Source organism: Erinaceus europaeus, chromosome 15 (genome assembly GCF_950295315.1).
Source record: "Erinaceus europaeus chromosome 15, mEriEur2.1, whole genome shotgun sequence".
NCBI lineage: Eukaryota > Metazoa > Chordata > Mammalia > Eulipotyphla > Erinaceidae > Erinaceus > Erinaceus europaeus.
In genome coordinates, this window is record NC_080176.1 from 10686234 (window position 1) to 11839666 (window position 1153433).

Here is a 1153433-nt window from a genome sequence, read left to right on the forward strand (position 1 = left end):
AGAGGACTAGGAGGAAAGAGAAAGAACTAGATATCACTCTGTTATGTATGCTGCCAGGGATTAAACTCAGGACCTCATGCAGGAGAGTCTAGCACTTTATCCACTGTGCCACCTTCCAGACCACTCAAAATATTTTCCAATACCCCTTGCAGCTGTTTTTTTGATCCACGAGTTAGTTAAAGTACAACTTCCAGATGTCTGGGGGATTTTTCAGATATGGCAGTGGTTTCTAACTTCTAGTCTAATACCATTGTGATAGGGAGACACGTATTTTTTTTTTCAGATATTTTATTTCTTTACTTAGTTATTGGATAGAAACAGAGAGAAACTGATGGGGGAGGGGAAGATAGATACCTGCAGACCCGCTGTACCATTTGTGAAACTTCCCCCACTGCAGTTGGGTTCCGGGGGCTTAAACCCAGCTCCTTGTACCTGGTAACGTGTGCACTCAACCAGGAACGCCACCACCTAGCCTCTTTTCTTTTCTTTCTTTCTTTCTTTCTTTCTTTCTTTCTTTCTTTCTTTTTTTTTTTTGCCTCCAGGGTTTGCTGGGGCTCAGTGCCTGCACCATGAATCCACTGCTCCTGGAGGCCATTTTCCCCCCTTTTGTTGTCCTTGTTGTAGCCTTGTTGTGGTTATTATTGTTGTTGTTGATGTCATTCATTGTTGGATAGGATAGAGAGAAATGGAGAGAGGAGGGAAATACAGAGAGGGGGAGAGAAAGATAGACACCTGAAGACCTACTTCACTGCCTGTGAAGCAACTCCCCTGCAGGTGGGGAGCCGGGGGCTCCAACCGGGCTCCTTATGCTGGTCCCTGTGCTTTGTGCCATGTGCACTTAACCCGCTGCGCTACCGCCCGACTCCCCCTACCCAGCCTCTTTTCATGTGATTTTCAGTTCCTTTCTATGTGTTTACTTGAATGCTCAGAAGATGACCTATCTTGCCAAAGTTTCCATGTGCACTTGAAAAGCATGTATACCGTGCTGCTTGCTTCTGTATCCTTATTGATTGTGTGTCGACTTGAGTCCCATTGATTACAGAGAAGGGAAGGCTTTGCCCATAATTGTGATTTGCCTGTTTCTCCTTCCAGACTGTGTGTCACGCCTTTTGAAGCGCTCTTGTTTGCGACGCGTGTGTATATTCAGGCTCATTCTCTCTTACTGGCAAATTGGCCCATTAATCTTTCTGTGATCTCCTCCTTTCTCCCCGTAGTATGTCTTCCTTTGAAGCTGACAATAATGAGATAGCCTCTCCAGTTTTCCTTTGGTTAGTGTTTCCGTAATGTCTATTAGACCTTTTTGCTTTTAACAGGTCTATGTTTTTATATTTACAGTGCTTCTGTATCATCTTGTAGGATCTTGTTATTCAATCCAGTGAAAGCATTTTGTCTTAATCTGTGTGTTCAGATCATTTGTATTTAAGGCAAGAATGGATATGGCTGGTTTTTGTGTATTGCTTTGCTTTGCCACTGGACTTATCAATGGGGCTAGGTGCTGGCACTCGGAATCCACTATTCCTGGTGTCTTTTTTTTAATCTATTTTTTTTGTAATTTTATTTATTTATTTTCCCTTTTGTTGCCCTTGTTGTTTTATTGTTATAGTTATTATTGATGTCATCGTTGTTGGATAGGACAGAGAGAAATCGAGAGAGGAGGGGAAGACAGACAGGGGGAGAGAAAGACAGACACCTGCAGACCTGCTTCACCGCCTGTGAAGCAACTCCCCTGCAGGTGGGGAGCTGGGGGCTTGAACCGGGATTCTTACAACGGTCCTTGCGTTTTGCGTATTACGTACGCTTAACCGCTGCGCTGCCGCCCGACTCCCTGTTTGGAGAGAGAGAAGGAGACAGAGAGGCATGTGCAGAACTCTTCACAGCTGCAGGTGGGGGGCAGAGAGGCTGGAGTCTAGGTCCTTACACATGGTAATGTGTACACTTAACCAGGTGAACTACCACCCAGCCCCTATATGGCTGGGTTTAAATCTATCATCTTTTTTTTAAATTTCTATTATATTTCTTTATTTATTGTATAGAGACAGCCAGAAATCGAGAGGGGAAGGGGGAAGTAGAGAAGGAGAGAGGCAGAGAGACACTACAGCCCTACTTCACCACTCGAAAAGCTTTCCTCCTGCAGGTGGGGACCAGGGGCTGGAACCTGGGTCCTTATGCATTGTAATATGTGCGCTCAACCAGGTGCACCACCATCCAGCCCTAAATCAATCATCTGAATGGGATTTTTGTCTGTTTTTCCAGCAGGATTATCACTGGGGTTCTGTGCCTACAGGACTCTACTTCTCCCAATAGCCATTTTTCTCCCCCGCCCCTTTTTTTCTTTTTAGCTAGAAGGCAAAAGACAGAGAGATAGGGGAAGGAAGAGAGAGAGACTAAAAAGGGGGGAAAGACACTACAGCGCTGCTTTAGCACTCATGAAGCTCCCCTGCAGGTGTTCTCCAGTGGTGTCCAGGAATTTAAACCCCAGTCCCCTCCTACATGGTGACACTGGGGAACCTGCCACCTCCCAAGCCCATAGCTCTCTCTCTCTCTTTTGTTTTAATCTGACACTAGCGAGTGAACTCAGCACCCTGAGGTGCTAACACCACATGTGCCATCATGGAGCGGTTTCCAAGACTCATTGGCCATTTTTCCTTTGGGGAGGGGAGAGGAGTAGATAGACTCAGAAAGAGGAGAGATAGATACCACAGCATCGCTCCATCCTCCATGGAGCTCCTGGTGCTCTTATGTCAAACTAAGGCTCAAACTCAGGACCACAAGACACCTAATTTTTTTTATTGCCTCCAGGGTTATCTCTACTGCTCCTGGAGGCCATTTTCCCAGTTTGTTGGATAGGACAGGGAGAAGTGAGAGGAGGGGAAGACAGAAAAGGGGAGAGAAAGACAGACACCTGCAGACCTGCTTCACCACCTGTGAAGCGACTCCTCTGCAGGTGGGGAACCGGGGGCTCGAACCAGGATCCTTACGCCTGTCCTTGTGCTTTGTGCCACCTGCACTTAACCCACTGCGCTACCGCCCGACTCCCAAGATGTTTAACTGCTTGTGGAGTGTCCCCACTGCAGATGGGAGCAAGGGGCTCAAACTCAAATCCTTGCGCGGGTCCTTCCATTTAGTACTATATGCCCTGAAATAGGTGCGCTCTCACTTAGCCTGCCATCACCTGGCCCCCGCACCTACTCTACTAGGGATTTCTCTCTCATGACTTATAATCAACCTTCTAGGAAAGTCAAATATCCCTAAAGTGTGCAGCTGGGGAGGAAGCTCAGTGGGTAGAGTGTACGGCTTGCCTCTGCGGTCCCAGGTTTGATTCCTTGCACGGCATATACCAGAGCAGTGCCCTGGTCACTGTATATTTCACAAATAAATAAATAAACAAACAAATAAAAACTTTAAATCCCTAAAACACAATGAAATTTTTGGCTGTTTTATTTCTAATAAATTAGAGGTGCCTTCCGATATAAATTCTATATACGAACAAGAAAACAACCTATTTCGTTTGCCTCCTGCAATGCCAGTGCTGGTCTTAAAAAGCCCCCGGGTATTCTGTCTTGCTCTTCATCGAGAATGGGCTCCAAACCAGAATCTGGATCGCCGCAATGCCCAATGGGACCAGGCAGATCAAATTGAACATGGCCTCGTGAAGAGCTGAAATTGAACTAGGGAACAAGATGATTTAGGACATAATTAGCCTTTCCAGTAATGTCTTATTAACCCAAAGCTGACTCCAGAAAAGTTTTGCTAGCTCACACATACAGAAATTGTGTGTGCGTATGTGTGTGTGTGTGTGTGTGTGTGTGTGTGTATTCCCTTTTGTTGCCCTTGTTTTTCATTGTTGTTGTAATTATTATTGTTGTTGTTATTGATGTTGTCATTGTTGGATAGGACAGAGAGAAATGGAGAGAGAAAGATAGACACCTGCAAACCTGCTTCATTGCCTGTGAGGTGACTCCCCTACAGGTGGGGAGTGGGGGGCTCGAACCAAGATCCTTACTCGGGTCCTTGTGCTTTGCGCCACATGCATTTAACCCACTGCGCTACCGCTGACCCCAGAAATTGTTATCAAGTAACTCTGTCAAATAACTGCATGATGGAGTGGGTCCCTACCTCCACTTACTCAGACCCAGAGGAGGCTGGTGTACAAACCTGCAGCTATGTTTGGGAAAGGACAGTCCGGGACAGACACAGGAAAAGGCCACTGGGTTGAGTGCATACATTACTATACACAAGGACCTTGGTTCAAGTCCCCCGGTCCCAACCCACAGAGGGTAAACTTCCAAGCAGTGAAGCAGTGCTACAAGCCTCTCTCTCTCTCTCTCTCTCTCTGTCTCTGTCTCTCTGTCTGTCTCTCTCTTTCTCTCTCTCCTCTTCACCTTTCAATTTCTCTTTCCTATCAAATAAAAGTTGAGAGAAAGGAAGGAAGGAAGACTCTCTTCCTTCTTCCATAGAAGAGGGCTGGGTGCAGGCTGACTGTTTTGAACTTCTATCCCCAAGGTCAGGTAAATCCCAGACAAGGTCAGGTACAGCCCAGACGAGGTCAGGTAAAGCCCAGATGTGGTCAGGTGCAGCCCAAAGTCAGGTAAATCCCAGATGTGGTCAGGTACAGCCCAGATGAGGTCAGGTACAGCCCAGATGTGGTCAGGTACAGCCCAGACAAGGTCAGGTATATCCCAGATGTGGTCAGGTACAGCCCAGACAAGGTCAGGTAAAGCCCAGACGAGGTCAGGTACAGCCCAGATGTGGTCAGGTACAGCCCAGACAAGGTCAGGTACAGCCCAGATGTGGTCAGGTACATCCCAGACAAGGTCAGGTAAAGCCCAGATGTGGTCAGGTACAGCCCAGACGAGGTCATGTACAGCCCAGACAAGGTCAGGTAAAGCCCAGATGTGGTCAGGTACAGCCCAGACGAGGTCAGGTAAAGCCCAGATGTGGTCAGGTACAGCCCAGACGAGGTCAGGTACTGCCACCTCAGGCTACACCCACTGTTCAGAAGTGGGCGCTGCCTCGGAGGCTTCTGCTGTGCTACTGGACAAATGGACATATTTGCTCCAGGATCTCTGACTGTTAGGCTCAAAGAAACCTGGAGTTATCGTGCTACCAGGTGGTAAAAGCTAGGCCAAATCAGAGATGGAGAAACAGGCTCCTGGGGGAGTCGGGTGATAGCACAGCGGGTTAAGCGCACGTGGCACAAAGCACAAGGACCGGCGTAAGTATCCCGGTTCAAGCCCCTGGCTCCCCACCTGCACGGGAGTTGCTTCACAGGCGGTGAAGCAGGTCTGCAGGTGTCTGTCTTTCTCTCCCCCTCTCTGTCTGCCCCTCCTCTCTCCATTTCTCTCTGTCCTATCCAACAATGACGACATCAACAATAACTACAACAATAATGAAAAACAAGGGCAACAAAGGGGAAAATAAATAAATAAAGATGGCCACCAGAAGCAGTGGATTCATAGTGCTGGTATCAAGTCCCAACAATAACCCTGGTGGCAAAAAAAAAAAAAAAGACAAAACTTTGTTTCTTTTCTGATTTGTTAATTATTTATCCTAGAGCAATATATTTAGATTCTGCTTCTTTGCTTGAGTGCTTACTGTGTCCTTAAGAGGAAAATAACGTTCTAGCCTTAAGCATAACTTTGGAAAGACCATTCTGAGCCTTTCAGGAAAAGAAAAAGAAAAAAAAAGGAGGGGGGAGCATGGCACATATAATTTTGAAAAGCACACGTGTGCATAAATAGCAGACTGATCACAGACTTTTTTTTAAGTAGTGGTTTTCCTTTAGGTTTCCAGCAGAGTATCCACAGATGGCATTGTAATTCAACCGACTAAATTGGCAGGCTCTGGTTGCAAAAGGGGCAGGTGGGATTTGCTATTCTAGAATGTTCCAGCCAGCAGCAGGATGCCGCCGGAGTCAGGGCAATGCAGACCTTCAGAAGAGGTCGAGCCTCTCTTGCCCTGTTCTCCCTCTGCCCCTGGACTTAGCTCAGGGTGCTAATTAGCCTTACCTGCCAATGACGCACGGCTTCAAAGGCAGAAAGGTTATCAAGTCCCAATGCTCTCTGAATCCCACCTCCCAGCTCAGTACTTAAACCTAGCACATCCTCCATAAAAGTTTGCGGACAGAAGAACGTAGGTTCGCTTAACTGGCCCAATAGAAGGTGGTCTTTGGCGGGAGTCGGGTGAATCAGGGCTTTAGGTGTCTCTCTGTCTCTCTCCCTCTCTGCCTCCCATGTCCCTCTTGATTTCTGACTGCCTCTATCTAGTAGATAAAAAAAAAAAAAGATAATTAAAGGGAGTACGGGTGGTGGCGCAGCGGGTTAAGTCCATGTGGCACAAAGCACAAGAACCTGCATAAGGATCCCAGTTTGAGCCCCCGGCTCCCCACCTGTAGGGGAGTTGCTTAACAAGCGGTAAAGCAGGTCTGCAGGTGTCTATCTTTCTCTCCCCCTCTCTGTCTTCCCCTCCTCTCTCCATTTCTCTCTGTCCTATGCAACAACAACGACATCAATAACAACAACAACAATAACTACAATAATAAAACAAGGGCAACAAAAGGGAATAAATATTTTTTTAAATCTTATAATAATAAAATAAACAAGGTGGTTTGGTGCGATCTAATTTCATCATTCATTGGGGATCGGAGTATTTGTTATCGGAGTTATTGGGGGGTACTGCTTTCCAATGAAATCATTAACATATGCATATCATTTCATTATGTAATAGGCACCTAAAGTTTTCTTCCTCCCCTCCCTTCCCAAAGTCCTTTGCTTTGGTGCAATACACCATGTAGAGGGGGTAGGGAGTGCATATTAGTTTTTAAAAGTTTGCTTTGTTTATTTCTATAAAAAGAAGAACCAGACCACTGCTTAGCTGTGGCTTATGTGTGCTAGGGACTGAACCTGGGGTCTTGGGTATGCAAGGGTAGTGTTCTAACACATTAACACACTACCTCCCCAGCCCTATTGTAGTTTTTTTTTAAGGTGATTATTTTTTTATTGTCTTTATTTATTGGATAGACACAGCCAGAAATCTAGAGACAGAGAGACACCTGCAGCATTGCTTCCCCGCTCGAAAAGCTTTCCCCTGAAGGTGGGGACTGGGGGTTCGAACCCGGCTCCTTGCACGTTGTAACGTGCGCTCAACCAAGTGTGCTACCACCTGGTCCCCTGTTGTAGTTTAAAAACTATTCTTTTTCTCTCCCTTCCTTCCTTCCTTTCTTACATCCTTCCTTCCTTCCTATCTTTCTTTCTTTCTCTTCTTCCTTCAGTGCAGTGGAAGATAGGACTGAACCTGGGTCTTGCACATGGCAGAGAGAGAGAGAGAGACTCCAACTTACAACAATGCTTCACCACTCGCAAAACTTTCCCACTGCAGGTGGAGACCGGGGACTTCAACTCAGGTCCTTCTGCATTGTAACATGTGTGCCACCGTCCAGCCCCAAGACAACTGATTTCTAATATGACTACATGAAATACCTAATCCTCGGGAGTCGGGCGGTAGTGCAGCAGGTTAAGCGCACATGGCGCAAAGCACGAGGACCTGAGTAAGGATCCCGGTTTGAGCCCCCAGCTCCCCACCTGCAGGGGGTCACTTCACAGGCGGTGAAGCAGGTCTGCAGGTGTCTGTCTTTCTCTCCCCCTCTCTGTCTTCCCCTCCTCTCTCCATTTCTCTCTGTCCTATCCAACAATAACGACATCAACAACAATAATAACTACAACAATAAAAAAGACAACAAAGGCAACAAAAGGGAAAATAAATCTAAAATTTTTTTTAAGAAATACCTAATCCTCTATGATTAAAAAAAGATTAAATGGGGCCAGGCGGTGGCACACCTGGTTAAGCACACACATGATAGTGTGCAAGGGCCCAGGTTTGAGTCCCTGGTCCCCACCTGCAGGGGGAAAGCTTCACAAGCGGTGAAGCAGGGCTGCGGGTGTCTCTCTGTCTTTCTCCTTCTCTATCTCCTCTCCCTTCTCAATTTCTCTCTGTCTCTATCCACCAATAATAAATAAACTAAAAAGATTAAAAATGATTCTTAAAAATAAAAAAAAGGCTTAAACATAACTTTTCTTCACCAAGTACTCCAGTTCTGCATCTGTGCTAACAACCTTAACTAGCCAGCTGCTGAGTCGCAGATCCTTAGGCCACCAAGAACACAGCTGGTTGATCTTGGTAAAACAATTGCCCTACAGAGCCAGCATGGCTTCAGCTGTATCAAGTGGATGACTTGTCAGCTTTCAGAAAGGAAGATACCCCTAACTATACGTCCTGTGTCTCCTCCTCCTCCTCTTCTTCCTACTCCTCCTTTTTCTTTCTTTCTTTCTTCTTCCTCCTTTTTCTTCTTCTTCTTCCTCTTTCTTCTTCTTCTCCTTTTTTTTTAAATCTTTATTTCGAATAGAGACAGAGAGAAATTGTGAGGGGAGGGGAAAAGTGCAGAAGAGAGACAGAGAGACACCTGCAGACCTGCTTCACCACTTGTGAAGCTTTCTCCTTGCAGGTGGGCACCAGGGGCTTGAACCCGGGCCCTAGCACACATAATGTATGTGCTTAACCAGGTGTGCCACCGCCTGCCCCCTTCTTCTTCTTTTTTATTTTTCCTCCCAAAGCACTGAGTTCTGGCTTAGGGTGATACTGGGGATTGAACCTGGGACTTTGGAGCTTCAGGCATGAATGTCTTTTGGCAACTCAGTCCTGTGTATAGTAACAGTGAGCGGGGGGATCAGATATTTAAAAACTCCTTTGCAAGTATAATTTCCTTTTTCTTTTTTTTGAACTTTGGACCTCACTCACATGTGATTTTGCTACTACTGGGACAACCTATCCATTGCAGACAGACAGAGAGAGGAAGAGATGTCACTGAACTGGAGCTTCCTCTAGTGCTTTGGCACCTCCTCCTATGGTGCTGGAGCTTGAACCCAGGCCACATGCTTAGCAAGGCATAACCCTTAGCAGGTGAACTCTCTCTTGGCCCCTGGACTTTTTTCCAAGTAGACAGTGCTGCTAGGTGCATCACACTGGACCAGTCCCGAAGACTCTCAACATCCTGCACAGTTGACAGTTCACCTCTGGACTTTAGTCGATAGTTTCAGATTAACATGGGCTTTGGGAGGTCACCACATGTCAAATGCTAAATAGTCCCTCACAGATAAATGACAAGTGTATTATTGTCATCGTTGTTGGATAGGACAGAGAGAAATGGAGAGAGGAGGGGAAGACAGAGAGGGGAGAGAAAGACAGACACCTGCAGACCTGCTTCACCTCCTGGAAGCGACTCCCCTGCAGGTGGGGAGCAGGGGGCTCGAACCAGGATCCTTATGCCAGTCTTTGTGCTTTGCACCATGTGCGCTTAACCCGCTGCACAACCACCTGACTCCCTTCTCCTTCCTTTTCTTCTTCTCCTTCCTCTTCTTCCTCTTCTCCTTCTTCTTTTTGAGAGAGGTAGAGACAGCAATGCACCACGTCATCATCCATGAAGTCCCCCCCAGTGCCATCCGTGACAGGCCCATGTGGTGCTGGGGCTCACACACAGAAAAGCATTATGTGTTGACATCTCTACCAGTTGAGCTACCTCTGAGCCCTCAATTCATTCTTTAACATAGAGCAATAGCAAAACAGTAGTTGCCAGAGAAAAAAGAAGGAAGAGGATATTTATTTCTACATTTGACAGAGACAGTGGGATGAGGAGACAGCATAATGGTTATACAAAAAGACTTTCATGCCTGAGGCACAAAAGGTCCGTGGTTCAGTCCCTAGCACCACCATAAGCCAGAGCCAAGCAGTGCTCTGGTTTAAAAAAAAAAAAAAAAAAGGAAAGAAAGAAAAGAGAGAGATAAGAGAAGACAGAGAAAAATTGAGATTGAGAGAGAAGGGGGTCAGATAGTGGTGCACCCAGTTAAGCCCACATAATACTGAATGGAGCCGAGTAAGGATTTAGGTTCGAGCCACCTGCAGGGGGGGACATTTCACAAGCAGTGAAACAGGTCTGCAGGTATCTGTCTTTCTCCCTCTCTATCTCCCCCTCCTCTCTCAATTTCTCTCTTCTAACCAATAAAATGGAAAAAATAGCCACCTGGAGCAGTGGATTCATAGTGCCAGCATTGAGCTCCAGCAATAACCCTGGAAGGAAAAAAAAAATAGAGAGAGAGGGGAAAAAATGGCAGATAGAAAGAGAGATGTTTGTAGCACTACTTCACTGCTTGTGAAGTTTCCCCGTCCAGGTGAGGACCAGGGGCTTGAACCTGGGTCCTCGCGTTCATGGTAATGTGTGCACTTAAGCAAGTACACCAACACCTGGCCCCAGAAGAAGATATTAAATTGGGTATAAAAAGTGTCAACTAAATAATGATGAATGGTGAGCATGTGGAAGGAGGAGACCTTCCTTAGTTGATGGTCAATATTCAAGATGGTATAAGCACTTCAGAAGTCAATCTGGCAGTTTTGTACAAAAAAAAAAAAGAAAGAAAGAAAGAAAGAAAGAAAGAAAGAAAGAAAGAAAGAAAGAAAAGAAAAAGAAAGCAGACAGCATAACTCCAACGCGCCAGACCTTGGGCACAGTAAGAGGATGAGCCAAGATCAGGATCAGGGAGCAAGGAAGGCTGGCAGGAGGGACACAGAGGGCTGTCAGGGCAGCGAGACTATTGAGTGTGATGCCGCCGCGGTGAATACACGTCATGACCTGTTTGTCAAAACCGAAGAGAGTACAATGCCAACAACCAACCCTAATGAAACTCTGGACTTTAGACAAGCGGGTTCATTGCTGGTAATAAACGTCAGTCTCCGGTGAGGGAAGCTGATAGTGGAGGCCGCAGGAGAGAGAGGGCAGGGAATGTATGGGAGCCCTGTGCACGGTTTGCTCAATTTTGCTGTGGCCCTAATATGAAGGCCCTGGAAGCTAGAACCAGACAAGCCCTCCGCTGCCCGGTCATCACCATCAAGCTCGAGATGAAACCACAGGAGCAAATCGGGTTCTGCGCCCTGTAGGAGCTGGCTCCGCCCCGCCCCGCCCCAGTCGCCACACCGGCTGGCCCAGAACACCAGGCATGCTGCTCTCCTGTGCTCTGGGTCTGGCTGTGGCTGCCGCCAGGAATGCTCTTCCCCCAGAGGGCCACCACAGTCCCCTGTCTCCTTTCAAGTCTATTCAAAGGTCACTTCCCATCTCCCGATTGCCAAAATATGGGAACAGCCTAAATGCTCATCGACACGAATGGATAAAGTTATGGGACATAGACTCAATGGAGTATTACTCAGCAATTTTTTTTAAAAGATGACATTGTAGGAGTCAGGCTGTAGCGCAGCAGGTTAAGCACATGTGTCACGAAGCACAAGGACCAGCGTAATCACAGTTCAAGTCCCCGGCTCCCCACCTGCAGGGGAGTCACTTCAAAGGCGGTGAAGCAGGTCTGCAGGTGTATTTCTCTCCCCTTCTCTGTCTTCCCTTCCTCTCTCCATTTTTCTCTGTCCTACCCAACAACAACAACATCAATAACAACAACAATCATAACTACAACAACAATAAAAAAAAAAAAGAAGGGCAACAAAAGGGAAAATAAATAAATAAATAAATAAATATGACATTGTGTCCACTAGGGATGGAACTGGAGCTGATTATACTTAGTGACGTAAGGAGGTGAAGGACAGCTGGGGAATGATTTCACTCTTATGTGGAATAGAGAGAACTGAAACACATGAACTTGAAAAAAAAATCAACCCAGAATGAAGACTTTGGGAGAACTATAGAGGTAATCATGGGGTGGGGATGGGGGGGGGTTAGTGATGGGAGCACTGTGGGACTACACCCCTATTAGGTTTCTTAAAAATATTTGTATTTATTTGCTCATGAAAAAGATAGGCAGAGAGAGAGAAAGAACCAGACATCATTCTGGGACATGTGTTGCCAGGGATTGAACTTGGGACCTCATGCTTGAGTGTCCTGTGCTTTATCCACTGTGCCACCTCCTGGACCACCACCCTTATTAGTGCATGATCTTGTAAATCAAATAAAAACGAAGCTTTCTTTTTTGCTTCATTTTACACCAAAGAACTTATGACCAGATGACATGCTATGTTTTGTTAATTTATTTATTTGACAGAGACAGAGAGAACATGAGGAGGAAGGGAGAGGGAGAGACAGAGAGACAGTCGAAGCACTGCTTCACTGAAGTTTCACAAACTTCCCTCTGCAGATAGGGACCATCTTGAACCTAGGGCTTGAACCTGGGTCTTTGTACATTGTAAACATGTGTGCTCAACCACGTGAGCCACTGAAACCCCCCATGTTATGTATTCTACTTGTCTTTCTTTTCTTTTTTAAAATGTATTTATTTGCCTGTATGAGAGAGAGACCAGAGCATTGCTCAGCTCTGGTTTATGGCTATGCCAGGGATTGAACCTGTGACCTTTGGAACCTGGGACATGCGAGTCTTGTCCTCTAACACTGTGAGCTCACTCCCTCTCTTGGCATGTCGGCACTACTAGGGCAGAAGGCCGTGCTGTCTTGTTCAGTGGGGGTGTGGGAGGCTCTCAGTGAATAAATGAACTCCAGTGGGAGTTCTCTTGTGCCCCTGGACTTCTGTCAAGCTGCTCTTTCTGCCTGAGATGACATCATGCCAGATTCTTTTTTTATATATTATTTTAATTTTGTTATTATTATTATTTTGCCAAATTCTAAAGGAGAAATCCAGCTTAGTCTCCAACACCCAGCTCAAGACCCCTCCCTCTTGTATGAAGCGCTCCCTGACCCTGGGTAGAATAGGGTGGAAATCTCAGTTTTACCTTGTCTGGCCTGTCACGTCTCTGACAGTGGCCTGATTGGTCTTCCATAATCAATGGAGTTTTGTTTTTCTTTTAAAAAATATTTTTAGTTTTGGGCAGGGGTAGATAGCATAATGGTTATGCAAAGAGACTCTTGTGCCTGAGCTTCCAAGGTCCCAGGTTCAATACACCACACCACCACCATTAGCTAGAGCTGAGCAGTGCTCTGGTTTAAAAAAAATAAATGCGTGGTCCAGGAGGTGGCATAGTGGATAAAGCATTGGACTCTCAAGCATGAGGTCATGAGTTCAGTCCCTGGTAGCACATGTACCAGAGTGATATCTGGTTCTTTCTCTCTCCTCCTATGTTTCTCATTAATAAATAAATAAATAGAATCTTTAAAATAAATAAATAAATGGGGAGTCGGGCGGTAGTGCAGTGGGCTAAGTGCAGGTGGTGCAAAGCGCAAGGACCGGCGTAAGGATCCCGGTTCAAGCCCCCAGCTCCCCACCTGCAGGAGAGTTGCTTCACAAGCAGTGAAGCAGGTCTGTAGGTATCTATCTTTCTCTCCCCCTCTCTGTCTTCCCCTCCTCTCTCCCTTTCTCTTTGTCCTATCCAACAACAATGATATCAATAACAACTATAATAACTACAACAATTAAAAAAAACAACAAGGGCAACAAAAGGGAATAAATAAAGGTGGAGGTATGATGACTTACTGACCATGAATGGGTGTGAAATTATATCCCTGAAATTTTACCATTTTGTAAAGCTCTATTAAATCCCTAATTAAAGGGGGGGGGAATAAAAAGGCTTATGTAAAGAATGCCCTTGAAGAGCCTCCTATTTAAGCTCCTTTGACATTCATAATGCTTTTTTATGACAGCTTGCTCAAGCTCTACATGTTAATGACTGGTAGTATCCAAAGTCCAAGTTAACTGCCTAGTAACCACGCTAAAAGATGGAGCTCGCGTTCCTGTTCCTCTCACATAGTTTCAGGGAGGTTTTCACACTCTACCTTTTGTTTGGGCTTCCATATCCATACTGGGCGAGCAGGGAGACTGTCACCATAGGAGCCAGAGCCTGAGCAGGCTTGGTAAACAGAGCATTGATGCCAAAGACCATTGAGGACAGGGGCCACCTGAAATAAAGACAACCAGCGTCTATGTCACACCCAAATCGTGTGTGTGTGTGTGTGTGTGTGTGTGTGTGTGTGTGTGTGTGTGTATACATGTGTGTCTACCTTTCACCCTAACTACACAATAACAGAAATAGAGTAGAAATAGAGTAATAATTATAATTTTTTTTTGCCACCATCATATGAAATGAGAGAACAGATTAACTTGTCCACAGACACACAGCTGGTAAGTAGATTAGGATTCCCGCCTAAGTCTGTCTGCACACTTTCATGAAGGATTATTTTCATGTAAGATTCTAGTAAGAAGGGGGTCCGGCGGTAGCGCAGCAGGTTAAGTGCACATGGCGCGAGCCCCCAGCTCCTCCCCTGTGGGGGGGGGTCCCTTCACAAGCGGTGAAGCAGGTCTGCAGGTGTCTTTCCTCTTCTCTGCCTTCCCCTCCTCTCTCCATTTCTATCTTATCCAACAACAATGACATCAATAACAACACTGATAATAACCATAACAATGATAAAACAACAAGGGCAACCAAAGGGGAAAAGAGATTCTAATAAGAATTCCACTTAAGCATTTTTGGGTAATGGTGGGTTTTTGTGCTTTGTCTTGTTCTGCACTAGAGTCACCGCTGGGGCTTGGTGCCTACGCACGACTCCATCCCCGTTGGTAATTTTCTTTTCTTCCTTTTTATGATAGAGAGAAACAGAAAGAGAGAGAGAGAGAGAGAGACCTGTAGCACTGCTCTACCACTCATCCCCCCAGCCCCAGCAGATGAGGGGACCGGGGACTTGCACTCTGGCCCTCATGCATGGTAACCTGTGTCCTACCTAGTACAACATAGCTGACCTGTCAGGTTCTCTGAAGCATGTGATCTAGGTTACAGAGGTAACTCCATTTTACACCCTACCTCCTAATACATAATTATAAACTATGGGGATATTTTTTAGAAAATATTTTTAACATTATTTATTTTACAGGACAGAGAGAAACTGAGAAGGAAAAGAGGATGGAGAAGGAGAGAGACGGACACCTGCAGCACTGCTCCACCACTCGTTGAAACTTTCCCCCTTGCAGGTAAGAGGGGGGTAACTTTGTTTTTATGCAATGGTGCTTGAACCCAGGTCCCTGTGCATAGTAACACATGCACTTAGATAGGTGTGCCACTCCTGGCCCCTACAATAGGGGAGTATTAAGTGTTATAATTGTCACACGTGCATCTGGCATCAGCAGATCTGAGACAAAACTATCTGACTCTTGGTAAGAGGGCAGAACAGAAAAGCACAATTGTAACAGTAGCCGCTTAGCGGGAAGCCCCGAGCATGCTGAGTGGTGGGAAGGATCTGTCACAAGGTCTGTTGAATCGGATCCCTAGCATTTGCCTCTGTGCAAGACTCCTAAGAAGCGATTAGCAAATATTTGTTGAGTCAACACAACTCTCACAGAGGGCTGGCACAAAACTGGAATAAACCAACATACACTGTGCTGGCACCTGTTGGCAGGCAGCAAATAATGGTATTGCTCCCTTTCCAGTCTTAGAGACATTTTATTGCATTATTCCCAGTCTCGTTCAAAAAGAATTTGAGAGCTGTAAACTGTTAACTGCAGTAATGCCTGATAGCTTATCTGTCTTTGCTTGAGTTTTAGTCTTTGGGAGGCACTTTTGTTTCCATGTAGTGTTGAGGATCCCACTCAAGACTTCTGATAGAAGACCCCTATGCTCTATCCCTGGGCCAATTCCACACAACTCATATTTATTTCCTTTGTGTCGCCCTTATTGTTGTTGTTGTAGTTATTGTTGTTACTGATGTTGTCATCGTTGGATAGGAGAGAGAAAAAAGGAGAAAGGAGGGGAAGACAGAGAGGAGGAGAGAAAAATAGACACCTGCAGACCTGCTTCACTGCCTGGGAAGCGACTCCCCTGCAGGTAGGGAGCCGGGGGGCTCGAACCGAGATCCTCACGCCAGTCCTTGCACTTTGCGCCATGTGAGCTTAACCAGCTGCGCTTCCACCCGACTCCCTGTCTTTGTTTTTTAGATAGAGACAGAGAGGCAAAGAGAGAGTGAAAGAGAGAGACTACAGCATCAAAACTTCCTTCAAGACTCAGGGAGCCAAGTTCAGACTTGGGTCCTGCACATGGCAAAGCAGTGCGCTACTCCAGTAAGATATTTGGGGGGCGAGGTGGTAACACACCTGGTTAGTACATACACTACAGTGCCCAAGGCCCTGGGTTCAAGCCCCTGGTCCCTACCTGCAGAGGGCAAGCTTCACAAGTGGTGAAACAGGGCTGCAGGTGTCTCTGTCTCTCTTCCTCTCTATCTCCCCCTCCCCTCTCAATTTCTCTCTGTCTCTATCCAATAATAAGTAAATTTTTAAAAATTAAAAAAATTAAGTGAGCTGTTTTGTCAGCCCACAGTTCATTCATTTCTAATTTACTTTTCTTTTAAAATATTTTATTATTTTATGTATCTATTTTATTCTTTATTGTACTTAGTAAGAAAGATATCTGTCTCTCCCTCCCTCTCTCTCTCCCCCCTCTCTCCCCTTCTCTCTCAATTTCTGTCTCTATCCAAGAAACAAATTAATTAAAAAATAAAATGAGTAAAAGAAAAAGAGAAAGACAGACCTAGGAGATGACACCGTGGATACGGCACTGTGTTTTCAAGTAGGAGGTCCTGAGTTTTATTCTTGCCATCCTATGTGCCAGAGTGGGGCTTTAGTTCTCGTCTTCTCTCCTCTCTCATAAATAAATAAATAAGACTTTTAGGGAAAGGAAAAGGGGGCCATGCAGTCTACATGTTTGTCCAGAGGCAGTAAAGAATGTGCATATCTTCTATAACCTGTAAACCAGGACACATGTCCTTGGGTTTTATAGCTCATGGAAAACACGTACAACCAAGGCAAAGAACAAAACCTCTCATCCCCAATTTACACTTATTCCAGTAAGAAGGGATAAGATGGACCTTGATTTGTCTTTTTGAATTTTGAAATGTCACAGAGCAAAGGTCATTTTGTCTTATCACTCAGTCATAAAGTATTTTTTACAATGTATAGAGTATAAAGCACTCTAAGACTTCATTTTGGTTTCTGAGATTTGACCCTATTATGTGGTGTTGGCTATGTCAGCCCAAGGGAGGAAAAATTATTATGTCCTGGAGCAGCACTCAGTGGAGCATACATCTTTTTTTTTTTTTTTTTTTTGCCTCCAAGGTTATTGCTGGGGCTCTGTGCCTGCACCATGAATCCACTGCTCCTAGAGACTTCCCTTTTCTTTTGTTGCCCTTGTTTTATCCTTGTTGTGGTTATCATTGTCATTGTTATTGTTGTTGGATAGGACAGAGAGAAGAGGGGAGACAGAGAGGGGGAGAGATAGACAGACACCTGCAGAGCTGCTTCACCGCCTGTGAAGCAACTCCCCTGCAGGTGGGGAGCTGGGGGCTCGAACTGGGATCCTTTATGCCTGTCCTTTTGCTTTGTGCCACCTGCGCTTAACCGGGTATGCTACCGCCCGACCCCCCAGAGCATACATCTTATCATACACAAGGACCTGGGTTCAAGTCCCCAGTCCCCAGCTGCATAAGGAAGCTTCATAAGCGTTGAAGCAGTGCTGCAGGTGTCTCTCCATCTCTCTCCCTCTCTGCTTCTGCCCCTATCTGAGAAGAGAAAAACAAAAGAAAAAAAAATGGTCACAGGGAATGTGGAGTCATCGTTCAGGCACTAAGCCTCAGCAATAAACCTTATAAAAATATAAATAAGCATAAACATATATATAATCTCCTTCCAGAATCAAGGAAGAGTTGCTTAGGGCACACAATCATGAAAACCTTATGGGGGGGAGGGTCAGGCGGTAGCATAACTGTTTAAGCGCACGTGGCGCAAAGCACAAGGACCGGCATAAGGATCCTGGTTCAAACAGGGCTCCCCACCTGCAGGGAAGTCGCTTCACAAGCAGTGAAGCAGGCTGCCGGTGTTTATCTTTCTCTCCCCCTCTCTGTCTTGCCCTCCTCTCTCCATTTCTCTCTGTCCTATCCAACAACAAAGGACATCAACAACAGCAATAATAAGCACAACAAGGCTACAACAACAAGGGCAACAAAAGGGAAAAAAAATGGCCTCCAGGAGCAGTGAATTCATGGTGCAGGCACCAAGCCCCAGTGATAACCCTGGAGGCAAAAAAAGAAAAAAAAGAAAAAGAAAGAAAGAAAAAGAAAATCTTATGATATTCTGCTCCCTAGTTTTCAACGATGTCCCTCAGAAGTGTGATTTGCAGTGGCAAAGTAACTGAGATGTGAGTTCTTGCTCACATGTGACTCTGGTAGCTAGTATCTGGACAGGTATACTTACTGCCGACTGAACTTGAGCAAGTCTGCGTCGACCACGTCAGCCAGCGGCAGGTGAAACAAGCACAAAGAAGCCTGCATGGTCACCCTAGAAACAATTTTTAAACATACACATACAACTATTATAACTTAGACACAAATTTTGTCTAAACCAGATCAACATCAAATGGAAATTGACATTTAGTTTGTGAAAAGTAAAGTTGTATATTAGGCAATTATTTCTATCCCCCCATATTAGATATTCGTGAATATATATATTCTTTTTAAAATGAAATACTTTTTAAAAAAAATTATTGGGAGTCGGGTGGTCGCGCAGCGGGTTAAGTGCACGTGGCGCAAAGTGCAAGGACCGGCTTAAGGATCCCGATTGGAGCCCCCGGCTCCCCACCTGCAGGGGAGTCGCTTCACAGGAGGTGAAGCAGGTCTGTAGGTGTCTGTCTTTCTTTCCCCCTCTCTGTCTTCCCCTCCTCTCTCCATTTCTCTCTGTCCTATCCAACAACGAACAACATCAACAATGGCAATAGTAATAACCACAACGAGGCTACAACAACAAGGGCAACAAAAGGGGGAAAAATGGCCTCCAGGAGCAGTGGATTCATGGTGCAGGCACCGAGCCCAGCAATAACCCTGGAGGAAAAATAAATAAAATAAAATAAAATAAAATAAAAAATTATTTACTTATTCCCTTTTGTTGCTCTTGTTGTTTTACTGTTGTAGTTATTGTTGCTGTTGTTGTTATTGCTGTCGTTGTTGGATAGGACAGAGAGAAATGGAGAGAGGAGGGGACGACAGAGAGGGGGAGAGAAAGATAGACACCTGCAGACCTGCTTTACTGTCTGTGAAGCAACTCCCCTGCAGGTGGGGAGCCAGGGGCTCAAACCAGGATCCTTATGCCTGTCCTTGCACTTTGTGTCACCTGCATTTAACCCATTGCCCTACCACCTGACTCCCAAAATGAAATACTTTTATTGACTTTTTTTTTTTAGTGGGGAGCTGGAAGACAGCTCACCCAGAAGAGCACACACTTTCCCATTCCTTAGGGATCTTGGTTTGAGCCCTGAGCCATCACGTGGGACATTCACCAGTGGTGAAGTGCTGTGGTTGGGGGTCTCTCCCTCCCTCCCTGGCTCTTACCTTCTACCTATATTTAAAAAAAAAAAAAAAAAAAAGAATCTGCCAGGAGCAGTAGAAGCATGCAGGTATGAAACCCTTAGTAGCAAAAAAAAAAAAAAAAAAAAAAAAAGATTATTAAGCAAAGCAGTGGCATATATTCTAGAAGCAATACAGCTGAAAGAATTGGAGAAACTGGGACTAGAGTAACAGGATTAATCATGTAGAATGAGGCACACAATCATGAAAACCTTATGATATTCTATGCCCTAGTTTTCGATGATGTCCCCTCTGTCCCTCAGAAGTGTGATTTGCAGTGGCAAAATAACTGAGAGGCGAGTTCTTGCTCACATGTGACTCTGGTATCTGGTATCTGGACAGGTATACTCATACTGTATAACTGTAGAATGTTCCACAGAATCCATCCATATAACAGATGGTGAGGATCTGACCCAGAGGAATAGCAGTGGGAACAGAGAAAGGATAGAGTCAGAACATAGAAGGAAGACAAAGTTACTAATAATTAGTCCCTTACTGGTTATAGGAGACAGTTTTTCAGTCTCTGCCTTAGCCAAGCAGAGCCATTACCCCAGACATCACAAGAAGGCGTGGCTTGGGGCAAGGTCCTTCGTTGATTATGGCATTTATGCGCTTTGATTGGATAGAAGGAAGCACTTAATGTCACTACAAAATTTAGTGTGTGAAATTCATTCAAAAAAGAAGGAGGAGGAGGAGAAGAAGCTATTAACTAACATTCTGACAACTTGCCAGATAAGTACAATGACTCTGCCTGAAACTGAATGTCAAACACTGTTGAGATCCAAGATGTTTCAGTGCTCAAAGGGTGAATGTTGAGACCTGGTGTCACGTAAAGGTGCGCACTGACATCTACTTACATGATAATGATGAGATACAGAGCCAAGAGATAATAGCGTTGTTGTCCGAGAAGTAACATGACAATGGAGGCTGTTCCTTCTAGGTAGAAAGAAATCAAGATGAGTTTATAGTAACCAAATTTCTTCAGCCAGGACTGATGGACAAGTACAAGGCACTGAAAAGGAAACAGATTGACACTGTGTGACGATGGGACCCTGTGAATCTCGCTCAGGAGAAAATAAAACATTCTTAGCAAAATAGAAAAAAAGAAATTAATTTGCTTCTCAGTTGTAATCAAAACACATAATTACGATACTATCTACCATAATTAAAAATGTTATTATCTACCTAGAAATAACTAAGGATATCAATATTCTTTTTCATCTTTGCTAAAGATTTATTTACTTATTAATGAGAGAGAGAGCCAGAGCATCACTCGGACACATAGAATTCCAGAGATCAAACTCAAGACCTCTTCCTTGAGAGTCCAGTGTTTTATCTACTGGGCCACCTTTGGGTCACATCAATGTTGCAAAATAACAACAACAACAAGAATAGGTCTGGGTGGTGATGCAGAGAAAGAACACAAAACTTTCAAGTATAAGGTCTTGAGTTTGATTTCCCCACAAGGTATGTGCCAGAGTGATGCTCTGATCCCCTCACTCTCTCACTAGTAATGAAATAAATGTTTTTATTTTATTTTATTTTTTTAAAGATTTTATTTACTTATTAATGAGAAACATAGGAGGAGAGAGAAAGAACCAGGCATCACCCTGGTACATGTGCTGCCGGGGATTGAACTCAGGACCTCATGCTTGAGAGTCCAAAGCTTTATCCACTGCGCCACCTCCCAGACCACAAAACAAATGTTTTTTAATAAGTAAGAAGTGTTTCCCATAAACAAGCCAGGAAATTGCTTGTTACATTTCTATTTTCATACTTACACAAAGAGATTTTACCCAGATGGACCATATGTAAGAATTTGTCTAAGAAACAACACAGCTACGCAGTGATGGGAAAGGTTCTGCTCAGGTTCGGAATGAACCCAAGTTTCAAAACCTGGATTTAAAGTCTAGGATTCACATATCACACAGTAGATGGAGCAAATACTTGTTGAAACAATAAATAAACCACACCTCCATTTAAGCCTGAAATGTTTTTTTAAAATATTTATTTATTCTCTTTTGTTGCCCTTGTTGTTTTATTGTTGTTATTGATGTCATTGTTGTTGGATAGGACAGAGAAAAATGGAGAGAGGAGGGGAGAGAAAGACAGACAGAGAGGGGAGAGAAAGACAGACACCTACAGACCTGCTTCACCGCTTGTGAAGCGACCACCCTGCAGGTGGGGAGCCAGGGACTCGAACCAGGATCCTTACTAGGATCCTGGCGCGTTGCACCACATGAGCTTAACCCGCTGCGCTACTACCCGACTCCCAAACTGATGTTGTTTTTTTATCTAAAATCAAGCACCACTAATCAACAGTGATCTGTGATCCTAGCTATATTTTTTCTGATTGTGTTTGCCGCCTAGTTATTCTATAATACAAAGATCCAGATTGAGGGCATTTCTTTTCCTGGCATTTCTTGCTCTCAGTGAAGAGCTCATTGTTTTGAACTGAAAAAGTTTGTGCTAAATACACATCTATACATTCGCAAAGATGAGAAAACACCCTTTGTTTTCAATAATAAAGTTCACTGTTTAGCCCTGAAAAGTCTTCAGTAGCCAATGCATGTACATTACAATCAGAAGAGAACTTTGAATGACGATGTGGAATACAGATGTTCTTTAATAAACATTAAGTGTTCCCTCCCCCCCCAGCCAGATTTTTCTGGCTTCCTTCTCTGCTCTCAAGGAACAAGAGTTCATTTTTTCAGATTAAAAACTAAGACTCAGCAATTGACAGGAGCCAAGTCATTTCTTCGAGCTCTGTAAAAGAAAGTAAGTAGCACACTCCTACAAGCCCCAGGATATTTCCTAGTGCAATAAAAACATTGTAAAAACCAAGGCTATTCCATGGTTCATAAAATTACACACTGCCACAAATGGAAGGGAAGCTTCTTGTTCCAAATTCCTCCTCATACATAAACATATACGATACAAAGAATAATGCAGAAAAGAGGTCATGCAGAGTGAAAAGAACAAGGTTCTAAATCCTATGCCCCTGGGTCTAACTTCCATCTTCATTGCTTTTATATTTATTTATTTATTTATTTATTTAAAAGAACAAGGTTCTAAATCCTATGCCTCTGGGTCTAACTTTCATCTTAATTGCTTTTGTATGTGTGCATGTATGTGTGCATGTATGTCTGTCTGTATGTATGTATGTACGTATTTTATTGCCACTAGGGTTACTGCTGGGGTTTAGTGCCAGTTCTATGAATCCGCCACTGCCAGAAGCCATCTTTTTCTGTGTTTTTTTTTTCTCTTTAATTTTTATTAGCTAAGAGAGAGAGAGAGGGAGAGAGAAAGACAGATACCTGTAGACCTGCTTCACCACTCACGAAGCATCCCCTTTGCAGGTGGGGAGCAGGGGCTTAAACCCAGATCCTTGCGCTTAACTATATATGCACCACCTCCGGGGACACCACCTCCTGGCTCCCCATCTTCATTGCTTTTACCAGCTGTGTGTTGGCAGACAAATTATTTTGCCTCAAAAGCATTTCCCTCAAGTAACTCTCTAGCTTTTTTTTTTTTAATATTTATTTATTCCCTTTTGTTGCCCTTGTTTTATTGTTGTACTTATTATTGTTGTCGTTCGCCGTTGGATAGGACAAAGAGAAATAGAGAGAGGAGGGGAAGACAGAGAGGGGGAGAGAAAGACAGACACCTGCAGACCTGCTTCACTGCCTGTGAAGCGACACCCTCCCCTGCAGGTGAGGAGACAGGGGCTTGAACCAGGGGCTCAAACCAGGGGCTCGAAGTGGGATCCTTACACCGGTCTTGTGCTTTGTACCTCCTGCGCTTAACCTGCTGCGCTTCCTCCCAACTCCCGACTCTCTAGCTTTGTCTCCTTTATCACAAACTTGGCATAGAAAGCCCTTGATAGGGAGTCAGGTGGTAGCGCAGCAGGTTAAGCACAGGTGGCGCAAAGTGAAAGGACCAGTGTAAGGATCCTGGTTCGAGCTCCAGCTCTCCACCTGCAGGGGAGTCTCTTCACAAGCGGTGAAGCAGGTCTGCAGGTGTCTGTCTTTCTCTCCCCTCCTCTCAGTCTTCCCCTCCTCTCTCCATTTCTCTCTGTCCTATCCAACAACAACGACAGCAATAATAACTACAGCAATAAAACAGCAAGGGCAACAAAAGGAAATAAATAAATAAATATTTAAAAAAAAGAAAGCCCTTGATAATTTTTGTTTGTTTGTTTGTTTGTCTTACTCAATAAATATCTAAGCCAATGGTGGCTATTAGAACAAAAACCACAAAAAGAAGTAGGCTTTTTTTTGTTTGTTTGTTTTTTTAACTCAAGTAAAGCCTTCGACAAACTGGAAGGCTGACTCTCCACTCATCTGTCCGGGAAGCAGGAGTTGGTGCAAGACTGTGTCCCAGCCATCGTGTTGCCAAACCTTTGCCAAGGAAGCAGAAGCAAAACTGAGATAAAGGTCGCGCTGAGCCTGCAGTGAAAGTCCAGTCACCATTTGCTGAACTGAAGGTTTTTTTTTTTTTTTTTCTGTCTTTCTTCTAGATAGAGAGGGAGAGACAAAGAAAGAACAGACAGTACCGCACCACTGCATGGCTTGTGGAGTTTCCCCTCTGCTCATGCTCTGATGTGGTGGCCTGGGCCTTGAACGGTGGGTGACATGTGTCATCTACCTGGTGAGTCCCCTGTTGAGCTCACTGCACAGACTGAAGTCTTTTTTTTTTTTTTAAGATTTTATTTATTTAGTAATGAGAAAGATAGGAGAAGAGAGAGAAAGAACCAGACATCATTCTGGTACATGTGCTGCCGGGGATTGAACTCAGGACCTCATGCTTGAGAGTACAATGCTTTATCCATTGCACCACCTCCCAGGCCACCAGACTGAAGTCTTATTTGGGTTTTTGTTGTTTTCGACGGGCTATGTTGTTTTCGCTGGGCTGGCTTCACGGGCGGGTAACAGACGACCAGGGACTCATGGTTGAGCTGTAGGCAGTATCTCTTTATTCATGCAGGACGCAGCGCAATCTAAGCCGAGCTGAGCTAAACTAAAGGTACTGTACTCTAAAACTCACAATGCTGTCTTTATATATACTTGCCAAGTAAGGTGGAAACAGGATGTGACATAGAGAGGGTGGAGAGAAAAGTGACTGGTGAAAATCAGAGTGTGACAAAGAGGGGGCAGAGCAGGCGAGAATCCTATCACTGAACCACAAATGCCCTGGAGGGAGGGTGGAACTTGTTAACAGTGGTTATGTAAATAGAATGAAGTGGTTATGTAAATAGAATAGTGTTAAGCAGGGGGGATTGAAACCAAATGAAACAGAAGGGGTCTCATGCATACCAACAGGTTTTTGTTTGCTTTTGCCACCAAGACTATTGCTGGGGCCCAGTGCCTGTGCAAACCCACTGCTCCCGGTACCTATTTCTTTCTTTTTTTAAAATTTTTTTTTATATTTATTTCTTTTCCCTCTTGTTGCCTTTGTTGTTTTTCATTGTTGTTGTTGTTAATGATGATGTTGTTATTGTTGGATAGGACAGACACAAAGGAGAGAGGAGGGGAAGACAGAGGGAGAGAAAAAGATAGACACCTGCAGACCTGCTTCACTACCTGTGAAGCGACTCTCCTGCAGGTGGGGAGTCGGGCTCAAACCAGGATCCTTACGCCAGTCCTTGTGCTTTGCACCATGTGCACTTAACCGGCTGTGCTACCGCCCGACTCCCACCTATTTCTTTTTTTTTATAAAGGGTGAGAGACGGAGAAGGAGAGACGGGGAGACACCTGCAGCACTGCTCCACCCTTTGTGAAGCTTTTCTTCTCCACCTCATAGGTGGGGACCAGGAGTTCAAATCTGGGTCCTCAAGCCTACTAAGGAGTGTGCTCTACTGGTGAGCCATCTCTCGCCCCTGATCAAGCCTTGAGGATAAGAGCTGACATTTCTAGAGTGTTTATCTGTGCTGGAAATCTTTTTTCTTTTCTTTTCTTTTCTTTTCTTTTCTTTTCTTTCTTTCTCTCTCTTTTTAATTTTTTTTTTACCATTTCTACCTGTGTTTTGAATGTTTAAATTAATTTGCTCTTCATAACAATTCCATGAGTTAGGTACTATCTTAATTTTCATGTTACAGAGGAGGGAGCCAAGATGCAGAAAATTTTAATCACCTAGGGCCACACAGCAAGAAAGCAGGGAACCAGACCTCTTTCTCTCTCATGGACCAACTCCAGAGCCTTGCTCTAAACCTACCTCCCATTCAGCCTCTCTGATGGGAGTGGGATAGGGAAGGCTCACAGACCTGCCTAGAGAGTTATTAAAGAGCATGAACACTTCTTTATTCTTTTCTCCTTTCATTAATTTCACTCCCTGTAAAAACAAGCTAGTCCTAGACCAGGAAATAGCTCAGCTCAGTGGGTAAGTGCACTCTTTATGGTTGGGCTGAAGGGCTGGGTTCACGCTTCAGCACCATGTGAGTCAACATGAACAGCATCAAAGGGACTTCCGAGGTAGCCGAATAGTGTAGTGCTCCCTACAGATGCACTGCGGGCCCCACCACTATCAACTGGTTTTGGTTATGCTTTTTAGATTTTTATTTATTTAGTAATGAGAAAGATAGGAGGAGAGGGAGAAAGAATCAGACATCACTCTGGTACATGTGGTGTCAGGGATTCAACTCAGGATCTCATGCTTGAGAGTCCAATGCTTTATCCACGGCACCGCCTCCCGGACCACACAGCTGTTTTCATTATTGAAACTGCCAAGCTGATGGGGCTGGACGGTGGCGCGCCAGGTTAAGCGCACATAGTATGAGCGCAAGGACCCGTACAAGGGTCCGGATTCCAGCGCCCCCCGCCCCCCGCTGCTCCCCACCTGTAGGGGGGTCGCTTTACAAGCGGTGAATCAGTTCTTCAGATGTTTATCTTTCTCTCTACCTTTCTATCTCCCCCTGTCCTCTCAATCTCTTTGTCCTGTCCAATAAAAAATGGAAAAAATGGAGAGTCAGGCGGTAGCGCAGCAGGTTACGCGCAAAGACCAACCGGGTGAGGATATTGATTCGAGCGCCAGGCTCCCCACCTGCAGGGGAGTCGCTTCACAGGCGGTGAAGCAGGTCTGCAGGTGTCTGTCTTTCTCTCCCCTCTCCATCTTCTCCTCCTCTCTCCATTTCTCTGTCCTATCCAACAATAGCAGCAGCAACAACAATAATAACAACAACACCAACAATAGAAAAAGGATTGCCACTAGGAGCAGTGGATTCATAGTGTAGGCACCAAGCCCCAGAGATAACCCTACAGCAAAAAAAAAAAAAAAAAAAAAAAAAAATTGCCATGCAGGAAAAAAAAAAATCTTCTTATAACAATTTATTTAAAAAATATATTTATTTATTCCTTTTTGTTGCCCTTGTTGTTTTATTGTTGTAGTTATTGATGCCGTTGTTGGATAAGACAGAGAGAAGTGGAGAGAGGAGGAGAAGACAGAGAGGGGGAGAGAAAGATAGACATTTGCAGACCTGCTTCACTGCCTGTCAAGCGACTCCCCTGCAGGTGGGGAGCCAGGGGCTCGAACCAGGATCCTCACGCAGGTCCTTGTACTTTGTGCTATGTGCGTTTAACCCGCTGTGGCACAGCCCAACTCCCAAAAAAGTTATTTAACAGCGTCTACTTATCCATGAATTATGAAAACAGGAAAAATAATCACAGGCTAAGTTAAGTTATATGTTTACAGTATGTACTTAGGTTATGGGAAACTATGTTTTTTTTGTTTGTTTGTTTTTGTTTTTGCCTCCAGGTTGCTGAGGTGGCTCAGTGCTGACACTAAGAATCCACAGAAAGGGAAAGAAAAAGACAGTCACCTGCAGACCTGCTTCACCACTCATGAAGCATCCTCCCCGCAGGTGTGGGGAGTGGGGGGGGTTTGAACCCAGATCCTCGCACGTGGTGATGTGCGCGCTTAACCCAGTGTGCCACCACCCAGCCCCCTAAGGGAAAAAATCTGATTCCTCAATTCTATTAATGATGGGGAACAAAACAACAGCAGGCCTGCATATCTTTGAAGGACTTGCCCTCTGCACTAATGGCCAGACCATGGAATTTTACTAACACACTGGAATTTCAAGACTTTCTTTTCAACCAAGTGCTTTTGAAATCTAGCTTCAAGGATTTCTGACCAAGTAACTCTCCTTTCTCAAAACAGTCATAGGAATTCTTGATGACCCAAGTAAACAAACAGCATGCACACAGGAAATTGACTTTTCTTCTGCTGAGGTTTAAATGAGACTGCCCAGGGGAACAAAATTCCAAAGGGGGGGGGGGGTGTCAGGCAGTGACGCAGCGAGTTAAGCGCATGTGGCTAAGCCCGGGGCTCCCCACCTGCAGGGGAGTCGCTTCACAGGAGGTGAAGCAGGTCTGTAGGTGTCTGTCTTTCTCTCCCCCTCTCTGTCTTCCCCTCCTCTCTCCATTTCTCTCTGTCCTATCCAACAACGAACAACATCAACAATGGCAATAATAATAACCACAATGAGGCTACAACAACAAGGGCAACAAAAGGGGAAAAAATGGCCTCCAGGAGCGGTGGATTCATGGTGCAGGCACCAAGCCCAGCAATAACCCTGGAGGAAAAAAAAAAAATTCCAAAGCCAACATGTTTAAAATATTGGAATGCATCCTGACAAAATAGCTCATGGGCAAGGGAGACAGTATAATGTTTCTACAAAAGACTTTCATGCCTGAGGCTCTAAGAACCCTGTTCAATCCCCAGCAACGTAAGCCAGGGCTGAGGAGTGCTCTGGTCTCTCTCTCTCTACCTCCTCTACTCTCTCTCCTCCCTCCCTCTCTCCCCCGTCTTTGTTTTCTCTGTATCTTTCTCATTAAAATAAATTAATCCGGGAGTCAGGCTGTAGCGCAGCGGGTTAACCACAGGTGGCGCAAAGCGCAAGGACCGGCGTAAGGATCCCGGTTTGAGCCCTGGCTCCCCACCTGCAGGGGAGTCACTTCACAGGCGGTGAAGCAGGTCTGCAGGTGTCTGTCTTTCTCTCCCCCTCTCTGTCTTCCCCTCCTCTCTCCATTTCTCTCTGTCCTATCCAACAACGATGACAACAACAATAATAACCACAACAATAAAACAACAAGGGCAACAAAAGGGAATAAATAAATAAATAAATAAATATAAAAAAATTAATCCTTCAACATTAAAAAATAGTTCAGTTGGTTAGTGTGTGCATGGTCCAGGTTTAAGCCTGATCCCCACCACAATGAATGGAATTTGGTTTCTCCCCTCCCCCCTTCTCTGCTTTTCCGTCTTAATCTAAAAATGCATAGATAGTATTACAGTGTTGGCTGTCACTGGGTTTCCCTTCCTCTTTCCCTGTTAGCCCTTGTTTCCATTATGATTCTACTGAATCTCACACAATGCCTGGGACTAGGTATCTTTGGGTCTCTCTAATAATCATGTGCCATTTCTTCCAACTGCTGAGATGAGTGGGGCTTGTTAGGAAAGCCCCCAGGGGGAGTTGGGTGGTAGCACAGCAGTTAAGCGCACATGGCACAAAACACAAGGACCTGAGTAAGGATCCAGGTTTGAGCCCCTGGCTCCCCACCTGCAGGGGAGTCGCTTCACAGGTGGTGAAGCAGGTCTGCAGGTGTCTATCTTTCTCTCCCCCTTTCTGTCTTCCCCTCCCCTCTCCATTTCTCTCTGTCCTATCCAACAACGACTGCATCAATAATAACTACAATAATAAAACAAGGGCAAGAAAAGGGAATAAATAAATAAATAAATATTAAAAAAAAAAAAAAAAAGGAATGCCCCCAGGCCCGGTGGAAAAAACAGCTAAGGAGTAGTCTCATACCTGTGGGCACAGAAAGCCTGCCCCATACATGATGCTCCTGATGGGAGAAGGAAGAACATCTCTGGGGACAAGGTGATCTGCGAAGATCATCATGAAGTTGCTGACAAGGGTTAAATGGAAGACTTGGAAGAAATTCATAATCAGGAAGAGACGGAAGTTTCTCTGGGTCAGGATCTGGCTCATCAGTGAGAGGACAGAGGTCCAGGGAAGATCCTGCTCTCCTGGCCAAACGCTGTCCTCGGGGCTTCTCGGGGGCTGGAGACGACGCAGGTAGCAGGTGCCCATGGAAAGGCTGGCAGCGGCGAGCGTAGCAATGACCACAGCGCTGGCCTGGAAACGGGGCAGATTCTCCATGTTGTCAGAGACCAAGTCACAAAAGAGGATGCCGCTGGAGCCCACCAGTGAGGCCACTTGGTTGATTTTGATAAAAGGCAAGCGACTTTCGTGCTGGTTGAAAATCTCTGCCAAGGGCACACACCGGGCCTGCTGAATGAAAGTCAGCGCGCTCTCAAAAGCGCACAGGGAGACCACCAGGTGAAGGCCGCTCAGCCAGTCGCCTGCCTGATAGGATTTCCAGGGGAACCAGGGGAGCAGGAACGCGAGGGCGTAGAAAGGGGCGCTGTACAGAACTGAACTGTGGCGGTGGCCGCAGCAGTCAGTCTTAGGGTTGTTGTGAAAATACCCAGTCAGGTCATTGAGAGCATTCCAGATCAGCAGAATTATCTGCAGAGAAGAAAACATCACAGATGTCTTTTCAGTGGAGCTCAAAGGGGTGAAAACGGAACCCTGAAAATAGAGCCCGGAGAATGGTACAATGAGTAGACTCTTCGATTTGAAAGCGTAAGTCCTGAGTTCAGTCCTTGGCACGGCATGTGCCAGAGTGATGCTCTGGCTCTCTCTCTCTCTCTCTCTCTCTCTCTCCTTTGTAAAGAAAAGCTGCAAATGACAAAGCAGTGCTCTGGTGTCTCTCTCAATCTCTCTCTCTCCTAAAGGAAATTAAAATATCCATATTTTAAATATCTATGCTTGGACTGGGAGGTAGCATACCCAGTAGAGTGCACACGTTACCATACACAGGAATCTGGGTGTCTTGCACCACACCCCTGGGGGGAAGCTTCACAAGCGGTGAAGTAGTGCTGCAGGTGTCTTTCCTTTCTCTATATCTCCTCCTTTCCTCTCAATTTGCCTATAAATAAATAAATAAATAAAAAGAAGGAAAAGAAAGAAAAAAGAAATTCTGCAAATGACTTTTATGCCTGAGGCTCTGAAGTCCCAAGTTCAATTTCCAGCACTACTGTAAACCAGAGTTGAACAGCGCCCTGATAAAAATAAATAAACAGGGGAGTCGGGTGGTAGAGTAGTGGGTTAAATGCATTTGGCACAAAGTGCAAGGACAGGCCTAAGGATCCCGGTTTGAGCCCCAGCTACCTTCTGCCCGTCCTTGCGCTTCGCACCACGTGCACTTAACCCGCTGTGCTACCGCCCAACTCCCTTAAAACTTCTGTTTTTAGTGACAAACTTCTAACAACCTCTTTCCTCCTCAAACGGGATATGGAACAAAGTGGACTTGTTCTTATTTTTATTTATTTAGCCACCAGGGTTATTGCTAGAAATTCATAACTATACAGTTCCACTGTTTCTGATGGAATTTAGAGGGTGAGAGATAGAGAAAAGAGACACCACAGCTCTGGTCCACCATCCATGAAGCTTCCCCAGTAAGTGTTTCCATGTGGCGGTTAGGTCCAGACCATCACATATACCTCCTTCCTGATCTCATAACTATGTTGTGAGAATCCCATCTTTTCAAAATTTTTTTATTGTATTTTATTATTGGATAGAAACAGAGAGAAATTGAGAGGAAGGGGGAGATAGAGAGGGAGAGACACCTGCAGCCCAGCTTCACCACTTGTGAAGCTTTCTCTCTGCAGGTGGGGACCGGGGGCTTGAACCCAGGTCCTTGTGCATTGTAATATGTGCACTCAACCAGGTGCGCCACTGCCTGGCCCCGAGAATTCTTTACTGTTGAAAAGTCGACTCTTTGGAAACCCATAGCAGTGATCAATACAACTACGAGGAAGGAGAAGCTGCCCGAGGTGAAAGGTCAATAAAGGCTCCGTCTCACCTGGGCTTGGTGAAAAGCCACTTGTGAAATCTTATACAGATGTAAAAATAGCTTCACGTAGTAGAACCTGAAGACAGAATTCAGCATTTCCGTCCCGAATGTTGTCAGAGAATACGCCCAAGTGATGGACTTGACATTTGAAAGGGTCATTTTCCACACAGAGGAATTCTTCTTCCTTTGTTCTTAGAAGGAAAAAAAAAAACAGCGTAAGGATCCTGATTGGAGTGTCCGGCTCCTCACCTGCAGGGGAGTCGCTTCACAAGCTGTGAAGCAGGTCTGCAGGTGTCTCTCTTTCTCTCCCCCTCTCTGTCTTCCCCTCTTCTCTCCATTTCTCTCTGTCCTATCCAACAACGATGACATCAACAACAACAATAATAACTACAACAATAAAACAACAAGGGCAACAAAAGGGAATAAATAACTATTAAAATATAATTTTAAAAAAAAGAAGGAAAAAAATAGTTAAGCCATACTGTTTGCCTACAGTGGCAGATGGGTGGCAAAATCTCACTAGAGGATAATTTTCATGCACTCCAAACTACTAGCTATGACTATGAAACCCGGTTTAACATGCCCCTTTTTTTATCCATCTATTCAATACTTTTGAGATATTGCCAGGCTGGCGGTGCACCTGGTTGAGTACACACATTACCATTTGCAAGGACCAGGGTTCCAGTCCCCACTCCCCACCTGCAAGGGGGGGGGGAACTCATCCCAAACTGTAAAACAGGTCTGCAGGTGTCTAACTCTCTTCTCTATCTTCCCCCCTCCTCAATTGTTCTTTGTCCTATCTAGCAAAGTAGAAAGTAAAACCTCGCTGCCAGGAGAGGTGGATTCATAGAGAAATTGACACGTGCAGCCCTGCTTCACCTCAAGAAACCCCTCTCCCCCCCCCCTACAGAAGTGAAGACCAGGGCCTTGAGCCAGGGTCCTTGAACATGGTACCATGTACACTACCCAACTGGGTACATTACCACCTGGTCCCTGCCAGGATTTCACTGGATCTTTGTGGCTGTGCTCCTGGTGGACTTGTGATAGATGGAGAGGGAGAAAGACAGAGAGAGAAGCAGAGACAGCACAGCACCACCTCACCCCTGGCTCCCCCTGTAGGTACTCTTAGTACCTCCATATCGATGTCAGGGGCTGGAACCATAACATGTGTGCTTTACTGGGTAAGATGCCTGCTGGCCCCCTAGATATATTTTAATGCTTCTTTTGTCTTATAAACGTACGATTTCTCTAAGTTCGGACATGCTTCAGTAGTAGCCAGAAACATATGTTTATGGCATTATCGCCCTCCCAGCTTAAAGGGTGGGACAGAAAAGGGATAATGATATCCTTTAGCTGAATCCAGAAAGAAGAAATAGAAGCAGGCTCTTTATCATAGTATAGAGTAGTGAATTCTGTAGTACAGGCTTGTACTGGAAGAGGCTTGTATTCTTCATCTTCTGATAGACTGTAAGTTTGGCTAAATGGACAGACCCAAGATAGATAGTGTAGAGCTAACATATTTTGGTCCTTGCTCCAATCTAGATGACTAAAAAAAAAAAAAAAAGCCTATTGTTTTACCCTATCACTTATTTATTTATCTATTTATTTGATAGAGACACCGAGAAATCAAGAGGGAAGAAGGAGATAGAAACAGAGAGACACCTGCAGCACTGCCTTCATTGCTTGTGAGGCTTTCCCCACTGCAGGGGAAAGGTCTGCAACCCCGAACCTTGGGCATTGTAATATGTGTGCTCAACCAGGTGAGCCACTAACTCCTCCCCGCCTGTGTTATATATTCTACTTATCTTTCTTTTTTTCTTTTCTTTTTAAAGACCAGAGTAGTGCTCAGTTCTGGTTTATGGCTGTGCCAAGGATTGAACCTTTGACCTTTGGCCCCTTTTTCTTACCCTTTCAGAAATTTGATTTACCCAACAGAAAAGGACTATGTAAAGATAGGAACAGGGATCTGGGCAGTGGTGCACCTGGTTAAACTCACATAGTAGTAAGCACAATGACCTGCTCAAGGATCCAGGTTCAAGCCCCTGCTCCCCACCTGCAGGGGGTACATTTCACAAGCAGTGAAGCAGGTCTGCAGGTATCTCTCTTTCTCTCTCCCTCTCTACTATTTCCCACTCCTCTCTCAATTTCTCTCTGCCCTATCCAATAAAATGGAAACAATGGCCTCCCGCCGTGAATTCAAAGTGCCAGCACCGGCCCGAGATAACCCTAGAGACAAAAAAAAAAAAAAAAGAAAAAAGTAGGGAAAAGATTCATCTCTCTTTTACTCTTGATTATACTTATACTTTCAATGTAACACTATGCTTTTGTTATTTTATCTCTAGCTTACTAATCTTTTTGGCCAGGCCTCCACAATCTTACCGAATCAGAAAATAGATACACCACTAAATAAATTGAGAGGTGTTACTTGCTTAAATAATTCTTGGCAATCAAGCAAGTATCCCAGAGAATATTGACAAAGTTCTCAGGAGGGGAGGACAAAGTAGAAGGAAGGTTGATAGTTAATTTTCATTAAATAAGAGTTCCAAACTACAAACTGTGAATATGTAACCAGATCAACACTTGTCCCTTGTTTTTAGCTTCCAGTTGCTGGAGTTTATGCTGGCACTATGAATCCACTACCCCTGGCACCTCTCCAACTTCTCCCCTCCCCCCTTCCCCCATTCCCCATTCCCCATCTTATTTGATAGGACAGAGAGAGAAATCCAGAGCAGAGGAAGAGACAGAGAGGGAGAGACCTCCCTGCAGACCTGCTTCACCACTTGTGATGTGTCCCAGCTGCCGGTGGGGAGCAGAGATTCGAACCCAGATCTTTGTGCGGGTCCTTCCGCATAGTACTATTGTGTGCTTAACTGGGTGCACCACCACACAGCCCAGGCCCCAACACTTCTCTTTCTTATCCATCTACTCAACACTTTTAAGAAGCTACTAGGAGGGAGTCAGGCCAAAGTTTTCAATTAGCAATAATCGCGCCTCGGATAAACCTCATTGGCTACGATACTGCCACTGCACAAAGCTCCTTTAAAAAAAAAATTATTTATTCCCTTTTTGTTGCCCTTGTTGTTTTATTGTTGTAGTTATTGTTGTTGTTGGATAGGACAGAGAGAAATGGAGAGAGGAGGAGAAGACAGAGAGGGGGAGAGAAAGACAGACACCTGCAGACCTGCTTCACCGCCTGTAAAGCGATTCCCCTGCAGGTGGGGAGCCCCGGGCTCGAACCGGGATCCTTCCGCCGGTCCCTGCACATTGCGCCACGTGCGCGTAACCCACTGCGCTACCGCCGGACTCCCAAGTCCTAATCTTTTAATGTGTCTGACTTAAGGACCCATCCTGTCTTAAGACTTAAATAACACTAAAAAATAACTCTATAGCTTGAACTTCTCTTTGCTCATATATATTTTATGCACATATTATATACACGTGTGTGTGCACATGTGCGCAGGAAATAAGAATTGTTCTAATTTCTCTCTGAAAAAGAAACTACTAATATTTTGCTTTAGACCATTTTCACAATAATATTTCAGTAAGTATCATATAGAAGATCACCACCTATATCTTTTTAAAGTACTGGAGGGGGAGATAGCATAATGATTATGCAAAAAAGGAATTTTACTTGCTAGGCTCTAAAGTCCCAGGTTCAATCCCCCTCTCCACCAAAAGCCGGAGCTGTGCACTGCTGAGGGGAAGAGGGGAGGAACTAAAACTTTGTAAAGTTACCATTACCATCTAAAAAACTCTTACCTCCATTTATTACAGTAATAAAAGAACAAGAACATAGTATTCTTATGACCAAGAACAAAGGACTTTTGAAACTGGGTCTAACTTTACCACATATTTTTTTTTAAGTTTTAGGCTTTTTTAAAAAAAGATTTTATTGACCACAAACTATTAGATACTTAGAAGAAAATATTGGCAAAACTCTTTTCCGCATAAATTTAAAGACATCTTCAATGAAACGAATCCAATTGCAAAGAAGACTAAGGCAAGCATAAACCTATGGGACTACATCAAATTAAAAAGCTTCTGCACAGCAAAAGAAACCACTACCCAAACCAAGAGACCCCTCACAGAATAGGAGAAGATCTTTACATGCCATACATCAGACAAGAGGCTAATAACCAGAATATATAAAGAACTTGCAAATCTCAACAACAAGACAACAAATAACCCCATCCCAAAATGGGGGGAGGACATGGACAGAATATTCACCACAGAAGAGATCCAAAAGGCCAAAGAACACATGAAAAAAATGCTCCAAGTCTCTGATTGTCAGAGAAATGCAAAGAAAGACAACAACGAGATATCACTTCACTCCTGTGAGAAGGTCATACATCAGAAAAGGTAACAGCAGCAAATGCTGGAGAGGGTGTGGGGTCAAAGAAACCCTCCTGCACTGTTGGTGGGAATGTCAATTGGTCCAACCTCTGTGGAGAACAGTCTGGAGAACTCTCAGAAGGCTAGAAATGGACCTACCCTATGATCCTGCAATTCCTCTCCTGGGGATATATCCTAAGGAACACAACACACCCATCCAAAAAGATCTGTGTACACATATGTTCTTGGCAGCACAATTTGTAATAGCCAAAATCTGGAAGCAACCCAGGTGTCCAACAACAGATGAGTGGCTGAGCAAGTTGTGGCATATATATATATATATATATATATATATATATATATATATATATATATATATATATATATTACTCAGCTATAAAAAATGGTGACTTCACCGTTTTCAGCCGCTCTTGGATGGACCTTTAAAAATTCATGTTAAGTGAAATAAGTAAAAAACAGAGGATGGATATGGGATGATCTCACTCTCAGGCAGAAGTTGAAAAACAAGATCAGAAAAGAAAACACAAGTAGAACCTGAACTGGAATTGGTATGTTGCACCAAAGTAAAGACACTGGGGTGGGTGGGTGGGGAGAATACAGATCCAAGGATGACAGAGGACCTCGTGGGGGTTGTATTGTTATATGGGAAACTGGGCAATGTGATGCATGTACAAACTATTGTGTTTACTGATGAATGTAAAACATTAACTCCCCAATAAAGAAATTTTAAAAATATTTATTTATTTTTAATTTTTTAAATAGTTATTTATTTTCCATTTTGTTGCCCTTTTTATTATTGTTGTAGTTATTGTTGATGATGTCGTTGTTGGATAGGACAGAGAGAAATGGAGAGAAGAGGGGAAGACAGAGAGGGGGAGAGAAAGACACCTGCAGACCTGCTTCACCGCCTGTGAAGCGACTCCCCTGCAGGTGGGGAGCCGGGGCTCGAACCAGGATCCTTAGTCGGTCCATGTGTTTAGTGCCACTATTTATTAATGAGAAAGATAGGAGGAGAGAAAGAAAGAACCAGACATCACTCTGGTACATGTGCTGCTGGGGATTGAACCCAGGACCACATGCTTGAGAGTCTGATGCTTTATCCACTGCACCACCTCCCAGACCATTTTGTTGTTGTTTTTTAAAGTTTATAACATTTTTTAAAATATTTACTTATTCCCTTTTGTTGCCCTTGTTGTTTTTTATTGTTGTAGTTACTGTTGTCGTCGTTGTTGGATAGGATAGAGAGAACTTGAGAGAGGAGGGGAAGACAGAGAGGGGAGAGAGAAAGGCACCTGCAGACCTGCTTCACCACCTGTGAAGCGACTCCCCTGGGGTGGGGAGCCGGGGGCTTGAACCGGGATCCTTTCAACATTTTTTTTTTTGTCTCCAAGGTTATTGCTGGGGCCTTGTGCCTGCACTACAAATCCTCTGCTCCTGGAGGCTATTTTTCCCCTTTTGTTGCCCTTGTTGTTTACCATTGTTGTTGCTGTTGTTGTTGGATAGGACAGAGAAAATCGAGAGAGGAGGAAAAGACAGAGAGAGGAAGAGAAAGACATACACCTGCAGACCTGCTTCACTGCTTGTGAAGAGCTGGGGCCTTGAGCCAGGATCCTTAAGCTGGAGCTTGCGCTTTGCACCATATGCGCTTAACCCACTGCACTACCACCCGGCCCCTAGTTTATAACATTTTAAAAACTAATTTGGTGGAGACCGTGTGGTGGTGCACCCAGTTAAGCATACGTAGTACTAAGTATAAGGACCCTCTCAAGGATCCTGGTTCAAGCCCCCCCCCCCCCGTTCCCCACCTGCAGGGCGTATGCTTCACAAGTGATGAAGCAGGTCTGCAGGTGTCTATCTTTCTCTTTACTTCTCTAGCTCCCCCTTCTCTTTCAATTTCTCTGACCTATCCAATAAAATGAAAAAAATGGCTGCCAGGAACAGTGGATTCGTAGTGCCTGCACCAAGCCTCAGCGATAACCCTAGAGGAAACAAACAAAAACCCTTATATTGTATACAGAGAGAGATTGAGATGGAAGGAGGAGTTAGAGGGAAAGAGAGACACCTGCAGCATTGCTTCAGCACTCCTAAAACTTCCCTCCTGCAGGTGAGAGCCAGGGGCTTGAACCCTGTAATACGGGCACTCAACCAGGTGCACCATCCCCCGACCCCACCACTAGATGTTTTTATACAGAAGAGTTTTAAGGTCAAAATGTGTAATGATTCGGCTGGGCAGGAATGAAATGAAGGCCTCAAACACTCCTTATAGAACCAATTCGGGTTTTCACAGACTTACTACTAAAACTAACAATATTAATTTCCCTGAGGGGCTTGCTTAAGATTGCTTTGAAACTGTGACCCAGTAGTTAGTGAGAGAATATTGAAGATACCGCCAGGGTTTCCAGAATTGAAAACTAGCCTCTTTCCTTTTTCTTTTTTTTAATCTATAAATTATTTTAATGAGAGAGATGCAGAGAGAAAGAGGAAGAGACAGAGACAAAGGCAGAAAGAAAGCAGAGCATTGCTCCACTCTGATCTATGCTGGTGTCAGGGACTGAACCTAGGATCTCAGAGCCTCAGGTATGAGAGTCATTTGCAGAACCTTTATGTTGTTGCCCCTTTACACTGACAGTCTCTTTACAATGCTATTTTTATTGAAGATTTTCCAGGAGTAAATAAATAAATGTTTTCCCAAATACTGTCCTCAAAAAGACCCCAGTACCACCAATGTAATCATTTTAAATGGCATAAGACCTTTCTCAAGCGCACGTGACGCAAAGCCTAAAACCGGCCTAAGGATCCCAGTTCGAGCCCCCGGCTCCCCACCTTCAGGGGAGTCGCTTCACAGGTGGTGAAGCAGGTCTGCAAGTGTCTGTCTTTCTCTTCCCCTTCCTGTCTTCCCCTGCTCTCTCCATTTCTCTCTGTCCTATCTAACAACAACGACATCACTAACTACAACAATAAAAAACAAGGGCAACAGAAAAAGGGAAAATAATAAATAAATATTTAAAAAACATTGAGACAGAGAAATTGAGAAGGAAGAGGAAAATAGCTTGAGAGAAAGATCTGCAGAGAAAGATCTATTTCACTGTTCACGAAACTTGAACGCCACACCTGCAGATGGGCGGGGGACTTGAACCAGCATCCTCGCACATGGTAATTGTACACTGGACTGGGTGCACGATCACCTAGCCCCTAAAAAGGCCAGTGCAGGCCATCTGTAACTAACTCTCCAGTCATTGAAGAACATTTTGATAGACTTTTCCATTTGAAATTAAAATGAGCTTCCATTTGCCATGGAGGGGACACACCAACACTTTCTGTCTGGAGAACCTGTTGACTCTAGGAATTGCTGGAATGCCACATTCATGATGCCAACCCTTCAGCTTCAGCTGAGCACCCTCAGCAAATCCCAGACCCAATCAGCTCACTTTCCTACCAGCTTGGTCTGTAGTGAGTTACTTTTAAATTAAGATCTCTGGCTTCTAATTATTTCACATCTTAAAATGATTTTCTTTGGCCTCCTGACTCTCTACTTGAGTATTGATAACTGGGGCAATGTGTGGGGGGGGGGGGCTAACTTTTTATTTTCATCTTAGCAGAAAAAAAAAATAGGTCAGTAGCATTTGCCTTCTAGTCTACCTGGATTCAGAAGGAAGAAATTTATGAGTTTGTCACTTGTCTTTCTTTTTCATGAGTCACAAATATTTATTGTTAAAAAAAAAAAGTAGAGGGTGTTGGGCAGTGGAGCACATAGTACAAAGTGCACATAGTACAAAGCGCAAGGATCCATGAGGATCTGGGTTCGAGCCCCTGGCTCCCCAGCTGTGTGTGTGTGTGGGGGATATTGCTTTACAAGCGGTGAAGCACACCTGCAAGTGTCTGTCTTTGTCTCTCACTCTCTATCTAGCCCTCCTCTCTCAAGTTCTCTCTGTCCCATCCAATATATATATGAAAAATGTCCTCCGGGAGCACTGGAATCTTAATGCAGCCACCGAGCCCCAGAGATTACCCTACAAAATAAAAAAATAAATAAAATAAAAGTAAAAAATAGGAAGTACAAATAAGCAAACAATAGAAACAATACTTGTAATCTCTATTTTGAATGTAGAATATGCTTATTTCATTTATTTATTTTTTTTTTACTGTCATACATTTTCCAAGACATAGTGATGAATCTATGAAGTGTTTTTTATCGGGGGGGGGGGGGTAATGGTTTATAGTAAATACAGCTGTTGGTATAAGTATAAAATATTCTCAGTTTGGTCAACACCACTGTTCTCTTTGTTCATTTCAGGTCCTTTTCTTGGGAGTGCGTTGTTGTCTTCCAGCAATTTTTATTTTATTTCATTTTATTTATTTATTTTTACCTTTACATGGAGGTTGAGAGCATTGCCACGGGGGGAGGCCGCCCCGGGAGAGAGGTTTCCTGTCTGCAGAGCCGCACACCGCGGGCGGAGAGCAGCGACCCGGGGGCCAGCAGCGCCCAGCCGCCTGCAGCAGAGTCGTGACCTCGCCGCTCCGCCTGCGGTCGGACAACCGGCTATCAGGATCCGGTGCACGACTGCTTGCGAACCTGAACCGGAATTGGCGTATTGCACCAAAGTCAAAGACTCCGGGGTGGGTGGGTGAGTGGATAGGGGTGTCGGAATACAGGTCCAGGAAGGGTGACAGAGGACCTAGTGGGGGTTGCACTGTGACATGGAAAACTGGGCAATGTGATGCATGGACAAACTATTGTATTTACTGTTGAGTGTAAAACATTAATTCCCCAATAAAGAAATTAAAAAAAAAAAAAGAACTGCTTACGAATTCTTTTTTTTTTCCTAAGAAGACAGCAGCAAATGCCATCGTTATCCTCCCCCTCCAGGTCCCCCAGTGGCCCCTAGTTTATTTTAATTGGGGGGGGAGGGGGAACTGGAGTACAACTCCCCATGGGCTCGAGGTGGAGGCTCAACTATCAAAATACCAAAGCTGACAGCCCCAACTCAGTTCTCGATCGATCTTAAATTTTCCTGCATTGGCAGAGCGAGCCCGAGAGACCCCCCCAGTCAGGACGGGATCGCGGCGTAGCGGTCCTCGGGGTGCACCCCCTCCTCCCCCGCCGCCTGCACCAAGGGCGCCCCGACACGACGGCCCACGGCACTGAGGCCGGACTCCCGCTCCGCACGCCCACACAGCCCGTCCGCTAGCCGGCGGGACACCCAGCCCCACGTCTCCCAGGCCGGGCGCCCCCTCCACGCACCCCAGGCCCAAGGAAGCGGCCGCGAAGGCACACCACGCAGAGGGGAGGGCGGGGCCCTGGCCGCACCCCTTCGCCTTTTCCCCGCCTTCTTTGTCTCTCCCAGCGTCACCATTGGCTGCCCACCCACGAGGTCGGGCGACCCGCGGGCCTGCGCCGACACGCGATTGGACGACGTCGCTGCCGCTCGGCCGGCGGCCCGCTCGCGATTGGCCGAGGCGCCGCCGGGGGTTTGAATCGCAGCCCCGGCCGGGGAGGGGCGCCGCCGAACTGCCACGTTGGGCTGGGCTGCGGCTCGGGAGCCGGCTCGGGACGCCGGTCTGGGCGCTCGCGCCGTGGCGCCGGCCGTTGAGACCGTTGGGCGGCGCGAGGCGCTTCGGGAAGCCGGAGGGCGTGCGCTGCGGGCAGCCCCGAGGCGGCGGCGGCGGCTGTGGGCTGGCAGCGCGGCGGAGCCTGGGCGGCGGCGGCGGCGGCGCGTCCCGCTCGAGCGCGGCTCTGGCTGAGGGCGGCGCGGCGGGCGCGGAGCCGGGGGCAGCGGCTGAGGCGGGACGGCGGCGGCGGGGGCCGCTGCCTCCGGGGGAACCGGCCGAGATGCTGGCGGGGAACGTGGTGGAGGACTTCGAGATGAAGGACGACGAGCGCTGGTACGACCCCCGGGACCTGCAGCAAGGTGAGGGCGCGGCCGGGGGGCGGGGTGTGGGGGCCGCGGAGGGGCTGGGGGGAGGGTCCCGGGGGTGTGGGGGTCCCGGGGATGTGGGGGTCCCCGGCTGTGTGGGGGTCCCCGGGGATGTGGGGGTCCCGGGGATGTGGGGGTCCCCGGGGATGTGGGGGTCCCGGGGATGTGGGGGGTCCCCGGGGATGTGGGGGTCCCCGGCTGTGTGGGGGTCCCGGGGATGTGGGGGTCCCCGGCTGTGTGGGGGTCCCGGGGATGTGGGGGTCCCCGGGGATGTGGGAGTCCCCGGCTGTGTGGGGGTCCCCGGGGATGTGGGGGTCCCCGGCTGTGTGGGGGTCCCCGGCTGTGTGGGGGTCCCGGGGATGTGGGGTCCCCGGGGATGTGGGGGCCCCCGGCTGTGTGGGGGTCCCCGGGGATGTGGGGGTCCCGGGGATGTGGGGGTCCCCGGGGATGTGGGGGTCCCGGGGATGTGGGGGGTCCCCGGGGATGTGGGGGTCCCGGGGATGTGGGGGTCCCCGGCTGTGTGGGGGTCCCGGGGATGTGGGGGTCCCCGGGGATGTGGGGGTCCCCGGCTGTGTGGGGGTCCCCGGGGATGTGGGGGTCCCGGGGATGTGGGGGTCCCCGGGGATGTGGGGGTCCCCGGGGATGTGGGGGTCCCGGGGGATGTGGGGGTCCCCGGCTGTGTGGGGGTCCCCGGCTGTGTGGGGGTCCCGGGGATGTGGGGGTCCCCGGGGATGTGGGGGTCCCGGGGATGTGGGGGTCCCCGGCTGTGTGGGGGTCCCCGGGGATGTGGGGGTCCCCGGCTGTGTGGGGGTCCCGGGGATGTGGGGGTCCCGGGGATGTGGGGGTCCCCGGCTGTGTGGGGGTCCCGGGGATGTGGGGGTCCCCGGGGATGTGGGGGTCCCGGGGATGTGGGGGTCCCCGGGGATGTGGGGGTCCCGGGGATGTGGGGGGTCCCCGGGGATGTGGGGGTCCCGGGGATGTGGGGGTCCCCGGCTGTGTGGGGGTCCCCGGGGATGTGGGGGTCCCCGGCTGTGTGGGGGTCCCGGGGATGTGGGGGTCCCCGGGGATGTGGGAGTCCCCGGCTGTGTGGGGGTCCCCGGGGATGTGGGGGTCCCGGGGATGTGGGGGTCCCCGGCTGTGTGGGGGTCCCCGGGGATGTGGGGGTCCCCGGCTGTGTGGGGGTCCCGGGGATGTGGGGGTCCCCGGCTGTGTGGGGGTCCCGGGGGATGGGGGGTCCCGGGGGTGTGGGGGTCCCCGGGGGGTGTGGGGGTCCCGGGGGATGGGAGGTCCCGGGGGTGTGGGGGTCCCCGGCTGTGTGGGGGTCCCGGGGGATGGGGGGTCCCGGGGGATGGGGGGGTCCCCGGGGGTGTGGGGGTTCCCGGGGGGTGTGGGGGTCCCGGGGGATGGGGGGTCCCGGGGGGTGTGGGGGTCCCGGGGGGTGTGGGGGTCCCGGGGGGTGTGGGGGTCCCGGGGATGTGGGGGTCCCCGGGGATGTGGGGTCCCGGCGGTGTGGGGGTCCCGGGGTTGTGGGGGGGTCCCCGGGGGATGGGGGTTCCCGGGGGAGGGTCTGGGGCTGTGGAGGCGACTCGGGTCCCTCCGGGCCGGGCTCCTGCGCGGTGGCTGCGATGCGGGATCCCGGCCCCGACGGACCCCCGCCCGACAGCGGCAGTGGGGCAGTGGGCTGTCGGGGGTCGCCGGGAGCCCGGGGCTCCTGTCCTCTGCGGGTGTGGGCGCCCTTCGCTCCGGCGGCTCCCCCTGGTTGGGGGCGGTGGGATTCTCGCCAGACTCCAAAGCCAAACTTTCTAAGCTGGGGGGTGGGGGGGGAGAAAAACCACCACGGGCATTGTCTCCTTTTCTTCTGTTATTTTACGATCATCTTTCTCTCTGGCACCTTCTGCCTCTGCGATCTGAGTCCGCCCGCTCCTTCGGTTCTGACTGGTCTGCCTTGGCCGAGTGGGTGCGGGCTGAGCTGCGGGGGGACCTGACTGCGACCCAGGGGACCCGCCGCCCTGCCCGTGTCGTGTCGTGTCAGAGCCCCGTCCGTCTGTCCGGGTGCGCGGCCTGCCGCCATCCCTTCTCTCAGATGCAGGGGCAGCCCACCTCCGCCTGCAACATCTCCCCGCGCTCAAGTGAACGTTCGCTTTGCTGCTGCTGTTTTTTAATTTTAAGTTTTATTTTCCCTTTTGTTGCCCTTGTTGTTTAACATTGTTGTGATTATCGATGTCGTCGTAGTTGGATAGGACAGAGAGAAATGGAGAGAGGAGGGGAAGACGGGGAGAGAAAGACAGACACCTGCAGACCTGCTTCACCGCTTGTCAAGAGACTCCCCTGCAGGGGGGGAGCCGGGGGCTCGAACCCGGGCCCTCCCGCTTTGCGCGCCACTTGCGCTTAACCTGTGCGCCACCGCGCGACTCCCTGCTTTGCTGTTTTTAAGCAGCCTGCACCTGACCAGGCTTGTTTGCTGGGACCCGGGCGTCACGCTTAGCACAGAGTGGACTTTCGGGCCTGTGCACCTGAGCGGGGCGCTCCCACGCCCCCCACCCTGTGACAGGTTCCCGGGAGAAGCCAGCCAGCAGCTGTGATGTTTCCGGCAATAGGCGATTGCAAAGTGTTGGGGTTCCAGGTGGAACTCCTTACCTGCTGATCAGAGATCAGGACTAGTCACGAGGTGTTGAGGTTGAGCCAGACCTTCAGAGAGCACAGGTCAGGACCCCCCGACTGCCACTGTGCATTTGGAATTTGTTCTGTGTCTTTCAAATGACTTTTTACATCTGTCATCACTGTGGACTTTGCTATAATCTAATCTTACATGCTGTAATGTAAGCAAGTGTGTGTGTGTGTGTGTAGGGGCTAGGAGGAGATGTGAAATCCCAACAAGCCGTAATTTTGGGATTAGGCCGACCTGTACAAGAGCCTCATTGTGACTACAAGAGATCTTTTTTAAGCTGTTTGTCTTTGCCGCCAGGGTTATCAGTGGGGCTTGGTGTGCCGCACTGATCCTGGAGGCTCTCTCTTTTCATAGAGGGTGGGAGACAGGAGAGACACTAGCACCATGAAACTTGCCCCCTGCAGGTGGGAGCCGGGGACCTGAACGTGGTGGTCATCACTCATTGTAACGGGTGCTCTCTGACCCCTCAAGTTTCAGTGCTAAAGTACTCCTACACTGCCAACAGACTTTAAAAGTTGTTGACATAATCTTCTTTGTGCCAAGAGTTCCCTAGGTCACTGGGCCCATCTGCAGGGTGGCTTAGTCTCCTCTTCAAGGAGCTGCCAGGCTAGAGAACAAACCTGGACATGCAGCCTCCTGCTCTCTGCTCGCTGTGTGCCCGCTGCATGAGGAAGCTGGGCTGCTGAATTAGGTTTGGGGGCAGGTCAGTCCTGCTCAGCAGATTGGCAAAGCCAGTCTAGTGGGATTCTACCAGGTGTTCTGTTTTATGCCCTCTCAGTTAACTTTATTGAACGAACTTGTTTTGGAGAAGGCTGCCAACACAGCTTTTTAATATCCTATTCTCAAAGACATACATCCCTCCCCCCCTTTTCTCCCTTTAGCAATAGAAGCCACTATTTAAGTAGATTGAATCTTCTATCAGAGTTTCCCGAAACATTCTTTTCAAGCTTGGGAAGCTCCCGTCTACCATTCATAAGTTGTTAGGACCATGTTAAGTGTGCGCAGGCAGAAGGAGACAATTCTTCGCTTTCACAAAACACTTTGATGAAGAGACTGCCTTTTGCCAGAGGGCTGAGTTGGCGCAGTAAGAATAATGCTGACAGCGATCTCTGGGTCTGAGCCTTTCTGGGACAGCAGGGGCCTTCTGTGCAGGTACTGTCGGTGCTTGCTTTGAAGTGAGCCTCTGAGAACAAGGTGGAAAGGCTTCAGAGAATAGTCTTCTTTTAAGCCAGCTGCTATTATAATTGTAGTTTGGTGAGCCCTGCAAGCTTAGAGTAAGGATTCAAGTTTCTACTATATGGATCAGCAAATGAAATCTTAGCTTAAAGGAATCCCAAGATCTCTAATAGACATATAGTTGTTGTTGTTGGATAGAAACAGAAATTGAGTGGGAAGGGGGGATAGAGATACCTGCAGCCCTGTTTCACCACTTGTGAAGCTTTCTCCCTGCAGGTGGGGACCAGGGGCTTGAACCTGGGAACTTGCACATTCTAATTCATCTACTCTCCCAAGATAAACACATCTGCTCCCAAAATGAACACATTTTCCTTGTATGTGGATTATTTGCTGAGTCACTGTTTGGAGGGTCATTAGAACTGACACCGTCGTGTTTCTTGATGTTTATATTCTAGTATTTTGCTTTCCCAATTATAGTAGCGTTGGCAACAGCAGTTACACAGAAGCATCACCAGATGACGCATCTGACTTTGTAATAGGGACAGCTCCCGGCCTTAATATTACTGAATTACTGCTACAGACTACAGCTAGTATGGGAATATGTTCTTATTTTCTAAGAAAATCATAGTAGTGGGATTTAACCCTCCCTTTTTTTAATCACTCTAGCTACTAGAGCTAATTTGCCCCCTAAAATACAGGCTAAGTGAAAATTTTGCTTGAAACTAATATTTTACACTGTTATTGACTATTGTAGTGAAAGAATACTAACACAGGAAGGAACTGGTAGGTGGCAGTTAGAATCCTGCAGTAAACCTGTGGTATTTTTAGTGACTGCCTAGGTCATAGGATTTAGAAAAAACAACCTCAGAGTAAAAACTCTTAGTGTGAAGTAGAGATGAAGAGGAGCACAAGGCTTCACAACTACATTGGGGGGGGTGTGTAACCAAAAATAAAGGACGGGGAAAGCTTCCAGGAGCAGTGCTGCTGTGGTGGTTTCTGTCTCTCACTAAGAAAGAAAGAAGAAAAAAAGGGGGGGGGGCCCAGGGTAGTGGAATCCCACAGACACAGAGCCCCAGTCATAACCCTGGTGGCAAAAATGAAAATAGTTAAAATAAAGGACACTGAATATTCTCCCATTGGACACCCCCCCCACCCCACCCCTGCCCATTTAGAAACTTCTTGGGCTTACTGCCAGCTTTCCACTCCTTTTGGTTACAGAAGCCAGATGTTACAAAACAGGAAATGAGCTTTTTGAAAGCCCAGAAAAAGACGCTTTAAACTAACAGATGAAGGCAATGTCTTGCTATACAGTGTAACTTCACAGGTACTTTCTCAGAGTCACTACGAGTCTGTCTTGCCAGAATGCTACCCTAAACATCCTGTGAAATATTTAGAAGACTGAGACTTCAGGTTACCGGACCAGGTTGGGGCTCTGTTTAGCTGGAAATAAGGATCGTGCTAAGGACAAGTTTCAAATTCTATTGTTGTTTACTGGGAGAGTGTTGTACTTGGCATCTGTTCCCACAGCAGGTAACAAGTTATATGGGGGGGAGTTGGATAACTGGGTAAAAGTAGTTATGCTTTCCCGTTAGTATGGATTCTGGAAGAGGCCTCAGCTCAGCTCCGATTTTGATTGCTAGTTAAGAACATCTTTGAGTCTCTGTTCAGCCCTTCCCAGTGAGGAAGTTGCATTTGACAGCAGGCCAGGAGATTTAAGTCATGTCTAGGAAGTGTTTGTCTGCTTTGTAGTACAGCGTGATGGCTTCTGGGTGGAGCTGTGCGGGCATATCTTTGCCCTGTGAGGACAAGATAATGATTCTGGAACACCTTCAGCCTTACATAGTTGCTTTTCACCTAATGAAAACAAAATAGTAACTTGCCAGGGGGTGGTTGTATGCTCTTCACTGACAGAACAAGCACTTAAGAGCCAAACAGCTCAATCCCATTTCTCGTTGCCATCTGTAAAAACAAGTGAAAAGATTAAGTACTTCAACTAGGGCAGTCTGTCCTCTCTCCCTTAAACAAGAAGTGTGGGGACATCTATCTCATCAGAATTAAAACTGTGCTGATGTGAAAAATAGAATATAGTTAGAGTGAGAGTTAGGACCTGTTGGCTGTACTTTCTGTTTTGCCTATGACTCAACGTGTCGGTTTGTTAAGCCAGTTAGCATCTCTGTGCTTCAGGTTGTCTTAGCAGAAAAGTTGGGCCAAGTACCTAGAAACGATATGAAGATAATGTCTCAAGTACTTTGGGCTGATTATAAAGAAAGACTCAAGGGGCTGGGTGGTGGCGCACCAGGTTGAACACACATTGCAGTGCGCAAGGACTCAGGTTCAAGCACCCAGTCCCCACCTGCAGGGGTAAAAGCTTTGCGATTGATGAAACAGGGCTGCAGGTGTCTCTCTGTCTCTCTTCCTCTTCATCTCCTCCTTCATTCTCAATTTCTGACTGCCTCTATCAAATAAAGATTAAATAGACTCAGTCATGTGACTGCAAGATGCTATCTTTGTAGATTTGTTATCTAAAGCCTTAAATACATTAATATATATTACTATTTAAAATGCAAGAGAATTAATTTTAGTACCTTCCTACCAAAAGCATACTGATTTACTTGAAATGAGCTTAAAATATATTGAAATATGTCATGTGGTAGATTTCTTGGCTTTGTTTTTTCTTAATGAGAAAACACTGACCAAGCAGATGCTAATTTTACACTCTTCCAGGTAATGCTGGTTTTCTGTTACTACTTATTCTAGGTTAAGAATATCAATAGCGGGGGGCTGATTGGTACCGCAGCAGGTTCTAAGCGCAAGGGGATCACGTCACAGGCGGTGAATTCAGCAGGTCTGCAGGTGTCTTTCTTTCTCTCCCCCTCTGTCTTCCCCCTCCTCTCTGTTTCTCTCAGTCCTATCCAACAACAACAACAGCTGTAACAACAGTAACAATAACCACAACAAGGGCAATGAAATGGGGGAAAAAATGGCCTCCAGGAGCAGTGTAGTGCCAGCACTGAGCCCCAGCAGTAACTCTGGAGGCAAAATGAATGTCAGTAGTGGGGGCTAGGTGGTAGTGCCGCAGGTTAAGCACACATGGTGCGAAGTGCAAGGACCAGCATAAGAGTCCTGGTTTGAGCCCCCAGCTCTCGGTCTGCAGTGGAGTCTGCAGGTGTCCATCTTTCTCTCCCCCCTCTGTCTTCCTGTCCTCTCTCGATTTCTCTCTGTCCTATCCAACAGCAATAACAACAACAATGATAAACAGCAAGGGCAACAAAAGGAAAAAGATGGCCTCCAGGAGCAGTGGATTCATAGTGCGGGCACCCAACCCCAGCAATAACCCTGGAGGAAAAATAATTAAATAAATAGAATATCAATAGTAATTAACAAATACTAAACCATATTTGTTAGTCTCTAAAAATGTTTGTTTAAAAATCATATGTAAAAAATGTGTAAAAGTCATTTTTTTTTTTTAATCAGCTCTGGTTGGTGGTGGTGCTGGGGATTGAACCTGGGACTTTGGAGCCCCAGGCATGAGAGTGTCTCTGCATAGACAGTCTTATGTATCAAGGTCTGCTGTTTTTATTTTTTTTTTGCCATTAGGGTTATCTTGGGGGCTCAGTGCCTTCAACCGTAGCCAGAACCCTCCCCCCCCTTTCTACCTCTCCGAATCACCTTGCTTCCACCTTTCTCGTCTCTGACACAGTAGCCAGATCCTGCAGAAGCCCAATGAAAGCCCAAGCCTTGACCTCCTTAGTGAGGCTCTAGACAAGCTGGGTGACCAGCCGTAGAGCCCCTCGGACTTGTCTCCTTAGCCCACCCCCTCCCCCAACACACAAGCACACGCTCCTCTCCAGCCTCCTCAGCCTCCGTATTAGTTCAGTAATGCTTCCTCCCGGGATCTGAGCACCACTTTTGTCCGTGCCTGTGGTGCTGGTCCCACACATCGATTGACATGGCTTACTTATTGGCTCCTTCACATTTTTACTTATTTTAATGAGAGAAAGGGGAAAAGAGGCAGAGTAGAAAGACTAGAGCACCGCTAGCTCAGGCTTATGGCATCGCAGGGGATTGAACCTAGGACCTGTGAGCCTCACGTGTGAGAGTCTTGCAGGACCACTGTGCTATCTCTCCAGCTCTCCACACTTTTTTTTTAAAAGGTAATCTTATTTATTATTAATGAGAGATATGGGCATATGTGTCTCTGGGTAATGAACTCAGGACCTCATACATGAGGGTCCAATGCTTTATCTGCTGTACCACCTCCCGGGCCACTGCTTCACATCTTGATTTTAATGTTAGCATTATCACACGTTCATATATTTATATATTAATATTTATTTATTCCCTTTTGTTGCCCTTGCTGTTTTATTGTTGTAGTTATTGTTGTTGTCATTGTTGGCTAGGACAGAGAGAAATGGAGAGAGGAGGGGAAGACAGAGAGAAGGAGAGAAAGACAGACACCTGCAGACCTGCTTCACCGCCTGTGAAGCGACTCCCCTGCAGGTGGGAGCCGGGCACTTGAATGGGGATTCTTACACTGGTCCTTGTGCTTTGTGCCACCTGTGCTTAACCCGCTGCGCTACCACCGGACTCCCATGTTCTTAAATTTTAATCTTCCACATCCTTCCTGTTTCCCTTTCTTGCTTTGATGATTTTTTGTACTTATTACTGTCTGTTATGTAGCTCGTCATGCTGCTTCTCCCAGTAGAATGTAAGCTCCATAGGCCAGGGATTTTCTTAATTAAGCTCGTGTGTGTATTTATTTATTTATTTATTTATTTATTTTACCAGAGCACTGCTCAGCTCTGGTTTATGGTAGTGGTAGGGATTGAACCTGGGACCTCAGAGCCTCAGGCATGAAAATCTTTTTGCAGAACCATTGTGCTATCTTCCCAGCCCAAGCTTATTATTTTTTTATACTGTGCTGAGTGCATTCATGATACAGCTGAGCCTCCTCCCGGCCTGTTTTTTTTTATTGTATACTTAGAGAAAGAGAAGACACCAGAACACTGTTCCCTCATCCATAGTGTTCGCCTCTGCTGATGTCCATGGAGTCCCCTGGAACGCCCAGGGTGAGTCCCAGGCCTCAGACGTAGTAAGACACATCTGGGCTACCACTTCGCGTGCCAACTTCACTCTTACCCTAGGAAGGCATCTGATCTGTTGAGTGTACACATGCTTATGAATAAGTTGTGTTTTACTTTGCAATGGTTTGCGAACTACTATAATTTTGAGTTCAGTAATTTGCTGTCTAATTTCCCCATTAATCTGGGAATACCAGGGAAACAGCAACTTCAGTTTACTGTCTGTCTGTTAGCCTGGTGCCTAGCAACAAAAACATTCATTTGCGAATCAATGAATAGTAGTAATACTGCCTTTAACTTGCAAATTATTTTGTAAAGTACTTATATTATTTAATTGCTTTTTTCTTCACAATTCTATTTTGTGAATACAAATACTGAGAGAAAGGATCCTTAGTTACCACATTGGAGATGCCACCTGGTAAATAGCCATCATGGTAACACATTTAGTGGCCATGCTGGAGATGCGACCTGGTAAATAGCCATCATGGTAACACATTTAGTGGCCATGCTGGAGATGCGACCTGGTAAATAGCCGTCATGGTAACACGTAGGCCTTCTGGCTCACAGTTAGTGTATTTCTTCCCAGTGTTCTCAAAGCGCTTCACTAGCAAGTGCACGGTGCGGTGCCAGCGCGTTAGAGCTACATGTCCTTAGATTTTACTTCTGGGATTGTGTGTAGTACACCATCCTCATGTCTCAGAAGAGAGCGAGCAGAAAGTGAATTTTAAAATAGCTGTAGAGTTCTGTGCTAAATGAAAGTGTGTCCTGGGAGAGGGAGGCAGTGTAGTGGTTATTCAGAAAGACCATGTCTGGTGCTCCAAAGTCCAGTCTTCAGTCTCGCACCACCATAAGCCAAAATAGCTCTCTGGTCTGTCTCCTTCAGTAAAATAAAGCCCCAAAAGTGTGATCGACTGACATGTTTTTACTAGCGACCTATTTTTCATTTTCTTGACATGGTCATTTTTAGTCCACTTTTGAAGGCCAGGGTCTCTTTAACAGTGAACTGCTCTGACAATAGCATTCCCAGTAGGTATATTTCATAGGACTTCAGAAACAATTGAAAGTTCTGCCAGTACTTTTTGCTGAGTGATCGAACTAGAAAAGTATACTTTTTTGTATTTTTTTAATATTTATTTATTCCCTTTTGTTGCTCTTGTTGTATTATTGTTGTAGAAAAGTATACTATTTTTTAAAAGATTTTATTTCTTTATTCATGAGAAAGACAGGAGGAGAGAGAGAAAGAACCAGATCACTCTGGTACATGCTGCTGGGGATTGAACTCAGGACCTCAAACATGAGAGTCCAATGCTTTTATCTACTGCACCACCTCCTGGGCCACGAAAAGTATACTATTAAGAACGTGACGGGGGCCCAGGGGTAGTACAGCGAGTTAAGCACACATGGTGTAAAACACAAGGACTGGCCTAGGGATCTCAGTTTGAGCCCCCAGCTCCCCCCCTGCAGGGAAGATTGCTTCACAAGCAGTGAAGCAGGTCTGCAAGTGTCTTAATTTTTCTCTCCCCCTCTCTACTTCTCCTCCTCTCTCGATTTCTCTCTGACCTATCCAACAACAGCAAGGGCAATAAAAATGGGGAAAATGGCCTCCAGGAGCAGTGGATTCGTAATGTAGGCACCAAGCCCCAGCAATAACTCAGAAGGCAAAAAAAAAAAAAAAGTGACCAAGTCCAGTCTGTTCTTGCTAGATAATGACTGTGAGCATAGAAGTCACACTACTGAATGATCGTTTCTGAACTAGTGAATATATAAACTTTAGTCTTTCACTTAAGGGAACATAAGAGAGTCTGTAACCTTGTAAAAAGCTTATTCCAGTTCAGGATTTTAGGTGGCCAGTCTATGGAGGCAGCTCAGGGCACAAGTCCTGGACAGGATGTCCTTCCATAACAGGGAATATCACACACACACACCCCTGACTGGGACAATCGAGGCAGACCAGTAAGCCTACTGGGTGCATCTTCAGAATGTGAGAGGACATCAGAGTAGCAGGAGACCCACACAGACGCAGGAGAATGCCCAGACTGCTCACAGTGGCTGAGTACTGCTTCTCTTTCTCCTATGAGCATTAAACAAAGCAGTGTTACTGGAGGAACTAGGTAATGTGTCTGTTGACGTGAACTTATTTGCATTATTCTAAGACTCATCTGTTATGCTAGATCTCCAGCTTGCTGCTGAGCTTGGGAAGACATTACTGGACCGGAACACGGAGCTGGAGGATTCTCTTCAGCAGATGTACGTGACCAATCAGGAGCAGTTGCAGGAAATTGAGGTAATTAACTCCCTAGAGAGCTGTTCCTAGAGGTGTGATTGCCACGTGGCCGCTGCTGTGCTAGTCATACTCTGCTAAAATGATAGGATAAAAATTGATTTCTGCTGTGGACTTTTTTGTTTATAAATTTACTTATTGATTTTATAGTTTATTTATTCATGAAAAAGACAGGCAGACAGAGAAAGAACCAGACATCACTAATGCATGTACTGCCAGGGATTGAACTTGGGACCTCATGCTTGAAAGTCCAGTTGCTTTATCCATTGGGCCACCTTGCGGAGCACCGCTGTGGACGTTTTAAATGTAACTTGATTTTCTTGGGAACAAGTGCTCCGTAAGAGAGCAGAGAAGCTGATTCATATGTTGTCGAGACTTTGCACATGGCCTGTGTTGAGAGCGCTGTCTTCACCCTTTATGAAGTGTACTGGAAGTAAATGGCCCAGTGTTTGCCAGTATGTGAAGAAGAAAAAAAAGGCTATGACTGTTACACTTAGTGGGGTTTGCTTTTTTTCTTTAAAAAAATGAATGCAGTACTTAAGATAATGCAGGCGAGATCCTGTGCACTCACTCACCACCCAGCTTAAAAAAGAAAATTACCCTGGGTCCTTGCCTGCCTCTGTCCCCATCCTTAAGTATGGGTTTAGATGAATGCATTTTCATTATAGACTCTGATTTCATAATCTGTTTAAGCGCATCGTGCCTCTCAAAGGATCATAAAAAGGTGTTTATTTCTCCCGGTTGTAATCTTGGCTGACTTACATTTTTAGTAGATTTGTTTTGTTAAACTACTTCACGGGCAACCGGAGAGAGGGCTCAGCACTAGAGCACCATTTTCCATGCCTGCGATGGCCAGTGTGAGTCCCGGCACTGCAGGGGCCAGAGTTGGTGCTCTGACTTCCCTCTTTGCTCTTCTCTGCCTCATAAAATTCTCTCGCATGTGTAATAAAAAAGAAGCCTTAAAAAAAAAAAAAAACTTAAAGGGAGTTGGGCTGTAGCGCAGCGGGTTAAGCGCAGGTGGCGCAAAGCTTAAGGACCGGCAGAAGGATCCAGGTTCAAGCCCCCAGCTCCCCACCTGCAGGGGAGTCACTTCACAGGCGGTAAAGTAGCTCTACAGGTGTCTGTCTTTCTTTCTCTCCCTCTGTCTTCCTCTCCTCTCTCCATTTCTCTGTCCTATCCAACTACAATGACATCAATAACAACAATAATAACTACGACAATAAAACAAGGGCAACAAAAGGGAAAATAAATATTTAAAAAAAACAGCATATTTGTTCATTACATTTGGGATTTCATTACATTTGGGATCCATGAAGATAGTGCACTAGTTATACATCAGACTCTCATAATTGAATTCCTACAGTTAAAAAAAAAACACTATGGTGGGGGCCAGGAGACAGTCCACCAGATAGTGCACACTGTCATCATGAGGACAAGGTTCAAGCCCCTGTCTCATGCAGGAGCGCCATGCCCAACACCAGGGGAAGAAAATCCATGAATGTTAGAGTGGCATTGTGGTGTCTCTTATCTCTCTCCTTCCCTGTCTCCATCTGAAATTAGAAAGGTGTGTGTGTAGGGGGGGGGGTTAGACTGGAGCAGTGGAATCTTGCAGGTGTGAGACCCCAGTGGGCAATAAATAAATACACTGCCATTTCCCCAAGTCTAACCACATAAAAGGAAAGTTGGCTAGATTAAATGTCTTGAAGTGGGAGTACTGTTTTGTGAATGATCCCACTCAGTGCACTGCTTTGCCATGTGGACAACCCAGGCTTGAGCCTGGCCCCCATTTCACTAAAGGCAGCTTTGATACTGTGCTTTCTTTCCTACTCTTTCTCTCTCTCTGTCTCCCTGTCTTACTCACTCACTCACTCAAAGAAAACCAGCCTGAAGGAGCGAATCCCTGGAGATGACTGGAAAAAAACAAAAAAGGAGAGAAACAATATACCAAGCCAGGTGCCAGAGATTCACAGTACAATTCCAAAAGTCCTTTTCTTCAGTCATAGTGAACGTGCATTCCAACTTTTTTTAAAAAATATTTATTTATTTATTCCCTTTTGTTGCCCTTGTTGTTTTATTGTTGTAGTTATTATTGTTGTTGTTGTTGTTGGATAGGACAGAGAGAAATGGAGAGAGGAGGGGAAGACAGAGAAGAGGAGAGAAAGATAGACACCTGCAGACCTGCTTCACCGCCTGTGAAGCAATTCCCCTGCAGGTGGGGAGCCGGGGTTCGAACCGGGATCCTTATGCCGGTCCTTGTGCTTTGCGCCACCTGCGCTTAACCCGCTGCGCTACAGCCCGACTCCCACATTCCAACTTTTGAATACACAGAAGCCCATCAGAATTAAAGCAGATTTGTGGTTGCAAATATTTATTTTTGCCACTAGGGTTATCACTGGGGCTCTCTGCCTGCACAATTCCTCTGGTCCTGGTGATTTTTTTCCCCCTACATAAGATAGAAGGTAAGAAGGTTGGAGAGATGGTTGGGGAGCTAGCACAATGGTTATGCAGAAAACGCTTTCATGCAGCAACACCATAGCCAGAGCTGAGCAGTGCTATGATTAAAAACAAAAACCAAACAAAACGAGGGGGAGAGAAAAGGTGAGACGCTGCAGCACTGTTCCACAGCTTCGGAAGCTCCCTGTGGAGGAGCTCCCATGGTGGGGAGCTTAAACCCAGGTGGTGGTACCTGGTAGAGTGTCTACTCTACTGACTGAGCCATCTCCTGTCCCCTTAGTCTTGCCATCTGTCAGTGTTACACAGTAGCTGTAATTCAGTCAGACCATCCCTTTCATCAGTTTATACATTGTTAGCCAGTGAAGCATATACTGAAACACACTATTGTTGTTGTTATCATAGTCACTGGGACTTCATTTGGTGTCCAGATAGGCATATAGACACCATAGGACTGAAGTGCCATCAGCGTGCCGGGGACTGGGCTTGAACCTGGGTCCCACACATGGCAACGCAGTGTACTATTCAAGTGAGCCACCTTTAGAATTCTAGGAAAGTCCACATCTTAACAGTAGTATTGTGATAGTCACATTCAACAGAAAAAGCGCATTCTGCAGCCGGGCAGTGACACATCTGGCAGAAAGCATACAGCAGAATGCGCAAGGATCTGGGTTCAAGCGCCTGTCCGGATGTGGGGGTGGGGGGCAGGGCTTCACAAGTGGTGAAGAAATACTGCAGCTGTCTCTCTGCCCCTCTAGATCCCCCTTCCCTCTATCCAAAATTAAAAAAATATTTAAATCTTCAAAAGGCGGAAAAGCATATCTACCATACCTGAAATAGGATTTGATTGCTTTGTAAAGATGACTAGAGAGCACCGACTGTGGGGAAGGGCACAGGCATTTATTCGCTTGTTCTGCTGACACGAAGGCTACCGCTGGGGCTCCGTGCAGCATGACGAACCCACTGCTCCTGGTGGCCATTTTCTTTCTTTTTTTTGTACAGAGACAGAGAAATCGTGAGGGAAGGAGGAGATAGAGGGAGAGAGAAAGATACCGGCGGCACTGCTTCACCGCTCGCAGAGTTTCCACCCTGCAGATGGGGACCAGGGGCTGGAACCCCTGTCCTTACGTGTGGTAACGTGTGCACTCAACTGGGTATGCCACTATCCAGACCCCTTTATTTACTTTTTAAGGTCTGTTTATTTCATGGGAGGTAGAGAAAGCATTTTACATGCGAGAAAGAGAAATGCCAGCTCGTTACTCTGGCCCATGCTGTGTGAGGACCCACTAACAGCTTGCGGCAGGAAAGTCCATTTGAGCTATTTCTCTGGCTGCAAAAAGCAAAAGTGTTTTTAAACTATAGAGCTTGTCATATCTAGTCAAGGAATTTCTTTCTGCTCTGTTTCATACATTGTGTTTTTGAACTTACGGGAGGATCGTATAGTGATCCTAAGGCATGTACATGACAGCGAGGTACGTTCCTTTGTATTTGGATAGAAAGCTAGTATGTTGTACTGATTCTTCAGTGAAGCAGCAGTAAACACTGTAAACAAACAGCCTAGCTGCTGTTTATTTTAGCTCGCCCACATCGGTCCAGAGAGCAGCGCAATATAATAGAAGGTGCTTATTTGTTAGTGTCGGGGATTACAAGCACAGTTGTTCTGTGATCTACGTTACTAGTCTTGTTTTATTTTCTGTGGTTCTAAGGGTGATTCGATAGTTAAGACCAGTGGTTGATGTTCTTTCTGGAAAAAAAAAAAATCCAGTCATAGTTGAGATTCTCTAAGTCTACAAATGAGACTCTGTCAACTAAGGTCTTAGGATGTTGCAATGCAAAATGGAAATGAAGTTTTTTAATAGGATAGAGAAGAATTTGGGAGGGAGGGAAGGAGTTAGGGAGAGAGAAAGATAGAGACCTGCATACGTGCTTTATTGCTTGTGAAGCACCCCAGATGGGGAGCAGGGGCCCTGAGTCCTTGTACATGGTAATGTATGTGCTTAGCTGGGTGTGCCACCAACTGGTCATGTTAGCTGTCATTTTTAATGTATAAAAAGATTAAGGATTTCACTGACTTCTTGAATGCTTGCCACTTTCTTTCCCTCCCGCCCGCCATTTCTTCCTCTTCTATCTTTGCCTACAAGGATTACCACGGGGCTCAGTGTCTGCACAGCTCTACCACCCTCTAGTGGCCGTTTTTTCCTTTTCTGTCCTCTGGAGGGTAACGGTTAGAAAGACAGGGGAAGAGATACCACAGCACGGCTTCACCATTCCTTAAGCTCCCGTCCCAAGCAGGCACTCCCGTGCGGTGACCATGGGCAAACCTGAGCCTTGAGTACAGCAATGTGCGCTCCACGGGGTGAGCCACCTGCCCCTCCACAGAACGTTCTTTAAAAGATTGATTTATTAACGGGAAAGATGGGAGGAGAGAAAGAAGCAGACATCACTCTGGCACATGTGCTGCGGGAGATTGAACTCAGGACCTCTTGCTTGAGAGCCTAATGCTTCATCCACTGCACCACCTCTCCATAAAACTTTTTAGTCGGGAGTCGGGCGGTAGCACAGCGGCTTAAGCACACGTGGTGGAAAGCACAACCCACGTAAGGATCCCAGTTCAAGCCCCCAACTCCCCACCTGCAGGGGAGTCGCTTCACAGGCGGTGAAGCAGGTCTGCAGGTGTCTGTCTTTCTCTCTCCCTCTCTGTCTTCCCCTCCTCTCTCCATTTCTCTCTGTCCTATCCAACAACGACGACATCAATAACAACAATAGTAACTACAACAACAATAAAAAAAACGAGGGAGTCGGGCGGTGGCGCAGCGGGTTAAGCACATGTGGCACAAAGCAAAAGGACCGGCGTAAGGATCCCGGTTCGATCCCCCACTCCCCACCTGCAGGGGCGTCACTTCACAGGCGGTGAAGCAGGTTTGCCAGTGTCTTACCTTTCTCTCCCCCTCTCTGTCTTCCCCTCCTGTCTCCATTTCTCTGTCCTATCCAACAACAACATCAATAACAACTACAATAGTACCTAAAACAACAATGAAAAACAACAAGGGCAACAAAGGGGAAAATAAATAAATATAAAAAAAAATTTAAAAAAACAAGGGCAACAAAAGGGAAATAAATATAAATAAAATATAAAAAAAATTAAAAAGCCTTTTAGTCATTGTTATCCTGAACTTTTAACTATTCAAAATTTCAGAGCAAGTTTTCTCTCTTGGATGAAGGGGAGGAAGGAAGGTGCTTTGTAGGCTAATGAGATCGCGGCTAGAGGTTCCCTGAAGCTTTCCTCCAGGGGACTCAGCCCACAGCCAGCGCTCATTGTTTCTCTGCTGGGAAAGGCAGCTGTGCTCACCACTCACAGTAGTTGGACCCTCAAGGGGTCGCCTCCTTCCTTTTAAATTTTTTTTATTATCCTTATTTATTTATAGGATAGAGACAGCCAGAAATCAGGAGGGTAGGGGGTGATAGAGAGGGAGAGAGACACCTGCAGCCCTGCTTCACCACTCGCAAAGCTTTCCCCCTGCAGGTGGAGACTGGGGGCTCGAACCCAGGTCCTTGCACATTATAATGTGCTCTCAACTAGGTGCGCCACCATCTGGTCCTGGATTCCCCTCTTTCAAGAACTCATGTTTTCCTTAGAAATTTTAAAGCAGTTTGTGCTTCCTTTATTGAACTTTCTACTCATCTGTTATATGTTGTACTTACTTCTTGCCTTATTCTCCTTCTTCCCGCATTGCATTGCAGCACTGAAGGCGGCTGTTGGTATTTATTCACAGAACCTAAACAGAGCCTAGGTAAATAGTTTATGAAGGGCTTCTAGTAATTCCTAAAGTTTAAGTTCCCACCTCTGGAGATTAAGAGATGGGAGAAACTCTATGGTTTCAATGTTAAAAGATTCAAGTTTTAAGTCGTCAGTTCTATGATAAACAGCTAGAAACCATAGGCATGCGAATTGCCTCTCAGGCTGTTTGCTCTGCTGTGTAGCGGTGATAAGAATGCTTGTACTCCTTTACACAGTTGTTCTGAGGAGGGGACATTATATAAGTGTATATGTTTTGAACAGTATAAATTGTTGCTCAGTTTATCCATACTTCAAGAATTTCAACGATGAAAGAATTTTAATTCTGGAAAAATTCTTTCCAATGACTGGAAAATTTTAAAAACAACCCAACTTGCCCAACTTTTTTTTTCCTTTTTGCCACCAGACTTATGACTGCAGCCTGATGCCAACATAATGACTCCTCCTCCTAGTGATGACTTTTTTTTTCCTTTCCCCTGATAGGGACAGATGGGGGGGGTGGAGAGGGAGAGACAGAGACCTGTCGCTGTTCTACTACTCGTGAAGCTTTGCTCCTGCAGGTGGGTGCCAGGGACTTGAACCCAGGCCTTTGCACATGATAACGTGTGTGCTGCATTGGATATGCCACCCCAAGCCTTCCTTTTAAGTTTTTTTTTTAATTTTTTTATATTTATTTTCCCGTTTGCTACCCTTGTTTTTTATTGTTGTTGTAGTTATTGATGTCATGGTTAGATAGGACAGAGAGAAATGGAGCGAGGAGGGGCAGACAGACAGGGGGAGAGAAAGATAGACACCTGGAGACCTGCTTCACCGCCTGTGAAGCGACTCCCCTGCAGGTGGGGAGCTGGGGGCTCGAACCGGGATCCTTACTCCGGTCCTTGCACTTTGTGCCACGTGCGCTTAACCCGCTGTGCTACCGCCCGACTCCCCAAGCCCTCCTTTTAATAGTAAGTTATAGATGAGTTTTTCTTTTCTTTTATATATATATATATATATACATATTTAATTTTTATTTATTCCCTTTTATTGCCCTTGTTTTATTGTTGTTGTTACTGATGTCATCATCGTTGTTGGATAGGACAGAGAGAAATGGAGAGAAGGGAAGATAGAGAGAGGGAGAGAAAGACAGACACCTGTAGTAGACCTGTTTCACAGCCTGTGAAGTGACTCCCCTACAGGTGGGGAGCCAGGGGCTCGAACTGGAATCCTTATGCCAGTCCTTGTGCTTTGTGCCACGTGCGCTTAATCTGCTGCGCTACTGCCCTACTCCTGAGTTTTTATTTTCATAGGTAAACTCCTCCTCCCCATTTTTCTACAGGGGAAATATATTATTTAGCCAGGGGAAAAGGGTTTTCCAAGGTGGTAATCAGAAGTACTTTCTTTAGTATTTTTGAAGACCATTTTGATACAGAATTCAAAGGACTTGGGCTGTGACCCTTAAATAAGGATAATCCCAGCACTGCAGAGTAGCCAACTTTCCATTCTATTTGTTATAGACTTTTCGCTTGCTTTGGGTGTGCCTTCCTGAATTTCATTTGAGCGTTTGAGGTAATAAACACGTGCCAACATAATCCCACTTCTCTAACCCTGAGGTTCTTTACGGGGTCTGCCCCACTTGTAAAGGTGCATAATCTGAACCTTGGACTCAGTAGTAAGGTGGCAATGTGCAGATGCCAAGCCACGTGTGCGGTAACCCACAGCACCTGCCCCTACTTTGTAGCCTTGCCTTCCCTTCGAGTTGCCAGTTTCGCTACCCCCTTCCTCTCTCTCCCCACTGTCTCGCTTAAAGGTTTCCCTTTCCCCTGTCTAACATGGCAATTGCATTTTCACCGATCTTTTTTGGTACTTGAATTTTATGGTCTTGACAGGCCAGTCAGATTCATGTGAGACTGTGTATTGACAAGACCTGAACATAAGTGGCATATTTTTTTCTTTTTTTTTTTTAATTTTATTTATTTTCCCTTCTGTTGCCCTTGTTGTCTTTTGTTGTTGTTGTTGTTGTTGTTGTAGTTATTATTGTTGTTGTTATTGATGTGGTTGTTATTGGATAGGACAGAGAGAAATGGAGAGAGGAGGGGAAGACGGGGGAGAGAAAGACACCTGCAGACCTGCTTCACCGCCTGTGAAGCGACTCCCCTGCAGGTGGGGAGCCGGGGGCTGGAACCCGCATCCTTAAGCCGGTCCTTGTGCTTTGCACCACCTGCGCTTAAACCGCTGCGCTACCACCCGACTCCCTATTTTTTTCTTTTTAATTTGATATTTTATTTATTGGGGGGTGAGCAATGGAAGTAGCACAGAAGCGGCCCCGTGGACTTGCTTTCCAGAGGCCCACGTCCGGCACCACCGACAGACAGAGCTAGGCGGGGCTCTTGCTCAGATGACAACGACCAGCCCCCCAGTCGGGTGCTGTCCTTTGCAAACTGCTGGTCATGGCTCTCTCCTGTCCTCCTCCACTTGTCGAGGGCAGGGCCAGGCTCCCGGCTTTGCTGAGGGAAGGGGAACAGAGGTGGACTTTCTTGGGGGCAGGTTGTGCTGGCTGGACCAGCTTTCAGACTGGTTTTCAGATGGGTTTGGAGAAAGCTCTGCTCTTCTCCGGTCCTCTTTCATGGCCTTGGCTAGTGGCATATCTTTAAAAGAAAAACAAGCTAACCCATGTCCTCCTAGATTTAGGGGGGGAAAAGATAACACAAATTTGGTGATCTAGAAGTCAAGCCTTATAGCTGTATCTGCAGAGTGCTGACTCTCTCAACTTAGATTAGTACTTACTAAGCAATCTAATAATTGGGCAGGGTAGGTAGCATACTGGTTATGCTAAGAGACTCTCATGACTGGGGCTCCAAGGTCCCAGGTTCAATCCACCACACCACCATAAGTTAGAGCTGAGCAGTGCTCTGGTTAAAAAAAAAAAAAAAAAGGAAGGAGGGAATGAAAGAATGAAGGAAGGAAAGATCGATATAGTAAGTAAATAGTTTTTAATGAAAGGACCCAAGCATCACCTTGGCATAGCTGCCAGGGGGTTAACCCACAGCCCCCTGCACACTGCCATTGAGGCAGCTGTGCTCTGGGATGCTGATAATTGAAGTGGCTAGTTCAGCCAGATGCTTTTGTTAGGTAATTATCACAGATTCATGAAGAAACAAAGTGCTTTTCTGATGACTTTGGATCCCGGCTCCCCACCTGCAAGGGAGTCACTTCACAGGCGGTGAAGCAGGTCTGCAGGTGTCTGTCTTTCTCTCCTCCTCTCTGTCTTCCCCTCCTCTCTCCATTTCTCTCTGTCCTATCCAACGACGACGACAACAACAATAATAACTACAACAATTAAAAAAGGGGCAACCAAAGGGGGAAAAGCCTTTTTGTATAACCATTATGCTGACTCTCCAGCCCCGCTGCATGTGTTTTTATCATAGTTTTTCATATGTCAAAGGAGACTCGCTAGTATACTTTTCAGACAGCCTTTTCTACTCTTTATATAACCATTATGTTATCTACCCCACCCCCTTTCTTTCTTCCTTTCTTTCTTCTTTCCTTTCTTTCACCAGCCAGGACTCTAAATTTGAATATTATCTCTAAAGGGGGCAGCATCTTGAGACCTACATAACTAGTGGGAAAGGAATATTTTCAGATTACTGAGGAATAAACAAGGAGAAATCATCTATAACTAGGACTAGAAGGAAGAGGGTTAGTGCTAGTAAGATGGGAGGCTAGTTTAAAAGACCTTCTCAGAACCTTTCAGCCAAGTCTCTTGGCGTTTTAGCACGTGTGGCACAGAGCACAAAGAGCTGATGTTAACAGGAGGCTGGAAGCTGCCTCTAGACCAGTAGTTTCCATCGCTGCTGTGTGAGGAGTGAGGCCAAGTGGACTAGGCACACAGAGCTTTCAAGGAGTCAGCACTACCAGGTGAATAGTGTGTTCTGTGTGAAGTGTTTGAGGAATATTATGGGACTGGGAGGTTTACTCTGGGAGTGCACATGCCTTGCATGTGTGAGTCTCTGGGTTCAGTCCCTGCCACCCCAGAAAGACAAAACACATCAGAAATGGCAGAGTGATACTCTCACCTCTCCCTCTCTTACAGAGGAAGAGAGAGAGAGAGGGAAGGAAGGAGGAGGAAGACAAAAGAGGAATATTGCACCAAAGTGAAGGCCTCTGAGAAGGGAGGGAGGGGCTTTCCAGTGTTGGTGCCTGATGGCGGGAGGAGGGCCTCAGCAGGGGTGGGGAGTGTTGTTAGATTGTTTTGCAGAAAACCGAGAAACTTTGCACATGAACCAGTAACTGTATTTACTGCTGACTGTAAGCCATTAATCCCTCCAGTTAAAACACATTTTAAAGGGGGATAGCAGGCTGCCTTGGGAGGACAAGGTGGTCTGAAGTCTTGTGAGGAAGCCTTTGAACAGGGCTAAAGGGTAACTGGAATTCCTGACTTTTTTGGGGGTGGGGGTCGTGAATCTTCTGACTTTCTAGTGAGATCTATGGTATTCTTTAAAAGTCATAGAATTGGGGCCAGGTGGTGGCGCACCTGGTTGAGCCACACATGTCAAGATGCGCAAGGACCCAGGTTTGAGCCCCCGGTCCCCACCTGCAGGACGAAAGCTTTGTGAGTGGTAAAGCAGGGCTGCAGGTGTCTGTCTCTCTCCTTCTCTGTCATCCCCTTTCCTTTGGAATTCTGACTGTTTCTATCCAATAAATAAAGATAAAAGCCATAGAATTACAGAAGGAATCTATCATATTACTTACCAAAATAATTGGGGAGAAAATTTGTCACATAATTGTTTCTCTCCATAATACATTAAATAACAAAATCTGATGGTAATCTGAAAAGCATGAGAATTTCCAATAGCGGGCTGAGTGGTGATGCACCTGGTTAAGCGCACACGTTACGGTGTGCAAGGACCCGGGTTCGAGCCCCCAGTCCCTACCTGCAGGGGGAAAGCTTTGCAAGTGGTGAAGCAGGGCTGCAGGCATCTGTCTCTCTCCCTTTCTTTAGCCCTCATCTCTCTTGACTTCTGGCTTTCTCTATTCAATAAATAAGCAAAGGGGTCCCAGGTGCAGACCCTGGCACAGAAGAAAGGAAACAGCAAAATAAAACAAAGCTCATACGATCATGTGATAATACAGCGTGACCACCCCACCCCCCCCAGCCTCCTGTTAACATCAGCTCTTTGTGCTCTGTGCCACACGTGCTAAAACGTTATCACTGGAACTTGGGCAGGACAGTAGGACAGTGGTGTTCTCGGTTAAGTGCGCAAGTTACCGTGTGCAAAGACCCAGGTTTAGACCCCCACTCCCCACCTGCAGGGGAAGCTTCACAGGTGGTGAAATAGGACCGCAGGCGTCCTTCTCTTACCTTCTTTATTCGCCCTCCCTTCTCATCAGTTTCTCTGCCCTATCATATAGGGGGCACCAGGAGCACTAAGCGAGTTGACTGTACTTGCACTGAACCCTGGCAATACCCTTGATGGCGATTAAAAAATAATATGGCAAGGCAGATGGCATAATGGTCCTGCAAAAGGCTTTCATGTGTAAGGGATCAGGTTCAGTCCCTTACACCTCCAAAAGCCAGAGCTGAGCAGTGCTCTGGTGAAAATATGATAAGTACATTAAGTAATAATAATAAACAAAAATTTTAATGGAGACGGGAATAGAAGAATGGAGATGAAACAATGACTGTTGATTATAACAAACAGGATGATGGGGAGGTTGGGTTCATTTTTCTCTGCATTTGTGTCTTTGAAGTTATCATAACCGACCAGTTTAAACATGTAATACGAGGGGGCTAGGTGGCACACCACTTGAACGCACCTGTCACCGTGTGCAGGGACCCAAGTTCAGGCTTCCTGCCCCCACTTGCAGGAGAAACACTTCATGAGCTGTGAGGCAGCTCTGCAGGGGTCTATCTTTCTCTCTCCCTCTCTATTTTCTCCTCCTCTCTCCATTTCTCTGTGTTCTACCAAATGAAAATAGAAAGGGGAAAAAAAAAAGGCAAAGTGACCATTGGAAGTGGTGGGTTTGTAGGGCAGTGACACCAGTGAGCCGTAGGTTAACACTGGTGACAAATTTGTAAAAATGTAGTAAGATTAGTCATCTGTAGTGAGGGTTTGGGTGGACTGAGAATTTAGGGTCAAGGTAAATGTGTAATGTGGGGGACGTGTGATTCAAACAACATCAAATATAACATGACAAAGAATATTACTATGATATAATTAACACACAACCTAATTTTAGGGAAGAATAGTGATTACTAAACTCAGTCCTACGAAGACAAATGGTAAAGCGTTCCATTTCCGAATTACTGCTGGGGACTGGCTCTGCACGTGTGCCTGTCATCACTATCAGACATCTCCAGTTAGTGAATAGGACAGCTAGCAACCGACTGTCAGCTACAGTTAGAAGACTGATGGTGGGTGGGGGACAAATCCCAGAGTCTGTGTCCTTACTCCCCTGCCCACTGTCACTGGCCCTTTCTGCTCCTTTGCCCGATAGAAGTCTTGTGTTGCGATTGGCCTCTCCCCTGCCCTCAGTGGTGCTTCCCACAGAGGGTTGAATCTTTCAGTGTCTTGGCAGGACAGCTCCTGGAAACTCAGTAATGGGGCCTGGACCTGGCTGAGCGCACGTTACAGTATAGGGACCTCACACATTACAAAAACAGAAAGACAAAAATAGAACATCAGAAATGGCAGTTATTCTCTCCCTCTCTCACAGTGAAAGAGAAAGAGAGAAAGAAGGAAGAAAAGAATAGAAAAGAGAAAAGGGAATATTGCATTAAAGTAAAGGGCTCTGGGAGGGAGGGAGGGAGGGGCTCCCAGTCCCCACCTGCAGGGAGCTGTGACATACACTGTACTCCTGAGATTCTAAACCCGTTTTTCCACTCCAGTATCCCACACCACACCTTCTTACCAGTGACAAGGATCTTCTGTGACATCACTAGCACAGGCCGGTAGTACAGACGGACTTACAGCTCTGAAAAGGCTTTCTCCCAGAGAACCGGTGAATGACTGCCAAGCAGCTGCTGGACAGGGGGTGGGGGGTGAGAGCTACAGGGACCAGGCTGTCTGCGTTCACCGCATTGAATACTCAGAACCTTACAAGCCCTAACAGTGTCATACTCTGCATGTCCAATTCTGTAAAACATTATTTGTTGTCTTAAGTATGTCGAGAACTTGTTTGTCAGCAAGCTGCCCCGAGCTGATATGAGGCGCTTGTGATCTTCATGTTTCTCAGGGAGATGTGTTAGTGCTTGGTTACGGGGCACTACCTAGCCTCACTCGGGATGTTACAGAAGTGTACAGCAGTGCCAGACTGCCCCTCTCCAATTTAAAGAATTTTCCAGAAATGCTTTTGCGGACAAGAGCTTTCGATGGGAAAGTTGAAATTCTGACAGTTTCTCAACACGTTACTATGAAGTTATGTAACTAGGTTTGAAAAAGGGGCCATATGTGCTTTTTAAATTCTGCCCCACTGTGTGGAAGGAGCTCTTTCTCTCTCCTCCTATGTTTCTTATTAGTAAACAAATAAATTTTTTTTTTTTTAATTAAATACTCGGTCTTGATCTCCAGTTTTTAGCACAGAACTCTTAAGACCTTTGGAATTTCCTGGATGGTTTATTAGGGACTGGTTGCCAGGAAACCATATGGTTAAAAGGATATTAGAGCTACCGAGATAGCACTAGTGGCAATGCAAATAGACGTTCATGCCTGAGGTACCAAAGGTCCCAGGTTCAATTACCAGCACCACCATAAGCCAGAGCTCAGCAGTGCTCAGGTTAACAGTAAAAAGAAGCGGCTGGGCAGCGACGCGCCCGCTGACGTGCACACAGTGCAGCGCGCAAGGCCCAGGCTCAAGCTCCCCGGTCCCCACCTGCAGCGGGAAGCTTCACGAGTGATGAAACAAGGCTGTGGGTGTGTCTTTCCCTGTCTTCCCCTTCTCTCTTGATTTCTCTGCCTCTGTCCAAAGTAAATCTTAAGATAAGAATAGGAACTGGTTGTTACTACTAATAAGGACCTGGGTTCTAGCCCCTAGCCCCCACCTGCAGGGGGGAGACTTCGAATGCATTGAAGCAGTGTCACAGGCATCTCTCTCTCTCCTCCATCCTCTTTCCTTCTCAGCTTCCTCTCTGTCCTATCAGTTTTAAAAATATTTTAGTAACAACGATACTAGTAAAGAAGTGTATGAGGGGTGAGGGTTGGTTGGTGGCACACCTAGTTAAGCGCACATAATACAAAGCACAAGGATCTCGGTTCCAGCCCCACCTGCAAGGGGGTTGTTTCACAGGCGTGAAGCAGGTCTGCAGGTGTCTGTCTTTCTCTCCCCGTCTCTGTCTTCCCCTCCCCTCTCAATTTCTCTCTGTCCTATCCAGTAAACAGCGGGAAAAAATGGCCACCAGGAGCAGTGGATTTGTACTATAGGCACCAAGCCCCAGCGATAAACCTGGAGGCAAAAAAGTCAGGAGGTAGCACAGCCGGTTAAGCTCATGTGGCGCAAAGTGCAAAGACCGGAGTAAGGATACTGGTTCGAGCCCCCACCGGCTCTCCACCTGCGGGGAGTCGCTTCATAGGCAGTGATGCAGGTCTGCAGGTGTCTCTCTTTCTCTCCCCCTCTCTGTCTCCCCCTCTTCTCTCCATTTCTCTCTGTCCTATCTAACAACGACGACATCAGTAACAATAATAACTACAACAGTAAAAAACAACAAGGGCAACAAAAGGGAATTTTTTTTTTTTAAAGGTGTATTAGTGTCCTTCCACCCCCAGTCTCTGGGGAGAGAAAACAGGGATGGAGATTAAGTTCAGTGAGTAGTAGCCAATGCTTTGATCCATCAAGCGCTTATAAAACTCTGAAAAGGCTAAGGGAATTTCCAAGTCGGAGCTGGGAGGATGGTGTATCTGGAGAGAGCAGAAGCTCCGCATAGGTGTGTGTCCCCTTACACCTTGTCCTGTGTTCCCCCTTGGTAATAAGCCAGTGTCCATAAGGTGCTTTCCTCAGTCTTGAGTACCAGCAAATTCTGGAACCTGCAAGGAAGTCATAGGGACCCCTCAGTGGTTAGCCTGCTGGGTGTATTTCGATGGACTCTGAGATCCCCGTCACACGGAGCAGCGGCAGTCTTGTGGGGTTGAGTCTTTACTGCCCGTGAGATGGCTAGTATCAAGATTGAGCTGTAACCAGGTGTGTTAGAGAATCAGAACAGAACATGTGGTCTGGGAGGTGGGACCATGCATAAAGCTTTGGATTCTCAACCATGAGGTCCCCTGAGTTTGATCCCCGGCAGCACATGTACCAGAGTGATGTCTGGTTCTTTCCACCTATCTTTCTCGTGAATAAATAAATTCTTGAGAGAGAGGATCAGAACATTAGTATTGAGACTCTGCGTGCATCTTGAGTATAATGTGTGACCTGGTCGTCGCTCTCTCTCGCAGTATCTGACTAAGCAGGTGGAGCTTCTGCGGCAGATGAATGAACAGCACGCGAAGGTGTACGAGCAGCTAGATGTCACGGCAAGGGAGCTGGAAGAAACGAATCAAAGGCTAGTCGCTGAAAGCAGGTCTTCCCAGCAGAAGATTGTGAGGTAGGTTTTCTAGAACGCATTGAGGAAGTCCCAGAGGGGTAGGAAGATATTAGGTGTTTGACTAATCTGTTTGGGTCAATATAGAGTAAGGCTTGCTTTAATTCTGCTGAAGAACTAGAGGCTAGAGATTAAGTAGAAGCCCTTTCCAGCTATGAAGCCCAATTTGAATGGCTGGCGACTAACCTCTCCTCACTGCTCAGGCCCTTAATTTACTGTGACAAGCAGCATTGGCTTCTGTCTGTTGTCCACAGTCTGACTGAAACAATCGAATGCCTGCAAGCCAACATCGACCACCTCCAGACCCAGGTGGAGGAGCTGAAGACATCCGGCCCAGGGAGGAGGAGCCAGGGAAAGACTGAGCAGGAGAGACCGGCCCCCAGCTTCTCCGGTCTGAAAGAGCTCTACGACCTCCGCCAGTAAGAGCCTCCTTCCCCAGCTCGGGTTGGGGTGGGAGGTGGGGGCACTCTGTCACTGGCACATTCTGGAATCCAGTAGATCAAAAGCACCCTTTAAAGCAGTCCGCCTTGCTATTAGTCTACCAGTGGGCAAACATTTGTAAATATACAATTATAGCGTTTTGGAGGTATTAATAGTTCTGTGAAAACGTTTTCTTAAAGGTTTGCTAGATAGGACAGAGATTTTTTTTAATATTTATTTCCCCTTTTTGTTGCCCTTGTTTTATATTGTTGTAGTTATTACTGTTGTTTATTGATGTCGGCGTCATTAGACAGGAAGGAGAGAAATGGAAAGAGGAGGGAAAGACAGTGAGCGGGAGTGAGAGACACCTGCAGACCTGCTTCACCGCCTGTGAAGCAACTCCCCTGCAGGTGGGGAGGCAGGGACTCGAACCGGGATCCTTACGCCGGTCCTTACACCTCATGCCACGTGCGCTTAACCCATGGCGCTACTGCCCGACTCCCAGAACAGAGAAATTGAGAGGAAAAGGGGGCCCACTTCATGAGTAGTGAAGCAGCACTGCCTGTGTCTCTCCCTGTCTGTCTCCCACTTCCCTCTCAATTTCCCTCTGAAAATTTAAAAATAAATGAGAGAGAGAGGTCAGAGAAAGGGCGACACCTGCAGCACTGCTCCTTTGCTCCACGAAGCTTCCCCCTTCCGGTGGGGACCGGAGGCCCTTATGCATTGTGACATGTGTGCTCAGCCAGCTGCACCACCAGCCAGCCCCAAAACTATTAAGTCTTTGAAATATTTATTTCGGTGTTGTAAAAAAAAAAAGGGGGGGGGTTGGGTGGTAGCACAGTGGGTTAAGCGCTTGTGGCACAAAGCACAAGGACCGGCATAAGGATACGAGTTCGAGCCCCCGGCTCCCCACCTGCAGGGGGGTCACTTCACAGGCGGTGAAGCAGGTCTGCAGGTGTCTATCTTTCTCTCCCCCTCTCTGTCTTTCCCTCCTCTCTCCATTTCTCTGTCCTATCCAACAACGACAACATCAGTAACCACAACAGTAATAACTACAATAATAAAACAAAGGCAACAAAAGGAAAGAAATATTTTTTTAAAAATGTTTTTTAAAAAAAAAAAAAAAGCTTATCACTCTGGCACATGCTATGCAGGGGATCCAACTCAGGACCTCGGTTTCCAGGTCCACCTCCCGGGCTCTTCTGTCAGTGCTTCTAATATGTTAAAGTTTCATTTTAAGATGCTATTATACATTTGGTAGAAGACAGATTTGAGGATTGTAGCACATTAAAATGAAAGAAAATCTGAAACTTCTGCAAAACAAAAGTCTAGAAGAAAAACCTGTACAGAAACAAATGCCTGAGGCTGAGTTCTGAAACCAGAACACACACCGTAGCCCAAGCTTCCCCCAGGGTCGCGCTCAGACGAAGCGTGTGGCCCAGGTGAGCAGTCTTGCAATCCGAGACTCGACTCTCTCGCTTGCTTGCTTTTTGCCAGGGCTTCACTGGGGCTTCGCGCCTGCACAGTCCCGCTGCTGCTGGGGGAGGTGTTTTATTTCCTTTTTTTTTTTTTCTTCAGAGGGTTAAAGTAGAGGGAGACAAGACAGGAGGAGAGTCCGCGGTGCTGCTTTGCCACTCACAGCTCCCCTTCGGTGTGGTGCTCCCATGTGGCTGGGACCTTAAACCTGGGTCCTTGCTCATGGTAAAGGATATCCTCCGCCCCCCCATACAGATTTTATTATTATTAATAACAGTAATACAAGCTAGAGGAGAGAGAAAACTAGATCGTCACTTTGCCCATGGGATAGCAAGGATTGATTGGGGGCCTCATGCTTCCAAGTTCTGTGCCACATTTACACGGTCACTTTTTGACCCCAGACTGATTTCTTAAATTTTTATTTATTTTTGAGAGAGATGCAGAGAGAGCACTGTTCAGCTCTGGCTTATGGTGGTGTGGGAGATTGAACCTGGGACTTGGGAGCCTCAGGCATGAGCGTTTGTTTGCATAACCATTATGCTGTTTCCCCCGCACGAGACTGAACTTTTTTTTTTAAATATTTTTTAATATTTATTTATTTCCTCTTGTTGCCCTTGTTGTTTCATTGTTGTAGTTATTGTTGTTATTGATGTCGTCGTTGTTGGATAGGACAGAGAGAAATGGAGAGAGGAGGGGAAGACAGAGGGGGAGAGATAGACATCTGCAGACCTGCTTCTCCCCTGCAGGTGGGGAGCCGGGGCTCGAACCAGGATCTTTACGCTGGTCCCTGCGCTTTGCGCCGTGTGCACTTAACCTGCTGCGCTACTGCCCGACTCCCTGAACTTTTTTTTTTTAATATTTATTCCCTTTTGTTGCCCTTGCTGTAGTTACTATTATTGTTATTATTAGTCTCGTTGTTGTTGGATAGGACAGAGACAAATCGAGAGAGGAAGGGAGACAAATGGGGAGAGAAAGAGACCTGCAGACCTGCTTCACGGCTTCCTGTGAGACAGAGGGAGGAAGAAGGGAGCTAGCACATCGCTGGAGCTTCAGGCGTCTGAGTCTATCAAAATAAAGATGTTTAAGGTGATTCTAATCTACAGCGAAGGTGGAAAATTACGAGGTTGTTGTGACTTCCTTGAAAAGTAGCAGTCCTAGTACTGATGTGTGAGTGGTCTGTAACATCTGGCTGTTCTGAACAACCTCGTCACATATGCTAAGTCACCTCCTGTGGCTCACTTGCTGGCCTCATGCAGTTGCACTGTAACTTCCCTCTCAATTTCTGGCTATCTCGATCCAGTAAGTAAAGATAATAAAAAATTTAAAAATAGCAACTGAAAAACCACCTTCCTGCTTTCATTCTTAGAAGACTGTGTAATCTGTCATTGTTCTTCTCCTAGACACTTTGTGTATGATCACGTGTTCGCCGAGAAGATCACGTCCCTGCAGAATGAGCAGAGCCCGGATGAGGAAGAAAATGAGCATCTGAAGAAAGCAGTGTCCATGCTGCAGGCCCAGCTGAGCCAGGAGCGGCAGCGGCGGGCGCGGGCGGAGGAGGAGTACGGGCTGGTGCTGCGGGAGAACGGCGAGCTGGAGCAGCAGCTGGGGGCCTCGGGCGCCTTCCGGGCCCGGGCGCAGGAGCTGGAGGCCGAGGTGGCCGAGCTGCGGCAGATGCTGCAGGCAGAGCACCCTGTGGTCAACGGGCTGGAGAAGCTGGTGCCGGACTCCCTGTTCATCCCCTTCAGGGAGCCCAGCCAGAGCCTGCTGGAGGAGCTGGCCCTGGCGGTGCCCGAGGCGCCCGGGAAGCCGCTCACGCGCAGCACCAGCGACACGGTGCTGAGCAGCCTGGCGGGGAGCGACATCGTGAGGGGCCACGAGGAGACCTGCATCCGCAGGGCCAAGGCCGTGAAGCAGAGGGGCGTCTCGCTTCTGCACGAGGTGGACACGCAGTACAGCGCCCTGAAGGTGAAGTACGAGGAGCTGCTCAGGAGGTGCCAGCAGGAAGAGGACTGCCTGTCCCACAAGGCCGTGCAGACCTCCAGGACCCTGGCGAAGGACCCGGCCGCCCTGAGCTTCCGGCCGGAGCCGGTCGACGTCTCCCCCGAGCCCGTCGCTTCCCCCACCACCCCACATTCCCCTGAGTACAAAGCGCTTTTTAAGGAGATCTTTAGTTGCATCAACAAAACGAAGCAGGAAATCGATGAGCAGAGAACAAAATACCGGTCCCTGTCCTCGCAGTGTAACTGAACCTCCAGCCCTACTACTGATTACCTCTCACTTCGCTCTCCCTGACCCTCAGGCAAGTGTTTGTGCACCCAATGTCGCTCGTGTCACTTGCTGCATTGCTTTGCTTCTGTCACCGGGTTCCGTTCAAGCTCCTCAGGAAACAAGCCAGGCCAACCTCTGCAGACTGCAGTGCCTTGGAAAGGCCCAGAGGCGGCAGAGGGAAGACCTGTGTTCCTGGGGTCACCGTAGAATGCACCCTGCGTATCACGGACAGCACGCAGGGAGAAAGGGCAGAGTTGAAACACAGCTAAGGCAGTTCCTACTGCTTCCTTGCTTAATTCTCAAAACTATGTAGAAATCTCTTCCACAAACACTGGCTGGATACTGTGAATTCATTAAGAAGAATGTTCTAAGGGAAAGCAGGGGTCTAATCCAAAATAAATGGCAATAGCAAATACTTCAGTCCGTCAAGTTTGGTTCCATCTGCCACTGCTCGATCTGTGGCAGCCACCTTCTAGACTCGGGCCCAGCTACACCCAGGCAAAGTCCGTGTGCCTGGTTACCTTGGCAGCTTGCGACCGAGCGGCCCTCTGCCCCCACAGAGGGTTTAACCTCAAGCTCCGGCACTCAGTCGGGTGTGGAGACCTTTCAGGCTTCCTTGAAACTATCGGGAAGAGGACCCTCTGACTAGCTGGCCAGCCGGCACCCAACTGCTTGTACTCAGTTCCTGCCCCTCTACGTTGCTGACCTGCTGCAGAGGTTTCTGCCACTTCACTGAACAGTATTGATGTTCTGACTGTGGAAATACACTGCTCCTCTCACCTGCAAACTTTTAATTTAAAGCTATTTAAGAGAAAGAACTGAGGTTCCAGTTATTGTATATATTTTTCTAAATACTAAATAAAGCTACCTATGAATAAGAACGCATGATCTGTTGCTTGTTATTTTAAGCTTAAAGCACTTCTGTTATAATCATCCACCTTTGGTCCCACCAGATAACTAGGAGATTTGATCGTGGCTTCTCTTCAATTTCTTTCAAGTAGGTTCTTAAAGGTGGAAATCGGGAAAGAAGCTCTTTCAAAGAAGCTATCACTAAAAAGCTCGCTGAAGACTTGGCAGAAACCAGGAGGAGTTTCTCCTGGCAGTGGTGCACTGGATCATAGACACAAGTCTAAGGTTCCTGCCAGTTCTGAAGAAAAAAGTTTCAGCGGCAAAAATGGCTGTCAGAACTCACAGGGAGTCTTGGCCCGTGTGTCCGTGGCTTATTTGCTCTGCGTTTATTATTAATTCTACCGAGCTTGGTGGTCTGGGCTCCTGGCTCCTGCTAATGTTGAAAATGGTTCATGGTGGAAGGAGAGTGAGACAGACCCAGTCACGTCTATCAGCCAAGAGTTTGAAATGAGAAAGGGGAGATGAAAAGACAAACTAGAGGGCAAAAGGAAAAAAGAAGTCGGTTCTTGGACTTGTGGAACAGCACACGTTGTTGATACGGGTATGTGCTTGTTAAAATTATGACTGAATTTCCTAAAATTTTTGCTATTTTAATAAAATGGTAAAAAAAAGTTTTTTTCCTTACTATTTTAGAAATATCAGGCTTGGTACTAAATTAACAGCATCTGACTAGCTGTTTCTCAAATCACTTGATAATCACTGGAAAGAAATTCTGCTGTGCGCTTAACTCAGGTTCAAATTCTGACCCCCACAGTATTAGATTATTTGGTGCTGTGTGTCTCTCTGTCTGAAAAACTGCCTGGAGAGGTGAAGCCCCAGTGATGACAACAATATAGGTAAGTCAGAGTTTTTTTATTTTTGCAAAGTAGCCTTGTGTATTCTTGCAAAACATCCTTAACTGAACTTAGACCGTGGTTTTTTGTTTTGTTTTTACTGCCGAGGCTTTACTTAGGCTTTGTGACTGCACAGTTCTGCTGCTCCCAGCAGTCTTTTATTTTTTTCCAGATAGACAGGGACAGAGAAAAGGAGACATCACAGCACTTCACTTTGCACCGTGCCCCTCTGTGGTGACTGGAGGCTCAAACCTGTCCTCAGACATGTGTGAGTATGGTAAAGTGCTCTGCCCAGGCGAGCTGTATCCTAGCCCCACCACCAATAGATTTTTTTAATCTTTATTTGATAGTCAGAAAATTGAGAGGGAAGGCTGTGATAGAGAAGGGAGAGACACCTGCAGCCCTGCTTCACCACTCGCAAAGCTTTCCCCTTGCAGGTGGGGATTTAGGGGCTCAAACCTGGGTCCTGTGCATTGCAACGTGGGCATCCAGCCAGGTGCGCCACCACCACACCCCCAGCACCAGTATTTTTAAGAGTACAAGCACTTTCATTTTTACTAAGCGCGTATGTTTTTTTTTAAAAAATATTTGTCTCGTGAAAACTTTTACCAGAGCAAAACTATTCCCCCCCTCTTCTAAACCAGTACACTAAGGTCTAATGGTAGAGCTGGCGATGGAGCCTGGGTCCTCTTGCATGCATGCAAACCCTCAGCACTGCTCTGAGCTAGCTCCCTGGCTGAACCGTGTCACTGAAATCATGCTTATCTGACCAGCTACTTCGACACTGTACAGCTTTAGCGGGTGTGTAGTAAGTAGTTTGTTCACACAGCCCCATGTATACAATGCGTGATGAGATGTTCACATTTCTTTCAACAAAGTGTTGTAAATTTTATTGTAGTTTTTCACCTCAATTCCTGTTTTAAATTTTTAAATATTTCCTTTTGTTGCCCTTTATTATTATTACTGCTGCTGTTATTGATGTCGTTCTTGGATAGGACAGAGAGTAATGGAGAGAGGAGGGGGAGAGAAAGATAAGACACCTACAGACCTGCTTCACCACCTGTGAAGCTACTGCCCTGCAGGTGGGGAGCGGGAGGCTCGAACCAGAACCAAGATCCTTACTCGGGTCCTTGCGCCACGTGCACTTAACCCACTGCGCTACCTCCCTTTTTTTTTTTTAAACCACAGCAGTGCTCAGCTCTGGCTTATAAAGTGATGTGGGGGACCGAACCTGGGCCTCCCATTATGCTACCTTTTTTTTTTTTTTAACCTCCAGGGTTATTGCCGGGGCTCAGTGCCTGCACCACGAATCCACTGCTCCCTGAGGCCATTTTTTTCCCTTTTGTTACCCTGGTGGCTTTACCATTGTTGTGGTTATCATCATTATTAATGTCATCGTTGTTGGATAGGACAGAGAGAAATGGAGAGGGGGAAAGACACCTGCTTCACTGCCTGTGAAGCAACCTCCCGCAGGTGGGAATCCGGGATCCTTATGCCAATCCTTGCACTTCGTGCTAATGCCATGTGCGCTTAACCTGCTGCACCACTGCCCAGCACCCTATCTGCTCCTCTTTTAAGAATTTCTGCAGGGCCAGGCGGTGGCGCACCTGGTTAAGCACAGTAGAGTGCACAAGGACCCGGGTTCAAGCCCCTGGTCCCCGCCTGCAGGGGTTTCTCTCCATCTGTCTTCCCTTCCCCTCAGTTTTTCATTGGCCTAGCCTAGCACATGAGGGTGTCACCCGACAGACTTAATGGTGGTATGCCTATAGAACTTAAAAACATGCTAGTGCAACTGATAGGTGTTTTCAGTGTTTCATAAGTTTAGAGACTGCTTAACCCTGGTGGCTTTTATTGACAGATTGAGAGGGGAGACAGACACCTGCTTTACCACTTGTGAAGTGACCCCCCCTACAAGTGGGGAGCCGGGGGCTTTGTGCAATGTTTGCAATTTTTCAACTTGATATTTAATTTCATTTCTCTTGGATAGAAATTGAGAGGGAAGGGGGGAGAGACACCTGTAGTAGAGCTATTTAACCCCTTCTGGAGCTTTCCCTCTGCAGACTGGAACGAGCCCTTGTGCACTGTAAACTGCTCGGACACTAATTTTTACCAACTCTTTCCGTTCATTCTTTAGTCATCATCCCTTGTCACTAAGTTTAAGTGGAGTATATGACAAAGGCCACCCCCAGAAGCCGGCACTCCCGCTGCGTGAATACACGTTAAATTCTTATTCCTGCTTCTCGAGGGGGCACTGTTGGGGATATACAGTCTTGACCTGAAGTGAATGTCTTAGCTAGACTGGGCTAACCACACTTTACCCAATTTATTCCAGCTCTTTCCAGGCACTGCGCTCTCCCTCCCCTCTGATGTGCAGACAGGAGCACCACGACGCCAGGTTAGTTGTTAGCATTTATTTTAAAAATACACAAAATATAAATTTTTTACATCAAAGTGTGATAACCTCATTTATACATTGTTCCATACTTACCTGTTCTGATTGCATCCTTCTGCAAACAGTAAGGTCAGACAGGATTCTGAGTTTTTGCTGTTTCGTGAACAGCCGAGACGACTGCTACATCAAGTAGGTCGTTTTAAATGGTGTGGCGGCCACAGAAACCCAACGGTGAAAATAATTCAACTTGGTTTATGAAATTGGCAGAAGTCTTAGACAAGTCAAGACTAAGTATTATATTATTGGCTTCTAGGCATCTGAAATATCAAAAAACCTCGAGGTTTTCTTCATCTTGTAAACAAGTATAACTTAAGACCGTGCTGGCATTGTTTGAAAAGTAAAATATTAAAACCATGATTTCCATCCTGCCTGTGTCACTATACACTCTCTTTATTATGAGAATGAACCAAATAGTAAGCAGAATACATCAGGCGTTTCAAATTCACTGCAGAGAAGATCCTAGACTGTCCCTGCCACTGGCCACGTGTGACATCACTGTCCCGAGATGGTCGGTGCCTCTTGTGCTGTGTCTTCTGAAGTAACTGAATCTACTGCTAGCTCTGCGGTCCTTCCTCAGGCTTGAATTTGTGGCATTAATAATTTGCAACTATTGTCAAGATTGTACTGTCCCTTTGAGGTACCACATGCCACCATAACTCACACAGCAGTCCTGTGGACAGACGGACATGTTATGGGCAGATTCTGTCAGTAAAAGGAATTACTCCATCCTGTGCTTATAAACACGATATCCGAAACACCCTTGGGGTTTTGGCTAAAGTTCACTAACTGATGCCCCATAAACAAAACCCCTAACTGTTAAGCTGACCGGAGCAAACCGAAGCTGCTGCTTAATAGACTAGAAGGGAGGAGACACCTTAGCTTTGTGCTGCAGTATTTGGAAACGTGCACTACAGGTAGTGTATTAAGTGCCTTCAGAACCTGTACAAGTGACAACTTAGCTTGGAGTCAGGAACCACCCTCCTCCCAGGTCTGAGAAGAAATACCTTTAACACTTTGTCCACTTCCTGCTTGCTCAGATCCTCACCACACTCTTGAGTCAGCCGAGACTGGATCAAGTTCCGACGTACCCGGTAATTTTTGGAAAAAATTTCAAGCAAAACCTGTCGATGCTTTAATAGCAAAAATAGGTTATTATGGGAAATAACCACCTAAAGAGAAACATCCCCAATCAAACAATCTAGATATGAGGCATGTGCCCCATCTGATAGAGCACCAGTGAAAGGCAGAGGACGAACACTCAGACATGCTTCTGCATGATAAAAGCAGGGCGAGGAGTGCCTGCACCACAGGCACAGAACCATGGCGCTCCACGGTAGGAGGGCAGCCTGAGAGGTCAAAGACATGGGTACACCTCCCACACGGTGTCACATGAGTGACCCGCACTGAAGAAGTGTGCATTGGACACACAGGGAAACTACAAGGACTGACCCTCTAAGACAAATGACAATACAAACAATTCCGGCTGGGGAGATAAGATAGCTAATGGTTAGTGCAAAAAGGATTTCATGCCTGAGGTCCCAGCTTCAATCCCCTGAGCAGTGTGCTCTGGTAAAATAAAGTACTTTGACACCAGGAAACAGCCAGTATGAAAATGAGCCAACTTTCAGCCGTGACGTCATGTCTCTTACCCCCACAAGGGGGAAGAAGCTCATTCACAGTGTCAAGCTGGCACAGCAAACAGACAAAAACTTCGGGGAGTCGGGTGGTAGCGGAGCAGGTTAAGCACATGTGACACAAAGCACAAGGACCGGTTCGAGCTCCCGGCTCCCCACCTGCATGGAGAGTTAGTTGCTTTACAGGCGGTGAAGCAGGTCTGCAGGGGTCTCTCTCTCCTCTCTGTACTATCCAACAATGACAACAACAACACAAAACAAGGGCAATAAGAGGGAATAAATATTTTTTAAAAAATTTTTTTAAGGTATCTTTTGGTCAAAAAGTGGCTGCCTTGGAAAATAGGTGTTTCCTATTGATTTTTTTTTTTTTTTTGGAGAGGAAGGGGAGAAAGACACCTGCAGACCTGCTTCACCACTTGTGAAGCGACCCCCCCCCCCCCCCGCAGGTGGGGAACCGGGGGCTCGAACTGCACCACCGCCCAGCCCCTATGTGATTTTTTCCCCAATGCCAGTGTCCACTGTCAGTAAAACTTTAGCTGTTGTAGTGAGAGCCACTCCAGATGCTGTCCTCAAAAGGAGGACAAGAACTAAGAGAAGGCGTCGGCTGGTAACTTCTGGCTCACCCGGCCCGTTCTGACACAGCGGGGAGATGTGACTCGAGCACAGAATCAAAGGCCGGGAGGAAATCTGAACCGAAGCAAAGATCGCCTCACCTGATCGCTCATGTCTCCAGAGTCCCAGAGGGCGAACACCTTCTGCTCATCCGGGGAAGCAGCAGTCTGGGGGGGAAACTAAGCGAGGCCCAGGTATGAGCTGGGGTCCACCCATCCTGGCCCCTCCCGGTCTCAGCAGCCTGCCTGCCCTGTTCGCTGCCAGGTGTCCCAAGTGTGGCTTCCCAAAGGCCACACTGCTGCTCCCTCCCTCCGACTTACACTGCAATTCTATCACTCCCCAGGTATATGACCTTCTTTCTACACAAGTTCGTCTTTTTAAAACTCCATTTCTACCCCTGCAAGTTGCAGAGGATGAGATGAGAAATCATCCTGAAAAGCTGCGACACTGGTGGTAAAGCTAGTAGCCAGGACCAGGCCAGGGAGCCGGAAGGCCGCACCCACATCCCTAGACAGCCATGCCAAGAGGGTCAGAGCCGGCTGGCGCCACCCCCCGGCCCCCCACTCACAGGCACCAGGATCTGCTTGCATCCGGCCGCCAGCACCGTGTCCTGCAGCATGCGGTCCGAGATGCCGCTGAACAGCAAGTGGCCGGGGGGCAGGCCGGCCAGGTGCAGGTTGAACAGGCGCTTGAGCTCGCTCAGCGTGAGCACGATCTGTCTCTGGAAGGTGGCCCGCACGAAGGCCCACAGTTCCTGGGCCACGGGGGTGTTGGCACAGCCAGGGGGCGGGTGCCCATTGAAGCTGTCCGCGCCTGCCGGCAGCCCGTTAGCCAACCTGCCGGGGAGGCTGCTGAGCGAGGTGTCCATGGGTTCCTCGGCTTCTTCGGCTTCCCGCTCTTCTTCTTCCTCCCCCTCCTCACTCAGGGGCTCCTCCTTGACCCTCACACCAGGCAGGATCTCTGAGGCTCGGAGCTGCTCCTTCCGCCGCTGTAGCTCGCGGTCCAGGAGAGCGTGGTTCTGCTGGGCCTTGCTTTTGGCTACTTGGACCCGCTGGTCCCCAGAGACCAGCCCTGCAGGTCCTGTGGGGAGAGACAGGTCGCTCAGAGGATGGGTGGGGTGGGGGTTGAACAGCGCCAATGGGGGCAGGAGCTAGGCAGCCCACTGCCGCGTTCCTGCGAAGCCCAGCAGCCCTGCAGAACTCAGCAGCGGCGACAGAAGTGGACAGTGAGCCCTCTCCGCCCAGGAGCCTGCAGCCCCTGGGCCCCTACACACCTGATTGTCCGTCAGGCTTCTTTGGCATGGTTTCCTTCGCAAGATTATATACTTTTTCTAATCTAAAAAGAGCAAATAAAGCCTTTTAACTTTAAGTTCCTCTCCTCATTTTCCTCAGCACCCCCGCCCCCCAAATGCTACTCGCTCCTCGGGCTCTGCGGCCAGAGGCCTCTTCCTTCTGGGCGGCCGCGCTCACTTGGCCTGGATGCCCGTCCACAGCATGTGCTGCCGCTGGACCACGTCGGGGTGCTTCTTGATGAACTCCCCGTCGTAGGGCAGGAGGAACTCCCAGCCTTTGTTGATCCTCACCACAGCCATGTGCTCCAAGAAGTCCTTCACGTCCTCTGCGCAGAGCTGGGAGGGGGGGTGGGGGGGGGAGGCGGGAGGGTGGCCAGTCAGTTGGGAAACCCTGCCCCACCCCTAGAGGGGCCGCAGATCCAGAATCACTCACTTTAGTCACTGTCGCCACCTCTTTCCTCACCACCCACCGGCTCTGTGTGAACTTCCACATCTGAAGGAGAAAAGCATTTTTCCAAGCTGCAGAGATGGCTTCCAGAGAACACCCCCCACCCTGGCCATGTGGCTCTCCTGGAGCCTGGGCCCAGTGTCCCTGTCTGTGCCCACCCCATCCAGGAGGGGACACTTCAGTGTGTCCAGATTACTCAAGGTCACCTGTGAAGACCTGGGGTGCTAGCACCAGGGACCCACACAGGTGCTCGTCGTCCTCGGCCTATGCCCCACCATCCCCAAGCTAGAGCCCCGGCACTTACGACAAAGTCTCGGCCCCGGCAGAGCACCTCGGCCAGCACGCCACTGTGAGGGCTGGAGGAGTCCTTGGGGTACAGGATATCACTGTCGGTCAGAGTGGGGGTGGCAGGTCAGTCCCTGTCCTCGGTCATCACCCCCAGCTGAGTGTCGGCTCGGGGCCCAGAGAGCGAGAGAGCCCCTCAGTCTAGCTGTGCCACCCGAGGCCCACCCACTGCGGGGCTAGGGAGACAGCAAAACCCAACCAAGTGCGATGCCAAGAGACTGGCAGGGCAGCACCAACAGGCTCTCAGCAGCTGAACGGGGCAGAGTGGATGAGTGGGACAGCTCCTTGGGGCACGAGAGAGAGGGCAGACCAGCCCTCACGGTGCAGAGGACGCCAGGCCGTGGGGGAGGAGGAGTCTCCACATTGTGATGCTGACCTGCTTGGAAACCCAAAACACCCACCCCCTTACTCAGTTCCCCTGGGGGCCCTTCCTGTAAAAGCTGTATGGGGCCCATTTCAATGCCCAGCATGGTGGCAATGAAACTCCTAGGTGATGAAATGTTTTAAAGGCCGGGCATGCAGGGGAGGCAGGTGAGTGGTGGTTCACAAGCAAACAGGCGCCAAGTTCCAGGGCCCCTACCACCTTCTCATTGAGGGGGCTGGCAGGTTCTGCGGCTGGACCAGCGTCCTGAAGTGGAAAAGGGGGCGGCCTCTCCCGGTTTTCAATCATTCATGACAAAAATATGCTTACAGGGTCCCACTTAGTGACCGAGAGGCATGCTGTCTGCCACAAGGGCCTTCCATAAAACACGGCAACCCAAGATGACAGCCGCAAGGCTCCCGGTGGAAGGGCGCCCCCATGTGGCAGACATGAGAATGGCCTACAATTTGGCCACTGAAAGGCACGTTAATGTATCTTGTAGCATACCACTTCATTCCAGTCGTGTGTGAAAAAAGTTTGTCAGGAGCAGCTGAGGTGCACAGGCATGAAGCCCTGATGGGGGAAAAAAGACTCAGCTCCTCCCCACACCCCCAAACTCAATGTATGGAGGTGGCAGCCAGTGACGCAATCCCTGAAGAGTGACGACTAAAACGTCACAGAAATGCAAATTCAGGTTTGTGAGCCCTGACGGGAAACTTCTTTTTAAATGTTATTTTAAAAAAAATTTTATATTTATTTTTCCCTTTTTGTTGCCCTTGTTTTTTTAATGTAGTTATTACTGTTATTGTCATCGTTGTTAGGACAGAGAGAAATAGAGAGGAGGGGAAGACGGGGAGAGAAAGAAAGACACCTGCAGACCTGCTTCACCGCCTGTGAAGTGACCCCCCTGCAGGTGGGGAGCCGGGGGGCTCGAGCCAGGATCCTTACGCTGGTCCTTGCACTTGGCGCCACGTGCGCTTAACCCGCTGCACTACCGCCCAACTCCCTGATGGGAAACAAAAGCCACAGACCCATCTCTGCACTATGGGAGGCTAGTAAGACACCAACTTTAAAGCGACCAGAGAGAAACAAGGCAGGTGGTTCAGAGGAACAAGAATTAGGCTTGTTGAAAGTCAACTTTGATCTGGAATGAAAACCTAGAATTCCACCTTCACTAAAAATATCCTGGTGAAACAGACACTCCTCTCCGGATAAAAGCCAAGGGAGAGGGGCTGGGTGATGGCGTAGCAGGTTAGGCACACACAGCAGGGCAGGAAGCGCAAGGACCAGTGCAAGGATCCCGGTTCCTCAGGTGGAGCCCCTGGCTCCCCCCCTGCAAGGGAGTCATTTCACAAGTGATGAAGCAGGTCTGCAGGTGTCTTTTGTCTTTCTCTCCCCGTCTTCCCCATCCTCTCTCCATTTCTCGCTGTCCTATCCAACATCAAGGACAAAAACTACAACAATAAAAAACAAAGGCAGCAAGAGGGAAAAAAATAGCCTCCAGAAGCAGTGTTGTAGTGCCAGCACTAAGCCCTAATGATAACCCTGGAGGAAAAAAAAAAAATTAAAAAAGGTAGTCAAGGGAAGTTTTCTCTAGTGTTCTTCAGGCAGAAGGAAGATGGGCAAAATTAAGTTTGTGAACAGATTTAAACAAAAGTGACGCAAAGTAATGTACGTTGTTTCATGGAACTTAAACATAGATAAAATTAACATAATGACACATGACTTCGGAGGAAGATAAAGTAGTCTAAGGTCTTTGAATCACCTTGGAAGAAAGAAAAAACAGTAATTAACATTGAACTTGGCAGGGGGTAGATAGCATAATGGTTACACAAAGGGACTCATATTATGAGGCTCCAGAGTCTCAGGTTCAATCCCCTGAATCCATAGTGAGCTCTGAAGACTAATCACTAAGAGTCCAGAAGAGACATGGAGAAAGTTAAGTGACTAGAAAATGTGCCGTGAGCAGGCGACCTGGAGAGCTTTGGGCTCCGGTCTATGTTAAGCCCAAAGGCAGCGACTCCAGCAAAGTGAGCGAGGGCTCCCGCAGGGACGGCAGGGGACTCACCTCTTGACCACCCAGTTCCCTTGGACTAACATAGCCACTTTCTGGATGCCACGCAGAACAGCCACAGAGTCGACTGAGGGGCCTAGGAGGCTCATCAAGTTGGCAAAAGGCATGACCTTCACTGAGAAGGATACACAAGACATGAGACAGGGGATGCCCGGCCCGGCCTCTTCCCTCCCCAGCAGGTCTGTAGCACAGAACTGTCAACTCATCTTGAAAAGTGGCAGAGCCGGGACCTGAACCCAGGCCACCTGTGAGGCTTAAGCCCAATCCCTGCTCAGCTCAAGTGCCTGAGACCTTGGAGTTGGCACCTCAGAAGAGGAGTCCAAGGCCCCGGGCACAGCCCTGGGGCTCCAGACTCATAGCTGCCACTTGCCAGCTACAAGCCCCACAGGCTGTCCCCAAGGCCTCTGCTGAGCAGCACTAGACAGCAGAGACGATCAATCGGGAGCTCTGCCTGCTCTAGAATTCTGCCTCACATGAAATAAAGCTTGGGGGGGGGGGGCAGGTGGTAACGCAGTGGGCTAAGCGCATGTGGGGCTAAGCGCAGGTGGGGCAAAGCGCAAGGACCGGCGTAAGGATCCCGATTCGAGCCCCCAGCTCCCCACCTGCAGGGGGGGTCGCTTCACGGGCGGTGAAGCAGGTCTGCAGGTGTCTGTCTTTCCTCCTCTCTCCCATTTCTGTCTGTTCTATCCAACAACGACAGCAATAACAACGTAACTACAATAACTACAACAATAAAACAAGGGCAACAAAAAGGAATAAATAAAAGCCTAAATATAAAAAATTAAAAAAAAAATTATCAGGACCAGGACTATGGAGTCTCATCAGCAACAGAGGCAGCAAGTGACCAGAGACGTACCAGGGCTCTGTAAACCCTTTATAAAGGCTGGCACACCTGGGAGTACGTGCCCATGGCAGTGCACAAGGACCTGGGTTCAAGCCCCTGGTCCCCACCTGCAGAGGTAAATTTTCATGGACAGTGAAGCAGGGTCACAGGTATCTATCTATCTTCCCCAGCCCCTTCAATTTCTGTCTCTATCCAATGTAAATGTAAAAAGAAATTTTCTCCAGAGTCCCCAGCTCAGGGAAGCCAGCGTCTTGCCGGCTCTCACAGCAGTGAGTGAAGAGGACACACGGGGCCGTGAGGCCGTCCTGTGAGGCAGGGGCAGCGGCACCCACCGTTCTTCATGAGGATCCTGATCTGGTCGGCCAAGGGCAGCGTGCGCAGCTGGGCCATGGACAGCACGTTGCTGGGGGCCACGGGCTTTTCTCTGTGAGCGACAGCAGCGACGGGTCAGAGGAGGCCGGGGGTGGGGTGGGTGGGGTGGGGTGGGGTGTCCAGCGCCTCTACTCACTTCTCCTCCTCCTGGCTGGGCGGCATCAGCATCATGAGGTACTCACTGTGGGGAGGAGGTGGGGCTTAGGGGCGGGGAGCAGACAGCAGAGGGACCACCACCTCCCCCTGCCACCACGCTAGAGAGGCTCACGTGCCTGGCCCGTCCCACCTGGGTGACTTGATGAGCTCCGTGTTCTCCGCCCCACTGGAGCCCTGGCACAGCAGGTACTGACGCTCGTGCTCGGAGCGGCTGTCCTGCAGGGAGAAACGTCAGTCACTGCCAGTCCAGCACTGACCCCTGCCCTCGGCTGCCCCCAAGGCCTGAGTGCGGCACTCTGGGCCCTGCTGCGCCCCCCCCTTCAGCACCCACTTGGCTCCCCAGAGGCAGGGCCCCGAAAGCAAGGCCTACGCGGGAGCAGCAAGGCTGTGCTCCGATGGCCCCACCACCACTCAGCCCACCCTCATGGCGACTGATTCCCGTTTCCAAAGACTTGATTAGGAACTTGCACAGGTCAGACACCGGACAGTATTAATGCATCCGGGAGTCTGACCCTGCGGAGGAAAGTCTGTCAACACAAACATTTTCCAGAGAACTCAGAGGTGGTTCCTCCCTCAGGAAAAAAATGCTGAGGAGTCTAGCTTGGATATCTTTGGAAGTTAATATTTGATTATTGCCCTCACTCGAAACAGAGTTCCAAGACTGAATTCTAAAGTCAAAAGTCACACAACACAAGAAAACTACATCTAGTAACAATCATCCTTGGGCATCACCAAAACAAAGACAACCCACTAAATGGAAGAAAATGTGACACGGCATACAGACAAAGGGCTAATAAGCAAAAACAAAAGCTCACAGAACTCCACACCAACAGGTAAAATAACCCCAGCAAAAGGAAGGAGGGGGCTGGGCGCTGGGGCACCTGGCTGAGCGCACACGTTAACATGCACAAGGATCCAGGTTCAAGAAGCAGTGCTGCAGTGTCTTTCTCTCTCCTCCCCCTCTACCTCCCCTTTCAGTTTCTGTCTCTAGCCCAAAAAAGAAAAAAAAGAGTAAATAAAATATTTTTAAAAATGGGATTAGAAGAGAATCTTCACCAAAGAAAATTCAGGTGGCCAGGAGTCGGGCGGGGTGACAGCACAATGGCTGCGCAGAAAGACTTCAGTGCCCAAGGCTCCAAGGTCCAGGGTTCAGTCCCCAACACCACTGTAAGCCAAGTTAAGCTGTGCTCTGGTAAAAACGAAAATATGACAAAAAAAATTAAACTGTTTCAGCAGATCCGAAGACACAGGGAAGGATGGGGGGAACAGAATAGTAGATTGAACGAGAGCCTGGGATCCAGTGGATTCAAGGGAGCCAAGTGACAACCTGGCGGGGTGCAGTGCGCTCACTGCTATTCTGGGGAGGTGTGAAACTGCACATGGCAAGTCTTGTAGATGAGCTTTTCCTTACTGAAGCGTGTATATATCAGCCCGAGGACATGGTGCCCCTGGCCATGCGACAGATGGTGACCGGTTCTCCCCAGAGCAGATGAAGCGCGTCTTATGTTCAGGGCCCACGAGTGAAAAGTAACCAAACACCAGCCCCACTCTGAGCCCAGCCAGATGCTCACGCTGGGGGAGACCCCTGGCAGCCTCACCCAGCCCCCTCCACTTCCCTGGGACAACATCATGTGGTCAGAATGGAGGGCAAACTGCCCACCGGGACCTGATTCTCTCTCCCAGGAGGCAAGTGATGTGGCCAGAATGTGGAGTTAACAGGGAGACAGAGAGACCACGCCAAGGCCGCGGGCTCACCCTCAGGCCGTAGTAGTGCAGGTGCACCCAGGGCTCCTCCGCGTGCTTCTTCTGCAGGAACTCGTAGGACTGCACGCGGCGCTGGCGGGCCTGCTCCGACTCGGGACGGGAGAAGCGGACCTGGGGGCGGGTGGTGTGATGGGTTCAGACCTGGGACACCACCTGGGAGCCTCACCAGGAGACCCAGAATCCCCCCCACCTGAGGCCTCCCCTTTAAAAGCCTCATTTTAAAGTCAGCTCCACCGTCTCCAGCGTCCAATCAGCTTCTGTCCCCATGGGAACGAAACACCCGCCCAGTCTCTTGAGAAAAGGGAAGTCTCCCTTCAATGCAGCTGGCGCCCCACAAGGGGGCAGGGCGCGTGACTCAGACCAGGCAATCCAAGCACCGGGTCCTCTCGGGGCCCCAGGGGCTGGCCCATGCCTAGTCGAGCCTGTGAGTCCAGCGGAGAACTTAGGAAGAAGTTTCTCTTTCCCCAGGGTCTCAGCGAAGCCTACGTATTGCTGCAGACAGACAGCAGACACGCTGCCTAGGCAAGGGGCCTCCACAAGGAAGGCGGGAGCAGGCGGTGGCGGGCAGAAAGCAGGTCTTGGCGGGCGAGGCCGAGCGCCTGCATCCAGCCGCAGGCACCAGGACGTCACTTTCTGCTTGTGCTCGGGCGGGTTTCCGCTGCTCGGAATGCAGATGGGCCCAGACAAGACTCCCCACCTGAAGGGCCTGCACTGAGCGATGGCGGCTCCAGAAGCCGGGGCCTAGCGGGGGCTCTAGACCTGGCTACGTGAGGGCAGCGAGTCCGAGGAGGAGGGAGAGAGAGGTCACCCTGGGAGAGGCAGACATTCAGCACACCTTGAGCCTCGGCACCACCACCACCTGCGCGGGCTTTGTTCAGCGCGCCTGAGCCCAGGGAGGCCGAAGAGAGCGGGGCTTTCCTAACCACAAGTGGGCCGTCGGTCTCCTGATAATCTTTCAAATACAGAAATAACTCAGAATCTCATGGCTAGTTAGCCGGGGGTCTCAGCTGCCCTGCTGAACACGGGTGGGCTGTCTGAGGGCTCACTGGCTTCCTGGGGGTCCTGACTTCCCATCCCCAGCAATTCCAACGCCCCCCCAGAGCCCACCTCTCTGGTTAGGCAGAGGCTCGGTCGGCTGTCCCTCCCGCAAACACAGCGAGAAGCCTCAAAGACCCACCACCGCTTCTGTCCATGGCCCCCGAGCTCACCGTGATCTGCTTCACGTCCTCCTCCGCCTCGTCCTGAGAAGAGTCTCCGGCTGCAAGAGAAGCAAGCCCGCTGCAGCCTCTGGGGACTCCTCCTACCCCCCGCCAGGGAGGCCTGCAGTAAGGGGTCCCAGTCCTCCTAGAAACGGGACATTGGGGGCCATGTGGTGACACGCTTGGTGGTCCACACTGGATGGGCACTGGTGGCCAGGAGTGAGATGTGGCATCTTGTAAGCTACCTCTTCACGCTTCTATGACCTGCGCTGGGCTGAGGGCAGGTGGGTGGGCAGCAGGGCCAAACTCACCCTCGTTGGCCGCCTCCCTCTCGCGGTGCTTGGCGTCAGCCTTGTCCAGGTAGGAGAAGCTGGGCCGCAGCTGCAGGATGCCGTGTAATGGCGTCAGGTGGAGCTCTCCTGGCAGAGGGAGAAGGGCTTGGGGGCTGACTCTAGGACCCGAGTCCAGCTTGGCTCAGGAGGCCACCAGGCGCCTGGACTCCCCTGAAGGTGTACTGCCAGCCTCTGCTCTAGCCCCACCCAGGACCCACTCCCAGCCCACCCAGACTAGGGCGTGGAGCCAGCCCCCTGCTCAGAGCCGCTCCCTTAAGGCAAAGGCTCCTCCAGAAGCAGCCAAAACGCTTCCAGCCTGGCGCTGCTCTGCGACAGGCCTTGCTCACACACTCTGCCAGAGAACCCGCAACACCAGAACCTCTCTCCTCACCCTCGAGCCTCCCGCCGGCTAAGTCCCACCCGTCCCTTAAGAGAAGGTTCTACAGAAGCACCTGTGAAAGCTCTCTGGACTGCAGAGGAAGCAGAAGCTCAAGATACAGAGGGAATAGTGAGTAGTCCTGGTCGTGAGGACTCTAACTCCTAAGAAAGAAATCCTCCAGGGGTCCGGGACCCTGTAAGAGGACCCAGGTTCCAACTCCTGACCACCACATGGGAGTACCACACAAAAGGGAAGCTTTGTGAGTGGTGTAGTGCTGTGGCATCTTATCCACTCGAGCTTAAAAAGCAGAGGCCACCAGAAGTGGTGGAACAGTGACGGCAAGGAGCCCACTAGCGGCCTGGCGGGGGGGGCACTATATTCTTGAGACAAGGGCTCAAGAGAAGAGTTAGCTTGGCGACACTACTTTTGATTCCACTGTGTTTTCTAAGTGTTTGTTTACTGGGGCCTTTTTTCTCCTTTTAGCTTCAGGCAGAGACAGCAAAGGAGAGAGAACACTACAGCCCTGTTCCACCATCCACGGAGCTGCCCGCAGTGCTGCTCACGTGGTGACTAGAAGCCAGGTCCCTGTACAGCGTGGGCTCTACTGGCAACAGCAATCTCCTGCCGCCTGCTGCTTTCTCAGTTCCAGTTCCTTATAGTAACCCTGCATTCTTTAAGTTTCACTGAAACATGATTCACATGCCGCAGGATCAGAGACATGCAACTCACTATCTGAATATGCTCAGAGCTGTGTGACCAGCGCAACTGTGACTGCTTCTGTCACTCCAAACAGACGCCTGGCACGCACCAGCAGTCACTCCACTCCACTCTGCCCCCAGGGCTACTTGCTACCTAGACAGACATGCCAGGAGCTGAGCGTCCTCACACATCTACACGGCTCCACACCTGTCCCTGGGCACATCTGCTTAGAGACACACATCTGGGTCACGTCTAACGTCTCTGGACATGTCTCTTAAGTACTATCTAGGGATGGAACTGCTGAGTCATAGCACCTTGTCTTTGAAACAAAAACTGGCCGTCGGTCTCAAGTTACGCTGTGTCTATCTGAGGGCGACACTGAACGTGGCGCACCCCTCTCCCCGCCTGGGTGCCACAAATCCCTCGCGTGGCCAACTCCAGGCCGAGGCCACCCGGTGCCCAGCACTCGGGGGAGGAGAGGGCCAGGCACGAGGGCAGCCCCACCCGGGTACCTTGCCTGTAGAGCGCGGCGGCATAGCGGGAAGTGTTGCTGGTGGTCTGGGAAGAGCAGAAGGTCTGCTTGTCCATCAGCTTCCTGGGAGCATGGAGAGAGCAAAGTCAGGGGAGGAAGCCACAGGCCCAGCCCCCTCCATCACTCCAGGCGCCTCTGGAGTGCCAGGCAGGAGCAGGCCACAGCCAGCCTGTGGGTCACGGGGGAGCTGTCCCTGCGCTCGAGGCTGGGGAGAACTTGGGGGAACACAAGTCAGGAGGGAAGTGGTCCCATGGGAGAGGGTTTCTGACACACCCAGCTGTGCAAACGGGGGTGGGGTGGGAAGATGGGGAGCCCGGCTAGGGGCCAAGGCCCTTGGTGTCTGAGGCCTGCAGAGGCCCCCTCCCCTTCCAAAGCAACCAAGCCGAGGGCGGAGCTCACGAGGAGTACGTGCTGGTCTCATCGGAGCAGGTGCCGTCCACGTTCAGCGCGATCTGCTCCCCTTTGCTGCGGCAGTAGTTGGGGTTCAGGGTGTCGATAGCCATCTCGAGCTCTACCTGCAGACACCAAGCGGCCCCGGGCGATGAGGACCCGAGGCACAGCCTGCACAGGGCCCCGGTCTTCACTGAGCTACAAACCCAGATTCCAGCAGCGAGGCCAGAGCACTTGGGGACAACAGGTCTTACAGTCTGGCCTGTCCCCGCCGCACTCTGCAAATCCTCACTTACACGGCCGCATTTCATCGGCAATTGGCAAGAGCTTGTCTCGTCAAAGTGCTCATCTCCAACTTGCTCTGGATGTAGCAGCGGGGCCAGCAGTGTGGGGACAGCACTTCCTGTGGGATCGGGGCTGAGCGCCCCCTCCACACGCACGCACGTGCACGCACGCAAGACCTCTCCCCAGCTCACCCTCACCAGCCCTGCAAGACTACACTTCACCGCACCACATCCTGTGACAAGTGCACCCCCACGGCCCCTCTAGTTCAGTTTATACTTTTCTTTTTCTTGATATAAACAGAGAGATGGAGAGGGAAGGGAGATAGAAGGAGAGAGAAACAGACATTTGCAGCCCTGCTTCACCACTCATGAAGCTTCCCCAGCAGGTGGGGACCGGGGGCTTGAACCTGAGTCCTCGAGCATGCGCCGACTGCGCCACCACCTGGCCCGATTGTCTCCTGCCTCTCCCTCCCGACCCGCCAGCTGCAGCTGCCCACCTTTCTCTGAAGGCTCTTTCCTCCCTCAGCTTTCAAGGCACCGCACGGCCGGGGCTCCTGGCTGTCACCACTCCTCGCCAGAATCCCAGCCTTGGCACCCGCCCGCCCCCATTGAGGGGGGAAGCCCCCACCTTCTGTTGCTTGGGCTTGATCTTGGCCGACAGGTGCGGAATGTCATCATAGGTCATCGAGGCAGGACGCACAGGGTACTGGGAGAGGAAGGGAGCTGTCAGTCCTACGCTGGCTGGGGGCCTGGGGGGGGGGGGACCCCAGAGATGGGAGGAGACCCGCACAGCCCACACCACAGCCTCCCCCTAAAGGACAACTTTTGGGGGCCTCTGCCTTCTAAGGGGCAGGGCTCGGCGGGGGTCCCATCTGGGACTGGCTTGCAGGTGTCCACTGGGAGAGAAGAGGTGACCTGAGACCCCCAGAGCGGGGGGAGGGGGCCTGAAATACTGGGGTGGGGGTGTGACTAGACTAAAATGCACCGACTCACGTATTTCGACCTGATCTGCTCGACCAGCAGATGGGGAGCTGGGATTCAGGCTGACAGGAGCTGCCCGGAAAGGCCACCCCTGAGCCTCAGGGGCACCTCAGGCCTCTGCCTGCACTGCCCACAACGCTCTAATCGCTCAACCCCCCAGGATCTACCAAGTGGACCATTTTACAGATGAGGAAACCAAGGCACAAAAAGGTGGAAGGCAATGGCCTCCATGTCTGTCATCTTCCTCAGAGTCCAGGCTTTGGCCACCTCTCTGCTCTGCCCCTGATGACTGCCTTTCTTTATTTTTTAAAAAAGTCATTGTTATTATTTTTTACCAGAACACTGCTCGGCTCTGGCTTATGTCGGTGCGGGCACCTGAAGCCAGGCTACTTGATTCTCACCACAGAGTGAGACCTGCCGACCACCAGCTCCTAACTGTGGTGGGGGTGTTTCTGTCGTTTCTTCCTGTGTTCTCCCCCACCCACCCCACCCATCCAATCCCAGAATTACCTGAAACAGATAGAGCTTCTCTGCCAGACTCTTGGCCAGGTACACATCAATCTGGAACAGGGAAACAAACTTAGCCAGGAGACGGAGCAGAGCCCCACCACCCCTCCAATCTCAAAGGAGGGGTGCTGATGCCGAGGGAGAGGGTGTGTGTGTCTGTCTGTCTGTCTCTCTCTCCACATCTCCAACTTCAGCTTTCCAGAGGTCCCTCCCTGCAGCAGGGTGGGGGGACAGCTCTCTATCCTCCATAACCCCAGAAAAATGCACGTTCCCAGGACTGCCCAGAGGCAGATGACAGGCTGAGGAAAAGATGGCTCTTCAGAGGTGGGGTAGGGGGACGGACACTCACACCCACCCGCCGGCACCAGGCCCACCAGTCTCCGTGTCCCACTCTTCTGACATCAACAGGCCTGGCCCAGCCCACAGCGCTTCCCTCCTACTTCCAGACTCTTCCCAAGGAGTCTCGGCCACTCCAGGCCTTCAGGCCAGCCTGAGCAAAGGCCAGAGGCTCTGGAGCGCACCTAGAGCCTGCCCCCCTCCTCAAACCCCCATTTCTGCCTTGCCACTCCTCCTAGGCAGCCTCGCCCAAAGGGAGCTTCCCAAGGGCAGGGACACTGCGTCACCTAGTGCTGTCACAGCCCCTTGCACACAGTGCGTCCGATGAACAACTGAATCTGGGCACACCCCGGAAAAGGGGAGCCGACAAACCCCTTTATTCATTCAGCACACAGTCCTAAAGAATCTATTAGTGGGGCCGGGTGGAGGCACACCTGGTTGAGCGCACTTGTTACAGTGCACAGGACTGGGGTTCAACCCCCCAGCCCCCCTGCAGGGGGAAAGCTTTGCAGGTGGTGAAAGAGGGCTGCAGGTCTCTGCTTCGCTCCCTCTCCATCTCCATTTCTGGTTATCTCTATCCAATAAAGATTAAGAAAAAAATCTAAAAAAAAAAAAAATCAAGCAAGGGTAGATAGCATAATGGTTATGAAAGAGACTCTCATGTCTGAGGCTCCAAAGTCCCAGGTTCAATCCCCCGTACCACCATAAGCCAGAGCTGAACAGTGTTCTGGTAAATAAGAGAGATAAAACGAATTTAAAATGAGAGAGTGAAGGAATCTATTGATGCCAGGCACTGAGTGTGCCTTAGTGAGCTAGGTGAAGGCTGAGGGTGTAGGAGAGGAGGTGTGGGCAGGGAGGCCTGTGACAGAAGACAGAGGAGAGCGGGCGTTGGGGGTGTGGGGACAGGCGGGGCCCCGGCAGCGGGTGGGAGAGGCGGTTACCTCCTGCACCACTGGGTCATCCTCTTCATTGGCCATACTAGGGAGCCGGCCGCGCAGTCCTCAGACTCGATCTGCAAGAAGAGCCAGGGGCCTGGGGGTCAGCGCCGGGCCAGGAGACGGCACAGCAGTCGAGTGCCAGACTTGCATGCCCAGGGTTCAACCCCTGCACCACCATATGCCAGAGCTGGGTGGTTCTCTGGTCTCTCTCAAAGATAAATCTTTTACTTTATTTTGCCTCCAGGATTATAGCAGGCTCCTCTACTGAATATGGGGCCCAGATCAAACTGGTAGGTTTTACAATTAACAATATTTATATACTTGTCCCATATTTGGGAGCTACTCTATTCCCTGATTCAGCTTTCTAGTCCTCTTTCCAACTCTGACACTATCTCCCCAGACAATACCTTGGGTCCTTCATGTTAGCTGTCAGACTCAGGCAAAAACTAATAAAGTCATGGGCCCCTTGGAACAGACCTAAAATAGACCTACGAGCTTTTTCCAGAACAGAGACCCTAAATCTCCATCTGCAATCTTCTCGGCTTTAGGTTCATGATTAGTCAACAATTTGTTCTGCTTTATATCTTAACTCTTTTTCAGCCACCAGGTTCAAAACGTTACCATGATGCCAGCCTGATTTCCCTGGGCAGACGACCCCACCACGTGTCCTGGAGCCCCGCCTCCCCAGAGCCCCGCCCCACTAGGGAAAGAGAGAGACAGACTGGGAGTATGGATCGACCTGTCAACACCCATGTTCAGCGGAGAAGCAATTACAGAAGCCAGACCTTCCACCTTCTGCACCATTAATGGCCCTGGGTCCATGCTCCCAGAGACATAAAATAGGAAAGTTGGTAGTCGGGCAGTAGCACAGCTGGTTAAGTACATGGTTAAGTACAAGGACTGGCATAAGGATCCTGGTTCGAGCCATCGGCTCCCCACCTGCAGGGGATTCGCTTCACAGGTGGTGAAGCAGGTCTGCAGGTGTCTTTCTCTCCTGTCTTCCTCTCCTCTCTCCATTTCTGTCCTATCCAACAATGACAACATCAATAACAACAACAACAACAATAAAACAAGGGCAACAAAAGGGAAAAACAAAACAAACAAAAAAAGAATAGGGGAGTTGGGCGGTAGCGCAGTGGATTAAGCGCACGTGGCGTGAAGCGCAAGGACCGGCATAAGGATCCCGGTTTGAGCTCCCAGCTCCCCACTTGCAGGGGAGTCGCTTCACAGGTGGTGAAGAAGGTCTGCAGATGTCTTTCTCTCCCCGTCTTCCCCTCCTCTCTCCATTTCTCTCTGTCCTATCCAATAATGATGACATCAGTAACAACAATAATAACTAACCACAACAACAAAAAAAGGGCAACAAAAGGGGAAAAAAAAATAGGAAAGCTATCAGGGAGGGATGGGATACAAAGTTCTGGTGGTGGGGACTGTACCCCTCTTATCCTATGGTCTTGTCAATATTTTCATTTTATAAATAAAAAACAAAACAGTAACAAACAAAAAGGGAAAGGACAGACATTGGATGCCAGTCACTCGGTTTCAGAAAAGCTAGGTCTCAAAGCTCTGTCAATGCAGACCAGCCATCACCTTCACACTGCATACCCTGCACCCTGTGTGCCACAGGACGGAGAAGCTGCCATGCCATCCAGCACAGGAGTGCCGGATACTAACAGATACAGCCATGTCTGGGAATAAAGAAGGGGGGGACAGATGAGGGACTAAGAGTCAGAATGAACCCCCCCCCCCAAAAAAAAAGGCAATGTGGCAGAGTCCAAGGTCTGCTGGCGGTCGCCGAGGAGCCCCTACTAGACTAGACTAGGCTGGAGGCGGCGTGGCCAGACAGCAGCCTGACGAGAACACTGGAGGCAGCGGGGCCTGGGCAAACCCACAGAAGAGCAACAGTCCTGGGCTGACTCTCCTCCTGGTCTATCACCGGTCTCCAAGACAGGTGACTCCCGAGTGCGACTAAAAAGGAACCATCTCTTCATACGCTCTGCCAGAACGTCACTAAAACAACCCTGTGAAGCCAACTGTCCCCATTTTATATATAATGAGACTGAGAGGGCTGGGGAGACAGCATAATGGTTCTGCAAAAGCCTTTCAAGCCTGAGGCTCTGAGGTCCCAGCTTCAATCCCCAGCACCACCAGAAGCCAGAGCTGAGCTGGGCTCTGATCTAGGAGAAAAAGGGAAAAAAAAGAAACAAAAAAAGCAACAAAACAAAATAGTGATACTAAGACACTGTCACCCAAAACACAAAGCACACAAGTCGCCCTGGACTTCACAGCCAGGAGTAAGAGTTCAAAGGTGCGAGAGGAAGCACCCCTGCGACAGCCGCAGGGACAGACAGAAGGATCTAGAGGAGCTGAGCCACTCCGGGTACGGCCGGCCGAGGGGAGTCAATCACCGGGCAGACTCTCCAGGATCACACGCCCCCACCCCTTCAAAGGCCTCCAGCTCACTAAATGAAAGTCCGTCTGGGGGCAGGATAGCCCACTGAGTAGAGCACCTGTCTTGCCTTGGATGTGACCCTGGGGGAGTTCTGGCACTGCGGTGCCCCCACCCCCGAGGAAGTCAGCAGTAAAAGCACATTTGCACAAGGTGCTGGCAACCCCTACTGTCCCCCCCAGCAGGTGACAGCTCTGGGGCTAACACCAGTCACTGTCCCCTGTGTGCACCAGTACCCAGCTGGCAACAAGTACTCGGGGCTGCTGTGATGTTTAACGGAGCCACCGAAGGCTGTGAGTGCAACCAGAGGGGCACAGGCCCCCACAGGGTTAGGGCGCAGGAGACTGGATGAAGCCAGAAGCCCCATGTCGGCAGGTTTAGCACCTGAGGCCCCCGGATGTTTGGCCTGGGAGGGTCCCAAGATGCGGCCCCTTACAGAGAAGGGCTTTCTGGACCACCCTGTGCGCCCCGGCATCCCCAAACAGAAAGGGGAGCTCAGGGAGGACAAGGCCCCCTGGGCTGGGCCACCCCCCACACTCAGGGACGGCCCAAGCCTTCAGCAAGAAACCTGTTTCACGCAATGACCCAGAGCTGTACATCTATCTCCCTCCTGTCTCTTGACGGGGGAGGAGGGCCTTCTGCTGGGGTCAGAGACGGCTCACTGTGGGTGCTGGGTCATGGGTGCCACCCAGGCTGGAGCCAGGGAGCCACACGGGGGGAAAGGTGGGGGGCTCCACCATGGCCTCCCTCCTCTGGTTCTCTAGCTGGACCCAAAAGCAGCCCGAGAGAAATGATATCAAGTAAGTGTGAGGCCCCAGCCCCACCAGTAAATAAACAGTAGATAAATACAAATGCTATGGCCAGGGAGGTGACTCAGCTGACAGCACGCACCAGATACACCCATGAGGCCCCAGGTTCAAACACTCCCCCAATCAGTATGATGAATATAATCTTTTTTTAAAAGTTAAGGGAGGGTACGGGCATAAGGACCAATACCAGTGTAAAGATCCTGGTTCAAGCCCCCAGCTCCCCACCTGCCGAGGAGTCACTTCACAGGTGGTGAAGCAGGCCTGCAGGTGTCTACCTTTCTCTCCCCCGGTCTTCCCCTCCTCTCTCCATTTCTCTCTGTCCTATCCAACAGCAGTAGCAATGATAACAATAATAACGACAACAAAAGGGGAAAAACAGCCTTCAGGGGCAGTGGATTCATGGTGCAGGGAAAACCCTGGAGGCAAAAACAAAGCACAACCCTGCTCACACACACCGGAACATTAACCATAAAATGAGAGGTGGCCACTTCCCCCCTTCCCCTCACTCTCTATCCAATAAATAAGTAAAAGGGGGGAAAAGTGCTCATTTAAAAAAGCCAAAAAGCCAGAGCCAGGAAGATAGCACAACACAGGTTTGTTTGTTTGTTTGTTTGTTCGTTTGTTTTTGGCTAGAGACAGAGAAGTTGAGAGGGGAGGGCAGAGAAGACACTTGTAGAGCTTCACTGCTTGTGAAGCCTCCCCTGCAGACAGGGGCTGGGGGCTTGAACCCTGGTGTTGTGTGAGCTCAGCCAGGTGTGCCACCACCCAGCCTCTGAAACACACTTTGATGCCTGAGGCCCTGGAGGTCTCAGGTTCAATCCCCAGCACCAGCATAAACCAGAGCTGAGCAGCGCTCTGGTAAAATAATAGTAATAGTGCAAAAAAATATAGTAAACTGAAAACGCCTGTTGCAATCCCTGACTTCATGCACTAGTGAACTAGTGTGCCTTGGCCTGCAGCGTGAGAAGTCCTCTTCCAACATGTCTCCCCACACTCCCGCCCTCCCTCAAATCCTCTCAGAAAACAGCCAGGCTGACCACGTGGGGGGAGAAGTCACACCGTTCATCTGAAAATAAAACCCCAACCCCTCCGCAGCCCCAAGACGCCACCCAGGCCTCCAACGCCACCCGTGTGCGCTGCATGTGCCCCGACACTGACACTGGTGCGCAAGCTCCGTAGAAGGGCTGCCCGGCCTCCGTTTCCTCAGCCGCAAAACAACTGCACGTCACCCGGCGCCGGGGAGCTCTTAACCTTTTCAGATTCACTTCACTCACTTCGCAGGCAACAGTACCAGCCGAGGGCCGGGGGCCAGAGCACCCCTTCCATACATACGCTCTGGGGGCGGGACCTGCAAGTCCTGCCCTCCACCAGCTGAGATGTCCCCGCCACACTGCTCTGCTAACACCAAGGACAGCACCAGCTGGAGGAGACAACAGGCAGAGAACCCAGTGAGTGGGCACCTGCACCTGCGACCCCCGTCACACCCACTCAGCTCCCCCAGACCCGCAGCTTCCACGTGGGTTGCGTGGACCCGTGAGAGCCGTGGCCCCAGCAGTGCCCATGCAGCCCTGGGCAGGAGTGTGCAGCTGGGGCTCCACCCAGCGCAGCTGGACAAGGAGGGGGCATCTCCCCACCTCAGTTTCCAACTGTTAAAAGGCTGGGGTGACAGCATGGTGGTTCTGCAAGGACTTTCATGCCTGAAGCAACAAAGGTCCCAGGTTCAATCCCCAGCACCACTGTCCAACAGAGCTGAGCGGTGCTCCTATTAGTAATAATGATGATAATAATATGAAAGGCAATAACAGCCCCGGGAACAGGAAGGCCGAGTTAACCCTAATTGGATCCTTCCAGGTCTTCTCACCTGATTCCCACTTCACTTCAGTGCTTGCATGAATAAAGCTTAACATTTCTGGGGAGGGGCTGGGTGGTGGCGCACAGGTGTCTCTCTCTGTCTCTCTCTCTACCTCCCCTCTCTCCATTTCTGTTTCTATCCAATAAATAAAGAAAAAAATTCCTGGGGGAAAAAAAAAAAAAAAAAAAAACGTAGTCCCGGAGGTGGCACAGTGGATAAAGCACTGAATTCTCAGGCATGAGGTGCTGAGTTCAATCCCTGGCAGCACATGTACCAGAGTGACTGATGTCTGGGTCTTTCTCCTCCCATCTTTCTCATTAATAAATAAATGACACCCCCCCAAAAAAAAATTCATTAAAAAAAGAAGGCGGTAGCGGAGTGGGTTAAGGCAGGTGGCACAAAACTCAAGGACTGGCATAAGGATCCCGGTTCGCGCCCCCGGCTCCCTACCTGCAGGGCAGGTGTCTGTCTTTCTCTCCCCGTCTTCCCTTCCTCTCTCCATTTCTCTCTGTCCTGTCCAACAACGACGACAACAACAACAGCAATAAAACAAGGGCAACAAAAGGGAGTAAATAAAACAAATATTAAAAAAAAAACAACTGGGGACCAGGCTGTGGCGCACCTGGTTAAGTGCTCACATCACAGCGCAAAGGACCCAGGTTCAAGCCCCTGGTCCCCACCTGCAGGAGGAAAGCTTCATGAGCGGTGAAGCAGGGCTGCAGGTGTCTCTCTGTCTCTCTCCCTTTCTATCTCCCCTGCCCTCTCAGTTTCTCTCTGTCTCCATCTAATAAATAAATAAAAATTTAAATTAAAAAAAAAAACAACTTCCTGGCACCACCCAGAAGCCAGAGCCGAGCAGTGCTCCGGTAATAATAATAATCATAAATAACCATAAATGATAAATCACCCTCATCATGAATGATGATGATGATGATAACTATCATTTTATGAAAGGCAACCCGGCCGCGGGAACAGGAAGGCCGAGTTGGCCCCTAACTGAGCGGCGGGCTCCCTCCAGGTCTGGCCACGTGCTTCCCGTTTCATTTTCTCACCGGCCCCGCGACGAACCTGAACCGCCTGCGGCGCAGAGAGAGAAGCCACCGGGCCAAGGTCACGGCCGGAAGCCGGTTCTTCACGGCCGGCGGCACAGCCCTGCGAGCAAAGGCGGCCGCGGCGTAGAGGGGAAGGGCCCGGACTCGCGAGCACGGCGCTCCCCGGGTTCGAGTCCCTCCCCCCCCATCCGCCGGCGGCCATCCGCGGGGCCGGGCCGCGCCGCCGTCCTTCTCTATTTTCATCCCCGCGTCCTGGAGGCTAAAAGCCGCCGCCCCCGAAGGGTCGGGGTGCGGGCTGACTCGGCGCGGCCCCGCGCGGAGGGAGGGAGGGAGGGAGGGAGGGAGGTGGTGGCATCCCGTTTTCTTGCCCGCCCAGGGGGTGTCGGCCCCGAGTCGGCCCGCACCGCGACCCCCGGGGGCTGCAACGGACACACCTGACCGACCGTGACCCGCGCCCCGCCGACACCCGCCCCGCCCGGCGGAGGCTGACTGGGTGCGGCCGCCCCCCGTCCCCGCAGGAGCCCCGCTCACCGCCCGCCCGCAGCCGCCGCGGCCTCCCCGCCGCACCCCCGAGCCCCGGACACGGCACCGCGCGGCCTAGCCCGCAGCCCAGCCCCGGCCCGCTTGTCGGGGAAAGCGGCCCCGCCTGTCCGCCGGGAGACGCGGCCCGGTCGGCACCTACCTCTCCGCGGGGGCCGCGCGCGGGCGGCGGCGACGGCCAAGGTCCCCGCGGGCGGCAGAGGCGGCGGCGGCCCGGCGCTCCTCTCAGGCGGCCGCCATGTTGCAGCCGGAGCAACTCGCGACACGTGGGGGGAGAGGGCGGGCGCTCGCGCTTCCTTTTACCCACAATGCCCCGCCCCGGCGCGCGCGCAGCCCCGCCCCCTCCGCCGCCGCGCCTTCCGCTCGACGTTGGCAGCAGGGGGCGCTGGTGCGCCGGCACAACGGCAAAAAGATGAAGGCAACCGAAGCTAAAAGGCCAATTCTGGCAGCGGTGGGATTCGAACCCACGCCCCCGAAGAGACTGGAGCCTTAATCCAGCGCCTTAGACCGCTCGGCCACGCTACCAGGACGCGGAGGAAGCCCTCCAGGAACCTCCTTTAAGCCTCTAGCATTGCCGTCGTCCGCATCCGCTCGCCTTTCCCGGCTTAGTGTGTGTTCCATTCTGTAAACGTGTCATTTCAAGTCGTTAAAATATCCCGACCCATGTTTTAGACCCTGATTTGTTCGATGCAAATCAACAACCAATGTCAGACTTCTTCCAAAAGGGTTGTGCAGTTAAGAAGCAGTTTGTGAATTTGTTTGTCTTTTTCCCCCTTGATTCCCCTTTTCCCTCCCTCCCGTCCCCCGGTTTCAGTATCTCTTGAAATGAATTTATGTTTCCAGCCGAGCGTTTAAACTGGAAAGCCAGAAGATTCGAATTATGTGTCTAGGGGAGAAAAGTTGAATTCCTGGTCACACTTAAAGCTCAAAAGGACAAACACGGGGAGGTAGTTCTGGCCGGTTTTCTCTTAAAAAAAAAAAAATTGATTTTTACTTGTACAAACAAACGTGTTATTGCAAAACATTAAAATTACAAATAAGTCACAGTTGCTACCTTGGACCGACCTCTAGCCCTGAGTTCCTCCACAGAGAGAACCAATTATTACCGACTTAGTATAACTTTATCCTTCTGGGCCTTTTGCTGTGTCTTTATGTGGCGAGGGTTGGATATATTTACCCAAAAAGAACATAAATCATCTTCTTATTGTGTACAGGTTTTTTGCATAAATATTACTGTACTTTTAGTATTAATCTGCAAATAGAGTTTTCTCTCAACTTTATATTTTTAATTTTTTTTATTTTTTTGAGAGAGATGCAGAGAGAGACACCAGAGCACTGCTCAGCTCTGTTTTATGGTGGTGCATGGGATTGAACCTGGGATTTAGGAGCCTCAGGCATGAGAGTCTGTTTGCATAACCATTATGCTGTTTCCCCTGCCCCTCAACTTTATATTTTTTAAGTATCTCTACTTTAAAAAGTTCGGTGTGTGGCCTTCCAACATACTTTATTTAGTTAGTGTTAATGAGAAAGATAGGAAGATATATATATTATATATATTATATATATTATATAATATATATAAATATATAATATATATAATATATATTAATTTTATTTATTCCATTTTGTTGTCCTTGTTGTTTTATTGTTGTGGTTATTATTGATGTCATTACTGTTGGACAGGACAGAGAGAAATGGAGAGAGGAGGGGAAGACAGAGAAGGCGAGAGAAAGATAGACACCTGCAGACCTGCTTCACCGCCTGTGAAGCGACGCCCCTGCAGGTGGGGAGCCGGGGGCTCGAACCCGGATCCTTATGCTGGTCCTTGCACTTTGCGCCACATGGCTTAACCCACTGCGCTAACACCCAACTCCCGAAAAGATATATTTTAAAATGCACAAAGTGTACAAAGAGAAAATAGTCATCCATATTATTGTGGCATTTTTGTTTCCAATTTTTTTTTTTTTTTTTTTTTTTTACCTGAGCACTGCTCAGCTCTGGCTTGTGATGGACTGAACCTGGGACTTTGGGAGCCTTAGGCATAAGAATCATAACCACTATGTTACTAGCCTCCACCCTTTGCTCCCAATTCTTTTCCTATGTGTTTACATGTTGTTAGAGGTTACACAGGTACTGATGTGAATGTTATCATTTTAAAAAATTATTGGGGGGGGGAACATGTTGCAATGCATAAGGACCTTGGTTGGAGCCCCCATCCCCACCTGCAGGAAGAAAGCTTTGCGAGTGGTGAAGCAGTGTTGCAGGTGTCTGTCTGTCTCTCCCTCTCTATCACCCCCTTCCCTCTAGATTTCTGGCTGTCTCTATCCAATAAATACAATAATTTTTTAAAAATTTAAAGTAAATAAATATTAGTAGGTGAGACCGTATAATGGTTACACTTAAGACTTCCATGTGTGAGGCTCCCAGGTTCTCTCCCCAATAACACTATAAGCCAGAGCTGAGAATACTCTGGTAAGAATATTATAACAATAGTAGTAATGATGTCATTTAAAGATATGTTGGGAGTCAGTGGTTGTCTCTCTGTCCCTTTCTCCCCTATCGCTTCCCTGTTAATTTCTCTCTGTCCTATCAAATTAAAGTTTTTTTTCTTTTATTTGTAATAAATAAATATATATATATATATATATATATTTTTTTTTTTTTTTTAAACCAGAGCACTGTTTAGCTCTGACTTATGGTGCTGCGAGGGGATTGAACCTGGGACTTTGGAGTCTCAGGCAAGAGAGTCTGTTTGCATAACCATTATGATATCTACCTTCCGCCCTGTTTTTTTATTTTATTTATTAATTTTCCCTTTTTTGTTGCCCTGGTTTTTATCATTGTGGTTATTATTGTTGTTGGTATTGATGATTGATGTTGTTATTGATGTTGTTGGATAGGACAGAGAGAAATGGAGAGAGGAGGGGAAGACAGAGAGGGAGAGATAGACAGACACCTGCAGACCTGCTTCACCGCCTGTGAAGCGACTCCCCTGGAGATGGGGGGAGATCCTTATGCCCATCGAGTTTCGCGCCATGTGCGCTTAACCCGCTGCATTATAACCTGACCCCCTAAATAAAGTTGTGTTTGTTTTTTTTATTATTGGAGGTTTCCAAATAAAGGTTCCTTTCAATAACTGTCATTAAAAAAGAAAAAAAAAAAGGGCAACAAAAGGAAATAATAAATAAATATATTTAAAATATTTTTTAAAAAACAAGGGCAACAAAAGGAAATAAATATTAAAAATATTAAAAATAAATAAATAAATAATAACCGTTATTGTGAGTTCAGTGTGTGGCCTTCCAACATACTTTATTTTTTTAGTGTTAATGAGAAAGATAGGAAGAAAGATGAAGGCAACTAGATCTCACTCCATGCTCTGCTGAGGGCCAAACTCAGGACCTCATGTTTGCGGGGCCAGCATTTTATGCACTGCACCACCCCCAGCCACCTAGCATACTCCTCTCTCAGTTTGTATGTGAATAGACTGATACACACACACACACACACACACACACACACACACACAGTCACGGACAGTATATGATTGGCTTCCTGTATATTTTCCATTTCCGTTAAGTGTACTGCATGGTGCCAGTATCATTCTGCAGTTCACTTTCCTCACTCCAACGCGAGGGAGTCTGTCATGACTCCTAACAGATCTAGTTCATTCCATCCTAAGAGTACGGCCATTTGCCGTATGTGAGAGACAAGAGGAAGCATCACTCCAGTGTGGTGGTCAGTACCAGGAGGGCCTGTATGAGCTGTGTCGGGGGGGGGGTGGTTTCCCAAAAGGAAATAGCCCCAAGGTGAAAGATGATGATTGCTGGAATCTCTGCCAAGTCGTGCCCCCCCCCCAGCCTGCCCCTAGGAATTGCCCCCAGAGAACAGTCTGTCCCTGCTGTTGTCAGCAGGTTCCTTGGTGACATGAGACTCAGTTTCTAACCTGAGACTTGGTTTAACTATATTTTGTTGGAATTAGTCTCTGTGAATGACTACTTTGAGGTAGAGAGAAAAGAAACTGGACTTGAAGGTGGTTGGTCATGCTGGAGAAGTTGAGCACACACATTTTACAGTGCACAAGGACCTGGGTTCAACCTCCTAGTCCCCACCTGCAGAAGGAAAGCTTTATTAGTAGTGAAGTAGGGCTGCAGGTCGGTCTGTCTGTCTGTCTGTCTCTCTCCATATATATATATATATATATATATATATATATATATATATATATATATCTTGACTTCTGGCTCTAACAAATAAATAAAGATGAAAGGGAGGAAGGAAGGAGAAGAGGGCTGAGGAGACAGCATAGTGGTTCTGCAAAAGATTTTCATGCATGGGAGTAAACAGCATAATGGTTATGCCAAGAGACTCTAATGCCTGAGGCTCCGAAGTCCTAGGTTCAATCCCCCACACCACAATAAGCCAGAGCTGTGCAATGCTCTGGTGTTTCTCTCTGTGTCTTTCTTTCTCTGCATCTCTCTCAAAAATAAAATATTTAAAAAAAAAAGATTTTAATGCCTGAGGCTCGGAGGTCCCAGGTTCAAACCCCAGAACCACCATAAGCCAGAGTTGAGCAGTGTTTTGGTATCTATCTGTATCTCTCATTTGGGAAAAAAAAAAAAAAAAAAAGTGTGTGTGTGTGTGTGTGTGTGTGTGTGTGTGTGTGTGTGTGTGTATAAGAGCAATCATGGAGTATGGGTGAGGGCAGATAGCATAATGGTTATGAAAAGAGACTCTCATGCGTGAGGCTCCATAGTCTCAGGTTCCTGCACCACCAGAAACCAGAGCTGAGCAGTGTTCTGGTAAAGAGAAAAGAGAGAAGAGTGAGAGAGAGAGAGAGAGAGAGAGAATAGTCATGGAGAAATTCCAGTCGTTTTCTGGCTCCCAGCTCAAGACCCAGGGCCCAGAGCAGGATTCCCCCTTTTTGAGAGATAGCCCTTTATCATTGTAATACCCCTGTCCCTCCTCCCACACACACACACCCACTTATGCTCAAGTCACTGCTAGCTGCATCTGGCATGAGAAGAGCTCACATGGAGCTAATGATTCCTACAGAACCTCCAGGAGCAATTCAGGTCTGTGCCCACTGCTACATACTGCACAGGATACTTGAAAGGGAGCTTTCAGGAATGCAGGGCCTCCTTGGGAAGTGTTTCTTGCAGTTCTGCAAACCTCATTACTCAAACTTCCTGATGATAATCAGATGTGAAGCTTAGAAGCAACAGAAGCAGAAGGTTGCATCAGAAATGGACCCACACACTCCAAGCAGCTATAGGAGGAAGAAGGTTAACATTTATTTGATTCTGATTGAGAGGGGAAGGAAGGGAGCCCACCAACTGAACACTGCTTACGCACACCCCACCCCGGCCACCAGTCTAAGGGCTGGCAGGTGACATTACGTGTTATATCATAAGCCGTGGGCCGTGGGCAGGGAGGATGGGTGTGGGCACTCAGTTCTGGGTCCTCTCTTTCTTCAGTCCTTGCCCTTGTCAAAAAGAAAATTATTTCAAATCTGCTCTGAGACCAAACTTTCCTTGCTGTGGTCCAGGAGGTGGCACAGTGGATAAAGCATCAGACTCTCAGGCGTGAGTTTCTGAGTTCAATCCCTGGCAGCACATGTACCAGAGTGATGTCTGGTTCTTTCTTTCTCTCCTCCTTTTCTCATAAATAAATATTTCTTTAAAAAAAAAAAAAACTTCTGGGAGTCGGGCTGTAGCGCAGCGGGTTAAGCGCAGGTGGCGCAAAGCACAAGGACCGGCATAAGGATCCCGGTTCAAACCCCGGCTCCCCACCTGCAGGGGACGCTTCACAGGCCGTGAAGCAGGTCTGCAGGTGTCTATCTTTCTCTCCTTCTCTCTGTCTTCCCCTCCTCTCTCCATTTCTCTCTGTCCTATCCAACAATGACAACAACAAGAGCAACAAAAGAGAATAAATAAATAAAATAAATATTTAATAAATAAATAAATAAATAAAACTTAAAAAAAATTTCCTTGCTAACTCCAGCCTGGAAGGAAACTGACTTTTTTTTTTTTTTTTTAATTTTTACTCAGTCAGGAGCACTTTTTAGGCCTAGGGATTCAGCATGATAGTTTTGCAAAAGACTTTCAAGCTGAGACTCCAAGGTCTCAGCTTCAGTCCCCAATACCACCATAAGCCAGAGTTCAGCAGTGCTCTGGTCTTACTCCCTGTATCTCTCTCATTAAAATAAAATAAAATATTACTAAAGTCACAGCCCCCTTGGGATAAACCTAAAGTAGACTTCCTAGCTTTTTCCCACAAAAGACCCTTACTTAGTTCCATCTATTCCTATCTCTAGGTTCCTGATTATTAAACAATTTATCCTGCTTTATATCTTACCACTTTTCAGCCACAAAATTGCAGATGGCTACCATGCTTCCATCCTGACTTCCCTGGGAAGATGACCTCACCAGTGTGGAATCATGGTAGCCATCTGTAAGACCTTGCCTCCCCAGAGTCCCATCCCACTAGGGAAAGATAGAAACAAGCTGGGGAGTATGGATCAACCTGCCAACGTCCATGTCCAACAGAGAAGCAATTACAGAAGCCAGACCTTCCACTTCCTGCACCCCACAAAGAATGTTGGTCCATGCTCACAGAGGGATAAAGAATAGGGAACCTTCCAAGAAGGATTCAGAGGACCTAGTGGGGGTTGTATTGTTATATGGGAAAATGGGGAATGTTATGCATGTACAAACTATTGTACTTACTGTTGAATGTAAAACATTAATCCCCCCCCCCAAAAAAAAAAGTCAAAAAAAAAAAAAAAGAATAGGGAACCTTCCAATGGAGGGGATGGGATACAGAACTCTGGTGGCGGGAATTGTATGGAATTGTCTCTGTTATCTTACAATCTTGTTGATAATTAGTAAATCACTAATAAAAAGAAATTATTAAAAGAGATAAGGGGGAGTCAGGCTGTAGCGCAGCGGCTTAAGCGCAGGTGGTGCAAAGCACAAGGACCAGCATAAGGATCCCGGTTCGTAAGGATCCCGGTTCGAACTCCGGCTCCCCACCTGCAGGGGAGTCGCTTCACAGGCGGTGAAGCAGGTCTGCAGGTGTCTGTCTTTCTCTCCTCCTCTCTGTCTTCCCCTCCTCTCTCCATTTCTCTCTGTCCTATCCAACAACGACTACAACAATAATAACTACAACAATAAAACAACAAGGGCAACAAAAAGAGAATAAATAAATAAAATTAAAAAAAAAGAGATAAGGATCCGGGCTTGCTTCATGAGCGGTGAAGCAGGTCTGCTGGTGTCTGTCTTTCTCTCCTCCTGTCTTCCCCTCCTCTCTCCATTTCTCTCTGTCCTATCCAACAACAATAACAGCAACAATAAAAAAAACAAGGGCAACAAGGGAAAATAAATAATAATAAAGAATTACTTTTCCATACTGTTTCGTGTGCTGCCAAAGTGAGCACCAGGTACCATTTTATTTTTTAATTAATTAATTTTTTTAAACTCTATTCATTTATTTTTCCCTCCAGGGTTATTCCTGGGCTCGATGCCTGCACCATGAATCCACCGCTAAACTTTATTTTTTTTAACCCGAGCACTGTTCAGCTCTGGCTTATGGTGGTGCGGGGGATTGAACCTGGGACTTTGGAGCCTCAGGCATGAAAGTCTGTTTGCATAATCATTATGCTATCTACCCTCTGCCCTGTTTTATTTATTTTTTTGCCACCAGAATCACCTACTCCTGGTGGCCATTTTTTCCATGTTTTTTTTTTTCTTCTTTCCATTTTATTTGATAGGACAAAAATTAAGAGGCAAAGGGATGGGGGAGAAGAGCAAGATAAGGCACCTGCAGACCTGTTTCACTGCTCATGAAGCCTCCTCCCACACGTGGGTGGGACGGGGGCTAGAACCCCAGTCCTTGTGCATGGTGACATGTGTGCCACCGCCCAGCCCCCACAAGGGCATACTTTTATACTATAATACCATGAGTATTACAAGGTTTGATTTATTTTATTTATTTATTTATTTATTATTGAAAGAGAACCAGAACGTCACTCTGGTATGTGCCCTGCTGGGAATCAAACTTGGTACCACATGTCTGAGAGTCCAATGCTTTATCCATTGAGCCATGGTCAGGCGGTAGTACGGTGGGTTAAGCACACATGGTGTGAAGCGCAAGGACTGGCTTAAGGATCCCAGTTTGAGCCCCCGGCTCCCCACCTGCAGGGGAGTCCACTTCACTGGCGGTGAAGCAGGTCTGCAGGTGTCTGTATTTCTCCTTTTCTGTCTTCCCCTCCTCTCCTCATTTCTCTCTGTCCTGACATCAGTAACAACAACAATAACTATAACAATAAAAAAATAAGGGCAACAAAAAGGGAAAATAAATAAACAAAATATATGCATACTTACATGTGAAAGGTACTAGGTTCGATGTCTGGCATGGAACAGAAAGATGGGAGGGGGCAGAGGACTTGCTCACCTTAGGGCACGTGCCTTGATCTGTGAATGGTCCAAGTCTCAGTCCCAGCATCACGTGGGAGGGACCATGGAAGAGAGGGAGGGGACAGCTATGGTGGGCGCTAATGGAATGAGAAGGCAGTCCCGGGGTGGTGATACTGTGCATAGGAGAGCCCCGAGCAAAACAAAGGACTAAAAACTACACATAGAAAATCTTAAGACGAGGGGGAGCCGGGCTGTAGCGCGGCGGGTTAAGCGCAGGTGGCACTAAGCACAAGGACCCGCATAAGGATCCAGGTTCAAGCCCCGGCTCCCCACCTGCAGGGGTGTCGCTTCACAAGCGCTGAAACAGGTCTGCAGGTGTCTCTTTCTCTCCGTCTCTGTCTTCCCCCTCCCCTCTCCATTTCTCTCTGTCCTATCCAACAACAATGACAACAATAAAACAAGGGCAACAAAAGGGAATAAAAATAAATATAAAAAAAAATCTTAAGACGAGTGAGGGTAGATAGCATAATGGTTATGCAAAGAAACTCTTGTGTCTGAGGCTCTGAAGTCCCAGGTTCAATCCCCTGCACCACCATAAACCAGAGCTGATCAGTGCTCTGGTAAATAATGATAAATATATATAAAAAAATAAAATGTTGGGGCTGATTGGTGGTGTACCTGGTTGAGTGCATGTTACAATGCACATGGACCTGGGTTCGAATCCCCAGTCCCCACCTGCAGGGGGAAAGCTTTGCGAGTGGTGAAACAGGGCTGTAGGTGTCTCTCTCTCTCTCAGCCCCTTCCCTCTCAACTTCTGGCTGTCTCTATTTAATAAATAAATAAAGATAATAAAAATAAAAACAAAACTTTTTAAAAACAAGATAAAATGTTAAAATAAAATAAAAATAAAGTCTCAAGACCATTCTTAGCAACAAAATTAAATCTATGATCACTCAACTATTTCCTCCCGTTTTCCAGTTCTTCTAATACGTCATTCATTTTTGTAAACGGATTTTTCATTTTCTCAAATAAACAAACAAAAACCTCTTGAATACTCTTTTCTTTTAGACCAGAGCACTTATCAGCTCTGGATTATGGTGATACGGGGCACTGAAACTGGGACTTTGGAACTTATAATGCTATCTACTCCCACCCAGTATTTTCTTTTTAATAATTGCTTCTTGTTTTCTTATCATGTGATATTTTATCTAAGAGCACATATATATATATATATATATATATTTCTTGTTTTTTTCTTCCTGTATATTATCTCCTCCAAGACACTTCCTTCTATTAGTTTGTTGTGATGTCTTTCATTTTAAATACTTCTCTTATGGGTCTTTGGCTGGCTTTTCAAGGTTAATAATGGGACTCTAGTACAAACTATTGTATTTACTGTTGAATGTAAAATGTCAATTCCCCAATAAAGAAATTTAAAAAAAAATGGGACTCTAGTGGGAGATAGTGATCATACAGAAAATTCTTCAGGCTTGTGGCATCAAAGGTTCCAGGTTCAAACCCCAGTAGTGCCAGAAGCCAGAGTTGAGACAAAGTCTGGTAAAAAAAAAAAAAAGGGAGGTTAGGGAGGGGCTCTATTTAGTGAGCTGGTATGGGTGGTGGGGTCCGAGGGATGAGGCCTTTCCTGTGGTGCTCTGAGCAGTCTGCTCCTTCAAAACCTGTAAGTCAACCTTTCAACCTCAGGCTAGTCAGTTTCTTCGGCCATCTCTCTGCACACCTGCCTTCTTCCAGGGAGGTGATAAGTAGGTGGCCAGCGTGGGGGGGGGGGGTTGGTGAAACTTGTCTACATCCAACATGGGGACGTCCACTGAAAACGATTTTCTGTAGAGCAGGCTTCTGCAGGACACAGAGCTGGCTAGCTTCCAAGTGGGTCTAGATGCTCTCACTGTCTCAATTCACCCCACATTTTGGTCCCATTTCATTCCCACTCCCAGAAGTCCCTGGGACCCTTCTATCCTTCAATGAGAAAACCTGGGCTTGTTTGTTAGATACTGTGACCTACCGTGCAGCCTCTTGGGCCTACATCCAGCACCTGAAGTTGTGTTGCTATTGACATCGCTTCCTCTTCACCCTCACGGGCTTATGCCATTAATAAAACTACCTGCTGTCCTGTCAGCAGGCAGCTAGGAGCCCAAGAAATGTGTGTTTTACCTGTCAGGCTGCCGCTCACAATTCTTTTTGCTACCAGCATTATCACTGGGGCTCAACTGTCTGCATGTGGACTCCATTTTTTTCTTCCTTTTCTTATAGAGATAAGAGAGGAGGAAGAGACACCTGCAATACTGCTCCACTGCTCATGAAGCTTCCTCCCTGCATGTGGGAACTGGGGACTTCAAGTTCACTTTTTCTTCTTTTTTGATGTTCACATTTCTATTTTTCTTAATACATTTTTTTCTTTATTTAGAGTTTATTTATGAGAAAGATAGGAGGAGAAAGAACCAGACATCACTCTGGCACATGTGCTGCCGGGGATCGAACACGGGACCTCATGCTTGAGAGTCCAAAGTGTTATCACTGTGCCACCTCCCAGGCCATTTCACATTTCTTTTATTGACAGAGATACAGAGAAAAAGACAAACACCAGAGCACTGCTCAGCTGTTTTGATTGAACTTGAGACCTCAGAATTTAGGCATGAAGGGTAGGGATAGATAGCATAATGGTTATACAGAGAGACTCTTATGCCTGAGGCTCCAAAGTCCCAGGTTCAATCCCCTGCACCACCATAATCCAGAGCTGAGCAGTGCTCTGGTAAAAAATAAATTAATTAAATTAAATTAAAAAAAAAAAAGAATTTAAGGCATGAAAGTTTTTTTGCATGATGATTATGCTGTCTCCCCAGCCCTGAAATTCAAAAAATCATTGGCTTGGAACCAAATGCCATACTAGTAACAAAGATTTTTCTTAAGTTTTAAGTTGTGAAGCATCTTTAAAAAAAAAAAGTTTAGGGGGGCTGGGTAGTGGTGCACCTGGTTGAGCACATCATGCAGGTGTCTCTCTCCTCTCTCCCCCCTCTCAATTTCTGACTGTCTCTATCCAACAAATAAATTTGTTAAACTACTTTTTAAAATATTTTTCATTTATTTTCCCTTTTGTTGCCCTTGTTTTTCATTGTTGTTGTAGTTACTGTTGTTGTTGTTATTGATGTCGTCATTGTTAGGACAGAGAGAAAAGGAGAGAGGAGGGGGAGACAGAGAGGAGGAGAGAAAGACAGAGAGAGGGAGAGAAAGACAGACACCTGCAGACTTGCTTCACCACCTGTGAAGTGACTCCCCTGCAGGTGGGGAGCCGGGGGCTCGAACCAGGATCCTTATGCATGTTCCTGTGCTTTGCGCCACCTGCGCTTAACCCGCTGCGCTACCACCCAAACCCCTTGTTAAAATAATTTTAACAAGGTTTACTTCATTTATTTTTGCTTCTAGAGTTACTGCTGGGGTTTGGTGGTAGCACTATGAATCCACTGCTCTAGGTAGTCATTTTATTGGGTAAGACAGAGAGAAATTGAGGGGAGGGGGGAGACAGAGAAAGATAAGACACCTTCAAACCTGTTTTACTGCTTGTGAAGTGGACCCCTGCAGGTGGGAGCAGGGGGTCAAACCCAGATCCTTGCATGGGTCCTTGTGCTTAGTACTACTATGTGTGCTTAACCAGATATGCTACCGCCTGACCCCCACTTTCTATGGGGTCGTCCTAGTCTTGATCCCTGCACCACCAGAACTGAGTATTGCTCAGAACTGAAAACATCCACTTTCCAGCAGCTCTGGAAAATTTGGAAGAAGGGGGCACTGCTGGGAACCTCCAGCTTGCCCTGGTCTGTAGTCACCGACTTCTCTGGCTGGCTGGTCATCAGGAGACACTTGAATCTGAGTCCAGGAAGGAAGAAACCACTTTATTTGGGAGGGCAAAATGGAACTGAATACATAGGCAAAAATAAATCCAGAATGCAAACCAGCTATCTCCTTGGGTCCCACCCAGTGTCCACCTCGGCCAGGTCCCATGGTTACCATGGAGACCAGAAACACAAGTAACAGGTAGAAAAGTACGTCACGCAGTGAGGACGCATAGTTCATCTCCTCCCACGCTCGAGTTGCCTATACCTGTGTAGACATTTGTTGATCTGTAAAAACAAGTCCACAAAAGGCGCTGGGATGAAGTAGACACCACTGGGAAAAGCAACGAGGCTCATCAAGAAGGACTCCGTTGGTGAGTTCCCACAATGCCTCTGGGGAGTGCAGGGGAATGGGGATTCAGAAACCCTGGATTTTCCCATAGAACGTTTTTCTTCCAGTATCGAGAAAGGTTTGCTTTGCTTTGCTTCTGCCTGTGTCAAGATTGAAAGGCACACTAAGCTCATTTAACTTCATATTGCATTTCTAGGCTCTTTGAGATTCATTATTATTATTTTTTAATGGAGAGAAGAGGCAGAGAGAGAGTGAAAGAGACCCCAGCACCGAAGCTGCCTTCAGTGTGGTGGGGGTTGGGCTTGAACCTGGGTCACGCACAAGGCAGAGCAGCACATTATCTCAAGTAAGGTGAGCCCTCCTAAGTGGCAGCTCTCAAACCCAAGCTCTAGCTGAGCACCAGTCACTGTGAGACCCTACCTTTCTCCATCTGTGATCACACTCTGGCCTCTACTCTCTCTCCTGGTCCTTAACCCTGCTCCTTGCACTTGAAGCTGGAGTGCCCTGGGTTGTTTTTGTGTGTTTTGTTTCACATGTCCAGCATTTGTGGGGAAACAAAACAAAACAAAAAACAAAAACTGATGCTCTAGCCAACTTCAGAAGGCACAAAAGTCGGTTTTGAGACTGGGGTGAGTGCGTTCTGCTGCTGCCAGTTTGGAAAAAATCTCAGCGTCTTGCAATGATACAGTCAGACAGGGCCCAGGCCTGGTTCTCTATGTGTTTACACATTTATCCAGGCCCACTCTGGACCAAGGCACTATACTTCTGGGCCCCAGAGGCCATATAACTGAGCGGTTAGACCGGAATAGAGAGTATTTGCATAGCAAAGCATTGGGGGGTGTCAGGGAGCTTGGCTGAATTAACCACCATAATCAAAACATGAAATCTGTGAGGCTTAATTCGCCTGGGGAGTCACAGCTAGGACTGCTTCTACCTTATATTCAGCACATGTGACTTAGTGGTTTGCACTGCTTCAAAAGATACAAACTAAAAAAGCCAGTGAATTCCTTTAACTGGTGCTGATAGAAAAAACAAAGAAAAAAAAAAAAAGAGTGTTAGCTCCAACTCCTATCAAGAGTGGACTGAAACATGTTATTGACAGAAAAGAATTTATATATAAGGGACACTGTCATTTATGGATGGTTCAGAGACTTTTTTCAAGAATAATTCTGACTCTGCCGGATTTCCCCCTTTAAGACACACGCTGAACTTTGGAGCCTAATACTTACACAGGTTCACAACACTTAACACCAAAGTCTTAAAGGCCCTGTCATAATAGACAGATTAAGAACTTTTTTTTTTTTCATGCACTGGTATTTTATTTTAAGGAAAGGAAGGCTGCTTCAGCACTTGGGACTGGTCAGACTGTTTTCCTAGCTATCTGAAACGCCAACTAAAATCATACTCATGTGAAATCGAGAATTCTTTTCCTGAGGCAAAAGCTGATTCAAGACAGACAACCATAGCTTGGCCCTGGGGAAACTGTGGGAATGAATGAGCATTAAGAGTTCTTGCCCTCTCACTCAGCTAAATCTCACAGGGCTGCTCTCGTAAAAGCATCTGCCGCCAAGTACAAGGTCAGCCCAGCTTCAAGCATCGTCTCTTCAACGTGAAATGTGAAGAAGATACAGAGGCTCTTTTCTCTTTTTTTTCTTTTCTGTTGTAGAAACAAAGGCAAAGAAGCAGAGAGAGTCAAAGAGACCACAGCACGGAAGCTGCCTTCAGTGCAGTGGGGGGGCGGCAGCCTCGAACCTGGGACGTACACAAGGCGAGGCAGTGCACTGTCCGAGTGTGCTATTTCACCAGCCCGGCGGTGTCTTTTACAGGAGAAGATTTGAGTCACATTGCAGCTGCTGCCACTGAGATGCAGAAAAAACGGGGGTGGAGGTTGCCATGTTCCAAGTCACTGTCCTTTTCTGAGACCTTCCACACTCGTCAGTGGAGAAGTCAGAGGTAGTCAGCGTGAGCACACAAAAATCAAGCCTGCTGTGTACAGCCCGCCCTCAGACACGCGTTGGAAGCCGGTCCGGGGCAGGATTCCAGAAGTTCAGCTGCACTTCTGGAAGGCTAGGAAACATCTGGCGTGAGGAACTTTCCCCAGGGTATCATACGTGCTCATGTTGGAGGCAGAAAGTCAGGACAGTCCACAGCCTGGGGATGATGGAGGCACACGCCAAGCTTCCCACCCCAGTTCAGGCGACACAGGGACCAAGTTCCAGTCTGGCCTGAAAGTCCTAATTCCCACTGAAGGTAGAAAAGCATTTGCTTATGTCCCATGGGGGGGGGGGGGGGGGGAGAGAGAGGAAGGGATTAAAAAAGAACCTCAGGGGAGTCGGGCGGTAGCACAGTAGGTTAAGCGCACGTGACGCAAAGCGCAAGGACCCCCGGTTCAAGTCCCCGGCTCCCCACCTGCAGGGGAGTCGCTTCACAGGCGGTGAAGCAGGTCTGCAGGGGTCTGTCTTTCTCTCTCCCCCCCACCCCCGTCTTCCCCTCTTCTCTCCATTTCTCTGTCCTATCCGACGACGACGACAACATCAATAACAACAACAATAAAACAAGGGCAACAAAAGGGAATAAATATTTTTTTTAAAAAAAGATAAAGAACCTCAAAATGCCAGGCTGGTTCACCCAGCTGCTTTTTCAGTCCGTACGTTCCCCCACACGCTGCCCTGGGGGACGACGGCTGTAGTGTCTTCGTTGGGAGCAAAGACATTTGCCAAGAGTCAAAAAAAAAAAAGTTGATTTACAGCACACCAAAAAAACCTGCCCCCACCCTCTCCCTAACTAAAGAAGTCCCCCCCCCTTTTTTTTTTCCTTTTTCCCCCTTTTCTTTCCCTCCTAGCTCTTCTGCCTGGGGGTGGAGTGAGCGGTCTTCACGGTACCTCACTCCTCCATCTGGGCCCAGGCCTCCTCCGCCTTCTGGTAGTACTGGTTGGCTAGCCGGCCCTTCATGGCTTCCATGGCCGCCTCGGCTGCCTGTGTGTACAGGTCACCTGCAAAAGGGCAAGATGGGACCATCAAGGTGAGCTACCTGTCCTCTAGCCAGTCCCCAGCTGGCCCCACTCTCCCCGGGAACAGCATCCAAAGGCTTCAGAAGACAAAGTACTGGGAGCCGGTGTTGATATACCTGGCTGAGTGCATGTATTACTGTGCTCAAGGATCCAGGTTCGAGCCCCTGGTCCTTTAAAGAGCCAGAAGGTGGTACACTTGGTTGAGCGCACATGTCATAATGTGCAAGGACCTGGGTTCAAGCCCCTGAGCCCCACCTATGGTGGGGGGATAGCTTCACAAGTGGTGAAGCAGTGCTGTGGGTGTCTCTTTCTCTCTTCTCCATTTCCCCCTCCCTTCTCAATTTCTGTCATTATCTGAAAACAAAACAAAACAACAACAAAACCCAGTATATTTAAGATTTTATGCTATGGAAATTGAACTTAATTTAAAAATTGTAAAAAAAAAAAAAAAGATTTAACCACTAACATGAAGTTGGTCACCTCATATCAGCTCTGAAAAGCCGGCACAAATGGGCCTCCAGTCTAGCAACATGGGGCCTGCAGGAATCTTTCTCCTCCCTCCCCCAGGACTGAGAGGACAGAGTCTGCAGCACCCAGTAGGCAGAAGCATGGCCCCTCCCTGGTCCCCACCCCACTCCAGGGGCAGCTGTGCCAGGACTCACCAGATTTCTGGGGGTCCCTCTCCAGTCCACAGCCGCCCGTGAGCAGCATCTCGGCCTCCCTGGCCAGCAGCATGTACCGGGGCTCGTCCTGCACCCCGTCATACTCCCCGCCTTCATCACAGTCGGTCATCTCCAGAGCGGTGCTGTACCAGTGCAGGGCCTCTCTCCAGTCTGGGGACCTGGCCGGGAAGTGGGTGCAGAGGGGAAGGGGGAAGTGACCATGGCACTGGGGCAAGAGGGCCGTGTCAGGATCCCAGGATCACCAGCTACGGTGGCCCCCAGTACCCACACACCGATGGGCACCATTCACATTCTGACTGGCACTCTGACTAGGACAGCAGCCGAGAGACTCGCCCTGACAAACCCAGCTCATGTCAACAGTCTTCCAACAGGATGAAGCCCGGTGAAAGCAGGGCAGCTCATGGAAGCAGGGCAGAAGTTTCTAGTGGGCACAAAACCGCCCTATGGGGAGGCATCAAGCAGGGGCTAGGGGCTCCCCCAACCTGCCCTGTGATTCAGAAGGCCCCTGGGGGTGGATCCTGGGCTGAGGTCTCCAGAAACCGAGTGGCTTCAGACAAGGTGCGCTGTGAACATGGTAAGTGTCTCCTGGCCTTTGCACCTGCTGCTCTCTCTGCTTGTAGGACCCTTCCCTCAGCTTTTCCCACACTGGCTTCTCAGCCTGCTAAGCTCAGCCCAGACTTCACCTCTTTAGAGGAACCATCTGGAAATATCCGAATCCACAAGACTACAAGCTGCGACACTCCTGTTCGTTTATTCTCACTTGTTATGGTTCCTCGACTACCATCACCAATACATACAAAGACACGCACACACATGCACGCACGCACGCATACACGCAAACTTTTCCTGTTATGACTGAACTCTCAAAGCCTGGCAGAAGGATCAGGCTCAAAAGTATCTGTTGAGTGCACAAATGATACAACCGGCCGGTTGGGACAGTATTCAGGAAATAATCTTGATTCTATTTTCTTTTAAATTAAAATGAAAATATATAATTTTTATTACTATTATTGCCACCAGGGCTTTGCTGTGGCATCACACCTGTGTGATTCTACGGCTCCGAGCAGATTTTTTTTCCAGATAGAGTGTAAGAGAGAGAAGAGAGAGAGAGAGAGAGAGGACACCTTGGCAGCACCACCCCAGCACCCACTGGTGCTTCCCAGTGGCATGGTGCCCCCACGTGGTATCCAGGGGCTTGAACCTGGGTCCTCACACATGGGAAAGTGTGTGCTCACTGAGTGAGCTATCTCCCTAAGCCTGTTTTATTAAAAAGGAAAAATCGGGGATTGGGCAGTAGCGCAGCGGGTCAAGCGCAGGTGGCGCAAAGCTCAAGAACCAGCAAAAGGATCCCGGTTCGAGTCCCCGACTCCCTACCTGCAGGGGAGTCACTTCACAGGCGGTGAAGCAGGTTTGCAGGTGTCTTATCTTTCTCTCCCCCTCTCTCTCCATTTCTCTCTGTCCTATCCAACAATGACAGCAACAGCAACAATAACTACTACAACAAAACAAGGGCAACAAAAGGGAAAATAAATTAAAAAAAAATTAAAAAGGAAAAATCAGGACCAGCAAAATAGCTCACCTGGATAGTGTGCTACTTTGCCATGTGTGTGACCCAGGTTCAAACCTGCCCCCCGACACGTATTGAAGGAAGCTTCAGTGCTGTGTGTTTTTGTTTGATTTGTTTCCCCACCTCTCTGTCTCTCTACCTCTCTGGATCTTTTTTTCTAATTTAAAAAATATTTTTCTTTATGATTGGATAGCACAGAGAGAAATTAAGGAGGGGGAGGGGAAGATACAGAGGGAGAGAGACAGAGACACCTGCAGCCCTGCTTCACCACTCACAGAGATTTCCCCCTATAGGTGGGGACCAAGGGCTTGAACCAGGGTCTTTGCACACTGTAGTGTGAGTGCTTCATCAGGTGCGCCACTGCCTGGCACCCCTCTCTGTTTCTAGTGGGGGGAAAAAAAAGAAAATCATTTGGAACGTACTGGTGATAGACCCAACAAACTAAGTGTGGGGAAGAGTATCTGGAAGCCACTGAACTAGAGGTGCTCAGTCCTTTCAGCTCCCACCCTTCCCCAGTCCGGATGGGCAAAACAGACCTTCCCCAGAGCATTAAATGGGGAAGAGGGACATGTGTCTAATCTGTAAAAAATAAAAGGTACAGGGGGTCGGGCGGTAGCACAGGAGGTTAAGTGCACATGGTGCGAAGCGCAAGGACTGGCTTAAGGATCCCAGTTGGAGCCCCTGGCTCCCCACCTACAGGGGGGTCGCTTCACAGCTGGTGAAGCAGGTCTGCTTTCAATTTCTCTCTGTCCCATCCAACAACAACAGCAATGACAACAACAAGAACAACAAGAAGGGCAACAAAATGGAAAAAATGGCCACTAGGAGCAGAGGATTCCTAGTGTAGGCACCGAGCCCCAGCAATAACCCTGGAGACAAAAAAAAAAAAAAGAAAAATTATAATAAATAAAGGTAGAAAGAATACCTTAGAGGGCTGGGATGGGGCACACCTGGGAGAGTGTACATGTTACCTGGCATAAGGACCTAGGTTCAAGCCCTCAAAGTCCCCACCTGCAGGAGGGGAAGAAGCTTCACGAGTAGTGATGCAGGGCTGCAGGTTTCTCTCTTTCTCTCTTCTCTACCACCCTCTTTCCTCTCAATTTCTCTCTGTATCTATTCAAAATAAAATATTTAAGAAAATGTAACAAATAAACAACAACAACAACAACAAAACCAGAAAGAGACAAAGAGAGAATGGAAGAAAAGAGTGCTTTTATGATTATCCATAAAGAACCTGGGAGATAACACCATGACTTTTATGCCTGAGCCTCCGAGGTCCCAGGTTCAATACCTGGCACCACCACAAGCCCATAAAAGATCACCAGTAGACCTGACATCTGCCTAGATGGGGACATGGGGACACCACTCCGGGCTCGAGGCTCCATCTCCTTTGAGATCTTTTCTCTGACACACCTTCACATGAGCAGGAGGATAGGCATCTCAGCCATCCTCTCAGGCTTCTGCCACGGGTCCCGTGAGAACTGCGGGTCTGCTCTCATTTACCCCTCGCTCAGAGCTAGGTTTCATGTCCAACAATCATTCCCATTCGACACAATCAAGAGGCTGAGATCTGCTGGCTCCTGCAGGGGGACAGCCCCATCCGTACCTGTCTGGGCTGAGGTTCAGGCCGACATCAAAAGCTCGAGCCACCAGGATCATGGACTGTCTGTCACCAGCCTCGGCCGCCTTCAGTAAGTAATCGAATCCTTTGGTTTTATTCTCTTCCGTCTCCTGTCAACACAAAGCAAAGTTGGGTGGTGGGAGAGCAGGAAAGGAGGCGTGCTTGGGCCTCACCAAGGATCAGCCTTCACCCCATTTTCTGAACTTCTGGGCAGCTCTGGGCTGCTGGAGAGGCATGAGCAGAACTGCCTTTGTCCTGTGAGCCCCTTGGGGGTTTCCACCAGGCAGGGGGAGCTGGGAGCTGGGCTCCCTCTCGCTCTCTTGCCTCCATCTGCTGTGCTTCCTCCAGAAAGCATGCCAGCTCTTGCCTCCCGACAGGCCCCTTTCTTCCATGCCTTTTCTTTTTTTTTTTTTTTTTTTTTAATATTTATTTATTTTATTCCCTTTTGTTGCCCTTGTTGGCCTTTTCTTTTTAAAACAAGTTTACTGAGGCAGAATTCATATACACAGGGCTGGGGAGGTAGTAGGCTCGCAACACAAAGAGCCTTTCATTCCCGAGGCACTAAAAGTCCGAGGTTCAGTCCCTAGCACCCTCATAGCACAGCTGGGCAGTGCTCTGGTAAAAATAATAAAAATTCATTTTAGGGAGTCGGGCGGTAGCGCAGCGAGTTAAGAGCACGTGGAGCGAAGCGCAAGGACCAGCGTAAGGATCCCGGTTCAAGCCCCCAGCTCCCCACCTGCAGGGGAGTCGCTTCACAGGTGGTGAAGCAGGTCTGCAGGTACCTCTCTTTCTCTCCCCGTCTTCCCCTCCTCTCTCCATTTCTCCCTGTCCTATCCAACGTCAGCAACAACAACAATAATAATAACCACAACAATGATGGAACATGGGCAACAAAAGGGGAAAAAATGGTCTCCAGAGTAGTAGATTTGTGGTGTAGGCACCGAGCCCCAGCAATAACCCTGCAGGCAAAAAAAAAAAAAAATTCGGGGAGTTGGGCAGTAGCGCAGTGGTTAAGCGCACGTGGCATAAAGCGCAAGGACCGGCGTAAGGATCCTGGTTTGAGCCCCAGCTCCCCACCTGCAGGGGAGTTGCTTCACAAGCGGTGAAGCAGGTCTGCAGGTGTCTTATCTTTCTCTCCCTCTCTGTCTTCCCCTCCTCTCTACATTTCTCTCTGTCCTATCCAACAACGACAACATCAGTAACAACAGCAACAATAAAAACAAGGGCAACAAAAGGGAAAATAAATACAATTAAAATTTTTTTAAAAGATCATTTTATGAAACAAAATAAAATTCGTATTACCATACAATACACCACTTAAACTGCAACTCGGAGGCTGGGTGGTGGCGCACCCAGTTAAGTGTGCATGTTACCATGTACCAGGACCCGATTGAGGGTCCCAGTCCCCAACTGGAGCGAGGAAGCTTCACGGGTAGTGGAGGAGTGCTGCAAAGGTCTCTCCCCCCGGCCCATCAAAACAGAAAGAAAAAGGGAAAATGGCAGCCAGGAATGGTGGAGTGATGTAGACACTTAGACCCAGCGATCAACCTACTGGAAACAACAGAAGGATGATTCAAGGCTGGATAGCTAGTGTTCCAGACTTGCATGAAGAAGATTCAGGTTTGGGGCCAGGGGGTGGCGCACCTGGTTAAGCGCACACATCACAGTGCCTAAGGTCCCAGGTTCAAGTCCTTGGACTCCACCTGCAGGGGCAATGTTTCATGAGTGGTGAAGCAGTGCTGCAGGTGTCTATCTCCCCCCTCTCAATTTATCTCTATCTCTATAAAATAATGTTTATTTTTTTAAAAGTTTAAAATTTTGAAAAGAACTATTTAAAGAAAAAGAAGATTCAGGGAGTCGGGCAGTATCGAGCACAGTGGGTTAAGCGTACATGGTGCAAAGCACAAGTACCAGTGTAATCCTGGTTCAAGCCCCTAAGTCCCCACCTACAGGGGAGTCGCTTCACAGGCGGTGAAGCAGGTCTGCAGGTGTCTGTCTTTCTCTCCCCGTCTCTGTCTCCCCCTCCTCTCTCCATTTCTCTCTGTCCTATCCAACAACGACATCAACAATAAAAACAAAATTAATGTTTTTTTTTAAAAAAGAAGATTCAGGTTCAATTCCCTGCACTACCATAAGCCAGAGCTGAGCAGTGTTCTGGTAAAAAAAATTAATCAATTTAAAAATAGGCAATTCAATAATATTTAGTATGTCAACAATACTGCTATAAATTATTTCAGAATGTTTTCATTAATAATGTTTTCTTTCACAAAAAGAAAAAATAATATGCCAACGGAACTAAAATCCCACCTAAAATTCACACAAGTTAGCTTTCCCTTTTTTCTTTTCTAAAAATATTTTATTTATTAATGAGAAAGATAGGAGGAGAGAGAGAAAGAACCAGACATCACTCTGGTACACGTGCTGCCAGGGATTGAACTTGGGACCTCCTGCTTGAGAATCCAATGCTTTATCCACTGTGCCATCTCCTGGATCACTCTCTCTCTGTCTTTGGTCATATATATTTTTTTCACTTTATTTTATTTGATAGAACAAAGAGAAATTGAGAGGGGGAGGGAGACAGGGAGAGAGAGACAGAGAGACGCCTACAGCCCTGCTTCACTGCTTGTGAAGCCTCCCCCACTGCAGGTAAAGTGTGCACTTAACCAGGTGCACCACTGTCCAGCCCTTCAATTCACCCTTTTTTATGGCCAGATGTTCAACTGTATGCTTAGTCTTATTCATCCATCCACTGGCAGGACATTTGCATTTTTTTCCACTGAGGGGATTATGCAAAGGGATGCTATGAAGTTTCACAGACAAGTTTTGGCATGGATGTTTAATTTTCTTTTTTTTTTTTTTAAATAATTTCATTGATTACATATGAGACAGAGTACCACACTCTGGTAATGAAGATCTGGGGATAGAACCAGGAACCTTAGCCACGTAAGCCCAACACTCTACCAGCTGAGCCATTTCCCCAGTCGCTATATATATTTCTAAATAGGAACTCATCACTTATTTTATTACTCTATTTTAAAAAAATATTTATTCCCTTTTGTTGCCCTTGTTTTATTATTGTTGTGGTTATTATTGTTGTTGTTGCTATTGATGTTGTTGTTGGATAGAACAGAGAGAAATTGAGAGAGGAGGGGAAGACAGAGGGGGAGAGAAGGATAGACACCTACAGACTTGCTTCATTGCTTGTGAAACAACCCCCCCTGCAGGTGGGGAGCTGGGGGCTTGAATGGGGATCCTTAAGCCGGTCCTTGTGCTTTGCACCATGTGTGCTTAACCTGCTGTGCTACTGCCCAACTCCCTATTATTACTATTTTTAATATACTTATTTATTATTAGAAACATAAATTTGTGCCCCCAGCTCCCCACCTGCAGGGGTGTCGCTTCACAAGCGGTGAAGCAGGTCTGCAGGTGTCTATCTTTCTCTCCCCCTCTCTGTCTTCCCCTCCTCTCTCCATTTCTCTCTGTCCTATCCAACAACAACGACATCAAAAACAACAATAAAAAAGGGCAACAAAAGGAAATATATATATAAACATAAATTTGTGGTCTGGGAGGTGGTATAGTGGTAAAGCACTGGATTCTCAAGCATGAGGTACCGAGTTCAATCCCCAGCAGCACATGCACCAGAGTTATGTCTGGTTCTTTCTCTCTCCTCCTAGCTTTCTCATTAATAAATAAATAAATTCTAAAAAAAAAAAAAAAAAAAGAAAGAAACATCAATTCAGAGTGGAGCAGGAGATAGAGAGGCAAAGAGATACAGAGACTGTGGTCTCTCTCCCTCTCTGCCTGTTTCCATCTTGGCAGTGGACTGGGAGCTGTCTCAGCAGGCAGAGGCCAGGCCTTTCTCTGGGGTTGAGCCCCATCACACAGGGGCACCCGGACCACAGGGGATTTCTAGACAAAGCGGGAGACAGACTTCCTGGAGTAACACTGTTTTCCTCACTATATTGTCGGGTTGGGTCCAACACAGCTGGCGTCTTCCCTGTGTGTCCCACCCTAACCACACTGTGTGTCCAGCCGCACTCCTGCCAGGGAACACGCCAGGGCTGTCCTCCAGGGAGAGGCCTTGGGCTGCCTGTGGAAATCGTTCCCAAGTCCCTAGACAAGCTTCCAGGGTGTGGCCTGTGTAAATACCCTGAATCAAGAAAGCCACGCTGGGGGTCGGGCGGTGGCGCAGTGGGTTAAGCGCATGTGGCGCAAAGCGCAGGGACCGGCCGTAAGGATCCCGGTTCGAGCCCCCGGCTCCCCACCTGCAGGGGAGTCGCTTCACAGGCGGTGAAGCAGGTCTGCAGGCGTCTCTCTTTCTCTCCCCTTCTCTGTCTTCCCCTCCTCTCTCCATTTCTCTCTGTCTTATCCAACAACGAATTGCGTCAACAAGGGCAATAATAATAACCACAACGAAGCTACAACAAGGGCAACAAAAGGGGGAAAAAAAAATGGCCTCCAGGAGCGGTGGATTCATGGTGCAGGCACCGAGCCCAGCAATAAAGAAAAAAAAAAAAAAAGAAAGAAAGCCACGCTAGAAGAAGAAGAAAGCCACCAAGGGCTGGCTGGGGGGGGGGGGGGGGGGCCTTCTCTGCCTGTCCCGGTCCCACCCCTCACTGTTCTTTATTTTTATTTTTAAAATTTTTATATTTATTTATTTTCCCTTGTCTTGCCCTTTTTTTTTTTTTTAAATTGTTGTGGTAGTTATTGTTATTATTGATGTCGTTGTTGGATAGGACAGAGAGAAATGGACAGAGGAGGGGAAGACAGAGAGGGGAAGAGAAAGATAGACACCTGCAGACCTGCTTCACCGCCTGTGAACGGACTCCCCTGCAGGTGGGGAGCCGGGGGCTCGAACCGGGATCCTTCTGCCCGTCCTTGCACTTTGCGCCTCGTGCGGGGATTCCTTTATTCAAGCCTCAGAACCCCCCGAGGGTCCCTTCTGAGTTGTTTTCCCCCTCCAGGGTTATCGCTAGGGCTTGGTGCCAGCACGGTGAATCTACTGCTCCTGATGGCCATTTTTCCCACTTTAGTGGATAGGACAGAGAAAAATTGAGAGGGGAAGGGGAGATAGAGAAAGATACTGGCAGACCTGCTTCACTGCTCGCGAAGTGTTCCCCCTCACCCCCACCCCCACAGGTGAGGATCCCTGCATGGGTCCTTGTACTTAGTACTATGTGAGAGTAACCAGTGACACTACTGCCCGGCCCTCTGAGGGTACCTTCTGAATCAGTCACCGTCCAGACAGGGACACACCTTTGGCACATTGGCAGAGTGTGTGCCCCGCACAACAAGAAAGACAAAGATAGGAGCAGGGTGGTAGTGCATCCAGTAGGGCACACATGGCATGTAACAATGCACAAGGACCTGGGTTCAAGCCCCTGGTCTCTACCCGCAGTGGGGAAGCTTCACAAGTGGTGAAGCAGGGCCGCAGGCGCCTAGAGACAGAGGGAAATTGAGAGGGAAGGGAGAGACAGAGAAAAGAGACACCCGCAGCCCTATTTTACCACTCAGGAAGTTTCACCCTGCAGGTGGGATCCAGGGGCTTGAACCCAGGTCCTTACACACTGTAACATACATGCTCAACTGGGTGCATCACCACATGCGCCCCCCCCCCCATTTTTAATCAGAAAGAGAGAGAGAGAAAGTGACACCACAGTCCCTGGAGCCTCCCCCCAGTACAACTGCCAATATCCCAGCAACCAAGGCTACAAGGGCGGCCATTTTGCAAAGGCCACCTTAATGTCCACCCCTCCCTTGTTTGTTCTCTCCAGGACCTTCTGCTTCTCCTATCCACCATGTCATACTGTCCAGAGACGGGGCCACCTTGGAAGTGCCTGCTCCCGCCAGGATGGGCTGGAGGAGGCCCCTCCTCACCGTGAGAGAGACGTCGGGCAGGATGTGGTGGGGCAGCTGGGAGTACATGAGGCCCAGGCCCACGATGGCCTCCAGTTCGCCCAGGCCGGCGGCGTGCTCCAGGTGGAAGATGGCTGACTCGCGGTCCCACTCCTCGTCCTTCTGGCAGAAGCGGCCGCCCTCGTGGTAGCGCACCATGGCCAGGTGCACCTGCCGCACAGAGCGAGCGGGGTGTGGGCTGCGCTGGCTGGGAGGCCGCAGCCGCACCCTGGGGTCGCCCTGCCCAGCCAGCCTGTGGGGGGAGGGTTAGCAGAGGTGCCAGGACCCGGGTTAGTGGGGGGCTCTGAACGCGCAGGGCTGGTACCTTCCCCAAAATGGACTTCCCAATTTTCCTTTTGAGGTCCAGAGCATTAAGCCTCTGCACTTCCAGGGCCACAGCCGAAGGCCTTGGCAGGTGCAGGCGGGAGGAGTTGAAGAGATTCCACTTCTCCACACAGACCTGAAGGGAGAGAACCGTGCAGCGTGGAGCTCGGGGACCTGAGAATCGAGGGGCTGGACAGGGCTGGACAAGCCTGGCCCCGGAGTCTGAGAGTGAACTCCTTCAGGACATCAGATTTTAAAGCCAGTTGCGAGTCTCGTACCCCTGCCTCACCCCGTGCGCTATCTCCTGGTCCCTCTGGCTCCATTTCCAAGCACTCAGATTTCACCAGCCCCAGGACAGACACCAGGGGGATGTGGTGACAATGGGACACAGTGACCACAAAGGGTGGCACCCCTCATTTCTCAATCTGGGTCTGGCTGGGGAGGTGGGACCCTCTGCCGACTCCCCTTAGGAGGCACCAGAAGCATCTGGCTTCCTGTTTGAAAGCACTGAGCCCCAGTGATGACCCTGGAGGCAAAAAAAAAAGTTCAAAGTGTGTTCAGAGGGACTCAGGAGAGGGTGTGCAGACTCTAATGCCTGAGACCAGAGGTGTGAGCTTAATCCCCGGCATCATCAGATGCCAAAGCTGACTGGTGTGTTAGTCCCTCTCCTCTATGAAAATAATAATAATAATAATAATTAAAAAAAAAAACCTTTGAGAAAGATTTATTGATTTACAGAAAGAGAAGGAGCGGAACACACACCAAAGCATCACTTTGGCACATGCAATGCCTGGGATCAAACTCAGGACCTCATGCCTGAGAGTCCATCACACTAGCCATACAACCACCTCTGGTGCTGCAAAAACGAGTCTTAAAAACCTATTTCAGGGAGTCGGATGGTAGCGCAGCGGGTTAAGTACAGGTGGCGCAAAGCACAAGGACCGGGCGTTAAGGATCCCAGTTCAAGCCCCCGGCTCCCCACCTGCAGGGGAGTCGCTTCACAAGTGGTGAAGCAGGTCTGCAGGTGTCTGTCTTTCTCTCTCCCTCTCTGTCTTCCCCTCCTCTCTCCATTTCTCTCTGTCCTATCCAAATACAACAATAAAACAAGGGCAACAAAAGGGAATAAATAAATAAAATAAAATAAAAAATCTATTTGAAAAAAAGGGCACAGAGTTTTGGTGGTGGGTACGGTGTGATGCTACACCCTGTAACCCTGTAGCCTTGTAACCTATTCTTCATTGCAAAGAAATAAAAATAAATAGGCAACCAAATAATAATGAAAAACAAACAGGCATTAAATCACACATCTACTAAGATCTCTGCTGGTCCCTCTTTTCTCAAAGAGAAGTTCCATAGAAGTTAAGATTGTAAAAAAAAAAAAAAAAAAAAGTTAAGATTGTTTCTCTTGTCAATATTTCCATTTTATAAATAAATTTAAAAAAAAAAAGGAAAAGAAAAAGAGAAAGGTGGCTGGTATTAGAAAAAAAAGGAGTTAGATTGTTTCAAAGATTCTAACATAAAAATGAAAGAAAGAAGAAAAAAAAAGGACTCAAGGGGGAGTCGGGCTGTAGCGCAGCGGGTTAAGCGCAGGTGGCGCAAAGTGCAAGGACCAGCGTAAGGATCCTGGTTCGAGCCCTGGGGGAAGCTTCATAAGTGTTGAAGTAGTACTAAAGGTGTCTCTTTTTCTCTCTCCCTCTCTATCTCTCCTCTCAATTTCCTTTTGTCCTATCATATAAGTATAAAAGAAAGAAAAGGGGGAGTCAGGTGGTAGCACAGCGGGTTAAGTGCATGTGGCACAAAGCACAAGGATTGGCAGAAGGATCCCGGTTCGAGCCCCTGGCTCCCCACCTGCAGGGGAGTCGCTTCACAGGCAGTGAAGCAGGTCTGCGGGTGTCTGTCTTTCTCTCCCCCACTCTGTCTTCCCCTCCTCTCTCCCTTTCTCTCTGTCCTATCCAACAACGAACAACATCAACAATGGCAATAATAAGCACAATGAGGCTACAACAAGGGCAACAAAAAGGGGAAAAAATGGCCTCCAGGAGCAGTAGATTCATAGTGCAGGCACTGAGCCCTAGCAATAACCTTGGAGGCAAGAAAAAAAAAAAAAGAAAAAGAAATATTCACTGTTAACCTGGGGACTCTGTTTTCTCAGACAGTAAAGAGGAGACAATATTGCTAGCTGTCTCATTGTAAGGAGAAGGTAATTCAGGCTGTAGGATCCCTCAGGGAGCCTCACCCGTCCCGAGCTGCCCAAGCTGTCTCCATCTGACTCAGATCTCCGATGACCGTTTGAGCGACCCTGATGGAGGCAGACAGCAGAGAGCAGAGTGATCCAAGGAGCAGCCCTTCCTCCTCAAAACCATCCCGGGGGGGGGGGGGGGGGAGGACAGGCTCAGCACCCTCCTCCCCAGGAGAAGCTGGAACCCTGTCTGCCAAGCAGAAAGCATGCTGGGTAACGGGCAAGACAATGGCTGGAGTGGGGTCACAGCCTCACGCTGGCTCTCCCTGCACACAGACAGAATAGACTCGGAGGTACTGGATCCCCAGACACTGGGCCCAGTCCTCTCCTTGCCCGTCTTTATTCCTGGTCACAAAGCTGAGGCCAGACTAGTCCTCATACTCAAGCACGAAGCCCTCTAATGGCTGACAATGCCAGAGGCCCCTTCACCAGGATGCTGCCAGGAAGGTGGTCTGTACTATCTGGGCCCCGGCATATCCCCCCAAGGGACTGCCAGCACCCTGTGCCGTTGATCGGGGCCCTCTCTGCACCAGCAGATCCTGTCTGTTACCCAGCATCCTCTCTGCTAAGCAACCAGTTCCAGCCTAGGCCATGCCTGCCATTTTCAACCTTGGGCCTCTCATCCTCCATATCCACCCCCTCCCTAGGCCTACCGGTTCAGTCCCCAGCACCGACCTTTATTTATGAGTCGACTTGCTCTGTCTCCACGACCCACTCACACCCCCCTCCCAATCCTTGCCCTGTCCTCCCTGACGACGAGGGGACAGGTGACGCCGTTCTCATTTGCCGGGGATCCTTACGTGTTCTTGGACGTCTGGGTCGTCCAGCTCACCCCGCCTCTCACTGGGGTAGCCACTGTCCCCACTGTTCTCAGAGTCCTGTGGAAAGAAGATGGTTCGGGGGTCTGTGGTCCTCTGAGCGGTGGTGACATGTGGACATTCCATCCAGTGTTTTGTCACCTCACCTAACACTTCCTCCTGCCCCTGCTGACGAGAGGACGGCAGGAAGTAGGGAGAAGAGTCTGGGCTCCAGAGCCAGGCAGCCTGGCCGTAAACCCTGGCTTTGCGACTCACTAGCCGCGGCCTGCTGCTTAACCTCCATGAGCCTGTTTCCTTAGCTACGGGGGCTCATTACCGCCGCACCTACATCGAAGGGCCCTGAGGATGGAGCCAGGTGTTACCCGAGAGCCTGGGTCACAGGGCGTGCTATTAGTAAGAGTGCCACGCCCATTCCGCAGGCAGGAAGACAGAGGCGGGACGAGCCCCCTGGGATCAGAGATCTGTTCTGAAAGGGAAACTGGCACCACTCAGAAGATCTAAACTTTCACTCATGTGCCTGCCAGCGCTGATCCTTGGTCACATCTCCATGTTGCCTGCAGTGTGCTCAGCTAACATTTCTTCCCCTTTTTAATTCGACTGAGAAGGATCTTAAACACGCACATCAAGTTGTGAGAATACCAAAATAGACCATGCACCCAACCCCCAGCCTTGCCAACGCTTTTTTTTTTCCCCCTCAAGGGTTATCCTGGGGCTTGGTGCCTGTACTACGAATCCACAGCTCCTGGAGGCTATATTTTCCCATTTTGTTGCCTGGGTTGTTGTGCTTGTTGTAGTTGTTATTGTTGTCACAGCTGTTGTTGCTGTTGGATAGGACAGAGAGAAATGGAGAGAGGAGGGGAAGACAGAGAGGGGGGAGAGAAAGACAGACACCTGCAGACCTGCTTCATCGCTTGTGAGGTGACCCCTCTGCAGGTGGGGAGCTGGGAGCTGGAACCGGGATCTTCAGGCCGGTCCTTTTGCCACGTGCGCTTAACCCATTGCGTTACCACCTGACCCCGTTACTTAAGTTTTTATCATGATGGTGATGATTAGAATGTCATAACTGGAGTTCCACCACTTTAGACAACTTTGTGTGATAGAAATGGAGAGAGAGGGGAGCCAGGCAGTGGTGCACCTGGTACAACAGACATGTTACAATGTGCAAGGACCCAGGTTCAAGACCCCAGTTCCCATCTACAGGGAGGAAAGTTTCACTAGTGGTGAAGTAGGGCTGCAGGTGTCTCTTGTTCTCTCTCTCTCCCTCTATCTTCCCATGACTTTTTCATTAGTCGCCCTGATGTATGTTTGAATGCAAAGCCGAAGCCCTTGGTTTTTCATTGCTGAGTTACCCAGACCAGAGGCTATAGAAACCTGTCCAGTTCAACCCAGGTGTCCAACAACAGATGAGTGGCTGAGCAAGTTGTGGTATATATATATATATATATATATATATATATATATATATATATATATATATATACATACAATGGAATACTACTCAGCTATAAAAAAAATGGTGACTTCACCATTTTCAGCCAATCTTGGATGGACCTTGAAAAATTCATGTTAAGTGAAATAAGTCAAAAACATAAGGATGAATATGGATGATCTCACTCTCAGGCAAAAGTTGAAAAACAAGATCAGAAAAGAAAACACAAGTAGAACCTGAACTGGAATTGGCTTATTGCACCAAAGTAAAAGACCATGGGGTGGGTGGGTGGGGAGAATACAGATCCAAGAAGGATGACAGAGGACCTAGTGGGGGTTGTATTGTCATATGGAAAACTGGGAAATGTTATGCATGTACAAACTATTGTATTTACTGTTGAATGTAAAACATTAATTCCCCAATAAATAAATTTTAAAAAGGTAAATAAAAATACATTAACTTGAGAAAAAAAAAAAGAAAGAAAGAAAGACACCTGTCCTGTTTATCCAACCAGGCTATGAGTCACACACGTCTGAGACACAGCACAGCCCCTTCCCTGAGAGAGGTGCTCACAAATAATGGGCCAAACCACACAGAGGTGAGCCTGCCATTTACCAGAAGACAAGAAGGTCAGGCTGTCACTGACTTGACTGCCTCCTCTCTAGCCATCTCTGGGAATAGAAATAGGCCCGGCTCTTCCCAGAGAGACCCTCTGCCTTGAGCCGAGGCTGACTGATCTGCATCCAGGGTCTCCCTGGCAGTGCCCAGAGCCAGTCTGGGTTGCCCCTCTCTGAATCTGAAGGTCTCACCTCAGTTCCCCTGAGGGTGAGCTCATGGCTCCCAGCCCTGCTCCCAGGGGCCTCTCCACTCACCCGGTGGTTGTCCAGATGGTCAGGATCTCGGGAGGGCACATTGTCAAGGTCACCAAACAAAGGCCAATCTGGGCAGAGAGAAAAGACAGTATTTAGCTTCACCAATGGACGGTATTCAAGGCCCATCTTCAACGTCCAGAGCTAACTGCACCTGTCATCAAATTTTTCTACTTTTTATCTTTTATTATTTATAATGCTTGTTTTTAAACAGTTTATTTTAATGAGAGATACACAGAGATAGAGAGAGAGAGAGAGACACCAGAGCATTGCTCAGCTCTGACTTACGGTGGTGCTGGGGAGTGAACCTGGGACCTTGGAGCCTCAGGTATGACAGTCTTCTGCAGAACTATTATGCTGACGCCCCAGCCCTCTTAATTATTTTTAATTAAGTTTTTTTTTAAATTCACTGGATAGAGACAGATAAATCAAGAGGGGAGGGAGAGAGAGAAAGGGAGAAAGACACCCACAGCACTGCTTCACCACTTGTGAAGAAGCTTCCCCCCCAACAGGTGGGGACTAGGGGCTTGAACCCGGGTTCTTGCACACTGTAACATGTATTCTGTGAGAAAGAGAGGCTTAGAGCACTGCTCAGGCCATGTGGTGACAAGGATCAAGCTGGAGCATTTTGCCTGTAAGCTGTCCTTTCCTTCTTTCTCTCTCTCTTTCTTAAAATTTAAGGAACGGTGTGGTGCTCTAGCCTCTGTCTCTCTCATGAAATAAAACTAGAAGCAGCAGCAGCAAACCAAGAGGCACGAAGTGGGTAGGGAACTGACTTGCAAGGATGAGGCCCTGAGTTTGGGCACCAGCGTGTGCCCACATGTGCTGGAATGCTACTCTAGTTCTCTCTCTCTATCTCTATTTTCTTCTCTCTGTGTCATCAATACACGAATAAAGCTTAAAAAGAGAGAAGAACGGGGGGTCGGGCGGTGGCGCAGCTGGCTGAGCTCATGTGGCACCAGGCGCAAGGACCAGCGGAAGGATCCTGGTTTGAGTCCCCCGCTCCCCACCTGCAGGGGAGTCGCTTCACAGGCAGTGAAGCAGGTCTGCAGGTGTCTCTCTTTCCGACCCCCCTTTGTCTTCCCCTCCTCTCTCCATTTCTCTCTGTCCTATCCAACAACAACATCAACAACGACAATAATAATGACTACAATAACAAAGCAACTAGGGCAACAAATGGGAAATAATAAAAAATTAAAATAAATAAATAAATGGAATGAGCAAGGGATAAGTTTCAGTCCACAGCCCTAACTTGCTGGGGGAAAGATGAAGGTGTCTCTGTCTCTCTCTCTCTATCTCTGTTTCTCCTACCCCTCTAAATTTCTCTCTGTGTCCAATAAACAAACAAATTAAAATTTACTGAAACATAAAAAGAGAGAAAAGGCTCCCTTAAATGCTTGACACTAAAATCCTCCTCACTTCTCCCCCCACAGCCTTCCCTGGCTGATTTACCAGCCATGTCAGCCTTCTGGTCCTTTAAAGCAAAACCATGGAGTCAGCCATGCTTCCCCACTTCCCTGCAAGCCCCACATCCATGTTCTCAGCAAACTCTGCCACTGTAATTTCAGCAACTAGAATGGAGTTTTTCTCCTTTGAGCTGTTCATTGAGTTCCTAAAGAAAATGCTCAGACTCCAGAGAAACCCACATTGCTCATGACAAGCTATTCTCTCAAGATATGATTAGCCTCTGTTCCTGTCTTGAGAATCTCTTGCATTGTACATAAGCGAAGCTGATAGTTTTCTTTCTGAATGCTTTGCCAAGCTTTGGCATGAAAGCTTTGCTAGTTTCATAAAATCCACTGGGTGATATTGCTCTATTTTCTTTTTTAATTTTTTACAATATTTATTTACTTTCCCTTTTGCTGCTCTTGTTTTTCATTGTTGTAGTAGTTATTATTGGTGTTGTTGTTGTTAGATAAGACAGAGAAATGGAGAGAGGAGGGGAAGACAGAGGGGAGAAAGAAAGACAGACACCTGCAGACGTGCTTCACTGCCTGTGAAGCGAATCTCCTGCAGGTGGGGAGCCGGGGGCTTGAACCGGGATCCTTATGCCGGTCCTTGCGCTTTGTACCACATGCGCTTAACCCACTTCACTACCGCCTGACTCCCGATATTGCTCTGTTTTCTATAACAGTTTCTGTTACATAGCATTTGGTTGATTTGTGCTGGGGAAGTTTATTATACATCACCTGTATGACCATGTGGGCCATGAGCCTTTTTGGGTAGCAGTTCTGATCTTCTAACCTGAATGAAAACCCCTGGGTTAGCTCTGCTCTAAACTGAAGCCTTCCCTCTGCAAACATTCCATCCATCACTCACGGAGGTGGTCCAGTTTCTGGCTGTGTGGCGTGGCTGAAGACGGGGAGGAAGGGAGAGAGTCGAAGGTCACGTCACTCATGTTCTCGTCTCCGGAATTCTCTGAGAGGCGGCGGAGCAGGGGGTGGCGGCTCCCAGAGAGGGTCCTGACTCGGGGGCTCCCACATTTTTCCTCTGTCCCCCTCAAGATGGTCTTGGCTGATTGCTGAAGGCAACAACAAGGACACTCATGTCACACAGACACCCTCAGAGGGATGAGGCATGCTTCCTGCTGAGTCCTCTGAAGCCTGAGACCCTTTGTGCCATGGCTCCCATAGATGAGCCTGTTTAGGGATTCACAGGAAAGCTAAAAGTCATCAGTATAGGATTGACCCACAGGCCTTTAAGAAGGGGAGCCCCACAGGGGCAGCCTGAATTCCCACAAGAACTGACAACACTCACAGCCCTGAGCTGGACACCCTATGCCACCTGCATCCAGAAGCTCAGATTCTCATACCTGGTGCACTTAGAGGGACAGGAGGAGACATGTTCTAGACACAAGGTGTCCAGAGGGCCACCAGGTGCAGGTCTAATCCAGCCATTCGTCACCATAGGGTACAAACACGCCACCACGAACCTCCCACTACCTCTCCAAGCCTGCTCCCCTCATTCGGGTCAGACACAGGCCCAGGGGCCCAGGCAGTGGCACACCTGGTTGGGTGCACACAACACCAAGCTCACTGACCTCGGTTCAAGGCCCCCTATGGGGGGAAGTTTCATGAGTAGTCAAGCAGTGCTGCAAATGTTTTTCTCCTTATCTATCTCCCTCCTTCCTCAATTTCTCTGTCTTATCAAAAACAATTCATTAAAATTAAAATTAAATAAAAAGGCCCACATTAAGAGGCCCCCAGCTACTCTGTTATGGGGAGGCCCAGGAGGGCTTTGTGGCTGGCTGGGGAGAAGTGGGGCGCAGATGAGTCAGAAAGCCTCGCAGGGAGACAGGGCTCGCTGGCCGCATGGGCACAGAGGTCCTGGCAGTAACAAGGCCATGGGCACCTACCAGCAGCTTGGTGTTCTGATTCACTTCATCCTGCTCTCTGGGCGACAGGTCGAAGGGGGTGAGGCCCATGCTCTTGCAGATCCGGTTGCAGGCGTGAGAGTGGAAGAAAAGTGCCATCCCCCGGACGCCTGTGGGCAGGGCAGGGTTGTGAGGAGCGGTGCCAGGCTTTGTGAGGGGCGGAGGCACAAAACCTGCTCAGGAATTGGGGTCAGAGTCCTAGGTTCCCGTCTTTACGTGCTTAGGGAGAGGAGAGATGGGACCTCAGCCGGCTCTCTCAGGGTGTGTCTGGGGCTCAGAGTGTGGTCTGCAGGGGTCCCCGGGTGGCATCCCCACCCACCGAGGTTGCCATCTCCGAAGTCCGTGCCCGTCTCAGTGTGGATCTGCGGGTCAGTGTAGAGGTCGCCTACTCCCTGGATGTCCACCACGATCAGCTGATGGCCAGAGCGCTCAAACGTGAAGTGGCTGAAGGCCTGGGGTGGGGAGGGACAGGAAGGACAGGGCAGGGAAGGAGACCGCAGGAGGCCTGGTGGACACTGCTCAGGGGATCTTAACACCCCAGCTCTGCCCATGTTGAGGGAGGCACTCTCTGGAGGGGGGAGGATTTTACTTTTTTTTTTTTTTTAAAAATTATTTATTCCCTTTCATTGCCCTTGTTTTATTGTTGTTGTTGGATAGGACAGAGAGAAATGGAGAGAGGAGGGAAAGACAGAGAGGGGGAGAGAAAGACAGACACCTGCAGACCTGCTTCACTGCTTGTGAAGTGACTCCCCCTGCAGGTGGGGAGCCGGGGGCTCGAACCGGGATCCTTCCGTCAGTCCTTGTGCTTTGTGCCACATGCGCTTAACCCACTGAACTACTACCCGACTCCCAGGATTTTACTTTTTTTTTTTTTTTTAATTTTTTTCACCAGAGCACTGTTCAGCTCTGGTTTATGGTGGTGCAGGGGATTGAACCTGAGACTTTGGAGCCTCAGGCATGAGAGTCTGTTTGCATAACCATTATGCTATCTACCCTCCGACCAGGATTTTACTTTTAAGATGAGATTCATGCATGTGTGAGTTCATTATTAGGTGGCCTCCCCAGGCCAACTTTCTCAAAGTGTCAGAGAAAGAGGGGGTGGGGGGAGAGGTGAGAAGACAGGGAGAGACAGAAAGGAGAGACATCACAGCCCTGTTCCATCACCCATGGAGCTTCCCATGATGTTGTGCATGTGTTCTCATGTGGTGCTGGGGCTTGAACCCAGGGTCTCCTGCTTGATAATGTGAGTGCTCTAAAACTCCTGGTAGGGGGTCGGGTGTTGAGGCCGCCAGTTGAGCGCACGCATGACCATGTACATGGGCTGGGGTTCAAGCCCCCAGAACCCACCTGCAGGGGGGAGCTTCACACGCAGTGAAGAAGTACTGCAGGTTATCTTTCTGTCTCTCTCCCTCTCGATCTCTCCTGACCCTCAATTTCTCTCTGCCCTATCAAATCGGACCAAAAAAAAAAAATGAATAGGAAAGAAAAAAGTCCCTGTAGGAGTAGGTTTTTTGTTTTGTTTTTTAATAGAAAAGCTTTTTAATATTTATTTATTTTCCCTTTTGTTGTCCTTGTTTTTTTTATTGTTGTAGTTATTACTGTTGTTATTGATGTCGTCATTGTTGGATAGGATAGAGAGAAATGGAGAGAGGAGGGGAAGACAGAGAGGGGGAGAGAAAGACAGACACCCGCAGACCTGCTTCACCGCCTGTGAAGCGACTCCCCTGCAGGTGGGGAGCCGGAGGCTCGAACCAGAACCGGGATCCTTATGCCGGTCCTTATGCTTTGCGCCTGCTGTGCTACCGCCCAACTCCCTGTTTTGTTTTTATAAAGGATTTATTTCATATGACAGAGAGAAGATTGGTGTACTGCACCAAAGTAAAAGACTGTGGGGGAGGGCTCAGGTCCTGGAACATGATGGCAGAGGAGGACATAGAGGGGATTAAACTGTTGGAAAGCTGAGAAATGTTACACGTGGACAAACTACTATATCTTACTGTCGACTGTAAACCGCTAGTCCTCCTAATAAAGAAGAAAGAAAGGAAGAAAGAAAGAAAGAAAGAAAGAAAGAAAGAAAGAAAGAGGAGAGGACAGGAGAGGGAGAGACCAGAGCAACACCCTGAGATATTCAGGTCCAGGGATCAAACCCAAGACCTCACACTTGGAAGTCCAAAGCACTACCACTATGCCACCACCAAGCACGGGAGCAGCTCGCCAGAGGAAAAGATAAAGGAAGGGTCCTGCTTATTCTGTTATCTATTCATTTATTGGTGGAACCTGGGTCTCATGCAATCTCATAGCTCTGGGCCCCCTTCTCATTCAGAGAGAGACAAGGAGCGAGGGAGAGACATCCTAACACTGAAGCAACCCCAGTGGAGCCTGGGCTCAGGCCTGGGTCGTGCACTTAACAAGGCACAGGTGCTGCCCCATGAGCCACCCCTCTGGCCTGGGGTCCTGTTTAACCTGGGGGGGACCTATGGCTGGCAGAGGCCCCATGACAGAGTCTTCAGGTGCTGCGCTGGGTCCGGGGGTACCCGGGGAGAGGGGAAGCCCAGAGCCACAGGGCCCCACCATCCCAGGGGCCTCACCTGTGGCGTCAGGCGCATGTTATCGTCACGTACGAAGCCCGAGTTGGAGTTGTACTTGATGTACTTGCCCTCGATGTAGTGCTCCAGGTGGAAGAGGGGGCTGCCCGGCCGGTCCCGCAGCTCCACCACGCACATCTGCATGATGTCCACCTGCGGGGCAGCCAGGGGCTCAGGGGGCCTCTTTGGATGACAGGTCAGGCTCGCCCCTCCCCCCTCCATGCCACAGCAGTGGGAGACGAGCCACACTAGCTAGCAGAAACGAGGTCCTGAGTTCAGTCCCTGGCATCACATGCCAGAGTGATATCCTGGTTCCCCTCTCTCCCTTCATACATCAATCTTATTAAAAAAAAAAATAGGGGGACAGATGGTGGTCATCAGGCTAAGTGTACACTTTACAGCGTCCAAAGACCCAAGTTCAAATCCCTGGTCCCCACCTGCAAGGGGGAAGCTTCATGAGCGGTGAGGCAGAACTGCAGGTGTCTCTCTGTCTCTCCCTCGTTACCTTCCCCTCCTCAAATTTCTTTGTGAATTATCATATTTAAAAAAAAGGGGGAGAGGATGGCCACAAGGCTGCTGCAGGCACTGAGTCTCAGTGATGATACTTGTGGCAAAAAAAAAAAAAAAGAAAGAAATGGAGATAGCACAATGGTTATACAAAAAGACTCTCATGCCTAAGGCTCCAAAGTTTCAAGTTCAATCCCCCACACCACCATAAGCCAGAACTGAGCAGAACTCTGGTTTAAAAAAAAAAAAGAAAGAAAGATATCTTTTTGAGCCCAGAAAGTGGCAATGAATAGGGTTCTGAACTTGGAAGCATAAGGTCCCAAGTTCAATGCCCGGCATCCCACATGCTAGAATGATTCTTTCTCTCTCTCCGCACTCATGAAACTCATGAATACATCTTAGAAAAAACAAAAACAAGTAAAATGGTAATATAATAACAATGGTTCAGGGCTGAGGAGACAACGTGATGGTTTTGCAAAAAGATCTTCATGTCTGAGACCCCAAAGGTCCGGGGCTCAGTCTCCATATTATGTTATCACCATAGCAATTCAGATCTAAAACTGTAGCCAGAACCAGCTAGGCAACCTTCCAGGTCTCAAGTGAAGAAGAAAGACACTGTCCTGGGGCCCGGGGGGTGGAGGGCAGAGGAAGGGGTGCCCCATACCTGCTTGGGGGGCTTATGCCGGTTATACTCCTCCCCCCAGAGCTTGGCCTCCATCTGCAGACGGACGTCCTCAAAGTACACGTCCCTGGCCACAGGCTCGATGTAGCGCTTGGCCACATAGTTGGAGGCGCCCTTCCACTGCTGGGTGTGCAGGAAGTTGGAGAGCTTCTTTCTGGGGGGGGGGGGGAGGTCGCAGGGGACCCTGCTGGGCCTTCCGGTCCACTTGGGGGGAAACCAAGTCTGGGTCCTTGGGCTAGAGACTCTGCCCCACCTGGCTGGAGCCAGGATCCAAAGAGGGGAGGGGGAGGGGACCTCCCCAGCCCCAGGCCTCTCCCAAGCAGCTGGGGAGTGTTGGTAAGGGGCAATGACAGAGGCCTGAAGCCTGTGCTCTTTGGTCGCCAGACCCCAGAACAGAGACAATGGGAGACCAGAGGCAGAGGCACTTGGCTACGAGCAGAAGGCAGTGTCTCTCCAGGTCTTGGGCAGAAATGGTACCATGTGTCCCCCTTCCTGCAGGACCGGGGGAGGGGGGTGTGGGCAGGACCTGGCACTTACGTCCTGAAGCATTCTCTCATGGCTCCACGGCCGAAGGGCTGAAAGACACCACAGTGAGGACTGTCAGTCCCCAAGCCCCTCCCAAAGGCAGCCAGGAGCCAGCCACGAAACTTTCCCCTTGGACATCACACTCTAAATGGGTGCCCTAGATGTCCCCTGGGTCCCCAAATCCCTGCATCCTCCCTTCTGACACCCTGGCACCAAAGTCTGACAGACTTCCCAGCTCAAGGCTGCAGGAACGTTGAGATTATCCCCATTTTCCACCCAAGCTGGGTGGAAGGTCCCCAAGTGAAGATGAGGATGATACTGGGATGGAGGAGAGAGAGGATGTTGATCTTTTGTATGGTTCTCTTATTTTTGATGTTGTTTATTTCTGCTCTAATTTTAGTGATTTCCATCCTTCTGGTTGCTTTAGGGTTCCTTTGTTCCTCTTCCTCTAAGTCCTTAAGGCGTGCAGTAAGGTCGTTTATTTGAGCTTTTTTTTTTTTTTAAATATTTATTTTATTTATTTATTCCCTTTTGTTGCCCTTGTTTTATTGTTGTAGTTATTATTGTTGTTGTCATTGTTGTTGGATAGGACAGAGAGAAATGGAGAGAGGAGGGGAGGACAGAGAGGAGGAGAGAAAGACAGACACCTGCAGACCTGCTTCACCGCCTGTGAAGCGACTCCCCTGCAGGTGGGGAGCCGGGGTTCGAACCGGGATCCTTATGCCGGTCCTTGTGCTTTGCACCACCTGCGCTTAACCGGCTGCGCTACAGCCCGACTCCCTTATTTGAGCTTTTTCTTGTTCTCTAGTATGTGACTGTATGGCTATGAGTTTCCCTCTCAATGCTGCTTTAGCTGTGTCCCAGAGAGAGAATGTTCAAGGGTATTTTTGCAACCCTGTCTTTAAGGGAAAGAAGGCAGAAATAATGTGAATGCTTGTCCACAGTGCCTGGCTACATCAGTCACATCTATCCATTTGAGGGAATGCTAGACAGGAGTGGACATGGACAAATTACAGTTCTAGTAAAGACACATGCAAACCTCACAGGTCAGATGTGGAGGGAAAAAAAGCATTTGCAAAAATAATATACAGAATGGGGACTACAATCAATACTGCTGTATTAGACACTGAAAAGGTTGCTAAGAGAACAAGCTGGGAGGCAGCATAATGGTTCTGCAAAAGACTCCTATGCCAAAACTTGGAAGCAACCCAGATATCCAACAACAGATGCAGCTAAAAAGAAAAGAAAAAAAAAAAAAAACTACGCTGTGGTATATATAAACATGATGGAATACTATTCAGCTGTTAAAAACGATGAGGTCATCTCCTTTGTATCATCTTGGATGGAACTTGAAGGCATCATGTTCAGTGAGATAAGCCAAAAAGAGAAGGGCAAATACAGAATGATCTCAGGGGGGCTGGGAGGTGGCACACTGGCTTAAGTGTATACAGTGCGTAGCACAAGGACCCGCGCAAAGGTATCAGTTCGAGCCCCTGGCACCCCACCTGCAGGTAGAGAGGGTCGCTTCACAAGTGGTAAAGTAGGTCTGCAAATATCTATCTTTCTCCTTCTCTATCTTTCCCTCCCCTCTCAATTTCTCTCTGTCCTATCAAAAAAAAAAAAAAAAAAAAAAAAAGGCCTCCAGGAGCAGGGGATTTGTAGTATACCCACCAAGCCCCAGCGATGATCCTGGAGGCAAAAAATAAAAGGAGGGAAAAAATCAGAATGATCTCACTTACAAGCGGGGCTGAACAAATAGGGGCAGAGGAGGTGACCCAAGATTAAACATGCATTGGGCATGGTGTTTTGCATCAAAGCAAAGGACTCTGGGGAAAGAGGGCTAGGGAGGGGTTGTAGAGAACCCTGGAGTCCTGGAGCATAATGAAATGGTACCCGTATGTCAATGGCTGCATGGTAAACCATTACCCCTGTGACAAAAATGATTTAAGAGGGGGTCAGGCAGTAGCACAGCGGGTTGAGTGCACGTGGCACAAAGCGCAAGGACCAGAGTAAGGATCCTAATTCGAGCCCCCGGCTCCCTACCTGCAGGGAGTCGCTTCACAAGCGGTGAAGCAGGTCTGCAGGTGTCTATCTTTCTCTCCCTCTTTCTGTCTTCCCCTCCTCTCTCCATTTCTCTCTGTCCTATCCAACAACGAGTGACATCAACAACAATAATGACCACAAGGTTACAACAACCAGGGCAACAAAGGGGGAAAAAAATGGCCTCCAGGAGCAATGGATTCAAGGTGCAGGCACTGAGCCCAGCAATAACCCTGGAGGCAAAAAAAAAAAAAAAAAAGATTTAAGAAAGGAAAGGGAAAGATGAAGGGAAGGAGTCAAGTAGGTGTGGAGAGGAGGGAACAGGCTCTGAAGCTAGTCACAGAAACCCTATGCAGCCTGACCTCCTGGGCTGGAGGCTCTTCTCACCTGAGACGCCATCTTGATCACAACCTCGTCTTCTCGCCACTCCCCGGTGACAGCATTGTACCTGCAAAGGCCAGAAACCACATGAGATCCTGTCATTCGCCGACTGAAAATAAGCAATGGCTAGAGCACTGGACTCTATTTTATTTATTCCCTTTTGTTGCCCTAGTTGTTTTATTGTTGTTGTCGTTGTTGGATAGGACAGAGAGAAATGGAGAGAGGAGGGGAAGACAGAGAGGGGGAAAGAAAGACAGACACCTGCAGACCTGCTTCACCACCTGTGAAGCGACTCCCCTGCAGGTGGGGAGCCGCGGGCTCGAACCGGGATCTTTACGCCTGTCCTTACGCTTTGCGCCACGTGCGCTTAACCCGCTGCACTACCGCCCGACTCCCTGAGCACTGGACTCTAAAGCATGAGGTCCTGAGTTAAATTCACAGCATCAGGTGTGCCAGAGTGATGCTCTGATTCTCTTCCTCCTCCTCCTTTCTCTTACAAAAAAAAAAAAAGACCTGGGGGTCAGGTGGTGGCGCACCAGGTTAAACACACATGGTGCAAAGTGCAAGGATCCCAGTTCAAGCCCCCGCCACCCCACTTGCAGGGGAGAGCTGCTTCTCAAGAAGTGAAGCAGATCTGCAGGTGTCTTTCTCTCTCTCCCATCTCTCCTCCTCCTCTTTAAATTTCTCTCTGTCCTATCCAGTAAAACAGAAATAATAGCCACCAGGACCAGTGGATTTGTAGTGCTGGCACCGAGCCCCAGCAATAACCCTGGAGGCAAAAAAAAAAAAAAAAAAAAAAAAAGACCTTTCTGGGAATCAAGTTCTCTCTACCCAGGTCCAGCCAGGCTAGGTTTTTGGGCAATTCTCCTTCCTCCCAGACACCACCACACTGCTCTTCCTCGCTACAGACAATGTCCCCCAGCACCAGGGTTATTAGTGGGGCTCGGAGCCTGCACGATGAATCCACTGTTCCAGGAGTGAACTATTTTTATTCTTTATTAGATAGGACAGAGAGAAACTGGAGGGGAGGAGAAGACAGAGGAAGAGAGACAAGAGTTTCTCTTGCGCAGGTGAGGGCTGGGGGGCTTGAACCTGGGTCCTTGAGCACGGTAGTGTGGGTGTTAAAGTGGGTGTGACACCCAGTTTTGTTTTGTTTTTTTACCACAATAACACCCAACTCTGATTGATGGTGTTGCTGCGAACTGAACCTAGGACCTCGGAGTCTCAGGCACGTAAGTCTTTCGCAGAAGCACTAAGCTGTCTCCCCAGCCCTTCTCTAACCCTTGTAACGGTGCTATGAATGGCTGTTTTCTGTCTGCATGTGACTGCACAGATGCAGGCCTGGGTCTGCCTTGTTCACTGCTGGGCCTGGTGCTCAATAAACACACCTGTGAATGAGTGAATCTCCCCCTTACAACCGCTCTCTCTGAGTCATGAAAGGAGCGTCCTAGGGTGGAGGCAGCAGTGCCTTCAATCCTGTCTGATGCCTTGACAAGACCCACCCGTCCCAGGAAGCTGGGAACGTTCCCGAGCAGGCAGGAGTCCGGGAGGGTCCTGCCTCTGAATTCAGCCCGGGAAGGTGTGGCCAGACACCTCCCCCTGCAATGCTGTGAAAGGACCTTTCTAACTTTCTTTTCCCAGAAATCTTCTCTTCCAGAGCAAATCTGCCTCCAGGCCTGGCTGGGCCTCAGCAGGTTCGTCTGGTAGAAAGTTCCACAGCTCAGCAAAATCCGCAAGACGTTCAAAACCTCCCTAGGGGCTGAAGTGTTCTCAGCCCTAAAAGGGGCCACCTCCACTCTGCAGTGGGGACAGACTCTAGAAAGCTCGATCTTGTTGGCGTCTGCACTCTCTTTAGGGAACCAAGCAGAGGCTTGACCATGAACCTCCCTCAGGCCCAGAGAGGAGCTGCAAATTCCCAGCTGCAAGTTTATGATCACTATGCTCAGTAGAGAACAGCAATACCTAGTGATGTGTTCTGGGACATGGTGCAGAGGATAAGGCATTGGACTCTCAAGCATGAGGTTGTTGAATTCAATCCCCGGCAGGATATGTAACAGGGTGATGTCTGGTTTGCTCTCTCTCTCTCTCTCTCTCTCTCTCTCTCTCCTACTAGCTTTCTCATGAATAAATAAATGAAATTAAAAAAGAAAAAATGGAATCCCCGGTGTTCTTATTATGACACAGCAGACACCAAGATAAAGAAGCAGGGAGGGTAGACAGCAAAGAGCTTTAGGTAAGAGGACTTCATGGGCTCTCAGGTCCCAGGTTCAACTCCCAGCACTACTGTAAGCCAAAGTGCTCTCTGGTAGAAAAAAAAAAAAAAAGATAGATAGATAGATAGGCAGATAAATAAATACATAAAAATCCCTTCACCTCCAAAACAGAATGAAAGCTGGGGCCAGGAGATAGCTTACTCGGTAGAGCGCACACTTTACCACGAGCAAGGCGCTGGGTTCAAGCCCCTAGCAGCACATGGAAGCACCATGTGTGGCATCTGAGAAAGCTTCGCGATCTCTGGAGGACAACTGTGGTGTCTCTCCTTCTCTCTCTCTCTCTCTCTTAAACATCTTTTGATGTATGTATGTGTGTATTTAATTCAGGGGGAGATAGCATAATGGTTATGTAAACAGACTCTCATGGATGAAGTTCTGAGGTCCCAGGTTCAATCCCCAGCACCACCATACGCCAGAGCTAAATAGAGCTTTGGTAAAAAAAAATAATAAAAAAAAAGTTAACTGTTTATTTACTATAGAGAATAGAGAAGCAGAGAGATCGAGAGAGAAGGGGGAGACACAAAGGGTCTGTGTCTGCAAAGAAACCTGCAGCCCAGCTTCACCACTCATGATGCTTCCTTCCTGCAGATGGGGGCCAGGGGCTTGAACCCAGATCCTTGATCAACATAACAGGTGGGCTCACCAGGGTGCACCACCCACCCAGCCCCTTCACCCTCTCTGTCTTGAATATAAAAAGGCATGGTGGAACCTCGATGGTACAAAGCCACATCGGCAAGAAAAAAAAAAATTGGAAGTTGAGAAGTTATCATAGATGAGGAGGAAGTGGGGGGGGGAGGGGGACAAGGGCCAGTAGTCTTTTGGCCAGGGCTGCTCCATGACCATGGAGTGCTCACAACCGGAAGGTCTGGTATCTCTCACTGCACTGGACTCCTGCCCACACGGTGGTCTCTTCCTGTCAGAGAGCCGCTCAGCTCTGGCTGCTGGCTGTACCCCGTATCAATTCTGGGACCTCTCGAGTGCCAGTCCTGTGCTGTCTCCTCAGCCCTGTTCTCACGACTCGAAGGTCTCTTTCTGGCAGCTCACCGTCTCTGTCACACTCAATGAAGGTGCTGACACCTTTCAGACATGACTCTACCCGACACACAGCAGACTGCAGTGCTGTGCAAATGTAATTGTTGTTTATTTATTTCATTGCCACTGGGCTTATCGTGGGGACTTGCTGCCACCATGAGGAATCCACCATTCCCACACACAGGGTGCTTAGACAGAGGTCTCCAATCAACCTCTGCACAGCCCTGTGAGATGACAACTCTTCTTCTCCCGTGCGGGAAACTGAGGTTGAGGGTGGTGAAGTGTCCTGTCTGAGAGCCTAAATTCAAACCTAGGAAGGCTGTGTTCTGACCCAGTCTGGCTATAACAACCCCCTGCCTCCCAAATACCTGCTCGTACCAGAGTCCTTGAGAAACTGAGAGTGGGTGGCAGGGATGTGGTACAGTGAATAAAGCTTTGGACTCTGAAGCCTGAGGCCCCAAGTTTGATCTCTGGCACTGTTCAGCTCTGGTTTATTTATGGTACTGCAGAGGACTGAACCTGGAAAATTGGATCCTCAGGCATGAAAGTCTTTCTGCAGAACTATCATGCTCTCTCTCTTTCTCTCTCACCCTAAATAAATCTTATTTAAAAGGGGGGGCAGGTGGCAGCACACCTAGTTAAGTACGCACATTGCAGTGCACAAGGACCCAGGTTCAAGCCCCTGGTCCCTACCTGCAGGGGAAAGCTTCACAAGTGGTGAAGCAGTGTTGCAACTGTCTCTCTGTCTCTCTTCCTCTCTATCACCCCAGTCCCTCTCAATTTCTGATGGTCTCTATCCAATAACTATATAAAGATAATAAAAATTTTTTTAAAAAAGAGGCAGGATAGTGGTCTGGGAGGTGGTGCACTAGCTAGAGTGCTGGACTTGGAAACACTGAGGTCTTGAATTAGATCCCTGGCACCATACATGCCAGAATGATGTTCTGGTGTCTCCCTCTCATATCGATAAATAAATGAATCAGGGGGCCCGGTGGTGGTGCACCCAGTTAAGTGCACATAGTACCATAAGCAAGGAGCTGGGTTTGAGCCCCTGCTCCCCACCTGCAGGGGGAAGCTTCACAAGAGGTAAAGCAGGTCTGCAGGTGTCTACCTTTCTCTTTCCCTCTCTATCTCCCTCTGCTCTCTTAATTTCTCTCCATCCTATTAAGTAAAATAGTAAAAAAAGAAAGAAAAAGGAAAAAAAAAAAAGGTCATCAGGAGCAGTGGATTCATAGTGCTGGCATTGGGGGTCCCAGCAACAATCTTGGAGGCCAAAAAAAAAAAAAAGAATAAGGTGTCAGAGATAGCATAATGGTTCTGCAAAGAGATTCTTATGCCTGAGGCTCCAAAGTCTCAGGTTCAGTCCCCTGCACTACCATAATCCCAGAGCTGAATAGTGCTCTGGTAAAATAAATAATCTTTAATTAAAATAAACAGAAATGGAGGGAGTTGGGCAGTAGCACAGCGGGTTAAGCGCAGGTGGCGCTAAGTGCAAGGACTGGCGCTAAGGATCCCGGTTCGACCCCTGGCTCCCACTTACAGGGGGTTCGCTTCACAGGCGGTAAAGCAGGTCTGCAGGTGTCTATCTTTCTCTCCCCCTCTCTGTCTCCCCCTCCTCTCTCCATTTCTCTCTGTCCTATCCAACAACAACGACATCAATAACAACTACAATAAAACAACAAGGGCAACAAAAGGGAATAAATATTTTTTAAAAACCTTAAAAAAAAACAAGGGCAACAAGAGGGAAAACAAATAATAAAAAAAAGAAAAATATATAGACAAGTAAATAAATAATTAAAAAAATAAAAAATAAAAAAACAGAAATGGAGGTGGCTCAGTAGGTAAAGCACAGGGCAGGGTGGGGACAGAGAGCATAATGATTATGTAAAGAGACTCTCATGCCTGAGGCCCTGAAGTCCCAGGTTTAATCCCCCACACCACCATAAGCCAGAGCTGAGCTATGCTCTGGTGAAATAAATAAATAAATAATCCTTAATTAAAATAAACAGGAGTGGAGGTGGCTCAGTGGGTAAAGCACAGGACTTCTACCCATGAGATCCTGGCTAGATCTTTGGCACATGTCAGTGTGGGCCAGGGCTCTGGCCCTCTCATTTGAAACAAGCCAATAAATCCTTAAACAAATAAACACAGACAACCAGGGGTGGAGGAGGAAGTCCCTGGAGAAGTGATTCTTCACTGCCTGTCCTCTCTCCGCTGCTGCTCACTCCAGCAGGGAAATAAACAGTGTGGGCGGGTCCCTGGTCCCAGCTCCCTGTGGCGCTGGCTCGGGGACACAGTGCCAGCCCAGCACGTGCCCTGTGTCACCAGCCAGCTGCCACGCTGCCCTCACGAGCAGGAAGGGCCCAAGCCCTTGCTCTGTGCCCCACAGTGCTGAGCCCGCACCAGGATGTGGGCTCCCCATGCCAGACCCTAAGCCATCTGCGTGCAGCGGAAGACCAGGTGCACAGCAGCTCCTGTCTGCCGAGCTTCTGCCCCCCTTCTCCTAACAGCACCCCCGGTTTTCCTGAGGGGAAATCAGCAGCCTCTATTCTCAGCCTATGAGTGTCACTGACCCCTCTGGCTGGTGGCATGTGACCGAGGTCTTGCTCCCTGGCACAAAGATGGCTGCAACCTAAGCCAGGCCAGTGACACTCAAATATGGAGTCACTGCTCCAAAAGTCTGAGTGGGAGGCCTGGGAGCAGGTGTGGTGGTTAGAGCACTGCCCTTCAAAGCACAAGGTCCCGGGTTCCATCCCTGGCACTGCATGTGCCAGTGATGCTCTGGTTCTCTCCCACCCACCCCCCTCCAGGCCACCTCTCTTTCTCTCCCCCCCAATATCAAAATTTTTATTTTATTTTTTTATTATTTTTTTTACCAGAGCTACTGCTCAGCTATGGCTTATGGTGGTGTGGGGGGATTAAACCTGGGACTTTGGAGCCTCAGGCACAAATGTCTCTTTGCATAACCATTATGCTATCTACCCCTTAATAAATAAATCTTTTTTTTTTTTTTCTTACAGGGGCCAAGAAGTAGTTCAGCAGTAGAGCATATGCCTTGTATACACAAGGTCCTGGGTTCGAGACCCCACAGTGCATAAAGTGGCAGGGTGGTGCCCTGGTCTCTGCCTTTAAATAATTTTTTAAATAAAACTTTCTCAAGAGAGCTAGGTGCCAGTGACTGAACCTGGGACCTTAGAGTCTCAGGCAGAATCACCATCAGTCAGAGCTGAGTAGTGCCCTGGTAAAAATACATAAATAAAAGAAATTAATTTAAATTAAATAAACAAACAGGAGTAAATGGAAATATGTGTGCGCAATTTTCTGAGGCAGCCCTCAAGAGCTCCTCTAAGGGTAAAGGGAACAGACACTTGATTCCTTCTTCAGGTTTTTTTTTTGTTTTTTGTTTTTTTGGGCAGTGTTAGGGCCTCATGCATATGCAACCTTATTACTCCAGAATGATTTTTTTCATTTTTTAAAAAAGATTTTATGTATTTATTCATGAGAAATGATAGGAGAGAGAGAAAGAACCAGACATCACTCTGGTACATGTGCTGCCGGGGATTGAACTCAGGACCTCATGCTTGAAAGTCCAAAGTCTTATCCACTGCACCACCTCCCAGACCATTCATTTTGTTTTAATTAAAATTATCTTTATTTTATTTATTGGATAGGAAACAGCCAGAAATCAAGAGGAAAGGGGGTGAGAGAGAGGAAGAGAGACAGAGAGACACCTGTAACACTGCTTCACCACTCAAAGCTTTCCCCCTGCAGGGAGGACTGGGGGCTCGAACCTGGGTCCTTGTACATTGCGATATATAAGCTCAAGCAGGTTTGCCACCACCCAGTCCCAACTTTTCCATTCTTTACATCTCTTAGAGAGAGAAGTGTTGGTCATTACGCCAGGTCCCCTGCATTGCTTGACTCTGTGGTCTATTTTCATAATCATTGTTTTGCCTGAGACCCGCCCTGCCTGTAGGGTATTGGTTTAATCCCCACTGGCTAGAACCTTCACAACAGCTGCTATGGAGCTCTTTTTCTCTACCCCCTCCCCTAGCCATTTCCTTTCCCCACTTGGCACTTCTGTTTCAAAAGATATGAAGGCGTTGTTTCTGATCAATAAAGGCATTGCACTACTTTTCCACTCAGCCACGAGTTCCTGGTCTCTTCTCTCCGGCAACGCTAGCCCGGCATCTTGGCACCCAACACGACAAAAAACAGAGACACGCCATCACTAGAGCTTCCCCAGGTGCTATGGCACTCACAGGTGGTACCAGACACACGCTCCCTCCTGGGTGAGTCCATCCCTTGTCACCCAGGGCACCTAGGTCTCCCTGACTGTGGGCAGAAGCAGAGCAGATTCTGAGGACCCTTTGCTGACCTGTGACGCGTGGCGCTCTCTGTAGCAATTTCCTCCAGGTGGAACTCGGCCCAGGGGTCAGGCATGTGCTTCGCCTTCTCGATGGCATGCTTCCAGGCTTCCTGCGGGAGGCAAGGGGCATGTCAGCCACCGGCAGGAACTTCCGGGGAAGGGCAGCCCAGCCCCTCCTGCCCCGAGACCCCCCCAGACCACAGCATCAGAGAGCAACAGCCCCCCTGAAGTGCCCAAAAGGCCCACTCTGCTCTCAGCTGGGCACAGCCTTCTGGGGGAGGAGCAAACTCTTTACAGAGCCCAAGAAGAAACACACAGGGGCCCGGCAGTGGTGCACCTGGCCAAGCACACAGGTATCACCGTGCACAAGCTGTCTCTCTCTCTCTCTCTGCCCTCTCAATTTCTGTTTTATCAGATAAAACAGGGGGAGACAAAAGGGAAAATATGGCCACTGGGAGTGGTGGAGTCGTAGTGCCAACACCGAACCCAAGTGATGACCCTGGAGGCTATAAAAAAAAGGGGGGGGAGGGTGGTAGCGCAGCGGGTTAAGTGCACATGGAGTAAAGCGCAAGGACCGACATAAGGATCATGGTTTGAGCCCCTGGCTCCCCACCTGCAGAGTCGCTTCACAGGCGGTGAAGCAGGTCTGCAGGTGTCTGTCTTTCTCTCCTCCTCTCTGTCTTCCCCTCCTCTCTCCATTTCTCTCTGTCCTATCCAACAACAACAGCAATAACACCAATGGCAACAAAATGGAAAAAATGGCCTCCAGGAGCAGTGGATTGGTAGCGTAGGCACTGAGCCCCAGTGATAATCCTGGAGGCAATAAATAAATAAAATAAAAAAGAAGCAGCATAGAGCACAGAGACAAACCCAAACCACCTGGCCTGTCATCAGGTGAGTGGTGAGAGAGCCTTGTCCCCTCACACACCCTGGTTCAGATGTCAGAAAAGCCAATGCTCTCTTTTTTTAATCTTTTAAGCATTATTTACTTTTAAATATTTTTATTTAATTACTTTGGCTAGAGACAGAGAGAAATTGAGAAGGGAGAGATAGAGAAAGAGAAGGGGAGAGGGAGAGGGAAAGAGAGAGAGAGGGAGACCTGCAGATCTGTTTCACCACTAGTGAAGCCTCCCCCCTGCAGGTAAACTGGAGGCTTGAACCCAGGTCCTCACAGACTGTAATACGTGCACTCTACCAGGTGTGACAGAGAGGGATGGGGGAGACAGACAGACAGAGAGACACCTGCAGCATTGCTTCATCACTCCTGAAGCTCTCCCCCTGCAGGTGGGGACTGGGGACCTGAACCCAAGTGTTTGTACTCCACTGGGTGTGCCCAGCCCAGAAGGGTCAATACTCTTACGCCTGCTAACAGCAAGCGCTGGTTGGCTGAGGTGTGAGTGGAGGGGTCTCCTCCGTGGTGTGAAGCTCTCCTAAAAACAAGCCTCAGCGCACCCAGGGTGGGTGATGCTCTTCTTGCTTTGGACCCAGAGATTTGCCTTCGAGGAACATAGACTCACTCAGTACCTCAGTACAGCCAGGCATGTGCCCTACCTGGGAGCTCTCTCTCCCGCCCTCTGCTCCTTTCTGAAAGGTCCATTTTATTGCTTTTCTAACCCCAACTCTGGAATTCCTCCCTGACTTTAAACTAACACTCTGACACCCTCCTCAGTAGGTGGGCAACCCCCTGCCTCTCTCTCTCTCTTCAGAGGCTGGGAATGATGGTGGGGGCAGGCCAGGGCCTGTTCTCTCTTCTTCTAGCGTTTGCCCTTCTTCCGTAGCCAGTCAACAGCGTCAGGTTGAGCCTGATGTAAAGTTTCGAGACCTCCTTTGAATCTGGACAGGTGGCAGTCGTTGACTATGTGGGTCATAGTCTGTCTGGAGCCGCAGGGGCAGTTCGGGTCGTCTCTGGCTCCCCAGCGATGGAACATAGCGGCGCACCGGCCATGGCCTGTTCGATAGCGACTGCCTGTTCCCTTATATAGGGCCTCATGTTTGCAAGGCCTGTATCCCACTGAGGAGCTACCTCCCTGGAAATTCCTTTTTTTTTTTTTTTTGCTCATTTCCTGGAGAACCTAAACTTCCAGAGCTGCTGAAACACTGACTGGGAGGGGCCGGGTGGTGGCACAACGGGTCGAGCACACAGGTTACATTGCGTAAGGGCCTGGGTTTGAGTCCCTGGTCCCCACCTGCAGGGGGAAAGTGGTTTCACAAGTGGTGAAACAGGGCTGGGGGTGTCTCTCTGTCTCTCTCCCTCTCTATCACCCCCTTCCCTCTTGACTTCTGGCTGTCTCTATCCAATAAATAAATGAAGGTAATTAAAAAATAAAAGGGCTTGCTTGGATAGTGTGCTGCTGTGCCCAGGTGTGTGACCCTCTGAGTTTTGAGCTTCAAGCCTGTTCCTCACGACACTGCAGGAAGTTTCTGTGTTGTGGTCTCTCTCTCTCTCTCTAGTCAAAACAAAAAACAAAAGACAAAACCCAACAAACTAACATGAATCTGAATTCACACCTTTAGTCCCTTCCTGAGTCAGAGGCGGGCAGGCAGTGGACCAGATACCGGGCACCACAGGCTTGAGGGACAGCAGCCCCAGGTCTCACCCCCAGTCCCCAGAGACATCTCCGCAGGGGCCAGTTTCCCTCGGGTCCTAACAGGACAACTCTGTGCCCTGGTGACTCAACTGACCCCAGAGAAAAAGAGCAAAAACATGAAGGCTGTGTACACGCTCCTTTCCCGCAAACAAAACACTCAAAAAACCCAGAAGGCCTAGACGGCTCAGGTCCTGCACAGGCCATCCACGCTGAGTGATTCTCACCAGGCTTTACGGAGCTCTCCCTCAGCTCTTTCACTTGTTTTTTTTTTTTTTTTTAATTAATTTTTAATAAAGACATAAATCACACTGTCAGGGGTCGGGCGTAAGTGCACGTGGTGCAAAGCACAAGGACCGGTGTAAGGATCCCGGTTCGAGCCCCCGGCTCCCCACCTGCAGGGGAGTCGCTTCACAGGCGGTGAAGCAGGTTTGCAGGTGTCTGTCTTTCTCTCCCCCTCTGTCTTCCCCTCCTCCCTCCATTTCTCTCTGTCCTAACCAACAACGAATGACATCAACAATAATGACCACAACAAGGCTACAACAATAGGGGCAACAAAAAAAAATTTAAAAAAACAAAAAATAATAATAATAAGGGCAACAAAACGGGGGAAAAATGGCCTCCAGGAGTAGTGGATTCATGGTGCAGGCACTGAGCCCCAGCAATAACCCTGGAGACAAACAAAAAAGAAAAAGAAAAAGAAAAAAAAATCACATTGTCAACATAACTTACATTCTTGTAGGAGAGTGAGTTCATGGAGCTTGATGCTTTATTTAAAAATCTGAACTTATTGAGAGTCAGGCTGTAGCGCAGTGGGTTAAGCACAGGTGGCGCTAAGCTCAAGGACAGGCATTGGGATCCCGGTTCGAGCCCCCCGCTCCCCACCTGCAAAGGGAGTCGCTTCACAGGTAGTGAAGCAGGTCTGCAGGTGTCTATCTTTCTCACCCCCTCTCTGTCTTCCCCTCCTCTCTCCATTTCTCTCTGTCCTATCCAACAACGATGAGAACAATAATAACTATAACAATAAAACAACAAGGGCAACAAAAGGGAATAAATATTTTTTTAAAAAAGAAATACTTTAAAAAAAATCTAAACTTATTTCCCACAGACACCAAGTGTCAGATCTGATTATTGGGAAAAGTGGTGGCTGAATAGATGACATAGTGGTTCTGGAAAGGTTTTCTTTTCTTTTTTTTCTTTTCAATTTTTTTGAGTACCTTTATTTATTTATTGGCTAGAGACAGCCAGAAATCGAGAGAGAAGGGGGATAGAGAAGAAGAGAGACAGAGACACCTGCAGCCCTGCTTCACCACTTGCAAAGCACCACGTCCCCCCGCAGGTGGAGACCGGGGACTCGAACCTGCATCCTGGTGCACTGTAACATGTGCGCCCATGCAGGTGCACCACCACCTGGCTCCTGGAAAAGATTTTCATGCCTGAGGGGCTTAAGTCCCAGGTTCAATCCTCTGCACTACCATAAGCCAGAGCTGAATAGTGTTTTCATAGAAAGAGAGAGAGAAAAAGAAAGAAAGAAAGAGGGAGTCAGGAGGTAGCGCAGCAAGCTAAGCGCACGAGGCGCAAAGCGCAAGGACCAGCATAAGGATCCCAGTTTGAGCCCCCGGCTCCCCACCTGCAGGGGAGTCTCTTGACAAGTGGTGAAGCAGGTCTGCGGGTGTCTATCTTTTTCTCCCCCTCTCTGTCTTCCCCTCCTCTCTCCATTTCTCTCCATCCTATCCAACAAGGGCAACAAAAGGAAATAAATACTTTAAAATTTTTTTAAAAGAAAAAGAAAGGAAGGGAGAAAGAACAGAAGGAAGAAAGAAATGAATGGAAGGAGATTGGCCAGTTCAAGTCCACCCAGAGATGCAAAAACAAGCAAAAAAAAAAAAAAAACCTGCTCTCAGGGGCCAGGCTGTGACACACCTGATTAAGCACGCACATTACAGTGCACAAGGACCCAGGTTCAAGCCCCTGGTCCCCACCTGCAGAGGGAAAGCTTCAAAGCTTTCAAAGCATGGCTCCAGGTGTCTTTCTGTATCTCTCTCTCTCTATCTCCTCCTCCCCCCCTGATTCTCTGTCTCTCTCCAATAATAAATAAATTAAAAAAAAAAACCCTGCTCTTAAAATACTAAAGTTGAAAGTGGAAGTTCTAACTCCTTCCTCTGAAAGCCACGGCTGGGACAGTAACCTGAAGGCTTCCTCTTGTGACTTGCTGAGCGTGTGTTTGGAGCAAAGCAGCAATGCAGAGAGTGGGGGAACACAGCACAATGGTCATGCAAAGGACTCTCACGCCTGAGGCTCTAGCTCCCAGGTTCAATCCCCAGCACCACCTTCCGCCAGTGAGCTGAGCAGTGCTCTGGCAAAAGGAAAGAAAGGGAAAAGAAAAGAAACAAATTGACAAACAGCAAAGGGGGCGCCCACGTTCTGTTCTGCCTCCCGCTTCGCTTCTCCCCACCTGTGCGCTGTGTCATGGCGGCCTTCCCGTGTCACCTGTCCAAGCACGAGGCTGGGCGCACCTGACAGCCCACAGCCCTCCCCGCATGGCTGCGGAGCACACAATGGTATAAATGTACCCGAAGGTATTTGTTTAACCTCAGATGGACATTTGGGCGTCTAGCCATGATTTCCTAGTACAAACAGGGTGAGAGTGAACACCTGCCCCTATCTGAATCCTTGAGCACCTGGGCACCATCTTGGGCGGACCTATTTCTTGGATGTGTAGTTGGCTGGGTAATATTGAAAACTCCAGTCAGTGAGAGCTCAGCTAGCAGAGGGCAACAAACTGAGGCTCCTGGGTCACTCCTTGGTGCTGCATGTATCAGAGGGGTGTTTTCTCTCTCTCTCTCTCTTTCCCTCCCTATGGAGTAACACAAAACAAATCTTAAGGGCTGGGGAGACAGCATAATGGTTATGCAAAAGCCTTTCAAGCTTGAGGCTCTGCGGTTACAGGTTTAATCCCCAGCCCTATGATAACTGAGCAGTGTTCTGGTGTGTAAAAATAAATAAAATCTTAAAAAAATTAAAATTTCTGGGGTCGGGCGGTAGTGCAGTGGGTTAAGCGCACATGGCACAAAGCACAAGGACTGGCAGAAGGTTCGAGCCCCCGGCTCCCCATCTGCAGGGGAGTCGCTTCACAGGCGGTGAAGCAGGTCTGCAGGTGTCTTTCTCTCCCCCTCTGTCTTCCCCTCCTCTCTCCATTTCTCTCTGTCCTATCCAACAACGACAACATCAATAACAACTACAACAATGAAAAACAAGGACAACAAAAAAAGTAAACAAATAAATAAAAATGTTTAAAAATTAATGATAATTCCAATTTAGAAACTTAAAGTGTTTCTCCAAGAAGATTCTTCTAAGTGATATGCAAATTGTTAGGAGACCAATCAGCTGGTGGCATCCCTGATGTTACCATGCTCAAGGACTGGAGTTCAAGACCCCCGCCCGCCCGCAGTGGGGAAGCTTCACAAGTGGTGAAGTGGTGCTACGGGTCTCTTTCTCTCTCTTTCCCTCTCTATCCCCCACCCCCAATTTCTTTCCTGTCAAAAAAAAAATGTGTTAACACAGGGGCAGGTGGTGGCACACCCACTAGGGCACACATGTTACCACATACAAGGGTCAGGGTTTGAGCCCCCGATTCCCCCCCTCCAGGGGAGGAGCTTTATAAGCAGTGAAGCAGTGCTACAGGACTCTCTCTCTCTCTCTCTCTCTCTCTCTCTCCCTTCCTCTCTCTCTCTCTCTCCCTTTTACCACAAAAGAAAAGGGAGGAGGGAGGCCACTGGGAGCAATGGAATGGAGCAGGCACGGAGCCCCAGCGATAACCCCGGCGGCAAAGAAAGAGGAAAACAAAGGAATAGTAACACAAACATCATAAATCCACAAGTGCGCTGTAACAGCTGCAGAATGACCCACGGCGGGGCCTGCTGACTCAGCCCTTCACCCGCCCTCCCTGGCCAGTCTCCCAGCCGGCCACCAGCAGCGAGATGTGTGTACAAGTGAAAGGCTTTCTCAATTTCTGTACTTTAGGAAATAAAAGAAAACAAACAGACTAAAACAACAACAAAAACACGCTGTCTCCTCTCGCATCTCACTCGCCTGGTGGGGACAACTCTGTCCCTCCCCAGGAAGACATGCTCAGTACTCCATGTCTGTATGGTGCCCTAATCCCTCCTAGAGACAATACAGCTCTCCAGCTGCCCCTCTAGTCCAGGGGCTCAGCAGGCCTGCAGGTGGCGCAGCTGTAGAGCTCTGGACTTGTAAGCGTGAGGTCCTAAATTCAATCCCAGGCACCAGATGTGCCAGGATGCTGCTCCAGCTGCCACCCCGAGCCCCACCCCCGGCACATACCTATCTGTGAGCTAGATCTTCAGAAAGGTGACTCAAATGGCCCCTCAGCCAACCAAAGACAGCGACCCCACCCACTGGATGAGGCTTATCAACAGAAATCAACTCCTGGCTGTCCTAAGTGGCACCAACGCCAACACTCCCTCAAGGAAAAAAGCCATTTCAGAGAGTGCCGAGTTGGTATAGTGGCTCTGCCTGTGGACTCTGAGGCAGACAGGGCTTCAGGTTCAAAGCCTGTCCTCCCCAGAAGCCGGTGGTTCACTGCTCTGGGGAAAAAAAAAAAGACTTTAGGGGAAGTCGGGAGGTAGCGGAGCGGGTTAAGCACAGGTGGTGCAAAGCACAAGGAACGGAAGAAGGATCCCGGTTCGAGCCCCCGGCTCCCCACCTGCAGGGCATCACTTCACAGGCGGTGAAGCAGGTCTGCAGGTGTCTATCTTTCTCTCCCCTTTCTGTCTTCCCCTCCTCTCTCCATTTTCCTCTGTCCTATCTAACAACATCAATAACTACAACAATAACACAACAAGGGCAACAAAAGGGAATAAATAAATATTTAAAAAAAGAAAAGAAAGAGACTGTGATTTTCCAATCATGCAGGTGCAGAGCCCCAGTGCTGACCCTGGTGTCAAAATAATCTAAAGCTTTCCCCCTTCATTAGTCAATTTATTTTTTAAAATAATTTTTTTTTTTTTTAGACTTAATTTTTTTATTATCTTTATTTATTGGATAGAGACAGCCAGAAATTGAGAGGAGGAGGGGAGATAGGGAGAGAGACAGAGAGACACCTGCAGCACTGCTTCACCACTCGAAAAGCTTTCCCCCTGCAGGTGGGGACTGGGGGCTTGAACCTGGGTCCTTGTGCACTGTAACATGTGCGCTCAACCAGGTGTGCCACCACCTGGCCCCTTAAAATAATTTTTAAAAATTTATTTTCCCTTTTGTTGTCCTTGTTATTTAACATTGTTGTGGTTATTGATGTCATCGTTGTGGAATAGGACAGAGAGAAATGGAGAGAGGAGGGGAAGACAGAGAGAGGGAGAGAAAGATAGACACCTGCAGACCTGCTTCACCGCTTGTGAAGCGACTCCCCTGCAGGTGGGGAGCCGGGGGCTCGAACCGGGATCCTGATGCTGCCCTTGAGCTTTGCATGTGCTTAACTCTCTGCACCACTGCCCGACTCCCTCATTAGGCAATTTAAAACATGGGGTTAGGGGGACCTAGGTGGGCAGTTGGAAATGTGACACATGCACCAACTTCTGTATTTTACTGTCAACTGTAAACCATGAATCCCCCTAATAAAGAAAAAAGTAAAATGGGGCAGAGAGTAGACAGCATAATGGTTATGCAAAGAGACTCTCCTGCCTGAGGCTCCAAAGTCCCAGATTCAATCCCTGGCACTACCATAAGCCAGAGCTAAGAAGTGCTCTGGTAAAAAAAAAAAAAAAATCTAAACCACCTATTGCACGCACATGTTACAGTGCACAAGGAGCCAGGTTCGAATCCTCGGTCCCCATCTGCAGGGAGAAAGCTTCACAAGTGGTAAAGCAGGGCTGCGGGTGTCTCTCTCCCTCTCTATCACCCCCTTCCTCTCAATTTCTGGCTTTGTCTATTCATTAAATAAACAAAGATTTAAAAAAAAGAATAAAGAAAATGAACTAGAACGTGGAGCTACTTCCTATCTTATTCCAGAGAACACAAACACAGTGAAAAAGGGAAGCAACCAGTCCCGATCTGGAGATAACCGTCCCCCCGGAGGTGAGACTGTGCTTCCTTCCAGGCTTGGCGGCCTGAGTGCCTGCATGTCACATGGGCCGTCACTGTCCTCCAAGTGCTGCTATTTAGTTTTAACTCGGGGACAGACATCCTTTGTGATAAGCCTATAGAACACACTCTGGCCGGCTGCCTGCTATGCTGAGGGCGGGCCCTGGGGACGAGCAGACCAGCCCTGACAGCACAGCAGAACTCCTTCACCACGCACGCCCAGGAGCCAGCCGCAGGGCACCACCCAGGAGGACATTTTGCCTGCACAGCCCAGGCTGTCATGTTGATGGTGATAAAGGTTTGGGAACCTTCTGCTGTGAAGTTGCCTTGAGCAACAGGAAGGTCACGGCGCCAGCTTCGATCACCGGGGAGGGTGGGCAAAGACGGGCTACACTTCTGCCTGAAAGGCCACCAGCCAAGTGCAGGAAGTGGCATGGGATAGGCGGGTGCAGTGAGGCTGACTCAGAGCTCAGTACCTGGGAACGGACGCCTGGGGAATGCAGAGGAGACAGTCCCGGATGGGGGTCAGAAGCCAGGGCCTCCTGGAACAGCCCAGCCCACAGCTTCTACTAACGCCGAGGAGCAGGGGGACGGGCGGTGAAGGCAGGGAGGGTAGGGTCCCCTTCCACTCTTGGGGAGGGTTCTGACCTTTGCCCTGTTGTGGTGTGTTATAAGGAGGGGCTGTTGACTGATCTGCTTGGGATAAGTAAGGTCACCTCGTGCTTCACTTTCATATGCACATACAGTCATAAAAGTTTCTGGAACCTCCTGACCCAGAGCACCAGAGAACTCTGGTCTGAGGGGAAGCTGTCTTCAAGAACTAAAATAATTAATTTTCTCAGATCTCTTCTGAAGTGGTTACAGGCATCTGATTTATGGTACTGATGGACTGATGGGGGTGGTAATCAAAGGAGGCTAACAGGGCTGGGAAGACAGACAGCAGTAATGACTTTCATGCCTAGGCTCTAAGGTCCCAGGTTCAATGCCCAGCACCACCATATGCCAGAGCTGAGCAGTGCTCTGGGAAAAATGACAAAAGCAGAATCCACAGAACAAAAGTTACGATACCGCACTGTCGATTCTTTTCTCCCCGAGTTGTTATGCCAAAAGCCCAGGAATGTTCGCTTTGCCTCCTCTCCTGCACTCCAGCTTCGCCCTGGCTGCAGTACAGATCCCTGACCAGCCGGGGACCCTTCGATCCAGAGGAAGGATGCCCAACGGGGGACGCTTCCCACCCAAACCCACACAAAGGACATCTTATCTCGTACACACATCAGGATGAAAAAGACTTATCTCAGTGGCCACTGGCAGTCGTCAGCGCCACATACTGCATGTGCAGACAAGGGTGAGTCCCCAAGAATGACACCGTCACAATTTGCGGCGCTCACCAATATTTCCTGTTCTCCTCTGCTCCCTTTCTTATTGTATTTTTTAAATTAATTAATTAATTAATTAATTAATGTATTTATTTATTTGGGATAGAGATAGAGTGTGTGGTCCGGGAGGTGGCACAGTGGATAAAGCACTGGAATCTCAAGCAGGCGGTCCTCAGTTCAATCCCCAGCAGCATATGTACCAGAGTGATGTCTGGTTCTCTCTGTCTCTCCTATCTTTCTCATTAATAAATGAATAAAATCTTAAAAGAGAGAGAGAGACCCCCATCTGCAGGTGAGTCGCTTCACAAGTGGTGAAGCAGGTCTGCAGGTGTCTGTCTTTCTCTCCCCGTCTTCCCCTCCTCTCTCCATTTCTCTCTGTCTAACAATGACAACATCAATAACAACAACAACAATAATAACTACAACAACAATAAAACAAGGGCAACAAAAGGGAAAATAAATAAATATAAAAATTTTTTTTAAATTTTTTATTTTATTTATTCCCTTTTTGTTGCCCTTGTTTTATTGTTGTAGTTATTATTGTTGTTGGGTAGGACAGAGAGAAATGGAGAGAGGAGGGGAAGACAGAGAGGGGGAGAGAAAGACAGACACCTGCAGACCTGCTTCACCGCCTGTGAAGCGACTCCCCTGCAGGTGGGGAGCCGGGGGCTCAAACCGGGATCCTTCCTCCGGTCCTTGTGCTTTGTGCCATCTGCGCTTAACCCGCTGTGCTACCGCCTGACTCCCGGACATCTAATCTTTGATAAGGGGGCCCAAAGGATTAAATGGAAGAAGGAGGCTCTCTTCAATAAATGGTGCTGGGAAAACTGGGTTGTAACATGCAGAAAAATGAAATTGAACCACCTTATCTCACCAGAAACAAAAAATCAACTCCAAATGGATCAAGGACCTGGATGTCAGACCAGAAACTATCAAATACTTAGAGGAAAATATTGGTGGAACACTTTCCCACCTATACCTCAAGGACATCTTTGATGAAACAAACCCAACTGCAAGGAAGACTAAAGCAGAAGCAAACCAATGGGACTACATCAAATTGAAAAGCTTCTGCACATCCAAGGAAACTATTAAACAAAGAGACCCCTCACAGAATGGGAGAAGATCTTCACATGCCAAACATCAGACAAGAGACACAGGGGAGAGACCAACCAGCCCTCCCCCCGGCCCCCAGTACAAGAGACAGCTGAGCCGGGCTGGAGGGAGGGGCGTCTGGACACTCACCTTGAAGTGGAAGGAGCTGGCCGGGGAGCCACTGCTGCCATAGGGCTCACCCTTGTTCAAGCTGTTGTAGTAGTCGTTGACCTTGGAGTTGAGGACCTGGTGTGCCCTGGGGTCCTCAGTGATGGGGCAGATAAAGAACCCTTCTTCATCCTCGTCACTGTCGGTGTCAGGCTCCTCAGGCCCGGGGGCCCGGCCGCCGTCCACACCTTCCAGGCGGAAGATAAGGTCCTCGTCCGCCATGGTCCCAGGTGCCCCGTCCTTCCTGAGGGGCGCAGCAGAGGGGGACCTGCGGGGAGAACGGGAGCCTGAGTGCTGGGGCCACCAGCATCCCCCCCCAAAGTGAAAAGTACATGTTCTCTCTGGGAAAGCACTGGGCAGACGGCACGGGGGCACTTTTCAAAGGTGCTGATCAACCAGGTAATTCCACACGGAAGAACTCAGCACTGGGAACTGGCAGGAAAGCCAAGTACATGTCTCCTCAGCAGCTAGAGGGATCTGCTTCCCTTTCTTTCTTTCTTTCTTTTCTTTTTCTTATTATATTTATTTATTCCTTTCTGTTGCCCTTGTTTTATTGTTGTAGTTATTATTGTTGTTGTTATTGATGTCATTGTTGTTGGATAGGACAGAGAGAAATGGAGAGAGGAGGGGAAGACAGAGAGGGGGAGAGAAAGACAGACACCTGCAGACCTGCCTCACCACCTGTGAAGCGACTCCCCTGCAGGTGGGGAGCCGGGGGCTTGAACCGGGATCCTTACACTGGTCCTTGTGCTTTGCACCACATGCACTTAACCCGCTGTGCTACCACCCGACTCCATCTTTCTTTCTTTCTTTCTTTCTTTCTTTCTTTCTTTCTTTCTTTCTTTCTTTCTTTCCTTATTTTGTGGCAGTGGGGGCTCACACATACACTCCTCCCTGGCTGTTTTTATTTTATTTTTAAGATTTTTTTTATTTGTTTATTAATGAGAAAGATAGGAGAGAGAGAAAGAACGAGCCATCACTCTGGTACATGTGCTGCCAGGGATTGAACTCAGGACCTCATGCTTGAGAGTCTAGTGCCTTTGCCACTGTACCACCTCTCAGACCACTATTTTTATTTTTTTAAGTTTTATTTGTTAATGAGAAAGAGAGAAAGAGAGAGAACCAGAGCATCACTTTAACATATGGTATGCTGGGGACTGAACTTAAGACCTCAAGCTTTAGAGTCCAACACTTTATCCACTGTGCCTTGCACCACATCCTGGGCCACTTCCCTCTCCAGGGAGAGGGAGAGGGAGAGGGAGAGGGAGAGGGAGAGGGAGAGGGAGAGGGAGAGGGAGAGGGAGAGGGAGAGGGAGAAATCACAGCACTGTTCTACCATCCGTGGAGCTTCCCCAAGGTGGGTGGTGCTCCCATGTGGTGCCAGGGTTCCAACCTAGGGCGCTGCACATGGTAAAGCCCGCCCTCTACAGGGTGGGCTGTCTCCCAGTCCTTTTATTTATTTTTATTTAAATTTTTTTTATTCCCTTTATTTATTTATTGGATATAGACAGCCAGAAATCAAGTGGGAAGGGGGAGACAGAGAGGGAGAGAAACAGAGAGACATCTGTAGCCCTGTTTCACCACTCGTGAAATTTTCCCCCTGCAGGTGGGGACCAGGGGCTCGAACCTGGATCCTTGTGCATTGTAACATGTGCACTTAACCAGGTGTGCCACCACCCGGCCCCCCCAGGCCTTTTGTTTTATTTTTAGCCAAAGCACTGCTCAGCTCTGGCTTTTGGTGGTGTGGCTTCTGGTACCTATGAAAACCTTTTTCATAACCACTGTGCTCTCTCCTTGACCCTGACCTTTTCAATTATTATTATTTTTGGGGGGGGAGTAGAGAGACAAACCCAAGCACCTGTGATTTTCTTACAAAGTCAGGTATTGAGTCCTGGGCCTCACATGTACAAGGCATCATGTGAGAGAGAGAGAGAGAGAGAGAGAGAAAGAGAGAGAGAGACACGGAGAGAGATCTTTTCAGAAAACAAACCAAAGTTCCTCATCACCCTCCCACAACTTCCATGCACAATCTTAGCAAAGCCCCAGCAGCTGTTAAGGCCGCCAGTCTGCCTGTACCCCTCCAGCCCCCACCCACTTCAGTCCAGCCGCTGGCACCCCGTCGGTGTCCACGCCCGCCTCAGGGTCCTCGCTCTTGCTGTGCCCTGTGCCTGGCACAACCTGCCTGGCCTCACTGTCTATCTCTCACCATTCGGACCCCAGCTCAAAAGCTGCTTCTCTAGAGTCCTGCCAAGGTACCCACCCACCCCTGCTGAAACAGTCTCACAGGAGTGTGAGGCACAGAGGGGACTCTGGATCCCTGTCTCCAGAATGAGACGTGAACCCCAGAGTCACAGCAATGATGGGGGGGGGCAGGCGATCTCCAGGCCTCCACCCAGTACACGCCTATCACATGTCAAATTGAGATATCATGAAACTACACTCGGCCTTGCTTTGTACAATGCCTCCTTCCTTTCTTTGCTTCTTTTGCCTCCAGGGTTATTGCTGGGGCTTGATGCCTATACCACAAATCCACTGCTCCTGGAGGCTGTATTTTTTTTTTCCCCTTTTGTTGCCCTAGTTGTTTTATCATTGTTCTGATATTGTTATTGATGTCCTTGTGGTTGGATAGGACAGAGAGAAATGGAGAGAGGAGGGGAAGACAGAGATGGGGAAAGAAAGAGAGACACCTGCAGACCTGCTTCACCGCTTATGAAGTGACTCCCCTGAAGGAGGGGAGTGGGGGCTTGAACTGGGACCCTTGCACTGATCCTTGCGCTTTAGGCCACGTGCGCTTAAGCCACTGCGCTACCACCCAACCACCGTTCTTGCTGTTTTCTATTCTACTTAGCTCTTCTTGAAAAAAAAAACTATTTTGGATTTTTTTAAAAAGCTTTTTTAGGTAGTTGGGCGGTAGCGCAGCGGGTCAAGCGCACGTGGAGCAAAGCGCAAGGACCAGCGTAAGGATCCCGGTTCAAGCCCCCCCCCCCCCCCCCCCGGCTCCCCACCTGCAGGGGAGTCGCTGCATAGGAGGTGAAGCAGGTCTGCAGGTGTCTATCTTTCTCTCTGTCCCTCTCTGTCATCCCCTCCTCTCTCCATTTCTCTCTGTCCTATCCAACAACGACAACATCAATTACAACAACAATAATAAAAAACAACAGGGACAACAAAAAGGAAAATAAATAAATAAATATATATATATATTTTTTTTAAAAAAAGCTTTTTTAATGAGAAAGAAAGAGACAGCCAGATCACCAGTCTGGCATGAGTGATGCTGTGGGCTGAACGCAGGCTCTCAGGCTGCAGAGGAATCAACACTTTATCTACTGTACCGCCTCCAGGGCCGCTGAAGCGTCCTTCCATGCAGTGGGGGCCAGGCTCAAACCTGGGTCGTACACATGGCAGAGCAGCGTGCTACCCAAGTCAGTGATTTCACAGCCCCGGATTTATTTTTAACTCTAGGAGGCAGTGGAGAGAAGATGCCAGCACACCCTCCACTCTGTGCTAGTGAGCAAAGCCAGGGTCTTACTCACGCAAGTCCTAGGCTCTAACACAGGGCTCCCCCTCCCCCACTCTACGTCCTGTGTCTCTCAGCCTGCCTGCCTGCCTGCCCGTCTTCCCTTTCTCTCTCCTTTTACCAGAGCACTGCTCAGCCCTGGTTTAAGGTGGTGCAGGGGATAGGACCTCAGGCCTGAGAGTCTCTCTACATAAGCATTGTGCTATCTGCCTCCCTTTTTTTTTTCTTGCCTGCAGGGTTATTGGCACTACGAATCCACTGCTCCTGGAGGCCATTCCCCCCCCCCCCCCCGTTTTGTTGCTCTCCTTGTTGTATTTATTCTTATTGTTGTCATTGCTGTTGTTGTTGGATAGGACAGGGAGAAGTCGAGAGAGGAGGGGAAGACAGAGAGGGGGAGAGAAAGACAGACACCTGCAGACCTGCTTCACCGCCTGTGAAGCGACGCCCCTGCAGGTGGGGAGCCGGGGGCTCAAACTGGGATCCTTACACCGGTCCTTGCGCTTTGTGCATGTATGTTTAACCCACTGCGCTACCGCCCGCTCCCTCCCTCTGTTATTTTAATGAGAAAGATACAGAAAGACTGGAGCCCTGCTCAGCTCTGGCTGATGGTGGTACTAGGGACTGAACCTGGAGCCTTGGAGCCTCAGGCATGAAAGTCTTGTGGAGAACCTGGATGTCATCCCTCCACCCAGGCTGTTCCTTCCTTCCTTCCTTCCTTCCTTCCTTCCTTCCTTCCTTCCTTCCTTTCTTCTCCAGTAGTCTAACTCATTTATTTATTTATTATTTATTAAAAAGGAAACACTGACGTAGGGTTTCTTTCTTTATAAATTCCTTTCCCTTCAAGCCCCAGCCACGTCCAATTTCCCAGTTCAGTATGGAACTTGCAGGCCTAAGTGTCAAGAGCTGAACTTGTCCCCTCCTCCCTGGGCAAACCCTCAAGCTGGCTCCCAGCCTGAGGCACCTGGTGGAATCTGCCCAGGCCCCACGCCGGCTCCTCCACACTCCCGGCCCGTTGGCCCTTGGCCAGAATCCCTGCTGACCAAGGTGGCGTGATCCCCAAGCTGCCAGCAGCCCAGTCAGGTCACAGGCCTCAGGGGGCCAGGCTGGTGCCAGGGAGAGACCAGAGCAATAGCTGAAGCCTGCAGGCCTCAGGCAGTGCGGCTCAGTGGTTGAGAGCCTGGGCTAAGCTGCCAGCGACCTCAACTAAGTGAATTCACCTCTCCAGCTGCCTAGCTGGACAGCAGGGGGAGAGAAGGAGGCAAGCGGCCTGAATGTGGGTCTGCAGCTAATCCAGCCAAGGACTAGGACTGAACCCCAGTCCTGGGCCAGCTCACACATACTCGAGGCCTCACCGGTGGCAGGCACTCGGTGCATATTCCAGAGTTGGGTCTGCTCAGTGGCTTCTCAGTGGCATACACAAAAAGTGTCACTGCCGCTTGGCAGCTGTCCTCTCCTCCCCTCCTAAATAACAGAAACACTTTGCGGCCAAGCACAGAACCACCAGGAATAAGATGCACATTTCCCAGAGTCCTTTGCAGCTAGGGCTGCTCAGGGAACCAGGTTCTTCTAGTGATGGAATATAAGCAGAAGGCTGCAGATAACCTTGATTTTATTTTGTTTTTGAGAGAGAGAAGTTGACAGAGAAAGGGGAGAGACACATCATTGCTCATGATAATGTGTGCACTCTACCAGGTGTGCCCAGCACTCACCCCCGATTTTACTGTTTTGTCGGCGCTACCAGAGCACTGCTCAGCTCTGGTCTATGGTGGTGCAGGGATTGAACCTGGGACTTCGAAACCTCAGGCATGAGAGTCTCTTTGCAGAACTATTAGGCTGTCTCCCCTGCCCCATTACTATCTCTTTAAAGGTTCTTGCTGAGGGGGGGGGTAGAGAGATTAGAGCACTGTCACACGTGTAGACAGATGTTTTGTGTGTTTGTTTAAAGAAGGAACCCTTCTACTTTCCTCCTGACTGGAATGGCGTGATGACTGGACTTCAAGCAGCTACATTTAACTCTAAGAAGAATCCAAGTGGTGAGCATGCATGGCAGAACCACAAGACAGAGGAAGCACATGGCAGTATAATCTGTTTTTTATTTGTTTGTTCTTTTTCTTTACCAGAGCACTGCTCAGCTCTGACTTATTGGTGGTATGTGGCACTGAACCTGGGGCCTGGGACCCTCAGGCATGAGAGTCTGTTTGCACAACCATTATGCTCTCTCTCCCACCAGCAGTCCAATCTTATCATACAGGAGAGCAAAAAAAGTCCTGGACTCAACATCTTCCGGCCTTGCTATATAAACATATACACTGGGAGTCGGGCGGTAGCACAGCGGGTTAAGCGCATGTGGCGCAAAGCGTAAGGACCTGCGGAAGGATCCCAGTTCAAGCCCCCGGCTCCCCACCCTGCTCCCCACCTGCAGGGGAGTCACTTCACGGGCAGTGAAGCAGGTCTGCAAGTGTCTTTCTCTCCCCCTCTCTGTCATCCCCTCCTCTCTCCATTTCTCTCTGTCCTATCCAACAACGACGACATCAACAACAATAACTATAACAACAATAAAAACAAGGGCAACAAAAAGGAAAATAAATAAATATTAAAAAAAAAAAAAAGAAGAAGGAAGGGAAGGGAAGAGGGATAGAGAGGGGGAGGGAAAGAGAGGACCTTTCCTTCATTTGACACCTGGGGTAGAGCATCTCCATTTAAACAGAACTTCCCTCAGCCTGTGAAGAGGGCCCCAGCTCCCAGGTCATTAGAATCCCCAGAAAGTTCCTTCTGCTGTCACTCAGGAGCTCACACCATCCCATCCCGACCCCCAGTGCGCCTGGGACCATGCTTCTAGGCTGCTGCTGGGGTTCTGGGTTAGGCAGACCCCAAGCTCCAGCCCTGACTTCGTGGCTTCACCTGCTTCCTCTAATCTGAGGGCAAACCTGACCCCACTCAGTGAGCCTGACAGCGCTGGCCCAGAGCAAGTGCTCAGCCGCACCAGCCTATTTTTAGCACCACCATTACTCCAACGGGGGGTGGGGGTGGGGGGGCAGAGCCCTGGGTCCCCATCAGGCTGTGGCATGGGCAGCTGGCTAGCAGCTAAGCCGAGATTCCTCAGAGGGCCGGGTGGGGGTGGGGAGTGTGGCCTATTCTGGGTCCTGGCCCTAGAACCACTGCTCTTTCTGCCATGGGGCAAGCCAATGATGCTTCCAGAGCTGGGCAGTGGCACACCTACTTAAGCACGTTACAATGAGCGAGGACCTGGGTTCAAGCCCCCGGCCCCCACCTGCAGGGGGTAAGCTTCACGAGTAGTGAAATAGTACTGCAGGTGTCTCTCTGTCTATACCTTTCTCTCTCTCTATCCTAAATAAATAAAATATTTTATTTATTTCTTTTAAAGAAAGTATTTATTTATTCCCTTTGTTGCCCTTGTTGTAGTTATTGCTGTTGTTATTGCTGTTGTTGTTGGATAGGACAGACAGAAATGGAAAGGAGGGGAGGACAGAGAGGGGGAGAGAAAGATAAGACACCTGCAGACCTGCTTCACTGCCTGTGAAGCGACTCCCCTGCAGGTGGGGAGCCAGGGGCTCGAACCAGGATCCTTATGCCGATCCTTGCACTTTGTGCCACGTGCGCTTAACCCACTGTGCTACTGCCCAACTCCCAATAAAATATTTTATAAACCCAGGTCCCAGCCTGCTGTGGCTGCCGGCCCTCCTGGGGGGGAGGTTGTTCCTGGTCCCCAGAAGCTGCTTTACTGCTGCAGACAGAGGTGGGTCTCTCCCACTTGCTGCTCCCAGAAGCAGCACCCGGAGCCCCCAGGGCCTAGGCTGAGCCAACAGGGGGCACCCAGCACGGCCAGCACCACGGACACCTGGAGGTGCAGGGGGAGGGTCCTGCCTCTCCCCACTCTCAAGTTAGGGGCCTGGGGCCTTAGCCTGAGCTGAGCCCTGGGATAGTATCTTTCCCTTTCTTGGTCTCTCCAACTGAAGTTGGCCATGAGAGATAAAACTGCATGTGCACAAGGCCTCAGCTTGGCAAAATAAATACATAACTAAAATGCCATGAGTTCTGGGCTGGGAAGACAGCACAACAACTCTGCAAAAGATTTTCATGCCTGAGACTCTAAGGTCCCAGGTTCAGGCCCCAGTACAACTGTTAAGTCAGAGCTGAGCAGGGCTCTGGAGTCTCTCTCATCTCTTTCTCTCTGTGTCTCTCTTTCATTAAAATAATCAACATTTTCAAAAGTGGTGCACCTGGCAGAGTGCACATGTTACAGTGCACAAGGATCTGGGTTCAAGTCTCCGGTCCCCACCTGCAGGAGGGAAAAGTTTACAAGTGGTGAAGCAAGATCTGCAGGGGTCTCCCTCTCTCTCTCTTTTTTTTTTTTTTAGATATTATTTATTAATTAATGAGAAAGATAGGAAGAGAGAGAGAAAGAACCAGACATCACTCTGGTACATGTGCTGCCAGGGATTGAACTCAGGACCTCATGCTTGAGAGTCTAGTGCCCTAGCCACTGTGCCACCTCCCAGACCACAGGGGTCTCTCTTTCTCACTCTGCTCTCCTACTAATTGCTGTCTCAATCCAATAAATAGGTCAGTACAATGAAATAAAAATACTCATTAAAAAGGGAAAGGTGGGAGGAAAAGCAGCGAGGGAGAAAGCCTGTTCTGGAATGACTCTGGTGCAAGCCCAAGGAGTCCTCCCCAGCCCCTCACCCTCTTCTCCTTAGAGTCTGGGGACAGACAGGAAGTCCAGTTTCACGGCTACAGCAAGAGGCCAGGTGAGCATGAAGCCCGGTGCCTCGGCCCCACAGGACTTCGGGCAGAGCAAAGACTCTGGCTGCTTTCAGCGTCGGGGAAACGTGTGTTAGAATGCCAAGCACAGACACAGGGACTGTGATTCCCACAACCAGCAAGAAGCAGCACTTGTGGGCTGGAGTTTTTTCCTTGCCCCCATTAGGGGGGCGCCTCCCTGGTGAGCTCAGGACAGGGTGCTCTCCTGGTGGGTCCCGTCTGGCTCCTCGAGGGAGCTCTGTGTTTAGACACTTCCCGGTAGCCAAGCCGTGTGAGCGTCTGGAACAAAAGGGGCCCTGTCTCGTTCCTTCCCTGTGTGGAGGGGCACAATGCCTGGCACACACCAGCTCCCCCACAAAAGCACGGATGGACAAGTGGCAGAAAAGAAGCTGGTGGTTTCTGCTATGTGGGCATTGGGATCTGTTGGGACCAGGCTCTTGGGGCTCAAGTCCTGGTTTAGCCACTAGGTGCCAAGTGCTGTCAGACAAATGATCAAGCCTCTGGGAACCTGGGCTTCCCTCTCTGCAGAGGGGAGCAGAGTGAGCAAGACAGGGAAGGGGACAGGGAGGAGGGCTGGGGCCCTGCAGGGTGGACGGACAACTCTCGATGAGGATTCCTGCCCAGCCTGCCTCTACGCTTCTGGAACTTTCCGCATCAAGGTGGGAGGGTGGGTCACATGACTGCACTCAGGCTATCCCAAATGCACAGATCTTACCTCCAGGCCTGCCCGGTGGCACCCTATTCGCCATGGTTGGCAGCCCTCCCCTGCCATCCTGCCTGGAGACAAGGAACTCATTACAGAACTCTTGGTGGCTGGGCGGTGGTGCACCTGGTTGAATGCACATTACCTAATGTGCAAGGACCTGGGTTCAAATCCCCCATCCCCATCTGCAGGAGAGAAGCTTCATGAGCAGTGAAGCAGGTCTGCAGTATCTCTCTCTCTCTCTCTCCCTATTTCTTCTTTTCTTTCAATTTCTGTCTCTATCCAGAATATATCTATATCTATCTATGTATATAACTTAAAGGCATGGAACTCTATACTAGAATCTTACAATCTTATAACCTACTATTAATCACAAAAAAGAAATAAGAAAAAGGGAGTCGGGCGGTAGCACAGCTGGTTAAGCGCACGTGGCGCAAAGCGCAAGGACCAGCATAAGGATCCCGGTTGGAGCCCCCGGCTCCCCGCCTGCAGAGGGGTCCCTTCACAGGCAGTGAAGCAGGTCTGCAGGTGTCTGTCTTTCTCTCCCCTTCTCTGTCTTCCCCATCTCTCTCCATTTCTCTCCGTCCTATCCAACAACGACGACATCAACAACAATAACTACAACAATAAAACAAAGGCAACAAAAGGGAATAAATAAATATTAAAAAATGTTTTAAAAAATAAGAAAAGGGGGAGAAAAAGAACTCCTCTTGGCTCCTGGGATATCCTCAGTGGCCCCGACAACCTGAGCTCCACACAACCTGCCCTCCACACACACTGGCCTTTGGTCATCTCCTCTGTACTGTTCTTAGGTCGCACTTGGCTAAGAAGTCACCTCTTCCAAGAAGCCTCCCCGGGAGCCCCAAGAGGCAGGCACAATTAGCTTCAGCCTGTGACTGAGGGAGCTGACTGGTTCACTGACCCAGTCAACAGCAGATGGTTAGAAAGTCTGAACACTGAGTCCTCAGCTTGTGCAAGCTGGTCCAAGGCTTCTTCTTGGTTGTCACTTCCTAAACAACTGGGTTCCTGGGACCAGCAGCCACAGCCGCACCTGGAAACCTGGAAGAGGCCCAAGGTCTCAGGCCCTGCTCCAGCCCTCCTGCCTAAATCAGAGGGCAGGGCCCGCTGCAGCTTCGGTCAAACGAGCCCACCAACCGAGCCGTCTGCCTCCCAACCTCAAAATATGTCACAGCCGAATGCTTTCTGGCCCCGAGAACTGCTTCTCAGGGTCCCTGCGGCTGGGGGAACAAGGGGAAAAAGGGGGAAATCGTCTCCTCTGTCATCACCAACCTGCCAGTGACTTCCTCCTCCTGGTGCCTGAAGCCTTCTTGCTACACCGACCTAGGCTGCCTTCACTTCTAAGAACGTCCCCCGCTTCCTGTTCAGCGGCACTGCTATCCCCAACACGACACACTAGTCTCTCTCTCAACAGGCACATTTTTTTTCCTCCTCGTCCTTTATTTCTCAGACAGAAGAGGAGACCGAGAGGAAAGACCTGAGCACGCTGCTGTACCACCTATGGAGCTGCCCCAGGGTCAGGGGACTCCCAGGTGATGCTGGGGCTTGAACCCGGGGACCCACACATGGAAGGCAAGAGCTCTACTAGGTGAACTGCCTCCAGGCCCTAGATCTTTATATTTTACTTTATTTATTTATAAATAATTTTGCGACTAGGATTATTGTTGGGGCTCAGGGACTACACGACATATCCATAACTCCCAGCTGTCTTTTTTTTTTTTTTTTTTGCCTCCAGGGTTATTGCTGGGGCTCAGTGCCTGCACCATGAATCCACTGCTCCTGGAGGTCACTTCCTCCCTTTTGTTGCCCTTGTTGTTTTATTGTTGTTTTTATTGTTGTTACTGATGTTGTCATTGTTGGACAGGACAGAGAGAAATGGAGAGAGGAGGGGAAAGACAGAGAGGAGGAGAGAAAGACAGACACCTGCAGACCTGCTTCACCGCCTGTGAAGGGACTCCCCGGCAGGTGGGGAGCCGGGGGCTTGAACCGGGATCTGTACGCCGGTCCCTGCACTTTGTGCCACGTGCGTGTAACCCGCTGCGCTACCTACCGCCCGACCCCCAGCAGTCATTTTTTTCTCTTCTCCCCTCACCTCTCTCTGTCTCTTTCTCTCTCTCTCTCTCTCCATATATATATATATATATATATATATATATATATATATTTGGTAGCACAGAGAGAACTTGGCAGATGAGGGAGAGACAGAGAGTGAGAGAGAAACAGAGACCCCTGCAGACCTACTTCACCACTTGAGGAGCTACCCCCCTGCAGGTGGGGAGAAGAGGCTTGAACCCGGATCCTTGTGCACGGTGACATGTGTGCTCAACTGGGCGCACCGCCACCAGACACCCAAATCTCTTTATTTTGAGGGGGCTGGGTAGCGGTGCGCCAGGCAGAGTACATAGGTTACAACGCACAAGGACCTGAGGGTGGAAGGGAACGTCGCAAGCACGCTACAGGTGTCTCTGTCCCTAGCTTCCCTCCCCTCTCAATTTCTACCTTTATCCAAAAATAAAATAAAGATTTCTTAAAAGGACTTTATATTCTTTTTATAAATTCAACGAATTGCTGTTTTATACTTAATGCAGTCCCAGTTATCAGCTACCCTGCTTCTGCCTAAGAGTCAGACCCGAGGGCTGGGGAGAGAACTTAACGGTTCAACAAAAGCACTTTCCTGCCTGAGGCTCTGGAGTCGCAGGTTCAATCCCCAGCACTACCATAAACCAGAGCTGAGCAGGGCTCTGATTAAAATAAATAAATGAATAAATAAAGTCAGGGGCTGGGTGGTGGCGCACCCGGTTGAGCACACATGTCACAGTGTGCAAGCACCCAGTTCCAGCCCCCAGTCCCCACCTGCGGGGGGAAAGCTTTGTGAGTGATGAAGCAGGGCTGCAGGTATCTCTCTGTCTCTCTCCCTCTCTATCTCCCCCTGCCCTCTTGATTTCTGGCCATCTCTATCCAAAAAAAATAAAGATAATAAAGATTTAAGAAATAGATTAAGAAACAAAGTGTGTGGTGACCCTCAAGCTTGTTTCCACACTGCCCTCAGCGTCCCAAGAGCCAGGATCCAACCCAGCCAAAGCAGCTGTAATCCTCAGGAGAATAAGAGACCCAAAGCGGCTGTAATCCGCGGGAGAATAAGAGACCCAAAGCGGCTGTAATCCGCGGGAGAATAAGAGACCCAAAGCGGCTGTAATCCGCGGGAGAATAAGAGACCCAAAGCGGCTGTAATCCGCGGGAGAATAAGAGACCCAAAGCGGCTGTAATCCGCGGGAGAATAAGAGACCCAAAGCGGCTGTAATCCGCGGGAGAATAAGAGACCCAAAGCGGCTGTAATCCGCGGGAGAATAAGAGACCCAAAGCGGCTGTAATCCGCGGGAGAATAAGAGACCCGGTGCCCAGGAGGTGGCACAGTGGTCATATGGTGCCAAGTTAAAGCCCTAACTTATGCCAGTGTGATGCCCTGGTGTCCTTTCTCTCTGTGTGTCTGTCTCTGTCTCTTTCTCTCTCTTTTCCCACCTCTCAATAAATGAAAAGACCTCTAGAGAGCTTCCTCCCCCCATGTAATAGCCAGGCCAGACCACCCTGGGGAGACTAAGTCAACAGCCCCCTCCCCTTACAGCTGCAGAGCCTGCAGAGAGGAAGCAGCAGCTGAGGCAGAGAGGAGGACTCGGCCCTGTCACTCAGGGCCCCAGGCTCTTCCCAGCTCCAGACTCTGCCTCCTCTCAGCCCTCAGGCCGGGTCCTCCCCACTCTGCCATGAAACTAGGAAACTAGGAGAAGTTTCAAGGTGCAGGCTGGAGAGAGTCCCCGCTGTCTGTCCCAGTGCTGTCAGTCAGATCTCGGCCCTGGGAACCCAACTGTGAAGCAGCCTGGGCAAATCCCACAGGAAGACCGGGATGAGGTGGGTACTGGTGACCAATGGCTGTCTCTGCCCCCCTGCACATCGTGCGTCCTCGGCCTGTCCTGAAGGGCCATTCAGTCACAAAAAATAAAAGCCACACGGCTCAGCGTGAATCTGAAATCGTGCACAACCGATCACCGAATAAACACAGCGACTCCAGTCACCACCAGGCCTCCGCCACTCTCTGCACTGATAGCCTGCAGGTCCCTGAAGAAGAGGGGCGGGGGGGGGGAGACAGCTGAGGAACTGTTACACCAGAGGCTGTTATCAAGAGGCTGGACTGGCTGGGCCACCACGTGAGAGCCCTATTTCTTTTCCCTGGGCATCAGTCCTGGCTTGGCTCACACATCACGTCCTGCAGGCAGCCTGCTCACCACCCAGCGCGCACACACACACACACACACACACACACACACACACACACACACACACACACTTTTAACAGATGCCACCTGCCTGCTCTGTGGCCCACACTTAGTCCATCTTGCCTTTTAGAATTGGCCTTTCAGGCCCCCTTGAGCCTCAGTTTCTGTAAAGGTGGTGCTGCGAGCTGGGCTCCCCAAAGCCTGGGGGCGTGGGTGTGGAGAGAGAGAGAGAGAGAGAGAGAGATGGAGTGAGGGAGAGAGAGGGAGAGAGGACGAGAGAGAGGGAGAGAAAGAGAGAGAGAGGAAGTGAGGGAGAGAGAGAGAGGGAGTGAGGGAGAGAGGGGGAGAGAGGATGAGAGAGACGGAGAGAGAGAGGGAGAGAGAGAGAGATAAGGAGAGAGGGAGGGGGAGAGAGAGAAGGAGAAAGGGAGGGAGAGAGAGAAAGAGTGAATGTGTGTGTGTCTGTCTGTCTGTCTGTATTCCCGTGCGGCCGCCTGCAACTCCAGGGGCGCAGCTGGGAGGGCTCCCCGCAACTCCGCGAGCCAGTCTCCCCCGGGGGCCCCTGCACCCCTGCACCCCTGCAACTCCACCAGGGCGCGTCTACACCGTCCTATGCTGAGTTCCGGGAACTCGCGCCTCCCTCCGGCTTCCGGGTCGGGCTGGAGTGGGGCTGGGGGGTGCGGCTTGGGGCAGCCCCCCACCCTGCCGTCCACCCCGCAGGCTCCCCGCAGGTCCCCTGGACTCTGCACCGCACCCCGTTGCACGCGGCAGAGCTGGACCCGGGACGGGCGCCCCCACGCGCTTCGGCCCCGCGAGCCCCGAGCCCCGAAACCGCGACCCCGCACCTACCTCGCTCGGGCCGGGCGGCCGCGAGGACCCGGAGGGGCTGGTGGAAGCTCGCGGCCTGGGGCTCCAGGGTGCGGGGCTGGGGGCCCGCGAGAGCGTCGGGGCGCGAGCAGGCGCGCTCCGGGGAGGCAGCGGGGGCCGCGGGCACGAGGCCGGGGCGCGGGGTCCGGGGTGCGGGGTGCGGGTCCGTGGGCGCAGAGCCGGGAGCAGCGGATCAGGACGAGCGGGCGGCGGATGCGGGCGGCGGGCTGCGAGCGGGACGAGCGGACCGGGGCGGGGCCGGCGGGCGCGGGCTCCCCCTGGCGGCCGCCGCCGCTCCTGCAGCCGCCGCGAGGGGCCCCGGCTCCCCGGCTCGTCCCACCCTGCGGGGAGCAGAAGGGGAGGCCGCGCTGCTGGCGAGGGGGCACTTTTGCTGTCTTCCCAGCCCATACTTAGTACCCCTACCTCTTAGCCCACACGCCAGGCACATTGTGAGGAATGACTGGACAAATATGGAAAGGCATGACAAGAGAAAACAAACAGATGGTCAACTCCTATGAACATTGTGATACATTCTGATCTGATATCCCAGACTGGTTTTTTTTGTTTGTTTGTTTGTTTTTGGTTTGGTTTTTCCCAGTGAGAGTTCATGACTCATGACCTCATGACTCTTAGAAATAAAAATATAAAAGTTACAGGCATTCCTTGACTGGTTTATTTCATTCTATCCTCACACCCACCGTATGAGGTCAGTTTCATAGGCTCTAATATACAAGTCATAAAGCCTTGCCCAAAGTAATATGGCCAGGAGCTAGGACTAACCCATTTATCTGACTCCAAAAGTGGAGTTCTCTGAGGGATCAGATGTTTGCCATGTGGGCCAGGAAGAAGGGCTGAGTCTGCTCCCAGAGCCCCAAGTAAACAGACGCTCAGGTGTGGGCAGGTCAGAGACAAGAGACACACCAGACTCTTGTGGGCCTAACGAAAGTAGGCACCCATGGAGGTAGATAGCATAATGGTTATTCAGAAAGACTTTTATGCCTGATGCTTCAGAGTCCTAGGTTCAATCCCCACACCACCAAAAGTCAGAACTGAATGATGTTCTGGTAAAAGGAGGGAAAAAAACCCTCTCTTGCTTGTAAATGAGTGTTTTGGAGCCACGTGGCATCTGTAATCCTTTGCTGAGGAGGCAGCTGGGGAGACAGCATAATGGCTCTGGAAATGACTTTCATGCCTGAGGTTCTGAGCTCATTCTGCAGTACCACCATAAGCCTGAACTGAGCAGGGCTCTGTCCTAATATTTAATATTAGGGCTCTCAAGCATGAGGTCCCAAGTTCAGTTCCGTAGAAGCACATGTACCAGAGTGATGTCTGGTTCTTTCTCTCTATTTTCCTATATTTCTCATTGATGATAAAAAAAAAAAAAAAAAAAAAAACTTTTGGGAGTCAGCGGTAGCGCAGCGGGTTAAGTGCACGTGGCACGAAGCACAAGGACCAACGTAAGGATCCCGGTTCAAGCCTCCGGCTCCCCACCTGCAGGAGCGTCGCTTCACAGGCGGTGAAGCAGGTCTGCAGGTGTCTGTCTTTCTCTCCCCCTCTCTGTCTTCCTGACCTTTCTCCATTTCTCTCTGTCCTATCTAACAAGGACATCAATAACAACAACAATAACTACAACAATAATGAAAAACAACAAGGGCAACAAAAGGGAAAATAAAAAAAAATTTTTTTAAAAAAGCACACATGGTCCTGAAGGCCCCTCCCTGAGCACTTCCGTCTCTGGATATTGTACTGCGAGTGTAGGAACTTTCCACACAAGTTCTAGAAGGTACTATCTTGGTTTAAAACACAGGTGCCTTTGGTCATCTAGTGGAAACTCCTCTGGCTTGTTCAAAACACAGAACTGTACCTGGAGTTCCTACAGGAGAAAGTTGGGCAGGAGCAGAATCTGAGTGAGTCTATCTCAGCCCAAAGTCAGAGCCACAAAAGACGCACAAGAATCCAGAACAGCCTTCAGGGTACCGGACCACAAACCTTGGCAGTTTAAGTGGGAAGAGAAATTGAAAGAGTGTGTGTGTGTGTGTGTGTGTGTGTGCCATGCACATGGTGTTTTGGTTTGTCTGACTGTGTTTTTTGAGAGGAGAGGAGAGGAGAGGGAGAGACAGGCATAAAAAGAGTGAGAGAAGAGATAACACAGCACCACTGCCCTATCCACAGAGCAACCCCAGGCCTGTACTGCTCCCATGGGATGTCAGGACTCAAGCCCAGGGTCAAACACACTGCAAGATGTGTAATCTAACAAATGAGCTATTTCTTGATCCCATAGGTGATTTTCTTTCTCCTCCTCCTCCTGCTCCTCCTCTCACTTTCCTTCCTTCCTTCTTTCCTTCCTTCCTTCCTTCCTTCTTCTTACAGAAATAGAGAAAATGAGGGAGTTGGGTGGTAGCACAGTGGGTTAAGTACATGTGGCACAAAGCACAAGGACCGGCGGAAGGATCCCGGTTTGAGCCCCTGCTTCCCCACTTGCAAGGGAGTCGCTTCACAGGTGGTGAAGTAGTATCTGCAGGTGTCTATCTTTCTCTCTCTCCTTCTCTGTCTTGCCCTCCTCTCTCCATTTCTCTCTGTCCTATCCAACAATGATGACATCAACAACAACAATAATAACTACAACAATAAAACAACAAGGACAACAAAAGGGAATAAATAAATATTTTTTAAAAAGTTAAAAAAAAAAAGGGTGAGGGTATAGAATAATGGTTATGCAAAGAGACTTTCATGCCTGAGGCTCTCAAGTCCCACGTTCAATCCCCCACACCGCCATAAGCCAGAGCTGAGCAGTGCTCTGGTTAAAAAAAAAAAAAAGTTAAAAAAAAAGAAATAGAGAAAATGAAAGGGAAGGAGAAGACAGAGAGGGAGAAAGAAAGAAAGAGAAACACCTGTAGTACTGCTTCCCTGCTCATAAAACTTTCCCCTTGCAGATGTAGACTGGAGACTTGAACCTGGGTCCTTGCATGTTGACCCCACTACTGAGTGAGCCAGGGTAAAACCCCCCCACACACACACACTTTCTTTTCTTAGCTGTGCTCACATTTCCACAAGGGGCAACTGGCACCTTTGCAAACATTATCTGTGTCACTTAAGAGTTTTGGCAACAGTGACCCCACAGGTAGTAGCACTCCAGACTTTCAAAAATGATGCCCTGAGCGTGATTCCCAGCACTACGTGTGCCAGAACGGTGCTCTGGGGTGTGTGTGTGTGTGTGTGTGTGTGTGTGTGTGTCCCTAAAAGGAATGATTTTTTAAAAGAACATAAAAACATCAAAATCTCAACCAAGCCCCGTTGTTCTGACTCTGTGGCGTCCCGCCCTGGCCAGGCTGGGCTGTCCTGTCTCTGCAAAGGCGTGGCCCGGAGTGTCGCCCAGGGAGACATAAATCAGCGGAGAAGCAGAATCACCAGGCAGCAGACAGGGGAGCCTGCTGGGAGAGGGCCCCTCAGAGAAGCAGATGAGCTCCTGCTCCTGCCACCGGATCTTTTTTCATTTTCTTCTAGTGAGTGAGAAGCATTGGGTCGGGTTTATTGAGTTAAGTTCCCCTGCCCATTCCCCTCCCCACCGTGTTCAGAGCTGGGGGGTGAGGCGGGCAGCACAGTAGCTGGGAGCGGAGCCCCCCCTTTCTCCGGGGCCCAGGCTGAGGCCTCCATATCTCCTGTCACTGTGGCCCCCAGAGCTGCGGAGGGTGGGTGGGTGGGGCAGGCTCAAAGCTGCCTGCAGTTCCCCACCCGCTGCAGTTTTGTTCTGTGGGAGCAGAAGCTCCTGTGGTGGGAGGGTCCCAGCAGATCAGGAAGCTCTGTGCCTGCTTTTTCGCCTTGTTAGCTGAGTGAAGTGCAAGTGAGATGACCAGAGAGGGAGCTGGGGATGGGGTGGGGAAGCTGCTATAGTGTCATCATGATTGGGGGAGAGGGGCTGGGGGGCTGCAGGGGGCCACTGGCTGGCAAGTCCAGGTGAAAATTCTGGGTAGCTCCACACAGAAGCATTTGCTTTTGACTTTCTCTCCCAGAGCACTGATGAGCTCTGGCTTATGGTGGAGAAGGGAATTGAACCTGGGACTTTGGAGCCTCAGGCATGAGTCTTTTTGCATAACCATTATGCTATCTCCCCCGCCACCTGCTTCTGACTTTCTCTAAAACCACATGGCCAAGGTAAGGGCAGCCTTTTCCAAGGAACAGAGCCACTGGCTTGAGAAACAGTCTTGTAGCTGCTGGAGGAAGAACTCAGCTGGCAGAAGATGGAGCTTGCCTGCCTGAAGCTCCCAGTTTGATCCCTGGCACCATATGTACTGGAGTGGTACTTGGCTTCCCTCATTCTCTATATTAAACTCTATTAAATAACAGAATGGTTTCTGCTGTCAACACTGGTCTGGATCTTGGGGATATAACACCTAGTGAATAAGACACTGTCATCAGCCCTCTTAGGGTTCACAGTCCAGCAGGGCCCACTATGATCCTTAGAGAGACCCATAAATACTTACTTGAGGGGGCCGGGCAGTGGTGCACCCAGTTGAGCATACAGATCACCATGCCCAAGGACTGGAGTTTAAGCCCCCAGTCCCCACCTGCAGGGGGAAGCTTCATGAGTGGTGGAGCAGTTCTCTCTCTCTCTCTCTCTCTCTCTCTCCCCTCTCTCTTACTTCACCTCCCCTCTCAATTTCTTTCTGTGCTATTAAATAAAATAGAAGGAAAATTTTAAAAAAGAAAAAAAGGGGGGGTTGGTCGGTAGAGCAGCGGGTTAAGCGCATGTGGCGCAAAGCGCAAGGACCAGCGTAAGGATCCCAGTTCGAGCCCCCTGCCCCGCACCTGCAGGGGAGTCACTTCACAGGCAGTGAAGCAGGTCTGCAGGTGTCTTTCTCTCCCCCTCTCTGTCTTCCCCTCCTCTCTCCATTTCTCTGTCCTATCCAACAATGAACAATGTCAACAATAACAATAATAACCACAACAAGGGCAACAAAAGGGGGAAAAATGGCCTCCAGGAGCAGTGGATTCATGGTGCAGGTACTGAACCCCAGCAATAGCCCTGGTGGTAATAAAAACAAAACAAAATAAACCTATTTGAGGCAATGTTTGGCTAAAGGAAGGTGCGGTACTCAAGTCCGTGGGCTGAATCACTGAGCCGGTTTCCTAGCCCTGCTGTAACGAATCACCACACATTTAGAGGCTTCAAAGGCGCAGCTGTGTTGGAGTCCTGGTCATGAAAAGTTCTCAAACCACTGTGTCAGGCCGCTTGCTTCTTTTTCTTGGAGGCTCTAGGGGAGAGGGTGTTCCCTTACCTTTTCCAGCATCCAGAAGCTGACCACACTCCTTGATTTGTGGCTGGATCTCTGGGACCTGGGTCTCAGTCTTCACAACTCCCTGGGTCACCCAGCCTACGCTCTTCATGAGCTGCGTCCACAGCAAAACACCTTCTGCCCATAAACAAACGCGGTCACAGGTGCTGGGGGTTTAGCTGTGGACATCTTGGGAAGGGGAGGGGGATATTATTCAGCAGCCCACACCTGCTTACTTAACCGGGTTTTTACATTGCTTATACATGCAAGGAAATGAGTAAGCCTACCTGTAAAATCAGGGGTAAAGGTTGCCCGAAAGGATGTGAAACTTCTCTAAGGCAGGAGAAAAGGGACTAGACTTTAGAGCCTGAAATTGACCTCTGGTGTTCATTTTGTTGCTGTTGTTTAAAATACTGAAAGCAAACATGTGCATGTTAACACTTGGTGGTGGGGGAGGGAGGCTTGCCCTGTATTTATTTGTGGATTATCTGTTTGTTTTGTATTTGTTGCCTTAAGAATATATATATTATATATTATATATATGTATATATATATATGGAGAGAGAGAGAGAGAACTCTGGGTCTTGGAGTATGCTCGTCTCTGCCAGGAGTGTCTTGAGAAAAGTTACTTCGACTCTGAGAAGCCCAGAAACAATAGGACTGGGGACAAGAGTGTCTTAACACAGACCAAAGAAAGACCTGTAACAACCTTCCATGATTTTCCATCTGGACCTTTGGTTTTTAGCTGAGGCCAATGGGCCACGCAGACCTGCAAAGGTGACTCGGGTCTGCAGAATAGTAACCCAGCTCCCGGCTCTGTGCAAAGCGGGCTTCCCTGCGGGCTCTCTGTCCAAGCCCGGGGAGGAAGAAGCAGAGTGCATGCTGCCCCCTGGTGGACGCAGACACTATAAACCACGCTCACAGACAAACGCACTTACTCGCGGGTTTAAAAATTAACACTTTACAACTAGGAAATCTCCTTTCTTTTTTAAAATCCTGCATCGCGGCAGCAGTCACTGCTGCTGGTCAGAGAGCACTGCAACTCGGTGAGCCGAAAAGGAGCCAGGGCTCAATGCCCCCTGCCATCGTTGGGCATGCGCAGACCCGTGTGGGCGGGCTCGGGGAGGGTACGGAACCACGTCACCAGACTAATATAGGCTGAGGGAAAGGGCCTGTGAGCGGGAGGTAGCGTGGCCGAGTGGTCTAAGGCGCTGGATTTAGGCTCCAGTCATTTCGATGGCGTGGGTTCGAATCCCACCGCTGCCATACCGTTAAGGGTATCACTTTTGACGTCATTGGGGTCTGCTTTAATTTTAAAATGCTGTAACTTAGCAAATGAATAAATAGAACGAGGAAGGAAGGAAGGAAAAACAAAAGGTCCCGCAATCTCTGTGACATCTAAACTATCACTCAAAGTCACCCAGCCCACTACCTGAAATGCAAACAAACAAACAACAACAGCAACAAAAACCCTCCCAAATTTTAGGGGAAGGCGGCTGAGAACAACCGTGAAAGCACCCCAACAGAATATCTTCAATTTAATGTTTCCAGGCCTCAGGCAACAGAAAGGAGGCGTCTTTCCAGTATCTAATCATGTCCTGTTTTAAGAAGGGGCCCTTTCTGTCCCTCTTCGTGTGCCTGGGAGAGTTTGGACTCACTAACCCTGTGCAGAGAGAAACCATGTCAGGTGACTGCAGAGCACTGCTTAGCTCTGAGTTCCAATAGCGCAGGGGACTGAACCTAGGACTTGAGAGCCTCAAGCACGACCATTATGCTATCTCCTCACTCCCACCCCTTAAATAAGATTTGAAACTGAGAGATTAGCCCAGAGAAGGTAGAACTGAAGAGTTCCAGGAAGAGGAAACAGCAGGCGAGAAGTTCTTGGAGATGCTGTGAAGGCAATTCTGAGCTGGGGGACAAAAAAAATGAGCTGGACAGCAAAAGATGAGGCAAGTCTTAGACAAAAAGGTAACACTCTGCTTGCACTGGATCCTGTGGGCAACAGGAAACCACTGTTAGGATTTAAGTGGAGGGCAGCACACTTCAATCTTTGATTTATGAAGTTCCCCTCTGGCAGCAGGGACAGAAGGTTCTGTTCAAAGCCCACTGCTATTGTCCAGGAGGAAGGAGAGTTGGCTGGAACCACAGAACCACGGCTGTGGCCATGTGCAGGCCAGACAGACACCTGTGAGCCAGAGAGTGGTCAGAGAGACGCTGGTGTGTGTGTGTGTGTGTGTGTGTGTGTGTGTGTGTGTGTGTGAGAGAGAGAGAGAGAGAGTGTGTGTGTGAGAGAGAGAGAGAGAGAGTGTGTGTGTGTGTGTGTGTGTGTGTGTGTGTGTGTAGCTTGAGCAATGGAGTGGCCTGGCAGCATCTCTACTGGCATAGCAGTGCCCAGGAGGGTCCTCAGGAAGGAGAGGAAGACTGTGAAGAGGGTGATTCTGCTTTGGCTCCCACTGAGCTGAAGACGCTGTGGGTCATGGGGTCGAGTGGAAGTCTGGAGGGCGAGCGAGTGCTCTGAACAAAAGCCGTCAGGCTGGGGGTGGCTCCCCTGGTAGAGTGCACGTGTCACTAGAGTTGGGAGGTATTGGAGACCAAGGGTTATAGGAATGGATGAACTCATCCAGGAAGAATGGAGAGAGAGAGACCAGAGAAGCCAAACCAGAGTCCTAAGGAATGTTGCCTTAGGGTGATGAAAGGAAGAGCAGTGGAGGACTGGCAGGCGAAGATGTGGGTGTATGATACAGGAGCCAAGAGGACTATTTTTTTCTTTTCAAGACTTATTTTTAAGATTAACTTTTAAGACTTATTTATGGGTAGGGGAGATAGTACAGTAGTTATGGAAATGGATTTCATGCCTGAGGCTCTATCTATCTATCTATCTATCTATCTCCTCATTAAAATAAATAGAATGTAAAAATAAAAGGGGGAGCAGGCGGTGGTGCACCCAGTTTAGTGTACCCATCACCATGTGCAAGGACTCAGATTTGACCCTTGCTCTCCCGCCTGCAGGGGGCAGAAAGCTTCACAAGCAGTGAAGCAGGTCTACAGGTGTCTCTCTCTCTCTCTCTCCCTCTCTCCTTCCCCCTCCTCACTCAGTTTCTCTCTGTCCTACCTAATAAAAACAGGAAAAGAAAAAAAAGGTGAGGAGGAGGCAGTGGTGCGCCTGGTTAAGCGCACATAGTGTGCACCTGTCTGAGTTCACCCCTGGTGGCCACCTGCAGGGGGAAGGCTTCACGAGTGGCGAAACAAGGCTGTGGGTGTCTCTCTGTCTCTTTCCCTCCCTCCCTTATCCAATCATAAATAATAAATTAAAGATATATTTAAAAAAGAAGTGGTGGTGCTGGCACCGAGCCCCAGTGATAACCCTAGTGGCAATAAAAAAAATGTAAGGCAAAGATTTATTTATTTACACAGGAAGAGAAAGAAGGAGAAGGAGGGAGAGAAGAAGGAGGGGAAGGAGAGACAGAGGAGAACTAGAGCATCACCCTGGCACATGTGATGCTGGTGAATGAACTCAGAAGCTCCTGCTTTTAAATCCAGCCTACCCGTGGCCAAGAGGAATATTTTCTTTCTTTTAATACTTATTTTTTTTCTTAAAAAAAATTTTTTTTAGATTATCTTTATTTATTGGCTAGTTAGTTATAGCCAGAAATCAAAAGAGAAGAGGGTAGTAGGAGAGAGGGAGAGGGAGAGAGAGAGAGACTTGCCACACTGCTTCACCGCTCACAAAGCTTCCTCTGGAGGTGGGGGTTGGGGGCTTGAACCCTGGGCTCGAACATGTGCGCTCAGCCAGGTGCGCCACCATGTGGCCCCCAAAGGAATATTCTCAAGGAAGGAAAGGCCAGCTATGTTCTGTAGTCAGTTATTCATCGCACCACTGGCCCGGAGACCGGTCAGCTATGTTGAATACTGCTAAGAGGCCCTGCAAAACTAAAGATATCGGGAGTCGGGCGGTAGCGCAGCGGGTCAAACGCAGGTGGTGCAAAGTGCCTAGGAGCGGAGTAAGGATGGATACCGGTTCGAGCCCCAGGCTCCCCACCTGCAAGGGAGTCACTTACTTCACAAGCAGTGAAGCAGGCCTGCAAGTATCTACCTTTCTCTTCCCCTCCTTTCTCCATTTCTCTCTGTCCTATCCAACAACAACAAGGGCAACAAAAGGGAATAAATAAATATTAAAAAAGTAATCTTATAAAAAAAAACAACTAAAGATATCTCTGCTGGCGGTTGGATTCATGGCTTACAGATAAGACCATTCACGGCTTAGATTAAAGCCGTTTCAGGAGTGGCTGATGTGAAGAAACCAAGAGTGGACGGCTGAAACTGCCAGGGGACCAGGGGAGGCCAGGGGCTCCAGGGGTGATTTTTAATCAGGGGTTTTTAAGAGAGACCGGAAGCTGTTCCAGATGCTTGGCACTGCATCACCAATAGGGCACAGTTGTGGTCCTGTAAGGGGAAGCTTGTGAATTTACCTGGATGGTTCATTTTGATCGAGGGCCAATGTCACCTTAGATTGACAGAGACTGCTCTGCGGGCTACTCTCCTGATGCTTCTGCTCTGGGTCTCTGAGTAAGCGAGGACCTCCTTCCACTTAGCCTCTCAGGACCTCATGGACCACTGGAGTTCAAGAAATCGAACTGGCGGAGAAACCATCCCTGAACCACCATCTTCCCAGAACCTAGGTGTCAATTCAAAAGTCAGCTTATAGGTGGCGCAAAGCACAAGGACCGGCATAAGGATACCGGTTCGAACCCCGGCTCCCCACCTGCAGGGGAATCGCTTCACAGGCAGTGAAGCAGGTCTGCAGGTGTCTATCTTTCTCTCCTCCTCTCTGTCTTCCCCTCCTCTCTCCATTTCTCTCTGTCCTATCCAACAACGACAACAACAATAATAGCTACAACAATAAAACAACAAGGGCAACAAAAGGGAATAAATAAATAAAATAAATATAAAAAAATTTTTTTTAAAGTCAGCTTATCTGGCTCTCAGAAGAGGCTGCACCCCAACCTTATGATCCTGTGAAGGAGCACAGTGCCTGGAACCAGCCACCAGGGATGTACAGAGAACAGCTGGTTCTTGATGCCCAACCCCCCCAGGCCGTGATGCTGGACTCCCAGTTCCCAGAAGAATGAGCTGACAGTGAAGACAGAAAAAAAAAAAAAACCCACAATAAAATGAAATGACCTTGCTTGTTTGTCTCAAAGCCAGGGTACACCGAGTACAGTAACACTACCCACAGCCATGCCACAGAATTCCTTCAATATTAATTATAACTTGCGCTCACTGACCTGTAGTGTATACAGCCTTCCACACCAGGACACAATCTTTTGGTTCACTTTTCTCAAAACAATGTGAATACCCTCCTTGGGGTTGAGACTTTCCTGTCCTGGAGTCTCTGGCTTCCTTCTCTAATAAAATCTAAATTTATCCTACTTTTTGGTGAATACTGGTTATCAGGACAGCTTTAGAAATACTCAAAGGGGGAGTCGGGTTAAGCGCAGGTGACACAAAGCGCAAGGACCAAGTAAGGATCCCAGTTCGAGCCCCTGGATCCCCACCTGCAGGGGACTCACTTGGAGTCACTTCACAGGCGGTGAAGCAGGTCTGCAGGTGTCTGTTTTTCTCTCCTCCTCTCTGTCTTCCCCTCCTCTCTACATTTCTCTCTGTCCTATCCAACCACGACGACATCAATAACAACAACAATAAAACAAAAAGGGAATAAATAACTATAAAAAACTTACAAAAAAAAAAAGAAATACTCTAAGGATCTCAGCTGTCCGTGGGGTAGAGGGACCACCATTCTTTCTGCTGGGCAGAGAAAGACAAAGAGCTTTCTAGGCATAGTGATCCAGAATGCTTACCTGTCCGGGTTTAGATACTCTACTTGCCGAACCTTAGAGGAAAGAACAAATGACTTGGAAAAATCCAAAAAACATGGATTTGCCTTTTGGGCTTCAAAAGCTGAGATCAGACAGTAGACAAAACAGCTAGGTGATTCTGTGAACAGTGAGGACCTGATTTGTTTGTCCTAAGAACACATATCTTGGGGCTGGGTGGTGGCGCACCTGGTTGAGCGCACATGTTGCAGTGTGCAAGGACCCAGGTTCAAGCCCCCGGTCCACACCTGCAGGGGGAAAGCTTTGTGAGTGGTGAAGCAGGGCTGCAGGTGTTATTCTATCTCTTTCCCTCTCTGTCTCCCCCTTCCTCTCGATTTCTGACTGTCTCTATCCAATAAATACATAAAGATAATAAAAAAATGAAAAGAACACATATCTCAGGAAGAGTAGAAAAAGGAAATTCTGGGGGCCAGTCAGTGGCACACCTGGTTGAGTACACACATTACAGTGTGGAAGGATCCAAGTTCAAGCCCCTGATCTCCACCTGCAAGGGGGGAAAGTTTCATGAGTGGTAAAGCAGGACTGCAGTCATCTCTCTGTCTCCTTCCCTCTCTACTTCCCCTTCCCCTCTCAATTACTCTCTCTCTATCCAATAGTAAGTATTATTTTAAAAAAGAGAAAGGAAATTCGGAGGAGGCTGAATTTAGATTTAAGCATGTCTCTGAGGAGAAACAGAGTCCCAAGGACTGACTCCCACGTGGTCCTTGAGGGTGAACAGAAGAACAGAAACGACGGTGTGCCCAGACTGGGGCAGCGGGCCCCTTGGGCAGATCCACACAATCCCCCATTCTTCTCCACTCTTTGAAGTTTGACACAACCTCAGTTTCCTCATCTCTAAAATGAGGACAATCAAACCCTTCTGTAAGGCTTGCCCTACTAAGCATTTAATCAGAACACACAGATTAAAATAAAAACCTTTTCAAAGGGTCGAACACGAAGCAGACATAAATAATTATTATTGACCATTAAAAATATATACACACACACGCAGAGAGAATCACACACGTTTTAGCTGCTTCACAAACTCTTGCCCGCCTCCTCCAGCAGAGACACACCCAGACAGTAGCCACGTTGTCTCTGGTTAGCTACTCCGTTCTCTCTCTCCTCTCAGGCCTCTTTAGGCTTCTGATTTTTTCTTCTCTGCCAAGATTCATGGTTTGATCACGAGTGAACATTCTGTATGTACAAGAGTGTATTTACACACTGATCTGGGTACCCACAAAAAAGATACCAAACTGAGAGGCAGGTGTTGTTTCCAGGAGATGAAGACATTTTATGGGTCTAAACACTAAAAACGATAATCACCCGTCTTCTTCATGGACAAGCAGAAGCAACACGAAAGCATCAAATACAACCGGCTAAGTTCAAATTGTTGCCCATTACCCCTATATTGGTACTTTTCAAAACATCCAATTCTTGAAAAAGCCTTATTTTTGTTTTGTTTTGTTTTGAAATGTCACCGTTGCCTGAAGCCTGTGCTCACGGTGCTGAGTCACCCCCAAACTCTGCAAATCGGGAACCCAGAGTGTGTGTGTGGTGGGGGTAGGGGAGACAGAATCCTGGGACCCTCAGCCCTGCCTCCTAATACACGGAGAGTTCACAGGAGTGGCTTCAAACGTCAGGGCAGGAGCGGATCAAACACAACCCTCCTAAAGTGGGTTTAATCCAAGATCCCGAGCATCTCAGGATAAACCCAGAGAAGCTTGGGTAGCAAGTAGAGCCCAATGTCCCCGAGGTCTGAAGCAGCAAAGGCCATCCAAAGCCAGCCCATCTCGCCAGAATCCACGGACTTGAGGGCTCCAGCGTCGGGGGCGTGGTTATGCTAATTAGACGGGTGGGGGAAAGCACGGCCTGTCCCTATAGGAGAGCCTGTGGGTGTGGCTCAGAGAGGGCGGGGTCAGAGCAGGTGGGAAACAAGGGGTTAAGACAGGAGTGGAGGGGTCAGACCTGTGCAGGCACAGGCAGGCTGAGCAGGCTGTGAAGCCCATTACTAGCAACATCGGGATGTGCACAAGTGGGTGGGGGCGGAGACAGAAGCCAGCACACCCAGGAGGGCGGGGCCACTGTTGGGGACATGGTAGAGGCGTGCTCAGATCTGAGGGTGGGTCCAGACTCGGGGGGCGGGGCCACAAGGGGTTGAAGCTGGAACGGACTAACCAAGTGAGATCAGGAGTGGGGCCAAGGCGAGGGGCGTGGCCTGACAGGAGCAAAGGCGTATCAAAAGTCGGGATAGGTGAGTGGGCGGGGTCAGGTTGGGCGGGACAGAGGCGTATGCAGCCCGATAGGCGGAGTCAATCTTGGGGGCGGGGCGTGGGTGACACCCGGGCTCTAGGGCGGGGCGAAGACCTGAGGATGAAGCGGGGTCCGGGGAAGACGGTCACTGGAAGGACGGCTGCAGGCCCAGCAGGTGCAGCGCCCCGGCGAGCAGGCCGAGGAGCAGCAGCAGCCCGAGCAGCAGGCGCAGGAGCGTCCACGCCGTGGAGCCGCGGGGCTTCTGGGTGGTGGACTGCACGTAGCGCTCCACCACGTCGGCGAAGCTGAACTTGTCGGGTGCGTAGCCCAGCTGGGCGCGGGCCTTGGCGATCTGGAAGGTGTGCGTGACCGCCACGCTGCGCACCTGCCGGGGGAAGGCCGAGTGGGCGTGGGGCGCAGCCTCCACCTTGTTACGTTAAGGGGAAGAGCTGGAGTCTCCCTCTCGTGCACGGCTCAGAGTCACATAGGGGAATCATAATCTAGCCTATTCTCTCCCCTACTGCCCTGGGACTGAAGATGTACCCTCCCTCTGATTCATTTCTTCTGCTGGACAGTGACGGGGGGAAGGACCCACTAACCTCCTCAGTCTTCCCATGGGACTAATCACAGAGCGGGAAAGAGCGACACCTGCAGATCTGCTTTACCACTCATGATAACCCCCCCTCCCCCCCCGCAGATGAGGACCTGGGGGCTCGAAACTGGGTCCTTGTGCGTGGTAATATGTAGTCTTTATCACGGTGAATTTAGTTGTCTGGTTACTGAGCTGTCTCCTTCATTGACCTGCAATATCTCTGGGATAAGGAGCTAGGCTTGTCTCCACTGCTCAGCACAGTGCCTGGCACACAGTGGGTGCTCAATTCACGTTAAATGAATGACAAATAATTAATAACCAAATTGGGTTGCATTGGATCGACCTGGTGCATCCCCTGAGTACCCATTCATTGGGGAAACTGACGATCCTTCCTAGCCGACTGAATCCACATGGATCTCAGTCACTTTCAAAGCCAGCAACAAGCAGGTCCTGACAGCTTTGCTGTTGACTGGCTACGGAAGAAGGGCAAACGCTAGAAGAAGAAGAATAACCAAATTAAATAACAATGACAGACGGGTTGGTATGTCACAGATTAAGACACAGAGGGCATCCGGCTCACAGGGCCCCCAAACTTTCCTGTTTCCTAGGGGTCCTTTGCACGGGGGCCATGCTAATCTTCTCTGTATTGTTCCAGTGTTAGTATATGTGCTGTGGAAGGGAGCGCTAGAGGTCCTTTGCATCTGAGTTGAGGGGAGAAGGCTGGGGAACCAGGGAGCCAGGCCCCTGCCTGACCACAAATCAGCAGCACCCTGGCAGCTGTTTCGACATTAATGTGTTTTCTGATGGGGTTCGAAAGCTTGAAATCATTCAGATCTGTTGTAGGTCCAAATCTCGTGTGTCTCCTCTGAACACAGAGATGACAAGAGACTCCACAGTGGAAGGAAGAAATGGAGATGAAGTGAGAGAAAGTGTAGCGCCTGCATAGTGTCACCATGGCTACTGTCACTATACTTCCCTCTACTGGTCTGGATGGTTCAGAGGGAAAAAGCCACTCTTTGGCCCACTCTCCACCCTCCAAGCTATAGAGTACTGAGCCTGGAGGCTAAGGCCAATTCTAGAATGGTGTGACCTTAGCCAATTCATCAGCTCTTCTGTTTCTCACCATTAAACCAGAGCATAATTGCGCATGCTTTTCCCAATGTAGCATGATTTCAGAGAGAATCAAACGAGAGACCTGGACAGGTTTTGCAAATAGCACCAATCACCAATGGACTGCTTTCCTGTTTACAATCTGCATTTTAAAAATTCTCTTTTAGACTGTATATGCCAAGGGGGGGGGGAAATGGCTACATCACTATTTAAGAATAGCTTTCTGCAAAGAGTATATGCTTAGTATGGACTTGTACAACTTGAACCATGAACCTAGAATCACCAGGGCTTTCTGCTCCCCCCCCCCTCTCTCTCTCTCTCTCTCTGTGTCTCCCATTGACAGGTCTCCCCCAAGAGCTGTTCTTTGCAAGACATGCCACTTTGGCATGAATTCAAGCTCAAGTCAGATGAAAGCCTGAAGGCTCGGAAGAAACTCAGTTAACTTAACCACTTCCTTAACTATCAAAAAAAAGTGAAACTTGGGCTTACTGCTCGAAATCAAGAATTTTTTTTTTTTAATCAGAAATCACCATTCGGAGCAGACTATCTGTGTGACAGTACAAACATCTCATTACAGAGCACCTGGTTTTCGTCATGAGTCACCCCTCTCCCTTCACCATGAAGCCTCAGGGCCCCCCTCCCTTTCCTTAGCTCAGGGACCATTGCCTCTTTTGTCCTGTTTGCTGTACATTGAATAGGTTCTCCATGTACAGGTAATTAAATTTGTTCTTTTCTTCTACTAATCTGTCTTCTGACAGTCATTTCAGTGCCTAGCCATTTGGAGAAGAACGCAGAGGGGAAATTTTCTGCCCCGCCCTAGGAGTGGTGGAGTGTTCTAGTTTTTTTTTTTTTTTTTTTTTTGGGGGGGGGTTCTGGTCTGGCCGGTGAATGAAGAAGTATCACAGCTCAGACCAGGAGAGCACAGCCTAAGCCAAAAGTGCGCAGGTTGGAATGATCACGAAGAGGCTACTGTCGGATACAGTTGAGAACACAGGATAAAGCCCTTGATCCCCAACTGCAAGGGGATGCTTCATGAGCAGTGAGGCAGGTCTGTGGGTGATTCTCTTCTCCTGTACCTCCTCCCTCACCTCTCAATTTCTTTCTGCCCTACCCTATAAGATAGAAAGGAGAAGGGTCCCATGTTCAGCAGGGAAGCAATTACAGAAGCCAGACCTTCCACCTTCTGCAACCCACAATGACCTTGGGTCCATATTCCCAGAGGGATAGAGAATGGGAAAGCTATCAGGGGATGGTATGGAATATAGAGATCTGGTGGGGGGAATTGTGTGCCATTGTACCCCTCCTATCCTACGGTTTTGTTAATGTCTCCTTTTTTAAATAAATAAATAAATAAATAAATAATTTTTATAAAACGAGGGGGGGAAAAAAAAGGAAAAAAGGGCTGCTGGGGAATGGTGGATTCATAATGCTGGCACTAAGCCCCAGTAATGACTCTAGTGGCACTAAGGATTAAAAGAAAAAAATAAATGAGTAAGAAGGGGCAGAAGGGTAGCACAGTGGGTTAAGCACAGGTGGCGCAAAGTGCAAGGACCGGCATAAGGATCCCGGTTCCAGCCCCCAGCTCCCCACCTGCAGGGGAGTCACTTCAAAAGTGGTGAAGCAGGTTTGCAGGTGTTTATCTTTCTCTCCCCCTTTCTGTCTTCCCTTCCTCTTCCTCTCTTGATTTCTCTCTGTCCTATCCGGCAACAACGACATCATCAACAACAACAAGGGCAACAAAAGGGAATAAATAAATAAATTTTTTTAAAAATAAAAAAAAAGAAGGGGCAGAAAGGCAGGTGAGGGGGACGAGGACCCAGGGATACCTCAAGCCCCACTTACCTCACTCCGGGTAAGCAGGGGCGGGATGCTGCAGATGGGGTGCAGGGCGAGGTGCACATACTCCATCACAGCCGCTGTGGGGGGAGAGGGGACAATGACAGGCCAGTGACGGGCTGCCTCACTCCACAGCAGGCCCTGGGCACACAGCGGGTGGGGTGGGGTGAGGCAGACACTCTGCTGGTCCTCTGCCAAGATTTCCTGCCTGAATCTTTTAGATTGGCAGGGCCTAGAAAGTGGCTCACCTGGTAGAGTGCCCACCTTACCACGTTCAAGCCCTGAACACACCAGGGAAGCACCACAGAGTAGAGCTGTCTCCCTCTCTCTGCAGTGAACAACTTAGAGGAGGGGCCAGGCCGTGGTGCACCCGGTTAAGCGCACACATTACAGTACATAAAGACCCAGGTTCAAGCCTCTGGTCCCCATCTGCAGGAGGAAAGCTTCATGAGTGGTGAAACAGGGCTGCAGGTGCCTCTCTGTCTCGATCCATCTTTATCACCCCTCTCCCCTCTCCCTTCTCAATGTCTCTCTGTCTCTATCCAGAACAAATAAATAAGAAAACAATAAGCAAACAACTTAGGGGAAAAATCACCCCAGGCACTGCTGCATGCCAAAGCGGAGCAGTGTGCTTTGGCCTCTCTGTCATAAAAATAAACAAAAGTCGGGAGTCGGGCTGTAGCGCAGCAGGTTAAGCGCAGGTGGCGCAAAGCACAAGGACCGGCATAAGGATCCCGGTTCGAACCCCGGCTCCCCACCTGCAGGGGAGTCGCTTCACAGGAGGTGAAGCAGGTCTGCAGGTGTCTGTCTTTCTCTCCTCCTCTCTGTCTTCCCCTCCTCTCTCCATTTCTCTCTGTCCTATCCAACAACAACAACAACTACAACAATAAAACAACAAGGGCAACAAAAGGGAATAAATAAATAAAAATAAATAAACAAAAGTCTCAAGATTCCACAGTTCTCAGCACACAGGGGGCAGGGGAGGATGCCTCATCTGACTGTGAAAAGACATGAGGATATTACTATTAGAAGACTGATGATGTTAAAATGAATACAAAATTTTGGTGGTGGGCATGGCAAGGCAGATATCTACATCTAGGTGTGGAATCTTTTTAAAAATGTCAAAGCAAGAAAAATAAAATCCATTATTATTATCATCATCATCATCATCATTATTGTCATCGCCAGGGCTGTAGCACTCTGGACTGACTTTCCTTTTTTACCAGAGCACTGCTCAGCTCTGGATTATGGTGGTGTGGGGGATTGAACCTGGGACTTTGGAGCCTCAGGCATGAGAGTTTCTTCGCATAACCATTATGCTATTTACCCCCGCCTCTGGACTGACTTTCTCAAGTGAAGAGAGAGAGAGAGAGAGAGAGAGAGAGAGAGGGAGAGAGGAAGCACCACAGCACCAATACTTCCCCCAGTGTAGTCAGGGCCTGGTGGCCATCTTTTCATTTTTTCCTTCATGTTTATTTTTTAATAACTTAAAAAAATTATTTATTGTGGTCCGGGAGGTGGCGCAGTGATAAAGCTTTGGACTCTCAAGCATGAGGTCCCGAGTTCGATCCCTGGCAGCACATGTGCCAGAGTGATGTCTGGTTCTTTCTCTCGCCTCCTATCTTTCTCATAAACAAATAAAATCTTAAAAAGAAAAAAAATCTATTTATTCATTAGATCGAATCAGAGAAAAAGAGAGACACCTATAGCACTGCCTCACCGATCCGAAAATCTGTAGGTGGGGATTGGGGCCTTGAACCCGGGTTCTTGCACATGGTAACACATGCGCTCAACCAGACGCACCATTGCCCAGGCCATAAGTAAATAAATAAATAAATATATTTATTTTGCCTCCAGGGTTATCACTGGGACTCAGTGTCTGCATTGCGAATCCACTGCTCCTGGTGACCATCTTCCTCCCCCCATTGTTGTTGCTGTTACTGTTATTGTTGTTGCTGTTTTTGGATAAGACAGAGAGAAACTGAAAGAGGAGAGGAAGACAAAGATGGGGAGAGAAGGACAGACACCTGTAGACCTGCTTCACCACTTGTGAAGCGACCCTCTTGCAGGTTGGGAGCCAGAGGCTTGAACCAGGATCCTTGCACCGGTTCTTGTGCTTTGCACGATGTGTGCTTAACCTGGTATACCATCGCCTGGCCCCCCCTAAATAAATAGATAAATAAATAAATATATTTTAACTTAAAAATTTTAAATGTTTTATTTATCATTGTTTAGAGACAGAGAAATTGAGGGGAAGACAGAGAGAGAGAGAGAGACAGAGAGACACCTGCAGCCCTGCTTCACCACCCGTGAAGCCTTCCCCCTGCAGGTGGGGACCAGGGGCTTGAACCTGGATCCTTGCTCACTGTAATGTGTGTGTTTAACCAAGTGCACCACCACCTGGCCCCCTGAATAAATATTTTTAATGAGACAATATTGTTCACACACATGCTCCCTTCCTTACCTGTCAGGTAAACCCAGGAAATAGGCACCTGGATCCAGGGCTGGCTGTACCCCAGTTTCTCAAACTGCAAGGAAACGGGTTCTGGGATGGGGACAGTTCTTTGAAGTGCCTCCTGGTCTGTTAGCCTCCCACCTAGCAGCTGCCCACAAAGCTGAGTCTTGAAATGAAACAGCTTCACCGGGAAAACTCAAGTAGGGATCAGATAGCGGAGGTAAAGGGGCAGGATCAATTCACATCGTGTGGTCATAAACAATTGTGCACAGTATGGATTTTCTAGAATTGACTTTCCCACTCTTTCTTTTTAAAATATTTATTTATTTCCTTTTGTTGCCCTTATTGTTTTATTGTTGTAGTTATTATTGTTGTTGTTGTTGTTATTGATGTCGTCATTGTTGGATAGGACAGAAAGAAATCTAGAGAGATGGGGAAGACAGAGGGGGAGAGAAAGATAGACACCTGCAGACCTGCTTCACCGCTTGTGAAGCGACTCAATAACAACAACAATAACAACAACTAAAGGGGGAAAAGAAAGGAGAAGATTGCCACTGGAAGTAGTGGGTTCATGCAGGCACTGAGCCCTGCAGCAGACCTGGTAGCAGTTAAACAATAGTAATAATAATAATAATTATAATCAAGTCAATCAGGAAGCAGGCTGGGGGAGGAAGCACATGGTCCTTTCAGAACAGCCACAAGCCAGCTCCAGCCAGCAACACTGTCATCCTGTTCGCTGTTGCCAGGCTGGACTTTGGTGTGAAACCTTGCAGTCTGGGGTGGTAGGGAGGGGGAGCAGGGCACCCCCAGCTCTCTGCACGTTGGGGATGCGCCTGGGGACACCTACCAGTGGGGCCATCCACTCGAAGAGGTTGACGCTCTCCCCGTCGTTGATGTAGTATGCCTGCCCGCTCTGGGGGACACAGAAGGGGACAGTCAGCCCTAGTCCTTGCCAACAGGACTCAAGCCAGCCTGGGAACATACAGCGGGACACTCCCCTGCCCCCTTTAAAAACATCTGATTATTATTTATTGTGTAGAGAGATAGAGGAATTGAGGAGAAAAGGGAGAAAGGAAGAGAAAGGGAGAAACAGACATAGCTGCAGGCCTGTTCCGCTGCTTGTGAAGATTCCCCCCTGCAAGTGGGGACTGGGGGCTTGAACCTGAGCCCTTGCACATTGTAACATATACACCCAGACCCTCACTTTCCTGGGAAAGCCACATAGTCACCCTGCCTCTCTGTGCCTCCATTTCTTTCTCTGATGATGTTGGGGAGAATCTCTTCCTGAGAGCCTCCCCCAAAGTCCCCGGGGGTACTGCCAGGTGCTAACACTGATCCCCACAGACCCCAGTCCCACCACATCCCAATTTCCCAAAGCCCCCAGGAGGCTGGGGACAGACTGGGGGGGGGGGCAGCAGGAGACTCACGGCCACGAAGCCCTTAGTGGGGGTGAGGGCTTCAGCCGCCAGCACGTGAGCCTGCACCAGGTTGCGCACGTGGACCCAGTTCATCCGCGTCCCCGGGTCCCCAAATCGGAACATGAACAGCCTCTTCTTGATATGGCTCTGGGGAGAGGGAGGGTGGGAAGCTCGGACCTGGGTCTTCAGGGACTTAACACTGCCATCTTCTTAAAAAAAAAAAAACGTTTTATTTTTTATAGTTTGCTATTTATTGGATAGAGACAGAGGAAAATTGAGAGGGAATGGTAAGATAGATAGATAGATAAATAGAGAGAGAGAGAGAGAAAGAGAGAGAGAGAGAGATGCCTGCAGCCCTGCTTCACTGTTCACGGAGCTTCCCCCTTGCAGGTGGGAGCTGGGAGTTTGAACCTGGGTCCTTGTGCATCATAACACGAGTGTCAACGAGGTGTGCCACTGCCCGGCCCCATCTTCTGTGCTGATGCTGTGCTTCAATCCATTTCAGATCCAGGTGCTGGCTAACTCCCCGCCCTGCACCCCCCCCCCCCCCCAGTCTCTGTCTGGTGGTCTGACAGCTCATGCAGGCCTATCCCCAGCCCTGGGGGAAGCACTTCTCCTAATGCCTCCCACTCATCTGCTCCTCAAGGCTCCTCTGACCCTCCTCCACTTCTCTTTATCTCAGTTTTCTTGGTTATTTCTTCCTTTCTTCCAGAAATCACATGCACTGCTTCCTCCAGGGAGCCCTCCTCCTCCCTCCTCTCACACAGCCCTCACCTACTGAGCCCCAGACAGTGCTTCTGTCTCCCTGACCTGACCAGGCTGGGAGAGGCTGGAGGGGAGAGGCTGGAGGGCAGAGCCTGGACCCTTTGTTGCCACATTCCTGGCGCCTTTCTCTGGAGCGGTGAAGACACGTGTGGCAGGAAAGATGCTGCTGGGCCCTTAGGGAGCCCATCATCTGCTGTTTGGGGTCACTGCTCCATGTGCCCGGGCCTGGCTGGTGCTCAGGAGAGCGCTGTCCCCCATAGCCTGACAGGGGCAGGGTGACATACCGCCACTCGGGGCAGGTGCCTCTGCTCTTCAGGGCCGTAGATCCCGGGGGGCCGCAACACGCAGGTCCGCAGGGTGCCTCCTCCTGGGGCAGAGGTGAGGGTGGTCAGGGGGCCCATGTGCACCTCTCCTGACCTCTGGGTGGGCAGCTTAGCAAGAAGACCAGCCCTTGGGGTTTCCTAATTTGGCTAATGCATCAGTCAGTCATTCAACAAACACTATCTGGCAACCTCTCCACCCCCACCCGTGGAGCCCCAGGAAGAATCCAAGGGTGACCAAGATGGCCGTTGGCCTCAAGATCCTCACAGGCCTCTGCAGAGGGGAGACTGTCCCAGAAGCCTGTGTGGCCTGAGTCTACTCAGCCCCTGGCGGGCATGACCTCTGTCCACCCCTCAGAATCTTGCTGTGCCCACTTCACAGATGCACACACTCCCTCCTATCAGGACTTATAGTTCTTTTCTTTAAAAGAAAAACACCTTTATTTGTTTGTTTATTTATTCTGATTCTGTGTGTGTGAGAGAGAGACAAAGAGGGAGAGACCTGAGCACTGCTCAGCTCTGGTCTATGTCAGTGTGGAAGGTTTATAATAAAAAGTTTTGACTTTTTAAATATTTTACTATTTTTTTTATATTTATTTTTTTGTTGTTGCCCTTGTTGTTTTTCATTGTTGTAGTAGTTATTGTTGTTGATGTCATCGTTGTTAGATAGGACAGAGAGAAATGGAGAGAGGAGGGGAAGACAGAGAGGGGGAGAGAAAGATAGACACCTGCAGACCTGCTTCCCTGCCTGTGAAGCGACTCCCCTGTAGGTGGGGAGCCTGGGGCTCGAACTGGGATCCTTACACCGGTCCTTGCACTTTATGCCACGTGCGCTTAACCTGCTGCACTACTGCCCGACTCCCAAGTTTTGACTTTTTTATTTATAGATTACTTGGGGATCAGAGAAAGGGCTCACAGGATAGGCTGTCTGCCTTGGTATGTGCTCAGTGCAGGTTCAAACCCTGGCACCACATGGAAGGTGCTATACCACTGAGGAAGCTCTTGTGTCTCTCCTTTTTGTCTCTCTCTGCCTTTATCTGAATAAAAGGGCACCCCCCTCCACTTCAGTGAGACCCCCCATTCTGTAAAAAGAGAATGAATCATTATCTGACCAAGATGAAGCCTTCCAGAAGATGCTCGGCTCTCCTGAGACTCAGCGCCTCCAGTTTGGGAAGCTCAGTGCGGGCCACCTTGGGGGCCAGAATCCCACCTCCCTCTGGTCACTGCCCTCCCTGCTGCTCAAGGTCTGGGGTGGGGGGCAGCCTACATGTGCCGCTCTCCCAAGCGGACCCAAGCTAAGCCAATGACCCATCCTCACCCAGAAGGTGACACTCGGCAACACACAGACTAAGAGTCCAGGGGAGGTCTCACCCTGCCACATCTTTTCCCAGCTCTGGAGGGCAGTTTCCCAGAAACACATTTTCCAGGGGCTATCCCACAACTTCTCAGGGTGAGTTCCCTCTCCCCACAGACAAGCCAGAGCCAGTGTCTCTGCATCTCAGCCTGGCATGCTGGCTACCCCCAACCAACGTCCTCGCTTTACAGCTTAGTGTGCTGAGTGGTTACCTCGCAAAATACAACCATGGGCCTTCTCTAAATAAGGGGGCCGGCAGTGGCCCACCTGGTTGAGTGCACATATCACTATACTCAAAGACGCAGGTTCGAGCCTCTGCTCTCCACCTGCAGGGAGTCTGCTTTATGAGCTGTGAAGCAGGTCTGCAGGTGTCTGTCTTCTTTCTCCCTCTCTATATCCCCCCCTCCTCTCTCCATTTCTCCCTGTTCTGTTAAGTAAAATAGAAAGAAAAGAAAAAGGAAAATTATGTCTGCAGGGAGCAGTGAATTCATAATGCTGGTACCAAGCCCCAGCAATAACTGGCGGCAAGAAGAAAAAAAAAGAAAGAAAAGAAAAAGAAAAAGAAAAAGAAAAAGTGGAGCCAGGTGGTGGTGCTCCTGGTTAAGCGCTTACAATACAGGGCACAAGGACCCAGGTTCGAGCCCCTGGTCCCCACCTGCAGGGGGAAAGCTTCACAAGCGGTGAAGCAGGGCTGCAGGCGCCTCTCTGTCTCTCTCCCTATCACCCCCTCCCTGCTCAAACTCTGCCTCTGTCCAATCATAAATAAACAGATATATTTTTAAAGAGAGAAGGGCTTCTGCGGCTGTAGTGAGATCCGGTTTACCCAGATGGACCCCACAGCCAAAGTGAGAGCCAGGGGGACAGGCAGGTATGTGAGGTGGGGAGGCCTCGGCGATGCAGCCACACACTTGGGGGTGAATGAATGGGGTTCCCCCGGAGCCCCTGTGGGAGTGCGGGTCACGCTGGCCATCGGCCTTCTGACCTCCCGCCCAGTGACAAAAGATGGTCCTGCTGTGTGTCCTGGTGGCCTCAGGGCTGCCCTCAGGTGCCTGCCCAGCTGGGGGCTGCTTCCGGGTCTGCTCTGGGCCTAGGACCCGCCAGGCATCACAAGGACCCCTTAGGACCCATTGTGGACTCAGGGTAGGGGTTCACCCTAGCTGACCGCACTGGACTCCTGGAAGACAGGTGTTAGGTGAGCTTTTCTGGAAACAGCCCACAGCTAATTTTAAATTCAGGGTCATCTGGGCATGGCATGGGGGTCGGGTTGCAGCGGGGTGCCCGGAGCTCACGTCATGAGGGACAGGCTAGGTGTCTGTAACTCTCTTGACCACAGAAAGCTGGGGATTCTTGTATAAATAATTCTCGGCCGGAGGATTGGGTGTCCGCTTTGTAGGGAGGCCCAGCTAGAGAAGGGAATTCAACCGCAGAGGGTCACCCTCTGGGACAGCCCAGCAGGGCAAGACCACTGGAGGCCTGTCTGGCTTGGGTGCTGGGGTGTGAGGGAGGGTTTTAGGGGCCTGCTTTGCTACAGCTACAGCATAGTGTAATGGCTTTGTCCTAGACTCTGGTTCTGGGGGTTCAAATCCTGCCTCTGCCACCTCATAGCAGTGTAGGTCTCACCTTTTGTCCCCTGTAAGTCTTGGAATAGTAGTTTTATTTTGTTTTTTCTATGCTATTTGATAGGACTGAGAGAAATTGAGAGAGGAAGGGCAGATAGAGAGGGAGATAGAGAGACGGGCACCTGCTGACCTGCTTTACCATTTGTGAAGCGTCCCCTCTGCAGGTGGGGAGTGGGGGCTTGAACCCAGGTCCTTGCACATGGTGATGTGTGTGCTCAATTAGGTGCACCACCACTCAGCCCCTGAAATTGTAATTTTTAAAAATATTTATTTATTCCCTTTTGTTCCCCTTGTTGTTTTATTGTTGTAGTTATTATTATTGTTGTCATTGTTAGATAGAACAGAGAGAAATAGAGAGAGGAGGGGAAGACAGAGAAGGGGAGAGAAAGACACCTGCAGACCTGCTTCACTGATTGTGAAGGGACTCCCCTGCAGGTGGAGAGCCAGGGCCTTGAACCAGGATCCTTACACTGGTCCTTGTGCTTTGCACCACCTGTGCTTAACCCACTGTGCTACCACCTGACTCCCCTGGAATTGTAATTTTAAAAAAGACTAATTTATTTTATTTTATTTTATTTTATTTTTTGCCTCCAGGGTTATTGCTGGGGCTCAGTGCCTGCACCATGAATCCACTGCTCCTGGAGGCCATGTTTTCCCCTTTTGTTGCCCTTGTTGTGGTTATTATTATTGTTGTTGATGTCATTTGTTGTTGGATAGAACAGGGTGAAGTGGAGAGAGGAGGAGAAGACAGAGAGGGGGAGAGAAAGACAGACACCTGCAGACCTGCTTCACCACCTGTGAAGTGACCCCCCCTGCATGTGGGGAGCCAGAGGCTCGAACCAGGGTCCTTATGCCGGTCCACGTACGCTTAACCCGCTGTGCTACAGCCCGACCCCCAAAAAGACTAATTTATTACAAAGAGAGAGAGAATGAGAGTTCCCCACGAGGCACAGAGGAAGCAAAGAGAAGCCAGAGCACCACACTGGTACATACAGGTCCCAGGGATCCAACCAGGGACCTCAAGCATGAGAGCTCAGCCCTCTACTAATTGAGCTATTTCCTCACCACTGATCATAACTTTTCAAAATGTGGTCCTGGGGCTCATGAATGTGAAATACGGCTACTTACAACCTTCCCCAGCCCAATTTCCATTCCCTATTTAATTAGTCAACTAATTAGTCAATGATCATTTCCTGGGCTTGAACCCAGGGCCTCTCACACAGTAAACACATGCCCTTCTGGGTGAGCTGTCTCCAGCCCTGGGGACTAACATTTCAAACCTCCCTTGCTTTCCAAACCAATCTGCTCAGCTCAGGTCTAGTGAGGGAAGTCACGCTTTCAGACGTTTTTTTGTTTGTTTGTTTGTTTCTGAATTTCTCTGGCTACTTTAGCTCCTGAGTTTAAAAGGAAGAGACATCACCCATCAGCTCTGGCTTTTGGTGGTGCTAGAAATTGAACCTGGGACTTTGGAGCCTCAGGCATGAAATTCTGGTGCAAAAACTTCTGTGCTTTCTCCCAGGCCTCCATCAACCCGTTTTTACAGTAGAGACGGAAGAGGAGAAGGCGGCTGGGCTCAGAGGCGGTAGAGCTGTTGGCCTCTGGACTCGGTTCAGCCTGATGCCAACAGATGCTTAGTCTCTGTGCCTCACACCCACCTGTCAAGATGCAGGTATCCTCTTCTTCACCCTCTCTTTTAAATATGTATTTGATAGAGTCAGAGAGAAATGGAGAGGGAAGGGGGAAATAGACAGAGGGAGAGAGACACCTGCAGCTCTGCTTCTCCACCAGTGAAGCTTCACCCCCTGTAGGTGGGGGCTGGGGGGTTGAACCTGGGTCCTTGAGCATGGTAACATGTATGCTCAACCCGGTGCACCGCTGCCTGGCCTCTGGTATTATTTCTCATAGACAGAAGAGGAAGTACAGCCAGGTAGCTAGCTGATGCTGATTTTTCTGGGAGTTACTGAAGCTCAAACTTGGGGGCCTCTCACTTGACTAAGACTCTTCTAAAGAGCTGGTCTTCATTCCATATTCATATTCTTTTTTTAAAAAATATTTTTTTTATTTATTCCCTTTTGTTACCCTTGTTTTTTATTGTTGTAGTTATTATTGATATCGTTGTTGGCTAGGACATAGAGAAATGGAGAGAGGAGGGGAAGACAGAAAGGCGGAGAGAAAGACAGACACCTGCAGACCTGCTTCACTGCCTGTGAAGCGACTCCCCTGCAGGTGGGGAGCTGGGGGTTAGAACCGGGATCCATCCGGTCCTTGCTTTGTGCCACGTGTGCTTAACCCGTGGTGCTACCGGACGACTCCCCATATCATATTCTTGTACTCTTTTACCCTAAAGGGACCTCCTAAATTCTGTATGGTAGGGAAGAGAGCTAACCCACATCTCTCCCCCACTAGGACAGACACTGGCTTGACTTTTCAGGCTGTCTCCCTGGCTGGGTGCGGGCACACAGCAGCATGGACTGAAGGCCCCAGAAAGCATCTTCTGGAAGGAAGCAGGGGGCTCAGATCCGGAGCAGCTAAGAGCCACACTCACCCCGGTCCTTACCTGGGAGAGGCGTCCCATTGGCCATGAGCGTCAGCTGGTCGGCGATGGCTTTGGTTCTCGAGTAGTGATCCAAGTGCTGCCAGGGGACAGGGAGGACAATGCCCCCGCAGTAGAGGTGAGTAACCCTCACCCCCCAGCTCTGGGTCTGCTCTTCTGGTCAATCTCCCAGCAGGAAGTGGCCAAACCCAGAGCCCCTCTGACAGGGACTCAGGGCTGTAAGGAGCCAGGGGCCTCACCACCTGCCCGGGTGGGGGCAGGCTGGGAGAGTGAGCTCTGTGCCCTCACGACACTGTCACTCCTCCACCCCTGCTCTGCCCACCTCACCCCAGGATGGTGCCGTCATGCGCCACGTGGAGGCACATAAGCAGCACTCTGGACGACATGGGGGTGCTGGGGGTGCTCCATGGAAGGTGGGGCTTTGTAGCAACCCCTCCCCCCTCTGCTGTCCTTTTATTTGCTTGTTCTTTTCTCTTTTGTTCTTCCTTCCTTCCTTCATCTCTGTCTCTTCCTTTCTTCCTTCCTCTTTTTATGGTGGTGCTGGGAATCGAATTTGAGACCTTTGGCACCTCAGGCAATGAAAGTCTATTGTGGGGAGTCGGGCGGTAGCGCAGCAGGTTAAGCGCATGTGGCGCAAAGCACAAGGACCGGCATAAGGATCCCGGTTCAAGCCCCCAGCTCCCCACCTGCAGGGGAGTCGCTTCACAGGCGGTGAAGCAGGTCTGCAGGTATCTGTCTTTCTCTCCCCCTCTCTGTCTTCCCCTCCTCTCTCCATTTCTCTCTGTCCTGTTCAACAGCGACGACGTCAGTAACAACCTCAATAATAACTACAACAATAAAACAACAAGGGCAACAAAAGGGAATAAATAAATATTAATAAAAAATTAAAAAAGAAAGTCTATTGTGCCATATCCCCAGCTCCCTTTATTTGCTTTTGCAAAGAAATAATGGAAACAAAACAAAACAAACAACAAATGACCCAGGGAGGCTGCTAGAAGGAAGAGGAGAACAAAGGAAAAAAAAAAAAAAAAAAGAAAGAAAGGTACAGAGGCCAGGTACAGCCGATAAAGAACACACATTACCAAGAGTAAGGACCCAGGTTCAAGCCCCAGGTCTCCACCTGCAGCAGGGAAGCTTCACAAGTAGTGAATGAAGCAGGGCTGCAGTTTGGTCTCTCTCTCTCACCCTGCACCCCCCCACCATGCTCTCAGTTTCACTCTGTCCTATCAAGTGAAATAAATACATACTAAAAAAAGAAAGAAAGAAAAGGCAGAGGGCTCCGAGTTGGGTTATTTCTGTGGTCACACAGGTAGAAAGTGGCCTCATTGACCTGAGGTCTGTTTGATTTCAAGCCCACTGCTAGCGAGGCCAGCTCAAACAGGAGGGGGGCACATTCCACACAGCTGTGGGGACCCCTCCCTCCAGGGAGTCGCCCTGAGCTGCTGTTGGCCCGCCCCACCCCCATACCCCATACCCGCTTCCCCTACGCTCACACCCTGAAGCCAGATACCTTCTCCAGGGGGAAGTACGGCACCGAGTCCTCACTGCCCTGCTCTATGCGTTTCCCGCCAAAGGCGACGTTGACTGTGCTGGTGTAGACAAGCCTTGGAACCCGCCGGCGGACACAAACTGCAGGATAGGTGCACACGGCAACATGCACAGACACACACACACACACACACACACACACACACACACACACACACACACACACACACGGCAGTGTGAGAGGGTTGTTTGAAGAGGAAGTACCCATGGGTCCTCCTTAGGTGCGTCTACTCATCTTTGCCCAGTGCCCAGCACATGTCCTGGCCCCTGGACACTCCCAGAATGCAGAGCTGTTCAGGAAACACTGTCTTTCCCTTGGGGTGTAAGTCAGGCCTTTGTTCTGTGAGCTCCAAGGGCCCAGGGCAGCTCACACTTTCTTTTCCCTGTGGCCACGGGCCCTGAGCCACTCTGCTAGGGATACAGCCCAAGAAAATCTCACCCAATAAGGATACAGGAAAGAAACACTAAGGGTTGAGGAGCCAGCTCAGCAACAGAGAGCAGAACTTGCACGCTTGAGTCTAGGCTTGATCCCCAGCACTGCTAATGCCACAGATAAGCAGTGCTCTCCCCTCTCTTCCTTTTCTTTTAATATTTTATTTATTTATTTATTGTTATGGAGACAGAGAGAAACTGGGGGGGGGACAGAGATGAAAAGAGAGAGACACCTGCTTCACTGCTTGTGAAGCTTTCCACTGTGCAGGTGGGGACCAAGGGCTTGAACCAGGGTCCTTGCACACTGTAACATGTGTGTTCAACTTGGTGTACTGCTGACCTGCCTGACTCTCTCTCTTTTAATCTTTATTTTATTTTACTTTATGTTGTCGTTGTTGTTTTTTTATCATCATTATTGGCCACCAGCATTTATTGCTGGGACCTGGTTCTTATATGGTGACTTCACTGCTCCTGGTGGTCATTTAAAATCTTTAAAAACATTTTCTTTTCAAAAAATATTTATTTATTTATTTATTTTCCCTTGTGTTGCCCTTTTTATTGTTGTTTTTATTATTGTTATGGTTATTATTGTAGTTATTTATTGTTGTTGTTATTGATGTTGTCATTGTTAGATAGGACAGAGAGAAATGGAGAGAGGAGGGGAAGACAGAGAGGGGGAGATAAAGATAGACACCAGCAGACCTGCTTCACCGCCTGTGAAGCGACTCCTTTGCAGGTGGGGAGCTAGGGGCTCTTACCAGGTTCCTTATGCTGGTCTTTGTGCTTTGCACCACGTGCACTTAACCTGCTGCACTATTGCCCAACGCCCTAAAAGCATTTCTTTGGTAAAAAAAAGGTGAGACAGAGAGACACCCACAGCATGGTTTCACTGCCCTTGAAGCTTCCCCTGCAGGTGGAGACTGGGGACTTGACCCCGGGTCTTTGCACATGGGAACATCTGTGTTCTACTGTGCACACATTAGACCAACCCCCTTATTTTATTTTTAATGGTTTATTTTCTTTTAAAAATATTCTTATTTATTGATTTACATATATAATAAATATTTATTTATTTACTTTGGATAGAGACAGAGAAATTGAGAGGGAAAAGGGAGGTAGAGAGGGAGAGATACCTGCAACACTGCTTCACTACTTGTAGTGGGGACCAGAGACTTGAACACAGGTCCTTGTGCATTGTAACATGTGTACTCAACCTGGTGCAGCACCACCTGGCCCCTGTTATATATATATATATATATATATATATATATATATATATTTTTTTTTTTTTTTTTTTTAAATTTTTATTTACAAAATGGAAATATTGACAAGACCATAGAATAAGAGGGGTACAATTCCACACAATTCCCACTACCAGAACTACATATTCCATCCCCTCCCTTGAAAGCTTTCCTGTTCTTTATCCCTCTGGGAGTATGGAACCAGGATCATTATGGGGTGCAGAAGGTGAAAGGTCTGGCTTCTGTAATTGCTTCCCTGTTGAACATGGGTGGGTGTTGGCAGGTCTGTCTTTCAATTTAAATTACAACACCCTGGGTCAGGTCCATGGCCTGTTATATATTTTAATGAGAGAGATACAGTGAGAAATGCAGAGAGAGGCCAGAACACTGTTCAAATCTGGTTTATGATGGTGCTGGGGATTGAACCTGGAACCTTCAGTGCCTCAGGCATGGAAGTCTTTTTGCATAACCATTATGCTAATCTCCCAACCCCTTTAATGGTTTATTTCTACGAAAAAAAGAGAGCATTGCTCAGCTTTGGCAGATGATGGCATCGGGGATTGAACCTCAGGCCTCTGAGGTCTCAGGCATGAAAGTTTAATATGTTATCTCCTTGGCTATTTCTCATAAAAGTAAAACCTTCATGAAGCTGGAACCTCACATATGTGTAACTCCCCCACTCTGAGGCCACTTTTTGATTCAGTTAATGAGTCACAGAAAAGGTGAGGAGACATAACTATATCAGAGTTACCCCTGGTACCCTGGCACTCCCCTGCGATGCTGGGGCTCAAACATCTACCTACACGTTTATCTTTATTTTATTTTGTTTTTGTTATCATCATTATTTGCCACCAGTATTTATTGCTGGGGCTTGCTTCTTGCATGCACTTCACTTCCCCTACTGCCTAGGAGTCCCAGGGCCTACACTCTACCAGACGAGCTATCTCTCCAGTCCTCAAACAAAATGTTAAATAAAAAACACTATACACGGGAGTCGGGTGGTAGCGCAGTGGGTTAAGCGCAGGCGGCGCAAAGTGCAAGGACCGGCGTAAGGATCCCGGTTCGAGCCCCCGACTCCCCACCTGCAGGGGAGTCGCTTCACAATTGGTGAAGCAGATCTGCAGGTGTCTGTCTTTCTCTCCCCCTCTCTGTCTTCCCCTCCTCTCTCCATTTCTCTCTGTCCTAGCCAACAATGGCGACATCAATAACAACAATAACTACAACAACAATGAAAAACAAGAGCAACAAAAGAGAAAATAAATATTAAAAGAAATGAAAATAAATAAATAAATAAAAGCTTTTTAAAAAGCCCAATACATGACAAAAGAGACAGAAACACACAGACACACACACGCGCACGTGCACGCACATGCACGCGCGCGCACGCACACGCGAGACAGAGGAGAAAACGGCAGAAGCAGGGCGCTCAGCTGTGGGTCTTGTATTTTGACTCTTTGGCAGCCCTTCCTTCCCCTCAACTCACAGACCCCAGTGCAAACCCTGCTCCTGTGTCCCCTGGTCCTCTGAGTTCATGCTGATTCATCCCGGCAGGGGCCCGGGCAGGTCTGCAGGACAGGAGGGCTGTGCAGGCTGGGCAAGGGCCAGGGAGCAGGGTTCCTTCCACCTCTGTCCCCTAGTCCTGGTCCCCAGAGCCCAACCTGTGGCAGGAGAAAATACACAGGAAAGACACAGCAGGCCACACTCAGCAATGGGTGCCTACCATCAATCACTAGTTTGGTGCCTCCAACATTAATAGACTCGATCTGCTCTTTCTGCAGCTGGAAAGACAAGATGGAGTGGGGAAGCTGGAGCTGGAGAGTGTTGTTGAGGCTGGGGACGTGGCTCAAGGGAAGAGCCATGTGCCTTGTATGCATCAGGCTCTGGGTTCAAGTGTTGTCACTGAATATGATCGAGTGTTGATATGGTCTGTCTCACTAAGTAAATAAATACATTTTTTTAATTTGATAGGACCGAGAGAAATTGAGATAGGAGAGGCAGAGAGAGAGACACCTGCAAACCTGTTTCGCTGCTTCTGAAGCATCCTCCCTACAGCTGGGGGCACGGTGCTCAAACTGGGGTCCCTGAGCATGGTAATGTGTCTGTCAACCAGGTGTGCCACCTCCCAGCCCCTAATTACATTTCTTCTTAAAATTTTTATTCATTAATTATGGGGGGGAAGAACCAGAGCACCCCTCTGGCATATGCGATGCTGGGGATTGAACTCAGTACCTCATACTTATGAGTCCGGCACACTAGCCACTATGCTACCTCCTGGATTGTAGCAAATATATTTTCTAAAGCCATGGTACCACCTCACACTTTGTCACTAAGCTTAGATGAGGTGGGGCCAGCACTGCATCCAACCTCAGATCCACAGGCAGTGCAGGAGCCTGGGGAGGAGGGTCCCCGCATCTGTAGATCTGTAATTCTTATAGCCTGGTGTGCAGCAGCATAAATCCCAGGGACACGCCTGGCAGAGAAGGGACTTGAAGAGTGTGTCGGACGTGAGTGTGCACATCTGCTTTAACCCCAACAGGCCCCCTCGGAGGGAAGTTTCTAGTGAGTGTTCACCTGTGTTCATTTCTGCTGAGGTGGTTTTAGCAGGCTTAGAACCACATGGTTAAAAACTAATTCAAACAGGAAAAAAAAAAAGATAAATGTCAGCTTCCAAGTCCTCCTTCCTAACATCTACTCCCCACCGCTCCAAGTTTCAAGGACTTGTCAAGGTAATTAAATTCCAGTTGATTATTGTCACCACGTACACATGTGTGAGTATGTGAATATATATATATATTTTTGGATTGTGGTTTTTATTTTTTTTGCCTCCAGGGTTATCACTGGGCTTGGTGCCTACACTACAAATTCACTGCTCCTGGAGGCCATGTTTCCCATTTTATTGCCCTTGTTGTTGTGCTTGTTGTAGTTGTTATTGTTGTCATAGCTGTTGTTGTTGGATAAGACAGAGAGGAGGAGAGAAAGACAGACATCTGCAGACCTGCTTAATCACTTGCAAAGCAACCTCTGCAAGTGGGGAGCTGGGGGCTTGAACCGGGATCCTTATGGCGGCCCTTGCACTTTGTGCTACTACCCAGCTCCCGAGTACGTGAATATTTACCCTACCCAGGATACCAAACACTCTTCTAAACACTTGGAAATTATCCTATCATGTTAGAAGTTCTGAGCTACCTCATTTTTTTTTTTTTCTTCTCCATTTCTGAGGCTGCACTGTTCCAGGTAACTTTTTCAGATAGAAAAAGAGACAAAGACAGAGAGCTGAGGAAGAGAGGGGAAGACATCACAGTGCCAAAGCTTCCTTCAGTGCAGTGGCAGCTGGGCTCACACCCGGACTGTGTGTGCAGCAAAGCAGAACCCTTCCAGGTGAGCTGTCTTAGCCAACAACAATGACAACAATTCTAATAACAACAAAGGGCAACAAAGGAAAAATAGCCTCTAGGAGCAGTGGATTCATAGTGCAGGCATGGGCCCTAGCAATAACCCTGGAGGAGAGAGAGAGAGAGAGAGAGAGAGAGAGAGAGAGAAATCTCATAGCACCGAAGCTTCCTCCAATGCAGTGAGGGCCAGGCTCAAACCTGGGTCATGAGCATGACAAAGCCAGCATACTATCCAGGTGAGCTATTTTGCTACCCCTATTTTGCTATTAAAACTGTGCAGTAACTATACAATTTGGTGTGGTTTCTGAGTCAGAGAGTTTGTGGATATTCGGCAGACACTGCCACACACTCTCTGAGCAGCATGTGACACAATGCCCACATTCGGGAGATCAGGAGACAATAGGCTTAAACAAGGCCACATAGTTAGAAAAGCAGGAGACAGCCCCAGAGTGAGGAATCTGGCCCAAGGGACCAAATGCAGCCTGGGAGGAGTCTGGATCCTGCCTGGAAGAACAATCGTAAATGCTGGAGTGTGGGGCTGCAGGGAGAGCCAGGACCTGAGCCTGCTCCGTGGGCCCCAACTACTGCACGCCCATGAGGACTCACCTTCTCAGCACCCGACATTCCATAGGAGGCTGCATGGAAGACACAGTCCGCCCCCTCGAAGGCACTGTACAGGGCCTCTTCATCGCGGATGTCAGCCTGAAGAGGAAGGAAGGGACATCTGTGTTGGAAGCAGAGACCCACACTGTACCCTGCCTGGCCCCAGGCCCAGCCTCTGTGGGGTCAGTAGACACAGTGGGCAGGACTTGACCACACTTGTGCATTAGGACGGCATCAGTCACCACTGGACCACACAGAGGACAGTGGTGCCCGAGGCTACATGGTCTATCACAGGGTTCTGTGGTGGGCCAGGCCAGCTGGGCTGGTGTGATGGCACTCCGTGTGTCATCCATGTGACACAATTGCCTGGTGGCTTGTCTCTCAGACAGAATGCACCCCCATCGTTAAGTGACTCCCGAGTGTGTATGATTTGGCATGGTCAGCATCATCATCATCATCGTCATCGTCATCGTCATCGTCATCGTCATCATCGTCATAGCCCCACGTGCAGAGTTAAGTCTCAAGGCTCTGCTCTGGGTTTTAAGTGCACAGTCTGACCCAAGCAAGGCTTGTGTGAAGCAGTTGTTATTAGGGCCCCTCCTGCTTTTATTATTATTATCACCACCAACCATCATCATTATTATTTATTTGCACAACTGAGGAACAAGGCCAAGGCCTCAGCACCACTGAGGAGGGGTTACCCTGGTTTTTTTTTTTTGCCTCCAGGGTTATCACTGGGGCTTGGTGCCAGCACTGTGAATCTGCTGCTCCTGGAGGTTATTTTTCCCATTTTGCTACCCTTGTTGTGGTTCTTATTGTTGTTGGATAGGACTGAGAGAAATGGAGAGCGGAGGGGAAGACAGAGAGGAGGAGAGAAAGATAGACACCTGCAGACCTGCTTCACTGCTTGTGAAGTGACTCTCCTGCAGGTAGGAAGCTGGGGGCTCGAACCAGGATCCTTACGCTGGTCCTTCCACCCGCCCCCACTCTCTTTCTCTCTTTCCCTTTCTTTCTTTCTTTCTTTCTTTCTTTCTTTCTTTCTTTCTTTCTTTCTGATAGGACAGAGAGCAAAGGGAAGAGAGAGAGAGAAAAAGAGAGACATCACTACCTGTGAAGCATTCCCCCTTGTAGGTGGTGACTACAGGCTTGAGCCTGGGTCCTTCCTTGCATACTATGAAGTGTGCATTCTACCAATGCACCACCACCTGGCTCACTTCACTCTTTATTGACAGAGAGAGAGAGAGAGAGAGGAGTAAGAGAGATGGAGAGCCACCACAGCACCACTCCACCATCTGTGGAATTCCCGCAGGTGCTGTTCACAGGTTCACAGTACTCTCATATGCTCTGCCAGGTGAGCTCTCTCCCAGCCCGTGTCCCCCTCTGTGGGTGAGGACATTGAGGGTCAGAGATATGGAGCCTTGTGGCCAGAGTGGCCCAGAGGCAGCACCAGTAGAACATGAACATTCTGAGTCCAGAGCCACGGGGTTCACACCAGACACTGGCCCCCAACTCTACCACCATGCTGGGGCCCCACCAGGCCCCAACACCTTTGCCACCTCACCTGGATGAATTTGGTCCCTGGGGACAGCTCCCACTGGGGTCTGCGGAGGTCAAGCAGGATGACTGAAGTGCCACTTTGGGCCAGGCTGGACCCCAGGCTAAAGCCCAGGTAGCCCCCTCCTCCTGTCACCACGACCTTCTGCTGGGAAGCCTTTGCGGGAGTGGTCTGAGTCTTCTGCTGCGGTGCTGGTGTTGGGAGCGTTACTGTGGTCCCAGTCCCGGACCCCCGCCTGGGCCCAGGCTCTACCCCGGACCCAGGTAATGGCGCAGCTCTTGGCCCAGGTACTGGCCCTGCTCCGGGGCCTGGCTTGGGGACAGCCCCGGTCCCTGGCCCAACTCCAGAGGCAGCACCAGACCCCGGGTCAGGTCCTGCAGCAGCACCAGGCCCCGGTTTAAGTCCTGACCCGGAACCTGAACCTGCTCCAGGCGCTGATCCAGGTCCTGGAGCCGTGCCAGGCTGTGACACAGCAGTGGGCACAGGCAGAGTCACTCGTCCTGACTCGGTCGCTGGGCCCGAGACCCCTCCCCACGCCTGGCAGACAGGGCAGCTCTTCTCGCCCTGCCCTGTGGCTTTACAGGCCTCTGGGGAGGAGCCAGCTGGGTTGGACTTCATCCTCCACTATGCCATCCGGAGCCAGGATCTGTCCACCTGCAGGGAGGAGCAGAATAAACAATATTCTAGAGTTGCCTCACATCAGGTGGGTAATCAGAGCCCTAGGGGCTGATGGGAACTCCTGGCAGGAGAGTTCCCAGTGAACCCATGCATTCTTTTAGAGTTGTTTTTTTTTTTTTTTTCTCCAGGGTTATTGCTGGGCTTGGTGCCTGCACCATGAATCCACTGCTCCTGGAGGCCATTTTTTCCCCCTTTTGTTGCCCTTGTAGCCTTGTTGTGGTTATTATTATTACCATTGTTGATATTGTTCGTTGTTGGATAGGACAGAGAGAAATGGAGAGAGGAGGGGAAGACAGAGAGGGGGAGAGAAAGACAGACACCTGCAGACCTGCTTCACCGCCTGTGAAGTGACTCCCCTGCAGGTGGGGAGCCGGGGGCTCGAACCGGGATCCTTATGCCGGTCCTTGCGCTTTGCGCCATGTGCGCTTAACCCACTGCGCCACCGCCCGACCCCCTAGAGTTTTAAAAAAATTTTTCTCCTCTCCCTCTCCCTCTCCCTCTCTCTCTCTCTCATCATTGGGGCTACACAACTCCAGGTTGAGTTTTTCAAAGAGAGGAGGGGTGGGATGAGAGAGGAGGACAGTCACCATGGTACCAAAGCTCGCTCAAGAGCTGTTACTACTCAGCAACTACTGTTATTACTCAGTACTCCCACGTGTACTGAGGGCCAGCACCCGGGCTGAATGCAGAGCAAGGTCGGCACCCTCCCTGTGAGCTATTGCACCAGTCCCCTTCTACTCAGAATCACAAGAACTCCCAAGGCAGCCAACTGCTTCCTCTGAGAGGGAGACACGTGGCACCTTTCTGATTGGCGAAGTGAGGAGGGCTTCCTGGAGGAGGAAAAGGAGGGGAGGAGGAAGAAGTGGAGGAGAGAAGGAAGAAAGGGAAGAGGTGGAGAAGAGCATGAGGATGGGAAGAATCTCTGTGGCATCTGTCCTGGACACTGGTCCACCATCCCAACCTTGCCCCTGCCTCCTCGGGGTCTGTGGGGTCCCTCCGAGCAGTGCAGGTAGATGACACCCCAAGGTCTGCACAAGGCCTTGTGTGTCCTCACTTCAGACTTCAGATGAGCCCAGAGGCTGGTTGACCATGTCCCCATTGCCGGCCCACCCCCAGCAAGATGCTTACAATCTCAACACCCACAGTTGTCAGACCCTTCCAGTGCTTCCTCTACCTCATAGGGTTGGCAGGAATCAGATGCCAGAATCCCTGGAAAAACCACTGGGATGTACATTCCAGGAGGGCCCTGCATGGGTCCCCAGTGCCCAGTACCCGGCCAAGAAGAGCCAGAGAATGAATGAAGCCACTTGGGGCTATTCTACCTGGGAGCCTTCAGGGGAAGCCCCCAGCCGGCCGCCCAGGGTCCTGTGGTTACTTCTTTGAACAGTCCTGTGAAGTAGACTGGTGTTCGGTCATCCAGAGAAGAAACCGAGGGCTCAGAGGACATTCTAGAGCCTTGATGGATCAAGCCTTAATAAACCTGGTCCCGCCAGAAACATGCGGACCCCCAAGTTGGGGCTGGTGAAAGGAACTGATTGCAGGAATTCAGGGACCCATCCTGAGAGCAGGAGGCAGCCCCCCTCCCAACTTGTGCCCCACCCCCCTCCCGTCTTGGCTCACCTGGCCGCTCCACCTGGCCGGTATTCTCCAGCTAAGGTGCTGGTGCTGGTGCAGAGCCGGCTCTGCCGGGCCTGGACGCTGCAGGGCGCCGCCTCTCGGGGCGTGGCCGGGCTCCAGGGACCGCCCCCGACCACCTCCCTCTGTCTCAGCAGCCTCCAGCAGGTTCTCACAACCGGGAAACTGAGGCCGGTGGAACCGGGAGGGGGTGAAAAGGGCCTCCATGCTCCGGAATCTAATCTACCAACTAGATTCCCCCAGTCTCCCACCCCAAGTGGAGTGGGGGTGGGGCCACGTAAGCTGGACCTTTGAGAAACTACGTGGCCATGTCACGTTCGCCAAAGTCAAGCACAACTTTGTCCCTTGGCAGTTCCAGGCCAAGACAAATGAGCGTGTTCCGAAACCCCAAGAAGCTAGGTTTCCACCCCAACCTGCCCAGTCCTTCTTTCACAAGTCCCTCTCTATTCAGCTTGCTTGCCGCCCTCCTCCTTCATTTAGTCTTTCTTGTTTCTTTCTCCTCATTTTCCTTATTTCATCTTTGACCAGACTGAGACACACTGTGTCAGGGCTGAGGCCATGGCCACATCCCCATGCCCAGCACAGAGCCAGGATAATGCCAAGATTTGCTGAGCCTCAAGAAACTTTGTTTCCCCTTATTTGTGCATTTTCGCTTGTGTGTCACTCACTCTATCAGTGTCACCAGTGCCCGGATCAATATGCAGAACATCTGTAGTCCTGCAGGTACATCTATGCAAACTCCCCCCCACACACACACACTCAGAAAACCACCATCCTGATTTCTTTTTACATTTATTTTCCCTTTTGTTGCCTCTGTTTATTGTTGTTGTTACTGTTATTATTGTTGTCATCGTTGTTGGATAGGACAGAGAGAGATGGAGAGAGGAGGGGAAGACAGAGATGAGGAGAGAAAGATAGACACCTGCAGACCTGCTTCACCACCTGTGAAGCGACGCCCCTGTAGGTGAGGGGCTGGGGGCTCGAACCGGGATCTTTATGCCTGTCCTTGTGCTTTGCGCCATGTGCTACTGCTGCACTACCGCCCGACTCCCTCATCCTGATTTCTATCACCAACAATATCTTGTCTGTTATGACCTGGGAGGTGGCACAGTGGAGAAAGTGTTGGAATCTTAAGCATGAAGTGCTGAGTTCAAGTCCTGACATTGCACTGCTAGAGTGATGCTCTGGTTCATTCTCTCTCTCCCCCATCCTGCCCTGCCACCCCAACTCCATTAATAAATATGTAAATTTAAAAATATCAACAGTATTTATACATGTTTCCCATATTTGGCAGCTACTCTCTTCCCTGATCTATCTTTCTAGCCCTTTTTCCCAGCCATGACACCATCTCCCCAGAAAATAACTTGGGTCCACCTACATGTCAGATGTCAGGCTTGGGAAAAAACTAGTGAAAGTCATGGGCCCCTTGGAATATACCTAAAATAGACCTACTAGCTTTTTCCAAAATGGAGACCCTAAATCTTCATCTGCAATATTCCATCCCTTAGGTTTGTGATTAGTCAACAAATTGTTTGGCTTTCTATCTTAACTCTTTTTCAGCCACCAGGTTCCAGATGCTACCATGATGCCAACTGGACTTTCCTGGGCAGACGACCCCACCAATGTGTCCTGGAGCCGCGCTTCCCCAGAGCCCCACCCCACTAGAGAGAGAGACAGGCCGGGAGTATGGATCGACCTGCCAATGCCCATGTTCAGTGGGGAAGTAATTACAGAAGCCAGATCTTCCACCTTCTGCATGCATCCCATAATGATCCTGGCTCCATACTCCAAGAGAGATATGAAGAACTGGAAAGCTATCGGGGGAGGGGATGGGATATGTAGTTCTGGTGGTGGGAATTGTGTGGAATTGAATTCCTCTTATCCTACGGTCTTATCCTACTGTCTCTTATCCTACGGTCGGTGTTTCCATTTTATAAATAAAAATTATAAAAATAAAAAAAATTAAAAAATAGTTCTGCTTGTTTTTGAACTTCATGTCCTGGAATTGTTGTGACCGGCTTCATTCCCCCAAGCTTGCCCCTTAAGATCGATGCATCTTCTTGAATACAGCTGTTGCTCTTGCTTTTGAAATTTGTGTTTAGTATTCAACGTGTGTATGTATCTGTCCATTTTGCTACTGAGAGATGATTCGGGAGCTTCCAATTCTGGACTCAGAGGAATAAAGCTGATGTAGACATATTTTTTCTTTCCTCCTCCTCTTCTTCTTTTCCTAGTTTACTTGATAGGACAGAGAGAAATTGAGAGTGGAGGAGGAAATGGAGGGGGAGAGAGAATGAGAGACACCTGCGGGGCAGCTTCACCATTTGTGAAGCTTCCACCCTGCAGGTGGGGAGAGGAGGCTTGAACGTAAGTCACTGCACATGGTAACAGGTGCACTCAATCAGGTGCGCCACAGAGCCTGGCCCCCTAGATGTTCTCTGTGTCTTCTCCGGAACACACACACACTCCTTTGTCTTGGCCTGCAACTGCCAAGGTACAGAGCAGGCGCTGTGTCTGACTTTGGCGGATATGACATGACATGGCCACGGAGTTTCCCAAAGGTCCAGCTTAAGTGGCCCCACCTCCACTCCAGCTGTGTGACAGAGTTCCAGTTAGTCTGTGTCTTAGTGTAGTCAGATTATTATTATTATTATTATTTCTCTTTTTTTTTTTTTTTTTTTTTTTTGTCTCTAGGGTTATCACTGGGGCTTGGTGCTTGCACTACAAATCCACTGCTCCTGGAGGCCTTTTTTCCCCTTCTTTTGTTACTGCTATTGTTGTTGGTTAGGACAGAGAGAAATGGAGACAGGAAGACAGAGGGGGGAAAGAAAGATAGACACCTGCAGACCTGCTTCACCGCCTATGAAGCGACTCCCCTGGAGGAGGGGAGCTGGGGGCTTGAACTGGGATACTTATGTGGGTCCTTGTGCTTTGCACCATGTGCGCTTAACCCAGTGTGCTACTGCCGGCCCCCTGTAGTCAGCTATATAACGTCTTTCTGGTGGAGATGCAGGGTATCTAGTTTAATTTGCATTTCACTGATGGGTAATGCTGCTGAGCACCTTTTAAGATACTTTTTGAATGTTTTTATATAATATATTTTAATATATTTGCAAAAATATACTTCATAGTTTTGCATTTATATGCTTTTTGCATGCCTCTTGCACTTGAATTTTTTGCCCATTTAAAAAGAGGCATGTTTATTTTTTCTTATTGGCTTAAGCTTCTTCATATATTCTGGTTTTGAGTCTTTTCTTTTTTTTGCAATGCCAGGGCCTTGCACACACACTATTTCACTGTTCCCAGGTCAACTTTTTCATTCTTTTATTTCAGATGACAAGGGAGAGAAAGGCATCTTTCTGCTGGTGCTAACTATGGTGCTTCCACGTGGTGCTGGGGATTTGTAAGGCATGTGCTTTACTGACTGAGCTATCTTCTGTCCCAAGATATGAATTTCTTATTAACATTTTATCCCCTCCAAAATTACACACACACACACACACACACACACACACACACACACACACACACCAATAATTACTTCAATTGATAAATCATTTGGATTCTGTTAAATAAAAGTTAAATTTTATTTAAATAAATAAAATCCAAAAAATCATTTGGATTCTGTTAAATAATTTCTCAGGAAATGACAGCAAATAACATAATCTGTGGCACATTTGTTTCACATGCACACAGAGGGGCGGACCCAGAAGATCCAGCCTGACAGACACAGGCCCAAGCAGATCCCTTGCTCAGAACTGGGCTCCAGAGCAGACTGTCTCCGCTGAGTGGGGCAGGGGTGGGGATGGTGGTGAGGTTCACTGGTTTCTTGCTCTGGGATGCACTGGTGGAGGCTCAGCTTCACCTCTCAGGACCAGCATGGAGTGGAGCACAGAGGAGGAGCAGTAGGGCAGAAGCAACCCCAGCTGCCTGGTTTCCAGAGCTGGGCCCCCACAACAAAACTAGATGGGATACTGTTTGAGACATGTTGCCTGCCATATGGTGGGTTTTTAAGATGAGGAGGCGGTCCAGATTCTAGTCTCATCCCGTGGGAGCTCCCAGTGCAGGAGAGTCAGATAAGGGAGAAGGCAGAGGCTGTGCAGTGCTGAGCGCCCTGTGGGCTAGGACGCTGTGGGACAAAGGCCGGTGGCTCCCAGTTCCTGATGGGTCCCCAGGATGTCTGCACAGAGGAGATGCCATTTCAGCTGTGCCCCAATGGATGAACGGGGGTCACTTGGTGGAGGGTGGCAAGAAGGGTGCTCTAGTCAGGGGCTCGAGGCAGGACTTCTTAGCAAGTGGGAACCTTGTGGCTGGAGTTCAGGTGTGCTGGGAGATGAGGTCAGGAACATCAGGGCAGCCCCCCATACCCCAGATCGCAGAACCTTTTCCCACTTCTGCTTCCAGGCAGTGCTAGAGCCTGGGACATGTTTCCTGGGGGCTGATCTCTGGGGGACAGTCTTCTGGGGGTATCTCACCCTCAGAACCAATGTGTGCTCAGTGAGCTCTTTGTAGGATGGCCTTTTTCTGTCATTTCTGACCCACAAAACAGAGCAGCATGCTGTAGAGGTGCTTTACAAAACCCTGCCCCCAAAGCGGAAGAGTACCCCACCTGCCCCCTCCTCTTACCTGAGAACATTTTTCTATAAAAGAGAGGCCTTTGGCTCTATGCTGTTCTTCTGGAGCTGGGACCTAGTGAACATTGGATGAAGATGGCTCCCCTCATACCCAGATGTGCAGGCTGGGTGGGGAGAAGCTGGGCAAGAGCTCTTGAAGCAGGGTGTCCCATGCAGGGCAGGGTCATGACAGGTCCCGGGGTCTTGGTGGGTTGGAGCCACCGGCATACCTGAAGGACTGGGCCAGCCAGAGGAAGCTCCGGGCCTTGGTGATCTCCTGGGCCAGCCTTCTTAAGTCATCTCCTTCAAACAGTGGCAACGTGGGGTCCTCAAGGAGGAGGAAATGAGCATGAAACAAGATCCATTAAGTGACTGGAGGGGACATGACAAAAACCACAATCACAAGAGAAGCATTTAACAGTTTATCAAATGCGGCCTCTCACGGCTGCTACCCCACGGCCTCAGCTTGTACGTCTCCCAGGACAAGGAGCTCACCACTCATCATTCTGCAACCCTTTGAACACTGTGAATTCAGATGACTTGAGAGTCAGTGCAGGCAGAGGGCAAACCCCAATGGACTCTGGACTTCACTCAAGTCACCCCTTCTCTGGGTCCAGAGAATGGAAGTGACCTGTACCCCTTCGTTCATGTTGTTTAGTAGAATCCGTTCAGCCCTTTCTCCAGTTCCTTTGGTAAAATGTAGCTTCATGGGTACACCTTTTACTTATGTCAGCCCGTGAAATTCTAGAACTTAACTTTATGAGCACAAGTTCTCACAGTGAGCAGGAGACTACAAGAAAGAGATGAATTTCCCAAGTCTCCTTCTCCCTGGCAGTGGCCAAGGGAAGGATCCCATTCTGCTACTCACAGATTCTGAGTTGCTATGTGTGAAAGTGAGAGATCTCACCACAGCAGCAAGTACACTGTCCTTTTGTAAAAAAAAAAAAGTTTTTTTTTAATTTTAAAAAATATTTATTTTCCTTTTTGTTGCCCTTCCCTTGTTGTTATATTGTTGTTGTAGTTATTATTGTTGTTCTTATTGATGGCGCTATTGGACAGGACAGAGAGAAATGGAGAGAGGAGGGGAAGACAGAGAGGGGAAGAGAAAGACAGACACCTGCAGACCTGCTTCACCGCTTGTGAAGCGACTCCCCCTGCAGGTGGGGAGCTGGGGGCTCGAACAGGGATCCTTACAATGGTTCTTGTGCTTCGTGCCCTGTGCGCTTACCCCACTGAGCTACCGCCCGACTCCCTACATTGTCCTTTTATGAGGACAAGGAGGAACATTAATCACTTTTCCTTGCTGTGCTCAGTTCTCCCTAAAAGAGTCACTTGAAGAAAGGAATGATGGTGACCACCGGACCTCAAAAGTTATGTCATGTTCTGTGACAGTGATCTTTAACCCCCCAAAAGAAATCTGGGATTTTAAACCAAGAGACCCCTCACAGAATGGGAGATCTTTACATGCCATACATCAGACAAGAGTTTAATAACCAACATATATAAAGAGCTTGCCAAACTCAACAACAAGACAACAAATAACCCCATCCAAAAATGGGGGGAGGACTTGGACAGAATATTCACCACAGAAGAGATCCAAAAGGCCGAGAAACACATGAAAAAATGCTCCAAGTCTCTGATTGTCAGAGAAATGCAAATAAAGACAACAATGAGACATCACTTCACTCCTGTGAGAATGTCATACATCAGAAAAGGTAACAGCAGCAAATGCTGGAGAGGGTGTGGGGTCAAAGGAACCCTCCTGCACTGCTGGTGGGAATGTCAATTGGTCCAACCTCTGTGGAGAACAGTCTGGAGAACTCTCAGAAGGCTAGAAATGGACCTACCCTATGACCCTGCAATTCCCCTCCTGGGGATATATCCTAAGGAACCCAACATATCCATCCAAAAAGATCTGTGTACACATATGTTCTTGGCAGCACAATTTGTAATAGCCAAAACCTGGAAGCAACCCAGGTGTCCAACAACAGATGAGTGGCTGAGCAAGTTGTGGTCTATATACACAATGGAATACTACTCAGCTGTAAAAAATGGTGACTTCACCGTTTTCAGCCGATCTTGGATGGACCTTGAAAAAATCATGTTGAGTGAAATAAGTCAGAAACAGAAGGATGAATATGGGATGATCTCACTCTCAGGCAGAAGTTGAAAAACAAGATCAGAAACGAAAACACAAATAGAACCTGAAATGGAATTGGCGTATTGCACCAAAGTAAAAGACTCTGGGGTGGGTGGGTGGGGAGAATACAGGTCCATGAAGGATGATAAATGACATAGTGGGGGTTGTATTGTTAAATGGGAAACTGGGGAATGTTATGCATGTACAAACTATTGTATTTACTGTTGAATGTAAAACATTAATTCCCCAATAAAGAAATAAATTTAAAAAAAAATCTGGGATTTTGGTTATCTGTTGATATACTGCTCTGCAGATTTTTTATCATGGACAGCATATACTCCTAAAACATGTTTCATTTCCCTACATTTCCCTATCAGATTGGAAGGGGATCATGGGTACTTTCTTGATACCACAAGTGTGAGCTTAATTTAACACTGGGAGGGAGAACTATGTAGGAACTAAAGCAGAGAGCTGAGCACGGGTGTCTGGGTGCCTCTGTCATCATTTACTCTGCCTTTAGATCTGCTGCAAGTGTATGATTATGACTTAGAAGGTTAAACGGGTTTTACTATATGAAGCAATGAACCTGGACATAATAAATTCTCAACAACATCAAATTTTCTATTAATACTAGTTCCCCCAAACCCAACCTTTTAATTTTTTAAACTTTATTTTATTTTTTAAAAGATTTTAAAAAATATTTATTTATTCCTTTCTGTTGCCCTTGTTGTTTTTTTTTAATTGTTGTAGTTATTATTGTTGTTATTGATGTTGTCATTGTTGGACAGGACAGAGAAATGGAGAGAGGAGGTTGAAGACAGAGAGGGGGAGAGAAAGATAAGACACCTGCAGACCTGCTTCACCGCTTGTGAAGCGACTCCTCTGCAGGTGGGGAGCCGGGGGCTCAACCGGAATCCTCACACCGGTCCTTGCGCTCTGAGCCACGTGTTTAACCCACTGCGCTACCTACCACCTGGCCCCTAAACTTTATTTTATTTTATTTTGTTTGATAAGACAGAGAGAAATTGAAAGGCAAAGGGAGTGGAGAGTAAGAGAGAGAGAGCGAAAAGGAGAGAGAGAGAGAGAGAGAGAGAGGAGAGAGGAAGGAAGGAAGGAAGGAAGGAACACTTGCAGCACTGCTTCGCTGCTCATGAAGCTTTCCCCCTGAAGGTGGAGAGTGGGGGTTTGAACCTGGATCCATGCACATAGTAACACATGCACTTATCCAGCTGTGCCACCACCCAGCTCCCTAACCTGTGGGGTTAACTGTGAAAGCATGGTAAGAGCATAGGGGAACTCTCATCATAAAGATGGAGGTCTGAAAAGATACCCCACCTGTCAGCCTCTCCCTTCCAGGGGTCGAGCATGGAGGAAAAAGCTTTCCTGACTTAGTTTCCCCTTGTCAGTCCCCCAAAGCATCACAAGAACCTACACCCCCTAACACTTAACTCATTTCCTTGTTATAAACCAAATGGTTTGCCTGCTTAAAGTTCACTATAATTCACCTGCTGTGATCACACATACTCCACATATCACCATTCTGCCTTGACCAAAAGGCTCTTGCTTCCTATTTCCTTAAACCCCTCCTCCACTTTGATCTAACACCTCTATATTCCTTCAAGGCTCCTCTCTGTCTACTTCTCCCTTGTTGAGATAATTAACACGTCCTTCTAAACACCTTCAGGTAATTGACTCTCTTACCCAATTGCCACTAATCATTCTGGAACTCTCCTCTCTACCACTATCAATTCCTTAGAACCTTCACCACGGGGGTTCTGACCTTCCAAAGCCCACCCTTACTGCCACATGTGAAAAATGTCCTTTGTTCCCTTCTGCTGTTTAAACCTGCCTCCTGTACAACAGAGATCATCTGTGACTAAGTGGTCTCCTGGTCTTTTCCTGTTGTTGTTAGCCACTAGAGTCAACACGAGAGGCCAGTAGCATGGCTTACTTCTGCTGTGAGGCCCCCCACGTGAGTACCAGCACTAAACAGCCTTTTCCCAAACCCTGTGGAGACCCTGGCCTCAAAGGAGCCCAGGAGGGAAACAAAATCTGTCCAGTCTGCCTTTATCTTACAAGAGAAACAGATTTGTCAGTGAGGGGGGAGCAGCTGCCCCAAGTGACATTTTTTTTTTTTTGCCTCTAGGGTTATCGGAGGCACTACAAATCCACTGCTCCTGGAGGATATTTTTCCCCATTTTTGTTGCCCTTGTTATTGTTATTATTGTTGTTATTGCTGCTGTTGTTGTTGTTATTAGATAAGACAGAGAGAAATCAAGAGAAGAGGGGAAGACAGAGGGGGGAGAGAAAGATGGACACCTGAAGACCAGCTTCACCGCTTGTAAGGTGACACTCCCCCCCCCCCACAGGTGGGGAGCTTGGGGTTTGAACTGGGATCCTTACACCGGTCATTGTGCTTAGCGCCACGGGCGCTTAACCCGCTGTGCTACTGCCTGAACAACCCCTCCCAAGTGACATTTTACTGAGCCTCATCACAGACCTCAATCAACAGCTCAGAGACCTACCGTTTCATCGATGAAGCCCTTGGTCAGCAGGCCTTGGATTTTGAAGAGTGAGCCCTCATCAACAGGGCAGTGATAACGCCCCCCAGTGAGGGAGGCCAGATTTCTCAAGAAGCCGATCTCCTCCCTAGAAGAAGAAAAGAGAGGGCTAGGACCCCCAGCCCACGGGAATTCAAGTCTGGGGGCAGTGAACCATGGATACTGAGGCTCTGTGCCAGTGGAACTATGGCAGCATCCTCAAGTCTCATCCCAGGGCATTGTCTGCTGCTGGCAGGCAATTCACTGAGTCGTTCAGCCCAGACTCCCCAGGTTACAATTCAGTCCCATTCCTCTACTGAATCTGCATGGTGCCCACTGTGCATTGGGCCAGGAAGGTCCACAGAATGGCCTCTGTGGAGCTCATGGTTTAGAGAGAGAAAGAAAGCACATACCTAAGTGTTCACAGTCCCACCAATAACAACGTGTTTCTGAAGGAGCTGATTCTTGTCTAACATACCTTCTGTGATGATCATTTATAAAAATAGCTGAAACAAGAATATCTGGCACAAAGCACAAGGACCAGTGTAAAGGTCCGGGTTCGAGCCCCCGGCTCCTCACCTGCAGGGGAGTTGCTTCACAAGCAGTGAAGCAGGTCTGCAGGTGTCTTTCTTCCCCTCTCTGTCTTCCCCTCCTCTCTCCACTTCTCTTTCCTATCCAACAACAATGACATCAGTAACAACAGCAGTAATAACTACAACAATAAAACATCAAAGGCAACAAAAGGGAATAAATAAATTAATATTTTAAAAAACAGGGAGTTGGGCAGTAACGCAGAAGGTTAAGCGCAGGTGGTGCAAAGTGCAAGGACCAGCATAAGGATCCCAGTTCGATCCCCCGGCTCCCCAACTGCAGGGGGGTCGATTCACAAGTGGTGAAGCAGGTCTGCAGGTATCTATCTTTCTCTCCCCCTCTCTTTCTTCCCCTCCTCTATTTCTCTCTGTCCTATGCAACAATGATGACAATAATAACTACAACAATAAAACAACAAGGGCAACAAAAAGGAATACATAAATAAATATTTAAAGAAAAATAGCTGTAACAGTGGTACTTTGAAAAATGTCCCCCCTGGGGTTGGGACATAGCTCAGTGTATAGAGTACAAACCTTGCTGTGCATGATGCCTTGGGTTTGAGTTATGGCACTGCACAAGAGTACCATGAATAGCACTAGGGAAGCTTCAACAATGGTGGAGCAGGGCTGTAGTGTCTTTCCTCTCCCTTCCCTTCTATTTTTCCCCCTGCCCACACACACCACACCAAATAGAAAGAATGAAAAAACAGGCCTGGGAAAGCTTCCCGGTGGTAGTCTCACAACTGCTGGGGGCCCTTCCTAGCCCAGCAGAGAACTGAACTTCTTTTCCTAACTCCTCACAATATGCTGCTGAGAGAGGTCTGGAGGGAGGCCACCATGACTGTGGGGATAGGTGCAGACCCATTTCCCTCCTGGAGAACGTCAGAGAAGCAGGTCCCATGGATGGTCAGTTAGGGGAGAGGATAGGGACCTTCTCACTGTGGAAAGCCTGTGCAGCCACATAAAGTCCCACTTGCTAACCAGGGCCCAGGACAGTTCAGAGTCTAATACAAGCCCTGGACTGGGCAAGGGGCTCAGGCTTGGCCCGTCAGACATGCAGCCATGGGAAAGGAACACAACTCCATCCCCTCTTTGTCCTTCCCACCTGCCCGAGCAAGTCAGGGAGATGGTGTGGACTTTCACATCTCTTTTCTCCTTGAGTCTTTGGACTTCATTTAGAATGAGGCTGCAGCTTGTGTCCGGCTTCCCATCAGTCAAGAGGTACAATCCTTCCACATCATGAAAAGTAAATGCTTTCTGGAAAGACAAAACAAAACAAAATAAAACACAAGAAAACCAAAAAAAAACACAGAAGGTTTTCTGGTTTCAGGGGTAGGAGCTAACCAGGAAGGGTGAAATGCAACTGTCCACTGTCCCCAAGGAAACAGTGTCTCGCTTGCATCTCACTGATGTGTCTCTTCAAGCTAAGAATCTTCCCTTTTGGTTGCCAAGACTGAGGAAGTGGCAGAGGTCTGGGAGGAAAAGCACAGCCTGTCTCCTCCCTAGTCAGTGCCAAGAAAGGCACTTGACCTCTCAGAGCCTCTCTGCCTTCACCTGTAAAGTGAGACTGTAGAGGGGCTGGGCAGTGGCACATCCCAGGCAGCACACACATTACCATGCGCAAGGACCTGGGTTCAAGACCCCGGTCCCCACTTGCAGAAAGCGTGGAGTGAGGGAGTTTCGTGACTGGTGAAGCAGTGCTGCAGGTGTCTCTCTTTCTCCTTATCTGCCTCTCCCCTCTCAAATTCTCTCTGCCTCTAGCAGTCAATCAATGTAAAATGAGCTCGAGGGAAATCTGTCTCGGTGTGTTGGCCGAGAAGGTGACATAAAGTACTAGTGCTCTTTGCTGAGTTGCAGGCATCATGCAGTGCCAGCCTAGAGGGGGAGGGTGTTTCTGTCTGGGTGGGCCTCGGTGGTAGAACTTGCCAGTAAGGCCTGCAAGATGGAGGTGCTCCCCTGAGCATGCAGGCGGGTCACCCACTGCATAGCCTCGTGACACACTTCATCTGTGGTCTCCACCAGAGTGTCCCGCCATGGCTGTAGGCCCTCTGCAAAGCCGATCAGGTTAAAACTGGGGGTGGGGAGAAAGACACTGGTCAGCAAGCACTGGTCTACGTTGATGTAGCCTGTGTGAAGACTGCTCCTGCCTATCATGCAGACCCTGCAGTGAACCTATGACCCCTCAGGGAGGGGACTGAGGACTGCTTGAAAATGAGAAGGTGTTCGGTGGGGAGGTGGCACATTTGGTAGCGAGCACAAAGGTCTCGGTTCAAGCTCCCACTCCCCACCTGCAGGGAGGAAGCTTCACAAGCAGTGAAGCAGGTCTGCAGGTGCCTCTCTTTCTCTTTCCCTCTCTATTTCTCTCTTTCCTCCCAATTTCTGTCTGTCAAAAATGACCACTAGGAGTGGTGGATTCATAGTGCTGGCATTGCGCCTCAGTGACAACCCTGGTGGCAAAAATAAATACATAAATAAATAAATAAACATAGGAAAATGAGAAGGTGTAGGCTAAAGAGTCTGGTTGCTTGAAGGAACATATTTAAACCCCAGTTCAACCACTTACAGGTGACATAATCTTAGATTACTAGAGCTTAGATGATTTTAGGACTGAATAAAATCATGTCTGCACGTAAAATGCTTATCATGTTAATATTACAGCAAAAGTGAGTCCCAAGCTAGCACCAGAGTCTCCTGCTGTCTCCCTAGAGGTAGCCCTTCTGGGTAGCAGGCTTTCTCTTTAATTTTTTTTATATTTATTTTATTTATTTTTTCCCTTTTGTTGCCCTTGTTGTTTTATTGTTGTAGTTATTATTGTTGTTGTCGTTGTTAGGACAGAGAGAAATGGAGAGAGGGAGGGGAAGACAGAGAGGAGGAGAGAAAGATAGACACCTGCAGACCTGCTTCACCGCCTGTGAAGTGACTCCCCTGCAGGTGGGGAGCCGGGGTTCGAACCGGGATCCTTATGCCGGTCTTTGTGCTTTGCGCCACCTGCGCTTAGCCCGCTGCACTACAGCCCGACTCCCAACAGCCTTTCTCTTTAAAAAGAAAGAAAAAGAAAAAGAAAAAGAAAAAAAAAAGAAAAAGTTCAGCTGTCATCCACACTTGAAGGCCACATGAAGTTGTGTTGATCTGTAAGCAACTGTCTCTGGGTGAGAGATGGATTTCCGAAAACCACATTCTACTTCTTCAGAAGAACAGAGCACAGGACTCTTTTCTGTTCATGTAAGTCGTCTCAAAGAACATTTTGGGAGACCTCCAGGTCCTCTGGAGCTCGAGGAGGCAGTCAGTAACCACCTCCTGACCCCAGCCACCCCAGTACAGGCCCCTCACCTGTTACAGTGCTTCCGTAGCTGTTCCCAAATCAGCAGAATCAGCTCTGTCTTCACCTGCTGCAGGTGGGGGCCCATGGACCCTGACGTGTCCAGCAGGATACATACTTTACTCTCCAAAATGGCTCCAAACAGTCGGCGGCTTCCTGCTCCAAGGTGGGAGGGGGGACAGGGAGGAGAGGGGTGAGGGGACACTGCTCCCCTGGGTGGTTCTCCTCACTGGGGCAATCAGTCATAGGGAGACGGCCTTTGTGATGGTGCTGGAAGGGTGAGTTATCCTGAGGCAGGGTGTTCCAATGGTCTAGGCTCTGGGAGATCCAGACTTTGCCCAGGTGATAGGCAAAGATAACTACAACTCCCTGAACTTGAGTTTCCTCCTCTCAAAAGCCAAGTGATGGGACCAAATGGCATCAGAGTGTTGCTTAGGGTTAAGTAGATATTAGCACGGTTAACTGGCCAACAGAAACCAAGTATGTATCCACTATGTACCTGGCTCCAAACACAGCGGCAAATAAGCATGCATGTCATTGGACAAATAATTAGCAACAGGCAAAGGAGACAGATGTTAAAGAAACAGCTACAAGCCTGCATTGTGGAAACACATAATGGGCAGGGTTTGTATTTGAAGGAATCAAGTGAGGAACAAAGAAGTTATTGGTAAAGGAGGAGCTGTCACCCAAGGAAAGAGGTAAGGGCGTGCAAAGCACAGCTGCTGAAAAGTTCAGGGGGCTGGAGGGAGGGCAAAAGGAAGGCGGCAGGCAGGCTTGGGGAACAGAGACAAGGGGATTAAAGAGAGAGAGAGAGAGAGACCGTGGTCCGGGAGATGGTGCAGTGGATAAAGCATTGGACTCTCAAGCATGAGGTCCTGAGTTTGATCCCTAGTAGCACATGTACCAGAAAGATGTTTGGTTCTTTCTCTCTCTCCTCCTTTCTCATCTATAAACAAATAAAATGTTTTTTAAAAGACCAGAGAGTCCCATAGGAAGAGGAACAAAAGGCCAACCTGGACTTTTTCTCTCCTCGGCATCTATCCGAATAATACAGAAACACCCACCCAAAGACATCTCTGCACACCTACATTCATAACAGCACTTTATCTAGTAGCCTGAATTGGGGAATAATCCAAGTATCCAACACTAGATAAGTGGTTAAGAAAGCGGTACTATACCACACAGACATGATGGGCTTAGACCGCGGATAGATACCTCTCTCCACTGTCACTAGTCATCTCCATCAGGAATAACACAATGGACCCCTTTGGGGGCCCCCATAGGACCTTTTCCTCAATGTGGATCAACAACAGTAGAGAATGTTCCATCCTCTGAGGGGAGGCTGGATAATATACTCTGCCACCTGAGGAAGATGGGTCCTGAAATTGGGGCAGCTTGGAGCATTCCTACTCATGACCACAGAATGCGAACTCAGACCTACAGGGATGCAGAAGTTACATAGGCTCCTAAGCTGAATATGGGCCCCAGATCAAATCAATGGGAGTTTATAGTCAACAATATTTATATACCTTTCCCATATTTGGGAGCTACTCTCTTCCCTGATCTATCTTTCTAGCCCTTTTTTCCAGCCATGACATCTCCCCAGACAATAACTTGGGTCCACCTGCATATCAGATGTCAGGCTCAGGAAAAAACTAGTATAGTCATGGGCCCTTTGGAAAGTAAAAATAGGCCTACTAGCTTTTTCCAAAACAGAGACCCTAAATCTCCATCTGCACTATTCCAGCCTTTAGGTTCATGATTAGTCAACAAATTGTTTGGCTTTATATCTTAACTCTTTTTCAGCTACCAGGTTCCAGATGCTACCATGATACCAACCGGACCTCCCTGGGCAGACGACCCCACCCATGTGTCCTGGAGGCCCACTTCCCCAGAGCCCTGCCCCACTAGGGAAAGAAAGAGACAGGCTGGGAGTATGGATTGACCTGTCAATGCCCATGTTCAGTGGGGAAACAATTACAGAAGCCAGACCTTCTGCACCGTAATGACTCTGGCTCCATACTCCCAGAGGGTTAAAGAATAGGAAAGCTATCAAGAGAGGTGATGGGATACAGAGTTCTGGTGGTGGGAATTGTGTGGAGTTGTACCCTTCTTATCCTATAGTCTTGTTAATATTTCCATTTAATAAATAAAAATTATTAAATTAGAATTGTACCCCTATTGTCCCATGGGTTTGTCAGTGTTTCCTTTTTAAAAATAAAAATTAAAAAAGAAAGAATGTGGTAGTATGTATACAGAATGGAACACTAAGCAGATGTAAGAAATGAGGAAATGATCGCACCAAAGTAAAAGACTCTGGGAGAATACAGGTCCAAGAAGGATTCAGAGGACCTAGTGGGGGTTGTATTGTTATATGGGAAACTGGGGAATGTGATGCATGTACAAACTATTGTACTTACTGTTGAATGTAAAACATTAATTCCCCAATAAAAAAAAATTTAAAAAAAACTTCTTCCAAATACATATTCTACTCCGTGGAAAAAAAAAAAAAAAAAGAAATGAGGAAATGTTCTCTCTAGCTACATCCTGGATATGAACCTGGAGTAAGATATACCAGAAGGAGGAAGACAAATACTGGATGACCTCATTCATAGGTGAGACTTAAGACACAAGGGAAGAGAAAACACTCGGTGAAATTTAGACTAGCTGCAGTCTATCATGACCGATCCCAGGACTATAAAAAGTGGTGGTGGGGGGCACCAGAGGAGAGGGGGTAGGAAGCGGAGGGCTGGGGACCCAGGGCAGATGGTGGAGAAAAATGGTGGTGGTGGGTATAATGTGCAGACACCTATCCTGGGGAGATAAGAAACTGTACACATGTGAGAACAACTGCCTTCTAAATCATTATTCCCCCCCCAGAAGGTGATTTTACAGAAAGCAAGATCAAACTGGAGCAATTACCCAAGGATCTGAGATGAAATCCCAAGGGGAAAAAGAGACCACACAGACTGGCAGTGACAGGAGACTCAGACCCAAGTTCTTGACCCCACGCTTTTGCCAGGCTAAATGGAGCGAACACAGGGAAAATCTGAGAGCACTGATAAAGGAAACCGCAACTAAAATCAGAGTTGGGGGCTGAAAAGACAGCATAATGGTTCTGCAAAAGACTCTCATGCCTGAGAGTCTGAGGTTTCAGGTTCAATCCCCAACACCACCATTAAGTCAGAGCTGAGCAGTAACTATTTGCCTCTCCCTTTTATTAAAATAAATAAAGTATATTTTTAAAATTACCTTTAAAAAGCAGAGTTGGTGGGGGAAGGCTGGGCAGTGGCACACCTGGCTAAGCACATGTTAACATGTGCAAGGACCCAGGCTGGGACCCCTTCTCCCCACCTGCAGGGGGTATACTTCACAAGTGGTGAAGCAAGTTTGCAGGTATCTCTCTTTCTCTCCCTCTCTCTATTTTGCCCCTACACCCTCAATTTCTTTTTTTAAAAATATTTATTTATTCCCTTTTGTTGCCCTTGTTTTATTGTTGTAGTTATTTTTGTTACTGATGTCGTCATTGTTGGATAGGACAGAGAGAAATGAAAAGAGGAGGGGAAGACAGAGAGGGGGAGAGAAAGATAGACACCTACAGACCTACTTCACCGCTTGTGAAGTGACTCCCCTGCAGGTGGGGAGCCAGGGGCTTGAACCGGGATCCTTACGCTGGTGCTTGTGCTTTGTACCACATGTGCTTAATCCGCTATGCTACTGCCCGACTCCCTCCCCTCTCAACTTCTATCTGTCCTAACAAAACAAAAAATAGAAAGAAAAATAAAATGGCCACTGGGAGCAGTGGGTTCGTAGTGTTGGCACCAAGCGCCAGCGATAACTGGTGGCAATAGAAAAAAAATTAAAAATCAAAGTTGGGCAGGCTTGAAAAAGGGGCTATGATGCACGATCACCCCCCCTTTCTTATTTCACTGGCATTCCTCTTTGTTTGCATGCCAGAACCAGAAGGATGTACCCTTGGCAATCAAACAGACAAATTTACCCAGATAAACAGGCAAATTTACCCAGATAAAGATTTATCCCGCCTAGTAACAACTCCACCAATGAGAAGCCACCGTCACCCTGGCCTCTCACTTCCCTCCAATAGGCTTTCACTTAGAGAAGCATCATCCAAGCCCGGAAGGCTGGGTGTGAAAGATGGCAAAGCTGGGCTAGACAGACATGGCCTCTCTGGTGCCTGTGGACCCTTAGGCCCCTCCCCAGTCCTCCAGCCTCTCACCTCACCTGTGAATCTGGAGGGGGCCTTCCTGGTCTAATCACTGACCTGAAAGCTGTTGTTGGAAGGACTGACCCCAGGGGCCCTGGAGTTGACCCTGCACTTCTGGTCATGCCCCTCAGCCCTCCAGGACAGCAGGCCGGCTCACCGGACAGCAGCCACTGCAGCCGCTGGACATAGCGCTGAATCACCTTCTCCAAGCACGCGATGTACACTTCGATCTCCCGGAGCGTCCAATGAATGTGCTTCACCATCCCCTGCGTGAAGGCAAATTGCTCCCGTCAGCTATTGCTTCATATCCCCATCTTCTCCTAAAACACTTTCATCCACTATGGTTCCTATCTTCCAAAGCATCCATTAGGCACACAAATTTTGTATGCATTAAAGCTCTTTTGCTCCTTCTAAACGATTGGATTTATGGTTCTAAGAAGCAGTGACAGAATTCAGATAATGGTCTTAGGGCAAATGCAGTCATTGCAGTAAACACACACACACACACACACACACACACACACACACACACACACACACACACACACACACGGGGCCAGGTAGTGGTGCACCTGGTTGAGCGCACATTACAATGCACAAGGACCTGTTCTGAGCTCCCAGTCCCCACACTACTTTGTGAGTGGTGATGCAGGTGTCTCTCTGTCTCTCTTCCTTTCTATCTCCCCTTACTCTCCCAATTTCTGGGTGTCTCTATCCGATGAATAAAGGTAATAATAATTAAAAAAACACATATAGAATACCTATAATTTTTTTTCTTAAAAAGAATTTTTTTTTGCCAGGGTTATCACTGGGGCTTGGTGCCTGCACTACAAATCCACTGCTCCTGGAGGTCATTTACTTTCCATCTTTTGTTGTTGTTCATGGTTGTTGGATAGGACAGAGAGAAATGGAGAGAAGAGGGGAAGACAGAGAGGGGGAGAGAAAGACAGATACCTGCAGACCTGCTTCACTGCTTGTGAAGCGAACCTCCTGTAGGTGGGGACCCGGGGCTCAAACCAGGATCCTTGTGCCAGTCCCTGCACTTTGCATCATGTGTGCTTAACCCGGTGTGCCACCGCCCGGCCTCCTGGGGTCTTTTTTTTTTAATGCAAGATTAGATTTTCATTTGGGGACAAAAATGAATTTTGAAAGAAATTTACTTTCACTATGAGAGCAATGAAAAATGATCACTCTGAAACTGGAAAACAGAGCTGAGGACCCCCTCATCTTCTGCCATAACCCCTGCTCCCCCCACCCTAACAGAAGCATCATCAAGACTGAAGTAGACAGTTCTAGTTGCTGACATCTTCAGTCACTGTTGTCTGTCCTCAGCAACTGTTTCTAATTCTCACACCAATGAGCCCTTCCAGCCCTGGGGGAAGGTCTTAGGCATCCTGGGGGAGTGGGGTTCTTACAAGGAGGCATAGAAGCTAGGTCCTGCCATGGCTCCCCAGAAGCAGGAGTTGGGAGAGAGGAAGACAGAGAAATCAGAACAACAACAACAAAAAAGTCATGACTCACCTTGATCTCTATGCTGGGCCAGATGCTACAGTATTTGGCAGATGCCGACTTTGATATCGACTTTTGGTGGGTGCAGTTGGGTCCAATGTGCCTGGAGATCTCCATCTTCAGTTTTTTTAGCCCACAGTTGGCTACCCACTGTAGAATACAGGAAAGAACTATTATCTTGGACGACTCAGGCCTACATGGATGCTCATCTGACTCATCTATTAAAACCTCCTGTTTGAAATGTGTCTTGCATTTGAGATGTGGGTTCCTAGGACCAGCTGAAAACATACAGCACATTCAGTTTCCTTGCTCTGTGCTGGAGGGGAGCCGGTGGGAACAACACTTACTGAACACCTGTCGCTCCTGAATCCAGATGTTGTTACTCTGATACTCATGTTACTTCTCCCACAAAACTTGAGTGGGAAGCCTTGACTGGTCTAACATTCAGACTCTAAACCATCTGGGGTACTTTCAGTCTCCTCATCACAGGAGAGATGCTAGAATGGGCAAGCTCAACACAGTATAAACGGGGCACCCAGGACTGACACAGCAGAACCAAGCTCAGACTGAGTGACTATGGGAAGAAAGACATTCTATTTCTGGACATGAACAAGAAGGGGGGGCATTGTTGTTGTAACTCAGAGAAGCTGACATTACTAAGTACTTCACACAAAATATGTCATCAATTCTAGTAAGTGAGTATAACTACCTTTATTTTATCAACCAGAATATTGATAGCAAGTCTAATTGAGTGACTTTCCCAAGGCTACCCAGCTAGGAAACATCAGACTGGCTTGAAATATGAGTCTATTGAATCATTCCCCATCTGCCACATTAAGTAGGTCTATCTTCACCTCCTAGGTAGAATGCTTGCTGGAAGGGGTTGATGCTTAGGGACTGTGTGCTGGTGTAAGTGACTGACTTCATACCTCTTGACTTGAACAGACTGTATCCTTTTTGGGCAGCTCAATAGAAGGAATAGTCCTTCTCGCACTTTTCCCCTGCGGGTACTTCTTGTACACTGAGCCTGGGAGAAACAGAGTAAGGTTATTTTAGGTATCTGTCTTCCATCCATTCTATTATCTCTTCTTTGAATCAGTTTCTCTGATGATCAATCAGTAGTAAAATGCCCTTGGTGAAGTTTTCCAAGAGATGGGAACGGTAGCTGCTAGGTAGATCAGGAGGTGTGGGGGGCCTCTTTTTCATTTATTAGTGGACTCTGCACCAAGTCACAGCTGTCAGTCACGCCAGCCTGGGGCATCATCTCACTATCTTCCCAATTAGCTCGGGGCTAAGGATGCTGCCCCTAGTGGATGGAGGTGGGCAGTGCTGGTCCCCTGCCCTCAGGATCTTCAGAGCTGATCTTCATTCCCTTTCCCGTTTCCAAACTTCCCATTTCCATTTTTCTGGACTGGGGGATCTCAGTGCTTTGGGGTTTGGCCTGCTCTGCAGCCATTGCTGACTACATCCTGGGACAGGTGGAGTGATGTCCTTCCCTTGGGGTTCACTGACCCTACAGTTGCCACAGGGTGTAGGGGCTGTTCAGACACGTGTATCTCTACCAACTTACCCACAGTATTCCCTGTCTCTGTATAAAACATGGAGAGAGATGTCTCTGCCTCTGTTGATTTTGCCTTCCTCCTCTGTTCTGTGGGCTGGGCAGCAGCTAGAGGATATTTTGGTCTTTAAACGGGAGTCAGTGGCTTCCACACCCAGCTTGTTAATCCACCCACCCCAGCCCTGCTTACAGATGAAGTAAGTGGTTCTCAGAGTCTTTGAGAAGCTGAGTGAAGATTCCACCCGGGGGCTTGCTGAGTCCATAACTCTAAACTATCCCGCTATGCCTTGGACATTTGAAACAAGACACATGGCCTTCGGTTGTATGAACTGGGCATTCTCGTCTTCTTTTTAAAAAACACTAATTCAATTATTAATGGGGGTAGGGGAAAAGAGAATCAGGACCTCATGCTTGAGAGTCCAATCCTTTATCTACTACTCTACTTCCTGGGCTGCACACTGAGCACTTTCATAAGAAAACTGATGCCTGGGGCTGGGCAGTGGTGCACATGGTAAAGTTCTCATATTACTAAGTACAAAGACCTGGGTTCAGGCCACCGCTCCCTGCTTGCAGGGGCTCTGCTTCATGAACAGGTGAAGCAGGTCTGCAGGTGTTTATCTTTCTCTCCCTCTCTCTATTTTTCCATCCCTTCTCAATTTCTCTGTCCTATCTACTAAAAGAAAAATTAGAAAGAATAAAAGGGGAAAAAATGGCCACCAGGAGCAGTAGATTCATAGTGCTGACACCGAGCCCCAGTGATAACCCGGGTGACAATAAAGAAAAAAACACCATGTGGGGGCACCATGGGTGGTGGAGCAGTGCTGTGGTGTCTCTCTTTTTCTGTCTGCTTCTCCCTCCCCACCAAAAAAAATCCTTGGGCGCAGGAAGAGGCAATCCAGGAAGACCACACATGCCTGAAGCCTTGAATTTATGCCCCAGTTATGCATTAAAAAAAAAGTCAGGGTCATCAAACATCATTATCGATTATGACTCGACCTCAACCAGAGCCTGATGATGGCCAAGCCTTACCTGGGGGGACGCCAGCTTTGCCACTGAATGGATGCCACACCAGGGTCCTCAAGGGAGGACTCTCCTCTCTGTCAGGGTCATCTTTAATGCTCTAGAAAACAGGCCATCTTTCCCATCAGTGGCCTGTTCTCTGTGGTGAAGCAGGTCCCCAGGTCACCCCAGCCCTACTTTGTCCATTAGGAACTCTTACAGGGATGGGCGTCTGGGTATAGCTCTGTTTCCCCAACTCCTGCAGCAGATTCAGAGGACACTGGGCTTTGAGGTGAAACAGTGTGTGTGTGTGTGTGTGTGTGTAGGGGGGCGGGCGTGGCACATGGGGTTAAGTGCACACACCGCCATGCTCAAGTACCTGGGTTTGAGGCCCCACTCACCATCTGCAGGGGTGGGAGGGGGAACACACTTCACAAAGGATGAAACAGGTCTGTCTCTCTTCCTATCTCCCCCTTCCCTCTCAATGTCTCTCTATCCTATCAAATAAAATAGAAGGAAAAAAAGAAAGGAAAAATGATCGCTGGGAGCAGTGGATTCAAGCCCCAGTGATAACTCTGGTGGCAAATAAAAACAGAAAAGAAAAAGAAAGAAAGGAGGAGGGAGAGAGAAAAGGTGTATAGGGGGAGAGGGGTATGAGAAAGAGTGAGGAACTATGCTAGAACAACTGGGGAGATTTGCCAGAACTTTCTTCACAAATCCCTTGTCCCCCTACTGGACTGCAATCTCCAGGCACCCAGCCTAAGTCACCATTCAGGAAGCTTCTAGCCCCCCCCAGGCACTTCTGTTTTAAAAGTGTGTCTTCATTACAGGCACAATGGGTATGTGGCAATAAATAGACAACTGAGGAGACCCTCTGGGACGTCTGCCATATGAAGGCCTGGGAGCTGCCACCCAGGACCCCGGCTCTGGCTCTGGTTAAGAGTCCATGGTGAGGTCTTAGCCTCTCCACATTCAATCAGCTCAAGGAACCTCTGAAGGTGCAAGAGGGAGATCCCAGAATTTGGGAAAGCAGGTGAGGGTGGCATCTCGGTGCTGGCTCCTGAAGTCTAGCATCTTTCTGAATGGGGCCAGTGCCTGTATGGAGTCTCCCAGAGATGCAGGCCCCTCTGATGGGAGTGAGCAGCACACTGCCTGGGATGGGGGCTTGGCATTCTGCACATAAGCTGTGCTCACAGGGAGCCTCACAGAGCTCAGAGTCTTCTAGGTTCATTAGGCTCAGATGTGCTGTGGAGTTGGAAACCCCCCTTCAGCAGAAGCCCCTTCTGGTAGCTGAGGGGGAGTGGACCTATCACACAGGACAGATTTGACAGACTATGAGGGGAGCTTTGTCCTCAGGCTCCTGTCAGGTCTTGGACAGAAGCAACAGCCTACCAGATACCCTAATGTCTGAAGCTTTTGACCCCAAACAACCCCGGTGTGGGCTAACAGCCATGGTGTGGCCTTTTTCCATGGAGTCTAGTTATGGGCTGGGAACAAAGCTGGGACATCCATGCAGAACCAAAGTTTGGGGGTGGGGTAGAGCTGCCCAAGAACTGAGGTGCAGGCCCCTTAGGGGATGCTCTCCCCCTGGAAGCTTAAGGTGTCCACGAGTCACTCACTATAGAGGACCCTACCCCCATCCCTCTGGCCCCAGGGTCTGGGGATCTGGTCCAGGCTGTGGCAAGATGCAGGAAAGACCAGGAGACAAGGTGGAAAGACAATCCTCTGCGTATTATTAGGGAGGGGAGTCAAACCGTTCTGGCCACCGAGGGGGCTGCGGGCTTGGAGGGACAAACTTTCTTGGTCTGACTTCTTGACTTGGGCATCTTTGGCTTTTCTTTCTGGAGGGCTGTGCTGTCCTGTTCTTTTCCAGCCTGGTTCTTCAGAGAGGACACTAGGAAGGCACACTGTGATGGGGGTGGGGGTGGGGGAAGGGTTAGAGACACCCCAGTCATGGTATACCCCCAAGCGGGGAGCAGGCAGACATGCACACAATAAAGACATTGGGCCCACTGGTGCCTCTGGACACTTCTTGTCCCTAGGGTGCCCTCCTGAGGTTGAGAATACTATGGACCAGTCCTATTAATAATAAGCACGATGTATTCATACACAGTTACACTGAGATGCACCAGGCATTGGGCTAGTTAGTGCCAGGGAAGAGTGTGAGTGTGTGTGTGTGTGTGTGAGAGAGAGAGAGAGAGAGAGAGTGAGTGAGTGAGAGTCTCGGGGAGGGATGACTCAAGGCCAACTTTGCTTATGGGACAAGTGCTCTTATGCCCCACTGGACAGATGAGCAAACCAAAGCTCCCTGAGTTTGAAGGACTTGCCAAGGCCACACAACTAGAATGCAGAGGCCTGGGCTTCAATGTCCACAAGGGCTCTTTCTGCATGTGGCCTCACTATCCACACATGCCGGCCAGCTCACCCTGTGCCTGGGGAAAACTGGGATGCCAGTAGAAAAGTGATGCAGCTTTCTTCTCTTCCTTCCCTCTCTTTCTTTCTTTCTTTCTTTCTTTCTTTCTTTCTTTCTTTCTTTCTTTCTTTCTTTCTTTCATTGAGGTGGGGACAGTGAAAGAGACCACAGCACTGAAATTTCCTTCAATGCAGTGGGGGCCAGGCTTGAAGCCGGGTCGCACACATGGCAAAGCAGCTACTATCCAAGTGAGCAATTTCACCAACTCTAATACTTGGTTTCATTATTGTTATTATTACTTTAAAGGAAGAGAGACCAGAACACTGCTCAGCTCTGGTTTCTGGTGGTGCCTGGGGACTGGGACCTCAGCGCCTCCAGCATAAGAGTCTTTTACAGAACCATCATGCTGTCTCCCCAGCCCAGCCCTCGGCTTCGTCGACACATTTCTTAACTGCCCAGAAGGTCCTCCAGCAACTGCTCTCAATCAAAGTGATGAAGGAACATAAAACTCAGCAGGAAATCTGTATTTCCTAGGAATCCACTACTAGGCACACAGACAAAACAGCTCGCATGCCTCTGCCGGTACTGTAGACAGACTTGCTGACCCCGCTGTGGTAGTCTTAGATAAAGTCTTCCCTGATGTTGCTTAGAAGAATCTGGTGCAATTGGTGGACTGGCTGATTGATTGATATCTCCCTTAAACAGGAGGCACCACCAGAAGCCAGTATGGGGTTAGCAAGGTATTCTTCCCTCGGTCTGCAGAGGGAACACGGCCTTTCTGACACCCTGATGCTACGCTCCCAGTCTCTGGGACTGCAAGAGAATAAATACCCATTGTCTCATTTATTTATCTTGGTATTTCTTCTTTTTCTTCTAAGAAAGAGAGAGAGGTGGGCGGGGAGAGAGAAAAGCACCACTCGGTTTTGGCACATGGTGGTACTGGGGAATTGAGCCTGGGGCCTCTGGGCCTAACACTGAGATATCTCCCGGGTCCTATTTGCATTTGTCTTCCACATTTTTATACATATCAGGGATTGAACCCAGGGTCTCATGCATGCAGGGCGTGCACTCTACCACGCAGACGCCTCCCTGACCAAATGTCCGTTATTTTAGGGCACTTGGTTTGTGGGACTTCATCTGAACACCAGCACACTAACAAGAAAGCCTCTTGCCTCACATGGAAGGTTTACCTTCTGGGAATAGTTGAGAGCCTTTTCCACCTCGGACACGATGGCGCTGATGTCATCACTTTCATAAATACCTGGGGACAGAGAGCACTGTCAGGGGGCAGTGTGGGCAGGACAAGTCCACATGCACAGGAGGGCCAAGCAGAAGTGGCCTGAGGGGCAGTAGGGGGCCCCTGACAGGCTGAGCTGATCTCCTTACCCCCAACCTACCTGGTCCAGTGAGTGCCTGGTGAGGTCACCAACGGTGGGACCAGAGGTGAGCTGTGTGTGTGTGTGTGTGCGTGCATGTGTGTGTGTGTGTGTGTGTGTGTGTGTGTGTGTGTGTGTGTGTAACTGAGTGTGCCACCGCCTGGCCCCATATTATCTTTTATTTTTGTTACTTTTTTAATATTTATTTTATTTATTTTTTCCCTTTTGTTGCCCTTGTTGTTTTATTGTTGTAGTTATTATTGTTGTTGTTGTTGTTGAAATGGAGAGAGGGAGGGGAAGACAGAGAGGAGGAGAGAAAGATAGACACCTGCAGACCTGCTTCACTGCCTGTGAAGCACTCCCCTGCAGGTGGGGAGCCGGGGTTCGAACCGGGATCCTTATGCCGGTCTTTGTGCTTTGCGCCACCTGCACTTAGCCCACTGCACTACAGCCCGACTCCCATTACTTTTTTTTTTTTTTAATGTGAATACTGCTCATCTCTGGCTTATGGTGGTGCTGGAGATTGAGCCTGGTTACCTCTGGTGCTTTGGACATGAAAGTCTACTTAGGTAAACTGCTGTGTTATTTCTCTAGCTCTTACTAACAATTTTTTTTATGAGAGGGGGGTAGAGAGCAAAGTACCACTCCACCACTCACAGAGTTCCACTTTGTCTGTACATCTCTTGTGCTGCCAGGGATTGCATTCAGGGCCTCGCATGCAGCAAGGCATGTGCTCCTTGGGCTGAGCTGTCTCCCAGTGCCCTGAACGCTTGTCTTAAAGGGGCATCCAGTCTGTTCCCACCACCACCAGCAGCAGCAGCACAGCAATTTGTTGCTCTAAATGTGATTTTTTGCTTGGTGTTTCCCAGGAATCTTGATGCAGAGGGGGTTGTGTTGGTACTGGGACAAGAGTCCAGAAAGAGAGAGAAAGAGAGGAGGAGGCACAGCCTGAACCCACCCACCCGTGTCTCCGAACCAGTGGAAGCGGCCACCAGAGGCCTGGGTGATCTCCCGGTAGGCGGCGGCCGTGTCTGTGCGGCTGGCGTAGCAGGCAGGGGGCACGGTGTCCATCTGTGGCTCCCCCACGTAGAAGAGACACACGTTCAGCCTGAGGTCACAGCCCCCACAGGCTTCAACCACGTAGGCGCTGAGTATGGACTGGAGGGGCGTGGGGGAGACAGGAAAAGGGGCCTAGCTGAGGCTGCTGGAAGCTGCTAATTGCAAGTGCCTGGCGGAGTGCTTGTCACAGAGGCTGGAAGGAGGGAGGAGCCTGGGTCACAGTGTGCTGTGGCCAGGTGGGGCTGGGGCCCATAGCCCGGTTATCCCAAGTATGTCTGGAGATTGGCACCATTGGCAGACACCATCTAGGGTCTTGTAAGCAATGAAGGCTCTTAGGCCCCGGATCAGACCCAGAACCATTCTGTTAACACAGCACTAGGGAATAAATCAAGCAGTCTCCCGGGGCAGGGTAGTGGTGCACCTGGTTGAGAGCACATGTTACAAGGTGCAAAGACCCGGGTTTGAGACCCCAGTCCCCACCTGCAGGGGTAAAATCTCTGCACGTGGTGAATCTCTTCAGGTGTCTCTCTGTCTCTCTGTTTCTGTATTACCCCCTTCCCTCTCAACTTCTGGCTGCCTCTATCAAATAAATAAGTAAAGATAATACAAAAAAAAAGCAGTCTCTCCATCTCATTTTTTAAGCTCTATATATTTAAGAGAGAGAGAGGAGCACAGTGGGAGAGAGAAGGAAAGACATCATAGCATCACTCTACCATTCATGGAGCTTCCCCCACTGCTGCGGTGTTGGGTCTTGAACCAGGGATTTAAACAACACCCCCCGGTGGTGCTTCTGCACCCTCCAGATGAGATGTGTCGGAGAATCAGGTGGTGGGGTGCACACCCAGAGGCAGAAGGGAGACCGTGAAGCTAGCTAGGGGATGTCCAGCACACGTCTGCTCACCATGTCCTGGTCGGGGATGCCCCCCGTAAAGAGATAGATGCCCTGCGACTGCTGTCTGTCTTTGTCCTTGAAGTCCACTTCCATTGTCTTGCGCAGGGCACCCAGGATGTTTCTGCTGCCCCGGCAGCGCAGGGTCAGGGCCCACCTGGAGGAGGAGAGGCCAGGCTGAGGGCAGCCCCTGAGGTGGGCAAAGAAGGGCAACTGGGCTGCTCTCTGATTCCTGCCTGGGTTTGTCTTTCTGAGGGCAGGGGCTCCAGATGGTTCTTTCCAGGTGGAGAAGGGGACGGAGGAAGAGCAGAGGCTGTTCTTGGACACCCAGGGGCTGACACCTACCTCCAGGCGCTTTGTAAGTTGTGGTGGCTCACGGCAACCAGCTCCGGCTTCCAACTTTCAATTGTGTCTCCAAACCTTGGAGGGAGGAGGAAAGAGAGCTTGTCCTCAGCTGAAGGCACGGTCACCCTGTACCCCAGTGCTCCGTCACCCTCCACCCCCCTAGGCTTGCAGGGAGGGGGTAGATTATGGTGACACCCCCAAATATTAGGATGCCACGGGCCTGGGCAGGCCTTAAGATTTCCTTGCTGATCTGGGGCTGTGGGTGGAGATACCAGCTGAGGGCCTGGCTCAGGACTCCTCCGTGTGGAACGTCATGTCTGCTGCTCTCCCTTCTCTTGGGGAAGCCCTGTCCCCCACAAAGAGGGTGTCACTTTTCCCTTTGTGAACCCCCAAAACCTGACTTTCTTCACACATTTCACTCTGTACTCTGTACACTATCATTTATTTACAGAAATGGAATCATACACTTCCCACTCTCTGTAATTTGCTTCTTTCCTTATCCAGGAGCTTACTGAGGACTTTTTTTTTTTTTTTTTATGTGTGCACATAAACCTCCCTCGTTCTTTTGACTGGCTAGCTGCACAGTCTCTCACGGTCAACATTATCTTATCAATTTCTGCCACAGTGGTGGAGAAGTCTGTGTCCAGGTCCATCCAATGTTAAAAGAGTTCTGCACTAGGGGGCCAGGCAGTGCTGCACCAGTTAAATGTACATATCACCACGTGCAAAAAACTGGGTTTGAGCCCCAGCCCTCCACCCACAGGGCCGTCAAGTAGGTCTACAGGTGTCTATCATTCTCTCTCCCACTCTGTCTCTCCCTCCCCTCCCAGTTTCTCTCTGCCCTATCCAATAAAATAGAAGGGGGGGGAAGAAATAATGACCTCTGGGAGTGCTGGCACTGAGCCCCAGCGATAACCCTAATGGTGATTTAAAAGAGAGAGAGAGGGGGGTCGGACGGTAGCACAGTGGGTTAAGCGCACATGGCATGAAGCATAAGGATCTGTGTAAGGATCCTGGTTCGAGCCCCTGGCTCCCCACCTATAGGGGGGTCACTTCACAAGTGGTGAAGCAGGCCTGTAGGTGTCTATCTTTCTCTTCCCCTCTCTGTCTTCCCCTCCTCTCTCCATTTCTCTCTGTCCTATCCAACAACAATAACAACAATAATAATATAATAATGCCCACAACAACGATAAAACAAGGGCAACAAAAGGGGAAAAAAAAACTTCCAGGAGCAGTGGATTCATGGTGCTGGCATTGAGCCCCAGCAATAACCCTGGAGGCAAAGAGAGAGAGAGAGAGAGAGAGAGAGAGAGAGTTCTGCACTAAACAGTCTGCTTGTGTGCCTGAAAAACCCTCCTTCCCCATTATCCTGGCCTTGCTTGGCACTGGGCAAATGCCTACTCATTTATCAACATACAGCTGCAAGTCACTTCCTCTTTTTTTTAAAAATTATTTACTTTTTTAATGAAAGAAACACAGAGAGAAAGGTACATACTAAGAGGTACTGCTCAGCTCTGGCTCATGGTGGGGCTGGGGACTGAACCTGGGCCTTCAGAGCCCCAGGCATGGAAGTCTTTTGCAGAGCCATATGCTGTCTCCCCAGACCGGCCACTTCTTCTCTGAAGGGTTCCTGCCCCTGACATCCCCCCATCTTGCTTTCTACCCATCTCCAGACAATACCTCATGACACATCCTTCCTGACATGACTGTCTCCCACTACTAAAGCACTGGCTCCCTGAGGACAGGCATTGTGTGTTTGAACTTCTGCAGTCCTGATGCCTGGCTCAGGGACATGGCAGGCTTTTAATAAAAGTCTGTTGCATGCATGAATGAATGAGGGTATTGTCAAAAATGTTTTTTTTTTCTCCTGTGGAATTTTTTTCTTAGGAAAAAAATTAGGCTTTTGCTACGGATTAATCTATAATACTGACATCGGATTTAGAATATTCTCTAGTGATGTGAAATGTCTGAAAATTGTCAACTTCCTATAGGCTCCTTCTCTCTCTCTCTCTGAGTTAATATGGTATTCAGCTTAAAAGTGTATATATAGTAGCACATAGTAATTTACATTTGGGCTGAAAGAAAACAGATCTGACAGGGTATGTGCCTTGCCAGGGGTGCAGCTGGGTCTGAGTCCCATTATCTTAGAGGTATGCCACAGCATCAAGGGAAGATCTCTCTTTTTAAAATATTTATTTATTTTTATTTATTTATTTATCACCAGGGTTATTGCTGGGGCTCAGTGCCTGAATGACAAATCCACTGCTCCTGGCAGACTTAAGAGAGAGAGAGAGAGAGAGAGAGAGAAATTGAGAAGGATGGGGAGATAGAGAGGGAGAGAAAGAGACATACCTGCAGCACTGCTTCACCAATCATGAAGCTTCCCCCCCATTAGTGGGGACCGGGGGCTTGAACCTGGGTATTTGCACATGGCAATGTATGTGCTCTACTTGGTGTGCCACCATCTAGCCCTGTCTCTGTTGCTTATATCTGATGCTAAAAGAATGAAAAAGTTGGCTAGGAGCAGTGAAAATACATATGTATATGGGTCCAGTACTAAAAATAAATTAAAATGTGTTTAAATTATCTATAGTCCTATATAATTTAAATTCAGTTACACATGACTCCAATGTACAGTTAAATATCATTTGTGGATATAATATTTACATTTTTAATTTAAAATATTTAATGTCTTTATAAATTAAATTCATATATTAAATCACACGGCTTAAATACATTATATGATGTGTGTGATTTAAATACATAATATAAAATCCATATACAGTTGCATATTATTTATGTATAGTGTTATATATAATTAAAAATATATAAGGGGGTCAGGCGGTGGTGCACCCTGTAGAGTGCACAAGGACTGAGATGTCATCTGTGGAGATGGGTAGAAAGCAGGATATCAGAATGTAAGGGGTCAGAGGCAGGAACCCTTCAGAGAAGAAGTGGCCAGGCTAGGGAGACAGCATAACAGTTCTGCAAAAGATTTGCAGGCAGACACTGAGCTCCAGCAATCCTTCAAGTGTCAGTAAAAATTTAAAAAAACAACAAACATATATTGCTATCTACATATTTACAGTTTAATTATAGATGAGCCTGTATATATTCAATAACTCAATCTTAGAATTGGAATCCTACATTTCTCAAATGTTGTGACTAGTTAGATCCGAGCTGGGAGCTGAGACTGGGGACATGTCATAGAGGGCCCTGCCTGAGACCCCCCCCCTGCCCCCGCTCTCTCTCGTGTGTGTGTGTGTGTGTGTGTGTGTGTGTGTGTGTGTATCATCTTAGATGCCAAATGGGGCAATGGGCTGAGTTACATTATCCTGGCTGATCAAGCAGTGTGTTTTTGGGGCCACTTCTCACCTTCGCCCCAGAGGGACTGTCCTGCAACCATTTAATTATTCAATGTCCCAAACAAGATCCTTTGAGTCAGATAGGGAGATGGCCAGGTTCTCATGTCCCCTCTGGTCCAGTGTCTGTGGAAGCCTCAACCCAGGCCTGGCACCCAGATATCTCGCGACCTCCCGCCCCCCACGGGCCCCGGGAACCTACGCGATGAGGTTGAAGCAGTCCTTGTTGGACAGCTGCTGCTCCAGCAGCAGGCGCAGGGAGTGCTGGATATGAATAATGTACATGGAATTGGTCGCAGAGATATCAAGCAGCACAACCACCCTCAAAAGAAACACAAGCTTTAAAAGGAGAACCAAATCTCTCTGATAACATTCATTTTGTTCCATTTTACTATTTAAAGTTTTTTCCAGGGAAATTCTGCTGGCTAAATTCAGAGCTGGCTGAAATCTTCTCCTTGGTTTGAGGTCAACAGAGGGGGGTTTACAGCACCGGGCTGAGGGGACTGTGGGACCTTCTCTCCCAGAAGGTTCTATCAGGGAAGAAAATCTTGTGATGGCCAGGGGGCTGCATATAATGCTTTTCATACATTTAAAGGTATTTCAACATGCCAGATGGTGGCACACCTGGCTGAATGCACACATTAAGTGTACCAGGACCCAGGTTCAAGCCCCCAGTTCCCATCTGCAAGGGGAAGCTTGATGAGTGGTGAAGCAGTGCTGCAGGTCTCTCTCTCTCTCTCCTTCCCTCTCCCTCTCTCTCCCTATCTCCTTCTTTCCTCTCAGTTTCTGTCTCTAATAAATAAAACTAAAATGTTTCAAAATGATTGTAGTTTGAGTTCTTAGAAGGAAGAATAGAAAAGAGATAATCTGATCAGATGGGGAGTCAGGTATGGCTGGGTTCCTGGGAAAATGTTTGAAACTTTTTGTTTCCTCTGTTGTAAGATCTTTTGTCCCATTCTGCTTTCTCCTTCTTTTGTTATTCCTCCTCCCCTCCATTGTCAGTTTGAAGCCCTATGAAAGCAAAAGAAAATCCACTGGATTTAAGGTATGGGAGGCCTTACTCCAAAGCCCACTTCCTGTGTGGCCTTAGGAAATTTACAAAATCTCTCTGACCCTAGATGTATATGAAAGGTAAATTGTTAGACTGTTAGTAATAGGACTCCTTGCAGGGTTGCACTGAGAATTAAATGGTATCATATAATAAAATACCTTTTAAATGGCAGTGCATAGGATAAGGAAACTATGGAATGTTTATCATGGCCGTGTCAGACATCTACCTTTTCTTCCTATTCAGGGTCTTTACCCTAGGAAATCAGAACGGCATTCCCTCCCGGTGAGAATGGACAGCTCGTGAGCAGGCCTTATACCCCAAGCTCTGTGAATGTTAAGATGGTAGAATACAAGCTGGGAGCCTCAGATGGCTCTCTTGCCACCTGGAGAAGGAAAGACTGACTAAAAAACAAGACTGACAGAAGAAAGCAGAGTTAAGAGCTGGAGGTAAATTCCTGGACCAAGTCATATCTGCAGATGGAAATCTAATCTATTTTTGAATTTTCAGTTGCCTTAGTGTTTCCTATTTTATTTTTGAGTCACTTCGCATTGAGTTTCTGTTGCTTTTTAGCTGAAAGAGCTCTGAGTGACACAAACATGACATTATTGATGTTACTTATAATGGTGGTTAACTTTTTCCTTGTAGGGTTCCTGCTGAGAAACTGCTGGCCCTTAAACTAAGAGGTGACTTGAGGTGTTTCCAACAGGGAGTTTGCTGGAGTACATCAGCTAAGTGCTGTCAGGCTCTGAACCTAAGGACAAGAATAGTCCTCGGAGAAGGTACCTTTTTTCACAGATGGTGCCCCAGATTCTTCTGCTGGCCAGAGAGAGCCACTCGATCCTCCTCTCAAACACCCGCATAGCTCGACCGAGCTGCTTCTGCAAAGCCATAGGTCACATACTGAGAAGCAGATCTGAAGGTGGTCAGGGGGCTTCCGGGGGAAGGGGATGTGTCCTGTTGGCTTCCGGCCCTGGGTATCAGTATAAACAGTCCACCACAGTTACACTAACTGTATAAACAGTCAACTAATGGCCGCCAGACCAGAAAGAGAAAAGACAAAGTATTTCACCGCATCAATTAGGGGAAGGAGGTCAGCTTTGCCCCAGAGGGCGACAGACTCCTTTGAGGCATCCAGGTCCCTGCTAGGGGAGGATGTGGAGAAAGTTCTAGAGTTGCCTGTGAATGAACGTCTGCTTTTAAGAGGGACTTTAGCCAATGACTTGATGTCTTCTTGCCCTCCACCCCCTTCCCAGAGCCTCCCTTCCCGCACCCCACATTCTGGTTGTTGGGACCCATCACCGACCTGGTATTCATAGAGGAAGGGCACGTCCACATGAACATTCTTCATTGTGCCGTCGTGCCATTCAAATTGGACCATTGCCTTCTGCACTCAGGTGTGGCCCCGAAGGGGGGGGGGGCAGGAAAACACAGGAAGAAGGTGTTTTTTTTTAAGGGATTGTTTCCTTTTTCTTTTTTGTTTTGAACTTAAAAAAAATTTTTTTTATTTACAAAAAGGAGACACTGACAAAACCATAGGATAAGAGAGGTACAACTCCACACAATTCCCACCACCAGAACTCCTTATCCCATCCCATCCCCTGATAGCTTTCCTATTCTTTATCCTTCTGGGAGCATGGACCCAGGGTCACTGTGGGTTGCAGAAGGGGGAAGGTCTGGCTTCTGTAATTGCTTCCCCGCTGAAGGGATAAGGGTTTTATTAATGCGAGAACCAGAGTGTCCCTCCAGCACGTGCAGTGCCTGCTATCGAACTCAGAACCTTATACTTGCATGTCCTGTGTCACCACCCGGCCGTATGAAGATGGATTTCAGTGTGGGCACTGGTCTCCAAATCAGATGCCCTCTGAGAACATCTGGGGCTCCCACCTACAGGCCACAAATTGTTCTGGAACTGGCAGCAGAGGGTCTGCAGGACAGTGGTCCCCTGGACAAACCATGCTCCACAGCAAGCCATGTGACCTCTCTGGGAGACCTTTCCAAACATCAGAGCCCTTACTATGAGGTAGGGCTGGAGGTGCTGGTAACAGGAGAATCAGAGATCTTGAAACACACTGGTTCCATATATCTGTAGGCCCAGAACTCCAGATGGACCCTCACGGATATGCTGAAACTCACACTTACTCATCTTGTCCTTTGCCCTCCACCAAACTCATCGGTGTCTCGAGTCATTCACACATCTAGTGCCAGAATGACCTGTCTCTCTCCATCTTTCTTCCCACCTACTCTTCCATCTTTCCACTGACCTCCCTATTCATCAGTTCTTCGTTGCTTCCATTTTCCCTTCTATCTTTACTTTAATTGTATTTTTCACTTTTATCTTTTTTTTCCAGGCTATTTATCTATTTATCTATTTATTTATTTTATTGCCACCAGGGTTATTGCAGGGACTCAGTGCCTGTACTACAAATGAATCACTCCAGTGGCCCTTACTTACCTTTTTTTTTTTTTTCTTTTAATAGAGAAACAAAGTATGAAGCTTCCCCCACACACATACAGGTGGTGACGGGGGGCTTGACCTCGTGCATAGTAACGTGTGCACTCAGCCAGGTACATCATCACCCATGCCACCCTTAGTAGCATCTTTTAAAAAATTGTGAATAATATTGCTCTATAAGATTATAAGGTTATAGGGTATAGTTTCATACCTCTTCCACTACCATCTTTTATCTTTATATTCTATTCTGTCATTCATCCTTCCTGTTACCTTCCATTCTTCTTCCTGTTCACACTTCCACCCTCCATCCTTCCCTCATCCATATTCCTTTTTTTTTTTTTTTAACTCGCCTCCAGGGTTATCACTGAGGCTCAGTGCCTGCACTACAAATCCACTGCTCCTAAGGCCATATTTCCCATTTTGTTGTCCTTTTTGTTGTTATTGTTATTGTTGTCATTTCCATTGTTGTTGGATAGGACAGAGAGAAATGGAGAGAGGAGGGGGAGACAGAAAGGGGAAGAGAAAGACAGACACCTGCAGACCTGCTTCACCGCCTGTGAAGCGACTCCCCTGCAGGTGGGGAGCCGGGGGCTCATACCGGGGTCCTTACACTGGTCCTTGTGCTTTGCACCATGTGCACTTAACCTGATGCACTACTGCCTGACCCCCTCATCCATATTTTTACCTGTCTCCATACATCTACTTATTCATCCTTCTTTGCCTCCCTCCATCTCTCTCCCCCTTTGTATCTTCCTTCCTTCTTCCCACTCAGTTGTCCAGTAAACATCCCCTGATGAATTAACGTGCACTAGAGACTGGAGATGCAGAGCTGGAAGAGCAAAGCGTTTTCTGTTGAAGGGCTAAGGCTCTTGGGGGGGGGCAGAGACTGACACACACACACCCCACCCCAGTGCAGGGGCAGAGGGCTGTGCAGGCATAGCCAGGACACAGGGGTTTGTGTGCAGAGTGCAGAGGAGTCCCTGGGGTTGTGGATTTGCTCTCTTCTCCCAAGTTTCACTTTCAAATCTTTGGAAAACAGCAGTAGATCTGAGGAACTCTAGAATCTCTGTGCCCCACCCACCAGGCCTTCAAGCACCTGTTCTTTGGCTTTGCCCTGATTCCGGGGGACTTCTGAGCAGAAGCAGATATCACCACACAGCCTGCCTGCAGAGAGTGGAGGGAACTCTAAGCTTGAATTACCTCATGGATAGTTGACGATACTGTTTTCTGGAGAACAGGCACAAATTCCTCCACAGGGGAGAACGCATTGGGTGCCAGAACCTGATAGAGGCTTAATTTCTTGGCTGTAACAGAAAATAATAAATAAATAAATAAATAAAACACAAATAAATGGGTTTGAGGCAACTTCCTGGATATCCCAGAGAGTGCATGCCTTCAGTCAGACATCACAGCCCGGCTCTCCCCTGTCTGGAGACTAACCTTTCAGGCCATGAATCTTTAGCCACTCTGCAGAAGTCCTGTCCAAGTTGGGGAACTCGATTGTAAGGGGATCCCCATGTTTTGGGGGCTTAGGCAGAAGACTTGTGAGTGGCCCTTTGGCAATCTCTGTGGAAATCTAAATGATATTTTATGGGTGAAGGTAGATAGCATAATGGTTATACAAAGAGACTCTCATTTCTGAGGCTCCAAAGTCCCAGGTTCAACCCCCCACACCACCACAAACCAGAGCTGAGCATTACGCTGGAGATATATATATATATATATGATATCTAAATATATATAATAAATAAATAAACCTAAACGACATTTTACAAAGCCTTCATTACATAATTCTTACATATTTGTAGAGCTGGGAAGCCCTTCGTCTTCTTTCCCCTCCTCCCATGCACCGAGCACCCCCATGGAGGGAGATGGATTTATGATGAAAGGAAGAGAGAGGAGGGACAGAGAGACCAGCACGCTGTCCATCTGGCATAGGGTAATACTGGAGAGCAAACTTGGGGTCTCTGAGGCCTTGCAACTCAGGGCTCTAACAGGCCAGGCTGCCCTACGACCTAACATCCAAAGCATCACCTGGTCAGTGAAAGGTAGTTCTGCCTCCCTTCTCACCAGCTCCACCCCTCTTTCTCTGACCATTTATGGAATTTCCACAGCAAGAGGGAAATCTCTGGTATCATGGATGTGAGACAGCTCATCCGGCAGAGGACATGCATGAGGCCAGGTTCCAGCCCCAGTACCACGTTAGCTCCTAGCACACATATGAGTCCTGTGCTCTCCCTGCTGACCCACCTCCCCAGCTGCCAAAATAAAATTTCCAATTAGAAAACTCATCAGGATTCTCCTGGCACAGTGGAAGGCCCATAAAGCCAACTCAGACCAGGGGAACAACAAAAGGAAGGTGTGAAAGGTTCTGAGCCACATCCTCTAAGAGACAGGTGAGAGAAGACAGACTGAAGGCAGCCGAGTGCCTCTGGGAGAAGGTCTGGAGTTGACCCTCGGAACACCTACCTCATTCATCATGCCCTTTAGCTCCTCACAGGGGACGCTGTGGCTCAGGGCCTGGATGCTGCCCACCAGTCTCTGGGCTTCCTGGATCTCTGCCAACAGCTCTTCCACTTCCCGGCTGGTGGAGACCTGGGATGGGGGACAGTCAGCCCCGAGGCCAAAGCAGAAGGGTAACAGTTACTGAAGCCAAATGGCAACAAGATGCTATATACTGGTGTCCACGTGGGGGCAGTCTGCAAATATGTTTTTCTTTTTCGTGGTAAAGTACTGGTCTGTAACTGTTTTCCCAAACAATTGTAGGGAGCCTGGGACGTGTCCTGGTGTATAAGGCATTGGACTCTCAGGCATGAGGTTCAAGTCCCAGCATGGCATGTACCAGAGTCTAATGTTTTTTTTCTCTCTCTTATTAATAAATCTTTTTTATGTATTTTTTTGTATTTTTATGTATCTTTTTTTTATATAGATATATATATTTTTTACGGTCTCAGGCATGAGATCCTGAGTCCAATCCCTCACACTGAATGTGTCAGAGTAATGATCTGGCTCTCTCTTGATCACCAATAAAGAAATCTCTGAGGGAGTTGGGCGGTAGCACAGCAGGTTAAGCGCAGGTGGCACAAAGCACAAGGACCGGCGTAAGGATTCTGGTTCCAGCCCCTGGCTCCCCACCTGCAAGGGAGGCACTTCACAGGCGGTGAAGCAGGTCTGCAAGTGTCTGTCTTTCTCTCCCCGTCTTCCTGTCCGCTCTCCATTTCTTTCTGTCCTACCCAACAACAACATCAATAACAACAACAATAATAATTAAAACAGTAAAACAACTAGGGCAATGAAAGGAAATAAATAAATAAAATAAATATAAAAAACCCTACCTCTAAAAAAAAAAAAGAAATCTTTGAAAAATGGATCTTTAAAAACAATTGCAGGGCTGTCTAACCTCATACCTGTGAAGAAACACCAGACACACACTAGGCAGGCTATGACCATAAAGAAAGAACTCCAGCCAGTATTAGCGAGGAATTAGTGAAGAATTGGGAGTCACTCTCTCTCTCTCTCACTGCTATTAGGAATGTGAAATGGAGCAACTGTTGTAGAAAACAATCTGGCAGTCCCCCCAAAAAAAGATCAAAGACAGAGTTTCCTTGTGATCTAGCATTTCCACCCTAGGTATGTCCCCAAAGTGATGAAGAAACTCTGATGCTTGTACACCAGCCTTCACCAGAGCATGATGGCAACGGCCAACAGGTAGACCCCACGGAAAGGTCACAGCCTGTGAGTGGATAAGTGAACATGCTCTCCCCGGAACATGGGGTATTATCTAACCCCACAGGAGAATGAGAGGCTGACAGATGCTAGAACAGAAAACAGACCTTGAGAACATGCCTCGAACTGAAAGACAGAAAGAAGCGAAAGGTATGTGATTCCACTGATACGAAATATTCAGAAGAGATAAACCTGAAGAGGCAGATAGCAGATTGGTGGGTGCCAGAGGCTGCCAGGAAGGGGAATGAGGGGTGGGAGTAGTTGGTTAGTGGGTACAGAGTTTTTCCCTTTGAAGGTGATGAGACTAGATAAAGGCAGTGGTTGTGAAGCTAGTACATCACTAGCATATAGATGCCAGTGAGATGTTCTCTTTAAAGTGGTCAGCTTAATGCTATTTTCTTTTTGCTTTTTTAAAAAATATTTATTTCCCTTTGTTGCCCTTGTTTTATTGTTGTAGTTATTGTTGTTGTTGGATAGGACAGAGAGAAATGGAGAGAAGAGGGGAAGACACCCGCTCTTTCCTGCACCCCACTGCATCATCAACAGGAAAAATCAGGTTCAAGCGAATGAGTCTGGGCGTGGGGAGAGAAAGACAGACACCTGCAGACCTGCATGTGAAGCGACTTCCCTGCAGACGGGGAGCCGGGGGCTCAAACCGGGATCCTTATGCCGGTCCTTGCACTTTGCACCACCTGTGCTTAACCCGCTGCGCTACAGCCCGACTCCCATTAATGCTATTTATTTATGAGAGTGAGAAAGAGAGAACTAGAGCATCACTCTGGTGATTCAAGCTTGGGACTCCACTCTTGCAAGTCCTGTGCCCCACCACCAAGATCCCTTCCCAGTCCCCACGCCCAGACTCATTCGCTTGAACCTGATTTTTCCTGTTGATGATGCAGTGGGGTGCGGGAAAGAGCGGGTGTGAGCAAGTACACAGCAGAATCTCTCCTGTGCACACAACCCCACTGACACAAGCTTGGAAGCAGCTGGAGGGGTACGGGAGGAGGCAGGGGCTCTGGGCACAGGCTGACAGGCTCACCTCCGACTCCGTGCTGTAGCAGTGGTAACAGCCCCCCAGAGCTTCTGCCAAGTTCCTCAGCACTGCCTGTGGAGACAGAGACGGGGCACCCCTCAGCAGGAAACACTGACACTCTAACTAGTGGACACTCTCACTCACTTGATCTCTATTTCTCTCTCTCTCTCTCTCTCTCTCATTTTAATCAGTTATTTAATCAATGCAAGACAAGACTATAAGATTATAGGATATATGTTTCCATACTACACCCACCACCAAAGTTCTGTGGCCTCACCCTCCCCATCTACCACCAGAGTCCTCACAAAGTTTTAGAGACACTGTTTACTTCTGGTTCGGGTTGGTTTTGCAAGTACGTGTGCTTCAGTTGTCCAGCTTCTACTTATGAGTGAAACCATCAAGTTGTTGGTTTTCAACTCTTTACTTTTTTTTTTTTAATTTTTTAAAATTGCCACCAGGGTTATTGCCGGGGTACTATGAATCTACTACTCCTGGCGGGTGTTTCTCGCCCCCTCCTTTTTTCTTTCTATTTTATAGGATAGGACAGAGAGAAATTGAGAGAGGAGGGTAGATAGAAAGGGAGAGAGAGAGAAAGAGAGAGGCTAACTGACTCACAGACCTGCTTCAGTGCTTGTGAAGCGTCCCTCCTGCAGGTGGGGAGTGGGGACTTGAACCCAGGTCCTTGCACATGGTAATGTGTGCACTTAACTGGGTGCACTACCACCCAGTCCTCCCGCCCGTTTTTACTTACCCAAGGGTTATAATATCCTTTTAAAATCACAAACTGACTATCTTTCTCCATCCCCCTCATCCCCAACCTTCCAAGCAAATGTCCATTTGGAGAAGCAGGTTTAAGGAGAGCTGTGGTTTGATCCACAACTTGGGAGTGGGAGGGTGGTTGGGCACAGAACCTCAGAGGCTGGCCCAGCTCACTCTGGCCAGTCCCAGGGAACCTCTGGAGAATGTTCTCTTGGGCACCTACAGGGGGCACCTGATGGTCGCATTTGTAGGTGACAATGTGGATGAAGAGGCCCCTTCCTACGGTGGACTGTTGGATGTAGTCAGTCAGGATTTCAGATGGCTGATCTGGACTGGGGAAAACACAGAAGAGAATGGGCCCCCCCCGGCAAGTCACTCCAAGGACATTCCAGTACAAAAATGGTCATTCCCGGGGCACAGCTACTGGAGCTAGCCGTCACCTGTGTAGGGCACAGGGCTGAGTGGCCCCTAGGCCTGGCCCACCTGGCACCTGAGGCTGGTCAGTGAACCCCACCCTCCTCCTGAAACTGTGGTTTGGTTCTCCAGACCGAGGGCTGGTAACCCCCACAGGCAAGGAGACCTACCAGCTTCCCATGACGGTTACCAAGGAATCCAGCCCTTTTAGGGTGAAGACTTTCCTCAGGGCCTGCATCAGGTTGCTGCCTCCATCTGGCTGCAGTTTTTGTGCCCAGAGCTTGAGTTCCTGGAGGCTGAGACAAGAACAACCGAACCCAGTGCTCTTTCTTACTAGGCGCCAGACTCAGAGGAGATAATGTGCTTATTTTGGGGCCGGGGATAGCTCACCAAAGTTCACTTTACCATGCGTGAGACCAGCATCACTGGTAATTATCATATAAACAGGTGCTGTAGAGTCTCTCTCTCTCTCTCTGTCTTTCTCTCTCTCAAACTTTTTTAAAAAGAGTTTGTTGGAAGACCCATTGTGAAGACCCATGTGCTCGTGCATGTGCACACTTACACACATAGACACACACACAATTACTTAGTAGTCCAGGAGACAGCTCACACTCAGAATAGGGCCCATCTTACCATGCAGGGGGGCCCAAGTTTGAGCTTTGGCACCACACGGAACAGCATATTAAGGGAAGCTCCGTGGATGGTGGAGCAGTGCTATAGTGTCTCTGTCTGTCTGTCTGTTTCTCTCTCTCTGAAATAAAATGAAAAGGAAAAAAATAAAGAAACAAAGTCAGCATGGGAGCAGTGGCCCTGAGCAAGGCCCTGGTGCTGATACAAATCAATATTTATTTATTTTAATGAGAGAGGGAGGGAGACGCCAGAGCACTGCTTAGCTGGCTTATGGTCATGTGTGGGGTGGAGGATGTGTGTATGGGGGGGGAGGGCAATTAGACCTGAAACTTTGGAGCCTGAAAGGAATGAAATTCATTTTTGCTAACTCTCCTACCCCATGAATAGTTTTTTAGAATTTTTCATGCCTAAGTTTCTTGCAACTGGCAGTACTGAGATAAAGTGAAATGCATAATTTAACATGGTACATGGTGGGTGGTCATGGATATTCCCAACATGAAAATTTCTACTTCTTGGCATAAACAAGCAGAAGTTCCTGTATGTACATACACATCAAAAACACCTTGGGCCAGAATCTCCCCAAGAAATACATTACAGAACATCTCTGTGTGGGATATCATCAACTATCAAAAGGAGGTAGAACTGTAAGTCCTGAGAAAGATATTCAAAATCAGGTGGGAAATCAAAGTTGAAGACAGTGTCCTTATGCTCCTCCAGTGTGTCAACAGAAGGGGATTAAACATGCAGGTGTGTGTGTGTGTGTGTGTGTGTGTGTGTGTGTGTAAGAGAGAGAGAGAGAGAAAAGGAAATTGTCATGGGAAGGGAGAAGAAGGCCTGTGGTGAGAAGACTCGTTTGTATAATGCATCCTTTATAGAGTTTGAGTTACTGAAAATGAGCACGTAATTTTTTTAAATTTTTAAGCAACATTTTATTTACTTATTTTAATGAGAGAGAGAGAGAGAGAGAGAGAGAGAGACTAGAGCACTGTTCAGCTCTGGTTTATGGTGGTGCTGGGGATTGAACCTGGGAGCTCAGAGCCTTGGGGATAAAAGTCCTTTGCAGAACCATCAGGCTGTCTCCACTGCCCATGAATTGTTTGTCATGATCACAACATCTTTGCTGGCTGGGGGGAGGGAAGACCAGATGTTGAGGCTGTCTTGCCTTTTGCTTTGTGGAGTGCTCGTGAGGACAACCACTTTGCCAATGGCTCTTGCCTCCCTGTGTCTCTGTTTCTGTGAACTGCTGCCTCTCTGCCCCACTTCTCTGGGGTGCCCTGGGGTCTGCTCTAACTGTGCAAGAAAAGCACAAGTGCCCAGGCCCAGGATAGGGTCACTCACGTGGAGGCGCTGACGTCCACAGGGTCTGGCCAAAGGGCACTGGTGTTGGTGCCGAAGAATAGGACGTACAACTTCTCTTTGTGGCTCAGCTGTTCATTGATGAGGCTCTGATGGGAAAAAAAAAAAAAAAAAAAAAAGGACAACTCTGGTCCCCAGAGCAGGGGCCACGTGGAGCCCTGTTTCACAGTCATGCTGGCTGGGGCTGGCAGGTGAGCTGTACTGAGGTGAGACCACTGGAGGCTTGGCCCCAAGCTGCCTTTTGCTTCCTGCCCACTGGTCCTGACGGGCATGTGGGATGAGCATCCAGACTGCCCGCTCTAGCCTGATCCTGGCTGTGAGTGGTGATGGTGGTGGGGGGTGTGCCCTCACTCCCTCCCTTGACTGCAGCTTTTCAGGTCCTAAAGTGTGGGTGGGGACTGTAGGTGGTGCCCAGAGAGGAAGGCCAGAAGGTGGGGACAGTTTTCTTAGTTGGGGCTGGAGCAGTGGACACGGTGCGGGGCTGTTTGAAGTTCACAAACAGTAGTTGTTGAACCCCCAACAGTACAATAACAGCTCCCTCCCCTTCTTCCTGGCCAGGTAGAACTTTCTGCAAGCTGCAAACCCCAGCCTTGCCCAGACTGATATTAGGCCAGCCTGCCTGGGGGAAGCTTTAGAAATTTGAGATTGTGGGAGTCGGGCTGTAGCTCAGCAAGTTAAGTGCAGGTGGCACAAAGCACAAGGACCGGCATAAGGATCCCAGTTCGAGCCCTGGCTCCCCACCTGCAGGGGAGTCGCTTCACAGGTGGTGAAGCAGGTCTGCAGGTGTCTATCTTTCTCTCCCCCTCTGTCTTCCCCTCCTCTCTCCATTTCTCTCTGTCCTATCCAACAACGACGACATCAATAATTACAACAATAAAACAAGGGCAACAAAAGGGAATAAATAAATAAATATAAAATAAAATTAAAAATAAAAAAAATAAAATAAAAAGAAATTTGAGATTGCTGGGAGTCGGGCAGTAGCACAGCTGGTTAAGTGCATGTGGTACAAAGCGTAAGGATCCCGGTTTGAGCCCCCCGGCTCTCCACCTGCAGAGGAATCGCTTCACAGGCGGTGAAGCGGGTCTGCAGGTGTCTGTCTTTCTCTCCCCATCTCTGTCTTCCCCTCCTCTCTCCATTTCTCTCTTCTATCTAAAAACAACGACATCAGTAACAAAAACTGCAACAACAATAAAAAACAAGGGCAACAAAAAGAAAATAAATATTTAAAAAATAAAAAAAAAGAAATTTGAGATTGTCATGAAGGGGACAGCATGGATACCGGCACTCGTGCCTGCTGATGCCAGAAGCAGGGCACAGGCTGGGTCCTCAAACTTCTTACAGCTGCTAATGGCTCCCAGAAGGACCCAGCCCCTCCGTGTCACTCCACAGAGACTCTGAGGTTCTGTCTATACCAGGCTTTGCATGAGCACTTAACTGGCATGATTGTCTCTCGTCCTCTGGCAGCCTGAGCAGCCATTGCTGAGATCCAGTTGAGGTGGGAAGCCTGGGGCAGTGTCCTATCCCTGTCCCCATGTCCATCCTGCCTCCCAGGGAACCCAAAGTGCTTGAGGCAACTCTAGCTGGTATGGACAGTTGTGGTGAGAATCCTAGAAGTTCACACCACAATTGAAAAATCACTGAGGGTGATTTCTCAGAACTCAACATAATTAACTATGAGAGCAGAGGTGCCAATGAAGTGCAAGCTGTTCCTGTTTTGTGTTTGCTGTGAAGGAAGCCTCCCAGCAGCCAAGCTCACACAAAGGGGGAGGGCAAGGACTTACCTCGAGGGGCGTCCAAGGACTTACCTCGAGGTCATTCTGGAACGCCTCCTTCTGAGGACCCCTGCCCACTGCGCACACATCAATGAGGATGCCCACTCTCGCCCCCTTGATGAGACCAAATGCCTAAAACCAAAGAAAGCATGTGGAGAAGACAGCCCTGCGCTTCTCTCACACTCTTAAGATTTACTTCTTTTGGGGGGGGGGTTGGGCGGTAGCTCAGTGGGTTAAACACACATGGCACCAAGCGCAAGGAACGGAGTAAGGATCCCGGTTCAAGCCCCTGGCTCCCCACCTGCAGGGGAGTCGCTTCACACACTGTGAAGCAGGTCTGCAGGTGAAAAAGAAAAAAGATTTACTTCTTTATTTTCTGAGAGAATGCCAGGGCACCACTCCTGTATACGCAGTGTCGGGAACTTCAGGAATCTGAGGCCATAAGGCCTGTACTCTACCTGCTCAGAGACCTCTTAAGTCTGTCTGTGCTGTTCTCAAGCCTTCCACTGAGCAGCTCTGCTGGTGCAGAAGTTTGAACACCGGCTCAACAAGAAGAAGCAGAGACTGAAGGCCAATTTTATAGGAGGAAAGGTATGAATCAGTATCCGGGGACCAGGTGGTGGCACACCTGGTTAAGTGCATATATTATAGTGCATGAGGACCTGGGTTCAAGCCCCCAGTTCCCACCTGCAGGGGGAAAGCTTCATGAGCAGGTGAAGAAATGCTGTAGGTATCTGTTTCTCTCCCTCTCTAGCCCCCTTCCCTCTAAATTTCTCTCTGTCCTATTAGATAAAATATAGTTGAAAAAAAAGAAAAGATGTGGTCTGGGAGGTGGCATAGTGGATAAAGCAATGGTTTCTCAAGCATGAGGTCCCGAGTTCAATCCCCAGACACATGTACCAGAGCGATGTATGATACTTTCTCTCCTTCTATCTTCCTAATTAATAAATAAAGTCTTAAAAAAAAAAAAAAGAACCAGGTGGCCAGATGGTAATGCAGCAGGTTAAGTGCACATGGTGCAAAGGGCAAGGACCAGCATAAGGATTCCAGTTCAAGCCCCTGGCTCCCCACCTACATGGGGGGATCACTTCACAAGCGGTGAAGCAGTTCTGCAGGTGTCTTATCTTTCTCCCCCCCACCTTCCCCTCCTCTCTCGATTTCTGTCTTATCCAACAACAATGACAGCAATGACAATAACAACAACAATGATAAACAACAAGGGCAACAAAAGAGAAAAAATAGGCTCCAGGAGCAGTGGATTCGTATTATATATTTGTAGTGCAGGCACTGAGCCCCAGCAACAACCCTGAAAGAAGGAGGAGGAGGAGGAGGAGGAGGAGGAGGAGGAGGAAGAGGAGGAGAAGGAGAGGAAGAGGAAGAGGAAGAGGAAGAGGAAGAGGAAGAAAGAGGAGGAGGAGAATCAATATCCCTGGCATTATTTTCTCCTTTGTTGGAGCTGCCTGTTATATTCTCCCCCCCCCCCAATATTTATTTATTTATGAGACACAACACCAGAGCACCACTCTGGCACATGCAAAGCAGGGACTCAAACTTGGGAACTCCTACCTGAGAGCCCAGTGCTTTTTCCATCATACCCACTTCCTGAGCTGCTGTGGCTATCTGTTCTTTATATTTTTATTTTAAAAAATATTTAATTCCCACCTGCAGTGGGGGGGTCACTTCACAAGCGGTGAAGCAGGTCTGCAGGTGTTTGTCTTTCTCTCCCCCTCTCTGTCTTCCCCTCTCGATTTCTCTCTGTCCTATCCCAAAACAACAATGATAAACAATAAGGGCAACAAAAGGTGAAAAATCGCCTCCAGGAGCAGTGGATTCATAGTGCAGGCACCGAGCCCCAGTGATAACCCTGGAGGCAAAAAAAAAAAAAGATTATTTATTTATTGGATAGAGACAGAGAGCAATCAAGAGGAAAGGTAAAGATAGATAGATAGATAGATAAATAGATAGATAGGGACAGATAGAAACCTACAGCACTGCTATACTGCTTGTGAAGCTTCCTCCCTGCAGGTAGGGACTGAGGGCTTGAACTTTGTAAAACATGCTTTCAACCAGGAGCGCCACCACCCAGCCCCTACTGTCTATTTTTTAAAAAGACATTAAAATTTTTTTATATTTATTTACTTATTTTCCCTTTTGTTGCCCTTGTTGGTTTTTATTGTTGTTGTAGTTATTATTATTGTTGTTATTGCTGTCGTCATTGTTGGACAGGACAGAGAGAAACGGAAAGAGGAGGGGAAGACAGAGAGGGGGAAAGAAAGACAGACACCTGCAGACCTGCTTCACCACTTGTGAAGTGACTCCCCTGCAGGTGGGGAGCCGAGGGCTCGAACCAGGATCTTGTGCTTTGCGCCACCTGCTATTAACCTGCCGCACTATTGCCCGCCTCCCTGCTGTCTATTTTTATAAGCCTTCTTCCTTAATTATTTTCCACTCTTATAAAGCAATACATGTTCATTAAAAGACATTTGTAGGGGCCGGGCAGCTAGCACACTGGGTTAAGCGCACGTAGTGCGAAGCACAGGGACTGGCACAAGGATCCCGGTTCGAGCCCCTGGCTTCCCACCAGCAGGAGGTTTGCTTCTTAAGTGGTGAGGCAGATCTGCAGGTGACTATCTTTCTCTCCCCACCCCACCATCTTCTCCTCCGCTCTCAATTTCCCCCTGTCCTATCCAGCAACAACAATAGCAATAACAACAACAATAACAGTAACAACAACAATGGAAAACAAGATGGCCACCAGGAGCAGTGGATTCATAGTGTAGGCACCGAGTCCCAGTGATAACCCTGGGAGGCAAAAAACCAAACAAACAAACAAACAAAAAACATTTGTGGTTATAGAAAAGCACTCCTTGTAACATTGAAAAATTTGATAGCTAATCACCTGAGTATCTTATTTCTTTTCTCTTTATCCTTCCTTCTTTTCTGTCTGCTCTACCACTCAGGGCAGATTCGTTACGTTCACCAGCTGTAGCAGTATCTCTGTGAGTCTCCAATTCTGTTGCTAATGGCCTGTCTGGCTCTGCTCAGAGCCGTGCACCTTTTTAGAGCTGTGCTAAGCTAAGTGGTGTGATCATTAAGAGGAGACTGGTACTTCTCTAGCTGCAGTTGGAAATCAGTTCTATACTTGACTGGATTCCTAACTCTCCTATTCAGTTTATTTTTCTGCTGCTAGAGATGAGTATTTGACATCTCATACTTCCAACATTCATTTGCTGTACTCCCTCAGAAGATGATTTTGCCTCCGACTTCACTAAGAAAACAGAAACCAACCAAAGAGAATTTGCTATACCTTGCTTCTTCCTTATTACCAGTAAGCCCAACCCGCTGCCATGACTCAGTCATCTCTTGCTAAATAGGAACTTTATGGGTACAATCAATCATCCCATCTACTGGATCACCAATTCCTGCCTAGGTCATGTGTCATGTTCATCACCACACAGACAGACAATGATACTGCTCGTCTGAAAAAGGACATACACTGGGCCTGGAAGATAGCTCACCTTTAGAATGCACACCTTGCCATATACAAGGATCCAAGTTCAAATCCCCAGCCACTAGATGGCTGCACCATGCAAAGAGGAAGCGGCCTCATGAGCACTAGTGCAGCACTGTGGTGTCTCCTGCCGCCCCCCATCTCTGGTCTAGCAGCCCAGAAGGTGGCACACTGAATAAAGTATTAAACTTTCAGGTATGAGGTTCTGAGTTCAACTCCCAGCATTTCATATGCCAGAGTGATACTTTGGCTCTCTCTTAAAAATAAATAAAAACGGGAGTCGGGCAGTAGTGCAGTGGTTTAAGTGCACGTGGCGCAAAGCGCAAGGACCAGCATAAGGATCCCAGTTCGAGCCCCCAGCTCGACTCCCCACCTGCAGGGGAGTCTCTTCACAGGCGGTGAAGCAGGTCTGCAGGTGTCTATCTTTCTCTCTCCCTCTCTGTCTTCCCCTCCTCTCTCCATTTCTCTCTGTCTGATCTAACAACAATACCAATAACAACAATAATAACTACAACAATAAAAACAAGGGAAACAAAAGGGAAAATAAATAAAATATAAAATAAATCAATAAATAAAGACTTAAAGGGGTCCATGGGAAGCAGTGGAATTGTGCAGGCTTGAAACCCCAGAAAAAAAACCCTCATGGCAAAACAATGATAAAGAAGGATAATTACCTTTCAGATTCCACCTCACCCTCTGCTACCACTTCGTTTTCCCCTCCCATTTCTCCAATCCCTCACTCCTAAGAAGCCAGAGTGACTGGTGACCTCAATTTTGCTAAACCCAGTGGTCAAAGTTCTCAATTTTCTCGAGCTCCCAGGACCACATGCATAGTCTGGTTGAGTCAAGACTTTGATGAGCTAGAGCTTTTCATAAAGCACAAGCATCTTCTAGGGTATCGTGCTCTGCATTTCTTGCTGCCAGAAAGGCAGAGACAGCACAACACCAGAGCTTCCCCCGGTGCCAACACAGCCCTCCCATGTGGTGCTGAGACTTGAACCTGGGCTGTGTGCATGGCGAGGCAGGCACTCTCCCTGTGAACTAGATAGTCTGCCTTCTCCCCTTGTTGCGGTGGTTGGTGTAAACTGACCTAGAGTCCACCTCAGGCCTTGGGAAGCTGTATGGGAAAAGGAAGGAAAACTCCCTTGCCACGTTATCATGCTAGCTGGTGACACAGCTTAGAACTGGTGGGACCATCTTCCCGAGTCTAGAGTGAGCCTTCTGCAGAATAAAACCAGCCCAGAGAGAAGTAGACCTCAGACTCAAAGAAATGATATTATCTGAGTCCCTCCTTCCCAACCCACCCCCCATAGCTGCATCTGGCTTTTCATGGGTGTAGGTCGAGAAATTCCTCTTAGCTTGAACCACTTAAAGCTGGGGAGCTCTCATCTGCAACTCATACAGACAGGCTGAGCTAGTGGGGGTAGAGGACAGAATCTACCTCCGTTACCTTCTTGCTGTTTTCCGTGAGCCACTGAATTCTTTGCTGATAGAGTTCAATTGCTCTGTCAAAACACCAGAAAGACTCATTAGCCAGGGTGAGAGTCAATACTGAGCAACAGCGACTTACATCCATGGGAGCAAAGTATGGATGGGATGTTTTTTTTTTGTTTGTTTTTTCAAACATGTTCAAGGCACTGGGTATAATATCAGGTAAAATCTTGCAGAGAGAACAGTGAAGGCATTCGTTTGCCTTGGGAAAGAAAAGGGTGGACTCAGAACCTAGTGTGTGGTGCACCTTTGGTGAAGCAAGAAAAGATAAATGATAATGATGGTTTAGAAGAGCAGAGGGCTGGCAGCCCGTGTTCTCATGGGAAGAAGAACACCCTTGGGGGCTGGGCGGTAGCACAGCAGGTTAAGAGCATAAAGCACAAAGCACAAGGGCTGGAGTAATTATCCTGGTTTGAGTCCCCAGCTCCCCACCTGCCGGGGGGTCACCTTGCAAGCAGTGAAGCAGGTCTGCAGGTGTCTATCTTTCTCTCCTCCTGTCTTCCTCCCCCCCTCAATTTCTCTCCAACAGCTATGACAACAATAACAATAACAAGTGCAACAACAAGGGCTACAAAATGGGAAAAACAGCCTCCAGGAGCAGTGGCTTTACTACGTAGTGCAGGCACTGAGCCCCAGCAATAACCTTAGAAGCAAAAACAAACAAACAAACAAACCCACTCTTGCTCTTCTTCAATCTGTGTTATTCTCAAATGGGACCTCCAAGTCTCCTGGAGGTGACCAGAGAGGCACAACTGAGGCAGCAGAACAGCAGATTCTCTGTGGTTTGATGGACATCAGCAAAGCTCATTGCTGAAAAGGAGCCAGGGGGCATCTTGTACTTCTCTTACTGCACACCATTCCAATGGCTGTTGGAAACCAGCATGGAGCGGGTGCTCAGGTTAATTCAACCACTTGAATTTAACTGGATTGCCCTCACCGAGGGCAGGTAGGATTTGGTGACCCAGAAAAGGCCATGACATTGGATATGAAATCATAAGAAAGTGGGTGTTTGGGAGTCGGGCAGCAGCGCAGTGGGTTAAGCACACATGGCACAAAGCGCAAGGACAAGCATAAGGATCCCGGTTCAAGCCCCCAGCTCCCCATCTCAGGGAAGTCGCTTCACAGGCAGTGAAGCAGGTCTACAGGTGTCTGTCTTTCTCTCCCCCCTTTGTCTTCCCCTCCTCTCTCCATTTCTCTCTGTCCTATCCAACAACAACAACAGCAATAACAACAATAAAACACCAAGGCAACAAAAGGGAATAAATATTTAAAAATTTTTTTAAAAAGAAAGTGGGTGTTGAACAGAGTTGCAAGGCTAGAAAAAAGGGCTTCATCTTGAGTCATCCTGAGTATGTGACCCAGCTCAGCCACTTACTGGCTGTGTGTCCCTGGGCAACCGTGGGAACCTCTCTGAGCACCAGTGCCATCCTCTCCAACAAGAAGAGGATAATGGGACTCACTCCAAGTCAGTTTGCCAAAATCAAGGCACCGAGAGCCAATTCTGTGAAAATCAATTTGCCAAATGAGCAGTTAACTGAATAGAGCTTAACATGCCTTAAAATGCTGGCTTTGCAATTAAAACAAATCAACCAAAATTCTGCAGTACTCTTTAAAATCAGTTTAACCTCCCCTCACCCAATAAAATTTGCTATGAAAGTCACAGTGAAAATGTTTTGTTAAATTTGTCAAATTGGTCTGACTGTTGGTTAACTGTCTTGAGAATAACATGGTGTTTGGAGCTGTTGTGACATAAGACAACTCATGCTGCTCTTAGCAAAATTTCTGATACACTAATAGATGTTGGGTCTTAATTATTACTCTATCCCTCTAAGACGCCTTTGGCAAATAGTAGTTATGGATAGCAGGTGTCTGTAATGGGGATAGCAGGTCCATATATACAAACAAAATCTGGTTTGGGAGTGGAGAGCCTGTGTGTTTTTGACTTGCATTTGTACAATGGGGCATTAAGGTATGTTTTTTTTTTTTATGATGGAGGATGAGCCTAGAGGCTCTTGAGGCATGACTCTGCTGAGTGGTCTTCCTGACCTAATTTTCTACATTTTTTTTTTCCTCCAGGGTTATTGCTGGGGCTCAGTGCCTGCACCATGAATCCACTGCTCCTGGAGGCCATTTTTTCCCCCTTTTGTTGCCCTTGTTCTTGAATCCTTGTTGTGGTCATTATTGTTGTTGTTGATGTCATTTGTTATTGGATAGGACAGAGAGAACTGGAGAGAGGAGGGGAAGACAGAGAGGGGGAGAGAAAGACAGACACCTGCAGACCTGCTTCACTGCCTGTGAAGCGACTCCCCTGCAGGTGGGGAGCCGGGGGCTCAAACCGGGATCCTTACGCTGGTCCTTGCGCTTTGTGCCATGTGCGCTTAACCCGCTGTGCTACCGCTGACCCCCTAGTTTTCTACTTTTTTCATTTAAGAGAAAGAGGAGAAAGAGAGACAGTACAGCACAGCTCCACCATTTGTGGAGCTCCCCTGGTGCTGTCCATCATGTTCTTGTGTGGTGTCAGGGCTCGAAACCCAGGGCCTCGCACATGGTGAGGAGTGCTCTGCTGGGTGCAACAAACTAAGCCAAGAGGTTTTTTGCTCACCCAAAGGCATTCCGTAAAGGCTTGGAAAAAACCTTTGTTACACTATGTCGTGACTTCTTTATTTGAGAAAAAGAGGACATGGGTTTGTTAGTGGGAAGAGACACACTCCAGATCTCACAGAGACTGATTTTTTTTATTATTATTAACAAAGTCACTCAGAAGCTGCAAACCCCGCCGCCGCCCGAGCTCTGAGATGGTTGGAAAGACACTGCGAAACATACTCACTCCAAAAGCTTGGATTCAAACTGGTGGATGACCTGGGTGGGGAAGCACATTTTCTTCGTGGCAGTGTTGCCCTCCTCCCTAAAGAAACAGAGCTTCATGAGGGGAATTCTGGGCCCTGGTGGGCTGGGTGTGGCCCAGCAGGCTTGGGGCTAAGGAGAAGGGTCTTTAACTTACTGCACCGCTACGCCGTAGCTCACAAGGTCAGCCACAGTGAGCTTCTCAAACTTTAAACTGTGAGTGGAAAGCCAATCTTCTGAGTCTTCCCAGACTGAAGACTGGGTCTCAGCCCCCTGCAGCTTCTGTGAGACAGAAGTCAGAGTCAGACAGAAAGCTGCGAAAATGTGGGCAAGGCAAAGGAGGCCCTAGGCTCCTCCACAAGGGTCGCTGATTCAGACTCGTCCAACCTGAAAGGAGCTCACCTTACACATTAAAAGCACATTGAAGACACTAATTCGAAAGGATCTATACACCACCTAAATTCCCAACAACTGATGACTGGATAAAGAAGTTATAGGGTGGGGGCCAGGTGGTGGTACACCTAGTTAAATACATACAATACAGTGCGCAAGGACCCAGGTTCAAGCCCCGGGCCCCCACCTGCAGAGGAAAAGCTTCATGGGTGGTGAAGCAGGGCTGCAGGTGTCTCTCTGTCTCTCTCCCTCTCTGTCTTCTCCTGCCTCCTCAATTTCTCTCCGTCTCTGTTCAACACTAAACAAATAAATAGTAATCAAATAAGATGTTTTAAAAAAGAAGTCATTGGGGGTTGGGTGGTAGCACAGTGGGTTAAGCGCACGTGGAGCAAAGTACAAGGACCGGCCTAAGGATCCCAGTTCGAGCCCACAGCTCCCACCTGCAGGGGAGTCGCTTCACAGGCGGTGAAGCAGGTCTGCAGGTGTCTATCTTTCTCTCCTTCTCTCTGTCTTCCCCTCCTCTCTCCATTTCTCTCTGTCCTATCTAACAATGACAACATCAATAATAATAACTAAAACAACAAGGGCAACAAAAAGAAAAATAAATAAATATTTAAAAATTTATGGGGTATATTCTCAATGGGACACTACTTAGCTATTTAAAAAGATGGCATTGGGAGTCGGGAGGTAGCGCAGTGGGTTAAGTGCATGTGGCGCAAAGCGCAAGGACCAGCGTAAGGATCCTGGTTCGAGCCCCCGGCTCCCAACCTGCAGGAGAGTCGCTTCACAGAGGGGAAGCTCCCTAAGTGGTGAAACAGTGCTGCAGGTGTCTTTCTTTCCTTTTCTATCTCCTTTCTTTCTCAATTTATCTCCATCATCAAAAAAAAAAAAATTTAAGGGGGTGGGGAGAATGGCCACTAGGAATGGTGACTTTGTCAGGTAGGTACCAAGCCCAGCGATAATCTTGGTAGGAGAAAAGGGGGGGGGAGAAAGTAAAGCGGTAGAAGGGATAAGTGGAGGGGTCTCTTTAGTGTAATGGCACCGGAAGTTTAGTGGTGGATGTGGCAAGCAGTATGCACACACACATACATATACGTGAGAGACTATACTCCTAAGATGTTATAGCAATTAAAATGATGTTAAATCAATTTTTTTTAACATTCAGTGATTTTTTTAAAAGATTTTATTTATTTATTTATGAGAAACATAGAAGGAGAGAGAAAGAGCTAGACATCACTCTGCTACATGTGCTGCTGGGGACTGAACTCAGGACCTCATGCTTGAGAGTCCAATGCTTTATCTACTGTGCCACTTCCCGGACCACTGTTAAATCAATTTTTACAAATAGAATTTGCATTGTTGAGGGAACAGGTGAATGTGGAGGCCAGTGCTCTAAGCAGGGTGCCTGGAAATTACCAGTCGCCACCCCCACACACACACACCATTTCTTACCTCAGACCCAGGATGTGGCTTGGCAGGGATCACTCGCCATGTTGTGCTTTGTGAATGAACAAACCCTGTAATGGCCAGACTGTGTGAACCAGAACTCTGACCTACAACTTCTGTAGCAGCTGGCTCAGAACCATCAGGAGTTGCTAAAGAACCATCAGGTTTCCTAATTTTGTCCTGTTGCAGTTCAGGACCAATTAGAGAAAGCCAAAGAGGGCAGAGGGTAGACAGCATAATGATTATGCAAAGAAACTCTGGTGCCTGAGGTTCCAAAATCCCAGGTTCAGTCCCCTGCACCACCATAAGCCAGAGCTGAGCAGTGCTCTGGTTAAACAAACAAACAAACAAAACAAAACAAAAAAACACAAATATGCCTCCTAACCAATCATAGAATATCTCATCTGGGGCTGGGGAGTCAGCATAATGGCTATGCAAAAAGACTTTCATGCCTGAGGCACCAAAGGTCTCAGGTTCAACCCCCAGCATCACCATTAGCCAGAGATGAACAGTGCTCTGATAAAAAATAAAAATAATAATAATTAAAAAAAAGTCTTATCCAGGAGTTGGGCAGTAGCGCAGTGGGTTAAGCGCACATGGTGTCAAGTGCAAGGACTGGCATAAGGATCCCAGTTCGAGTCCCTGGCTCCCCACCTGTAGGGGCATCGCTTCACAGGTGGTGAAGCAGGTTTGCAGGTGTCTATCTTTCTCTCCCCCTCTGTCTTCCCCTCCTCTCTCCATTTCTCTCTGTCCTGTCTAACAACATCAGGAACAACAACAATAATAACCACAATAATAAATAACAACAAGGGCAACAAAAGGGAAAATAATTTTTTTTAAAGTCTTATCTCTAGTTAGCCCCCTTCCAGCTTCCCCACACCCACTGCACTCTGGGAGCACACCTGAAGCCTTCTGGTCTACAGCTTCCCCCTGCCCTGTCTGCATTTGATCCACCAGGTACTAATGTTGGCAGATGATTCTCCGAAGCGCTGAATAAGCTGCCTCTGCTGGCTCTCAATATGGAGTTCTGTTGGTTTCCATGCTCTCATTCTTGGGAAAGCCTCAGGTGAGAACCTGGACTCCCTATCAACATATTCGATGATTAACTGTTGGAAAAGGGGCTCCTAGGGCTATTCTGTCCAAAAGTAGCAAGAGTAGGTGTAAGTTTTAGAGGAAGAATTCCTTCACCATCAGAGGAATCTGACCATGACATTAGCTCAGGACAGGGTGGTGGTGAAGTGGTTCATAGCAAGCATTCAACACCAGCTCTGCTTCCTGGGAGATTCTGATCTGAGTCTCTGAGTCCTCTCTGCCTTGCTTATGGCTTCTAAAGGTTGGCATTGTTGCCTTTTTCCAGTGGGTGTTTCCAAGCTCTTCTATGAACTAGGCACAGATGATGTGCACAGGTGCACTACTCTTTCCACCATTCCACGAGGAGCTGAATAAAAAACTAATTTTATGATTGTGACAGTTAATTAAGTTCCGGCCCAGTAACACCGTCACCTAAAGTCATAGCTCTGGCCCCACACAGAGGAAAGAACTGCTCCCTGTCGTGTGAACACTAGATGTCACTCTTCTCAAAGACTTCAACCATCTCCCTGGTTGGTTCATTCTGTTTCACTAGCCTTAGAAAAATGATCCATGTCTCAGGATTATGGATTTTACACGGTTAACACCTGAGGATCCACTAATAAGGAGGGGATACTGATTAAATACTATAGTCTGTGCCTCAGTAAGTTAATGTTTCCATTGATTTTTTAAAAAATAAAAGTCTATTCTAGATTAAAAATATTAAGCTCTTTATATTGAGGCATTCTTTACTTCTTGCTCCATGCTATTCATTTTTTAAAAATATTTTGTGTCTGAGTTTTATCTTCAATAATCTACATATTTATTGTATGGAGACAGAAAGAAATCCAGAGGAAAGGGGGAGATAGGGAGAGAGAGAGAGAGATACTTGCAGCCCTGCTTCAACACTAGCACAGCTTTTCCCCTCCAGGTGGGGAACAGGGATTTGAACCTGGGTCCTTGTGCATTGTGATCTGTGCGCCATTGCCTGGCCCCTGCTGTCCACTTTTTTTTAAAAAAGAAAATTTTATTATAAATGAGATAGATGGGAAGAGAGAGAGTGTGAGAGAGAGAAAGACAACCAGAGCACCACTCTGGCATATGCAACTGCCATGTTCCAGAGGTCAGACACAGGATCTTACACTTGAAAGTCCAACTGTGTGCCCCTGCTCTACCTCCCAGGTCACTGCATACTACTCACTTTGCAGCAAAGGAGGCCCCAAAGGAGGTTGACAAATTATGAGAGCAGTCCTTGTACCCCAAGAAAGCTTGCATTTGAATATGAAACTAGATAAAACACTCAGCAGCCCTCCTTGTCAGTGAAAGAATATTTCTAAATCTCAAGATTCTGTCAACATTTCTTTGCTTCCTTTTAATTCAACTTGCTTTCCTGTACGTGTTTATATTTGAGAAAAATAAAACACAACTTGCCTCCTGATTGTTAAGGCTGCCAGCATTAAAATTGTATTCTTCTAGGGGGCTGGGCGGTCATGCGGCAAGTTAAGCACATATGGCATGAAGCTCAAGGACCGGAGTAAGAATTCTGGTTCGAGCCCCTGGCTCCCCACCTGCAGGGGAGGAGTCACTTCACAGGCGGTGAAGCAGGTCTGCAGGTGTCTGTCTTTCTCTCCCCCTCTCTGTCTTCCCCTCCTCTCTCCATTTCTCTCTGTCCTATCCAACAACCAACGACATCAACAATAACAATAATAACCACAACAAAGCTACAACAAGGGCAACAAAAGGAGAAAAAATGGTATCCAGTAGCAGTGGATTCGCGGTGCAGGCACCGAGCCCCGGCAATAACCCTGGAGGCAAAAAAAAAAAAAAAAAAAAAAGCTGAGAGATTTTATATTTCTAAAGGGAGTTAGAGATGAATGCTTAATTAATCAATGTCAGTCCTGAGACCCTATATTAAAAAAAGAACCAGGGGTGGGCACACTCTGCATTTCTGGACCAGGGTTTGTAAGCACTGCTTCTTAGATAAAGCAGGATGGTTTTTACCAGTAAGTCCTGTGTCTGGTTAACGTGTGTAACCAGGAGTCCATTGTCTGGATTCTGGCCAAGTTCACTGGTAGCTTTCTTGTTCAATTGCTCCTTTGGATTTCTGCTACTGTTTCTCTTCAGGCTACAAAAGAGACGCGGTTCGATCAGTATCTTACTAGTGCCAGGTCTAAATCTCTTTCCTTAAGTCTTTTTTTAAAAGTATTTTATTTATTGGTAGAGACAGAGAGTTTGGAAGGGAAGCAAGAGGTAGGGAGAAAAAGGAAGATGCCCACAGCACTGCTTCACTCCTCGAAAAACTTTGCCCATGCAGATGAGGACCAGGGACTTGAAGCTGGGTCCTTGAGCTTTGGAACATGTACATTCAACTAGGTGCGCCACCACTGACCCTCCGAAAGTCTTTAAAAGATCCCAGTAACTGGGAATGGTTGTTAGAGAGCCTTGATAAAAGATGAATTTTGGGGAGTCAGGTGGTAGCACAGCTGGTTAAGCGCAGATGGCATAAAACGCGAGGACCACCGTAAAGATCCAGGTTCAAACCGCTGGCTCCCCATCTGTAGAGGAGTCGTTCACAGGCGGTGAAGCAGGTCTGCAGGTATCTATCTTTTTCTCCCCCTCTCTGTCTTCCCTGCTTCTCTCCATTTCTCTCTGTCCTATCTAACAATGACATTAGTAACAACAACAGTAAAAAAAACAAGAGCAACAAAAAGGAAAATAAATAAATATTTTTTTAAAAAAAGATGAACTTTGGGGGCCAGGCAGTAGCACAGTGGGTTAAGTGCACATGGCACAAAGTGCAAGGACCAGCTAAGGATCCCATTTGGAACCCCCAGCTCCCCAACTGCAGTGGGGTCACTTCACAGGTGGTGAAGCAGGTCTGCAGGTGTCTATCTCTCCCCCTCCTCTCTCCATATCTCTCTGTCCTATCTAACAATAATGACAGAAATAACAACAAAGATAAACAACAAGGGCAACAAAAGGGAAAAAATAGCCTCCCGGAGCAGTGGGTTTGTAGTGCAGGCACTGAGCCCCAGCAATAACCTTGGAGGCAAAAAAAAAAAAAAAAAAAGATGAACTCCAAGTTCATGAGGTTTATTTATCTATTTTTGCCATCCGGGGTATATGGGGCTCCATGCCTACACTACTCTTCTGCTCCTGGTGGCCATTTATTCTTTTTTTCTTTTTTTTTTTTTTGAGAGGAGAGATGCCTACAGCACTGCTACACACACACACACACAGACACACACACACAAGGACTGGGGAGTGGTGTAGGGTGAGCTGCCACCCAGCCGCTCTTGAGACATCTTAATCCATTTTTGTGCTAGTTAGATAACTGAAGCCCTTGGGTATAAGATGGTGCAATGACTTTTTACACAGACCCACTACAAGCAGGTATTTCACCCATGACTCCCATAAGAAAAAATGTATTTTATTTTATTTATTTGAAATATTTTATTTATCTATGAATGAGAAAGGTAGGGGAGAGAGAGAAAGAGCCAGTACACTAGTCTGGTACATATGGTGCTGGGAATTGAACTTGGAACCTTGTACTTGAGAGTCCAGTGCTTCATCCATTGCGCCACCTCTTGGACCACAAGCAAAATACTGTTTTCATTCAGAAGATCAAAGAAGTTGCTTACCAGGGATTTTCCAGAAACTTATTATCTGGGCCAGAGGAAACATGACTAGTCTTCGCAGCCATCATAAGAACACCTAATACTTGTCCTGGGGAAGAAATGAAAGCAGATAGTCGACAGCTGTGAAGAGCTTGATGGAAACCTCCGCTCGTCTAAAGTAATTCAATAAACAGAGAGAACATCACAAGAAATCGGGCTTTATGCTGGCTGCTAAGGACACAGTGGTGAACAAGATACACTTCTGAGATACACCAAAAGGGGCCTTTATTTGAAGGGCTCTCCTGTGCACTGTGGAATATTAAGCAGCAGCACTGACATCAACGGACTAGAAGCCACAACATCCCTGTTCCCCCGAGTCATGACAAATAAATATGTCTCCTCCTGAGGGCATAATAGTCATAATGGTCCCAGTCAAGAAGCACTGGGCTAGACACTACCTTATTTATTTATTTATTTATTTTTAATAGAGAAGGGAGAGAGAGAGAGAGAGAGAGAGAGACCAAAGCTTTCTTCAATGCAGTGGGAGCCTGGCTCAAATCTGGTGGCTTGTGCACATGGCAAAGCAGCATACGAGCCAAGTGAGCTATTTCGTTGTCCACTCCAAGCCTCCATTCCAGAGGAAGAGACTGATGTTAAAAACAAATGTGAGGACGTCGGGCAGTGGCACAGCGGGTTAAGCGCAAGTAGCGCAAAGCGCAAGGACCGGCTTAAGGATCCCAGTTCGAGCCCCTGGCTCCCCACCTGCAGGGGAGTCGCTTCACAGGCGGTGAAGCAGGTCTGCAGGTGTCTGCCTTTCTCTCCCCCTCTGTCTTCCTCTCCTCTCTCCATTTCTCTGTCCTATCCAACAACAATGACATCATCAATAACTATAATAATAAAACAACAAGGGCAACAAAAGGGAATAAATAAATATTAAGAAAAAAAGTGTGGTCTGGGGAATGGTGCTGTGGACAAAGCATCAGACTCTCAAGTATGAGGTCCTGAGTTCAATCCCTGACAGTTCAATCTCTGACATGTACCAGAGTGATGTTTGGTTCTTTTTCTCTCTCCTCCTATCTTTCTGATTAACAAATAAAATCTTTTTAGAAAATTAAAAACAAATGTGAAGGACTAGGGAGAGATCACGGTGTTAGCATATCAGACTTCCATGCCTGAGCCCCACTTCCCCTACCCCACCCTCATGTTCCAAGTTTTATTCCTGGTGCCACCATATGCCAAAACTGAGCAGTGTTCTGGTCTCTCCCATAAAAATAAATTATCTTTAAAAAAGTTTTGTAGTTCTCTTTGTTAGTAATAATTTATTATTATTATTATTATTTTGCCTCCAGGGTTATTGCTGGGGCTCAGTGCCTGCACCATGAATCCACTGCTCCTGGAGGCCATTTTTTTCTCCCTTTTGTTGTAGCCTTGTTGTGGTTATTATTATTACTGTTGATGTCATTGGTTGTTGGATAGGACAGAGAGAAATGGAGAGAGGAGGGGAAGACAGAGAGGGGGAGAGAAGGACAGACACCTGCAGACCTGCTTCACCACCTGTGAAGTGACTCCCCTGCAGGTGGGGAGCTGGGTGCTCGAACTGGGATCCTTACGACAATCCTTGCACTTTGTGCTAAGTAGACTTAACCCGCTGCGCTACCACCCGACCCACTATTATCTTTACTGGATAGAGACAGCCAGAAATTGAGAGGAAGGGGGAGGGGAAGAGGGAGAGACAGAAAGATACCTGTAGCTCTGCTTCACCACTTGTGAAGCTTCTTCCCCCTGTAGGTGGGGACCGAGGGGCTTGAACCTGGGTCCTTATGCATTGTAACATGCACTCAACCAGATGAGCCACCACCCAACCCTAAAAAGAAATGATCTTTAAAAATAGGATAAAATTTAAAATTGTGGAAAGTGTTGGGGACAGAGTTCAGCTGTTGGAGCACAGGACTTGTATGCCGGAGGCTCCTGGCCTGAGTCCCTGCACCACACGCTCTACTCCGCGAGCCACCTCCCCCAGCTGGGGACTCAATTGTGTTGTGTCAGTTTCCCCATAACTACGCTCCTTTCTATATGGCACTTATCTTAATTTAGAATAATGCATTCATGAATGTGATTTGGTAAAAAAAAAAAATGAGCATAATGGTTATGCAAAGAGACTCTTAAGCCTGAGGCCCCAAAGTCCCAAATTCAATCCCCTGCACTACTATATAGCAGAGCTGAACAGTGCGCTATAATAAAAAAAATGAGTCTCTCACTCTAGACTTTGGTTTACATGTAGACCATAAATATTTCAAGGGGAATAGAGAAAAGGTTGAAAAAAACTGCCTTGTCTCCCAAATTCTTTATTTCTTTATTTTAAATATTTATTTATTCCCTTTTGTTGCCCGTGTTGTTTTATTGTTGTAGTTATTATTGTTGTTCTTGATGTCGTTGTTGTTGGATAGGACAGAGAGAGATGGAGAGAGGAGGGGAAGACAGAGAGGGGGAGAGAAAGACAGATACCTGCAGACCTGCTTCATCGCTTGTGAAGCGATGCCCCTACAGGTGGGGAGCCGGAGGGCTTGAGCTGGGATCCTTTCCGTAGGTCCTTGCACTTTGTGCCACCTGTGCTTAACCCTCTGCGTTACCACCCAGCTCCCTTATTTATTTTTTTAATTAATTTTTTGATAGAGGATGTAGCTGAAATTCGGGGAAAGTAAATCTTTTTTTTTTTTTTTTTGCCTCCAGGGTTATTGCTGGGGCTCAGTGCCTGCACTATGAATCCACTGCTCCTGGAGGCCATCTTTCCAATTTTGCTGCCCTTGTTGTTATTATTATTATTGTTACTGTTGTTGTTGTTGTTGGACTGGACAGAGAGAAATTGAGAGCGGAAGGGAGACAGAAAGGGGAAGAGAAAGACACCTGCAGACCTGCTTCACCGCCTGTGAAGCAATCCCCCTGCAGATGGGGAGCCGGGGGCTCGAACCAGTATCCTTACGCCAGTTCTTGAGTTTTGCGCCATGTGTGTTTAACTCATTGCACTACTGTCCAACCCACGTCTCCCAAATTCTTAACAACTGGATCCCAGGAGCATGAAAGGACTGATTTCACTTTCTGTTCCTGGATTCCCTGAGTTGTCCCTTCAGTTATAATTCCCCAGTTCTTCCCTTAGGCTAACTCAGGTTTCTGTTACTTATAACCCCAAAACTACCGTCTAAAGCATAGCAAGCAAGAAACTCCAATGGGGTTGCAGTGTGTGCAGTCAAGTACATGTTCTTATGAAATAACTGAGTTCAGTAGCCCAGTGATGACTCAGCAACTTCCTTGCCTCTCTTCTGGCTCTTGAATCTCAAAGGATGCTTTGTTTTTTGGAGAAGCACTGAGATAACATGGCAGTGAATTAAGGGGGGAAAAGTGCCTTTATTTTAGACCCTTGGCTGGGAGACTTTAGTGACAGAAACTGTTGAAAGAGAAATGCCTCCTGAACACTGGACACCCCACAATGTCGCAGTTCTCTCTTTTCAGAGGACTAAGCAGCTTAATGAACACAGAGTCCGAATGGCTGGATGCTGCGGTGACTGGTGTGGGAGGGGGGGTTGTGCTGCACTGAATCAAACAACGCGGTGTGTTAGGCCTTGGGTGGGGGGTCCAGCGGTAGCACAGCGGGTTAAGCGCACATGGCACATGGTACGAAACGCAAGGACCCGCATAAGAGTCCAGGTCTGCTTCATGGGCGGTGAAGCAGGTCTGCTGGTGTCTTTCTCTCCCCCTCTGTCTTCCTCTCCGCTCTCCATTTCTCTCTGTCCTATCCAATGACGACATCAAAAACAACAATAATAACTACAACAATAAAACAACAAGGATAACAAAAGGGAAAATAAATATTTTTTTAAAAATTTAAAAAAGAATAAAAAATAAAGAATAGGGAAGCTATCAAGGGAGGAGACTGGATATGGAGTTCTGGGGGTGGGAAATGTGTGGAAGTATACCCCTCTTATCCTATAATCTTGTCAATATTTCCATTTTATGAATAAAAATTTTAAAAAGGGGGAGTCAGGCGGTAGGTAGCTCAGTGGGTTAAGTGCATGTGGCACAAAGTGCAAGGACCGACTTAAGGATCCTGGTTTAAGCCCCCAGATCCCCACCTGCAGGAAAGTCACTTCACAAACAGTGAAGCAGGTCTGCAGGTGTCTTTCTCTCCTCCTCTCTGTCTTCCCCTCCTCTCTCCTTTCTTTCTGTCCTACCCAACAACAACAACATCAATAACAACAACAATTAAACAACAAGGGCAACAAAAGGAAATTTTAAAAAAATGTATTCAGGGGGCCTGGTGTGATGCACCTGGTTGAGCGCACATGTTACAGTGCATAAGGACCCAGGTTCAAGTCCCTAGTCCCCACCTGCAGGGGGAAAACTTCATGAGTGGTGAAGCAGGGCTGCAGGAGTCTCTGTCTCTATCTTCCTGTACCCTATATCTGACTGTCTCTATCAAATAAATACAATTAAAAAAACTTTAAAAAAAGTATTGTTTACCTGAATAAAATACTTAGATATGTTAGAAGTTACAAAGAAGATGCCACCAGGGAGGCGGAGAGGGAAAGGGTCCGGCTCTTAGCCTTGGACTTTGATGAGCCTCCTTTGAAAGGTGTTCTCCCAGTACCCCATCTCAAACAGCAGCCCCTCTGCCTGCTTGGTCTTCCCTACAGCATGGAAGCACATGTCATCATGGGGTGCTGTATCTAGTCACTTCCTTCTGTCTCTCCCCTCATTCCTCTCTCACAAACCCATGAGAAGTAAAAGCTATAAGGGCAGGAACAGAGTTATGTTCACTGCTAGACCTCTTTTGTAGAAAACAGTGCCTGAAACTGCTCCAGAAAGCATTTGTTGAACAAACGTACTCAGCACAACAGATCCAGAGTTTAGAAAAAGATGACCACCTTACCCTAAGCCACATCGATGTGTCAGTCTCCCTAAAAGGGTCAAAGAGGATTTTATTTATTTATTTATATTTATTTGATTACCACCACTGTTAGTGACACTTTATCTCCTTTTGTTTTCCCTTTATTAATAGATAGGACAGAGAAGTTGAGGGAGGGAGAGAAAAGTGGATACCAGCAGACTTGCTTCACTGCTTGTGAAGCCCCCCCCCACCCCCACCCCCATAAGTGGGGAAGAGGCTTGAACCTGGGTCCTTGCATATGCTAACATGTGCGCTCAACCAGGTGCGCCACTGCCTGGCCCCCAAGAAGATTTTCTCAATAGGTGACAGTTTGGTTTGGAGGGATCCAAGGCCATTTTACGGGACTAAGGGAATCTTTTGTTTGCCAGGGCCTGTTTAGATATCTGTGAAATCATCACAGCCCACACTAGATGACCAACTTAAAAAAGTAGCACTTAATGTACCTAGTTGCCTCCGCAAATACAGACCAAAGGACTTCAAGGGGGTGTGTATCCCTCAACTTGTCCTAGAGGCTGAGAGCTGAGGCCAGTTCAGTGCCTTGTCCTTTTTCTAATCACAACAGTAATCAGAGGTCAATTCTTGATGACCTAGTGGGAAGTAGCGGGAGGTGTAATCACTTAGGTGAACATGATGAGATGTGCATGCCTGGATCTTCTGCGAAGAGGTCCTCTTACCCAAGCAACTCATCTTTTCACTCATCCTCTTCTCGCCATGGGAGATCTCCCCCTCTCTCCTTGATGCCCCAGATCCCTTAGCACAGGACAAACATGTTCATTCTCTTTACCTTTCAAAATTACAGCTATGTGAGTTCTCCATAAGTCTGCTATTGAATTTAGGCTTTTCCTCTAAAAAGTCTCCTAGTCTGAGGTTGATTTCTGTACAGTTCTAGGAGCACCTAGATGGAATGAGGTGGGGGGGAGGATTTCCCCTTGTAACCTGATGCTCAGGAGAAAGCACTTTGGTCAAAGGGAGAGACGTTGCCTGAACACAAGGGGTAAAGAAAACACTCAGCTGGGGCCAGGTTGTGGCACACCTGGCTGAAGGCACATGCTACAACGCCCAAGGACCCAGGTTCGAGCCCCGGGTCCCCACTTGCAGGGGGAAAAGCCTCCCAAGCAGTATAGTGCTGCAGGTATCTCTCTCTCCTTCGCTATCTACTTCCACCCTCACGATTTCTGTCTCTAGCCAATAAATTCAAAATATATTAAAGTCTGAAAAGAATGAGTTTCTTGTTTGTGAAACTGGGTCAGGGGTTCTCTTAAACACAGATCTAGGATAAAGCTTTATCCTGGTTTATATTTTTAATTGATATGTAACCTCTAGTCTTGTCTCGCGCAATTCATTTTCACATTCTGCTGCTGGAATGATTTCTTCCTTAAGTAGAACCACTATTATTCCTACTGTTTAGAGGCCCGATCAGGCTCCTCAAAGTCACGGAGAATCACAGGGTGTGTCATCTTCTTCCTTTGGGACCTGTTTCTTGCTTACCCCTCTGGCACATGCAATGCCGGGAGCCACCTTAGGACCTCGTACTTGAGAGTCCAACACACTGCCCGCTGCACCACCTCTTGGGCTCCGCTTTACCTTGCATCCTTCCGGCCCTGGCAGCCTCTGCTCACACACACCTTGCTCTTGCTCTCTTAGACCTTTCCTTGCTAAAGTTTGACCTACCTCTAGATAGGCTCTTCAAACTTTTTGTTGGACTAGAGACCTAAAACCCAGGCAAGTTTTTCCTGAGCCCTACTTGCTGTCTCACTTCCTGAAGAGGAGACAATTTCCTCCTCTTGCCGCCCCCTGGCTGGCTCTTGTCAAATTCTCATGGTCCTTCTCCCAATCAGCCCGCCTACTTCCCTGTTTGGTGTGGGCCCCCTGCTCCAAGTATGTGGGGAGCAGGAGACCCCACTCCCCTCCCCCACCCCGCCCTGTCTTTCTCCCTTAGCACAGGGCTTCTCTGGGCTCTCTTCACCCTCTTCCCACCTGTCAGCTCTGTGACACTCACCCTGGCCTGCGTTTCTCCATTAATTTCTGTTTTGGGGAGAAGGGCTCCTGGTCAGTCCAGGGTTCAGCTTTTTCCTGGCTCCTGTTCCCACACTAGCTCCAAGCAACTCAGAGAAGCCTGCCCTGCGGGAAGTGTTAGCTGGTCTCCAAGGTAACAGACTGCACCACTGCAGCCCGAGGCAGGGAAGGGGGAAACCTGTCCTCCCCTCAGGGAAGACATGACCAGCTTGCTGTTGACAATGGCCTCTCCCACGTCTGCTTTTCTCTATCCCCGCAAACGCCTGGAAGCAGGGTCTGGACCTCTCTCTCTTTTTTATTTTTAGAATGTTGGGGTCAGCTGAGAACTCTGGTTTAGACCAGTGGGACCCTTGAGGTTGCTCCCTTCCTATGGTAGGAACAGAAGGTACTAGAGAGTCATAGGTGCAAATGGAGGCTGATAACCCTGGATTCTCCCACCTCACCAGCACCCCCCTCCAAGTCGGCCAGTCCTCACCCCCTCCAGGTCCAGCCCCATCCAAACCTAACACAACATGAGAAGCAGCACCTACTTGCTGCCTTCTTCCTCAGACCCCCAAATGCCCTTCAATATCTTGCAGGTTGCTCGCCAAGAGAATGTGTGTTCCCACAGAGAATTAGCATCAAGCTTTGTAAAACTTTTTTAACAATGGCCTCAGGCGATTGTGATGTAACTGACTCATAGCTACAAGCCTCTCCAATACCTTCTTTTACTGGAGTTGAGATGACGTGATGATGGACCCAATGTCAGCCAACTTCTAAGTGGCTAAGGGGCATGCGCTGGGGTTTTCTTTCTCGGGGTCATTTCTCAAACTACTGTCTTCACAAGTCTGAACCTTTGACTTGATGATCTAGGACATGTGCTGCTTGTGGTGACCATGGATCTGGACCTGAGTGGCTCTTATGGACCAAGTGAGAAACAGCAAAACTCTTAAAAACAGAAACCTCTTACCTGCCACCAGTCACCCAGGACAGAAGTGCCATGGCATCTCATGTGAGCTCGGGGCAGCACCAAGAAGGCAGGAGAGGTGGGAGAAAAGAGGTGGGGTTGCCAGAGCAACCAACCAATGGTCATTCTGAACTGGAGGTGAGGGGCCTTATGGTCACTTTACCGGAAGTGCTGCCTGAGTTTGTAAAGAGACATTGCTTTTGGACACACGGGGGCCTAAAACAAGCTGAGCAACCTCATAACTTCCTTGGTTACCAGAGAACTGGACTTTCAATATTTTACAAGCAGTAAAGCCTGACATTGGTCGCCGCTTCCTTCCACTTGCCCTCACACACTTACCCTGGGTGTCTTCATGCCAGGTGGATAAAGCAGTTTGATTTTCAGGTTGTGACCAGTCAGGAGGAAAGTTATTGCATGGGCGACATCTCAACTCCCCGCGATCCCAAGTTGATGATAGGCCCTGTGTAAGGCACTTGAGCACAATAGGTAGTTGGGACCTACTCAGGGTGAACTCTCTGGTCTTTAGAAGCTCTAGCCTGATTCTATTATCCAGTTTGCTGTAATTTGAACATTTATGCCTGTCCATTTTCTTAAAAGGTTTATTTATTTATTTTATTTTATTTACTGCCTCCAGGGTTACTGCTGGGATTTGGGTGCCTGCACTACGAATCCTCTGCTCCTGGAGGCCATTTCTCCCATTTTGCTGCCCTTATTGTTGTTATTGCTGTTGTTAGATAGGACAGAGTGAAACAGAAAGAGTAAGGGGAGACGGGGTTGGGGGGAAAGACAGACACCTGTAGACCTGCTTCACTGCCTGTGAAGAGACACCCCCTGCACTTCGTGCCATGTGGCTTAACCTGCTGCACGACTGCCCGGCCCCCAAAGGTTTATTTAAATGAGGAGGGAGAGGAGAAACAGAGCATCACTCTGGCACATGTGATGCCAGGGATCTAACTTGGGACCTTGTGCTTAAGAGTCCAACACTCTGCCCACTGCACCACCTCCCAGGCTTCATTCGTGATGAATGGGAAAAAAGTCTCTCAGACCTGAGGCCCCAGGTTCAATCCCCAGCACCACCATAAGTCAAAGCTGTGCAGTGCTTTGGTAAAGAATAAATAAGTAAATAAATAAAATATAAAGGGGAATAGATATCTCTAACCCCCCTCCATCCTGGGAGGATACAAGAAGCCTACAACCCAGAAGGGGGCACTTACCCAACCATGCTGGCACCCTGATCACAGACTTCCAGGTTCCAGAACTGGGAAATTAAACTGTCCTGTCTTAAAAGCTGTGTGGCAATGTACATAAAACACCTGTGCCCTGCAAGTTTATTTGTTTTTTTCTGAAAGATAAAAGCATAAAAGACCACTGAACTTTTTTGACATTGTATGAATGTGGTACATTGGTCCCTGTAAGCTTTATGTGTTAGAATCAACAGTGGTAACTTTGATGACTTTGCTTTTAGCATCCAGCCCCTCTCTGACACTCCTTTAAAAATTGCGGTGACGTGTGGTCCAGGAGGTGGCACAGTAGATAAAGCACTTGACTTTCAAGCGTGAGGTCCTGAGTTCAAGCCCCGGCGGCACATGTACCAGAGTGACGTCTAGTTCTTTCTCTCTCTCTCTCCTCCTATCTTTCTCATGAATCAATAAATAAAACCTTTAAAAAAAATTGAGGTGAAATAGGCTTCTGACATTAGCTTTGTATATAATGCCTCCGTAGTTATTGTGAGTCACATAATAGTCAACATACAACTACCCTTTTTTATGCTTTTGACTTGCGCTGGGGGCTGGGCTCCAACCTGGGTCATACACGCGGTAAAGCAACACACTCCTCAAACCAGCTATCTTACAAGTCCTACACTTCTTTGTAAGCCGCCCGGCATGTGGTATTTTTCAAAGCAGCCTGAACAGACCCAGACCTCAGTATTCTGACAGACTTTTTAGGCACTGGTTTATATTTTTGCTTGATTCCCCCCACCCACAACCCCCTTTGCACTTCAAGTCAGTGGCAGATACTTTTGGTTGGGCTGAGAAACAGCAGTGTGAAGTCATTTATTAGGCTTTTCCATCTTTTGTAAAAGTCTGTGCTAACTGAAAGATGAAAGTGGTGTGCCAAAGCATGAGAACTGAGGAACTGTTTGATGTCAAGAGGAAAGTGGGAATGTATTAAAAATTCAACTAAAAGACATAAAAAAAAAATCCAACTCAGACTGGACTCGGGGAAAGAAAGATGAAATTTATTTGCTCGAATAAGAGAGTAATCCAGGGGGTGGTCTTGACTCCAGGCATGGCTGAATGCAAAGGTTAAAAACATTAAAAGACATTTGTCTTCATTTTCTCAGCTTCTCTTCTGTGCTGGTTCTTCACGAGTGGTTTGCAAACTTGGACAGCGGCAGTATGAAGCTCCTTGAGCCCCCCAAACTTTGAAGCCCTAAAGGAAGGACACCTCAGGTATGACATACTCATTCTCAACCCAACCACAGCGACTTTGACTTGACTTCTATGTCTACCTCTGGGACCAGAGGGTGAAGACAGGTCTATGAAAAACGCTGTTTGGTTCTTAACCAAAGAAGACATGAGTACTAGGCAATCATCCCACGAAGGCGACAAAAGGGGACAAATCCCTGAACAGAGATCGAGAAGTTATTGAAGCAGTCAATGGAAGGGGCTGAAGCACAAGCCTTGTATGTCTGACACTTAAGTTCAATTATCGGCACCACCACGTATACAGGAGTGATGTTCTGGTTCGTTTTCTCTTACTAGTGAATTTAAAAGCCTCTGCCCAGGTGAAAATTATTTGAACATTTCTTTGAAAGGAGTAAAGGACCTGCTTAATGCCTGGCCAGCATAACTGGTGAGAAAGCAAGTCTGAGGAGGAAATGGGTACCTTGGTATACCCAGGGAGACTGCCCAAGCTCCAAATGTGGACGAACACTGTGGAATTCCTGCATCAGCTTGGGATAGTGGATGTCTCTGCAGCAATAAGTGTAGATCAATGACAAGTGACTAGTATGGGTCTTCTCAATGTTTGAGCCAAGCACCTCCATATGACCCCTGGCATACCCTAATAATCAACGGATTTCCTAATAACAAGGTAGAAGAAATCTAGTTTTTTTTTTCCTTCTTTTTACCACAGCACTGTTCAGCTCTGGCTTTTGGTAGTGTGTGGGGACTTCACAGTCTCAAGCATGAGTCTCTTTGCATAAACACCATGCTGTCTCCCCCCTCCCTTTGTTTCTTAAAATGCTATAGTGTGCGTGTGTGTGTGTGTGTGTGTGTGGGGGGGGGTTAGTGGTAGGCTGGGAAAACTTCTCTGGGTCCTAAAACAACCAATGGGTGACATGATCCAATTCACAGATCAAAGAGATCATTAATACTACAAAATACTACAGTGATAACTGCGGAGAAAGCCTGGTGATGGGAAAGGAATGATGGAAGATTAAAGACAAACAACTTACAAACTTTTTGTCTTTCAACAAAATATATCTTATTCACAAGTTGCTTCTAAGTAGAGAATACCTTTTAGGGTCGTTTGCATTCCACATTCAGAAGCAGCAAACCATAGATTTAGCTGCTGGTATCTGAGCCAAGGAATCATGCAACTGGGACAAGCTATTTTTATTTCCTTTAGACTAGCCAAGCAGGCACAGCAGATGTAGTCCAACACTGAACCAAGGTCTGAAACCCAGACCCATTAATTACTAAGTTCTAGAAACTTGGGTACATTATTCATCCTCCTGATATTTATGTTTCTAGTCTATAAAATACTACCTTCTACATCATAGGTAGATTAAAAGACCATATGAAAAAGCACATCATATGAACTTAATGTTGCTTTTTCCAAAATCTTATGAATGCCACCATTTCTTAACTATTGCACTTTAAAACACACACACACACACACACACACACACACACACACACACACACACACACACACACATTGCTTTAGTAGAGAGTATTTGCCATATTTCAGATAGAATATCAAGGTTAATTATTTGAGAAGCTTCTGTTATCTAAGGCCTAAGTCCATAGCAGCATTTCATTTATGATAGCAAAAATTTAGGAACAATTGCACTGCTTATATAAAAGGAAGAGACACATTTACACTATACCAATACACAAAAGTACATATACGTGTATTATCATTCAAAATGAGGAAGATCTACATTTATTGTATAAAATATAAATTCATCCCAAGTTTAGTGGCAGATATGTGTAACAATCTTTGGTAAAAACAACTCAATTGTTCTCAGCACACACACAATATTGTAAAGACAGCCAAATATTTGGAAGAGTACCTGGTAAACTACTAACAGTGGTAGCCTGTGGAAGGTGGATTGTGGGGGAGATAACCTTTAATTTCCTATGTTCACTTAAAAGATTTACAGATGGCTACTGTAAAAAAATTAGTTTGTCCCAGTTTAGGGTCATGGAACTTCTTTCTCAACAACAGCAATTAGAGCAAGATAAAGTCACTCGTCATCCTGAAAGCAGAAATGAGGTAAATTGTTAGGAGGGGTGTGTGTGTGTGTCAGATTGCAACACAAAAGCTATCCTTTCTCCCCACCAATTACATTAGTAAAGTATGTGGAAGATGAGGTAGTAAAAGTTTTCTTAGGTCTATGGATGCTGCTTCCCATCCCACACACAATTTATTAAGGATAGTGAAAAAGATTTTTCTTTGAATCGTCAAATAGATCTGCATTTTGCCACAGAAAACTAAACAATGAAAAATAAACTTTTAAATAATTTTTTGGGGGGAGGAGCACCTGAATTGGTGTAGGCAACTAAATTAAATATTTAAACAATGCAAAAAGAGTGCCAGAAGTCAGGACACAGCATTTATTTTACTGACAGAAGATAAATGGGCAACAAACAATGATTAAAATAGCCAACTGGAGAGAAAACCTATCTAAAATGAGACTGAGTCCTTGAGTCCATCCCTTTCAGGAGGAATAATTTAAAATAATCTTGGCAAAACCAGGTTTTTGCAAAACATACCAAACGTAAGGTTTCAAGACAGTAAGCAACCCACAAGTGTGAAGAGGCCTGCAGAGAGTTCTCTTCGAGTCAACAGGGTGTTTGCGTCATCCTGGTCCCCTGTGTTAAGTACCAAGACTAGAACACTGTGAATTCAGTAATAAATCTTGACTCTGAGGAAACTCCTAAGGGAGTGTCAATGAAACTGGCCTAACACATAGCCGGATACTTACCAATAAATAAAATAACTATAGGTACTTAGGCTGGTGCAGGCAGATCTCTGCTTCAAGGAAAAATTTTGCTGAGGCAATTCTGGCAGCTAGGTGTTCACCCTTTCGAATCTCGAAGAAAAAGTTTCATTGTTCTCCTTTACAATCAAGTCCCAGATTTAATCACAGTCATTCACGTGTAAATCACTGTGTCAAGTCTTAAGGGAATATGAGAAAGCCACATTTCTTGCATTCAAGAGTTAATAATCTAGTTATAGAGAAGTACTTAATAACAACAGCAGCAACATTTGAATTTGACTGTGTGCCAGCTACTCTTTTTAAAATATTTATTTCCTTTTGTTGTCCTTGTTGTTTTATTGTTGTTATTGATGTTGTTGTTGGATAGGACAGAGAAATGGAGAGGGGAAGACAGAGGGGGAGAGAAGACAGACACCTGCAGACCTGCTTCACTGCTTGTGAAGCGACTCCCCTACAGGTGGGGAGCCGGGGGCTCAAACCGGGATCTTTATGCTGGTATTTGCACTTTGTGCCACATGTGCTTAACCTGCTGCGCTACCACCCGACTCCCCAGCTACTCTTTTTTAAATTTTTTAACTACCTTTATTTATTTGATAGAGACAGCAATTGAGAGAGAAGGAGGGATAGAGACAGAGACACCTGCAGCCCTGCTTCACCACTCACAAAGCTTTCCCCTTGCAGGCAGGGGCTGGGGGGCTCAAACCTGGGTCCTTGTGCATTGTAACATGTGCGCTCAACCAGGTGTGCCACCCCCCTCCATGCTCCATGTTTTATCCTATGAGGCAGGCACTATTTGCCTCATTCTATAGACAAGAAAACCAAGGCTCATAATGGTTAAGCAATTTATTAAATATTTATTTATTTATCCCCTTTCGTTGCTCTTGTTTTATTGTTGTAGTTATTATTGTTATTGATGTCATCACTGTTGGACAGGACAGAGAGAAATGGAAAGAGGTGGGGAAGACAGAGAGGGGGAGAGAAAGATAGACATCTGCAGACCTGCTTCACCTCCTGTGAAGCGACTCCCTTGCAGGTGGGGAGCCGGGGGCTCAAACCGGGATCCTCAGGCCGGTCCTTGAGCTTTGTGCCATGTGCACTTAACCCGCTGCACTACCGCCCGACTCCCAGCAATTTATTAAGAATAACACAACTAGCATTGTGAAACTGAGACTTGAATCCAGGCGGTCTATTCTATTCTAGTATGTTCTGTTAGACATAACAAGCAAAAGAGAAGCAAGACATAAAAATTAGATTTCAGACATGAGTGAACTAGGGAAAACAAGCAGGAGGTGGTACAAGATACTGTCAAAACAGAGCACAGGTGTAGTGAAAGAATGGAGGGTAGGCTGGCTTGTCAAGAGAAAAGTGGAGAGTGGTGGAAAACCGAACTGAAGAGACAGCCTGAAGCAGGTCGTGAAGGGGTTTTAACACTAAGATTTTGTCAGAGTGAAGATAACAGAAGTGGCAATAAGGGAGTGAAATACTTTCTTTTTTAGCAAAAATGAAAGAAATGAGGGAGATTAGTTGGAGAGATTGGTTCAATTGGTATAGTAAGGTTTGAAGTTCAAGATCTAGTTGTCAAAAGACATTCTGCCTTGTGTTGAGTGTTCTGCTGTGACCTAGTTATACAACTTAAAGTCAGTAAGCCTCTGAGTTCTTGTTATCTCATCTGGAAAAATGCAAACCCTAGGCATTTTAGGTTTCATCCAACTTCAAATTTTTGAGTCATGTGAGCTGGGAGGTGGATGAGGCACTGGACTCTCAAGCATGAGGTCTTGAGTTCAACACCTGGCAGCACATGTACCAGAAAGATGTCTGGTTCTTTCTCTCTCCTGTCATTTCTCGTGAATGAATAAATAAAATCTTTAAAAAATATATATTTTAAAAAAATTTGAGGAGTTGGGCGGTAGCGCAGCGGGCTAAAAAAAATGAGTCACATGAAAAAATTCTTCTTGAAATTTAATTTGAGGTGGTTTTAGTCTGTGGAACCAGGCCTGACTTTTAGAAACCTTAACTGTACTTGAAAATAGCACATCAGAGAACCAGAATTCTAAAAAATAATATGGCATTATGCTTCCTATCTTTAATGCCACTTATAAATAACTACTTTTATTTTGTTGCTGGGTAACTGTGACCCAGAAGAGTTGACTCTGCATAAAAAGAACCCGCATTACTTGAGTCTTAGTACTTTTCCTGTAATCTTCTCATACAGTGGCTAGAATAGAACTGATGGAAGACTAAGTCAAAATAAGGCATTTCTGAACTCAGGTAGTTATTGTCAAAGTTAGTGTTTTGCCTTTTCCCAAGGCACTATCAAAAAGAAGAGGAAAACGTATCCTTCTCTATCTCAGAAGTTCAGTAGGAGCTTACCATGACAATTCACAATTGGTTTACTTATTAATACCTACAGGAAGAATCCTTCTATGATTGGAGAGGTAGTTCAGCAGCAGTAGAGCACAAAGTATGTGTGTGTGTGTGTGTGTGTGTGTGTGTGTGTGTGTCCGTCCGTCTGTCTGTCCTCAGGTATGATCCCTGGCACTTAAGACTGAAGTGGAGCTCTGGTCTACACCCACCTCCCCCCCAAAAGTTCTTTAAATACATCTATTTTGTGTTATAAATCAGAGTATAGTTGGAACAGTGCAAAGACAGGGAGTTCAACTCATTTCTTTTTTTTTTTAAGATTTATTTTTTAGTATTTTTTATTCCCTTTTGTTGCCCTTGTTTTATTGTTGTAGTTATTATTTATGTTGTTGTTGTTGGATAGGACAGAGAGAAATGGGGAGAGGAGGGGAAGACAGAGAGGGAGAAAGATAAGACACCTACAGACCTGCTTCACCACTTGTGAAACAACTCCCCTGCAGGTGGGGAGCCGGGCTTGAACAAGGATCCTCACGTGGGTCCTTGCACTTTGTGCCACTTGTGCTTAACCCGCTGTGTTACCGCCCGACTCCCGAGTTCAACTCATTTCTATTTGACTGAGACTTTCCCAGTTACATCAGAGAAAGTTTCATATCCTGCGGAATACACGCCCCCACCCCCCCAATCAGGAAATAGGGGTGGCTGGTCATCCTAAGAAGATGCTCTAAAGATACAGAACATCCAAATCCTACCTTGTCTTAATCTTCCAACTTTGTGTGAGGTTCCCGAAGAGGCTGTATAAAATAAGAAACAGCAGCAACAGGCATTTTATTTGGTCACTGGTTAGTTATTAGGCTGGGTTGGTCCTTAAAACCCAAGTTACACTTAAATTGTGATGGTGCATACAGATGAGTCTAGGGACCATGGGTGTCCACATTGCTCTCTCAACCTACAGTAGAGCAGAAACTGAAAACTCAAGTACAGATAAATGGGCTTAGGTCTTCGTGCAAGAAAGAAAGAAACAGGGACAGGTTTGGGAGGTCCTCGCTCAGTAGATCTTCCAGTCCATGGAGACACAAGGCGGAAGAGAACCACATGTGTGTGGTCTTTTATTGCTGAAGGACTATTATTATTAGTAGTAGTAGTAGTAAACATGGTCTAATTCATGTTCTGGAAGATTAATGTCATCTCTTTCCTGGGGGAACAAGGACTGGGAGTGAAGAAAGGGCTGGTCTTCCTCCATATGATGCTAATTACAAAAGCAAACAAGGAGCATAGAAGCGTCACTTTGTGAAACATCTGTAAGAAATACATTTTTGAAATTAAGTTTTAAAACTCAAAGCTTATTTCAAAGTCATAGAAGCCTTTTAGTTTCTTTAGTAGACAATTTATTTTGATAAACTTGCTCAATAACAAAAATACAGGTGAAGAAAATTATGCTCATTTTATACAGTTTGTATTAACAATTTGTTTTGAAACTATTAATTGAAAAATGTTATAACCAATTAGAAAACAATTCTTAATAAAGTCTGGGGTAATATACACACCTTGATCACAAACTTTAAAATCTCTTGAAGTAATGCAACTAATAAGTCCTGTGTAGGAAGTTGAACCTACACAAGCTACTTTTTCCCTTCATATTTTTTTTTCCTTCAAAAATTAGTTCTGAAAGACAGCTTACTGCTTTGAATTGTGAATGTAAATTTAACTTTTAAAATAAGATCAAAGTGGGCTGATACAATAGTCGCTACTATCAGAATAAGTCTTTGAATAAAGACAAAAATAAATGCAACATGTTCTTCCCATGAAGGCCACGATGCAAACTCATAGCTAAGAGTATATCCAAAGTTAGTTTCTAATACTTTTCAGAGCCTTTCCTCTAAATCAACAGATTGTATGTCACCAGGACCACTTATCATTTTACTTAAAAGACTAGACAATAAAATCACAGAACATCAAGCGAAGATATCAAAGCTTTAAAGGCAAAGGGGCAAAAACCAAAGGAGTGTTTTGGTCATCTGGAATATTAAATAGAAAGGGGAAAAGAGTTGTCCTCAAGAAAAAGAACAAATGGAACACATAGAGGTTTACAAGAGGTGGAAGAGTCAGGAGAATTACACACATTAACAACATAGAACATGAATTACCTTTGGAAAGAATCATACTGAAATGTTTGATTTTAATGAATTGAAGATTTTTTTCAGGTTTACAGATATTCAATAGGAGCTTCCAAAAACTTCAAACTAATTAAGTCTTGTGCAAATAAAACCTAGTTTTCAGGAGATTTAACAGTGGTGTTCTTAGGTATGAGAAGAATGCGCACACTCTAAAAACAATGTACAGACTTAAGTCTGACAAGTGACTGCACCATAAAACAATGTTTTATATACAGTTTACAAGATATGATCTCCTGCTATAAATTAATACTGTACTATATAGTACTTGTTATAGTGACCTTTTCAAAAGCAACTGCTGACAGTTGTCTATCTTTTCACTTACAGGATTTATATATTTTTTTATGAATGAGTCCACTGCCGTGTTTGGCTGGGAAGAATACAAATCTTTGTGACTTCACAGACTATTTGAAGGGACTGCTCTAATCCTGGGTTTGAGTGCTGACTGGTTGGAGAGGCTTTTCCTCACCCACCCTCTTTGCACTGGGCCTCTCATACAATGATAAAATTAAAGACAATTTAGTGGTCTGGGCAATAGATACAAATAATCTTAAATGCAATACTTCTGTAAGTGAAAGAAGTAAACAGTGGGGAAATTCTTAGCAGCTGAGAAACTTTCTCTCCCCATGTTCATGATCCAGTTAAAAATATTTTGAGAAAATATTTACAATAAAATTCATCTTTTGGAAGAGAAAGCTCTTGGTCATATCATAAAATTTATTTGAACCATACTTTGCTAACACTTTATTTCAGTGGTAGAACAGTGACAACCAAAGCTTTCGTTTAAAGTCATTCATTTGACTGAGGATCAGTCAAGTCATGACAGAAATGCATCTCAAATGTCCACAGCACATGTCCACTGATATGTTACGGAACATAGACATCGTAATACTTGGTGTGTGTGTGTGGGGGGGGCAGGGAATGGTCTCTTGGAGACATTTCACAAAGGTTTGACTCTGGGAAGAAAAAATGTGCCATTTTCCCCAGAAAACTCACAGAATGCACTACAGTGGTGGTCTGCCTCTCACCTCAACTGTTCAGTGAGATGAAACACTGGGTTTTTTTTTTTTTCCACAATAAAGTACTGCTGAGTCAACAGTAAAATATGAATGTTAATTCATATAAATGTCAAATAAGCCACTGTGAAACACTTCAGGCTTTTCCAATTCATACTTTCAGTATCTGAAGAAGCAGCCGCATCTCTGAAGTAATCTCTCTAGAATAATTCTTTTTTTCTTTTTCAAGTGCAGTTTTGTTTATGTGAAGCAGGGACTGTATGGGACTGCACAGGGCTCCACTTCCCCTAGTAGGGTCATTTATTTAGGTTGCTATTTCACTAGAAAGAAGAAAGACTTAGCTCCGTTGCCATGAAGACCCTCTTGCCTCACATAGCAAACAGATCACCTATAGTGTTCACCTGGGAAAAAACTAAATACTGACATGAAGGCATGGAAATGTGGAGAAGAGAAGTGCTTGCTGTATCTTAAAATTATCTGTGGGTCCAAGGGCTAGATATACTACTACTTATGGAAAAAGCAAAGCTGTGGACTTAGTACTTCCTTTAAATGTAAATGTAAAAAAAAACCAAAAAACAAAAAACAAGTATTTTTCTAATAAGCAAAAACATATACCATATAAAGAAAAAATTGTATTGCTCAGGTTTTTGGTAAATGATATATATATATATATATATATATATATATATATATATATATATATATATTAATAATGCTTACAGATGAAAACAACACAAATTTACTTTTTTTTTATCAGAATGTAGTGTTACAAGTAGCCAAAATATTTTAACTTCATATTAATAGTATATTTGTATTTATGACTGTATTACTAGTGTACTTTGTATTTATGTAAAGTTGTGTGCTTGAACATATAAAATGCAATATTAATGTAACAGACTGAGCCAGTAGAAAAAGAATCTCTGTACAACAGACAGTTGCCAATAATTTAAATAGTGTCAGATTCCCCCTAAATTATAAGGTTTTACATGATCTTACCTTCAACTATCATATACAAATAAATTAATCCTACAAAGAATTTTAGCTTAACTTAAAATTGCACCTAGAAAGGTATGGGATTATTTGTACCTATTACAAAAACCTGTTAAAATCAAGGGCTGCTACAAAGAATGAGGTAAACTGAAGACTCTCTCCACTATGCAGCCTTCAGATAAAATGGCTTTTTTTTTTTTTTCTATTGAGTTCTAGGTTTGCACACCACAGTGTTTTGCTAGCAAAGCATTCAGAGTTCTCTTCCAGGAACTGTTTGCATGTGTGTGTATATATAAATTTTCACACACACATACACACACACTCTCTCTCTCTCTCTCACACACACACACACATATACACACTGTATACTGCATCAGCAAAATATATATATTATATATATTTATATAAATATAAGGAACATTTCCCTACCCACCCACCCCCAACAATGTTTCTTAGTGTTTGATTTTTCTTTTTCTTTTTTTTTGTATACAGGGAATAGGGAACAATTTTTTACATACATTTAGCAAACAATTTTTGATCTATTGGCTTCTTGGTGCAGTAATGCAACGGCAATTCACTCTGGTGCCAAAGGCTCATACCATTACAAGGAAGCTGTGAACACTAATTTCTTAGGAGGTGAGGCCAGCCCCACATGAACTTCTCTTGCATCCCTCTGGTCCACCATGATTCATAAATACTTAGACTTTTTTCTTTTTCCCCTCAAATGAATCATTAGACATTAAAAACAGAACAAAAGGGTCACAAAGGGCCACATGCTTTTCAGTATAAAGCATTCTCTCCTTCACTAGGTTGCTGTCACAGTGCAGACCTGACTGCCTGAATATGTTCAGGAGATTTAGTCAATATTGTCTGTATTTGGTTATGGAAAAGGCTCTCCTTACTTTTTGTTTTTAAATCCAAAGTGCATAGTGAGAACAAATCAAAGCGCTTCTCTTTTCTTTTCAGCATCAGTTTCATCTAAGCATCTTCCCATGAGAAGACTGCTCAGATGCCTTGCCTTTTTTGTCCTCCCCACCCTCCAAAATTAAAAAAAATAAAAATAACAAGAGTCAAGCAATTTAGACATTCATCAGCCCGGTAAACAAACTTTGCCAGCAAATAGAAGTCCTACTATTGTAAAGAAAATTGATAAGACAAAAAGTACATATGATGACCCAACTACTGTGTTGTTGGGTAATTTATAAGGTTGACCTCCGACTTCATTGATGTAAAATCCTATCGGAAATATTAGGGCAGCCATACAGAAAAGGATCACTGCAAAACAAACCAAAACATAGCATTAGTAACATGGTTTGGTGATTAAGACAGCATGAAAAAACTGGCACAAAGGAAGCTTACAAGAAGGGTTGTGGTTGATAATATGGTCAAACCTGCTAAAACATGAACCACGTATTCAAAGATTTGCATGTGTAACAGGTCACAAAATATCCCCCAAACCTAGCAAGTAAATATAACAAAAGTTGGATTAGTTTTTTATGTAAGTTAGGACTATTTCATACATTAACATTAAAAAAGGCTTCCAATTTTTTTTTGACCATTTAAAGTATTGATAAAGACATTGGTTAGTAAGATACAAAGTTCTGGCTCTAGTGCTTATTAGTTGAGTAGTATTGGGCTTCTGATTCTTTTATTAAATTAGTAAGGGCAATACTACAAAGATCAACAAAACACTACTAGACCCTGGCACAGTGTCACACAGTAGTATTGGGTAAGTGTTGCATATTATCATTATCGTTCTAATTATTTTGCTGCTTCTATATTTCAGTATTAATTAGAAGGCACTGGAGAGGGGGGTGGGGTATAGTATAATGGTTATGCAAAGAAACTTTCATGCCTGAGGCTCTCAAGTCCCAGGTGGTTCAATTCCCCACACCGCCATAAGCCAGAGCTGAGCAGTGCTCTGGTAAAAAAAAAAAAAAAAAAGGCACTGGAGAAAAGGTACATATAGACAAAAGTGTAAATTTTGTTTACTTGGATTTAAAATCAGCCAGTCGAAAAAATTTTAGATTACTTGAATGATTGGCACTGTCAGAGTGAATACTGGCTGCACTAATTTTCTATTTAAAATATTTTACTTATTAATAAGAAAGACAGACAGCAGGAGAGAGAGGAAGAACCAGACATCACTCTGGTACATGTGCTGCCAAGGACTGAATTTAGGACCTCATGCTTGAGGGTTCAATGCTTTATCCACTGTGCCACCTCCCAGATCACCTAATTTTTTTTAAATACTAATATTTTCAAAAAATTTTGTCCGGTTTCTGAATATATTCAGGCTAGAGTGGGGGAAGGAAGGTAGGGAAACCTTCCTTGAGTTTGTATATAAACACAATGAAATATATTATCGGCTAAAACTTACCTAAGAAGATACCAGAGAACTCAGTGTCTGGGTACAAGTAATCCCACAGCTCACTGACTTAGCAAATAGCTTTATTCCCTGTGCTGCCAAAGAAATACTCTTCTTCTTCTTCTTTTTATCTTTTCTTTTTTTAATTTTATTTATAAAAAGGAAACATTGACAACACCATAGGATAAGAGGGGTAAGGAAATAATATTTTGCCTATGAGTGCTGAAACAATACTCAATAATAATAATAAAAAACCAGGATTCAGCTTCTTATGTTTATGGTCAAAAATAAACAAAATCTGGACTCTAGCTAGAGTAATAAGAACAGCTTTTAATCAGAAACACACTATCACATTTTGTTTGTGTGAAGTATGAACTGAATCTCAATTTATGCAGAAATGACTGGCATTTTAAAACAGAAATACTCATCTTAACACACAAATTACCTTTTATAGGCTAATTTTTCTAATAAAATACTGTATGCTTTTTGTAAGGTCAAATGTTCAGTCTTTTCCCCTAACATTTTTAGCTGTTAATCAATTAACAAAATTTATTTTAGTCTTTAAAAACTCAAGGAGGGAGCCGGGTGGTAGCTCATGGCATGAAGCGCAAGGACCAGCATAAGGATCCCAGTTTGAGCCCCTGGCTTCCCACCTGCAGGGGGGTCGTTTCACAAGTGGTGAAGCAGGTCTGCAGATGTCTATCTTCCTCTCCCCGTCTCTGTCTTCCCTTCCTCTCTCGATTATTCTGTCCTATCCAACAACAACAAGGGGAACAAAATGGAAAAAATGACCTCCAGGATTAGCAAGGAGTGCAGGCACCTAGCCCCAGTGATAACCCTGGAGGCAAAACCAAACCAACCAACCAACCAACCAAACAAACAAACAAAAAACTCAAGGTATCTTTTCCTGGCAGGAGTGGCTCCAGAAATGTTTTTTAAAGTAACATTACCTTGGGTAACTAACTTCAAAAAACAGTAATTTTTTTTTTAATCCAAAGAATTTGGCCCTCAGATATTTTTGCTACTACAGCCAGTGGAGTTACTTTAGAACTTAAAATCCTGTTGGTCAATATCTATTAGCATTTGACAAACTCCGGATCCTAAATAAGGTCATAAAGATGTAACTTGTTATCTCCATAGCACTCCAGATGCCTGGGTGACTTAGAGTTAGAGAACAAGGTACTAGTAGGTGATGATGTAGTTCAGGATGGCAGAGGAAAGAGCAAGGATTCTTTTAAACCTCTCGTGACGCTTCCTCTTTGCAGGTGGGGACTGGAGGCTTGAACCCTCATCTTTATGCATTGTAACATGTATATTCTACCACATGTGCCACTGCCTGGCCTCACTTAGCCATCAAATTCTTAATTTTTTTTCTTTTTTTAAAAAATATTTATTTTATTTATTTATTCCCTTTTGTTGCCCTTGTTGTTTTATTGTTGTAGTTATTATTGTTGTTGTCGTTGCTGGATAGGACAGAGAGAAATGGAGAGAGGAGGGGAAGACAGAGAGGAGGAGAGAAAGATAGACACCTGCAGACCTGCTTCACCACCTGTGAAGCGACTCCCCTGCAGGTGGGGAGCCGGGGTTCGAACCGGGATCCTTATGCCGGTCCTTGTGCTTTGCGCCACCTGCACTTAACCCGCTGCGCTACAGCCCGACTCCCAAATTCTTAATTTTTTTTGGTCATCAGGGTTATTGCTGGGGTTTGGTGCCTGCACAATGATTCCACTGCTCCCAGGAGCCATTTTTTCTTCCCTCTTCCTCCCCTCCCCCCTTTCTTTCTGATAGAGAAAAAGTGACAGAGAGGAAGGAGATAGGAAGACCTGCAGCATTACTTCACCATTTGTAAAGTTTTGTATGTGCAGGGAGAGAATGGGGCTTGAACCCAGGTCCTTACTCACAACAAAGTGTGTGCTCTATCAGGTACACCACTGCCCAGTCCCCTTGCTAGAATTACAGCTTATTTGAAGTAGAAATACATACGATAGAGTATTTTCAAGAGCTGAATGAAAACACTAGGGGGAGCCAATGTCTCTCAGGACTGCCACCCTTGGAGACCAGTTCTGGTAACAAAAAACAATGTGTTAAAGGCATCTAAGAAGAGTAAGCCAGGTCTATGCTTACTTAGATGTTATTAGCTCCAAGATATACTGTTAAGCTAAAAAACAGAACAAACAAACAAACCAAGACAAAATGCATGCATTTCCAGAAGACTCACACGTTTTCATGCATAGAATCCTCTGGTAGGAACCCAATTAGTGACAATCGTTGATTTAAGAAAGGATGGCTGGGTAAGGGGGAAACAATGAAACTTTTCACTTTTCAAAACCTTCCACAGGTTCTGGACCTTTATTTTATTTGTTATTTATTTATTTATTGCTGGGGCTCAGTGCCTGCACTATGAAACCACTGTTCCTGGAGGACATTTTTCCCATTTTGTTGCCCTGTTACTGCTGCTGCTGTTGGATACGACAGAGAGAAATTGGGGGGGTGGGGTGGGGAGACAGAGATGGGGAGAGAAAGACAGACACTTGCAGACCTGCTTCACTGCTTATGAAACGACCTCCTGCAGGTGGGGAGCAGGGACTCTGACTGGGACCCTTACACAGCGGGTCCTTACACTTCACGCCATGTGCACTTAATCCACTGTGCTACTGCCAGCCCCCTTATTTATTTTTAACCAGAGGACTGCTCAGCTCTGGCTTATAGTGGTGTATAGAATTGAACCTGGGACTTTGGAGCCTTAGGCATGAGTCATTTTTGCATAACCATTATATTATTTCCCCCATCAAGATTATGAATTATGTATTATAGGTTCTTATTTTTTCTCTCTCCCCGTCTTCTTCTTCTTTTTTTTTTTTTTTTTTTTTTAGCAGAGCACTATTTCTGGTAGTGCAGGGAACCTGGATCTTCAGATGCCTCCCTCACCCTATTCTTTAAAGGTAAGTTATTTCAGTTATTCCAAAGGGGAGGAAAGACGCACTGGGGGCCTAATGCCCTGTGATGGAAGGAGACAACAATTTGGTGGAGCGTCAGGTGTGCTGGCACCTTGGGGAGATGTGAAACTGTGCATCTGTGACAAGTCTTGTTCAACATTTCCTTAATTAAAAAAAAATAATTATTTAAAAGATAAAAGGAAAAGCACATGGCATATGAGGGTAGGTACAAGTACTTAAATACTCTCTATTGAAGAGGAAAATACTCTCTATTGAAGAGGAATGAGAAATAATTCCCTTTGTTGAAATATATATCGAAAGAACTTCCATGCTTTAGGTTCCAAGGTCTCAGGTTCAATCCCCAGCACCACCACAAGCCAGAGCTGAGTAATACTTTAGTATCTCTCTCATTAAAATAACATAAATAAAAAAGTTTTAAATTCCTGTTATCTTTAATTTAGTAGCACCATTTGTACAACTGCCTATGGACTCAATTCTCTATACAGAACTATCCTGGAAAGTATACTTGAAGTATAAATTAACCTCAAGACGTCAAACAAAACCATAAACTTGCTCCATATCTCTTAAAAAGAAAGGGGAAATTATATATATATTTATGTCAAACACAAGTTAATCTATACCTTAAAATTCAGGGAGATATCAAAGATAATAATAAAACAGTCAGAAATACATATATCAAAAGATAGAGAGATGGGAGAAACATAAGACTCAGAACTCTCCTACGGTCTTTACAGATAATTAAGACCTTTAACATCAATAGTGCTGCATGGCTTCTGGCATATCCCATCACACAAGTGCTATAATATCAAGTGAAGTAAGCTGTTGAGAATATCCAGCTTTCAAAACCTATGCCAGCTTAGATGGTTTTTAAGGAACTGGCTTAGAAATCAAGTTCTCATGGTCTGGGAGGTGGCACAGCAGATAAAGCATCGGACTCTCAAGCATGAGGTCCTGAGTATAATCCCCGGCGGCATATGTACCAGAGTGATGTCTGGCTCTTTCTCTCTCCTCCTATGTTTCTCATTAATATATAAATAAAATCTTAAAAAAAAAAAAAGAAATCAAGTTCTATAGTATTTGGCATAGGTATTTTCATACAGAAAAGTCCAAGTTTCTCTGTCTCTCACTGCCACAACAGTTACCAGTGGGGCTTGGTGTCTGCATGAAGAATTCACTGTTCCAGGCAGGCATTATTTTTTCCCTATTTTATTTGATAAGACAGAAAGAAATTGAGAGGGGACGGAGGGTTAGGAAGAGAGAAAGAGAGAGAGAGAGAGAGAGAGAGAGACATCTGCAGCACTTGCTTCCCTGCTGGTGAAACGTTCCTCCTGCAGGTGAGGACCAGAGGCTTGAACCCACATTCTGGAGCACGGTAATGTGTGTGCTTAACTGAGTTAAGCCATCACCCTGCCCCTTGAGTTGTAACTTTGGATCAGGAAAGTCTTCACTGTGTGGGAGGGGTGAAGGCTGCCCTACTCCAGTAGAATGCTCAAAAGAATCCCTGATCTCTATTACACTCCAGCGTGACAATCAAAAATGCTTCCAGATATTAACAAATGCCCCCTGAGGATAAAACTGCCCTTTTGGGGGGAGGGAGAAAAAATTACAGATCCATCTTTTTGGGTGTTTTTATTTGCTTCTTTTAATCTTGGGATAAACATTCATGTGTTTTGAAATTAAACCAATTTTGTAAAGTGTAAGAGACCGTATAGTACCAAAATATAATATACCCTTGGGCACAGGGTAGTGGGGAAATAAATATTGTGAAATAATTATCAAATAACTAAATGTGCTAATTTTTCAATTGTCATATGACCTACTCAACAGTAGGAACTCAAGTAGTCCTATTAAAAGCAAGCCACCACCCTAACCTAATTTATATTTGTTCGATTTCCATCTAGCTTTATCTTTATTAGACAGAAGATGCCACTGATACCTTCAAGAAGAGGGAAAGACTCAGGTCAGGCCAGGGGAAGCTAAGTCAGAGACCTGTAGGACTTGTCAAAGTGCGAGAAAAAGGAAATTCATTAAAATGATGTTTTCTACAAAACACTTGACATTTTGGATGCCCAGGCCTTGGGGTGAGAATTCTGCAGAATCAGTAGAACTGCAGAGGGTTTATCTGATGGCCACACCCAAGTGATGCTCCCTGGTAACTGCATGGTCCTTATTACCAATTCTTGGTCATCTTCAGAAAAATACCAGGGTGTGCCCCTTCGATGCAAATGTGGCAAGCACAGGCTACTTACTTCCAGTGAATGCTATCCATCGAGCGTATTTCGTGGCTTCTCTTCGCCAGTGGGAGGCCACTAGCAAGCCACAAGTGACAGTCAATGAAATGATCCCCATGATGATAAAAAACAGTGTGGTGACCCACTCTGGGGGGAGCCGAGGTGGGATGCACGTCCGGTCTCGTCCATGGATTGTCTGACACTGTCGCACAAGGCCCACTGTCAGTGCTCCTGGGGAGATGCAAAAGGAGGGGGCATTTTAGAAGCCTTGTACACTCTTTGTCATAAAATCTTTTTTTTTTTTTCCTTTTCCTTTCTCTTCTCTGTGTGTGGATCATTCGAGCACTTAATTGCAATGACTCCTACTCTTCAACACAACTAAGGCTTCTTCTTCTAGCGTCTGCCACAACTAGGGCTATTACTGGGGCTCAGTACCTACAGGACTCCAGCACTTCCAACAGCCTTTTAAACACTTTTATTTGTTTAAACAGAGGGTAAGAGGCAGGCGAGACAGAAAGAAGGGGAGGTACTCACAGAACTGCTCCAGCATTAGTGAAGCTTCCCCCATGCAGGAGTGGATGGGGGCTTAAACCTGGTCCCTGCTCTGGTAATGTGTGTACTCTAGTGGGCGAGCTACTATCGCCTGCTCAAAAGGTTTTATTAAACTTGAAAAAGTGTAAGAATACAGCAAGTAACCGTATGTCACATTCACGAAAATGGTGAGAAAATTAGAAGAGTAGCCCAGTTGGGTACGGTCAGCAAATTTTGTTGTAACATACAAACCATCACTAGCTTGCTGCAGCAGAAAAGCCCAATACAGTGCTGACTGCTTAAGAGCCCACAATCCTACTTAAGTGAAATAAAAGTGGGGCCAGGGAAATATCCCAGTGGCAGTGCATCCGGCTTTCATGCCTGAGGCACCACCATATGCCAGAGCTGAGTTTCTCGCTCATAAAAATAAAAGAAATCTTTGGAAAAAACTTCACAGAATTTAAGTTGTACATCCTTGAATGTGTTACATTCTTGTTTTGATGTCTGACATCCAAGTGAAACACAAACATGGAAATGGTTTTTACAAAGACATCAAATGCTGTTTTGTACTTACAAATACATTATTGTATCAAGCCCAGGGAACCGCTCTATCAAATTTGGGCTCAATTCTGCTACAGAGACCAAGCTAAGGGGAGCTCGGTGGTGGCTCGCCCAGTTATGTGGACACATTACAGTGCATGAGGACCCAGGTTCCAGCCCCTGGTTCCTACCTGCAGGGGAGAAGCTTCACAAGTGGTGAAGCAGTGCTGTACCTTTTTCTCTTCCTCTGTCTCCCCTTCCCTCTCTCTCACTTTCTCTATGCAGAAACAAAACAAAAAAAACCAAAAGTGAATGGAACATGTGCGCCACCACCCAGCCCCTTACAAAAGTGAATATAAGGAAGGTGGAGAGTGCTGTGCCCTCTCCCTCACCAAGAACGACTTATTTTCCAGTGGCTACATCTTCTTCCCCTTTGAAGAGCAACTGCAAATGGAAAACAATGGGTAAAAGAACAAGGAATCTCTGGGAGACAAAAAACCAAAAAACGAAAGCACTAGTAAGTCTCTGCATTGTTTTTGTTCTTATTTCCTCCATGTGAACAACACAAAGACGACGTTAATCTCAAAATTACGGTGCTTGCCAAAAAGAGTGTGTCTTTAGAGGCCTGTAAGTAAGATTCTCCAAGGCATGGAGAGCCTTTGCTCTGGTGTGAGAAGAAAGGCCAGGCTCGTGTGTCTGTGTCAACAGAGGGATGGGAGTAGGCGGGGCTCTGCTGCCACTGTGCTCTGCAATTGACAGTGTTCTTTTCTTCTGCCTCCAGGGTTACTGCTGGGGCTCAGTGCCTACACCATGAACCCAACTGCTCCTGGAGGCCATTTTTTTCCCCCTTTTGTTGCCCTTGTTGTTGTACCCTTGTTGTGGTTATTATTGTTGTTGTTAATGTCCTTCGCTATTGGATAGGACAGAGAGAAATGGAGAGAGAAGGGGAAGACAGAGAGGGGGAGAGAAAGATAGACACCTGCAGACCTGCTTCACCGCCTGTGAAGCGACTCCCCTGCAGGTGGGCTCGAACCGGGATCCTCACGCCAGACCTTGCACTTCGCACCATGTGCGCTTAACCTACTGCGGTACCGCCCGACCTCTTATTGACATATTCTTATTAATTTTTTGTATTATATACTTCTCTATAGCTTCTTAATTTTATTGAGATAACATTAGTCTACAAAACTGTATGTTTTAGGAGTATAATTTCATACTTTGTCCTGATGTGTGCTATCACAGTGTTGGGGGCACGGTTTCCTGAACAGGAAGTCCACATCCTATTCTAGACAAAAGCAACTATTATGGGATGGACTATAATATGCCCCTATACAAATGAAGTAACCTGGAACAAGCATTCGCTGCTGGCTGACCAACCACAGGGACCAGTAGCAGACGGGGTTCTACCTCTTCCCATTTAGGTCCACCGGCAGCATATAGGAGCACTTGACCCTATTAAGCCGGGGTTACTGCCTGTGGTGTCCTGCCCCTCTGTGCATCTCTCCTGCTTTCTTCTTTGCAAACGGAGTTCATCATGCCTGACTCGCGGGGTTCCACTGGTTCTTAGAGGCAAGTTCTGTGACAGACTCAAAGCTGTGAAGGCCACTGAGTCTTCCTGAAAATTTGCAACACTCCCCAGACCTGGGGTCCTGCTCCCCTGATTCACAGGGCTTCTCTAAGAGTGGAAACCTGTTTCCCCACCACTGGCATACCAACAACAACCTTCCCCCAACGCCTGTGACTAGGCCCCAGCCACCATTATGGTCCTGCTCCCCCAACCCCTTTTGGTAACCTAATTGCAGAGTCTAAGGGCATTCTTCCCTTTGATTTTGTCCCCTTGCTTTGTTTCTTTTATCAGGCATAGAAGTGAGATCATCAGGTACTTGTCCTTCTCCTCCTGATTTATTCACTCAGCATAATCCCTTGCTGATACACTTTTAGAAATAAAGCAACGTGTTCAAAAAAATGAAGTAAAAAAAAAATCAGTTCTGTTCTTAAAGTTGAAATGACAACTTCCTCCCCCCACCCCAGCGTTAACTCTCTTTTAGAAGAGTGGAAGAAAATGAGCTCAAGTTGTACCTTTGATCTTTTAAACTGTCTAATAATTACATCGATCTTGGGACTCCCATATAGGTGCAAAAAGTGTTCTAATTGTGGGATCGCCTCTAGCAAGGTGGAGACAGATGGGGGTAAGGAACAGAAAATGTAAAAAGCTTCAGAGTAATGTTTAATGTTAACTCTTCTCGCTGCTGCTCGACGCTGCTGCTCGAAGCTGAGTGACTTCATAGGTCAAACACAAATTCATCATTTCAAAGTTCTTGACAATTACTATCCTTTAAAGTATTGTGGTGGTTGTTTGAAACCAAAAAAAAAGGGGAGAAGACAGGGTAGGTAGAGAGCAGGGAGTGCCTAATTGCACTGAAGTAGAAACATTACAATTTCTTGAAAAGAAAACTTGAGGGAAAGGAGTTATCTTATGATAAAGCATTTTATTGTAATTTTTGGGAATAAAGAAGGCATTCACAGCAGTACTCAGCAGTTTCCTAACAGGAAATTACTCCTGACTGCTCAGCAAAAGACTTCTAACAAATTGCGCGCACGCACGCACACACACACACGTGCAAAGAAAGAGGCAAAGTGTTATATTGTGGACTTTGATTATAACAGTAAGTTTTGTCACAACTTAAAGTACAAAGAAAATTTCCTTGATAACTCTATACAGCTACAAGACTTAGAGTTACATTAGAGGTTTGTTGTTATTTTTCGCTGGCAAACATTTAAAATTATAGATTCACTGAATCACAATTAAAATACCTCTCAAAATATTTCTGAGGAACCAGGTGGTGGTGCACTTGGTTGAGCACACACATTACCATGTCTAAGGACCCAGGTTCGAGCCCCCACTTCCCACCTGCAGCTGGAACACTTCAGAAACAGTAAATGAGGTCTGCAGGTATCTTTCTCTCTCCCTTTCTATTGTCCCATCTCCTCTCAATTTTTCTAATACAAATAATAAAAATAACAAATAAGTATAAAATAATAAAATATTTTTAAAATAATTGAATATAATAATAAAACTGAAAGAAAAAAATCACTACCACTGGGAGTGGTGGATTTGTAGTGCCAGCAAAAACATAACAGTAACAAAAAACAAACAAAAAAACATTCTGAGTACCCTACCCTTACGTTGCCTCTTTCACATTTATAGACATAGCAAGGGAAAATAAGTCTTAGGACCAGGCAGTGGCACACTGGGCTAAGTATACATAGTAGGAAGTACAAGAACCAATGCAAGGATCCTGGTTCGAACCGGATCCCCGCCTGCAGGAGGTCACTTCACAAGTAGTGAGGCAGGTTTGCAGGTGTCTTTCTCTCCCACTCCCCTCTCAATTTCTCTCTGTCCTATCCAATAGAAACAAGAGAGAAATAGTTTCCAGGAGCAATGGATTCGGCATCCAGCCCCAACAATAACCCTGGAGGCAAAAAAAAAAAGTAAGTCTTGGGGGTCGGGTGGTAGCGCAGTGGGTTAAGCACACATGGTGTGAGGGGCAAAGCGCAAGGACCAGTGTAAAGATCCCGGTTTGAGCCCCCAGCTCCTCACCTGTAGGGGAGTCGCTTCTTAGGTGGTGAAGGAGATCTGTAGCTGTCTTTCTCTCCCCTCTCTGTCTTCCCCTCCTCTCTCCATTTCTCTTTGTCCTATCCAACAACGACATTGATAATAAAAACAACAACGATAAAACGGGCAACAAAAGGGGAAAAAAAGTAAGTCTCAACTTTCACTTACCCTTCAGTGTCTGGAGACTGTAAACAGTCTTCTGTGTAGGCTTATTTTTTCCTCCTCTCCTGACTGACACACCATAGAACGGACACAAATGATACAAGTATGGAAATGAAAATTTTATGTATATCTCCTATAAACTAAATGGAAATAACCTGACAGATGTTTAGTTTTAAAAGAAGTTATGTTCTTGTATTTACAAAAGTAATTGAACTCAGGACCTCATGCTCAAGAGTCCAATGCTTTATCCACTGCGCCACCTCCTGGACCACCCAAGATCTTTTTAATCATCCAAACACATTTAGTCTGTATATTAAGCATGCACCTGATTTTATGGTAGCTTCTTTCTACTCCAAACAGAAAGTGAGTTTATTTCATCGAAACTCCAGGGTGGCCTCAGCACAGCACCCGAGGCAGGAATTACTAAGAACATGGCGGATTTAAACTGCTGAAAGTAAGTTCAACTTAAACCACGCTGCATAAAAAGCTTCTTGATGTGACTTCCTGGAGTACACTGATTAAGCACAAGCTCAGCCCTTCATTAATTTGTGTTTTATCCAACAGGTCTTTTTCCTCTTGAAGGGGCCTGCGATTCCATTCCCCAAACAGCCGATTCATCTGTACCCTGCAGCTGTTGCCTAGGTAACCAATCCAGCTAACTAAAAGGCTTGCACACAATGGGAAAATGGAAACCCAATGGGGAACAACAGTATCTCACCTGTGTATCAGAACCCACTAAAGACAGGCATAATAAGTCTTCCCCACTAAGTGGGGATCTTAGCTAAAGAGGCTTTTGACACTCACCATCTACAGATGCAGACACTGGTGAACAGATTGCTCACAGCCAGTCTGAGCAATTCTGTTGCCACAATGAGGATGATTAGGAGGTATGACATTACTACACGTGAAAGCTGTGTCATTGAAAATCTGACACCCAGGGGCCTTAAAGTAGAGCAACACACACGCCCACCGGAGTCTGTCAGAGCAGATCATGTGCAGTAAGGGCTTGCTAACCTGGCCTCAGAGAGGGCTTAGGGTGTTCTCATACCCAGCTGAAGTTGAGCTAAACAGGGAAACACTAATACTGGCTACTGCCACCTCCCAGTGCCCGGCTAATTTCCTCCTCACAGCTTTCCTTACCAGACTGGTCTCCGCAGTCCCTATCACCAATCTTTTAATCCACTCTGTCCCTAAGGAAATAAAAATCCAGCAAGCTACCCCACTAGGTACACAGCTATCTTGCTGGTAAGATAGTTCAGACACTTGACTACAGATGTTTTCACGACTGATAAAAACAATACACTGCCCTTCTTTTAAATTTATTTTATGTTTATTGCCACCAGGGTTATCCCTGGGGCTCAGTACCTGCATGATGAAGCCACCACTCCTGGTGGCCACTTTTTTCTTTTTATTTCACAGGATAGAAAAACTGGTGGTGGTGGGGGAGATGGAGGGAAAGCGGGGGGGGGGGGGGAGGGGGACACCTGCAAAACTGCTTCTAAAAATACCCCCTGCAGGTGGGAACCAGGGGCTTGAACATGGCAATCTGCGTGCTTAACTGGGTGCGTCACTGTTTGGCCCCTATACTGCCCTTCCTAAAAAGCATCTGTAGGGGCTAGGAAGTCACTCACTCAGTAAAAGTACACTTTGCCATGTTCCAATCCTAACCACCACAGGGAAGCAGCACTTGCATGGGGGAAGCTTCACAAGCAGCTGGCGGTGCTAGTCTCTTCCTACTCTCTTTCCCTCTGTCTCTCACTCTCTCTATAAAAGAGCAATGGAATCATGCAGGCACAAAGCCCAGTGAAAACTCTGCTGACAAACAAACAAACCACATTTGTACTTATGCAGAGAGAAAACGTTTCAACTGCAGGAATCTCATACTTTGACGACTGTTTGGCTGAGGACATTTAGGAGAACTTGGAGGCAGGTGAGGCTAGAAGGAGGGGGTATGAAGGGGACCCCCAGAACAGGCAGCGACACACGCCTCCTTCTACAAACCACAACCTGACAGCTCATACTTCAAGTGAGAAGAGGCACAGCACGGGAAGCAGGGAACCCGAAGACTGTACACGGTGGTAATGTTTTCCTCCAGAAGTTAGTGGGGATGACATATCTGAGCTATGATTCCTGGCTTCTACCTTAAGGCATGGGCGTGATAAACAGTGAACTGGCTAAAAATAATGAGCAGGTAAGAACAGGAAGCCACGTGTGGCTGAAGCAGACAGGAGCAGTGTCGGAAGACCTGAGCGACAAGATAGGCTCACGTGAGGCAGTCTTAGTGTCTGTACAGCTCCATCCCCCAGGCACTGCTTCCACCTGCTTTTAACTGCTCTGACGCCTCCAGTCACTGGCCCCATCTTCTCCTCCTCACTTACCACTTAGCCACTGCCTTCCCTATCCGGACTGGGCACCCCAGCATATTATCACCTAATTTCTGTCTTCTCAGTGCCAAATGCCTTAGCGCAGATTCTATATAACTTCATACACACACACACACACACACACACACACACACACACACACACACACACACACACACACACACATACATATATATATATATATATATATAATTTATTTTCCTTTTTTGTTGCCCTTGTTGCTTCTATCATTGTTGTGGTTATTATTGCTGTTACTGATGTTTCCGCATAGGACAGAAATGGAAATGGAGAGAGGAGGGGAAGACAGAGAGAGGGAGAGAAAGACAGACACCTGCAGACCTGCTTCACCACTTGTGAAGCGACCCCCCATGGAGATGAGGAGCTGGGGGCTCAATCCAGGATCCTTACGCCGGTCCTTGCACTTCATGCCACGTTCGATTGACCTTCTGCGCTACCGCCCGATCCCTGCTACCAGGCAGTTATCTTGCCAATGTCCACAATCAAATCTTATGAATTTATCTATACACACTCAGTCTTTCATTCTATTAATCCTTACTCCCTTTCACTTTCTATGGAACCTTGTCCAACCTATTATTTTCTTTCTCTTCTGGATTGCAAAATTGTTTGAGTATGCTTAAGTCTACCCTGACATAAATCAAAACTATCCCACTATGCCAAGCCACCCTCCAGTGTCCCTGCGCTTGCTCCTGGCTGTTCTGCCCACTCTCCTCCACCCCTGAACCTCAAAACAAGCTTTCCCATCTCTACTTCCTCAATCTCAACCCCTCTTCATCTGCAGCCTGGCTTGTGCTCCACTCACTCACTGAACCAGCTCTTGCCAAGTTCACTCCATGTTGCTGACTCAAAGCTGTTTTCTTAACATTTGATCAGCATCTGTTTTGATTTCTAAAGTTTTTTTTAGCCCTGTGTTTGAGAGAGAAGTCAGAGTACCACCTTGCCAGTTGTGATACTTTCTTATCATCTTTAGCTCTGTACACAGTCCAGGAATTGAACCCAGTGTCTCATGAAGGCAAGGCATGTTGATCTTCTGCTGAGTGGACTCCCTGCCCTGTGAATCTTTACAATTCTGCTTTATTCACAAATACGACGTGGTATCAGAATCCGTCCTGTAATTTTTCCAATGCTTGTAGTTGTTTTTAAAGATGTATTCTATTTCATGAGAAGGACAGTGGCAAGGGAAAAAGAAGGAGAGAAGGTAGAGCACTACTCTGGTACAGGCATTGCTGGGGACTGACCTGGGAACCCAACGGCTACAAGTCAGTCCAATGCTCTCTCTACCTGTAGAACTTTCTCCCCAGATGCTCACTGAGGTTCTTGATATATGATGTCTGAAGAAGTCATTAAAGTTAAGCTCATTACAATGTTTAAACTGTCCATACAAAATGTGAGCAAGAGGGAGTTGGGCGGTGGCGCAGAGGGTTAAGCGCACATGGTGCAAAGTGCAAAGACTTGCGTAAGGATCCCAGTTCGAGCCCCGGCTCCCCACCTGCAGGGGAGTCGCTTCACAGGTGGTGAAGCAGGTCTGCAGGTGTCTATCTTTCTCTCCCCCGCTCTGTCTTCCCCTCCTCTCTCTATTTCTCTCTGTCCTAACAATAATGACATCAATAACCACAACAATGTTAACAAGGGCAACAAAAGGGAAAATAAGTAAATATTAAAAAATTAAAAAAAAACAGAAAATTAAAAAAAAAATGTGAGCAAGATGTGAAGAGGTGCAAGTGGACCATCTCCCTAGGGTACAAGGGAGAGTGAGAACAGGGTTGAGAACCTCTATGTATATGAGTGCAGATAAATTCATGCAATTCTATCCTTCAAAAAAAAATCAAGCATTTACTTTACAAGTTTAAATTCCAAAATGTTTACAGAATATAGCACATTGTGAGCTTAAATAAAATGGACTAATTATGTTTATATTACACACTGTGAAATCTTTCAATCATGCGTGAATTTAAGTACATTTTCTGAATCTAAAAGAAATCAGAGTAATTAGAGAAAACTAAAGTAAATCAGGTAAAGAACTAAAATGGAATTTAAATGTTATTCCATTTCAATTAGGGCTTCATGGGAGACTCTGGAGGAATTCAGTAAATCACATGAAGATACTTATTATGTCTTCTCTAATTGATTTGGCAGAAGAAAACCAAAATGCTTATTTCACCTAAGTGAATATAGTTTCCATGTTTTTATACGTAAGAAGTAGACTGGAGCAAGATAGATGATACTGGTAAAGACAAAGAAAATCTAGCAAATTTGTTAACTTGCCTTTGTAGGCAGAACAGTAATACAGAATTATGTGCAACTCTATTTTAACAAAAAAGCCAAACACTAATAATCCTACAGCCTTCAAGCACAGAAGAGTTTTGCTTGTGTACAATGACCAGGAAGCAAACAATTAATACAGCAGACAAGAGTAGCTCTCAACCGTGCAAAACTCCCAGCTGAAAGAGGACATGAATTTAGGGCATTGAGAGTTGGAAGAGATCTCAGAGATCATCTGACCTAAGTTCCCGAGGTAAGAGCCCAGGGAACACAGACACTCAAAGATGTTAAGAGATAAACGCTGGTTCGAGCCCCTGGCTCCCCACCTGCAGGGGAGTCGCTTCACAGCAACACAGTGAAGCAGGTCTGCAGGTGTCTGTCTTTCTCTCCCCCTCTCTGTCCTATCCAACAACAATGACAGTAATAACAAAAACAATGATAAACAACAAGGGCAACGAAAGGGAAAATAAGTAAATAGATAAATGTAAAAAAATTTTTTAAAAAGAGAGATAAACGCAAGGGCAGGGTGGAAGTAGTAGGGCTGGAGCTAAGATCGAGTTTTCACAATTACTGAATCCTAAACTTGACTTCCTGTGTGCCATTCACAGAATAATGAATAGTATTCCTAAAAATACCTTCAGGAACACTGATCTGTCTCTGAGAAGACTTAATTATGACTTTGTAAGCACAGCAACAGTGAGTCCTAAGAGGAACTTCTATGGAGGGTCAGAAACATACAAAGAGTGAGTCTGGGTTTTGCTTGTCAGTTGACTGAGGTGAGTCCTCCGTGTCCTACTCTAAAAGAAGCCTCCTCCCACACCAGTTGTGCTTTCTCAGAAGTGTTCAAGGAAAATCCCACTCGCTACTCATCCTCCCTAAAGAAATACCCGATTTCTTTATTTCAAGAACAAAGACATAACCTGCTTTCGGCTCTTATCCTAGCTCCAAGGAACCTGGTTATTTACAGGTTATCCTCAAACATCACAATGGCCGCTCATACTTGACTTATTTGCATACTCCAGAAAATATGCTTCACTACTTTCTTAGAAAAGAATTTAAAGAGTAAATCAGAGTAAATGAATATCTTTCCTGAAGGTGTAACAAAGATTCTGTTGTATAACCTCTAGATTTATCAACATAACTGCCCCCTTTCAACTAACCAACCTCCCAAGATCAAGTAATTCTAAAGCATTTCTCAGGAAAGCCACACTCTCCTAGTAAGTGCAGTTACTCCCTGATGCCAAGCCAGAAATGAAACTACTTAGGCACCTCTGCGCTGAGCTGGCTGGGAGACAGCATACCACAATGGTCAGAATTCTGGCTTTGGACTAAGATTCTGATTGAAGGCCTACCATTTGTTGGCACCAAGTGTTAGGCAAATGAGAGAAACAAACAAAAAACACATAGTACTGTGTGTCTTGAAGGAGAGGATGAATATAAAACACTTAGCACACATGCCAGTACACAGTAAGAGCTTCATAAATGTTGAACATTATTAACATACTAATATTTCACTGGAAACATGAATTTTTTAAATAAAGTATCTTACTTATTTTATTTTTGAGAGAGATACAGAGAGAGAAAGACACTCTTACATGAGAGAAAGACACAGAGAGAAACACCAGAGCACTACTCAGCTCTGGCTTATGGTGGTGTGGGGGATTGAACCTGGGACTTCGGAGCCTCAGGCGTAAGAGTGTCTTTGCATAACCATTATGCTATCTACCCCTGCCTGAAAAATGATTTTTTATTTTAAGAAAGCAAGCATAATCTGTGGGATTCCATCTTCTTCTTAAAATGTTTTGTTCTCATGGAACTTTTCAAGTTCCCTAATATCTTGAGCTAGAAGGGATCATTATAAATTTGTATTCAACTTGTATATAATCTATCAAATTATTTTAAATGAATAGAATTGTACATTTTAGAGTCTTACAAATGTGAGGAAAGCACATTTAACAACGAGGTGAGTGCTTATTCTGTGTCATTAACAGGGTCCCTCAGTTACAAAACTGGGTGGATATAAAAGTAGAGAGCTGGGAGTGGGGCGGTAGCATAGTGGGTTAAGCACACGTGGCCTAAACATCCTGGTTCGAGCCCCCAGCTCCCCACCTGCAGGGGATTTGCTTCACAGGCGGGGAAGCAGGTCTACAGGTGTCTTTCTTCCCCCTCTCTCTTCCCCTCCTCTATTTCTCTCTGTCCTATCCAACAACGACATCAATAACAACAATAACTACAACAATAAAACAACAAGGGCAACAAAAGGGAATAAATATTATTAAAAAAAGAATTAGAACTTGTCTTCTCCAAAGCTCTCTACTTTTATTTTTTAATATTTACTTATTCCCTTTTGCTTAAACCACTGCGCTACTGCCCAACTCCCGACAAGTTCTAATTCTGGCAGCTGCTCTTCCACTTAAATCTTTGAAAGCTTGTATTCTCATTCTAGTTATACTTGGTTTGAGACTGAAAATGTAAGGTGATATTTCCTTCAGTTTCCAACATCAAGAAACACTACCCAAACTTTTGTAGAAATACACAAAATTGGGTGGGGATAGATAGCATAATAGTTATGCAAACAAACTCTCATGCCTGAGGCTCCAAAGTCCCTGGTTCAATCCCCCACACCACCATAAGCCTTGAGCTAAGCAGTGCTCTGGTAATAAACAAATCATTCAAGGGAGTCATACTTTGAAAAGGGTTAAAAATGAGAGAGAGAGAGAGAGAGAGAGAGAGAGAAAGAAATACATTAGACAAAGTCTCTACTGACTTTGAGAAGCCTGGCAGTAGGCCAGCAGATATTCCTGACTTTTCCAATCAAGTCTGCTAGTCATAGTGTTCTACACCAAACCTTGTCCATTCAGCAAACACTGAGCACAGTCTGCAATACAATGTAGGAAACAGGAAGTGCACGAGCAGGACCTTTGTATTTCTAGGGCTCCTAATATATAACAGAAGTTACAAAGCATAGTATGCACCTGGCAGAATGCACACATCACAGTGTGTAAGGACCCAAGTTCAAGTCCCCCCCTGCAGAGGTGAAGCTTCAGGCACAGTAAAGCAGTGCTGTATGTGTCTTGCTCTATCTCCCCTTTCCTTCTCAGTGTGTCTTTATCCAAAATAAATAAATCATTTAAAAAATTTTATTATCTTTATTTATTGGATAGAGATAGCCAGAAATCAAGAGGGGGGGTGATAGAGACAGAGAGACACCTGCAGGCCTGCTTCACCACTCGTAAAGCTTTCCCCCTGCAGGTGGGGACCGGGGGCTCGAACCCGGGTCCTTGCACATTGTATTACATGTGCTCAGCCAGGTGCGCCACCACCCGGCCCAATAAATAATTTTTTTAAAGTATAGTACATACAAGGATATGAACTACTGCCAGAAACGTGCAGCATAATGAGACCAGGGTTCTGGAGATATGCTGCCTGCTGTAGGCACACTGCTCCTGGAATTTTGAGGAAGAAGCTTAGTGGTTCCACCCCCCCAATTTTATTTATTGGTGAGAAAGAGGGAGAGAGAACCAGAGCACCACTCTGGCATGAGTAATGCCAGGGATAACACGGAGAGTTCAGCACTTCCACTGTCACCTCACCCAGACCACAAGAAGCTTACTTCTGTAGGCCTACTACTTACCCTGCTTTACAAATGAAGTATAGGTGATCCTTGAACAACATGGGTTTGAAAAGTGTGGGCCTGCTTGTATGCACACATCTTTAAAAATTTATAAATTCCAGAAACTGCTGGAGTCAGCTAGCTCCCTGGGTGTGGAGCCTGTATAGTATATGTAGAGGGTTGATGTCAATTTTCTTCAGCTTTTCCTCAGGAGGTTGGTACCCCCAACCCCTGAGAAGTTCCAGAGTCAGCTATATCTTTATTATTTATTTATTTACTGCCTCCAGGGTTATTGCTGGAGCTCAGTGCCTGAACTACAAATCCACTGCTCCTGGAGGCCACCGTTCCCATCTTTGTTACCCTTGTTGTTATTGCTGTTGGGACAGAGAGAAATTGAGAGGAGGGGAAGACAGAGGGGGGGAGAGAAAGACAGACACCTGAAGACCTGCTTCACTGCTCGTGAAACGACACCCCTGCAGGTGGGGAGCTAAAAGCTCGAACTGGGATCCTTGCACTGGTCCTTGCACTCTGCGTCATGTGCGCTTAACCCGCTGCACTACTGCCCGGCCCCCGAGTCACCTATATTTCTAAAGTGTTCCTGACAACTTGTAACATTTATCTAAAGTTTATTGAGATACAATTTAGATTCAATAAAATTCACCACTTAATGTGTTAATATATAGTCATCTCAGTAGTGATACAGAATATGCCACAAAATGCTCCTTCTTCCTTTGCCAGTCCCTTCCCTCAACCTCCAAAGACAGATGTTTCTTTTTTTTTATCTTTATTTATTTATTGGCTAGAGACAGCCAGATATTGAAAGGGAAGGGGGTGATAGGAGGCGAGAGACACCTGCAGCCCTGCTTCACCACTCACAAAGCTTTCCCTTTGCAGGTGGGAACTGGGGGCTCAAACCTGGGTCCTTGTGCACTGTAACGTGCGCTCAACCAGGTGCGCCACCACCTGGCCCCCAAGACAGATGTTTTCTAGTCCTTTGATTTTGCTTTTAGAGGATTCCCTATGTATATAATCACACTGTTATGAATAATGTTGCTTCCAACATTGGCACACAGATTTTTTTTTTTTAAGACAGGGAGAGAGTGAAAGAGACCACAGCACAGAAGCTTCTTTTAATGATATGGGGGGGGGGGCCCTCAGGCTTGAGCTTGGATCACGTATATGGCAAAGCAACATACCATCCAAGTGAGCTATTTCACTTGCCTGGTGTACAGTCTTTGCATAGGCACAGTGGTAGTGCAGGTGGGCATCGGCCAATCCTCTGACAGCCTGAAGAGAACAAAAGGGCAGGGCTGGGCAGTGGCTCAGGTGGTAGAGCAAACACTAAACCATGTGCAAAAGGGCCCAGGCTCAAGACTCCAGCCCCCATCTGCAGGGGCTGCCTCAGGAGTGGTGGAGCAGTGCTGCAGGTGTCCCTCATTCTCTCTATCCCCCTCCTCCCTCTCTCTCCCCTTCTATAAAGAAACACGCCCGAGGAGCGGTAGCCGTAGAGGCACCACACCCCAGCAAGGACCCTGGTAGCCAAAGCAAACAAATAAGCAAAACCAAGAGGCAGAGGAAGGAGTTCACCCTCTCTCCCCTACTTCACTGCCTGATGTAGTTAGTTAGCTCATCTTCTGGGGTGCACTGGATCGACCTTCCCGTGGTGCATCCCGTGAGTACCCATTCATTGGGGCAACTGACGATCCTTCCTAGCCGACTGAATCCACATGGATCCCAGTCACTTTCAAAGCCAGCAACAAGCAGCTCCTGACAGCTTTCAAGCTGTTGGTCCTGCTCTTCGAGTCCACCCTGTCCAATGCTTGACGTCTCGTCACCCAATCTGGTCCCCTACGCCTACACTGAACTTCTCTGTTCCAGACTCTTGGAAACAGAGCTGGCAGTCAGCTGAGGTAAAGAACAAACACCTCATCACAGACCCCTGTGAGCGTCAACCCGGCTTTGACCTAGCACGTTATGATTGGGCCCTCCTCAATCGCTATCGAACAGGCCATGGCCGGTGCGCCGCTATGTTCCATCACTGGGGAGCCAGAGACGACCCGAACTGCCCCTGCGGCTCCAGACAGACTATGACCCACATAGTCAACGACTGCCACCTCTCCAGATTCAAAGGAGGTCTCGAAACTTTACATCAGGCTCAACCTGACGCTGTTGACTGGCTACGGAAGAAGGGCAAACGCTAGAAGAAGAAGAAGAAGCTCATCTTCTGCTCTCATACTGGGGTTTTCACCATTGACCCCACTGCTTCTCAAGCCTTTAGACTCCAGCTGAACTACATCCCCAGTTCCCGGCTTACAGACAGCAGACCATGAGACTCCTCAGCCTCCATAAACTATAGATGCCTGACTAATGCATTTTCATTTTTCCCAGGATAATATCTGAGAGCCAAAAATGCTGTGTTACATAATAAATGTACATAAACCCATGGAAACTGCCAGACTACTTTCTTTTTTATTGAGGAAATACTATCAATATTTTAGAATCTGTTGCCTCAGGGTCCAAATTATTTTCTCAAGTGGTCACGCCATTTTGCATTCCTATCAGTAACATATGAAAATTCTAGCAGCGGGGGGTTGGGCGGTAGCGCAGCGGGTTAAGCGCACATGGCACAAAACACAAAGACCAGTGTAAGGATCCCGGTTCGAGTCCCTGGCTCCCCACCTGCAGGGGAGTTGCTTCACAGATGGTGAAGCAGGTGTGCAGGTGTCTTATATTTATCTCCTCCTCTCTGTCTTCCCCTCCTCTCTCCATTTCTCTCTGTCCTATCCAACAAGGATGACAACAATAATAACTACAACAATAAAACAACAAGGGCAACAAAAGGGAATAAATAAATTAATTTAAAAAAGGAAAATTCTAGCAGCTTCTCATACTCACCAATACTATCAGCCTTCTTAGTCTTAACAATCAAAAATGCAGAGGCAGGTATGTAGAGGTCTCTTATTTAGCTTTAACTTGTGTTTCCCTAACGCCTAACGATACAGAACATCTTTTCACACATTTATTTACCACTATAGTCTGTGGACATCTTTTGCTTCTCTTAAAAAATTTTTTTGTCTTGTTACTAGATTATACATATTCTCTACATAAGTCCACTATCTAACATGTGTTTTATAGATATTCCCCTTAATTTTTGCTATTATTATTATTTTTTGCCTCTAGGGTTATTTCTGAGGCTTGGTGCCTGCACTACTAATCCACCACTTTTGGCGGCCATTTTTCCCAATTTTTTGCCCTTGATGTGCTTTTAAGTATTTTAACAAAGACTTTTGAAAGATAAATGTTTTTAACTCTGAGAGTGCAATGTGTCGGTTTCTCATTATGGTAATTTAGCAACAAAGCAGGAACATACCACTGTCCAATCACAGATACTTAGCTAACAAGAGATGGTAGAATACTGAGTAATAAACTTATTACTTTTTTTAAAAATTTTTTTATATTTATTTATTTTCCCTTTTGTTGCCCTTGTTGTCTTTTATTGTTGTAGTTATTATTGTTGTTATTTAGAAAGGACAGAGAGAAATGGAGAGAGGAGGGGAAGACAGAGAGGGGGAGAGAAAGACAGACACCTGCAGACCTGCTTCACTGTGTTGCTGTGAAGCGACTCCCCTGCAGGTGGGGAGCCAGGGGCTTGAACTGGGATCCTTATGCTTTACGCCACGTGCGCTTAACCCTCTGCACTACCGCCTGACTCCCAACTTATTACTTTTAAAGGTCTGCATAAGGAGATTTCCAACAGCTCATGGAAAAAGATCACCAAGAAGTGCCGTGTTTTCCTTATTGTGTCTGGACAGCTGGAAAACAAAAAACAAAAAACAAGCCATACTCTCAAAACAGAATAAGAAGAGTTCTTCATTCTTGATAAAAATTACTGCCTAACCCAGGTGCTGAGAATCAATTGCATTACCTCTGAAAGATAAATTAACTGCAAAGTCTATTCACTACCTAAATAAATAATAGATATTAATGACATGGCAAATGCACCTGGCAAATGGGAGAGGGCTACTACATCATGACAGTTACAAATAACCAAGGTTATTGCAAAATACAATCGTTACAACAAAGTCTGTCAACAGCAAAAATCATACAGAACATCTGTGAGGAGTTCTTCACATTGATTTCCAAGTCAGCTTTACCTTATATTTCTGAGCACCCCAACTAGGCGCATAGACACATACATTTACCACCTATAACTCAAAGGCTCAGATTTACCTCTAGTTAAAATATCTTAACTCCAGATTCTCTTTTTTTAAATCTTTATTTATTTATTGGATAGACACAACCAGAAATTGAGAGAGAAGAGGGTCTTAGAGAGGGAGAGAGACACCTGCAGCGCTGCTTTACCGCTTGTGAAGCTTTTCCATGCAGGTGGGGACCGGGGACTCAAACCTGGGTCCTTGCACACTGTAACATGTACACTCAACCAGGTGCCCCACCACCTAGCCCCCAGATTCTTATCTATTATTGTTTACTAAATTTTTCCATGGGGCGGGGACACAGCATAGTGGTTATACAAAAAGACTCTCGTGTGGTCCGGGAGGTGGCACGGTGGCTAGAGCATCGGACTCTCAAGCATGAGGTCCTGAGGTCAATCCCCCGCAGCACATGTACCAGAGTGATGTCTGGCTCTTTCTCTCTCCTATGTTTCTCATTAATAACTAAACAAAGTCCTTTTTTTTAATAAAAAGACTCTCATGCCTGAGGCTCAAAGGTCCCAGTTTCAGTCCCCCCCCATAAGCCAGAGGTGAGCAGTGCTCTGGTAAAAAACAAACAAACAAACAAACAAGCTCAAATATTTCAATGCAGATGGCTCCCAGGCATCTCAAACTCAACAAAAACAAAACAATGCTGTCCTCTCTTCCTTCTCAAATCTGGCTGTCTAGATATCTTACTCAATGCTGTAACTCTTTACCTTGCTGTTCAAACCAGGCTTTCTTAATCACTTCTAAACCCCAGAACTCTCTACCAAAGTCATTCAGTCAAGTAGAATTTATTTCCAAAACATAAAAGTCTATCTTCTTTACATTGACAACACTCCAACTTAAATCAGTATCAAGTATCATCGCTTAATTCTTGTTCAGTATAATCCACTCTTCCTACTACTATAGAAAAAAAAAAGGGAGTCAGCAGTAGCGTAGCAGGTTAATCACAGGTCGCTCAAAGCGTAAGGACTGGCATAAGGATCCCGGTTTGAGACTCGGGCTCCCCACCTGCAGGGGAGTCGCTTCACAGGCGGTGAAGCAGGTCTGCAGGTGTCTATCTTTCTCTCCCCCTCTCTGTCTTCCCCTCTTCTCTCCATTTCTCTCTGTCTTATCCAACAACAATGACATCAATAACAACAATAACTATAACAACAATTTAAAAAAATCAGGGCAACAAAAAATATAGAAAAAAATTTTTAAATGCACAGCTTACTTTCCAGGCTTTTTAAAAAAAATATTTATTTATTTATTTGTTTATTCCCTTTTGTTGCCCTTGTTAAAGGCTTTTTTTTTTTTTTTTTAAAACCAGAGCACTGCGGGAGATACGGAGGATTGAACCCTGGCATTATAATATCCACATCCTCATTTTCCCAGTCTTAAACCCTTCAACAACTTTTTTCCTTTGTTTTGGGCTTATTTGTTCTGTTTTTGCTTTGCTTTGTTGTTGGATAGAAACTGAGAAGGGAGGGGCCAGGTGGTGGTGCACCTGGTTAAGCACATCTGTTACCATGCGCAAGGACCGGGGTTCAAGCCCCCCAATCCTCACCTGCAGTGGGAAAGCTTTACGAGTGGTGAAGCAGGGCTGCAGGTGTCTCCCTGTCTCTCTCCCTCTCTACCACCCCCTCCCTCTTGATTTCTGGCTGCCTCTATCCAATAAATATAAAGATAATTAAAAAAAAGAAGAAGAAAGGAAGGAAGGAAGGAAGGAAGGAAGGAAGGAAGGAAAGAAGGAAGGAAGGAAGGAAGGAAGGAAGGAACTGAGAAGGCAGAGCAGAGAGAGTAAAAGAGACCACTGTACAGAAGTTTCCTGCAACGCTGTGAGGGCTGGGCTAAACCTGGGTCTCACTTGATAGAGCAGCACACTGTCCACGGGAGCTATTCCATCAGCTCCTCTTGAGTGACTTCTTCTTATTCCCAGAAGACCAAGATCCCCATCAGAGCCTACTAGACCCTGCAGCACTCAGACCAAATCTGTTTCTTCAGTCCCATCCCACCCCACTCTTTCCTTTGCTCTCCACATTAACCCCACTTATTTTCTCTAATTCCTAAGTGTGCCCGATTCTTTCCCACTTCAAGGCCATTGCACGTGCCATTGCTTTTGCCTGCAGCAACATGTCCTGCTTGTTTTCTTGCTAAACCCTGTCCTTCCTTTCATTCTTAGTTTAAAGGTCATTTTCTTAAGATGGACTTCTAGTACTTTCATCTTGTTAAACACTCCTTTCAGAGCTTTCACGGTAATGGTGCTTACTTTTTGTTCGTCTCTCTCTTTTAAAAGAAAAAATTATTTATTCCCTTTTGTTGCCCTTGTTGTTTTATTGTTGTAGTTATTATTGTTGTTGTCATTGGATAGGACAGAGAGAAATAGAGAGGAGGGGAAGACAGATAGATAACTGCAGACCTGCTTCACTGCCTGTGAAGCGACTCCCCTGTAGGTGGGGAACTGGGGGCTGGAACCAGGATTTTTACGCGGGTCCTTACGGTTTGCGCCACCTGTGCTACTGCCCGACTCCCCTCCGTCTCTTTTTATCTGCTAGACTCTAAGCTCAAGTATGCTTTGTATCTGATTTATCAATATTATCTAATGTTTAGTACAGTACTCAACATCTATCCTCAGTAAATATATATATTCCGAATTTTATCGAGGTGCAATTAATTGACTAACAAAATTATATAAGGTGTACAAGATGATGATTTAATCTACATGTACAATGTTAAATGATGATCACAATCAAAACAGTTAACACACCCATCAGCCCACAGTTTTATGTGTGGTGACAATATTATTAATTATAGTCAGCATGGGGTACACTTGGTTATCAGAACATATTCATCTTCTAATTGACAGTTTGTAGCCTTTAATCAACAAATCCCCGTTTCTTTTATCCTTCAGTCTCAGCAACCACCATGCACGACTATTTCTACGCAGTAAAAATTTCTAGATTTCACATATGTGATGCTATATTTCACTGTTTTTTTTTTCCCCATTGGATAGAGACAACCAGAAATCGAGAAGATAGAGGAGAGATAAAGAGGGAGAGAGAAGGAGAAACACCTGCAGCACTGCCTCACCACTTGCAAAGCTTTCCCTCTGCAAGTGGAGACCAGGGGCTTGAACCCAGGTCCTTAAGCACTGTAGCATGCGCTGGACCAGGTGCACCACCACCTGATTCCCTTCACTGATATTTTTTTCTGTCTAGTTTTTTTTTTAAACATTATTTTAGTCATATTTATTTTGGCTATTGCATTTAGACACATAAATACTGTGTTGGTTTTTTTTGGCTTTAACATAATTTTGCTGAAAATGGTTAGTGACTTAGTTAGTTGTTGACACATGGGTACAATTTCTCATCTTCTCAAGACAGGTGTCTGCAAAATACTGCCATCTCTAACTTAGGTGCGTTTCCACAATCACGCACCAGGTTGTTGTAGGTACATTCTGCAATGCGTTGGGGTCTCCTATTTAAGCAATGTGATGTATGTCTTGGTCATAGGCATTTTTCTCAGTCTATGTGGGCTTTTTACTTAAGTCTGGGATCCATGAGTTTCTGCTCCATCTCTTTTTTCTTTTCTTTTCTTTTCTTTTCTTTTCTTTTCTTTTCTATTTATTTATTTTTTCAACCAGAGCACTGTTCAGCTCTGGCTTATGGTGGTGTGGGGGATTGAACCGGGGACTTTGGAGCCTCAGGCATGACAGTCTGTTTGCATAACCAGTATACTATCTACCCTCCGCCCTTCCATCTCTTTTTTCTAGGCATCTTTCTTTTCTCACCTGAGGGGGCAGAACTTTCAGCTGTAGGTTATGACCTCAGTTGGTTCTCTTGTATTTATTTGTTGTTTTGGGAGGAGAGGTGATCTGGTCCCAGTTACTCCTTGACCACGCCTCCCGGAAGTCCTTTCTGTCTAGTTTTATTTCACTTAGCACAATGCCCTCAACTGTCATCTGTGTTACTGCTAATGCCAAGATTTCTCTCTTTTTTATGGTTGAATAATATCACACATACACACACCACATTTTCTTATCCGTTTCTCTTTGGACAGACACTTATTGTATTTCCAGGCCTTAGTTACTGTAAATAACAGGGGTGCAGGCTTTTCTACAAAATACCGATTTTGGGGAATCGGCGGTAGTGTAGCGGGTTAAGCGCACATGGCACAAAGCGCAAGGACTGGCGTAAGGATCCCAGTTCAAGCCTCTGGCTCCCCACCTGCAATGGAGTCGCTTCACAAGCGGTGAAGCAGGTCTGCAGGTTTCTATCTTTCTCTCCCCCTCTCTGTCTTCCCCTCTTCTCTCCATTTCTCTCTGTCCTATCTAACAATAAAGACATCAATAACAACAATAACTACAACAACAATAAAAACAAGGGCAACAAAAGGGGAAAATAAATATTTTTTAAAAATTAAAAAAAAGCAAAAATAAAACACCGATTTTGTTTCCTCAGGCATAAACCTAGCGCTGGGATTGCTAGATAGCATGGTAGTTCTATTTTTTCTTTTCTTTTCTTTTCTTTTCTCGTCTCTACCTCCCCCTCCCCTCTCCAGTAGTTCTACTTTTTTCAGTACATCATCAGGGAATGAACCCACGCTCAGCCTGGCTCAATTTTTTAATTCTTTGTTTTAGAGAGAGGAGAGATACCACAGCACCACTCCACCAACTACAGAGCTCCCTCAGTGCTCCCATGGGATAGCAGGGTTGGAACCGAGGCCTTCGTGTCCGGTAAATTACTGACTGATACATGCTCTTTCAAGTGAGCTATCACCTAACCAATCTATTTTTCATTTTCAGAAAGATTTGCTGTTTTCTTTAATTACATATTTGGGTGCGGAGGTTTGCATGTGGCAGAGAGGAGAGAGAAAAGTCAAAGCACCATTCTGACACATATAATAGCAGGGATCAAACCAGGGACCTCAGGTATTAAAGTCTGACGTTCTACTAGTTAAGTCATTTTCCCAGCCAATATTTTGAAAGTTTTTTGAAGAACATCCATACTGTTTTCTATAATGGTAACCATTTACATTCCCTGCTACAGTGTATAAGATTTCCCTTTTCAGAAGTCGGGCGTTAGCGCAGTGGGTTAAGCGCAGGTGGTGCAAAGCAGTATAAGGATCCCAATTTGAGCCCCAGCTCCCCACCTGCAGGGGAGTCACTTTACAGGCAGTGAAGCAGGTCTGCAGGTATCTTTCTTTCTCTCCCCCTCCGTCTTTCCCTCCTCTCTCCATTTCTCTCTGACCTATCCAACAACAATGACATGAATAACAACAATAATAACTACAACAATAAAACAACAAGGGCAACAACAGGGAATAAATATTTTTTAAAAAAAGATTTTTCTTTTCTCCAACAATATTTGTTATACTTTGTATTTCTGATTATAGTCATCCTACAGGTATGAGGGGCTCTTAATCTTAGTCTCATGGGTACGCTCTCTAATTCTATTCCTCTCCCCTGAGATAATCACTGTCCTTGAATGTATGCTTATTAATTTCCAGCATGTAACTTTACTGTTTTTCCCATAAGCAAGTTGTTTAGCCCTATGTTTCTGAACTTTATATACACAGAATTCAAGCATTATTGCATAATGTGCTTTTCTTCTTGTACAATGTGGCTATTTAAGATTCATCTAGACAGAGGTCGGGCAGTAGCGCAGCGGGTTAAGTGCCCAAGGCACGAAGCGCAAAGACCAGCATAAGGATCCCTATTCGAGCCCCTGGCTCCCCACCAGCAGGGGGGGTCGCTTCACAAGCGGTGAGGCGGGTCTGCGGGTGTCTTTCTCTCCCCCTCTTTATTTATTTATTCATGAGAAATGATAGGTGAGAAAGAACCAGACATCACTCTTGGGCATGTGCTGCTGAGGATTGAACTCACCATGCTTGAGAGGCTAATATTAGCCTTATCCATTGTGCCACCTGCCGGACCACTCGGCAGCCAATGTTTACTTTTTTTTTTTCCTTTTTCCTTTCTGTTCCCCCCCTGAAATTTCACAGAGCTAGGGCTTCATACATGTGCAATTTTACTACTTCCCAGCTATTCCTTCACTTAGATAGACACCAGAGCCCTAGCGTTTACCACTGCTCCGCGGCACTCCCATGTGGTACCAGAACTGGATCCTGGGTCGTATGTAAGGCGAGGCACTCAGTCTACCTGGTGAGCTACCCCTTCAGCCCCAGGTCGTGAACCTTTACAAGCTCAGTTATAAGGCAAAAGGTCAAAAATTCCACCTAAGGGGCCGAGTGGTGCTGCACCTGGTTGAGTGCATATGTTATAATGCACAAGGACCTGGGTTCAACAAGCCTTCAGTTCGTACCTGTAGGGGGAAAGCTTTGCAAGCAGTAAAGCAGTGCTTGCTGCAGGCGTCTCTAGCTTTCCCTTCCTTCTCAATTTCTGTCTCTATCAAATAAATAAAATACCATTTACATTCCTTCTAACTTTCTCATGTGGTTTTCTAAAAAATACACTACAGATTCTACTCTGACTCACATTTATTAAGTGGTGAAAGGGTGTGTCAGGCATAGTGCTTGGCACTTTTCTCCCCCTCCAAAAATGATCTGACCAAGTACCCTCAATAAGCGCTGTAATTTCCTGTTTATAGATGAAGAACAACTGTCTAAGGTCACTCAGTTAACAAGAGACAGAATCAGGCCACAAATAACAGAGGCTGCTGTTTATTCACATTTATTATGTGCCAGGGACTTGTCTCATTTAATCCTCATCACTGGAAGAGACAAGTGTTATGATCAAGAAATTGATATGATTAGGCATGATTATTATTAGGAAATTAAAGCTTAAAGGAGGTTAAGTAATCTGCCGAAATCACTAAGTAGTCAAAACAGGATTAACCAGAGACCTGTCTGACTTGAGAGTTTCCCAGAGCACTATGCTTATTTCATCCATGGCACTCTCATGTCATCAGGACAAATCCCAACCCTGGATCAATACAACAGCCTCCACCCAAGCTGCTGAACTCTGCTGAGATAATACAAAGCCATTATGATGCTACCATTAAAAAAACCATAGCCTACAGGTCCATCTAGGCCCTCATTCTGACCTAGAAATCTTTGTTTTTGTTTTTTTTCCCCTAGCTAGCTCTCACAGACTCTATTTTCTCTATTCTTGGTTTTTTCCACTGAGAAACATTCCTCAAATTTTCTAAAACCACTGTTAACACTGACCTCTTTAACTACTAGCTCACAGAGAAAATAGAAGCCATCAGAAGTCAACCCTTTCATCTTCCTACCACCATATAAAACTGATAGTTTTACCTGGTGTGTGTGTGTGTGTGTGTGTGTGTGTGTGTGTGTGTGTGTGTGTGTGTGTGTGTAACTCTTGTCATAAAGGGAACTAAATCTTGCTTCCTGCAGTCTATCCCTCTGCTGCGTTCTGTCTACCATTCTGTCTGGTATCACCAGGCTCTACTACTCAATCAAGAAGTCCTCGTTCCGGCCCAGGAGGTGGCACAATGGGATAAAGTGCTGGACTCAAAAGCATGAGATCCAGAGATGGATTCTTTGCACCACGTTGACCAGTGATGCTCTGGTCCTTTCTTTCTTTCCCTCTCATTAGTAAGTGAATATTTTTTAAAAAGTTTTTCTTATTATCTTTATTTATTTTATAGAGACAGCCAGAAGTACAGAGGAAGGGAGATAGAGGGAGGGAGAGGGACATATGCAGCCCTGATTCACCACTCACCACCTGGTGCTGGCTAGGCCTCCAGTCACCTGAAGGTTCAGTGAGGCCCCTATCACTCACTGCATTTGGGCCTTCAATGATGTGGTTTCCTGCAGCCAGTTCCTGCACGGACTGCTGGCCCTGGTCTTCACAGAGAGTCAAACATAATGGGAAAACAAAATAAATCTTTGGCAATGAAGGACCAAGATAGCAGCTTGAAGAAAACCCCAAACTGAACAGTTACATAAGCCTCCTGATAAAGATTTCAAAGCTATGGCCCTAGGGATGCCTACTAAGTTGAGAAGACACATGGAGGAGGACTGCAACCAATTTATAATGAAGAAAAGTATAGAAAAATTCCTCACAATGATCAGAGGAATGAAGAGTGTAGTAGCTGAGCTAACTGCCACCACCCCCATCCACACCACATCTGCAGGCAGACAGATGCCAAAGACAGAAGAGAAGAGCAGAGCAATAAGGTAAAGACACTACCCAAAGAAAATAGCAAATGGAAAAACACTAGAACAAAAGAAGGTAACGGGAGGGGGGGAGACAACATAATGGTTATGCAAACAGACTCTCATGCCTGAGGCTCCTAAGTCCCACATTCAGTACCCTGCACTACCATAAGCCAGAGCTGAGCAGTGCTCTGGTGTTTCTCTGTGTGTCTCTCTGCATCTCTCTCAAAAAAATAAAATAAAATAAAATAAAATAAAATAAAATGAAGGTAACATAAGAGATACAGGGTCACATCAAGAGGAACAGCATTCATATTCTATGGGTATAAGCAGGAAACAAGAGAAAAAGACAAGAGTTGCATTTCAAGAAACATTAGCTGACAATTTCCTCCAAGTTAAGGGGGGAACTAGACCCCCAGATTCAGGAAGCTCAAGAATTCCAAGAAAAATAAATGCAAACCTAAGTACACCAAATCACATAATAACCAAGTGGCTATAGCACTCAATGGAATTTGGTTTTATTTATTTCATCCTGCCTTTGAGCTGGAAAAAAATGATTTCAAAGAATGGGATAACCATAAGTCAAAGTCACTTGTCATCTCAGATAATGCTTTTTTTTTTCCTTCAAAAGTTCTGTACGGAAAATATTTAATTAGAAAGAGAAAAAGCACTGATGCATAATTTGCCTAGAAGTACACATGAAGTATTTAATGTCAAATGTTCTAAGAAGTTTTCAAATGGAAAAATACTTGTCTGCTTTATCTGGTTAAGCTTCGTGCAGACACAGACATGTTTAACCTGCATGAAAAAGACAGTTTTTTTAAAAAATATTTTTTATTATTTATTCCTTTTGTTGCCCTCGTTGTTTTATTGTTGTAGTTATGATTGATGTCGTTGTTGTTAGATAGGACAGAGAGAAATTGAGAGAGGAGGGGAAGACAAAGAGGAGGAGAGAAAGATAGACACCTGCAGACCTGCTTCACCGCTTGTGAAGCGATTCCCCTGCAGGTGGGGAGCCCGGGCTCGAACCAGGATCCTTCAGCTGGTCCTTGTGCTTTGCGCCACCTGCTGCGCTAACGCCTGACAACCAGTCTGTAACTTCTATTTTATTTGAAATTGAAATTTTATTTCCTATTTTGTTGGTGTAGGCAACTCTCCCAGGTGGCATCTAATTGTGATCTTAATATGCATTTCTAAGTGATGTTAAGCATTTTTTCATATATCACTGAACCATCTGGATACCTTTTTTTAAAGGACTATTTGCATTTTTTCTCATTTTCTCATTGGTTTGTTTCTTATTGTTCTGTTGTTGATTTGTTATTGTTTGTTTGATTTCAACCCCATGTCAGATGTGTGGTATGCAAGCATCTCCCAATTCCTTGGATGCCGTTTATTTTTAAATTTTGGGGGCAATTTCTTTTGATGTGCAGAAGATTTTCCATCTGACGTAGTCCTTTAGCCCTTTAGCTTCCCAGGTCCATGGGGTTGAGTCTCAGAATGTATCTTTGATGTTAAGGTCCTGAAGCATTCCCCCTATACTTTCTTCTATGTATTTTACAGTCTCCGGTCTAATATTTAGGTCTCTAATGTTCTTTGAGCTATCATAAAGTTGGTGCAGTGTTAACTGACGACTGGATACAGAAGTAGTGAAATATATTATGTTACCAAAATATAATTATACCAAGTGGTCTGGGAGGTGGTGCAGTGGATCAAATGTTGGGACTCTCAAGCATGAAGTCCTGATTTCGATCCCCAGCATCAATGTGTATCAGAGTGATGTCTGGCTCTTTCTCTCTCTTCCTACTCCTCTCATAAACAAACAAACAAACAAAATCCTCACACCAATACTGTAGCTCCTATTAGTTAATACACCTAAGTAGTCACAATAAAGAGAAATCACATTTGTACATATAGGTATGTAAGTATAAACATGTATGCGCTTGTTATAAAGATTATGAAAATCTGAAGCATAAACTTACAGTGGCTTAATTGACAATGATGGCTTTTATTGTCAACTATAAACTTCTCATTTTCTGGATAAAAGACATATTGCTCTTTTAGTGGGTAGGTACAACTAACCTAGAGAACTAAAACCAGTAATTCAAGAATCATAAAAATCTACTGACCTAAAAAGTACAGACTTTAAAACTTAAAACTATATATAGATGTTCTTCCAAATGATGGTTAGCTAGTCATAATACAACTCCTGGAGTGGACTGTCCTATAGTTTAACCAGATACTGTGCTTTCTTTGCCTGCACATGACTGAGGTATGAGCCTGGCCTCCACAGTTCAAGAGGCACAGTTCAAGCTTCAGTACCATGAAGAGATACGAGACAGAGCTTTGAAAAAGTTGGCTGGGAGCAATGAAGCCCCAGAGACAATACACACACACACACACACACACACACACACACACAGCAATGAAGCCCCAGAGACAATACACACACACACACACACACACACACACACACACACACACGCGCGCGCGCGCGCGTGCGCGCGCGCCTCCCCCCAACTCCATCCTAGAAATCGACCTCTTAGTTTCAGTCAAGTAAGAATCTCACTAGAAATTTTCATTGAGGCACAGAAAGTAAAGGGCAGGGAACAAATCAGAAATTCAATCTTCTTGCCATTACACAAGTAGGTCTTTTGGCAGTTTTCTTCCTCACTTGTCAAACAGAATCTCAAGTGCTTTAGCTGAGGGGAAATCTAGTTTTGTTCTAAGTCTCACTTCAAAATCTTAACATTAAAATGAAGAGTTTTCATAATAAATTTTCTTTATCACTCATAAATCTGGAGGAGGTAGAAGGTGGTTTGTATAGTGCCAGGCCTGGTATCAAGTGCTTTCCAACAAGCTTGTTTAATATTCAGAATAACCCAACGAGGACACTGAATAAGAGGCTAAACAGACTCGGTACTAGCTAGAAAAAGTAGGGTCAGGAGCCAGGTCTAAACTGACAGTTATGCTCAAAGTTGATTATTTAGGAGTATTTCTTTGAACAATTTGATTTTGCTTGAATATCTGAAAGAGTTAAATAACCTTGAAACACTAGCAAAGAAGTTTTAGAAATTTCCACAGAAAAGTGGTACATTCCCCACAAATAACTATTTGGGGAAGAAATACTAAAAACAACTTTCTCTGGGTGTTGAACTCAGTGAATTTTCTGAAACTATAACATCATTTCATTTTTTAAAAAAATTTTATTTATGAGAAAGAGAGGAGAGAGAAAGAACCAGACATCACTCTGGCACATGTGCTGCTGGGGATCAAACTCAGGACTTCATGCTTGAGAGTCCAAAGCTTTACCACTGCACCACCTCCCGGACCACTACTTCATATTTGTGATCCTTACAAAAAGCACGTTTTCAAATCAATCAGTTAGCAATCTTCCTGAATGCATTAAGATCCTGGGCCTAGGTTTCCTGAGCATTTTCTGTTATATTAAATTATTTAAACTCACACTTTAAAGAGTTCAGCAGTGATTACAAATACAGAAATCTAGTATGACCCTGCTAATTCAAAGAGGCATAAGGATCCCGGTTCGAGCCCCCAGTTCTCCACCTGCAAGAGGGTCACTTCACAAGCAGTGAAACAGGTCTACAGGTGTCTATCTTTCTCTTCCCCTCCTCTCTCAATTTCTCTCTATCCTATCCAACAATAACAACAGCAATAACAATAACAAGGGCAACAAAAATGGAAAAAATGGCCTCCAGGAACAATGGATTGGTAGTGCAGGCACTGAATCCCAGCAATAACCCTGGAAGCAAAATAATAATAATAATAATAATAATAATAAAATAAAATTGGTCAATACTCCCAGAGGCATAAAAAAATAAAGGAAAATGGCCAGAGGGCTATGATTCCTAATTCTATCAGGATCCAAAGGGTTTGTCACCAGGAATCTTGTTTTTATGCCGTCACTAAAGGGAGGTAAATCTGGAAAACAACAGAGGAAGTCAGGCACTATTTCTCTTATCTAAGAGAGAAGAGGAAAAAAGGAAGGACACTTAATTGGAATTAATAAAAGGTGCAGGTATGACTAAGAAAGGAAGTGAAGTAAGGACCTTAGAAAAAAATGAACAAAACAGGGGCCAGGTGGTGGTGTATCTAGTTTAGCACATACATTACAGTTCTCAAGGACCCAGGTTCAAGCCCCCGGTCCCCACCTGCAGGGGGAAAGATTCATGAGTGAAGTAGACTTTCAGGTCAGCAGGGCTGCTCTGTTTCTTTCCCTTTCTATCTTCCACCCTCTCAATTTCTCTGTCTCTATCCAATAATAAAATAAAATAAAATAAAATTCTCTAAAAATGTATAAAGAGAAAAATGGACAAAACTATAAGATACAGACAGATTGTGATAGTTATAAAGTCAACCCACATCTGTGACCTTGGGAGAATGACTGCAATGGAGTTTCCAATGGAGGGGATAGGAACACAGAACTCTGGTGACGGGAACAGTATGGAATTATATCCCTATTAGCTTATAATCTTGTAAATTAGTATTAAATCACCAATAAAAAAGAAATTAAATGCTTAAATTATTTTATCTACAGAACAAATACATGTTCTTATTTTATATTTTTAATGATCAAATGAATAGAACTATAAAAAATTATCTTACAGGCTACCTGTGATTATCAAGCATCCTTTATTTTTAGACCTCTTTAGCTAAACATGGTTACTGACTTCAACTAATGAGGTCAGGATCACGCATTACACACTTGGCCAGAAGAGAGGAAATCTACTTAAGTGCCCTAGACTACACCCAGAACCCACTCAGCAAGTGTTAGCTAGAGTGAAAGTTGACAGATGTTAACAGCTTAGTATAATATCATTACTGGGAAGTCCCCAAATGTTGTTACCTTTGCTGTGTAGAACAGCACTTCATATAAATAGCTGGCTATGATGTGTGGCACTCTTTTCTCTTAATGCACTAAGGCGGAAGAAGGCAGCAGTCTAATATCAGGGGGGTAGTCCAGTGTGTAAGGTATTTATCAAATGGGCAACCAGGTCCAACACAGTGATGTATCATAGTTTTTTTTTTTTCTTTCCTTAATTAAGTTGCTTATTCCTCAACTGAAACTGTAAAAGCTAGAAGAGGACTGGAAGAATAAATTCAAAGTTTTGAATGAAAAAGACAATCCACCCACAAATACTCTATCCTGCTAGGTTACTAATAATTAGGTTTGAAGAAATAATGAAGAGCTTTTCAAACCAACTAACAGGTAGAGGAATCCATTACCACTAAGTCAGCCTTTGAGAAATACTAAAGGGACTAGTACAAAATGAAAACAGAGCATTTTCTCACCCATAGCGAGTAAACAAACAAAGCAAGGAAGACAAGCAAACCAACAAAGACAAGCCTGTGGACTCACACTGCAGAACTGAGGTTACCAAAGAAATGGGGGTGGGGCAGGGGGAGGCTGGGCACAAGGGTGAAAGGACCCAGTGGACTTCGGTGAAGAGATACTGGCACTTTAGTTGTGGGGAGGGTGCAGTACCAAACACTGAGGAAGTGTGAAATTATATTTTTAGGGGATGGGCAGTGGCACACCTGTTTGAGAGCACATGTCACCATGTGCAAGGACCCAGGTTCAAGCCCCCAGCCTCCATCTGCAGTGGGGAGCTTTACAAATGATGAAGCAAGGCTACAGGTGTCTCTCCTCTGTCCCTCTCCCCTCTCAATTTCTGTTTCTATCCAATAAATAAATAAATTTAAAATAGTTTAGTTTTATAAGCCAAGGTTAGCTCTAAACTTACTAAACGGGGCCGTTGGGCGGTAGCGCAGTGGGTTAAGCGCACATGAGGCAAAGCAAACGGACCGGTGTAGGGGTCCCAGTTCGAGTCCCCAACACTCTACCTGTAGGGGGGTTGCTTGACAGGTGGTGAAGCAGGTCTGCAGGTGTCTATCTTTCTCTCCCCCTCTCTGTCTTCCCCTCCTCTCTCCATTTCTCTCTGTCCTACCCAACAACAATGATAGTAACAACAACAACAGCAACAATAAACAACAAGGGCAGCAAAGGGGGGAAATATAGCCTCCAGGAGCAGAAGATCTGTAGTGCATGCATCGAGCCCCAGCAATAACCCTGGAGGCAAAATAAATAAATAAAATAAAATAACTAAATATACATATCAAAAGTTAAAGAGGGGGGTCGGGTTGTAGCACAGCAGGTCAAGCACACATGGCACAAAGCACAAGGACTGGTATACAGATCTGGGCTTGAGACCCTGGCTCCCCACCTGTAGGGGGCTTGTTTCACAGGCAGTGATGCAGGTCTGCAGGTGTCTTTCTCTCCCTGCCTTCCCTCCTCTCTCGATAGAATTCTCTCTGTTCTAACCAACAACAACAGCAATGACAATAACAACAAAATGGGGAAAACGGCCTCCAGGAGCAATGGATTCATAGTGCAGATACTGAGTCCCAGCAATAACCCTGGAGGCAGAAAAAAAAAAGTTAAAGAGGGACCAGGCTATGGCGCAACTGATTAAGTGCACATATATGGTGCTTGAGGACCCAGGTTCAAGCCCCTGCAGAGAAAGTTTCTCGAGTGGTGAAGCAGGGCTGCAGGTTTCTTTCTGTTTCTTTCCTTTTTCATATCAACCACAGTGACCATTGTCTAGAGGGGGATGTCCACAGGAGGCTAGGAGCTGCCATGGGACAGAGTGACTGCTCACTGGACAATGCTGGCAACTGTCCCCAGGCAGATCCACAGGGAATGCTGATGCACACTGTAGGCCCAGCGTGAGGGACTGGCATAGGTGGCAGTGCCACAAGAGCGGCCTGAGTCCATCCATCTGCCTAAAATACTTTATTTTCTTCAATGTTATTTCTTAGAAGATTAGTACAGTTCCTTACAGACCATACATATTTCAATAAGCACTCATTACATATTCTCTGTGGATAGGGAATACCTAAGAGAAAATTTAAGGTATTTTCATAGGAAACTAAAGATATTTTAAAAATCAAAATAGGGAGTCGGGTAGTAAGTAGCTCAACGGGTTAAGCGCACATGGTGCGCAGCGCAAGGACTGGCATAAGGATCCTGGTTCGAGCCCCTGGCTCCCCACCTGCAGGGGAGTCGCTTCACAGGCGGTGAAGCAGGTCTGCAGGTGTCTATCTTTCTCTCCCCCTCTCTGTCTTCCCCTCCTCTCCCCATTTCTCTCTGTCCTATCCAACAACAATGACAACAATAATAACTACAACAAGGGCAACAAAAAGGAATAAATAAATATTAAAAAAAAATCAAAATGGATAGTACTACAAATTTACAAATTAGGGTATTACAGACCCTAGCCTCTGAAGTCAATGATCTGGTCAATATAATTATTCTAAGTATTGCCTGCTTCTCTCTCTCTCAGATAGAAAGACCCAGAGAAATTCTTCTCTCTCATTTTCTCATTCTGTTTATAGTGTCTAATGATAGTAGCACATGGTCTCTGGTTGAACAGATCTATATTAGAAGTCCACAGCTGCCTTTTTGCTCAGTATATACAACAGCAAGTGTCAAAATGCCAAATGTGACCTTTTATTTATAGCAAAGCTAGTATAAAGAGACACTGACGTGTGGTCTTTTCCTCCTAAGTGAACAAAATTGAGCCGTGAAATGCCATTTTGCTCCAGAATTATATTGGAGTCATACACTGAGCCTTCATGTAAGCAAACTGTATGTGTGGTTGGTATCGATTTATAAATACATAAGGATCACGCTATCAAAACCCAGACCACAAGCTTCTTTGCCATCTCTAGAGCAATAAATCCCAAAGGAACATCATATTCTACTTACTTCTGGGACATCTGGTAAGGATTCTACTATTCCCTGCCCACCGTGTATAGCTAACAACAAAATATAGGGTAACGTTTCCAGAGGAATGCTATTGGGAAGTGATTTAGATCCAGTTATTTATTTTTAGATACCCTGGCATTCAAAGAGCCTTAGGTTCGTACTCTCACAGTTGTTTAACCTCCCCAGTATTTCAACAAGAAAGAATGAGATAATGTAGCCTCTGTACTCAATATGCTGTTACTAGCTGGATCAGTTTTTTCATGTATTATATACTTTGTATAAGTTAAGTGCTAGTTAGGCAAAGAATTCCACAAATTCTTAGGGGAAAATTTGTACCTTCAGAGCTCAAAACTAAAATATTCTGACAACTAAAAAGATATGTCATGTCTACCTAAGTTATAATAAACTAGTAAAGCTGTAAAAATGAAATTTATATCTATATATTGTCACTGCCGTCATAGCACAAGCTAATCACCTGAGTCATTTAGATCCTGAGTCATTTAGATGGTATGAAACAAGATCACTGTGGAAATAATCATCCATTCTAACAATTTCATAAACATCAACACTTCACTACATATCTAAATTTTTCCTATTAGATTAGGCGTTATGACCTACACTTTAATTATGCATTGAAATGGTATGGTGCGAAACAGAGACTGAGCTCAGCTGCATTGCAGAAGCTAACAGAAGCTAGAGAAGAGTTCATTTCATAAATGAAAACTAAATTTTCAGTTGTATTATTTGCCAGGTTTCTATGAAGAGACAACCATCTCATTATTAAAAAAAAAAAAAAAAAAAAGCTATGCATTTAGAAGGCAGAAAAGGATGAGAAAGAAAGAGGGGCAGGAAGGAGGGAAAGAGGGAAGACCAAAGCATTGCTCAGTTCTGGAAAAAGGTCCTATCAGGGATAGAACCTGTAACCTTTGGGTCCTTAGGCATGCAAGTCAGTGCTCAACAGGCTGAGCTTTCTCCCTGGTCTTATCTCAGATATTTAAAAATGTCTTTTTCAACCTTTAAGGTGATGTAAATTGATTTTTTAAATGCACTTACTTATTTAGGATAGAGACAGAAACTAAGAGGGACGCAAAGCCCAAGGACCGGCGTAAAGATCCCGGTTTGAGCCCCCAGCCTCCCACCTGCAGGGGGGTCGCTTCACAATTGGTGAAGCAGGTCGGCAGGTGTCTATCTTTCTCTCCCCCCTCCATTTCTCTGTCCTATCCAACAACAACATCAATAACTACAACAATAAAACAACAAGGGCAACAAAAGGGAATATTTTAAAATTAATTAGTTAATTAATTTAAAAAAAAGAAACTAAGAGAGAAATGAGTGGGAGAAGGAGGAAGACCAGCAAGAGAGGGAGACAGAACTTTCCCCCTGCTGGTGGGGCTGGAGACTTGAACCTGGATTCTGGTGCACTCTACAAGATGCACCAAAGGCCTCAGTTAATTTTTTTTTTTCTTTTTTTTAACCAGAGCACTGCTCAGCTCTGGCTTATGGTAGTGCTGGGGATTGAACCTGGGACCTTTGGTGCCTCAGCCAGCCATGAAAGGGTTTTTTTGCATAACCATTATGCTGTCTCCCCAGCCCAGCTAATTGATTCTTAATACTCAAACTGTAAAGTTTTATAGGCCACTTGCTCTTAGATACATGTTCTAGAAACAAATAAGCCTTATGTATGCCTTGGTTTTGGCAGATATATGACAGCTATTAAGTTTATATTACCAGGCCAGGAAGACGGCACCAGTGCTAGCACAAAATATTTTTATGCTTGTGGCTGAGGTCCCAGGTTCAATCCCCAGAACCCCCGGTAAGCCAGAGCTGAGCAGTGCTCTGATAAAAACAAATGGACAAATGAGTTTTTATTACTCGTTTTATATTACTGGGTTTATATTACTGAGGTTGCAGTTTCTTTTCCCAGTTTGGACCCAGCTGGGCTTCACAAATAGTCAAATACAGACATACCAGCTTGCTTTAAACCTCTGTTTAGAACAGAGCAAGATAAAAACAGGTAATGCAAAAAAGAAAGTATTTTAAAATTCAGCATTTGGATGTTTTATATGGTAGCATGTGAGTATTTGCTATATACTAGATCGTGTGCTAACTTCTTGTACATTGCATATCATTTCCTCACTCTTATCTCTGATGAAAATATACTATTCCGAGACTGGGGAAATGGCTCAACTAGTAGAGCACTGAACTCATATGCCTGAGGCTCCCAGTTCAATTCTCAGTACTTCATGCACCACAGCGCTTTCATTCTCTCCTGTCTCATGTAAAACTCGCTCATATGTAACCAATAAAACAAATGTTAAAAAAGAAAGAAAATACACAATCCTTATAACATAAAGATTAAATCAGAGGGCAGGGGTAGATAGTATAAGGGTTGTGCAAAGAGACTCTCATGCCTGAGGCTCCAAAGTTCTAGACTCAAAACCCCACTCCACTATAAACCAGAGCTGACAGGTGGTGGCACACCTGGTTAAGCACTTGCATTATAGTGTGCATGGACTCAGGTTCAAGCCCCTGGTCCCTACCTGCAGGGGGAAAGCTTCACGAGTGATGTAGCAGGGCTGCAGGTGTCTCTCTCTGTCTCTATCTCTCCCTCCTCAATTTCTGTCTCTAGCCAATAATAAATAAGTCAATAATATAAAAAAAATAATAAACCAGAGCTAAAGAATGCTCTGGTAAAACAATAATAATAACACATTTTAAAAATGGGGGGTTGGACAGTGACTCACCCAGTAGAGTGCACGGTACCATGTGTGAGCACCTGCCTTCCAGCCCCAGGCCACCACATGGGAGTGTCTACAAGGGGATAACTTTCCTGAGCAGTGAGCTGTGCTGCAGTGTCTGTTTCTCTGTCTCTCTCCACCTCCCTATCTCTCACCCTCTATCTAGAGCAGAGGTGGGGAACATTTTTTCTGCCAAGAGTAATCTGAATATTTATAACATCACTCATGAACCATATAAAACTATTAATTTAAAAATTAGCACCCTGGGAGTCAGGCGGTAGCACAGTGGGTTAAGCACGCACTGCACAAGGACCTGTGGAAGGATCCCGGTTCGAGCCCCCAGCTCCCCACCTGCAGGGGGGGTCGCTTCACAGGCAGTGAAGCAGGTCTGCAGGTGTCCCCCTCTGTCTTCCCCTCCCCTCTCCATTTTTCTCTGTCCTATCCAACAACGACGATATCAATAACAACAACAATAACTACAACAACAATAACAAGGGCAACAAAAGGGAAAATGAATATATTTAAAGAAAATTAGCACCCTTTGGGAGCTGGGTGGTAGCGCCGCAAGTTAAGCACATATGGTGCAAAGCAGAAAGTGTAAGGATTCTGGTTCAAGCCCCCAGCTCCCCACCTGCAGGGGGTTGCTTTGCAAGTGGTGAAGCAGGGTCTGCAGGTGTCTATCTTTCTCTCCCCCCTCTGTCTTCCCCTCCTCTCTCCATTTCTCTCTGTCCTATCCAACAATAACAATAGCTACGACAACAATAATAACAACTACAACAAGCGCAACAAGGGCAACAAAATGGGAAAAATAGCCTCCAGGAGCAGTGGATTTGTGGTGTAGGCACTAAGCCCCAGCGATAACCCTGGAGGCAAAAAAAAAAAAAAAAAAAGCACCCTGTAAAATTATAGTCCTAATTGCAGCTGCCTTGGCATGGCCTGACCATTCGCATCCTTGCCTGATCTAGAGGAAAAAGCGGGGAAAATGGCCACAGGGAGTGTGAAGCTATGTAGGCGCCGAGTCCCTGTGACAACCTAAAGAGAGAGGGGGTGGGGGGGAGAAATCAAATTACACACCCCAAATCATAAAACTCATAAGAGGGAATCTGAGAATCACACCTAGATTTGTCTGCCTCCAAATCCCACAGGACTGCTTTGCTCCACTGCAACTCCAATACAAAACACCAATGTTTAAGGGGCCAGGCTGTAGCACACTGGGTTAAGCACACATAGTGCGAAGTACAAGGACCAGCACAAGGATCCCGGTTCAAGCCCCCGGCACCCCACCTGCTGGGGGGGGGGGTGTTACTTCGCAAGCAGTGAAGCAAGTCTTCAGGTGTCTATTTTTCTCTCCCCCTCTCTATCTTCCCCTCCCCTCTCAATTTTTCTCTGCCTTATCCAACAACAATAACAATAACAGAAAAATGATGGTCTCCAGGAACAGTGGATTTGTAATGATAACCAGTGATAACCTTGGAGGCAAAAAAAGGAAAAGGAAAAAAAAAAGTTTACTGGGGACCAGGTGGTGGCGCACCTGGTTGAGTGTGCATGTTACAGTGTACAAGGACCCAGGTTCAAGCCCCCAGTCCCCAACCTGCAAGGGGAATGCTTTGAAAGTGGTGAAGTGTCTCTCCCTCTCTATCACCCCCTTCCCACTCGATTTCTGGCTGTCTCTATCCAGTAAATAAAGATAATAAACAAAATTTTTTAATTCTTAAAAAAAAATGTTTACCAGGACAGGGGTTAAACAGCATAGTGTTAGGTCAACAAAGCTGAAGCCATATTGATATGTGACAACTATTATGCCAGCTTTAAAAGAGGCTCTTAGATCAGAGAAATAGCTCACCAGGTAGGGTGCCTGCCCTACAACTCAGGTAACCCGGGTTCAAGCCCCAGCACTACACAGGACATTTGACGGCAACAGAGGAGGCTTTTGATCTGGGGTATCTCTCCCTCTATTTGTCTAAATGAATAGAAGTGGCTAAGAGTGGTGAAATTGGGTATGCATGAGCTACACACACACACACACACACACACACACACACACACACCCCAAATATAAAGGGCTCTGGCAACAAAATGGCACAGAATTCAAGTCTGGTCAATCTAATGAAAGCAGCAGCATTCACCACTCTAATTTCCCCCTGCATTGCCTTCATTTTAATGATTTCTATTTACTCATGGTTTCTGGCCATGTTTTTGGTCTCAAATTCTCCTTCTCCAAAACTTTTAGGTCTACTAACATCTTTTCTCTGGAAGTAGCTACATTTCTGTTGGTAATGGTAAAAATTGTTGACTTCCGGAACTAAAGTTGCAACGGAAATAAATTATTCATGACACCTAATCTCGTATTGGAAAATCTGGCCTACACTGCACAATTCAGTCTCGTAAGTGATTTCAAGCTTCAAGTATGTCCTGTAAGTGCTGTAGAAAGGCCGGCTTTTGAATTTTTATTTAAACTTCTTATTATCTGATATGCTGAATTGAGTAACACAGCAAATGTCACTTTAAAGTAAAAAATAGGAGTGGAATGTCAAAAAAAATTATAATAAAGTAAAAGTCTTTGTGCCATTTTACCGTTATGGAGAAGTGTTATTCTTGGAAGTATAGTAGTAGGTAGGGGAAGGCAGCATAACAGCTGTGCAAAAGACTTTTAAGCAGGAGACTCTGAAGTCCCAGGTTCAATCACTACTCACCTCTCTTGATAAGCCAGAGCTGTGTACTGCTCTGATACAGAAATGAAAATTAAAAAGAAAAGAAGCAAGGAGAGAGGTAGTAGCCTATTGACATGTTGCACCAAAGCAAAAGACTCTGGGGGTGGGTGGGGGGGAGAATACAGGTCCAAAAAGGATGACAGAGGACCTAGTGGGGGCTGTACTGTCATATGGAAAACTGAGAAATGTGATGCATGTACAAACTATTGTATTTACCATTGAATGTAAAACATTAATTCCCCAATAAAGAAATTAAAAGAAAGAAAGAAAGAAAGAGGTAGTAGCCTAAAGGTTCAGCAATTGATGGACAAATAAAATGTGGCATATCCATACATGTAACATTATCTAGTGAGATTATTTGACCATAAAAATAAATAAGGCTGCGAGTTGGGTGGTAGCGGAGTGGGTTAAGCGCAGGTGGTGCAAAGCACAAGGACAGGCGTAAGGATCCCGGTTCGAGCCCCCGGATCCCCACCTGCAGGGCAGTGGTTTCACAAGTGGTGAAGCAGGTCTGCAGGTGTCTTTCTCTCCCCCTCTCTGTTTTCCCCTCCTCTCTCCATTTCTGTCTGTCCTATCCAACAACAACGACATCAATAACAACAACAATAATAACTGCAACAATAATACAAGGGCATCTAAAAGGGAATAAATAAATAAATAGTTTTAAAAATAAATAAATAAGGCTAGAGTAGAGCACCAAAGTAAAAACCCTGGGGTGAGGGTGATGGTGGACATTCAGCTTCCTGGGGCGTCGGGGTGGGGGGGTAAGGGTGGGGGTGAGCGGGATGGAACACAGTCTTTTGGTGGTGGGAATGGTGGTGGGAATGGTGTTTATGTACACTCCTATTAATGTGTAGTCATATAAATCACTATTTAATTAATATGAGAGGGGAAAAATTGACTGTACGTCTCAAACTTTTTAAAGCACAGACTGAATCTTTTAATTACATAGACTGAATCTTTGATATGTTGACTCTCTCAAAAGCCTAGACCAGGGAGAACAGAAGCAACCCGTGGCACAGCTATATACAAGATGTTGGGTATTATACAGCAAACCCTAACAAAGGGACTTTCCAAAGTTAACCCAATTACCAAATAATGTGTTAACAATATCTATTGTCTTCTTGAACTTAAGACAGCAGGAACCTCACATTTCCACTATAGAGCCCATATTTCCCCCAGTCCTGGAACCTTAGGGAGGGGCCTACTTTCCCGCATGCTTCTCTCAATTCATATCAAATAATATTGCATCCTCCGATCGCAACCTAATCAATGCAACAAGTGCCACCCCAGCATGCTTCACTTCAGACTGTGTCCAGAGACTTCAGGTGTGGAATGACAATCCTTCAGCTTCATTACATGGGTGAGACCTTTCCTTTCATAGTATTCTCTAATTCCATTTCAGGCGGTTCACATCCTAACAAAGTCCCAAAACCTAGATATAGACCAGGTCCCGTGAGATAGAGCATATGTTTACGCGTATCCATAAACTAGGGCAAAATATATATCTGAAAGCGAAAGTACACAATAATTTGCAGTGGGTACCCCCCAACACTTCGTCTGCACTATTCCAGTCTTTAGGTCCATGATTGTTCAACAATTTGTTTGGCTTTGTATGTTAACTCTCTTTTCAGCCACCAGGTTCCAGATGCCAGCATGATGCTGACCAGGCTTCCCTGGACTGAAGACCCCACCAATGTGTCCTGGAGCTCTGCTTCCCCAGAGCCCCACCCTACTAGGGAAACTGAGAGGCAGGCTGGGAGTATGGACCGACCAGTCAACGCCCATATTCAGCGAGGAAGCAATTACAGAAGCCAGACCTTCCACCTTCTGCAACCCACAATGACCTTGGGTCCATACTCCCAAAGGGATAAAGAATGGGAAGGCTCTCAGGGGAGGGGATGGGATGCGGAGATCTGGTGGTGGGAATCGTGTGGAGTTGTACCCCTCCTATGCTACGGTTTTGTTAATGTCTCCTTTTTTAAATAAATAAATAAGGCATTGATACTTGCTATTCTATATGGATGAACCTGGACGCTGGGCTAAGTGAATTAAGCCAATGATAAAGGAACACACACTGTAAGACTCCCTTTCTAAGAAAAAGCCAAGCCTTTCTTGCCTGAAGCACCAAAGATTCCAGGTTCAATCACCAGCACCACCATAAACCAGAGCTGAGCAGTGGTAAAAGAAAAGAAAAGAAAGAAGGAAGGAAGGAAGGAAGGGCCAAGGGGGTTGGCCAGTGGCACACGTGGTGAGCACACACGCCACATGCACAACAACCTGGGTGTAAGCCCCATCCCCACCTGCACAAGGAGCTTCCCAAGTGGTAAAGCAGTGCTGCAGGCATCTGTCTCCCTCTATTATCTTCTCTACCTCTTTCAATTTCTCTCTGTCCTAACAAGTTAAAAATAATAATAATGTAGCACAGTGGGTTAAGCACACATGGTGTGAAGCACAAGGACCGGCATGAGGATCCCAGTTCAAGGCCCCGGCTCCCCACCTGTAGGGGGGTCGCTTCATGAGTGGTGAAGCAGGATCTAGCAGGTCTGCAGGTGTCTATCTTTCCTTCCCCCTCCCCTCTCCACTTCTCTCTGTCATATTCAACAATAACAACAATAATAATAACAACAACTATAAAACAAAAGGGAAAAAATAGCCTCCAGAAGCAGTGGATTCGCACCAAGCCCAGCAAACCCTGGAGGCAAAATAAATAAGATAAAATAAAAATAATATTAAATATTAAAAGAAAATATCCAGGATAGGCAAATCTACAGACATAGAAAGTAGACTGGTGGGGGTAGGGCTGTAGCACAGCGGGTTAAGTGCACTTGGCCCGAAACTCACGGACCAGCATAAGAATCCCAGTTCGAGCCCCCCCCCCCCACCTGCAGGGCTTCACAAGCGGTGAGGCAGGTCTGCAGGTGTCTGTCTTTCTCTCCTCCTCTGTGTCTTCCCCTCCCTCTCCATTTCTCTCTGTCCTATCCAACAACAACATTAATAACAATAACCACAATGATAAAAAAAAAAACAGGGCAACAAAAAGGAAGAAAATAAATAAAACATTAAAAACAAAAAGAAAGGGTAGGGGTAGATAGCATAATGGTTATGCAAAGAGACTCTCATGCCTAATGTTCTAAAGTCCCAGGTTCAATCCCCTGCACTACCATAAGCCAGAGCTGAGCAGTGCTCTGGTAAATAAAATAAAATAAAATAAAAATTTTTAAAAAAGGAAAAAAAAATTTTAAAAAACTTAAAAAAAAAAAAGAAAAAGAAAGTGGATTGGTGGTTGCCTTGGTAGAAGGTTGGCGTTGAGGGGTGATATAATATTGATAGTTAAAGGATGTGGGGTTTCTTTCTGGAATACTAAAAATTTTTAAATTGATTGTGGTGGTAATGGATGAGCTCTATGAATAAACTGAAAGCCACTGAACTGCACTTTAAATTGGTAAATTTTATAGGTATGTGAATTATATCTTAAAAATATTTTAGAAGAAAGTCAATTATGGCAGCCCAGGAGGTAGTGAGGGGGCAGAGTACAAGACTCTCCTAACTGAGGCCCCCGGTTCCATCTCCATTATCACAGATGTAGAAGTATATGGTCTCTCTGCCAGCCTGTCACTCTCACAAAATGAATCTTTAAAAAAAAATTGTTGTAACCTGGGGGTGGCACAGTAGCTAAAGAACACTGGACTTAGAAATCTGAGATCCTGAGTATGATTCCCTGGCATCACAGTGCCAGAAAGACTCTGGGTTTATCAGTAAATAAATAAGGAGGAGGAGCGGGAGGTCATACAGGTGCTGGGCCCCATGGTAAACATGGTGGCAAGAATAAAAAAAGAGATTTATGGAAAAAGACTCTTGAAGGGGGGATATTCCTGAGCTTTGGAGCAGTGCCGCAGGTGTCAGTCTCTATCTCCCTTTCTATCTCTGCCTCTCACCCTCTATCAAATAAAGAAAAGGGGGGGAAATGGCCAGAAGGAACAGTGGAGCTGTGCAGGCATGAAGCCCTAGGGATAATCCTAGTACCAAAAAAAGGAACTACAACCTGGCTTGTAGCACAGTAGTTAGAACACTGAACTTAGAAGCATGCGGTCCTAAGTTTGAGCCCCGACACTGCATGTGCCGGAGGGGTGGCCTGGCTCTTCCTCTCTCTTTCACATATTTAAAATTAAAAAATTTCTCTTTTAATTTGCCATCTTTGATAACCAAACTGCTCTCTTTTACAAGTCGTGCTCAAAGTTATAACAAAACCAAGTCCTAGAAGGGTTAGTTGGTTTGCTTAACAACTGATGTGGGGACTAGGCAGTGGCACATCAGGTTAAGGACACATAGTACAAAGCTCAAGGACCCAAGCAAAGATCCCAGTTTGAGCTCCTGGCTCCCCACCTGCAGGGTGGTCATTTCACAAGGGGTGAAGCAGGTCTGCAGGTATCTATCTTCTCTCCCTCTATCTCTCCTCCCCTCTCAATTTCTCTCTGTTCTATCAAATAAAAAAAAAAAAAAAAGGAAAAATGGCCTCCAGGAGCAATGGATTTGTAGTGCCAGCACCAAGCCCCAGCGATAACCCTGGAGGAAAGGAAAAAAAAAAAAACCTGATAGTACAGCTTTCCTTCATGTCAAGGAACCTTGCAATCACATAAATTGTCACAGTACAGGACTTGTTAACAAATAGATCTGCTTGGGCAGCTTGTAATTTTAATGCTTTAAAACCAAGGGCACTCAAGTGTGGGAGGCAGTTCCCTATCTGAGGTTTACCCAAACTTCCTGTGGAAAAGGTAATAAATAGCAGAATAGGAAACTATTCCCTGGCCCCAAGTCTTTCACTTCCCCCAAGCACCTGCCAATCTTCATCCTTTTTTTTTTTTTGCCCCCAGGGTTATTGCTGGGCTGGTGCACCACGAATCCACTGCTCCTGGAGGCCATCTTTTCCCTTTTATTACCCTGGTTGTTTTTACCACTGTTGTGGTTATCATTATTGTTGCTATTATGTTGTTGTTTTTGGAAAGAACAGAGAGAAATGGAGGAGGGGAAGACAAGAGAGGGGGAGAGCAAGATAGACACCTGCAGACCTGCTTCACTGCCTGTGAAGCGCCTCTCCTGCAGGTGGGGAGCTGGGGCTCAAACCGGGATTCTTCCGCAGGTTGTTGCTTAGCGCCACGTGCGCTTAACCTGCTGCTCTACTGCCCGACACCCTCCCCGCCAGTCTTCATTCTTGATGAAAAGGAAAACTTGTACAAAATCTCAGCCGCTTCCTAGGTCTCAAACCAGTTAAGTGTTTCTCCTTCCGATATGTTTATCCATAAAGGATGGAGGATATCTGCCCTCTTATTTATTTCTTTCGAGGACAAAAGGAATGATTTCAAATGATTAACAGTTTAGATTAACAATTTAGGAGTAGTCCAGGCATTTTTGTCCTCTCCTTCTAGAAACTTTTTTTTTTTAGCATTTTACTTATCTATTTTGGATAAAGACAGAGAAATTTAGAAGAAAGGGGTAGACAGAGAAGGAGGGGCTGGAGAGACAGCGTAATGGTTACACAAACGACTTTTCACGCCTGAGGTTCTTAGATCCCAGGTTCAATTCCCAGCACCACCATAAACCAGAGCTGAGCAGTGCTCCGGTCATTCTCTCTGCCTTCTTCTAGGTATTTCTCTTTCATTAAAATAAAATAAAATATCTCCTCAAGCTCAGTCCCCAGCACTACCATAAGCCAAAGCTGAACAGTGCTTTGGTTACAAAAAAAAAAAAAAAAAAAAAAGAAAGGTTTAAATAAATAAAATAAAAATGTGAAAAGAGAGATTTTGACAACTTAAAAAAGAGACGAGGGAGAGGGAAGGGGGGATCTTTGTTTTGACCTTTTTTTACAAAAGTAGTTTTTTTTTTTTATTAAAACAACCCATAGAATTAAAATCTTTTATTCATCTAATGTCAATCTCAAGATGAGAAAACAGAGACACTAATGCATAAGGGGCTTAGATCATGTTGAGACTGAAGCCCATGTTCCTTTCCCTCTTCTGTAAGCTGCCCAAAATCTCAGTCAATGAAGGATTTTAATGTCACCGAATTAAATAAAAGATGTGTGTAAATAACACACAAGTAATCTTTCAAGGAAGAGTTTCTTAGAGGGAGGCTCCACAGCACTGAAATTCAAATCTCATGTAGGGCAAAATGTAGAAATTACTATTTTACATTGGCCACATATAAAAGCCTAAGTAATCAAATCAAGAAATGGAGGGCGGCGAAGTGCTTCAGAAACTGTAAAGCACTAAATAAAATGAAAGATAACTGGAATTGATGTTGAGTTCCAGTAACCAGCAGAAACTTGATGCTGGCATTGCAAAATGATGTCATTTTGCCATTACAGTCACCTGCCATTTACTTACTAAAGTGCTTCCTTCCCTGCTGTGTACTTCCCCACACATATAAATAAAGACCATTGCTATTTCTGTGATTATCTTCATAAGCTTATGCATATGCCACAGCTATTAGAACAAGTTCAGGAAGCGTTACCATACACAGGCGAAAAATAAAAGGAATGTTACTTTCTCTGTATCTGGACCAATCCAAAACTCTAAATCCTGGGCTGCAAAATTCTGTCATGGTGAAGCATGGGTGGTGATCTTATGGTGATATAATTTACCAACTAAAGTCAAGACCTGAGGAAGATGTTAAGTGTTCGTCTTTGGTTTTAGAAATTTCATTTCTACTCATGGCAGCTCAGAAGAGTCTAAAACATGTGAACATGAGTCTGAGAAAGGAGGGGCAGTACGGAGATGAGGAAACAGTTCAAATCCAAGAGGAAAGATGCATGTATTTAACTTGGGCTAATCTTGCTCATACTATTCTTGCTGCACACGATTTCCAAGAACATCTAAGAAAGAAAATGTGTCAATTCTCACAGTCAAAAGACTCCAGAGCCTTAATTTCAAAATGGGGGTTGGGTTGTAACACCTGTTAATAGAAACTGAAACAGCAATACCTAATTTTCACTGACTACTTCCTATATTTCATCTACTATTCTAAATGTTTCATGTGGACTAATTCGATCATCACAATAACCCAGTGAGCAGCCCAGAAGGCAGCGCGGAATTTAGACTTTTTTTTTTTGTACTTCCAGTATGAGGTTCCAGGTTCAATTCTGGGCATCACGTGCTGGAATGATGCTCTGGTTTGCTCTCTCAGAGTCATAAATAAATAAAATTTAACAAACAGTGATCAGGGCCAGGTGGTGCTACCCAGGTAGAGCATACACACTAATAGGCTCAAGGACCTGGGTTCAAGTTCCCAGTCCCCACTTGCAGAAGGAAAGCTCCATGAGCAGCAAAGCAGTGCTGTAGGTGTATCTCTTTATCCCTCTTTATCTTCCCTTCCCCTATTAATTTCTCTCTGTCTCTAGCCAATAATGTAAATTTAAAAAAAAAAAAGGCCTAGAGAGATGGAGTACTATTAGTATTCCTATTTTACAGAAAATGAACTGTAAAGAAAACCCAAACTCGGGGTCGAGTGGTAGCATACTGGGTTAAGCACACATAGTGCGAAGTGCCAGGACTTCGCAAGGATCCTGGTTCAATCCCCCGGCTCCCCACCTGGGGGGGGGGCACTTCACAAATGGTGAAGCAGGTCTAGAAGTGTCTTTCTCTCCCTCTGTCTTCCCCTCCTTTCTCAATTTCTTTCTGACCTATCCAACAACAGCAACAATGGAAAAAAGATGGCCACCAGGAGCAGTGGATTTGTAGTGCAGGCACCAAGCCCCAGAGATAACACTGGTGGCAAAAAAATTAAAAAAAAAAAAAAAAAAGGAAGAAAGAAAGCCCAAAGTCACAGAGCTAGTAAGTGATGAAGTTTGGGCTTGAATGCTGAAATTCATTTTTAATGATGTACTTATTCATGAGACAGAGAGAGAGGAGAGAGAACCTGAACCAGAGCATCCGTCTGACACATATGATGCTGGGAATTGAACTTGCAAACCTCAAGTTTGAGAATTTAATGCTATATCCACTGTGTCCCCTCCCAGGTCACAAATTCTGACACTTCTGCTAAGTAATTAACTGCAGTGGTTTTCAAACTATATTCTGTTGAACCTTTCAGGACCAGGAGCTGAAATATGTCTCAAAATATTTTGATAACCATGGAGATAAGATATGTTAATAGTCTATTTAGTTAGGGCTGGGCAGTGGCAAACCCGAATGAGTACATGCATTACCATACACAAGGATCAGGTTCGAAACCCTGCTCATGTGCAGTGCAGTATGTCTGCAAGGGTTTTTCTCTCTCCCTCCCTTTTCTCTCTCTCTCTCTCTCTCTCTCTCTCTCTCTCTTTCTTTCAAGATCTTATTTATTTATTCATTCATGAGAAAGATAGGAGGACAGAGAAAGAAAGAACCAGACTTCATCCTGATTTATATGTGCTGCCAGGGATTGAACTCAGGACCTCATGCTTGAGAGTCTAACGCTTTAGCCACTGTGCCACCTCCCAGACCACTCCCTCCCTTCTCAATTTATCTCTGCCCTATCAAACAAAATAGTAAGAGAAAATATAAAATCAGTCACCAGGAGTGGTGGATTCGTAGTGCCAGCACCAAATCCCAGTGATAACCCCCTCAATTTTAAAAATTTATTTCATTAAAAATTATACAAATCTGTTACAGTAAAGATTTTTATACAGTATATATAATGCACCAATGGGAAATAATACATTATTAACTTTTTGCTGCCAGATTAAATCACTTTTGTGTGGGTCACTGAATAAAGCTTCAAAGCTCTTACTTGACCTTCTTGTAAATGTTTTATTGATATGGAGTGTGTACCTCTATAGTGATTCTTTTAAACTTGAGACTAGACCTATCGGCTCAGGCAGGAAGTATATAATAAACAAACAAGCAGGTGCATGTTACTACAGCGCAAGACCATGGTGGTAAACAAAGGAGCACATCACCCCATTCCTTTCAAGCTTGGGGGTGGGCGGCTCACTGACATACTTTAAGGTTAGAAATGTGGATTAGAGGTGATTATATAAAATGTCTTGCTGTGTTTTTTTTTTTGTTTGTTTGGAGAGAAAGACTCAGAGATGGGGGGGGGGGGGGGGCGGGGTCCTGAAACCACAGTACCAAAACCTTCCCAAGGCAGTGGGGACCAGGCTGGCACCTGCTGCAAACATGTGGCAAAGCTAAGCGGTGCACCACCCAAGCGAGCTCTATTGCAGTCCCTGCCTCCTATTACTCCTGAGCGCAAACCACCTCACTGAAGGGTATCCCGAGATGGCAAGAGAAACTGCTGGGGGGGAGGGGGGGAAGCACCTCCTTGGGGCTGGGTAGTGACGCAACTGGTGGATCGCAAGTTACAACTTGCATGTGGTCCGGGAGGTGGCGCAGTGGATAAAGTATCAGACTCTCAAGCATGAATGAGGTCCTGAGTCCAATCCCCGGCAGCACATGTACCAGAGTGAAGTCTGGTTCTTTCTCTCTCTCCTCCTATCTTACTCATTAATAAATCAATAAAATCTTAAAAAAAAAAAAAGACTTGCAAGGATGCGGGTTCAAGCTCCCAACCCCCACAGGCGAAAAGCTTTGCAAGTGGTGAAGCAGGTCTGCGGGTGTCTCTGTCTCTCTCCATGTCACCCCTTTCCCTCTCGATTTCTGGCTGTCTCTATCGAATAAATAAATCAAGATAATAATAAAACTTAACAAAGACAGCTCCTTAATAAAGCCCTCTTGGCCACACATTTCTGGTGTCTCACTCTGACCCTTTGGCTCACAATCCCCCTGCCTTTCCACTCTGCTGTATTGATCACTTCCAGCTGGTCTTCACTACGGCTGGATCCACTGCACCAGTGACAGTCCACTATTTGCTTCTCAGTGATCAATCCTGAGCTCTTCCCTTCATTCACTTTCACTCTTCACCCAGCTGAATTCCCAGGAGCTATCCATTACAGTGACATCCTGGACAGTAACCTACATAGCTCGGCTTCTCTGTCACGTGGGTGCACATCTCTGGCAAACCTCAGATCTGAACAGAGCCTTCTACTGGCTTTCACCACCCACTGCTACCAAAGCAGCTGAGCACTGCTAGAGAAGGTCTGGTAGGAGGGGCTGAGGGGGGCGAACTTGGTTCAGTACATGTGCTACAATGCCCAAAGGCCCAGGTTCAAAACCCCATTGCCAGGGGCAGGGGGGTGGAGTGGGGTGGGGGTGTCCACAAACAGCCAAGCAGTGTTGCGGGTGTCTCTCTCCCTCTCTATCTCTTTCTTCTCAATCTCTTTCTATCTCTGTCCAATAAATACAACATAACAAGGCCCGGTGAGAAAGGCAGACGAGTTATCAGTGTTCACGACCACTGACTTCAGCAAGGCTTGCACACAGACAATTCCACTACGGTGGACATGGCACACTGTCTGCAACTGTCTGCTTATTTCAAATATTTTCTACTCCTCCCACCTCAGACTTGTGCCCTTCCCATCTCTGTGGCAACTCAGAGCCGAAGACTTAGCCCACTAATCTGAAGGACCTGTACTCATCTTACCCCTATTTTTCTCCAAACCTAATAAAGGAAGTCCCCCTTTTCCAACGCTTTCAACACTGCCCTTGTCCACCTCCTTGGAAATGTTATGTCTATCACTTTCTTCCATACCTATGGTCTACTTTATACATTAGGTATAAACTACCTTTGGTCTACTTTATACATTAGGGTCCCTGATGAAATCTCTGCAAAACAAGGACCTTTTCTGTTGAAGGAGTGAAACTTCTTAGACCCCAAGCATGTATTCTCCAAAGGAAGCCTCACCAGCATGCATCACTACACATACATGTGGTTGAAACAACAGCAGCTCCAAAATGGGTGGCCCACACGTAACTGTCCAAACCAGGAGTAGCATGGGCTTTGCCAACATTTTCAGAAACAAAGCCCATGATCCCAAACACTGTCCTGACCCTTTCTCGGCTTTGCAATTTCTGAGATACCCGCTGTCTTACGTTTACGGAGAACCCTGCACTGCCTCAACGTGTTTATGCTTGGAAGCCTATGTGCGCACACATACAGTAGCACAACACAGTGTCACCTCACACCTCCAAGCACATCACACAATTATTACAGATGCTTTACAGCCTCGCCAAATCTGCAGAGGCACAAAAAGGAGCGGTTCGAGTGTTATTTTAACAACCAGGAAACTTGACTGAAGCGTGATTTTGTGTTACTAGGTCTACATGAGGCGAAGGAGGGAAGGAGGAAGAAGCAGCGAATGTCCCCGCCGCAGTTTTTTTGTTTGTTTGTTTTTCCTTCTTGGCTTTGCTTTTCTTCCTAAGAAAATATTGTAGGACAAATACAGAGCCATAAGTAATACTTAAGAAGTAAGTTTGACAGCAGAGTGATACATTTTTATAACAAATCATCAGTGGTGGTGGCGGCCCCCCAGCCTCACCCCGCCTTCACCTGCTCCTCCACAGGCAGCCTTCAGGCTAAGACAGACTGAAGACAGGCTCGGTGCCTCCTCCTGCCTGCTCTGCTCTCCCTGCAGCACTCACTCAGCGCCTCCCCCTGCCTGCTCTGCTCTCCCCGCAGCATTCAGGGTCATTACAGGCCTGGCCTCGCAGGTCTGGTGAGTGTGAGGGTGAGAGGGTGAGTGTGAGAGGGTGTGAGTGTGTATGTGTGAGGCTGAGTGTGAGAGGGTGTGAGTGTGTGTGAGGCTGAGTGTGTGACGGTGTGTGAGGGTGAGTGTGTGACAGTGTGAGGGTGAGTATGTGTGAGTGTGTGAGTGTGAGAGGGTGAGTGTGTGAGTGTGTATGTGTGATGGTGAGTGTGAGAGGGTGAGGGTGTGTGAGGGTGAGTGTGAGAGGGTGTGAGTGTGTATGTGTGATGGTGAGGGTGAGTGTGAGAGGGTGAGGGTGTGTGAGGGTGAGTGTGAGAGGGTGTGTGAGGGTGTGAGTGTGTATGTGTGAGTGTGAGGGTGAGTGTAAGAGGGTGAGTGTGAAAGGGTGAGTGTGAGAGTGTGTGTGAGTGTGAGGGTGTTAGAGGGTGTGAGGGTGAATCTGGGAGGGTGAGTGTGAGAGGGTGTGAGAGGGTGTGTGTGTGTGTGTGTGAGAGGGTGAGTGTGAGAGGGTGTGTGAGGGTGTGTGTGAGTGTGAGAGGGTGTGAGAGGGTGTGTGAGGGTGTGTGAGAGGGTGAGTGTGAGAGGATGTGAGAGGGTGTGTGAGGGTGTGTGTGAGTGTGAGTGAGAGGGTGAGTGTGAGAGGGTGTGAGGGTGAATCTGGGAGGGTGAGTGTGAGGGTGTGAGAGTGAGTGTGAGAGGGTGTGTTGCTGGGTGCGGGCTGAGGAGACCTTCGGGATGGCGTTCACCCGGGATGCCCCCCGCCCCCCACACGGTGCGGGACTCGGCGTGTTGTGGGTTTCCTCTAACTCCTGGCAGTCTGCCTCTCTACCGCGTTTTCTTTTGCGGTGCGCTGGCATGAAAGATGCTCCGCTAGGATGAAGTTGGTGAGTAAGGTTATTATAGCGCCCGGGCTTAAGATGAAACAAGTGAGGAGGAGGATGATAACAATAACGTTGGTCACTATTATTATTATTATTTCCACAGAGATTTCAAAGCCGAGGGAAAGTCGGAAGCCACTAGCGTCTCAAACCGGGCCGGGCGGGCCGGGGCGGCGGCGGCGGGAGGGTGAAGTGGGGGGGTCTCAGCCGGCGCCCCCAGACCCCCACCTCCCCCCACAGCACCAACCACAAGCCTCACCCGGCCATCTCAGACCCGGCGGGAGAGACCGGGGGTCGCGGGTGGGCCCTCGGGGACCCCAGCCTCGCCGCCGGGTTTCTAGCTCCCTCGCTGGCGCCTCCCACCGTGACGACCCCCCCCCCCCCGATGCCGGACGACGCCCGTCCCCCGCGGCCCCTCAGGTGGGCGGCCAACCCCGCCCTCGACTCCCAACGCCCCGGGCCCCGGGCGTCCCCGCCACTTCGCAGCCCGGAGTCCCGCCCGCCGCCCCCTCCCTGCCCGCGTCTCCGCGCCCGCGCCCCCCGCTCGCTCGCTCGCTCGCTCGCTCGCTCGCTCGCTCGCTCACCCGCGGACTCGCCGGTGTTGATCCAGTCCGGGTTGGCGATGCTGGCGATGGCGAAGATGTCGGCGGCCAGAAAGAGACATCCTGAGATGATGGTCAGTTTATCCATCTCCCCGCCCCGCTCCCCCCACCCCCCGAGCCCCGGGCAGGCCGCGGCCTCACGCCTCCCGCGCCATGGGCCGCCGCCGGGGCCCGGAGTCCCCGCGCCGCCGCCTCGCGCCCCCTCGGCCCCCCGCGCGCGCCCCGCTCGCGCCCTCCGCGCGCCCGGGACCAGCAGCCGCGGCGCGGCCCGCACAGCCAGAACCGCCGCGCGACCCGGAACTGCTCGGCCCGCCCGCCCCTCACCCGGAAGTGAAGCCGCAACTCAGGCTCCCGGGGTCCGGAGCGGCGGAGAGAGACCACCGGGCTCCGGACGGCGCTTTCGCCCCCCACCCCCACCCCCACCCCGGCCTCCCTGTGGTCTGCCGCGGCGCCCCTTGGCTTCGCTCTTAGTGAACACTAACGATTATAAAACAGTCGTGACAGAGGGTCCTGGCGGTCACGACCCAGCGTGTCTCCCACGGCCGCCGCCTGCTGCTGCTGCTGCTGCTGCTGGGGGGGGGGGGGGGCGGGGGGCAGACAGAAACACGGTCAAGACTCGGCGGATAATTTCCGGGGTTGAGCTCTGGACGGAACAGGGTGCCGGGTGACCCCAGTGATGGCGAGGGGAGGTTGTCGCGTCCAGGCCGGCAGGTTCAAGCAAGAGGAGCAGGGAGTGAGGGAGGGAGGGAGGGGGCCGGGGACGCAGCGTGATGGCCCTGCCCAAAGCCTTGCATGCTTGCTGGAGGCACCGAAAGTCTCAGGTTCGGGTGGAAAGACCTTTTTTGGTTTTTTTTTTAATTATTTATTTTTGTTGTCCTTTTTAAAAATTTTTTGTTGTAGTTATTATTGCTCTTATTATTGATGTCGTTCGTTGTTGGATAGGACAGAGAGAAATGGAGAGAGGGGGAGAGAAAGACAGACACCTGCAGACCTGCTTCACCGCCTGTGAGGCGACCCCCCCTGCAGGTGGGGATCCGGGGGCTCGAACCGGGATCCTTACATCGATTTTTGTGCTTTGCACCACATGCGCTTAACCCGCTGTGCTACCTACCGCCCGACCACCGGGTCTCAGGTTCAGTCCCCAGCACCAACAGAAGCCAGAGCTGAACAGTGTTCTGGTAAAATAATTAATAATAATAATAATTAATAATCGCCAGCCTATCCCGGAATCCGCAAACTGGCCTGCTTGTCTGCGATGGCAAAAGACTAGATGCAGGGTCTAGGAGCCGTGATATGAGTTGGCGAAACAGTATAATGCTTCTGTAAGGCTTTCATGCCTGAGGTTCTCAGGTCCCAGGTTCAGTTTCCAGAACCATCATAAACCAGAACAGAGCAGTGTTTCTCTCTCAAAAAAATAAATAAAATACTTCTAAAAAATTAGTGTGGGGCAGGTGATGGCGCAACTGCTTAAGTGCACAAATGACAGTGCACAAGGACGCAGGTTCAAACCTCTGGTCTCCATCTGCTGGGGGAAGCTTTACGAGTGGTGAGGCAGGGCTGCAGGTGTCTCTCTCTATCTCCACTCACAGTTTGTCTGTCTCTACTTTTTTTTTTTTAATTTTTTTATATTTATCTTATTTATTTATTCCCTTTTGTTGCCCTTGTTGTTTTATTGTTGTAGTTATTATTGTTGTTGTTGTTGGATAGGACAGAGAGAAATGGAGAGAGGAGGGGAAGACAGAGAGGAGGAGAGAAAGATAGACACCTGCAGACCTGCTTCACCGCCTGTGAAGCGACTTCCCTGCAGGTGGGGAGCCGGGGTTCGAACTGGGTGTCTCTACTTTTTTTTTTTTTCTGCCTCCAGGGTTATCGCTGGGGCTCAGTGCCAGCACTAAAAATCCACTGCTCCTGGTGGCCATTTTTTCCCCCATTTTTATTGGATAGGACAGAGAGAAATGGAGAGAGGAGGGGGAGATAGAGAGAGGGAGAGAAAGATAGACACCTGCAGACCTGCTTCACCGCCTGTGAAGCGACTCCCCTGCAGGTCTGCAGGTGTCTATCTTTCTCTCCCTCTCTATCTCCCCCTCCTCTCTCCATTTCTCTCTGTCCTATCCAACAATGAACGACATCAACAACAGCAATAATAACCACAAAAAGGCTACAACAACAAAGGCAACAAAAGGGTGAAAAAAAATGGCCTCCAGGAGCAGTGGATTCATGATGCAGGCACTGAGCCCCAGCAGTAACCCTGGAGGCAAAAAATAAATAAATAAAATAAAAATAAAAGTAAATAAATGTCAAGGAAAGAAAGAGGAGAGAAAAAAGAAAGAGTGAGATATAAATGGCCAGTAGAAGTCGTGGGATCATTGTGCACACACAGAGCCCCCGCAATAACCCTGGTGGCAATTAAAAAAAAAGCCATTGGCATAATTGCTAATTGTTAATCTAAGCAATAATACAATATGCTATCTATATTAACCTCCCCTTTCTAGCTCAGCTTGTCCCCCTGTACAGCAAACAGAAGAGAGGAGACAAGACACTGATCTCTCCTTAAACGTCACCTGGGTCATCTCTTCAAAGACTCAGAAAAGTGACATCTGCCTCTATTTTTGGAATGCCTACATATCCACAAAACTCAGCAAGTTTCAAATTTCACCAAATCCATAGCCTCGCAAAAAAAAAAAAAAAAAAAAAGTGCACAGTTATCAGAGTGGCCATGGAGACTGGGGAAGGAATGGATTTCATTGCTAATTGCTATTCTACAGACCTTTCTGTCCAAACACTGGTCTCTTGGGAGGAGGGGGAGATGACAACAGAGACTATTAATTACTATACCTTTTATTCTTCCTCTGTCATAGTCACTGACGCAAGCCAATTTACACATTCCAAGGATACTGATAGAATGCTTATCTCATTACTGCAGGAAGTCTTGACTCATCTGGACTCTTTATTTTTATTTATTTATTTTTTAATGCACTGGAGAGCTTTAATGGTATCACGTTCTTGGCTTCTTGTCTGGTATTGCTGTTGCCCTGTAATCCTGTAATAGAAGAAACTCCAACTCTACAGTTACAAATTCTCAAGTAATGTCTGCTGATGTTCACTACTGGGAAGCTGATGAGAATCCCAGGGTGAAATATTTGCCTGTCCGACCTCCAGCCGAGCACAATGATGATCACTTGATCCTAGTGTTTAAAAAATACAACTGTAAACTCCTCCTTCAAGCCAGGCAGAGTTTCCCAATCCCTCCTGCTCCTGCCCTGTCACAAACAGTTCTGGATCAAAGATTAAAGTAGAAACAACTGTTGTGTAGTTGAGAGAATTGAATACTTTGTTTTCTATCAGAGGACTGGCTACATGTCACTATAGACACACACCATTCTACCCTTTTTCACCCATCAGAAGGGGCAAATATTCTATTTACAGATTGATTAACAGTCTTTCATTGATTTACTTATTATCTGCCCCCAGAATTATTGCTAGGGTTTGGTGCTAAGAGACAGAGACAGAGAGAGAGAGAAAAAGAAGGGGAGACAACTGCAGTTCTGCTCCACTTTCTGCGAAGTTTCCCACCCAGTAGGTGAGGACCAGGGGCTTGAACTCGGGTTCCTGGTAAATGGTAATGTAAACCCTCACACAAACCACGACCCATCCCCCATTAATCCTTGTTTTTCACTGCACATCTCATTCTTTAAAAAAAAAAAAAAACACTTTTTAAAATATTTATTTATTCCCTTTTTTTGCCCTGGTTGTTTTATTATTGTAGTTATTATTGTTCTTATTGATGTTGTTGTTGGATAGGATAGAGAGAAATGGAGAGAGGAGGGGAAGACAGAGAGGGGAAGAGATAAACACTGCAGACCTGCTTCACCACTTGTGAAGCGACTCCCCTGCAGGTGGGGAGCCGGGGCTCAAACTGGGATCCTTACATCCTTGTACTTTGTGCCACGTGCACTTAATCTGCTGCACTACTGCCCGGCTCCCCTGCACGTCGCACTCTTTCCCTTCAACGTACCAGATGTCTCAAAGTCACTAGGCTTTCTGGGATTCATGTGATACCTCATTTCCCTTCTCTTTATCTCAGTCTAGATTTTAGAGTCAGGAAGAGGTGATGTGATAAAACAAAAAGAATACAGGACCAAATTCTCATCCTTCCCCCCACTACCACGACCATTGCTGACTGGAACTTGGAAGAGTCTTGTCACCTCAATGGGCCTCTTTCCCTCCTCTGACCCAACAGACTCCCAGAATCAAGTGCTCTGCTTCGGTAAGACAAGCACCAGCCCCTTCCCCCAAGTGACGCCAGAGAGAAGAATCCACAAGGCTTCTTAAGGCAGAAGCAAGTCCTCGAGGACCTGGAGGAACTCAGAAGGCCCCCAGGAGGGAGCTATGCTTGCAGCCTGAAGTCCTAAAGAGCCATTCTGTGGTGGTTACAGGGCCGTGAGCACAGCATGCTTCATTATGATGGATGGCTCCCCTTGGCCCAGCAGAGGCTGCATCCAGTTGGGACCTGGGGGAAGCTGCAGTCACTCTTCTCTGGTAGGCATATTCTTGGCCTGCCAGCTTTATAAAGAGCACACTGCTCCCCCTAGGGGTCACATTGCCCATAGGGGCCAAGAGAGTGGTGCATTGCTGCATGTGTGTGTGCACCGGGGGTTTCTGGGAGTGAATAAGACAAAAGAGCCAAATCAAGAGCTTAACAGTTTGTACCTGAGGCTCAAATCTCCTTTTGTCTCATGGAATGGGTTTCCTGGGAATTGACTCAGAGATGAGAGATGATGGGTCAGCGTGCAGGAAGTTAATTAGGAAGTGCTCAGCATCAACTCCTGTGGGGGAGAGAAAGAGACAGGATCAGAGAGAGGAAGCAGTGTATGGAAACAGGAGACTTGCACAGGCCCCCAGGGGATCCATGAAGGTGGAATGGATATTCTTTCTTTTCTTTTTTAACTTTCTTTCTTTATTGGATAGAGACAGCCAGAAATTGAGAGGAGAGGGGGAGAGACAGACACTTGCAACACTGCTTCACCACTCACCAAGTCTCCCCCTGGAGGTGGGGACCAGGGGCTCAAACCCGAGTCCTTGCACACTGTAATGTGCACTCAACCAGGTGTGCCACCACCTGGCCCCAGTCGGGTGGATATTCTAAATTGTTGAATTGGAGGGGAGGGGCTAAGCCCTCCTTTTCCTGCCTGGTTCTTCGATGCTAGCTGCCCCAGGAATGAGGCATGATTACAGGAAGGGCTTCCTTTCAGTCAAAGATGATTCGCTGAGAGAACCGACAGCTGACAATCTTTCTTTATATATATATATATATATATATATATATATATATATATATATATATGTATATTCCCATTTGTTGCCCTTGTTTTATTATTGTAGTTATTATTGTTATTGATGTCATCGTTGTTGGATAGGACAGAGAAATGGAGAGAGAAGGGGAAGACAGAGGGGGAGAGAAAGATAGACACCTGCAGATCTGCTTCACCGCCTGTGAAGTGACTCCCCTGCAGGAACCGAGATCCTTGTGCCAGTCCTTGTGCGTGGCTAGATCCTTCAGTCCCAAAGCTGGACTGGGTCACACCGGCAGGCTTTACACTGTACGTGCACCCACCATGTTGTACCAACCCACTCGCTACCTTTTTCTCAGAGCATCAGGGATTCGGCTCTTTGGGAGGCTGCCAGGCATCTCTTCCAGTGGAAACTTAGAAGAGGAAGGTTTATGAGACAAACAACAGTGCCCACTGCTGTAGCATTTACTCTCTCATATATGGGGGAGAACTTGGGACCTCATGTTTGCAAGTCCTGTGCTTTACTACTGCACCACCTCCGGCCTCCTTGGTGACTCCCTTATTGCCTGCTGGTTGGTTCTCTGGTATAAGAAGTATCCAAGAGCAGGCAAACTAACTCACATGGATAATGCACTACAGGGGCTGGGCGGTGGTGCACCTGGTTAAGCGCACATAGTATTAAGTGCAAGGACCTGCAAGGACCTGCGTAAGGATCCAGGTTCAAGCACCCATCTCCCCACCTGCAGGAATGTTTCATAAGCAGTAAAGCAGGTCTGCAGGGATCTTTCTGTCTCTCCCCCTCTCTGCCTCCCCCTCCCCTCTCAATTTCTCTCTGGCCTATCCAATAAAATGGAAAAAATGGGGGCGGAGGGTAGATAGCCTATCGGTTATGCAAACAGACTCTTATGCCTGAGGCTTAAAGTCTCAGGTTCAGTCCCCTGTACCACCATAAGCCAGAGCTGAACTGGCCAAAAAAAAAAAAAAAGGCTGCCAGGAGCAGTGGATTCATAGTGCTGGCACCAAGCCCCAGTAATAAACCTGGAGGGAAAAAAAAGATATGCACTACAGTGCCATGTGTGTATCCCAGGTTCAAGCCCAGCCCTGCCACACCGAAAGCAGTTTCAGTGCTATGAATTTTCTTTTTCATTTTTACATTTAAAAATATTATTATCACTGATCCATCTTTCTAGCCCTTTTTTCCAGCCATGACACCATCTCCCCAGACAATAACTTGGGTCCACCTGCATATTAGATGTCAGGCTCAGGAAAAAACTACTAAAGCCATGGGCACCTTGGAATATACCTAAAATAGGCCTACTAGCTTTTTCCAAAACAGAGACCCCAAAATCTCCATCTGCAATATTCTTGCCTTTAGGTTCATGATTAGTCAACAACTTGTTCTGCTTTATATCTTAACTCTTTTCCAGACACCAGGTTCCAGATGCTTCCATGATGCCAACCGGACTGCCCTGGGAAGATGACCCCACCAATGTGTCCTGAAGCCTCACCTCTCCAGACCCCTGCCCCACTAGGGAAAGAGAGAGAGAGGCTGGGAGTATGGATCGACCTGCCAACACCCATGTTCAGCAGGGAAGCAATTACAGAAGCCAGACCTTCCACCTTCCGCACCCCATACTGATCCTGGGTCCATATTCCCAGAGGGTTAAAGAATAGGAAAGCTATCAGGGGAAAGGATGGGATACGGAATTCTGATGGTGGGAATTGTATGGAATTGTACACAGCCTCTTATCCTATGGCCTTGTCAATATTTCCATTTTATAAATAAAAATTATATGAATTAAAAAATTATTATCTTTATTGGATAGAGACAGCCAGAAAACAAGAGGGTAAGGGAAGATAGAGAGGGAGAGAGAAAAAGAGACCTATAGCACTGCTTCCCCACTCATAAAGCTTTCCCCCTGCAGGTGGGGACTGGGTGCTTGAACCCAGGTCCTTGCACATTGTAACATTACACATGTAACAAGGTGCGCCACCACCCAACCACCTCTTTTTTTAAAGATTTTTATTTAATTTTATTTTAAAGAGAGATACAGAGAAAGACAGAGAGCAGTCAGGTGGTGGCACATCTGGTTGAACACACATGTTACAATGTTCAAAGACCCGGGTTCGAGCCCCCAGTCCCCAACTGCAGGGGGAAAGCTTTGCGAGTGGTGACGCAGTGCTACAGGTGTCTGTCTCTCCCTCTTTATCACCCCCTTCCCTCTTGATTTCTGGCTGTCTCTATCCAATAAATAAAAGAAAGAAAGAAAAAAGAAAGACACAGAGGGGAAAAAAAATCAGAGCACAGTTCAGCTCTCATGGTAATGCTGCAGATTGAACCTGGGACCTCAGAGCCTCAAGCATGAGAGTCTGTTTGCATAACCATTATGCTGTCTCCCCAGCCCTAGTGCTATAGATTTTTTTTTTTTTTACCAGAGCACTACTCAGCTCTGGTTTATGGTGGTGTGGGGGATTGAACCTGGGACTTCGGAGCCTCCGGAATGAGAATCTTTTTGCATAACCATTATGCTATCTAGCTATGGGTTCTTTACCTGTCTTGCTTTTCCTCTCTGGAAAAGTCTGCCTGGACCAAAAAAAAAAAAAAGAAAAAGTGTGATACATGATACTTCATACATACAGGCATGTATTTATGATAAAATTAATTTGGTATCTGGACACAAATCAAGTACATTTCTTCTTGGCAGAGCATCCATTTTATTACCAGTTGGAAAAGGAGCACTCTTAGTTCTCCCCTGAGCTCTAAGATATCTATGTTTATCCTCTATGGGGCCTGGGGTCCCCCAGCTCCACAATCCCTTCCTTGCTTTCAAAGATCTATTTTATTATTTCATATGGGACCCAGAGTAGAGAGGGAGAGGGAGAGAGATCAGAGCACTATTACATGCAGTGCTAGAGATCAAACCATGACTCTCAGGTTGAACCATTTTTTCCCAGTCTCATGGACAAATGCTTCTACCCTTCCAGATCATCCCTGTCACTAGCTGGTGTGGGTTGGATTCTCTAAGAAACGCACTTTGAGTTGCAAGGGGTGTCCTGGAGGATGTTCCAGGGCCCCAGGCCTGTGTAGGGAGGGAAAGGAACAGGACCTGGTGGAGGAAGCAGTTGGGTTGCAATGTGACCACAGCAGGACCTCAATGACCCCTGAAGGGACTGAGAGGCTGGGCTGTGTCTCCAGATTGTCGGCATTGGGCTGAGAAAGCCAGGTTTCACACTCTGCATTGGCTAGTCTCTGCACACAGCCGCCTGGGGCAGAGCTGAGCTGGGGCAGCAGTTCTTCAGGAGCAGGGTGGAGGGGAAGAAACAAGTCCTGTAGCCCTGAAATGGGAGGCACAGCACCACATCCACGACAGTTTCAGTCCTGCAGTCCCACCAGTCAGTGGTCTTAACGTCCCCTCTAAAGAATTTTCAGCCTGAGGTGGATGGAAATGGAAGGACTCTATAAGCAGGCCATGTACTGACATGCTCCCTTCTCAGAATCTCCGACCTCCAACACCTTGGGAGTAAGGCGGTAGCGCAGCAAGTTAAGCGCACGTGGACTGGCAGAAGGATCCCGGTTCGAGCCCCCGGCTCCCCACCTGCAGGGGAGTCGCTTCACAGGCGGTGAAGCAGGTCTGCAGGTGTCTATCTTTCTCTCTCCCTCTCTGCCTTCCCCTCCTCTCTCCATTTCTCTCTCTTATCCAACAATGACATCAATAACAATAACAAGGGCAACAAAAGGGAATAAATAAAAGTTTTTTTTAAAAAGCGCAGTTCTGAAGCTGGTGTAGAGCATTTGACAAGCACATTATGAGAGGTGTCACAGGGGGATTTTGTGCTCTCCTGGGTAGACCAGTTCTATAAGGTTAGTTCACACCCTCCTCTGGGACTCCTCCACCCTCCTCATCGCAAATCATTTGCCCAGAACTGAATGATGAACCAACCTACTGTGAGCCGGGCATCTTGCAGGCCCCGCCCCCGGAGGTTCTGTTGTTCTCCAGCAGAATTCTCACTCCATCTTCCAGGGTCTACTGAGGCCTGGGGGCCGCACCGCTGCCCAACTTCCGGGGGCCGCAGCGGCGCCCCCTGGTGGTGCTCTGGCCCAGCCGTGGTCCCTCGGAGCTGCGGAACTCGAGCTCCCCAGAGGTTCCAAGCAGTTGGGAGTTGCATGCCTCCAGCTCGGGCTCCGGGAGGCCCCGCCTGAGCCACCTGCCCTCCCGGAGCCATGAGGAAATTTATAAAAAAGAAAAGCAAAAATGGTAACCCGGACGTGGGGGAGAGGACAGTGCCCTGGGGACCAAGCCTTCCTCTCTTTCCTCCTCTGTAATATGGGAAGGTCACACTCTCGCCAGCATTTTTCCGTAGAACCGAACTATGATTTAATACAGTAAGACACCCCCTCCCACCCCCTTTCTTGTACAGCTAAGTTTTGATAAATGTGTACCCACCGCAAGACGTGGATCTGTCCTACCCCTTCCCGTCCCCAGGCCCCGACGTGCCAACCTGTGTGCTATACTCTGGTCCTTTCCCTAGAGAGGGCCATAAATTTGGAATCATATAATATGCCGTCTTTTGAGTCTGTTTTTTCTCACCTAACCCTGCTGTTTTGGGATTGTTTTCCTTTTTTCGTTTGCAGAGTTGTGATCTCACACATGAGTGATTTCACTGCTCTGGGTTCTAGCTGCATTCAAATAGAGATGCAGAGAAAGATAGAAGAGGGGAAAGACATTACAGCAGCAGCAGACCTTCCTCTGTGCCAAGGCACCTGGGATGTGTGAGCGGATCACTCTATCCCCTGTTGTCTCATTTCCCCACCAGGTATCACTGGGGGCTCAGTGCCATCACAAATCTACTGCACCTGGTGATTTTTTTTTTTTAATTAAATTAATCTCCCCTCACAGATCTGGCTTATGGTGGTGCATGGGGATTGAACCTGGGACTCTGGAATCTCAGGCATGAGGGTTTTTTTTTTTTTTTTTTTTGCATAAACATTGTGCTCAGTGGCCATTTTTTTCAAATATTTACTTATTCCCTTGTGTTGCCCTTGTTGTTATATTGTTGTAGTTATTGTTGTTGTTGTTGATGTCATCGTTGGATAGGATAGAGAGAAATGGAGAGAGGAGGGGAAGACAGAGAGGGGGAGAGAAAGATAGACACCTGCAGCACTGCTCCACCATTCATGAAGCACCCCCCCATACCCCCTCACATGGGGACTGGGGACTTGAGCCCAGATCTTTGAGCTTGGTAATGAGTACGTTGTACCAGGTGTGCCACCAGCTGACCACCCCACACCGTTGCCTTCTGAGACAGGCCTCCACAGCATATTTTATTTCATGAAAGCACCCTGAATTTGCAAACTGAGGTTGAAGCCCTGCCTAAAAATGCAACTTGCGTCAGGAGCCACAGACTCAAGGAGGGAACGACCTACTACTCCAAATCACTCCCATTAGCCTGGGAGCTCACTGAAGGGGGGACCTTCTTTATCTGAGGTCCTTTTACTTTCCGAAAAGAGACAGAGAAAGAGCACATCCGTGGCGTAGGGTAAGTCGAGGTTGGAGATGGGCCTGGATAGTTGGCTGGAGGAAAGGACCAAGAACCCAGTCAGATCCTCACAGGCTGGGGCTGGGGAACTGAGGCAGTTCCTCACCCTCAGCAACGGGAGCTCCGGAAATACCAGTCACATGGGCCTGACATTGGCTTGGCGTGTAGCAGTTTGCCACTTATGTTTAAGGAAATATGTATCTCTGTGGAATACTTTAGTGTCCTTGTGCTGAAAATAAATCTCCCCAAGGGGCTGGGTGGTGACGCACCTGGTTGAGCGCACATGTTACAATGCGCAAGGACCCAGGTTTGAGCCCCCAGTCCCTATCTGCAGGGGGAAGGCTTCACAAGTGGTGAAGCAGTGCTGAAGGTGTCTCTGTCTCTCACCTTCTCTATCCCTCCCTTCCCTCTCAGTTTCTGACTGTCTCTATCTAATAAAGATAGTAAAAATAAATAAATACATCTCCCCAGAAACCTCTTCTGTACTGAAAAAAATGAGGCTCCCCAGAAGTTTCCTGTCGGGAAAAGGAACTTGTCTTAAAACACTCTTTTGGAATTTCTCTTGTGAGAAGAGCAGGCCTGTGGAAAATACTCCGGCCCCTCCCATTACGCATCTGTCCACCTGCTTGCAAGGGCTTTGTGCCTCCTGTCTGCCCCCTGCTGGTCTCTTTCATGTTATCTTTTCTCAAACCTTGACCCAGTTTACTTCTTTCACCTTCTTTTGCTTACGTATTTCCTGTTGGTTTTTCCACCTCTATTCACATTTTACAACTTCTGGAATGCCTGACATAGCAACCCCTCAGGAGACCCTGACTTCCAGCTGGACATCTGCAGGACTCTCGGCAGTTTTCCTTCTCAGCTTGTTATCCAACACGTATTTATTTACATGATGGGTAGTCTTCTCCATCCACTGCGACTACAAGATTCATGAGGGCAAGAAACACTTCTCTTTGTTTTGTTGTCACCTGGGATTCACCATTCAGGGCTGTTTTTTTTTTTTTATTTTAGAGAGAGAAAGAGAGAGAGAGAGAGATCACAGCACCAAAGCTTATCCCAATGTGTGGAGGCTGGGCTCCCCCCTCCGATCCCCCGCGACTGCTGTCATCTTACTGTCTATGTGAGAACTGAAACCAACCCCTCTCTTTCTATCAGAAAAACAAGTCAAGATCCAGGGCAAGAAAACCTTCCCAAAGGTGCGTTTCAAGAGCAAGGTATCCATTCACAACCTGAGCAGCACTCGGGAGACCAAACTGACTGTGGGCAGCATGGGACTGGGACTCATCATCATCCAGCACGGGCCCTACCTCCAGATCAGCCACCTCATCAGGAGGGGGGCGGCAGCCAGGGATGGAACACTCAAGCCAGGTGACTGTCATTTTTTTGTGCCTCTCAGCCACCCCCCCACCCCCCTCCCATCTGCCGTCTGCCTTCTGGGGTTTGTGGGAGCAGGTTTCAGTGTCACCAGTGTGATGGTGATGGTGGTGGTGGTGGTGGCGGGACACTGTCTGAGAGCTTCCTACAGCCCAGCCACTTACCATCACTAATGGAACCCTCACTATTGTGCACATTGATTCACTCAATTTTCACAGTCACCCTCTAGATAAGAACTTTTAATACCCCCTGCCTTTTATAGGTGGGGAAACTTGCTGGAGTGTCCAAGTTCACCCATGTCTCAGTAAGAGGGCTACATACTCAGACAGACTTAGTGTCACTCCCCGAACTCATGCCCCTCTCTGAATAGAGATCTCTTCTTTTGTAGGTAGTGCTAGTCATCATTAACGTTTACCTGCATGATTTCATTTCACTCTGCCAATGACCCAAGACAGACCTTTTGTGGTTGTTAAGAAACCTGGCTTCCTCAACCCAACTCCAACCATCTGGATTCACAGCCCAGCTTCACAATTCCCTTGGGGAAGGGACACTGACAGCCTGTTATGGTCAAACTGTGACCCAACTGCTTCCTCTGCCTGGTCCTGCTCCTTTCCCTCCCCACACAGCTCTAGGACACTCCCCAGGATACCCCCCCTTGCAACTCAGTGTATTTCTTAGAGAATCCAACCCGCACCAGCTGGTGGCAGTGATGGTATGAAAGGATGGACGCCAGGAAGGGCTTGTTCATGAGGCTGGGGGAATAAATGGCTTAGCTGGCAGAGCAGAGGAATTGCAAAATTGACGTTCAGGGTTTGATTATCAGCACTGCATGTGCCAGAGTGGTGTTCTGACTTCTCTCTCTCCACTCCCACCATGTGAAACTCTAGGTCCCATATGGAATAAATAAAATAGATTTTTGAAAGCAAGGAAAGGATTTTAAAGCTGGTGGTTGTTTCCCCACCCTCCTGCCCCACTAACCTGGGGATAATAAGACCCCATCCCCAACAGAGGTGGGACATAGGTGGCCTAGGGCACAGGGGAGGACTAAGAGTGTTCAATTTCCCACTGGTGGTAAAATGGGAATAGTCTGCCAGGAGGAAATGCCAGGAGGAAATGTACTTGTAGGTTACAGTCTAGATACTAAATTAATTCTATCATAAATACATGCATGTATGAAGCATCATGTATTAGACATTTCTTTTTTTGGTGTCACTGGGACTTCACTGTTCTGGGCTGACTTTTAATTTATTTTTATTTTTTTATTGCCAGCAGGATCATTGGGGCTCAGTGCCAGCACTATGAGTCCACTGCTCCAGGTGGCCTTTATTTTTTTTTTTTCCTTTTCGATTTTATTCAGTAGGACAGAGAGAAATTGAGATGAGAGTGGGAGACAGAAAGGGAGAAAGATACAGACATTACACATCACCTGCTTTACCACTTGTGAAGAATCTCCCCTGCAGGTGGGGGGTGGAGAAGTCAGACTGGGTCCTTAAGCATGGTAACGTGCATGCAGCTGGGCACGCCACTGCCTGACCCTGGCTGACTTTTTCAGAGAGAGAGAGAGACAGAAAGAGAGAATGGCCCCATAGTACTTAAGTTGTTGTTGGTGGTAGGGCACAGATTCAAACCTGGGCAGAGAAGATGGTAAAGCAGGTATACTCCCAGGTCAACTCTCTGGCCTGCCTGAGGCAGACTTCACATAGAATCACCTTACCGAGAAGGAAGGAGGTTATTTAGGAACTTACCTTCAATCCGATGGAGGAGTGAGGATCTGAGCGTCTCTGTTAAGACTCCAGAGTATAAGAAGTTTATCAGCACTTTCCTAGATGCCTTTCCCCCTAGGTGCTTGCTCTGGGCCTTGAGCAGTGCTCTGGTACAGGGAAGGCACAAGGCATGGGGAAGTGGTAAGAAGACATTCAATATTTGTTTTGTTTTGTCACCAGAGCACTGCTTAGCTCTGGCTGATGGTGGTGGTGGTGGGGGGGGGGATTGAACCTGGGACTTTTGAAGCCTCAGGCATGAGAGAGTCTCTTTGCATAACCATTATGCTATCTACCCTCCTGCCCAAGACATTCAGTATTTGTCAGCCTCAAGTCAGGCCTAGGTTCTTTCTACCACTTTCTAGTTCTGTGACCTTAAAAACAAAGTGACTTTCCAGACCCTTGGCTACCTCATGTCTGAATCGGGACGATGTCACCTTTGTTGGATGTCGGCTAGGACTGGATAAGTTTTTGTGAATGCTTTGAAAACTACAGTGCTTATTGAAATGACGGGAATAGTTTCTCTTAGGCTGTTCTTGATTTAGAGATTCTGTAGACTTGTTTCTCTCTAAGTTATTATGGTATGGGAACCTCAGTGGATGTGATAACTAGTTTGCAATTTGGTTTTCTATTACAATCACCTAGGAAACTTCAAACTAAGATACCTGGGCCCCATCTCCTCTGGGCTCCTATTCAACTGATCGGGCTTTGGGGGGCAGGGTAACATGGTTTAAGTACTCCTCAGGTATCCTAACTGCAGCCTGGGTTCGGTTAAAGGAGAAAATAGACAGTTGATGTTATTACAAGGTAGTTTAATCTCATCTGGGAATCCAAAGCACGTCCTCCATATATCACGCAGTGGTAACTGGGGGACAAATGGTCAGAAGGAGAGCTCTGGACTTTCTGAATCAAAAGAACTCCCAGGGGGTCGGGTGGTGGTACACCTGGTTGAGGGCACGTTACAGTGCTCAAGGCCCTGGGTTTGAGCCTCCGGTCCCCACCTGCAGGGGAGAGCTTTGTAAGTGGTGAAGCAGTGCTGTAGGTGTCTGTCTCTCTCCCTCTCTTAACACTTCTTTCCCTCTCAACTTCTGGCTATCGATGCAATAAATAAAGATAATAAAAATTAAAAAAATTATTTTTTATTAAAATTAAATTTTAATAAATTAGGACAGGGTTCATTTATTTATTTATTTTTAAATATTTATTTATTTTCCCTTTTGTTGCCCTTGTTTTTCTATTGTTGTAGTAGGTATTATTGCTGTTATTGATGTCATCGTTGTTGGATAGGACAGAGAGAAATGGAGAGAGGACGGGAGACAAGGAGGGGGAGAGAAAGATAGATACCTGCAGACCTGCTTCACTGCCTGTGAAGAGATTCCCCTACAGGTGGAGAGCCGGGGGCTCGAACCAGGATCCTTACACCGGTCCTTGCACTTTGCGCCACATGCGCTTAACCCAGTGCGCGACCACCCGACTCCCTATTTTATTTTATTTTTTAAAACCAGACCATTGCTCAGCTCTGATTTATGGTGGTGTGGGGGACTGAACCTGGGACTTTGAAGCCTCAGGCACAAGAGTTGCATAACCATTATGCTACCCCTGCCTGGGCCCAGGCACTTTTCTGCTTGTTCTCATCAACTTCTCTGAGGTCAGATGAGATTGATAAAACAGAGTGTATGTCAGGTGGACTATTCTTTTTTTTTCTTTTAATTTTTTTATATTTATTTTCCCTTTTGTGGCCCTTGTTTTTTATTGTTGTAGTTATTATTGATGTCGTCATTGTTAGACAGGACAGAGAGAAATAGAGAGAAGAGGGGAAGACAGAGAAGGGGAGAGAAAGACAGACACCTGCAGACCTCCTTCACCTCCTGTGAAGCAACTCCCCTGAAGTTGGGGATCCGGGGGCTGGAACCAGGATCCTTACGCCGGTCTGTGTGCTTTGCGCCACCTGCACTTAACCCATTGAGCTACCACCCGACTCCCAGATGGACTATTCTATGATGCACAGAAAGCAGCATCTACTGGTGGGGCTACAGTGAATGAGCTAATGATGCCAGAGGCAGTTTTAGATTCATATTTTAAATCTAGAACTTATGCCAGAGAGGCAAAGTGAACTCAGTGGTAAAGCCCAGGTTTCAGATGTGTATGGCTTTGAGTTCAACTTCCAGCAATTAAGGATTTACCATACAGGGCTGACACACTTACTGCATAGCTGTGTTTATAGATTGCATCACAGATGAGTATTTGTTCCAGGGATTGTGCAAAATGTTACCACAGCTTTTTATCTAATTTCATCTCTGTGGTATTCCTGGAAGGTAGACAATGACATACAAGAGGCTAAGACAGGGAGTCGGGCGATAGTGCAGCAGGTTAAGCGCACGTGGGGAAAAGCGCAAGGACCAGCACAAGGATCCCAGCCAGCCCCCGGCTCCCCACCTGCAGGGGTCACTTCACAGGTGGTGAAGCAGGTCTGCAGGTGTCTGTCTTTCTTTCCCCCTCTGTCTTCCCCTCCTCTCTCCATGTCTCTCTGCCTTATCCAACAATGACGACATCAACAACAATAACTACAACAACAATAAAAACAAGGGCAACAAAAAGGAAATAAATATTTTAAAAAATGAGGCTAAGAGAGAGAAACTAGCGACTTCAGTACACACAGGCCTTAGTGGGTGCTCAGGACCGGAATCTGAACCTCTATCTATCAGTAGAAAGCCCACACCTGGGCCTTGAGGCAGCATAATGACTGCGAAGACTTTCGTCTGAGGCACCAAAGATCCCAGGTTCAATCCCCAGCACCACCATAAGCCAGAGCAGGGCAGTGTTCTGGTAAAAACACACACACACACACACACACACACACCTGAGCCAGGGAGAACTGTAACAGTGGTCTACAGGATTGTATTAGAGGAGGCCCATGTTAGATTCTTAGGGCCCACCCACCAATAGCCAGAGTTCTTTAATGTTTAAAGGGGGAAAAAAAAAAAGATCTACAGGAAGCCCATACCTTTGACTGGAGGAGAGGTTTCAGTAGAGAGGAAGTCCAGAGTCCGGATAGCTTCACGACAGTCGGCCAGCCACTTGTTTTCAGTGTCTACGTTTCAAAAATTGTAATTCAGCTCTTTTGACAGTTACAAGGTTTAGGGAGATTGAGATTTTGATCTTAGTTCTAGAAACCTGCTATTTTGTTGACACTATTACCTCCCAGCCTCAGTGTTTATGGTCCGACCCTCCACAGCCCCTCCACCCTGTTTTATTTTCAACCTTTTTCCTTTTTTTTAAATATCTATTTATTCATTTCCTTTTGTTGCCCTTGTTGTTTTTATCATTGTAATTATTATTGGTGTCGTTGTTGGATGGGACAGAGAAAAACGGAGAGAGGAGGGGAAGACAGAGAGGGGGAGAGAAAGACACCTGCAGACCTGCTTCACCACCTGTGAAGCGACTCCCCTGCAGGTGGGGACAGGGGGCTCGAACCAGGATCCTTACGCCTGTCCTTGTGCTTCGCACCACGTGTACTTAACCCGCTGTGCTACTGCCTGACTCCCTTTTTTCAGTCTTTTTCCTTTGGTGTTTCTAACAGGTTTTATCTTGGAATCCCTAACTTAGTTTGTCCTGGCTAAATTCCTTTTGTCCTGTATGGTTTTACCCACCACTGATAAAGTCTTAAGAAATTAACATGGTTGAGAGTCGGGCAGTAGCGCAGCGGGTTAAGTGCACATGGTGCAAAGCGTAAGGACCGGCTTAAGGATCTCGGTTCGAGCCACCGGCTCCCCACTTGCAGGGGAGTCACTTCACAGGCGGTGAAGCAGGTTTGCAGGTGTCTGTCTTTCTCTCCCCCTCTCTATCTTCCCCTCCTCTCTCCATTTCTGTCTGTCCTATCCAACAACAACATCAATTACAACAATAAAACAACAAGGGTAACAAAAGGGGAAATAAATAATTATTTTTAAAAAGAAATTAACATGGTTTTGAAAATAAATATACATTATATACTGGCTAGTAGTCTTACCGATCAGTAAACATTTTCTGAATATTTGCTGCATGCAGACACCCTGCTTGGCACTGGGGTATGAAGGTGGGCCAAACCTGTATGATCTTTAACCATGGAATGTAGCCTAGCGGGGAGAAATGGAAAAGAAATATTTTCTCAATTGTGGTTTGGCTGCTGCAAAGCTGATTCAGTATATGTAATCAAGACATTTGGTTCTTACAACCTTTTAAAACAGAAAACAAAGTATAACGAGGTTGGTAGTCATAAATACTAAATTGGTGCTCCTTAATGGAGGGTGATATTAATACCTATTGCCAGAGTAATCACAGTCATACACATTGGGTTTAGAGCCAGAACGGTCAGGGAATTAAGCTGTTTTATTTTCTGTCCTCTTGATAAGTCACCTTTTAACAATGTAATTAAGCAGAATGCCAAGCCATAGCTTCCAGTTACAAGGACTTTTAACGTCAGGCATGCAGACTCATTCAGTGACACCCCCCTCCTTATAATTAACCTCCATAGGCAGAACAGCTGTTTTATACCTCACACCCTGCAGGAAGCTGGAAGCCTTGCTTCATTCTGAAGTCAGTTTCAAATGCTTGATTGGTTTTACTCCCAGGTACTTTTTAAAAAAATATTTATTTATTCCCTTTTGTTGCCCTTGTTTTATTGTTGTAGTTATTGTTGTGATTGATGTCATCGTTGTTGGATAGGACAGAGAGAAATAGAGAAAGGAAGGGAAGACAGGGGGAGAGAAAGACACCTGCAGACCAGCTTCACCGCCTGTGAAGCGACTCCCCATGCAGGTGGGGAGCCGGGGGCTCAAACCGGGATCCTTACACTGGTCCTTGTGCTTCGCGTCATGTGCGCTTACCCCACTGCGCTACCCGCCCGACTCCCTCCCGACTCCCTCGCAGGTACTTTTTAAGACCAAACTTCAATGTTTTCTTCGCTCTTTTAAATATTCATTTTCTTGAGAGTCGGGCGATAGTGCAGTGGGTTAAGTGCACATGGTGCAAAGCGCAAGGACCGGCGTAAGGATCCCGGTTCGAGTCCCTGGCTCCCCACCTGCAGGGGAGTCACTTCACTAGCGGTGAAGCAGGTCTGCAGGTGTCTGTCTTTCTCTCCCCCTCTCTGTCTTCCCCTCCTCTCTCCATTTCTCTCTGTCCTATTCAACAACGAAGACATCAATAACAACAACAATAACTACTACAATAAAAAACAAGGGCAACAAAAGGGAAAATAAAGTTTTTTTTTTAAAAAAATGGTATTCATGGGAGTCGGGCGGTAGCACAGTGGATTAAGTGCACTTGGCGCAAAGCCAAGGACCTGGGCAAGTATCTGTCTCCGTTGGAGCCTCCGGCTCCTCACTTGCAGGGGAGTTGCTTCACAGGCGGTGAAGCTGGTCTGCTGGTGTCTTTCTCTCTCCCTCTGTCTTCCCTTCCTCTCTCCATTTCTCTCTGTCCTATCTAACGACAACATCAATAACAACAACAATAATAACTACAACAAATATAAAAAACAAGGGCAACAAAAGGGAAAATAAATATTAAACAAATTTTTTAAAAGTCTTAAAAGAAAAAAAAAGTATTCATTTTCTTTCATCTTAGGGTAGGGTCTAGCACTTTGCAAACTTGTCCTTGGTATCTCTGGGGGCTTTCATTGTCCTGATTAGGGCAAGAATGGGCATAGTATCAAGAGAATACTTCATCCTGCCTCTTTCTTTAGGATTTCATTGAAATTGCTTTATCTGGTATTAGCTATAAAGTCCCCATTACCATTCATTAGGATGTTAGCACTAGAAAAATCAGATCATGGGGCCAGGTGGTGGCATACCTGGTTAAGCACAGACATCACAGTGCACAAGGACCCAGGTTCAAGCTCCTGGTCCTCACCTGCAAGGGGGAATGGTGAAGCAGGGCTACAAGTGTCTCTGTCTCTCCCTCTTTATCTCCTCCTCCTTCTCAATTTCTGTCTTTATCCCATAATAAACAGATAAAACATTAAAAAGAAAAATCTGGAGGCTAAGATTTTTATCCTATGTGAACTTGTGAAGTGAAATTTCTTTCCTGCTGAATGCTCTTGTAGGGTACATTTTTTTCTTAGAAATTATTATTTTTTTATTTATTGGATAGAGATAGCCAGAAATAGAGAAGGGGGATAGTTAGGGAGAAAGACACCTGCAGCGCTGCTTCACCACTTACAATACTTCCTCCCCTTACAGGTGGGGAGACATGCCTCTCAAACTCGGGTCCTTGTGCTTTATGATGTGTGCTCAACCAGGTGCACCACCACCCGACCCCTGAAAGTTAAGGTACTAAGTAGGATAGAAGCAGTAGAAAGGCTGGAAAACCAGACTTGGAAAATGGTGAGGGGACAACGGGCCTGCAAGTTGTCCAGTGTTTCACATGTACTTACTTGTTTAACTAATACTAATCAAGGGCAGAAAATTAAAACCAAAGACCGAATGTTTAGTATGGTCTACTTATTTGGGAGGGCACTAGAAACTATGAGGCAGGTACAGCAGAAAGCAGGTTGATTAGTGGTCTACGAGGTGGTGCAGTGGATAAAGCATTGGACACTCAAGCAGGAAGTCCTGAGTTCAATTCCCAGCAGCACATGTGGCAGAGTGATGCCTGGTTCTTTCTCTTTCTCCTCCTTTCTCATGAATAAATAAATAAAATATTAAATAAAAAGAAAGTAGGTTATTAGTGTTTTTTTAAAAGTCATTCAGTTATATTTAAAACAGATTTTTAGAATCGTAAGTTCATCTTAAAAAAAAAAAAACCACAGTTTAAAATTCTTAGCCTCTGCCACACCAACAATTCTAGAGATGTGAAAATACAACAGAGGGCATGTCAGAGGTGATGGAGTGAGAAGGGCACTAGCATGAGGTCCCAGTTCAATTACTGGCATCCCATGTGCCAGAGTGATGCTTTTGTTCTCTTCCCCTGCCATCTTGTTAACACACACATGCTATTGTGATATATGTTAATATATAGTGAATATAATCTTTAATATCTATCTTTACAGTAATGTTAAGAAACATCTTGCATGCATTTTTCATTATGTAAAGGACACTTGTTACTGAGGTGGTCTGTCGGAAAATTGTGAGGATGTGGTTGAGCTTGGCAGGGTTTGACCTGAGGAGTGCATCTTTCCTGTCAGTCTCTCTCTCTCCCGAGAGATTGAACAAGGAGGGACAGGAGTAACCCCAAAGGTGTGCCTCTTCCTATCAGACTCCCTGACTCATAAAGCACCCCACGTTCCTGATACTATGGCCATTAGATAAAAAGAAAGGGGGGAGATGTCGGGAAATTGTTAAGCCAGCTCCCCCTGCTCCACTCTGCATTCCTGATACTACGGTCTATCTACATAATCATTGTTTTGCCTGAAAGATCCCCACCCATTCCATTCCTTTGATCTATCTTTCAAGACCCTCCCTGCCTCCAGGGTATCATGAATCCCATCAGTTAAAACCCTCACAACAGTTGCTAAGGAAGTCTCTACCTTCCCAGCACCCTTTTGCCTTTCTCCACCCCTTTCCTAGCCATTTCCATTTCCGACTTGTCACTTCTGGGTCTGGCCTTTAAAAGCGTTGCTCTCTGATCAATAAAGACATTGCATTGCCTAGCCTGCCATGAGCTTGGTTCCTGAGTCATCTATCTCCCGCATCACTGAGTAAGTAGCAGCTCAGGCTGGCTCCAGTCGAGTTCTCTCCAACCCAGAGAGTACACGCCCGGGAAGAGGCACCCCCACGCTAGCCCAGCAGCGGTCATTGGTCTTTTTTTTTCTTTTTGACAGAGCACTAATTAGCTCTGGCACATGCTGATGCAGGGGATTGAACCTGTGGCTTTGAAGCCTCAGGCATGAAAGTCTCTTTGCATAACCATAATGCTATCTACCCCCACCCTCAGACTTTTTTCTTTTTCTTCCAGGGTTATTGCTGGGCTTGGTGCCTGCACCATGAATCCATGGCTCCTGGAGGCCATTTTTTCCCCCTTTTGTTGCCCTTGTTGTTGTAGTCTCGTGGTTATTATTATTGCCATTGTTGATGTTGTTCGTTGTTGGATAGGACAGACAGAAATGGAGAGAGGAGGGGAAGACAGAGAGGGAGACAGAAAGATAAACACCTGCAGACCTGCTTCACCGCCTGTGAAGCGACTCCCCTGCAGGTGGGGAGCTGGTGGCTTGAATTGGGATCCTTACACGTCCTTGCGCTTTGCGCCACATGCACTTAACCCACTGTGCCACTGCCCGACCCCCTTTTTTTTAAATCAAAAGCTTAAGGCTGGTTTTTGTTCAAAGTGAACCAACAGTATGAACACAACCTCACCAAAGTTAGAAATGGTACTGCCCCTATTAAGCCATTACCTAGTTTTACTGATGATTATTTTTTTTTCTCTCCAGGTGATGTTCTGATTAGTGTTGGCTATGCCAATGTGTTAGGATACACTCTTCGAGAATTTTTAAAGCTTTTGCAACATATCAGCATAGGAACAGTGGTACAAATCAGGGTTTATCGAGACTTTATTGACATACCCAATGAATGGCAAGAAATATATGACTTAATCCCTGAGACCAAATTCCCAGTAACGCAGTAAGTAGTTTATTTTAGGAAATCTTTGTTATACTATAGAATCCTCCAGGGTCTGTGAAGTACAGGGTCTTGGCTTAATATTCTCAATAGCAAATGGACCATGGTAAGTGGGTTACCTGATGGTGACTTAGTGGATTTCTATATCCTTTTGGGAAGGACAATTTGCAAAAACTAGTATGAGGCAGAATGATAAAAACAAAAGCCTTGAACCTGGAGTTAAAAAGAACTATGGTGGGAGTTGGGCAGTAGCGCAGTGGGTTAAGCGCACTTGGTGTAAAGTGCAAGGACCAGCATAAGGATACTGGTTCGAGCCCCCGGCTCCACACCAGCAGGGGAGTCGCTTCACAAGCGGTGAAGCAGGTCTGCAGGTGTCTATCTTTCTCTCTCCCTATTTTCCCCTCCTTTTTCAATTTCTCTCTGTCCTATTCAACGACGACATCAATAACAACAACAATAAAAAGACAACAAGGGCAACAAAAGGGAAAATAAATAAAAAAAGAACTATGGCCCCCGGCTCCCCACCTGCAGGGGAGTCACTTCACAAGCGGTGAAGCAGGTCTGTAGGTGTCTATCTTTCTCTCCCTGTCTTCCCCTCCTCTCTCCATTTCTCTTGTCCTATCCAACAACGACATCAATAACTACAACAACAATCACTACAACAATAAAACAAGGGCAACAAAAGGAAATAATTATTAAAAAAAACAAAACTATGGCTAGGGACTTAACAGACTATAAAACATAACCAATATTGCACAAGCAAGTCTGCAGACTCCAGCTGGTGGCCCAAAGCACTGCTAGGACCCAAGGACCCATATGTATGCTTTGCTGATCTCCTGATGTCTCCTACCACCCCCCTCCCAGCCCTGCTCAGCTCTGGTTTATGGTGGTACTAGAGATTGGAGCTGGGACCTGTGCTGCCTCAGAAATAAAGTCTTTTTGCAGAACCACTAAGCTATCTCCCTAACCCTCCTAGTGTTTCAGAATGCCAGAAGAGCAGTCAGGAGAGCCAGGGTCTTTACCTGGGCTCAGTAACTCTATTTCTTGACTGGGGTGGGGTTAGAGGGTGGCTATCAAGGTTTCATTAAGTTTTTTTTTTTTTTTTTTTGCATTTTTCTACATGTATTGGAGTGAAAAAAAAAGTTGACTTAGTTGCCAGATTTACAAGTATAAGATAGCATGGAAAGAATTTGCATCTCTGGCTGCCCGTATCCCTCTGCCTCTCACCCCAATCCCTGAGAAACCGGACATTGGGCATACATTCTCTCCTGGGGCTGACTGGCAGCAACAGTCTCCTCTGAATCAGAGCAGTAGTGTCCAGGAAGAACTTCCTGCAGTGGTGAGAAGGTTCCTTATCTGTGTTGTCCTTTATGGGAGCTGCTAGCCACATGTGGCTAGTAAGCACTTGCGATATGGAGATTTGCAACTGTGGAATTTTATGTTATTCAAGTTTAAGCAGTCTGAACAGTCCCACACAGCTGGTGGTGGTTTCTTATATTGGTGAGTGTAGCTGTTAGCCTCAACTCTTAACTGTTTATACAACAATGCTCTAAGCATTTTGAGAACAGAACCCAAGATTTATTTGTTTTACCAGAGCACTGCTCAGCTCTGGCTTATGGCAGGGGACTGAACCTGGGACTTTGGATCCTCAGGCATGAGAGTCTCTCTGCATAACCACTATGCCAGAACCCAAGATTTAGACATAGGTTCTAAGGTCAGAAGACTGACCATTCACAAAGAGATAAAAAGAGAACAATACAATTTAAGTAAAGGCTTTTTTTTTTTAATATTTATTTCCTTTTGTTGCCCTTGTTGTCATATTATTGTAGTTATTATTGATGTCGTCATTGTTGGATAGGACAGAGAGAAATGAAGAGAGGAGGGGAAGACAGAGAGGAGAGAAAGACAGACACCTGCAGACCTGCTTCACTGCTTGTGAAGCGACTCCCCTGCAGGTGGGGAGCTGGGGGCTTGAACCAGGATCCTTCAGCAGGTCCTTGCACTTTGCGCCACGTGTGCTTAACCCACTACACTACCGCCCGACTCCCCAGGCTTATCTTTTTTTAAAAAATATTTATTCCCTTTTGCTGCCCTTGTTTTATTGTTGTAGTTATTGTTAATGATGTCATTGTTGGATAGGACAGAGAGAAATGGAGAGAGGAGGGGAAGACAGAGACGGGGAGAGAAAGATAGACACCTGCAGACCTGCTTCATCGCCTGTGAAGTGACTCCCCTGCAGGCGGGGAGCCGGGGGATCGAATGGGGATCCTTATACTGGTCACTGCACTTCATGCCAAGTGTGCTTAACCCATTGCTCTACTGCCAGACTCCCATAAAGGCTTATCTTTACCAACTCAGGAACAACACTAGTACATTTTGAACCCCTTAAATTTTTTTTGTCATCTCCAGGGCTTCACTGCCTTTTTTGTTTCTATTCAATAAATAAAGGTAATAAAAATCACTGTATATATATATTACATATATATATATATTAAAGACAATATATATACATAATGTCTTTAAAAAGTCTCCTTGCCTGATTAGGAATCAAGGACCATAGAGAATAATTTTAAGACCAGCAATTTTCAAAAAAAAAAAAAAAAAAAAAAAAAAAAGACTCAATACTAACTGTATATGAACAAAAGGAAGAAAACTTTAGAAAAAAGTTTTTCAAATTCTCAGGAGCAAATAAAGCAGGCAGACCTCCAAGGATTTAGTGATAACACTGGCAAGTCTGACAGGGACAGGGGTACAGTGCTGGGGAGAAGAAACAGACTTCTCATTTCCTTTTGTTTTTTTTAATTAAAGATTTTATTTATTAATGAGAAAGATAGAAGGACAAAGAACCAGACATCACTCTGGCACATGTGCTGCCGGGGTTCAAACTCAGGACCTCATGCTTGAGAGTCCAAAGCCTTATCACTGCGCCACCTCCTGGACCACTCTCATTTTCTTTTAGCAGGACAGAATGTACCAGAAGCACAAAGGCTTGGGCAATAATGAAAAGATGACAGATAGCACTTATTCAGGAAAACAATAGTAGACAGGCTTTATTTATTTAAAACATTTTTTATTATCTTTATTTATTTATTGGATAGAGACAGTCAGAAGTCGAGAGGAAGGGGGAGATAGGGAGGGAGAGAGACAGAGAGACACCAGCAGCCGTGCTTCACCACTTGCAAAGCTTTCCCCCTGCAGGTGGGGGGGGGACAGGGGGCTCGAACTTGGGTCCTTGTGCATTGTTAACATGTGCACTCAACCAGGTGCGCCACCACCTGTGCCCAGTAGGCAGGCTTTAAAACTGTTAAGAGGCTTTATGTTGCGGGCAGGGTATTTAAATCTCAGCAGTCAACAAAGACAACAGTTGGTGGAGTTAAAAAAAAAAAAGTAGAAACTGAGTTTGGAGTACTGCACCAAAGTAAGAAACTCTGGGTGGAGGGTCAGGGTATATTTTCAGCTTTGCCATAGGGGGGTGGGAGTAGGAACAAAGACCTTTGGTGGCAGGAATGGTGTTAATATACAGTCCTATCAATATATATATATATATATATGCTTCTGGAAGGTATGAGAGAGGAAGAATAGTGAATGCAGAGAGGCATGGAGGAAACAGCCAGGTTAAAAGCCTGTCCCTCTAGGTGGAGTGCAGTTAATATTTTGGTCGGTAGTCTGTGTTAAGTCTGAAAACACTGTGAAACAAATCAAGGCAGAATTTGACTTACACTTAGCAATGTAAAAAAAAAAAAAAAAATTACAGGTGGCTGGGCTGTGGCACACCTAGTTAAGTACATACAGTATTGAAGCGCAAAGACCCATGAAAGGCTCTGGGTTCAAGTTCCCGCTCCCCACTTGCAAGAGGAATGCTTGTTCTCTCCCTCTCTATCTCCCCCTCTCTCAATTTCTCTCTGTCCTACCCAATAATAATAAAAAATAAAAAAAAAAAGGAAAAAAAGTGTGGGGTGAGGGAAATAGCATAATGGTTATGCAAACAGACTCTCATGCCTGAGGCTCCAAGGTCCCAGGTTCAATCCCCCGCATCACCATAAAGCAGAGCAGAGAAGTGCTCTGGTAAAAAATAAAAACTACAGGGAGGTGGGCGGTAGCGTAGCGGGTTAAGCGCAGGAGGCGCGAAGCGAAAGGACTGGCTTAAGGATCCCGGTTCGAGCCCCCAGCTCCCCATTAGCAGGGGAGTTGCTTCACAAATGGTGAAGCAGGTCTGCAGGTGTCTGTCTTTCTCTCCCCCTCTTGTCTTCCCCTCCTCTCTCCATTTCTCTCTGTCCTAACAACGACAACAAAAACTACAACAACAATAAAAAAACAAGGACAACAAAAGGGTAAATAAATAAAAAATGAAACTATATATCCAAGATAGACACTCAAAGCTAGTGCATTTACTAAAACAAACAAACAAAAAAATGATGTTTCTTATTTATTTTTTTAAAAAGATTTTATTTATTTATTCATGAGGAATGATAGGAAAGAGAGAAAAAAACCAGACATCACTCTAGTACACATGCTGCCGGGAATTGAACTCGGGACCTCATCCTTGAGAGTCCAAAGCCCTATCCACTGCGCCACCTCCCGGACCACAATATGTGTGTTTCTAAAGAGAAAGCAATTGAAACAACACAGAAAGATAGCATTAAAACTAAATTGCGGGAGTCAGGCTGTAGCACAGCGGGTTAAGTGCAGGTGGTGCAAAGCACAAGGACCGGCGTAAGGATCCCGGTTCGAGCCTTGGCTCCCCACCTGCAGGGGAGTTGCTTCACAAGCGGTGAAGCAGGTCTGCAGGTGTCTATCTTTCTCTCCCCTTCTGTCTTACCTCTCCTCTCTCCATTTCTCTCTGTCCTATCCAACAACAACAATGACAACAATAGTAACTACAACAATAAAAAAAAAAGGGCAACAAAAGGGAATAAATTAAATAAATATTAAAAAAAACTAAATTGCACCTTTTTTTGTGACTCAAAGCAGATTAGCACTCATCTTGTTAGGGAAGGATGAATATTCAGACATTAAGGTTCCGTTTCACTCACTAGTCTTTTAATTACAGCTCAATGAAGACGAGTGAGGAGACAAAAGATGATTCTTTCTCAAGCAGCGATGATGATGGGGACGAAGTTTTAGATACAAGATTTAAATATCACAGATACTCACCATTATCTGAGCAGCGGCCTGCAAGACCAATGTATATTGCCAGAGAATGGCATGGATATAAAAAGAAGCAGCAAACTGTTAGTGTTGGGAAGCACCTTAACTGTGATGTGATGATCCATGGAGATATAAAGAAAGAACTGAGATCCCCTTCTCCATACTGGGCAATGTCGAAACAAGACAGGGAAAGCTCTTCCTCCTCAGGCTCTGAGGCCTCAGATGTATTCTGGCTGGAAGACGAAGCCCAAGTTGTTAATCACAAGGGTCCAACTGTATCCCAAGTTGACTAGGGAATGAATGGTCTGCATATCTGTGGTCACAGGGCATCTGTGTTGCCGTATACAGGCTGGCTATACTTAACGTATAGACTTAGCAGTTCTCTTTCTCAATTGCACTGTAAAGCCTTGGGAGACCTTCAATGGATATCCTACCCAAAGACTTCCCTGAGGTCCCATAGGCCCTACAAACCTTACTTTCAAAGTAGCAACATTATTCAGATTACATAAGGACCCTGCTTTCTGAGAAGAATGCCTCATCTTTTAGAAAACACAACCAAAGAACCCAGTATCAGATGTGCGAACATGGTTGAGACCATCACGTTTGTCAGGTATGTATCCCATTTTTATTTACATATTGAAGCTTCCCTTTTTTTTTTAAACTTTAGGTGCCCTACATAAAAGAAACAAGAGATACATTTTTTTTTTGGTTAGTTGTTCAGATTTGAGCTTTACTGTTACTTTTGATGGTTGGGTTTTAAGTTAATTACTTAAAAGAGATAGTAGTACAGAAACTTATGAGGGAGAGAGAGAAAATGGGAAAACAAAAACAAAAATTCAACAAAGTTAAATTAGACATATAAAACAAATCAATGGGAATATAGGATTTGACTAGTAGACTTTAATGTTTTCTATAAATAACCATTGCATAAAAGGTAAAAAGAGGGTAAAGCCTAGACTAATTCTTTTTTATTTTTTATGTTTTTTTTTTAATTTTTCATTTATAAAAAGGAAACACTGACAAAACCATAGGATAAAAGGGGTACAACACCACACAATTCCCACCACTAGAACTCTATATCCCATCCCCTCCTCCCTTGATAGCTTTCCTATTTGTTAACCCTCTGAGAGTATGGACCCCAGGTCATTGTGGGATGCAGAAGGTGGAAGGTCTGGTTTCTATAACTGCTTCCCCGCTGAACATGGGTGTTGATAGGTTGATCCATACTCCCAGCCTGCCTTTCTTTCCTTAGTGGGGCTATTTAATTCTTATCCTCAATGACAGATTTGTTTTAACTGTGTTTAGCTTAAAAAGCCATCAATAACCTAGAAGTATTTATTTAGTTACTATTCTCTGTTTCTGGTGGTTCTGTGTCCTTCTTACTTTCCTGTTCTATATAACACTTAAGACAAAGATTTTAGCATAAAATAAATGACTGCTGATTAACCAAATAGAAAGAATGCAAGGAAAAAAACATTTAAACAAAATTTTATTGACTTTAGGTCAACCAAAAGTAATTACCTGTTATGTCTTAAGATATTTTACCTCATTGATAAAAGATGATATATATATTAGAGATTTTTACTTTCGTTTTCACTGTTTTGGGTTGAGACAATGCTCTGTTCTTGCCTGTGGCTTATGCTTCAGTATTACAACTCATCCAGAAAAGGTGTGTGTCCCAAGTTTCCACTTGCTGCCATTGACTTCTGGCCAGAAACAAACGTCTTTGCAGCCTTTTTATAAGCAAACAAACGACAAACAAAAAGTCAGTAGCAGTAAGTAGACATATTGTCAAGTATATAAAATTATTTATTCTGTCATTTCAAGAGTTTACTGACAGGACACTGTACATGAGCAATTGTATAATAACAGTCTCTTGTGAAAACCAACTACAGGAGATGGTGATGCTCAGCTGTTCCACTCGCATGACTGAGTATGGTCATAGGGGCACCCATTTTGAGAGGGTGCTAGACTTGAGGTGATTTGTTAAAAAAGAAGAAGGACAAGGGAAAACCCAAACAATGGCAAATAAACACAGGCTACAGCTTTCCATTTCTTTTTTTTTCCTCTCGCCGCCAGGGTTATTGCCGGGGCTCAGTGCCTACATTATAAATCCACTGCTCCTGGAGGGAATTTCCCCATTTTGTTGCCCATTTTTGTTATTTTTAATTGTTGCCATTGCTGTTGTCATTGTTGGATAGGACAGAGGGAAATCGAGAGAGGAGACAGAGGGGGAGAGAAAAGACAAACACCTGCAGACCTGCTTCACCACTGTGAAGCGACTCCCCTGCAAGTGGGGAGCTGGGGGCTCAAACTGGGATCCTTAGACCACCAGTCCTTGCTCTGAGCTATGTGCGCTTAACCCACTGCGCTACCACCCCCCCCCCGCTTTCCATTTCTGTATCACAATGGCAGACAATCTGGGACTGATAAAAATACACTAATTGTCGGGAGTCCGGTAGCACAGTAGGTTAAGCGCACGTGGCGCAAAGCACAAGGACCGGCGTAAGGATTCCAGTTTGAGCCCGACTCCCCACCTGTAGGGGAGTCGCTTTACAGGCAGTGAAGCAGGTCTGCAAGTGTCTTTCTCTCCCCGTCTTCCCCATTTCTCTCCCCGTCTTCTCCATTTCTTTCCAACAACGACATTAATAACTCCAACAATAAAAACAAGGGTAACAAAAGGGAAAATAAATATAATAAATAAAAAAATAATAAAAAAATACACTGTTCAAAGTTAAATCTCATGCCTTGGTATTGTTTAGGTGACTTCCAAGTTCAAAGGCTGGTGGCTTAGGCTAAGAATAATGCATGAGTAGCAGCCAACCACAACAACCACAATGTCAATGTCAGGCTAGCTTTTTCCCCCCTTGTTGCCCTTTTAGTTATTGTTGTTGTTATTGATGTTGTCATTGTTAGATAGGACAGAGAAATGGAGAGAGGAGGGGAAGACAAAGATAGACACCTGCTTCACTGCCTGTGAAGCGACTCCCCTGCAGGGGAGGAGTCAGGGGCTTGAACTGGGATCCTTACACTGGTCCTTGCGCTTTGCGCTACCTGTGCTTAACCCGCTGCGCTATTGCCCGACTTTTTTTTTTTTTTTTTTTTTTAAAAAGACACCTGCAGACCCGCTTCATCTCTTGTGAAGCAAGCCCCCTGCAGGTGGGGAACCAGGATCCTTGTGCTTCATACTATATGCACTTACTCCAGTGTGCCATCATCTGACACTCAACTCGACCTCTAAGAATTTAAAATGGTTTAACCTGGTGGTAATTTAGTTGGTAATCAGTGGTAATCTAGTTACCATGGAAGCTGTTACAGAGAGCTGATGGCAATGAGCTTCTTCTTGCTGCCATACCAGGTAAACAGGCAGCAAGCAGCAGAGGGACATAACCGTCCAAAGAACTTTCTTCATTCTTTCTGAAAGCAGGTCATTTGATCAATTTTTTTCGAAATTAAATTCCCTGTTTCCATTTGCTTACCTTTACAACATCAGCTTCAGTAACTGAGTCGATCTGCTGAAGGACTGTGGTTGGTGGCACATAGGAACCAGCAACTAGAGCCTGGGACCCGACTTCATCCAGGAAACCCTCAGAAGACTCCAATGACATTAAGTACCCAGCTTTCAGCTTGTTCCTGTTCCGTTAAAGGGGTACAGTTAAGCAGAACTGAGTTTTATAGAGCAATGCAAATTTAAAGTGTGTTCCCAGTCTTAACCATATTTTGATAAGTATACAAATGAACAGCTGTGAACGTTTACAGTGCTAGGAGCTTCCATTCATTTCATTAGTTTGCCAACTGTCTCATTATTGACATTATCAATTAGAAAGTTGTTAATGCAAGATTATACTGAAAATGCAACAGACTGCCTTTTGATTTTCGGCTAGGATTTAGACCTCCTTGAAACTGCTTTAATATGAAGTTTTAATTACTGAACTAATTCTTGCCTCTTGACATCATGGGCGCTAATTTTAGGTATTCTTATTAAAACAAATCTGTGCAGGCTCTTCAAGTACTGTCTGCTTAGTAGAATGATGTGTGCCAATTCTTTAGCAAGCACCCTTACTCCTTGGGCCCCATGTCTTTGTAGGTATTTGTCTCATTGAAGTAGGGTATGGTGGAGAAGGAAGGTGGAAAAGAACGCTATAGGTCTTATAAGTTTCAGAAGGTAAATATGGGCAAAAGCCATCAATTTGAATTAAAATAAAAATTTAGTTCACAATTTTACCAGAAGGGAGCTGATGTTCAATAAGGCACTGAGTTATTTACCTCTGAAATAAACTATCTTCTTATGACACTGTGTTGCAAGACTTCTGTTTAGATAATTATGATTTAACGCAGTGGTTTTTTTTTTTTTTAATCACCTTGCCAGCTTAATTAAAAAAGTGATTTTTATCTGCAATAAACTTTACCAAGAGGTATTTACTTGCTCCCTCTGCAATGACACCTTATTTTCTTTCACTGTAGGAAGAACTAAGAACCTTACAAGAAAATATCAACTGCATCAAGATGGCAGAAATCAAACACATCTTGACATTAAAAACTCAAAGTCCATTTTCTACATGGGGCTGTACCTTGTAAGAACTGTGCTACATTTAATATATTTTCTTAAATAAATTAAATCTGAATAATTCTTCAATAAATCAAAACCTAGTGTTTTATTAATTTATTCCATCATATTCTATTTTTCATGTAATCATGTAGAACTGCATCCTAGCAATCCTTGGCTCCATGTATAAATATCTACTAAAATTGTATTGTACTTAGTTAAGAGTTTGTTTTCCTAAGTATGTAACCTTTTTTTAAAATTTTTGTATATTTATTTTCCCTTTTGTTGTCCTTGTTTTTTATTGTTGTAGTAGTTATTATTATTGTTGTTATTTATGTCATTGTTAGATATGACAGAGAAATGGAGAGAGGAGGGAACACAGAGGGGGGAGAGAAAGATAGACACCTGCAGACCTGCTTCACCGCTTGTGAAGCTACTCCCCTACAGGTGGGGAGCCAGGGGCTTGAACTGGGATCATTGAGCCAGTCCTTGCGCTTTGCGCCACCTGCTGCGCTAACGCCTGACAACCAGTCTGTAACTTCTATTTTATTTGAAATTGAGAGGGGGAGGCAAAGAGACAGAGACACCTACAGCATTACTTCACTGCTTATGAAGCTTCCTCTCTGCAGATAGAGCTTCAACCCAGGTCCTTGCACATAACAACATATACACTCAACAACACACTATCCAAGTGAGCTATTCTGCCAGCCTTTTTTTTTTTTTTTTTGTTTGTTTGTTTTCCTTTTCCATCCAGGGTTCTTGCTGAGGCTCAGTGCTGGCACTACTAATACATTGCTCCTGGTGGCCATGTTTCCATTTTATTGGATAGGACAGAGAGAAATTTAGAGAGGAGGAGGAGGAGATAGAAAGGGAGAGAGGGGAGTCAGGCGGTAGCGAAGCGGGTTAAGCGCACGTGGCGCAAAGCGCAGACTGGCATAAGGGTTCTCTCTCCCTCTCTGTCTTCCCCTCCTCTCTCCATTTCTCTCTGTCCTATCTAACAATGACAACATCAACAACAATAACAACTAAAACAATAAAAACAACAAGGGCAACAAAAGGGAAAATAAATATACAAAAAGGGAAAATATGAGAAAAAATTTTTTAAAAAAATAATAAAAAAAAAAAGAAAGGGAGAGAGAGAGACAGACACCTACAGACCTGCTTCACCACTTGTGAAGCGGACCCCCTGCAGGTGGGGAACGGGGGCTCGAACCGGATCCTTGTGCTTCGTACTATGTGCACTTAACTGGGTGTGCCACCACCTGGCCTCCAGACCAATTGTTTAAAAATATGTTCACTACAACAAAAGTAATACACTCAGAAAGAGAAATGACTGAAAAGGTCTTCCCTGGATTTCAATTCACCTTGCTATAATTTCCCTGTGGGCAATGCTAAAGGATTATGAAGCCAGTTTGAGTTTTGGGTTTCGCATTTTGAACTGTCCTAACTTAATTATGTCAAATTTAAATACATAAATAAATATTGGAAAATACAGGTTGATTTCCAGCCCTATCCAAAGGCTGCCTCTTCTAGTTAGAAAAACTTCTAGAACTGAGTTCAAAGTGTTATTTGTGCTTCCAATCAGGACAGTGGAAATTAGAAAAAAAAAAAATCACCAGTCAGGAGACTTAACTCTTTTAATCAGATGTCTTATGTCAATGAAGAGGAAAACCAAAGTCTTCCTCTCTGTGTTATTACTCTTGACTCAGCTGGGAATATATTATCGAGAAAGTGAAGTTATTCTTCAGTATACAAAGGGTAATAGTTCTAATACCCTCACCCTCACCTCATATACCCAACATTCAAGGATGCTTAAGTCCCTTTTTTTTTTTATATTTAATTTATTTATTTATTAATGAGAAAGATAGGAGAGACAGAAAGAACCAGACATCACTCTGGCACATGTGCTGCCGGGGATTGAACTCAGGACCTCATGCTTGAGAGTCAAGTGCTTTAGCTACTGCGCCACCTCCCGGACCACCCCAATATACTTTAATCTCTAGGATACTTGTAATATCTCATACAATGTAAAGAGCTGTTATACTGTATTGTTCGAACAATGACAAGGGAAAAAAATCTGTCCATGTTTAGCATGGATGGATCCAAGTGTGGCAGGCCTAACCACACAGAAACTATTATCTTTATTTTTTCCACTGAATTTTTAAAAACATTTTTATTTTATTTATTTATTTTTTGTTATTGGATAGAGACGAGAGAAATTGAGAGAGAAGGGGGAGACAGAGAGGAAGAGAGACAGAGAGACCCCTGCAGACCTGCTTCACCACCTGTGAAGTGACTCCCCTGCAGGTGGGGAGCCGGGGGCTCGAACTGGGACCCTCACGTCGGTCCTTGTGCTTTGCGCCACGTGCGCTACCGCCCAACTCCCATGAGTGTAACCTTTTATCTGCTGCACTACCTCCTGGGCCAAGTCTCTGAGAGATTCAAAATTCAAAACATGATCAAATAGAACTCATGTATAAAGCATCAGTAACTATGCTTAAAAGTGGTCAAGAAAATAAGCAAAATGGTAAGTTATATTTTCAATTCATACTTTTTTTTACATATCTTAATCCTTTTATGTATACTATTATTTTAACTAAAAAGAATACAACTTTCAAATCACTGAAATATGAAACACACATGGAACACTCAAACTTACCTGGCAGCTTGCACATCTGTACTAGAAAGGTTTCCTTGAGCAATTGTTTTGACTTGGTTATAGGCCGCCTTGATAACCTAGGATAGAATATGAGCACAATCTGGTCAACTTGGTACTCGCCCTTTTTGGAAATGTGGATCTCCTGGTGTATAGGGAATTTGAACTCGGTCCTGAATAGGGTCTGAATTACAGTCTTTGTTCTGCAGCTTGAGGTGGATGGAAATGATGACTTGTCAAGGTGAGCCTTGAACAATGTGCTCCAGAGCTTTTCACAGGCTCCATACGTACTTGTATGAACCGAGACCCGGGACATGATGAGAGTACACATGCATGTTCACTAGAAAGGGATGTCTCCAAGGTCCCTAAGGCCACATACAGAGGCAGCAGGCTGGTTCCCTACACCAAGGAGGCCACTGTTTGCAGCCGCTGCACACAAGGCTCTACAGCAACAAGAACGTGGGCAGCGTAAGTGACTGCAGAAAAACTGGTCATTTTTGATCAAGTACTAGAGTTTCCTAGAGCAATTCAATACTCCTCTAACTGAGGCAAAACCCAGAACGGAAGGCTTGTTTCAGAGAATGGCCATAAAGTCCACTTAAAAGCTAGTTTTACAACTCACAGTATTTAGGCAGCCAAACTTATTACAAAAAACAGGGCAGAGGATGACTAGAAGTTTTAGAAAGAGCAAATGCAGAGATATAAAATACATCTTGGAGCCAGGCAGTGGCACACGTTACAGTGGGTAAGGATCTGAGTTCAAACCCCCTCGGTCCCCACCTGCAGGGGGAAAGCTTCACAAGTTGTGAAGGAGGTCTGCTAGTGTCTCTCTGCCTTTCTCGCTCTCTAGTTCCCCCTCCCCTATCAATTTTCCCTAGTCTCTATCCAAAATAATATAGATACGTATACATATAGAATATACATCTTAAAAACTCAAAGTATCACAACTGCTATCTCTTAATAAGGAGGAAATAATCAATAATAAAAAAAAAGTCTTGAGGGAGTTGGGTGGTAGTGCAGTGGGTTAAGTGCACATGGCACAAAGCGCAAGGACTGGCAAGGATCCTGGTTTGAGCCCCTGGCTCCCCACCTGCAGGGGAGTTGCTTCACAGGTGGGGAAGCAGGTCTGCAGGTGTCTTTCTCTCCCCTTCCTCTCTCCATTTCTCTTTGTCCTACCTAACAACGATAACATCAATAACAACCACAATAACTACAACAACAATAAAAAACAAGGGCAACAAAAGAGAAAATAAATATAAAGTCTTGTAAAACTTGTTCACACATGAGATGCCAAAGGTTAGAAATAATAAAATTCCAGTGACATGAGTAGCTGCTTGGTAAACACTTATTCAAATAAATAACATGATAAATCTGGTGATTGATTTCACCCATTCCAACATATAAATTTGTTTTACCACAACACCGCTCAGCTCTGGCTTATAGGTGGTACCAGGAATTTTCATTCACACAAATACTTTTTTTTTTTTTTAATCCAGAGGACTCAGCTCTGGCTCGTGCTGGAGACTGAACCTGGAATCTTTGGCACATCAGGCATGAAAGTCTCTTTGCATAACCATTATGCCTGGGCCAACATTTACACACACACACACACACACACACACACACACACACACACACACACACACACACACACACACACACACACACACACACACACCAGAGGGGGAGAGGGGAAGACACCACAGCAGCTAGTATCAAATGGGGTGTTACAGAAACTTTGGTGGCGGGGGTGATGTGGAACTATAATCCTATAATCTTATTGTCTTGTAAAAAAAACAAACAGGGAGTCAGGCGGTAGTGCAGCAGGTTAAGTGCATGTGGCGCGAAGTGCTAAGACCAGTGTAAGGATCCTGGTTCGAGCCCCCAGCTCCCCACCTGTAGGGGAGTCACTTCACAAGTGGTGAAGCAGGTCTGCAGGTGTCTGTCTTTCTCTCTTCCTCTATCGATTTCTCTGTCCTATGCAACAACAACGGCTATACAACAACAACTACAACAACAATAAAAAGACAACAAAGGGAAAATAAACAAACAAACAAACAAACCGAAGCTTGGGCCAGACTCAAACCTAGGTCATGTGCACGACAAAACCAGAACACTACACACATGAACTATCCTGTTGGCCCGTCACCTGACTTTAGTAATCTATAAATCTTGAGGATCCCCAAATAGATATCCTGGCATTGACTGTGCTTGAGTTCTCAATTTAGAGGTCCCAGAGACATTCAACGCCACCTGTCCAAACAGAATAAAATGCCAAGGAGGGATTGTCTTCCTCTTTTCTAGAAGCGTTGGCACACATTTTTGAGTTTCTTCCACAGCATAAACATTTCACTGACTTTATATGGTGCAGAGTTCTGGTAAGTCACAACATCCAAACACTCTTCATTTTCTGTAAAAATCCACTAACAGGGATGGAGGAACTGTGAGAATTTGAGCGTGCGACTTACATCTCCAGCAGCTGCAGCCTGTGAGATGGTGTAAATCCCAAAAAGACCGGAATCTGAGTAACTGGCATTAAAAGCAGAAACCTGGAACGAAACATTACAGTCTGTTACCCTATCAGGTATAACCAAGCCAACCTTGTACTTTCACAGCTGAGGAGGTGGTACAGTGGTAGCACAGGACTTTCAAACATGAAGGCCTAAGTCCTGAGTTCGATTCCCAGCATTGCACATACCAGACTAACACCTTGGTTCTTTAAAAATAAAATTGTATTTTCATAGTAGAGGCAAAATATGCTTATATATCATTTAAGGTGTCATGGAAGAAGTGTTTTATATATGTATACATTACCACTTTAAGAACAAGTGGTTGTAACTACTTTTACTGAATCATTTCTAAAGTGGATCTCTCATTTCCCTTCGTGTGTGCTGTATTTCTGAGGCTTCATTTGATGACTAAAGGATACTGCTCGCATTAATTTGTGGATGTTACTGTCACAGGTCAAGTGTGGCTCAGTGGTATAGACTGAAGGTTTTGATATTAGACAAACCTGATTTCTTCTCTTTGCTATTGGTTGCTGCTTTTTTTTTGCTTTCACTTCTACAGATTCAAGTCAAAGGGTTAGGGGAAGTTTTATGTTTAGGTGTTGTTATTTAGATGCCCAAGGTAGCAAGAAAATTAATTTCTGCCTAAGAGGGGATTGTTGTCTATAGTCTGTCTGACCAGTGGTAAACTTAAGAAAAGTATGATTTAACCCAGTGTTTGTTTTCTTCTTCTTCTTCCTTTTTAAATTATACTGTATTTGCTTTACCCTAATAGGAGAGATACAGAGGAAGTCATACAGAGAAAAACCATAGAACTGCTCAGCTCTGATTTATAGTGGTGCTTGGAATTGAGCCTGGTGTCTTGGAGCCTAAGATATAAAAGTCTTTTGTGTAATAATTATGCTGTCTCCCTGGCCCTAACTCAGTGCTTCTATGTGGACCACTTAGATAAGGATCACTTGAGCCATAAAACAAATTCCATTTGGGATGATGGGAAGACAACATAAAGGTTCTTTTATAAAAGACTTTTATGCCTGAGGCATTATGGCCCCAGCTCAATCCCCAGTGCCATCACAGGACAGAACTGAGCAGTGCTGTGGTTTTTCTGTATCTCTCTCATTAAAATAAAAAAGATAATTAAAGATATGTGTTTGTTTCAGGCTCCAGCAACATATTTACTCATTCAGATCCCTATAGAAGCATTCTGAGGGCCTATCATTTAACTTATTGTTATAGTTACATGCAATTTTGTATAAATTTAAGTTTGCAAACTAATGGTTTGGTTACATAAAGTCTAAGAAGTAATGCACTGCATCCTTGAAGTTTAATTGCAACTCTGATACTATTCATATTCCAAATTCCTGGCCAAATTCTGAAGAAGAAAATTTTTCTTTTTTTAAAAAAAAACTTTATATATATATATATATATATATTTATTTCCCCTTTTGTTGCCCTTGTTTTTTATTGTTGTAGTTATTATTGTTGTCATCGTTGTTAGATAGGACAGAGAGAAATGGAGAGAGAAGGGGAAGACAGAGAGGGGGAGAGAAAGATAGACACTTGCTTCACCGCCTGTGAAGTGACTCCCCTGCAGGTGGGGAGCTGGGGGTTTGAACGGGGACCCTTCTGCTGGTCCTTGCGCTTTGCACCACGTGAACTTAACCCGCCACGCTACTGCCTGGCTCCCGAAAAAATTTTTTTCTAGTGACTGATAAAAACAGAATTTTATTTTTCTAACTTGTTCATAAAATGGAAAAAAATTTAAAAGATTTTATTTATTTATTAATGAGAAAGGAGGAGAGAGAAAGAATCAGACATCGCTCCAGCACATGTGCTGCTGGGGATTAAAATATGGACCTCATGCTTGAGAGTACAATGTTTAATCCACTGTGCCACGTCCTGGACCACTGAAGAAGACATTTCTACTAAATTTATGTTAGTGGTATAGCCTGGGAGGTGGTGCCTCAGATAAGGTGCTGATCTATTCTTGTTCATAAATAAATAAATACTTTAAAAAAATGATGTCACTGGACTTATGTCACTTAGGATTAATTTATTTTTATTGCCACCAGGGTTATTTCTGTGTCTTGGTGATGGCAAATCCATTACTCCAAGTGGCCACTTTTTGCTGTCCACCCCCCCCATTTGATAAGACATTGAGATTGAGGAGAGAGGTAGAGAGATACCTGCAGGTTTTGCTTCACGGCTTATGAGGAATCCCTTCTACAGGTGGGAGCAGGGGTTTGAAGCCAGATCCTTGCACATGGCAACTTATGCACTCAACCAAGTGCACCACCGCCAGGGTCTCCCCGCCCCATAAACTTCTGATAGACCCATTAGGGTATTAAAATCACACCTGGCTATCTCTTCAATTTTATAAAGACCATGTGTTCATCTTAAAATTAAAAAGCAAAACCTTCAAAACTCTTTTGAGAGAGAAAAACTGTCAGAGTGAGAAAGAATAGGACCTATCAGAGTACCACTTTGTCATACTGATGCTAGGGGTTGAACCTGGGACCTTATGCAGGTAAGGAAAGCACCTGCTCACTGTCCCACCTCCCTGACTGCTCATTTTAAATAATAAAAAATCGTAGCCATTTAGGAATCAAACTCAGGACCTCACGCCTGAGCTAGAGTTCAATGCTTTCTCCACTATGCCACTTCCCAGGCTCCTCACACTAAGTTTAAAGGGCAGGTTATCAGCACCAAATTCTAAGCACTAAGCCTTTGCAAACAAGAGAAATGGCTCCCAGTGCCCAGACTCACATCAAAAGGCTGGTTAGTTCCTTTGGCAGCAGCTTGATAGAGAGAGCTTGTGGCATTGCTGCCCCTCTTGACATGTGGCCCGGCGCCGAGGACATGCTGGAGGACACTAAATGCGTTTGCTTCTGCGCTTCCTATGGCGGCACTTTCTGCAACAACAGCGGCATGGACGAGGCTGTCCCCGTTCTGTTCTCGAATCTCACCTGCAACCATGTAGACAGTGAAGAAGAAAGTGACTTGGCTGTCGATGGCTTTATTCCTCAGAATTGTCTTCAGCATAGATTTTTAAAAAAAACTTATTTATTAATGAGAAAGATAGGAGGAGAGACAGAGAGAAAGAACCAGACATTACTCTGGTACATCTGCTGCCGGGGATTGAACTCAGGACCTCATGCTTGAGAGTCCAATGCTTTATTCACTGAGCCACCTGGTTGTCTGGGAAGTGGCGCAGTGGATAAAGCATTGGACTCTCAAGCATGAGGTCCTGAGTTCAATCCCCGGCAGCAGATGTACCAGAGTGATTTCTGGTTCTTTCTCTCTGTCTCTCCTCCTATCTTTCTCATTAATAAATAAATATTTTAAAAATATAATATATATTAATATATATATTTTACTTATTTGGGATATATAGAGAGAAAATTGCAGGGGGGGGTAGATAGAGAGGGAGAGAGACCTGCAGCACTGCTTCACCATTTCTGATGCTTCACCCCCTTATCAGCATAGCTTTAACCCAATAAAAATCCAAGCTTTTCTGTGGTGTGGTAGTCTCAATCATGCCATCTTGCCCTTTCCCAAACACACAAAACATGCCTAATATGAGACAACCATGCAATTTAATTCAATAGTGTGTGTGTGTGTGTGTGTGTGTGTATGTGTGTAGGAAGAGGGAAGGAGACTAGTCTGATAAATTAACCTGAAGAGAACAAAATACTTACCTCCGCGGTATTTGGCCTTTGGCCCAGACAAGCCAAGCCCTCCCCTCATGTTGAGGAACTGTTCAGCAACTTGCTTTAGAACAGGATGACTCACACCTGTTTCAATAGGAGCAAAAATAAGCTAGAACCAGACTTCGTAAAATTCACTCTCCTGGAGATACAACTTGTTGTATGCTTTACATTGGGTTGTTCTAGTTCTCCCCCGCCAAGAAAATTGGATCAGTCCTGTTAGTTTCGCGGACCCGCTTGGCCCCGCCCCTAGGAACCCGACAGAGTTCGAGAGTTCCAGAGTTGGAGAGTGGCAGAGTTAGAGAGTGCTTGGTGCCGCCACGGGGTAAGAGGCAGCAGAGTTCTGTTTGGTGATTAGTTTGTCTTAGTTTATGAATCGTTGTTCCTGAATAAAGAAATACAGCTTCCCTGCCCAGCTGTTGTCTCCACGTCTCTGTTACCCGCCCGTGAAGCTAGCCCGGCCAGCTGGAGCCGCCGAATTTTAACAACAACAACTGACAAACATTCACTAAGTCTTTTTTCTACACGTGTATTAACATTAACCTTATTTTCTTTCTTCTTCTTCTTTTTTTTTTTTTTTTGCCACTAAGGTCATAACTTTGGGTTTGGTGCCTGCCTGATGAATCCATGATCCTGGCAGCCACTCCTCCCCCACCCCCCCTTTTTGTATTAGACAGGGCAGAGAGAAATTGAGAGAGGAGGGATAAATAGGGAGAGGGAAAGACGCCTGCAGACCTGCTTCACTGTGTGAAGTTTCTCCCTTTCAGAAGGGGGTTGGGGGGGCCTTCAAACTCTGGTTTTAATGGTTTTTGTAAATCTCATAGACTGAAATTTGTTTAATTAGCAAGGCTGGCCATATTCTACAATAGCTGGCTATATACATAGACTTTCCCAGTTAATTGTGCATGCCTTTGCATATTTTTTCTATTATATGTATTAAAATAAAATCTTATTGAATAAAAGCCAGTAGCTTACAATAAGTACTGAACTCTGCTTTCGAAAACAAACAAAAAAAGAGTATTAAAATCCTATTACATGGGGGTCGGGCGGTGGCGCAGTGGGTTAAGCGCATGTGGCGCAAAGCGCAGGGACCGGCGTAAGCATCCTGGTTCGAGCCCCCGGCTCCCCACCTGCAGGGGAGTCGCTTCACGGGCGGTGAAGCAGGTCTGCAGGTGTCTTTCTCTCCCCTTCTCTGTCTTTCCCTCCTCTCTCCATTTCTCTCTGTCCTATCCAACAATGAATTGCGTCAACAAGGGCAATAATAATAACCACAACGAAGCTACAACAAGGGCAACAAAAGGGGGAAAAAAAAAGGCCTCCAGGAGCGGTGGATTCATGGTGCAGGCACCGAGCCCAGCAATAACCCTGGAGGAGGAAAAAAAAAAAAAAATCCTATTATATATGCCCATCTGACAAAAACAGGTCTTCAATTTTTTTCAATAATGTATTCATATAATTACAGTTTAAAAACTACTCTTAAAAATTACTTATTATTGGAGATAGAGAAAAACTGAGTGCAGAGAGGGAGCTAGAGAGGAAAAGAGACAGACACTTGCAGCCCTGCTTCACCACCTCTGAAGCTTTCCCCCTGCAGGTGGGGATCAGGGGCTTGAACCGGAGTCCTTGCACACTGTAATATGTGTGCTCAACCACACCACACAGCCCCTAAAAAACTATTTAACAAGCAAACTGACATAAATGCAATTTTCAACTCACCAAGTCCAACTAAAGCCATTCTTGCACTTGTAAAATGGTTCTGAACATAGAAATGTAACTGTGGAAGTTAAAACAGAAAAAAGGTTATACAGACATATAACTGCAAAAAAATGAAATGTCCGGCAGCATAAGAGCTGATACAAAGAGCGGGGTACAGGTCCAAGAAGGATGACGGAGGACCTAGTGGGGGTTGTATTGCTGTGTGGGAAACTGGGAATAATTATTGCCGTACAAATAAAAGGCAATAAATCAGTGATTGATAAGTTAAATCAAGAGGAAAAAAGTATGTTCAGTTTTCTGTACGATAAGCAAAAATTAAATAAGAACAAAACCCTTAAGTTTCAAGTCATATATATTCCTTAAAAACTGCTGATATCCCCACACCTATGGACGGACATCTATAAGGGGGCCCAAAGCATTAAATGGAAGGAGGAGGCTCTCTTCAATAAATGGTGCTGGGAAAACTGGGTTATAACATGCAGAAGAATGAAATTGAACTACTTTATCTCTCCAGAAATAAAAATCAACTCCAAATGGATCAAAGACCTGGATGTTAGACCAGAAACAATCAAATACTTAGAGGAAAACATTGGTAAAACACTTTCCCACCTACACCTCAAGGACATCTTTGATGAATCAAACCCAATTGCAAGGAAGACTAAAGCAGAAACAAACCAATGGGACTACATCAAATTGAAAAGCTTCTGCACATCCAAGGAAACTATTAAACAAAGAGACCCCTCACAGAATTGGAGAAGATCTTCACATGCCATACATCAGACAAGAAACTAATCACCATAATACATAAAGAGCTCGGGAGTCAGGCTGTAGCGCAGCGGGTTAAGCGCAGGTGGCGCAAAGCACAAGGACCGACATAAGGATCCCGGTTCGAACCCTGGCTCCCCACCTGCAGGGGAGTCACTTCACAGGCGGTGAAGCAGGTCTGCAGGTGTCTATCTTTCTCTCCTCCTCTCTGTCTTCCCCTTTTCTCTCTGTCCTATCCAACAACAACAACAATAATAACTACAACAATAAAACAACAAGGGCAACAAAAGGGAATAAATAAATAAAGGAAAACAAATGCTGGAGAGGTTGTGGGGACAGAGGAACCCTTTTACATTGCTGGTGGGAATGTAAATTGGTACAGCCTCTGTGGAGAGCAGTCTGGAAAACTCTCACAAGGTTAGACATGGACCTTCCATATGATCCAGTAATTCCTCTCCTGGGGTTATACCCCAAGGACTCCATAACACCCAACCAAAAAGAGGTGTGTACTCCTATGTTCATAGCAGCACAATTCATAATAGCTAAAACCTGGAAGCAACCCAGGTGCCCAACAACAGATGAGTGGCTGAGAAAGCTGTGGTATATATACACAATGGAATACTATGCAGCTATCAAGAACAATGAACCCACCTTCTCTGACCCAGTTTGGACAGAGCTAGAAGGAATTATGTTAAGTGAGCTAAGTCAGAAAGATAAAGATGAGTATGGGATGATCCCACTCATCAACAGAAGTTGAGTAAGAAGATCTGAAAGGGAAACTAAAAGCAGGACCTGACTAAATTGTAAGTAGGGCACCAAAGTAAAAACCCTGTGGTGAGGGGTAGACATGCAGCTTCTTGGGCCAGTGGGGGGTGGGAGTGGGTGGGAGGGATGGGTCACTGTCTTTTGGTGGTGGGAATGGTGTTTATGTACACTCCTAGTAAAGTGTAGTCATATAAATCACTAGATAATTAATATGAGAGGGGGAAAATTAATTGTATGTCTCGAAGTTTTTAAAACACAGACTGAGTCTTTTTAATATATAGGATGTGTATTTGATGTGCGGACTCTCTCAAAAGCCTAGACCAAGTAGATCAGAAGCATCCAATAGCACAGCTATATACAAGATACTGGGTACTGTACAGCAAACCCTAACAGAAGGACTTTTCAAAGTTAACCCAATTACCAAATAATGTGACGATAACATTAACTTTCCATCATCTTTTTGAACCCTAAGACAGCAGGAACCTCACATCTCCACTATAGAGCCTCTACTTCCCCCAGTCCTTGAACCTTTGGATATGGCCCACTTTCCCGTATGCCTCTCCCAATCCATATCAAATAATACTGCATCTGCCGATCGCAACCTATTCAACACAACGATTGCCACCTCAACATGCTTCAGCTCAGACTGCGTCCAGAGACTTCATATGTGGAATGACAACCCTTCAGCTTCATTACTCGGGTGAGACCTTTCCTTACATACTATTCTCTAATTACATCCCAGGTGGTTCACTTTCTTTCTTTCTTTTTTTTTTTTTAAAGTATTTTATTTATTTTATTTTTGAAAGAGATGCAGAGAGAGAAAGATACAGAGAAACACCAGAGCACTACTCAGCTCTGGCTTATGGTGGTGCAGGGGATTGAACCTGGGACTTCGGAGCCTTAGGCATGACAGTCTCTTTGCATAACCACTATGCTATCTACCCCCGGTGGTTCACTTTCTAACGAAGACCCAAAACCTAGATATACACCAATTTCTGTGAGAGAGAGCATATGTTCACACGTATCCATAAACTACTGCAAAATATATACCTGAAAGCAGAAGTACAATAGAGTTTGCAGAGAGTACCCCCCTAACACTTCCTCTCCACTATTCCAACCTTTGGGTCCATGATTGCTCAACAATTTGTTTGGCTTTGTATGTTAACTCTCTTTTCAGTCACCAGGTTCCAGATGCCATCAGGATGCCGGCCAGGCTTCCCTGGACTGAAGACCACACCAATGTGTCCTGGAGCTCCGCTTCCCCAGAGACCCACCCTACTAGGGAAAGAGAGAGGCAGACTGGGAGTATGGACCGACCAGTCAACGCCCATGTTCAGCGGGGAAGCAATTACAGAAGCCAGACCTCCACCTTCTGCAACTGACAATGACCCTGGGTCCATGCTCCCAGAGGGATAGAGAATGGGAAAGCTATCAGGGGAGGGGGTGGGATATGGAGATTGGGTGGTGGGAATTGTGTGGAGTTGTACCCCTCCTACCCTATGGATTTGTTAATTTATCGTTTCTTAAATAAAAAACTGCTGATAATCATTAATTTTTTCTAATATCTTCAAAAAATGGGGGGGGTGTTGGGTGGTGAGGGTAGGAATTTAAGATCACATATACATGCTACACTTGCAGCTTTAACATTCAACATTTTGAAATCAAAGCTCTCTGATGCACAGATGACTGTGATCTGACAAATCTGTATTGAGAGCAGAGTAAGGCTCTTGTGCTGGAGACAGTAACTGAGTTAATGAGTAGGCTAACGGTGGAACAGGAGCAAAGGAAGTAGGAAGCTCCTTACCTACATATGGGGGGAGGGGTTAGAAGGAAGACTTTTAGTCACATGATTATAAGAAAGCACAGTTTTAAAAATCATCTATCACACAGACAAGGGTCTCGAAGAAAGTATACCTAGACATCAACACTGAGTGCCCTTAGGTAGGTGAGATATTTTTATTTCCTTTCACTTTGCTTGTCTTTGTTTTCAAGATTTTCTGTAGCGAACACTTTCCTTTTGAAATTAAAGCTTTTTTCAGTTAAATGTCCAGGTTTTTAGTTAAAAACGAATTTATGAAACAAACACAAGACTGTGTAGATTTACATTAAGATTAGAAAATTAGGAAAGAAATTTGCAATGAAAACACTCAGTTTAATATGAGAGTAAGCACTTTGATTACTATGTACCTGGTCTGATGTCACTTTCCCAATCCTATAGTCAGGACAATACAAGGAATTAGCCAAGGTGTTTTTGTATGCTGCAGCATGCAAATTTTCAATGATACCTGTAAAATAAATGGATGAAGTAGTGTAAATTAAATAACAACATTTCTGGAGCCTAGAAGTCAAGTGACTACACAACTGTGGCTATCTTACAGCATTCAAGTATGAAGACTTGAAAATTTTATTTATCTATTAATTATTTTTTGCCTCTAGGGTTATTTCTGGGGCTTGGCACTACGAATCCACTGCTCCTGGTGGCCATTTTTTCATTTTATTGGATACGACAGAGAGAAATTGAGAGGAGAGAGGAAGATAAAAAATGGAGAGAAACAGAGAGACACCTGCAGACTTGCTTCACTGCCAGTGAAGTGACCCCCCCCTGCAGGTGGGGAGTTAGGGGCTTGAGCCAGAATCCTTGAGCCAGTCCCTGTCCTTCGTGCTATGTGCACTTGACCTGGTGCACCACTGCCCAGCCCTGATTTGAAGTTTTTATCATTTAACCTCTAGGAACTTTCAGAATTCAATTAGTCTAACATTTTAAACATTTACTGATTCCACATATTTATGTTCATCTGCACACATCCACTCTGAGACAAACACACACACACACACACACACACACACACACACACACACACACACACGGCACCTCCCATGTGACACCAGGGCTCAAACCTGGGCCAAGTGCACGGCAAGGCACACAGCCTACCTGATGAACTATCTCTCCAACTCTTAGATGAACAAATATGCTGGTTTTATTAAAAAAAAAAATCTTTATTTTTAGTTGGGACATTTCTCTGACAGCTAAACAAATGAGATTAAATGTAGGCAAGGACAAATAGGATAGTGGTTACTCAATGAGACTTTCATGCCTGAGGCTCCAAAGTGCCAGGTTCAATCCCCCACACCACTATAAACCAGAGCTGAGTAGTGCTCTGGGGAAAAAAAAAAAAAAGATTAAATGACAGTAGCTTCTACATGCCTGCATCTGCCTGGACAATGGTACCTGGTATCAACTGGAAGGTCTCAGGAGGGGAAAAAAATTCAATAGCACTTCTCCTCTCCTACAATGAACTCAAAAAGTCAGTATCATGGCCTGGGAGCTAGCATAGCATGTAGGGTACTAGACTTGTAAGCATGAGGGCCTGAGCTTAATTTCTGGTGTTGTAAATGCTAGATGCTTTGGTTCTGTCACTTGTCACTAAATAAATACATCCTAAAAACAAAACAAAACCTAGTATCTTAGAATAGAAATGCAGTCTGAGGATATACTTACGAGCTTGTGGATTCTGGAAGGCCACTGCTTTGTCAATCTTTAACTGAGACTGAAGGTCATTGACCTCCCAACGACGAAATTCTGGTGCTGTGGTGACATTGAGCAGGAACTCCATTAGGATATCACTGAAGAAGACATCACGATTAAGAGAGAAGTGGCAAGAACGGAAGGCATACATTCTACGTAACTGCAATGTTCTCAATACTCAACGTTGGTCCTTATGGAAAGCGTGAGGATGTAATAGAAGAATAATCCCCACGCTAAGGAGGACACAAAGGCACATTAAGAATGGCTAGAACTGGGGAGTTGGGCAGTAGCACAGCGGGCTAAGTACACATGGCACAAAGCACAAGGGCCACAAGAGCTGAACAGCTCACTCTTCCTTTAACACCAGGTGTCCTAACACAGGTACTTACACATCATCCCGCAGACACTCCACAGTGTAAGCCATGTTTTCTCTTGTTGCAGTCACACTGAACAGGAAACAAATGGAAATGGTCTAAGTCAGAAGAATATTCTTCCCCTTTTATCTCTCTTAAGCCAATTACTCTTTAGTACAAACCAGTATAGACAATAAAACAAAAAATGTTTTCATTAAATATTTTTAACAGTAAAAATATTTAAAACAAGAAAATGATAGGGTGATACTCTGGCTCTCTCTCCTCTGCTTTGTGTTTATCTTTTACTACTTACTTCCCATTAGTTTTTTTTTTTCCCCCAAACAAACCTCAATTTACCACCAACTGCTTCAATTCCACGAGTTATCTTGAAAGATGAAGCGCCTTTTGAAGTCTAGAAAAAGAGAAAACTTTTTTTAGTAGTTTTTTTTTTAATGCTGTCTGCCAAACATTATGCCATATCAACACCTAATGTTTGATTACCACTGCATTTAAAAAGAACTGTATCTATATAGTAGGTCCTTTTTTAGTGTAAGAGTTATATAAAAAAAAAAAAAGTGGGACCAGATGATGGTGCACCTGGTTAAGAGCACACATATTGCACAAGGACTGGGGTTCAAGTCTCTGGTCCCTGCCTGCAGGGAGAAAGCTTCACGAGTGGTGAAGCAGGGCTGCAGGTGTCTGTATCTTTCCCTATCTCCCCCTCCCTTCTCAATTTCTCTGTCTCTCTCCAGTAATAAGTAGTTAAAAAGAAAAAAAAACCCAAAAAACATAAAAGAATTATAAAAACATTAAGCAAAAAGTACATTTTTAAATATAAAGTATATTTAAATAAAAGTTCAGTTATTGCATAGAAATTTACTTGATTCATTTGTCTATTCTGGAAGAGAGTTGCATGAGAAATAACTCTGATTGGTCATATTTATTTATTTATTTTACCAGAGCTCTGTTCAAGTTCTGGTTTGTGGCAGTTTGGGGGATTGAACCGGGGAGCCTCAGGCATGAGAGCCTCTTTGCATAACCATTATGCTATCTACCCTCTGCCCACTTTCTTTTTTCTTTTGCCACCAGGAGGGTTATTGCTGGGGCTCAGTGCCTGCAAAACGAATCTATTGCTCCTGGAGGTCTTTATTATTTTTTTCTTCCTTTGTTTGACAGGACAGAGAAACACCTGCACCACTTATAAAGCACCCCTTCCCCCATTGCCCTGACCTTGCAGGTGGGGAGAGGGAGCACAAACTTGGGTCTGTGCACATGGTGGTGCTTAACACCAGCAGTCATTTTCTTTACTGACTTCTTTTTTTTAAATTACCTTTATTTATTGGATAGAGACAGACAGAAGTTGAGAGGAGGGGGGGAGACAGAGAGGGAGAGAGACAGAGAGACACCTGCAGCCCTGCTTCACCATTTGTGAAGCTTTCCCCTTGCAGGTGGGGACCAGGGGCTTGAACCTAGGTCCTTGCGCATTGTAACACGTGCACTCAACCAGGTGCGCCACCACCTGCCCCCGACTTCTTACACTTTAGCAATAACATTCAGACTAATACTATTGTAATGTTTCTCTATGACAAATGTCCTGTGCTTTTCCATGTTGTATCAGGAGTGTAATGTCCCCCCCCAAATTCATGACCAATGAATGTAACCTTATTTGAAAATAACCCTGGACGTTGTATTTACAATGAGGTCATATTGGACTAAGTGGACTCTAAGTCTAATAAGACTGTAAAACTACATTAAGAGGGGAATCTGGATGGGGTATAGAAAGGTCACATGACAACAAAAGCAGAGAATGGAACAATGCAGCACTAAGTTGGGGACACCAAAGATTCCTGGCAGCCACCAGATGCTAGGGCGAGGCAAACAGAGATTTCTCTTAGCATTTAGAAGGAGTTTATCTCCTATTATTATTGTTATTATATCATAAGAGATAAACTCCTCGCCTGTGACTTTTTAGCCTCTAAAGCAGTGAGACGATACATTTCTGCTTAAGCCACCTGGCTTATCATGTTGTAACTGTCCCACAAAACTAACAAAGGGACGCTACCTTCAATTTTCTTTTCTGGAGGATGAGTATACTATAGTATTTCTAGACATGAAGTAGCAAAGACGCTTACCAAACTGGACGCAAGGCGAAGCAAATGAGAGGTTCCTAGGCTGTTGGGGTCCTCGTACCTACTGCCCGCTTTAATGAACAAACCAATTCTTGACGCAGGAGCATAATTTTCCAGAGAAGCAATCACTAAGCCGTTGGGTAATCTGGTAAACTATGTTTAAAATAAAGAGATGTGATTACTGTCTTTGTTACCAAGGTGAGGAAGGCCAGTTTGGGCTGTGGTGGGACTGGGTGGGACTAACCTCAAGGTCCTGAGGCTGTACAGGCACTCCCGCAGGGGCAGCTGGGGCTTTAATTTTGGGAGCAACTTTGAGAGAGTAGAATCTCTAAAAAACATACACAAAAAAGACAGGTTACACACAGTTCTTGTAACAGCGCATCGCTGTGTAGTGTGTGCAAGCAACTGAGGGTTTCTGTGATAAAAGAAATCCATGGGAGAATTCAACTCATTCCTTTATGGACTCACAGAGCCACCATTTTATTCACCTTGCTTATGCTTTGAAGGGTCTGAAGCAATACTAGTTCTACACGCTCATATTTTACCACGTAAAGAATTTTACCATGTATAGAATGACTGTAGTTTCTTTTGTCTTTTAACTATCTTATCAAATACTCAGGTGATTCCAGTTCTGCTTTGGTTTTTTTTTTTTTTAAACTGTAGGAAAAGCACATACACACCTCTTCCTTTTATAATAGATTTTAAAATAACTTCATCTCCTTATTCACTTTAGTAACCATAAGACAAAAAATAATAAACAAAACTTTCTCCAAAGTAGCTTTATTCTCTTGTCTGCTATATTAAGACTAACTTTTATCTACTTTGGCTACTATGTTTCATCTACAGTAGAGTCTTGGTATATAATATGAAGCCACTGGAAGGGAACCCACATGCATAATTTATTATTATGTTTTTGATTTTGATTGTGTTTAAGGTTCATGATGTTATTAGTGAAGATGTTAAAAGTTAAAACAACTTGATATTCCTAAAATGAAATGAAAATGTGACAGCTGGAGTTTCCCTAAGGACTCCCATCAGAGACAAATTTCCACACTCTGGGGCATCAAAGATTGTGTGTTGTGCATTCAGCATTGGCGCTATTACCAAGTTGGTTGCTAGTTTCCATTTGCTGTTAGTCTTTAGAAATTATAATTTAAAGCTAACTACGTTTGCTCTATCACCACTTATTTAGCTTGCTGGGTACTTTATCATTAATCCCACCTGTGACTTGGGTTTTTGATTTTTCCAAAAGGTAAAATTTAAGTTATATGGCCCAGCAGTTGAGTTACGACGAACCCACAGTCCCTTTGTCCAAGGAGATGCAAGTGCCTTCCCCTCAAATATGTGCACAAAGCGACACTTTACTGGTGACAGGCTTCCTCTAAGTTCTCCCATTCAAGTCGGCTGCAAATCATCATCCTAGGACTCGTGACCCAACTACGACATCATTTTGTTTTAATGACGACGTTGTGAATAAAGCTGTTCTCGTGCACGGCAAGTGTTAACAATCATCAGAAACATTGGTAACTGCTTCCGAGTTCACCGCGGCTCGTTGACATTGGGTCCTCTCCAACTGTTTACCTTTTGAGTTTTCCTTACTGGAAAAAGAAAATTGTATTTGACAGTTCCACCTTCACCCCTCTGGCTCCCCTGTGCCATGACACTGACAACTGAGGATTCCCCCCCCCCCCCCATGCAATAGCTAGATGTCACTAAGGGCTTGAAGGAGGAGCAGCAGCAGCAGGAGGAGCGCGGCGCTGTCAGGACGCCCAGGAAACACCAAGCTCCGGGCACCGCGGACAGACCCGCAGGTCTCTCGGTCTCTGACTCTCGAGCCCATCGACCCGCGAAGGGAGCCGACGCTCTGCCCCGCACGGAGCAGCGGAGGCCGCAGGGGCCGCGCCAGGTCTCGCGGGGCCCCTCCCTCCACGCAGCCTTGACCTTCAGAGAGGCCTCCTCCGAGCCGCGGCGCCTCCACGCACAGTCGGGTCTCTCCGCGACACTCCCGGGGCCGGGGCCCGGGCTGGGGCCGGGCCTCCTGGGCTCGGAGCGCCGAATGGGCCGCCCATGCCCGGCCCGGCCCGGCCCGCCTGCTGCCCGCCGGCCCCGCAGGGTTCAGCTGAAGGGCAGACGCGAGCCCGAGGCCCTGGGCCCCCTCCTGGCCCGTATCACCTCGCTGACCACACTCCTACCGGCCCTTCCCGAAACCGACGGGCTGTGCTCACCGAGAACGACCCGGCCTTGCCCAGCAGCTTCATGGCTCAAGATTGCTCTGACCCTCGGTCACCGCCGGCTTCCCGGAGAGCAAGATGGTGGTGGACGGCGGGAGTTTCCCAGCTCTCCCCGCGGCACTTTCCCACGCCCCCTCGAGCCGGGGCCGCTCTAGACGACGCGCTCTCTACTGCTCCCTGCAGGAGGCCCGGGCCCAGCCCGAGTCCGCCAAGGCTCGCGCGGAGCCTCGGAAGTCAATGTTTCAGCGGTCTTTTCCGGTAAACACTCCTTGAATTCTCTTTCTGGCCCGGATATGTGCTGTCATTCTCTTCTGGCCATGTCTACAACGGCCCGTCGGTCCCGTTCGCCCCCTGCCCCGTGGCTTTGGACTCTCCCGACCTGGACTGTCCAATGGGGCAGCTCTTCCGCGGGCTTCCTCCCGCCTTCTCCCGAGCGCCTGGGCTGCCCCCGCGTCGCACAGACCCGGCTGCCAGGCGCTGGCTGCAGGCTGTTGCTCAGTTGTTCCTGGGTCGTTAGCCGCAGAGACCAGAGGTCTGGGCCAGTGGACTGACTCACTGTTGTGACTCCCAGAACAGACGGAGGCGCACATAAGTGGGTTCGTGACCCAGGGAATCCTCTCAACTAAGGCGTTGCGCTCAGGGACTAAAGGGGTCTGGGTTGGGAATGTCAAGGATACACTGCTTTTCATGAAAAAGGAAGGAAGGGAGAGAGAAAGATGCTTTGACTAGTATGTGATCGCGTGAGTGTGTGACTTGTGATCTGAAGCCTGCGTAAGTGAAAGTCCTTAGGATCTGGAGGAAGAGAGTCCACTCAACCGGAGTATTTAGAAATCTCCTTTGTCAGACACTTTGGTTAAAACAGATCGAGGCGGTTCTTGTCCTTCGGTTATTTGCTACATGAGTGGTTGGGGAGCCAAAACACTAATAACATTTAGATATTGGTTGGAAGATGCAGAGGGTGTACAAACTATTGTATTTACTGTCGAATGTAAAACATTAATTCCCCAATAAAGAAATTAAAAAAAAAAGATGCAGAGGGTTCCACTGGGTCAGATTCTGCATTTTTAGAAGCTTCCAACGTAACTGACTCGCATTTGAGTTTCAGAAGGGGTTGTGTAAACATTACGTAACACATAGAGAAATGGAAGTCCACATTTGCCTATAGCAGAATTTCTCCACATCCACAGCTGTTTTTTAACAGGATTCCAGGAAACAGCTCAGACTCCATCGCTAAAGGATCCTGTTTGAGCCCCCAGCTCCCCACCTGCAGGGGGGTCGCTTCACAAGTGGTGAAGCAGGTCTGCAGGTGTCTATCTTTCTCTCCTCCTCTGTCTTCCCCTCCTCTCTCCATTTCTGTCCTATCCAACAATAGCAGCTATAACAACAGTAACAATAACAACCACAACAAGGGCAACAAAATGGGAAAATAACCTCCAGGAGCAGTGGATTCGAAGTGCAGGCATCAGGCCAGAGCAATAACCCTGGAGGCAAAAAAAAAAAAAAGAATCTGGCATTGGAGAGGAGTGTGTGTGTGTGTTGCTCCTGGTTGAGCATACATGTTAAGGAGCGCAAGGACCCAGTCAATCCCCTTGCAGGGGGGAAGCTTTGCAAGCGGTGAAGCAGTGATCCAGGTTACTCTCTGTCACTTTCCCTTGCTATCTTGCCCATCCTTCGCAATTTTTCTCTGACTCTATCCAATAAATTAATAAAAGAATTAGAATCTGGCATCAGGAGCCAAGCAGTGGAGTAGTTATTTAAGTGCACATGTGTAGGGACCTGGGCTGGAGCCCCTGCAACCCACTTGCAGTTGGGGTGCTTCACAAGTGGTAAAGCAGGCCTACAGGCGTCTTTCAGTCCTCTATCTCCCCCTGCCCCCTCAGTTTCTCCCTGTTTTATCATGCGTGCATGGTGCATGCATCTAGCACCAGCAATAACTTGGGGGGGGGAGGGGGAAATCAGGCAATCACTCAGTTTCTATAGCTTCATAGAATACCTCTAATTCAATCTGTTCAACTCTGGCTGATGGTGCTACACAGGACTGAAACTGGGACCTCAGAGCCTCAGGCATGAGAATCTCTTTGCATAACCATTATGCTATCTACCCCCCCCAATCTGTACCCTACAGTAGGGCTGCCCAAAGGATGGTAAACTTAAGACTACTACTGCATGAAATAATTTCAAGTTGGTTTCTACCCTTTGAAAAAATTTATTTATTACTGGATGGGGACAGAAAAGTTGAGAGGGGAGGGAGAGATAGAACAGGAAAGAGAGACACCTGCAGCCCTGTTTCACTTGTGAAACTTTCCCCCTGCAGGTGGGGACCAGGGTCTTGAATCTGGGTCCTTGTGCACTGTAATGTGAGCACTTAACTAGGTATTTCACTGCCTGACCTGAGATAATTTCAAGTTGGTACCTGAATGAACAGTGTTATACTTTCATAGTGTTATATGCATCAATATACATTAATTATTATGGCAACATTGCCGGTAAGGAATTCCCTCTTTAAATACATTTATAAAATTAAATGAGTTTAAATAACACAAAATCAGTGATGCGGGAATATAACAATGATCATGAATGAGTGAAGCTCTGATCCTTAATTAACCTGCTAAGTTTTCAATGGTTTTCTCATGTTTTTCAGGTTAAAGTTCCAATTCATAAGCATGGCATATCAACCACCATTTCAGTACTTTGTAATCATTACCCCCAAAATAGCTGGATCCCCAGTAGTCAGGTCTTTGGAATGTCACCCCTAAGGTGGAGAAAACACACACACACACACACACACACACACACACCTTGTTTAGAATGTTTGTCTTGCAACACTATCCACACATAAAAACATATGTGGGTGTAAACCAAATAAAAAGGACCTGTTCAAAATGTAAAACCAGAAGCCTTATCTGTGATATGAATGATGAACTACATAAATAATAAAATCTGAAATTCAGTATTTTGCAATGTGGCCAAATTCGTCCTGAAGTTTTAAACTAAACTTTTTAAGTCCTCCCTTAACATTGCCAGTAGATTCTTGGGAAACCATCTATAACAGAATCAGCTCCTCTAATAATAGTTTTGTTCAAGTCATCTGGGATTCCCTTCCTGTTCCATCTTCTCCCATCCCATCATCAACATCATAGAGAAGCCGTGACATTGACTTTCAAGGACCTGATGTACAGAGTAGGACCGCCACCTTGTGGACACCGCTACTCAACATCCACATATCAAACCCACCTAATTGCTGTATCACTACTGATGTGTGTGTGTGTGTGTGTGTGTGTGTGTGTGTGTGTGTAAGAGAGAGAGAGATATGAAGTGTCACTCACTATTAACACGTGAATAGTGTTGGCAGGAGTGTTTCCCATTTCATGTTTCTTCACCATCCAACCTGCCTTACAGATGGGCTGAAAGTGGAAGAAACAGGAGGAGGAAATGGGTGACTAAGAAGGTAAAAAAAAAAAAGGGTTGGGAGATCGGTAGAGTGCACACTTGTGCCTGCTCAGGGTTTGAGCCTTTGGTCATCACATAGGAGCACCATGCAAAGGGCAAGACGTGGAGCTGTGCTGTGGCATCTCTCTGTGTCTACCCTTCTGAAAAGTAAGACAGTCTTAGGGGAGCCATGGAATTGTGCAGGTGCAAAACCCAAGTGAAAACCCTGGTGACAAAAAATTAAACAAGTAGATAAAAGGGACAAAAGGTTTCTCAAGGTAAGGTTCTAGACAGCTTTATCTTTTCCTTACTACTGCTAATCAAGCGTATCAATGGTGTGTGTCCCCCCCACCCTCCACTGAGTTTATGGATATAGAGTGCTTAATATAGTTCTTACATATCAAGTGCTCAACATTCAAGAGTATTATTGGGGGCCAAGCAGTGGCAGACCGAGTTAAGTGTACATAGTACTAAGCGCAAGGATCCGCACAAGGACCAGGTTTGAGGACCCCTCCAGCAGCCACACCACCTGCAAGGGAGATGCTTCATGAGCTGTGAAGCAGGTTAACAGGTGTCTTTCTCCCTCTCTTTCTCTCCCCCAACCCTCTCAATTTATCTTTGTTCTATCAAATGAAAAAAAAAAAAAGACGAAGGAAGGAAGAAAAAATGGCCACTGGGAATGGTGGATTTGTAGTGCTGGCACTGAACACCAGCGATAACCATAGACGCCAGGAAAAAAAAAAAAGAGTATTATTGAAGGAACTGTGATTCTGCTGGCATCTAAGATACCTACAAATTAGGGAAGCAAGGCAGCCATGTCACAACCTACAAAACTCATGTGGTAGTCCTCAGAGAACTGATGGCCCACTCTGACTCTAGATATAAGGTCAGCATGTAAGTTGTATGCGGTCAAAATGATTGGCCTCAGCAGGAGTAATCAGGACCCTTCGAGGCACTTTGTAGTTTGTGTGGGATTTCCTGGTGATGAGAGTCTGTAAGCCAGTAGTGGCAACATTCTACTAAGAGACTTGAATGTAAGAGAATAAATTTAGTTGATATGCAGAGAGTACCTGAGAATGACTAGTCACATTTAAAAACATTTTTTAAATGTATTTTAATCCCTTTTGTGGCCCTTGTTGTTTTATTATTGTAGTTATTGTTGTTGTTGTTGGATAGGGGAGAGGAGGGGAAGACTGAGGGGGAGAGAAAGATAGACACCTGCAGACATGCTTCACCGCCTGTGAAGTGGCTCCCTTGCAGGTGGGGAGCTGGGGGCTTGAACCAGGATCCTTACGCCAGTCCTTGCGCTTCACGCCATGTGCACTTAACCCATTGCGCTACCTCCTGACTCCCCTATTTGCATTTAAAAATATTTTATTTTATTTTTCAGAGAGATGCAGAGATAGAAATAGAGAGAAATACCATAGCACTGCTCAGCTCTGGCTTATGGTAGTACGGGGGATTGAACCTGGGACTTTGGAGCCTCAGGCACAAGAGTCTCTTTGAATAACCACTATGCTATCTACCCCAACTCTTTTTTTAAAGATTTTTAAATATTTATTCCTTTTTGAGCTCCCTTTTTTTATTGTTGGTTATTGTTGTTGTTGGATAGGACAGAGAGAAATTGAGAGAGAAGAGGAAGGGGGGAGACAGAGAGGGGGAGAGAAAGATAGATACCTGCAGACCTGCTTCACTTGTGAAGCGACTCCCCTGCAGGTGGGGACCTGGGGGCTCGAACCAGGATCCTTACACCGGTCCTTGCACCTGCACTTAACTCTGCGCTACCTCCTGATTCCTGACTAGTCGCATTTCAATGCACAAAATCTTCACTGCCACTCTTGTTTTACCAAAGTTCTATTCTGATCATCCATCTTGAGATTCCAGTTTCTGTGGAAAAAGTCCTTTTTGTTTTTATTTATCTATTTATTTATATTTATTAATGAGAAAGATAGGAGAGAGAGAGAATCAGACATTACTTTGGTACATGTGCTGCTGGGGATTGAACTCGTACCTCATGCTTGGTAGTCCAATGCTTCATCCATTGTGCCACTTCCCAGACCACTGTTTGTTTTTGTTTTTTGACTGTAAGAATCACCTCGTTAGTTATTGGGAAGATTCTGGGGCCCCACTGCAGGTCTCATGAAAGTGATGCTCTGGGTTGGGGATTGGTTAGTTGTGTTTAATTCAAGGCATGCCTGGACTACTGAAGGTTCAAAGATATATTGTGATGATGGTGTAATGGTGTAGTGGTTATATATATATCTTTTACACACACACACACACACACACACACACGGTTTATATGACTTCACAGACAAGTTTATCCCTTTAGAAGCAGCATTTTCCCACTGCAAACATTTGTTCAGTGTCTGCAGTGTATCAGGCACAAGGACATAATATCTCTCAGACATTTTATTCTCCATTTGACACTAAAGATGTTCAGCTTAGAAACTACTAAAAATTTATGCTCTGTAGTCAGAAAGGTGGTTCAGTGGGTAGAGCACATGCTTTCTGCAAGTGAGGCCCTGAGTTCAATCCTCAGCACTCCCTGAGAGCACCAAGGACAGAGACAAGTGTCTGTCTGTCTTTGTGGATGGCAGAGTAGGGATTGAGGTCTCTTTTTTTCTCCACACTTTGTCATTAAAGTATTCACTTGCGGGGGGGGGCGGGGGGAGCTTCACGATCGGTGAAGCAGTGCTGTATGTGTTGCTTTGTCTGTCTCCCTGTCTCCCCTTCCCTCTTGATTTCTCTGTCCTTAATAAATAATTAAATAAATATATTAAAATATATTCAGCAGAAGAATTGATCAGGTGGTTTCATGTTGGAGCATATTCACACAGCCCTGGGCTCATCCACCCCCCCCCCCCAGCCACATAAAAATTTATACCCTTTACACAAAATACTTGTCATCTAAAGCTATGAACCACTATGAAAAGAAGACACAGGGACATGGAAAGATACCCATGCTCATGTATTGGAAAAATTAACATCATTAAAGTGACCATCTTTCCAAAATCAATATACAGATTCAATATAATTCCTACCAAAATCCCTATGAACTTCTTTAAAATAATAGAACAAATGCTAGAAGTTTATCTGGAACCACACAAGACCGAGAATTGCCAAAGGAGTCCTGAGAAAAAAGAATGAGAACAAATTACAACTATATTATAGGCCTATAGGAATCAAAACTTTATGGCATTGGAACATAAATAAGCATTCAGATCAATGGACTAGATCTGAGAGCACAGGAGGGACCAGAATATTAAATGGAGAAACAAAAGCCTCTTAATACATGATGGGAAGCGGGTGATGGTGCACCTGGTTAAGTGCACATGTAACCCTTTGTGAAGACCATAGTTTGATCGACCTGCCGCGGAGGGTGGTGTGTGTGTGTGTTTCATGAACGTGAAGCAAGTACTGCAGGTGTCTCCCTTTCTATCTCTCTCTCCCATCTCAATTTCTCTCTGTTCTACCAGAAAGAGAGAGAGGGGGAGAGAGAGAGGAAGGAAAGGGAGCCAGGTGGTGGTGCACCCGGTTAAGCACACATACTACTAAGCACAAGGACATGCGCAAAGATCTGGGTTCAAGCCCCTGGGAACACTTTACAAGCAGCAAAGTAGGTCTGCAGGTGTCTACCTTTCTCTCTCCTTCTCTATCTCTCCCTTCTAACTCAATTTCTCTCTGTTCTATCCAATAAAATGAAAAAAAAAATGGCCACCAGGAGCAGTGGATTTGTATTGCTGACACTGAACCCCAATGATAATGCTGGAGCCAAAAAAAAAAAAAAAGGAAAAGGAAAAAATATCCACCAGGAAGATTGGATTCATGGTGCAGTCACTGAGCCCCAGCAGTAACCCTGGTGGCAATAAAAATCAATAAATAAATAATGTTGGGAAAACTGGATGCCCATATGTAGAATTTTGAAACAGGACCACCATATGTCACCATGCACAAAGATAAACTCAAAATGGATCAAAGACTTAGATGTCAGAGCTGAAACCATAAAATATATAGAATAAACCATGGGCAGAACACTATGTGATATCTGCTTGGGAAATGTATTCAGAATCTTGAGCCTAATAGCAAGGAAAACAAAAGATAAAACTACTGAGAGGTAGGGATAGGGAAGGTAGCAGTCCCAGGCTCAATCTCCCACACCTCCATAAGCCAGAGCTGTGTAATGCTCTGATAAAGACTGACCAACACACACACACACACACACACACACACACACACACACACACACACACACACATCCCTTCTGGGAGTACATCTATAATTTTGCACTGAAATCATGCATATACAAGGTAATTCCATGCAGACATCAAGTCATACAGTGCAAAGCAACTTTAGACCTATAAAGGCACAGACAAGTCATTTTAAAATTTTCTCAGCATTTCAAGAACTCAACCTAGGATTTCCAGCATTTTTTCAAAACCAGGGAAATTTTATTTTTTCTTGATTCAACATTTACATATTGTACAAGTTTATAATACAACTATAGTTACATGTTTTCAATTTGCTATACCCAGTACCAAAGATCTGGTGTTATAGAGAACCCTCTACTGACCGCCGTATCTCCCTTCCCACAGAGTAAGGGGAAGCCACTACACAACATTGTGGATTTCAGGTTTTCAGAAGAGTGGGATTGGGTCCACGTGTGTACAGAGGCAAAGGACAGAGGATGGAATGGCTGTGTGAGAAGGAGCGGTAGCCAGGGACAGTCTCTCACTGCTTGATGAGTCTTTCTCTCTCTCTCTCTCTTTTTTTTTTGCCTCCAAGGTTATCGCTAGGGCTCAGTGCCTGCACTACGAATCTGCTCCTGGATGCTATTTTTTCCCTTTTGTTGCCCTTGTAGTTTACTTTTGTAGTTGTTATGGTTGTTGTTGTTTTTGCTGTCAATGTTGGATAGGACAAAGAGAAATCAAGAGAGGGGGGGAGATAGGGAGAGAGAAAGAGCGCCTGTGAAGCAACTGCCCTGCAGGTGGGGAACTGGGGGCTTGAACTGGGATCCTTGCACTGGTCTTTGCGCTTCGCACCATGTGTGCTTAACCCATTTGACCACCATCGCAATCACCTCGCTTAGTCCCACAACTGCCATGGCATTTGAAATGAAACAATGTCATTACTAATAGGAAATAAAATCAAGATAAGGGCTGAGATTCTACTTCAAAACACCCTTAGTAAGTAGGTCCTAAACTACCTGCACCAATGAACACACTGAATCCACAGCTACACAGGGAGTAATTTTTTCTTAAAATACCTAAAATCTGAGTGAGTGATAACTGTACACTGGACAAAAGAGAAGAAAACCACGTCAGAGCAGGCTGGAGAGTTTCAACACAATCTTATCATCATCCCCACCCCTGCGCAGTGACCCTTAAATTGGAGGGAACTCAGAGTTCAGAGCTTCTCCCTGATGTATAATAAGCCCATAGTGAACAATATAATCTATACTGAAAAGCTGAAAGCTTCTACTCCAAGAGCAGAAACAAGCCTGTCCCATTGTACTAGAGGAGTTTTGCTGCTGCTGTGTCTTTTCCTTTCTTCCTCTATCTTTATCTGAAAAAGTTGGCTTGGAGCAGTAAGCATTGGTGATTAGAAAAAACAAACAAATAAACAAACAAAATAACAAGGCCACTTTCACTGCTTTTACTCAACACACTACTGGAAGTCCTAGCCAGAGTGAAAAGGCAAGAAAAAAAAATTAAAGGTATCCATATTAGAAAGGACGGAGTAAAATTATTACCACCTGCAGATAATATGGCATTGTATTAATGTCAAACTAATACATTAACAACTATTGTATTGTCCTAAGGATGGCACAAATTTTTTAAAATTAATTAATTTTCCCTTTTGTTGCCCTTGTTGCAATTTTTTTTAAGAACTAGTAATTTCAGTTAAGTTGTAGGATTCAGGGTGCTAGGTGGTGGTGCACTTGGCTAAGTACACATAGTACTAATCACAAGGACACACACAAGGATCCAGGTTCGAGCCCCAACTCCCCACTTGCAGGTGGGAAGCTTCACAAGCGGCGAAGCAGGTCCACAGGTGTCTCTCTCTCTCTCATTCCCCCTCTTCTATTTCAATTTCTCTCTGTCCTACTCAATAAAATGAAAAAAAAAAAAAGAAAAAAAAGTCCCACAGGGCAGTGGATTCATAGTGCCGGCACTGAGCCCCAGTGATAACCCAGGAGGCAAAAAAAAAAAAAAGTTGCAGGATTCAATATTAACACACATAAATCTGTTGCATTTCTAGGAACTAATAATGAACTATCAGAAAAGTTAAGAGAACAATCCTATTTCCAACCATATCAAAATAACAAAATACCCATGAATAAATTGATCCAGCAAAGTTAAAGATTTGTATATTGCAAATGAAAGGTTAGTAATTAAAAGGGTTGAAGGCATGAAGAAATATAAAGTCACTCTATGTTCATGGGTTGGAAGTATCAATATTCCTACAAATGCCCACAGCACTCAAAGTAGACTACTGGTAAACTGATTCAGTGCACTCTATCAAATTCCAACATTTTTCAACTTGCAAAGAGTTATCAAAGATCTTGACTAGCCAAGTAATCCCAATAAAGAACAAATCTGGAGGTATCAGGCATTCTAGTAATAAACTGTATGACAAGCTATAGTAAATCAAATAGTAAGGTTTTGCAGTCAAGCGCTCTACCACTAAGGTAATACTCCCCAAATAGTAAGGCTCTGATACAAAACACACATAGATCAATGAAACATATTAGGAGAGTCCAAGAATGATCACATGCATAAATGGCCAGTTAATTTACAACAAAGGAGTCAAGGTTATATAAGTAGTGAGCATAGCCTCTTTAATGGTTCAGGGGCTGGGTGATGGCACACCTGGTTGAGCACATACATTACAGTGCACAAGGACCCAGGTTCAAACCTTGGTCCCTACTTGCAAGAGGGAAGCTTCATGAGTGGTGAAGCAGGTCTGCAGGTATCTATCTATCATCTATCTATCTCCACTCTCAATTTCTCTCTGTCCTATTAAAAAATATATATGTATATAAAGGGGGAGGGAGGAAAGGAAAAAATGGCAGTTGAAAAGAAGACATGGAAATGACCCAAAAGGCACATGACAAGATACTCAACCTCATGAATCAGCAGGGAACGCAAATCAACGCTACCATAAGATTGCATCAAATGCCTGTGAAAATAACTACTGAAGTGAAAGAAATAATGAATGTTGGCAAGGATGTGGAGAAAAGGAAATCCTTGTATACTGCTGTTGGGAGTGTAAATTAGTATAGCTACCAGGAAAACAGTAGGTGGGTTCTTCACATTAAAATACAACTACCAGGAAGTTGGACGCTAGTGCAGCAGGTTAAGCGCACGTGGCACAAAGCTCAAAAACCAGCATAAAGATCCCAGTTCGAGCCCCCAGCTCCCCACCTGCTGGGGAGTCGCTTCACAGGCGGTGAAGCAGGTCTGCAGGTGTCTGTCTTTCTCTTCCCCTCTCTGTCTTCCCCTCCTCTCTCCATTTCTCTCTGTCCTGTCCAACAACGACAGCAACATCAACGACAACAACAATAATAACTACAACAATAAAACAAGGGCAACAAAAGGGAATAGATAAATAAAATATAAAAAATTAAAAAAAATACAACTACCATATCTAGCAATTCTACTTCTGGGTATTTATTGAAAGGAAATGGAAAACACTTGGAAATTATGTCTACTCATGCCTACTGCCAATTACGTTGGTCAATGTACAGAAGAAACACATGAAGTTTCAAACAATGGGTGAATGGATAAAGAAGATGTAGTATACCTTTTTTTTTTTTTTAAGAGCACTGATCAGCTCTGGCTTATGGTGGTGTGGGGGACTGAACCTCAGACTTTGGATCCTCAGGCATGGAGTCTCTTTGCATAACAATTATGCTATCTACCCCTGCCCTTAGTATGTATGTATGTATATCTATCTATCTATCTATCTATCTATCTATCTATCTATCTATCTATCTACCTACCTACTTACCTACCTACCTACCTACACACACACATAGTGGAATACTACTTTGTCAAAAGTAAAATGAAATCCTGCCATTTATTACAACATGGAAGAACCATGAAGGCATTATCTTACTTGAAATAAATGAGGCATTTATTACAACTACTATATGATCTCCTAGATGCGGAATCCAAAAAATACCTTAAGTTTAAGATACAAAGAAAAGATAGGAGGGGCCCCTTATAGTGGTGCACCCAATGAAGCACACTTATCATCAACTGCAAAGACCTGTGTTTAAGTCCTTGGTCCCCACCTTCAGGGAAGAAACTTCATGATTGGTGGTCAGGTGCTGCAGGTGTCTCTCTTCCTCTTTCTACTCTCTCTCTCTCAAAAAAAAAATCTTAATTTTGGGAGTTGGGCAGTAGTGCAGCGGGTTAAGTACACGTGATGTAAAGCGCAAGGATCTGCGTGAGGATCCTGGTTCGCTTCACAGGCGGTGAAGCAGGTCTGCAGGTGTCTATCTTTCTCTCCTCCTCTTTTTCTTCCCCTCCTCTCTCCATTTCTCTCTGTCCTATCCAACAACAATGACATCAATAAAAATGATAATAACTACAACAATAAAACAACAAGGGCAACAAAAGGGAATAAATTAAAAAAATCATAATCTTTAGAGGCTCTATAGAATGTAAGAAATAGGTGAAAAGATAAAAGGGAGTGCACTATGATTGGATGAAGATGATTACTAAACACAATAACCTAAAAGAAAGATGACAATTTTTAAATCTTTTTTTATATGTTGTATTTATTTTCCCCTTTGTTGCCCTTGTTGTTTTTTTTACTGTTGTTGTTGATGTCATCATTGTTAGATAGGACAGAGAGAAATGGAGAGAGGAGGGGAAGACAGAGGGGGAGAGAAAGACACCTGCAGACCTGCTTCACCGCCTGTGAAGTGACTCCCCTGCAGGTGGGGAGCCAGGGGCTCGAACCGGGATCCTTACGCTGGTCCCTGCACTTTGCGCCACATGCGCTTAACCCACTGCGCTACTGCCCGATTCCCAAGAATTTTTTTTTTTTTTTTGGTCTCCAGGGTTATTGCTGGGGCTCAGTGCCTGCACTACAAATCCATTGCTTCTGGAGGCTTTTTTCCCCCTTTTGTTGCCCTTGTTGTTTATTGTTGTTGTTGGATAGGACAGAGAGAAATGGAGAGAGGGGAAGACAGAGATGGGGAGAGAAAGAGAGACACCTGCAGACCTGCTTCACCACCTGTGAAGCGACCCCCCTGCAGGTGGAGCTCCGAAGGCTCGAACCGGGATCCCTACGCAGGTCCATTCGCTCTGCCTCATGTGCGCTTAACCTGCTGTGCTATTGCCTGGTCCCCAGATAAGAATTTTAAGACAAAATGTAATACACTCTGAAAATGTAGGAAAAATAAATGAAAAATGAGAGAAGACACAACATACTTAATGATGTGCAGATCTCACATTTGAACAATAATAAACCCAGAAAAGATCATCGAGGGGGAACATGAGGGAGCAATATTAAATACTAAAGTCATTTTCCCCAAACTCAAGTAATACTGGGATTGAGAATCTGTTGGATGTTTCTGGATAATAACACAAGACATATACTAAGACACATTCTCATGAAATGTATGAGCTTTATGGATTCAGACATTAAACTATGAACTTTGCTCAAACACTATGAACTCAAGGGTTCAGAGTACTTCCTGAAGTAATAGTTGTCTTCTAGTTGTATATTTAATTGTAATTAGAATATTTAAAATAAGTAAGCTACAAGTAAATAATAAATGTTTTGCTTTTATATTGAGTCCTTATGTAGTCAAATTTGTGCTAAAATGACTGTAGACTAAAAAGCCTTTAGAGAGAGAAAGTACACCAGAGGGACAGTTATCCTAATGTTCTGCATAATAAGAATATTTCCTCCCAGAGCAAAGGTTGGACAGGCTTATTTACTTATTACTTACAGGTCTATATAAGGTCCCTTAAGCTCAGAGTTCCTTTCCTACAACACAACACACAGAACACACATGCATTACCTGGCTCTCTGTATGTCCTGTGACATACAGTACTGGCACAAATATAATCTCTTACTAATGCATTTGTTGAGTTATAAAGCCCTGTGTCTTGGACCCAGGATCCCAATGTCTTCTGACAGTATTCATTAAAATGTGGCAAGCTAACTTGATAACTTGTAAGGAAAAAACTCAGACCTTTCATAGCTTGGTTCTTGATAGTGTATTAATCAAGTTTATAAACTTTCTTCTTTGAAGATTCAGTTTACACACACACACACACACACACACACACACACGAGAGCAAAGGAGAGAGACAGAGACAGACATAGACAGAGATATACCTCTATCTTGTTGCAGGCAGCAGTTTAAGGAAGACATAGGGTCACTGGTTAGAACTGAATCTCACAGACCCTTTATTTCTTGATGATATTTCTTTGTCTCGATATTCGCAAAAGTCAGGTAGATTTGTTCCAATGTTACCTGACTGATAGAATAGTCTTCTAGGTTGAATTGAACTTTAGCTTCCTCCAAAATATTAAATACCTTTAACAGAAAAAAAGATGGTGGTATTACCACTGCAGTACCTCACCATGAACCCTTTCCCTACCCAATCATTCCCAACTTTGACCAGGCTGTGCTTAGTAACAAAAAAGTTACTAAGATGGGGCAAGTTAGAAAGGTTTGGGGCCCCAGCTCCCCACCTGCAGGGAAGTTGCTTCACAGGCGGTGAAGCAGGTCTACAGGTGTCTTTCTCTCCCCCTCTCTGTCTTCCCCTTCTCTCTCCATTTCTCCCTGTCCTATCCAACAAAGATGGCATCAGTAACAACAACAACAATAACCACAACAATAAAACAAGGGCAACAAAAAGGAAAATAAATATATTTTTTTAAAAAAAATCCCAATTCTTCCTAGCAGTCTTTTATTAATACACAGCATTATGAAGTTATAATTTCTTCTTCTTTTTTTTTTTACTAGAGGATTAATGATTTATAGTAAGTACAGTTGCTGATAAATGGTTAAAATTTCTCAATTTTCTGCAAAACAGAGACCCCCAGCCTAGGTCCTCCTCCACCATCACATCACCCATCAGGACTGGAAAGCCCCTGGGAAGTTATAATTTCTTTTTAGGCAACTTTTTTTAAAAAAGTATTTTATTTATTTTATTTTTGAGAGAGATGCAGAGAAAGACATAAAAAGAAACACCAGAGCACTGCTCAGCTCTGGCTTATGGTGGAGCGAGGGATTGAACCTGGGACTTCAGAGCCTCAGGCACGACAGTCTCTTTGCATAACCATTATGCTATCTACTCCCACCCGGGAAGTTATAATTTCCATAATCACCTTTCCCAAGTGAACTTCCTTTCTGGGAATGTAATAGTGAAAAATTCCTTGATGCTCCTGCTTTAAGACGCTACCTAAGAGAGGAAAAATTTGACATGTGAGTGATGAGAGAGGCCCCAAATAATTCTCATGCAAATTATGCAAAATGAAAGGAGAGGATATATACAGTTAGTACAACATATGACATAATCCTCAAACCCAGTTTTCTTTTGGATATGTGACTCTGTTAAATATTTCAACAGGTTTATTTTCATGTCAAATATGATCTCATTATGACCTGCGGTTAGTAAACATTGCAGAGGGTAGGGTAATCACCTCTGGGCATGCAGAAAATGATGACCTGCATGTTTATTTAGTTCACACACATGACATGAACCCTAATGTTCTACAGAACTTTGCTTTTTGAGCATTTTTTTTTTAACTCTGGTCATAAAATATGGGTGTGGTTTCTTCTCCCAATTGTGTGTGTGTGTGTGTGTGTGTGTGTGTATGTTTATATATGTGTAGGGTGGGATCTCTGTATTCTTACACACACACACACACACACACACACACACACACACACACACACACACACACACACAGAGGCAGTATGAGGCATTCTCTGGAGAATGAGATAGTACAGTTTTTGAAAATATGGTAGTAACAGTGTAGCCAATCAATCTTCACTGATGGAATGCATTTATATTTTAGTCACATAGTTGGGCATTCTTGAAAATTGAATCAAAACATTAAAAATGGGTGAATCATAAGTGATTTTCTCTTTTAATGAATCCATATGTTTTCAATCCACTTTGAGTTGACTTTTGTATATGTTCAGTGTGGTGATCTTTTGTTCTTCTGCCGATAGATATTCAATATTTCCAATGTTGTTTATTGATAATGTGTGCACTGTACAAGGTATGGTGTGTCACAACCAGGCCCCATCCAACACTGGTTATTGAAAAAAAACCTCTCCATTTTATGTTCTAGACTTTTTTTTCTTTTTAAATTTTTTATTGGGGGATTGATGTTTTACAGTCCACAGTAAATACAATAGTTTGTACATGCATAAAATTTGTCAGTTTTCCACATAACACTACAACCCCCACTAGATCCTCTGCCCATGTTCCAGGACCTGAACCCCTCCTTGCCCCCACCCCACAGTCTTTCACTTTGGTGCAATACACTAATGCTCTAGACTTCTTTGTTATAAATTAACTGTCCATATGTGTGAAGATTAGTTTCTGGGCTCTCAGTTCTATCCTGTCCATTCATGTGTTATTTTTTGCTCCAGTACCACACAGGTTTGGTGACTACAGCTATGTCACATAATCTGAAATCAGTACGTGTGATGCCTTCATTCTTGTTCTTTTTTTTCCCCCTCAGGATTGCTTTGCAATTCTGGATCTTTTGTGGTTCTAGACAAACTTCTGTAGTATTTATTTCCTTAAGGAAATTAAAGTTGAGTAGCCTAGAAGGAATGGCAGTGACTGGAACATTGGACTCTCAAGCATGAGGTCCCACGTTTGGGCCCAGCACTGTGTGCTCCAGAATGATGCTCTGGTTCTCTTTTTCTCTCTCATTAGTAAATAAACCTTTCAAGATTGAATTTGAGATTTTAATAGGGATTGTATTGGACCTGTATATTGCTTTGAGTAGCATGGTCATTTTAGTGATGTTAACTCTTCCAGCTGCCAAGTATAGAATGTCTTTCTACTTCCATGTGTCTTCTTTTTAGTAGTGATTTAAATTTTTCACAACTTAGGTTTTTTTTACCTCTTTTGTTAAATTTAAACCTACACACCTAATTTTTCTTGATGTTACTATGAATGGGATTAATTTCTTCTTCTAGTTCACTCTTTGCATAAACTTCACTGATTTTTGTATATTAATTTGTAGCCTACCACTTACTAAGTTTACCTATTATTTCTAAGCATTTTTCTGCTGAAAAATAGAGAGGGAGAGAGTGAAGGCAAGAGACGCCACTGCTTAATAGGTTCCCCCCCCAAACCCCATGGGGACTGAGGGCTTGAACCCTGGTCCTTGCATGTGGTAGAGTGCATTCTACTGGGCAAGCCACCACTTAACCCCCTATACTCATTTTTAAGAAGTTTAAAATATCACAAATGGAGGGCCGGGCGGTAGCGCAGTGGGTTAAGTGCACATGGTGCAAAGCGCAAGGACCAGCATAAAGATCCTGGTTCGAGCCCCCAGTTCCCCCACCTGCAGGGGAGTTGCTTCACAAGCGGTGAAGCAGGTCTGCAGGTGTCTGTCTCTCCCCCTCTGTCTTCCTCTCCTCTCTCGAGTTCTCTCTGTCCTGTCCAACAACAATGATAGCAATAACAACCATGATAAACAACAAGGGCAACAAAAGGGGAAAAATGGCAAAAAAAAAAAAATATCACAAATGTTGAATCTTGCTGCAACCTTTCTCTATCTATTGATATAATCATGTCATCTTAGCTTTCTTGTTCTTGCTATGGATAGTTATGTTAACTGATTTACACATGATGACCCATCCTTGCGTCCCTAGGATAACTCATACACGGTGATGGTGGACAATCTTTTTTTTTTTTTATTGTTGTTGTTATTGATGTCATCATTGTTAGATAGGACAGAGAGAAATGGAGAGAGGAGGGGAAGATAGAGAGGGGGAGAGAAAGATAGACACCTGCAGACCTGCTTCACCACTTGTGAAGTGACTCCTCTGCAGGTGGGGAGCCGGGGGCTTGAACTGGGATCCTTATGCCAGTCCTTGCGCTTTGCATCACGTGAGCTTAACCCATTGTGCTACCACCTGACTGCTTTATGGACAATCTTTTAAATGTAATGTTGAATCCAGTTTGCTAAGATTTTGCTTGAGATTTTAGAATTTATGGAATCATCAGGAATAGAGGCCTATACTTGTTCCTTTCTCTTTTTTTTATATATTTACTTATTTATTATAGGATAGAGACAGAAATTGATAGGGGAGTGGGAGATAGAGAGGGAGAGAGACAGAGAGACACCTGCAGCCCCGTTTCACCACTTGTGAAGCTTTCCCCCTGCAGGTGGGGACCAGGGGCTTGAACCTGTGGCCTTGGTGCACTGTAGTGTGTGCGCTTAACCACATGTGCTACTGCCTGGCCCCCTCCTCTCTCTTTCTATTTCCTTCCTTCCTTCCTTCTTTTCTTTCTGTAATGGCTCAGTCAGGTTTTAGTATCAAGATGATACTGGCATCATAGGAAATGTTAGGGACTATGCTTTTAGCTTCCATTTTTTGAAAGATCCTGAAAATGATAGTAATAGGTCATTTTTGAAGGGTTGATACAATTCACTGTTAAAATTAGCTGGTCCTGGATTTTTGCTTTGGGGGGACTTCTGATTACCATTTCCATTTTCTTGCCTGTAATCAGTCCATTCATGTTTTCTATTTTCCCCTGGCTCAGTCTTGGGAGGTTGTATGATTCCAGTAATGTATACACCTCTTCTAGATTCTCCATCTTAATGGTATATAGTTGCTTATTGTAATATCCTGAAATTCTTTGAATTTCTGTGGTATTATTTACCCCACATTCATTTTTGTGAAAGTTTTAAAAAATATTTTTTTAATTTATTAATGAGAAACATAGGAGGAGAGAGAAAAAGGCAGACATGATTCTGGTAACATGTGCTGCCGGGAATTGAACTCAAGACCTCATGCTTGAGAGTTCGATGCTCTATCCACTGCTCTACCTCCCGGACCACTTTTGGGAAAGTTTTAAAGCATAATTTCAGATACTTTAATAAATAAGGTAGTTCCAAAAAAAAAAAGCCCAATAAGAAAGCTTAATAAATATCAAATCACAGGAAGAAGTCCACTATTTTTACTATTGATGAAATGCTATATACATATGATTTAACTTGATAGTTTATTACCTGGGAAAGCTGTTGCAATGAACTTTTTTAGCTCTGTTAGCATATTGTCATCATCACCATACTTAATCTTTACTATCAGGTTATAAATATTGCCAAACTTGTTCTTGAGTTGCTGAGGACTGCCTAAACACTTGAACTTCCCCTGCACCATGATGGCCAGCCTGGTACAGAGGGCCTCACAGTCTTCCATGCTGAGGGAACAAGAGAGAATCCCTTTCAGTGGGCAAGTCACATAGTTCAAAACAGAGGTGGGGCTATAAATTGACATTTCTAGTAGGAAGAGTGCTATTGAGAAAAAATTATCTCTAAGACTAAGGAAGAGATTTCAAAATTCAAAGCAGTTAATTTCTCAATTCCTAGCAGGTAGTTCCCTAACTTCTGTCAATTCTGGATCCAGAACTCAACTAAGATTCTTGACAAAAGAAGAAGTTACTTACAGTCTCCCTTGTCTAGTTTATATATTTACACAGGTTCACTGAAAAGACTCCATCTAATTATCTTTATGTGGGTGTACAGTACCACCCTACCATTTATAATGTCACCTGGTTTGTTTGTTTTTGTCTCACTGCCAGTACACACTGCTGTTGACTGAGCTCAGGACCTCAACATGCAAGCCATGTGCTCCGCCACTGAGTCACTTCTCCTTCCTGTCCTCTTCGGCCTCTCGCTTATACTTTTTTTTTTTTTTTTTTTTTTTTTACTTTCAAGTAAGTCTCCCAATGGGTCATACCTGTGGGAAGTTATGACGATGGCTTTGCCATTTTGACACATCCATGTAATTAAGTTCCAGAGCCAGCGCCTGGCTACTGGGTCCAGGCCAGCTGATGGTTCATCCAGGAAGATAACTGAGGAGTTTCCCATTAAAGCAATAGCAGCCGTCAACCTACGCTTAAATCCAGCACTTCATCATCAAAGGGGAGAGAAAGTAAAGGAGACAAAAAATAAAGGTGCACATGGCATTAACTTAAAAGACAGAGCATTTGCTCATATTATCTAGAATGCCTGGCAAATAAGCATGTTCAAGTTCAGTTGTGTGTGTCGATTAATTTTAACTGAAATGATAGGTTTCGGTAATTTATTTCAGCATAACTATTGGTGAAATATTTCCTGTTTGTTTAAGGGAGACAAAGAACAATAGGGAGGGGGTAGCTGGCACAATGGTTATGGAAACAGACTCTGTTATGCCTGAGGCTCTGCCAAGTCCCAGGTTCAATGCCCCGCACCACCATGAGCCAGAGCTGAGAAGTGCTCTGGTTAAAAAAAAACAAAACCCAAAGAACAATAGGGAGGAAAACGCTCCTTTTTTTGGGGATTGGGCAGTGGCAAACCAGGTTAAGCACACATAGCACGAAATGCAAGGACCCACGCAAGGATCCTGGCTTGAGCTCCTGACTCCTCACCTGCAGTGGGTCACCTCACACACAGTAAAGCAGGTCTGCAGGTGTTATCTTTGTCTCCCCCTCTCTATCTCCCCTCTCCTTTCAATTTTTCTCTGTCCTATCAAATAAACATGGAAAAACTGGCTACCAGGAGTAGTGGATTTGTAGTTTGGCACTGAGCCCCAGTGATAACCTGGAGGCAAAAAAAAAAAAAAAGTCTTTTTGTTAGCTGGTTTATGTTACCAGGCTTTTGTGCTTGTACTGTTTCTTTGTTCAGACTCTTTTCCCCCCAGTTACAGGGTGAGAGACAGAGAGGGAGAGGAAGTCATATCTTCCAAGAATTAACTTCACATAGCAAAATAGGCCCTGCCCCTGATATCTGAAGCTTGAGGCCTGAGGAGATATTAGAAATTTTCAATCCACACCTCTGTATGAGAGAGGGTTCAGGCTGAGTTTGCAGGCATTCATTTAAAAATCTATTACTTTTTTTTAAAAAGAAATATTTATTTATTCCCTTTTGTTGCCCTTGTTTTATTGTTGTAGTTATTATTGTTGTATTGATGTTGTCCTTGTTGGGTAGGACAGGGAGAAATGGAAAGAGGGGAAGAAAGAGAGGGGAAGAGAAAGATAGACACCTGCAGACCTGCTTCACTGTTTGTGAAGTGACTACCCTGCAGGTGGGGAGCTGAGGGCTTGAACTGGGATCCTTAGGCAGGTCCTTGTGCTTTGCACCATCTGTGCTTAACCCACTGCGCTACTGCCTGACTCTCAAAAATCTATTACTTTTAAAGAATTTCTTTGATTTCTGTTGAGCCAGGGCTTGCACATACAATCTTACTGTTTCTGGAATCTTATTGTTTCTCATTCAGAGACAGAGTGAGAAAGAAAAAGAGAGACGAGAAACACCACAGCACCAGAGCTACCCCTGGTGCTACGATACTCCTATGTGGTGCTGGGACTGGAAATTGAATGGCAAGGCACATGCCCTACTTAGTGAGCTATCTCTTTGCCCACAGATGCTGATTTTAAACCACTGAAATATATATAAAGAGCAGAGGGTAGATAGCATAATGGTTATGCAAACAGACTCTCATGCCTGAGGCTCCAAAGTCCCAGGTTCAATCCCCCAAACCACTATAAAAGCCGGAGCTGAATAGTGCTGCTTTGGTTTAAAAAAAAAAAAGGTTGAGAGGTGTGTACTCCTATGTTCATAGCAGCACAATTCATAATAGCTAAAACCTGGAAGCAACCCAGGTGCCCAACACCAGATGAGTGGCTGAGAAAGCTGTGGTATATATACACAATGGAATACTATGCAGCTATCAAGAACAATGAACCCACCTTCTCTGACCCATCTTGGACAGAGCTAGAAGGAATTATGTTAAGTGAACTAAGTCAGAAAGATAAAGATGAGTATGGGATGATCCCACTCATCAACAGAAGCTGACTAAGAAGATCTGAAAGGGAAACTAAAAGCAGGATCTGATCAAATTGTAAGTAGGGCACCAAAGTAAAAACCCAGTGGTGAGGGGTAGGCATGTAGCTTCCTGGGCCAGTGGGGGGTGGGAGTGGGCGAGAGGGATGGGTCACAGTCCTTTGGTGGTGGGAATGGTGTTTATGTACACTCCTAGCAAAATGTAGATATATAAATCAGTAGCTAATTAATATGAGAGGGGGAAATCAATTGTATGTCTCAAAGTTTCTCAAAAGACAAACTGAATCTTTTTAATATATAGGCTATGTATTTGATATGCGGACTCTCTCAAAAGCCTAGACCAAGTAGATTAGAAGCTTCCAATAGCACAGCTATATACAAGATACTGGGTACTGTCCAGCAAACCATAACAAAGGGACTTTTCAAAGTTAACCCAATTAACAAATAATGTGATGATAATATTAACTATTGATTGTCTTTTTGAACCCTAAGACAGCAGGAACCTCACATCTTCACTATAGAGCCCCTACTTCCCCTAGTCCTGGAACCCTTGGATAGGGCCCACTTTCCCGTATGCATCTCCCAATCCAAACCAAATAACATTGCATCTGCCGATCACAACCTTACCAAAGCAACGATTGCTACCTCAACATGCTTCACCTCAGAATGTATCCAGAGACTTCACGTGTGGAATGACAACCCTTCAGCTTCATTACTCGGGTGAGACCTTTCCTTTAATAGTACACTCTAATTTCATCTCAGGTAGTTCACTTTCCAACAAAGTCCCATAACCTAGATATACACCAGTTTCTGTGAGAGAGAGCTTATGTGCACACGTATCCATAAGCTACTGCAAAATATATACCTGAAAGCAGGACTACACTAGAGTTTGCAGTGAGTACCTCCCTAACACTTCCTCTCCACTATTCCAAGCTTGGGATCCATGATTGCTCAACAAATTGTTTGGCTTCATATGTTAACTCTCTTTTCAATCACCAGGTTCCAGATGCCACCAGGATGCTGGCTAGGCTTCCCTGGATTGAAGACCCCACCAATGTGTCCTGGAACTCAGCTTCCCCAGAGTCACACCCTACTAGGGAAAGAGAGAGGCAGACTGGGGGTATGGACCGACCAGTCAACGCCCATGTTCAGCGGGGAAGCAATTACAGAAGCCAGACCTTCTACCTTCTGCAACCCTCAACGACCCTGGGTCCATGCTCCCAGAGGGCTAGAGAATGGGAAAGCTACCATGGGAGGGGGTGGGTTATGGGGATTGGGTGTTGAGAATTGTGTGGAGTTGTACCCCTTCTACCTTATGCTTTTGTTCACTAATCCTTTCTTAAATAAAAAATTAAAAAAAAAAGGTTGAAATATATAAAGGTGGTGAGTAATTGCAATAGAATAATATCTTACCTATATCTGGAGACAAACTTGTTAGCATGGGATTCCAGATGCAACATATAGAGAAAGGTGTTCACATACTTGTAAAGGTGGGGCTCAGGGACCCCACGCAACCTGGCATACATCATCAGTGATTCTTGACCTGTCATGTGGTTCATCAGGATATGGTCAATTTCAGGACAGTAGCCAATTCTTGACCTAACCTGAATCAAAAGAGCAATCATAAGCAACCGTCCTGAGTCAACTAACTAGTCCAGTGAACAAGACAGTTCAGACAGATGAGGAAAAAACTGCCGTTTCCAGTCCAGGTTACTAAAATAGCTTGCTACCATAGAGCCTGCACTATGAGTTGCATTTTGGTTTGTCTGTTTTTGCCACCAGACCTCTGCTGAGACTTTGCACCTATACTGCTACATTGCTTTTAGAAAAAAAAAAAATATATATATATACACACACACATATATAAAAATAATTTTATTATTTTTATTTTTTTGCCTCCGGGGTTATTGCTGGGGCTCAGTGCCTGCAGTTTGAATCCACTGCTTCTAGAGGCTAATTTTTCCCTTTTTATCGTTGTTGTTATTATTATTGTTGTTGTTATTGCTGTCGTGGATAGGACAGAGAGAAATCGAGAGAGGACGGGAAGACAGACAGGGGGAGAGAAAGACAGACACCTGCAGATCTGCTTCACCACCTGTGAAGTGACCCCCCTGCAGGTGGGGACCCAGGGGCTTGAACTGGGATCCTTGCACAGGTCCTTGCGCTTCGCACTATGTGCACTTAACCTGCTGTGTTACCTGGCTTCCCCCTTTTTTTCTTTTGCCACCAGGGTTATCGCTGGGGCTCAGTACCTCCATTATGAACCCACTGCTCCTGGTGGCCATACTTTTTCTTTTTAAATTTTTAAATTATTTTTATTTATTTACTGGAAAGATACAGCCAGATATTGAGAGGAAGGGGGGAGAGACAGGGAGAGAGAGATACCTGCAGCCCTGCTTCACCATTCATGAAGCTTTCCCCCTGCAGGTGGGGACAGGGGGCTTGAACCTGGGTCCTTATGCATTGTAACATGTGTACTCAACCAGGTGAACCACCACCCACCCCCCATCCTTTTTCCATTGTTGTTGCGGTTATTGTTATTGTTGGGTAGGACAGAAAGAAATGGATAGAGGCGGGAAAGACAGAGAGGGGGAGAGAAAGATAGACACCTGCAGACCTGCTTCACCACTTGAGAAGCGACTCCGCTGTATGTGGGGAGCCGGGGGCTTGAACTGGGCAGGATCCTTGAACCAGTCGTTGTGCTTTGCCCTATGTGAGCTTACCCAGTGCACTACTGCCTGGCCCCCAATACTACAATTTTTTAATTTTATCAGAGCACCATTCAGCTTTGGCTTATGATGGTGCTGGGGATTGAACCTGTGATGTGAGCACTTAACCAGGTGCGCCACAACCTGGCCCTGGGATTGAATCTGGAACCTTTGGTGCCTCAGGCATGAAAGTCTTTTTCCATAACCATTATGCTATCTCCCAGCCCCAGATTCTTTTTCTATTTCTTTTTTTTTTCTTCTTCTTTAGATACAGGGTGAGAGACAGAGAGGAAGAGAAAGCCAAAGAAGAAGAGACACCACACAGCACCCCACCACTTTGAAGCTTCCCTGTCGCATGGTGCTCCCATGTGCTGGTTGAGACCTGGCCCTGCGTCAAGTTCCCATAGTGAAGTGTGTGCTGTGCTAGGTGAGCTGTCTCCTGGCAACTGAATCTTTCCCACCCAGAGTCTCTAAAGCCGGAACCCATTATAGGACAATCGAGTACTAACATCCCTAACTGGAATTTCCCTCCATATCTCCTGTGCACTAATACATAGGTGAGATAGATTTTGGTTACATGAAGCTGTATACTTACCATTTGGGGAAGGTCAAACATTTAACAGGGGAAAAGAATGCCTCAAGAAAAGCATAAAAACAGTAAGTGAAGGGACATATACACCCCGTGCTCATAACTGCACTATTTACAATAGCTATTGAGTGCCCATCGACAGTTGACTGGGTAAAGAAGTTATGGGATGTATATTCAAAAGAATACTACTGTGAAATTGAAAAAAAAAAAGATGATAACTAAAATAGGCCTACTAGCTATCATCAAAACAGAGACCCTAAATCTTCATCTGTAATACTCCAGCCTTTACGAATGATTTTTTTTGGTTTATGATTAATCAACAATTTGTTTGGCTTTATATGGTTAACTCTTTTTTCAGTCGCCAGGTTCCAGATGATAACATGCTGCCAACCAGACTTGGGCAGATGACCCCACCAATATGTCCTAGAGCCCCGCTTCCCCAGAGCTCTGCCCCACTGAGCAAAGAGACAGGCTGGCAGTATGGATCGACCTGTCAACGCCTATGTTCAGTGGGGAAGCAATTATAGAAGCCAGACCTTCCACCTTCTGTACCCCATAATGACCCTGGGTCCATGCTCCCAGAGGGTTAAAGAACAGGAAAGCTGGGGGGTCTGCGGTAGCGCATCGGGTTAAGCGCACATGGCACAAAGCGCAAGGACCAGCAAGTTCAAGCCCTTGGCTCCCCACCTGCAGGGGAGTCGCTTCAAAGGCGGTGAAACAGGTCTGTTGGTGTCTACCTTTCTCTCCCCCTCTCTGTCTTCCCCTCCTCTCTCCATTTCTCTCTGTTCTATCCAACAATGACAACATCAATAACATCAATAATAATAACTACAACAACAATAAAAGCCAACAAGGGCAACAAAAGGGGAAAAATAGCCTCCAGGAGTAGAGGATTCATGGTGCAGGCACTGAGCCCCAGCAATACCCCGAAGGCAATCAATCAATCAATCAATCAATAAAATAAAGGGGCTGGGTGGTGGTGCACCTGGTTAAACACACACAGTACTAAGTGCAAGGACCCACGCAAAGATCCGGGTTTGAGCCCCTGCAGGTGGGGGTCAGGGCTTGCATGTGGGTCCTTCATCGTGGTGACCTATGCATGCTACCGAGTGAACCACCTGACGGCCCCTTCAGGAATAAATTTAACCAAAGAATGAAAAGTTTGTACGGTGAAAAATAAAGGATAAACTTATAGATAAAAGTAATCAAAGACAATTAGAGTATCTCAAATCCATAGGCTGGAAGAATTAACACTGTTGACAAGTCTATACTATTGGTGTGTGTGCTGGAGTGTGGGGGAGGGCTTAGGTCCTGGAGCAAGATGGCAGAGGAGGACCCACTGGGGGTTGAATTGTTATGTGGAAAACTAGAAAATTCTACGCATATTCAAACTATTGTATTTTACTGTCGACTGTAAACCATTAATCCCCCAATAAAGAAATTTAAAAAGTCTATATTACTTGAAATTATAAACAGACTCAACACAATCCATATTAACATTCTAAATGGCTCCTCCCCTCCCCAGAAACCCTAAAATTTATGTGGAACTACAAAATACCCCAATTGTCATTGCAATCCTGAGAAAGGAACAATGACAGAGGCATCACACTTTCTAACTTCAAATTCTGTTATACAGTTAATACTAATAAAACTAGAGCAGTGGTAGTCTGGGAGATGGCACAGTGATAAAGCTTTGGACTCTCAAGCATGAGGTCCTGAGTTCGATCCCTGACAGCACATGTACCAGAGTGATGTCTGGTTCATTCTCTCTCCTATCTTTCTCATAAATAAATAAAATCTTTATAAAAAAAACCCCAACAAACTAGGACAGTGGGGAGGGGTGGGAGAAGGTTTACACAGCAGTGTGTACACCTGACCCGGTGCGAGGACCCAGGTTTGAGCTACCAGGCACTACATGGGAGCTTCTCCATGGGAAAGCCTCATGAGTATGAAGCAGGGCTTTCTTTCTTGTCTCCCTATCCCCTGCCTTACACTCTTTATCTTAAAAAAGAGGCCACAGTGAGTGGTGGAGTCGCATAGGTGCAAAGCTGCCCAAGACCCTGCTGGCAAAAAAGCATGACATTAGTATCACATAGCAACAAACACACAGGCCAGTGGAATAGAACATAGAACCCAGAAGTAAAACCTTGCAGACATTGTTAATAACTTTTGAAAAGCACATTAAGAATTCACAGTGGGGATATTCTCATCAATGAATTCTATTTAAAAAAAACCCTGGATATTCACATACAAAAGAACTAAACTGGGCCTGAGGAGGCAAAAAGACTTTCATGCCTGAGGCTTTGAGGTCCCACGTTTGAACCCAAGCACCGAGGCCAGAGCTGAGCAGTGCTCTTGTCTCTCTTTCCATCTTTCTCTTTAATTAAAATAAATAAGTAAATATTTCAATAAAATATATATAAAAAATCAGATCCATAAACCATATGTAATGCGCAATGACCAACGCAAAATGAAGACTTAACAGTAAGAACTGAAACTGTAAATACTCTAAAAGAATACATATGAAAAATACTCCTTGAGAGTTGGGCGGTAGCACATCGGGTTAAGCACAAGTGGCACAAAGTGCAAGGACCAGCGGAAGGATCCTGGTTCGAGCCCCCAGCTCCCCACCTGCAGAGGAGTCACTTCACAGGTGGTGAGGCAGGTCTGCAGGTGTCTGTCTTTCTCTCCCCGTCTTTCCCATCTCTCTCCATTTCGCTCTGTCCTATCCAACAACAACATCAATAATACTACACCATCAACAATAACTACAACAATAATAAAACAACAAGGGCAACAAAAGGGAAAATAAATAAAAAAAGAAAAGAAAGAAAAATACTCCTTGACATTGGCTAGGACAAGGATTTTTTTTTTGAACACTCCACCAAGAGTACAAGAAAGTTATAATCTCACTTTTTTTTTTTTTTTTTTTTTGCTTCCAGGGTTATTGCTGGGGCTCGGTGCCTGCACTACGAATCCACTGCTCCTGGAGTCTATTTTTCTCATTTTGCTGCCCTTGTTGCTGTGCTTGTTGTAGTTGTTATTGTTGTCATAGCTGTTGTTGTTGTTGGATAGGACAGAGAAATGGAGAGAGGAGGGGAAGACAGAGAGGAGGAGAGAAAGACACCTGCAGACAGCTCCACCGCTTGTGAAGCGACTTCTTGCAGGTGGGGAGCCAGGGGCTCAAACCAGGATCCTTTACGCTGGCCCTTCCACTTTGCGCCACGTTTGCTTAACCCGCTGTGCTACCACCCGATTCCCATAATCTCACCTTTATGTGCCAACTACAAACGCTGGGTACACAGAAGCAGAGGCTTGAATGGCGGCTATGGAGAGTTGGGAAGTAGGGAGTTGGTGGTCAAAGGATGCCAAAGTGCAGTTATGTAGGATAGCTATGTTAGGGGACAAAGGGTCCAACAGAATGACTACAGCCATTAATACTGCACTGTGCGCTGGAAATGTGCTAGGAGAACGGGTTTCAGGAGCTCTCCTCACTTGCAAGTGGTTAAGTATGGGAAAATATGTTGATCTTTTTCAAGTTTGAATACAGTAATCATTTTACGCTACCTGCTTGCTGTGTGTCTTAAGTTTATACACTTTTCATTCAAGAGTTACATATCCTCTCATAACTGAAGAAAAATAAGAACTATCCTGAAATGCCACTCACAAATATCAGGTTGACAAAAGTACAAAAGACTGATTGCATTCTGAGTTATATCAGTCCAGTGAAACAGGCATTCCCAAACATTGCTGGCTAGTGCATATCTACATAACCACATGTGGAAAGAAATCTGACAATGTTTGGTTTATTTTATCAGAGAAAATTTAACCATATTTACACAATACCTATTAATATTACAATGGCATCTGAAAGTTTAGGTGATATTTATGGTGGTGAGGGTAATTGAAACTGGGACATTGGAGCCTCAGGAAGAAGTATTTTTTGGTAGGACTACTAAGCTATACAGCCCCCCTCCCACACCTGACAAAGTTCTGAGTATTGAGTATAATATACTAACTTCTACACAGTAAAAAGAAAGTAGATCTTTATATTTGATTGTATATGCACAAAAATGGTTACCATTTTTTCAATATTTTATTTTGTTATTATTATTATTTTAAATATTTATTTTCTCTTTTGTTGCCCTTGTTGTCTTACTGTTGTAGTTATTACTGTTGTTACCGATGTCGCCATTGTTGGACAGGACAGAGAGAAATGGAGAGAGGAGGGGAAGACAGAGAAGGGGAAAGAAAGACGGACACCTGCAGACCTGCTTCACCGCCTGTGAAGCGACTCCCCTGCAGGTGGGGAGCCGGGGGCTTGAACCGGAATCCTTATGCCAGTCCTTGCGCTTTGTGCCACCTGCCCTTAACCTGCTGCGCTACTGCCGACTCCCTTATCTTATTATTTGAAAAAAATTTATTTACTTATTCCCTTTTGTTGCCCTTGTTGTAGTTATTACTGTTGTTGTTGGATAGGTCAGAGAGAAATGGAGAGAGGAGGAGAAGACAGAGAGGGGGAGAGAAAGACACCTGCAGACCTGTTTCACCACTTGTGAATCGACCCCCTGCAGGTGGGGAGCCGGGGGCTCGAACCTGGATCCTTATGCCGGTCCTTGCGCTTTGTGCCACATGCACTCAAACCACTGCACTACTGCCGACTCCCTCAATATTTTATATTAAAGTAACATTGATTGGATGGGAGCCGGGAGATAGTTCACCCACTGGGGCCTGGGCCTTACTATAAAGATGAAAAATTTTCAGATGTATAGTATTATAATTTGACATCTATACATAAAGAATTGTGATTCCCACCCAAAGTTTAGTTTTCATCCACCACAGCACAATTAACCACAGCAAGGTAAGTGAAACAGTTGTTCCCATCTGGCTCATTTACATACACTCAAACTTTGTTTTAGCCAGAAAAAACATTTGCCTTTCCCCAAGCTAATAAACTATGATCACTGCTGTCTTTGGAATCTGTTTCTTTTGCAAAAACAATACGTTACACCAATGCCTCAAGTTTGCAGCCCATGACCCTAATCCACTTGCAGGTTATTCCTCCCTCAGGGCACTGACTCAGTGACTAGGAACAGAGAAATACCTTGGCAAAATTTTTAGTGATGTTGATGCCATCAATTAACACAACTCCAGAGGTTGTGGGATAATCTCCAGTCAACATTTTGAATATTGTAGTTTTTCCAGCTCCATTAAATCCAAGTAATCCAAAGCACTCAGACTTTTTGACTACGAGGGAGATATCTCTTACAGCCATGACAATTGGACACTTAAAATAAACCTGAGGGGGAAAACCAGAATGTGCTCATTACCACCACAAATGCACTGTGGGCAACCACCTGTGCACAGTTTCACAAAAACTTTGTTTGTTTATTTATTTATTTATCTGAAAATAGACACCCCCATAAAATCCATTTAATTAGTAACATAGCAGGTCCTCAAATAATGTCTTCTCAGGCAACATCATTTTGTTAGAATGTTGATGAGAAACCAAAGTCCTGATCAGCACTGAACGGTAGGCCAAGGACATCATCCTAGGGACTGTTTTAGTTATCCTCTATGCTTAAGAGTTAACAGTTTCCTTGTGGTCCAGGAGGTGGCGCAGTGGCTACGGCACTAGACTCTCAAGCATGAGGTCCTGAGTTCAATCCCCCGCAGCACATGTACCAGAGTGATGTCTGGTTCTTTCTCTCTCTCTCCCCTATCTTACTCATAAATAAATAAATAAATAAAATCTTAAAAAAAAGAGTTAAGTTTCCAAGAACCTGTCTATGACATTTAGGGAGTATTGCCAATGACTACTTGATATTAGGAAGAACTGCCAATAAGTCCTTGGGAGGGACAGGGTGTGAAAACTTCGAGCAATGTTCGTCACCGAATGACTTTACCTTTTTAAGTTCTTTAACAAGCAGAGGGGGCTTCTTCAGTTTAGAAAGTAGTGCCAGGACTCTCCTCCTCTCATTTTCCACATCTTCATCAAAATTTCCCTTGGGTACATTTCTGGACACTCTATTCCTTGGCCAGATAGTCTGTTTTTTCAAGGGAGAGATCACAGGTGTGAATATACTTTAGATATCTGCTTTACACTGAGTGGCTTTTTGTTTATTTGATAGAGATAGAGAGGCAGAAGTGAAGAGTAAGAGAGGAAGGGGGAGAGGGAGAAAGACAGAGACTGAGCTTCCTTCAGTGCAGTGGGGTTCAAGCTTGAGCCTGGACCACACACATGGCAATGCAGCAGATAATCCAAGCGAGCCATTTTGCCAGTCAATGAGTGGTTTACTGAAAGCTGACCCAAGGTAGTAATCACAAATGCATCAGAAAAGGTTTCAGTAATTTCTTTCTTTCCTTTCTTTCTTTCTTTCTTTCTTTCTTTCTTTCTTTCTTTCTTTCTTTTGCTACCAGGGTTATTTCTGGGGTTCATGCATAACTCTACTATTCCTGTTCCCTCCTGCCTTTTTTTTTTCCTTTTTCTTTCCTTCTGATAGAGAATAAAGGAGGGGGAGAGGGAGAAAGAAGGAAGGGAGAGAGGGGGAGAGAGAGACAGACACACACGCCGATGCACTGCTTCACAGCTCAAAACTTCCCCACTGCAAATGGGAACTGAGGGTTGAGCCTGGGTTCTCATACACAGTAATGTGTATGCTCTACAGGGTACGTTGGAAAATTTCTTTTTTAATCATTTTTTTCTAATTTTATTTATAAAAAGGAAACACTGACAGAAATTATAGGATGAGGGGTATAACTCCACACAATCCCCACCACCAGAACCCCGTATCCTATCCCCTCCCAATAGCTTTTCTATTCTTTTTTTTTAAAAAAATATTTATTTACTCTCTTTTGTTGCTCATTTTATTGTTATAGTTATTATTGTTGTTATCGATGTCTTTGTTGGATAGGATAGAAATGGAGAGACGAGGGGAAGACAGAGAGGGGGAGAGAAAGATAAGACACCTGCAGACCTGCTTCACTGCCTGTGAAGCGACTCCCCTGCAGATGGGGAGCCGGGGGCTCGAACCGGGATCCTTACGCTGGTCCTTGTGCTTTGCGCCACTACCTGCGCTTAACCCAGTGCACTATTGTTCGACTAGCTTTCCTATTCTTTATCCCTCTGGGAGTATGGACCCAGGGGTGCATTTTAATCACTTTTATTGGAGCTTATATAATTCAGTTATTGACACGAGTACAATCTCTCATCTCTCTGTGAAAGTTCTCCACAGGGGCTGGGTGGTGGTGCACCTGCTTGATGAGCACACATTACAAAGTTCAAAGACTCCGGTTTGAGCCCCCAGTCTCCACTTGCAGGAGGAAAGCTTTGCGAGTGGTGAAGCAGTGCTGCTGGTGTCTCTCTTTCTCTTGCTCTCCCTCCATTCCCTATTTCTGGCTATCTCTATCCAATAAATAAATATAATAATAAAAATTAAGCTCTCTGTAGAACACTCTCACCCACACCTTAGGTCCTTTTTCATCATCACGCAACAGGACCCCATGCTTCTCTTCACCCTCTCCTTTCCCAGAGTCCTTTGCTTTGGTGCAATACACTCCACCCAGTCCAAGTTTCACTGTTTTCCCTTTCTGTCCTTATTTCTTAAGTTCCACCTGTAAGTGAGATGATTTGCTATTTGTCCTTCCCTTTTTGGCTTATCACTTAACACAATGCCTTCAAGTTCTACTAAAGATGAGGTAAAGGAGAGGACTTCATCAATTTTAACAGCTGAGTAGTACTCCACTGTATATAGAGAACTACTTTCTTATCCACTTATCTATTGTTGGACATCTGTGTTGCTTCCAAGTTTTGGCTATTATGAATTGTAGTGCTATGAACATAGGTGTATACAGATCTCTTCAATAGTGGTTTTGTTTCCTTTGGGTAAATCACCAGGAGAGAACTATTCCTGGGTCATAGGGTAGGCCCATTTCTAGTGTTCTGAGAAATCTCCAGATTGTTTTCCACAAAGTTTGGACCAATTTGCATTCCCACTAGGTCCTTCTTCCTCTACATCCTCACCAACATTTGTTGTTACTCTCCTTTTTAATGGATGGTGTTCTTATGGGTATAAAGTTGTATATCATTGTTGTCTTTATTTGCATTTCTCTGGTACATCAGTGACTTTGAGTACTTTCTTATATGCCTGTTGTCCTTCTAGATCTCTTCCTCAGTGACATTTCTTTGTCTCATTTTTTAATGGGGTTATTTTCTGTTGTTTAGTGAACTCTTTATATATTTTGATTAGTTTTTTAAAAACACTTTATTAATGATTTACAAAATTATAACAGGGGTATAATTCCACATCATTCCTACTACCAGAGTGTGCCCCCACCCTCCTCCAGTGGAAACTGCTATATTTTCTCCCAAGGTCATAGATATGGGTTGAATAGATAGCCCATTTTTATTCACTTCTGCAGCCCTGCCTTCACTTCCTTTCTAAGTCACCTATAGCTACTACTTCTGAATGTCATTTCTTTTTCATTTTACTTCTTAGATAAGAGAAACAGTACCTGACATCCTCTGGTGTTTTTCAGATTCTCTTCCTTTTCAGTGATGGTATAAAAACAAAGATTCCTGGTGACTTATGTTCCAGGTCCCGGTGGAATTGGGGTTCAGAACCCACTGGTTGTCATCTCCTAACATTTTCCCCTCCTGGGGCTATGGAACAAAAAAGGTAGGAGTTCTGGCTTTCGTATTTACTTCTCCACTGGACATAGACATTGGTCAGTTGATCCATATTTGCAGGAGGTTCCAGAAATAGTCCCAGGGGTCCCCTCTGAGGATGGGGCCCCTGAAGGGTGAGATTGTGATTTGCTGTCCTGAGGTGACTTCTGAGACACCCAAGCCTGAGGAGGCCATTCCTGTCCCTTTTAAGTCTGGAATACTCGAGGGAAAATGTATTCTGGTGGAGTGATGGAGCCCAGGTTCTAGAGGGTTCTGCAAATGTGTGTGTGTGTGTGTGTGTGTGTGTGTGTGTGTGTGTGTGTTGTCAGAAACTAGCTCATGGGGGTCAGGTCTGCAGGTGTCTATCTTTCTCTCCCTCTTTCTCAATTTCCCTCTCTCAGTTTCTCTGTCCTTTCCAACAACAACAACAACAGCAACAACAATGGAAAAAAGATGGCCGCCAGGAGCAGTGAATTTGTGGTGAAGGCACTGAGCCACATAGACAACACTGGATTGTAGATTACTATCTGTAGATTACTTCCTGTGCCCATGATATTTTGAAAGAGCTTGAAGAGTACTGACACTAGTTCTTCCTGAGACGTTTTATAAAATTTGTTTGTAAAACCACATGAGCCTGGATTTTTGTTGTTGGGAAGACTTTTGATGACTTTTAATTTATTTATTTATTTATTCCCTTTTGTTGCCCTTGTTGTTTTATTGTTGTAGTTATTATTGTTGTAGTCATTGTTGGACAGGACAGAGAGAAATGGAGAGAGGAGGGGAAGACAGAGAGGAGGAGAGAAAGATAAGACACCTGCAGACCTGCTTCACCGCCTGTGAAGCGACTTCCCTGCAGGTGGGGATCCGGGGTTCGAACCGGGATCCTTATGCTGGTCCTTGTGCTTTGCGCCACCTGCGCTTAACCTGCTGCGCTACAGCCCGACTCCCGACTTTTAATTTTTATGGTTGTCACTGGTCTATTCATGTTTCCTAGTTCTTCTTGCTTCAGGCTTGGGAGGTTGTATGCTTCCAAAAACATTTCTAGTTTCTCTGGTTCAGTGGTATATAGTTGTTTGTAGATGCCTTGCATGATACTTTGGATTATTTCTATGGTGTCTGTTGTAATACTATTTTAACCTTTTCAGAGAACCAGCACTTGGATTCATTGATCTTTTGTGTTTTTTAAAAAATATTTATTCACTTTTGTTGCCCTTTTTTTAAACTGTTGTGGTTATTATTGTTGTTATCGTTTGTTGTTGGACAGGACAGAGAGAAATAGAGAGATGGGGAAGACTGAGAGGGGGAGAGAAAGATAGACACCTGCAGACCTGCTTCACTGCTTGTGAAGTGACTCCCCTGCAGGTGGGGAGCCGGGGGTTCAAACTGGGATCCTTACGCCGGTCCTTGCACTTTGTACCATGTGTGCTTAACCCACTGTGCTACCATCCAACTCCCTGATCTTTTGTGTTTTTGATGTCATTAATCTCTGCGCTATTTTATTATTATTATTATTTTGTTCCCTCTGCTTCCTTTGATCTTCTGCACTCCTTCAAACCTGACTGAAAATGTACTAGGACAGAGTATTCTTGTGTGAATACCTTTTTCACTCAAAGCTGTGAGTATGTTCTGCCAGTCTTTTCTAGTTTCTAGAGTTTCATTTCAGAAATCAACTGATTGGTCTTATTGATGAATATAGTACAATATGCATCAAAGAGTTGTGGAAATATACTTCTAAAACACTGAGTTATCTTCAAACCAAAATAATATATTTTAAAATATATTAGAGGCTCACCCAGTTAAGTGCACATATTACCACACACAAGGACTCAAATCCAAGCTCCCACTCTCTGCCTGCAGGGAGGTGCTTCACAACTGGTGAAGCAGGTCTGCAGGTGTCTTTCTCCGTCTCTCTTTTGCCTCATAATTTCTGTCCTGTCCAATAAAATTGAAAGGAATAAAAGGTGGGGGAGAGGGATGGCTGCTGGGAGTGGTGGATTTGTAGTGCCAGCATTGGTGGCCAGTAAACAAACAATCAAAAAACCCAATTTTTTCAGACTATATACATAAAGGTATATATATATATATGTGTGTGTGTGTGTATAGTTTTTTTTTTTTTAAAGAAGACTGAATCAATAAAATAGCTCAGCTGGATAGTGTGCTGCTTTGCCATGTGCTCAACTCAGGTCTGAACCCCAGCTCCCACCACACTGGAGAAAATTTGGTACTATGGAGGCTTTCCATTTCTCCCTATTTCTCTGTCTCTAGCTCTATCAAAACAAGTCAGCCTGGAGCTGTAAAGCCTCAGTGACAAAAAAAGATAGACTCAAAGAAAGACAGAGAGAGGGAGAGAGGTGGGAGGGAGGGAGGGAGGGAGGGAGGGAGAGAGAGAGAGAGGGAAAGGGAGTGTGAGAGAGGGAGAGAGAGAGAGGGAAGGAGAGAGAGAGGAAGAGGGGGAGGGAGAGGGAGAGAGATATTACACCAAGACAAATAATTTTTGTCTCAAGAGATAGACCTGGGTGTACTGCACCAAAGTAAAAGGCTCTGGGGGAGGGAGGAGGGAGAAGGAGGGAGGAGAGGAAGAAAACTTTGGGAACCTGGTATATAATGAAGTTGTATGCAGATGTCAGTGACTGCACTGTAAAACACTAACCCCCTCAATAAAAAGAAGAGAGACAGACTTGTAGGGATCAATTACTGAATGAATCAACTATTAAAGATAAAATTTTTCAATCCTCAGTAAAGCAGATTATTTCAAATTATGAAAGCTAGGTTAAAATTAGTAAGTTTTAAAGAATTCTTAAAATTCTACAAAATTTTAAAGACATTGATTCCATAACTACAAACAAATACATCTTGAAGGCAGTGCTTTCTATCACAGTAAATTCATTACAAAATTATTAATCTATTGGCAAAGGATTGAAAGATTAGAATATGAATCCCAAACTAAGATGAAAAAATCGTGATTTAACTTGCTAGTCTTAGTCAAATATTGAATAATATTTTCATTATTGAGTAACAGAAGAATTGTGAATTCATACATTCTGGTCTAGTGTTGTTTCCTTTGAGTTTTATCCAAATTTTATACTACTCACCTTCTTGCTTTTCTTGAGCATGCTGTAGACTTTAGATATAATTTTATGAAAGACAAAATTTTTCAGGTTCCAGAGTGTACTCTCCAAACACATAAGCAAAAGGAGATAGAATAAACCAGTGGTGAACAATGCAATTAAGAACTTTGCGATTCCATGTTCCTCAAAAGTATAGACACTTCCCTCAACAACTGAAAATAATAAAAGAGGTAGCCTCACTTTAAAGACTGATACAAAATTAAAGATGGTGCCAAATGTTAGGAAATACAGGAGCAAAATGCATTTCAATGGATGGATATCTAGACTACTTTTATTATTTTTTTATTGGGAGGCTAATGGTTTACAGTACAGTTGTTGGCACATGGATATAATTTCTCGTCACACCAAGATAGGCGTCTGTAAAACACTCTTACCCCAAAATTAGGGCCATCATTCATTGTGTACCAGGACCTGAAATCCCCCACTCTTTTCAACCCTCTCTCTGTCCTCCTTTCCCAGAGTCCTTTGCTTTGGTGCAATACACTAAACCAGTCCAAGTTTTACTTTATGTTTCTCCTTTCTGTTTTTGTTTCTTAAGTTATTGGAGAAAGCTACTATGAATGATGCCGCCGTGAGTATTTGTGTTCAAGGTTTTGCTTAGATATTTCCTTTAATTTCTTTCATTTATTTACCTCCAGGGTTATTGCTGGGGCTCGAATCCACTGCTCCTAGCAGCCGTCTGTCTTTCAGTTTATTGGATAGAACAGAGAGAAGTTGAGAGAGGAGGGGGAGGTAGAGAGGGAGAGAGAAAGATAGTCACCTTCAGAACTGCTTCATCACTTGTGAAGAGACCACCCCCCTGCAGGTGGGGAGCTGGGGGCTCGAACCTGGATCCTTGCACAGGTCCTTGTACTTAGTACTATGTATGCTTAAACCGGTGCACCACTACCCAGCCCCTGCTTTAATTTCTTTTAGGTATGTATTCAAGAGTGGGATTGTTGGGTCATATGGCAATTTTATGTTTAATATTTTGAGAAACCACCAATATAGTAGGGCAAAAATTCTCTATATCCTCACCAAACCTTTGATACTTTTCATTTTTTAAAAAATCATAGTCAACCATGTGAATATAAAGTGGCATCTTGTGATTTCGCTGTGCATTTTCTCCACTGACTAATGTTGATGAGTATTTGTTGATGTGCTTGTAGGCTATTTGTGTATCTTTGGAGATATGTACATTAAACTTCTTCGTCCACTTTTAAAATTGGGTTGTTGTCAAAATATAACAGGCTTTTTGTTTGTTTGTTTGCTTGTTTTTATGGAGTTGCATATGAGTTATTTCAGCTCTCCAGGCTGCTTTTTCATGGAGAGGGAGAGAAAAAGGGAGAGGGAGAAGGAGATTGGACTTCATCAACATTCAAAATCTGCATGCATCAAAAGACAACAAAGATATCATTAACAATTTTTGTTAACATTCAGCATCTGATGAAGAAATACATAAATGAATACATGAAATACTGTTTGGACACAGAAAAGAACTAAATGCTGAGCTATGTTTGTAGCCTGGGTAAATCTTAATAATATTGCAGATGAAATAAAGCAATTGGAAAATGAATCTGTGTATGTGAAAATATCCAGAAATAGATTTATTAGTGGATGCCTGTGTTGGTCATCTTGATGAAGAATGACTGTAGACAGATATAAGGGATATCTTTCAGATGATGGAACTATTTTAACATTGGTGGTGTCGGGATCACACAACATTACATGCTCTGAGTAAATGAGTACATAAATATGATTAAAATTTGTGATGAACATAACAAAGGATTTGCTTATTTTTTATAAGACAGAGTGAGATTTGTGGCATTTGGTTCAGGAATGGATTACACACACAGACACACACACAGACACACACACACAGACACACACACACAGACACACACACACACACACACACACACACACAGAGTAAATGTTTGCCATTTCTGTATAAGTGCCGCGCACTAACCGATTGCGCCACTGGAGCTCCTATGTTTGCCATTTCTTAAGTGTTGGACTTAATATGAAATATGAAACTAGCCTAAAATATGGAGGATTTAAGAGAATACCCTTATTTTCTCCTGGTTGTGAGTTTTAAAAAAATAATCTGTGTGACACTTAAAGGTTACTGCCCCTATTTAGTAAGGAGTTCAATTTTCTGATTTATAAAATTGAGTTTCTAGTAGCTAGCTTCTAGGTGCTGTAAAAAAAAATCACAACACAGTGATTAGTAGTAAATCTCATTATAAAGCTAGTGGTGACTCCATGAAACATATTTTGGATTTTATTTTATCCCAGTCTATGAAAATAACATTCTCTTCACAACAGAAAAGCACTCAAAATAGTAATGTTTCCATCAGAGAGAGCATTTTCTTATTTTTCACAATCTAAGTTAAGATGTGGAAGTCTAGAAATGAACAGGTTTTTTTTTTTTCCCCCTCCAGGGTTATCGCTGAGGCTTGGTACCTGCACCATAAATTTACTGCTCCTGGAGGTCATTTTTTCCATTTTTGTTGCCCTTGTTGTTGGATAGGACAGAGAGAAATCGAGAGAGGAGGGGAAGACAGATGGTGGAGAGAAAGACAGACACCTGCAGACCTGCTTCACTGCTTGTGAAATGACCTCCCTGCAGGGGGGAGCCAGAGGGCTCAAACCAGGATCCTTGCGCTGTTGTTCCTTGCCCCTCACACTATGTGTGCTTGCCCCGCTGCGTTACCACTTGGCCCCCAAACAGGTTGTTTTTAAGGTCCTTGGGGGAACCCAAGTCAGATACTCACATGATTTACTGCAGTTTAGTATTTTCTTGGCACAGTGTGTCTTTAACTCATAGTCATTAAATAATTTGCCGATACTCATTGCAAAGTTGTAATTAGGAAGCATCATTAATAGATGAGATATGGATAATTCTTTTTCATAGAACAAAAAAGCTGTGATTTAAAAGACAGATTAAAGAAAAAGTAGTGAGCCTCCCATTAACAGCAAATTTACCAGAGCTGATTAAATTGTTCTTCGAGAACTGCCAACCTAGCACACAATTTCTGAAAACACACATTAGTAAACCACTGTTCATCTTAATTACTTTCAGAGGGGAAGCTGTTTGTAAACAGTATTTACCTAGAATTTGTCCTCATCTTTCCCTGTTTTCCCTCCAGGGTTATAGCTGGAGCTTGGTGCCAGCATTATGAATCTACCACTCCTGGTGGCCACCAACCCCCATTTTACTCGATAGGGCAGAAAGAAATTGAGAGGAGGGAGAGATAGAGAGGGAGAGAAAAAAAATAGACATTTGCAGACCTGTTTCACCACTTAATTCACGTGGGGAGTGGAGGGCTCAAGCCTGCCTGGGCCCTGTCCTCTTCTCTCTTTATTTGTGGTTCTGCTATGAAGATCCCTAACTTGGGGCTAGAAGAAATCTCAGTGGGTAGAGCACATGCCTTTAAAAAGCACCAGGTCCTGAGTTTGATCCCCAGCATCCCATGGGAGGATCATGGACAACGGTGGGTGAGCTCTATGGATGGTGGAGCAATGTGCTTGTCTCTCTTCTCTGTCTCACATATCTGTCTCTTCATCACCTCTCTTTCTTTTTCTCAGGTTATGATTCCAGTTTTAAAATGATGGGTCAAGTAGGCTGCTCAGTGGTATTGAGCATATTAATTCCTTGGTTCTTTTCCTGGTGATAAATACATATATTCTGTTTCAGTTTGGCCCAAGAATTCTCTTCTCTGCTTCTCATGAAGTCTACAAAATGGAAAAAATCATGGGCTTCTGGATTTCTCTGTTGTTGACCTCTATGTTCTGAAATCTCTCACTAGATCAATGATATGTTCTCAAAAGTTACAGACTATTTCACCCAAGATGCATTGCTTTAAATGGAAAGGCAATTCACTGTATTTAGCTCTCCACCCTTCTGAGCTTAGAAGTACCCCCTGAATTTCTCACTCCAAGTCCAAAAGCCTCTGTGTCTATTTCTTCTATTTGTTCCTTCAAATCATTACTCTACCATTCTCCATTATATTTTCCACCCTAAGAGAATTATCTTTATTGATTAAGGAAGAATAGTTCTTTGCTTTCTGGTTTCTGGTTGATGTAGGCCCAATGGGAAGCCTGACTGGAGACAGGGAGATCTCCCTACTATGCTTACTTTGTGAAAATGCATCAAGCTGATGGGGTTTACAGTCAACAATATTTATACACTTGTCCCGTATTTGGGAGCTACTCTCTTCCCTGATCCAGCTTTCTAGTCCTATTTCCAGCCATGACATCATCTCCCCAGACAATAACTTGGGTCCACCTGCATATCAAATGTCAGGCTCAGGCAAAAACTAGTATAGTCATGGGCCCTTTGGAATGTACCTAAAATAGGCCTACTAGCTGTTTCCAAAATGGAGACCCCAAATCTTCATCTGTAATATTCCAGTCTTTAGGTTCATTAGTCAACAATTTATATGACTTTATATGTTAACTCTTCTTTCAGACACCAGGTTCCAGATGCTAACATGATGCCAACTGGACTTTCCTGGGCAGATGACCCCACCAATGTGCCCTGGAGCCCTGCTTTCCTAGAGCCCTGCCCCACAGGGAAAGAGAGAGGCAGGCTGGGAGTATGGATCGGCCTGTCAATGCCCATGTTCAGCGGGGAAGCAATTACAGAAGCCAGACCTTCCACTTTCTGCACCCCATAATGACCCTGGGTCCATACTCCCAAAGGGTTAAAGAATAGAAAAGCCTCCTTCTTCCATTTAATACTTTGGGCCCCCTTATCAAAGATTAGATGTCCATAGGTGTGGGGGTTTAGACCTGGGCTTTCAATTCTGTTTCACTGGTCTGTGTGCCTATTTTTGTTCTAGTACCAGGCTGTTTTGATGATGATGGCATTATAATATAGTTTGAGATCTGGCAGTGTGATGCCTCCATTTCTGTTTCTTTTCCTCAAGATGGTTTTGGCAATTCTAGGTGTTTTCTGGTTCCAGATAAATGAATGTAGTTTTTGTTCTATTTTCTTAAAGAAGCTTGGTAGAACTTTGATGGGTATCACATTAAATTTGTATGTGGCTCTGGGGAGAATATTCATTTTGATGATATTTATTCTTCTGATCCATGAGCATGGGATGTCTTTCCATTTCTTGGTATCAGTTTCTATTTCCTTGAAGAATGACTCATAGTTTTCAGTATATAAGTCTTTTACTTCTTTGGTCAGCTTTACTCCTAGGTATTTTAGTGATTTTGTTGCAACAGTGAATGGTAGTGATTTCTGGATGTCTTCTTCAGTTTTAGTGTTTGCATAGAGAAATGCCACTGATTTTTGTATATTAAATGGAAGGAGGCTCTCTTCAATAAATGGTGCTGGGAAAACTGGGTTATCACATGCAGAAGAATGAAATTGAACCACATTATCTCACCAGAAACAAAAATCAACTCCAAATGGACCAAAGACCTGGATGTCAGACCGGAAACTATCAAATACTTAGAGGAAAACATTGGTGAAACACTTTCCCACCTAAACCTCCAGGACATCTTTGATGAAACAAACCCAATTGCAAGGAAGACTAAAGCAGAAACAAACCAATGGGACTACATCAAATTGAAAAGCTTCTGCACAGCCAAAGAAACTATCACACAAACAAAGAGACCCCTCACAGAATGGAAGAAGATCTTCACATGCCAAACATCAGACAAGAGACTAATCACCAAAATATACAGAGAACTCAGCAAACTTAGCACCAAAAAAGCAAATGACCCCATCCAAAAATGGGCAGAGGATATGAACAAGAGATTCACCTCAGAGGAGATCCAAAAGGCTAACAAACATATGAAAAACTGTTCCAGGTCGCTGATTGTCAGAGAAATGCAAATAAAGACAACATTGAGATACCACCTCACTCCTGTGAGAATGGCATACATCAAAAAGGACAGCAGCAACAAATGCTGGAGAGGCTGTGGGGACAGAGGAAGCCTTCTACACTGATGGTAGGAATGTAAATTGGTCCAACCTCTCTGGAGAGCAGTCTGGAGAACTCTCACAAGGCTAGACATAGACCTTCCATATGACCCAGTAATTCCTCTCCTGGGGATATACCCCAAGGATTCCATAATGCCCAACCAAAAAGATGTGTGTACATGTTCATAGCAGCACAATTCATAATAGCTAAAACCTGGAAGGAAACCAGGTGCCCAACAACAGATGAGTGGCTGAGAAAGCTGTGGTATATATACACAATGGAATACTATGCAGCTATTAAGAACAATGAGCCCACCTTATCTGACCCATCTTGGACAGAGCTAGAAGGAATTATGTTAAGTGAGCTAAGTCAGAAAGATAAAGATGAGTATGGGATGTCCCCACTCATCAACAGAAGTTGAGAAAGAAGAACAGAAAGGGAAACTAAAAGCAGGATCTGATTAAATCGAGAGCAGGGCACCAATGTAAAAACACTGTGGTGAAGGGGAGGGTGGCCATTGGGCTTCCTGGCACGGTGGGGGGCCAGGAGGGTGGGTGGTGGGGATGGGACACAGTTTTTTGGTGGTGGGAGTGGTGTTTATGTACAATTCTATTAAAGTATAAACATATAAACCATTATTTAATTAATATGAGAGGTGAAAAATTCATCATATGTCTAGAACTTCTTAAAACACAGACTGAGTCTTTTTAATACATAGGCTGTCTTTGATATGTTGTCTCTCCCAAAAGCCTAGCCCAGGGAGAACAGAAGCAACCGACAGCACAGCTATATACAAGATGCTGGGTACTATACCCCAAACCCTAACAAAGGGACTTTCCAAAGTTAACCCTATCACCAAATAATGTGACAATAACAATAACTATCCATTGTCTTCTTGAACCCTAAGAACAGGAACTTCACATTTCCACTATAGAGCCTATATTTTCCCCAGTCCCGGAATCTTAGGGTGGGGCCCACTTTTCTGCATGCTGCTCTCAATTCAAATCAAATAATATTGCATCCACGGATCGCAACCTAATCAAGGCAACGAGTGCCACCCCAGGATGCTTCACTTCAGACTGTGACCAGAGACTTCAGGTGTGAAATGATAACCCTTCAGCTTCATCACTTGGGTGAGACCTTTCCTTTCATAGTATTCTCTAATTCCATTCCAGGTGTTCCACTCCCCAATAAGGTCCCCAAACCTAGGTATAGTCCAGGTCCCCTGAGACAGAGCATAGGTTCACATGTGCCCATAAACTAGGGGAAAAATATATACCTGAAAGCAGAAGTACACAAGAGCATGCAGGGAATACCCCCCAACACTTCATCTGCACTATTCCAGTCTTTAGGTCCATGACTGTTCAACAATTTGTTTGGCTTTGTATGTTAACTCTCTTTTCAGCCACCAGGTTCCGGATGCCAGCAAGATGCTGACCAGAATTCCCTGGACAGACGACCCCATCAATGTGTATTGGAGCTCCGCTTACCCAGAGCCCCACCCTACTAGGGAAAGAGAGAGACAGGCTGGGAGTATGGATCGACCAGTCAATGCCCATGTTCAGCAGGGAAGCAATTACAGAAGCCAGACCTTCCACCCTCTGCAACCCACAACGACCCTGGGTCCATACTCCCAGAGAGATAGAAAATGGGAAAGCTATCAGGGGAGGGGGTGGGATATGGGAATTGTTATCGGGTTATGGGAATTGTGTGGAATTGTACCCTTCTTATTATATGGTTTTGTTAATGTCTCCTTTCTTAAATAAATAAAAAAAGAATAGAAAAGCTTCTAGAGGAGGGAATGGGATATGGAGTTCTGGTGGCAGGAACTGTGTGGAATTGTACCCCTCTTATGCTATGGTCCTGTCAGTGTTTCCATTTTATAAATAAAAGGCAATGTATCAAGCTGTACATTTTTGTGGAGAAATCTACACTTTTCTTTATGAAAGTTACACTTGAAGAGGAAGTGAAAATAAGAAACACATTTTTGAAGAGTAAGGTGTTGACTGTTTTCTATAGGGTGATGATGATGGCCATGCATGTTGCAATGAAATTTGGTTTTCTGACTCTTAAGTGAAGAACAGGATCCTAGAAAACAGAATCCAGATAGCAGAACTAACTGGTAAGGGCCAGATGGGACTAATTTACACAGTAAAAAACAGGAGACAGGAAGTTAATCATATATATATATTTCTTTTCTTTCTTTCTGGGGAATGTTATGCATGTAAAAAAAAAAGAAGCAGAAACGCAAAAAAAAAAAGATGTTAAAATTGAAAGGTTAAGTTTCAAGGGTAGGAGAGTGTGTGCAGGAAATCTTTAAAAAATTTTTTTAGTGTTTATTTTTTCTTTTGTTGCCCTTGTTGTTTTATTGTTGTAATTATTATTGTTGTTATTATTGATGTCATTGTTGGATATGACAGAGGGAAATGGAGAGAGGAGGGGAAGACAGAGAGGGGGAGAGAAAGATAGACACCCGCAGACCTGCTTCACCGCCTGTGAAGCGACTCCCCTGCAGGTCAGGAGCTGGGGGGTCGAACTGGGATCCTTACACCGGTCCCTGCACTTTAAGCCACATGCGCTTAACCTGCTGCGCTACCGCCCGACTCCCGGGAAATCTTTAATAGGAGAAAAATGCTTTCCACACTTGTATGCTACTCTTCTATTTAAAAAAATGAATTTGGAGTGGGAGTCTAGCATCTTCAGAGGACTTAGTCTCTCCCCTTTCTCTTTCTTCTCCACTTCCGACCCTCTCCCTTTTCTCTCTCAATCTCTACCTTCTACTTGCCCACTGAGTAACTATCTCCTGACTTACAAGAAGCACAGGTTTTCAGATTCTTGGAAATGCTTAGCAAATAACATTTTCCCTCACAAGCTCTTTTTACCTAACTTCTTTAATGTAAAGGGAAGTTGTGTGCAGTCCTTACCATACTGGTGTAATGTAGAGTGAAAGAAGACGCTGAAAACAGTCGTAAAGGAATTAAAGGAGACGAGCTTGATGTAGGCAGCAGTAGTGCTAGAAAACAGCAAACTTGCAAGATACATGAAAGGAACAACACACCAGCCATACAGTATAAAGATGATCATTGTATCCACAAAGCGGTAATCTGCAATAAAGGCATCCATTCTGCAGAATCCGAACACTACCTGAGACAGAATAAGAGCCAGGTGGAGGAAGTGCAATAAATCAAACTAGAGAACGCAAGTATTATCTTCATTAGAGCAGAGAACAACTCACGACTTACAATTTTTTATATTTATTTATTTTCCCTTTTTGTTGCCCTTGTTTCTTATTATTGTTGTAGTTATTATTGTTGTTGTTGATGTCGTTCTTGTTAGATAGGACAGAGAGAAATGGAGAGAGGAGGGGAAGACAGAGAGGGGGAGAGAAAGACACCTGCAGGCCTGCTTCACCGCCTGTGAAGCGACTCCCCTACAGGTGGGGAGCCAAAGGCTGGAAACAGGATCCTTACGCCTGTCCTTGTGCTTTGTGCCACGTGCGGTTAACCCGCTGTGCTACTGCCCGACTCCCGCATTTTTTTTAAACCATTACAAATTCCTGAGGGTGGGTGGTAGCACAGTGGGTTACGTGCGCATGGTGCCAAGCACAAGGACCTGCGCAAGAATCCCGGTTCGAGCCCTTGGCTGGGTCACTTCACAAGCAGTGAAGCAGGTCTGCAGGTGTCTATCTTTCCTCTCCCCCTCTGTCTTCCCCTCCTCTCTCAATTTCTCTCGGTCTTATACAACAACAACAATAGCAATAACAACAAGGGCAACAAAAATGGGGGGAAATGGCCTCCAGGAGCAGTGCATTCACAGTGCAGGCACCGAACCCCAGCGATAACCCTGGAGGTAAAAAAAGAAAAAAAATCCCAGTCCCTTAGTTTAGGAACTGAAAATAAAACTACCTCTTAATTTTATTTATTTATTTATTATTGAATAGAGACAGAGAGGAATTGAGAGGGGAGAGGGAGACAGAGAGGGAGAGAGTCAGAGAGACACCTGCATCCCTGCTTTCCCACTCCTAAAGCTATCCCCCTGCAGGTGGGGACCAGGGTCTTGAACCTGGGTCCTTACTCACTGTGATGTGTGCACTTAACTAGGTGTGCCACCATCTGGCCTCTGAAACATTTTTTAAATTAAATTATTAAAATTTTTTTATTACCTTTATTTATTTATTGGATAATGACAGCCAGAAATTGAGATGGAAAGGGGGGGAGACAGAGAGAGAGAGAGAGACAGAGAGATACCTGCAGCCCTTCTTCACCACTTGCAAAACCTTCCCCAGCAGATGGGGACTGGGGACTGGAACCTGGGTCCTTGCTGCACTGTAAATTGTGCTCTCAACCAGGTGTGCCACCACCCGGCCCCTGAAATAATCGTTTTACAGAGGGCTTTTGTGAACAGACCAACAATTCTTTCTTTCCCTTTCTTTCTTTCTTTCTTTCTTTCTTTCTTTCTTTCTTTCTTTCTTCCTTCCTTCCTTCCTTCCTTCCTTCCTTCCTTCCTTCTTTCCTTCCTTCCTTTCTTTTTTTCCTCCAGGGTTATTACTGGTGCTTGGTGCTAGCACAACAAACCCACTGCTTCTGGTGGCCACTCCCCCCCATTTTATTGGACAGGACAGAGAGAAATTGACGGGGGGGAGATAGAGAGGGGGAGAGAAAGATAGACACCTGCAGTCATGCTTCACCACTATGAAGCAACCCCCAGTAGGGGCAGGTGAGGAGCCGGGGCTTTGAACCAGGATCTTTGCACCGGTCCTTGCTCTTTGCACCATGTGCACTTAACCTGGTGCCCTACTGCCTGGGCCCCTGCTTATTTTTCTATATAGAACAACATTTCTTTTTTCCTTTCCTTTCCTCTCCTCGTTTATCTATTGATTTATTTATTAAGTTTTGCCTCCAGGGTTATCACTGGGGTTCAGCGCCTGCCCTACGAACCCACTGTTCCTGGAGGCCATTTCCCCATTTTTGTTGCCCATGTCGCTGTTACTGTTATTATTGCTGTTGCTGGATAGGACAGAGAGAAACTGAGAGAGGAGGGGAAGGAAGAGAGGGGGAGAGACACCTGCAGACATGCTTTACTGCTTGTGAAGTGACCCCCTGTAGGTGGGGAGCCGGGGGCTCGAACCAGGATTCTTAGCTAGTGCTTGTGCTTCTCACCATGTGCACTTAACCTGCTGCGCTACCGCCTGACCCTGAACAACATTTCTTCTTCTTTTTTAAAAATTATTTTATTTATTTTTGAGAGAAAGAGAGAGAGAGAGAAACACCAGAGCACTGCTCAGCTCTGGCTTATGGTGGTGCAGGAGACTGAGCCTGGGGTTTAGGAGTCTCAGGCACGAGTCTGTTTGCATAACCATTATGCTGTCTCCCCCACGCACAACCTTTCTTTTTATCACCACTTTGATGAAAATCAAATTGTGTGCATTCTACATTAAGTTCATCTCTGAAATTTTCTATCAAAGAGCTCAGTATTGGGAATTGGTATTGATCAGTTTAAGTTCAGAGGGTCAAAGGAGAGGCTATTGCTTGAAAGTGATTTTCAGGCCAGGGTACCATGCTGAGCAATTACATGGGAGAGACAGTTGAAGAAAAAATTTCAAAGCAAAACCTTTCTTCAGTTGAGAGAACATAAATAAGAGAAAGCATTTCTATAATGATATAATGTTTCCATAACACATTTTCTGGTATAACAAACCCAAGGAGTTTCAAATTTCTTTATAGGATTTAGTTTAGGATACAGTTATTCAAATAGGCATTTTCTGTAGTGGACATAAGAAAATCAACTCAACAGTACCAAGTACTCACCAGCAGTAAGCAGCAGGGAATGGAGAAGTAGATGAGATCCCACAGCAAAGCTGAAAGCCAGTAAATCCATATATAGACCCCACTCACAAACTGGATATGCTTTGCCTTATTGGTTTTTTCACTCACTGTCTGAAGGCAAAAGCTACTGACCAGAATAGCCATGCCGAAAGTCAAACATAATGATACTTGTAGTCCATTTGCATACCTAGGAGGATGAAACAAATGATAGAATAAGGGTAGAAATGACAGATTCTGTAGTATTTTTGAATACATATGTTCAAGATAACAAGGGGGATATATTAAGACTCTATTCTAGAAAAAGGAAAATCATACATACGCTAGTTTAGTATCATAAATGGGTTGGGGTTGAGGCTTGTTGAAGACTTGAATGGAAGCACTGGGGCCAGAAAGTGTCATAAAGAGAATGTTGTCTAACACTGCCAGGGATATTGCTGCTGAATGAAAGGCCTCATTATTGAAGAACATAGTAATCACTGTTTTGTTTTTATTAACCTCAATGGAAAACGCAATAATGGAGAATGCAAGATAGTCTTTAGTTTCCAATAAGTGATTTATTATACTACCTGAAATAAAGAAAGAAGTAGTCAGTGACACATCATGAAAGAAATCACCTACTATTAATTGGCTGGGGAAATAGCATAACAGATATGCTATTTCATATCTGTTTCATGCCTGAGGCTCCAAGATTCCAGGTTCAATCTTCAACACTACCATGAGCCAGAGCTGAGCAGTGCTCTGGCAAAGAAATCACCTATTATTTATGTTGGCAAGGGGGCTCCTCCCCACATGTCCTGCAATCCCCCATCTCCACCCCCCAGTTATCCTTTCCCTTTTCAACTTCCTAAATGGGCTATTTCTTTCTGGCAATATCTTCCTTTCTTTCTCACCTCCTCCTTCCTTCTTATTTACTTATTTATTTTATTTATTCCAACCAAAGAATTGCTCAGTTCTGGTTTGTGGTGGTGTGGGAGAACCTGAATCTCCAGGCCTCAGGCATGAAAACCTGTTGCCTAAAATTCTGTGCTTTCTCCTCAGCAATTTGGAGAGTCTTTAAACAAATAAAAATGGAAATAATTACAATCCAGCAATACCAATTAGAGGCATCCTGGGAGCACTAATTTGTTTTGCTATTTTAAGATTTGATTTTTTTACTAGTGATTTAATAATGGTTTACCAGATCACAAGATTACAGAGGTATAATCCAATACTTCACCCACCACCATAGTTCTGTGCCCTTCCACAGCCCTCCAGGACCTCCACTTGCCCCCTAGGAATAACTGTCATAGTTTTCACAAAATATAAGAAGGAACTTCATTGTTCATTTGCTTTAGTTCTTTTTTTTTAAAAAAATATTTATTTACTCCCTTTTGTTGCCCTTGTTTTATTGTTGTAGTTATTCTTGTTGTCATTGTTGGATAGGACAGAGAGAAATGGAGAGAAGAGAGGAAGATAGAGAGGAGGAGAGAAAGGTAGACACCTGCAGACCCGCTTCAACGCCTGCAAAGCGACCCTCTGCAGGTGGTGAGCTAGGGGCTCGAACTGGGATCCCTATGCCAGCCCTTGCGCTTTGCTCCATGTGCACCTAACCCGCTGCACTACTGCCCAGCTCCCGAGTGCTTTTTTTTCTTTTAAAGAGTTTATTTCTTTATTCATGAGAAAGATGGGAGGAGAGAGAAAGAACCAGACATAACTCTGGTACATGTGCTGCCGGGGATTGAACTCAGGACCTCAGGCTTGAGAGTCCAAGGCTTTACCTATTGTGCCACCTCCTGGGCCACTAAGTGCTAATTTTAAATTAATAATTAAAAAAATATTCCCTTTTGTTGCCCTTGCTGTTTTATTGTTGTAGTCATTATTGTTGTTGTTATTGTTGTCGTCATTGTTGGATAGGACAGAGAGAAATGGAGAGAGGAGGGGAAGACAGAGGGGGAAAAAGATAAGACACCTGCAGACCTGCTGCACTGCCTGTGAAGCAACGCCCCTGCAGGTGGGGTGCTGGGGGCTTGAACCAGGATCTTTATGCCGGTCCTTGAGCTTTGTGCCACCTGTGCTTAACCCGTTGCGCTACTGCCCGACTCCCTAAATTGATAATTTTATGTGTCCACAATGATGTTATAAATATCCAAATGGCCCCGGCAGAAAAAAAAAAAGTTCCTGACTTTTGATCTAGGGTATGATGCTTTTAACAAAAGTCCAAAGAGACTAATCCTTTTAGTTAACTGTTAGATTAGTGCTTTTTTTCTTTTTTTTTTTTTTTTACCAGAGCACTGGCTTATAGTGGGTCTGTTGATTGAAAGTGGAACCTCTGGGATCTCAGGCATGAATATCTTTTTGTATAACCATTTATGCTTTCTCCCGAGATTATTGCTTTTCATGGCCATCATACCACTAAATTGGCAGGGAGATTGATAAGAATAGCTGGGTTAAAAATGCCATATATCAGGTCAACAAAACTTGGGTAGTACTTAGATAGTACTTTGCTTTGCCCAGTGCAAGACCCAACTTTGAGCCAGGCCCCACTGCACTGAAGCCTCCTTTCCCTCTTCTCTGTCTCCATCTAAAAACAATCAGTTCAGAAAGGGAAAGCCTTAGAACTAATTAAAAGAGAAAATAAAATAAAATTCCTTATTTTTAAAAGATTGTATTGTTGTTGTGGAAGCAGTGAGCATAGCAGACCGAGGGACACCTTTAGTTCCTGAAGCCAGTGTTCTAAACCTTGGGAAAAGATTATTTTCATCAGGAGAACATTTTGCTTTAAATATCACAACAACATGATTTCTAATTTTTGTTTTGATTGCTAAGGTTGTTGTTGGGGTTAGGAGCTATACAACTCCATTGCTACCACTGGACTTTTTTTCCCCCCCAGATAAAGAGTGAGAAACAGAGACAAATAGAAAGGAAAGGGACACAGAGTGGAGAGACACCAACATATCACTCCACAGCTTGTGGAACTTTCTTTTTACAGGCACTCTCATCATGTGTGGCTGGGCTTAGAACCTGAGTCATATTACACGTGCAAATATATTCACTACCAGATGAACCCACTCAACTTTTTTTTAAAAAAAACTGGTCCAATGAAAGGTGATAAAGTCAGGTGAAACATCATCTATAACCAAAGGTCCCCATTAATTAAAATCTTTTGTTGCTGACTGCAATCAAGTACGTACACACACACACACACACACACACACACACACACACACACTTATAATAATCCTCTAAGATATTGGTGATTAATAGGAAGAGAAAGAAATAGGTAGCTAATAACCATAGTTAATCCCTCCCTTTACAAGTGAGATAGAAATGTTGTCCAATAGCTGTAATCTCTCTTTATCCCATGGCCTTTACCTTTCACTTTCCGAAGAACTTGGTTCTTACGCTTTAGGAAGGTCTTAAGATTCTTTATGAGATGCAGAGTCCACTTAGAATGCCCCGTAATTGAGTAAGGTACAATTGTTCGACCATATTGGCTCACATCCATTTCTCTGCTGGGCAGGTCATAGTTAGAGTTTACATTTATTAAGGAATATGTAGTGACACCCAAAATTACTGACACCTGTAGCAACATCAGCATCCGGTTACGCCAACTGAATAATGCTCTCTTTATAAACATGGAATAAAATTGCTGGCGGTAAAGAAGAAACTGTAAGGAGGAGAGAAACATAACATTACAATGGTTGGAGACCCAAATATTATATTCATATTGAAAGCCACTAAAATAAATAGTTCATTATTATTTTATTTGCCACCAATGCTCTGTTGGGACTTTGTTCCTACACAATTATATCACTCCTAGTAGATTTTTTTCCTAGATAAAGGATGAGAGACAGAGACAGAGAGAAGGAGAGATACAACACTACTTCACTGCGTGTGAAGCTTCTCCTATTGCGTGGTGCTCCCATATGATAATCAGAGGCTCAAATATGGGTCCTCAAACATGGTAAAGTATACAGTTTGCTGGGTGACTCATCTCCTGACCTCAAATGGTTCAGGTTTTTATCACAGATTATATATACATAATATAAATATCCAGTTGAACTCCCCACTCCTAGAAGCAAAATAGTATGAAACGTTTTGTGTAAAATATTAAGGGGAGGGGGAGTCGGGCGGTAGCGCAGCGGGTTAAGCGCAGGTGGCGCTAAGCACAAGGACCAGCGGAAGGATCCCAGTTCTAGCCCCTGGCTCCCCACCTGCAGGGGAGTCACTTCACAGGCGGTGAAGCAGGTCTGCAGGTGTCTGTCTTTCTCTCCCCCTCTCTGTCTTCCCCTCCTCTCTCTATTTCTCTCTGTCCTATCCAACAACAATGACATCAATAATAACTACAACAAAAGAAATACATAAATAAATAAAATTAAAAAAATATTAAAGGGAGGGATTAAAACCCAATTTCTGCACTCAAAGTGATTTATGTATACCAATGTTCACTGCAGTATTTTCTGTAATAACTAAGATTTAGAAGCAACCCAGTGTCCGACAACAGATATATTGACAAGCATATTGTAGTCTTCATACACAATGGAATACTATCTAGCCGTAAGAAAAAATGAGATTTTTTTTTTTCTTCTGCTACAACATGGAATGGAACTAATGGGTGGTGAGGGGGAGCTATGCCAAATGAAATAAGCCAGAAGGAGAAAGACACATATTAAATTATCTCATTCATAAGTGAGATTTAAGAAACAAATCAAGGAAAATACAGAGTGAAACATTAGTAAACTAATGGTTTATTTCAGCAGACATAAAGATTCCAAAGGTGGAGGTGAAAGTAGGTTAAACGGGATTTGGGGAAGAAAACAAATATTAAAATGAAATATCTTAATGAGTAAGAGTACAACTGGGATTTCGAGTAAAGAAAAACAAAATCACTATCTAAAGGTTAGTGATTGCACAAGGATAGTGGGAACAGGAGAAGAGAAAGAGAAAAACTCAAGCAGAGAAGTGCCAGTACATTGCTGGTGGGGGTGGGTGCTCTCTCTGCAATTGCTTCCGATCTGTATGGCGAACTTTAAGGGCCCAAGTGGACTGTTGAGAAATCATGCAGCTTAAGAAATGGCCCTTTAGGGTATGGACCGACCAGTCAACGCCCATGTTCAGCGGGGAAGCAACGACAGAAGCCAGACCTTCTACCTTCTGCAACCCTCAACGACCCTGGGTCCATGCTCCCAGAGGGATAGAGAATGGGAAAGCTACCATGGGAGGGGGTGGGTTATGGGGATTGGGTGTTGGGAATTGTGTGGAGTTGTACCCCTCCTACCTTATGCTTTTGTTCACTAATCCTTTCTTAAATAAAAAATTAAAAATTAAAAAAAAAAAAAAGAAATGGCCCTTTAAACCTGCAGAAGTAACAGGCACTTAAGTGAACTCCAGTGACCGAATCCGGGAACTAAGCATTGTAGGCAAAGAAGAAAAATACAAGAATAGTTGTTTTTTTAAAAAATTATCTTTACTTATTTATTGGATAGACAGCCAGAGATGGAGAGAGAAGGGGGAGGTAGAGAAGGTGAGAAATAGAGACATCTGCAGCACTGCTTCACCACTTGCAAGCCTTTCCTCCTGCAAATGGAGATGGGGACTTGAACCTGGGTCTTTGCGCGTTCTAACATGTGCACTCAACTAGGTGTGCCACCACCCAGTCCCAAGAATGGTTTTAAAGTGATTCTCTTAGATGCGTTTATAGATCATACATTTATGTATAAATTATACACAATAAACCTTTATACATAACACGTCTACACACAGATGGGGTTTGGGAACCCACTGCCCTATAACTCTTTGGTAATGATGAGGGGTGTGCAAATCTATTTTGGAGGAGCGTGAAAATACACTTTTGTGAAAACAAGAGGCTTGTGTGTGCTTAACAGGGTACATCACTGCCTGGCCCCAATAGATAAATCTTTAAAAAAAAAAAGATTTGGGGGCAGGAAAGATAGCTGACCAGGTAAGTCACCTGCATAGAACTGCATGCAGTTCTCTTATTTTTGCCTCCAGGGTTACTGCTGGGGCTCGGTGCCTGCAATATGAATCCACTGCTCCTGGAGGCCATTTTTTTCCATTTTGTTGCCCTTGCTGTTGTGCTTGTTGTAGTTGTTATTGTTGTCATAGCTGTTGGTGTTGTTGGATAGGACAGAGAGAAATGGAGAGAGGAGGGGAAGACAGAGAGGGGGAGCTAACCTGTCAGACAAAGTAAGGTCTACAAATGCTGAATAAGGGCAAGAGACAGGCATACTTTAATGATGATGACTTTAGTCACTACTAGGCCACCATCACCTGGGGCCCTAGTCAGGGAGTCCTGGGATTCCCACACAGACAAGATGGCTTAGACCTCTAACAGATCCCTCTCACCAACCATCACTGGTCATCTCCATCAGGAACAACATAATGGACCCCTCTGTGGGCCCCTATCAGACCTGGCCCTCAATGTGAATTAACACTGCTAGGGAATGTTCCATTCTCTGAAGGGAGGTGGGATAGCATACTCTGCCTATCACCTGAATATGATGGGTTTTGAAATTGGTGCAGCCTGGAATGTTCTTAGCCATAACCATGGAATGTGAGCTCAGACCTATAGGGATGCAGAGGTTACATAGGCTCCTGTGCTGACTATGGGCCCCAGATCAGATCGATGGGGTTTATAGTTAACAATATTTATGTACTTTTCCCATATTTGGGAGCTACTCTCTTCCCTGATCCAGCTTTATTTTTCCAACTGTGATACCATCCCTCCAGACAACAGCTTAGGTCACCTGCATGTTGGATGTCAGGCTCAGGCAAAAACTAGTAGGGTCATGGGCCCCTTGGAATATACCTAAAATAGAACTACTAGCTTTTTCCAGAGTGGAGACCCCAAATCTCCATCCGCAATATTCTTGCCTTTAGGTTCATGATTAGTCAACAATTTGTTCTGCTTTCTATCTTAACTCTTTTTCAGCCACCAGGTTTCAGATGCTAACATGACGCCAACTGGACTTCCCTGGGCAGACAACCCCACCAATTTGTCTTGGAGCCCCGCCTCCCCAGATTCCTGCCCCACTAGGGAAAGAGAGAGACAGGCTGGGAGTATGGATCGACCTGCCAATACCCATGTTCAGCGGGGAAGCAATTACAGAAGCCAGACCTTCAACCTTCTGTACCCCATAATGTTCTTGGGTTCATACTCTCAGAGGGATAGAGAATAGGAAAGCTATCAGGGGAGGGAATGGGATACGGAGTTCTGGTGATGGGAACTGTACCCCTCTTCTGCTATGGTTTTGTCAGTGTTTCCATTTTATAAATAAAATCTTTAAAAAAATACTCCTAAAGGTGGGGGTAGACAGCATAATGGTTATGCAAAGAGACTCTCATGCCTGAGGCTCCAAAATCCCAGGTTCAATCCCCCACACCATAAGCCAGAACTGAGCAGTGCTAGAGTTAAAAAAAAAAAAAAGAAGAGAAAGTACTCCTAATATGATCAATTATTATTTTCTAATTATAATAGTTGCTACATTTGGGTTTTATCTCAGAACTGAACAAAGGGAAATTTATGAAGAAAATTAATAAGAACTTTTTGGTGGGACTGACTGGCTGGTGGCTAACCTGGTAAGCACATATGCTACCATGTGTATGGACCTAGGTTCAAGCCCCTAGTCCCCACCTGCAGGGGAAAAGCTTCATGAAGCACTGCTTCAGGTGTCTTTCCTTATCTGTGTCCCTATCCCCGTCTCTTACTCTCTATTAAGAAAGAAAGAAAAAAGAAGAGCCAGGCAGTGATGTACCTGGATAAGGGCACACATTATAGTACACAAGGACCTGGGTTCAAGCCCCTCGTCCTTACCTGCAGGGAAGTCTCAGGAACAGTGAAACAGTGCTGCAAGTATCTCTCTCTCCCTCTCAACTTCTGTCTCTATTCAAATTAAATAAATAAACAAGATATTTAAAAAGAAAGAAAAAGGAAAAGAAACGTCACTGGGAACTGTGGAGTTCTATAGGCACCAAGTCCCAGCAACAGTGACCAAGAAAAGAAGAGAGAGAGAGAGAGAGAGAGAGAGAGAGAAGAGACAGAGAGAGGACTTTTTTAGTCATAACACAAAAAAACAGCGGTGAGAGAAATAGCTATGATCCTTATTTGGATCCCACTTCATGTACCAGGGAATTAATAGAATTGTAGTATAGACTGCTGCATATCTGGCTGGGTCTTGTATGGATAAATTCTAAATATTAAGGTCTGATACTAAACAGAGTGTAGATGGCCTTATAACCACATCAAACATACTAGGCTAAAATCCTTAAGAGAATGTACTCACCCCAGTATTAAACTTAATGGTAGCAATTTCATTCAGTTTGGAAAACTTTTTTATCTCATAATTCATATTCATAGTCATATCTATGTCTTTAGTTGTTTTTTGATTCAAGGAAGTGTACAAATTCTTATTCATGTCTTTATTTCCTTTTTGGTCCTTCAAGGGAGTGTACTGCACAGTTTGAAAATCCACTTGGGAATCTGCCAGCATGATGACCCTACATAGACACACATTCACAAACATAAAAAGCACAAAGCACTTTACTTTGATTACAGCCTCAATCTACTTTACTCGGGGAATCCCAAACATGGTTCCAAATTTGGTAAACTCATTGATATTTCTGATTGCCATGAAAACAGTGGTTCCCAATAAACTAGTCAGTCAGAAGACTGCTGCCAATCCGTGGCAAACTTTGACCACCCTAAGGTAACATGAGGAAAACAATGGCGACAGGTTATATATTTCATTAGGCTGAACTTGTTGAAGTTAATGGATCTCCCTTTATTTAGAGATAGCAGATCTTCTTTGGGAGATGCTCTTTATTTTTTGTGAAACGTTAACACTGAGTGCTGGGCTTTTTTTTTTTTTTTTTTTTTGCCTCCAGGATTATCGTTGGGGCTCAGTGCTGGCACTATGAATCCACTGCTCCTGGAGGCCATTTTTTCCATTTTATTGGATAGGACAGGGAGAAATTAAGGGGGGGGGGAGAGAGGGGGAGAGAAAAATAGACATCTGCAGACCTACTTCACCGCTTATGAAGTGACCCCCCTGCAGGTGGGGAGCTGGCGGTTCTAACCAGGATTCTTGCCCAAGTCCTTGTGCTTCTTACTATGTGTGCTTAACCTGGTGCGCCACCATCCACATCCAGCCCCTCGTATAAATTTTTCAAAGATTTATTTATTCATGAAACGAGAGAGAGAGAGAGAGAGAACTAGAACATGACTCTGGAATAAGCAGTGTAGAGGGTTAAACGCAGTACCTTATGTTTGAGAGAACAACACTTTATCCATCGTACTACCCCAGGTCTTACTACCATCTTTGTTTAAAACCGGGTCTTTGGGTATAAAACTTGAGAAGAAATGCTAAGTAGAACATTAAAAAATTTCTTAAAGTACTAGTAAAACACTTGGTAGAAAATACATTATTTGAGGGGCTGAGTAGTGGAGCACCTGGCTGGCTGAGTGCATACAGTTTAGTGCATAAAGGCCTGGGTTCAAGCCTGTGGACCCATATACAGCGGGAAGTTTCACAAGTGGTAAAACAGTGTTGCAGGCCTCTCTCTTCCCATATCTCCCCCTTCCTCTCAGTTTATGTCTCTATCCAAAATAAATAAATGAAAATATTAAAAAGTATAAAAAAGAAAATATATTTGATAAATGCATTTTCTCTAAGCCACATAACTAAATCTTTTGAATATCTTTCTGTTAATATTTGTATGAAATACAATACTCTGGGGGTAGATAGTTTAGTGGTTATGCAGAGACTCTCATGCCTGAGGATCCAAATTCCCAGGTTCAATCCCTGGCACCATCATTAGCCAGAGCTGAGTAGTGCTCTGGTTAAAAAAACAAACAGGGCGGGGGTATAGCATAATACTTATGCAAAGAGACTTGCATGCCCGAGGTTCTCAAGTCCCAGGTTCAATCCCCCATACCACCATAAGCCAGAGCTGAGCAGTGCTCTGGTAAATAAATAAATAAATAAATAAACCAAACCAAACCAAACCAAAAATGAGTCTGAAATACAATACTAGTATATTCTTTTTTTTCCTAAAGAATTTTTTTTATGAGAGACATAGGAGGAGAGAGAGAAAGAACCAGACTTCACGCTGGTATATGTACTGCTGGGGATTGAACTTGTGACCTCATGGTTGAGAGTTCAGTGCTTTATCCACTGTGCCACCTCCCGGACCACATACTAATATATTCTGAACTATGGCACTACAAGTAGTAAATAGTTGAATTACTTCAGTACTTTTAAAAAATATATGTTTCAGGGGGTTGGGCGGTAGCACAGCGGGTTAAGCGCACGTGGCACAAAGTGCAGGGACCGGCATAAGGATCCTGGTTCGAGCCCACTGCTATCCACCTGCAGGGGATTCTCTTCACAAGCGGTGAGGCAGGTCTACTGGTATCTATCTTTATCTCCCCCTTTCTGTCTTCCCCTCCTCTCTCCATTTCTCTCTGTCCTATCCAACAACGAACGATATCAACAACAACAATAATGATCACAACAAGGCTACAACAACAAGGGCAACAAAAGGGGAAAAAATAGCCTCCAGGAGCAGTGGATTCATGGTGCTGGCACTGAGCCCCAGCAATAACCCTGGAGGCAAATATATATTTCAGTACCTTTTAAAAACCATGTATGAAACACAAATTTAAAAACATGAAGAGTTTAGATGATAGCTCACTCAGTAGACACTGTCATGTGTGAGGACTTGTGTTTGACCCCCAGTACCACATGGAAGTACCATCCATGACATCAGGAAAAGTTCTGTGAATGGTGAAGCAGTGCTATGCGTAACTCCCCTGCATTCCTTTCCCTAACTCGCCAGGGGGGCGGGGGGAAGGTCTGCTGGAAGTAGTGGAATAGTTCAGTAAGGAGACCCCAGTAGGGAAAAAATCTCTGCAGAGCATTTTTTTTTGGTTGATACTAAAAGGTTTAAGGACCTGTGAGGTCAAAGAAGTTGTGGTATATTTATAAAAGAGAATACTACGACTCAGCTGTAAGAACTGATGCAATCTTCTCTCTTTTGCTACAACCTGGATAGAACTTGAAGGAATCATGGTCCAGGAGGTGGTATAGTGGATAAAGCATTGGACTCGCAAGCATGAGGTCCTGAGTTCAATTCCTGGCAGCACATGTACCAGAGTGATGTCTGGTTCTTTCTCTCTCTCTCCTCCTATCTTTCTCATTAATAAAGAAATAAATTCTTAAAAAAAAACTCTGCTTCACCCCTGTGTCTTCAGAATAAAGGTTTAAAAAAAAAAAAAAGAACTTGAAGGAATCATGTTAAGTGAAATAAGTCAGAAGATGAAGGAGGAGTTCAGTCATAGATGGGAGTTAAGAAACAAAGGAAGGTGAGTTGGGTGGTAGCGCAGCAGGTGAAGTGCACATGGTGCAAAGTACAAGGACTGGCTTAAGGATCCTGGTTCGAGCCCCCAGCTCCCCATCTGCAGGGGGGGGGGTCGCTTCACAAGCGGTGAAACAGGTCTGCAGTGTCTATCTTTCTCTCCCCCTCTGTTTCCCTCTCCTCTCTCCATTTCTCTCTGCCCTGACAACGATGACATCAATAAATACAACAATAAAAAAAAAAAAGGCAAGAAAAGGGAAAATAAATAAAAAGAAAAAAATTAAAAAAGAAACAAAGGAAGGGAAAATATAGGGTGAAATTTTAATTGTAGCAGATTCAAGACATCTAAAGCAGGGAGGCCAGAGGGGGCTGAAATGGGATTGGGAAGCCAATGTCCTGTGATGGAGGAAGATGGAAAGTTTGTGGAAGGTATGAGCAGCTGACACCTACCACTGTGAGAAATAAAACACTCTAGCTGTGACAGTAACAAAGCCGACATTTCCCGTATAGAGGGACGAAAATAAATAACTTTTGTCATATTTCTCAAGTTTTTAATTCTTCATTTTTTAAAAAAATATTCATCGGATAGAGATAGCCAGAAATCAAGAGGGAAAAGGGGAGAGAGAGAAGAACAGAGACAGAGAGACACCATGTGCGCTTAGCCTGCTGCTATACTGCCCAGCCCCTCCCTTTTACCAGAGCACTGTTCAGCTCTGGTTTGTGGTGCTGAGGGGATTGAACGTGGGATCTTTCAGCCTCCAGCATGAGAGGCTCTTTGCATAACCATTATGCTATCTACCTCCCTCTATTATTTTTTTTAGTGAAAGACTTTATAACACTGGATTTGGCAATAATTTCCTGGATGTGACATCAATGACACAGGTAGCAAAAGAAAAATAGAAAAATTAAACTTCATGAATGTTTTAAATTATGTACATCAAGGGAAATCTAAAGAGATCAAGAATTTAAACCACAGGATACGAGATACTATTTGTCAATCATACATGTAGGGTCAATATCAGGAATTTAGAGAGAAATTATAAAGCTCAACAAGAAATCAATCACATTTCTCCACTGAAGATATAATATTTTCCAATATGCATGAGAAAAGGCATTCAGTACCACTAAACATCAGCAAAACACAAACCAAAGCTACAGTCAGGCTCTACTCTACATGGGGGAGATGACTAGCATCATATGAAAAATAATGAGTGTTGGTGAGGGTTTGGAGATAAAAGGAAACTTGTATATGGGTAGGTAGGGATGTAACATAATATGGTTGCTATGGTAAACATAGTATTCCTCCAAAAGTTAAGAAAATAACTGTCAGGGGTGGGTGGGTGACACGGTTAAGCACACATATTACTGAGTGCAAAGACCAAGGTTTGAGTCCCCACTTCCTACCTGCCTGCAGGGGGTTCACCAATGGTGAAGCAGGTCTGCAGGAGTCTATCCTCCTCTCTCCTTTTCTTTCTCCCCCTCCTCTCTCAATTTCTGTGTCATATCCAATAAAATAGAAAGGGGTGTGTGTGTGTGTGTGTGTGTGTGTGTGTGTGTGTGTGTGTGTGTGTGTAGAACAGAACTATACTATCTAATTCTAAGTATATTAACCCAAACATGTGGAAGCAACCTAAGTGCCCATTAATCATTAAATGGATAAGCAAAATATGATCTGCACTTACAATGGAATATAATAAACCTAAAAAGAAAGGAATTCTGCAATACGCTATATGGGTAGACTCCAAGGACATGAAACCAAGTCAAATTCCCAGCCACAAAAACACAAACACTAGATGCTTCCACTTTTCTGAGGTCCAAGTAGTAAAAGTCATGAAGACAGAATGGGTAATGATGGCTGTCAGGAGTCTGGGTGAGAAAGAATGTAGAGTTTCTGTTTAAAAGAGTTTTCAGTTTATTTATTTATTTATTGGACAGAGACAGAGAGAAATTGAGAAGGAAGTGGGAGATAGAGAGACACCTGCAGTCCTACCTCACCATTCGTGAAGCTTTCTCCTGGCAGGTGGAGACCAGGGGCTTGAACCTGGGTCCTTGCACACTGTAATGTGTGTACTTAACCAGGTGTGCCACCACCTGGCCCCCAAGATGTTCAGTTTTACAAGATGAAGAAGTTTCAGGAATGGCTGCACAACAACACAAGTGTATTTTAATGTCCCTGAATTGGACACTTTGAAGTACTCAAAATGGCAAATTTTAAGACCATAAAAAGTGAAAAGAAGGTAAGGAGAGAGACTTTGTGAGAAATATGAACAGCTCAATAATTCCTAGAAGAGATCACCTGTAGTTCCCAGTGGGAGGTGGAGTACTACTATGGAGAGAATGGTTTTTATAAGATGTTAATGATTCATTTTATCTGAGAACATTTCTGACATTGTTTGATGTCCCAAGTACAGTCAAGAATAAAGCAGTCAGGGTCCCAGTCTTATGGACTTGTTCTAATTGTGCTCACAAGATTAGCTTCTCAGTATTATTTTGCTACTTATTTTTTTTATTATTTGCTTATTTTGCTTAGAGACAGCCTAGAGAACATTTGACAAGTAGGGTGAGGTTTGCTTTCAAATCGCCACAGGCTTTTAGAAGTGGAACATTTTCTTTCAAGGCCATTTTCACTCACTTAAAGAAGACTTCTTCCATGGTAGTGATTGAAATACCATAACTGATTATGCCCAGAGCTTTCTGTTTGTTTTCCAGATCTTCAAACAGAGCTTCAAACCTGTGAGGAGAAAGAAGGATAAAAACTAGCACATGTCTAGATATATTTTCTTTCTGATGCCAAAGTTATTGCTGTGACCTTGTGTCTGTGCAATTCCACTGTGAGGGGCATTTCTCTGCTTTTTTAGATAAAGCATGAGAGACAGAGAGGGGAAAGAGGGAGAGGAATGGCAGACACCACAGCACTGCTCTACCACTTGTAAAACTCCCCCAGATCCCTGTGCGCAGTGCTCCCACATGGTGGCCAGAGTGTTCAAATTTAGGTCCTTGTACATGTCCTTTGCCAGGTGAGCTACCTCCCAGTCTCATATAAAGAAAACAGAATTTAAAAATATGCAAGCACTATTTTCTCCTTACGTACTAATCTTCTTATACATTATATTCTTTTCTGTTGTTCTATTAAAACTTTGATTATAGTAAAACATGTGAAATCAATTTATCATGTTAAGTGTACAATTCAAGCAGCATTAAGCGCATTCAGAATGCTGTACCTCCATCCATTTCCTGAAGTTTTTAATGATCTCAAACTAAAACTACATCCATTAAGCGATAACTGTCCATTTCTCCCTTCCATCCGGTTCACTTTTACTTTGTCTTTATGGATTTGCGTATACTATTTGCCTCATGTAAGTTGAAATCACACAAATAGTTGTGCCTTTGTGGCTGATGCATTTCATGTACATGTTAAAATCAATCAAAATTAAAATGCCTTGCTTTTATTTTCTTATATTTGATAGGACAGAGAGAAATTGAAAGGGAAGGAGGAGGTAGAGGAGAGACACCTGCAGCACTGCTTCACCATTCATGAGACATGACCCCTGCAGGTGGGTCTGGGGACTTGAATCTGGGTCATTACACATGGTAAAGTGTGTGCTCAATCAACTGTGCCATCTCCCACCACCCGGCCTCACTAGACTTAATATATATGTGAATATTGATTTATTCCTTTTTGTTGCCCTTGTTGTTTTGTTGTTGTAGTTATTATTGTTGTCGTCGTTGTTGGATGGGACAGAGAGAAATGGAGAGAGGAGGGGAAGACAGAGAGGGGGAGAGAAAGACAGACACCTGCAGACCTGCTCTACTGCTTGTGAAGCGACTCCCCTGCAGGTGGGGAGCCGGGGGTTCAAATGGGGATCCTTATGCCGGTCCTTGTGCTTTGTGCCATATGCACTTAACCCGCTGCACTACCGCCTGACTCCCTAGACTTAGTATTAATGACAGATTTATACTCTTGCTTTTTTTTTTTCTTCTGGTAATGTCATTTGTGTACATATGATATGGATGAGCAGATGTAATGACAAGTTTAAGAGTTTGCCTATTTCCTTTTTTTTTTTTTTTTCCCCTCCAGGGTTATTGCTGGGGCTTGGTGTCTGCACTACGAATCCACTGCTCCTGGAGGCCATTTTTCCTGTTTTGTTGCCCTTGTTGTTGTGCTTGTTGTAGTTGTTATTGTTGTCATTGTTACTGTTGTTGTTGGATAGGACAGAGAGAAATGGAGAGAGGAGGGGAAGACATAGAGGAAGAGAGAAAGACAGACACCTGCAGGCTTGCTTACTGCTTGTGAAGTGCCCCCCTGCAGGTGGGGAGCTGGGGCTCGAACTAGGATCCTTACACCGGCCCTTGCGCTTTGCGCCATGCGCGCTTAACCCGCTGCGCTACCGCCCAGTTCCCTCCCTATTTCTTTTTTACTTACAAATTGACAGTTACCATACTGTGCTAAAAATAATAATGTGAGAAAAAGTCTCCTAACTCTGCTGAGTGAATGTCTACCTAACAAATGTCCAGCAGTCATTTCTTTCGGTTCTCTTAATCTCACCTTCATGGTTAAGGTCTAGGTTCACTTTGACCTGTGTTGCTGTACTCAACATTCAGATTTACTCTCTGAATAACCGAAGCTCCACTGGAGTACTTCTGTCTCCTTTAATTTCTCTCCAGGAGACATGTACTTATTTCTCTATCTCTTCACTTCTAGAATCTTGGTGTTCTTCCTCTCTGTGCTATTTCTTTCATTCCACTTCAGGAGAATGTCAATGCAGAACAAAGTCTTACATGTCCTTCATCTCCTTTTGTGTATGACGACTACCTTGTGTCTATGGGATATCCAGGTAGAAGTAACTTCAGACAAGATGAAAATCTACCTGAAGATCAATGAGAAGCACTCCTGGTGTCCATTCTTAGCTGAGTTAGAAATCCCAGGTAGACTTGTGGTCCCTGTGTCTCCTTTCTATAATTAATTTGGCCAAACTGAGGTCATATTTCTTGATTTCTCTGTGTTCTTGCCACCCTTCCTCTAAGGGCTGCCATTTAAGCTAGTTTTTCCATTATATTAATATTCTCTAGACCTCACTAAGTATACATAAAGCTTGTACACTACAACAACCTTATGATTAGTTATCTCTTACCAACACTAGGAAGCTGCAGGTATAAGCATAGCTCCTCAAACAAAACCCAGAAAAATTATCAGATAATCACTAGATGAAATTTAACTTGAGAAATCACTTTATTTATTTACTTATTTATTTATATTTTGCCTCCAGGGTTATTGCTGGGGCTTGGTGCTGGCACTATGAATCCACTGCACCAGGAGGCCATTTTTTCCATTTCTTTATTGGATAGAATAGAGAGAAACTGCGAGAGTAGGGGAAGATAGAGAGGGAGACAGAGAGAGGGGCCAGGTGGTGGGGTACCTGGTTGAGTGCAGGTGTTAAAATGCACAAGGACCCAGGTTCAAACCCCTGGTCCCCATCTGCAGGGGGAAAGCTTCATGAGTGGTGAAACAATGCTGCAGGTCTCTCTCTGTCTCTCCCCCAAATTTATTTGTCTCTATTCAAAAATAAATAAATAAATAAATATTAAAAAAGAGACAGAGAGGGAGAAAGACAGCTGCAGACCTGCTTCACTGTTTGTGAAGCGACTACCCCTGCAGGTGGAAGTCAGGGTCTTGAACCAGGATCCTTGTGCGGGTCCTTGCACTTCTTATTATGTGCATTTAACCTGGTACGCTACTGCCCAGTACCCCTTATTTATTTATTTATTATGAGAGGAGAGAAAGAGAGGGAGGAGAGTGACACCAGAGCACTGCTCAGCTCTGAGATATAGTGGTGCTGGGGATTCAACCTGCAGGCTCTAGGGCCTCAGGCATGCAAACTGGAATTCTAGCAAGCTGAGATAGCTTTCCAGATTCCACAGGCTTTGTTATTTTCTTTTTTTCCCTTTTCTTTTGTCAAGAGAAAATTTCAGTTGTAAATTCCACAACTTTACAACTCAAGCTATAGGTGGATATTTGGCATATTAGCAAAATACTACTTGCTACACTTAACTAAATCTGGAGAATTAAAAGTGGTTTCCAGTCACTCACACCATCTGCCCAGAACCCTCTGATTTTTATACCTGTGTGAATACTCTTTGGGTAAGATAAAAGATAATTCAGCTCCAATATTATTCTCCAAAGTGGCATCTGGAATATGAAACTGAATCAATGCAGAGATCTTCCCAACATCACAGTATACTTTCTTCTCCATGATTATGTGATACCCAACACCTAAGAGAATCATTTAGAAGACTGAATGAAACAGTTTTATATTTTTTAATCTCCCTATAAAAACCAAATTACTTAGTTCAAGTTACATAGGTCCACAAGGAAGAAGATAAGGTATATGTCACAAGGCATTTTGTTGTGACAAGGGAGGCTGACATATTAAACCTCTAGGTGCTGTTCTGAGAACTAAAATATTGAGTAAATAGCAATTGTCTCTATACTTTTGATAATTTTCTGGGGGCTAGGCTATAGCCCCCCCAGAAAGTGCACACTTTACCATTTGCAATGACTTGGGCTCAAGTCCCTGGCCATCATAGGGAGCAACTGAAGGAAGAAGCTTCATAAGCAGTGAAGCAGTGCTGTGGTGTCTCTTCTCTTTCCCTCTCTGCCTCTCATCCTCTAAAAGAGGGTCTACCAAGAGTGGTGGAACTGGGCAGGCATGGAACCCTAGTGATGACCCTAGTGGTAGCAAATAACTCATCTTTTTCTTGGTAAATTATAATAATTTAATGCACATAATGCAGTACATATATGAAGAAAAGCTCTTATTTATTATTTTTATGCTCACTGGGACCTCAAGAATATGTGATTCCACTACTCACAGTGGACTCCCCCCCCCCTTAATTTCATATAGAGACAGAATGAGGAGAGACCACAGCCCTGCTCCACTGTTTGTGAAGTCTTCTCTGGCACCCATGCTTCTCCCCTATGATGAATGGCGGGAGCTTGAACTTGGGTCCCCACACATGGTGAAGTGTGTGTTCTACCAGGCAACTCATCTCCTGGCAAGCTATTTAGCATTTTGAATCCATAATGTTGGAAAATATTCAGTTATTTGTTATAGCTGGTTACCCACTGTATATTAGGTGTTAGGTCCTGAGGAAAGAGCAAACAAAGCAGATGAAGATTTAAAAAAAGGAGAGAGAAAATTAGGAGTTAGTTAAGATATGTATTGTATTAGAAAAAAAATAAAGCAGAGAAAAGAGATATTGAAAGAAGGCTGTTAAAGTTTAGGCAGAGGTCTGTATAGGAGGGCCTAAACGATTGATGAATGATTTTTTATATTAAAATATTTGTTTTTAGTCACAGCAACAGGTGAGGAGAGAAAGAGAAAGTAAAAGAGTGAAACAGACCAGAGCATTTACTCTTTCAAATGAGTTGAGGGTGTTTGTGTGCATGACATGCACTCTACTTACTGGGCTATCTCCCTGGTCACTGATTAATGATTTTTGATTAGAAACCTTGAAGAAATCCAAGAAATATTACACTTAATTGGTGCTTTGCCAATAGAGAAATTTTGTCTTGAAATTGAAGACATCATTCCTTCTAAATGTCTGCAGTTGAAATGTTCATTATGCTTTGTATTTCTTATTTAAGTTCAGAAAAGGAGTAAGTTTTAGGAATAAATCACTTAGTTGGTAATCTTATTTCCCTAAAAGAAGGGAAAATACTTTTATTTCAATTTATAAACACAGCAATAATTTTTTTGTTTACTTAAATGGCACACTGGTGGACCCTAAGTTGGGGGTGAGAGTATTTTGCAAACGCCTATCATGGGGAGATGAGAAACTGTACCCATGTGCCAACAATTGTACTGTAAACCATTAACCATTCCCCACCCCCCAAAAAAATAAAAGGCATGTAGCAGTAAGGGTGGTTCAGTAGGCAGAGTGCTTGCACATGAGAAGCCTCAAGTTTGATTACTGGTATCATATATGCCTGAGCTGTGCTTTGGCTCTTGCTTTCACTAAATAAATAAACATACATGTAAATTGGTTTGAATTTCTTAGATAGCATGCCAGTGAGCTTCTCAAATGCCTTCTTTTGGTGAGGTTGTAAGAGTTAAATGCTGATGCCAACACAAAGTTCCCTGTGTCATCAAAGAGCCAAACAAATTCTAGGTTTCTGATTAAAATGTAACAAGTCAAGTTTAAGTAAATGTAACATCTGGTATCTATAAGTAAAGAAGAACTTTTACATTCCAAAGTATTACACTCATAATATATTTAGTTACATATTCTGTAGTTTTTTTTAATCCAATGATGATTAAAATTAGTGAATGATATTAGAAACTATTTATCAAAGGCAAAGTTGTTCAAATTAGGTGGTTTATAACCTAGGTACCACCAATTCAGATGGCATACATCTATTTTGGGGTGTTAAATTCTTACAAGGCAACAGTAAAAACTTGAACCTGTAAGGGAATCACAAACTTTGAATTAGTAAGTGTATATGCAGGTATAATCTTAGGTTAAATTCTTATAGTTCTGGGCCAAAGGTCTTCACTCTGTAAAATGAGATTGTTGTTTTGATTTTTTTTTTTTTTTTACTTGAGCACTGCTTAGCTCTGGTTTATAGTGGTCCTGGGGATTGAACCTGGGGCCTTGGGTGCCTCAGTTATGGAAGTCTTTTTGCATGATCATTATGCTATCTCCCTAGCACTGTTTTGAATATTAGATATGGTAAACAAACTGGATACCACAGTAGCCACTGTAGAGGAGATAATGAATATGAGTTGAATAAACTCAAATTCTGAATAAAAAAATAAGCAATTCATCCATACTAATCCCCATTCATCTTTGCATCCTCCAATTCTGTATTGCTATTACCATAATTTTGGCCTTCAATAACTTAATATATCTGTTTTAAATTTTCAAAAACTAAATTCTTTTTAAGGTCAGGACTGTTTCATTCCACTTACATGATTCTTTCATAGGGAGGGGGTAGATAGCATAATGGTTATGCAGAGAGACTGCCATGTCTGAGGCCCCAAAGTCTCAGGTTCAGTCTCCTGTACCACCATAAGCCAGAGATGAGCAGAGCTCTGGAGACAGAAAGAGAGAGAGAGAGAGAGAGAGAGAGAGACTGAGAGAGAGAGAGAGAGAGAGAGGAGAATATCATGATTATTTCATATGCATCACACTTACTCTCAACTGCTGCATATTTATCCTATCAACTGGAAATCTGAAACTGGCTTGGCAAATGAGAAACCAGAGTGATTGCTTCCTCTATTTTTTCTCATCAACCAATCAACTGCTAATAAATCAAATATATCTGAGGGTACAGATGCATTCTAGGGACAAAGATGTGCTAGTTGGTGCGAAATGGGAGAAATAAGCCTAGCCTTGCAGAGTCTGAATTTCTTGACTCTGAAGGCATGTGCTAGTGAAAAGCACATGGGCATGTGACAATGGTCAGCACTCATACTGTGACCACTATCCCCCAATAGAATGAATAAAAAAGGGCATTAAGAAGAGTAACGGAGAAATATGTAATAGGACAGAAAAAGTCTGAAGCTTTGGGTATATAGGCAAAATGTAATCATGTTAGAAATCATGTTAGAAAAATACTGTGACATCAGTAGACCAAGAATGGAAAAAATTGAAAAAAAAAAAGAGAGGTACCATATAATTTTTTCAGGAAGACTGATGATCCACAGCACTGCAAAGTCCCCTTGACCATGATGGCAATGCGATCACCCAGAATGTCAGCTTCATCCATGTAGTGGGTGGACAACAAGATGGTGCGATTGGTTTTATAATGCTGAAGGAGATCCCAGGTGATCCTCCTAGAGACTGGGTCCATGCGAGATGATGGTTCATCTAGTAATAGTACCTAAAACCCAGAGAACAACCCATATCCATTAATGACTGATACAATGCTTCTTTGTGCTTTCATCTAAAATAACCTAAAGGTGGTGGCAAAACACTAGAACAGTACCAACCTTATCATAATAGCTGGGTCAATAATGCAAACTCCTTGATAATCACTGGCAACATTCCTTTAAGATTCCTATCAAGGGGGCTGGCCGGTGGCACACCTGGCTTAGTGCATGTTACGATGTGCAAGGACCTGGGTTCAAGTCCCTGGTCCCCACTTGCAGGGGAAAACTTTGTCAGCGGTAAAGCAGGGCTGCAAGTGTCTCTGCTTCTCTCTCTTGCCATTCCCTCTCACCTCTCTGTCCCATCACAAATACTACTACTACTATTAATACTGATGATACTACTGCTACTGCTACTGCTACTGCTACTACTATATCACTATCAGACTATCAGCTGAGTTTACTGGACTGGCTGACAGGAAGTCCTTTCTTAGTGCCCCTGTCTCATTCTCTTCTTTAATACCTTGGAAGTTCCTATAAGTGCTATGATGATGGAGAGTTTGCGCTTTGTTCCAGCACTCAGTGACTTTGAAAATGCATTACGCTTTTCTAGCAGGTTAAAAGCAGACAACATGTGGTCAATATCAGCAGACTGCACCTGGCGAGTTTTCAGCATATGCAACTTGTGATGTAGACCTTTTATCTAAAAAGAGAAGCCAGAATTTACATGGTGCATCCTACTTAATCCTTAGAAAGTCTTAGGTCATAACTTTAAAAAGATATATATATATATATATATATGTATATATATATATATATAAATAATTCTTGCAATTATAGCCTTAAGACATTTGCATTAGATCCTTTTCTTAAGACAAATAACAGTTTCTTCTTTCCTTTGCCTTCATGCCTAAGGAGTTATTAATTTTTTTTTTCAAATTTACAGACACCCAAAATTCATGAATAGAGGGAGGAAGAAGTCAAAACCTCACTTGCAATCTGGCAGAAATAGTTCAACCGGATAGTATGCTGCTTTACAACATGCTTAGCCTAGGTTTAAGTCAGCCCAGTGCACTGAAGAAGCTTTGGTGCTGCAGTGTCTCTGTCTTTCCCTGTTTCTTTTTTTTTAAATTTTTAAAAATTTATTTATTCCGTTTTGTTGCCCTTGTTTTATTGTTATAGTTACTACTGTTGTTGTTATTGATGTCATCGTTGTTGGATAGGACAGAGAGAAATGGAGAGAGGAGGGGAAGACAGAGAGGGGGAGAGAAAGATAGACACCTGCAGACCAGCTTCACCGCCTGTGAAGGGACCCCCCTGCAGGTGGGGAGCCGGGGGCTCGAACAGGTATCCTTATGCCGGTCCCTGCGCTTTGCGACTCCCCTTTCCCTATTTCTGTCTCTCTCTTTCTAGCTGAAAAATTAGACCTAGAGGGGGCTGGGTGATGGCGCACCCAGGTAAGCATACATATCACTGGGAGTTGGGCAATAGCGCAGTGGGTTAAGCACACATGGTGCAAAACACAAGGACCAGCGTAAGGATCCTGATTGGAGCCCCCAGCTCCCCCACCTGAGGGAAGTCGCTTCACAGGTGGTAAAGCTGGTCTGCAGGTGTCGTCTATCTTTCTCTCCCCCTCTTTGTCTTCCCCTCCTCTCTCCATTTCTCTCTGTCCTATCTAACAACGAAGACATCGATAACAACAACAATAATAACTACAACAACAATAAAAAAACAACAAGGGCAACAAAAGGAAAATAAATATAAAAATTATATATATTTAAAAAGCTTATAGTGCTGGTACCGAGCCCCAGTGAGGACCCTGGAGGCAAAAACAAAAAACAAAGCAAAACAAAACAAAAAGAAGCCCCCCAAAAATCCCGGTTCGAGCCCCTGGCTCCCCACCTGCATAGGGGTCACTTCACAAGCGGTGAAGCAGGTCTGCAGGTGTCTGTCTTTCTCTCCCCTCCTGTATCTTCTCCTCCTCTCTCCATTTCTCTCTGTCCTATCCAACAACAACAACAACAACATCAATAACAACAATAATAACTGCAACAATAAAACAAGGGCAACAAAAGGGAATAAATAAATATTTTAAAAATAATAAAAATAACAAAAAAAACCAAACAGAAAAAAAAAAAAACACCAACCAACCAACCAACCAAACAAAACACCCCAGAGCAGTGAATCCCTATGAAGACAAACAACAAAAGCATTTGTACCTTCCACTATGATGGGACAAGTACATAATGGGATTAGACACAGCTTTCTAGAAAGGAAAGCAAAGTCAGGATCCATTAAAATGTGATACATTGACTTTCATATTAAAAACTTTCACCCTGAATAAGATAAAAGATTGTAAAAAGGAAAAGACAAGCTGTTTTTTTAAAACTCTTTTATTATCTTTATTTATTTGATAGAGACAGAGAGAAATTGAGAGGGAGAGGGAGGTAGGGAGGAAGAGAGACAGAGAGATACCTGCAGCCCTGCTTCACCACTTGCAAAGCTTTCCCCCAACAGGTGGGGACCAGGGGCTCAAACCTGAGTCCTTCAGCATTGCAACGTGTGTTCAACCAGGTGCACTACCACCTGGCCTCAAGAAAAGCTGTTTGTAGAAAAAAGAAAAACATTTGCAGACTGCATTCCCAGCAAAGAACACATGTCCGGAAAATATAAAGAGTTCTTGGGGGCGGGCAGTCGCACACCAGGTTAAACACATGTAGTACAATGCACAAAGACCCACATAGGACCAGGGTGAAAAGTGAAGCCGGTCTGCAGGTGTTTTATCTCTCTCTACATCTCCCTTTCCCTTCTCAATTTCTCTCTGTACTATCAAATAAAAAAAGAAGAAAAAACCACCACCGGTAGCGGTGGATTCGTGGTGTTGGCACCATGCTCCAGGTGACAACCCGAGTGGTAATAAAAGAAAACAAAAAGAATTCTCAAAAGTTCAACACTTTAAAATTTTTTAATGAAGAAAATAATATGAACAAATATTTTATCTAAGAGGCTTTAGAATGGCAAATAAGGGAGTCAGGCGATAGCACAGAGGGTTAAGTGCAGTTGGCACAAAGTGCAAGGACCAGCTGCAAAATCTGAATAAGGGCAAGAGACTGGCATACTTTAATGATGACTCTTTAGTCACTGTCAGGCCACCCCATCAGTTGGGGCCCTAGTCAGGGAGTCCTGAGATTCCCAAACGGACATGATGGGCCTACCTTGAATAAATCCCTCTCTCCATTGTTACCGGTCATCTCTATCAGGAACAACAAAATAGACCCCTTTGTGGGCCCCCCATAGGATCTTGCCCTCAACTTGGATCAACAACAGTAGATAACGTTCCATCCTCTGAAGGGAGGATGGGCAACATACTCTATGCTACACCTGAGGAAGATGGGTTGGTATTGGGGCAGCTTGGAATGTTCCTACTCATGACCACAGAATGTGAGCTCAGATCTACAGGGATTCAGAGGTCACATAGGCCCCTAAGCTGAATATGGGCCCCAGATCAAGTCAAATCGATGGGGTTTATAGTCAACAATATTTATACTCTTTTCCCATATTAGGGAGCTACTCTCTTCCCTGATCCAGCTTTCTGGTCCTTTTCCAGCCATGACATCATCTCTCCAGACAATAACTTGGATCCACCTGCATATCAGATTTCAGGCTCAGGCAAAACAAACAAACAAACAAACAAACAAACAAAAACCCCACTACTAGTATAGCCACAGGCCGTTTGGAATATAACTAAAATATGCTGACTAGCTATCTACAAAATGGAGAACCCCCCAACTCTCTATCTGCACTATTCCAGCCTTTAGGTCCATGACTGGTCAACAATTTGTTTGGCTTTGTATGTTAACTCTCTTGTCAACTACCAGGTTCCAGATGCTAGCTGGATGCCAACCAGACCTCCCTGGACAGACAATCCCACCAATGTGTCCTGGAGCTCTGCTTCCCCAGAGCCCGAACCTACTAGGGAAGAGAGAGACAGGCTGGGAGTATGACCAGTCAGCACCCATGTAGCGGGGAAGCAATTACAGAAGCCAGACCTTCAACCTTCTGCATCCCACAATGACCTTGGGTTCATACTCCCAGAGGGTTAAAGAATAAGAAAGCTATCAGGGGAGGGGATGGGATACAGAGTTCTGGTGGTGGGAATTGTGTGGAGTTGTACCCCTCTTATCCTATGGTTTTGTCAGTGTTTCCTTTTCATAAAAAAAAAAAAAAGGCAAATAAGGGAGTCAGGCGGTAGCACAGCGGGTTAAGTGCAGGTAGCACAAAGTGCAAGGACCAACGCAAGGATCCTGGTTTGAGCTCCTGGCTCCCCACCTGCAGGGGAGTCACTTCACAAGTGGTGAAACAGGTCTGCAGGTGTCTGTCTTTCTCTCCCCCTCCTCTCTCCATTTCTCTCTGTCCTAACAACGACGACATCAACAACAACAATAATTACTACAACAACAACAAAACAAGGGCAACAAAAGGGAAAATAAATAAATTATAAAAAGTAAAAAAAAAAGAGGCAAATAAGCACATGAAAGATAACCAGTGATAGGAACTATTCATGGTGTGCAAACGAAAGCTGATTTGTCATGACTACCCATCTACTAGAATGATAACAACTTTTGTAAAAGTATGACAAAATCAAATACTGTCAAAGATGTGGACCAAATGAAATTCTTTTAAAAAAGATTTATATATTTATTATGAGAGTGAAAATGAGAGGGGCAGAGAGGACCAGAGCAGTGCTCGGCTGTGGCATAAGGTGGTACTGGAGATTGAACCTGCAGACAGAGGTGTCTCAGGCACGGAAGTTTGTGTTCTAACAGGCAGAGAGCTATCTTCCAGCTAACTGGAGCCACTACACATTGATAATGGGGGAGCAAAAGGGAACAACCACTCTGGAAAGCAGTTTGACAGGTTCTTAAAAAGTTGAACAACGTGGGGCTGGGTGGTGGCACACCTGGTTAAGTGCAAGGACTCGGGTTCAAGCCCCCGGTCCCCACCTGCAGGGGGAAAGCTTTTCCAGTGGTAAAGCAGTGCTGCAGGTGTCTCTCTGTCCCTGTTCCTCTCTGTCTCCCCCTACCCCCTCAATTTCTGGCTGTCTCTATCCAATAAATAAAGGTACTAAAAAAAAGAATAGAACAACTATATTATCAAGTAATTCTACTCTGAGTGAATTGAAAACATGTTAAACAACAAAAATCCACATATAAAATCAGGATAGATTAATAATCATCAAGTCTGGAAACTATCTTTCCTTCAATTGGTATAATTTGGTACATCTAAATGTAAAACATGGCTCAGCGGTTCAAACAAAAAATAATAAAGACGTTGTAACAGTATAGATAAATTGCAACGGCATTGTGCTGTGTATATAGATAATTTTAAAAGGTTACATACTACGTGGTTCCATTTAAATTTTCAGTAAGACAAAACAACAACACGAAGGATAAACCAGTGGTTAGCAGGGGCAGGAGGGATGAGTATAAAGGAATAGTATGCAGTTTGTGAGTGATGAAATTATTTTGTATGCTGACTGTAATGTTGGTTAAATATGTTAGTAAGAATGTAGATTTCTATATAAAAATGTTAGATTTACTTAATGATTGATAGTCTCTGACTCACCACAGTGTAGAAAAAAATGTGTTCTGATAGTGTCAGCTCATTAAACAAGAAGTCATGTTGTGGACAGAAGCCCAAGTTTTTTCGAATTTCATTTATGTTCTTTGAGATGTCATATCCATTAACAAAGGCCATTCCTTTTGTAGGAAGGTAAGTGCCTGCAAGTAAGCAGAAGACAAGACAGAAGCTGTCCTTTTAGTAGAGAATATGACAAGACATTGAACAGCAACATCTCTCTCTCTCTTTTTATGTTTTTTGAATAGAGTCAGAGAGGCAGAGAAAGAGACCTGAGCATCGAAGCTTCCCTCAGTTCAGTAGGGGCTGGGCTCCAACCCGCGGCAAAGCAGCAATGAATAAACATCTCAGATTCAGTCTACTTCTGGATTACTCAAAATAATAAGAGCTACTGGGGCTGTGTGGTGGCACATCTGATAGGCTGCACATGCTACCATACACAAGGTCCTGGGTTCCAACCCCTGCAGGGAAGAAGTTTCACGAGAAGTAGTGCAGCGCTCACCCCTACCCCTGTTTGTAACAGAAAAGGAAGAAACATGAAAAAAAGGAAAAAAAAAAAAAGATAACTGGGAACAGTGGAGTTGTGCAAGCACCCAGTCACAGAGATAACTCTGGTGGGTGAAAAATAAAACAAACGCCCCAAACCAAAAAACAATGATCCAGATGCCCAACAACAGATGAGCAATGGCTAAGAAAGTTGTCAGACAGACATACACACAATAGAATACTCAGCTGTTCAAAATGACAAAGTCATAAAATAACTTTTTACTCATCTTGGCTGGACCTTGAAGGAATAATATTAAGATAAGCCAGAGAGATATAGCATATTCTACATGCCAGATGACTTCACCTATAGGCGGAACTTAAGAAATAAGGACGAGTAAACTATGTCTCCACACTTTCAACAGTATATAATAAAAATTTTAAAAATGATTAAATTTATTACAATAGATTAGCATTATAATCAATCACGGTATCTGTGATGTATATTAGGATATGTAGGTGCTAAGAAAAGCAAATTCTGGAATGGATAAACTTCTTCCTCAAAAACATTTTCATAGAATTAGATGTGTGTGAAACAACAAAAGATCCCAAGCAATCTTGAGAAGGAAGAACAAAACTGAAGTTATAATCCCTGACTTTAAACAATGTTGGAAAGCAATAAGTCATCCAAAAAATATAGTATTGGCATAAAACAGATCCATAAGTCAATATTTTTTTATCTCTGTCAATAATGACTACAACACTATCCAGGTAAGCTATTTCAGGGGCCTGTTGTCATTTTCTCTCTCCTTTCTTTCTTTCTTTCTTTCTCTCTCTCTCTCTCTCTTTCTTTCTTTCTTTCTTCCTCCTTTTCCCCTCCCTCCCTTCCTTCATTTGCTTGTACTACCTTAGTCATTCTTTAAAGAGAGGTTTAACAGATTTAGAGGAAATTAATACAAATAATAAAACAGAGTATAGATAGTTTCTGGCCCTGCTGACTAGTATTGGCATTACTCTGTGCCAAAAAGCGAGACACTAAGTGAGAGACCATTTCATCTCTACTACTAGGCTCAGCCCTACTTTGCATGTAGGCCTTAAACTAACATGGATTCCATATCCTAACAGTTCCTAGAATTTTTTTCAATCACTCCACTTTATTGGGGATGGTGGTGGTGGTAGTTTACAGTACAGTTGCTTCTTATCCATTCCTTCCTTCTGGTTAAAGTGGTGTTTCTAGAATATAGGTGATAATAAATTATTTTCTATGACTTTCAATTGCTATTGGCATAAATTTGAAACATAGCTTGACTTTGAAAAAAACTTTTAATGATGTAAATGATTATTCATTTTCTTTTGCCATTATTTAAAATCCCTTTTGTGATCTAGTCATGTAGATTTCCTGTTTTCAAGTCTCCTGATTTCATTCCAATAACCTTCTTTCCTCCTGCCTCCACAGTATTAATACTTTTTACTTTGTATTTGCCTCAATGTTAGTGTCACCTCTCTATTCCTTACCCCTTAAGATAGGTGAAGTTTCAATTCATTTGGTGAATTAATCTTACATAGTACATATCTCTTCTTATAATTTATGCAAGTTTATAATGTTTTTGCCTCTACAGCAGAATATAAAATGGAAAGTAACTATTTTATAATAATAACTGCATTGTTCATTTCTGTAAGAATAAGCATAACATATTTTCATTGAACAAATGCATGAAATCACCTTACTCATCCTGTTTTTAAATACCTGAGGCTGAAAAATTAACTGAAGCTATATTACCACTGCAAGTTTAGGTAACATGAAATGACAATATACTCAACACCACAACTTGTAGGTTATTTAGTCTTCGGAGGCATTGGACCCTCTGCTGATGACAGAGCTAAATGCTTACCTGTAAGAATAGACATAGTTGTGGTTTTTCCAGCTCCATTTTGTCCTAATAGAATAGTGATCTGCCCCTTATATAAGTTCAAAGTCAGGTTGTTTAGTGCCACGCTGTCACCAAATTCCTGTGGTATAAAAGAAAGAATAGCTTGATATCTGTCACTGTCACATGCTAAGACAAATACTAATGTCCTCTAGTCACAGAAGAAATGACTCCATTGACAAACTCATACACTGCACAACTCATTCTACAAGGCAACATCACTCTAATGTTAAAACTTGAGAATGGTCTTACAAGAAATGGAAACAAAAGATGGACATCTTTCATTAACCTAGATGAAAAGACAAAATTTAAGAAAATCAAGTCCATGACAAATGATACAGCTACAGTTGTATTCTTGGAGGAAGTGCATGAAAAGAGCCCCACAGTGAATAAGAGAATAAGAGAAAAACTGGTGAAAACTGAAAAGCAAACCCATTTAAAGTTTCCATGACTTGTCTGAGAAGCAAGTGAAGAAGCAAACATTTAAGAAGATCTAAAACTTGGTAAAAGAAGCAAGAGTTTATACCATTTAACATTGCTGTGAATGTGCTGTCTAGACAGCATTCTAGTTTTCCTTCAAGGAACACTTATTCCCCAACATTCCCTTTTTTTTTGTGGAAAATATCTTTGACTTGTTAATTTATTTTCATACAGACTAACAGGACCCTTGTCCAATTGTTTCTGTAAGAATGTACCTAGTCTAACTTTAACCATAATTCTCCTTGCCAGCTTTCCACTTTTCACACTTTCAAAGCATATGGTCTTCCTGCTGTACTGTGAACCAATCGATGACTTCTCAATGAAGTCCTTCACTGTATTTCTTTTGTCTTGATTGTTTGCTCTCCAAATATACTGGTCTTCTGTATGTTCCTCCACTACACGAAAATCTTTCTCACCTCAGGGTCAGATAATTTACTACTTCCTGATCTTGAGTGTTCTTCCCATAGCTTTTCTACTTCTTTTAGAGAGGATTTCCTCTAACTACATTACTGTTCTCCACCTTACCGACACCCAAGTGTTACTATTGTGCCAGTTTACTTTTTCATGCAATTTACTACAAAACTCAAATATCCCTGATGCCAAGCTCATCAGAGGAAGAGTATAAGGACAGACAATGGACGAAGCAAATGGGATCATATTTGCAGTGATGTATTTGTTATAGAAATGCCTTTAAAATTAGAATCATATTGATCATCACTATTTATTAGGTATTGTATTTGTTTTATTGGAATGCCCAATTACAAAGAATCCAAATGCAGAGTAGGGAGCTGTTGGCACTTGCAGGAAATAATACCTTGTGCAAATGATCCATCTCAATACCTGCCACCAAATTAGTAGGTTCAGACTCAAAATGGGTGCCCCGGGGTCTCAAGCGGAATCTTTTCCTTTGACGCCCTTTAACTTCTATTTCTGTAAACCAATATGAACGCTACAATGGAAGAAAAAGAGTGATCACCAAGATGAGCATTAAGAAAGAACTTGGTCTGAATAGATCTATAACAGGTACAGAGCTTTATTTTGGGGTGGTGATAATTTTTTTTAATATATAGATGTGTGCACATTCCTTGCAAATGTTCCAAATGTCATTCATTTGCTTAATTTTAAAATGGTTACTTGTAAATTATATGGACTTCATCTGATTTGAAACTTTTAAAGACAGGGACAGGCTGGGAGGTATGGATCGACCTGCCAATGCCCATGTCCAGTGGAGAAACAATTACAGAAGCCAGACCTTCCACCTTCTCCACCCCATAATGACCTTGAGTCCATACTTCCAGAGGGGTAAAGAATAGGGAAGCTGTCAAGGGAAAGGATGGAACTCTGGTGGTGGAAATTTTGTGGAATTGTACCCCTCTTATCCTATGGTCTTCTTGATATTTTTATTTTATACATAAATTAATAAATAAAAAATGTCTTAATTTACTTTGTGAGATTGATAAAATTGAAGCCTACTCCCATGATCTATATATTTTAGTAAGTTTAAGTGTGATGTGAATCTTTACCATTTTGAAGCAAAAAATTTTGTTTGTTTGTTTTGCCATTACTGGGGCTTTACTTCCCTGGGCTGACTTTTTCATATTTATTTATACAGAGACATAGATAGACAGATAGATAGATAGACAGATAGATAGACAGACAGACAGACAGACAGACAGACAGACAGAGAGACAGACAGAGTGGGAAACAAAGTAGCACTGAAACTTCCTCCAATGCAGTAGCAGTCAGACTCAAACCTGAGTCACAAGCATAGCAAAGCAGATATACTATCTAGGGAGATATTAAAACTTTGCCAGTCTCAAATACTTCTTTTTATTGTGCACGTATGTGCATAACATTATTACTATTATTTAATATTTATTTTATTTATTTATTCCCTTTTGTTGCCCTTTTTATTGTTGTAGTTGTTGTTGTTATTGATGTCGTCATTGTTGGATAGGACAGAGAGAAATGGAGGGAGGATGGGAAGACAGAGAGGAGAGGAAGAGAGAAAGATAGACACCTGCAGACCTGCTTCACCGCTTATGAAACACCCCCCCCCCCGCAGGTGGGGAGCCAGGGGCTCGAACCGAGATCCTTGAGCCGGTCCTTGCGCTTTGTGCCACGTGTGCTTAATCCGCTGCGCTACCGTCTGACTCCCAACATTATTATTTTTAGAAGCCAAAATTTAGCAACAGTCCAAATTTCCACTGATAAATCAACAGTATGATACATCCATATAATGGAATATCAATGGATAATAAGAAGGAACAAAGTACTGCTTTAGTCTCTAACACAAAGGAACGTTGCAACTATTATGTGAAAAATAAAGAAGCCTGTCACAAAGGATTAAATATTTTATGGAAGAAAAGCTTCTTAAAATCCTAGCAAGAAATAGAGACCATGTGAATTACTAAAAATGATTTTATAGCCAGTATATTTTATTATACTTGATGAGACTATCTTCTTCGTGCCAGATGTTACCTACTGACAGTCAGGTAGCATATGGAGGGTAAGGTGCAGATACTCTCCTACTTTTTCATTTTATTGGGGTAGGGTTAACGGTTTACAGTGCAGTTGTTGCCACTCGGGTATCATTCCTCATCTCCGCATGTCTCCTAGGTGTCTGCAAAAACATTCTCACTCCCTACTTAGGTCCCTTTCCACCATCATGCAGCAGGACCTCAAAGTCCCCCAGCCCATTCTGTTCCCTCTTACCCCAGAGTCCTTTGTCTTGGTGCAATAAACCCCACCCAGTCCAAGTTTTACTTCGTGTTTCCTCTTTCTGTGTTTGTTTCCTTTAGATACATCATCAAGAAGGGAATTGGCAGGCCATAAGGCACATCCATTTCTAGAATTCTGAAAAATTCCAGACTATTCCACAGGGGTTGGACCAATCCACACTCCCACCAGCACTGTAGAAGGGTGGTAAAAAGGTCCCCCCCCCCATATTCTTGACACTTGCTTTTTTTCTGTCCTTTCTAATGAATGCCATTCTCACAGGTATAAAGTGCTATTTCATTATTACCTTATCTTATTGTTACTCAATTTCTCTAATAACCAGACTTTGAGCACTTTTAATATATGTCTTGGCCATCTGGATTTCTTCTTTGGTGAAGATTCTATCCTTACCCTCTACTCATTTTTGACGGAGTTACTTTTATTTATTTATTTATTTATACTGAGTCTAGTGAGTTATTTATTTTACCAGAGCATTGTTCATCTCTGGCATATGGTGGTTGGGGACTTGAACCTGGGACCTTGGAGCCTCAGGCATGAGAGTCTGTTTGCATAACCACTATGCTGTCTCTCCCACCCCTCTAGTGAGTTCTTTATACATTTTAGATATTAGCTCTTTGTCTGATGTATGGCATGTAAAGATCTCCCATTCCATAGGGAGCCTCTCTGTTTTGGTGTTGATTCCTTTGATACTCTCCTACTTTAAAAAAAAAATTTATTTACTTCCTTTTGTTGCCCTTGTTTTATTGTTGTAGTTATTATTGTTGTTATTGATGTTGTTGTTGTTAGATAGGTCAGAGAAATGGAGAGAGGAAGGGAAGACAGAGAGGGGGAGAGAAAGATAGACACCTGCAGACCTGCTTCACCGCCTGTGAAGCGACTCCCCTGCAGGTGGGGAGCCGGGGGGGGGGGATTTCAAACCAGGATCCTTGAGCCGGTCCTTGCACTTGGCGCCATGTGCGCTTAACCCAATGCACTACTTGCCTGACTCCCGATACTCTTCTACTTTTAGTGACATTGTTCTAACATTATAAAGAAAGAAAATAGTGACATCATAGGGATGGGAAATACTTAGTTGTCTACTCACTAGGATCTAAGAAACCCTGTTTGCATAAACTTTAGGTTTCCTTACCTTCTAACCTAAAGTAATATGTTCCATTTGGTTAAAGAAGGGTTAAACTTCTCACATTCTTTAAGACAGGATGTATTGGTGTCTTGTTAATACACTTACTGTACATCTGCACATGCAAGACTTTAAGATACATAAAGAAATAACTAGTATTTCAGAATGGCTGGTGAGTAGGTGAAATGATTCCATATCTAACCTTTTGATTTTATTATCAATATGAAATAGAGTAATAAGGACTATGATCTTTTACAATAATGGCACATTACAACTCACCAGAAGGAAAAAGTACCATGGTTGGGGTATGCCATACTTTCCTGGAAAGACAGCATCTATATACCAGGTCACAAGGCCATATATTAAAGCATCCATTAAAAGCATTTCCGTCAAACTGCCAAAGGTAAGGTCATCATCAAGGCTGGCTTGTGTCCAAAAATTAGTCCATTTAACACCAATTTCTGAAATAAAAGGAGATAATCTGCCATAGGTGACAGCTATGCAGTCACCTATGGAGCAAAGGGACAAAAAAAGGGTTTGCCCTAAATCTTACCACTGTTTATTATTTCTATGCTGGCACCATTAATATTTAGGTAATCTGAGACAATGATGGAATATGTAACAGCATTGCTTTCGTCCCTTCAAAATCTACACAATAAACAGAGATAACTGAGACAAAGTCAATGACTTTAAACAAAAATAAACAGACATGTGGCTGGGAGATGGCTCAATAGAAGACATACTTTCTATGTGTGAAGTCAAGACTCACCTCAATGGGCAAGTGAAACTAAAACATGATTAAATAAATGGGACAATAAATCGAAAAATCTCTACACATTGAAAAGAAATTCCACAATGATAAGAAAGCAATCTAGCAATTCGGACAAGTTATGCATGCCACACATCTGACAAATTTGTATCAAACATCTGTAAAGAAATTATAAGTTCAATAACAATAGAACCCCCCCCACAAATAACCCAATTAAAAAGTGGGGAAAATATTTGGGTAGTTTTTAAATGAAGAGATACATATGACTCACAGATGTATGAAAAAATGCTTCACTTAACTGGTCATTAGGGAAATGAAAATTAAAACCACAATTAGATATAATCACACACCACTGAGAATGCCTACATCAAGAAAACAGAAAATGACAAGTGTTGGTGAGGGTATAAAAGGAACTCTGTTACACTGCTTGGGGGAATGCAAACTGTGCAAACTTTATGGAAAACGTACGGAGAATCCTTAAGCAAATATAAATGGAAATACCTTATGATCCTGCAATACCACTCTAAGGTCTATACCCAAAGAATATGAAACACTAGTTCAAAGGGATATATGTACTCCTGTGTTCATAGTTGTTTCATTCACAATTGCCAAGGAGTAGAAGAAACCTAAATGCCCATCAACAAATGACTGGGTGAAGAACTTATAGGACATACAGGCAATGGAATACTACTCTGTAATTTAAAAAGATGATATTGTGTCATTTGGGACAAAATGGATGGAACTGGAGGTGATTATGCTTAGTGAATTAAATAAGTAAAGGCAACTACTGTATGGTTTCACTCACATGTAGAATACAGGGCACTGGAACACATGAACTTGCAAAAAAAAAAAAAGTAGCCCAAGTGCAAACTGTCTTGTTGGGGTGGGTGCAGGTCACAGAACTTTGATAGCAGATGTAATGTGGAACTACATCCCTGTAGTATTGTAATCTTATAAACCATTCTTAAATCACTAATAACAATGTTAAAAAAATATGAAAGGGCTATTAGCACATACAAATTTGGAAAAATATCTGACAGCACTGAAAATAGATACTATCAAGCCAAAGAGAAAAGCAAGTTTTGCTTAAAGTACTGATGAAAGGCAAATTAACTTACCAAATGAAGACAAGTAACCCTCTATTCTATATCCAGTATCTGCAGACAGTACAGAACAACTGCCAAAGCGTGAGGAGTGCAGTGAACCACTAATTCAAAGAGGCAAGACACGAAGATGATGATGGGCCCTGAAAAATCATTCTTTCTTCAACTGTAGCCCTTCTTATCTTTTATTGACTGGCACCATGAAAATTATATTAATGAACACTGTGTTTTTGAGAAAGGTGGGGAGATAGCGTAGTGGTTATGGAAAAAGACTGTCATGCCTGAGGCTCTGAGGTCCCAGGTTTAATCCCCACACCACTATAAGCCAGAGCTGAGCAGTGCTCTAGTAAGAAAAAAAAAGAAGAAAGAAAAATAATTATTAAAATGAATATCACGCTTAAGAATAAGTGCATAGAAAATCAGAAAAAGAGAAGGTAGAACAAACTTTAGGAAGTCCTTCATGACTTGAGCAAGTTTCCTACCCTCCAAAAAACAGAAGCTCTTGAAAGAGAAAATTAACAAGGAGAAGAAACAATAATTAAATAATAAGCAGATAATAATAACATCATTAGAAAAGTGAAAGTACACACTGTGTTTCAGGTTAATACAATGAAATTCTCAATTATTCTGAAAGGGGGAGATGGAGTGGACTGAAAGAGGGTTGAGGATCCAGTGTCCTGTGGAGGAGGAAGATGGGTTAGGTGAGTTGGTGGAGTATGTGGTATACTGACAGCTAACAGGGGAGATAAGAAACTGTACAGGATGCTGGGAGATAGCTCCCCAGGAAAAGCACACACCTTGCAATGTGTCTGGACCCAGCTTTGAGCTCCCAGTCACCACACGGGAACACATGTAGGTGGGAGTTTCACAAATGATGGAGCAGTGCTATTGTGTCTCTCCCCTCTCTTTCTCTCTGTCTCTCAGTCTCCATTTGAAATGAATTTTAAAAAAAGCCTCCTCCAGGCTAATGGATTTATGCAGACATGGAGCTCAGTAATAACGCTGGTGGCAAACACAAAAAGATATATAATAAAAGAAACTACAATGTGATAACACCAGTCTCAGAAATCATCATTTTCCCCCAACAGAGCAATTAAAAACAGATATATCAATAATGCATTTGTGCATAAAACATCCAAATAGAATCAGTAGCCTTTGTTTTCTAGAAAACATAAAATATATACATTTTTAGAAGAAACTCTATAAAATAATAATAATAGTAATTATTATTATTATTATAATTGGTTCCTGCCTGGGCTTTGCTGGGACTACATGCCTGGTATACGCATGTTCTTTCTTTCTTTCTTTTTATTTATTTACTTATTTACTTATTTAGATTAAAAAATATTTCCACTAGGGTCATTGCTGAAGCCAGGTACCTGCACAATGAAGCCACTGCTCCTGGTGGTTATTTTGTACCCCCCCCCCTTTTTGGTAGAAACAGAGAGAAACTGAGAAGAAAGGGGAAGATAGAAAGAGAGATACTGGCAGCATTGCTTCAATGCTCACGAAGCTCCCCTCCCCTCCCACCCCGCTCCTGGCCTCAGGTAAGGTTCACAGACTTGAATGTGAGTCCAGGTATATGGGAATGTAGATTTTTTTTTTAATATATCAGATGTACCACCACCAGGCCTCTCTTTTTTGTTTTTAGAAAGAAAGCGACAGAGAGGGAGGGAGGGAGAGATAGAAAGGAGGAGGAGAGGTACCACAACACCATGTCACCACTTGCGAAGCTCCCCCTCTGTGTTGTTCCCGAATATGGTAGCTGGGGGCTGGAGCACAAGTCCTCATGCCTGGTGGGAGCTCTATCTCCAGGCGGACTCTCTCCAGGCTCCTAAGATCATCATTTTTATGGTGCTGGGTATGGGAGAATTTCTTGAACAAGATTCAAGTGTATAAATTAAAGGAAAGGAAGGCAATTTGATTACATTACATTTAAAAATTTGAAATAAAGACACAATAAACACAGGTATAGTCAGACTGAGGAAAGTTATTTATACTGTCTACAGCCCTTAGAGAAATCAAGCCTTTTTTTATGGAACAAGAAAGAATTTCTCTCTTTCCCTAAATTAAAATAATCAGATGTTTCCACTTAGTAGAAAAAGAAAATAAATCTGAGAGCATAAAGGACATACAAATTCGAAATACTTCCCAATCTACGGAGCTGAATTAACAAGCCTGCTGCTCCTTATTTGGCAGTCTATATGGCATAATGTGACCTGGGAAGCCAGCAGTAATGTAAACGGCATTCTGAACAAAAGTTCATTCTAGAAAGGAACACAAGGAAGAAAGTCACCTTCAATCCAAATAAGAAAAAGTGTAATGTAAAGTACAGAGGGCAGGTACGTGGATTCTAGGTCTTTCTTTCAGGTAAACCCTGGATTCAGACAGGGTCATCCAACACCACACCAGTAACTGCAGCATTGGTATTGGCAGAGTGAGGAACTTAGATAAATGGGCATGGGTAGGTGCTACTGACTCCTGACAGCTCAAAATCACATGTAGAGCATTTCGACCTTTCCAAATGCTCGTGAAGGACAGGGCCAGTGAATGGTAAGGAACAGGATGACAACTTTCAGTCCGAGCAAGCAGTCAGACTGTATCTAATGCTAAGGTACTAGTACACTGCCACATGGGAACACATAGTCACATTTCAGCGTGTGTATGTCCATAAACCAGCACAGGTTAGGCACTGTCCTATAGATACAAAAGATGCAGAGAAAACCACATGGATTTGAGGTCCTCATTTCCTTCCACCATAAGAAATCTCAAAAATGACTGACCCTACCCATATCATCTTGAAGAATAGCAGAGGGAAAGGGCCCACTGGTGGTGGGCCAGGTGGGCTAGTACATATTTTGGGAAGATGTGAAATTATACCACTGAAGCAACAATGGTAAAAGAATATTTCCTCAGTAAAAATAAATTTAAAGTTTTAAAAACATTTAGGGGTAAAATCTGGGGCCTCATGCCTATACAATTTCATCACTTCAGGTCAACTTTTCCAGATAAGGCAGAAAGACAGAGACACACAGAGACAGACGGAGAGGGCAAGAGAGCACACGCACAAGGCACCACAGTCCTGAAGCTCCCTCCGTGTTCCAGTACTCCTATGTGGTGCTGGGGGTGGCATCTGGACAAGTGCAGCAAGGCACCTTGGCAAGGCAGGTGTCCTATCTACCAGGTGAACTTTCTCTCCAGCCCTCAACACTTCTGATTCTTCACAGTTCACATAATAGCCTTTCTAATAAACATTTCTGGGACTAAACATTTTTAAGATTTTCTTACCTCAACCACTATCCCATTCACATTGTCTCATCTCTCCTTTCAGAGAAATCAGCTAGCAGAGACTAAAAAAATTCAAGGTAAACACTTACCTTTAGTTTCTAACTTGATCAGAAGATTGATCCCCAGTGCCAGTGCGACATTTGAGTTGAGACAAACAGCCATCTTCTTGGTGTAGCTTATCTTTCCATAGTTGCGAGAAATGGAGGTGAATGGAAAGAAACTGACAAAATACAGGACGCTTCCAACAGAAGCAGCCATATGGACTGCAAAAGTAAAGGAAGTAACAAGGTCACTTAAAAACCATATGCAGAATAATTAATTACAAATAACTTATTTATTTATTCCTTTTTTTGTTGCCCTTGTTTTTTTATTGTTGTAGTTATTATTGTTGTCGTCATCGTTGGATAGGACAGAGAGAAATAGAGAGAGGAGGGGAAAACAGAGGGGGAAAAAGAAAGATAGACACTTGCAGACCTGCTTCACCACTTGTGAAGTGACTCCCCTGCAGGTGGGGAGCTGGGAGCTTGAACCAGGATCCTTATGCCAGTCCTTGTGCTTTGCACCACGTGCGCTTAACCCACTGCGCTACCACCAGATCCCTACAAATAACTTCTTATAGGGGCCAGGTGGTGGCACACCTGGGTAAGTGTATACATTATAGTGCGCAAGGACTTGAGTTCAAGTCCCTGGTCCCTACCTGCAGGAAGGAAGCTTCACAAGTGGTGAAGCAGTGCGGCAGGTGTCTCTCTGTCTCTCTCCTTATCCCCCCCCCTCCTCTCAATTTCTCTTGGTCTCTATCCAATAATAAATATATATAGAAATCTATAAAAACAAAACCAAAAACAAATAACTTTTTATACAATAAGAGAATAGCAGATAAGATCTATGAGGGGAAGAAGCTGGTCTTTCTCTTTTACGCTTGTCTTGCCAGAGTCTGGGACACAGCATATGTTCAAATTAACATGTTTAAAGAATGTACTAATGTATTGGAAGAGCTAACCTACAGGATATTTACCACACGTGACAAACAGTAATCTAAACAGGAACTAAATCACATGTGTGCTATAGAACATTCCCTTTTTCTTTTTATCTTTATTCATGAGCACTCAGCTTGAGAAATCATAAAAGCATACTATTACTATTAACAGAAGTCGAAATACTGTTTCTAGAGTATTGCTATAGTATTGTTTCTAGAGTATTGCTAGTATTGCTAAATAGAGTTTGCTATCATAGGTAGAAAAAACAGCACTCTGAGGATCTAACATACAAACTCAGGCAAGCAGGTTCTCTACCAATACTTTCCCTGGTTGTGCAAGAAATGTTTCAAAAAGTGGCTCCAGCTGTTTAGCCATCATTTTATTTTATTTTATTTTTTAAAAAGATATGGAAAGGAGTTGGGTGGTCATGCAGCAGGTTAAGTGCGTGTGGCGCAAAGCGCAAGGACCAGTGAAAGGATCCCGGTTCAAGTCCCCGGCTCCCCACCTGCAGGGGAGTCGCTTCATAGGCAGTGAAGCAGGTCTGCAGGTGTCTGTCCTCTCTTCCTCTATCTTTCCCTCCTCTCTGTTCTATCTAACAACAACAGCATTAATAACTACAACAACAATAACAAACAAGGGCAACAAAAGGGAAAATATAAAAATATTAAAAAAATTTTTAAAAAACATGTGGAAAACATCACTGGGGTTTTAGAAGTCTTTCTTTGACATTCCTCACAGGTTCATCCAGTGTAATTGCTGAATCAAATTCCAAAGTACAAATATACCATGGCTTTAAAAATCTATTTTCCTACTGAATATATATATGTATAAACCTATATGTATAAACCTGTGTATATATATGTATACACACATATTTGCACTTCTCCTAGTATGTTCAGATCTATTTTTTCCTGGACTCATGGGAAAGGATATATCCTAGGTTTATACTTGGCACTGTCTTGCTGAGGGTGGGGTTGCCCATACAAAAAAATGACTCCTGAGCAGTCTGGAGAACTCTCAGAAGGCTAGAAGTAGGTTATAAGACCTACCCTATGGCCCTGCAATTCCTCTCCTGGGGATATATCCTAAGTAACCAAACATACCCATCCAAAAAGATTTGTGTATACCTATGTTTGTAGCAGCACAATTTGTATTAGCCAAAACCTTGAAGCAACCCAAGTATCCAACAACAGATGAGTGGCTGAGTAACTTGTGGTATATATATATATATCTCAGCTATTAAAAATGGTGACTTCACCTTCTTTACCCCATCTTGGATGGAGCTTGAAGGAATCATGCTAAGTGAGGTAAGTCAGAAAGAAAAGGATGAATATTGTATGATTTCACTCACAGAAGTTGAAAAATAAGATCAGAAGGGAAAACACTAAGTAGAACTTGGACTGGAGTTGGAGTATTGCACCAAAATAAAAGACTCTGGTGTAGGGGGGAGAAGAGTACAGGTTCTGGAACATGATGGCAGAGGAAGACTTACTGGGCGTTGAATTGTCATGTGGAAAACTGAGAAATGTTACGCATGTACAAACTACTGTATTTTACTGTTGACTGTAAACCATTAATCCCCCCCAAAAGGAAAAAAGACACCAAAATAACTATCATAGATCAACAGAACTTTTCAGATAAAAGAAGTCAGAACGTGATGGAATGGTATATTTAATATGCTTTCAAGTAGGTGAAATCTAATCCCACTTAGAGTCAGTTATGAAGAAGTAAGGAATAACATGAAAAAAATGCTATCAGATACTTGGTAAAGTACAGGTATACTTCTTCCCACCTAGGCAACACTACTGGTAGAACGTGCTTGATATAGCCAACTTGGGATTCTGGAATGTATTTTAAGGCTTGTAAATTTCAAAACATTTGGATGACAAACTTATATTTTTCTTCAGCCTAATGTGATACATTGGATAAAAACTACCTGTTCCTGGGTCTTATAGATCATATGCTTGGTTTTTTGGAATACTTTTCAGAAGCCAAGATTAGAATCAAGAACCTTTTCCTCAAAATATATGTCATTGACTATTTAATTTATTATTATTATTTTTATTATTATTGTCACCAGGGTTATCACTGGGGCTCGTGCTCATGGCAGTCATTTTTTCCCCTGGTTGTTGTTGCGGCTGCTGTTGTTGTTGAATAGGATAGTGAGAAATCGAGAGAGGAGGGGAAGACAGAGCGAGGGAGAGAAAGACAGAAGCCTTCAGACCGCTTCACCACTTGTGAAGCGACCCCCCCTGCAGGTGGGGAGCCCAGGGCTCAAACTAGGATCCTTGCGCTTCGTGCTATGTGTGCTTCACCCAGTGCGCTGCCACTTGACCCCCTCTATTTTTATTTGACAAGACAGAGAGAAATTGAGATGGAAGGGGGAGACAGAGAGTGAGGGAGAGAGAAAGCTAGACGCCTGCACATCTGCTTCACCGCTCATGAAGCTTCCACCCTGCAAGTGGGGAGTGGGGGCTCAAACCCAGATCCTTGCACGTGGTGATATGTGCGCTTAATGGAGTGTGCCACCGCCTGGCCCCTGAATTGAGTGTTCTTATTAATGACTTTTGCTTCTGACTGCTGAATAAAGAACCAGAGGCTAACAGCAAAGTAAAGCTTGGAATGGGTTTGGTTTATTGCACCATAGCAAAGGACTCTAGGGAAGGAGGGCAGGGTTTTCATACATAATGATGGACCTAATTTACGGGTCAGAGGGTTTTGCAGACAACTGTCATGGGGGGATAAAAAATTGTACCCATGGGAGCCGGGCAGTAGCACCCCGACCAGTGCAAGAATCCAGGTTCGAGCCGCAGGCACCCCACCTGCAGGGGAGTTGCTTCACAAGTGGTAAAGCAGGTGTCTAACTCTTCTCACCCCGTCTCTGTCTCCCCCCCCTCGATTTCTCTCTGTCCTATCCATCAACAACAACAGAAATGGCAACAATAACAATAACATCACCAACAAGGGCAACAAAATGGGAAAAATGGCCTCCAGGAGCATTAGATTCATAGTGCAGGCACGGAACTCCAGTGATAACCCTGGAGGCAAAAAAAAAAAAAAAAATTGTACTCATGTGTCAACAGCTATCCTGCAAACCATTATTTCCAAATAAAATGATTTGGAAAAATAATAAAAAGCACATTGAGGAAATAGAAGAAAGACAAAAAAAAAAAGCTTTAAGTAATAAAGACATTTACTCATCATCATGTAACCTGGAATCTGCAGGAATCTTTGCTTAGTTATTTTAGGTACCAACTGGTAATAATTTTATTTTTATTATATTTTAATATTTATTTATTTGCTAGGACAGACAGAAACTGAGCAGGGAGGGGGAAGTAGAAGAGGAGAGACAGAGAGACACCTGCAGCCCTGCTTCACCACTTGTGAAGCTTCCCCCTGCAGGTGTGGATAATTTTATTTCTTTATCAAAGTACTGCTCAGCTCTGGTTTACAGTGGTGCTTGAGACTGAATCTGGGATCTCTCATGAATTAGGCATGGAAGTCTAATGTGCTCTCTCCCTGGCTCTGGTGCTATCTCCCTGGCTCAAATCACTAAATGTTGATGCTCTCTTGGTTGTCTGTTACCTGATTTCATATGCAATTAATTTTCTCTGCTAGAATATAAGTCAAAACTATATGTGAGGTGACTAGAAAGAGGTCTTAAGTATATTCTTTTAACTAATTGAAAAACAAACTCTACTACAGGAGAAGTCTTCACTCACCTTTATTGAAGAACGTGCTAACCATAAAGCCAAAGAATATTGAAGAAACAGCATAGCACGTAAGAAAGACAAAGACTAAACTGTAGTCACTATAGAAGAAGATTGGTTTATCGACAATCTATAGTAAGAGAATGATGACATAATGTAAGGTACACAGTAAATAGCATCACATAAACACAAGATGGGGAAATGCTGGTCTAGGGAAACTTAAAGAAGGAAAGCAAGGTTTCTTTCTTTAATTTTTTTCCCTGTTAGCTTTATTTATTTGTGGGGCAGGGACAGCCAGAAATCAAGAGGAAGGGGTGATAGAGAGGGAAAGAGACAGAGAGACATCTGCAGCCTTGCTTCACCACTTGCAAAGCTTTCCACCTGCAGGTGGAGACGGGGGGGGGGGGGCTTGAACGTAAGTCCTGTGCATTGTGATATGTGCACTCAACCATCACTTGGCCCCAGAAAGTAAGATTTCGTACAAAAGGTTTTAACTTGTGCTCTGAAGTTTAGAAGACTCAGGTTTTCCATAATAGAGATAATAAAAGCAGGGACCTGGTGGTGGTGCACTCAGTTAAGTGCATACAGCTAGCTCTCTGTGCAAGGGCCCTGCTTTGAGCCCTCACTCCCCACCTGTGGGGGGAGGGATGCTTCACAAGCAGAGAATCAGGTCTGCAGGTGTCTATCTTTCTCCCCCTCTCTCTCATCTCTCAATCTCTCTCTGTCCTATCAAATAAAATGGTGGGGAGGGCAGGATAAAATGGCTACCAGGAGTGGTAATTTCGTAGTGCCGACACCAAGCCCCAGTGATAACCCCGGATGCTAAATAAATAAATAAATAAATAAAAGCCATATTTTTTGTCCTCCTGGCCACCTGATATGAACAAGCCCACACCTTCTTTACATTTCCTCTTTCAAAGGAGAGTTGTAGCATCCTATAATCAACTAAAATTAATCACATGTAGCTACTGAAGCCTTGAAATGTTACTAAGAAATTAAGTTTTAATTTTAGTTCTTTTTAATTTAAAATGGCAAAGGCAGATCAAATATGCTAATGAAAACAGAGCGTAGGGGAGGGTCAGGGAGACAACACAGTGGCAGAACATAAGCCTTGCATGCGAGAAGTTTCCGGTTTCAATCCCCAGCACTGCCTGTAGCCAGAGCTACTAAAACAATATTACATAGGAGACTCAGATTTCTACTGAACAGCATGAGAATAGACACTTACCTTGACAAAAAATATTATACATATCAGACTGATAATAATGATATAAAAAAAGAAGAATGTGAAGAAATGGGCAGTCCAGATCATCCAGTTTTTAAGTCCGACTATGAGCTGGTACTCCTGGAAGGAAGTCAACACAGACCAAGCATCAAAATATCAGAGGTTTTGTTTTTTCATACATTTGAAATATTTTTTACTTTCTTTGCAGGGGGAATAGATGATTACAGTTTGATTGTTGACACAATTTCTCATCTCCCTGTAATAGGTATCTGCAAAAAACTTTTTTTACTCCCAATTTAGGTTCTTCCTCTTTTTCTCTGTTCTTTTCTCTCCTTGAGGAGGTTAATGCTACAGTGCAGTCACTGCCATATGCACAGAATTTCACTATGTAACAGGCTCCCAAGGTTTCCGTCCTATCCACCCTCTTCCTGCCTCCCCAGAGTCCTTTGCTTTGGTGCAATTACAACATGTCCAGTTCATGTTTCACTTTGAGCTCTCCCTCCCTGTTGCTATTTTATTAAGTCCCGCTAATAAGTGAGATCATCTGGTATTCATCCTTCTCCTTTTGGCTTATCTCACTTAACTCTTACATCCTCTTGGATGAGTTTCATCCAAGAGGATGTAAAGGAGACAACCTCATCATTTTTAACAGCCGAGTGGTATTTCACCACATATATATAAAAGGTCCTTTTTCACTATGATGTACCAGGACTCAAAGTCCCACTCCCCTTTCATTTCTCCTCCTTCCTCAGAGTCCTTTGTAATAGGACTGTAATAAAATATAATAGACCGATTTATTTTTTTTATTGTTACCAAGTAGGATTGTAGCTGGTGTCAGTGCCTGCACAATAAATCCACTGCTCTTGATGGCCATATTGTCCCTTTCTTTCTTTTCTCCTTTCTTTCTTTCTATCTATGTATCTATCTATCTGCCTATCTTTTAGTAGAGACAGAAATTGATAGTGAAGGAGGAGAGGGGGAGAAAGAAAGAGATACCCACAACACTAGTACCCTCAGGTGGGGAGTGGGGGCTTGAACCTGGGTCCTAGGGCATGGCAGCATGCGTGGTGTGCTACCATCTGGTCCCTGCATACATCTTCCTAGTTAAAGTCCTATTAAAGCCTATAAGTAACATTATCTCTATTTGATAAATGAGAACACTCTTTGCTTAGTCAAATGTGTTGAGCAAAGTTAAGCAGTTGTTAATAGTATTGGCATTAAAATATATTTCTCTTCAGTTTACAGATCTTTCATCCTTTACCTAGTATTGGATCAAAACTGAAAACATTTCGAGTTAGGGGGTAGGGCGGTGGCGCAGTGGGTTAAGCGCATGTGGCGCAAAGCGCAGGGACCAGCGTAAGGATCCCGGTTCGAGCCCCCAGCTCCTCACCTGCAGGGGAGTCGCTTCACAGGCGGTGAAGCAGGTCTGCAGGTGTCTATCTTTCTCTCCCCTTCTCTGTCTTCCCCTCCTCTCTCCATTTCTCTCTGTCCTATCCAACAATGAATTGCGTCAACAAGGGCAATAATAATGACCACAACGAAGCTACAACAAGGGCAACAAAAGGGGGGGCAAAAAAAAAGGCCTCCAGGAGCGGTGGATTCATGGTGCAGGCACCGAGCCCAGCAATAACCCTGGAGGAGGAAAAAAAAAAATTTCGAGTTAAACTCTGCAATATAAAAACTGCAATTTCTTTTTTAGGTTATGAGATGGCTGCCCCAGCAGAGCTCACATTTTACCATGCACAAGAACCTGGGTTTGAGCTTCCAGCTACTATATGGGAGTATCTGTGTCATGAATTATTATTATTTTGCTCCAGGGTTATCACTGGGGCTAAGTGCCTGCACTACAAACCTACTGCTCCTGGGGCCATTTTTCCTTTTTTTTGTTGCCCTTGTTGTTTTTATTATTGTTACCATTGTTACTGCTGCTGTTGTTGGTTAGAATAGAGAAATCCAGAGAGGAGGGGAAGACAGAAAGGAGGAGAGAAAGATAAGACACCTGCAGACCTGCTTCACCGTTTGTGAAGAGACTCAACCCCCCCACCCCCAGCTCAGGTGGGGAACCGGGGACTCGAACTGGAATCTCTAGGCAGGTCAGTGTGCTTCGCGCCATGTTTGCGTACACCCGCTGTGCTACTGCCTGCCCCCCTTTAATTATCCTTTTATAATTTCTTCTAATTGCTCCTGTGGCTATTTTTTCTTTTTTCTGTTGTTGAGAGAAACAGAAGTTGAGAGGAAAAGAGGAGATAGAGGGGGCTGGGTGGTGGTATACCTGGCTAAGTGCACATAGCACCATGAATAAGGACCTGTGCAAGGAACTGGGTTCAAGACCCACTCCTCACCTGCATCCGGGATGCTTCATGAGCAATGAAGCAGGTCTGCAGGTGTTTATCTTCCCCTCTCAATTTCTCTCTGTCCTATCGAATAAAAATGGAGGGGGGAAAAAGGGGAAACATTGACCATTGGAAGAGATGAATTTGCAGTGCCAGCAATAAGCCCCAGCAATAACCCTAGAAACAAAAAGAGAGGGGTGGGGGGGAGGAGGGGAGAGAAGGAGAGAGGGAGAGAGAGGGAGAGAGAGGAAGGGGGGAGAGAAAGAGAGAGAGAGAGAGAGAGAGGAAACATGTAGATATATGATAGAGAGATAGATACCTGTAGCATCACTCCCTGCAGCTGGGAACCAGGGACTGGAACATCTGTACTCTACCACATTGCTCAGCTCCTAGTCTTTAAATTATTAAGATCAGTAACTCCTTGTTTGATAGTTCCCATATCTAGATCTCATTTAAAGATGATTTTGATGATTGCTTTACCTCTTTGTACTGCATTGTGTATTTCTGGTTTGTTTTATTTTTTTAAGTTTTTGTTGTGTTATATATTTTTTTGTGTTATATTTTTATTATTTCGTTTTGCTGAAGTTCAAACATGTTATTCAGAGCAGAAGGTATCAAGGTAAATAGGCTTAAAGTGTGGGGATTGATGTTAATTTAGCAAGGAGTTGAGTTGCCTTTGTGGTGTACTGTTGCTCTAGGATTCAAGACTTAAAATTTCTGTAGTAATTATTTTGTGGCTTCCCTGTCTTGATTCTGCCCCTTTCTGTCACTGCCAGAGACGAGTTTATCTCCTAATAAATAGAGTACCAGATGCTCTATCTTACTTATAGGTGGAACTTAAGAAACAAAGAGGAAAGGCAGGAGTCGGCAGTAGCACAGTGGGTTAAGCGCAGGTGGAACTAAGCGCAAGGACCAGTGTAAGGATCCTGGTTTGAGCCCCGGCTCCCCACCTGCAGGGGATTCGCTTCACAAGCAGGCGTGAAGGTGTCTATCTTTCTCTTCCCCTCTCTGTCTTCCCCTCCTCTCTCCATTTCTCTCTGTCCTATCCAACAACAACAACATCAATAACAACAATAATAACTACAACAATAAAACAACAGGGGCAACAAAAGGAAATAAATAAATATTTGAAAAAAAATTTTTAAAAAGAAACAAAGAGGAAAGGCGTAACACAAATTTTGTTTGTTTTGTTTTTTAATTTACCAGAGCACTGACCAACTCTGGGTTATGTTGGTGCCAGAGATTGAACCTGGGTCTTCGGAGCCTCAGGCATGAGAGTCTCTTTGCATAACCATTATGCTCACCCACCGTGAGTTTTCTGTAGTCACTTAGCCCAGGGAGATGAGAAATGTACTCATGTGTTAACAACTGTATTGTAAACCGTTAACCCACCAATAAAATGATTTAAAAAAACAAACTGGGATTACCTTCTGCCTTTTTTCCCTTTCTCGAACAATGGACCGTATGATGGAAAGTAAAGTTGGAGAGAACATGATTATGAAAAGGAAAGGTAAGAAAGTGGTAACGATCCTTGTAATTGAATTAGTGGTATGAACTGGATGTGGAAATCTCTGTATGAAGATATTCATATCAGCAAACTTCTGGTAAGCATTTTTCTTATGATACAGCATGATGGCCTTATCTAAGGCATGCTGTATAGCCAGGAACCCTTCTCTGAGGTACCCTGAATGATAAAACAAATATTGTCACATAAAAATAAACTGAGGACCAGTTTAGAGATACAAAGAACAAAGCAATTAAAGTAATTTATAATGTCTCACCTATGGTGACTAAATTTGTTATGTCATGGTCCATTGAACACTAATTACTCTGGGAACATATAGTTTTGACATAGAAGTATGGGCTACTTCTTCAGTATAATCTGGTTCACATTTCCCCCAAATTAAATATATGAAAAGTGATACATTTGTTAAATATAATTTATATTTAGAACAGAATGTTTATTTAGTTATGTATTTATTGGGGGATTAATGGTTTACAGTCAACAGTAAAATACAATAGTTTGTACATGCATAACATTTCCACATAACAATACAACCCCCTCCACCAAGAAGGTCCTCCTCTGCCATCTAGAATGTATACTTAATTAAATATTAGAGAGATGAAGACATGGAAAGGTAAAAACAGAACTGAAGCTGAGAATGACAGAAATATTTATTTTTTATTTTTTAATTTTTAAACCAGAGCACTGCTCAGCTCTAGTTTATGATGGTGTGGGGGATTGAACCCAGGACTCGAGTCTCAAGCATGAGCGCCTCTTTGCATAACCACTATGCTATCTATCCCCACCAATGCAGACATATTCTTTTTTTTTTAATATTTTTTTCTTTTTTTTAATATTTATTTTATTTATTTATTCCCTTTTGTTGCCCTTGTTGTTTTATTGTTGTAGTTATTATTGTTGTTGTCGTTGTAGGATAGGACAGAGAGAAATGGAGAGAGGAGGGGAAGACAGAGAGGAGGAGAGAAAGATAGACACCTGCAGACCTGCTTCACCGCCTGTGAAGCGACTCCCCTGCAGGTGGGGAGCTGGGGTTCGAACCGGGATCCTTATGCCGGTCCTTGTGCTTTGCGCCACCTGCGCTTAACCCACTGCGCTATAGCCCGACTCCCCAGACATATTCTAATGAGGAATGCAGAAAAGAAATTTTCAGTGGAACCAAGTCAACCATACAAAAAGTGGCTTGGGTTTTATTTATGTATGTATTTATTTATTTCCTTTGGGGATTATTGTTGGGGCTCAGTACCAGCATGACTCTACTGCTCTAAAAGGCCATCATCGCCACCATCATCATCATCATCAAGATTGCTAAGGGAGTTCTGGGTCTTTTGTGTTTACAAACGAATTGCAGTAATGTTTGTTATATTTCCTTAAAGAATGTCATTGGATTAAAAAAAATATTTATTCCCTTTAGTTGACCTTGTTGTTTTATTTTTGTAGTTATTATTGTTGTTGTCGTCGTTGGATAGACAGAGAGAAATGGAGAGGGGAGGGGAAGACAAGAGGGGGAGAGAAAGATAGACACCTGCAACTTGCTTCACCACCTGTGAAGCAACTCCCCTACAGGTGGGGAGCTGGGGCTTGAACTGGGATTCTTACGCCGGTCCTTGTGCTTTGCACCAAGCACACTTAGCTCGCTGCACTAACACCCAATGCCTTGTCATTGGAATTTTTATAGGTATCAGGAAATTGTGAGGAGCCTCACAAAGCATTAAGCCAGCTCCCCCTGCTCCACCCTGCATTCCTGATACCATGGTCTATCTACATAATCATTGTTTTGCCTGAAAGATCCCTACCCATTACATTCCTTTAATCTATCTCCCTGCCTCCAGGGCAGTATTAATCCCACCAGTTAAAACCCTCGCAACAGTTGCTAAGGAAGTTCCTACCTTTCCAGCCTTTCTCCACCCCTTTCCTAGTCATTTCCATTTGACTTGCCACTTCTGGGTCTGTCTTTTAAAAGCTGTGGCTCTCTGATCAATAAAGGTATTAGCATTGCCTCACACCACGTGTTTGGTTCCTGAGTCATCTCCCTCACGTCGCTGAGTGAGTAGCAGCCCAGGCTGGCTCTGGTCAAGTTCTCTCCAACCCAGAGAGTACATGCCTGAAAAGAGGCACCCCCATGCTAGCCCCACAATAGGAATTGCATTGACTGTATAATTCTTTGGGAAAAATAGTCATTTTAGCAATGTTAATTTCATCATTTCATGAATATGGATTTTTTTTTGCCTCCAGGGTTATTGCTGGGGCTCAGTGCCAGAACTATGAAATCACTACTCCTGGTGGCCATTTTTTCTTTTATTTTGCTCATTTTATTCAACAAGTGAGAGAGAAATTGAGAGAGGAGGGGGAGATAGAGAAGGGAAGAGAAAGATAGACACACCTGCAGCCTGCTTCACTATTTGTAATGCTCCCCGACCCCCAGCAGATGGGGATCAGGGGCTCAAACCTGAGTCCTTGTGCATGGTAGAATGTGCACTTAACTGGGTGCACCTGGCTCTTTAATATGGAATATCTTCCCATTACCTTGGGTCTTCTGTTTCCTTTAACAATGATTTATGGTCTTCACTGTACAAATATTTTACTGTCTTAGTCCAAGGTACCTATATGGGACTGCTTTATTGACTTATTTCTCTTCTAGATAATTACTTACAGATAGAAATGCAACTGGTTTCTGTGTATTGATTTTGTAACCTGTCACTCTACAGTACCATCTTATTGTTTCTTAAAGAATCGTAGAGTCTTTTGGGTTTTCTATGTACATTAATAAGTCTGCAAAAAGTGAAAGTTTCATTTTTTTCCCGTCTAGATTTCTCATTTCTTTTTCTTGCCTAATTTCTATAGTTAGGACTTTTAATATTATGTTAAATCAAAGTGTTGAGAGAGAATAACCTTGTCTTGTTTCCAATCTCAGTGGAAACACATTCAGAATTTCCATCAAGTATGAAGTTAATTGCAGGTTTTTTTTTGCCTCCAAGGTTCTCCTTGGGGCTTGGTGCCTGCACTACGAATCCACTGCTCCTGGAAGCTATTTTTTTCCCCTTTGTTGTCTATTGTTGTTGTTAGACAGGACAGAGAGAAATCGAAAGAGGAAGGGAAGACAGAAGGGGGAGAGAAAGATAGACACCTGTAGACCTGCTTCACTGCCTGTGAAGCGAATCCCCATGCAGGTGGGGAACCAGGGGCTCGAACTGGGATTCCTATGCCAGTCTTTGTGCTTTGCGTCACGTGTGCTTGACCTGCTGTGCTACCAGCTGGCCACCTATCTGTAGTTCAGCAGGGAAGCAATTACAGAAGCCAGACCTTCCACCTTCTGCACCCCATAATGACCCTGAGTCCATACTCCCAGAGGGTTAAAGAACAGGAAAGCTATCAAGGGAGGGGATGGGATATGGAACTCTGGTGGTGGGAACTGTACCCCTTTTATCCTATGGTTTTGTCAGTGTTTCCATTATATTAATAAAAATTAAAAAAACAATAATACAAAATGGAGAACCCCCCCAACTCTTCATCTGAACTATTACAGTCTTTAGGTTCATGATTATTCAACAAGTTGTTTGGCTTTATAGGTTAACCCTTTTTTTAGCCACCAGGTTCTAGATGCTAACATGATGCCAACCAGACTTACCTGGGCAGATGACCCCACCAATATGTCCTGCATCCCTGCTTCCCTAGAGCCCTGCCCCACTAGGGAAAGAGAGAGACAGGTTGGGAGTATGGATTGACCTACCAACACCCAAGTTCAGCGGGGAAGCAATTACAGAAGCCACACCTTCCACCTTTTGCATCCCACAATGACCTTGGGTCCATACTCCCAGAGGGATAAAGACTAGGAAAGCTGTCAGGGGAGGGGATGGGATACGGAGTTCTGGTGGTGGGAACTGTGTGGTTTGTACCCCTCTTATCCTATAGCTTTTGTCAGTGTTTTCTTTTTATAAATATAAATAATAATAATAATAAAAGAAAGGAAGAAGATGGTTGTTGGAGCAGTGGAGTTTTGTACAAGCACCAGGAAATCAAACTGAAAAAAAAAAGTATGTACACAAAAGGTCATATAGTTCCTTAAATGTGACATCCTGCTTTGTGTGTGTTTATGATTTTACTTCTGCTGCATAGAATGATCTATCTCCTCCTGTCTCTTTATGGCTAATTAACAAGGTACCTGTAGATCCAGATTAAGTTCTTTCCTTCTCAATAGGCTTCATAAAGATTATTTTTAATGAATGTCTAGTAGGCTCATCCATTCTCTTACTGGTTATACTGTTTCCAACTTTTGTTGATGATGCTAGAATGTGCATAGATTATTTTTCTACTAAGTATTTGTTAAAGATAAAAATCTCAAGATTTTAAACCTCAATTTCATATTAAGAAGTTTTTCATATAACATAATATACAAATATAAAATTTGAATTTGTAGACTGGGAGATAATTCACCAGTAGACCGTGCACCTTACTATGTGGAAGACCCTGAGTTTGAAACCCAGCACTACTCGGAATGCCATAGGCAGTTCCAAGGGGTTCTCCATGGACAGGGAAGCAGTGCTATGGTGTCTCTCCCTCACTCCCTGCCTCTTCTTCTCTTCTTAAAATAAAGATTGAAAAAGGTTGCCCAAGGAGCTGCTTGACAGTGGCAATGCACGTTTGCAAAATCTTGGGATTATTCACCAGTGTGACAAATTTTTTTGAATTAAAATTACCATAGCAAGTTAAAAACTTTTAGATCAATCAAAGGAATTGCATATAAACGTGAAAAGGTAAACTATGTCAACAGTGACAATGTGTGTATTTGGAAAGCAGAATGTGAAAACACAGCCACCTTAGGATAAATATACTGAAATGAAAATTTAAAGAGGGCAAACCATGATATACATCAGTAGGTATACAATGAATGTGTGTGTATGTGTGTGTGTGTGTGTTAGGTTTACCAAATATTTAAGATTGGTAGAATATAAATTTAAGGTAAAATCAGGTCAGCGTAAAGAGATTTCTTATATATATGTGGCTAACGCACACTTATAAATGTGTGTACATGTACGTTTGTATCGGCATGCAACTATAAGAGTGAAATAAGTATATGAAGATGTGCTCACCTGGACTACCTCCATCATGAAGAAAAGGGTTCCTGGGTCCTGCAGAGGGCCGGACAGGAAAGAGTAAGGATGTTTTCCAGCCATCCTTGTCTGGCCAATCGATAGTCCTCTGCATCCTAGCAAAACGCAGATAATATTTTACCTAGAAGTAGTAACAGGAAATAAACTATTTTTAAAATCAAACAAAATGAAAAGTATTATAAAGAAACTAAGTGTTGATGGAAATCATGAGATTTTAAAGATGAGACTCCTTTCGTCTCAAAGTGATTCTGAATGCCTGGAAATGAAAGTGACTCCAAGTACAAATACACTTTTTTTTTTTTTGCCTCCAGGGTTATCGATGGGCTTGGTGCCTGCACTGTGAATTCACCGCTCCTAGCGGCCATTCTTTTCTTTTCTTTCCTTTTTCCATCTTATTCGATAGGACAGAGAGAAATTGAAGAGGGGGAGGAGGAAGAGAGGGAGAAAGATAGACACCTGCAGTCCTGCTTCACCACTTGTGCTTCCCTCAGGTGGGTGCTCGAACCCAGGGTCTTTGTGTACTCTGTGTGCTTAACTGGATGCACCACTGCCCAGCCCCAACTCCAACAATATTTGCACTGGAACTCTTCTCAAAGTTCAGCCAGTTCACAAAAACAAAATATGGTTCAGAAACATATGAAAAGTTTCTCAATATCACATGATAAAATAAATGCAAATTAAAGCTATATATTAAAAAAAGTGACATCAGCATCACAGTGACATAAGATGCTTCTTCCATTTTTCTGTTAAACCTGTAAGTAGTGGGTCAACAATAAATAAAAATTCACTGGCTCATTGCCTTAGGACACTGGAGATACATTCATATGAATGATGGATGGTAACTGGAAAAGAGACACAGAGGTAGTAGTCTGAGGGCTATGGAGATGGTTGGGCTGCCAGCCTAACTAAAGAGCGTGGGGAGGAGAACGTAGAGATTGTGTGGAAGTCCTTGACCTAGACACAGGTGAATCCCAAAGCAGTAAAGCTGAAGTGTTCCATAATGACAAGGAGTCCAGTTAACAACACTGAGAAAGCACTGTTGACTACTCCTCACCTCACCTCACCTCACCTCACCTCACCTCACCTCACCTCACTCCCACCACAGAGTCTGCACAGGTGGTGTGAACTGACCTTATTCTACAGCACTCTGGATCTTGTGGTCAAGTTTTCAGATTTCTAACTTTAGTCATTTTTAAAAATTTCTTTATTGGGGAATTAATGTTTTACATTTGACAGTAAATACAATAGTTTGTACATTTTGATGACAATGGCCCTATAATTCAATTTGATATTTGGAGTGTGATGCTTCCAGTTCTGTTCTTTCTTCTCATGATTGTTTTGGCAATTCTAGGTTTTTTCTGGCTCCAGATAAACATTTGGAGCATTTGCTCTATTCTCCTAAAAAATGTGGTTGGGATCTTGATGGGGATAGCATTACATTTGTAGATGGCTCTGGGCAGTATAGTCATTTTGATGATGTTAATTCTTCCAACCCATGAACATGGAATATCTTTACACTTCTTTGTGTCTTTTTCAATTTCCTTAAGTAGTGACTCATAATTATCAGTATACAAGTCTTTCACTTCTTTGGTTAGGTTTATTCCTAGATAGTTTATTGTTTTTGTTGCTAGTAAAAGGAGTTGATTTCTGGATTTCTTCTTCTTCTAACAGTGTTTGCTTAGAGGAATGCCACTGACTTTTGAATGTTAATTTTGTAGCCTGACACCTTACTGTATTGCCTGATGATTTCCAAAAGCTTCTTGCTGGATTCCTTAGGTTTTTCTATGTATACTATCATGTCATCTGCAAATAGGGAGGGTTTGACTTCTCTTCCAATCTGTATGCCTTTAATTCCTTGCTCCTGCCTGATTGCTATGGCAGGAACTTCCAACACTATGCTGAATAATAATTGTGATAGTGGGCAGCTCTGTCTAGTATCTGATCTGGGGGAAATGCTTCCAGTTTTTCACCATTGAGTATGATGTTGGCTGTAGGTTTGCTATATATAGACTCCACTATCTTCAGGAATTTTCCATCTACTCCCATTTTTTGTAGTGTTTAGATCATAAAGGGATGCTGTATTTTGTCAAAGGCTTTCTCTGCATCTATTGATATGACCATGTGGTTTTTGGTCTTGCTTTTATTGATGTGGTGGATCACATTGATTGATTTACATATATTAAACCAACCTTGCATCCCTGGGATAAACCCCACTTGGTCATGATGAACAATCTTTTTAATATACTGCTATATCCAATTGGCTAGAATTTTGTTCACTATTTTAGCATCTATGTTCATCAGAGATATTGGCCTGTAGTTTTCTTTTATGGTTGTGTTCCTGTCTGCTTTTGGTATCAAAGTGATGTTGGCTTCCTAGAAGCTGGCAGGGAGTATTCCAGTGTCTTCAATCTTCTGGAAGACATTTAAAAGTAGAGGTATTAGTTCTTTTTTGAAGGTTTTGTAGAATTCGTTTGTAAAACCATCTGGTCCAGGACTTTTATTTTTGGGAAGGCTCTTGATAACTGTTTCAATTTCATTATCTGTGATGGGCCTGTTCATGTTATCTAGTTCCTCTTAATTTTGGAAGTTCGTAGGTATCTAGGAAATCATCCATTTCTTCCAGGTTCTCTAGCTTGGTGGCATATAGTTGTTCATAGAAGTCTTGCATGATATGCTGAATTTCTGCAGTGTATGTTGTGATATTTCCTCTTTCATTTATAATCGAATTTATTTGGGTCTTCTCCCTTTTTTGCTTTGTGAGTCTGGCTAAAGGTTTGTCGATTTTGTTCACTCGTTCGAAGAACCAACATTTACTTTCCTTGATATTTTGTACAGTTTTCTTATTTTCAATGTTATTTATTTCTGCCCTAACTTTAGTGATTTCTGTTCTTCTGGTTGTTTTAGGGTTCCTTTGTTCTTCTTCTTCTAGGTCTTTAAGGTGTACAATCAGGCTATTTATTTGTGCTTTTTCTTGTTTCCTAATGTGTGCTTGTATGGCTATGAACTTCCCTCTCAGTACTGCCTTAACTGTGTCCCAAATATTTTGATAGCTTGTGGTCATAAGTAGGAACATTCCAAGCTGCCTCACTATCAGGACCCATCTTCCTCAGATGTAGCATAGAGTATGTTGTCCAGCCACCCTTCAGAGGATGGAACATTCTCTACCATTGTTGATCCAAGTTGAGGGTAAGGTTCAATGGGGGCCCACAAAGTGGTCTCTTGTGTTGTTCCTGCTAGGAATGACCAGTAGCAATGGAGAGAGGGATTTATTCTCGGTCTAAGCCCATCATGTCCGTCTGGAAATCTCAGGACTCCCTGAAAGGGCCCCAGCTGGGGGTGGCCTGTTAGTGACTAAAGAGTCATCGTTAAAGTATGCCAGTCTCTTGTCCTTATTTAGCTTTTGCAGTCCTTGCTTTGATGAGGTTAGCTTTGGAGTGAGAGAACTATAATAGGAAGTAGGTGAGGAAGGTATCTAAGTCTAAGCAGACACTATTTCATTTTGAACTTTATACTGATTCACTACAGACTACTGTGTATTTTTGCTTTCAAGTATATATTTTGCCCTAATTTATAGATACATGTGAACATATGCTCTATCTTACAGGACCTGGTCTTTATCTAGGTTTTGGGATTTTGTTAGGAAGTGAACCTCCTGGAATGGAATTTGAGAATACTATGAAAGGAAAGGTCTTACCCAAGTAATGAGGGTGAAGGGTTGACATTCTATGCCTGATGTTTCTGGACACTGTGAAGTGAAGCATGCTGAGGTGGTACTCCTTGCATTGATTAAGTTGGGATCGGTGGATACAGTATCATTTGGTATGAACTGAGAGAAGCTTGCAGGAAAGTGAGCCCCACCCTAGAGGTTCCAGGACTGGGAGAAATACAGGCTCTAAAGAGGAAGCGGGAGGTTCCAGTTGTCTTAGGTTTAAGAAGACAATAATTATTGCTATAATCACATTATTTGGCAATTGTGTTAACTTTGAAATATCCCTGTTAGGATTTGCTGTATCATATACACCACCACCATAATTTATGTCCTTTGACATTATTGGTACATAGCTGTGCCACCAGTTGCTTCTGTTCTCCCTGGTCTAAGCTTTTAAGATAGTCAACACATCAAAGACTCAGCCTATGTATTAAAAAGACTCAGTCTGTGATATAAAAGGTTTGAAATATTCAATCAAGTTTATTTATTCATTTTTTCCCTTTTGTTGCCCTTGTTGTTTACTGTCATTGTTGTCGTTATTGATGTCGTTGTTGTTAGATAGGACAGAGAGAAATGGAGAGAGGAAGGGAAGACAAAGAGGGGGAGAGAAAGATAGACACCTACAGAGCTGCTTCACTGCCTGTGAAGTGAACCCCTTGCAGGTGGGGAGCCGGGGGCTCGAACCAGGATCCTGATGCTAGTCCGTGCACTTTGCGCCATGTGTGCTTAACCCGCTACGCCACCACCTGGGTCCCAGTTCAGAAAAATTTAAGCAAAATCAACACTTAATTATTGTTGGTGTTTAATAACAGTTGTTATTAATTCCCATAAACACAAAAGATTATATGGTTAAAAATTACGTAGAACTGAAGAGGCAACTCACTAGATAAAAAACCTGTATTGACATGTGTTATCCAGCTTCAAACCCAGATACACATGGAAGGTGATACGACGACAGAGGAAACTCATCCCACCATCTCAATGGAAACAGTGGCCCACAGCAGTGAAATTATGCATGAATGAGAACCAAGTTCCACCAAAATAAATAGGGAAAATAAAAATAAAAATCACACAGGTTGAACTCCAAGTGGAATGTACTGAGAAGGGATTATATACAAAACTGTGTTTTCCAGTTGTAGACCAATTCATTTCAGTGGGCTGAAAGTCTTCTATACAGAGATTTGTAAACACCTCTACTGTTTAATGACTCTTACTCAGGCACTGCTTCTAAAGAAGAATGGATATTACCACAGACTAGAAATGACAGGAAGAGATAAGGATATAGAGGAGGAAACCCTTGTACACCACTGATAGAAATGCAAATTAGTACAACTATGCTGGAAGCCAGCACTTGAGAAGTTGCAAGGGGTGGGAGGAGTGAATGGGCAGTGTTAAACTGATATTAAACAAATGGTACTGATCTCTGATGGTGGTTGTGGTGTGTAATACACATTAGCCCTTGAAACTTAAAAGAGTGTTGTATGAATTGTAAATGAATTGTAAATTAAATCAAATAAAAATATTTTGAGAAACATTTGTTTCCAAAATTTTGGAACAGGGTGGGGGATGTCCAGACTGTGGGTTGTTCTGGCCCAACTCTAAGGTAACTGCAGCTTTTTAAATAAGATTTATTTGTTTTCACGAGAGACACTGACAGATACCAGGCTCTGGCACAATATGGTGCAAGTGACTGAGCCTTGGACTGTAAGCAAACATGTCTGGTACACCACTGCTGTGACATCTCCCAGGCTTCCCCAGGGTTTAGTCTTGATCCATGAGTTGGGGTGAATTTCTGTTTCCTCATTATGTTTGGTGCTTTGTACTTATTTCTATTAGTTATGCTAATGACCTAGTAATAGCTTCCTTCCTAGTCCTGATATAACAGTCTTGTATTAAAGCTGAAGTGTGGTGGCCTTGATACTGGGCTTTCTGTTGCTGTGAAGGATAAGTCCTTGCCACCATATGTGATAACTAGAGACCAATTAGTGCAATAAAGCAGCCCAAGTGAAGCAGCCTCGCTTACAGTGAAGGGACAAAGAAAAGCTGATGTGAAGAAATCACTGCCATCACACATCAGGTTGTTGTGTGAGCTGAGAGGAGCTGCCTCATCTGTTTGGAACAGAATCATAGTCAAGCCTTTTCATGGATACTAGTGCTTGATGCCTGAGCTTCGATTTAGCTCTGCAGTCAAAGGAGTCAACAGAGGAATTGAGAATCCAAGCTACAAGCCACAAATTGGTACCAGTGGCAGTTGCAGACTTAGTCAGGTTTGATTAGACCTAAAAACCCCCAGTCTCAGCCAGGTATGGGGAAAAGTTTCATGGGCTCTTGGGGGCTGGCTGAAATGATTTCCCAGGTCAGAACTGTCTCCACCTACTGCTAGAAATTTTCTTGCCTGTCAGACTTGCTCTACTTGTGGGTTGGGGCAATGAGGTGGGGAGCACCAGAGAAGAAAAAGAAAACTGGATTTGTATGCATTTGGAGATAATCTCTGGCTGAGATGCACTTGGTCTTGGCTGTGGGCAAGGATGGAGCTGGGAAACAGTTCTTGGGTAACTGCTGTAACCTTTGCCAGCTTCTGCAGACTGATTATTCACTTGTGTGGTGCTATTTCGATGTTCCTGTGGGAGCATGTGCCTCAGACAGACTGGGAAAGGAAGGAACCTGCGTCCTGAAGAAGAGTATCTCGTGGCATCCTGAGCCAGACCCAGAGTGTGTGCTGTGCTAGGCGTTCCTAGAGGCAGGGCAGAGGGCTTTCCTGTCCTGTAACTGTGGCTGTCTGCTGTAACGACAGGAAACAGTATTGAGTGGTGTCTCCCGAGGGACAGCCAAAGAGAAGTACTTGAGCGTATTTTGAGAATTGAGGTGCAGTGCTTTCCTTCTGCTTTGCTCATGAAGGCTCTAAAGCCAAGCACGGTAGAGCTCTGTCATCACAGCTATGCACCTCTTTCACTGAATACCGCCATTTCCCACACTCAGTTGTTCCCTAACATGAACCTCCCAAGCATCAGTGCACCAGCAGGAGAGACAATCCCAAGGTTAATATTGAACTAGTGAGACTCCAAGAAGCTAAAAGTATACACACACACACACACACACACACACATATATATTTTAAAGAAAACTATTAATTAAAAACAAACCTATATAAAGTGTTCTCACCTGAAGTGGCAGAGGGTCATTGTGGTTTTTGAAGTCACAATCAAAAACGACGACAGCCAACACATTTTGTGATCCATAGTTATATTTAATGTAATTTTCAAGTTCAGCTTCTGAAGAAAGGCCCTGAACTAAAGGAAGGCAAACTGTTCACTTAAACACAAAGTATCTGATTATCCCACCTACAGAGAGATACTATTGTACATGGACAAAAAGTCTATACTAATTTAAAAACACTGTTTCTCAAGTATTGGTATCACAACTACACAATAGGTAATTGGATCCAACACATTTAAAAATATTTTATCAACTTTCATTACGATATTAAATAATATCATTATTAGCATTTATAAAAATAAGCCATTAGTTATGAAGAAAATGCAAATCAGGGCAGGGGAGATAGAATGATGATTATGCAAAAGACTTCTGGAGCTCTTAGGTTAAAAGGTTCAATTCCCAGAACTGAGCAGTGCTCTCATCTTTCTCTCTGAATCTCTCTCTCTCATTAAAATAAATTAAAATAAAACAAAACCAAAATAAAATAAAGTGATAATAAGTGCTGGTGAAGGTTTGTAAAGATTGGGATTGTCATCCACTGCTGACCAGAATTCAAAATGGTTTAATGGTCTGAAAGTCGCCAACAACTTAAGACATAAAAGTTATCAGCACATGACATATTCACTCCACTTCTAGGTTTATATATCCAAGAGAAATGAAAGCCTATGTCTACAAAAAAAAAATCTTGTAAAGGAAGGTTCATAGCAGTGTTATACATAATGGCTAAAAGATGAAAACCATATAAGTACCATTAACTAACCAATGAAGGCTACAACCACCAAATGCAGCACACCTGCACAGTGGAATATTCTTTGGCAATGAAAGAAAATAAAGAATAGATGCATCTTAAAAACGGAGAAACCTTGAAAATATTCTACAAAGGTGAGACATGAATAAACTGTGATCTATTTTTTTTTTTTTAGCATATCCAAGAATTCAAATGGGGGAGGAAGAAGGGGTTGGGAGTCTAGTATCCTGTGGTGGAAGGAGACAGCAGCTTTTTAAAAAATATATTTATTTATTTACTTTATTTTTTTCCTTTTGTTGTCCTTGCTGTTTTATTGCTGTTGTTGCTGCTGTCATCGTTGTTGGATAGGATGAAGAGAAATGGAGAGAGGAGGGGAAGACAGAGAGGGGGAAAGAAAGATAAGACATCTGCAGACCTGCTTCACTACCTGTGAAGGGACTCCCCTGCAGGTGGAGAGCTGGGGGCTTGAACCGGGACCCTTAAGCCGGTCCTTGCACTTTGCACCACGTGTGCTTAACCCGCTGCACTACTGCCCAAATCCCAAGACAGCAGCTTTATGGTGGATGTGGTTTAAAGGTGCCTACTCCAGGGAGAAGCAGAGACTGTACCCCTGTCATAAACTTCTTGTAAAACAACATTTCCCCAATAGGAAAGAAAATAGTATGATAAGTGAAAAAAGTCAGTCACAAAGACGACACACTACACTTACAGAAAACTGCTATAAGTGTTTTATATATTAAGTATGTAAGGATTTCCTAGCCCTGGTGGGAACAGAAATTGTGGACTTATGGCTAAAGATGACAGCATGTATTCCTGTCGATGAAAATGCTTTAGATGACTAGGGTAGTAATGGCTGCACAACTCTCTGAACATACCAACAGCCATTTAACTGTGGACTTTAAAACGATGAATGTATGGTATGTCTATCATATCTCAAAGGAAAGCTGCTTTAGGATGGAGAGATACGCACAGGTAGAGTGCATGCCTTGCCATGCATGTGACCCCAATTTGAGCCTCAGCATCACATAGGAGGTGCCATGGTGCTGCGGGAAGCTCTGGTGCTGTGGCGTCTCTAGCTCTCTTTTTAAGTATTTGACTATTTGAATGAAAAGCAGCCCCAGGTGGGGGGGAAGGGAAGAGGCAGGCCGTAGCACAGTGGGTTAAGCACACATGATGCGAAGCGCAGGGACTGAAGCAGGAATCCCAGTTCGAGCCCATGGCTCCCCACCACACCCGCGGTGAAGCAGGTCTGCAGGTGTCTTTCTTTCCCCCTCTTTGTCTTCCCCATCTCTCTCAATTTCTGTCTTGTCCAGCAACAGCAATGGCAACAGTAACAATGACCGCAATGGGGGCTGCAACAAGGGCAACAGAATGGGAAAAATGACCTCTAGGAGCAGTGGTTCATGGTGTAGGCACCAAGCCCCAGCGATAAACCTGGAGGCAAAAAATAGAAAAGAAAAACAGCCCAGGGACAGTGAAATTCTATAGTATAAATCGCTGGTTCTGCCAAAAAAAAAAAATTGTGTTAAGATAAACCTAAGATATATCAGGAGGTGAGTACTATGTCAAATTACCTTCTTCTAAAATAACACTAATGGCTCAATAGCTGTGTGGAGAAAACAGGAAAGAATCAGTGAAGATAAATTAATCAGAGGAGATGGCTTACTCGGAACAAAAGGAAAATGGAACTGAAAAAAAGTTGAGTAGAGTTTCAAAGACTTATGGGATAATACCAAATGCCTAGCATTTGTGTCATTATCAGTCTAGGAAAGGAAAAAGAAGATCAGGTTGCAAAATGAATTTGATAAATGATTGTGGAGATGCACCGAATTTGGTGAAAGATAAAAACTTACAGATTCAAAGGACTCAGTGAATCCAAAAAAGAATGAAAGAAAAGAAACCCCTATTTGGATCACAGTCATGGTCGACACAAGAGATGAAAAACATTTAAAAGCCTCCACAGAGAAATGGCACACTACCTATTGGATGAAAGGATCAAATGATTGTGCATCATTTTCAGAAATTAGTGAGGGCAGAAGAAAGTGACAAGATTTCTATTTTAAATACTATATGCATATATACATACATAGATGTATACATATATAGCCACCACGTTTATTGCTAGGGCTCTGTGCCTGACAATTCCTCACCTTCTCCTTTTTATTTTTTTTTTGCCTCCAGGAGATAATTCCGAAGCCAGAGAGAATAAGAATGTAGATCTCGGGGTGACCAAAAAATCAGAATAGATGTTGATAGAGGGTTATTGCTGGGGCTCAGCGCCTGCACCATGAATCCACTGCGCCTGCACCATGAATCCATTGCTCCTGGAGGCCATTTTTCCCCCCCTTTTGTTGCCCTTCTTGTTGTAGCCTTGTTGTGGTTATTATTGTTGTTGTTGATGTCATTCGTTGTTGGATAGGACAGAGAGAAATGGAGAGAGGAGGGGAAAACAGAGAGGGGGAAGAGAAAGACAGAACACCTGCAGACCTGCTTCACCACCTGTGAAGCGACTCTCCTGTAGGTGGGGAGCTGGGGCTCCAATGGGGATCCTTACTCTGGTACTTTGCGCTTTCTGCCATGTGCTCTTAACCTGCTGCACTACTGCCTGAAAACCCCCCCCCCTTTTTTTTTAACCAGAGCACATGTGGTGCAGGGGATTGAACCAGGGAATCTTACAGCCTCAGGCATGAGACTCTCTTTGCAAAACCATAACACTATCTACCACTGCCCATTCCTCTGCTTAAAGTGGGATTTTTTAAAAACATTAAAATTTTTTATTCTATTTATCTATTGGATAGCGACAGCCAGAAATCGAGAGGGAAGGGTGGGATATAGAGATAGAGATAGAGAAAGAGAGACAGAGAGACACCTGCAGCACTGCTTCACCACTTGTGAAGCTTTCCTCCTGCAGATGGGGACCGTGGACTCGAACCTGGGTCTTTGAGCATTGTAACATGTGTGCTCAACCGGGTGCGCCACCACCTGGTCCCTTTAAAAACATTTAAAAAATATTAATTCCCTTCTGTTGCCCTTGTTGTTTTATTGTTGTAGTTATTGTTGTTGTTATTGATGCCATCGTTGTTGGATAGGACAGAGAAATGGAGAGAGGAAGGGAAGACAGAGGGGGAGAGAAAGATAGACACCTGTAGACCTGCTTCACCGCTTGTGAAGCAACTCCCCTGCAGGTGGGGAGCCGGGGGCTCCAACAGGGATCCTTACACCAGTCCTTGCGCTTGACGCCATGTACGCTTAACCCACTGGCTACCGCCCAACTCCCTGGATTTTTTTTTTTTAGATGGTAAGAGACAAGGAGAAAATGGCAGAGACAGAACCACACTATTTGACTGCTTGTGAAGCTTCCCTTTCACATGGTTCGTCCATATGGTGGTTGTGGCGGGAGTTAGAACTTAGGTTCTTGTGTTCTCTATCAGATGAGTTATCCCAAGAATAAAACTGAAATTAAAGATTTCTCTGAAGAAGAAAAACAGAACAGTGCATAGCTAATAGACCTATCCTAAAAATGTCTTAATTCTTTAGAAGGAAAACGGTGTTAAAAATGTCTTAATTCTTTAGAAGGAAAACGGTGTTCTTCATGAACAAAAGAAGAGCAATAACTAGCATATATCAGAGTAAGTAGCTTTTAAAAAGATTTTAAAAATATGAGTGTGAACTATAACACCTCTTGGGAAATTTTTCGATTTATATAGAAATTAAAAACACATCTATATTATGCAGGGGATATAGCATAATGGTTATACAAAGAGACTCTCATGCCTGACGCTTCAAAGTTTCAGGTTCAATCCCCCACTTCACCATAAGCCAGAGCTGAGCAGTGCTCTGGTAAAAATAAGAAATAAATAAAAACACACCTATATTGTAAAGTTAAGGAATGTGATTCAGTAATGATATTCCCTCTCTCTTTTAATGTTTTAGCTCCACATACCAAAACAAACAAAAACATACAGTTAAGTTTCACGAAAACCCCTTCAATTTCTAACCTTTTACACTGATGTTTACACTCCTCTTCACATCCTCGATGATATCTTTTAACACATTGATATTAGAAGGCACATAAATCAATTTCCACTCTTCAGCATTGTTGAGGAAAGAAAGCCAAGTGCTGGTAGGTTGAGGAGTAAATTTGTAAGGTCCCAGAGTTTCTACTTTATCAAAGGCATGGACCACCAAAAGCATCACTGGAAACACTAATGCTGCGGACACTTCCAAAATTAAAGAACTTAAATGCCTTCTCTAGAAGAGTAACAAAAAACAGTTTGAATTAGCCTGAGAGAACACACTGACTGCAAATGAATTTTATTAGCTTTCTGCCAGCTTTACTCAGAACTAGCTAGTGTTTCCTGAACTGTCTCATAGCAACCAGACATCTTCCCTGCTTTTAACTTTCTTAAAATCATGCTTTACTATTGACTAACCCTATCTTAGTAATTTGTAAGAGGCTACTTACAGCTCTGAACTTGATTTTTCACTAGCACACAAATTAAATTGCAATGAATGGGCATTTATAGACATTTTAATTTTTTAAATTATTTTTATTTATTGGATAGAGACAGCCAGAAATCGAGAGGAAGGGGTGATAGAGAGGGAAAGAGACAGAGAGACAGCTGCATCACTGCTTCACTCACTATTCATGAAGCTTTCCTCTTGCAGGAGGGGACTGGGGGCTTGTCCTTACACCTGGTGACATGAGCGCTCAACCACCTGGCCCCTAGAGATTTTTCCATGGAAGATTTTACTTACTTTTAAGGTAAAATTTTTCCAAAGAAGCACTGCAAATTGAGAGGATCTCAACAAATACATTCTTCTACCAGAGGTGTTCAACTCTAGGGATACAAGGGAAAAATTTTTTCCATTTCCATTTTATTATTTACATATGTGCATTTATATATGTGTACATATACACGTAACTCTTAGTAAACTTTATTTATGCAATCGATTTCACCATCACACCTTATTTATTATATAACAAAAGTTTAGATTTTTTTTTTTTTTTTTTTGCCTCCAAGGTTATCGCTGGGGCTTGGTGCCTGCACTACGAATTCACTGCTCCTGGAGGCCATTTTTCCCATTTTGTTGCCCTTGTTGTTGTTATTATTGTTATTGGTGTTATTGCTTTTGTTGTTGCGAGATAGGACAGAGAGATCTCGAGTGAGGAAGGGAAGACAGAGAGGGGGAGAGAAAGATAGACACCTGAAGACCTGCTTCACTGCCCGTGAAGTGACTCCCCTGCAGTTGGGGAACCAGGGCCTCGAACTGGGATCCTTGTGTCAGTCCTTGTTCTTCGTGCCCTGAGCACTTAACCCGCTGCACTACCACCTGACCCCTGATTCTTTTTTAGATTCTTTTTTAAAAATTTTTTAAATTTATTTAATGTATTTATTCCCTTTTGTTGCCTTTGTTGTTTTGTTGCAGTTATTAACGTTGTTGGATAGGGCAGAGAGAAATGGAGAGAGGAGGGGAAGACAGAGAGGGGGAGAGAAAGACAGACACTTGCAGACCTGCTTCACCACCTGTGAAGTGACTCCCCTGACGGTGGGGGGGGGGGGGGGCTCGAACCGGGATCCTTGGGCCGGTCCTTGGCGCTTTGCGCCACGTGCACTTAACCCCGCTTCGCTACCGCCTGACTTCCAAATGTTTAGATTCAATCCACCTCTCTGCTTTCCTTATCTTTTGTACTTGGCAAGCACTATCTTACTTTATTTCTACGTGTTACACTTATTTTTAACTTTTTATTTGTGATTATAGTGGGCTACAAGATTGCAGGATCACAGGCCACACCCGCCACCACAGCTCTACATGCCCACCATTCCACCTCCCACAGATAACCACCGGAGTGGAAGGAAAAAAAAAAAATTCGTTGTTAACTTATGAGTTTAATGTGACTATCCAGTAAGTAATAGTATTCCTTATTTCTCTTGATTTTCTTCTGAATCAGTCTCAGAGACAGATAGCGAAAACATTATATGTTTAAGATAAAGAAAACTTGGGGGCCTCGCTCGCTCGCTCAGCAGAGCATACTCTTTACCATGTGTTGGGAGCGAGGTTTGAGCCCCCAGCCACCACACAGGAGCACCGGCATTGCTGTGGTTGTTACCTCTCTCCCTCTTTCCCTCTGTTTCTCTCCCAAATGACTTCACAGGCAAATCTACCACACATTTATAAAGAAGAATTAACACCATTTAAAAAAAAAAGTCAAAACAATTGAAGATGAGGGACAAACATTTCCAGACTTATATTCTGGGAGGCCATCACTACCCTGATACCAAAGTTAGATAAGGATATTACAAATAAATAAATAAACTTTAAGTGCTCATCGCTGAAAAACAAGAATGTAAAAATTCTCAAAATATTCAAGCAAACTGAATTTGACCAATTTAAAAGGAGCAGAAAAGGCTTATGACAAAAATTCCGTATCTTTTCATCATAAAAACTTTCAACACATTTGGTATAATAGGACTTAAAAAAATGAAACCCTTAATTTTTTTTTCAGTGTGCAGATAGTGTGATATGATCTAAGGGTTATTTCAACTAGCACAGCTGTGTTACATTTCTCTGGAAGCCATGAAGTGGTCTGGAGTAAACACTTTCAGTCAGGCAGTAAATCTTCAGAACATATATGGATAAAATGCCCTATATGTAAATAATTATATGGGGGAGAGAGTAGGGAGGGAGGGAATGAGGGAGAGAGAGAGAGAGACAGAGAGAGAGATTGATTTATTCCTAAGAATTATGGAGTATAAAACATAGAACTCCCACCAGTTTTGCAAAGAGATCGTTTAACAAAAGCACTGCAAGTCTGAGTGAATAGTCCCTCAATCTGTTTGTAGCAGTCAGAGTAGAAAAGCAAAACAAAGCAAAACTATGTTTGGGCTCCCAACTATACACAGAAAAAGTTGACTACAGAGGACAATCTATTCTGTTATTTTAAAAAGGATTCATTTTGCTGTGTCCACATTAGGTATTAACAGAGTGGGGTTAGACGCGTGTGGACACTGCACAGATCCATGAGACGTGGTGTAAAGCTAATTGCTCACAATCATGATATGATATTGGATCATGGCTTTATAGTAAAAGGTACCTCAATAATGTTTAAAGATTAAACTATCATTCAGAATGTCAGTCTTACAAATAGATTACAATAGTAGCATAAAGAAAAATAAAACTTTACTAAAAAACTTTGTTTTGAAAAATCAAATGTATAAAGTATTAAATTATTTTTAAAATTTCCACCAGGATTGTCCATGGGGCAATTATTTTTTTTCCTCCCCCGCCCTTTCTTTTATTTGATAGGACAGAAAGAAACTGGGAGGAGAGTAGGAGGTAGAGGGAGAGGGAGAAGGAAGGACCAGGCATCCCCCCTTTCCCCCCACGCTTCACATCTGCAGGTGTCTTTCCCTATCTCCCTGTCCTCTCTGAATTTCTCTCTGTCCTTTCTAAAAAGAAAGAAGAGAAAAAAAAATGGCCGCAGCAGATTCATAGTGCCAAAACCGAGCCTCAGGGATAACTCTGGTGGCAAAAAAAAAAAAAAAAAAAAAAAGTTAAGGAAAAGAAAAAATAAGAGAGGGAGAGGTAAAGAACAAGATACACACACACACCTGCAGCACTGCTCCACCACTGGAGAAGGTTTCCTCCTGCAGGTGGGGAGCAGAGGTTTGAACTGGGGTTCTTGGATGTGGTAACGTGTATGCTCAACTGGGTGCACCACCAACTGGCCCCCAAATCGAAGGCCTTTTAAATGAAATGGTAAAAAAGGCAGCCTGACTGTAATTGAGTGAGCCTGGGGATACATGGGAGGAAACGAATTCCTGACACAACACAAACTACTCCAGGGCTGCTATCGTGTCTGGATCAGCTTCTATCGCAGTGGTAGCCAATGTCCAGCCACAGCTCACTTATGACCCGTAAAATCATGTGGTCTGGTCCTGCCAAGGCAACCACAGCCAGGACCGGAAATCCGGTACATCTAGAAGCTTTCTGCACAGCAACGCTGTGTTAATTTTTAAGGTGGTAATTTTGTATGCCCCACAAAGAATTTTATAAATATTCAAACAGCCCATGGAAAGAAAAAAACATCCCCACCACTGCTCTGTGAAGAGTATATTGCGTTGAATGGCATTTGATTTTAGGCCAACATTTCCGAAGATCTAGATTAATTCAGGACTCATCTTGACCACAAGCACAGCAGGTACTTCCAACATGGGTCAAAGGTAAAATGAAACAAACAAAAAGCAGCTTAGAGCAGGGCTGGTGACTTTTAAAATTAAGTGACTTTTCCATGACTCTGCAATTGGAAGGACTGGTGTGCTTACATAATTTCAATCTTTTTCTGCATACAGGGATACCAGTTACTTTATTCAGTTTCCTTCAAAATCATCATTCGCTTCTGTGTAAGATTTGACCTCATTGTAGTTGACACTAAAGTTAGAAAATCTATCTCAAAAAAAAAAGTGCTTATTCTTCATTCAAAAGGCTCAGAGCAAAGTTTAAAACTGCAACCTACTGAAGCCTTACACTGTAAGATTCTGGACAGGCGGGGGCTGAAAAAAAACAGCTGACAATTTCAATCAAACTAGTTCTGAATTGACTACTTTAGCAGGGAGGCAGGGGCGGGCAGGGAGGGGCAGTGCTTTCTTTTTTTTTTTTGTATGGAGGAAGGTAGGAGAGGCCAGAATCCTCAGACCCTGCCGTCTCCCAGGTAGAGATTTTAAAAACTTATACTAGGGTTGGGGAGACAGCACAATGGTTATGCAAAAATAACTTTCATGCCTGAGGCTTCATGATTCCAGAATGAATCTCCAGTACCACCAGAAGCCAGAGCTGAGAAGGGATGGGGTGGTGGTGGTGGTGGTGGAATATATATATATATATATATATATATATATATATATATATATATCTAACAGCAGGCTGGTTGAGGTTGAGGAAAGACTGCTTTGAGAATGAATCCCTTTCTCCATACTGTCCAACGTTCCAAAATAAAACTTCTCTTTGTACAAACGATGTATAAATAGTAAATAACAGATAAATAAGCAAGACGCTATTCGTCAGAGGCATCAGGCAAACCCAGGCTCTAGCTCACTTCCTTTTAGAGCACGTCTCACTCAACCCTTTGCTCCAGAGAAGAGTTAACAAATGTCCCAAAGGATGGTAAAGTGGGGTGAGAAATGATAACTCCCAATGAGGAAAAGCAAAAAACCTCATTTGCTGTTTCTTGGCTAGTTCTGTGAGGTCTCGGCTACGAGATGCCAGACTCTCTGTTTCTTTTCTTTTTTTTTCTTCTTCTCCACCCCCCTCCACCTTCTACACTTTCAAACTGTAATCAGTTATATGTATCTCCATATAGATCCCTACAAACATATATATCACTTTCTTTTGGATAGTGACAGACATTGAAAGCGGAGGGAAGGGAGAGGGGGGGAAAGGCGCCTGCAGCCCTGCCTCACTGCATGAAGCTTCCCTGCAGGTGGGGACGTGGGGACCAGGGGCTTGAACTCTGGTCTTCGCCCACTGTAGTGTGTGTGCTCACCAGGTGCGCCACAACCTGGCCCCCAGACTCCTCTTTCTTCTCTCTCTCTCTCTCTTCCTCTTTTTCTCTCTCTCTCCCTTTCTCTCTCTTTCTCTCTTTCTCCCTCTCTTTCTTTCTCTCTTTCTCCCTCTCTCTTTCTCTCTCTCCCTCTCTCTCTCTTTCTTTTTCTTTCTTTCTCTTTCTCTCGCTCTCTTCCTCTCTCTTCCTCTTTCTCTCTCTCTCTTTCTCTCTCTTCCTCTCTCTTTCTCTCTCTCTCTCTCTTCCTCTCTCTCTTTCTCTCTCTCTCTCTCTCTCCGCTTTAGGTTTTTAGAGGGAGGGAGGGAGGCTGTGTGCGTGGGGTCCCTGTGTTTTGTGCGCCCGTTTGCTATTTCGGGGGGTTTGGCCTCTGGGCGGTCGGGCGGGGCAGCCCCTGAGCCGGAGGCTCGCGGAGGGAGAGGAAGGGCCCCCCACTCACCTCCCAGCCGCTGCGGGGGCGCTCGCTGCCGCCTCCTCCCCACGGTCTCCCCAACCGCCCCCTCAGCCGTCGGCGGACCGCGCAATGGCGCCTCCTGCGCGGAGACCGTCGGGTGCCCCCCCCCCCCCGCGCGCCCTGGGCCCTTCCCGCGCATGCGCGCTGCGCACTGGCTGGCGGGACCCACCGCGGCGTGCGCGAGGCTGCAGCTCGGGGCCCTGCTCCCCCCCCCCCCCAGCTCCCCCCGCCTTTCGCTGGGCGCTGGGGTTCTTAGCCACGGACGGACCCTTTGTTGCTCGCTCCCCTCTCCCTCCAGCGCCAAGTCACCTGTTGCTTCATATTTTCCGATTTAAATTTTTCTTAGTGCAGATTCTCTTAGAAATGAGGAATATACTGAATTTGAATTTGGGTTGAATTTTGGAGATGACTTATTCTCACTTAAAACTGGATGTCGATTTACAATTCTTTCTTTTTTTTTAATTGACATGTTGCTTCCCAAGACTACACGTTTTAGGCGAACCATTCTTCAAACTGTAATAGTACAAAATTGGTGTGTGCATCCATGGGAAATGATTGGCTCCTCTTGCACATAACTCAGTTTAAAATATCTTACTTTTCAAGCTGTCCATTGACAGCTAATAGCACAATTATTTTTGGATGCTTCTGTTCGGAGTAAATGACCTTCCCCTATCTTGAACAATTTCACACTTGAAAAATGAAACAGAAAATCATCTAGAAATGTTTTGATTTGCATTTACTGGATTTATCATCCAGCTAAGTAAATTTACAAAGAAGGGACATATGATCTCCATAAGGAGAGGGCTCTTTATTAAACAGATTTTTGCATCAAGATACACACACAGAGGAGTGTTCCTCTATGCCCACAGGCATAGTAGAAGAAAGACAACAAGACAACAAGGTTGGAATTACACCTCATGGTGATGCTTTCTCATTTGTCTCCTCTTGGCTAGCAAAGGTCAGGAAGACTTGTTCCAATGTTATCTGACTGATGGAGTAGTCTTCTAAATTGAACTGTTCTTTAGCTTCCTCCAAAATACCAAACATCTATAACAATAATGAAACAACAACATATAGTTATCATTGCAGTCTTTCCCTTAGCCCCCACCCTAGATGAGCCTCTCCCACCATTTCTACTCCTGTCAATTTACTATCAGAGGAAAAAAGGCAGAGAAGGGGGAGATGAAAAATTGGACAGAATAGGTAATTGAGAATTTGAGAGGCAGTTTTCTGTGACTCTTGATGGTCATAAACAATGGGATTAAAGAGTAGAAATCAAAACAAACTCTGGGTTTAGAAAGGAAGTGAAAGCAGGGCCTTAGAAGTAAATTAAAGTGGGCATCAGCTTCCACGTAGGGTCAGTCATCTTTGCCCAAATGGCCCATGTAAAACACACACACACACACACACACACACACTTTGAAAAATAACCCAAAGTCTCTGATATTGCTGCAGTTCTAGATTCCATTACAAATGCCTGATGACCAAATGCTTTCCTCACTAATTAGTGCTTTTTTAAAAATTTTAAAAAAATTATTTTTATTTTTATTTATTTATTCCCTTTTGTTGCCCTTGTTGTTTTATTGTTGTAGTTATTATTGTTGTTGTCGTTGTTGGATAGGACAGAGAGAAATGGAGAGAGGAGGGGAAGACAGAGAGGGGGAGAGAAAGACAGACACCTGCAGACCTGCTTCACCGCCTGTGAAGCGACTCCCCTGCAGGTGGGGAGCCGGGGTTTGAACCGGGATCCTTATGCCGGTCCTTGTGCTTTGCGCCACCTGTGCTTAGCCCGCTGCGCTACAGCCCGACTCCCTAGTGCTTTCTTAATATGTAATATTAAAGGGCATAATTCCTAAAATCACCTTTCCCCAGTTCTTGTCCTTGCTATGGATGTAGTAGTTGAGGATCCCCTGATTCTCCTGCTTTAGCTCACTACCTAAGAAAGAAAAAATAAGGTAGGTGAGTAACATCACAGATCTGAAATTACCTAAATATTGCTACATCTACTTACTACATACAGCTGATGTATAAGCAGACATGGTTAATGTAATAGGGAGTATAACTGAATAACCCACGTTCTTGGTATATATGTAATTTCTTTAAGTATATTCCCAAAGAAAAAGTATTCTTTTTTTTTTTTTTTTGCCTCCAGGTTATCACTGGGGCTCGGTGCCTGCACTATGATTCCACGGCTTCTGAAGGCCATTTTCTCCATTTCTGTTGCCCTTGTTGTTATTGTTGTCGTTGTATAGGGCACAGAGAAATTGAGAGAGGAGGGGAAGACAGAGAGGGGGAGAGAAAGACAGACACCTGCAGACCTGCTTCACAGTTTGTGAAGCGATGTCCCTGCAGGTGGGGAGCCGGGGGCTGGAACCGGGATCCTTAAGTTGGTCCTTGCACTTCATGCCATGTGTGCTTAACCTGCTGTGCTACTGCCTGAAACCCAGAAAAAAAAGTATTCTTATATTGATAGCAATTATTGAGGCCATTTTTAAAAATATATTTTTTCTTTTTTTAAAAAAGGATATATTTATAATTATTTGTGCCTTCTAGTTTTTTCCTATGACTAAGATTTTAATTCAGTCCTTTTAGTTGTTTATGTCTTAAATTTTAGGAGTTCCTTATGTAGGAGGTGACATTAAACAGAGTATCTTGGACTCAAGTGGGTAGAGCACACATGTTACCAAGGAAAAGCCTTAAGAGTAGTGGAGCAGCGCTGCAAGCTGTCTCTCTTCCCCCCCACCCCCAAACTGAAAGAAAACAGTGGCTACTATAGAGTTGTGCAGGCACTGAGGCCCAATGTTTGTGCCAGAAATAAACTAAAACCCCCAGTAGCATTCTTAGTTTAGGGTTCTTAGCCATGGTGTTTTTTCCTAATGTGTCTGGTGGGATGATATAAACGTAGGGCCTCTTAGTGTAGACCTTTCTCTGATACTTCCTGATATCTGCTTCCCCTGACCCTTCCCCTATGTCAGGTCTAAATTAAAGATGCTTCCCATGGAGAAGACCTGTGTTTGTTTCTGCTTAGAATTAGAGAATGCTGCTGATTATTCACTTTGAGCTGCCCCTCCTTCCATGGCAGACTCCAATTGAGCTCCCCAACCTCTAAGAAGATCCAAGATCCATCACTGATTCCAGTGTCGACTATGACATTTGCATGCAATATTTGCATTTCTTACTGTTCAGTGTTACAATTCACTGTTCTTTTTTCGTATTCTTGTTTTCTTTTTTTGTTGTTAAAAAGTTATCTTTTTTTTTCTTTTTGCTGAACTGTTCATTGTTTTAAAACACTGCAATGTGGGAGTTGGGCAGTAGCGTAGCGGGTTAAGCACAGGTGGCATGAAGTGCAAGGACGGGCGTAAGGATCCTAGTTCGAGTCCCCGGCTCCCCACCTGCAGGGGAGACGCTTCATAAGCGGTGAAGCAGGTCTGCAGGTGTCTGTGTTTCTCTCCCCCTTCCTGTCTTCTCCTCCTCTCTCCATTTTTCTCTGTCCTGTCCAACGACAACGACAACATCAATAACAACAACTACAACAATAAAACAACAAGGGCAACAAGAGGGAATAAATAAAAATAAATTAAAAACAAAAAAAAAACACTGCAATGTATACTAAAAGTTCTGCATTATATTTGCTTTAATTTGTATCTCTTTTGGGGTGGGACACTAGGGCCTCATGAATTTCACCACTTCAGGGCTAACTTTTTATCTTTAAAAGTAATTTTTAATTGATGTATTTCAATGACAGATAAAGAAAGATACAGAAAGAAACCAGAGGACTTAACTCTGGTTTATGGTGGTTCTGAGGATAGAATGTGGGACTTCAGAGCCTCAGGGATGGAAGTCTTTTGCATAACCATTATGCTGTTTCCTCAGCCTCCCCCCACCCCTTTTAATTTCAGCAAGAGTGTGGCAAAGACAAAGACAGAGAAAGGGAGCAGCTTCACAGCACCAGGGTTTTTCCCAGTGCTGTGGTGGTATTCCAGTGGGGAGCCAGAGTTCAAATGCAGGACACAAGCATGCTAAGGCACATGCCCTACCAGGGGAGCTAGCTTCTTGTAGAAATGAGCATCCCCAAAGTAATTCAGTGTGTCAGAACAGTAAATACCAATAATCCACAGCAAACAGCTATCGGAAACATACAATAGAGATGATGAGAACAAACAGAATTTAGCATAACTTTAACAAAGTAAACCCAATTTTATTTACCTGGAAATGCTATTGTGATGAAAAATTTTAAACTATTTAATACGTCCACAGATGTATCAGTCTTGACCTTGACCTTCAGGGCATAAATACCACCAAACTTGCTCTTGAGTTGTTGAGGGCTGCCCAGGCACACAAACTCTCCCTGCACCATGATGGCCAGTCTGGTACAGAAGGCATCACATTTCTCTAGTCTAATAAAAGAAGACACCAAAATGATGTAATGCTAAAAAGTTGCTCTTTGGAAGGCATTATGTACGAACAGTCAGAACTGTATGACTTTATTTACAATGAGGTGTGGGATTTTCCAAATACAAAGCCCATAACTGGTCATGGAATTTTTGGAAATTATACATAGTAAAGTGACCAAATCCTCAAACAGTAAATACCTGCAACGTCCTGTCCTCTTTTCTCTCTAGGCTGTTTAACTCAGTGAGAACTCTTGATCTTTCTATCCATTAAAATTAACAAGACCCCCCCCCACGTATGGTTATCTAATTTTTGATAAGGGGTCCCAAACTATTAAATGGAGAAAGGAGAGTCTACTCAATGGTGTTGGAAAAATTGGGTTGAAACATGCAGAACCACTACATATCACCAGAAACGAAAGTAAACTCCAAATGGATCAAGGACCTGGATGTTAGACCAGAAACACCAAACTTAGCAACAAGAAAACAAAATGACCCCATTCAAAAATGGGGAGAGGACATGAACCGAATATCCATTACAGAAAAGATCCAAAAGATCAATAATATATGAAAAATTTCTCCAAGTCAACTCAATTACCTGGTGAGACCTTTGCTAACTCATGGGACTCCCTAGTTCCATTTCAAAGGGCACATTCCTTAACAAAGTTACAGACTCCAGATATAGACAAGGGCCTAAGGGACAGGGTACATGTACTCATGTATCTGTAAGTTAGGGGAGAATATACACCTCATAAAATAAAATAATAAAAATGCTCAGTAGTCTGCTGTGAGTAGACTTAGACTCAGTAAGTTCAGCAAGCAAACAGAACCTAAATAAGACACCATAAAGTACCTAATCAAGTACTTACTACTTAGGCCTAGAAACCCTCTTCTCCTACCTCCTACTTCAGTTTCCTTTAAGTCCCTTCACTTTAAGTCTAACCTTGTCAGATAAAGTAAGGACTACAAAACCAGATTAGGGCAAGAGACCAACTTTTTGGTCAATACCTTGGATTTCCACATTGATATGATGGGCCTAGACCTCTAATAGATCCCTCTTCACTGGTCACTTCCATCAGGAACGTCATCCTAAACCATCTTGTGGGCTTCTCTAGGACGTTGCCTTCATTGTAGAACAACACATTACAGGAACTGCCCCTCTCCTTGAAGGGAGACTGGGTCAACTTACTCTGTCACTCAAGGAATACAGGTCCTGAAATGAGTGCAGCCTAGAATGTTCTTAGCCATTACCATGGACTGTGAGCCTGGACTGACAGGGACTGAGGGGTTACACAGGCTCCTGTGCTAAATATGAATAGACATGGGTCCTAGGTCAGATTGATGGGGTTAACAGTTAATGGTATTTATATTGCTTTTCTCATATTTGGGAGCTACTCTCTGCCCTAATCCAGCTTTCTAGTCCTATTCTCAACCCTGACACTATCTTCCCAGATTAGACTTTTAGTCCACCCACATGCTAGCTATCAGGCTCAGACAAAAATTATTAAAGTCTGGGGCCAGGCGGTGGCGCACCTGGTTAAGTGCACACACTACAGTGCACAAGGACCCGGGTTCAAGCCCCTGGTCCCCACCTGGAGGGGGAAAGTTTCATGAATGGTGAAGCAGTGCTGCGTGTGTCTGTCTCTCTCCCTTTCTTTCTCAATTTCTGTCTGTCTCTACCCAATAATAAATAAATAAATAAAATTACTAAAGTCATGGGCCGCATGGAACATACTTAAAAAAAAAAAAAAAAAAGACTTCCTAGCTTTTTCCTACATGAAGAGCCCTAGTGTCACTTGCCCCATCCCCACCTTTGGGTGCCTGTTTTTTGAACAATTTGCTTTACATCATACTGCCTTTCAGTCGCTACTATGACATCAACCTGACCTCCCTGGACAGACAATCTCACCAATGTGTCCTGGAACCATATCTCTCCAGAGTCCTACCCAGCTAGGGAAAGACAGTAACAGGCTGGAGGTATGGATCAACCTGCCAATGTCCATGTTTAGTGGAGAAGCAACTACAGAAGCCAGACCTTCCACCTTCTGCATCCTATAAAGTATGCATCCCATACTCCCAGAGAGGGATAAAGAATAGGAAAGCTATCAGGGGAGGGGATGGGAGACAGAGTTCTGGTGGTGGCAATTGTGTGGAGTTGTACCCCTCTTATCTTATGGTTTCTGTTCGTGTTTTCTTTTTATAAATAAAAAATAAAAAGAGAGATTATGCAAAGAGGCTCTCATGCCTCAGGCTCCAAAATCTCAGGTCCATAAGCCAAGGCTGAGCAGTGCTCTGGTAAAAGTGATAAACAGACAGACAAATACTTTTTAAAAAAGTGTCTCTTAATCTGGACTCTATACAATATCTAGTAGTGCCAGAAACAGCATAAAAGATAATGTGATAGTGTAAAAAAAAAAAAAAAAAGAATAAGGAAGCTTCCAATAGAGGGGATGAGACACAGAACTCTGATGTTGAGAATTATGTGGGATTGTACCCATTATCTTACAATCAATCTTGTTAACCATTATTAAATCACTCATGAAAATTATTTTAAAAAATTAACAAGAAGCACACATACTCAAGCAAGTTCAGCATCCAATATTCCTAGTCAGAAGTATATCCCTCTGAGAACCACCACAATGTTTGCCAATCTTCACCCAGACCTCCCAATGAGCCACACCTGTGTGAGGATATAATGATGGCTTTGCCACTTTCTTTTGCCATTGTCACAGCATTCCAGAGCAAGTGTTGAGCTACTGGATCCATGCCAGCTGAGGGCTCATCCAGCAAAACGACTGAAGGTTTTCCCATTAGGGCCAGAATAGTACTCAGTTTACGTTTGTTTCCTCCACTTCATGGTCATAAAAGAGAGAATGTAGGGCAAGGGGAGGATATACAAACTCGTCATTGACAGAAAAAACAAAGCAAAAACCCAGACACCTCAAGCATAGTGTCTCAGTGAACACTTAACATGGACATCCACAATGCCGATGAGATGAATTTCAATGATGAGAGGACCTATAGCTGTATCTACACATGGATATGTGTAGCTATCAATGTCTATACTTCTCTCTATGTGTTGTCTTTTGAAATGTATGGAGCAACTTCTATACAGAAGGCTTCATGATTTTATCAGTGGCCTTAATGACCTGTTTTATGGGTGTCATGATTGCGCCGATACATAGCCATAGTTTAAAGGGCTCCTTTTCTCTTTTCTTGAGAGATAACGTTATGGAGGATGAAAAGAATAAATGCCTTTTTGAGGCTCGGAGGCTACAGTCCACGTAGAAACTTTGTAGGTAGTCTCACAATTAACAGCTACATGACGAAAGGACTTAGGTGGAGCTGTGAGTGTTTAATTCAAAAATAAAAAGCACAGGGAGGCAGCTCAGTGTTAGCAGCTAGCTACAAGGGACGTTATCAGTGTGATGACTCACCTGTAGTTTCTGATAAGTTTGTCAGCATGGGGTTCCAGTTGTAGCACATTCAACCACTTGTTCACATGCAGCTGAATCTGGGGCTCACAGACTCCCCATAATCTAGCATACATGATCATGATTTCTCGACCAGTCATGTATTCCAGTAAGGCATCAGACTGAGGACAATAGCCAACTCTTGACATCACCTGATTACAAGAATTGCCCTAATAAGGATCTGTCACTGAGTGCTCATGGATGAGACAGAAAAACTGCAGTCCTGCCAAGAATTTCTGTTGGGGTCAGGAGATAGTTTACCTCATCTAGTATATATCTTACCATGCTTAAAGCCCAGGGTTAGAGCCCTGCTACCCATGAGGCACCACAGTGGGTGGTACTAAGGGGATTCGAAGGATGATGTAGTACTGTGATAGCTCTCCTTTGCTATCTCCTCCTTTTACTTCTCTCTCCTTTTTTTCCTCTTAAGTAAATAAAGAATAAAAAGAAAATTGCATCTGGGAAGCTACTCAGCAGTGTTGTGCATGTATGATGCCCTAAGTTTATTCCCCAGCATCATAACATATATATATATATATATATCAGTTACACCATTATGTTCTTTGTATCTCTAGTAATAAACAGGAACAACAGGTTGTCAATTCAGTTTTAGTGATCCTAGGAATGAAGAAGTTAGAAATAAAATTCCAAAATTCACTGAATTTGGAAAAATGAGGGAATATGAGATGTTCCTCCCATTAATGAACTCCAGAAATCATGGACACCATAGACATTCTAATACTGAGAAACTTGCAGTCACATGTACAGGCTGTATTACAGTAAGGCTATCTAGAAAGAAAACATTTTCCCACTCCACAAATAAGAGAATGTAATAAGTACTGTGTCAGCCATTAATGGACTTTTTTGGGATCTGCATTCAGAGAAGCACATAGATTAGGGAGTCAGAGAAAAAGGTATAAAAATAGCTAATTAAAAGTAATTACATTAAAAATAACTCACTTGAATTATTTACCAATTGAGTTTAAACATAATATTCTCTGGGATTCTATTAATTACTTTACAGAAATCCAAGACTATTCATTCCCCTAGACTCTTGGTAGAAGCCAGATGAAACTTCATTTAAAAAGTTTCACACAAACAGGCTGGGGGTATGGACTGACCTGATAATGCCCACATCCAAGAAGTCAAAACTCCTATCTTCTGCACCCCCCCCCAAAAAAAAAAAAAACGATCTTGATCCATACTCCCAGCGGGGAAGAAGTGATAGGAGGAAGAAGATAAGAGGGCTCTGAACTCCAGCTCCATCAGCACCCAGACAGGAGGGAAAGGAGAGGGACATATGGAGGTAGTAATGTTGCCATGAGTTGCTCAGAAGGGAAGAGAGGATTGGACCTGGAAGAACAATGGGGCAGTTCTGTACAAATGTGGACAGACAGTTGTAGAGATGATGGCTGGTCCACGTACGTGGTGGCTTGCAGTGGGGCAGCTGAAGATTCAGAGCCCTGGTCGCAGGAATGAAGTGGATTTATACCCCTGCTACATGTAATTTTGTGAATCAACATGAAATCACTAGTAAAATTAAAAAGAAATTAAGAGTTTCACACCAATAACTTTTTAAAGTAGATGAAATACCCACAAATATGACTAAGTGAACAAGGACAAATGCCACCACCGGGCCCATGAACAGACATACTATCAGAAACAGATTTTTAACGCATTCAGCTATTTAGATTAGCAAGTGGGGTAAAATGATGGTACCTAAATTAGATACATTTTAAAGCTTAAAAATATCATCATGGTGTATTTACTGTCAACTATAAAACATTAATCCCCCAATAAAGGGAAAAAAAATGTTAAAAAAAAATACCATAGTGGGGGCCAGGCGGTAATGCACTGGGTGAAGTCTACATAGTGCAAAGCGCAAGGACCTGCACAAGGATCCCACTTTGAGCCCCCAAAAGGGGGGTCGCTTCACAGGCGGTGAAGCAGGTCTGCAGGTGTCTATCTTTCTCTCCCCCTCTGTTTTCCCCTCCTCTCTCCATTTTTCTCTGTCCTATTGGGGAAAGAAAAAAAAAAAAGATGGCTGCCAGGAGCAATGGAGTGGTAGTGCAGGCATCAAGCCACAGTCATAACCCTGGAGGGGAAAAAAACAAACAAACAAAAATATAAATATATCTTCATGAGAGGTGTGGAGGTGGCAAATCCCATAAAGTACAAAAGCTGCTCTGCCCAAGAACCTGTGCTCAAACCCCTGCTACCACAGGGGGCGCTGTCAGGGGAGCTTCATGATCGCTGCAGGTTTTCTCCTTTTCTCTTTCTCTCCCTCCCTCCTTCCCTCCTTTCCTTTCATTCTCTAAAAAAGAGAATTACAAAAAGGTTGCTGGAGGGAGTGGAGTCATGTAGATGTGTTTTATAAACAAAACAGAAAAGTACAGCATGAAAGTGGAAAGTATAACTAGGTAAATATGTTGGACATTATGATATGAGGTACTTTGACATCAAAGTCATAGAAATATAAAGCAGAATAGTGATTGCCAACAATAAGAGTGAGATGCTTGAGATATATTGACTAATGGGTACAGATTTTTAGTTTAATGTGACGAAACAGACTTGGACAAAAGAGCAGCTTATATAATAATGTGACTATACTCATCCGTGAAATGCTTTATGTGGTAAATTTTATGATATATAATATAATATGATATGACATGATATAACATAGTGTAATATAATAAATATAATATAATATAATATTAATATAATATCTATTTAGAGCCAGAGCATTGCTCAGCTCTGGCTTATAGTGGTGCTAGGGATTGAACCTGAGACCTTGGAGCCTCAGGCTTGAGAGTCTGTTTGCATAATAATTATGCTATCTCCCCCACCCTGCTATGTGTTTATTTTTAACCACAATAAAAGGACAAAGTTAAAGACTTCTTTTTCTTTTCTTTTTTTTTTTTAAGCTTGAGGAGATAACATTAGTGCTTATATGGTAATGTGAGAGATACGTCCGAGCAGCGAGATGGAACAGATTCTTGAAGTTTGAAAAGCTTCCTCAGACTTGCTGACTGAAGGCTCTATGCAAAAAAGGTCTGTATGACTGGTCTCTTTTGAGATTGGAAACAATTTATGGACCATACTTTAATTAAGCTTTTTCTCTTTGGCATCAACTTATTTAACCTTTTATTTTCATTCTTCACAATCAGAAGATTACACAGTAGTCCTCTGGCCCCTAACTGGATAAATGGTATGGACGAGAATTTTTTGGAGAGGCTTATTCACTACTTTCTCCTGAACCACCTGACAGACCTGTTCACCTCCTTTCACCATCATCATCATCACTGTGGTTCTTTAGCTTCTTCTCCTTTAGTGTAAGCGCAACTGAGCTGTTGAACATACACAAGATCTGCTCACAACTCTGGGTGGACTCTAATTCTTCTCTTTGCTTCACAGCTAATTTTCATGCACCTATCATAGAACAATAGTTCTTGCTAAATTCATCCACGAAGTTCATTATTAAATCCAGTACTAGACACTACTTGCCTGGTATTTGACATCTTTGACCATTTCTTCCTTCTTAAAATATAACCCCCCCACCCCACACACACACAGCTTCTTTTCAGAGCTATGCCTCCTCTCTCAGGTAAAATATGCAGCGATCAATGACTGACTAGCTGGAGCAAAGACAGATGGCTGGCAATGTTGCTTTGAATGGGATGGATCTGAAAGGTTGCATTGTCCCAGAGCTTTAACCTGGCTCAAAGCCTCAGTTGCAATTGGATTGCAGTTCACTTTCTCCACTTTCCTAGTCTTTCCTTCTTTACAGCACACCCAAGTCACCATTTTTCATATATTTAAGGCTACAGTAGCATCTTACCTTTTGAGTATTTTTAGCGATGTTCAAATCATCAATGAACACATCCCCAGAGGTAACTGTCTGTTCACCAGCCAAAATTTGGAAGGTAGTGGTTTTTCCAGCTCCATTGAACCCAAGCAATCCAAAGCACTCCCTATTTTGAACTCCAAGGGAGATCTTTTTCAGAGCCACAATCACTGGACAATTAAAATATATCTAAAAATTCATAAAGCATAGCATAGTAAAAAGTGTTTATAGCTAGATCAAATACATGAATACCTTAAACTCCTCTGGGTCACTATTTAATAGTATTTAAAATTAACTAGCTAATTAATTTTATTGCCACCAGATTTATCATGATGGGGCTTGGTGCCTGCATCACAAATTCAACACTCCTGGTAGCCATTTTTAAAATTAATTTATTTATTTAGAAAAGGAGACATTAACAAAATCATAGGATAGGAGGGGTACAACTCCACACAATTCCTACCACTAGATCTCTGTATCCCATCCCCTCCCCTGATGGTAGCCTTTTTTTTTTTTTTTTCAGAAACAGAGAAATGGGGGGTAGAGAGGGATGCTTGCAACACTGCTTCACCACTTATGAAGCCCACCTCCCTTTGCAGGTGGGGAGCAGGGGTTTGAACCCAGGTCCTTGATCATGGTAACATGTGAGCTTTACAGGGTAAACCACCACACAATTTTATAGTATTATAAGAACCCTCCTATTACACTGGCAGAAGAAATATGGATTTCCCAAGACTATACTAAGTCCTGGAAACTAGCAGCAAATTTAGGTAGGAATGAAGCTAATATATATATATATATTAATATTACCTTTGTAAGTTCCTTGATAAGCACTGCAGATTTTAGCATCAACCGAGACTGTCCCAAGATTCTTTTTCTTTCATTCTGTACATCTTCATCTTCAGGTGTTTCATATAATTCCCTCAAAGATTTTCTCTACATTTTCAAGATAAGAATCATCCAGGCGGATGGTCTTTAGGCATATGATCTAGATTGAGTGGCTTCATGAAAGTTAAACTGAAGGATAATCTCAAAGGTGTGAAAACAAAAGGTATGAGTCATTTAAAATAATTTTTTAAAGAATTTATTTATTTATTTATTCATGAGAAAGATAGGAGAGAGAAAGAACCAGACATCACTCTGGTACATGTGCTGCTGGGGACCAAACTCAGGACCTCACACTTGAGAGCCCAGTGCTTTAGCCACTGCGCCACCTCCTGGACCACCATTTAAAATAATTTTAATATCATTTTAGAATCTCTTCTACAATTTGACTACAGAGAATGAAGGTGGGGCCTAGAGCAGAAGAGTTATAGTAGAGGTTGAATAAATATGCTAACGTGTACTTTAAAAGACACAATTTAGGGGGTTGAGTGGTGGCTCAACGTTATCATATGCAAGGACGTGAGTTTAAGCTCCCACTCCCCAGCAGAATGGGAAGAGCTTCATTAAGTAGTGAAGCTAATGACTTCAGGTCCCTCTCTCTCTCTCTCTCTCTCTCTCTCTCTCTCTGCTCTCATCTCACTTTGGTGGATTCATCATGCAGCAAAAACCCTGGTGACAAAAAAAAGACAATTTAAATAATTTAGAGAAATGTCCTTTTATCACTTGAATTCTATTTTTTTTGCCTCCAGGGTTATTGCCAGGATTCGGTGCCTGCACCACGAATCTACTACTCTTGGAGGCCATTTTTTTCTCTTTTATTTATTTTTTTTGTTGTTACCCTGGTTGTTTTACCATTGTTGTGGTTATTATTATTGTTGTTATTGATGTCATTGTTGTTGGATAGGACAGAGAGAAATGGAGAGAGGATGGGAAGACAGAGAAGGGGAGAGAAAGACAGACACCTGCTTCACTGCTTGTGAAGCGACTGCCCTGCAGGTGGGGATCCGGAGGATCGAATCAGGATCCTTCCACCAGTCCGTGCGCTTAACCCACTGTGCTACTGCCCAACCCTCCTATCACTTGAATTCTTAAGAACTCACGTCAAAAGATTAGGAAGACTGAAAACTTTAACAGTAAACAATCTTCCAAGATTAAGAAAGGATGGCAGCTAAGAAAATCTGCAATGTTTAGTTAATTTTTTTTGGGGGGTGCCATTGCTAAATTTTCTAAGAATAATCACATAAAATCGATGGGGTTTATAGTCAACAATATTTATACCCTTTTCCCATATTAGGGAGCTACTCTCTTCCCTGATCCAGCTTTCTGGTCCTTTTTCCAGCCATGACATCATCTCCCCAGACCATAACTTGGATCCACCTGCATTTCAGATTTCAGGCTCAGGGGAAAAAAGGAAAAAAAAAAAAACTAGTATAGCCACAGGCCCTTTGGAATATAACTAAAATATGCCTACTAGCTATCTACAAAATGGAGGACCCCCCCAATTCTTCATCTGAACTATTCCAACCCTTAGGTTCATGATTGGTCAACAATTTGTTTGGCTGTGTATGTTAACTGTCTTTTCAGCCACCAGGTTCCAGATGCTAGCATGATGCCAAACAGACTTCCCTGGACAGACAACCCCACCAATATGTCCTGGAGCTCCGCTTTCCCAGAGCCCTGCCCCACTGGGGAAAGAGACAGACAGGCTGGGAGTATGGATCAACCTGTCAATGCCCATATTCAGCGGGGAAGCAATTACAGAAGCCAGACCTTCCACCTTGTGCATCCCACAATGACCCTGGGTCCATACTCCCAGAGGGTTAAAGAATAGGAAAGCTATCAGGGGAGGGGAGGGGATACTGAGTTCTGGTGGTGGGAATTGTGTGGAGTTGTACCCCTCGTATCCTATGGTTTAGTCAATGTTTCCTTTTTATAAATAAAAAATAATAAAAAAAATGTCTAAGGACACTCTCTGGACCTTCTGATCCACATTTTAAAGGAAAAATTTTCTACGGTAATCTTGGTCAGAGGAAATAGCTTCAGGAAACTTATCTAAACAGTGCTGAAATTAAAATGTTATCTTGTTATTGAAAAACATTTAAAAAAATCATATCAAAGGTTCACTGCTCTGCCCTGACTTTCTCAGGTGAGGGGTTAGGGGTAGGAGAGAAAGAAAGACATCACAGCACTAACACATTCCCTAGTGCAGTGGGGGGATCACATGCAGGACAAAACAGGCGGGATAGCTAGCTAGCTGGCTGACCCCCAGCATAATTTAAAACTCCATTTTGTCAAATCATTTCAAAATATGCTGCTTTTTTTATTTCCACTCTTTAAGAGATTAGCTACATTGCTTTCCTCCCAGAACTGTACACCTCATGAAAAACCTGTGAAACTGATGAGTCCAGTGTGATTTATTCCAATCACAGTATGTTCAGCATACTGAGAAGACTAAAGAAGGATCTACTTTTATTTTATGAAAGGGAGAGGAATCTGTAAGGCTTCACATAGAAAAAAACAATTCAGGGAGCATGAGGCCAGTGGTGTACCTGGCTGAGTGCATACATTACAATTTGCAAGGACCTGGGTTCAAAACCCCAGTCCCCACCTGCAGGGAGGTGAAAGTCGATATAAGGAAGGAAATTATGAAAATAAGGACAAAAATAAATAGAAGAATCAATGAAGGAAAATTAAAAAGAAAAAATTTTTTGAAATGATTACTAAAACAAATGCAGTTTTTTAATAATTGTTTTTTATTATCTTTATTTTGTTTATTGGATAGAAACAGCCAGAAATTGAGAGGGAATGGGTGATAGAGAGCGAGAGACACAGAGAGATAACCTGCAACACTGCTTCACCACTTGCAAAGCTTTCCTCCTGTAGGTGGGGACCGGGGGCTCGAACCCAGGTTCTTGAGCATTGTAACATGTGCACTCAACCAGGTGTACCACCACCCAGCCCCATTAATATAGTTTTTCTGAATGTAAAAAGTTTCTTATTATAGTTTATTTAGAAAACAAATTTCTGTGGATTAAGAGCTTCGCTAAGACACAGATCTTTCAGGACTGTTCCATTTTCTTAGGAATCATTCTTTTTAAAAATAAATTTTAAAGTATTTTATTTTAATGAGAAAGATACAGAGAGAAAGGTAGGTAGATAGACCAGAGCACTACTCAGCTCTAGATTATGGTGGTTCTGGGGATTAAATTTGGGAGTCTCAGAACCTCAGGCATGGAAGTCTTCTGCATAACCATTATGCTATTTTAAGAGTCATTCATAAAATTCATGCTTACTCACCTTAAATTTCTTATAAATACCAAAGTAAACATATTGATTGAAAAATGGTCTTAGTTTCCACAAAGTAGTTTCCCAAAAGAAAATCAAAAGGAGGAAAATAAAACCTGTAGCAGTCATCACAATCATATTTTTTCCATGTACTTCCTGTGTCAAAGAATAAAAATTCCTTGGAGTAGCTGAGAACGGCAAGAAAGAGAGAAATCTTACTGCATAGTGCTGACAACATAAACAAAGCTAAGAAAATGACAAATAGAAAAAAATATGATGAAATGGGGATTAGGTTAAGCTGAGACAAAGTATACTCTATGTTCTTTGGCAGGAATTATACCACTGGTCACCCCGTTCCCCAAAAAGGAAGGAGGAGGAAGCAGTAATCTACCTTCTGGAAACTGAAGCATATACATTGTTTGGAATATTATGGGAGATTTTTTTCCTTCTTCTCCATCATATAGTGTGTTAATTTAGTCATCTACTTATATAAAAGTAGACACATATTATTTAATTTATACTTTGCACTATATCCAATACTAGCTACTTGTTGTTCAAATTATCTCAACTTTGACCATCAAAACCTCTCTTTGCATAAAGAAATATGATTGGATGCTTTGTATTTTGTATTTTCCAACCACGTTAATTTTTTAACTTCTTTTTATGTTTTTTTTTAAATTTTGTTTTATAATTGTATAGAGACAGAGAGGAATTGAAAGCGGGGGGGAAACAGAGTGGGAGAGGGACAGAGAGACACCTGCAGCCCTGCTCCACCACATGTGAAGCCTTCCCTTTGCAGGTGGGGATCAGGGGATCGAACCTGCAACTTTGCACACTGCAATGTGTACACTTAACCAGGTGTGCCACTGCCTGGCCCCTCCCACATTAAATTCTTAATCTAATTTTTCAAGATTTCTTTAGGACTGCCAGGTAAGCCATCAGATTTACTATCTCTTCACTTTTTTCTTCCCTCATACTTTAGGATTAAGCTTTAAAACTTGACTATGAGATTAAATTGTTTTAAAAATCTTTATTGGATAAGGACAGCCAGAAATCAAGAGGGAAGGGGGCGATAGAGAGGGAGAGAGACAGAGAGACACCTACAGCCCTGCTTCACCACTCATGAAGCTTTCCCCCTGCAGGTGCTGACCAGGGGCTCGAACCCGTGTCCTTGCACATTGGAATGTGTGTGCTCAACCAGGTGCGCCACCACCTGCCCCCTGACTATGACATTATATGCCACACTGTATGAATTTTGAGTGTATTGTAATGTAATCTATTAATCCAAATTAAAAGTTTATAATTTGTAAGTACTCAGGTATTTTTCTTTTCCCTTCTCCTAAGGTATTATGACGCTTGTGTCCTGAATTCCCATTTTATTTAAATTTAATAACACTACTTAATTCATTAGTCTAAGCTTTATAGAAATAGTATCAAGTGCACTTTAGTCTTATAGAATCTGTTCAGCCTCCATATAATTATTCACAAAATTTTCCAACATGAAGTAAAACTGAAATGATAGTGCATGAAAAATCATTCCCTATCTCATACCAATCACAGAAGTCAGCCACAAGTGGGTCAAAGATGTAAATAGAATAGTTAAAACTATAGGCCTCAAGGAGGTTATACTGGTGGGAGTTTTTTTGAGATTTTTGCTAAGAAATGACTTCTTTGATAAGACAACTAAAATGGAAACAACCAAATGAATAGTAGATAAACCACATTTCATAAAAATAAAAAATCCTGTGTAGCAAAGGGAACTACAGAAAGTGAAGAAATAGTCTACAGAATGGGGAGGATTTTTTAAAAACAACTCCAGTATCACTTTGCTGAAGAAATGTTGTTTTACAGGGTTATTGTGGTAAGGGGTCATTTCCCCAAGATAGGCATTAGCACACTTTGCCCTCAACCAAACCTTTTCCTTGTTCCACCAACAGGTCATAGGCCCCAAGTGGAAGGAAATATTTACAGGTCATATATCAGAGACGGTAGTCTAGTACCTAGAATATATATCTATTAATTTTTTAATATTTATTTTCCCTTTTGTTGTTCTTATTTTTTATTGTTGTTATAGTTATTATTATTGTTGTTATTTATGTTTTTGTTAGATAGGACAGAAATAAATGGAGAGAGGAGGGGAAGAGAGGGGGAGAGAAAGATAAACACCTGCAAACCTGCTTCACTGTCTGTGAAGCAACTCCCCTGCAGGTGGGGATCTGGGGGCTGGAACCGGGATCCTTGAGCCGGTCCTTGCACTTTGCGCCACCTGCGCTTAACCCGCTGCGCTACCGCCTGACAGTACCTAGAATATTTGAAGACTAATAGTCTAAGTTAAAAATATGCAACCTATTTAAATAGCCCTACAAAGATGCACAAATGGGATAAAAAGACATATGGAAAATACACTATCAATGATCGTTAAAGAAATGGAAATTGAAACAACAGTGAGATATAGTTTTATATCTAATTGGAAAGTTATAATTTAAAAAATGGAAGATGGCCACTTGTGGAGAGCATATGGAGAAATTATAAACCTCCTACATTGCTGTATAAAAGTAGTCTCTTTTGTTTTAAATGTCTTTATTGGGGGATTAATGGTTTACAGTCGACAGTAAAAAACAATAGTTTGTACATGCACAACATTTCCAAATAACAATACAACCTCCACTAGGTCCTCCTCTGCCATCATGTTCCAGGACCTGAACCTTCCCTGACTTATGAAATGCTTTATGTAAAGAATATGTATCCCATGGTCCAGGAGGCGGTGCAGTGGATAAAGCATTGGACTCTCAAGCATGAGGTCCTGAGTTCAGTCCCCGGCAGCACATGTACCAGAGTGATGTCTGGCTCTCTCTCCTCCTATGTTTCTCATTAATAAATAAATAAAATCTAAAAAAAGAAGTTATTAAAAAAAGAATACGTATACCAGGGCTGAATGGTGGCACACCTAGTTAAGTGCACATGTTATAGTACAAAAGGACCCAGGTTCAAGCCCTCAGACCCCATCTGTAGGGGGATAGCTTCACAAGTGGTGAAGCAGGGCTGCAGGAGTCTGTCTCTCTCCCTCTTATCTTCCCCTCTCAATTATTGGCTGTCTCTATCCAATAAATTAAGATAATAAAAATAATTTAAAAAAGAATCCGTATCCCATAAATAAAGGAAGATTTCCCATGTCTCAGTGACTGAGCCTGAGGATAATGTCTTAGAGACTCAGATCCCCAAGACACTTACCTTTTCCACTACAAGCTAAGTGGTCATGAGCATTTTTGATAGCACACCACTTTTTCCTCTGGTAGAAGTCAAAATAGTCACCAATCCATTTCCCAAGGTTGTAGTTTGGAAAAAGCAGTAACAAATTAAGTATGAAGGTTCTGGTGTCATCTGGCATATTATCTTGACCTTTGATAAAAAGATGACATAGCATTAGGTGTCATTATAGTAAATGAGTTCATTCCAAAGCAACAAATTCCCCCTAATGATGATCAAGCTAAGTTCAGGGAATTAAAAGCCACATATTTATCTATTTGCTTCTAAGTTTGGCACAATTTGTACTTTGATAACTTCACAGTGAAAAGTTCTTGAAGAGTTCATTGGTTCCAGTATATGACTTCCCACATGTGTAGTTCAATTTTCAGCCTGGGTAAAACCTGAAACGTGCTATGGGACCAGAGAAAGCTCTGCTGGTGTGGCATCTCTCCTGTCCTCTTTTTCTTTCTGTATCTGAACAAAAGATTGACCTGCAGTGGTAAAATCATGGATGCAAGAGGCATATAAAAATAAAAAGTTTTTTTTGGCAAACGCTAGAAGAAGAAGTGAAATGGGTGTCCACACGATATTTTCTTGTAACCCATTTTTTAATTTTTTAATTTGATTAGTGATTTAATCATGATTGACAAGATTGTCGGATAAGAGGGGTAACAGAAACCACAACTGCTTACTTTCCACATTTCTAATCTTAATTGATGAACTAAGGGAATAAAGTAGAGGCATAATAAATAAAGCCTAGGATTCAGCAGTAGTGAACACAGAAAAATTCAGACATGTTTGTGAATAGAAAAGTCTTCTAGCAAACCAGTTGTAGATAATGGAAGTCTCTCCAAAGGGCATATCTGACATAAATAATAACTGAAGTCTAAATTCCTAGAAATATAATATGCTTAATCTACAAACTGTCATTATAGAATTATGATAGTTTTTTCGGAGGAAGAAGTAGCTAGTCTAAAAAAGAATATTCATTTTTTCTTTTTTAAAAATTATTTTTATTGGATAGAGACAGAATCGAGGGGAGGAGAAGAGAGGCAGTGAGACACCTGCAGCCCTGCTTCACTACTCACAAAGATTTCCCCCTGCAGGTGGGGACCTGGGGCTTGAACCTGGGTCCTTGTGCACTGTAGTATGTGTGCTCAACCAGGTGTGCCTCCACAGCCCCTCTAAAGAGAATATTCATATAAGAATCCTGAGTAAGAAAGTTGACACCAAGAAGTGAAACTTTGGGGGTCTGGCAGTAGTGCAGTGAGTTAAGCACACATGGCGCAAAGCGCAAGGACTGGCATAAGGATCCTGACTCGAGCCCCAGCTCCCCATCTGTAGGGGAGTCGTTTCACAGGCGGTGAAGCAGGTCTGCAGGTGTCTATCTTTCTCTCCCCCTCTGTCTTCCCCTCCTCTCATTTCTCTCTGTCCTATCCAACAACGAATGACATCAACAACAATAATAATAACCACTACAAGGCTACAAGGGCAACAAAAGGGGGAAAAAAAAGAAGTGAAACTCTGAATGCCAAAGCCAAGGTAGTTATGCTTTGTGTAGATCTTAATTCGATATAGAGACAAAAAAGTTTATCCAGATTGAAGAAATCTTGATATTTTCCATTTGAACAGGTGAAAAAACTGACACTAATTATGTAGGCTGATGCTGTTTAAAATAATTTTTCATGGTTATATAAAAATCTCTATAGCAGCACTAATATACATATGTCACCCCTGAGAACTTGAAATGTGGTTGTTGTGGTTAAGATTAAATCTTTCATTTCTCAAGATTTTTTTTTTTTTTTGCCTTCAGGGCTCGGCAACAGCAGTACTAATCCACTGCTCCTGGCAGTCATTTTCCCCCTATTTTATTGGATATGATAGAGAGAAATTGAGAGAGGAGGGGAAGATAGAGAGGGAGAAAGATACGACACTTGCAGATTTGCTTCACTGCTTATGAAGCGTTCCCCCTGCAGGTGGGGAGTGGGGACTCAAACCTGGATCCTTGAGCGGGTCCTTGCACTTTGAACCATGTGCACTTAAGTGGGTGTGCCACCGTCCGGCCTCTTCTCAGGATTCTATTTGGATCTTATACAAAACTTTTTCTTCTTTCTCTATACATATACAGCACATATGCATATATATGCTCTATTATTTATTACATATGTTTGCTAATATAACTGAAACTATTACTGCTTAAACACTATGTATAGCGTCATCTTCAGGGCTTCACTGTTCCAGGCTGACTTTTTCAGACACAGAGACAGAGAGACCTGTGGAAACTGGTATGCAGAGTCTTTAAACAAATAAAAATAGAAACATTTTTTGATCCAGCAATAACACTCCTAGGCATATATCCAAAGGACATAAAAACACCAATTCGAAGGGACATATGTACCCCTATGTTACTAGATGCATTATTCACAACAGCCAGTGAATGGAAGAAACATAAGTGCCCATCAACAGATGAATGTATAAAGAAGTTATGGGACATACATTCAACAGACTACCACCCTGTAGTGATAAAATGATGATACGGTATCCTTTGGGACAAAATGGATGGAACTGGAGGGTGATTATGCTTAGTAAAGTACGGAAGGAAACGAAAGACAACTACAGGATGATTTTGCTCATATATGGGACCTAGAGAATTGAAACACCTGATCTTTGCACAAGTCCTTGTGCTTCATACTATGTGCACTTAACCTGCTGCGTCACTGCCTGGCCCCGAGTAAATTTTTCTTATTCCTGTTCTGTTACAAATATACCTCCTAGAACTCTCAGAAGGCTAGAAATGGACCTACCCTATGACCCTGCAATTCCCCTCCTCGGGATAGATCCTAAGGAACCCAACACATCCATCCAAAAAGATCTATGTACACATATGTTCTTGGCAGCACAATTTGTAATAGCCAAAACCTGGAAGCAACCCAGGTGTCCAACAACAGATGAGTGGCTGAGCAAGTTGTGGTATATATACACAATGGAATACTACTCAGCTGTAAAAAATGGTGACTTCACCATTTTCAGCTGATCTTGGATGGACCTTGAAAACATCATGTTGAGTGAAGTAAGTCAGAAACAGAAGGATGAATATGGGATGATCTCACTCTCAGGCAGAAGTTGAAAAACAAGATCAGAAAAGAAAACACAAGTAGAACCTGAAGTGGAATTGGCATATTGCACCAAAGTAAAAGACTCTGGGGTGGGTGGGTGGGGAGAATACAGGTCCATGAAGGATTATAAATGACATAGTGTGGGTTGTATTGTTAAATGGGAAACTGGGGAATGTTATGCATGTACAAACTATTGTATTTACTGTTGAATGTAAAACATTAATTCCCCAATAAAGAAATATAAAAAAATATATATACCTCCTAATCCCTTAAATGATAGTTTACTCCATAGTTAAGGTTCACAAGCTCAAATGTTTGTGGGTGAGTCTACTCCATAACATAGTTCTCTTTGGAGAAATGTGCAAAGATTTATAGACATTTCCTTTCCAAAATATGAGGACTTTTTCTTTCCTTTTTTCCTTTTTTTGAGAATAAAAGCTAAAGAAGAGGCTTTACATTTTATTGAATCTGCTACATTGATGCTAACACTTTGCTAGTAATTATCTTTTTTTTTTTTTTTTGTCCCCAGGGTTATGGCTGGGGCTTGGGGCCTGCACTATGAATCCACTGCTCTTGGAGGCCATTTTTTCCCCTTTCTCCCTTTTATTGCCCTTGTTGTTTATCGGTGTTGTAGTTACTATTATTGTTATCGTCGTGTTGGATAGGACAGAGAGAAATTGAGAGAGGAGGGGAAGACAGAGAGGGGGAGAGAAAGATAGACACCTACAGGACCTGCTTCACCGCCTGTGAAGCGACACCCCTGCAGGTGGGGATCCGGGATCTCGAACCGGGATTCTTACGCCGGTCCTTGTGCTTTGCTCCATGTGTGCTTAATCCGCTGCGCTACCGCCCCCGGCCCCAATTATCCTCTTTTAAAAAGATCATTTATGTGTGTACGTGTGTGAGAGAAGATCAGTGTGCGCCTGAAATATGAGGTGAAATTCCTGAAATATGAGGTGTCAGGGATCAAACTATGTCAAAAGAGTTGTAGATTATTAGGCTCACACCCATCATTATAAAGTGAGGCTTGGGGGTTGGGTGGTAGCGCAGCGGGTTAAGCACACGTGGCATGAAGAGCAAGGATCAGCATAAGGATCCCGGTTGGAATCCCTGGCTCCCCAACTGCAGGGGAGTCGCTTCACAAGCGGTGAAGCAGGTCTGCAGGTGTCTTTCTCTCCCCCTCTCTGTCTTCCTTTCCTCTCTCCATTTCTCTGTCCTATCCAACAATGATGACATCAATAACAACAATAACTACAACAATAAAAAACAACAAAGACAATGAAAAAGAAAATTAAAAAATAAAACTTTTTTTTAAAAAAAAAGGATAAAAATGAAGGATAACACAGCGCCTGGAGGCCCACAGGTAGCCTTAACCCCAACTTACAGCATGTTGATACTTTACCCCCAAACTCAGGCCTTAGTTACCTACTCATGTGTTATAACAGAACTTCATTGTCTATTAATGTTCTCACCCATTTCTATTTATTCTGGGAAAGAGAAATTTTATGAGGCCCATACCTTCACCAAGTTCGAGTGCAGCATCTATAAGGAGAGTAAAAATACCCGAGAAGTAGTTGAACAGAACCAGCATGATGTAGGCAGAAGTACTTTTAGAAAACAGGAAGCTCAGAAGGTACATGAGAGGAATAGCAGAGAAGCCATACAGGGTAAAAATCAGCAAGGTGTCCAAGAAATGATAATCCTTGAGAAATATATCAAAATGGCAGTATTTGAACACTCCCTGAAAGACAGAGAACACAGGCAAAGTGCAAAGTAAATGCACAAAAGGAAAAGTGATTAGAAAAATAAATTAACGAGTTCCACCTTAAATTAGCATAGGAGTATTCACTAATTAAATCAGTTCGCATCTTAGAAAAAAAGTCTTAGCCTAGGAGTATGAAATAAGATTGGTCCACTTCTTTTTTCAGTATTTTTCCCCCCATACTCCTAACTCTCAATTCTTCCAGAAAATATACTATTTACTACTTCCTAGAGAGTGTTTCTCTTAGGATCTTTTCTCAGTATAAATAACTCCCTGTTACCTCAGGCCACCTTTAAGCTAACTCAATACTAGTTTTACATTCCCTTCACACCCACTGATGCTTTCTCCAGTGACATGGCCCTCCTGCATGATGCTGGTGCTCGAACCTGGGGCCCCCTAGATGGAGAGCTATCTCTTAGCCCCCAGTGCAAGTGCTTTTTAAATCAGAGAGAAAAAGACAGGAGCTATAAACAACGAAGAATGCATTAATGTTATGTGCTATAATTAACTGTTATCTTTACTGATGCTGTTTGATCACTTGATGAATTATTGTCTAATATCCTTCCATTTCAGATTGAAGGATTCTTTTCAGGATTTCTTTTCTTTTCTTTTTTTTTCTTTCTTCCTCTTTGCCTCCAGGGTTAGTGCTGGGGCTTGGTGCCTGCACTACGAATCCACTGCTCCTGGAGGTCATTTTCCCCATTTTGTTGCCTTTTGTTATTGTCATTGCTGTTGTTGTTGGATAGGACAGAGAGAAATCGAGAGAGGGGGAGAGAAAGACACCCACAGAACTGCTTCACCGCTTGTGAAGCAACTCCCCTGCAGGTGGGGAGCAGGGGGCTCAAACCGGGATCCTTACGCTGGTCTTTGCTTGTGCCTCGCGCCATGTGTACTTAACCCGCTGTGCTACCACCCGGCCCCCTCAGGATTTCATCTAAGACAGATCTGCTAGCATTGAATGCATTCAGTTTTCTTTTATTTGGGAATATCTAAATTAATTTCTCTTTATTTTATTTTGGAAATAAACCATGAGCTTTATATTCTTGAGAAAATATAGGACTGACTAGATAAAAATTTACCTGGCAGATATCTAGAATTTATTCAACCACTCACCAACAGCAAGCAGCAGGAGATAAAGAAGACAATGAGATCCCACAGCAGAGCAGAAAGCCAGTACACAGAGACATAAACTCCACTCACAAACTGGATGTGCTTTGCTTTAGAGACCCTCTCAGTCACAGTCAGGAGACAAAAGCCACTGATCAAAAAAGCCATGCCAAAATGTATATTGAAGGCCACTTGGTGTCCATCTGTGTTCCTATAGAATAATGAAGCAGCAGAGAGATCAGAAAATAAACACAAATTTCTCTCAGTAGCTATTTTAAAATGTACAAATAAAATTACAAAGGGTGGGGCAAATACATTAGAAAGCACAAAATACTTTCAAATTAAAAAAAATGACATACATGTCAATGTGATCATTTGTTTCAGAACGTGGTTGAGGTTTATTAGAGATTGTTAAGGAAGCGTCAGGACCAGAAACTGACTTGAAAAGGATGTTGTCTACCATTGCCAGGGCCAGAGGTGGTGAATGGTATGCTTGATTGTTGAAGAAAGCTGTGACTATCACTTCCCCTTTCTTCACCTCAATGGAAAATGCAACAATGCATAAGTTAATACACTCTTCATTTTCCAGTAAGTATTTCAGTAGGTTACCTAGATAAGGAAAAGATTATGGTCAATATATCTCAGCTGACTTCTTTGACTCTACCTTCTCCCTTGTAAAGTCTGACCCCCTTGCAGGTGGGGAGCCGGAGGCTCGAATCGGGATCCTTACACCCGTCCTTGTGCTTTGCACCATGTGCGCTTAACCCGCTGTGTTACCGCCTAGCTCCCTCTACTTTAGATTCTTCTATGAAACTGGTGACTAGCAGGATGAGAGTGGCATGAACAGTCATATATACAGGTAAAAGTCAAGAACTTTCCTTTGCAAGTGACCCTACCAAATCTTCACCTAAGAGCAGTCTTCCCTTCTCTCTCTCTCTCTCTCTCTCTCCCCCTCCCTTTCTTCTCTTTTTTCTTTCATTTAATAGAACAGCGTGAAATGAGAAGGAAGGGAGAGGCTGAGAGAGAAGAAAGGGAGAGAGAAAGATAGCTGCAGTACTGCTTCACAGCTATGATGCTTTCCGTCTGTAGGTGGGGGACCTGGGGCTTGAACCTTGGTCCTGCACATGGTAACGTGTCTGTTGTACTAGGTGTGCCACTGCCTGACCCTGAGCAGTCTTTTCCCGAGTCTTACCTTGCACTTCTTTAAGTGTATGTTTTTCAGATTGTAGCGTAATCTTAAGATGTTCTAAGAAAGTCACAGTAAAGTTAGAATTTCCAGAAATGGATAAAGGCACAATGGTTTGACCATATTGATCCAAATTCATTTGTCTGGCATTCTTATCCTCATTAATGTGTGAAAGTCTATCAACCTCTAACAGAAAGGCAAGGGAACCCAGAAACACCATTATCTGCAGTAAGATCAGTTTCCAGTTGCGCCAACTGAACATCACTTTCTTGACAAACATGGCATGGAACTGCTGGTAGTAGAGACAACACTAAAGAAGAGAGAAATAGAACACTGTAATAGCCATAGAGCTAAAGAGGTCATTCATGTTGAAATTCATTAAAATAAACACTTAACAGTTGTAGGGTAGAAGATAAAGTTTATATACTTTGAATAGAATCAAGTATACTGTGATGCACAAAGCAGGGGCAATGTTTGTTCATATAAGGCAACTCAATAAGCTCTGACCTGCTTTGGTAAAGACTGACTGGGATGAAGCTTACTCACTCTTTTCCATATTGTCAATGGTTCTTTCCGTGCTACAGTGTCAGAGCTGAATGATTCCAACACAAATCACATAGGGTTCACAGAGCCTTCAACTCGCTAATCTCTGCTATAAGATATTCAATAAAATGTCTAAGGCCTGGCTTTTGATATAACAGACTCAAAAAGATGATTTTCTGTCGATAACAAGATTCAAGAATACCAGGAACTTTATAGAAGGAATAATTATAATTAGAACAGAAGAAATACTGGCAACACAAAAAGCTTCCCCATTTTGAAAAATCACATATTCTTTGAAAACATTCCCTTATGTGATACAAATTACCATTTCAGAAATTAAAATTTTCAGCATGCTTGATTATAAAAATATCACTCAAATTCAGTTTTAATAAACTAAGAAATTTTTGGTTTTCAATTAGGAATTTTCAAAAAGGAATTTAAAACAGAACAAAAAGCCCCAAGGAACAACAATGTTTACAATAATACACAAGTTAACAAGAATTTAATACTAGAGTTACCTAAAATTAATTACTACTTAGCACCTCTCCTAGGTTTGCATTAAAAAAATTATCAGCTTCTATTAGAGACTTCTTATCTAGTTGGGTCTACAGTGACTGAGACCTCCGTACTTCTTTTGTTAAAGTATTAAAATGTTATCCTGTGCTTTCATGAAATACACACCAGGTTTCTTGGTTAAGATCCTTACCTCAGTGTTATACATAATAGTAGTAGTAGGACTTTCATTCACGGAAGAAGAATCTATTCTGTCATTTCTGGACATACTCTTATTCTGGTTCTTGATTGAGACTTTGCTCATGAGGGAAGGTTGAGTTTGGGTAGCTTGAATGTCTGTTTGTGAATCTTCTGTGTTACTTACTCTACATAAAACAGTACAAAACATTTATTTCAGCTCTATGCCAAAATATCTTGTTTGGAGAATGTGAGTCACTCTCTGTCCTATCGAATAAAATAGAAGGAAAAATAAATAAAAGAATTGTGAGTTGCAACACCCAACTCAGAAGGCTCCTAGGTTTGCTAAACGACTGGTAGAAGCATATAATATGGAGGCAATATGGTAACCAGTAGTAAATGACTCAAACCCAGTCACGGGACTGCTGCCACACTCTATTAAAGGTAGAAAAAGAAGGGTGTATAGTCAGTGTTTCTGGGGGCTGGGCGGTAGTGCAGTGGGTTAAGCACACATGGCGCAAAGCGCAAGGGCCACTTAAGGATGCTGGTTCGAGCCCCCGGCTCCCCACCTACAGGGGGTCACTTTGCAAATGGTGAAGCAGGTCTGTAGGTGTCTATCTTTCTCCCCTCCTCTCTGTCTTCCTCTCTCAATTTCTCTCTGTCCTAACTTAAAAAAAAAGTCAGTGTTTCCTTAGCTTAGACTCATTCAAGTTAAAGACCAATGTTTAATTCATATCTTTATTAAGTTAAAATATCCACTCTCTTGCAAAATGTATTATTTTCTCATTGTTATTAGTGTAAAAGAAATAAAAAGGTCTGACGGGGTTCTCCTCCTCTAGCTCTTAAATTTCTGATGTGTGAAAATCAAAGTTTGGTGAACTTACAAAAGGGCCCTAAGGCATGGCCCTTCCTCCCAAAAGATGTTCACTTTTATTCTGTATTGTTGCTCACCTAAGGAAGACTTCTTCCATGGTAGTGACAGAAATACCAAAGTTAGCTATGCCCAATTCTTTCTGTCTTTTTTCAAGATCAGTAAACAGAACTTCAAACCTGGAGTAAAGTGGAGGCCGGGAGTGGGAAAGAGGAGAAAAGGCTAGTACCAACTTAAAACATTTCTCACATTTATATAATCTTATTCTAAACTGATTATTCCTTAGCAATGTGGGATATGTTGGACAATCTTAACTTAAATGATTATTATAATATCATGTCTTTGGTAAATCAGAAAGATCAGATAAATGTCAACATACTAATAAACTGCTATAGTATTTTTCTTTCTCTTTTTCTTAGTTCTCGGATGCATATGTCATTGGTCTTGAAATAAACTATTAAGAAACACTATATGTTAATAACTCTAGCTATGTGACATGAGTCAACTTAACATACACACATATATTTATAGATTTCTATTTTTAGTAAATCAAAGAGGAAACCCACAATGTAATTAGCAGGAAAAAAGATTCACAAATACAAAATGAATACATACAAAAGTTAGTTGGAGACTTGAGAGAACAGAATTATTTCAACAGACAAGCCATTCTATGGAAAAATAAGGAAATAACATTTCCATTTATGACAAGAAGATAAAAACATCAGTGAATGATATTGTTATACTTTTGTTGATGACTATTCTATTTTCATTTCCATATTTTAGTGTGGTTATCTCAGGTAGAGTTGCTATTTTTTGAGACTTCCATTGATAAATAATTTGACAATCTAGTACAGCCAAATGGTCTATTTCCTCTGTCATTCTTGCTATAAGAAATAACTTTCCCCAGACAATAACCTGGGTCCACCTGCAAATTAGATGTCAGGCAAAGGCAAAAACTAGTAAAGTCATGGGGCCTCTGGAATATACCTAAAACAGACCTCCTAGCTTTTTCCAAAACAGAGACCCCCCAATTTTTATCTGCAAGATTTCTGACTTTAGCTTCATGATTAGTCAACACTTTGTTCTACATTATATCTTTTTTTTTTTTTACTTTTTAAAAATTTATTTATTTCCTTTTTGTTGCCCTTGTCTTTATTGTGGTTGTAGTCGTCGTTGGATAGGACGGAGAGAAATGGAGAGAGGAGAAGACAGAGGCAGGGAGAGAAAGAGAGACACCTGCAGACCTGCTTCACCGCCTGTGAAGAGACTCCCCTGCAGGTGGGGAGCTGGGGCTCGAACCGGGATCCTTATGCTGGTCCTTTCACTTTGCACCACGTGCGCTTAACCTGCTGTGCTACCGCTGGACTCCCTCTACATTATATCTTAACTCTTTTTCAGCCACCAGGTTCCAGATGATACCATGATGTCAACCTGACTTCCTTGGGCAGAGGACCCCACTGTGTGTACTGGAGCCCCACCTCCCTCAGATCCCTGCCCCACTAGGGAAAGAGAGAGACAGGCTGGGAATATGGACCGACCTGCTAATGCCCATGTTCAGCAAAGAAGCAGTTACAGAAGCCAGACCTTCCACCTTCTGTACCCCACCATGATCCTGGGTCCATGCTCCCAGAGGGATAAAGAATATGGAATCTATCAAGGGAGGGGACTGGATATGGAGCTCTAGGGCTGGCCAATGTGTGGAAATGTACCCCACCATCCTATGGTCTTGTCAGTGTTTCCATTCTATAAATAATTAAAAAAACAATTTAAAGAATAACACTTTAGCTCTTTCCCCCTTATCAACTTATTGACACTCTTTCAAAAGCTGGGAGTTGACAAATATTACTCTACCAACTTCATACCGCATGTTACCAACACATTAAGCCAGGAAGCTACATCCACTAGGCAACATCTTTCTCTTCAGTGCAAGTGTCAGCTTTGGTTGCAGTGCACTTTGCTGAAGAAGCTGGGAAAAACAACTAATGACTTCTGCTTATCTACAAATCAATCACTTAGCAATCTCTGGATCTATACCTGTGTGTGTATTCTTTGGGGAGAATAAAAGATAATTCATTTACAGCATTCTTCTCCAAAGTGGCTACTGATATATGACAATGAATCAATTCGGAGATTTCTTCAACATTGCAGTGAGGTTCCTTCACCATGACAATGTGGTATCCCACACCTGATAAAATCCATTCAGAAGAACAAGTAAAACAACTGTGTAGTTACCATATTTTTGTGTGATCACACTTGGATTTCCACAGTTTGGATGAGCTAGAGGGAGATAGGTTTTATAACACATGATTTGATTAAGACTAAGGAGCCTAGTAAAGGCTGTCTTTATATCTTATTAAGGATCAATAATGATCTGGACTATGTGACCAGATAGCACAGGGAGAAAAAAGACTCTACTATTTGGACTCTTAATCTAATAATTGAAATGTGAAGAGAACAAGATTACAAACTAACTTGCCAGTTTTTATTGGAAATATAAAAACTTTCAATATAATGACCCTTTGGAAGTCTTATAAGAGGGCAGGGAGTATATATCCTTTTAGGTGAAGCAAACAATGCAGATATACAGAGTAAGAAGGCTTTTTATTTTTTCAGGTTAAAAAAACTGGACCCATAAATACATTTCCATAACCTCATTCATGCTCAGATTTCAAGTTCTTCTTACATAAAAACTCTGGTCCCATTCACAAGCCACTTGAAGACAATAATGAATAGAATGAAGATGTCACTTTAACACAATCCAATATTGGGCCAAATCCAGATTATACAGGTTTAGTGACTATGATAGTGATCTAATAGACAGCAGAGACTATCCTGAGAATAAATATCACCTATGCTAGTCTCTGATGTTATATTATTTAAAACATCAAGAATTTATAAAGTTATAAAACATCCAAAATAAGCCAGAAAACATGAACCCAGTAATGATGCAAAGATAGTCGGGGAGTCCTGAGATTCCCAAACAGACATGATGGGCCTAGACCTTAAATAAATCCCTCTCCCCAATATTACCAGTCATCTCTATCAGGAACAACAAAACAGACCCCTTTGTGGGCCCCCATAGGACCTTACCCTCAACTTGGATCAACAACTGTAAAGAATGTTCCAGCCTCTGAAGGGAGGATGGAGAACATACTCTATTTTCCACCCGAGGAAGATGGGTCCTGAAATTGGGGCAGCTTGGAACATTCCTACGCATGACCACAGAATGTGAGCTCAGATCTACAGGGATGCAGAGGTCGCATAGGCTCCTAAGCTGAATATGGGCCCCAGTCAGATCAAATTGATGGGGTTTACAGTCAACAATATCTATACACCTTTCCCATATTTGGGAGCTACTATCTTTCCTGATACAGCTTTCTGGTCCTTTTTCCAGCCATGACATCATCTCCCCAGACAGTAACTTGGATCCACCTGCATATCAGATTTCAGGCTCAGGGAAAAAAAAAAAAAAACTAGTATAGTCTGAGTTATTGAGTTCTGGTGGTGGGAACTGTCTGGAGTTGTACCCCTCTTATCCTATGGCTGTGTCAGTGTTTCCTTTTTGTAACTAAAAAAGAAAAAAAGAAAAGATAAATAGAAATTGATAGTTATACTTTACAAGTAAATAAAAAATGTCATTTATAGATTCTGACAATGTAACATCGACACAGATTTACCTGACAGACATTTCAAAACAACCACCATAAAGGGTATGAACAATGCATGAAAGCAGTGATGATTGCAAAGAAATAAAAATCTTAAACAGTAGCAATGACTATTCTATTGTTCTCCTAGAGCTGAGTACAAAAAAGGAATTGAAAAGTCCACTAGAGGAATTTAAAAGCATAAAGTAAAATAGTAATACTGATATAAGATGAGAGTCCAATAAGAAAAAGAGAGGAAGAAAAGGAATTAGAATGTTTATTAAAAAAAAATAATGGCTAGAAACTTCCCAAACTAGGAAAAAGAAATGAACATCAGGTTTAGAAAGTCAAACAACAACACTATCTACTTAAATAGATACAAAGAATTAACATAGAATCAAAAAATCAGGAGAGGGAGAGAGACAGAGAGACACCTGCAGACTTGCATCACTGCTCATGAAGCTTTCCCCCTGCAGGTGGGGACCAGGGGCTTGAACCTGAGTCCTTGAGCACTGGAACATGTGCGCTCAACTAAGTGTGGCATCACTTGCTCCCTATTTATCAACTATCTACCAACCAGTTTCACTAAAGAAAAAAGTTCATCTGAGAAAATTCGTTTTAGTAGAAGCCACAGGGAAGTAATGAAAGTAAAATTTCAATAATGCCATAGTTATACAAGAGTGGGAAATAATTTTTAAGAACTAAAAAATTATTATTTCTAATGGTTCATAGCTGAACCTTAATGTGAGAGAGGGAATCACCAAAGTATGGGGGAAACAGACATAAAAAAAAAACCAGGGAGGATTATTTTATGACATGAATATTCAAACAACAATCAAAAGGAGAGATAGATACCATATAATTTTTTCAAGAAAAGTGAAGAGCCACAGCACCGCAAAGTTCCTTTGACCATGATGGCAATGCGGTCCCCCAGGACGTCAGCTTCATCCATATAGTGGGTGGTCAGTAAGATGGTGCGATTCTGCTTATAATGTTGAAGGAGATCCCAGGTGGCCCTCCGCGAGGCTGGGTCCATGCTAGATGTTGGCTCATCAAGTATCACCACCTAAACACCAGAACAACTCCTTGACCATTGTTAAACATTATGTTCTAGCCGCACTAGGACAAGACCTAGGCTATGTACTAACAACAAAGGACTTACTTTCATTTGCTTTCTCAGCCATTTTTCCAATTAATCTAAGATAGTAAGTGTAGATTAAACTAGAAGTATTGCAATAATCCCAAAGCTGTGATCACTTTATGCCAATTACATTGATAATGTTATTTTTTCCTACTTGGTTTTTACTTTGGAAAGGTCCTTTTAGAATGCTAGATCTGTATCAGCTCTCAGGTTTGTATCAGATGACATTTTAAAAAACAGCTTATTTTAAAAATATTTTAAAATTATTGTTTACTTATTTATTGGCTAGAGATAGCCAGAAATTGAGAGGGAAGGGGGAGAGAGAGAGACAGAGAGACACCTGTGGCCATGCTTCGCCACTCATGAAGCTTTCCTCTTGCAGGTGGGGACCAGGGGCTCAAACCTGGGTCCCTGCACAATGTAACATGTGCATTCAACCAGGTGTGCCATCATCTGGTCCTGTGACATTTTTTTTTTTTGCCTCCAGGGTTATTGCTGGGGCTCGGTGCCTGCACTAGGAATCCACTGCTCCTGGAGGCCATTTTTTTCCTTGTGTTGCCCTTGTTGTTTATCATTGTTGTGATTGTTACTGATGTCATTGTTGTAGGACAGAAAGAAATGGAGAGAGGAGGGGAAGACAGAGACACCTGCAGACATGCTTCACTGCCTGTGAAGCGACCCCCTTGCAGGTGGGGAGCTGGGGGCTCCAACTGCGATCTTTAAGCTGGTCCTTCCGCTTTGCGCCATGTGCACTTAACCCACTGTGCCAGTGCCTGACCCCCAACATTTTGTTTTTAAAGAATTTATTTGGGGAGCTGGGTGGTGGCACACCTGGTTAAACGCACATATCACCATGCACAAGGAGCGGGGACCTGAACCTGCTAGAACACACACATTATCATGCATAAGGACCTGGGTTCAAGCCTCTGGTTCCCACCTGCAGAGGGGAAGCTTCATAAGCGGCGAAGCAGTGCTGCATGCACCCCTTTCCTTTTCCCTCCCTACCTCTCCTTTTCCTATTGAGAGGAAACAAATAAACAAAAAAAGGAGAAACAAACAAAAAGTAGGTAAGGAAAAGAAAAGGCCACTGGGAGCAGATAATTCATTGTGTAGGCATTGAATCCAGTGGCTATACGTAAAAATTAAAACCAGTCGTCACAGGGACATATTTTTAGCACATTCTCTCTTTTCTTTTCCTTTCCTTTCTTTCTTTCTTTTTCTCTCTTTCTTTTTTTTTTCTTTTACCTTGGAGCCCCCTATGAGTGCTATAATGATGGAGAGTCTGCGCTTCATTCCTCCACTCAGTGACTCAGAAAATGCATTACGCTTTCCTAGCAGATTAAAAGTAGACAGCATATGGTCTATTTCCATTGGCCGCATCTTTTGAGGTATTCCTTTTATCTGGAAAGAGGAGACAGAGCTTACATAGTGTTTCTGACTTTATGCTTAGAACCCTTTTACATCAACTCTTTGCTTACAGCATCGGTGGTAACTTTGTCTTTTTTTTTATGCTTAAAGCAAAATTCACCGTAGATAACTATATTTGCAACCTCAAAGAGAACTGCTGTGGCAGGGAGGATTTGGTGGGACTGGGGATTCAGAACTCTGGTGGTGGGAAAGGTATGGGATTATGTCCCTGTTGACATGTAATTCTGTAAGTCAACATTAAATCAATAGTAAAAGTTTAAAAAAGAAAAAAATCATCAAAAAAAAACTTTCAAAATTTTTAGATCGGGATATTGATAGTACGTAAACTGAAGTATATCAATGTAGTGAGGAAATGGGACGTATCTTTGACTCACCACACAATAGAAATGAAGGTGTTCTGAAACTGTCATGTAATTAAACAGTAAGTCCTGTTGGGGACATATGCCCAAGTTTCTCCTGATTTGGACAATATACTTAGAGATGTCATATCCATTAACACAGACCTCTCCACTGGTAGCTGGATAGAGGCCTACATTCAAACAGAGATATAACAGAAGCTTTCATGAAAGAACATCACAAAGACTTCAGAAAATACCAACTGTAATCTTTGGGGTTATGAGACTGGATGGACTTTATATTTTTGCTTGTTTAATTGAATGGTCTAAATTCAATTTGTATGAATGAGTACAAATCACTCAGGTAATAAAAATACTAAAGACTGTTTTGCTAGAATATTCCAGCATTGTCATAGGTCAATTAGCATATGCATTTTTTTTTTCCTCCAGGGTTATTGCTGGGGCTCAGTTTGTAGTGCTCCTGACAGCCATCTTTCTTCACCATTGTTGTTGGATAGGAAAGAGAGAAACTGAAAGAGGAGGTGAAGACCAAGAGGGGGAGAGGAGGACACCTGCAGACCTGCTTCACCACTTGTGAAGCAAACCCTCTGCAGTTGGGGAGCTGGGGGCTTGAATAGGGATCTTTGCGCGGGTCCTTGTGCTTTGCACTATGTCCACTTAACCCAGTGGGCTGCCACCTGGCCCCCAGCATTATGCATTGCTATAACTTGTATACTGCCCTAAATTGTGGTAGACTGTTCTGAAAATTCAGACAATAAAATTGTCACCCTTGAAGAATTTACCTTCTAGATGAGAAAAATGTAAACTCAGTTTTAAAATTTTATTTTTTTTTTAACAAGGGTGCTGGGCAGTGGCACAACTGGTTAAGCTCACATAATTGTCAAGCACAAGGAACTAGTTTGAGCCCTACACCCCACCTACAGGGGGTCCTGTTTCATGAGCAGGAAGCAGGTCTGCTGGTGTCTTTCTCTCCCTATCTCTCCATCCTCTCTGAATTTCTCTCTCTCCTATCTAAAATAAAAATTAGAGAGGAAAAAAATGGCTGCCAGGAGCCATGGATTCACAGTATCACAAAGTGTCACCGAGCCCCAGCGATAAACGTGGTGGCAGTTAAAAAATCTTTATCAATAAAGTTGTGAGTATTAGCTAACTGTGTGGGAAAACATCATCCTAAGCCTTAGATTCATTCATTGTTTCAAAAGTACATCACTGGGACTCAAGAGATTATTCCTTTCGTAGCGTATACACTTTATATGGTGAGTTTGAGCCAGTACAGTACATGGGGAAGCTCTGTGAATGGTGGAGCCATTCTGTGTGTGGGAACCATGAATTGGAAAGGCGTGAAATCCTAGTAGGCAGTAAAGATACACTACCAAAGAAATAAATGGGTTAAAACAAGTATACACTACACGGCAAACGGTTACTTCTCACACATTACATGCTGTCCTACATCTGAATCCACTGTCACGTGTTTCCAAATTTTCATTTTCAAAAATAAATTCCAACTTTAGTTGCATTAAAATGAAATAGTTTTGTGGAGCAACCCTTTCTTTTTTAAAATTTTTTTCCCTTTTATTGCCCTTGTTAATCATTATTGTTATTATTACTGTTGTTGGATAAGACAGAGAGAAATAGAGAGAGGAAGGGAAGACAGAGAGGGGAAGAGAAAGACAGACACCTGCAGACCTGTTTCACGGCTTGTGAAGTGACCCCCTGCAAGTGGGGAGCCGGGGCTCAAACACAGATCCTTAGGCACTTTGCGCCATGTGCGTTTAACCTGCTGGGCTACCGCCCAACCCCCAACCAATCAGCCCCCTGATTACAGTAATTTGAGTCTTCTGGGTTTTTTTTTTCTTGGTCAATATAGCTAAATTAATTGATCTTTACAAAAATAATATTTAGTTTCATTAATTTTCTCTATTTCTTCCTTATTGCTGCTTCCTCTAAACTTAGTTGGCTCTTCTTCTAAAAATGTCTTGAGATGAAAAGTTACAACTATTTATTGGAGAGCTTTATTTTGTAATATAGTCACAACTACAAGTTTCCCTGTATGAACTGTTTTTAGTTGCACCTTTGCAATTCTATAAGTTTTGTTTGAGGTATTATTTTTATTTATATTTATTTTTTTTAAAGATTTTATTTACTTATTAACGAGAAAGATAGGAGAGAGAGAAAGAACCAGATGTCACTCTGGTACATGTGCTGCTGGGGACTGAACTCAAGACCTCATGCTTGAGAGTCTAGTGCTTTAGCCACTGCGCCACCTCCCAGACCACTGTTTGAGGTATTTTTATGTTCTATTCTATGAATTCACATTAAAGGCAGATATATTGGACCAGGGAATTAGCACCAAGTATAGAGCACCAGACTTTTAAGCCCAAGATTCTAAGGTTCCAGGTTCATTCCTTATCACCACCATAAGCCAGAGGTGAGGTAGTGCTCTGATCTGTCTCTAGTTAAAATAATTAAAAAATATTTATTTAAAATTTGATAGGACGGAGAAGAGTTGAGAGGGGGAGGTGAGCTAGAAAGTGAGAGTCAGCTGCAACACTGATTCACTGTTCATGAAACTTTCTCCCTGCAGGTAGGGATCAGGGCCTTAGATCTGGGTCCTAGTACATGGTGATGCGTGCTGTCAACTAGGAGTGATACCACCTGGCTCCCTAACATAATTAATTTTTAAAAGGAACTGTATCTTCTTGGTAGATTGATTTTTTATAATTACAGAATGGGTTTTCTCACCCTCAAAAATTATGTTAATCACAGTATTTATTAGCAACTTAAAATAGATTACTAAACAACTATATATCACTAAAAAGACTAAATCTATTTTTTAAGGGAGTCAGCAGGTCCCTCTCTTTTCATTTATTAATATCTTTATTTATTGGATAGACAGCCAAAAATTGAGAAGGTGGGGGGGGGGAGGAGAGAAGGGGGAGGTGGGAAGAGAGAGAGAGAAACAGAGAGAGAGACAGAGACAGAGACAGAGAGAGATATCTGCAGCACTGCTTCGCCACTCACAAAGCTTTCCCCCTGCAGGTGGGGACTGGGGCTCGAACCCAAGTCCTTGAGCATTGTGACATGTGCATTCACCAGGTGCACCACTGTCTGGCCCCAAAAGACTGAATCTAAACATCAAGAGGATACACATAAGTCTCATACACTTCACGCACAGTATGTGAGGATACGCTCTGAACACGGACCTGAGAGAATGGATAAAGTCGTAGATTTTCCAGCTCCATTACATCCTAGCAGGACAGTGATCTGCCCCTCATAGAAACTCAAAGACAAGTCTTCTATAGCTTTTTTGGTGCTGTTCTGCACATGGAATGTCTGTAGAGAAAAACCTACAAATACTACTTTTATATCTAGTGCTTTGGAAGAATAGCACATTAACTAGAGGAGAAATAACACCATATTAAACAACAACATCTTCTCAAAATGTATTAAGATATAAAAAGAATAATATTTGAAGGCATTAGAAAATTTATTTTTATATAGAACAATTTATTGGGGAAATGTTGATCGATAAGTCTTGTCACAGTGTAGAGTTTGAGAATTTCATAGGAAATCTATAAATATTGCCTGTGTAACCTCATCTATCATCTTTCATTTCACCTTTGCTAATAATGCTGCATTCAGTGCCTTTATTCTAACTGGGAAAACCGCCAACTGAAAACCTGTGCCTAAGACTTGAATGTTCTACAGGTATCTCAGATTTCTTATGTTTAGACTAGCAGTGTTTCTGCTTAAGATGTAACATTCTGGGAGCCAGGCTGTGGTGCAGGTTAAGCACACATGGCGTGAAGCGCAAAGGCTGGCCTAATGATCCCGGTTCGAGCCCCTGGCTCCTCACCTGCAGGGGGTTCACTTCACAGGCGGTGAAGCAGGTCTGCAGGTGTCTGTCTTTCTCTCCCCCTCTCTGTCTTCCCCTCCTCTCTTGATTTCACTCTGTCCTATCCAACAACAACAGCAGCAATAACAACAATTAATTAACAACAACAACAACAATGATGATAACAAGGGCAACAAAAGGGGGAAAAATAAAATAAAAAAGATAAAAAGGTGTAACATTCTAGAAAGAGTATGACTTACTCTCTATCAAACAAGAAGCTAAATAATAAATAATAATCTGAGTCAGAAATTTTCTTGAGCCCACTAACTAGGTGAGAATTCCAGAAAATTAAAATGACTTAAAGGAAGAAACTGCAGATGCCATCAAGATGATGTATAAACACTTGATTATCTGGAACAATGATAAGCATAGAAAAACTAGTTAAGACGATTTTAGCTAATAACTGAAAATCTTAACAACAGTTAGACACCTTCCGTAGATTCTTTACTGCATGTGTAGCAAAAGAACTGCTCAACATCTGACTAATTAAAAATAATGAGCCAGAGTTAGTGCACCATTCTGCTTTAGGGACTCCCGGTGAAAACTGTCAGAGAAACTTAGAGTGAGCAACTAGAAGCTTAGCACCGTCCTGGTGCTTTTTCAAGTCATCATCTGGAGAACCTGAATCAGAATATGCCCCTTCACTGCTTCAACTCTACTTCTTGGTGTTCCATGACTGTTTGGCCTCCATGAAGGTACAACAGAATGCTAAAACCCGTCTTTGAAAGACAGAAGTCTTGCCAGGTGGTAGCGCACCTGGTTAAGCAAACAACTACAGTGCCAAATGACCTGGGTTCAAGCCCCTGGTCTCCACCTGCAGGGGGAAAGCTTCACGAGTGGTGAAGCAGGGTTGCAGGTGTCTCCCTCTCTATCTCCCCCTCCCCACTCAATTTCTCTCTGTTTCTCTCCAATAATAAGTAAAAATAGTAAAAAAAAAAAGAAGTCTCTGCTATGATTGTAGGTGGCATGACTTTGACACAGAACCCTCTAGGTACTGGCTTTGCTTTCTCGTATGAGGCTGACCATAAAATCAGCCTGATAGACGTTTTTCCAGCATGACGCTTCTAATACCATAAGGTATGTAAGGACAATCATATTTAGGCAGCAGCAATGCTTGTACTTAACCCTGGATTTGCTGTAGAGCCCTTTCCTGCTCTGGACTCCACTCAGATCTGGCAATGGTTTGTGTTACTCTACATAGAGATCAAAGAAGTATTTCCTGTGATAGAATCTGTTGCCTGACCTAGTAGGTATTAATCCTTGCTTTTTTTTTTTTTTTGTGGCTGGAGGTTTAAAATATACTTTTTTTTTTTAAATCTTTGGAGAAGATGTATTGTCAGGTCCTCCAGGTCATTAAAATTTTACTGATCAAGTGAGCTCCTGAATACTTACAGGCTTCCCTTGTCTACTTCTCAGAATACATAACAAGGCCTCTATACACTTGCCCTTTCTTATTTTTCTGGCCCCAATCATCAATATCGTGTGGCAGAATGATGCTCTACAAGATAGCTCATGCAGGTTCCTTCGGATATATTATAATAGAGTTTATAGAACTAGATGAATAAATGTATATTGCTGTGGCTCATTTCAATGAATACAAAAATTCAGATCCTCATTTCAGAAGATGATGTAAAATTTGTCAAATCAATGGTCTTGTGTCACGTTCTCAGACTGTGTATATTTGCTGCCACAAGTTAAAGGTACCACAACTGACAAGGCAGCTGTCACTTGATGACGTATTTGCTTGAGTTTGTTGCAGCTTTTTTAAAAAATGTTTTTTCAAGCCCCTGGTCCCCACCTACAGGGGATCACTTCACAAGCAGTGAAGCAGGGCTGTAGGTGTCTCTCTACCTCTTCCTCCCCACTCAATTTCTCTGTCTCTATCCAATAATAAACACAATATTAAAAATCTTTTAATTTACTTACTACTGGATAGAGATAGAGAGAAATTAAGAGAGTAGGGGAGATAGGGAAGGAAAGAGACAGAGAGACACCTGCAGCCCTGCTTCACCACTCGTGAAGCTTTCTCCCTGTGGGTGGGGATTGAGGACTTGAACCGGGGTCCTTGCACACTATAGTGTGTGCTTAACCAGATCTGTCACTGCCTGACCCCTGTAGCAGCTTTATTCCCATCTCCCCAGGATTAATTTGGATGAATTATTCAAGGACCAGAATGGTGAATTATCTGAGGCTATGATGAAGACTGCTACTCATATTGCTCTAATCTCTGCCATTCCCCCAAGAACTAGTTTAGCATTTGTAGTGATGTGACTAAAAATAAATCGAACATGTAGCATACAGCAATGTAGCTGCAAGGAACAGCTACAGCAACATAAATATCAAAATTAACCAACTTTGCATGGGGGGCTTTGGTTTCCACAAGTGATAATTTTAGTAGTTCAAATCAAAATTAGGTACTTTATGGGAGTGCAGTGGGGCTTGAACTGGGATCTTTGTGCCAATCCTTGAGCTTCGCTCTGTGTGTGCTTAACCCGGTGCACTACTGCCCGGCCCCACTTATTGATTTCCTTATTGACACTTTCTAAGATTATTTCTAGCAACATATATTTATAATGAATTATAAATTACAATGCCATCAAGAGAAGAAATGAGAAATAATACCTTGCACAAATGCTTGAGCTCAATACCTGCTACCATGCCAGTAGGTTCAGGTTCGAAATACTTGCTTTCAATGGTCTCATAAAATTGCCTTGATTTATTTTTTTTCATAATTGTTTCCCCACACCAGTAAGAACGCTGAAAAGAGTGGAAGAGAATGAAAATGTGTGATCACTGTAATTGTGTTAAAAATTGCTAGACAATATTTAAATCTGCTATTTTTTATTTTGAGATAGACTGACAAGTTTCTTGGGATTAAATTTGGAGGATAACTGCTATAATTCAAATCTTCAAAGCATAGAAGCAGGCTATTCTATTACTTAATTGTCCAGGAAGGATAAAGGAAAGTCACCCCAAAATGGAACCATAGCAAAAAAAAAAACAAAACACTGTATACTCTTCTACCAGGTCTTCTTATCTTAGCGACACATAAGTTAATGCCACCAAGAAAAAATAGACTGAAAAGTACAAAAACATAACTACATTCCCGCTCCCCCCTACCCCCAGTACCCTACGGTTCTAAGAGAGTTGTCATGGTCAGTGAAATAAAGTGAATGGTGGGTGTCTAGTCATAGCAGATAAGTAAACCTCTTCCTCTTAGTATCTCTAAACCCAACAAATACAATTTTTCTTTTTTTCTTTTTACCAGAGCACTGTTCAGTTCTGGCTTATGGTAGTGCGGGGGATTGAACTGCAGGCCTCAGGCCTGAGAATCTCTTTGCATAACCATTATACTATCTCCCACCCACCCCAAATACAATTTCTTTATGCCAAAACTCAATCTTTTGTGTTTGCAAGAGATGGACTACTCATAAATTGCTCGGGATTTTAGGCAATGATGTACAGAATATGTTTATGTATTTTGGAGGCCTTACACAAATTAGGAACAGGCTGGTGAATTAGTATGTCTAGAGTAATTAGAATGACTTACTCACCCGATTCACTGATTCAGTTATATAGAACAAAATGAATTCATGGTGGCTTTTATAGAAATTATAAGACAGGTTCATGAAGATGTGGCCGTCTCAATAACAGAAGCATTACAACTCACCAGCAAGAAAAAGTTCCATGGCTTGGACACACCATACTGTCCTGGAAAGACAGCTTCTATATACCAGGTCACAAGGCCATACAAGAAACCGTCAAGTAAAAACATTCCTAATATATAGGCAAAGACAAAGTTGTCCACTTTGGTTGAGAAAAGGTTACTCCATTTAACTCCAACTTCTAAAAGTTAATAGGAAATGTTTAATTTAGATGCTAAAATAAGGCATCTGTATGAAAACTGAAGAACAAAGAAATAGCATCTATTAATATTTTGCAGTGATTCCTCCTAGATCCAGCTATTTTTTATATTAATAAGTACTTGAGAGAACTGAGTAAATGCTTATGTAAGATGATTCCTACTATTTCACAAGGAAAAAAAAATCAGTAATGAGTGAAACAAAAATAAATGACATGAAAAACTGGGAAAATAAGCTAAATAGATCTACAGGCTAAGATGGTGGCTCCTCTCTCTATACCCCTCCATCCTCTTGCTTAATGTTCACTGGAAGGTGTAATTTTGGAGAAAACAATCACTGAAAAGTTTAGATGGATAATGACTACAGAATACAAGAAACATTTCCGCACAAGTATTTATTTCATGGATAGAAAAAAGAAAGAAGTGGGGGCTGGGAGGTGGCGCACTGGGTTAAGTGTAAGTGCAAGGACATGTGCAAGGATCCCAGTTTGATCCCCCGGTGACCCTCCTGCTGGTGGGCCGCTTCACAAGTGGTGAAGCAGGTCTGCAGGTGTCTCTCTATCTCCCCTCTTTTCTCAATTTCTTGCTGTCCTAGCCAATAAAATACACACACACACACACACACACACACACACGCACACGCACACGCACGCACACACACACACGCAATGAAGTTACTAAAAAGCAGGACTTCCTCCTCTAACCACTAAAAGCACTTCCTCCTCTACCTAACTAAGTAGAGGGTTACAGCTTCTGAAGATTCAAGAAAAGCTCAAGACTTATAGTAAATTTTGGGAGAGAATGTGAAAGGACTCATGTAGCATAGGTGGAGTTATAAGATGCCATACATTTTTGAAGGACAGTTTAGCAATATCAATTAATGTCCAAACTGTAACTATCTATTACATCATGTCAAAATTTACAAGTTAAATACATACTTGTCATTTCTGCCCTGACAAGGAATCTAGCTCCCAGTACCATTGCAATATTTGAGCTGAGACAGGCAGCCAGCTTTTGGATGAATGTTGTCTCTGCATAGTTTGAAGTGATGATGTTAGCTGGAAGGTAGGCAAGAAGATAAAGGAAACATCCAATTGGAACAGCAAAATTTACTGTAAAGAAGGAAATTATGGTCACTTTAAGCAGTTAGGATAAATTTTTAAAAAATATTTATTTCCTTTTGTTGCCCTTTTTGTTTTATTGTTGTAGTTATTATTGTTGTTGTTATTGATGTTGTTGTTGTTGGATAGGACAGAGAGAAATGGAGAGAGGAAGGGAAGACAGAGGGGGAGAGAAAGACACTTGCAGACCTGCTTCAAAGATTGTGAAGTGACCCCCCTGCAGGTGGGGAGCCAGGGGCTCGAACCAGGATCCTTATGCCTGTCCCTGTGCTTTGAGCCACCTGTGCTTAACCCACTGTGCTACCGCTCAACTCCCAAGAATAGATTTAAAACAATATAGTTTTATTATCAGAAAATACCAAAGCAATAACATAAAAATAGAATTTTTTTTACTATTTTTTTTTTTTTACTATTGCTTCCCCAGTCTGCTCTACAATACTTGTACATAAAAGTACACAAAAGGCTGAAATCAAACATTTGAGAAACTAATTTTTCTGGAATTTATCATTATATATTATTCATACTGTTCATGTTAGCTACTGATGGAAAATGTGTTTATTATCACTTAGCATCAAAAGTGTAAATGTAAAGACTACTATTGGCACAATCAGAAAATACGTTGCTTTTCCAGAATAATGTCATGTTACTTGTGATAAAGAAAAATACCTCAAGAAAAAAACTAACAGAAATATAAAACTGTTGTCAGAAGAGGTGCGTACAGTTTAGGATACTAAGAGTTGCAAAAAAAGTGACTGCAATAAAACAGTGAAAAGAATATTTTCTTAAAACATGGAAATAGGCAGAGAGGGGGAGTCAAAGAGGTGACAGCAGTAAAGTTTCCTTTAAAGTAGTGGGGGTTGGCTTTGAATTTGGGCTGTATTTATAGCAACGCAGCACACTGCTGAACAGGTTTTTTTTCTTACATTTATTTATTTGTTTAACCTTTTGTTGCCCGTTTTTTATTGTTGTAGTTATTATTGGTGTCGTCATTGTTAGATAGGACAGAGAGAAATGGAGAGAGGAGGGGAAGACAGAGAGGAGGAGAGAAAGATAGACACCTGCAGACCTGCTTCACCACCCGTGAAGTGACTCCCCTGCACGTGGGGAGCCGGGGGCTCGAACCGGGATCCTTACTGCCTGTCCTTGAGCTTTGCACCATGTGTGCAGGACATTCTTTTTTAAAAGTATTTTTATTTATTTTTATATTACAGAATTACATGTTGACGGGGTTTGAATCCACACCATTCCCACCACCAGAGTTCTGAATCTTCACTCTCCCCACTGCAATCCACCACAGTTCTCCTAAAGTTGTAAACATAGGCTGACCAAAAAGGACATTCATTTTTTTTTTTAAAGAATTCATTTATTCATGAGAAAGCTAGGCAGAGAGAGAAAGAACCATCATCACTCTGGTACATGTGCTGCTGGGGATTGAACTCAGGTTGAGAATCTAGTGCTTTATCCACTGTGCCTTCTCTTGGACCAAAAGGACATTCTTTTTAAGCAATCAACTGGCCTCATTGGATGCCAAAACCCAGCATCCAAATGAATAGTGGATATCATAAGGTGCATCATCTTATCTCACTATTAGGTGTGTGTGAGTCTTGCTTTCCCTTTTTTTATCGAATTCCGCAAAGGCCTCACCATCAACTAGGACATCTATGTACTAATCAGCTTGTGCTATTTGTATGCAGTTAAGCTTTTGAAGTAGTAATGTGTGCGGTCAACTGGGTGGCCAGTGCCAGTTCCGATCTGATAACTGTTAACGATGCTTGGACGTCTTATTTAAATCATTTTTGTGCACAAAACTCCACAATCCTAAAGTCAGTGTAAGTAGTAGACACACAGTAGGGATCTATTCTTTAAGCGGAAGGATCTTTTTTTTTTTTTTCAGTCAAATTTTGTTACAGTCTTCTTTGTCACCTTCACATTTCCCAGAATCAACATCAGGTACTGACAGAATTTAGTGCCTTCAGTAGAATATACAGAAACTATCTCAATCTTACGCCTTTGTGGTGGTAGCTACAGAGGTATCATACATGAATTAGAAGCTAAACGTCAGAAAGAACACCTAAGTGTAACCCTGTTTTGATTTTGTCCCTTTTCACATGCAAACTATGCCACATTACTATTAATTGCTCTCTTCATTCCCTCTTAAGTTATTTCGTGCACATATGTATCTTTTGAATTAAAATGTAAATGAAGGCCTGCAATATTAAATGGAGAAAAGAGAGTCTGTTCAACAAACGATGCTGGAAAAATTGAGTTGAAATGTGTAGAGGAATAAAACTGAACCACTTCACCTCACCACACACACAAAAAAGCTTGAAATGAAGCAAAAGAAACCACTACCCAAACAAAGAGATTCATTACAGAATGAGAGATCTTTACATGTCATAATCAGACAAAAGACTAATAACCAAAATATATAAAGAGCTCACCAAATTCAGCAGTAACAACAACAACAAAAACAAACCCCATCCAAAAAGTGGCAAGAAGATATGGATAGAATATTCACCAAAGAAGAGATCCAAAAGGCCAACAGACATCGTGAGAGAAATGCAAATAACAAGGAAATACTGCTTCACTCCTGTGAGAATGTCATATATCAGAAAGGATAGCAGTAACAAGTGCTGGAGAGGTTGTGGGGGCAAGGAAACCCTCCTGCACTGCTAGTAGGAATGTAAACTGGTCCAATCATTGTGAGAAGTAAGTCTGGAGAACTATTAGAAGGCTAGAAATGACCAGAAAAGTTCTCTCCTGGGGATATATCCTAAGGAATCAAACACACCCATCTGAAGAGATCTGTATATACCTATGTTCATAGCAGTGCAATTTAAAAAAAAAATTTTATTGAGGGGTTAATTGTTTATAGTATAGTCTTTTTTTTCCTCACCATTCCCATCACCAAAGGTCTGTGTCCACATCCCCATCCCCACAGATAACCACTATTGTTCTCCTCCCAAGTCTTACATATATGTTTGCATTTTTTTTTCATTCTTATGTTCAATTCTCTATATTCTGTTCATGAGTGAAACCATTCTGTAGCTGGCCTTTGCTTTTTTTTTTTTTTTTTTTTTGCCTCCAGGGTTATTGCTGGGCCTCAGTGTCTGCACCATGAATCCACTGCTCCTGGAGGCCATTTTTTCCCCCTTTTGTTGCCCTTGTTGTTGTAGCCTTGTTGTGGTTATTACTGTTGTTGATGTCATTCATTGTTGGACAGGACAGAGAGAAAAGGAGAGAGGAGGGGAAGACAGAGAGGCGGAGAGAAAGATAGTTATCTGCAAACCTGCTTCGCCGCCTGTGAAGCGATTCCCCTGCAGGTTGGGAGCCAGGGACTCTTAAACAGGATTCTTACACCAGTTCTTGTGCTCTGCACCACATACGCTTAACCTGCTGCTCTACCACCCGACCCCAGGCCTTTGCTTTTTTACTTGCTTCACTAAGCATAATCTTCTCCAGTTCCATCCACTTTGTCCTAAAGGACACAGTATCTTTCTTATTGCTGAGTAATACTCCACAGACTATATGAACCATAATGTTTTTATCCAGTCATCTGTCAAAGGGCATTTGGCTTTTTCCAAGTTTTTGCTATTATGAATAAAGCTTCTATGAACATGTGGGTACAAATATCCCTTCAAATCAGTATTATTATATCTTTTGGGTGAATGCATAGGAGCAGAATTGCTGGATCATAAGGCATTTCCATCTGTATTTAAGGATTCTCTATAAATGGCTGCACCAATTTGTACTCCCACCAGCAGTGTAGCAGAGTTCCTCTCTTTCCACATCCTGTCCAACACTTATAGTCTTTCACAGGTGAAATCTCAATGTAGTTTTAATTTGCATTTCTCTAATGATGAGTGAATTGGAGCATTTCCGCATGTCTGTGGGCCCTGTGTATCTATTCTTTACAGAACTGTCTACTCATATCTTCTGCCCACTTTTTTATTGGGATGTTTTCTTTTTTCTCTTTTGTTGAGCTGTATGTGTTAGTTCTTTATAGATGCTTAGCAGCACAATTTGTGATAGCCAAAACTTAGAAGCAAACTTGGTGTCCCACAACAGATGAACAGCTAAAAAAGTTGTCGTCTATATACATAATGGGATACTACTCAGTTATTAAGAATGATGAAGTCACTTTCTTCACCTCCTCTTGGAAGAAGCTTGAAGGAATCATCATGTTAAATGAAATAAGCCAGAAAGAGGAGGATGAATATGGGATCATTTCACTCAGGGTAGAACTTGGGAAACAAGAACAGAAGGTGGAAACAAAAAAATAGAACTTGGACTGGGTTTGGGGTATTACTCCACAGGACTCTAGGGGTGGAGACTGGGGGGCTTAGGTCCCGGGCATGGTGGTGGAAAAGGACCTAAGTTGGGGTAAAAGTATTTGGTAGACACCTATCATGGTGCGATGAGAAATTTTACCTGTGTGTCAACAACTAAACTTACTGTAAACCATGTAAACCCCTCAATTAAAAAAATGTAAATGTACACTACAGCTGAATTGTAACTAAAATTCAGGAGTTTACAAATAGAATCTTCACCTAGTTACTGGGAATCTTTCCCTAGAGTAGTTTTAGACTCACCTTTATTGAAGAAAGTGCTGACCATGAAGCTGAAGAATATTGTGGCAAAGGCAAAACCCAGCAAAAATACAAAGACGAGAGATGGATCACTGTACTGAATGACTGCCGTAGGTTTTATCTAGCAAAAACAATCAGGAAGCCAGCTTAGTCTTACTCTATATGCTGTCATAGCAAAATGAGAGATAGGAAACAGCTTTAATTATGTTAATAGTCCCAGTGAAACTGATGATAATACTCAGGGAATGGAGAGTACAGAGTTCATTAGCTACAGAACATGTACAAATCTGGGTTTAAAGTTGTTTGCTGAGAGGCTATGGAGCCTCTGACTTGGCACTTTATCATATCCTAGCAGCCTGGATCCCACAGACTCACACCATCTTTCTATTTTTCTTCTCAGATTTTAATTGTAATCAAAGAAACACTTGCCTTAGCAAAGAAAATTATGCACAGCAAAAAGATGCCAATTGCATAGAGAGAGAGGAATGTGAAGAAATAGGCAGCCCACAGCATCCAATTACTGAGTCCTATCATGAGCTGGTATTCCTGTGGAAGTGTTAACACAAACCAAACACATGTGAAACTATATTCTTTATAGACATAGGTGGTATTTCATGTTTTAACAACAGAACATCAAAAGATTTTAGTTCATAATACAATGGTGAAACCAATAAGAAGATTCAAATGAGTAGTATGTTGTCTGCAGAGACTTTTAAATACCTTATTCAGTGTTTTCTACATGTCAATATTAAATTCTGTGTCTATAAATTCTTCCAGAGCAGAGGCCACATCTTATATCTGTATCTGCCTGGCACACACAAAGTGCTTTAAAAATTGCTTGCTGACTGTAAACCCCATTGATTTGATTTGGTCTGGGGCCCATATTCAGCTTAGGAGCCTATGTGACCTCTGCATCCCTGTAGATCTGAGCTCACATTCTGTGGTCATCAGTAGGAACATTCCAAGCTTCCCCAATATCAGGACTCATCTTCCTCAGGTGTAGCACAGAGTATGTTGTCCAGCTTCCCTTCAGAAGATGGAACATTCTCTATCGTTGATCCAACTTGAGGGCAAAACCCTATGGGGGCCCACAAAGGGGTTTGTTTTGTTGTTCCTGATAGAGGTGACTGGTAACAAAGGAGAGAGGGATTTATTCAAGGCCTAGGCCCATCATGTCTGTTTGGGAATCTCAGGACTCCTCAAGTAGGGCCCCAGATGACGGGGTGGCCTGATAGTGACTAAAGAGTCATCGTTAAAGTATGCCAGTTTCTTGCCCTTATTCAACTTTTGCAGTCCTTGCTTTGATGAGGATAGCTTTGGAGTGAGTGAGGGAAGTATAATAGGAAATAGGTCAGGAGGGTAGCTAAGTCTAAGTAGACACTATTTCATTATGAACTTTATACTGACTCACTGTAGACTATTGTGTATTTTTGCTTTCAGGTATGTATTTTGTCCTAATTTATGGATATATGTGAACATATGCCCTATCTCATGGGACCTGGTCTATATCACGGTTTTGGGACTTTGTTAGGAAGAGAACCACCTAGAATGGAATTAGATGCCCATGTTCAGCGGGGAAGCAATTACAGAAGCCAGATCTTTCACCTTCTGCATCCCACAATGACCTTAGGTCCATACTCCCAGAGGGATAAAGAATAGGAAAGCTATTCTTTATATAGGGAGGGGATGGGATATGGAGTTCTGGTGGTGGGAATTGTGTGGAGTTGTACCCCTCTTATCCTATGGTTTTGTCAGTATTTCCTTTTTATAAATAAATAAATAAATAAATTGCTGAATGAACAAATGAGTGATGTGAAGCGCAGATCCTCAGATACTTGCCAAAAGCCTTAAAAATGGGCATGCTGAGCTCAGACCGAATGGGATGCAGAAGTTACATAGGCTCCTGTGCTAAGTATGAATAGACATGGTCAGATCAATGGGGTTAACAGTTTTCTGTTAATGGTATTTTTATGTTTTTCTGATATTTGGGAGCTACTGTCTGCCCTGATCCAGCTTTCTAGTCCTATTCCCAACTCTGACACCATCTTCCCAGACAACACTTTTAGCCTCCCTGCATGCTAGCTGTTGGGTTCAGGTAAAGATTAGTCAAGTTATGGGCCCCTTGGAATATACCTAAAATAGACTTCCTAGCTTCTTCCAACATGAAGACCCCAAATTTCATCTGCTGTATTTTTACCTTTAGGTTCATGATTATTAAACAATTTGTTCTGTTTTATGTCTTAATGCTTTTCAGCCACCAAGTTGCAGATGCTACCCTGATGCCAGCCTGACTTCCCTGGACAGATGACCTCACCAAAGTGTCCTAGAACCCCACCTCCCCAGAACCCTGCCCTACTAGGAAAAGATAGAAACAGACCATGGGTGTGGATCGACCCATCAACGCCCATGCCCAGCAGAGAAGCAGTTACAGAAGCCAGGCCTCCCACCTTCTGCACCCCAGAAAGATCTTTGGTCCATACTCCCAGAGGGATAAAGAATAGAGAACCTCCCAATGGAAGGGATGGGATATGGAGATCTGGTGGTGGGAACTGTATGGAATTGTACCCCTCTTATCCTACAATCTTGTCAATCATTATTAAATCACTAATAAAAAAAGGGCACGCAGGTGGGAGGTTAGCTAACTCACTTGATAAGAGTATACACTTTACTATATGAGAAGAACCCAGGTTCAAGATCACTAGCCACCACGTGAGAAGACTACACAAAAGACTACTTCGTAAGTAACAGAGCAGTGTGTGGTATCTCTCCTGTTTCTCTCTCCCTGTCTCTTACCCTCAAGCTTAAACAAAATAAAGGGGAGGTTACAGGTTCACTTTATAATCCACAGGGAACAGAAACCAAAAACTAGTGTCCTTCCTAGGTTTTCTAGTAAATAATGCTACATCCTGATACATTTACCAAGTTTTAATGATCAATCAAAATGACAGTACATTTATCAATAAAGTGCTTGTATGTACACTGAAAACACCTTTAAAATGACTTTTTTTTTTTTTTTAAAGACCTAACTGTAGTAAAGGCCTACAATTTCCATGGATCAAAGACTTAGCATTGCTAAGATAGATATAATTCTTAAACTGATCTACAAACTAAACTTACTACTTAAAAGTCCATCATTATGTATCTAGACAAGTATGTCTAGATAAATTTGAATATGGAAATTCAAAGGATTCAGAATGTCAAAAACAATCTTTAAAAAGAACAAAGGTGGATTGTATTGCCTCATTTCAAAACTACAGAATATAGATCTATAAATAATTAAGTCAGTGTGGTTTTGGCACAAGGAAAAACAAAAAGACCAAATGAATGCAACAATTTAATCATAAATTTGGGGGCACTTAGAGATGGGAAATGTTGTGAGGTGATCAGGTGCCGAGGGCTGGGTTCTCACGTACGGGATTAATGCCATCGTAAAAGATACCTGAGAAATGAATGCTGTCTCACCCTCCCACCATGTGGCAACACAAGAAGGTGCCACCTATGACTCATAGAGGTGTGGCCTGTTACCATAAGTGCTTCCCCTTTCTCTTTTTAATTCACTATTATTTGATAGAGAAATTGAGAGAGCGGGAGATAAGAGAGGGAAAGAGACAGAGAGACACCTGCAGCCCTGCTTCACCACTTGTGAAACTTCCCTCTGTAGGTGGAGACTAGGGGCTTGAACCCCGGTCCTTGTGCACTGTAATGTGTGTGCTTAATCAGGTGCACTACTGCTCGGCCCCTCTTCCCCTTTCTATCTCCATTTTTCTTCCTCTATTAAAAAAAAAAAAAGGGAAAAATGACTACCAGAAATGTGAAATTACAGGCACAAATAGTAAAAAATTCCATAAAATTTTGTCGTACAGGCTCAATTTTCCTTTGACTTTTTGAAAACTATGGCAGTTTGGGGGTGGGTGGGGTGGGCACAGAACTTTAGGAGGGCATGGTGACTTACACTTTCCATGTATGAGTGTGAAGTTATACCCCTGAAATCTAATAACTTTGTAAAACTCTGTTAAGTCACTAATAAAAAAAAAAAGAGTATTACCTTCAATCGGTTTTCCTTTTCCCACACAATGGATTGAATGAGGGTAAGATGATTTATAGAGAAGATAAATAATATTACCAAAGGGATGAAAATACCAACAAAGGTAAAGAAGCGATCATGATAATATATTGGATGTGGAAATCTATGAACAGAAACTGTGACACCTTTCAACAGTTTTTGTGTACCAATGTAGTTATGATATTTCATGATGGCTCTATCCAAGGCATGCTGCATAACCAGGAATCCTTCAGTGATGTACCCTAAATGAGAAAAAGAAAGACTTGTGAGTAAAATAGAGTAAAAACATCCATCTCGGAAAAAAAAGCAATTAAAATATACCAAAGAGAAAGAACAATATTAATTATTGTAATGATGTCCTTACTGGTAACCATATCACTATAAAATACTTTTTTCAAAGAACTCAGATTCCCTGAGTTCTAGAAGAAAACCATTATATGAAGTGATAGCACTGATTCCTTTAATTTAAAGCAACTAAAAGACAATAGATTTAATTGCTGGACGGACTCAGCACAGCTGTTGGATCTGTGACAGTAAGACAGTATATTCCTACTGGCACAGGACTCTAGTACAGAAATTAAGAACAAGCACAATTTTTAAAACAGATTGTTAACATTACCATGGCATCTAAAAACTGATTTTTTGGGGGGGGCGGGGTGGTGGTGCACCTGATGGAGTGCACGTGTTACAGTGCACAAGGACCCGGTTTTGAGTCCCTGGTCCCCACCTGCAGGAGAAAAGTTTTAAAAGTGGTGAAGGAGGGGTGCAGGTGTCTCTCTCTCTCTCTCTCTCTCTCTCTCACTCTCTATTTCCCTCTTCTCTCTCAATTTCTGACTGTTTCTATCCAATAAACAGATTAACTTTTTGATTTTTTAAAACTAATCTATATAAATGTCTATAGATTTTGAATGTGAATCTTGTATCATATTTTTCTCAACTCTGAATCTTGCTTTTATTAATTTTTATTTTATCTATTTGCTTTCTGCCTGCTGGGGTCTTCTGCTTTATGCTTTATGTGTGATCCCACTGCTCCTAGAAGACTGTTTTTCCCTTTGAACTTCTGACACACAGAGAAGCAGAGCCATGGCACCACAGTCATGGCCCGTTCCCTGGCGCCGTGCACGGTGCTCTCATTGGTGCTGGGGCTCTCATCCAAGTTACTCTCACGAATGGCAACGTGTGCACTCTTCTGGGTGACTCGTCATCTAGTCTCGGAGTCTCGTCTTTTATAAAATAATGACTACTGCCATTTTACACACACAACTAGATATATCTTATTTTAATAAGCTTCTATTGAACATTTTAATGTTATAGTATAAAAAGTAACTTCAGTGTTTTAATAAATCATAGTCATAAAGATTATTTTTTCACTGAGGTGACACTGGTTTACAAAACTTTAGGATACATCTTCACACCTTTTAAAGTGGCATTATGACACCACGCCCACAAGCAAAATACCAATATCCCTCCACCAGAGCCTCGGAAGCCCCTCTCTGTTTCCTAGATCCTCTCCAACTTGCTTTGGTGACCTCAGTTCTCTACTGACCACAGTCTAGTGTTTGTTTAAATACCACACGAGTGAGATCATCTGGTATTACAACTAGAAACTTCAGATGAAAAAAATCATCGGTGCACATTAAACATGTGATGGTTCCAATATCAAGTTAGAATATTAAAACAAGTATGGTTAAATACTCACCAGGATGCCCCCCAGTTGAATCGTTTTCATTTCTGGGTCCAACAGACGATGAAGTTGGATAAAGAAAATTTGTTTCCCAGCCACCGGGTCGAAAAAAATTTGCATACTTATTCCTCTGAAAACTACTAAAACGCAAATAATATTTGACCTGCAAGGAGAAGAAACAGACAATACTTATGAGCAAAACCATTCAGCATAAATAAGAAGCTAAAGCACAACTGTAAGGAGGTGATTTGGGGGGACAGACTTATGAGAAGCAAGGTAAATTCTGGAAAGTAGGAAAGGAGAGCAAACATTGTCAAGTTCCTGTGGATCTGTCGTGGGCAAACCCAGCGGCAACTTGCACACCACTGTGGATGCATCTTCCCCTAAATAAACTATTGGAATGCAAACCAAAATGAAATACACCAAAAGGCACAAGTGCTTATGTCAGTAAAGTGCTCGGGGACAGAAAAATCTTTTCTTCTAAAAGTGACTTAACACAGACTCCTATGTGAGGACAGAGAAAGAATGTGATAAAATGTAAGTGCTAAGTGCTGCATCATTTAATTTGGCCAAACGATTGATAGTCGGGCCTATATAGTTTTTCAAGACAATAAATAGGTCCAACAATAGAAGTTGTGCTATTCTGAAGTGAAGCATGTTGAGGTGGCAATCGTTGCGTTGGTTAGGTTGCGATTGGCAAATGCAATATTATTTGATATGGATTGGGAGAGGCATACGGGAAAGTGGGCCCTATCCAGGGGTTCCAGGACTGGGGGAAGTAGAGGCTCTATAGTGGAGATGTGAGAGGTTCCTGCTGTCTTAGGGTTCCAAAAGACAATCGATAGTTAATGTTATCATCACATTATTTGGTAATTGGGTTAACTTTGAAAAGTCCTTTTGTTAGGGTTTGCTGTACAGTACCCAGTATCTTGTATATAGCTGTGCTATTGGTTGCTTCTGATCTACTTGGTCTAGGCTTTTGAGAGAGTCCGCATATCAAATACACAGCCTATATATTAAAAAGACTCAGTCTGTGTTTTAAAAAACTTCGAGACATACAATTAATTTTCCCCTCTCATATTAATTAACTAGTGAATGACCCTGGGTCCATGCTCCCAGAGGGATAGAGAATGGGAAAGCTATCAGGAGAGGGGGTGGGATATGGATATCGGGTGGTGGGAATTGTGTGGAGTTATACCCCTCCTACCCTATGGTTTTGTTAATTTATCCTTTCTTAAATAAAAAAAAAAGAAGTTGTGCTATTTATACAAAACACAATACTACACAGCTGTAAGAAACAACATATATCTCTGCTACATGTGCAGAACTAGAGGGAATCATATTGAATGAAAAAAAATCTAGGAGGAGGACAAATACTGGGTGATCTCACTCACAGATGGGATCTAAGAAACAAAGGACAATACAGGATGAATCCTTCTGGACTGTAGTCTATCAGCAGCAAATTCAGGGATTCTGAAGAGGGAAGGGAAGAACACTGAGGGGGAGTTGGAGACCTACGTCCCTATGGAAGCACAAGATGATGGCTGAGGGTGAAATGTACTGACAAACAACTATATTGTGGATGTGTGAAAAATGGACCTTTTTGACAACAAAAATCTTATAAATCACTATTTCCTCAGTAAAACGATACTGAAAAATACAAAATAAGCAAACCAAAATACAAACCAAAGTAAACAAACAAAAGACATCAAATGGTTCAAGAATTGTCAAGAGCCAGAACAATGAGACCAGAAAACCCTATAGTTTCAGGAAAGGTAGGCAGATGCCATAAGTCTAGGTAACTTCGTATGTTAAACTATCAAGATAAAGTTTTATGCACTTCATACATGTTCAAAGATCAAGACATGAACCTATGCTCCTCAAGAAACTCAAATTCTAGTTGAGAAAACACAATGACATTGTTGTTGTGAACTCAGTGGTAGAAATATGTACAGAGTATTTACAAGAGCATAAAGAAGGAAAGAAATAGTATGGCTAGAAAAAAACAAGCAAACTGCATCTGAATGCAGAACCGTGGCTCTCAGTGTACAGCTATACCATACTGTATTTTCTTCAACACCAGAACCAGCAATTTCAAAGCTCTGTCCTTTTTTTTCTTTCTTTTTCCAGAGCACTGCTCAGCTCTGGTTTATGCTGGTGCTGGGGACTGAATTTGGGACTTCAGAGCCTCAGGTATTATAGTCTTGCATAAACATCATGCTGTCTCCCCAGCACCCCCCTTTTCCTTAAAAGTCTGTTACCAGGATCTTAGTGTCTGTATATGTCCTAATTTTCATTCATCCTAGTTAAGCCTAAGCACTACTTTCTTTCTTTCCTTTTTTTTTTTTTTTTTGCCTCCAGGGTTACTGCTGGGGCTCGGTGCCTGCACTACGAATCCACTGCTCCTGGAGGCCATTTTTTCCCTTTCGTTGCCCTTGTTGTTTATCGGTATTGACACTATTATTGATGTCGTCGTTGTTGGATAGGACAGAGAGAAATGGAGAGAGGAGGGGAAGATAGAGAGAGGAACAGAAAGACAAGACCCTGCAGACCTGCTTCACCGCCTGTGAAGCGACTCCCCTGCAGGTGGGGAGCCAGGGGCTCGAACCAGGATCCTTACTCCAGTCCTTGCGCTTTGCGCCACATGCGCTTAAACCGCTGCGCTACCGCCGGGCCCCCACACTACTACTTTCTAAATGTAGGCTTAGGAAGAAATTATTTCACTGAAAAATAAGGAAGAAAGTCTTCACATGTCCCATGTTTTTCTTTTTGTTTTTTTAATATTTATTTTATTTATTCCCTTTTGTTGCACTTGTTGTTTTATTGTTGTAGTTATTATCGTTGTTGTCGTTGTTGGATAGGACAGAGAGAAATGGAGAGAGGAGGGGAAGACAGAGAGGAGGAGAGAAAGATAGACACCTGCAGACCTGCTTCACCGCCTGTGAAGCGACTCCCCTGCAGGTGGGGAGCCGGGGTTCGAACTGGGATCCTTATGCCAGTCCTTGTGCTTTGCGCCACCTGCGCTTACCCGCTGTGCTACAGCCCGACTCCCCACATGTCCCATGTTAATGAAGATGCATGTGCTTTACCACGTCAGATCTATAAACAAAGGAAATGTTTATTTACTTTACCATCGTGTGCAGTGCTGGAGACAGCAGCCAGAAGACAGACAGGCTGGCAAAGTTAGTATATTTGGCCCGATAATGCTTCCTATGATTCCAATTAACAGATAGAAATCCTGGTAGGTGATACGTTCATTTCTGCCCTCATCAACAATAAATAAATGCAGAAACAGACTAAATTTGGCTTTAAATTCCTGTTTTTTAAATTTTTTAAATATTTATTTTCCTTTTTTGCCCTTGTTGTTTTATTGTTGTAGTTATTGATGTCATCGTTGTTAGACAGGACAGAGAGAAATGGAGAGAGGAGGGGAAGACAGAGAGGGGGAGAGAGAGAGAGACACCTGCAGACCTGCTTCACCGCCTATGAAGAGACTCCCCTGCAGGTGGGGAGCCGAGGGCTCGAACCCGGATCCTTACACCATAAATTCCTGTTTTTTAAAAATCTGTACTGTAGTGGCTGGGCTGTAGTGCACCAGGTTAAGTGTATATAGTACGAAGCATAAGGATCCGAGCAAGGATCCTGGTTTGATCTCCACCTCCCCACCTGCAGGGGTGTCACTTCACAAGTGAAGCAGGCTGCAGATCTCTCTCTCCTTCCCTCCCTATTTCTCTCTGCCCTATTCAATAAAATGGAAAAATGGCCACCAGGAGCAGTGGATTCGTGATGCTGGCACAGTGCCCCAGAGATAACCCTGGAGGCAAATATACATACATACATATATATACATATATATATATATATATATATATATATATATATATTGCTTTTACAATGGTTTACAATCTTTGTTGATTGGATAGCGAGAGTCAGAAATCAAGGGAGGAGGAGGAGATAGAGGAAGAGAAACAGAGAGACACCTACAGCACTGTTTCACCTCTTGCAAAGCTTTCCACCTGCAGGTGGGGACCAGGGGCTCAAACTTTGGTCCTTGTGCATTTTAACATGTGCACTCAACCAGGTGTGCCACCACCTGGTCCCCTAAGATTTTAGGATAGTTTCATCTTGCCACACATACTATTATGATTCTTCTACCGTTGTACAAAATGGACTCCTCTATCCACCACACTAGTAACCAGTTTTCACAGACTCTAAGTCAGTTTGATTTTATTGTTATTTATTTTAGTTACCTCTATTCTATCAGTAAGACCATTTAGCAGTTGTCTTTCACTTATTTCACTTAACATAGTTACCTCCAGTTCCATCCATTTTGTAGCAAGTGATACAATGCCATCTTTCAAATTTTAAATATTTAGTATTTATTTTATTTGATAGAACAGAGAAATTGAAAGGGCATGGGAGATAAGAGAGGGAGAGAGAAATACCTGCAATCCTGCTTCACCTCTTGATAAGCTTCCCCATGCAGGTGGAGGCTGGGGGCTTGAACCCCGGTGCTTGTACATGGTAGGGTATGTGCACCACCATCTGGTCCCAATGCCATCTTTTAAAATGGCTGAGAAGTATTCCATTAAGTATATATTCCTTATTATTATCATCATCATCATTTTGGCCTCCAGGGTTATTGCTGGGGCTACATCAGTTTGCAGTTCTAGTAACAGCATGTCAGAGTTTGTTTTTCTTCCCATCCAATGTTTTTATATTTATTCCCTTTTGTTGCCCTTGTTTTACTATTGTAGTTATTACTGTTGTTATTGATGTCATTGTTGTTGGATAGGACAGAGAGAAGTGGAGAGGAGGAGAAGACAGAAAGAGGGAGCGAAAGATAGACACCTGCAGATCTGCTTCAACACTTGTGAAATGACTTCTCTGCAGGGGGGGAGCCAGGGTTTGAACTGGGATCCTTACACGGGTCCTTGCACTTTGTGCAACCTGCGCTTAACCTGCTGCACTACCACCCGACTCCCCTATCCAATGTTTTTAATATGGATACCACTCTCATTGGCATGAGATAGTATCTAATTGTCTTAATTTCCATTTCTTTAAAAAGTAGTATTAAGGGAGTCGAGCGGTAGCGCAGTGCGTTAAGCGCACGTGGCACAAAGCACAAGGACCAGTTACAATCCCAGTTTGAGCCCCCGGCTCGCCACCTGCAGGGAAGTCACTTCACAGGTGGTGAAGCAGGTCTGCAGGCGTCTCTCTTCCTCTCTACCTCCCCCTTCTCTCTCAGTTTCTCTGTCTCAATCCAATAACAAGTAAAAAAAGGGCAACAAAAAGGGGAAAAAAGTGATATTAAAAGAGTTGAATTTTCAAGTATTTCTAGACAATCTGCAAACTTTCTTTTGAAAAGTGTCTATTCAGATCTTTTATTTTTTTAATATTTATTTATTCCCTTTTGTTGCCCTTGTTGTTTTATTCTTGTAGTTATTATTGTTGTTGTCATTGTTGGATAGGACAGAGAGAAATGGAGAGAGGAGGGGAAGACAGAGAAGAGGAGAGAAAGATACCTGCAGACCTGCTTCACCGCCTGTGAAGTGACTCCCCTGCAGGTGGGGAGCCAGGGTTCGAACCGGGATCCTTATGCCGGTCCTTGTGTTTTGTGCCACCTGCGCTTAACCCGCTGCGCTACAGCCCGACTCCCTATTCAGATCTTTTATCTCCTCTTTTACTGAGTGGCTTGTTTTTGTTGTTGAGTTGCATTTCTTGATATATTTCCAATATCAATCCCATGTCGGATGTGTGCTATGCAAATATCTTCTCTTCTATGTCTTTGTTGACTTTCTAATACTTTTCTAGAGAGAGGATCACCTGTGTTCTCTTTTGTGTATTGTATAGGTTTCAGGTCTGATAGCCAAATCTTTAATCTTTGAGTTAATTTTAATGTATGGTGTTAAATGGTGGTCTAGTTTTTCCCTTTCTCCTCTTCCTCTTCTCTTCTTCTTTCTTTAGTATCTGGTTGTCCAGTTTCCCAGCACCACTTGTGGATGAGGTTTTCCTTCTTCACTATAGGTCTTTAGTTCTGTTGGCATGAATTATATGTCTATATGTGTGTGGGCTTATTTCAGGGCACTTTATTCCCTTCTTCTGAGTGCCTGTTTTCATCCTAATACTGTACTGTTAATTACAATTGTTTTATAGTATAATTTGAAGCCAGGGAGCAAGATATCTCCATTTTTAACTTTCCATAAAAAATTTTTAGAAATGATTCATTTCCTTGAAGATTGTAATTCGGTAAATTCCTACTGCTCTATATACAAGTATGGTCTTGAGTAAGTTATACGCTCCTTGCTTATAAGATGGATAAATCTATTCCATTAATTTTCTGGCAACTAAAGTAAAATTATAAAGTTCCTAAATAATTTTTTCTTACCGTAAGTGGCAGAGGATCATGGCTACTTTTGAACTCATGATCAAAAACAAAAGCAACAAACACTTTTTTGGAGTTATTTTTTTCTTTAACATAATCCTCAAAATCTCCTTCAGAAGCAAAGCCTTGGACTGTAAAAAGAAATAAATACTTCAACTGTAGCAAAAGTCAAAGGATCAAAGGTATAACATCCCTTCCAGGAGATTAGGTGGACTATCACTTCATATAGATGAAAAGATTATCAAAATAGCAAATATCTCAAAACATTATTCAAAGTGCTTAAAATAATACTGAGTGAGCTCCAGGTCAGATTTTCAGAAAGACAGTGGGAGGGAGAGAAGGAAAGGTATCAGCACCAAAGCTTCCCGCAAGTTCTGAGTGGGCATCCCTGAAGCCGGGTCATGTAGACAACAAAGCAGGTACACTATCCAGGTGAGCAAGCCTTATGGCCCTCTCTGCTACTTTTTCTTCTTCTTTTTTTAAATATTTATTTATTCCCTTTTGTTGCCCTTGTTTTATTGTTGTTGTCATTATTGGATAGGACAGAGAGAAATGGAGAGAGGAGGGGAAGACAGAGAAGAGGAGAGAAAGATAGACACCTGCAGACCTGCTTCACCGCCTTTGAGGCAACTTCCCTGCAGGTGGGGATCCGAGGGCTTGAACTGGGATCCTTACGCCGGTCTTTACGCTTTGCACCACCTACACTTAACCCACTGCACTACTGCCCGACTCCCATCTCTGCTACTTTTTATTCCTATCATTTTCTGCATACAGAAAACCAAAAAACCAAAAACACAACACTCAAAAAGAATTAACCTTCATCCTACATAGTGCCATTTATATACATGTAGAACTTGATGGAGTCATTTGGACTTTTATCTTTTAAAACACCCACATTTATATGAATGTGGTGATTGGGCATCTTGCTTTTCATTTGCATAAAAGTCATTATTTTTCACAGAACAAAAGGACAATCTGTCCCACCTACCCCTCCCACCCCCACCCCCCATAAAAATGTAAAGAGAAGGATGAGGTCATGGATTATAGAAGTAACTCTGATTCCTGTATTCCTAGGTCAATGTTTGGCTTGGCTGGTAACGGTCTATGTACAAAATAAGTTCCCAGAACTTGTTCTTGAGGCAGTCACTTGAAGAAAGGACAATAGAATCCTTCCTACTGCCGTCTATACCCAATCACAGCCATGGAACCATTCCCCTACAATAAATATAAGCAACATTGACAGGTGTGATATTTTTTTAAAAATATCTTTATTCATTTATTTTTGGATAGATGAAAGAGAAATCAAAAGGAAGGGAGATATAGAGAGGGAGAGAGTCAGAGAGACACCTGCAGCCCTGCTTCACCACTCGTGAAGCTTCCCCCTGCAGATGGGGAAAGGGGCTTGAGCCCGGGTCCTTGCACACTGTAATGTGTGTGCTCAACCAGGTGCGCCACCGCCTGGCCCTGATAATTTTCATCATGAGAAGCAGATATCATCCAGCTTCAGACGTGAGTGTTTATGTCCAGCGTATATTCAGCCATCATGTTCTTTCCCTTATCAGTCATTCATCACCTCGGAGGAGCCCGAGGGCATCTGCTAGGACAGACCTCAATTGGCTGCTAATACCAGTAAATTTATGATTAGAAAAGTTTAACCACAAGCTTGAGTGTATTAAATGCATCTCAAGTTAGAACCTGGGATAGTGCCAAGGATAACTTAGCTAAGTACAGATAAGGACTAGAACTCTTTTTGAGGCCATAAAAGCTACAGTTGCAATATTTTATGATACAAGTATGGTATTAGAAAAACATTTGCTGAAAGGATGGAAAACTATCATACATGCCAATGGCCCACAAAAAAGGGCAGGAACAGCTATTCTCATATCTGACACGATAGCCTTTAAAATCAATAAAATTAAGAAAGGTAGGTATGGACATTACTTAATGCTCAGAGGATCAATCAATCAAGAGGACTTAACAATTATTAACATCTATGCACCCAATGAGAAGCCATCTAAATACATCAAACATCTACTGAAAGAGCTACAGCAATATATTAACAGCAACACAGTAATACTACAGGATTTCAACACCCCACTCTTTCAACTTGACAGATCATCCAGACAGAAAATCAATAAAGAAATGAGGGAGCTAAATGACGAGCTAGATAAACTAGAACTATTGGACATTTGCAGAGTCATTCACCCCAAGAAAATGGAATACACATTCTACTCAAGTCCACACGGGTCATTCTTAAGAAAAACATTTGCTTGTCCTCAGGCACTAACAATCATGGGAAATTCTTGTATTAAAAACTACAGAATTGCAGGAGTCGGGCAGTCGTTAAGTGAGCATGTGAGTTAAGTGCATGTGGCGCGAAGCACAAGGCTGGGCATAAGGATCCCGGTTCTAGCCCTGGCCCCCCACCTGCGGGGGGAGTTGCTTCACAGGTGGTGAAGCAGGTCTGCAGGTGTCTTTCTCCCCGTCTTCCCCTCCTCTTTCAATTTCTCTCTGTCCTATTCAACAACCAGCAGCAACTAAAATAAAAAAAAACCCTCCGGGAGCATTGGATTCATGGTGTAGGCATCCAGCCCAAGCAATAACCCTGGGAGCAAAAAAAAAAAAAAAAAAAAAACGAACTGTTTAGCTCTCAGAAATGATGAGATCATCTCCTTTGCCTTATCTTGGATAAATGCGAAGGAATCAAGTTAAATGAGAGAAACTAGAAGGAGAAGGAGGAGAACCACATGACCTCACTTAGAGGCAGAATTTAAACAAGTGATAAAGACAGGGAGACAGCTGGGCAGTGGCTTGCACAAGGACCAAGGCTGGAGCTCCTGCTCCCCACCTACCTGGAGAGGGTGAGGTAAGGTGAGGTGAGGTGAGGTGAGGTGGGGGGGGAGGTCACAAACTGTGAATCAAGTGCTACAGGTGTCTGTCTCTCTCCCTACCTACCCTTCCCCCTCTCAACTTCTCTGACCTAAGAAGGAAGAAATTTAAAAGAAGAGAAAAAGGGGGATGGGAATGGCTGCCAGGAGCAGTGGATTCATTATATAAGCACTGTGCCTCAGCGATAACCCTGGTGGCAATGAAAAAAGAAAGGGGAAAAAAGGAGTGGGAGAGGGAGTCAGGCGGTAGCACAGCGGCTTAAGCGCACGTGGTGCAAAGTGCAGGGACCAGCAAAAGGATCCCGGTTGGAGCCCCCGGCTCCCCACCTGCAGGGGAGTCGCTTCCCAGGCGGTGAAGCAGGTCTGCAGGTGTCTGTCTTTCTCTCCCCCGCTGTCTTCCCCTCCTCTCTCCATTTCTCTCTGTCCTATCTAACAACAATGACATCATCATCAACAACAATGAAAAACAACAAGGGCAACAAAAAAGGGGAAAAAATATATATGGGAATGGAAGAGAAAACACGAGAAAAAACTTGGGCTGGGTGTGATGTATTGCAGCGAAGCAAAGGACTCTGGGGGAGGATGAGATGGGAGTGGACAGAAAACGCTTTGTGGTCTCAATGCAGGATGGTGAAGGACTTGAGCTGTTGGTGGAAGTGGTGTGCAGACATCCATCTTAGGGAAATAGGAAATAGTACCCATGTGTCAACTACTGTAAACCACCATTTGCCCAATAAAGTTATTTGCAAAACAAATAAAAAAGTACAAATGGTAAAACAGCAACAAAAATGAAGTCGAGGCATATATACACAATGGCCTACCATACAGCTGTAAGAAACGACAGCATAATTTTGTCCATCCTCCCAGAGGGGGAGCAATGTTAGGGGAAGATGACTAGAGGGCTCTGAACCCTATTTCCATCACGTGGTGGGGAAACATAGCCCTGTTGTTTTATAATCAATATTAAATCACTAATAAAAAGTAAAAAAGGGGGGTCGGGCAGTGGCGCAGTGGGTTAAGCGCACGTGGCGCAAAGCGCAGGGACCGGCGTAAGGATCCCGGTTCAAGCCCCCGGCTCCCCACCTGCAGGGGAGTCGCTTCACTGGCGGTGAAGCAGGTCTGCAGGTGTCTATCTTTCTCTCCCCTTCTCTGTCTTCCCCTCCTCTCTCCATTTCTCTCTGTTCTATCCAACAACAAAGCAACGTCAACAATGGCAATAATAACTGCAACGAGGCTGCAACAACTAGGGCAACAAAAAGGGGGAAAAATGGCCTCCAGGAGCGGTGGATTCATGGTGCAGGCACCGAGCCCAGCAATAACCCTGGAGGAGAAAAAAAAAAAAGTAAAAAAGGAATCTGTGTCATTAATAAGCTTCACAAAGGAATAAGCAAAACAGGCCATGAATTACTTTACTAAAATTCTGTATTTTTTTTTAAAAAAGATGATAGCATATTCTCCTTGAGGGAATTGTATCGAGCAAAATAATCTAGGGAGATGAATACTGAGTGATCTCACTCACACATGGGACCTAAGAACCAAAGCAAAAGGATAATTCAGGAGAATTCCTCATGGACTGTAGCCTGTCACAGCAGAATTGGGGGAATGTATCTTTGTGACAGTAATCCTGTAAATCAACATTTCCTCAATAAATCTCATACTGTCAGCACTACCAATAACTTATTATCAGCAACGATGTCTTGTTGTGGTGTATCTGAGTTAAGAGAAAAGCACAACTAACCAACTCGACAACTTGACAAGACAGTACAAACAAAGCACGGTGGAGACAATACTCTTTACAAACATTCAAGCAAGACTTGAATTAAATTATACTTTAAAATAATGTAAGTTGGTCTTTTAAAATATCACTACTTGTTTTGGGTTCTAGGAAAATGTATTTTATATGAATTTAATTGTTTACCAAAACCTCTAATAATATGCTTAGGAAATTACTATCTGGTTATGAGGATAACCTACAATGTTTTACTTTAGAAAATGATGCCCAGTTAAAAAGGCTATATATAAGGAGTCGGGCGGTAGCTCAGTGTGTTAAGTGCACATAGCACAAAGCATAAGGATCCCCACCTGGAGGGGAGTTGCTTCACAGGCAGTGAAGCAGGTCTGCAAGTATCTATCTTTCTCTCCCCCCCTCTGTCTTCCGTCCTCTCTCGATTTCTCTGTCCTATCCAACAATGATATCCATAACTATAATAATAACTACGACAATAAAACAAGGGCAATAAAAGGGAATAAATATTAAAAAGATAAACAGGCTATATATATATAGATGTCTTCTCTAAAACAGTTTTAATGTTTCATCAGAAAACCTTACTTTCTAACCTGTAAAATTGTAGCGTAGATCCTTTTTCACAGTTTCAATGATACTCTTCACTGCAACACTTTTGGAAGGCACGAAAGTTAATTCCCAGGGGCCAGAAGACGGTTCCTCTTTGAAGAATGCAGGGAATGTATTTAGGGACTGAGCAGAGTAAATGAAAGGCCCGTTCTTCTTCACAGCCATATACTTGCGTGTTAACAAAAGTGTGCCAGCAAATAACAACATTAGGATGATTTCCACAACCATAACAACCAGTTGCCGTCTCTAGGAGATGAAAAAGAGGGGAAAAGATTGTGTTAACCGGTGGAATGGATGATGTCTCACCCAGTAAACTGCACAATTTTACCTAATGCATAAGGACCCAGGTTCAAGTCCCAGGCCATCACATGAGCACCCCATAGAAAAGGGAAGCTTCACGATAAGTGCTGTAGTATATCTTTCTCTTTCTCTCTCTTTCACCCTCTATCTTAAAAAAGACTCTTCCAGGAGTAGTGGAATCCTGTACACAAGAAGACCCAGCAAAAACCTTGGTGAGGGAAAAATAGTACGTTATAGTGTCTTTTATTAGAAGAATAATTTAAAAAGATTATGTTGGGAGGCGGATGGTAGCACAATGGGTTAAGCGCACATGGCACCAAGCCCAACGTCCGGTTTGAGGCCCCAGCTCCCACCTGTAGGGAGGTCACTTCACTGATTACACTCAGTTAACTATTTTACACTAATGTAATATATGATATATTAAGCCACTTAATAAGTGATGATATACATATGCACACATATGTGAACATATTGTTAACCTACATACATGCATGTAGATATTGGTATACATGTATATACCAAAAGACTACATCAGGCTGCTCTCCTGAGCTCTCTTTTCTATAGGATGTTTTGCAATATTTTATGTAAGAAAACCCACCCTAGTCTAGAAATGAGAAAAATAAAGACAGTATAGATTGAAATTCAGTGATTAGGCCTCAGAATTTTCCTGTTATAGTCTCTTAGTCATTGTAAAATCCTATCAGTAGTTCAACTTACCTTTAACAAAAAATTTTTCCAGAGGAGAACCATAAATTTGTTGAAACATGACAAACTCATTCTTCTAGGAAAAAAGAAGCTTCGATTCTATGGAGGGAGTAGATTAAAACACACACACACAAATTAGTATCTTGAAAATGTGAATTTTAAACAAGCAAATTATATTTTTTCAGTATTACTTTGTTGAAGAAATGTTGATTTATAGGGTTGTTATTGTCACAAGGGGACATTTCCATATTTTCCCAAGATAGGTATTTATACTATACTATAATTCAATTTATACTCTTATTTTTCTCATTTCTAGACTAGGATGGGTTTTGTTACATAAAATATTGAAGAACGTCCTGTAGAAAGGAGAGTTCAGGAAGCCAGTGCTGATATAGTCTTTTGATATATATATATATATATATATATGCCAATATGTACATGCATTCAGTAACATTTCATGCATTCAGTAACATTTCATTCTTCACCAAACCATCATCTTGTTTGGGGACTCCCAACTATACTTATGTTCCCCAAATCTCCTTCACACTTTTAGTAACATTGCCACTGAGAGCAGAGCCATTCTTACATTCCGTTTTTCCTCAACTTCACCTATATGTGATGTAGCGAGGACATAACGATGAGAAACAAAACAACATACTTCATTGTGCAGGTCATTGATGTTGTAAATGATGTCCAAATAAATTACTTGTCAAGGCAAAAAAAATAAAATAAGGAGTTGAAGTAAGGCATTTATTCTTTTGCAAAAGGACCTGCCACCAACAGTGGCAGTCAGGCAGCACCCCCCCCTTCTTTTATACCTGATGCAGAACTGTCTCTTCCACCCCTGGGCTGGGCTTCATAGCTCACAATCTCCCTGTTGTCTAAATAACGAAAGGAGGAAGGGAGTCTGGGGGTCTCTGCTGAAGGATTAGCAAACACTGCAAGGAACTATGATCTGACCTAAAGAATACAAAACTAGGGAGTTGGGCGGTAGTGTAGCAGGTGGAGCAAAGTACAAGGACCTGGGTAAGGATCCCCACCTGCAGGGGAACAGGTGGTAAGGCAGGTCTGCAGGGTCTATCTTTCTCTCCCCCTCTCTGTCTTCCCCTCCTCTCTCCATTTCTCTCTCTCTCCTCTCCAACAATGACATCAATAACAACAATAAAAACTACAACAATAAAACAAGAGCAACTAAAGGGGATAAATAATAATAAAAAAATACAAAACTACCGGCCACAAGTGGCCATAGATAACAATTTATAAAAAGAATGTTTGTACTAAACAGTTGTTCTGTTCGTGTTCTTTTGAAGAGAAGACCTGACCACCTCTCACATTAACATCTGAGGATTTTTAAATCAGATTGTCTAGGTTGATTTTACCGTGGTGTGATCTTCAACACTTAAATCCTTGGGGGCTCCCAAGAAGACAGCAAAAACCCAGACCAGAAGAGAAAGCTTTATTGTATATATATATGATCAGACTTCACGTGGCTCACAACTCGGTTTCAAAGAGTTTAATCTTTTATACCATATCACAAACCCGTTATCTTGTCATTTTGTAAACCAGTATTGAATCACTAATAAATTTTATATATATATATATATGTATGTATATATATATATATAAAATCAGTTCTTCTGTCTCTCTCTCTATATATATATAATCAGTTCTAGACTAGTAAGGACTAACGCCAAAACATTTCAAACATTAGGCATAAAATTCCTAAGTCTTGTAGCCTGGGAGGTGGCACAGTGGTTAAAGCACTGGACTCTCAAGCATGAGGTCCTGAGTTCAATCCCCAGCAGCACATGTACCAGAGTGATGTCTGTTTTTTTCTCTCTTTCTCATAAATAAATAAAATAAAATAAAAATTCCTAAGTCTTATTTTGGTTCAGGCTAGAGTCTGTGTCTGACCCTGAGTGACTCTCTGAGGTCTTTTTCTTTTTTTTGGGGGGGGGGGGAGCAAGCGTAATGTGTGTGTGTGTGTGTGTGCGTGTGCGTGTGCGTGTGCGTGTGCGTGTGTGGACTTTCTCCTTCCTGGGAGACCCCCCACCCCCTCCCCCGCCCCCGCCCCTAGCCGGGACTTGTGCAGGAGGAGCAAAGGCGGAGCTTCTCACACTCACCGGTGCGCACCGGGCCCCAAACCGGCTGTGCTGTGGCCTCGAGCTCCGTGCGGCGGCTCCGCCAACCATCTCCCCAACCGCCGGGCATCGCGCGGCCCCTAGCGGCGTCGCGTGGACCATGGCGCCCCCACCCCACACCGCCCCCCAGCAATGGAGCCCCCGGTGTCACGTGGACTCCTCAGTGGCGACCCCATGACACCTCGCGAGCCCCCAGCAATGGCGCCGCTTGTATGGGACGGATCCCTCAATGGCGTCCCCAGACGTCTCGTGACCCCCCAGCAATGGCGCCCCAGATATCGCGGATTCCTCAGTGGTGAACCCTCCCCCCCACACACACACACCCCGACGTCTCTCGAACCCCCAACAGTGGAGGCTCCGATATCGCCTTGATCCCTCAATGGCGCCCCTCGACGTCTCTCCAGCCCCCAGCAATGGCGCCCCGGTGTCACGTGGACTCTTCAGTGGCGCCCCCAAACGTCTCGTGAGCACCCAGCAACGGCACCATCAGAATCTCCTGAACACTGTCGCTCCCGGTGTCGTGAGGATCTTTCAAGGGCTCTCTGGGTGTCGTGTGGACCCCTTCGATGGCGTCTCTGGGCCACGCGAACCCCCTGGCGTCACGTGGTCTCAATGGCGCCCCTGTTGTCATGTGGTCTCAATGGCGCCCCCTGGTGTCACGTGGTCTCAATGGCGCCCCCTGGTGTCACGTGGTCTCCTCAACGGAGCTCCCAGCGTCAGTCAGGTGGTCTCCTCAATGGTGCTCTCAGTCTCACGTTGACCCAGCCATTCCTCCACCCCAACACCCTGGCGGGATCCCGGCAATGCCCCTCCCCACATCGGTCACGAGTGTCCCTGCGAGGGCTCCTTTTCAGCCCCTAACTCTTGTTCCCTTCCGCTTGCTCCCCACATTCTTTGCCCTGGATACTGGATCATCTCATATTCTTACACAACCTATGTTTCTAACCTTGAGCCACAATGGAGAGGGTTTTGGGAAGAGAGAGGTCTATCAACTGGGGGGTGTTTGCTGGAGTTCAAGGTACTCCTGTGTGATTTTGGGGATCACACCCAGGCTCTCTGCCTGAGAGGACGCCAGCTTCCCCAGGTTCGTGCTCTAAAATCGTGTGTGCCCATGCAAAAGTTTTTTTTTTTACACCAGACTTAATGCTTCTCATAATTTACGACTAAGCTAAGACATAAAGCCAAGCAAACACACCTATCGGAAGAGATTTGTGCATACTTTTATTCATAGTAGCAACTTGTAATAGCCTAAACTTGGAAACAACCCAAATGTCCAATACACTTTTTTTAGCTACTCACGTGTCATTGGACATGTGGGTTGTGTGTGTGTGTGTGTGTGTGTGTGTGTGTATTTACTTTGCTTCATCTTGTATAGAACTTGAAAGCATTCTATCAAGTAAGATAAGCCAAAAAGAGGGCAAATACTGAATGATATCACTTATAAGTGGAACTTAAGAAACAAGAACAAAAAAGAAAAAGCACAAAGTGAAACTTGGGACTGGGTGAGTGTACTGCACCAAAACAGACTTTGGGGAGTGTTTAAAAGGTCTTGGGGTATTGATGTTCTTGTATGTAAACAGCCTTACTCTACACCATTAACCTCCCAATAAAGTGGGAATGAATAGACAAATTAAGATAAATAATTTGCTCTTCCATCTGTCCTATCTAAAAACTTATTCTTTTATTCCTTTCAGTGAGTCTTCACCATTTCAGGCTTTCTTTCTTTCTTTCTTTCTTTCTTTCTTTCTTTCTTTCTTTCTTTCTTTCTTTCTTTCTTTCACAGCTAGAGAGACAGATAACAGAGAGCCAGAGAGAAAGTCACTATAGCACCAAAACTTCTTTTTAGTTGATGGTGGAGATTGGGGTCAAACCTGGCTCATGCGCATGACAAAGCTGCCTTGACACTCCCAACTCTATTATCTTCTGTTTCTGTTCAAATGTTAAGAATAATTAGGAATAAGTCCTCTACCTATGCTGATAAAAATCTGTCTTTCCATATTACTAGAAGACAGGCATTTCATTAAATGCCTTTGGATTTCCTGGATTCACTACCCACACATATTAATCTACAAAGAAGAGACATATGGTCTTTTGGGAAGGTTATCCTTTATCACATACATATATTTACACCATGATACACACCCACAGGGATGGCTCTCTAGTATTCAGGTTAGCAGAAGGTAATTGAGGGGAAACATAAAGACCACTCTTGAAACTGAATCATAGGACCTTGTTTCAATTATCTGCACCTTCTTGAGTAGCAAAGGTCAGGAAGACTTGTTCCAGTGTTATTTGGCTGACAGAGTAGTCTTCTAAATTGTACTTCTCTTTTGATTCCTCCAAAATGCCAAACACCTTTCAAGACAACAGAGAAGTGCAGTTACTTTGTAGTTTTACGCTCCAGCCCCAAGCCCAGATCAACCTCTAGTATATTTCTTATTTCAACTTATTTTCTTCCAAGTTACCATGGGAAGACAAAAGGCAGGAAAGAGAGACTAGAAAATAAGTGATTGAGACAATGAAAGGAGGCAGGTATCTGTCCCCATTCTCTTAATGAACTTGGACAAATAACAGAAATTATTTCCTTTTATTGCCACCAGGGCTATCTCTGGGGCATGGTGCTGGCACTACAAATCCACCACTCCCAGTGGTCATTCTTTTTCTTTTTTAAAAATTTCTATTATGTTTGATAGGACAGAAAGAAATTAAGAGGGGAGAGAGAGGTATAGAGGGAGAAAGACACCTACAGACCTGCTTCATCACTTCTGAAACATACACCCCCCTCCTTACTCCCATCAGCCTGGATATGCCACTACCCCGGGCCTCTACAAATAATGGAATTTAGAAGCAGAAATCTGAAGTTATTAAACTCCTGGGAGAGGGTGTAGTGGTAGAGCACTCACCAAAATATACATGTTACCATGCAAGAGGACCTGGGTTCAAGCCCCAAGCCCCCACCTGCAGGGGCGGAAGTTCGCAGGCAGTGGAACAGTGCTGCAGATGTCATCCCCCACCCCCCCACCTCTCTCATTTTATCAAAAAATGGCTGCTGGGAGCAGAGGAGTATGCTGGCACCAAAATGCTTGCAATAACCCTAGTGATAAAATAAAATCAAAGCTCTTAAGAGAATAGTATCCTAAAACTTCTGTTCCTCCTATAGGACACCAGGATTCCAGTCTAAGTGACTAAGTACTAAATACTTCATCACCAGTGTTCTATTAACATATTAGAAAGTTATGATTTTGACAGTCACCTTTCCCCAGCTAATCTCCTTGCTGGGAATATAGTAGTTAAGGATTCCTTGATTCTCACTCTTTAGTTCACTACCTAAGGGGGGGAAAAAACAGGGTAAATGAACGATCTTATAGCTTTCATTTAGAATTTCCAATTTATTGCTACTTCAAGTTAATCACATACATCAAAGGATCAAAAAGATCTGGTTAATTGAAAAAAATGGGACACAATACAACCCCCAATTCTCTCATATACATAATTCTTTCAGCAGACTGGAGTTCATAGCTTTTACTGAGGGCAGTCTTTTGGGCACAAGATTATTGCCAGCTTACATGTCCACTGTAAAAAGCCCAGTCTTGGGCCAGTAAAATAACTCACCAAGACAGTGTTTGCTTTTCTATGCATGTGACCCAGGTTTAAGCCCAGGTCCCACTGCATTGAAGGAAGCTTGGGTGGTATGGTATCTTTCCCTCTGTCTCTGTTTCTTCCTACTTGAAAAAGTCAGCCCAAAGAGGTGAAGCCCCAGGAAAGACAGGAAAAAAAAAGCGAGAAATCTGAGTTTTCTCAAAATCATAGTGCTATTACAAGATTTCTAAACATAGTGCTGAGAGTATGAACTGAGAAGATGCTAAGTCTGGCTATGTGAGTATGGATGCATATACAGTGTGTCTGATGGGGAAAGCAGACAGCACTTCCTTACAAGTCTCATGACTCTAAGCCATGTGAAAGATTTACTACATAGTGGTTATGCAAAAGACTTTCATGCCTGGTGCTCTAAGATCAGGCATGGGTTCAGTCCCCAGCACTACCACAATCCAGAGGTGAGCAGTGGTCTCATTAAAAAAAAAATACTTAGGAAAAATAAACATATTTATACTTAACATTACATCCTGTCTTCTTATTGAAAATGAAATTCAATATACATGTTAATGTATGAGAGAGAGCTCACTGGTGAGTGCACATTCTACCACATGTAAGGGCTGGGGTCAAGCTGTAGAATCACATAGGAGAGCCATGTGCAGGAAAAACTTTACTAATGGGTGAGTGGTGCTGTGGTGTCTTGCTTTCTCTAACTCTCTCTCTGATATTGAAAGGAAAAAAAAGGTCTGCTGGGAGCAGTGAAATTGCAGTCACACAAGACCTGGACTGGGGATACATATATGCTAATGTTATTAAACAAGGAAGCTATTAGACTGAGCTGCTCTCAGAAGTGACTATTCCAGATTTGCTTATAATATTTATTTATTTAAAAATATCAATAGTGTCATAAAAGTTTCATGTCTGTTTCTTTTTAATTCAGTCACATTTGTTTAAGAATAATGTGAGGAAAGTTTGTGTAACGTCTTATTGTTGAGAATGTGCATTGGACTCATGTTCCCTTTGAAATTCTTGAGTTTCAGATTCTTGAGGATACAATTCTGGTGTTTAATTCCCCTCCTTTAAGTGGAGTAAGTTGTTAGGACAGCTCTGAGTATGCGAGTTACTCTACTAATTCAATCAAGAGATTGATACGCACTTCTGATTGTGTGTGTGTGTGTGTGTGTGTGTATACAAACTTATTAGTACAACTGGATACAAGAAGTTTTTGAGAAGAAGCTTTCTAAAAGTAACTCTGTATGGAATATCAATAAATATCAATAACTGTCAGGAATAGTTATTGACACAGTAAACGGATGGGAAGGAGAACAAGTGTGATTAACACATCTAACAAAGTTAGCCCTAATTTACCTGGGAAAGTTGTTTCAATAAATTCTTTAAACTTGTCTAATTGCATCTTTTCTGTATCACTCTTGGCCTTGGCCTTCAGGATATAAATATTGCCAAACTTGTTCTTGAGATGCTGAGGGCTGCCTAAGCACACAAATTTTCCCCTCACCATGATGGCCAGCCTGGTACAAAGGGCATCACATTCTTCCATACTAACAAAGCAAGATACCAGAATAAAGTAAGACTAGATAGGGTTTAGTCGGAAGACAGTCTGTATTTTAAATATCTGCTATATTTATTATAACTTCCCTTTGAAATGGTAAGTTACATTTACAATCATCATAGGGTGTGGAGTAATTTTCAGATTCAGAATAGTGGAAGACCAGATTCACCAATGGAACAATGGCTGAACCTCTTTTCCTCTAAGTAAGAAATCTTGGTCATTCCATTTGCTCGGGTTAATGCAATTTACTAATCAATATTGTCAGTTCCAAATAATGTCCTCCCACAGCCAATCCTTAAGCCTCCCAGTGAGTCACACCTATGAGATGTTACAACAACGGCTTTGCCACTTTCGCGTGTCCGTGACACCACATTCCAGAGATGGCGCCGAGCTACTGGGTCCATGCCTGTTGATGGCTCATCCAACAAGACAACTGAGGGATTTCCCATTAAAGCAATTGCAGTACTTATTTTACGTTTGTTTCCTCCACTAGGTGATCAAGAATAAGAGAGAAAGCAGAAACTGAGGTGGTTATAGATTACCATAAAATAGCACATAAAACATCTACCTAATAAGTAATCATTATAAGAGACAATCAGCTTGCTTCCAAAATGCCAAATCACAGGAAACAGCAATATTAAAAATGTTAATTACAGGGGCTGGGCAGGTAACACACCGGGTTAAACGCACATGGTACGAAGCACAAGAACCAGTGCATGGATCTCGGTTTGAGTTCCCGGTTCCCCACCTGCAGGGGGGGGGTCGCTTCACAAGTAGTGAAGCAGGTCTGCAGGTCTCTCCCCCTCTCTGTCTTCCCCTCCTCCCAATTTCTCTCTGTCCTATGCAACAACAGCAATAGCAGCAGCAACAACAACAAGGGGGGGGGGAGGTGGAAGATGGCCACCAGGAGCAGTAGATTCATGGTGCAGGCACCCAGCCCCAGCAAAAACCCTGGAAGCAAAATTAAAATTAAAATGTCAATTACAAGTAACTCAACCAAGAAACCAGATCTAATTCAGCTGTATAAATCAAGTAAAATTACTTGAACAAATTAAGTGATTTTCCTTGAAATTCAGAAGTGACTTTTGTTTACTAACTTAATTTCATCCATATTATCCATGAAATTTAAATTCTTCTTTTTGAGGTTCTTTGGGATTTCCAAACTCTACAACTGTCAGTCCAATACAAAGAATCTCACGTCTGTTCTTATTTGAGAGACAACTATAGAACAGTTGGGAGAAAGATGACTTTTTTTTTTTTTTTTTTGGTAATTCTGTGATTCCAATTCCAATCCCAATACCTGGGTACCAGTATCATCTCTGCAAAGAAAAGGCATGCCAATATCTACATCTGCTTTATTGCTGGTGTCTAAACAGTAGAAGGATATGAGGTTATTTCAGTCATTGACTGTAAACCACTGGTGAAACTATGGACACCTGTTTACAAAGAAAAATACTAGGAACTTTTTCAGCATTATCTGTAATGAGAACATCTGTAAATCTTACCTGTAACTGTAGATATATTTGTCAGCATGAGGTTCCAGATTCAATGATTTCACCCAGTTATTTACATAACTTTGAATCTGTCTCTCAGGAATACCCCATAACCTGGAATACATGGTCATTATTTCCCGACCAGTCATGTAGTTCAGCACGGCATCAAACTGTGGACAATAGCCAATTTTTGCCATTATCTAAAAAAAAAAAAAGAGAGAGAGAGAGAATAACAATTAATCTAAGTCAATTATCTCCTAGGTCACATAGTAAATATGGAGAACTACAAAAGACCTCCTGAAATCTTCCAGCCCATGCCTTTAGGAAAGCTAGCACCAGGCTGGTGAGATAACTCATGGGGATTGTACATTGCTTTGCCATGTGTGAGACCCAAGTTTGAGCCTGGCTCCCACCTTCTGGGAGGAAGTTTCACTACTATGATCCCTTTTTTTTTCTTCCTTTCTTTTTTTACTCTCATATTAATTAAATAGTGATTTATATGACTACAAATTAACAGGAGTGTACATAAACACCATTCCCACCACCAAAAGACTTGCTACTATGATCTCTTTCATGCTCACTGCCTCTTTGTATCTCTGTTTTATTGGAGGGTTAATGGTTTGTAGTACCGTTGCTGGCACATGGGTAAAATCTCTCACCTCACCATGACAGATGTCTCTGGAAAACACTCTCACATTCAGCCTAGGTCCTTTTCCATCACCAAGCATCAGGACACCAAAGCCTCCCTCCTCCAACCTCTATTCTACCCTTTCTGCCCAGAGTCCTTTGCTTTGGTGCAATACACCAAACCCAACCCAAGTTCTACTTTGCATTACCTCTTTCTGCTCCTGTTTCTCAAGTTTTGCTCATAATTGAGTTCATCCAATATTCATCTTTCTAGCTTATATTACTTAACATGATTCCTTCAAGTTCCTTCCAAGATAAGGTCAAGAAGGTGAGTCCATCATTCTTAATAGCTGAGTCATATTCCATTGTGTATATATACAACTTTCTCAGTCACTCATATGTTGTTGAACAGCTCTTTCTATCTGAAAAAACTCATCCTAATGTAGTGAAGTCTCAGTGATGACAAGAAAAGAAAGAAGAAAGAGAAGGTCTGATGGGCTGGTGTTGGTGCACCCGGTTAAGCACACGTTACAATGTGCAAGACCCAGGTTCAAGCCCCCAGTCCTCATCTGCAGTGGGAAAGCTTTGAGTGGTGAAGCAGGGCTGTAGGTGTCTCTCTGTCTCTCTCCCTACCTACTCCATCCTCTCAATTTCTGGATGTCTCTATAAATAAATAAAGATAATTTTAAAAAAACATAAAGAAGGTTTGAACTTAGAGTTTTGGACAAAAAACTTCTTCTCCAGCGATTAAAGAATCTGTGCAATTGGAAGCTACTGTCATGTATAGGAACAGCCATTGTGCAAAGGTTTGTGTGCAAGATAGATTTTATAAGACAAAAATTATCTCCCTATCATAGTGTGATAAGTTATGAAATAGGTGGAAATCAGTAAAATCCATGGAGACAATTTTTATTGTATTTATTGATTTGGATAGAGACAAGAGAAATCAAGAGGGTTCCCTCCTGATTGGAGGATGTTGGGAGTGTGTGGTTTATAGCGTGAATGTGTCTTAACTTTGCTCACCCATTTTGATCTGGGCATTTTCTCAGCTTTGTGGTGCGCCAAGAGTCTCTTAACTAGTTTCTTGATTTTTCTCAGAAGAAACTGAATCCAGTGCATCCAGGCAAAGAGGTAGACAGGTATCTCCTCATTCTACCATCTTTCTGTCTAATAGTTTCAAAGAACACTGCAGATCTTCCTGTGTTAGATTTTCAGCGCTTACCACCTCCTTTCAAAATATCTACTTTTCTTTCCATAATCCACGAGCTAAATCAACAGTATTGATATCAATGGAGTAGTGAGGAACTATATCCCTAATATTTTACCATCTTTTCAATCATTGTTAAGTAATTAATAAAAATATTAAAAATTAAAGATAGGTTAAATAGTAGCATCCATGGCTATCATGGTGACTTTATTTATTTATTAGCTTATCACTGCTCAGCTCTGTTGGTGGTGTTGTAGATTTAACCTCGTACCTCTTGGATGCAAGTCAGGTGCATTACCTCTCTAACCTTCACGATTACTCTGATTTCCAACTACTTACTACTTCCCTTCCTCCTCAAGCAATTATGCTTCTCATGCCAGAGTAACAGTGTCTTACCTGTCCCACACTTCTGGTGATGCTAATGTTATCAATGAACACATCCCCAGAGGTGGCAATCTCCTCTCCAGTCAATATCTGGAAAGTCGTAGATTTTCCAGCTCCATTTAATCCAAGTAACCCAAAACATTCTTTCCTTTGAATTGCAAGACAGATATTTTTCACAGCCAGAACAGCTGGATATGTAAAGTATATCTTAAATTACAGAGAACACAAAAACAAACAGTATGTCAGATCTCTAGACTGATACCAAGTCATAAAATTTCAATGAAATCATTCGACTGGGGGGCCAGGTGACAGTGTCCTTGATTGAGTGCACATATTACTATGCACAAGGACCTGGGTTCAATCCTCCACTCCTCACTTGCAGGGGGAAACTTCACAAGCAACAAAGCTAGTACTGCAGGTGTCTGTATCCTTTTCTATCTTTCCCTTCTATCTCAACTCCATTCTGTCTTATCAAATAAAAAAAAAGAAAGAAAGAAAGAAAGAAAGAAAGAAAGAAAGAAAGAAAGAAAGAAAAAAAAAGAAAAAAATTGGCCACCAGGAGTGGTCGACTGATCATGTAGGCACCAATCCCCAGTGATAATCCTGGTTGCAATAAAAACAAACAAACAAACAAACACAGTCAATATATATTTAGAACAGCCAGATTCCAAATAACTAGTGAGTCCTTAATAGAAGTAATATATTCTGGGGGCCAGGCAGTGGCCACCCAGTTAACTGCACCTAGTACGAAGCTCTAGGACCCACTCAAAGATCCAGTTCAAGCCCTCAGCTCCCCACCTGCAGGGGGATGCTTCAGGAGCAGTGATGCAGTTCTGCAGGTGTCTTTCTCTCTTCCTCTCTCTCTCTCCTTCCCCTCTCAGTTTCTCTCTGTACTATCCAAAAATATGGAAAAAATGATCTCCAGGAGCAGTAGACTTACAGTGTTGGCATCCAGCCTCAGCAATAACCCTGGAGGCAAAAGAGAAGGGGAGGGGATTGACCATTAGATGTTACCTTTATGAGTTCCTTAATGACCACTGTAGAATTTAGTGACTCCAGTGGGTTTGATAATACCCTCTTCCTTTCATTTTCTACATCTTCATCTTCAGCTTCCCCAGATAATTCCACTTCCACTTTTTCCTATATGTTCAAAATAAGAATGACACAGATACCATGTAGACTTCTTGTCTAGGATGATTGGTTTCAGGAAGGATAAGTTGGGAGTTAATCTCAAAGGAGTCAAAACAGAAGTTCTAAGTCATTCCCCAAATAATGACTTCCTGCATACCACCTTGGCTCTCCTGTAAAAACTTAATTCCACACATTAAAAAGTTTAAAAACAATACTCTAGCCACAGAAAACAATGTTCTTATCAAAACGAGTACTTCACCAAAAATTACATCCACAACAAAAATCTATTAATTATAGCCAAATGGTATATGTTAGCAATATCATGTACTTTAGAAGGTTCTAGTAAATATGTTAGGAAAAAGAGAAACTCAATAAAAGAAAAGCATAATCCAGGGATAGTTTCACATAGGCCATGTCTGAGCTGAATTAAAAGATAATAATCAATTAAGTCATCAAAAGACTTACTAAGATTAAGTGAAGAGGAGGTAGGGCATTTCACAGAATGGAAACAGCACATGAAAGAAAATTCTACTATTTACATGGGTTATTTTTAAAATTCTAAAATCTTCTCCATAACCTTCAGAATGATGTTCAAGATATTTAGCCTGGATTTGTGCATCTGCTTCCACCCCTAGCCTTTATCTTTAATCTTCTCTTTCTAACTAACAATATCTAGGTGTGGTTCCTTACAGCCTGAGTAGCTCCTTGAATTTTTCTAATTCTGAGTCTGTGCATAAATTGAGCTGAATTCATTTTTCAAGTGCCCAAATACCCCAAGGCTGGTTTGGCAGCTCTATAATGTGCTTCCACCATTTTTGTGTTTTATTTTAGCAGAACGTATATTTCCTTGACTGGCATTTGTCTGAGCTCTGATTTGGTCCCTGTTCTGAGGCTCAAACTTCCTGCCTCTCTATCAGGACTCCTATCTCTCCTCTAAATTGGAAGATTTTTTTAAAAAAACTTCTTGGACCCTTCTCAGTAATCTGAGTACTGTCTAGCATCTATTTTTTTTTACATTTACTTTATTATTTTATTATTGTATGGAGACAGAGAGAAACAGAGTGGAAGGAGAAGATAGTGGAAGAGAGACAGAGAGACACCTGCAGCCCTGCTGAATTCACCATTTGTGAAGCTTTCCGCCTGCAGGTGGGGACCAGGGGCTTGAACCTGGGTCCTGTTACACTGTTATGTATATGCTTAACCAGGTGTACCACCGCCTGGCCCCCACATCTATTTTTATGCTTGATGTACGGATATTTGGAATGCATGACAATATCCATCCCAAACACTGGACTTTTGCTTTCTGTGAACAATATTGCTACTACTAAGTAGCTGTTTTCTTGCTCACTTGACCTGATTCTCCAGATCCTCAGCTAATCTAATCTCCTGCACTGGGAAAATCTCTACTTAATCTTGGAGATTAATGACTCGGTTCAATGGGAGATTCTCATAGCATCCAGCATCTGTCCCAACTCTGGCTGGCTGCACATCTTGGATGCTCTCTGTCTGTTATACCTCAGTCAGTGTCACCATTTATTTTTCCTCATGGACACTGTCTGAGGCCCTAATGTAGCCAAACCTACGGGGAGCAATGTGAAGAAAAACCAAATAGGAGTGGCAAGAATTTGGATGGAAACGACAGTTTACTGGACATCCAGGCAATTTTATCTACTTTGATAACAAAGAACCCTTTTTGCCTCAGTGTAACCTTTCCACTAAAAATCCTTCAGATAGTGATTCTCAAAGTGTGGAACGGTAGCAAAAACAAACAAGCAACAACAACAACAACAAAAACTACCTGGAGTGTATTCCATGTGAAACTCAAGGCCCTACCTAAGATCACTAAATCAGAAGTCCTTGGAGACCCGGGGAGATAGTGGTAGTACAACAGGTTTCATGCCTGAGGTCCCAGGTTCCATCCCTAAAACTATCACAAGCCTGGAGCTGAGCAGTGCTCTGGTAAAAGAAAAACATCACTGAGCAGAGATAAGCATTTGTTCTTTAACAGACCTCCAAGTGATATTGACAAGTATGCTAATTAAAAAAAAAAACAAACGTAATAGATCCTTACTATTAACTATTCCCTCTTCAGACTGGTAGAATCAATACTACCTGGGAGTGAGTCAGACTTATGCAGGGGTCAAATTCAAGTGAACAGCCAGTTTGGGGAGGGAATGATATGGCAGATGTTCCTAGGAGCAGGTCTATTGTAATGAAACTAAGTGGAAGAGGCTGTCAAGTTTAGAAACCAAAAACTCAAATTCTGATGATGATCTCTGATGCCCATGGATTATAGTGGACATGGGTCAATTGTTATTCCTCTTCCTCCTAGTGGAGTAAGGTATGTTTACACATATGCTTTTAGTTGTCACGCTAAGATTCATAATCAGCTACTCACCTTATACATTCTTTTATACAAACCAAACAAAATAGTGCTATACACAAAGAAAGTCAGTTTCTTTGCTACAGTCTCCAGAAGAAAAATCATTATAAAAAAAGAGAGTCCTGTGATACCCATTGCAAGTAAGTATCTTCCAATTGTATCTTCTTTCAAAGTATATACATTACGTTCAATATCTGGTGACAACAACAAAGAAGGAGAAAAAGGGTTGCTTAAAAATGTTAATCCAGTAAGCAAATTATAATTCAACAAACAAGAGTACTGCAGAATCAAAATGAATTGGCTACCACCTAAGCACAGAATTAATACGCTAAATGATACATTTAACAACTTTATTAAGTCAAAGACAGGAGTTAAGAGTTATAGACAGGAAACAATCTCAAAAAGCAACAGGAGGAAGAAAAAAAAAAAAACAACAGCAAACCTGACTCTAACTTTTGACACTTAGAATGTGTCTTGGTGTGAGTTTTTTTCAGTTCAACTTATGAGCTTCCTAGCTCTGTTTCTTTCTTTATTTAAAAGAAGTTTCGACTGTAATTTCTTTCTTTCTTTTTGCCTCCAGGGTTATTGCTGGGGCTTGGTGCCTGCACTATGAATCCACTGCTCCTGGAGGCCATTCCCCGCCCCCCAATTATATTACCCTTGTTGTCATTATTGTTATTGTTGCCATTGATGTTATTGTTGTTGTTGGATAGGACAGAGAGAAATTGAGAAAGGAGGGGAAGACAGAGGGGGGGAGAGAGAAAGGTAGACACCTGCAGACCTGCTTCTCCACTTGTGGAGTGACCCCCCCCTGCAGGTGGGGAGCAGGGGGCTCAAACTGGGATCCTTTTTTCTTTTAGTGCTTTGAACCATTCAAATCACTACTTCCACTTTTCACTTACTTATTCAGCAAATATTTCTGTCACTGTTAAGTGCTAGACCCACATGAGACAAGAAATAATTTAGCAATAATATAGCACCTTAGCCCTAGAGTTAGTGTATCAGGGGGAGGATGACAGAATGAAACAGAATTATAACACAAATCCTTAAAGCAATTATTTCTCATCAGATATTATATTATGCATATAAACTTTAAATCTTATCTTTAACATGAACAAGTTGTGTGATGTAAATATTTTAATCTTGCTTATGCTGGATGTTCCTCAAATTGGGGGAAATACATTACTTGGAGGAGTTACTGAGACTAATCAAAACAATGTAGCTAGATTTATTTTTTTTTAATTTTTTAAATTATTTTTATATTTATTTCCCCTTTTGTTGCCCTTGTTTTTTATTGTTTTTATAGTTATTATTGTTGTTGTTATAGATGTCATTGTTGTTAGGACAGAGAGAAATGGAGAGAGGAGGGGAAGACAGAGAGGGGGAGAGAAAGATACACACTTGCAGACCTGCTTCACCGCCTGTGAAGTGACTCCCCTGCAGGTGGGGAGCCGGGGGTTCGAACTGGGATCCTTCAGCCGGTCCTTGCACTTGGCGCCATGTGCGCTTAACCTGCTGCGCTACCGCCCGACTCCCGCTAGATTAATTTTTTTAGTAAATTAAAAATGTACTAAATAAATTGGGAAAAAACTCGTTATAACTTGAAAGAGGCTTTGGTCGCCCAAATACTCACATTCTTTAGTACAATTTAAATAAACAGGAAAATGAAATAAATGGCACAGTTCCTTCAATTCCTGGATATCATAGTACTTGCTGATGCTCATCCCAAAGTTATGCATAGGAAACACCATCAATGTATAAAGAAAGATATGGTCAAGAAATGACTTATTTTCATCTGGCTTCTCTGGAACCAGAAATGAAAACATCAGCATGCTTTATCGGAAATAAACCTCTCCAAAGTTATAAAGTGAAGCTGAGAAAATTACAAATTAAATAACGTTATAGTGAAAAACTAAGTTCTTGTCGCTAGCTATACTATCCTTAATGTCTTGTAGCAATATGTATTAATTACAAGTCAAATAATGATTCTGGGAAAGTTGTCCCTCTTCCAGTCTTGTCAACTGATAGTAAAAAGATATGCTACCATGATGCCAACCTGACTTCCCTGGGCAGATGACTCCACCAATGTGTCCTGGAGCCCTGCTTCCCCAGAGCCCTGCCCCACTAGAGAAATAGAGAGGCAGACTGGGAGTATGGATCGACCTGCCAACATCCATGTTCAGCAAGGAAGCGATTACAGAAGCCAGACCTTCCACTTTCTGCATCCCGTAATGACCCTGGATCCATGATCCCAGAGGGCTAAAGAATAGGAAAGCTATCAGGGGAGAAGGGGATACGGAGTTCTGGTGGTGGGTATTGTGTGGAATTGTACCCCTCTTATCCTATGGTCTTGTCAGTATTTCCATTTCATAAATAAAAACTTAAAAAAAATAACCATGCTTACTATTTCTTATATATTTTATACTATGTGGTCAAAAGAAGCAAAATCATGGAAGGAAATTGATCATAGGACTCAACAGTAGGAAAAGCATAAGGAATATTTTACAGTTAAAGGAAATACATCCTTAAAGAACCAGACTTAAAGCTGTAGTTTCTCAAAAGCAAATTGATATATTTGATTGCTGGTCAATATATATGAGGAAATATAAAAAATGGAAGAGGTTTAAGGTTGTGAACTATAATTGTATGACTTTGAGAATGAGTCTCATATTAGAGGAAATAAAATTCGGGACCCTGTGGTAGTGCACCAGGTTAAGCACACATAGTGAGAAGCTCAAGGACTGGTATAAGGCTCTTGGTTCGAGCCCCCGGGCTCCCCACCTGCAGGGGAGTCGCTTCACAAGTGGTGAAGCAGGTCTGCAGGTGTCTATCTTTCTCTCCTCATTTCTGTCTTCCCCTCCTCTCTCCATTTCTCTCTGTCCTATCCAACAACAACATCAGCAGCAGCAACAACAACAACGGGAAAAATGGTCGCCAGGAGCAGTGGATTCATAATACAGGCACTGCACTGAACCTCAGCAATAACCCTGGAGAAAGAAAAAAAAAGGAAAAAGAAAGAAAGAAAATGCATGTCAAAATTAGTTTGTAAGACACTTTGACAAAAAAAGAATGGCCAATGAAGACTAGTGTTAAATGAGGGAATTTCAGTGGCAGTGACTGGCATACTTGAGACCCCAGGGATCTCAGGTCCAATTGCCAATACCACCATAGATACACCAGAGCTGAGCAATATTGTCTCTCTGTCATGAAAATAAATATACAGCCTTCATCGTGTTCTTGTTTGAAAACAACAAGAATTGATATTACGATGAAGAACTACAGACTGATTTCTTACAGAAGGCACACTTCAGAGAAACATGTAGTCGACTATGCCCTAAGAGGAGATAGGTTTGTTAGCAAACCAGAGGGAGGTACATTCAGAGCAACTTGGAGCAGTCTATTCCAAGATAGGAAGCAACCTGCACAGTGTTCTTATCTTTAAACTCACACATCATTGTTCCTTTGGACAGGGGAAACTGTGAAGCCCCTTACCTTTGTAGTGTATTATGAGATCCATTAATATACCGATGAATCCTACAAAATAGTGTATTATGACAGTCTTCATATAGGCGCTAGCATTACTAGAAAACAGGAAACTCAGCAGGTAAATGAAGGGAATAACAGACCAGCCAAACAGCAAGAAGATGACCAGTGTGCCCATAATGCTATCGCTCTTAAGCAATAAATCCAATCCAATGACCAGGAATAGTAACTGAGAGACAGGGAAGGGTAAAATAAGCAAAGTAAAAGTAAACAAACTATGCAACACCTAACAACACAAATCAAATAGCAGTGGAGGGAGGGAACACCTTCCTTTGTTAGAACTTAGGACTCTTTTTCTCTTAGTCGAATAATTTTGCCCAGTGTATGGCTCTGATATTACTCGCACTTTTTCTTCAACAGTGAGAAAACCCCTTTATTTACCTTCCAGCTTGCTTTTATCCACTTGGAGTGTTTTCATTTTGTTCTCTGTGAACAAGATCCTCGCCTCCCAACCCTAAGCATAAGTCTTTACTACAGAAATTGAATCACCTAGTGGGAAAACTATTAATTTTTTTTAAAAAATAGATTTTCATTATGGTAGTTGCAAACAGTGATAATAAAGGGCTGCCTTTCACTATTCTTTTTTTTTGCCTCCAAGGTTATTATTGGGGTTTGGTGGCTGTGGCCATTTATTTTCCATTTTACTGGATAGGGAAGAGAGAAACTGAGAGAGGATGGGGAGAGAAAAAGATAATACACCTTCAGACCTGCTTCACCACTTGCAATGCGATCCCCCTGCAGCTGAGGAGCCGGGGAGGGGGGCGGGGGGTCAAACTGGGATCTTTGCATGCGTCCTTGCACTCATACTATGTGCACTTAACCCAGTGCACTACCACCCGACCCCTCACAAAATGAAGTTCCCTAAGACTACATCTTATTAAGTTATTATAATTCTTGAAATACTTAAGTTACTGATTTTGAACTATTAAGGACTGTACTTTCAGGGATCACTTTTATAGTTCCTATTTTGAACTATCTGTAGAAGGAACCTTAAGAAGTGAACAGAAGTGTGAGTATGGATCGACCTGCCAACATACATGTTCAGCAGAGAAGAAATTACAGAAGTCAGACCTTTCACCTTCTGCACCTCATAAAGAATTTGGGGTGGTGGGGCAGGTGGTGGCACACCGGGTTAAGTGAACATAGTACAAAGCAAAGTGTAAGAACCCACACAAAGGGGAGTCGCTTCACAAGCTTCCCCTCCTCTCTCAATTTCTCTCTGTGCTTTTCAAAGCGGGGGGGGGGGGGGGTCGCAGGAACAGTGAATTCATAGGGCTGGCACCAAGCCCCAGCAAACAAACAAACAAAAACAAAAACAAAAATGGTCCATACTCCCAGAGGCATAAAGAATTGGGAACCTTCCAGTGGAAGGGGATGGGATACGAAACTCTGCTGTGGAGAACTGTATGGAGCTATAGCCCTCTTATCTGACAATCTTGTTAATCATTCTCAAATCACTAATAAAAAAAAAAGTGAATGGGAGGACTAAATTGACAGTGGCTATACTACTGAGGTCATCTCAGGTTTAGAAGGAACGGCAACAAAGAGATAAACGATATAGGTGAAAGTATTTGGGTATCTAGACAGACACTTTCTTGACTTCTATGAAAATCACTTTCCTTTAATAAAACATCCCTAGATAGGGACAGTTCTGGAAGGGAAGCCTCAGGGCTGTAGTGCTTCTCTGTCCTTATCTCAGTCTACATATCTGAGATGAGCAAGACATCCCAGGAGCAGTGTGACATTGCACGTGCATGAGGCCCTAACACTGGGGGGAAAAAAAATGGAGAAATCTATTGGGGGGGGGAGTTTTGCTTCATATGGGATTGAGTGTTTCTAGTATGACTGGCTATATCTTTCCTTTGGGATGTATGAGACAGAGTGTGAGCATGTCAGAACTCAGCAAAAGAGATGTATTTTTTTTATTTATTCCCTTTGGTGCCCTTGTTGTTTTATTGTTGTAGTCATTATTGATACCATCGTTGTTGGACAGAACACAGAGAAATGGAGAGAGGAGGGGAAGACAGAGAAAGGGAGAGAAATACAGACACCTGTAGACCTGCTTCACCACCTGTGAAGTGACTCTCCTGCAGGTGGGGAGCCGGGGGCTCCAACCGGGATCCTTGTGCTGGTCCTTGCGCTTCGCGTCACCTGTGCTTAACCCACTGCGCTACCGCCCAACTCCCAAAAGAGATGCATTTTTGTTTCAACTGGAATGGATGCTTTATTTTTTTAATCTTCTTCATTTATTTTACATTTAATAAAGTATAAGCAGTTTTGTCCTGGCACTGTCATAAGATATAGTACCAGCTGCTGACTCCCAAACACCAGCACCTGTTGTACAGAACATCTCTCACATAAGCAAAGTGGTACTACTCCAAGAGAAGCATTTAAATAGGTCAGACTTTTAAACACAGTGCAAAAAAAAAAAAAAGCCCAAAAAAACATGGGTCTCTGGAAGTGGTGCCAAGCAGCATGCTTGTAAATTTTACAAGTTAATCTTTTTTTCTGAGAGAAGAATTTCAAATATCAATTTCAATGCCTTTTTTTTTTGTGAACGACAGTCAAATTCATGTTTATTTCCATCCACTGTACAAATGCTTCATGGCAAAATGGAGAACACACCGATCATAAGACAAAACAAACAAACAAACAACAACAACAAAAAGAAAAATAGATTCCATATCGTCCGTGTCATCACAAACCAAAAGATGAAGACACAAGACTGGGGCGTGGGGTGGGGTGGTGGCACAGAGGTTAAGCACACATGGTGCAAAGTGCAAGGACTCGTGCTGGGGGACTCACGCTGGGATCCCGATTCCATCCCCTGGCTCCCTACCTGCAGTGGGGTCACTTCACAGGCGGTGAAGCAGGTCTGCAGGTGTCTGTCTTTATCCACTCCCTATTTCCCCCTCTTTTCTCAATTCTCTCTGTCCTACCCCAAAACTAAACAAAACAAAACAACAAACAAACAAAAAATGGTCACAGGAACAGTGGCTTTGTAGTGCAGGCATCCTGCCTTAGCAATAACCCTGGAGGCAAAACAAAACAAGAGACAAGACTGTACCATGAACAAAAATGAGCGGCTGAAATTGAGGGCGGGTGTGCAGACACCTATCAGGGAGATGAGAGGTTGTGTCCATGTGCCAGCAGCTGTGCTGTTAAACCACTCATTCTTTTCTGCAGCAACATGATAAACAAAAATAACCAAAAATATAAAAACTCCACTGTTGAACCTATCCCACAAGTAGAAATTCTCCCGGATATACTAGAGACAGCACTCAGAAGCCTTGAACTAATACTCACCAGCAGTAAGCAGCAGGAAATCAAGTAGATGATGAAGTCCCACAACAGAGCAGAGATCCAGAAATTAGTGACATAAACACCACTCACAAACTGAAGGTGCTTTGCCTTGCTAACTCTCTCATTCACCGTCAGGAGACAAAAGCCACTCACAAAAACACTTAGGCCAAAAAACAAATTAAAGGCAACTGCAAATCCAGACACTCGTCTGCAACGAAATGAATGAGGAAGACACATGGGTAAAAACAGTAAACGGAAAAATACTGATTTCCAACAATAACATTTTACTATTATTTATCACAAATTAGACTTTTTATTTTATTTTTTATTTTCTTTAAAATTTTTAATATACTTTATTGATTTATTATTGGATAGAGACCGCCAGAAATTGAGGGGAAGAGGAACGGAGAGGGAGAGAAAGACAGAGAGACACCTGCAGCCTTGCTTCACCACTCGTAAAGCCTCCCCACCTGCAGGTGGGGACCAGGGGCTTGAACCCGGGTCCTTGCACACTGTAATGTGTGCGCTTAAGCAGGTGCGCCACCGCCTGGCCCCCGACTTTTTATTTTATTAACTTTAAAGATTAAGGTGTTACAGAGTATGGTGAATAAAGGAGAAGGGATGTATTTACAGCATCCAGCTCAAGTCAAATATATATATATATATATATATATATATATATATATATATATGTATATATATTTATATAAAACATACATACAATTTCTTAGGTTTGTAAGTAGAGAAGGAAGGCAGAGGTTTGTTGGAGACCATAATGGCAGCATTAGGGCCAGAGATTGTCTTGAAAATAATATTGTCTAATACCGACAGAGATAGTGACGGTGAATGGTATGCCTCGTTGTTGAACCAAAACGTAACTATTCTTATAGCTTGAGAAAAGTCGAAGGAAAGTGCAATAATGCACGAGCGAATGCATGTTTTGTTGCTTCTTAAGAATATCTCCATGTTACCTGTAAGGAGAAAACACTTAAAAGTCATGGACTCAGTATGCAGTACCATCTCTTACCATGTATTTCAGAAAAACATAACCTAATCATTTTACTGGTCTGCTATTTCCTTCCATTTCCAGTGCCTCCCAATGGTTCTCACACATCCTTGAACCCAGAAACTGTTAATCACCCACATACAAATCACAAATTTTTATTCAGTTACCCCAATATGATATATTCCAATAAGGATTCATTCTCTGACTTTTTTTTTTTTGCCTCTCAAAATTATTTCTCAAAGATCATTTGTAAGGACTTCCATATCTATCTTTGTTGTTGTTACTGATATCGTCATTGTTAGGACAGAGAGAAATGGAGAGAGGAGGGGAAGACAGAGAGGGGGAGAGAAAGACAGACACCTGCAGACTTGCTTCACTGCCTCGGAAGCAACTCCCCTGCAAGTGGGGAGCTGGGGGTTCGAACCAGGTTCTTTACTCCGGTCCTTGTGCTTCACGCCATGTGTGCTTAACCCGCTGTGCTACCACTGGACTCTCTTCCATATCTATCTTTTGCTAACAGAAAACCAAAACTTTTTAAAGAAATGTTAGTGTGTGTGTGGGGGGGCTGCACAAAAAATAAATATTTGAAGAAACCATAAAATCATCCAAGCAACAAAGTTTGAAAATAAAAATATCTTGGGGCCAGATGGTGGTGCACCTGGTTAAGCACTCACATTACAGTGTGCAAGGACCCTGGTTCAAGCCCCTGGTACTCACCTGCATGGGGAAAGTTCACAAGCGGTGAAGCAGGGCTGCAGGTGTCTCTCTGTCTCTCTCTTTCTGTCACCCCTCCCTTCTCAATTTCTCTCTGTCTCTATCCGATAATAAAACTATATGAAGATAAAAATATCTGAGAGAACAAGAATAATCATAGAGTTGAGGTTCATAGTCTCATTTAAATTTATTTATTTATTTTGGGCAGAGACAGAGAGAAATTGAGAGAGGGAGGGGCAGATAGTGAGGAAAAGAGAAAGAGAGAAACACCATCTCAGTGATATGCTGTGTATAGTTTAAAACTAGGATGATGGTAGAAATAAAAAACAACATTTCCAAATGCACTATCTTTCACAACAGAACTGAAAGGATTAAGAAAACAAAACAAATTGAAAAAAACAGCTTCTCCAATTGCAGCTGAAGAAAACAGAAATGAAACACCTGAAACTAAGTGCTCAGTCTTGAAGTAGGTGGTTTTCTTACAGAGGTCATTGATTGTACTTAGTGCAGACTCCCTCCGGACAATTTTAATATCTAGTCCCTGTTCTAAGCATATGAGATGCAGGATTTCAATCGAGTTATTTAGTTTCTCCAAACCTCATTGTCTCCAGTTTTGGCAAATATGGTTGAAATAAAGCATACAGAAAAAAAATTTTTTGGGAGGTGTGGGCGGTAGTGTACCCACTTAAGCATACTTAAAACATCATGCGCAAGGACCCGGGTTCAAGACACGAGCAGTGAAGCAGGTCTGCAGGCGTCTTTCTCTCTCCTTTTCACTTCCCCTCTCTCTTCTCAGTTTCTTTCTGCTTTGTCCTCTCAAGTGTAATAGAAATAAAGAAAAAAAAAGTGGTCCAGGAGGTGGCACAGTGGATAAAGTGTTGGGCTCTCAAGCATGAGGTCCTGAGTTCAATCCCTGGCAGCACATGTACCGGAGTTATGTCTGGTTCTTTCTCTCTCCTCCTGTCCCTCTCATTAATAAATAAATTTTTTTAAGAAAGGAAAAATGGCTGCTGGGAGCAGTGGATTTGTAGTGCTGCCATTAAGCCCCAGCAATAACCCTGGTGGCCAAAAAAAAAAAAAAAAAAGTTTTGCCAAAAGTAGGTGTTCAATATATATAATTAGTTATTGTTATTACCCTCCAAATAAACATTCTCTGAGTAGCCTGCTCATTAATCCTTCAGCATAACTTGCTTTTACATGTGACCAACTTGGAAGGATTATGGAAAGCTTTGAGGATTTTGGACCATAGTACCATATAGGGAGTCTCTCTCTCTCTCTCTTTTTTTTTTTTTGGTTTTTGCTTTCCTCCAGGGTTACTGCTGGAGTTTGGTGCCTGCACTATGAATCTACTGCTCCTGGAGGCTATTTTTTCCCTCTTGTTGCTCTTGTTTTATTGTTGCTATTGTTATTGTTGTTGTTATTATTGCTGTCATTGTTATTGGATAGGACAGAGAGAAATCGAGAGAGGAGGAGAAGACAGAGAGGGCAGAAGAAAGATAGACACCTACAGACCTGCTTCACCACTTGCAAAGCGACTCCCCTGCAGGTGGGGAGCTGGGGGCCCGAACCGGGATCCTTGCGTCATTCTTGCACTTTGTGCCACATGCGCTTAACCCACTGAGCTATCATCCGGCCCCCATGTGAGTCTCTTTACATGTGACATTCTATGTTCAATATTACAGAACAAAGTGACAATTTAGTCCATTTCCTTGAAGGTGATGCAAATAGTTGGTAGATGACCTGCACGTCAAAATATCTCCATTAACTCATCTTGAGGCCGGCAGCCTAGGAGGAGTTCTTGCCTTCAAATGATTTGACAGCCATTACAAGACTGATGACTAGCAAGGGGAGACAACAAGGACTAAGTAGTTACATATTCCAGTTAAGACCTTTTGTGAGAAGTGACCCAAATAGTTCTTCGCCTTTTGTCAAGAGTCGTACCTTGCACCTCCACTGGTACTTGTTTCTTAGCTTTTAGAAAAGCATTGAGATTATCTCTTAAAGACTGTGCAACTGCAGAACTTCCAGAAATGAAGTAAGGCACAGTGGTTTCACCATACTGTTCCAAATCCATCTCCCTGGCAGATTCATCCTTCTTTGAAGAAACCCTCAGGCCTTGCATGAATAGAAGAACGAATCCCAGAAGTGCCAGTATCTGCAATATCAACAGCTTCCAGTTGCGCAAAGAGAACAGCAGCCTCTTCAAGAACATGGCGTAGAACTGCTGGCAGTGAAGATCCAACTGATGAAGGGAGAAGAAAGCTGGCATTACAAGGGCCACAGACCTTAATGCAATTTGTTAAGATCTGACTCTTCTGACAGAAGACACACTGGCAATGTGTCCTGGAGCAGAACACAGTCCTAATTAGTAGATTAGTTAGCAAGCAAAATGGCATGTTTTAATCAGCACTGCTGATTAAAAAGATTAAGGCTCAGCTTCTAATTGAACTATACTGAAAACCTTGAAAAGAAGATTTTTTTAAAAAGTATTTATTTATTCCCTTTTGTTGCCCTTGTTTTTATTGCTGTAGTCATTGTTGGATAGGACAGAGAAATGGAGAGAGGAAGGGAAGACATAGAAGGGGAGAGAAAGACAGAAACCTTCAGGTGAAACGACCCCCCTGCAGGTGGGGAGCTGGGGGCTCAAAACCGGGATTCTTAAGCTGGTCCTTGCGCTTTGCACCACATGCGCTTAACCCGCTGCACTACCGCCCGACTCCCAAAAGGATGATTTTTATCACCAGTGTTTTCATAGCATCGTTGATGAGAACCCAGACATACTTGATCAATTTTAAATCATAAACTTTCAATATTATATATATATATGTGTGTACATATGTATATATATACACATATATATATTCCATTACCAAGTTTTTAAAAAAGTTATTATGTTTATTTGTTTGATAGAGACAGTCAGAAATCAAGAGGGAAGGGGGAGATAAAAGGAAGAGAGACAGAGATGCCTGCAGCACTGCTTCACCACTTGCAAAGCTTCCCCCCAGCAGGTGGGGACCAGGGGGCTCGAACCCGGGTCCTTGTGGATTGCTTAATATGTGTGCTCAACCACGAGTGCTACCACTCCATTGCCAATTTTTAATCAAGGTGATCTGTAGTGTTGTAGATAGTCAATAAACAGAGGGTAAATTTACTTTAAACTCCTGTATGCACAATAGTTATCTTCAACTTCTAAGTTTAAAACAATGTACACAATTATTAATTTGAAAAATGCATATATAGGTACTATTTTTTCAAAATTTTTATCCATTTATATTTAGGTTTATTACACATTTTCCAGATTAACAGTGAAATCCCATACTTTAAATATAAAATTTTTGCTCATAAATGGTATCTGGAGCGGAGGGTAGATAGCATAATGGTTATGCAAACAGACTCTCATGCCTGAGGCTCCAAAGTCCCAGGTTCAATCCCCTGCACCACAATAAGCCAGAGCTGAACAGTGCTCTGGTTAAAAAATCAAAAAAAAAAAAAGGTGTCTGGATATTGAGAAAATATATTACTTGAGTATATAACCAATAGTTTTAAAATAAATTCATCCTGTATTTCTCAACATTTTGGATAGTGTATTTACCCCATCAGTATTTTATTTTATTATCTTTCTTTGCTTATTGGCTAGAGACAGCCAGAAATTGGGAGGACAGAGGAGACAGAAAGGGAGAGAGACAGAGAGACACCTGCAGCACTGCTTTACCACGCGTGAAGCTTTCCCCATGCAGGTGGGGACCAGGGGCTCAAACCCAGGTCTTGTGCACTGTAACATGTGTGTTCAGCCAGGTGTGCCACCACCTGCCCCCCATCTGTATTTTATTATTTTCAAGTTGATTCAGCATGGATTTTTAATATTATGAAATTTTAGGAGTATAATTCCACACAGATATATATATATATATATATATATATATATATATGTGTGTGTGTGTGTGTGTGTGTGTGTGTGTGTGTGTGTGTGTGTGTGAGAGAGAGTTACCACATCTACCGCGAGAGTTCCAGTACCAATACACTTCTCTTCGATACTCATAGTAGTCATTTTTCATTCTAAGAATTAGTTCTGTGGAGCCCAGCGGTGCCTCACCCAGAAGAAAGGCACGCACTGCCATGTGCAAAGACCCGGGTTCAAGTCTTCAGACCCTACCTGCAGCAGGGAAGCGTCACAAGTGGTGGAGCAGTGTTGGTCTGCTTCTAAAAACCCCTTCTGTTTCATTGGTTTAATCCCCCCTGCTTAACACTGTATTCTATTTACATAACCACTGTTAACGAAGCACCGCCCTGCCTGCAGGGCATTGGTTTAATCCCACTGGTTCATGATGTCTTTTTGCTCCACCCCCTCTCCTAGTACACCCTGATTTGCACCAGTCACTTTTCGCTCCACCCTCTCTATGTCACATCCTGTTTACACCCTACTTGGCAAGTAGTTTAGTTTTAGCTTAGCTTGGTGTAGATTGTGCTGCGTTCTGCATGAATAAAGACTGATCTGCGTACCACTCAGCCATGAGTCCCTGGTCGTCTGTCCCCGTCAGTGAAGCTCAGCCCAGCATAAAGGGGGAAACCAGAGTAATGATAAAGCGTGTGAAACGTGAAAGCAGGGAGAAGAAGAAAAAAGTTTCTAAAGAGTCTGCTTATGTCCAACATTACACAATTCACATTTTATTAGTGGTAACTTATCAGTTCCATAGAGAATGAAACTGAAGTACAGATATGTCAAATGATTTGGTCAAAGTCAAATAGCTGGTATATGACAGGGCAGGAATTCCAGTTCTATTCAGCTTGAAATTTCATACTACATTTATATGACCCCATTGAGCTTCACAATTGACTTGTAAAACTTTCAGTAAGGGCATGATTATGGGCAACTCTAAGAAATATATCTTCCATATCAGAATCTTTATTAGGGAAAATGGTAGAGAACAGATCATTAAGTGAATGATGAAAGAAATTCTTGGGGGCCAGGCAGTGTGGTGCACCGGGTTAGGTCCACATAGTATGAAGTCCAAGCACCCAGGCAAAGGTCCCAGTTCCAGTCCCTGGCTCCCAACTTGTAGGGGCGTTGCTTTGCAAGTGGTGAATCAAGTCTGCAGGTGTCTATCTTTCTCTCCCCTTATCTGGCTCTCCTTTCTCAATTTCTCTCTGTTCTATCAAAAACAAACAAAAAACCAGAGAAAAATGGCCTCCAGGAGCAATGAATATGTAGTGCAGGCAACTAACACCAGCGATAACCCTGGAGGCAAAATAAAATAAAATAAAATAAGAAAAAGAAATTCTTGGTAGTCCAATAAGGTTTTCATGTTAATGCAAGAACATACTGACCTGATAATAAAATCCATGAGGAAATTCCAACATACCCCAGTACATAAATTCAAGTTATGTGTTTGAATCATGAACTAGCAAATGTGATGACTCTGTGAGCAAAATCTGACTGTTGCCTACCATAGCTCACTTTTGAATTAGAAAATTAATGAATGACTTTACAGATTGTCTTTATTTGGTCATCTCTGGATAAGAACTCTAAATTCTCCTTTGAATTCAAATACTAAATTGAAATGTATCTCCTTTAACATACTAATGTTAAATTCAGAGTGAAGATACTTACCCCAGTATTAAGTGCAGTATCAGCTTGGCCACTGAAGGAGGCTAAAGGAGTGGCTTGTGCATTCACATTCCAGTTCTTTGCGTTTGCATTTTTGTTCCTGAGAGCTGAATTACCCATGTCTGCCATGTCACTGACCCTACAACATAAACACAGAAAATTATCTTAGTCTATGGCCATACCACCCTGAACACGCCCGATCTCGTCTGATCTCGGAAGCAGAAAATTATCTTAACCAAGAGAGCTTCCTAAATGCCCAATCCATTGCAAGATTTCTCACAAAATGACCAAAAAAGGGGTATGGTTGTATACAATATTAACATAAATACTGGATAAAATAAACTGAACTTATACATCTAATAATATTTATTTTAAAGGAAGTGTTTATTAAGTCTTTTAAGAAATGAAGATTCACAAGCAGTGAAACAGTACTATGATTTGTCTCTTCCTTCTGTGTTTGTCTGTCTGTCATTGTCTCTACCTCTGACTATCTGAAAAAAAAAATAGAAACAGTTCTCTGGGAGTGGTGGAGTTATGCAGACACAAAACCTCAGTGAAGCAATGAAGCCCTGGTGGCAAGGGATAAAAAAAAAAAAGAAATATTTACCCAATATTCTTCAAATTCTTGGAAGTTATAAGAAGTTTCCAGGCATTTCCCCGCAGTTACTATGCACAGTTATTAGTTTTCAGGGTGCAATGAAATGTATAGTGTCCTTTAAAATGTTAAGCATCAATTACTAATAAATCTGCCTGCTTGTCTATGATGAACTTCATTAACAGGGATCTGTACTCAGCCAGCATTGTGATAACGAGGTTGTTTATAAGTTTGACAGAACAAAGTCTAGACCCTAGAAAAGATCTTTTGTGATATCTTCTGACAGCTAACAAGCTGGTTTTTCCTTAGCAGTGTACTGAGCTCCTTGGGTACTTTCTGTTTAAACTTTCACACAGTATGAGGTTATCTCAGACTACAAACCATGTGCAAATCAAGTAGGTTATGGAGGTAGAGTTAGACCAAGATTCTGAAGTCACCTCCAGTGGAGGGGGGAAACAAACAAACAAACACCCTTCAATTTAGATCCAGTGCTTTTTCTGTAACCATATCATTTTTCTTTGCTCTAGCCAGTCCTTGTCCTTCTATCCCCAAAAGGCATATACACACACAAACCCAAAAGCCTCCTATGTAATCTTTATGCCCAGTGCTTCTCTACCCTGGGCACTTCGTACCTGTGTTCATTGTGTTAGGCAGTTTCACATACAGCCGTGTTACTTACATTGAATAACTTAACTTCTTCTACCTCTTACAACTGCTGCTCTCATCTTGCCGATGACTCACGGCAGCCTCAGCTCACCAGGGTAGGAAGGTTTCTCATAGTCGCTGATGTGACTATGATCCTGGAGTGGCCTTATTCTAGCAGCTCAATGTCATTACCTCAATTACTCCTACCTCAAACCGGACAGGGTTTGCTTTCAAAATGAGGTAGGATTTTCGAGAAGCGTTCTCCTCTCTCTTGCACGTTCTGTTTCATTACTTACCTAAAAAAAACTTCTTCCATGGTAGTGATGGAGACACCAAAGCTAGCAATGCCCAGATCTGTCTGTCTGTCTTCCAGTTCTGTAAATAGGTCTTTAAACCTAGAAGGAGGAGGAGAAATAGAAGAACCACCATCACAACAGAAGCTTTTCACATTCATATTTTAGTTCACAGTTAATCTTCCCTCAGTACTGAGGGGGATAACATAGCTAGCTAATTTTTTACTGCAGTGCTTGGAATGGTTTCCATGCCCCTAATAAAACCAGAAACACATAACATATGAAACAAAATCAGCAAACTGGTATCACACGTTACTCCTGGTTTTCTGACAAAATTATCAAAAAAGGTAAAATAATATCATATAAATCAGAAGCAGGAAACACTCAAAACAGAAAGTGAAGTCAGAGTAGAAACTATGAGCTGGAAGAGAACCGTTTACTCATAGGACCAGGCAAGTTCTGTACTATTTCAAGCAGATGTGCTGTGGTACTGTCAAGGTTTTTGAAAAAATGATTTTTTTCCTGAGATTTCTAAGTTTCTCCAGGTTAGAAGTTAACTCCAGAAACCCAGTTCCTGAACTCTTACCTCTACTACTTTCTCTCTAGGGGAGAATTTGACCCCAGGGAGGAAATAGAAATGTCATTTTGTAACATCTTAGAAAATATTCCCCCCTTCTCTTTATTTGCGTCAATCTATCTTATAGTTAGTAGGAAAAAAGAGGTTCAGAACACTATTCTTTTATTATTTTTTTATATTTGTTTATTCCCTTTTGGTGCCCTTGTTGTAGTTATTGTTGTTATTGATGTCGTTGTTGGATAGGACAGAGAGAAATGGAGAGAGGAGGGGAAGACAGAGAGGGGGAAAGAAAGATAGACACCTGCAGAACTGCTTCACTGGTTGTGAAGTGACTCCCCTGCAGGTGGGGAGCCGAGGGCTCGAACCGGGATCCTTATGCCGGTCTGTGCGCTTAACCAGCTGTGCTACTGCCCGACTCCCAAAACACTATTCTAAATTTTCTCAAGGTAACAGTTATGCACATATACATGCCCATGGGAAAAAAACACTTTTTTTCCTTGCTAGGGAAATAAATCCTGCCTGTTCTTTGAGCACTCAGACGAAACCAGTTTTCCCATGCTATGAATTCTCAGAGGTTGAAAACACAACAGAGAGATCCTCTAATGAAATCTCAGGCACAAAATGGGCTGGTGACGCCCGATAGAATCCCCCTCCCAAGGATATATAAACAAAGAAATCCAAAACCACTACAACAGCGCCACCTGCTGGCTCAGTCACAGAAGCCGTGCCAAATACAAAAGCTTAGAAATTCAGGATGCCTGAAACCACACAGTATAGATCTAGAAAAAAATTACATAAAATTCAGAAAACTCATTATGAAGACAATTTAAGAAACTAAACTCAATATTTCAAGAGCTCATTTCACCAAAGAATTACAAAACACAGGGGAAAAAACAAACAAACCTGCAGCTGAAGCTCAGGCAGCGGGCCCAGGAAGTAGACCCAGTCAGGCTGATGAGAGAATATTGGGTGGGCCTAAGGGCAGGCAGCGTGCTGGGTTAAGCGCACATAGTACTAAGCACAAGGAGCTACACAACATTCCTGGCTTGAGCTCCTGGTTCAGCCCCCTCGGCTCCCCACCTGCAGGGGGAGGGGTTGCTTCACAAGCGGTGAAGCAGGTCTGCAAGGTGTCTATCTCCCCCTCCTCTTTCAATTTCTCTGTCCTATGGAATAAAAACCAAGACAAAAAAAAAAAAAAAAAAGGCTGCTAGAAGCAGTAGATTCTTAGTACCAGAATTGAGCCCCAGCTCAATTAATAATAATCAGCGATAATCCTGGAGGCAGGGGAGGGGACACACACACACACCCACCTCTGACACCATTCCCTCAGACAATATTCTTATCTAACCTCAGGCCAGCTACCAAATTTGTACAAAACTACCATAGTTGTGTGCCCCCAGGAACTTGCCTAAAATCATTTCCCTAGCCTTCTTCTACCCTAAAATCCTTGATCTCCTCTACTCTAATCCTACTTTTTGATTCCTGTTCATTAACCATTTTGTCTCAATTTAGGTCATGTCGCCTTCCACACATCAAGCTACAGATGCTACCATGATTCCACCCTGACTTCTCTGGGTAGACGACCTCACCAATGTGTCCCAGATTCTCACATCTCCAGAACTCTAGTCCACTAGGGAAAGACAGAAACAGATGAGGGGTATGGATCAACCTGTCAATGCCCATGTTCAGTGGAGAAGCAGTTACAGAATCCAGAACTCCTACCTTCTGCTCCCCCCAAAACAACCTTGATCCACACTCCCAGAGGGGGAGAAGTGATAAGATGAAGGTAAGAGGACTCTGAACTCCAGCTCCATCAGCACCCAGAGAGAGAGAAGGAAAAGGAGAGGGACATATGGAGGTAGCTTTGATGTCATGAGTGGCTTAGAGGGGACTGAATCAGAAAAAAAAAGGGGGGGGGAGGCAATTATGTATGAATGTGGACAGAGAGTTGCAGAAATGATGGTTGGCCCATGTCTACAACCTTAGGGGAACTGTGGTGGATTGCACTGCAGTGGGGAGAGTGGAGATTCAGAACTCTGGTGGTGGGAATGGTGCAGATTCAAACTACTGTCGACATGTAATTCTGTAATATAAAAATAAATAAATTAGAGAGAGAGAGAGAGAATATCAGTGCTAGAAGACACACCCACCACACTACACTCTGTGGGATCCCAGTGCCTCATGGTGAAAAAGGACCTAAGTTGGGGGAAGTGTCCGGGTTAAACTGTCTGTTCTTGGGAGTTGGGCGGTAGCACAGTGGGTTAAGCGCAGGCGGCACAAAGCACAAGGATCCCGGTTCAAGCCCCCGGCTCCCCACCTGCAGGGGAGTCACTTCACAAGTGGTGAAGCAGGTCTGCAGGTGTCTATCTTTCTCTCCTCTCTCCATTTCTCTCTGTCCTATCCAACAACAACAACAATAATAATAACTACAACAACAAGGGCAACAAAAGGGAATAAATAAATATATTTTTAAAAACTATCTGTTCTCCTGAGCTCAAAGGCTCCTTAGCTCCAAGAGCTGCCACATAGGTCAGTTTTTCTCTTATTTTAATAATTCACTTGAATTCAACTCAGTAAGAAGGAACTGTGTGTCAGCAACTCACCATATGTTATCACTAATTAACACCATGCTGTAAGAAATAGAAACAAAAGATTTCAAAGACAAGTTTAAATCAAGTTTAACTCCTAGGTAGCGACTAGTGCCACCTTAAGGAAGTAAACTGCTCAATTAATATTTGTCAGATGGTAACTAGAAAGTATCTATTTCCCAATCCAGTGGAAAGCTGGAAAAGGAACAGTGATTTTTCTGGCATCCAAAACCATTTAGCTAAAGTCATTTATTTATTTATTTATGTGGGGTTGGAAGGGGTCCCCAAAAATTGAGAGCAGCTGTTGGCCAGAGGCCAATTGTTCCTTATTTCATGTGAATATTTCCACCTGTGCCCACCCTGTGATAACTATAAAAAAGTGGGATGAGAAGTGATCGAGGTCCCAGACTCTCCTTTTGCTTGGAAGAGTATCAGCGGCCCAAGCTTAAGTTTGATAATAAAGGCTCTTGCTAGTGCATGTGATTCTGGTCTTCTTTGCGTGAAATCGGGACTTGAACTTCTGGGCATAACAATTTATTTATTTTCCCTTTTTGTTGCCCTTGTTTTTATCATTGTGGTGGTTATCATTATTGTTGTTATTGATGTCGTTGTTGTCGGATAGGACAGAGAAATGGAGAGAGAAGGGGAAGACAGAGGGGGGAGAGAAAGATAAGACACCTGCACAGCTGCTTCAACGCTTGTGAAGCGACGCCCCTGCAGGTGGGGAGCGGGGGGGGGGGGGGGGGGAGGGGCTCGAACCGGGATCCTTACACTGATCTTTGAATTTCGCGCCATGTGTGCTTAACCCACTGTGCTACAGCCTGCCGTGCTTGCTAGAGTCTTTTGAGCCATACCTGTGTGTGTATTCTTTTGGCAGAACAAATGATAATTCAGCTGCAACATCATTCTCCAGTTTGGCTGTTGGCACATGATGATAAATGAGGGCTGAGATTTCTGTCACATCACATTGGTCATCCTTCACCATAATTAAGTGGTATCCCACACCTGGAAAAGGTCCATTGTAATACCAAACATGTAAAGACGCCATCATCCCAAATAAAAAGCTAATTCCCCTCAAAAAATATGCTCTCGAATGTTAACTTTTTCATTTTAAAGAAGCATCATAATTATGTTTACGAGCAAATGGTGAGGGTCAGACGGTCACACAGCGGGTTAAGCGCACAGGCCATGAAGCGCAAGGACCTGCGTAAGGATCCCGGTTTGAGCCCCCAGCTCCCCACCTGTAGAGACGTCACTTCACAGGCAGTGAAGCAGGTCTGCAGATGTCTATCTTTTTCTCCCCCTGTCTTCCCCTCCTCCTCTTTCCATTTCTGTCCTATCCAACAACGACATCAATAAAAAAAAAAAACTAACTACAATAAAAGCAACAAGAGCAACAAAAAGGGGGGGCCGCAAAAAAAAAAAAGAGCAAATGGCCTTCAAAGAATCTTTAACCCATTAGACTTAGTTCCTAACCTGAGTGTCTACAATGTGTTAGCCTCACTTTAAAAAAAAAAAGAAAGAAAGAACAGAGAGAAACTGAGAGGGTAGAGAGAGACAGAGAAGGAGAGAAATGGAGGCCGGGTGTTGGCACACTGGTTAAGTGCACATATTACCAAGAACAAGAACCCAGATTCAAGCCCCGTTCTCCACCTGCTGGGGGTCAGCTTCATAAGCAGTGAAGCAGGTCTGCAGGTGTCTATTTTTCTCTCCCTCTCTCTACCTCCCCGTCCTTTCTCTCACTTTCTCTCTCTCCTACCTAATAGAAAAATTAGCATCAAGTCCCAGCAATAACCCTGGCAGCAATAAAAGAGAGGGAGAAGGAGATAGCATTACTTCACTACTCATGAAATGTCCCCCCCTGCAGGTGGGGATCAAGGATTTGAACTTAAGATTCTTGTGCATGTCAATGTGTGATCAACCTGGTGTGCCACTACCTGGCCCCTAGCTCCACATCCTTTTTTAAAATTTTTATTTGATAGGAAATAGACAAACTGAGGCAGGAGATAGAAAGGAAAAGAGAAAAACTGACACCTGCAGCCCTGCTCCACTGCTCATGAAGCTTCCCCCCCTTGCAGGTGCAGACTGGAGGTTTGAACCCAGACCTTTGCACATGGGAACATGTGCACTCTACTGTGTGTGGGCACTCAGACGCTTGTTTTGCATTATTCTTTTTTTCAATTTTATTTAAATGTATAAAATAAAAAAAATATATCAACAAAAACCACAGGATTAAGAGGGGTAACATTTCACACATTTCTCATCATCTGAACTTGCCCTTACTCAAGTCTTATTATTTTTAATTGTGTTTGGATTTTTCTCCCCCTCTACGATTCTCTAATATTCACTTCCTACATTCCAGAGGCGTCTCACCGAAGCAGACACTCTTAATCTACCAATGAGTGAGAGTGGCAAAATTTCAACTCACTGTACCAGGAAGTGTCTCCTTTGTCATCAAGTGTTTCTGATGAATTTTTATACAGGTAATAGCACACATGTGCACATATGTATACAGACTATATGTTCTCTTGGGGGATCTCGATGTTGGGGGTTAGTAATGATTTGATAACAGTGAAAATAAGGGTCAGAAATATCTAACCACTGATTTTTCCTTCTCATAAGCTGTGAATCTGTGTTATCAAAGTTCTTGGAAATTATAGACTAGGTAGGATTTTATTAAATTACAAAAAGCCAACTTATATTGTGGAGACACCATGCAACAGGACATAAATGTTTTAAAAAAAAAATCTGTGCAGAGAAATAAAAATTACTTGGGTAGAAGACTTCTAAGACATCAATACACAGGAAACTTGTGTTAGAAGGATATTGTGACCTCGGGATCCAACAACAATCAAAAGGAAGAGATACCATATACTTTTTTCAGGAAAAGTGAAGAGCCACAGCACCGCAAAGTTCCTTTGACCATGATGGCAATGCGGTCCCCCAGGACATCAGCTTCATCCATATAGTGGGTGGTCAGTAAGATGGCGCGATCACGCTTATAATGTTGAAGGAGATCCCAGGTGGCCCTCCGAGAGACTGGGTCCATGCCAGATGTTGGCTCATCAAGTATCACCACCTAAACACCAACAGTGCTATTCTAGGATCATTTTTTTTAAAGCATGCCATGCCCCTCATGGGACAAGTTGGTCAACATACAGTAATAGGTCTCTACATTCACACAGTAGCGTGTAGAACTTATGTACATGGAAATGCACACTACAGACGGCAGTACCTTGAGAACTTTGGAAAATTCAGTCATTTCCCACTGTAGAGACGTACCAGTTGAGCCAGTGATGGGAATTCCCCTCTGACTATCAATTGGGATGATTCATGTCTGCTCTTGGGTTTGTGTCAGCTGAGTCGTACCTAGCTGGCTGGAGCAGGAAGCCATGCTAACTGCCCTTACCTTGGAGGCCCCTATAAGGGCTATCATGATAGAGAGTTTGCGCTTCATCCCTCCACTCAGTGACTTTGCAAATGAATCTTTTTTATCTTCCATGTCAAAAGACTTCAACATATTCCGAATGTCTTCCTTCTGTACCTTTGGAGGTACTCCTTTTAGCTAGAAAGAAAGGGAAGAGTTGGGGGTCGGGCGGTAGTGTGGTGGGTTAAGTGAACATGGCACAAAGTGCAAGGACCGGAGCAGGGATCCTGGTTGGAGCCCCCGGCTCCCCACCTGCAGGGGGGGTCACTTCACAGGCAGTGAAGCAGGTCTGCAGGTGTCTATCTTTCTCTCCCCTCTCTATCTCGATTTCTCTCGGTCCCTCTCGGTCCTATCCAACAACAATGGCAACAACAACAACAACAATAAACAACAACAAGGGCAACAAAGAGGGAAAAACAGCCTCCAGGAGCAGTGGATTCATAGTGCAGGTACTTAGCCTGAGAGATAATCCTGAAGGGGGGAAAAAAAAAAGAAAGGAAGGGAAGAGTTCATGTGTGAATCCTTAGACAATTCCTATCCTATCTATATGGAAGGAAGATACCTCTTCTCCCTTTTGTCTGATTTTAGTAAAAGAACAATTGTCTCAAAAAGTAAAGGTGCACTAGATGAGGAAAGGATCCTGATCCTGTGTCACACTGCTTGAAACATGAAGTAAGTGGGGGGTGGGGGTGGGGAGGAAAGGTTCTCTCTCTCCTCACCTTAGAATAAAAAGAGAGATGTTCTGATACTGTCAGTTCTGAAAACAGTATGTCCTCCTGGGGGCACAAGCCCATATCTTTCCTTATTTTAACCATGTGTTTTGAGATATCATAGTCTCTAATAAACACCTTTCCCCTGGTCGGCAGATATAAACCTAGAATGAAGCAGAAAGACATGACAGGGGCTAAGTTTTAGTGAGGAAATCTGGCAAATAGAATTTCCTCAGCACCTCAATAATTTATTTTTAATGTTCATTAATTTTTTATTATCTTTATTTATTTATTGGATACAGACAGCTAGAAATTGAGAGGAGCAGGGAGATAGAAAGGGAGAGAGACAGAGAGATACCTGCAGACCTGCTTTACTGTTTGTGAAGCTTTCCCCCCTGCAGGTGGGGACCAGGGGCACTGTAACATGTGTGCTCAACCAGGTGCACCACCACCTGGCCCCATCATAATTTATTTATATTTTTACCAGGAGAAAATTACTGGTCCCTCCAACAGAAGAAATAAACTGGTCAGTATCAATGATCATCTCCCGGTGATTAGAAAACGACTTTTCCCTCTTTGATATCTATATATTCTAATTTTCAAAGACTACATACATGAATTAGTTGAGTAACAAACATGTTTTTGAAGAACTTGCTGCATTCCAATATCCAAGTATTGTGTGTCATTTGACAACATATACAACCTGTATTATGATCTGAGCACTGCACTGTGAACACAGTGATATATTTTTAAATGGGGACCCTTTTTTCCAGGAATTTTAAGCTTTTATTTATTTATTATTGGAAAGAGACAGAGAGAAATTGGAAGGGGGAGATCAAGAGGGAAAGAGACAGAGAGACACCTGCAGCCCTATTTCACCATCTGTGAAGTTTTCCCCCTGCAGGTGGGGACCAGGGGCTTGAACCCAGGCCCTTGCACACTATAATGTGTGCATTCAACCAGGGGCAGGACCACCTGGACCCTGGAATTTTAAGCTTTACAGTCTTCAGGAAAGTTAAGAATACAAATGCTGGAGTACATGTGAGCAGTGAAAGAAAAAGAGACTGGTGGGGGAGAGACAGAGAGGTACATGAGAGAAATTTACTCACATGTTGATACTCTCAGCTAGATAGAGAGCAAATGGGATCCTTATCCTCACAAAGTTAAAATTTAGTTGGAAGAGAAAATATAACCTATAATATTTATGTAACATTCATGCACAGATGGCAATTGAGCCAGTTTTTTTGAAATATTGACCAACATACTACATGGAGCTAAAAAATTCATTGAGCACCACAACTCATTAATCCTACTTTACAACACACACTCTGAAGAGGGAAGTTTTATTGAATATTACCTACTATATCTAGGGGAGTCATTTAGTCCTGCTGTCTTGGCTTTCTAACTCTTTTTAACATTTGTTTGTAATTTTTTCCTTTTTAAACACAATGTATTAATGGTGGAATTTAAAAACGCTATGGTGATTCCTCAAAATATTAAAAAATAAATGAGGAGTCGGGCAGTAGCGCAGCGGGTTAAGCGCACATGGTGCAAAGCGCAAGGACCAGCTTGAGGATCCCTGTTGGAGCCCCAGGCTCCCCACCTGCAGTGGAGTCACTTCACAGATGGTGAAGCAGGTCTGCAGGTGTCTTTCTCTCTCGTCCTCTGTCTTCCCCATCTCTCTCCATTTCTCTCTCTCCAACAATGACAACATCAACAACAATAACTACAACAATAAAAAAGGGCAACAAGAGGGAAAATAAATAAATACATAAATAAACAAAGCAGAGCTACCACATGATCCAGCAATCCCATACCTAAGAGTCCAAAAACACTAATCGAAGGAGATATGCTGGGGGCTGGGCAGTGACGCACCTGGTTAAGCACACATATTACTAAGCACAAGGACCCGTGCAAGGATCCAGGTTCAAGCCCCCGGCTCTTCACCTGCAGGGGGGACACTTCACAAGCTGTGAAGCAGGTCTATATGCTGTCCTCTCTCAATTTCTCTCTGTCTTATCCAATAAAAAATGGAAAAATGGCCTCCTAAAGCAGTAGATTCATAGTGCCAGTACCAAGCCTCAGTGATAACTCTGGAAGAAAAAGAAAGAAAATGGAAGGAAGGAAGGAAGGAAGGGAGGAAGGAGAAAAAAATACACACGCCCATGCATACTGCAGCACTATTTCCTAGAGCTAAGCTCTGGAAACAACCCTAATGCCCAAGGACAAAAACATCATGGTATATGTACACAGCAGAATACCAGCCAGCTGTAAGGAACAAGGAAATCATGCCTTTTGCTACAACATGGGTGAAATTAGGTGAGATCATACTAAACAAAATAACTTGGAAAAGTAAAACACCAAACCAAAACAAAACACACAGAAAATCTCACTCATAGGTTGGATATTAAAAAAAAAAAAACAGCAAAGAATTGAATATTTAAAAAGAAAGAAAAGGGGTTTCCTAAGACTCTGGAGTGGAAATGAAGCCATCAAAGCAAGAGGAATGAGGGAAAGGGTCAGGTGGAGGGCTGCCTGTAGACCTGGGGGTTGGGGGTTAATACATTGACGCCATGGTGGTGGGTGTGGTGTGGTAACACTTGACGTGTGGAGACCTGTAGTTATACATTTGAAATACACACAGTCTTGTGAACCAGTATCATCTCAAAAAGACAGAAAGAAAAAAAAACCTCAATGAATTCTAATAGAAGAATAAACTAAAGAAAGTACACAACTCAACTCATACACAGAAATAACAGAGTAGCTAAACAGATAAATATAAAATCCATTAATGTTGAATTTTGTTAAGCTGCCTCTTTTTATACCAGATACAAAGAACAAATATATAATACAATAGAAATATATTTATGCCAATGAGTACACAAAGTGTAAGCATGTAGTTTGTGAAAATAACAGCATAGAATAGGGATGAGAGATCTAATAGAGTTTTTAGGGGCTGGGTGGTGGTGCACCTACCTGCTTGAGTACACATGTTAGAATGCACAAGGACCCAGGTTTGAGCCCCCAGTCCCCACCTGCAGGGGGAAAGCTTTGCAAGTGGTGAAGCAGTATTGCAGCTGTCTCTGTCCCTCTCTATCTCCCCCTTCCCTCTTGAACTATATTTTTTCTATTTATCTATTTTTCCCCTTTTGTTGCCCTTGTTGTTTTTCATTGTCGTTGTAGTTATTATTATTGATGTCATTATTGTTAGGACAGAGAGAAATGGAGAGAGGAGCGGAAGACCGAGAGGGGGAGAGAAAGACAAACACCTGCAGACCTGCCTCACCACCTGTGAATCGACTCCCCTACAGGTGGGGAACCGGGGGATTGAACCGGGGTCCTCATGCTGGTCCTTGCGCTTCGCTCATGTGCGCTTAACCCACTAAGCTACTGCCTGACTCCCCCCTCTTGACTTCTGGCTGTCTCTATCCAATAAATAAATAAAGGTAATTTTCTAAAGATAATAGATCTTTTATCTTATATATTGGAAACAAGTTGCCGTTGACTATCACAGAGTGAGGATGTTAATTATACCTTGCAAGGTAAACAGAACAACAACAAAACCTAAAACACTAAAAAGGAAACAGAAAGAGAATCAAACTATTACCCAAGAACAAAACAAATCCACAATGATGGAAAGACATACAAAAGGAAATGACCAGATTAGCTAGAACCAGATGAGTGGCTGCCAGGGGCCGGGAGGATGTGAGATTGAGGGAGCAATAGACAACAGGTGCAGAGTTTCTGTTGAGGGGAACAAAAATAGTCTGGAACTGGATAGTGGTAATGGCCTCACAACACTGTTAATGTAACAAATTCCATATATACCCTTTAAAATGGAGAGTGTTATGTTACACGGAGTTTCCCTCAATTAACAGTCTTATTTAAAAAGCTAACAAAATGAAGCCAGGTGGAGGTGCGCCCGATTGAATGCAAATGTTACCATGCCTAAGCAGCCTGGCTTAAATCCCCAGTCCTCATCTGCAGGGAGGAAACTTCACAAGTGGTGTAGCGCAGTGCTACAGATGTCTATCTCTGCTTGCTTGCTTCCTCTCTCTCTCTCTTTCTCTGTCCCTTCTCTCTCTCCCTCCCAGGTTCAAGTCCCTGATTCCCACCTGCAGGGGGAAGCTTCACAAGTGGTGAAGCAGGGCTGCAGGTGTCTCTGTCTGTCTGTCTCCTTCTCTTATTTCTCTACACAATTTCTCTCTGTCTCTATCCAACAGTAAGTAAATATATATATATATATAAAAGAAGAAAATGGGAAAATACAGATAGGTAGTTATAGAATCAGCACATATTGGTGACCTTGGGAGAACAATGGCAGTTTCCAGTGGAGGGGATGGAACACAGAACACTGGTGGGGGAACTGTATGGAATTATACCCCTATTTTATAATTTTTTAAATCAATATTAAATCACTATAAAATTACTGCATAACATTGATCTAGAAGACTTCATGTGTTAAGGGTCCATCTTCCCACTCTTCAAAATATGTGTTTCCATAGGCTCCTAAGCTAAATATGGGCCCTAGATCACATCAAATCGATGGGGTTTACAGTCAACAATATTTATGCACCTTTCCCATATTTGGGAGCTACTCTCTTCCCTGATCCAGCTTTCTGGTCCTTCTTCCAGCCATGACATCATCTCCCCAGACAATAATTAGGATCCACCTACATATCAGATTTCAGGCTCAGGCAAACAAACAAACAAACTAGTATAGCCCCACAGGCCCTTTGGAATAGAATTAAAATATGCCTACTAGCTATCTACAAAACGGAGACACCCCCCCCCAACACTTTATCTGCACTATTCCAGCCTTAAGGTCCATGATTGGTCAACAATTTGTTTGGCTTTGTATGTTAACCCTCTTTTCAGCCACCAGGTTCCAGATGCTAGCATGATGCCTCTTTCAAGGGTGTCGATATCCCTTCACAGACCACCGGGCAACAGATCAGAAACAACAAATGCTGTCCTCTTGCTTTCTGGTCTCAAACATCCTTAGAACACAATTCTCCATTTTTTCCTTTTAAGACTTTACTACACTTCTTACCAACCTCAGATTTTATTCAATATTGCCTTTTTGCCTGCAGGCCCAAACAAATTTCTCAAGGTTTCAGGATGGTACTCTATTATCTTACTTCTCAAATAACGTCATAAAGTTCTGACTTACTCAACTCAACCTGGAAAAGAAGGACTTTGTGTTCACCATGACATTTTCAGTTTCTGGCCAAATATTAATATACATTATTGATATGAATGAATGAAGCTACTGCTTCACCTGAAATGTACTGATTTCTGTACATGATAAGTAGATTAGAGTTAGCTATATCCACACTTAATTATATAGAAGAAAGCATACTGGTTTTTACAACGCCTAAAGGTGGAACTTGTTGATAGGTAGCAAGTATAGGAAATTAGTAAGAGTTAATCTAGGAGGTCAAATGTTGTGACCCCCAACAGGAATTTGGGACAATTAGCATGAATGACATCAGCCCCAGGCAGAGCAGACTGACTTGGGAGAGCTCTTCTCTCCTGATTGATTACCTTCACCATGGACTCTCCATTTGCCATGGCTCCAGAATGATCCTGGTCTTTTCACATGTTGATCTTGGTTCATGTAGTTTGCAGACTTTGGACTTTTGCCTATTTTCCTAGCTAGACTTCTCCCCTCACATTCTCAGTGATTTTACTGAATAAACCTCTCTTTTGCTTAACCTTAAATGAAGCCACGTATTTTGCAGTACCTAGGTATTTGCTTTTTACCCCTGTATCACCTAAATAAAGCCTCTAATTATTTAAACCCATTCTCAGCACTTCACAGTCAATCCTTTATGTGCCACAGCCAAAGCCCCTTTTAAGTTCCAAGTTACAACAGTAGAGGCAAGGGTGGTCTCTAAAATTCTCTCAACAGGTACTTCAATTTTCTTTTTGTGTTTTTAATTAATTAATTTTTAAAAGTTATATATATTTTAAATCTTTGTTGGATAAACACAGCCAGAAATTGAGAGGGAAGGGGTGACAGACAGGGAGAGAGACAGAGAGACACCTGCAGTACTGCTTCACCACTTGTGAAGCTTCTCCCCCTGCAGGTGGGGACCGGGGACTTGAACCTGGGACCTTGCACACTGTAACATATGTGCTCAACCAGGTGTGCCACCACCCAGCCCCAATTTTCTTAATAAATATGAAATACATCCAGAAGACTACGCATTACACACTTTCCAATGAAAACAATTCCCATCAAACAATTAGTTTGGCTCTTATTAGAGAGAAACAGAAGGGAAAGTAAGATTAAAATAATGAAGGGGGGCGGGGAAAGAAGTGTTTGTATTGACCAATCAGGATGGTACACTATGGAGTGAGATTTTGATGAGAGTTTGATGTACCTGAGATTTAAAAAAATTTAAACTTTGTAATACATGATTTGCATTTTAAGAAGGTGAATCAGTTATCACTTAAATAACAATGATGTTAATGGCAAAAGTGCTCACAAAGATTTCAGAACTTGAGAACGGCACATGTGTAGAGTGACCATGAATACAGACCTGTGAGAATACATAAGGTGGTAGTCTTTCCTGCCCCATTAGGTCCTAGAAGAACAGTGATTTGCCCCTCATATAAGTTCAAAGACAAGTTCTGTATTGCTACTACCTTAGTATTCTGTATCTCAAATTCCTGTGGAAAGAAAAAAAAAATATATATATATATATTCCGGCTTAACATTTGCTGTTACTACTTCTAGAAGACCAACATTTATATCAGATATCAGAGAAATACAAAAAAAAAAAACAGAGCATAAGAGAAGAGAAATTAAGTTTACAGGAGATAACTTGGACGAGATACAAAAATGTGACAGAAGAAACAGTGTTTGGATGTGATATTTAAGTAAACCTCCAAAGCAGATTTACGAAACTACCTCTGAACAATTTTATTCAGTAACCCTTTGTTCCAAGTACTACTGGGTTGTTGAAAAAGTCACGATGCATTTTCCCCATGTCTTCTATGCAAAAATATGTTAGGGCTTTCCCAACAATCCAATATTATGAAGTTCACATGTCCTAGCCTGCTTTAATCAATGTCTTTTTCCTAAGCTCTAGAACTATAAACCGGAAACACCTTCTGCTTGGTTGTCCTATAGGCACTTCAAAATGCTCATTACCACATCCGAAAAATGTACTACTTCCGCTATATTCCTAATCTGAGTGAGCAGTACCTTTGCTCAGGGCTGTTTACAGAAATTTGAGTCTTATTTACCTTGGATACCTTCCTCTGCCTTAGTTACCAAAACTCAGCAGTTGCTAATTAATGCTAGTCAATTGATTTATGCAATAAGGAGTTTTAAATGCCTCCTAGGTGGCACACATTGTATACAATGCCATGAATAAATTTATGAACAAGTTCCCTTAAAGTTTTCATGAAGAAACCCACAGTTTCTTTCTCCTGCAAGAAAAAGAAGAATTATAATAGTTAAGGTTGGGAAACAATGCGAATGTCCAACAACAGATGAGTGGATAAGGAAGATGTGGCACATTTACACTATGAAATGCTACTCAGCTTAAAAAAAGAAAAAAGAATAAGCGAAATCTTGTACTCTGCTACAACACAGATTGAACTGGGTGGCATCATGCTAAGTGAAACAAGTCAGAAACAGAAAGACAAATACTAGGAAATTTCATTCTGTTTTGGACTTAAAAGACAAAGCAAGGGGACAAACAGGATGAAACACATAATCAGGTGCCCTATTTCTTTAGATTTATAGTCACTGAGTGGGAAAACAGTTAAGGGTGGGTAAGAAATGGTTGTGGGGATGGTACACGGGTGGCGCATGCTGCATATATTTGGAGGAGGTGTGAAACTGAACTCCTGAGACAACAGACATGTAAAACAACATTTCTTCAGGGGCTGGGCAGTAGGGCACTGGGTTAAGCACACATACTGTGAAGTGCAAGCACCAGCACAAGGATCTTGGTTTGAGCTCCCTGCTCCCCACCTGCAGGGCGTCACTTTGCAAGCGGTGAAGCAGGTCTATAGACGCCTCTCTTTCTCTCCCCCTCCCTGTCTCCCCTCCTCTCCCATTTTCTCTCTGTCCTATCCAACAACAACAGAAACAATAACAATAATAATAGCAGCAACAACAGCTATGAGAAAAAGATGGCTGCCTGGAGCACTGGATTCACAGTGCAGGCACTGAGCCCCAGTGATTACCCTGGAGGCAAACAAAACAAAACAAACAAACAAAAACAGAAACAAAAACAACATTTCTTCAGTAAAAATACATTTAAATTCTAGTAGGACCTTCTTCATAATGTGCACAGCTCAGGTTTGAGTCCTGCCCCTAGCGTCTTCTCCATTTTACAGAATGTTGCATTCCCAAGACTTCCTTTAACATACTTGGAAGTAGAAATTCCACCTTAATCAATGTGTGCACATATTTGCTTTTAAAAAATTGATATGCCGGGGGTCAGGCGGTAGAGCAATGGGTTAAGCGCACATGGTGCGAAGCGCAAGGACTGGCTTAAGGATCCTGGTTCGAACCTCTGGCTCCCCACCTGCAGGGGAGTCACTTCACAAGTGATGAAGCAGGTCTGCAGGTGTTTATCTTTCTCTCCCCCTCCCTGTCTTCCCCTTCCCTCTCCATTTCTTTCTGTCCTATCCAACAACAATAACAATAATAATATAATAATGCCCACAACAATGGTAAAACAACAAGGGCAACAAAAGGGAAAAAAAATAGCCTCCAGGAGCAGTGGATTCATGGTACTGGCACCAAGCTCCAGCAATAACCCTGGAGGCAAAAAAAAAATTGATATGCCATGGGCCAGGTGGGAGCGCAGTGGATTAAGCGCACATGGTGCCAAGTGCAAGAACCTGTGTAAGGATCCTGGTTCGAGCCCCCGGCTCCCCATCTGCAGCGGGGTCACTTCACAGGTGGTGAAGCAGGTCTGCAGGTGTCTACCTTTCTCTCCCCCTCTCTGTCTTCAACCTTTTCTCTCAATTTCTCTCTGTCCTATCCACCAACGAAGACAATAATAATAGCAACAACAATGAAAAACAAGGGCAACAAAAGGGAAAAAATAACCTCCAGGAGCAGTGGATTCATAGTGCTGGCCACAGCAATAACCATGGAGGCAAAAAAAAAAAAAAAGATCTGCCTAGTTCATAGCTATGCCCCACCCCCTAAAGCAATCAGCTTCTGGAACATAACAGATGTTAAAAAACTTGTTGGACTTCATGAATAAATGAATGGCATATAAAAAAGGCCCTTGGTTCAGCTGAGTATTCATGAGTTGGGAGAGCAAATCTGGGGAAAAGATCTGTGAAGAGGTGAACAGCTCTACACTGTTGAGAATGATCTAGAGAACAATCTTGAGTAGCAGAACAACCAGATGAGAAAAAACCTGGGTGAGTAAAACTGGAGAAGTGGCCGGAGCTCATGTGGTTCCTTGATAGAATTCCACCAAGCTCCAAAGTCTACTACAGGTTAAAAAATATTCAGAAATTGGCACCAGGCAGTGGTTCATTAGGTTGAGCACACGTTACCAGGCACAAAGACTCAGTTCAAGCCCCCAGTTTCCCACCTCCATGGGGAAGCTTCATGAATGATGAAGCAGTACTGTAATATCTCTTTTCTCTCCCTCTCTATCTCCCCGTTCCCTCTCAATTTTTCTCTGTAGAGACAGAGAAATCTCTAAAAAAATCTTAAAATCTCTAAAAAGGGGTGGTGGTGGAGCCAAGATGGAGACTTGGAGACAAAGCCTGGCCTGAGCTCTGCAAGGAGGGTGCTTCAAAACTGTGAAGTTCGGCCACCAGGTTCCAGAGGCCTCCATGATGCCAACCAAACTTCCCTGGACAGATGACCCCACCAATGTGTCCTGGAACTCTGCTTCCCCAGGGTCCTGCCCCCCTAGGGAAAAAGAGACAGGCTGGGAGTATGGATTGAGCTGTCAACACCTATGTTCAGCAAAGAAGCAGTTACAGAAGTCAGACCTTCCACCTTACACCCCATAATGACCCTGGGTCCATACCCCTACAGGGTTAAATAGGAAAGCTATTGGGAGGGGATGTGATATGGAGCACTGATGTTGGGAATTGTATCCCTCTTATCCTATGGTCTTGTCAGTGTTTCCATTTTATAAATTAAAAAAAAAAAACCTCTAAAAAGTATTCAGAAATTGTTGATGGGAATAGATCTCCTGAGAAGGCTGAGTTTTACATGTGGATTGATGTAGTTGAAACAATATAAAATGCAACATTCAAGAGGCAGAACAGATCATAAAGCAGAAGTAATTTTCTCCTCTACCTTCTTATCACTGGCAAAATTTGTAAAGAGAATTTTAAATTTCCACATCTCTGATTAGAGGTTCAAGTAGAGCTGAAGTCTCTCCTTGAGGGGCTGGGTATACCAGCAGATATAAGGATCACCGGAATAATACAGGTCTGTTATTGGTCCAAATAAATTGATATGCCTAAGAATGCTTTTCTCCTTATTAAACCCTTCGGCAGAGAAGAATACAGTGACAACCTAACACATAACTGGTAGAACATGTAAACCATAATTATTAACAGAAATGAGTACAAACCTATGAAAAGCATCGCAACTTCAAGCAATTAAGTCTTATACTGGAAATGATGTAGAAAATAACATCATCATCTATACAAAGCTAGATTCTACTCTGAATGAGACAGAAAGCTTGGATTTTTATTTTACTTACATGCACTTCATCATCCTGTCAAATAAACCTACTGACTGTATCATTTAATAAGTTAGGGCCAGCAATATATATACATATACATATATATATATATATATGTTATGCATTGTAGACTAACTTCCAGTTACATCTGGAAAAGGTGATCTACAAAACAGTTATGCTGTAGGAAAGGTATCTCATTTGGGTAATGTGCTTGCTTTGTCATGGATACAATCCAGGTTCAAGCCCAGCCCCTACCACACTGCAGAAAGCTTCAGTGCTGTGGTGTCTCTGTCTTTCTCTACCTCTGATTTTCTATGTGAAAAAAGTTGACCTGAAGCAATAAAAGTCTAGTAATGGCAGAAGAAAAGAAAAAATCAAGGAAGAAAGAAAGAGAGAAGGACAGAGAGACAGACAAACAGGAGGGAGGGATGAAGAAAGGAAGCAAGGATGATACGATATTTTATGTAATCAACACATAGTAGTGGTATAATACAATACCTTATGTAACTGCTGGATACTAATAGCAGCCACCAAATCCGTAGGCTCCTCTTCAAAATATTCATTATTGATTTCACTGATCTCTCTACTTTCTTTCTCTGAGTTTTCTCGTTTCCCACACCAGTAGGAGCTCTAAGGTAAGAACAACAACAACAAAAACTTCATCAACAAGATGTCCCTGGAAAATTAAATGCTCTTAGATTTTAAAAACACTCTGGCCCAATTTCACGTTGGTTTTGAGATGGGTTGAAGTGAAATGTTGAAGAAAATTGCCTGGGATCTGGTTTGTTAAGGAAGCATCCCCAAACTGCTATTTAAAATGTGATTTATCCAGGGGTCAGGAAGACAGCTCAGTGTCCAAAATGAAACATAAATTACCTAGAGGCTTATTGTAAGGTACTGTTTCACAAGAGACTGAGTCACATTTCTCTCTCCCTCTCTCATTGGGGGATTAATGTTTTAAAGTAAGTACAGTCATTGATACATTTCTCAATGTAAAATGTGTAAAATTTCTCCATTTTCCTCAAAACACTTTCACCACAGTCTACACACTCCTCCACCATCATGCACCAGGATGTGAAAGCACCTCCGTGACCCAAGTCCTTTACTTTGATGCAAACCCAGTCCAAGTTCTACTCTGTGTTTCCACTTATTTCTCAACTTTGTCCATGAGTGAGATAATCTCATATTCATCCATCTCTTTCTGGCTTATCTCACCAAACATGACTCCTTCAAGCTCTAGCCAAGATGAAGCAAAGAAGGTGAATTCATTTTTAAAAAACGATTTCATTAATTTATTCATGAGAAACAGAGGAGAGAGAAAGAGCCAGACATCATTCTGGTACATGTGCTGCCGGGGATTGAATTCAGGACCTCATGCTTGAGAGTCCGATGCTTTATTCACTGCACCACCTCCCGGACCACAAGAAGGTCAATTCATTATTCTTTTTTTTTCCATTATTCTTAATAACTGAGTAATATTCCATTATGTATATATACCGTAATTTTCTCAGCCACTCATCTGTTGTTGGGCATCTAGGTTGCTTCCAAGTTTTGGCTATTACCAATTGTGCTGCTATGAACACTGGTATATACAGGTCTTTTGGGATGACTGTGTTTGGAATATACCCCCAGGAGAAATTTGCTGGGTCATCTGGTAGGTCCACTTCTAGCCTTCTGAGAGTTCTCCAGAACGCTCTCCACAGGGGTTGGGCCAGTTTACATTCCCATCAGCAGTGCAGAAGGGTGCCTTTTCCCCTATAATCTCTCAGTATTGTTACTGTCCTGATGTCTGACATTCTCACAGGGGTGAAGTGGTTTTAGTACTGTCTTTATTTGCATTTCTCTGACAATCAATAGCTTGGAGTATTTTTCATGCTTGTTGGCCTTTTGGATTTATTCTTTGGTGATTATTCTCTTCATAGTCTGTCCCAACTTTTGGATGGGGTCTTATTTATTTATTGCTGTTTGGTGAGCTCTTTATACATTTTAGTTATTAGCTTTATGTCTGATGTATGACATGTAAAGATCTCCATTCTGTAAGGAGTCTCTTTTTTGGGGTGGTGGTGGTGGTGGTTTCTTGGGCTCTCTCTCTTGCTCTCTCTTTCCACCACCATGTTTACTGCTGGGTCTCAGCACTAACATAACTCCAACAGTTGTGGGGACCATTTTATTTTTTTTTCCTTTAGATAGAAGGTGAGAGACAAGAGAGTGATGGAAAGAGATCTAGAGGGAAGGAGGGACACCAAAGCACAGATCCTCCACTCATGAAGCTTTCCCCTACAGGCATTCCCATGTGACAGGCTGGTGCTCGTACCCAGGTCTTCATGGACGGAAACGTGTGCTTTACTGTGTGAACAACTTGCTGGTCCTTTGATATGATATGTGGCTACAGATCTCTGGAGATTGTTGCTATTCTTTCAATGGGTCTGTGAATTCAAAATTATTTTAATATAACTTATTTAAAAATACTGCCTGTTTCATGATGCCTTTTTTTTTTTTGCCTCCAGGGTTATTGCTGAGGCTTGGTGCCTGCACTATGAATCCACTGCTCCTGGAGGCTATTTTTTCCCTTTTGTTACCCTTGTTGTTTATTGTTGTTGTTATTGTGCCGGGATAGCCTGAGGGTACTTCTTCCCGAGCTAGTGCTCTCTGGGTTGGAGAGAACTCAACTGGAGCCGATCTAGGCTGCTGCGTGGGAGAGGGATCAGGAACTCGTGCCGCACTAACTTCGCAGGAGATACACTCTGGAACTTTCGGAGCCGGAAAGCAATTTCCAAGTGTCTTTAATCAGAAGAGCAGCTGTTTTTATACTCTCCAAGTAGGGTGGAAACAGGATGTGATATAGAGAGGATGGAGTGAAAAGTGACTGGTGGAAGATCAGGGTGTGACATGGAGAGGGGGCGGAGCAGGTGAGAATTCTACCACTAAACCACCAATGCCCTGGAGGGAGTGTGGTGCTTTATGTAAATGTAAAAGTGATTTATGTAAATAGACCAAAGCTTTGAATGGGATTAAATCTATCCCTATATAGGCATATGGTTAAGCAGAAGCCAGGGGGAGCTGGCATACTATCCAACATTATTGCTGTTGTTGTTGTTGGATAGAATAGAGAGAAATCAAGAGAAGAGAGGAAGACAGAGAGGGGAAGAGAAAGACAGACACCTGCAGACATGCTTCACCGCCTGTGAAGCAACTCCCCTACAGGTGGGGAGTTGGAGGCTTGAACCGGGATCCTTATGCCAGTCTTTGCACTTTGTGCCAGGTGTGCTTAACCCACTGTGCTACCGCCTGGCTCCTTCATAATGCCTTCCATGGACCAAGTTCAAACCCAGCCACCAGACAGGAGGTACTGTGACACTAGAGGGAAGGGAGAAGGGGTCCAGTGTTGTGATATCTGTTTCTCTATCTGGTTGGAAAAGTGACACAGAACTTAAGTATGTTTTTGATGGATTAAAAGCAATTTAGTTTACATGGTGGAATGGAAAGTATACATAAAGCATTTCTTCAGAAGATAAAAAATGCAGTGGGACCATGAAAGAATTACTTGTCATTGAGTTGTGAAATGAAGTAGCTACGTTATGGATGAGAGACATTCTTACCTGGAAGAGTAACAGATGTAACAGTATGGTTCCTCAAATATGGCTATCTAACCTACATTTTATTGGAAATTTATGGAGTAATAGTGTTGTCATTTCAAGGGAAAGAACTGCCTGTGTTTGTGGCCAATGAGGACATTTGAAGATCAGAGTACAGATTACAATTTCAATTTTGAGCCAGCAGGTTCAATTCCCAACACCACCAGAAGCCAGAGTTTAGCAGTGTTCTAGTAAAAATAATAAATAACAGTAATAACAATAATAATCTCAGGTGTGGGTAATGGTGCAGCCGACTGAGTGCACACATTACCTTACACAAGGACCCAGGTCAAGCTGCTGGTCTCTACCTGCTAGGGAGAAGCTTCACGAGTGGTGAAACAGTGCTGCAGGGGTTAAAAAAGAAAGCACTGAAAAAATAATTTTGAATATCTTATAGTCACTGGTACATGATAATACCCATTAAAAGAAAAAAACTATCCTAGTGGAATCATGCTGTTATCAGTAAGTGGAATGCTTTGATTATATGTGTTTTGACTATATAATATATATATATATATATATATGTTTTGATAATATGTAATCAAGTGCATAATCATTTGAAAGGCATGCATCAGCTAGCCACTATTTTCCAAATACATCAAAAATTCATGCATTATTAAATATCTATCCAAATTTCAACACACAGCAAGGAATGTTACTGTTACAGAAGAAGAAATGCTCACTGACATGTTTTCTGATTTCAAGCTTCAATTCATTGTTAGTAAACTATCATTCAAAAACTCTTTTGGGTTTGGGTGGGGTTGCATACCCAGTAGAGCAGACATCCTGTTCAAGGGCTCAGGTTCAAATTTCCAGTCCCCATCAGCAGGGAGGACACTTTACAAGCTGTGAAGTGGTGCTGTAAGTCTCTCTCTCTCTCTCTCTCCCTAACACCTCCTTCCTTCTCAATTTCTTTGTTTCTATGCAAAAGAAAAAAAATTACATTCTTGAGAGCTCACCCTCCTTACCTACTTCCTATTATACTTCCCTTAGTCACTCCAAAGCTAACCTTATTAAAGTAAGGACTGCAAAAGCTTAATAAGGGCAAGCTGAGAAGAAATAAAACTTTGGAATATAACTAAAATATGCCTACTAGCTATTCACAAAATGGAGGAACCCCCCCCCCCAACTCTTCATCTGCACTATTCCAGCCTTTAGGTCCATGATTGGTCAACAATTTGTTTGGCTTTGTATGTTAACTCTCTTTTCAGCCACCAGGTTCCAGATGCTAGTAGGATGCCAACCAGACTTCCCTGAACAGACAACCCCACCAATGTGTCCTGGAGCTCTGCTTCCCCAGAGCCCCGCCCCACTAGGGAAAGAGAGAGGCAGGCTGGGCATATGAATCGACCAGTCAACGCCCATGTTCAGCGGGGAAGCAATTACAGAAGCCAGACCTTCCACCTTCTGCATCCCACACTGACCTTGAGTCCACACGCCCAGAGGGATAAAGAATAGGAAAGCTATCAGGGGAGGGGAGGGGAGGGGATACTGGGTTCTGGTGGTGGGAATTGTGTGGAGTTGTACCCCTTTTATCCTATGGTTTTGTCAATGTTTGCTTTTTACAAATTAAAAAAAATTAAAAAAACTAAAAAAAAAAGTATTAGTGATATCACTAGGAGCACCATATGCAGTATGTTAAAGGTTATGATGCTCACGCTTCTCTACATCAAGTACATGAGAACTCAACTTGCTCTCAGTAACAATAGCATTAGAACTCACCTGCAAAAAGAAATACCACGGCTGGGGCACACCATACTTCCCTGGAAAGACGGTATCGATATAACATGCAATAAGTCCTAGTAATAAAGCATCAAATAAAAACATCCCCATTAAATGAGCTAAATTGAGGTTATCTTCTGGGTTCACAGGTGACAAGAAGTTCTCCCATTTAGCACCATATCCTGCAACGTAACAGGAAACACTTAGTTCAAGTGACTAGAATAGTTAGCCAGCTGCCAGGTTAAGTGCATATAATATTCCTGGTCCACTTGTAGAATTTACCCTTATGGATTCCTCCAACACATATACACAAGAAAATTAATTTCAATCAGAAAATAATGTAAATGTCCCAGATAAACCATACATGTCGATAGATTAAACTATGTCATATCAAAAAAAAAATCTATCTGTAAAAAGATAAAATACCTTGGAGTGAACCTACCAAAGGAGGTGAAGGATTTTTATAGTGGAAACTACAGAATATTGTTAAAAGAAATAGAAGGTGACACAAAGGCATGGAAGAATATCCCTTGTTCATGGATTAGAGTGATAAGTATTATCAAAATGGCCAGCTTTCCAAAGCAATATCTAGTTCAACACAATACCTATCAAAATTCCAATGATATTTTTCAAGGAAACTGAGCAACTTATGCAAAACTTCATGTGGAATCACAAAAATCCAAGAATAAGTCAAAAAATTCCGGAGGAAAAAGAGGGAAAATGAAGGTGTCACACTTCCTGACATCAGGCTCTACTACCAAGCAACAATAATCAAAACAGTGGGGCTCTGGAATAAAAACAGGCACTCAGATCAAAGTAACAGAATAGAGAGCCCAGAAATAAACCCTCATATATATGGATACAGAATACATTACAAAGGGGCCAAGACCATTCAATGGGAAAAAGAAGGCCTCTTTTTAAATAAATGGCCCTGGAAAAACTGGACAGTCACATACAATAAAATGAAGCTAGACCACCACAAAACACCACATACCAAAATTAATTCAACATGGATAAAAATTTTGGATATTCTATTGAAACTATAAAATACATGGAAGAAGACATCAGTGAAACACTTCAGGATCTTAACATCAGAGATTTATTTAAAGACTCATTCCTGTGGCCAGATGAAACTAAAATAAAAATAAGTACATAGGACTATGTCAAATTGAAAAGCATCTATACTCAGCCCCACTATGAACCAGAGCTGAACAGTATTCTGGTCTTTCCCCTGTCTCTCTCTCTCAATAAAATAAAATGAAATAAAATAAAATAAAAAATATTTTTAAAAAGTTCAAAAATAATACAGGTGAGATCATTGATAGACACAGGTATAAATACACAAATAAATAAGCCAATATTTGCATGTACATGTGTATATAAATATACATGTGTTGGGCGGGGGAGACAGCTCCAAAGTCCCAGGTTCAATCCCCTGAACCACCATAAGCCACAACTGAGCAGTGCTCTGGATAAAAACATTAAAAAAAATTAAATATACATGTGGTGACCAGATAAGAAATGTATGACAAAAACTACTACAACCCAGGACAAACATTTAACATTAAAATCACCCCTCATCTAGTCTCGGACCCATTCCATTACAAACCCAAGAGCACTTGCCTTTTCTTCCTGTAAATCAAATCATCAGAGTCAATTAAAAAAAAACAAGACTCACCCTTCAATTCCATCTTCATTATATAGCCCACGCCCACCGCTAATGCAACATTTGCACTGAGACAGAACAGCAGCTTCTCCACAAGACTGAGATACAGATACAGGGAGTTGAAAATTTCATATGGACAAAAGACAATGAAATACACAAAACCTCCAACAGTAGCAGCAACTGTCGCTGCAAAGAAGCAAAACAGAATCTGTTTAAATAAACTGCAAAGGCTGGATATAGAAAAGCCCTCATTTTAGTACCAAAAAAAAAACAACCCTCTAAAGTGTAAATTCTACAAATGAAGGGGAAATGTCTATCATGCTCATGGCGGCGTCACAGAATCTAGCATTGTGCTTAACACAGAGTAGATGTTCAATGTTTGCTTGAATGAAGAAATAGACTGAGGGAAATAATCTTTTTTTCCTGGAATATATTCTGCTTGTGCTTGTGCAACGATAACTATGATCCCACAATATCATGCCTAGGGAAAAATATCTACCATGGTCAAAGACATGAAAACACTAATTCAAAATATGTACTCATTTAAAAAAGACTTATCCGTTGGTTTATAAAGTCTTATATATATATATATATATATATATATATATATATTTTAATTTCTTGTTTCTCTCTTTATTATTATTATCTTTATTTACTTATTGGATAGAGACAGTCAAAAAGAATAGGGGAACAGAGAGGGAGAGAGACAGAGAGACACCTGCAGCCTTGCTTCACCACTTGCAAAGCTTTCCCTCTGCAGGTGGGGACTGGGGGCTTGAACCAGGGTCCTGGCGCATTGGAACTTGTGCTCAACCGGCTGTGATACCACCCTGCCCCTTAAGTCTTTATATTTATTAAGGTAATGTTTTAACAAAGTAGTTTAGGTTTTCTGGGTACATTTTACACTTCTTATAAATACTGAAAAATTACCACAGCTTGCCCACCACCAAGATGCCAATATCCCTTCACCACAGACTCTGGGTGCTCCTTTCTACCCTCCCCCCCACCTTTGGGAGCTGAGATCTGCAGGTACAGACTAAGGGCCTGCCTATGCTAGTCTTTTTTCATTTCAGCCTAACAACTTCTAAATGTATACCACCAATATACATACGACATAAATCAGCCTACAGTTTCTAGGTATTTTGGAATTTTGGTAAATTAAAACTTAAAAACTTGATCATGGGTTTATATAATTTATAGACTTCTCTGTGATATTTCACAGTTTATTTTATTACAAAAAATACATGGGGGCAGGAGTCAGGCAGCAACACACCTGGTAAAGCACATATGTTACCTGGGTTTGAGCCCCTGCTCCCCACCTGCAGGAGGGACACTTCATGAGCAGTGAAGCGGGTCTGCGGGTGTCTATCTTCCTCTCTCATATCTCCCCTCTCCCTCAATTTCTCACTAGCCTATCAAATAAAAAAACATAAAAAAAAAATAAAGGAAAAAATGGCCAGCCGTTGTGGTAGGTAGATTCATAGTGCTGGCAACAAGCCCCAGTGATAACCCTGGTGGAAAAAAGAAAGAAAGAGAGAGAGAGAGAGAGAGAGAAAGAAAGAAAGAAAGAAAGAAAGAAAGAAAGAAAGAAAGAAAGGAGAAAAGGGAAGGGAAGAAATAAAAGAAAGAAATACACTGGGGTTGGGCAGGAGTGCAACTCATAAAATGTACAAGTTACCAGTTCAAAACCCTGGATGGGGGAAGCTTCACAGTCTGTGGAACAGGCTTCAGGTGTCACTTTTTACCTCTTCCTCCCCATCTCCCTATTTCTTTGTCTCTCTCATAATTAAGATAAACGCAGTTTTTAAAAAGAATACATTGTAAGGGTGACAGGACCAGCAAGACGGATCATGATACAGAACGCTTGCTTTGTCATGTACAAGACCAAGTTTCCACCACACTGAAGGAAGCTTCACTGCTGTGGTATCTCTTCCTCTCTCTATCTCTCTGTAACTGTTTATTTCCCTCTTCTTTTCCTTTCTTTTATCCCCACCAATCTTATCACTGGGGCTCGGTGCTTACATAATTCAGTTGAAACACTGAGATTCTCCAGACTCACTTTTATTGAAGAATGTGGATAGCAGAAAGCCAAAGGATAACAAAGATATGGCATAACACATGAGAAATACCAAGAAGAGAGATGGATCACTATGCTGTAAGACTTCCGTATGTGTAAGCTAACAAAACAAAGGGAAAATCGAATTAGTGACAGTGGCAGTAGGGTCACAATATGAAATAGGGGTGGCGGGAGGTGAAGGAAACTTTCCTATCCTTAAACACTTAAGTAGCACGAAACTAGGTACTATGCACAGTGAGATCAAAAACTAATTCATTATGTTCTTTCTCACAGAAGAAGTATTCATCTAAGTTTATAGTCTTGCTGATATACTAAACCACTTTTGAATTTCCATTTGAGATCAATGGAAAATACTCGTTCAGCTGCAGAAGAACTCACACCACAATGAGTTGATCTCTTTCAAGGTTTAGTTGGAGTGTGATGCGTTCAAACTGATACTTGCCTCCGCAAAGAAAAATAGGTACAGCAAACCAATGACAATTAGAAGCATTACAAAATACGTGAAGAAATAGGATGCCCAGAGCATAGATTTACTGAGTCCTATCATCAGCTGGTACTCCTGTGGGAAGGTTAACATGAATCAATATGAAGAATAATTCTCGCTTTTCAAAATACATTCAGAAGTATTATCTGACTTAAACACACACACACACACACACACACATACACACACACACACACACACACACACACACACACACACACACGGCCTACATAGGTTAAATATCATATTCATTTTTCAAAGAAAACAAAACCCTTCTACCTTATGCACCCTATAAAAATCTTTGGTCCATACCCCCAGAGGGATAAAGAATAGGGAACTTTCCAGTGGATGGGGAGGGTATACGAACTCTGTAAGTGGGAATTGTATAAAATTGTATCCCTTTTACATCACAATATTGTCAATCATTATTAAATCACTAATAAAAAAAATCCCAGAATATTCAATTGGCGAGTAGCAGAGCTGTGATTTCAACTCAGAATTCTAGACTCAGAGTTCTCCTCCCACCCAAGAATTTACTTATAAACCACTTCTAAACCACAGATTTAACAACAACAACAACAACATATTTAGGAGTAGGGGAGACAGCATAACTATGATGCCAAAAGATTTTCATGCCTAAAGTTCCAAAATCCCAGGTTCAATCCCCAACACCACCATAAGCCAAAGATCAACAGTGCTCTGGACAAAAATTTGGAAAAGAGAAAGAAAAACACCATAGTACTGAGCCAGAATCAAACTTGCGTCATGCACAGGACAAGGCAGCCACCTACTTAGAATTATTTGAAGATGGTTGGGGGAGAGAAAAAGAGCCTGCAGCACTCTTAAAACTTCCCCTTTGCAGGTGGGAACCAGGGGCTTGAACCTGGGTCCTTGGACATTATAATGTGAGCATTCTACCAGGTTTGCCACCGTCTGGCCCCAGCTTGCCAATTCTTAACCTAAACCAAACTTCTCTCATTTTCAGAGTAGGTGAATTGTTCCTACAAAGTTATATAGCACAGGACCAGGCAGTGGCGCACCTGATTAAGCACATGCATTATAATACACAAGGACTCAGGTTCAAGGCACCGGCCCCTACCTACAGGGGGGAGCTTCATGACTGGTGAAGCAGGGTTGCAGGTGTCTTCTCCGTCTCTCTCCCTTTTTATCTCTCCTTCTCCCCCTTTCAATTTCTCTCTGTCTCTATCCAGTAATAAATAAATAAAATATATATTTTTTAAATTACACAGCAGAAGTCCCTGGACTGTGTTCTTCCTGCTCTGTCTTGCTGCCTGTATACATTTCTAAGGATATTTATGTTTCCCCTGAGAGTAGCACAGACTATAGGCAGAATCCTTGTGTTTGAATCCCTGGTCCATCTATTGCCAACAGTGTAACCTTAAGGGAGCTCATCGTCCTCTATGTGTCTAAATGACCTCACGTGTGAACATGAAAATCCAAATAAAAAGAATGAACAAGTAAAGTTCCATGAAGTATCAGTAGTGAGTCTCACAAACTATATCTCATGGCAAACGCTACAAGAAGAACTATATCTCATCAAATACCATGATTTCTAATGTTAGCAGAAGCAGACCCAAGTTCAAAGCACAATGATGAATATTTTCATTTAAAAAGCTAATAAAAAGACCTATACGGTGGTCTGGGAGGTGGTGCAGTGATAAAGCTCTGGACTCTCAAGCATGAGGTCCTGAGTTCGATACCCAGCAGCACATATACTAGAGTGATGTCTGGTTCTTTCTCTCTCTCCTCCTATCTTTCTCATAAATAAGTACAATCTTTAAAAAAAAAAAGAGAGAGAGAGAGAGTTGTATGGAGGACGGATAGTGGCACAGCGGGTTAAGCACACATGGAGCAAAGTACAAGGACTGGCATAGGGATCCTGGTTCAAGCCTCCAGCTCCCCAACTACAAGGGTGGGGGCACCTCACAAGTGGTGAAGCAGGTCTGCAGGTGTCTATCTTTCTCTCCCCTGTCTTCCCCATCTTTCTCGATTTCTCTCTGTCCTATCCACCAACAATAACAACAACAACAATAACAATAAATAACAAGAGCAACAAAAGGGAAAAAATAGCCTCCAGCTATTTTTGGATTCGCAGTTCAGGTATGGAGCCCCAGTGATAAGCCTGGAGGCAAGGGAAAAAAAAGTTATACAAATGGAACTACTATTTAAATATATTAAAGTAACATATCCTTCATGGATGAAATTTCAATAAATGTTTATGACTTTATTATACTCAGCACAAAGAAAGTGCTTATGAATATTTGTTGAGGGGCCAGTCAGTGGCACCCCCAGTTAAGTGCAGGCCACCACACACAAGCAGGGCGGAAGCTTCACAGATGGTGAAGAAGCACTGCAGGTGTCTATCTTTTACCCTTTCCCTTTCTATCTCCCCATTCCCTCTCAGTTTCTCTCAGTCTCTATCTAAATAGATAAAGCTTAAAAAAGAATATTGGGAGGGTCGGGCAGTGGCACAGTGGGTTAAGCGCATGTGGCGCAAAGTGCAAGGACCGGCGTAAGGATACAGGTTTGAGCCCCTAGCTCCCCACCTGCAGGGGAGTCGCTTCACAGGCGGTGAAGCAGGTCTGCAGGTGTCTATCTTTCTCTCCCCCTCTCTGTCTTCCCCTCCTCTCCATTTCTCTCTGTCCTATCCAACAATGAACAGCATCAACAATGGCAATAATAATAACCACAACGAGGCTACAACAAGGGCAACAAAAGGGGAAAAATGGCCTCCAGAAGCGGTGGATTCATGGTGCAGGCACCGAGCCCAGCAATAACCCTGGAGGGGGGAAAAAAAAAGAATATTGGGGGGGGGGTGGACGGTAGCGCACCAGGTTAAGCACATATAGTACCAAGCGCAAGGACTGGTGCAAAGATGCCAGTTCAAGCCCCTGGCCCCCCCACCTGCAGGGCGGTTGCTTCACAAGTGGTGAAGCAGATCTGCAGGTGTCTACCTTTCTCTCCCCCTCTGTCTTCCTCTCCTCTCTCAATTTCTTTCTGTCCTAGCTAACAACAGCAACAGCAGCAGCAACAACAACAAAACAATGGAAAAAAAAGATGGCCGGCAGGAGCAGTGGGTTCGTAATGCAGGCACTGAGCCCCGGCGATAACCCTGGAGGCAAAGAGAGAGAGAGAGAGAGAGAGAGAGAGAGAGAGAATACTTGTTGAGTACACAACTAAATGTAAGATGTTATCCGTATAGCCTAAGGAACCCAACACATCCATCCAAAAAGATTTGTGTACGCCCATGTTCATAGCAGCACAATTGGTAATAGCCAAAACCTAGAAGCAACCCAGGTGTCCAACAACAGATGAGTGGCTGAGAAAGTTGTGGTATTTATACACAATGGAATACTTACTATTATTAAAATGGTGATTTCACTGTTTTCAGCTATTAAAAATGGTGATTTCACCATTTTCAGCCCATCTTGGATGGAGCTTGAAGAAATCATATTAAGTGAAATAAGTCAGAAACAGAAGGATGAATATGGGATGATCTCACTCACAGGCAGAAGTTGACAAACAAGATCAGAAGAGAAAACACAAGTAGAACCTGAACTGGAGTTGGTGTATTGCACCAAAGTAAAAGACTCTGGACTCGTTGGGAGGGAGAGTACAGGACCTCGAAAAAGATGACAGAGGACCTAGTGGGGTTGTACTGTTATGTGGAAAACTGGGAAATGTTATGCATGTACAAACTACTGTATTTACTGTCAACTGTAAAACATTAATCCCCCAATAAAGAAATTAAAAAGAAAAGACTTATCTGGTCGTGTGACTGCATCCCAAAACCCTTACAAGTGGATTCAGGCTTTATTATATAAAACCACAAAATCCAGAAATAAAAATGATAATTAAATGACAAGAGGTACATGAAATAACATTTATAAAGCTCAGTGATATAATCAATTCTTCTATGTTCAGATGTTCACATAGGGGAACATGAACACTCTGTGATATGTGCCACTACCAGGCCCCAAAATGGCATCTTTTAATGCTTCTAACAGTCCTAGAAATTGGATATTACTAACTTTAATTTACAAGTGTGGAAACAGCTTGTGATCACAAAGTCAAAACTATACCTTATAATCTCATAATCTTCCAAACTACTATTAATCACAAGCTAAACATGGCAAAAAGAAAGATAAGTAAGTCTAATGCCTACCAAAGTCATGGAACAAATCAGGTACAACTAGTAACTGTTCAATAGATCAATCACTAGATGGATGGATGAATGAGTCAGTGGCTTTCTCTCTGACTTGACAGTCAACTTTGCTTACAAAATAATTTTTATCTCATAATCTTAAGATGCATTACAGTATTATTATTTTTGCCTCTAGGTTTATCACTGAGGCTCGGTGCCTGCATTACAAATCCACTGGTCCTGACATCTTTTTTCCATTGTTGCTGTTCATGCTGTCATTGCTGCTGTTGTTGTTGTTGGATAGAACATAGAAAAATTGAGAGAGAAGGGGAAAAAAGAGAGGAGGAGAGAAAGTAAGACACATGAAGACCTGCTTCACTGCTTGCAAAACGATACCCCTGCAGGTGGGGAATGGGAGCTTGAGCCAGGATCTTTGTACCAGTCCTCACACTTCGCACTATGTGCTTAACCCAGTGCGCTACTGCCTGGCCCCCTACAATATGATTTTTTTTGCCTCCAGGGTTCTTGATGGGAGCTGATGCCTGCACTATGAATCCATTGCTCCTGGAGGCTATCTTTTTCTCCTTTTGTTGCCCTTGTTGTTTATTGTTATTATTATTGTTGTTATTGCTGTCATTGTTGTTGGATAGGACAGAGAGAAATCGAGAGAGGGAGAGAAAGAGAAAGATAGACCTGCAGACCTGCTTTGCCACCTGTGAAGTGACCTCCTTGCAGATGGGGAGCTGGGGGGGGGGGGCTTCAACCAGGATCCTTAACGCTGGTCCTTGTGCTTTGCACCATGTGTGTTTAACCTGCTACGCCAACCCCTGACAATAATGTTTTTATATAAGAATATTGAAAAGCATCTACACTCTTGGAATTAATGTGTATCTTAAATTGATCTCATTTCAGGGTGTCTAATACATAACCTCTCTGTAACATTTCTGTCAAATAATCATCTAGTCAATAAAACTGCAAGCCAATCAACAATTCAAATGAAAGAAAAACATCAGAAAAGTGATAAATGATAAAATGTGCGTGTACATTCTACCCAATCAATGCTGTGTACTGCCACTCACCAGCGCCAAGTGTATGGAAATAGTTCACACTGCACACAGATGTATCCCTCAAGCCCAAAAGGCTACAAGAAAGTGAAGTTACCTTTAACCTGGTTTCCTTCTCCAATACAATGGTCCTGATGAGGCTAAACAGAGTTATAGAAAATATAACTACAACTACCGTAGGTATGAAGTTAACTGACAGTTTTAAAAAATCATCTTCAATATAGGCAGGGTATGACATCCTCCTAGTGAAAATACTGGTATATTCAAACACCTCTGTGGTTTTTGGTTCATTGTGATATTCCATGATGGCCTTATCTACAGCATGTTGCAGAATCAAGAATCCTTTTGTGTAGTACCCTAAATGAGAAAGCAAAGCTTGTCAAGCATAAAATACTAGGAAACACCCAGTCAAACAAAAAGGGCGAGTCAGGTAAACCAGAACAATTTCACAAAGTCTTTGGTGACTTGGAAACAACTAATATACAACATGAAATTGTTTTACTGTCCCCAAAACTAAAACTATACAAATAACACAGTTGCTTTATGTCACTTTATCAGCTAAAATTAATGAGAAATCAATAAAATCCTAGTCATATTCTATACACTTTACATGTGAACACAAATGAAGTTTAAACCAAGAAATGACAAAATCCTACATACAGTCGCATAAAAAAGTACTCAGGTATAAAATTAACCAAGAAGTAAAAGCAATATATCAAAAATTATATTGGTGAAAGACATTAAGAAAGACACGAATAAATGAAAAGGTATCCCATGTTCATGAATTAGAAGACAATATTTTAGAAATCACATTCTCCAAAGTGATACACAGATTCAAAACAATCTCTATCAAAACTCCAATGCATGCATATGTATTTGCAGTAATATCCCACAATCCATACAAAGTCGCAAAAGGTCTGTAGGTGTCTCTCTTGGTCTCTGTCTACACCCCCCCTGCAATTTTTCTGTCAAATAAAAACGATCTTGGGAAAAAAGGGGGGGCCAGCAGGAGCAGTGGATTCATAGTGCAGACATAGAGCCCTAAGCGCTAACCTTGGAGGCAAAATATAATCATCCTCATCATCATCCTCATCCTCCTCCTCCTCCTCATCATCACCATCATCATCATCCTCATCCTCATCATCATCATCACCATCATCATCATCCTCATCATCATCTTCATCATCATCGTCATCATCACCATCATCATCATTTAAGCATGCTTAAAGATCTACTCACCAGGATCTCCCCCATCGTTGTCTAACTGGTTCCTGGGTCTTTCAGAAGGTACCACTGGAAAGAGCTGATCTGTGTACCATTTGCCATTTTCTGAGGAGGTATACAGTGGGCTTGAACGAGCCTCCTTCTTATAGCCACCAAAACGCAGATGATATTTTACCTGGAATGAACAAACAATAAACAATAATGCAGAGTTTAAACAGACACGACAAAACAGAGCTGTTGAGGATACTGGGCGACAATGATAAGCAGTTGACAGTTATCGCTGGCATAGGAGATAGGAAGCTATAATCACAGTGCAAACTTGAAAATGAGAGGCATGCAGCAGAACCTTGATGCTGGGTGTGGTGTGAAACTGCTCCCCTATAATCATATAATCTTGTAAATAATTCCTGAATTACTAATAACAAAATGTAAACTCGCATTTTTCTACACTGACAAAAGGGTACCCTACTGAGTGAAACAGCAGAAAATTTTAATTTCTTTTCTTGTGTGTTAGCCAAATAGAGCAAACCAGAAATATGTCCCTTCTTAAAAATGTAAATGATGGGGTGGGCAGGGAGTGGCGCACATGGTTAAATGCACACACTACCATACACAAGGACCAGAGTTTGAGCCCCCACTCCCCACCTGTAGGAAGGAAACTTTAAGAGTGGTTAAGCAGGTCTGTAGGTGTCTCTCTTGTTCTCTGTCTACACACCCTCCACCCGCAATTTTTCTGTCTTATCAAATAAAAAAATAATAGTAGTAAAAAAGAAAAAAAATGGTGGGACTAGGTGGTGGCATACTGGGTTAAGCAAACACAGTACTAAACGCAAGGACCAGTGTAAAGATCCCAGTTTACAAGTCCCCAGCCCACCCCCTGCACTAGGGCTGCTTCACAAGTGGCGAAGCAGATCTGCAGGTGTCGATTTTTCTCTCTCCCTCTCCCTCTCCTCTCTTGATTTATCTCTGTCCTGTCCAATAAAAAAAATTATCAAGTATTATATAGAGAAAAATAATACAGTGTGTTTATGTGACTTAGAAAAAAAATTCTCCATTGAATGAACACTCAGAAAAGAAAGAAAAAGGATGACAGAGGCCCTAGCGGAGGTTGTATTGTTATATGGAAAACTGGGAAATGTGATGCATGCACAAACTATTGTATTTACTGTCAAATGAAAAACACTAATTCCCCAATAAAGACATTTAAAAAATAAAAATACCCTTTAAAAAAAAAGAAAGAAAGAAAGAAATGGCCACTGGGAGCAATGGATTTTTAGTCGCTATACCAAGTCCCATAGATAACCTTGGGGGTAATAAAAGCATGTAAATTATAAGGAAAAATAGGAATGTAGAAGAGTAAGAGGGGTAGGATTTGTTTTTAAAGATTTATTTGTTAGCATGATTGAAAGAGAGAACCAAAACATCACTTTGGAATAGTCAATGCTGGGGATAGAATCAGGACCTCATGCTTGCAAGTCTGGTGCCCTACTTGCTCCACATTCTCCTGGGATAGAATTTAAGTATGTATTATTGCATATTTTAAGGGTTAAATGAAAATATACTGCCTTACCAAGAGAACTGAGTAAACTTTGGCGTAAGTAATGGTAGAATTCAGTCGCTTAATAAGATAAATGTGATAGCTGTCAAAAGTAAACAGAGGGAGGCCAGGCAGTGATGCACCTAATTGAGCACAAGGATCCAGGTTCAATTCCCACTCCCCACCTGTAGGAGGGAGGTTTCATGAGCAGTGAAGCAGTACTGTAGGTGTCTCTCTCCCTCTCTATCTCCCATCCCCTTTTCAATTTCTCTATCCTATCAAGTAAATAAATATATGTATTTTAAAAGTGAGCAGAGAGGGGCTAGGTAGTGGCAAACCCAGTAGAATACACACACTGCCTTGCACAAGGACCCAGGTTCAAGCCCTGTCATCACAGGGGAGCACTTGGGGGGGGGTCGCTTCATTAGTGGTGGAGCAGAACTGTGGTGTCTCTCCTCTGTCTCTCACTCTCTACTGAGAAAAAGTGAATTTACCAGGAGTGGTGGAATAGCATAGGCATGAAGCCTCAGTGGGAAAGGTCTGGTGGCAAAACACACACACACACTTTTTAAATTTAAAAGTAAATAAACTTTTCCAATTTTAAAGTGGGAATGTTAACGTGTATCTCATCAAGTTTCTAAAAGCTAGAATTATAATCACAAAGTCTTTTAGTAAAACTGTCTCACCTGAAGTGGCAGCTTTTCATTGCTACTTTTGAAGTTATAATCAAATACAATAGCAGCGAAAACATAAGCAGACTTATTTCCAGCCTTCAGGTACTCCTCAAATTTTGATTCTGTAGAAATACCCCGAACTGTAGGTAGACAAATCTAAGTAACTCATCACATAAATGTGAAATGTTCCTCCCAAATGCAACACATTTAGGAGTAATCCCTACTGGGCCATGACTATTATAGATTTACAAATATTATATATTGTATACTATATTATAATGCTAGCATAATACTACTATGTGAATAGTATCATCAAACATGGCACCACAGATGACATATGAGATATTCGGGGTACAAAGCATCATGGTATATAAAAGTTACAGCACATAATGGGTAATATTTAATCACTGCGATGATTAAATATGTTAAGGGAGAAAGGGAACAGGGAAGTTTTTCAATTGTGTTTTGAAATCTAGAGATTTTATTTTTGTGTGTGTGAGGGAGCTGGGTGAGCACCCAGTAAAGTGAACACACTACCGAGTATAAACACCTAGGTTCAAGGCCCCCTCCCCCCATCTGCAGGAGGGAAGCTTCACAAGCGGAAGAAAAAAAAAGAAAGAAAGAAAGAAAAAACTTAAAGGGAAATGAGAGGGAGAACATTATTTCTGTGGGAAGTATTATATTCCAATAATATAATAACCTTAAGTTGTCAAATAAAGCTCTACAGTAACAATTACTTTTCTTACTCACAAATTAATCTGTATGGCATTTGAAAACACACAACTCAAAACTACACCCATACCAGGGTATAGTAGTTGTCGTTGTTGTTTGTAAGTTTTTTTCCCCCTTAGGAATTAAAGTGTTTCAAATGTAAATAGCGCATTACATCTTTGACACCTTTTATACATAAACAAATCATTATTGAGAAGAGCAGTATTTTTAAATAGAGTTATGTACAATGCTCAAGGAGTTAAAAAGATGTCTTTTCTATAAAACTTCTATCAATGAAATCCTAATAAAAGTTAAAAAGCAGACTCCCCTTCCTCCCCCTTGCAGGTGGGGACTGGGGTTGAAGCCAGGTCCTTGTGCATGGTAATGCATTTAATATCTTCAACCTGCATGTTAGCTGTCAGGTGCAGGCAAAACTTTATAAAATCATGGGCCTCTTGGAATATACCTAAAATAGGCCTGCTAACTTTTTCCAAAAGATCACTGACGCATGCCTCTTCTAAAACAATTATTAACAGAAAACATTGTAAACATCACAATTTCTAACCTGCGATCGTAACATTTAAATTGGTTTTCACCGTCTCAGCGATACGTTTTGCTGCATCACTTTCAGAAGGTACATATACCAATTCATAAGCAGAGCTCAAATGAAGAATGAAAGAAGACAAGTCCAAGTCAGTTAAGGGAAGAGCTGGGTAAACAACAGCATCCCGAAATTCCCTTTTGATATCTTTGCGATTCCATACAACAACCGAGGCAAGCAAGACTATCAACAAGATTTCACATATTAAAGAACCTTTATTCCGGATCTGCAAGAAAAACAAATGAACTGTGTTAAACCAACCTAAGAATATATGTCTGAGCATTGATGTGTGTGTTTACCATTCGCATACAATGCAAATTGATGGGGGTTTTTTCTGTATTCTGTAGTATGAACAGCTATCTGAATTGCCTTTTTCACCCTTCTCCTCTTCATTATTCATCCACCTTTTCCAAATATTTGTTTATTTACTTTACCAATGGTACTCTAGATTTAGAAGTGCTACCCCAAAGTCACAGAAATGAAGTAAAGACACTTGCAATTTTTTTTTTCTGTGTTAGGTTCACATCTTTTTTTTTTTAAGTTAAAGTCAATTCTATGTACATTTAGACATGCCAAATCATGATAACATCCCACCCTCTGGCTTTTTAAAAAATATTTATTTATTTCATTTTTGTTACCCTTGTTGTTTTATTGTTGTAGTTATTGTTATTGATGTCATTGTCGTTAGCTAGGACAGAGAGAAATGGAGAGAGGAGGGGAAGACAGAGAGGGGGAGAGAAAGATAGACACCTGCAGACCTGCTTCACCGCTTGTGAAGCAACCCCCCTGAGGTGGGGAGCTGGGGGCTTGAACCAGGATCCTTATGCCCGTCCGTGCGCTTTGCACCACCGGCGCTTAACCCACTGCGCTACCGCCTGACTCCCCCTTCTAGCTTTTTAAACTTAAACTAGGAGTAGAATGGTTCTTTATTAGGCTAACTATCTCAAATATATGATTTTGGTGTTTTTTTTAAACTAATTTTTTTCCCCCAATTCTGAGTTCATTAGTCTTTATGATCATTTCCAACAGATACCTCTACTTACCTTTAGTAAGAAATTTTTCCAGAGGAGGGCGTTAAATTGGTGAAGCCATAACAAGCCCATTTTACCACAAAAACCAGAAGCTCAATTCTAAAAAGGAAATAAAGATTGTTTTTAATTTTGGTTACCTGGCAATGTTAAATTTAGCCAAGTAATACAATTATTTCATCGCTCCATTATATTTTTACCTACCTTAAAACGTCACTACTAAAAGAACTTGAGGCACCAGAGTATCAAACACCAGTTAGAAAATGCACACTACCATATGCAAGGACCCTGGTTCAAGTCTCTGGTCCCCACCTAACGGGGAAGCTTTCTGAGCAGTGAAGTAGGGTTGCAGCTGTCTCTGTCTGTCTCGCTTTCTCTCTCTCTCTCCCTCTCCTTCCCTGTCCCTGTCGCTCACTCTATGTGGGGGGGGGGGGGCGTCCCTGGGAGGCACCGAGCCCCAACAAAAACCTTGGTGGGTAAAAAGAATAAATAAACTTGAAATAAAATTCTCTGCTCTGGGGGTCAGGACGTGGTGCACCTGGTTAAGCACACACATTACAGGGAACAAGGACCCAGGTTCACATCCCTGGTCCCAACCTACAGGACAAAAGCTTCATGAGTGGTGAAGCAGGGCTGCAGGTGTCTCTCTGTCTCTTTCCCTCTCTCTTCCCCCTCCTCTCTCAACTTCTCTGTTTCTATCCAATAATATATAAAAATATTAAATAAGATTCTCTGCTCCATATCAATACCTAATATGAAACTGTTAGTTATTAAGTATAATCAATAAATTGCAGTCCCATGTCCACAATGATGTAAACGTAGAATTCCAATTGTCATTTGGTAGACTCAGAGAGATCCACAAACTAGAACATATAATATCTGATTTGTGTGTCATGTTCTGTGAACCCACTCAGTGGACTCAAAACTGCCATGAACTTTTCTTTTTGATGTGGATAGTAGAACATAGTAACTGAGGAACCAGGATCAAAAGTTAGGCTTTGGCTGTCTGTGTCTGATTTGGAGCAAAATAATTGACCTATAACTGCTACCCATTCATAAAATGAGAAAAATTTTATAATTTTTCCTGGGGGTCACTGGCTACTATGGTCACTCAAAGACAATACACTTCTTTCAGAAATGTGATAAAAGGCACATAACAAAAAAAAAAAAAGGCACATAACATAAAACCTGCCTCTTGGGGGTCGGTCGATAGCGGGCAGTGGGTTAAGCGCACATGGCACCAAGTGCAAGGACCGGCGTAAGGATCCCGGTTCGAGTCCTGGGTTCCCCACTCAAGGGGAGCAAAAGGGGAAAAAACAAGGGCAACAAACGGGGGAAAAAATGGCCTCCAGGAGCAGCAGATTCGCAGTGCAGACAACCCGATAACCCTGGAGGCAAAAAGAAAAAAGAAGTTACCAGGAGTCGGGCTGTAGCGCAGCGGGTTAAGCGCTGGTGGCGCAAAGCACAAGGACCGGCGTAAGGATCTCGGTTCGAACCCCCGGCTCCCCACCTGCAGGGGAGTCGCTTCACAGGCGGTGAAGCAGGTCTGCAGGTGTCTTTCTCTCCCCCTCTCTGTCTTCCCCTCCTCTCTCCATTTCTCTCTGTCCTATCCAACAACGACAACAACAATAATAACTACAACAATAAAACAACAAGGGCAGCAAAAGGGAATAAATAAATAAAATAAATAAAAAAAAAAGAAAAAAGAAGTTACCAAGAATGTTCAGATTGACAGATACAGAAAGCAGAATGGCAGGGGCCGGGTGCTGGTGCACCTGGTTGAGCGCACATGTTACAGTGCTCAAGGACCCAGGTTCGAGTCCCTGGTCCTCACCTGTAGGGGGAAAGCTTCACCAGTGGTGAAGCAGCGCTGCAGGTGTCTCTCTGTCTCTCTCCCTCTCTGTCAACCCTTTCCCTCTCAATTTCTGGCTGTGTCTATCCAATAAATAAATAAAGATTTTAAAAAAAGAAAGCAAAATGGCAGGTGGCAGTCACTGGGTCACTGGTGACTTGGGAGGAGGATATGGAAGGGATATTATATTCTAGAGTTTTAGTTTAGGAAAATGAAAAACACATCTAGAGATGGATTGGTGGGGGCGGCTGGGCAGCATCGTTAGTGCTATTGGTTACCACTTAAAAGTGGTAAGGAGAAATAAATAAATAAATAAATAAATGAAATGTGGGGGCCAGACGGTAGTGCAATGGGTAAGCGCACATATCACTATACTCAAAGACTGGGGTTCGAGCCTCCATTCTCCCACCTGCAGCAAAGGGGCTGCTTCATGAGAGGTGAAGCAGGTGTTTATCTTTCTCTCTCCCTCTCTGTCTTCCCCTCCTATTTCAATTTCTCTCTGTCCTGTTAAATAGAAAGGAAGGACGGCGGCTACCAGGACGGTGGATTTGTGGTGTTGGCGTTGAGCCTCACTGATAACCGTGGTGGTAATTAAAAAAAAAAAACAGAAGAGAGGCAGGTTTTATTTATTTTTTATTTTTTATTGTTGTTGTAGTTATTATTGTTATGGATGTCGTCATTGTTGGATAGGACAGAGAGAAATGGAGAAAGGAGGGGAAGACAGAGAGAGAGGGGGAGAGAAAGACACCTGCAGACCTGCTTCACCGCCTGTGAAGCGACTCCCCTGCAGGTGGGGAGCTGGGGCTTGAACTGGGATCCTTATGCAGGTCCTTGCACTTTGCACCATGTGTGCTTAACCTGCTGTGCTACCACCCCCCTCCCCGGAAACTTCTGTAAGTGGAATTGTTGACCAGTGACAGTATTTCCTCTTGTGAGTGACTTATTGCATGTAGCATAAAAATCTTCAAAGTTCACCCATATCAAATGCACCACTTTCAACATCTTCATAAGACTGTCAAAATGACAACTGGACTTCAAGACATAAGGGACAGGGAGGGAGGGGGGAGAAGGAGGTGCCGTGTATTCCGTTAGTTCAGAAAGATGTTCATCTTTTATATGAGTGAGCCAGAAAGAGTCACCAGGGAATGTGGCAAGGAATAACACCAGGATCCAAGTACATAATATCTGTGGCAGGCAACCAAGAAAATGAATGATTTATGAATAGAAGCCAAAAGAAAAACAGAAAGAAAGAAAAGAAAAAAGCACCTTAGTAAAACCTTAAGTTACTGGAGAAACAGGAACAGTAGCAGCTCAACCTTGATCTAAGCTTAAGTGGATCTTGCCGATTAGTATACCAATCATTCTGACAACTGGGTTGGCACACTTTGCCCAGGTCCCAGAAGGATCCAGAAAGTACAACAAAGTCTTTAAAAACTGAACTGATGGGAGCCGGGTGGTAGCGCACTGGGCTAAGTGCATATGGCACGAAGCACAAGGACTCGCACAAGGATCTCAGTTAGAGTCCTGGGCTCCCCACCTGCAGGGGGATCGATTCACAAGCGGTGAAGCGGGTCTGCAGGTGTCTCTGTTTCTCTCCCTCTCTCTGTCTTCCCCTCCTTTCTCGATGTCTCTCTGTCCTATCCAAAAACAATAACAATAACAACAACAAAATGGAGAAAATGGCCTCCAGGACCAGTGGCTTTGTAGTACAGGCACTGAGCCCCAGCGATAATCCTAGAGGCAAAAAAACAAACAAACAAACAACTGAACTATGAGCCCAGAATGGCAGAGACTTGAAGGTTACACAGGTTTCTGTGCTAAATATGAATAGATATGGGCGCTAAGTCAGATCGACGGGTCTACAGTTAATTGTATTTATATACTTTCCTCATTCTTGGGAGCTACTCTCTGCCCTAATCCAGCTTTATAGTCCTATTCTTAACTTTGGCATCATCTTCCCAGACAATACTTTTAGCCCACCTGCATGTTAGCTATCAGGCTCAGGCAAAAGTTAGTAATGTCATGGACCCTATGGAATATACCTAAAGTGGTATATTCCATCTATGGCTTCTCCTCACACCATGGTATATTCCATATAATGGCTTTTCCTCACACCAAGACCCTTAGTTCCATCTGCTCTATTCTTACCTTTAGGTTCCTGATTATTAAAATAATTTTGTCCTGCTTTATATCTTACTACCTTTCAGCCACCAAGTGGCAGACACTCATGATTCCATCCTGACTTCCCTGGGTAGATGACCTCACCAATGTGTCCTGGAACCCCAGCTCCCCAGAGGCCTACCCCACTAGAGAAAGATAGAAACAGGCTGGGAATATGGATTGATGGGCCAATTCCATGTCTAGTGGAGAAGCAATTACAGAAGCCAGACCTCCCACTTTCTGCACTCCATAAAGATATTTGGTCCATACTCCCAGAGGGATAAAGAATATGGAAGCTTCCAATGGAGGGGATGGGATATGGAACTCTGGTGGCGGGAACCGTATGGAATTGTACCCCTCTTATCCTAGAATCTTGTTAATCATTACTAAATCACTAATAATCAAAATTAATTAATAATAATAAAACTGACATTGCAACCACAGCCCATAGAAGTAGGCTAGAAATTATGACTTAGGGAGTCAGACGGTAGCACTGCGGGTTATGTGCACGTGGCGCAAAGTGCAAGGACCGGCATAAGGATCCGGATTCGAGCCCCGGGTTCCCCACCTGCAAGGGAATCACTTCATAGGTGGTGAAGTAGGTCTGTAGGTGTCTTATCTTTCTCTCCCCTCTGTCTTCCCCTCCTCCCTCCATTTCTCTCTGTCCTATCCAACAACAACGACATCAATAACAACTATAACAATAAAACAACAAGGGCAACAAAAAGGGAATAAATATTTTTTAAAAAGAAATACATTATGGCTTAAACCTAATCATATGGGTTGCCAGACACAATGGAGGAGGCTCAGCTAAATTTGAATTTCAGACAATACTTACTAGGGACATACTTACACTCAAACTTTATCTACATACTATCTGAGCTGGCCTGCTTTGCCATGTGCATGACCCAGGCTTGAACCCAGCACTCACTGCATTGGAGCAAGCTTCTATGTATTGAGCCTCTGTGATGACAAAGCAAAAAGCAAACAAACAAAAAGAAAGCAAAACATTATCTGAAATTCAAATTGAATTGGATGTTCTGCCTGTGTTTGCTGAATCTGGCAGAAGACACACTAGGAAATTTGCAAATACACTTTCCAAGCCAGAAAAGGGGTCCCATGGGAAAAGTACAAAGCTAACATTCCCAACAATGTAATGCACTTGATGGGACTCTCATGAACCTTGAAAACATGATGCTGAGAGAAAAAAAACCCCGACACTGTATGCCACAGAGCAGATAATTCTACTTAATTCTACTTCTAGAAAAGGTCCAGAATTGGCAAATCCACAGACACAGAAAACAGACTTGATTGCCAGAGGCTGAAGACATACAGGATGGGGGGGGGGGGTTAGGATAGGGTGGGGGTGACTGACATCTCAATGAGTTTAATTTAGGGATTAAGTTTATTTGGGGGGGATTAAACCTGTTCCGCGTCAGATAGTGATGACAACCTCACAACACTGAACCGTGCCGCCAGACCATCCCACAGGATAAAGGGAACTTTACTAAGGGGACCGGTCAGCAAGATGGCCCATCGGACTTTTGTCAGGAATGCCACCAAGGCTGGATCACAATCCCCACAGCCCTGTAGGAATCTTTGGTGCTGGGGTCTCTTCTCCTGTCTTTGTCTCTATCTGAAATGGTCAACGCAAAGCAGTGAAGACAGAGTGATGAGAGAGAGAGTGATGAGCAAGAGAGAGAGAGAGACAGACAGAGACAGAGACTCACCATTTCATTACCCAAAACTATGCAAGGAAGATCCTTTGAGGTGATTTACAGATCCACGTCTTTTAAACAGACATTTGAGAACAGGGCAAACAGAGAGAGGTCCTGGCGTCCAGCCCTAGCATCACGTTGGCTCCGTGGGTAGGAGAGCGAGTGTTGTGGTCTTTGTGTCTCTCTCTTTCTAAATGGGGGGGGGATCAACCCTGGAAACAGCTCAGTGCTATCAGGCAAGCAAGCTCCAAGTCCCAGGTCCATTCCCCAGAACTGAATTCAAAACAAAACAAAAACAAAAACCTCGTTTTAAGTAAATAGAAAGTAAAGATCACTCATTGATTTCGATGCAAATTCACAATGAATGTCATAAAATCCCAATACTTTAATATGGTAAAAATAAAGGTTGGAACTCATTTTACCTCGTTTACAAAGGGAAAAGCACCCCCCCCCCCCAAACCATCCCCTGAGACGAGTAAAAATAATATTGCGACAGTAGGAGTGGGATTCAGAGGTCAACTCCAGGGAGAGCTGTGGGCACCCACCAAACTTTCCTTCTAACCACGGAACCCCCAGAAATCGCGCCCCCACGATAAGCACAGACAGGTCTCCTCAGAGGGATGATTCCAATGCAGGCCCCGGGCTGCTCTAGAGGGTGCAGGCGGGTTTGCATTTGTGGGGGCTGCCACAGGGACTGGGGGGGGGGACGCTCGGCGACCTCCGGGGGGAGGAGCGCGCGGCGCTGGGGGTCCCCACTCACCGCCGAGGGGCTCACGGCCACCAGCGCGGCGCCTCCTCCCAACGCTCTCCCCAACTGCCCCGCAGCGCCTCGACCGCAGTCTCGCGGGCAGGTTGATTCGCTCGGTCCTCGAGCCCAGTCAGCACCCCTGAAAAGGCGCGGGGTTCCTGCACGGGACCCCCGCAGGTGGCAGCCACCCCCCCCCCCCCACTTCCCCAGCTCCAGCGCAACCTGCGCTCCCGCTCTGCGCATGCGCCCATTCCCCCGCCTCCCAGGGCTGGTCTGGGAGAGATGGTCCCCAGCTTCTCTCTTACACTCTGGAGATCCTTGTCCGGCTTGCATTTTCCAGACCCGCCTCATAGTCCTCCCACTTCCTGAAGACCAAAACTGGGAGTGGGGGGGGGGGGTTTGAAACTTGAAACTCTCCTTGGTTGCAATATTTATGGGGAAAACATACTCGATAAGTCAGAATAAATATACCTATGTGTATGTATAATTTCCCCCTTAAAATAAATATCCAAGTGCCACAAGTTACTGAAAAGAGATCTGGGCTAACAAAAGAAACAACAATGAAATCAGTAATCCTGGTCCTATCATTAGTTGGAATTATTTTATTTATCACGGACTAAGAAAGTGTTTGAATTTTATTTCGATGTTGCATTTAGATATTTTATTTTAATTTATTTAATTTTTCCTTATATTTAATAGGAAAGAGAGAAATTGAGGGGGGAGAGGGAGGGAGAGAGAGAGACATTTTAAGACCTGCTTCACTGCTTGTGAAGCTTGCCCCCTGCAGATGGAGGCGTGGGGTCTTGAACCCAGGTTGTTGCACATGGTAACGTGTGTTTAACCAAGTGCACCATTGCCTGGCCTCCTCAAAGTTGAATTAAAAAAAAAAAAAACCTTCACTACTGAGCAGCTTGAGTTCTAAGAATATCCCATAAATTTTGAACTGGAGATGTGCATTTCAGTCATCATCCCTGTGGGAGTGGGAGTTGGCGGGAGTCTTGGAAAGTTCCAAGTGACCATCTTCTCCCCAGGCTCTGTGTCAGGGGTTAGCAGGTGACTACCAGAGTTCCCTGCTTGCAAACCCTCAAGGCTCATCCTGGAACAAGATTTCAGGGGAGAGGAGAAAAGGAAGAGAGTACCACTACCTTCTACATTACTAGTAAATTTATTAGTAGTCTTTCTATTAAGTCATTACAAATAACAATCTCAGTATTTTCACAATTGTATTAACCTATCAGCAATATCTAATAATGATCACTAGTAGGCTATTTATAATATTTATTAAACATTTACACAGCTAAAAACTTGACTAAAAGATTTTATTTATGCCTCACATAACTTGAAGACTGCTAATATTATCTGATTTTACAGTTAAACTAACAGGATCAGAGTAGTTAGACCTCTTGTTCAGTCACCCATCATATACAGGTGGTAGGATTCCTGGTCCATACTCCAGGAGAGAGAGAGAGAGAGAGAGAGAGAGAGAGAGAAAGGGGGAGAGAGAGAGAGAGGAGAGATAGGTTAGGGGAAGATGACTAGAGAGCTCTGAAACCAAATTCCATCAGGACCTGGAGAGAGAAGGCGGGAGGAAGAACACTCAGAAGTAGTAAGAGGAAGCATGATCATAGGGAAAAAAATGGGCAAAATGCCCAAATCCAGCAGAGAAGCAATTATAGAAGCCAGAACTCCTACCTTCTGCACCCTAAAAACAACTTTGATCCATACTCCCAGTGGGGGAGAAGTGATAGGAGGAAGAGGATAAGAGGGCTCTGAACTCAAGCTCCATCAGGTCCCAGAGAGAGAGGACAAAAAAGGGGAGAGATATTTAGATGTAGTAATTAGTAGGGTTATGTGTGGTTTGGAGGGGAAGAGAGGACTGGACCTGGAAGAAAAAGGTGGCAATTATGTGCTAATGTAGACAGATATTTGTCGAGATGACAGTTAACCCATGTCTGCAGCCTTGGGAGAACCACAGTGGCTTGCAGTGGAGGGACTTGGGATTCAGAACTCTAGTGGTGGGAACAGTGTGAAATTATATACTCCTGTTGACATGTAATTTTGTAAGTCAATATTGAAATGCTAATAAATTTTTAAGTGGGAAAATATATATATAAGTAGACAGATATAGATATAAAAGTAATAGTCAAATCGTATCTATAATCTTGGAAGAACCACTGCAGTTTCCAATGGAGGGAATGGGGATGTGGAATTCTGGTGGTGGGAAAGGTGTGGAATTAATTATACCCTTGTCATCTAATAATTTTGTAAATCAGTATTAAATCACTAGGACGAAAGAGGGAGAGAGGGAGAGAAAAGGAAAAAGTGGACCTAAGAACACTGACTCCAACCATGGGACTCACCGGCTGGAGGAGGCGGGGCCAGGCGTTGCCCCGCCCACAGCCCTGGGCGGTGACTGGTAGGCGGCACCAGGGAGCACAGCGCGAACACATAGGGAGCAGCCCGCGGTCCTGGGTCCTTGGGCTCCAGCTGCTGAGGTTCGAGAACAGGCGGCGAGATGAGCCGGGTGCCCGTTTTCCTGAGTGCGGCCGAGGTGCAGGGCCACCTCTGCAGCTCCAGCCTCCTCATCCCGCCACTGGAGGCGGCGCTGGCCAACTTCTCCAGCGGCCCGGATGGAGGGGTCATGCAGCCGGTGCGCACCGTGGTGCCGGTGGCCAAGCACCGCGGGTGAGTGAAGAAGACCCGCCAGGGGTTGCGGGGACTGGCGAGGAGGCAAAGGAGGGCTGGGGAGGGAAGCCGGCCTATACTGTAATGGAGCCTCACTCCTTTTTAAAAAACAGCTGCCACCGATTATGTTACCCTCCGTGCCAGCTGGGCGCGTTCCAGGAGTTACCTTGTGGCTAATTCGTCTTAGTCTCTAGGTAGTATTTGGGGCCACCATTGCACTGGTGGAAAAACCGACTCTGGAGATTTGGCATGACTTAACCGAAGGTTACACAAGTAGCAAGTGGCAGAACTGGGGTGGGCTTTCTCATCTGGAGCCAGGCTCTTGAACTTAACTCTTCACAGTCTCAGGAAAGGTTACTGAGCTGTGGGGTAGTGGGTGGAATAAGGCCAGTGGTGGGGGGGAGCAGTGACAGAGGAGCAGGGAAGGAAGGCTGACAGGAGTTGCTAAGACACCCAACATTGGTGGGAAGTGGATTGAAGCCGCTCCCTGTCTCCTTATAGTTTCCTGGGGGTCATGCCCGCCTACAGTGCAGCAGAGGACGCCCTGACCACCAAGTTGGTCACCTTCTACGAGGGCCACAGCACCGACTCCACCGTCCCCTCTCACCAGGCCACTGTGCTCCTCTTTGAGCCCAGCAACGGTTCGCTTCTGGTGGTGAGCATCTCCTTGCTGTGGGGTGGAGCAGATTACCTGTGCCCAGGAATGGGTTCCAGTGTTAGTTTTCCCAAGCTGGAGAAGAGTTTTGGTTGTGACCACTTGTGTTCCTCTCTAAATGGCTAGATACCAGAAACAGGGAAGGTTCTCTGTGATGGTATATGTTCCTAGTACTGCAAGTAACCATCTCATCTTTCTTGTATATGTTCTCATTCCATATCAGTTACCCCAAATGTATAGCTTGAAGAGACCCAGCATCCAAGGAAACATTTATTAAGGGCTCTGCAATGTGGAAGAAGAGTGCTCTGTAATCCTGAGAGGCTTGATAAAGGGGTACACAGGGATGTATTTTAACATTAGATAGTAGCATCAAAAAAACAACAGGAACTTACAGTTACTGAGCACTTTTTATCATGTTGGACACTTGTTCTAAACATTTCACATATATTAACTCTTAATAGTTAAAAGGACTCAGGCAGGGAATACTAGCCCCATTTTTTTTTTTTTTTTCAAACTAAGGTAGCTAAGTCACAGTAATTGGGCTCAGTCCATTGAGGTTTGCCTGGTTGGGCAACTCAGTTAACATAGTTAGACTTCAGACCAGCTGAATAAGAGTCCAGGGGGCTTTCTGGATTCTATTAAGACAACGCTCTGCTGTCTTTCTGCCTGCCATTTTGACTGCTTGTCACACGTCACCAGAGATATTGATCTCATTCAATCATGATGACATTCCTCCTTGGAAGATTTTATTACACTCCTCCCCCTAGTTTCTACTGGGGTGGCTGGAACTCAGAGTGGAAGAGCTAGTTTGCCTGAGATCTCTTGCCACCAGTTAGTGAAAAAACCCAGGAATGTCTGACTGTAAAGCTTAGACTCAACTCCTGTGCTTTGTTCCTGCAGGTTGGCTCTGTGACAGTTTCCTTACTTCCTGAGCCCTTCCCTGGATCCCTAGATGTGTTTGGTTCTTCCCCATATTTCTTGTTCTGCAAAGAATCTGATTGTCCATGACTCTTCTGAGATCCAGTTCTTCCCGCCCTGTGCTGATCCAGTGGAGAGGACATCCACACTGCCCCTGTTACAACAGTCCTTCCCTGGGGAAGGGGACACCAACTCAGACTTTGATGCTAAATGACAGACCCTTAGAGCCTTCTGTATCTGCTCCATAGCTAAGCACTTCACTTCCTCACCTGCAAATGACAATCCCGATTGCCTCCTAGGACTGCTTAGCGGCAGTAACTGTGGACTGAAGGAGAGCAGTGCAAAGAATGGAATAATTCAGAATCACCCAGGGAGCTTTTATTTTTATTTTAATTAATTGTTGTTTTTTTTTTGCCTCTAGGGTTTTTGCCTCCAGGGTTATTCGGTGCCTGCACTATGAATCCACTGCTCCTGAAGGCTGTTTTTCTCCATTTTTGTTGCCCTTCTTGTTGTCGTTCTTGTTATTGTTGCCATTGCTGTTGTTGGATAGAACAGAGAGAAATCAAGAGAGGACTGGAAGATAGAGAGGGGGAGAGAAAGACTGTGAAACAATCTTTTGAAGCAACTCCTCTGAAGATAGGGAGCCAGTGGCTCGAACCGGGATCCTTGCGCTGGTCCTTGCGCTTTGTGCCATATGCGCTTAACCTGCTGTGCTACCACCTGACCCCGGGGAGCTTTTAAAACCAGGACTCTGATCTGTGCATCTGAGGGCCACAAGTGGGCACCTGTGTCTTCACAAAGTTCTTCACATGTGCAGCAGGAACTCAGAGCCTCTGAGGTAGGGTTTCAGGACTATGTACAGTGTCAGACGATTACCTCCTCATAGTCTCCAGGCTCCCTCTTTATGTGGTCATGAGCATTGGGAGGATGGAGGTTACAAGAGTAATGGGCAGTTCATTCTTAAGATACTTATGAAGCAACATTGAATTACATTACATAAGTTTCAAGAATGCATCATTGTAAATCAGAAGTGAACAATCCTTTTCTTCTGCCAAGGGCCATTTGAATACTTATAACATCAATTTCAGGTCATACAAGATGATCAGCTTAAAACTGGCACTTGATATTGCTATGTAAAAATGTTCTGATTGCTTTGGCCAAACCAAACCCAATGATTTCACAGGCCATACATGTCCCAGGGACTGAACCTTCTCCACTTCTGTTCTAAATCAACATTTGTATATGCTACTGAAGTTCACTAAGAGTCCAGTTGTATGTTTGACCAACCGGTACAGTTGATCCATTTTGTTCCATTTACCCATTTATTTCCCTCATTCCCATCAGGAACCCTTTAATTTGCTCTCACAGTCCGAATGTTTTTTTTTTTCCTTTCATTTAGCTCATTAGTTTGTTTGGTTTCTGTCTACCACACTGACTGAAATCATATAGTGTTTGTTCCCTCCCCCCGGCTTATCTCACTAAACATATTAGAAAATGGACCATTCTTGAGGGATCATCAGGTGCTATGCATTTTCATCAATGCTAATCCACTCGTGAAACCTTCTGAATGGTTAGCATTATCTTTGTTTTTACAGGCAAGGATACCAGTGCTTAGAAATTAATATATTTGTTCAAGGTTGCGTGTGTTGTGAGTGGAGGAATTGGAGCCTGGTTTGACACCATCCTTGTGACTTCTAGAGGATAATATCTGACTTCCCAAGACCACTTTTTTCTTTAAGTGCTGTTTCTCTCCCCTTTAATAATAAATGGGGGTCCCTTGCTCATGATCTCTCCTTTCCTCTAAGGTCATGGATGGCAGTGTCATAACTGCAAAGAGAACAGCTGCAGTGTCTGCCATCGCCACCAAGGTAAGATGGATTGTGACTGAGCTCACAAAGTGAGCTGCTGGGTGGTGAGTAGATAACTCATTTGAAAGTCTACAGTAATGAGAAATGTAGTTGGGTCTTCCTTTGGTGGAACCCCATGTGCCAGATAGGGGATGTTGAGTGAGCACAGTGATTCACAGCATTATCTGCTACCATTTAGTGGGAACAGCCATATTCTAGGAAACTTCTGTACATTGTTTCTGATCTTTGCATCAGCCCTACAAAGTAGCTGTGATCCCGTCCATTTGTCGGGAATAGGGAATGTGACTCAGAATCATGTAGTCACTGAATGGCAGGACAGGGACCTAATACTTGACTGCTCTGACTCCCAGGACTGCTTTTCCTGCTGATGTACCCCTAGGCAGGACCTGCCACCATGAAACACATTTATTGAAGAGACTGATTATTAATCCAAAGATCAAACTATGCCTCTGATAAATACAGTGAATGAATCAGAGATTTTGTTTCAGAGTTTGAAGTCTTCTTTACAGGACACTGAACAATTTCTGTAGCCCAAGTGTACTTGTAAAAAATAGATTCACAGGAGATGGGCGGTAGCGCAGTGTGTTAAATGCACGTGGCACAAAGTGCAAGAACCAGCGTAAGGATCCTGGTTCAAGTCCCCGGCTCCCCACCTGTAGGGGAGTCGCTTCACAAGTGGTGAAGCAGGTCTGCAGGTGTCTTTCTCTCCCCCTCTCTGTCTTCCCCTCCTCTCTCCATTTCTCTCTGTCCTATCCAACAACGACGACATCAATAATAACCACAACAATAACTACAAGGGCAACAAAAGAGAATAAATAACTATTTTTTAAAAACTCTAAAAAAATAGTTTCACATTACCTGGTTAAATGCATATAGTACTAAGTGCAAGGACCTGCACAGGGATCTGGTTTGAGCCCCTGGCTCCCCACCTATAAGGGTGAAGCTTCATAAGTGGTAGAGCAAGGCTGCAGGTGTCTATTTTTCTCTCTCCCTCTCTATATCCCCTCCTCTCTCAGTTTCTCTCTATCCTATCCAATAAAATGGAAAAACAAATGGCCTCCAGGAGCAGTGGATTTTTAGTGCAGGCATCGAGTCCCAGCAATAACCCTGGAGGCAAAAATCAAACAACAAAAAATTCATATTAACTGAGAACAGAAAAAAGATCAACTTAGATTAAAAAATTACTTAATTATCCTTATTGAACAGGAACATATGGTTACAAACTTTGTGGATAATGTTATTTTGAGACATTTTAAAATCATTCTTTGAAATATATTTTATAGTGCCTTTGACAGCTATCATGGAAAATGAACATCTGTGAATATTTCTGAGATTTTTCTTTTGGCTAGTAAGTGATAATTAAGGCAGCTTTTGCCTTTAAGCTTAGAATTTAGAATTTCAGTAATTATAATTGTTAGAAATAACACAGGCCCGTGGAGCTCAAATTTTATGAAATGAAATAGACAAAAGGGTCTTAATGGAGACGGTTTGAGGATCAAGTGATGAATAGATTTCAGCCCAGATTGCATTTACTACCTGCCTGAGGGATGTTTAGCAATGTCTGGAGGTGTTTTCGTTGTCCAAAAGAAGGGATGGATGAAGTCTACAGACATCTAATAGTTAGAGGGGCCAGGGATGCTACTAAGCACCCTTAATGCACAGTACAGCCTCCCCTCGCCCCAATCCCACCTCCAGAAGAATTACCTAGCACATATGTCAGCACTGCTAAGGTTGAGAAAGTCTGTTTTACAGCTAACAGTAGATGTATGCTAATTCTAGGTCAGTGTGAATCTCTGTCCTCTAGGTATTTATAGAATAGTGCAAGAAAACCAAGTGGAAATAAGAGTTATCAAGTAGTGAGTTCTATAAGGGAAGCCAGAAAGCCTTTATTGGGGAGGTGACATGTTAAGAGTTGATGATAAAACCTCACTTCCAAAGGCAGATACATATACATCCCCCAGCAGAAGCCACTAGTACCACTCTCCTCACTTCCTTTTAAAAGTGTTATCTGTTTATTTATTTTGGATAGAGACAGAAGTTTAGAGGGAGAGGGGAGATACACACACACACACACACACACACACACACACACACACCTGCAGGATTGCTTCAGCACTCAATGAAGCTTCCCCCCTTGAGATGGGGGACTGAAGGCCTGAACCCAGGTCCTTGCACTCTATAATGTGTGTGCTCAATCAACTAGGTATGTCAACACTTGGCCACCCCAGTCCACCTCTTTAAAGAGTCAACAGAGAGTGGGCACAGCAAACACAGCTGAGAACTCGGGGTTTCCATGGGAGCTCTTAGAAGTAACTCACAGCTCTTAGAAGTAGGTTCTGACTATGGCATCCCAGTGGTGAAAAGCACAAGAGATAGAATGTTAGCTGTGGGGAGTCGGGCTGTAGCGCAGCGGGTTAAGCGCAGGTGGCGCAAAGCACAAGGACCGGCATAAGGATCCCGGTTCGAACCCCGGCTCCCCACCTGCAGGGGAGTCGCTTCACAGGCGGTGAAGCAGGTCTGCAGGTGTCTATCTTTCTCTCTTCCTCTCTGTCTTCCCCTCCTCTCTCCATTTCTCTCTGTCCTATCCAACAACAACAACAACAATAATAACTACAACAATAAAACAACAAGGGCAACAAAAGGGAATAAATAAAATAAATATTAAAAAAAAAAAAAAGAATGTTAGCTGTGGAGAATGGAAGGTGTGGGAGCTGAGCGGTGGTGCATTGGGTTAAGTGCACATAGTGCAAAGCTCAGGAACCCACGCAGGGTTCCCAGTTTGAGCCCCTGGCTCCGCACCTGTAGGAGGGTCATTTCACAAGCAGTGAAGCAGATCTATATTTCTATATTTCTCTCTCCCTTTCTCTCCTCCCCTCATCTCTTAATTTCTATTTGTCCTATCCAAAAAATAAAAAAAATATGGCCACCAGGAGAGAGAGAGAGACAGAAAATGAATATGGAAGGTGTGATTTTGGAGCCCCATTTAACAGTTGTAGGGCTCTAGCAAGTTCTTATCTTCTCTTGGCTGTAGTTTCTTCACCTGGAAGGAGAGCAAGACAATGGGGGTATGTAGCTCATAGGATCATGTCTCCACTAGATGAGACCACTGGACAGCAACGCTTTGGCTTGTGATGGGTACTTAGCAAAGGTAATGTCCCTCCCTCCCCCCCTCAATGCGTGTGTGAGGCAAGAAGGGAACTGACACATGCAATGACACCTCCTTGGCTGCCTGAGAGACAATGAGGGAGCTGAGTGAAGACAGGGCAGATGCCCCACAACATGCAAACTATATGCATCTTTCATCTCAGTGCTGGTGTCTCCCTTGACCTCTTCCACCTCATTTCTCCCAAATAGCTTTTGAAGCCCCCCAACAGTGAAGTGTTGTGCATCCTTGGGGCTGGGGTCCAAGCCTACAGTCACTATGAGGTCTTCACAGAGCAGTTCTCCTTTAAGGAGGTAAGTCCAGGGAGGGTGACAGGAGGGTCCAGAGAAGGTTAGGGGATGGAGCAGTCATTACCTTTGTCTAAACTTCTTCTCTGAGAACATGGGTTATGCTGAAATGATTAGGTTGAAAGTCCAATATAGACAATTCATTACTTTATACAGTTTTAGGAAGTAAAACCAGGGCCTTGTGCATGTGTGATACCATTGAGAGTCTTCCCAGGTCATTTTTATTCTGCATTTTTAAAGGCAGAGAGAGTCAAAAAGACACCAACCAAAGCACTGCTCCACCAGTTTTACCCTTGGTGCTTTCCATGAAGTTCCATGCGTTGCCCTGGGTGGAACTAGGGTGTGAAGACACACGTATGTATCCGCAGGTCTACGGACCAAAGTACATGCTTTCTATATACCCCGTTGCTTGTTGTCCCTCTCTCTGTACCTCTTGGGAAAATCCTAAAGTGAAGCATTCAGGATTGTGGATCCAGGAATTAGAATGAGGCCTGGAGGGCAGGGGACAGTGTGCTCCAATTCTGCAACCCTCATAGTGGCCCACACACTCCCTCTGCCATAACCCAGGCTTCTTACTGAGAAAGTGTGGTAGTACTTTGCTTTTATCTCCTCCAGGGTTATTGCTGGGACTCACTGCTGGCACTATGAGCCTACTGCTTCTAGTGGCCTTTTCTTTTTTTTTTTTTTAAATTAGATTGTACAGAGAGAAATTGAGAGGGGGAGGGAAAGATAGAGAGGGGAAGAGGAAAGTAGACACCTGCTCCACTGCTTGTGAAGCAACCCCCTCTGCAGGTGGGGAGCCAGGAGCTCAAAGTGGGATCCTTGAGCTTTGTACTACTGTGTGCACTTAACCCAGTGCACCACCACCTGACTCCCAGTGGTAATTTTTTTTTTTTTTAAGATTTATCTCTTAAGGAGGGAAGAAAGATAGAGAACCACCATATCACTATGGCAGATATAGTGTTGGGGTTTAAATTCAGGACCCCATGCTTGCAAGTCCTGCACTGTTTACTGCACCATTTTTCCAGCAGTAATGATGCTACTTCTGGATGCTACTTTTACTGTATTTTTGCACATATATGAGAGGCCTGATCTGAAATATTGTTTGGGGGTTTTTTTTGTAAATATTTATTTATTCCCTTTTGTTGCCCTTGTTGTTTTATTGTTATAGTTATTATTATTGTCATTATTGTTGGGTAGGACAGAGAGAAATGGAGAGAGGAGGGGAAGACAGAGAGGGGGAGAGAAAGATAGACACCTGCAGACCTGCTTCACCGCCTGTGAAGCGACTCCCCTGCAGGTGGGGAGCCAGGGACTTGAACTGGGATCCTTACTCCAGTCCTTGCGCTTTGTGCTGAAATACTGTTTTTATTAATTGTTTAAAATAATACCTCTGGATCCAGACAATAACTCACCCAGTCAGATTTACACCTTGCCTTGCATAGAACCCTGGGTTCGATCCCCAATACCACATGGTTGCAGAGAAAGCTCTGAGGATGATGGAACTGTGCTGTTCTCTCTCACTCTCTCTGTCTGAAATCAAAAGAATGGGAAATATCAGCTCAGGAATGGTAGACTCACACAACATGCATGAGGCTTGACCAGAGCAACAATAGATACATGAATGAATAAATATCTCTGCTCTGAGAAATGTAGTCTATAAGGAAGAAATGAAAGGTAAAATGCCCTTTCCCTCACTTTCAGAGATAAACATTAAGCATTTCCTAACCTTCTCTGTTTATTTTTTTTGCATTATATTTTTTTAATGACTTAATAGTGAATTACAAAATTATAAGTTAATAGGGGTATAATTTCACACCATTCCCACCACCAGAGTTCTGTGCTCCGTGCCCTCTCAAGCAACTGGCTTTTCATAACAAAATTTCAGTCAGGCTGTCTATATACCATTGTATATGCTGTCTTTTCCAGCACTATTACTTTTCCAGACTACCTGACTTTATATAGCATTTGCATGGTTTTCTATCAAGAAGAGTGATATAGTTAACCATTCTCTTATCACTGGGCACACTGTATTTTGTGTTTCATCTTGGTTAATTAATCGACTTGGATGTGGTTTATTTCTCTACCATCAATATATTTCCTTATAATTCCCTAGGCCTTGTTTTCAGCTGAAATTCCACAGCCCCTCTACCCCCTGAAATGAAAATCTGTTGGGGACCAGGCGGTGGCACACCTGGTTAAGCGCTCACATTACAGTGCGCCAGGACCCAGGTTCAAGCCCCTGGTCCCCACCTGCAGGGGGAAAGCTTCACAAGTGGTGAAGCTGGGCTGCAGGTGTCTCTCTGTCTCTCTCCCTCTCTATCTTCCCCCTCCCTTTCAATTTATCTCTGCCTCTATTCAGTAATAAATAAAAATCTTTTTTTTAAAGAAAATCTATTAAAGAAGACAACCAGTTCTGCTAGCTCCTGGTGTTTTGAGACCAAGAGCCCCTACTCCTCAGCACCTCCAGGGTTCTCATTGTAGCTACTGCTTAAAACCCTTGGCCCGCTCATCTGCCGCTATTCAATACTCAACCTCTTTCCATCTTTACTTCCCTACATGCCCTTCAGACATTGAGTTCTGCCATGATGACATTCCTACTGATGTTCCAGCCTGTGAACGCCACATCTGACAGGCTTCCCTGACAGAGTCTCAAACAAAAAAGTATAAGTTGAATATGACTTTTTCCAATTACAATCTATATTTTCCAGGTGTGAAAATTTAGGCTGAGGTGCAGAAAGGTAGCTCAGCCTGTCAGAGAGAGAGAGAGACAGAGACAGAGCACTTGCTTGCATGCCTGAGACTCCAGAGGCCACAGTTTAATCTCCCACACCTTCCACATGCCAACAATGGGCAGTGTTCTCTCTCTCTCTATATATATATATATCTCTGCTTATGTATACATCTCTCTGCTTCTCTCTGTATCTCTGTCTCCCTCATCCTTTCTTTCATAATAAATAAATCTTAAAAAATGAAAAAACAAGAACTTAAACTGAATGTAATTTAGTAACTGCAAAAGCAGTAAGTGGCAGACCAGGAATCATTAATCTATATAGTACTATTAAGCTACGGAGGTTGTGTGTGTCCCAGGCTAGAAGTGAGAAACTTCCTTTCTTGAAATGGGAAGGTGCTAAAGGAAGGTTATTTTGAAGTATATACCCCAAAGTTTGCCTGAATCCATGCTGTACCCTTGATCAAATGTCCATTCTCCATAAGGAATAACTCAAGTAAATATACCCCTTATTCCAGAGTGGTTCAACTTTCTCCTTTGACACCCCAGGGTTGAATGCAACACAAAAAGAACCCCCCCAAAAAAATTATGGCAGGAATTTTTCTTCTGCTGTCCCCAATAAAGGTGAGGATATGGAACCGTACCAGGAAAAATGCAAAGAAATTTGCAGACAGCGTGGAAGGAGCAGTGCAGGTCTGTTCATCAGTCCAGGAGGCTGTGGCAGGTGCTGATGTGATCATCACAGTCACCATGGCAACAGAGCCCATTTTGTTTGGAGAATGGGTGAAGCCAGGGGCTCACATCAATGGTAAGCAGACTGATTCCAGGAGCCATGGACAACTGGGGCCCGAACCATTCCTAGGTTGGGGTGGACAGAGTTAATTGCTGAGTACTGCACAGCTCTGTGCTGGGAATTGAACCTGGCCCCAACCTTCAGGCTTACAAGACTGTTGCATCAGCTCCCTAACCTTAGAGCAAGTGTTTGAAGGGCCTTGGAAACATGTGAGTTCCCCAAGACAGTATCTAAACAAATACAAATAGGGGACACAAATTATAGACTGAAACAAATACACTGATTGAGGTTGTATAAAGTAGACCTGGCAAATGGCCAGTCGTTGTTCAGTTCTTAAATCTAATGATGTTTAAATCACAAAAACCAAACAACTCATTCATTACAGCACTTAGGATTTTTTTTTTATTGTAATTGTAACAGTGAAGTCATTGGATGATGCTCTTTGTTGGGTGTGATAAAATAAAGGGGTGCTAAAGGTAGAATTCATGGTGGTGTTTTTATTAGTTACTTAATACTCATTTACAAAATTATAAGACAACAGGGGTACAACTCCACACCGTTTCTATCACCAGGATTCTGGAAGCTCAGTTCTTCCATTGTAAGTTACAGCAGTTCTCCCAAGGTTGCAGATATGGGTTAACTATTATTTCTACTACTATCTTGTTTTGTTTTTTTTTTTTGTCCCATCTTTCTTTCTAAACCATACATACACCTATTACTACATCAAAATGCCCCTCCCCTTTTTCCTCTTTTCTTTCTGGTTTCTGATAGAGTTGGAGTTCAAAACCCTCTGGTCATCTTCCCCCTATCATTTCTCCTCCATTGGAGGGGGGAGTCATTCATGGTGTTTTTTTATATATATATAGAGAGAGATTCTCAAATGCCCTGGGGGTTCTAACAAGAGCTGCTCTATGTTGAAGGCTTCCTACTGCAGGGGCTGATTCAGATTCTGTATGACGGTTATATCATTTAGTCCTCACAACGCCCTTAATGAGCTACGAGGTCATTCTCATGACCCTTATTTTTTCAGGTGGGTAAACCAGGGCATGCAGAAATTAAATAACTTGCCAAAAGGCAGAGCTTCTGAGTGACAGAGGTGGGACTTGAACTGAGAAAACCTACCTTCAGAACCCCATGTCATAAATAATACACCTTATTACCTTTCACTAAAGAGACTGAATTCTGTTGAACAAATAGGTAATAGAGGATTTAAATGTTACTGGTCCCCCCAAATTGATTTTTTTTTGCCTCCAGGGTTATTGCTGGGGTTTAGTGCCTGCATCATGAACCCACTGCTCCTGGAGGCCATTTTTCCCCTTTTTGTTGCCCTTGTTGTTGTAGCTTTGTTGTGGTTATTATTGCTGTTGTTGATGTCGTTCATTGTTGGATAGGACAGAGAGAAATGGAGAGAGGAGGGGAAGACAGAGAGGGGGAGAGAAAGATAGACACCTGCAGACCTGTTTCGCTGCCTGTGAAGCGACTCCCCTGCAGGTGGGGAGCCGGGGGCTGGAATGGGATCCTTATGCTGGTCCTTGTGCTTTCTGCCACATGCGCTTAACCTGCTGCGCTACTGCCCGACCCCCAACTTTTTTTTTTTTACTGAATTGGATATTGTTTTCTAAGCAAGCATGACTCTTTCATTTATATATAGAGAGAAGGGTAGAGAGAGGGAGAGATGCCACACTACCAGAGCTTCTTCTGTTTCCATGGCAATCCTCTGTGGTGTTGGGATTCAAACCTGGGCTGTGTGATTGGCAAGGCATGTATGTACCCTACCATCAGCTATCTGACCTGGTCCCATTTATTTCAGTGACAGACACATGGTGTGGACTCCAAAGCGAATGTCTCTGCACACATTGGCAAGTATACAAACAAGAGCCACACATCAGGACTGTGCATTCATTCAGAAATGAATGAATTCAGTTTACCGAATCCCAGCCATGTGCCATGCGTTGCTCTAGATACCAGAGGTGCTACTGTAAGCGAGTGAGCAAAGCCAGTAGTTTCCTGGAGCTTACATGCTCTCAAGGGGAGAAAAATAACAAACCAGTAAACAAATAGATGACCTTAACATCTGTATCTTTGTGTTATGGAAATGTTTGTGTTTTGCTTAGGGAACAAACAAACAAACAAAAAAAACTGGCATGTTTCAGGACTGGGCCAGAACAAATTGAGGTTTCGAGCCTATGTGGAGCCAAGGAGTGGGAATTCCTACAGGGGGATAAGAATTGATGGTGTTGGTAGATACAGGATGACTTGAGTTTATCTTTATGGGCAATATAACTTTTTCTGGTAGGTCTTGGAATGCCAAGCATTCTTGTGTGAATCTTTTTTTTTAATTTTTAAAAACTTTTTCAATGCTCTGATAACTTAAAAAAAGATTCATTTTATTTGGTAGGACAGAAAGAAATGGAGAGGGAAATGAAGAGATAGAGAGGAAGAAAGAAAGATAGACATCTGCAGACTTGCTTCACCACTCATGAAGCTTCCCCCTTGCAGATGGAGACCAGAGACCTGAACCTGGGTCCTTGTGCATGGTGCACCACTCTGGCTCCACAAATTGAATCCTCTAGGCTCTTGGGGTGGCAGGCTCCTTCCATTGTAGAGCAAAGGTACTCCTTTCTTTGAAGCCACTCTCAATCCTACACCTGCCCACATGCTTTATCCTGCGGACAATCCATCTTCAAAACCAGCAGGATCACCTGCTAGATTACCTCTGGTGCTTCAAATTTCTCTCCAGGGAGTGCTGATTTGGTTTTGAGTCACGATGTCTCATATTTTCTGGCCTGAGGACAAAATCGGTTTATGTGTCCACAGAGGCATCAAATATACTTAAGAAGAGTGTGTTACAAGAGCAGTCAATGGTTAAAGAAATTAAAAATAAAGATTTTTTTTTTAAAGAGCGGTTGATGGGGAAATGGCAAACAACAGTCTCTCTTACTTTGCAGCTTGGCTGAGAGGCAGAGCCGATTCCAATGGCTTGTGCACCTCCCTCATTCTGCCTTCTCCTCCCTCTAACCAGTGTTTGACGTTCACCCCTTTCAGCCCAGCCTGAGTCAGGCCCTCCCTTTGCTGCCTGGCCCGTGCCCATCTGCCCAAGTGCCCTTCTACAGCCCTTGTGAAAGTGCTTTGTTTGGGAGAACTTGGGGAACAGTGTGGTGAGAAGAGGTGGCCTGAGAAGCTGTGCTTTTTCCCACCAGCTTATGATTTATTTACGAACTTCATTAGTTAGTGCTTTTGTTCTGTAGCGCTCCTTACACAAATGACCTTCAAGGAGCCGGGAATGGGGGTGGCATTTTTATATTGCTCTCTTTGAAAATTAGAATGAGAGAAGAGAAGGAGAGGGAACAAGTGGACTATCTGGAAGGCAGTTCAAGAAGGCATCTAAATGCTGCTTTATACTAGTTTAAGGCTTTCGAGTGGTTTCCAAAGACTGGTTGGCCTTGGGTTGGATCCAACCAACAGATGTGTTTACTTTGGCCTATAGAGTGTTCGAAAGATCAAGAAATAGCACATGCAAATAGATTTCCTGCTTCTCTTAAAAAAAAAAAAAAAAGGAATATGTAACAGCAGATCTGTATTCTTACATAGCAACCATTAGCTGAAGCTCAACAGTGAGTTCCCTTTGAAAAGGGCTTGGTTGTTTCTGTGGACTGAGTCTCCACTAATTCTAGGTGACCATCTCTGCTCAAGTCCCTCCCTTACCTGACCCTGCAGGCATCTGGGTGCTGCTTCTGCACTCACCGTAGATCCCAGTGCCAGGGGGGCCATGCTTCCCTATATTTCTGCAGCGGACTCAGAAACTCAATGTCAGGATGGGATGCAGCCAATTTCTTCTTCATAGGATTTCTCTGTGACCTTGATCTTGGGCTTTTTCACAGTGCATTAGGTGAGAAATAAGTAGGGGCGAGGAATAGTAATGATTGACATGCAAGCAAGCAGACAGGAGATAGATGAGTGTGTGGTGTGAATACGCTGCTGTTTCATGTTTCTTTTTGGAGAAAATGCACTGCTCCTGGTAAGCCCAAGAGGCTTGAAACCACAGCACACCTTCCCAGCCGACTTGTTAAGATATGTCATCCGAACAAGCGCCTCTGCTTCTTTGTGTCTCAGCTCGTGCTGATGTTAAGTGGGGATCAGGCACTTCAGTGATCTTGCGTGGACTGGAAGTCGGATTAGTGACACAGCCCGCAGAGGGTGGACTGGGCAATGCATGGGCAGAATTGCTTCAGTCTCCAGGAGTGAGAGGGGAGGTGAGGTGAAAAAGAGAACGTAACAAGGAATTAGTCTTTTAGGGAGCGCTCAGTCTTCTTTTTCACTATTCATTTCTTATTTTTTATTGTATTGGGTAGAGACAGAGAGAAACTGAGAGGGAAACAAGAGAAAAAGAGGGAAAAAGAGAAGACACCCGTAGTGCTGCTTCACAGCTGATGAAGCTTTCCCCGTGCACATGAGGACCAGGGACTTGAACCCAGGTCCTTGTGCATTGTACCATGTGTGCTCTACAAGATACACCACTGCCTGGCCCATGGGAAGGAGTCAGTTTTGCTGACTGGGAGGGCACCGCCCTGGGGAAAATGAAGGATCCCAGTCTGGATGTCCTCATGCATCCTCCATCATCTCCCATAGCCCCGGCCCTCTTCCGTTTTCTGCTAGAGAACGTTTGTCTAGCTTCCCTTGCAGATGTCTCTTGACTCAGGTCTGTTTTGCTGTTTCTCAGCCATTGGAGCTAGCAGACCTGACTGGAGAGAGCTGGACGATGACCTCATGAAACAAGCTGTGCTGTATGTCGATTCCCGGGAGGCCGCCGTGAAAGAGTCTGGAGACGTCCTCTTGTCAGGGGTGAGCCCATTCTCCCAGTGGACAGCTGCCCCACTGGCCTGGCCTGGCCCCCAGGGTTTCATCAGCTTTCCCATCCAATTTGCCCTGGTCTGGGCCTCATGCCTCCACCTACCACTTGGTAGGGTGACAATGCCCAAACATCTCTCAACCTTCTCTTACACCCATCTAGAATAATGTGGCCACTGTGGTGGGGGACATGCTTTCCTGCCTGGAAGGAGAAGCTTGATGAGTTTTTCCATCAGGTTGGACTATCCTGTAAAGCAGTAGCAATGGGAGATGGGAGCCTGTTGCAACCTAGATGCCTTCCCACTGTGGCCTCCGAAATTGGGCCGTGCTTGGCCCATTTCTGCCCCTTTTCCTTTTGTAATCAGGGCACCAAAGCAAGAATGGAGCTGCCCAAAAAAGAACATGTCTGTTTTCTCATTGATGGGGTGTCCTGATGGGACATTTCTCTGGTCACAAACTTTTGTCTCTGTATTCAGAGTAACACAAAGGCAGATGCTACCCCCAAAGAATTGAATGTGGCCCCATTTACAAAGGGGAACCAAACAGACCCACTAGCTAGCTCCATGGCTGAGGTCAATGTGTGTTCCCTTCACAGGCTGAGATCTTTGCTGAGCTGGGAGAAGTGCTGAAGGGAGTGAAGCCAGCTCACTGTGAGAAGACCACGGTGTTCAAGTCTTTGGGTAAGGGTCATGGTTCCAAGGCACAGGTCTGACCAGAGAGCAAGGCGGGCCTCCCTTTCTTTCTTTTTTTTTTTTTTTCCTCCAGGGTTATTCCTGGGCTCGGTGCATGCACCATGAATCCACCACTCCTGGAGGCCATTTTTCCCCCTTTTTGTTGCCCTTGTTGTTGTAGCTTTGTTGTGGTTATTATTATTGCCATTGTTGATGTTGTTCGTTGTTGGATAGGACAGAGAGAAATGGAGAGAGGAGGGGAAGACAGAGAGGGGGAGAGAAAGATAGACACCTGCAGACCTGCTTCACCGCCTGTGAAGCGACTCCCCTGCGGGTGGGGAGCCGGGGGCTCGAACTGGGATCCTTACGCCGGTCCCTGTACTTTGCGCCACATGCGTTTAACCCACTGTACCACCACCTGACCCCGGTGGGCCTCCCTTTCATTGGAAAGAGGTAGGAGTCACCAGGCCCTTGTAGGTGACTCATTGTGAAATGCATTCGTCCCCATCAATCATTTACTTGTCTTAGCCTAATGGTTAAGCCTGTGAACTCTGGAACTGGGAAGTCCTGGGTTGGAGTCCCTTCCCTGCCACACCTGTTCTTGGCAGGTGACCTCAGTACCATGGTTTCTTTACCCCGTTTACTTGAGTTTTTGTGAGAATTAAGACTAAACAGTTTCCACATAGCAAGTGTCAGCGTTAAATCATTTAGACCTTGAATCTAAATGAAACTTCGAAGATGATCCTTCAGGGGTGGGGTATAAAGATGTTAAAAGAAAAGAGTTTAGGGAAAAGAAGAGAAAAGAGAGAGAGGGGAGGGGAAGATAGAGATAGAGACAGAGAGACACCTACAGTATTTTGCTTCATCAATCATGAAGCTTCTCCCCTGCAGATGGGGACTGAGGGCTTGAACCTGGGTCCTTGTGTTATTAGTGTGTGCGTAACCAGGTGTGCCACTGCCCAGTCCCCAAGCTGTTCACTTTCTAAGTGAGATAATTTACTGGCCCTCATGGGCATGTCACAATGTCCTGTTCTGATCGTGAGCCTACCTCTAGATGTCAGTCACCCAGATGGACACACAAGCTGCATGAACTATGTATATGGATACTGCCCATTGCAGGCAGGAACTGCTTCAGGGAACATGGTACTTGACAGAAAGTAACTCAGATTCCCATCTGTTTCAGGAATGGCAGTGGAAGACACAGTGGCAGCCAAACTCGTGTATGATTCCTGGTCGTCTAGTAAATAAAACAAAGGAGCCTTGTGTCATGGTGGATGTCACAGCACAAGGCCTGTTGGCCACTAGTTGTCTCATGATTTCTAGATCAATTGAGGAATCCCAGTCCCCATGTGCTGTGGTTCTGTGCTTCAGTGCTAACATTCCTCTTTGTATCTGTAGTTGGAAAGGAAAGAGAGGTGGCCATTTCTTTTACTCCAGACTAGAGTAGTAGTCTGCTTTCCCTTGTACTTCATGGCCTTTTGTAGTTCCTGGAAATAAAGCACCTTTCAGCTGTGCAGTTCTTGTTTGATTCCATGACCTCTGTCCATTGTGGCAAGGAAAGTGAAGGAAGGGGCTATGGCCATCCGTCTGTGAACATGCCGAACCTCCTCTGACCAGGAAAGTGAGAGGATTGGGTGCCTCTGTTCACTTTCTGAGAGAGACCCAGTGACTGTAATCAACTTTATTTATTTTTTTTTTCATTTCAGGTGAACTGTATAATCCATTAAAGTCACTATGGCAAAGTGGTTTTTAGGATATTCAGATCTGTGCAGTCCTCACCACTAATTCCAAAATGAATCAGCTGCTATAAGTGGCTGTTTTTTCCACTTTATTAGGCAGGACAGAGGGAAATTGAGAGAGGAGGGGGAGATAGGGAGAGAGACAGAGAGACACCTGCAGACCTGCTTTGCCTATTGTGACATGTCCCCCCTGCAGGTGAGGAGCTGGGGGCTTGAACCTGGATCCTTGCGTGGGTCCTTACACTTAGTAGTATGTGTACTTAACCAGGTGCATGACTGCCTGCCCCCCCCAATATTATTTTTAAGTGTCTTACTGTTAGATTTATTTTTTTCTTCCTTATGCCCCTACAATAACTCTGTGCTGGGCCACTAAAAGACAACAGGAAAAAAAAAATGATCCTTGTCCCCAAAGAGTACACAATCCAGAAAAGAAGACAGATTAAAAAAATAATAAAAGCAGTTTAGTGCCATGCTTTGGTGTTACAAGAGCATACAATACAGAGTTCTAGCAGGAGATAGATGACACGGTGTAGAAAGAGGTGGAAGCCACATATCTGAGCTCACTTTGAACATGACGGATGACTCTCCAAGTATTTGACAGTTGGGGCCAGATGTGGGTTGAGAATGAGAGATATGGGTTGAGAATGAGGGCTGTGTAGTGAACCGAAGGTTTGTGTGTGTGTGTGTGTGGTTTTTTGTTTTTTTTTGTTTTTTTGCTTTGCAGTTAGTCTTTTTGATGTCACTTTGTCCACCTCCACTGGGTCAAATTCCTAGTCAGCAGAACAGAGGAATCTTCATCCTGCAACCAACCTTGGCATCATGCCCAGTTTTTCAACAATCTCTATTGGTCCCTGCTGTGTGACAGATTGACAGCGTGGGTCTATGAGATCTGGCACTAACAGAGCTTACACTGTAGTTTGGCAGGTCCCTGGCTTCTCAGCCAAACCAAGTGGGTATAAGAGTTCCCATAATAGGAACTATAGAGGAGGAGGAGATAGGAAAGAGAAGAAGGAAAGAGATACACCTGTAGGCCTGCTTCACCACTCATGAAGCTTCCCTCCTGCAGCAGGTAGGGCTTATACCTGAGCCCTTGTACATGGTAATGGGTACACTCAACCGGGTGCACCACCACCTGGCCCCATAAAATTTTATAATTTTTTTTTCTACAAAGATCGTAGATTTCCTTTTCTTTCTGCGTCCAGTTTCAGGAGGAAGTTACCCTTAGAAAAGCCATCACACAGGTCAGACTTTTTTCCTGCATTCCTCTATCCTCTCCCACCTGTTTGCTGAGGCACTTGTACTAGTCTATCAGGGCTGTCTCAAAATACTGCAGACGGAGTAGTTTCAGCCGCAGTGATTTATTTTCTCAAAACTCAGGGAAATTGGAAAGCAAAGATCAAGGTAATGAAAGGTTTGATTTCCCCTTTGGCTTGCAGATGTCTGCTTTCATGCTCTGTCTTCATATGGGCTTTCCTCCAAGCATGAATGACATCAGCCATAAAGAATAATTAGGGTCTCACCTTCACGAACTCACTCAGTCATTTTTGCCCCCAGGGTTATCGTTGGGGTTCCGCGTCTGCACTATGAATCCACTGCTCCTGGAGGCCATTTTTTCCTTTTTATTTGACAGGGCAGAGAGACTGACAGAGGAGGGGCAAACAAAAAGGGGGAGAGAGATAAACACCCGCAGACCTGCTTCACTGATCGTGAAGTGACCCCCCCCCCCATAGGTGGAGAACCAGGGGCTTGAACCGGGATCCTTGCACAGGACCTCATTCACTCTTTTTTTTTTAAGATTTTATTTATTTATTAATGAGAAAGATAGGAGGAGAGAGAGCAAGAACCACCTATCACTCTGGTACATGTGCTGCTCGGGATTGAACTCGGGACGTCATGCTTGAGAATCCAGTGCTTTATCCATTGTGCCACCTCCCGGACCCCCTCATTCAGTCTTAGTGGCCTCTTTAAAGAGCTTATCTTTAAGTACAGTCACGTGGGGGCTGAGGACTTCAACGAATAAATTGGGGAGAAGGGAGAAGGGAAAAAGCACAAGTCAATGCATAACTGATAGCTTATATCTCTTTTTAAGATTATTTATTTCATGAGGGTAAGACATCAGAGCTCAGCTTCCAGCATATGTGGTACTGGGGATAGAACCTAAGACGTCATTGATGCAAGTCCTGTGCTCTATCTGCTGAGCTATCTCTCCAGCTGCGACATCGTATTGAACATTTCTTCCCTCATACCCCCCTACCTGCCATTATACCCCTGTTCCCAAGCAGAAGTATTATAGAGCTGTTTCCATTCCTTGTAAGCATCTGTTGAAGGGTGAGACACATTTAAGTTGGGCAACAAGCCTCAGGCCAATGGAAAAGCTTTAGCCTCCACCAACAGGCAAAACTGGAGAGCTGAGTCATCAAGGTAGCTCACCTGGGTAGTGCATCTACTTTGTAATGAAAGTGATGTGATACATAAGAAGACATGATTGTCCTCAGGGCAGAACTGGATTGAGAACCCCCACAACCATGAGGATCAGAAAGTAAACACTAGTGTGATGAAAGACAATTTTTAACTTCAGAATTAGGGAATAAAGGGAGTCCTTTCCCATATCTGTCATTCATACTCAAAGACATAAAAAATATAGTTGGAAAGAAATGTCATTTTCTTGCCCCCAAATCCCCTGGAGTGTCACACTGGTGATTCACTAGGAGAGGCAGAGTCTTACTCAGAACAGAATTTGACCCTCTTTCTCAGGTAGAAATAATCAAGATCCTAGAAGACATCCCCACTGGTCTTGCTTTGGATAGAGGGGGGGCATTGCCCAGAAAGGTTCCTATGGGCCACAGCATCACCCCATTACTGCCTTCTCGGTCCAGCACCCCACACTTCATCAGAGGCTGGTGTCGACCAGCAGCCCAGGCTGTTGGATCACCTGCTTCCTTCGTTGTATGGCACTAAGAACTTTCTTCCTGGGCCCCAGCTGCATTTGTATGCTCTGAAGGTCCTCATCAGAGCAAAGCAACAGAGCTTCTAGATCGATCTGCTCTCTCAAGAAAATGGGGAGGAATTCTTCCAGGTGGTGGGATTGCAAGAAGACTTCCAGGGGCGTCGCGTCCACCACGTCTTCTTCCCACTCCACTTCGTGCTCATCCCAAGGCAGGTCACATTCCTGGTCTGGTTCCTCCCTGCCCTCACCTGTCTCGGCTTCCTCAGCATCTACGGCTCCTTGCCTCTGAAACAATTCACTGGGCATTTTAAATCCCAGTTCCCTCTTGCTGTCTGAGATATCTTCGGGGCTCAACATAGTGCTTCTTTTAAAAAGAATATTTCCAAGACCCGGGCGGCTGAGAATGGATTCGTGTTGGGTACCGCTGTCCTCCTCTGCTAAAAAATGAAGCTTCTCTTTGAAATCCCCTGAGAATTCCTCTCCCTCCTCCTCCTCTCTGAACACTTCCATCACATTCCTCTGCCCGCTTCTGCTCCCCTTCTCTGCTTGCTCTGCTGTGTCTTTGTTCTTCTTGAACTTTAACCTGAAGGTGTCTTTAATGCCCTTTGAGATCGACCCAAAGGTGATAGAAGTGGGAGCATTTGAAAGGGATGAGCTGGATGAAGTGCCCCTGGAAGAAGAGAGAGTCCCAGAGGATTCCTCTTTGCTGTAGGTGCGGGCCAACTTGTTTTGGTGCTTCTCTTGGAGCCTCTCACATTCTTTGATCTGTCTCCTGGCATTCTTCTGTGCCTGCTCCTTCAGCCGGGCGACCTTCTTGGAGTTCATGACATTCTGGGCTGTGGCAGCCTTATCCAGGAGAGCAACACACTCCTTCTGTTCTCTGCTGGCAGCGGCATCCAGTGGAGATTGTAGATCATTGTCTAGGGCAAAGATGTTGGCACCGAAGTTGATCAGGAATGAGACGCAGTGAGTGTGACCATTGGAGGCTGCATAGTGTAGAGGAGTATTTCCCCATATGTCACATCTGTCAGGGTCCCCTCTGAAAGAGAAAGCAGCAACAGTCCACACTACTATTTTATCCCCCCCCCAGCATAATCTCCCAGAATAAAAACAAAGTCTATACTAATTCTGCCTTAGCATCGTTAAAGTTCATGTCTGAAAGTCCAGATAAGTTGCATTTAGATGACGTGTGGCCAGAAACAAAAAGAACCTAGCTCCAGCCTCCTTTCTAGAAACAGGAAAGTTGTCCCCAAAAAACTTTCTGAATAGGTGACTTTTAATGCTTCAGGGGAAATAAACAGAGCTATCTTACTATTTTGTTTTGTTTTGTGTTTTGCTTTCATGGCACAGGGGCCTTGCACAACTAACTCTTCCATTCTTATTTCCATTATTTTTTTAAATTCAGATATAGGAAGTGGCTAAAAGAAAGGGAGGAGCCTCATAGCACTGTTCCACCATCGCCCCACGCCCTACCAAGGAAAGCTGAGCCCTGGACCAGCAGCAGCAGTAGAACAATCATGAGCAAGTTTGTTAGAAATACAGAATTTTGCATCTCAGCCTAAGTTAAGATTCCCCAAGTGATTTGCAGGGTCCTGACAGGTTGGAAGTACCTCCACTATTTAGCGTGACCCACCTGGTGTCCTATAATTAGATGGTTAGCTTTGTGAAGTCTTTATGGGACCCCCAGCTTCTTCATGATTTTCTATTTGAAAGCACCTGCACACTCACAGCCCTGTGCCCACTCCCCACACCTCCAGGGCCACCCACCACCCACCACCCACCACCCACCATCCTGCACCCACCACCCACCACCCACCAGGATCTCCTTCTTAGACAAGGAAGACACAAATAATTATTAGGGAGGTAAAGCAAGACTCAGAGAGTTTAGTTTGACTTCCCCAATGGTACATTTTGGATTATCTTAAAGTCTAATGGTTTTCCAACATGAAACACTCATGCTAACACACGGCACTGTTGCCTCAGGCTTTACCCGTCTAAGACTCAGTGAATCCATCTGGAACCAAGGATGTTGCCTGCTCATCATTGTTATGTGAGCAAGTTAATATCTGCAAAGTACTGGCAAAGTACCTGGTACCTAATGAATATTCAGTAGCTATTACCTATTACCATTTCCTTGTCTCTAAACTCATAATCGTGAATTTCTTATATACTTTTCTTTCTTTCTTTCTTTTTTGTTTTTTGCTCCAGGGTTACCGCTAGTGCTTGGTGCCAGCACTAGAAATTCACTGCTCCTGGCAGCCCCATTTTTTCCTTTTTTTTTTTTTTTTTGGACTAGGACAGAGAGAAATTGAGTGGGGGAGGAGAGATAGTGATGGAGAGAGAAAGATAGACGCCTGCAGACCTGCTTTGACCCTTGTGAAGCTTCCTCCCTGCAGGTGGGGAGCGGTGGGCTCAAACCCAGACTCTTGCGCAGGTCCTTGCCCTTCGTATTATGCCCGTTTCACTGGCTGTGCCACCTCCTGGACCCTGAATTTCTTATATTCTTTCCCCATACCCATCTAATAAATCCCCTACAGCACTGTAAAAGCCCTTGTAGCTTTATAACACTCCTAGTCTAACTAAATTTGTTAAGTAGAAGTATGCCCTATTTCCCTAAATGGATAATATGTCCCCAAGGGAAAAGGCATTGTTTTGTGTTTGTTTTGTCCTCTGTAACAGCTCTATCTCCTAGTCTCACAGTCAGCTGAAAGAAACCAAGAAGAAGAAACTATGCCAAAAACTGGATGAAGGAGTGGGGTGACAGCAAAAATAACTCGCTGGGATAGTGTACTGCTTTGCCATGTGAGCATCTGAGGGTCAAGCTTGGGCCCCACCTCTTTGAAGGAAGCATGGGTACTGTGGTCTATTTCGTTCTCTCTCTCTGCCTTTCTGTCTGTCTCTGTCTAAGAACAAAACAAAAGGTTGGAGCCAGGTTTGCTCTCCGAAGTGCTAGTTCTACCTGGCTCCTCCCAGCTGTGGTTCACCTGTGGTGAATCGTAAGCTTGAAGGAAAGCAGCCACCGTGCTGCCAGAGCTCCCATTTCTAACACAAAACCAGAAATCCAGAATTTCACACAGAACTTTTTAGTTTCACGATGTTGGCTCACATTTGAAAGCAAATGCGATGGTATCCAAATAAAACACATTTGTGGGCTAGATCCAGCCCATGAGCTGGCGGTTGGCAGCCTCCTTCTGAACAGAGAAGCAGAGTGAGCGGGTGGGCATATGGGTGATGTTACCTGGGGTAGCTGGGGAATCAAGAGGAAACTTCAGCCTGACCAGAGTGCGCTGAGACGGGGGCAATGGGGAATAAGCACAAAGAGAGAGAAGAAAGACAGTGAAACTGAATCTAAGGAAAGCAAATACGGAATAACATAGGTCCGTTGGGCCTCACTTTCAGGAGGGCTCTGGTCTGTCAGCCTGATGTGTTTTGGATCAAAGGAGACCTCTCTGAATCTCAGCACAGCTGTGTATCTTAGGGGAGAAGAGTACCTCAGCCTCACAGATGCAGTTTCATTTTGTATTTATTTTAACCAAATACCACATTCAAAAGACTTCTAAGTGTCCTAGACATTAGAGGAATTGTTAACACATCGAGGATATCACTATAAACATTAAGAAAACCATACTGATTTAATTTGCCTGAAATTATCCATACATCAGACGAGTTAAAAAAAAAAATCATGAGTGAGTGGCAGTTTTGGAGTTGGGGGTGGGGTGTGTCACAGGGTATTGAGAAATTTGAGCGATATGCTTATATATATCTATATATATCTCTATCTCTATATCTATATACTTCAGGCCATAGAGATGTGGAATCTGTTTATCTCAAGGGAACTAAAATTATCTTGAGCCAAAGATGGGTCTTCTTTCAAGAAAATTTCAAATGCAATTTTTTTTTTTATACCAGTGAGGCTTGTGCCTGCAGGACTCCACCATTGCCAGCGGCCTTTTGTTTGTTTGTTTGTTTTGTCTGTTTTGTTATCTTGTTGTTGTTGACAGTGGTGGTGGTTGTGTGTGTGTTTTACCAGAGCACTGATCAGCTTTAGCTTATGGTGGTGCTGGGCACTGAACCTGGGACTTTGGAGCCTCAGGCCCAAGAGTCTCTTCACATAATCATTATGCTTTCTATCTCCACCCCCACTGGCCATTTTAAAAAAGCCATTGAAGGAGACAGAGAAGGGGAGACACCTGCAGACTATTGTACCATGTGTTACAATTCTCCCCTGCAGGTAGGCACCAGGACCTCATACATGACATATGTGCACGCTACCAGGTGTGCCATTACTTGAGCCCCACAAATGCAAAATTCAAATTTGCAGATGAAACTTTCAGTAAGTTGACCCATGAGTTTCCTTCCCTACTTCTCCACTGTGAAAATTCCATTTGCAGATAATTTTCCAAATGGATATATAATATTTGCTTGCTGGTTTATAAGTTTATGTCATCCCTAAGACTTCACTGCTCTGACCAACTCCTCTCCCCACCCCCTTAACCAGAGCACTGCTGAGCTCTGGTTTATGGTGATGTGGGGGACTGAACCTGGGACTTTGAAGCCTCAGGGATGAGAGTCTGTTTGCATAACCATTATACTATCTACCCCTGCCCTCTGGGCCAACTTTTAAGGAGAGACACCATAACACTGAAGCACCGCCTCCCCAATACACACACACTGCCCCCAGTGCAGTGGGAGACAGGTTCAAACCTGGGTTGCATGTATGCAAGATTGATCACCTTCCCAAGTTATCTTGCTGATCCTGATGTACAAATCATCAATAAATAACATCATTTTCTATTGACAAGTTTCATAGGGTTCCTGTAAATTTGATCATTGCCTGTCAATTTTTGGTGTCTTTCAAATCTCTTTTTAGAACTATTACACAAGCCTGTCTCAGTGTCACAAGTTGGTGTTCTCTACCTAGTTTGATAATCTGAGTCCAATTTTGATGCTATAAAGTTTCCTTGGACAAAAGTCAGCCTGGTCTTGATTTTTTCCCCCATTCCCTTTCTTCCTGAAGAGGAGCTCACAGAAGAGATTTTAAAGTAATCATATGTGCCTTATTTTTGGAAAAGACAGTGCATCTAGGTGATAGTTTTAAAAAATGTTTTGATGTTATTGTCAGCAAATGGAAAATTTGCTTATATTTTTTTAAAAACATTTTATTTACTTAATAATTGATTGGCTAGACACAGAGAAAAAGTGAGAGCGAAGGAGCAGAGAGAGTAAGAGAGAAAGAGAGACACCTGCAGCACTGCAGTGGCTCACAAAGCTTCCCCACCATACGTGGGGACTGGGGGCTTGAACCCAGATCCTCGTACATGGTAACGTGTGTGCTCAACAAAGTGCACCACCACCCAGCCACTTGCTTATTTTAAATTATTCTGAGCAGCTGTTTTATTTTATTTCTCTTTTTGAAGTTTTTATTTTTGTGACACATTGAGAAAAAAATTCTTTTAAAAATATTTTTCTACATAAGAAAGAATGTCACTAGTAATCAAAGAAATGTTCGACCTTGGTTCAACCCCCCAGTGCACCACATGTGAATGCAACAGCAATGAGGGAAGCTGTAGTGCTCTGGTCTCAATCTCTCTCTCTCTCTCTCTCTCCCCTTTCTCCTTTTCCTTAACCCTCTCCATCTCTCCATTTCTCCATCTTGCCATCTCTCCATGTTCGTCTTTAAATCTGAAGAAGTTGATCCAGAGCAGTGAAGTCCTAGAGCAACAATAAAATAAAACAGCAGTGCACTGTTTTTGTTTTGTTTTGTTTTTACTTATCAGATAGGCACCCTTTAAAAAGAATAATAATAGTTGGCCTTGGCAGCCAAGTATGAGGACATGAGGACATGAATAAAGTGAGGGGAAGTATAAAATGGCTCACATTTCCTATTAAGATACATGCCAAAAACCTCTCAGACAAGGCACTCTCTTGGATCAACAATTCTACCTTTAGGAATTTATCCTAACGAGAAATAACAGATCCTTGTGCAAAGATGAATGAGCAAGGATATTTGTCCCAATTTCCTTGAACAAAATCCAGACTCAAATTAAACTTCAGGAACAAGTAACTGATTAACTACACTATAATGAAACCATAAAACAGAACACCAACTAATTGTTAGAAGTAGTCACATGGATCTCTGCTTTGCAATGCAAATTGCTCAGATCTACTGTTAAATAATTAGAAGTGAGGTTTCAGAGTAGTTTGAATAATGTGACTGCCTTTTTCTTGTTTTTTAAGCTTTTCTCTTTTTAATTTCTTTTTTTATATTTATTTATTTTCCCTTTTGTTGCCCTTGTTGTTTTATTGTTGTAGTTATTATTGTTATTAATGCCGTCGTTGTTGGATAGGACAGAGAGAAATGGAGAAAGGAGGGGAGGAGAGAAAGATAGACAGACACCTGCAGACCTGCTTCACCACTTGTGAAGCAACCCCTCGGTGGATGGGAGCCAGGGGCTTGAACCAGGACCCTTAATTATGACAGTCAGTCCTTGTGCTTTGCACCACCTGCGCTTAACCTGCTGCGCTACCACCTGACTCCCTGTGACTGCCTTTTTCAAGAGAATGTTCTCAGAACAAAAAGTGTTGGGTATATGCTTAAACATTAATGACTATGAGCATTGGTATGATTTTTATTTTATTAAGTATATCTTTCAATATGAAATGAAATGTTGCAATAAGTATGAATTCCTTTAATAATCATGTAAGAAAAAAAGTTCGGGTTCATTTTAAGTAATGAAACAGAACTTGTAAAATTTATGCACATTTACAAGACAAAATGAAATTGCATGTAACTAGTTTGATTTTTCTCAGGGTAGACAGTACATATAGTCATTGGTGTACATATATTTTTTTTCTTTCTTTTTTAAATATTTATTTATTTATTCCCTTTTGTTGCCCTTGTTTTATTGTTGTAGTTATTGTTCTTGATGTTGTCATTGTTGGATAGGACAGAGAGACATGGAGAGAGGAGGGGAAGACAGAGAGGGGGAAAGATAAGACACCTGCAGACCTGCTTCACCGCCTGTGAAGCGACTCCTCTGCAGGTGGGGAGCCAAGGGCTCGAACCGGGATCCTTAAGCCGGTCCTTGCACTTTGCACCATGTGCGCTTAACCCACTGTGCTACCGCCCGACTCCCATAGTTATTGGTTTTTATCTTTACATTTAAGAAAATTTGTTTAATGAAGCCATAGTCTGGACATCAATGGTTATCATGTCATCTATTGTCTCAGCCAGGTAGTGGCAAATAACTACTGAAATCATCAGAATGGAATGGACCTCAGTAATATAGTAATTTCTAAATTTAATTTCAATTTGTTTCTTTTTTATCTTCTTAGATCAAATTGATATTTTTATCTCATGCAGAGTCTTAAAGGCAGAATCTGGTTATAATAATCCTTCCTTTTTTTTTTCCCCAGTCTACTCCAAGCTACTATAACACAACACATCTGAACTATTTCTGAAGGGAAAGAAACAAGACCATAGGTGAGAAAGAAGAGCTAGAAAAAGCAGGCTAGAAGAATTTTTGTACCCAAAATCAATGTCTAGTAAATAAATGGGAAAGCGGTAGATTATATATGACAAACAGTACTGAGACAAATGACTAACCTCTTGAAGAATGAGTAGTTAGATCATAATCTTGGACCTCAAATGAAAGTAAAAGGTCTATGAATTCAGTACTTAAAGTAGCATGAAATTTAAAATATCCTATAGAAAATACCAGTCAGTATTTTGGCATGATTACCAAGTTAGAACTATGTAGTAAAAAATCAACTGACTTAAATATAAATATATATGTAAATATATTTTTCATGTATATTGAAAATATCTCTTGACAAAATATAAATTATGAAAATATTTAAAGGATGATGATGAAAGGCTGATACTCTTAAAAGTGTTTTTATAAAACAATGAGAAAGCAAAAACCCTGATATAAACATGGGACAAGTTTTTAAAATGTGTAGTTCCCAAAAGTGGAAGTATAAAGCACTTCAGCTCTGGTTTATGGTGGTACAGGGGATTGATTTTGGGACGTTGGAGCCTCAGGCATGAGAGTCTCTTTGTATAACCAGTATGCTATCTACCCCTGCCCTGACTTAAAAGTTGGAGCTTGAAGAAATCATGTTAAGTGAGATAAGTCACAAACAAACGGGTGAATATGGGATGATCTCATTCAGAGGCAGAAGTTGAAAAACAAGATCAGAAAGGAATTCACTAAACAAAACTTGTACTGGGCATGGTGTATTGAACCAAAGTAAAAGACTGTGGTAGGGGGTAGGGTTCAGGTCCTGGAACATGATGGCAGAGGAAGACTTACTGAGAGTTGAATTATTATGTGGAAAACTGGGAAATGTTATGCATATACAAACTATTGTATTTACTATCAGCTGTAAACCATTAATCCTTCCCAATAAAGAAATCTAAAAAAAAAAAAAAAAAAAAAAATTCAAGTTACTGATCTAGCACTTTAGACCTATACTAGCAATAATGAGAGCTCACTTCTGGAATCAACAATTTGTCAATACATAGCAAAACACCTTTACGTTGTGCATATATATGGTGGTTAATCTGGAAATCTCACTTTGGAAAAAAAAAAAGTGTCCTTAAAAGAAATGTGAACAAGGGGATGGGCAGCGGAGTACCAGTAGAGTGCAAACATTACCATGATGGAGGACGAGGATTCTAGCTCCTGGTCTTTACCTTCAGGGAGAAGCTTTATGAGTGGTAAAGCATTGTTGCAGATATCTCTCTTTCTCTCTTCTTCTCTTTCCCTTTTTTGTTCCCTATTTCTACCTGTCTTATAAGAAAAAGAAAAAGAAAAAATTGCTACTAGGAGCACTGGAGTCATTGCACAGGCAATCAGCCCCCAGCAATAATCTTGGTGGGTGCAGGAGAATAAGCCAAAGATTTAAAAAATGTAAACAAAGATTCATGTATAGGAATATCCATCACAGTACTGTTTAAATTTTTACCCTCAAAGAGAGGTTGACTAAGGAATATATTTAGTAACCAGAATACCAAAAGCTAAATTAAAGAAGAATATATAAGCATGGCAAAAATCTTTATAGTGCATTAAGAGGAATACATAAATAAAAGCACCCAACTAAAAATTGCTACTTAGCCCATCCAAACTGGACCTGAAAGAGAACAAGGGATTTCACTGGTTGTGAAGAAACTGACATGTTGTACCTCTGGCAAAGGTAGTATGCTGTGAGAAGAAGGTATCTTGAGAGAAGGGAGTGGCTCAGTGTCCCCACTTAGTCAGGTCAGACAGCAAGCATGGACATCACCTCCATTCACTTCCTCCTTCTTTCTTCAAAGGAACTCCCTCCACCTTTGGTTCTTTGTTTTTAATTAATTAATTTTTATTTTATTGGGTAGAGAAAGAGAGAAATCCAGAGGGAAAGAAGAGAGAAAGAGAGAGAGATACCTGTAGCATTTCTTCACTATTCATGAGGCTTTCCTTCCCTGCAAGTGGGTACTCAGGGCTTGAACCAGGGTCCTTGCACATTATAGTATGTGTGCTCAACCATGGATACCACCACTCAGCCCCACCTCTGGTTCTTCTCTTTCTGAAAGTGCTTCCCACAGGTCATCAAAGTCAGAGCGTGGGCCTTTGATCATCCTCTTCTCTTATTACCCACCTCAACAGATAGTCAATCATAACTGGTTCTGTGGCTAGAATGATACTCAGATACATCCAGACCTCTCCATTCCCATTGCCACACCCCTAATCCAGACCATCTTTCTGGTCCACCATTAATGCAACCCCTGACCATTCCCTCTGGCCACTATACAACTGTCTGAGCAAATTCTGTAAACACAGATCTACCAGGTAGTTATCTTGTGCAACCTTATAGCAATGGCTTTCCATACCCTTAGGATAAAGTTCAGTGCATTAACAAACTTTATGAGGCTCTTGTGATCTGGACTTACTTATTATAACTTAGTTGCTCCCTACTCAAACATCCAACCATATCCAGTCTGTTTAATTCCTTAAATGCACAGTGCCCTCTCTCACTGGGAGGAATCCCTCTTCCACCTTTACCAAGTCAACTCCTCAGCTTTCAGAACGCAGTTTACAAATGCTCATGGAGGAGTTCCCTCACCCTTTAGATTGGAATATATGCCTATGCTACTTACTTAATGACCTCTGAATCATATGCTTTTGAATGTTAATTTCTGTCTTCCTCTCCTAAATCTGATTCCTATGAGAATGAGAGTGGTGTCTCTCATTGATTACAGCAAACCGAGTGGCACAAGATGGCTGATACAAAACTGCTATGTGTATGTCTCGAATTGAATTCATTGAGCTCCTTTATTTAGTTATTTTTTATTAATTGAGTTATTTCTTTAGTTAATTCATTTAGTTCTTTTATTTGTGTGTGTTGGTTTTGTTTTTTGTTTTGGATTGCCACCAGGGTTATCACTGGTGCTAGGTGCCTCTGCATTACGAATACACTGCTCACAGCAGCCAATTTTTTTTTCTTTCTTTCAATTTTTATTTGACAGGACATAGAGAAATTGAGAGAGGAGAGGGCGATTGAGAAACACAGACACTTGCAGACCTGCTTCACCACTCATGAAGCACTGCCCACCCCCTGCAGGTGGGGAGTGGGGGCTCAAACCTGTGTCCTTGAGTATGGTGATGTGTGTGCTCAATTGGGTGTACCACCTCCCAGCTCCCAACCTCTGTCTCTCAGGCAAGGACCAAGTCTTACTAAATAGCTGTGAATTTTAATGGGCTCAATGAGAAAGTAAAGTAAAAACACCCATTATCTGTCACAATCAAGGTTAACACCTAACACCAAGTAGAACAGTGATCCCTTTATAAAGAGTCAACAGTTTACATCTCACAGAAATGGTTTTTTAATAAGCACAGAATTCAAATGCCTTCCACCTTGCCTGCCCCAAGCGTCTGATGATGCCTTTGGGTTCAGGATCTGTGTGAGGGGCCACTGGTATAGTGGCAATTCTCAGTGTGAAAAGAGAGTGTGAGAAAGTCATGTTTTAGACAATCTAGATAGAGAGCCAAATATTTCCACCTACTTCTCTGCCTCTTGCCACCGTCTGCCAAATCCTACCATAAAGACTGCTTCCCATTTGGAACCAGAAGGCTGAACTTACCCTCTGCTGCAGATAATCTCCAGAGCTTCAAGGTTCCCATGGTAGGCTGCCAGGAGCGTGGGTGTCATGCCATCTTCATCAGAAAGATTCAGATCTCTCTTGGTCGCCTCTTTCAGAAGTTCCAGGTAGCTATCACTAGCAGCTTGGTGGTAACGAGTAGACATCTTTTCTGCTCACCGGTGCTGGGCCAGATGGGTCGAGCAGGATGTCAGTGGAGCAGTCTCTTTACAAAGCTGGTTAATTAGTGACCAGGAAGAGTGTCACCCTGGGGCAAAGCTCATAACAGCCTCCCTCCTTGGAAGGCAGCCAGAAAGGTTTCAGGCACTGAACTTGGACCTTTTCTCTCTGGAATGACCAGAACATTGAATGATGAGAGCTGCTGTGTTCATCTTTAGGAAATCTTATGAGGTTCCTTTGATTTTTTTTTAACATCTGTTAAGTCATCAAGACATACAATGTAGAAAATAATTTGAAAAAAAAATCAGAATTATAGAATAATATAGACTAATCTCCCAAGGGGAAGATGTACTACTGTTGTTGTTACTGTTATTTTGCCACCAGGGTTATCACTGGGGCTCTGTACCTACTTGAATCCACTGCTCCCAGTGGCCCTTTCATTTGTCTTTTAAGTAGAGGGTACAGCCGAGAGAGATAGTGAGGGAGAGACAGAGAGATGAGAGACACCACTGCATTACTCCACTACTCATAAATCTTCCCTACAGCAGGAGCTTCCATGGAGCTGTCCAGGAATTGAACTCAGGTTCTTGTGCCTGGTAATATGTGTGCTTTCAGATCTGGTAAGCCAACTCCCAGTCCTCAGAGGTCTATTTTTTAGTGGTTTTATTGAGTTATAATTTACAGCCTAGGTAATGCAGCCATTATAAATTTGCAGTTTCATGGTGCTTAACAAAGTCACAGTGTTGCAGTTGTCACTCACAATCTGATTTTAGAGCAACCTGCCCACTCAGAGATTTGTACTTGTAGTTCATAGACATAAGATTGCACAACATGTGGCCACAGTATGAGCCTAGAAAGTGTTAATCTGTTTTATTGTATGACAGAAATACCAGTCCAGGAAGGGACAGGGACTTTAGTCTTTCTCCTAGTCATCACCAGTGCAGGCTCCAGATGAGCCATACATGGAAGGGCAAGTCTACGTGCCTCCAGGAATCCAGATGGACATTGACAAATGGGATGTCCACCACCTGCTTGAAGACCTGTGGTGGTACCCATGGGCCAACAGATGGGTCTGTGATGGATTTAGCCAAGTCAAATAAGCCTGGTGTCCAGGGGCCTCTCTAAGAAAATTTCACTCTTGGGAGTCAGGCGATAGCGCAGTGGGTTAAGCGCATGTGGCGCGAAGGGCAAGGACCAGCATAAGGATCCTGGTTCAAGTCCCTGGCTCCCCACCTGCAGGGGAGTCGCTTCACAGGCGGTGAAGCAGGTCTGCTGGTGTCTGTCTTTCTCTCCCCCTCTGTCTTCCCCTCCTCTCTCCATTTCTCTCTGTCCTATCCAACAATGACAACATTGATAACAATAATAATAACTACAACAATATAACAACAAGGGCAACAAAAGAGAAAATAAATAAATAAATATCTTTTAAAATTTTTAAAAAAAGAAATTTTCACTCTTCAGGCTCAGAATGTCATCCATCTTCATCATGTCCATGTCCAGTACCCAAGTGAGAACCAGTAGAAATGCCTGGAAGTCTTATTTAGTTGTAAATTTTTTTGTTTTAATATTATTTATTTATTTTGGATAAAGACAGGGGGACATTGAAAGGGTAGAGGGAAACAGAGAAAAAGAGAGGAAGAGAGATACCTGCATCCCTGCTTCACTACTTGTGAAGCTTCTTCCCTGCAGGTGGGGACTGAGGACTTGAACCTGGTTCCTTGAACATTATAACATGTGCTCTCTACCTGGTGCACCACTTCCCAGCCTCACGCCCCTTTTCATTTATTTATTTTTTAAACCCAGAGTGTGTGAAACAGTAAAAATTAACTTTGTGGCTACTTTGAGAGCAAGATAATTCTCCCCTTCAACTCATTTTTGCATATGCCACTTTATTTCAGACACAGTTGCATTCATCACAGCACTCTGAAATGGAATTGAAAAGCATGTGCAACTGAGTCTGAAATTAAGTGGCATATGCAAAAAGTAGTTAAAAAAATAAACGAAGATATTCCTCACTATCGGACAGTGAAGCAGTCCTTTCTCAGTTATTTATTCATTTATGGTCATCCCTGGGCCTTCACTGCTCTAGACTAATTTTATTTCTCCAGATAGAAAGAGAGAGACATAGAGACAGAGGGAAGGACATTACAGCACCAAAGCTTCCTCTAATACAGTGAGGATCTGTAGTCCTCTGACATTTGCCTGTGAAAACTCCTTAGAAGAGTAGGTGTAGGAGAAGAGGCCTTGTCATGAGCCTCACACCACATGGGAGGTGCTATGGCCCTGAACAAAGCCCCAATGTTCTGGTGACTCATCTCTTTTTTCTTTCTCTCTAAATAGAAAAAAAAAAAAAGCAGTGAAACCACACATCTGCAAGGCACCTGAGAGAAAGAGAGAGAGGGAAAGGCAGAAGAAACAAATCCTTCTGAACTTAAAAATTCACCTTTTCTCATCTCTTCAAGGCATGGTTGAGAAAGAAGGTTGAACTTGAAGCTTCTGGAACATATTATACTATTTAAGCCTCTATTTCTTTGTAGTTAAAATTCAGGAATGTGGCCCATCAATTTCATCATCATCATCTGAACTCCAAATAGTAAAGATGAAACAGGATGAAATTCTTTACATAGTATGGTTTTAGAAATAGGAAGAAGTAGTGTGATCGTGGCTTAGATAGTGTGTGTATGTGTGTGTGTGTGTGTGTGTGTGTGCGCGCACATGCACACACACACACACACACGACTATAATTGATCTACTTTAAAAAAAAAATTCCAAAGAAAGCAAAGTTGGTTGAAGACATAATGAGAGAAGAGAGTACTGAAAATAACTAATTCAGACATTAATTATTTATGATCAGTCTATTTTAAAAAGATTTATTTATTTATTAATGAGAGAGTATCAGATCATCACTCTGGTACATGCAGTGCTGGGGATTGAACCCTGTCCTCCATGCCTGCAAGTCCTGTGCTCTACTATTGAGCCATCTTCATGGTCACTTAGGATTAGAGAACACAGAGTTACTCAGCTCCTGGGGACCAGCACTCAGGAGATTCCACCACGAATGGATCTCCTCCTCCCCACAGAACAATGGCACTTTCAGCTCTTCATCGCCTTCATCTACAAGCTCACCACCTGACAGTTTGTGATCTTGACAGGTGTTTCAGCTACCCGGAGGCCTGGCTATCAAACAGAATCCTTTGTGCTTCTTTGCTCGGGGAGAGAAAAAAGCAAAACCAAAAATTAGTGGTTGCTAATACTTTCAGCCTCCCCTAAGAAAGATGAATGCCAGCAAAGTAATCCAAACTTCTTCCTTGTTATTCTGAAAGTCCATTCAATGCTAATTGGGAAATGAAATGCAACAGCTTGCTCAGGCCTGAAACAGATTTTTATTAATGAAATTGACCCCTTGTTCCCTAAGAGATCTGGCTTTCAAAATCAGGCTGTATTTGTTCTCCAAAGCTATTCATGTTTAATTAGAGAGGAAATTCACTTGTATAGTGGTGGAAGCAGATTTTTACGTAATCAGGAAAAAGAAAAGATCTAAGCAGAACATTTGCTTTTAACAAGATTACTTCATCTAATGAGTATCTTATTGTGAGTTTTAATGAAAGTGAAAAGCAGTAAAAGAAAGCAAAGGGAATGAAAAGGGATTACAAAAGTATTATTGTTGGAGGAAAATTTAGAGGAATCAGGCAAAAAGACATAAGAAGACAGGATTGAGTCACAAATCTATATCCTGAGCCCAGGTTTGCAAGAAACATCTTTGATTTGAGGTTAAGGTCGTTTTCAAATGTGCTGTCTAGAAGATGCCACTTAGATGTGTGGTTTTTCTATTCCTCTAGCACAATAATAACACTATTCAATCTATTTGATGTGAAATTTTCCAACTCAAAAAAATTTTCACTTCTGCTTGTCATTAAATGTGTAAAGGGCTCTTAAAGATTAACGGTCTCACTCTGAAGGTCATTGGTATTCTTTCCCTTTGAAACATTATTGAATGCAACATGAAGCAATCAAAGAAACTGTGTCTAGTCTTTTGTTTGGTTTTTTCCTTCTTTAAATGAAAACATTTATGAAAATATTTAGGTGGGTAAGTAGATTACTGAAATTGTAATGTCCCTGAAGTATTGATTGGACTTTATGTATTCTTATTTTATTCACATAAGTTTCAAATCCCATTTTTCTGCCAGAAAAGTAGACAGAGCTGTTATTGTACCATCTGGTTTGCATGAGGAATCTCTTGGCATCTCTTAACTCCACATTTTATAAATGTTAAATCCCAGATGGCATTACATTGTAACCATGCAGAGTTTTATAAAGGTTTTGAAAAACAAATTATTTTAAATGTGATACTGGATAATCAGGGCAGGGGCTACACATTTAAATTCTTCACTTGAATCAATTAGCTATATTAGCTGGACACATTTCCTTCCCTATGAATTGAAGATTTTAATCAACACAGTCATATGGCCTGGATCCTCATCCAACTTTAAGTTCTATAAAAACTGTGGGGACGATGATCATTGGGAAACTTCTATAAGTTGCCATTTTGTGTAAAGATAAGAGTATTTACCACAAGGGAAGTGTGTTCTAACACCATTAAATAACCATCAAGACTATTCAACCCTCTCAAAACTGGGAAGACAGACACATGTGAATAGCAGACATCATGTTAGACTAAAACCAGAGAACATAGCCAGCAAAACAGCTCACCTGGAGAAGTCACTACTTTGTCATGCCTGTACCACTGTTTGACCCTGGCCCCCACCATGCTGGGGGGAGCTTTGGCTTTGTGTTGTCTTTTCTGCTGCCTCTCTGTCTCACACTTTTCTATCTGAAAATGTCAACACAGAGCAGTGAAAGCAATAACAGTAAAAACAAAAATTGAGACTAGTAATGGTTAAGAACACAGCTTCCTAAGTTAGATGTTGAGAGACAATTCAACCAGAAAGTGGATCCTGCCTTTAACGTAGGCAAATTACTCCTTTCTGTGCCCATATCTTTCATCAGTGAGTGAAATGAAGGAAGGATATTTCAGTTATTATCTACAGAGTTGTTTTGTTACAAGAAATTACTCAGTTCATATTTGTAAAATAGTTGAACAGATGACCTACCTTCAGTGTGTAATGAATGTAAATTAGTAGTAGTACTTAAATTCCCTTTTTGAGTCAATTGTAGGTTGACTTTTTATTTTTGTTTTGCTTTGAGCAGAACATTGCTCAGTTCTGGCCGATGGTGCTGGGGATCAAACCTAAGACTTCTTGCATGCAAGTCCTGCACACTACTGCTGTGCTGTCTCCCCAGCCCCATTACTAAATTTTCTTAAGTTGTCTTTTACTTTTAATGCTAATGGAAATTGGGATCTCCAGGGGTTTGGGGTCCTGTCTCTAATGATGGCACAGTAAAAAGTGTGTATTTTATAGTCTCACGGAGTTGTATTTCAATCTGGGGACTTATATCCATTTTCCCAAGGCTATTATCAGAATAGATAGCTTGGATAATAGAATTTTTTCTCACAGTTCTGAAAGTTAGACGTTTGAAACTAGGGTGCAGACAAAGTTGGTTTCTTCTGAGGAAAATTAGGAAAAGATTCCTATTTTCATCTGCTCTATTCCTACTTTATGGTTCCTATTTATTAAACATTTTGTCCTGCTTTCCAGCTTACTGCATTTCAGCCTCCGAGTTCCAGATGCTACTATGATCCCATCCTGACTCCCTGGGCAGATGACCTCACTAATGCTTCTTGGAACCTCACCTTCCCAAAGTGTTACCCCACTAGGGAAAGATAGAAATGGGCTGGGAGTATAGATTGACCTGCCAACACCCATGTCCAGCAGAGAAATAATAACAGAAATCAGAACTCTCACCTTTAGCACCCCACAAAGAATTTTGGTCCACACTTCCAGAGGGATAAACAATAGGGAAGTTTCCAATGGAAAGGATAGGACAGAGAACTTTGGTGGTGGAAATTATATGGAATTATACTCCTATTATCTCATAATTTTGTAAATCAGCATCTGATTATTACATCACTAATAAAAATTGTAAAACAAACAAAAAAGCTTTAGAGTTGTGCAGTTGGTTGAAATGCTCACGTAGGACCATTTAGTAATAATCCCAAATGATAATCACAGACTCCTATTACTACAATCATGTCACCAAATAAACCACCCAACTAAGTGGTTTAAAACAGTGTATCTTGCTTTAGCAAGATGTCTATAGACAACTAATCAATTCCCGACTGTGCTCAGCTGAGCTTTGCTGAACTCATTTATTCACTGGCAGTCACTTAGCAGGTCAGTTGGTGGTTGGCTACTCTCAATGGCCTCAGTTTAGACGGCTTGTCTGCTCCTGTGGTCTTTATTTGGCAGGCTAGCCTGGGCTGTTCTCATGTTGGATGCAGAATGAGAGCTGGAGAGTACACATATTCATGGTCTCTTGAGACCTAGCATCAGAAACTAAATAAAATAACAAAAAAACGCAGCCTCCCTTCTACTACACATGAGTGATCAAAGCTAGTCAAAGTCAGATGAGGACAGAGGATCAGTGAGAGCGAAGAGGCCGACTGTAACACGTATTGCAAGGGGCAGGAGTAGAGGGATTGGTAGATGATTTGAACCTTCACAGTATACAGCCTATCCTTGCATCCTCCCAAATTTAACATTCAGTGAACTTTATCTTCTTTTTTTTTTTATCCTTTTATTTAGTTCCACCATCCACTGAATACAGACCTCCCACCCCCATGCCATCCACAGTGCTTCCATGAGGTATCACAGCTCAAACTCAGAATCCAGAACGTGGGAAAGCTCACATTCTACTGTGTAAGCTATCTCCAGACCTCAACATATTTTACACCCTATCAGCTAAAAGGAATGTGATGCATTGCCAGGGAAACCTCTCCTCTATTTCTGCGGTAACCACTGTCCTTGCTACTAGTTCTGCAGTAGTCTGTATTAATACTTGTATGTCAACAGGGTTTTTATTTAGAACTTTGAGCCTTCTGTTATCCCTTTATCTAAGTTGTCCTGCCCTATATTTATATTTTGTAGATCGATGAAGCCTTTTATGCCCTTTTCTTACTTTGTTCTGGATTCATTTAGCAGATTCTGTTAGCAGACTTATTCAACTTGGGTCTGTCTAAACAATCAAAGAGGAGAGGGACCTTTATTATACATTGCATAGCTACATTATTAAGGGAGCTAGAGTAAGATGCTCAAGAATATTCTCATTGACAGAGTCTGTTATTTTTCCAAGTTAAATTCATGTTTGATATTTAAAAGCTATTTTGAGCTATATTAGCATAGCCAGCAAAAGTTTCTGTATGTCTTGTCATACTGTTAAGTTCTATTAATGTCATCTTGTATTTTAAAGCTAAGGGAACAATAAGAAAATCATGAGAAGTTAGAACACCCCTTCAAAACACACACACACACACACACACACACACACACACACACACACACACACAACAAGCCAATTCACTTGGGTGTCATATCTTTATTTTATGGCATTGGAGCTCACAGATCTTTGATTCTATACCTTTCATACGTGACTTATACACAATTCAGATTTGCTGTTCTTACTGCTATCCCTTTAAAATGATTTTTTTTTGCCTCCAGGGTTATTGCTGGGTCTCAGTGCCTGCACCATGAATCCACTGCTCCTGGAGGCCATTTTATTTCCCCTTTTGTTGCCCTTGTTGTAGCCTTGTTGTGGTTATTATTTTTGTTGTTGATGTCGTTCGTTGTTGGATAGGAGAAATCGAGAGAAGAGAGGGAGAGAAAGATAGACACCTGCAGTCCTGCTTCACCGCCTGTGAAGCGACTCCCCAGTCGGGGGCTCGAACCGGGATCCTTCCACCAGTCTTTGCACTTTGGGCCATATGCGCTTAACCCGCTGCGCTACCACTCGACACCCCTTTAAAATGATTTTCATCGGTTAGTTTATCACCAGGAAAAGTCAATAAATATAGAAGCCAATGATGTCAAAATGGCAGGGGTCTCCCCATCTTCTTTCTATTCCCAGTGTGATGTATTACATACACTTATAACCACCAAGCAGGTGCCAAAATAAGAATAAACTACAGTTGTAAGTGCCCAGCTGACCCAAATGGCGGTGGGCTACCAGAATGCCTGCACTGTCACTGCTTATACAGCTCTTTTTTTTTTTTTTTTTTTTTGCCTCCAGAATTATCGCTGGGCCTTGGTGCCTGCACCAGGAATCCACTGCTCCTGGTGGTCATCTTTCTCATTTTGTTGCCCTTGTTGCAGGTGTTATTGTTGCGTCGTTGTTCTTGGATAGGACAGAGAGAAATCGAGAGAGAATGGGAAGACAGAGACGGGGAGAGAAAGATAGACACCTGCAGACCTGTGTACCATGTGTTCTTAACCCACTGTGCTACCGCCCATCCCCCCTCCATTTTTTAATAGCAGCATTCATAGATCCAGTTGAACCCATTTTAGCCACTGAAGAGTATTCATAGATCCAGTTGAACCCATTTTAGCCACTGAAGAGTATTCTGTAGTTTAACGCTCTCCTAGTGATGAAACTGAGGTTGTCTCCAATGAATATGTTGCAAATTGCTGTGGAAGGTAACAGGCTTGAAATTTAAAGTTTATGGTGGCCCAGGAGGCTGTGCATGGGTAGAGCATGGGACGTAGAGGCTAAAGCCATGGGTTTCACGCTTGGCATTGCATGTGCCAGTGTAATGTTCTGGTTCTCTCTCCCCTTCTCATAAATAAATAAATAAAGCAAGCAAGCAACAATTGCTCCAGAGTTGTGCACTGCAATCTAAAATTCCCTTCATGAGGCCAGAAAGTAGTGCACCCAGCTGAGCACACATGTGATCATGTGCAAGGACCTGGGTTCAAGGCCCAGGTCCTCACCTGCAGGAGAGAAAGTTCATGAGCAGTGAAGCAGCACTGCAGGTGTTTCTTTATCTCACTCCCACTATCTCCCCTCTCCCTTCTCAATTTCTCACATCTCTATACAATAAAATAAGTAAATGTTAAAAAATTAAATCTAAAAGTAAAGTTTTTTAAAAATAATAAAAGAAATAAAATTCCCATCAAGAAATTCCTGTGGTCTGCAGATGAGATGAAGCCTTGGGGCATACAGGTAGAGACAGACCAGGGCATTCAGAGAAACAGAACACCTTATGGCTATAAATTAGCATATTTTAAAAAGCCAATTCCAAAAGAATGCGTAAAACATACATTTGAAAAATTCCATCATTTATTTAGTAAAATGTTAAAGGCCTATCAAAAAAAAAAAAAAAACGTTCCTTGACTTTACTAACTAGTGAGCTAAGACATCATTTTATGAACCATCTATTTTGGTCTTCTTTTTTCAAACTTCATTTATTTTCTTGACAGACATGCCTGGGAGGGCGGTGGGGGGAGGGGGACCAGAACAGTGCTCAGCTCTGGCATATGGTAGTGCCAGTAATTGAAGCTCGGACCTCTAGGGCTTCCAGCATGCAAGGCCTAAGCTCAAATGCTGAGATGACTTCTCTTCTTCCTCACTTTCTTTAAAAAATATATATTTACTAGGATTGGGGAGATAGCATAATGGTTCTATAAAAGACTTTCATGCCTGAGGCTCTGAAGTTCCAGGTTCAATCTCCAGCACCATTATGAGTCAGAGCTGAACAGGGCTCCAGCCTCTCTCTCTTTTCCAGAGTGTGAATCTTTCTCTCTTTCTCTTCCTCTTTGTTACAATAAATAAATAAAATATTTTAAAATAAAAATATTATTTTTATTGGGGGAATTAATAATTTACAGTCAACAGTAACTACAGTTGTTGATATGTGTGCAAAATTTTTCAGTTTTCTGCAAAACACTCTAACCTTCCACCTGAAAGCCACACCCACCCCCAGGAGTCCTTTACTTTGGTGCAATTTTTATCATCATTATTATTATAAACAATTTTATTTAAAATAAGTTCTTTTGATTTGTTTTATTATCTTTATGTATTGGATTGAGACAGCCAGAAATACAGAGGGAAAGGGGAGATAGGGAGAGAGACAGAGAGACGCCTGCAACCCTGCTTCACCACTTGCAAAGCTTTTTCCCTTGTAGGTGGGGACTGGAAGCTCAAACCTGGGTCCTTGCTCCTTTTAACATGTGCACTCAACCATGTGTGTCACCACCCAGCCATTATTATTATTATTTTAATATTTATTTATTTATTCCCTTTTGCTGCCCTTGTTGTTTTATTATTGTTGTTATTGATGTCATCATTGTTGGATAGGACAGATAGAAATGGGAAGAGGAGGGGAAGACAGAGGGGGAGAGAAAGATAGACACCTGAAGACCTGCTTCACTGCTTGTGAAGCGACTCCCTGCAGGTGGGGAGCCAGGGAATTGAACACCCGGCTATTATTATTATTATTATTAAACTTGATTGGACAGAGAGGAATTGAGAAGGAAGAGGGAAATAGACAGAGAGACACCTGTAGCACTGCTTCACTGCTTGTGAAATTTCCTCCCTTGCAGGTGGGGAGTGGGGGCTTGAACATGGGATTTCTTGCATAGTAACACATACACTTTACCAGGCCCACTACCTTCCTCTTTTTCAAAGCTAGCTGCACAGAACACATTTGTACAGGACTGATGCCTTATGAACATGCGCTATTGCTCTGTGACTGTCCCAAGGATGGCATGGAATGAGTCAGACAAGCAAAGGAAATTCAACTTAGAAGCACATCACACCCAGGCTGGCTCCATTAACAGTCCTTCTCTCCATGTCTCCAGCTCAGACACTGTGCTGCCCCGCTGCCTCTGAGCCCTCACACTTATGGGAAAAAGGCACAGTCTTGAGGAAGCAAACCTGCCTGGGGCTGACCTTCTTAGATAAGTGCAAAACTTAGATAAGAGGCAAACTCTGGGGTTATTGTTGGGACTCAGTGCCTGCATGAATACACCACTCCTGGTGCCATTTTCCCCCCCATTTTATTGGATAGGACAGAGAGAAATTGAGAAAGAAGGGGGAGATAGAGAAGGGGAAAGAAAGATAGACACCTTACAGACCTGCTTCACCGCCTGTGAAGCATCCCCTCTGTTCAGGTGAGGAGCCGGGCACGCGAACCCACCACCATCTAACCGCCCCCCCTTCTCAGAGATCTTTCTGTGTCTTGCTCCCACTCTCTTGCCTCTAGCATCTCCTCATCATCATCTTAACCATTATGATAAAAAAGAACCTTCACATTTACAAAAAGAAGTGCCACTTTTTGGAAAATGTTCTAAAGAAGATCTTGTAATGATTGTTATCATGCTTCTGCTCAGAGTCTAAATCCTTTTACCATCTCTACCCACCTCTACCCCCTTACCAACCCAACCTGCTTAATCTGGAATTTTGCCGCCCTCCACATATTTCCAGCTTTGTCTTTATCATAAGATTTACCTTTGGTGCTTGTTAAGGATGTGTCACACAGGCCCCGCCTCAGCAGTTCACTGGCTTGTGATGTCAATGAGAGATCCATGTGAGTCTTTTGATCAAAGAAGCTGAGGAAACACTGCTCTGACTTCAAATAGCACTTCACACACCTGCGACAGGAAATAGTGATTTGCCCTTAATTTATACCACATAGCTGGCCCATAAATGGACAGTTGCCAGTGAGATCCCATGACCTGCATAAAATCTGAGCATTTTTTTGTATCACCTCTTAAGGATCATGGGCAGCAACTATCTGGGGCAAAGCCAAGAGAGGTGCTGGAAACAATATGTGTTAGACTGAGTTCTCTGTCTGCTCTAGACACTCAGTTGTTAAAAGTTGGGCAAACTGCTTTGCCTCAGTTTCCCCACCTATGAACTCTCAATTGCTATACAGCACGGCATTCTTATTTGGATCACTACTCTTTTTGACTTAGAATTTCTACTTCCAGGAATTTATCCTGAGGATTATCCAGGGAAATGTATAACAGTGTCCATCATAATTATGTTTATAATGATGAACAGACAGCAACCAATTAGTCATGTCCATCACTGGGGGATAGTTAAATAGACGTTGATTTATCTAGATCTCAAGTACCAAATAACCTTAACGATGGTAATGGAGGTCTTTGTTAAAACAGGGAAAATGTTCATGATGTGTATGTAAAGTAGTAAAAGTAGGTTACCAAAAAAAAAGTCTCAGCATTACCCCCATGTGGTTGTTGCTTTTGAATGTGGGGGTGGTGGGACCAGGTGGCGGTGCACCTGGTGAGTGCTTGAGGACAGGGGTTCAAGACCCGGGTTCTCCACCTGCAGGAAAGAAGCTTCACAAGCAGTGAAACAGTGCTGCAGGTGTTTCTCTCTCCCTTTCTATCACCCACTTCTCTCTATCTCTATCCAAAATAAATAAAATATATAAAATAAATCAGGGGGATGTATTTGTACAAACATTTGATAACATTCTATACTAAATATTAACAGTGGTAAGTGGGTGAAAAACTCACCCTTTCCTCTCTTGCCTTCTGAAATTGTCGGTAGTTTTTGCAGTAAGCTTAAACTTTAGTATGGGATGGAGGTGAGTATATTTTTCCCTTTTAAAGGTACTTTGTTCACACTGCCAGGATTAATGTTCACGATACCCAGGAGACAATGGAAAGGGTCTAGTGGTGAGAACAACAGATGTTCTCTCCTCAATAAAACCTACCACCCCCTTGCACTCTACCCCAGAATTGTAAATATTTTGTGCCAAAGATCTTAACTTTCTCCAGTGTTAAAGATTTATTTTAAAGGGCCAATTCGTTCACCTGGATCCAATTTCAAGGCACTCTGTTTTCCTGGCCCACAAAGCAGCTGGTAGAATACCAAAGCCTTCAAGAAAGACTCTCCCCTCCCACATCCCTTCCCCCTCAGCTGGGAGGATTGCAGAAGATTCAGCTGTCTTCATTGCAGAGAGGGCAAGGTGAGGGCTTGCTTCCTGTTATAAAAGCACAGGGTAGCTCACTCCTCTCCCCGGTGGGTTTGGTGGTGGCTGTTGGACATGGCGCCCAGGCAGAGAGAAAATTGTGAGAGTTCATCCTGTTGGTGTGATGCAAAGTGGAGGTGAGAAATTCTGGGGGGGGGGGCACAGGAAGGGAATGTAACAGCCCTGTCTGCTGACATTCATGCTTCCTTAATCCTCTCATTTCCTTCCACACACCTACAGACCACTTTGTCTCTTCTTCATCCTTGTGACTTCCGTGAACTCTCTGGAGTATGACACCTTCCAAGATACGTCTCTGGAGTATGACGTCTTCCAAGGTACACCTATGAGGAAAGGGCTGCACCCTTATCAGAGAGGACAGGTGGCATCTAGAGTCCTAGAAAGTTACAAATAAAAAAAGAAAAAAGTCCCTTAATCTTTGCTCACCCTCTTCCTTACCACAATCAAGTAAAAAAAAAAAAAAATTCTCCATTGCTTACTGATGACTTGCTCTACTAACTACACCAAAGAGCTTACAAAAACTTACAAAAAAAACAAAAGAGCTTACAAAAATCCACTTTCCATCTTACTGCCTCCAGCTTTGTAGCCTCCGTTAAACAGCAAACCTGAACATTAGATCCTTACACTTCTGTTTATCTTCAAACAGAAACGCATGCTGAAGGAAGGTATCAGACAAAGCCAGAGCTGCTGTTCTTGGAATAAATTCTTTGCAGTTTTTCTCCTGAGCCAGAGGTCACGGGATGGTAGAATAAATAAATACGACTGTCCTTGAGCTCACCCAGCCATCTTTTGAACTTCACATTGAAAAATCTTGAGACATAGTTTTGTTCTCTCCCCACCACCATCAGCTTTGCTGCTGAGGTTGCAGCCTGCTTCCTGTAGATGTGGGCATTAATCTTCCCCCAGGCGTCAGAAAGCCCTAGGCATTTAGTAAGTACAGATGAGCCTTGCAGCTTTGGGCATCGTGCATGGTTACTTGTGCACCCTTGCCCAGCTTCAAATTGTGTGTTTTCTGGGGGAGGTGATGAGCTTTGCTTCTCCAAGCTGTACCTTTCCCTGACACCTATTGAAGACTGAATGATCCCAGGGTAGGGGTAGATAACATAATGGTTATGCAAAGAGACTTTCATGCCTGAGGCTCCAAAGTCTCTTGTTCCACCATAATCCAGAGTTGAGTGGTGCTCTGGTAAAAAAAAAAAAAAAAAAAAAAAAATATATATATATATATATATATATATATATCTCCAAACCCTTCTGTAGTTGTTATGCCTCCTGTGACTCAAAGAAACCCCCAAGGTCTTCCTCTCCTCTTTAGGTGATGTCACTTGCCATGAAAATAGAATGACAGTGGAATTTACAAGTACCCTTGACAAGAAATGGCAGGTACTTGTGACCGGTAGGTACTATGTACTTAGTCTTGAATTTAGAGAGTCCTTAGTTCATGGTCAGCTTCTTCCCCACCCCCCCCACCACCACCCCCGTGAGAAGGGCATGCAAACGCTGGAATAAATAGCAAATAAATTCTATGATGACGGAGGGGTTCTTCCTTTGCATGATGCAAAACTGAAGACCTTGTTTTTTCCTGGAAATGTGCCTTACTGTCTTGTAAGACAGAGTTTTAGCTGCAAATCATAGCATCTCTTGAGGCTTTGGCCATATCACATCACTGAGGCAAAAGTGAAATGATTAAGCTACCTTAGCAATGGATTGGCACTCTGGGTTACATAACTGTGGTTACCTTTGTTACTGAAATATATTTCCTAGCCCTGCCCTGTCTAAACTGATTTGGTTTCTGTAGATGCTTATGGTCACAAAATGCTGAATTGCACCTTCATCCTGGACCCAGAAAATTTTACCCTGGTGGCCCCATATGAGGCCTGTACCAGGATAGTGGTAAGTAAGTAGTGACTTTGAGGAGTAATTTGGAAAATAGTAACGGCAGGGTTGTAACCTGGTAGTTAAGGGTATAGACACTGGAACAGGGCAGTGGTTATGGACTAGGGATGGTCTGGTCATGTTTGGACACTGCTACTGGCATCTGACAACTACAAGTCTAAGATAACTACTAAATAGTCCACATTGCACAGAATGGCCCTCCTAACAGAATTGGTAGGCCGAAAGTACTAATATTGAAGTTAAACCCTGCGTTGTAAGACTTTGAGTTTGAGTTTGCCAATACCTATACATAACTTTTGTTTGGGGATTTAAAAAAAAAAAATTGGACACCAGAGTAACACTCAACTTTGTACCTATGTGTGAATCTTGGGCAAACTAGCTAATATTCCTAAGTTTGTTTGCCTATTGGAAAGTGAAGAATTATATTATCTTTACCAGGGTATCTAAAAATAAATGATATTGGGCCAGGGAAACAGGTCAGCAGTAGAGCATAGGAATTGCATGCCTGATAACCCCAGAAGTCACAGGGTTGAGTCCAGGTCTCTCTCGTTCTATCATTTGAAGATAAAATGTTAAACACACACACACACACACACACACACACACACACACACACAAATTAATTTTTCTAAAGGACTTAGTACAGCAAGTAGAAACAAGGGAAAAATGATTAAATGTGAGGTATTTTGATCTATGATCCCCAATTCAAAATGGAAAATCATTTTGATGTAGAGAACTTCTCTGGCGTAAAAGCAGGTATTGGTAGGCGGGCAGCAGCTGCGTGAGAGTTTACTGTCACTAACCAACAGTAATGCCCAATCAGGTTATTAGCCATAAAAGCAGACTGTCTAGGCAGAAGTTCTCAAGTTTTAGTATGTAGAGAAGCACTTGGGTAACTAATAGTATAGATTTAGTTTGTTTAGTTAAGTTAATAGGTTGTGGTTCTGTCTTAGACTTGTATATTTAGACCAGTTGGTCTGATTTTGGAGCAAATAACTTTCAGTCTAAACTTTGAGCAGACAAAACCCAAAGCCCTGCTCTGTACACAGGCTTGAAGTTTAAGTCATCTGGTCGACAGAGGTCACTAATGATTGCCCTGTGAAGTAAGCATGTGTCTCTTGTAAAGACTTTTCAGTAATGCCTTGCTTCTGAAATAGTTCCTCCCATCTGCAGAAGCTTAGAGTTGCTTTCCTACAGACTGGAGTGTGTGTGTGTGTGTGTGTCTTGGATCTTGAGCTAAGAGTGGCCATTGAAATCAGAAATACACTTCATAGAAACTCCCTAACAAAGGGAGACATCAAAGATGGCTCTACCTACCACCCACTGCAATAGCTATTCCAGTAGTGGTCAGTGTCTGAATGACTTGGGAAGAGACCAAGTCCATGATAACCAAGGAGAAGAGTGTAGGGGAAAAAATTAAAAGTAAACTCTGATGCTCAAGGGCACTGTTTTGTCTCAACCTATGACTCTGTTTGGGAAGACTAGAAAGAACTATTTCTAAAGGAGTATCCACTGAATCTGATACAGGAACAAGAGAGCCTCCAGAACTTATGGTAGTAGTAACATCAAGGGTTCTGCAGGTCAGATGGTATTGGGAATTCCCTTTCCCACTAAGGTACCAGCACTTACTGGTGTTACTATACTATTTGCAACACAGCTTAACCAGTACGAGATAGTCATCATACTTAAGAATGTTGCTTCTAAACAAAATGGTCTCACGTACCGGCTCAACTGTCCAGTCATGCAAGCAGATGAAACCAGTGAGCATCTTGGATCTACAATCTGCACAAAGGATTCCATGTCTGTGAGTAAAACAACCTGACTGCTTTTCCTATGGCCACTGCAGAGAAAGCATGGTGGTCTAGATATGCTGGGTTTAGAAGTAGAGTTAAGGGAGTTGGGCTGTAGCTCAGTGGGTTAAGCACAAGTGGCACAAAGCACAAGGACTGGCATAAGGATCCCGGTTCAAGTCCCCGGCTCTCCACCTTCAGAGGAGTCGCTTCACAAGTGGTGAAGCAGGTCTGCAGGTGTCTTATCTTTCTCTCCCCCTCTCTGTCTTTCCCTCCTCTCTCCACTTCTCTCTGTCCTATCCAACAACAACAACATCAATAACTACAACAGTAAAACAAGGGCAACAAAAAGGAATAAATAAATATTTTTTAAAAAATTTAAAAGTAGGGTTAAGATTTCTGTCCTCTATTCACTAATTTGCTATTTAACTTTGACTTGGTTTCTTTTATTATTTTTATTAGTGATTTAATAATTTATAAGATTGTAAGATAATAATTCCATACAATCCTTACCACAGGAATTCTGTGTCCTATCCCCTCCATTGGAAACTTCCCTATTCTTTATCCCTCTGGAAGTATGGACCAAAATTCTTTTTGGGGTGCTAAAGGTGGGAGTTATGGATTCTGTAATTGCTTCTCCACTGAGCGTGAGTACTAGCAGGTCAACCCAAGCCCTCAGCCTGTTTCTTATCTTTCCCTAGTGGGGTAGGGCTCTGGAGAGGTGAGATTGTGTGTCCAGGGAAGTCAGGATGATGGAGAGAGGGATGTACTAGAGGTCTAGGCCCCCCATGTCTATGTTGGAATCCAAGGATTCCCTGACTAGAGCCCCAGATAATGGGGTGGCCTGGTATTGACCAACAAGGCCATCATTAAGTGAGGCAGTCTCTTGCCCTTACCTAGATTTTTGGAGTTCTTTCTTTATTTGGGGAGCTTAGAGTTTTTCCTAGTTATTAAATCATTGTTGTAGCCAAACCAGTATTGGGTTTATGGGGTTTGACCTCAAGTTAGGAAGGGGAGAGACCTAGGGTTTAAGTGGGATCTAAGTTAACCTTAAATTTTACTGCATTTTACTTGTTTGACGATTCTAATAGAAGTTGTAGTAGGGACAATAATTGTCTTTTTTGACTTGGTTTCTTAATCCTGCTGAGTCTTGGTTTCCAAATTTGAAGGGGGGGGGGCCTGTAATACTTACCACTTGAAATTCTAATAATTCACTGGGAGGATTTCAACAGTGCTTAGTACCTCCTGCCTGCAATGGAAAGGATTTAGCTGGTAGCCACAATAACGTGAGTAGTCATTTGACAAATTAAATTACTTGCCAGGCCCTGTGCTAGATGCTAGGATCTAGTAAATGAACAATACAGACCAAAATGTCTTTTATAGCCTGACATAGTTAATACCATACTGGACAACTAAAAGTACTCATATTTTAATTGTAACAATAATGGTACTACATAGCTATATAATTCTTGATTTCTATGGACATAGCAAGAACCTAACCTCTCAACTGACAGCTGGAGGGGAAACAGTAGCCTAGACAAGCTGGACTTGGAAATATGGTCGATATTTCAATCCTCTACTCACTGATTTGCTGCGTGTCTTTGGATTGGTATTGCCTACCAGTATCAAAAGCTCAAAGAGGTGAAATGGTGTCTCATGGTCTTGAGAGCACAGCTAGGATTTATAACTGCTCCTTTGTTTTTCCTGCTGTTTACCAGTAAGAACTACATGGTTTTTTCTCTCTAGGTAGTTTTATTTTATTTTATTTTTATTTTTATTTTATCTTACTGCACCAGAGTTACCACTGGAACTTGGTGCCTGCACTATGAATCCACCACTCTCAAAGGCCAGTTTTTCCTTTTTATTTGATGGGACAGAGAGAAGTTGAAAGGAGAGGGAGAGACATGGTGAGAGAGGGAGAGAGAGGGAGAGAGAGGGAGGGAGGGAGAGGGAGAGAGGGGGAGAGAGGGAGGGAGAGAGGGAGGGAGGGAGGAAGAGAGGGAGGGAGGGAGAGAGGGAGGGAGGGAGAGAGAGACCTGGTGATACTTCCTCCCAGGTGAAATTTCCCCACTGCAGGTGGACCTGGGTCCTTACACATGGTAACCTGTGGTTTAGCCAGCTGTGCCACCTCTCAGCTCATGTGGTTCAGCCAGCTGTGCCACCTCTCAGCTCCTGCTCTGGGTATTTTCTACCAACTACCAGCAGTATAACTTCAGAAATGTTCTCCTCCAAATCATGCTCTCATAATTCTTTTTATTTTTTTCTTCCAGTTTACCTTTCGAGCTTTTCCTGGCATGGCTGATGAGGATTCGGTATGAAAACAATTCTTTAAGTTAAGGCTTATGTAACCCCTTAGTGATTTTTAAATATGCTGTAATGTCAGTCCTTATTAAGTGGACAGCTGGAATTTGGATGGGTCTAGGTGAGTTAAGATCACTTTACTAGAGTATTTGCATGCCTGGGGTTCAGGGGTAACAGGTTCATTCCTTAGCACATCACTATAAGCCATGGATGAGTGATGCTCTGTTCTTTCTCTTCTAAAAATCATTTTTAAAAAATAAATAAGGTGGGGGGGCATCAGGCGGTGATGCAGCAATTTAAGAACACATGGCACAAAGTGCAAGGATCAGAGTGAGGATCCCGGTTCGAGCTCCCAGCTCCCCACTTGCAGGGGAGTTGCTTCACAAGCAGTGAAGCAGGTCTGCAGGTGTATCTTTCTCTACCTCTCTCTGTCTTCCCCTCCTCTCTCCATTTCTCTATCCTATCCAACAACAGCAGTGTCAACAATAATGACAACAAGGGCAACAAAATGGGAAAAAATAGCCTCCAGGAGCAGTGGATTCACAGTACAGGCACTGAGCCTGAGCCCCAGAAATAACCCTGGAGGCAAAAAAAAAAAAAAAAAAGTAGATCATAGTAGCATGGACTTCAGTCCCAGGCAGATCACAAAATGGAAGAAGTCTGAATTAATTTACTGCAAAGGATAGGAATATAGATATATATAGTTATATAGATAGAACATTAGTCCTCTAAATGAGACTTCTGACTTTAGGAACCTGGATATCAGATGGAATGGGTCATTGTGACTGGTGATGGCACAGGAGCCCAAACCTTGACCCTTCAAGAGGCCATGATGCAAGGGTATAACATCCTGATTGATTCTGATAATATGATCATCCAAGTGTCACACAATGCTACTGGAGTGACCCACTACACGGTAAGTGTGGAGTCTTTTTATACCACCACCAATGTACAGATATAGGTGTGATCTCATCCACATATTCAAATTGAGAACAGCTCAGTTAATGTATCTCAATACCTACTGTGTGCCAAGCACTGCACTGAGTACTAAGGATGTACTGGTTCTTCTTCTTCTAGCGTTTGCCCTTCTTCCGTAGCCAGTCAACAGCATCAGGTTGAGCCTGATGTAAAGTTTCGAGACCTCCTTTGAATCTGGAGAGGTGGCAGTCGTTGACTATGTGGGTCATAGTCTGTCTGTAGCCGCAGGGGCAGTTCGGGTCGTCTCTGGCTCCCCAGCGATGGAACATAGCGGCGCACCGGCCACGACCTGTTCGATAGCGATTGAGGAGGGCCCAATCATAACGTGCTAGGTCAAAGCCGGGTTGACGCTTGCAGGGATGTACTGGTGAACAAAACTGATATAGGCCTTCCTTCAGCCCATTCTCCTCCTTTCTCATAGATAGAATTCTGGTATGTAGTGCACAGCTAGACTACCACTGCAAGTCTTTGATAAATTCAGGTGCTCTTTTTGTGTATGTGTGATTCCTTGTCTTCTATTGTGTTTTACGGAAGGTAGTAGTGCTTTAGGGGCTAGCAATCAGGATATTACACTAAATGAATGTGCCAAAAAACTTAGATGTCAGTACCATTGTATTTTTGTTTTACTTTTTTAATTTCTTTATTGGGGGGATGAATGGTTTACAGTCGACAGTAAAATACAATAGTTCATATATGTGTAACATTTGTTTTCCACATAGCAATTCAACCACTAGGTTCTCTTCTGCCATCACATTCCAGGACCTGAACTCTTCCCCCCACCCCAGAGTGTTTTACTTTGGTGCAATACACCAACTCCAGTCCAAGTTCTGCTTTGTGTTTTCCCTTCTGATCTTGGTTTTCAACTTCTGCTTGTAAGTGAGATAATCCCATATTCATCCTTCTGTTTCTGACTTACCTCACCTAACATGATTCCTTCAAACTCTATCCAAGATGAGGTGAAGAAGGTGAATTTACCATTTTTAATAGCTGAGTAATATTCTATTGTGTATATATACCACAACTTATTCAACCACTCATCTGTTGTTGGGCATCTGGGTTGCTTCCAGGTTTTGGCTATTACAAATTGTGCTGCTATGAACACAGGTACACATGGATTTCTTTGGATAGGTGTGTTGAGTTCCTTAGGATATATTCCCAGGAGAGGAATTGCAAGATCATAGGGTAGGTCCAATTCTAGCCACCTGAGAGTTCTCCAGTCTGCTCTCCACAGGGGTTGGACCAATTTACATTCCCACCAGCAGTGCAGGAGGGTTGCGAGGACCATTTTAAAAAAACAATCCTGGGAGTCGGGCTGTAGCGCAGCGGGTTAAGCGCAGGTGGCGCAAAGCACAAGGACCGGCATAAGGATCCCAGTTCCAACCCCGGCTCCCCACCTGCAGGGGAGTCGCTTCACAGGCGGTGAAGCAGGTCTGCAGGTGTCTATCTTTCTCTCCTCCTCTCTGTCTTCCCCTCCTCTCTCCATTTCTCTCTGTCCTATCCAACGACAACAACAATAATAACTACAACAATAAAACAACAAGGGCAACAAAAGGGAATAAATAAATAATAATAAAAAAATTTAAAAAAAAGGAAAAAAAAAAAAAACAATCCTGTTACATATTGATGTAAACGTACCACTGATTTTTTTTTTTTTACCACTTGAACATCCCTCTGAATGTTGATGAAATTAAAATGTTCACAACAGTAGCTATCATTCAGATTTGTGTAGACATAATGAATTACAAATAGCCATAGACAAACTAGCTTGCTAGATGCTATAAAGTAGACCCACTGGGCAAAATGCCCAAATCCTCTGTGGACCAAACTAATGCTCAGTACTTGAGTATCAGCTTGCCCTGGTTATTTCTCTAGTGTTGACCCCTATACAAGCAAACCAATGTCTTTAAAAATGCTCCCCCCACAGCAAGACAACAGTCACGTCTACACGGTACCTCTGAAGCTTAAGCATTTATCTCATGGACAGACAACCACCTATTCATCACAGGTGACTTGTGTGTCAGGTAAGGTCATAGGAAGTGGAAACTCCAGTGATGGGCTCCATGGTCTGGGATCTTAAATCATGGCTGATCATAGACATCCTGTGGGTCTTTCCTTCTAGGTTCTGTGTCCTGTAATGATACACACATGACTCTTACCATACCTGAATTTCCTGGGAAGCTAAAATCCGTGACCATTGAAAACAAAGACATAGCTGTGAGCCAGTTTCACAACAGTGGGATTGATGTAGAAGCAGCTAATGGCTTGAAATTGCATATCAGCAAAACTCTTCTCAGAAACCAGGTAAGTTCCATTATCAACCACTGAGCATTCTGGAAGCCTGACCTGAAGCAGAGTCTTTTGGGTGATCCTGATTGAGTTGATGACCTTCCCATAAATTCTAACTGCAAGTGTCATTGTTGAAAAATGTTGAAGGCCTCAGTTGATCACTTTGCATAAATTCTCAAGTTACTAAAACAGGCTCTCAAACACCAAGTCTAATTCCTGCCAGTGGAAGTTCTCCTAAATTTTCTTTAGCTCATTGAATAGTATAAACTACCTTCAAGTTTCTAACTATGAAGCTATTAGACTGTATAAATACAGCACAGCTTTATATATATATATATATATATAAAGGTTCTAAATGGTCTTCCTAAGACCAGCCTTAATTGATGAAATTAACAAGGGCGCCAGAGAGTAACCATATGTAGGTATACTCTGTACAAAAAAAAAAAAAAAATGTGCTGCAATATTTTTAAGGTCCTTTTTACTAGGACCTGGCTTGGCAAGGTATTTAGCACTTTGGAATTTGATCTGTTAAGTTTTAGTGCCTCATACAAAGAGAATGCCTCACTGGGCATGAATTTAAAGCAATACATTTCCTGCCTTGGGAAGCATCCTGATCTAGAGATAGGGTCTCTCTTGTCCTGGTTTAAAAGGAAGCCAGATAAGCTTGATTGGTGCCCTATAGGCATTCAATGCACTTCCTGTCTGTCTCCCTATGCCTGGCTCTGGGCCCTGACAGAATATGATGGCTGACTGATGTGCTTCTCATTTCAGTTCTCTGAAAAATGCCTATCCTACCAACTCTACTTATCATCACTCAAGTTGACCTTTTCATTTCAAATGGAGACAATATCCATGGTGATTTATCCTGAGTGTCTCTGTGACTTGCCAATTTCTATAGGTAAAGATTTTTTTCCCCTACAGTATTTATTTCTCTTGATCCTCTTCCTGTGCATATGGGAAAGTGTATCTGACTTCAGACTTTGCATTTAATAACTCTGAGGAAATTAAATCAAGTCAGAAATCTCAATTTAGCTCTTGGGGGCCAGAAGGGAGACAACATTAAAACACACATTCAGTCAGGTTGATCTCAAGATCACAGATGATTGTTTTTAATAACTTGGATATATTTCATGGGCTGAGCCTACCATCTAAGAATGCGTCAAACCTCCAGTTAGCAGGACTGTAAACACTTAAAAAAGAAAAGTTTCCTCAAACTTCTGACACCATCTTTGAACAATAGTAGGCATTTCTTCTGAAGTCCCTTTGCACTTCTGTTATGTAATCCACATCATGTCAAACCAAATAGAAAAATTCTTGTGTTTCCCACCCCCCCCCCCACAAAAACTATTCAGGATTGGTGAGGTTTGAACAAAGAGATGTAATGGAACAAGGCCTTATCCACTTTAAACCATGTATACTCACTCTTCAATCACTTCAGCCCCTTATCAGGATTTCTCACTGGTCTCTTTTACCTTGTGGTGCTTTTATCCTTATCTCCTGCTGCCTCTTCCTTTGGATGAAAAGTTTTATTCATATAGAGGAACTATAGGTTACCTTAGTGTCTTCTCCTGTAACTCTAGACATTTCCCCAAAGACTGAAATGTTGGTGCCTTCTCTTGTTAAACATCCAAGCTTCTGTCTACTCACATACAAAGGTTGGTAGATGATAATATTAGGTACCAGATCAATTTCTTCCTGCTCTCCCTGTTACCTAGGTACAGGTGAGCTGTGTACCCAGGATGGGTTTATGCATGTGGATATCTATAACTACCAAACAAAACCAGCTCTCAACTTGAATACCCTCAGAGTGGGGGACTCATCCTGCCAGCCTGCCTTTGAGACTCCAGCTCAGGGGCTGGTAAGGTTTCACATACCCCTTGATGGATGTGGAACAAAATATAAGGTAAGTACTGGAAGGCAGCAAGAAATGAAGGGTGATCTTTGAGACAACTTGTTGACCTCTGTTCTCTCACTTTAAGTTTCTGGATGACAAAATTTTCTATGAAAATGAAATACATGCTCTCTGGACAAATCTCCCTCCAAGCAGAATTTCCAGAGACAGTGAATTCAGGTATAATACAAGGACTACATAACATTTCAGTCTCTTAGATTAAATCCAAATAGTCTTTTAACCAGTGATTGTTTGTACCATACCTCCTCTGTCTACCTGCTCTTACAGAATGACAGTAAAATGTTATTACAGCAGAGATGATATGATGATCAAGACTAATGTTGAAAATCTTCCTCCTCCGGTGACCTTAGTGAAGCCAGGTCCACTTACCATGAGCCTGCAAACCTACCTAGGTGAGAGATTGCCACCTAACTGGATTTCTTACGTACTTTAAGGAACTCGTGTCCCCAAAGAAACATTCTGATGCTGCCAGACTAAAGGAGTAGTTCTGATGGTTAAGCTGCTGTGATAGCCATCAATGTACTTCCTTGAATTATTGAAGGGGTTTCTGTTTCATTTCAGATGACTCCTACCTGCAGCCTTACAGAGACAGTGAATACCCTGTGGTGAGATACCTCCGAGAGCCAATTCATCTGGAAGTGAGAATCCTAAACAGAACTGACCCCAACATCAAGCTGGTCTTAGATGACTGTTGGGCAACAATCACTGTGAGCCCTGATGCTCTGCCCCGGTGGAATGTTGTTGTGGATGGGTAGGTATTTGCCACATACAAGGCAACCCAGTCAATCCAACAGAAATGGCCAGTGAAGAGACTAAAAGCCATCTTGGATTTCAACAACAGCCAAAAAAGCACTAAGTCATATATATTTCTTATTTCTTAATAAATAGTCCTTAGTCTGATGAGGTTAATAGGCAAACATGAGTTACCTTAAGTCAAAAAGAATGGCATCTTTCCCCCTTCTTCTTCTAGCGTTTGCCATCTTTCCCCCAAGAAAATCTGACTCTAATACTTTTGTCCACAGGTGGAAACATAGTATAATTATACAAAAGACTTTAATGCCTCAGGCTCCAAGGTCCTTAGGTCAATCCCTGCTACCACCTGAAGCCAGAGTTGAATAGTGCTCTGGTTAATAAGAATTATTACAGAATAACTAAGTTTTTTAAAAAAAATGCATTCTCCTTCATCTGGAGTGGAAGTGGGTCTCCAGTTCCTATCCACTTAGTGACTGCCTATCCTGCACCAGACACAGTGCTTATGTATTCTCTGAGCCTCGTCCCTCTGTTGGTGTCAAACTAGTCAGACTCCATGAAAAAGAAACCTGAGCTTGCTGCTTCAACAGCTAGCCCAAAGAAATACATAATGGGACTTGAATGTCCACGCGACCCTAGAGCTTAACACCACAGTGCTCTGAAGCTGTGATGATACCTACTGCAACTCACATCAATGTTCTTGGCTCTGTGAGCAGTATTATATCAAGGGTCTACACCTGGATACAATGGTGCCTTACCTTAAAACTGTTCTAATCTGTTGCTAGTTCCTTATTAGCAGGTAGACACCTGCCCTGGACTCATTCTCTCATTCTATTTAAGACTTTCTCAGGTGTCTTCATGAAGCTTGCTTTGATTGCTGGCTTATTCTGGACTTTTTTTTCCTCCAGGGTTATCTCTGGGACTCCATGCCTACAAATCCACTGCTACTGGAGGCCATTTTCCCCATTTTGTTGCCCTTGTTGTTGTTATTGTCATTGCAATTGCTGTTCTTGTTGGAGAGGGCAGAGAGAAATCAAGAGAAGAGGGAAAGATAGGAGAAGTGAAAGATAGACACCTGCACACCTGCTTCACCACCCATGAAGTGACCCCCCCTGCAGGTGGGGAGCCTGGGACTCGAACCAAGATCCTTAGGCCAGTACATGTGCTTTGCATCATGTGTACTTAACCCACTATGCGACTGTCTGGCCCCCTCTGGGCTAACTCTTAATACTTGCCACCTAACATAATGCTTTTAAACACAGCTATCATGGGACTAGGTGGTGACACACCCATTTGAGAGCACATGTGACAATACACAAGGCCCCAGGTTCAAGCATGTCCCCCCACCCTCCATCCCCATCCCAACCTGCAGGGTGTGGGAAAGCTTACTGTAGGTGTATCACTTGTCCTATCTCCCCCTCCCCTCTTTATTTCTCTCTATCCAATATATATTTTAAATAGCTATCACCCCCCATGCAAGTATGCAAGATCTAAAATGGCAAAAGTTCTCTGTCGCCTTCTGTCACTGACCTATACTAACTTCCTGGGACACGTTGCTGAATTCTTAACTGAGCACAGTATGAATAAAGCTGGTGTCATCTGCAAAGCTACTAGTGAATCTTACAGCTCTTGATTATTCTTAGGAACAAACTTGTGACTGCCATATATAATTTTGACTTCACTGGATAATGTTGGGTAGGCCTGAGTGGGCCAGGTTAGAATAGTATTTTAAAAACAAAAGTTGAGGTTGAACAATGGATTTAAAGGTTGCTTAGAATGTAATCTGAATTATATCAGATCAATGGGGTTTACAATCAACAATACTTATATACCTTTCCCATATTTGGGAGCTACTTTCTTCCCTGATCCAGCTTTCTGGTCCTTCTTCCAGCCATGACATCATCTCCCCAGACAATAATCAGGACCCACCTGCATATCAGATTTCAGGCTCAGGGGAAACACAAACAAAAAAACCCACTAGTATAGCCACAGGCCCTTTGGAATATAACTAAAATATGCCTACAAGCTATCTACAAAACAGAGACACTCCCTCTCAACTCTTCACCAGCACTATTCCAGCCTTTATATCCATGATTGTTTGGTTTTGTATGAAAACTCGCTTTTCAGCCACCAGGTTCCAGATGCTAGCAAGATGCCAACCAGACTTCCCTGGACAGACAACCCCACCTATGTGTCCTGGAGCTCTGCTTCCCCAGAGCCCTTCCCCAGTAGGGAAAGAGAGAAGCAGGCTGGGAATATGGATTGACCTGTCAATGCCCATGTTCAGTGGGGAAGCAACTACAGAAGCCAGACCTTCCACCTCCTGCATCCCACAATGACCTTGGGTCCATACTCCCAGAGGGATAAAGAATAGGAAAGCTATCAGGGGACGGGATGGGATACAAAGTTCTGGTGGTGGGAACTGTATGAAGTTGTACCCTTCTTATCCTATCGTCTAGTCAATGTTTCTTTTTTATAAATAAAGAATTTTTAAAAAGAATGTAATCTGAGCAAGTATTAAGTTGGGTTTTAGGGTAGTTTAAGGACTGATGTCTCTCCCTGGTGTTTCCTAGCTGTGAATATAACCTGGACAACCTCAGAACCACCTTCCATCCAGTTGGCGCCTCTGTGACCTACCCTTCCCACTATCAGAGGTTTGATGTGAAGACCTTCGCCTTTGTGTCACAGCCCCAAGTTCTCTCCCATCTGGTGAGTGGTTAGCCAGTCACCTGGGGCAGATGAGATGAGAGCCCGTGGATCTCACTGAAGTCTTCTCTCTCCAGGTCTACTTCCACTGCAGTGCCCTGATCTGTGATCAGCTCTCTCCTGACTCCCCTCTGTGCTCTGTGACTTGTCCTATGACATCCAGGAGGAGGCGAGGTAAAAAAAAAAAAAAAAAAAAAATCTCTCCTTACTATGAGCAAACTTCAGCCTCTCAGAATTGAAGACTCTAAACAAGGGTGAATAGCTCAACTTTACCCAGTCCTAAGGGCCCAAGAAACCTTCCTAGTCCTGTCTGACTTGGTCTAGGAGTCTGAGATGGACAGGTCTGTTTTTTGCCCAACCGTTACCTGTAAACGGTTGAGTTTACATCATTGTTGAGTCTAGGCAGACTCAGAACTCAACTTTTTTTGGCTATCATTTGAGTATTTGTCCTGTCCTATTTTTTTTAAGTGGTTCTTTTTCATCTTTTAAAAAATATTTTATTTATTTTATCTTTTTTTGTCCTTGTTTTTCATTATTGTTGTAGTTATTATTGTTACTGATGTTGTCATTGTTAGATAGGACAGAGAGAAATGGACAGAGGAAGGGAAGACGGGGAGAGAAAGACAGACACCTGCAGACCTGCTTCACTGCCTGTGAAGCAACCCCCCTGCAGGTGGGGAGCTCAAACCGGGATTCTTGCCGGTCCTTGCGCTTTGCACCACATGTGCTTAACCCACTGTGCTACCGCCCAACTCCCTGTCCTGTCCTGTTTTTAGAATAGGATATATGACATCTCCTTCAGAGGCAAAGAAAACCATAATAATAAGCAGGAGGGTGGGGGGGTGTTTGAGGGGTCTGCAGTGAGTATTCCACAAGCACACCTCTTAGAGCACCATTCACTCTTCAGAGTACGTCACGCACAAACCCCATCTGCCTCTAACTATAGGAACTACTGGAGAGGATAAAGTGGTAGTAAGTCTCCCAGGACCCATCCTCCTACTGGCAGATGATTCTTCTTCATTGAGAGGTATGAACTTAAAGCCTGGAGTGCTTCATGGATTCAAATTATCAACTGTTTGTTAAACTTCATTATGCATAAACACATGCTGATAGTAAACTTGAACAGAAAAAAAAAAATCTCTCACCCCAGGAATAGGTGCTGTTATGTCTCTTGTGTCCCCTTCCACTTTAACGCATGTAGGGCCCCATATTTTACCTACTGTTGGGTATCTTTTTAAGTCACTGTCTATAGAGGTCTGCCTCACTGCCTACAGCTCTGTAGGATTCAATTCTATCATTTTGTTTGTTTGTTTGTTTTGTTTACCTCCAGGGTTACGTTGTGGCTTGGTGGCTGCACTATGAATCCACTGTGTTGTTAAAATTTTCGTAGGCTCTTGTTGGCTGGGATAGCTTCACGGGCGGGTAACAGAGACGCGGAGACAACGGCTGGGCAGGGAAGCTGTATTTCTTTATTCAGGAACAACGATTCATAAACTAAGACAAACTAATCACCAAACAGAACTCTGCTGTCTCTTTGCGGCGGCACAAGCACTCTCTCTTACTCTGGAACTCAGGAACCCAGGAACTCTGTCACTCTGGAACTCTGGCGGGTTTCCTTGGGGCGGGGCCAAGCGGGCCCACGAAATTAGCAGGCCTGATCTAATTTTCTTGGCGGGGGAGAACTAGAACCCAATGTAAAGCATACAACACCACTGTTCCTGGCAGCCATCTTTTTTTTTTTTTTTTCTATTGTTGTTGTGGGTTAGGAAAGAGAGAAACTGAGAGGAGGGGAAGACAGAAAGGGAGAGAGAAAGATAGACACCTGCAGACCTGCTTTACAGATGAGGAAAGCCAAGGGGCTCCTTACATCTGTCCTTGCGCTTTGCCCTATGTGTGCTTAACTCAGTGCACTACCACCTGCCCCCACCCCCAATCTGGTTTTCTAACCACCATGCTCATTCCTGGACATATGGTTACTTCTGGTTTTATAGCTGTCACCCATTGGAATGCCCTCAAATGGTTATACAGTATCTAAGAAATACAAGATGTTTCTAGAAATAGTACTCACAGGTCAGAAGGTATATATGCCTTGCTACTGTCAAACGTAAGTCATGTTCCTGTTAATATTACCATAACCTTATCCTCAAGGGCCTGAATTTTTGGCATAGAATGTAAAATAAGTTGTCTTAAATTCCTAACTGATAACCTACTGTAGATCGTGGTCTAACATCCTTTTCACACACTGACAGTTCATATCTGTCAGTTCCAAACTATTAGGTTAAATATGACACAGCTGGGGAGAGAGTATAATGGTTCTGCAAAAAACTTCCAAGCCTGAGGATATGGGGTTCCAGGTTCAATCCCCAGGCCACCATAAACCAAAGCTGAGCCAGTGCTCTGGTCTCTCTCATTAAAATAAAACAAATAAAATCTTTAAAATAAGCAATGTAAAATCCTTCCCAGGCATCAGTGCCCAGACTTCTTGATTAGTCAAAACACATTTGAAGTGGGGCTGGCAGTGGGAATGAACTAGTGAGAGGAGGATGGCTAAAGGGGTAAGATTATACTCCTTGCTTACAAGCTTCCTGGATGCCTCCTTTGAGACTTAACTTCCTCTTCTGGGGAGCCTTCCTAAGTAAGACTTCAACTTCAATCTAGGTTTATAATCTAAATAATGATCTAAAGACCTGAATGTCTGCTTCCTTTCCAGACCCTATGGACTTCAAAGGGCACGGGATTGCTGGGTATGTTGCCTTTCACACGATATCTGCTGTGCTTGTCTTAGCGGGCATCGTGGCAACCCTAGGAGCTGTCAGTTACCTGCACAAGAAAAGGACCTTGATATTAAATCCCTAATTGGATTTACAAATAAAAGTGGTTGAGTTCAAAGTCTATCTTAACTGAAATGTGGCGGAGTTTAAGGATTGTTTCTTGCAGTCATTAAAGCGAATGCAGTTCAGACCCATGGTTCTCCATACAGGTCTTGTCCTGTGTGGCTGAATTAAGGAAATGCAGTAATTACTGGAGGTCATTCAGTCTTTTTGATCATTCACCTCCACAGGATGGCAGTTCCAGAATTCAGTCAGTTCAATCAATACTAGGGCTTAACTCCAGTCTACCTCTGGGAGATGCAATTAGTTGACTGTCTTTTATCCCCTCAATTCACATACAAACTGGGGCCAGGGAAAGGGCACACCTGCTCACTGGCATAATTTCTCTGTCAAGGAAAGGGGGACCTAACTGTTCCTAAGGATCTAATCCAGTGTGCTACAAGTATTTTCTAGTCCCAACTACTTTCAAATAAGTAGTCAACATTCTCCAAGAATTTAAAATGAATTTAGTCACACAGTCCCTTGGACTCAAAACCCAATTAAAGAATAGCAGCCTCCTTTGAGGTTGGGGAAGAAATACTCCTAAACAGTTTTAGCTTCCCCAGGTGAAACTACCACATTCCTACTCTCATAAACACTCTACCGCTGAACACCAGTCTCCGCTGAGTGGGGAACCACTTTCCCAGTATTTGTCCTTGATTATTACCTTAGCTCATGCTAGGCTGAAATTATATATCAATTAAGTGTTTTCTTCACACTGTAGCTCCAAAAGGCCATATTCAAATTAATAGAAATGCATTTGTAGCCTCTGACTAAAAAGTTTAGCATCAACTAAAACTATTGCTAGGAAGTAAGTAGTAATGTTTTAAATCTCTATATGCGGCAGAGATAAAACTAGAGATAAAAGAAAGTCATTAGAACTCTGGACCTTTTTAAATTATATTTATTTTCCCTTTTTTTGCCCTTGTTGTTTTTATTGTTGATGATGTCATTGTTGTATAGGACAGAGGGAAATGGAGAGAGAAGGGGAAAACGGGGAGAGAAAGATAGACACCTGCAGACCTACTTCACCACCTGTGAAGCGACTCTCCTGCAGGTGGGGAGCCGGGGGCTCGAACTGGGATCCTTAAACCAGTCCTTGCTCTTTGCACACTTTGGACCTTTTTAACCATCAGCTGAGTTGTTATATTCTTTGGAGTTTTTTTTCTTTTGTTTGTATGTTTGTTCTTGTTTTGTTCTGCTTTTTAACCTGGAAGGAGAATATTATAGATGTGTGGTTATCCTAGGTGAGTGGTGGTTCTTCCTCTGTCAACATAACCTTTTCGAAGTCCTTTTGTTAGGTACACTAAAACTTGGATCTTGGTGTTGGGAAGGAAACCATTGAGCCTTGCATGTAAGGCCAGGTGTTCCTAGAGTAAGGTTGAAAAGTTCAGATAATTTCCCCAAGGTCATTCTTTGGGCATTGCTTTGTAAGGTAGTAAGGCATTTTACATTTAAAATTTTTTTTTTTTGTAATTTTATTTAGCTTCCCTTTTGTTGCCCTTGTTGTCTTTTTATTGTTGTAGTCATCGTTGTTGGACAGGACAGAGAGAAATGGAGAGAGGAGGGGAAGACAGAGAGGAGGAGAGAAAGATAGACACCTGCAGACCTGCTTCACCACCTGTGAAGCGACTCCCCTTGCAGGTGGGGAGCCGGGGGCTTGAACCGGGATCCTTATGCCGGTCCTTGAGCTTAGCGCCACCTGCGCTTAACCTGCTGTGCTACAGCCCGGCTCCCTTAAAAATGTTTTATGAACACAAGCAACACAGTGGACTGATTCGCGTGACCCACAAATGCAAGGCCTGTTCTCCACTGCTGAGCCAGCGAGCCACCTCCCTTGACACCTTTTTATGAAAGTGCAGTACAAGGGCTGAGGAGACAGCATAATGATACAAAAAAATTCTCATGCCTGAGGCTGAGTCCCAGGTTCAGTCAACAGCACCACCATGAGCTGAACTGTACTCTGATCTCTTTATCTCTCATTAAAATAAAACATTAAAAAGAAACCGAGGAAGTCATTGTCATGTACTTAGAATTCTTTTTTAAAAAAGTGTAGCGCAGCAGTATTTATGGTTCTAATGTGTGACACTAACATGCCACATAGCAAAGACAGTCTAAAACCATTTCTTGCTTTTTAAAAAGATGGAACTATAAAAATATTGATCACTTAAACAACTTCCTGACCCCATAATGTAGCACCCCTGAGATACCCACATTCTAAGCCCCAGAACCTGTGAAGATTGCCACCCTAAAGTGGCCTCAAATCAACTCTGAAGACTTAACTAAAGGTCTGCGTTGTGGGGAAGGGGTGTAGTATAATGGTCATGAAAAAAAAAAACTTTCAGGGGAGTCGGGCAGTAGCACAGCAGGTTAAGCACACGTGATGCAAAGCGCAAGCACCTGCGTAAGGATCCCAGTTCGAGCCCCCGGCTCCCCACCTGCAGGGGAGTGGCTTCACAGGCGGTGAAGCAGGTCTGCAGGTGTCTATCTTTCTCTCCCCCCCTCTGTCTTTCCCTCCTCTCTCCATTTCTCTCTGTCTTATCTAACAAGGACATCAATAACGACAATAATAACTACAACAATAAAAAACAACAAAGGCAGGGCCAGGTGGCGGCGCACCTGGTTCAGCGCACGTTACAGTGCACAAGTACCCAGGTTCGAGCCCCCAGTCCCCCCCTACAGAGGGAAAGCCTTGCAAGTGGTAAAGCAGTGCTGCAGGTGTCTCTCTGTCTCTGTCTCTCTCTCTCTCTCTCACCCCCTTCCCTTTCAATTTCTGGCAGTCTCTACCCAATAAATAAATACAGGTAATTTAAAAAAAAAAAAAGAAAATTTAAAACAACAAAGGCAACAAAAGGGAAAATAAATAAATTTAAAAAAAAAAAAAAGCACAAGGACCTAGGCTCAAACTCCCTGTCCCCACCTGCAGAGGGAAAACATCATAAGTAGTGAAACAGTGCTGCAGGTATCTCCCTTTCTACTTCTCCCTTCCTTCTCAACTCTCTCTCAAATAAAATGCTAGAAATTTTTTTAAAAGGGGGGGTCCCCTAGAAAATGGGCAGTTAGTCCAAAGCCTGAAGGCATAAGTTGTGATATGGGCCAGAGCTCCAGAGTGCAGGTGGCTTTGAATAGCTTGGAAAGGCAAGGGGAGGGCAAGGGTAGACAGCATAATATTTATGTAAACAGACTCTCATGCCTGAAGCTCCGAAGTCCCAGGTTCAATCCCTTGTACCACCATAAGCCAGAGCTAAGCAAAGCTCTGGTAAAAAAAAAGAAAAAAAAAAAAGAAAAGAGGCAAGGGGTTGGAGGTTGCTCTGAATCTTCAAAAGAAATATTGCCTTGCTGGCCCATTTTGGACTTCTGACTTTTATAACTGGAAAATCTGTTTGAAGACACTTAAGTTGGTGGCCTTTTGTTACAGTAGCAACAAGATACGAGCACATCCTATCCATACCTTGAAAACACATGACTAGACTTGCCATGGAAAACTCTAGGGTAGGGGGCCAGGCAGTGGCGAACAAGGCTGAGCTCACATACTAGGAAGCACAAGAATCTGTACAATGATCCTGGTTCGAGTCCTCCCCCCCCCCCAATGACCCTGGAGGGAAAACAAGAAAAGGAAAAGAACACTCTAGGCTAACTTTTCCTTTTTTTCTTTTTCTTCCTTCCTTCCTTCCTTTCTTTATTTCTTTCTTTCTTTCTTTTTTTTTTTTTTGTTACCAGGGTTATTGCTGGACCTCAGGGCCAGCACTACAAATCCACTACTGGTGACCTTTTTTTTCATTTATTTATTCTTATTATACTTGATAGTACAGAGATAAATTGGGAGGGGAGATAGATAGATAGAGACCTGCAGACCTGCTTCACCATTTGTGAAGACCTAAGGTAACTTCTCCAAGCTATTAATTTTAATTTTTATTTTTTTACCTCCTGGATTATTGCTGGGGCTCGGTGCCTGCACCATGAATCCACTGCTCCTGGAGGCCACTTTTCCCCATTTTTTGTTGCCCTTGTTGTTATTGTTATTGCTATTGCTGTAGGATAGGACAGAGAGAAGTTGAGAGAGAAGACAGTGAGGGGAAGAGAAAGATAAACACCTGCAGACCTTCTTCACCACTTGTGTAGCGACTCCCCTGCTCAAACAGGGATCCTTGAGCTGGTCTTTGTGCTTCTACCACATGCACTTAACCCACGGCACCACCCCCTACCCCACCCCCCTTCTTTTTAACTAGAGCACTGCTCGGCTTAGGCTTCTGGTAGTGTGAGGAATTGAACCTGGGGTTTTGGAGCCTCACACATGAAAGTCTGTTTGCATAACCATTATGCTATCTATTCCTGCCCCCAAGCTATGGGGCTTTAATCACAGAGATGCCGCCTCTCTCTCATTCACAAATTGCTCTCTTCATAAAGCCAAAGTCAGGTTCAAGATGATGCTGACTTCTTGCCGCCCCACAGCTTGACCCCATGGCAGACCTCAGTTTTGGTGTGTTTGCCACAGTGCTGAGACGGGACTTGAAGGGGAAAGCCAAACTGGCTGTGGGGTAGCTCTGTGTGTGGGTGGGGTAGAGAGTGTGTGTATGGGGGCGGGGCGTTGACACTTGTTGCCATGGTAGCCTGGAACAGTATAATGAGCTGCTGATAAGAATCTTCTCAGTTCTCAGCTTCTGAAAACATAAGCCAAAGCAGCAGAGAGGGACTTTGTGAGAGGGAGGAGTGAACTCAGCCCCCAAGTGGTTGCTCCTTCACCCTAACCTGAGCTTGCAGCCCCCTTATCAGTCAGTGACCGGCTGTAATTATAAGCAGGTGCCACGAGGTAGGTGGGGGAGACAGATTTTAAGGCACTGTAGGGTGGTTTGACAGTGGAAGCTGTAAGGACTGAGAATGGACTTGTCATCCACAGGGATGCACTTAGTACTATGTATGCTTAACTGGGTGTATTACCACCAGGCACCCGAGAGAGGTGCTCTTGAAAAGGCAAGTCCAATGTACCATGCCCTCTACATCTTTCCATCTGACCCTGTGTTTTACTGGTTTACAGTCAACAATAAAATACAGTAGTTTATACATGTGTAATATTTCTCAGTTTTCCACATAACAATTCAGCTCCTACTAGGCCCTCCTCTGCCATCATGTTCCAAGATCTGAACCTTCCCCCCAGCCCAGTGTCCTTTACTTTGGTGCAATACACTACTGATATGGCCTTCTTTCTTAATTAACCCAGAAGTACAATACTGCCGAGTTCCCTGAGTAACACTAGCAAGTAAACCGAGCCTAAGGAAGAGTTCATTGGACCTCTCATCTCTAGTCAGTCAGAAGCACTGATGACCACCCTAAGTAAGCCCTCGGCCAATGGGATCTTACCTAAATACTAGGTAGTAAAACTGATGCGACTAAGGGAAGAGATTTGGTGGGTAGAGAACCAGTTGTGTATGTGTAAAACCCCAGGTTCAATCCCCAACACCGCTTATCCGAGAGTGGTGCTCTGGTTCTTTCCTCTCTTCCATAAAATAAACCTTATTTAAAGGGGGGACGGGACAGGAATATCATGATGGTTATGCAAAGACTCTCATGCCTGAGGTTCCAAAATCCCAGTTTCAATCCTCTGCACCACCATAAACCAGAGCTGAGCAGTGCTCTGGCTAGAGAGGGAGAGAAAGAAAGGGGGGGAGGAGAGAGAGAGAGAGAGGACACACACACACACAAACTGAAGGGCATCCTACAGCTGGTATTGAAGTATCTATTGCTGTGGAAACATGGAATCCTAATTTTCATTTTCTCCCTTCCCTTTCTTCCCTTGACTTTAAGGAACAGCATGGCATACCCCTAAATTTGTTAAAATTTCCGGAAGGCTCCAGCTGGCCGGGCTAGCTTCACGGAGGGTAACAGAGACGCGGAGACAACGGCTGGGCAGGGAAGCTGTATTTCTTTATTCAGGAACAACGATTCATAAACAAAGACAAACTAATCACCAAACAGAACTCTGCTGTCTCTTTGCGGCGGCACAAGCACTCTCTCTCTTACTCTCGAATTCAGGAACTCTCCAACTCTGGAACTCAGGAACTCTCGTACTGGGGAACCCTCTGAAACTCTGGCACTCTTGAACTCTGGAACCCAGGAACTCTGTCACTCTGGAACTCTGTCACTCTGGAACTCTCGGACTCAGGAACCCTCTCTCAGGGTTCCTTGGGGCAGGGCCAAGCAGGCCCGCGAAATTAACAGGACTCATCCAATTCTCTTGGCGGGGGAGGGCTAGAACAAACCAATGTAAAGCATACGACAGGGGATGCATCTTGGCCAGGCTCAGTAAGGCAAAATCTCACTCCGTTTGAAGGCATTTGTTTAGCAGCCTGCAGGTGACATGGCTCTGTTTAATGAAGTTTAAGGGGGAAACTGGGAGATAGCGTCTGTATTTTTCTTGTTGTTTAAACAACAATAGGATATATATAGTGAAACTTTTCATAATGACAGTATGAAGAATCCAGGAAATTCTTCCCATTTATAACAGTTGTAAAAAATTTACAGGGGCCAGGTGATAATTTACCTGGTAGAATGTAGTAGGCTTTTCCCACACCTGAGCATCTGGGTTCCAGCCGCCAGCCACATGGGAGTACCATGCAAACAGGAAGCTTCACAGAGGAGCAGTGCCACGTTGTCTCCTCTTTCTGACATTCTCTCCCTCCATATTGAGAAAAAAAAAAAAAAAGACAAACTAATCTGGCAGGAACACACACACACACACACACACACACACACACAAAACTTTAACCAAATCAACCAAAGTCAGGTAACAGTGGAACATCTATTGAAGAAATACTATTCCATGTCCAGAGAGCGAGCTCACTGGGCAGGACACGTGTCATGTGAAGCTCCAGTGTTGTGTTGTCCCTCCAATTCTCTATGAAAAAGTCACCCAGGGAGGAGTGAAGTCACAAATGTGTAAGAGCCACACACACTAGCAGATCCTACTGTCCTGGGTAACAATGTGAGTGTGTAGTATTTAGCCTGGTTCACCCAACTCCAAACAAACAACAACAACAACAACACACACACAAGGCTAACCCTTTTCTCCCTACCCTGTCAGGTAATTGTGATGAGCCTCACAATTAATTACCCGACATCTCCCCATTTCTTTTTATCTAATGGCCATAATAAAAGGAATGCGGGGTGCTTTGTGAGGCAGGGAGTCTGATAGGAAGAGGCACACCTTTGGGGTTACTCCTGTTCCTTCTTGCTCAACCTCTCGGTAGAGAGAGAGACTGACAGGAAAGACGCACTCCTCAGGTCAAGCCCTGCCAAGCTCAACCACATCCTCACAATTTCCCGACATTACCCTACCTTTGGGTGGGTTTGTGTGACACTGATTCCTGCAGCTCTGGCAGTCAGTAGTATTGTGGCCACGAGGAAACAAGCCTAAGGATGTTCTAATATTTTTCCAGCAAAAATATAGAAATCTGTGTTTGAATTCATGGAGTCCTCAATGGCTTCATCGTGTTCTATGAACCAACCCTGGGATCACTAGCCTTTGGATTTCATATTTTCTGAGAGATCCCAAAATCTGTTAAGGGAGGCATTTTGCTTCTTGTTCATACAACCATGGAAATTGATTTCCTTAAAAAAAAAAAAAAAAAAAAAACCAGAACCTTACGTTTGAAATGAAAACCTATGACAATAGTTTGCATCCAATTTATTTTATATTATTATTTTACCAGAGCATTGCTCAGCTCTGGCTTATGGTGGTGCAGGGGATTGAACCTGGGATTTTAGAGCTTCAGGTTTGAGAATCTCTTTGCATAACCATTATGTTATGTTATCTACTCCCCCTCCAGTTTGCATTTATAAGAACATAACAAGATATGTATTGTTTTCTTTTGACTAATAGCCACAATGGAATAAATCAAAAGTAACACATTTTTTCCATTAAATTTATTTTTCTTTGGCTCCTTTGAGGTCCAAGAGGACCAAAGTTTGGGGTTCTGTTCATCTTTGAATTCTCACTGGTTCTTCTGTGAGGGGAGTGGTTTCACCAAAGTGCAAAAGAAACTTGATTCAAAACAGATGGCAGAAAGTCTGAGTTTTCACCCATGCTTAGCAGTCCTCCTCCTTAACTCTGGTCCAGGGTCAAAGAAGCATCAAGTGGGCGCTGGAGGCAGGACACAGTTCTGCAGCTTCAAGTTTCCCTCTCTGGTATATGGGGAGGGAGTTGGAGAGGGCATCTATTATTTGACTACTCCAGTTGTACCTGTGAAAGGTTTTGCTGGGTAGCTGATAAACAACAACAGACCTACAGTGTCAGGATCTGACTCTTAGCCAAACGTCCTGCACACAGAAACTCACAGATTACGTTATTTTCTTCCAGGGCTCGGCTTTGAGGCTCAGCAGAGACTGCTTCAAGTCACCTGGGTGTTGGCGCCCTCTACTGTCATAGAAATTAAGTAGTTTCTTCAGGAAATAATTCATTTCCTTCTATGGGACTAAAAACTGACTGACTGATTGATTGGAAAGAGAGAGGTGGGCAAGAGAACTAAAGCATGAATGCAGCTTATGTCATGTCAGAAACTGAACTCAGGACTTCATTCTTGAGAGTCCAACACTTTATCCACTACACCACCTGTCTGGATTTTTAAAGGTTCCAAATTTGAAGTTCCAGCACTTATCACCCCAGTTTCTAACAAAAAGCTCACAGAGTGTAGGGTAAAGTTTACATCTGTAGCTCAGCTGGTGGAGCACATATTACCATACTTGATGACCTGGGTATGAGCCCCTGGCAACACCTGGGAGCCCCTGCACAGGGGAAGCTTCACCAGTGGTGGAGCAGCGCTGTGCTGTGGTGTCTCTCCTGTTTCTCATCTCTGTCTTACAAAATAGGGAAAAAAGGGAGTCAGGCGGTAGCACAGCGGGTTAAGCGCATGTGGACTCACATAAGGATCCCAGTTCAAGCCCCTGGCTCCCCACCTGTAGGGAAGTCGCTTCACAGTCGGTGAAGCAGGTCTGCAGGAGTCTACCCTTCTCTCCTCCTCTGTCTTCCCCTCCTCTCTCCATTTCTGTCTTATCCAACAATGACGACAGCAATAACAACAACTACAACAATAAAAAAACAAGAGCAACAAAAGGGAAAAATAAAATAAAAAATGCTTTAAAAAAAACAAAATAGGGGGAAAAAGTTTTCTGGGAGAAGTGGGATCCTGTGGGTAGGAAGCTGCAGCAAAAACCCTGGATGGTGGTGGTTGGGGGTGTCATAAGGGGCAGAGGAACAGCACCTCAGCTGGAAAGCTGGTCCAGTGATGGGGTGCTTGTGCTAGGTATTCTGGACCATGGGGATAGGACTTACCTGTTAGCTGGTTCCCTCCTCTGCAGGTTGATAGGTAGCAGGTGTGATGAAAAGGCCACGACCTCTCAAGACCATTGAAGGCCAAAGATGGGAAAAGCTGCACAAGCTCTTTGAAGACCTGAGGTATTCCTTAAGTATAAAGGCGGGTGTTTTCCTGATGCCTCCAGTGTAGGGGACGCTCCTGCTAAGCCCAGCCCCACCCCAGACCAGCTCTGAAGACCTCAGGCCTTCACTTAGGTACTTGTCTCTAGCTTGGGGTTTCTCGATCTCTGCATTTATGCCATTTGGGCCGTGGAATCTCTTTGTTGTGGAGAGAGGGGCTATCCTGTACAAGGCAGAATGTTGAACAGCATTCCTGGATTGGACCCTATCGAACACACGCATGCATGTGCGTGTACACACACACACACACACACACACACACACACAGCCTCCAGGTCCTGTTACACGTCCCCTCATTCCCAGCTGAAGCGTCACTAGATTCAGTCCTGTCTCTGAGGTCGAGGCTGTGCAGGGTGGATGGCTGAGATATTGAAAGCTTGTGGCAAAGTTGTTATGACTTGTTCAAGGTTCAAGTGATCATTAGTGCTTTTTTTTTTTTCTTGGCAATGAAGTATTTTTCAAAATACCTGTTTTTTTTTTCTTTTCTTTTCAAATAAAGTAGAACTCCTTGGGACTTCCACACAAGGAAGGCTAGCCTAAAACATTGGCTTGCACAGAGAAAAGCAGTGCTGAGAGAGAGAAAGGAGGATCTAGGTCATGCCACGTGAGCCTCTGTAACCAGATGTCTTTTTAGTTTCGTGAAAAGAATTCCTCCCTCCTCTGTCTCCATTTTTTTTTTTAAGCCACCTTGAACTGAGTGTCACTATTACCTAGGATCTTCCATGAAATCTACAGGGAAGGAACAAGCAGGCCTGGGGTCCACAGAGAGTGGGGAACGATGAGTCAAGAAAAAGATTTCACCCAAAATAAATATTTATTTTAACAAAATGCTACAGCAAATAAGCCACGGGAGTAGAAATGCCACAGGATTTAAATCATACAAAAAGTACCAAGTGCAAATATTGAAAAGTATAATGGCATTTAACAGTGCTCAACAGTGGAAATTATAACCTCTAGGTTTTTTTCTAAGAAGCCACAAAATTACATTTGGCCTATAGTTTCCAGCTATGTCTGAGAGACCGTTATTCCCAAATATGGTAGGTCTTTCTCATAAAAAAGCAGACAGATATGTCAGAAGAGCTGGTCTTCCATTATGTTCTCCCCTCCCAACCACCTCTTGTTTAAAAAATTTAATGGGAAATTAGAAAAAAAAATAATAATAACAAGCCATTATTGCTCCAAGCTGGACCCCTGGATACAAGAGCTGAGTCTTTGGGGGTCAAATTGCCAGGCCCTAGAGGCCCAGGACTCCTCCGAGGTCAAGTCTGCCTCTCTGGGAAGGGGGTGAGGAGTCAGGGAGAGCTGCTGAGTCATCTCGATTCTCTGCTGGTGCTGCAGGTGAGATTCTCCATGTTGACAAGAGCAGCAAGTCTTCAAACTGGCAACAAACTCCCTAGATTGGCTGCGGAAGGATCCTAAAAATATGTGCTAAGGTGAGCGGATGTCTTGATGGGAGTGCCTGACTACTCAGCCCCTCTCCAAAGGGTTGGTATGACCCAGTGCCCTTTCACAAGCGCTTAGAAGCAGTGCCGGCTCCATTCAGAGATCATTTCTATTCGATTCCACTGTGGACTTCGTGGACAGGAGACTGTTGCCACTGGGGTTCTGTTGTGTCAGCAGTCTGGAAACGAGAGGAAATGGTTAGCTTTAGGGCCTCTGTCAAGAGCAATGCTGAGATTGTAACTAACTGGATATATATTATTCATTGTATTCTTTGCCGCCGCCCCCCCCCCCCCAAATAGCAGATAAGAGACAGAGAGGGAGAGAGAGAAAATAGAGTCCCCACAGCACTGCTTACCCGTGCTTTAGAAGTTTTCCCTTTGCACCGCGCTCCCACGGGGTGGCTAGGAACTACAAATCAAGCCCTCGTGCATGTTAAAGTTTCTACTGCATAAACCAAACCCAAGTGATTGGTTTTTATTTATTTTAAATAATGTAAGGGGCTCACTGGAACATGTCTCACACATGATAAAGCAGGCTCGCTATCTTGCTGGCTCCAGTGAATATTTTCAAAAGGCCGTTTTGTCGATTTTCATGAGTTCTTCTTCTAGCGTTTGCCCTTCTTCCGTAGCCAGTCAACAGCATCAGGTTGAGCCTGATGTAAAGTTTCGAGACCTCCTTTTCATGAGTAAGAGCATCTTACAGTTTTTTTTTCTCTTTGATTTTTTTTTTTTAAGTTGAGGAAGTGACTCAGCAGGTAGACACAGGGCCTCATGCACGAGGCCCAAGGTTTAGTCCCCAGTACTTTAAATGTCAGAGTGATGCTTGGGCTGTCTTTTTGCTCTCATGAAAATAATAAGTTTTTAAGATAAAATAAAAGGTGGAGGAGGTAGTATAGTGGTCATACCAAAAAAAAAAAAGTTTGAGGCTCCATCCAAAGTCCCAGTTTCAATTCTCCACAAGCACCACCACAAGCCAGAGCTGAGCAGTGCTCTGGTAAGAAAATAAATGGTATTGCACCAAAGTAAAAGACTCGTGGGGAGTGGGGGGGGGGGAGGGGGGGAGGGTCCAGGTCCTGGAACACGATGGCAGAGGAGGACCTAGTGAGGGTTGAATTGTTATGTGGAAAACTGAGAAATGTTACACATGTACAAACTACTGTATTTTACTGTTGACTGTAAACCACTAATCTCTCAATAAAGAAATAAAAAAAGAAAAAAAAATTGTAGTTGTGTTTCACTCTTAGTACCAAAACCCCATTTGCATCACAGAATACAGGGAATAATGTATAATATACTCAAGTGTGAGACTCGCTCTCAGGGTGGTGGATCTTGCACTCCCATGAGGAGTCCAGACTGACCAAGGCAATAACATTCATGGTTCCTATGCTGAGGACCCTGCTGTTGCCCCACTTCATCTTGCAGAAAAATACATTCATTTGAACTCTTGTGATGGAACGGACATCTTTTTAAAGGAAGGCATAAAAGCTACCCCACGGAGTTGTTAAGACAAGGTGAGTTCTTGTGCGTGTGTATGTGGTGGACAATGGCAGCAAGGGTTTTGTTTGAAGCTGTTTAGAGATTCCCCTGTCTGCCAGTAACAACTGTGCTTCTAGACACAGGCCTACAGTGTTATCTGTGAAAGTCTCCTCTCCCTCCCCACTGTAGCAAAGGTTAAAGCGCTGCTCTGACAAAGGATTTACCTGGGAGAAAACCAGTAGTTGATGAGGCTCGAAACCACCACGTAGGACACTATGATGATGCCTGCCAGGCACAGTGACACGAAGCCCAGGCCACAGAGGACACAGAGCAGGGAGAGGCCGCCCACAGAGATGACCAGTCCTAGGGGAGATGGTGGTTAGGAGGCTGCCAGGCCACAGTACTGAGAACACTAGACTTGCAGCTGGGGAAATTGTTCAAGTGACAGGATATCAGACATTTATGCCTGAGGTTCCTGGTTCACCTTCTGGAATTGCATGTGCCGGACCATCACTCTGGTTTCTCTCTCTCCTCCTCTTCATGTGAAACTCTCCTTCACACACACACATACACACACACACACACACACACACACACACCACTATATGTTTTGCATATTATACAAATATTAAAAAATAAACCTTAACGTAAATGACAGAATATTTTTGTTGCTACAATTACATGGCTTACTGTCATGTTTGATGGACTGCAGCAATTTTCTGTCTACCCAACACACTTTCCTGGACTATTTATTTATTTTTCCTCAGAACAAAATTCCTCTTTCCAATGCAGAGCTTGTGACATGTACACAACTCTTCTCCTTGTTTCAGTAAAGGACAAGTAGCCTGGTAGAAGCTGATGGCTGGATAGAACACTTCAGGAGCAAAGGCAGGAGGGGGTTCCCAGTACTTAGCGCATCTGGTTGAGCACACACATTACTATGTGCAAGGACCCGGGTTCAAATCCCTGTTCCTCACTTGCGGGGGATAGCATCATGAGCAGGGAAGCAGTGCCACAAGTCTCTCTCTCTCTCACGGCTCCTGGCACGTAACAGGTGCTCAGTGATTAGATGCAGGATGAGTCGGCCTCTCCATTTTATAAGAGTCAGCCATGTGTCATCTCCCCAGACAATAACTTGGATCCACCTGCATCAGATTTCAGGCTCAGGGGAAAAAAACAAAACAAAACAAACTAGGATAGCCACAGGCCCTTGAAATATAACTAAAATATGCCTACTATCTATCTACAAAATGGAGACCCTACCCCCACCCCAACTCTTCATCTGCACTACCCCAGCCTTCAGGTTCATGATTAGTCAACAATTTGTTTGGCTTTGTATGTTAACTCGCTTTTCAGCCACCAGGTTCCAGATGCTAGTAGGATGCCAACCAGACTTCCCTGGACAGACAACCCCACCAATGTGTCCTGGAGCCCCGCTTCCCCAGAGCCCCGCCCCACTAGGGAAAGAGAAAGACAGGCTGGGAGTATGGATCGATGCCCATGTTCAACGGGGAAGCAATTACGGAAGCCAGACCTTCCACCTTCTGCATCCCACAATGACCTTGGGTCCATACTCCCAGAGGGTTAAAGAACAGGAAAGCTATCAGAGGAGGGGATGGGATACGGAGTTCTGGTGGTGGGAATTGTGTGGAGTTGGACCCCTCTTATCCTATGGTTTAGTCAATGTTTTCTTTTTATAAATAAATTAATTAATTAATAATCGTCATCTACCACAGAGGCAAAACCTTGTGTAACGTACTTTACAGAACTATAAATCATCAACCCTCTGAGATGATATTATTATATACCCACTTTATTATGAGGAAGGCAAGGCTTCAAGAGGGTTAAGTCACTTGTCCCAAATCACACTAGCGGAGGTAGAAGCCTAACACAGACTGTAGAGTTTGTGTTTTAACTTCTCTGATAAGCTGCCGTGGTCGATGTGACCGACAAGAGCAGGAGTCTCTGGTAAAATATTGTTCTCTCAACTGAGTCATTTTTGAGGTGTGTGTGTGTGTGTGTGTGTGTGTGTGAATGACTGAGCAGGATACCTTCCAGTAATATGACTCCCACAAAAGCAGCCAGGGAGGTGAGCACCACGAGGAGCAGGAAGAAGCCTACAGGAATGGCTGACACAATCACAAATACCAGCAAGGTGAGGGTCAGGAAGGGGTGCCTGTCCAGGTACTGACCCACTGGAGACTTCATGAAGGCAATCACCTGCGACAAAGGACAAAGAGTCAGATGTGCTAAGGGGGCCAGGTCATGGAGCACCTGGTTGAGCATGCGCTGTACCACGTGCAAGATCCCAGGTTCAAATCCCCGATCCCCATCTGTGGGAGAAAACATCATTAGCATGGAAACAGTGCTGCAGGTGCCTCTCTGGTTCTCTCTCTTTCCCCTTTCAATTTCTCTCTGTCCTTAAAAAAAAAAAAAAAAGGAGTCGGTAGTGAAGGGTGGATCTGAATCCCAGGCTGACAGACCTGCCTGACAGCAGGAAGTAGAAGCTGGACTTGTGAGGTTGGAAGGCTCAGCAGTAGCCAATCCAACCCCAAGCCTCTCAAGACATGATACACCCAACAACACGACCAGCTGTGGAGAGGTGGCCGATGTGAGATTCCTACCCCCCCCCCCCACTCCCTCAAGTCTCCGGAAAGGAGCAAAAACATCATCTTCACATCTCTGAGGGTTCACACATGTCCTCTCGACAGTCACGCCCACTATGTGTGCACTGATGTGAGGTCCACAGAATGGGCTCTACAGTTGAGGCTTCCCTACAGAGGTGACACAGCCACAGAGAGGCTAATTCCTAGCTGCATCATCTGAAGACTTATAAAAAAATATTTTTTCTTTTAGTTTGTTTGAAGTGCAGGTAACCCAGGAAGTGGCACAGTAGATAAAGCATTAGATTCTCAAGCAGAAGGTCCTAAGTTTGAGGGGCCAGGCTGGTTAAGCACACACATTACAGTGTGCAAAGACCCAGGTTCAATCACCTGGTCCCCACTCGCAGGGGGAAAGCTTCACGAGTGGTAAAGCAGGGCTGCAGGTGTCTCTCTGTTTCTTTCCCACTCTACCTCCCCTGCCCCTCAATTTCGCTCTATCTATCCAGTAATAAACAAGTAAATAAACAGAAGGTCCTAAGTTTGATCCCCATCATTACATATTCCAGAGTGATGTGTGGGGTTTCTCTCCTTCCTCTCCTCTTCCATTAACAAAAACAAATTCTTTCTTTTTTGAATGCAGAACGTCAGCTCCAATAAGGCAGCTCACCTGAGAAGGAGCCCACTTTTGCATGTACAAAGAGTATGCTGGAACTGGTGAGCATTTCCTGGCCTCTAAAGCTGTTTCTACTTTATTATTTATTTATTTATTTTTAATATATATATTTTAAAGACTTTATTTATTTATTAATGAGAAAGGTAGGAGGGGAGAGAAAGAACCAGACATCACTCTGGCACATGTGCTGCCAGGGATCCAACTCAGGACTCCATGCTTGAAAGTCCAAAGCCTTATCACTGTGCCACCTCCTGGACCACTGTTTCTACTTTAAATGTCAACTGCTTATAGCAGCTCCCAGCTCACTAGGAGAAAAAAAATGCTCTCATGTCATCAACCTGGAGATCTCGCCAGGCCATAGCTGATGGCCAGCACAAACTTATGTTAATAAGTAACCCCTAGGAGGCTGGGTGATAGCAAAAGGACTGGCGCAAGGACCCTGGTTCGAGCTCCTGGCTCCCCACTTGTAGGGGAGTCGCCTCACAAGTGGTGAGCAGGTCTGTAGGTGTCTAGCTCTCTTTCCCCCTCTGTCTTCCCCTCCTCTCTGTTTCTTTCTGTCCTATCCAACAAGGACAACAACAACAACAACAACAATGGAAAAAAAAGATGGCTTCCAGAAGCAGTGGATTCATGGTGCAGGCATCAAGCCCCAGTGTTAACCGTGGAGACAAAAAAAAAAAAGCAGCCCCTCCCCTCCTTCACCAGGCAGAGAGAGGGCTTTTGATCTGCTTGGCAGAAGAGAGCAGCTTTAAAGCAGCCCCACCAGGATGGGCTGCCCCCCTCTTAGGTCTCTCTCTCCCCTCAGTGCCAGCATGGCAGTTTCTGTTCCATTAAAAGGCTCCATCCAGGGGGTCGGGCAGTAGTGCAGTGGGTTAAGCGCATGTGGTGCAAAGCGCAAGGACCGGCGGAGGGATCCCAGTTCAAGCCCCCGGCTCCCCACCCGCCGGGGAGTCGCTTCACAGGCGGTGAAGCAGGTCTGCAGGTGTCTATCTTTCCCTCCCCCTCTCTGTCTTCCCTTCCTCTCTCCATTTCTCTCTGTCCTATCCAACAACAATGATATCAATAACAACGATAATAATAACCACAACAATGGTAAAACCACCAGAGTAACAAAGGGGAAAAAATGGCCTCCAGGAGCAGTGGATTCGTGGTGCAGGCACCGAGCCCCAGCGTCAACCCTGGAGGCAAAAAAAAAAAAAAAAAAGTCTCCATCCAGCCTTCCAGAACTTTCCCCATCAAAAACTAGTTCTTTGGGAAAACACTAGATGCATCAAAAGGTGATCCGCATTCCGTATACGCACAGCAGCACTATTTACAACAGTCAAAACATGGAATCCATCTAAACGTCCATTCACACACAACTGAATGGATAAGCTGTGGAATATAAACCAACAGGACATGGCTTGGCTGTTTTTAAGATGGGACTGTGCCTTTGGGGATACAATGGGAGATAGCAAGATGGTTATGCAAAGACTTTCATGCCTGAGGCTCTGAGGTCCCAAGTTCAACCTCCAGCATCACCATAAACCACAGCTGAGCAGTGCTTGGGGAGGTGTGTGTGTGTGGGGGCGGGTAGGTGGAAACAAACAAACAAAAAAAGACATTCAAATGCTCAGACACCATTTTAAGATGGACACAAGTAAGTCCAACAGAACATAAATGAAAAGGTAAAGTGGTCTGAAAGGTATCTAGCCCAAATCTAGTCTGGTTGTGGGGCTGGAGGGGGGCCCCAAATATTGAGAGCAGCTGTTGACCTGAGGCCAATTGTTCCTTGTTCCATGTGGATATTTCCACCTGTGCCCACCCTGTGATAACTACAGAAAGATGAGACGAGAAGTGATCGGAGTCGCAGACTCTCCCCTTGCTTGGAAGGGTGTCGGCGGCCCAAGCTTAAGCTTGATAATAAAGGCTCTTGCTATTGCATGTGATTCTGGTCTTCCTTGCGTGAGATCGGGACTCGAACTTCTGGGCATAACATGGTGAACACAAATAAGGATCTAAGATGAAGCCATAGTTCACATGCTTTAAAAATGCCTCCCTCTGAAGGTGGATGAGAATATATTAAATAGGACATGGTCAAAAGCCTGGTGCTTTGTTTGGCATACGGTAAATGCTCATGTTAATCAGTATACATTCAATCCTTATCATTCGTGAATTCCATATTTGTGGATTTACTTATTTATTTATTCAAGAGAAACCAGAGCACCACTCAGTCACGCTATGTGGTGCTGAGGATCAAACCCAGGATCCAAGGGCTTCAAGCACCTCAGACTTCATCTCTTCCACCTCCTTGGTCTCTCAGATTCACTAAAATTTACTAGTACCCTAAGATGAAAGCACAGTGATTTCCCAGACAATGCACACAGCAGCAAAACATTTCAGCATGTGTTCCCAGCCAAAGGCAAACCAGGCTACACCCCGCCTTCTTGTTTCAGCTCTTTTCAGAGTTTATTTAGTGCCACCTTTTTACACACTTCTGGCTTTTGTTGGCGATTCCATCATTTCATGTGGCATCCATGTGCAGAAGTACTTTCTAGCCTTCTGAAGTGTGATCAAAAGCCTTATAGAGGGAGTTGGGAGGTAGCGCAGTGGGTTAAGCACACGTGGTGTGAAGCGCAAGGACCGGCATAAGGATGCCGGTACAAGTCCCCAGCTCCCCACTTGCAAGGGGGTCACTTCACAAGCGGTAAAGAAGGTCTGCAGGTGCCTATCTTTCTCTCCCCCTCCTCTCTCCATTTATCTCTGTCCTATCCAACAATGGCATCAATAACTCTACAACAACAATGATAAACAACAAGGGCAACAAAAGGGAAAATAAATAAAAATTTTAAAAAAGCCTTATAGAGAAAATACATACGTGAGATTAAGTTTCACTCAGGCACCAGTTAAAGTGCTGTTGGCCTAGAATTCAATGTTAATCAATAATATTCATTAAACAAGGTGTCTCTAAACAGAAATATATATGAAACAGTTACATACTGACTAGCTGATGAAAGTGTTCTGAGCAGTAGTTTGCCAGAATAAGCCTGTATTTTGCATAGAACAGTAGTTCAGTATTTTTTTTTTTGATAGGACAGAGAAATCAAGAGAGGAGGGTAAGACAGACAGATACCTGCAAATCTGCTTCACCACCTGTGAAGTGACCCCCTTGCAGGTGGGGAGCTGGGGGCTTGAACCAGGATATGTGTGCTGGTTCCTGCACTTCGCGCCATGTGCGTTTAACCCACTGTGCTACAGCCTGACTCCCACGGTTCAGTATTTTTTTTTTTCTTCCAGGGTTATCATTGGGGCTTGGTGCCTGCACTACAAATCCACTGCTCCTGGTGGCCATTTTTTCCATTTTTACTGGGTAGGCCAGAGAGAAATTGAGCGGGGGGGTGGGGGGGAGGATATCATGAGGGAGAGAGAGAGAAAGAGACACCTGCAGACCTGCTTCACCGCTTGTGAAGTTGACCCCCCGTGCCAAGTGGGGAACTGGGGGCTCAAACCAGGATTCTTGCGCTTGGAACTATGTGCACTTAAACTGGTATGCCACTGCCGCTGCCACACACACACACACACACACACAGCCCCTTCAGTATTTAAGTCACGCTAGTGGTGACTTTGTAGAACACAGCTAACATGACTACTGAATACATCCAACATAGCTAGACATCAGGCCCTTTCTTACTGTGCTGACTTTTACTAACAGAAGTCTTAACCTCCTGACTATAATAAAGCTGTTGTCACTGGAACAGATTTGCACAAGATAACTGGCAAGCAAGCCAATTAAAAAACAGCTTGATAAGTCCACAGAGTGCCATGGCACTCTGGGATGAATCCAGAAAAGATCTCTAGAGTAAGTTTTCCTAGACCACAAAGTGGTATCTCCTCAAACAGACCCTAGGAGAACTGTGCTGTACAATACTGAAATATACACAAAGCAGTCCGTTTGGTTGCAAATGCATCTGTATTTCTAAGGGTATATTGCATACTGAAAAGCCTAGGGAGACATACAACCAAATGTTAATATTATCTCTGAGAGCTATATATTTCCCCCTGAAAAATATGGTGGCCACATATAATAAAGCAATGAAGATAAAAATCACAAGAAAGTGGAAAATATGATCTCAAGTTCCAACACCACTAAACGGCCATAGAGCAAGTAAAAAAATAGCTTGTTCCAGCTGAAATGTATCATAAATATACAGGAAGCACTGTATTTCAAAGATATAATACAAACAATTAAAATCTCAGTAACTTTTTTTCATTAGTTGTCTTCATGCTGAGTATATGGCTTAGGTATATGAAATAAAATCATCATTAAAATTTATCCTACCTGGGTTTTACTTTTTTAAATGTGGCATCTAGTAAAACTTCAAATTATAAAGTTAACATCTTATTTCTACTGGACAATGTATTTCTAGAGGAATACTGGATTCATATCTTTTTTTAAAAAAAAAATTTTCCCTTTTGTTGCCCATCATTGTTGTTGTGTTGTTATTGTTATTGCTGTCGTTGTTGTTGGATAGGGCAGAGAGAAATGGAGAGATGAGAGGGAAGACAGAGTGGGAGAGAAAGATAGACACCTGCAAACCTGCCTCACCACCTGTGAAGCGACTCCCCTGCAGGTGGGAAGCCAGGGGCTCGAACCGGGATCCTTACGCTGGTCCTTGCGCTTAGCACCATGTGCGCTTAACCTGCTGCACCACCGCCTGGCTCCCTGGACTCATATCTTAAGGTAGGCTTTGGCTGTTCCTTTTCAGAGTAACAGATACACCAAAATTAGAAAGAAAACTTAAGAAAGACTGGTTTTGAAAGAATCAACTGAAAGCTGTCTGTTTACATTCAGCTGAAGTGCTGCATCTGCTGCTAGGACAGCCATGTGTGATAAAGTGGGGAATGTTTACACAAGAAATTTCCTTTTAGTGAAGGTGGTTTCCGTGTCTCTTTTCTCCCCCCCGCCCCCTTACTGTTGGGAATATGGACATGATAGCTGATGAATCTGAGGTCAGAACTTTAGACATGGGAGGATAGTAAGTCAGGAAGATTCCTGGTCTACCTCCAAATTTCTTCTCCTTTTGAGAAAACGGCTTTCAGTGGTGTTTATGCTAGAGTAGTAATGAGATTCTTCCCATTATTTGTACTGGTTGGAAACTGACCTTTGAGTTACCCTGGACGGACTCTATCAGCAAAGACACCTTCCTCTGCAGTTCCTGCAAGTCTCTAGCTGTACTGGGGTACTCTTTTGCCATCCTGAAATTCACTTCACTCTCTTCAGGGTTTAATTCTCCGACCGATACACTCTGTCACGTAGAGCACAGTGGAATCTCTCATGCCACTCTGGTCTCTTGCTGTCACTGGAGAAAACAAAAAGCATCTTAAACCATTTGTGGCCATTTAATTCATGAAGAGCAGCTACTATCCTCCTCCTCCCCTCCCTTCCTTCTTACTCATCACCACTATTTTCTCTGGGGCTTTGGGTCTGCATGATTCCACCACTATATATACCTTTCTCTCTCTCTTTCTTTCATTGTTAGGGGGATGGCAGGTGGAGAGAGGAGAAACACCACAGCACTGCCCCACAGCTAGTGAAACTCCCCCACGTAGGTCCCTCAGTACCACGGCTGGGTTCTCAAAGCCCAGTCCTTATGCCCAATAAACTGTGCTCTCTTGGGTGAACCATCTCCAAGCCCCAAGAAGAGCAGACAGAGGGTAATCTGGTAGTACATATCAAAATTCCAAACTGCACACATTCTTATATTTATTTTTAATTATTTTACCAGAGCACTGTTCAGCTCTGGCTTATGGTGGTGAGGGGAACTGAACCTGAGACTTTACAGCCTCAGGCATGAGAGTCTTTTTGCATAACCATTAAGCGATTTACCCTCTGTCCCACACATCTTGATCTAATTATTATTTTCCAAAAATCTGAATGAAATAAAAAAAGTATTAATATAGCCCTACGACATTCTTGACCCAATCAGTTGTGTTAAAAATTATCAAAAGGGGAGTCGGGGGGTAGGGCAGCAGGTTAAGCGCATGTGGCGTAAAGGTTTGAGCCCCCCCCACCTGCAGGGGAGTCACTTCACAGGTGGTGAAGCAGGTCTGCAGATGTCTGTCTTTCTCTCCTCTTCTCTGTCTTCCCCTCCTCTCTCCATTTCTCTCTGTCCTAACTAAATAAATAAAAATGATTTTAAAAAATTATCAAAAGGATGTGTATATCACATTTCTATTCATAATATATAACAGCAAAATACTGGAAAGAGGCTAACATGCCCATTAGCATGACATTAGTTAGAAAACTGGTTAAATAATGATACATCCATACAATGTGGTATTGTACAGTTATTATAATGAATAATATGATTATTTACTGACATGAGTGTTTATAAGAAAAAGATAAAATAGGGAGTCGGGCGGTAGTGCAGTGGGTTAAGTGCACGTGGTGCAAAGCGCAACGACTGTGTAAGGATCCCGGTTCGAGCCCCAAAAGGTAATAAATAAAATAAAAAAATATATATATAAAAGAAAAAGATAAAATATTCCATATTATTATACATAGACACACAATGCATATTTATATGTATATATCCTATCATAAAAGACCTAGAAGGACATTAGCCAAAATGTTAGGGTTATCTGAGAGCTGATGTTTATATTTTTAACTTGACATAATGCTGACAATAGATAAGAAAGCAAACTAACAAATCAACAAAAAACACACACCCCAGAACATACTAATGAAAATCCTACTGCCTTTTTTCACCCCCAGAAAGCCCTTCCCAAACAATGGTGACCTGGCCAACTTCTTTATTTGCTACCTGCACAAAACAAGTTGACTTCCAATTACATTGTGCCATAAATCATTCTTTACTTCTGTGTGCAAGTTTCTAAGAGATGGCCCTCAAAAACAACAACAACAAAAATCACATTTAGGATAGAGACAGAAACCGAGTTGCTAGGGGGGAAGTAGACGGAAGGAGAGAGAGACACCAGGAAACCTGCTTTACTTCACTATTCATGAAGCTCCCCCCACTGCAAGTGGGGCCCAAGGGCTTGAACCCACTGGAGCATATGCCTCACCAACCAGCCTCTCATGCACTTTTTTTTTTTGTTTAATGAATGCATGTTATTAAACTAGAATCTATTCTTTTTTTTTTCCCCAGGGTTATTGCTGGGGCTCAGTGCCTGCACTACAAATCCACTGGAGGCCACTTTTCCCCTTTTGTTGCCCTAGTTGTTTATCGTTGTTGTGATTATCATATCATTATTGCTGTCTTTGTTGTTGGGTAGGACAGAGAGACATGGAGAGAGGAGGGGAGAGAAAGATAGACACCTGCAGACCTGCTTCACAGCTTGTGAAGCGAACCCCCCCTCCCCCCGCAGTTGGGGAGCCAGAGGCTCAAACCAGGATCCTTACCCTGCTCCTTGAGCTTCGTGCCATGTGCGCTTAACCCGCTGCGCTACCGCCCGGCCCCCTAGAATCTATTCTTTAATACTTCTTAAACTTTCATAAAAAGATTCTCTCCCTTTCTCTCTTTTTCTGGTGATACCAGGCCTCACATTCATGATTCCACTGCTTCCAGGCCAACTGTTCCATTCTTTTAATTTCAAATACAGAAAGAGAGGGAGACAGAAAGACAGAGATCACAACACTGGAGCTTCCCCTGGTGTTGTGGTACTCCTACGTGGTGCCAGGGTTTGAATCCTGCACATATGGCAAGGCATGTGCCCTCCAGGTGAGTTATCCCCCAGCCCCTATAAACATGGCATTCTTATATTCCCCAGGGCAGCAAGGACAGGGCTGAGCCTAAGAGCAATCTTTTCCACTTCTTCCTTGCAACCAAACTCCTGACCTATACAAATGCCTAAGAGAATCTGTCACGGTAGACAAAAATAACAGTCTTGTAGTTATTTACCATATTGAATATCCCACAGGGCATTTATGTCAACTACAGAGGGGCAACATGAACTCCTGTCTAGAGTCTAGCATGAAAAGTTAAGTACATTGTAGTCCGTGCGGCTAAAGACCCTCTCTTCCAAGCCCATTTGTAAAGTTGGAAGCTCTTTAGTCAAGGGACAACTAAACCCTTCTGGGACCTCTTCCAGTCACTGAAGCTGCAGCTGACCCAGAACTTGGGAGCTGGGCTGCAGGCACAGACAGGCCCAGGCCTCAGGGAGGACCTGGGTGGCCCAAAGGTCACACGGACTGGTTTGGGGAGTCCATGTGGGGCACTCTCCGTGGTTAAGTGCACACCCACCTGGGGACCAACCCCTGGCAGAGGCTGAATCCCCTGGCTGAGTCCCTGGAAGAGTAAGGTTTCCACCCGCTCAACTCCCACGCGGCCCAGCTTCCCTCCTCCGGGCCCCTTCCCCACCCTCCAGCCCCTTGCTCCCCCTTGCCCCCCCCCCCAACCTCCAGGCCAAATGGCTGCCACCTCAACGTTGCTGCTGCAGAACCCGGTGCAACATCCGTTAGGGGAAGGAAACTGCGGGGTCTCGGGGGAGGGGTCTCGAATTTGGCCCTCCTCCTCTTTTGATTCCAAGTCTGCATCTTGGGGGGGGGGTGTCTCAAATTTGTAGATCCAAGGGGAGGAGGGAGAAGGAGTATACAGGTGGGCAGGGCACCCGAGAGGCTGGGTCGAGTGCCCTTGTCAATCACTGCGGTGGTGGTGGTGGAATCCACTCTTGATACGTGGAGCTCCCCTCTCCCGGGGTGGGGGGTCTTCCGTCTAGAGGAGGATGGGGACGAGGAGGGCACCCATTTTCGTCAGTCAAGGGGCATTGGACACTCCTCAACCGGTCTCCCCAGAAAAGGAAAGTGTGGGAAGTGACTGGCTACCCTCTTTTTACCTAATCTGGTGGCTGGCGTGGAGGGGTGCGCGCTCCCAGCCAGCAGAAACATCCCTGAACCCCTAAATTGCGGTCAGAGAGCTACAGGCTTGCAGCCATGACGAACTCAACGCACCATCCCCACGCTCCTCTACCAAAGCCTCTCGAGGCCAGGGAGCAGCCTGGACCCGCAGGGCCTCACCTGGTCCTGGCGATCGTGCCCCTGCGGGCCCAGAGAAGAGGAGGACTTGGGAGGAACTAGAGTCAGGGGCGCGGACGAGGTTTGCTTCCTCCGTACAGCGAGCTCACCGCCTACCGCCCACCTCGATCAAGACCACGCCCCCCAATAGAGGCTCCGCCTCAAGTATGACCACGCCCACAGGGAACCGCTCCGCCCTCAACGTGCCTCCGAGTGCGGCTCTTCTCCGCCTACACGTTAGCCCCGCCCACGCGCCTGACCCCACCCACACATTTGCTCCTCCCACTGTCCCGAGTGTTTTGCCTGGCTGGCCCCGCCCTACTCCTGGCCCCGCCCCTTATATAAGCCCTCCCCCGCCTCGTCTTCCGGCCCACAGCCCGTGTCCCGCCTCCACCCGAAAGTTCTCGCAAAGTCAGTCAGCCGGCCACGCGGTGGATTCTATGGCGCGCGCTCCGGGCCTCAGCTTTTTGTAGCCACCCGGGCAGCCCGGGGAGGTGTACAGACCAGGAAAACCGAGCTCAGGAAATCTGTTGGCGGGAAGCGAGAGAGCTCAGCGCAGGGACTCTCTGAGCTTCTCTGCAGCTCAGTGAGGGCTGGGCCTTCGCAGCAAAGACTTAGTGGCTGCTTCTCAAATGCAGATGTCACAATCATTTCCCTTCCAAGGAAGTGGCACATAATGGGGAAAAAGTCCCAAGCAGATTATCTTTTTTTTTTTTTTCTTAAATCAAGCAGCAAGGCAGTGGCTGAATATTTTCTTGCTAAACTATATTAGCTTGAATTCTGAAATTTTACTACGAACTTTGAAATTGGAGCTTGTTCCCAACTACTGACTCTAGAATCTCTGCTGTGCTTTAAAGCCCTTTTGCATTTGAAGATATTGCAGGAATAAAATATATAGACAATTCAACGACTAGAAATAATCACTTGCTCTAGTTAATTGGAGGGGGTGTCTTTCAGATGTAAACTGCTTGTTCTTTTTCTACCTATTTATTTAGCCTTTTTGCTTATTCAGAACCATCTTTTGAGACATGAGAATGCTATTGACAGGCTTTTACTATTAAATCACAAGTTTTTTTTTTCATGGATGCAAATACCTTCAAACACTACATTCCACATAACTGCTATTTGAGAAGGTAGATTTTTGCTGAGGAATTACAGGAAAACGGTATGTGTGCTTATGTTTTCTAGAAAAATATGGACTGAATTTTTGTGCTTTTTCATGCCTTTATATTCTTATCTGAAAAAATCTGGCTCAGAGTTGTGGAGTCCTGATGATGACGAAAAACAAAACAGAACAAAAACCATATCGCAACAACAAAAGCAACAAATTTTTTTTGGCTTTTTATAGATATTCCCAACATTTGAGAGACTGATTAAAAATGTCTGAACAGCTTTCTCTACTACAAGACTTTTTTATTGTCATTGACACCTTATATATTGAATTAAACTTTTTTTTTATTTTTTAAATATTTATTCCCTTTTGTTGCCCTTGCTGTTTTTTTAGTGTTGTGGTTATTGTTGTTGTTGTTGATGTCATCATTGTTGGATAGGACAGAGATAAATGGAGGGAGGAGGGGAAGATAGAGAGGGAGAGAGAAAGATAGACACCCGCAGACCTGCTTCACAGAGGGAAAGACACAGAGCAGGGGAGAGGGAGGGAGGAGGGGGGGGTGAGGAGAGGAGGAAAGGGGGAGAAGAAGGGGAGAATGAAGGGGGAGGAGGGGAAGAGGAGGGAGGGAGGTGAAGGGATAGGGGGTGAAGAGATGGGGAGGAGAGGGGGGAGATAGAGGGGCAAAGAGAGAGGGGGAGAGAAGGGGCGAAGAGAGAGAGAGAGAGGGGAAGGAGAGAGGGGGAGGAGGGATGAGAGAGATGGGAAAGAGGACCTACCAATAGGAGCCCCAATCCAACTTTTTGATATAAATAAATATGTTCCAGATACACTGTGATAGCCTTACCCTCAAAAATGATGTTGTCTACCTGAAATTCTAATCTATCTTGACATGCTATGTTTTATTTGGAAAACCTATTATGTATTTGGAACTGAAGGGTTGAATTGAAGGCCTGCCACCCTCCTTTGGGAATGATTGAATGATTAAAGGCTAATAAAACAGCTCGCCCAGAGAGGGAGCCTGCTTTGCTATGTGTACAACTCAGACTTAAGCTGAGTCCCCACACACTAGAGGAGGCTTCAAAGCTTCGCCCTCTTCCCCAATATCCTATCTCTCTATCTCTGTCTCTGTCTAAAAAAGTTGACTTGGAACAGCGAAGCCTTGGTGACAACAATGTGTGTTTGTGTGCTGCTTCCAGTAATCATCCCCCAGCTCTTTTTTTTTTTTCTTTTGGCTTCATTTGATAGGACAGAGAGAAATTGAGAGGGGAGGGGAGATAAAGAGGGTGAGAGGAAGAGAGGCACCTGCAGCGCTGCTTCACCATTTGTGAAGCTTTTGCCCCTGTAGGTAGGGACCAGAGGCTTGAATCTAGATCCTTGCACATAGTATAGAACATGTCAACCGGCCTGAGAACAGTTTTTAAAAAGAAAAAGAATAAAAAAGATTAATGCAGACAATTTGTATGTGATGTGAGATGGCCTGGGGTTATCGTTTCTATTGTTTGACAGATCTTTATTTTTCACCAAAGGAAAATGTTTCTTTAGGAGAGAGAAAACCAGAACTCTACTTTGGCACATGCAGTGTCAAGGATCAGACTCAGGAGTCATAAACCCAGAGTTCAAGTTATATTTGTGTTACTAATGGTTCATGTCAGCTTGGGGAATTATATCTCTCTTTGAGTTTCCTGCTTTATAAAGTGGGAAGCTAGGGGGAGGGGTCGGATAAGCAAACAAATATGCCAGCATGGCATGAAAAGGAGCTCAAGAAATCTAACTTGGTTTTGAGAGAATTTAAAATTCAACCAGGTAATGGATCCTCTGTTTGGACAATGGCTAATATTGTAACTTTTGTATGAGTACATATGCATGTGTTTACTAAGATTGATTTGAGCCATGCCTAGTAAGTGTGTTGACCAAAATGTCTGAACTTTCTAGGACAAAAGTCTGTATATTCTAGCTCTGTGACCCCAAATGAAACAAGTCACTGTATCTCTCTGGAGCCCCAGTTTTCACTTCTGTAAAGCAAGGGTACCCAATGACATCACCCATAAAAAACAGTGAACCCGCAGGGCTGGGAGTTAGCTTACTTACTCTACCATCCTTAAGGACCCAGGTGTTAAAATCCAGGCAGTACCCCGCAAACTGAGACCAGTTGGCTATCCGACTTTCCACGATGTGAAGAGCACTTTACAGACATGATCTCATTAAACGTTCAACCTTATTCTAAGAGGTATGTACTCACATAGTTGTCATAAAAAAAAAAAAAAAAAAAGACCCTTGGAGAGATTAAGCAACTTTCTCAAGTCCCAAACCACATAGCTAATTAATCGGAATAAGGGGAGCTGAGCCCAGTCCTGTCCAACCCCAGAAGCCAAGAATTTAACCACCATGGTAGGTGCATATAGACTTCTCCCAAGGCACAATCCATTGTGCCATCCACTCAGAGAGCTTGTTTGGAGGTCCTAGCAGGGGGGCGCAGCTACTCATATACCCTCCACCAAAGACCGGTCTGTCTCTATTCGGGGAAGGCCGTCTTCTACTGAGTGCACAGCTTTGGAAGGGACACACATGGAGCAGTGAGGGAGGAAGGGGACACCTGCCTAGCCAGCCAGATCAGCCCAATCAATCCTGGCGATCAGTGGGGTGACAGATGTCACAACCAGATAGCCCTCACATCCAGCCATCCACTCCTTGAACACTGCTCCCCCATCCTATTTTCTGCCCGAACACTTCCTGTTGGCCAGCTGCACATCCAGTAAAGAGAGCGACCAGGACACAGGAGCTGAGACAAGTCCAGTCATGAATCTGCTGAGGCCCCTCCTTAGAGACAGACACTGAAGCCTGGTTACAGGCCCTGCTGCCAGGGTATAAGCAATTCCAGCATTCAAATAGCCCCAAGAGGAGGAGAGAAGAATCCTGGCCACCCAGGGTATTGTTAATGGAGAGCTTCTTCACTTTTTTTTTTTCTGTATTAATATATGACTCTGCTTTAATATTTTCTCTGCAGTGAACTTGGTGTGTTCTGGAAAAGTTCCAAGAGAGAAACCCTCACTGCTAAGGAAGAGTTGAAAGAGGAGGAAGAGTCACTGCAGAAAGCCCAGCAGAATCTCTGTGCAATATCTTCACGCCTTAGCTTGCCTTTCTCTCCTCTTCAACCAGAGAACTCATCAGCGTATTGGAGTCTATGACCTCAGAGAGGCAGCCTGATGAGCACAGCGTTCAGAACACCTAGAAAGTTCCATGTTATATGTCACTCCTCTTACGCTACTAGGAAGTGTGAATTTCAGAGTGACTGGTAGAAGAGGAAGGAACAGAACACTCTATTCATTTTTAATAGATCCGATTATAATGAGCAACATGAATGATATGGACTACTTAACTAAGAAGGTAGGGGTGGATTTTAATTTTTATTTGTTTTAATTTAAAAATATATATGTATTGGATAGAGACAGCCAGAAATCAAGAGGGAAGGGGGTGTTAGAGAGGGAAAGAGGCAGAAAGACACCTGTAGCACTGCTTCACCACTTTCAAAGCTTTCCCTCTGTAGATGGAGACCAGGGGCTCGAACCCGGGTTATTGTGTATTATAACATGTGTACTCAACCAAGTGTGCCACCACCCGGCCCCAATTTTACTTTTAAAATTATTTTCTTTTTTTATGAGCCATTTACAAAATTACAAAATAACAAGGGAATAATTCCACACCGTTCCTACCACCAGGGTTCTGTGTCCCCATTCCCTCCATTAGAAACTAGTGGTTCTCCCAAGGTCACAGATATGGGTTGACTATTATTTCTATATCTATTTTTCTCTCTCTCTCTCTTTTTTTTTTTTTTGCCCAGTTTTTCTGTGGTCCTGCCTTCTTAGTAGGGGTGAATTTTAAGGTGTGTATTTTTTTCTTATCTGTATTTTCAACATGTAATCTTCACCTTGACTGAGAAGATCAGTTAACTACATTTTAATATTCTGTCCTTTAAAATAGTGATTTTTGCTGAATCATGTTTTTGTTTGTTTGTTTTATTTTGTTTTTATTTTTTAACCAGAGCACTGTTCAGCTCTGGCTTATGGTGGTGCGGGGGATTGAACCTGGGACTTTGGAGCCTCAGGCATGAGAGTCAGTTTGCATAACCATTATGCTATCTACCCTCCGCCCTGAATCATGTTTTTGGATAGTCTTAAGTTTTATAGTGAACATTTATAAACATCTTTTATTCCTTTCCCTTCCAAGACCATTAGATCATACATTTCATCTGGTAGTTCCAAAGACTGGCTGCATATTAGAATATCTTGGAGAATGTCTTAATAAGTTAGAGATTGGGGCCGGGCGGTAGTGTACCCGGTTAAGCACACATAGTACCAAGTTCAAGGACCTGTGCAAGGATCCGGGTTCGAGACCCCACTCCCCACTTGGAGGGGGGAAGCTCTGAAGTAGGTCTGCAGGTGTCTTTCTCTCTCCCTCTCTATCTTCCTCTCCTCTCTCAATTTCTCTCTGTCCTATCAAACAAAATAGAAAAAAATGGCTGCCAGGAACCAGTGGATTCATAGTGCTGGCACCAAGTGATAACCCTGGAAGTAATAAAAATAATAGTAATAATAATAATAATAATGCTACCTCTACCACACTTTGAAAAATTCTTATCTGGGAGGTTTGGAATGGCACTTTTGAATCTACATTTTAAATTAAGACTTGAATGATTCTGTTACAGTAGGCCATCAAGTTGGTATTTGGGAACATCTCCCAGGAAGAGTGCACACACATCTCATGTGTGATAAATCAAGTGGCTGAAGGTATCAATAAGAGTTTGACCCAATCTCAGTGCCAACACACGTCTTAATGTGAAAACCAAAGTGCATTTCCATACATGGAAATGAGCTGAATGATACTTTAAATTGAAACTTCATGAAGTCAAAGTAAATATGTAAAAAAAAATAAGAAGAATAAAATAAAAAACTAAGCCCACACCCACCCCCCACTAAAATTGAAAATGCCCTTGTAATTCCCCTGAGAATTCCCCCTGAGAGAACACAAGTATTAATCACCTCCACCTCCTGCTGGACCTGAACTGTGGGAACAGATTTGTTCCTCCAGGACTTAAATATTTCTGTTTTTAACAAACCATTTTGCAGAACTAAGTGGTTCTTACTAAAATCGTTATATCTTTCCCCTTGGAGGTATCCCAAAGAATTCTTAGGTATAGTCAAGAGAACTCTGCTGACCTTGTGTTCCTGTCTCATGGAGTGAGATGTCTTCTGCTATGAGGGTATTTATGGCTCTGTGTGTATAAGTCTTAGTCTGTGAACTAACTCAAAATTTAATTTGTTCTTTAGAGGTTCTGCTTCTTTATTGTTTTCTGCAAAAATGCTTAGTGCTGGCTTGTTTCTGTGCAAAATATTGCTTTGTCTTCTTTGTTAAGCCCAGAAAGGGTTCTCTCTTTGTATGATGACTCCACTGCCTCTGTTTCTATCCCCTGGATGATAATCTCTCAGCATGGAAGGACACAAGTATAATTCACTCCAACTCAACCAAAAAGGGAGTCTGTGGGCTTAAGTAACAGAATTGCATGGTGGCTTCAGGGGTTCAGCTGATGTCTTTTGGGAGTCTCTGTGCCCTTCTTGCGGTTCTGCTTTCTTCTGTGTTGGCTTTATTTTGTTGTAATATTTTATTTTAATGAGAGAGAGAGAGAGAGAGAGAGAGAGAGAGAGAGAGAGACCAGAGTACTGCTCAGTTCTGGCTTATGGAGATGCTGGGGATTGAACCTAGGACCTCAGAGCCTCAAGCATGAAAGTCTTTTGCAGAACCATTATGCTGTCTCATCAGCCCTTGTCCTTATTCTAAGGAAGATGATTTCCTGCATAAGGAAAACGTGACTGTTGAGAGTGTTTCTTTTTCAATAGCTCTAGCAAGCCAGCTCAGTTTGGGTCTCCTGCCTATCACTCAACCAATCACTGTGCCTAGGAGGATGCTGTATTCTGATTGTCCAGACATGTGTCACCTCCCATACTCTGAAGCCAGGGTGTGGGATGAGCTTCCTGTGCATCATGGATTGACATTGGAGTGGAGTCCACTAGCACTGTAGTTCACTTCTTCTGGAAGGAAGAGTAGCTTCCCAGATCATGTCAGGGATGAAATCAGATTTGCCCCACCGTGAGCAGAAACAGAAATGCTAAAATGCCGGAATAATGTTAGCATCCTCCTAGACAGTGAAGGGCCCAGGTGTTTTGCTTTAACTACTTTTCCCTTCTTTTCTAATTTATCCAAGATGTCTGGAGTTTGTGGTATTTAAAACTTGTTGCTCTTTTTAATGGAGAATTTTTATTTGAAGCAGATTTAAAAAGTTAGGCCAAGGGAAAGATCCCCATGGACTATAAAATCTTCTTACTTGCAAAGATGAAATACAGACATCCCCTAACTTATCAATCACTGTATGTTTTACGTCTGGGATCCCGAAGAAAATCATGAATGACTTCATATCTCTGAAAGCACTGATGCCCAGATCTGCTTTGCATGGTATAGTATTTGTGTAGACAGAATGTTCCTTTCAAGTTGATGCTTGTTTTTGTTTCTTTGTTCATTTCCTTAGTGCAGACCTGGTATCAATTTAAGATGCTAAAAAGGGGAACTGTAGGAAATGATTGGCCAATTCCTAGATGTTTAAGATTGGGCTTAAGAATAGAGAGAGAAATTAATTTAAACTAACAAGGTAAGTTCTCTGACCTGAAACCAGCAGGGTCAGTGGGTCTTGTACTCACCATCTTTAAGGTAGAGCACAAGAAATCCTCTGTTTTATAAAGTTTTACTGATGGGTCTGGTGTATCACAGTTATTTTTTAAACCACTGAATTAGACCATTATATCAGTGAATCTATACTGCTTTAACAGATTCCAGACTCAATATGCATCTTTGTTTATGAGTTTACATATTTTTACAATTGACATCTTCCAAATACAATTTTGCCATGTAAGTGATAACTCATATTTTCAGAGTGATGGACTATAGAGTGATGAGAATTTAAAAACACCTCTCTAATCCCAGTTTGAGCCCCCAGCTCCCCACCTGCAGGAGAGTCGCTTCACAGGTGGTGAAGCAGGTCTGCAGGTATCTATCTTTCTCTCCCCCCTCTGTCTTCTTTCCCCTCCTCTCTCCATTTCTCTCTGTCCTATCCAACAGCGAAGACATCAATAACTACAACAATAAAAAATAAGGGCAACAAAAAAGGGAATATATATATATATTCCCTTTTTTGTTGCCCTTGTTTTTTATCGTTGTACATCTCTAGAGGCCAGGCAGTGGCTCACTCGGTAGATCACACATGTTACCATGTGTGAGGACCTGCGTTCAAGTACCCAGCCCCTACCTGAAGGGGAGAAACTGGGCTAGTGTCGCCGGAGAGAGAGAGAGAGAGAGAGAGAGAGAGAGAGAGAGAGAGAGACGAGGAACTCATGGTTGAGCAGGAACACAATGCAATGCCTTTATTGATCAGAGACAACGCCTTTATATCTTTTGAAACAGAAGTGGCAGGTCGGAAAAGGAAACGGCTAAATGGCTAGGAGAGGGGGTGGAGAAAAGAAAAGAGTGGGAAGGTAGCAAGCTTCCATAGCAGCTGTTGCGAAGGTTCTAACCAGTGGGGATAAAACCAATACCCTGCAGGCAGGGCAGGTCTCAGACAAAACAATGATTATGTAAATAGACCACAGCCTCAAGCAATGCAGGGGACTTGGCATAATGACCAACACATTGGAAGTGGAGCAAAGCTATAAATCTCTCTCTCCCTTTTGTCTCTCACTCCTGGCTGCCAGGAATTAGGGAGTCATGCAAGCACCAAGCCTCAATGATAGATAACTCAATGACAAATATCAATAAAATAAACATATAACATACCTCTCTGTAACTGATTGCCTATCCTATACAAGCATTAGTTTCTTCAGTTAAAATATGGGTTATAAAAGAAACCTTATAAGTGCCCAACACATAATGAATCTCCTAAATTTTGGTGCAGGAAAATTTAGAATAATGCCAAATGCTACTGTGAGTGTGACTGTTTTATAAGAGTCATCAGTGATAGATTGACTTAGGGCATAGAGAGAGAGACAAATAGACACCAGCAGCACTGCTTCACTACCTGCAGGTGGGGGCCGGGGAGCTTGAACCCAGGTCCTGTGGATTGCAGCATATGTGCTCAACCAGGTGCATCACCACCTGTCCCCTGTTCCATAACTTCTTTAATTGGTCATCTGTCAATGGGCATTTAGATTGCTTCCATATTTTGGTTATTGTGAATAATGCAGCTGTGAACATGGGGGGGGGCTGCATATGTCCTTTCAAATTAGTGTTTTCATGTCTTTTGGATAAATGAGCATGGGCAAATTTTGATGTGGAATTTCACATTTATGTAATAAAAGTCCATTTTTACAGATTTTTACAGATCTTTTACAGATCTTTCATCACCACTCAGGGTAGGATAGCTGAATTGCCCTCAGAATTTGGGCTCTTTTCCAGGGGTGGGTATGAATTTACTTATAGAGAGAAATCAAGGAGGAGACACTGCAGGAGAAATAGGTTTGATGGTTAAAAAAAAAATGAATCTTACACTTTTGGTAGGGGTGACAAAGGAATCTTATGGGAAGAACTATACCTAAAATGTCTCCAGAGAACGTCTTTGCTCCTAGTGGCTTAGAAATCTTTGCTAATGGGAGTCCGGCAGTAGCTTAGCAGGTTAAGCACATGTGGCACAAAGCGAACTGACCGGCATAAGGATCCTGGTTCGAGCCCCCGGCTCCCCACCTGCGGGGGGGTTCACTTCACGAGTGGTGAAGCAGGTCTGCAGGTGTCTGTCTTTCTCTCCCCCTCTGTCTTCCCCTCCTCTCTCCATTTCTCTCTGTCCTATCCAACAACGACTACAACAATACAAGGACAAGGGCAACAAAAGGGAATATATAAATAAATAAACAAACAAATAAATCTTTGCTAATGCCTGGAGACTGACAGTGACACTATTTCCCACAGATAGACCCAACTGACTCAATACATCACATGAGCCAGTGCCAGGCACAGCCAGAGCTGCCCCCTCTGCCTGCTTCTGCTAATGAACAGCCCTCTGAACTCTATCAGGTATGTTTACCCAGCTCCTACTACTCTTCTGCTGATACCACTTGGTGGTTACACAGACAGACTTGACAAATGGGATTAGTCTTTGGTCATTTCTGCCACTGGAAGAGGATACAACAATATGGAAGAAAGATCTGTGCTGTAACACAAAAGTGGACCAGCGTTTGGCCATCTCCCTCTGCTGGGGTATAATGGAGGCTCTCTCTATACTTCTGCATTTCAGGTTTTAAAGGGATAATTATTTTGACCTTAGACCCATGTCCATAGGGAATAAAGGCAGTACATGTGAGTTATCTCAAACCCACAAACTTATCATTGATGGGAAGCCTGCTTATTATCCTCAACATCACAAATGATGCTCACAGTTTTCAGAGAGTACAACTAGACTCCGTCCAGGTGGTATTGGCACTGAGTATGCAAACTCTGGGGACTCAGCAGAAGGAACATGTGCCTCTGAAAGTCTTTTTTTTTAATTCAAGGAATTTTTAAAATTATCTTTATTAATTGGATAGAGACAGCCAGAAATAGAGAGGGTAAGGGAGATAGAGGGGAAGAGAGAAAGAGGGACAGACACCTGCAGACCTGCTTCACTGCTTGTGAAGCTTTCCCCCTGCAGGTGGGGACTGGGGGCTTGAACCTGGGTCCTTGAGCATTGTAACATGTGCGCTCAACCAGGTGCACCACCACCCGGCCCCCTCTGCAAGTCTTAGTGTGAGAGCGGTCTGGTTTCTGCAGGAAAGACCTGCGCCTTCCCTCACTCCACTCTTCTTCCCTGGTAGACCGTCATGTTACACAGCATCTATCCCCCGCTGATGCAGCGCACATCCTGGACCCTGGCAGCACCTTTCAAAGAACAGCAACATCATCGGGGCCCCAGTGACTCCATTGGCAATAACTACTCCCTGAAGGCCCAGAACCTGAAGCTGAAGGACCTACAGAAGGTCTACCAGGCAGTCACCATCAATGTCCCCCGGGAAAAGACTGGTCAGGAGCAGTCATTAGGTATTTATGTCTGTGGGGCATACCAGCTTGGAGTGGGGCCTTCGAGTCAGGTTTCTTGCTTCTTTTTTTTTTAATTTAAAAAGGAGGCATTAACAAAACCACAGGATAAGAGGGGTACAACTCCACACAATTCCCACCACCAGATCTCCGTATCCCATCCCCTCTCCTGTAGCTTTCCTGTTCTTTAACCCTCTGCGAGTATGGACCCAGGGTCATTGTGGGATGCAGAAGGTGGAAGGTTTGGCTTCTGTAATTGCTTCCCTGCTGAACATGGGCATTGACAGGTTGATCCAGACTCCCAGTCTATCTCTCTCTTTCCCTAGTAGGGTGAGTCTCTGGGGAAGTGGAGCTCCAGGACACATTGGTGGGGTTTTCTGTCCAGGGAAATCTGATTGGCATCTTGCTGGCATCTGGAACCTGGTGGCTGAAAAGAGAGTTAACATACAAAGCCAAACAAATTGTTGAACAATCATGTATCTAAAGGCTGGAATAGTGCAGATGAAGTGTTGGGGGGTACTCACTGCAGACTATTGTGTAGTTTTGCTTTTAGGTATATATTTTGCCCTAGTTTATGGATACGTGTAAACATATGCTCTCATGGGACCTGGTCTATATCTAGGTTTTGGGACTTTGTTAGGAAGTGAACTGCCTGGAATGGAATTAGAGAATACTATGAAAGGAAAGGTCTCACCCGAGTAACGAAGCTGAAGGGTTGTCATTCCACACCTGAAGTCTCTGGACACAGTCTGAAGTGAAGCATGCTGAGGTGGTACTTGTTGCATTGATTAGGTTGGGATCGGTGGATGCATTATTATTTGGTATGAATTGAGAGAAGCGTGCAGGAAAGTGCGCCCCACCCTAAGGTTTCATGACTGGGGTAAATATAGCGAGTCAGATTTCTAACCCTGGGTTCTAGCCTTGACTACTCTTCTTGCTGTAGCTAACTTTGTGTAACTTCACAGAACCTCATCCTCCTCGTTTATAAAATGGCAGTGGATGTAACTGCTAACATTACATTTAACATTCCTTTTACATTACCATATGTCAAGTACTAGTCTGTGTACTTGTATTTTTTGATTGTTGTAGGAAAAATTAACCCCCTGAAACATAGTGGGTTAGGAATCTGGCCATGTGGGTCTATCTTGGAGTGCTAGAAAACTGCAATGTGTCAGCCAAAGCTACAGTCACAATGTCTACTAGGGGAACATCCTCTTCCAACCTCATTCATGACCTCAAGCCCCTCCTTTCCCATTGATCATGGATACCTGTTTCTTGCCAGAGAGGTTTCTCTACAGAGTGACTCATGACATGACTCCAGGGCGCCAAGGGAATGAAGCAAGCCAGCGAGAGAAAGAGAGAGAGACTGCAATCGGTTTGGAATTTAATTTTGAAAATGACCATCTGTCACTTTTTGCCATATCTTATTTTTTGTTAAAGTGAGTCATGAGAGAGATCTGGGAGGTGTCACAGTGTATAGTGCTGGACTTGCAAGCATGAGGTTCCAGGTTCGATTTCTGGTATCCCTTGTGCCAGAGGGATGTTCTGGTGTTCTTCTTTCATTAATAAATAAGTAAATGTCAATAAATATTTTTAAAAGGTAGTCATTTAAGTGGATTAAAAGGCATGGGTGGGGCTCTTTGGGGGCTACCTAGAAGGCTACAAGCCCCAGTACTTTATCTGCATTAATTTATTTAATCTCAGAAAATCCATACATATTTGTTTAAAGGTAGTGTGTATGTGTGTGTGTTTATATTAGGGCCTTGCACATGTATGATTTCACTTCTCTGGGCCTCCTTTTTCATTCAGATAGAGACATAAAGAGAGAGAGGGAGGTTCAATAGTATAGCAGCTTCCACTGTTTCTCTCCCCCCTCCTTTTGTTGCCCTTGTAGCCTTGTCGTGGTTATTATTGTTGTTGTTGATGCCATTCATTGTTGGATAGGACAGAGAGAAATGGAGAGAGGAGGGGAAGACAGAGAGGGGGAGAGAAAGACACCTGCAGACCTGCTTCACTGCCTGTGAAGCGACTCCCCTGCAGGTGGGGAGCTAGGGGCTCGAACTGGGATCCTTACGCCAGTCCTTGCGCTTCGTGCCATGTGCGCTTAACCTGCTGCACTACCGACTGACCTCCAGCTTCCTCTATTTCTATAGCATCTTCGTTGTGGTGTTGAGTCTTGGACCTGGATCATAAACCTGACAACGCAAGCACTCCTACCCCTGTGGCAATTGATCTGTTTCTCTGGTATCTAACGACGTTTAGTAATTATTGTTACATATATGTTGGAGCCTTTCGATTGACCCTCTCTTTTGAACTTATATTTTATATTATATGTGATGTGTTTAGATGAATTCTTCAAATATATTTTCCAGTTCACTAACTTTCTCGACTCTAGTCACTCTTGAATTTATCATATCTATGAGTGTATTTGGGTTTTAATGAAAGCTTCTTTTCCGGTAACCTGGGAGGTGGTGCAGTGCATAAAGTGTTGGACTCTCAAGCATGAGTTCTCAAGCTTGATCCCCAACATCTCACGTCTCAAAGTGGTGCTCTGGTTTGCCCCCCATACACCTTCTCTCTCATTAATAAATAAATTTAAAAAATATTTTCATTTTCACATTTTTCACTTCTGTAGCCCAGTTTTCTTAATTTGATAGATCAGAGAGAAATTGAGAGAAAAGAGGGGATAGAGAGGAAGAGGAAGAGAGAGACACTTGCAACACTGCATCACCACTTTGAAGCTTCCACCTTGCAGGTGGAGACCAGGGCCTTGAACCCAGGTTCCTCACCTCCCCATTTTGTAGCCTTGTTTTGTTTGTTTACTCCTTGTGAGTGAAGTCACTTTCTATTTTCATTTTATATGTTTCCTGAGTATGTTTTGTAGGGCTGGTTCTATAGTAATGAATTCCTCTAGCTGCCCTTCATCTAAATAGCTCTTCTCCACTCTTTCAGGGTTGATTGATGACCTAGCAGAATAGAGTACTCTTGGGGAGATCCATGTTCTACTCAAAGCTTTGAATATATCCTGCCAGTCATCTCCAGCCTTTAATTTCAGTTGAGAAGTCAGCTAATAGATAATCTTAGAAAAACTCTGCTTATCTTAGCGGCTTTCAAAATTATTTATTTATCTTTGACCTTTGCAATTCAATGATTATCTGCCTTGGTGCCCAGATCAAGCATTTAAAGAATAGTTTTTCTCTCATTTATGTATTTGGAATAGGTTGAAGAGCTCAAGATATTAAAATCAAGATACATCTTGAGTAGCCCTAGCTCCTTGAAGAATCAACTTAACATTTGTATATCTTAAACATTTCCCTACAACATGTTAATGTCTTTAGGCTAGACACTTTAGCAAGTAACTCTATGTAATTAAGATCTAATAACATAGTTTTACATCACTGAGTGAATTCACTTATAGTCACCTTCCATTTGTTGCAAATAATAACTGCTGTTTTCTATATATGATCATTACATGATATTCCCTTTAAAACAGATAAGTTTAAAGTCTGAGTCTACTTAAAGAAAAATATTAAATAATAATACAACAAAATATTAAACAATAACACAGAAAATAAAGCATACACAATTCAGGAGTGAATTGAATAAGCAGTTATTTATACTTCTCAAATGTGTGAAAAAGTAGGGGAGCAGTTGCCTGGGATGATAAAATCACTTTTCCAGGATTACACAGGTAATTAGGGGTTCAGGTGGGACCAGAGCCCACATCTCCCACCTCAGCTCTCCATAGAGTCCACTTACCTTAGCGTGTTACTCTACTGCCCTCAGAGTCACGTCCTTCGACAGAGGATGGTCCAAGACCATTACCCATCACTGATGTCTTTCTTTTCCATTGTTCCAGCAAATAAAAGCTCATCAGAACCTAGTAAGAAGAAAATGAAGCTTTCCTACAAAGACAAACAGGATTCCTCTGGGTAAAGTATCAGTGTGAGTGCAAAATTTTGTAGGATGTCAGGCTGATCTGACTGAGACTGTGACCTCATTGAATCCTCACTCTGCTTCTTGACTTCACAGCATTGATGGGCAACCAGTTAACTTTATGTGGTTTTCAACCAGTGTCCACAATCCAAAAAGAGATTTTTAGACTCTTAATGAAAATAAATTAGTGGCTTGAAAATACTTCACCCAGTAGAGCACTTCTTCTTCTTCTAGCATTTGCCCTTCTTCCGTAGCCAGTCAACAGCGTCAGGTTGAGCCTGATGTCAAGTTTCGAGACCTCCTTTGAATCTGGAGAGGTGACAGTCGTTGACTATGTGGGTCATAGTCTGTCTGTAGCCTCAGGGGCAGTTTGGGTCGTCTCTGGCTCCCCAGCGATGGAACATAGCGGCGCACCGGCCATGGCCTGTTCAATAGCGATTGAGGAGGGCCCAATCATAACGTGCTAGGTCAAAGCCGGGTTGACGCTTGCAGGGGTCTGTGATGAGGTGTTTGTTCTTTACCTCGGCTGACTGCCAACTCTGTTTCCAAGAGTCTGGAACAGAGAAGTTCAGTGTAGGCGTAGGGGACCAGATTGGGTGACGAGACGTCAAGTGTTGGACAGGGTGGGCGAAGATATCTGCGTATATTGGCAGGTCCGGTTGAGCGTAGACGTGGGAAATGAACTTAGATGATGCCGCATCCCGACGAATATCTGGCGGGGCGATGTTGCTAAGAACTGGCAGCCATGAAACCGGGGTGGAACGGATGGTTCCAGAAATGATCCTCATGGAGGAATATAATTTGGAGCGCTTATCATGTAGAAAGCCCTGGGTTTGAGCCTGGCATAACATGGATGGTTCAAGGGAAGCTACATGTATGGCAGAGCACTATGACACCTCTCCGTTTTAGTCTGTCTCTCTCTATTTCGTTCAAATGGAAAGACTGACAAAAGTTGACCTCACATTGGTGGAATCCCACATGTGAGAGACTACAGTGCTGAAAAAAAAAATAGATGAATAAATATATTACCCACTGAGCAAAACCATTGCTGACACATCTGTAAGATGTTTCATGAAGTCACCACTGATCTTCATCAGCTCTGACATGACATTAGATGACACCAGGAAGGGTTTCTGTTGCAGAATGACACATTTCATTGCGGAAAGTATGCCTGACACTACAAACCACAGCACAGAACCCAGTGCTAAGCTAATGTCTGCTTTTCAGGACTAAATTACTCCATAAGATGACCTCCTCCTTCATAAAGAAGGTAGAGGTGATGACCTCAGAACTTCCAAGAAGCAGACCAATGAGTCCAGAAGAACAAATTAATGTGATGCTACAACAGGAGAAGGAAATAGAAAGTAAAGAAAGCAAACCATCTTCAATAGATTTAGAGGTAGGTTCTTTTTTTTAATTTTTAATTTTGTTTATAAAAAGGAAACACTGACAAAACCATAGGATAAGAGGAGTGCAACTCCACACAATTCCCACCACTGGTATCCCACCACTCTGTATCCCACCCCCTCCCTTGATAGCTTTCCTATTATTTTACTTTCTGGGAGTATGGGCCCAAGGCCACTGTGGGATGCAGAAGGTGGAAGGTATGGCTTCTGTAATTTTTTCTCCACTGAACATGGGCGTTGACAGGTCAATCCATACTCCCAACCTGTAGAGGTAGGTTCTTACTGTTTTCTTTCTCTCAGATTCGCTAAGCATTACTCTTGGTATCTCAGTTTTATCCTCCTTTTTTTTTTTTAACCAGGCCACTGCTCAGTTCTGGCCTATGGTGGTGCCAGAGATTAAACCTGGAACCTCAGAGCCTCAGGCTCGAGAGTCTTTTTTACATAACCACTGTGTTGTCTCCCTCAGTGACCTCAGTGATACTAAACTGGGACAGGAAAGAAAGCAGATCCACCTGGAACCTTTTATTTTTTTCATTTGTAATATCACCTTATTGAGGGAATGTAATTTACATAGTTGTTGTCATGAAGGTATTATTTCCACATTTACCTGGGTAATGTTTTTCAAATACCCAATTTCAGTCTGTGCAGAGTGTGTGTTGTATGTGTGTGTGTGGGGGGGGGGGAGAGGGAGAGAGAGGATGTGCACACATAAATACAAGTACTCCGAATAAGTCTAAGAAATCAGTAATGAACCGTGGATGTCCCAGGTTCAGCCCTGGTACCACGATAATCCAGAGCTCAGTAGGAAGAGTATAGACCGCAAACATTGCTTGGAACCCCAACTCTCTAGAGCCCTACCCAACGAGGCCAAGATAGAAACAGGCTGGGGATATGGATTGACTGGTCAATGTCCATGTCCAGCAGAGAAGCTAGAACTTATTCCTTCTGCACTCCAAAAAGAATTTTGGTCTATACTCCCAGAGGGGAAAAATGTTAAGGGGAATGATCAGAGGACTCTGAACTCCAGTTCTACCAGGATCAGAATGTTTGTGACCAGGAACCTTTGTTTTTATACCAATACTGAGAAGGGAAGAGAATCTGGAGAATGCCTGAGGAAGTTGGGTGCCATTTCTCTTATCTGAGAGGAAAGAGGGGAAAAAAAGAACGCTGGAAGTTGTAATAGGTGTAGGGGGGTGGGAAAACAGAACTGTGGTGGTGGGAATGGTGTGGAATCATACCCTCATCTTATAATCTTATAAAGCACTACTAAATCACTAATGAAATTTTTTTTTAAGTTATCTGCATGCATAGTGGTAGCTGTGTTTGTCATATATATTGTCATCAGGGATTTGCTGCTTTGGGTTGACTTTTTCAGACTGATAGATGATTGATTCATGAGAGAGAGAGACAGAGAGACAGAGAGACAGACAGACAGACATAATCTCACCAGTGTGGTAGGGGCCAGGCCCAGACCTGGGTCATGTGCATGGTAAAGTAGACTGTTTCTCCAATCCTTCTTGTCAGATTTTTAAAAACTCAAAGCCAAATTGAAAGAAATAAGACACACAGTTACATCTGGATTTTAGGTAAACAATGACTATTATTTAGTACTTTGTACTTATCCCACTGTTCCTATCTGTCAGCATTTGACACATCTTTTCTTCTACCCCACTGAAAGCTTTCTGTCTCTGGTGGAATCCTTCAGAGTCCTGGAGGAAACTGGCCGTCTGTCTCATTGAAATAAGTATAGAATGACAGGCCCAGAAAACATGTTTGTAGCAAATGAAGTGTGGGGACTGGAAGTTGTGTGAAAAGGTTCACATGGCATCTGACAGATGTGGGCAGATGGGCAGAGTGAGCTAATCCTGATCATCTCTTTGCTGGTGGTTTGTTGATGGAAGAGATACTGTTACTATTTGACCAATGGAATCCCCAAAGAGATGATTGCCGCGGAGGAAGCTGACATGATGGTTCGGATTTTGAAGCTGATTTCCTACACACTACTGAAAAGTCCCCCTCTGGAACCTCTGATAACGGCCCTCACAGAGGAGAAAGAACAGGACTATTACAGAAGCATCATGAAAAGCATCGGTAAAACTTCATTTAACTTTTCATTCTCTCACCATGCCCCACCCTGTCACTTAAATCTGTACCAGCATTTTCCACACTTTACCATGCAAGCATATAACCCCAGGGAGTTTAGTTATGATGCAAGTTCTGACTCAGTACACAGCACATAGCAAAGGACCTGAGATTCTGCATAACTAACTAAGACCCCAGGTGATGCAGATGGTTCCCCAGGATAAAACTCTGAGTGGTTGGGAGTCGGGCGGTAGCGCAGTGGATTAAGCACACGCAGCGTGAAGTGCAAGGACCGGTGTAAGCATCCCAGTTCGAGCCCCTGGCTCCCCACCTGCAGGAGACAGGCAACGAAGCAGGTCTACAGATGTCTGTCTTTCTCTCCCCTTCTCTGTCTTCCCCTTCTCTCTCCATGTCTCTCTGTCCTAACAACGATGACATCAGTAACAACAATAATAACTACAACAACAATAAAAAAAACAAGGGTAACAAAAGGGAAAAAATAAATATAAATTTAAAAACAACAACAACAACTCTGAGTGGCCAAGTTACACAGATCTTTTAATCTAGCCTAAGATCTACCTACCCCCTCAAGAATTTTTCTGTCTGCAACCTTTGGCAGTCACCCATCTCCTGCATTCAGAGCACTGCTTGGCTCGACTTTCAGTCAGCCTGCTTTGAAACTTCTCCCATGCCATTCTTTCTCTACTATCCCTTAGCCCCCAGCATCGTCATTGTATTTCTCCTGAGTCTTGGCTCATGTATTAGACAATTGTTAATTCTTTAATGGTCGAGAAACTGTTGATTCTCACTCTTCTGTCTACTTGGCCCTATGGCTCAAGCACACTAGGTCTTTGGGAAGTGTTCGCTGACCGTGAGTCATATGAGAAGCATCAGAATGTTGTATTAGTTCCCTATCTTCTAATTTTATGTAGACAGCAGTTATCTATATCAGGTCTAGTATTTTTTTATTTGCTAATTAACTTTTTTGTTATTGTTGTTACTGGGGCCCCACCACTCCATGCCAACTTATCACACGCAGTGCATCAAGCCTTGTTTATCTTCTCTCTATCTCACCTTACCTGGTTTAACCCCTATTCTTCTCTCAAATGCCTTTGGGTAATTAAATGCCTGCATCAGGAGACTAAGTATCTTGACCTTTATGTATCTGCATCAGTTCTTGTCATACCAGCCCCCTACCATAGGGGCAAGCTGACCTTTAAGAAACCTGTAATTTCTGACGTATTTGAAAAATGTTCTTTTTTCTATATATACCCAAGGCCACCCGTGAATAAATCAAGTGTTTGTACCAAAATACTCCCCGGTGTCTCCTTTCTGATCTCTGGGCCCCTTAGAACCAGAGAGGGAGAATTGGTAAACTTACCTTCCTGGCTGGAGTCACTCCATGTGAGCCCCAGCAAGGAGGAGGAAGAAGGAGGAGGAGGAGGGGGAAGAGAAGGAGAAGGAGAAGGAGAAGGAGAAGGAGAAGGAGAAGGAGAAGGAGAAGGAGAAGGAGAAGGGAGAGATCAGTACCAAGCTTTCACCCAGTGCCGTAATACTCCCAAGTGGTGTACGGGGCCCTTGAATCTGCGTCATACATACAGCAAAGCAGGTGCCGCCCACGTGAGCTATGTTACTCTCCCTTAATGAGCATGAGTGGCTGCCAGCATCACGACTCCGCATCTCCTATAGAGTAGAACCAAAGTCATAATGATAAAACATGTAAACTCCCTCGAATTCTTGCTTCAACCAACTTCTCCAATACCTTATACCTGATATTTTTACCACGGAATAACATATAGCTTCTTGAGTATATGCTAGAAAAGTCACAAAATTACACTTCTTCACATGCGGTTGCTCTTTTCGCAGTGTTCTTCCCTTTGTAAATTAAAATTTTTTATTTACTTTTACTTTTTTTTTTTCCAGAGCACTGCTCAACTGATTTGTGGTGGTACAAGGGATTGAACCTAGGACTTTGCAGCCTTAGACATGAAAGTCTTTTTTGTATAACCATTATGTCATTTCCCCCTTGCTTTTCCATTCTTATCTTCTGCAAATTCTTACTAATTCTTTGTAACTCAGCTCAAACATTACTTTTTTTCTTCTTCTTTTGCCTCCAGGGTTATCGCTGGTTTCGGTGCCTGCACCACAAATCGACTGCTCCTGGCAGCCATCTTTTCCATTTTTGTTGTTGTTGTTGGATAGGATAGAGAGAAGTTGAGAGAGGAGGGGAAGAGAGAGAGAGGGAGAGAAAGATAGACACCTGCAGACCTGCTTCATCGCTTGCAAACAACCCTCACTGCAAGTGGGGGAGCCCGGAGCTCGAACCGAGGTCCTTGTGCTTGTCCTTGTGCTTCTTACTATGTGTGCCTTAACCTGTGCTACTGCCTGTCCCCTTCAAATATTACTTCTTCAGGGAAGCTGTTAGTGAAATTATTTTAAATATGTAACATATTTGGCCATTAATTTGGTCATGTATAAATATCTGATGGAGGGGTGACAAGATAGCTTACCTTTGAAGATGCTTAGTCGGCCATACCAGTGACTCAGTGACTCTGGTTCAAGCCCAGCCCTCGTCACAGAGCTTAGGTGCTGTGTTGTCTTTCCCTTTCTCCTTCTTTCTTTATATCTGTAAAAGTTGACTGGGACCAGTAAAGACTTGATGACAACAAAAAATTAATAATAGATTTTATTTTATTTTATTTTTATTTTTTTTATTTTCTTTTTTTGCTTATTGGATAGAGACAGCCAGAAATTGAGAGGACGGTGGAGATAGAGAGGGAGAGAGAAAGAGAGACACTTGCAGCACTGCTTCACCACTCGTGAAGCTTTCCCCATGTAGGTGGGGGCCAGGAGCTCGAACTCAGGTCCTTGTGTACTATAACATGTGCGCTCAACCAGGTGCACCACCACCCAGCTCCAAAATTAATAATAGAAATATCTGATAGTACCATCCATTGTGTAGATCTTTGTATAATATTTTGGTGTAAAAAAGACCAGAAGGTGGGGTCGACCGGGTGCAAAGTGCAAGGACCGGCAGAAGGATCCTAGTTTGAGCCCCAGGGTCCCCACCTGTAGGGGGGTCGCATCCACAAGCAGTCAAGTAGGTCTGCATGTGTCTATCTTTCTCTCCCCCTCTCATTTTCTCTCTGTCCTATCCAACAATAAAGACAGCAAATAACAACAACAACAATAAAACAACAAGGGCAACACAAGGGAAAAATGGCCTTCAGGAGCAGTGAATTCAAGTGCAGGCACCAAGCCCCAGCAATAACCTAGAAAAAAAAAAGAAAACACCAGAAAGATAGCTTGTTAGGTAGAGCACCTGCGTATGTGCAGAGCAGGTTCAAGCACCAAAGGGGAGGTAGTATGACAACAGAGGAAACTCCAGTGTTTATGTTTCTGTTTCTGTCTCTGAATAGATTAATGACCCCAAGTGGTGAAATTACACATGTACAAGGCCCTACTTACACACACACACACACACACACACACACAGACACACACACAAATTGGTGTGAGAAATCAATGATTAATGAGTATCCGCAAATGCTAGTTCATTTTCTGATAGGCAGTGACACAGAAGCTGAGAGGGGGAAACACCACAGCACCAACGCTTCCCTCAGCACAGTGGCAGTGGGGGCTAGGCTTGGACCTGGGCTATGCACGTGACAGAGTCCACTACCCATCTGGACTGTCCTGCTGGCTCAGTGCCTTTATATTCCAAGTGCAGAAGCTAACTGCTAAGCGTTTGCTCTCTCGCTTGTAGTTGATTACATCCTCATGGACCCAGCGGAGAAAAGCAGACTCTTCATCAAGAGCATCCCCCATGTGTTTCCTCAGAGGGTGATCCGGGCCCCCGTGCCCTGGCATGGTGTCTACATGAATGCCAAGAAGTGGAACGAGGAGCATCTGTACACAGTGAACCCCATTATGCTTAGCCTGAAGAAACTGTGGTCTTCAGAGTAAGAAATGCCCCCCTTTCCTTTTCATTCTCCTTCTCGACTGCTTCTCCACACAATAGCTGATGCAGGGTCCAAGGGGAGTCGCCTTGCTCTTGGAGTGAAGTGACAGAAATCCTAGGCCCAAAAGTGTATATGATGGTAAATGACAACTCCCACAAGATGAGGTCACCTCTCACCACCATCCTGCCCCCACCTCCCCTCAGCTTCCTGGGGCCAGTGCATAACGTTCAGGGCTGGTCTCTCAGCTCTGGAGCCTACTGGCTAAGAGCACAGTCTTGGCTGTAGCTTGTGTGGGTCCACATCTTAGCTCTGCTGCTTCGTAGTTGGTCTGAGTTTGCCACGTCACCTCTTCGTGCTTTGTTTTCCTTCTGTGTGACACAGAAAAACTCTTCCTGATGACCAGGAGATAGCTCACCTGGTAGAGTGCATACTCTGCTATTTACAAGGACCCACGTTTGAGCACCCAGCCACCACATAGGAGCACCATGCAAGGGGGAAACTTCATGTGTGGTGGAGCAGTGCTATGGGGTCTTCTCTCCTCTCTATCTCTCACCCTCTACTTAAAAAAAAGAAAAAAAAAAAAAAGGAGTCTGCCAGAAGTGATACAATTATTTGGTGTGGTAGAGCCACAGTGAAATACTGGTGGGGAAAAAAAATGCCCTAATTCCTACTTTATTGGGCTGATGGGAAGTATAGATAACTTATTTCATGCAAAGTGCTTACAACAGTGCCTGCTATAGGTGCCCAGTGTTACTAAGTCATTACCTCCATTCTGAATTTTATCACACTGTTATAGTTGTTGTGAGTATCCTTGTCTCTTCTTGGCTTAGCAGATCCATGGGGACTTGGGTCTTAGTCCTTTATCAAACTTGAGCACCAGTGCAGGGGTGACACAGAGTTCCTTCGTTACACTAGCCAACGAGTCACAGAGAGTGTAGGAATCTAAAGATGACAAGAATCTTTTTTTTTTAAATTGATACACAATTCAGAGCCAGGGAGAGAGCACAAAGGTAGTTTAAGCCTGAGGCCCCATGTGCCAGAGTTTACGAGTATTCTAGTTTCTCTTGTCTTTCACGAAAATAAATCAAAAATTTTTAAAGTTCCATAATTCATCTACAATAAAATTCACAAGGCGGCCAGGCAGGGGCACACCTGGAACTTTTTTTTTCCTTCTCTCTCGACAGATTTAGAAACCTCAGGTTTGTTCGCACAGCAGAATTACTGGCAGGAACGTTGCCTCTGCAGCCTTACGAATATAACAGTGTGATCCAGCAGCATTGCATGGAAGCACGTCAAATTCTTCTCAACAAGTCAGTATCTGGCTCAGAACAGGACTCAGAAAGGGGCAGCTTCACAGTACCCACCCCCGAGACTGAAAACTCCCTCAAGTGAAAAGCTGGTTTCTAGCTTGGAGGTCACATGAAATTTGCTGCCTTCTTGCTGACAACTTTATCCTCTTCCTTCCGGCTCCTGCCCCTCAATAGCCCTTGTGCTTCCCCAGGCCCATTGTTCTATCATCCACATCCGGAGGTCCCTTGCCTTTTCTTTTAAATATGGTGCCTAATAGAAAGAAATAGAGAGAGCAAGAGAGATGTGTTCTGAGAGGTGGCACAGTGGATAAAGCATTGGCCTCTCAAGCATAATACCTCAAGCATCTTGAGTTCAATCCCTGGCAGCACATGTACCAGAGTGATGTCTGATTCTTTCTCTCCTCCTATCTTTCTCATGAATAAATAGATAAAATCTTTTTAAAAGTATTTGTTTATATAAAGAGAGAGGGGGAGAAAGAGAGAGAGAGAACAAAGTGAGTGGAGCTTCAGGGATGGTAGAGCAGACCTTTGCACATCTACTCTTTTTCTCATAAAAAAATAAAATTGGGGAGGCCCGCCTTGCTGTCCAGAGAGAGGTGATACTAAGAGGACTTCTTGGAGTTTGCATCTCTTAGTTGAGTGCTTTCGTGTTGTGTTCCTCCCCTCCCAACAGGTGGATTCCTACCTGTGCCCATATTTTTACCTCTCAGAAGCAGCAGTGGGTCCACTTTGCTCCCAAGAGCGAATATGACTCTTCTCAGAACATTGAGGAATATTTTGCATCGGTTGGATCCTTCATGTCACTCCAACTCAGGGAGTTGGTCATTAAGTCTCTTGAGGACCTTGTTTCCTTTTTTATGATACACAAGGTAAGTAAGGGAGTAGCAGTAGGCTCTTCTGAGGTGACTAAGCCAAAGGAAGTAGAATTAGGATGCCGTTATATAAGTTCTCAGCTCTGTGCCGGATCATCAGGTAGAAGTTTTCATTTGTAACCACCTCAGGTAGTGTGTGTTAAATTTATAACAATGCGGGACCAGGCAGTGGCACACCTGGTTAAGTGCTCACACTACAGTGCACAAGGACCTAGGTTCAAGCCCCTGGTCCCCACCTGCAGGGGGGAAAGCTTCACAAGTGGTGAAGCAGGGCTGTAGGTGTCTCTCTGTCTCTCCCCTTCCCCTCTCAACTTCTCTTGGTCTCTAACCAATAATAAATAGAAATATTTTTAAAAGATGTTTAAATTGATTAAAATGCTTTTTTAAAAAAAGTTGCAGCCAGCTTTCCTACGGTAAGAAATACTAAGCTGGTAGAAATCTACAGAAGTAGAAAAATTATTAAGAAAATCGAAGAGAAGATTAAATAAAATAGAATGTATGCCTCTTATGGTGGGTGGGGCAGGGTACACAGCTTTAATATTTACAGAAAAGTGTTGAGGGCAGGCATAGATAGCATAATGGTTATGTAAACAGACTCTCCTACCTGAGGCTCCAAAGTCTCAGGTTCAATCCCCCAGCACCACCATAAACTAGAACTGATTAGTGCACTGGTAAAAAGAAGAATTTTAAATCATAAAAGGATTGAAAAGATTCAGCTTGTGGCTGGGGAAATAGCACAACTGGTAGAGCATTAGACATAAATGCCTGAGGTTCCTGGTTCAATCCCCAATCCCAAGAGTACCAGAGTATCTGTGCCCCTCTTTTTGCCTCATGTGAAATTCTCTCTTATATGTAACAAAGGAAAATAAACCTAGGGAAGAAGGAAACAAAGAAAGGAGGAGAGAAAGAGGTAGAGGGTTTGACTTAAGAATTATATGGATAAATCGAGTAAAATGAGTCAATTTATGCTAAAAGATAAAATTGAATTCTTATTGGTGAACTTAATGTAGTATAGACAGACATGAATTTAGGATGATGTACACTTAAAACTTATATGTTAATTAAAACTATCATGGTGGGGGTGGGCGGTGGCGTACTGGGTTAAGCGCACATACTATGAAGCGCAAGGAACCGTGCAAGGATCCTGGTTCGAGCCCCTGACTCCTCACCTGCAGGAGGGTTGCTTCACAAGCAGTGAAGCAGGTCTGCAGGTGTCTATCTTTCTCTCTCCCTCTCTATCTTCCCTTCCCCTCTCAATTTCTCTCTGTCCTCTCAAACGAACAAACCAAATGTCCACCACTGAGCCTCAGTGATAATCCTGGAGAAAGATATATATATAGGGGGTCAGAAACTAGCTTATCCGGGAAAAATGTGTTCCTAGTCATACATGAGTACTGGGTTGGAGCCCCAGTACCACATGGAAGCACCAGAAACAGTACCAGGAGGAACCTTCATGGATGGTGAAGCAGCAGTGCTGTGGTGTCTTTCGCTCTTCTCTCTTTCTCTTTGTCTCTCCTTCACTCTATCTGAAATAAAGAATAAAAACTGCCCCAGTAACACTATGCACATATATAAGACCCTGGGCTCATTGCCTAACACAGAATTTTTAAAAATCAGGATATAAGGATTTCCAGGCAAAGCCAATATATTGAATTAGGAATAAATATATTGCTTTAGGAAGGGTGAAAAGGATGAGCTAGGAGGACTAAACTACACCTAGCTTATTTAAAATCTGAGCAGTGTTTGATACTCCATTCATTTCCTTTTCTGGTGCTCATGTCATAGTATGAATGGGTATGATTTATTGCCTTGATTTTATGACAGTTACCATGTCTTATGTTTCCATGTCTTATGTCTTATGAAGGGTGGGAATGATTTTGAAGAGCCATACAAAGAGATGGAGTTCTTTATGCCTCAACTCATCATGATCAAACTTGATGTCAGTGAACCCAATATCGCCTTTAATCCGACTTTTGATAACTGTTGGCAATTAATATATAATTCTTTCTTGGAAATTATTGACAACTCTAAGGGAATCCCCAAGGTACAGTATTTACTCAATCATTCACTTGTATTTTTATTTATTTACTGAATGAAATACATTTAAAATGTTTATTGTACAAGGCTCAATGGGTAAACTGTTCAGTTAGGAAAGTTTTGCTTTGGAACATATATTCTCAGTATTATTATTATTAATTATTATTATTATTATTTGCCCCCAGGGTTATCACTGGGGCTCAGTGTCTGCACTACAAATCCAGTGCTCCTGTGGTCATTTTTTTGGGGGGGGGATAGGACAGAGAGAAATTGAGAGGGGACGGGAAGATAGAGAGGGAGAAAGACAGACAGACACCTGTAGACCTACATCACTGCATATGAAGCATCCCCCCCTTACAAGTGGGGAACTCTGGGGGCTTGAACCAGGATTCTTGAACAAGACCTTGTGCTTAACCTGGTGTGCTACTGCCCGGCCCCCTATTCTTAGTATTCTTCAACCTGGAAAGAGGATTTAGGCCACATGCCATACATTTCAGCGATCTGCTTCTAGCTGGGGCACTTCGGTGACATAGTAGGATTCCCCGATGATGCCAACCTCAAAAGGGCAAATGTGTTCCAAGCCACATCCAACATGGTTTAGTGATCAGTTAACTCAGCCATTAACCATGAACTTGCCAAGGGTGCTCATCAAACTATCTAATTTAGTTCTTTTTTTTTTTCTTGTTAAACAGAGTAACTCTGCCTTATGGTGGTACAAGGGATTGAACCTGGGACTTTTGAGGCCTCAGGGATGAGAGTTTCTTTGCACAACCATTATGCTATCTACCCCTATGGTTCTTTTCTTTTCTTTTTAAATATTTATTTATTTATTTATTCCCTTTTGTTGCCCTAGCTGTTGTTGTAGTTATTGTTGTTGTAATTGATATTGTCGTTGTTAGATAGGACAGAGAGAAATGGAGAGAGGAGGGGAAGACAGAAAGAGGGAGAGAAAGAAAGACACCTACAGACCTGCTTCACCGCCTGTGAAGCGACTCTCTTGCAGGTGGGGAGCTGGGGGCTTGAACTGGGATCCTTATGTTGGTCCTTGTGCTTTGCGTGGCCACCTGTGCTTAACCTGTTGCGTTACCACCCAACTCCCTTATAATTTAGTTCTTACAGAGAAGTGATAGAGTTTCTATTCTTGGTCCAAACCACTTCTAGGACTGTGACTAGTCATATTCTAGTCATTTTATTGTCTTACTTTTAGTACTGGACAGGGCCGCCCCCATGAATGTGACTCTTTTTTTTTCCTTTTTTTAAAAAATATTTATTTATTCCCTTTTGTTGCCCTTGTTGTTTTATTGTTGCAGTTATTACTGTTGTTGTTATTGATGTCATTGTTGTTGGATAGGACAGAGAGAAATGGCAAGAGGAGGGGAAGACAGAGAGGGGGAGAGAAAGACAGACACCTGCAAAACTGCTTCACCGCCTGTGAAGCAACTCTCCTGCAGGTGGGGAGCTGGGGATTTGAACCCGGATCCTTATGCTGGTCTTTGCGCTTCATGCCATGTGCACTTAACCCACTGCAAATGTGACTCTTTTTACACTCCATCTTTGTCCGGTTCGCTCTTATTGTTCACTGGATTGCACATGTATCACTCTCTCCAGCCTCATGCATTTTGTATGATGCCTGAACGCTCTTAAAGCATGTATCATTGATCCTGTATGTAGAAGGAGCTCCAACAGGTCACAATTAGAATTGGAGTTTGTAGGGAGGCTGGTGAAACCAAACACGCCAGTTGACGTCGCTAGAGAACTCTCAGTTGAGGGGTTTGAACGCAGCCAAGCCTGGCTAACAGGAAAACTGAAAGTAGAGGAGGAAGGAAGAGGGAGCAGCTCTCCTCCAATCACCATTCATAGAGAGGAAATGAAAGAGAGGACCCTATAATTTGCAAGGATAATGTGGGGCTTGAAGACAGATAAAATACATAGATTTGATTTCTCCTTCACTGCTGCCGATCAGTGATTTCTGCAGGCAGCTGGGCTTGGAGAACTCAGAGCTGCTGAAGATGCTACTGCTAATAGCCCAGCCGGGGCTGAGAATAGATTTAGTGGGTTGAAATTCTCTGAAGACAGAGTCATGGGTCATGCTTTGTACCACGCTTGAAAAAGCTGGCCCAAGAGAATGCCAATGACTATCAGATTGTGAGCGAAGGCAGCCCAGGCTCAGAGTTCTTCATGCAGAGTCACCCATGGCCCTGACTTTACTTCTCAAACTGTTTTGGATAGGACAAAGAGAAATTGAGATAGGAGGGGAAGATAAAGAGGGAGAAAGACAGAAAGACAAGCACCTGCAGACCTGCTTTATCACTTGTGAAATGACACCCCCACACACACACACACACAGGTGGGGAGCTGGGACCTCAAACTGGGATCTTTGTGCTTCACATTATGTGTGCTTAACCCAGTGTGCCACGGCTCGGACCCCTGCAAAAGACTTTCTGTGCCCAAGGCTTCTAAATCACAGGTTCAATCCCCCATCCCCAGCACCACCATAAGCTAGAACTGAGAAGTGCTCTGGTTTTTTTTTTTTTTTTTTTTAAAAGACTCTTGAAAAATATTTCTCAAACGCAGAAAGGGAAAGCATGTTTATGAGAACATGACAAAAGGAAGCCGAAATCATTATTAGGAAATATCTGTCGGGGGGCGGGACAGAGAAATATATATATAGTCAAATACCAACTAAAATGGAAAGAGGTAAATTAGAGACATAAATGGAATAAGGTGGGAGGAACTTAAGGAAAACTGAAAATGGACTAACCAGAATTGAAATCAGCATGAGAAGCCATGTGGAGGCATAATTTTCATAATCAGGACATACATATGGACATATGTTAGAAAAAATGGGCAGGGGAATCGGGCAGTAGTGCAGTGGGTTAAGCGCAGGTGGCGCAAAGCGCAGGGACTGGCGTAAGAATCCGATTTGAGCCCCCGGCTCCCCACCTGCAGGGGAGTCGCTTCACAGGCGGTGAAGCAGGTCTGCAGGTGTCTGTCTTTCTCTCCCCCTCTGTCTTCTCCTCCTCTCTCCATTTCTCTCTGTCCTATCCAACGATGATGACAACAATAACTACAACAATAAAACAACAAGGGAAATAAAAGGGAATAAATAAATAAAAATGAAAAAATGGGCAGAAGATAGAGTAGCAAAGGGCATGTTTCATTCACTTACACAGTACTGAGTGAGCACTTTATACATGCCAAGCTCTCGTTACACTAGTGAAGAAGTCAGGTGCAGTTCAGTTCCTCTTGGGATGTGTCTCATGACAAGCCTACTCAACATTTTTTTCTTAAACCAGAACATTGCTCAGCTCTAGCTTCTGGTGGTGCTAGAGATAGAACATGAGACCTTGGAGCCTCAGACAGGAAAATCTGTTTCTAGAACCATTATGTTGTTTCCCCAGCCCTCACTCAGCGTTCTTTTAATTACACTGTGGTGAGTCTCGAGTGAGAAGCAAAGTTCAGACTGTGAATAGGGAAACCTTTTTCTACAATGGGACAAAAGGTAGCAGTAGTCTCTAAGGACTTGAGGCTTGAAAGTAGCAGGGGAGGGGTTAGGTGGTGGCACAGCTGGTTGAGTGCACATGTTACAATGTGCAAGGACCTGGGTTCAAGCCCCCCATCCCCACCTGCAAAGGGAAAGCTTTGTGAGTGGTGAAGCAGTGTTACAGGTGTCTCTCTGCCTCTTTCCCTCTCTATCTCCCCCTTCCCACTTGATTTCTGGCTCTCTCTAGCCAATAAATAAATATATAAGGAATACAAAAAATTTTTTAAATAAAGTAGCAGGGATTTGAAAGATAAGTAATTTGGGCAGGGGAGATAGCATAATGGTTATGCAAACAGACTCTCATGCCTGAAGCTCCTAGATTCTAGGTTCAATCCCCCGTACCACCATAAACCAGAACTGAGCAGTGCTGGTTGAAAGAAAGAGAGAAAGAAAGAAAGGGAAGAAAGAAAGGAAGAAAAGGAAGAAAGAAAGAAAGAGAGAAAGAAGGAAAGAAAGAAAGAGAAAGAAAGAAAGAAAGAAAAAGAAAGAAAGAAAGAAAGAAAGAAAGAAAGAAAGAAAGAAAGAAAGAAAGAAAGAAAGACTCAACAAAGGTATGTGTCTATGGAGGGGGAGAGTAGTAGTAAAGGGAACAACAGAGTGATTCCAGCAATGGTTCTAGCTGGTGTCTCTGGAAATGAATTCACTACAGAGGCTTTGTATTTTGTTGCCTTCTCTTGTCTTGTGTCTTGTGGATGGCTACAACATCCAAAAATGGTTTTCTACTCTTTAGGTAGAGTCTGTCCTTTTCCCAGAGCTGAAAGGATATGATCTGACCCTGAGAACTGTTGATGCCGAAGAAAAGCTTGTTTCTGATTTGGTGAATCAAACTTTTGAGGTATTTCAGAAAAATCAAGTCGGTCCCCTCAAGTAAGTTGCTATATAGTTTTCCTATCCTGTCATTTGGGCATTGATTTAGGGTCTTTTGTTGTTATTGCAGGAGTTCCACTGCTCTGGGCCCCCACTTTTTCAGATAGAAAGAAAAAAGGAGGAACATCAAGAGAGCTCACCTGGACGGTGCTCGTGTGCGTGACTCAGCTTCAAGCTGGTCCCCCACGCACTGGAGGAGGCTTCTGTGTTGTGGTGCCCTGCCCTTTCTCCCTCTGTCTGTGTTTCTCTCTCTCTCTCTCTCTCTCTCTCTCTCTCTCTCTCTCTCGTCTCCATGGTTATTGCTGGGGCTTGGTGCCTGCACTAGAATCCACTGCCCCTGGAGGCTATTTTTTTTTTCCCTTTTGTTGCCCTTGTCTATCGTTGTTGTTGTTACTATTCTTGTTGTCATTGCTGCCTTTGTTGTTGGATAGGACAGAGAGAAACCAAGAGAGATGGGAAGACAGAGAGGGGGAGAGAAAGACACCTGCAGACCTGCTTCACCGCTTGTGAAGCAACCAATTTGCACATGGGGAGCCAGGGGCTCAAACCGGGATCCTTACACCAGTCCTTGTGCTTCGCGCCATATGCGCTTAACCCGCTGCGCTACTGCCCGACCCCCTCTGTCTCTCTCTTTATGTGAAAAACGTTGACTCATGTGAGCAGTAATTAGAGTGATCACGCAATGTAGTTTCATTTCTTTCTTTTTTAAAGACAGAAACCGAGAGGCAGAGAGAGAATGAGAGAGACCACAACACTGAAGATTTCTTCAAGGTGGTGGTGGTGGGGGCTGGCTCAAAATTTTGCTATGCACATAGCAAAGCAGCACACTACCCAAGTGAGCCATCTTGCCAGCCCTACGATGTAGTATCTAAATACATATTTTGAGAGTGAAAGAGCTGTTAAAAATTACCATGGGAAGGGGGAAGGCTACCATGGGATAAGAGCTGTCCCAAGCAAGCCAGGATACAGACAGGGCATGGATACCGAAGCTCTAGGCAGTTGAGCAAGAACCAGGACAACAAAGGGCCATGGGTGAAAATCCTGGATCTGTCCGCAGCATCAGGAACAAACAGCTGAATCCATTTCTTGATGTGTATGCTTTTTTATGCACATATGACACCCTTTTGTAAAGATTAGAATGGGGCGGTGGGTTGCGGGTGTGTATTGTGTGGTAAGGACTCAAGGTCTGCGTGTGGTTGGGGGCTGGGTAAGTGTATGAAGGTGAGGGTGTGTGGCTGTGGCTGTCCTTGTCACATGCCCTTGCTACTTGCTGTTACATAAAAGAGGTCAGAGGGACAGGTGCCCAGAATCCCCCTGGCCACTGCAGGCTGGGAACCAGCACCTTCTACATTCCCCTTCCTGTCCTTTCCAATGACTTGGATGTTTACCATGAATACTTGTTACTGGGGATGTAGACTAAGGAACCAATAGGATTTGAGTAATAAAGGTGTTTTATTGAAAAAAAAAAAAAAAGGGGTCATTCACATCTTCCTTCCTTTCTCCCCCCCCCCCACATTTTCTTTTTTCTCTCTTTCTCTTTTTCTTTCTTTCTTTCTCTTTATTTGCCACCACAGTTATTGCTGGGGCTCAGTGCCAGCACTACAAATCCACTACTCCTGGTAGACATTTTCCTTTTTTGTTTTCCCCTCTGTTTTATTGGATAGGACAGAGAGAAACTGAGAGATATTGAGAGAGGAGGGGGAGATAGAGAGAGAGAAAGATAGACACCTGTAGACCTATTTCACTGCTCCTGAAGCTTCCCTGCTACAGGTGGGGAGCAGGGGCTCAAACCTTGTGCATTTGACTGGGTGCACCACTATCCATCCCCCCCCCCCCACATTTTATTTTTCTTCATGAGAGAGACCAGAATATGACTCAACTCTGGTGTAATGTGGCACTGGGTATTGAACCTAGGGCCTCTGGGCTCTCAAGCATGCAAACATTGTGTTCTAATATGTTGAGCCATTTTCATGGTGTTTGTTGACATTTTAGACCAGAAATATATGTTTTAGCCTTCTTTTTTTGTTGTTGTTGTTTACTTATAGCTCAGTCTTCATTTTCTTTCAATCTGATAACACAGAATTTTAATTTGACAGCACAGAATTTATGCCTGTTAGGCTTCTAGTGCATACTTAATATTTTGTTATTATCATCATCATCTTTATTTATTGGATAGAAACAACCAGAAATTGAGAAGAAGGGGGAGATAGAGAGGGAGAGAGACAGACACCTGCAGCCCTGCTTCACCATTCATGAAGCTTTCCCCCTGCAGGTGGGAACCAGGGGCTTGAACTGGGTCCTTGTGCTTTGTAACATGTGCGCTCAACCAGGGGCTAGTACTGCCACCTAGCCCCTCATGGTGACTATTTATCTATATCTCAAGCCTCTACATACATTCAGGCATTGTCACAAATAGGGGAGGGTCTTACTGAATGTCCTTAGACATAATTAGATGTCTTCTGAAGGCAAAAACATCTAGGATTGAGTGCTTCCGCTAATCTGATCTACTGTAAACCGTAGACTCAGATTTGGGAGCTCTGAACTCATGAGTTTAATTTAGGGATATTTTTAATATACAAAAAAAGATTTATTTGAATCCAAACTTCTGAATTTTCATTTTCTTGGACTCTCATATTTCTCTTTCCTGGCTTGGGATAATTTTTATGTTGTTGTCTCTATATATACCACTGTGTCTAATCTGATTTGGTGACATGTATCTCTGTGTTTGATTTTATTCTCTTTAATATGGAAGATACATAAATGTCTACAAAAAGTATGGTGATTTATTGAATGACTCTGCAGAGCAAAATGTCACCACATTCCTGTACGAACCTCATGAGATTGAGGATTTTGTGATGGTAGGAAATGCTACTTGATATTTCATATCTTGGTAACATTTGCTATAGACAGTCTAATGAGTTGTTAATGTCAGTACTACATGTATTATGTTCATCACTGAGCTAGACTGACGGGGGTGTGATTGGCGGGGCATGCATGAAAGCTAAAGGTCAATTAATATCTGGAATGTGTTCCATTCTGTAGGAGATTAATAATATAAAAAAGCGAAAGAATGAAATTGCATCCATGCACATTACCGTGCCTTTGGCCATGTTCTGTCTTGATGCGTTGGTTCTAAACTATGAGCTCTGTGAGCGAGCCCAAAGTCTTAAAGACCGTCTGATTCAATTTCAAGTGGATGTGAACAGGGACACCAATACCAGGTAACACCACTGCTTGCAGAGAAATTTGGCACAAATCAAAGGATGGGAGAATGACCAGGACTTGCGCTTTCTAGTAATGATCAGGTTGATGTTCAAGCTGTTTCTCTGTCAAAGTGGCTTGACAGAGAATTCCGATTCAGGCTAGAAGGTAAATGGCAGTGAGGAAACAACATGGGATTTGGAGTAGAAAAATGAAAAGCAACTTGAGATGTCCATCTCTGAGCCATCGGACTTTGTTTTATGTCCGCTGGCTTTATAGAGATGCTACTTCATGGGCATGGCTGACTCAGGTCACAGGCCCCTTCACAGGCCATTGAAAACAGATTTGGAGATTTGGAGTATTACAAGCACTCATTAAAGCTGCTTCTATATACAGTCTCCTGCTGTATCAGGTGGGGAGTCTGATGTTCAGTCTGATTTTTAAAAAAATTATCTTTATTTTGTTTATTGGATAGAAACAGCCAGAAATCAAGAGGGAAGGGGTTGATAGAGAGGGAAAGAGACAGAGAGACACCTGCAACACTACTCCACCACTCGCAAAGCTTTCCCCCTGCAGGTAGGGACCGGGGGCTCAAACCTGGGTCCTTGCACATTGTAACATGTGTGCTCAACCAGGTGTGCCACTACCCAGCCCTTGATGTTCAATCTTAAGCCCAATATTGCACCTACATTTTACTGGACTCTATGTTAGCCTAGGCATTTCTGGTTGTAAAAAAAAAAAAAAAAAAACCGGTAAAAATAGAAAAAGGGAATTGGGGGAATCCCGTGTTGGAAAGTTCAGAAATTGCTGTATTCAGACTCTGGGCACTGCAGTTGAGATGTAATAGGACTTTTATCTATTTATTTTTTTAGAAGACTTTTATTTTTTTAAGATTTTATTTATTTATGAAGATAGAAGGAGAGAGAGAGAGAAAGAACCAGACATCACTCTAGTACATGTGCTGCCGGGGATAGAACTCAGGACCTCATGCTTGAGAATCCAACACTTCATCTGCTGCGCCACCTCTCAGACCACAATATGACTTTTATTTATTATTATTATTACTTCACTCCAATTTGAAGTGTTTTAGTTTGTGGGTTCCAACAACTCCATTTTAACATCATCTCAGGCTCCTGTACAGTAGGAAGAATGTATCTCTTGCTCCAGCTGCCTCACAAAAGTCCTGTCCTATATGACATTGGTCTTGCTTGGCCACTGGTACAACACTAAACCAAACACCATGGTCAAGAGGATGACTTAGATCTGGGTGGTACTCCCTCTCAGTCAACCTCTCCTAGGTCATGTAACTTAGGAGAAGGAGAAAAAGGTCCCCCAAGAAGATTTTGGGTGTGACTAACTACCAGAAGAGGGAATATGGATATGGTCACAGTTCACTACTGTGCCTATTTGAAATTTACAAAATGTTAATAATGTTGCTGTGGATTAAACTTGAATCTAACCCATGGGAGGTAATACGGTCTATTTGTTGAAAATATGAATTTTGGAGTTATCTAACCAGGGTCACATCCTGACTGTAATCTACATGGCGTCACTTTCCTCCACTATAAAATGTAGAAATGGGCCTGGGAGATGTATAGGTCACTCCCCCTACCAGGCATGCAGCCCCAGGTTCCATAATCGGCATACCACTGGCAGCACTAAGGAGACTCCATGCACAGTCTAGCGGTTTGGAGGGTCTCTTGTCTCTTCTCTCTTCTCTTTGTCTTTCTTTTACCTTGAAGGATGTAGAATGAAAAAGAGTTGGTCTTGTAATATTGTGCATACACCATGCCACATAAAAACAACAAATAGAAGGGGGCTGGGTGGTAGTGCAGTGGGTTAAGTGCACATGGCATGAGGCACAAGGACTGGAGCAAGGATCCTGGTTTGAGCTCCGGCTCCCTACCTGCAGTGTATGTGTGTGTGTGTTTTGGGTCACTTCACAAGCAGTGAAGCAGATCTGCAGGTGTCTGTCTTTCTCTCTCCCTCTCTGTCTTCCCCTCCTCTCTCGATTTCTCTCTGACCTATCCAACAACAACAACAACAGCAGTGACAACAACAATAACAAGGGCAACAAAAATGGAAAAAAATGCCACCAGGAGCAGTGGATTTGTAGTGTAGGCACCAAGCCCCAGCGATAACCCTGGAGGCAGAAAAGAAGGAGGAGGAGAAGAAGAAGAAAGAGAGAGAGAGAGAAAAAAATAGAGATAATGATAGTCCCAATCTCCCACAATTATTGTGAGGAATAAGTTGATTAGTACATATCAAGTGATTAACATAGTAAAAGCTTGATATATGTCAGACATTATTATCCGTCGCTACGGCTAAAAATTGTGTGCGTGTAAATACTCTCCAGCAAGCCTTTGCAGGTAGAGAAAAATTAAAAACTGCTGTCCTAGACTCTAAATAGTAGTAATGTCTGTTTAGCACAATAGGCCTTATTATAAAGTTATTAGATGATGGTTTTGATGGCAGCAGTGGTGATGGTGGTTCTGATGCTAGTCCTTTCTTGCAGCATTTGCAATCAGTACAGCACAATTGCAGACAAAGTCAGCGAGATTCCTGCCAACACAGAGGAGCTGGTATTCCTCATTGAATTCTTGAAGAAATCTAGTGATGTCACTGTCTTCAGGCTCAGGAGGCAACTTAAGGATGCAGTTGAACGGCTAGAGTTCCTGATGGACTATGCAGACTTGCCCCGTAAGTCCGATGCCATATATATACATACAGATAAATATATGCATATCTGTACCTTTAGGGATAAGTAGTTTGGGTGAGGAAAGTTAGCAGACCTACAGCTAAATATCAGTATCTGGAGAACCATGAATCAATATTTTCCTATATGTGACAGGAAATAAATCCTCATTCTTAGCCACAGGAATTTGAATGAAAGGGACAAGAAAAAGAAACTTCCAAGGAACTTCACTAGTTCTTAGATCCCTTTCTTGGTGTTATTTCTGAAAAATAATCACTTCAAAAATACAGAATCCTTTTCATAAATAGTTAGATTTCATTCTCTATGATCTTAATACAACCCTACTTATGAAAAGACAATAGCAGTTTCTTTCATACGCCTGCATATCTGAAAAGAAATGGCCTGGCTCCCTTCTAGAGTTACTGGGTAATGTTAAAGTTTTTTTTATTTTTTAGTTTTTATTTATAAAATGGAAATATAGACAAGACTATAAGATAAGAGGTGTACATTTCCACACAATCCCCACCCCCAGAACTCCGTATGCCATCCCCTCCCCTGATAGCTCTCCTACTCTTTATCACTCTGGGAGTATGGACCCAGGATCCTTATGAGGTGCAGAAGGTGGAAAGTCTGGCTTTTGTAATTGCTTCCCCCATATTAAAGTTTTCTTAAGGACCAGATTCTAAAGGAAAATCTGATAGTTCTTCACAAAACAAGTGTCAGAACCTTCTGTCTAGAAATACTTGTGAATTACCTACTCACAATGTGTTGGGGGAGCAAAAATAAAAGAGGAGGTGGGGTGAGAGTAGTAAGAGACCCCTTATCCAGCCATCTACACATGACCTCTGCTTTCTTTTCACTGGGGCTCAGTGCCTGCACTATGAATCCACTGCTCCTAGAGGCCATTTTTTCCCTTTTGTTGCCCTTATTGTTTATTGTTATTATTATTATTGTCACTGTTGTTGCATAGGACAGAGAAAAATCGAGAGAGGAGGGGAAGACAGAGAGGAAGAGAGAAAGATAGGCACCTGCAAACCTGCTTCACCACCCGTGAAGCAATCCCCCTGCAGGTGGGGAGGCGGGGACTCGAACTGGTATCCTTAACTGGGCTCTTTACGCCGGTCTGTACACTTTGTGCCTTGTATGCTTAACCTGCTGCACTACCACCCAGCTCCCGACCTCTGCTTTCTAATACGTGAACACACTCACACAAGTCTCTCTCCTTAAATTCCCAAGTGCTCAGCGGGAACCCACAGTATTTTAATCACTCAGTCATAACCTGGCTTCCATGTCATCATTGCCATTTAATCATAAGTGAAACTGAGACTCATGTGGTGAAATAGCTCAGACTAGAACTGAATGTTTAACTCAGGTTTCTATTGTGCTGACCAGGGAAGTCAGTGGAGCATGTTAGTTAAAACATAGACTTGGGAACCTCGCCTCTCCAGAACCCTACCCCACTAGGGAAAGACAGAAACGGGCTGAGGATATGGATTGACCTGCAAATGTCCATGTTCAACAGAGAAGCAATTACCAAAGCCAGACCTTCCACCTTCTGCACCCCATAAAGAATTTTGGTCCATTCTCCCAGAGGGATAAAGAATAGGGAACCTTCCAAAAAATCAGGAACCTTCCAATGGAGGGGATGGGACGTGGAACTCTGGTGGGGAAACTATATGGAATTGTTCCCCTGTTATCTTATAATCTTGTTAGTCATTATTAAATCACTAATAAAAATAAAAATAAAATAAAGTATCCAAGGCCATCTTCAACTTTTCTTTAAAAAAATAACTTAGACTTTGGAGTTGATTCGACATGAAATTGAATTCTGTCTGTTGCCTTCTAGCAATATAACCATGATTACCTTCTAGCGGTGTGACACATGGTTTCATTTCCTTTGTTTCCTACCTGTAAAAATAAGGGTGATGGTACCATCCTCCCTCTAACCTGGTCCTTTGTGAGTGTTGGGTAAATACTGGATGTCATTCAACCATAACAGAGCCATCCATTCATTGTCTTCCCCATTATCCACTTCTGTTGAACCCTTCCTCTTTTGAATTAATCCCCTATGTGCTGATCTGTCATGAGCAGTGTCTGGAGTAGTCTGTATGTGTTTTACAGAAGAGGATATCAAATTGAACAGCACGCTCTTCCTCTGGCCAGACCAGATTGAAGATATCTTTGAAAACAGCCGAAACCTGCTTCTTAGCAAGAGAGATCAGGCAGAGATGGACCTGATTAAAAGGTACAGGAAAAGCCTGAAGTTGTCTTATAAGTGAACATAAGCATTAGAGCATGCTGATGGTGTCTGTTCCTGACTAGGGTCCCCCACAGCAATGCGTAGATGAGGGCTGAAGACTCTTGGTAGAGAAGGAGTTCCCTTGTGTTTTCCTCTAAAGGATGTTCCTTTTCAGCCTGCTTTATTATATTAATCCTTGCCTTCCCTCCCTGGCTAGAACAATGAGGTCTTAATGGTGCGGAAAGAACCAGAAAACAATAGTGATATGTAATAATGGCCTCACAATAATAACAGGAAAACTGTTGGCTTCCCAGGAAAGACCATAAATCTTTGAGATATTAGACAGGGATAATAAAGGCATGGTTGGAGGCTGGGAAATTGCCTCTTTTGTAGCTGGTCTTTTTCAGTGCTAATGTGACTATAATAATTTATCCATTATTTGTCAATTCAACTAGTATTTAATAAGTAATTTTACTATATGTGCTGTATTTTATTGCATATGTCTAAGTGTACTTGGTTGTTGAAGACAGACATGCTGAAAAACAAGACAATATCAAGTACAGTGGGCCACGCCATGTATTTGGTAAATGCACACACGTCTCAGCTTGTTACACTTTTAAAAAGAAACTTTGCAGACCCATATCCTCACACATGAATCTCCCAGTGCCCAACTTTTAAGTCCCATAATTCTGGTAAATACTCATAGGATAGATAAACAAGCAGGGATTGCTACACAGAATGGGATTTTTGAATGAATGAAAGGTAAACTCAAAACATGGCCTGTTTCTGCTCAGAAGCAACAGCAGAAATAACTGTGTGTGTCTACATTGTTCCTTATGATCCATAAGCCCATACAGATATACAGTTCTGTGACGTGCTCTGATTGCATACATCTTTTGCCTTTACAAATAGAAAATTTTAAATGTGACTGTATTATAATTATATGTACAACACATACATTTGCATATTCTATGGATGTTCAACGAGTATGCTTTTATATTATAATATTACAGTATTTCAGAAACTACTATGCTAAGAAATTTAAAACAATAATAATAGGAAGAGATAACTCGGCTGGTAGACTGTACACGTTTTGTTTTCAACTTCTGTTTCACTGTTCTGAAGAAATGTTGACTCGCGAGCGTGCTGTTGTCAGGAGGCAGAGTTACACATCTCCACAAAGTAGGCATCTGCCTCCCTGCTCCGCCAAGCCATCCTCCTCTGCCCCTTGAGCACCCACCTCTCCCCAGGTCTGCTTCAGCAGGCCACAGTCCACTGAGTTTTACCCTCATTTGTTTCTAAGGTCCAACCTATGGTATACAGTATTTGTCCTCTTTCAAGCTGCTTCCACTTAGTATGATCCTTTCCATTTCCACTCAGGTTGTATCAAAAGAGACAATTTCATGATTTCTTACACTTGAGTAGTGTTCCACTGTGTGAACATACCACACTTTATACTGGCCGTGCCTGAGGACATGGGCTTAAGCCTCCACGTTTGAACCCCTGGTACCACATGGGAGCACTGTTCATGGCATCAAGGGAAACCTCATGAACAGTGGCGTGGTGCTGTGTCATCTCCCCTCACTTTTCTCTCTCTCTCTGAGATTGAAAGGAGAAAAATATCTGCATAGAACATAGGAATGCATATTCATATAGCTAATGAATATATGAATAACATGAATACACATGCATGCATCTCATCTAGTACATATAATCTAATATGCATATACATTAATATACCCACATATATATAAATATATAAAATAAGCCTTATGTTCATGGTCACCTGCATGGAAAAAGATTTGGAAATGCTTACCCAGCAGTAGGTTCATAGCAGCCATCTCTGAACAGTAGGATTATAATAGATGTAGAGGCATATAAATGGATGGATGGATGGATGGATGGATGGGCGGACGGACAGATGGATGGACGGATGGAAGGATGGTTATACACTACACGTAGCTGCAGAATCAGAAGATAAATGCTCCTTCCAAGTTTGAATATGAATGATCAATACTTATAATTTGAAAAAGCCCCAAATTCAAATTCCAAACATGACTGGGATGTCTTTCCGTTCAGGTGCTCCGAGTTTGAATCGAAACTTGAGGGCTATAACAAGGAACTAGAAGGCTTTAGGAAACGTGAAGTGATGACAACAGAAGAAATGAAGAACAATGTGGAAAAGCTTCATGAGCTTTCAAAAAACCTCGAACAGGCACTAGTGGAGTTTGAGGTCTGGGGGTCTTGGATGGTCTGATGACTCTATTATTCTGTTTCTTCTATTCTTTGGGTTTGTACTTTCTTAACATCACCTATTGATAGATTGATGAGGTTCACTGGGACTTGCAACTACCTATTTCAACATTCTCACCAAGACAGCTTTTTTGTTAGTCATTGAGTACACAAAGAAGAAAGTGTATCTCCCCGTCTCTGTCTTCCCTGCCTCTCTCCATGTCTCTCTGTCCTATCTAACAACGACAACAATAATAACTACAACAATAATAATAAGTACAACAACAATAATACAACAAGGGCAACAAAAGGGAAAATAAATAATTTAAAAAACAGAAAAAAAGACATTGTAGTAGAATAACATATTACATTTATTATGTACAGTGTGCAAAAGACTTCATAAGTGATATGTCACTTAATGCTTATAACAAACCCTAGGAGTATGTACTGATTGATATTGTCCCTATTTGAAATGAAATATGGAAAACTAAGGTGAAGAGAAGCTAAGTAACTTGCCCTGATGGTCAACAGATGCAGGTACGTGGCACAGTGGAAGCACAGATGGTGGAGAAGGCAGCAAATGATCTGGAGTCTCTCCCAGCTAGGAGGTGGCAGAGGGACCTTCTCACTTGAGCACACACCTTATTTTCCTCTCTTGCTGTCCAAATAAATGAACAGCTGTCTTCTTCAACTTGGTTTTCACAATACTGAGGAGTATGCCATAGTGGCTTCTGGAGTTCAGGAGAACCATTCACCCAATAAATACCATCCCCTTTTTACCCTGCAGCTGATTAATAAGGAAGAGGAGTTATTGGAAAAGGAGAAAAGTACTTTCCCTCTTCTGCAAACCGTGATGACCAACAAAGTGCCTTATGAGCAGCTGTGGATTACGACCTATGAGTTCAGCATCAAGTCAGAGGAGTGGATGAACGGTATGCCGGTCTCCCTCTGCTGGGACAGAATGGACTGGGCTATTGGGTCCTCCTCAGCCAGTTCTGAAATCAGGTTTGGACTTCAGATTCTGGCTGGGTGTTTCATTAGATCCTGATACTTCATCAGCTGAGTCAATTAAGTCATTTAATTTTCATAATCAGCCTCCACTGTAGCTACTATTACCCCAATATTCTGCTGATATTTCTGGGGTTGAGCAAGTTCAGTCACATGCTCAAAGTTTTGCTGGCTCAGTAGAGAGCTTGTTTAGAGGTTCTAGCAGGGGAGCACAGCTAATTATAGACCCTCAGCTGAACACCAGTGCATCTCTGTTCAGGGAAGTCCGTCCTCTTTGACTGAGTGTGCAGCTCCGGGAGGGACGCACATGGAGCAGTGAGGGAGGAAGGGGATGCCCGCCTAGCCAGCCGGATCAGCTCGATCAGCCCTGGTGATCAATGTGGTGACAGGTGTCACAGCCAAATCCCCCTCACATCTGGCCAAGTAGAATTTTTCAGACCCAGACCGAACTCCAAAGCCAGTGCTTATCTCAGCAGCTTTGCCATGGAGGACACAATTCTAAGTTCAGGGGATCAGAGATGTGCGTGATAAGCACATCTTCCTTCCTTTTCACTGTTTTCTACTTCAGGACCCCTCTTTTCACTGAATGCTGAGGAAATCGCCGAAGAAATTGGGAACATGTGGAGGACAATATATAAATTGACCAAGACCTTAACTGATGTGCCTGCACCCAGGCGGCTAGCAGAGAACGTGAAGATGAAGATTGAGAAGTTCAAGCAGCACATTCCCGTCCTCACGCTTTCCTGCAATCCTGGAATAAAAGAACGCCACTGGCAGCAGGTTCCTATCCCTTCCTGTCCCCAACCCCACTCACTCCTTGGCCTGATAGCCCTTTGGAAGGCAGGGAAATGTTACTAGTTCAAGCTGTGGGAAAATGAGTCATTCTCAGAATATCTGACAGGAGGTCCACCTGAGACTGGGATTAGCGGTGAGGGCGAGAACCTTCTGAAAGAAGGGGGCAGCCAGGACATAACTACATGAACAGGTTGACCCCTCTTCTTTGGGGACTCCTTTGCCGGTGAATATTGTTCTAGCCAGTGGCCATGAGAGTGTACCTCACTTGCTTTTGTGAGCAAATGACTAGACTGTGCCCTAAAGGGTAATACTGATACTGAGCTGCATTACAAGAGTGAGGGGTCATCTTGGTGTATTCCTTGACCTAGGATATGCAGAAGAGAAAGTCACATCTCTCCCTTGGAATGCTTAGCAATTATCAGATGGTGCCTGCTTGGGCTGACTATGGTTTACATGTTGGCATCCAGCAGGCTATGCTCAGTTTTGCCCTCTGCCTTCAGTTTTCAGTTCTTTGAGTTTATCTGTGACAGTAATAAATATTCTCCTTAAAAATAGTTGGGATTTTTATAGACAACCAAGTGTGACAGTGTTATAACTGTGGTGTGAAAACCCTGCAGAGAGAAAGGAAAACTCGCAGTGTTTCTATAATAGTCATCACATTCAAGGGCTAAGTCATGGCCTTGAAATGGCCTCTGTCAGGCAGTTGTTCTGTGTGGAGTTAGAGTTGAAACTGGCAATTTGTGGGCAGAGATCTCTGACTTGACCTGGAATTCCCTCTCTCAGATCTGTATGCAGGACAGAGCACATTGTCTCTAGAAATATCCAGTTTCAGACCACACTCTTTTTTTTTTTTTTTAATAAACACTGATAAAACCATATAGAATAAGAGGAGTAAAACTCCACACAATTCCCACCACCAGAACTCCGTATCCCACCCCCTCCCCTGATAGCTTTTCTATTATTTATCCCTCTGGGAGTATGGACCCAGGGTCATTGTGGGATGCAGAAGGTGGAAAGTCTGGCTTCTGTAATTGCTTCCCTGCTGAACATGGGCGTTAACAGGTCGATCCATACTCCCAACATGCCAGAGCACTCTTAATCTTCTAAAGAATGGAGTCTAAGCACAATGGCTATGAGAAGTTTGATTCCTTTGACAAGAGAGATCTTGATATATGTGAAATTCAGGGTTTTTCTATAGGGAGGAACTGCTTTAATTTTTGGAAGGTCTTGAAACTCAAGATCAAAAGAGGGGAAGGCTGCTAGGACCAGTGGAGTCATCTTACATGTACCAAGCCCCAGTGATAACCCTGGTGGCAGAGTATTATTAATAGTAATAATGATAACTAAATTTTATTGAATATCAATTTCATATATTTTATGTGAAATTTTTTTCTGTTTCATCCTCCCAATAGCCCTTTGAAAAAGAATCTATTAGGATCTCCATTTCATAGGTTAAAAAAAAAAAAAAAGACAGAAAGGCCACACAGTGGCACACTGGGTGAAACACACACATTACAGTGTGCAAAGACCCAGGTTCAAGCCCCTGGTCCCCATCTGCTGGGGGGAGGTTTCACAAGTGGTGAGGCAGGGTTGTAGGAGTCTCTCTTTCTCTCCCCTCTCTACCTCATCCTTCCCTCTTAATTTCTGTCTGTCTGTATCCAAAATAAATTTTTAAAAAAAAACGAATAAAAAAAAGATAGGCTTAAGTTTAGTCAATTATGACGTGACTTGTAGTTGAACTGTACGTTTAGTGAAGAATTGAAATCTAGATCTGTTTGACTCCGTCTAGATTCTTGAAAAAAAAGGAGAGAGATATTAGGTGAGTGGGGAAAACTGGACAGTAGGGGGCAGTAAGCCATCACTAAGAGTGAAGTGGAGTGCAGCCCTGGGAAGGTGAATCCTGGGTAATGAACCCCTTAAGTAGATTCCAATAGACTGACTCTCAGAAAGGACAAACACCACCAGATACATTTAGTACTGAACTCTGCAGGTCACTCCACAAGTTACCCCAGTGACAAGCTCAGGCCTGGGGAGGCCGGCCTAGTCTCTGTTGGAATGTTTAACTCGGGAAATGCATTTACGTACATTCTGATTCTTACAGAGGGCTCTGAAGACTAAAGCACCTGTAACTCTCAAGACTATAAAATTAATCTTGAGGGCCATATTGTGGAGCGCAAGCAGGAAAGGCTAGTCCCTGTTGGGGGATGGGGGGGCAGACTTTGATGATGTAAACAAAGGGGTTACTGTTGTTGTATAATAAGATGGAACAAAAGGACACCAGACATTAGGAAGAAGCCATACTGATGTATATCAAAGCTGACCCTCTAAAGACAGGACTGCCCAGAGAAATGTGATATGATCCATTTAAGATATTTCCAGTAACCATATTAAAAAAATAAGCAGGTGTAGTAATTTATAAAGATGAGTTACTTATTAATGAGAGAGTGAGGGAGAGGGAGCGCCAGACGTGGTAGAACATCACATGGGCACGTGGGATGCAAGGGATTGAACCTGGGATCTTGTGCTTGCGAGTCCAAGACTTTCTCCACTCTGCGATACATTGTATGCATATATTTTATTTAACAAAATATCACCATTTCCATAAGGATTCAATATCTAAATATTAATGTCAGATTTCACAATTTGTGTGTGTGTGTGTATGTATACTATATCATTGAAAGATGATGCATTTTTTTACTTGGAGCACACATCAGTTTGGACTAGTCACATTTAAAATTTTCAATAGCCAGTAGACTTATAGCTCTGTTCACACAATGTAATTAATTCTAGGCTCTTCAAATTAATTGAAGAAATTGCTACCTGCAATTGAAACACAGATTGTGAACCTCTGAGTCATTCCTGTACATGGAGTACTATTATACAGTTTGTGTAATTTAGTCCTAGAGATAATCAGTGTGTTCTAAGCAAGTTCTTAAGATCTTAGGGAATAAAGAAGAGCCCCCCAAACCACCATGAACAGCTGTACAGACTGTGTACTGCACAACCCCAGGGCATACTATTTTTGTTCACTTCATAACTGTACGTGGAAGAGCTGAAAAGACACCAAAGTATGATCAGTAAGGAATTTGGAGTCAGAGGTGGATCCAAGTTCCAATTCCGTCATTTATTAGCTGGTGTTAGCTAAGTCACTTAATTTCTTGATGCACAGTGGGAATAATAACACTCACGTTGGGAGAATGAATTAAGCCTATAAAACTCTTTAAATGGTGCCTATGACACAGTAAGCCCTCAATAAATGTCGCTTGTTACTGTTTCTGTTAACTTAATAACCCCAACCCTAACTTAGTGGCACTCCAGGTGTCCTCTGAAGCCAGGTTGGATGAGCTGATTGACTCCTGCTTTCATTCCCCAAATACTGGGGCATCCATCCACCTACCAAATTCCAGGCCCCAGGGACACAGAGCTAAACAAGAACTTGACACTGTTCTTGTCTCTTCCTGCTCGGACATTCTTTACTTCTATGGGACAGAGAGAAAAAACAAAAACAAAACCTGGGTAGTTGGTGAGGTTTTTCACAGAACCTCAATCCCCACTGCCCTCTTGAGTACATGCAACTTCCAGGCTCCCCAGGACCATCAGGGATTTATTTCAAGACTGTTCTCAGGCATATTTGCACTTTAAAGGATAAGCTTGAGGTAGGATTTACACCAAAGGAATGGGAAGAGAAAACGCTAACATTTTCAATAAGTAAGTTAGTACAGCTGGAGGCAGGGAGGACCAAGGGACCCTTTTTCCTCATTGTCCTCAGGTCACAGATATTGGGAGTCTTTCTGTCACAAGTACTAATGACTCCCTCCTATTATTCAGTGAACATTAACTTTTGTCATGAGCCAAACTTTACCCTGGTCCTGAGAGCCTCAAACCAAATCATACCCAGTGCTAGCCCCCAGGAAACCAAAAGAGTGCAATGTGGACCCTAGGCTGTCTTTTAGGCCTTTAGACCACCACAGTCCAGTTCAGTAGTCTTTAGCCATATGCAGCTACTTAGGTTTAAATTCAATCTTTCTCTCTTTCTCTTTCTTTCTTTCTTTCTTTCTTTCTTTCTTTCTTTCTTTCTTTCTCCCTTCCTTCCTTCCTTCTTCCTTCCTTCCTTCCTTCCTCCTTCCTTCCTTCCTTCCTTCCTTCCTCCTTCCTTCTTTCCTTCCTTCCTTCCTTCCTTCCTTCCTTCCTTCTTCCTTCCTTCCTTCCTCCCTCCCTCCTCCCTCCCTCCCTCCCTCCCTCCTTCCTTCCTTCCTTCCTTCCTTCCTTCCTTCCTTCCTTCCTTCCTTTCTCCCTTTCTTTCTTTCCATAATTTCCGGTGGCCCAGCCCTTTCTTTTTCCTTTTTCCTCTTTCTTTTCTCCTTTCTTCTCTTTTCTCCTTTCCCCTCCCCTTCCCTTCCATTTACCTTCCTTTCTCTTCCCTCCACCCCCTCCCCTTCCCTGCCATTCCATTCTATTCCCTCCCCTCCCCTCTACTCCTCTCCCCTCCCCTCCCTTTTTTCCCCTTCCTCTCCCCTTCCCTTCCCTTCCCTTCCCTTCCCTTCCCTTCCCTTCCCTTCCCTTCCCTTCCCTTCCCTTCCCTTCCTTTCCCTTCCTCTCCCCTTCCTTTCCCTTCCTCTCCCCTTCCCTTCCCTTCCCCTCCCCTTCCCCTCCCCTCCCCTCCCCTCCCCTTCCCCTCCCCTCCCCTCCCCTCCCCTCCCCTTCCCTTCCCTTCCCTTCCCTTCCCTTCCCTTCCCTTCCCTTCCCTTCCCTTCCTTTCCCTTCCTCTTCCCTTCCTTTCCCTTCCCTTCCCTTCCCTTCCCTTCCCTTCCCTTCCTTTCCCTTCCTCTTCCCTTCCTTTCCCTTCCCTTCCCTTCCCTTCCCTTCCCTTCCCTTCCCTTCCCTTCCCTTCCCTTCCCTTCCCTTCCCTTCCCTTCCCTTCCCTTCCTTTCCCTTCCTCTCCCCTTCCTTTCCCTTCCTCTCCCCTTCCCTTCCCTTCCCCTCCCCTCCCCTTCCCCTCCCCTCCCCCTCCCCTTCCCTTCCCTTCCCTTCCCTTCCCTTCCCTTCCCTTCCCTTCCCTTCCCTTCCCTTCCCTTCCCTTCCTTTTTCTCTTTCTTTCATTTCTATTTGACAGGGACAGAAGTTTTCCACCCTACAGGGCTGAAACCCTAGTCTTTGTGCATGGTAACGTATGTGCTCTACCAAGCTTAAATTTAAAGTTCATTTCCTCAGTTGCAGTAGCTACATTTCCAGGATCCAACATCTGTGGCTAACTGGTGGCTACTCTGTGGGGCAAGACAGATAGAAAGCATTTTCTTCATCACAGAAAATCCTATCCTACGGTTTTGTTAATGTCTCCTTTCTTAAATAAATTAAACTAAATAAAAAAGAAAAGAAAATCCATTCGATATTCCTAACTCAGATCATGTCTTTATTTTGCTCTTTGCAGATCAGTGAGGTTGTTGGTTGTGAAATAAAACCTACTGAAACAACTTGCCTTGCAAATATGCTGGAATATGGATTCAGCAAATACATTGACAAGTAAGGCTCCTCTTTTCTGGAAGCTTTTTTTTTTAATGAAATTTTATTGATTTACCATTAATTTACAAAAAGTTGGATGGGAGAGATAACCTAACAGTTATGTAAACAGACTCTCATGCCTAAGGCATACTCTCTGGTGGTCTAGTGGTTAGGATTTGGTTCTCTGTCATGCCTGAGGCACTGAGGTCCCAGGTTCAGTCCCCAGCACCACCAAAATCCAGAGCTGAGCATTCCTCTGGTAAAAAACAAATACATTTCTCTTTGCTAAAAATGCCACATAACTTCAGGACGGCCCCTCACCCATGACCAATATCCCATTGCCCTTCCTGTTATCAAATGGATCCCTTTTTATTTCTCCTTTTTCCTCTCTTCCTTCCTGGTCACTGCCCTTTTTTGAATTTTTTCCCAAAAGTCTGTTGGTTTTGCTGTGTTTTGCTAGGTCATTTGTTTTGGTTAGGTTATATTTCACATATGAATAAAACTATCTAGAAATTGTCTTGTGTTTTCTGACTTCTTAAATTAGCACAGTTACCTAAATTTTCTTCCATATTGCTGCGAAAACCAGGATTTCATCTTTCTTAGTAGCTGAAGAGTATTCTTTTGAGTACATGTCACAATTTCTTTATCCAGTCATCTGTTAATGATCATGTAGGTTGAATGATGCATCTGTGCAGTAGGGAAAAACATGTATTTTTTTTTCAAATAAGTGTTTTCCCCATATTGCTTGATAAATACCCAAGAGTAGCATTTCTGGATCCTAGGAAATTTCCAATTTTAGGTTTTCAAGGGACATCCCCTTAAGAGAGTCTCTATTCAGTATCTATAAGTTCCCACATGGTACAACCGGCTTTATGTGGAGCTGTTAGTTTTCCTCCTGGTTTAGAAGACTTTTGAGGTTTTAGTAGCCTCCTTTGACTTGACTGACTACTGATGAAGCTTCGGCTTCAAGCTGCAGAGCTAATGACAGATTATGAGTAGAAAAATGAGTCAGATAATTGTGTTTCAAAGGGGAAAAATTTTTTAAAAATATTTATTTATTTCCCCTTTTGCCGCCCTTGTGGTTATTGATGTCATTGTTGTTTGATAGGACAGAGAGAAATGGAGAGAGGAGGGGAAGACAGAGAGGGGGAGAGACAGATAGACACCTGCAGACCTGCTTCACTGCCTATGAAGCAACTCCCCTGCAGGTGGGGAGCCGGAGGCTTGAACCGGGATCCTAATGCCTGTCCTTGCGCTTTGCGCAACTTTTTTTTTTTTAATCTTTGAACTAGAGTTACAAGCCTGGCTCTCAGAGATTTGAGGCAGAGTTTATTTAAACTTCTTGGGCCTCACTTTATCTCTTCTTTAAGCTAAATAGAAAAAGAGAGGGGAGGGTAGAGAGAGAGAAATGGGAGCAGCAACCTGAGCTTTTAAGATTTCACAAAATCAAATGAGAGACTTCTTCAGTTTCTCCCTGCTGCTCCAGATGCCCCTAGAGTTTGTGTGCATGGAATCAGATTCTTTGAATTGTCATTTAGGAAATACTCAGTTCCCTGTTCGTTTTTGCTTGATTGTTTTTTCTTCCTTAAATCTACAGATAGGGAGATGTTATGTTCCTGGCACAGAGACCCTGTTAGGCGCCTGAGTTCAGGTCTAAGTCAATATATAGTTTTCTGAATGTTATCCTATGTCAGTGGCTTTGGATGACTTGGGAACTTGTTAGAAATTACATCCTCAGGTCAGTGAACTAGCTCACTTGGATAGTGTGCTGCTTTGCCATGTGTGCAAAAGGAAAGTTTGTTATGTGGTCTCTTTCACTCTCTTTTCCCCTCTGTCTTTAGAAAGGAAGGAAAAAGGAAGGAATGTGGGGAGAGAGGGATGGAGGGCGGGAGGAAGGGAAGGAAGGCTGGTCCTCAGGCTTCACCCCATCAGCAGCATGTATGTCATATCCTGATAGCGGCCTTCCTGTGAGATGCCTAAAGTGGGTGTGTATCTGAGGGATAGTCAGTAAAGGCTGTACTTTAACCTCATTCCTCCAAATCAGCACTTCCTCATGTGGGATCCACTAGCTACATTTGACCACTGAACCCTTGAAATGCAGCAGTTCTAAATCCGATGCATTGGGAGTATAAAACCCAGGCTGGGTTTCAAAGACTTATTAAGAGAATACCCACAAAATATCTCATAATTTAAAATTTTGATTCTTCTACGTTGAAATGATAACATTTCTTATACCTAAGTTCAAAAAAATGACTAAACTTAATCTCACCTGCTTCCACTCTTTTAAAATGCGGCTACTAGAAACTTCAATGAAAAATGTATGTGATGCTGGGTTTTGAAAGGATGACTCTGTTCTCAGTAACTCTGGGACTCACTAGGATTTGAAACTCCGTTCTCCACACTGCCACAGACAGGTTTAGTCTAAGGTGCTGCCTGGCTCTCAAATCTCTCTGCTACCTGAATGTTTCAAAGCTCTCCATATCACCCAGTCTCCAATTCCCTTCCCTCTTTAAGCAGCAAACCTAGAGAGAGATACATTTCTACTGTGTCTAGATTATTGAAGACCTTTATCCTCACTCCCCATAATGTGTTTCCAAGAAACGCCAACTAGTACATAGTTGTGCGTCATCAGGCATGTTAGCTATGTTACCAACCTGTCCATCACAACCACCTACTAGTTTATATTTATTTATTTATTTATCCCTTTTGTTGCCCTTTTTTATTGTTATAGCTATTATTGTTGTTATTGATGTTGTCCTTGTTAGATAGGACAGAGAGATATGGAGAGAGGAGGGAAAGACAGAGAGAGGGAGAGAAAGGGGGTCGCTTGTGAAGCGACCCCCCTGCAGGTGGGGGAGCTGGAGGCTCGAACTGTGATCCTTACGCTGGTTCTTGCACTTCATGCCACGTGCACTAAACTTGCTGCGCTACCACCCAACTCCCACTAGTTAATAGTGTTCAAGTTTTACAGGTGAAGAAATAAATTGATTAGCAGATGGAGTAATGAGCCAAAGGTCATAGCCAACCACTAAAAGAACTGAGACCTAAGTTTGGCCTGGCTGGCTGGCTGGCTCCAGAGCCTTCCCCTACTATCCTCTACTGCCTGAAAAATAAGCCCACATAGGGAGACAGAGACTGAGCAAACACACAGCGACCCTGCCACTCTCCCCGCTCAAGTGCTTAACAGGTGACACCTTGGTTATTTGCGTCTGTGTGTCACCGTTTCCTTATCCTTATCCGCAAAGTGAGGAGATTTACAATAGTAGCTTGGTGATGAGTGTTGCAGTGAAGATTATGCGTTAAGACACGCAGCCTGAATTGGCTTAGCATATCAGTACTCAGCCACTCTGTCTGTGAGGTGTGGTGTTCCCTGGCCCTACTATTCGGTGGCTAATGCAGCCTTATCACAGCACAAGTTAATGAGCTTCTCTGCCACATTTAGGTGAGGTCAACTTTTGATATATTTTTTGGATTCCCAAACTGATTAATCCTGTCCCATGTGCATAATTATAAATCATTAAGCATATTGTGGTCGTTTTATCTTATTTAATTATACCAGCAACCCCTGACATGGGCAGATGGGGACCCAAGGCCTGCCAAGTGACTGTCATTGACATATAAGCAGCCAACTTTGGAAATTATGTTTGAAGGCTCCTTGTCATATTTACTTGGGCTGTCACCTGCCTTTATTAATTATCCCCCTCTGTGCATACTCATTTTGGTCACCTCCCAGGAGGGCCACATGCAGAATGTGCTGACCACGCTGCTGAGCTCAGTGCCTCGCCTACCTCCCTGTGTGAGGCTAATTGAGGGTTCTCAGCTCTGCTTAGTTGGCCCTGTTCAGCTGACCACATGAGCGCGATTCTGTTGCTCTCTGGCAAGGAGAGGGGAGAAGGCACATGGGGGCGAGGGGGTGGGGGGTGCAGGATACACCAGGTGAGGAGTCAGAGTGACTGGTGTCTAGACCTGGTTCCTGCACTCCTCAGCTGTGAGTGGCTTTGAACACATCATTTGCTTCCTCTGGGTTTCAGTTTCCTGCCCTGTGAGTAAAGACCAGACGATCTCGGATGGTCTCCTGTCCAGCCTAAGATGCAGTGAAAAGAGGACCAGTGCTAAGGCAGAGCGAGTAACCCTTTCTTCTCCTTCCACTGACTTTGCTTCCCAATTCTCTGTCCATACCCGAGTTTAAGACCCCAGTCTCCCATGGAAACAAGAAATTTCTCTTTCCTTTTTCCACCCCTTTTTTCTGGGGGACTGAAGGGCTGTCAGTGGGTGAAACCACTGTGTCAGGAAAACAGTAGGGTGTTTTTGTTTGTTCATTTTTTAAGAAGTAGACATGGGAAGTAGAACAAAAGCCATCACATAAATTAACAAAAGCTAAGATCTGAATAAGAAATTAGAATATGGGGCGGGGTAGATAGCATAATGGTTATGCAAAAAGACGGTCATGCCTACGACTTCAAAGTCCCAGGTTCAGCCCTCTACACCACCATAAGCCAAAGCTGAGCAGTGCTCTCATTAAAAAAAAAAAAAAAAATTAAAAAAGGAAAGGAAAGAAAAGAAGAGAAGAGAAAGAACAAAACTAGAATATGAACAAATAAGTAAATGAAAATGAAAGCAGGGAGTCGGGCAGTAACGCAGTGGGTTAAGCGCACGTGGCGCAAAGTGCAAGGACCAGCTTAAGGGTCCTGGTTCAAGCCCCCGGCTCCCCACCTGCAGGGGAGTCACTTCACAGGCAGTGAAGCAGGTCTGCAGGTGTCTGTCTTTCTCTCCCCTTCTCTGTCTTCCCCTCCTCTCTCCATTTCTCTCTGTCCTATCCAATAATAATGACAACAATAGTAACTACAACAATAAAACAAGGGCAACAAAAGGGAATAAATAAATATTAAAAAAAGAAAATAGAAAGCAATGGTCATATTTTAATAGTCTTAAACTAGTGGTTCTCAACGAAGGAAAGTCTTCTACTTCCAGGTGACATTTGGTGGCACAACGAACTGGGGGACTAGATGGGGTCTGCTACTGACATCTAGCTGTCACAGAAGCTGGAGGTGTAGCTAAACAACCTCTAACACACAAGGTTGTTCCCCACAACAAAAAAATTACCCCCTCCTGTGTGAATTTGCTGGGGCTGTTACAAGTACCACAGGCTCTGGGTGCTGTGAACTATAGAAATGCAGTTCTGGACTTGAAGTCCAAGATCAAATTGTTGGCATGGATTAAAAATGATTGTCTTTTCTGTGTCCTCACATGGTCTCACCTCCTTGCAAGTCTGTATGCTAATACTCTTTTAGTTTTTTTTCTTTTTTTTTTAAAATTTTTTATCTTTATTTATTTGCTGGATAGAGACAGTCAGAAATTGAGAGGGAAGGGGGTGATAGAGAGGGAGAGAGAAAGAGAGACACCTGCAGTCCTGCTTCACCATTTGTGAAGCTTATCCCCCTTTGGTGGGGACTGGGAGGCTTGAACCTAGGTCCTTGTACACTGTAACATGTGCGCTCAACCAGGTGCGCCACCACCTAGCCCTCTTTCTGGTTTTGTTTCAGCTTTATTGCTCTTGGTTGACTTTTTCAGATAGAAGGACGGAGATGGGGGTGGGGGGGTGCACCACAGTACTGGAGCTTGCTCCAGTGTGGAGGGGGCTGGGCTTGAACCTGGACCTTGAACATGGCAAAGCAGGTATACTGTCCAGGTGAGCTGTTTAGCAAGCCCTATTTTCATAAGACACTCTTATATTAGACACACCTTAACGACCTCTCTAAAGAGTCTACTTCTAAGTAGGGTTTTTCACATTCCAGGGAACTGAGGGTTAGGAGTTTAACATGTGATTTTTTAGTCACACAGTTCAGTCCATGACATAGTCCAGCACAAGTGTTGAGGGCAAGGAGTCCTGTGTCAAGAGCTCAGGGGAAACTCTACCTCACCTCTCTGGTATGATGGGCTGAACAAGCAAGCAAATTAATTCAGATTAGAAGGAGAAAAAAAAAGGCCACATTTAATTCTAGACATATGGGGAATTTATATGACTGCACATTTTTTTTATTTATAAAAAGGAAACATTGACTAAACCATAGGATAAGAGGGGTACAGCTTCACACAGTTCCCACCACCAGAGCTCTGTATACCAACCCCTCCACTGATAGCTTTCCTATTCTTTAACCCTCTGGGAGTATGGACCCAAGACCCTTGTGGGATGCAGAAGGTGGAAGGTTTGGCTTCTGTACTTGCTTCCCCACTGAACATGGGAGTTGACAGATTGATCCATATTCCCAGCCTGCCTCTCTCTTTGCCTAGTGGGGCAGGGTTCTGGGGAAGCAGAACTCCAGGCCACATTACTGGGGTTGTCTGTCCAGGGAAGTCTGGTTGGCATCATGCTAGCATCTGGAACCTGGTGGCTGAAAAGAGAGTTAATATACAAAGCCAAACATTGTTGAACAATCATGGACCTAAAGGCTGGAATAGTGCAGATGAAGTGTTGGGGGGTCCTCCATTTTATAGATAGCTAATAGGCATATTTTTTAAATTTCTCTTTTGAGGCTGAGCTGAAATCCCACCGTTGATACAGTTCCTCTGCTGCTTCCTATTTATGTGACTGCCACTGTGTTCTTTCTCTAGACTGGAGCCCATTGGCGCAGCTGCAAGTAAGGAATACTCTCTGGAGAAGAACTTGGAGAAAATGAAGTCAGACTGGGTTAACATGGTGTTCAACTTCGTCAAGTACAGGGACACTGTGAGTCACAATCCGACTGCCCTGTTCCTCTGAGAGCACCCGCTGCTTCCATAGTAGATTAGATGATGGAGGGGATTCATTCAGAATTCATTCCATGGAGAAGGGATCCTGAACATTTGCAGAAATATGATTGTAATACAGTGGATATATAACACTGTCACCTGTTCCATGTCTTGACTTGATACATTTACATGTGGCAATATGATTACTACCATGAGTCAGCTCGCACCCCTATCCCATCATATAATTAGCATTTCTTTTGTGTGTTGGGAATAATTAAGAGCTAGTCACTTAGCAACTAATACAGTATTGTTGACTCTTAATCACTGTGCTGTGTTTGATTGTTTCCTCTTGTCTGCCTTCCTGTGCCTGTCAGCCTTCCAGCTACCACTGGAGGTAGGGATTTTTAAATAGGAAATATTTCTCCATGCAGAGGAACTAAGCAAACCTCCTGAATTAGCATCTTCCAGGGCAGGTGTCCCAGGTTCCTAAGAAGCAAACTTGGGGTGGAGGCAGATCCTGCCTGCCTGCCTTCCTGCCTGCCTTCCTTTCTTCCTTCCTCTCTCTTTCTTTTCCCCTTTCCTTCTCTCTTTCCTTCTCTCTCTCTCTCTCTCTCTCTTTATTGCTATGGCTCAGTGCCAGCACTGTGACTCCACCACTCCCAGGCAATTTTTTCCTCCCCCCCCCTATTTTATTAGATAGGACTGAGAAGGGAAAGGGAGATAGAGAGGGAGAGAGAATTATAGGCATCTGCAGACCTGATTCACTGCTTGAGAAGCATCCCAGCTGCAGGTGGGGAGTGGGGGCTTGAACCTGGGGCCTTGCACAGGTCCTTGCTCATAGTACTATGTGCACTTAACTGGGTATGCAACCACCCAGTACCCCCAGCTAAGCATTTCTCAAATATTAGTGCACAGGAAACACACAGGATATCTTAGGAAAGTACAGGTTCTACCTAATTCAGCATGTCTGGGCTGGGAGGTTTTACAGTTCCAACAAACTCCCAGATACGCTTGAAGTTATCCTCTGTGTAGCGAGCTGTATTGCTTTTTCACAGGCACTGATGGAAAACACCTGAATTTATAGAAAGCTTATGGAAGTTCATAAACCTGAAGTGTCTGTTCAGTCTTTGGTGCCTGGCTTATTATCTTGGATGACCATGTGTGCCGGGACTCACTGCTTAGATGAGCTGTGAATCATGGAGGTGCTGATTTTTTTTTCAACTGAAACTTTAATAAATGTCTTTTTAAATTTTATTCAGTGATTCATAAATCAGGCAGTCTGCCCTCTAATTTATTAAAAGGACCCAAAGAAACCATGCAAAATGAAACATTTTTGTGGTCAGGGAGATAGCTCAGTGATAGAGCACAGGACTGCCTGCATGAGGGCTCCAGTTCAGTCCCTAGTGAAACATCTTACCAGAGTAATGCTCTTGTGTGCTTCTTGTCCCTTCTCCTCTGCCCTTGCCTTCGCTTCTCCGTCTCTATGAATGAGTAAATACCTTAGAATATTTATTTATTCCCTTTTGTTGCCCTTGCTGTTTTATTGTTGCAGTCATTATTAATGTTGTTGTTGTTGGATAGGACAGAGAGAAATGGAGAGAGGAGGGGAAGACAAAGAGGGGGAGAGAAAGACAGACACCTGCAGACCTGCTTCACCGCTTGTGAAGCGACTCCCCTGCAGGTGGGGAGCCGGGGGTTCAAACTGGGATCCTTACGCGCTGGTCCTTGTGCTTCACGCCATCTGTGCTACAGCCCGACTCCCCAAAATATATTTTTTTTTAGAAAAAAGGAGAGCTTTTTATAAATAAAAGGAAGTCATACAAGAAAGAGGTACTTGCTAAAAGCAGGCTGGTGGTGTCAAGGTCATGTTCTGTAAGGGTGTACCAGGCAGATTATTTTGCTTATGCTGACCAGGGGATTCCAGACTGACTGGTTTAATATTCTATTCCTCGGAAATCCTGAAACTGTAATTAAGTTAGAATGTTAAGCCATGGTTTGGTGATGTGGAGACTGATGTAAGTGATTCCATTTTGTGCCTGTTGATTTTTCACAGAGGCACTGTCCAAATTCACATTCTGTAGATCACCAGCTCTTAGAACTATAGTAAAATCACCTGGGAAGTATAATCACCGGGGAAGCTTTTTTGTTTGTTTGTTTTTTGGTTTTTTTTCTCCATATCAGAGCACTGCTCATCTCTGGTTTATGGTGGTGCAGGGGATTGAACCTGGGACTTTGGAGCCTCAGGCAAGAGAGTCTGTTAGCATAACCATTATGCTATCTACCCCTGCACTGGGGAAGCTTTTCAAAAAGGACTCACAGGCTGGGAAATAGCTCACTAGGATAATGCGCTGCTCTGTCATGTGTATGGACCGGCTTTGAGTTTGGCCCCCACCACACTGAAGGAAGCTTCAATGCTGGGGGGTCTCTTTCACACCTTGCCTCTTGTTGGTCTGGTTCTAATTCTGCTTCTAAGACCCCTTCTGTTTTGATCATCACATTAGTTTCGCTTGCGTTGCTTAATGCTGTGGTCTATTTACATAACCACTGCTACCTAAGAACTGCCCTGCCTGCAGGGCACTGGTTTAACCCCGCTGGTTCCGGCTCTTTTTCCACTCCGCGTCCCCCCCCCCCAGTCACAGCCTGTTTTCCACCGTTTAATCCCCACTGGTTCACTCGCTTTTTCCTTCTCCCCACCCCCTATCTTACGTGCATCCTCTTCTGACCTGACACTTCCGCCTCAGGAGATATAAGGACAGGATTGTGATTAGAGATATATAGCTTGCACTGCATTCCTCATCAATAAAGATTGAACTGCGTTCCACTCAGCCGTGAGTCCCTGGACGTCTCTCTCCTGCTCGCAAAGCTAGACCGGCAGCCTCTGTCTTTATCAAAAAGGAAAGAAAGAAAAGGAAAGGATAGGATATGAAATGAGAAATACATATAAATGGAAAGAAAAAAAACATATATATATATATTTATTTATATTTATATATTTGGGATGTAATTGGGGCTTAGTGCTTGTAAGACAAATCCATTGCTCCTAGTGGCCATTTTCTTTCATGTTTTCTTACTTTCTTGGTTTTTATTTTTTCCTCTCTTTTTTTATTAGAGAGAAATTTAAAGAAAAAAGGAAAGAGAAAGAGAAACACTTGCCCACCTGTTTCACTGCTTGGGAAGCTTCCATCCCTACATGTGGGAACTGTGGTCTTGAACTTTAGTCCTTGACCATGGTAACATGTCCTCAGCCAGGTGTGCCACCATCTGACCTCTATATTTTGTGTTTTTAAATAACCACAATTACTTGCTATCAATTACAGGTCTGCTATCTTGCCCTGGAGCCCCTTGGCACACACTGTGGAAATCATGCTGCAGCTGCTGCTGCTTCTCCTCCTCTTCCACTTCCTCCTCCTCCACTTCCAGTTCCTCTTCCTCCTCCACTTCCTCCACCTCTTCCACTTCCCCCACCTCTTCCACTTCCTCTTCCTCTTCCACTTCCTCCACCTCTTCCAGTTCCTCTTGTTTCTCCACTTCCTCCTCCACTTCCTCCACCTCTTCCAGTTCCTCTTGCTTCTCCATTTCCTCCTCCACTTCCTCCACCTCTTCCAGTTCCTCTTCCTTCTTCACTTCCTCCACCTCTTTCAGTTCCTCTTCTGCTTCCTCCACCTCTTCTACTTCCTCTTCCACTTCCTTCACCTCTTCCAGTTCCTCTTCCTCTTCCACTCCTTCCTCCTCCTCTTCCACCACCACCTCCTCCTCCTCTCCCTTCTAATTAGGGATTTAGTGATAGTTGTCAGATGATCAGATTTCACGTTGCACCCATCACCAAAATTTTGTGTTTGTTCCACTCTCATAACTTCCACAGTCCTCACAAGATCTTAGAGATAGTTTGGTTACTCTTTTCACTAAGAGGAATCTAATTTCACTAAGAGGAATCACCTTCTGTTACATTCATTTTGTCCTGAAGGATAAAATATAATCTCTTTTATTTCAGAGTAGTATATACTATTGAATATATATCCCATAACTTCTTGATTCAATTGTCTGTCTAAAGGCATTTAGGTTGCTTCCATTCCTTGGCAATTGTGAAGAATGCATACTATAAACATATGGGTATATATTCCCTGATTTAGTGTTCTTATGTTATTGGGATATATTCCTAACAGCAGTATTGTTGGATCATGAAGTACTTACATTTCTGTTTGTTTAAGGACTCTCCATACTGTTTTTCATGGAAGCTGTGCCAGGTTGCACTCCTACCAATGGTGTAACAGAATTCTTTTTCCATACTTGTCCTTTCCTGTTTTGTAAGCCATTCTCAGCAGTGTGAGGGAGAATCTGTGGTTTTTATTTTTCTAATAATAGGATAAGTGGAACTTTTTTTTCATATATCTGTGGGACTTATGCATATCTTCTTTAGAAAACTATTCAGATATTTAATTGGGCTTGGTTTGTTGTTGTTGTTGTTCTTGTTAAGCCATGCGATTTCTTTCTTTTTTTTTTAACCAGAGCACTGTTCAGCTCTGGCTTATGGTGGTGTGGGAGATTGAACCTGGGACTTTGGAGCCTCAGGCATGAGAGTCTGTTTGCATAACCATTATGCTATCTACCCCCACCCACGATTTCTTTATGGATGTTTGTTATCATCCTTTGTTAAAAGTGATGTGCAAATATCTTCTCCCAATTACTGCGTTGTCTCTTTTTAATTTTATTTTTTTATATTTATTTATTTTCCCTTTTGTTGCCCTTGGGTTATCTTTTCATCCTTGAGGAATTTTCTTTGAATGTGTAGAAGCTTTCTGGTTTGATGTTGTCCCACTTATGTAATCTGGTTTTAGTTTCTCTTGCCTATGGGCTTGAGTCTCTGAATATGTCTTTGCTATTATTTTCCAAAATTTTTTACCAATATTTTCTTCTATGTATTTTATGGTTACATGTCTAATATTCAAGTCTTTAATCCATTTTGAGTTGGTGTTTTGTGTATGGTGTTAAAAAAGATGATCTGGTTTCTCCCTTTCTTTCTTTGTTTCTTTCTTTCTTTCTTTCTTGCCCCTAGTGTTATCGCTGGTGCTCAGTGCTGGCACTACAAATCTTCTGTTCCTGGCAGCCATTTTTTCCCATTTTATTTGAAAGAACAGGGATAAATGGAGAGAGGAGGGGGAGATGGTGAGAGAGAAAGATAGACACCTGCAGACCTGCTTTGCTGCTTATGAAGCATCCCTGCTGCAGGTAGGGAGCAGGGGCTCAAACCCGGGTCCTTGCGATTAGTACTAAGTACTAAGTGTTTAAACTAGTGCACCACAGCTTGCATCCTGGTTTCATTTCTCAGTGGGGCTGTCCAGTTTTCCTAGCATCATTTGTTGAAGAGGCCTTCTTTCCCCCACTGAATGGTTATGACTCTTTTATCATTTAGTAAGTGTCTGTTTAGGTGTGGTTTATTCCTGGACTCTCTTTCCTGTTCCATTAGTCTGTGTGCCCTTTTTTGTTCCAATATGGAAAGCATATTGCTTACCATTAAATTGGTAGCTAATCCTTCTTCAGGGAGAGCCAAGAAAGCAATTGGACAGAAAAGCGAGAAGATAAAGACGGGGGGGGGGGGGGGGGGGAGGGAGGGGATGGGCAGAACTCTTCCCCCATCAACAGATACTCATTGATTGTCTGGGCATGCACTATATTTTATTTCTGCAAAGAAGTTGGAAACAAAGGTGTTTACATATCCACCCCTATGCTCATAGCTGCATTACTCACAGTAGCCAAAGAGTAGAAGCAGCCTAAATGCCCATCAGCAGATGACTAGCTAAAGAAGTCATGGTCCATTTGTTTCATGTAATACTACTCAGCAATAAAAAAAAAAAAAAGTGTGATTAGCAAAATAAGTAAAGAGATAAAAGATATTACTAGATTGTTTCATGTGGAATCTAGAGAACTGAAAACTCAAAACAGAACAAAATGGAAGCAAAAAAAAAAAAGCTCTTTAGACTTTGTGAAAACTACAGTCATCACTGCGAGGTGGGGACACAGAACTTTGGTGGTGGGTATGGCATGGAACATAGCCTGTAGTCTTATTAAAGTCTTGTAAACACAATTAGTCACAAATAAAAAATGATTTTTAGAATAAAAGGACTATTTTGGTGGTGGGGAGATAACTCACCTGTTAGACACCAGCTTATATGCCTGAGGTCCCAGAGGTCCCAGGGTCAATCCTTGGCGCCACCTTGGTCAGAGATGAACATTGATTTGGTCTTTTCTCTTTCTCTTCTCTCTCTCTCTCTCTTTTAATTTATTTATTGGGATTAATTGTTTATAGTTGACAGCAAAATACATAGTTTATACATGCATAATATTTCTCAGTTTTCCACAAAACAATACAATGTCCACTAGGTCCTCCTCTGCCATCATGTTCCAGGACCTGAACCCCCCACCCCCACCCCAGAGTCTTTTATTTTGGTGCAGTGCACCAACTGCAGTTCAAGTTCTACTTAATGTTTTCTCTTCTGATCTGTTTTTCAACTTCTGCCTATGAGTGAAATCATCCCATCCTTCTGTTTCTGACTTATCTCACTTAACATGATTCCTTCTAGCACCATCCAAGATCGGGTGAAGAATGTGAATTCACCATTTTTTAATACCTGAGTAGTAGTATTCCATTGTGTATACAGACCACAGCTTTCTCAGCCACTCATCTGTTGTTGAACACCTGGGTTACTTCCAGGTTTGGGCTATTACTGATTGTGCTGCTAGGAACGTAGGTCTACAGAGATCTGTTTGGATGGGTATGTTTGGTTCCTTAAAATGTTTCTTCAGGCACAAGAACCAGCGTAAGGATCCCGGTTCGAGCCTTCAGCTCCCCACCTACAGGGGGTCACTTCATGAATGGTGAAGCAGGTAAAAAAAAAAAATGTTTCTTCAGGAGAGGAATTGCTCTACCTCTCTATCTCTAAAATAAATAAATAAATATATGAATCTCTCTTTATAAAATGTTGTCATTCAAAGGAACCCTCCTGTACTGCTGGTGGGAATGTAAAGTGGTCCAACCTCTGTGGAGAACAGTCTGGAGAACTCTCAGAAGGCTAAAAGTGGACCTACCCTATGATACTGCAATTCCTCTCCTGGAGATATATCCTAAGGAACCCAACACACCCATCCAAAATGATCTGTGTACACATATGTTCTTGGCAGCACAATTTGTAATAGCCAAAACCTGGAAGCAACCCAGGTGTCCAACAACAGATGAGTGGCTGAGCAAGTTGTGGTATATCTACACAATGGAATACTACTCAGCTATAAAAAATGGTGACTTCACCGTTTTTCAGCCGATCTTGGATGGACCTTGAAAAATTCATGTTATGTGAAATAAGTCAGAAACAGAAGGATGAATATGGGATGATCTCACTCTCAGGCAGAAGTTGAAAAACAGTATCAGAAGAGAAAACACAAGTAGAACCTGAACTGGAATTGGCATATTACACCAAAGTAAAAGACTCTGGGGTGGGTGGGGGGCAGAATACAGGTCTAAAAAAGATGACAGAGGACTTAGTTGGGGTTGTATTGTTATGTGGAAGACTGGGAAATGTCATGCATGTACAAACTACTGTATTTACTGTTGAATGTAAAACATTAATTCCCCAATAAATTAAAAAAATGTTGTCAAGGAAGAAAACAAATTCCATCTTTTGAAAACAGATTCCTGACCCACTAAGGTGGAGATGTAAGCTAGGAGCCTTTGGGAATCTGTATGAAAAGTAGATGGTGAGATCTTATGACTCTGAGCAGGTGATATGTCTTTTCTTTTGCAGGATACAAATATCTTGTGTTCTGTTGATGACATTCAACTGCTCCTTGATGATCACGTGATAAAGACCCAGACAATGTGTGGCTCCCCGTTTGTCAAACCAATAGAAGCAGAAGTTCGGGTAAGAGGAAATGAGGTTATGTTTTGTGGTGCCTTATTAGCTCTGTAATTCGCAAAGGAAAGAAAGGTTTTGAAGTTCAGTTAACGATAAACTCTTTCTCCTGCCTGGGGAATAAGTAACACAAAAGTGAAAGCGGTAACCATCTGAGTAAGTGTGTGGCATGCTGAGCCTTTGCAGCAGTCCACCAAAAGAGAAGCCGAGACCATGGGGATGTACCAACTAAAAGTATATTTAGGGGCTGGGTGGTGGCATACTTGGTTGAGCACACATGTTAACATGGAAAGACCCAGGTTCAACCCCCTGATCCCACCTGTAGAAGGATGCTTCGTGAGTGGTGAATCAGGGCTCCAGGTGCCTCTTTCTCTTTTCCTTTATATCTCCCCTTTCCACCTCAGTTTCTCTCTGTCTTTACCCAATCAGTGAATAAGTAAATTTTTTATAGTATATTTGGATAATTTCTTATGGACTCTGGTAATCTAGAATGTAAACTATATGAGTAGGGTTTTGGCTTCCTTGCTCATTGCTTATAGAAGTTACATAGGCCAAGGGCAAAGATACTGGAGTCACATCACCTGGATTCAGATTCTTTCTCTGCCTCTTTTTCATTATGTGACCTTTAGCAAATTGCTTAAACTACTATGTCTCTGTTTCTGAATGTATAAAGTGAGTCTTATATAAGTTGCTTGGATTAAATTAATTTCACATACATGAAGCCATGAGGCCATCACTATCAATATTATTATTATCATTATTATTATTCCACTCCACGAGGGTAAGGGTTCTTGTTCCTTTCATTTGCTGCTATAGCAACGTTGCTTAGATAGGTAACTGGAATATGGATAGCAAGTGGTTAAATAAATTCATCCAGCATTTAGCTAGTGGACCTATGGTGCAGGATGGCAGGTTAATGATTCAGATATAAATGCTAAATTTACAGAAATGGGAAGAAAAGCTACTTCGTGTACAGGAAATTTTAGATGCCTGGTTGAAATGTCAAGTCACCTGGCTGTACCTAGAACCCATCTTCAGTTCAGAGGACATCATAGCTCAGATGCCAGAGGAAGGCAAAAAATTTGCCACTGTTGACAGTTACTGGAAATCACTCATGTCCCAAGCAGTAAGTTTTTTTTTTTTCTTTAGTGGGGAGATTAATGGTTTATAGTAGACAGTAGTTGGTACATATGCAGCATTCTCAGTTTTATTATTTATATCTTATTTTTCAACTTCTTTCTGTGAGTGGGATCATCCCATATCCATCCTTCTCTTTCTGGCTTGTCTCACTTAACATGATTCCTTTAAGCTCCATCCAAGATGAAATGAAGAGGGTTAATTCACCATTTTAAATAGTTGAGAAGTATTCCATTGTGTATATGTGTCACAACTTTCTTAGCCATTCACCTGTTGTTGGAGACCTGGGTTGCTTCCAAGAAACTTTTGGATACAGGGGCAGTTCCTACCGTTGCTGCTTTATGGTGAGGACATGGTCCTGGGAAGGCCTGCCAGAGGGCTTCTAACATTTCTGATGGAAGTGACCGGTGATGGTGGAGAGAAGGTCCATTAAAGGTCTAGGCCCATCATATGTCTTTAGGAATCCAAGGTTTTCCTGACTAGGGCCCCAGATGATGAGGTGGTGTGATATTGACCCAAACAACCATTATTATGTGAGCCAGTCTCTAGCAGAGGGCTTCACTTTGTTTAAAACAAACAAACAAACAAAACTTGATGGATGGATGAGTTTACAAGAGTTATTGTGGCTCAGTGCATGGGACAATGACTCTGCTGCCTCAACTGCCTTTTAAAAGTTAATTCTGGTAGAGGATGAAACAGAGAAAGAGAAAAAGAATTGCTCTACCATTCATGCATACTCCTACAAGTAGGACCAGGGGCTTAAACTCAGGTCCTTGCACACGGTAACATGTGGGCCCTATTAGGTGCACTACCACCCAGCCCCAGACTTTCAAAGTGTGCTCAAATGGGGCACTCACAATAACTTTATCTCAAGAGAATGTATCTGCTTTGATTGTTTGCTGAAATGAGATAAGTGAGAATTTATATTACCCAGGCAGTGGATGCCATTATTTTTTAAAGGACAGCCACACGATTTCTTTATTTTAAAGTTTTTCTAATATTTATTTATTGTACAGAGACAGAGAGAAATCAAGAAGGAAGGGGAGATAGAGAAATAGAGACACCCACAGCACCTGTTCACTGCTTATGAAGCTTCCCATCTGAAAGTCCTTGCCTAGAAGCTTGAACCTGGGTCTTTGTGCATTGTAATATGTGCACTCAACCAGGAAGGCCACTGCCAGCCTCCAGGCACCAATTTTTATGATACTCTGATTTCTTCAGTTTCATATTAGTTGAAGTTCTGTGGATGCAAGTTAAGAAAAATTAACTTGGTTAAGTGCAGGTGGCGCAAAGCACAAGGACCGGCATAAGGATCCTGGTTCGAGCCCCCGGCACCCCACCTGCAGGGGAGTCGCTTCACAGGCGGTGAAGCAGGTCTGCAGGTGTCTATCTTTCTCTCCTCCTCTCTGTCTTCCCCTCCTCTCTCCATTTCTCTCTGTCCTACCCAACAACGGCGACATCAATAACAACAAGAACAATAAGTACAACAACAATAAAAAACAACAAGGGCAACAAAAGGGAAAATAAATAAATATTTTTAAAAAAGAAAGAAAAATCAGCTTAGGATAGCTTATGCAAATAGGTGTTTCATGGAACCCACGGTCAGAAGGAGCAGTTAGTTTCCACAAAAAAAAAAAAAAAAAAAAAAAAAAGAAAAAAAAGAATCTAGAAGCTCAAAAACCTCTTAGGAACTTATATGCCATCTTCATTCTCTGTCTGCAGACTGACTGGCATTGTCAGTTGGTCATATGACAGAAAATGAGTCTCATATAAACAAAACACTCATGTTTAAAGGATCAGCCCACACTAGTACAGGATGTCACGATCTGAATTCCAGAAGTTAAAATACAGTTGACTTCAGTGATTTCAGGTGTCCAATTCTGGCCTAGTCAACCATGACCAATGTGACAGGGCTATGTTATAGAAGCATTCAACTCTTGTGGGATTAGACGGCAGTTAACTAGGCAAAGGTGGGGGGGGGGGAGTGGGTCATTCATTGGTGAACTAGTAAAGAACTCACAATAACCGGTCTCCGAGGCTGGGACCCCTATGATGACTCTCACCTTTTTTGATGCAACACAGATAAAAGATACCAGGGTTCTGGTGGCAGCAGATCAGCCACGGATGGCTGAAAAGCTTCAAGAGGCCAACGTTCTATTGGAGGACATCCAGAAAGGGCTAAATGATTACTTGGAAAAGAAGAGACTGTTTTTCCCCAGGTATTCAGTTTTGGTCTTTCATTTGGAGTTGACTGATTCACATATAGGTAAATTTACATTTTTCATTCTGAACGCTATTTTCTATAAATCTGTCCCATGTTCTTTTTTTTTATTCTCCATTCCATAAGACATAACTATTAGGGGTAAGACATATTATTGTGATAATTATTTAGATTAAGGTTGAGTGGACACCATTGGGGAACCAGAAAAGTCAAATCCCTAGCTAGAGGGGTATAAAATCATGATTAAGAACTGGGACCTGGGGTCGGGCGGTGGCGCAGTGGGTTAAGCGCATGTGGCGCAAAGCGCAGGGACCGGCGTAAGGATCCCGGTTTGAGCCCCCGGCTCCCCACTGCAGGGGAGTCGCTTCACAGGCGGTGAAGCAGGTCTGCAGGTGTCTATCTTTCTCTCCCCTTCTCTTTCTTCCCCTCCTCTCTCCATTTCTCTCTGTCCTATCCAACAACGAATTGCGTCAACAAGGGCAATAATAATAGCCACAACGAAGCTACAACAAGGGCAACAAAAGGGGGAAAAAATGGCCTCCAGGAGCGGTGGATTCATGGTGCAGGCACCGAGCCCAGCAATAACCCTGGAGGAGGAAAAAAAAAAAATTAAAAAAAAAAAAAAGAACTGGGACCTTAGGGTTAAAGAGTGAGTTCCATGGTCAGGAGATAGCACACCCAGTAGGGTGCACACTTTACCATACACAAACTTCTGGGTTTGAGCCCTGGCATCACAGGAGAGCACTACAGTGCCCTGGGGAAGCTTCACAAATGGTGGAGCAGTGCTGTGGCATTTGTTCCTCTCTGTGTATCTCTTTCTAAAATAGAAAGAATTAAACATTTGGCAGGGGAGAGGTGAGCAGTGAAATCATAGATGTGCTAGGCATTTGGGACTGAAATAAAGCAGTGAGTTCCAGCTCTTCCACTTCTTAATCTTGAGATCTTCAGAAAATTTAGCCAACCCTCATGCTCTCCACACTAGAATAGAGATATAATAGTGGCCCCTAACTCATATATTTGCTCTTCAGGTCAAATGAGATAACACATGCAAAACATTCAGCACCTAGACTATGCACTTAAGAAATGTCAAGTGAACATATTTTCTGAATATTTTGTCATCACATTTTGCAGTTGGGGGCCATGCAGTAGTGCAGTGGGTTTAAGCGCACATGGCGCAAAGCTTAAGAACCGGCGTAAGGACCCCGGTTCAAACCCCTGGTGCCCCATCTGCGTGGTGGGGGGGGGGTCGCTTCACAAGCAGTGAAGCAGGTCTGTAGGTGTCTCTCTTTCTCTCCCCCCTCTCTCGTCCCCTCTTCTCTCGATTTTTCTCTGTCCTATCCAACAATGACAGCAACAACAAAAGTAACAGCAACAATGATAAAACAAGGACAACAAAGGGGAAATATTTTTTAAAATGTAGTTATATCTCTATATTATTTATTTGTTGAGAAGTGCTCAGCTCTGACTTGTCACGGTGCAGGGAATTAAACTTGGGACTTTGGAGCCTCAGGCATGAGGATCTCTTTGCATAACTATTATGCTATCTCCCCTGCAAATTTTGTAGTTTCTCATCGACATGCTTATAATTTTTTATAAGAAATAGTGTTCTACTGCATAAAAATCAAGGTCATTTTAGAAGACTAGGTCCAGAGAGACAGCAAAACAGCTCACTTGGATAGTACACTGCTTTGTCATGTAAGTGTCCCAGGTTTGAGCCCAACGTCCATTACATTGGAGGAATCTTCAGTGCTTTGAGATCTCTCTCTCTCTCTCTCTCTCTCTCTGACTCTTTCTGAAAAAGTTAGTCCAGAGCAGCGAAATACCAGAGATGACAAAGAAAACAAAAAAAGAGGATTAGGTCCAGAAAGGAGAATTTTCACTTCTGCTAATTTCTTCATGTTTGTTTACTTCTCTGTGAGTAGTCACTTGGCTAGAATGCAGGTTTGCAGGCTTGATCACAATTTTCCTTGAAGTAAAACTGAGTGTTTCTCTATATGGAGACCAGGTTCTCTACTTTCATCAGAATGCAGCATTGTCCAGCAGAACTTTCTTCTGTGGTAGGAATGTTAGCTGAGTTGACAGATCTGAACCACATTGAGTTATCCAGTGCATTAGACTTGGCAGCTGTGACTGAGAAGGCAGGTTTATTCATAGTGATTTGTAATGTGAATAATAGGCACGTGTGGCCAGTGATCTCAGTGCTGGAAAACACGCCTATAACACACACAGGGCCTAGGAGATAGTGAAGTGGGTTATGCAACAGACTTTCATGTCTGAGATACTGAGGTTCACATTCAATCTCTGGCACCACCATAAGCCAGTGTTGAACAGTACTCTCGTCCACAAATACACTGGCTAATGAATCAAATATATACTACAACTAGTGCAAAGCACCTTGACTTGGAAACACAAAATTTGAAGAGAAAAATCCTGAAGTTTGACCCATCAGTTAGTTCCATTAGTATTATTCTTAGTAAAAATATAAGTAATTGTCAACATTAATATAGCATTTAACATATGCTATAAGTACTTCATATGTTTTAACTCATTTTAATCTTCAGAATGCCTGATGAAGTTGGAAGTATTATTATTGTCATTATACATATAATTTCTTGCTCAGCTCAAGACCTCACACATGCATGACTTCATTGTTCTCAGTGAAGGGCCAACTTTTTTTTCAGATAGTGAGTAAGAGACATTATAACACTGGGACATTCTCCAGTGTCACTGTGGTACCCTCATGTGGTGCAGAGTCTTTTTTTTTTTATTATTTTCCCTTTTGTTGCCCTTGTTGTTTTATTGTTGTTGTTGTTGTTGGATAGGACAGAGAGAAATGGAGAGAGAAGGGGAAGACAGAGAGGAGGAGAGAAAGATAGACACCTGTAGACCTGCTTCACCACTTGTGGAGTGACCCCCCTGAAGGTGGGAAGCAGGGGCTCTAACTGGGATCCTTACACCAGTCCTTGAACTTTGCACAATGGCACTTAACCTGCTGTGCCACCACCTGGCCCCCATGGTGCAGGGTCTTAAACCTTGGGTATGTGTGTGGCAAGGCACACATCTTACCCAGTGAACTACCTTCAGTCTGAATTCCCACTTTATAAATTAACAAACTGTAACTTAAAAACACAAGGTTGATGAATGAACAATCTCGAATTCAAATCCAGGTTGTCTGGATAAGATACTCAGTTATTTATCCTATGAGCCTCCTTTTGTCTCTTAATACACACACACACACACACACACACACACACACACACACACACACAGTTTATTCATGCATTTTTGAGGACAAAATTAAGCATTCAGCAAACACTTTGAAAATGTTACTGATATGCACATAACTGTAATTAATTACAGAATGCTAAATAATATTGTTTTGCTGTCAGGGTTTTTTCTCTACTAGGGCATTTCACCTTTACTGTAACACCACTCCTGGGAAGCCCTTCCTTCCTTCCTCCCTTCCTTCCTTCCTTCCTTCCTTCCTTCCTTCCTTCCTTCCTTCCTTCCTTTATGAGAGCACTGCTCAGCTCTGGTTTATGATGGTACAGGGAATTGAATTTGAGACTCTGGAACTTCAGGCATGAAAGTCTTCTTTTTTTTTTTCCCCTCTAGGGTTATTGCTAGGGTTTGGTGCCTGTACACTGCGAATCCACTGCTCCTGGAGGCTATTTTCCCCCTTTGTTGGCCTCGTTATTTATTGTTGTTATTAGAATTGTTGTCATTATTGTTGGACAAGTCAGAGAGATCAAGAGAGGAAGGGAAGACATAGAAGGGGAGAGAAAGATAGACACCTGCAGAACTGCTTCACCGCTTGTGAAGCGACCCCCCTGCAGGTGGGGAACCAGGGGCTCAAACCGGGATCCTAGCTAGGTACGCTACCACCCAGCTCCCAGCATGAAAGTCTTTTTACAACCATTATGCTATCTTCCCCGCCCTCTGTTTTCTTTTTTTTTATACAGAGGCTGAGAGAAAGAGGAGGAGAGAGAGATAGAGAAAATTGACAAGCGGCTGAGTGGTGGTGCACATTGTTGAGCACACAAGTTATAGTACACAAGACTAGGGTTGGAGTCCCAGGTCCCCACCTGCAGGGGGAAAGCTTTGTGAGTGGTGAAGCAATGTTGCAGGTGTCTCTCTTGTCTGTCTACCTCCCTATCATGTCCTTCCCTCTCAATTTCTAGTTGTCTCTATCCAATAAATAAATAAGGATAATTTTTAAAAATTAAAAAAGAGAAAGAGAAAAGAGAGGTGACACAGCCCTTCTCCACCACTCATGAAATTTCCCTCTAGCATGGTCCTCCTACGTAGTGACCAGGGGCTCAAACCTGGGTCTTCATGTAAAGTGTGTACCAATTACCAGTGCCATCTAATTAAATTACTACACAGATATATTATTACTCTCATGACCTTATTCATTGATAGAGGCAATGTAAATCCATAGAGATCGCCTGTTTGAATTCACTTGGGAGTGGGGGAAATTGACATCCTTACTAAGGATGGTTAGTCAGCCAACAGAACTCTTCCTATCTGTTCAGTTCTACAGTTATATAGTATGTTAGTTTGCTTTCATGCATAACAAGTCACCCCTGCAACACAGAAGCTCAAAACAGCAGCTGTTTATTTGCATCATTAAATCCGTGGGGTGGCAAACTGGGTAGGCCTCAGCTGGTTGGTTCCTCTGGGTGCAAAGGCTCTGTTACTTGAACAGTCAGGGGTTGATGGCTTCAAGCATGTGTCTAACGCTTGACTTCCTGTTAGGGTATCAGGGATAGTTGTGACACATGTTTTTCATCCTGCAGAACACAAGGGAGGATTTGTTTACCTGATGGTGGTCACAAGGGTCTCAGCAAGAGTGAAGGCTTCAAAGCATCTTGATAACTAGACATGGAACTTGCCTACAAACTCACACTTAACCATTGTCATGTGGTCAAATCAGAAAACAGAACTAGGTCTGGGGTCAAGCAATATGAAAATCAAGCCCTTCTTGCTGAGAGAGGAACTGGAAGGAAATAGTGTAGCTGTTTTCCAGCCATCATATACACTAAAGACCGGGATCATATATGGTCCCTCCATCATGGAAGTTATATCTTAGGAGTCAGTGTCTGCATTTATCCCTTGAATATTTGAAAGCTAGTTGAGGGGGGACTTTAGAGCCTGAGCAAAAGAAAGCAATTATCTCTAATTTAAAGGAAAGGGTGGAACGGATGTGAGGGTGATCTGGCTGGCCAGGTGGGTGTCCCTTTCCTCCCTCACCACTCCATGTTCCTCCCTCTTGAAGCTGCACCCTTGGTTGAAGAAGACGGCCTTCCCCTAATAAAGACATGACCGACCAACCGGTCTTTGGTCGAGGGTATACGAGTAGCTGCATTGTCCTGCTAGAACCTCCAAACAAGTTTTCAAAGAAAGGGGTGGAAGATAGCATCATGGTTATGCAAAAAGACTTTTATGCTTGAGGCATTGATTTCCCAGTTTCAATCCCCCTATGCCTACAGAGCTGAATAGTGCTCTGATAAAAAAATATGATAAATAAGTAGCTAGACAGTACAAGGTAAATGCATGCAAATAGATTCACACCTATAATGTTATATTACATATGCTGTGACATATTACACATCAACATATATTTACATGTATCTGGGGACCAGGAAAGACATGGTCATCCTTTCTGTTATCTACCTATTGGGGAATATCACCTTGTTAGAAAAAGAAGTTCTCAAAAGAATGTACATTGCCATATTCCTTTCCTTTTTTTATTTATATATAAGGATTTTTAAAAGTATTTATTCTTTTTTAATATTTGTTTATTTTTCCTTTTGTTGCCCTTTTTATTGTTATTATCGTTGTTATTGTAGTTATTATTGTTGCTGTTATAGATGCCGTCGTTGTTAGATAGGACAGAGAGAAATGGAAAGAGGAGGGGATGACAGAGAGGAGGAGAGAAAGATAGACACCTGCAGACCTGCTTCACCACCTATGAAGCGACTCCCCTGCAGGTGGGGAGCCAGGGATTCGAACCAAGATCCTTATGCTGGTCCTTGTGCTTCACGCCACCTGCGCTTAACCCACTGCAATACCACAGACTCCCTATTTATTCATTTTTTAAAATTTCTTTATTGGGGGGTTAATGGTTTACAGTTGACAGTAAAATACAATAGTTTGTACATGCGTAACATTTCCCAGTTTTCCACATAACAATTCAACCCCCCACTCCTTTGTCTTCTAAATAGATTCTTCTTCCTGTCAAATGATGAGCTACTGGAAATCTTGTCAGAGACAAAGGACCCCCTCCGAGTGCAACCACACTTGAAGAAGTGCTTTGAAGGAATTTCCAGGCTGAAATTCACAGACAGTCTGGAGATTGTGGGCATGATCAGCTCAGAGAAAGAAACTGTTCCATTCAATCAGAAGATCAACCCAATTCAAGCCAAAGTAAATCCCTGGTGCCCACACCACCCACTCCTTTTTTTTTTCCTGGTTCTTTTCTTTGTATCATCAATCCAGTTAGAGGCAGAACATATTAGTTAAGCATTTGGATTCTGGTTCCAAGCTGCCTGAGTAAAACAGCTGGGGAGCCTCATAACTCTGGAAAATTACTCAGTCATCGAGAAACTGAGGCTTACCCATCTGCAAGATGAATATTATACTGCAGTCCACATGACACAATAAATTAGTGGAAGAATTTCAAGCTTGATGTGAAGACAGTAGCAGGAATCATAGCAAAACAACTAATGCTGTTCAGATCTCCATGAACAGATCCAGCTAAAAGTATTGGAGTTAGATAGCTTGTTGGGGCAGACATTTATATGGGTCAATGGAACATTGTGAAATGCATGGCGTTTCACTGATATTTTCTTATGCACTGTTATATAATAAATAAAATGCAAATTTCTTCCATTCCTGCCGGGTGATAGCACTCAGGAATGGAAATAGACGAGCTCCAGACAAGCTCACTTGGCCTCACTCTGGTGACCGAATTTTGCCACCCACACATATCAACCTTAACAACCAGGAGTCAAACCAGACACCAACTCCCTGCAGGCAGGTGAAGCCAAGAGCGATAGTTACCCGAAACTCCAAAACTGAATAATTTACTGCACGTTCAAATTACTGGCAAAGCTTTAAAAAAAAAATCCAAATGCCCAGCTTGCATCCCATATCGAATAAATCAGAATATATAGGTGAGGGAGTCAGGTATCTAGGTTTTAAAGATCTGCATATAAGCCCTGTATACAGCATAGTTTGGGAACTTCTGAAATAATGCAGAAGTTAGAACTATTCATTGAAACAGGCAATTTTACTGATCATTGCAAAATGATCCTTACAGTAAGTTTATTAACATACATCAACTGTTCAGTCACATATTTTTTCTCATGATGAGAAATTTGAAAATTTATTCTTTATTATATTATATTACATTACATTATATCATATTTTATTTTATTTTATTTTAAAGTTTGCCTCTAGGGTTATTGCTGGGGCTCTGTGCCTGCACTACAAATCCACTGCTCCTGGAGGCCATTTTTTCCCATTTTGTTGCCCTTGTTGTTGTCATTATTATTATTATTGCTCGAACCGGGATCCTTATGCCAGTCCTTGCACTTCGTGCCATGTGTGCGCAGTCCCACTGGCATAAGGAAGTGCAAGGACTGGCATAAGGATCCCAGTTTCAAGCCCCTGAAGATTTATTCTACTAGTAGCTTTCAAATTTATAATACAGTCTTAACTTGTCACATTGCTAAGCATTACACCCCTGATTTATATTCTAGCTTTGGGTATAAGCTTTCAACTCACTTTACCCATTTTATCCATTCCTCTCACACTCTCCAAAACTCTTTTTTTTTTTTTAATTGACTGATCATTGGATAGCGACAGAGAGAAATTAAGAGGGGAGGGGGAGAGAGAAAGGAGAATAACAGAGAGACATCTACAGACCTGCTTCACTACTTGTGAAGTTCCCCGCCACCCCTGCAGGTGGGGACCTGGGTCTTGAACGTGGGTCTGTACTCAGTCTTTGGCGATTACCAGTCTCTGTATCTACAAACTTGGTCGTTTCCTCCTCCTCTTTTTTTTTTTTTTCTGAGATGTCACATATAAGTGAGACTGTACAGTATTTATCTTTCACTTAACATATTGCTCTCAAGTTCAGTTCATGTTATCACAAATGGTGAGATTATTTGGGGCTGGTTCTGGCACTACAAATCTACTGCTCCTGATGGCCATCTTCCCTCCCCCCCCCCCTATTTTATTTGATAGGACAGAGAAAAATTGAGAAGGGGGGGTGGGGATAGAAAAGGTAAGAGAAGGGGAGTTGAGTGGTAGCGCAGCTGGTTAAGCACACGTGGCGTGAAGCTCAAGGACCAGCGTAAGGATCCTTGTTCAAGCCCCCAGCTCCCCACCTGCAGGGGAGTTGCTTCACAAGCAGTGAAGCAGGTCTGCAGGTGTCTGTCTTTCTCTCCCCCTCTTTGTCTTTCCCTCCTCTCTCCATTCCTCTCTGTCCTATCTAACAACGACAACAATAATAACTACAACAACAATAAAAACAACAAGGGCAACAAAAGGGAAAATAAATAAAATTTTAAAAAGAAAAGGTGAGAGAAAGCTACCTGTAGACCTGCTTTACTGCTCATGAAGCTTTCACCTGCAGGTGGGGAGTGGGGCTCAAGCCTGGGTCCTTGTGACCTTTGCACTCAACTGGATTTGCCACCACCTGGTCCTGATTTTTTTTTTAACTTTTTCTTCCCCTTTTGTTGCCCTTGTTTTTTATTGTTGTTGTAGTTATTATTGTTGTTGTTACTGATGTCATCATTGTTAGATAGGACAGAGAGAAGTGGAGAGAGGAGGGGAAGACAGAGAGGGGGAGAGACAGATAGACACCTGCAGACCTGCTTCACCACCTGTGAAGTGACTCCCCTGCAGGTGGGGAGCCGAGGGTTATTGTTTTTTTTTAAATGGATGAATAATATCCCTTTGTGTTCATGTATACACATATTTGTTATATGTACCATATTTTCTTTATCCATCCATTGATCCATCCACTGATGAATAGCTAGGTTGTTTTTATATCTTGGCTATTATAAATAATCCTGCAATTAATATCATTTATTTTATTAACTGAATTATAAATGTCATTTGCCTTCCAATAAGTCGTCTCTTTCAGAAAATTGTATGAACAAAATGCCTGTTTAGGTGCCCTCCCCCCATGAGAGATACACACCGCCTTGAGCTAACAGTGAATAAATATAAAATAAAATAGGTGCAGGGAGTTGGGCTATAGCACACTGGATTAAGTGCACATGGTACGAAGCGCAAGGACCAGCGTAAGGATCCTGGTTCGAGCCTCCAGCTCCCCACCTGCAGGGGGTTCACTTCACAAGCAGAGAAGCAGGTCTGCAGGTATCTATCTTTCTCTCCTCCTCTATGTCTTCCCCTCCTCTCTCCATTTCTCTCTGTCCTATCCAACAATAACAACAATAATGATAAAACAACAAGGGCTACAAGAGGGGAAAAAAAAAAAAGCCTCCAGGAGCAGTGGATTCGTGGTGGAGACACCGAGTCCCAGCAATAACGTTGGAGGCAAAGAAAAAAAAGTGCAGCATATTGGCTTGAAAGGGTTTCACACCTTTACTTCCTTCCAGCTCTGACCTGTGAGAAAGCTGGGTTCTTCTCATGCTTCTTCTTTCTGGGCCTGGCTAACCCCCTGCTTCTCATCTGCCTCTCCTCGCAGGGCATGGTGGAAAAGTGGCTGCAGCAGGTGGAGCAGATGATGCTTGCCAGTTTGCGGGAAGTTATTCGGCTTGGGATGGAGGCATATGTCAAGGTAATTGAGAACCAGTGCACACGTGCCAGGGCGTTGGTTCGGCAGCAAGAATTTAGGGGGAAGGTTAAATGAATCAGTTGTACATAACCCTCGGTCCACTACCAAAACCCATCTCAGTTGTACTGGCTCACACCTCAACTCCGTGTCTCTTTCCTTTGCCTTCTAAATCCTGGTCCAATCTACATACCTACCTGGTGAACCACTTGCATTTAGAAGCAGATGGCAACAAGAGAAGACAGTCGGAAAGCTGTGGTTGCAATGGGACCAGCCCTTTCTGTGAATGAGTTGGAGGCATAGGTGTATTTAAAATTCATTCTAATGAAGCATTCCCCACTGTAGGTTTTCATATACTTTCAAAGCTTAACCAGACAGGTCTGATAGAAGAACCAAGAGAAAAAAAGCAAACAAACAAATCTGGAGCAACTAACTCTTTAGGTAGCCCTTGGTAAGGTTAATATTGGCCAGTGGGGTCATAGCCTCCTCTACTTGAGACATGCTTTGTTCTTACCCTGCTGTCCCAGTAAGTATTATTAGCATTGTATCCATAGATGAACAGCTTATCTTTTGTCCTGTGATCAAGCCAAAGATTAAAAACAGCTGAGTCCAGGTGGTGGCACACCTGGTTAAGCGCACACATTACAGTGCACAAGGATCCGGGTTCAAGTCCCTGGTCCCCACCTGCAGGGGGAAAGCTTCATGAGTGGTGAAGCAGGGCTGCAGGTATCTCTCTGTCTCTCTTCTGCACTATTCCCCCTCCCCTCACAATTTCTCTCTGTCTCTCTTCAAAATCAATAAAGATTTTAAAAAAATGTTTTAAAAAAAAGCTACCTGAGTGCACATCGGGTGAAGTGCACACAGTGCAAAGCGCTGGGGTATCTTTCCTTCTCTCCCTCTGTCTCTGTCTCACTCTGTAAAAAGTCAGCCTGGGCCAGTACAAGTGTGTGGTGGAGTGGGCATTACTGGGAAAATATGTAGAACAGCACTGTAATATTATGTAGCCATCAAAAGGAATAGTTATGGGGGCTGGGGAAATGTTTCAGCGATAGAGCAGATGCCTTGGGTATGAGTGAAGTCCTGGGTTCAATTCCTGGTGCCACATAAGATGTTGGAATGGTCATCTCCCACACACCCATACAGTACACAACACACAGCACACACACACACACACACACACACACACGGGAATACTTTGAATATCACTGTATGTGGAAACATGAAAAAAAAAAAAGAATTGATGGCTTTGTTGGTGATTTTTTTTTCTTTTTCATTGTGAAGTTCAGAGAGGAGGACATAAATCAGTAACCTCAGAAAGGTCAGGTCTTGGGGGCAGTGGTGGCGCACCTGGTTGAATACACATGTTACAACGCACAAGAACTCAGATTTGAGCCCCCAGTCCCACCTTCAGGAAGAAAGCTTAATACGTGGTGAAGCAAGGCTGCAGGTGTCTCTCCCTCTCTGTCACCTCCTTCCCTCTCAATTTCTGGCTGTCTCTATCCAATAAATGAAGATAACAAAAAAATTAAAGAAAGGTCTTTATAATAGCCTATGAGGGTGGGGAGGGATGTTGTTTTTGTTGTGGGGGTGACATGGTGGGAATGTTTCTAAGAGATGAGTTTACACACAAGATGAACGAACCCTACTGCCTTTTCTCAGATCCCCCGGAATCACTGGGTCTTGCAGTGGCCTGGCCAGGTGGTGATCTGTGTCTCCTCCATTTTTTGGACTCAGGAGGTGTCTCAAGCTCTGGTTGAAAAGACCCTACCAGTAAGTGAGTCAGTTGTGAAACTCACAGATAGGTTTCAAACTCAGCCAGTATTTGAATGGCAAATAACTAGAGTGGCCACGCTTTCAAAATAATAATAATAATAAAACAAAAAGTAATCAAGCCCAGGGTTTTCAAGGGGAGTGTGGGACTGAAAATTGAGGGCTGGGGTGGGGGGGAGGGTTGAGAGCCAGGGAGGCTTGAAGGGTGACATCCAGGAGCCTGACTTCGGCCATGGGAGGATGAATGGAGACATTTCCCCGGGAAAGGATTACCAGAGAAGAATCCAGGTGAATTAATTCTTCCTTTCTATGGCCCTGCCAGGATTTTCTTCAAAAGAGCAATGATCAGATTGCACAGATTGTCCAGCTGGTGCGAGGGAAGCTGAGCAGTGGGGCTCGACTCACTCTAGGGGCCCTCACCGTCATTGATGTCCACGGTAAGCCAGGAGAATCACTGACTGTCCAGGAAGAGCAGCCAGGTGCCTCCCTTCTCAGGATGGAATGATTCATGTTTCCCGGCTCCACACTATTTCCAGGCATTGACAGCATGTGATGACCACAGCTAGTTGAGATTCATCAACTGGGAGCCATTTCCCTTGACTGACCATAACCAATACTTGTTAATGGTCACCAGGTACCAAGCTTGTGTTACATGTTTGACCTACAATATCTCACACACATTCCACAGTCTAAGCCTGTAGCTTAGAGAAGTACATAACTTCCTGAGGATTCACAACCAGGAAGTAGCAGACACTCATAATTTGAACCCATGTTTGTCTTATTCCTAATCCAAGAGACTGGATATGGGCAGTGATGCCAAGAGGGAGTGTGTTAGAGAGGGAGTGTGTTAGCTCATCCTTTTTTTTTTTTTTTTTTTTTTGCCTTTAGGGTTATTGCTGGGGCTCAGTGCCTGTACCATGAATCCACTGCTCCTGGAGGCCATTTTATTTTCCCTTTTTGTTGCTCTTGTTGTTGTAGCCTTGTTGTGGCCATTATTTTTGTTGTTGATGTCGTTCATTGTTGGATAGGACAGAGAGAAATGGAGAGAGGAGGGGAAGACAGAGAGCGGGAGAGAAAGACAGACACCTGCAGACCTGCTTCACCGCCTGTGAAGCAACTCCCCTGCAGGTGGGGAGCCGGGGGCTTGAACTGGGATCCTTATCCCAGTCCTTGCACTTTGCACCACATGCACTTAACCCACTGTGCTACCACCAGACCCCCCTCATCCTTTTATTTATTTATTTATTTTTTAAAAAGCAGTGATGATAGTGATGGTGATAACGATGATGATGGGATGATAAGAAGAGTAGGAGGAAAAACTGGTGTCTTTATATAAAACAACACACCATCATATTCTCATTTCATCATCACCAAGGAAACTAAAGCTGGGCCAGCAGGGTTGCCTGGGGACAGTTCTTGCTTGTACACCAGCTTCCTACTGGCATCCCATGACATCTTAGTTTCCTCAAGGTGGATGCTTATTTCAGTTTGATTTCATCTGGACAGAAGAATATGAAATCAGAGAGTGAGGGAGGATATGGTCTTTATCTGCACATTTACCCAGCTGGTGGGAATAATAAGTGCAGGTGTGATTACTGCTTAGAATATCCCCCCAGTGAGGTGTGTAACACACACACACACACACACACACACACACACACACACACACACACACACACACACACACGTGAGAGTGAAAGACTCCCAATTCAGTCTTCTGAGATTCACTTTCCTCCTAGGTCTCTCATGGCATCGCATGGGTTCTTTCAACAACCCGAACAGTTGTTGGATGCTTCAGGAAACATAAGAGCAACGTTAGTCTAATCATCTTCAAGCATTCTTCTGTGCAGGGTTTTAGATTCTTCTGTAATAAAGAGGGTTCTCTCACATAAATGCAGCAAATACACTGAAAGTTATCTAAAAGAGAAGTTTTCAGACTGGGAGACAGCTCTCCTGGTAAAGTGCATACTTAACCCAGGTTCACACGATAGCACTGTGCATGGTACAAGGGGAAGATTCATGAAGGTAGAACTAGTGCTACAGGGTCTCATCTCTCTGTCCAAGAGCGGATAGGGGGAAATGTATTGTAATTAAAAAATCAAAGGACTTTGCAGGAACACGGCAGCTAGCACAGATTTAAAACATTCAAAGTTTTATTACATGGCTGTACAGTAGTAAGGAATGGTATATTTTAAGTACAGCAAAATAAGCAGTTATCAGCAGGAGTAAGAATAGGCCAGGCCCATGAAATGAGTTAATTACCAAAGTTCAGCTTCATGTGTACACAAGTCTGGGGAGGAGCGGCCATGGCAGGGCGAGCATGCAGTACAGCAGGCAACTGGGAGAGCAACGTGCAGGAATGGGGCGAGTCCGGGAAATGTAGGGCCAGACTTCCAGCTGCCTGCAAGTTAAATAACTTGGTTTAACTCCTATGGTTGTGAGAAAACTGAATGAGGCTCATAATCATATCACAGAATTCATCAGAAGTAAATATATCTAGTTGGATTCATGAGACCCCTGGCTACACGAGGCCTAACTGATTATATTGGAGGTATAAAGAGCTAGAGGCCTAAATTAGGGCCGGAGGGTCATTTTGTGGAGTTGTGAAAACATTTGGGTTGACTATATATTGCAAAGCCCTCTGGCTCACTACTGAAAATATTGGGAAAGATAATAGTAGCTAAGAACGTATGTAATGTTTTTATATGCCAGGCAAAATCCTGTCTGCCGACCTCTGTAGGTATGTGCATATGTGAATATGTGCATATTTACATTTGGCTGTTGAGTAACGTAGGGGTACAGAAACCCCTCCTGTAGAGTGGAAAATCCATATTTTGACTCCCCCCAAAAGTCTCAGTACAGTCTTCCTTTTGGTATATGTGGGGGATTGGTTTTGGAGATCTCCCCCTCTCAACCCTTATAGTTGGCCTTCTGTGTTTACACATTACACCTCTGTAGTTCAATCAACTGGCATCCGTGGATGGTTAAGTCTGTGAGTACATAACCCACAGGTATGGAAGTCCAATTGTATTTATTTAGAAATAACTGTGTGTAAATGGATCCACACAGTTAAAACCTGTGCTCTAGCAAAGGGCAATAGAGAATAGATTCTTAATAGCCTATAGCTTATTACAGCAGATTCTGGGACTCAGAAGGAGGAAGGGGGGAGCACTACAGGGAAGTTGGGGATCTAAGTCCCTGCGGTGGAATATGATGGTTTGATTGAGAATGAAATGTAATGACACCTATCTTGGGGGGAGTGTGGAAATGTCCCCTTGTAGCAACAAAAATCCTTAAACTTAGCATTTCCTCAATAAAGTGCCACAGGACTTGGGGAAGAAAATGAAACAACAACAACAACAACATGTTGTTCAAGGGTCAACTATATGTGTGTTCATTGACCCCTGGTAGTAGCTCTGTAAATTACGCACTCTGTTACACACACTTTACAGATTACGCCACTGAAGATAGAGTGTGTTGGGCAACTTGCTTCAAGTCACATAGCTAGGTAGTGGTAGGACAGTGGTGGCCTCACTCCAGGTTACACACTTGCCATGCCTCCACTTTGAATATCCTCAGATCTCTCTTCAGGAGTCTCTGGAGACAGGAGGACGTTGATGGCTCTGCACACACGGGCGTCTCTATGCCTTTATCCCAACAGCTCGTGATGTGGTGGCTAAGTTATCCTCGGACAATGTCTGTGATCTGAATGATTTCCAGTGGATCTCCCAGCTGCGCTACTACTGGGAGGCAAATGATGTGCAGGTGCAGATGATCACTACAGAGGCCTTGTATGGCTACGAGTACCTGGGAAATTCCCCCCGCCTGGTCATTACACCCCTCACCGACCGCTGCTACAGGTAAACCCTGAGATGACCCAAGACCTGAAGACTGAGTCTACATTCCCCAGAAAGAAAGTTCTCTGAGGAAGAAGGCTGGGTCATCTTGAACTTACACTTCTGCCTTCTAGATTCTCAGATTTTTGAATGTTGCCCTTACTTACCACCTTCCCATAGATGGGCATGGGAACTAGAACTTAAACCACAAATCAGAATCCCTAGGAGTCTTAATGTGAATTAATGTGGTTAAGGGGCCAGGCGGTAGCACACATGTTAAGCACAAATACTACAGTGTGCATGGACCCGGGTTCAAGTCCCTGGTCCCCACCTGCAGGGGGGAAGCTTCATTAAGTGGTAACGTAGAGCCACAGGTGTCTCTGTGTCTCCCTCCCTTTCTACCTCCCCCCCCCAATTTCTCTCTGTCTCTATCCAATAATAAATCAATAAATTTGGGAGTCAGGCTGTAGCGCAGCGGGTTAAGCGCTGCAGGGGAATCACTCCAGAGGCAGTGAAGCAGGTCAGCAGGTGTCTATCTTTCTCTCCCCCTCTCTGTCTAATCCCTCCTCTTTCCATTTCTCTCTGTCCTACCAACAACAACAACAACATCAATAGTAACTGCAACAATAAAACAACAAGGGCAACAAAAGGGAATAAATAAATAAATAAACATTAAAAATATTTTTAAAAATAAATAAATAAATTTAACATATTTTATGTTGTAAAACCAGCAAGCAGAATGTTGGTTCCTGTCCTTGAAAATGACATGATACTAAAGTAGAAAGCTCTCCAGTGGTAGGGCCAAAAAAGCACCTGGAGTGACTCTGGAGGTTGCACAGTGGGTGGAAAACGGGACTCACAAGCAAGAGGTCCTTAGTTTGATCCCTGGCATTTGCATGTGCCAGAGTGGTGCTCTGATTCTTTTTCTTCCTCTTGAAAATAATTAAATCTTTTTAAAAAATTTTATTATCTTTATTTATTGGAAAGAGACAGCCAGAAATTGAGAGGGCAGGGGGAGGTAGAAAGGGAGAGAAAGAGAAATACCTACTGTAGTGTTTCACCACTCTGCAAAGCTATGCTCTTACAGATGGGGATTGGGGGTTCGAACCTGGGTCCTTGTACATTGTAATGTGCACTCAACCAAGCGTGCCACCACCCAGCTTCAATTAAATCTTTTTTCCCCCCTCCATGGTTATTGCTGGGGCTCAGTGCCTACACTAGGAATCCATTGCTCCTGGAGACCATTTTTTTCCATTTTTGTTGCCCTTGTTGTTGTTGTTGTTGGATAGGACAGAGAGAAATCGAGAGAGGAGGAGGAGACAGAGAGGGGGAAAGAAAGACACTTGTAGACCTGCTTTACTGCTTCTGAAGCGAACCCCCTGCAGGTGAGGAGCCAGGGGCTACAATTAAATCTTCTTAAAAAAGATATTTTTAAAAAAATTTTTAGTCCTAGAGAAAGAAAATGACCTAGGAGAGGACTGAGTTCTGCCACCTAATCTGATAAAGAGATAGTAATATTCTGTACTTAGCAAACTTTCCTCAGAATTTTCCTCAGAATTAATGGCGTGAGAAATCGGGCTTGGTAAAATCGTCAATTTTGTTATGCTTAGATTTTCTTTTTTCTTTTTAGGTTTTTTAAAAAATATTTATTTATTCCCTTTTGTTGCCCTTGTTTTATTGTTGTAGTTATTATTGTTGTTATTGATGTCATCGTTGTTGGATAGGACAGAGAGAAATGGAGAGAGGAGGGGAAGACAGAGGGGGAGAGAAAGATAGACACCTGCAGACCTGCTTCACTGCCTGTGAAGCGACTCCCCTGCAGGTGGGGAGCCGGGGGCTCGAACTGGGATCCTTACGCTGGTCCTTGCGCTTTGCGTCATGTGTGCTTAACCCTCTGCGCTACTGCTCGACTTCCATGCTTAGATTTTCTAACCTGTGTATTTCTTACAGAATGATAGCTTAATTATAACAATTTAAATTTAAATTAATTATAAGAATAAAGTCTTGAAAGTTTTCTTTTTCAGTTAGAAAAAGAAAGTTTTTCTTTTTCTTGTTTTCTGTTCTGTGATTTTTTTTTTTTTTTTTTTTTTTTTTTTTTTTGCTCCTCATTCAATTATTCCACTCACTATTCAACCATTTCTTCAATTTTCTGGACACTGTGCATGGCCTCCTGGAACCTTCAGTCTAATAGAGTAGATCTAAAAGATCCACTCAGATGTACTAACCAAAACTCTAGAGGCTCATACAAGGGGCTGTAAACCACTGTTAACACATGGCTCATTTATAATATTTATCTTGTTCCCAACACATGCCAAGAACTGTATTCTGTTGCTGGGGATCTGGAACTGAATCAAATATGAGTTCTGAATTCAAGAATTTATAATTTACTGAAAGGATATATTTATTTTCACCATTCCATTAGCACTGGTAATCTTTGGAATGTGAAGTTTATGGGAATTTTTTTCTTTCGATTCACTTCTTGTGAATGCATTTATTCATTTAATCATTCATTCAAATAAATGCTTATGAATGCCACCCATGCACCAGACACTGTGCCAGACTCTGAGGTAGTAATCCTGAATAAAATGGAATGTTTTTTACAATGATGTTGTATCATAAAGTCATGTAATCAGAGGAAAAGTTCAAACTATTTGTATGAGTCAAAGCAAAATAAACCCAAACCAGATTTCTTTCTTGTATTTTAGAACTTGAGTAGTAAGTAAGGCCTTGTTTCCTTCCCTTTAGGACCCTGATGGGGGCTTTGAAGTTGAACCTTGGTGGGGCTCCAGAGGGGCCAGCTGGGACAGGCAAGACGGAAACCACTAAAGATTTGGCCAAAGCTTTGGCCAAGCAGGTAGGGAAATGCTGCCCATTTGCCTTCTCTTCCCACTCCCCTCTTGACCCCCACACATGAAAGCTGGCTTGAAGTTGAAAGTGTTTTTTAGTCTAGCAGGCAAAGTGGGGCCCCAGCTCCTCTAATCAAACAGGAAGAGAGGCACCTTCCATTGTTCAATGGTTTAGGGTGGTTCAGATGCAAAGGAACCCACCTTCCGTGGTGCCCACATCCTGTCTCTCTCTTCTAGTGTGTGGTCTTCAACTGTTCAGATGGCCTGGATTACAAAGCCATGGGGAAGTTCTTCAAGGGGCTGGCCCAGGCTGGAGCATGGGCCTGCTTTGATGAATTCAACAGGATTGAGGTAAACTTGCTACTAGGCTAAGCGACAGACAGGGGTCTTTTTTTCTGCTACTCAGCATAGAGTTGCAGACCCCTTGTGCACAGTAGATACTCAGTGAGCTAGAAGAAAACAACTCCAAAGAAAGAAAATGCAAATTTTATGTGCATATGCATTCATTCATTAAAAATTTTTATTGGTACTAAATATAAGACATTCTGCCTATGTTCATGATGCGGAGATGGTAAGAAATAAGCTAGAGGGGTGGAGCACCTGGTTGAGTGCTGACATTACAGTGTGCAAGGACCCAGGTTCAAGGCCCTTGTCCCCACCTGCAGGGGGGAGCTTCGCAAGTGGTGAAGCAGGGCGACAGGTATCTCTCTGTCTCTCCCCTATCTTCCCTTCCTCTCAATTTCTGGCTGTCTCTATCCAGTAAATAAATAAAGATGATAAATAAAATTTTTAAATCTTTATAAGGAAACAAAAAAAAACTTTCTATAAAAAAAGAAATAAGATAGACAGTGGTCCGGGAGGTGGCGCAGTGGTAAAGCTTTGGACTCTCAAGCATGAGGTCCCGAGTTTGATCCCCGGTAGTACATGTGCCAGAGTGATGTCTGGTACTTTCTCTCTCCTCCTGTCTTTCTCATAAATAAATAAAATCTTTAAAAAAAGAAAGAAAGAAAGAAAGAAGAAAGACAGTATAGTAAAAGGAAATAGAATTAAATGAAACAAATTGAAATTTAGGGACCAGGCAGTAGCACATCTGGTAGAGTGCACATATTACAACACACAAGGATGCAAGTTCAAGCCCCTGGTCCCCATCTGCAGAAGGGAAATGTCACAAGTTGTAAAGCAGTGCTCCATGTGCTTCTCTTTCTGTTTCCATCTCTACCTCCCCCTTCCCCCTCCATTTCTCCCCTATATCTATCCAAAATAAATAAAGTTAAAAAAATTAATAAAAATTTATCACAGTGGTAAAAAAAGAGCCATCACAAAAGGGGGTAAGAATGCAGATATAAATGTACAATTTGAACCAGTAACTACTGTTTAAATACCTCTGTGTATCAAGCATTATGATAGATTCTAGAACAAAAGATATCAGGAAAAGTAAGTAATGTGTTAAGTATACACACATGAATTTTCTTTTTTGCCAGAATGCCAAGTCACATCCCTAATTTTGACTGAAGATCTGTTCTAGGGCAGCTGGATCCCTCCTTTTCTACGTGAAGGGGACTCTGACAGAGTCAGAAGCAGATGCTCACATCTGCCCCTGGCTTTCTCATGACAGGTAGAAGTCCTGTCTGTGGTAGCCCAGCAGATTCTCAGTATTCAACAAGCCATAATCCGGAAGTTGAAGACGTTCATCTTTGAAGGCACTGAACTCGCTCTGAATCCAACCTGTGCTGTCTTTATCACCATGAACCCCGGGTATGCTGGCAGGGCCGAGCTGCCAGATAACCTTAAGGTAAGCATTAGCATATATATAACTGCCAGGTGTACCATATGGTATACAATTCTCTGCAAGTACCCTATGGTTTTAATGAATGGGACCGGGTGACATTTTTTTCAGCTGTGAAAAGTAGTAACAGAATGTTGTCTGGTCCCGGTTAAGTCTCTCCCCAACAAGTCATGGAAGGATCGGTGGGGAATATATAGATGATAACCAGTGAGAAGTGGGAAACAATGCTAGAACAAGGATCTCCATTTCTGTTGTCTATGGGGGCTAGGCAGGTGATATAAATGCGAAATGTTGGCTGGATATAGGAGGAGCGGAGCAAAAAGCAGGCTCACTGACTTTAGTACATGATGCTCCACCTGCAAGAAACACATTCTAGTTAGTGCCATTGATTTTTTTTTTTTTTAATCACCACTAGCTTTGTTGCTGGGGCTCAGTGCCAGGACTACTAGTCCCATGAGTCCACTGTTCTTAGTGGCCAGTTTTTTTTTGTTTTTTTTTTTGATAGGACAAAGAGAAACTGAGAGAAGAGGGCTTGATAGGGAGAAAGAAAGATAGACACCTGTAGACCAGTTTCATCACTCCACCCTTGACTCCCCCTACAGGTGAGGTGCAGGAGCTCGAACCAGGCTCCTTGTATATGGTAACGTGTGCTCAACAGGCTTGTGATACCACCCTCAATGCCCTTGAATCTTATTACCACTCCTCCTCCATGGGAATGGAGAATAAATAGTCAGGGAGATCAGTAAGAAAAGTCCATGCCCTGGGAGTCGGGTTGTAGCGCAGCGGGTTAAGCGCAGGTGGCGCAAAGCAGAAGGACCAGCATAAGGATCCTGTTTGAGCCCCGGCTCCCCACCTGCAGGGGAGTCACTTCACAGGCGGTGAAGCAGGTCTGCAGGTGTCTCTCTTTCTCTCTGTCTTCCCTTCCTTTCTCCATTTCTCTCTGAACTATCCAACAATGACGACAACAACAATAATAATAACTACAATAATAAAACAACAAGGGCAACAAAAGGGAATAAATAATAAATAAATATTTAAAAAAAAAAGAAAAAGAAAAGTCCATGCCCTACAGGTAGATCGACGTAAGTTGGCAAATATTAGTGTAGAATTGGGACTCACTTTTCTCAGTGTTTTACTTCCTAGCTGTCATTCCCCTCTTCACCTTTCCCTCCAAGAGCTATGCTAAATCTTCACAAGCAACTTTCAGGAAACAGCATGGTATAGGAGAAAGCACCATGGATCAGTAACCCTGGATTCTAGTCCTGCCTCTAGCTGTAGCTAACCACATGACAAGTCACTTCTCTAAGATGTAAAGTAATAATAACCGGAACTGCTAATAGCATTCAATATATACCACACACTTTTCAAAGCACTTAACTTACACGATGCCATTGGTTCTCATTGATAACCACAAAGAGGGTATGCTCGAAACCCATTTTGAGGTAAAAAAAAAACAAAACAAAAAACCCCCCCGAGATTTAGTGGCATTATACAACTAGTTCATAGCTAGTAAGTAGAGGAAGAGGACTTAAGATCTGATTTAACTGTTTTGATTCTCTTGGTCCTATAGTCCTACTGACTTCCATGGTCCATGTTGAACACTAGAAAGCTCCAGTAGTTGAAAGGCACTCCTCAGTGACCTCGTTTGGTATAGGAGACCGAGATGTTGTTTGGAAACCAGCACCTAGAACCTTCCACACCCTTTGAGGCACCCAGTGTGACAGCATATGCTTGGATAGGGCAATGCAGTGAAGCTGGTCTGTCTGCACTGACTTGTCCTCTAGCCCTCCTTTTCTGGACTGTCCCTGGAGTGGGCTCGGTGATCACACTGCTATTTTTTTTTTTTTTTTTTTGCTACCAGGGTTATCACTGGTGCCTGCACAATGAATCCACTGTTCCCAGGAGTTGTAGTCCATCTATCTATCTATCTATCTATCTCTATCTATCTATCTATCTATCTATTTATCTATCTATATTAATAGAACAAAGAGAAATTGAGGAATTGAGGAGAGGAGGGAAGAGAGGGAGAGAGAACTACAATACTTCTTTTCTTCCTCCCTGTAGACCAATCATGTTACTTCGAGCTGCTGCAGCTATGCCTTACCCACCCCATCCAGTGTTCACCGTATGTGATTGTGTTCTAAGCGGCTATTCCTCTTCCAGGCCTTGTTCCGGACAGTGGCCATGATGGTGCCAGATTATGCCCTCATTGGAGAAATCTCCCTCTACTCGATGGGATTTCTGGACTCCAGAAGGTATATTACATTGTTTCCCAGTAGCTCTAAAGGGTAGTAAATTCAAGATGGGTTAACCCCTGGGCGCGGTGGAGGTGGGCGAGTGGAGAAACTTGAGAGATGGATTTCTGCTCACTGGTCGGTCTGGAAGTGTGTGAACTTTTCTTTGGTTCTGACCCCATACTTCTCTGGGACTTCCCAGATTCACAAGTAAGGAGTCCTTTCTCTATACATAGACCCGGGTTTATGTTAAAGAAAGCAGCTACTCATCTCAGTCATTGACTTCCTTATTCCTCATTCTAACACACACACACACACACACACACACATCTCTTCATTACATGCACCAAGGTTACAAATGCTTGTTGTAATATGACTTTTGTTCTATTTTGAATTTTGCATTTTTTTTTACATTTTATTGGCCACAGTCAGTTGACTTTTTTTTTTTTTCACTGTAGATGTCTCCACAAGGCCTTTAGCATCTTTGTGGTCTGAGAGTCCTTGTTCTTTTTCTAAAGGGTGGGAGATACTCTCAGAATGTCATCCTTTCTAGGCCAAGAGGCTGCCTCAGTCATAATAGGGTTATGTTGTCAACAGGTGACCTAGATTTCATTGATTCCTATATTCACTCTAAGTATTGACTCAATTGGTAAACAAATCTTCATTGAGCTGCCTTATGCCCCATCCTACACTAGGTGCAGGTAGATAACACAAAGTCTTTACTTTTGACATAAATTAAGCTTGTACAGAGGCTCACTGCAAGAGGACTGCACATAAGTTTATTAGGATAACATCAACCTCCAAATCCCAATAACTTAACATAGTAAAAGTTTACTTTTCACTGCTTGGAAATTCAAAATGGAGTTTTATGGCCAGGGGAAGTTCTTTCCCAAGGGAAAGAACTCAAATTGCTTTTATCTCATAGATATAATGTGAGCATTGAGGGTCTCTTGAAGGTTTTTACGGGCCAACTCTGGAAGTGACATACTTTCCATTCATTCATATGCCAGTGACTAAGATTTAGTGGTGTTCCCACTCCTAGTCGTGTTAGGGACCAGACCCACCATGTGCCCACAAAGAGAAAGAAATGGCCATACTCATGAGTACACATGTGCTGTGTGCTGAGCCTATTGAATTTTGAACTGGTTTTCTTAAATTTAAAACATAAATAGGAGTCTGGGAGTAGAGCAGTGGGTTAAGTACATGTGGCACGAAACACAAGGACCGGCGTAAGGATCCCAGTTCGAGCCCCCAGCTCCCCACCTGCAGGGGAGTCACTTCATAGGCAGTGAAGCAGGTCTGCAGGTGTCTCTCTCTCTCTTCCCCTCTCTGTCTTCCCCTCTCTCCATTTCTCTCTGTCCTATCTAACAATGACGACATTAACAACAACAACAGTAATAACTACAAAACAATAAAAAAAGGGCAACAAAAAGTGAAAATAAATAAATATAAAAAATTTAAACATTGAAAAAACATTATAATGTTGTGGAATTGAGAAAAAAACCTAGCGGGCTGGGCAGTAGTGCACTGAGTTGAGCGCACATGGCACAAAGTGCAAGGACCGGCTCGAGCCCCCTGCAGGGGCGAAGCAGGTCTATAGTTGTCTATCTTTCTCTCCTCTTGTCATCCTACTTTCTTAATTTTTCTCTGTCCTGTCCAGCAATGGTAACAGCAATGACAACAACAATGATAGCAATAACAACAACAACAAAATGGAAAAAATGGCTACCAAGAGCAGTGGATTCGTGGTGCAGGCACTGAGCCCCAGTGATAACCCTGGAGACAAAACAAAACAAAATGAAACAAAAAAACAAGCTTCCCAATAGTAATCCTTCATTCAGATCACTCTCTAGGGACTAACACTGTTGATAAGCTGATATATATTTTTTCTCAAATGTGCATGTACATACATTCATATATACATGTAAAATTACATGTATCTATGTTTCTTATACAGATGTGTTGTATGTACTCAAGTGTATGGGCTTGATTATTTTCACTGTACCTTTGAATGAGAGTTTTCATGCTTTCTTAGGTCATTTGGTTAACTCTACTAAGATGCTTTCAAATGATAGACTCTTTCCATCAACCCTTAAGCAAGCCTGGCTTCTGAAAGGGCAGATCACAGGGGTGTTGGAAATGTCTGATGAGCAAGATATGGTCCTCTCTGGAGGTCTACAGACTTGTCTTTGCCCTCTCAGCCTAGCCCAGAAGATCGTGGCGACCTACCGCTTATGCTCTGAGCAGCTCTCCTCCCAGCACCACTATGACTATGGCATGCGTGCTGTCAAGTCTGTGCTCACTGCTGCCGGCAACCTGAAGCTCAAGTATCCAGAGGAAAATGAGAGCGTCCTGCTGCTCCGAGCCTTGCTCGATGTCAACCTGGCCAAGTTCTTGGCTCAAGATGTCCCTCTGTTTCAGGTAGGCAGTGGTTTGGGATTTGGACCAAATAGTGTGACTCGACTTTTGATGATGTAACATTATTCCTTTGGCATCTTCTCCCCAGCTCCTGACACCTTCTTTGTCTCCAACCAGCACCCTTATTGCAAAACATCCACTCTCCAGTGAAAGATAATAATCATGATAGCAACAACTCTGTCAGGTTCTTGATTTGAATAAGAAAGTTTCACTGATGGTGTTAAAATCTGCTGAAGACTTGGGATAGTTTTTATTAACTTTTGTCTGTCTTCCATAACAGGCTGCAAGCTCTTTAAACACAGAAATCATTACTATCTTAATTTCTATACACTGGCTGACAGATCATACATACACATTAACTGTTTGCTGCCTTTTAGATTTATTTAGGAAGGCTGGGACAGCTCAGTAGTTAGAGTGCACATCTTGCCCTGAGTATAGTCCCCTCTAATGGCTTCATGGATGGGGAAGTGCTTTACATGTTTGCTCACTCTCTCCCACTTGCTAGCTCTCTGGTTACATATGTAGTTTTAAGACTGAACATGCATAAGACCCTTGGTTCATTTCCCAGCATTGTGTAAAGTTATTTGGGAGAAAAATCCTTTAACAGATAGTGTTGGAATTTTTAACTGTGAACAAGTCTTGGTGTAGGAAAAATGTCTGTGGTCTATAGATATATCTCATTTTAGGACAATACTGAGGTCAAATATTCAATAATTCAACCTCCCCACCTTCTCTTGAATTCTTGTTGACAGGGAATTATTTCAGATCTATTTCCGGGAGTTGTTCTTCCAAAGCCAGACTATGAAGTTTTTATGGGAGTGCTAAATGAAAACATTAAAAAGATGAAACTCCAGCCAGTACCTTGGTTTATTGGAAAAATTATCCAGGTTGGTGCCTGCTGCCCATATGGGATTCTTTTCTGGGTTACTGTTCATTGAAGTCAGGCATGAGACAGAATTATGGTAGACTGGAAATGAACTGACTCAGTCAGTTCCTAAGTGGAGAAAGCAGTAAAAGGACCATTTAATAATCTGTTGTGCCTTCAGTTTTCATTTTCAGGAGCTGAAGTTTAAAATTTGATATGTATTTTTCTACAACTCCCCTTTTTTGTGACTACTTTTTTTTTTTTGGAGGGTGAAACAAAGCCGTTGAACCACTGGGAGTTAGGTAGGTTACTTTGAGCTTGTCAGTACTTTATCACTTCCCAGTGATAGAAAACCAATTCACTACTACTTTAATCAACAAAAGGAAGGAGGAATGGCACACCTTGATGAGCACACACATTACCATGCATGCAGAGACCTAGGTTCAAGTCCTTGCTCTCCACCTGCAGGGGGTAAAGCAGCTTCAAGAACAGTGAAACAGGTCTGCAGATGTATCTCTCTCTCCCTCTCTATTCCCCCCTCCCCTCTCAATTTCTCTCTGTCCTGTCAAAAGAAATAATAAATAAATAAATAGTCAATCTCCCGGGGACAGTGGATTCATCATGCAGTCACTGAACCCCAGTGATAAGCCTGGTGGCAATATGAACTTTTTTTTCAATCCTCTTGACTTAGATGGATGGATGGATGAGTGGATGGATGGATGGGTGGATGGATGGATGGATGGATGAATGGATGGACATTTTTATCTTTATTCTCTACTGTGTATACAGCACCTATAGTAGCATCTGGCATATAACAGGTGCTTAATAAATATTTGCTGAGTGACATTTGTCCCTTCAAGTACTGCCCCATAGATCTTCCTTATTGCTTACATCCATGGTGAAAACTAATGAGAACTTAGTCTCAAAGATGAAACATCTATGTAATTTCTTTGAGGGACCCACAATCTAAAAGAAGAAAGAAAAAGACCATAATATCTCATATACATATATATGACACCTACATCGATTGCTACTTCCAAATTCCCTTCCTTTTTCTCTTCTTCTCTCTCTGGGTCTTGGGGTTTTGATGGAATTGGCGTTCAGAGCCCTCTGGTTATCTTCCCCTAAATTGCTTCCCCTTTGGGATTATGGACAAGCATTCTTTTGAGGATTCTCTTTTAACCCCTCATCCTCACTGACTTATGTCTTGCAGACCAGAAGGTTTGCAAGGACTAACTTCTTTTTTTTTTTTTTATTTCTTTTCCCTTTTTGTTGCCCTTGTTGTTGTTGTTGTTGTTGTTGTTTTTTTATCCCCGACATCACGTGTGTGTCAGAGAGATGCTCTGGTTCTCTCTCTCTCTCCTTCTCTTATTATCTCTCTCTGTCTCTCCTCTTATTCTCTCTTATAAACAAACAACCACACAGCACATTGCTATTGTGCTTTGATGAGGAGACTTTTTGTATTGCTTGATGCACACTGGTGTGTGTGTGTGTGTGTTGGGAGGGGGTGGTACAGTCTGCAGTGGGACAAGATGTTGTTAATCATAATAGTGGATCCAGGAGTCTGTTGTTGCCTTTCTCTTCCTTCTTTCTCTTCTCTTCTCTTCTCTTCTCTTCTCTTCTCTTCTCTTCTCTTCTCTTCTCTTCTCTCCTCTCCTCTCCTCTCCTCTCCTCTCCTCTCCTCTCCTCTCCTCTCCTTTCCTCTTCTTTTTTTCTCTTTCTCTCTTTGTTTCTCTCCCTTTCCCTTTCTTTCTTTCTTTCTTTCTTTCTTTCTTTCTTTTCCTTTCTTTCTTACTAGAGCACTACTCAGCTCTGGCTTATGATGGTGCTGGTGATTGAACCTGGGACCAAAGAGTCTCAGGCATAAAGGTCTTTTGCAGAACCATTATGCTGTCTCCCCCACCCTTTCTTTTCCCTTCCCTTCTTTTTTCTTTTTTTTTTCTTTATTATTATTTTTTTTTCTTTTTTATTTAAGAAAGTATTAATTAACAAACCCATAGGGTAGGAGGGGTACAACCCCACACAATTCCCACCGCCCAATCTCCATATCCCACCCCCTCCCATGGTAGCTTTTCCATTTTATTGTTGTCGTTATTGTTGTTGTTATTGATGTCGTTGTTAGATAGGACAGAGAGAAATGGAGAGAGGAGGGGAAGACAGAGAGGGGGAGAGAAAGATAGACACCTGCAGACCTGCTTCACTGCCTGTGAAACAACTCCCCTGCAGGTGGGGGCTCGAACCGAACCAGGATCCTTATGCTGGTCCTTGCGCTTTGTGCCATGTGCACTCAACCCGCTGCGCTACTGCCCGACTCCCAAGGACTAACTTCTTATGTAATGTGCCTTCCTAGATCTATGAGATGATGCTGGTAAGACACGGCTTCATGATTGTCGGAGACCCCCTGGGTGGCAAGACCTGTGCATATAAAGTATTGGCTGCAGCTCTAGCAGATCTACACGCAGGTAAGATATCACTACCTTCCAGGGATGATGACATTCCACACTCAATTCACTGAATTTACGGAGATAATACCAGGCTGTTCTTTTTGCCATCCCTGGATTGTGACATCAGAGCCATAAATAGAACACAGCACACAGATGTCTGCTGGCAGAAAATGGAGTGGTGGTGGTGGTGCTTTTAGCAGTGGATTTTATGTGCATCTCATTATAGCTGGAGGAATTTTCTCAAATGCTAAATAGTGGCTTTTCCAAAGGCTTCCCAATGAAAGAGAAATTCCTGCTATTAGCCTAACAAAATCATTTTCAAAGCAAATCATTGTGTGGTATCTTTCCTTTTCATTTTTTATTTTTTTATTTTTTGTTCCATTCTTCTTGTTCCTGTTCCTTATTTTCCCCTCCATCCCTCTTTTTATCCTACTGAATGCACAAGAATAAGATTTCAGACTTTAGGATCAGACTTAGATCTTGGGCAATGTCTAAATGTCTCTTATCACCACCACCCCTTTTTTCTCAGCCAAGGAATTGGATTGTTATGAAAACTGAAGTGATTATATATGCATATTCAACCTAGCATACTGCTTATTCAGCATATAGAAGTTCTGTGTATAGCCAGTTTGGGTTTTTTGTTTGTTAATAAAATGCAAACATGTATGTGCCTTTGAAAAGCTCTGACTTAATTACATGTGTTCATCTTCACAATTTTTTCTAATAGTTTTTGTTTAAGTTGCTGTTAGATTTTTCATGGTTTTGTTTTGGGGGCAAAAACCTTCCTAAGTAGACATTTCAAACTTAAGTCATTTGGGCATTTGCATACAGTTTAGGAAATAAAGTGAAGAGGAAGGACACTGCCTCATGGTCTTTGACTCAGGATTTCTGCAGAAATGGTTGTTTATTTACTTCATGATTCAGCCGCTCCAATTTTTCCTTACTTTGAAGGCTCATTTAAAAGTGTGGTTATTTTCTGTTATTAAATACACATGATGCAGACAGACAAGTCAGACCATTAGAGCACTAACTTGTACGTCTGAGACTTCAGAGGCCTCAGACTTTAATCCCGGCACCACTTTCTGCCACAGCTGAGCAGTGCTCTGGTTTTCTCTTTCTCCCTCCTCTCTCCCCCTACTCTCACACACTGTCTCTTATAATGAATAAAATAAATATTTTAACATAACAATGGAAATCACAGAGCACTAGCACACGGAACTTATAGGATTTATATAGGAGAATATAAGGTTCAACACTTAGCGCCACCAATAGCCAAAACAGAGTGGTACTCTGGTAATAAACAAATAAACATGTTAGTGTGGTATTTAGTATATAAACCTGTGTCATCCATCAGTCTATATACTCTGGTTAGGCCCCAGGTACTCCAATAATATGCATTTATCTGGGTTCAAATGACACTAACTGAGCAGCTACATAGGAAGAGTCAAGGACTAAATTAGCCCCTTCAACAGAGAAAGAAAAATAACCATCATTTCCCCAGAATCTTTTCTATGTCAGCTGTTTCCTCATCTCAAGCCAAGCCAAGGTTCTTGGGGGGGGGGGGTAACCATGAGAACCAGGTACATAAAGAAACCTGGTAGAATGGATCTTTTTGCTTTTCTGTTTGTGATTTATGTTAGACATGGTTAGATGTCTTTCAATTACACAGGTGCATTTGCCCTGTTTGAAATAAGCCTGAGATGAAAATACGAGAAGACACTAACAGCCATAAAAACCTAACAGTCAGAGGCATTGCCTGTCCAGGTAGGTGTTCCAGTCTTTCTATAAGGACTGAAGAGAACCTGTATGAGGACTCTCCTTGGATGTTATGTTCATCGGAACTAGTCGGTCTTTGAGACGACATTGTTTCTTTTTTTTCCTTCAGGGTTATTGCTGTGCTCAGTGCCTACACCATGAATCCACCACTCCTGGAGGCCATTCCCCCCCCCCTTTTGTTGCCCTTGTTGCCGTAGCCTCGTTGTGGTTATTATTATTACCATTGTTGATGTTGTTCGCTGATGGATAGGACAGAGAGAAATGGAGAGAGGAGGGGAAGACAGAGAGGGGGAGAGAAAGATAGACACCTGCAGACCTACTTCCCTGCCTGTGAAGCGACTCCCCTGCAGGTGGGGAGCCGGGATCCTTACTCCGGTCCTTGCGCTTTGCGCCATGTGCGCTTAACCCACTGCGCCACCACCCGGCCCCCGACATTGTTTCTTAATAGAATGTTTTAGTCTTACTAGAGTCTCTGTCACTTCTTGCCCAGCCCAACAGATGGAGGAGTTTGCTGTGGATTATCATATCATCAATCCCAAGGCCATTACAATGGGGCAGCTGTATGGGTGCTTTGACCCAGTAAGTCATGAATGGACAGATGGTGTCCTCGCCAATGCTTTCAGGGAGCAAGCATCTTCAGTGTCTGATGACCGCAAGTGGATTATATTTGATGGACCGGTGGATGCTGTCTGGATTGAGAACATGAACACTGTTTTGGATGACAATAAGAAGGTATCTTACTAAACTTCATACCAGTTAGGGGTATTGACTCTTGTACAGAAGTGAATTATTGTCCATGATTACATAATGCATTCATTTATTACACTGAGAATAAATGCCCTTCTCCTGATGCTGGGTAGTGGCACACCTGGTTGAGCCACAAGTTACAATGTTCAAGGATCCAGGTTCGATCCCCTGGTCCCCACCTGTAGGGGGGAAAGCTTCACAAGTGGTGAAGCAGGGCTACAGGTGTGTCTCTGTCTCTCTCCCTCTCTATCACCCCCTTCCCTCTCTATTTCTACCTGTCTCTATCCAACAAATAAGTAAAGATAATTTTTGAAAAAATGCCCTTTCTCTTTCTCTTTCTCTTTCTCTCTATCTTCAGAGTAGTGTCTCATGGCTTGTGCATGGGCTTAACTTGGTGGTCTCAGGCTCACAGCACTTACATGATGGCTGTTTTCAAAACAAACAAACAAACAAAAATACAGGGTGTGCTTAAGAATGACACAGAACTACTTTCCTTGAATTTAATCCATCAAATCATAGGTCTGTCCAGATTGGAAGGATGGAGAAATCAATTCCACCTCATGACAGAAGTGAGCAGTGTCCATCTGGGGTGGTAGACATTGTTGCAACAATCTTTGGAATAGACTTTCTGCCCCAGGAATTGTAGTGATTGAAGAGCTGCAATTCTGGGGTTAGGAAGCCTGACTTTAAATCTGGACCCTTCTATTTGATGTGTAGTATCATGCAAACTATTTAGTTCTCTCTCTCTCTCTGTCCCAGTTTCATCAAAGTGGGGACGATCATATGTAAGTTAATATATGATAATCTATCTATATGATAATCTGCCTAGCACATAGCAAGTGTTCTATAGCTGTTAAAAGAAAACCCATTGGGGGTCAGGCAGTAGCACAGTGGGTTAAGTGCATGTGACGCAGAGCACAAGGACCAGCAGAAGGATCCCAGTTCCAGCCCCCAGCTCCCCACCTGCAGGGGAGTCGCTTCACAGGCAGTGAAGCAGGTCTGCAGGTGTCTTTCTCTCCCCGTCTTCCCCTCCTCTCTCCATTTCTCAGTCCTATCCAATAACAATGACATCAATAACAAAGATAATAATAACCACAACAATGGTAAAACAACCAGGGTAACAAAAGGGAAAAAATGGCCTCCAGGAGCAGTGGATTCGTGGTGCAGGCACCAAGCCCCGGCAATAACCCTGGAGGCAAAAAAAAAAAAAAAAAGAAAGAAAGAAAGAAAGAAAGAAAGAAAACCCATCACTATTTTAAGAAAGACTCCCTACTATTAATATACACCATTATTAAATGAAAATATATTTTCCTACTGTGTTTAAATTTCACAAGACTAAGAGTGAGTCATGCTTGACAATGGAAGACCTAATTATCCAAATTATACACCTCCACTAATTATAGCATGTGTATAATTTTGATTATATAAGACGTAAAGATAGAAATGTTTTGTTACATGATATGGACTTTTGTTATAACATTTATTTTACAAGTTTGTTGTTTGTTCTTGAGATGAGACCTACAAAGAGTCAAGAAGCAGGGGACATTTCTCAGTAGGCCGAGCACAGGACTTGGATGCCTGAGACCATTAGTTCAGTTACTGACACTGAATATGCTAGAAAAGAGTGGAACTCTAGCCTCTGTTTCTCTCTTTTCTATAAAACAAATTAAAACATTTTTTAAATTCTTTAAAATTTTTTAAAATTTATTTTCCCTTTTGTTGCCCTTGTTTTCATTGTTATTGTAGTTACTATTGTTGTCATCGTTGTTAGATAGGACAGAGAGAAATGGATTAAGGAGGGGACGACAGAGAGGGGGAGAGAAAGATGGATACCTGCAGACCTGCTTCACCGCCTGTGAAGTGACTCCCCCGCAAATGGGGAGCTGGGGGCTCAAACCAGGATCCCTTCACCGGTCCTTGTGCTTTGCGCCACATGCGCTTAGCCCGCTGCTTTGTGCAACGTGTGCTTAACCTGCTGCGCTACTGCCCAACTCCCATTAAAACATTTTTTAAATGGCAGCAGAGAGGCAGAGAGAGAGAGAGAGAGAATGAATGAAAGACACCACAACACTGAAGCTTCATTCAATGCATTGGCAAAGCACATGGCAAAGCAACACACACTACCCAAGTGGACTACTTCATCAGCCCCTCTCAAAAATCTTTTTAAGAACAAAAAATTAGAATTAAAAAATGAAATAAAGAAACAATGAATTTTCAGATGATTCTTCTTAGCTCTGGGTATATATCAAACTACTCCTGTCACACATATGGGTCTAACAATGAATTTTCAGATAATTCTTCTTAGCTCTGAGTATATATCAAACTACTCCTGTCACACATATGGGTCTGTTTGACTTTTTTTTGATATGCAGAGATGACACTGGTGATGGTGTCAGCCCCCTAGAGCTGTGACCTCCCCGCGGATGAATCCAGTGACCTGTGCCACGTGTTTGATGCAAGGGAGCAATGTACAGGAAACTGTTTTACATGTCTATTTTATATATTTTGTTGTTTTTACTTTAACCAGAATTCTGCTCAGCTCTGGTTTATGGCGTGGTGCTGGGGACTGAACCTGTGACCTCAGAGCCTTAGGCATGAAAACCTTTCCGCATAACCATTATGCTACCTGCCCAGCCCTACAGGAAACTTTTTTTTTACTTTCTAAGAGGGTGAATTTTTATTGGTTAGACTAATTTTCATAGTAAATACAGTTGTTGGTACATATATAAAAATACTCACCTCCCCCCTCCTCGCCGCCAACTACTCGCCAAAATTCTTTACTTTGCTGCAATACCCCAAATGCAGTTAAAGTCCTACTTTGTACTTCCCCTTCTGTTTTTATTTCTCAACTTCTGTCTATGAGTGAGATCATTTCATATTCATCCTTAACACAATTCCTTCAAACTCCATCCAAGATGAGAAGGTGAATTCATCATTTAAAAAATATATATATTTATTTATTCCCTTTTGTTGCCCTTGTTGTTTTATTGTTGTAGTTATTGATGTTGTTGTGTTAGGACAGAGAGAAATGGAGAGAGGAGGAGAAGACGGGGGCGGGGGGGGGGAGAGTCTATGGCCATACCACCCTGAACATGCCCAATCTCGTCTGATCTCGTAAGCTAGGCAGGGTCGGACCTGGTTAGTACTTGGATGGGAGAGAGGGGGAGAGAAAGATAGACAGCTGCAGACCTGCTTTACCGCTCTACACAAAACTTTTTAACCACAATTTATGATAAGCTGAAAAGAGCTTTTTGCTGGAGAGAGCAGTGCTTCAGACCATCTTACTTGAACCTGTGTTGGCTTATGGAAGGAAGTAGAGCTATTAAGCTATACATCAAGGCCTGACTGTTTGCATTATTGCCTACAGGGATTTCTACTAACTCCTAGGACTTTTGATTTCTTTCCTCTCATTTCAGAAATTATTTATGGTGTTAGTCCTGTCACTTTAGCTTGGGCTGGTGTCTCCATGAGGGATTACAAAAGGCCTTTTTTTTTTTTTTTTTTTTTAATGTGGGAGACTTGACCACAGAAAACAGGATGGAAATGTACATTCAAGTACTGTGTTAAACAGTGAAGGAGAGATCAGGAACCTTGGTGTGGTGGACAACTTTTCCATCCTTTATCTGATCCTGCAGTTCAGTGCTTCTCTGACATTCTTATTTAAAATTGCAACTCACCGATCCTGACTGAGCTTTCTCCCACCCTATCCCCAAATCTCCTTTATTTTACTCTAAAACATACTCTTTTTCATACTGTTGTGTTTTGTTTATCATATGAGTCTCCTTCAAGCAGGATGTAAGCCTTAAGTGGACATAGTTTGTTTTTTTTTTCTGTGAAACACAGACCTTGCTTTATTTTTATAAGTATGAACTGCCATCATGTTTTGTAATTTGGGGTCTTGATTTCACCACTATCAGTGAATAAAATTTTCAATAAAAACGCATTACCTGTATGAAGCTAATGAAACTGGTGTAATGGGCTCTTACTCCACCTGGACATAGTTTTTTTTTTTTTTTTTTTGTCTGTTTTATATACATCTGGAACAGTACCTGGAATATGGCAGGTGTTCAAGATATTTGTTTCTCGAATTAAAAATGTATGTCTCCACTTAGGCCCTTTGGTTGTGGGTGGAATTTAACCCTTGCCTGATCTTTACCCCTCTACTTTACACTTTCAGCTGTGTCTAATGAGTGGAGAGATTATACAAATGAGCCCTAAGATGAGTCTGATCTTTGAACCGGCCGACCTGGAACAGGCCTCCCCAGCCACTGTGAGCAGGTCAGTCATCTAATACAGACCCTGGGAGGAGAGGCACAGCTTCATTAACCCTCAACAAGAGGAACTTCTCTGGAAATCCACATATGTGACTAGGTCCTAATAGATCGATCACTCACCTCCATAATTTTGTTGTCATGAAGTCAGTCCACTTTGCTGTTAAGAGTTTAGAATCTAGCAAACACCTTAGAGAAGAGTTTGGTGTTATTTCCTAAAATTGAATCTTCATACACGTCATAATCCAGTAATTATCCTCCTAAGTATATACCCAAGAGGAACTTTGGCCCATGCACTGTAAGAGACAATTGGAAGAATATCTGTAGTGGCACAGTTCATAATGACAAACATTTGAAAGCAGTCTAAATGCTCATTAAAAGAAGTGAATTAACATGTGTAATAAAGTCACAAAGTGTAATGTGTAATTAGTGCTCAAAATAAATGAATTTACTTACATAAGACTGTATGAATTCATCATAGCCAAATTAAAGATAAAATCATAACAGTATTATATATAAAAGCCCACAAGATAAGCATACAGCATAATGCCCTCTATTAAACTGTTAAAATAAACATATGTTTTAGAGTCATATAGAAATATTATCTAACTAAGAAAGCAAGAGACAGGTGAACATGAGATTCAAAGTGCTGCTACTCCAGGTGGAGAAGGCCAGGGGAACAGGACAAGGGACACTATGTTGTTAGATGACAGCTATCAAGATCCTAGATTCTGTCTGACTGGTGGGCTCACTTATTATAGTACTGAAAACAGGCCATACATGATGACACTGGCAATTTGTGTGCCAGGGATATTAATCCAACCCTGTGCATCTGAAGTCCACAAAAACTAAAGTGAGTCCATGTTCCTAAAGGTAATGTGAAAAGGTAGAAAGAAATGTAGTAGAGAGAACAAGTTAGACCAACGTGGCCTCCCACTGCCTGTGCCACTTGCAAGCTGTAGGAGCGCTTCTAAGCCCCCTAGTCTCTCTCAGCTACTGTATTCTCATGTTAAACATGTAGACTGTAAAAAGGAGTGTTTAGAGTTGAAAGCCGTTAATGGCAGCTGATATTATTAACAACAAGCTAAAGAGCACCAAGATAGAGCAGAAGAAACAAATACATGTGCTACATAAAATGCTACATGTCTGGTCTGAGAGGTGGAGCAGTGGATAAAGCATTGGACTCTCATCCATGTGGTCCTGAGTTCAATCCCCAGCAGCACATGTGCCAGAGTGATGTCTGGTTCTTTCTCTCCTCCTATCTTTCTCATGAATAAATAAATAAATTTTTTTTTAAATGCTACATGCCAGTACATGGGCATTGGTGGTATTACAAATAAAGTTTTCATTGATGAAATATATATTGTCTCCAGGGTTATCACTGGGGCTCGGTGCCTGCACTACGAATCCACTGCTCCTGGAGGCTATTTTTTTCCCTTTTGTTGCCCTTGTTGTTTATCATTGTTGTTGTTGCCTTTATTGCTGTCACTGTTGGATAGGACAGAGAGAAATGGAGACAGAGAGGGGAAGAGAAAGATAGACACCTGCAGACCTGCTTCACCGCCTGTGAAGCAACTCCCCTGCAGGTGGGGAGCCGGGGACTCGAACTGGGATCTTTACTTCAGTCTGCGCGCTTTGTGCCATGTGCGCTTAACACATTGCACTACCACCTGGCCCCTGATTAAAAATTTTTAAGAGGGTCAGAAAGTAACTCACCTTCTAGAGCACACAGGTTATCATGTATAAGGACCAGGGTTTGAGGCTTGGGCCACCACATGAAAGTGCCTGGAGGGGAATGGTTTCACAAGTGGTGGAGCTAAACTACAGTGTTTCTCTCTCTCTCTCTCTCCCTCCCTCCCTCCCCCCCCCCCCCCTCTCTCTCATTTTTCACCTTCAATCTAGGAAAAAGAGAGAAAGGAAATGGCCACTGGGAATAGTTGAATCATATAGGCACTGAGCTCTAGTGATGACCCTGGTGGCAAAACTGTGTGCTGGACAGAGTGCTATATATATATATTTTTTTTTTGACCGGAGCACTGCTCAGCTCTGACTTAATGGTGGTGTAGGGGATTGAACCTGGAACTCTGGAGTCTCAGGCAAGAGAGTCTTTTTGTACAACCGTTATGCTATCTATCCCTGCCTATGCTAAATTCTTTTTTTTTTCAGGTAAAGTAAACCTTTTATTAGACAAACATACATGTTATAGCATGGGAGGGAGGGGGAGAGAGAGAGAAAGATAGAGAGAGTGAGAGAGAGAGTAAGAGAGAGAGAGAGAAAAGAGTAAAAAGGGAGTCCAGCGGTAGCACAGCGGGTTACGTGCACGTGGCGCAAAGCGCAGTGACTGGCGTAAGGATCCGGTTCAAGCCCCCGACTCCCCACCTGCAGGGGAGTCGCTTCACAAGCAGTGAAGCAGGTCTGCAGGTGTCTATCTTTCTCTCCCCTCTCTGTCTTCCCCTCCTCTCTCCATTTCTCTCTGTCCTATCTAACAACGATGACATCAATAACAACAGCAATAATTACAACAACGATAAAAAACAACAAGGGCAACAAAAGGGAAAATAAATAAATATAAATTTTTTTTTTAAAAAAAGCAAGAAAAGAGTAAAGAGAGACTGACTGACTGACTTAGCTGGTGACTACAGTCAGGGCCATAGAGCCATGCTAAATTATTTACTGACATTTAACTGTTACAACAGCCGTTCTACATGCTTTTTATGTCCCTCCATTTGTAGACAAAGACAAACAAGTTCAGAGTGATTAAAGAAATCTTGCCCAAGGTCATTCAACTAGTAGGGTATGGGGATAGGATTTGAATCCGGGGCTCTCTGATTCCCAAGACCCAGCTCTTTAGCACAAATTTCTGTGATTTCCTGACAAAAATCTGTGCATTTTCCCTTTGGGGGTGGTGTCAGTCTCTGTGCTGACCAAAGCTGCAGCCCCTTGACTCACCACAACTGCCCGAATGGACCTCCCTCCCGTTTACTCAGGAATACAGACGTGGACTAGACTGGCACTCTGTTTGTACTCACCAGGTGCGGCATGATCTACATGGAGCCCCATCAGCTGGGCTGGAAGCCCCTAAAGGACTCATACATGGACACCCTGCCCTCCAGCCTCAAGGAGGATCACAAGGAATTGGTGAGATCCCAGAACCCCTTGTCCTCCCATCCTTCCCTGTCTCCCTACTCGCCATCGTTTTAGGCATATTGTCACTTCATGAGAAGTAAGAAGGGCCAGAGAATTTCCTGTTTGCCTCATTATCTTCTCTTCTTCTTCTAGCGTTTGCCCTTCTTCCATAGCCAGTCAGCAGTGTCAGGTTGAGCCTGATGTAAAGTTTCGAGACCTCCTTTGAATCTGGAGAGGTGGCAGTCGTTGACTATGTGGGTCATAGTCTGTCTGTAGCCGCAGGGGCAGTTCGGGTCATCTCTGGCTCCCCAGCGATGGAACATAGCGGCGCACCGGCCATGGCCTGTTCCATAGCGATTGAGGAGGGCCCAACCATAACGTGCTAGGTCAAAGCCGGGTTGACGCTTGCAGGGGTCTGTGATGAGGTGTTTGTTCTTTACCTCAGCTGACTGCCAACTCTGTTTCCAAGAGTCTGGAACAGAGAAGTTCAGTGTAGGCGTAGGGGACCAGATTGGGTGACGAGACGTCAAGCGTTGGACAGGGTGGGCGAAGATATCTGCGTATATTGGCAGGTCCGGTCGAGCGTAGACGTGGGAAATGAACTTAGATGATGCCGCATCCCGACGAATATCTGGCGGGGCAATGTTGCTAAGAACTGGTAGCCATGGAACTGGGGTGGAACGGATGGTTCCAGAAATTATCCTCATGGAGGGATATAATTTGGAATCGACCAAGTAGACATGGGGGCTACGGAACCATACTGGGGCACAGAATTCTGCAGTGGAATAGCATAATGCCAGAGATGATGATCGTAGTGTGGCAGTGCTCGCACCCCATGAGGAGCTGGCCAGTCTTGCAATGATGTGATTCCTCGTGCCCACCTTTGCTGCAGTTTTTATGAGATGTTCGTGAAATGACAGAGTGCGATCGAGAGTAACGCCAAGATAGACTGGCTGGGCTTCATGCCGGATTCTCGTATCGCCAAGCTGCACCTTAAGGTCACGCGAGGTTTACACACTGCTCTACCACTTGAAGCTTCCCCACTGCAGGTGGGGATCAGGGCTCGTTCACTCTACTCGGTGCACCTCCACCCAGCCCCTTATTTCTAACTTTTTAATAGAAAACATCTATGGCATCGTTACAGGCTGGTAAGTGGGAAAATGAAGGCAGCAGTGTTGGAACGTAATGGCTTGCCCCAATATACCTCCAGGTGAAAGCAATCAGCAGTCTTAGCAGCATCTCTAGGGTCCACCGGGGGAAACGCCGCACCAGGCTTCTGATCTTCAACTCACTTTTTCATATCCATCTTCACTTTTTACTTGCAGATCAATGACATGTTCATGTGGCTTATTCAACCCTGTCTGGAATTTATTCGCAATGAGTGTAAATTTGTGGTTCAAACATCTCCCATTCACCTTGCCTTCTCAATGATGAGACTGTACTCTTCTCTTTTTGGTAAGTGCTATCGGTCCTCCTTAAGTATGCACATTTTTTCTGTTCCCACTCCTGTTATGCCCTCATGAGTTACAATGAGACCATACTTGGGCCTAAAACAAATGTATCTTTGGAGTATAGCTAGTAGAGTTTGGTGGGAAGAGGTCATGCAGTTGGCTTTAAACTTGATTTTACACTGATTTCCAACTTTCACTGCTTCTGCCCAACATAGTACTGGAAGTTTTTAGCCAGAGGAATTCAACAAGAAGAAAGAAAAAAAAGAAAGGTACTCACATTAGAAAGAAAAAAGTAAAAGCACTTCTGTTTGCAGATGATACAATATCATGTGTAGGAAACTCTAAAGATTCCATATGCAAACAAACAAGCAAAACCCTGTTCAACGAACTCAGCAAGGTGGTAGGTAGGGCATAAAACCATTCGAATTTTACACACTAATACTGAAGAATCTGAATGGGAAATTAGAAAGCAATGTCATATAACAGCTGTGCAAGGAGTAAAATAGTTAGGAATTAATTTAATGAAGATTAGACTTCTACAACAAAACTTACAACATATTGCTAAAAGAAGTTATTCATCAGAGGCTAGGCAGTAGCACAGCAGGTTAAGCGCCTATGGCACAAAGCCCAAGAGCTGGGGTAAGGATCCCGGTTCAAGCCCCCGGCTCCCCACCTGTAACGGGTCGCTTCGAAAGCAGTGAAGCAGGTCTGCAGGTGTCTATCTTTCTCTCCTCCTCTCTGTCTCCCCCTCCACTCCCCATTTCTCTCTGTCCTATCCAACAATAACAGCTTTGACAACAATAACTATAACAACTACAACAAGAGCAGCAAAAATGGGGAAAATGGCCTCCAAGAGCAGTGGATTCATAGTGCAGGCACTATGAGCCCCAGCAGTAATCCTGGAGAAAAAAAATAAGTTATTCATCAAATAGAAAACACCATATATTGAAAGGAATAAATAATATTAAAGTGTCATCACCCTCCCAAATGGCCTATAGCTTCTGTATAATCTCCATTGAAGTCCAATTACATTTTTATAATTATCTAAGTATATATTTTCCCATATTTTTTTATTTATTTTAAAAAAGAAGACATTAACAAAACCATAGTGTAAAAGGTGTACAACCCCACACAATTCCCAACACCAGATCTTCGTATCCCATCCCCTCCCCTGATAGCCTTCCTATTCTTTATCCCTCTGGGAGTATGGACCCAGGGTCATTGTGGGATGCAGAAGGTGGAAGGTCTGGCTTCTATAATTGCTTCCCTGATGAACATGGGTGTTGACTGGTCGATCCATACTCCCAGTCTGCCTCTCTCTTTCCCTAGTGGGGTGGGGCTCTGGGGTATCGGAGCTCCAGGACACATTGGTGGGGTTGTCTGTCCAGGGAAGTCTGGTCGGCATCATGCTAGCATCTGGAACCTGGTGGCTGAAAAGAGAGTTAACATACAAAACGAAATTGTTGAGCAATCATGGACCTAAAGGCTGGGATAGTGCAGATGAAGTGTTGGGGGGTCCTCACAGCAGACTATTGTGTACTTTTGCTTTCAGGTATATATTTTGCCCTAGTTTTTTTTCTTTGTCTGTTTTGTTTCTTTGTTTTTTTAAATTTTTTTATATTTATTTTTATTTATTTATTCCCTTTTGTTGCCCTTGTTGTTTTATTGTTGTAGTTATTATTGTTGTCATTGTTGTTGGATAGGACAGAGAGAAATAGAGAGGGGAGGGGGAAGACAGAGAGGAGGAGAGAAAGATAGACACCTGCAGACCTGCTTCACCACGTGTGAAGCGACTCCCCAGCAGGTGGGGAGCCAGGGCTTGAACCAGAATCCTTATGCGGGTCCTTATGCATAATGATTATAATGGTTATGCAAAGAGACTCATGCCTGAGGCTCCAAAGTCCTAGGGTCAATTTCTCCGCAAATAATCAGAGCTAATCCATGCTCTGGTAAAAGAGAGGGAAAAAATGTAAAAAAAAAAAAAAAAAAATCATTAAAAGAAGGGTAAATATTTCTCTTTTAAAAATTTTATTTATTATTGGATAGAAATTGAGAGAGGAGGGCTGGGTGGTGGTGCACCTGGCTAAGCACACATTATAATAGGCAAGGTCCTGGGTTCGAGCCCCCTTCCCCACCTGCAGGGCTGGAAACTTTGCAAGTGGTAAAGCAGTACTGCAGGTGTCTCTCTCCCTCCCTATCTCCCCCTCTCCTCTGGATTTCCGATTGTCTCTATCCAATAAGTAAATAAAGATAATACAAAAAACCTTTTTTAATTGAAAAAAAAAGTTAATCTTATACAAATTTGGGGGGGGGGGCAGGCAATGGCACACCAGGTTAAGCACACAGTATAAAGTGCAAGGGCCGACACTAGGATCCTGGTTCAAACTCTCGGCTCCCCACCTGCAAGGGGGGTGGAGGGGTTGCTGGGGTGGCTTCACAAAGTGGTAGAGCAGTTGGATGTTAGACCAGAAACTATCAGATACTTAGAGGAAAATATTGGCAGAACTTTTTTCCGCATAAATTTTAAAGACATTTTCAATGAAACAAATCCAATTACAAGGAAGACTAAGGCAAGTATAAACCTATGGGACTACATCAAATTAAAAAGCTTCTTCACAGCAAAAGAAACCACTACCCAAACCAAGAGACCCCTCACAGAATGGGAGAAGATCTTTACATGCCATACATCAGATAAGAGTTTAATAACCAACATATATAAAGAGCTTGCCAAACTCAACAACAAGACAACAAATAACCCCATCCAAAAATGGGGGGAGGAACTGGACAAAATATTCACCACAGAAGAGATCCAAAAGGCCGAGAAACACATGAAAAAATGCTCCAAGTCTCTGATTGTCAGAGAAATGCAAATCAAGACAACAATGAGATACCACTTCACTCCTGTGAGAATGTCATACATCAGAAAAGGTAACAGCAGCAAATGCTGGAGAGGGTGTGGGGTCAAAGGAACCCTCCTGCACTGCTGGTGGGAATGTCAATTGGTCCAACCTCTGTGGAGAACAGTCTAGAGAACTCCCAGAAGGCTAGAAATGGACCTACCCTATGACCCTGCAATTCCCCTCCTGGGGATATATCCTAAGGAACCCAACACATCCATCCAAAAAGATCTGTGTACACATATGTTCTTGGCAGCACAATTTGTAATAGCCAAAACCTGGAAGCAACCCAGGTGTCCAACAACAGATGAGTGGCTGAGCAAGTTGTGGTATATATACACAATGGAATACTACTCAGCTGTAAAAAATGGTGACTTCACCGTTTTCAGCCGATCTTGGATGGACCTTGAAAAACTCATGTTGAGTGAAATAAGTCAGAAACTGAAGGATGAATATGGGATGATCTCACTCTCAGGCCGAAGTTGAAAAACAAGACTAGAAAAGAAAACACAAGTTGAACCTGAAATGGAATTGGAGTATTACACCAAAGTAAAAGACTCTGGGGTGGGTGTGTGGGTGGGGAGAATACAGGTCCATGAAAGATGATGAATGACATAGTGGGGGTTGTATTGTTAAATAGGAATCTGGGGAATGTTATGCATGTACAAACTATTGTATTTACTGTTGAAAGTAAAACATTAATTCCCCAATAAAGAAAAAAAAGAAAAAGAAACGAAAACACAAGTAGAACCTGAAATGTAATTGGCGTATCACACCAAAGTAAAAGACTCTGGGATGGATGGGTGGGGAGAATACAGGTCCATGAAGGATGATGAATGACATAGTGGGGGTTGTATTGTTAAATGGGAAACTGGGTAATGTTATGCATGTACAAACTATTGTATTTACTGTTGAATGTAAAACATTAATTCCCCAATAAAGAAATAAATTTTTAAAAAATAATAAAAAAAAAACAAGTGGTGGAGCAGGCCAGCAGGTGTCTCTCTGTTGAATGTAAAACATTAATTCCCCAATAAAGAAATAAATTTAAAAAAAATAAAAAAAAAAACAAGTGGTGGAGCAGGCCAGCAGGTGTCTCTCTGTCTCTTTCCCTATTTCCCCCTCCCCTCTCAATTTCTCTCTCTCCTATCCAATAAAAAAAAAAAATGGCCACCAGGATTCATGGTGCTGGCACCGAACCCCAGCAGTAACCCTGGAGGAAATAAATAATAAAAGTTTTAGAATAAAACTTGGGACAAAGATAACAAAACAATTTGGTAGTGATTTCTTGGATATGATACCCATAGTATAGAGAAGAACAAAAGGCAAATTAGACTTAATAAGAACTAAAAACGTTTATGCATCAAGATGTGGTCAACAGAGCAAAAAGACAACCCACAGGACTGGAGAAAGTATTCAGAAATCACAACTGATAAAGGTTTAACATCCAGAGTAGATAGAGAACTCCTGAAATCGAAAGCATCGTAAGTAGTTAAATACAAGTCATTTCTCTACGACATTTCTCCAAAGACTAAAATAAATGAGCAGTAAGCATATGAAGAAAAGAATATTCATTTGGCAAATGCAAATCAAAACCACAATGAGATACCTCACGCCTATTAGGTTGGATATTATAAAAAAATTAATATATTGGGGGCTGAGTGGTATCGTAGTGACTTAAGTGCACACGGCACAAAGCACAAGGACCAGTGTAAGGGTCCTGGGTTCAAGCCCCCAACTCTTCACCTGCAAGGGGGTCACTTCACAAGCAGTGAAGCAGGTCTACAGGTGTCTGTCTTTCTCTCCCCCTCCTCTCTTGATTTCTCTCTGTCCTATCCAACAACAACAATAATAATAATAATGGCAACAAGGGAAACAAAATGGGAAAAATAGCCTCCAGGAGCAGTGGATTCATAGTGCAGACACCGAGCCCCAGCAATAACCCTGGAGGCATATATATATATATCAGACTTGAATAGTCATTTGTATACTCGTGTTCATAATAGAGTTATTCAGAATAGCCCAAAAATAGGTACATGACAATGTCCATCAGAGAAGGATTGGATAAGCAAAATGTTGTGTATACCTACAGAGAATAGTGCTCAGACTTACAAGGAAATTCTGACCCCCTGATACATGCTTATCAAGAGTGATGGGAAGTTACTGTTTAATGGGTGCAAAATTTCAACCGTGCAAGATGAAAAGAATTCTGGGATCTGGCTGTACAAGAAGAATATACTTTAAAAAAAATCAAATACACTGGGAGTTGGATGGTATCTCAGTGGGTTAAGCACAGGTGGCACAAAGTGCAAGAACCGGCCTAAGGATCCTGGTTCGAGCCCCCGGCTCCCCACCTGCAGGGGAGTCACTTCACAGGTGGTGAAGCAGGTCTGCAGGTGTCTGTCTTTGTCTCCCCATCTCTGTCTTCCCCTCCTCTCTCCACTTCTCTCTGTCCTATCCAACAATGATGACATCAATAACAATAATAACTACAGCAACAAAAAAGGCAACAAAAGGGAATAGTAAATATTTAAAAAATCAAATACACTTTTTATTTGTGATTTCATAATGGTTTCCGAGATTGTAAAATGGCAGGGGCAGAGTTCCACATTGTACCTCCTACCAAAGTTCTGTGATCCTCCTCCACAACCACCCCAAAGCAGCAGGTAGATACATAACATACAGATCTATATGCTTAAAGTGGTTTTAGGTGGTAAATATTGTGTTACACGTATCTTGCAACAGTAAAAACTAGGGAAAAAATATGTAGGATCTGGCCCGCTAGAATGACTTATCCAATATCAGGCTCCTCACATACAGAACGGCCCATTTGTAAGTTAGCCTTACCCCCCCCACACACACACACACCTTAGTATCACTATATTGAAGTAATGTTGATTTACAGAATTCTTGTCATGAAGGTACATTTCCACATTTGCCCAAGATAGGGATCGGTTCCTGAGGTTCACTTTTCTTGCTTCTAGATGAAATAAGAACCATAGAAGGAGAGGAAAGCGAGTTCTCTGAAGGCCCTACGAGTCAACAGATCTTTCTCTGGCTGCAAGGCCTGTTCCTCTTTGCCTTGGTGTGGACTGTAGCTGGCACTATCAATTCGGACGGCAAAAAAAAATTCGATTTGTTTTTCCGCAACCTGCTTATGGGTATGAATGATAACCACCCCAGACCCAAAAGCGTTAAACTCACCAAAAACAACATCTTTCCAGAAAAAGGTAATTGGATAGCTATCTTGTCTGTAAGTAGTTTGGAGCATATGTTACAAGCACAACTGACCGGATTAACCCCATACAAAAAGCCAAGTAAGAAAGCCAAGTAAGGGAGTCAGGCGGTAGCGAAGCGGGTTAAGCGCACGTGGCACAAAGCGCTAGGACTGGCATAAGGATCCCGGTTCCATCCCCCGGCTCCCCACCTGCAGGGAAGTTGCTTCATTTAAGCAGTGAAGCAGGTCTGCAGGTGTCTTTCTCTCCCCCTCTGTCTTCCCCTCCGCTCTCCATTTCTCTCTGTCCTATCCAACAACAAGAACAACAGCAACAATAAAAAGACAACAAGGGCAACAAAAGGGAAAATAAAAATTAAAAAAGAAAAGAAAGAAAGCCAAGTAAGTTTTTGTGACTTGTCTGGAATTCACTTCTTCAGAGCTCAGGAATCCTTTCCAAGAAAGAGATTTGATTTGGGGGTCGATTTTCTCTAATATTACTTTCCTGTTTCTTAACATTTATCCATGAGAGAGAACTCAGACATTTCTCTGATGTATGCAGTGCTGGAGATTGAGCTTGGGACCCCAAGCTTGCAAGTCCGGTGCTTTAGCCACTGCTCGACACCTCGCACTGATAGTTTCTATTTCCAGTTTCATCGGTCTTTGTTCCGGTACTTGTTCTTTTGTTTTTTAATATTTATTTATTTTCCCTTTTTGTTGCCCTTGTTTTTTCATTGTTGTAGTTATTATTGTTGTTGTTATTGATGTCACTGTTGGATAGGACAGAGAGAAATGGAGAGGAGAGTGAAAGACAGAGAGGGGGAGATAACGACACCTGCAGACCTGCTTCATCGCCTTGAAGCGACCCTCCTGCAAGTGGGGAGTCGGGTGCTCGAACCGGGATCCTCACTCCAGTCCTTGCGCTTTGCGCCATGTGCATGTAACCTGCTGTGCTACTGCCCCACTCCCCGGTTCTTGTTATTTCTTTCCTTCTGCTTAGGCATGGTTAAATTCTCTCTCCTTTTCCTGGTCTCCTGAGATCAGAGCTTAGCCTTCTTCTAACATATGTGCCAAGTGCTATAAACTTCCATGGAAGCGCTTCCTTAACTACACAGCTTTGAAGTGTGGTTACCTTCATTTGCAGTTCGCTCCAATGGTTTTTAATTTCTCTTGAAACTTACCTCTTGGACCTTTAGGATCTTAGAATTCTGTTGCCTAATCGCACAGTAGCTATGGTCTGAAGACATATACCTTATAACAGTTGGAAGGTGTGTTTCATGATTTGCTGTGGTATTTGTCCAGTTGGAGTGATCCATATGAGGTTGCAAAGAATGTACTCTTAAGTGTACACATTACAGTGTGCAAGGATCTGGGTTCAAGCCCCTAGTCCCCACCTTCAGGGGAGAAAGCTTCATGAATGGTGAAGCAGGTCTGCAGGTGCCTTTCTGTTTCTCTCCCACTCTATTTTCTCCTTCTTTCACAATTTCTCTCTGTCTCTATTCCAAATAAATAAATAAAGGTTAAAAAAAATTTTAGTTAAAAAAAATTGTATTCTGCTGCTGTTGGATCTGTAAATGTCAATTAGATCCACCTGATTGACAGTGGGGCTATTCAGTTTAACTATATCTTCGGTCGTTTTCTTTCCTCTCTCTAATTGTTACTGATAGAGGGCTATTAAAATCACCAACTAGGGACCAGGGACTAACTCATCAAACAAAGCCTGGCCTTCCCTTGCATGGAGTCCTGGCTTTATAGATGGCACCAAGGGAAGATTCGCTGGTGTGGAATGGTTCTTTGGTCTCTCTCACCATTCTCTCCCTCTGTATATTCCACACTCTCTCTTCCTTTCCTCTCTCAGTACATAGAATGAAGGAATTAAAACAGGGAGGCCCCTCCACAGTGTTGTACATGTGTGAGGTTATGACACCACATGAAAAGTTGACCATGGGGAGTCAGGCAGTACCATAGCGGGTTAGGCACAGGTGGCACTAAGCACAAGGACTGGCATAAAGATCCCAGTTCAAGCCCCCAGCCCCCCACCTGCAGGGGAGTCACTTCACAAGCGGTGAAGCAGGTCTGCAGGTGTCTATCTTTCTCTCTCCCTCTCTGTCTTCCCCTCCTCTCTCCATTTCTCTCTGTCCTATCTAACAATGATGACATTAATAACAACAATAATAACTACAACAATAAAGCAACAAGGGCAACAAAAGGGAATATTAAAAAAAAAAAGTTGACCATGCACATTACCCTAAGCTCCTGGTTCTAAATGTCACGAGTGGTGGAGCAGTGCTGTATAAGCCTCTTCTTCAGTCTCTTCCCCCCACCTCTCTCTATATGTCAGTGTCTCTCACCCTCAATCAAAGAAAAATGGAAAAAAAATGGCAATCATAAGAGGTGGAAGCATCATGCAAAGTATGGAGACACAGTCTGGTGGCAAAAAAAACAGACAAAAAAAAAAACCCTCCACATTTATGATATATTTTTTAAAAGTCTCCAACTATAGTAGTGAATATTTCCACTTCTTCTTAAAGATCTGTCTCTGTTGCCTCATCTAGTTTGGTTTTTTTTAAAGTCATAATTCCAGTGGGGGGGGATAGCTAAGTTTTTTAATTCTCTTTTTAATTAAAAGTGATTGAATTTCTATATATGATGCCTGCTTGTTTTTCATAAGTTCTTTTGGCTTGTTTGCGTTCTTTTTTAATGTTCTTTTGTGGCGTGCTTTTTTTTAATGGATTATGTCTAGACATAGTTCTCCTGTGATTTATTTTCCCTAGTAAACATGGAGAGTCCTTGCATTCAGTATTGTTGCCACCAGGATTATCATTGAGGTTTGGTGCCTACATGATTCCACCATTTCCAGTGGGCATTTTTAAAATATAGGTTGAGAAACACAGAAAGAGGGCAGGTGAGGGAGAGAGAAGGAGACACCTGCAGCACTGCTCCTCTGCTCTTGAAGTTTCCCCACTGAAGGGGATTCCGGGGCGTCTGTCCAGGTCTTTGTGTGCTTTACTGGGTGAACCACCATCCAGCTCCTATATTCATTTCTTAGATGTATTTTCTGTGCTAATACTCAGTTTTAGCAGCTATTATCCTAATGAATGCAAACTATTCCATTCATTTTACAAGATAGAATTGTGACTGGCTTCCTAATGTGCGGCATGTAAATTATTTGCAGATTTTTGCTGTCACAGATGGTGTTGCATACTCATATATAAAGATGATTTTCATTGTAAATTACTTCTTTATGATGAATTCCCAGAACTAGAATTTTTGACTTAGACATTTCAGGACACTTTTAGAGTTCTGTGAGCACAGTGCCAGTTTGCTTTCTCAAAGTCTTATGCCAGATTGACTTCTAAGTAGAGCTGCAGGGTGATGTAGGTTAAAAGAAGCTCCCTCCTTTAGTCTACAGGGAAATGAACAGCAGTCATAAAAATGCCTAAAAATTCACCAGCAATATCCAACAAAAGAACTACAACCTGATGTCATAAACAGTGAAAAGAGGTGGAGAGGGAAAGAAAGACAAGACATTCCCATGGTTCACTTCCCAACCCCAGAACTCACCACCCCACTGTCCTACGGAGGAAAACTTAAGAGTTCTCACTGGTGAGGACCAGTGGGAAGGGAAATGGGAGTTGAATGATAATTTGATGAGTCTGAGACCCCTCCATAATCCCACAGGATGATAGTAGTTGTAGGAGAAACGACTTCTTTTAAAAAAAAATTATTTATTTATTCCCTTTTGTTGCCCTTGTTGTTTTATTGTTATACTTATTATTGTTGTTATTGATGTCATCATTGTTAGATAGGACAGAGAGAAATGGAGAGAGGAGGGGAAGAGAAAGATAAGACACCTGCTGATCTGCTTCACCGCCTGTGAAGTGACTCCCCTGCAGGTGGGGAGCCAGGGGCTCAAACTGGGATCCTTGTGCCGGTCCACCTGTGCTTAACCTGCTGCGCTACCACCCAACTCCCTACTTTTTAAAAAATTTTTATTTATAAAAAGGAAACACTGACAAAAACCACAGGATAAGAGGGGTACACCTCCACACAATTCCCACCACCAGAACTCTGTATGCCCTCCCCTCCCCTGATAGCTTTCCTATTCTTTATCCCTCTGGGAGTACGGACCCAGGGTCATTATGGGGTGCACAAGATGGAAGGTCTGGCTTCTGTAATTGCTTCCCCGCTGATCATGGGTATTGGCAGGTCAATCCATACTCTGTGGTTTGCTTTGTCCAGAGCTCCATGCTGGGTTGGCAGTGTGAGCTAAATCTTCCCTAGGTGCAAGCATGTCACGAACTGGGAGGCTGTAAGTGAAATGGACTCATGGTATGAGAAAGTCAGTCACATTTTAAAAGAATACAGAGCCCAGGTTTCCTGGCAAGGGCAACTGAATATTTCCTTCTATCTAATCTCTTCATTTCAAGCTACAGGAGAAAAATTCACACAGCAACCCTTGAATTATGACCATTAAATTAGGGAAGAAAAACTGGGATAATGCTGCGAAAGCTGTCAAGAAGAGTTCACATGATCATGTCAAAATAAAAATAGTATGGAAACTGCAGACAACACACACAGGGAGAGGTAGGGGGTGGAGAGAGAACACATACATCAGGATCTGAAAGAGGTGTCCAACAACAGGTGAATGGCTGAGAAAGCTGTGGTCTCTATACACGATGGACTACAGCTCAGCTATTAAGAATGATGAATTCACCTTCTTTACCTCATCTTGAATGGAGCTTGAAGGAACCATGAAAGTGAGATAAGCCAGAAAGAGAAGGATGGATATGGGATGATCTCACTCGTGAACACAAGTTGAGGAATAAGAACAGAAAGAGGAAACACAGAATAAAAATTGGACTGGGTTTGGTGTACTTTTCCAAAGTAAAGGATTCTGGGGTTGGGGGGAGAAGGCTTTCAGGTGGTGCACATGTTGGAGGAGGAGAGAGTAGAGACTGGAGGTGAGAGTGTTTTTCAGAAAACTGAGAAATTTTACACATGTATCAAGAACTGTATTTACTGTAAGCCATTAATCCTCTCCCGTGAAAAAAAAAGAGAATGTGAAATAAACCATGACCTGAAACCCAGAAAAATTTAATTTAAAAAGCTAGTAATATTTAATTTTTGAATTAAATTCTAAAATTTACTTGTTTTGAAAATTTATGAGTGAGTGAGAAATAAGGAGAGAGAACCAGAGCACTACTCTGGCGCACATGATGCTGGGAATCAGACTAAGGACATTATTCTTGAGAGCCCGACACTTTAAGCACTCTACCACCTCCCAGGTTTCATATGATTTAACTTTTTAAATTAAAGTCTGTGGATGAACAGTGAGGTACTGGCCATGGGATAGATGTGTCAATTAGCATAATAAAACTAGGAGCACAGAAACAAGTCCTTCATATTTATGATGCCATGATAAGGATTTGATTTTTTTTTTTTTACATAGGTACCAAGATAATTAAATGGAGAAAGAATAACTTAAAAAAAAAACAAATGAAAATGATACCGGGGCAATTAAATATTTACAAGTAAAATAATAAATACAAACTCTAATTCACACCATGTTAACAAAATAAACTAAAAATGAATCGAAGAATGATGAAGTTTAATGGTTAAATCTGACTTGTTCTGTTTCTTCTCGACAGGAAGCATCTATGATTTTTATTTCCTCAAGCAAGGTGGTGGGCACTGGTGCACATGGACAGAGTATATCACCAAAGAGGAAGAGAATATCCCCCCGAACGCAAAGGTAAAAGAGAGGTCTTGGTCAAAGAATACAGATTCAATAAATGACACAAATATCCAGCAAGATGGAGGGATTAGTGTCAGTCTGCATTACTGTCTTAAAGAACTCTCTTTAGAAAATGTCTCAAAAGTGAGCTGGGTTGAGCCTTCAAAATTGTGAACTGTCGGTCAGAGAGACCCACATTTTTTTTTTTTACTCAGCCTCCACTCTTTTTGCCTCAGTTCACTCAATTACAGAATAGCAGGGAATAATACTTAAATAATGGTTGCAGGGATTGAACTCAGTATGCATGCACCCCTGGTACGTGCTATGCACTAGATCAGCGGTGATTGTGATCCTAATATTTTTTATTACTGATTTAATAATGATCGCCAAGTCCATAGGATAAGAAGGGTACAATTCCATACAATTCCCACCACCAGAGTTCTGTATCCCATACTCTCCATTGGAAGCTTTTTCTATTCTTTTTATTATTATTTTATTTATTTTCCCTTTTGTTGTCCTTGTTGTTTTTATTGTTGTTGTAGTTATCATTGTTGTCTTCGTTGTTAGATAAGACAGAGAGAAATGGAGATGGGGAAGACAGAGAGAGGGAGAGAAAGATAGACACCTTCAGACCTGTTTCACCACCTGTGAAGTGACTCCCCTGCAGGTGGGGAGCCGGGGGCTCAAACCGGGATTCTTATGCTGGTCCTTGCACTTTGCGCCACGTGCACTTAACCCGCTGTGCTACTGCCCGACTCCCAGCTTTTTCTATTCTTTATCCTTCCTAATTTTTATCGTTATCCAAATTGGCATCAGTCCACCTCTCAGATGTCTCACTAAGAAAGGACCCTTGCCTTTTCTTTAAACTACAGGGAAACATATCCTTCATCAAAATTCTCAGGATAACAGGTTCTGATAAATAGGTTTTCTGATAAGAAAATTCTGATAAAAAATAAGCAGCTGCCTGCTTAATTTTCCCCTGGCATTTTTTTTCCAGATTTGCACTTTTTCTGCCATTATTACTAGGGATAATAATTTATCTCTTACAATAATGAATATAATTTATCTTTTGGGGGGCAGTGATCTCAGATCATTCAGGCCCTAGATGGAGTGGGAGAGGAGAGGCTGACTAGGAAAGTAAGAACATTGACAGTCAAGTCAGACAGCAGGCAGGACCAGAGCTGCTTGTGAAAGGGTGAGTCAGACAGGGTTAATGTGCACAGAGTCCAGGACATACACCTAGAGCTGAGTGTTACAGAGACACCCCCAGCACTGAGCTCATAGACTTTTTAAATTTATTTATAAAAAAGGAAACACTTGCTCAACAATTTGGCTTCGTATGTTAACTCTCTTTTTCAGTCACCAGGTTCCAGATGCCATCAGGATGCTGGCCAGGCTTCCCTGGACTGAAGACTCCACCAATGTGTCCTGGAGCTCCACTTCCCCAGAGACACACCCTACTAGGGAAAGAGAGAGGCAGACTGGGAGTATGGACCAACCAATCAACGCCTATGTTCAGCGGGGAAGCAATTACAGAAGCCAGACCTTCTACCTTCTGCAACCCTCAATGACCCTGGGTCCATGCTCCCAGAGGGATAGAGAATGGAAAAGCTATCAGGGGAGGGGGTGGGTTATGGAGATTGGGTGGTGGGAATTGTGTGGAGTTGTACCCCTCCTACCTTATGGTTTTGTTCATTAATCCTTTCTTAAATAAAAAATTTTAAAAAAAGGAAACACTGACAAAAACCATAGGATAAGAGGGATACAACTCCACACAATTACCACCACCAGAACTCCATATCCCATCCCCTTTCCTGATAGCTTTCCTATTCTTTATCCCTCTGGGAGTATGGACCCAGGGTCATTGTGGGATGCAGAAGGTGGAAGGTCTGGCTTCTGTAATTGCTTCCCTGCTGAACATGGGCGTTGACAGATTGACCCGTACTCCCACCCTGTCTCTCTCTATCCCTAGTGGGGCAGGGATCTGGGGAAGTAGGGCTCCAGGACACATTGGTGGGGTTGTCTGCCCAGGGAAGTCCAGTTGGCATCATGGTAGCACCTGGAATCTGGTGGCTGAAGAAGGAGTTAAAATACAGAGCCAAACAAATTATTGACTAATCATGAACCTAAAGGCTGGAATAGTTCAGATGAAGAGTTAGGGGGTGTCTCCATTTTGTAGATAGTTAGTAGTCCTATTTTTGTTATATATATTCCAAAAAGCCCATGACTATACTAGGTTTTGGGTTTTTTTTTTTCTTTGTTTCTTGAGCCTGACATCTGATATGCAGGTAGACCCAAGTTACTGTCTGAGGAGATGATGTCATGGCTGGTCATAGACTTTTATTGTCCTTAAAGGTCTTAGTCACTGGAAGTCCGGGGGATTGGAATCTTGTTGAGTTCACACAAATAAAAGAATCCAGAACACATTTTCAGTTCTGCTGGAATTGTTTCTCCTGACAAACAGCTGTTCTAGTTCCTAAAAATAAAAATCAGAAGAAAGCAAGTATTTTTCTACAAGTAGACCTGGGACTGTCGTATTGCGCAGACCCAGTTGGCACTGTTTGCACTGTGGTTAAGTTTTGCTTTAGGGCATCGATTACATAAACCACTGTGAATGGCACTCACCAGAATCATGCAACACAGCAACTCCATGTTTACTAGTCCCTTCTGACCCAGCCACACAAGGAGCCTTCAGCATATCATAAACCTATCATAATCATGCCCCTTCATCTGTCCCACTGGAGGGACCAAGTGTCACCAAATAGCCAATGACATGGTTCAGGCTCTGAGAAGCCAAACTAAGGTAAAGGCTTCTTCCATCCAACACAATAGGATTTCCAGGAGCTAACACCAAACCCTGAAGAATCTATGTGGGGTCTGAGCATCAAGGAGAGCTTTCAAGGAGTTAAGAGGGAGTGAATCCTCTTAACTGAGTATCGGGGAAAGCAGATGAGGAAGAAACATGGGAATGAGGATTGAAGGTCACATGCAAACCGTTAAACCAGACAGAATCGATGGTCTGTGGGAGCTGGACCTCCTCTGGGGCCAGAAGACACAGCAGTGGTCTCAGAGGGCAGCAACTAAAGACCTGTCCTTACAATACTGGCATGTATGACAGTTTGAGGATTCAGAATATTGACTTTGGTTTATTAATTTATTTTTATTTATTATTGGATAGAGACAGGAATTGAGAGGGGAGGTGGAGGTAGAGAGGGAAAGATGGACACAGAGAAACCTGCAGCCCTGCTTCACCACTAGTGAAGCTTCCCCCCTGCAAGTGGGGACCAGGGACTTGAACCCGGGTCCTGGCGCATTGTAATGTGGGCATTTAACCAGGTGTGCCACCGCCTGCTCCCCCTGAATGTAGACTTTGGAACTAGATAAGCTGAAATTCAGATCCTTGCATTTCCATTTACTTGTTCCATTACTTGAGCAAGATGCAGAAGAGCCCAGAACCTCAGTTTCATTGCCTACAAGACAAGGACAGTAACACCCATATTCACAAGCACAAGCACATTTAATCCTCAAAGCAGTTCAGTGAACTGGATGCTATTATTATTCCATTTCACAGATAAGTAAACTGAGGCCCCGTAGCAAGGTTATATACCCAGGGTCATTAAGGCAGTAAAGACTGGGTAGTAGGAATGGAATCCAAGTCTCTGAAGTTTCTACACCTAGCCTACTGGATGCCATCCAAGACTCTTTCATGTCTTTGTGGTACAGATCTCAGAACTCATCATCCCCACAATGGAGACAGCCCGGCAGTCCTTCTTCTTGAAAACGTACCTGAACCACGAGATTCCAGTGCTGTTTGTGGGTCCCACAGGCACTGGCAAATCAGCCATCACCAACAACTTTCTTCTCCACCTTCCCAAAAATACCTATGTGCCCAACTGCATCAATTTCTCTGCTAGAACATCAGCCAATCAGACCCAGGATATCATCATGTCCAAGCTGGATCGAAGACGGAAGGGTGTTTTTGGGCCTCCCATAGGGAAGAAAGCAGTGGTATTTGTGGGTAAGACATTGACCTAGATCTGTACAGCATTCAAACAAAGCAAAAGCTCCCTTTACAAAACCACCACTGGTTCATTCTCTCTCTTTGGGAGAAAAAGGTTTCTGGTTAATGTAATTTAAAACCCCCTTCCTCCCTTCTTGTTTCCTTCTACACTCTTTCCCTTGCTGCTTTCTTTCATTGTATCTCTTCTTTCTTTTTTGTTTTGTTTGTTTTTAGACCAGAGCACTACTCAGCTCTGGCGTATAGTGGTACAAGGGAGTTGAACCTGGGATTTTGGAACCTCAGACATGAAAGTCTTTTTGCAGAAGTTTTATGCTCTTTACTTTCCCTCTCCTTCTTTCATTGCCAAGTATCAGCTTATCATGTCCCATTGACCAGATTTTAATAAGTGAGACATGGTGTAAACATTTTTGACTACGGGAAGCTTCCAGTTTCTCCTGAGATGAAGCTGAACCCTTGGATCAGGCAAGGTTACCTTGTAATTCCAGAAAGAGACTGCATTGTTTGCCCTCTTATGCCTCAAAAAATAGCACACATTTTGTGGCAAGTCTCTTATTCCATTTTGTGTCAGATAGATAATGTTTCCAGTCAGTGAAGAAGTCTAGTAGTTACTAAATAAATATGAATGAGCATAGTGAAGTTTCTTAGACATTTGCCTGTCTACAAAGCGCTTCATTTCTTTTGTGTCTCAAAACCCTGTAAGGTTATCATTGCCAGTTTACTAGTCAGTTAATTGAGACTCCAGAAGGTCCCCTGTGCATAGTCTATCATCTAGCCTGGGAGGTGGCACAGTGGGTACAGCACCAGACTCTTAGGCATGAGGTCCCAAGTTCGATCTTCGGTATTGCATATGCCAGAGTGACATTTCTCCCTCACGCTCTCCCTCTCTCCCTCCCCTTCTCCCACCCCCCTCCTTTTCCCCCTCCCTCCCCCCCTCCCCCTCTCATTAGCAAAGCCATCTCAATAAAGTTTTTTTAAATATTTATTTTATTTTTCCCCTTTTGTTGCCCTTGCTTTATTGTTGTAGTTGTTATTGTTGTTGTTATTGATGTTGTTGTTGTTGGATAGGACACAGAGAAATGGAGAGAGGAGGGGAAGACAGAGAGGGGGAGAGAAAGATAGATACCTGCAGACCTGCTTTACCGCCTGTGACATGACTCCCCTACAGGTGGGGAACCGGGGGCTTGAACCGGGAACTTTAGGCCGGTCCTTATGCTTCGTGCCATGTGCACTTAACCCACTGTGCCACTGCCCGGCCCCCAATGAAGTTTTTTAAAACCCATATCCTGCATAGTCTAGCATCTATAAGTTTCTGGAGCTATAACCCAAATCCTGGTTTCTTGGTGCTGAGTGTGTTATATATCCCTTTCTCTTCTTGCTGACGCACGGATTTCTTAATTAGTAGTGGTAGTGTCCTAGTCTTCTGGGCTATCTGATGTCCTGTGTTTGAAATTCAGGTATTGATGGCAAATGGTACCTGCACTTACAGCCTTGCCAACTAAGATCAGCCTTAGAGACAGGAATCAGATCTTATTTCCTTTTCTTTTTCTTTTTTTAAATTTCTCTATTGAGGAATTAATGTTTTACATTCAACAGTAAATACAATAGTTTGTACATGCATAACATTTCTCAGTTTTCCACATAACAATACAACCCCCACTAGGTCCTCTGTCATCCTTCTTGTATCTCTATTCTCCCTACCCACCCACCCCAGAGTCTTTTACTTTGGTGCAATACACCGATTCCAGTTCAGGTTCTACTTGTGTTTTCTTTTCTGATCTTCTTTTTCAACTTCTTCCTGAGAGTGAGATCATCTCATACTCATCCTTTTGTTTCTGACTTATTTCACTTAACATGAATTTTTCAAGGTCCATCCAAGATCAGTTGAAAACAGTGAAGTCACCAGTTTTTATAGCTGAGTAATATTCCATTGTATATATATACCACAACTTGCTCAGCCACTTATCTGTTGTTGGACACCTGGGTTGCTTCCAGGTTTTGGCTATTACAAATTGTGCTGCCAAGAACATATGTGTACACAGATATTTTTGGATGGGTGTGTTGGGTTCCTTAGGATATATCTCCAGGAGAGGAATTGCAGGATCATAGGGTAGGTCCATTTCTAGCCTTCTGAGAGTTCTCCAGACTGTTCTCCACAGAGGCTGGACCAATTTATATTCCCACCAGCAGTGCAGGTGACCCCACACTCTCTCCAGCATTTGCTGCTGTTATCTTTTCTGATGTATGACATTCTCACAGGAGTGAAGTGGTATCTCATTGTTGTCTTTATTTCCCTTTTTCTCCTTCTGCCCATTCACCCAACATGCTCTCCATTACCACTCTTACAACATGTTCCAAAATAGTTAAAATATTGCAGCCAAACAGACCCTTGTTCAAATGTCACTTTTAAACTATACAGACATATTCTGACTTACTTTCCATGACCCTCAGTTCCTCACCTCTATCATAAGATAGATATATATCCTCTTAGTCATTATTTGGACTGGATGATATAATATGTATAAAAATCCTAAAATGTTACATGATACTAATGAGATATTCATTGTTTGCTGGAGAAAATTAAGAATCTCCATTTTATCAAGTTCCTTCTGTGTACCAGGAGTGGGTGATACACAATTGAGAAAAATCAGTCCCTACCTTTGAATTCTCAGTCTGCCTGTGCTATCTATCTGACAGGCTTGTTTCTACCAAAGTCTAACCAGTAATCTGCTGGGCAGGCTCCATACCCAGTTTGATAGTAAGACTGCATTGCTCTTCACGATATCAGCAGCAATTAATAAAGCGGCTAAGTATGTGCCGATAGTCTGTGTCTATTTTGGTTGAGGGAATGGGAAAAACTAAAATGTCTGTTTATTGTGTGAACATGTGCATTTAAAGTCATAACAGACAGAAGAGCCCAGCAGCCAGAAAAACCTCTTCTCGTGTGATGAGAATATCTGCTGACTGCACCCTGTCTGCAGTGGCGATGGGACGGTAGGACGTGGCCTCTGCTGCAGGAGGAACAGTCTTCTGCCCCATGAACTTACAGTGTGTGGCCTTGGCCTCTTTCTTCAGATGACCTCAACATGCCGGCGAAAGAGGTGTATGGGGCCCAGCCCCCCATCGAGCTCCTCCGGCAGTGGATTGACCATGGTTACTGGTTTGATAAGAAGGACACAACCAAGCTGGACATTGTGGATGTGCTGCTGGTGACAGCCATGGGACCCCCTGGGGGAGGAAGGAATGACATCACTGGTATGTGCAAGAGGAAGTTCATTTCCCTTCATAGGCCAATAGAGTCAGGCCACTGGCATGGATGGAGAATGGGTGCAGAGAACTCTCTCTGGATGCGGGGTGAGGGGAGGGAGGGAGGAGAAAAACATGCCTAGGTTACAAATGGAAAAGTTTGGGTGAGCTCCAGGGAATGGTATTTGAAGAGGTTTCTTTTGAGGTAGTGGTGGTGACTTTTTTTTTATAAATAGGAGAAATTGAAATCTTACTACTTTATCTGGCTTAATTTCCTTAGCATAAGTCCTTTTAGGTCTGTCTATGCTGTCCTAAGTGGCAAAATTCCATTCTTCTTGTGGCATAATAACATTTCATCTATATATACCGTCGTGTGTCAATTAATGACAGGGCTACATTCTAAGAAATGCATCATTAGGCAGCTTTATTACTGTGCGAACTTTATATAGAGTATAATTACACAAGCCTAATAGAATAGCTTGCTGTACATCAAAGACATATAAAGAGATCACAGTCATGCATATGGCCATTGTGTGTCAAGACATCTTTATGTGATACCACCTTTTCTTTGTCTATCCACCCATTGATGGATACTTGTGTTATTTCCACATTTGGGGCCTTGTAAATAAGTAGTTGGCTAGTGTTTGAGGTTCTATTTGGATTAACATCCAGAAGTGGGTGTTTTTTTCCCATCATTTTTATTGGGTGGAGGGCTAATGGTTGACAGTGCAGTTGTTGTCACATGGGTAGTTTCACATCTCCCCATGAAAGGTCTCTGCAGAACACTCCCACCCACAGCGCAGATCCTTTTAAACATCAGGCAACAGGACCCAAAGGTTCTCTCCACCCCTTCCCACCACTCCCTACTACCAGGAGTTTGTTGCTTGGTACAATACACCACACCCAGTCCAAGTTTCAATTTGTGCTTTCTCACTCTGTCCTTATTTCTCAATTTCCACCTAGAAATGAAATCATTCAATATTTGTCCTTTTTTTTTGGTTTATCTCACATAATATGATATCTTCAAATTCTCCTACATTCCTTATCTTCTGGCCTAAGAGGTAAGGGCTAATGTGTGTGCATGCTCACTTCCATGTATGTGTTTTCCAGGACGATTTACTCGCCATCTGAATATCCTTTCCATCAGTGCCTTTGAGGATGAAATTTTAAACAAGATTTTCAGTTCAATTGCTGACTGGCACTTTGGGAGAGGGTTTGATGTGGCATTCTTAAGGTATGAGTTCTCTGTGTCTACCTAGACAATGCTCTGTGGTCTTCCATCCTGGTCCTTCCTTGACTGTTCTGCCTTCCTTCCCCTTCCCAAGGCATGGAAAAATACTGGTAAATGCTACCATGACCATTTACAGAGCTGCAGTGGAGAATTTCTTACCAACTCCCTCCAAGTCACATTATGTCTTTAACCTCCGGGACTTCTCACGGGTGATTCAAGGGGTGCTGCTGTGCCCTCATACCCACCTGCAGGTCAGCCATTTTCACCTTTAAAAAATTTATTTCATTTCATTTTTGTATTAACTTTATTTATTGGACAGAGACAGTCAAAGACTGAAAGGGAAGAGGGTGATAGAGAAGGAGAGAGACAGACATCTGCAACACTGCTTCACCACTTGCAAAGCTTTCCCCTGCATGTGGGAACCTGGGGCTTGAACCCAGGTCCTTGCGCGTTGTAACATGTTTTGTTCAACCAGGTGAGCCACCAACCAGCCCCTCACATTTTTTAAAGGGTTATTTTATTTATTTCATATGAAGTAAAGAATTTCACATGAAGCAGAGAAAGGGGGAAGCCAGAGCACCACTCTGCTATATGTGGTGCCAGGGATCACATGGGGAATTATAGGCATGCAAGTCCTGTGCTTTCCCCATTGGGTTATTTCCTAAATACAGCCACTTTCACTTCTGTCATCAAATTCATTCAGCAATGTTCTTTGCTACAAGGAATGTACAATAATCAGAAGAAATAGCCCACTTAATCTGTGCTAGTTATTGTGTATAAGTGTTATCTTGTTTAATCATCACATCAATACCAAAATAAGAGAAAACACTTAAGAACTATAACCTTGTGTAGTCAATCAAATAAATAACTCTGAATTTTCAGGATGTGGAAAAACTTATCCGGCTTTGGATCCATGAGATTTACCGGGTCTTCTATGACCGTCTGACTGATCATGAGGACAGACAGGTCTTCTTCAACATGATGAAAGAAACCACCTCAAATTGCTTTAAGCAGACAGTGGAAAAGGTAGGTCAGACCTTATGGTCAGAAATGGTTCCAAATACCTGATAGTATTCATCTCAGTTTTCAGGTTTCCTTCCTAACGGAAACTTCCAGCTCTGCTATCAGAATCTCAAGGAATGTCTTGAGTTAACTAGTGACTTGTTTTGGTGATACTGTATTTGGTCCCATTTTGCTTCACTTCCCTGGTAACATAAATTTGAATACAATCGGGGGGTCGGACAGCGGCACAGTGGGTTAAGTGCACGTGGCTCAAAGAGCAAGGACTGGCATAAGGATCCTGGTTTGAGCCCCCAGCTCCCTACCTGCAGGGAAGTCACTTCACAGGCGGTGAAGCAGGTCTGCAGGTGTCTGTCTTTCTCTCCCCCTCTCTGTCTTCCCCTCCTCGCTCCATTTCTCTCTGTCCTATCCAACAATGAATGACATCAACAATAACAATAATAACCGCAATAAGGCTACAACAACAAGGGCAACAAAAGGGGGGGAAATGGCCTCCAGGAGCAGTGGATTCGTGGTACAGGCACTGAACCCCAGCAATAACCCTGGAGGCAAAAAAAAATTGAATCCAATCAAAGCACTTTACGGTTTAATGATATTAACAAATTTAATTTAGAAGATACTTTAGATGTTCTACATTAATTTGTAAGCTGATAAAAGAACTATGACTTTTCATAATTCACTTGAGATTTGGGTAAAGTCTAAGTGAAAGATTGTCAGTTCCCCATCCATATATACTTTCTCATTTCCATTTGATAATAGAGAGTGGGGGTAGATAGATAGCATAATGGTTATACAAAGAGACTCTCATACCTGAGACTTTGATAAGCCAGAGCTGAACAGTGGTAAAAAACCAGCTAAACTCTGGTAAAAAAAAAAAAAAATCTCTCCCATTTGATAATAGAAAAGGTTTTCAAGTTTCTCTACTTGAGTCATCTAGTCTCACCTCTCTTTTTAAGAAGTAGTGGTTTCTACACACACACACACACACACACAAAGTGTATTTCAAATTATAGTCAGATGTTAAGTGAGGTTCTACTACCAGGAAGAGGAAGCATCCAAAAACATGTCTCCTCTAGACACTGAGTGGGGACCCAGGGCAACATCAGTTCCTTTTGAGAATAAGCACTAAGAAAATGGAGCTACCCTTCAGTCACTTCTGGAGATTTTATAATTTGACCACCAATGTTTTAATCATTTAACAGAGGGGTGGGGAACTATTTTTCTGCCAAGGGCCATTTGGTTATATATATATATATGATGTCATTTGTGGGCCATGCAAAAGTATCAGCTTAAAAATTAGCACTTAATGTTACTGTGGGGAAAAAAAGCTCCTAGATTAATTAGATTTTGAGTCTGAGTTGTGGTTGCCTTGGCAGGGCCAGACCAGATGAATCTGTGGGCTGTTACAGCTCATGGGCCAGATGTTTCACACCCCTGACTTAACAGACTGACCCTCATCTTTCACTACTTTTCCTTATATCCTTTCATCCTATAGTTCTTATAATGATTAGGTCTACCTAATACATTTTTAAAAATCGCTTGGTAAACCATAACTTTGGAGAATGTGTTCAGAGGAAACAAATAAATCTCCTATTTCTCCCATCTCCACTTCCTGTTGCCATCCTGATACGGATCGTTGTCCAAATGCCTGGCTGAGACTTAGTCTTCCCCACAGGTCCTCATCCACTTGTCCCCCAGTGGGAAGATTGTTGATGATAATATCCGGAGCCTCTTTTTTGGAGATTTCTTCAAGCCAGAAAGTGAGCCAAAAATCTACGATGAGATCACGGACCTGAAACAGCTCACAGTGGTCATGGAGTACTACCTAGAGGAATTCAACAACATCAGCAAGGCACCCATGTCTTTGGTCATGTTTAAGTTTGCCATTGAGCACATCTCCAGGATCTGCAGGGTCTTAAAGCAGGACAAGGGTCACTTGCTCCTGGTGGGCATTGGGGGCAGCGGGCGGCAGAGTGCCAGCAAACTGTCCACATTTATGAACTCCTATGAGCTGTACCAGATCGAGATCACCAAGAACTACTCAGGCAGTGACTGGAGGGAAGACCTGAAGAAGATCATGTTGCAGGTCGGCGTGGCCACCAAGTGCACCGTGTTCCTCTTCTCTGATAACCAGATCAAGGATGAGTCTTTTGTAGAGGACATCAATATGCTTCTAAACACGGGGGACGTGCCCAACATTTTCCCAGCAGATGAGAAAGCTGACCTTGTGGAGAAGATGCAGACGGCAGCCAGGACTGAGGGAGAGAAGATTGAAGTTACTCCTCTTTCTATGTATAACTTCTTCATTGACAGAGTGAAAAAGAACCTGCACATTGTCCTTGGTAAGAAACAAACTCAGTTGTGAGTCAGGCAGTAGTGCAGCGGGTTAAGCGCACGTGGCGCCAAGTGCAAGGACCGGCGTAAGGATCCCAGTTCGAGCCCCCGGCTCCCCACCTGCAGGGGAGTTGCTTCACAGGCGGTGAAGCAGGTCTGCAGGTGTCTGTCTTTCTCTCCCCTCTTTGTTTTCCCCTCCTCTCTCCATTTTTCTCTGTCCTATCCATAAACAACAACATCAATAATAACAACAATAACTACGATGACAATAAAAAAACAAGGGCAACAAAAGGGAAAATAAATAAATATAAAAAATAAAAATAAATAAAGACACAAACTCAGTTTGCCCTTTTCCTTATATTGATCTCAGGACTGATCCAATGAAGGTACCCACCAGGGGTCAGTACCTGGAAGGAAATTTACAATTGCTTTATTATTTTTACAAAAAATATTTATTTTACTTACTTCATATGAGATACAGAGAAGAGAAGTAAGAGAAGTGAGAGAGAAGCCTGGACACCACTCTGGTACCCAGGATTAAACAAAGATCCTCAAACATGCAAGTCCTGCACTCTACCAGCTTAGATATTTCCCCAGGGTACTGCACCTACTCTCCTCGACTCTAAATTCTCTCTGCACCAATACATTTGGAAGTTGTGCTTGATACTTCTCTCTTTTGTTTAAATACTCAGTGATTTGGGTGCTTGTGATAGAGAAAGAAGACAGAGAGAGAGGGAGAGGGAGAGAGAGAGAGAGAGAGAGCATCACCGGCACATTGGATGCCAGGGAGCAAACTCCTGACCCCATGTTTGTAAGTTCAACGCTAATCACATGCGACCTCCCTGATCATGTCTTGTCGATTTTTAACCTCCTTTTCTTCTGCCATCACCACCTATGTATCTCCATCTTCATCACATTCACAGTAGCTAAGCTACTTCCATCTCACCCAGACCTCACCTCTGCAGCCTTCTGACGACTCCATGTCTTCTCTCGTCCTTTTCATACCTTTCTGTTCTACTGATCCAGATGGTTTTTTTTTCATGCATTGCACTTGTGGTCATTGTATAGACACACCCTTAACTCACTGTACAAGGAGAAAGACCTATGGTTTTATCAGAGCGCCTGCCAGGTTACCACCTGTATTCTTTCACTCTCATCTCAAGCCAAGGTTCCCATTGCTCTTTGTTCTTCATCCAAACTGACCTCCTTATATTCCCCCCTGTGCTTCCTTCTCCCACACCAAATCGAAACAAACAAACAAACAAAAATGGAGTTTAACAGAACACAGATTTTGTGGTTGGATGGAGGTGTTGTCAGAAGGGAACTGATGACTCCATAGCCAGTCTGTAAGAACTGACAGATGGGGCATCCATGGCTGCCTTATTTCTCAGGGTCGGTACAAATAGAGCAAATAGATCACAGGGGCAGCATGACCCAAGGGACCTGGAAGGAATAATAATGGGTAGGCCAGCCAGTCAGAAGTTATTCTAGATAACGCACTGAGTTTCCATTACAAAGCTGCATGAGGGTATCCCATGATTCCCTGAGCTACCCAGATGCTTGTTTTGACTTTTCCCAGCTCCACCCTGGTAATCCCAACAGGATACATGATCAGTCACCCACTGTACCCTATTGGAATCCTTCACAACACCTACTTAACCTGCTGGGCCTTCTTACCTGGGAGGAAGATAATTAACAAGACCTCCTTTTTCATTAGCCATGAGTCCAATTGGAGACTCTTTCCGAAATCGCCTGCGAATGTTCCCTTCGTTGATCAATTGCTGTACAATTGACTGGTTCCAGGCCTGGCCTACAGATGCCCTGGAGTTGGTAGCCAACAAATTTCTAGAAGATGTAGAGCTTGAAGACAGTGTTCGAAAAGCGTAAGTATTGGCTGTACTTCAGCAGTCCAACCAAATACTCTTAATTGGAAATTCAGATATTGGCTCTATTCTGATTCTTAAAGATGTCTTGACTTATGTGTACACACACACACACACACACACACATATATATATAGTGATATCTTTAATAATACAATTAATTTAAGGGGTCAGGAGATAGCTCATCCCATAGGACGTAAACTTTAGCTTGAGTGAGGATCTGAATTTAAGCCCCTGGTCACCACAGCAGGAATGAAGCTCCAGTCGTAACCCTAGAAGCAAAATAATAATTATTATGCAATTATTAATAGCTTTGGCTATACATTCTCAACAGGAGTAATATCTCTGCTGGTGGGTTGGAAATTGGTTCTTGTGAGGGAACAAATACACTTGTAATTATTCTATAAAGTACAGATGCATGCCCCATCACTTAATTTTGTCTAGAGTAAGGAAAGAGATTATTGTCAACCACCCTAGGCACCCCGTGAAGGCAGAGATCCTGCCACTTGCCCCATCTGCTTCCGTATTCTTAACGCTTCGTATGCACTGGGACATGGGGAGTCCAGTTGCTTCTAATTTAATTGATTTAATGGTTTTTCAAAGTAGCTAGAGGACAGTGTTGCTGGCCCCTTTGTGTCCCATCTTGAGAACTTTGTCCCCTAAGCTACACCGTAGGCTCACGGCTAGGATTCAAGGGCTGAATGAGTATGAGTGAGGGGAAACCACATCTTCATTATCATTGAGGCTCAGCTGATCTTTTGAATCTCCTTTAATGGTAAATGTGGCAATAAACTCCGTTCGAATTAGCAGGACCTGTCACTGTTGTTACCAGTAGGAATCACAGTTATGTTTATAGCTCACGCAGTCATTACAGATACTTCAGTCTATCACTTCCTGGGAAAAGGTAGTACTAATACATCCATTGCCCAATTTACTGTTTAATGCAGCAGTTGGCAAACTGTGAACCATGGGCCAAGTCAGGTTCATAGCCTGCTCCTATAAATGAAGTTTTGTGGAACACAAAACTTTTTTTTTACACAACATCAGCAGATTTGAGTTGTTGCCACAGAAACCATTTAGCCCACAAAGCTGTATTATTCACTGTGTGGCCCTTTCCAGAAAAAGTTTGCTGAAACCAGGAAATTAAAATGGAGAGTGGGAAGGAATGGAGGGAGGAAAAGGGGAGAGAAATATCTGCAGCACTGTGCCACCACTCATGAAGTTTATTTAAAAATTTAATTTTAATTTAAAATTTTTTAAAAATAACCACACATATAGATAGGCTAAAATACTAATATATGCTTGGTCTATAGCAGCAGACCTGAGAATACCAACTAGACAAGGAAGAGGCTACAAAGGGGGTGAGAGCACAATGTTCTACGGTAGAAGAAGGCTCTTTGGTGGTCAGTGAGTTGTGTTGGCGCATGTTTGAGGGAGATATGAAACTGTACCCCTGAACCCACTGTCAAAAAACATCAGTTCTTCCAATAAAATTTAATTTAAAAAAAGCATATACATTGCTGAGTCATATGATGGGTTTTTTTTAAATATTTTGAATTTTCTTTCTAACACAATAGCTTTACTTTATAATCCTAAATGTTTTGCTTTATGTATCTTTAAAGACTTTCCTGCAAAGTCCAGAAGTGTTACCAGGCACCCAAACTTTCAGAGCTGTTGTTTAAGCCCGGGTGATTCTCCAACGTGGTCAGAAACAGAAATGACTTGATCAGAGATCATTCTAGTCAGGACATGTACCTCACAATCTTCTCACATCTCTGTTGGCCTGTCTTCAGAGAACTTGGGATTATAGCAGTCTGTGCCCTCTCATGTCTGTTACCAAAGTCCTGTTTGTCTCTCGAGTGATTTTTGGGCTTGTCTACCCTCCTTTGTGTCCTTGGACAGGGTCATTTCCATGTGCAAATACTTCCAGGAGAGTGTGAAGATGCTATCAGTCAACTATTACAACACACTTCTCAGGCACAACTACGTTACCCCTACCTCCTACCTCGAATTGATTCTAACCTTCAAGGCGCTTCTGAATAGCAAGAGGCAAGAGGTAGATACGATGAGAAACCGATACCTGACTGGCCTGCAAAAACTCGACTTTGCAGCTTCACAGGTGAGCACCGCCCAGTACGTCAGGGCAGAGAAGGCCAGGGCTTGCATGCAGTAAGGCACTTACTTACTTACTTGTTTAGGTAGAGGGTTTAAGAGAGTCTTTGACTTCTTAAGGTCAAAACAGTACTTGTCCCAGAACTCGCAGAACTGCCTCTGCATAAACCCATCCCTGTGGGATTCTGTCTCCATCTAGGAACTTCATATTTGGGAGCCAGGCAGTGACATACCCAGTAGAGCACATATGTTCTCATGCACAAGGATTCAGGGTTCAAACTCACCAGGCCCCACCTGTAGGGGAGAAACTTCATGAGAGGTGAAACAGTGCTGCAGATATTTCTCTCCCCCACCCCCTTCCTCCGTTCCTTCCCATTCTTACCTCCCCTCACTATTTCTCTCTTTTAATTTAATTTATTTTGTTTCATTTTTACCAGAGTACTCTGCTCAACTGTAGCTTATGGTGATGAAGGGGGATTGAACCCAAGACCTTGGAACCTTTGGCATGAGAGTCTCTTTGCATAACCATTATGCTATCTACCCCAGTCCTCCCACTCTATCTCTCTCTGTTTCTATCAAAAAAGAAAGAAAAGGGGGAAATACTGGCACCAGGATTCTTTATGCTGGCACTAAGCCCCCAAAGTAGCCCTGGTTGAGGAAAAAAACAAAAACAAAACAGATTTTTGTACTTTTTTCATTGTGGATATTTTTGGCACTGATTTTGGCTTCTTGAAATACTGTAATAAAATATTATTGTGATTGGTTGGGGAAGATGGTATAATGGTTATACAAAAAGACTTTCATGCCCGAGGCTCCAAAATTCTAGGTTTAATCCCTACACTATCAGAAGCCAGAACTGAGTAGTCCTCTGGTCTCTCTCTATATCTTTCTCTCTGTATCTCTCTCACTAACATAAAGCAAAATATATCTTTAAAAATGCTATCTTGATTATCGAATTGTTTAGTGCTCAGCAGGATTCCCCATCCATTTTAGCCTGCCCTAGATAATCTCAGTGGGGAACTGGCTGACGTCATTCATATGCTAAGAGTCCCAAACTCCTGTTGGGGTCACAACACACACAAATAAACCAAGACACAGAGAGGCCAGGACATGTACCCACCGCCACATGGCCTCATGAGTAGACAAGCAGAAGTGACTGGACCAAAACCGAAGCCCAGATCTGCACGGTTCTAAGCCTCATGTTCCTAGCCAGATCAGCAGGCCTGCCTTCTTTCATACAGACCTGGTGGTGGCTATGAGACCCTCTTCACATGTGTGTCAGAACTGCCTTAGAAGGTAGAATCAGGACCAGCTGTGAAAACTGCATGGGGGCAAGTTCCAGCTGTTCGTCAGAAATGCAGTATGTTTACTTGTCTGAAAAGTGTCATGATTCCCCTAAGAGATGGTAGGCCTTCTATCATTAAGGTGTGCAAATGGGGGTGGGAGGTAGGTGGCACGCCTAGTTAAATGCTTGTATCACCATGCACAAGGATCAGGGTTTAAGCCCCCAGCCCCCACCTGCAGGGGTGAAAGCTTCATTGGTGGTGAAGCAGTGCTGCTGGTGTTTCTCCCTCTCTACCCCCTTCCCTTTCAGTTTCTCTGTATTTTGTCAAATAAATTAAATAAATAAATACTAAAAATAATACACTAACGAAGTGTTCAAATGGAACCTAGGAAATCACTTGGTAGGAATGTTGGGATGAAATTTCCTTGGAAGTTCCTTCTGTTCCACATATCTCAGTCATATGTTTTCTTCACGACTTAAAAATATATGTATCTTGGGAGTCATCGGTAGCGCAGCTGGTTAAGCGCAGGTGGTGAAAAGCGCAAGGGCTAGCGTAAGGATCCTGGTTCGAGCCCCTGGCTCCCCACCTGCAGGGGAGTCATTAAACAGGTGGTGAAGCAGGTCTGCAGGTGTCTTATCTTTCTCTCCCTCTCTCTGTCTTCTCCATTTCTTTCCATTTCTCTCTGTCCTATACAACAACAACAACAACAACAAAAACATCAATAATAAATACAACAATTAAAAAAAAATCAAGGGCAACAAAAGGGGAATAAATAAATAAAATAAATATTAAAAAAACAAACTTACCTCAAAAAAATACGTACCTTATTTCCCTTAACTTCTTCTTGTTCTTTCTTTCCCTCCTACCTTTTAAATTCTATCTCTACCTCCTAGGGGCTGGAGAGCTAGTACAGCAATAAGCACAAGATTTTATCCTTCATATCACCAGTAGCAAGAGTTGAGCAGTGCTCTGGTCACAAAAATCAAAAAGGAAAACCAATAGATCTAGCTCTCCCTCTCTCTCCTTTGCACATGGAGGTGACCCAGCTGAGGATACCAGGCTGTCAGGCTGTCCCAGTGTTCTCCAGAGAGATCAAATACATGTGGCCCAGCAGAATGTAGGCTCATTGAAGGACAAAATTGTCTTGTATTTCCAGGGTTTTTTTTCCCCCTTTTGTTGCCCTTGTTGTAGACTTGTTGTGGTTATTATTGTTGCCATTGATGTCATTCCTTGTTGGATAGGGCAGAGAGAAATGGAGAGAGGAGGGGAAGACAGACGGGGGAGATAAAGATAGACACCTACAGACCTGCTTCACTGCCTGTGGAGTGACTCTCCTGCAGATGGGGAGCCGGGGGCTCGAACCGGGATCCTCAGGGTGGTCCTTGTGCTTTGCGCCACCTGCGCTTAACCCGCTGCGCTACCGCCCGACCCCTGTATTTCCAGTTTTAAGCTTAACATTGTAATCGGATGCCTAGCTCAGTGCTTAATAATTATGCTACTAACTATGAACCTAGTGAGTCTTGACCGTTCAGATTTAAGCACCAACAATCTCATATATACCCAGCACTATGTTAAAAATCACTAATACTTCCTGAACACTGGATGCCTGAATAGGTTGGTGAATCGTTCCGGCTCTCACCAACTGGGCCATTTTTTGGATGTGACCACCCCTCTCTCCTTGCCAGGTGGCGGTCATGCAGATAGAACTGACTGCCCTCCAACCCCAGCTCATCCTGACATCAGAGGAGACTGCCAAGATGATGGTGAAAATTGAAGCAGAAACCAGAGAAGCCGACGCCAAGAAGCTTCTAGTACAGGCAGATGAAAAAGAAGCCAATGCCGCTGCTGCCATCTCTCAAGGAATCAAGGTAGAAAGAACCAAAGGAAGAGGTGGGGAGGGTGGGAAAGCAGCATGTCCGGGGTTCAGCCACTATCGTACTGAATGGGGCCAAGCACAGGCCTGCAGCATGGTTGTGGTCAGGCCTGTCGTGCAGATGAGAGAAAAACGAAACTCAAGGAGCTTGGAGATGGCTCAGAGGCAGAGTGCGTGTTTTGTAGGCTCTGGATTCAGTATCTGGCACAATTTTTTTTTTAAATTTATTTCTTTATTGGGGAATTAATGCTTTACATTCAACAGTAAATACAATAGTTTGAACATGCATAACATTCCCCAGATTCCCATTTAACAATACAACCCCCACTATTTCATTCATCATTTTTCATGGACCTGTATTCTCCCCACCCACCCACCCACCCCAGAGTCTTTTACTTTGGTGTAATACTCCAATTCCATTTCAGGTTCGACTTGTGCTTTCTTTTCTGGTCTTGTTTTTCAACTTCGGCCTGAGAGTGAGATCATCCCATATTCATCCTTCTGTTTCTGACTTATTTCACTCAACATGATTTTTTCAAGGTCCATCGAAGATCGGCTGAAAACGGAGAAGTCACCTTTTTTACAGCTGAGTAGTATTCCATTGTGTATATATACCACAACTTGCTCAGCCACTCATCTGTTGTTGGACACCTGGGTTGCTTCCAGGTTTTGGCTATTACAAATTGTGCCGCCAAGAACATATGTGTACACAGATCTTTTTGGATGGATGTGTTGGGTTCCTTAGGATATATCCCCAGGAGGGGAATTGCAGGGTCATAGGGTAGGTCCATTTCTAGCCTTCTGAGAGTTCTCCAGACTGTTCTCCACAGAGGTTGGACCAAGTGACATTCCCACCAGCAGTGCAGGAGGGTTCCTTTGACCCCACACCATCTCCAGCATTTGCTGCTGTTCCCTTTTCTGATGTATGACATTCTCACAGGAGTGAAGTGATATCTCATTGTTGTCTTGATTTGCATTTCTCTGACAATCAGAGACTTGGAGCATTTTTTCATGTGTTTCTCAGCCTTTTGGATCTCTTCTGTGGTGAATATTCTGTCCAAGTCCTCCCCCCATTTTTGGATGGGGTTATTTGTTGTCTTGTTGTTGAGTCTGGCAAGCTCTTTATATATGTTGGTTATTAAACTCTTATCTGATGTATGGCATGTAAAGATCTTCTCCCATTCTGTGAGGGGTCTCTTGGTTTGGGTAGTGGTTTCTTTTGCTGTGAAGAAGCTTTTTAATTTGATGTAGTCCCATAGGTTTATACTTGCCTTAGTCTTCCTTGTAATTGGATTCGTTTCATTGAAAATGTCTTTAAAATTTATGCGGAAAAAAGTTCTGCCAATATTTTCCTCTAAGTATCTGATAGTTTCTGGTCTAACAACCAAGTCCTTGATCCACTTGGAATTTACTTTTGTATTTGGTGAAATACAGTGATTCAGTTTCATTCTCCTGCATGTTTCAACCCATTGTTTCCAACACCATTTGTTGAAGAGACTCTGCTTTCCCCATGTAATAGTCTGGACCCCTTTGTCAAAGATTAGATGCCCATATGTGTGGGGCCTCATTTCTGAGCTCTCAATTCTATTCCACTGGTCAGTGTGTCTGTTCATGTTCCAGTACCAAGCAGTTTTGATGACAATGGCCCTATAATACAGTCTGAGATCTGGCAGTGTGATGCCTCCGGTTCTGTTCTTTTTTCTCAAGATCGTTTTGGCAATTCTAGGTCTTTTCTGGTTCCAGATAAACATTTGTAGCATTTTTTCTATTCTCCTAAAAAATGTGCTTGGGATCTTGATGGGGATAGCATTAAATTTGTAGATGGCTCTGGGTAATATATTCATTTTGATGATGTTAATTCTTCCAACCCATGAACATGGAATATCTTTCCACTTCTTTGTGTCTTTTTCAATTTCTTTGAGTAGTGACTCATAATTTTCAGTATACAAGTCTTTCACTTCTTTGGTTAGGTTTACTCCTAGATATTTTATTGTTTTTGTTGCTATAGAAAAAGGAACTGATTTCTGGATTTCAATTTCTTCTAACTTAGTGTTTGCATAGAGGAATGCCACTGACTTTTGAATGTTAATTTTATAGCCTGACACCTTACTGTATTGCCTGATGATTTCCAAAAGCTTCTTGCTGGATTCCTTAGGTTTTTCCATGTATACTATCATGTCATCTGCAAATAAGGAGAGTTTTACTTCTTCTCTTCCTATCTGTATCCCTTTAATTCCTTGCTCCTGCCTGATTGCTATGGCAAGAACTTCCAACACTATGTTGAATAGTAATGGTGATAGTGGGCAGCCCTGTCTAGTACCTGATCTGAGGGGAAATGCTTCCAGTTTTTCACCATTGAGTATGATGTTGGCTGTAGGTTTGTTATATATAGACTCCACTATCTTCAGGAATTTTCCATCTATTCCCATTTTTTGTAGTGTTTTGATCATAAAGGGATGTTGTATTTTGTCAGAGGCTTTCTCTGCATCTATTGATATGACCATGTGGTTTTTGGTCTTGCTTTTGTTGATGTGGTGGATCACATTGATTGATTTAAGTATATTAAACCAACCTTGCATGCCTGGGATAAACCCCACTTGGTCATGATGAATAATCTTTTTGATATACTACTGTATCCAGTTGGCTAGAATTTTGTTCAATATTTTTGCATCTATGTTCATCAGAGATATTGGTCTGTAGTTTTCTTTTTTGTTTGTGTCCCTGTCTGCTTTTGGTATCAGGGTGATGTTGGCTTCATAGAAGCTGGCAGGGAGTATTCCAGTGTCTTCAATCTTCTGGAAGACTTTTAAAAGTAGAGGTATTAGTTCTTCTTTGAAAGTTTTGTAGAATTCATTTGTAAAACCATCTGGTCCAGGACTTTTATTTTTGGGAAGATTTTTGATAACTGTTTCAATTTCATTAGCTGTGACGGGCCTGTTCATGTTATCCACTTCCTCTTTACTTAGTTTTGGAAGTTGGTAGGTATCTAGGAAATCATTCATTTCTTCCAGGTTCTCTAGCTTGGTGGCATATAGTTGTTCATAGAAGCCTCGCATGATATGTTGAATTTCTGCAGTGTCTGTTGTGATATCTCCTCTTTCATTTACAATCCGATTTATTTGGGTCTTCTCCCTTTTTTGTTTTGTGAGTCTGGCTAAAAGTTTGTCGATTTTGTTTACTCTTTCGAAGAACCAACATTTACTTTCATTGATCTTTTGTATGGTTTTCCTATTCTCAATGTTATTTATTTCTGCCCTAACTTTAGTGATTCCTGTCCTTCTGGTTGCTTTAGGGTTCCTTTGTTGTTCTTCTTCTAGGTCTTTAAGATGTGCAATCAGGCTGTTTATTTGTGCCTTTTCTTGTTTCCTAATGTGTGCTTGTATAGCTATGAACTTCCCTCTTAGGACTGCTTTAGCTGTGTCCCAAATATTTTGATAGCTTGTGTCTTCATTTTCATTGAAGTCTCGAAACATTTTGATTTCTTCCTTGATTTCCTCTTTGACCCAGAAGTTGTTAAGAAGTGTACTGTTGAGCTGCCACATTTTGGGACTGTTACTAATCTTTTGTTGATTGTTAAGTGTTAGTTTAATTCCACTGTGGTCTGAGAAGATGCTTGGGATGATTTCAGTGCTCTTGAATTGGCTGATGCTGTCTTTGTGGCCTAACATATGGTCTATCCTTGAGAATGATCTGTGTGGATTTGAGTAAAATGTGTATTCCAGTTTCTTGGGATGAATGACTCTGAAAATGTCCAATAGTTCTAGTTTATCTATCTCTTCATTTAGCTCCCTTATGTCTTTACTGATTTTCTTCCTGGATGATCTGTCAAGTTGAGATAGTGGGGTGTTGAAGTCCCCTACTATGATTGTATTACTGTTAATATATTTCTGTAGCTCTTTCAGTAGAAGTTTGATGTATTTAGATGGCTTCTCATTGGGTGCATAGATATTAATAATTGTTAAGTCCTCTTGATTGACTGATCCTCTGAGCATTAAGTAGTGTCCATTCCTATCTTTTTTAATCTTATCTATTTTAAAGTCTATCATGTCAGATATGAGAATAGCTGTTCCTGCCCTTTTTTGTGGGCCATTGGCTTGTATGATAGTTTTCCATCCTTTCACTTTAAGTCTGTGTTTGTCTTGTTGAGTTAGGTGAGTTTCCTGTAGACAACATATTGTTGGGTTGTGTTTTCTGATCCATCTTGCTACTCTGTGTCTTTTAATAGGTGAATTCAGGCCATTGACATTTATTGATATCAAAGATTGAAGATATTTTAACGCCATTCTTGTAGAGTTTTAGAGTGTTTTGATATATGTCCTATTTGTGATGGTCTGGTTGTTTATAGGAGACCTTTCAGAACTTCTTTCAGGGCAGGCTTGGTGATGGTTGCTTCCTTCAACTGTTGCTTGTCTGAGAAGGTTTTGATGCCTCCATCTAGTCTGAATGACAGTCTAGCAGGATATAGTATTCTTGGCTGAAAGCCTTTCTCATTGAGCACTCGATAGATATCTTGCCATTCTCTTCTGGCCTGTAGTGTTTGTATAGAGAAGTCTGCTGCTAATCTTATGGGTTTTCCTTTGTAGGTGACTCTTTGTTTTTCTCTTGCAGCCTTGAGGATCCTTTCTTTATCCTTATTCCTTTCCAATCTAAGTATGACATGTCTTGGTGTCTTTAGGTCCGGGTTAATTCTGTTTGGGACCCTCTGGGCTTCTTGAATCTTTATGTCTTTGGTGTTGTCTAGACTAGAGAAATTTTCAGCTATTATGGCCTGGAGAATGCTTTCTTCCTCCCCTTCTCTTTCTTCCTCTGGTAAGCCAATAATGCGTATATTGTTTCTTTTGAAGTCATCCCATAGGACTCTGTTGTTGTTTTCAGCATCTCTTAATCTGTTTTATGAGATCTCTTACTTCTTTTTTAGTTGTCTCTAATTCATCCTCAATCTTGCTAATTCTGTTTTCAGCCTCATAGATTCTATTCTCTCTGCCCTCTACTGCTTTGTGGAGTTCATCTATTTTGTTGCCCTGCTCTGATACTGTTTTAGCTTGTTCAGCTAGTTGCCTTCTTAGCTCAGCGATTTCAGCTTTCAGCTCTCTAATAACCATGAGATAATTAGAATTTTCTTCCATTTTCTCATTTGTTGTTCCTGCATTTCTGATTACAATTTTTTTCAAATTCTTTACTCACTCCTATTATTATTTCCTTAGCTAATGTTTGGATGTTGAACTCGTTGTTTTGTGCTTCACCCTCTGGAGGACTTTTAGCTGGACTCTTGTCCTGGTTCGAGTCTCCAATATTTTTTCTTGTTTTAACCATTTTATATATGTTAACAGTTTTTTCAATCCCTGAGTTGGAGCTCAGTGGTGTAAAAGCCTCTTTTTTTTTCTTCCCTCTAGGCTATGGGAGCCTGAGGGCTTTTAAACTATCAATAGGCTTCTTAGCTTAATCACTGACTCCTGACCAAGAGATAAAGCAGGGTGTGGCAGAGATAATCCAGTGGTTATGCAAAGAGACTTTCACAGCCCCTCAGCTATGCCAAGGAGGTATAGATCTTCTCCTGAGTTTCCCGGTTATATCTCTGTGCCCTGGTGTCCCTCCCTGTTGCTGCTCCAGATTCTGAGGGTAGTAGCAATGGAGACTCAGAGTTGCACTTGGTGAGTCTCTGGGGAGTCCTTTCCTCCCTTCAGCTGTCCCCTTGTTGGTGGAGCAGACTGGAGGTGGTGTCTCCACTGATAAACTGTTGAACTGTTAGCAGTCACTTAATCTCTCCTTAGGCCCCTCTCTCCTCTCTGTCACCAGCCACACGTGTTTGTACTCACGGGTGATTTACTGGGTTCCTGTGGTCATTCTAGTCCTGTCTTGTTTTGGTCCGGGTGGTCTCCTTTGGTATTCCGAGTTGATCTGGGAGAGAAGAGGAGAGGAGAGGAGAGGAGAGGAGAGGAGAGGAGAGGAGAGGAGAGGAGAGGAGAGGAGAGGAGAGGAGAGGAGAGGAGAGGAGAGGAGAGGAGAGGAGAGAAAGCGATCCTCTGGCACAATTTCAGAGCAACAGAGACAGAACAATTGGAACTCCATGGAGTGTGGAGTGGTGTTTTAGTCTTAAGTCTCTCTCTCTCAAAAAAAAAAAAGATGAAGGAAGAGGAGGAGGAAGAGAAGAAAGGAAAGAAGGAGAGACAGAGAAGACAAACATTGGGTGGTGGCACACCAATTTAAGCACACATGTTATGATGCGTAAGGACCTGGGTTCAAGTCCCTGGTCCCCACCTGCAGGTTACAAGCTTTACAAGTGTTGAAGCTTATTGCTGTGTGCACCTCACTCTCTCCCTCTCTCTCTCTCTCTCTCTCTCTCTCTCCCTCTCTCCTTCTCTAGCTCCTCCCTCCCCTCATAATTTATCTCTGTCCTGTCAAATTTTAAAATAATATATATATAATTTTTAAATGAATAAATAAGATACACTTTGAAAGCTGGAGAGATAGCATAATAGTTATGCCAAAAAGAAATCATAAATGAGGCTCCAAGATCCAAAGTTTAATCCTAGGCACCACTATAAGCCACAGTGAGCAGTGCTCTGGGAAGAAGGAAGAAGGAAGAGGAGAGGGAGAAAGTAGAAGAGGAAGAAGAGGAGGATGTAGAGGGAGAAGAGGAGGAGGAGCAAGAGGAGAAATGTATTCTGTGTCTGACTTATTGGCTAAATAAGTCATGGGTATTTTCTCAGAAAAGATAGGTCTTTCAGAATGATTCTTCCCCAGTGAGTCCTGAAACGTGGTCTCTTATAGATTCCTTTGGTTCTTATACTTGGTCTTTGAGTCACAAAAAAAGTTCAAGGTAAGAGGCTCACTCATTTGTAGTTCTAGTGGAGTAGGTAGGAGACCCATAGAACCATAAAAGATAGTGATCACTGGGCATCAAGAACCACTCTATTGCAAGACCATGATCACAGCTGCTATTAGCCCTAGGGTGACTTCTTTCTTTTTTAAAAATTTTTATTTATAAAAAAGAAACACTGACAAAAACCATAAGATAAGAGGGATACAACTCCACACAATTCCCACCACCAGATCTCTATATTCCATCCCTCCCCTGATAGCTTTCCTATTCTTTATCCCTCTGGGAGTATGGACCCAGGGTCATTGTGGAATGCAGAAAGTGGAAGGTCTGGCTTCTGTAATTGCTTCCCTGCTGAACATGGGCGTTGACTCGTCAATCCATACTCCCAGCCAGTCTCTCTATTTCCCAAGTGGAGCAGGGCTCTGGGGAAGTGGGGTTCCAGGACACATTGGTGGAGTCATCTACCCAGGGAGGTCCAGTTGGCATCACGGTAGTGTCTGGAACCTGGTGGCTGAAAGAAGAGTTAACATATAGAGCCAAACAAATTGTTGACTAATCATGAACCTAACGGCTAGAATATTGCAGATGAAGAATTGGGGGTCTCCATTTTGTAGATAGTTAGTAGTCCTATTTTATTTATATTCCAAAGAGCCCATGACTATACTAGTTTTTTTTTTTTTCCTGAGCCTGACATCTGATATGCAGGTGGATCCAAGTTATTGTCTAGGGATATGATGTCATGGCTAGAAAAAGGACCAGAAAGCTGTATCAAGGAAGAGAGTAGCTCCCAAATATGGGAAAGGTATATAAATATTGTTGACTGTAAATCCTATTGATTTGATGTCATCTGGGGCCCATATTCAGCTTAGGAGCCTGTGTGACCTCTGCATCCCTGTACTTCTTTGCTAGTATTCCACTTAACAAATATTTAGTAAACATATACTGCATCTGACCTTTTCATAGGCAGCAGAGACATAGGAGTGAACAAGACAGACAAAATTCCACTTCTCATGGAGATTGATATCTCCTCTGTTTGATTTATATTACCTTTATTTTTAAAAATGGCTTATTTAATGAGAGAGAGAGAGAAAGAGGCGGAGGGAGATAAACCCAGAGCTTTGCTCTGGCTTATGCAGTTTGATGATAAAACTCGGGACCTCACATGCAAGCCCTGCACTCTACCCACCCCATTACCTTATATCATCCTTATTGTATTGCAAGACAAGTGGTGTCATCCCCGTTTACAGATGAAGAAACCATGGAGTGAGAACTTAACGGACTTACCAAAAGCCACAAAACCACCAAGGGACAGAATTAGGATTCAAACCCAAACCTCTCTGGCTCCAAACCCTTCACATTCAACCATTATTTCTATTATATTTTATCTTATTTGCCTCCAGGGTTGTCACTGGGGCTCAGTGCCTGCACCACGAATCCACTGCTCCTGGAGACCATTTTTTTTTTTCCTTTGTTGTTGTTGTTGCTGCTGTTCTTGTTGTTGGATAGGACAGAGAGAAATGGAGAGAGGAGGGGAAGACAGAGAGGGGGAGAGAGAGATAGACACCTGCAGACCTGCTTCACCTCTTTCAAATTGACCCCTGCAGGTGGGGAGCTGGGGGCTCGAACTGGGATCCTCGCACCTCTCACTGTGTGCGCTTAACCTGGTGTGCCACTGCCTGGCCCCCTCAACCATTATTTCAAACAGTTGCAAACTGGCAACTAGGAAGCTTACGTGCATCGCCTGCCATGTGATATCAGGGGAAAGCAATGACTTGTGGGAGCAGGAAGGAGGAGAGAGGGGCGTGAGGTTTATAAAGTGGGGACCCACCATACTTGTTCCTGAGCAGTCAGCCGCTCCTTTGAGTTTTGAGTGAATCCGTAAATGAAAGAGACCAACCAGAGAGGATCCAGGCAGCCATGTTGGTTCTAAATCTTCTGAGGTTTCCACATGGACCAGAGTCCCTTCCTGAGCCTCTCAGGGTTGCTGTCCTTCTCTTCACTGGGACCAATAAGTTTCCTCTAAGCTCTCTGCACCCCTAGAAATGAGATAACATGGGACAGCACTCAGCATAACGTAGACAGAAATTCGAGTGGAATCCACACTGGGAAGATTAGGAGGCTGGAGAGAGTGAGGCCCAGATATTTGCTGCACAGCACAATGGTTTACTTAAATGGATCCAGGCTTTTTAAACAAAGGGTGCCAGGATTTCTGCGGACTAAATGGGTTTTTGTCAGCATGCACTGTGCTTCAGGCCTCTCACACAGCACCGCTAAGCCACAGGGGTCATTTTTTTAAAATTGATTTCATTATGATTGACAGATCCGTTGGCTAAGAGGGATACAATTACCGCCACTAGAGTTCCGCATCCCATCCCCTCCACTGGAAGTTTCCCTGTCCTTTATTCCTCTGGGAGTATGGACTAAAATTCTTTATTGTGTGGAAGGTCTGAATTCTGTAATTGCTTCTCTGTTGGATATGGGCATTGGCAGGTCAATCCATACCCCCAGCCTGTTTCTATCTTTCCCTAGTGGGGCAGGAGTCTGGGAGGTGGGGTTCCAGGACACATTGGTGAGGTCATCTGCCCAGGGAAGTCAGGGTAGTGTTATGGTAACATTTGCAACTTGGTGGTTGAAAAGCATTAAGATATAAAGCAGAGAGAGTCAGGTGGTAGTGTAACAGTGCAGCAGGTTAAGTGAACGTGGCGCAAAGTGCAAGGACTGGTGTAAGGATCCTGGTTCAAGCCCCCGGCTCCCCACCTGCAGGGGAGTCGCTTCATAGACAGTGAAGCAGGTCTTCAGGTGTCTTTCTCTCCCCCTCTCTGTCTTCCCCTCCTCTCTCCGTTTCTCTCTGTCCTATCCAACAACAACGACATCAATAACTACAACAATGAAAAACAACAAGGATAACAAAAGGGAAAATAAATTTTAAAAAAGAAAGATATAAAGCAGAACAAATTGTTTAATGATCATTTTTAATCATAGCGCTTTTTATCATAGAAACAAATTATGTGACTGTAACACGTATAAAAACATTTCAAACAATGCAACTATAACATGTGGAAACTTTGTTTAAGAACTCAGTTTTTTTTTCATTTAACTAATTTATTTATTGAATAGAGATAGAAATTGAGAAGAGGGAGATATATAGAGAGAAAGATAGATAGATAAACTGATAGAACTTCACCATTTGTGAAGTTTTCCCCATGAAGATGGGGAGTGAGGTTTTGAACCCAAGTCCTTGTGCATTATAATGTGTGCACTCAAACAGGCACACCACCACCTGGCCCCTAAGAATTCAGTTTTAACACTTTGTTTTCCAAGGTTCCTTCTAGGCCCTGTATAAACACACTGAATAGTTATCTGTCATTGAAATCATAAGTGCAGTTTGCATTGGGCATATTCACTCCTTTAACACCCTATCACAATGTTTTTCTAAACTCTCATCTGGACATTTTAATAAGCATTTTAGGCTCATCAATAACCACGCCTCACCCTCCCACACTGCCCCATTGTACGTGACATCTGTTCCTTCTGCTGTCCCTAGTGTTTTGAGAGAATAAGACAGAGCTTCTCAGCAGAGCTGTGTCAGAATCACTTTTGGAATTTTAAACATGCAGATGCCAAAACCCCACCCAGACCAGATGAATCAGAATTTCTGGGTGTGGGACCTGACCTTGAGGATGCTCTAAACATTTGCTCCTCATGACACAGAGCCAGGGGTGAGAATTTGAGTCCTAGCTAATGTTACAGTGAGAGCCTTTTGAGTCCCTTAACAAGCAAGACCTTCATGCTCCTCAGCCCCTTTGGGTTGGAGCTACCAAGTCACTAGCCGTCCGCCATGATCCACAAAAGTGACACTGAATTATCGAGAATAGAAAGTAGCCCCCAGGGAACCTGGGACTATTAAAACTTACCAGGTGTCTAGTGCTTTGGTGAAGATGACACTTTAGTCTCTTCTGCCACCAAGCGCATTCTGAAGCTGACCATGAGAACCTGCAGAGGCCACTTTTCAGTTCCTCTTCCTCTTGCCTTATACCCTGAAAGGGACCGTAGAGTCTGAAGGGTGAATTCCCTGAGTTGCCTTGGGACCAAGCCACAGCTGTCATCCCAAGTGTGACATTCATGTTAATATTAAGGGTATCTGATGTGACACGTAGAGCAGGTGTGTTTGTGAGTGTGTGTGTGTGTGTGTGTGTGTGTGTGTGTGTGTGTGTGTCTGTGTGTGTCTGTGTGTGTGTGTGTGTGTGGTGAGGGTTACAAAGTAGCTCTAAGGTAATGAAGTAAAATAAAATGTTGCAAGAAATCTATAAGAAAAAATCTGGAATGATTCTGGAACATACATAGATACATAATGTCCATATATGTGTATAACATATAAGTTGAATCACGCAGATCCTGTTTACTTGCAGGATAGAGACACAGTATATGCTGCTGGGTCTGAGAGTGACACTCTCATGGGAAGTTTATCACCTCACGGCTGTGTGTCATTCTGTGGGCTGGGTGGTTAACAGGATTCACTGGGGAACCAGGAGTCCTGGGTTGGAACTTGACTATGTGACTAACCGACTTTGTGACTTTGCCTAATTGATTTTGCCTTCTAGGGATTAAGGCTCTCCACCCGCCCCCCTTATTTTTCTCTTGTTTTTTGGAGAGGGTGCATTTGACAGTTGGGCCACTGAGTAATCTATAAGGTTATACTTATAATGTTAAGTTTTCTTAAAAGTAAAGGAGATACAACTTATATATCATTAATATCCACCTTTTTGCTATTCTATTTTTCCAAGCTGTTTCTCATTTGTAGTTAGCAGTAGTTTACAAGACTGTAAGATTACAGTTACCCACTGCATCCACCACCAAAAGTCTGTGCCCCCCACCTCCCAACAATAATTACCATAAATTTCACGAAGTCTTAGAAGATAGTTTACTTCTGGTGTGTGTGTGTGTGTGTGTGTGTGTGTGTGTGTGTGTATTTTCTCTGGGGCCAGAGAGAACTCACTAGGCAGAGCACCTGCCTTGCCATGCACATGACCTAGGCTCAAGCTTCAGTACCTCATGGGAAGCTCCAGTGCTATGTTCTCTCTCTGCCTCTCTCTCTCTCTCTGTACTGTCTTTTAAAAATATTTTTTAATTTTATTTATTTGTTAGTGGATAGAGACAGAGAGAAACTGACAGGGAAGGGGGAGATAGAGAAGGGAAGAGACAGAGAGATACCTGCAGTCCTGCTTCAACACTTGTGAAGTTTCCCCCCTGTGGGTGGGGACCAGGGGCTTGAACCTGGGACCTTGCTCACTGTAGTATGTGCACCACTGCTTGGCCCTTCTCCTGTACTCTGTCCTTTTCCCTTCCCCCCATTCTCAATCTCTAAGAAGAAAAGAAAAGGTCATTCTGAGAGTGGTGACATTGTGTATGTAGAAGGCACTGGCTCAAAAAAAAAAAAACAAAAAACAAAACCTTAAAATTCCCATGTATCACTCGGTCCTTAATTTTCACTCTTTACTACACATCTCAAAGCATTCTAAATCAATGGTTATAAAATCCATTGCAGTAGCCCAGGAAGTGTTGCAGTGGCTAGAATGCTGGACTTCAAAGCATGAGGGCCTGAGTTCAGTCCCCATCATTGCATGTGCCAGAGTGATGATCTGGTCTCCTCTCTCCCCTTCAACCCCCTTCTCACATTAATAAATAAATCCCTGAAAGAGGAAATCATCCATTGCATATACCTCTACATAGTTTGTTTTGGAGGAGAAAAAAAAATGGTTTTACCCCAGGATGTTGTGCAGTGGGTAGAGAGCTAGACTTGCAGGCACGAGGTCCTGAGTTCAGTCGCCGACATTACATATGCCAGAGTGACCCTCTGTTTCCTTCTCTCCCTTAATATATACATCAAGGCTTTAACTTTACTTTTAAAAAATATTTATTTATTTATTCCCTTTTGTTGCCCTTGTTGTTTTATTGTTGTACTTATTCTTGATGTCGTCATTGTTGGATAGGACAGAGAGAAATGGAGAGGGGAGGGGAAGACAGAGAGGGGGAGAGAAAGACGGACACCTGCAGACCTGCTTCACCGCCTGTGAAGCGACTCCCCTGCAGGTGGGGAGCCCGGGGCTTGAACCGGGATCCTTACGCCAGTCCTTGCGCTTCGCGCCACGTGTGCTTAATCCGCTGCGCTTAACCCGCTGCCTTACCGCCCAACTCCCTAATTTTACTTTTTTTAAGCTCACAAATTAAGAACATTCTCAAATGGCCAAGGCAGCCACACCTCAGCTCCCAGAGGCCATGCACACACCCACCTGCTGGGCTGCAGTCAGTGTATGGAGCTGGGAGAGGAAGCCTCTTCCTCTTCCGGCTTCCACTGCTCCCTACAGTGGAAGGCAGGAAGAGTGGCGCTGGGCCCTGGGAATCTGCACACTCACACCTCCTGGTCCTGTGCTGCCTGCAGGATGAATGTGAGGGGGACCTGGCGGAGGCCATGCCGGCGCTGGAGGCGGCGCTCGCAGCACTCGACACCTTGAACCCCGCTGACATCTCGCTGGTGAAGTCCATGCAAAACCCACCAGGCCCCGTCAAGCTGGTCATGGAGAGCATCTGCGTCATGAAAGGACTGAAACCAGAGAGAAAGCCGGACCCCAGTGGCAGCGGTAACCCCCTCAGCATCCCAACCCACTGACCAGCAGTGCCTGCGCTTCCCTGGGATGAGTTCCCCTCACTAATACCCCCCACACACACACACACACATGCAAACACAAAGAGAGAATTAACAAGAAGACAGAGACTCAGAGGGAAAGAAACAGGGGGAAAGAGAGAGCATGTGGGAGGGGAGACTCATGCACACGAAGACATGGAGTGAGACTTGAACACATAAAGATGGAGAGGCTGAAGAACCAAAAGGCTGAGGGTGAGAGAGAAATGGAGACATATACAAAGGCACAGAAGTAGAGCAGGAGTAGAAAAGAAAAAAAAAAAAAGATGAGAGATGTAAAAAGGAAGCAATAAAAGAATGACTGGAAATAGAGACTTAGTAGGAAAGACACAACCAAGGGAAGGAGAGACTGAACTGGGAGCAGGGTGGAGGGACAAAGATTCAGAGACTTTGGGGGTGGGGGGTGGCGGAGGGATGGGGCGGGAGTGGAAAGAAACTCCTTACATCATCAGTGAGTATTCATTCTCCCTGGGATCAGATGTAGGACCCTATACTAATGCCAGTGTTTTAGAACTCAGTGAAAACTTTAAAAACGAGCTTGAAGAAACAACAACAAAAAAAAAAACAAAGAACCCGGCTGCAGTGATTATTCCTGCATTATGACTCCTGTCCTGGGAACAATTCCGTCCTTCCTCCATTCCATCGGAAATGTTAGAAATCCCTGATCCCTCATTCGGTAGCCTCTGCTTTCTGCTTCCCATTGATTAGTGTTTCCTCTTCTGGCTGGTTGCAGGCCAAAACCCACATGCAGAAGAGAGAGAGATGAATGGACAGATAGGGAGTGGATTTCCCAGGAGAATCATTTGGGGGAAGCAGTTGGGGGTATAGTTAGTTAATCGAGGACTAAGCCAGCATGTCTCTACCCTGTGTGTACCCGCGAATCACAGGGGAGCATAAAGAATGCTAACACCCATGCTCCCTGCCCCACTCCCCCCAACAGAGATTATTATTTCATCAGTCTGGGATGTGGCCTGAGTAACAGTAATTTTCTGCCTCTAAAATACAGTTAGTGTTGAGAACTGCTGAGGTTTCTGAAGCAGAGCTGGGCCACAAAAGTCAATTCTTAGAGCCCAGAGATAGCACACGGCTCACCATCCTTACTTTAAAATTAAAGCAGACTGCCTGTATCATCTCCCTGTCCTGCAGAATTAGCCACTGCATTTGGGAGAGAATAAAAGAGCAGTTCATTAGTTTGGGGTTCCTTATTGAAGTGAAGCAGGTCATTTTTCAGAATCAAACAAAAAAAATGTGGGAAATGCATCTTTGGTTCCTGTGCTTGCATTGGAAATGGAACATGCTCAGCCTTTGGTGTGTTCTATACCACCTCAAGTAGAACTCTGATGAGCCTGGGGATGGTAAGTGTTTTCAATATCAGGGGCCAAACAAGCTCCCACTTTTTTTTTCCAACTCGTCAACAGAAGAAGCACTACCCTGGGGTGGGACCTGGGATCACTCAGTCAGGCCATAGCCAGCAAAATGACAGCTAAGGACAATAAAGGTTCTGATACCTCCATTATGCCACTTTGCAGTGCTGACAGCTGTTTGTCCACAGTCCCTTTCTCTTTGAACAACTTCACTGGCTCACTCACCTAGCACAAGAAGGATTAATTGGGTTCCATTCAACCCACCTTCCAGATTCGAATAATATTCAGATGGGCCCCCTTGCCCTCTGTACTTACACATGTGATAAGGAGTGGCATTCAGTCAATATATATTTATTGATAACTGAGTACCAGACCCTGGGCCAGATGAATGCAGCAGGTGTTTATAGCTTTGAGGAAGAGGTAGACAATGCAAATAAACAAAACAAACAAAAACAACCCCACTGGGAGTCGGGTGGTAGCGCTGCAGCGTGTTAAGCACAGGTGGCACAAAGTGCAAGGACCAGCTCAAGGATCCCAGTTAGAGTCCCTGGCTCCCTACCTGCAGGGGAATCGATTCACAAGCAGTGAAGCAGGTCTGCAGGTGTTTCTCTTTCTCTCCCCCTCTGCCTTCCCCTCCTCTCTCCATTTCTCTCTTCCTATCCAACAACAGTGACATCAATAACAACAATAACTACAACAATAAAACAACAAGGGCAACAAAAGGGAGTAAATTTTAAAAATGGAAAAAAAACAACCCCACTGATTTTGATAAAGACTATATGGAGGGGCTGGGTAGTGGTGCACCAGGTTAAGTGCACATAGTATGAAGCATGAGGGCCCGCACAAGGATCCCGGTTCTTGCCCCCAGCTCCCCACCTGCAGGGGGGGGTCACTTCACAAGTGGTGAAGCAGGTCTGTAGGTGTCTAGATTTCTCTCCTCCTCTGTTTTCCCCTCCTCTCTCAATTTCTTTCTGTCCTATCCAGTAAAATGGGAAAAATATGGCCACCAGGAGCAGTGGATTCATAGTGCCAACACCAAGCCCCAGCAATAACTCTGAAGACAAAAAAAAGTTTTTAATAATAATAAAATACTATATCGGAAATTGTGTGCCAGGAACTGAGATGTAAGGAAATGCTGGGGAACAGATAAGGAGGCCAATAGCCTTCACTGTAAAATTTCCTTTTTTTTTTTTTTTTTCCTGCCAACAGGCTCACTGATGGGGTTGGGTGCCTGCACTGCAAATCCACCACTCCTGGCAGCCATTTTCCCCCCATTTATTTAATAAGACAGAGAGAAATTGAGAAGGGAAGAGAAGATGGGGGGGAGAGAGAGAGAAAGGGGGCCGGGCTGTGGCACACCAAGTTAAGTGCACATAGTACAAAGTACAAAGGTTAAGTGCACATAGTACCTGCTCAAGGATCCCAGTTCGATACCTGGCTCCCCACCTGCAAGGGGGGGTTTCTTCACAAGCAGTGAAGCAGGTATGCAGGTGTTTATCTTTCTCCCTCTCTATCTTCCCCTTCCTTCTCAATTTCTCTCTGTCCTATCCAAAAAATATGGAAAAAATGGCCACAGGAGCATTGGATTCATAGTGCAGGCATTGAGCTCCCATGCATGAGAGAGAGAGAGAAAGAGAGAGGGGGGGAGAAGGAGAAGGAGGGGGGGAAGAAAGAGAGAGACTGCAGTACTTGCTGCACTGTTCATGAAGCTTCCATCCTGCAGGTGTAACATCTGTGCTTAACCAGGTGAGCTACTTCCTGGCCCCCTAAAGGTGCCTTTTAAAATGAACCTTTAAAGACTGATCATGAGCTAATCAGATGCCTTTTACAGCATCTATGAAGGGCTCATTCTAGGAAGCACTTAGGATCATAGAGAAGTCGAGGAAAGACTTGCTATGAATGAAGTCCAGGGGGACAAGGCAAAGATGAAGTAGATAGGGGTCAGACCATTGACAAGGAGTTCAGACTTTTTCTTAGCTAATACCTTCTTTATTTTTAAATGTTATTTCATGAGAGAGAGGGAGAGTACCAAAGCATCACTCTGGCATATTCATTGCCTAGGATCAAACTCAGGACCTCACGTGTGCAAGTCCTACTCTCTATTTTTATTTTCTAGAAGAGTTAATAAGTTCACAGAAAAAGTGAGAGGCATGTACATATGCTAATTTCTCCTATCCCCTTGCCCCTTTAAGTGCAAATCTCTTCTACTGTTGACTTGGACCATTAGAATAGTACATTTGCTTACCCCATGTTGGATGGAGCTTGAAGAAATCATGTTAAGTGAGATAAGTCAGAAACAAAAGGATGAATATGGGATGATCTCACTCATAGGCAGAAGTTGCAAAACAAGATCAGAAGGGAAAACACTAAGCAGAACTTGGACTGAAGTTGATGTATTGCCAAAGTAAAGGACTCTGGAGCAGGGGGGAGGGTTCAGGTCTTGGAACTTAATGGCAGAGGAAAGACCTAGTGGAGGTTATATTGTTATGTGGAAATTCTATGCATGTACACACTGTTGTATTTTACTGTCAACTGTAAACCATTAATTTCCCCAATAAAGAAATTGAATAAAAATAAAAACAAGCAAAAAAAAAAAGTAGATTTGCCACAATAGTGAACCTACATTGACACTTCATAATCACCCCAAGTCCATACTTATATCATCGTACATTCCTGATGTTGCCCATTGAATCGGGAGAACTAAACAATGACATGTATCCATCATTATGTTTTGTTTCACCACTCTGGGGCCCTGAACATGTGTGACTCCACCACTCCTAGGCCCCCATTTTCTTTCTGCTTTAGAATTTCAGGGAGAGAGAGGGAGAGGCACCACATCAAGGCTCCACCATGCATGGAGTTTCCCCTGTGTTGTGATGCTCTCATGTGGTGCCAGGGTTCAAACCCAGGGTCTTACCCATAGTGAGGTTTCAGACTTACCAAATGAGCTGTTTCTAAGCTCCCTATCTGGATGGTGTCATACTGAGTGTTTTCTCTGATCTAAAAACCTCTGTAGGCAATTGGTTTGATTTTTCTCCAAACATGAAGAATAGTCCCTAGAGGGCCTTAAGTTTCAGCTGGAACGTCTTAATAACACAGCCTTATCTCTGCTTCTTGTCCCAAACAGGGAAAATGATAGAGGATTACTGGGGAGTGTCAAAGAAAGTTCTTGGGGACCTGAAATTCCTGGAGAGTCTTAAGACATATGACAAAGACAACATCCCCTCAGTGACCATGAAACGAATCCGGGAAAAGTTCATCGATCACCCAGATTTCCAGCCATCTGTCATTAAAAATGTATCATCTGCCTGTGAGGGTCTGTGCAAGTGGGTGCGGGCGATGGAGGTGTATGACCGTGTGGCGAAAGTGGTGGCTCCCAAACGGGAGCGGCTGAAGGAGGCAGAGGGGAAACTGGAAGTACAGATGCAGAAGCTGAACCTGAAGCGAGCAGAGCTGAAGCTGGTGGAAGACCGCCTGCAGGCCCTGAATGATGACTTTGAAGACATGAATAACAAGAAGAAGAAACTGGAGGAAAACATTGACCTCTGCTCCCAAAAGCTTGTCAGGGCAGAAAAACTCATCAGTGGTCTCGGGGGAGAGAAGGACAGATGGACAGAAGCCGCCCGGCAGCTGGGGATCCGCTACACTAACCTGACGGGGGATGTGTTGCTGTCCTCAGGCACTGTGGCCTACCTGGGGGCCTTTACCGTGGATTATCGGGCTGAGTGTCAACAGCAGTGGTTGGCCCAGTGTAAGGAAAAGGTCATCCCCGGGTCTGTTGACTTCAGCCTCAGCAGCACGCTAGGAGATCCGGTCAAAATCCGTGCCTGGCAGATTGCCGGTCTGCCCATAGACTCCTTCTCCATCGACAATGGCATCATTGTATCCAATTCCAGACGCTGGGCCCTAATGATCGACCCTCAGGGGCAGGCCAATAAGTGGATCAAGAACATGGAGAAGTCCAATAAACTGTCCGTCATCAAGTTCTCAGACGCCAGCTACGTGAGGACTCTGGAAAATGCTCTGCAGTTTGGGACCCCTGTCTTACTTGAGAACGTTGGAGAAGAGCTGGATGCCTTTATTGAACCCATCTTGCTCAAGTCCACCTTCAGGCAGCAAGGGGTTGAGTACATGAGGCTGGGTGAAAACATCATTGAGTACGCCAAGGACTTCAAGCTATACATCACGACCCGTTTGAGGAACCCACATTACCTTCCTGAAGTGGCTGTGAAAGTCTGCCTCCTCAACTTCATGATCACCCCCTTGGGCCTTCAGGATCAGCTTCTTGGTATTGTGGCTGCCAAGGAGAAGCCAGAACTGGAAGAGAAAAAGAACAAGTTGATTGTGGAGAGCGCCAAGAACAAGAAGCAGCTCAAGGAGATTGAAGATAAGATCCTGGAAGTCCTCTCACAGTCTGAGGGCAACATCCTCGAGGACGAGACTGCCATCAAGGTGCTGTCCTCCTCCAAAGTGCTGTCGGAAGAGATCTCAGAGAAGCAGACAGTTGCTTCCATAACAGAAACTCAGATTGACCAGACCCGGATGGGCTACAAGCCTGTGGCTGTCCACTCCGCCACCATCTTCTTTTGTATCTCTGACCTGGCCAATATCGAACCAATGTACCAGTATTCCCTGACGTGGTTCATAAACCTCTACGTGCAGTCACTGGCCAATAGTGAAAAGAGTGACGAACTGGAACACCGCATAAGTAACATCATAGAGCATTTCACCCTCAGCATCTACAACAATGTCTGCCGATCTCTGTTTGAGAAGGACAAATTGCTTTTCTCCCTCCTCCTCACCTACGGCATCCAGAAAGAGAAAAAGCTAATTAACGAGGAAATGTGGTACTTCCTTCTCACTGGAGGTATCTCACTAGACAACCCTTTCCCCAACCCAGCTTCCGAATGGCTCTCTGAGAAGTCCTGGGGGGAAGTCGTGCGAGCCTCTTCATTGCCAAGACTGAAGGGCCTGATGGAACATTTCATTGAAAATACTGATGAATGGAAGCTCATCTATGACTCAGCCTTCCCCCACATAGAGAAATTCCCTGGAATTTGGAAGTTCCTGGACAGACTGGAGAGGATGGTTGTCCTCCGATGTTTGCGACCTGACAAAATAGTTCCGGCCGTCCGGGATTTCATTGCTGAATACATGGGTAACATGTTCATTGAACCCCCTACATTTGATCTCCAGGGCTCTTACAACGATTCCAACTGCTGTGCACCACTGATCTTTGTGTTGTCACCAGGTGCAGACCCAATGGCAGGTAAGGACAGAATGTTATGTGAAAGGCATGAAAACTCCCAGTGTGCACGGAATGGTGACGGTAGCGTCTCTCATGGTGGGGATCTCAAACCCAGATGGTTTTGAAGGCCAGTCAGAGCTGGGGAGGTGGCTTGCTGCTAGCGTGCAGAACTTGAAGGCCAGCCAGTTTGACTCACTAAGGTGAGGTGGGGGGCAGCTGAACACTTTCCTCACCTCAGTATCCCCCCAAGACTTATGCTCTCTGGTTATTTGCTCCTTAAATGGCCAGATCTCCTGATTTTTTTTTTCAAAAGAAAATAGAAATCACCTTAATTTTTTTTTTCCAAATCATATTTCCTTCAAAAAAAAAAAAAGAGAATTAAAAAAAAAAACACTATGAAGGCAAGCTGGGGCCAGATTTAGCCTGCTGATTGCTGAGTTTCTCACCCACTATCTTAACCTGTTTTCCTAGCTGTTTCTCTCACTTAAGACTTTTTTCTTTTAATTTATTTTTACTTCTCACAAAGGTCAGGCCTTGAGTGCACAGTTTCACCACCGGTAGTCACTTTCTCATTCAGATAGAGAGGCAGAGAGAGGGAGAGATACCTCAGCCCCGTGAGCATTCTAAGATGTAGCTGTGTGGGGTCAGGCACATAAGTTCTCTCCAATTTTCTTTTTCTTTTTAAGTTAAAGTGTTTAATAATTAATACCACAGGTAGCAAGGAAATAAAACCCAACAGTAAAAGTGTAGGGGGAAGAGTAGACTGGTGTTTGAGTGCCTCGTTGGTTGGTCTGATCCCCAATACCAAGTGCAACAAGGAAAACTCCAGGACTGGTGAAGTAGTTCTCTCTCCATTTGTCAGTTTCTTCTCTTAAAAAAAGAAAAATTGGGGGGGCGGGGCAAGGGCTAGCTCATCTGGTAGAGTACACACTTCACCACATGTGAATACCGAGGGTCAGTCACCACTTTGGAGAATCATGCAGAAGGGAAACTTCAAAAGCAGAGGAGCAGTCTGTGGTGTCTTTCCTTCTCTCTCTTTCTTTACCTCTATTTCACATTCTATCTTTAAAAAGAAAGAAAGAAAGAAAGAAAGAAAGAAAGAAAGAAAGAAAGAAAGAAAGAAAGAAAGAAAGAAAGAAAGAAAAAAGTCCTCAGGAAACAGTGAAGTTGTGCAGGCATGAAACCCCAGCAAAAATCCTGATGGGAGGCTGGGTGGTAGCACACCTGGTTGAGCAACCATGTTACAATGCTCAGGGACCTGGGTTCAAGTCCCCAGTCCCCACCTGCAGGAGGAAGGCTTTGCAAGTGGTGAAGCAGGTATTTTTCTGTCTCTTTCCCTCTCTATGTCCCCATCCCTTCTCAATTTCTGTCTCATTCCACTAATAAATAAATAAAAATACATTTTTAAATGCTTTACTTTTCTCTGTTTTTGAGTGAAGGAAGAATGCTGGGAATGCAAAATGACAAGAGTGACAGCTGAGGAGTTTGACACGTATTTTTCTTGGAAAGACAAGTTAGTCCTGTCCCTCCAAGGAGAAGTCCTAAATGGATTCCTGTCCAGCTATCCAGTTACCTGTTAAAAAATGGTTACTATCCAGGCCAATTCATGACCCTTTTCTTACCCTTTTGTTTTTGTTCCCCTGTGTGCTTTGTGTCCCTCAGTAACTAATAGTCTTTTTTAAAAAAGAAGGTAAGTTGGGGTGGAGGGAGAGGTAAAAGATGTGTCAGTATAGGACAGGCTTCTTATATCCAGTGCTGTGTCACACAGTCCAGTTCTTCTATGCTAGAGGCTCAAGCAGAGTCAATGTGGATAATTTCCTGGTAAATTTTCTTTTCTTTTTTTTAATTTGGCACCAGGATGATCGCTGGGGCTTAGTGCCTGCATGATGAATCCATGGCTCTCAGCTGTCATTTTCTTTTCTTATTTGATAGGACAGAGAGAAATTGAGGGGGAGGAGGAGATAGAGAGGAAGAGTGAAATTGAGACACCTGCAGACCTGCTTCACTGCTAATGAAGCTTCTCCCTGCAGATAGGAGATAGGGAATTGAATTCAGGTCCTTGTGCACAGTGTTGGATATACTCAACTGGGTGCACGACCATCCAGCCCCTACCTAGAAAGTTTCATAGTGTTGAGTCCCTCGTGGCCCCTCACACTAGGATGCACTTAATGCCTGGTTTCTCTCTCTCATTAATAAATAGTCTTAAAAGAAATCAGGACTGGTGGTCCGGGAGGTAGTGCAGTAGATAAAGCACTGGATTCTCAACCATGAGGTCCCGAGTTCAATTCCCGGCAGCATATGTACCAGAAATCAGGACTGGAGAGATAGCTCACCAAGTAGGGGGCACACTTTGCCGTGTATGTAGCTTAGGCTCAACTGTTGCTACCACAGGGCAGAAGCGAATGCACTGGGGGAATCTCTGGGGCTGTGGTATCTCTCCCTTTCTCTGTCTAGCTCTCTACCAGTAAAGCTGTGCATGCACCAGGCCTTGGTTTTATAGATTACAGTAGCAAGAAATATTAAATTAATTTGCTCACAATTCTGGAGGTTAGACGCTCTGACATCCAAAATGAATTTGTCAACAGGGCTGATTTCCTCTGAGGCCTTTCTCTTTGACTTGTTGGTGACTGTCTTCACATGGGCTTCGGGGTGTGTGTGTGTGTGTGTGTGTGTGTGTGTGTGTGTGTGTGTAATTTTGTCTTAATCCCTTCTCTTTAGCAGTACTCCAGCCAGAGACTAGAACCCACCCTAAAGCCCTCTTTTATTTTATTTTATTTTTTTTGCCTCTAGGGTTATTGCTGGGGCTCGGTGCCTGCACTATGAACCCACTGCTCCTGGAGGCCATTTTTCCCATTTTGTTGCCCTTGTCATTACCCTTGTTGTTATCATCATTATTATTGTTGTCATTGCTGTTGTTGTTGGATAGGACAAGGAGAATTGGAGAGAGGAGGGGAGATAGAGAGGGGGAGAGAAAGATAGACACCTGCAGACCTGCTTCACCACCTGTGAAGCGATTTCCCTGCAAGTGGGGATATAGGGGTTCCAACCGGGATCATTACACCGGTCCTTGTGCTTTGTGCCATGTGTGCTTAACCCGCTGCACTACTACCCGACTCCCTAAAGCCCTCTTCTCAACAAACACTTTAGTTACATTATTTGTAAATACAGTCTTATTCTGAAATGGTGAGGAGTTAGGACTCCAACATGTAGATTTGATGGAAAGAAATAATTCAGCCCATAACAGAAATTGTATGCATGTACACCTTGGAGTATTTATTGTTATGATTGCTGTATCTGATGACTGTTCCTTAGAGTTCAGGTTGTGATTCTTTTTATTGTGAGCTCACAGTCCTCAATCTTTTGTTATCTGGTGGAGTCTCATATGCCTTGGCTGTTAAGAGTGCTTTAGCAGAACAACTTTGCATGTAGAAACACTGGTGTTCTAGGAATTTTGCCACCCTGGATCAATTTTCTGAGAAATTTCTCAGCTTGAAAATCCCACTCCACAGGGTATATTCATACCTCTTATCTATATGTGGCATATACACTGGGCATTTTTATTTCTCACAGCAGAGTTATTCTTTCTACCCAGGATACATGCCAGTGACAAGCTTCCACATGGCTTCTTAGGTTACTAATCAGATTTCTGATCCTTTTCTTTCTTTCTTTCTTTCTTTCTTTCTTTCTTTCCTTCCTTCCTTCCTTCCTTCCTTCCTTCTTTCTTTCTCTCTTTTCCTCCAGGGTTGTCGCTGGGGCTTGGTGCCTGCACTATGAATCCACTGCTCCTGGAAGCTATTTTTTCCCCATTTTTGTTGCCCTTGTTACCCTTGTTATTGTTATTATTGTTACTGTTAGCTGTGGTTGTTGGATTGGACAGAGAGAAATCAAGAGAGGAGGGGAAGACAGAGAGGGGGAGAGAAAGATAGACACCTGCAGACCTGCTTCACCACTTATGAAACGACCCCCCTGCAGATCGGGGGCCGGGAGCTCGAACTGAGATCCCTGACGCTGGTCCTTGTGCTGCGTGCCACCTGCACAACCCGCTGTGCTACCGCCCAGCCCCCAATTTTTCTTTCTTTTTAATAAAAGAGATACAGAGAGAAAGCTCAATATATCGACTGATAGCCAACCCAGAGCACTGCTCAGCTCTGGCTTATGGTGGTGCTGGATGGGGATTGAACCTGGGACCTTATACCCTCAGGAATGAAGATCTTTTGCATAACCATTATACTCTCTTCTCCAGCCCATTTCTGACTTTTTAACAGAGTGCGGCCTTTTGAGGGCCCTAACTTTATACAAAGTCTCTGTTCTAGCATTATTTTTTAATTTTTTTTATTATCTTTATTTATTAGATAGAGACAGCCAGAAATCAAGAGGGAAGGAGGTGATAGAGAGGGAGACAGAGAGATACCTGCAGCCCTGCTTCACCACTCGTAAAGCTTTCCCCCTGCAGGTGGGGACCAGGGCTCGAACCCAGGTCCTTGCATATTGTAATACATGTGCTTAACCAGGTGCGCCACCACCCAGCCCCGTGTTGTAGTGTTCTGTCTCTTATGACTGCAAAGCTCTATCTCTTGTGGGCAAGCTCTCACCTCTGTCTCAGGGACACTGTTGCACTGTGCCATCATCCATAGAAGTCTTTCTTAGCAAGCACAGCTAAACCAAGTAGGGTATTTTCCAATGGTGAAACACTCTGTACCCATGAAAAATAATAAGACTCTTATCTATGTGCAGATGTGAAAAAAGTCTGGGTAAAAAAGCAGGTGTATGGGAATCGGGCGGTGGCGCAATGGGTTAAGCGCAAGTGGCGCAAAGTGCAAGGACTGGAGTAAGGGTCCTGGTTCAAGCACAGGCAGTGAAGCAGGTCTGCAGGTGTCTGTCTTTCTCTCCCCCTCTCTGCCTTCCCCTCCTCTCTCCATTTCTCTGTGTCCTATCCAACAACAACGACATCAATAACAACAACAGTAATAACTACAACAATAAAACAAGGGCAACAAAAGGAAATAAATATAAAATTTAAAAAATTGGGTGTAGTATTTTACAATTTGTATGAATACATTAGAGTAGATGCATTTATATAATTGTCTAAAATATCTCTGGAAGGATTCAGAAAAAAAAAAACTGGTAACATTGACTGCTTCTGAGGAAGAGAGAAGTGAAAGAGACTGACTTGAAGTTCCACTGTACAAAGGTCTGCTATTTCCTAGTAGTGTGAATTCATAAAAATCTCGTTCTTTGTTCTTGGCCCTGTGCTTGCTTCTCTGGATTTAAATTAATTTTTCATTTTTTGGCTCCTGGAAGTTTTATCTTGTTTTAGACCCTGGTGATTTTTCCTTTCAGTTTGTTTATTTATTATCAGGACTGCCTGTGTGTTTAAGCAAAAGAAGTAGCGTTAGTAACTTTATTTACTGTTTTATCAGAAATCTAAAATATTCTCAGAAAGGTGCTTCCTTAATCATTAGCAGAAGTCAATGAGTTTAGCACTTTAGGGTAACCTCTTTATGTGTTGTGTTAACATGGTTCAAGGTGACCTGGTCTCTTTTCTTCCTGGTCTCAGGTCTGCTGAAATTTGCTGATGATGTGGGCATGGGAGGTGCCAAGACACAGACCATCTCCCTTGGCCAAGGCCAAGGCCCTATTGCTGCCAAAATGATCAACACTGCCATCCGAGATGGGACCTGGGTGGTTCTACAGAACTGCCATCTGGCCACAAGCTGGATGCCTGCCCTGGAGAAGATCTGTGAGGAGGTGATTGTTCCTGAGAGCACCAACATCAGATTCAGGTAGATCCTGCCCCGCTGCTGCCTGTTGTTGGGCCCCATCCTCAGCACTTCTGACACTAGGGAATGCAAAGACGCAGCCCTGCCCTTAAGAAGTACTTGGTCTGGAAGTCTGGAGAGAGCTCACTTAGTAGAGCATACACTTCACCCTGCCTGAGGACCCAGGTTCAAGCCTCCACCCACCATATAGGAACTCCTGCATGGAAGAACCTTCACAAGTTGTGGAACAGTGCCGAGGTGTCTCTTCTTTCCTCTCCTTCTTCCTTTCCCTCACCTCTAGCTATGAGGAACAACAGAGTCTGCCCAGGGAATTGCAGTTGTACAGGCATGGATCCCCAATGATAACCCTGATGAGGGGGGAAAAAAACCCTCTCATCCTGGGGCCAGGAGATAACTCAGTATGGTTAGAACACACTTTACCATGTGCAAGGGCCATGTTTTAACCCCCAGCACCTCCATGAAGGGATGATTCAGGAATGGTGGGCTGTTGCTGTGGTGTCTCTCCTTCCTGATCTTAAAAGACAAGGACAAATAAAAGATTTCACTAGGAATGGCAGGATCATTCAGGTTTAAAACAGGAGTTCCAGGAGGAGGAGGTAGGAGAGGAGGAGGAGGAGGAAGAGATGGAATTCTCAGTCTATAAGGCAACCAATGAGTGAATAATATCAGTATCGTGCAGTACTTATGGACTTGTTTGAACCAGAAGCATGAAGCACAGGAAATGTCAGCTCCTGCTCTAGACTGCAAAATTTGCTGTTTATTTTCATTTCAGTCATGTCTGCCTGAAAATAGGAAAGTATTTGGTACTTATTTACAAAGCCAAATTAGGCCATAGTCAGTTTGGATTCACGTAGTACTCGTGTCAGATTTATGTAAGAGTTTCAGGGTAAGGCTTCAGTTCATTTTGGGAATCCTGCTTGGTATGAGATGGTGAGTTGACTCACTGACCATCAGTGACACGCTCACTAAAGAAAAATTGATTCATGCTGACATTTAAGGACTTCTATAAGAGGATCCTAACCTAAAAGGAATTAAACTGAAGTAACAACAGTGGTCAGGCATGTAACAGATTAGTGAAGAGAACTGGGACAAAAAAAATATATTTCCCTTTCTGAAGTGTAGCTCCAGTCCTCTGGGGCAATTCAGCTTCAGTGTTGGATACAGTGGAAAGAGGTGGGGACTGTGGTGACCTTCAAACACCTGCCCTGTGTACACGGACCGTCACCACGAAATGGCAGCTAACTGTAGACAGTCAGGAAGGACGGTCTCTTGTGATCACTTTGCTTTTCTAGTAATTTTATCTATTTTTCTTTTTTGTAACTTTTGTTCATTTGTTATTTTATGAGAGCACTGCCCAGCCCTGGCTTAAGTTGGTGCTGGGGATTGAAGCTGGGACCTTGGAGCCTCAGGCATTAGAGGCTTTTGCATAACTATTAACCTGTCTCTCTGTTTTTTCTGTTTTTTTTTTTTTTCATTTTGTGATTAATAGTGGGTTACAATTACAGTGTACAGTTCCCCACTGCACCCACCACCAAAGATAACCATCATAATTCTCAAGGTAGGAATGTAGAATTGTAAAAGGAAGTCATTGATTGGTTGAGTTTTGGTTGGTTGATTGACTTTTACCAGAGAGAGCACTACTCAACTCTGGCTTATGCTGGGATGCTGGGAAATGACCCTGACACCTTAGAGTCTCAGGCATGAAAATCTTTTTTGCACAACCATTATGCTATCTCTCCAGGCCAAAAACTCTGGGATTTTAACTGGTCACCAACTCTGGGTTGGTGACCAGTTCAAAAATCTGTCACAGAATTTTGTGGGTTTGCATGAGGTGAACTAAACATGTCCCATCTGCAGGGGAATGTCATGTCCCACTTTATAGCTTCTTCCCCCCACTCAGCCCAGTATCCCGGACTGTAGCAGACTGCCTCCCAGTCTCACCACACCCCTGCCTCTCCTCCTCCCTATGGCTGTTTTAATGGCTTCTCATTCTCAGAACCACCTGCTGGAAACCTCTCTAATGTTAGTTAAAAAGGACCAAAATCCCATGTAGACACAAAAAGGGAAGCAAATAGTGTCATGGTCTGTATGAAACTTGAGCTCAGGCATGAAGAATAAATTGGTTCAAGCCTAGAAGACAATAAGCCATATACTAACTTATAGATGATAAAATAAACATATGCATAATGGTTATACAAAGAGACTTTCATGCCTGAGGCTCCAAGGTCCAAGGTTCAGTCCCCCACATCACTATAAGCCAGTGCTGAGCAGTGCTTTGGTTAAAAAAAAAAAAAAAGAAAAAAGAAAAGATAGCTTTGAGGACCAGGGAGATAACACACCAAACTTCAGGCCCAAAGCCCCAGCACCACCATAAACATCACTCTCTACATCTGTCACTCTCATGAAAAAATATATATATATATTTTTAAGTTTCCACATCCTTAAAGCCCACTTCCAATGCCTTTCCTCTATGACAGAGGTGGCAGACTTTCTATAAATGGCAAGATAGTAAATATTTTATGCTCTGGGCTTCACATTATCTCTTCAACAACATGAAAGCAGCCATAAATAGCATATAAATGAAAAGACATAGTCATAGTCTGGTAAAACTTTACTTTCAAAAGACAGAGTACAGCTAGATTTAGTTTGCTGGCCATGGTTTGCAGACTTCTGCTCTCCCCAGCCCACTGAAACCCCTTTTTCCCATGGATGCTTTATTCCTGCTGTTCCTGCAGTTTTCATTGTATACTGTTTTATAGTAGCATTTATATTGCTTGTCTTTATTTCACTGTGCTGTAGTCCTTTCTTTCCATACTAGAAAGTCTGTGAGTATCTGGAAACTAAAGATGTCCTCATTTGGCCACCCGTAGGCTTCTGGGTAAGGAGCCTGAACACATGGATGCTCAGAACATTTAGCAGGGGAGTTCTGGGGAGTGGTGATTAAGGCAGGACCATTGGAGGCAGGAAGCCCTGGGTTCATCTTTTGGTGGAGCTATTCCTGTGTCGTATGTCCTTGGAAAATCCACCTAATGTCTCCATTATTCTGATCCTTGGTAAACGGGACAGTAAATCCCTCCACAGATGGTAACTGTGAGGGATCTGAAGTAAATGAAAGGACGTATATCTTAGCATGGTTTTGGCATCTATCTAGTAATAAGTGAGTAAATGGTAGCCATTAATTTTATTATTGTTTTTCACTATAACTTAACTACACTGCTCTAAAAAAAAAAAGTCCAATCTCTTGCTCTTCCAGACTCTGGTTAACCAGCTATCCATCAGACAAGTTTCCAGTAAGCATTCTCCAGAATGGAATTAAAATGACCAATGAGCCCCCCAAAGGGCTCCGGGCCAACCTTTTGCGTTCCTACCTCAATGACCCCATCTCGGACCCCGTGTTCTTCCAAAGCTGTACAAAGGTCGTGATGTGGCAAAAGCTGTTGTTTGGCCTTTGCTTCTTCCATGCCATCGTTCAGGAGAGGAGAAACTTTGGACCCCTTGGTAAGACATGACAGCTCACCTGGGTTTCTTGGGGAAACACCACAGAGGGAGGCAGGCTTGCTATATGCTAGTCTCTGCACAGTTGGGGTGACCAGTGAAGTATGTTAAAGTGTGCCCCCCAGCCTCTGGATATGCTTTTGCTAAACATCTGTGAAATCAATATTTCACTAAGTGTTCTGGATTTTTTTTCCTTGGTAAATATGGTAACTCCATAGTTACATCAATGTCAGGGAAAGAGGTGATGCTCACAAGCCCCTCACTGTCAAGTGAAAAGATCAGAGGTCTAAGGCTGGGGAAATGGTTTAACTGGCAGAACACTGAACTTGCATTCCTGAGCTTCCCAGTTTGATTCCCCAGTGAACCAGAGTAGTACTCTTGTCTCTGTCTCTGTGTGTGTGTGTGTGTGTGTGTGTGTTTCAGGTCACTCTCTTTATGTATGTGTAACTGTGAAGCAAACAAAGTTAGGACATTTGTCCACGATTCTTCTTAAGAAAATGAAAATAAATATTAATGTGACTTACCCATGGCCTAACCTCTGACACCTCATTAGGACGGGTTACCAACAATGACGTCATTGTTTTAAGGTTGAATTATGTTTTTTTCATTCACAGGCTGCCTCTGATTCTGTTCAACAGTCTTAAGTTGACTCACTTCAAGATGTTTTGTGGAAGGGCCAGGGAGATACACAGTGGTACCAGACCAGACATGTGTGCCAGAGGCCTTGAGGTCTCAGGTTCAATCCCTAGCACTAGCATATTGCCAAAGCTGAACAGTGCTCTGGTATCTCTGTGTGCCTGGCTGTCTCTCAACTAAATAAATATTTAAAAGTAAATATATTTTTGTGTGCTGGGAAAATACCTGCTTTGAAGTCCCAGGTTCAATCCCTAGCACCACCATAAACCAGAGCTGAGCAATGCATTTATTTTAAAAAATAATTTTTAGGACTGGCATAAGGATCCCGGTTCAAGCCCCTGGCTCCCCACCTGCAGGAGAGTCGCTTCACAGGTGATGAAGCAGATCTGCAGGTGTCTCTGTCTTCCCCTCCTCTCTCCATTTCTCTCTATCCTAACAATGATGACGTCAATAACAACAACAATAACCACAACAATAATGAAAAACAACAAGGGCAACAAAGGGAAAACAAATATAAAAAATAATAATAATTTTTAAAGATAATTTGTGCAATTAGAGGAGGAGGCAAATTTACCTATTGATAATTCTTTCTAAAAATCCTCCTCCCCTTCTGCCTGCATTTGATGACCCACAGACTGCTTGCTCCACAGACCACCTGGCCTTCCGCTGAGGGACTGAGGGGGTGCACAGATGAGACAACCATGGCAGACACTCCCTCTGCACCTGCACTTCACACGCCACATCCACCCACCTGGGCCAGACTCCAAACACTAGACAATAGTCCAACTTTAAAGCCAACATCCCATTGTTTTGTTCAACAGAACATGGATTTTACCGTTTCGTTCGGGTTTTTATTTTATTTTTTGCCATGGGAACATCACTACCCACAGAAAACTTTTTCAGATTGAAAGACAGAGACAAGGACTGAGTGGTGGCACGCCTGGTTGAGCACACATGCTACAGTGCACAAGGACCCAGGTTTGAGCTCCTGGTCCCCACCTGCAGAGGGAAAGCTTTGTGAGTGATGAAGCCGTGTTGCAAGTGTCTCTCTGTCTCTCTCCCTCTCTGTCACCCTCTGCCCCTTTCGATTTCTGGCTGTCTCTAATTAATAAATAAAAATAATAAATTTTCAAAAAAGTAAGAAAGAGGAAGAAAGACAGAGAAAGTGGGAAGAATCAAGGGGAAAAAACCATGACACTGAAGCCCCGCCTATGTGGTGGTGGCCAGGCGTACCTGGGCCATGCATGTGACAAAGTAGGCTTGCTAGCCAGTTGAGCTATATATATTTTTTTGGGGGGTCCTCCGTTTTTAATTTGAGATGTGAATGTTTAAGAGCACAGGTCCCCCTATATATGGTGTCTTCATACCTTTATACACATGGTTTTTCCTTCACAGTTTTTCATCCAGGTCTTCCATGTGCAAGACGAGGGGAATTGTCCAAGTTAACATAGTTAATGTTGCCTGATCAGGGATACTGCTCTGTAGTTATACTTCTGTGCTATTTGTGTACTAGCCAGGGTGAATAATTCTTATTCCACAAATCCCAGGATGCTAACATCTTCCTTAACAAATGGAGAGAGAGAGATCCATAAGGAAATTGGCTTTGGAATGGATGTTTTCTCAGGCAGAATGGCTCCCACGTTGGCCGTAAATGTCAAGGCTAATTGTTGGCATGGTACTTGATATCCACGGGGCTGAAAGAGACTCTTGATCCATAATGATGCTTAATTCTTCCAACTAGATATGTTGAGTGGAAAGTAAGAGCTCTTGGCACTGAAACCTATAATTCTTCTCTGTCTTGCGCAGGTTGGAATATCCCTTATGAATTCAATGAATCTGACCTCAGGATTAGTATGCGGCAGATCCAGATGTTTCTAAATGAATACAAGGAGGTGCCATTTGAAGCTCTGACTTACCTGACAGGTATTCATGGGAGGAGGCTTTGCAGCTATAAGAACCAAATATCATGTTCTGTCAGCCTGCTACTCCGTTCCTACCTCCATTAATCTAATTTTTTCTCATCCATTCTTTCAACCAACACTGAGCTCTTACTAGTGCTGGTTACTATGCTGGAGATTATGGGAACAAAATACAACAAGCAAAATAAGATACCGTTCTTACTCTCAACTGACTCATAGTCTATGAAAATATATTTTGAAAAATGAATGAAAGAGTTGGGTGGTGGTACACCTAGCTGAGTGCACATGCTACAATGCACAAGGATCCGGGTTCAAGCCCCAGGTTCCCACCTGCAAGGGGAAAGTTTTGCGAGTGGTGAAATGAAACAGTGCTGCAAGTGTCTCTCTTTCGTTCTTCCTCTCTATCTCTTCCTTCCCTTTCAATTTCTCCCTGTATCCACTAAAAAAGAGGGGTGGCATTGGGAGTGGTGGCTCTGAGCCCCAGTGATAACCCCAGTGACAAAAATCAGTCATTCAATTGGAGGAAAATAAAAAGAAATAAATGACAACAGTATTAAGTTCCACGAGGGAAATATTTATAAGGTAGAGAACAGCACAGGGTCAGGGAGATAGCATAGTGGTTATGCAAAAAGAGACTTTCATACCTGAGGTTCCAGCCCTGGGCTCAATTCCTAGTACTACCATAAGCTAGAGCTGAGCAGTGCTCTGGTGAAGAAGGAGAAGTAGTAGTAGTAGTAGTAGTAGTAGTAGTGTAGGAAGAGGAAGAGGGAAAGAAAACGAGGAAGAGGAAGAGGAGGAGGAGGAAGAAGAAGAAAAAGAAGAAAAAGATGAAGACAAAGTCTGTCACCCTCTACTAAAAATGGGAGTTGGGTGGTGGTGCAGCGGGTTAAGCATAGGTGGCGCTAAGCATAAGGACTGGTATAAGGATGCCGGTTCAAGCCCCCGGCTCCCCACCTGCAGGGGAGTCGCTTCACAGGCGGTGAAGCAGGTCTGCAGGTGTCTGTCTTTCTCTCCCCTCTGTCTTCCCCTCCTCTCTCTATTTCTCTCTGTCCTAGCCAACGACGACGACATCAATAACCACAGCAATGTTAAACAACAAGGGCAACAAAAGGGAAAATAAATAAATATTTAAAAAAATTAAGAGTCCACCATAAATAGTGGAATAAAACAGGCACAGAATTCCAGAAATAACCCTGGTGACAAAATGAAAGAACCATGATAGGTGCTGATTATAATTTTCTTCTAACACTGACCAAAGAAACAGGTCTTGCTTGAAGAGTGATTATTAAATTAGGTGGACTGAAGTCATCACATTCTTAACCTGGTCTCCTAGCCCTGTGGCAGGGATAGTGGAGAATTTAGAAGAGATATAAGGTACATCTTGGTCCCTGTAAGAACTTGTGCTCTTGCTACAAGAGTAGACCTACAGGTAACTATAAAATAATCCACCTTGCTTCATAAAAGTTAAACATGGCACCTCCAGATATATCCCCTGTAAGGAAATTACACCAGCGATGGGAAGGTATCAGGACTTTGCATCATGACTCTGTGGCTGAAGTTTCTCTTCACTTAGGGACCTCTTGGGAGTCCTTCAGTGCCACTATGCTGTGAGGAAAAACCGCTCTCCCTTTAGTGTTGGAGCTGTAGTTCTGGTGCTGTCATAAACTTTTATATGACTGGAACAAACTACAGTGTCCAAACTGATGTTTATGGTCTAAAGCCGTGCAAGGACCTAGTGGTCTGACTTAAAGTAAAACAATTTCAGGCTCAAATTACACAACTACAGACACCTTAGTCCATTAACATTCACACCAGTCTGTCTCCTGGAAATTCAGATTTCTCCAAGTCAGGACCAAATATGACCGACCCACCCCCAATTCAGGCCAGGCTTCCTGTTTCTTGCCTGTACATTTGCCTTACTCTGCCCAGAATGGTCGGAATAAAGAATGAACTCTTATGAGAGCCCTTGTGCATATGCTCACGTGCACACTCTTGCAAGCATGCACACTCAGCTCTGACTTACCCAGGGGGTAAGTACGCAGCTACGACTTACCCGGGAGCACCTGCATAGTGTACTACTGTGGAGCCTGAGCCAGCTATAAAGTGTGTCGTGAGGTTGATGAGATGATTTTTTTATGATTATTTTATTTATTTATTCCCTTTTGTTGCCCTTGTTGTTTTATTGTTGTAGTTATTATTGTTGTTGTCGTTGTTGGATAGGACAGAGAGAAATGGAGAGAGGAGGGGAAGACAGAGAGGAGAGAAAGATAGACACCTGCAGACCTGCTTCACCGCCTGTGAAGTGACTCCCCTGCAGGTGGGGAGCCGGGGTTCGAACTGGGATCCTTATGCCAGTCCTAGTGCTTTGCGCCACCTGCGCTTAACCCGCTGTGCTACAGCCCGACTCCCTGATGAGATTATTTTAATGTCTCTTCCAAAGAAATCATCTAACCCTTTTTTGTAGAGACGTGAGTGAAACCTGTTTCAGAGTGATGCTCAGACATCCAAGTTCTCTAAAATATATTTGTTTGTAATTGTTGCAATTAATCCAAAGTTGTCTATAGTTGGCCTAAGTGTTGTACTAAATGCTTTATTAGCACCAGTGATGATTAATAAGCATTATTACCCCTTTTTTTTATCTAGGTATTATCTCCTCTTCTTGTCACATAAGAAGTTGCTATTAGATGGCAAATATCAGAACCCAGAATTTGGCTGGGAAAATGGCAGAGCTGGAATTGGAACCCAGGCCTGTCTCACACTTTAGTTCTGGTCTGGAACCACACTTCTGTAAAATGTTTCACATATATGTGCACACAGACACACACAGAGTTTGGATGATACCTAAGCGTTAATCATTACCTTTGGTGAAACTTACTGATGATTGCATTGCTTGTATTTCAGTTAATCTCTAATTTAGACTATGGTAACCATAATGTCAAAAAGGCCAGGTCTCATCCCAGACTGGCTGTGGTTTTCATCAGCTCTATGTCTCACCTCCTTAGCTGTGAGAACTCTGTTGTTCTGTAGTTTTCATTTTTGTTTTACCAGAGCACTGTTCAGTTCTGGTTTATGATGGTGCTGGGGATTGAACTTGGGACCTTTAGTGCCTCAAGCAGGCAAGGCTTTGTGCATAACCCTTAAGCTATCTCCTCCACCCCAAGAACCTTATTTTAAGTTAATAATCAAGTTCACTCTGACCTTCCCTGGACTCAGCTGTCTTCCTGGTTGTCTCCAGGGGAATGCAATTATGGAGGCAGAGTTACTGATGACAAAGACAGGCGTCTCCTGCTGTCCCTCCTGTCCACATTCTACTGTAAGGAAATTGAGCAGGACCATTACTACCTTGCTCCTGGGGACATTTACTACGTTCCTCCTCATGGCTCCTACCAGGTGAGAGGTGGGGAGGGTGGCTCATCTGTCGCCCAGAGTGGCTTGGCAGTGTCTGTGGAGTTACAGGCTCTGTGCAGCTGAGAAGGGCCCAAGAGATGCCCAGAGCATCCTGGTTTAATAGTCATAAGCTATTTACAGTATTCAAAAAAAAAAGTCTGGGGGGCAGGCAGTGGTGCACCTGGTTAAGTGCACATAGTACAAAGCACAAGGGCCCATGCAAGGATCCAGTTTCTCTCTGCCCTATCCAAAAAAAAAAAAAAAAAAAAAAACCACAGGAGAGACATTATACTGTGTAATAAACACTGGGTACTTGGTAGGCAAGACCTTTTGAAATACTGGGTTCATCTTGGGGAGGTGACGTCAAGGATAATTAAGATGAAACCTTGGCAGTGAACAGTCAGAAAATTACCATCGAAAGCAAAGACTCAGAAAGGAGCAAGTAAGAGGGAGCAGAAAAACCATATTGGAGAACCAGAATAAGACAAAGAAGGATGAGAAGGGCTTGCTTTGCTTAAGCGCTGTCAGTAGCCAGGGTCTTGTTCCCCTAGAACTTCATTTATCTTCCCATTTATACATAAAGGCACTGGGGTTTCAGGTGACTTAAGCTCAAGGTCATACTGTTTGCGTGGAAGCTAGAATCCAAACTTGGTTGTCTGTTTCCAAAGCCAAGACAGTCTGAGGAGAGCAAAGAAGAAGCCAGTGGGAAGGGAGTAAAGGAGATACTCTGCCCATTTGCCTTCATACTCTCGTCCCCTAAAAAAGTGTATGGGGAGGAGGAAAGAGCTTAGGATACATGTGTGTGCGCGTGTGACAGATATAGTGTGAGTCCTACTTAGGTTTGGTCTAACCAAGCCATGAGAGATCTGTATGGACCCCAGGGATCCCTGTATGTCAACTGAAGATTTTCTTTCCAGTCCTACATCGATTATCTCAGGAACCTCCCCATCACAGCCCACCCAGAAGTGTTTGGCCTCCACGAAAATGCTGACATCACCAAAGACAACCAGGAAACCAACCAGCTGTTTCAGGGGGTGCTGCAGACGCTCCCAAGGCAGTCAGGAGGGAGTGGAAAATCCCCTCAGGTAACAGGGTTTAGGGAGAGAGAAATAAGTCAGTTTTCCAGCTGGCAGGTACCTCAGGAGGCCTCACTGGACTTTCTGCTCCAGCCAGTGCTGAGTCCTTAAATACTAAGCTGTAAGCACACCCATGTTTCCAAAATGTCACCCTGTCGAACCTTCATCCTGCTTTTCTATACATACCACATATCTATACTCCATTTATGTAATTTATGTAAAAATTTTTGTTTTATACTTCTGAGGCTTCACACATATGTGAGACCACCATTGACCAGCCTTCTGGACCAAATTCTTCATTCTGTATTTGAGAGGGAGGAGAGAGAGACAGACAGACAGACAGATGAGAGACAACATTGATCCACCATCCATGGAGCTTCCCCATCTTGTCCATGGTGCTTTGGAATCAGGGCTTGCACTTCAGGCCTTGTGCCTGGTAAGACATACTCTACTGGGTGAGTTGTATCCAGCCCTCCATACTATTTTTAGTTACTTAAAATGATTCACTTGGAAAAAAAAGAAGAAAGAAACCTGCATAGCAGTATCTGTAAATAGAAACCAATATCATTTCTACAAAGTCATGGCAACCTCAAGGGGAAAATGAGAGTTGATAAGTTATTAGGTTCTTCCCAGATGACATTACTCAGGCTTTTTGGTGGCTTCTTGTGAAGAAGAGGAAAAGCTACAAGTGTTACAGAGCATTTAATTAGTGCTGACCTGAGACTTTCTCCTTGAGAAAAGGGATAAGAGAAAGACTGGCCCAAAATGGAGAAGTAAGTGTCTCTCTCACCATATGGTTCAACGTAATTTGCTCGTGTCCTGGAAACACGTGGATTATTTTACGTGTCTCTTATAGTCATTTTACACTTTTTACCCCCATCACTGGGCTTCACAGAAAGAGAGAGACCACAGCTCCAGAGTGCCCCATAATATGCGTGTGACACAACAGGCACACTATCCAAGTGATCAGGGTTTTTTTTTTTTTTTTTTTGGCCTCAGTCTACTTAAAACTCTGACCCAATTCACCCTCCTCAACCCAGATGAGAGTCACATGAAGCCTGTGAGGAAGTAACCCAGTTCAGAACCTTCATAAACTCAGAAGCAGAGCCAAAGTCTCCTGGCTCCTCCATCCCTAGTGATTTTCCCTCCCCATCTCCTCTTTTAAAACTTCCCTATGTCTCAACTGTAATCTTCTCAGTTGGTTTTTCAATTTGGTTCCATGCCCAAAGTGGTAGTAGTTTGATGATAACACAGCCTCGTTGGTGTGTCTCAACTGTACAGTGGAAACTCCCCTCACAGTGGGAAGAGGGCAAGAAATGTATGTTCCCACTTTCCAGAGCTACAGGATAGAAACTGCCTCTCCCATAGTTGGACCTACTCTCCCCTTCCTTAGAACCTATCCCCTCCCTACTTGACTAAGGTGGAGCGTGGGGAAGACAACACATACAATTCTTGCTCATTGTTGAGAAATGCCCTACTACCTTCCCAGCTGTCTGTCACAGGGATACTGAGCAAGGACCCATCCCTAAGGAGCTAGCCCTATGGGTTCCGCTGTGAGAGTCACGGAAATGAGGTGATGAAGGAATTCTACAAGGCTCACAGTTGCCCTAAGGCTACCTGACTAGGCAGGGGTTCTTCAACCCTTGCTTCAGGTGTGAGACCAGAGTGCTTGTTAGTCAGCATTTTGACTTTCTAGGCCAATGAGCGATGATGGGGAAGTGGGGAGAGGGGCAGTGTAAGGCAGGGAGGTGGCTCAGTGGTAGAGTGCATGCCTTGCACCACATAAAATGGTAGGTAGGTGTGCTGCTCTCTGGAATAAAACAAAAACCTAACGGGAAAAAAATGCTTTCATAAAAAAATACAAATATTCCATACTTCAAGCTTATCCAGCCAAAGTCACAGCCTCTTTTCTCATTCACCTCTCTGCTGCCTGCACACTCAGGAAGCAGTTCAGGAGCTGGCCCAGGACATACTCTCCAAGCTACCCAAAGACTTCAACCTGGAGATGGTTATGAACTTATACCCTGTGGTGTATGAGGAATCCATGAACACCGTCTTGAGGCAGGAAGTCATCAGATTCAACAGGTGGGTCAGAAGCAGTGTGAGGGGAGGATCCGGTGGGAAGCAGCTTAGATGGCTACTTGGTAAGGAATTGCTGTACAGAAGAGGTAATCTTCCCCACCACCTGGGAAGGTTATCAGAGGACCATCTCAGCATCTGCTGGTCCAGGGTGAAAGCATTTACATTCCCTTTGTTCATCCCTGTGACATCTATACTGTTAGGTTAAAAAACAATGTCAGTAACAATAAAAGTAATCATTAGAACCACTTGTATTGAGCCCTTCCTTAGTGCCAGATAGCACTCCAAAAAAAATATCTGCATGAGCTTGCATACAAGTCAATAGTCTTTTGAACTAAAGAGTCCCTTTACTATCATTCTGCTGGCTTAAAAAAAAAAAAAGAGAGAGACCCAGGTGGGTTAAGCAGCTTGTACCATCACTTACTGGCAGAACTGAATTGAAACCCAGGTTGTCTAATCTTGAAGCCCATGCAGAGTCAACATGTGAAGTCAGGACAAAGAAAGGGTGGGAAGATGTTATTACTGTTACCTCTACCTTGGAGCTTGGGAACACTGACAAAGTCTCTCTAGCCCTATATTCTAGATATTTCTTTACATTTATTTTTTAATTTGATAATGAGAAAGATAGGAGGAGAGAAAGAACCTGACATCACTCTGGTACATGTGTTGCTGGGGATTGAACTCAGGACCTCATGCTTGAGAGTCCAATGCTTTATCCACTGTGCCACCGCCCAGACCACTTCTAGACCTTTCTCACTCCTCCAGTTACTACAGCATAAAGCCCTGTGGAATCACCTTGATTTCACTTCTAAATAGCAGAAAGGTTTTCCAGGATCATCTAGGTCCAGTAAGGAAATTCACCACTTTTGCCTCCAAGTCCAAACAAGCTTCTTGCTACTGCAGAAACTCCATGTGCTACTGTCTCCATTTTGCCTCATTGGCTGTTGCTCAGTTTGGGGGCTATTCCTGGACCTTGAGAGCTTGTTTGGAAGTTCTAGCAGGGGAGCGCAGCTACTCCTATACCCTCGACCGAAGACCGGTCCGTCTCTGTTTGGGGAAGCCCTTCTTCTTCGACCGAGCACGCAGCTTCAGGAGGGACGCACATGGAGCAGTGAGGGAGGAAGGGGACACCTGTCTAGCCAGCTGGATCAGCTGAATCAACCCCAGCGATCAATGGGGTGACAGATATTTCAGCCAGATCACCCTCACATCCATTGGGACTATTCCTGATTCAGAAGGACTAGGAGGCTGGAAGAATGTGGCTTGAGAATTACTTGGCAGCCCAGAGGGCCATTTGGGGGAAGCAGGCGACTGAACCCTATACCCTTGTGGCAGCAGTGAAGACACCTAAACCCTAAGGCATCCCAGCTTCCACAAAGAACCTGCAGGGGAAGTTTCGTGAGTAGTGAAGCAGTGCTGCAGGTGTCTCTCTCTGTCTCTCCCTCTCTCCCCTTCTCAATTTCTTTGTTCTATTAAAAAAAGAAAGAAAGAAAGAAAGAAAGAGAGAGAGAAAGAAAGAAAGAAAGAAAGAAAGAAAGAAAGAAAGAGAGAGAGAAAGAAAGAAAGAAAATGCTGCATCTCTTAAATGTCTAACACTCTGAGGTCCCAGATTCAGGCCCTGCTGCAACCAGAAGCCAGATCTGAGCAGTGCTCTGGTAAAACAAACAAACAAATAAATAATCTGTGTCTACATTTGGAAATATACCAGTCACAATTATCTTTAGTTAGTGAGAAAATGAGCGGTTTAGTTTTTTTTCCTCATCTTTATAACAATTTCCTATCAGGAATCTTCATTAACAGACCTTTGGAGAGGGTAAAAGGAGGCCCGGAGTCAGGTGTACCTGAGTGAGCCTGAGCTGAGCCTGTTTGTTCTTGCAGACTGACCAAAGTGGTTCGCGTAAGCCTCATTGATCTTGGCAGAGCCATCAAAGGGCAGGTCCTGATGTCCTCACAGCTGGAAGAAGTCTTTAGTAGCATGCTCCTAGGCAAAGTGCCCGACTTGTGGATGACCAAGTCCTACCCATCTCTGAAGCCCCTGGGAGGCTACGTGACTGACCTCCTGGCCCGCCTGGCCTTCTTCCAGGTACCTGGGGCAGCTGTTCATTTAGGTGAAGAGAACATTCTGAAATGACAGCTGAGAGACAGAGGGAGTAGGGCAGGTAGCACTCTGGAACAAGCATCTGTGAATCTGTTTCAGAACTGAAGGTAAGAGGGAGACACTTCAAATTCTTTGAAAAGATTATAGACTGTGTGTGGTCCGGGAGGTGGTGCAGCGGATAAAGCACTGGACTCTCAAGCGTGAGGTCTTGAGTTTGATCCCCAGTAGCACGTGTACCAGAGTGATGTCTGGTTCTTTCTCTCTTATCTTTCTCACTAATAAACAAATAAAATCTTAAAAAGAAAAATTACAGGCTGGGCTGTGGAGGCTGGAGTAGCGACTAGAATAAATGTCACGAACCAGCAGGTAATTCGCGCGCCATATCATATGCATTTGTTTTAGCTGCCTGGTAATTAAAAATTTTTTTTCTAACTATCAGGGAAAATAGTGGATTATTACATATAAAATCCAGATTTTGGTCCCGTTAAAAGAAGAGGACCTGAAACAGTGTGCTTGCAGTAAGTGCTGGCTGGCGACTACTAATGACAGGGATGTGTGACTGTCGCTCAGTGTAGTTGAGTCACAGTCCCTTTGCTCCAGTCTCCACTGTTCTCCATTGCAACCCCAATCCCAGCTTGCACTTGTACTTTCTTGGACCTTTATTTCAAAAGTGGAACAATGATGGCCCAGGAGATGGCCTAGTGGATCAAGTGCTGGATTCACAAGCAGGTGGTCCTGAGTTTGATCCCCAGCATGACATTGTGCCAGAGTGATGCTCTGGTGTTCTCTCTCTTTCTCCCTTTCCATTAATACATAATCTTTTAATTACCACCAGGGTTATTACTAGGACTTAGTGCCAGCACTACGAATCCGCTGCTCCCAGAGGCCATTTTTTTTTTCCTCCAGGGTTATTGCTGGGGCTCGGTGCCTACACTATGAATCCACTGCTCCTGGAGGCTATTTTTTCCCTTTTGTTGCCGTTGTTATTGTTATTATTGTTGTTATTGCTGTCATTGTTGTTGGATAAGACAGAAGTTGAGAGAGGAGGGGAAGACAGAGAAGGGGAGACCTCCTACAGATCTGTTTCACTGCTTGTGAAGCGACCCCCTGCAGGTGGGAAACCGGAGGCTCAAACTGGGATCTTTAAGCCAGTCCTTGCGTTTCACACCATGTGCGCTTAGCCTGCTGCACTACCTACTGCCCGACCCCACCAGAGGCCATTTTTGCCTTTTTCCTTTTTTTTTTTTAGTTGTTGTAGTTATTGTTATTGATGCCGTCACTGTTAGATAGGACAGAGAGAAATGGAGAGAGGAGGGGAAGACAGAGAGGGGAAGAGAAAGACAGACACCTGCAGACCTGCTTCACCGCCTGTGAAGCGACTCCCCTGCAGGTGGGGAGCCGGGGACTCAAACTAGTCCGGTCCTTGCACTTCGCACCACGTACGCTTAACCTGCTGCTGCGCTACCGCCCGACTCCCAGGAAGAATATTTCTTTAGGAGACTCATTCACATTCTGTACCTTTGAACTACCTTTTGTATGTTGTTGACTTTGAATTTTCTGTGACTCTCTAGGACTGGATCAACAGTGGACCTCCTGTGGTCTTTTGGATCTCCGGATTCTACTTCACTCAATCCTTTTTGACGGGTGTCTCTCAGAATTATTCCCGGAAATACACAATCCCCATTGACCACATTGGATTTGAATTTGAGGTAGGGGTGCTTGAGACTAAGTTACATCAAGGGACAAACTAGAGATCAGAACTCAGAGCTTCCTTTCTTTCAGGTGACTTCACAAGAAATGGCTATGGAGAGCAACCCTGATGATGGAGCCTATATAAAAGGACTCTTCTTAGAAGGTGCCCGTTGGGACAGGAAGACAATGAAGATACAAGAGTCGTTCCCCAAAATCCTCTATGACTCTTTACCCATCATTTGGCTAAAGCCTGGGGAAACTGACACATTTCTGCATCAGGATATCTATATGTGTCCAGTCTATAAAACAAGTGCCCGGCGAGGCATCCTCTCCACCACCGGCCACTCCACCAACTATGTTCTCTCCATTGAACTCCCAACAGACAGGCCCCAGAAACACTGGATAAACCGAGGGGTGGCCTCACTGTGTCAGCTAGACGACTAAGGGCATCTGTCTCAAAACAAAATAAAAGGCACTGTGTTCTTATCTATGACCCTGCTTTCCTTTGAGACATGATGGTATGCTAATGATAAAAGTTAGCTAAACAGTGAGTTGGGCAGTAGTGCAGTGGGTTAAGCGCAGGTAGTGCAAAGTGCAAGGACCAGCGTAAGGATCCCAGTTTGAGCCCCCAGCTCCCCACCTGCAGGGGAGTCGCTTCACAAGTGGTGAAACAGGTCTGCAGGTGTCTATCTTTCTCTCCCTCTCTGTGTCTCCCCCTCCTCTCTCCATTTCTCTCGGTCCTATCCAACAACGACAACAACAATAATAACTACAACAATAAAAACCAACAAGGGCAATAAAAGGGAATAAATAATCTTTAAAAGTTAGCTGAGCAGATCCCATGCTATGAACCATATTTTCAGAATAGCCCGATAAAGTAGGAGAATTGTATTTTATTATCGTCATTTTACGGCTGCAAATACGGAGAAGGTAAGCCATACCTAAAGTAACGGAGCCTGATTTGAACACAGACTGTAGGAACGTTCAGCTTGGACTTTTGACTGTTTGGCTAAGATCTCTTTCCGGTTTTTATTTTTCCAAGCTTTTTTTTTTTTTCCTGTTTACAGTCACAGATTTTTTATTTGCTCCTTTCTTAATCTCTTCACATGGACTCACATCAGAGATTTTTAGAGACTGAAAGAAGTCTGAATCATTTTTCTTAAGTTCTTGATTTAAAATGTTCTTCTCACAATGATTTTACGTGACATGTAATATTATTATCTCTATGTTAAAAGATGTAGAACAGAGACTTAGAAGAGTAGCTAGTTCCAAGTTCTACGCCCAGCTAGTGGCCAGACTGTGTTTTAAAAGGCTGGGGTCAGGAAGATAACTCCCTTGGACAGTACACTTGTTTTGTCATGTTCATGACCCAGGTTTAAGACCAGCCCCACCACACTGAGGGACACTGCAGTGCTGTGGTTTCTTTCTGTCTGAGAAAGTCAGCTTGAACAGTAAAGCCCTGGTGATTCACCACCATCCCCCTAAACCCCCCCACCAAAAAAAAAAAAAAAAGAGCCAGCTCAGTTTGAATGGAGTTGCTTATGCTAAATCCCTTGCCAGCAAACCAAGACTTCAATCTTATTGTAATTTCACCATCTCTTAGAAACAAACCCTTGAACCAGGCAAGCTGGAATTCTTGGCCAGTACTAAAGAGGTAATTTGTGTTGATAGACCTCTTTTGTTCCCTAAATGAAGATGACCATGACAGAAAGAATTCCACTTTTTTTCTTTATTGTGATTTCTTTCTGCCTATAAAAGCCTATGTTTCTACAACAGTTCTTTCTGCTTGCCAGATGGGATGCTGCCTGGCTTATGAATCAGTTAATAAAGCAAGTTAGACAGTTAAATTTACTTCCTTATTCAGTGTAGTTCCCACGATTGAATCTAGGGTTTCATGGAGACTCTTACTGCTGAGTCACATTCCTGATCCACTTAAAGATTTTGTTTTGAGAGAAAGAGCAAACTACCCCTCCACCATCCGTGTTCTTGTTGCTTACATGCGATGCCAAGGATTGAATCCAAAGCCTCACATATGCAAGGCGAACTCTCTACTGTGATCCAATTTCCTCAGCCCCTTAGCAACTGGAGTCCAAAAGCTTCTCCACTGGCCTACGCAGTCATGGGAAATTTTTGGAAGAAAGGAGGTGTGAAAGAATCGGTCTTTGCTGCATACCTACTGTGTGGTACAGAGCGTGTTCAGGCCTTGTTCTTATGTAGTGCCAATCATTGTCTTTCCCTCTGGAGGTTCAGGGAGGTTAATTTGCCTAAGATCACCTGCCTCTGACACAGTGCAGAACCATATTTGGAGCCAAAGCCCACCTGCTCTTAGAATCCATACATCTTTCACTGCCATAATATACTGCCTGCCAAGGACTTGATACTGTGATACTGTGTAGAAACTTAAGATGTGTGGCTCCAAAAGACATGTCCAAGAAGTTTCTATTTTATCACTGTTTCTCCCCAGGGCCAGCTGGAAGAGGATCCTGATGGAGATAACAATCAGATTCTACTAGATAAAACAGGGTGATCTTAGGCAAATTAGCCTCCCTGAATCTCTCAACTAACTCTCTATGTAGTTTGTTGGCTCTCGGTGACTTCTTTCAAAACATTGGTCAAATTATAGTTGAGCAGAGATAAAAGACTGAGAATCTTAATGTGTCTGGTCTGGATTCTCTGCCTCTTCATTTAAAGAAATGCCCTGACTTGGTTTTTTTTTTTTTTCATTTTATTTTACTGAATATGGGAAACTTCTAAAAACCAAGTAAAACACATGCCAGAGACTTTCTTTCTGGAACAGGGAAGCTATCATATTTTGATGTTGGACTCTGAATTCAGCAGATCAATGAAATCTTAGTGATTAAGTAAGTGTAAAGGGGGAAATGCTCCAAATTTTGTCAGGGGGCAATAAAGAGATAGTAAGGAGGACGGGTCTCTTTCAAAACAAAATAGGTAATTTTAAGAGCTGTTTTTCTCTTTTCTTCAAGATGGGAGAAATAAAATGAGAAAAGGTCAATAGCTAGAACTCTTGTATCATTTCAAATAAAAGTGTCAGTTACATAAGATGGAAAGATAGTCAGGGTCCCAAACCCCTGACTTTTGGACTGGTTAGGTAAGTCACATTGCAAGTTATAAGGCAGCAAAGGGGTTGCTAAGAGAACAAGTGAATTTTAATTGTTAAAAAAACAAAAAAAGCTGAGGGAGGCAGAAACTATCATTCCTAAGGGGTCAGGGGACAGAATGTTTCTGGAAAACTGGATTAAATTTTTGTAATTAAAAAAAAAAGGACCTCTACTTTGAAAAGAAAATCACCCTAAAATTGAAATCATGTGTTACTTCAGTCAGTGTGATAACTAGTGCAGTCATTAATGACTCCCCTGCACACACCCCAAAGAGCAGTATGCTCTTCAGAAATCCTGCTAAGAGACTGGAGTCTTGGGCAGAGAGATGGCCAGAGCTCAGGGGCTATGAGACATAGCTGCAGGCATTGCTTATAAATAGGTTGGCAGATAACATGAGATAAACCCTCTCACCAAGCTAGTCCTTGCTCTTTAAAAATGTAGCTGTTGGGTGAATAATTATGTTTTGTCCTTTGGGAGAAAAGTTTATTGAAAGGGGATGTAGGGAAGATAAGATTCTGCTTTCAAAGACCAAGGATGAAGATATAATAGTCTTAGATAATGGGATGGGGAAGAGATATCATAAACAAAACAAAACAACAAAAAAGGTTACATGGAAGATTTAGCAGTAAGTTGACAAGTTATTAGGTTTTTGTGTGAGAGTATACTGCATCTTTGCAAAGAAGGGTAAATACATACAGAGCTGCATTTGGGTAATAAAATTTCCTGACGCAGAAGGTACTCTGATGACCAGTAGTGTGAAAGTTTATAGAAATCCTGTGTCAGTGGGGTTACGAGGCTAGAAGAGAGCTCCCTTGCACACAAATTCAGTAAATTACAGGGCTCATTCCTCTTGCATCTCCAGTAGTGGGGAGTAGTGGCGCTTCGTTGCCCCACTGGAAAAGAGGTGCTCTTCATCCAGAAGGAGCTCCTGTAAGCATGTTAAGGGGGTAGTAGCTTGGATTCAAGGGATGTACGTGTACACCTTGCAATGAGACCAGACTTCCCAAATTGCCTTTTTTGTTGTTGTTTCCAAATGTTTTCCTGATTGAAGTAACCTTTTTGTTGTTGTTTTTTGTTTGCTTGTTTGGTTTGGTTTCTTAAGAGGCTGACAGTAGAAGTAGCTACACTTTCACCTTGGACAATAATACTGAGTGAGAAGGGCGGTTTCTGAACTCAATATGGTAAGAGAAAAAATTCCATAGTCAAAATCACCTCTTATTACTAAGAAAGGGACCACAATAAAGACAGGCAAGCCAGGTCCCACTGGGCCCAGCACTGCTACTTGTTCCTCCAAGGCAGAAACAGATCACTTTTATTGGCTGACCACCTGATGAAGCAGTTTCCAGACCCTATGCTAAATGAGAAACACTTAAATCATTAGAACTACCTCCAGGCAGGGAAATGCTGTCACTGTGAGACCAGACGGAAGGAGAGTGACTGATGGAACAACAGATTCACATCTCTCATTCAAGACAGGCCGGGGTATGTGCTCTGTGAGCAGCCAAAGTGCCTGCCAGCACATTGGAATTTCTCTCCACATGGGAATCAGGCGGTAGCGCAATGGGTTAAGTGCACATGGCATAAAGCGCAAGGACCGGCATAAGGATCCTGGTTCAAGCCCCCAGCTCCCCACCTGCAGGGGAGTCGCTTCACAGGTGGTGAAGCAGGTCTGCAGGTGTCTATCTTTCTCTCCCCCTCTCTGTCTTCCCCTCCTCTCTCCATTTCTCTCTGTCCTATCCAACAATGATGACATCAATAACAACAAGGATAACTACAACAATAAAAAGGGCAACAAAAAGGAATAAATAATTTAAAAAAAAATATTTGTTTAAAAAAAAAAGAATTTCTCTCCACCAAAGTCCTAAAGTTTGGTTTGTACTTAATATGCACATACTCTTTCTCCAGTGGCACGACACTGTCTTGTCACTGCCAAACCCTGCCAGATTTATAGTGGGAACAAAAAAGCATGTTCCTGGGGAAGGGAGCAGATGTCAAGATTGTAACCTAATGTTTATTTGAATATCCATGACAAGGGAATCCTAAGTCCAGGTGCTAGCAAGAAGCTACCAACGGCTGCTTCTGAAGGTCTTCTGACTTTGGAAAAGAAGGCAGAGGCGAAAATCAATAGGGATTCGCCTCAATTGGTGCTGCCCATACTCTTTGGAGGTAAGAGGGGATGATGGTGGTGTACAGATGGCTTGCCATGGGAATCTAACCAAGCTCCACACATGTCAGGATGCAAATCATTTGTGTTTGAATCTTTATTTGTCCTGCTTCTGTTCAGACATAATTACCAGTTTGCTCTTGGTAATTTTTTTTTGTTTTGTTTTTAAACTCTGTTGAGGTAACATGCTCATGACAAATGCAGTCTGAGATTTAAGGGGGCTTTCCAGCTCCTATAGTCCTCCTCAGACCCGTACTCGCAGACTGTAAGGTCAATGCTTGCATTTAACTATGCACTATTGTGCCTGTGCTTGTGTGTGAGTCTCACCAAATTCCCATGAAAACCAGGAGATCAGACCAGTGTTGCACTTTTTAAGAGGAGTTTATCTGGAAATCGAAGGGGTAAAATGATGACAGAGACACATACAAACCCCACTTTTAAGCAAATCCGCAAATTGGAAAAAAAAAAAGTCTAAAAATATTATGAGGGTATTTATAGTTTTACAGTAATCGTGTGAACCGCTACCAACTGACTGGTTGGTCCATGTCAGTGAGCGTGTATGGCAATTGGCATTCCTAAGGAACGGGCTGTCATCCTCTGGTCTTTCTCACACAGGTCTTAATCTTGTTTCCAGATGATTCTACAGTGAGGGAGTGTGTAGGGTCCATGACCTTCAGGGTTAGTGTTGTCCATGCAGAGCAAGACCCTGACAGAGTGCATCCATAGAGTCAGGACCAGTATGTTAGTGGTCTGAAGAAGACACTGGGATTCCCGCCCCTGCCCCCCGACTTTAGGAGAAGGGTTTGTCATCTGGTTTATATTCAGAATTTAACTGGCTCAGTGTTCTCAGAAATAAACTTTCTTCTGGGCTAGGAAACTTCATCATGAGACTTGAGATATACTGGTTTGGAAAGTTTCCTCAGTTTTTCCTGGCTTTTCAGTCCCCGGCCTCGCAGCGGTGCAAGACCCATTGGAGGCAGATGAATCTGAATAAGAAAAATGAGAAGATTAAGAACTATAACCACTGTAGAAGCTTATATTCATTGAAGACTTGCTCTCTGCTAAGAGTTCAGTCTACACTGACTCAGTCCTCAGAAGCCCCATACATATGTTCATCCTATCAGTAATCCCATAAGAAATTATTCTAATATTATTAAAGATGTATATTTATTAGTAAGAGAGCAGAGAGAGGGTGAGAAAGAGAACCAGAGCATCCGACCACTACTCTAGAATGGGTGGTGCTGGGAATCAAGCTCCTGTTTTCAAGGCTAGCACTCTACCTGTTGTACCAGCTTCTGAACCACAGTTCTGAAATGTTTCCGAAACTGGAAACTCAGAGGTCAGATAACTTTCTCGAGTTATCTATTATGTGGTGGAGCCATACTGAACCATCTGATTCCAGAGTTTCTGTTTTGCCATGCTTCATATGAAAGAAAAATGGCCACAGACCACACAGTAAGATGTGAGTAAAAAAAAATCAATAAAAAGTGTACATAATGGGGCCAGGCGGTGGTGCACCTGGTTAAGTGCACACACTACAATGTGCAAGGCCTCGGGTTCAAGCCCCTGGACCCCACCTGCAGGGGGAAAGCTTCACAAGTGGTGAAGTAGAGCTGCAGGTGTCCCTCTGTCTCCCTTTGTCTCCTTCCCCTCTCAATTTCTCTGTCTCTATCCAATAATAAATAAATAATTTTTTTAAAAAGTATACATAAAGATATTCTGAGTATAATGGAAAACTGGAACTAATTTAAATGATATTAAGAGGGATTTGGGGGCTGAGGAGGCAGCATAATGGTTCTGTAAAAGACTTTCATGCCTGGGGCTCTGAGGTCCCAGATTCAATCCCCAGCACTACCATAAGCCAGAGCTGAGCTGGGCTCTGTGTGTGTGTGTGTGTGTGTGTGTGTGTGTGTGTGTGTGTGTGTGTGTGTGTTTCTCTCTCTCTCTTTCTCCCTCCCTCCCACCCTCTCTTTATTTCTTTCACTAAAAGAATTAATAAAACATTAAAAAAAAAAAGGCTAATTCCTGAGGTAGTAAAGGTCCCAGATTCAATCCCTAGATTTGGACAGTACTCTGGCAAAAAAAGAAAATGAAGCTGGTTAAATTATGGCATATTCTTACGATAGGACACAACGTTATCATTTTAAAAGAGGGAGGAAGAGTTATCCAGTAGAGATGAAGTGGGTGATAAACAGCATGCCCAGCTTCCCATATACTTAAAGAAAATATGCATGCTTGAGTTAAAAAGAAGAAAAGGATGCATAACCAAACTACTAGGCTGAGCTAATGCATCTGAAAGTGTTGTTTTTGTAGGTCAAGAGTTGAATATGGGAGTCCAGTGGTGGCACTCGGCTAAGTGCCCATATTACTATGAGCAAGATCCGGGTTTGAGCCCTGCTCCTTACCTGTAGGGAAGACACTTCACAAGCCATGAAGCAGTGCTGCAGGTGTTTATCTTTCTCTCTCATTACATACCCTCCCCTCACAATTTCTGTCCTGTCAAATAAAATAATAAAGGAATAAAAAAAAAAGGAAAAACTAGCTGCTAGGACTGGTGCATTTGTAGTGCCGGCACTGAGCCCCAGCAATAACCGTGGTGACAATAAAAAATAAAAGGGGGACGGTCAAAAGAGAAAAACTATATAAATAGGATTTTCCTTTCTCTATGTGGGAAAGTTCACTGACAGACTGATGTCATGGAAAATAGTGACATGCAAAGATAGCTTGCTTGCTTCTTGTTTTAAGTAGTACATCTATTTTATTTTTTATTAGCAACTAATATTGATTTACAAAACTACAAGACAACAGGGGTATAATTCCCCACCTTTCCAACCACTAGACTTTTCCATGTCCCCATTCCCTCTACTGGAAACTGTAGTAGTTCTCCCAAGATCACTTTTCTTTCCTTCCTTCCTTCCTTCCTTCCTTCCTTCCTTCCTTCCTTCCTCACTTTCTTTTTTTTTTTTAAAGATTTATTTATTTTAGTGAGAAAGATAAAGACCAGAGTATCATACATCCGGGACTTTGGGGCCTCAGGCATGACATGTGATGCACAGCCACTGTGCTAGCTCCTTAGCTATAGCTTATTTCCAACATGCCTCTAGACTTCTCAGCCCACACAAGCCCTCTTGGTATCAATTCTCAGAAGTAGCAGGGTTGCCAGGGATAGGTCCCCACCCAATGTTAGCAGGAGTCACTCACTGGCCTTGGGTAAGGAATCTGGTAATGCAGTCCAATTTCAATCCTGGCTGTGCATTCATCGATACACTGTTTAATCAGGTCTGTGTCCGTGAGCTATTAAAAGGAGAAAATAGGTGAAGTTGTTAACATCTTTCTAATGCTTTACCAAGTACAGGTGTGCACTTTCTTAAGTTTTTCCAGTTCACTCATGAGCAAATGAAATATTGATTATTTGAAAAAAAGCTAGAGGAGGGGCTGAATGGTGGCATACCTTGTTGAGTGCACACGGTGCCATGTGCAAGAACCTGGGTTCAAGCACTCTCTCCCCACCTATGGGGGGAAGTTTCATGAGCAGTGAAACAGTGCTGCAGGTGTGTCTCTCTTTCTCCCTCTCTTTCTCCTTTCAATTTCTCTGTCCTATCAAAAATAAGTATTTTGGGGACCAGGTGGTGGTGCACCTGGTTGAGCGCACATGCAACAACGTGCAAGGATCCAGGTTCAAGCCCCAAGTCCCCACCTGCAGGAGGAAATTTTCACAAGTGGTGAAGCAGTGCTGCAGGTGTCTCTCTGTCTCCCTCTCTCTCTGCCTCCCAACTCCTCTCAATTTCTGGCTATCTCTACCCAGTAAATAAAGATAATTAAAATAAATAAATATATTTTTAAAAAAGATAAAAGCTAAATGTAAATTTTACTATGGATTAAATCTCTTTTTTATATTTTTATTTTATTTATTCCCTTTTGTTGCCCTTGTTGTTTTATTGTTGTAGTTATTATTGTTGTTGTCGTCGTTGTTGGATAGGACAGAGAGAAACGGAGAGAGGAGGGGAAGACAGAGAGGAGGAGAGAAAGATAGACACCTGCAGACCTGCTTCACCGCCTGTGAAGCGACTCCCCTGCAGGTGGGGAGCCGGGGTTCGAACCGGAATCCTTATGCCGGTCCTTGTGCTTTGCGCCACCTGCGCTTAACCCGCTGCGCTACAGACCGACTCCCTGGATTAAATCTCTTAAGCCAGAGCTTACATAATAAATACACAAATAAAGTCACTGAAACAGACAACACAAGCATTCAGTAAAAATAATTCAAACATTACAAAAAGAAAGGTAGCATATAAAAATAAAGTCTTCCCCATACCCTAGTGTCTCAGTCCCTTTCTCAAGGACAACAAATATTAGCAGTTTCTTGTTTGTCCTTCCAGGAATATTCCATACATTCATAAGTATGCATGCAAATACTTAGTTTTTGTTTTTTTTTTTACCCAAGTGACAACTCTCTTTATTCTGAACCCTGATTTTGTTCACTAAGAACTTGATGCCTCTCCTATAATTACACATATAAAGCTACTCATTCTTTTTAACAAGTACACAATATTCCAACAATGAACAACAAAAGACTATATTCTATAAAACACTGGTTATGCAAAGTCTTTCATGCCTGAGGCTCTGAGATCTGAGGCCCCTGGCTCAATACCCAGCACCAACATAAGCAAGAGCTGAGTAGCACTCTGGTAATAAAAAACAAACAAACAAACAGAAAAGAAGGAGAAAGAGGAACTCATAATTTAACCAACCTCCAGCTGATGGACATTTAGGTTATTTCCACTCTTTGCCATTATAAACAATTCTGTTATAGATCCTTCTGAATTGTTCTTGGCTCACACGCAAATGTATCTAAGAGATAACTTCCTAGAGCAAATTGCTGGGTCAAAAGGTCCATGTTCATGCATTTTTAATTCTTGCAGATTTTCCTCTTAAGATTCTCATTTCCCTCTAGAGGTTGCACCAATTTATATTCCTGTGGGAAATTTTCACATTATATTCTCACCAATGCTGAATGAGAATGCTTCTTTTTAAAAAATATTTTATTTTATTTTATTTATAAGAGAGATTGAAAGAGACCAGAGCACTGCTTGGCTCAGGCTTATGGTGGTATTGGGGATTGAACCTAGGATATTGGAGCAGTTCTTTCGCATAAACATTATGCTGTCTCCTCAGCCCCAACGAGAGTGTGTCTGCATTCCTTCTCCATGTTAATCAAACCTTGAAGTAAATCATTTTTAGCAAGTGTGGTCTAGAAACTCCCTACATTAGATGTTGGAGAATGACTGACTTATTTTGAACTATAAAATGCTGTGCTATTAGTAAGAAGGAGAAATGGTTTTTGAATTTCCAAAGCAATCATTGTCCAGTTGTAAGTAAAAGAGCAAGAAGTCCACTTTAATAAAACAGAAAACCAGGTGGTAGAAGAGAGCCCTTTTAACTGCAAGGATGGAAAAATGAACCAGTAAGTGCCTCTGTCAAGGCTCTGTAAGTGGACCTCAAAGCGGAGGTGGGATTGCATCAGTCCCATATAACACCACCGTGAAGTCTGGGCTGACGTGGCTTGGAAATCCCAAGGCATCCCTGCCCTCTGGTACCTTCTGGAACACAGAAGAGTTCCAGGAACTGCAGTGCACAGAATCACAGCTGGGTCTCTTGGGAGCAAAGTCTCAGCTTTCTGACCTCTGTGCTTCTCAGAAGTTGCTGCTCTGATGTTCACCTTGGGAATAGATTTTCTTTTTTTTTTTAATTTCTTCATTGGGGAATTAATGTTTTACATTCAACAGTAAATACAGTTGTTTGTACATGCATAACATTTCTCAGTTTCCCATATAACAATACAACCCCATCTAGATCCTCTGTCATCCTTCTTGGACCTGTATTCTCCCCACCCACCCACCCCAGAGTCTTTTACTTTGGTGCAATATGCCAATTCCAGTTCAGGTTCTACTTGTGGTTTCTCTTCTGATCTTGTTTTTCAACTTCTGCCTGAGAGTGGGATCATCCCATATTTGTCCTTCTATTTCTGACTTATTTCATTTAACATGAATTTTTCAAGGTCCATCCATGATCAGCTAAAAATGGTGAAGTCACCAGTTTTTATAGCTGAGTAATATTCCATTGTGTATATATACCACAACTTGCTCAGCCACTTATCTGTTGTTAGACACCTGGGTTGCTTCCAGGTTTTGGCTATTATAAATTGTGTTGCTAAGAACATATGTGTACACAGATATTTTTGGATGGGTGTGTTGGGTTTCTTAGGATATATCCTCAGGAGGAGTTGCAGGATCACAGGGTAGGTTAATTTCTAGCCTTCTCGGAGTTCTCCAGACTGTTCTCCACAGAGGTTGGACCAATTTACATTCCCACCAGCAGTGCAGGAGGGTTCCTTTGACCCCACAACCTCTCCAGCATTTACTGCTGTTACCTTTTCTGATGTATGACATTCTCACAGCAGTGAAGTGGTATCTCATTGTTGTCTTTATTTGCATTTCTATGACAATCAGAGACTTGGAGCATTCTTTCATGTGTTTCTCGGCCTTTTGGATCTCTTCTGTGGTGACTATTCTGTCCATGTCATCCCCCATTTCTGGATGGGGTTATTTGTTTTCTTGTGGTTGAGTTTGGCAAGCTCTTTATATATTTTGGTTATTAAACTCTTGTCTTATGTATGGCATATAAAGATCTTCTCCCATTCTGTGAGGGATCTCTTGGTTTGGGTAGTGGTTTCTTTTGCTGTGCAGAAGCTTTCTAATTTCATGTAGTCCCATAGGTTTATACTTGCCTCAGCCTTCTTTGTAATTGGATTCGTTTCATTGAAGGTATCTTTAAAATTTATGTGGAAAAGAGTTCTACCAATATTTTCCTCTAAGTATCTGATAATTTCTGGTCTAACATCCAAGTTCTTGATCCACCTGGAATTTACTTTTGTATTTGGTGAAATACAGTGATTCAGTTTCATTCTTCTGCATGTTTCAACCCATTGTTTCCAACACCATTTGATGAAGAGACTCTGCTTTCCCCATGGAATAGTCTGGGCACTTTTGTCAAAGATTAGATGTCCATAGGTGTGGGGGCTTACTTCTGGGCTCTCAATTCGGTAATAGATTTTCTGTGTTCCCATTTCCCCATTAGGATTCAAAGCAATTCATGACTAAGTTCTTACAGTGAATAAGGTTATACACCATGCCTTGGCCTCGTGTGAGCTTAATGTGCAGCTTGGCGGTACGAGAATCCGGCATGAAGCCCAGCCAGTCTATCTTGGCGTTACTCTCGATCGCACTCTGTCATTTCACAAACATCTCATAAAAACTGCAGCAAAGATGGGCGCGAGGAATAACATCATTGCAAGACTGGCCAGCTCCTCATGGGGTGCGAGCGCTTCCACACTACGATCATCATCTCTGGCATTATGCTATTCCACTGCAGAATACTGTGCCCCAGTATGATTCCGCAGCCCCCATGTCCACTTGGTCGATTCCAAATTATATTCCTCCATGAGGATAATTTCTGGAACCATCCGTTCCACCCCGGTCCCAGGGCTGCCAGTCCTTAGCAACATCGCCTCGCCAGATATTCGTCGGGATGCGGCATCATCTAAGTTCATTTCCCACATCTACGCTTGACCGGACCTGCCAATATACGCGGATATCTTCGCCCACCCTGTCCAACGCTTGATGTCTCGTCACCCAATCTGGTCCCCTACGCCTAACACTGAACTTCTCTGTTCCAGTCTCTTGGAAACAGAGTTGGCAGTCAGCTGAGGTAAAGAACAAACACCTCATCACAGACCCCTGCAAGCGTCAACCCGGCTTTGACCTAGCACGTTATGATTGGGCCCTCCTCAATCGCTATTGAACAGGCCATGGCCGGTGCGCCGCTATGTTCCATCGCTGGGGAGCCAGAGACGACCCGAATTGCCCCTGCGGCTACAGACAGACTATGACCCACATAGTCAATGACTGCCACCTCTCCAGAATCAAAGGAGGTCTTGAAACTTTACATCAGGCTCAACCTGACGCTGTTGACTGGCTACGGAAGAAGGGCAAACGCTAGAAGAAGAAGAAGAAGGTTATAAGAAATCCTTATGTCTGTTTAAGGCATGGAGGAGAAAGAAGACCCTGGTAAAGGCATTGTGAAGGAAGTTGTGAAGGAAGTTGAGGTTCCTGGGGAAGGTTCCATTGTGAAGGAAGTTGAGGTTCCCGGGGCTTCAGATGTCCAACTCGGCAGATGATCAGGAAAACAGCTCGACTCATAAAGCAGGGGACTTGCATGCCTGAGGTTCCTGGTTCGGTATCCAGTGCTGCATGTACCTAAGTGGTATGATGATTCCTTTCTCTCTCTCTCTCATATGAAGTAAGTAAAATAAATCTTTAAAAATATAAACAGAATCTTCATCAATAGCACTGCTGAAATTGTGGTGTGATTTTCTACTTCTCTATAATATATAGTGAAACAAGTGCACATCTTAACTTTTGACACACTCCCACTCCCAGCGGATCTCCTTCTCCTACTCCCAACAAAATCATGTCACATCATACTAACACTGATGCCTCCCTCTGCTTCTTGCCACACTGGACCAATTCAAGCAGAGTCAAAGGAAGAAGTGGCTAACTGCCAACTGCAGGGCATAGTTGATCAGTCATCTGGTGAGCAAATCTGGCAAAGGCATATTGGCATTCCCCTGCTAGGAGTATCATAGGCTAGATGCTATGAAGCCTCAGCTCCTGCCTTTATTAAGGTTACTATCTGGGGAGGAACAATAAACGTAGACTCCTGAAGTTACAGGAAACAAAACAAAACAAAACGTAATGGTCTAGTGATTAACAAGGGCGATGGCCACAGCAAATTACTATAGAAGAATTTTAGCTGACTGGTGTGGGGCTGGGAGTGGAAAATGGAGAAAGACTTCTGAAAGAAGGTCAGCTGAGTGAAAAGTATTTTCAAGTCTTCATGAATTCAGTGCTGATCACAAGGCATGTCCCATGGGACATAATAGAAAACTGTAAGACCTTGTTTATGTGCTCAAGGTACTGAGAATCTGGTTGGGGGTTTACACCAAAATGAAGAAATGAAGAAAAAAATGAGAATATGACCAGCTACCTAAAGATAGATTAGTGTTCTAAAGTTTTTTGATAATCTAGTTTTTTTTTTTTCAGTAAAAATAATTCTGAGCTTGAATCATAAAATAGCTCATTTGGATAGTGAATTTGTTTGCGATGTGTGGGACCCAGGTTCAAGCCCAGCCCCCACTGCATTGAAGGAAGCTCTGGTGCTGTGACTTCCTCTTTGGCCTCTATTTAAGACAGTTAGCTTGGAGCAGCGAAGCCCTGGAGACTAGCAACCAAAACATTCTGAAATCTTCTGTGTATTTATACTTCTATCAATTTGTAAATGCATACTAAGCTCATTAAATGTACGAATCAGTTCATTATAAATATATACAATATAGACATTTTAAAAAAGATTGACTTATTGGGAGTTGGGCGGTAGTGTAGTGGGTTAAGCACACGTGGTGCAAAACCAAGGACCAGCGTAAGGATCCCAGTTTGAGCCCCCGGATGCCCACCTGTAGGGGAGTCACTTCACAAGCAGTGAGGCAGGTCTGCAGGTGTCTGTCTTTCTCTCCCCCTCTCTGTCTTTCCCTCTTCTCTCCATTTCTCTCTCTGTCCTATCTAACAATGACGACATCAATAACAACAACTGCAACAACGATAAAAAAGGGCAACAAAAAGGGAAAATAAATAAATTTTTAAAAAGATTGATTTATTAATTAAATGGGGAGAAAGCATCACTTTGGTATATACAATACCGGGACTCAAACTTGGGACCTTATGCCCAAGAGCCTGACACTTCATGTACTGTGCCACCCTCAGCAAATAAAGACATTTTAAAGATAAAATCAGTAGTTGCAACTAGGTAGATAGATAGGTAGACAGGCAGACAGACAAACGTCACTGGGTCTCACTGCTTTTTTCTTTTTTCCCCAAAAAACAGAGATAGGGAATCAGAGAGATCAAGAGAGGGGAATAAACCACAACACTGGAACTTAATTCAGTGTGATGGGAACTAGGCTCAAACCTGAAAACTACTCTCCAAGTGAGCTATTTTGCAGGCCAGTTGCAGTACTTTTTTTCCCCCGTTCCTCAGAAGATTTTATTTAAGGAATACAAGGTGTAGGGCACATAAGCTCTAGCATGGCTTGCATAATCTAAGCTTAGAGCAGACATCCTGAGGAGCTTCACAAGCAGCTGGCTTTAAAAAGCAGGAAGGCTTGAGGGATTCGGAGGAGGGGAAGGTACTGAAGATTCAGAGGATTTCTTTTGCAGTCCTTATCCCAATGGTGATGTCACACTTCTTCGCATCTAACTCTGAAATATCTTTGAGAGGCCCTGTCTCAGTTGTCCTTCTTTTATATCCCCCAATGTCTAATGCAACGTTGGGGCATGTCATGACAACTCCGATACTCCTTGAGTGAAAGAATGAGCGTCAAGGATTGCTGAGTGATGACAGCAACAGTGACAGAAATAGGCCAGCTGGGGAAGGGGAGTTTTCTCGTGGAGAGACGAGTTCTGCATTGGGCCATTCCGTTTGTGCTGGGGTTCTTCAGGAAGTTGGAGAGAGGCTGAGGCTGGAAGTGTGAGGTGGGCACATGATATTAAGGCCTTCGTGCGGCGGAAAGCTGACCTTCAGAGGACTCCTACTGTTTGCTAGAGGGCAAGAAGGGAGGGAGGAGATAGAGATGGCTCCGGATGGGAAAAATAAAGACAGCCAATTGCCAGGAAATTTCTCAAGGGGAACAGTGACAGCATTGAAGCCATTAGATCAATGAGAAAAAGGCAAGAAAGGGCAAGAGCAGAACGCTGTTTCCCATGCTAACAGCTCATGCTTTATGGTTTGTTGGGATGGGTCAAATCAAGCCTCTTAGAACTGGTTTCTGGCTCCCTGATGTCTGGATGTGCAGTTCCTTGAAACTAGCTAATGGAGGCTCCATTTAACCCAATTCTGTGGTCCCAAAGGGCAAAGTCACTCTGCTCGCCAAAGAGGCATGAGTTCAGTTAAGTTATGAAGAGAACCCTGTCTCCATCCCTTTCTCTTCCCACTGAATAGGTTTATACTTGGAGGCTTTGAATAAGTTATAAATTGCGAGGGGAAAAGATTTTAGCTGTGCACCTCCTGTAGGAGCAGCTGGTCATGGGCACAATGTGTGAGGGACCTGATCCTTCTCTGAAAGCACTCAGTAGTCTGACTCACATCACCTGAGGGGGTCTTCTGAGGAGGACACTGAGCCAGTCTGGCTGAAAGGAGACCTGAAATAAGTGAAGAAGAGAAACTGGGGCTGGGCTCTGCCCCTGTGACTTTCAGTGTTAGGACAGGAAAGAAATGAACAAGCCCAACAAACGGCTCTCCTTAGAATCGCCAACTGGGGTCCACTTACATTTTTGTTTTTCTGGAACAGGGTTCTGGCTTCACTGAGTATGTACTGCTTTTCTTTAATGGTGTCTTCCCTCTGCCCTGATGCTGCCTGCCATTTCCTTGCCAGCCTAAAAATCTTGCGGTAGAGGCCGAGGACTTCTTGGCGTGTTGCTGTTGTCATCTTCAGAGCCACCAAAATAGAAGAGAGGAAATATGCATGAACGCCAATGTGGCAGTAGACAAGACAGATGTACACTTAGAAAAAAGTCAAGTTCTTTGATTAGTCTAGAGAAAATTGCTCTGTTTGGTGGCACTGTCAGCAGGGCATGTGGAATCCCAGCTCTCTCTCGGCTGGCCTTGCACAGCATCCCAACCATGCTGTTTGCCATGACAGTCATTGTTAGGACTGTGGAAAACCAGATCTCACACTTACTCTTCCTTAAACTGGTAGGTGCCTTACCGGAATATCTTAGGGATGCTTTTCTTGTAGCATGTATCCTGGTAAAAGTACACAGTTGACCTGAACAATGAAGTGAAGGCCCATTTTGGATGACTAAATTTCCTGGTTAACTTGCAAAGTTAGTGAGATCCTGTACATCTGGGGCCAGGCAGGTAACAAAATGGGGGGCCCTAGCTGGGTAGTAACAATAATAGCCAACTAAAAAGGCAGAGGTGCCTTGAAAGGGAATAGCTTCTACCTAGGTTCAGCAAGTTGCTGCCACACAGAAATTAGGTCAGGAGTGGGGTGGGTGGGCAGGCGGTGGTGCACTCCATTGAGCACGCGTTACCATGCTCAGGGCCCTGCGTTCAAACTGGTCCCTACCCTGCAGGGTGAAAGCTTCATGAGTGGTGAAGCAGTGCTACAAGTGCTACTCTGTCTGTCTCCCTCGCTATCTCCATCTCCCCTCTCAGCTCCTCTCTGCCCCATTATATAAAGAGAAAAAGGCCAATGGAGGCGGTACATTAATCATGCAGGCACTGAACCCCAGCTATAACCCAGCAATTAAAAAAAAAAAAAGAAGGAAAAAAAGAACAGAATCCGGATACAGGGCTGATGCCAAATTTCCCAACAGTTTTATAATAGGAGACAATCCACATTTAAAAAATGTGAAAATTTAAAAATATATACTAGTTATTATTTTCCAACTGTATATAACATAAAGTCCAAACAAAATAAGTTTGCAGGCACAATTCCACTGAGAGGCTGGCTTAGTTTATCATAGTCTTGTTGGAAAATATTTCTCAAAAGTATTGATCTAATATCTTGTCTACATAAAAACCAGGAATTGGGATAACTGAAAATCTTTATACTGAGAATCTGGGTTTTCAAATTTTTTTAAATTGTTTATTTTTAATATTTATTTATTCCCTTTTGTTGCCTTTGTTGCTTTTATAGTTGTAGTTGTTATTGTTGTTGTTATTGCTGTAATTGTTGTTGGATATGACAGAGAGAAATGGAGAGAGGAGGGGAAGACAGAGAGGGGGAGAGAAAAACAGACACCTGCAGACCTGCTTCACTGCCAGTGAAGTGACTCCCCTGCAGGTGGGGAGCCAGGGACTCAAACCGGGATCCTTACACTGGTCCTTGTGCTTCACGCCATGTGCGCTTAACGTGCTGCTGCGCTACTGCCCAACTCCCGGTTTTCACATTTTTAACTCCAGGGGATTTGCCTAGCAGAGAATAGACCTAAGTATATCCACTAAACAACTGTATTTTAAATTTAATGTCTTTTATCTCTGTCTGTCTCTCTCACTCACTAGAGCACTGCTCAGGTCTGGCTTATAGTGGTTCCAGGTGTTGAACCTGGAACTTACAAGCCTTAGGCATGAAATTTTGTCATCTTTAGCTTACTTCTACTATAAAATATTTCAGTCAGACATACAGATACACACACACACACACACACACACACACACACACACACACACGCCTTACATTTGAGTCCCCAGTGTGTCCCTTTCAAATCAAATTTCTCTTCCTCTCTTGGAGAAGGAATTGCTATCCTGAAATCCTGAATGTTATTTTTACTTCCCACAGTCTCTTCAGACTTGACATTACATAACATTGCTTAGCATGCCTTAAAAACTGTGTGTATGTAAACAGTAATTCCTTCTGCAACTTGCTTTGCATATATATATGTATATATATATATATATATATATATATATATAATTTTATTAAAAGGAAACACTGACACAACCATAGGATAAGAAGGGTACAACTTCACACAATTCCCACCACCACCACCAGAACTCCATATCCCCTCCCCTCCCCTGATAGCTTTCCCATTCTCTATCCCTCTGGGAGCATGGACCCAGGGTCATTGTGGGATGCAGAAGGTGGAGGGTCTGGCTTCTGTAACTGCTCCCCCGCTGAACATGGGCGTTAACAGGTCGATCTATACTCCCAGCCTGCCTCTCTCTTTCCCTAGTGGGGCGGGGCTCTGGGGAATTGGAGCTCCAGAACACATTGGTAGGGTTGTCTGTCCAGGGAAGTCTGGTTGGCATCATGCTAGTATCTGGAACCTGGTAGCTGAAAAGAGAATTAACATATAAAGCCAAACAAATTGTTGACTAACTGTGGTTCACTTCCTAACAGAGTCCCAAAACCTAGATATAGACCAGGTCCTGTGAGGTAGAGCATAGGTTTATATGTATCCATAAATTAGGGCAACATATATACCTGAAAGCAAAAGTACACAGTAGTCTTCAGTGAGTCAGTTCATAATGAAATAATGTCTACTTAGACTTAGATACCCTCCTCACCTACTTCCGATTATACTTCCCTCATTCACTCCAAAGCTAACCTTATCAAAGCAAGGACTGCAAAAGCTGAATAAGGGCAAGAGACTGGCATACTTTAACAATGACTCTTTAGTCACTATCAGGCCACCCCATCAGCTGGGGCCCTATTCGGGGAGTCCTGAGATTCCCAAACAGACATGATGGGGCCTAGACCTCGAATAAATCCCTCTCTCCATTGTTACTGGTCATTTATATTAGGAACAACACAGTAGACCCCTTTGTGGGCCCCCATAGCACCTTGCCCTCAACTTGGATTAACAATAGTAGAGAATGTTCCATCCTCTGAAGGGAGGCTGGACAACACACTTTATGCTACACCTGAGGAAGATGGGTCCTGATACTGGGGCAGCTTGGAACATTCCTACTCATGACCACAGAATGTGAGCTCAGATCTACAGGGATGCAGAGGTCACATAGACTCCTAAGCTGAATATGGGCTCCAGATCAGATCAAATCGATGGGGTTTACAGTCAACAATATTTATACCCCTTTCCCATATCTGGGAGCTACTCTCTTCCCTGATCCAGCTTTCTGGTCCTTTTTCCAGCCATGACATCATCTCCCCAGACAATAACTTGGATCCACCTGCATATCAGATTTCATGCTCAGGGGAAAAAAAAAAAAAACTAGCATAGCCACAGACCCTTTGAAATATAACTAAAATATGCCTACTAGCTATCTATAAAATGGAGACCCCCCAAGTCTTCATCTGCACTATTCCAGCTTTGCCTATATATTTGTGTGGTTACACATAGCTCTAGTTCATATATTCTCAAGATGCAATTCAATCCATTATACTGAACAAAGTACCCAATGTACCTTATTCTCCTGTTAATGGAATTTAGATGTTTCCTTTAAAAAAAAAAAAAAAACCACTGCTTATGCAAAAACTCCAGTCTATTTATTATTCTGCACTTAAAAAGAAATTCAGGGAAGTTAGAAGTAAGTGTCCCACTACTGAAGGAGTTTGACTAGTTGGATTTAGGAGAATCAATACTGTATTGCCTTTCCTAAATGTAGGCTAAGAAGACCAGGAGAAATTTGGTGAGTAGCAGGGTCAAACGCTGAACAACTCATCATGAGTCCTTCCCTCAAACAGGTTCATCAGGATGGGGGAGTGGGGCAGTTAGCTGCTCACTGTTCTTTGTGAACCAGATCCACTTGGAGCCCAAGGAAGGGAGACTGTGGAGGGTGGTTCAAGTGTACAACAAATTGGGCAGCTCAAGAATGTAGAGAAGCTAAAGGGTAGGGTATTTACCTAGAAATTTTAAGTCCATGCAAAGAATTGAGAATTCTTAGAGGATTTCTTTTGAGTCTGAGTGCATCTCCTGTTTCTCCTGACCCTGGTGATCTTTTGGAGCAAGGAGGAACTAACCAAGGCTTAATCACTTTTGACAAGCTTGAGAGCACTACTTCACCCAATTCAAAAGTTCAAGGACTAAAGTTAAATTCACTACCATTTTTGAAGTCCATGATGCTTCACAGAAAAAAAAAAGTGCTTAAAAGGAATTCATCAAAACTCAGAGAGAGAACATCATGCTTTGTGGCTATTTGTAACAAAAGCCCGGATGAGATGACATTTTTTTTCCTGGTAAGGAAACAGGTTTCTGGATTTCTGGCTCTCCGTAAAACTCCATGGGTTTCATATGAAAATACATGAGTCAGTTCCTGTGAGGGCAGGGAGTCTGCTGCTAACTTCTATTAATGATTGCTTCACTTAGCAGGCTAAACCTCCTTGGCTGGATGACACTTGAGGAGCTAAGTGGAGGTTACAGCACAGCCCTCTCCAAAACCTGACGTGGATTGGCTTCCTTCTCCCATTATAAGAGTGCCAGCTTCACTGTGTATCTGCCTGTGCTTTATAATCTCATCCACAAGTCCAGCAATGCGGGCACTCCGAGGCTTTAAAGGAGAAGGGATAACTGGTGCTTAATAGGACTATTTGCAAAAACACTTTAGCTACTGCTAAAGTATTTTGAAAGCAAATCCTTAAAGGGAAACAGGTGATGTCTCTCCCTCAGACAGCATGTGACCCCAAAAAACATATAAGTAGCTAAGATTCCCAGAAAGCAGGGTCAAAAGCTGTATTTCGTTCTCTCTCTCTCTCTTGCCTCCAGGGTTATTGCTGGGCTTGGTGCCAGCAATACAAATCCACTGCTCCTGGTGGCCATCCCCCCTCATTTTATTGGACAGGACAGAGAGAAATTGAGAGGAGAGGGGAGAAAGAGGGAGAGAGACACCTGCCTACCTGCTTCACTGCTTGTGAACTGTTCCCCTTTCAGGTGGGGAGCTGGGGACTTGAACCCAGAACTTTGAGTGGGTCCCTGTGCTTAGTACTTTGTGTGCTTAATCAGGTGTGCCACTGCCTACCCCTCTGTATTTCCCATTATGCACTATTAACAAGTCTAGCTTGCCACTCCCAGGGTTATTACTAAGTGTCTGCACAATAAAGCCACTGCTCCCAGTAGTCATTTTGGGGAGGTGACAGGGAGACACCTGCAGCTCTGCTTCACCACTTACGAAGTCCTCCCTGCCCCTCACCCCCGGAGGAGTGAGGGTTTGAACCTGCTTTTAACCAGGTGAATCACCACCTGGCTCCCACTTCCAAATGTTGAGGCAAAAGGCAAGAAAAGTGCTTATCTTGTTCCTCTCAACTATTTGTCATATTTTATTATTTATGGGGGGGGGGCACTTTATCATCACTCTGACATATATGATGTTGGGGACTGACCCCGGGGACCTCAAGCATGTCAAGTCCAGCACTGCCCATTGTACCACCTCCCAGGTGGCACTCATGCCCCCCCACCTTATATTAGGACCAATGCTACCTATGCTGTTCCTTCCTTCTGTAAGTTTCTCTCTATCCTCCTCCCTTCTGTCATCAGCCCACCCTCCACTCAGCCCGACTCTCTGGTAACTAGTGAAGATGTGGCTCTTCTCAAACAGCTTGTCCTCTCACTTGTCTTGCTCACGTGTCTCTGCTGAGCCGTCCCAATGCTCCCTCCAAAGCAAATCTTTCTCATCACGCTTACTATCCAAGTGACTGCTTGTAGATGTCAGTCTTCCTCCAACTGAGCCTGATCTCTGTGGGGATAGTAACCACATCCATCTCCTTTACTGCCTAACTTGCAACATCTAGCCAGCTATCCAGTCAATGTCCAGTGGTATTTGCTGAAAAAATGAAAATACCACCTATCTCATACTACAGAAATCCGTGATTCTAAACAAAGTTGTGTACACACACACACACACACACACACACACACACACACACACGGTGATTCTAAACAAAGTGTGTACACACACACAACACATACACACACAGTTTTTCCTTTTGGTTTATATTTTTGCCTTTGTTCTCAGAGTGAAGTTTGCTTAGAAAAAAAAAAAAAGCGACTTTCTCCTTCCTATAGATTTAATGGTTCAAAACCAACCTTTATTCCTTGAAAACTATCACTGACCTCTCACTACTAATCCCAAAGCCAAAGCATCCTTCACTCCCTCCTTCAGATGACGAGGTAGGCGTAAGAGAGTATTCTGGCATTCCCCTTGGGTGACAACAGGAATGCTGAGTTGTTAAATTGTTTAGAGGACATAATTGAACTGAAGTCTCCACGGGCTGTGAATTATTATAAGCTATATACTTTTTGTAGTTAAAGTTTTATAACTTTTGTTCTCAGACTGACACTTCTTCAAGCTCCCTTTCTATTTACCCAAGTCCCAGAATGAATGAAGATGAGATATGGAATGTGTCTGGAAGGAAAAATTTTGGAAACTGGCTTCTTCTCTCATCCTCCTAGAGCCAGGAGAAACGTTTTTACTAAGTGCCCACCAACACAGGTCTGTGCCACTCAGAAAAGACTAATAAAGGTCACTGCCTGCGTGTTTCTTACTCCTGTCACAGCTGGAAGAAATCTCCCCAAGGTGAGAGGGAGGGAGGTCACAGGCATTATCTAGATGTTCCTCAAGTTAGAGGATGTACTGTAAAATTGTAATGGTTATTAGCCTAGCTGTATATAAGTGAACTTTTTTATTTTTAAGACTTTTAAAAAACATTTATTCATTTTCTCTTTTTGTTGCCTTTGTTTTGTTTTTATTGTTTTAATTATTACTGTTGTTATTGATGTCTTCGTTGTTGGATAGGACAGAGATAAATGGAGAGAGGAGGGGAAGATAGACACCTGCAGATCTGCTTCACTGCTTGTGAAGCGACTCTCCTGCAGGTGGGGAGCCGGGGGCTTGAACCGGATCCTTACGCCAGTTCTTGTGCTTTGTGCCACCGACTCCCATGAGTGAACTTTCTAAAGGGCTGAGGGAGGGGGGTAATCTCTATAAGCACATCCAGGAAAGGGGGAGAGGACAGTATGAACAAAGCACAGGGAGGAGCAAGCCTAATATCCACAGGAGAAATGTAGAAGGTGAACTCTTGGCAAGAGGATTCATTTTTATCGTGAGTCTTCTTTATCATGTGAGTCAGCATGTTTCCTCAGGAGAATAAAAGAAGACATTTAGGGGGTTGGGCGGTAGTGCAGCAGGTTAAGCGCATGTGGCGCCAAGCACAAGGACCGGTGTAAGGATCCCAGTTCGAGCCCCGGCTCCCCACCTGCAGGGGGAGGTCGCTTCACAAGCGGTGAAGCAGGTCTGCAGGTGTCTTTCTCTCCCCCTCTCTGTCTTCCCCTCCTCTCTCCATTTCTCTCTGTCCCATCTAACAACGACGACATCAACAACAATAACTACGACAACAATAAAAAACAAGGGCAACAAAAGGGAAAATAAATAATAATAATAATAAAGAAAAATCTTTAAAAAAAGAGAAGACATATCCCCTAAAGCAGATATCTCAAAGACTGGTCAGGGGTGCACCCAGTAGAGAGACACACAATGTGCAAGGACCCAGGTATAAACCCCTGGTCCCCACTTTCAGTGGAAAGCTTCACAAATAGTCAAGCCATGCTGCAGGTTTCTCTCTCTCTCTCTCATCTCCACTTTCCCCTTCAATTTATGCTTCTATTAAAAATAAATAAAAATATTTATTATTGTTATTTATCAGAGCACTGCTTAGCTCTGGTTTATGGTGGTGTGGAGCATTGAACCTAGAACTTTAGAGTCTCAGGCTTGAGAGCCTCTTCGCATAATAACCATTATGCTATCTACCCCCCACTAAAAATATTTTTAATAGAAATTTAGGGGCCTAGGCAGTAGTACAGTGGGTTAAACACACATGGAGTGAAGCTCAAGGACCAGCACAAGGATCTCAGTTCAAACCCCCAACTCCCCACCTGTAGGGGGGGTCGCTTTACAAGCTGTGGAGCAGGTCTGCAGGTGTCTTTCTCTCCCCCTCTCTGTCTTCCCCTCCTCTTTTGATTTCTCTCTGTTCTATCCAGCAACAACAACAACAACAGCAACGAAGTGGAAAAATGGCCTCCAGGAGCAGTGGATTTGTAGTGCAGGCACCGAGCCCCAGTGATAACCCTGGAGGGAAAATAAATAAACAAACAAAAAGATTGACCAGGAGGATGGACCACCCCTCCTCACTTTATGGGGAAGGGGTTAATGGTTTACAGTACAGTTTTGACAATAGGTTCAACCTCTCTTCTCCCCGTGATGGGCTTCTGTACTCTCCTCCCAACCTAAGTCCTTTTCTGCCATCATGCCCCAGCATGCCGGCATCCCTCTTCCCTTCCCCTCAGGAAGATTTTTTTTTTTTTTGTATATACAATACAAATAGCTACTTTCTTTGTTGAGATATTTAGATGTAGATCAGACTAACTTTTTAAACCCATGACTGGACGTGATTTCCATTTGGTAATAACAGAACTTCTTTGAAATACATATATGACCAAAAATCTTCTATAGCCTTTAAGGGCAGGAAAATGATAATAAGCTTTTTCTTTCTTTTTTTTTTTTTTTTTTTGTTTCCAGGGTTATTGCTAGGACTCGGTGCCTGTACTACGAATCCACTTCTCTTGGAGGCTATTTTTTCCTCTTTTGTTGCCCTTGTTGTTTATCATTGTTATTGCTGTCATCGTTGTTGGAGAGGACAGAGAGAAATGGAGAGAGGAAGGGAAGACAAAGAGGGGGAGAGAAAGACAGACACCTGCAGACCTGCTTCACCGCTTGTAAAGCAAACCCCCCTGCGGTGGGGAGCTGGGGGCTCGAACTGGGATCCTTTCACCGGTCCATGCGCTTAACCCGCTGTGCTACCGCCTGGCCCCCAAATAGTAAGACTTGTTAATGTAGACTCTGAAAACTGGAAGTTTGGGAGCTACTGCTCTAAGGCAACTGCTTAATGACACCTTTGTGTCTGTCCAGGGTGAGTTGTCCATTTAGGAGGTATCTCTGCTGCTAGCTACCCACCCCGCCCCACTGCACCCGCCCTGCCCCACCCAGGAGACACCTGTTGGCTCTCAGACTACTCTGCACCATCTTTTCTCTGCTTCTGTCTAGGTCAGCCACTGCTCCTATGCAATTTCTTTTCTTCTTCCACTTCTTTTTAACAATTTTTTCTTGGTCTAAACCTCTTTTTTTTTTTTTTAATTGGATAGAGACAGCCAGAAATCAAGAGGGAAGGGGGAGATGGGGAGGGAGAAGATAGATACCTGCAACACTGCTTCACCACTTGTAAAGTTTTCCCTCTGCAGGTGGGGACTGGCGGCTTGAACCTGGGTCCTTGTGCATTGTAACACATACACTCAACCAGGTGCGCCGCCACCCAGCCCCCCTCCTATGCAGTTTCATTTGGGTTTTGTTTTTTTTTTTGTCTTTGTTGTTGTGCTTCTTCCTTCCCAGAGCCTCTGAATTCCTGGAGGGCAGGAACTGTGTTATTCTCATGAATGTAATAACAACAGTCATGATAATAACTAATTTGCTTTGCACTTAACTCTTTGCCAGATGCTTCCCTAGGACTGACTCTCTCCATCTCTCTCTCTCTCTCTCTCTCCCTCCCCTCTTTCTCGTGGTCATCACAATAATTCTCTAAGGTAGAAATTAGTATGGTAGTGTTACAACAGAGGAACTTGGTGCACAGAGAAATTAATAAAGCATCTGACAGCACACACTTTGGGAGAGGTGGGGCCAAGAACCAAATCCAGTCCATCTGGAGTCAGAGCTCCAGTGTAAAATTCACTACATCCGCTGGCCAACCTCAGTAAACGTGGTTGCTTTAAAGGTCTTGACTAATTGGGTCAAAGGGAACTAAGCAAACCTACTCCCTAGAAAGATCAGAAGGCCAATTGAATACCTCAGTATGAATTATAATCTCCTTTTTCTCTGTTCCTCATGTACCATCTGTAGCTCCTTCTCCCTGCAACTGCTGTCCTCGGTGATTGTTGTCACACACCTGCCACAGAAAGGAGGCTGTGCTCCACTGCCCCTTCCCCTTGGTAACCTTGGCCCCGGCACTCCCAAGGGAGCTGACGTCACAGGAGACGCCAGGGTTCAGGACGGTGCTGCCATTCTGCAGGCCTTTCTCTTCCCTCCCAAGCGCACATGCACCCACCCACCCCGCAACCGTTTCAGTGCTCATCAAGTGCCAGGCACGTGCAGCCCTACAAGCAGCTGGGCTCCTTCTCCTCCTAGAGCTTTCATTATAGTGATGGAGTCAGGTGATTTACAAGAAAAACAACTTGAGGTTAGGGCTATGTGCGCTCAAGGAGTGAAACGATTATATATAGGTGAGCAAGATGGGTGTGTTCAGTGGCATCTGAGCCGAGTCCAGATGGTGTGAAGAGAACTCTGAATGGGGAGTTCAGCACAGGCTGGGAGGATAGGTCTTGGAAAGGACAGAAGAGCAAAAGGAACATATTGGCAGATCTTTTATTTTTTTTATTTTCCCTTTTGTTGCCCTTATTATTATTGTTGTTGTAGTTGTTATTGTAGTTATTATTGATGTTATTGTTGTTGGATAGGACAGAGAGAAATGGAGAGAGGAGGGGAAGACAGGGAGGGGGAGAGAAAGACAGACACCTGCATACCTGCTTCACTGCCTGTGAAGTGACCCCCTGCAGGTGGGGAGCCGGGGGCTTGAACCAGGATCCTTATGCCGGTCCTTGCACTTGGCACCACATGCACTTAACCTGCTGCGCTATCGCCTGACTCCCCATACTGGCAGATCTTAAAACAAGCTAGGGTGTCAGGGTCTGACTTACATTTAAGAAAAAGGTGCTATGTTCTCCAACAAAGTTACAGACCCTAGATATAGTCTAGGGCCTATGGAACTACGTACATGTGTTCATGAAACACATGAATTTGAAAAAAAAAAATGTATCGAGTCAACCCATATCTGTGACCTGGGAGAACTGTGGTGGTTTCCACTGGAAGGGGTTGGGGGACACAGAACCCTAGTGTTGTAGAATTATACCTTGACTATCTTATAATCTTGTAATTCACTCATAAAAATATAATAAAAAATTTAGAAATGAATGAAGAAAGTGCTAGATGTCAGATTTTATCTTGAATTCTTATGATTCTGTCAAATTTGCAGATGGCAAAAAGAGTTTCTTCCACTTCCATATAAATGGTTGGGGAGTTGGGAATAAAAGTCAAAAAGGTAAAATGAGTGTTTTCTGGACCGCAAACTTTTGCCTGCTTTTATTTTGGAGTCAGCACTGGGAATTGGTGATGGGATGTGATCAGTGTCCTAAACAAACAAACAAAAACAAGTAACCAAACACAAAGAGGCCACAACCATATCCACCCTTCACTGAACTAGAAGTACAGGGGGCTGAGTAGCTGGGGAAATAGCTCAACTGGTAGAGCACTGGACTTTCATGACTGAGATTCCTAGTTTGACCTCTGTGTACCAGAGTGGTTCTCTGGCTTGGGCCTTTCTGCATCATGTTCTCTCTCTCTCTCCCTCTCTTTCTCTCTCTCTCCCTCTCTCTCTCTGTCTCTGTCTCTCTCTCTCGTGAAATAAAGAAATCTAAAAAAGTACAAGGACTGGGAGGTGGCTCAGTGGTAGGGCCCTAGGTTCAGTCTGGGAACTACATAAAAACTGACAAGTAGCAGGGCTGGGCTGTAGCGCAATGGGATAAGCACATGTGGAGCGAAGCGCAAGGACTGGCGTTAGGATCTGGTTCGAGCTCCCAGCTCCCCACCTGCAAGGGAGTCGATTCACAGGCGTGAAGCAGGTCTGCGGTGACTATCTTTCTCTCCCCCTCTCTGTCTTTCCCCTCCTCTCTCCATTTCTCTCTGTCCTATCTGACAACAACAACAGCAATAATAACAACAATAACTACAACAATGATAAACAAAAAGGACAACAGAAAGGGAGAAAATAGCCTCCAGCCAGCAGTGGATACACAGTGCCAGTGTGGGCACGGAGCCCCAGCAATAATCCTGGAGGAAAAAATAAAACAACAAAAACCTGACAAATAGAATAGTGGAGCAGAGAGCTCTCTCGCTTCTACCCCACGTCCCCCCCCCCCACACATACACACGTTTAAGTATAGTGGAAGGGGTTGGGCAGCCTCCTAGAACCTGCTCTAAGCAGGTGCATCTAAGCACTAGGCATGGCTCGATGTTTTCCGAGAGGCATACAGGAAAACTGCTAGCTAGCACTCGGAGCTTCTTACAGCGTATCTTACCAAAGCTCTCCCCCACCTTTGGCACAACAGTCCCAGTCTTTGGTAGAATTATGGCAGCATGGACATTTAGGAACAGAAATGAAAATTCCCTTTCCCCAGAGAAGTATGACTCTGGCTTCAGGAATGTCAGAACTCCCAACTGCTGGGCTTTGACGAGGTTTTGCCTTCTACTGAAGACGAAGAATTGCAGTACAAACAAGGGACAGAAAAGGCAAGGGCATTGATGTCCAAGCCCCAGGGGAAAAGAAAGACCTCTTTCCCTTCTTTCAAAATCTGCTCCCAGGTGGGTTCTCCTCTCGCTCCCTCCCCACCCTCCCCTTTCTTCTCATAACTGACAAACGTAATGAAGTCAAATCTCTCTCCAAGTATTGTATGATTCAGGCTGGGGTGGGCTGGAAGGCATTGTGAAAGCCAAGTGAAATCACTGCCTGTGCGGTCATCTGTACCTGTGGCGGCCACGCCCTGCTGCACTATCTCCTTAGCTCAGGGACTCCTGTCTTTTAGTCCAGTGAAGATTCCACCTCACAAAACTGAAATAGTCTTTCTTTGCTTAGCTGCTAATTCTTATCTTTAGCTTCCATTACTTCCTCACACTGAGACTACACCCCAGCTGGGTGTACCACAGCCACCCCCAGCATACTCCTGGTGTTGGTCTGACTCTTATCTTCATTTGTGACTTGCTTTTCTTCCTCCATTATGTCTCGGAGGGTGGGGGGGGGGGGTGGAGACTGCCCAGAGGTGGGTGAAGAGAGCCAGTGCTCTCTCACTCATTCTATCCCTAGGCCTGGTGGGTAGCTGGAGCTTCAAAGGCATTTGTTGGAATACACTTCAGAATATAGTCAACAGCAATGCCCATTCTCATCCTTAGACAAACTCAATGACATTTGGACCAAGTTTCCCAAAGGGAGACCCTACAGCATTTAAAAATACTAGTTACTCCCATATATATTTTCTTAATTAAAAAAAATATTTTATTTATTCTTCTTTTTGTTGCCCTTGTTTTTTTTTTTTATTGTTGTTGTAGTTATTGTTGTTATTGATGTCACCGTTGTTAGATAGGACAGAGAGAAATAGAGAGAGGAGGGGAAGACAGAGAGGGGGAGAGAACATTAAGACACCTGCAGACCTGCTTCACCGCCTCTGAAGCAAACCCCTTGCAGGTGGGGAGTCAGGGGCTAGAACTGGGATCCTTACACCGGTCCTTGCGCTTCGCGCCATGTGCACTTAACCTGCTGCGCTAGTGCCTGACTCCTTCCCATATTGTTTTAAATACTGGTGCCCTGGGTGTCAGGATAAGGAACTGAAGATTCAGTGTTATTTAGGGAGGAGGCGTTATAGTTCCAATCCAGGGTAGTACAGGATACAAAACTCTAATGTAAGGCTCATTCTCAAGTTCTTTTAAGGTCAGTTAGGGTTTGTCCATGGGGCTGCTGAATAGAAAAACGGGATTCTAAGGCTGGGGACAAACCTGTTGCACCCAAATGATGAGAGTTCAGAAATCACCTCAGCTAATTGTAATTTAAAGCTTTTGTCATTTGGAAAAATTCTAGGGAATTGCAATATTCTTTTTTTTCAATATAAGGGCATTTTATTTATTATTTTTCTTTCTTTATTGGGGAATTAATATATGTTTTACATTCAAAAGTAAATACACTAGTTTGTACATGCATAACATTCCCCAGTTTCCCATATAACAATACAACCCCCCACTAGGTCCTCTGTCATCCTTCTTGGACCTGTATTCTCCCCACCCACCCACCCCAGAGTCTTTTACTTTTGTGCGATACACCATGCAATATTCATAATACCAAAGCAAACAGATTTTTTTTCTTCTTCCCAGACAGCAGAGTATAAAATGACTATTTTAAACATTCAGTTTTTCTACATATTTAAGGGAGAAAAGGTAAAACAATGAAAGAACCGAAGTTGATCTTATCTAGATTTGAATTCTGATGCCAACGCATTAGATAAGGTTTTCAGGTCTGTTTCCTGAAATGAGAAAAAGTGGGGAACTGAAAGAACCTTCTTCAGAATTGTCATAGGGCTTATGAGATAATCCATGTACATCGCTTAGCACTGGGAGTGACACAGGCAACCGTTACCTGAATAGGAGGAAATAAAGGCAGAATCGGGAGGCCTTGTTCATGGACGGGAGAAGCTTTGTCTCTAGAGGAGGGAAAAGAAATGTGGTGCTTGCTGGCAAATTTATTGCTTTGTGGTGGTAATGGATTTTCCTAAAGCTGTTTCCCTCTGGCCATTAATAATCCCTGTACAGTAAAGGGCTATTGTTCTTCAGTATGAGTAAATAACCCTGCTGGAGGCACCACTTATCTTCAGACCACAGCACACAGTTCTTACTGGAAATGTAATACAGGTGCCAAAACCAAAGGAATGAGCAGGCTTCCCTTTCTCTCTCTCTTCCTTTATCTCTCACTCCGTGGTTTTCCTTTAGCGCTCTTTTCTATGTTATACCCCTACTGTCTGGCATATGCCCATATCCCATATGGTACCATCCTTACCCAAACTGAATTAACCTTTAAGCTAAAATGTGTTCCCCAAACATCTCTGTGCTCTGTTATCTGTCCACCTCCCACCCCCCTCACCCCTGTCAGTACACACACACATACACACACACACACACACACACACACACACACACACACACACAGACTTACTTCCTGTCCTGGTTTCAGTTTTGGTTACTAGAACCCAAAAAGGGAAGTGTTATGCCACACAGAGTTTTGCAAACCTCAAGATATGCTTGTGTGGTATACTTAACCATGCCACAGCTATTCTCTGAAATAGCATCTTTTTACACAGAAAGGGACAAGAATATGGTTAATCAGTGAGGGCAGGGAGGAGAGATCCTATTTTTAAACTAACTAAAGAAAAATTAGGCTAGACCCTGTGACATAAAAATCTTTAGAATGTAGCAGAAAAATACTGATGCCTGAAAGAGTTAGAAACTATCCAAACATGATCATATGAGGCGAGTGTATTCGTGATGGATATATGATCACAGACACATACCCAAGAGCTTACTTAAAAAGGGAAACTCTTATCAAACTACTGTAACACATTTCTGTCCCCATCAGGGGCAGAAATCTTAAATGGAAGCCAAGCTTTTGTCCCTCGTCAAAACAGATGGAAGTATCTCTTTCTTTGAGAGACAAAGACAAGGTAGGGTTAGTGAGAATCAGCTGCCAGAAACAGGAGGTGGTATCAGAGGTGTGTGTATTTTTGCTAGAAATAGAAGAAAACTAGGTCAATGGTAATGACCAACTTCAGTCAGCCATTCATAACTACCCAGCCAAGCTTCAACTCTTCACAGATATAAGGGGAATTAAGAACACAAAGCACTTACATTTCAGTTAACATTCAAATTTCTCCTTGGTGATACTTTTGTGAGGAACTGGACTAGGAGACTCAAGGAGCCCTGGGTCTAACATTAGATGCCCCTGGAGCTCTCCATCATTTGCACCTTGATTCAACCAAGTAACCTCACTCTGCACAGGGATCCCGGCCCTTGTGACGGTTTCCAAGTACTCTTCAATCAACCTGCAGAGGCACTGGAGCTTTTTATTAGACAAAGCTCCTTGAGAGTAGAAGCAATGGTACAAACTGTGGTTCTCTGTGTTCACTTGGGGGATGACTAGCACCCAGAGTGTCCTCAGGTTTCCCCATGTGTTTTGTCCAACTGGGAAGCAATTTGGTAACATGTAGCTGTTGATCATTTGAAATATGATTAGGGTGAACTGAGTTTTAAATGTACTTTGAATTTAAATCACCACAAGCAGCTAGTAGCTATGTTATGGGCAGCTCCCAATGAGAACTGCAAATCAGATACCACGGGGGGGGGGGGGTGGTGGTGGTGGAAAGAGGCCTTTAGCAAAGGGGAACAGGAGGCTCATGGGAGGGCAGAAGCAGTTCTCTGGCTGTAACTGACTGTTGCTGTGTAGGAAACTCAGGCTGGGGTTGCCAGATTGTCTCATTTTTCAAAGGAGGCCAGAAAATCTGGATTCTGATGTCCAATTTTTAAATGTTGGCAAGTAAATTTAAAGAATCTGAATCACTTGGTGGGCCAAACAATATGTTGGCAGGCAATATCTAGCTGACTTGCCAACCTATAATTCCTAATCTAGGTCTTGGCCAATCACTTCAGCTCAATAAATAAATAAATAAATAAATAAATAAATAAATGTGATCCAAGACTGAAGACCAGGCCTTCTGATTTGCTTTTCTAGATTCTAAGAAATTGGCCATGCCTAGATTGTGGTGGCCACGGCAGCAGCTGCAGAAACTCAATTCCCTGTGAGATTACTTATTGAAGCCCATGGCTGACATGAACACAGTCTTCGTACCTAGCTATAACCACGTCAGTCCTGTAGACAAGACTCCGTACCTGCAGCCAACAGAACACAGAGGAATTGTGTTTTGGGAAAAGAGGGATATAAATCATGAACACGTCTGACACATAAAGTCAGACTTGCTATAAAGGACACAAATCAAGTATCTGCACCTAAGTTGAAAGGTAGGAGCAGCTGTGAGAGTCGGGACTCAGAGGGTGAGTAAAAGCTAGCTACAGTGGCTGAGTCTCTCTGATGAGGGTGGTTTCTTTTATTCCAGGATGCCAAGGGGGTCTCCTTTTATTTTTGAAGCTGTGTCTGAACCAGCATCTTTTTTTTTTTTTTTCTTCCAGAGTTATCGCTGGGGCTCGGGGCCTGCACTACGAATCCACTGCTCCTGGAGGCCGTTTTTCACTTTTATAGGATAGGACAGAGAGAAATTGAGGGGGGAGGGGAAGATAGAGAGGGAGAGAGACAGAGGAACACCTGCAGACCTGCTTCACTGCTGTGAAGCGACTCCCCAACAGGTGGGGAACCGGGACCTTGAACCAGGATCCTTGTGCAGGTCCTTGCGCTTCTCGCTATGTGTGCTTAACCCGGTGCACCGCTGCCAGGCCCCCGCCAGCGTCTCTTTTCTGGCTGCTCCTTCTCTGGGTAATCTATTTGTAAGAGAGCTTCGGGGCCTTCCTCCTTAGGAACCTTTTCTTAGGTGATCTAGGTATAGATCCTCACACTTAAAGATTGTTCTGATTTCCCCAACTTACAAATAGAACTTTGAGGCATCTTCATTTCCGTGGTTACTAATCCTATCCAATCTGGTATCTTCAGAATGAGTGACACTCCCTTACAATCTGTTTTCCCTTAGGAGTCATTTTTCGTTTTCCCCCTCTCCCATACACTTCACATTTAATCCTGCAGCAAATCCTTCAAGTTCTGCTCGCACAATACCGTCTGGATGGCATTCCGTCCATTTCTGTTGGGACCACTCCTATCAACACTATACTCAACACTACTCAGCTTGGTCTCTGCGGCAACAGTTCCCTAACAAGCCAGTTTCTACCCTTTTCTATACAGCCGCCAAAAGAAAGTTCTTAACTATGTAAATCAGGTCACTACCCTCCTTGAAACTCTTGGGTACTTGACTTATTTATTTTTGCCACCAGAATTACCACTGGAGCAAGAGTGAGGCTGGAGAGAAGGGGAGAGATAAAAAAATAAATCAATAAAAAGCACTCATAGAGTTTCCCCCTCCTGCAGATGGGGATGTGGGGTCTTGAACCTGGTTCCTCACCTACGGTAAGGTGTGCTTTACCAGGTGCACCACCCTCCAGGCTCCAACCCTTAAATTCTTTAGAAGTCTAGCCCTTCCTCACCTTGGGTTAAAAGGTTCTGCAACATCAGGTCCCGCCACTTCTCCAACAAAGACCATTCTGTCCCTTTTTCTTTCTGCTCCAGCCACCCGGCCTTCGCACTGGTTGCTTCCTCAACCCTATCCGCGCAGCCTCTTCTCTCCAGCTGGAAAACTGGCTTTCCTGTGTTGAGACAGGCGGGTCCTGGCCTTCCCAGAACAGCCTAGCTGGGTGGCCCTCCATCTCCTGCCACTTGATCTGGTATTATTGTTTTGGGCACTTTTCTTGGCTAGCTGCTACTTTCCTTATCCTTTTTTCTCTTGGCTCGAATAAAACGTCAAGGCTTTATGGTTCACAAGTTTGCAGAGCAGGGGAATTAAAAGACTCAATTCTCACTCTCCTAAAAAAGTTTTCATTGGGCTGGGGGGGAGGAAGGAGGGACAGGTGGTGGCACGTGGTGGCGCACTTGGTTGAGTGCACAGGTTACAAAGAACAAGGACCAGAGTTCAAGCCCCAGGTCCCCCACCTGCGTGGTGGGGGAGAGAGGGAAGCTTTGCAATTGGTGAAGGTAGGACTGCAGAGAGATCTCTCTCTCCCTTTCTATCTCCCCCTACCCTCTCGATTGATTTCAGGTTGTCCATATCCAATAAATAAATAAATACAGAATGGATGGGGCCTCGGCTGGCTGAGTCCACCTTCTGCAAAGTGGCGCCTCTCGTCCCACACCCCCGCCCCCAGTCTCCCACGAGCATTCAGTGAAGAATTCACAAGCCTCCCATAGGCCCCGGGCCGGTATCCCGGAGTGCCCCCCACCCCCCCGCAACCAGGCCAGTCCTAAGGGCCCTAGGGTGGCGCTGACACCCCGTCGCCCTCGCGAGGCCCGGGTCACACAAGCACGTCTCCTAGCAACGCCGCACCCCCCCTCCCCATCCCTGCCCCGGGGAGCCAGCCCCTTGCCCCAGTCTCCCGCGCCCGGAGTCAGCGTCTCCAGCCCCTGCACTCACTCTGCATCAGTCCAGCCTTCCCCCACCCACAGAAGCGCCGCAGCCCCCGGCGGGCTCGCAGGAGGCGGCGCCGGGAGCCCAGCACAGCCGCGGCCGACGGAGCTCGGGCAGGTCCGGTAGGCCAGGCCGGACCCAACCACCGGGCGGACCTAGAGGGAGCGTTCCTCCCAGGTCGGGGCGGGGGTACTGCCGAGCCCTCTCCCCACACTCACTCGACTCCAAATTCTACCCACCCTCCACCCCGCACCCAACGACAGCCAAGCTCACTCTCGTCCCCATGTGCCCTTTACCCTTTCGCGCTCCCCTCTTCCCCCCCCCCCCCGGCCCCCAAATGGTCCAGTCCAGCTCCGGCTAGCCGCCCGCCCCCCCCACCTTCGTTGGTCTTTGCCCTTACTTGGCGACGGCTTCGTACGTCCTTGCGTACGTCGTGACGCAACCGGCCCCCCCCTCCCTCCCGCCCCACCCCTCTCCCATTCTCCCTCCTGGAGCCGGCGGGCCCGCGGGGTTACCGGAAGTGATGATGCAGGAGGCGATGGCGGGGGCGGGGCTTGGGGCGGCCGCCGCCGGTGGGCCGCAGATGAAGAGGAGGTGGCGGCCGTGGTGGAAGAAGAAGGGACGGCGGCGGAGGCGACGGCGGCGGCTGGGGGTAGGGAAGTCTGGAAACGCGAGCGGGGATGGTAGGTGATTTGGACCCGCCGGGCCGCCGTCGTTTCCAGCCAGAGTCTGACTGGAGGAACCTCTGGAGCAGCTGTGAGTTTGGGGAGGGGTGGTGGAAGGAATGAGGGAGCCAGGGGGGGAAGCATCGAGAGATGAAGGGGCGGGGGGCTGGGTACCTTCGGAAATAAAAACAAAAAAAAAAGGGAGGAGTGGAAATCAGCCCCTTGTCTGGACTGGTCCCTTTGGAAGGAGAGACAGTGAGGGGAGCCTGTGGCGTGTCAGCCACAAGGCTCAGAAAACTTAACCTACTGTCCCTGCCTCCCCCCCAACCCCCACCCTCGCCGGCGGCACCCCTCGACCCCGGACCTGGGGTGCTGCCTGCCCTGCAGAGGGTGCAGACTCTGACCCAGTGCCCCGGGGAGCGCTGAGAGGTAGGAGCCGGAGCGCGAGGTGCTGGGTGAATCTCCAGCTCCCTCCGCCCTCGTTTCCTTCTCCCCCCCCCCACTCCTTTTTCCCACCCCCATCCTCTTTTTTTTTCTTTTTTTTTTTTTAATCATTAACATCCCTGGAATTAAGGGGCGCAGACCTGGAGGCCTCTCTGTGCACCTCTGCAATGGACGATAACCATCTGTGCCTGAGGTCGTGGCGCTGGAGGCTTTGCCTGGAGCCTCTGGTAGGAAGTGGGACGGCCCCCCCCACCAGGCATTGTTGTTTTTTTTTTCATCGGTGCCCCCTCCTTTTTTTTTTCTCTCTCTTTTTTTTTTTTTTTTTTAGTTTTCTGTGGCGAAGCGGTGATCTCAGTGTCTTCTCCTCCTCCCCTTCCCCCCTCCCCTTTTTTTTTTCTTTTCTTTATGGCTCTTGGTACCTTGGTTACCTCTTTTGAATTGGGATGTTCAGCCTCTATCCTAGATCTTAGCTGCAAGCTTTGTAATAGTTGAGCTACTAGCTGTGTCACAACTGGAAGCACTTCACTGCCTGGCAGCTTCCAACTAAGAGGAGTTTTTCTTTTTCTTTTTCTTTTTTTTTCCCCCCCTCTCCCTTGAATATTGGAATCCCAAAGCCCCCGACAAGGATTCCGACACGGCATCATAGCCCAGGAACCAAGGTCTCCTGTTCTAAATTCTTTTATGTGTGAGAAATTTACATGTTGTCAACTCCTTTTTTTCCAAAAGGATTTGATGTTAGGGCTAATTCTGGATTTCTGTTTCTCTCTCTCTCTCTCTCTCTCTCTGTCTCTGTCTCTCTCCACCCACACTTTCATGATGCGCTCCAGAGCACAGAAAGCTCCATGTTACTTTTTATTGTTTCTACAGTTGGACAATCGCCCTTTTCTCCACTTGTGTGTCTGGCACACACGTCTTCAGTGACACACTCAGTTTGTGTTGGTGTCCCTCTTATTTAGCTGATTTCTTTGCAGCTAGGTGGTTTCAAATGAGACAATACAGTGCTTTTTTTTTTTTTTTTTTTTTTTGCTTTCAACCAGAAATACAAGCCAAGAGCAGTTGTTAAAGATTATCTGAAGGAAGCTAAGCATACTTGGGAAGAAGGTTTCTTTGTTGATATTCTGTTGGTTAAAAATTCAAAACAAAACAAAGAAAACACCAATTAGCATTCATCTAGCCTGTAATCACGATTTCAGAATCAGGTGTAATGATTCCTATCTGCGTGTCAATATTTTCTTTGAAAATTCTCAGTGGAATGTAGAGTTGTGTCATCTGAAGAGTTTTAAAAAGAGAGTGTCTAAATACTAATGGGCCCTCTGATTAAAAATATCCAGAAATCCTGTCCCTCCATTACCAAGCTTATATGCATATTATTAAAAGGATTATAACGGGCCACATCCTACTTGCGAAAACTTTCAAGACCGGCAAAACAATATTTAACGCCTTAATTGTACAAGTAATGGCATGTTTAGATGTTTCACAGAAATGCAACAGAAGAATGACTGCTATTTGCACCAAAGTTGATTGGAACCGAGCTTTCCATTGAGTAAAAAGCCAAAAATTCATTCATTCATTCAGCAAGTGTGTATCGACAGGGTGCTGAATGCCAATGTTTTGGGTGTATGTACACTAGCATAAGATAAAGTAAGGTCCATGCTCATGGAGCTTCCATTGAAGGGAGGGCTGTGGACAGATAAAGAAGTAGCTCAGATTTATTTTGGCAAGTGCTGAAGAAAAGTAGAATGATGTGGCAACGTCTGTCTGGGATGCAATCAAGACATTTCTGAGGAGGTGAAACTTCAGCAGAGCTTCCAGTTTAAAAAAAGCTGGCTTCCCTGCTAAAGGACTATGGCGTGTGCAGAAACTGGATAGAAAAGGCTTGGCAAGTGCCTGGGACCGGCATGAGAGGGGTGGTTCTTCTTCTTCTAGCGTTTGCCCTTTTTCCGTAGCCAGTTAATGGCTTTGAAAGTGACTGGGATCCATGTGGATTCAGTCGGCTAGGAAGGATCGTCAGTTTCCCCAATGAATGGGTACTCACGGGATGCACCACGGGAAGGTCGATCCAATGCATCCCAAAAGAGGGGTGGTGGAGAAGGGCTAGTGAGGTTGGTGTGTGGAGAACATGTGAGCCAGGAGGACAGTGTAGAGAGAGTCTATGTCAGAGAGGTGGAGGCCAGGCTCAGGATAGGCAAAATAAGAGTCAGAAGGAGGTGCCTGATTGAGTGCACGTATTACTATGCGCAAGGACCCCGGTTCCCACCTGCAGGGGGAAAGCTTTGCCAGTGGCGAAGTAGTCTTGCAGGTGTGTCTCTGTCTGTCTCCCTCTCTCTATCTTCCCCTCCCCTCTCGATTTCTGGCTGTCTATCCAATAAATAAATAAAGATAATAAAAAGTTAATAATCTGTCTCTCAATAAAAAGGAAGAAGGAAATATAAAAGCAGCATCCTTTTTGATTAATTCTCTTGCCTCGAGTCCTCTCGCTGACTGTTGCAGGTACTGTTGTATCATTGTAACTTGAAAACCAGTCTTCCTGCTGAGAGTGGGAGAGGAGGAGACAACAGTCACATGGGTCTTTTCCCAGCAGATCAGTCTCAAGCTGCGTAGAGCGCAGCAGCATGTTCAATGGCAGGCACCCCTCTGTAGGATTTCCGTGCTGTTCCTTAACGTTGCATAAGTCCCCTGAAGGTGTGATCCTCCTTTGCTTTGCTTGCAGCTGTGTGTGAGCTTGTGGTGGAAGGTTAGGCGAGTGGTGATGGTAATAAGCCAAGCTGCTGTGAGTCTACAGAGATGATGACCACAAGGACACGAGTCTGAAGTTGCGTTTGCAGGTCTGTGTTGCAAGATTTCCATTCACCTATCTGCCCTGGTGACTGACAGCACTCAGCTGAGGTGGAGGTTGACTGTCACTCAGCAGTTGCATTAAATAAGTGACCGTTGTGGGCCCCGTCCCACTCTGTTGGCAGCCTTGGTCTGTCGTGTAGCCAAGAGATGTTATCTCCTTTTGTGTTTTGTTGGGGCCATTCGTCTCCAATAGTCTAGCTGCTTTTTGGCCTCACCTTGACCAGATTGTCCACTTGAGAGCCCAGTCAAGACTCCTTGATTTCGCCCTCAAACTATGTGACAGGGGGTTGAAACAGAATAATATGCTGTTTTCTCTTGAACCTTCTAACAGTGAGTTGTGTGTTCTTTGAGTTGAATTGGCCCTTTGAGCCAAGTGGTAGAGACACTTAAATGTTGCTTGGACTATTTGTAGTAACAGTGGTATTAGAAATGCTAAGTAGAACCTTTCAGTGTTTGAGAAAAATGAAGCACAGATTGAGGCTCTGTCACCTGTTTTAGGTTCTAATAGTTTAGTCGCATCTGTAGAGAAATCATCAGAGTTAATGTCAGTAGTGTTTCTGGGCAGTCCTGGGGGTGGAGGTTGTGAAGGGACTGCAGTGGCACCTGGTACCAAGTCACTGAGTCCCACCTTGAAATATTAAGTGGAAAGTCTTAGTTAGCAAGCAAGTGACTAAAGTGAACTGACCAGGCAAACAATAGGCTGTATTGAAGAATGACTCAAAGGAGTGGGAAACTGATATTTGGTTTGGATTTAGGTAAAAGAATTCTGGACTTTGTATCCTAATGCTAGCCTTCAAATGCTCTGTCTACCCAGTGGCTTATTAAGCTGCCCAGTAGTTATATTCATTTTGCTAGTTTATAACTAAGGTCTGAAAATACCGTTGTAGGCTGAAATTTCATCGCTGAGTTTTGGAGACTGGGGTTTCTAATTTTTAAGGGGGTGGATGGGTAGGAGGAGAAACCATGGAGTCCTTCATCTTCATTGTGTCTAGGGGAAAGAATCTACTAGTCTAAGTGCATTTGGATCCTCAAAGCTGAACTCATTTTTTTTTTTTGCCTCCAGGGTTATCACTGGGGCTTGGTGCCTGTACTACGAATCCACTGCTCCTAGAGGCCATCTTTTTCCCCATTGTTGTTGGATAAGACAGAGAGAAATTGAAAGAAGAAGGGAAGACAGGGGGGAGAAAAAGAAAGATGTGAAGTGACCCTCCCCACCCCTGCAGGTGGGGAGCCTGGGGCTTGAACCAGGATCCCTGAGCTGGTTCTTGCACTTGCGCAATGTTTGCTTAACCCAGTGCACTACTGCCCAGCCCCCCTGAGCTGGCTTTTTAAACTAGAGTATCAGTGGATTCTTTTCTCACTTGGGCTTTTGTTTATTTTTATTTATTTATTTTCGCCATCAGATCATCACTGGGGTTCAGTGCCCGCATGACTCCACTGCTGTTGGCTGCTATTTTTCTTTCCTTGAAGTCAAGTGTGAGAGAAGGAGAAGCACTGTACCTAAAGCTTCCCCCATGCAGACAATCCCGTGTTTGACACAGGGCTTGAACCTGGGTCCTCCCACATAGTGACATGTGCCTTCCATTCAGAGAACCACCTGCCAGCCTCCAGTACTTGGACTTGTGGACAAACTTCTAAAAGGTGGATAACCTGGGAAGACTTGATGCCCCTTGCTGTTGACATTGGGGGTGTTTTACGCTTTGGGCACAACATGACGTAAACTTGTTTTGGCTTTTGACATATGTGCTGCAGTGAGGAGAGTTAATTGTACACTGGCTGCCAGTTGTTCTGAGGTGAAACTGTGGTAACTCATATTGAAGCAATGGCAATTACGTGGTCACTCCCATTTCCCCAGCTCTTGGTAACTTACAATTACCTCTTTGTGTCTGTTTACAGATGTTGATAGCAGTGACCAGGATCAGTTCTCCCTAGATGTCGGGATAGTGTTCTGAAGTTCTTGGTGCAAGGTCCTAGGGTATTTAGAAGTTGGTGTCCCTTATTCAGATCACCACTAGGTGATAGAGGATTCAGTATCTTGGGGGGTGGGGGTTAACACCATAATGTAGTGAAATAAAGAGAGCAAAGGTTGGAAGTGGCTCAGACTGTCATTCTCTGAAGTTGCTGAAGGGAGAAGATGGGTGGGGGAAATGCCAGGTTGTCCTCTCTAGGACGTATGTGTGTGCACGCGTGCACAAACGAGACCTTATTCAGTACCACACATCCAACAGCGAAGCTCAGGTTTACTTAATAAAGTAATTAGTTTTCACACAAACTAAACTACCTGTGGCTTGTATTTTGACACCTACTGCAGGCAAAGGCCATCACGTCATGTCGACGACTTGCTGAATTTCCAAGAGCTCTGTCTTGTCCGGGAGTGCCCTTGGAGGTGTGCTGCGCTGGGTTTCGGGCTGAATTGCAACATGACTGTTGAAGTTGCTCAGGGTTGGGAAGCTTCATTTGGGTTCCAGTTCTGCCCTGCCTTCTGTTAGGTGACTCTAGCCTCAGGAGGTCTGTGGGTCCAGACCAGCTTTTCAACTAGCCAACGACCTGCCTCGTGTAGGACTTCTCATTTGAAGGGAGTGTTTGGCATCTTGTAACCACTCCCTCAGTTTCAGCTTCTCAGTCCAGGAGGCAGTGTGTTGGAAAGATCCCCCATTTCCCCATCCCCTGGTTTTATTAGTAGATTGCTTCTACCCTATCCATGAAGCAGAGTTTGGTCACGACTTTGAGCTCCCATTGCCTAACAAAGGGTTTGGACTCTATACAGTCTTTGCGTAAAGTGGGTTGGTATGTGACCTATGATTTTGATATTCTGAACAACACTCAAGTCATAGCATTTACTGTAATCAGATGCAGTTAACTCCTCTTCCTCCGGTTGCAAGAAGCAGTAGGAAAAACTCCGGGCCCTTCAGAACCTTAGGTGTATGTTGTGTGTTTGTCCTGTTTTTTTTTGTTGTTGTTGTTTAACCAGAGTACTGTTCAGTTCAGACATGTGCCGGTGCCAGGGCTCGAACTCAGACCTCAGAGCCTCAGGCAGGAGTCTTCCAGATCCTGTAGTAATTTATTTACCTAACTGGGCTATGTGGCCTTCTCTTGGAGTTCATCATTGAACTACGCTTGTGGTAGTGATGCTTCACACTGCAAACAAACACTACCTTAGCAGTTTTTCTTTCTTTGGTCTCCAGGGTTATCACTGGAGCTTGGTGCCTACACTACAAATCCACTGCTCCTGGAGGCTATTTTTTCCCCTTTTGTTGCCCTTGTTGTTTATCATTGTTGTTGTTGCTATTATCATTGTTATTGCTGTCATTGTTGTTGGATAGGACAGAGAAATTGAGAAAGGAGGAGAGATGGGGGGGAGAAAGACAGACACCTGCAAACCTGCTTCACCACCTGTGAAGCGACCCCCCTGCATATGGGGAGCTGGAGGCTTGAACCGGGATCCTTACGCCAGTCTTTGCGCCATGTGCACTTAACCCGCTGCACTACCGCCCGACTCCCTACTACCTTAGCATGCTGATGCATGGGATTTGCCTGAAGATTTCAGCTAAACACAGTGTTCTGAGGCTGAAAGGCTCAAAGGTAGTCGCTTAATAGGGAAACAGACATCCCAAAAGGATAGTAAGCCTGCTTATAACTAACTACACAGCAAGGTGCTGGCTATACCAGAGGGCTAGAGTGGGCTTTTTTTTTTTTTTTTTTTTTCTGCACTAATTCTTATTTCCTCCTTTAAGTGGCATCATTTTTACTGAATCTTTTGTGTTTGGTCTTTGATACTCCTCGCTCCTTTGCGCAAACATTTTGTCAGAGACTATTAGGTTTCAGAGAGGATTCCTTGTAATTAGCTTTGAAGTTTATGCAAAGTGAAGTTATTCTTAGGTAATGGGGAGGAAAGGCCCCCTAGTCTAGCAGAAGTTTGACTTTTTCTGCCTCAGAAATTCCTGCAAGTGACAGCAGCAGTTTGAAGAGTTAAGGCTTTGTCTGTGTGAGTTGTTAAGATAAGCTCCCAGGCTTGCAGTAGAGAAAACCAAAACAAAATGTGGAACTTCTTGTGCCCCTCCCTGGCGTCGGAACAGGAAAACCAATTGTCAGCCAAACTTGCTTTACACCTGCTTGGTGAATACCTGCTAGCTGCTCACAACTGGAGGGGAGGTTGGGAACTCACCAGGTGGCAAAATCATGGGTATGCCAGAAGTCCCAGGCCCCCAATTTTTCCTACTTGTGTTGACATTTTTTTTTTTTCTCTTGTAAGTGACAGTCAAGTGATGGGTAATAAATACAGTGAATTTTCTGTGTCCGTTTTTGTTTTTCAGGAATGTTTCTGCCTCCTTTGAAATAACTACAGGTTTTTCCTGTTACCTGAAAGTAGAACATTCCTATTCGGTTTGACTTGGTAGGATATTTTGGGGGGGACCTGGGAACACTTTTACATTCATTCATATGGAAAACATTTCAAGCATTTCCAGAAATGTGGAAAGTAATCTGCCACCTCATACCAAGCAGGAAACCCGTAGTTCACTTCGCTGCTACAGCAGAATCGCAGCTGATGCCTATGGTAAGAAGTCTTTTTTTGGAGTTTCCCTTTCTAAAAGAGAAAACTCTTAAGGACCTCTCCAGAGGCATGTAGAGAAAGAGAGAGAGAAAGAGGCGGGTTCTGTTGTGGGGGGGATGTGTGAGGGAGCAGGCTTTGAGGAGGGCTGGGAGGTGAACTGATGGTACTGTGCGCTGCTTATGCAGGAATAGAGAAATGAAGTGCCCGGCAGTGGTTCAGTTGGGAGATGGTGGAAATGGCCACAACAGCACCACCTTGGGGAAGAGTAGGCAGAGCTGCCCATCTCTGGGGAACACTGCAGAGGAGGCAGGGTCTTCAGAGCTGGCTGGTACAGTGATGCAGACAGAGGCTCTGACTGACTCTTCGTGCTGTCTCTCCAGACTGGAAAGTATGTTCATGGTTGGCTTTGGCCAGATTTATCTTCAAGACTGACTAGTTAGTCCTGATTGACTGCTTATAGAGTGCTGGCCTGTATTTTTAGTTTCTTGTCTCTTTTATCTTTATTGTTGACAAATCAGTGTAAACAAGAGTGACTATCGTGTCCCTGGGCCATGAAAGTTGAGGTTAAGCTTGTAATGCTGTGAATGCTAGCTTGATGGCTGTCACTTATCAATGTTTATTATCCGGAGACAGTATTTACCTGTGAGCTACTGAGGTAATTAATTCATGGTTCTCCAAATGGGTGCTAGAACAAGTACAAAGTGAATCACAATTCTTACTTATGGGGAGTGGGCGGTGGCATACCAGGTTAAGTGCGCAAAGTATGAAGACCCACACAAGGAACCCATTCAAGTCCCTGGCTCCCCAGCTGTAGGGGGATCACTTTACAAGCTGTGAAGCAGGTCTGCAGGTATCACTTTGTCTCTCTCCACCCTGCCTTTTTTTATTTTTTTTCCTCCAGGGGGCTTAGTGCCTGCACTACAAATCCACTGCTCCTGGAGGTCATTTTTTCCATTTTGTTGCCATTGCTATTGTTATTGCTATTGTTGGATAGGACAAAGAGAAATCAAGAAGGGGGTGAGAAAGACAGACACCTGCAGACCTACTTCACCACTTGTGAAATGACCGTGACCCCCTCAGTTGGGGAGTCAGGGGCTCGAACTGGGATCCTTGTGCCTGTCCTTGTGCTTTGCACCATGTGTGCTTAACCTGCTGTGCTACAGCCACAGCCCAGCCCCCTCTCTCTCCCTCTCTCTCTCCTTTTCCTCTCTCAGTTTCTCTCTGTCCTACCCAATAAAATGAAAAAAATATCCTCCAGGAACAGTGGGTTTGTAGTGACGGCACCAAGCCCCAATGATAACTCTGGAGGCAAGAAAAAAAAAAAAAAAAACACAATTATGACTTCAAATTTCTACAACATTCCATGTTCTTTCTTAGCAGATTTCTTTCCCCACCAGGGTTATTGCTGTGGTTCCATGATTCTACTACTCCTGGGCTTTATATTGACTTTTTTTTTTTTTTTTTTTACATAGAGGGAGAGATACACAGCATAGTTCCACAGATGGTGAAGCTTCTCTTATGCAGGAACTCCCATGTAGTGGTCAGGGACTTGAACCTGGGTCCTTGAGCATGGCAAAGTGTGCTTTCTGCCAGGTGAGCTATCTCCTGATCCCCTACTGGGGTTTCCCCCCTTTAATCTTCCACCAGGTTGTTATTTATTTATTTATTTTCCTCCAGGGGCTCGGTGCCTGTACTACGAACCCACTGCTCCTGGAGGCTATTTTTTCCCATTTTGTTGCCCTTGTTGTCATTATTGTTGGCATTGATGTTGTTGTTGTTGGATAGGACAGAGAGAAATCGAGAGGGGAGGGGAGACAGGGAGAAAAAGATAGACACCTACAGACCTACTTCACCACTTGTGAAGGGCCCTCCCCACCCCCCACCCCCCAACAGGTGTGCGGGTCCTCATGCCTCATGCCATGTGCGCTTAACCTGCTGCACCACTGCTCAACACCCACCCCCCCTGTTGTTAGAGACAGAGAAGGCAAAGAGAGAGAGGAGAGAAAGAGACCACACAGCGCCGGAGCTTCCTTCAGTGTGGTGGAGGCTGGGCTCCCCCCAGGGTCATGCACGTGACGGAGGATGAAGAAGAACGTGTCTGAGTGAGCTGTTCCTCCAGGTCTCTACCAGGTTCTTGTGGATCTGATCTGATGGCCTAGATTTCCTGCAAATGCTGCAGATGGAAAAAAGCAGTGTTCTGAATTGATGACAGCAGTTGAATTGATGATTTGATCACACAGGGAAATGGCTTCTGTCACTCAAGTTGCTTTTTTAACATAGGTCCCTTTTTCTCAAGTTAATGCACTAATGTTGTTCAACCATTTTCTGATTCCAACTGAGTGTCCCAGCAACTCATGTCTGGCAAACGCTACATGAGGATCCAGCAAGTGAATAGCCCAGTCACCTGAGTTTGACCCACTTCTAATACACCAGCCACAGCAACAGGTAGCTCCAAGCTACCTGCACATCCTCTGGACCATATGGCTCATAGAACATGGGAAAACACGGCGTGTGGGGATTGCAGTTTCTTTATAAAAGGAAGAGACACATGGAAGAGACGTAGAGGGAAAACCTAGAATTGGGGGTCAGAGCCTCTGCCCCTTCTTTCCATGCCAGTAGCTCCCCTTGCCTTCTTTCAATTCCAGTTGACGTCCCATTGCCAGGTTCAGTGGGTTAAGTTACTGGCCATCAGTGACTAAACTACCCCTAGCCCTTCCCTTCACTGGGGTCTGCAGGTGGGGTTGAGAGTTCCAGCTTTCCAGTCATGTGTCTTGTCTCTAGAAACTATCTTAGGGTCTCTGGAGAGAGCTCTTTAGCATGAACTCCTGTGTGATCCAAAGGCCTCCTGCTTAGTAGCACAAGGCCCCTAATGGGGAATTCCAGGGTTTTAGGAGCTCCTGTAAGAGTCAGGGACAAAAACTGAATGTATTTTTTTTTTATTATTGTAACAGACTATTTCAGTTTCACATTCCATCAGTAGCAATGAAGTAAAGTTGATTGCTGTAACAGCAGTATACATCAGCTGTTATTTTCATTATTATTTTTGTGTGTGTGTGTGCCAAAATATAAAATGAGTATCTTCAGATTATGAGGCGATATTCCTTCCTCAGAATGGAATGGCAGTCTCAGAATGTGTTACATTATCTTGAATTCCACAGGTACACTAACTCTGGATCTCCCTGATGGAAGAAGCATACACAGAAATAAACAATCAGATATACTGGATGGGGTGGGGCTAGATAGCATAATGGTTATGCAAAAAGACTCTCAGGCCTGAGGCTGCCAAGTCCCAGGTTCAAACCCTGCACCACCATAAGCCAGAGCTGAGCACTGCTCTGGTAAAATAAATATCAGATGTACAGAATTCATGTTTCCTTTCAATATGACGGTATGGCTTGTGCAGAGGTCGTGCATTGGTTAAGAGCATCAGCTTAGAGTCAGACAGTCAAGAAATTGAACTTTACCACTTACTTGCCACTTGACTTCGGATGAGTCACTGAACATGCCTAGACCTCATTTCCTTTCTGTATTAAGTGAAGATGATCATAGTCAGTAGTTGTAAGAGTTCAGCAAGACAGTGTATTTGAAGGGCATGGCGCATTGCCTGGCATATAAATAAACAGCTAATAACACTGGCTATTAATAGCTGCCTGCATTCATAGCTAAGCTCACCTGAATCGGCAACTCCCAAAGGGGCTATATCGTTTTGAGGATATCTGTAATTCTTAGAGGGGAGCTGTGGAACAGTAACTAAAGCATTGCCAGGCAATCAGTAGATACGAATTACCTGCCACCTGGAAATAAAACCAGTTCCCTGGGTATCTGGGAAGTACAGGAGCAAAAGCTGTTTCCAAAGCTGACCAGAGACCCAGAGATGGAAAACTTTTCCCTCTGAAGGCCTACAGAGCAGGCCTGAATAGTGGGGGAGCTTCTGGCCCAGCAGACTTTTTTTTTTTTTTTTTGGCAGTATGCTTTGAGGTTCAATGGGCAAAACCACATGAGGCTCCGGGAAGGAAATACCAGGTTGATTTCAGCGGGTCCAGACAGTCTTTTTCAGAGAGTTCGATGGCATGTACCATGTTGCGTGTGGGGGTGCCTTTTCTCAGAGAGAGCGAACAACTCAGTTATACAGGCAAAGGGTTCGCTGCTGGGGATCCACTCGGTGGTGAACTCCCCAAGGCCAAGTCTGTCATTTTCCCTGTAGCTCACCCATGTGGAGAGTCTCATCTAGTGGGACCACCAGGGACCAAATCCTTGATGTTAATCTACAGGCTGCCATCATTTCCCATGTGTCCTTGAGCAAATTACAGCTCATCCTTTAAGTCTTACTTCCCTAAGGTGCTGGCATTAAAGCAGTGTCTCTCAGAAGGTAGCCTTGGCGTGCATTGCCGATGGAACATGAGGTGATTTCTGTTGGCGCAGTATTTTATGTGTATTGATTAAAGCCTGGCATATTAGGCTTCTGACTTCACGGGTAATCTTGCTTAGGATGATACTAAAGCACATGGGATTTTCTTTCAGCTTTTTTTGTTTGTTTGTTTGTTTCCAGGGTTATCGCTGGGGCTTGGTGCCAGCATTGCAAATCCACTGCTCCTGGAGGCTATTTTTCCCATTTTGTTGCCCTTGTGGTTGTTATTATTATTGTTATAGCTGTTGCTGTTGGATAGGACAGAGAGAAATCGAGAGAGGAGGAAAGACACCTGCAGACCTACTTCATTACTTGCAAAGCAACCCCCCTGCAGGTGGAGAGCTGGGGGCTCGAACCAGGATCCTTACCCCCAGTCCTTGCGCTTTGCGCCATGTGCTCTTAACCCATTGCACTACTGCCCAGCCCCCTTCTTTAAGATTTTAAAGAAAAACTCCTTAGGTGACTGGGAGGTGCCATAGTGGCTGGAGCATTGAATTTATTGAACTTACAGACACGAGGTCCTGAGCTCAGTCCCCAGCATTCTGCATGCCAGAGTCATGCTTTGGTTCTCTCCTCGCTCATGTTAATTTGTAAATATATCTGGGGCCGGGTGGTGGCGCACCTGCTTGAGTGCACATGTTAATAGTGCTCAAGGACCTGGGTTCGAGCCCCCGGTTCCCACCTACAGGGGGAAAGCTTTGCAAGTATGTAAAGCAGGGCTGCAGGTGTCTCTCTTTCTCTCTCCCTCTCTATCTTCCCTACCCTCTCAATTTCTGGCTGTCTCTATCCAATAAAGATAAATTTTTAAAAATTAAAAAAAATAAGTCAATATATCTATTTCAGTTTATTTGGATAGAGACAGAGAAACAGAGAGAAGGGGAAGATAGGGAGGGAGACCTGGAGCACTTCACTGCTCATGAAGTGAAGTGCATAGATAGAGACCAGGGGCTTGAACTTGGGTCCTTGTGCATGGTTACGTGTGCTCTACCAGACACACCACTGCCTGGCCCCAGTAAACACATTTTTAGGAATGACAGAAAGAACCAGGGTATCATTCTACCATTTGTGTTGCAGGGATTGAACACAGGACCATATGTTTGATGGTCTGACACTTTATCCACTGCACCACCTCCCAGACTGTGTAAACAAATCTTTACAATGAATAAAGGGAATGCACTGAGTGAACAGTAGTTGGGAGGATAAGTGGATATGCATGATTACAAAGGTTGTGTTTGAATTGCTGAAGTTGTCAAGTTCTAATTTGGAGCAGGCCCAAACTTGAGTGGATCCAAAAACTTGCCTGACTCAAGCCACTGGCTGCATAGAATTTAAAATACAGACATTAGTAGTATTAAAAAAAAAAAGGCGGAGGATAGATAGCATAACAGTTATGCAAAGAGACTCTCGTGCCTGAGGCTCCAAAAGTCCCAGGTTCAATCCCCCCCACCACCATAAGCCAGAGCTGAACAGTGCTCTGGTATAAAACAAACAAAAACAGTGATGATGATGATGATGATGATGATGATGATGATGATGATAAAAAGAGTAACATTGCTCCCTCTTTCACCTTTAGCAGTTTCCAGGAAACCTGGATTTGTCTTTGTTTTCTTTCCACTGTTGGAGCTCCCCAGGGTTCTAACTTGCCCTTTTGGGGAGAAAGAAGAAACCACTTCAGATCACTTCAGAAATCACTTCAGATGCAGGCCAGTGTGCTCTGAGAAGCCAAGTTGCCTCTCTCTCCCTCCCCATTTTAAGAATGTGCTTCTTTGCGCTCCTGTTTTTTAAAAGGACAGTGTGACATGTGCCCTAAAATACAGTTAAGAACGCAAGTAAACCAAACCTCTCTTGAGAGTTTCGCTTGACTTTCTGGTCTGTTGCTCATGACTCAACTTGGGGGGATCTTGAGAAGGAAAACTTGAGGTAGAAGTGATACAAACTATTATGAGAGATGCTTTCTTTTAAGTAAAACTGAAATCTTGACTGTAGCTGGAGCCACTTTCAGTTGTAGTCTTTGGTTTTTTGAGGTGTTTTTTTTTTTTTAAGCTTTTAATTACCTGTTCCTTTGACATTTCCCGTGTATCTTGACACTCATGCTTCATTGTGTACATTTGGCAATCAGTCTGTGTTCTGAACGTGCCTTACTCTGTAATCACACTGGCATAAAGAACATGCATTTAATATAGCTCCTTAGAAGACATTGTCCTACAGATTTATTTATTATTTATCATTGTTTATTTATTGTTTATTATTAGAACCAGAACTTCAATCTCACACATGGAATCAAACTCAGGACTTCATGTTTGCAAGTCCAGTGAACTATCTGCTGTACAACCTCCTGGGACACTTAATTAACATTTCAAACAGTATTTTTTTAAATAGTGTCATAAAAATGGTCCCAATGCAGCTGACCTCACCAGTGTGTCCCAGAGTCCTATTCCACTAGGGAAAGATAGAAACAGGCTGGGAGTATGGATCAACCTGCCAGTGCCTGTGTCTAGCGGAGAAGTAATTACAGAAGCCAGAACTCCCACTTTCTGCACCCCCAAAGAATTTTGGTCCATACTCCCAGAAGGAAAAATGTTAGGGGAAGATGACCAGAGGGTTCAGAACTCTAATTCCATCAGGACCCTGAGTAGAGGAGAGAGGGAGAGGGAAAAGGAAGGACACTTGGAAGTAGTAGTAGGTACAACTTAGAAAGGAAAAAAAAAGGCAGGATCATAGAAAAAATGGGCAGGTAGATAGATAGTTGTAGAAATAATAGTCAACCCATATCTGTGATCTTGGGAGAACTAATGTAGTTTCCAGTGGACAGAATGGAGGCACAGAACTCTGTTGGTGGGAACTGTGTGGAATTATATCACTGTTATCTTATAATTTTGTAAATCAGTATTAAATCACTAGTGAAAAAATGGCTCTAATTCTATTATCTTTTGGTGCCATGTGCTCTTAAGTCAAGGTTAGGATAAAATAGAGAAAAATGATGACTATAGAAAAGTCCAAGGCTTTTCTCATTTATTCTTATTTATTTTTTGCTGTCACCATTATTGCTGGGGCTCAGTGCCTGCGTGTAGGATTCCACCTTTCCCAGTGGATTCTTCTTTTTTTCTTCTTCTTTGTAGATGATGATGCGGGGCGGGGGTGGGGGGGGGGAGGGAGGAGAAAGAGAAGGGAGGACTTTACAGCGCTACTTCTGTTCGTGAAGCTTCTCCCATTCAGGTGCTCCCATGTGGTGCCTGGGGGCTTGAACCCATGTCCTTGCACATGGCAAAGTGTGTGCTCTACCAGTTGCACTACCTCCCAGCCCGATTTTTCGTTTTATACAGAATTTCTCCATGATAATGAGAAATCTTCAGATGCTGCCCAGCTGAGGTGCAACCTAGTGCTCCAAGCCACAGGTCCTTTTGCTTCCTTGACTTTGTACTTTATTCATTCGGTCCTATCTTCTGAGAGAGGGGTGGTAACCTCCTGTGTTATCAGCCCATTCTTTTTACATAAGACTGTTTTGTAGGATTTAAAAATAAAAATCTATTCTCAGAGATCTAGTTAATGACATATTCTTTGGGCAAATTCACAGGACTACCTATTTGTACTCTGTAGATGCTGAATTTCTTTTTCTTTTTCTTTTTTTTGACCAGAGCACTGATCAGCTCTGGTTTACGGTGGTGCAGGGGATTGAACCTGGGACTTCAAAGCCTCGGGCATGACTGTCTGTTTGCATAACTATTATGCTATCTACCCCTGCACGATAACTGTTTTCTTGTTTCTTAGTTTCTGTCTGTGAGTGAGATCATCTGGTATTCACCCTTCTCTTTTTGCGTTATCTCACTTAAACAGTCTGTTTGCATAACCATTATGCTATCTACCCCTGCCCGAGATTGGATTTCTTAAAAAAAAAAAGTTGAAAGACCCACAACACTGCTCAACTCTGGCTTATGGTGGTGCTGGGGATTGAACTTGAGACGTCAAAGCCACAGACTTGAAAGTCTTTTGCAGAACCATCATGGTGTCCTCCCAGTCCCGTACTGGTTTTCTGAAACCATCCGTTTCCCTTTTTGCAGAACTTGGTCATTATTTATAGATAATTGCTAATTATTGTGAGGGTGTTGACATTTGCCCATGGTATTTGCAAAAACTAGGGTGGGGTTGTTTATTTCCTTCTCTTCTTGGAAAATTGCCCTGGGATCAATAAGTTTTGGTTAAGATCTTTTGTGACCATTTGGGCTTTTAGAGATGAGAGCCACATGAAAAGTTGCTTTCTCAGTCTGATAAAGCGTCTCTCCACGGTGTTTGCATCTCCATAGAGGCAAGACATTCAAGGCTGCACATCTTGAAAGGTAAAATATCACTTAGAATCAGAATGAAAGGTATGACAGATGTGCAGGCATAGGAGTGGTAGAGTCTAACAGGTTTCCGAGCTGTTTTTCCTTGTTTCCTGTACCCCCTTACTGTGTGCTCAGTTCTGGTTTATGGAGATGTAGATTAAACCTGGGATTTAGGAGCCTCAGGCATGAGTTTCTTTGCATAATTACTATGCTCTCTACCCCAGCCCTCAAAAACTTCCTTTAACTCTGACTTTAAAACACTTCTGCTTGGGCAGAGGTAGACAGCATAATGGTTATACAAAGAGGCTTTCATGCGTGCAGATCGAAAATCCCAGGTTCAATTCCCTGTGCCACCACAAGCCACAGCTGAGCAGTGCTCTGATAAAAACAACAACAAAAAAAAGAAAGAAAGAAAAAGGAGAGAAAAAAAGAAAACAACCACACTTCTGGTTAAAGAATTGCTTAATTAAAAAAATTATTATTAACAAGATTATAAGATAACATGTAATTCCACACCATTCCCACCACCAGAGTTCTATTTTGTCTTTGCTTTTTTTAACCGGAACACTGCTTAGCTCTGGCTTATAGTGATGCAGGGGATTGAACCTGAGACTTAAAAGTCTCAGGCATGAGAGTCTCTTTGTGTAACCAATATACTATCTCCCCTGCCCTCACCAGAGTTCTATATCCCCACTCCCTCCATTGGAAACTATAGTAGTTTTCCCAGGGTTGCTGATATGTGTTGACTATTATTTCTATGACTATTTGTCTATATATACATATATATGTCCATTTTTTTCTATGGTCCTGTCTTCTCTTCCTTTCTAAGTCACACCTACACCTACTACTGCTTCTAAATGCTCATCCTTTTCCCCTCTTTCCTCTTCAGGTCCTGATGGAGTTGGAGTTCAGAGCCCTCAGGTCATTTTCCCCCTATCATTTCACCCCCTTAGGGAGTATGGATCAAAATTCTTTTTGGAGTGTAGAAGGTGGGAGTTCTGGCTTCTGTAAGTGCTTCTCCAGTACACGTGGGTGTTGGCAGGCTGATCCATACCCCAAGTCTGTAAAAGTCACCTAATTTATTAGAGCATTTACTTGCTTTTTAAGTGTCCAGCTCACAGAATTTGCTAAGCCTCATTGAAAGAGATAATGAAGTTATACAGCAGGTTAAAAAAACAATCTTAGGGCCAGGTGGTGGTGCACCTGGTTAAAGTGCACACACTACAGTGCACAAGGACCTTGGTTCAAGGCCCTGGTCCCCACCTGCAGAGGGCAAGCTCCACAAGTGGTGAAGCAGGGCTGCAGGTGTCTCTCTGTCTCTCTCCCTATCACCCCTCCTCTCAATTTCTGTCTCCAATAATAAATTAAAAAATATAAATAAATAAATAAGAATGCATTACAGGGCTTAAAAAAAATCTTTCCATGGTGTATTGCACCAAAGTAAAAGACTGGGGAGTGTGTGTGTGTGTGTGTCGGGGGTGGGGGTTCAGATCCTGGAACAGGATGGCAGAGGACCTAGTGGGGGTTGTATTGTTATGTGAAAAACTGAGAAATGTTATGCATGTACAAACTATTATATGTACAGTCGACTGTAAAGCATTAGTCCCCTAATAAAGAAGAAAAGAAGTAAAATCTTTCCAGTTGCCTTTTGCCTTTTCCCGTTTGGAAGGAAGTCACATTCCCCCGTCCCTTTGAGCAGCTTGAGCTAAACTACTATTTTTGACCCTTGACTTTACTATTCAAATACAGGAGTTGAATTGCCTCACTCAGCACAAAATTCTGAAAGTCTCCAGCATTTTAGTACTTTTGATTCAACCTTTAAGCAAAAGAGCTTTTGAAAACAATAGTAGATTTACTGAGCAAAACTTTGAAAATACTTTTAATAGTCATCATTCGATGTTTCCAGACAGAAGATGATTTCTAAAAAGAATCAGAGTGCATGCTTTTCAGTTTAGACATCTAGGAGCAAAGAAGCTTGCCCAGAAGGAATGTGGATCTTTCTGCATAAGGGCCTCTTCTGAAGTACAAACTGCTCTTGTCTAGAAACATTTGGCCCCCACATTTGATGCTCTACCATTGTATTCCAAGTGCAGTGGGTGTAGCCCTGGTTTTTCTTTAGGATTCACTTTGGGGTTGGATAGTTCTTCTTCTAGGATAGTGTTCCAGAAAGAGAAAAGTTTTCATTTGCTGCTAGCTATTCATTCCAGTAAACCCGGGTGCCTAAAACACAGTGGTAACCAAACTGTCTCTTAAGGCTTTGTGAGAACTAGGGTAGTTATGGGAGGCGAGGTCACAGGACGTTGGTGTTGTAGCAGTGTGCAACTGTGTTTTGGGGGGAGAGGAGACTGACACTTGCTTCCCCAACTTTTAAAAAGTTCATCCTGCATTATCTTAACAAAGAACTGAGGAGAGAGCATGATTTGCAGGAATTTTAAATTTTATTCGGGAAAATTGAGTTCATATGTTAGAACATGAGAGAGAGGGAGTCAAGAATACCAGTGTCCAACTCCAGGAATTTCTTTCAATGATATCTATATCTCTCCAGTAGCACTGCGGGTTAAGTGCATGTGGCGCAAAGCGCAAGGACCAGCATGAGGATCCTGGTTCAAGCCCCCGGCTCCCCACCTGCAGGGGAGTCGCTTCACAAGCAGTGAAGCAGGTCTGCAGATGTCTGTCTTTCTCTTCCCCTCTCTGTCTTCCCCTCCTCTCTCCATTTTTCGAACCGGGATCCTTACGCCGGTCCTTGCGCTTTGCGCCACTTGTGCTTAACCCGCTGCGCTATCGCCCAACTCCTGGGTTTGGATTTTCTTTTCTTTTGTAGGTGAGAGCTGTTAAGTGATCCTGAGTAGGGACAGGGAGTGTGCCAGTTTGGATTAGAAAGATGGCTCCAGTGGCAGTGTGGGAGAGAGACGCAGTGGGGGCTGATCTCTTTGAATATACTGCACAGAGCTGGCAGGGTCCCCTACCGCCACCACCACGGGAGGCAGGGAGGGAGGCAGGCGGTACTCTGGTGTTAGGAATGAAAGTGGGTGGCTGCTCCACCTGATTCCAGTTGCTTCGATACTCCAGTCTAGCTGAGACTGGCAGCAGAGTCCACTGACATGGACCACGCCCTCTTGGTCATTGCGACAGGAGCAGGAATGGCTGGGATGGCACACACCAGCTCTGTGCTTGGACCTGGCCGTGGTAAGTGTCCACAGCCCATTGTGTCATTGCTGCTTCTAACCCGTTGGCCAGAAATAGAAATAGGCGCTCCCTCACCTATCGGCCGAGAGCTGGGACACTGGGGAGCAGACGGAATCTGTGCTGAGCCTCCCTGTCTGTCACAGTGTGGGCACTTGAGGAAGGTGGGTTATTTCTGAGTTTATTTCCTCATCTGTAAAGCAGGAATATTAATAGTACCAATCTCCTAGGGTGACTGTGCAGATTAACTACTATCAAGCCTATAAAATGTCTTGTGTCTGACACAAAGGAGGAATTGAAGGTTCCCTTTAAGGTTGATTTTGAGGTTTTCTGACTATGGGTCATGTTGATTAGTAGGTTACAACCAGCAATTAAAAGCAAAATACCTTAAATTAGAATGTATCTGAGAAGTAAGGTGATCATCACTTCAAGGCCTGTTACACACAGTCTTCAAAGACAGTTGTGAGTTCCTGGAAACTACGACTTGAAGTGAAATGGCAGATAATGAAAGTAAGTCCTCAAAAACATTTCCTTGAATGTCAGGGCTTCTTTTTTCCTCCTCAGTGTTAGGAGGAGAGGGGCTGTTGTGTGATTGATATGTGTATGCTATAAAGCTTATTTTGTACTTCCTGTAATGTTGCAGTTAACTTTGTAATACTCTTGGCTAGTCCAGCCTCTCACTTGCAGTGACTGAAAGATGAAAAACCACTTCATTGTACTATGGCTTCTTGAGCCTCCATATTTTTAAAAAGTGGGTTTGAAAAGCATTGTCCTCAAGAGAAAAGAGTAAAATAGGGGATTGATTTTTTAACTTTGCCACTTGTGTGCTCTCTGCAAGTTTTATTTCCTGTAACCTTGATTTTCTGTGAAGTGATGATGGGGGCTCACCCAATAGAGAGCATTTGCAACCAGTGATCAAAGGCCTGAGTTTAAACCTCTGGCCCCCACCTGTAGTGGAGAGCTTCACAGGCAGTGGAGCAGTGCTGCAGTTGTCTTTCTTCCTCCCTTCTCCCCTCCCTCCATAAAAAAGGAAAGATTCTGAGCCCTAGCAGTAAACCTGCAAAACAAAACACAAGGATGGTCCTAATACCTGGCTCCATGAGGTGTGCCTGTTGGGTCAGTCAAAGATGGCTAGTGCATAGTCTCATGCACCATGTGTGGCTATTATTACGTGCATGTAGCTACTTCTGTGCGTCTAGGTTGATTTGTACAATGCGTTAGGTGCATAATAGGTGCTTATTTTTCAGCTGATTAGGAGGTGTTGGGTGCCAGCTCTTTTTAAATCACTGTACACAGTCCCTGCCTTGGTGAAACTTGCCATCTAAGGTCACTGAAATAATTCATGGTCTCTCCTGAGTCCTTGTCTTTGACTCTGCTTGGGAGCCATGCATGCCTGCCATCCACAGAAGTGGATGATGTGAAATGTACTCCACCTTGAGTGAGTGCAGGAGAGAAACCAGAGTCTGTTCTAACAAAGTATGTGGACGCACCCTTTGCCATGTGCCTGGACCCAGGTTCAAGCTCTCAATCACCACATGGGAATACCAGCACAGGGAAAGCTTCCAATACTGGAGCTAGGCTGTGGTGTTTTTCCTCCTCTCTCTGTTTCTCTCTATCTCTGTGTCTTTCACCTTCTATTTTAAGTTAATAGTGCTAGAATTAGGCAGGTGTGAAAGAAACCCCAAGGGGTGGGGAAACCTGGCATGAATTTAAAAACAATTTTTTTTTTTTTTGAAGAATTTACTTGGAGAGAAATTACTGAAACATTTTCCTTTCTGGTTTTTGAGAAACTCTGGCCAAGAAGCAGCAAGTATCAACATTGTTTTTGAGATTGTTGGGTTCACATGCCTCTTAGGGAGAAGTTGGTGTCAGCAGGCTGACATGCAGTGGGGAGTAACGGCTGTGCCTTTTGCTGAGCAGTGATGGATAATGGCACTTCCATTTTGAGAAGCTGGTTGGTGATGCTGAGTACTGCCCTGGGAAAAGAGAAGTTAATCCTAGCTGCTTCGCAGAAGTGGATTTGTTTTATGATTTATGGGACCCAGAAGCCTTTTGCGGAAGTCTTTACTATCTTATTATCATGACAGTATCCATCGAGGCCTGAAGATTAATTTTTGTTGTTCTCTCTCTAGGTTTCACCACAGTGATTCTCATAACGGAGAGGGCAGCCATGTGCTCATAAATGCGTGCACTTGGCTTTCGCACTGGCGCAAAGGATCGCTAATTGAGAATGGGTGTTAGCAATCTGAATGTCTTTCAGTGCTCTACTATTAGGTTAGATCACTTTTTTCCCCCTCTCTCTCTCCTGTTAAACTGATTTACCTTCTGAGACAATGAGTCATACTGCGGTTCTTAAACATTTTCTCTTCCGAGTTGTCTCCCAAGAGGATCTACTAATGCTTCTCTCTTGTCAACTGCTGCAGTGCGTTTGTGTCAGTTCTGCCACGGCTGAAACAAGTGCAGAAGGAATTTCAGCTTGGCTTGCCCCCCCCCCCCCACAAGTGGACGTTTTTTGGTCCCACGGCTGGTGGGTGCCTGCTGCTAACCAAGCCTGCACTATTGTGATGACTCACCCAGGAGTCATGTGGTGGTGTGATCTCCCTCTCCAGCTACCAGCCCTTAAACTTGTCATTTTCAATGTATTGTGTTAAAACAAACTTCTAATTCTGGCTCCCTATTTTTTTTTTCTTCCCTCTTCAACTTCAGCTCTAAAATTGGAAGTTCTATTTTTATAAGACATTCTCCTAGGAAAGTCACCAGTGTAGCTATTCTCTCTGTATCCCAAATACCATAACTGGGCCCGGGGGCGGGGAGAGCAAGTGCTGGCCGTCTCACATGGGCAAGCAGGGCGTGGGGGCTGCCAGCCCGCGGAGGTGGGGTCTGCCCTTTGCTTCTTTGGCAAGTGCCCCTCTCTGGTTTTCAAGGCCCAAGTTAGGACTGCACCTCACGCCCTTGCGTGAAACAGTCCATTGTCTACAGCGGTTTTAACGTGACAGGAGGATCTTGATGGCTCACACCTTGGACTCTTTCTGACAAAGTGTGGGCCACTCTCACTATAGAACAGTCACTCTGTCATCAAGTGAATTGCAAGAACTGTTGACAGTGAAATAAGATTCCCTAAGAGGTGCAGAATGGGGTGGGGGGGATCGGGCTATAGCGCAGCCGGTTAAGCGCACATGGTACATAGTGCAAGGACAGGAGTAAGGATCCTGGTTCGAGTCCCCGGCTCCCCACCTGCAGGGGAGTTGCTTCACAAGTGGTGAAGCAGGTCTGCAGGTGTCTATCTTTCTCTCCCCCTCTCTGTCTTCCTTCCCCTCCTCTCTCCATTTCTCTCTGTCCTATCTAACAACAATGACATCAATAACAAAAATAATAATAACTACAACAATAAAACAAGGGCAACAAAAGGGGGAAAAAAAGAAGTGCAGAACAGACTGAGCCCTTCATGTTTTAAGTGATCAGATCCCCACCGGAAGTGAACAGTGTGTAGCGTGCTTTTGCTCTGGCTTCTCCAAACAGATCAAGCACAAGGTGTTCTCTGCGGCAGGAATGGTGCGTCCAGGGGAGCACCGGGAGGCTCCTCACTGGAGTGCACTGCTGGCAAGCCCCACGCTGTGTGGCCAGGGGTTGGAACTGGGGATTTTCCCCCCCTTCCTGTAAGAAGTGGGAGTTATTTTCACTCTCTTTTTAATGTAAGTTTACGAGATAGAACAAGAACTAGAGCCATCAGCATGTCATATGCCGGATGAAGGATCCAACCCATGACGGCCTGTGTGCAGGTCCAGGCACTACTACAGCTGTCTGGGTCATGGAATTTAAAGGTGTTCATTTCTTTGTTTATTTAACTATTTAGGTTAGATAAAGAGAGGTGAAGAGGTAGAGCGAGTAAAGGAGACAGGGACCAGGTGGTGACACACCTGGTTGAATGCACGTTACAGTGCACAAGGTCCCAAGTTTGAGCCCTCAGTCCCCACCTGCATGGGGAAAGCTTAACAAGTGGTGATGCAGGGCCAGTCTCTCTCCCTCTCCATCACCCCCTTCGCTCCCAAGTTCATTCTCTATCCAATAAGTAAATAAAAAGGAGTAAAGGAGATTGTAGTGCTGAAGCTTCCTTCAATGTGGGGGGAGGGCTAGGCTTGAACCTGGGTCATGTGCATGGAAAAGCAGCGCACTGTCCAGATGAGCTGTTTCACCGGCCCTGATTTTTAAATTTTTAATTGTTCCCCCCCCCCTTTTTTTTTTCCTTCAGAGCACTGCTCAGCTCTGTCTCATGGTGGACTTGGGGAATTGAACGTACCGTTTTGGAGCCTCAGACGTGAGAGTCTTTTTGCATCACCGCCAAGCTATCTCCTCACCCCGTGCTTTTCCATTCTTAATGCAAAAATTTTTTCCCTGGAGACTTAGGTGTGGGTCAGAAAGCTGTGTGGCAGGATGAACATCTTACTTGAGCCTCAGTGTCTGGCTTTTGCTGTGTTTGAAGTGAAAATGAGCTTGTGAAGAGAGAGTGGAACCTTCCTTATACTACTCATTTGTCCTGTGAGAAACTGGTGTGTTAGGGAGGATTGGAACAGCCAAGCTCTTTCTGCCTTCTCTCTGATCCTGGCAGCAGGGAGGAGTCCAGGAGAAACTGGACCTCTGGAACTGGTTCTCTGGAGGTGAGATTGAGTTCTGGATCTCAAGGACTCCGCTCCCTTTACTGCTGAGTATTTGGTTGACACCATATAATTACCCCAGACGTGGTCGCTACCATTTATCAGATAGTAGCAGTATGCCACCAACAGCCCTAAGCATGACAGACTCTTGTTCAGTCATCATTTCACATATTTGAAGGGCATAGACCAGCGCCACTTAAGAGTGTGTGCTTAGGGGGGCAGGTGGTGGAACACCTGATTGAGCCCACGTATTATAATGCACAAGGACCCGGGTTCGAGCCCCCGGTTCCCACATGCAAGGGAAAAGCTTTGCGAGTGGTGAAACAGTGCTGCAGGTGTCTTTCTATCTATCTCCCTCTCTATCACCCTCTTGATTTATGGCTGTCTCGATCCAATAAGTAAAGATAATAATAATAATAATAAAAAGTGAGTGCTTAGAAAACTGGCAGTGCTTACTGATCCCCCAGCAGATTCTGATGGAGCACCTGCCTGTGCACTGCATATTATAGACACACAGGACCAAGCAGTAAGATCTAACCCCCTACTCTTGTTGCTCTTCTAACAGGGGAAGCAGTTAAAAAAAATGATAATAATGACAATGTTTCTGGAGAGGGGTATGTGCCGTGAAGAAGTAAAAGCAGGGTTCATTTCAGTGAGATGCCGCTTGAGACAGCTTGGGCAGGGGACGGGTCTGAACATTTGAACTGAAACCCATTTCTTATGAGGGAACCGCTCCCTCCTCCCCAAGGCCCTTTGCACTTCCTACTGTTGAGGTGAGAAAACTGGAGGTTTAAGGCGCTGGCTGTCAGTAGATGCTGGGAAGGAAGGGGCCGGGCGCCCGGCTCAGCGTGGCAACAGCGTGGCAACAGCGTGGCAATGTATCCGGGAAAGAGGGACCATCGCTTGTTTCCCCAGTGTCTAAAAAGCTCGCCACACATTATCTCAACAAAGAATCGAGCAGAGAACATGGTTTTCAGGGATTTTAAACTTTATTCAGGAAAACTGAGAACATTCACATGTTAGGGGGAGAGAGGGAGAGGGAGAGGGAAAGCCAGAGAGAGAGAGAGAGAAAGCCAGAGAGAGGGAGAGAAGCCCCTAGAGCTCCCTTACTCACATGTTGATGGGGTGCTCACCTAGGGCGGAGAGCTTGATGGAAAGAGAAAGGTGGGGGTGGGGGGGAGGGAGGGAGAGGAAGAGAGAAATGGAAAGAGAAGAGCACCAGCACCGGAAGACCTGGGCAGACAGACAGACAGCCACACCCACAGGTCTAGCTTTCCTCCTTTCCAAGCCATACCTGTCAACACTCCTATTTCCTGGGTGGAAGCCTTCAGGTACCAGCAGTACCAGTACAGGCCTCACATGCTCAAGGCCTCAGAGGTCCCAGGTTCAAGCTCCCGTACTGCCATATGCCCAGAGCTGAGCAGTGCTCTGGTCTCTTGCTCATCAAAATAACTTTTTCCCCCTAAAACTCTGTGCTGGGGAGTGGACAGACCTGAACCATACAGACCTAGTCATTCTGCATCCAAAGCAGATGGCAGCATGGATATAAAGTGTCGGTCCCTCAGAGCATGAGGTCCTGAGTTCAGTTCTTGGCGGCACGTGTGCCAGATGGGTCTGGTTTCCTTCCCCTCCCCCCCCACACACCCCGTTCTCATCAGTCAGTCAACAAAGCCCGTCCGGCCCTTGCTCAGCAGTGCTGGGGCAGGTGTGGGGGCTGAAGGTGTTTGCGGTTCAGGCCAAGCTGATGGATGATGTCGGCAAGGTTCTGTGGGGTTTCACGTAGCCCCAGTGGCCTGATGGAAATTTGAGTTGTGAGCCCAGATGTGTCTGCAGATTATTCTGGAGTCCAAAGCTTACTTTGGATTTGTTGAAGGTTCAGTTTATGGTGCTGCCAATGCTGCTTAATTCTGGAGTTTTCTTATACTGTTTTTAAAAAAATATTTATTTTCCCTCTTGTGCTTTTTTATTGTTGTTGTAGTTATTATTGTTGTTATTGATGTCGTCGTTGTTGGCTAGGACAGAGAGAAATGGAGAGAGGAGGGGAAGACGGGGTAAAGAAAGACACCTGCAGACCTGCTTCATTGCCTGTGAAGCGACTCCCCTGCAGGTGGGGAGATGGGGGCTTGAACCGGGAACTGGGATCCTTACACAGGTCGTCCTTGGGCATGTGGTGCAAAATGCTTAACCTGTTTTGCTACCGCCCAACTCCCTTTATTTTTATTTATTTTTAATTTTTTTATTATTTATTTTCCCTTTTGTTGCCCTTGGTGTTTTTTTTTTTTATTGCTGTTGTAGTTACTATTGTTGATGATGATGGCAAACGCTAGAAGAAGAAGAAGAAGAATGATGATGTCATTGTTGTTGGATAAGACAGAGAAATGGAGAGAGGAGGGGAAGACAGAAAGGGGGAGAGAAAGAGAGACACCTGCAGACCTGCTTCACCACCTGTGAAGCAACTCCCCTGCAGTTGGGGAACTGGGGCTCGGACTGGGATCCTTCAGCTGGTCCTTGCACTTCACAACACATGTGCTTAACTTGCTGTACTACCACCCGACTCCCCCTATTTAATTTTTTTTTAATGGGGTCTGGGTGGTAGAGTTCTATAAAGACAGCAGGAGCTGAACTAGAATCACCTGACGTCTTATTTTGCAAAGCAGGTAGTTTTCAATTTTAATTATCTACTTGACACATATTAATGTGTTCTGTCATCTCAAACCCTAAGTCTATCTGTGAAATAAATAACTGTTTAAAAACAAAAACAGAGCCAAGCCTTCAGGCCTCAGGGTCCAACCTGCTAAGAATGTATCTGCAAACACGAGCATTTCCTGTCACCCGACTTCAAACACTGGAATCCTTTCTATACAGGCTCTTCAGCTCTAGCGCCAGTAAGAAATTGTTTCAGTGATAGTAACTGAAACCAAGAGGGCAAGCCAGGCTTTGTTCAGATCTGTTCTTTTAGTTTCATAGGATGTGGTTTTGATCAAATTCTTGCTTCAGCTGGAAGACTAGACAGAGAAAACCTTCTGGGAGTGTTTGTAGAGCCTTTCCCGTGGTGTCCGAAGTGCTGGGACAAGGTTCCTCCTTAGGAACATGAAGATGACAGCTTTTTTTTTTTTCCCTTTATTTTTTTTCTCGCAAAAGACTTAAGTGCTCTGTGGCATACCTGCTTGAAGGAAGACTAAGATCAAAATTGCAGTCAGAAGTTCCTTAGAGCCTCACCAGTCACAACATCTTACTATTTTTCTTTTTCTGTTTTTAAATTTATTATTATCTTTATTTATATATTGAATAGAGACAGCCAGAAATCAAAAGGGAAGGGGGTGATAGAGAGGGTGAGAGATGGAGACACCTGCAGCACTGCTTCACCATTTGTGAGGCTTTCCCCCTGCAGGTGGGAACCAGGGCCTCGAACCTGGGTCCTTGTGCATTGCAATGTGTGCACTCAACCAGATGAGCCACCACCCGGCCCCTTTTACTATTTTTCTTGCCACCAGGGCGTCTCTGGGACTTAGTGCCAACATCATTCTGCTCCTCCTCCCCCTTAGAGAGGGTGACAAGCAGAGAGAGAGAGAGATGGGAGGCAAGAGACCACAGCACTCCGTCACCACTTGGGAAGCTCCCCTATGTAGGTGCTTCTGTGAGGTGGTCAGGGGCTCAAACCCAGGGACTTAACTCACATGTGTTAAAGTGCACTCTAGGGAGTCGGGCGGTAGTGCAGCGGGTTAAGTGCACGTGATGCAAAGCGCAAGGACCTGCGTAAGGATCCTGGTTCGAGCCCCCGGCTCCCCACCTGCAGGGGAGTCGCTTCACAGGCGGTGAAGCAGGTCTGCAGGTGTCTATCTGTCTCTCCCCCTCTCTGTCTTCCCCTCCTCTCTCCATTTCTCTCTGTCCTATCCAACAACGATGACATCAACAATAATAATCAACAACAGTAAAAACTAGGGCAACAAAAAGGAAATAAGTCAAAGTTCACCTCTACCAGGTGAACCTTCTCCTGTGTGCTCCGTCCCCGTATCTTTTTTTTTTTTTTTCTTAATAAAGAAGTCAAGAGCATCGAGAGGGAGAAAGAGAGGCACCTGTAGCACTGCTTTACCACTTAGGAAGTTTCCTCCCTACAAGTGGGAACAGGGGCTTGAACAAAGTTCCTTGCTCACCATAATGTGTACTCTACCAGGTGCACCACCCACCTGGTCTGATCATTTTTTTTAAACAGCATCCTAGTGATGTACCCAATTATAAAGAGATTTGACAGTCTGCATAAGTGTGAAACCATAGGTGCAGGTGTTTCACAAAGGGTTTCCCTTGCTGATCTTGTTCATTGAAGTCATGATCCCTGGAAGTTTGTCTCAGGCCTGGAGTCAGACATCTGGGAATTCTATCTTCTCTTCTCATGCCCTGAATAGAAGAGACCTGAATGGCATAGCTGTGTCTTGGTAGGAACTCTGTTGTGACAGAAAACTTGGTGGCCGGTTTATGAAAAGGGGGATTTATTCACATGACTAAAAACTTCATGTTTCTGTCTGACTACAGGTCAGTCTAGTTGGATTCAGGGCACATACAGTGCTGCTAAGCTCACTTCTCCTTTGTCTCTTAGCTTTGTTCCTGGGTCCTGCAGGACCCACCTGATAAAGGTCTGCGTCATCCCCACCATGACCTTTTGCTAGCCGTTGCTTTCCCTGTTTCCTCTTCCTGGTAAGGTGACTGTAGTACCTCCAACTTCCTGTGCTCTCAGTGCTCAGACTCACTCTGGCTAGTGTGGACCCTGGCCCCTTCTGATTCAGCCAGCTATCAGAGCAGAGCGCACGAGGCCTTGGCGGGCCTGGTTCGCATAGGCGACAGCCAAGAGTGACAGAGAAGCCTCTTCTAGTGAAAAATGGGTAATCACCCGATAAAGAGCTGAAATGCTAGGGAGGTAGACAAGTCTTCTCTGATCCTTTCTGAAGCTTGAAAGCCCGTATAATGTCTATAGACTGACCCAGACTGTTACCCATGTCCAGGGCCCCTGTTAGGCTTTGATCCTCTGGCTTCCTGAGGGTGTGAGTCACTTAGGTTTTGACTGATCTGTGGACCACTGCCTTTTAGTTCTGATGCTGAGGTTATGGGAAGGGGACTGTTACTTATTAGATCTTATGATGGGCATGATCTTGGGGTGGGGGTGGCTTTGAATCAAGGATGTTGATCTTCTTTTGAAAAAATAAGTTTGGTGACCGAGCAGTGGTGCCCTAGAAGAACACACAAGAACCCAGATTCAACCCCCACCATCTCCTGCAGGGACAAAACTTCATGAGCTGTGAAGCAGTGCTGCAGGTTCCCCCCCTCGCCTCCTTTCCTCTCAATTCCTCTCTGTCTCTATCTAAAATAAGTAAAACTATTTAAATGTTGTTGTTGTTGTTTTTCCCTTGCACCTCCAGGGTTATTGCTGGGGCTCGGTGCCTGCACTATGAATCCACTGCTCCTGGAGGCCATTTTTCTCCTTTTGTTGCCCTTGTTGTTTATCGTTGTGGTGGCTATTATTGTTGTTGTAGTTATGTCGTCGCTGTTGGATAGGACAGAGAGAAATGGAGAGAGGAGGGGAAGACGGGGGAGAGAAAGACACCTGCAGACCTACTTCACCGCCTGTGAAGCAACTCCCCTGCAGGTGGGGAGCCGGGGGCTCGAACCGGAATCCCTACATCGTTCCTTGCGCTTTGTGCCACTTGCACTTAACCCGCTGTGCTACCGCCGGGTCCCAGTAAAACTATTTAAAGAAAAAAAAAGAATGAACTGGAGAGATATAGATGTCATTGAAAGAAGTTCCTGGAGTTGGGCAGTAGCACAACATGTTGAGAGCACGTGGCACAAAGCGCAAGGACCAGCGTAAGGATCCCAGTTCAAGCCCCCAGCTCCCCACCTGCAGGGGAGTCACTTCACCAGGTGATGAAGCAGGTCTGCAGGTGTCTATCTTTCTCTCCCCCTCTCTGTTTTCCCCTCCTCTCTCAATTTCTGTGCTATGCAACAACAGCAATAATAACTACAATAAAACAAGGACAACAAAAGGGAATAAATAAATATTTTTTAAGTCATTAAAAAAAAAAGGAAATCCCCTGCTCCATTAATTTAACAAAATCCTGTGAAATCCTTGAACTAAAATCACTGTCTCTTCAGCCATTTGGACACGCTAAGCAGTGAAATAAGAGGTCTCTTTCTTGACCTCTTTCCCATTCTCTGGCAGGTTGACATTTTCCCTTAAATATCATGATGTAATGTGCTGTGGGTAGGATTTTTTTTTTTTTAAAGCTAGTTAGTTGGCAAACATTACAAGATGATGTTGGGAGAAATACAGACTCAGTATGCTGCCATCACTCAAGCTGACAATCCTTTTTTTCTTTTTTTAAACTCAGATTGAATTGTACATACAATTCTTTTCGCACATCCTTTCCATTCACTGGCTACACTTGTAGAACTTTATCCTCAGGAAAAGATTCTGCATGTACTGAGCTTAACTGCAGGTTTTCTCGGTATTGTAGGTCCTGTTTGTTTTCTTGGTATTGTTTAGAATAGGAAGGTGCTAAAAGCGTCCAGTCAGAGACTCAATTGTCAGGTGATGGGATCCTCATTAAGTGGAAGACTTACTAGTAAATATATTTGAACAGAGTCTTAACCTGTGCTGCGCCTCCTGCAGTGTGGCACAGGATATCTGACAGAGTGAGTAGTAGGCTATAAATAGTGTGTGGGTTATGGGAACTAACTGGTAGTGGTGACGGCGGTCCTGCGGCTGCATGGCTACTATTTAAAGAAAGCATCTTAAAGGAAGCTTCTATGAAAGCGTTCACTGGGGAAGGCTGCAAAGTAGACGGCACAGTATGATCCCAGTTTTTGTGTTAAAGATTCCACGTGCAGAGCCCAAACAGGCATGTGTTCATGTGTATGTATAAAATGCTGGAAGATGGGGGAGCAGGGGGCACACAGTGTGGTGGCTATGCAGAAAGACCGTCGATCCCGAGGAACCACAGCGTCCAGGTTCAATCTCTAGCACCACCAGGGAAGTTTAGCCATACTCTGGTTTAAAAAAAAAACAAACTGGGTGTGTGTGTGTGTGTGTGTGTGCAATAGCAATAGCACAACAGATTAAGTGCAAGTGGTGCCAAGTGCAAGGACTGGTGTAAAGATCCCAGCTGGAGCCCCCGGCTCTCAACCTGCGGGGGGGGGGGGGTCACTTCACAAGCAGTGAAGCAGTTCTGCAGGTGTCTGCCTTTCTCTCCCCCTCTCTGTCTTCCCCTCCTCTCTCCATTTCTCTCTGTTCTGTCCAACATCAGTGATAGCAATGACAGTAATAATAATAAAAAACAATGATAAACAACCAGGGCAACAAGGGGAAAAAATAGCCTCCAGGAGCAGTGGATTCATAGTGCAGGGGCACGGAGCCCCAACAACAACCCTGGAGGCAAAAAAAAAAAAAGGAGGGGGAAGGTTGGCAGTGGTGCTCCTGATAGAGTGCACATCACCAGGCTCAGGAGTCCCTGTCTGCAGAGGGGAAGAAGCTTCTTGAGCTCTGGGGCAGTGTGGCAGGTGTCTCCCTAACTAACTCTCCCTAGATAAGCAGAGAAAGAAAACACAAAGCGCTCTTTAAAATAACTAAGCTATACAATGTCAGTTATAGGTGGCAGAGTATTAGGAAATCCTCCCCACCCCTTATGCTTCTCTGTGCTCTGTAAACCTTACAGAAGTGCAGTATTTATTTATTTATGTTGGCAGCAGGGAGGGAGACCTCACCTCGCCAACCAGTTTACCGCCTGTGGCTGGATGGAGAATCTCCCATCACACAGGAGAATCTCTGCTGCTGCTCCTCCCTCTTCCAGTCCATCCTACATTAGCAGTCAGACCCATTCTGGGTCTCTAGGGGAAACAAACAAACAAAAAGGAATCCTAATGGATTTTTTTTTTAATGAGTTAGCAAGACTTTAAGCGATTGATCAGTCCATATGTGATGAACCTGAAGCCAATTCAGAGGGACTACGGCTTTAAAAACCACATTTGTCCATTTCTGGTCATCCTGGTACCCCTTTAAGATGTTTGGATGCCGTCATCCGTCATCCTTACATGGGTTCCTTCCTCGTCTTTCGATTCATTGCACAATTTCCTCTCTGTGCTTTCCTTTCAAACCTCATCTGATGTCAGTTAACTATTTTTCAGTCAGTTGCTGACTGTTGGATTCCTCTGAAGCCGACTGAAAAATGAGCAGACGAGTTAGTAATTCGGCGAGGAGGACTAATCATCTTCATCAAGTAAACCTCCCGGGGGCGGGGGGGACTGGTCTCCATATGCTCACCGGAGGCAGGGAATTAGTGTCTCAGCAGCCGTTCACCTTCGGAGGGGTCATGAGGTTCCATCCCACAGCAGAAAACAAGCCCCAAGCTTGAAACCAGAGGTAAAGAGGGTAGCGGACAAGCCATCTTGAGTATGCAACCCTGGAGTGTGAATCCAAAAAAAAGAAAGGAGGGCTATAGTATAGCATGGTGGTTCTATTTAATAAACCCTCCATGCCCGAGGCTCTGACATCCCAAGTTCAATCCCCAGCATCTCCACAAACCAGAGCTGAGCAGCCCTCAGCTAGAAAGAAAGCCAGCCAGCTGTGGGGACAGAAAGAGTGACCAGCATATCTCTCTGGACCCCACTATGATGCCCGTTTTGCACTGAACAGGAATTAAATCTGTCCAGGTTAGCAGGGACAACAAAATACTCAAATCTAGGTCAGGAAAATGATGCCCCCCCCTCTTTGGGTTATTTTGAGTCCTGTGGGATTAAATATGTAGCTCCTGCCTGGAACCCAAAAGACCAAAAAAAAAAAGGAGCTCCAGTATCTGGTATTTAGAAATTTTATGTGTGTGTTGGCTTGGTTGCATTTGGCTAGTAATATGTGCTCTCGCCAGCCCAGACTGGCTTCAGTTCTCAGGCCTCAACTGGATACTAACTCTGTGTGTGTGTGTGTGTGTGTGTGTGTGTGTGTGTTTCTGTCCATCCATGTCCATTAGTATATATGAACCATGCAAGGGAAGGGACGTAAGAAAACTTTCAAAAGAAAAGTGACTGTACCAAGTTGGCTGGCCACAGGCCTAAGACTTAAAAGTTGTTCTACAGAAACATAGCCAGTTATTTGGCTTTCTTTTAAAACATTTCTCTCTCCCTCCCCTTTTTTCTTCCTCTCCTTCCTTCCATCGTTCTTGTCTTTCTCACTTTTGAGGTGGGTTGATGTGGAGAGTTGATTGTTGCTACTTCTGTCTAAGCTTGCTGCTGCCGTACATTTTACGACAAAAAATCTTTTAAAAGCATGAAAAAAGCAGCAGACGGATCACGTTGGTTTTGGCAGAGGGAACGGCTTTCCCTCCCAAGTAACTGGGTAAGCCCTAATCTCCCAAGGTGATCTTGTAAGCCCCGAGCTCCAAGTGACTGCAGTGACTCTGCGTTTAAATTATTCCTCAGATTCTCTTTCCCCATCATTTCTGCACTTTCACTTTCTAGGATGTCGTTTATAAATGGACGCCACCCAGTTCCCACCTTCCCCCCAAGCCACTTGGTGTCCGCAGCTGCCCATTGGCACCTAGAGGCTCTTGTGGTCTTCCTGGCTGTGAGACTCCCTGGGGTGGGTGGGGGGATGGCTGCTGCCAGTAAAACTCCCTCAAACACCCACCCACCCACCCCCGGCAGCTGGAGCGAAGCTGAGCCATGGAGTGTCCGGCGTCTAGAGCAAGAAGTGCGAAACAGGCGCCCAGCTCTGAACGCACAGCTGCATGTCAGGAAGGTGGGCTTCCTGCCGGAGTGTAGAAACACCTATTCCTACATTTCTTGCTGCTGAAGAGACTCCAGGGGAGGACGGGGTGGGAGGGGGGGTTGAGGCCCAAGCCCTCCCCTCACGGGAGCCCCAGAACAGCTCTCCAGTACCCCATAGAAACTGGGTTTGAATGGCAGCATTTGGCTCCCCGTTTCCCGAGGCTATTCCTTAGGTGGCAGGCTCCCATCAGCAGCCTCCCTGCTCCCTGTGAGCGAGCTCCCCAACCTGACCAGCTGCAGCAGAGCTGCTCACCCTGCTCTGCCCTCCAGATGGCAGCGCCTGTGGCTGGCCCCGCAGAGATCAGTCTAGAGAGGAAATGGGGCGAGAGGGCCCACAGAAATAGTGGCCTTTCACACCTGACTCATGCTGGAGTAGCCCTGCTTTCTCTCTCCTTTTCACCAAACTCAGTGTCCTCCTGGCTCTGGTGGGCATGGGGCAGGAAAGTGAGTGCTTGCTCACAGAGGGCAAGATGCCTGTCCTCAGAAGGCTTGCAAATTTAGAACTTCAGCACCCCTACCCCAAACACACACACACACACACACACACACACACACACACACTCTTCCTTTGGTTGTCAAAGGTGGAGGTGGTCCCAGGATATTGGACTTGAAAGGACTGGTCCACACTCTTTGTTTCAAGGTTGGGTTGCAGGAACTCAGGAGCTGAAGTGACTTGTTTGGGGCAGGAGGCTTCCTTGGAGTCTGTTCTGATGAGTACCTCTAGGAAGAGTCCATTACCCATAGTTTTCTTCTTGGGGCCAGCATCATCTCCCTGGGGGATGGGGGTATATTCTGGTACAATCTCATTAGGCATTGGGAGTGGGGAGCACTGCCTAGAATGGAAAGCTGAGAGTCAGCCAGATTCACCTGGGTTTGCATGCCAGTTCCCTTCAACTCTCTGCAGTTAGGGTGTGGGAGAGAGCATAATGGTTATGCAAACAGACTCTCATGCCTGAGGCTTTGAGGTCCCAGGTTCAATCCCCCAATCACAGTAAACCAGAGCTGAGCAGTGCCCTAGTGAAGAAAAACCTCTCTCCAGTTAACCACCCCCCTCTGTAAATTAAAGATTATTTTTATCTTCCTCATGAGGTTATAATGTTTAAATGCTGCTATGAATAAATGTTTTGAAATCCCCTCAGCACAGACCAACCAGATTGGCCCCCTGCCTCCCTTCTTCCTTTCCAGCTCATTTAAGTACCAAGACAAAAAATCATCCTCTGTCTGAATCCTTCCTTGGGGTGGACTTTGCAGTCTGACAGGCTGCTCTTATCTCCCAGGGCCACTGCTTCCTAATCTGCAGCAGCTCCCTGGCCCTCTTTTCCTAGGGCTGGTGGGACTTGGAAGGTGATGGTTCCTAGGGTGGGAATAGTTCCGACCTCTCCAAAGTTGAGTTTCTCTTCCTTAGCCGGGAGCTTTCTTGGCTCTCTTCTTCTGTGGTTTAGTCCTTGGCCATCCTTTCCCCCCCTCCCTTTTTTCCCCCTTTCATTAGTTATTTATTTTGCCACCAGGGTTATCACTGGGGGCTCAGTGCCTGCAAGACAAATCCACCACTCCTGGATCCCCCCTTTTGTTTTTTCTTTTGATAGAGACAAAGATTGAGAGGGAATGGGGGAAAGAGAGAGGGAGCGAGAGAGAGACACCTACAGCATTGCTTCACTATTGGTGAAACTTCGCCTCTACAGTTCCTTGCACGTGGCAGAGTGTGTACTCTACCCGGTGCGTCGCTGCCCAGTGCCCTCCTATCTCCCCAGAGTGGGACTGCATTCTCCAAGAGCTAGAGCAGCGTCCTGAGCCCTCTTTGGAGGAGGGTGTACATGTGGCCGTGGCATCAGGGATTCCCTTCAGCCCAGCAGCGCCTGCTCCATGCCTCTCCCCAGAAACAGTAGCCGGGCTGGCACGGGGAAGGAAGGAGCAAGGAGGTGGGAGGCTGATTTGTCACGGAAGGAAGGAGGGAGGGAGGAAAGAGACAGGCAGGCAGAAGGAGTTGGAGCCGAGATTAAGGGAGAAAAGCTAAAGGCAGATCTTGGTCCAGCGTTGGCTAAGCAGGACCAAGCAGAATTCCTGTTCATCGTCTCAGGCAAAGCCCCACAGCTGCCACTGTGTCCAGAAGTTGCTTTCCTGGATTTGCGGTTTGCTTTTCTGAAGCTTTCTTTTTCTTCCTTTCTGCCCAGCCCATTCACATCCCCGACTCCATTCAGCTCATCTGTACTCTTAAGTCAGGAGAGCAGAGCCAGTGTGGGCAGGAGACACCATTGCAGGCATCTGGGGAAATGGGCAGAGCATTTTCCTGGGGTCACCTCACTGGCTTCACTCAGCAGACTTGAGACACAGCTGTCCCACTGCAGTCATGTGCTGACAGCCACACAGTTGGTGCCATCACAACGGCTCAGACCCAGAAAACGTCCGTCCCCAGAGCTCACCCTCTTGCCGACTCTTCGTGTCCACCCTCTTCTTCCCTAGCTGGCTCCTGTCTCTTGTTTATTTCTCCGTAAAATGGGGGCGAATCACTTCACGCAGAGCTGCAGTTATGCGCGACGACTGTCACAAGGTCCTCACAAAGGTGAGGTGGTGCACGTTAATGATGGCACGCCGTTACTGAGGATGCTTGGCTCTGGGGTGGCCATATGGCACTGAGGCTGGCCAGAGAGGTGGCAGGCAGACTGCCTGCGAAGGCGTCCCTGTGAGTATAAATAGTAGCCGGCCTGAAGCCCTACAGGTCCCGGCCCAAGCAGGAAGGTGAAGGAGTCTGCCCCAGGTTAAGGGGCAGAGATGCAGAGGACACAGCACACACCCAGCTGGATCTTACTAAGGACCCAACACTAGAGAGTTTCAGCTGCCCGTGGAGAACCTGAACCCGCCCAGCCACCAGCATCTCTGGACAGTGGTGCCATTGAGCAGGGTCTGTGCTATGACTCAAGGGGTTGTTTCTGAACGAGACCCAAGATCATGGCTCAGATAGGGCTAGGATTCCCGCCTGAGCCTGAGGTGCTGAAGCCAGTGAACCACCCCCCATCCTTAAGGGACAAGCTGGAGTTCTCCTTGTTTCTTGGGGCGGCTGGGGGCAATGTGTATTTGGGCCCAGGTATCCTTTCTCAGTTGAACACGGCAACAGCTCGGTGAAGCAAATGCCATTTTGCAGATGGGAGAAATTCAGGTTTCAGCAGAGGTCAGATAACAGCCATGCCGGAGTCAGGCCTTGCGGAGCCAGCGTTTTTTAACCACGCTGGTGTACCGAGTGGCACGGGCTCAGGGCAGCTGGGCTCATTCAGGGCACACCTCACACAGGCAAGGCGACACCTTCTCTTCCGGTGGCTGCTGGGAAGACTCTCCTAGGCCCAGGCGCTCTGCCCTGGGTGGGCTCTCCAGCCTGGCCCAGTGGTGAAGGCCTCAGGGTTGCTGCCCTTGAGCCTCAGTCCCCTTGTCTCTAAAGCCGGGCTGTGGTGAGGGTGTCTGTAAAGGGCTTAGCACAGTACCTGGCACCTTGCCAAGTGCTCAATAATTGATAACTGCTATTATTAGCTATTAGCCAACAGCTAGTGGCTCCAGGGAGACGTTCACCTTTAAAACACTTGAAGTGCTGCCAGCTGTGTGATGGAGCCCCTGGCGGGGAAGAATCCAGGAGCAGAGCAGACACACAAAGGAAGGGAGCCCATGGAATCACCAGAGGGCTGGTCTCACTTCTCTGCTTCTGGACTGAGACCACCACTCACCTCCATCCACTCCAGCTGACAACAGGGCTCCGCGGAGAAAGGGAGCAGACCAGCAGGACAGGACCTTCAGACACTCGCCCTCCCATGGGCCAGCTGTCTAAATTGGTTCTTCCTTCCTTTTCCTCATCTGTGGGCATCTTCAAAGCCCTTAGGCTCCAGCTGGTTCTGCTGTGTCAGGTCATCAGAGACGCTCTCATATGGGGGACTGCCTGGGCAGATGGGATTAGAGTCTCCTTGGGAGCCCCAGCTGTTCCATCGTCACCTGGATGCCTTGCCCCCAGGCAGGGGATGGAGCTGGGGGGAAGCTGCATCTGTCCAGGGGGGCAGGGGTGAGGAGCCAGAGGAAGGTGGGTCAGCCAGAGGCTGAGAATCCTCTTATTGAGGGCATCTGGGCCTCCTGTGCAGCAAGAGCTGAGCAGTGAGCCCTGGTGAGTCAGCGAGCCTGGGAATTCAGAGTTGCCAGCCTGTGAGCATGTGGGATTTGTGTAAGTTTGGGGCCTTTTGTTTCTTTCAGCGCTTGAGTCTTTCGAAACACAAATCTGGAAACCAGACCCTCCACATGGAACGGTCCCGCCTGCTTGGAGGGAATCCAGCCTGCACGGTTGCTTCCCTTGTACCATGGCTTTCCAAGAATTAGCCCCCTGCCTTTTGCATTCTGAATAGGTTGTGCTTCTGGCTTACAGCTTCACTCGGACGGCACAAAAGGACTTATGGAAACACATGCCTGGGTCTGCCTGTCAATCCCCACACCAGAACCCTTATCAGGGTTTCAGTGTGTGTTCAAAGCCCCCAGTGAAACAAACTGCAGCCCTCTCCAGAGCGTGCAGGGACTTGTTTTTTTGTCATTTCTTCTTCTCTTTTGAGGGTGAGGAATGGGACACACCCTGATAGGATGAGTCTCTAACTACTATGGGACGATTCGGCTCTTCACTTGAGGCGTGTTTGCTCAGAATTTGCCCATAGAATTCCTTTTTGCGGATAATCCCAAATTTATCTCTGCACAATTGGAGGAAAGGAAAATTTTTTTTTTCATTTATTTACTGATGAGAAAGCTAGGAGAGAGAAAGAACCAGACATCTCTCTGGTACATGTGCTACCGGGGATTGAACTCAAGACCTCATGCTTAAGAGTCCAATGCCCCATCTACTGCACCACCTCCCAGACCACAAGGAAACAAAGTTCTTCAAGGAAAGTTGAACGGGCCAACCTTCCATAAAAGCAAGCTTCTGCCTCACTGCTAGTCTCCTGAGGGTGTTCTAAGGTCCATGAACACTCACTCTCCAGAGCGGTGGAGCTGTGTAGTACCCACTATACTGCTGGCCTCTGGCCCAAATTTCTATTTATACTGTAATAGCAGTGTGTCACTTAGAGCAGGTGGCAGAATTTTACACAGATTCAAAGTACAGCTAGATCTTCTCACGGACTAGTGGAAGGTAGGGGTAGGATCTAAGCAGATAGTCTTCATAGGACAGCCCAGAAATTTCTAGCTGCTCCCCTCTCCCCATGTGGAACTAGAGCCTTGCACAAGGAGTTTTGATATGTACATTTTTTTATTTTGTTATAACTCCATGCCACACCCACCACACCACCAAAGTTCTGGTGTTATCACTGGGCCTCGGTGCCGGTACTGCGAATCCACTGCTTCTGAAGCCCCACCCCCATTTTTTCTTTCCATTTTATTAGATAGGACAGAGTAATTGATAGGGAAGGGGAAGATAGAGAGGGAGAGAGAAAGACATCTGCAGACCTGCTTCACCATTTATGAATTGACCCCCCCCCCCCGCAGGTGGGGAGCCGGGGGCTCAAACCAGGATCCTTGCAGGGGTCCTTGTGCTTCGAACTCTGTGCGTTTAACCCAGTGCACCACCTCCTGGACCCCACCACCAAAGTTCTGTATCCCTGCCCTCACACCTCTCAAAGATAAATCAACAAGAGTTCTCACAAGTCTTGGAAATAGTTTGCATCTTCTTTGTTTCAATTTTATTTTGCAGGTTTATATTAATCAGATCTTTCAATTCCACATAAGTGAAACCATCTGGTAGTTGTCTTTCAACTCTTTTATTTCACTCAGCATAATCACCTCCAGTTCCATCCATTTTGTCCCAGAGGACAAAATACCATCTTTTTTGACTGCAGAGTAGTATTCCATGGAATACATATCCCATAACCACTTTAGCCAGTCATCTGTCGACGGGCATTCAGGCTGCTGCACTCTTTGGCCGCTGACACATGTGAAGTTCCATCACCCTTTCATTCTGATAGACAACCACAGACCTGAAGCTTCCTCCGGAGCCATAGCCCCGCCATGTGGCGCCAGGATTTGAGACAGCTCTTGGTGCAGTCTCCCCTACCCAGTGAGAGGGGTCATCCTCTAGCAATCAAAAAAAAAAATTTTTTTTTTAAATGTATAAATTGAAATCAGCCTCTTAGAGAACCGATCCTGCAGGCTTGATGGGCCATTCATGGTTCATGTGAACTTGACTTTCATTCTTCATCCAGTCTTGCAGAAGATCTGATGGGGGGGGGGGTGTCACACAAAAAGCTGCTTAGAGGCTTGAAACAGGTTTGGTGGGTGAGGAGAGGAGAGAGGAAGGGCATCGCACCTGTAGTCACCTCAGGAAGGAAGCTAACGAGATCAGAGATGGCTGACTTTGCGGTCTGTCTGAGGTCTTTTCTGCTGCTGATCCTGGTCGTCTGAATTTCCAGTCTGGACTCTGCAAACCCCTCGTCTCGTCTTTAGGCCATTACAAACCGCTAGAGCTGCCTTACACAATCACTCCTCCTTCCTAGTCATCCTGCTTTAGTCTGAGAACTTTGACCTTAGAGTTGGAAGATGAACCTCGTGTGTACTTTCTGGCCTAAACCCAGCTTCAGATAACTCTCCCTGTGTGATGGCAAACTGGCAAGACACATCTCGTCTGGAATAATTTCTGGCAAAACTGTTGTTTCCCTTAATGTGTTCTGCATATGAACCAGCCTCCTCCACAGATCCATGGAACCCACGCTGCCTTAAGAATTTTAGGAATTCTTCTTGATTGATTCTCCACACGTCTCCTAGCCTTGCATTCCCAAAGTATAGGTGTACTGCTTGGCCTCCAGGAGGGTGGGGATGGACTTGGGGTCTCTCCCCTGGCTCGTGCTTGACCCAGAGGGCCACGCGCACAGTCCGTCTCCCTGTCTGGCCGTGACTGCTCTCTGATTTCCTTCCAGGTTGGCTGGCTGCTCTGGCTGATGGCATGTTGAGGCACACGGGCCAGAGGCAGCGAGAGCATCCGATCCAGGGTGGGACGCTCTAGAGGCCAGGCCGCCAGCACCATGGGCCAGTGCGTCACCAAGTGCAAGAATCCCTCGTCGACCCTGGGCAGTAAGAATGGAGACCGCGAGCCCAGCAGCAAGTCACACAGCAGGCGGAGTGCAGGCCACCGCGAGGAACAGCTGCCAGCCTGTGGCAAGCCAGGTGGGGACATCCTTGTCAACGGGACCAAGAAGGCAGAGGCTGCCACCGAGGTCTGCCAGCTGCCGACATCCTCAGGAGATGCTGGGAGGGAGCCCAAGTCCAACGCTGAGGAGTCTTCCTTACAGAGATTGGAAGAACTGTTCAGACGCTACAAGGATGAGCGGGAGGATGCAATCTTGGAGGAAGGCATGGAGCGCTTTTGCAATGACCTATGTGTCGACCCCACAGAGTTTCGAGTGCTGCTCTTGGCTTGGAAGTTCCAGGCTGCTACCATGTGCAAATTCACCAGGTTAGTCACAGATACTGCCTGTCACCAGCTGAGGAAAAGCGGAAAGAAGGATACACCACTGGTGCCCAGCTGGGAAACAACTTGGTTGGCTTCACAGGGTTTGGGGTAAATCTTGGATGGTGTTTGGTTGAGTGTGTGAGTGTGCATTTTGTTTCTCTCTTACTGGTCACTTTATCTAAAGCTTGAACTTTATTTTTGTGGAACTGGACTGTGTGTGTGTGTGTGTGTGTGTGTGTGTGTGTGTGTGTGTGGTTTCACTGCTCCTGGAATGCCTTTTGCATTCAGATAGAGACAGAGAGGGAGAGACACACAGCACTGGAGCTTCCCCTAGTGCTGTGGCCCTCCCAGTGTGGTGCCAAAGCTCAAACCTGGAGCGGACCCATAGTGAGAGGCACACACCCTACCTCTTTCTCTGCCCATAAAGTTCAAATGTTTCATAAGCATAGACCGGCATGGGAATCTTAGGAACTGTGGCTCAGGCAGACACATATACACATCTTCCCCCAGTCAGTCAGTCTTTCTTTCTTTTTTTTTTTTTTTTTTGTAATTTTCACATAGGGCTGGCAGAGGGGAAAGGAGGGACATCAGAGCTCCATTCCACCACCCATGAAGCTTCCTCTGGTGCCAGGCACGGTGCTCTCCTGTGGTGCTAGGGGATTGAACCCAGGGCCTCCAAGTGCACACTACTCCCGGGTGAGCTGTCTCCTGGCCCCAGGGCATTTATATCTGGATACAGCTTCACAAGAGGTGCAGTCCACGCTTCTCACAGGATAAAGCCTGGTTTTTAGGTCAGATGTGGGTGTATCTACAACGTCAGGATGAGACTGAGGTAACAGGGCATCACCCACCTTTGCCTGATGTTAGATGAGGTGCGATCCATGTAAGCCCTATTGCTGAGCTGCTGCCCAGCCCCAGCACTGCACACCTTTTTCTTTCATCCCTGTTAGTGTGCACGTGCACACACGTGCCTGTCATGTGCCTAGCACCATGACTGCTGACGGGGTGTCACCATATAAAGCCCCTTCTAGTCCTTAGCACACTGCCCTCAGCCAGCCAGGCTGGCCCCAGGTCCAAGCAGCAGTTGTGCACATGGTTACGTTGCCTACTGAGGTCGTTTGTGGGGGAAGACCCAGCAGGATCCCACTGCAGGTGTGGTTTGCAGAGCACAAGCGGATAATAAGTGAAGAATGGCTTCTTTGAGCCTCAGATGTGCTCTGTCTGGGAAAGTTACCCTGCAGGCCTCTCTCTGTATTTCTTTGCAGATAAAAAGCAGTTCTGAGAAGATGATCAAGATGAGACTCTGTATTGGAAGCTGAAAATGTTATACAGATGTGAACAGTACATACGCACATTTGGTTTTTAAATAATGGCATTGGTGGTGGCACCCAGGTTCATCCAGAGTACGCAAAAAAAAAAAAAAATAGCCCCTGCATAACCCATAGGAAACCGAAAGAAAAGGAAAAACAAACAAACAAACAAAAAACCTATCTAGGAGGAGAGTTGCCGTTTAATCACTATCACAGGATTAGAACCAGGAGACTTGAGATAATCTGTGGAAAAATGAATAAAGAAATGAAAGGACGAACTAGTTAGTTTAACAGTCTACAGTGAACCAAAATACTTTTTGTTGTTGTTGCCAGACCTTCACCACTCTAGACTGATGTTTTCAGTTAGGAAGGAGAGCAACATAGCACTAAAGTTTCCTCCAGTGTGGTGGTGGTGGTGGTGGTGGTGGTGGTGGTGGTGGTGGTGGTGTGTGTGTGTGTGTGTACGTGTGTGTGTACGCCCAGGCCACATGTACAGCAAAGTAGACATCTTCCCAAGTGAGCTGTGGCACTGCTAGCCTCTGATCATATACTCTTTTTAAACTTTTATTTATTTTACCAGAGCAGTGCTCAGCTCTGGCTTATCGTGGTGCTGGGCATTGAACCTGAGGCTGAGGAGCCTTGGGCATGAAAGTCTTTTGCAGAATCATTGTGCTGTCTCGCCAGCTCTTGCCAGGTACTCTGAGAAGCAGCTGACATGTACTACTAACCTTAATCCTCACGAGAACTCTGGGAAGGCAGTATGCACAGTCTGACAGGTGGATAGGACTAAGTGAAGGAGTCATAATCCACATCCAGGTCACGCGCCCTTAACTCACCATGCTGTATCATCTCTAGGTAAATTATAATGTTTCCAGCTACTGACTGTGTCCCCTCTTTCCTGTTGCAGGAAGGAGTTTTTTGATGGCTGCAAAGCAATAAGTGCAGACAGCATTGATGGCATCTGTGCACGGTTCCCTAGCCTCTTAACAGAAGCCAAACAAGAAGACAGATTCAAGGATCTCTACCGGTTTACATTTCAGTTTGGCCTGGACTCTGAAGAAGGGCAGCGGTCATTGCATCGGGAAATAGCCATTGCCCTGTGGAAACTAGTCTTTACCCAGAACAACCCTCCGGTTTTGGACCAGTGGCTAAACTTCCTCACAGAGAACCCCTCGGGAATCAAAGGCATCTCCCGGGACACTTGGAACATGTTCCTTAACTTCACTCAGGTGATTGGCCCCGACCTCAGTAACTACAGCGAAGACGAGGCCTGGCCAAGTCTCTTCGATACCTTTGTGGAGTGGGAAATGGAACGGAGGAAAAAAGAAGGGGAAGGGAGAGGTGCACTCAGCTCAGGGCCCGAGGGCTTGTGTCCTGAGGAGCAGACTTAGTGGCTCTGTCCCAGGAGCAGCAGCAAGGACCTGCCCGCTGCCCTGCAGCCAACCAAGAAATTGGACCTTTCTGGAAATTACTGAAGATCCAGATATTTTCTACTTTACACCTTTCTCTGCCTTGTATCTGAAAGGGCTCTAAAATGCTGTATCATGTTTTAGGCACTTTCTTCACCTTTTTTTTTTTTGGGGGGGGTTATTTTGGTTATTTCCTTTTGGGGGGGAATTCCTCCAAAATATTTGATCCTGGCTACATGTTGTGTATCTTTTTTTTAAATTTTATTTTATTTTATTTCCCTTCCCTAAAGCCTTCAGATAGAATAAGCCTGCCATTTCTTGCACAAATCGGACTTTTTTTTTTTTTTTTTGGTGGGGGAGGGTATAAACTGGGAGAGGGGAAGGGACGGACCTTATTAGGTTGAATTAACATTACAAAATGATACAGTGCCAGGTCTCAGTTTTGCATATTACTTTTTCTTCAGGGCAGGTTTTTACTGTGTGTAGTGCTGTTTACATGGTTGAATTTAGGTTATAATAATTATTTTTAAAGATTTACACAGAGTTGAATAGCAGTGTTAACTGTTAACCACATTGCATTAACTTCCAGGCGATGCCAGAGCTCATTGGGCAGCCCAGGCCAGCCAAGAGCGTTTGTAGTCTGGTGACAAAACCCCCATCTAAGCTAATTTATCTGAAACCCTCATTTTCCTCACTCATTCCTTCTTTGACCTATTGCATCTCACATTGAGTTTCTCCATCAACATTGCTGCACCTGTCAGTCAAGCAAGCAGTTTTTCTAGAACACGTACTGAGAACCACTTAAGCATTGAATGCAGAGAAAGCAGTGCTACCTCAGTTTTGCTGGAAGTAGACTTTGATAGTTTTCTTTGATGAACTTCCCGTATTTTCATGTTGTAAGTGGAAATACATTTTTCTTTCTTTTTTAAATAATTTGCCTTGGAGCCAAAGTTGTTTTTGTTCCTGGTGGTCAGAAAACTCAGCCTGCTGACCAGCTGACTTGAAGGAAAACTGTGGTATGGAGCTCTGCTTGAATTTTCTTTTATAAAGTTCTTTTTTTTTTTTTCTCTTTGTATTATCCGCTTACTTGTCTGGCAAGTGCAGAATCCTGGGGCTGGCTTGAACTCTGCCATACAAACAGAGAAATGTATTTAATAGTTAGACGTGTGCCCTTCCCCTTTTTGCTGCACCCCTGTTGTCCCTCACCCCCCAGGAGTTATTTATTATCTTCTTTGTTAACGTCAAGCTCATTTGGGGTGAGGTGATGACTGTCTAGGTTTACATGACCCTTCTCTCCCTTCCCTACCCCTAAATATGTATATGTACATATATATGTATATATTCTACCTACATAATATATATATATACACATATATGTATATATTCCTATGTTTCTTTGCCTGCTAAAAATTGGCCATGAAAGGGGAAGCAGCCTTTAATACATAAGTCTAAGGAGAGTGCCAGGGAACATTATAATGGAGGCTTTTGCATCTGTTGCACCATTTGCAGTTGAGAGAAGAAGGCTTTTCTTAGTCTGCGCCTCACAAGAGGGGGGCACCCAGTTCTCCAGGTTCCCCCTCAGGTGGACTCCAGGCCAGGTCGGCCGAACTGTCGCGCAGGAGTCGTCCTGCCTGCTTTCAACAAAGGGCCCTCATGTTGTTCTTTTCCCCACCTGTGAGAATACGTCCTCAAACAACTATCAGAAGAGGGTGGGCAGCTGAAACTTGTAGGGTAGTTCCCAGTACCTGGGAACAGACTGAAAAGGGAATCCTTTAAATAAAATAACTTCAAGGTATATTTATACTCTTGGAGGTAATGAGTTTGTCTATTAAACATTGGAGTTTTCTCTAGCCCTAACTTACCCCATGTCTCCTCCAAGCTGTATTTCTAAACCCGGGCAGGAACTGGTGGATTTGAATTCCCTTTGGGCTGTGAGCTCCTGTCTTTCCACAGATGCTTATTGAAGGACTTTCTGTCGGCCCTGCTTTTCTAAAGTTGACATTGACGTAGTAACATACTTGGAATTTTTTTTTTTTTATTTTATTTTAAATATTCTTTTTCGCCACTGGGCCTGCATGATTCCTCTGCTCCCAGCAGACTGTGTGTGTCTGTTTAGGTAGAGGATGATAGGCAGGGAGAGAGAGGAGAAATACCAAAAGAAGCCTCCCCATGCAGGTGCTCCTATATGGTGATCAGAGGTCCACACCCGGCAGTGTGAGCTCTCTCCTTCCTAGTCCCTTGGATGTTGTTTTCCCTTCCCATTCTTTCCTCTTCCTTCCTCCCTTAACTGTAAGCCTGAGAGTTGTTCCTTCTAGAGAGGCAGATGGAAAACCTTAAAATCAGCAACACCCCTAAAAAACTGGCATCTCAGGCCAGATGCTTGGCTTTGTCCTAGCTAAGACATAGGGGACCTTCCCCTGTGTCTCTGGGGGTCCATCAGTTCTGTAAATTCAAATGCAATCTGGTGCCCAGACTCAGATCTTTAAAGAAACTGTCTTCTCATCTAACCAGTCTGCAACCCCATTTCCCCCAGTTCTAGATTGGATGGGTAGAGGTTGACTGAGAGCAAAGGCAGCCTGCTCTTGGAAGATAAGGCTTTAGAGGGAAGTGTACACAAGAGTGTGATGCTGAGGATTCTGGAGGAACTGGATTCCTGAGTCCCAGATTATAAGAAGGCATCCCAGAAATTAGACAATGTATCAGTGGTTTTTGCTTTTTAATTAGCCATTCAGTTTCTTGGCCCCTCCCCCCCCCAAAAAAGCCATTAAGTTATTTTGGTTTTACTGCTACAATGAGAAGCCAGGGGGTATGGTGAAGAGGGGGTTTTACAGGTTCCTTCCAGGTTTGAGTTTTTATGCAGGGACTTTAAACTTTTTCAGTAGTTGTAGACCAGTATAGGACTTTCTTATGACCACAGCAGAAAAGCAGTTTTTCTACCATGGGTAGAAATTTCAAAATTGTGTGTGAAGTTTGAAGTTCTACTTCTGGGAAATAAAAGGTCCCTCTTCTCAGGTTTTGCTGCTTAATTAGTGGGGATTGTGTGGAAGTGGCCTAATATGCCCGGCAGGTAAGCTAACATTCACTTTAACAGAGAACCACCAGGGTGGTGTGGAGAGGGGTAGGATGTGGGCGCCATTTTGAAGACAGGCAGCCATCTTAGGGTGACTGTAAAAATACGTGTTGGGAAATTGTTTTTTTTGGCACATTGATTTTGTCAGCTTTTTTGCTGTTTCTTTAGCAGTTTGTTAGAAAGCTGTATGAGATGAAGTGTTGCTTCATTGAATTGCTTTTTTCCCCTATCCTTGCCAAATTTGAATGTATCACTCTGAACCCCACTTCCTGTAATGACACTTTACTGTTTCAGTTGGTTGCCTCAGTTCTCTCTGATCCCTGACCCCTCCTTATCTCCATTTCTGATAAAACATCTAGAGCCAGGTGAAGAATGAAATTTCAACCAAGGCCCAGACCCAAGAAAAATCTAACTGGAAAATGTACAAGACAGTGTTTTCAATATTAAGCTTCCCAGAGGAAGGTGCACACTAGCTTTCTTGGAAGGGATGTTTGAACCACAGTGTTTGTTGATTTTTTTTTTTTTTTCCCCTACCAGTACTGATCTCCCGGGCTAGTGCCAAAATTTAGTCCTCAAATGCTAGAGCCTGCAGGGTGTGGGACTCCACAGTTAGTGTGATGGCCTCATAGACTATACTTTGCCAAAATATGTTCAATAATGGTGGGAAATAACAGCTAAGAACTGGGGTCTAAAAGTTTCAGAGCCAAAACACATGCATTATGTTTACCACACTGAGGTCATCAGTTCAGTGAAGCCCCAGGGTGGGTCCAGTTATTAACAAGGGCAGGATGGAAGCCACTGCCAGGTTTAGTTTGTGTTAGTTGCCATTTTGTGTGTCGGATATCTGGCTAGTGATGACTTAAAACATCTTGGTCACTGGCAAAGGTTCGTCATCTTGGAAGATTTGAAAAATCTTGGCTGGCAAGACAGAGGTGACTCCAGCAGTATCTTGTTTAAATAGCTGAAAGAACTATTAAAAGTTACTCTAGTGTTAATTTGAAAATCTTAGGCCAGTCTGTTTTCTGAACCATACAGAGGGGAGAGGGAGCACCTCAACTCTTACCCTTTGGTTATTCCAATGGTAAGTTGTAATTACAGCATTTAACGGAGGCTGGGTTGTGGTGCAGTGAGGATCACAGGTGTTTCTCCTAATTGAAAGGCAGAACTGATGCTTGAACACTGGCCACAGAAACTGTTCAGAGAGGTTGAGTAACTCCCAGACTTTGGTTCTGATTCAGGTCCTGGGGTATCATGTCTGCATTCCTCTCCTTTACTTCACAACCATCCACTTTCCCTCCTTCATACTCTCCATACAATTTTTAAATATTGCCAAAGGAAGCCACCCAGCACCTGCTGTGGGTCCCTCTTCCCACTGCTCAAAAAAACCAACCAACCAACCAACCTGCGAAAGGTGTCTTCACTCTCTGATCCTGATCTCTCGCTCCCCTCCCTCCACCCCTGTCTGTAATTAATTGCTCTTACCTGTTGCACTAATGAATATGATTCTAGGTTTTAAAGGGGGAATTTGAAGCAATAGGCAGATGGGGCTTGGGTGGATTGGTCCTACAGATACCCTGCCTTAACCGCTGAGGTGATGAGTCCACTGCTCATGTGACCCTCCACCTTTGTGGATTCCTCTTGGTTTGTGACCAGTGTCTGTTTCTCGAGCTTGTACAAACTTGACAAAGTCGTTACTTTTGTTTGTATTCTCTGCACTGTTGCACTCTCCCAATGGCCCTTGAATATTTTTTATTAACTTGTTACCCATTTCTGTCTCTGTCTATGTTTCTTCTTTTTTTTTTTTTTTTTTAACTTGGAAGGTTACCTGCTGTTGGATTTAATAAATTTGTTTACTTGACTTTTGGTAATTCTGGGCAGGGGAAGGGTAGGGGGGAGCAGGGTGGTGGTGCCTAGTGACAAGTGACACCCACCATGGATGCTGACTTTTCACCCATCAGTCAAGCCAGTCCTCCTGTAGGCAAAAACCAAAAGACGAGACAAAGCCACTGCCTCACTGCTGTGTCCGGACTGCCGTGAAGAGTAAAAAGTCTTTGAGCCCTGGGCTGAGCGGATGGCTCCTACATCGAAGGAGAGCACAGTACAGCTCAAACTGTCAAGAACAACTGCTTTTGTGACCTGTGGCAAGTTAATGGAGTCCTGAGTTCCCTTTTATACTCATTCTTCTCACCAGAGTTGAGTTCAGGGTTTATAGAAAATTCTTTATAAAACTAAGGTACATACAATCTCTGTAAAAGGAGCTCAGGTTAAGTAACACAGAGTAGAGAGTTGGCAAGGTCTTCACCTGTCACTCCTGGGAACTCGCCATCCCTCTGTGCCGAAGTGGGGGCAGTGGGCAAACTTAGTCTAATGTGAGCCCCAAATGGCTCCGTTTGGCCGTACACTCGAGACATCTGATTAAGTGTCTTTTTATTTTGTTTCCCATCTAAATCCAGGAATGCTACTGGCCATTCATCTCAGGTCTTTGATGAGCCTTCTAGCCTCCTGTTTGATAAAACCAGTGATGGGTTCGAAATGCTTGTGTTGCTCTTTCCAGTTGGGATGGGCTCCGGAGTCACTGCTCCATCCCTTCAGGCTAGAAATAAGGGTTCCCTCAAGTGAGTTCTTGATTACTAAGGTTAACACCAAATGGATGCTGAAAGGGAATCTAGGTGATTTTTTTCTTCACTCTCAAAAAAATACACCCCTATAAAACATACTAACTCCAGTGTTAACTCTTCGGGCTGTGTCTTCTGTGCTGATTTCTTAAGTCCAGCCGGTGAGAGGTCTAAGGGGAATAATAAAGTGAAGGAAGCTGATTGGGATGTTTGTATAGAAGCCAGAAAGACAAAAAAGTATTTTCACAGCTTCTTATACAGCTAAAGTCCAATTTTTGCTGTGGTGAGGACATCAACTTCGTATCAGATAAGCTTATCTATTTATTATAGACGTGTTATTTTTTTCTTTCCCTTTCCACTTCAAGACAAGAATACCTGAAGGTGGTACTGAGGGTCCAAGGCATTACAGAAAGATCACGCTAGCCTGGCTTCTTCCCTTCCTCTTAATATCTAGCTGCCAAAGCACATGGGTGTCTGGCTCTAGGTTCTGACCTAGGCCTGGAAGGACTCATCTGCCTGGGAAGGAAGGGCAAGGGAACCAGCCTGACTGCCCTTTCCTTTCCTGTGAATTCTTAGGATGCTTGAAGGCTCTCACCTGTGTTCAGTGTTATTCCTAAATAATGTTGCAGCCTCAATCAGTCTTGCTCCAGAGGCTAATGAGAAAGACCGAGTGGGGGGCAATGCAGCGACATACTAATCAAAATAACACCTGTGTTTTCTTGTCCGTGCCGACAGAGGCTTTTCATGGATTCTGTATCTGAGGTGGTGAGGTTACCAGTATCTTAAAATACAGATCCTCAAGATGATATGTAGCATAAGCAAAAAGCAAGGGCACAAGCTGTGGTACGCATGGACTTATAATAAAGGAGGTATTTGTCATCAGGTAAATAGGGAAATACAAATTTGAGCAAAGGCACCACATGTCAAATCATGGGAAATAATGGTGTGTATTCAAAATATGCACTAGTCAGTGATACTGAACTGATCTTAGGATCAATCATGACTTTCTGTGTGCAGTAAAAGCAAATACAAAAGACAAGGACAAACTTCTATTAGGACGTGTAACCACTTCTACCATGTGTGGGTGTGGATACTAGATCCCTAACGTCTTAGTATTTTGTAAAATACTAGTAATAACAAACCTCTAACACTTAAAAGCAAATTAGGAACATTTTTGCAGCACTCTTAAGTATTCCAAAAGAAAGCACAAAACACAGGACAACAAAATTTTCTCATTTAAAAACCCGAGTTTGCAAACCCAGGTGGCACAGTGAGTACCGTGTTCAAGCGTGACATCCTAATAAATTCCATCCAGCGTCGCATGTGGTGACGCCCTGGTTCTCGCTCACAAATTCTAAAAAAAGGGGGAGGGCCTGGGGAAAGAGCTCATTGGAAATGACACTGCTTGGCATGTGTGCGACCCTCGTCTGGGCCTGGCCTCCACTGCATTAAGCAAGTTCCAGCCTCTTTCACTCCGTTTTCTTTCCACTGAGCACTACTCCGTTCTGGCTTATGTTTTTGAATGATGGAAGCAGTAGAATGGATCACAGAATAATGGGAGTTTGATTCTGAGTGAAGGCATTAGATATGATTTCAACTTTTCTGTGTTTCTCAAGTTTCCATTAATAGATTTATTATATTTTATCAGAGGACTACTCAGCTCTGGTTTATGGTGGTGTGGGGGATTGAACCTGAGACCTCAGAGCCTCAGGCATGAGTCTCTGTATCACATCTATGCTGTCCCCCCCCCCCCCGTTTTAATAATGGTTAAGAGTTATTTACAAAATGAGGGGAAGAAAGAAAAGTGAACCCTGAACAGACGACCCCACCAATGTGTCCTGGAGCTCTGCTTCCCCAGAGCGCCACCCCACTAGGGAAAAAGACAGGCTGGGAGTCTGGATCGACCTGTCAACACCCATGTTCAGCGGGGAAGCAATTACAGAAGCCAGACCTTCCACCTTCTGCATCCCACAGTGACCTTGGGTCCATGCTCCCAGAGGGATAAAGAATAGGAAAGCTATCAGGGGAGGGGATGGGATTTGGAGATCTGGTGGTGGAGGGAATTGTGTGGAGTTGTACCTCTCCTATCCTACGGTTTTGTTAATGTTTCCTTTTTTAAATAAATAAAAAAAAACATGTAAGGGTGTTATGAACAAAAAAGCTATAGCAGGGGGTGGGCATAGACAGCATAATGGTTCTGCTGAGGCTCTGAAATCCCAGGTTCAATCCCCTCCGCACCATCATAGCCAGAGTTGATCAGTGCTCTGGTGAAAATAGAATAAAACAGATAAACTCTTAACAGGAGTCCACTGAAAGCCCTTGTAATCACTTTCCCTCCACATGAGAAGCTGCATCTCCAGCAGCTGTCTTGGCAGCTCTGTGCTGGCTGCCTGGAAGGGTGTGGGAGGGAAATGCAAGCCCACTTATGAATGGAATGTGTGTGCTGCAAGAGGCCAAGTTGGCAGCTTTGGCTTCCAAAAGGTGGGAGCTTCAGCAGAAAGCACAGTGTGTGCAGACTGAGGCCTCAGGCCTTGTGGTCTAGGCCCACCTCTGCAGAGTTCAGGAGTTGGGGGCCCAGGGGAAGCCCACACCCCCACTTGGCCAGAAGAAATGGTTCTGCCTTGTTTCCAGAGCAAAAGAAGCGAAAACAGGGAGGCCTGATCTGCACTGTGACCCTAACCAGATTCTTAGTAAAATGTTACTCAGTGAAGACTAAGCTAGGCTCTCTCCTACTTTAATGCTCGCCACGCCCGTAAGAAACAGGTGCTCATGTGCCCATATTAAAGGAAAGCAAAAGGAAACCGGCAGTGGGGAAATTATTCACATTCTTCTATTTCTGTGGCTTTACAAACTGGATTGTTTTTGTTTTTGCAGTAATGAAGGCAGGTAACACACCTCATTTCATATTATTGAGAATGAACTCAAGAGTTGAATGATTTCTTCAAGATTCAGGATCTGGGCTGAGGCTTCAACCCACAACTGTCTAGACCAAAGAGACATTTCTTTTCCTCTCTCGGGAGGTAACCAGCGCCTAAACTCCCGCTGCTCTGGAGTGACTGAGAAAGAATCCAGGCAAAGTGCTGAGGGTTAAGCTGAGGTGGCTGTCATGTTCCTCTTCACCTGAAAGCTTCAAGTTGCAATGTCTCAACCCCAAACCAAAGTACCTGTGCTCTACCTCCTAAATTTCATAAATCCAGATTTTTACAAAAGGTAAAAGTTAATGCTGCCTTACATGCCCAATTCTGAACGATGTTCAAGTTGATCTCCAAAGGTAAAGATACTGATGAGCAGGAAGAAACACCTTGCGCATTTCATTAAGCCAAATCTACCTGTGCCAAGAGCCACAGAGAAGAAAGGGCTGTAGCCATTTGGCGTCTGGCCACTGCGCATGTCTAGTCTTTACAGAAATGGACCCAAACAACACATACAATTCTGTAGCACTCAAGAAAGCATACGGCCTGTACTACTAGTGGATGATAACTGCTGCTCTTCACAGCTATCCTGTGAAACAGGCACCATTACACCAAGCCCAGAAATGCTCCTTTAACAGAAAAGGACTCCATCAGGCAGGCAGTCTAAAACCTGGTCTACTCTTTATGGATTTTTTTTTTTTTTTGCCTCCAGGGTTATTGCTGGGGCTCGTTGTTGCCTATACTACGAATTCACTGCTCCTGGAGGCTATTTTCCCCATTTTGTTGCCCTTGTTGTAGTTGTTATTATTGTCATAGCTGTTGTCATTGTTGGACAGGACAGAGAGAAATGGAGAGAGGAGGGGAAGACAGAAGAGAGAAAGATAGGCACCTGCAGACCTGCTTCACCGCTTGCGAAACAACTTCCTGCAGGTGGTCGGCCTGGGGCTCGAACCCTTACGTCGGCCCTTGCGCTTTGCACCATGTGCGCTTAACCCGCTGTGCTTCCTTACGGATTTTGTGACCCTACTGGTTTATGCTAATACTTGCAGCAATTGAAAGATTTTGCACCGAATTCTAGATTCGATCATCTCTTTGGAGGGCAGCAAATACCTATCTCAGTTCTAGAGTTGTGTACCTGGGGCCATGTCCTCAACAATGTTGACATGATAAAAGTTTCAGCTCTCATGAAATATGGTGTGAGAGAGACCCCTTCTGGTGAAGGGTGCCAACTGCAGCCTTTTAAAATTTATTTATTATATTTATTTATTGGATGGAGACAGCCAGAAATCAAGAAGGAAGGGGGAGATGCAGAGGGATAGAGACAGAGACACCTGCAGCACTGCTTCACCACTTGTGGGGACCGGGGACCAGGGACTTGAACCTGGATCCTTGTGCATTGTAACGTGCACTCAACCAGGTGTGCCACCACCTGATACCCCCCCAACTGCAGTCCAGTTCTTTTTTTTTATTATTTTTCTTTTATTAATTTTTTTATTATCATTATTTATTTGATAGAGACAGACAGAAATTGGGGGGGGGAATAGAGAGGAAGAGAGAGAGATAACTGCAGCACTGCTTCACCACTTGTGAAGCTTTCCCTCTGCAGGTGGGGACCAGGGAACTGAGCCTGGGTCCTGGTGCACTGTAACATGTGCGCTCAACCAGGTGCGCCACCACCTGGCCCCTGCAGTCTAGTTCAAAGAAAAGGATGGCGTAAAAACCACAAAGTTTTCTATTTGTTTGGTCTGACAGATTTTCCATGTTTCTAGTTCAACCTAGCTTTTCCCCTCCACTTTTTTTTTTTGCCTCCAGGGTTATTGCTGTGGCTAGATGCCTGTACCATGAATCCTCTGCTCCTGGAGGCTATTTTTTTCCCCTTTTGTTGCCCTGGTTGTTTTATTATTGTAGTTATTATTTTTATTGCTGTCATCGTTGTTGGATAAGACAGAGAAATGGAAAGAGATGGGGAAGACAGAGAGGGGGAGAGAAAGATAGACACCTGCAGACCTGTTTTACCACTTGTGAAGCGACCTCCCAGCAGGTGGGGATCCGAGGGCTTGAACCAGGATCCTTATGCCGGTCCCTGTGCTTTGCGCCACCTGCGCTTAACCCGCTGCGCTACCGCCTGACTCCCTTCCCCTCCATTTTTAATGGCTGGCTCAGAAAACAGTTTCCCTTACAGCAATTTGCTTCACAGATAACACAACTTTGACAAACTACTTAATGACTAGAGTCACACACACAGACACATCACTTCCTGTTCTTCCATTTAATATGGTGCTGCAGGGAATTTACCACTTGCTCCTGTGTGTAAACCCACTGACAGAAACTATAGACTGGTTTAGGATCAGGAAAACTTGAAGTGAGACATTTATTAAAATTCTGTACATGCCATACAAATATATGGTTCCTGTGCTATTTACAGAAATATTTATACCCTCCCACCCCAAAAAAATTATTTACACACACACACACCACACAAAACCATTTGTTTGACAGTCCTGACCACATTCTCTGGCAGATCGTAAGTGGTGGGCAGACTCACAAATGCATGTTTGAGATGGTGCTTTCCTCCTCATCTTTTATCCCCATCAATCCTAGGCCAGAGAAAGATCCATTCGTGCTGAAATAAATGAGCAGTGAAGACAGTTATCCACAGGCTTGAATGTGGGGCTGCAGATTCACAAGTTGAGATCACTCAACACTTGTCTCTGTCTCTCCCAGAGATATTCTCTCAGACTGCCCAGCAAGTCTCCCATCCTGGGAGTTGTCCTGGTTGTATGGACAAGGATTTTATGACAGGAAAAGCTTGTCTTTTGCCAGCAGGGTTATTGCTTGGCCTAGTGCCTACATGACTCCATTACTCTCAGGAGCTGTCTATCTTTTTCTTTTTATAGTTAAAAGGGTTTGAAAGTTACTCTAAAACCTTTGTTTGACCAGAGGGAAATTGAGATCCCCGGTGGGAATGTGATTCGGTGCTCGTGCCTGGACTGGAGAGTACTGCTCTCATGTTCCTCAGGCAGATCAGCAAAACAGGCCTGTCTCTTAAAAGTTAAGAGGTTGGTGGGAAATGCAAAGTAGTGCAGCCGCCATGGAAAACAGTAGTGTCCTTACATGAAAATGGAAATACCTCACATCCGGCAATACCATTCCAAGGACACTCAAACACTGATTCAAAGGGACATATCCACCCCTATGTTCACAGCTGCAATATTCACAATAATCAAAGAGTGAAAGCAACCTAACTGCCCACTGGTAGGTGACTGGATAAAGAATCATGGGAGAGGTGGTGCACCTGTCTGAGAGTGCTCCAGGACCCAGGTTCGAGACCTCACTACCAGCCTGCAGAGAAACACTTCATGAGTGGTGAAGCAGGTCTGAAGGTATCTTTGTCTTTTTCTATCTCTTCTCCACTCTCAATTTCTGTCTTGTCAAATAAGTAAGGGGGGGAAAAGGCCACTGGGAACACTGGGAATGGTGGATTTGCAGCACTGGCACCAAGCCCCCAGTGACAACCTGGGGGCAGTAAAGAAAATAAAGGGGGGGATTATGGGATACACCCAATAGATTGCTCCTCTGCAATTTAAAAGATGATCCTGTGTCCTTTGGGACAAAATGCACAGAATATATATAAATGTAATATAGGGAGGGCCCAGGCGGTGGTGCACCTGCTTAAGTGCACAAGGCCCCAGGGTTTAAACCCCTGGCTCCCACTTGGAGGGGGTTTCACAAGTGGTGAAAGAAAGTTGCTGGTGTCTATCTTTCTGCCTATCTCCCCCTCCCTTCTCAGTTTCTGTCTCTATCCAATAATAAATTAAAATATTTAAAAAAATAAAATAGGGGATCGGACAGTAACACAATGGGTTCAAGCCCCCGCTCCCCACCTATAAGTAGGGAGCAGTAAAGCAGTGTTGCAGTCTCTCTCTCCATCTATCTCCCAATTCAATTTATTTGTCCTATCAAAAACAGGAAGAAAAAAATGACTTCATGGAGCAGTGGATTCATCATGTAGGCACTGAGCCTCTCTCTTTTAAGATTTTATTTATTTATTAATGAGAAAGATAGGAGAGAGAGACAAAGAACCAGATATCACTGTGGTGCATGTGCTGCCAGGGGTTGAACTCAGGACCTCATGCTTGAGAGTCTAGTACCTTAGCCACTGTGCCACCTCCCGGACCATGAGCCTATCTCTATCAAAATGGAAAAATAATGAAATAGCCAAAGTGGGAATGTGATGTCTATCTTAGAGCTATGAGCATTCAAGGGGCTAATGCATGTTAAATCCTAATTTATATTCCTTTTCCAGTTAGAATCCAGAGGCCAAAAACCTGAAAGAAGAACCCTTTTCATCCTTACCTGTTGGTTCCTGGCAGTAGTACAAGGCAGAGGGTGCCCGGGCACAGGCTGTGGTAGAGTTTTTCTATCTTCCGGCCCCAGCGCCAGGCTGCTATCTTCCGGTGGTCCAGTGTCAGAGTCTAAGATCAAAGCCACGTGCTTTAGTCTCTGCTCCCTGGGGCTCTAGACCCAGAGCATCTCAGGAAAGGCTCTGTATCAACCCCACTCTCTGCAGTCTGGGTCCAAACAATAGGGCTTACTGTCTCCCCGAGTCTGTTATCTCCCAGCCCCCTGAGCTAAAGAAACTGGTTACCTATGAGAGTTCTCATCAGGTCTTTACCACCGGGTATATCTGAGGCCTTGGACAAGTTATTCACCTATCCTTGTCTCTATTTCCTACCCATTTCATGTGGAGGATTAGGCTAGAAGGTTCCCAGGTTCAGTCGTCTGCTACCTTCACCCTCTGCTTGGATATGTGTTTTTCTCTAATTTCTTTCCTACCTCCAAGTCCATGAAATTAGTTTCAGTGAGGTTATTATACATTTTAAGGAGGGCTAGACAACTAAACTCATAGATTTCAAGGGGAAAATCTATTTAGGACCACCAAATCTTGTGTGTGTGTACACCTTACTTTAAGAAACCCAAACTTCTGAGAATGCCAGCCTATAATGACAGCTCTTAGTTCCTTGGAGAGTCGGCCTGAGAGACTAAATTCAAATGGTGTGAGGGATGCGGTATGAGAGGCCTTAGACAAGATGTGACCAGGGCTAGAAGATGTTACAGAGTGAAGTAAATGCCATGACGGGGGGGGGGGGGGGGAGTCAAAGGCAATTGGACAGAAGCCTGATTAATTTTCAGAAACAGAAGGCCAATACCCACAGCCAGCAAACCAAGACAGCTAGCAACTCCCCCTCCTGCCCCCGATTCCAGGTTACCCACATTCACCCCCTCACCTGCAAGGCCTGCTGCTCTGAGGGATAAGCAACGCCATGAAGTCCCAGGAGACTTGACTCCTGCGGTGAATTCCTGAGCCAAGTCTGAAGGTGCCTTGGGGTTAGCCCAGGCCTGCCTTTCAGTTTCCAGTCTGTCCCAGTGAGAATGCTGAGGGCTTTCTTTGCGTTGGAGTACGTCTTGAATTCTGAAAGGAAAAATACCACCCAGCTCCTTCTGTTTCTAAAGATTAAAGAAAAGCTTGTCGCCATTTACACTGGAGCCTGGCCAGGGCCCAGGGAGAACAGAGGTAGGAGCTGTTGACCTGGTCCAATCCATGAGGGCTTATCTATTGCGGAGTCCCCCTCTGTGACCTCACAGTTATCTGCATCCCCCAAGGCTGCACTTACTGGCACAGACTTACTCAGGAAACAGTATTTTTCCTGCTTTCCGGTTTGAGGATCTTTCGGCAAAATCAAAGCTTCCAGGCCAGAGAAGTGACTGGACTGCTGCAGCAGATGTTCTTTGAAGGCTTTGTTCACTCCAGCCAGGTAGATGGTGCCTCTATTCTCAGAATCCTGTTCCAGTTCGTGAACAAGAGTGTTGGAATCAAGGGTGAGCTCAGTCACTGGTCTCTGCACCTGACCAAAGAAAGACGGTGGGAAGCCACATCAGCCCTGATGTCTACTGAATACGAGCAAATAACTCCAGCTTCCTCGTTAGATTAAGGAATCAAATGATGCAAGTGTTTTTGTGTAAATAAGCTCTCTTACCTATTATGTCTTCCCTCGGTGGAAATCAGTGTTCTGCCTTCTGTGCTAATGAAATTCAGTTTACACACATAAAGAACTTCAAAACACTACACTATGGTTTGATCTCCTTGAAATCTAAAGGGAAAGGCAACCACAAAAGATTTACCCAGAATAAAACTGGGGCCTGTGTAGTGATTCACAGAACAGGGAAAGGGTCAGGTGTTGGCACACCCTATTGAGTGCACATGATACAACGCTCAAGGACCTGGGTTCAAGCCCTCAGTCCCCACCTGCAGGGGAGAAGTTTTGCAAGTGGTGAAGCAGTGCTGCAGGTGTCTCTCTCTCTCTTCCTCTCACTACCCTCTCGTTTTTCTGTGTCTATCCAAATGAATCTATAAGAATAATAGTAACATCCTTATGCACTGTAAAGTGTATGTTCTGCCAAATGATCTATCTCTGGCCCTCAGATGAAGAATTTTTTGTATATTGGTGGTGGAAAACTATATTAAAATTTATTTGAAAAATTAAAATAATAATAATAATAATAATAATAGTAACAATGCTAAGAAGAAGAGCAAAAGGCACTGTTTTTTGCTATGGCCAACCAACATCAACATACCTTGATGCAGGTACCTTCTACCAGTGTGCCATCCAAGGTTTCTATGGCCAATTGGGCAGCTTCCAGGACTTTATATTGTACACAAAGATGTGGCTGTAAAAAGAAAAAGAAATGTTACCCAGACTGTTAGAGAAGTGACTAAGGGGTGTAGGTGGGGGGCAGGGGAGGTACCGGACTCTCCTACACGGTTGCAGGGATGTTCACTGGTCTGACCCCTGGGGGTATTCACATTTCACATCCTAGTGAAAGAGAGTCGAGTTCAGATCACTAGTGTCTGTCATCTGAATGGCCCCAGTGATAAGCAACTGAATTTCTAGGGCTAAATTTGCAAGGCCAAAATCTGACTTTTTTTTTTTTTTGTATTTTTTTTAATGTCTTGAAGAGTGAACTCAGGGCCTTGCATGTGAGCCCCCTTACTGAACCACTTCCCCAATTCAGTTTTCTCTTTCACTTTTGTTTTTCTAGTAAGCAAGTGACAGAGATAACAGAGCACAAAGTCCTGCCTCACCATCCATGCCTTTGCTTCTCTCAGGGGGAAGTGGGGACCAAAACCCCACTTCTCACTGGTGGGAGGCAGGTAATGTATTGTGGGCCTATACCACCATGACCCCAAAATCTGAGCTCTTGGGGCTGAGTGGTGGTGCATGAGGTTGAGTGCACACATTACCATGCTATCGAGGACCTGGGTTCAATCCCTTAGTCCCCACCTGCCAGAGCTGAGGGTGGGAGAGTGGGGGCAGTTCTACAAACAAGCAATGCTGCAGGTATTTCTCCCTTTCCTCTCAATTTCTGTCTCTATAAAAAAATAAGTATGTTTTAGCCACCAAGTTGCAGATACTACTAGGATTTCATCCTGAACTCCTTGGGCAGACAATCTCACCACTGTATCCCAGAATCTCACCTCTGCAGAGCCCTGCCCCAGTACAGAAGGGAAAGACAGAAAGAAGCTGGGGGTGTGGATCGACCTGCTGATGCTCATGTCCAGAGAAACAATTACAGAAGCCAGACTTTCCATCTTCTGTAGCCCATAAAGAAGACTGGTCTGTACTCCCAGAGGGACAGATGCTAGGTAAAGATGACCAGAGAGGTCTGAACTCCATTAGCATGTGAAGAGAGGTGGAAAGGGGGGTGGCAGTGGGGAAGGACACTGAGAAGAAGCAGATAGGACTTAGAATGAGAGAGAAAGCAGGACCATAGGAAAAAAAAAATGGGCTAGGGCAGGGGTAGATAGCATAATGGTTATGCAAAGATACTCTCATGCTTGAGGCACCTAAGTCCCAGGTTCAGTCCCCCACACCACCATAAGCCAGAGCTGAACAGTGTTCTGGTTAAAAAAAAAAAGGGCTGGAGGGAATGGGGACACAGAACTCTGGTGGTGGAATTATACCCATTATAATTTTGTAAATCAGTTTTTAAAATGACTAATAAAAAAACAAGTAAATAAAAAACTGAGTTTTTATTACCTGATAGGTTTCAAGAACGAAAGCCATTGACTGGACTGGGCCAAAGCTCTTAAACAGTCTCTTTAGATCCCTGCGGTTACACTTTTGGCTGAACGGCCCAGCATAGACGGCTGACATCTCGGCCCATTTGACCTTCATCTACAAGAGAAACAACAGAATAGCAGTGAAGTGGCTGATGTGGAAAGAATCAGGATAAATTGAAAGGCAGCATGAGTCAGTCACACGTGGTGATTCCACTTCAGAGAATTACTCCACACAGACACTCGGCCAGATTACACAGGTCTGTATACGGGGGTGGGGGGGTGGGGGGGTGTTCATGACAACAGTATTTGGGATAGCAAAGAAATTATAAAGCACAAAGGCTGAAAATAAAAAGCATATTAGCAATTAGAATACTATGCAACAGGGGCCGGGCGGTGGCTCACCTGGCTGAGCGCACATGTTTCAGTGCACGAGGACCTTGGCTGGAGCCCCAGTCCCCACATGCAGGGGGAAAGCTTTGCAAGTGGTGAAGCAGGGCTGCAGGTGACTCTCTGTTGCTCTTCTTTCTGTCTCCTCCCACCCTCTCGATTTCTCACTGTCTATCCAATAAAGATAATAAAAAAGTTTTAAAAAAGGAATACTATGCAACCCTTGGCCTCAAGGAAAGTAAGATATGTGTGGTCTGGGAGGTGGCGCAGTGGAGCGAGCCCTGGACCCTCAAGCATGGGTTCAATCCCCAGCAACACATGTACCAGAGTGATGCCTGGTTCTTTCTCTCTCTCTTGCCATCTTTCTCATTAATTAAATAAAATCTAAAAAACAAGGTTAAGATATTATTGACATCAAGACATGTACAGAACCATTCATACTGTCTCCTGTTTTTATAAACGCGCATTTCTGAAATGCTCATATTCACATCAAAGTTTGAGAAATATACAGCAAACTTAATGGTAGGGGAAGATTTTAAGAAGTTTTTGAGTAAGTTATATAACAGAACCCACATGCTTACCCTCTTGCTCATTTCCTCTGTATGTTCTGGGGAGAAGGGCTCAAAGGAGAAATGAATGACACTGAAGGGAAAGAAGGGAACTTTCTCTCTGGCCAGCTTCAGAACCTACAGAAACAGAGTCCAGGTGAGTGAAGCAGGAGCTGGTCATGGTGGCTCCCCAGGTGAGCCATGGGCATCGAAACAGTGCTTTGTCTTTCTACCAGTAAGGGATTGACCTCCAGGTTTGGAAGACAATGCTGACACCATGTATCCCTCAGGAAAGTTCACAGAATCAGCAAGAAGCATAAGCATCGCACACCTTCTAGTACTAAGAAAGCTTGCACCCCCGACCTTCAAATTACTCTAATTGATTCCAGCTCCGTGTCGGGGCTCCCACCGTACTACACCACTGCAAAGTTTTGGAAAAAAGAGGACTCGAAAAGTTTGAAGAGAAACTCTGGAAAGTAATCAGGTGAGCTAAGAGAGGACACTCAGCAGTGGCTCTACATTCATTCCCCTACTTCAGAGGAAAAAAATAAAATAAGATAAAATAAATAACCTGCTCTGGTTTCTCTCATGCAGGAAATAAAAGTACCTCATTACAATAGTATCATAAGGAAAAATGAAAATACTTATTGTGTAAGGCCAAAGCCATCGATCTGCTGGCCTCTAGAAGCAGACACTGGGGGAGTTAGGCGGTTAAGCACAGGCGGGTTAAGCACAGGTGGCGCAAAGTACAAGGACCAGCGTATCCCAGTTTGAGCCCTCGGCTCCCCACCTGCAGGGGAGTCGCTTCACAGGCGGTGAAGCAGGTCTGCAGGTGTCTTTCCCTCCCCCTCTCTGTATCCCCTTTCCTCTCTCCATTTCTCTCTGTCCTATCCAGCAACGAGGACAACAATAAAAACTATAACAATAAAACAAGGGCCACAAAAGGGACTAAATAAAATAAATAAATAAAAGCACTGGCTGCTGGTACGTAGTTCAGCCTGTATGGGGGTAACTGGGACCAAAGTACTCCGTAAAAATTGTGAGGCAGAGGGGGGCTGGGTGGCAGAGCAGCGGGTTAAGTGCACTATATAGTGCAAAGCACAAGGACCGGTGCAAGGATCCCAGTTTGAACCCTAGCTCCCCACCTGCAGGGGGGTCGCTTTACAAGTGGTGAAACAGGTCTGCAGGTCACTCACCTCTTTATTAGAAAGGCACTTTATAGTCTGACAGTTACTGGATGAAGAAAGCTCACTATCGTGTGTCTCCTGAGTTAAGAAGAGGAGCTTCTGGCTTACGGAGTCTAAGCATTCCAGAACACTGTAAAGGAGAGGAGACCAAGACAAGAACAGTTTTCCCGGAAGCTGGGTTATTTCTCTAGAGGTGCACAAATACAGTAACCACCAGAAATGTGGCTCTTTTAAAGAAAAGTAACTAAAATTAAGAATTCAGTTTTTCAACTGCACTAGTCAAATGTATTCTACCATGGACCTTACTAGACTATACAGATATAGAACGTTTCCACACTGTGGAAAGTCACACTGGACAGTATTACTGTACAGTTCGGGACAGATGAGATGAACCAGGAATGGGCGGTGGTGCACCTGGTTGAGCATGCATTGCTGCCATGCGTTAATGACCAGGGTTCTAGAAAAACATACTACAAAGTAGTATTTTGCTCTTCCATAGATTTTGTGGTAGAGAACATCACCCACGAGCTGAGTGTTAAGTAGACTCAAAGGCAGGGGGGGGGGTTCCAGATTTTGTTAGTAATTCACAATTCAGATACTCATTTTTCTTTGCTCTTATTTAGAACTGAAAAGCTTTACCTTGTGTTTGGCGGATGATGGGCTGATGAACTCAGCCCTGGGTCTGCTGCCAGCAGGTCTTGGTGTATCACTAATGTCTCCAGATCTGTGTCTGCAATCTTTAAAGGATTCAAATTGTTTGCAATGGATCTGAGGTCAGAGAGTGTGTGTGTGTGTGTGTGTGTGTGTGTGCGCGCGCGCGCTCTGCTTCCGTAGGGAGTAACTTTATTTACCACTGCTACAGTCCTAGCCTAACCTCAGTGGCTACCACATGGTTTCTGGCTACTTAGCCAAGAAACCAGTCTGCTACCACCTACTGGTGTTGCTCCATGAATATGGGACTGTGGCAAGTGGGGCTAAGTGAAAATGAGGATGTAATATTTGTTCTTCATCTGTTCTATAGTTGCCTAAAATTTACTTGTCTGTACACACACTTTTAAAATGATTAAAGAATGGCTTTTTCAACAAAATCCAAAAAAAAAAAAAAAGGGCAGGGAGGGAAGGTTTAATATAAAACATGAAAAAAGAAAACCCTAACTCATTCTGCTTTCTTGAAGTGAGAAATCATTTGGTGCTGTGTTAAGTATTTTGAGAGGAATTGTACAAGTTCACACTGGCAGAATCTGCATTTTAAAGAACATAGACCGGGGCCAGGTGGTGGTGCACCACCCAGCTGATTGTACATGTTACAAAGTGCAAGGTCCATGGTTCAAGCCCCCGGTCCTCACCTGCAGGTGAAAGTTTCACAACTGGTGAAGCAGGGTTACAGGTGTCTTTCTGTATCTCTCTCTCTATCACCCCTTCCTTTCAATTTCTGGTTGTCTCTATCCAATAAATAAAAGATAACAAAAAATTATAAAATAAAAAAGGTAAACTCAACATATGCTAATGATATGGGTTTTAAATCTGAGTGCACGTTTAACTTGAATAACACTCCCATTTTTTTTTTTGTAAAGAAAAATAGTCTGACTATTCATTTTAGTCCCATAATTTTTTTTATTCATTTTTCTATATTCTCTCCCCAAAGAACACACTGACATAACAATTACATAGCTCCTAGTCCCATAATTGTAAAAAACACAGCTCAAAGATACTAACCTTTCGTGGACCATAGCGAAGGAAATACTGAACTAATTCAAGGGCTGTTCTAGCATCTTCTGTAGAATCATGACCAAACCTGTATGGACATTGTATTTCCTTCCTAGAAAGTCAAAATAAAACTGATTTTACTTTTTCTTTAAACACACAGCCAGGGCCTCATGCATACATGATTTCACCATTTAGCTCAGATTTTCATTCAGATAGAGACACAGTGAGACACCACAGCATTAGATCTTTCTCTGGTACCATAGCATCTTCCATGTGGCACTCGAGCTGATGAAGTTATCTCCTTGGCCCTCTGGAGGCATGTTTAGTGATCAATTCTTTCAGCCACCTCAAACTTCCTGGTCGTATGTAAAATTTCAGCATTCTGATATTCAGACTATCCGACAAGAAGTTAAGGACCCATCCCCCTGCTGCTTCCTGGTCTCAGTTCTTAGATGTGGCCACTATTTAACACTGCCTTCCAGAAAATGTCTGTGTCTCTATATATGGATTTATTCTTGGCTGCTTTACAAAAACTTTAAATTAGGGACCAGAGAGATCGTTGACTAGGTAGGTAGGCTCCATGCTTTGCTAAGTGTTTGGCCCAAGGTCAAATTCTGGAACTACACAGGCAGGGAGTGAAATGGAATCACAATTTCCCCCAGTGTTGTGGCGTGTCTCTCTGTCTCTCTGTCTCCCTCTCTATGAAAAAGCAGCCTGGATTGGTGAAATTATGCATGCGTGAGTATCCAGCTCCACAGGCAGGAAAGAGAAACACGAAAGAGAAACACATGTGTCTATGTATCCACCACAGATCTAAATACAACGTAGTCATTGCCAGGAATGTACGGATCTTGTTGTTTTCCCCACTTTATTTTTAGTAACATCTTGAGGTTTTCATGTTAGCACATTCCGTTCCATAGACATAACAAATCTAACCAGTTCTATAGAAGCTTGCCATTTGGGGGGCTTATTTATTTATTTTAAGATAGAGACAAAGAGGCAGGAAGAGACCACAGCACCAACACTTCCCTCAGTGCCGTGGGGGCTGGGCTCAAACTGGGGTCCTGCAAATGGCAAGTGAGTTATTCCCTGGTCCTGGAGGCTATGTTCTCGTGTGGTAATGACTGCCTTTGTACTTGGCGGGGTATGTTCAACAGAGGAACGCTTCATTCTCAACTTGTGACCAGGGTTTTTCCACCACACACTATTCAGTTCTAGTCATCAGCTTTCAGCTATGAATGTAAAACCCCTTCCCCTATTCCCTGCATTTCTTCATTTCTGAGTCACAATTCTTTTGAATAGAAATTGAGGATGGGGAAGGAGGAGATAGGGAGAGAAAGAGACACCAGCTTGTAAAGCTTCCCACCTGTAGGTGGTGACTGGAAGCTTTGAACCTGGGTACCTGCGCACAGTGGTAACGTGTGCTTGACCAGCTGTGCCACCAGCCTGCTCTTTCTGAGACAATTCTTTTACTATCAGGACCAAAGAATTTGCAAGAAAATATGCTGTCTATAAATGAAGAGGGAAAGCAGAGACCATAACTTATGTAATATGGGCATATTGCACCAAAGTAAAAGACTCTGGGGTGGGCGGGGGTGAGAGTTCAGGTGCTAGAACAGGATGGCAGAGGACCTAGTGGGGGTTGTATTGTTATGTGGGAAACTGAGAAATGGTATACACGTACAAACTGTTGTATTCACTGTTGACTGTAAAACATTAATCCCCCAATAAAGAAATAAAAAAAATTGTGCAATAGGTACTAAATAGTACTAAATGTTATAAGCTGCTTTACATGCAATTTATCAAAATAATATTATAATATGCAAACAAACTTACCCTAAAATAGCTTTGGCCAAGAACTTTAGCTTGAATCTTCTGCCCCGCTCTCTGACATAAAGCAAAGATGTATCAATAACATATGGATGGATCATCTGAAAAACAAAGGATAAAATGAGGGGGTATCATGATGGTTAAGCAAAAAGACTCGTATCTGTGAGGCTCCTAGGTTCTTTCCCTTGCACTACCATAAGCCATAACTGAACAATGTTCTGGGCTCTGGTTAAAGGGTGGGGGGGGGGGGGAAGGGGGGAGTTGAGAGACAGGTTTTTGATGAATGGGACAGATACGTATGCTGGAAATGACCCAGGTCAGATACTCACTTTCAGTGCTTTGAGATCACCATCTAACGAGTGACCCACTAACACAGCATCGGGAGGAAGCAGGGCTTGTAACTTCCTCTGTACATCTTTCAGTTTAGTCGTCACTGGTTTGAGGATCTCCTTTGTGATTCCTGAGAACCTTTGAAAGAGAGAGAGTTGTTGTAGTTACTAGTACATTAAGAATAAAATACCTGGGAGTCGGGTGGGTGGTGGCGCTGCGGGTTAAGCGCACGTGGCGCAAAGCACAAGGACCGGCGTAAGGATCCCGGTTCGAGCCCCCGGCTCCCCACCTGTAGGGGAGTCGCTCACAAGTGGTGAAGCAGGTCTGCAGGTGTCTATCTTTCTCTCCCCCTCTCTGTCTTCCCCTCCTCTCTCTAGTTCTCTCTGTCCTATCCAACAACAAGAACATCAATAACCACAATAATATTAAACAAGGGCAACAAAAGGGAAAATAAATAAATCAATCCCCCACATCACCGTAAGCCAGAGCTGAGCAGTGCTCTGGTGTTTCTCTCTGTGTGTCTGCCTCTCTCTGCATCTCTCTCAAAAATAAAAAAGAATAAAATATCTAAACAGAAGCTACAGGTTCATTTCGGTCAAGTGCCACTCAACTTGAAGCTGGTAGCTGGAGGAAGAACTGAGTAAACAAACAAACAAACAAACAAACAAAAAACCTGGTCAGGTAGTCCTCAATCTTGTTGGCAGGTTTAACGAGTTCATCCATAACACAGCAGCCTCCTTCTGTGACCAGAGACACACGTGTGAGTTCATGCCCCTCGGCTGTCAAACACTGAAAGACCAAGGCGTAGTCAGGCTGCAGAACTGTAGAAACACTAGACTTCTCTGAGGATTCAGACAGAATCAATTTCCATCTATCCTAATCTACTATGGCTCAAACATTTTGCTCCTGCAAGGTGCCAGTGTGACAATAATTAAATACTGGCAGACTGCAGAACAGTAACTACTCTGAAGGAAACCAAGACAGTACAATTTCTCTTTCCTGAGCACTGAAAAGTCCATACAATGTCTTTGAAAGGTGAATTACTACTGACTTAGACAAAGGAAACCACAAGGGGAGTTAAGCAGGGAATCTACCTCAGAACTTACATTTAGAAAACTAAGCCAATTTATAAGTGGTGAAGTAGGGCTGCAGGTATCTTTCTCTCTCTCTATCTCTATCCAATAAATAAAGTTTATATATATATATATATATGAAAACTAAGCCAAAAAGATGGCAAATGGAGACAAGATTATCTAGGCAACAACAAAGCACAGGGGTAAACCAGCAATGTACAAAGATTTGATTAAAAATAAAAAGGGGCCAGATGGTGGTGCACCTGGTTGAGTGCACACATTACAATGCTCAAGGACCAGAGTTTAAGCCCCCGGTCCCTACCTGCATAGGGAAAGCTTCACAAGTGGTGAAGCAGGGCTGCAGGTGTCTCACTGCCTCTCATTCTCTCTATCTCCCCCTTCCCTCTCAAATTCTCTACTAAATAATAAAGATAGTAATAAAAAATTAAAAATAAACAAAAAAACCCGGCTCCCCACCTGCAGGGGAGTCACTTCACAGGCGGTGAAGCAGGTCTGCAGGTGTCCATCTTTCTCTCCCCCTCTCTATCCCTCTTCTCTCAATTTTTCCTCTTCTATCCAACAACAACAATGGGGGGAGGGGGAAAGATGGCCACCAGAAGCAGTGGATTCATGGTGCAGGCACCGAGCCCCAGTGATAACCCTGGAGGCAAAACAAACAAAACAAAACAAAAAAAAAAACAACCAGAAAGTCTATGTGCTATTCATCCTGGGACACAGATTCAAGTTTGACGAATTGTGAGTAAAGAAAGGGCCTATGTTCAGTTATTTAAACTGAACACTGGGATGGAATGCACTGGGTCTTTGCTACACTAGATTCAAGAAGTTGTATTATACTGCACCTTTTTCTGAAACACTCCAGTTGAAAAAATAAAATCAGTAATGTTTACCATTTCACAGTCAAGCCCAAAGAGAGGACTGCTGTCTGTTACAGAACCATCACACTGGGTAGGTGCAAAGTCTTCAAAGTCAAGAGAATCTAGGAGGAAAAGGAATAAAATATATGCCATTAGAATCACAAATAAACGCAACGATTGCCACCTCAACATGCTTCACCTCAGGCTGTATCCAGAGACTTCACGTGTGGAAAGAACCCTTCAGCTTCATTACTCGGGTTCCAGATGCCACCAGGATGCTGGCCAGGCTTCCCTGGATTGAAGACCCCACCAATGTGTCCTGGAGCTCAGCTTCCCCAGAGACACACCTTACTAGGGAAAGAGAGAGGTAGACTGGGAGTATGGACCGACCAGTCAACGCCCATGTTCAGCGGGGAAGCAATTACAGAAGCCAGACCTTCTACCTTCTGCAACCCTCAACGACCCTGGGTCCATGCTCCCAGAGGGCTAGAGAATGGGAAAGCTATCATGGGAGGGGGTGGGTTATGGGGATTGGGTGGTGGGAATTGTGTGGAGTTGTACCCCTCCTACCTTATGTTTTTGTTCATTAATACTTTCTTAAATAAAAAATTTAAAAAAATAAATAAATAAATAAAATAAATTAAAAAAAATAAGAAGAAGAAAAAAAAAAGAATCACAAATAGTGCATCTCACCTTCGATTTATTCAGGGAAAACTGAAATGTACGACTCGCTGAGCACCTTTTCTGTATTAGACTACTTGAAATATAAAGGTATATAACCTAATATATAATATTAACCCAGTGATATCTATGAAAGCTAGTACTTTTCATATTGTAAGACTGTATTATATGGGGTTGGAGTGGAGGAGGGTTCAGATCCTGGAACAGGATGGCAAAGGAAGATCTAGTGGGGGTTGAATTGTTGTGTGGAAAACTGGGAAATGTTATGCATGTACAAACTATTGTATTTTACTGCTGATTGCAAACCAATTCCCCCAATAAAGAAATTTAAAAAAAAGATCTGGACCTTTTTCAAATGGGCACTCAGAGGATGCAAATGACTGTAGTATCTTTCCCAAATAAATATGAGAGTCCACCCACAAGGAAGAACTAAAAGTATATCAAATTGAAAAGCTTCTGCACAGCCAAAGAAACTATCACACAAAGAGACCCCTTACAGAATGGGAGAAGATCTTCACACGCCATACATCAGACAAGAGACTAATCACCAAAATATACAAAGAGCTCAGCAAACTTAGCACCAAAAAAGCAAATGACCCCATCCAAAAATGGGCAGAGGATATGAACAAAACATTCACTTCAGAGGAGATCAAAAGGCTAACAAACATGAAAAATTGTTCCAGGTTGCTGATTGTCAGAGAAATGCAAATAAAGACAACACTGAGATACCAACTCACCCCTGTGAGAATGGCATACATCAAAAAGGACAGCAGCAACAAATGCTGGAGAGGCTGTGGGGACAGAGGAACCCTCCTGCACTGCTGGTGGGAATGTAAATTGTTCCAGCCTCTTGTGGAGAGCAGTCTGGAGAACTCTCAGAAGGCTAGACATGGACCTTCCATATGACCCAGTAATTCCTCTCCTGGGGATATACCCCAAGGATTCCATAATGCCCAACCAAAAAGAAATGTGTACACCTACGTTCATAGCAGCACAATTCATAAAAGCTAAAACCTGGAAGCAACCCAGGTGCCCAACAACAGATGAGTGGCTGAGAAAGCTGTGGTATATATGCACAATGGAATACTATGCAGCTATTAAGAACAATGAACCCACCTTCTCTGAAATTATGAAGGAATTATGTTAAGTGAGCTAAGTCAGAAAGATAAAGATGAGTATAGGATGATCCCACTCATCAACAGAGGCTGAGAAAGAAGAACAGAAGGGGAAACTAAAAGCTGGATTTGACTAAATCTAGAGTAGGGCACCAAAGGAAAACCCTGTTGTGAGGTGGAGGATAGACATTTGACTTCCCAGTGTGTGGGATGGGACAGTCTTTTGGTGGTGGGAATAGTGCTTATGTACATTTCTATTAAATTGTAGTCATGTAAATCACTAATTAATATGAGGGGAAAAATTGACTGTATGTCTCAAACTTTTTAAAGCACAGACTGAGTCTTTTTAATACATAGGCTGAGTCTTTGATATCTTCACGCTCTCAAAAGCCTAGACCAGGGAGGACAGAAGCAACCGGTAGCACAGCTATATACAAGATGCTGGGTATTATACAGCAAATCCTAACAAAGGGACTTTTCAAAGTTAACCCAATTACCAAACAATGTGATAACAATAACTATCCATTGTCTTCTTGAACAGTAAGACAGCAGGAACCTCACATTTCCACTATAGAGCCTGTATTTCCCCCAGTCCTGGAACCTTAAGGTGGGGCATACTTTCCTGCATGCTTCTCTCAATTCATACCAAATAATATTGCATCCGCCGATCACAACCTAATCAACGCAACAAGTGCCACCTCAGCATGCTTCACTTCAGACTGTGTCCAGAGACTTCAGGTGTGGAATGATAACCCTTCAGCTTCATTACTTGGCCACCAGGTTCTAGATGCCAGCATGATGCTGACCAGACTTCCTTGGACAGACGACCCCACCAATGTGTCCTGGAACTCCGCTTCCCCAGAGACCCACCCTACTAGGGAAAGAGAGAGGCAGGCAGGGAGTATGGATCGACCAGTCAACACCCATGTTCAGCGGGGAACCAATTACAGAAGCCAGACCTTTCACTTTCTGCATCCCGCAGTGACCTTGGGTCCACACTCCCAGAGGGATAGATAATGGGAAAGCTATCAGGGGAGGGGATAGGATATGGAGACCAGGTGGTGGGAATTGTGTGGAGTTGTACCCCTCCTATCCTACGGTTTTGTTAATGTATCCTTTTTTAAATTAATTAATTAATTAATTAAAAAACAAGAGGCATAAAATTGAAGCTAACTTTGACCTCGCATATCCCTGCACCCAACTCTACTCTTGAGAGTTCTGACACCGGTTTAAAAACAAGTCAGCCCAGGCAGTAGTATTTTAAAGGAATGAATAGTATATATTTATTTAACTAGTATATATTCCTTGATGGTCATCTCCTGGGCTTCACCATGCCAGGCTGATTTTTTTTAGATAAAAACAGAGAATCAGAGACAGTGAAAGAGACCACAGCACTGAGGCGGGAGACTGGGCCTCCTAAACAGAGCTGCATGGCAGAGGAGCTCACCCAGGTGAACTGTTTTGCCAGTCCACTACTATATGTTCTTACACTGTCAGATGTTACCAAGAGCAGATTAAATACAAACCAACCTTGTAATGGGAAATTAAATATTTTCATTTCTTGCCTTGTGAGCAGGCATCTGGTCAAGCCCACTTTATTAAAGCCATACTTGTGAATGATAGGGTTCCTGTGTAGGTCGGAGCATCCTTCTGGATTGGTGGGAGATAAGGATCCTGAAACAAGAAGGACAATTGAACTTATGTTAGAATGTCTCTTGGTGTCGTGTAGGCTAAGAGTGAAGACGACAAGGTGTATAAAGAACTGGTCAGGTGCCAAGTACCTAAGAGAGTGCTATCTCCTGGTGCCAGGCTGGTTTTCAACATGGCATTTACAGTGGGTGGGACACCTACTTCTGAATCTCAGTTCTCCCTTCTTCCTTTCATTCCATCTCTCCACACCGTATCATCCCTAACAGTCAATGCTATTCAGTCACATCAATTATTCTCACAGCTTGAAGTCTTTACATGAATTGTGTCTGATGATGACTACTCCGTGATTTACTCAGAGATGTTTAAAGCATAGTGCAGGTCACACACGGTAAGGAGGTCAACAGGAAGGAAGGAAGGAAGTTAAATGCCACTGGGAGGCTAACAGGAGCCATAGTCCTAGAAAAGATAGGAGGGAACCAGTGGTTCATGTCCCCTCAGCTCAGCTACTCATTTATTTCTGAACACAAAAACAGCATTTGCCTAACTATATACAATCAACCCTGCACTTAGAACTTTTTTTTTTTTAATTTATTACCAGAACGCTGCTCAGCTCTGGCATATGGTTGTTGCAATCTCAAAGCCCCAGGCATTAAAGTCTTTTGCATAATGGTTAATGCTACCTCCCCAGCCCACTTTAGAACTCTTATTCTAGGGGTCAGGTGGTGGCACACCTGGTTGAGCACACATGTTACAATGCACAAGGACCCAAGTTCAAGCCCCCAGCCCCCATGTGCAAGGGGAAAGCTTTGCAGATGGTGAAGCAGGGCTGTAGGTGTCTCTCTGTCTCTTTCCCCCTCTATCTTCCCCTTCCCTCTCTATTTCTGGCTGTCTATATCCAACAAGTAAAGAAATATATATATATATGTTAAAAAAAACTCTTATTCTAATCTAGCAGTCCATCCCCTCATCATCATCACCACCAAAAACAAACAAGCAAAAACTAACAAAATGTTAACTCTTACTTGCTAATGGAACACAACCTACAATGTGAAAGATACTAGCATCATGGGTGTTTATATTTTAATTAGCCAGCAGCATCTAGACATCCTAACGATTCTTTTTGGGGGGCTTGGGGATTAATGTTTTATACTCCAAAGTAAATACAACAGTTTGTACATGTATTAACATTTCCCAGTTTTCCACATAACAATACAACCCCCACTGAGTCCTCTGCCACCATGTTCCAGGACCTGAATCCTCCCTCCACCCACTCCAGAGTCTTTTTTTAAAAATATTTATTTTATTTACTTATTCCCTTTTGTTGCCCTTGTTTTATTGTTGTAGTTATTATTGTTGTTGTCATTGTTGAATAGGACAGAGAGAAATGGAGAGAGGAGGGGGAAGACAGAGAGGGGGAGAGAAAGACAGACACCTGCAGACCTGCTTCACCGCCTGTGAAGTGACTCCCCTGCAGGTGGGGAGCCGGGGCTCGAACTAGGATCCTTACGCCGGTCCTTAAGCTTTGCGCCACCTGCGCTTAACCCGCTGCGCTACAGCCTGACTCCCTCCAGAGTCTTTTACTTTAGTGCAATACACCAATATCCAATCGATTCTTCACTCTAATTAGTATAAAGAAAGAGCTTCTTATTTGACCACTGTGGGTACAATGGCCAAGTGACTGTTGAAAATTTGTACACACTGACTTGAAGGAGTCCAATGTTGGTGATATCCAGGAACAACGTTAGCTCCCTAAACTCACCAGATAATTTCTAAGGCTCAAAACCTGGCTGTGGTTCCTACTACCTAGTCTTTCTGGTAAACTTGTTTTCAAAAATAAGAAACTTTAATTTAGAATTGAGTTAATTTGCTTCCAAGAACCCTAAGAAGCAAGTGTACTTATAAGTACACTCACAAGCTCTGAGAATGAGCAAGTAATCAAGCCAGTGTCACAGGCATACCTTCCATCGGCTTAGACAGGTCTCCAGCTATCTGCTGCTTCTGCAGGCCAATGATATCACATAAGAAATCAAGAGATGGAGGAGGCAAGCAGAATTTCTGAAAACAGACAACAGGTTTTTACTCAAAAGCCTAAAACAGTTAATATGGCATCAAAGACCTTTTATTATTATGGTTTTATTATTATTATTATATTATTATGGTTTTATATTATTATGGTTTTATTATTATTTTTTATTAGTATGGTTTTATTATTACTTTAGTGCTATGAAAGGCAAAATAAGATCAAATAAAACAGTTAAAGAGATTATATTAGGGGTAATTGGATGAAACTACCCAATAGGGAACAGAGGAGCCTTTGGGAAGTGGTGACTACATGCCTGTTCTGAAAATGATGGGTGATTCAGCTCCAGACACACTCTTAAGGGTGCCGAATGTGACAGTCTCTTGGGACCAAAAAAATTAAATGCACGGGGGCCGGGCGGTAGCACAGCGGGTTAATCACACATGGCATGAAGCGCAAGGTCTGGCTTAAGGATCCTGGTTCGAGCCCCTGGCTTCTCACTTGCAGGGAGGGGTTACTTCACAAGTGGTGAAGCAGGTCTGCAGGTGTCTGTCTTTCTCTCCCCCTGTCTACCCCTTCTCTCTCCATTTCTCTCTGTCCTAGCCAACAATAATGACATCAATAACAACAATAATATCCAAAACAACAATAAAACAACAAGGGCAGAAAAAAAAGGGAAAAAATAGCCTCCAGGAGCAGTGGATTCGTGGTACAGGCACTGAGTCCCAGCAATGACCCTGGAGGCAAAAAAAAAAAAAATTAAATGCACATTTTACTATGTTTGAAAATACTAGAGCATAAATAATACAGAAGTCAGTATCAGTCAGTGTGCTTCTAATCAAAATGGCAATACTAGGTTTAGTTTTTACTCAGAGAGACTCGGTGCTTTGTCTCAGAGAAAATCAGAGACAAATTGAATCTCAACAAAAGGTCTCTAAATCTAACCCCCTTTGGCTTTCTACAGTCCTGACCGTTTGTTCAGTCAGACTGTCAAGGAGTCTGAGGCATGCGCACTAGTCTCTAGATGGGAGACTAACTCAGGCCTTAAGGCAAAGCTTTTTTCACTTACATGTGTGAATGCCTTTCGGAGAAATTCAAACTCCAAGTAGTATCTGTAGAAGTGCGGTTGACTCATTCCCTCCAGCACAAACACAACCACTTTTTTCAAGTGATTTTGGTGAAAAAGCTGGCACCAGCTGTTGAACAATCAAACCAACACAACTGAGAGAGATACTATGAAGTCAAGTTATAGACAGAAGGAAAATGAGGTGAGAGAGGGATGCAGGTCATTTTAGTCAGCTTTGACGAACTGTTGTCACGCAGAAGAAAATGCAGGGACAACTTGTCACCAACTCTTTGCATTTTCCAAGTATTCTTTACATAGGAATTCCCAAATTCAACTGCTGGAAAATCTTACAGATGTCATTTTTCTTTTCCTTTCCCTATATGGCAAACAATGACATTGAAGGTAGACACAGCTCTCTACATACGAAAGCAAGACTGATCATTGAAGTTTCTCACCTCGGTTTAGGAATACTGGACTTGCCCAAAACTGCATATTTTAGCAATTCACACACCTGGTCGTGAGTTATTTCACAGTTTTTGTAAAGTAAAGTGGAAGATAAGCGGGCTTTCTGCAAAGATAAATCAAGGTACAACAAATTGTAATTACTGAGATCAGGAGCAAAGCAAGATAAATTTTAGTAAAATACTGTTTCTGATCATTTTAGCCCCCCTTTTTTTTCACCAGAGCACTACTCAGCTCTGACTTATGGTAGTGCAGGGGAGTGAACCTAGGACTTCAGAGCCTCAGGCATAAGAGTCTCTTTGCATAACCAATATGCTATCTACCCGCCCTAACTTAGCATCTACATCCAAACATAGGATGGTCCTACTTAATTGGAAATGAAGGTCTAAACCAATCTGACTCAATATTTAATAAGCTCTGAAACAGAATACTAATTAGATTGCCAGCTAGGGACAGTAGGAGAAATAAAACATGGCTCATGGCCTCAGAGAGTCCATTCTATTGAGGGAGAAAGTGGAGAATCAGGTAATTCCAACAAGATGTTGTAACTGTGTTATAAACACTTACAGGAATAAAGAGGCTTAAGTGTGTTACGGGAGATAAATTACCTAAGGCAAAAATCATGAGGTTGGTTCTTGAAAATAATGATGAGTAAATCAGGAAGGAGGGAACACTATGTCTAAACATGCAATCTGGTCTGGATAGAGAGACCATGTTACAGAACACAGAACATATGAAAGAAAAGAAGGAACCAGATTCTAGATCAATATGGTCTTTTTTTTTAAAGATATTATTTATTTATTTTTACATTTATTTATTTATTACTTTTCCCTTTTGTTGCCCTTGTTGTTTTATTGTTGTACTTATTATTGTTGTTGTTATTGATGTCATTGTTGGATAGGATAGAGAAATGGAGAGAGAAGGGGAAGAGAGAGAGGGGGAGAGAAAGACAGACACCTGCAGACCTGCTTCACCACCTGTGAAGGGAACCCCCTGCAGGTGGGGAGCCGGGGGCTCGAACTGGGATCCTTGTGCCGGTCCTTGCGCTTTGCACCACCTGCACTTAACCAGCTGCACTACTACCGGACTCCCTATTTATTTATTTTAATGAGAGAGGCATAGAGTGAAAGAAACACACAGAGACAGAGAGAGACAGAGAGGAGAAAACCAGAGCACGGCTCAGCTCTGGATGATGGTGGTGCTAGGGATTGAATTTGGGACCTTGGAGCCTTAGGCATGACAGTCTTTTTGAAGAACCATTACGGTGTCTCCCCTGCCCACTCAATATGGTTTTCAATAAGGATAAAGACTTTATCCTGGGGCCGTAGGGAAATCACTAAAGCTCAGAAAATTCCCTCGTTAAATAGTTTCTGTACTTTTAGCTGATTACTGAAGTAATTCATGCTTCTTAAATCAGAAAATAAAGAAAAGTAAAATAAACAGTAGACCACTGGGTGGTGGCATGCCTGGTTTGAGCGCACACCATACAGTGCTCAAGGACCTGGGTTCAAGCCCCCAGTCCCCACCTGAGTGTGTGTGGGGGAAGGGGGTGACATTTCATGAGTTGTGGTGAAGCAGTGCTGCAGGCGTCTCTATCTCCCCCTTATCTCTCAGTCTCTATCCAAAATAAATAAACATATTTACAAAATGATAAACAGACAATAGGTGATAAAAATTAAGGTCATTTATTGTACAACTGAGAGGTGTTCTTTTGTTGTTGTTGTTTTTCATTTTGCTCTTGGAAAGAACTTAGTAGTTCGAAGCTCACACCCCAGAGTCTCTACCTAAATTCTAATATCAAGCTCTACCATCTGGGACAAGTATGTCAGCCTCCCAAGGCTCAGTTTCTTCATTTATAGAAAGTCATTAATTTTCAGGACTGGGTAGCGGCTCACTAGGTTCACTGCACACATTACTGTGCTCAAGGATCCGGGTTCAAGCCTTCCCCACAGACACACAATGCTGGGGATTGCTTCAAAAGTGGTGAAGCAGTGCTACAGGTGTCTCTCCGTCTCTACTTCCCCCTTCCCTCTCAACTCCTCTATCTCTATAAAAAAAAATAAATAAAATTAGAATTTTACCTAATGAAATTACTGGACCAACTAAAGAAGTCAAACAAATGCTCTCAGACTAATGACTCACCTACCCAACCACAAGCACTTAATAAACATCAGATATGGAGAGTCGGGCAGTAGTAGCGCAGCGGGTTAAGCGCAGGTGGCGCGAAGCGCAAGGACCCGCACAAGGATCCCGGTTTCAGTCCTGGCTCCCCACCTGCAGGGGAGTCGCTTCACAGGCCATGAAGCAGGTCTGCATGTGTCTGTCTTTCTCTCCCCCTGTCTTCCCCTCCTCTCTCCATTTCGCTCTGCCCTATCCAACAAAGAACGACATCAACAACAATAATGACCACAACAAGGCTACAACAACAAGGGCAACAAAAGGGGGAAAAAATGGCCTCCAGTCCAGTGGACTCATGGTGCAGGCAGAGTCCCAGCAATAACCCTGGAGGCAAAAAAAAAAAAAAAAAAAAAGAGAGAGAGAGAGATGAATAAAAAGACAGAGAGAAAAGCGGCAGAACCCATCGGAACGTGGAATCCGAAGCTTCCCATTCCTCTAAACTCTATACGACACAGCGCCCAAGGGAGCCCCGACCCTCCCACGTGTCCCTCCGATGCGGGTGGTGGCACAGATGCCACCTGCCACCTGCAGATGGTGGTGGAGGGAGGGAGGGTCCCCAGCTCACCTTGACCTCGGGCTGCCTCTCCTCCAGTTCACAACCCGCTTTCATCGCCGGGGCCGCCTCCACCGGCTGGTTTGAGGGGCGCTGCCGCTTCTCGCCCTTCTTGGGGGGCTGCCAGGCTTCTCCCCCGTTTGGATCCATGAAGCTGTGAACCGCGATGGGAAGGGCACAGCCCGCCGCCGGCCCACCCGAGGCGGGGAGCAAGAGGAATCTGCAAGACCCAGATGCACTCTGTCCCGCCCCAAGCCACGTGCCCACGCTCCGAACCCCAAAAACACTAAGGGATGGATTGGGGGTTTGTGGAGAGAAACGGGTTAAGACGATCGCAGGAAGGTAGAGCTCCACGCCACTGTGCGCACAGCCGAGACTGCCGTCTTCTCGACCGCGCGCGAGCTTTTGAATCCACTCACCGGAAGTGCGGTTTCCGACTTCCGCAGTTTGCCGGGGCTGGCGAAAGGCCTGTCGGGAATGGCGACCAAGAAGCTGGCGCGGTACGCTGAGCGGTGCAGGTCGGGGGCAGCTGCCTGGTCGACCGCTGGTGTCTGCGGCCGGGCGGGGCGGGGTGGAGCCCATCTGCGTCCCCTGAGCTGGGCCGGAAGGTCGGGGGCTCGGGCCGGGTGGCCTGGACCGTGTCTAACCGCCCCCCCGAATCGGTGGGGCCATGACAGCTTCCTAGTGAATTCTCGGTGTCTTCTCCCTCCTTCCTGCACACGCTGACCGCTAGAAGCGACGCAGTGGATCCGGGAATATCAATCAGTTGGGGTCCTGGGGTCCTTTGCCTGATCTTTATTCTGTGGTAGATGACTTAATTCCTTTTCTCTTCTGTAGCAAATGGATAGTTAAGCAACTCCCTTCACTTCTTATTACACTTCTTAAATGAAAAGAAACAAAATGTCTTCAAAGAGTTGTGTTTTGTTTTGGAGGGGTTTGTTTTTTAATGTTTAATCCCTTTTGTTGCTCTTGTTTTATTGTAGTTATTATCGTTGTTGTTGGATAGGACAGAAAGAAATGGAGGGAGGAGGAGAGAAAAATAGACACCTGCAGACCTGCTTCACCGCCTATGAAGCGACTCCCCTGCAGGTGGGGAGCCGGGGGCTCGAACCAGGACCCTTAAGCCAGTCCTTGCGCTTTGCGCCACCTGCACTTTACCCGCTGCGCTACCGCCCGACTCTCTTTAAATATTTATCTATTTATTCCTTTTGTTGTTGTTGTTGCCCTTGTTGTTTTACTGTTGTTGTTGTTGATGTCGTCATTGCTGGATAGGACAGAGAGAAATGGAGACAGGAGGGGAAGACAGAGGGGGAGAGAAAGACAGACACCTGCAGACCTGCTTCACCACCTGTGGAGCGACTCCCCTGCAGGTGGGGAGCCGGGGACTCAACCGGGATCCTCACGCTGGTCCTTGGCTTTGAGTCACGTGCGCTTAACCCCTTGTGCTACCGCCCGACTCCTCTTTATTTGTTTTTTGCCAGAGCACTGCTCAGCTCTGGTTTATGGTGGTGCGGGAGACTGAACCTGGGAGCCTCAGGTGTGAGAGTTGGTTTGCATAACCATTATGCTCTCTCCCCCACCCTTCAAAGAGTTCTTCTCACCAGCACATAAAACCTTAATGTGCTCATCTTTTTATCAATGAATTCTTTAAACTGTCATTTGGAGATTGATTATTATATATTACAATAGTTTCCCATATATGTCTAGTTTTTTTTTTTTTTTAATTTGGCGGGTGGGGGCGCACCTGGTTGAGCGCACATGTTACAGTGCACAAGGACCCGGTTCGAGCCCCCAGTCCCCACCTCCAGGGGGGAAAGCTTTGCGATTCCTGAAGCAGTGCTGCAGGTGTCTCTCTGTCTCTCCCTATCACCCCTTCCCTCACGATTTCTGGCTGTTTCTATACAACAGATAAAGATAATTAAAAAAAAACTTTTAAAAAAGTATTTATTGTATTTTAATAAGAGAAAGACCAGAACACTGCTCAGTGCTGGCTTGTGATGGTGCTGGGGATTGAACCTGGGACTTTGTAGCCTCAGGCAGTCTTTTTGCAGAACCATTATGCTATCTCCCCAGCCCTGTGTAGTTTCTTTACCCAGAATATTTTAAATTCTAGAAGACTAGAGCTGCTTTATGTTCTCTCTCCTTAAAACTGGGCTGTATTCATAGCAAGCCCTTGAGAAAGGCAAAAGTAAAAATTTCACAGTTTTTTTTACCTGTGCAGTCAGTTGGGGACTTCTGTATTAATGTAAAATAAGTGGAAAGAATTAATTTGTAAATTTTTATCATGAAGGTGAAAAATAACTAGCAAAATCAAAGGAAAGGTTATGGGTGTATTTGTTTTTGCTACAGAACCTAGTTCAGTTTCTTGTCAGTCACAGTATATTGATAATAAGGGCTGCAACATGAGTTTGCTATCCTGTTCAAAGAGGTATGTGTGACTGAGTTTATTTTACATTTTTAGGCAGCTTGGACTAATTAGGAGAAAGTCCATTGCACCAGCAGGTGGAAGTCCAGGAGGAAGCAAATCCAGTAAGTAGTGTGCTCTAGAGTCTTTGCATTTTGTAGACAAGCAATTAAAACCAAATGGCTTCAACAAGGATCCTCTTGATCTTTTACAGAGCAGTTGGTTGACTACTTGATTGTCATTGATTTTGAGTCAACATGCTGGAATGACGGGAAGCAGCTCCGTAGCCAGGAAATAAGTAAGTCTGAGCTGCCATTGGCTTAAGCTGGCAGGGATGGCTCAATGGGTAGGTAAGGCCCACATTCTGGCCAGGCAGCACTGTCTTCAGTGCTGTGATCTCACTTTCCCTGTCTCTCTTCTTGCTGAATGAGAAAGAGACAGGGTGAGAGAGAGAATAAAGCCAGTGTGGGCACAGTTAAATCATGCCGAAAACCAACAACAAATCAACAGTCTAAAAAAAAAAAACAGGATGGTCTATGAATTGACAGCTAACTTAAAACATAAAGGAACAAAAACCCAATAGCTAAACATATCATTATACCTGCTTCACTGCCTGTGAAGTGACTCCCCTGCAGGTGGGAAGCCAGGGGCTCGAACAGGGATCCTCACGCTGGTCCTTGCGCTTTGTGCCACGTGCGCTTACTACCACCCGACTCCCTGTTTTAAGGATTTTTATTTGTTCTTGGTGGCACTAGGACCAAGGCGGTTCTGTGTCATTGTCAGTATTTCACTGCTCCAGGCCAGCTTTCTGCTTTCTTTCTCTCTTTCGACGGAGAAACACCACAACACCAAAGCTTCTCCCAGTGTGATACTGTTTCCATGTGCTATACCAGGGGCTTGAACCTGGGTCGCTCTCATGGCAAAGCATATACCCTCCTAGATGACCTATCTTGCCAGCTCTAACTTTTTCATTCTTTTAATTTCATAGTAAGGGGTACACTATTGATATTCTCCAACCAAAAGTCTGAAGTAGGTATACTCATAAAGTTAATACTTGACTTATATTCGACTTATTCTCTGACTATAATACTTTATGGTAACCGTTATATCACATTGCTTTGATGGTTTTAATATGTTTTTACTGAAACAGTGATTGTTAATAATTCTATATGATGATAATGTTTACTTAAAGTGATTACAGCATTAACTTCACTGTTGTATATTAAAGTTGACGATTCTTTCATTTAGTTGAATTTCCAGCAGTGTTACTGAACACATCCACTGGAGAAATTGAATCTGAGTTCCACGCATATGTTCAGCCTCAGGAGCATCCAATTCTTTCTGATTTCTGCATGGAATTGACAGGCATCAAGCAGGTATGATGTAGATATTAAAGCCAAAAATCAGATTCAAAAAGAGAATAAAAGCTATATACCATTTGGAATTAGACATATGCAGTGTTAAGAGAAATAATGTTCCCACCAGAATTCCAATGAAATTGGAAGTCGGGAAAAATAATAATGGGCCAGGGGAGATAGCATAATGGTTATGTAGAGACGCCTATGCCTGAAGCTCTAAAGTCTCAGGTTCAATCCCCAACACTATATAAAACAGAGCTGAGCAGTGCTCTGGTATTAAAAAAAAGAAGAAGGAGAAGAATGAGAAAAGGAAAGAAAGGGAGAGAGAGGGAGGGAGGGAAGGAGGAAGAAAGGAAGGGAATAAAGGAGAAGAAAATAACTTAAAAATGAATATCGATGGAGTCAGGCAGTAGCACAGTAGGTTAAGTGCACGTGGCACAAAGCGCAAGGACAGGCATAAGGATCCCGGTTCGAGCCCCTGGCTCCCCACCTGCAGGGGAGTCGCTTCACAGGCGGTGAAGCAGGTCTGCAGGTGTCTGTCTTTCTCTCCTCCTCTCTGTCTCCCCCTCCTCTCTCCATTTCTCTTTGTCCTATCTAACAAGGACAACATCAGTAACAACAACAATAATAACTACAACAATAAAACAACAAAGGCAACAAAAGGGAAAATAAATAAATATAAAAAATGTATATCAGGGCAAAGTAATATCCAAATGCTAGCTCACTTGGATAATGTACTGCTTTGTCATGTGCACAACACAAGTTCAGGTTCAAGCCCAAGTGTCACCACACTGAAGAAAGCTTAGAAGCTATGACTTTCCTACCCCAAACCCCCACCTCTACTTCTAGCTACACCTCGTGTGTGTGTGTGTGTGTGTGTGTGTGTGTGTGTGTGTGTGTGTGTGTGTGTGTGTGTGTGATTCTTTCTGTCTGGAAAAAAAAAAAAGACATTGGTTGTATGTAAATTAACTAACTTCAAATTGTTGTCTGTCTTTGATTTAATAATAATATCAGTTACTACTGTTTTTATTATCAGAGCACTGCTCAGTTCTGGCTTATGGTGGTGCTGGGGATTGACCCTGCGACTTGTACCTCAGGCATGAAAGCTTGATTTAATTATTATATTACTTAGGGTGGTCCACTGACCCACTTAATCTTTCTTAACTTGAAGAAGAGTTGTAATCATATTATCTCTCTTCCAGGTTTTTTGACATCCTCACTAAAGTCTGCCTGTTAGGAACTATTTTTCTTTTTAATCCTACAGAATGCCTAATTATACTGAGTGTGTGCTTAATAATAACAGAAACTCAGTTGTTGAATACAGAGTTTGTGATTCTATCCAGGTTCAAGTTGATGAAGGAGTTCCTCTGAAGATTTGCTTATCCCAATTCTGCAAATGGATTCATAAGATTCAGCAACAGAAGAAAATAATTTTTGCTACTGGATTTTCAGATCTTCCTACTTCCCAAGCAAAATTAGGTGCATTTGTTACTTGGTCAGGTAAAAAAAAAAAAATGTCAATCATAAATGGCTGTCATTACTGTGTAATCCTTTAGTAACTAGGTTTGTACTTATTAGTCTCCTGGGCCATGAAAGAAATACAATTGGCCAGTAAGTGTTAACCAAGAAAAAAAGAAAGTTTGTATTTTTGAAATGGCCATTCTGGGACACGCGCTTTTTTTTTTTTTTCTTGCCTCCAGGGTTTTCACCAGCACTTGGTGTCAGCACTAGGAATCCACTGCTCCTGGCAGCCATCTCCCCCCCTCCAGTTTATACAGTAGGACAGAGAGAAATTGAGAGGGACAGAGAAAAGCACCTGCAGACCTGCTTTACCACTGCAGGTGGGGAGTAGGGACTCGAACCCAGGTGACACCTTATATTTTAAGGCTAAGCCTCTTTCTGGGTCAATGAGATAGCTTGCTTATCAGGCACCTGCATGTCATGAGTGCTACCCAGATTTGAACCCCTGGCACAAAGTGCAGGAGTACCACTGCAATGGATAAATCTTTGGCGCTACGGGTGGTATTTCTTTGCCTGCCTGCCTGCCTGCCTGCCTGCCTGTCTAGCTAGCTATCAGAAAAAGCCAGCCTAGCAAAAAACGATGATTTTTGAAAGCTATTATTATGCCATTTTCTACAAACTTAAATAAATAAAAAGTATCTTCATTTAACTCACTTCCTTTTATACTTTGATACTTACTGATGAAGACATCAAGAAAAATATGAACCTTTTTTTTAAGGATTTTTTTTCCTTTTAAAAAAATTTTATTTATTTATTTATTTTCCCTTTTGCTCTTGTTGTTTTTCATTGTTGTTGCAGTTGTTGTTGTTATTGATGTCGGCGTTGTTAGGATGGAGAGAAATGGAGAGAGGAGGAGAAGACAGAGAGGGGTAGAGAAAGAGACACCTGAAGACCTGCTTCACCACCTGTGAAGCGACTCTCCTGTAGGTGGGGATCTGGGGGCTCAAACCGGGATCCTTACACTGGTTCTTGTGCTTCGCACCACATGCGCTTAACCCACTGCACTACTGCCTGACTCTCAAATATAAACCTTTTAAAGTAGATAGACCATTTGTATACTGCTCATATAGATTTGCTATTACTAGTCATTGATAGCATGGCTGTGCCATCAGTAGCATAGCACAAATAGTTGTGTTTGGTTTTAGATTGCTATAAAATGCTGGGTTTCCCTATTACATTAGCTTTTTGTCTAGATGATACTTTTTATGGAGGCCTTGTAATTTGGCTCTGCACGCTTCTTCCTGAAATATTCAGTGCGTTTTATTGGGTGCTCTCAGAAATAATTGTGACACTTTGTTGTTTTGTTTTTTTTTTACTATTTATTATTTATTCCCCTTTGTTGCCCTTGTTTTAGTGTTGTAGTTATTATTGATGTCATTGTTGTTGGATAAGGCAGAGAGAAATGGAGAGAGGAGGGAAAGAGAGAGAGGGGAGAGAAAGACAGACACCTGCAGACCTGCTTCACCGCCTGTGAAGCAGCTCCCCTGCAGGTGGGGAGTCGGGGGCTTGAACCGGGATCTTTATTCCGGTCCTTGTGCTTTGCGCCACCTGCGCTTAACCCGCTGCGCTACTACTCTACTCCCAGTTGTGAAGCTTTGTTACCAAGCTGATTTTTTTCCTTTTTTTTTTTTTTTTTTAAATAGAGAGAGACACCACAGCAATGAAACTTCCTTCAATGTGGTGGGCGCAGGGCTCAAACCTGGCTTGTGCAGCGACCTGATTTCTTAGTAGTGAATTATTTAAAGTAAATAATTGTTAGATAGTAGCAAAGCAATTAAATCTTACTATCTGTTTATATCATCTTTCAGCATTTTATTTATAACTCATGACAGCATAAATATGAATAACTGTAGTATGGATGTGAATATAAGTAAACTAACTTTATTCTATGGTAATATACTTAATGCAGACTGGGACTTGGGTGTTTGCCTGGAGTATGAGTGTAAAAGAAAACAGCTATTAAAACCTGTGTTCCTTAATTCTTGGATTGATCTCAGAGTAACTTACAAGGTAAGAGTCAAAGATGGGGGTACATTCACTTCCTTCTACTGAAAACTGATTATTAACAGTAGGAAAAAGAAAGAGAGAAAGATTAAGTTTTATCTCACACAGGAGTCTGGGATTTTACAAATAAAATAGTTTGTTTTGAACCAGTATTTACATAAATGCATTTTAGTATACACATTTGAAATCTAATAGAGTAAATGATATGAAAAATAAGTGGTTCGTTCATAGTCTTTCAAATAATAACCAGTTTCTGAGATACTGTCTTCTTTTATTTGATTAGAATTTCTATAGAAGAAAGCCAAAAGGATTAAGTGGTGCACTACAGGAAGTAGGAATAGAATTCTTAGGACGAGAACATTCTGGTTTGTATAAACTGCATATAATTTTATTATGTGTAATTTTTAGAATGTCTTATATGAGTCTCATTTTTGTAATGCCACAAGTAAAAATATCCTTCACTCTACAAGAAGCTCCCAGTCTAGCAATTCAAATTGCTGCTAAGACGTTGAAATGATCACTTTTATAAACTATTCTAAGACTATGATCTAATGGCTTTCTCATTACTAAAAATAATGAGGATTAACCAAGTCAAATGGAGATTAAGCAGACACCTAAATAAAACTGTGTTAATGAAAACTAAAACCATTGTTATTTACAAATTGTAGAATGCTGGTCACATTTTTTTTTTTTTTGCAAACTGTAACAGGTTTTCACCTCCACCTCTGTGAATATGGGAGACCGTGGATGACATTTTATGTCATTGTTAATGTCACTACAGCTTTGGACAAGAATAGTTTCTGACGATAAAAGCGAGTAGATAATCATAGACATTAATGGTGTTCTAACTCTGTCTGTTTCTTTGCCTTTGCTGTCTTTCTTTACCCTGGGTACCACTCAATCCAGTGTTTGATACCTGTCTCCTCAGGGTTGGATGATTCTCGGAATACTGCCCTTCTTGCTTGGAAAATGATCAGAGATGGTTGCTTAATGAAAATCACAAGGTCCTTGAACAAGGTTTGTGGTGTCTTATCTCTCTTATCCTCTCATTTCAAACTCCAGATGTAATCACAAGTTCATTGAAATGCTTATTTCATATATACAACCATCTATAAACAATTATATTTTTCTTTTTCTCTTTTGTTATATGATATGTGTGCTGAAGAAATTATGAATGCACAGTTTCTAAAGATGTTGGATTTGTCTGTGGAATCATAGGTTCCCACTAAGAAGAATTCTACCATTTTGGCCGGAAATGTGAGTAGAAATCGAGTTGAAGAAACATCAGCCGGCATTCAGAGTCCAAGCATCAGTGATCCGGATTCTAAAAATCCACTGAGTTCTCATGAAAAAGTTCCAATGGAGTCAGTGAGTGTGAATTGTATAGGACAGCAAGACCAGCTGCAAGCAAGCAGCAGCATCAAAGCAGGTCCTCACAATGTCAGGAGCTGCGTCTCTCTGTATAATACTAAGCCCTCTACTACTCTGGGACAGCTGGAGTCTCCCAGCTTGAATCCACCTCTCTGTTTTCAGAAGCCAGTGAAAAATGAACCTCTCGCACATAATACCAAACGTAAGTCTTCACCAGGTGGCTCAGAACTGCTGCTTGTTTCAACTACCGTTTCATCTGTTAATCATGTTTCTGATGGAGAGGTGAGTTCTGCTGTTGACTGCTTACCCATGTTGGCTGATTGGGAGGATATGGCTTTCCTGCCAGTATCTCAGCCTGAGCAAAATACAGACTGTCGACCTCCCCATAGTGACTCGTTGAATTCACTTCGTTCTGGAGAGACTTCACTTAATTTTGGAGGAAGGGTAATAGTTTCAAAAGAATCTGAAATGTTAAGTCATGAAAACTTTGGAAGCACTGAAGAAACGCCTCAAAGAGTGGAAGCCTCTACGTCTATTGTATTTAAGAGTCCTCATACTACTATTTATAACGTCAAAGAAACCAAAGTCCAAGTCTCGGATTCTGACTTTAAATTACCTGGATACAAATCAAATGCCTTCAGTGTTTACGCTGGTATGTCTCATGCTGAAGTGCTGGGGAAGCATCCTCTTCTAGGTGGTACTAAAAGGAATCTAGCCAGTCCCCCAACTCTCCCACTGCCCAAAAAACAGACCTTCAGTATTCATGAAGAAAAGCCCTTATCATCTGATGGCTCCCTGGTGAGACATTCTTCCCCGAAGATTCTCCCATCTATCTTAACTTCGACAAATAACATACGAGATCCCTGGAAGACTGGGAAAATGACTCCTCCTCTATGTAAATGTGGTCGAAGATCCAAGAGACTTGTTGTTTCTAATAATGGACCCAACCATGGGAAAGTCTTCTACTGTTGCCCAAGTGGAAAATACCAAGAAAACAGAAAATGTTGTGGTTATTTCAAATGGGAACATACACTTCAAAAAGAAAAAGCCAACAGCACAGTTCTGTCTCATTCCCCCAAGGTATCCACTCTCAGTTCTCCAGAAACAAGCCCTTTTCATGTCAGAGGAGTGAGTTTGCCCACTGAAAAGTCATTGAGACTGAGGCCTTCAATGAGGACTTGATGAACTTTCCTTAAGCTGTGTTTTCACTTTCATGTGAATTGTCATGTGGTAAAGAGAAATGTTTACGGCCACAAGTACATCTGTTAACTGAGCTGTATTAACTACACTGGTGCTACCAATGGGGAGAGCTGGGAAGACAATGTGTATGGGAGCCGGAGCGTGGTCCACCTGGTTAAGTGCATGTATTATGAATCAGGACCCAGGTTCAAGCCCTCGGCCCCCACCTGCAGGGGGAAAGCTACACGAGTGGTGAAGCAGGGCTGTAGGACTCTCTCTCTCTCTCTCTCGCTCTTTCCTTCCTCTCTCCCTATCTCCCCCCCCAATTTCTTTCAGTTCTATCAAATAAAATAATTTTTTTTGAAAAGAGGTTCCTGGTTCAACCCTGGCATCACCAGTAGCCAGAGCTGAGCAGTACTCTGGTCAAAATAAATACATACACACACAAAATGGAAATGGAGAAAAAACAAGTTTCATAGGCTTCTACTTTAATTTACCAAAATATCTTCACGTGTCTCCTTTTTATATATGAATTCTGGTTTTTCTTTAGATTCCCAATCATGACTTATGATAATGCTTCAGTGTTGTATATATATTTCAGTTATTTGTACTTACTGGTTTTTACCATACAACTTTGAGGACTCACACATGAAATATTTCACAGACTACTGTTTGGTTAAATATAATAAGTAACAATAGTGTATGATACTGTTTTATAGTTAGCTTTAAAACTGATTTTAAACTATCCAGAAAAGATTGAAAAACTAGTGGATCAGACAGCTGGTTTAGAAACTGCATATATGCTTTACGTGAAAAAATCCTCAGCAATTGATAGTCTATTTCCTACTATCCCTAATAAATAAATCTTAAAATAATAATACCAGCCTGGGGAGACAGCATAATGGTTCTGCAAAAGACTTTTATGCCTGAATCTCTGAGGTACCAGGTTCAATCCCCAGCACCACCATAAGCCTGAGCTGTGCAGTGCTCTCCTCTCTCTCTTAGTATCATCCTTCCAATAAAAATACATAAACATTGAAATTAATTTTTAAAAAGCTCACTTGGGTATTCATTCACCTCCTTTGCCATGCATGAGGCCCAGCTTCAAACCCTGGCCCCCACTCTTTGTATCTGAAATAGCCCAGAGTACTGAAACCCCTGTAATGACCACAAGAAGAAAAACAAAAGAGTTATTAAGAACTCAGAGCACCATTCTGGCATGTGCAGTGCCGGGCTTGGAGCTCAGGGTAAGTCCTGTACTCAGCTGCTGTGCCATCTCCCAGTTCACTGACCCAATTCTGTGACCCAATTCTAGGAACACAGACACTAGAAGAAATTTATTTTCAAAATTTCATTTCAAAATTCAGCCTTTGGTGTCATAACCATAAGATATTTTAAACCAACAGATTATAAGCACTCGATCACATTTTTAATAAAATATTTATTTATGAGGAAGATAGGAGAAGAAAGAAAGGACCGGGCATCACATGTGTTGCCGGGGATTGAACTCAGGACCTCATGCCTGAAAGTTCAGAGCTTTATCACTTTGCCACCTCCTGGACCACAGATGACTACATTTTTATCACCTCTCTATAATCTTGTACCTTCTAGAATTTGTCTTACAGATACCAAGATAATGAATAAAATGAATCTAAGCATCAGTCGTTTCCCATTCTTTGTTCCTCAGTTCCTTTCTCCTGATCTTGCCGCTGATAGTCTTGGGCAGCTCTTCAATGAATTCTATCTGTTGGTATCAAGGAAAAATACAGCAACTCTGTGATTGTTTTAGGTGAAAGAACTATGGCACCCACTTCTTCTAGCGTTTGCCCTTCTTCCATAGCCAGTTACTTAAGTGGGTTCTTAGTAAGGTGTGCTCTAGAGATTTCTTTTGATATTACTATTTGCTATAAGTCTGGGGGGTAAAAGGACCCAACACATTAAGTTAGAGAATTTATTTTAGTCTCAGGGATTCTGATTCACATCTATGTCACTTGTTCTCTTTGGACTATATGGAGTTGTGTTTGAGGAGAATTTTCATTAAAAATGGAAATAAACTGAAAGTTTCTAGAAGACAAAACCAATATTTATAATTGAGTACTTACCTTTCTGGGATATTTGTAAGGTGCTGTAGTTTTTTTTACATGCTCCTGAATCTCCTTTTTTAGTTGTTCTTGATCATGTGATTTGTAATTAGGGTCCAGAACAATAAACGCCTTTACTACCTAAAATAATTTGAAACATCAAAAGAATAAGTTGTATATTTTTTTGTTTTGATGTGTCTTGCTTACTTCCTCTAAGGAAATGCCCAAGTGCCTCCTGGGGTGGGCCGGGTGGTTTCAAAGATAATCCCCACTCTGCACTGTCTTAAGCCAGTTTGTGGCCCCCCACAAACCTCTTTCTGGGTCTTGGTGAGATTATACGCCTTGCTTGTGTGAGAAACGGCCCAGTTGGTTGTAGCCTTTCACTGATGTTTATCGATCCAGTCTGACTACAGACCTCTGACCCTTGCACTTCTACACCCTTTCCCATCATAGTCACATTATAAGGTTGGACTCCCTGGCTCCCTCCTCACATCCCCTTTTCCTGAACATGGTTAGATTATGAGTCGATTCCCTCTCACCAAATGGGAAAAGGACAGGTTGTTCCCGTGTGCTAGAAATGTATTAAAAGACCCTTAAGTTTGCCCTTGGTGTGCTGGCTGGCTTATACCCATGTGCGTGCGCGCGCGCGCGCACACACGCACACACACGTAAAATTTTTGCCTTGCTCAAGACTTTCGGTGTCTCAGTCCTTGTTTTAAGGCATAGACAGAGTGTATTTTCACACTGCTTCCCACATTTGTAATCTACAGTTGAACATTCTCATGTAACTACAGCTTGGAACTCTTTATTTTCTGACCTGTTTCTGATTGTCTCTGATCTGGACTTCTTGCCTCTTTTTTTAAAAAAGCCAAAATGGGGGGTCAGGCAGTGGCGCAGTGAGTTAAGCGCATGTGGCACAAAGCGCAGGGACCGGCGTAAGGATCCTGGTTCCAGCCCCCAGCTCCCCACCTGCAGGGGAGTCACTTCACAGGCGGTGAAGCAGGTCTGCAGGTGTCTATCTTTCTCTCCCCCTCTCTGTCCTTCCCCTCCTCTCTCCATTTCTCTCTGTCCTATCCAACAATGAACAACATCAACAATGGCAATAATAATAACCACAAGGAGGCTACATCAACAAGGGCAACAAAAATGGGGAAGAAATGGCCTCCAGGAGCGGTGGATTCATGGTGCAGGCACCAAGCCCAGCAATAGCCCTGGAGGAAAAAAAAAAAAGCCAAAATGATACCTCAGTGAGCAAATCATTTAGCTGAAAATGACATTTTAAAAATGTGGAACGCTTCATGAATCTATGTCATCCTTGTACAGAGATCACACTAACCTCTGTATCATTCCAATTTTAGAACATGTGCTACCAAAGTGAGCACTGAAACAAACTATAAAGCAAAGGAACCATGAGAAATTCCAACAAACAAAACAACAACAACAAAAGCGTAGAAACCAGCTGAAAGTGCATGAAATGTATCTGAAAGTCACATGAGTTAGGGCAAGACTCCTCTAGATAATTGAGTATAAGCCAAATGCTCCTACCCCTCGAATGCATTGCTAGCCTGACATCAGCTACCCCAGAAGCCACGTTGGTTTCCAGACCAGGGGAAGAACAGGGCCCTCCTGCTGCCCTCTGGCTCTCTCACCTGGTGTGAGCCTCTGCTGTTGGTTTCCATAGCACCTTTGCTCCACACCTCCATGGAAAGGAACTGAATTTTGGACAGATTTTAGAGTAGTTCTTTCTGACTAGCGTATTTTATCAGATTTGCATATTTAATAATGACTCAGGGCAGGGGAGACAGCATATGGTTATGCAAAAAAGATTTTTATGCCTGAGGATGTCAAGGCCCAGGTTCCTTCACCAGCATCACCATAAACTGGAGCCGATGGGAGTAAGGACCGACCAGTCAAGGTTCATGTTCAGTGGGGAAACAATTACAGAAGCCAGACCTTCCACCTTCTGCATCCCACAATGACCTTGGGTCCATACTCCCAGAGGGATAAAGAATAGGAAGGCTATCAGGGGAGGGGATGGGATACAGAGATCTGGTGGTGGGAATTGTGTGGAGTTGTACCCCTCTTCTCCTGTGGTTTTCTTAATGTCTCCTTTTTTAAATAAAAAAAAAAAAACTGGAGCCGAGCAGTGCTCTGGTAATAAATAAATCCAATAATAACATATAAAATAATAATAATGAGTCATCTGGAGGTAATTCTCTTTTAAAGAATTGCTGCTTAACTGTCTGTGACACACTGCCAACAAGCTTTAAGACTAATGAATCTTTTTTTCTTTTCTTTTCTTTTTTTTTTTTTTTGCCGCCAGGGTTGTCGCTTGGGGCTCAGTACCTGCATTACGAATCCACTGCTCCTGGAGGCCATTTCCCCCCCCCCATTTTGTTGTCCTTATTATTATTGTTGTTGTTGTTGCATAGGACAGAGAGAAATCGAGAGAGGAGGGGAAGACAGAGAGGAACTGAGAAAGACAGAGACATGCAGAGCCGCTTCACCGCTTGTGAAGCGACCCCGCTGCAGGTGGTGAGCCGGGGGCTCAAACCGGGATCCTTGTGTGGGTCCTTGCGCTTTGCGCCATGTGCGCTTAACCCGCTGCGACACCGCCCAGCCCCCATGATTCCATTTTGTTACCTCTCCTCTGATGGGGTCTGGGCTGCTCACAACCGCTGACTCTGAGACTGCCGGGTGCTCTATCAGAGTACTCTCGACCTCAAATGGCCCGATTCGGTAGCTGGGAAAGAAAACACGGGAGAGAAAAGGACAAAAGTGAGCGGCAGATTCACTTTAGAACACTGGTAATCAGGTAACATAGACATGTACAGATGAGAAAGCAAATTACCCAGAGGATAATATGATATCATCTGATCTTGCAACAAACCAGAAATACCCATCTTCATCCATATAGGCCCTGTCTCCAGTGATATAGAAGTTGCCTCGTACCGTTGAAGCTGTTTTTGTAGGATTATCCTGTAAATCAAAGAGCACTGTGTTAGTATTGAGAATATGACTTCTGTTTAGTTTGGACTTTTAAGATGTTTAAGGGAAAAGAAACCTCTGGCTCCTTTGAGAAGTCTTAGAATCAAAGGAAACCGGTGCATGGAAGAAGAATGTATTTTCAAAACTCACTTGACCCTTAAGACAAGTAAACTGGGCGGTAGAGCAGCGGGTTAAGCGCACATGATGCAAAGCGCAAGGAACCCAGTTCAAGCTCTCCGCTCCCCACCTGCGGGGGGGGCCGCTTTACATGCGGTGAAGCAGGTGTCTTTTTCTCTCCTCCTCTGTGCCCCCCCCATTTCTCTCAGTCCTATCCAACAACAACAATGGCAACAATATTTGTGCTGCAGGCGCAGAGCCCCAGCAATAATCCTGGAGGGGAAAAAAAAAAAAAAAGAAGGAAGGAAGAACCAACAAACGGAAAGAAGGAAAGAAAGAAAGGAAGGAAGGAAGAAAGAAACAGGAAGAGAGAAAGAAAGAAAGAGAGAGAGAATATAATAAGCTGCATTGACAAAGACTAGGCACACTTCCATCCTCCATCCTGAGAAGTTCTGAGTTGGATCACAGAATAAATATTACAGGAGTTCAGAGCTCAGAGGAGCGGACTAAATGAGCCTTTTGCTAAGTGGTTAATACCTAACACTGGTAGAAAAAAGAAAAATGTGGGGGGGGCCTGGCGGTGGTGCGCAGAGTTAAGTCCACCAATCACCATGCGCTAGGACTGGGCTGACCTGCAGAGGGCGCTTCACAAGCGGTGAAGGAGGTCTACAGGTGTCTCTCTCCTTAACTTCCCTCCCCTCTTAACTTCTCTCAGTCCTATCAAGTATAATAGAAAGGGAAAAAAGGGGTGGGTGAGGGTGGCCACTGGGAGCAGTGGATTTGTAGTGCAGGCACCGAGCTCTAGTAATTAAAAAAAGAAAAGAAAAGAGAAAAAGAAATGAATACTCAAAGCCTAAGAATTCATCTACTGTGCCACTTTCCAGGCCTTTACCTAAGAATTCAAATAACAGGGCTTTCCCGTTTTGCATTTAGCTTTGTTTTGTTTTACACAAAATCAAAATTGGTCCTATTACTTTATTTGTTTCCCTCCAAGGTTATCACTGGGGCTCGGTGCCTGCACTATGAATCCACTGTACCTGGAGGCCATTTTCCCTATTTTGTTGCCATTGTTGTGGTTGTTATTGTTATTGTTGTTATAGCTGTTGTTGTTGTTGTTGGATAGGACAGAGAGAAATCAAGAAAGGAGGGGAAGACAAAGGGGAGAGAAAGATAGACACCTGCAGATCTGCTTCACCACATGTGAAGTGACTTCCCACCCCCCCCCCCCACAGGTGGGGAGCCAGGGGCTTGAACTGGGATCCTTATGCCAGTCCTTGCGCCATGTGCGCTTAACTTATTGCGCTACTGCCCAGGCCCCATTGGTCCTATAACTTTGCGAGAAGAAAAGTAAAGTATTAGTACTGGATGGTGGTGTAACTAGCAAAACACACCAGCTACCATGCTTGATGACCTGGGTTCAAGTCCCAGGTCCCACCTGCAGGGGAGAAGCTCTATAAGCAGTGGAGAAGGCTGCAGATGTCTCTCTTTTCTCTCTCCCTTTCTCTCCTCATCACTTGCCCCTCCCTCCTCTCTTTTACCAGGGTGCTACTCAGCTCTGGTTTGTGGTGGTACAGGGGATTGCACTTGGGACCTCATAACCTCAGGCATGAAAGTCAATTTGCATTCTATCTCCTCTGCCCCCCATTTCTCTCTGTATCTATTGGAATTTTTAAAAAGGAAAAGTAGCCACCGGGAACAGAGTGGCTCTTATAGCACTTGAATCTTGGGGTTTTATTCATTTAAACCTTGTTCTAATTTGTGTACTGTGATTAGAGATGAAAATAGTTTGAGCATCCTGGGAGGTAGCACACTGGACAAGATATTGGACTCTCAGATAGGAGGTCCCAAGTTCGATCCATAGTTTTGTATGTGCCCGAGGTGCTCTGGTTCTCCTTCTCCTCCATCTACCATTAATTAATAAATATAAGAAAGAGAGGAAGGAAAAGAAAAAGAGAGACAGAAGAAATAAAGAAAGAGAGAGGAAGGAAGAAAGGAAGGAAGGAAGGGAGGGAGGGAGGAAGAAAGAAAGAGTAGTTGGCAAGTCTTTGGTAAAAGAAGTTTGCTTAATCTTCCCCCCACCCCATCTCTCCCTCTCACTCCTCCCAAGAATGGAAAACACTAGCCAGATTCCAAGATAATAAGTGGGTACAGTTCTACAGTGGATAAGAACAAGGTAATATCAAGAGGGCTGTCATCTTTTTAGTGCTCCCTTGTTCTTTCTTTCAAGGAGCTGGAGCAGTAATCTAGCCTAAGGAGACCAGTGCCCTCTCCACTAAGCATTTGGATGTTTCTTCAGTTTCCTGTCTGAGGTATTACCATTCAGCATGATGAATCTCTCAAGAAAAGACCAGACATATACTAAAGGAGTTCTGTGGCTGACAGGGACAGTTAGCAAATACTTCAGAAAAATAAATAGAGAATACAAGGTTATTTAATAAGCCCCTTACTACATATTGAGCAAAAAGTCCAAATGGTCGATCAGGTAGAATTTGAATGCCGATATCTCCTTCTTGTCCAGGAGGTAAAACATTGCAATTTTCATCTAAAATCTAGGGAAAAGAACAGGATAATTTATTTATTTATTTTCTTTTTCTTTTTTTAAAGTTGAAAGATAGAGACAGGGAGAGAAAGACAGCTGAATACCTGCTTCACCACTTGTCCTTGTTTTTTTTTTTATTGTTGTAGTTATTATTGATGTCATTGTTGTTCGATAGGACAGAGAGAAATAGAGAGAGGAAGGGAAGACAGAGAGGGGGAGAGAAAGACAGACACCTGCAGACCTGCTTCACCGCCTGTGAAGCGACTCCCCTGCAGGTGGGGAGCTGGGGTCTTGAACAGGGGCCCCTACGCCAGTCTTTGCACTTTGCGCCACGTGCGCTTAACCCGCTGTGATACCGCCCGACTCCCTAGGATAATTTATTTAAGGGAATTTTCACTTAATACTACATCTTAAATCTTTGCTTTGCATGTGTTTCTTTCTCTGTTGTTTACGAATATAGGCTACAGGGGGCCGGGTGGTGGTGCACCTGGTTGAGTGCACATGTTACTATGTGCAAGGACCCCGGTTTGAGCTCTCAGTCCCCACCTGCAGGGGGTAAGCTTTGAGAGTGGTGAAGCAGTGTTGCAGGTGTCTGTCTCTCTTTTTTCTCCCCCCCCTTCCCTCTTGATTTCTGGCTATCTCTACCCAATAAATAAATAAAGAAAAATAAATAAAAAAATAAATACAGACTACAAAAATTAAGTATAATTTAAATTCCTGAGTTGCAGTTATATTATTATTATTTTGCCTTCAGGGCTAGCACTGGGACTAGGTGCCAGCACCACAAATCCACTGCTCCTGGACTCCATTTCCCCATTTTATTGGATAAGATAGAGAGAAATTGAGAGAGGAGGGGGTGATAGAGCAGGAGAGAGAAGGATAGACACCTGCAGACCTGCATCTCCCCTGCAGGTGAGAAACCAAGGACTTGAACCCAGATCATTGCGTGGGTCCTTGAGCTTAGCACTATGTGCACTTAACCAGATGTGCCATCACTCAGCTCCCGCATAAATTCTTACTGCAAAATATATTACAAAAATTCAGGATGTAAAAAAAAAAAAAGAAAATTTTCTTTAATTCCAGCATCCAGCAATAATTACATCTGTTAATCTTCTTTGACACAAAACAGATGTAGGAAAAATAGGTGACTGCTTTATAACTTACATTTCTAACCCATATTTGCCTAGAAGTTAGGCTATAAGGAAAGTAACTTGAAATCATGCCCCAAAGTAGGAGTGTAAGTTAGGAGAGAGGCTGAGGGGTGGCAAAAAGACAAGGTTACTTCATATTGGCCTGTTGGAGGATACACAAACCTTAACATCAAAAGCAGGAGAAGGCTTTCCCATTGAGCCAGGCTTAATTCTCATTCCCTTGAAATTGCCACAGATCAGCACCTAGTGCAGAAGAAGAAAGAGTAACGGAACAAGTAATGTACAGTTCAGGCATTTACCCACCATGTATTCAATTAACAAATTTACCCAGAACTTACTGTGAGTCAGGCTCAAAGCAAACCAAATTCTCTGCTTATTAAAGTCATAATATAATAAACTTATCGTGCTGAAAATATCCAAATTTGTGAAGATATCTTTACTCAGATCAGCATGACATTTATGCTGAACATATTGGTTTTGGGTTTTATTATTACATTATCATTATTTATTTCTATTTTTATCAGGACACTGCTCAGCTCTGGTTTATGGTGGTGCTGGGGTTTAAACCTCAGGCCTTTGGTGCCTCAGGTGTGAAAGACTTTTTGCATAGCCATTACACAATCTCCCCAGCACTATATTAGCCCTTTTAAGACTTACTTGTTTCCTTTTTTAAAATTTATTTATTCTCTTTTGTTGCCCTCGTTGTTTTATTGTTGTAGTTATTATTGATGTCGTTTTTGTTAGATAGGACAGAGATAAATGGAGAGAGGAGGGGAAGACAGAGAGGGGGAGAGAAAGATAGACACCTGCAGACCTGCTTCACTGCCTGTGAAGCGACTCCCCTGCAGGTGGGGAGCCGGGGGCTCGAACTGGGATCCTTACACCGGTCCTTGAGTTTCATGCGCTGTGTGTGCTCTCCCAGGCGCACTACCACCTTTTCTCAATCCCCAGTTGCGCTAACCACTCCACTCCCTGTCACTCAATCAGTCGGGAAGACTACAGCAGACATTTTGGCATTTGTTTGCCAGACTCCACTGAATGGCGCCCTGTCTCTTCAGCGGGGAGGACGTACCGTTTCTGTCTGCCCGTAGCCTTCATAGATCTCCAGCCCCGTCCAGTGTCTCCACTGCTCAGTCACTTCAGGGTTGATCGGTTCGCCTGCACTCACGCAGTGCTTTAAGCTCTTGAACTGATAGCTTCTCGGGACACAAACAAGTTAAGTTTAGGAGAGAAACAGAATTGAGGATAATTTCTAATGATCAATTATTTATTACCAAAGCACTGCTCAGCTCAGACTTATGCTGGTGCTGGGGACTGAACCTGGGACTTTGGGGCCTTAGGCATGAGAGTCTCTGCATAACCATTATGCTCTTTCCCCCACCCTCTCATGAGGTTTTCAGATGAAGTGTGTTTTGTTCCATTCCACCACCCTTCTCCATATATGAACCATCCTAACATCCATTGACCACCCGCAGCACTAGAGTTGTTCTTGTTCATTGTCTCTATTTTATAGAAACGAGTGTGTAGATTTGTGATTTACTGTTAAAAAAAAGTGGTGGGGGGAGAGGTGGGGGTGCAGGTGCTTGCACTAAGAATCCACGGCTCCTGTGGCCATTTTTTAAAAAACTTTTTGGATAGGATAGAGAGAAATTGAGAAAGGAGGGGAAGACAGACAGAAAGGGAGAGAGAAAGATAGACTCTGCAGACTTGCTTCTCTATTCCTGAAGCGACCCTCCTTCCAGGTGGGGAGCAGGGGGCTCCAACCCGGATTCTTGCACTGGTCCTTGCACTTCATATTTTTTATTTTTGTTATCTTTATTAATTTATTGGATAGAGACAGACAGAAATCAAGAGGGAAAGGGGGAGACAGAGAGACACCTGCAGCCCTGCTTCACCACTCGCAAAGCGAGTGCTTTACTGAGATGTGTTTTTATTTTAAAAAATATTTTATTTATTTTTTAAATTTTTGATAGAGATAGAGAAATTGAGAGGAAAAGGTAGGTAAAAAGGGAGAAACACACACACACATACACACACACACACATACACACACACACACACCTGCAACATTATTTCACTACTTGTAAAGTCTGCTCCTTGCAGGTAGGGACTGGGGGCTTGAACCTTGGTCCCAGCACACTATGATGTGTGTGCTCTACCAGGTGTGCCACTGCCCAGTACCCCCTTAAGAAGAACTTTCATTTAAAATATATATATATATATATTTTCATATTTATTTATTTATTTATTTTTCTTTTGTTGCCTTTGTTGGTTTTTATTGTGTTGTAGTCATTATTGTTGTTGTTATTGATGTCGTCGTTGTTGGATAGGACAGAGAGAAATGGAGAGAGGAGGGGAAGAAAGAGAGGGAGAGAGAAAGATAGAAACCTGAAGACCTGCTTCACCGCCTGTGAAGCGACTTGCCTGCAGGTGGGAAGCCAGGGGCTCGAACCGGGACTCTTATGCTGGTCCTTGCCGCTTTGCACCACCTGCGCTTAACCCGCTGCGCTACCGCCTGACTCCCTAAAAAACATTTTTTATATTTACTTTCCCTTTTGTTTCCCTTGTTGTTTTTTTATTGTTGTTGTAGTTATTATTGTTGTTGTTACTGATGTCGTCATTGTTGGGCAGGACAGAGAGAAATGGAGAGAGGAGGGGAAGACAGAGGGGGAGAGAAAGATAGACACCTGCAGACCTGCTTCACCGCCCGTGAATCGGCTCAAACCCGATTCCTTTCTTGGGTCCTTGCGCTTCATGCGCTTAACCCGCTGACTCCCGAACCTTCATTTTATAGCTTCTTTCTTCTCCCCCTCCCCACCCAGCAAGGGCCAGTTTTCAGCCTTCTTACCTGCTCAGATCATTCTGGACAAGCATTCGGTATGCAGTTGGCGCCGAACAAAAGACTGTGATGGGAAACTTGGAAAGTGTCTGAAATTCAGAATTTGATTCTTAGTCTTACTCGGACTTTAATAATAGCCTAAGTGTCTATGGGAGGCACCGCACAATTTGCATAATGCTTATGCTACTGTAAATGCACTCACAGCTTTGCTTATTTTTTTCAGAGTTAGTGACTCTCCATGTGTTTAACATTGTACATCTGAGTTGTCTACTTTGATTTCTGCAAGTCACTTTGTGAGTCCTGTTGGTATCACTGTTAGTACTTTTCCAAATTGAATGATCTATTTCATAAGAGAGAGAGAGAGAGACAGAGAGAAAGAGAGAGACTCGAGCGCTGGTGCTTCATATGCTGGGAAACAAACCAACCAGGAACCTCACAAGCATGTCCTCTGACTCTTATTGCTGAGGCATTTCACTGGCCTATCATATTCTTTTTTTAATATTTATTTATTTACTTTTTGTTGCCCTTGTTTTTATTGTTGTTGTAGTTATTATCGTTGTTGATGTCGTCGTTGTTAGATAGGACAGAGAGAAATGGAGAGAGGAGGGGAAGACAGAGAGGGGGAGAGAAAGATAGACGCCTGCAGACCTGCTTTCACCTCCTGTGAAGTGACTCCCCTACAGGTGGGGAGCTGAGGGCTTGAACCGGGATCCTCACCCCCGTCCTTGTGCTTTGCGCCGCATGCGCTTAACCCACTGCGCTACCGACCGACTCCCTGGCCGATCATATTCTTACAAAACTCTCCCTTACTTGCAAGATGGAAGTTGACTCAAAACGTGGCAAATAATGTGCAAAGACACATGATCCCTGGCTCCATGGTGAAAACACACTGCTCCATGCAGACTTGGCCCAGCCTGTGTCGGCTGTATTCCACATGACATCCGAAGGTGTCAAATCCAGCCAGAACCTTTGGGAAAACAAAGAACAGCCTGGAGGCGTTGTAGGAAGAAGAAACTTAAAAGGCCACTAAATAAGCTTTCACAAAGGCCACTAAATAAGCTTTCAATAAGTTATGACACCGCCAGCTTCTGTTCAGTACAATTACCTTCCGTTGATAGACAAACCTAAACCGAAACTGCCGTGAGTGTGTGCGGTCATTTTGGGGGACCCAGATGTCCCGCTGGTAAAGTAGATGGCCATCAGCTCACCATGTTTTGTCCTCACACAGGTGTGGTGGTCACTGGCGTGTCTACAGAGGACGAGATACAGTGATTCTGCATCATACTCTGTTAACACATGAAATGAGTTTGGGAGGCTGTGTACTCAGACCCAAGCTCCTGATACATATCCAAGTGACAGGTTGATAGAGAATGTGACAAGATAAAACAAAAAAACAAAGCAAAAAAACCTACCTCTTTCTCTATGTATTTAGGTGGTTTCTGGAATCAAAATAGCCTTTGTATCTAAAACTCATTTTAAAATGTTGATTTCCTTATTTCTTTATATTTGATAGAGATGAGAGAACTCAAGAGGGGAGATGGGATAGAGAGGGAGAAGGGGGGAGAGAGGAAGGAGATATATATACAGAGAAAGAGAGAGAGAGTCCTATAGCACTGCTTCACCACTAATGAAGTTTTCCCCCCTGCAAGTGGGGACCAGGGGCTTAAATGTGGGTCCTTGTGCATTGTGCCAGGTGTGCCACCACCCAGCCCCACTAACTTTTTATCAGATTATAAAGAAATGTGGAATCATTAAAAGTTTTATAGGCTTTTATGATCTTATAGTCAAGTACATATGGAGAACTACCCTTGCCACTCTGTAGTGGATGGTTTAAACTGTAATTAAAAAAAAAAAAAAGCTATTGGGGCTAGGGAAATAACATGGTTATATAAGACTCATGCCTAGGGCTCTGAGGTCTCAGGTTCAATAAATACCCAGCACCACCTTCAGCCAGAGCTGAGCAGTGCTCTGAGGCGCCTCTCTGCCTGCCTCTCCCCCTCCCCCTCTCCCTCTCTCTCCCTCTTTCTCTCTCTCTGTCTCTCTCAGATAATAATATAATGTAGGCTCAGCAAATTATAGTTCACTGACCCATTCTAGCCTGCCTTCTGTTTTTGTAAGTTCAGTTTTGTTGGGACACAGCGTTTTCTATGAACTGTCTGTGGTGTTTTCACACTAGGACACCAGAGGTGAATGGTTGTGACAGAGAATTCATAGTCAGTAAAATCTGATGGGCACCTCAGCTGGGAGGCAGCTCAGCATTCAGTCACAACAACTGTAAGCCTAAAGTCCCACAGAGCCCTGGTTCAGTCCCCAGGACCACCACCTTATACTAGAGCCCTGGTCTCTCTTTCTCGGTCATAAATACACATTTATAAATTTACTATCCATTCCTTTTACAGAAAAAGTTTGCTGACTCCTCCCCACCCCAAATATATATATATATATATATATTTTTTTTTTTTCTTTTCTGCTCCACAAAGCAGCCTACATTGTTCTGAATAAACAAGACAACAAGTCTGATGGGGATCTAAGCATCTAGCCAAGAAAAGAGCAGCCCAATTAAAGAGAAAGAAATATTTTAGTTCTGAAAGAAAACTGGGTTTCTAGTGATATATAATATAGGCACTACAGTCACTGAACAAAGGTAATCGTTGCACACCTGGTGTCTCAGAAGCATTAATTTTTTTTTTTTTTGCCTCCAGGGTTATCGATAGAGCTCTGTGCCTGCACCACGAATGCACTGCTCCTGGTGGCCATATTTCCACTGCTGTTGTTGTTGTTGCTGTTATTATTATTGTTGTTGGATAGAACAAATTGAAAAAAAAGGGGAATATAAAGAGGGGGGAGAGAAAGATAGATACCTGCAGACCTGCTTTACCGCTTGTGAAGCAACCCTCCTGCAGATCAGGAGCCAGGGACTTGAACCGGGATCTTTGTGCTGGTCCTTGTGCTTCACACTATGTGCACTTACCCGGTGCACTACCTCCTGGCTCCCAGAAGCATAGATTTTTATCTGGGGAGTATTGAGCTGAAAATGAAGAAATCAGAAACATCTAGGCCATGAAAAATGCAGAAAAAAAAAACTGTATTCACAACCTACGGGATTTCAAAAGCTATTTTAAAAACCTAGAACAGGTATTTAATTGTGATTGCATAATTTTCTTTTAACAAATATCTATGAAAAATTTAAGGGGGCTGGGCAGTTGCGCAGTGGGCTAAGCACACCAGGCAGGAAGCACAGGGACCAACAAAAAGATCCCAGTTTGAGCCCCCAGCTCCCTACCTGCAGGGCGGTCACTTCACAAGCAGTGAAGCAGATCTGCAGGTGTCTATCTTTCTCTCCCCCTCTCAGTCTTCCCCTTCTCTCTCGATTTCTCTCTATCCTATCCAACAACAACGACAGCAATAATAATAACAACAACAATGATAAACAACAAGGGTAACACAAGGGAAAAATAGCCTCCAGGAGCAGTGGATTTGTAGTGTAGGCACCGAGCCCCAGCGTTACCCCTGGAGGAAAATAAACAAAAAAGTACCTATAATAATGTGCATATCACTTTTGTCAAAGATATGGTTATTCTCAAAGCCTAGGACCAGTTGGTCCAAGAGTGTAATGGCTATGTGAAATGTCTTTTTTTATTATGATTGCCTATGAGCAGAGAGAAATTGAGAGATGAGGGAGCAAGAGAGAGACACCTGAAACATTGCGTCACCACCACTCATGAAGCTTTCTGCCTGCAGGTGGGGCTCGGGCTTGAACCTGGATCCTTGCACAATGTAACGTGTGTGCTCAACTAGGTGGGCCATCACCTGGTCCTATAAAATGTCTTTGTTAGTTTAGCTGGGACCAGCTGTGAGGGTTCCTCAGTTTTCCAGAGATCTCAGTTGGGTGAGGTGGTTAAGGGGTTGTTTTTTTTGTTTGTTTGTTTTTTTTAACAGAGCACTCACTGTTCAGCTCTGGCTTATAGTGGTACGAGGGATTGAACCCAAGACCTTGGAGCTTCAAGCATGAGACTCTCTTTACATAACCATTATGCTATCTACCCCCCCCCCAGGCTTGAGTTATCTTTTCAGTGTAGCCTCTCTCTTTTTGGATAGCTGCTCTACAACAATTACGACTACTCACTTCATCATCTCCTTGAGGTTCCCCCACCCCTCTCTGGAGTTCTGAGACACAATTAGCTTGGACTGAAGATTTTCACATTTAGATGCAATAGCATCAACGGCCGGGGCTAAATCCTCGTTGGTAATAATGCACTTTGCTTGTGAAGATTGGAGTCTGTAGAGGATATCTCTCTGGGTTAGCTGAGTGGTTCCTGGAATGAAAACTGTTCCTAAAGGGGCAGAAAAGAAACAATATTTAGAAGGGTTTCCTGGATGGGGGTAAATAGCATAATGGTTATGCAAACAGACTCTCATGCCTGAGGCTCCAAAGTCCCAGGTTCAATCTCCCACACCACCACAAGCCAGAGCTGAGCAATGTTCTTTTTTTTAATTTTTTAAAATTTATTTAAGAAAGGAGACATTAACAAAACCGTAGGATAGGAGGAGTACAACTCCACACAGTTCCCACCACCCGGTCTCCATATCCCATCTCCTCCCCTGATAGCTTTCCCATTCTCTATCCCTCTGGGAGTATGGACCCAGCCAGGGTTGTTGTGGGATGCAGAAGGTGGAAGGTCTGGCTTCTGTAATTGCTTCCCCGATGAACATGGGCATTGACTGGTTGATCCATACTCCCAGTCTGCCTCTCTCTTTCCCTAGTAGGGTGGGGATCTGGAGAATCGGAGGTCCAGGACACATTGGTGGTCCAGAAAAGTCTGGTCAGCATCATGCTGGCATCCGGAACCTGGTGGCTGAAAAGACAGTTAACATACACAGCCAAACAAATTGTTGAACAATCATGGACTTAAAGGCTGGAATAGTGCAGATGAAATGTTGGGGGAGCAATGTTCTTTTTTTCTCTCTCTCTCAAAAGAATTTTTTTTTTTTTTTTAAAAAGAGAGAGATTTCCTTCGCCCTTTAGCTAGGGTACTAGAGGTAGTTCATGTACAATCTGTATTTTTCAGAATGATGTTGTCACTTTATCAGGCAAAGTAGCTATGTGTCTTCGTTTCATTAGTGTGTGTTGCTTTTCAAAGTATTTTAAAGTCTATCACCCTTCTGACCTAACATGAAAGCATTTCACTCATATATGATAAAGGAAAGAGCAAATGAACGAACTAAAGACAAAACCAAACTTGTAGGCTAAAAGAATCAAAAAAGTAGTTACCAAAAAAGTAGTTTTTTTTCTTGCTAAGTACACTTTATCTTTTTTTTTCATATTTTTATATACACTTCTTTATCTGCTCATACATGGAGAGATACTTAGGTTGTTACCAATTCATGGCTATTGTGAATAATGCTGTGAAAACCTCAGGCAGCATGTCCTCATATTCCTCAGATAGGTAGCCAGAACTGGGATAGCAGAGTCATACAACAATGCCTTATTGCTGATTTTCTAAGAAATCTTCATAGTGTTTTCCATAATGAGTGTCATCCATTTACAGTCCCTCCCACCCGCAATGTACAAGGGCTCTTTTCTTTCTATATCCTGTCCACCACTTTATATTCAATCTTATGGGTGTGAGATGATACTTTGTTGTTGCTTTATTTTTATATTAGTTATTTTGGATAGGGACAGAAATTGAGAGAGAATAGAGAGTCAGGGATTGAGAGAAAGAGAGATATCTTCAGCCCTGCTTCACCACTTGTGAAGTCTCTCCCCTGGAAGTGCGGGCTGGGAGCTTGAACCTGGGCCCTTGCTCATGATAACGTATCCATTTAACTGGATACACCACCAACAACCCTCACTTGTTGCTTTGATCTACATTTTCCTGAGAGCAGAGCATTATACATAGCTTTTCATGGGCCTTATGACCATCCTACTGTTTTTGGACTTACTTCTCCTTTTTTTTTTTTTCTTCAAGTTATTTTAGGTATAAAATTAAATGGTTTACTTGAGCATTTTGTTTCTTGGCGTTAGTCTGAATGGCTATAAAGGTTTTAGAACTCCTTTAGTTCTATCCCATGTGTCCTAGAAGATTGTGCTTAAATTTCACATGTGCAGAAGGAAGTTGGGGCTGGGTGGTGGTGCACCTGGTTGAGCACACCTTACCGTATGCAAGGACCCAGGTTCAACGCCCCGGTCCCCATCTATAGGGCGAAAGTTTCACAAGTGGTAGAGCAGTGCTGCAGGTGTCTCTCTCTGTCTCTCTCCCTATTACCCCATTCCCTTTTGATATCTGTCTGTCTCTATCCAATAAATAAATAATGATAGTAAAAATAAATTTTAAAAAATTTCACATGTCCCAGGAGTCGGGCAGTAGCACAGCGGTTAAGCGCAGATGGTGCAAAGCGCAAGGACCGGAGTAAAGATCCTGGTTCGAGCCCCTGGCTCCCGACCTACAGGGGCGTCACTTCACAAGCGGTGTAGCAGGTCTGAAGGTGTCATTCTCTCCCCCTCTCTGTCTTCCCCTCCTTTCTCCATTTCTCTCTGTCCTTCGTTGTCCAACATGAAGACATCAGTAACAACAACAATAATAATTACAACAATTTAAAAAAAAACAAGGGCAACATAAAGGGAAAATGAATAGATAAATATTTTAAAAAGTCTTGGGAGCTGGGTGGTAGCACAGTGGGTTAAGTGCAGGTGGCGCAAAGGGCAAGGACCAGTGTAAGGATCCGGGTTCGAGCCCCCGGCTCCCCACCTGAAGCGGAATAGCTTCACAAGCAGTGAAGCAGATCTGCAGGTGTCTGTCTTCCCCTCCTCTCTTCATTTCTCTCTGTCCTATCCAACAACAGCATCATCAATAACAAGAACAGTAATAACTACAACAACGATAAAACAACAAGGGCAACAAAAGAGAATAAATATTTTTTAAAAACCAGATAAATCTTTTAAAAAATTTCACTTGCCCCCAGGTATTTATTTAATTTTCTTTTGATTTCTTCATGTTCCCAACAGTTGTTTAGAATCATGTTGCTTAGTCTCCACATATGTTCATGATTTTTTTCCAGTTCCTTTTTCTTATGGTTGATTTTTAGCTATATAATTTATATATATTTTAAATTATCTTTGTTTACTGGATAGAGACAGCCAAAAAAATAAGAGGGTAGGGGAGTATAGGGAGAGAGGAAGAGAGACACCTCCAGCCCTGCTTCACCACTCACAAAGCTTTCCCCTGCAGATGGGGATTGGGGGCTTGAACCTGGGTCCTTGCGCATTGTAACATGTGCACTCAACCAGGTGTGCCACCACCCAGCCCTCAGTGTGTGCAAATAAGGGTCAGGAGTGAAGAAAGATCACAAAGCTTATAGGAAACCATTAGTCAAGGCTGAGGCACAGAGATTGGAGCCTTCCAAGAGTCAACTGAAGAAGTTCACAAACTTTACCTAGTAGGCAGTGGAGAGTTATTACTAGATAATGTCAAGCAGCAAGTTGACATGATTACGTTTATTCTAGAATGAATACATGATTGACATGATTACGTTTATTCTAGAATGAACAGCGATTACCGAGGGTGAATTGGATTAGGGTGGGGTCTGGATACACACAACCTCAGAATTAGGGAAACTTCTGGAGGAACTCTGTTTCAGGAGATGGTAAATATGTGAAGTGAAGCAACAGGATTGGAGAAAGCAAAGTACTCTGCAGGAAGTTAGATTTAGAGGACATAGGAACTGACAAAAAAAAGAAAAAGGAGTTACAAATACCTGGCTTAGGGGGCCAGAGGACTGGGAATTCACCACTAGTAGAACAGAGGCATGAAACAGTAATGGGGGTGGTTTCTTTGAGTTTGTGGCTGCACTGAATTTCAGATTATCGTGGGTCCAATCAGAGAAGAGCAGCAGGTCTAAGAGTATCCCATTGTTTACTCATCTTCTCACAATAAGACTACTTTATTGTGAAAAACTCAACTCCTCTAACTTAGGTCATAAGCTGTGGTATGTTTCTAACATACTTCTAAAGTTCCTAAGGATAATGTTGTATTTGGTGCCGTTCTTTTAATAATCTACCCCATAAAATGACTTATGTTTTCTTAGCTGTTCTGGAAAAATCTTCCACCCAGCCCAGTTGAAGCATTATCTGTTTGCAAACTTTACTCACCTGTTCTCAGACAGGCTACATTTGCAAGCCACCATTCTGGGATCCTGGGCAGAATTACAATGACTCGATCACCCGGTTTCAGAACACAGTCTTCTGCAAGTATGTTGGCAAGTTTCCTAGATAAAGAGCCCAGTTCCTCAAAACTCCACCTCACTTCTTCTCCTTTTCCATTTATCCACCAGAAGGCTGGGTTGTAAGGTCTCTTTCCAGTCTGAGGGAAGACAAATCAGTCATAGATTTAAAGGCAGCTATACAGTTAAATCTTATTTCAACTGCCTGATTGGAAAAGTTCTATGAAGAAAATTCCCAGATCCCCAGTTAGGACATATATTGCATATTTGGGAATAATGATGGGGTTCATATTTCTAGATGATGGGAGCTATATCATCTCTGCAGACCATATAATTTTTTTTCTTCCTTCCTTTCTTTCTTCCTTTCTTTCTTTTTTTTTTTTTTCCAGGGTTATCACTGGGGGTGGGTGCCTCCACTATGAATCCACTGCTCCTGGAGGCCATTTTGCTTATTTTGTTGCCCTTGTTGTTGCTATTGTTATTGTTGTTATTACTGTTGTTGTTGTTGGATAGGACTGAGAGCAATTGAGAGAGGAGGGAAAGACAGAGAGGGAGAGAGAAAGACAAGACACCTGCAGACTTGCTTCACCGCTTGTGAAGTGAACCCCTTGCAGGTGGGGAGCCGGGGGCTCGAATCAGGATTCTTAAGCTGGTCCTAGTACTTAGAGCCATGAGTGCTTAGCCCACTGTGCTACCCTGGCCATATTATTTCTAATTTAATCTGCCATTATTAAATTTAGATTTATTTATTTATTTTCAGAGCACTGCTCAGTTCTGATTTATGATGGTGTTGGGGATTAAATGTGGAACCTGGGAGCCTCAGGCAGGAGACTTTGCATAACCACTATCCTATCTTTCTCACTCAAACTAAATTATCTTTAGCAATTAAATTTAGCCCATCACTTTCCAAATGTTAGAATTTTTGCATCATCTCATGCTTCTCTTAATGTTTTATCTCTGCCTCATTTCCTATCACTCTGACTCTTAGAATCACTTTTTTCTAATTTTTTTTTCTTTTTTAATTTTCTTCTTTTATCAGAGCATTGTTAATCTCTGGCTTATGGTGATATGGGGGATTGAACCCAGGACTTTGGATAGAGATGGAGAGAATTTGAAAAAGGGGATAGAGAGATGGAGGGAGGGAGAGAGAGAGAGACCTACATCACTACTTCACCACTTGTGAAGCTTCCCCCTGCTGGTGGGGGCCAGGGGCTTGAACCTGGGCCCTTATGTATTGTAACATGCATATTCTACTACTGTATTCTTTACCAGTCCCTCTTAGATAACTTTTCATTCTTATTCCTTTTTTATTATTTTATTTTATTTTATTTTATTTTATTTTATTTATAAAAAGGAAATACTGGGAGTCAGGCGGTAGCGCAGCAGGTTAAGCACACATGGCAAGAAGCACTAGGACAGGCATAAGGATCCCGGTTCGAGCCCCCGACTTCCCACCTACAGGGAGTCACTTCACAAGTGGTGAAGCAGGTCTGTAGGTGTCTATCTTTCTCTCCCCCTCTCTGTCTTCCCCTCCTCTCTCCATTTCTTTCTGTCCTAGCCAACAACAACGACATCAATAACAACAATAATAACTACAACAATAAAACAACAAGGGTAACAAAAGGGAATAAATAAATATTTTTAAAAAAGAAAAAAAAAGGAAACACTGAAAAAAACACAGGATAAGAGAGGTACAACTCCACACAATTCCCACCACCAGAACTCTGTATCCCATCCACTCCCCTGATAGCTTTCCTATTCTTTAACCCTCTTGGAGTATGGACCCAAGGTCATTGTGGGATGCAGAAGGTGGAAGGTCTGGCTTCTGTAATTGCTTCACCGCTGAACATGGGCATTGACAGGTTGATCCATACTCCCAGCCTGCCTCTCTCTTTCCCTAGTGGGGCAGGGTTTTGAGGAATTGGAGGTCCAGGACACATTGGTGGGGTTTTCTGTCTAAGGATGTCTAGTTGGAATCATAGTAGCATCTGGAACCTGGTGGCTGAAGAAAGAGTTAACATAAAAAGCCAAACAAGTTGTTTACGAATCATGAACCTAAAGGCTGGAGTACTGCAGATGAAGAATGGGGGAGGGGTCTCCATTTTGTAGATAGCTAGCAGGCATATTTTAGTTATATTCCAAAGGGCTTGTAGCTATACTAGTTTTTTGTTTGTTTGTTTGTTTTTCCTGAGCCTGAAATGTGATATGCAGGTAGATCCAAGTTATTGTCTGGGGAGATACTATCATGACTGGAAAAAGAACCAGAAAGCTGGATCAGGGAAGAGAGTAGCTCCCAGATATGGGAAAGGTGTATAAATACTGTTGACTGTAAATCCCATCAGTTTGATCTGACTGGGGCCCATAGTCAGCTTAGGAGCCTATGTGACCTCTGCATCTCTGTAGATTCAAGCTCACGTTCTGTGGTCATGCGTAAGAAAGTTCCAAGCTGCCCCGATATCAGGACCTATCTTTCTCAGGTGAAGCCTAGAGTATGTTGTCCAACCTCCTTTCAGAGGATGGAATGCTCTCTACCATTGTTGATCCAAGTTGAGGGTAAGGTCCTATGGGGGCCCACAAAAAGGTCTGTTTTGTGGTTCCTGATAGAGATGGCCTGCTCAGGTGTCCCCATAGACCACACCCCATGCTTCAGGGCCAGGCAGGGAGCTGAAGCCCTGGCTGCTGCTGGAAGCACTGGACACCCTCCATGCACAGCACACACACTAAGGGCCCCACAGAAGCCAGCTCTGCCCCCCATCTGAGGAGAGAGGATGAGCCCAGCCGTCTCCCCAGTGCCTCCCCATCCTGGCTGCCTTCTCTCCCCTTTTGTTTTTTAAAGTAACCCACAGCTATATTTTGCTAGTTCAAGGTTTTACCACTATGGATTTTTTTTTTCCCCCATTAAGTCAGAACACTGCTCTGCTCTGGTTTATGGTGATGATTGAACCTGGGACTTCAGAATCCCAGGCATTAACATTTTTTGCAAATTCACTATGCTATCTTCCCAGTCCAGAACAATTTTCACTTTAACAAAATATTTAATTTAATACTTATTTTAAAAATATTTTTTAATATTTATTTATTCGCTTTTGTTGCCCTTGTTGTTTTATTATTGTTGTTATTGATGTCGTTGTTGGATAGGACAGAGAGAGATGGAGAGAGGAGGGGAAGACAGAGAGGGGGAGAGAAAGACAGACACCTGCAGACCTGCTTCACCGCCTGTGAAGCGACTCCCCTGCAGGTGGGGAGCCAGGGGCTCGAACTGGATCCTTATGCTGATTGTTGATCTTTACGCCATGTGCGCTTAACCCACTGCGCTACCACCTGACTCCCTATTTTATTTTTAATATGTATTTTTTTAAGTAGTGTGGGAGGTGATGGGGTGGACAGAACACTGGACTATCACATACAATGTGCTGAGCTTGACCCCTGCATTGCATATTTGAGAGTGATGCTCTCATTCTCTACCTCTCCTTCTTTCTCTCCCCTACCCCTCATAAATAAATAAGCCATACAGGGTCTAAAAGCAGCATTTTCTGCTTCACACTCCTTCACTGTACAATATCCTTCTCCTCACAGGTAAACCTTTCAGTTTTGTCGTTGTTGATTCTCTTGCTTTCAACACTTTTAATATCTAAATAACATGTGTGACTGCACTTACTTTTAAAATTTTTTTGCCTCCAGGGATATCGCTGGGGTTAGGTGCCTGCATTACGTATCCACTGCTCCTGTAGCCATTTCTTTGTTTTTTGATAGGACAGAGAAATCAAGAGAGGAAGGGAAGACAGAGAGGGGAGAGAGAAAGATAGACACCTGGAAACCTGCTTCACCACCTGTGAAGAGACTCCCCTGCAGGTGGTGGGAGGGGGCTGGTTCTTGCGCTTTGTTCTCTGGTGTGCCTAATCCGCTGCACCACCACGGGACCTCCGATTGTACTTCTTTAGATTTTAAGTATTTATTATCTACTGACTGCCAAATATAGAAGATCAACTTCCTCCAACTATCCCCTGTACAGAGCTATATCCTTCCTACGTCTACATTCTCCCAACATGGAGTATTTATAATTTGAGTTTGACTGACACTCAAGAGGACATTTTTATATATAAATGCTATTTATAGTTGTGCCATCAGCCACTAAGCCATTAACATTTCAACCTGAGAATTCTTTTCTGTGGGGATCAGGTTTAGAGAACAGTCTATCCATTAACATGCACAACAATTTTGTTGTCATGGCAACAACACTCTCTCAGTGTTGTTCTCTGTCAAATATTCCCTGGGGGAATTCCTAACTAAGAAACCGTTTTCTACAACAAGGGCAACAAAAGGGAAAATAAATAAATATTTCCAAAAAGAAACTATTTTCTGGGAGTCAGGTGGTAGCACAGTGGGTTAATCGCATGTGGCGCAAAGTGCAAGGACCAGCGTAAGGGTCCTGGTTCAAGCCCCGGCTCCCCACCTGCAGGGGAGTCACAAGCGGTGACGCGGGTCTGCAGGTGTCTTTGTCTCCCCCTCTCTGTTTTCCCCTCCGCTTTCCATTTCTCTCTGTCCTATCTAACAATGACAACACCAATAATAACTACAACAATAAAAGACAAGGGCAACAAAAGGGAAAATAAATAAATATTAAAAAAGAAGAAGAAACTATTTTCTGCTTGGACCTTTCTCTCCTACATTTTTAAATATATATATATATATATATATATATATATATATTATTTATTTATTCCCTTTTGTTGCTCTTGTTTTATTGTTGTAGTTATTATTGTTGTTGTTACTGATGGTGTCGTTGTTGGATAGGACAGAAAGAAATGGAGAGAGCAGGGGAAGACAGAGAGGCGGAGAGAAAGATAGACACATGCAGACCTGCTTCACTGTTTGTGAAGTGACCCCCCTGCCGGTAGGGAGCCAGGAGCTTGAACCGGGATCCTTATGCCAGTCTTTATACTTTGTGCCACCTGCGCTTAACCTCTCCTATACCTTTTCCAAGTTGGTCCACCGGTCCAGGACATCTTCAGCAAAGTTGAAATACTCAGGGATCTCCAATTTGAAATCCTGTTTCATAGATTCGTAGTTAGAGAAATTCTGAGGGGTTCCTGTTCTACAAGTGTTGTGCACGGCTCTCACAGAATAGGCAGTTACTAGTTGCCGAAAACATTTGGCTCGAAGTAACAGCTGCATGGTGACAAGAGCTAGCATCTCTCTTGCTGGATATCTTAGTACTCAGAGTTTTTACGGAGACCAATCCATCTGAAAGACAAACAAAATGGCATGTAATTGTTTCCCTTTTTAAAGTTAGTTAATTAATTTATTTAATATTTTAATTTATTATTGCATAGAAACAGAGAGAAATTGAGAGGGGGAGGGGAGATAGAGAGACAGAGAGACACCTGCAGCCCTGCTTCACCATTTATGAAGCTTTCCCCCTGTAGGTGTGGACAGGGGCTTGAACCTGGGTCCATGCGCACTGTAGTGTGTGGGCTTAACCAAGTGTGCCTAGTTAATTTAATTATTTTGGATGGAAACAGAAACTGAGCATAAATGGGGAGATAGAGAAGGAGAGAGATAGGGAGAGAGAGAGAAGGAGGAAGAGTGACTTGGTAGCACTAATTCACTGCTCATGAACCTGAAAGTGGGGACTAGGGATTTGAACCTGGGTTGTTGTATCCTTGTTTCTGTCTTGTAATGAACCATGCAATCTATCATTAAATCTTCAGAATCTTCTGAAGTGTGTATAAAATTGTGGTTTCTACTTATAACCAGAAAATGATGCATAAGAGGCTGTCTTAACCATTACTACCACAACTAAATGCTTAACCATCACAGATTGGATGGTTTAAACAAAACACAGCGACTTTTCACAATTCTGGAGGCTGGGAAGTCGAAAGTTCTGACTCATCTGGCTCCATAGTGACTGTTCTGCTTCATGGGATGGAGAGAAAGAAAGATAAAGTTTCCCTTAATCTTATTTATTTATTTATTTCCTCCAGGGTTATCACTGGGGCTCAGTGCCTGCACCATGGATCCATTGATCCTAGCGGCCATCTTTTTGATTTTTTGGATAGGACAGAGAGAAATTAAGAGAGGAGGGGAAGACAGAGAGGGAGAAAGACAGATGCCTGCAGACCTGCTTCACCGCTTGTGAGGCACATCCCCTGCAGGTGGGGAACCAGGGGCTTGAACCGGGATCCTTATGCTGTGTACTATGTGAACTTAACCCGGTGCACCACTGCCCGGCCCCCTCCTTCCTCTTCATAAAGACAGGCAATCCTAGTTATTCTCATCATGGGAGTTTCATCTAATACTACCTCCCAAAGACAGACACCACTTCCAATGCCATCACATTGGAAGTTGGGACTTCAGCATATAACAGGGATGGGGGTGAACACAGACATTCTGTCTGTAATGGACATCTTCAGATATGAACCCACAACTGCCTGTCCCAGGTCAGCCTCTTAACTGTCGTACACTACTGATTTTTATATGCATTTCTTTTTCTCAGTGAAGCAAGTCTACAGGTGTCTATCTTTCTCTCTCCCTTCCTGTCTTCCCCTCCTCTCTCCATTTCTCTCTGCCCTATTCAACAACAACAGCATCAATAACAACAATAACAATAATAACAACAACAAGGGCAACAAAAATGGGGGAAAAATAGCCTCCAGGAGCATTGGATTCACAGTGCAGGCACCGAGACCAGCAATAACCCTGGAGGGAAAAAAAAAAAGGGAGGGGGAGATATGCCTACAGCACTGCTCACTGCTCATGAAGCTTCCCTCCTGCAGGTGGGGACCTGCTTGGTACCATGTGTGCTCGACCAGGTGTGCCACTACCAGCCCCCCTTTCTATATGCATTTCTAAAGAAGAAACAATCTGGGTCATCTTGCTATTCTCAGCAAAAAAGTGAACTGAATTTTCTTAGCTAATATCTTCCATCTGCAGATTTCAAAGTAGTGGCAACATGGTCAGGAGAACTTTTCACAATGAGTAAGGCACAGGTGAAGAAACTGAGAGTAGCCTAGTACCAGTTAGGCATGAAAGCCCTTTCAAAGAGCCATGTGTTTAGAGATTACAGTTCCCATGCTCCCAATAGGAGTCCACACTACCTTCATGTCTAGGCATCGAGCTATAGTGACCAGGGATGTAATAACAGGCTTAAACCTTTAGGACTTTTGTGGGAGAGACCCCTCCAGGCCACCTGGTCCTCCTGCTTCTGTGGGAAAATATCTAATGACAGTGTTATGTACATGACTGAGATTTTATATGCGAAGCTGTTAAAAACAGTCCTGGGAGGGAGTTGGGCGGTAGCGCAGCGGGTTAAGTGCACGTGGTGTAATGAGCAAGGACCGGCATAACGATCCAGGTTCGAGCCCCCCCGCTCCCCACCTGAAGGGAGTCGCTTCACGGGCCGTGAAGCAGGTCTGCAGGTGTCTATCTTTCTCTCTCCCTCTCTGTCTTTCCCTCCTCTCTCCACTTCTCTCTATCCTATCTAACAACAACAACAAACAACAGTCTGGGGCTTATAGAGTTCTCTTTGCTATATATTTCCACACTCTTCCAACAATAAATCATGGCTTATGCAGTCATGAAGCCATCATCTTTACAACACGCAAGGACCTGGGTTCGAGCCCTTGGTCCCCACCTGCAGTGGGAAAGCTTCACAAGTGGTGAAGCAGGGCTTCAGGTCTCTCTCTCTCCTTCTCTATCACTCTCTTCCCTCTTTATTTATGGTTGTTTCTGGCCAATAAATAAGTAAAAATAATAAAAATTAAAATAAATGAATAAAATAGTGCTTACAAAAGCTTTATCATAATGCATAGCATAGAACTCTCCACAAGAACAGGTCACAGACATTTCTCTGTAAATGGTCAGAAGGTAAATATTTTCAACTTTGGGGATCATACGGTCTCTGTTGCAATTACTAAACTCAAGCTCTGGTTGATATAGTAGCTATTGACATCCGTAAACAAACAGGCACGGCTCTGTTGGCCTCCCCCTCAAGTTTAAAAACACCCAGGTCCTTGCGTGTTGTATTGTGTGCGCTTGCATCACCGCCCATAACCATTATTTTATATAGGATTTGGGACAATTCTCTGACAGAGGTTCTGTTACTAACTTTCAGCTGATGCTGCTGGTTCCTACAGCACAACTTCTACCCCAGGGATTCTTAGCTCTGGCTGCTAGAAATTCTTACTTAATTGGTCCAAGACTCAGGCTTCAATATCTTTTTAAAACTTTTTCTGGTGACCTAGTCAGGCAGTAGCGCCGCAGCGGGTTAAGTGCAGGTGGCGCAAAGCTCAAGGACCTGCGTAAGGATCCCAGCTCGAGCCCCCAGCTCCCCACCTGCAGGGGAGTCGCTTCACAGGTGGTGAAGCAGGTCTGCAGATGTCTATCTTTCTCTCCCCCCCCTCTGTCTTCCCCTCCTCTCTCTATTTCTCTCTGTCCTATCCAACAACGAGCGACATCAACAACAACAATAATGACTACAACAAGGGCAACAAAAGGGGAAAAAGTGGCCTCCAGGAGCAGTGGAGGCACCATGAATACATTTCAATTAACTGAAATATTATTATTATTACAATTACCTCAAGAGTTATTTCTGGGGCTCACTGCCTGCACTATAGATCCACTGCTTCTGGAGGCTACTTTTTCCCTTTTTGTTGCCCTTGTTGTTATTGTTGTTGTTGTTATTGCTATCCTTGTTGTTGGATAGGAGAGAGAAATGAAGAGAGGAGGAGCTGGTCCTTGCACCATGTGCGCTTAACCCACTGCTACTGCCCGACTCCCTAAGAGTTATAAGTCTTTCAGGGTCCAGGTGGTAGAGAACCTGATTGAGCACACATGTTACAATGCACAAGGACCTGGGATCAAGCTTCCAGTCCCCACTGGTAAGGGGAAAGCTTTTTGAGTGGTGAAGCAGTGCTGCAGGTTTCGATCTCTCCCCCTATCTCCCACTACCTTCTCGATTTCTGGCTTTCTCTATCCAATAAATAAAGGTAATTAAAAAAATTTAAAGAGCATCTCTTTAAAAAAAGTTATGTTTTGGAGGGGGGCAGCGGCAGCAGGGAAGCTTCACAAGTGGTGAAGCAGGGCTGCAGGTGTCATTCCTTTACATGCTGCTCTTTTCTTGGTTTGTCTCTACTCAATAAAAGTATTAAAAGTTGAAAAAAAAAAGTTATGTCTTTCCGTATCAGTATACAGAGTCATTCTTCCTTTCTTTCCTTCTTTCTTTTTTTTTTCTTTTTCTAATTCACAAATGCCAGCTGTCATCTTCAGAGAGAGATACAGAAGCAAAGACCCTACAGCACTGAAACTTCCTCCCATGCACTAGGGGCTGGGCTTGAAACTGGGTTGCATGTGTGACATGCAAAGCAGGTGCACTACATAGGTGAGCTGTTTTGCCAGCCCCTTCACTCTGTTCAAAACCAAACCCAGACAAGACAATACAGCAAAATAACTGCATGCTATTCCAGATTGCTATGCTTTCTCAAACCACCCACCTATTGATCATCAGTTGAATCGTTTCCATTATTTTGCAATGCCGATGCCATTTCGACACTATTTCCTCTGCCACATTCTGAATCCTTCAAACAAACACTGGTGCAATATGCCAATTCTAGTTTCAGGTTCTACTTGTGTTTTCTCTTCTGATCTTCTTTTTCAAACAAACATTGGAAAGAAAACTGACCTGTCACTTGGAGCTTAAAATGAATCTAACCATAAAGAAAGTATCAACACCCTCTTCATCCAAACCATAAGGTCGCCTCCCACACCACTAAGTTCTAGTCCTGTCTTTTCCCCGTCACCTTCACATTTCACAACGTTCCTCTCCCAGGCTTCCAGTACTTTCTTGTAGGTGAAAAGAGCTGAGATAAACTTTCTTCGTGTGAGTCCTGCCACAGAAATCTCTCTGGTAATAGTGTCACTGCAGGCCAGATGAACTTTTTTTTTTGCAAGTTTTTATGATTTATCTGAAATGTTATATTTCTCGGCAGGCATGGAAATAGCCTCCTCCCCCCATCTCCATAAGCAAACACTGTCTGCTCCATAAACTAAGTTACAACAACGACAGGCTGGGTAGCTATCAGGCTTTACTCTTCTCCTCAATCCTCACAAAGTTTTACCCTAAAAAAAAAAAAAAACAGAATAAAAAACAGGAGTTTTGGAACTCTTCTTGGTCACCTTGTGGAGAAGATGGGCTGCCTGCTGCTTATTTTCTTGGAGTTGCCTGTATATATTTCCCAGAGGTTCCTAGAGAAGCTCACATACCCTAAGATAGATTTCCACCTGCTGCTGAGCAGGCTGGCAAACTGTAGACAGTTCAAAGAAAGCCCCAGCTGCTACTTTGACTCCATTAAAAAGTTCAAGACAGTTTATCCAGTTAACACATGCAGAAAACCAAAGTGTTTTAAAGGAAAAATTCAGCTGCTGTTTCAGGGTTTTTGTTTTGTTTTTGTTTTTGTATGTACATAGTCTCGGTCACTTGCTAAATAACACTGCACCATAACTACGAAACTCTGACTGGAACATCCTGAAGCCCAAGACTTTAATGACAACAATTTTAATTCTGGTTTTGTTTATTTTTTTGTGCTGGTGCGATCCCAACAAACTTTACATAGGAAACAGAGAAAATACTCACTGAAGACCTGGTTCTTAAAAGAGTAGTCCAAGTTTGAATTCTGACACCTGCTTTCTTCCTGGTAGAAGAAAAAGTGATCTGATAATTTGGCAGACAACAAGGCCTGCCCAGAGAATCTTTCTTGATTGGTGAAGACAGTGGGGGGGGGGGGGGGGGCGGAGCTAAAGTTCTGGGCTGCTTTTATAGAGCAATTTTGCACAGTGCAACTGGTGGCTCAGTGATCTGCTTATATTACAGACCTTTGGGAGGCTGGAAAAATAATTTATTTGGGAGGAGGGGTTGGGCGTTGGCACACCAGGTTAAGTGTAAATAGTATAAAGCACAACGATCCGGGTTGGAGCCCCAGATCCCCACTTGCAAAGGATGGGGCTCGCTTCACAAGCTGTGAAGCAGATCTGCAGGTGTCTACCATCTCTAGCTCCCCCTCCTATCTCAAATTCTCTCTGTCCTATCCAATAAAATGGAAAAAAAAATGTCCACCAGGAGCAGTGGATTCATAGTGCAGGCACCAAGTCCCAGCAATAACCCTGGAAGCAAAACAAACAAGCCACAAACTTTATCAAGTTAAGGAAGCCCTCTGTTCCTACTTTTTCTGATAATATTTATTTTCCCTCCAATATTTCCTATGGTTTTGTTCACCAGACTCAAGCTACTGCGATGATAGAAGTCATCTCATTCCTATAATATTTTTGATTGAAAATATGATTACTTGCAGCCAGGTGGTAATGCACCTGGTTGAGTGCACACATTACCATGTGCAAGGTCACAAGTTTAAGCCCTGGGATCCCTCCAGCAGCGAGAAGCAGATGTCTCTTTCTTTCTCTTTTTCTGTCTCCCCCTTCCCTCTCCATTTCTCCATATATTAGAACAGGGTGCTCTTGGTAATAAGGAGCCAAGTGAGAGAGAGAAAGGACCCCTAGTTTTGTGAAAGTCCTGCTAGAGGACACTCTGCGCTTACCAATTATCGCCCTCTGCATTTGAAACTTATTGCTCAAGGCCAGTGGATATCATGCCTGGCTCTGACCCAGACCTCCTTGGATTTCATCTCTGAACCTCCCACTGCACAAGCAGCCTGGCCTTCTGCAGAACCGGTTCCTCTCACGTCACCTGATCCACCATATCCATGGGCTGCTATTAACCCAGACTAACTTCTGGGGCCCAACATCAAGCAGATGCCAGGACAGGTGGAGGAACTCCCTGGTATCCATATGGCAGTGGTGTATGTGGGCCCCCACCATGATTCAGTGGCCCTCAAAGTCCTAAATATTTACACTGGTCCTTGAGCTTTGTGCCACCTGCACTTAACCTGCTGTGCTACCGCCCGACTCCTGGGACTGGAGTTATTTTAACACCACAATTTTCTACTTGAACTGCATCAATTAATATTAAGTTTGAGAGATTAGTCATTGATAATGCATTCTATTTTTCCTTTCTCCCTTCCCATAATCCCTTGGTGCTGTCAGTTGAGAGAAAGACCTGAGGTGTCATCCAACCAAGTGTGAGATAAGAGGTAGGGCCATGTAGGTAGATGTTATATCATCTACCTTCTTTTATTTTACACTACATTATTTTAACATTTAAATTTCCCCCACGCTCCTTCTTCAAATATTAATTAATAAAATTGAAAGAGAAAAAAAAAACATGACCACCGGGAGCAATGGGTTTGTAGTGCCAGCACAGAGCCACAGCACTAATTCTGGTGGCATAAAAAATGGGGGGGGGGCAGGCAGTGGTGCACCTGGTTAAGTGCACACATTACAGTGCTCAAGGACCCAAGTTCAAGCCCCTCATCCCCACCTGCAGGGCTGTCTCTTTTCCTCTTTATCTATCACTCCCTTTTCAGTTTCTTTCTGTCTCTAGCCAGTAATAAGTAAACAAATAAAATTTAAAAAAAGAATAAATAGCCACACACATGAAAGAACCATTGAGATAAGACTTCAGGAGACAGATAATAGACTGAGAGGATTAGGCTGGGAACTGAATAATAGTACTACCAAAAATAATAGAATTTAGTGAGTCACATCTGAGCCCCAAACTATTTTTAAGTTGGCATTGATTGAGCCATGTCTATGAGATAAGTACTCGGTAGGATTGATATTAATGATTTTTTCCCAATATACTCTGATCTGGGCTTTATTACTATCATACCCACTTAATTATTTACTGGCAAATGAGGAAAGCTGGTTTAGGAAGTAAGCTACTCAGAGTCTCATAGTCAGGACATGGCAGAATCTGAATTTGAACTTGGTTTGACTTTAGAATCTGAGCCATGCTTCTAGAGAGATAAAGAATGGGGAACCTCAGGGGCTGGCTGGTATGCACCTGGTTGAGTGCACAGGCTACAATGCTGAAGGACCTGGGTTCGAGCCCCTGGTCCCCACGTGCAGGGGAAAAGCACATGTGGCGCAAATCCCAAGGACCAAAGAAAGGATCCCAGTTCAAGCCCTGACTACCCACCTGCAGGGGGGTCGCTTCACCGGCGGTGAAGCAGGTCTGCAGGTGTCTCTCTTTCTCTCCCCCTCTGTCTTCCCCTCTTCTTTCCATTTCTCTCTGTCCTATCTAACAACAACGACATCAACAACAATAACTACAACAACTATAAAACAACAAGGGCAACAAAAGGGAAAAAAAAACAGCCTCCAGGAGCAGTGGATTCGTGGTGCAGGCACTGAGCCCCAGCAATAACCCTGGTGGCAAATAATAATAATAATAATAATAACAATAATAATAAAGAATAAATTGAACTTGGATTTCTAGTTTACCTTCTAATTTACACCTTTAGTATGTCAGATGCAAATATGCTTGAAGCTCAAATGATGTGTCATTGTATCTTAATTCTAAGATCTAAGGGCAGGGTTAGTGGAACAGAGATTCTGAAGAGACCAACGCCCTTTCTAGCTTCTCTGGCATGGTTTAATGGGATTAAGACTTTGGTGTACTTTCCCTTTTTCATAAATGGTAGTCTGGGGTTGCATATAGTACTCGTACAAAAGGGGTTCCAAGTTCACTCCTCAGTAGTGCTCTAGCTCAGCAAAAAGTAATGTGGTCTTAAAAGATTTTTCTTCATTTATCATTTTTTTGTGGGTAGGCTTCAGTTTAAAAATATTTTTCAGCTCTAAATGCGGACCAAACTCTATGCTAGGCACAGAGGTTGAAAGGAGAAGCAATTACTTTGAAGCAGTTCTATGTCTGCTGACACCACAGCAATGCTAGCATAGAAGACTCTTTACAAGCACCTGAGGATCTCTAGAAGCCAGAGGTATGCAGAATTCTGCAATTGCTTGGACTCAAGTTGGTATATTGCACCAAAGAAAAAACTCTGGGGTTGGAGGGAGGTTTTTGGTCCTGGATCATGATAGCAGAACAGGACCTGCTGGTGCTTGTATTGTTATATGAAAAATGAAGAAATGTTATGCATGTACAAACTATTGCATTTACTATTGATTGTAAAAAATTAATCCCCCAATAAAGAAATAAAAAAATTCTGCAATCAAACTTGGACTGGAGTTAGTGTATTGCACCAAAGTAAAAGACTCTGGGGTAGGAGGAAGGGTTCGGGTCCTGGTCATGATGGCAGAGGACCTAGTGGGGGTGAAATTGTTACGTGGAAAACTGGGAAATGTCATGCATGTAGAAACTACTGTATTTTACTGTAAACCATTAATCCCCCAATAATGAAAGAAAAAAAAAAGAGTTCTGCAATCGACGGAATTCCGAAAAGAAAAGGGTTAACTAATATATAGGTGAAAGGCAAATGATGGTTGAAATTTTGGGAACTGTGAGATGGCTGGAGTTTGAAGTAAAGATTACTGACTCAATTCAGTGGGCCCTTCTTTTTAAATTTTTATTTTTTCAATGTCAGATCACATATTTTAGGGATTGCAGGAAGTCAGATATGACAACCTGTACCCGAAGAACAGCTGTGGGTGGAGATGGGGGAAGCTTAGTTCTTGTTGAACACATTTGTCTACAGCGTCTTTCAAGTGCTATATACATGTATATATACAATTATATATGTAGTTACACATACTTAAAAATTTAATAGTAATAAACATGGTGGCGTGAAGGGACTGAATCTTGGACCTTAGAGCTTCAGGCATGAATATTCTTTTGCATAATTCTCATGTTATCAACCCCACTCTCCAATGAGTTTTTAAACGGTGATACAGCAACACGATAGTTGCTGAGAGGAGGGACAAAAAGACCACATAGAAATCAGTGTGAAACGACTTGGCTATTTCAACACCACATTGAGATTTCCGTCTCGGGAAACCTCTTATGCGCATGAGAGTGACAACCGGTTCTCGCCAGGGGCGGGGTCGCGCAAAAGCGAGTTTAAGATCCCGAGTCGCGCGAGAAGAAGCGTGGTGGCGGGACTTAGGGGAACGCTGTCGCGCATCTCTGACGTAACCAGCCGGCGCCAGCAGAGACAGGACGCCGGGAACACCGAGCCGAAATACGTTTCTGGGCGGTCTCAAGCTCTCACGCACCATGGCGTCCACCGTCCAGCAGGCTGCTCAGCCGGGCGGCGGGAAGCGCAAAGGCAAGGCTCAGTACATGCAGGCCAAACGGGCTCGGCGCTGCGACGGTGGCGGCCCCCGGCAGCTGGAGCCCGGTCTCCAGGGCATTCTCATCACCTGCAACATGAACGAACGCAAGTGCGTGGAAGAGGCCTACAGCCTGCTCAATGAATACGGAGACGACATGTACGGCCCGGAAAAGGTACTGAAGCGGAGGGGGGCGGCCTGGCCGGCAGACCTTTGAGAAAGGGTTAGAAGGACGCCTGCCTGTAAACGCATGCGCGAGTTTGGGCCACGTGCTCGTCTGTAGAGGGCGTGGCCTCACAGGGCCCCGCCCCCTGGGCCACTCAGCCGCTGGCCCCCCACCCCCGCCCCTTGGTCCTCTACTTGAAATGGGTGCATCTCCAGGCGCCTTTCCGGATGATGGAAAAGGACGTGGGAGGGCTGGGTGGTGGCGCACCTGATTTGAGTGGCCATGTTGCAGTGCACAAGGACCCGGGTTCAAGACCCGGCCCCCACCTGCAAAGGCAAAGCTTTGTGACTGGTGAAGCAGCATTGCAGGTGTCTCTCACTTTTTTTTTTTTAATATTTATTTTATTTATTTATTCCCTTTTTGTTGCTCTTGTTTTATTGTTGTAGTTATTGTTGTTGTTGTTGTTGGATAGGACGGAGAGAAATGGAGAGAGGAGGGGAAGACAGAGAGGAGGAGAGATAGACACCTGCAGACCTGCTTCACCGCCTGTGAAGCGACTCTCCTGCAGGTGGGGAGCCGGGGTTCGAACCGGGATCCTTATGCCCGTCCTTGTGCTTTGCTCCACGTGCGCTTAACACGCTGTGCTACAGCCCTACTCCTGTGTCTCTCACTTTCTAACACCCACTTCCCTCTCAGTTTCTAGCTGTTTCTATCCAATAAGTAAAGATAATAAAAAAAAAAAAGAAGAAAGGAACTAGAGTTGGGGGGTGCAGGAATCTCTCTCGGGGAGGTAAGAAATTGTGTCCAGGTATCAACAACTGTACTGTAAAACATTACCCTCCTCAATAAAATGGTAAAAAAAAAAAAAAGACAAAAATAAAGACCAACCGGGAGTGGGCAATAGCACCGGGTTAAGCGCACGTAGCAAGGAACCGCGCAAAGGTCTTGGTTCGAGCCCACAGCTCCCCACCTGCAAGGGAGGGGCACGCTTCACAAGGGGTAAAGCAGGTCAGCAGGTGTCTATCTTTCTCTCTCCCTCTGTCTCCTCCTCCTCTCTCAATTTCTCTGTCCTATCCAATAAAATAGGAAAAAAAAAAAAGGACCGCCAGGAACAATAGATTTCATATTGCTGGCACCAAGCCCCAGCGATAACCCTGCAGGAAATAATAATAATAATAATAACAATAATAACGCCCAACTAAATGTTAAAAAGTCAGAAAGGGAGTCGGGTGGTGGCACAGCGAGATAAGCGCAAGTGGCACAAAGCGAAAGGACCACAGTAAGGATCGGGGTTTGAGCCCCCGGCTCCCCACCTGCAGGGGAGTGGCTTCACAGGTCTGCAGGTGTCTTTCTCTCCCCTTCTGTCTTCCCCTCCTCTCTCCATTTCTCTCTGTCCTATCCAATAACGAGGACAGCAGTAACCACAATAATGTTAAACAACAAGGGCAACAAAAGGGAAAATAAATAAATAAATAAATAAGAAGTCAGAGGAAAAAAAGAAAAAAGTTCACATTATGTCCCTCCCTTCCATCACTCTCTGGTATTAGTCTGGTATTAGTGGTTCCCATTGATAGGTGGCTCCTGAGGCCACTATGTGTCTCTGGAACTCATCTGGCAGCAGTAGTTTCTCTCCCTCTGCCCTGTGAACATTCCCAGGGATACTGACACTCAAGACTAAGCTGGCCCAGGCGCACAGGGCAACGTTGATCTTCATGAGTTTGCCATGTCACCTGATACCAACACCGTGTTAAAATGTTTGCCTTAAGCCGTCATATCTCAGGAAAATTGGATTTAGGGCTAGTTATTTCTCAGATGCATACAAAACATTTTAAAAGGTAAATAAAATCTTTGTGTCTGTGTACTACCTAAAACCCAGTGGTCCCACCACCACAGTTTGGAAATTATGTTGTTAGTTCAGGATCTTGACCAGCACACATGTACACCCCCAGGCACTAGCTGAAGGAGAATAGCACAGAGAGCATTTGAGCTCTGGTACTATTATTGACTAGTTTTACTGTGATTATTTAGTGCCTGGCATGGATTTGATCTTGTTGAGGTAGACAAATTTACGATGTTAATAATGGGCTGGTAAGTGTTAGCTCTCTTCAGTAGCACTTTGTCATATATGTAGTAATCTGTTCTCACTGTGCTGAAAGAAGCTTTGGTATTGTGTTGTTTTTCTGTCTCTGAGAAAGTTGGCCTAGCCCAGTGTACCCCCAGTGATAACAAATAAATCTATAAAGAACTACATAAGTAGAGGAAATGGTAAATTTTATAATGTTTGATTATGGTGGAGTTGCTTGTGTTGGCCATAGAGCAAACCAGGTACATGCTTGTGAGTCCATCTTTCATCCCCAGTAGCACTGGATGCCAGAACTGGTCTCTCCCTCTCTTTCCCATTTCATAAAAATACATTTTTATTGAAATGATTTTTTTTTTTAAAGTTGCTTATGGCCAGAAAAATATATCCTGATGTGCAATAAAATATCCATAAAGTTATACAGCTGTTACTGCCTGACTTGAATTCCATTGTTGGGACACAGCTGGGTAACAGGTGCATGTTCCACATAAACCGATGCTTTGAACAAGTTCTTGAACTATTTCTGTGCCCGTTCCCTCAAAGGGCAATTATCTTATCATATAACCAGTGATGGGGTTAAGATCCACCCTGAAGTGACTCATCAGGTCAGCCTATCTCCCTCTGTTCCAGACTGTTAGGTTGCTTTTGAAGACATTTGCATAATTATATGTTACTGCCGTTTGAGCAAACACCCTCCTTCACCCTTGGTGGGACTGGTGTCTCAGTTTCTTAACTTTGTCAATATTGAGCCATCTGCCACTGGGGGGTTCACATAAATCGTTAATTAATAGCTTTTAACACGGGCTGCTGTGACCTATCTACTCATTAGTTTGATGCAAACAGTTTCTAGAAAAGGATCAGCAGTCTTCTGAAAGTGACGGAGAAGATGATGACGTGGAGGCTGCTTTGAAGAAAGAAGTTGGTGACATCAAGGCATCTACAGAAATGAGACTAAGAAGATTCCAGTCAGTGGAGAGTGGAGCAAATAACGTGGTCTTCATCAGGACACTTGGGATAGGTATGTCTGACTACTACACCTCAACATGAGCGCTGTCTGGACAGCTCCCTGGTTCAGAGCATACTGCCTCCAAAGTGGACTTCATCGGGCATGTCAGTTAATCATTTGACTGCATCCTTTGTTCACTGTTAGCACATGGAGAAGTGGAATGGGCCGGAGGGCATAGCACTGAGACAAGCGTGAAAGCCTGGCTCTGCCACATTCTTTGTCTGTAGATTTAGGCAACACTAGTGCACATGTTCTGTCCAAAAGGAGCAGATGCTACACAGCTTCATCCACTTTGGAATGACTCCGCTTGGGAATGAATCCTTGCAGAAAGAGATCTAGTTTGTCAAAAGAAGTTGAATATCTGCTGAAGTTACAAAAGTTTTAAATGAAGGTCACACATTCAAAATATTGAAAACCCTGAGCAGCCCCCCAAAGCCCTAGAGGTTGTTAAGGTGTGACCTGAAGAACACATCATGATCTTGAGAAATTCATGATTATCAGGTCTAGACTTCTTTATAAGCCTAACTAATGGGTTAATTCTCTTTTATTTTATTTACTTATTAATGAGAAAGATAGGAGGAGAGAGAAAGAATCAGACATCACTCTGGCACATGTGCTGCCAGGGATCGAACTCAGGACCTCATGCTTGAGAGTCCAAAGCCTTATCACTGTGCCACCTCCCAGACCACGGGTTAATTCTTTTATTTTTATTTTTTTATTTATTCCCTTCTGTTGCCCTTGTTTTTGGGTTAATTCTTTTTCAAATTACATGAATATCTTTTTTGTCTGTTTCTGGGAAAAACAAAAGAAAACCAGAATAGTTCTTACTTGACAGGTGTTGTTATGAGAAGTCAACAGTGTGGCTTTTCTGTTGGATAAGTTGGTCATCACAAAAATGTTAATCCCAGTGTCTGAATAATTATTTTTAGTGCAAGCAGTAAGATTAAAAATATTAGTTGGGGCAGCACGCCTGGTTAAGTGCTGACATGACAGTGCACAAGGACCCAGGTTCAAGCCCTTGGTCCCCACCTGCAGGAGGAAAGCTTCATGCCTGGTAAAGCAGGGCTGCAGGTGTCTTCTCGCTTTCCCTCTATCTTCCCCTTCCTTCTCAGTTTCTCTCTATCTCTATCCAATAATAAATAAATAAATAAAATTATTAAAAATATTAGTTACATTATTAATACATAAAAGACTGAAGAAGTAGTTGGGAAAGTAGACTTTTAAAATGTTAAGGGAATTTCTTTCTAATCTACTGTCAGCTATGTCAGTGCTAATAAAAATTCACTGTAGAGAGTTGGAGTGTCTTTAAAATGTCTGAAAATTTATAATCTTATATGTTCTGTGTTTATATTTTTTGTTTTAGAACCTGAGAAATTGGTGCATCATATTCTCCAGGATGTGTACAAAACCAAGAAAAAGAAGACTAGAGTTATTCTACGAATGTTACCCATTTCAGGCACATGCAAGGCCTTCTTAGAAGATATGAAAAAGTATGCAGAAACATTTTTGGAACCCTGGTTTAAAGCTCCAAACAAAGGGACATTTCAGATTGTATATAAATCTCGAAATAATAGTCATATGAATAGAGAAGAAGTTATCAAAGAATTGGCAGGTATGTTCCTTTTAGTGATTTTACAGAGATATGCAAAGGCAACAGACTTCTCTCTTTATGAAATTTTTTTTAACTCAAGGTTTATTCCATACCAAAATGTCCTTAAAGTAATTTGAAAGTTGAGGGGCCAGGTGGTGGGACACCTGATTTAAGTACACACATTACAATGTACAAAGACCTGGGTTCAAGCCCCTGGTTCCCACCTGCAGAGGGAAAGCTTCATAAGTGGTAAAGCAGGGCTGCAGGTGTCTCTCTGTCTCTCCTTCTCCCCTTTCAATTTTTCTCTGTCTCTATCCAATAATAAATAAATAAAAATATTAAAAAAAGATTAAAGATGAAGAATTTGAAAGCTGATGTTGGCTATAAGATTTTCTGGTAGTTAAATGCTGAATTTTTTCTAAATCAAGATTGAATTTTCTTCTCAGTATTTTCATTTATTTTGGATAGTCATAAAAATTGAGGGAGGGAGGGGAAGAGAGAGAGAGAGACCTCTAACACTGTTTCACCACTTGAGAAGCTCTTTCCTGCAGGTGGGGACCAGGGGCTTGAACCTGGGTCCTTTTGCACTGTATTCTGTGTGCACTCCCACCAGGTGTACCATTTGCCTGCACCCCCCCACCCAAGATTAAATTTTCTTTGGGGAAAAGGTACTTGTTTCAGGATTTCATTTGTATTTATCTATTTAAAGGGTTCTGAGATTTTGATTGAAGCTCATGTAGAGGTTTGGACTAATATATATATATTAATATATATTAACTAATATATATATATAGTTTATTTTCTTTTAAAAATTTATTTATTATTGGATAGAAATAGAGATTGAGAAAGGAGGGGGGAGAGAGAGAAAGAGACAGACACCTGTAGCTTTGCTTCACCATTCGTGAAGCTTTCCTCCTGTAGTTGGGGACCAGGAGCATGAATCCTGGTTCTTGAGTATTGTAATGTGAGTGCTTAATCAGGTATGCCACCACCTGGCCCCAGTGTATATATTTTCTTTTACAAGTTCCAAGAAAAAAAATCCGTCAGATGTAACAGTATTCTAAATATTTCCTATTCTTGTGTTTTGTTACAGGAATTGTGGGCAGCCTCAATTCGGAAAATAAAGTAGATCTTACCAACCCACAGTACACAGTGGTAGTAGAAATTATTAAAGCTGTCTGTTGCTTGAGTGTTTTGAAAGATTATATGTTGTTCAGAAAATACAATCTCCAAGAGGTAGTGAAGAGTGCTAAAGATCCGCCACAGCTGAATCCCAAACTGGCAGCAGAAGCAGAAAATGGGAAAGAAGCTAAGTTGGAATTTGATGACAAGTCAAATCAAAATGACCTTCCAGAAGCCAAAGTTACCCAGCAGGTGGTACCAGAGAATAACGAGGAGGAGGTGGGGCAGGAGCAGCAGCAGACAAAACCAGCATCTGAAATGCAGATGGTAAACGAGGGAGAAGACACACCTGAACATGCAAGTCAAGCCGCTGAAGGATCCAAGTCAAATGAAAAAGAGCTGTCTTAGGAGAATGTCGCCTGAGGTTGAAGGTAGGTGTCTCAAGTAGGTTTCTATGAGACATTACTGGAATTCTATCGTGAATTGCGACTGAAAATAGTGTATTTGAGCTTTTGTGTGCTGCACACTGCTGTGCTTGGCAGCAAGCAATAAGGGAGCCAGGGATGGAGCAGCTGTAACAGTTCTGTTAGAGATCTCAGCCCTGTGTGACACTGGTGGGCACTCTTGTATGGAAAGGAAGGTTCTCCCTTCTTACCTCTCCTAGTCTTCCCTTAGGCACTTCCAGCTGACTTATGGGGGCAAACCAGCTCTGAAATAGAAACTCCAGAGGGAAATGTTTATTCCAGAGAAGGAAATTTTTACATGTCAGAGCGTAGCTATTTACTGCCAAATTACACAAACATAGGTATATATTTTGGAAGTGAATTGCTTAGCGGTGTTCTTATTTCTCTACATTATTATCTTTATGCCATATATTAACATTTGTTTGTTACAAACAAATCTTCAGAGTTCATTATAATAGTGTGGCAAAGAACATTTCTTTACAGTGAAAGCTGTGTCTTAGTTGTATCTGGATTCGTAATACAAGGTGTCCAATTCCATTTTTTCTTTAGAGAGTGAGAGACAGGGAAAGAGAGAGAAATAAAGATACCACAGCACTACTACACAGTTTGTGAAGCTTCCCTTTTGCATGGTGCTCCCCTATGCTGACTAGGGACTTGAACCCAGGTCCAAATCCATGGTAAAAATGTATGCTCAGCTGGGCCAGGCATCTTTAGCTCACCTTATTTTAAGTGGTTCTCACAATATCAAAACACTTTTTTTAGAAAAAAAAATCACATTCAGTGAAAAAATGTAGGAAATGAAAGTTTCAGTGGGATTTATTTGAGAGAAGTGTACAGAGTTAGTGACAGGATAAGAATACCAACATCCAAATGCTAGGTAGGACCAGAAACCAGAAAAAGTCTACTGTCAGTAAGTTGATTTACTAACTGATAAGTCAGATGATGCTAACAAAGTTCTTTGTAATTAACAAAGGGGAAGTTAGAGCACACACAAGAGAGTTGTTGATGTAAAAATAACCTTGAGATGAAGGAAGCTCTGATAGTGCTACAAAATTGCCCCCCATTTTTTTTTTTTACAATGCTTTAATGAAATCCAGAAAACTGAAACCTGCATAACGTGCACAGAAATCTGTTAGATTTGGAAATCCATTAGCTTATCAGAGGAAGAATTCTCACTTAAGTAGGATATTTGAACTGGAAGGTGAGTTGCCAGGTGACATAAAAAAATGCTAAACCAGATTATGCTTTCTGCCTTGAAGATGAAGAATGGTCACAGAAACTTGCCTACTTAACAGCCTTTTTTATTTTTTTCATTTCATTTTACCAACAAATGGAGCAGTTTCTGTAAGGTCCTGGAGAGCATGCTTTTTCTTAATAGGACAGTATTCTTAGATTTAAAAGGAAATAGAGTGAACTCTCACACTGCCACAGTGAACTCTGGAAAGGTTTCCTCGGCTACCTGGACTTGAGACTGTTTTTGAACAAGGGCAACAACAGATCTCAAGTCTAACCGAAACATTTTTTGAAGAACTGTGAAAAATCAAGTTAAACAGCATCTCTCTTCGTATTTTCAACACTAGGATATGACTGGGTGAGGAGGCCTTTCTCTAAATCTCAGCCCAAGATTTTATTTTGTAGAGAAACAACTTGAGTCCTTTTCTGATAGTTCTGGGTTCTGAGAAATGTGTTCCTGCAGCTTCAAGTTCATACTCACATATGAGGACTTAATTGGAAAGTTTTTTTCATGGTTCTCTCCAGGATAAGACTACTGGAGTTAGACACCAGTAAGGGTTGCAAAATATGTCCAGACTGACCATATTAAGAAGCTGTGAAATTTGCTTTTGGAGATAGGCTTATAATTATGTTACATTTTCCTAAACTTCTTAGTAGATAGACTTCTTCAATGACTAGTGGACATGAGAAAATATTTGTATCCTCTCAGCTAGGGCTCCTGCTTGGCTTTGAGAGTGACTCAACAGTAGCCAGGCCTTTGCAAATACAGATGAGGCTGGGACTTTCTTGTGTATCTTTATCTAGGATGTTAATTTATTAGGATGAAGATATCTTGAAAGGATGATAACATTGTTAGTATCAGTTGGGAGAAAATGAAAGAAAAGGTTTCCGTGCCTTCATCAGACTTGCTGCAAGACAAAGATTCCTTTATTTTGAAAGTGCAAGACTCTGGGACTAAAATTGACCTTAAGCCTACAGAACATGGATGCCTTTTACTTTGTAAAAGCTGCTACTATTCAGAGAGATTTTGATTTTGTACTTTGTTTTTAATTCTCTTGTGTTTGTTGAGTCCTTGGTATGACCGTAGCTACTTTCCACCTGTAAAGTACCACATGCTCTGTTGGAATCTGAATTTATTCATTGAAAGATCTGCTTTCAGGTTTACTTACTGCTTTTCACTGAAATGTGACCATGCTATTTTGTAAATGATAAAATTCTAGGGTGGGAATTTGATGCTGTTTTTTGTATTTTATTTATCTTAAAATTTGTCAGAAAAAAAATGCCTTCCTATAAATGTTGTCATTTAGTATATTTGTTCAAAGGAAGAAAGTGTCTAGAATTTGGTATTCTGAAACTTGTTTCTCTAAGGCTAAACATGATTTCTAGACATTATTTTCACTCAGTTTCCTTTTGACACAGGCAAATATTCAGCTTGTTTTTCATTGTTTATAGTATTTTCAGAAGAATAAAATAAACTCTAAAATTTCATGTTTTGTACTCTTTACTGTGTTCTGCTTCTTAGTAATTCTCTTGCTTGTAAATACTTTGAAAGCTGTTTATATGTTTGTATGTGTGTGAGTCATGTACATGGTTCTAAAAAGTAAAGACAAAAATATATTAGTCGCTCTTTAATAATGAAATGTGCTTATCTAAGTAAACCAAGTTTTTTTTTTAATACTTTACAATGAGTTTACTTCAAAATGAGGTACAGTGATACAGTACTTAATTAAATTCTTTTTTTTTTTTTTTAAGCCATTGTTCAGGGCCGACTTTTCAGTAGAAAAAGAAATGGGCAGACACAAAAAGGAAGACACCATAGCACTGAAACTTCTCAGTAGTATGGGGTACGGTGGGGGGGTTTGTACATGGCCACACAAGTGCCTTCCTAGGGGAGTTAGCTTGCTGGCTCCAATTAATAACTTTTGAATTTCAGAACTTTTGACATTTTTATCCACCTTGAGTTTTTAGTGATATATAGAAATGTTAAAGATAAAGACGTTAAGAAATTGTCTTGAACATGTCTTAGAATTCTAATCTTTATTTTGGAATTAATCAGATGCAAGATCATGGCTTACTGTGCTTGTCTAAGTACTCATTTGACCCCTGCTATTTTAAACACTACTAGTCATAATTATTGTCCTTGTTGATTTGGTCATCATAACAGTTTTATTCCAAAGAGTTTTAGATGATTACTTTGTTAAGTGCAAAGCAAAAACTTGAAATCAGGAAATATTTTTCGCAGTAGTAAGTGAATTATCAAGAAGCAAGAACTAAAAGTGTTACTACTTCCTTAGTGGGCTTTTTTTTTTTTTTTTTTCCTTGACAGACTATGCTCGTCCCCATTCATGGTCTCTTAAAACATTGCGTTTGATTTTCCCAGTGACTGTCTTCGGGAGCTCTTGAACAAATTCCACCTAGTTAACAGAAAAAAAGCATGAGACACTTGATTACATTGCAGTGATTCTAAATTGTCAATATATTAAGAATTTTCACGAAACTCTGGCATTGAGTTTTATAGTTGATTTGTCTTAATCTCAGCTAACTGAACTCCTTGGACACCAGAAACTTCTGCTTATGTAGTAAAAATGACAATGGTACACTGATGAGTTTTTGGTGCAAGTTCACTTTGTGCTTTGGTAGAAGAATATAATAATCCCTTTACTCCACTGCTTTCCCTCAGTTGAAACCAGACCTAGGCCTCTAGTGCTGCAAGGAAATAGTGGTCACACCTCAATGCAAAGAGAAAAAGAAACAGTAAGTTATTAATTTTTTTTTTTTTTTTTGGCTTTTGAACTCTTAAAAGCTGTATCTTGGTGAATCTGGATGAAGAAAAACATTTTCAAATAAGATTTGTTTTATGAGAGGCCAGAGTACTGCTCAGCCTGGCATAACAACGTGGTACAAGGCTTGAACCTATGGTCTAGAGCCACAGCATGGAAGGAAGTTGGTGCTCTAGGAAGCTGAACTTTCTCCTTGACCATTGAAACAATTTTTAGAGTTTTGAGTTTGTACAATCTCCCCCCTTTATAGACCCTCAATGTTCTGAAGAAAATTGGTCGCTTAGTGAATTTAACAGAGAAAGTGTAGTTCTTACTGAGAGGAACTACCTTTTGACCGAAATGGAATTTCCTTGTAAGAAAAATCAGCGTAAATCAGTTGCATTCTAGGACTAGGAAGAAATTAGGCGCTCTCTCTCTCTCTCTCTCTCTCTCTCTCTAGCTAAGAGTCCTTACTAGATCCTTTGAAGGAAAAGTTTTCTGGAAACTGGAAAGATTCCAGCTGGTTTGGGACCTGTTGTCCTAAGCCTTAAATTCAGTTAGGCAGTGCTTACAGTAGTATGTTTTGACACAGTTTGAAAGGGTGGGGTGGCCAAAGATGCTACAGTAGATGAATGGGGCTGTCCCCTCAAAACAGCCTGCCCCTGTCTTCCCCATAGAATGGAACTAGTAGGTTCTATGAAGTATCTTTGGTAGTTGGCACTTCAGAACTTTCTACAAACTTATCTACCATTAGTAATAATGTAAATCATTTTAAAGCAACATCCTTAAGACTAAGCCAGTTAAAATAGGTGTATTATATAATGATCAAAAGACTGGTAAAATCTACTTACTAAAGGTTCTAACTTGGTAGTATACACTTTGAGCAAATACTTGCCTTTCTTGGATATTTGTAAGGTGCTGTTGACTTTTTTACATGATCCTGAAGTTCAAGCGTTAATTTTTCTGGGTTAGATGATTTAAAGGGTGCAGATAAGACAACAAAAGCTTTTACTACCTGTAAGAGAAAAGGCCATTTGCATTGATAAGTTTGCTTTTCAGACTCATGAGGGCCTGAAACCAGTGCTCGGGCACAGGTACTTCTCTAAATAGCAGCTTGAGTGGTGAATGTAGATGCTGGAGCTCAACTCTGAACAAAGGTGACGTGCAACTTTAAAGTGAGATTCTGAGATCCAATTCCTAGTAAGTGGTTTGTGAGGATGAGGGGTGCGTTGGTTCAGTGAGACTAATGCGGGTTTTGAAAGGGGCTTAGACCTGAAAGAGGAAGGATTGTGTGTGCTGGAAAATGGTCTCTTAGGAAGGATCCATCTCCCTCTGAAAGGTCTTGCCCAATATCTTATGCTTCTCCTGGTCATGCTATTTAAAATTCACCAATTAGATCATTGAGATCAGCAAGTATAGCACAATTATTAATTAAGCATACGCCGGTTCTAGTTTATTTTTGAACACCAGGCCTCAGAATGAAATGTGACAGGAGAGATTTTAGATGAAGAAATGCATTGAGGTTGACACAGGCAGTACATGAATTTGGGATCCATGGTGTCACTGTAGAGGGTCACTGGTGTGTAAGTGGCTGCTGGGTCTGTAGAAGTTAATGTGGGGGAAAGATGAACATGTTTTACTTAGTGTGGGAAACTACCACATGGAAAGGAAACTTCTCCCATTCCATATTGACTTCTTCTAGAACTCAGTGTGTTCTTATTCCTTGAGTTCCCTTTCACTGGGTCCTCAATAGACCTGTGGGACTTGGGCGCCCAGTGACAGTCTTATCTGCATTGCTCTGTGAGGGCATGTCTTCAGAGTTGTGTGACAGTGGTGCTTTGAGTAATATCTGCTGCTTTTGCTCATGCACTATTTGCTGCTTCATTTTAGCACCTGCCCTGTTTTTCTATGGGGGTATACACTAGCCTCTCTGTGGAGTTGATACTAATCCCTATCCCCAAAGATAGGCATGAAATTCCGTCTGTTATAACATTTCCAGGGCAACACAGGTTAAAGATACGATCTAAGTGCCTTGTGGGAATTCCTTGACATTGTTGGAAAGGAAGCTGTCTTCTCTTTGCTTCATTGCCCTCTTAGTCTATTTTAAGAATTATTTTTTAATGAGAGAGAGAAAACCAGAGCCTCCTCCTGGCACATGTGATTGCGGGCAGTAAACACTGGACCTTGTTCATGAAGGCTCAGTGCTCTCTACCATCTGGGCCACCCCCTGAGCCTCTTCTCTGAGGTTCTTAGGCTGTGTACATGTGGGATTATTTGCTGTCTGTTTGGGAGAACTTACTGGAGTAGAGCCAATGTCAAGAACAGCGGAGCCAAGAAAAGGGGAGAGTCTTGTTAACTTTACAATGAACTCTTGAATGTGGATCTAGCCAAAGACCTCACTTAATGTGTGAACCAACACATTCCATTTTTAAAAAGTGAGGGCCAGGCAGTGGTGCATTCAATTGAGCAAAAATATAGGCAAGGATCTGGGTTCAATCCCCTGGTCCTCACTTGCAGGGGTTGCTTCATGAATGGTGAAGCAGGTCTGCAGGCGTCTTTCTTTCTCCCTGTGACCCCCAGCCCTCTCAATTTCTTTCTGTCCTACCCAGTAAAATGGGAGGGGGGGGGGAGCCGTGAAATGGCCACTGGGAGCAGTGGAGCAGTGCTGGCATCGAGCCCCAGTGATAACTGATGGCAGTTGAAAAAGAGGGAAAAAAAAATGTAGAATGGTTCTACCCATATGGAATAAATAAAAAAAAAAGACAAAACAAAAATATTTTAAGTTGGCTTTTATCACTTGCTGCCACAAGAACCTTATAATGCATCCTTTATGATACAACTCATTGATAAAGTTGATAACCTTAGACACATTTTTGCCACATGTGAACCTCAGGTTGAGAATTAACTGACTACTCTTGACTCACTTTTTTTTTTTTGGGTCTTCACTAGGCCGTCAACACATAAGGCCAACCTTTTCAGAGAGAAAGACAGGACAAAGACACAACACCGAAGCTTCCTTCAGTGTTGTGGGGGCCAGGCTCATGTCTGGGTGGGTTGTGTGCATGACAAGCAAGTACTTTGTGCACGTGCGCTATCTTGCTGGCTCTGGACTCACTCTCCAGTGTGGTCAGATGGACAGAGCTTGAAAGCATGAACCTGCCAATTGAGTGACACACTACCTCTCCTCTGATGGGATCTGGACTGCTGACAACAGCTGATTCAATAACAGCTGGGTGCTCAATCAGTGCACTTTCCACTTCAAACGGGCCAATCCGGTACCTAGAAGAGGAAGAGTCTGATCACTCTACCACCCAGGTAGGAAACCTCCCCTTGCAAACTGTCACTTTCTAAAAGTGGCCAGTGGAGATTGGGAGGTGGCACACTGGCTTGAGCACACATGCAACCATGCACAAGGACTCAGGTTTAAACCCCTAGTCTCCACCAGCAGGGGGGAGGCTTCATGAGCCCTGAAGCTGTGCTGCATTTGTCTCTCCTTGTCTCCCTTTTCCCTCTCATTCTTTGTCTGCTTCTAGCTAATAAGTAAATTCATTAAATATATTTTTTAAAAGTGGTAAGTGTACAAACCCAGAGGATATGATGACATCATCGGCTCTGCCAACAAACCATAGATACCCATCACTGTCCATCACTCCTCTGTCTCCGGTGACATAGAAATTCTTTCTTATTGTGGCAGCAGTTTTCTCTGGATTATCCTTGGAATTAAAGATGACATTTGTAGATTAGTTTGGTCATGAAGTGACAAGCAGGTTGCATATCCTAAAACAATTTCTTACAAAGGTAGTTCCTAGCATAGAATATAAAACACCTGAGAATATAATAGCACAAAGACTCCTACATGTTGCTCCACCCTTCTCTCAAACTTGCTTTTTAGTTTTTTTGTTTGAGGATGACAACTGCTACTTGTTATTTGCTAATAGAATTTAATCTTTATAAAACATTTAGGGCGGGGCCCGGCAGTGGCACACATGGTTAAGAGCACACACTAAAACACTTAGGAATTAGGAGATATTCTACTCATCTTTACAGCTGATAAAACAAACTTGGATTTTGTGAATTGCCCCAGCTTGCATAGCAAAGCATTGTGGATACAAACATTTAAAAAAGTTTATTACTATGAGAGGAAGGGAGACAATTCACTACTTAGCTGTGGCATATGCAATATCTTAAACCTAGGCCTCAGGCATGCAAGTTCTGTCTTCCACTGCTGAGATAGCTCTAGATAAGAAATTTGGACTTATATTTAGATATTAGTTGTACCCTCCCCCCTCCCCCAAGGGTTATTACCACTGGGGCTAGGTGCCTGCACTATGAATCCATTGCTCCTGGAAGCCATCTTTTTTCCATTGTTGCTCAGTTATATCACTGTTAAAAATAATTTATTTACTAGTGAGAAGCAGAGCACAACTCAGGCTCATACTGTGCCTAGGACTGAATTCAGGCCCTCATGCTTACAAATCCAAGGGTTTACCCATTGTCACCTCCTGAATTGCTATACCACCTTTTCTATTAATATGTGAATGGTGACGACTGGAATTCACCAGTACAGTACACACAGTACCGTGTACAAGGACCTGGATTTGAGCCATGGGCCACTGTAAGGGGAATGCTTCATGAGTGTGACATGGTGGTGTGGTTTCTTCTCTCTCTCTTTCTCTCACCCTTTGTCAGAAAAAGGGGAGGAAGAAGGCTACCAGGGATGGTGGAGTTGTGTAGGCACTGAGCCCTAGTGATAATCCTGGTGGCAAAGATAAAAGTAAGTAAAATAAAACGTAAATAGCAAATGCTGGGTTCTCATACCACATATTCAGAGAAGAAACAGAAAGGCCGAGTAGAATTTAGCCTGAGGGCAATTTCCCCCTCCTTGCCACTTGGTAGGATGTTACCGTTGTCATCTATAATCTGGAATAAAAGAAAGCTCTCTCTGGTACATGTGATGCTATAGATTGGACTCAGACCTTATGCCCAAGAATCCAAGGCTTTATCCACCGTCCCAGACTGCTAGGTTGTTATTTGTTTCACAGAATGAAAACAGTTGGTGAGTAATTGTGTAGTAAGTTCCAGAAATCTAGAAACCATTCTCTCTTCCTCACTGAGCCAGTTATAGTTTCTCAACCCACCTGGACATCATAAGGCTGTACTCCTTTCCCCATTGAGCCTGGTTTAATTTCTTGGCCTTTTTGATTGGCACAAATGATTCCCTGTTGAGAGGACATATCTTATTTAAGTATATGTGCAGTCTGTTTTCTGTAGGCATCTGCCATGCCAGTGAAACTTCAACTCAACGACGAGCCTAAAGCTCAATTTTCTCAACCTGCAAACTCACCTTCCAAAACATATTATTTCACACTGTCGGTTCTCAAGCTTGTACATGCATTGACTCACCTGTGCTTCTAGTTCAAACACAGATTCCTGGACCCCATCCCAGAGCTTCTCATTCAGCAGGTTTGGGGTAGTATCTAAGAGTTTGTTATTTTATCCAAATTTCACACGCTGCTGGTACTGTTGAGGCCCACACATTGAAAACACTCGTTAGACTAAGGATCCCACTAAGTGCACTCTGGAGTAAATTTCTTGCTGGGAGGGATTCTCTGGATTTCTCCCCAGTGCAAAGGAAAGATGAATCTTTCCAACCCCTAACACTGCTGAGACTTCTGTATGGAGAGAAGATAGGAAGACTTTCAAAGAATAATCATAATTTCCCTTCAGCCCAACAGGGCAACTCAGAGGTTTGGGTAACTACTGACAAGATCATCGGAGAAAATCCAGACAATTTAGAGCAAGGGGCTATGGCTTACCTAGTAGAACACACATGTTGTTGTGTGATGTCCTGGCTTTGAGTCCTAGCAACACATGGGAGCATTATGGATTTTACTGGGGAAGTTTCATGGATGGTGGTACATGCTGTGATGTCTCTCCTACCTTTCTACCTCCTTCTTTATCTCAAAGAATGAATAAAAAATTGCTTCAGGGAGGCTTCTAGGTAAGATTGAGTGCCTGGGTTCACTCCTTGGGGACATATAATAACAACAAAATTATAGCATTATATTAAGGGAAGAGAAGCTTCAAGGGTTTGGTTAATCATGCTGGGATTGAAAGATTTCTGGCATGCAAAGCTTCAACTTTGCCTGTTAAACATACCACTTCTGTCTGTCCATAACCCTCATAAAGCTCCAGCCCGGTTTTTGTCTTCCACTGTTCCAACACCTCTGCATTGAGCGGCTCCCCTCCGGTCAGGCAGTGCCTCAGCTTCTTGAATTTGTATCTGGAGAGAGAATTGTGTGGGGCCTTGGAAGAAGAGATCTATGTGGCTTTCCTTGCAAGATGCTCACTTACCAAGCAAAGGAACTAGGGAAGGCAAGCCTTAGACAAGTTGATTCAACAATTATTTGTAGAGCCCCTGCTACAATGCCAGATACTGTTCTAGGGATGTGGGGCAGGTTAGTAATTAAAGTCTCTTGACACTAAGTTACACACTTTAGTAGACTATCAAAGAGAGGGAAGAGATAGGAGAAAATGCTGGTAATGGTATGAAATGCTTAGTGTGAGCTGAGTTCATTGTTTACTATGTTGTAAAGACTGTAGGGATACTCATCATCTCTGCCACCCCAAGTTACAGATACGGAAACTGAAGCTGAGAGAAGTTCAGGGACTTGCTAAGGCCTCCCCAAAACCAATAAATGGGTGAGTTGGATACCCCAAACTCTGCCCATACTTACACTGAATTCTCACCACAACCCGGTGAGGTAGCATTTGATACTTTTGTGGGTGGAGGTAGGTGAGACTCAGGTTAGCTTGAATGTCTGGATCCACACTTTGGTTTTGTGACAGAACCTCACTTGCTTGACTTTGGGAATTTGAGAGCTTTTAACCACAGACTGTCCACAGAACTTAGGAGGGAAAGCCTGCAACAGCCCAGCTCTGACTCCTTGAGCCGTGTGATAGACTCTGATTACTCTTGAAATGGGAGCAAGATGCCCATACTTTGAGGGCTGCCAAGGAGCAGCCCTCTGTTTTACTATCTGTTTTGCTATCTGTTTTACTATCTGTTTTACTATCTGTTTTGCTCTCTGTTTTACTATCTCAGCCCTCTTTCTGCTGGGCCTCCACACTTTGCTGGGGGTATGAGAGAGAGACAGAGGGTGGGTGAACTTGTGTTATTTAAACTGTTTTTGCCTTTCCTTCCTCTCTTATACTGAATTCATGTTCGCTAAATACATACACATTGTTACTCCCCTGGATTTTAGAGTGATCGGGTTAAATATAATCTTTAAGTCAAGCAACAGCTGTGTTTTACTCTCTTGGCTCAAGTAGGAATAGCAGAAATCACCTAAGATTGCAACAAGCTAAGCCTAGGATCACTCCAGGAATCCACCAAGCCACAGGTGAGTGCAAACACGTGTGGCTCATGGACAGAGAAATTTAAAGAAGAGATTCCTGGAGCTAAAAGTCTGTACCTACTCAGGAATGCCTGGTACCAGTCTGGTAGTCTGTCAGTTGAAACACCACCTGCAGTCTGAGTTTTATGAATAAAAAGACTGCTGAAGGGAGAAGAACTTAAACCTGACCAATTTACAACTGTGGGTCTCCACTGCTGTTGCCCCACAGGGGCTGGAACAGCAGCAAGGAAGCCCTATACTGATGTCGGGAGGCAGACAGCTGGCCGGGTGGCTCAGAAGAAAATCTACACTCCTGGTGGTCAGGAGGTGTGGCTGTATTGCAGGAGCCTTTTCACATCGTTCTTGTGATAAATTAGGAAAAAGGGTGAATAATTCCTCAGAAATCAGGATTTATTGGGAGTCCGGGCAGTAGCGCAGCGGGTTAAGCGCACATGGTGTAAAGTGCAAGGACCAGCATAAGGAGCCTGATTGGAGCCCCTGGCTCCCCACCTGCAGGGGAGTCGCTTCACAGGCAGTGAAGGAGGTCTGGAGATGTCTATCTTTCTCTCCTCCTTTCTGTCTTCCCTTCCTCTCTCCATTTCTCTCGGTCCTAACAACGAGGACATCAATAACAACAACAATGAAAAACAAGGGCAATAAAAGGGAAAATAAAAAATTTAAAAAATATATCAGGATTTATTAAGGAACTACAGGGCCAAGAGAGAACAGTTCAGCTCAGTTCAGCTCAGCTACAGCTGGGGTGAAGCAGGGATTAGGCCCAGGACTTCAGACATTTGGGGCATGGGGGTTGTTTTGCATAACCACTGTGCTATCCCCCACCCTGTTTTATCTTTTGGTCATAAATGAGTGATTAAGATAAACAGATTTTGAAAGAAAACACTACCTTGAGGTAATCAGAGAGCTGAAAACTGAAATAGATGAGCCAACAGCACATCTAGCTGAATAAGCGAATACAGTGTCAGAACAGGGTAACAAAATAGGTGAGCTTCAGAAAACAACAGAGGGGAGAGAGTGAGTGAGGCAGAAAACAGAATTATCAAGATGGAGGATGAATTAGAGAAAACTAAAGAGATCTCAAAAAGAGATTAAGAGATATTGAAAACAATAGAGACATATGGGATGACTTCCAAAGAAGTAATATATGCATTATTGGCTTACCAGAGGAAGAAAAGAAGAAGAAAGCATTCTACAGGGCATAATAGCTGAGAACCTCCCTACTCTAGACAAGATAAAAACATATGAAGGTTCAAGAAGCCCAAACAAAATTAACCCAGACATAAAGAGACCAAGACACATCATATTTAGAATGAAAAGGAATGAGGATAAAGAAAGGATCCTGAAGACTGCAAGAGAAAAACAGAGTCACTTCCAGAGGAAAACCCATAAATTAGCAGCAGATTTCTCCACACAAACCCTACAGGCCAGAAAGGAATGGCAAGATATATATATTGAGTTCTCAATGAAAAAGGCTTTCAACTAAGAGTATTCATTCTATCTGGCTAGACTTTCATTCAGACTAGATGGAGGCATAAAAACCTCTGACAAACAACAGCTGAAGGAATCAAATGTCACCAAGCCTGCCCTGCAAGAAGTTCTGAAAGGTCTCCTATAAACATGCTATGTATCAGAACACTCTAAAGTCTTGAATTATGGCATTAAAATACTTCAATCTATAATATCAATAAATATCAATGACCTGAACTAACCTATCAGAAGGCACAGAGTAGGATCAGAAAACACAACCCAACCATATGCTGTCTGCAGGAATCCCACCAAACTCAACAAGACAAACACAGTCAAAGTGAAAAGATAGAAAACTATGATACAAGCTAACAGAACACAAAAAGGGCAGGAACAGCTATTATCATATCTAATAAGATAGACCTTTCACCTTAAAACAAATAAAATTTAAAAAGATAGGGATGGACTTTACTTAATGCTCAGAGGACCAGTCAATCAAGAGGACTTAGCAATTATTATCATTTATGCACCCAAGGAGAGGCCATCTAAATACATCAAATATCTACTGAAAGTACAATAGCAATATATTAAAAACAATATAGTAATAGTAGGGCATTTCAACACCCTACTCTCTCAACTTGACAGATCATCTTGGCAGAAAATTAATAAAGAAACGAGGGAACTGTGGTCCAGGATAAAGTATTGGACTCTCAAGCATGAGGTCTCAAGTTTAATCCCTGGCAGCACATGTACTAGAGTGATGTCTGCTTCTTTCTCTCTCTCTTCTCCTGTCTTTCTCATAAATAAATAACAACTTAAAAAAAAAAACAACAAGGGAACTAAATGAAGATAAAAACTAAGCGGGTCCATTTTTATTCTCCAGGGACCGTAGGGCAGTGTCCTAGAGATATTTTTGAGGGAGGTGAGACCAGCCTCTACCTAGCAGGAAGAAGCCAGGTTGAATGTAGCTCTCCACTCACAACATATGGACAAGCCCTCCACAACACAGAGAACTTGGTTCAACAAGTCTGTGGTGGTGAAAGGAAGAAACTGGAGGCTGTGCTGTGATGGAAAGGGGAGACTAGAATACTGTATTCTACTAGCTTTTGTTTGTGCTTCAGATACTCCTGTCCAGGTACCTGTTGAGGTCTTTTTGCACGAGCATCCGGTACACAGTGGGAGCGCTGCACAGGGTTGTGATGGGATAGGTGGTGAGTGTCTGGATGGTGGAGAAAGACACACAAGTGGTTAATCACAGCCCAAGAGAGGAGCTGATGTCCACAACCCCTCCTCCTCTTGCACTGATGTGTGACCATCTCATTGGTCATTCCTAGGAATAATAAAAAAATGTTAGTTTGTTGTCAATGGTGACTGCAGGAGTTTGTTGGGAACTTGTAATCACTGGGAAGAATATATGTACGTAACATTAAACATACACTAACAAACAAAAAACGTATTGTGGGATCTGATAACAGCCTCATAGTAGGAACTGGTTATTCTACCTTATGAGTGAAAATTACCTTTCATGGTGGAAACTTCTGTCATCGTGTTGACTCTGTTATAAGCCAGCCTAAACCTCTATTTTCTCTTCTTTTCTTTTTTCTTTTCTTCTCTTCTCTTTTCTCTTCTTTTCTTTTCTCTTTTCTTTTCTTTCTCTTTCCCTCCTTCCCTCCCTCCCTTCCCTCCTTCCCTCCTTCCCTTTCTTTCTTTCTTTCTTTTTTTTTTTTAACCAGAGCACTGATCAGCTCTGGTTTATGGTGGTGGCCTGATAGTCTGTTTACATAACCATTATGCTATCTACCCCTTCCCTTTTTCTTTCTTTCTTTTTTTTCTTTTTTAGCTAGAGCATTACTCAGCTCTGGTTTATGGTGGTTCTGAGGATTGAACCTCAGACTTCAGATCCTCAGGCATGAGAGTCTTTTGCATATCCATTATGCTATCTCCACAGTCCATAAGACATTTTAAAGGCCCTTTTTTAATTGCACTAAGATTTGTTGGACTAATTATACATCTAGTTCCTTAAAGTCAAATAATGACCTATTTGTCATAAATCTAGAGAAACACTAGTGGCTTAGATCCTCTTTGTAGAGAATTTCTACCAGGTCACATAATGAATTAACTATCTGCCTTCCATTTAAGTTTTTAAACATTATTTTATTGGAGGGAAGTAATGATTTACAAAACAGTTATCACACGAATACAGTTTCTTAGAGACCATGCTCAAGACTAGGTAGGTTATCTAGATTGCTATAGACTAAGAATAACTTTTGGTGGCCTGGGAGGTGGTGCAGTGAATAAAGCATGAGGTCTTGAGTTCTGTCCCTGGCATTGCATGTGCCAAAGTGGTGCTCTGGTTATCTCTCTCCCCTCCTGTCTACTTTTGATCTGTATGTGAGCATTTCTTTTTTTTTTTTTTTTTATTTAAGAAAGGATTAATTAACAAAACCACAGGGTAGGAGGGGTACAACTCCACACAATTGTATGTGAGCATTTCTAAAGTGTGTATTTGCTTCCTAGATTGCAAAATGTAGTATATATAGTTAAGAAGAGAGTGAGTATATATGATTTAGAATATGTAAATACATATAACTAAGAATAGAGTAAGTTCAGAAAAGTTTTTCTAGCATTTAAATCATAGTGTGTTTTAAAAAACAAGAATATATTCATTTTAATATTATTTAATATTATATTAAATAAGATATCATAGTAATGTATAATACATGACAAACCAATATTGTTAATGGTATCAATATTGTTAATGGTATCATTAATATATTTTATTTAATATAATATTAAACAGGAACATTGAAACAAAAACATATATTCAAGATTCGAATTTAAGTATTATAAAATATTTAATATTAAAATTCTAATTTAATAAACATAGTCTTGAAAACATCACAGTTAACATCTACTTTGGGGCACCTTGTAACCTGAGGTAGAAATTTCAGTTCTGATGTTACCTTACATTTCTGTTAAGACCCTCAAGCCATCTATCTGGTTGAACCAGTTAGCAAAATAACAGGGTGAAATAGTGCCTATTTACACACAGGTGTGGCACGTATCTAATAATATGTATTTTTGTTAGCTTAGTTGACTTTTCACAGTTGAAAAATAATTGGCCTGAATCCTGTATTTCTAAAGGCAAAAGAAACCAGAGTCATCTGATACCTGAATGTTGTCACTATTTCTGGCTGAGAAGGAAAGAGCATGCGTGGCTCCAAGTAGAATTTTGGGTTCTGAGAATTAACTGTGAGAAGCACGGGGTGCAGAGAGAATGGAAAGAGCTGCTAGGGGAGAAAGGGAAACCTACCTTCAACCTCCCCAGTAGATCAGCCGTCATCTTTATATCACTAAATCAAAGACTTGTTTAGACACGAGATCTCTAATCTGGTATACAAAACCAGACTCTTTAATAGTCACAGATTTAGTGACACTATCAACTTCTGGACAGTTTGAAGCACACGAGTGGGTTTTATGCTTAAGAGTATCATGGGTCTCTGACCAGTTAAATGCATTTAACTGGAGTTGGTGTATTGCACCAAAGTAAAAGACTCTGGGGTGGGTGGGTGGCAGGGAGAGTCCAGGTCCTGGAAAAGGATGACAGAGGACCTAGTGGGGGTTGTATTGTTATGTGGAAAACTGAGAAATGTTATGCATGTACAAACTATTGTATTCACTGTTGATTGTAAAACATTAATCCCCCAATAAAGGAAAAAAATGTATTCAAAAGTTAAGGTGGTGTCCATTTTGTTTCATGAAAAGGATTAAGTTCTAAGAACTCAAGAAGCTCTGTATTCTGAGGAGCCATTTCTCTTTGGGGTAGACAAGGCGAAGATGTAACTAGAAGTCATGACTTACATCCAGGAAGGTGTCAGTGTCAAACTGGGCCATGCGATGCACAAAGACACAGGCTCCCTGAAGCCAGGAAGAAAACATACTGCCGATGGCCGCCTTGATCCAGCCAGTGTCAGACATGTTCCAGATGGTATCTGAGGGAGTCAGATCTAACCAGTACCTGGATCATAGGGGAGTCAACAAATCAGACCAACAAACAAAACACTCTCCCCCTCCCCACAAACAAACAAACTGGGAAGGCAAATGGTGTCTTTGAAGATGTACCAGAATCTCACTGGGCCAAATAAATACATAAATAAGACTCGAGGGAGATGTTCTGCCTTCCACACTTGCTATAGAGCTTTCTCAGAAACCTATGTACACCAAGAGGAGAGTCGGAAGTTGCATAATTTTCTGGGCATAATTTTCTAAGTCAGGCCTTTAATAGAACAAATATTTACTGCACAACTGCTTTATGCTAGATACTGTTCCTCGGATAGTTAGCAACATAGACCAGACTTCTGCTTTTATTTTAGAGGTTGTCAACTAGCTAACACTAAAACGAGTAAGTATGTAAATCGGTATCAGTTTTCAAATAGTTTTCAAATCAGTTTTCTATAGAGAAAGTAAATGGGAAGTGAGAGTTTTAGGATATCTGGGAGGGCTTCTCTGGATTTGTAAAAGCAGCAATTAAGAGAAGGAGCCACACATGTTACGGTGGGGACTCGATAAAGGGTGATTCTTTTTTACATTTATTATTATTTTTTTAAATTTATTTTCCCTTTTGTTGCCCTTGTTTCTTTTTTTATTGTTGTAGTTATTGTTGATGTTATTGTTATTGGCTAGGACAGAGAGAAATAGAGAGAGGAGGGGAAAACAGAGAGGAGGAGAGAAAGATACCTGCAGACCTGCTTCACCGCTTGTGAAGCGACACCCCTGCAGGTGGGGATCTGGGGCTCCAACCAGGATCTTTCTACCGGTCCTTGTGCTTTGCGCCACGTGCGCTTAACCCGCTGCACTACTGCCCCACTCCTAAAGGGTGATTCTTAAGTTCTCCATTCACCAGTTAGATGGTATCATTTACTGAGCTAAATTTGTACAGAGACACCAAGAGTTCTTTTTGTTTTTTAGATATCTAGTTTGAAGATAACTGATAGCCAGCCAAATAGAAATGTTAACTAGGTTGTTGGATACATCTGCCAGCAGCTCAGAGGAGAATATAGTCTTCCTTCTTACTTTCCACAGAGGGTGTATCCAATGCCGAGGCTGCTCTGAGAATGCTGGGCCATCTTGGGAGTGCCGGTAGTCCCACTGGTGAAATAAATGGCCATTGGTTCCTGACTTCCGGTCTCCACACAGCTGTGTTCTTCAGAAGCCGTTCTGTCAAATACAAACCCCAAACTGGTGACAAAAGATGGCAGACCAGTTTAACTCAGAACAGTTTATTCAGTTACTTATGTACCTGAAGATAGTTAACATGACAGAATCTAATTCAAGACCTCCCTGAGAGGAATTTCTCAAATCTTAGAGGAACTTTGCAGATCAGTGCTTAGATCTGAAATATCCCTCTGTTTATTTTAGAAATCTCACTTCTGTATGGAACAGTTAGATAAGCGGTTGTGTTGTTATATGGAAAACTGGGAAATGTTATGCATGTACAAACTATTGTATTTACTGTCGAATGTAAAACATTAATTCCCAAATAAAGAAATTTTTTAAAAAAAGAACAATTAGATAAGCAAGATAACTTTCAATATCAATTACAAAAGGATGTAGTATATTATTTAAATTTTTTTCTAAGTTTTTTTTTATACGTGAATTTTGAAAATCAGAATAATATCTTAGAAGATTGCTATTAATATTTCAGGAGGTGTTTAAAAGGAGGTCATTTGACAGGTTGACCAACCTTTTAAAAAATTTTTATTCAGTAGCTCTAATAAGCTTTAATAAGCTGATCTTCATTGTCTAAAAATGTAGATTTTGTTGAGGTATCAGAAAGTCCTATACTTCAGGGGAGACTGTTCACTAAACAGCTCTAAAGGATGAATCTTGATGAAACTGAGCCAGTCATGGGAATCTCTTTCCTCATCAACAGCTGGTTTAGGAATGGGAACATGAAGGACTTCTGGATAATAAGATTTTAAGGGATTCATGAGAAATGTTTCCTTGCTCTAAAGAGTTACGAGAAAGAGATGCTGTCTTTCCCCCTCACCCATCACACACACACACACACACACACACACACACACACACGCCCCTACCTCGAAGACGGGATGCTGAAAAGATAAATGAATATGGACCCATGTTACCTTCATCAAACCAGTGAATGAATCAACTCGGTCACTCCACTCTGCTTCTTATGACAACAAAATTGTAGCCTTAGACCACTTTTACTGTTACTATCACTAAGAGCATTCTGACTGGCAGCAGTATTTATATAAGGCTGCCAACAATTTCCACATGCCACTCCCTCTTCGAGAGGTACAGCCTCTGTCTCCTTGAATCTGAACTGGCCTTGTGTTGTGCTTTGACCAATAGTACTATGGAAAAGTTCTTTAGTTTTTTGACTTCTTATTCTAGAAGCTTTGTAATTTTCATGTGTGTGGAGGAGGGTGAGGTTTCAGGGCACAGAGGGAGTGGTACCTAGCTACCATATAAAATATCTCATCTTGCTGGGGAAAGAGGCTGTATGTGGGTGAAGAGAGGCATTTCAACTGTCAATAGCCAAAGCTTTGGATCTGCGAATGAACCCACTTGGATCCACCTGCCCCTGTGAACCTGATGTAGAGCAGAGATAAACTTTCCCTCCTTGAGGCAGGTGCAAAGGCCCTGTGGTGGGGGTATGCTTGAGTTAAAGGGTGGCCTGAGCAAGTTAAAGCAGTGAGGGTGGTGGGTGATGTGGTCCAGGAGTTAGACAAGGGCAGGTCGTGCAGGTGGCTCATCATAAGTAAAGACAAGCAGCAGGAAAATGGAGGCAGAGCTGCACCTCTCATTTGTGTCCTTAAAAACTTTTCATTAATCGATTATTTTCTGGAAAGGAGCCCAGAGCAACTGCCAATATCACCAAGGAGAGATGGAGCTGTGACTGGTGTTGTTGGGCCTGCAGCTGAAGCTGGGGACAGCACTCACTGGAATAACTCCTGGAAGCTGAGCCACCCGTCCCTGCTGTGTGGAGATACCAAGAGCTTGGTCTTCAAGTGAGGACACTCTGACACAATGGACTCCACTGCCGGCAACAGCTCCTCACTAATCACGATGCACTTAGCCTTGGACGCTTGCAGCCGGTAGAGGATGTCTTTTGCCCTCAGCTGGATTGTTCCCGGCATGAAGACAAGCCCTGGGGAGGAGAGAGAACTGTGGACCATTAGCAGTATGGGCTGTGGAAAGGCTGGGCTTCTCTGTCCAGGTGGGAACGAACTTCCATCAGTCCCTGCCTTGGGCCCAGGGGAATGGCAGCTTAGGGAATTCACTAGTTCTGGTTTCGAGTGTAAGAGATGCTGGGTTCAGACTTGTCCAAGCAACCTGTTAGCTTTGTGACTTTAAGCACCCAGTACTTACTCTCTTCATGTTTCCTTTCCTTATCTGCAAAAGTCAACTCCAGGAAAGGTGGAATGAATGAGGTAGTGCCCCTCTCCCCACTAAACAAAGGAAGTCTGTTAAATGTGGACACTGACCTGTTCGAATACAGGCCACGTTGATGAGCCACCATTCTGGGATTCGGGGCAGAATCACAGCCACTCGGTCTCCTCTCTTCAGGCCACAGGGCTTGGTGAACACATTGGCAGCCTTTCGGGACAAGGAGCCCAGTTCTTGAAAGCTCCACTTGACCTCATCCCCTTTGCCATTCACCCACCACAGTGCTGGGTTGGCTGGTCTCTCTCCTGTCTGTGCAGACGCACATGGGGAGAGAGAGAGGGAGAGGGAGAGGGAGAGGGAGAGGGAGAGGGAGGACAAGAGCTTGTATGTGAGACATCTGCCATTACACACCCTCAATATCTATGTCAGTAGATTCTGGTATTAGTACCCCAGTTTGTTTTGGGGATGTTGCCTCTCTTATGGCCTTGGTGAGACAACCCATAGACAACCCATAGTGACCTGTGGGGAAATACTTACTGCCCTTTTTCCTCTATCTAGAATGCTCCTTTTGCCTTCCTTGGTTGAAAACTACTTCAAGATCCAGTTTCTGTTTCATTCCTGATCTCTGGCTCAACCATGGAGCCACATTTCTGGCCCATTTTTTTTAAAAAAAATTATTTATTAATTAATGAGAAAGATAGGAGGAGAGGAAGAACCAGATATCACTCTGGTACATGTGCTGCCGGGGATCGAACTCAGGACCTCATGCTTGAGAATCTAGTGCCTTAGCCACTGCGCCACCTCCCGGACCACACATCTCCATTTTTTTGAAGATGTTTGTTTATTAATGAGGGAGGGATGAGGAGAGAGAGAGAGAACAGATGGCCACTTTGGCACATGTAATGCTGGGGATCAAACTCAGGACCTTATGTTTGCTAGTCTGGGCCCTAGCCACTGTATAACCTTCTAGGCCTCCCCATTTAATTAATTAATTAATTAACTTATTTATCTCCTTTTGCCATCAGAGTTATAACTGGGACTTGGTACCTGCGTGACAAATTCACTAATCCTGGCAGCCATTTTTTTCTTTTTTCTTTTTTCCTTCCTATTTTTCTTTTTGGTAGAGATAGAAATTGAGAGGGAAGGGGAGATAAGAAGGGAGAGGGAAAGAGAGACAGTTGCAGTCTGACTTCACCACTTGTGAAGCGCTCCTGCTGCTGGTGGGGAGCAGGGGATTGAATTTAGGTTTTGTGCATAGGAATATGTGTATTCTTGTGTGTGTGTGTGTGTGTGTGTGTGTGTGTGTGTGTTATCTCCCATCCACTCATTTTATTTTCATTGTATTTTTTATTGCTACCACTTACTGCTTGAGCTTAATGTCTGCATTATGAATCCACCACTCTCGATGTCCATTTTCTCTTTTATTCCCTGCCTTTAGATAGGATATCTATCTTATCTTTTCCTCTTATTAAGATAGGATAGAGAGAACTTGAGAAGGGGAGGTAGAGAGGAAGAGAGAAAGAGAGACACCTGCAAACCTGCTTCACCACTCATGAAGCTTCCCCCTTTGCAGGTGGGATGTGGGGGCTTGAACCTGAGTCCTTCCTCATGGTAATGTGTGTGCTCAACCGGTGTGCCACCGCCCGGCCCCCTAGGTGAGCTACAGACATAAAGAGAGCACAAAGCCCCTCTCCATCATCCATGGAGTTCCACCTGCTTTTGTCTTTGTTGCTTTATGCGGTGCTGAGTCTCTAGGCCCTCACAATTGCCGAGCCAGTATTTTAGATCTGTCTCCCTAAAGTCTGTCTTTCTTCCTTTCTCTCTCTCTTTTTCTTTCTTTCTTTTTTGGCCTCTAGTATTAGCACTGGGGCTTCATGTAGCACTATAAACCCACTGCTCCTCTCAACCATTTTTTCCATTATATTGGATAGGACAGAGAGAAACTGAGAGAGGAAGGGAAGATAGTGAGGGAGAGAGACACCTGCAGACCTGCTTCACTGCTTGTGAAGCTTCCCTCTACAGGTGGGAAGCGGGAGCTTGAACCTAGATCCTTGCTCCATGAGAATCTAGTGCCTTAGCCACTGCGCCACCTCTTAACCAGGTGTGCCACCACCCAGCCCCCTCCCTAAAGTCTTAACCTTCTTTTCCTCATCCCACTGGCTTCTCTGTGTTCATGTTTGAGATGACTCCATTATAATGCTTTGGTCACAGGTGTGCCCTACCCTTGGGAGGCCAAGTCCGTAAGTTCAGGGGCTGGTTCGTGCACCTTGGAACTGGTGACCCTGGATAAGTAGTTAAGTTCCTTATCTGCAACCCCCCAGAGTGGCAGTGGGGATTTGGTGAAATAATACAGGGCAGTGTTTCAGTCTTTTGTCATTTGAGTAGCAGTGTTTTCCCGTGAGCTGTCTACACCTGTTCTATTGTTCTTTGCATTTTTCTTTATGACAATCAACTCACTGTGATGTGCACATGTTTACTTGGGGGGGATGTGTTTGATGACCACCATAACTGGAAAATCAGTAGAGCTCACTAACAACAGTCAGACAACTAAATATATTGTAAATATATATATGCCCTTAGATTTTTTTTTTTTGCCTCCAAGGTTATTGCTGGTACCATGAATCTGCTGCTCCTGGTGGCCATTTCTTCCTTCCTTCCTTCCTTCCTTCCTTCCTTCCTTCCTTCCTTCCTTTCTTTCTCTCTTTTTTTAAAAAAAATTTTTAAAAATATTTATTTTATTTATTCCCTTTTGTTGCCCTTGTTGTTTTATTGTTGTAGTTATTATTGTTGTCATTATTGTTGTTGGATAGGACAGAGAGAAATAGAGAGAGGAGGGGAAGACAGAGAGGGGGAGAGAAAGATAGACACCTGCAGACCTGCTTCACCGCTTGTGAAGAGACTCCCCTGCAGGTGGGGAGCCAGGGCTTGAACCAGTGTCCTTACACTGGTCCTTGTGCTTTGCGCCACCTACGCTTAACCTGCTGCGCTACAGCCCAACTCCCTTTCTTTCTCTCTTTTTTCTTTATTGGATAGGACAGAGAAATTGAGAGGGGTGGGGGAGACAGAGAGGGAGGGAGAAAGACACCTGCAGACCTGTTTCCCTGCTTGTGAAGTGAGCCCCCTGCAGGTGGGCAGCCAGGGCCTTGAACAGGGATCCTTGTGTGGGTCCTTGCGCTTTATACTATGTGTGTTTAACTAGGTGCACCACTGCCTGGCCCCCGCCCTTAGATTTTATCCAGGGATGATTGACTTCTTTCTACTCTCTCTGTACAAGAGTATTTAGCGAGTGTTAGAGGGGGGTTCAAGGTACAAATAACAGCATTATTTGAAACCTTGTGTTTGTGGCATCTCACATTATCTTCTATTTTCTTGCCACTAGGGTTATCAATCATTGGGGCTTGATGCCCACACAGCTCCACAGCTCCCAGTGACCATTTTCTCTTTTCTTTGTTTTTAATAGAAGGTGAGAGGCGGGGGGGGGGGGGGGGAAGACACCTGCAGCTCTGCTCCACCACTCTTGAAGTTTCCCCCTTGTACATGTTGCCACATGCCAATGGGGCTTAAACTGTGGTTGTAGTGCATGGTAACGTGTGTATTCTGCCAGGTGCCACATCATTTGAAAGCCCTGCTTTCAAGGTCCTTGAAATGCGATCTCATAAGCACTGATGGGTAGAGTAGAGGAATTCAGTGCCTGCCATGGGGTAGGGAACCAGCAAATGGGGACCTTGAGTGGCCAGGTCTGTCTATACTGCAAACACTCTGTAAGGTTTATCACCTTATTCTCCTCACAACCTCTGGTTTTCTCCTGATTATTCTGATGGTGACCAGCCTTAAGACCTAATCTCAGATTACTACTATTTGGTGAAGCCCCTGACAAGTCCACACACCCTTGAGTGGGGAATAGAGAGCTACTACAAGGGATATGGAGAAAAAAAAAAAAAAAAAACAAAGGAAAAGAGACACAGTCCTGTGAGTCCCAAGGAGGGGGTTGAGAAGGCTCCAGAGAAACATGCAGTTGGGGCTCAAAGATCTTCCCCAAAGAGAGGAGAGGAGAGGAGAGGAGAGGAGAGGAGAGGAGAGGAGAGGAGAGGAGAGGAGAAGTGGAAAACCAAGAAAAACAAAATGGATGGAAGAATTAGAAACAAGTGACTCCCCAAACAAGAAACAGGAAGGCAGAGAGAGAGAGACTCCACACAGTTAATGGGAATCTATCATTTAGTACCTTCTCCTTCTCAGACCACTGGTCCAACACGTCCCCAGCGAAATTAAAGTTCTTAGGCAAGGCCCTCTCACAGAGATTGATGGCTTCCAAGTCAGCAAGAGTCAGAGGTGCCCAAAGATGGCGACCTTTGTGGAAGTGCCGGCCAGCTGGTTTGGCGAGCCAGATGAGATGGAGCGTCCTCTGGTATCGGAAGAATATCTTCATGCTTCCCCCAAGTGGTGCTGTTTACTGTTCTGGACACAGAAGTGGAGGGAGAGGATTACTCTCTTTTGCTTCTGTGGTAAGAATTTGCTTTGGGACCCTGGGCAGATGGGGAACATCCCAAAAGAGCCCATCTTGGGGGCCAGGCAGTGGTGTACAGATCTGGGTTTAAGCCCCTGGTTCCCATCTGGATTGTCATGATTGAGGCTCCAGAGGTCTAAGATTCAGTACCCAGCACTGCTGCATGCTAGAACTAAGCACCACTCTGGTCTCTGTCTTGTCCTTTCTCTTTTTTACAGAGATACCATCCCTTTCTGGACTGCCAATTGTTACCCAACATTTTAACTTCTTTCTATCTTTCTTTTTAAAATTTCCACAACATACATCTATATTGTTCATAACAGATGATGGCATTATTACTATTGTTGTTGTAGCTAGCTGGATCTTGTCTCCCTAACCTATCTAAGTGGTATAGGTGGAGAATGTACTGTCTTTCGCACTTAACGTGACTTGTAGAGTTACCATTGGGAATAAAAACTAATTCTCATGAAATGTTTACTGTAGATGAGGCCCTTTGCATTTCTGAGAGCATTCATGTTTTCTGATGAGAGAGTTATGGCTGCTATTATTATCTCTAGTTGATAGCTATGGAAACGGAGGCCCATGCCAACTTAAGTATCTTGCCCAAGGCCCTTTATATCATGGTGGCTGAGGCAAGGGTTGAACTTAAACAGCCTGACATGAGAGCTTGCTCATTCAACTTCTCTGCTCTCCACTCCTTTGGGTCTCCTTCTGCAACCAACATTTCTTGGTACTGGCAACCTCCATCACCCTTTTGCCCTTTAATCCTTTATTGCCTTACACAGGGTGGAAAGATCGGCATTTGCAAAGGGTGTGTGTGTGTGAGTGTGTGTGTGTTGATACCAAAAAACAAACAAACAAACAAAACCCACAACAGCACAAGGGGTGCAGGGCATACCACCCCCCAGCCATAGTTGCTAGTTCCTCTCTGCTGCTCAGAGTGACCTCTGGAGAAGTGAGAAGCTCATCTGGTGTGAATATGATTTACTGTCACCCAGGACAAGCTGTTTAGTTTACAGCATATAATACCCAAAAGTCATGATATATATATATATATTTTTTATTTTGCACAGAAACCCAGAAAAACATGTCATGACTTTTCCAGCAAACCAATATTATGCCAAGGTAGAACGAAGAGAGGCCATTGCATGTCTGGGTGATTTTATGAAGTGTAGGGGAGGAATCAAGAGGGAAGGAGAAGAAGGAGATTTTAATGTTCTGCTCAAAGTGAGATGCCTCCCTTCTCCTAGACAAGTAGCTTAGCATCTTCAAGTTGCGTTTCATCTGTGCAGTGAGGACAGACCTTCCCCCACTTTCAATGGGATAAGCCCATTGCAAATTGAGAGGAGCTCACATTGAAATTTATTATTATTATTTTGTAGGCAAAGCACTTTATTGAGGGGGCAGGAGAGTCTCCTGGGTGATGTCCTGGCACCTCGCAGCTGCAGAAAACCTATCTGTTTTTTGTTTGCTTGTTTTTGTTTTTTATCAGAGCACTGCTCAGCTCTGGCTTATGGTGGTATGGGGAATTGAACCTGGGACTTTGGAGCCTCAGGCACAAGAGTCTCTTTGCATAACCATTATATCCCTTCCCCAAAAATATATGCCAGCTACCATCACTTCTCTTACATGTGCTCAGAACACTTTAATTTAGTCTACAGTTTGGCATGATGAGTTTGGTCAAAGTGTGTTTTAAAATAAGATGTCAATTTCTCTTGTGATTTATTCAGTACTGCACTGAAAATGAAAACCAGATGATGAGATGCAAAATTCATGGAGAAAATATTTTAAAAAATAAACAAGCAAGCAAGCAAACAAACAAACAAACAAAACCTGCTGTAACACTGTGCCCTGGAGAATAATCAGATGTTTACCATCTCGATCGTTTGACCATCAGGGAGCTGTGACTCACTACCGCTGCCCAGAATCAGGAGAGACTCTTAGCGCACATTGCTTGCCTGTGAAAAGGTTAGAATTCATAGCTAGAAGCATGCGTTCTACTGAATGCAGATTGCTTCTACTGTTTGCAGATTGTGGAGTAGAGAAAACATAAGCTGAGCACAGGGGAAATCACATAATGATTATGCAAAGAGACTCTCATGCCTGAGGCTTTGAAGTCCCAGGTTCAATCTTCTACCTCACCAGAAGCCAGAGCTGGGCAGTGCTCTGGGTAAAAAAACAAATGAAGTAAGTAAATAAAATAAAAATCATAAGTTGAACCATTATAAATGGAGAAACAGTGCAGGATAGTACTTCCTGCATTGGCTAGTGTTTGTATGTGTGTGGGGACGGGTATTAAGTGAGTTCCTTTGCACAGGTCTGATTCAGGATATAGCTTAGTACTTTATATTTGATACCACACCTTGGCATTGCTTATAGCAGACGGCTTTGGCTGCTTGATATAGACAAATAAAATAGATAAGCTTTAGATTGGTTGCTAATCTTATCTTAGTCTCTTTTAAATGCCCTGTCCATGTGCTGCGAGTTCTTGGAGTGGAACTGAGACCCTACTAGCCTGGAATGTTCTAGCCTTCCTTCCTGTCATTTTGATACGTCTTAGAAGTTGAATGATGACAGTTGGGAAGATTCTCAATATATGTTCAGGTATTTATTCTATCTTCTCTAAATTAAAAAAAAAATGTAAATTTTCACTAATTGGCTGTTTCCCATATTTCTGCAAACACATTTCCCACATCTTAAGAAACTGTCAAATTAACGGACCAACAAGTCTCAAAGTAAATGTGGTGAGCAGAGCTAATCTGAATACACATCTCAGCATTTTCTACAACATGCTTAGATAGAATGGAATAGGTCTTGTATAAGCAGACATAATAGTTATTCATACATTACAGTCCAAATATTCAGTATAGTTTTCATAGAGTAGAGATTTCCAATCAAAAGTTAAGCTTATACCCCTCCCGGCCTTCCTTTTCTCCCCTATCTCTTTGGTCTGCTTTTGTTTCTCTGACTAGATGTGAAGGCCACACACCTTTGCAGAGCCGCCATTTTGCACGGAACAGAGCCATTTCCTGACTTGGGATCCTGTGGGAAATTCACAGGACTCCAGTGTTAAATCTAGGCATTACTGTTTCAATTCAAGACATTATCTTTGTAGAAAGTTGTATATCAGTGTATTTTATGAGATATCAAGGTAGGTGGAAAAGCACAAGAGATGAATTAGGGAATTTCTAAAGTCTTAATGATTTCTAGAGAATTAAGAGGAAACTTAACAGTGCAAACGTTGTACTGAGCAATGAGTGTGTACTTAGCACTATGATAAATATGCTTTGCAATATTTTACTTCAGTCTCTTGATAACCTCAGGGATGCAGGTATTTGCTGTACGTGTAAGGTGAATAAGGCACTGAGGGGTGAAACATTTACTAAAGACAGTTTATCTAATAAGCGGCACAAATTCCAGCCCCAAATAATCTTAGGCAGACAGAAAATAAGCAATCCGTACGTTAGTGATTTCACTCCAATAGTTTCGCTACCTTATCTTTGGCATACCAAGTCGCTACAGCCTTCTGGGATAAATAGTCCTATGGTTTGGTATTAAATGTATCCTTGGATGGGATGATAGCACTCTCAGGCAGAAGTTGAAATACAAGATCAGAAGAGCAAACACAAGTAGAACCTGAACTGGAATTGGCGTATTGCACCAAAGTAAAAGACTCTGGGTTGGGTGGGTGGGGGGAGAATACAGGTCCAAAAAGGATGACAGAGGACCTAGTGGGGGTTGTATTGTTATATGGAAAACTGGGAAATGTTATACATGTACAAACTATTATATTTACTGTCAAATGTAAAACATTAATTCCCCAATAAAGAAATAAAAAATGCATTCTTGGTTGTCTGCAAAAACCAATGTAAAGCAAAGCTATCGAAGTCTTGCAGTAATCTCTACCAACTTTTGTAAAGCTGAACAGTGCCTTTTCCTGTCCTATAGATTTAAGTACACTTGCACAGTTTCTCCTTCACTGGTCCTCCCCCAAGCCCCCGCCCCCCTCCCCCATCACCACATGAAGTTTTTCCTCACCAGAAATGGTGTTATTGATCCAAAAGGACCTTCAGCAAAAGTCTCAGCAGGGCATCGGCTGGTGAACGAGGTTCCTTCCTTCACTTTTGGTGGCATCTAAGCCATCATAGCCTCTAGTCTCTGGTACGCTGTTGGGAGGATCATAATCCTCAGGGAGGAGAGTTGTCGTTTCGCAGGATGACCTGTGGTTAAAGGAGCAGTAATTTATATGGTTGGCTGGGAGGAGAAAGAAGAAACATGAGAGTAGTTTCCTTGTGGTCCAGAGCCAGCTCATTCAGCGGATTATTCTCAGCCAAAGAGTTGAGGACCATACAGCACAGGTGGCCTGTTATCAGAGCCACAGACAAGATTGTCTGGTAGTCCAGGACATGGGTGTGCTCCCTTACTGTGACAGAATAGGATCTGGCCTGGCAAAGCCACCAGAGGAATCACACTCGAATCCTGAACTCATTCATTAGAGGATATTTTGAGGAAGCCTCCAAGCTCCTGACTTTCACTGAGTTACATTCAGTGGCCACTGCTGGGGGTCTATCTGCGTTGATCTGTTTTGGAGATCACTTTGACATAGTATTGCTGAATGTCAGTGACTGGCAGCTGTGACTGTGGGCAGAAGTTGCTTTAAAAAAATTATTTTTAAATCTTTATTTGCTAGATACAGTCAGAAATTGAGAGGGAAGGGGGTGATAGAGAGGGAGAGAGACAGAGAGATACCTGCAGCACTGCTTCACCACTTGTGAAGCTTTCCCCCTGCAGGTGGGGGCCAGGGGCTCGAACCTGGGTCCTTGCGCACTGTAACATGTGCACTCAACCAGATGTGCCACCACCTGTCCCCCAGAAGTTGCTTTTAATACTTCTTTTTAAAATGCCATCAGGGTTATTACTGGGGCTCGGTGCATATACATGAATCCATAGCTTCCGCAGCCACCCCCCTTATTTCTTATTATATAGGATAAAGAGAAATTGAGAGGGACAGATAGAGAAGGAGAAAGACAGACACCTGCAGATCTGCTTTGATGCTCGTGAAGCTTCCTCTCTGCAAGTGGGAAGCAGGGGTCTCAAACCTGGGTCCTCATGCACTGTAATGTATGTGCTCAACCGGGCACACCACCACCCGGCCCCTCACCTTTAATACTTAAAGAGTCCATCTGTGCCTTTAATAATATCTGGCAGAGAGTATGTCTCTTTGGGCTCAGGTAAGAAGAGTACTCCATGGTCCTTCTCCTTCCCTCACCTCTACTACCCAGGGAAATAGATAATAGGCAGTGCCAGGATTCGAACTTGAGATCCCAAACTTACAAGACTGAAAGTCCTGCACTCCACCTCTATGCTGCCTCCTGGGATGCACCTTCCAGTCCTTTCATAAACAAAGCAGAAAAGCTAAAATCATGTGTAGGAGACTGAATAAAGCCTGTCCCCTGGTGTGTACACCCTCCCCTGTGAACAGCAGGCCTTAGCTAGTGAAAGGGATTTTGCAGTTGTGACTAAGGATCTTGAAAAGGGGAGATCCATTTTAGATTATGTGTCCAGGCCTGATGTCATCACCAGCATCCTTAGAAGGGGACTCACTGCTTGCACTCTGCAAGCAGCCGGGGCTCACTAAGTGACGGAGGGGGGTCTTATTCTCCTTTGAATGTATTACCCCTCTCCCTGGAAATGGTGGCTCATGAGGGGGTGCCTCTGGGAGAAAATGAAACTGGAATTGGCTTTTGGAGGATGGCAGGACTGGGCAGGTGGAAAGGAGAGCCACCAATTAGCTATTGATAATCATATATTGAGGAAATAAACGATTCCAAGAGGTTGACTTCTGGGAAGATGACCCTAGATCTCTGCCTCACTTGATTAAATGCTTGTCATACACTAATCACAGGTCCTGGAGTGTGAGACAGTTACTCAGTCTTTAATCAGAGAACTTGTGAATTAAAAAAAAAAAATCACGCAGTGCCTGCACAACCTGTCCCCCGCACTGCATCTCTCAGACACCCTCTCTCTTAAGTGCTTTCATTCAGAATTGGGGACAGGATGATGCCATTGAAGTCACCTAGGACCCACCTGACTGTGAGCATCTCTGAGGTCTTTGAAAGTTTGCTCAGATTGGAGGCGCTGAAGTCTCCCCGCTACCTTGGCTATTCTCGCTTGGCCAGGCAGGTGTCCCGTGGGAGCTTCCTGCTTAAACTAGGAAGGCTTGGTAACCAGTTAGTGCTGTAGATTGTCACCAGTCTTCTAATGATCCTTCTGGAAGGACCGCAGTTTCTTCCAGTGATGATAAACATCGGGGGCCTTGTTATGCAGGAGACCCCAGGGAGAATATGGAAATGCAGCTTGGGCCATTAGCTGGGCCTTTGGGGAACATACTCCATCCCTGGTGAGTGAGGAACTCAGTAATTATAACCTGGAAAGGAGGGCTGGGGCACTGTGAGTCACCCTAGCATAGACAAATTACCCAGAAAGCCTGAGGTTAGCTGCCTGGATCAGAAGCTGAGAATGTTTGATCACTCCTTAGGACCTTATAAGCACACCATTCCAGAAACCGAGAGTCTAAAGATTCTCTCAGAATTCTGTTTCCCTTCGAAACTTTCCACACCATAACCACCACAGTTATCACTTACATGCATACAGTACTTTCATTTCCTGGAATTTCGTATGCTGTGACAGTGTGTAATCCTCACAAAAAGCCTATGAAGTAGTAAGTACTGCTACCATTATCTTATAAACGAGGGGGCAGGAACTCAGAGATGTTAAGTAGTAGCTTAGAGTCGAGTCTTACTTCAGTGCTTGAGTCTTTTTTAAAAAAATATTTATTTATTTATTTACTCCCTTTTGTTGCCGTTGTTTTTTATTGTTGTAGTTTTATTATTGTTGTTATTGGATAGGACAGAGAGAAATGGAGAGAGGAGGGGAAGACAGAGAGGGGGAGAGAAAGATAGATACCTGCAGACCTGTTTCACCCGCTTGTGAAGCGACTTCCCTGCAGGTGGGGAGCCCGGGGGCTTGAACCGGGATCCTTCTACCAGTCCTTGTGCTTTACGCCACGTGCGCTTAACCTGTTGCGCTACTGCCTGGTTCCCCAGTGCTTGAGTCTTTTTCCTTATTTTTATCATCAGTTTCCAGTATAATAGTTATTGTTCCAGCCACCGGTAGTGATGTCTAAGGAATTTTTTTGACTGATAAAAATGTAATGTATAGTTATGAACTAGCAAATATATAATTATGTATCCATACATACAGTAGTGGTTTAAAAATTATTTTGGGTAGAGACAGAGAAATTGAGAGGGGAGGAGGAAATAGAGAAGGAGGGAGATGAAGAGAGACACCTGCAGCCCTACTTCACCACTTTGTGATGCTTCTCCCCTGCAGGTGGGGTGGACCAGGGATCTGAACTCTGGTCCTTGTGCACTATAATGTGTTTGCTCTACCAGGTGTACCACCACCTGACCCCACATATAGTGTTTGAGTTCAGTGAACTTATTAAAAAAAACCTTTTTTAAAAACCAAAGAACTGCTCAGCTCTAGCTTATGGTGGTGTGGGGGGTTGAACCTGAGACCTCAGAGCCTAAGGCATGAGACTCTTTGAATCACCATTATGCTACCTACTCAGTCCTGCTGTGTCCTTTTGATACAACCCCACTGACCTCTGAATGGTTTCTTGCTTTCTGCTGTGATAAGATGTCTCAGGTTCATCTTGTCTGTTTCCTGTTCGTTTCCTAAAATCAGACATTTCCCTAAGGGCTCTTGATTTCTTCTAGTGTGAAATGGCATTAGACAGCCAATTAATCAACCATCATTTGTTTTATAAATTTTTCAATATTTATTTATTTATTTATTTCCCATTTTGTTGCCTTTGTTGTTTATCATTGTTGTTATTGCTGTAGTTGTTGTTGGATAGGATAGAGAGAAATGGAGAGAGGAAGGGAAGACAGAGAGGGGGAGAGAAAGATAGACACCTGCAGACCTGCTTCACCACCTGTGAAGTGACTCCCCTGCAGGTGGAGAGCCGGGGGCTTAAACTGGGATCTTTTTGCCAGTCCTTGTGCTTTGCGCCACATGCGCTTAACTCACTGCGCTACCGCCCGACTCCCCAACCATCATTTCTTTTGTGTTTTAGAATTATGTCTGTGGCCTTTTGGACAGTAGTGGATCCTATGGAGCTATGAGGAGGCGCAGTAAGCAGAATTCACCTCCCTGCTTTTGTAAGTCAGCAAACCATTTCTGTAGCTACCTGTATTTGATTAAGGCCTGTGAGTGTCTGGGCTTGTGTAGGCCTCCAGTAGCTATGAATTGACATACTTTGTGCCAGACTCTGCTCAGGTCCTGGAGATACACAGTACACATATATGAAAGCGGTCATAGTTATTAGAATAAAATAAATGGTATGTAACTGTCACTATCTTTGTCCAGCACCACCCACCCCACTGATGGCACAAAACCAATAGCTGATCACATGCTGTAGTATTTTCTATGCAGAGATACCCCGAAGAGTCAAAGATAGTGTTAAGATTGACTTCCAGCTCTACCCCTAGAACATTCTGGCCTGAGTGGATAATTACTCTCGGGGGAGTCTGCGGGCAGAACAGCGTGATTGTCTTCAGGGGTTCCCAAGGGAATGAAAGGAACCTTAGATGCCAGGTGTTGTGATCAAAACATCAGCTCCACATCTTTCTCTCAGGTCAGTGGGCAGGACACCAGGTGCAAGCAGAAGAAGAAAGAGCTGTTGTTCCCTATGAAGAGAAATTAAAAAAAAAATCCAGTATTTAAGAGTTTAAGCCAAATGAATGACCTGTATTCCAGGGCCCCAGATGGTACAGGTTGGATTACCACAGATCGCTTCAGACTTCAAGCTGAATGTTGGGATTCGATGCAAGTTGTTGGACTGTCAAACTTTTCATTTGGTCACACAAGGAAAAATGGGAGAGTTTATATTGGCATACTTAAATGATTTTGGAGCCATGTCACTTACCTTCCCTTGTTCTACTGGAATATGAACTCCATGAAAGAGAGATCGTGTCTCTTCTGCCCACTATTCTACATCTTAACATGTTGGCTAGTGTTTGGCACATCATAACTTCCTCAGTATGTCTTGAATGAATCAGTGTACCTCCCCAAGTGTAGGCTCTTCTTTCACCCTTGCTTTGGCCATGTGCATTTTTGCTCCTAAGGAAGTACTTGTGATCTGATCTAATACCATTTAGTTTTTCCTTCTTCACCTCCCTTGATACACTGATCCTTTACATTCAAAAAAATATCCACAAGGATGCTTTCTACTGGTGGACTTTTAAAGATATGTACTTATTAACCACAAAATAAACACACACACACACACACACACACACACACACACACACACACACTTTGGGATGTGGGTCTTGTGTAAATAGAGCTGATATTCTGTTATTCCTTGTAATATCAGATCAGGATAAATGATAAACTGGACTATGTTATGTATCTTACCCAAATTTCAGTCATCTACAAAACAGTAAAGGTGTGCTTATTTTTGGCCTTCCTATTTATCAGAGGTCTTCTGAAATCTGCCTGATGAACAATCATTATCTGAAAGGTTGCTAGTAGGTGTGGAAGAGGAAGCAATTGCATGCTTTAGCTTGGAAAAGATGGATTAAATTCTCCTGCATTGGCCAGAATCTTTCAGTTGCCAGATCGCAGATGTACCCTAGAACTATTTGAGGAGTGGCTGGCTGGCTAATGACTTCTACACTTGATGTTCTTCCAGAATGTCTTAGACTCATTCCATTTCTGGAAGCCTTTTAGAACGGAGCCCGAGAGAACTTTCCCTAAGGAACAATGCTCTAAAAAGTCAGACTGACCATTTTGAAAGATCCGCAAGCTAGATCTTAGATAATAATACAGTGGAAATAATCCAACTTGGTAGCAAACCAGGCTAGGCGCACATGGTGCAAAGCGCAAGAACTCGTGTAAGAATTCCAGTTCAAGCCCCCAGCTTCCCAACTGCAGGAGTGTCACTTCACAAGTGGTGAAGCAGATCTGCAGGTGTCTATTTTTCTCACCCCCTCTGTCTTCCCCTCCTCTCTGTATTTCTCTCTGCACTATTCCAAAACAACAATAGCAGCAACAACAACAGTAACAGTAATAACAACAACAATGGATTCCTAGTGTAGGCACTGATCCCCAGGGATAACCCTGGAGGCAAGAGAAAAAAAAAAAAGGAAAAAAATTATAATCAGCTTTCTGGAGTTGGAGAGGCCTGTGTTCAAATTTCAAATCTCAACTCTGCCACTTAAACTGGGTAACATTATGCAATACACTTAATTTTTTCAGGCTTCATATTATCATCTCAGAATGGCTCTACTTCACAAATAGGGTGAGACTGTTCAGAAGCTAGAATGAGCTCCTTTACAGAAGCTCTGAGCACATGCCATCTGGCACACATTGCACTCATCACATCAGCTAGCTTGGAAGATGAAGAGTCTTGACGTTTTATTAGCGGGTGCCTCTTGGGCTAAATTTTCTTGGCAGGCAATGCTTCTATTTCCTCAGGAGGTCTGGCAATTAAGTCTGCTCAGATTTCTCTGTAGGGGAATGTTCTGAAAAGAGCAGGCCTTTTCAGATGATTCCGTTCACCAGTCTTGGTTTTCATTACTTCTCTGCATCCGCACGCAGCATTTTCCCACACATTCTTCCTGAGGTCTCTCGGAAATTGTCAACTTTAGAAGCTGAACCTGAATTTCCAAGGAGGTTTGCAATGTCTGAATCTTTTCTCAGACCCACTAATTCAGTTTCTCTGAAACTGGGGACTTGGTTATCTGTCTTTTTCATTGCTACCAGGACTATCCCTGGCACACTGTGCATGTATGATTCCTCCTTTTCCCATAGGCCTTTTTTTGTTTTGTTATTGTTTCTTTTAGATAGAGGGAGAGACTTACAGACAAGGAGAGAGAGAGACAGAGAGCCAGGAGAAATACTGTAGCATTGCTGCACTTCCTGTGAAGCCTCCCCAGCTATGCAGGTGTTCCTATGTGGTGACTGGGGGTTTAAGTTGAGGTCCTCGTGCATGATAAAGTGGGCGACCCAGCCCCTGGTGCCAATCTATGATTCTAAAACTACACTGAGATAACATCTCACACCCGAGAGAATGACTTACCTCAACAAACCAGGAAATGACAGGTGTTGTTGAAGTTGTGGAGAGAAAGGAACTCTGCTACACTGCAGGTGGGAATGTGAACTGGGGAAGCCCCTTTGGAGAAGTTCTTAAACAAATAAAATCGGAATTACCTTACGACCCAGTGATACCACTCTTAGGCATTTATCCAAAGGACACCGAACCACTAATTTGAAGTGACATATTTTCATAGCTGCATTACTCACAATAGCTAAAGACTAGAAGCAGCCTAAAGGCCCATCAACAGATGACTGGCTAAAGAAGCTATGGAATATATAAATTCCATGGACTACTAGTCTGAAGTCTAAAAAGATGAGTTTGTGTTCTTTGGGACAAAGTGGATGGAACTCGAGGTGATTATGATTAGCAAAGTAAGAAAAGAGATGAAAGACAACTGCCGGATGGTTTCACTCATATGCAGAATCTAGAGATCAGATACACATGAACTTGGGAAAAACAGACCAACAAACCAAAAGTAAGTAAACTCTTTCTGAGACTTGTGAGAACTATGGTGGTTCTCTTTGGGAGATGGGAGGGTGGGGATACAGGTCTCTGGTGGTGGGTGTGGTGTGGAGCAATATGCAACCTTGTAACCTATTAGTAATCACAATGACAAATAATTTTAAAAATCAGAAATAAAAATTAAACACACACACACAATGAGATACCTGTGAGAATGGTGTATATCAAAGAGTGCTAACAACAAATGTTGGTAAGGATGTGGAGAAAAAGACCTTCACACTATTGGTGGGAGTAGAAATCGTTATGACTGTTCTGGCAAACAGTAACTGTCTCTTCTTGCCTCAAGAAACAAAACTGAATTGAAATAACTCAAAAACTAATAGGAAAGCTTTCAAGGGAGGGGATGGGATACGGTGTTCCAGTGGTGGGAATTGTGTGGAATTGTACCCCTCTTATCCTATGGTCTTGTCAATATTTCCATTGTATAAATAAAATTGAAAAAAAAACTAAATCCTAAAAAAAAAAAAGAAAAAAACTAACATCAATTGAACTAGGTTTGATCCAGCAACTCAGTCTGGATTCTGTCTGGAGAATATAAGATCATTATTACCGAATTGTTTACAAAAGCTAAGGTATGAAACAATTAATTGCCTTTTAAATTCTTCAGCTGTGAAATTCACCTGTAAAGAGAGAAAGAAAGAGAAATAAAGATAAAATTTGTTTATATGGTCAGAATATTGTTTACATGCTAATGGAAATTAATAATAATTTCTTATTATCATTGATAATCACACTAAAAATTCCTCAGTCCTCATAAGTTGTATTTCTTTTTTTTTTTTTTTTAAACTTCAGGGTGCAAACAAGGTCTATAAATGGTTATTGTTATTTTCCAGAGCACTGCTCAGCTCTCTCTGGTTTATGGTGGTGCTGGGGATTGAACCTAGGACCTTGTACCTACCCTCAAGCACAAGGGTGCATTGCATAGTCATTATATCGTATCTCTAGCCTTTGCTACACCTCTTCTAATCTGAAAGACTCCCTCTTCCTGTTTCTTCCCTGTTCCCAAAGACTCTGCCTTTGAGAACAGTCCAGGTCAGCTGTGTGGTTGGATGCCTATGGATGTTTCCTCACTGGTGTGATCTCAATACTTTTCTCTGCTTCCAAATTCTTAAATTGAAACCCTCACCCTCAAGATGATAGTAGAGGTCCTTTGGGAAGTGATTAGATCATGAAGGTGAAGCCCCAGTGGATAGGATTCTGTGCTAATTTTGTAAGAAGTCCCAGAAACTTTGTAAGCCCCGTCCACCCTGTAAGGATACAGTGAAAAGAGGACCCCCCCTCCTCCAAGTGGGCTGGCTGGCACCCTAATCTTAATCAGCAGCATCCAGAACAGTGAGATAGACATTCTCACAGGAGCTACTGCAATCCAGACAGACAAAGACATTCGTAGCCTCATAAATTGTTTCTTTTTAATTTCTCTTCCTCTCCCCTCCTCTCCTCTCCTCTCCTCTCCTCTCCTCTCCTCTCCTCTCCTCTCTCCTCTCCTCTCCCCTCTCCTCTCCTCTCCTCTCCTCTCCTCTCCTCTCCTCTCCTCTCCTCTCCTCTCCTCTCCTCTCCTCTCCTCTCCTCTCCTCTCCTCTCCTCTCCTCTCCTCTCCTCTCCTCTCCTCTCCTCTCCTCTCCTCTCCTCTCCCCTCCCCTCCCCTCTCCTCTCCTCTCCTTTCCTCTCCTCTCCTTTCCTCTCTTTTCCTCTCCTCTCCTTTCCTGTCCTCTCCCTTTCCCCCTTCTCTTTTCTAGATAATGATTTACAGCATACATATGTTTTAGAATAACAGACATCTTCAAATACATGTCACTATACCACACCTATGACCGAAATACTGATAAGTAACTTGTTTCTTTACTGGGAATTGGAGGCAAGCTTAGATGGCAGCCATATTAGATGCTGTTCAACACTTTTTGGCCAGGATATTTTATAGAGAGGGGAAAGAGAGAGGAAGAGAGAAAGAGAGACACCTGCAGACCTGCTTCACTGCTTATAAAGCTTCCCCCCCCCGCAGGTGGGGAGCGGGGCCTTGAACCTGGATTCTTGTGTAAGTCCTTGCACTTAGTACTGTGTGCATTTAACCAGGTGTGCCACCGCCTTCCCCCCTTGGCATTTTTTTTCTAATCTAAAAAGAGCTTTTCTCTCCACCCCTTTTTGAGTATCACTGTAGATTGGTGGAATTTTAAAAGTCCAATGTGTTTTTAGCCAACTGCAGTTAGTTTTAATTTTTTTCTTTTACTAAAGCGTTTATATTTTGGTTAGTATGTCTTCCTTTTTGTGGGGGCGACAACTAAGAGACATATATTTTATTTCCTGAATTACCTGTGTACCAACAATTGAAGAAAAACATAATAATTTAATTTCCAAAGTTTATCTCGAGTTAAGCAGGACTAGAAGTCACAAATTTAGAGGTAAATTACACAAGATCAGATTGGCATTCATCTGCCTGTTTTGTTTGTTTTCATGCTAGAATAGCCACATTCCATTTCCAATGTTTTCTCAGCTATTTCGTTAAACATTCTTAAATAAACTTAAGTAAATTTTTTTCTTGGTACAGATGAAGTAATTAATGAGAAATGCTAATATATTTTAACATCTGTACTATGACTCTTTTTAAGTGGATTTTCATATCCTATTGACACATCCTGTTGTTTTTTTGATCACTTCTGTGTGTGTGTGTGTGTGTTTGAGACATTGAGACATCAAATATGCATGATGCACTAGGATGACTTTTTCACTGTTTCATACAGAAGAAGAAAGAGAGCCAGAGAGCCAGAGAGAGATACCTAGTATGAAAGCTTCCTCTGGTGCTGCTGTAGTCTCCACGTGGTGCCTTGGTTGGAACCTGGACTGTGCACCTGGAAAAGCACACACTGTAGCAGGTGAACTATCTCCTGGCTTATTATTATTACTATTATTATTATTACCACCAGGGTTATCGCTGGGGCTCATTGTCAGTACCCACCACTCCTGGTGGCCATTTTTTCCTGTTTTTATTATTTTCCTTTTTTTTTTTTTTAGATAGACTAGAGAAAAATTAAGAGAGGAGGGGGAGGTAGAGAGGGAGAGATAGATACCTACAGGCCTGCTTTACCACTCATGACAAGCCCCCTCCCCCACCCCCGTAGGTGGGTAGCAGTGGCTGGAACCCAGATCCTTGCATTTGGTAATATATGCGCTTAACCGGGTGCACCATCGCCTGGCCCCGTCTTGGGTCGTCTTCTTTTTAATTTTTAAAAAAAGTTATTACTTATAATATACTTATAATTTATTACTTATAAAAATTTATTAATTATAATTTAAAAAATTATTTCATTGTTGTTGTTATTGATGTCGTCCGTGTTGTATAGGACAGAGGGAAATGGAGAGGGGAGGGGAAGACAGAGAGGAGGAGAGAAAGATAGACACCTGCAGACCTGCTTCACCACTTGTGAAGCGACTCCCCTGCAGGTGGGGAGCCAGGGGCTCGAATCCGAATCTTACTCCTGCTTTTGCGCTTTGCGCCACATGCGCTTAACCCGCCTAGCTACCGCCTGGCTCCTTGTCTTGGGTCTTCTTTACTTTCTTCTCCTGTAATAAGAAGTCAGTCCCAGGCTTGTTTTTATGTTTTTTTTTTTTCTTCTACTTTCTATTTGGAAGCATCAACTTTCACCCATTAGTCCCTTGAATAAAGAATAGTATTTTAAAGATCCATGCCTACGTAGAAATTGTGAGTATTTGACTAGAACTTCACTTATAATGTCTGACCCCCCTCATTCACCTATGGAGCTAACTTCTGAAGAAGGGCAGCTTATCCACACAGGAAGCAATATAGGCAGAGGAAAACAGAGCTTCCACACAGTAGACACTGCTCCGGGTGCTCTGTGGACATTTATTTATGGCTTATCACTTGTATACAACCCCTGTGGCTAGCAGACTTAAGAAGTCAGAATGTAGAGGGAAAAAAAGTCAGAATTTTTCAGTTTTAAGGGAGATAATATTGGGCTGGCAAGATAGCTCACCTAGGAAGATACCTGCTTTGTCATGTACAGACCCCACTGCATTGTGGGAAGTTTCAGGGCTATGATGTCTTTCTCTTCATCCCCCCCCCCCCCCCCGTTTTCTTGAAAAAAACGTCAACCTAGAGCAGTAAAGACCTAATGCCAACAACAAAGAAAGTGAGAAAGAAAGAAACAAGGAAAGAGAGAGAGAAAGAGGTGTGTGTGTGGGGGGAGGGTAGGAAGTTGACAGCATACATAGAACCATGCTATTCCACTCTCAGTATCCTGAAATCATACTCATAATTATCTGGCTCGTGAAGTAGACTAACATTGCCATTAGTGGGATAAAGGCTAGAGATCGATTCTTATCCTACTGGGTCAGGTTTGTTGCCAAATGAGCTACGAAAAGCATTGTGGGGGTGTGTGGGCTGGAAGACGGCTCTGTGGAAGAGCACACACGTGAATGAGGCCGTAGGTTCCCGCTCCGTCAGCACATGGGTGCAACGAGGATGAAAACAAATGGTGTTCGATTCGGCTTTGGTGTTCTATCTCTAAAATTATGCAAAAAAACCCCACAAAAACCCAAAACAGGGCTGGGAGGGGACTCATCAGCAACTCCTGTCCTACCCTGGTCTCACCCCCTACATCCTTCTTTACCATGTTGAAGGCGAATGTAGTATTTTTGTTTTTCAGAGCTATCCTTACTTTATGGGTAGGGGGAAGGACCTTCGGGAGTCCTTTATAAACTAAACACATCATCTGATCTCCACCTTCTTTTTTTCTCTTCCTTTTTTTTTTTTTTTAAATTATCTTTATTTATTGGATAGAGACAGCCAGAAATTGAGAAGCTAGGGGAGATAGAGAGGGAAAGAGAAAGACACCTGCTTTCCCTGTGCAGGTGGGGACTGGGGGCTCGAACCCGGGTCCTTGAGCACTGTAACATGTGCGCTCAACCAGGTGCGCCACCCCCCTGTCCCTTTTTTTAAGGAAGGGGGAGGGAGCAAGTTGGAGTTCCGTGCAAGCTGTGGTGTCTCTCCACTTGTCTTACCTCTTCCTCCTGGAGCTGGTGTGTGACTAGTCCCTCAACTAATATGCTTACATACCTGCTCAACATTTGTTTAGAGGCAAGGCTGTCTGCTGGATTCAGAAAGGATGAATAAAAACAAACAGAACACAGGGCACAGGGCTGCTTCTCTACTGTTTGAAACAATTCAGTTCTACCCCCAAGCTGGCATGCCTGTCCTTGTCGAAAGGAAAGCTGTGTTTGCTCTGACTCAAGTTTTAGCGGTTAGCAGCTATGCTCATCTGCAGTGTTCTTACACGTTATCCGAATTCCTCCCCTTCACTCACTACCATCTCTGGATGTAATATTTTATTTTCTCTTTTGTTGCCCTTTTTTAAAGTTGTTGTAATTATTATTGTTATTATTGATGTTGTCGTTGTTAGGTAGGACAGAGAGAAATGGAGAGAGGAGGGGAAGGCAGAGACGGGGAGAGAAAGACACCTGCAGATCTGCTTCACTGCCTATGAAGCGACTCTCCTGCAGGTGGGGAGCCGGGGGCTCGAACCGGGATCCTTACACGGGTCCTTGAGCTTTCATGCCCAGTGTGCTTAACCCGTGCTACCGCTCGACTCCCTGGATGTAATATTTTATTTTCCTGTATCTTGTAACTGTTCCAGTTTCCCTGTGGATTAGGGCCCATGCAAATGACCTGTGAGCCCCATCCAGGGGAAGGAGATATTTGCAGGTCTGAGGACGCGCCTTATTTTCTTGCTCTCATAAACCTGTCTGCTTTAGTCCTCCTCCTCCCTCCCTCACTGCATGGGGCTTTGTGGCTTTTTCACTTGCGTTCTTTATGATCATTTTTCTTTCCTTTTCTTTTTTAATTTTATTAGTGATTTAATAAGTTATAACAGTGGTATAATTCCACACCTGTTCCCACCGCCAGAGTTCTGTGTCCCCGTTTCCTTCATTAGAAACTGCAGTGGTTCTCGCAAGGTCACAGATATGGGGTCATCTCTATCACTATCACTGTCTACATCTAGATGTATTTTTGCCTATTTCTTCTATGGGCCTGCCTTCACTTGCTTTTATTTTATTAATTGATCTAATTAAATTAATTTAATTTATGGAATCAATAAAATAAACTACACCAATTCATTTATTTTATTAATATTTATTAATTTATTTTATTAAGCACTGTTTTATTTACTTATTATTTACTATTACTATTATTTCTAAGTGTCCTTCCTTTCTCCCTTTTCTCTCTCAGAGAAGGGATATAGTGCCTGGCTTTGTCTGATGTTTTTCAGATTCTCCTCCCTTTTAGTGATGGTATACAAACAAGCTTCCTGGTGACAGATGCTTCAGGTCATGGTAGAATTGGGGTTCAAAGCCCCTCTGGAAGTATGGACCAAAATTCTTTTTTTGGGGTGCAGATGGTGGAAATTCTGGCTTCTGTAATGGCTTCTCCACCAGGCATGGACGTTGGCAGGTCTGGTTCATTTCCTTTTCCTCTCAAACCCAGCCAATCGGATCTCCCAGTCATTAGTGAAAATCTGACGAGCGATGGCTTAATACAGAAGAAGGGACAATCTTAATCATATTAGTGACATGCTCTGCCTACAGTTTTGGTCTTTCCAAATAATATGCTACCTCAGCTGCTCAAGGTGGACAGGTATTTTAGGCTCCTCACCTGTAGGGGGAGGTGCTTCACACGTGATGAAGTGGGTCTGTAGGTGCCTCTCTTTTTCTCTTGCTCTTTATCTCCCTCTCCTCTCTCAATTTCCCTCTGTCCTATCCAATAAAATGGAAACAGTGGCCTCCAAGAGCAGTGGATGGCACTAAGCCCCAGTGATAAACCTAGTGGCAAAAAAAAAGATTAGTATCTTCTGAGCATGACTTTGTCTTTATTCTATTTCTCAGCTGTGACTCACACACATTTAGAAACTTGGAGGCCAGCCTTCCATTAAGTTGTTATTCGCTCTACTTTTCCTAGTTGAGGAGTGGTCTTAAAAGACTTCATTTGTACACTTTTTCTTTTAATTCCAGGGTTATTGCTGGGGCTCGGTGCCTGCATTATGAACCCACTGCTCCTGGAGGCCATTTTTCCCATTTTTGTTGCCCTTGTTGTCCTTACTATTATTGTTGTTATTTGCTGTTGTTGTTGTTGGGTAGGACAAAGAGAATTGAGAGAGGAGGGGAAGACAGAGAGGGGTAGAGGAAGATAGACACCTGCAGACCTGCTTCACCACTTGCAAAGCGACTCCAATGCAGGTGGGGAGCTGGCTCGAACCAGGATCCTTATGCTGGTCCTTGCGCCTTGCAACATGTGTGCTTAACCCTCTGTGCTATTGTCCAGCCCCCATTTATACACTTTTTTTTTAAAAAAAAGAATTTAATTTTCATTGTACATAGTTTACGTGCTTATGAAGCATTTAAAATTGTAGTATATGAGGCCCATCACAGCTAATGAAATTGAAACAGTTATCAAAAACATTCCCAAGAATAAAAGTCTTGGACCAGATGGTTTTACAAATGAATTCTACAAAACCTTCAAAGAAGAACTAATGCCTCTACTTTCAAAAGTCTTCCAGAAGATTGTAGCTGGAATACTCCCTTCCAGCTTCTATGAGGCCAACATCACTCTGATACCAAAAGCAGACAGGGACACAACCAAAAAAGAAAACTACAGACCAATATCTCTGATGAACACAGATGCAAAAATATTGAACAAAATTCTAGCCAACCAGCTACAGCAGTATATTAAAAAGATTGTTCATCATGACCAACTGGGGTTTATCCCAGGTATGCAAGGTTGGTTTAATATACATAAATCAATCAATGTGATCCATCACATCAATAAAAGCATGACCAAAAACCACATGGTTATATCAATAGATGCAGAGAAAGCCTTTGACAAAATACAACATCCTTTTATGATCAAAACACTACAAAAATGGGAATATATGGAAAATTCCTGAAGATAGTGGAGTCTATATATAGCAAACCTACAGTCAACATCATACTCAATGGTGAAAAACTGCAAGCATTTCCACTCAGATCAGGTACTAGACAGGGCTGCCCACTATCACCATTACTATTCAACATAGTGTTGGAAGTTCTTGCCATAGCAATCAGGCAGGAGCAAGGAATTAAAGGGAAACAGATTGGAAGAGAAGAAGTCAAACTCTCCTTATTTGCAGATGACATGATACTATACATAGAAAAACCTAAGGAATCCAGCAAGAAGCTTTTGGAAATCATCAGGCAATACAGTAAGATGTCAGGCTACAAAATTAACATTCAAAAGTCAGTGGCATTCCTCTATGCAAACACTAGGTTAGAAGAAATTGAAATCCAGAAATCAATTCCTTTTACTATAGCAACAAAATCAATAAAATATCTAGGAATAAACCTAACCAAAGAAGTGAAAGACTTGTATACTAAAAATTATGAGTCACTACTCAAGGAAATTGAAAAAGACACAAAGAAGTGGAAAGATATTCCATGTTCATGGGTTGGAAGAATTAACATCATCAAAATGAATATGCTACCGAGAGCCATGCACAGATTTAATGCTATCCCCATCAAGATGCCAAGCACATTTTTTAGAATAGAACAAATGCTACAAATGTGTATCTGGAACGAGAAATTGCCAAAACAGTCTTAAGAAAGAACAGACCTGGAGGCATCACACTCCCAGATCTCAAACTGTATTATAGGGCCACTGTAATCAAAACTGCTTGGTACTGGAATATGAGTAGACACACTGACCAGTGGAATAGAATTGAGAGCCTGAAGTAGGCCCCCACACCTATGGACATCTAATTTTTGACAAAGATGCCCAGACTATTAAATGGGGAAAGCAGAGTCTCTTCAATAAATGTTGTTGGAAACAATGGGTTGAAACCTGCAGAAGAATGAAACTTAACCACTATATTTCACCAAAAACAAAAGTAAATTCCAAAGTAAAAGACTTTTACACCAAAGTAAAAGACTCTGGGGTGGATGAGGGTGGGGGAGAGTACAGGCCCAAAAAGGATGACAGATGACCTAGTGGGGGTTGTATTGTTATGTGGAAAACCAGGAAATGTTATGCATGTACAAACTATTGTATTTACTGTTGAATGTAAAACATTAATTCCCCAATAAAGAAATTAAGAAAAAAATAAATTGTAGTTTATGTGTATATGATGTCTGGAAAGAAAAATGATGCTTTAAACTCAATTGCCAACTTTCTGTGAGGCTGTTTTTTGCAGGAGTCTAGAGCCCTCCTCTCTCACTCCTGAGGCCCTCAGCCCCCAGGCTGAAGAGCAGCAACTTCAAGCATTCACCACCTCTAACCCCAATTTAGAGATGACATTGTCAGCTCCACCAGTCCTCCAGAATTATCCATCTTCATTCATGATCCCTGTCCCCCAGGAGGCAAAACAAGTGGCATATTGGGAGTCAGGCTGTAGTGCAGCGGGTTAAGCGCAGGTGGCGGAAAGTGCAAGGACTGGCGTAGGGATCCTGGTTTGAGCCCCCGGCTCCCCACCTGCAGGGGAGTCGCTTCACAGGCGGTGAAGCAGGTCTGCAGGTGTCTATCTTTCTCTCCCCTCCTCTGTCTTCCCCTCCTTTCTCCATTTCTCTCTGTCCTATCCAACAACAACGACAACAACAATAACTACAACAATAAAAACAAGGGCAATAAAAGGGAATAAATATAAAAAAATTAAAAAAAAACAAGTGGCATGTTGACAAAGTGTATTCCTCCCACTTCACCTGAGAGAAATAGCAAATCTGGGAAACTTAGATGAACTTTTCTTGTATAGTCATTCCATGGTAGAAAGTGCTGGGAGAGAATGAGCATCCAACTTTCCCACCATAGACGTCTTTCTTCGGTAATTCCCTCTCTCTCTCTCTCTCTCTCTCTCTCTCTCTTTCTCCCTTACACTCCCAATGAGCTTTTAATAAAAAAAGTCTCTACTTTTCAAAGGGTTTGTGTCATAAAGACAAAACAAAACATCAGTCCTGAACTAAACAAATAATGAAAGTAGGTGGGATTTGTTTTAGACGAGAGTTAACTATACACACTGAGAACTAAGTAAATATATGAACTTTGAGTATCCTCTGGATTTACAGAATTTATAAGACAACAGGGAAAATACAACCATGGACTAGACTGACAGTAGATGAAGATAAGGAGTTATTTATTTTCGTAGGTGGAGTGACACAGATGATCAAAGGTGTCCTTATTCTTAGGGAAGATGTGAAATGTTTAAGGACAAAATGACCTGACGTCTGCACTCACTCCCAAATGACTCATCAAATATGTGCAAATGTAAAGTCACTGAGGTAAGATGTTAAAAATAGATGAGAGAGGCAGGGCTGCAGTATTCATGGTGCTATTATCTCAGCACTGCAGATCTGAAAATGTGCAAGATTAAAAGCTGAGATCAAAATATTTGGCCGACCAGAAAGCAATTTAACATCATGGTGCCATTAGTAGTAGTAACAATGAAAGCCCTTGGGGAAAAGAACCTTCCCTTACCATGTGTGGGCAACACAAATAAGGAGGCTGGTTTGGCTTTATATAAATTGCGATTTATATAATTTATATAAATGGCTTTATATAAATTGCTTCCCCAGGAAGCAGGATATTGGAGTTTTCATCTACATCTGTAATCAGATAACCGTCAAAGGAAATTTATTTTATTTCTTATTAGCTTTATTTATTGGATGAAGACAGCCAGAAATTGAGAGGAAGAGGGGAAATAGAGAGGGAGAGAGTTACCCGCAGCCCTGCTTCACCACTTGCGAAGCTTTCCCTTTGCAGATGGGGACCAAGGATTTGAACCTGGATCTTTGCGCATTGTAACATGTGCTCTCAACCAGGTGCACCACCACCACCCAGCCCCCATTAAAGGACATTTATTTATTTGATCAGAGCACTGCTTATCTCTGGGTTATGGTGATATGGGGGCTTGAATCGGGGACTTTGGAGGCAATAAAGTCTTTTCGCATAATCTCTGCGCCTCTGCACCACTGGAGTTTCCCATCTAAATGATTTGTGTTGGTCTGGAAACATCCCAAGATCTAAATTCAAGATTTGAAATGGTAGTTGAGGTGGTGGTGGTGGTGGTGCGATCTCAAGGACTGTGGTGGAGAGAGGCGGATACTTTAGTGGTCGGTGTGGTGTGGTGTGGCAACACGTACTTCAAATGACATGAAATGGTGCCTCTAACACATACACAGTCTTGACCAAAAGTCGGTAGCTGCTAGAGCTAGCTGTTTTATAGTGTTTTCTGAGTCTTCTATATCCTTGGTGATCCTTTGCCTACGTTCTATCCTGACTGAACGTTGGCTATGGGAGTCTCTAACTACAGATACTCTTTTTTGAGTAAGAATTCTGCACAAGTGAAGCATAAACATTCCCATTTCCAATGCAAGTGAACCTCCTCAGGCAATTAATGTTTTGAATTAAACAAATAGCTTTGAGCAGATAGAATGCCTTTAAGTCAAAACTGAATTGCTTAGGGAGGTTCCTTTTTCTCACCTGCTTATTTTTAAAGTTTGTATTTATTTTGGCTAGAGACATACAGGGAAAGGGATAGAGCAGGAGAGAAAGACACCTGTAGCACTGTGTCACCACCTGTGAAGCTCCCCCTGCCCCCCCGCCCCCACAGGTGAGGGCTGGGGGCTTTAACCCCTGTCCTTGCGCATTGTAATGTGTGTGCTTAGCCAGGTGTTCCACCTCTTCTCGAACCTGCTTACTGGGGAGAGCAATGGTACCTTAGTGCTAGGTTTGCTGCCATGAGCAAATGAAATAATTTACTCATGAAATAATTGTTACTCAGTGACAAGAACAGTCCATGGCACTTAGTAAGAGCTCAGTTAACAGTAATGGTCGTAATCATTACTGATAGTCTCTTACCTGGGCAATGGAAGGTGACAATGGCTTCCCCAAAGAACCTGGCTTCAGTTTCATTCTTTTGGAAGTGACACAGAGCAGCCCCTGCAGTAAAGAAACAGAGAAATTTTTACCTTAAAAAAACAAAACAAAACAAAAGCAGTGAATCAGCTGGTCTCTGAACTTCTTAAACCTTTGGATGGAAGTTGAAGTGGGTAGGGAGGGTTAATCCCTGTGACAGAGTCAGCATAATTTACCTCAGCTCAGTGTTTGGTGCCAGCCCTCAGCCTCATCCTCAGCCAGCAGACCATTTCACGTCCACCTGGCTGATCACTGATGTATTTGACGTTTGAAACAAGACGATTTCCCGGGCTTTAATGTGGAATGACACGACTCACACCAGAGTCCCCAAACTAAGCTTGAGGCCATCAATTCAGACTGTCTCCTTCCAGATAGGCTGGGATTCTCCACTCTCTGCAGAGAGCCTTTGGATAGGCACAACTAAGCCCTGGAAAAGGTTATGGGATGCCCAGCTTAAATGATTTATAAACACAAGACAAAAATACTAGAAAAAACATCTAAGATATTTCAACACAATTTCTGTTTTTCCCAATTTACTTCAGAGTTTAAAAAAATACTGAATTTAAAATTATTTTATTTCATTTTATTTAGGATAGAGTCAGAGGGAAATTGAAAAGAAAGGGAGGGGGTAGAGCGGGAAAGAGAGATACTTGCTTGTGAAGTTTACCCCCTGCAGGTGGGGACTGGGGGGCGTGAACCTGGGTCTTTGTGCATTGTAATGTACGCACTCTACCAGGTTCACCACCACCTAGCCTCTCATTTATTTATTTTAAAAACATTGTTATTCATAGTTTGATTATAGGATTATAAAATTCGAGAGATTAGAAGATTATAGGATTACAATGTATGTAGTCCCACAGCTACCACCAGTGTTCCGTATCCCCACCCTAACCTCTTACTTTTGAATTTAAAATTCTTTCAAAATGATCTTGTGTGCTGCTTTGCAGCTACCCAGGTATGGACAATCTAGCAGCAAATAAAATGAATCCAGCGTCTGTCTAAACTCTAATAATCCTACCCACCCAAACAGTGAGACCAGTCACTGTCAGATGTCTGCAGTCAGCCAGATATGCCACCACCTCTGACTTGCCCATAATGTGAACCTTTTCTGCTATGTAAGCTCCTCTGATTGTTCATCTCTCCTTTTGTTTCCATCCTTCTGTTGTGCAAGAATGGGCCTTTTAGATCCCTGGTCCTTATTCTTTCTCCCAAATCATTTCGTCGTACCCTCTAGATAGGACAAGAGCTGAGTAGTTAACAAAACCCTCCTGCATCCACATTGTCTATACCAAATGTTCTCTTCACTTGTCTTTCAGAGTCTGGCTCTTAATGAGAAGAGTCTGCCGCTTCCCTCAGACCCTGTGTGAAATCTGTCTCTTTGGGGTTCACCTCATTTACCTCCATCACCCCATCACTCCAGGGTGCTACAGTTTACCAACTCCCAAGTCGTTCCATGTCCATCATGATCTTTCCTTTGACTTGGTATCCCACCACGATCTGGAGCCAACTCCATCTGGATGACCAAGCTGACACTCTGGTCACTTCCTCCTTGACTCTTATCTTGCCTTCAGGGAACTTCATGACCTTGAGCCCACCTGTGATCATGTCTTTGATGTGGGTAACCTGTGACCATGTCTTTGAAGTGGCTCACTGTTCCTCTGGAATCTCAGGCTCAATGCATCTCATTTGATGGCTAATGGTACAGACTCAATTGTGTCCCCTGAAAATTCATATAGTGAAGCTGTCACCGTCCCCCCCAGTGTGATGGTATTGGGAGCTGGATCTTTGGGAGGTGACAGGATTTTGATACGTTTTTTAGTGTGGAGCCTGTAGGATAGTTATTAGGGCTGTTATAAAAAGAGCAGCCAGAGACCTATTTATTTATTTATTTTTGCTTCTAGGGTTATCGCTGGGGCTCAGTGCCCGCACTATAAATCCACTGATCCTGGAGGCTATTTTTCCATTTTGTTGCTCATCGTATTATTGTCATAGTTGTTGGATAGGACAGAGAGAAATGGAGAGAGGAGGGGAAGACAGAGAGGGGGAGAGAAAGATAGACACCTGCAGACCTGCTTCACCACCTGTGAAGTGACTCCCCTGCAGGTGGGGAGCCGGGGACTTGAACTGGGATCCTTACTCTGGTCCTTTTGCTTCACGTCATGTGTGGTTAACCCACTGCGCCACCAACCCAGCTCCCGAAACCTGAGATCTTGATGATGAGTTAGGCCATCAGACTGGATGGTGAATCAGTATCAACGTACAGTTTCAGTTTTCCCATAGCCTTCACAGATGTCCAACTTAGTCATGTGCTTCTAGCCCTCCACCACCCAGGGCTGGTGGATCCTCCTGCCATCACACAGTGCTTCAGACTCTTGAATCTGTGGCTGCAGAGATAGAAAATTATTCTTAGATTTGGTGGATATTTTGGGGCCAGGCAGTGGCACACCTGGTTAAGCACACACATTATAGTGCACAAGGATCGAGGTTCAAGCCCCTGCTCCTCACCTGCAGGGGAAAAGTTTCATGAGTGTTGAAGTAGGGCTTCAGGTGTCTTTGTGTCTGTCTCTCTCTCTTCCTCCCCCACCCCTCTCAATTTCTCACTGGCTTTATCCAATAAAAATTGCCCCGACCAGCAGGGCGTGAACAGGGGCTAGGAACCTAAAGACCTGGAATGACAGGGACAAGAGACATGAAAGAACGACAGCAAGACAAGTTTCTGATCAAGCTGCAAAATTTTATTGTGTTCACAGGCATTATAAGGCTTTGGGAAAGGGAGAGCATAGGGAGAAGGGGGAGGCAGAGATGCTGGAGGAGGAGGAGGGGGAGCAAACTTCAAAGTGGAATGTTCCTTGCAACAAACAATGGCCGAAACCATGTTTATTACCAAAACTGTGCGTTGTCTCACTTGATTACTGATAAATGGTTTACCACCTGAGGGGAAATGGCCTGCCCAGAGGGGGAAATAAAACTTGTCTCGAGGGCTTCTATTGTTTCAAAGCTTATCATCTATCAAGCAGAGAAATGGTTCCTGGCAATAAATAAATAAACTTAAAGAGATATGTTGGCTAGTTCTACCAGTCACAGGTCTAAGGAAGAATCTTGGGATATGATGATGCAAGTATTGTCAAGTCTATTAGGCGGTACTCCTTATGTGGTAGTTGATGTTCCTGTCACTATTTTATTCAACCATGTGCTTCAAACACTTTGTTTAGTCTCTGTGAAGACTCTCATTTATCCATATTCTTTAAAAAATATTTATTTATATATTCCCTTTGTTGCCCTTGTTTTATTGTTGTGGTTGTTATTGATGTTGTCGTTGTTGGATAGGACAGAGAGAAATAGACAGAGGAAGGGAAGACAGAGAGGGGAAGAGAAAGACCTGCTTCACCGCCTGTGAAGCGATTCCCCTGCAGGTGGGGAGCTGGGGGCTTGAACCAGTATCCTTATGCCGGTCCTTGTGCTTTGCACCACATGCGCTTAACCGGCTGTGCTACCGCCTGCCCCGAATCCCTATCCATATTCTTTTAACAAGTATTTTCTTTATGTATTTGGTAGAGATGATGAGAAGTCAAGAGGGGGAGGGGGAGATATAGAGAATGAGAGAGAGAGAGACACCTGCAGTACTGCTTCACTGCTTGTGAAGCTTCCCTCCTGCAGGAGGGGACCAGGGACTTGAATCTGGGTCCTTGCCCCTGTTAACATGTGTGACATTAATCAGGTATTCTTTTTTTTTTAATATTTATTTTTTATTTATCTATTCCCTTTTGTTGCCCTTGTTGTTTTATTGTTGTAGTTATTATTGTTGTTGTCGTTGTTGGATAGGACAGAGAGAAATGGAGAGAGGAGGGGAAGACAGAGAGGAGGAGAGAAAGACACCTGCAGACCTGCTTCACCACCTGTGAAGCGACTCCCCTGCAGGTGGGGAGTCGGGGTTCGAACCGGGATCCTTATGCTGGTCCTTGTGCTTTGCGCTTAACCCGCTGCGCTACAGCCCGACTCCCCATTAATCAGGTATTCTATTGCTTGTCCCTGAAATCTTTGTATTTTGAACACCAGAGTATCAGTGGTTACTGGGTGGTAGCCTGTTTGTATTAGAGGATAGCCAGTTACCACTAAATCTAAACAAGAAAGATCAGTTCTGGAGCCTTGTGCCTTTTGAAAATATTACTTATTTTATTTTTATTGCCACTGAGGTTATCTGGGGCTCAGTGCCTGCAATGGAATCTACTTTTCCTGGTGGCTATTTTTTCCTTTTTTTTTTTTTTTAATTTGATAGGACAAAGAGAAATTTAGAGGGGAAGGGAAATAGAAAGGGAGAGAAAAGGAGAGATAGGTGCAGCTTTACTTTACCACTCATGAAGCCTCCCCCCTGCAGGTGGGGACTAGGGGCTTGAACCTGGGTCCTTATGCCTGGTAATATGTGCACTCAACTGGACCCACCACCGCCAAGCATCTGTAACTACCTTTATATTATCGTTAGTTTCAGAGAATGAGTGCCTTTTTGTAGAGCTATTTAAAAATGTTTTAAATTCTTTTTCTTT

The 1153433-nt window shown here is 44.0% G+C and overlaps 23 protein-coding genes, 3 long non-coding RNA genes, 4 other non-coding genes and 2 pseudogenes across 60 annotated transcripts in view; 9 read left to right on the forward strand and 23 right to left on the reverse strand.

Moving 5' to 3' along the window:
• Positions 1-3420: 3420 nt before the first annotated feature.
• Positions 3421-40372, reverse strand: LOC103107797 (transmembrane protein 180). Its single transcript, XM_007516610.2, has 7 exons — positions 40011-40372; positions 31300-31481; positions 29178-29900; positions 20230-20384; positions 18228-18311; positions 13772-13894; positions 3421-3668 (listed from the first exon to the last, which is right to left on the reverse strand). The coding sequence occupies exons 2-7, from the start codon at positions 31447-31449 to the stop codon at positions 3536-3538; spliced, it is 1368 nt and encodes a 455-aa protein (XP_007516672.1). The 5' UTR covers positions 31450-31481; positions 40011-40372; the 3' UTR covers positions 3421-3535.
• On the reverse strand, positions 34161-34326 carry LOC132533303 (U4 spliceosomal RNA; annotated as a pseudogene).
• A 769-nt stretch (positions 40373-41141) lies between the features above and the next one.
• CDR2 (cerebellar degeneration related protein 2) lies at positions 41142-73606 on the forward strand. 3 transcript variants are annotated; one of them, XM_060172819.1, is made up of 6 exons: positions 41142-41272; positions 41306-41552; positions 52655-52767; positions 68416-68564; positions 68816-68980; positions 71858-73606. In XM_060172819.1, exons 2-6 carry the CDS (start codon positions 41474-41476, stop codon positions 72702-72704), a joined length of 1353 nt encoding a protein of 450 aa, XP_060028802.1. In that variant the 5' UTR covers positions 41142-41272; positions 41306-41473; the 3' UTR covers positions 72705-73606. The 3 variants fall into 3 exon arrangements, with proteins under 3 accessions (XP_060028802.1, XP_060028800.1, XP_060028801.1); XM_060172817.1 differs by lacking the exon at positions 41142-41272 and adding an exon at positions 50387-50471 and having other exon boundaries at positions 41416-41552; XM_060172818.1 differs by lacking the exons at positions 41142-41272; positions 52655-52767 and having other exon boundaries at positions 41418-41552.
• A 3257-nt stretch (positions 73607-76863) lies between these two features.
• Positions 76864-100369, reverse strand: POLR3E (RNA polymerase III subunit E). 2 transcript variants are annotated; one of them, XM_060172821.1, is made up of 21 exons: positions 100242-100369; positions 93401-93471; positions 92127-92177; positions 91264-91341; positions 90361-90476; positions 89942-90024; positions 88331-88438; positions 88029-88078; positions 86812-86931; positions 85187-85272; positions 85037-85081; positions 84861-84952; positions 83679-83799; positions 81209-81290; positions 80890-80949; positions 80635-80792; positions 80439-80500; positions 79734-80245; positions 79267-79344; positions 77924-78049; positions 76864-77589 (listed from the first exon to the last, which is right to left on the reverse strand). In XM_060172821.1, exons 2-21 carry the CDS (start codon positions 93434-93436, stop codon positions 77533-77535), a joined length of 2121 nt encoding a protein of 706 aa, XP_060028804.1. In that variant the 5' UTR covers positions 93437-93471; positions 100242-100369; the 3' UTR covers positions 76864-77532. The 2 variants fall into 2 exon arrangements, with proteins under 2 accessions (XP_060028804.1, XP_007516625.1); XM_007516563.3 differs by lacking the exon at positions 100242-100369 and having other exon boundaries at positions 93401-93491.
• Positions 100370-100542: 173 nt separating this feature from the next.
• Positions 100543-100624, reverse strand: TRNAL-AAG (transfer RNA leucine (anticodon AAG)). The gene has a single exon. It is a non-coding gene; the product is annotated as a tRNA-Leu (tRNA).
• Positions 100625-115539: 14915 nt separating this feature from the next.
• EEF2K (eukaryotic elongation factor 2 kinase) lies at positions 115540-174672 on the reverse strand. Its single transcript, XM_060172829.1, has 18 exons — positions 174397-174672; positions 160242-160527; positions 148949-149049; positions 141272-141332; positions 138857-138894; positions 138302-138473; positions 137134-137283; positions 134865-134997; positions 134528-134655; positions 133492-133693; positions 131176-131243; positions 128857-128934; positions 128054-128116; positions 125819-125953; positions 125476-125664; positions 119581-119705; positions 116387-116565; positions 115540-115706 (listed from the first exon to the last, which is right to left on the reverse strand). The coding sequence occupies exons 2-18, from the start codon at positions 160479-160481 to the stop codon at positions 115597-115599; spliced, it is 2172 nt and encodes a 723-aa protein (XP_060028812.1). The 5' UTR covers positions 160482-160527; positions 174397-174672; the 3' UTR covers positions 115540-115596.
• A 6199-nt stretch (positions 174673-180871) lies between these two features.
• TRNAL-UAG (transfer RNA leucine (anticodon UAG)) lies at positions 180872-180953 on the forward strand. The gene has a single exon. It is a non-coding gene; the product is annotated as a tRNA-Leu (tRNA).
• Positions 180954-187897: 6944 nt separating this feature from the next.
• Positions 187898-211493, reverse strand: SDR42E2 (short chain dehydrogenase/reductase family 42E, member 2). Of its 2 annotated transcripts, XM_007516606.2 has the most exons (12): positions 211171-211493; positions 210614-210798; positions 209056-209151; positions 206778-206835; positions 203347-203465; positions 201840-201915; positions 196274-196356; positions 195234-195371; positions 194654-194719; positions 193816-193879; positions 191358-191431; positions 187898-188198 (listed from the first exon to the last, which is right to left on the reverse strand). In XM_007516606.2, the coding sequence occupies exons 1-12, from the start codon at positions 211223-211225 to the stop codon at positions 187959-187961; spliced, it is 1254 nt and encodes a 417-aa protein (XP_007516668.1). In that variant the 5' UTR covers positions 211226-211493; the 3' UTR covers positions 187898-187958. The 2 variants fall into 2 exon arrangements, with proteins under 2 accessions (XP_007516668.1, XP_060028270.1); XM_060172287.1 differs by having other exon boundaries at positions 210614-211493.
• On the reverse strand, positions 188995-189090 carry LOC132533238 (U6 spliceosomal RNA; annotated as a pseudogene).
• Positions 211494-216483: 4990 nt separating the features above from the next.
• LOC103107793 (uncharacterized protein C16orf52 homolog B) lies at positions 216484-350715 on the reverse strand. 7 transcript variants are annotated; one of them, XM_060172832.1, is made up of 35 exons: positions 350397-350715; positions 298670-298882; positions 271445-271529; positions 269805-269928; positions 265054-265178; positions 264880-264957; positions 262012-262066; positions 257084-257182; positions 255261-255367; positions 253463-253588; positions 253102-253210; positions 252126-252191; positions 249830-249955; positions 248801-248936; positions 248561-248664; positions 246212-246292; positions 245692-245786; positions 244060-244179; positions 240496-240570; positions 240163-240307; positions 239165-239360; positions 238017-238087; positions 236168-236320; positions 234444-234534; positions 233427-233522; positions 232786-232883; positions 231869-232006; positions 230505-230613; positions 226134-226278; positions 224730-224874; positions 223909-224060; positions 222199-222322; positions 217764-217861; positions 217547-217609; positions 216484-217100 (listed from the first exon to the last, which is right to left on the reverse strand). In XM_060172832.1, the coding sequence occupies exons 1-34, from the start codon at positions 350500-350502 to the stop codon at positions 217561-217563; spliced, it is 3840 nt and encodes a 1279-aa protein (XP_060028815.1). In that variant the 5' UTR covers positions 350503-350715; the 3' UTR covers positions 216484-217100; positions 217547-217560. The 7 variants fall into 7 exon arrangements, with proteins under 7 accessions (XP_060028815.1, XP_060028814.1, XP_060028817.1 ...); XM_060172831.1 differs by having other exon boundaries at positions 216484-217230; XM_060172834.1 differs by lacking the exons at positions 298670-298882; positions 350397-350715 and adding exons at positions 279664-279796; positions 280539-280659 and having other exon boundaries at positions 216484-217230.
• A 9001-nt stretch (positions 350716-359716) lies between these two features.
• On the forward strand, positions 359717-382723 carry PDZD9 (PDZ domain containing 9). The gene is made up of 6 exons (XM_007516603.3): positions 359717-359961; positions 362396-362608; positions 372776-372965; positions 378013-378720; positions 382198-382275; positions 382575-382723. Exons 1-4 carry the CDS (start codon positions 359928-359930, stop codon positions 378401-378403), a joined length of 828 nt encoding a protein of 275 aa, XP_007516665.1. The 5' UTR covers positions 359717-359927; the 3' UTR covers positions 378404-378720; positions 382198-382275; positions 382575-382723.
• Positions 379583-403405, reverse strand: LOC103107747 (cytochrome b-c1 complex subunit 2, mitochondrial). Its single transcript, XM_060172844.1, has 14 exons — positions 403006-403405; positions 401025-401108; positions 400784-400933; positions 398999-399063; positions 398688-398744; positions 398272-398396; positions 396960-397057; positions 393243-393300; positions 391518-391613; positions 390586-390785; positions 387781-387861; positions 385316-385392; positions 381590-381743; positions 379583-379843 (listed from the first exon to the last, which is right to left on the reverse strand). The coding sequence occupies exons 1-14, from the start codon at positions 403036-403038 to the stop codon at positions 379760-379762; spliced, it is 1362 nt and encodes a 453-aa protein (XP_060028827.1). The 5' UTR covers positions 403039-403405; the 3' UTR covers positions 379583-379759.
• On the reverse strand, positions 385661-385794 carry LOC132533256 (small nucleolar RNA SNORA70). Its single transcript, XR_009545151.1, has one exon. It is a non-coding gene; the product is annotated as a small nucleolar RNA SNORA70 (small nucleolar RNA).
• A 13452-nt stretch (positions 403406-416857) lies between the features above and the next one.
• On the reverse strand, positions 416858-522737 carry LOC103107789 (phospholipid-transporting ATPase ABCA3-like). 2 transcript variants are annotated; one of them, XM_060172838.1, is made up of 31 exons: positions 522651-522737; positions 517411-517493; positions 516651-516903; positions 511851-511978; positions 504959-505100; positions 499774-500030; positions 496017-496133; positions 494801-494918; positions 490191-490364; positions 485221-485402; positions 481897-482031; positions 480567-480684; positions 478180-478334; positions 473078-473257; positions 472358-472568; positions 468806-468956; positions 465318-465416; positions 459613-459826; positions 454682-454976; positions 451650-451764; positions 451313-451517; positions 448430-448649; positions 442344-442493; positions 439552-439739; positions 433698-433838; positions 432896-433090; positions 425908-426098; positions 422411-422581; positions 421681-421871; positions 417802-417875; positions 416858-417004 (listed from the first exon to the last, which is right to left on the reverse strand). In XM_060172838.1, the coding sequence occupies exons 2-31, from the start codon at positions 517468-517470 to the stop codon at positions 416864-416866; spliced, it is 4971 nt and encodes a 1656-aa protein (XP_060028821.1). In that variant the 5' UTR covers positions 517471-517493; positions 522651-522737; the 3' UTR covers positions 416858-416863. The 2 variants fall into 2 exon arrangements, with proteins under 2 accessions (XP_060028821.1, XP_060028820.1); XM_060172837.1 differs by having other exon boundaries at positions 451650-451896.
• Positions 522738-523454: 717 nt separating this feature from the next.
• On the reverse strand, positions 523455-571461 carry LOC103107788 (phospholipid-transporting ATPase ABCA3-like). Of its 2 annotated transcripts, XM_060172842.1 has the most exons (24): positions 571104-571461; positions 566329-566502; positions 565199-565374; positions 564151-564285; positions 560837-560966; positions 557652-557806; positions 557095-557250; positions 555564-555774; positions 553099-553249; positions 551145-551243; positions 550210-550381; positions 548967-549270; positions 548134-548383; positions 547781-547985; positions 546424-546646; positions 541775-541942; positions 538556-538731; positions 535184-535309; positions 534368-534562; positions 530494-530681; positions 529737-529907; positions 526872-527062; positions 524528-524601; positions 523455-523712 (listed from the first exon to the last, which is right to left on the reverse strand). In XM_060172842.1, exons 1-24 carry the CDS (start codon positions 571126-571128, stop codon positions 523581-523583), a joined length of 3987 nt encoding a protein of 1328 aa, XP_060028825.1. In that variant the 5' UTR covers positions 571129-571461; the 3' UTR covers positions 523455-523580. The 2 variants fall into 2 exon arrangements, with proteins under 2 accessions (XP_060028825.1, XP_060028826.1); XM_060172843.1 differs by lacking the exons at positions 523455-523712; positions 524528-524601; positions 529737-529907; positions 530494-530681 and having other exon boundaries at positions 526967-527062.
• An 18029-nt stretch (positions 571462-589490) lies between these two features.
• LOC103107786 (phospholipid-transporting ATPase ABCA3-like) lies at positions 589491-658402 on the reverse strand. 2 transcript variants are annotated; one of them, XM_060172840.1, is made up of 31 exons: positions 658315-658402; positions 657236-657497; positions 655972-656099; positions 653764-653923; positions 652622-652881; positions 647254-647370; positions 646794-646911; positions 644747-644920; positions 643069-643250; positions 638210-638341; positions 633563-633692; positions 627024-627178; positions 626287-626442; positions 625746-625956; positions 623732-623882; positions 619716-619814; positions 618183-618318; positions 614516-614816; positions 611576-611825; positions 610858-611062; positions 607501-607720; positions 605642-605812; positions 604024-604202; positions 601509-601634; positions 600507-600701; positions 598289-598476; positions 597102-597272; positions 596582-596772; positions 594873-594946; positions 593869-593974; positions 589491-589577 (listed from the first exon to the last, which is right to left on the reverse strand). In XM_060172840.1, the coding sequence occupies exons 1-31, from the start codon at positions 658372-658374 to the stop codon at positions 589555-589557; spliced, it is 5031 nt and encodes a 1676-aa protein (XP_060028823.1). In that variant the 5' UTR covers positions 658375-658402; the 3' UTR covers positions 589491-589554. The 2 variants fall into 2 exon arrangements, with proteins under 2 accessions (XP_060028823.1, XP_060028822.1); XM_060172839.1 differs by lacking the exons at positions 589491-589577; positions 643069-643250; positions 644747-644920; positions 646794-646911; positions 647254-647370 and having other exon boundaries at positions 593709-593974.
• Positions 658403-667201: 8799 nt separating this feature from the next.
• On the forward strand, positions 667202-684912 carry CRYM (crystallin mu). The gene is made up of 8 exons (XM_007516598.3): positions 667202-667462; positions 667964-668117; positions 670841-670903; positions 674258-674359; positions 677709-677892; positions 682598-682719; positions 683321-683405; positions 684580-684912. Exons 1-8 carry the CDS (start codon positions 667293-667295, stop codon positions 684642-684644), a joined length of 945 nt encoding a protein of 314 aa, XP_007516660.1. The 5' UTR covers positions 667202-667292; the 3' UTR covers positions 684645-684912.
• A 2449-nt stretch (positions 684913-687361) lies between these two features.
• Positions 687362-699391, reverse strand: ANKS4B (ankyrin repeat and sterile alpha motif domain containing 4B). The gene is made up of 2 exons (XM_007516557.3): positions 699208-699391; positions 687362-689121 (listed from the first exon to the last, which is right to left on the reverse strand). Exons 1-2 carry the CDS (start codon positions 699369-699371, stop codon positions 688026-688028), a joined length of 1260 nt encoding a protein of 419 aa, XP_007516619.1. The 5' UTR covers positions 699372-699391; the 3' UTR covers positions 687362-688025.
• Positions 699392-713823: 14432 nt separating this feature from the next.
• On the forward strand, positions 713824-729803 carry ZP2 (zona pellucida glycoprotein 2). Its single transcript, XM_060174105.1, has 16 exons — positions 713824-713845; positions 714094-714188; positions 715849-715995; positions 718252-718293; positions 719034-719198; positions 721185-721281; positions 721380-721561; positions 722318-722444; positions 723262-723449; positions 723526-723617; positions 723726-723850; positions 724020-724209; positions 726782-726917; positions 726992-727088; positions 727861-727941; positions 729625-729803. The coding sequence occupies exons 1-16, from the start codon at positions 713824-713826 to the stop codon at positions 729768-729770; spliced, it is 1932 nt and encodes a 643-aa protein (XP_060030088.1). The 3' UTR covers positions 729771-729803.
• A 10263-nt stretch (positions 729804-740066) lies between these two features.
• On the reverse strand, positions 740067-754617 carry LDAF1 (lipid droplet assembly factor 1). Of its 3 annotated transcripts, none has more exons than XM_007516595.3 (5): positions 754482-754617; positions 750607-750804; positions 744241-744409; positions 742414-742552; positions 740067-740892 (listed from the first exon to the last, which is right to left on the reverse strand). In XM_007516595.3, exons 2-5 carry the CDS (start codon positions 750697-750699, stop codon positions 740811-740813), a joined length of 483 nt encoding a protein of 160 aa, XP_007516657.1. In that variant the 5' UTR covers positions 750700-750804; positions 754482-754617; the 3' UTR covers positions 740067-740810. The 3 variants fall into 3 exon arrangements, with proteins under 3 accessions (XP_007516657.1, XP_060028829.1, XP_060028830.1); XM_060172846.1 differs by lacking the exon at positions 754482-754617 and adding an exon at positions 753721-753744; XM_060172847.1 differs by lacking the exon at positions 742414-742552.
• Positions 754618-758536: 3919 nt separating this feature from the next.
• Positions 758537-934378, forward strand: DNAH3 (dynein axonemal heavy chain 3). Of its 4 annotated transcripts, none has more exons than XM_060172848.1 (61): positions 758540-758973; positions 764590-764694; positions 765471-765693; positions 769550-769622; positions 770854-771025; positions 772934-773123; positions 776881-777076; positions 778261-778386; positions 779060-779255; positions 781123-781302; positions 785570-785706; positions 788459-788564; positions 788749-788927; positions 791423-791607; positions 793724-793847; positions 795921-796074; positions 796861-797005; positions 797650-797861; positions 803305-803396; positions 809988-810102; positions 817898-818014; positions 818952-819131; positions 821225-821361; positions 827591-827792; positions 831088-831180; positions 832834-832944; positions 833267-833381; positions 836606-836804; positions 839526-839634; positions 839864-839977; positions 841242-841418; positions 843576-843667; positions 845848-846067; positions 846817-846951; positions 849280-849391; positions 851640-851881; positions 856074-856174; positions 859200-859305; positions 860619-860748; positions 866626-866871; positions 872507-872610; positions 876316-876610; positions 879686-879865; positions 880967-881090; positions 881182-881338; positions 881970-882113; positions 883783-884449; positions 886159-886324; positions 888227-888443; positions 891408-891590; positions 904858-905056; positions 909610-911751; positions 917288-917513; positions 920764-921008; positions 923448-923564; positions 926796-926950; positions 927865-928032; positions 929966-930108; positions 931981-932185; positions 933772-933909; positions 933983-934378. In XM_060172848.1, exons 1-61 carry the CDS (start codon positions 758827-758829, stop codon positions 934334-934336), a joined length of 12324 nt encoding a protein of 4107 aa, XP_060028831.1. In that variant the 5' UTR covers positions 758540-758826; the 3' UTR covers positions 934337-934378. The 4 variants fall into 4 exon arrangements, 3 of the variants coding, with proteins under 3 accessions (XP_060028831.1, XP_060028832.1, XP_060028833.1); XM_060172850.1 differs by lacking the exon at positions 758540-758973 and adding an exon at positions 761846-762093; XR_009544967.1 differs by lacking the exon at positions 931981-932185 and having other exon boundaries at positions 758537-758973; positions 933983-934117.
• Positions 765899-769523, reverse strand: LOC132533086 (uncharacterized). Its single transcript, XR_009544969.1, has 3 exons — positions 769450-769523; positions 766385-766439; positions 765899-766117 (listed from the first exon to the last, which is right to left on the reverse strand). It is a non-coding gene; the product is annotated as an uncharacterized LOC132533086 (long non-coding RNA).
• LOC132533085 (uncharacterized) lies at positions 898598-910799 on the reverse strand. Its single transcript, XR_009544968.1, has 3 exons — positions 910695-910799; positions 900247-900454; positions 898598-898929 (listed from the first exon to the last, which is right to left on the reverse strand). It is a non-coding gene; the product is annotated as an uncharacterized LOC132533085 (long non-coding RNA).
• Positions 934379-939257: 4879 nt separating the features above from the next.
• On the reverse strand, positions 939258-969819 carry LYRM1 (LYR motif containing 1). 3 transcript variants are annotated; one of them, XM_060172852.1, is made up of 5 exons: positions 969679-969810; positions 968699-968857; positions 950613-950771; positions 942377-942469; positions 939258-940161 (listed from the first exon to the last, which is right to left on the reverse strand). In XM_060172852.1, exons 3-5 carry the CDS (start codon positions 950769-950771, stop codon positions 940045-940047), a joined length of 369 nt encoding a protein of 122 aa, XP_060028835.1. In that variant the 5' UTR covers positions 968699-968857; positions 969679-969810; the 3' UTR covers positions 939258-940044. The 3 variants fall into 3 exon arrangements, with proteins under 3 accessions (XP_060028835.1, XP_007516618.1, XP_060028836.1); XM_007516556.3 differs by lacking the exon at positions 968699-968857 and having other exon boundaries at positions 969679-969819; XM_060172853.1 differs by lacking the exon at positions 968699-968857 and having other exon boundaries at positions 940025-940161; positions 942381-942469; positions 969679-969819.
• Positions 969820-970218: 399 nt separating this feature from the next.
• On the forward strand, positions 970219-1017464 carry DCUN1D3 (defective in cullin neddylation 1 domain containing 3). The gene is made up of 3 exons (XM_007516555.3): positions 970219-970428; positions 1011464-1011999; positions 1014214-1017464. Exons 2-3 carry the CDS (start codon positions 1011569-1011571, stop codon positions 1014695-1014697), a joined length of 915 nt encoding a protein of 304 aa, XP_007516617.1. The 5' UTR covers positions 970219-970428; positions 1011464-1011568; the 3' UTR covers positions 1014698-1017464.
• Positions 1017465-1025652: 8188 nt separating this feature from the next.
• On the reverse strand, positions 1025653-1049309 carry REXO5 (RNA exonuclease 5). The gene is made up of 19 exons (XM_007516593.2): positions 1049109-1049309; positions 1046359-1046471; positions 1045907-1046033; positions 1044776-1044872; positions 1042698-1042841; positions 1039405-1039493; positions 1038097-1038212; positions 1037423-1037561; positions 1037100-1037194; positions 1035273-1035375; positions 1034196-1034293; positions 1033566-1033686; positions 1032403-1032507; positions 1031412-1031549; positions 1029949-1030041; positions 1029002-1029218; positions 1028601-1028785; positions 1027669-1027787; positions 1025653-1025935 (listed from the first exon to the last, which is right to left on the reverse strand). Exons 1-19 carry the CDS (start codon positions 1049244-1049246, stop codon positions 1025854-1025856), a joined length of 2319 nt encoding a protein of 772 aa, XP_007516655.1. The 5' UTR covers positions 1049247-1049309; the 3' UTR covers positions 1025653-1025853.
• A 10-nt stretch (positions 1049310-1049319) lies between these two features.
• On the forward strand, positions 1049320-1059010 carry ERI2 (ERI1 exoribonuclease family member 2). 6 transcript variants are annotated; one of them, XM_060172868.1, is made up of 10 exons: positions 1049320-1049596; positions 1051558-1051625; positions 1051715-1051798; positions 1052749-1052876; positions 1054202-1054358; positions 1054559-1054699; positions 1056289-1056389; positions 1056667-1056748; positions 1057312-1057400; positions 1057602-1059010. In XM_060172868.1, exons 1-10 carry the CDS (start codon positions 1049574-1049576, stop codon positions 1058934-1058936), a joined length of 2208 nt encoding a protein of 735 aa, XP_060028851.1. In that variant the 5' UTR covers positions 1049320-1049573; the 3' UTR covers positions 1058937-1059010. The 6 variants fall into 6 exon arrangements, with proteins under 6 accessions (XP_060028851.1, XP_060028855.1, XP_016040821.1 ...); XM_060172872.1 differs by having other exon boundaries at positions 1057549-1057682; XM_060172871.1 differs by lacking the exon at positions 1049320-1049596 and adding an exon at positions 1049607-1049901.
• A 1529-nt stretch (positions 1059011-1060539) lies between these two features.
• ACSM3 (acyl-CoA synthetase medium chain family member 3) lies at positions 1060540-1089632 on the reverse strand. 2 transcript variants are annotated; one of them, XM_007516591.3, is made up of 14 exons: positions 1089499-1089632; positions 1083843-1084112; positions 1078798-1079008; positions 1074775-1074982; positions 1071754-1071897; positions 1071459-1071615; positions 1070658-1070737; positions 1068882-1069005; positions 1067972-1068052; positions 1066567-1066668; positions 1063866-1063993; positions 1063658-1063757; positions 1061036-1061155; positions 1060540-1060677 (listed from the first exon to the last, which is right to left on the reverse strand). In XM_007516591.3, the coding sequence occupies exons 2-14, from the start codon at positions 1084059-1084061 to the stop codon at positions 1060585-1060587; spliced, it is 1767 nt and encodes a 588-aa protein (XP_007516653.1). In that variant the 5' UTR covers positions 1084062-1084112; positions 1089499-1089632; the 3' UTR covers positions 1060540-1060584. The 2 variants fall into 2 exon arrangements, with proteins under 2 accessions (XP_007516653.1, XP_016040838.1); XM_016185352.2 differs by lacking the exon at positions 1066567-1066668.
• On the reverse strand, positions 1062295-1062396 carry LOC132533234 (U6 spliceosomal RNA). The gene has a single exon (XR_009545136.1). It is a non-coding gene; the product is annotated as a U6 spliceosomal RNA (small nuclear RNA).
• Positions 1089633-1093934: 4302 nt separating the features above from the next.
• On the forward strand, positions 1093935-1120239 carry THUMPD1 (THUMP domain containing 1). 3 transcript variants are annotated; one of them, XM_060172880.1, is made up of 5 exons: positions 1093935-1094220; positions 1097135-1097309; positions 1098661-1098909; positions 1099982-1100441; positions 1120221-1120239. In XM_060172880.1, exons 1-4 carry the CDS (start codon positions 1093990-1093992, stop codon positions 1100416-1100418), a joined length of 1092 nt encoding a protein of 363 aa, XP_060028863.1. In that variant the 5' UTR covers positions 1093935-1093989; the 3' UTR covers positions 1100419-1100441; positions 1120221-1120239. The 3 variants fall into 3 exon arrangements, with proteins under 3 accessions (XP_060028863.1, XP_016040836.1, XP_007516615.1); XM_016185350.2 differs by lacking the exon at positions 1120221-1120239 and adding an exon at positions 1101814-1103327; XM_007516553.3 differs by lacking the exon at positions 1120221-1120239 and having other exon boundaries at positions 1099982-1103327.
• Positions 1103904-1125187, reverse strand: ACSM4 (acyl-CoA synthetase medium chain family member 4). Its single transcript, XM_007516552.2, has 13 exons — positions 1124981-1125187; positions 1120857-1121067; positions 1120312-1120519; positions 1118419-1118562; positions 1117207-1117363; positions 1114485-1114564; positions 1110626-1110749; positions 1109605-1109685; positions 1109285-1109386; positions 1108052-1108179; positions 1107646-1107745; positions 1105362-1105481; positions 1103904-1104121 (listed from the first exon to the last, which is right to left on the reverse strand). Exons 1-13 carry the CDS (start codon positions 1125182-1125184, stop codon positions 1104035-1104037), a joined length of 1746 nt encoding a protein of 581 aa, XP_007516614.1. The 5' UTR covers positions 1125185-1125187; the 3' UTR covers positions 1103904-1104034.
• Positions 1125188-1147541: 22354 nt separating this feature from the next.
• Positions 1147542-1153433, reverse strand: part of LOC132532975 (uncharacterized) — a 9719-nt gene continuing 3827 nt past the window's right edge. The window contains exons 3-6 of one of the 3 annotated variants that reach the window (XR_009544873.1): positions 1151095-1151276; positions 1150516-1150612; positions 1148836-1148916; positions 1147542-1147580 (exon numbers count right to left, since the gene is read on the reverse strand). This is a non-coding gene — a long non-coding RNA (uncharacterized LOC132532975). Of the gene's footprint in view, positions 1147581-1148835; positions 1148917-1150515; positions 1150613-1150959; positions 1151277-1153433 lie in introns of those variants that run through there. The other 2 variants (XR_009544872.1, XR_009544871.1) reach the window with 2 other exon arrangements.

What these genes read in the sequence shown, in the direction of transcription:
- EEF2K (XM_060172829.1), bottom strand. Translation starts at nt 160,481, where the DNA reads ATGGCGGACGAGGACCTTATCTTCCGCCTGGAAGGTGTGGACGGCGGC. An exon ending in ACCATCTGGACAACCACCGG is followed by an intron (nt 128,935 to 131,175) that starts GTGAGTGGAGAG and finishes TTCTTTCCACAG; the next exon opens with GACTCTGAGAACAGTGGGGA. An exon ending in GCTTGGGCAGCTCGGGACGG is followed by an intron (nt 125,954 to 128,053) that starts GTGAGGCTCCCT and finishes CTCTCCCTTCAG; the next exon opens with GTCTGTGTGGAGAAGTGGAA.
- LOC103107747 (XM_060172844.1), bottom strand. Translation starts at nt 403,038, where the DNA reads ATGAAGCTGCTGGGCAAGGCCGGGTCGTTCTCG. An exon ending in GCAAGGCCGGGTCGTTCTCG is followed by an intron (nt 401,109 to 403,005) that starts GTGAGCACAGCC and finishes TATGTTTTTTAG; the next exon opens with AGATTCTACTCTCTCAAAGT. An exon ending in CTGAAGCTGATGTTGTAAAG is followed by an intron (nt 379,844 to 381,589) that starts GTAAGCAAATGG and finishes GCTTATAAAAAG; the next exon opens with GCTGCAAAGACGTTTGTTTC.
- LOC103107788 (XM_060172842.1), bottom strand. Translation starts at nt 571,128, where the DNA reads ATGGTCAGCACTTTCTTCAATAAAG. An exon ending in TCGCTAAAAATACTCAAAAG is followed by an intron (nt 530,682 to 534,367) that starts GTAAGATGCTAC and finishes TCTTGTAATCAG; the next exon opens with GTGATGTCAAGAGTTGGCTA. An exon ending in ATCATTATATCCTCACACAG is followed by an intron (nt 527,063 to 529,736) that starts GTGTGGCTCATT and finishes TTCTTTTATTAG; the next exon opens with ACTAGAGAAATGTGATGCCT.
- DCUN1D3 (XM_007516555.3), top strand. Translation starts at nt 1,011,569, where the DNA reads ATGGGCCAGTGCGTCACCAAGTGCAAGAATCCCTCGTCGACCCTGGGC. An exon ending in ACCATGTGCAAATTCACCAG is followed by an intron (nt 1,012,000 to 1,014,213) that starts GTTAGTCACAGA and finishes TTCCTGTTGCAG; the next exon opens with GAAGGAGTTTTTTGATGGCT.
- LOC103107789 (XM_060172837.1), bottom strand. Translation starts at nt 517,470, where the DNA reads ATGTATTTGTTGAGATCCTCTCAATTTGCAGTGCTTCTTTGGAAAAAT. An exon ending in CTTCCTGAAAAAATTATATG is followed by an intron (nt 468,957 to 472,357) that starts GTACCTCTCTTT and finishes TGATTCTCTTAG; the next exon opens with GTGTTGGGTATCACATAATC. An exon ending in CTCTACATTACACCAGTATG is followed by an intron (nt 442,494 to 448,429) that starts GTAAGGACTGCA and finishes TTTAAATCACAG; the next exon opens with CTTTTTTGTTCTATGAAAAA.
- ZP2 (XM_060174105.1), top strand. Translation starts at nt 713,824, where the DNA reads ATGACGGAGGGGTTCTTCCTTT. An exon ending in AAACTCTTCTCAGAAACCAG is followed by an intron (nt 721,562 to 722,317) that starts GTAAGTTCCATT and finishes TTCTCATTTCAG; the next exon opens with TTCTCTGAAAAATGCCTATC. An exon ending in TGATTCTTCTTCATTGAGAG is followed by an intron (nt 727,942 to 729,624) that starts GTATGAACTTAA and finishes CTTCCTTTCCAG; the next exon opens with ACCCTATGGACTTCAAAGGG.
- REXO5 (XM_007516593.2), bottom strand. Translation starts at nt 1,049,246, where the DNA reads ATGGATCCAAACGGGGGAGAAGCCTGGCAGCCCCCCAAGAAGGGCGAG. An exon ending in TCCGAAAGGCATTCACACAT is followed by an intron (nt 1,044,873 to 1,045,906) that starts GTAAGTGAAAAA and finishes GTCTGTTTTCAG; the next exon opens with AAATTCTGCTTGCCTCCTCC. An exon ending in TAGAAGGTACCTGCATCAAG is followed by an intron (nt 1,029,219 to 1,029,948) that starts GTATGTTGATGT and finishes TTCTTTGGTCAG; the next exon opens with GTGCAGAGACCAGTGACTGA.
- DNAH3 (XM_060172848.1), top strand. Translation starts at nt 758,827, where the DNA reads ATGTTATATGTCACTCCTCTTACGCTACTAGGAAGTGTGAATTTCAGA. An exon ending in CGTCAAATTCTTCTCAACAA is followed by an intron (nt 778,387 to 779,059) that starts GTCAGTATCTGG and finishes CCCTCCCAACAG; the next exon opens with GTGGATTCCTACCTGTGCCC. An exon ending in GGACTATGCAGACTTGCCCC is followed by an intron (nt 791,608 to 793,723) that starts GTAAGTCCGATG and finishes TGTGTTTTACAG; the next exon opens with AAGAGGATATCAAATTGAAC.
- SDR42E2 (XM_060172287.1), bottom strand. Translation starts at nt 211,225, where the DNA reads ATGAAGTCCAACCCAGCTGGCTCCTCCCCAGAGGCCTGTAAAGCCACA. An exon ending in CACCAAACTAGTGATTGATG is followed by an intron (nt 203,466 to 206,777) that starts GTAGGCACCCAT and finishes CCTATCCTGCAG; the next exon opens with TTTGTGTCCGCCGGCGGGTT. An exon ending in CAATGGGACGCCTCTCCCAG is followed by an intron (nt 196,357 to 201,839) that starts GTAAGGACCGGG and finishes CCTCTGCCCCAG; the next exon opens with GAGGAGGCACCCTGCGGACC.
- ACSM3 (XM_007516591.3), bottom strand. Translation starts at nt 1,084,061, where the DNA reads ATGCTAGCTCTTGTCACCATGCAGCTGTTACTTCGAGCCAAATGTTTT. An exon ending in GTCCAGAATGATCTGAGCAG is followed by an intron (nt 1,069,006 to 1,070,657) that starts GTAAGAAGGCTG and finishes TGTCCCGAGAAG; the next exon opens with CTATCAGTTCAAGAGCTTAA. An exon ending in GATATCATATTATCCTCTGG is followed by an intron (nt 1,063,758 to 1,063,865) that starts GTAATTTGCTTT and finishes TTTCTTTCCCAG; the next exon opens with CTACCGAATCGGGCCATTTG.
- POLR3E (XM_060172821.1), bottom strand. Translation starts at nt 93,436, where the DNA reads ATGGCCAATGAAGAGGATGACCCAGTGGTGCAGGAG. An exon ending in AGAAGCTCTATCTGTTTCAG is followed by an intron (nt 91,342 to 92,126) that starts GTAATTCTGGGA and finishes TTCCTCTCCCAG; the next exon opens with TACCCTGTGCGTCCTGCCTC. An exon ending in GAGCTCATCAAGTCACCCAG is followed by an intron (nt 85,082 to 85,186) that starts GTGGGACGGGCC and finishes TCCTCCCCACAG; the next exon opens with TGAGTACCTCATGATGCTGA.
- LOC103107786 (XM_060172840.1), bottom strand. Translation starts at nt 658,374, where the DNA reads ATGGGCTTGTTATGGCTTCACCAATTTAACGCCCTCCTCTGGAAAAAT. An exon ending in ATGAAAAGCTGCCACTTCAG is followed by an intron (nt 653,924 to 655,971) that starts GTGAGACAGTTT and finishes TGTTCATTCCAG; the next exon opens with GTAAAATATCATCTGCGTTT. An exon ending in TCATTAAGGAACTCATAAAG is followed by an intron (nt 600,702 to 601,508) that starts GTAACATCTAAT and finishes CTGTAATTTAAG; the next exon opens with ATATACTTTACATATCCAGC.
- PDZD9 (XM_007516603.3), top strand. Translation starts at nt 359,928, where the DNA reads ATGAGGAAATTTATAAAAAAGAAAAGCAAAAATG. An exon ending in GGATGGAACACTCAAGCCAG is followed by an intron (nt 362,609 to 372,775) that starts GTGACTGTCATT and finishes TTTTCTCTCCAG; the next exon opens with GTGATGTTCTGATTAGTGTT. An exon ending in ACCAAATTCCCAGTAACGCA is followed by an intron (nt 372,966 to 378,012) that starts GTAAGTAGTTTA and finishes TTTTAATTACAG; the next exon opens with CTCAATGAAGACGAGTGAGG.
- LOC103107793 (XM_060172832.1), bottom strand. Translation starts at nt 350,502, where the DNA reads ATGGATAAACTGACCATCATCTCAGGATGTCTCTTTCTGGCCGCCGAC. An exon ending in TATCGTCAACTATCCATGAG is followed by an intron (nt 246,293 to 248,560) that starts GTAATTCAAGCT and finishes ACCTGAGTGCAG; the next exon opens with AAGGCAATGGTCCAATTTGA. An exon ending in CAAAGCTGGCGTCCCCCCAG is followed by an intron (nt 233,523 to 234,443) that starts GTAAGGCTTGGC and finishes AATATCCTCTAG; the next exon opens with CTGCTGCCCAGCCCACAGAA.
- CDR2 (XM_060172819.1), top strand. Translation starts at nt 41,474, where the DNA reads ATGCTGGCGGGGAACGTGGTGGAGGACTTCGAGATGAAGGACGACGAG. An exon ending in AGCAGTTGCAGGAAATTGAG is followed by an intron (nt 52,768 to 68,415) that starts GTAATTAACTCC and finishes TCTCTCTCGCAG; the next exon opens with TATCTGACTAAGCAGGTGGA. An exon ending in GAGCTCTACGACCTCCGCCA is followed by an intron (nt 68,981 to 71,857) that starts GTAAGAGCCTCC and finishes TTCTTCTCCTAG; the next exon opens with ACACTTTGTGTATGATCACG.
- LYRM1 (XM_007516556.3), bottom strand. Translation starts at nt 950,771, where the DNA reads ATGACAACAGCAACACGCCAAGAAGTCCTCGGCCTCTACCGCAAGATT. An exon ending in TGTTCCAGAAAAACAAAAAT is followed by an intron (nt 942,470 to 950,612) that starts GTAAGTGGACCC and finishes TCCTTTTAATAG; the next exon opens with CTCACGGACACAGACCTGAT. An exon ending in AGATTCCTTACCCAAGGCCA is followed by an intron (nt 940,162 to 942,376) that starts GTGAGTGACTCC and finishes TTTCTTATTCAG; the next exon opens with ATTCATCTGCCTCCAATGGG.
- LOC103107797 (XM_007516610.2), bottom strand. Translation starts at nt 31,449, where the DNA reads ATGACCCTTTCAAATGTCAAGTCCATCACTTGGGCGTATTCTCTGACA. An exon ending in CAGGCTTTCTGTGCCCACAG is followed by an intron (nt 20,385 to 29,177) that starts GTATGAGACTAC and finishes TTTCCTTTTCAG; the next exon opens with TGCCTTGTACTTGTCCATCA. An exon ending in TATGGAAGCCCAAACAAAAG is followed by an intron (nt 3,669 to 13,771) that starts GTAGAGTGTGAA and finishes CTTGTTCCCTAG; the next exon opens with TTCAATTTCAGCTCTTCACG.
- CRYM (XM_007516598.3), top strand. Translation starts at nt 667,293, where the DNA reads ATGAGCCGGGTGCCCGTTTTCCTGAGTGCGGCCGAGGTGCAGGGCCAC. An exon ending in GCCAGGGGCTCACATCAATG is followed by an intron (nt 677,893 to 682,597) that starts GTAAGCAGACTG and finishes GCTGTTTCTCAG; the next exon opens with CCATTGGAGCTAGCAGACCT. An exon ending in GAGACGTCCTCTTGTCAGGG is followed by an intron (nt 682,720 to 683,320) that starts GTGAGCCCATTC and finishes TTCCCTTCACAG; the next exon opens with GCTGAGATCTTTGCTGAGCT.
- ANKS4B (XM_007516557.3), bottom strand. Translation starts at nt 699,371, where the DNA reads ATGTCTACTCGTTACCACCAAGCTGCTAGTGATAGCTACCTGGAACTT. An exon ending in GAGATTATCTGCAGCAGAGG is followed by an intron (nt 689,122 to 699,207) that starts GTAAGTTCAGCC and finishes TTTCTCTTTCAG; the next exon opens with AGGGGACCCTGACAGATGTG.
- THUMPD1 (XM_060172880.1), top strand. Translation starts at nt 1,093,990, where the DNA reads ATGGCGTCCACCGTCCAGCAGGCTGCTCAGCCGGGCGGCGGGAAGCGC. An exon ending in ACATGTACGGCCCGGAAAAG is followed by an intron (nt 1,094,221 to 1,097,134) that starts GTACTGAAGCGG and finishes TGATGCAAACAG; the next exon opens with TTTCTAGAAAAGGATCAGCA. An exon ending in CATCAGGACACTTGGGATAG is followed by an intron (nt 1,097,310 to 1,098,660) that starts GTATGTCTGACT and finishes TTTTTGTTTTAG; the next exon opens with AACCTGAGAAATTGGTGCAT.
- ERI2 (XM_060172868.1), top strand. Translation starts at nt 1,049,574, where the DNA reads ATGGCGACCAAGAAGCTGGCGCG. An exon ending in GCTCCGTAGCCAGGAAATAA is followed by an intron (nt 1,051,799 to 1,052,748) that starts GTAAGTCTGAGC and finishes TCTTTCATTTAG; the next exon opens with TTGAATTTCCAGCAGTGTTA. An exon ending in ATCTCAGAGTAACTTACAAG is followed by an intron (nt 1,056,390 to 1,056,666) that starts GTAAGAGTCAAA and finishes TTATTTGATTAG; the next exon opens with AATTTCTATAGAAGAAAGCC.
- ACSM4 (XM_007516552.2), bottom strand. Translation starts at nt 1,125,184, where the DNA reads ATGAAGATATTCTTCCGATACCAGAGGACGCTCCATCTCATCTGGCTC. An exon ending in GTGCAAAAAGACCTCAACAG is followed by an intron (nt 1,110,750 to 1,114,484) that starts GTACCTGGACAG and finishes TTCTCTCTCCAG; the next exon opens with ATACAAATTCAAGAAGCTGA. An exon ending in GTTTCTTCTCTGAATATGTG is followed by an intron (nt 1,108,180 to 1,109,284) that starts GTATGAGAACCC and finishes TTTAATTCCAAG; the next exon opens with GATAATCCAGAGAAAACTGC.
- LDAF1 (XM_007516595.3), bottom strand. Translation starts at nt 750,699, where the DNA reads ATGGCAAAAGAGTACCCCAGTACAGCTAGAGACTTGCAGGAACTGCAG. An exon ending in CCGTCCAGGGTAACTCAAAG is followed by an intron (nt 744,410 to 750,606) that starts GTCAGTTTCCAA and finishes CCTTTGTCGCAG; the next exon opens with GTGATTGCCTTCATGAAGTC. An exon ending in AACTACTGGTTTTCTCCCAG is followed by an intron (nt 740,893 to 742,413) that starts GTAAATCCTTTG and finishes TCTCGTTTCCAG; the next exon opens with ACTGCTGACACAACAGAACC.